Below are 1153433 nucleotides of genomic sequence, written 5' to 3'. Positions count from 1 at the left end.
GAAAAATCAAATAATTTATATACAATAAGCAATTCGTCAACTGCGGATAATATCAGTTCTGATGAAGAAAATCCTCAAAATTCAACAACAGACGGTATTAATAAAATATTATTTAATTCAATTAATTTAATAAAAAATAATTCAAATGCAACAAATATGAATGATTTAACTGAAATTGTGAATGAGTTGCTTCCAGAATCGGAAAATGTGCGGGAAACGACGCCTGAAGTGAGTCAACGATTCTTTGGCATCGATCTAGCAAAAAATATTCCAGGTATGAAAATTATAAACAATTTACACGAGAATGTGAATGAACACCTTAACCAGTGGTCACAAAGTACCCAAAAACAATCAGATAGAAACGATGGCGTAAGTCGGAGATTTCTTGATGAAACTGTGATTCAAAACTTTTTAAATCCACAAATCGTGAACGATTTACCTGTAATGAGTCAGATTTTGTCAAATGCGAAACATTTCGTAGAATCGATGATTAAGGTTCTACCAGCACCGGAAAATGCGAAGAATGAAAATAATTTAATGAATCATAATATTTCACAATCTCGGAACGTTACTAATGCGCTTTTGAAACCTATCGAGAAAAATCAGAAATATCCTGCAAATTTTGAACATAATTCGAAAGCAGAGAATAGCGATGGCCCAAAGCTCGAAACATTTGAAAAGATAGATGAGACAAATGAGCAATTAAATCCGACTTTGAAGAATATATCTTCAAGAATCGAAACAAATGAATTTTTGAAAGTTCTTGAAACTGAGAAGCCACTCAATCAATCGGAATCCGATGCATCACAAATATCATCGATCGCGGAATATCAAGACAGTAATTCAAATAGCACACTGGATTTACAAGATTCTGAAAATGTGAACAAATCTAACGTGGAAAAACCAAAGGAATTTCAAGATAATCTATTCACTAAAATCAGAATGAGTCGATCGATTGAAAATCGAAATACTCTCATTGATAATGATATATTAAAATCCAATAATTATTTTCGTTTTGTCGATAACATGAAAGATGCAAACTTGCATAGGCAGTTATCTGAAACAAAACCGGAAAACAGCGATCGATTAATCAACGCGTTATTGCCAATTATAAAGGAAAAAATACCCAATAGCGAAAGCCATGACTGATTATTATAACATGACTAGTGGGCAGCCGAACCAAAATTTTCCATGAAACGTAGCTGATTCTAATCACAGAGTAAGTATCTATCTATATATATGAGAAATGTATATAAAATATAATAGCTGTATTAAAATTAAAATAATTATACAATTATCTAATATGCATATAACAGTAATTACAACAAATTTATATACATATGTAAAACTTTTAATTTCAATAAATGCTGCATATGTTAAGAAAATATTTTTCATAAAGTTTTGCTATCTTTATCACTTTTGTGCATGAAAATCAATTAACTGTGAATGATAATCCGGAACATATTGACCTTTACACTTTGACCAGTTTTATATAAGCAACCGCGAATGCACAAAACATTTGTCATATTTTAACCATATTTTCTCAAAAAACAGAATTTTCAATTTTTTTAATCAAAGCATTTATTGTGACTTAAAAATCTAAAACTTTATTTTATTTATTTTATATATTAAACAAAATTAATTTACATTTATTTTACAGATTCACATAGTCCTCAGAAGCTTCCCACAAAATTAGCTTAATATATAATAATAATATAATATAGCTTAAAATATATAATAATATAATATAGCTTAAAATATAGCTTATAATATAATCACAAGGTTGCACATATCAAAGAAATTATATTGTATCTGTCCTTACAAAATTCAGTCTAGAATTCTAGGATAGACATAACAATTTTATAAAACAAATTCTTTAATATGTAATTAATAATATTATAATGCTGGTGAAAAAATAAAACATTGGGAATTTAAAAAAATTGCGTCATTTTTTTAATAAATTCGAACAAATAAAAAAATTTATTGAAATAAAAAATAAATGAAATTATTATGTAAAAAGATATTGATGATGATTTATGATAAGTCGTTATTAAAGATATTAAACTTATTTTATTAAAGAGAAAAAGAAAAAAAATTAGAAATATAAAAAAATAATTATTAAAAATTATTTGTTTTGTTATTAAAGATATTAATGAAATTCAGAAGTAGTCAGAAGTAAATATCAAAGAGCCGTTTGCATAACTGATTTTAATTATTCACGCGTTACTTTATAGAAATACAATGACGAAGTTGACAAATATATCGGAATATAAAGATAACGAGCGATCAAGGCAAATTAAATAGTGTAGATGTAAATTCGACATTCGTCGCAAACAAATAACTGTGACAATGTGAAAACATGTAAAAAATAATAATCATTCTCACGTACGAACTCAATTCGCATTCGTGCGATTCGCAAAAGTCACGACACATAAGCTGAATCGATCTGTAACGCGCGCACCCGCCGACTGATTGCCTATATACGAGCTGTTTGAACTTATCACATTACAAACTATCATAAATTAACCATTGCCTATATGAATATGCACGGCGAATATGCGAGCGCAGTCTTTTAATTTCCGCATACCTCGATATCGCGCAATCTCCGTGGGTGTTATCGGATATAAAAAAGTCGGTTTAATGTATATGCGGTATGTATCTTGCTATATGCATTCGTTGTATTAGCACTGAACGAACAATTACGCCTAAAACAAATACATTATGACGTATTTGCCGATTCTGTGCGCCCTAGCGCTAACCAGCGTCCAAGTAAGGATAATAAAGCCAATAGAAAAGCTAGATTGATAATGAAATTGGCAGAACACAACACGTAAAAATTTTTACGCGTCTTTAGCATAAAAAAAAGAACTTTCTATAAATTATATATAATTATATTTTTTATTTATAATAATTATTATATTAATTTATAGTCATTGTGTATTTAAAATAAATGTGAAGGAATATTAATTATAAGCGCAATTGATAGTTTTAATTTCGAAACTTATATTAATTTCAATTCTTTGTAATTAATATTAATATTAATAATATTGTATATATTTTTCTAAATCTTAATGTTTTGGAAATAACGCAAATATATATTTGTATGTAAATTTTATAATTTATTTAATAATTTAATTATAATTTAATTGTATGTGCATGTTTCTAGGTACATTCGAAGATTTCACGAGAAGAGGTAAGAGATATTAAGTAAAAAATAAAAATAAAATACTTTTTTTAACAATTTAAGAATATATGTATAATGATTTAAGAATACAATTTAAGAATACAATTTAAGAATATGTATATATTAATTTTTTAAATTAAATAAATTAATTTAAAAAAAAAACATGTGTGGCCATAACAGCATAAATAAAGAAAAACTTAAAAATATTTTTAAAATATTCTAAAATACGTCATAACACACTGATATACTTCATAGGTGTCCATACAAAACAAGAATGTAAATATCATCGTGAATATGGACAGCAGGTAGCTGAGGAGTTATGGAAGGTGATAGAAGCTCGTCTGAGCAATTGTACCAGTCATCTTACTAGCTCGAAGAGTACTATCCAAGAGCTCACAAAAGTTGTGATACCCCTTACGAGACCCACCAGAAGAACATCACAGTCCACTGTTCAAGTGGCGAGCCAATTCGATCAGATTGCACGAAGAGCCCTCACCAGAGATGCGCCGAACAGAGACGTGCTGGATGAAGAAATAATGGCGAGGGACATCGTGGCGGACATGATGACTTCCCTAAAGATGATAATCTCAAAAACAATCCAGTCGAAAATCGACGAGTCGGAAGAATCCAACAGAAGGACAATTCACAAAGACGATTATGTGAATATTAGACTCAAGATACGCAGACAGGATATCTTCAATGCGATTCATTAATTTAACGTCATATCTTGTTTCTATTAAAAAGAAAGGATTATTTGGCTAAAAAATATTTGTAAAATTAATTATATTGAACTAATGTAATTATTTGTTAATATAAAATGTTGCTAGGAAGAGAGATATGTCTAATATGCCTAATAATTGGTCTTTTCTTTTTTTGTAAATAAATGTAATATAATTTAACAAAAACAATTTGTTTTTAAATCCGACAGTATATCCTATAATCTTATATAAAGATTCCTATATTCTTATATAAATTTTATGCGTTTAATGTCGTTTTAAATCATATATTACTACATCTCAAATCCTATACTACATAGCAAATATAATTTACATTGTATCTCCTGTTTGTTAAGATTTTTTATCAAGTGAGATAACGTCGAGTTTTAATATATAAAGTTGGATAATTTTAAAGTTAATTTTAGAATTAGAATTAGCATAGCATTTTGTTTTTATAATCTCACAAAGCTATTCGATTGTTCTTATATTTTTACCATGTAATCAAAAATAACATTTTCTAAATATAACTAATTTTATTTTTTTGCAACAATTTTTATCTAAATAAATCTTATGTATTTATGGCATTGTACTAAGCAAATGTGCAAATAATAAAATGTAAATAATATTAAAAAAAAAAAGTATTTAGTATTTTTTATTACACTAATTAACTATCATTATTATTTGAGTAACATCCTAATTTTTATTATATCAACTAAACTTTATGGGTATAATTTAACTTTTGTTAATTTTCATTTGTTGATATAGAATATTTCTTATATATCTAATATTTCATTTTATTCTGCAAAAAATAAAAATTAGATCCATTTGGATCCATTGCAAAATATTTGTTAATTAAAATTGTGAATTCTTGAGAAAAATCTTAATTAAACGCATTACATTTACATACAATCTAAAAAAAATTGTTATTTAAATTTAAACAAATTTAAGTTTAAGAATTACAACATGGTAATTAATTGCGTTTAAATAATTTTGTTTTTAAAACCTTAATCTTATATTTATTCTCTTTTTACTTAAAATAAAAAATCTTAATAATTATTTAAAAAATAAAAGTTTATAATCTGATGTTATTTACTTAATTAAAAAAAATATATATATATATATATATATATATAGAATGTCTGATAATAATCGCCCCATTCATAATGTACGAGTAGAGCAGATAAAACCAAAGAGAAAAATCTTTTTCTATTTTGCGATTTTTATAATAATTATTGAGAAATTAATTTAAAAAGGCCGACCAATTTATGCGAGTATAAGAGATAATTCAAAAATTTTGCGGTCTCTAAACACATGACATTTTGAGAAAAGCACTTATAAATGACAACATATGAGCGGTACATGACGCTGAATTTTCATGTCCTAACAACCACTGTCAATGGGGCCGTCCTTTTTTGTCACGCATTAATACTCGCGCAAATTGGTCGATTTTTTAAAATTAATTTCTTATTAATTATTGCAAAGATCGCAAAACTAAAGATAAAAAAGATAAGGTAAAAAACTTTCCTATTCGCTTTATCTGTACATTACGGGTGGAGTGTTTATTGTCATACATCCTATATTTCATAGATGTAATATATCTAGCAATGACAGATCAAAGACATTTTACAATTTTACAATTTGGCATGCCAATTAATAATATCGCGAAGAATAAATTGAATTTTATATGTTCACTCAGGCGTGCAATAACACTGACTGATACATTTGATAAAATCGGCAATTTTAGATTACATCCAATGCAAATTCATAAATGACTTTTAAATCTATAACCGTGAAAGGTCACAGATAATATTTTTTCTACACCTCTAGTCATATCTATATAACATGTGCTGTGCGATCGATCCACAAGTCAAAAGAAATCTTGATCAATCATCATATCTTCCAAGATGATTTCGCAACGAATACTCGGTTGTTTAGTAAGTGAATTATTTTTTATTAAAGTATTTGTCAAATAAATAAAATTGTCCAATTCAATTTGTATATTAAATATTATATTATCCTTATTTTTTTTTTTTTTTTTTTTTGTACATTTTATTTATTCTCCGTTTTTTAACTTGTTCTGGAATTGCTTACTATAAAAGATAGGATATATATACAATTTAATTTAATTTTAATCTTGTTCTTCTTTCATGAGGTCCTGATTTTATTGTCGCAATATAATGACGCATCGAAGTCTCGTTATGTGACTATTAAGAATTCGTTGCAACGCATTGAAAATCTCTTACTTAAACAAGCCGATCAACCCACGTTGAATTGCCATATTCCTGAGAAAATATTTAATTTAATTTGGGAAATTTCAAAGATTTCTAATAATGACAGCAATGAAGTACATGTATATTAAAAGTCGCATAAAAAATGGTACTAAAAACAGGCACATAACATTAATACTAAATTCCAATTTTGACAAATGGAATATACGTCTTCTTTCATTAACGCATGTACATAATTTTAAAAATCTGATTTTTAATTGTTATGTGTACATAAAGAAAATTATTTTTTCTTTCTTCCTTTCTCTAGAAATATTTTAATAGATAAAGCATAAAGTATTAATTTTATTAGTTTTTCTTCATATTATTTAATCATTCAAGATTTAGATGAACTTTAAAAAGTAAATTTTATTACAGACGCAAGTTAGCCGAAGAAGTTTGCCTGCAACCGTAGACGTCGATAATGTTCTTTTCCTTCGAAACATACTAGGCTTAGATGGCGAGAAAAATGCCGAATCATCTTCGTCGGGAAAGCACAGAAATAGAAACAGCAACCGCAACGAAAACATTAACACAAATGTCAACAGCAACTATTTCAAAGCCAGACGTACTCTTAATGATTTATTACCTTTGAATGTAGGACGCAATCGAAATTCTAATTCTAATTCGAACGTAAACACTAATACAAACAAGTTAGATTTGACTGTAGATCCATTCGACTTGAGCGATGAAGATGAGGCTTAAATGCAGAAGAGAGAAAGAGAAAGAAAATTACGAAATATGCCCGAATATTAGCTGCACCTGTAACCTTCTGTAAAATTATTAATTGCATTAATAGAATAATGTAATCAAAATGTTTAAGCAACCGTATTATAAACTAAATTATATCAAATTAAACAAGATTAAATATTATTAAAATTAATTAATTTATGTCAATATAATTTTGTGTTTTATTTTTAAATAAATGGATTAAGAACTATATACTTTCTTTTCAGCATAATTTTATTTTACACTAAAAGTACCTGCTAATTTATGCGACATAGTCAGTTCTTCAAATTTCGAGAACTCATTTTATTTCAATATTTATTACATAATTCAATAATATTAATAAAAATCACTATAGATTGTAATTATAACTTTAATCAATATTTATCTTTTTAATATTTTATTTTTATTATATCTAATAAACATTGAACTTAGAAACAAAAGCCATTAAACAAATATTATATATAGTTATATTAGAAATAATTCTGCTAAAAATTGGTATAATTTTATAATTACAATATTTTTCTTTTTTTTACATAGAGTAAAGAGAAGACATAATTATATAATTATATAATAATATATTAATTCAATGGCACTTCCAGGGAAAAATATTGTAACTGTAAAACTATGTCATTTTTGGAAAAATTATTTGTATAATAAAAATATATCTCTTTTATCCAGTAATAGACTGGATATTTAGAATGGGTTGGATATATATTTAAAAATAATTGCGCTTCAGCCAATATAATCATGGCACCTGCCGTTTATTAAAAACAAATTCGATAGTAATTGTATAACTACAAACAATAGTAATGACAGTATAATTATAAAATATGGTCGGTCTAATATTTTTATAACGCGCTTGTAGAATCAGTCTTAACCCTCGGATTACCAAACATCGCTCATATAGTGTATACATTATCTTTCTCCATCGCTTCCTTTCCATATTTCTCTTCTCCCTTTCCCCTCGATTTTCTAGTCAGAAAAATAAATATATTTGAAGGTACGATTTTTCTCCTTGTGTATCTGAGAAAATTTAAGCGACCGATAATCCGAGGGCTAATTAAACTATGAGATGTGTTATGGAGGTATGTTACAGTGTGATGTAGGGGTTTCGTTTACGTAAATCGAAAAATTGACTCTTGCATCCCCTCAGAAACAAAAGTATCGGCTGATCGACCGTTTCTATTTTCGAGGATTTCTCTCGCTTTCGTTGCTCCACGCGTCTCTCAAGGTTCCCCACACTTAGATATATTATATATATGTGTGTATGTACACGCACGCACATTTGTAGATATATATATATATATATATATATATATATATATATATATATTTATTTATCCATTCGTTTATATTCTCTCTCACATTCACATTTATTTATTTATTTTATGACATATAATTATCTCTTTTTTATTTGTGTGTATTAGGCGCACTCCACAGAAACGAGCTGGCCCTTCTGCGAGTTTTGTGTTTGAATAAAAAATAAATGATCCTTCGTTCGTTTCGTCGGAGTGCTGAGATCTGCTGAGATTGCCAAGCGACATTCTCTCATCCTTTGCGACTTAAAACTAGCAAAGTTGAATAAAGTGCTGCTACAATTCTTAGTGTGTATTCTAAGCTCCAGTTTTATAAAGATAGAGAGAAACGTACTGATAGAGACGCTGGTAATTAGACTTCGTCATTATTTATTGCATCTTTTCTTGGTCTTGTAACGTTTGGCGCATCATATTTTTTTATTCAACCCTCTGATGAATCATGAAATTCATATTGGGATTTTGATTATTTGTGGCGCACAATGTAGTAAATGTAGGATAAAGAAGAAAACGACTTGTCACAGTAAATCGTTATCTTTACAAGAGTAACAAGAAATTAATATATCGTGCCAAGTTATTTTGACTATTAAAAAAATATGTATCAGAGAATTAATAGGCTGTACATTTTTCTATGCGCTGTATATACATTTCCATTTAGCAACTTATAATTTACACAATTTAAAGAGATGACAAATACAAGAAAGAAACATGAAAAAATACATTTAAAAAGTTGTTAAAGTTGTGCAGTCTTGTTTTTAAAATTTTTAACACTATTGCGATATATTTTCATACACGCAGGTACGTTGTAGATATTGCAAAAGACTGCAATGTAGACAATCACTCTTGTTTATATATTCCACTCTATTGGAAAATCAAAAAATGACAATTTATTGATCATCCTATTTTCGTGAGATGTCCTATCGCATCGCGATGGCAAATCATATTTACGTAAAAACGAAATTTATTACACACAGCGGACAAGCGCTAGTTTTTATCGTTGTCACGTCAAAAAACAATGCCTTATCCAACCGTAGAAACTAGACAACGAAGAGAATAAATGTGTCTCTGGGTCTTTAGGCACTTAAATGTCGGAAGTTACTGGGAACCTTAAGAACGTGGCTCATCGAACGCCTGATACTTCCTATTTACAGCCTTAATCGGGGATGTAACCGCAACGTCCTAAAGAAAGATCGGGTTTTTGTGTATTAAATGGTATTCAAACTGAATTATATTCGCATGTCAGTTCCAGCATCAGATAAACTATGAAATTCTTCGTCAAAGAAAAGTACGATTACAATTCGAAAGCTCTCGTTACTGGCCTCTTGAGAATATTCATCAGCTTAAGAAACAATATATTGTTGATGCGTCGAAGTTTCACGCGATAAGTTATTTATCGTAAACTATTTCGAGCAGAGCCACAGATCAAGTTTCTCGAAATTCTTCGATATCTGATGTACAATTAATATTTGCTCCGTCAAAAGTAATTCCCATAAAAAAATACAATTCACATTCTAATGTCTTCTTGTACAATGTTCGTTAGACGAAAAAATAAACGGGAGGAGACACAAACGACTCAACGCGACTATTTCGCATAAAGATAAAATTCGTTTTGCGATCTTTCGGTCTCGCGTAGACCGGATGCACAGAATTATTTCATGCCACATTTATTCGTACACACAATATATAGCATATATATATATGCTCTATATCAAAATACACTTACGTCTTCTGAAAAGTAGTCGATCGTTTTCCTCTTTGTTTTCTTAGAATATATATATATATATATATATATATATATATATATATATATATATATGTATGTATAAAATATTATGTATAAAAATCAAAGCCGCAATTATTACAATTGTAATTTGCTTACGTAATAATAGTAAACGTTAGAAATATAAAATTAATAATTAATATAATCATTATTATTATATAATTTCAAAAATCTAATAATTATTAGTTTACAATAGCAATAACGATATCAACATAATAATAAAATAATAGCAATTATTAGTATAATTGTAATTACAATATTTTGTGTACATAAAAAAAATGGCAATTTATACTTCATAGTCATTGTACACTACTCCGTCTCCCGAGTAACTCTGTCAACTTCGCATACTCGTTTTTCCGTCTCCGATATGCGCGCATATGATCGCGTGGACAAACGAGATTATATGCGCACACGTCACGGAATTAAAGACTAGTAATTATAGTTCCCACGAAGAATTCTACATTGATTAATTAGGTAAAATCGCGATAGAGCTCGTCGACACTACGCGGCCGGCGATTACGCACCTACAGATACACATTATATCGATAAATTCTTTTACTAAAATATAGTATTATGGTATCGTATGTGTATGCTCGCCAATGATCTTTTCTTTTTAGATTAGAGCGGCTCGAAAAAAAAGACATAAAATCACCGAGATAATAATCGTAGAACCACGACAAATGCAAAATTGTATAACGTGTGGATACGTTCGCAGAGAGTTTTAAATGCGGCAAAAATGCATTCTGTGGAAAGTGAAAAGAGTAATAAAAAATTATGTCTCTTATCGATGATAATTAAAACAATAATTTGAAAATCATATCGACAGAAATAAAGTTTCTTATACTTATATAAATTCTCGACCATTAAAATAGAGTTGAAAATTAATATACGCGAGAATATAAAGTATGTAAAAGATTGTAAAATAGTAATTTCTATTATATTGTTTTTTTTATGATAATAAGAATAATTATACTATAATTAAAAGTGGCAGAGATAATAAATTGTTGTAGTTGGTAAATGTGGAGTAGAACAATACGGTTATATGTGGCAGTGAAAAACAGCGAGTTTCGTCCGGCAGTATCAGTACAGGCAGTTTCAGAGTACATTTTCGAGAACAAGAATAATATATCCTATGATAATCCGTTGGCAGTTTTCGAGACAGTCTTTTAATCTTCGCATATCGTCGTGGTTTTACGTCGCATAATTAACGAACGTCGGCAAATAATTCGCGATAAAAGATATCAATTATTAAACTACTGATCGCTAATCACCTCGGATTAAGCGTAATAAAAATTTGATTGCAACCGACGTTGATTTTGAATACAGACAAAAACCAGATGAATAAGAAATCGTCGACAAATTATTTGCCGCCGATTATTTGAGTCAGCGTCGGCGCCGCTCGAGAAAGATAAAGATCAGAAAAGACTCGATTTCGAGATTCGAGTTATTTTGGCAATTATTGTACTTGTCTATATATTTACAAGTATATCATACATACCACGCGCGCAAAACACCGAGAAGCAAGGCACGCGAGTATGCTTGCTTACATTTTTTGCGCATCATTAAAAATTAAGAGTCAATAATTATTAATAAATTATATTATTAATGATAACAACACAGAAAAAATTATACAATTACATATATTATCAATGTAGATCAATAACTCTTAAAAGGTTGTAGGTAAAATTTTTTTCTTTGATAAGAAGCATCTACTTGCGCGCGTTTGCGTCTCGGTTTTCTGTGTTTTCCGCCAAAGAGAAAATCGTTACTGTGAGCAGGCCGTCATCGTTCTCCGATCGACGGCAACGGAATTCGTTTTCGTAATTGAAAGAATTCGATCGACGGAGAAAGGGGAGGGAAGGGAGAAGAGGGAAACTGCATTAACATTATAATTTGTACACGCGGCTATCGTCGTTAACTGCGCAAATCGTATGTCCTACAATCGATGTGATTTAAAAAATATCTCCGACCGATCAAACGGCGATGAATTACAATATTCTCTACACGATATATTAATTATACATATATGTATATATATAGAGAGAGAACGGTAATCAACTATGCATACTATAGGGGCTATTAATTAGCGTAATCTCTTGATGTTTCTCTCTCAAGAGCTTGATTTTGATCATCGAAGAGCTTCGATACGGGCATTAAAAAGCGCTCGATTCACAGTAATACTCGATTCGAAAGTGTACTGATTTGATAAGCACTCTTTGTGTATTTAAATTTACACACATATCCCTGATTATAATCAGATATAATCCCCATATCGCTGTGCCGCACAATGCTGTGGTGTTTTCGTTTAAAATATATATTTATATATAGATTATGTGATTTTTTTTCGCGGACATACAAAAATACACGATTCTCGGTTGCGGTCAGTAGCACTGCACAAATGATTATTCAGTATGATAGTATCGACTTTATTGATCCGTGACACATATAATCAAAAATAATCAATATCGCTTAATGATGCGAATGTTGAAAAGATCATTTCAGATCGATTTTGTGTCAATTTTGAAAATCCATTTTAGTTTATAAAATGCATTTTGCATGTATTTTGGAGCTTTTCAAGATGAAGCTTGTGTCATTTTGGAACGCTTACGTATGTATATCTTTTTAATCGTATAACGATATTAATTATTCTGACTTCACGAATCGCTTATCTTAATTAATTTATGCATCGCTAATTATATATAAAAAAGCAGTCTCGCTGCTCGCTCGTATCGACTAATAAAATTACGTATCACTCTTCGCGCTTTTAAAAAAAGATTGCTTTATTTCATTGATAAATGCGCGAAGAGAGACAATCAATTATTCTTTAGAGTCAAACTTCTAATATAATTAAAATTATAATTTCGTTTTATTATAATCGAGATGTAATAATAACAATTATATATATACATACATATATATATATATATATATATATATTATATATATATATATATATATATATATATATATATATATATATATATACATGTGTATATGTTGATTTTCGGCTTTCTCGATTATTTTTATTTTTACGTAAAACAATATATTTAAAACATATCTTGATTCCTCGCGGAGTTCCGATTCCCGGGATCAATAGAAAAGTATACACATAACTGCCTAAACATAAAATTCTCCAAAAATATATTTCCCATTTATCGCGCTAAACTGCATGTTCAAAGTGAGTTAACCCTTAGACACAAACAACTCTTGCAAATAAAAATTAAACAATGAAATAAAAATTCATATGTCATAATTAAAAAAAAGAGAAAAAAAATTGTAAAAATTAAAATATGTAAGTATTAAATGTTTTACATACATATACACAGGTAAAAGACTAATAAACTTAAAAACTCGAGTAGTCTATATCAAAACAAATAGTCCACATTGATATAACTTTGATATAACTTTACATCTGTGTTTAAGGGTTAATAACCATCGATAAGATCGATCAAACCGGAAAGCCGGCCGTACGTGAGAAAGAGAGAATAGATTTGAATTGACAACTGCATCAAACAATTGTTCAAAATTTATATATATTTTTATATATCTTTTCTTTAATATATATATATCTTAATTAATATATATATTATTATATTCTTATATATATATAATTAATATATATATAATATATTTTTATTAATTATTATTTATTATTTATTATTTATTAATTATTATTTATTAATTAATATATATATTATTATATTCTTATATATATATAATTAATATATATATAATATATATATTATTATATATTATATATAAATAATATATATATTATTATATATAATATATATATAATTATATCTTAATTAATATATATATTAATTAATATATATATAATGTATATAATAATCTTTAATATATATATATATATATTAAAAAATTATTTACCTTTCAATAATTTATATTAAAAAGAAATTATACGATATTCAGATAATTCTTTCTATTGGATTTTATAGAATATTGTTAAAGCAATTTTAGTAATTGATCATTTCGTTTGGATTGCAGATACTTTGAATACATGTTCTCCCTTTTTTTACACAAAGAAAGTTTCCAATGTGAATTAAATTATAATCATTGCGTAATTCCTATCCAAATGCGTGTTCGTATCTGCTTTTATCGCTCTCTTTTTCGCATACACGCTGGCTTATAGGCAATCCTTTACATAGACACGAACGCACTTTGCTAATGTGAAATGTCTTCCGCAGAAAACGTGCGAAGCACTAAAAAGCATTCAGACAGACAATCCACGAGCGTGTTCCATAACGATGTGTAAAGTGTATCATATTAAAATACAGCTTTTCTTAATAACTTTTAATTTGCTTCTTTGTATGTGTGTATATGTATGTGCATTCGCATTCTCTGGCTACGCTGTTTCAACCATTAGTGTAATAATAATAATAATAATAATAATAATAATAATAATAATAATAATAATAATAATATTAATAATAGTAATAATAATAATAATAATAATAATAATAATAATAATAATAATAATAATAATTGGTTATTAATAATTATTTTTTGTTTTATCTTTCTTTTGTTTTTTTTTTTTTCAAATTATTAAGATAATTCCAACGATTTAGATGAGATCGAAAGTAGCTTATATTCGCTTTCGATCTTGTCAATTCTCTTTTTATTTTCCTCTTTTTCTTTTTCATATTCTTTCGTTCCGCATCACGTGGAGTTCACCAGTCATTGTGTGAAAATTATTTTTCAGATCACAAATGTACATATAATTATTATAGGTATTTATGGCTATGTTTACTATTGTAATACTTTATGCGATAATAAAACACACGGACGGGGTAGTGTGTGACCTAAAGAGTCACCCGAGATCCGAGAGGAGTTTCGAATATAACGACGGTGTTTGTGTGCGTGTGTACTTGAATATCAACACTTAAAATCGGAGCAAAATAAACATATAGATATATATGTACATACATCTCGATTTGCGTTATTAAATCCATTCTCAAAAATAATTCGACAAATTTAAAATCGCATGTAATTAAAAAGAATAGATACAATTAAAATCTATAAAATGTGTAAATGATCTTTGTGATCATTAAAATCTTATTCTAATTGAATTTGTATTATTTTTAATTTACTTTATATAACACTATAATATTTTTCATTTAAAAAAATATGTACACATAAATTTACACATAAAATTAAGAGCCAATAGTCACAATTTTTAACGTAATTAATATTTATCTTAATTATTATATAAAAAAAAAAATAAAAAGAGTAAGTTTAAATTGTGTAAGACTGGAAATAAATTGTTAAATGATAAAATTATTTTTAACCGTAAAATTTCGTTGATGACGCGTTGAGGAATACGTTTATGGCGCAAATCGAGAACCAACCACAAGAAAATGTCTCAAGCCGCTCAACACGAACGTCTACGCGTTAAACTTTGTGTTAAGAATGCGAGCTCTTTCGTACATAAAAATATATCGCTAATTTTTCATAGAGCATATTAAAATCTTGTTCGTACATCGCGCATCATTGTTAAAACAATAATCGAGCTTAACAATTACTCTTTCATTATCTTGCAAAGGTCTCAAACCAAAGTAACAATAATACACTTGTTTTAACAATAACGAGATGGGAGGTAGTCTTTGCTGCATTAATCCTTGACATATTGTATTAACGCGTATTACTTTACGTATTATTCTTACATTTCTGATTTTTTAATAGTTGATACATACACTTATGTACGCACATACACGCACATATATACATACACGCACTCTTTAATTTATAATTTATAGCTTTTTTAATCCCCATTGATCATCATTAGATAAGTATAATGTTTATATTCAAAGCGCGGCTAGTAATATAGATCTAAAAGACGCCTTTAAAAAAGGCAAAATTACATAATTTATAAATACACAAATTTATAAATACATGATACAAATGTATATTGTATTTATAAATGCAATATACACGATATCGTGTAGCAGAAAAAGCTATCTATCTATCTATCTATCTATCTCTCTCTCTCATTTGAGATATTTCCACAATAATTATTAGTTACTATCACGATTATTCAACTTATCGTAACAGTAAAGTAAAATAGTACAAACTATATTTTCTTCAAATCTCTGGTTCTCGAATGAAGAACAAATTTATAATGTACAATTATATTTCTTTTTTAGACTCTTTCTTTTCGTTTTTAGTTTTACTTGCTCGTTGCAGTTTAGATCTATATCGTTCGCGGCGCTTCTTTTGTGTAATGCTCTTCGCGGATAATTTCCATCTGTGTGAAAACCTGACACACATCGGTCATCGCGATGATCTTTCCGAACATCGACACAGCGAGAAGACACGCAAGGATTAAAACAGAAATGCACACGGGCATATTATAGCCGAAGCGCAGATGTTCGTTCGTGAACGGTCAAGGACTGATATTTATCAGAATCGACGAATTTAAACAGTACATTATACGCACCTATATACGCAAGCATCTTTCTTTTATACGCACATAATTACATACGTACTTTTTTTTTACGCCTGCTTCTTATGCGCGCATTATCCGCGAGAAGAAAGGCGTTTCCTATCATATAACAACTGAAAAGAATGATGGGCATTTTTTCTTTGCCTTTCTTTCTCCTTACATGTTTTTGGAAACGATTGCAACTAATGTAATGCGCACCGTGTGAACAAATGATCGAACAATGTGCTACCTTTGAAAGGAAAACACGGAACAGCTCGTCTGTAGTTACATCTGTTGGATTCCAGGGCAGTGAAATCCAACAATTGGTGCAACAATGCTTTACAATTGCTAGCAACCCTTTTTTGTATTTATAAATGTACATATATGTATTATGTGTATATATAGATATATTAATATTTGAAAATTTATATGTCCCAATATTTAAAATTTTATATTTTTTGTAGAAAATTTTAATTAATATTTTATAATAATCAAAATTATTAAAAAAATTTATAATAGAAGTGTGTGATGTATATACACATATACACACAATAAAACCTTTTTTATTATTGCTGTTGCAATTTTGAAATAGCAAAAGGTTCTTCTGCTTTCTTATTCGAGCCTTCTGTAATAAAATTCTATTTATCAAATTAAAAAAAAAATTTCTTTTATATTAGGACACGGAATGTCCCGCGTTTCCTTTCGCATCGCGGTAAATGTTAGATAACGTGCAGCAATGAAAATGCATCGTATACTAATCAACACCGGTGCGCAACGTACGATGCAATCCCTCACTGTCGCGAATCGTGTTCATCCGCGAGGCCGCCCGTGTGGTTTGATTCGATTCGATTCTCCGGATCCTCCGTTGAGGCGGATCCTGCGTGCTCGCCGCAAGCACCGTCGTTTCGTAGGCACGGAAGTATTACTTTTTTTATATTGCGTGTGTACTTACTGACAGCCTCCCTGAGAGAGAAACCTTACTACATAACTCCTTTTTCCGAGACCTATATCACACATCGCTCTTGTTCGCGCACGATTACTTTTATCGTTTCTTCTTTCTTACTGATTTTCCTCAGCGTGTCCGAGTCTGATGATAGTCTGCCGAGTTAATTCGAGAGATGTTTTTCTATGCACGTAGAAGAATATCTCGCGATAGATCTCTGCGAAAGAACCATGCGATCTTCCTGCTTGTCGTCATATCGAGTCATAATCTTCCGAATCTATTCTTGCAACTTCACAATCAAATCCGTTTCTTCCTCATTCAACGATCACGATTCTCTCGCGAATAACCGAATCGTTCAAGTCATTCATCTACTTCAGCCAGTCTTCTCATGATTTTCGCGCGCGCGGACACTCGAAAATAATTCGCGTCACGATCAGTTGTTGATTGTCCTGAGAGGGACGTCTCCTCTACCGTCGAGGAGAGAAAAGAGACTAGACTTCCGTCGATACGAACTCATTCGAGAGAAGATCCGTCTTGACTTGTAAATGTCAAGTCGATCCTTCGCCGCATTCCCGGAAACACACCGGGCGATCTATACCGGTACACCTTTCGCGAAGAACGAGGACGGCCCCCATGTATCCTACGACACTGCACTGAGTCCTTAGATGACGATGACGACGACGCATCGGCCACGACCCGTTCACCGCAAAGAGTAATGCGAAACCTTCACAAATAGTCATTCTCGACCGTCTGAGCGTCCTGCGATTTTAACGTCGCCATTTCCTCCGCGGTGCCTTCCTCGCCCTCCTGTTCCTCCACGAAGCTGATGCTCCCGGCCTTGTACCAGACGACTATATCCACCACGAAGGCACACACGAGGATACCGCCCGTTGTACCTGCCGAGAGATATTCGCGTTATTACGCAAACTCCATGCTTGTACGCAATCTTATATAGCGCGTTTATGTCTTATAAATGTACATACTTCCTCTCCTAAATCTCTGTTTAATTTGTTTATTTTTATCTTTTCAAGTCATGTAAGAGATTGAAAAATATATTATTGCGTATATTAATTGAAATTTGACTTTCTGAAGAATTGCATTTCATTGAATCGATGTAATTATCGAGAAATCTCTTATTTTGAAATCTCTATATTTTAGCAAATGGAGAATTCTTTTAGAGACTTCTCTCTTTTTTAAGATATGCTTACCATGATAGAACATTCTAAATACATTCGAATCGTAAAGCCAGCAGGCGCCTCGCTCACCGCAAGCGTATTCCCATACGAGACAAGCGGAATCCACCACAGCACCATAAACGATAGGACATGGGACATTACCTGAAGTAAAGGAATGAATATATTAAGCATACTGTGTTGTTAAAAAAGGCGATTCTAGAACATTTTTTCAACATAAACAAACCAAAGGTTTTTCTTTTTAATTTTTTTTATTATATCTATCTCTCTTTCACATTAAATTATTATTTTTTTTTAATCCTAATCAATTTACAACTACTTTATTTTACATTAAAAAAAAAAAGTTCAGATATATAAATTTCTAAGACTCTTTTCAATACCGAGAAGTTTTTGTCAAACTTTAAGCGTTCACTTTCTCGTTTTATTTGGATTAAACAAGTTCCTGTGTAAAGATACGCCGCATTATCTATCTCAACCTTGAAAATAATATATCAAGTAATTACCGAACAAACCGATGGCGAATTGTATCAGCCCGAGAGCCATGGCCTTGTCCCTGGGATCCACGCATCGTAGAATGAGCAGCATAGAGCCTACCTCGCTAGTCGAATGGATAAAAACGAAGACCGAAAATAGGATCATGTAAACCCAAAAGTTGCTACACTCGAGTTCGCAGTAACCCATCGTCGCCGTGCTGATCACTGCTTCGGGTATCGTGACGTTCTGACCGATGCATTGACAGTTATAAAACTGTGAAATATCAAATGTAATATTGTCAGTGAAGGAACAAAAGATATAATTTTTTTTTTTTTGATATTTCGCGATATTTGTTCGTTTGCTCATTTATTGACCATTTCTTATTCCAAGTTTTCAAAAATTATTTTACATGCAAGTCAGTGTCTTTTTTCTTTACTGAAATATTGTTATAATTGCTAAATTATGTTTTGCCTTAAAAGTAAGTTGCTCGTATCTGTACTCAGAAATTCAACCACAATATTTTGACATTTAAAAATAAAAAAAAAGAGTGTCAAGTGAGATGCGTAACCAAAAATTAATCACTTAACACAATAATAATACATAATACTAATATTAAATTTAATAGACACAATATATAATAATATATTACTATCTAAATATTTTGTTTTATTCAACAGCAAAAAAAAAAACTCCAGAATTCTGTATTCTTTTCTGAAATGACTCGGCAGCAATTTCAGTTTTTACGGTGTTTCCAAGCTGATGACCGTTTCAATTATCATCGCGTATCCCACGTAATTTCGTTCGAACGAACGTGTCATCACAGAGCATGTCCTGAGTGTTGGTTCTACTGAGCTTAGCACTTACCGATGCCACTTTGCCGTCGGCGACCGTATAATTCGAGCAGCCTGCGTGACACGCGGAGAAATACGTTCTGCCATCCGCGCCACAGATTGGACTGAACTTATTTCGGTCGCAGCCGCAGGTAGCCTCGCAGGTGGGCTCGAAGCTGGAAAGTCTGCGAAAACGTCAATTTCGCTTTTTAAATTAACGTAAGCTTTAAACTCACTAAACTTAACCGCTTACTTAACACAAGTCATTCTACGAAGATGTACGAAAAAGAATAATTATCGCGGTTTATAAATCGAGCATATTATTAAATTCTTTTTCCCAAAGCAATTTTCTAATTTTTATATAATATAATATATAAATATATAAGAAATTGTGTGTATGATGAATACGTATATCTTTATAGTATTGAATAATTGGTACATAAAAATGAAACTATTAGAATCATTTAAATCTAGCCCTTAAGGAACAATATATTAAATTTTTTGTTCATGTTTAATAAATGATAGCGTGACATAACGGTTTATGTAATATTATATACTGAATAAAATTGTAATGGAGGATTTCTTTGCGGAAAGCGACTAAAGAAGATGCCGATTCAGGAGAGCTGAAAATGTATGTATCTGGAAGAACCGGAAAATATTGTTGACTTGTAAATAAGACAGGGGAGAGCGAAAAATTCTCACGCGTTTCCGATACATATATGTTTACAATGCGCATTTTAATAGGACGCGCATTCAAACGCGTTGTTTTTCGTTAAACACGACCGACACTCGCCAGCTCTGTCGTTTTGCATACAGACAAAAGCAACAAGCAACCGCGAAAGTTTTATAACAATGTTACAAACAATTAAATTGGACTCTTTCGAAAATATTGTTAACAATAAATAATTAATATAATTTTATTTTTATGATTGTTAACGATATTACGTCGAAATGTAATAAAGGTTTATGTCATTTAACTTCAAAACGTGGATGATCTTGCGAACGCTAATATTATTTCAGACATCCTACCTTAATAATACGAATGAACACTATAATTTACACAAAAATAAAAAATTTTGTTATATAATAATTGCTATTTGTCCCGGTAAAACTTTTTCAACTTATTCATAATTTAGGATGAATATTTTCTTCTCGAAAAGATTCGCATCAAGCATAATTGCGGGAGCAAATTCATCAACACTTAAATTTTGTTAGTTACGATAAGATTTTTTTTACCCATTAGGATGTGATACGAGCCCTGCGAAATCATCCATCGGACAACCAATGAACATCAATACGCCCATGCCGATCGCGTAAACGACCGCAGTGAAGGCGATCCAGGCTGCGACGAACCTCGCGTTGGGCTTCGCTCTCAAGATAAATACGCCACTAATTATAATACCCAATCCCATAACTAGGATGCCGCCAACACCTGTGCAAAAAATCACAAAATCATTATACGATCGTCGAAAGCCATTCACCTGGTAATTCAAGCTTTGCGTCACAGTCTAGTCATGGGAATCCAAGGATGACCATGACAATTTGTTTATTAAATATTAAAAGTGTAAAGTAAAGAATATTTATTAAAAATAAAAAATAAGAAAAAATTCTGAAATTCTAGTTATAATAATAATTATTATTATTATTAAAATTTCAAAAATTATACTGTCCAATTTTATTTAATTTTGTCTAATATTTTAAATGTACACAATAAAAATATATAGTTTTTATCTTTAATATTCACAAATTATTAAATACAATAAAAGAAATATAAAAATAAAAATGTGAATATAAAAATAACAAAAATAAAACTGAATATAATGCTAAGAGTTGATCGTAAAATGTTCGAAAAGATCAAGACGATCTACTTATACTTTCATTGGCTTTACATAACTTCATCGGACTGCTATAAAATAATTCGAAATCAATAGTCTCGCGCAACAATACGGCGGCTTCTACCAAATTATTCCTCGAATAATACGGCCATAGATTAATACTTGGGTGCAGAATGACAAGGAGTAGAATAGAGAAGCGGAGCGCAGCCTTGTTTCTACGACCGGCGCCAATTCTCGATGAACAATCATCATAAATTAGCGCGTGCGCGCACACACACACTCACACACGTAGAATAAGACATCATACAATTAATACTGGGATACGCGAGTTCATTCTACAGATTATATCGAATTACTCGCAATATTATAACTTCCGCATGTCATGAATTACTTATTAATTATAAATAAGGAACATTAAAAATTATTATATATATTTATGTCTTGAGTTGTATAAAATGTTAATATAATTTAAATTAAAAATAAAGAAAGTAGCTCAGTATAATTGTCCTGCAAATTTTGCGTCGCAAGTCTCTGCGCACAACAGACAAAGTAAGAGAATAATTCTTTTCGATGAATGAAATAACACGCCCGTTCTGTCATTTACGTCAAATTATCCACTTTACATCGTAATCGCGACGGACATCCGGCGACAAAATCTTGCGACGTTGCCTAGACGAGCTTCCACAAATTTTTTTGTGTTGTTATTCCGATTCATGTCCTTCACAATACATATCATTAGTAATAACCCAATTCAACAAAAAATAATTCTTTTCTTAAATTAAAAAAAAAGAAAATTATTTAAAATACATTCTGACTTTCGAAAACGCTCCGTCACATTTTTGAGAAATTTTATTTAAAATTGTGTAAAGAAATTATTTTAACGTATAATCAAAATTAAATATATTGAAAATTAAAATATTCACTTCTTAAATGGAACTTGTTACAAATATTAAAATTAATAAAATGTTCATAACTAAATATTGCACTAACTAAAAATTTGGAAAATTTGTAAATTAAGCTAATAAGAATCATGCGGACTATCTAATGTATAAATATTTTTTAACTGTTTAATCAAATTTATTTTATTTTTCAAATAAATCATTTCTAAGATTAAATTTGTATTGAGCATGAAAAAAACTGTAAGAAAAAATTATTTTTTTCTCAAATTCCTTCTTGTTGAACTATATAATTGAGTATACGTTCGAGATCCACGGGCCCCCGCTTGCATGCTCATTCACGATAATTACCTGAGATCATGTTCGCATGATGAGCTGGCAAACGAAATTGGCTCTCGAGGTACTTCGGTAGAAAGGTGTAAAGACCGGCGATCGGCAAGATGTGCAGCACGCTACTCGCTGTTCTATACATCAGTATGTCGTTCTTCAGAAGTCGTTTCACTGCGCTCGGAAAATCTGCAACAGCGACAGCCAAAGTGTTACAGCACCAAGCACGCGCGTAAACGTAAGAATTAATATAATTATCCGGTCAATTTACATCATTTGTCGCGTACTCAATATATTTGTCATGATGACAAGTGGCAATTATCGTTGAGCAACGAAGGAATATTTATCATCAATTACAAAATAAATTCTTTTATTTTCTTTATTGGAAAATTGCTGAAAGATAAATATAAAGCACAGCCTAAGAATAACAAATTATTCGGCATTTTTATTTGGTAAACAAAAATATTTCTTTTTTTGAAGTTTTGATGTCAAGTATCTTGCTAACCATATATGCCTCCTATTTAATTGTAATCATCTTATCTAAGCAAATGAGTCTCGTATCATCATACGTGCGACAGGTATACGGGTCATCGACTCAAGATATTACATGTTTCATGGGCGAAGGTTACGCGCAGCTTACATTAGCGATATCCTAGTCGCAATCCGGCTCTGCGAATGCATCACGACGAGCGAGATACACACACGTGGCCATGGTTATCTCTTATTAGTCTCGGTCCCGCCTGATCTCTCTGTCTCTACTCAAGTCATATACTTATTCCTTACGAATCTGACAGAGTCTTCACCGCAATTCTCTGTATATTTACGAGCTCGATTACGAGGGACCAGCTAATTAGCCTCGGCGATCTTTTCTCTCTCCTCTCGTATTATCTTTCCTCGAGTACCCGAGAGAACTCGACGGTGGGCAAGGTGAAAGCGAGACTAAAAGAGAAAAAAGTCGCGCCGAGAGAAGGTAAGAGGGAGGAAACTTGTACCGCACGTGATTCTGCGTTATAAAGCGTCTTTGGCAAATGATTCCGCGCCGATAAATGATTATTAATACGATTTCGATGAGGACAATGAGAACGTTTTACTGGCAGTTTCGCCTGACGTACGTATCGGTGGAGATCGATGCGTCGCAGACGCATAGACTTTTATATGCGCCCCTGCCAGACGAAGATATACGGCTCGGCCGACCGAACGTATTGACCCATTGAAACGTATATGTAGACCTGCTCGGAAACCCGCTACAGTTCGCCGATAGTCTAGGCTCGACTAAGAAGGCTAGATTAAGAAAACGTTCGAAATTATTATCAGGACTCATCAACGATTGCCCTCTTCCTCATGTCGATTTGCGAACCAATAGAACGAGAGAACATTCACGTCTGTCTCTCTTCGCTTTCAATGAACCGGATAAATAGTAAGTAAATAGTAGAGCTTAAAATAAGAAACTCGTATCCTTTTAAATATCTGTTATTATGTAAATGTATAGATAGAAATGGCGCTTTGAAATTAACTTGAGATTTATTTAATTTTAATAGTCAATATTATCGAAATTATAAAAAAAATTATTTTGATGCTTCAAATAAAAAAAAAAAAATGATTCATCAAAAATTCCATACAATCATGCATTTTTATTCGTCAAATCCAAACCAGATTTATTGAAATCGAAAATCAAATCAATGAAGATTAATTTACTCCAATTAATTAAAACTGAAATCATTTTTATAATTTTCTCATTCATAAAAAAAAAAATTAAATAAATATTTTCCCTTTCACGGTTGTTTTTCTGTTCGGATTATTTTAATGTATCTACTCGGCTAACTGCGTCTTTTTAATCTAAAATCTTGAAAAATTTTCAAATGAAATTTATTCAAATTGGAAAAAAAGATCAAGAAGTTCATCTACTTTATAATTTATTTAGTTGAAAGAGAAACTAAATAAATATATCTTCGATTTTTCTTTCTTTTGAACGCGCTATGTTAATTTATCTACTCAGACCAGTCGAGCATCTTTTTCGCATGATACTATAGCGAGTGTACAGTATATGCGTAACCTTGTGCGTGCAAACGAAGCTACATGCCTAGGACTGCCTAGGAGTCTTCTAGGCATCCAAGAGAACCCAGCTAGAAATCGTGGCAACCCCGCATAGGGACGTCCCACAGACCATGAGTAGACAAACGTGACTAACATTGAGCTCCGAGTATTATCGTACAGAATGCCCTTTAAAGCTCTGAATGCGTATGTTGTGTCGATCATTGTAATATACATTCGTTTATTTCGGACATACGGTACGGTCTATCAATTTTGCAAATTTTCTTGTAACATTAATAATTAATTAACGTGCCAAAAATATACAAGTAAATTGACATGATTAATATGCAGACACTTATATGTAGACATATATGTGTTATTTATGTTGTCATTGTGTTCAGCAAACTTAATGATTGTATAATAGTTGGACAGCAATTAAATTCGCCTACTCTCGTACACGTCCAATCAGCGAAATTAGGATACCACAAGACAGAATGTGCCAAACTTAAAAATCGTTGTAAATTCGAGATATATTTTATATTTATCGCATATGCAACTGTGACAACTATAATTTACCATTGCGTGATTTATTTAAAAATTATATATATATATATATATATATATATATATATATATATATATGTGTGTGTAAAACTGTGTATCCGGATTTGCGAAAATAAACTATGTCTAAAACGTGACATTCAAATATTTGTCATAATTTAAAAACTCGCTTAAAACAAGGTATAATAATGCGCCCGATAATAAATAAAACACTAGATGCGGATTAAAAAGTTAGACGCATTAAAAAAGACTTTTGCGTAGGCGAATCGCTAAATTAAGTGCGACGATATGTAAATAATACGGCTCGTAGAAAACACATATATAAACGACGTCGAGAAAGAGGAAGAGAGAGAGAGAGAGATGGGGTGGGAAAGAGGGTGAGAGAGACAGAACTTAAAAAAAAATACAAAAAAGAAGCAGAGTGAGAGACACACGCACGTTAGTGCGCGCGTACACGCGCAAAATGTACGCACGTACGTGTCCACCGCTGCCTCTATGCACGACGCGTGACCGTGAACTTGCCCCACCTCGGTGCACGAGTCGGTCAGTCATTATTATTAACGCACACACGTAGAGAAAGCGACGCATACGCGCGTGTAACGCACACGGGTGAACGCGCCAACCCCGCGCCGAGGGTCCGTTAAAGGAGCATCCGATGATTTCAGGACTTTCGGAAGAAGTTACAAGTTGTTGCCGAAATGATTGCACAGTAATTTGTGTAATTAATGAGGAATTTCAAAAATCTCGATGGAGAAAGTGAATTTTGTTTTTGGCATATATTATATTTCTTTCAATATATATTACGCGTTTGTTCCTTTATTATATAATAAGTTAGTAGATAGAAAACAATGTATATTTAATGGATACAGTAATAAATTATTACATAATAAATTAAATATAATCATTTCATTTTATGTGCCTGCTCCTTTTCTCTTTCCTTTCCATTTTTTACATATATGTGTTATATGTAAAAAGTTGCATGGAATTTTTAAAATATTTGATCAATTCTACAAATAAAAAAAAAGTATCTTTAAGAGATTCCTTTCAAAAATTATTCGATTTTGAATATTACATTTTTTAAATTATATTAAGCTTAAATTACGTATTTAAGTAAAGATAAATAGCTTTAAATTACACTCAAGAATAAAACTCCTGTTAACATACCTTGAGCGGTTTAGGAGAAATCAGAGGCTAAACAGGTCAAGGTGATTGGATCGAGCAAACGAAGCATGAATCGTCTTCAAAGAGCCATTTCTGGCAGCGCATGTTTAGCGCTAAAAACTGCGATAGCAAAATAAATAAAAGAAAAGGAACACGCGTGCAAAAATCTAATCAGGGACGCGGTCGATTATTCACGGTCGCCGAATTTGCAAGATTTTCGCTCGAGGAGATGATTCTCCATCATAGAGAGGAGAGGTTAATCGCGCGTCTAACATTTTTTTTCTACAGGTGTGTCGAAAGCTGTAAATCTCGGCTGTACTTTCCCGGTTGAACGCGCTGGTATTGTATGTATAGGCGAAGGCGACGTCGGACATCCTCCGCTCGCCACCTAAATTCACTATTGACCTTGGACCCCGCCGGACGACTCACGCTTGAGAGATCATCTCTGTTCGGTTTATTTCTTCTTTTTTATGCGCATACCGATATAGCCGACCGAAATCGCATTATGCGACAGTGATGAATAAAGTCTTGCGCGAAATATCGATGCAGCTGCGAATATGGCACAATGATTCATCCTGTTGCGCGAATTAACGAACAAGACGATTTAAACATGTGATTTCTTATAGATCGAACGTATGTATTTGTGCTCTATCTCTTGAATAATTTAATCAAAGATTTTACGCAGTCATTTGACTGATATCATTTTCTATTCACAACATAAGCATTGTGCGATAAAGACAAAGATATCTCTCGTGATTAAAATAAAAAAGTCATGTTATAAAGTTTACAGACTATAGTAATGATTAAAACAAAAAAAGTTTGTTTGTTGAAAAAATTTAATTTCTGCAAAAAAATAATCTTTATATATTTTTATTTCCATCCTCTAAGTAAAAAATAAAAAAAAATAAAATAAAATAAAAAAGTGAAAAATAAAATTTAAAAATAGTTAAATTTACATAATTAAATCAATGGATTAAAAGAAAGTGAATCAACGAGTACATAAAAAAAGAGACATGTATCGTTGTCTTGATGCGCACAAGAGGACAGATTATAGGCAAAATTGTCGTGAGTTCCTGATTAACTTACGAAGAGCACATTATCTCCGACTTTATTTACATTCTCGTTAACCTTCGATGCTATGGCAAGTGGCAAATGTGCAGAATTTCACCTTTCGGTGCAAACATTTCAGCAAAAATACTTGCTCAAAGATGATGTTAACGGCAATCGTGCTCCGCGTTTTCTCCCAAATAATTATTTCAATACGTAATTTACACGCATATACATAATCATTTCCTTCTATAAAAATGTATGTACATCTATCTATCAGGCCATCATTAAAAAAACTTCGAGCTTTTTTCAACACGAACGTAATTATCTGTCTTAATAAAATTAAATATTTAAAAATGATATTTATATGAATTAAAAAAAAATAGAATTTTTCGTTTTCAAAGTATTTTTAAAACTTTAATCGCAACGATATGGATATTATTATTACTTCTTTTTATTATTTTTCTTACTTAATAATCTTCTACTCTACTTCTATGTAATTTATTCTATTTTTCACGTGATGATGCAATATTATTATAAATAACGATATGCCATAAATGTTCGCGGATACAAATTACCATCAAATATCGAGATATCACAATCACGAATCACAAATTGCCGCAAAAGGAGAAAAAACAATGACGATATATTTACTGCCAAAAATAATCACATATAACAGCCGAACTGCGACACGATTGCGCCGATTATCCTCTTTTACGTTTCGTGCAATCACGCAATAGAGAGAAAGATAGAAAGACAATGAAGGAGAGAGGGATAAAACCTGCCACAAAGCAGCTTACGGCGAGTCATAAAAACAGATTAAGCTAATCCACGCGGCCGAAACGGTCCGACTAGTCGGACCGAGAGCGATCGGAGCAATCCCCGAAAGATAAATCAGGACTTACCTCGAAGACTGGGCTTCTTGGCATCCGCTCGTCGAGGGGGTGTTCTGCTCTTCGGCAAGCGTGTCGGGAAGGCAAACATCCCTATGCTGACGAACATTAGCATTGCTGAGATCAGGACCAGTCCTGAAACAAAACGCGTTTGAAAAAACGGTATTCTCAAAAAGTAAGTAACATCGTCTCGCGAACGCAATTCGCAAATTATAGTGAAACAGCGATTATTCGAATAAACTGGACAACAATATATATATATATATATATATATATATATATATATATATATATATATATTGTTTGTATATTGTTTTAATACACCTTACGTAACTTACATTTTATAAAGCTCTCGCAATTCCTTCATCTCGTCTGCATCATTCATAAACTTCCATATGCTTTCAATTTGCACTTCATTCAATTTTGCTATTTCTTCTGTCATTCTTCTCTCCATTTGTGATATTACAATCATGTTTATCGCTTGCGTATTCTGCAATAGCATTTTTTCAATAATTATTCGTAACTCATTTTTACTAAGTGAGCGTGTAGGCACTGCGTTTTGTCGTATTCTTGTTAGCAGTCTTTCAAATTTAGAAATAACAATTTTAATTTCTACTATTGGTGCTTTTGTTGCACGAGAAATTTCGTACATTGACTTATCAGAGCAATACATATTAATAATGTCAAATCTTGTCAAAGACATTTTACATAGAATCTTAGGTTTCGAATAATACCTTTCGCTCATTTTTTTACTCTTTTATTACTTTAGTAGTTTTACTTTTCAATAGTAATATCTTTGATTTTTTTATACCTTGTATCGCATGCGTTTCGACATCTACTTAATTAATAGCTCTTTCTTTCGAGAACTGCAATTTTATTCGCATTTATCTTGTAATCATTATTTCGCTTCACTTTTCAAGTAATTGAAATCGTAGGATCTTTATTAATTTTTCGTGTATAGGAATCAATTTTCTCTTTTTCACATATTTATCAATTATATCTCTAATGATTGTTCTTGATTTTTTTATAATACGAGAAATTTTGTACACTAATTTACACTTATTATGTCATATAATAATTTTGTTTCTTTTTCGTCACTCTTTAAAATCGTTGAACAGTCATATCCCTAAATTTACTTGTAATACTTGTTACTATAAGACTTCTACTGACTTTGAAATGACTTCTTATTATCTATTCTAACATACGAGAGTTTCTTGTTTATATTTTGTACTTTCTCATATGACATACAAACAAATTATATAAATATTTATTACGCGTCCATTTCTGTGTATCAGAGAATTTGTTTGTTTTTACTAATATTTTCAAAAGACTAACAAGTATTTTAATTTCACATAACCAAATCTAAAGCGTTTAGCGATAAGTATTATCGACCGATACATCGATAATAAACAAAAATTTATAAATAAAATCAAAATTTATAAATAAGATAATATAAAATATTTAAATAGAAGTTACTTATTGTAGAAATAGAGGAAATCATTATATTCGGATAATCGCTGTTTGAATAATTGGCTTTTTTATTCTTTTTTTTTATCGCATTTGTTGCGGTTGTATAATATCGCATTTAAGATAGACTAACTTATTCGCATTTGCTATCACATTCAAAAAATTATTTTTTATGTCGAACGTTTTTCAATGTAACAACAAGTACGAGAGACGAAGCATGGCTACGTAACAAGCACAGATAGATTTATGCAATGTTAACTATGTAATTTGAACGATGAAGGCCGAGCAATTTTGCACTACGAGTTTTTTTTTTAACTTTCTACTTGGAGTCGAAGGTTAAATGCTTTAAAAAATCATGAAAAGTCAATTATATATTTGATTCTATAAGTTAAAACAAAACTTTTTGCAAAGTATTTTTCTTTTCAATATAATCAACTTAGAAAAGGAACATTATTGTTCCTTGAAATAATAATATCGAATAAGTTAATCACTTTCGATAAATATTACGATTCATAAACTTACCAAGCCACCAAGCACCGACCCATCTTGGATCCGTCGGCGTGATTTGTGGAGTCCTTGTCAAGTCCGCATAGACCATCGTGCATAAGGAGCCCAGAATAAAGCCTAATGCAGGACCGAGAATCCGCACCCCGATGGTGATTGCTATTGCACATAAACAAATAGAGTTTTCAAATCTATGTTCCACATCATAAACAGTAGTCTCTTTGAAAAAGAGAGAAATAAATTTTCATATAATGTAAAAATAATAATTTATATATTAAAAAATTATTAAATGTTTTTTCAACAAAATTTAATAGATGTAAATATTCGAACAGCTTAAGTAGGTAGAAAATTGATTCTTATTAAAAAAAAAATTAATATCTATAATACGATCTATTATAATGGAAAATATACAAGAAAATAGACGGATAAGAGTTATTTTTGCGAATTGATGAAAAAATTTACCGAAATACAAAGGGCTCTCTCTGCTGGCCACGTTGTCGTCGATATATGGTATACCGAGAGTGTACACCGCCGTTTGGCCCATTCCTACGCCGAGCAATGAAACGAAAAATATCCCAAGCACCATCGTGGTTATTTTGGTCTGTATTCTCTGCTCCGTGAGAAAATCACCCTTGCAATATTCCGCCGAATCGCTCTGCGATGCGGGCGTCGATATATTCCACCTTCAAAAAAAAAACGATCAGACAAAAATATAATAAAATCGATTATAAATTACATGTAATTACATTTTTTATTTCGATGAGAATGTCATGATATAGACATTATCGCAAATATTATTTAATTCCAAACAATTTCTCGTAATATATATTTATTGTATGTTCTGCTATAAAGAAATAAAAAAGTAAATGCATTAGAGTGATATTGTAGATACTATGGTCAAAGTTTAAAAAACTAAAACTACTTACAGGAAAAAGAGTAAAAAGAGAGAGAGATGAAAAATCTATTACAAATTAATAACTAAAAAAAAAGAATTTCTGACTTAGAAAATAAAATTTTATATAATTATTATATCTATAAAACCAATAATTTTAGGATAATATAAGAGTTTTCGAGATCTTAGTATTCTCAAAAATTCTGCCTTCTTTCTTCCGCAAGTCTCTATATTTATATACATACAAGTCTATTAGATAAATTAATATCATATATTATATTATGTATCATTACCCAAATTTATCACCGATAACTATATCCTATTCCATGTTAAATATGTAATCAACTGTTTCCGGAACTATATCAGAAAACTGACGCCCACATGGAGCGACCCAAATGCGCGGATACGATCACTTTTCTCTGCGTGATGATAAGTGCAGCTGTGCACTGCGTAATGCACAACGATCACGTGATATCAGGAAAATGTAATCGATCCCCTTTATCAATACAAATTTGTTTTTTTTTTTTTAGATTAGGATTATCTCGTATATATTAGCAAATGGATAAATAAAATGTTCTAATTTTATACTCTCGATCTTATTCTTCCAACAGCGGCATTTGAAAGATCTAAAAGATCCTTGTGGTAATATAAAATGCGCGATTCGTTTCGTTAGTTGCCTTCGAGTCATAAACCGTTGGTGCACATCTCTTACCGCGCAGAGACGCAAACCGGTTTTTGTATAATACGATTTTAAGGCAAAACTACGTATCTATTACTTTGGCGTATTCCACCTTATATCGCGTGTTTATGGTTATACCTCTGCTTAAAATGATAATACAACTGACCGTTCGCACATCGCCTTATTCTTCCACGGGACACATTGTAATCGACGGCGATCGTAAATTTTCTTCAATCGTGTCATAAACGTTTCTCTATTAACTAATAAACGAATATAAATAAAACCACAAGCTCTTTCACGGCTTATTAAGCAAAGAATATAGTTATAATGATTACGTAAATGAAAGAAAAACGTTTCAGTTATTGAATATAATTGGAAAGACGTTTATTTTTATTTATAATTTTTTTAGAAAAAAATTCATCCAATTCTTCAAATTACTATATAATAATAAACTGGTTGAAAATAACCAGTACTACTGATAATATTAATCAAGCTAATGATACGATTGTTGAATTAAACGTCGCTAATTAATAAAAAATTTGCTAAAAATGGTACAAAATTTAATTTTTAAATAATTACAACTAATAAATTCTAATTCTCTACTGTCTGTTCTCTACTATTAAGCTAGCTACTATTTAATCACAAGGTTAAAGCTAATGAAGACATTTTTCTTCATTATTATAATAAATCACTATCCTTTGTCAAATTTAGCCGGGAGGCGTCAGTCATTAAGAATAGCGGAAGATAACCCAAAGAAGAATTATGACAGCGTAGTATTCACCCATCTAATGTGCCGTTTCTTTCCGGGAACTTGCAGAGATTCGCCGGTATGGGATCACTATTGTTAGACCCGCGGCCGCTGAGCAGCATCTCGTTTTGAAGGATCAGCTGTTCGCCATAGATAAAGTGAGGCAACGAACAGGTGAACGAGCTCACGGCGAAGAGGATCATGCCCCAGGCTATCCACTTGGGCCGGTGACCTTGGCCGCCATAATACGTAAGTAAAAGGGACGATCCGATCTGACCGATCTCCGTGGCAGACATGATGATGCCCGTCGTTTTCGATTGGATCTGGAAGAGCTTTTCTATTGTCGTGATGACGGAGACGAAGTACGTATAGTACATGCCCTGAAGCACCTGCATATCGACAAAAAGAACGAAGATATTTTTTACGTCAATTCATTCCAACAAGATAGATACGTCGTAATCAAGAGTATCGTCAAAAAAGTTTAAAAAATATTTAATTTCTGTCTTTCAAAAAAAAAAAAACATTTGTAATTAACTTTCTAAAAAATATAATCTTTTAAAATTCACATATATTACTTACCTATTTTTTATTTAATTTATTTATTAAAATTAATTATTATATAATTAATTTAATAATATAATTAATTATTATATAATATAATTAATTATTAATAATTTATTTATTAAAATTATACTCACTTCTGTTCATTACAATTTATAAAACTTATTGATTTATGAATCTCTTTATGTGATAAAGAATGATAAAACCGCTTATTAGACTGACCCAAGTAAGGCAGAAGGTCACCAGGAAAGCTTGCTTCGTAGCGAAGTATTGCAGCCAGTGGGGTCTGCAGGGACCCCATCCGCAGGAAACGTCGGCATCGTCGAACTCCGTATGAAGGCTATTCGATCTCTCGTCCGGCACGATCAGCTTGCCGTTCTCCGCGGCGCCGATCCCGCCGTGCAGCTTCCCGTTCGATATCAAGCCGTTGTTGTTGTGCTGCTTGCCGCCGCATATCAGCCCGTTTCCGTTTGCCATTTTCGGCGGAATGATCGTCAAGGCCTCCACGTTACCGTTCGACAATATCTGCGTGTCCTCGCCCGCCATTATTCTTCTCTTTGCGTGATACGGTGGTCACCTTCTGCGTTTTTTGCAGCTTCACTAATCTCTAGCCGAGATACTTCGTCGGAATCTTTTGGCCGCTCAGAAGGCTGGCATTCAAATGATCAATCTGTAATCAGAAGTAAAAAAGACATATTTATATATATAATAAATTAAGACAATTGTGAAATTGTGAAAGGAGCATTTATTCGTAAAATTTAATGTGTGACCTTCTCTTTTAATAATCTTAATATTTTCAAAATCACATATATCGACATTTAATAAATTGTTGAAATCGTTAATGATTTTCGGCGTTTGTAATCATCTTAAATATTATTAACTTTCTCTTCACGATATTTAATCCGTTTATTAATCTATGATATAGAATATATTTATATTGATTTGCGATCTGTTTTGCAAGAATCCATATATTTAATAGAATTTACATAAATTATTTTCAATCTGGATGTTGCCAAAATTATTTTTTTTTTTTAAATTATTTATCATTGTTTGAGCTTTACTTATTGTTAGAGTAAATCAAGTCTATTGTCTTTTTTGTTTTTCAATTTCCCTAACTCGATTAGTCACTTCATTAAGTCTGATCCAGATCAAACAAACGAGCAGAAATAAATATCAACGAACAATCGTGAAAAAACGTTAAGGTTTAAATAATTTTGTATAAAAATTTATGTAAAATATTTTTTTTCAAAAATAATTAATTACAAATAAGGCTTTATTGCTGATTTAACCCGGTTTTAGAGATAGACTCCTTTCTCTCGCGATCGGCTGCGGAATAATCTGCGAGACACCCTGTAGTCGGCATCCTCTCACTTTCATCGGTGCCCGACTTTCCTCATTTCCCTCGCGTTCCATTCTACGAGCTATCGGTGCGGTTTTCACTAACAGCAGCATGAGTAGGAGTTTGTGCGCTAGAACGTTGCGCTACAGCTGGATATGTATGACAGCGAAGACGGTGAAGACGCGTTCTCACTTTCGCTTCGGGATTTCTTCGTAGTTATACGCCAATTTACGCGCTCGAAAATATGTAACACTCCTCAATTTGTGAGATAAGTGTAAATGTAATTAATACGCTACAAGCTCGACGCTAGAAAATTTGATTGTATCTTTTTGATCCCATCTTTTTAAAAATATGAAAAAGCTTGTCTATAAAAACATGTTTCCTATAAAAATAATTTCAAATATCTTTGTAAATTGAATTTGTTTAAAATAAAATTTTCATCGAATAGTAGTTTGATTTTTATTACCCAATTTCTGAATTTTGATATAATCTTAAACTTTTACCTTACACAATCTTGAATTTTCAAATATCATTCCTATCTATGTCAAAAAACTAAAATATATACTTTGAGGTATGATATTTTCTAATTCGGTATTAAATAAAAATATTATAAATAGACACAAGATAACTTTTCCTATATTATTAAAATAACATGATTTTGATTACTCTTTCCAACATAAAAACATGTTTTGGTAAACATTATGCTTATCGATCATTTTTTATCGCATCACAAATATAATTTCAAAATATAATTATATTTATAATTTTAAAATAATAATACTATACATATATATTATCTTAAATTCAAAATAACATATTAATTAAGTTATCAATAATGAAAAAAACAACAAGTCTAATGGTTGAGTGCTCATTATTATTAAAATCGGAATTAATAGCTATTTTCCATCGTAGAATCTTCCAAAGCGGATAATAAACTCGCAGTTTGATCAACCAGCAATGCTGAATAAACAGTGCGGAAATTGCGGAACATCATCGCGTGCGTTAGCGAGCGGATTTTATATCATCGTTAATGGCTTAACGACGTATGGTGGCTGACCCCTAAAATCCTGTCTAAGAATACGAATCTGTTTACGGTGCTACGGCGCCGTTTCTACGCGCCATTGACCCTATAACATTCGCCATTCACTAGCATGCACTGTGCGAGCATGAAAATTAGGATGAAGTTCGCGGCCGTCTTGAAAAACAGATATAGATCTAGCGTCCGCATGTTGATCAACGAGCATATCTTATCATCTTATGTAATAACATCAAAATGGAAAATCTTTTTTTTCCACATTTTTTTTTAAACTTCAATTACATTTAATTTAATTATTCTCCCCCATATATTCGAATGCAATTATAAATAATTATCAATCTTGGAAGAAGCTTTATGTTATCGAAAAAATTTATAACAATTGACACATCATTAGCATAATCATATCTTGACATTTTGATAAGAATTATAATTATTGCCGTTGAATTGATTTCTCTCTTGGAACGCCAAGACTTAGGCAGACTTTCTTTTTTCGACGACCAAGGAGGTCATCGAAAATTGTTATTTTTATCTTCGTATACCACTTTTCCCACAGCACGAGTCGAGGGGGCATCGAGAAAGAAGTTGCAATCTCGCAACGAGAACGAAATCGAAAGGACCGACTCTCTCGTCGCTTCGAACGGTCGGTTGGCCGCGATGGCGAAATTCTGCGAGAGCGCGTTTTTGTCGATCGTAAATCCTTTTCGGACAAGTCGCCGCCCTTACCCCACCGCGTCTCCGCAGAGTGAAAATCTTCTGCACAGAACCAGCTCCGACTCACAAATATATCACGAATGAATCAGTCGCAGAAATCAAGCTGAGAATCGTGCGTGTTAGCAATCCTAGTCGCTTAAAACAGCCCTAAATTTTTTAACGTAGTTTAAATAATTAAAAAAATTAATAAATTTGCAAAGTAACAAACAAATATTTATATATTGCTTAAAAAAAGCATTTTTATAACTCTGGAAGTCGCGCTGATTATTATTCAATCTTCTTTTTATTCTCCTAAGAATTAACAAATATTTCGTCTATTTTTTCAGATAAAGATTCAAATACGCGTGTCCACACGATAATAAGACCAATTATAATAAATTATAATATAAATATATTATAATAAATTATAATATAAATAGTTAGCATATAAATAAAAATATATACAACTTTTGTACTTTGAACTTACATGGGCGCATTAAAATTTATTGTGCATAATACTTTGTATTGCGGCGCAAAAAAAAAATAGAATCAAATAAAATTGAGCGCAAACATAATGATACACATACCTAATGCTCTTTTACTTTCAAATAACTACTTAATATCAAATACACGCTAGCAAATGTGCCCTCCAGAAAGCGTCCGTCATTATTAATACATAGTATATACATAACCGCAGGGTCTTTCATATGAAAACGTGACTTCGTCTATCCATTCCTGCGTGCGGCGTAGAACCAGGTGCGATGACGCAACTGCAGGGAAGAAATTTCCGGTAATAAATTATCTCTGGTATGTCGCCCGTAGGCTTCAATGGAGACTCTAATATTTTGTAACCGTTTCCCAGGAAAGCCCACACGCGGCCGGTAAAGATAAAAAAAAAAAAACTCGCAGGCGACATTACAGCTGGTCAGCACGCAACGCATTTGAGAAACGACGCATTTTTTTCGCGAAAATTTCGAGATAATATAATAAATGGCGAGAGCGGTGACAACGCCCGCCGAGCTATTTAACGCTGGACATAAGAGATCTCCGACTCGGTCGTGAAAGGCCCGCGGTTAAAATAATTTAACGTTAAAACATTAACGGCGCTTTAAACTCTACTTCCGACAGCGAGACCGATTTAAAATATCCCTGCGAGAGCGAACGGCGACCTCCCCCCTTGCAACTCTATTTTTCCCTCGCGGTATGCACATCGGCGAGCGCATCGGCAGCGTGTGGATGCTGACACGCGCCGCACACGCGCTGCTAAACACACGCTCGCAGGACACGTGCGTCTCTTTGGCTCTCTCTCTCTCTCTCTCTCTCTCTCTCTCTCTCTCTCTCTCTCTCTCTCTCTCTCTCTCTCACTCACTCTTTTTCTCCCTTTGCATCTCCCTATATCTTTCTCTCTGTTAAGTTCCAACGTTGCGCTGAGCGCGGCTGGAGAGAGACTTGGTCTAGGTCGCCTTTCACTGTCCTACTGACGTGGTCTCGTGGTTAGTTGGTTAGCCTATTCTGCTTAGGTTACACCTCAATGCCAGCGTGTAGCACGTTGTCATACAGAGCGATTCAAAAAAGATCTTCTCGCCATCGGCCACGTGATCCGAGTATCTGATGATCGTTCACTGATCATCGCAAATATTTCCGACCGATATTAAAGTGAACCGACTCCAAATTTACAAAGCTCGCTCGAAATATAAGATATTGTGTCTAGAAAATAAGTTTTCATTTTAATTTACATAGATATTAATATTGCATGAATATAAAATTATTTAAAAAAGCATTTATTACTTTTTTTTTTATACTAACAGATTAAATGTATTTTAATCGATGCTTATCAATTTTACTATTAATTAATTTTTATTGTTAAAGCAGTGGCGTTGTATAATTAGAAACATAATTATCAGATCATGTGATAAAAAATTATCATTAGAGGGTCAATATATTTAAATCAATATCGAAGTTTATAAATTCCATCTTTATATTTAATAATATATAATAATCTCACTTATAATCTCAACTACTATAGCTCAGTTGAAAAGAGAAGTATAATCGCTATTAATGACTATAATGATAAACTCACGACATTCTCTCTATCGAAGACAAAAATTGCCGTTTAAATCGTTAACACGCACTTACGTGGCACCGTTCTCCCAGCTGCAGCCATAATCGTTTATTGAAAGAAAAACCATTAAAACGTTCTCACATTCGTACGTTATCCATTTCGTAATTTGTTAATTGCGCTTTCAATTCGCGTACATGTACCGGTTAAATGAGCCGTGTATGGTAATGCCAGTATATCGAGTGATCGAATTTATCAAACAATTTAATTCGAGAAGGGAACCGAGATCGATCCGTCGAATCCAATTGATAATTTATCACTTACAACGCGCCAATGATAATCAATTTCTCATTGAGCCATGTTGCAAAGCTTTTCAGATTATGCATTACTTCAATTAAACTTTCATTTCATTTCTTACTCTCTTTGTGTTTATTGGAAAGCTCTCATTATTCCTGTGAATCTCTGATCGTTTGTCTTCGATAAATGATTTGACTAGTAAATTTAATTGCTAATCTACAAATTTCTGTTGAATATCCTCTTTTCATTTGTAATTTTATTTTACACTCTGTGTAAATTTCTCTAAATAAAATTTTTATGACAATTTTAATGGCGCTTTTCTTTTGTTAATAGCTGTAACTTGTTGTTTATGTTGCACAACGTATCTTCAGAATTTTGCTATTAGATAAAAGTAAAGGAAAAGGAATCACATGCGGGCAGCGATGTCTCTCTCTCTCTGTCTCTCTCTCTCTCTCTCTCTCTCTCTTTTTCTCTCAAATAGGTTATGCATAAACATGGTACGATGATGCGTTACATTGATAAACTTGTATATAAACAGACCCCTACATCATGTTAAATGCGCCTTCGCGATATGAAGCGAAGAACCATCTGTCAAGTTCACTCGACACAATCGTCATTCTGCGTTGCTGCCTGCATAAATTTTAAAAAAAAATTATTCAATTTCCTAAGCTATGTATCTCAACAATATATTGTTACATATTGTCACAAACGCAGAAGAAAGAAATGATTAATTTCTTCCATCTATTAATCCATCTTTTTAATCATAAAATCTTGATAGTATCGAATGTATGGCCATACAGAAAAGCCGGTTTTCCGATTATAAATTATTTTACAATCAATGTAATAAAAAACAGCAAATATAAAATATTAAATATAAAAATTTTTTAAATCTGTCCGCGCCACTCGAAAGCTCAGAAGCTAGAATTCAAAACTTATGGTTTTTCACTCATATTTCATAAAAGCACACACGCATTAACTCGCGTGATTTTTCCTCACTGATAGACGCAAAGTTTTATGCAAGCAATCGCGGAAAATGCATTGTTATGACGTAGTCTGAAAAATATTTTGACTCTTTTTTTTTCTTTTTTTCTAAAGCAGTTGAGATGAGATGTGTGTGTGTGTGTGTGTGTGAACGGTTTAAATTACTCATTTCAGCACAAAGAACGGACAGGAATAGCGCCTAAATATCTCGATAGTGCGTTTTTAGTCGCCATCATTATCGCGTAAATGTACGACTCGTTGAAATTTTGACAGACAGACTGAGAGATGCGCTGCGTCGAACTGCGTCGAAAATAACAGCGCGCGAAGATCATCTCGCACATGTATTCGATCGGTTCATACGCGAAAATTCCGTGGCAAAACATCACGATCAACGTGAAATTTTCACATATGATTTTTGGAGAAAAATACTCAATATTTATTTTTTTTAATTCACGCACGAAAAATTACTAACGTTGGATAAATGATTTCCAGAGACCGAAAGAATTGGACTGACGATTTCTTTACGAGCACAATTGACTCACAGAAAATGTAATAATATTATTAAACATTCGTTATCTTTGTCGGAGAGGCGCATTATTATATACAGAAACGAACGATGACGATGAGAAAAGTCGTAATCGAGCGAGGAAAGATGAAAGTAGCGCGCGAGCGTACCCACAATCTCTATTAAATCATGGCATTGTTGGGAGAGCTGAAAGTAGCGAAAGTAATTCCCGCGAAGCGCGAACAGCGGAGAATCTCCAGCTCCGGTCTATTGTAGAAAGCGACGCGAAAGAAAGGGAACGTATTTTCCCCTCGCTTCGTGAATATCGTTCGCTCGCTTCCCGGGAGCTATAGAATGCGAATGAATATTAATAATTCCATATCTGTCGCACAACGATGCAATGAAGATTTTTCAAATTCTCTCGAACTTAGATGACATCGGTTTTGAAAAAAATAATATTCCTGTGAAAAGATATCGATTATATATTAATAATATTACGATATTTCTATTCATTATTTGAGAAATCATATACGCGAGAGCTACTTAGATTATAAAGTATATTTTTTAAATTAGGAAGAGCATTTCGTTAAAAAAAAGTAATTAAAATTTTTTTATACCTTTTTAATATTTTCTTTTTAGATTTGTTTTATTATTTATTATTTTTCACTTTACTTATAATTATATACATATATATCGTTACTCTATTATTTTGATTTTCAAAATATGTATCGCACGTTATATACATTATTCTTCAAGTATAATATAATATTAAAATTATTACAACGAACATCCTCACATTGCTTTTCCTATAATAAATGAGATATATATTTATGCAAAGAAATATTACTTTGGAAATGATATATACGAGGGAAAAATATTCTCAATGTCCCCTGTTAACGTCTTAAATAAGCACACACACACACACACACACACACACAGGTGTTTCGAATCTGCGGACAGATGCCGAGGCAAAACGTACCCCGTTCTCGTTTATTGCATAAAGTACGAACGTGCGAACGTATCACAATGGCCGGCACTCCGCGTTCGTTGCTCTCCCACGAGCGATAAAGCTACGAGAAATTGACGACGTTAGTTACACGTGCATTACGCAAGACATTGCCGAGGTACATCGCGGCCGCATAATACGCGTTGTTGGATATTTCACGAGTTTTATAGCGAAGAGAGTTTTCAGAGTTCTCTCCCTCGTTTCGTCCATGTCAAAAGATGCGAGAACTTTGCTGTTTCCGTGATATATTTGTCTGGTGAAGTCACCGTGCACTCTCTCGTGTATCTCACGGTTGCATCAGGAGAGAACGGTCTCCACATAATTCATATGTCGTTAAACAGCGTATTATATGTGTGTCTGTATTGTTATTTTATACAACTAATAACTCTCATATGTGTGTCTTTTGTATGCGCATTTATAACAAAATAATCAGTGCGTTATAAAATATGTAAATATAATTTATATATTACAAAGAAATAGCATATAAATATTAATGAAAATTTTATTTTCAATTATATTAATTTGCTCTAACAGTTTTCTCAAACACGACAATAATAATCAGATAAATTATATTTAGAGTACATACTAACACAGTCAAGTGCGATATTTTCATATGCAATAAATTATACGCTTCAAAATATGGAATATTTAGGTCGCTCTTTCATTCAGCTAACGATGGAAGATGGATAGAACAATGTAGAAATGTATGAATGAAACATGGGGAACCGGAAAAGTTCTATGAGGCCTGTAAGGATCATTGAGGGTTGAAACAAACGGGCGCGGAAGAAGCGCAGGGGGTTGGCGTAAAAGCTGGCTGGCAGTGACACGGAACATAATGCGCAAGCTCGCAATAACGATCTCGCGTGCGCAAGGAAAGAAGGTACAAAAGGAATTGAAGAAAGGGGAATATGAAATATTATTCACCTCTCAAAAAAAAAAAAAAAGGGAGCATTGCCGGTGGAAAATATATCGCGAAAGCGGGACGACGTGCTCGACCTATTTCAAGAAAATGCAATCTTACTCTCGCACTCGGAATTCTTCGCCAATCGAATCCTCTTCATCTCGTGTAAATGCGTAAAATTACATTCCTATTCGAAGCTCGAAAGACAATAAAAATTTTTTAATTAGTTATTTAAATTTCATGCAAGTTTCAGTAAAGTTTCTCTGCGTATAAAATTATGATCGTAAATTAAAAATTTAATTTTACTTTTTAAAAATCCTTACTTTTGAAATACAAATATTATTTAATATTAATGTGTAAAAATTATGTGTCGTCATCAAATTTGAAATCTAAAAAATGAGATTTAATTATAAAGACGTACATTTTTCCGAATTTTTTGACCAATATTCAAACGATTTGCCAGACTTCGCGTAAAAAATATTGCAGATTACAATAATCTCTCTCTCTTTCTCTCACTTTCTTTTTCTTTCTTCTTAATGCATCAAGTCCCCCAATAATTTTGCACTTACCTCGCAATTGTGGCACAAAGACATCTCGCGCTCGCCCGCCGGCCATCTGCTCAATTCGAGCGCGTACGTAAGCTTAATAAGGGTTTGTAAATCAATTGCAACGGGAGGAGGGCAGGGCAGGGGTGAGGGAGAGCGAACAAGGATAGAAGATTGCGTGTGGTCAGGTCGTAGGTGTCCGTGCTTCCATGAGCTGAAGACTGTATCGCGTAATAAAGAATAGAATCCCTTCCTCGATACGCTAGTCACGGCGAAGGACTTTTACAGGGTGATCAAATTGGAATGGAAAATATATAATGAAAAATATATGTGTAAAATTATGTAATAATAGAATATGAAATTCGAATCCGATGTTAAAATGAATGTAATATGACATAGAATATTATAATTAATTACATTCTTTCTACGGTATAATAAATTTATTAGTTTTAATCTTCAAGACATATTGTTTTTAAAGGGTGAATATTTTAATACTCAACTTTTAATATTTTAATACTCAAACGGAATAAGTAAAGTTATCTTATTTTAAAATTATCTTATTCTATGATTTTAAATTTAACAAAATTTTATTATGCAATAAAACAATTCACACCTTTTCTGGAGTATTTTATTGAATGGTAATTAATAAACATATTTATTATTATTCTCATTTTAAATTGTCATAATATATAATCTAAAAACAAAAAAAAAAGTTATTCTTTCTCTTTCTTTCTTTCTTTTTAAATAAACTTAATATAATTTTTTAAATATCCAATTTTGAAATAAATATTTAAAATCTTTTTAATCGCAAGAGGATAATTTTACAACTTTATTCAACTTTGTTAAAGTGAATTTTCAAATGTTAATGTTATACTTGAGATTCTATATCTCTACATCGTTCGTCTACGAACGCCCTGTAGATGTGCGCAGCGTGTTATTTGCCGAAAAAAGGATGATACGGATAGCAAGCGCGGCGGGGATGATTGTCCGTAATTTGCGATGGGGGCCGCGTGCACCGCAGCATATACCGGGGGGATGAAAGGGAAAGGGAATCGTGAATACAATCTATTATTATATCGCCTATGCGCCCGCGCTCTCCGTAACATGTATTAGTTTGCGGCAGTAATGCCCTAGTGTAGATATCGTGAGTTTTTTTTTCTGAATGTGCGTGCGTGTGTGTGTGTGTGTTGGGTTCATTGTGATGGGCGCAACAATGTGAGCTTTTTGCAACAAAAGTCTGGCTGGAATTAGATGTGGCCGAGCACGATAGCCAGTTATCTATTCTCAATTTGAAGCGAACTTGACGTGAACGTGGACGAGCACGCGAGATGACTAGCACACACAATCTCGCTTAGACAGACCTCTTTTACGGCTGAACCTATATTGTATAGTCGTCGCCTTTTCTCTCGAGATCTGCACTATAGCCGTCTTCACGAGAGCTATTCCCTCTTCTTATTTCTTTTCCATCAATGAAGGTCGCGCCTCTTCGATTCGTCGTGCTTCGTTGTAACCAGCACGCAAATCTACGTCCCGATCAATGAACAATGGCAGTTCTTTATCACTGATCAAATCACGATTTATATCGCTTAAGCTTTATTCTTAAAAAAAAAAAACAAAGAAATAAAATTTGAAATAAAGCTTTTAGAAAAAAATATATAAAGTGATTTACATATTTTTATTGTAATTATATATTTTAAATTAATTTTAAATATTTTAAAGGTAGATCTTTTCGCATTTCTGGCTTTTTATTTAAAATTCTGGCATAGCATTCCACGAGATATTAATTTATAGCGGCAGATATCACGGACTCATTACAAACTAATTTTAAGAGAAATCTCGTACGGTATAATGTACTAGCTTATGGCTACTATACTGCTGCCGTTGTCGCTGCTCATATGCATATACTACATCCCACGTTCTAGAGTTACATCGCAACGAGGGGATCCTCGAGAATAATTTGCGAAGATGCATCAACATCAAGGTCTCGGTTGATTCAAGATAGTTTCCTACAGTTTCATCGCTTGCACAGCAATAATAATCCGCGTATCATTGCTGTCTGATCACATATAAACGCATACAGAACAAATTGGTTTTTAGATCAAAACCCGATCGCCGATTCATTCAATAAAAACTCAATCTATCAAGATTCTAATTGTCTAGGAATCGATTTAAAAAATGTTATCAAATGTTGTTATGTTTTTTAACTTGCTTTTTCGATTTATCTTTTTATTGTATTCATTTATTGTTGATGCACGCGCGTGTATAAAAATAAAATTTTTTAGATGACATATCAAACAGAAAAAGAAATAACATTTTTTAATTTCGATTAATTTTTTATAGAAATCGTTTTCATGTTTCAAGTGATTATCAAATGTAGATTATCTAATCGAACTGCACACAAATCAAAAAATTATTAAAAATGAAGAAAAAAAGAGAAGATATTAAATATTGACTCAAGTTTCATTCTGATTGCATCAGCCTATTTGAATGGACAGAATGTATTATTCTTTACATAGTTTGTGCTCATTGCTTCATACTTATAACATTCTTTCTTGATATGATGAGTTTGAAGACTCATTTCTCATTTAAATTAACTCTAATGTAGTATTAATCCGCAATTAAGAAAAACTCAAATTATACATGTATGTAAATAGTTGCAAAATTAAAATATATGTTATCGCACAAAATTTTAACACAGTAGAAAGCTTATTCTTCGAAAATTTTCAGTAACTGTAATTAAATTTTAATATTTCGCGTACACTTTACTCGTATACTAAATACTTATATAAAAGAGTTATCATTACATTGCATAATTTTTATATCTAAAGGATATTAACCCCTTCGTCTCTTTTCCATATACATATTAAGTAAAATTATATACATCAATAAATCAATAAACTAATAGATATAAAATATAATTAATAATAGATAGAAGATTTTTCTGCTGTCGTTCTATATGTCGTTAATATATATCTTTAAAGGAATGACGGCTAGAGCAATTGTCTCTGCCCGATTTATAATCCGAAACCCGTTTGTTGTCATGTCATTTCGACGATCGCATGCGTGCAGCACTCACGTGCGTATACGTGTATAAATCGTCCGACTCAGGCTCATGCACCATGCATTTATTTCAAGTGTTCAGCAGCTATGTGGCTGCATAGTGACCCCATAGGAGTTTACACCGTATGGAAGTCTTAATGAATTCGCGGAAATGACATTCGCGCGGATTCTTCGTTACGTTGTTAAGGGGGCACTCGAAATGTATCGTTCGAGAAGTCGTAATGGATCGAGGAGAATGTTCCTGGAAGAGATGGAAACTCTTGGATGGAGGCTGCAAACTGAAGTCCTTTCCTCGTCTCACTACCGTAATCCTTTTTTTTTTATCGTCACTTTTGCACGTTGTTTTGTACTTATTATTATTACACAACTCTAGTCGCATCTAGAGACTCTTACAATGTATTTAAAATATTTTACTACAAATTTAAAAAGAGATTTGTATATATATTAGCACAAAAAATATTTGACAAAAAGATACGGAAATAAATTATTCCGAATAAATACTAAACGACTGTACGAAACGTCTAATTATTACATATATGCATATATTTTTTTTTTTAATATAGTTTTAGTTTCGATTTATCAAGGATCAACTAAGCTATTTCGAAAATCGCGGAGATAAAGATAAAAAGATCAAGAGAGCTGAAAGAAAGTGAAAAAGCCGACACGGTTATGCGGAACGACTAGACGGTTCAAGCGAGAAACAAGGATGATAAGAAGGCAGAGGCGTTCGAATGGATGAAAGACTGCGGTCACGGTGCGACAGGTATAAGTACGTAGGGGGGCCGCAACCGGTCCACCCGACTGGCTCCGTGCGACCGTAGCGTTGTAGGTGCGCGAGAGCGGTTTCGCCGACCGAGTGATTTGCGCACGATATGTATGCACATGTCTTCGTTTTCATTTGATGAAAAAATTTACGCTTGCGGTTTGTGCGCAGCCTCGCAGGCGAAAATGCGGAGGTGAGAAAGCGCGAGAACGCGTCGAAAATACAAGCGGCCATTGATATCCTGCGTTTGTGTGAAGAGTGTCTTTGTTTAAATACTTTAAATCAGTCCTGAAAGTATGTCCTTTATTTATTATTTATTTTATACGGAGTATCTTTAATCTTAAATTTTATTATTTAACTAAAATAGCGCATTCTCAAGTTAAAAAACATTAAATTTTTTAATGAATTTTTATGTAGTAAATACAAAGATATTATTATATATATTATATATAATCATATAATCATATAATCATATATAATCATGTATTATATATGATTAAAAGTTATATATAAAGTTTTAAATATTATGTTTAATACTTGTTTTCAATATACTATCTCTAATATTAATAAATTAAAACTAATAATAAATCAAACGAGTCTAAGACATTAATAAAAATATAATAAATGAAAATAAAGCAATAAATTTCGAGAAATCACTTTATATATGTTTATATGTTTACATTTATCTTGGCATTCATGAGCTATGTTTCGTGTCAGTTGAAAATGTATTATATAGTTGCGGACCCGCATTAAATTGAGCAAAACTAGCGTCATATGTAATAAGTGCTCGTCGTGCCGCACAGTCGTCAGTCTCGTAAAGGATGGTAAATTAAATAATAATCCGTCGGCGCATTATACAAGTGTGGAGCACTTGTGGCGCAGCAGGTACACAGCTGCGACCTGCTCCACATGCTTCATCATAAGTCTCGCGTAGGTGTAAGTGCGAGAGAGGTTGGCTGTATCACCTCATAATCAAATGACACGTACGTGTGATGCATCGCACTCGCTCCGCTTGATGAAACAAATTGATTTGACCCGGACTAGTGCCTATCGCGACAATAATTTCACGAAATAAGTCCACTCACCAGAATTGTGGCACATGCAATGCTTCGAGGATGCTCCAAGATGTATCTGTCGTAAATAACATGATGATTCGAAATGGCATTTACATGGCATAAAATTTTTCCACAATCTTTTATTTTTTATTTTTTTTTTTTTTTTTATAAGATAAAGACTGTGTTTTCGTTCCATTAAACTGTTATCAAACATTTCAATAATGAGGATTTTGTTGAATAAATAAAATAAAATAATGAGCAATTCTAAACGTTTTATACTTTACACGATAAAGTATATGTAAACATGATAAAAAATTGAATAAACGATAAGTGTGCATGATATATAATGTATACATTGCTTTAAATGCTGAATATTTAGTTTCAAATCAATATTCCAAAACGAAATAATAAAGAAAGAAAAGATTCCTTTCATCGAGAAGAAACGTGATGATTACCATCAATGATCTATAATTGTAACTTGTGTATTGCATTTTTCTTTCACGAAGTGAGTGTCGACAACGTCGGAGCAGTAGTCCGGGTCAGTCCAATTGTTTCATTAAAGCAAAGTGTACGTAATGCGTAACACGTACGCACGCATACAGAAGCTGCAGGTCGGTTCACTCGCCTCTCGTATCTACGTCACGTCTCGATATCTCGGTTATCGAGCGTCCGATGAGCTCTCTGATGAGAATATGGGACAGGCCGCAGTTGCGTACCTGCAGCCCCGAAGCTCTGCAACTCTGAGGTCATCCGGGCATGGGGCTCTCTCGTTCCCTTTCAAACGCGTTCCACCAATTAAAAGCCGACTCTTACATCTTAAGCATCGAAATTATACGACTGAAAGAATTTCTATATTCCGTTATGCTATAATAAAAATGTATATTTTTTATAATTTACATCTCTCTGGAAAAAAATTAATTAAATTTATCTCAAGTAATATCAAGATTTTTTTTTTTTTATATAACGAACAATAATGATTCTATCGGTTTATATATAAAAATTGAATGTAATTAAGCGCGATTAAATTAAGCTGAAAGGCGAGATGGAAAGATTTTCTGGTAATAATATTATATTTATATTATAATATTATGTAAATGGCAGATTTTTTTTTAATCGTATAATTCTATTATGCAAGGCTGAATTTCAAACTTCTCTTCATTGAAATTCTAGTTTCACTCTTACAAGATATTATCGATGCGCTACAAAATAGAATTTCCAACGTATCTCCGTCCTTCCGCTTAATTCTCTCTATGTTCACGATATCGATGACCTAGTTTGATACAATGGAAAATCAGGACCCCTTTCAACATGAATGTCGGGTCCATTCTATAATCATTCCACTACTTGTAAGACACATTATGCGGATCCTGATCGATTCGATCACAATTAATACACAATATCAGAGACAACTATGGAATAAAATCAGGAGAATCTATTTATAATTAAATACAATGAAATAATTATCGTTCGATCGAGAGAGTTTTATTGACCTCCAATCGCTCAATGAGTCCCGAAGAAACCTAAATCCGCCGTGGATGAGCTCGACAACGCATCGCCACCGCTTTGTGCATCGCGACGAAGACGGTCATATCGAGGTCGAGGAAGACGAGGAAAATGTCGGGGGGGAAAAAAAAAACGAGACGAGAGAAGAAACGGAGCTTTTCGCGCAAGTTTCTCAGCGCGAACGTAGCATGTTTCAAAGCAGAAGCGTGTGCGCGCGCTTGTCTCGCCATTGAGATCTGACCTACTTTGCCAAGCACACGGTTCGCCGACACCGACGTCGGTGCTTTTACCCGAGCAAAAGCACCGACCGAGATGCACCGATCGACATACGGGGTGCATCGCCGGGCGCAAGCGCGCTCGGCTCCGCTCCGGGGATGGCCGGCTCTGCGCGGGGCACGATGCACCAGTTTTCGATGCACCCGTGATATATCGGGCGGGGATTTGGAGCGCATCGGCCTAAATATCCGTTAAGGGGTTGACGTCGGTTTTGACGTAGACAAGGCCGAATATTGCGCGGCGGTCATGATTAATCCTGCTGCTACTAAGTTTCTTCTTGTATGTCTCTTCAATAAGCGAGAGAAACGAAAGATAATCATTGAGAAAAATTGAAGTTTAATTATATTTTTTAAAGCACATAAATATTATAATTTCTTCAAAGAATATAACTTTTACAAATTTATATTATTCTGAGAGCAAAATATATCTTATTGTTAATAATAAATAAGTCGTTGTCTTTTGATACTGAGATCTTAGGAAAATCGAAATGTAAATAGAGTTGAAAACAATCCAAAATTAAAACGCGTATTTTTATGTCAGTTGCATATAGTGTACTAATACAAATTTCAAACGCGTTCTACATTTCGAACGAAATATTTATTTCCAGCTTTATTTCAAGCGTCGCGCAGAAGAGAAATAGGTAGAAAGATATATGATTCAAAAGTAAGTCTTCCAAGAAATGCATTATGAAGAAAAATCTGTATTCTAAAACAAATAAAAAATTCTGAAATATATATTGACTGTGATAAAAAGAATTTTGCTTGTATAATATTCTCATTATTTTTAAAAAATGGCTGTATTTTTGACATTTCTTTTTAAATCCAATCTAGATACGCTGCTTCACCGTTCCCATAATCTTTTCAGCAATCAAATATTTAAATTTTGTCGCTTTATAGTCCAAAAATAAAAAGAGAAATCAAGAGAGAGAAAGTCACGAGAATATCACGACTCGCGATTTGTATATCGTCAAGCGCATTCGGATTATACGTTCTCTGTCAATTTTGTCGTCGAGTCTCACAAAATTTCGGCAACAACTTTGCTCGAAGAATTCGAGATGCATTACAAAGGGGGGTCACCGTTCACTGTTAATGCACTTGACGCAATTTTCAGCCCAAGACAGCACACTCGATGTATCCTTGCGCTAAATATAGAAATCTTAATGTACATTGTGGACATAAATTTCTACCCTGCAATGTTTTCTGAAATTCTAATTTCATCGCACAGAAGCGAAATGCAATTGTGCTATAATAAATATTCAAAAATTATTGCAATTGATTGTAAAATATTCTAAAATTATAAATTTATTATTATTCATTATTAATTATTAATTAGAATATCTTTAACTATATAAAGTATTATCTTTTAATTAAGATTATATTATAAAACATTTACATTTGATATTAGTTAAGCAAATGTTATAAAGTAAGTTATTCACATATTCACGAGAGGAGAGAGATTAATAAAATAATTGTTGTTTAATATTATTATTCACATCGATAATCTTATATTACTTTCCTGAATTTCCACAGTTAATTAAATTTTCATCGAGTAATTTTGAAACGCGACGACGCTCACACACGCGAGTACACGCTTATTTTTATCGTACGCCAACTTTCCATCCTTGGAAGTCGTTAGATACGACGAAGTCGCACCCGATCTGGTCGAGAATACTTGAACAAGTTGGTCTGGAATTGAGTGCCGTCTGGTCATCCAACTTACTCGAGACTCGAGGGTTTACATTGCGCGAGGTGTTCGCGAGGCGTTATTGGCCGTAATATCGTCGTAAACGCAATACGCATGCCACGCAGCAAGGTGACGTGACACAATGCGTCTATTCGAGCAACGACTATCGAGATATATCGGGAACAGGCGCAAGTGTCTCTTATCTGCAAATGTGCGTTCGAGGGAACAAAAGCGACTCGCCAATAAAACTCCGTAATGCAAAATTCTTGAACGAACAGTGACGTTATTAATCACGTACACGAAGCGTCCCATTTCTTTACACCTATCTTTTTACAGTCTAATGAAATGTTCTTATAAATGTATCTATATGTGAATCAAAAATGATGATTAAAAATAATGATAGTGACATACAAAATTACTTTAATTTTACAAAATTAAAAGTTTTTATCTCGATATTAATAAAACTGAAGTATTTATAATCAGATTAATCTATTGCAGCTGAGGTAACAAACCAAATCTGCCTCTAAACGTAAATATCTTACGAATAAAAAAAAGTCTCTAAATCATAAGACAAAGTGTGTGTTATAATTGAACGATAATACAGCAAACAAACAATTTCTTAAATATTCAAGTTACTTTAGCGTTATCATAATATTCTTGAATAATTATCGCAAGAGAACGCAAACAAAGTCCTTCTCGAAAACCCAAAGAGCATTTCCCGACGCACACGCTGCACTCGCGTCTGAAACTCAAACAGAAATTTATACGCGACCTCCATCAGCGAATCCGCAAATAATCCGCGGCCGTACTTCTATAAATTCACCTTGAAGCAAACGGCCGGCCTTCTGCGAGCCTTCGCCTCCTCATCGGCTGAATTGCGCGCGAAGAAGTGCACTGGAAGTGCATCGGGTCATTTGCGTATTCTTAGCGGCGCTTATTGATTTTCAAATAATTCGGGCACGAACGCGAACGCAAGCGCGAAAATGTAATGCATTCCCGGCTCCCTGTAATTCAGGTATATCGCGTTATATCATTAAGATATCTTATATTTCTTCGTGCCACTTATACATTCTTTTTTCAATATAATCATTTGTTTTGCGATATAAGACCAGATGATTGACGAAAGATAATGCGAAATTTCATCTTTAATAAAGAATGAAATCATCTAAAAATACGATTAAAGCATGAATTTGCATAAAAACAATTCTTTTATATGCGCTTATATTATTCGATATGGACACTCAATTTATTATAATATAATAATCAGATTGTAATATATAATTAAAGATTTAGTTAGCAAAATATTGCTATTTAAATATGCAAAATATATATATATATATATTTTTTTTTTAATGTAATAAAAAAGATAATGTCCAATCGAGCGTTTTCCCTCAAATTAAGAAAAATTCCATGCTTGAAATTAAAAATAGAAGAATTGTATCCTTGAAATAATCATAATAATCGCTTACAGAAATATTTGAGTTATCAGAGCGAGTTCCTAGCACGACAACACGATGAGTCTCGAGCGGTTCCGGACACGATAGAGGCATTCTCTTGACGCACGTGCACTCGCACATCATGCAAGCACGAGGACGGACGGCGGGCGTTGCTCGCAGCTTGCAGTGGAATCGTCAAACTGGGTCAACGAGACATCGTCGTTCCTGACGCACATTCTCGAATACATATACACATACACACACTGCTTGCTGTTGCATCGTTGGGCGCGTATGCGCAGATGTCCTATATGCGCGACGCGAGTATCGCCTGAATCCCTCTATTCTCTCCGGCAAGTGCCGGACGTATTGACATTTTGCTAAGGCGAACCACAAGTTTCCCCCAACGCGGTTGATTTTGCTATTCGGTTATTTTTGCAGCCGATTTAATTCGATTACTTACATACATTCACCTGCGAATTGCGAATTGCAATAGAGATGCTGAGATATATATATATATATATATATATATATATATATATATATGCTTATCGATCCTATCTGTCATCTGCGGTGCTTTTATCGGGAACGCGTAATATTATTGAATGTGAAACAATGTTTCCACATATTTCTTATTCATTCATTAGCGATCGGATTAGTAGCTTGCATATACTAATTAAGCGATTATAGTTACCCATCAAAAGTTTTACGCATAGTCATTTAAACATTTTATACAGATTTTGTAATCTTATAAATATCTTCATCTATAAATGATTTAATTAATTATTAAAAATATATGCTATTAGCATCTCATTATGGCTGTATAGGATGATGCTTTTTGTTTGGACGTAGCGAGAGGATTAAATTAGTCATGTATACGTATATTTCAAACTGTCACATAAATATATGCTTTTATAAGATATTAATAAATTTCATCATAATACATATTAATGAAAACAATTTCTTATTAATATTATATTTTTTAAATCATTGTCAGATCACAGAAATATTGTAATCAACGTATACGCTCAAAATGTCGACAGGATTTTGTCGATCCTCGGAGGAAAGCGAACAAAGTGAAAGTGTGTCCCGTCTCGAATTCGCGATTAGAGGTGCCTCGCGGAAACTTCCAGGCCCCGAAAGGCGCCGAAAAAGGCGAATCACCTCGACGAAAGCCGCTCCTCACGAACGAGAATCCGTGCAGGAGAAACAGAGAAAGGAAACAGAGAAAGAGAGAGAGAGAGAGAGAGAGAGAGAGAGGATGTACGAAATAAGAGGTGGTTGTTCGAGCAATACGAATGTTTGCCAAATGACGTCAAGCATCCATGGAGGCCAGGCTCTTTTCGAATTGATACTGGTTTGCACGTTAATACTCGCGTACGACGTTAATTAATTTTAAGTCAAAAATCTTTAGGAAAAAATCTAACGCGACGAGAGATAAAAAGAATATGGAATATGCGATTATTTAAATATAAAAGATGACAAAAGAACTGAATAGAGATTAACACGTTTATAGAAATTTTTCTTCTCATTTATCGTGTATAAAGAATTCTCTTAACCCATGTAAAAATTCTCCAACAACATTCAACTCTTACCAGTTATCGCTTTACATAATTTCAAACTTGACATATATCCGCATAAGAGAGCCGCGCAAAAAAGAGACAGATTAACAATATCAGTGCGCCGGTTACGGAAAGCCTAACGAGAATGATGCTCGCTTATACTCCAACACATTATAGTAATTTTAATCCCGAGGCAATGATGCCATCAACGAGAATCAGCAGCATTCTTCAGAACGTAAACGCTCAACAACGGATGTATATATGTACGCATTTCTGTTTACATCCTAGCTTCCTATGATGCGGCACGCAACGTTCGCATACCGAGGAAATGAAAACAAAAAAAAAATGGGAAGAACAAGGATTCAAGCATGCAAGGCAGAAAAGGAAGAAGAAAAAAAGAGGAGATGGATCTCTCTCTCTCTCTCTCTCTCTCTCTCTCTCAAGTGCATAATAGCCGCGCTGAAGGCTTCGTACTCGCGCGAGAGACCTTCTATGCGTGCAGTCTTAAACACGAGCGCGTCTCATTATGTAATAAACGTGCGCGAGCTGCACGAACGATATGTGTCATGTATGCGCACAATGTAATAATAACGAGCGACGAGAGGGGAAAAAAGAGAGGAAAGAAGGAGAGGAGAAAGGAACGGGCGCATTCAATGCGTAAGGATGTCCGATGCGTGCGTTCAATACAATTGCAGATACACGCTGTTGTTGTTTGCAACGTTTACGAATATTAAATATAATAGAAGCTTCTATGAAAAAACGTTATGTCCCGAAAGTTTTTTTTCAATAATGTAGTGAGTTAGAATTATTTAAAATAAAAATATTTCAGCATTTGAAAATTGTCTTCATCTATTATTTTATTACTTGTGTTGTTTATAAACTTCTCTCTACGAGTAAGTTAAATGCAGTTTCGCGAGTATAAAAAATAATGTGTGATTAAATATAAAATGGCAAATGAATAATTTATAAATATATAAAGCTATAGCGTATATAAAGCTTGTATCAATCTCATTGTTCAATGTATTTTGATATTACATCCAAAATATTCACGCTATATAATTGTATTGATAAAATAAAATGCGCACATGTTAATTTAGTGTAGAAAGCACAAAAGCTTCATGCCACACGTGTTAAAATTGAGTTGTTTCCACATATTTTGCAAACACCAAGTATAAACCTCATGTTTTGTATAGTATGAGTGACTTATACAAACTAAAAAATATTTTTATTCATAGAGTAGACGCATATTTCGTAACAAAGATATTCAAATTGCATCTGGAATCATAATATCTCACGAGGATATATACGGACTACGGTATAAAAAGCAAATAGGAAGCTGCGGTGGGCGGAAAAGCTCGACAATAGGGACGCGATATAACACGCGCGGCATGTATGCAGATGCGAGACGTCCGCCGTCGCTCACATATAGGCACACATATACGTACGCGGATGCATTTTCTATCCCCCGTATTCATCCGCGTACGGCGACTCCGTGACCCACTTTCATCTCTGGGAATAACAGGCACAAGCGCACACCTCTCGTCCACCCACGTGCGGAATCCCTCCTGTTGGTCGTCCCATTGCCATCGTCCGTTTACGTTATGCACCTGCACGTGTACGCCACACACGTTGCAATCTGCGTGGCAGCTCGGTATTACCAATGAGTCCGATAAGTTTGTCGTTCGTACCTTTTCACGTGTAATTACACGCGTCGAGATATTTATGCTGCTTACTGTGAATTTCGCGAACTAACGCAAGAGAAATTGAGTACGATATTACGAATATATATTGAATATTCATTCGTCAATACAGTGCGCACATTGAGTGCGGCATCTCTGTTCAACAAAATTAAAATGATTTTTAAGTAAAACTATATTGTTTCGTTAAGTTTGCATGAAGCGGACATTTTTTATTTTACATTTTAATATTTTGTTATATTCTAACTTTTCTCGATATAAGATATGAGCGCTATTGTTATCATTGTTATTATATTTTTTATCCCGTGCGCGAATGTATGAAAAATATGTGAGAAAAAAAAAAATAAAGCTTTTATACAAATAACAAATTCTCCAAAATTATCTGATATATTACTGTAATACTATATTGCATATATTTATTATACGCATGAAAATTAAAAAAATTAGTATTATAAGATAATATTAAATTTTTTTTATGCAGAAAAATATTTAAAATAATACAGTAATGTAATAAATTCGGAATTTATTGGCTACTGAATAAAGATCACGACTTTACCCAAAATACTACTACTGGATTAACTGTCCAACCTTAATTCCATCGAAATGGAAAACAGTTTCTCGGAAGGGATCCCTCGCCAGGACAAAGATTTCTGCGTTCGCGGGACCAGAACTGGTCTTACGTTAGTCTAATCGAGAGTTCGGCGGATGCCAGGCTCGTCTCCCGCATCGACATGCACGCGGCGACGATGCTTCATCAGCCACGCGTGGAAGTCGTTTACCTCTCGGAGTTATTTGGCCTCTTCGTAGCTATTTGGCTCACCGACACGCACGATTCATACACCATGCACAGAGAATGACGTGCAGGCAAGAAAAGAAGAAAGGGAGATTGCCGCAGATAAAGAGATACAGAGAGAGAGAGAGAGAGAGAGAGAGAGAGAATAAAATATACGGAGGAAGACGAAATTGAGCGAAAAAAAACAAACACGATATCAAAAAATAATAAATAAAATTGATCAAAATACATAGAATTATTATTCCTCCACCGATATTTAACGTGTATACAAAAAGAAAGTTAAAGTGGATAGAAGCGGAAAAGAGAAGGAGAGTGAAACGTAAATGGCCAGACACACGTGCCAAGAAACGCTCACACACATGAACGCTTGCATGCTGCGTTTGAAGTAAGCATCGACAGCTGATTCCTGGCAAATCTTGGCTACTCTTGCTCTATATGAGACTGGACTATAACGGTTCAATGCACTTGCATAAAATATATTAGTTGCTTTCTTGCATTTGTTTTATAAGTGTAAAATTCTGCGTTATAATGCTATCTATAAATTATATTGGGATCATTTCATATAGATATTATTTAATGATTCAAAAAATAGATTGATAAAATATAAAGATATATTCAGAAATAAACAAACAACTTTTGATAATATTGTTATGTTATATAATAAAATATTATTGTAACAAAATGATCGACAATGCTCGATACATGATGAGATCGACGAGGACTCTTTTTTCTTTAATTGTGCCCTTAATAAAATTTTTTAACCAATCAAAACGTGTCATATATATATATATATATTACATACAAAATTCTTTTGTCAGTGAAAAATGACCGACTTTGGTGATGCGATACTCTATGACATCTATCTCTACAGGCGCATCGTCTATTGGATTTTTACGATCTTTTAACATACTATTCTCGGATATTGCCACCGCAAGAAGCTCACGATATCTACGCCAACGACCGCGTTCAATTACTACGAAGTAATAAAACGAAGTAACATTGTCACGCAAAACGTGCCTTTACGATGCAAAGGGTCAATAAACGGTGTCTATTGTGCCAACACTTAAATCCATGTCATATGGTATTTCTAATAAAACCGTGATGTCGATGCAGAACGCAGCTATTGGTGCAATGAAGATTATTGCAAATTTTTCTGAAGTCTGAGAACCGCGTAACAGAATCAAGTACGCAAGATTTTACGATAGTGTTTAAAAACGCGCGTTTAAGACAAATGTCATAATTCCTTGTCATTTTATTTACTTTGTCATTACTTCACTTTCTGAAAATTCATTCACAGTTATCCAAAAATTTTATTATTCGATAAGTTTATTCCATAAAAACTTTCGTAAAACAACTCTTGTTAAGAACATTGTTATTTTGTTTATTTTCTAATCTTATATCTCTAATCAATCTTCTTTTTTACATAATAAATACTATTATATATAATAAAAACTATTTAATAATTAATACATAATATTCAAACTTTTTCCTCAAATACATGAAAAATTAACTCAAGATCAACGACGAGAAACGCACGCATTTTATTTATCTTGAAGCCGCTGCACCCAAGAATGTCTCTCTCTCTCTTTCTCTCCTTGTTATCCTGTGTCTCTCTCGCATACGCGTTAGCAAGAGCATATTTTACGAGTGCGCACAAGTGTACGCTTTTAGGCGTCATGTTCTCTCTTTTCCCCGCATCCCTTTCGTACACTGAAACGAACATCGCGGAGAGACCTCCGTATGGCAATTCGCCCGCCCGGCAGAAACGCATCTCGCATACGAAAACGCACGCGTCTCTCTTGCCTCGCGTCTGCAAATTCCGTCGCGTGTCTCGAAATTTCGGGAAATCATTGATCCCTCAGACACATGATACGTGCCCTGAAAGGATTTCGACGTTCCGTCGAAAACGAAAAAAATCGTATATTTTTTTCGATTCTTTGAAAGCATAAATAAATTAATTAAATTATTGTTTAAGTAATATTAATTAAAGTGCGTATAATATCCATTCGTATGTCTAACGGCAAATTTAAAAATGTTAGAAAACTTGAATATCAAGCTCCAATATTTTTGCTATGCTACATATCTCTTTCTAATACGTGAATCTTAAAAGTCTGAAAATTATAATATATATAACTATTCTAAGAGAATAAACTATGCTATAAAATATAATTAAAAAAAAAAAAACGAGCTCTCAAATAAAAAGAACGCGGAGTCCATTGTTTGATGATCGGCAAACAGTGGTTTCGCGTTGCAAACAGGCAGGAACTTTGTAATCGAAGGCTCACACACGCGGTGCGATAAGCGCCTAGATCAGAGCCAAGTATTTAACTTGTTCACATCCACGCCAGCAGGCAACTCTGATGACCATGGCCTTAATCACAACGAGTGTACACCGATATGAACGACGCGCATCGCCTTTTACTGCACTCGCCCTGCACGCTCGTCCGCAACGGCAAACCTCCAGCTAGTCAGGAAAACTCGTTACTAGCTACATCAAGAATTAAAGCCTAACTATAAAGTCTAATCGCGCTAATTCAAAGGAAATTTTATTTTATATATCTCTAGTAATAAAAACATTAATAATAAAATAAAATATATAATAAAATTTATTAAAAGTATAATTAAAAAAATACATAAAAATGTTCAATGATATTATAATTCAAGAAGTTAAGCATATTGTTGTATGAAAAAAAATTATTTTCTTTACCCGCTTATATCGCTTCCAATCTTTTATTTTTTTATATAGGATAATATTGAATTTTCTATTTACTCTTTATGCTAAAATGATGTTATTGAAAGCGACTCATGACTTGACTCGTGACTTACATTAAATATATGTAAATTAATCATTTGTAACTAAAAGAGAAGTTTTACTGCGAAGAAGAAACTTGTCCTTATTAATGATTCAGCTTTACCACATCTCTGTTATTTCTATCTCATTTTGGAAGTAATATGTTTATGTATATTTATTGCATTCTTTGTGAGATATATTTATTTTTAGGTTGACCCTATCGCGGCTTGCTGTATCTTCGAGACACAGATAATTAGTGATAAAGTATCCTGTGCGCAAGATGAACGAAGGAGCGCACAAATATGCGCTTGACCTTAGGTAATCATCCCTCCGCGGGGTCGACGGATAAAGTCATCGACAAAAAAAAAACAAGAACCATGCTGCACCACGTTTCGTTCTGAATTGCGTCTGAATAAATCATGACATTATCTCGCATTGAAAAATATAAAACTTTTCTTTAGAATTGATATTAAATGATTTGAACCGATAAATTGACGGTATAAATAATTATCGTTAATCATATCATGGACCGTGCAATTTTTACATAACGTCAAATTTCTTATATAAAAAAATAAAATGGAAAAATACGAGACATCTTGTACTTGCAATTAATCATATTTTTGTCGTAAAATATAATAATATAATATAATTTAAATCTCTACACATTTCTATTTTTATTTATTTATCCTACAATTTACCGTATTTGTGGCTGCAAAAAGGCTATCGTCTAAAGTTTGTCACGTCTTTTTTTATCCCGGCTCGTTCCGCCGAAATATCGATTTAGGCTGTTCCCGATATAAAGGCTCCCTAAAATAAAACGCTTTTGCATTGCACAAACAACAAAGTCCATGGTTAAGGAAAAAAAATTGTAAGCGCGTTCAACAGTGCACTCTAGGCTCAATAAATTTATCACGAAGGAGCGCTATCTTATCGAGCCGGCATATGGCGACACCTGATTGGAAAATACGCGACAGGTGCACTTTTATGCACGAATCCGTGAATCCGCAATATTAGCGCTAAAGTATTGACCTCAATCAAATCACCTGACGGCCGCGATATCGTTATCTCGCATCCGCGCGCATTGCACTTGCACAGTATCGCCGGCCTGGAAGATAATCAACGCGATAATATTAACACGATAACGCCACGCGAAAATGCATTCCGTACGACTCAACTTCCAAATCAGCTTTCTCGATAAGATAAAAAGAATGTATATATTTTCTCAGTTCTCTCCAATAATATATCGACTTACATTGCGTACTGTTAATCCGAATAATATTATCGAAATTATTAAAGTCTCGTAACAATATTGAAATAAGAATGTTTCGCAATCAAATAAAAACTATCAGGAAATGCGATAAAAAATAATTCTTCGTATGAAATAAAAGCAAGAAAAATTAACGGGAAAAAATTTTTCTGTACTAAATATCCTTAATATGCTTATCATTCATGTCATTAATAGCAAATTTTGATGTGCATTAAAAAAGTGCCAATATAAATGATTATTATATATTATTTTATAATATATAACTGTGCTATAAAAACAAATATAATACCATTTGTAAAATAAATATAATAATATTTATTTATTTATTTCAAATCGCGTGAGAGACTTTAATATTGTCGAATGATCATTGCAAAGTAGATCATTGCGCTTATTTCGGTCGTCGGATGGCATGGAATCTTACAGAGAACCGTATTTGCTCCAGTATTTGGAGTACCGTGTGCCGGCACGCGTTATGTATTCGTTTAGATACGGACTGGGAGATCGCGGGAGAGACTGGCTATGAGATGACGAACGGCTATAATGATTTACGATTAAAGGATACGACGGACGGCATCGTCATATAAGTGTGGATGTAACGTTGCCTGTCGGAGTACTTTCATTGGTGTTATACAACCGCGAGTCGACCGATCGCTGAAAAGAGAAATGGGAACACACAGCGATTCTCATGCAAACCTCACCAAACGCTGCAGATTCGTGATTTATTGACATTAAGAGTAGATAATAAAAATAACAAAGATAATGAGAACCAATAAATGGGAAAAATAAATAAGATTAATTATATTAATTGTAATATTAGATCATTTTGCAATAGTAAATAATTTCATAATAATAAGATTTGTTTTTTGAACATATAAAATATTTTTTAATTTTATAATCAATTAATTAATTATTTAATATTTAAAGTTTATATATATATTTTTTTATTATAATTATATTATAAATTATATTATATAAAGATCTTTTTACATAAAAGCACAAGGAGTTCAAAGTATAAAAAAAAAAATTATATACAAAAAAATAATGTGCATTCTGCAGTTACATATGGCACTTAATGCTTCGAGTTTAACAATAGCGAATAATAATGAGATTATATTTGTATTCCAGTCTCTTGACTTTGATCGTTCAGAGTTTTAAAACGAGCTTTTCGCAATTTTATTCAATTTTTTGGGCTGAATAACGCGATGAAATATATGTTGCGTCATGAAATAATGGAAGATGACATAAACATGAAGAAGTACCTATCAGATCCACAACTTCGATTATTACGATATGTTGACAGATCTGCGACGCAACTTGCGTTGGTGCATAATATCATGTTGATGCGGACGGCCAGCCACAATTAATCGCGTTATCACGATTTTTGTTATCAAATGTGAAATTATTGACAGTGACTTAATTTTAGCAACAAAGAATGATTGATCGAAAAACTGAATTATCGTCATCATATCAATATTATAGCACACTTTGAATATTTTTAAGCAATACGTAAAATTATGTTATTAGTTTATCTGCAATAGATCATTATAATTAAATATAAAATCAAAATCAAAAAAAAAGATAAACATACATTAGTAACTTCTTGAGATTTGTTCATATGTCAAGAGCACCATGTATATAAGCAGGATGAAGGAGAGTTAAGTGTACAAGGTTCGTGCAATCTCGGTCGCGGAGAAAGTGGAAAAGTGTATCATTCACTTTATGTATCATTCACTTTACATACCGGGTGATGCCAGATATAACGATTTAATAATATCATCTACGGAGGTGAATTTTTGGACTTGTTGTAATGTAAGAAACACTAATTTTAATCAGCTAATTAATTAATCATTGCTAATAAACTATTAAAAGTTCAATGCCATTAATAATCTATTTATTTACAATAATTTTATCTCAACTTTTTTCTTCAAAATAATATTTATAAAATTTAATATTCATAAAATAGGATAATTCTCACTACTATCTAAAAAAAGAAAGTAAGAAAGAGAAAGAATCGAATATCAATAAAAATCGAGCTTTGGCTCATTTTTATTGATATTTGATTCTTTCTCTTTCTTACTTTCTTTTTTTAGATAGTAGTGAGAATTATCCTATTTTATGAATATTAAATTTTATAAATATTATTTTCAAGAAAATATAATATATATATATATATATATATATATATATATATATATATCATATGTTTAAATGTTTAATGTTTCAAATAAAAAACATTTATCAATATACGTTTTTTAATATTTCTAAAGTAAATCTTATTATAACTGAATCTTTATCTTAATATATAAATAAAAAATTTAGATTGACGTTTCAGGTAGATTAAAACGATTTACGACTCTCGTTGTTTCTATTTTCTATGATTTATTTAAAGAAAGTTTTCCCAGTGTTCCTGCATTAAAAGGAGGAAGTGTAAAATAAATCTTCGATATACATAATATGTACATGGTGAAACATCTTTCAAAAGTAAAAAAAACTTCAAATTTTCGAAAACTTTGAGATGTTCACACACACGAAGATACATTGGAAAAATATTTATGTGTCACATGCAGTTTCAAATTTTCGTTAAACGAGTCTTGGACAAAAGAACATCTTAAATCAACGCGCTCAATTTGAGCCGGGTCCGAAGATTGGCGACCGAAACCTCGAGTTTCAAAAAACCGGAACATCGAATCGCAGGCGACTCCGATTTCGCCAACACGTGTGACATACAGATATACACGATATACAGAAGTAGAAACGATGCGGGTAGCGTTCGTTAAGGGAATCAGCCCATCATCGTTAAACGTTGCTATTTCGGCAATGATACGCGGAATAATGTACGATGCTCTGATCGTAAACACATGTTCATTCGTTAATAAATCCATTCATCTGCGTTAATTTTGAAATAACGACGCAGCTACATGACCATAACTAATCATTTGCGATTAACGTGGAATCATGATAATAACGCTGATTACACACGTTAATCGCTATGGATTGCTGCATATTAATGAAGACGTCACAAAAAATATCATTTCATTAGCTTATTAATATTCTCTACAGATTTAATAATGTTAACTAGTTTAAATATGCCTAATTTTATTTAAATATATTATTCTTATACAGCTAGAGAGCAATCTTTTTTTTAGAATTTTGATATAATATATAAAATTTTGATCTCTTTTCTTAAAAAAAAAAAAAATATTTTAGAGCTTTTAATATATTTCAAAAAGAATTTGAACAATTTGAGTGTAAAATATAGAAGACCGAAGATATATATTGTATATGAATGCTGGCTTCACATTTTATAGAAGAATTAATAATAATTTTGACAATTAACTTACATATGTGTAAAAATCCAAAGGTAATGTAAAAATTATTACCAATACCGGTGAATCTCTCGTCACAAGTCTGGATGCAACTTTCTCTGAGAGCGCTTGATCGTCGAAAACGAAACGAAGTACTCAAAGGACGGGAACAAAGTGGATCAGTGCTAGCAGGATCACGATCGATCCTACGTCCTGGCGGATGGCCATCTCTGCCTCTCTAAGTGGGGGAAAATACAAGGAGGGATACGTTAGCGAACGTTAGTGAACGTTAGCCAATTGGGCTACGCGCGTGTTTTCATTGCCTAATGTCATAGTTCCGAAAAGTTCTGCTAGCCTCAGTCATCGCAATAGATTTCTTCCTCTATTTTTCTTAAATGGAACAGAAAACAAGTTAATTGTTATAAAAATGGCAAATCTTTAAGCATAATATTATTGTTTTCGTCAAAAAATTAAAGAATAACAATTCGCGCTTATTGCTACCTAAAAAAAAAAAAAAAAAGATTAAACAAACATACGATTATGGTTTCATGTTGTCAGTTTTATCACATAACGATACATTTACATAACGTAATATGTAGAACTTGTAATATGTCTTCTTATTAAAAATTATATAGAATCGTCCAACGCGACAATTCGAGAAATTTAAAAAAAAAGAGGCAGATAAGGATTAAAAAAAATGGTGATAAGAGAGTAACAATGTCGGCATCAAGTATTTGTCATTCTAGTCTTGACGTTCGCCTTGTTAATCCAGCATATCGTTTCACACACGGGCGCGAGGCATTTAATTCTCATTCATGGGTATCACGCGCCGTACCATGTGACGCATCGGCATCGCGTATACTGCAATATCATTCGGCTAGATTGCACTCGCGAACCGTGGCGATGCAACTGCACGATGCGAAGGAAACGCGTGCTGGAAAATAAATTACGCACGTTAACTCCCGAAGGTGAGGTTGATTTCGTATAAAATGACGCCGTAAATATTTTCCGCCGCAATGCGTTATTTCGCAATGTGTGACAGCGAGAAAATTTATTCGATTTATTCAACTCGATTCATTACGCATTATTGTACGCGGAGAATATGCTATATTAAATCAGAGAAATAAGAAAATTTTATTTATGAGTAAATATTTTAGTGTGCGTGTGTATGCGTGTAATGTGGAATTATTTATTAATTATATATTTAAAAGAGGTAAAAAAATAATCATGTTTAATGTGTTTCTCAATAAAAAAAAATATATTTGTTCAAAATTAGAAGATAATTAATAATTAATCATAGTAAATGTTTAACATTACTTTTCAATATTTGTATTATTATTTAACAAAATATATGAAATGCTATAATGTTTTTCGTTTGGCTTCCATTTATTTTTTCCTATCTTAGATATCTCTCTATTAGATAAAATTATTTTTTTTTATCGTAAAAAATATCGGGCATATGTTTTCTTTTCCTTCAGTCGAGATATTTTTGCATGTCCCTTGTGTGTTTTCTCCTTGAGATCCTTAAATCGTAACGCCATGTGTAAACTGAAGAGGTGATAACAAAAACTTTTATCTTGTACGCAAACTTATCGCGAAGTTAACGAACCGCCGGATGTAGATTAATTGTTTAAGCGCCGCACTATAAGAGTGCGTTTATGGCGAAGATAACGAATCGAGTTTTATAATGTTTGCCGAAAAAAAACGTCACAATGTTAACGAACGAGCCTACAACATCAGTCTTCAAGATCATTCAAAGAAACAGCGTTATTTATTTAATTTATTTAACAAGGACATATTTTTCAGATTCACACGCACATCACATATATTAATTTTTAATATTAAATTTTAATTAAAAATCCTTAATAAATATATTTTTTTATAATATATATTAATATATATTTTTATTATATATTTATTTTAAAAGAGATTTATGCGTTTATTTCTAATAGATCATGCTATATGATTTCCATATGGCGAAACAGCTGCACTATTATCTTATATTTTCCTCAAATTTCTTGAATTTCCTGGAATAACATCCCAGGGTGTCAATTTTCATGTGACAGACAGATTATTATATCTCCCCTATATGTAAACATCTATATTTTTTTAGGCAGACTTGAAGTTTCTCAATCGTTAAAATTTCCAGGATCACTTTTTCAAATGTCAACTTTTCAAGATAGTTTACGCTTGAGAAAAATAGATTATTAATATCAACGTAGTCCTTTATTATCACACCAAATATCTCATTTATCATGCCATGCAAATAAGGGTACGATGTCGCGATATTGTTCCAAAAATAGACAACAAAATCGCACCAACATATGTTTAAAAAAGAAAAAATCACATTGTCTATGCCTATTCATATGCAAGAGAAATATTCTATGTGTGTGTTCTATTTTTGAATTTTAAATCCTTTTTTTTAATATTCTACGAAGATATATATATATATATATATATATATATATATATATATATCTCATTTTGAAAACATCGCAATGTAATTTAATTAATTTGTAATTTAATTTGTATTTATTAAGAAATCGGTTTAATGTATTTTGCATGATTATTTCTAGCTTATGTTAATTAAATTAATTTTTTATATATTATTATTAAATGAGATAATTTAATTAACACTAAACACATTGTTTATTCGTAGAAAGTTTTCTTATCATCCCTTTCTCACTCCTTCAATTAGCCATAATAGCGTCGGCGATTACCTGTGCAAGTAAAATGTTGTCCTTTAGAGGCGCGACGTTTGTCGTCCGAGAAGAGTTATTCGACTTTGGAAGCGGGGAGAAGAGCGAGAAGCAGGAAAGGTCTGTTAACGGGCGCGAAGGGTGCCGTAAATGCTCTTCTCCGTCGAGTACGCCCTCGAAGAGTGTAGCCCTTTTAAACCTGTTTTCATTGCGATCCTTGTAACACCAGCCTACACCTTCCTACCTGTTCCTACAACAATGGACGAGACGCGAGCGAGAGCGTCCCTTTTCCACGACGCATTCTTAGTTTCCTTCTTATCGTAATGGACCGGCTCTTTCGGCCTCTATTCTATCTTCCTTCTCGATTTTCTACAAACCCCATCGGAAGCATACTTATTTGCCTATTCTCTTGCAGGATTAAAATTGATCGGAACAAGCGCACGACCAATTCAAAAAAGCAAAGTAAATATTTAACGAAGAAGCTATAGATCTGATGCAAATATAAAAATTATAGACAGAGATAGAGAAATTAATTAAATAGAAAAAATAAAAATATATATGTATGAAATTACTAGGCTTCTTTAAGAAAATAGAGTTTTGTATTATAATCTATTGTATTATAATCTATTATAAAAAAGGAAATTTTTAACCTGTTGAAAGTTATTTTAAGTCAATTAATTGAAAAATCCACAACCTACGTCAATTCTTTTAGGTTGGTATATTATGCAGTATGTATATCAATTCAAGTACTGATAAGGAAAATAGAAACGACTAAATATGATACTGATCAGATATAATTTATGAACTAGATAAGCGATCAAGACGGAACAACAGAATGTTTGATAATCAGACGAAATACGTTTCAATGATGTTTCAAACGATTGACTTGTTCGATGAATTGATTCTGATCTGTTCTTCGATGTCGATCGATCGATTTTCGCGCTGATGTTCGATTCTCGTCTGCCTGATTCTCGCTCGTCTTCTCTTACCTTCTTATTCTTTCTTTCATTTCTCGGCGTGCAATATCATCACTGCTCCACCATCACATACCATCTCAAAGACGTTATAAATAACCGCGTTCAACCCCGCGTGCATCCGTGATTACGATCGCGGAAGATAGCAGAATGCACGGCGGTCATGTTGTTGCACTTCACGTCCGGACCCTTCGGGACCACGCACGAGAACTTTTCCTTAGCCACGTCATTATGAGACTCGTTCCGTTCTGCTACGACATCGCCGTGTAGATCTGTTAATTTGCCTTTTTTTGATCATAAATATAAAACTTTTTTACATATATTTCCACGTTACTTATCAAAAAATTAAATAATTACAAATCGCAAAGAAAATTCTGTAGAGGGTCAAAAATTATTTTTCATTTCACGCATCTAATCGACAAAAAATAATTTTATGTCATTTTATATCTGTAAGTATCTGTAACACGTAATTAATCGTTTTTTAATTCGCCTTGATATTCATATCGAGAAATTAATATTTGATATGCCTAGGTAAAAAAATGAAGGACACACACAGATAGATATTGCGGCAAATAAAGTTTAAAATCGTGGAAAATTTTGGAAAGTGAAGTCAGATCTCATGCAAGTGAGATTAATGGAATCCTTTTATAAGTCATATCGATTCTCATGATTGTTCTACCGTCTAATTTTAAACATGAGACTATGATTGTCCCCCTCATAGAAGCACTTAGTGTATCACACGCAAATCAATCACAGAATCGTGCTTGATGACAATCTCGGGTCAAAGTTCGTTCTCAAGTCATCAATGTTCATCATTCATCATAGACTGCATGACGTGCCCTAGCGTACCAATATAATAAGCACATGCGGAAATGGAGATTAAGATAATAGGTTTTAATCCACATCCATCATAACACGTGTTAATTAAGCTACTAGATAAATTATGAAATATTTTCATAAAATAAACACAGCAATTAGACATGAGAAGCCCATATATAATAATTTTATTTTATCGTTATTCCGTCATTATAATGATTTTCCGAGCAAATGTATTCTTAACTCGATTGATCGACGTCGAATCATTTATTTTTATTAAAAAATTTTTTTTCCTGTTATTATTATTATGCAATTAATATTAAAAAAATGTACAAATATAAAAAATGTTAAAATATAAGATTAAAATTCAATATACAATTTTATTTTAGGATATACATAAAAGAAATTTTTTTTAAACGCTTTTTAATTGACTCAGGGTTTGTTTTATCCGAGGCTTGATTTAAAATCTAAATTTTACCACGCAATAATGATTTGTATAAAACAAAACAATATTACGCAATTTAAAGAACATGTTATGATGAAAGAGATACTATCTGTATCAATAAAGTATTATTATTGTCCTAACAATATGACGAATGAACATTTGCGTCATTCTTTTCTTGTCTTGGCAAGGAGTCAATTTAGTTTTAAATAGCTACGTATAGTTAAAGTTGGTCTCGTAACGGTTGTTGGCAGGTTTAGAACTAGATTATTTCAACACCAAATATCGAGCAATTTACACAAAAGATGCTCTGTCTAACAGATAAAAACGCAAAAATATTTGTCGATTCAAAATTATTACGCAGATAATCAACAGTACATATAAAAGCGCAAATTGCGGATATTGTGAAATTTTATTAATATAAAAGCAGAAACAAGGAAAATAAAGAATTGCATGACTCATTCGAATTCATTTGATCATAATTTTGATAATAAAGAACAGGTTGCACGGCTCGAATCCGTCAATCGATAAGCGAACGGGCATCAAAGCGAAATCACCGCCCATCAGCTGTTCTTATACGAAGAGTAGACGGCGAATTCGGCTTCGATATTGGCAACTCGTTATTTTATCACGATCGATGGATCATATAATGGGCGCGAGGCGTGTCGCTCGGGCTCTCCTCTGCGACTGCAGATCGTGACCGTATGTCTTCCTGTGTGTGGCGGGCCGTATAGAGGATATTAAACCTTGCTCTGTAAATTCGCTTGTGTATTATCACTTCCTCTTGCGTAACCATTTCAACCAATCCTTTCATTATTTATTTGATAATCATCTGATTATTCTTGTACAGTTAAGTCATTTACCTCATATATACATATCTTATAAGTATACTTATAAGAAGTAACTCTCTCTTTCTCTCTTGCACATATTTTCATCCTTCTTATGTTAACTTTTTTATTTTAAAATACAAAATTAAATTTAAAAAAAATCAAATCGCATCAGTGTCATTTTAATAACACCATCTCCAAATATTTAATAGATACGCTTTGTATCCGCTTTTAGCGATAGTAAAAGTATCAACTTGACTCCCTGATGTTTCTCCGACAGAATCGGAGCACGATAGATAACCTTCGTATTCAGATTAAAGCGCTTCGCGCTTGCGTAGGGAGAAAATATGTATGTTATATGTACGAAAATGCACTCGGCAATTGAGTATGGACCGTAATCGCGCGCGTGTTCTCGGAATTAGAGTTATTCAAAGGTTGCTCGGACCGGGACGCGAATGATAATAAGCGCGGCGCGCGGGCGATATCGATAACCGGTTTAATGTGAGAGTATTTATAAAATTAAGACGTTAATTTAATGAAAGCAAAAGTGTGCAGTCACGTAATTTTTTTTCGCGGGATTCACGCCATCGAAACGACGATGGATTTTCATGGCAGAAATAGGATTCAAGGAATCTTATTACAATTGCAGAAATTACTGCAATATCAATTCGATAAAGAATAAAATTATATTTAAATCGAAATCAAGTTACGTCACTCAGATTATATGACAATATTTTAATTTAATTAAGCGTTTATTTAACATGCTGATTTTACTATCAAAAATTGTCGCAACTGTAATCAAAAATGCAGTCATAATAAAATGTAACGCACACTTCTTTAGCTTTTAAAATATAAGAGAATAATAAAAAAGAAGATAAGAAATATAATATAGCATTTTTATCATTATTGTAAAAAATATGAACCCAATGAAAACATTATGAGGTAAAATATCGTTTTTGGCAATTTTGACGAAATTACTTGCCATTGAGAACCCGTTTTAGAACTGTATTTTATCCACAAAACGTGGGGACATAATTAGCGACGCATTTTCGCGAGCACATTGATCCGTTAGCATAATGTAGTTAATATCTGTTTGTTTCTACAACTAATATTTGCTCAGCTAACGCCCGGGCTCTAACGCGCCACTCAAGCCACGATATTACGAGTAAGATAAGTAAAGAGATACATACATAGAGCATGGAGTTTCGTGGACTTCTCGAGTACGATAAAAATTATGAGGGAGGTCAAGGTTATTACTTCAATGCGGATAATGACTACTTATAGCACAATAGAGGTACACACTATGTTTTATACGCAAGGGCATATAAAACAAATAAGCGTATGTGTGATATTAAAATAAATTTCTGGAAAGTAGAATAAAACTATTAATAAAACTCTATATATAAATTTATATATCTATATGACATTCTCATCTATAGTTTATACATATTTTTAATATCATCTCTAATATATATATATTGTTATATCAAAAATGCAGGCAAATATTATGACCATAACTTCACGCGTGAAAAGAGATTTAAAACTTAAATAATCGTATAAATTTTTATGAGATTTATATATAAGACACTTGTTGTTTTCCAATAAATATTATTCGCATAATATATTAAAAAAATATTTTTGAAACGGAATCAAATTTATTATGCGAGGAGCAAATATATTAATTAAATACTTAAATTTATAATCAAAGAACACCGAACTATTTAAGCGTTAATCACTAATATTGGCGAGCATAGTTTAAAAGTAATTGTGAATTTTGCATCAAACATTGAAATACTAGACGCATTTATATAGACAGGTTTCGCGTCGCGTGACTATGCAAATCGTATATCTACGGCAAGTGACAGTGTAATGATCCGAGTTATTACCTTACCGCATGACTATGATTATGTATATCCATCAATCATATTTGATACTTGGACAAAAATTCGTCAATCCGCGATATAGCCACGTTCACCAATCAGTAACTCTCTCACGCGTTCCGCAAATGCCGAAATATATCGATATTTCGATTATTTTTAAAAGGTATTTAAATTTTTTTTTTTTTTTGTTAATATCCATTTTATATTTATATTTAAACTGAATTTTATGTGTTAGAGAGTTTATACATAATTTAAATTAATATCGTTTAAAATAATATATATAGAGTAATATATTACTCTATATAATATATATAGAGTAATATAAATAGAGAATGTTTATAAAGTCTAATAGATATGTACTTAAGTTATCTTGGACAGATTAAAACATTAAACAACATAAAATTAATCCGAAAATAGTTTATAAATTATTTTGACGTATTCTCTCGTGGATAAATTTCTTTCATCAAAACCATCGAATAGAGAAAACAAGGAAACTGAAAAGTGAATGTTTCTCTTTCGCAATCAAAGTGCCAATTATACAAAGTCGAAGCCAAGTTTTTATTGCTTCTCACCGCGAGAATGTCGTAGAATGTCATTAGTCGCTCTTCCTCATTTAAAGTGATTACAGTCAAGATCTAAATAATAAACCTTTGATATAAAAAAATCTTTCTATTCCGCTCTTCTAATCCAATTACAAAATTCGCCAAAGCGATTGCCAAATCTCTGCAAATAATAAGATATGTCGCGTAAATAAACCGAGAGAAGGGCTTTTCTTTCTCGTCTTTCGCATTTATTCAATCGATCAGGTACACATATAATTCTATTCGCTAATCGGCGCTCATCAGTACGACAGGTCACGTTCTTGAGACTTTTCGAAGGTCCCCCGAGCGAGTGTGTCGCGTCGCGTCGCACAGTCTCGAATTTTATCCCCCTCGTGTATAATTCAGCCTAAGTGGGAGATATGGCAAGTGACGTCCGGTCCATGCGCCATGGCCATGCGCGAGAGAAAACACGAATTTCTACGAACCAAGCTTGACTAGCCGAAATAAATCGCGTTAGAAATATATTGTATTGTATCAATAGCGATATATATATATATATATAACATTTTCTATCAATCGCAATAAGTCTAATTAATTAACGCGCGCGAGTTAACAAACTAAATAATCTAGTAAATTTTTGCGATATTTTATCAATGATATTTTTCACGATATGTATTGTATACTCTTATAGTTAATTTAATTAGAGATGTATATTTTTTAACTATTACTAGTTCCCTAAAATATTACAAAAATAAAGAACATAAGCGCAGTTGGAATGTATTAATTCTTGTACGTATTTTACGAAATAAATTAGTCATATTGACCCACTGATGTTATTATTAAAGGTGGGCAGTATTATTAAAAAATATTACGCATCGATGCATCAATGCGATAAAATATAACGCGGATATCGATGAGAAATTTTTAAGAGATAACAGCTGTTTCGAATTGTTGTTCAAAGTCGCTTTCTGAACGTAATAATGCAGAATTTTTCATTATCTAATTGTCACAAATAATAATTCCTGACGTAAATGTGCTTCTTTTACTGCAAAAAATATGTAATATGTATGAGAGAAAATTTGCGATGTTATGCTGGAAAGCACCAATGACGCAGTATGCGAAACACGTGTAAAAATAATCTCGATATACACATTGAAATTAGCGTGCATACTCGAAGGTCTAAAACGTACGTGATATCGGACGTGTTACATTAAGCTATTAAAATTAAAAAGAAAAAGTTAGTTTTATCGAATTAAATCCGAATTTACGTCATATATTATATCTGCATTAAAGTAATGAATTATGAAAAAATATGAAATAAATATATATAGAGAACCATATTTTTTATACATAACTTTTTTACATAACTTTTATAAAGTTTTATAAAAACAAAATACATAATAAACCTGACTTTTAAATACAATGATTATTAATTAAAAATATTGTTACAATCGAATACATTGTATCTCTCTTCACCCCATGCTACGGTAGAATAAAGGGTAACGATTCGCCCCGGATGTAAGTCAACCGCGGAATGCATTAGTTTCTCACGGTCAAGTCTCAATCAACCCCTCGACCGACGCATCCCCGAACCCATCGCAACCCCCGTTGTCGAGCCTCACGAGTCATTGCCCTTACGGTCACCACGCGACCAAGGTCGCGAGAGAATGGGATAGAAAAAAAAAGAAATGTAACTCCTACCTGTCACAGGTCGCAGTGCTTTTGGTTGGTGTCGTGCGTCATCGGCGCAGAATCGGCTGCTCGTTCATGAGGGAGAATCAGCCGGGGAGAAAGAAAGGAGAGAGAGAGAGAGAGAGAGAGAGGAAAACACTCGTGGGAAGCACGAAAGAGAAGCAGGATGGGAGAAAGAGGAAGACATATAGTCAACGCAGCACCCTGGCAAGATATTTGGCGGGCTCTAAAATAGGAATAGCTCCGCGTCCTCCGTCGACGTTTTGCTGCTTCCTCGATGTAGTGACGATGCACACACACACATATATACGCACACGTACACGCTGCCGTGCTGCGTCCTGTTCGTTTCTTCCTTCTCGTCGTCGCCTTTTCGTCGTCGGTCTGCCTCACTTTTATATCCAAATACAATGTAGAGATACCAACTCTGTCACGCTATCGTCCCTTCCGCTTTTTTCATCCTCGGTCATAAATCGTATGTTATATCTTAAGATGCATTGCTTCGCGCTTTACAACATTAATGTTGTCGTTGTTAATATCGTCGAGAGAAAGAGACGTTTTTCCCTCAAAGAGATAATGTCGAAAAATACTCATTCGTCTCTATCCCACTCTGGCTCGATCTTCGCCGATCTCTCTTTCGCCTCTCTCGCCGTTTGCGACCCGATCTGCAGTATCTGGGTATCCGTGTCGTCGTGCACGTCGATCGCTTGCATCACTTTGCATGCGTTACAGATCCATTGATCCTTTGTCTCCTCGCCACCGTCTTCCCACACCCAACACCCGCTGCAGCTGCCGTTGCCGTCGTCGCCGCCACGCCAATGCCAGCCTCTCCGTTTAGCGCGGATTGTCTTATCTCGGAATGTACGGCACTTGACGCATCATGCTGGGATTATCGTGGCTCTCCGGCTCTTCGGAATCGCTCCTTCCAATCAGAAAATCAATGTTGAACAAAGCTAGACCGAGCGAGGTGTTTATTATCAGGATGCTTTACGAATCTTGAAACCATTTCCTCAAATGTCACGAGAACCGAATGTCAAACTGACAATCAGAAAGTTGAGTCTGACACGATTGGAAGAACAATCTTGATAATTAATCAGTACTGATATAATCAAAACTTAATAACAATAAAAAATTAATGTTTTTTTTTGGATGACTTTTAAAAATCCAAATGTCATTAATAAACAAATTTCACAACTTATGACTTGCATAAATGTTGAGATGTTGATCTACAAGGTAAATGCTACTGCTCGCAATTGCTTGATAATTTCTGATACTGGTGCGAAAGTTATGATTCCCAGAGAATATCACGCGCTATTTTCCACATTGAAAGAAAAAAACGACAAGTCATCATTTTTCATAAAGCCGATCAATAAACTCCGAAAATTTTCGCTCCGAATCGTGCCCCGTTCACGATATATATTATCTCTCTCTATTCTTAACAATTCTCTCGAACAATCTTGCAGCGAACAATCATCCCACTGCAACCTGCTCCCCTCGCATTGACTGATAGCTTCTAAGCAAGCTTCTCCCACGTGCCAATTCGTCGATCCTCGCGATGATCAGCTGAACGACCGATCGCGCTTTTCTCTAACAATCTTTCGATACGAATATTGTTTTTCCAGGACGACTTTACGGACTGTCGCTATTTTCGACGCGCTTTCTTCGGCGCTTTTATTTGGGCAATATAAGAATTTCGTAAATTCCACTTCTCGCTTTACGTCATGCAAATCTTCCCAAGCGAAATCCTCGATCATATCAAGGTATCACCTCTTTGGATTAAATTCCTTTGACGTAATTCCTGCACTTTTTTCCTTTTCTTCTCTCGTCGCACGTGCCAGTTTAGCCCAGACACGCGAAGCGACAAACACTAAAGTCTCCCTTGGCAAAGCAAGAGACGAAGAGATGCTCGCGGCTCCGCGGTTCGCGCGCGACTGACCGAGGGCGAGAGTCGTTATTGGGAGCAGAGCGCCCTCTATTCTATCTCCTCCTCTCTCATTTCTCTTCTCTACTGCATCTCCTCGACGCCTTCTCTATCTTATCTCCGTCTCTCACTGTCTCTCGCTCTCTATTCTCATCTTCTGCTTCTGATCTCTCTCTCTCTCTCTCTCTCTCTCTCTCTCTCTCTCTCTCTCTCTTTCTCGTTCTCACCGCTGACGCACTCGCGGTTGGGCCGTACCGTCGATCTTTGTCATTCCTACTTTTATTCCATCTCTTTCCGCCTGCCGTCTCATCTCTCGTCGCTGAACAGGTTCACTCTTCGGCTCCCGTTCAGCGCGGAGCAGGCGCGAAACGAACGAAACCGAAACTCAAACTCGACGACCGCCTCCACTAGCTCTTCTTCATCGTTTTCTTCTTATTCCTCATCTTGATGCTGTTCATCTTCTTTGGCATGACGCTGTTCTTTTTCCTCAACGATGTCAAGGTGGTTCCTTTTTGGTGTCTCCTTCATTTCTCCATCTTTATCTTGGTCACCACAGATTTTCTCGGTCAGTTACATTTTCTTAGATTGACTTCTATTTCGTTCTACATCGTTCTTCACCTTGTACAATTCACGAATAAAAGATAAGTGACATCACATGTTTCTATATTTTATTCTTTGATTTTATTATATCCGTGTGCATATTTGTCTCTTTCTTTAGAAATATATATTTTTTCATCAATTTCTTTTTGCTCATTTTTCTTTTTTACATTAAAAAAAATTTCTCTAACAATATCTCAGTATTCTTCTATAATATTCTTCTCTGTCTCTCTTTTTCTATATTTTTATTTGATCGTTTCTTTGCCTTTTCGCGCTTTATTCATTGTTTTTTTTCCATTTCTAGAATATATTTCTCGTCATTTCCATTATTCTTCGCTTACATTTATTTACGCTCTCTTACAGATACGCTTTCGTTTTCCATATCTTATCATGTTTCTCTCTTTTCGCTTTTCGTCTTTCTTGGTTCTTCTGGTCGAATACCTTTCCTCCGACAATTCTCCTCCTCAAACGTGGCTGTTTTTCTCAACTCTCGCTTTCTCAGTTTCGTACAGACAGCATACTTCCCTCATGATCCTGTCAAAACTCTCCATCCTTGTCTTTATAGTTACGAGCGAAGACACTGTCCAAAACTGGTTGGAAGACGCTCCGGCGCTCGTTTCGGCACTATAATCGACTGGCCAGACTGCCGTGCCACACAGTCACCCGTCCCACTACCCTCTCCTTATCCCTTGATGATTATTTTCTTTCATTCCCCTTGGACATTTTTGCCCTTCTTCCGACTTCGTAAAAATAAAATTCCATGAAAAAAAAAGCTAATATCTAGAAAAGATTGTACAATCAAATCGTTGTCAAAATATAATCCTTTATAAATCTCTAATTTGATGGAAATCGATTTGTAAATTGAACAATTGGCCCTGCCCACCTCTTTCCTCTAACTTTCTTTCTTTCTCTCCCAGTAGAAACATCCTTCCTCCATCAACTCTTTAATCGCGCGTAATGTAATATTAAAAAATATTTGTTACTTGTTATGTATAGCGTATTTAATTAATAAAAAGCTTATATTAATTACATATTTTTAAATAAACAATTAGTATAAATCAGATTGTTAAAATTCATTTAATACAAATTTTTCATTCATCAAGATCGTTAATTTTCTCAATAATAAGGAAACATTATTTCTTGGATTTTATATTTTACTATCACTTTTTTTTAGAGTTAAAGTTTTAAAATTTATTATCTAATTCTATGTCTATTTTTCTCAAATTTTTTTTATGATAAATAAATTTCTATCAAACATTGTATAAGAAATCTAAAACCGTTAAAAACCCAAACAAACCAAGATAACATAAATATCATGAGATGCCAAAAGCACCAACTCCGATTTGACGATTAGGCACTAACGAGATACAATCCTTCGTATCCTGTTTGGACTTTGGTGTGTGGTTCGTTATAGGTTTACCAGTTGACAAAAATTTGTGCGTAGGAATGGAATTAGTAAATCAGAAAATGTGATGTGTCACTGAAAATGTTATCCTGTTTTTTAATAATATGCATTTAATAATTGCATGTAATAATTGTTTTAATGTACAAGTAGCAAATTTGTGTTAAAAGCACCAATTATCATTTATTATTTATTATTATTTATTTATTTATTATTATTTATTATCAAATTAATTATCAAATTGTAATCTCAAATTATCCAAAAGCCTCATTTATATATATATATATATATATATATATATATATATATATATATATATATATTGTACACATACATAAAGTACATAATAAATATTATAAATTTAAATATTTCAATACAAATAGTGTATTATTGAATAATATATTTTGTTGCAAATGCAATTTATGTTAACTAGTTTTATAAGTAATTATAAAAACTGCACCACGCGAAGAGCGAGCAGTAATTAACTTTGCGAATAAAAGTAGATGGTTCTACATCTTCAGTCGGCCCTTTATATCCGGCGGCCCCTAAAAAACTAGAGATTTAAAAAAAAGTCACCGACGATTGGACATTTAAGAGGGATGGAAGTCAGGTCTGAACTGTTCGCAATTTTGAGAGAATGGACACGCCCAAATTCAAGGATGCATCGAATTATAAAGGCTCAGCTTCATATCATTCTTAATGAAATCAAAAAGTTCTGCAAACTTCACCGTAAAAAAATTATTACGCGATTATATAATCAAAAATATAATCAACAGATCATTATTTTCAAGTAAAGATTTTTTTTAATAATAGATTTTTTTTAAATAAAATAAATATATATTTTTTTTCTTTGATATAAAAAATATATATTTAAAAATATTTTGCAAGAGATAATTTTTTATCGTATATATTTCTCAATTCAATCTACCTACTTCTTTTTTTTTCTCTGGTACAATCTTAAGTTCAATTCTTTTTTTTATTTTTTCCAAGTATATATTCAAAACATTGAGATAAACTTTCGCAGAGACATGCTCGTAATCTCTTCAGGCATCATCAGGAAACGAAGACGGCCATCCGGGCATCTGTGTTGGATCTCAACGTCCGATGCTCGACGTAGCGGGAAGAAATTCGCGCACATAATCCGCGCGTATCGAACCGTTTCGCGCCACGATTGACATTCAGCGCGCATCGCCGCGCGTCGAGATAGGTACATACAGGAACACACGATGCATGTAATGCCGGCTACATCAATACGCCGACGTAACACACAACCTACGTATCATCGTCACGTACGACCGTCGATTGAATACGCGGAGGTACTCGCGCCCGAGTACCGGGCGAGCCACAGCGGGCGGGCGTCGCGACGCGATTGCGACAAGTCGGCCCGGCCATCACGACCGCCGTTATATACCGTTATGCGAACATTACAGACAGGATTTTCTATTTACTGAACAACGGCACACATGACAGATTAGAACAGACCAACTTTCGGGTGCGGCTGATGCCTAGATCAATTGCGTCGAATTCAACAACGTTGTTTGCAGAGAGCCGCTGTGAATTTTGTATGTATGTCGCCAAAAAGAATAATTGTTGTTTCTGCTAATGATAATATCGAATCGCAATTATAAGAAAATTAATAAATTTATGTTAATACGCACATAAAGTGCGTACCAGCGAGATTAACATAAAAGAATTTTACTAGAGGAAAGAATTTTATTAAATTCTAACGCGAATGTAGATTAATTTTCGTCGAGACATCGCGATTCTGGAAAATCGCGTAGGAAATGCAAAATGATAATAAGGGTAATTAAATTCTCTCATAAAAGAAAGGATAACGAAGTTCTCCGCATCGACGGCGTGATCCTTGCAACAGAGTTTCGATAGCTGAGATTGATCGCCGTGGATGATGTCATGTTCGAGCAATAGAAAGACTACTTGTCGACACACGTCTGATCGATAATCGAGATTTAACATCGAGAAATCCTTGACACCGAAAAGAATATTTTGCTCAATGAAATCTTTCAGTGAGATAATCAAAGATGCATCGTAATTTTATAATACATAAATAATGTAGATATTTACTTTAAAGTTTTGTAATTAATGTTATATTTATAACTAATATTTTCATGTAAAAATTATTGATTCTATTAAGATATTTTATTTTTCTAAAAGATTTTCTGAAAAAATCATTTTTTTTTAGATATAATCTGAATATTAATCAAAATATTTAAATAATGCGTAACCAGAAAAGATTAATCGTCCCAAAGCTGAAATATTTGCAATTACAGATACCATTACTTTGTTCTAATGAGATGAATAAGTTCAATTAAAGCGCAAGCTTCCGGGGATATTCTCATATAAAAGCACACGCGATAAATGCGAGCACACGGAGTCCTCTCTAAAGATAGCACAATGACAATGTCTGAATTAGCGCGGCGGCTTCTCTCTATCAATTAGATGGGATATAATATATACCAGGAAATGCTGAACAATTATTGTTGTCTGGCCCACATACTGCACCGCGCTAACTGCTGCGTCGCTTTCCTCATCCCGTCTTCCATTTGCTTTCATTGCGTTCACTGACGGGACAATTTCTTTTTTTTTTTCCTCCCTTTCTTTCTCCGTCTGTCGCTCATCGTTCCGCAAACAAAATGCACGCTACAATCACGCGATATAAAGTTTCGAGAAATTTATGCGATCGGAAAATGCAAATTGTGCTAACAAAAGGTCAATCGATTGAGCAACGTTTGGCAAAAAACTCAACTGCATTGATTGATTCATCAACGGCATGGGCATCAATACTGCGACAACAATCATTTTTCTTCGGTTTTATAAAACACAAATTATTCTATGCAGAAAAATTAATTTTACACAATTATATATCTCCAGAAATACTGTTTAAAAAATTGTCGGATAATATTTTAAAAATAAATTCATTATGTGTATATGTATGATAAAAATTTTATATTTAAAATAAAGGTATTACAATATAATATAATATATTTCGATGTTAATATATATCATATCATATACAAATGTTTTAAACTGGTATGCGCATCTAAGCTAGTTAAGTATGGTATTACGAGTAATTAATTTGTTTATCGGTAGAACGACACATGGTAGAGCTAGTTAAATAGCATCGTACATTGACGTTTGTTGGCAACGTTGATCAAACGAGTGCGCAACAACAGTGTTGCATTATAGATGTTAACATAATAAAATAATTTGTGCACACACAACCGACTCTCTGTCTGGTATGTATTATTAATACGATTGCAAAGTACTTGGTACGAAATGAACGTATCGAGCAATAACTGCAAATAAATATTGTAAAAAATATATATTTTGTAATATATCAGAAATTCTATAAAATTTCCTCATAAAATATTATAAGCTATAAAATTATAATACTTCTATCACACAGTTTATATATTTGATTGAATTTTTTTTTTTTTTTTCAATTATACTATTCAATTTAAAATTCTATTTATAAATATATTATAAAATGCTGCGAATATGTATATACATTCGTGAAGCGGCAGCTTGATAAACAACGTCTTCTACTTTGCTCGATTATTATTATTTGTCGCGCTAAATGAACAGCCAGTCGCGATAATATGTCTCAGATTCTTATCTACGATAGCCACAGCAGCAGAACGCAATGCGCATTCAATTCGGCGCGCTTACGTCATCGAATAGAAGAAAGGAATTCAAACGAATTCAAACATTTGTCGTTCCCGGCACGTAATTCTTCTTTATAAATACGATTTATGCAACACTCGAATGCGAAATCGCAAAAAAATGCAAGATTACGCAATATTTCGTGTAATTTCTTTCTGTCAAACATTTTATGGAACAATAAGCCAAAAATTTCAAAAAGCAAATAAAATACTTTAAAAGATAAAGAAAGAGATACATTTCTAAAAAGAAATATTTAAACTCGAGATTTCCACATATAAATTAATCAAAAATAATATTAATAATAATTAATGTCTACTAATTCTGATGCTATAAAACAAGAAAAATTAATTTATCTAATATTTACATTTTTAGGTTCAAGGAATTATTATATTGCTTAATAATATTTTCTGATAAATGATAATTTAATTAGTGCACATTGTATCATCATTGTGCGATAAATGGTGTTGTGATTAAAGATACAATTTTAATCGGCCCGCAGTTTTGCCTCTCGTCACGATAAACTTTGCCCAAATATCTTTTAATAATTGTTACAACATATTTTCTCGTTACTAAATATCGAAAAGTCTGGACCGATGACGTGCGCGACAAACACGCCGTCATTTGCATTATTTGCGCAGCCGAGAATACGGAGTGCAAGTGCATTGAACCAAACAGTCAGTGACGATCGTCATTAGGCGGATCGGCTGGACTTCATTGAGAAATGAGACGCTGTAGCCCAGATATCGATGCAAATGCGTTTCACGCCTCTATTGGAACGTCGAGCCACCGCCAATTCGATACCAATTCGACGGATATAGAAAACCACATTAGCATCGACATCAGCAAGAACGAGTTTTTAAAATCAAACAAAATAATTATATAATTTTTAAATTATAATATATACATATATATAATTTTAAAATTATATAATTTAAAAAAAAAAACAAGTATAAATAATATAATAAATCTAGAACTTTGTAGATCTCTTTCTGGCCTAGCCACATCTCACAAAATAAATGAGAAAACATAAAAAATTAAATTAAATAAAAAAAAATAAACATAATAAAGCAGAAAAAATTGTAAGTGCACTCTAGAAAGATAAACATAAATCGATAGAATTTTTATCTTATAACATATACGATATATTCTTATCTATTTTATAAGTACCTCTTATCTATTTTACAAGTAATCCTCCACATTACTCGAGAAGCAAAATGGTCCAAGCCTACGCATAGAATGAGAAGATTAAGAATTTGGCGAATAAACCGAGGGAACTCTAAGTGTCGACGGTTTGTGAAAAAAAAAAATTTAAACGAGCGTGTTAGCCTCCATTGGAAAATTAGATTCAATCTAACGCGAGGCGGCAGTCTCTCACGCTTGCACGCGGCTAGACAGAAATTACGAAACCGACGACAACCGCGGATAATGTCGTAATGTTACAATGAGCGCGCACGCACATTCCACGCAGCGTGCGGCCACCAAGGAAGAACATTGACCACTGCACACACGCGGAAGTGATTAAGCCATTTTAGCGTTTAATAAAGCACATATGGATTAACCTGATTAACTTATTCATCAAAGAGAACAACGATATTGATTGCCTGTCTAAACAACCGTTGCCGACAAACGTCGCCGACACGATTTTTTCATAAGAGATCATACTTGTATGAATCAATAATAATAATAATCTGCTCGTTTTTCTTGCTTTAATTTTATCATTATATATCAGTATAGAAACGAAGAATCAAAACAATATTTAATTATAACTAGAAAAATAAATTCATTTATCATAAATTTTTTTTTTTAATTTGAGAATTTAGTATAAGTTATATTTTTATAGAACATAAATAATAATAATCTATAATACTTAACATGGCAAATTTAATTGTAGCAAATCGTGTCATAAATTTTTAACTATAGAAAAAGTTATTTATTTCTATAAAATATAATTATATTTTTTTATTTCGATAATACAAAAATTGCTAATGTAAAAATGAAAAAATATCGCGTTATACAACATATTTATTCTTCGTATGTTTTGCATAATATGACCGCACGCTATCGCGCATTATTACGATGAAATCTTTCGCGAGATAATTTGTTGATGCACTTCAGGGATCTCCCCAAATTGTCCTTAATTGTTACAATCTTTACATCTCTCTAATACAGTACCGTTGACCCTGACTCGATATATATTTCGTCTGTCCATTCCAAGAAGGCAATTATGTTTCAATTAGTAAATTAGCTGGTCTGCACTCCGCATTGTCAAAACTCAAATTGGAATCTCTACCTTCTACTCGTCTCGTTCTACAGCTATCATGTCAGCTGTCTGCCTATCCATACACTACCATCATTATATACAGTAGCAATACGTGCCATTTTGATTTTGCACACAAGCTCCAGTCTACCTTTATTTTTATATGTAATGATTTATTTTTTATTTAAGGTCTAATTCACTCGCAACCGCTTGAAATTTATTTTTCTCGATCGACGTATCAAAATTTGTATCAAAATTTTTTGACATTTATGTCAAATAAATTTCATTTTTAGATTTTCTAATACTACTCTTACGAAAGTTTCGATTTTCCTTGTTATTTTGTGTTTCGACTGTGCCACGAGCGTCTGTCTTATCTCTCGAAAAATCGGAATCTTCAATCTTATGCTGATATCTCTTACATTGGTAACGCGTCTGCGACGACGTATGACGCGACTGTTTCTTTTGTCGAATATACTAAGAGCATTGCCTCTTTTTTTCACCTTATTTTCGAGTTTCTCGCTCGTGGACAACTCACTGAATTATTGATGAGTATGCGATCGGCTAGAACGGCATAAATTCAGATATTATTCGTCTCGCGGACAGTCAAAAGCATCGCGATAGTGATCTCAATGTGATCGATGATCGGTCGTCTTGACTGGCAGTATTCATCGAGGTTGCCGATCTGTCAGCAAAATAAAAAAAATACAATGTCCTAAAAACTGGAATTGCGCAGAAACTGACGATATATGTCACGTATTCAATCGTGTCTATATACAGAAACGTATGAATGTATACATATATGTCACTAAAGAGACGCAAAGTATCCTAATCGCGACAAGCGAATGAATTAAAAGACAATTGACATAACTGAGTTGATATATTTAAAATAATATATAAATATTTTTTTCATAATTCTTCTTCAAACTATTTGCAATTGACTCATATATTAACGCGCAATTACTTTAGACGTATGAATATTATCAATAGCGCGATTAATATTTGCAAAATTGCTGAACTATAGTTGCAGATTTCGTCAGAAAGCATCCGTAAATGAAAAAAATCAGCGAGATACTGTTTTATTACTGTTCGATTACGTAATCTCCCTTTCTTAAATCTTTTTACATCCCTCTAACATCCGCTATGGGTCCATTATAGTTCACGATTATTTTCGCCTTCTTTTGTTGAAGCCTATAGGATATGCGGGACAGAAAGACAAGACGACTTATCGGGGATGGTTTGGCAGTTTCATCCCCTCTCATGAAGGACATGAGTTCTTATGGAATATTTTGCGAGCCAAGAAGAGACTAACGGACGACAGGGGAATGAAGGAGATTCCAAACTACAGAGAAAAGAAGAGAGAAAAGTAAAGAGAGAGAGAGAGAGAGAGAGAGAAGGAAAGAAAGACGAAGCTGCGAGGGCGCATGTGTGTGCCACCACGAGCCAGACGCAGACAACGGCCGACCTTGTCTCGTGACGTCACCGGCCCGTCTAGACGGAATCTACCTCTTTGTACGTTCCCCGTCTGCCCCATTCGTGGATTAAATTTGAAAACGAGAAAGATAAAAAGAAAACAGCTCGGTGAACGAGCCATTGGCAACTCGATCTAAACTGTCCACTGGATTCCCGGTATTAATTTTAGCTATCTAGCTAACTTGTCGCGACTATCACGAACGCAAAGAACACCTTCTCTATCAGCGTTGCAATGATTCAGTTTGACGCTGAATGAAATCAATAATCTGATATCATGTTCTGCAAAAAACATCTCGCGTGAATAGCTTAGTGAGAACGAATGCTCGAAGCTTTGGCTCAAAAAAAGAAATTAATTTTTCAGCCGGCTGTTTAATAATAGAAATTAAGACAGAATAAAGTAAGGAAAAAGGCAGGCATTATTGAGGGTAAAGTTTATAATATAACTGATTTAATAAAACCTTTTTTTTTCATAATATATTTTTTCAAAAAATGAATAAAATAAATAATTAGTAATAATAAATAATATAGTAAAAAAAATATAGAAAGGAGCGTTCGTCCTTATCTATGATATCAATTAAAACATGAAATAAATATTTTATTTGGAATAACTGCAACTTTGTTAATATTATATTTGATTGTCATAAAAGATATTTATTGTAAATGATAGTTTTATATATCATTACATCTTTAAATATTTATATTAAATTTATTTGAAATTTTCCCCAACATTGTCTACTGCACGGAAGGGTGTGCTATCGTCGAGGCTAAAGTGCCGATCGATGTACATACTCCTCGACCACACCCGTCGATGTTCCCTCTTTTAGGTACTGTGCCGAACTTCGAGGAATCGATATTCACCGATGTCGGATGTTCTAAGCTCTATGGGTATCTGACAAAACATCCCCCATATAATATAATCTAATATGTATTACATAAATATAAATAAAGATATAATAATAAATAATAAATAAACATTTAAAGATATTTAATACAATATAAAAATATAAAAATTAATTTCTTTTTTTTCATTCTTATAAATAATTGATTTATTATTTGCTGTCACTATTAATGCATTATATTTCTCTAGTATTTTATAAATTTTTCCACATATTATTATTTCCTTCAATTATTATCGTTATTTATTAACAACTCTATACACTTTGGTACTTTTACTCTATGTACTTCAAATGCTCGTAAGTCTTAATGGCAGTTGCTCGTTGAAAATATTCCTGCTCCAACGTCAGGCAGTTAAAGTCTCATTATCTGTCTTTCTTTCTTTTTTTTTCTCGGTCATGATAGTTAAGACGTTTACTTTCAAATTCCGAGATTTTGAATTTTTTTTTCCATTAAATATACATTGATATGTAGCTCATATAAAGTTCATATTCCGTGTTCTGTATTTAGTAATTACCTTTGATTCTTATAGCGTGTCCATATCTGCTATCATAATTTTTTATTTATTACGTAATTATTTTTTTTTATTCGTTTAATTTTCTTCTTACGATTACTTTTTATATTTATTATGTATAATATTTTTTATATTTCTTAAAAGTTTTAATTTCAAAAGAAAATAAATTCTCTCTCATTTTCTCTTTCTCTCCTTTATGGGAACGCGTCTGGCTCGAGCCTCCGGTGCATCAACCGCACCAGATTGGAGCGACGTGCAATCGATTCAACGAAGCGGAATCACGAGTCCCGGTCCCAGGGCCAAGGGCAAATCTCTTAAGAGACTGATTCACCTGCTTTGGCCAGACCATGAGCCGAACATTGACGGCGTTGTTGTTGTAGGTCAAAAGCGGAGACATATCGAGCGCAGTGGGAAAGAGTTAGAAGTCGAAAGTCAATTATGTCGATTGATTGATATAAACGATTTAACAATTTGGCCTCGACAAAGTCGCCACCCGACGAGTGTACAATCAAGAGGTGTCGGCAAGCAAATCAGTGATTTATTTTCTTTTTTAGCGAGAAATTAGTATTACGTCATTTTTAAATGCATTTGTTTGAAATATAAAATAATTAAATTTCTTAGATTAATGGCAATACATATGTCAACTATTGTGAGAATAATTCAAAATTAAATTATAATTTAAACACATGCTTTTCATTGTATATAAAATATGCGAACCTCGGCGCATATAAATAAAGAATGTTAAAGTTCGCGAGAAAAAGACCGCAGTGATTTAAGTCCGGAGCGGATGAAGCGGCCAAAATGTCAATCGATGTGAACATGATGCCATTATTGTTTTTTCACGCTTACTTGCGGTTGGTGTATTTATATCAGAATCTCAATTTTTTGCCGTACAAAATATGTCCAACAGGAAAAAGACAGAGAAACAAGTGTGCGATAAAGAGGCACTTGTCCGCAGTCGAGATTTATCTATCCAACGAGATCGTTTTTCGTCAATATGAAGAATTTTTAGCGTTTCGATAAACAACGCCTACGTAAGAGACTCGAGTTTCTCTCACATAAATTCCTCTTTTGCGTCAATTATCTATACAAAAATATTATTTGCGCCACAAGTGCAAAAATTTATATCTTTATGAAATTAACGAGGTTTTACTCTACATTATTTATTATGCACATATTTATGTATAAAAATGTGAAAAACAAATCATAAAAATAAATTTGAAAAACTTTGGCAAAAAATGTCTGGGAAAAATGTCTCGGTTTGTGAAAAGGTACTGAAACTATTCAATAAATCTTCACTATATAAATGCAAGATAATACGAAGAAGTGTCATATTATTAATTGTTTGAAAAATTATTGACTTTATTAATTTCCAAAAATTCTGAATAATGCATCCAGAAGCAGATGCCTTTTCTTCATTCACTCATGCAAACAGCTCACGACGGCAGGAAAGCGCAAAGGCGTTCAGGACGGAAATACAATCCCTGGAAGCTCTATCTCGTGTTCGCACTATGAGCCTGGAATACGCGAAGTAACCAACAATCAACTAGTAACCCAGACTTTAGTATTCCTGCGATGTCGTCTCGTACGAGACTTCCTCATTCCAGAGTTGAGCTATTATAAAGCTCTCCCGTCTCTCTACGTTCCTTCGCCTCTTTCTCCTCGTCGTCGTCGTCGTCGCTGTCGTTGGCATCGTCTACAAGCCTAATTGTATTACTTCCCTACAGTGATTATGTATACTGCTCGTTTATTATATGTATTCTCTTTCTATCATATTTAATTTGCAAATTTCATATTATATCCTCTCTCTCTCTCTCTCTCTCTCTCTTTCTCTCTCACACACATACACACACACATGCACATACTCATTCATTCATTCTTTTCTCCCTATTCCTTTCACTATCTCCTTAATTTTCCTTATGATTTCACCTCCAATAATTTTTCATTTTATATCTCAATAATATTATAAATTTATAAAAATCGCTCAAAAAGATCGCAATAGAATAAAAAACTCGTTATTGTACGTCTCATATGTTCGAAAGCTTTATAAATCGTATACCACCAATTGCATGCCAAAGTACATCCAGGAAAAACCTACGAGAAACAATGGTAATGATAGGAGTGCCACCAGGAGTTCTGTGAAAATGCGTGATAACGCGCTGAGCACAACTAATCGATTTTATCCAGAACGCCTTTGCGTCGACGAGCATCGCGGAAGAGTTTAAAAAAGGGAAAAGTTCGCCGTATTTAGAGCGTTTCCAAAAAATTTAAAGAAATATAGTTTTTTATAAAAATTTCATAACATTGTTATTATATCACGTTTATTATTCAATTTATTCGCAATTATTGAAAAAATTTTTATATACAAATTTTTATTAGCATTAATTTCTTTATTATGATTATTTTAGGCATTTATATTCAATTCTATCTTTACTTTTCGTGGAATTCGTAAAATCTATTATGAATAATCCACAACAATACTGACATTACAAGGTATTAAGAAGCAGATTTCCGCCACGCGGCGCAAAAACAATGCCACTTAATCTGCTTAATGCACCATTTAAATCATTATTCATGTGACTGTGTATTTATCACACGAGTAACGTATAGCTGGCAAGAGCCACGGTTATAAATGAGAAACTACTCTCCAATTAATTTTGCACGTTATATTAATGTATATTTAATTAATCATAACTTATTATTTCACTTTCTTTAAAAAAAAAAGCAACTTGTCTGACATGGGCAATTTCCTCCTTTAGGACATTAAATCTGTACAAAGCTCATTATTTTTTAGATATATGTTCGTATAATCTCCTACAAAATAAAAAATTAAACACTAAAAGAAATATATCTGATTAAACTATGCAAGAATACATCAAATGTTTTACAAGCACAAAATAAATTTAATGACATTAAGTTTTATTAGCAATTTTTTATCAAAATTATATTTAACATTAATATAAGTATTTATTATCAAAAAGATCAGAATAATTATTTGCACATTCGGCAAAAGTTTTGTATTGAAAATTGGCTAGATTCCATTTTTCATAAAGAAACATAAATTATTCTCGCACAGTTCAAAAAATTAATTTCTTTCTCTTTCTCATACCAATATTTCACGTTACATTATTCATGCATAATTGCTTCCTCTTAGCGTCGCGAAACAGATTTCTCCGATCGAAACGTAACTTCAACGTCGGATATCGCGCCAAGTTCAGCTTCCGTTTCAGTTTGACGTAACGTGACGAGGAAAAGGAAGCAACATGCTCGAAATGGAAATTATTCTATGGAATGTTACTGTCAAAGAAAACACTTGAGAACTTTATCCATTTGCGTTTGGTGAAATAATCCAAGCAAAGATGTAATTTTTTTATGATACTCCATTTTTCCTCACATATAATTTCTTTCTAAATTGTTTATAACATTATTTAATATATTATTGAAAAAATATAAAAAATTGAATTAAATTAAGCGCGCGATTTACAATGCCCTCCCCCCTCCCTGCTATTTAATCTTCTATTAAACTTTATTTAAGCGTATGCATTATGTATTTTCCTCGGAATAGTTTTACGAGATTCTTTATAATGTGTACAAGAGTACAAAGCTGCCGACGCTTAAAGCTACGTATAAGCACATAATTAAGATTAAATTCAAGATCCTCTTTATCAATCATGTGCGCATCGGCCCGTCTGAGCACATTGCACTTATCAAGGTTACATGCGCGCACGCCTGAGGCTTTGGATGATAATAGAGATACATTATCATAGCTGGTTTATATCTTACGGTGTATATAATATGTATTTAAATATCTGTGAATACTGAAAATAACAAATTCTTGGTGAGAATTAGCTGAAATTATAAAAGTATTATAAAAGTATTAGCACAGTTGGGCGTATTAAACTCCTTTACATCTAGATAAATTGTAAATGTGATTATTCATATAAATAAACTCGTAAAGAGACGTAACACATATAACAGATCTATTATATGTTTATAAGAAATAGTGACGCATGTTTACATGCTCGGCGGTATGTCAACGCAACATGGTAGACGTTCCACAACAACAAGGATACACCGGCACGAAGAACAGTTTTATTATTATTCGACAAGCATTTATATGCTGAACAGGTCATGTGATATACTTGTTCATAACGTTCCTTATTTATACAATCTTCGAGTATTATTTCAATTGACATGTGTGATTTCCGTCCTATCAAAATTTTCTCGCGTACTTTTTTATATGTCCACTATTGCATTGTTTATATCCGTTATATTATATCGATACGCAAAGCAATTCGCGAAATCATTATTATTAATCCCGGGTATATAAACTTCTGCTATAGTTATAATTAATATTGATAATTATAATTTTATATATATATAAAATTATTTTTATATAATTTATATATATATATATATATATATATATATATATATTTAATTTTATAACTACTACACAATAATATAGTGTTCAATTTCTTACCTAATAATTATATTAATATTGTATTTAAAAAATGACTCAATGAATTTTACTTAATATTTTCTAATGTATTTTTTTATTTTAATATATTTTTTATTTTTTTTTCCTTCTGATTTGTTCTTAAAAGTGGAGAAATATTTAAAAAATTCCTGGTATTCCTGATAAAGATATTTACGTTTTTCTTATTTTTCTTATGAGTAGTTACTACTTTCAAAATGTCCTACGATGACCGATGACAAAGATGGAGTGGCGCCAAAAGCTACGAATACGACCCGAAGAGAGCCAAGTGAATGACAAGTAAATTAAGTATATAATTGAAATTCAATTCGCACAATGGCACAGATACACAGTATTAGGATTCCGCTAGCAAGCCTCGCATTATACATATGCGCGTAACGAGCGAATGCATGTGCGTGCAAAGTTATCGAAATCGCAGAAAAGCATTCGTCACTTTTCCATTTTTTTCTTTAATTAATGTCCAATATTTACAAAAAATTAACATCAAAATTGAAAAAAAAAAACATAAATTATCCTTATTAATCAGTGATAAGAAAAAAAACATTTTAATAGAAGTTTAATCGATGATTTGATTGATAATTGTTTAAGTAATGATTTAATTAATGATAAAAAAAAGAATAACATTCCAATATTAATTTTTTTTTTTTCAAATATCATTATATGCATATTTTTTCATTTAAAGTTAAATATATTATACATAAAATGTAAAAATAAAATTTTTGTTACAAATATTAAGTTAATTAATAAATCCACAAATAAAAAATAGCACAAAAAAATTGAAATAATATATACTAACTTTGTCTCGTTATGGATAATTTATTATAGATTATTTATAGTTAAACAAATATTACAATGCATTGTAACATAAATAACGAGACAATAAATTGACCTAATTTCAAAAACAAAAAGTATAAATATACATTAACGATTATAGTGAATGAGTTCACGAGTGGGTGTAAGAATGCGAGTGTCTCGATCGTAAATTACAATAAAAACCCAGTATTACGAAACGCTTACAAAATACATTCGCTTAATGTGACGTGAGTATAGAACTGAAAGCAAAAGGGCCCAAAACAATTCCAATTTAATTAGTTGCATTTAAGCTCGTTAAATTTTATATATTCGCTTTGTTATATCCGATGCCACTACCGTTTTCGATTGATATCACTGACTCACTTTTCTAGAAACAGCGTATTAATTTTTTGTCCCGACAAAATTGAGATCGCGAAAAAGTATTTAATTTAAATGTAAAAATATGAATATAATATTGTTATTAAATAATAGTTATTAAATAATAGTTTGCTTAATATAATTTTTTTATTTCTGCAAAATATTATATCGCAAGTATTGATACTTTAAAAAAATAAAGTAATATAAATTAATTTTGATCAAAAATATTATAAAAAATATTTCTTTATATTTATAAAAATTTAACATTGAATATAGTGCTATATTATAATATTATGTTTTATAAATTAAACTTTTAATCACAAAATGTTAATTTACTAGATTAGCTTTAATAAATCACATTATTCATCCTCATCATTTGAATATTTTTAATACTCTATTTTAAATAAACCAAACATCTATAATTATTAAAAATGTTTGCGATTGTACATACATATATAGTACATACATACTTATCTGTGTATATACTTCAAAAACTATCAAAAAATTTTTAATAGATTCAATCGACAACATATTTATATCTCAGTATTTTCCTTGCCTATCAGAAAAATATATCGAAATTTCACCTCAAGGATCATTCGTAAGATAGAAAAACGCGATAAATCGCCCCGATACGAAATGCTGCGTAAGCCATGTGAAGATGTCGTCGCTTTCATCAGAGACGAAGAGGTTGAAGTAAAACGGAAGGGGTAGAGCCGCTAGAATCTAGAAGGTTAACAAAATCAATACCGAGATGGGTGGCACAGCAGCGAGAAGAGAGAAAGAGAAAGAGAGAGAGAGAGAGAGAGAGAGAGAGAGAGAGAGAGAGAAAGAGGGAGAAACTGGTGGTGATCAACCCGCTCGCGCCGGGGGGGGGCTAGATCGGCTACCGACCTTTATTCAGGCCAACTGCATCATCCCCATTCCCACACGCACATGCATTGCGCGGCTTTAGAGGGAGAAATGAGTATGGAAGGAGAGGAATGAGAGGAGGTCGTCTATTTTCATGAAGGGCTGTTTTCGTCGGATGAAAACAATCCTGGCATACATAATCCCGGACACTCGGCAAAAGCGAGGTATTTATTTATTGTTGTCATTCCGATCAAACGTAATAAGTATAACTGTAAATTATAAATAAATATAATTATGATCACGGAAATTATCCGTACTCTAAAAAAGCTATTTTATAAAAAATTGTGTGTAAAATAGTATTCGCGCATAAAAAAAATGTAAATCATTTTATTTTGAATCAAAGATTTGTTGATAATCTTCTACGTAGTTCTTCAAACATATTTGAAAAAGTTTGTTAATGTAATTAAATAATTTTTCTCATATCTTTATAACATTTTTTCTTATTTTCATAAATTTCAAAAATAACAACAAAATTAATTGTGTTATATAATCGCGTAATAATCGGATATTACTTCATTATAATGTGTGTGTATATGTATGTGTGGCCAACATGGACAATGATGAAAAAGTAGATAGTAAAATTTAAATAAAAAGTTTGGAGATTATCACGTGCAAATATACTGAGTTCTAATAGAACATATCGAGAATCTCGATATAGATTAAATTGTTTTTTGATTTTACAATTTGCTCGTATATAATATATATATATATATATATATATATATATATATATATATATAATCTAGTATATAATATATATCTAATCCAGTATATTTCTAATTTTATTAAAAAAAAAAAAAAAAATTAAAAGGAGATTAAATTTTAGTTAATTGTGGCTAAAAAAAAATTGTAAAAAAAAGTAGTAAAAAATGTATTTCTAAATTTAAGATTAATTATTTTGAAGCACATTTCGTGATTTTTACATGAAAATATGAGAATAAAGTTTCTACGTTGCGAGAGTATACATCTCACTAAAAAGTCTCTCTCCGCGGTCGTCGTTTCCTCCTGTGTCTATTTTCGTTGTATGCTTGTATAGGAATAGAGAAGTCGCATGAGGACACGTGGTATTCCATCGCCGCGGTTTCCGTCTTTCTGCTTTCCCTTCGACATGCATTCGCCACCGATCTATTTGGCACGTTTATTTCTGTGTTTATTTCGAAGTCGACTTACGTCTGTTACTACGGAGCTCAGACGCGCTGTCCATGATAAGGATGCTTTTACTTATAATAGACTTTCGACTCGTGAAAAAAAACTCGACTACTGTTTAATATAATCGCGATTATATATTAAACCAATTATATACTCATCGTCCCTTTGTTCGAATTAAACTGTCAAAGCTGCAGCTTAAAGCTAGCTAAATTTGTCAATGCGCATAATTATCATTTTAACTTTAATGTTAGGTAGATAAATTTTTAATTACATGATTAATAAATAGTTATGTATTTATAAATTATATTTGCCGAATTTTCCTTCCTGCAATTGTTATTTCGCTAAATTATTATATATTATTTATTTCAATGACAAAAGTTTCAGAAATCTTATCTATTGTGAATAATTTCAATAGAGATATATAAATATATAAAAATGTACTAACATTAGAATTATTTATACAAATTGATACAACAGATAAAAAAAATATTTATTGAAAAAAATAATTTTGTAATTATGTCATTTTCTCATGTCACTCTTGCACGAAAAACAGCAAAATAACAATAGCTATGAGTAAAAGAGCGCATTTTTATCTCAATATGAATCGGCAGGCAATTGCAGCGCAGCCACGATCGTCGTATTAAAATGCAATATATAGAAACTAACGGGGGATATAAAAACAGGAAAATATTTGTTGAAAAAATCAAATATTCCGTTGTAACAGTAGCTGCGCAAGTGAAAGCTTATCTCGATGAGAATCGGCACTTACCTCGGTGTGAATCGACAGTAGTAATCGCAATGGCAATCGTTCTGCATCGGGCTGAGACTCGTTACCCTGATGTGTCTACGATGTCGTTGATGGGAACGGGGACGACGATGAAAAAAATCACGACATCTCTCGCACTCAATGTTTCGGCGCCAAACCACAGCCACACGCGTTCGGACTGAATTGCCGTGGTCACGTGACTGAATTGGCGCGGTTACTGCTGCGCATGCGGCAACAGTAGGACCCGCCGGCGCCGTCCGCCGCGCAGGCCTACTTACCCGCCATCTTGCGCTCCTGGAACGAGTCGAAGGCGTTTTGAATCGTTGTTGTTCGGATATTTAGTTAAAAAGAGATGCCATGCTTGTGTTTCTAAGCAACGCGCCAAGTCTGCGCAGGATATGCTTGCGCGAATGAAATAAATCATTACAATCATACGTATATATTCTCTATGACAATTACAAAATATTTTAAAAGGAACCTTAAACAGAAATTATTATTCTCAGAATAATCAAATAATTTTTGAGAAACGTATATTAGGATATATTGAGCTCGTATTATGCCATTTCCCCATCTTAAACTTCTGCACACAAAAAAAAAAAAAATAGTGCGATAACAATGGTTCCATAGGCATAAAAAAAGTGACTTTCGAGAAACGTAAAATATCAAAAAATATATTTTCTATTATGCTATTCTGTTTTCCCGGCTCAAATTCTTGCACGAAGAACAATGCGATAGTAGGAGCCTTGATAGTAAAAGCGTACTTACCTCGATACGAATCGGCAGATCGTCGTCGCCAATCCTCGTGTTTTTCAGCATCGGCCTGTTTCTCATTATCCTGAACGTATTCTAACGTATATTGGATGTGTCTGCGATGTTGACGGTAACAGAGACGACGATGATATAAATATATCACTACCTTTCGTACTCGATGCTTCGGCGCCAAACTACAGTCGCGCGCGTTTGAGCTGAATTGCCTGGCGCGGTCACGTGACTGAATTGGCGCGGTTACTTTTGCGCATGCGGCAACAGTAGTACCAGCCGCGCGGCTACTCACCCGCCATCTTGCGCTCGTGCGGGATGGATTGACCGCGACGTTTGAATCGCTGTCGTTGTTTGGATATTTAGTCAAAAGAAGATGCCATGCTTGCACGCGCGTTTCTAAGCAACGCGCTAAGCCTGCGCAGGACACTTGCACGAGTGAAATAAATCGTTACGCTCGTATATATATATATATATATACTCTGCGACGATTAAAAAATATTTCGATAAATGTTAAATAGAAATTTTTATTTTTAGGATTAAAAAATGACAAACATAAAAGTCATGAAAAAATTCTAGGAACTCGCTTGGAAATAATTTAGGCCATAATAAGCGCGTATATTTGATTTCGTTTCGTTTTGAGGTACACGTCGTCCCCTGACGATATTTAAACGAATATAGCAGAGTGATAAGAGTATTCGTAAATTATACATGAGAGAGTTTCGTATGTGGTTATGTTTAGATCAGCGCGAACGATAAATATTACGTAGATCGGTATAAAATATACATTTGCACGACTTTCATAGGCGTTTATTTATGAGAAAAGAATAATTATTCGTGCCACTATAAAAACGACGGCTATCGCGTATCGTCGAACACGCTTTGTCGCGATACGCTCTAATGATTTTATAGAACGAAACGTGAATCCGTTTGCGATTAATGCGCCGATAAAGTCCTTGAATACGCCGCATATTCGATTTTTGCAAAGATCCGAGTCTCGTTCACTTTTATATCGTCCGGATAAGTCCGGATAAGGCCTTGACAGAAGGTTACAATTCACAAATCTTGCGTCTCTCTAACAGCTGGCTGGCAATTTTTGTCTGTAACGCATGTCGTACGATAAACATATCGTCATCGCCTGATGATACTTGAGTCCGCTTCTATAATCTAGTGACTTTCGACACAATATAGTAGCGTTCTACGGACGGATAACCCAACGGGCCAGCAGCAGGCTAATAACAGCGATGACAGAGAGGAGCATCCATGAGCCGTGTCTCGAATCGATAAAGAGATTGAGCAGGTCCTCGTGTACAAAACGCAATGCGTTACGCAAACCGGCATCGAACGAGTCGCCAACCGTGCGACCGTCGCCGCAACAATCGTATGACATGTGACGCCGCGTCACTATCTGTCATTAAAAATATAACGTCAAACGCGATCGCCAAACTGCAAAATTCGTAAAAATCCGAATATCGTCGAGGCGGACGATGCATGCGAGAATCGTCGCGACGCGTCGTTGAAAGACAGAGAGAGTTTTCCCCACAAATTTTCCTGCAAACGAGCGTGCCTGCGAGCAGGCGACGGCGCAATGCAGTGAACGTCAAGCGAGTTTTCACTTTCGACTGATATCGAATGGTAGATCGTATATGTACATTCGCTCGTGCGGGAGTGCGTGTGGGTCGTCGCGCCTCGCGCACGCGTGAGTAAATACATTCGATCTCGTATACGTAGTACCGCGGTTACGCTATTAATGTCATCGTCGATACGAATCGTGAATTTTCCTTTTGCTACTCATAATATCGGTATGTTCGTGAAGCTTTACATTCATTTGTGTAGATTATATAACTGAAATAATGCAACATTTTGAAATAATAAATATTTTGTCTATTCTTTTATTTTATCGCAATATGATGTTAATAACAAATCATTGACATTCTTTCAATCTTATGAAAAACAGTCTAAAATAATTACATTAAATTTTTTATTTCTCTTTCTTTTGATTCGATTGAATTAAACTTTATTCTTTTATGATAATTAGTAGCGCAAAAACAGCTGTTTTTCTCAGATAGCTGCTCAATGATACTCAATGATAACATTCAAATGTAAAGTGTGGCCGCCATGTAGACGAATCAGGTTCAGCTTACAAAATACGAATGTGAAGACGAGACGACCGATTAAGTTACACAGATATCATGTATCAATGACAGATGTTAGTGAGCACGCATCAAAAATCTTCATCTCAAGATTTGTCAGTCAGGTAATAAACTAACCATATGCAAAAAAATAAATAAATAAACAAAAATTAATAAGTTTTTATGTAATAAAAATCTAAAAATTCAGAAAAAAGAAATTTTTTTAAACTATAAAATATAAATTTGTTTCATATAACTTAAAGTTTATTTTCTTTATTATATTATTCTTAATTACTATTTTTATATTATACATTCATTCATTCATATATTCAATTGACATATTACATATAAAACATAATGTAACTTATTTTAATAAAAGTGTATTATATGTATAAATCACATACACACATATGCGCAACTGTCTTTCATATAAAAAAAATTTTTATCTTGTACAAATATTTGATCAATTACTTTTTCTCATCATTTAGATTATACTTTGTTTTTAATTTATCTAAATCTTCCATCTTTTTATCAACATCAATTCGCTTAAATGCTTTGTTACTCTGATAATACAGTACCACTAAATAACGATTACAGACGTTGAAACCACTTAAGTGATCACATGCGTTCTTTGCATCAAATATATCTTCGTATACAACAAATGCTGTGCCTCTCGTCTCTGCTGTGTTACCTCTGAAAGAAAAACGTATTTTTAATAAATGTCATAGAAAGACATTTTTACTTTACTCGAATACATTCTCCATGACATATTACTTACACCCTAATTTGTCTGATAGCTCCATATTTTCCAAATATATCGTACATTTCTTCAGCTGTAATCTTATATGGTAGGTTTCTGATATACAACACTCTGTTTACTTCGGGTGGCAACCGTACCTTGAGCAAAGATTTCACATTTTTAAATATATAGTACACATATGAGAGGTTAAGTTAGGGTTAGCACTGGTCAAGACGATTTGTCATATCGCATGCAAATGTTCTATACTTACATTAGCACGACGTTGCAACATTGCCATAGTCATTTTTGCGAGTTAATTTTTTTCAATTAAAGTTCTTGCAAAATAATAAAATTTGAGATCTCTATCTATAGAATAACCTAATGATGTATCCAGATGAACTTTAAATTGATTTTAGAGATTTTGAACGGTGAAAATGTGAAGCTTTATTTAAGAGCTGCCAACGTCGAAAAATAAATTCTCTGTTCCTAAATGTAAACCATAGACATAAAATTCATGATTATAAAACTTATGCAGAAGATGTCTCTCTTCCATCATATTTATATAATCTATGATCTATGTTGATTTTTTTCTATATCTAATCAGCTGGGTGGCCTGGGTCCTGGGATTCCTGGGTGTTGTCTGTTGCCGGGTGCCTGTTGATAATCGAAGTAGAAGAATTATATAATACGCAGTACGCGATCATATACAAGTGCGATCATTCGGTGATTTAAACGATTATATTGCAGGTTCAAAATAATAAGTAAAATATCTTAATATGGCAAATCAAATTAAGGTAAAAATATTTTTTTTTAACTAACATTATAAAAATTTATCAATGACCAAGTCATCTATAAGATCTAACTCTGGAGGATGGGAATAATAGAATAAACACACACAACATATCAATAATCATATATTATACATATCATATATTTTACATTTTTACAATACAAGAATTAGCCGTTTTAAAATAATCAGAAAAATATTTATATTATGTTATGTGTATGTTATGGGTTTCTATATATTCCAAACATTCTTTTTATATAAAATAATGTAAAATTGTTATATTAATGTTATTGATATATTTTTAAATTTTAGGTAGGAATAATAAGTGGCTCAGGTTTGGGTGATCATCTGCATAAAACGTTTAATTGTAGCAATACTGTAAGTCGCGAGAATGCAAAAAATGATTTTGGCTATCCCTCTAGTGATCTTAAATATGGATGCATTGATGGAATAAATATAGTGTTGTTATCCAGGTAAAAATCTTAACAAGTTTTTGAATTCATTGGATTTATATATCTATTTTTTTATATTGTATATTAGAAAAATACTATTGTTGCCTAGATATACATTGTCTATTAGAAAAATGCTATTATTGCTGAGATATAAATTGATATCTGTATTTTGGTTTTTATTGGCCTTTTGGTTATTATGATTTTATTATTCATTTATTATTTATTAAAGAATTTTTTTTTTTTCCTATTTATCATATTTGATATTATGTTACATTATTTGATTTATGTTACTTTAAAGATATTCTTCTTTTTTTTTTTGGTTTTATATAGGCATGGTGAAGGACATAAAATAAATCCTACTGGAGTTAATTACCGTGCTAATATAGAAGCATTGCGACTTGCTGGATGTACTCATGTATTAGCATCTACTGCATGTGGATCATTGACAGAATCTATCAGTAGAGGACAATTAGTTGTACCTGATAGCTTTATAGACAGAACTTTTGCTAGAAAAAATACATTCTATGATGGAACATCTGTCAAATACGACGGTAAGTATATTTTATATTTTTGTATATATAAATAAAATATAATACTTATAAAATTATAGGAGTATGCCATATACCAATGGAGCCTGCATTTGATCCACGAACATCTGAAATCTTAATACAAGCTGCAAAAAAATTAGGATATAATATAAGGAAAGGTGGAACGGTAGTAACTATTGAAGGACCACGCTTTTCCTCTAAAGCAGAAAGTAATGCTCTACGTCTTTGGGGTGGACATTTAGTTAACATGACTTCATGTCCAGAGGTCTATATATTATAATAAACTTTTATAAAGAAACTTGTATAAATTAATAACTATATATATTTTGAATGCAATTATTGTAACATTTATATTTTATCACAAATCAGGTGTTCTTGGCGAAAGAAGCAGGTCTCTTGTATGCAGCTGTAGCAATGGCAACTGATTATGATTGTTGGAGAGATTGCGAAGATAATGTTAATGCAGCTGATGTCCTAGTTGTATTCAAACAAAATGTTGATAAAATAACAAATGTACTACTAGAAACAGTAAAAATTATTGGTTCTGGAGAATGGAAACAGGATATTCTTAAATTGAAGGTAATGTTTATTTTATTGGTTATTATTTATAAATTATAAATTATAGAAATATTTTTAAATAATATACATAGAACATAATGATAAAAAAGAAATAATTTCTAGGATGTAATTGAAACCAGTAATATGACTATAAAAAATTAAAGCTCCTATTTGCAAACTGGAATATGAACTTAGCTTATATTATATATAATCATAAATGATAATCATTAGAGCCTAAAAAATGTACAAAATTTTATTATATACACATTCCATAAGCTGAAATTTTTATATTGTTTGTAAGGAACTTTTATATAAAGAAAGTCACATTTATATATTACAACAATTTTGATATAACTGCAAATATACACATACACATACATATATAGTCTTATGTATTGATGAAAATAAAATATGATTCAAAAACATTGATTCATTTGATCACAACATTCTAATGATCAAGCTCTGTTTTAATACTATCTTATCAGTATTATAAAATAAACAAACAAATAATCATAAGATAAAACAAATGTTTTATCTTTATTTGAAATAAATGATATATAAGAAAAAAATTTATAAAATTAATTAAGTTGATAACGAAAATTTTGATCTTAGCTTATATAGATATTATAAATATAATTGTAAATTAAGTATTACTACAATTTCATGCATATATATTTAAAGAATATTAATTATTAATTACAAATAGAAGAATCATAACTATATCAGCAATCAAATATGAAAGAATATTCAATATTTAATGTAAAAATGTCAAATGGAAGATATAAAAGATGGAGTTGTTTTTAAATCTGTTTAATTTCGCCACTGCAATGCGGACAACATGTCATATTATTAGTATCAGATCGTGGAAGAAACATTTGCCCGCCAACTGCGACCGCCGCACCCATTACTGCAGAACAGGCAATATCTTCTCTCCCGGTCATGGGTAATTTTTGATTCATTAACAACTGCAATATTTAAATATTAATTCATTCAAAATGGAATATCTTCTTATAAAGGAACAGTCGAACAGTCGAACAACCTTACCTTTTCCGCGTTATTTTCAGCAAGTGTTTTCATATCTAAACCAATTATATTAATTTCCTTTCGTAATTCTGAATCTGGGATACCACTGAGAAGACTGCCTTTCAGGATTTCTGTCAGTTGACAACATCCTTGTGCCAAATCTATGATATTGGTACTCACTAATTCATGTTTCTTGCTTGATGTCCCTATTGGATCGAATTTTTCTCGTAGAATCGTGAGCATTCTAAAGAAATAAAACTTATTTGTTAATTTAATCAAATTATATAGATACAATGTAGCAAGTATGCATAAAATGTCTGTAAAACTTATATGTACCTATATATTTTAAGGGATGTATCACGAATAACATTATGTTCTTCTAATAATCGTTTTATAGCTTCCTGCAGTTCTGTTGTTCTCTGACAAAGTGCAGCCTTCCATCTTGCCAAATCTTCTACCATTAAGCTGTAATAAGCTTTGCTTTAGTGATATATTACTATTTCATTAAAATTGGAACTATTTGTTATAGAAATTTTACGAGAAATTAAAATAGAAACTATAAAAATTCCATATAATCTTGGAAATAATTGTTAATTACCTACTAGCTAGAAATTTACTTCTCCAAACTTCACATTGCCCTGCCAGCCATTCTGTTTGTTCTTGATGCGTAGATAAATGTTGTGCCGAATTCAGCAGAGCTCTGGCAAGTTGCAACTTATCCTCAGTTAAGAGATGAACTCTTGTTTCCAGATCCTCTCCTACTGCAGCAACCAACAAGTTCTTCAATTCACCATTGACCTGTATATGTGAGAATATACATTTTTACATGAATTATAAATATTAAATATTAAATATGAAATTTCTTATTAGAAGTGGATAATCATTTTGTACCTGTGCTTGAAATTTCAACTGAGTTTCAAGTTGACTGTTTTCTTCTTTTAACTTGCGGATTTCAGTCTCATACATTCGTTTCTCACTGTCCCATTCATTTTCCAATACTTTCTCTGTATTTTTCTTCACACAATCTTTTAATCTCACATCATTATCTTGGATTTTCATTGCAGCAACCTGTGCAATGTTAGCGTTCATTCGCGACTCATTTCTTAATAATTTCTTATTCTTTTTTTCAAGTGGTACTATAGGATTAACAGCTGCCTTGTAAGGCTCATATGGTACAAACTTTGGTTCTTTTGACTTTAAGGAATGCAAAATATGTTTCTCTTGTTTTGTATTATCAATATTCTTTGGCACTAGATTTACTATTGTACCAGTGGGAGTGACTGGAGGCGTCGATCTTAATTGTTTCAGATTTGTAGGATGATAAATAAGAGTATCCCCTAGACGACTTCGGCTTTGCTTACTCTCAACCTTGTCCGCTATCACATTTTCCATGCCATCTCCTTGCGTTCGTTCGACGCAATTCATTACGTGAACATCTTGAAAGAAAGAGAAATACAATTGTAATAATTATTAATTAAAATATTACAATTCTTCTGTTCTTTCTCCATATGGCATTATATACATAATCCAAACAATTTATCAACGCTAACAATACCTTTTTATCCTTATTAACTTCAATTATCAATTTGTCATTTTGTGTTATTCTTATATTATTTACATTTATTATAAAAGTAATAAAACCAACCTGGTTGACAGTGAGTACTGTGTTTCTTCAAATTTGCAGGGATACTCATGTTTGGCAGTGTACGCACTTATTGCAAATATACAATATGTTATAATATCATGTATTTAATATTTATTTATACACTTTACGCAAGTATAACGCAAATGGGCTAATAGTAATTCTATATCCTAATTCCATAATTCCATATATATGTGTATGTGTGTATAGTAATGAAAGGGAAGGAAGGGAGAGCAGGGGAGAAGAAATACAAGGGACGCGTTCCACTTAATGTTTGCGACGCTCACGGTTTCATTTTATCCTTGTCGTTCATAGAAAATTAAAGATAGATGATGCTCGCGAGCATTGCGATCGTTAAGTGAAACGCGCCCAAGGTGAAATGAAATACGAGATTGTTCCACAAGCCACAATGCTGGACAATGCCCCCATTCGGAGAATGTCTGTACCAAGCATTTACGCCATGTTTGTAGTTTCTAGGCTACATTCTGATTCTGATGCAAGAAGTACATATGCATAATTACAATGAGAAAGGTAATGAATCTTTTTACAAAGAAAAAATTTATTCAATATTTATATCTTAAAAAAATATCTATTTCAAGAATATTATCTACGCGCATTTTGAGATCCATTCTATTATACAAGAATATATTAGAAAATATATGTATAATTTTTGTTGGCGAAAAAGGCGCGAAACACGTAAAAATTATGCCATATCAAACTAACGCGAAGATAACTTCAAGGATCTAAGATTGAGTATCAAGACGTAAAATATCTCCGAGGCATATGCGATCCTGGTTCCCTAAAGCATATTTTGAAGAAAATGTATCCCCATCTTCTCTATTATCTTTGTGAGTATATATCAGGTGTCACATGAATGAGATAGATATAGAGATCTATGTATCAAAATTATCTATTTATAAGCATAGCACAATATAGTACTTTACTCAATCTACCTTGAATACGATCTTCGTGGATCGATTAAAAGAGAAAGATATCAATTTTATCGTAATTATCTATCAGCAAATCGATAACCTAATTATACGTTATCAAATTCAAATTCTATAAATATGATCATAATAAATAATAAGTATTAGATAATTCGCAACAGCGAATGAAATTAAGAGAGAGAGAGAGAGCTATAGTGTCTTTATTATAGAAGTTCACACATTTTCAGAGTTCAGAGCACTTGAAGAATTTTGTTTAAGTACTCTTCCGTTAAACAAACGTCAATCGCAGCAAAAGTTTCGCGACGACCAATCGACACGCGTTCGTTTCTCGCAAATATTCTCAGCATCAGGATAGCATGTGAGGAAAGATTTTTTTTCACCCCTAGCTCCCACCCCCGCGGCGTATGCGCTTTCGAACGGCAAGCATCCCTCGTAACAGGGCCGCATGCAGGGAATCGAATTTTCGTCGCGACACCGAGCCGATCAACTGCGTCAGACCGACGACGAGCATCAGCGAGCCTTGATCCTTCCGACACGCTCGTCAACGTCCTGTCACTCGTCAAGAGAGTGGCGCCAGAAGCATTCGCGCCACCAGGAAGCTATAACTCAGGAACGCTCTCGCTCTCTCCGCCGCGCACCCGGCATCCGGGAACCGCGGTACGATTCTCTGGAGTAGGAGGGTGTTCCAGGAGCGCCAGGATAGCAGGACGTCGGGGTGCGATTTGCGCGCGGGTATTATCTACATAAATTATACTTTATACGTTGCGAAAGCGGCGGTTTTGTCGACCTACAAGAATAGGCGGAAAGTGATTAAGATGTTTAGACAGACGATCCTTTTTTTCCGATAAAGTTAACTGCTTTTGATTGGGATGCCTTTGAGAACAGAGGATAGAGAATTATGCGTAAAGATTATATGAGATGGTTCAGAAAAGTGAGTCAAGACGAAAGATAAGATGAATAGATGCCATTTTATTGTACTGTATTTTTTTTATCGACCGCAATTCGTCTTCCGTGCGTCTTAATTTCAGGCGCCGATCACAGGCGATCATGAAACGATACGCAGCCAAGCCCGAAAAAATATCCAAATATTCGAGCATATTTCCAATAACGCTACAACATACAACTGTATCGGTGACGCGGTGACCAACACATTCGAATGCATTGCAACAAACATACTGTTTACTCCACGTTGATAACGATTCGCACGATTGTATGTGCGCGAGTGACTTCTCTCGCCAATAGTTATCTACAATTTAATATTTAATATTAATATTTAACATTAATATATTGATATATTATAATATTCTGAAATACATTATTAAAACTCTAGAAAATCTATTCCAATAATGTATAGAAAATAGAATATAATAGAAAATATATTATTAAGGAGAAAGTTTATATAATAAAAAAAAATTTGCGGTCTCTTTTACATTTAAGATAATGTAGCCACATATTTTGAAAAGAAAAGAACAGATTTAAATTACAAACATTTACTAGGAAACTATTTGCGAACGTTCGCTTTACTTTAAATAATGATGAGAGGTATTTGAATACTAATTGCAACACAGTAACAGGATTTATCCCAATTTGTGCTTCAAAGCACGGTCTTGTTTTTCCACTAGGGCATCATACGTGCAACGGAGTTTCTCCTAGACGTTTCTTGTTGTTCCATCCCTGGATCCGTCTGGACGAGGGCAATGACCACAAGCCGATACTTCGGATATCCTGATAACTCACCTCGTGCACAGGTATGATGAGTAATAGATAGGCGATGGAATACAATGTTGATCAATAATTCGTCTCCGATTCAGGATCATCAACGAAGTATCTTTTCGTCGATTATTCCATTGGAACGTTGGAAATTACTGCAATGGCCGAAAGATAACAGTGGTTCTGAGATAGGGACGGCGACGCGACAGGATAACAGAAGAAGAAAATTACTACGTCGGCGGAGAGTGACGCCTGCGCAGGAACATATGATACTTCCTTTATATTATACAACGTAATAGATTAAAATCCACCTAATAAGGAACATCTTTTCAATCAGGTATGAATACCTATACCAAGCTAAATAAACTATCAGTATATTTTATAAACATATATTATTATAATATAAAAGGTTAGAATATATAATTATATATTGATGTATACGTTACGTTAAATTACGTTAAATACTAGATATCCGAAAAATTTACTTGTGTATGATTAAGTGTCGTGAGTGCTCAATTCTACAGTTCTACACTTACGTTTTTTTTCGTTCAAATATATTATTAAGAATTACAAATGGTTGAATACTTATGTTGGCGCTTAAGTTACACGTATAAATTGTATTTTGTACTCGAATGAATTCATATTCTCGATAAAACTGCCACGCGCGTGTAATCAATAACCGCGTTAGCGCTGGCGCGATTAAGAGAATCTGCTTGCGGTAACAATGTTTTGAGATGCGGTGTCAGTGTCGCATTCTTGCCTCTTAAACCGTAGCAGCCTCTAGGCGTTTAAGCCCTCAAACCGTTCTAATTGAGCTTCTTCCTTGTTACCGCGAAAGAGTTACCGGAAACAATGTCTGGAACAAAGAGAGAACAATTGAACGCTAACAAAGGCGCGTCCTCGCTTTGCATCAGCGCACGATCTAACTTTTTCTGGCTCTCTATTGTTCCGTTAGCACTACAACCGTGGCTGTGTCACGATAACGAATAACAAAGTGTCCAAAGAGGTTTCGAGATATTGACACGACTACTGGGTGGAAACGATGCGCGACTAACAGAAAATGCTGGAGTTGGCAAACGAAAGAGAGATATATACAATGAATTATCTGTTCTAATTTATCTAAGAAAAAACTATTTTAATGCAAATATTATATAAAATTTAATTTTTCTATGAATAAAAAAATCAAATTTTAATTTTAATATTATTACGAGTAAGAGAATATGAATCAGATAATTCATTTCTATATCAAATTATATACTGAATGCTTTTAAGAAAAAAACATGAGCCTTAAGATAAAATACATTTAATTATGCTTTTGTTTCTCATATTCTTTATAAATCGAGAAATTAACCGAGTTTCGAAAATCTATTAGCATGCTTATCGCTATTAATACGATTATTCCATATTTCTACGAACATATTTTATAGAGTTAATTTAACGAATCTCTTCTTAAAATCATAGATCAATTAAACTCTTCTGCGAATTAATTGACCGAGAATTTGTTCGCGAAGAGTTTCCTACCTAATTTCTCGCGCATAGAATCGACTAGAATGCGAAAGGAAAGAAATTTCTGCTGCGTAAAGCAAGGTATTCCTTCTTGTTGGAGGAAAAAGCAGCAGCCTTCGCCGCATCTCATTTTAGTCGAGCACACTCGTGTATACGGCAAAACATTTCAATTAATTATTCCGTAATTAAGATATGAGAAAGTAGTCATTATCCGCGTATTTCCACGTCGGTTATCCGGAAATTTTCTTCCCTTCGTCGCCCTCTCATTTTCACCGACTTATTCAAAAGTATCATCTCTTTTGCTTCCGACGAATTTTCAGAGGTTTCTTTTTATATCGACATATATAAATACGCACATGAATACATAAAGAAAATATACGTTTTTTTAAATTATTATAAGATAGATCAATTTTTTTATAGATTTCACTTTTTTAATTATCATTCATTACAACTTCTTAAATTTTTTATTGAATTTTATTTTGTGATAATTAAAACTCGCGAATTGAAATCTTGAAGTATTGAAAAAAATCCATTTTAAATTAATTGTTATGAAATAGTGCATTTATACCTGATTTTTTTAATCGTGCAGTTTTCGATATCAAACGTTTGGAGTTTTTTCGCATTTACTTATTTCTGCATGGCATTGCACTTTTGCATCCAGCCTCACGAATATTCACGCCGACCCTGGTCGCGGGCATTAATTATTCACGTGTCAGAGAATCTCAGAGTGCTTACCAGTCAGTAAACAGCGCAGACATCGCGGCGTTACACAGAAGTAAATATCTTCAGTTATATACGCTTGACCCGGCTCGTTTGCAAGTTTTAGCTGCGATTCTATCCCAGTTAAGGAGACCACAAAGATATTCAGTGCTGAAAATTAAGAACCCGCAAAAATGATGATGTTTGCTAAAGGAAAGTTGTCGTAATAAAAAGTTCATCATTAAAATTTAATCAAATAGAAGTGAGATATATTTTGTATAATCTCCGTATAATGATAAGTAAATGCAAAACAATTGACGCAAAGTAGCTAATTTTTTAAAGCTTAATTATTTAATGTAGAATATAGAATTTTAATCTATACAATCTACTTTTACAGAAATATTTTACAAAAACGCATTTTTTCATATAGGCACACATAACCGGGAAGTCGGCGAGATATATAGAAAGACGGCGGGATGGTCCATGGATAAGCCGCGAACTAGCCAACGCTAACTTTTCAATCTCGGTCGAATAATCCGGTGGAAAGCATCCCCGTCAGATTTACTCTGCGACGACGCGATCCGGCCTCTTATTGGCTCGCGGGCTTTCGCGCAAACCGCTTCTCTACCTCCGTTTCCTCCTCACTTCTCTCCCTACCGTACCACAGGCGCACCCACCGACTCTTCAGCCCTCGCCGCCTCCGTCGTCATCCCCGCGCGCACTTAGCCCCGTGGTTAACTTCAATGAGCGGATAACAAGCCGCCCCTCGACTGCGCTCCTGTAATATTCGCTCGTATAAATGGACCCGCGGCTTTGTCAAATCAACTGTCGCTAGTAAACAAGTCACCCTCCTAACTTCGGCGCGCTGATACACCACCGACTCCACGGGATACATTCTCCTCGCGCGCCACTGCCCCGGGCTTTCAGCCGCAAGATCTCTCTCCCCGATAGCGCGTTAATCTTAATCCATATAAGGCCGATCATTAGGCATTGATGATATCAGGGAAGGGTGTAAAATCATGATAATATCGTTCTAGAAATATTATGGCGATCGAGTTACTATGATACCTGATTTTTTAAATTTTAGTTGGCATGTGCTATTCGCATCAACAAAATATCTTTAGTTTGATAAGATCAGTATAATATATTTTAACGCAAACATATAAATTTCAATTATTGTTAATATATAATAATTAATTTAAATTATGTTATTTATAATTGCTTTACGATTTTATAATTTCATAATGAAATTTGATAAGTCACCTATGTTTAATGCACGGGCGATTTCATGGAAACTCGTTAGAGAGGGGAGGGAGAGGAGATAAACTTATACCTTCACAGAATTCTATGTCATCCGGTAGCCCGGGTATTACCGTAGCATAAACGAGCCAATCAAGCACCTTTGTGACGACAGTCGTTCCTTTGATTACTCGGCACTTTGCGTGAAAGCAGGAACGCGGTTACGTCGGGTAATCGGTACATTTCAGCACCGCCCTGCTTTCTGACATCGTGGAAGTGCATTATGGAAATGTAATGCGCTGAATCTAACGATCCACGAGAACCATTTGATTTTCTTATTTCTGTCAGTAAACATTCTCAAGAGTACATGAATATATATTATTATATGATATAAAAGGATATAAAATAATATCATGATAACTATCATTTGCATGAAAATTTTTGTACTTCCCACATTGAATAATTGTGTGCAAAGAGATTATTATTAAAATTAAAATATATCTAACACTAAAAAACTTTTTTTACAGGATGGAAATTTGTAATCAGATCTTAATTGCTTGGGTAATTTAAATCGTATCTAATCAGAGTTCGCAACATTTATTCAACTTTCTTTTGGCGAGGATTCCGTGTTAATTGTATTCAAATGCCGGAATATAATCTCTCTCGCGAAAGAAGCTGCATCACAAAATCGCATATTTGCTATGGAAACGCGTTCATCGAGCTCGAAAGTGGCCACAGGACTAGAGTACGGTTCTACAAGGTTCTGAAGAGTCTGCAGTTATAGGAGGCGAACAAACACACAAGGAGCGCCTTTCGATCGTAATTGGAACCGCAGGGGCCTGACCAACGTCCGTGTTCAAGCACTCCTTTTCCCATAACCATCATTCTTCGAGAGTGTCTCCGCTTCTCTATAAGAGAAACACAATAGCCCATATATGCAGTGACAAAATAACGTCGAGTTACGGTATGTATAAAGCGATTTTTTGGAAACGCCTTCCAAGATGATTGAATCATTGTTTGCTAAAACATAATCGATTATTTTGTAATTTTAAACTTACGAAGCTTAAAATCTTGACAATTTTATTATATTTATTAACGCCATTAAATTCCAATCTTTGTAAGTTAGCATAGAATATAAAAGAAAAAAGATCATACTTTAATATCTATATTTACTATATGTTATTTTAAAATATTTACATGTTTTTAAATTACCTCTGTAAATTCTGATCAATGTTAATTATAAAAAATTAAGGAACATTATGTCGAAAAGAGCGTGAATCTCGTTCTTTCGCGCGACTCGTTACGCGGCAGTGTTGAAAAAAAGAAATATTTTTCAGTTAAAACCGCAAGGCTTTGTGTCGCTTCGTAAAAGCGGAACAAGCTGGACGATGCCGCTTTATACGGAAACTTTACTTCGGCAGTTATATTCGCACGCGCGGTCGCACATCAATAGATCCTGCTTGCGTTTGCAGCGATTGTTAACGATTTCGAGATTCTCCGCATTACGGCTCGATGGGACCGTCCTCGTTGCCGCTTCTGTTTTAAATCGCTCCGGCATGATCCCCTTCGCAGTCTTTTATCTTTCATCTGTATTTAGCTATTCCATGACGATCCATGACCGCACCGTTATTATTATCAATACGTTAGATATTACCAGAATTTTTGGTTCCATTGAGTCTCGCGGCCGATTTGATTCAACATTTCATTAAAAAAAAAAAAAAATTGAAAGAACCAAAAATATTTTATAACCAAAATTATTTTGATGTAATTATAATATATATCGATCAGTGAAATTTTATTATAATAAAAGTTAAAATTTTATTATAATGTATATTAGAACAACATCTTAATATGCTGTATTAAAATTTATTTGTTAGATCGATTCTCGTTGCGAAGCGATTTTGGACCAACGAAATCCCATTTGTACAACATGGTACAACACAAGAAAAGCGAAATAGGCAGGAGAGAAGCGCCCTAAGATGAGATCTCGGATCACCCACGAGGGAGGAGCAAATGTCGCAAATTGCCGATAACGATCAGTCAGCGGGAGTGATGGTTTGTAGCTAATTCTACACGAAACGCCCTTCGCTCTTATTATCATTAATTTGTTTTCATCCAGGACACGATAAATGCGATAAACTGTTTCCCTGTAGTATTTTTCTTGTGCACATGGCTACGTAAAGTTTTTTTATAAAGAAGCCTTCTAAATTACCATAATTGTGATATTTGAAAATTACGCGATTGTTTAGGACATCATTTCGAAGACGCAGTTATTTTATTTTCGACTTAATTTCACTGATAATAATTAAGTCTGCAATTTATATATATATATATATATATATATATATATATATATATATATATAAATTGCAGACTTAATATATATAAATTGATAAAAGTTATGATTATTTAAAATGAACGAAAGAATATTTATTCTTCTCTGCATATTTTTTTCTTAAATAAATAGATATTACTTAGAAAAAATATAGCTTGCGTCCTCGAATTTTTGCTTTTAACGCTTAGCCTTTTTTTCTGTCTCCGTACGGTGATTAACGTGATCTTTTGGGCTGGCGAGAACTTCGGTAGACTCTTGTTTCTCGTGTTCCTCGACGATTCTCAATTTAGTTCGTATCCCGGCATGCATTTATTCCAGCAATCCTTCTCGCCCTTTTTCCGCGCGCATAAAGGAGACGCCTGGCCGCTTTGCTGCCCCTTGAATTAATCTGCCGCATACATTAAACTTAATGAATTCCGCAACGCGCGCGACAATCTTGGCTCATGACGAAGGGTCTCTCGTTTGGCGCACAACGATACACCGCCGTCGTTGTCGCCATTAAAATACCGTCAACAATCACACTGTCAATTTTTACATCGGTGATACAGCTTACGTTTAAGATCGATGATTTTATGCAGCGCCACGCGGCGTTATACCGATCGAAAATTCGGATGGGACGAGCATCCACTCTGTCGTCGCTGACTTTGCTTATATCAAGGTAAGCTCGCGTGAACGATCAAAATTAATTGGAACCTTAATTAATGCAATGCGTCAGGGTTTTTGCGGAATTCGAAAATTGTCGAATGTGTTATGATAAAATTATCAAAATGATCGCAACACTTTGGTCGATAAATAAACTATATCTTCTTTTTTTTGTTTTGCAATAACGATGTACAAACTATGAAGAATATGTATATGTATGTGTGTGTATTTATATTATATATATATATATATAAGTTGTATGTGTACATGCATGTACGTATATATGTATAATAATAATTATAGATAATTATTATTTGTATGTATTACTTTGCATTATTATATGTATATATTTGTATATACGTAGAATGTAAAAAAATTAAATCATAAAACATAAAAAAAAATTACAAAATATTTGAAAAAAATGTCTGGGAAAACTCGGTTTGTCCAAAAATGTTTGGGAGAACATTTTCCCAAATTGCTAGTGTTATTCACTAGCTTTTTTTTGTCGCCATGCTCTGTATATGTACTTGCTAGCTAGCAATACAACGTTACTATTATTTATGCTTATATATATATATAGCTTGAGATAGCCATCCGGACATTATCGAAAAAAAATATTCAACTAACTAAGCATCTAGTAGTCAACAGATAAACAACAATATTTTCTGCTCCGTCACTACCTGTCCTCTTTTGTTTCAAAAGTTGAAAAATAATGATTCTAATGAAGAAATTTTATTTACTTGTTAATTGTTTTATAACTTTTTATATTATAAGACAAACATATATATCGCAATTAGATACTAATAATACCTATATTTTTCTTTTTCAGCTTTCTTCGGCTTATATCGCAAATATCTTGATTGAATTTGCTGAAATTATTGTTGATTTCAATAATTTTGTCTTGTTTACATATTCTATCGAGATATCTAATAAAGAGACTCGTAGTCGTTCGCAACTTTTCTGACAAGCTCTATATTCGACGACGCGCATTTTGCTTCAACCTCGGATGATTTCTCGCGAAGCAGCGTCCATGCTTATGCGGCTGCATGTCGGCAGGTGCTTTAAAAGGGGTAAGTGGTAGTGCGTTGAATAGACTAACAGTACACGTCCGGGAGGGATATAAGGAGAAAGGAGGAACATGTATGCAAGTAACGTAAAGGGAGAGAGAGACAGAAAATACAGAACTCTCAGAATGGTTGCATATGCGCATCATGCATATTTACACTCGCAAACTATTTCTGGCAAACGGGAGTTTGCAATGGGGGGTGGGATCTGCGAAGGATGTATTTATGCAAATACTGATGTGCATTCGCGTTCCACCTTGCGTTATTCTGGATTATTCGAATTGATCTCGTCGGAGAGAGACAACTATGATTTCTCGCGGCTAAACATTTACAAAATTCGCAAATAAAAATGTTTTGCAATTTTATATAACAAAAAAAAAATTTATATACATTTTTCTCAACTCGGTTATATCTTTATAATTCTAAAATCTGTCATTATTAATAACAAAATGCTCGAAATTACATATTAAAGTAGAAATATCTTTTTAATATTCATGTCTCTGTTGCAGATTACACGATTTCGTCATAATATGTACGCGCATTGGATAGTTTGGAATAATGTATTAAAATAAATACCACCCTTCCTCGGAGATTTATTATGCCTGATTGTTACAGCGTCAGGCTCCTCTTAGAGTTCTATAACGAAGCCAACAAGCACGAACCGACGAGACGACCGAGACTGATAACAGCGGTAACTCGGCAAGAGTGAGTATCCGTCTTTCAAGCACCTAAATCATAGAAACCAGCTATATCGTGCGCCTGCAAGAAAAGTTTCACATTCAATTTGTTCCTCCCGCGTTTCGCAGTAATCGCTCGCCAATGACTTCTCCCTCTCTCCCTGCATCCATCCTCTTTCCTTTCTTTTATAACTCCCATCCTCACTTTCTAGTGCACCATCACCATCCCTCGCACCCTTATCCGGATCTACTTAAATCGAAACGGGCACCGAGATACCGACTCACAGGAAGGGGACTGGCTCCATGGAGTCTTCCAACCAATGACGACTTCGTGCTTCCGTCTCTTCGCCTCTACATTCTAGTCTCGCGAACCAATAAGAGAGACGCGCTGGTTCTCGCAGTGGGGCGAGCATGGCGCTTCCACCCCCAAAATGGCTGCGAAATCGCGCGGGCATTAGACAGCCCGTTCAAAATAAACGGGCGGATTAATTCGAGGGGGGTCGCGGGAACAAGTGCGGAGGGTACACGAGCGTGTACACCTTCCCCTCCCTCTCGTCGACCGTACGCTAACTTTCCGAGCTTTCCTACGTGTGCGTTTTCATCCCCGCGTGTTTACCTCGCGTATTCTCACCGACGATAAGGACACAACGGTGGAATCGGAGTTCGCGGACGCTTCCGGTCAACGGCGGACGTCGGTGACGCAGAACAACCCCGAGTGTCCGTACAGTAGCATGAAAATCAGACCTCCCTACCGCGGTGTGAGCGTGTCAATGCATTTCCTGCAAACTCGTCGCGATTAATTGTTATTGTTTCGTCTGTGCAATCTCGATTGAGAATTGTGAATGTGAGTGCATTGCTTCGCCGATGGCGATGATGCAGGAACATAAGTCCTTTCTAATCAGGGATCTTCTGGGAGATGTATTGGCCGATCGTGTTCAAGGTATCTAAAACGTAGTTCAATAGATAGTAATAGCATAAATTACCGTGCAAATATAAACAATTGTTATAACTCACTTAAAACTTACATTTTTTACTCTTGTAAACTTTTTATAATAAGATATTACATATTATTATGTAAAAAGAAATTTAATTGCGCTGATTCCAATGTTATCTTTATATATGGAAAGAATAAGTAAATTAATCTTCAATAATATAAATAACTTGCTCAAAATGCTTTCTATATTTAGTCTTAAATGAAGTGTGTTTTTAAAAGCCAGAATAATTTTAAAATTAAATTTTTTAAATGCAAGAAATTATTATCGTACGTTAATTTCTGCAGATATTCATAGATTTTATTCAGTGTATTTTACGAGAACAAATTTCATTTGCAATATATTGAATAACAATAGAAATTTCGATTTTAAAGTATGTATTTAATATGAACCTCATAATTAAAAAAAAAAATAGGTAGGAAATAGATAGAAATTGTCATTAACAAAATAGTATTGTTACGCAAATTTTATTTTAATCGATTTCAGAGCCCGTTTATTAATTTTATGAGACAAGAAATATGTTTTTTTCACGCAAACATTTCTATAGACACGTGGCGGATCGTCAGATTCTCGTTAGGAAATGGACCCCGTGGTGTGTTCCCATTATTTAAATCGCCAACGCAGAGCCACCAGGGGTGACTAACCCCCTCGGAGGTGGTACCCCATTAAGAACGATTCTACAGATGGTTCGAGGTGCCGAAAGATTCGTTAGAGCTCGTTAGTTTATGGACTTTCATCGAAGATTATTACCCCCCGGCGCGTCATCGCAAGTCTATTGGCTGATTTTGAGGGGATGCAAGCAGGTCCTGCTAATTCAGATGGTTTGCTCTAACCGAAATCGATCACAATCGGTCGGGGTTCGCTGGATTATTGTTTCGATAATAGATTTTGCACGACCGATCGGATTCCGTGATTGGATCAGTCAGAAAATAACTATTAGTACAAAGTAATAGAGATATGCGCGTTGTCTGATATGTGTGTCTCCCACATATTATATATTTCTAGAAAAACGACTAGATATTAATAATAATATACACATATATACATATCGAAATTATATTACGTAGACTTTTTTTGAGAATTTGAAATCATGTTTTACATCACATAAAATTATATTTTATATTATGTGAATTGAAACGGAATAAAAATATGCTATATTATATGATTTTATTACACAGAACTAGTCAAATATACTTTGTCAAATCATTCAATATCTAATAGTTATTATTGAGAGTACTTCGAGGAAGATGACTTTAAAGAAAAGTATTGGGAATGTAAGTTGCCCAAAAATATGTTGCAGAAGATTCAGAGGATGATTCGGCCGTTCATTCGGATTCTGAGGATACCATCGATCCTGGGAGTAGTCCTTGCATGCGTCTAGAAAGTCCCCCATCAGTACATTCACCGTCGCCAGGTCCGGCGACTACGTCTGCAAAGTCTTGTGGAGTGACCACCAATGCACCACCGACCAGTAGAAAACCACGAAGACGACGAACCGCTTTTACTCACGCTCAGCTGGCTTATCTCGAGAGAAAATTTCGTTGTCAGAAATATCTCAGCGTAGCGGACCGCAGCGATGTCGCTGACGCTTTGTCGCTCTCGGAGACGCAAGTGAAGACCTGGTATCAAAACAGAAGGTACGGATAGAAATTTATCATAAAACGTAATATAACTTCACTATAATAATATTTACTAAAATTTTAAATATTTTAAAATCTGTGCGAATAATACACGTACATTTTCCACAAATCGTAATATAACATAAAAAATCTGCTGATTATTTTCTTGCTGTAGAAATACTAAATTTTGCGTTTATATATTAGCACATTAAACATACCATAGAATATTATAACATATTGTATACCAAAAATAATATTCGAAATCTAATTAAAAATCTAGTTAACAAAATTTAATTATACGAATCTCATATTTTGAAGTCATTTTTTCTTTAATGAAAATGTTGCTTAAGATATCATCATTTGTCACAAATCATTAATTTTTACATTTAATATCTTGATAATCCTAAAAATTATAAATTTGTTAAGTTTAAATTTACTCAAGAAATTATATAAAAAGGTTGAAACTAAATCTCTTGACTTAAATGCTCGAAAAGATTCTCATTTTTAATTGCTTCAACAGTTTCAAATCTGTCAATCGATGTTAAAAAGAAGAATCTCACGCGTATAGTGCTATTTAGAAGAACTAGGTAAATGTTCCATTGCAGAACGAAATGGAAGCGGCAGAATCAGCTACGATTAGAACAGTTGCGTCATCAAGCTACTGTCGAGAAGGATCTTCTGGTACGTAGCGTCGGTCTCCATCACGGTACCATAGACGCTTATTGCTCGCCATATAATACACAAACGCAAACTAGCCATCCGCCGCCGCCGCCGCCACCGCCGCCGCCGGCACCGTCCACCGCTTCCACGGCTGCGTTTCTCTCGACGGCAGCCGCGCTTTTCCGAAATGTCACCTACGTCCATGGCTGTCCGCTCTAACCCGCATGATCTCCAGGATCCCAAGATAATTTCTGAACCTGAAGAGAATTAGATCTCCCCACGTCCGAAGAAACATTTCGATAAACTACTTGTGAGTGCTATATATATATATATATATATATATATATATATATATATATATATATATAAGGTATAACTTAAAAAACAAGTGTTTTAAAATATCTTTAATCACTTTAAATCTTTCTTTACTAGTGCGTTAAATGGATTTATTTTAACAAATTGCTTTATGTAGTAACGGATAACAAAAAGTGTTCACGTGTACATATTACAGTTTCTTTTCTTTGCTCAGGTGATTATATGTTTTTTTTTATTACACATTATGTTTAGTATTTGTATATTGTTCTTGTGCAAAAATTGTCTCGAATGAGAAATGAGGAATAACAAAAAATGAATTATATCCATTCTTTGTTAATTACGTGTCTGCACGCAATTGAATTGTAGTGTGTCTCGTTATATATATTTCTTGGAAAGTTTTGTCGCGGTCTTTTTTCTCATATTTCCGCTTGCATATTAAGCATTAAATGAAGATTAAACAAAGATGTAAATATGTAATTATGAAGTTAATCGATAATCGTAGTCGTTTATCCCCTTCCATAAAACGTTTAATATTTATATTAACATTTTACGACAATTCACATCTTTTCTTCAATGAATAAGATCAGAATTTCTATATAATCGAGATTATATATTACAATGTTACAGTATTGTTATAACATAATTTGATTTCTCATCGTAGATGCAATATTAATATTGCATTTAGAAGATAGACAAAAAGAATAGCTATTTGATTATGAAGAAATCTTCATGAAAAAGAGAAAGAAAGCATACTTTGCACGATTTTGTCCATATAAATTGGAATCAGAAGTATATGCGTTTAATTGATAATTAACAATTTACGCAGCTTAATAAGATATTTTATTCGCATAGCTACTTAGTGTTCTAGTCAAATAAACTCGATGTGTACGTAGGTGAAAGTAATATTATCGAATGTGTGTAATTGGAGCGTGTATGTAACGCAAATGCTATTATCTCTGATAATTAAGTTGTTACTCGCTGTCAATAATCTATGAACCATTTTTCGCAAAATAGTTATTGTAGATAAATAAATTATTATCGATGCAAGAGCCAATCGATATTTTTCATTTAATACGTTTAAGCCTTAAGCAAACGTTTATTTTCTGCTTTCACATTTATAAAGTTCCAGGCAATCTCGCAGGCGAATGCAAAACGCTCGGATACATATTTCGTTATTATTTTTATCCATCTATTGTAAGCGGAAAGCAAATATACACGTGGCGATAGACACGTGACCAAGTAACGAGTAATTGGTTGAAACCGATACATGTGTCGAGTGGCTCGGGTGCTTGTGCGGCCTGGAATTGGCATGTATGGCAGATCTAATTGCACGGAAACGATGAAAGAATGCGCAGCAATTGTTGCGATTATCGCGACAACTTTGCGTCAAAGCTATGTTAATTAGACCGAGAGAAAGTTTTGCAACAAGGCATAATCGATATTCCCTGTATGAATGATTTATTAGACGAGTGTGTATTATTAACTTTATGTAGCCGAGAAAAACAACAGGAAAGGAGTGCAATCGAGATGATTACAAGATAATTATTATTATTTTCCATCAGTCTTTGCGCGAAAGAAAACGATGAAAGCTGTAAATATGTAAATGAAAAGGAAGAACTATGTTTTTAACAAAGAATGTGATCTATAAATAATTAGAAGAAAGATCATTCTTCTCCTGTAACAAAGGACTGTAAAAATCAAGTGAATTTCTTATTATTTTTTGTTTTTTTCTTTTTTTTTTGCAAAAACAATAAAAGAAGAAAAAAAAAATTAGGATAATATTTCCGTATGAGTATGTTCAGAATAAAATAAACTTTGGATCGAGCCCGATGTTTGACGTGCAAGAAATGCAGATTTACAATCCCGAACATGAAATCGCCTGGACGGAAGAAAATATTTTGCGGTCCTCGTTTTCTCCCTCGATCTCCGCTATTCACGTTCAATGCACCATGTTTTTTCAGAGAATAAAAAGAAGCAGATATTTCCCTTATGCATAGTTACTTCGCCATAATGAATCACACCGACATTATATAGCACCGACGTTTCGTCAGATAGCAGGCGAATCTCGCATTTAATAAATCGTACCTTTATGTATATATATTTACATAATTATATTTATATATTTGTACAATTATAAATATAATTAAAAATATATTACAAATATATATCTATAAAAATATGAAAAAAGGTTCACAATCTTGTGCGCGCGTGTCAATTTTTATCTATCTCTTTACAGTTCAATATATATACACCATCATCTTTATCAAGAGAAGAGAGGGTTTTCAAGATACGTGAGACAAGTGGCGTCGCACGCGTTCAGCCACGTGCGTATTGTATTGTGACGAATAGCCGCGCACATACGCGTGTTCATACGTGCGTAAGTCATGTTGGCACTTGGGCACGCGCTTCTTATTCCTCCTCGGCTCGCTTCGTGTCTCCATAGTGCGGCATCGTTAAATACTTCACGGGGGGGAATAGACTCTTTCTTGTATATGCGCGCGGAAAAGAAATTCGACCTTTTTCACACGACTTTCCTCCTCCCCATATCGAACATTGACAGCCTATATTTTTTTATAGAGCATGTATAAATCGCATGTGATTATTGAATTGATACATTATGTTTCTTGTATTTTTTCCGTAGGAGAGAAACGACGAATAAATTCTTTCGTTTAGATTTTAATTCATACACGCGCGTAGATGAGCTGATACAGAGGCCGCAAGAAAAAAGAAGAAATGATATGCGAGCATTTCTAATGTTTTAGAAAAGAAATGATGAAGTAATTGCTGGAGAAAAATCCAGGTTTCTCCTTCCCGTCTCTTGACGAAAGGCAAAAACCAGAAGTAAAAGGGATCGGTGGCTTCGAAGAAGACAACAAGAAGAGAGATAGCGAAAGAGTAGCGCAGGAGCAACTGGAAAAACAGGAAGGGGGAGATAGAACCGAGTGTAACGAAGCTCTGACTTTTTAATTGGAACACATTCAAAAAGCTGTACGTCTTTTCATCGCGAGATGTGATGCGATGCGCCATGAATGCGATTTGAATCAACCGAGCTCCGCGCATCAATCCGAGTTTCCACGGGTTTCCAAGGATCGTATGAAATCGCATCTCTCTTCGCATCGTTTTTCCTTTTTTCATAACATTCACAGACGACTCAATGATACGTCTCAATAACGTTGAAAATACGTTAAATGGGAGCGCGGAGTTTTTGCCTGTTTGCGTAAATCAAGACTGCTGCCTCGCAATCTGTCTGCGCTTGTGAGCATAGCGAGACTAATGAGTCGTTGCCGCGACAATTAACGCACCTATTTTAAGAGTACAAAAAAAATAATTCAATTATATAAAAAAATTCAAATACAAATAACGAACTAGTTTGTTATTTTTATTATTAAGAAAACATTTGCGTGATGCTTTTCTTTCTTCGATAAAAATACAATTTTATGAAATATCAGAATTATATGATTGTAAGAAACGCTATACGAATAATGATTATTTTCTCCTTCGAGAACAGAGAGCCTACGGCGAATTCAATTTAATGGGCTGTTTACTTGCAAATTGTGCTACTGCTAAAGGGCAGCAAACAATTCACAACTCGTTTTAACTTCTACCATTTCAATCCCAAGAGTCGACGGGCCCTTCTCACGAGCGTGTATTTGCATAATTGTCTCTTATGTTCTCTGTTTCTCTCCTCCAAGCAAACCGCTTTTCTTTCACTGTTCATCGGCCCAATTCTTTTTGTAAACTTGCCATTTGTTAGCCAATCATGAATTTTAAACATCCAAGGAATAGTTGAATTATTAACATACATTTGCGATAATAATCATAAATCTATTGTATAATCGTTATTTTTTTTTTACGAAAGTAATTAATGATTTTGTGTTTAATATAGTAGTACACATTTAGTAGTACAAAAGTTTGTTCGATTTTTTAAATATTTAGAGTAAATACTTTTCAAAATAAACATTCTTAAAATTCATCTGGTTTAACATAACGAAAAAATTTATCTCAATTAACATCTCCAAAAAAAAACTGCCCCGGGTGAGGATCGAACTCACGACCTTAAGATTATGAGACTTACGCGCTGCCTACTGCGCTACCGAGGCAAGTTGAAAGCATTTTATTTGAGATAGTCTAAATGGAACTGTGTAATAAAAAAATATAAATATATTATTAGTATTTTTATAATATCGTAGAAATAATTTTTACAATTAAATAATAACATCCTATATAAAATAATATTCATGTATGCTAAAAATGTATTATTGTCTAATAAGATTTTCTAGGTATGTTTAGGAATATTTTTATAATGGGGAAATATAGGATGAATAGAGAAATAGATTGGCAAAGCTGTTTGAATTTACAATGGATGGAGGAATGGATTGCTCCATGTAAATTTTGTGACCTGTCAATAATTGTAAAAAAGCATTTTATTTACGTTATTTCTTACATCCTTATTGACAACAATATGACAGACGCGAAGAGTTTAAAAGAAGCCATCGAGCAATATCAGACTCAGGTATAGTAACAGAGTTAATAAAAAAAATATTACAGCATATAAGTTAAATCTATTGTAATATTTTTTTATATATTTATTATTTTTTATTTTTATTATAATCTTTATCTATTTACGTTTATATAATTATACATATTTGCAGCTGTCACAAGTAGACACAACACTGTCTGCAACGCCAATAGGATCTGACAGAGATAACTTGCTCAGCCTAAAATCTGATATTGAGGAACTCATTTTGTTGACAAAAGAGAGTTTGCAAAATCTTGAAGGAGATGATACAATAAACAAAAATAGAAATGACAATTCTGATAATAAGACAGAAAATTCATTGGATAAAGAATATGCTTTGTTTAAGGTCTGTTTTCGTTATGATTACTAATTATTGACAGGATCCATATTTTATTTTATTTTATTGTTTTCATTTTTTTCTCATAAGTGCAATTGTAAATCAGCTAAGAAAAAATAATACTATTAAACATGACTTATCATATAAGAGTTTGTTGCAGCACTTTTATAATTTTCAAATATTATTATTATTTTATATTTGATATGTAAAGTTATAAAGCAAAGATAGAAAAAAAGAAGAAAGAGGAGAGAAGAGAGAGGAGAGAAAAAAACTGATGCATAACTGTATTATAAACATGTATTGCTTAAATCCATTAGGCAGAACTTGAAAACTTTTCGGATGACAGTGAAAGTACAAAATTGGATAATACAACTACCGCAGCTTCCGGTAGCATTGAAGTCAGTATACAACTATTCTCTATGGCATAACAATGATACAATTATACGGTGCAAGTTGATCTTGTAGGATGAATTGAAGGAGCTAGAGGGTATGAAATGCAAGGCCCCTTATGGTAGTACTTGGGGTGGTACTGGTTATCATAATGCTATGGTATGTTCTGCTTATAGAAACAATGATGAGGCAATTAAAGATATCCATGATATTAAGGTATATTTGTGTTAATATTATCAATAATAATTTAGATTCTATGATATATTTTTCCTTTTTTTAAATTTTTAAATTTTTAAATTTGATTTATTATTAATCAGGTTAGGGTATTCTTTCTCAATCCAACACATAAGGAAATGATTCCTTGCCCATATTTTCTTGATGGTAGTTGCAAGTTTTCTGATGAAAATTGCCATTACTCCCATGGCGAAATTGTGCCATTTTCAAGTCTACAGGAATACAAGTATATTTTCTCTTAATCTATAAAATTTATTTATCATTTATACTTAATATTTATTTTGATATAATTTTTATGATTCATAGGGAACCTGATTTTCATAGCATTAAAGTGGGAAGCAGGGTATTAACTAAAGAAAAAAACAATATATGGCATAGATCTGTGATTTTAAAATTACCTGAAAAAGATGGAGATGAGTATAGAATAAAATTTGAAGCAAGTGGCAAAATCATGGAATCTAGTTTACAAGATCTTTTACCTCTTGGTAAAAATGTTTTAAAGATTAATTATATAATATAATTTTCCATTTTCTTCATAATCTTGTAATAAAAAATGTTTATTATATATTTACAGATGACACAGATTTAGAAAACTCAGATACTTCTGATGATAGTGCTGATGATGATGATTCTGTCTGTAATTCATCATACTCGAATGACCAATTGATTCATAAATCTCTTTTAACATTACAATCTACTGAATCTTTAGGAAATTGGGAGAAGCATACACGTGGTATGGGTAGCAAATTAATGATGCAAATGGGTTATATAATTGGTACCGGTCTTGGAAAACGGGGTGACGGTAGAATAGAACCTGTTGAAGCCACAGTCTTGCCACAAGGAAAATCTTTAGGTTGGTTTAAATCTTTCAAAACTATCATACAATGCATTATTGATTTATTTCATTTTTCAGACCACTGTATGGAATTGCGTGAACTTGCTGGTGGTGACAAAGATTTGTTCTCTGCAGAACGTAAAATGCGCAAACAGCAACGAAAATTAGAGCAGCAAAGAAAAAGACAATATCAAAGAGAAAAACAAAAAGACGATAAAAACGTGTTTAACTTTATCAATAAAACATTAGGCGATAAGCGTAAGTTGAAAAATAAGAATATGACGATACATTTAAAGAATATAATCTATCATGTATCTCCATTGAATATAATTTATATATATATATATTATTCAAGTATCATTAATATCTCTTTTAGCAAAAGATGACAACGCGGCTAGTAGTTCACAAAATAAAGATAAACTAAAGGCAGAATCGAATAGGAATCTAAATGTAGCCAGCTTTCAAATTGCAGAAACTATAAGTCATTTAGAGAAGGAATCATTAAAGCTCAAAGAATCAATGGCTAGGCATGCTAAGGGTAGCATACTTTACAATAATATTATGGTAAAATATGATGAGATACAGAAGGAGCTTACTAATTTAAAAGCTTCTGAGAAAAGTATTGTCGCTGAACAAAATCAAAGGAAGAATAAAGCTAAATTAACTATATTTTGATATCAAGATAGCATGAATAAAATAACACATTAAATGTCTGTATATAAAGCAAATCTAAATACAATGATTTATTAACATTTTTCTACCGTTGTTCTCATTACAATTGGCATAGCCAAAAATAAATAAGCAGAATAATTTAGTTTGGAAGATCTTAAAGTTGAGATTAAAGAGGTTCAATTGTACAAAAACCACAAAATTGTCAAATTTATTAGGAGACTAAATTTCAGCAAGAGGTAATGCAAGTAACGATTCAAATTTCGCGCTATTTTAAGAGACAAAGAAAGAATAAAACAAACTGTGGGATTCGTTCAAAAATTCTAGTCATAAGATAAAGTAGTATTCAATTAACCAATCAGGACAAAGCATCCTTACTGCTTTTGTCGTGCTAATTTAAATTTCGAGAGATTAAACTTTCGAGATCTGATAAACTGGTGCAATATGAGAAAATCTTGATAAGGAATAAAACGCAGAAAGAGAATTACAATAAGCCTTTAATTTAAATTTTAAAAGTTAAGTTTTTAAAAGTTATTTCTTACTCTATGCTGTAGGATAGGTAACGTTCATTATTTTAACCTTAACCTCAATGAATAATAGTGCGGTGATTTAACGACGTACAAAACAATCACGGATATCATACACAAGAAAAAAGATAATACAACGATAATAATGTCAGAAGAAATTTTGTCGAGAGATTTAAGAACTGGGTTGAATCTTGATAAAGATGAAAGGGACCCCTCAACGTTATCACAATTATTTGACAATGCTTTCGAGCTATTCAACAGTATTAATAATTCGCAAGAACCGACGAATAGTCCAAAAATACAGGTATTTATGATGATTTTGAAAGTTTTTACAATAATGAAACAAATTGCTCTAAACAATGTTCTTATATACATATATATGTACATATATATATATATATATGTATATATATATATATATATATATATATATATATATATAATATATTATACTCTATATTTTTAAATTAAGTAAAAAATTATGTAAAACTTTTTATCGCGATAAAAACTACTTATATTTTTGTTTCTTTTCTTTGCTGTTTGTCATAGTCAGACATAAGGCAGACAATGCGTATGTTCGAAGATGCAACAAAACTGGTATCTATAGTGAATATGTTCAGTGACAATGAAACTTTCGAAGAGGTAGCTACAGAGAATATCAAGTATTTCTTACTACCAGCTCTGTTGGGCAAACTTACTACCAAAATATGTGGCAATGATGACAGACTGCACCTTGTTAAAGTAACAGAAATCTATTTTGTGGACTTTTTGAAACGGCTGAAAAGATATGGTCTGACAGATGTCAAAATACCAAAGATTGATGACAACAACGAAGCAGGAGATAATCAAAACAAATTGAAGACTGAATCTAGTATGTTGGAGGATATGGTTAGTTTTCTATTATTTTGCAATTGTTGCAAATCATATATTGTAGATAGTATATAATTATTCTAATAATATAATTTATTTTAGGTAACTCGTAGAAATACAAAGTTACAAAGATATAAAGAAGAGAAAGATTTGGAATCTCATTTAAATACTTTAAAGAAAAATTTAGACAATCCAAATGTGGATGACGAGATAAAAAGAGAATACTTTGTTACTCTTCTAAAGTTATATGCAGTTCAGATAGTAGAAGAATTGAATTTCTTGGAAACAGAAAAAACAATTTTGGAAAAGATGAAGGAAATGGGATCAACGCCTACTATGGCTTCCAAATCACATATGACTCAAAAGCGAAAATTATCAACTCCAAAATTACAACCTATTATCATTACGCGTGATGAAGCACAGAAAAAAGTCTTTGGAGTAGGTTATCCAAGTTTACCAGTCTTAACGGTTGAAGAGTTTTACGAACAAAGGGTCAAAGATGGAGAGTAAGCAAATATTATGTTTAATAAACATTTTTTTTTATTCTGTGCGAATTTGGAAAAAAGATAAATAATAATATGCGGTGTCGTTTTAGTTGGCCTGATCCGTCACAGCGTAATGGAGCAAATTCTCGATGTTTGCAAGAAATGATGAATGAAGGAACAAGCGCTAACAATGAGGAGAACGAAGCCATCTTGAAAGAGGATATGGAAGAGAAAGATGATTCCGAGCACCTCGCACAAGCGCGCGCAATGGATGAATATAAAGATATGTATCGTCGCGGATGGGGTAATCGTGCTAACAGAAGTTAAATTGAAAATTTAATTGTTGCACGTTACAATATTCTGTGTCTCGGTATGTTTTTTGTTTTTCTGTTTTTATAGCATTTGAATACTGTGACCTTATATCAAATCATTTTTTATTTGATTTATTTAAAATTGCAAGTCTAATAAGATTTTTCGACTAGTGATATATATTCTGTTCTATAAGCAGGAGGATGTTAATTTTTTAAAAGAATAGTGTAATCATACATGTATATATCTATACTTTATTAGTAAATCTAAACAAAACTACATTTTTGTAGTAAAGTGAACAAGAATTTAATAATCGCGATTAAAAATTTTCGGCAAAATAAAAAATATAGTTTTGCACAAAACTATATATATATATATATTCCGCTTCGTGTATATAAAATAATATTAAAATAATATACAAGAGCGTGTTGATTGTGAACAAAGAAACAAGTTCTTTATCACAGTTCGATGTTATAATATGTATTGTGCTGCAAACTCATCGAAACATGGGAATAAAACCATTAAATAATTTATTATGTGAATACAATATAAATCCAAAGGAAAAGTTCTCCATGCAGCCACATCCTAGATTCCTCGAGTATTCAGAAAACTACGTCGCGGCTTGCTCATCTCGAGAATCTCGCATCTCGATTTCGACGTTAATGATTCATGAAGTTACTGTAATATATGCACGCGCACGTGCACTGTCGCAGTTAAGCATCTGTGAATGGCCATCCCGATATAAACATGTATCTTACCACACAAGGCTATTGCCTTTCCATGTATTTGCTTTGTAAGCACGCAGAAATCCCTGTCTGTGTTCACGTTTACGATATGTGCGTGTAAATCGGTGAGATCGACAGTACCGTAAGTTGATATTATAACGATATTGGTGCTCGATCAAGAATTCTCGATAAAGGTAAAGTTAATAAAGGCAAATGTAGGCAATTTTTTATACAATCATGAGAGCGTTTTTTTTTGCGTATTTATAGTTGTGGTTTGTTTTTGCATTAACTGATTGAATTGCATTCCTCGCGCATATTTTTTTCCTTTTTCATATTCAGATTATGTCTCGCATTTTTTTCGGAATTCTTTTTATCATATTCATTGCAGCTTCCTCTATTTGATTCTCGGAATAAAAAAAAATCGCGAATATGTATAAGACGAAATAATAGACGCAATACATAAAGTTGTTAAAATAAGTAAGAAATGATATTTTAATACATATTTTATTAGTGGAAATTTAACAATAGTGTTATTTCAGAAAATATTTTATTGTTAATAATCTGTAATGTAAATTCTCATTGCATTGGTGTTATTATTAGTTATTAGGCAAAAAATAAGTTTCGACAATGGCATCAAAAAATTCGACCACTTCTCTGCTCTAGCAATACGGAAGATGGCGTCAACCCTGAAATTGCCGCGGCGCAGGTGTCACTCGGGACTGAGCAAAAATGGCGTACACACAACTCATGTGTATATATGTATATATGATGCGTATATGTGTGAGTGCGTAGCAGGTTGCGGATAAACGCGTTCGTACAACTTTTTTGTTGCCATGTGTTTGTGCGCGCTAGGAGAAACATGCAGCAACCGATTAGAGGCGCGTGAGCGTGTCTCGTGAACAAGAGTGCACGATCGCGTCGCGTATTCCCGCCCCCGCCGCGTGATGCGTGGTCGCGCGTGGAATACATTAAGGACTTCTGGGAAGCGGCTAGCCTCGAAAAATTGCATTCGAGTCTCGCGTCTCGCGTGAACGGGCGAGCGGATCTCTTCGCTGTGGATTAAAAGAGCGTGTGTCATTCGCGCAGCAGCGGTTCGTCCTCTCTCTCTCTCTCTCTCCGTCCTCTATCTCTTTCTCTCGTACCGTTTAAATCACACTCTGCTATATCTCGGAATACAAGATGAGCCTGCACACGTCATTGAGTGCTCCCTGCAAAGAAATTCCGCTCGCGACGCGCGTATCCCATTCATGAAAAAGGCGTTACAGTGTCAGCAGTGTGATGTAAGTTGCAACGACGAATTGGGTTATGTTTCGCGATATATGCGCTCGTAAACGGCTATATATATTTCGTGTTGTTTTGCGTTTTGCCGCGTAAGATACATTTTGTTATATATACATACATATATATATATATATATATATATATATATATATATACATATATGTGTGCGTCGTATAATTGTGAAGCTGCGTGTTTACATGCACGCGCGTACACAAGACGCGCCGCTAAAGTATGCCTCTTATTATTCGAAAGAGAGAGAGACGGTGCGTTACGAATAAATTACAGACGACTTCGCACTTATCACATTTTTACGCATATATTCGATTATACGTATGAGGAGAAACGTTGGCTGTTTACGAGCGCGTTGGAAATCACACCTGTGTGAAAGAGTTATGTATACATACGTACGTGCGTGCGACTTTATTCAAGTTTGCTTAGTTTCTCTGTTTTGTGGAATGTGATGAAACGACATTCGACATTTCATTCGAGAAAAATTTTCTATCGTGAATTATTGCTTCGTATTCTTCAGCTACTTTGAAAATGAATGCTCGGTAAAAATTTCTTCGGTATAAATTTTGTATTTGATTTGTCTTGTTTTTAAAACTTTAAATTTTGATATTGAAAATGATATCAATATTTGTCTCTAATACCTCTTAAAAAGTAAAATTACGTATATAATATGTTAAAACTATTTGTTAAATCAATAACAAACAAAAAATTGAAGATATAAAAAATTAGGAACATTTATCTTAAACATTTTTTTTTATCTGCAAGTTATTATACTTAAAGTATTTTGAAAGATTTATCAAAATTATCTTATAGCGTCTTATAGAATATTTATTGTATGATTAGTAATAACTGTAAACAAATTACACATATATTAAACAATACAATTTTTTGTTTATGCAATTCCTAGACTCTGTTACTCATGATAGAGATAATTTCATATTTGAAATATCATTTACCTATATTGATCTTAATGTTATCTCTCTGAATCATTCAAGATTAGGGTAAGAAAGAATAAGATATAAATGGAACAAAGCTTATGATATGATTAATACAATCTTTTTAGGTATCAAAATAGGAACACATTGTCAGAAATTGTTATATGTTCCTAAAGATTCTTTAGAGTTGGTGAATAATATAAAAAGAGAAAGAACAACGGAAACATGGATAGAGGACATGGTGCCACCTACGCAGGAGGTGATAATCACCTACTCGAATACTGGGAGGAATATCAGAAAATGATAGAGGAGACAAAAATGTTGGATGATTATTTAGAGGAAGAATGCAGTCCTCGTAGTTATGATGGTTTGTATTATTATAATAATATATTTAGTCATATATTCAAAGACATCAAAAGGGTTTTTATATAAGAGATATTTTAAGAGAAGTTATATTCTGTAATATATCATATTATATTTAGAATATATAGAGTGAATAATTTTGTATATTTTCTTTACAGAAGGGGAAGAAGAAGCTGAATGGTTACGCGCAGCAGGTTTAGGACAGTTGACAGAGGCGTGGAAAGCAGGCAGAGAAGTACAACCAGAGGAATTAGGCGCAGTTTTACGACCTCTATCACGAGCTCAGGCAGAAGCTGTAAAACGTCGCGTGAGATCGCTTAATCATACGGTTAAGCAACGATTCAATCAGCGCCAGCGTGTTCGTAAACCGGACATTAGAGATGTCTTTAAAGATGTAGAGGTATGTTAAATACAAAATATTAAATTACACATCTTTAATTTTTAAAATAATTTTTTTTAATTAATATCAAAAATATTTTATGCTTATAATTTATTTAAAAAGATATTGTTATATTATTAAAAATATTGTAAATATTATCTGTTAAATACATTTATATTTAAAGGTATCCAGTACCGGTACACGATCACGTAGCGCTACTCCTGATTCGTTGGATTCTATTCCAGGCGCTACACCAGAAAATGCATCACCTCCTTCACCTCCGACAGTTAATGTCATTGAAAATGCACATCAAAAGTAAGTATTACAATGTTTAATATAATTAACATCTTTTTTATTTTCTTTGCAGTATATTATTTATTTTTAATTGTTTAAAGCGCTAGTGTTCCGAGTTTTGTATCCATATTCCATCGAACGTCAAATGAGGGAAAAGCAATGGTTCGTAGAACACCAAGTGCTCCACAAACAGTTCTCAACTCTGTACAAGTGTCTACTCCAACTCCTGCTGCACCTGTACAAGAGATATTCCGGCGGACCGGCAATTGGTCGCGAGGGGATGTCGCAAATGATTCTGGTATATATTACTTTTACTGTATTTAATAATTTAAAAATAATCAATAGTATATTCTGGTATTTAAAATATTGTGTATTATATTGCACAGAAGGGATTCAGCTGACTGGCTATCATAGATTAGGAACAATACACATTACCAGACCAGTTCACAGACATAATAATGATGATCTCAGCGATGTAGAACATGCAAATGCAATACACATAGATACTGAATCGGTTAGAAAATTGGCCGCACCAAAGGAATCGACTCTTCGGTAATTTTAAAACAATTACTTATTTAATCTTATCAAAACATTCTTCCAATTGTTATCAATAATATATTATCTTAGACGAAGTGCGGGAAGTCATGCAACAGTAACTCGAAGTCACAGCAGTTTATATGGCTTGACTAGACCGGCGAATGAAAACCTAATAGCTCGTCCATTAAGTCGCACATCGTCGCACGGTCATCTTAGTTTCGAAGAAATGTGCAGAACCAATGAAGCCAAATCTCAATGGTCTTCCGACAATCTTGTAACTGATGACGATTATGCTCGGCAAGATGTAGAATTATTATCGCAACGAGATCTTACAAGGTTGCAACCCCTTTTGTGGCTTGAGCTCACGGCAATTTTCGATAAATATAATATACCACTCACGAGACGAAAACCCAATAAACGGCGGAGAAAAAGTACGTAATATCTAGTAAGCATATTTTCATCCTTTTTGTACACAAACTGTCTTGTTATATGTCTATTTATATTTGTAGCTGGAAATTTGTTTGGCGTTTCGTTATCGACACTATTGCTCAGGGATAGTCAATTAACAAGTGAAGAAAATAACATACCATTAGTGTTTCAAAAGATTCTTAATGAATTGACAAAACGTGGAGTAAAAGAAGAAGGTATTCTTCGTGTCGGAGGCCACAAGCAGAAAGTAAGAGAGAAAGTATTTCTTATGGAAAAATAATTATTAATTAAAATATTTAATAATAAGTATTTACATATCATTAATTTTTCAGGTGGAGATTATTTGTACAGAGCTAGAAACAGATTTTTATTGTAAGCCAAAAGATATGGACAAATTGTTTAAATGTACTCCATGTCATGATTTATCAGCTGTTTTGAAAAAATTATTACGCGACTTGCCGCAACCTCTTCTCACTGTGGAATTGATTGATGCTTTCTATCAAAGTCATGGTTAGCACAGATTATTTATTTTATGTGTACATTAAAGAAAAATCTAAAAAAATAATTTATTATATTTTTTATACAATTTTATACATAGGTGTGAAAAATCCCAATGACTTGGTATACTCTCTTAATCTGCTGGTGCTATTGCTACCTGTCGAACATCGAAGTACTTTAGAGGCATTATTGAATTTTTTGAAACTGATCATTGAAAATCAGGCGTCAAATAAAATGTCAATACACAATGTGGCGATGATAGTGGCACCATCGCTATTTCCACCCCGTTATATTCATCCTCGGGACCACACCGATCTGACTGCTCAAGTAAACATGGCTGCCATATGCTGTCAGGTAACGGAAGCTCTACTTAATAATGTCGACAAGTTATGGTATGTACCAACGGATCTTATAAATCAGTTACGGAGGCAGTCCGAGGTGGAGAGATATCGTAAGTACAAAAAGAAATACTACTGATTAAGATCAGTTAATTTAAAGTTATTAAGGCATACAAGCAACCTCAAACTTCGTTATACTTCCATATTAAGTTATATAATATATTAACAAATCAATTTTTGTAAGAATTACTTAAAATGATTCTTGAAGGCATTGATATAGCATATAATATTCTATCTATATAATGATGGTGCCTGTCTGCATATTGCAAAATCTTGCAGCATTTTGTCTTTACTTTGTTAAGTATAAGATATTTAGGTTCATTAATGTTTTTAATGATTTTTTTATAATGCTCGTTAGTTAATTATGATATATTTCATCTCATCTTTGATGATAATAATTGCTATCATGTATTACATTGTTTATTAGAATTTGTACATTTGTATGTGCAAATAATTTATGTTTCGAGGTGCAATAATATATTTAATAAGAGATTTCTTCATTCCTTTGTTTGTAAATTAAAAAAAAGTCACGAAACAAATTTCTATATAATGCAAGCTGAGAAATTTTATTTCTGGCAAGATTTTATATTACGACAAATTATTAAACTTGCATATTATAATTGCTATTTAAAATATCAACTCATATCTAGCAACTCGGATATATTTATATTCTTGTGTGCTATAATTATCTAAATTTTTCTATTAATATTTATTTACGATTGATTAATAGTATACAGCAAGGTAAGATATGCGATAGTTCATATATTATGTATATTTTTGTGTAATATAATACAGGAAATTGCATTTCTCAGATATTATATCATCGTTTTTTAATTTATTATATTGTTAATTATGATCTATGGAACCTCATTAGAATGATTATAATTTTGTTGATTGTTAGTTTTTCATTCAAACGATATTTCTTTTATTCAATGCAGAAGTTTAAAATCTATGCAAAAGTATAACAGAATCAACTATCTGGTAATGTCTCAATTTATCATTATTAAATTTATTTATTATATTCTCGTTGAAGATGTCGAATGGTATTTATTATTCTGATTTCATACCACTGTGTCTTACTCAATGATGTCGATAATGTGTGCCTATAAATCTTATGCCCGTTTGGGAAAGACGAAAATCCATTATATATAAGGCGACGTTCATGTGAGATTTCTAATGGTGTGTTTATTATTGTGACATATCGTTTTCACAAGAATAATTATATTTACCATTCAATATGCCATATTATCATAAGACTCTGTATATATTATTTCGTAAATTGTTATATATTTGCATTAATAAAGTGCCAAAGAAAACAAAAGTTGGATAGATATTTTTTAAAATGTGCATTACACAATCTATAAGTCTGCGTGCATGTAGACGAAATAGTATGGTGCATATATATTTGTATATTACTAGGAAATGTATCTTTTTTTTAGAACTGTTATATAAGACAAGTTGTTCAACGTCTTAAGGATTTTAAATATCTTCATCCATTGCAATGATGGTATCATCGGTCGAATCTGTAAAATAAAAATGTTGAAATATATGTATAAATTATTTCAGAGCTATAATCTATGATGGTGTAAACGAAAAAGAATCTACATTTACCATTATCCTTCGATGGTGATTTTGTTTCTGATTTTAAATCTTGATCCTTTGAATTCTCCTTTTCAGATGTTACCTGCATATAATTTAAAAAAATCAGCGGTTAATTATAGTCAATATAATTATTATTAATAAAATGCGTATGAAAATCTTTCTTAAATATATGTATATTAGCACCTGTTCTTGTGACTTATCCTGATTTTGATCGAATTCGCTCGAAGTAGTACGATGTATTGCAGTGCTATTTTTCTTTTCAGAATGTATATTGATAAGATCAGTTTCTCTATTTGGACCTAAAATCGTGAGATATCAAAGCTAGGAAATCGTAAATTATTTTGAAATTATTCAATTAATATTTGATGTAATTTTTCTTACATTGTAGTGTCCTCTTCTTGAAACCTGTGAAAAAGATGAATAATTATTTCTATTCGACTAAGAGATTATCGATTATTTCGCGTATATAACATTGTGAATTGTAAAATATAATATGTTAAATTAATCTAAAAGCGAAAGTATATTTTAAAGTTGAGTAAATCTCACATAATTTTACTCACTATGCAATTCTTTAATAATTGTGTCAAATTTTCGTCGTTGAATAGGTAAAGATTTTTATGACGATCGAAGCCGATAGAAGCCAGAGGAAGTAAGAACTCCCAGTTATCTTCTAAACCGATCGCAACAATACGATTGCCAACAGTCTTCATGTGAGCGAGAATTTCTACATATTGGTACATTTTGATCGCGTCGATGATAATGACTATGAGGTAAATATAATAAATTATATTAAATTAATGTATATAAAAGATGTATCGTTTTCCCATTTGATTTATTTACGTACGTATATTTATTTACATACATATCACGATTTTTCTTCCTTTATGCATCGCCAATTGTTGATTCCAGATTTTAGAATGCAATTGGCGAGAGTTGCCCACTGCGTTCGATTGTTTTCTGACGGAATTAATCGTTTGTAATGCCGCACAAGTGTCAGTTTGATTGAATGACAATTGAATCGGTGGAGTCATGCTATGCATTCCCATTTTGAGATTATAATTCATTCTAAAACATGATAAATATGTTCAGATTATACATAGATGATTTATAAGAAAAATATCTTTTCTGTTTATACGATATAACACAGCATATATCAAATGAATATAATTAATACATCGATACTTACGGAAAGATGTTTAGAATTTGTTCTATAAAGCGCAATGCTAACGATTGCATTTTTTCATTTGCATGATTCACAATGAAAAAGTAACCGGCGCTTCTTTGTAGATCGTGATCCAACGATCTTACCATTCGTTTCGCATAATCTTTCGATACTACAAGATATATTTTCAATCTTACACGAAATATTTTGCAATGAACGTGAAATTTATCTTTAAGACATGTGCGCAAGATATAATCGAATAATTTATACGAATTGTTAATAGTTAATTTTTTTTTTTTTTAATTTTTAGAGTTCGCCAATCTCTGAAAATTGTTCGTTACCGATACAGAACGGGACTTCGAGCCAGTTTTCCACGGTGCTCCATCCGTGTCGATGCGTGCAGAATATCTTTTTCATTCCCATCATCATAAATCCTTCGTCGCAGCGTAATTCGCAGCGTTTGCCTTTCAGCGTGTCTTCGCATATCCAGCTGCCGTTATTTACAGGTGGTACTATATTGCACGCTGAAATGTGACGCGTGTCTCGTTACGTCGCGTTCGTTCGCGTGAAAAAAAAACTACGATCCTTTTCGCAACACGGTTTTTTTTTCGTACTTATTTTGCAGACGAACGGTTGTTTGTTATTGCAATCGAGACCGTAAAAATGCGGTTTTACGTGATCGCTACGGTCCAGATTTAGGCAGGCCGCCGGGCGACCGATATAACGATCGAGCTGTTCGTCGTTCATGTTCGTCCAGGGTGGAAATCCGAAGGAGTCCTTCTTATTCGCGATCCTACGACCGCTTTGTGTCCATTGCCACTTGTTCTTTTTGATCAAATTTCCTCCGATCCAAACATGAGATATATCTGTATAAGTAATGAAGGGAGGGAATGCAATTATATACGCGAAATAAATCACTGTCAGTTCTAATATTTTAATCTTTCGATTTTCTATCTAACACAGTTTTAAAATCAAGTAAACTATGCTTCATATTAATATATAATATGAACAATTGACAGACGATTTTCAACTTAATTAGGAAATAAAGTGAAAATAAAAAATAGGATATTATTTTAATTCGTATTGTGTAGTTATATCGATAGTATACCTTTAGGATGATCGCTCATCGCTTCAACGATCAGATTAGTGATGTTCATGTCATTCATCTGAGCTAGCACGCTACCCCGTTTATTACAAAATGCATTGCTCTCTTGCCAAGTCTTTTCCATCGGATAAATGATGTAGATGCTATTATTGTACGTGAACTTTGTAGGCTCATTTAGCCAATCATTGAACTCGTCTTTCGGATCTAAAATAAATGTCAAGGATGTGAATGATCTTTAGGACGCGATTATGCTATGTAATATTTTCTCACGAATGAAACTGAGGTTTGCATTCAACGGCGTTATTAAACGCGTTCGATCTTATCATCGCGATTATCAATAAACAGAGTAAGCCGTTAATATATCTATAGTACATAACGTACATTCCTCACATATGAAGTCGCGCTTGCGGTCGCATCGCGCCTCGATGAAACTCGGTATGTTATCTATGTGACGATCGAAGAGCAGACATCCGTCGTTTCTCTCGGACCTACCGGATCGCCACGGCGGGTATCCGTTTTCGTCCGTTGAAGACTATGCTCATACCCGTGGACAACCATATCCATTGACCATGGGTATAATGCGCCCCGATCCAGACATTCTCGAAATCTTAATACGTAAAATGAGATTTTAGTTGACGATTAATTTCTTTTAGGCTTGAAAATTTTTTCTATAGTAAAATCATTATTCGACGCAATTCTTTTACCTGGCCGTGCCTTTGTCATAACATTGGCGAGAATCTCAATGACATCAGAATTGCTCAGAATAGCTAATCTGGCGCCTAATAAACGGCAATATACCGCGGCCTCTTCCCAGGTAAATCTGGCATGATAAAAGATATACGTGCGTCGTTGTATCTGCACCCACTTGGAAGGTATAGGTTTTCCGACTCCCTCTTCGCGTTCTATCGACAGATAATTGAAACATTTTAACGTTCAATCAATACTTTTCGGAATAAGGATATATTTGAAATAAAAACACATAGGAAATAGAACTCATTTTACTCTTTTCGCAGATAAATGACCGTTGCCGACGACAATCTAGGTCGATAAAATTGGGATGAGAATGAGAGCGACGATCTATCGCCAGACAACTTTTCATCGGTCGTGATGGTTCCCTGGCCCATGGCGGATAATCCTCTATATTTGGTTGCACAGGTATCTCCTTGTTTTTCTGCGATTCAACGTGATCGTACATCCATGACCACGTATTTCCCAGACGTCGTCCGCCGAGCCACGAATCTTTCTTGATTTCTGATTCCGAATAATCGCGTATAATTTGTTTTAATAGAGACGATATATTTTACGGAATATTTGTATGGTAGGATGTTATGTGTAGCATCGAATCGCACCAATGTTAGAATCCGCCATCAACTCTGCAATTTTTGCGGCTTTTTCCAAGGTATCTAGGATGGCGAGCTTTCCATTGTAATAACTACACAGCACTCGCGCTTCGTCCCAAGTCACTTGTTGAGAGAAGAAAAGATATTGCGTTTCGTTCAAATCGTAATATTCAACCATCGATTGAGGCTCGCTTTTACCTTTTTAAAATAATTATTTACTTAAAAAGGCAGTTTATATATGATAACGGGATTATATTATGTTGAAAAATAGCTATAAGAATGTTAAATAATTAGTTTCTAGAATATGTACAATGTTTCTCAAATATTGCAGTGTTCCAATCGGCTCCTGTAGATATGATATTATATGAGATATTACCTTATGTGAAAAGGAAGAAAGATCGAAAAAAATTTAATTTCTTACTTGTTCCATGTACCTGATATTGCACTTCCATCGAGGATGTGACTAGAATTTATTATTCATTTATTTTATATATTTATTAAAAGGAATTGCAGGGAATTTATTTATATATTTATATATTTTATTTATATATTTTATATTATTTTAATGTTAAATTTATTGTTTGAATATTTTTTTTATATATCTTGAGTTTTGCAGCAATACTTACTTGCACCTATTGCTACGACGGCGGCGATGAAAAGTAAAGTAAACATTATTGGAATTCTCGATGAATTTTCATTACTTATTCGAAAAACAATTTATTCATCACACCGACCTCGACAGTCGATCTTAATCTACTCAGAAACTTTAATTTTTTTAATCCGCACAATATGAACTTCTGACTGCCTTCGCAGAGACCTCTGTGCGGAATGTAAAATTTTGCATCGGGAGAATGCGTGTATATGGCGTTAGTTTACCAAATAGCGATGATTTATAGCGATTTAAGATCGCGAAGGAATTCAATATCGCGTCGAAATTAAATCATTGTTACGCAAAGAATCATTCAAAGAATTGAATCATTGTTACAGAAAAGAAGCATTTTTTTCTCTTTGCTATAATATTTTTATATGTGATATATTTTATTAGTCGATACATTTATGCATACATATTCTTAATGAATTATATCGTATAAATTAATATCTACTTAATTTCTTGCATCTCTTTCTGATGAGGAATGCGATTACAATACATATTTTAAGTATTTCATTGTTACAGTGAACTTATCGCACAGACGCGATGACTCTTTCTAGATCTGCATCGCCGATAATCGGCGCGAATAATTCCCCGGCCAATTCCCGAGGGCAGCATCCGGTAAGAATAGGTAGGACAAATAGAATCTTGGCCAATTTGTTATCGCGATCATCACGATGTCGAAGATGTAGTATTAATGCCTCTACGGCGTTATCTCGCGCTTGTGACATTACGCGGAAACTATTGGTGGTATTGGTAATCTCTGCAATTTTAAAATGATATACACACTGTAACGTATTTTTATTGTCAACATATTGAAACTTGAGTCAAAATTTTGCTCCCATTTTCTTTAATTTTATAGGATTTTATAGGAATATTAATTCTAAACAAAAAGTTATATATGAGTCGAAAAATAGTTCCTTAAAAATCTCTAAAGAAACTTTTTGTTTCTCAAAGTCTGGCCGGAACGTTTGGGCTTATCCTGTATAAAAATTGAGCCTACTTTATATATCAAATAGAATAATAAACAAATAGTTTTCTATTTAAGAAATCAAAAGAAGAATTTTTAGCAAAATTGTAGATCAAATTAGTTTCAAAATAGAGCGATGATGACTGTTTAAATAAAGTATCAAGATAGCTGTCAAATTAAAGAGGTAGGAGAAAAATCTCGACCCGAGATGTGCATGATGGGCATGTGATTTTTCTTACCAGGACGACACAGCGCGAATGTATCCAAAATGCATAATTCGACATCATCGAGTTGCAGTTTTGCAATCGCGGTGCGCGCCGCGGTCAAGCATGCTGTCGCACCGTCGTTATTCGTCGTATCTTGTCCTCGTATGTTCATCAGATCGATCGGCCACGTGGCCGCGCGTAGAACGAAGAGAGCGGACCATCCATGACGGAGAATTTTATTTTGTTCCTCCACGTTCAGCATTAAGAAGTCTCGGTGTCGACGTGCACTTCGAACAGCCGCCAGAAATATTTGCGCAGATATTTCGTACTGTATAGCTGTGCCTAATAAAATCCATTCGATTTATTGTCCAACAATAAAATATAAATCGTGCAACGATTGCAATGCATTCAAAAATCAAGTTTTCTCTGAAACTACTAAACTCAATTCAATTTTGGGAAGGGAAAAATTAATTAAGCTTTATCTTTTATATTTTATTAATAATTTTTTCAATAAGCGGTTAAAAGGTTTCATAAAGTATCTGCTGCGAATTAAATATATTACATATTTAACGAAAAAAAAATATTACCAGGCGATATAATTCTTGTCGGTTGTATATGACGTGACATAACAGGTAAGAATATATTCTCTCCAGTTTCAGACTCGTGTAATGTCTTCATCATTAAAGTGTTGTTCAGTGCAGGATTTTTAAAGGGCAAGTATATCTCGGAATTGTTAAAGCGTGCACAAAGAGTCGTCGATGAATCGACTGTAGGCTTCCAGGTGAGACTAGAATTATGCGGATTTGAGAGTACGTTACTTCGAACGCGAGGTCCTCGTTCCTCCTGTACCGCTGTAAAAATATATGCTTTAAGAGTTTAACATTATCTCTCGTAAATAATTGTTGTGTTAAAAAAAAACTGATTTTTTGCCGCAACAATTATTATAATTGCTTTCGAAAGAGAGAAATAAAATAAACAAATATCTTGTAAAGATACAACTTTTCGGATGGATGTTAAATATTTCTGAATGTTTTATGAAAATACTAAAATTTTGTTTTTTAAATTGCATAATTATTTACGACTGACTTTTGTTACGTTGCTCGTGCACTTATAAGACTTATATTATCAAAACAACATGTTATTTTCATTTATAGAGAAAAAGATATTTACCAATTTTTTTTTTATATACTTTATGGCAACAGATTCGAGATTAAAATATGAATGTTTAAATTATTCAAATATTATGTACTATTCTTTTATAAAATAATGAGGATTCATCCGTGAAATATATTTATTGATTCTTTTATTTCGTTACGTTTTACTTGCACGCCTTCGTTATAATCGATACGAAGGCGCACGTAACAATGATGTAGTCGAACAATTTTAGCGGGATTGCTTTAATTCTCCGATCACAGCGTACAGGCTTTGTGTACTTAAGAGCTGACCACCGGAGTTGACACTCGATGTCGTTTCACATGACACGTTATCGCAATGGCTACCACTATATTATTTATAAGACTAAATCCGGAAAAAGTTGACTAGAAAGACAACTATCGCATCCTGTGTTGATTTACTTATATAACTGATTTAATATTTTTCTTAAAATTCTTGAATGTTTTATTTCTGAACGTTAAAGTTTAAATTGTATTGAAATACACAACATATAACACAAGACTATACAAAAAAAAAACATTAGATTGACATGGATTGTCTTGTTGCAAGCCCGCTGTCAATTAATTTTTTCAGATAGCGGTTAAGGGTGAAGAGGCACGTGTCTAGCATACGCCATTGTTTGCATCTCGTTGAGTTCGTTAGCACCTGCTCGACCTTACTGTGCCTACTTGTCGGCGGTGATTTTATGTTTTGTCTGAGATTTTGTATGCACAACACATCATCGATTTAATGTTATTCGGCACGGAAAAATAATAAATAATAAAGATCGATTCTCGGTTGAAAATAAATGCATATAAATTATTATTTATAAAATTTTTTTGGAAAAAAAGATTTTAATTAAAATTTTTATTTTGCAGACAAATGATGACATGTATTAATTTTTAAACGAATATAATATATATATATATATATATATATATATATATATATATATATATATAATGTATGAAATTATTATTGTTGCATGTCAATCTTAAAACGGAAACTTGATTTCTCTAGCCAAGTGCATACCAGAGTGTATAAAAAATATTGGTTTTTTTTTTCTACTTACCTGCTGTATTCATGCCAACGGAGAAGCATTTTTTTAGACGGCAATGCGGACACCAATTTCGTCTAGCTTTGTCAACGGTGCAAGAGCCATCGCTATCTGAATAATTACAGATTCGATTATGATATATGCATGTATATATATTTTATATTTCGATCAAATTCTATGATATGCATACTAGGTGATATTGACACGCGGCATATTTTACTTTTGTTAAAAATACGTATACAGACTTGTGCAGGTAAACAAGGCGCCGCGACGCACAGATCTCTTGAAGAAACACGAGCAACCATCGCAGCAATAAACACCGTAATGTTTACCGTATGATCGATCACCGCACACTTTGCAAGACACCGGCGTGGGCAGAGTTCTTCCTGTCGCAAAAAATATTATCGTTCATCAGATAGGAATTCCAGGAATACCGAGATTTTAATTTGCGAATTTTTCACAACTATTTACAATTGACTTTCATTATAAAAACGTTATTTATATTGGACTTGTGCATTTGTGCTATCAAAATATAATATGTTATCTTTGTCTGTGATTGAATATTTACCCATTTTTTTTTATATTACACTGCAACAGATTCGAGAAACTGCAGAATAGCAATCTGGCCTGATTTCGACGGAATGTGAGAGTCGCGTGATGATCGCAACGAGCGATCGTGCGCGATCAGGCTCGCGAGCGAAGAGAAACTCTTTCGGAACGACGTGTGGAAGACGCTCCCCTGTCCGAGGGAGGTTTAACTCGCAATGGTGGTGGAAACAAACTTGGGGATGAGTTGGATTTGTTCGATGTGTCACTTCGAACGTCAGAACGCGGAAGGATAATATTTGCAGTGGACTGGTCGAGCGTAACCGATTATTGTTCGATCGTAAAATTATTATTTCAAGATAGACGCGAGGAAACGACTTTATTCAATCCATCGACGTCATATACGATGGAAAAGAAGCCGACGCTTTATTATAATTGTCCGAAATTTATTTGGAAGAAAAAGAAACGCCCTGATATATTTAGTAGTCTACTCTTCAAAGGTAAGAGATACACACAATCTTTTTATTGAAAAAAAAAAATATTCTTTTTTTTCTCGATTTACAATATTCTCGTTTGATGTGGGTATATAAAAATATGCTAAATAAAAATCCACAACCCAATCTCCTATTTCTCCAGTATTATTATAATTTGTCTCGAAATTTAATCAACAAGGTGGTATAATTTTATTTTCTTTTATTTATCAGCAATACAATTAAAAAGATATGTCAGAAACGCATTGGATTTTACAAATAATATTACGTGCGTTATTGTACAAAGTCGTTTAAAGTTATGCTTCTAACTTTCGGATACATATAAATAATTGAGTGTCCTCGTTTGCCTTCGAAGAAATATCACCATTAATTGCGTATTATGTAATTATAGCACTGCCATATTGCTTCAATAATTTATTTGTCCATATATAAAAAGCTCACATGTGTGGACAATTTGCAGAAATTTTAATCACAACTGTAGAAGTACATCGTAATTGTGATTTATACTTTTCATTAACTTTTCGCGAGTTTATTTCAAATAGATTTTCTCTTTCCCCAGTTCGGAAAGAAACGCAGCTTTCCTCGTCTTAAGTGGATAAAATTATTTATTGCGCGTCGCAAAAGTAAGTTATAGAGGAACTATACACAAAGATTCACATTCTCTTGATTAACTAAACGTATGCTTAAGGAAACCGTGGCAGCCCTTCGGGCTACGCGAGTCAATAAATTATAAGAATGGCTCATCAGGCTTCTTCTTTTTATCTTTCAAAGTGAAATCGTTATTGTATTTGTGCAAGGATTATTATTACGAGTCTCATAACATTATTGTATCTCGAAAAATCGATTTCGCCTCTGTTTCACTTTTTCCTTATGACTTTATAATTCAATGTTTATCATTGTCGATAGATAGGATAAACTTTTGAATATTCAAAGAAAATAATTTAAACAGGATGATATATTTTTGTCAAAAATGGAAAGATATAAGCAACTATCCTGATTCAGTTTCACTTTAGTATTAAATAAAACGATAAAGAGTTACTGAGATTGAAAAAGATCTATTTCTAACATTGCGATAAAGTTTATTATTGGGGATTATTTACAATTAAGTACTCTGTGGATAGTGCATGCAGCGCGCATTTATTGTGTAACGAAGGAGGAACTATGTTGAATAATCGGCGTAAGTAAGTTGAAGAAACTATTTCGACATTTAAATAATGGAGGCATCTTTTTCATCTAATCGTCAATATATAAATCGAGATATACTACTGTTCGATTAGAAAACTGAAAAATAGTCGTATATCTTTGCGCTTTTGTCAAATCAGGAAGCACTCTCTCGCATTAATTATATTATTTTATTATAACTCAGCTATTTACACGTGTGTCGGGTATTGCGAATGAACGCAAGAAGCGCGTAATAAAATATGTAAATGTGCTGCGTCTCATTTTATAGTTAAATTAGCGCGGAGTGATTTTTAATATCGTCGTCCTTCAAATAATTTTTTTATAATCCCTGTCATTGACTAGAGATCCAATTCTCCTCCTGATTAGAACATATATGTCTGTTAATGACACGCTTAAAATCGAAATCTTTAAGACACATCCATGATATTTAATCTCTCCTCGAATCGTTTCATCGGACATCAAAGCATCCGCATAGCTTTTTGTACATGATGTAACCATTCTTTTGGAAAGTTTTATATATATACTTTTTCGAGGAATAATACATTCTCCTCCTGAGTTCACAATGTTCGAAAAAAGGTTTTCTAATTTTAAAACAATTTGCGCGTCCGTCATTGACTAGTCCTGCGTATTATTATAGAAAAATCCTTCCATTTGTCTTAATCGTTAACTTTTTTATTCTCTCTTTTAATAGATTAGTTCAAGTCAGATCATTCCATTCAATCTTCAATCTTAGGTTCACCACCACAAACTTCGTGACGTAAGCTTGTCAGCGAATACTTGGCTAGTCCGCGTTGCGGAAAAGTCTTCTCTTCGTCGCTCAATGCGTTCGAATTCATTTGCCGAGACGATTCCAGGAAGCGAACTTTGATCGCTAAACAATTACGAGGATGCGAGTAATTTCGCCGTAGTGGTGACATGATGCTGATGATGATAGGACGTTTCCTGGGTGGCGTAATAGCTCTGCTGCTGATGCTCGCTCGTGGTGGCGAGTTGATGCGGATGCTGATAGTAAGATGAATACGGCTGGCCAACGACGCCATCGCAGCTTCGCGGTTCCGTTTTCACAGCAGGTATACCGGTACTTCCGGTGGCGAGAAGAGATGTATGTCCAAGGTAAACGGGTCTATCGATCGATGTAGACGAGCCCGATGACTTTGACTCGCTCTGATGTTGTTGCTGCTGATTGTTCTTTAAATCTAAGACATAATCGCAAAATAATTGTGTTAAATGAGATATCGAATGATGGCCATTCATATTATACACATATTATTTATCTAATAAATATAAGAAATATGAATAACTAATTTTATTAGCATGTAATAATTTTAATTTAATATTAGAAGGCAAATGAGGGATGAATTATACCTAAAATTTTTATTTATATTAAAAGTTAGATGAATATAAAATTTATTATCTATATTTTAGAATTTTATATTTTTATATTTGATATGACGTATATAAGAGACATATATTTATATTTTATATGATATATATATATTTTTGTGTTATACGCAGAGAAAAAAATGTAACATCTCTACGGACCTGTGGAAGGAGAGGATGTAGTCGAGGCGCTGGTTTCGTGGTCCCCCGTAGACGATCTGGTATTCGGTTCTGGAGTCTTCTTCGGCTTCCTCTTCCTCGTCTGTATGCCGTCCTTTCGCATCGCCAGTGGCCTATTCACCCCGTGCAATTTGAAATACAATCCGCAGGCGTTGCACACCGGCTCGCCCTCGTTGTTGCGCCTCCACAACGTCGTAGTGCGAGTGCCGCAGTTCGTGCAGCACAGCCCCAGTCGCCTCGTCGCGGTCTGAAATTCCGACATCTGTCCCATTTGTAACGCACTTGCTGATGCTTCTCGAGGTACATTCGTTGTTAAACAAAGTATAGAAGAATTGAAAAGATTTTTTTTTTTTTAGTGTATCCTATTAAAAATGAGCGAACTAATTTTTCTAATATATTTCTAATATATTTATAAAAAGATATTTGTAGATATATTTTGATAGGCCTATATGATTGTTCATTTCTTTCTCAAAGTCAAAAGTTTGGTGCCAGATGTTTTGTGGACACTCTATATATAACTTTATCACATTACTTTTTTTTTTAGCGTAAAAGAATAGCTCTCTTGACAAAAGTGAATACACGCGTGGGATATTGATGAAATTTCGTATGATCATTTATGGATGAACTTACCAGGCGTTTCGAGGGCTTGATGAGCGGCCTGTTCATGCCGTTCATCTTATGATAAAGTCCGCATGCGTTGCAGAGATAATGGCCAGTGCCGTCCCTTCGCCAGAGCGGCGTCGATATCGCGCCGCAATTCACGCACTCGCGACCCTCACCGAATTGAAAATCCATCGCGGTGTCTGCAATCATTTTCAATTGATTAACGTTAGTATCATTAATTAATTTCATATATTTACCGTAAAACAGTCTTAACCGCGATTGACTTTTCTTTTTTCTTTTTTTTATCAAGCTCTGACTCTGAAATTTTTATTTGAAATTGAAAGAAATTTAAGAGAGCGTCAAAATTGCAAAAAAGAATTTAAATATTATTCTATATTCGACGTAAACTCTATCATTGACTCTGCTTTTCATTCTAATTCTACTCGCCCTTCTCGTAAATCGGGGATAGTCTTAGTGGCGCGTCGGACTGATAGGATAAGACCGGCGCTCTCTTGCGTCTTTTATCTAGTCTCGAGGATATGCTCGCGGCGGATTTAAAGTTAGACAGAGCCGACAGTGCGACGGACGCGATTCTCGCACTTCCTTTCGGAGAAAGCAGCATCCGCGCGCTCTGGACCGATTTCCCTCGCCGCCACTACCGTAAAACACTTGACCGCGGCATCGACCCGACCAACTTCAAAGGCGCCGCTATCACTTATTCATCGCACATGGCCCGCCGCGTGCGTGGCGGCGAGCACAGCAGCATCCGCGAGGAAAGTAGTTTCTTTCTCTCGGCCGTTCTTCAGTATGCCTTCCTTCCACCACTCAACTTCCCCCTCCCCCATTTTCTGTTCCATAACGGCGCTATCAAGGAAGTCGGTGTTAATCATACGGCATCAAACGCTTCTTTTCACGCGCGCGTTAATTCGATTTATTTCAGGTATCGTTTGAAAATTTGTACGCGAGTATGTATATTTAGCTATTAGAGAATTTTTTTCGTAAATAAGAGAATAGTTTGGGACCAAAGAGATTTTAAATCGCGTCATGTATAGAAATGGTCCCCTTGAAAATTCCACGGGTACCATCTCGCGCGTGTTATCGTCGCGCTCGCTCGCGATATCGTCTGCGGTTTCGATAAACTAATCGTCGCGCCATAGGAAATTGCATGCCTACGTATCTTATCGCCCTGGCATATACGGGCAGTTCACATAACTTTTGTTTATCATCGGGACTTTACGCGTGATGCACGCCAACGAAAAGCGATATACGTTTTCATGCGATGGACTTGAAGGTTCATGTAATTCAGCCGCATTATAGCGGTATTCTTTTACGTATAACATATAAATAATTTTTTCAGTTGGTATTATTATTAAAAATTTTCTATTCCAAAAATATCTATACCGGTATCATATAAGCCGAGAGGCGGCCATGTGACATTTCTCTTTGTCAACGATTTTACAGAATTCGCGGTGTAGAATATTTACAATACAATATATCGAAGAGCCCTTGCACGGTATACGCACCATAAGGCGAGGCGCGTTGGAAGCCGGCACCGTCGTAGGCGCGCCACGAGGACATCATCGCGACGTTCTGCGCGTAAAACGGTGCGGCCGCGGCGAGGGACGAGTGCGGATGCGCCGCGTGCGGATGTCCCGCGTGCGGATGACCCGGACCGGCGTGCGGACCCATCGTCGACGCGGTTCCACTCGCGTGACCGGCGAGCGCGTGATGCGTCGCGTATGTCTCCACTCCGTGCTGCCAGGACGCCGTCTTCTCCCTTCGAAAAAAATCGAGAAGAACGTTAATCTGCTATAGATATACATTGTAAAAAAATTTCAAAGTGTCTGAATTTTCAGATAGAATATTGTCTGAATTTATAGATACACAAGCTCTTATGAATTTTTAGAAAAATGATTTTAATGAAGACCCTGATTAAGACAGATTGTCTGAAATTTCTTTCGGATCTGAAAATTCAGAAAAAAAATGTGACTGAATTCTTAGATAATTATTTACAGTATACGTTTGAGATTTTTAAAAATAAAAAATGTTGATGTATACGTTACATACCATGCAGGCGAGGGCGAGGTGGGGAAGGAATGATACTGCGCCGCCGTGGACGGGATCGCCGGCCTCGACGAGGGAACGTAGACGGGCGCCTGGAGCTGCTGGCCGTGCTGTTGCTGCTGCTGCTGCTGCTGCTGGGACTGCTGGTAATCGGAACTTGCGCCGTACCCACCACTTCCGCCCCCGTGGAACATCCTCTCCCACCGAGAGCTACCACCACGGCATCTGTCAAAAATCGAAGAATGTTTTTTCCAAGATTAATGAAACCTCCTTGTCTCTTTTTACCACTGGAAGCTTCTCCGATTCGCGCGACAAATTTGTACAAGTTACGTACTATTGAAATGCAAGCAATGTCTTTTGATTTTAAGTAATCTTTTCAATCGCGATGTTGATGACAACACTAGATAATACGGTGCGATAATACTTTGCGCGCTATAAAAGGGTTACCGCCTGCAATCTCGTTTTGCTACCGTGGGAAGATATATTGTTACACAAAAACGAGTAATGATATGGAAGTGGTAATAATACATACTGCGCGGCAGATAATGTTAATGATCCCTTTGACCGATAAACACATTGAGATCCCGTCGGATGTACGACGATGAGCAATCGCGGCGTGGGATCATGAGACCAAGGATAGTCGTGAAAAAATCTCGTCATGGTCGCCGACGGGGATCTCTCTCTCTCTCTCTCTCTCTCTCTCTCTCTCTCTCTCTCTCTCTCTTTTATCTTGCCTGAATGATTTCGTGGTCGCAAATCGGAAAAAGAACTAGAAGTCCTTCGACTTATTCACGAGTAAGTGCCTTTCAAACTTCAAAGCGTGAAGCTTATGCTGTGATGTCAATGAGAACGTTGACCGCGAGGTTATTAACTTTGTCTGTACGTGACATGTGAAATATCTTGTTTTGCTATATAAATTATTTATAAATCTGACGAATATTTTTTTTCTTTGCTCTCATTGATTTTAACTAGGATCTCTAAAATTGCAATATTTTTAAAATTTTATTAAGTACGATTATATTCCTTATCGCTACAATATTTAATTTAACAACTTTTAATTTAAACTTTTCTCTCATTTCTCACATTATTGCAAATAGCATTGATATAAGATGATTAAGCAAGTATATACTATACGATAAGTGCATTACTTGCGATAATTGACAATTATAGCTGAAAGATAATTTCCATTTACGCGCACGTGTTAAGCTCATACGATTTTATGATGCAATATGGATTTAACGATGATATTTTACTATTAGCGTTATTCAAGCGCGGCGAGTCAAGAATTTATCTCGCGATATTGTTAGAAATGAAAATGGCGACATTTCCTTATCTCTCTTCGCACACCGAGTCCATTTCGGTACGCGAGTCTTATACCGCCCACGAGTCTCATTGTCAGGACACGCATCTCTTTAAGAATACGCGCATATCCGCACCGTATCTACGCGTTCCATTTGAGCTCGATGTGCATGAAACGTATTTATGTCGAGAAATTTAAATAAAGCGGATGCACTGCTAAACATAAGATATGAGACGAAAACGCATTTAATTTCACTTTTTTTCTTTTATTTCAGAATGTTTTAGCATCTTAATGTGTTTTTATTATATAGCGTTTTTTATCATTATTCGAATTGTTCATGTGACACAATTCGCTCTATGTCTTTCTTTGAAATGTAACATTTTTTTTTACGCACAATTATCAATTTGTATGATTGACTTCAAAATTCATAATAATATATTTTATAATTTATTTTAATTGAGACCGTATTTTGCAGTGAAGTATATTGGTGGCGATTGGTGCTTGTTTTTTTGGAGCTTTTATTTATTTTGCATCAGATTTTTGCACGATAAAATCCTCCCATTGGGTACACCTTGATGTTGGTGGAAGGTCTCAGTATCCGGAAGATTTATCTCGAAGGGGAAGCCAAGTACCCAAACAGTTTCCGTTCGATATCCGTGTTTTCGTATTTTAATTAATTCGAGCAAAATATCGCGTATCCAAGGGAGTGTTGGGAGTTCGGGAGTACCATAAAAGGATCGCGCGTCTATTCTATTCGTCTTAATTTTTAATTTCATAAATGCCGTGAAAAGGCATTATATATCAGAATGTATTAATTCGTGATCAGAATCTAGAATCCGCGAATGGATCTCGCGCGTCTATTTTTAGATTACCGCGTTACGAACGATTCGCGCATAATCGTGATTAATGATCGCTTTCTTTCATGAGTGCAATGCAACCTGAGGAGAGGAACAACCTGACGATCTGAGAGGAGGAAGAGATATTTAGTCAATTCTATTACATCAATCTGTATTACGAGTAAGAAATTTTTATCTTCTGATAAAAAAGGCCAAAATCATTGATACTTCTCTCGAGGATAAAGATATGATCTTTTTCTCTTAATGTAACAGCAATTCTTATTTGCAATAATATTTAATATAAATTATATTGATACATAATATTGATACTGTAACATTTTGATATCGAGTGAATGCGAATATCGATACCTGATGAAATATAAGCGTCCCTAGATATAAGATATCTCTGACGACAGGATGGTAGATATTAAATTTTCATACACTTTGCCACCCACGGTCATCCCATTGTCTGAGACACCCGTTCTCTAAGGGAACAACTAAAGTAACCGCCGTAGTCGGTACTTTTACAAGTCGGCCCTTCGCCATAGGTTCCAGAAACTAGCCTCCGAAGGGAATGGATAAGTAATTTATAGTCGCGATGTACAACTGCGATAAAAGTTATACCGAGATGCATTTGCGTAAAAGAAGAGTGCGCAGGAAAACATTATTCGCATACTTTCTAATCGATTCCAATTTATTGTCACGCAATTTTCCTATTCCGCAAATTTTATTTTATAAATTATGAGAGATGTTATGTCGAGAATATCAAAAATTTTAAATTCCAAAATATTTATCAAAAATCTCTCGAATTTCTTAAATATTTTTATTAGGACATAATACAAAATCAATTTCTTTTTTAATTTACTAAATCAGGATGCAAAAATAAACACACCATAAGTCGAGAGTATCAAAAATTTCAATTCCAAAATATTTATCAAAAATCTCTCGAATTTCTTAAATATTTTTATTAGGACATAATACAAAATCAATTTCTTTTTTAATTTACTAAATCAGGATGCAAAAATAAACACACCATAAGTCGAGAGTATCAAAAATTTCAATTCCAAAATATTTATCAAAAATCTCTCGAATTTCTTAAATATTTTTATTAGGACATAATACAAAATCAATTTCTTTTTTAATTTACTAAATCAGGATGCAAAAATAAACACACCATAAGTCGAGAGTGGGGTGACAAGGAGGGAGAGGGAGAAGATCAACGAGAGTTTGCGAGAGAGAGAGAGAGAGAGGCAGAAACAAAGAAGCGCGCAGGTCCGAAAAAGGGGGAGATCGGAAGGCGTTGTAGTGGGGATCAAATGATAGTCAACGCATCGGAGAAAGAGAGTCGCACTAAGCCCGGCGAATAAAGGTACCGCGGTAGGAAGAGAGAGGCACCGGAGACGCGCAGACGCGTCTCCACCTTCGGTGCTTGGCTCCGACCGTTGAATCAAAGATACCGATAGCGGCCATCGCGGTCACGAATGAACCCCCGTGTAGGCGGGTCTAAAGCTTTCGTATATGCGTGGATCGTGCGTGAATACGCGCACACGAGTCGACGTGACGTGCGTGTGATCGCGTTAATCTGCTGCATGGTTAATGATAAGTGGATAGTGATCGATCGGATCGAATTCAAGGTTGATCGAAGAAAAAGTGAGACAGGAACTGTATTTTATTTGAATCAATAATTTGATTAATTATGCTAAACTTATATTATTATTATTACACTTATATTAAACTTCTCTCTCGTTTGTTAATTTCCATTCTTTTTCATTGAAAGAAGATGGATTTTTCATTCATTGATAAGAGGCTTTGATATTTTTTAAGATCAAAATAACATGTTTGAAAATCCAAATAAATTAAAATAAATAAATAGAAATATAATATTCAACTTAGAATTTAGTTCTTTAAATTTGTGATAAAATATCTTTACAAAGAAAGAAAAATAGATATCATTGCGTATCATGTCAGATTTGATCAATAAATGGAAGAATTAATAAAAAAATTCGCGCGAGCTATTAAATATTATGTTACTGGCGATAAAACTTGGAATTATCACAGTATTTTGACGGCATAGTAATTTAAGTATTGATATAAATTAAATATCTGATTTTCCAACTACATACATACTGTAGATAGCATATTAATTTATCAAGGATAAGGGAAACATGAAAATTTCAGTACAGGTATAACTAACTGTCAATATACATATATAATTGTATTTGTTTTGATAATGAGACGCGTGGATTGTCTCGTGACTTGTGACTTTGTTTACAAATACTTATAACGTTGTAAAAGTTTCATACATATATTTGTAGCCTAGTATACAAGTCAGAATTTCTAAAATTTATGCAGAACCCATTTTTCAATATTGATTCTTTTTTCATGGCTCAATTTATTGGGGGAATATGTTAGGGATCTTAAATTTACAATTTTTAATTGTTTATCAAATGGAGAAGAAATCTAATTAATTTTTTTTTAATAACTATCATTTTTAATAGATATGATTACAGATCTTTCGATGGATATAAATATATTAGCATGCACTTTCATGACTGTTAAAAACGTAGATGTATTTTAAAGCAATGCGCTTAACAGATTATTCATAATCTTTTAACCGATCGCCTGCAATTCCCTGCTCGCTAGCAACTATGCAATTTTTTTCGCGGCTACACGATAAATATTGATTTTTTAATTGGCGTTAATTACGCTAGACGAAGCGTAACAAGTGGCAACGCAGCTTATCTCAATTTGCGACAGAAAAACGTATATCACACGCGTATTTTATAACGACAGTAATAAAATTAGCATATAACTTATCGATATCCGAGTCATTTTGATATCGCCTGACAACGTTGTGAGAAAACGTGCAACCTTGTAAACATGAATCAAAATCAATTTATTCTCGTACCAGATGACAAGTAAAGCGGCAATCCGTTATAAACGATGCGTTGATATCAAGTATCAGACTATGTGCTCGTGTTAATCGTTGAAGTAATTTTCTAATGTGCATACTAGTTGCACATTTGAAAAAATTTATATTTTTCTCTGTAAATTATAGAAACAGTTTCATTTCGGATAGAAATTAATTTAAAACATCGTGATTTTTTTATGCGATAGAAAAATTAGAACTTTCGAGAGATATCGCGCTTCCTGCACGTCGGGCATTTCATTATTCATTAAACTTTGCGGCGTAATCGGCGTGAAAGACGGCAATCATGTGTCACGCGATCCTCGATGGGAGCTAATTCATTATCCACGCATTGCGTGATCCTTCGTCTCCGTTTTTGCTTGCGTTCCGAGTAACGCTATCGTTAAAGAATATATCAAGTTCGATCGGGATAAGAATGCGATAATTGTAGCATAAACGCGTGACATCAATTCTCAATTATCATCAACAGCTGTTAATTCAGTTTCCACAAGACTGACTTTTTTGGGAAAGAAAGATCAATAAGGACGTATAAAAAAATTTCCAAATATATTAATTCTTTAAAAGCTTTTTTTTAGGATTAAATCGAAGAATATTTATGTGAGTTATGTATTCGATGTACAATTTATATATAATTATTATATATTAATAATCTTATAAGTCTTGCTCGCTATGGTGATGAGGACAAAAAACGGATACCTCTAATTCTAGTTGTTTAATTGATACATATTTAAAGGATAAACTTAAATTTCTCGCAAATGCCGATGCGGTGATCGTTATATTACATTATACGCGACGATTATTACGCGGTGGATGATGACGTTTGTAATTATATCGGTCGCGAAAGATAATCTTTCTTTGTCACTATCGCTATTATTAAAATATTATTATTGTTTATGTCGCGAGGCTCGGCATTAGCTCAATGAGAGTAATAATCCTGTCCGACGAGTTACAAGTTACACACACATACACGAGCGTTTGCCGCCGTTTAATTTTCAACGCGATTACCAAACGCTCATTATGTTGATAAAATACTGACCTTGCGCACTCTCTTCATTAACGTTAATTATACATATATTTATACAACGATACGGGGCGATCCGTTGCGCGATGTTTACGCGCCGGTCATTGCATCTCAGCTCGTATGTCGTTCCCCGACGCAAAACCTATTCGAAATCTTGATGTCGTCGGATATTTCGATCGCGAATATGTTGCATGAGAAATCGCGAGTGCGAAGAAAATAATTTATACGCGAATCGTAAATCAGTATCAACCGCATACATCTAATAATAAATCACCGAATATCTTGGATAATATCAAGGCGTTACAAATAAAGAGACGTAATGGATTTAAATACATAAAATGTGTTTTATAAAGAAATAAAAAAAAATATAAACAGAGTTGCTAAATGCAGCTATATTTATAATATACATATATGTTGTCCGAGAGTAATTGAGGAGGCGCCGAATAAGATAGATGCATTTAACGCTGAAATATTAATATGTATATTTTTCGGTCCGATGTGTCAATCAGATATGTCACTGTCATCTTTTCAAGATACGGAAGAATTATCGTTTAACGAAATTATTTATTATCCGTGCAATTAAACGCAATTATAAATTGTCCGGAGCGCGCATTCTACGGGAGCTCTCTCTCTCTCTCTCTCTCTCTCTCTCTCTCTCTCTCTCTTTCTCTCTCTTTCAAGCGGGGCGGAAAATATCGAATCTTCTAATGGAGACCGGTTGAGAAAATAATCGCGTTTCGATGTTAGGCGGCGACGGCGCCACATCAACGCGGCGCCGTACTTTTCATAGCCCTCGACGGATCACACGGAATTTAGATGAGAGCTTGGCGGAGAGTTGCGACGAGAGTTAGAAGGGTCCGACGCCACCGTGCCGATGGCACCAGGTATATATCGGTAATGGACGCTGATTAAAGGAGCCAAGTAGAACGGGAGAGACACGAGAGTGCCTCCCAGTGTTTCTTTACGATGCGTAGAGGACAGCTACTCTTATACATGTGATTTAAATTGCATACTGTTTAACATTTTCAAACATGTGTATTTATCAAAATTATAGAAACTAACGGAAGAAATTTATTTTCTAAATTTTGACAAAATATACATACGTGAATATATTAATTTTATTTTAAAAATGTTAATTCAATTCTTTTTGGTCGTGTCCGAAAAATTCCGATAAATTCTTATGCTAATTAATTTATTCTTGAAATTAAATACAGCTCATATATTCTTAGCTAGACAGAGAGAGAGAGAGAGAGAGAGAGAGAGAGAGAGAGAGAGAGAGAGTCCTTTTGATACAAATATATTATTATAATAACAAATGAGCAGTATTCGGCGTCGCGAGCGGTCGCGCGATCACGAGAAGCTTTAATCCGACGGCATTCGTGGAAAGGACGAGCCTCTGACGATTACGACGAAGTACTTTGGTACATCGGGAGGGAATGTTCTCTCATCTCGAGGAGGACCGGCTGGTGCCGAGGCGCCACGGCGCCGACCCGCGTAGAAGGGTTTCCTTGTAGGCCCTACGCACACAATCTCGCAAGCGTTCACACAGTCACGTGTATCACGCACGTTGCTCTAACGCTTTCTATCGTTCTTTTTTTCCTCCCTCACAATTCAGTGAGGTGACACAGAGAAGGCCGAAGCTCTTTCGTCCGGCTATCTCGCCTTCGTGATATCGTCGAATTATTTGTTACGTTGTGTTACATACGTAAAGGAATATCGCGTTAACAATGGCACGCACGCAACTCAATTTATTCTATTTTTTTAAATATATTTTTAGAGTCTAGACTTTTTTTCTCTCTCTCTCTCCCAACAAAATAATTACTTGAAGATTTTATCTGTACCTTCGCAGCAGTTATACACGAAATATAAATATAAATATAAAATTTCTTTTCACGTCATTATATCGTCGATAATTCTCTTGATCTTATTAGCGAATTGCGATTAAAATACAAGTATTTCGAGCAGCGCAATTGTTTGTCAATAATATCTGATATCTACAATAATATTCGCGCGAATCTTATTCTTGTATGCGGGTATGCGTGACGTATAAAGATGCGAGAATCGCGTGACGCCGTCCCGTATATTTGACACGCAATAAATAAATGGGGTCTCTCTCCATCTGAAAAGAGACTCCAGTCACGATCTATTGATCGACGAACCGGCAAATCGTGCCTTAGATGTCATGAGAAAACGGGCGCCGGAACTTCTTAAGAGCTCTTTTAATTTTCGCGCAAGTAGAGAAAAAAAATATATGAGATACAAAAGAACTAATTTCTCTATACGATGTACATATACGATGCAAATCCGTATTATGTGGGGACAGTATATTTATGGAAATGCGGTTGTGGGAAGAAGGTTATTCACCGCGGCGCGGTCGATCCGGCGAATTTTTCTGACGATTTGACAAACCACCGAAGAGCGATCGTTTTCGATTACACGCGCGGGTCTCTTCGATTCTCAATTCGAAAACCGCAGTCAAGGTGATCTTGTCGCGTGTTTTCCGTGCCGCTTCTCTTTGCCTCTTTCTCTTAGCCTTTCGAGAGAAAGAAGGAAGAGAAGGTCGAACGACCAGATTAAGCCAATAAACTAATTTGACAGGCGATCCATTATGTGACCAAAAAACAACTATTTGGCACAAATACTCGGTGTTACTCGGAAAATAAATCAGGCACGAGTATTACAACTGATTGAAATTAACGCATTAATCTTCTGGAATTATTGGAAAAAGAAATTTATATTTATATTTGAAATAAAATTAACTTAAAACGGAGTTCCTTTTTCGTTAAAAAAGATATATTTTTTAGAAAGAATATTAGAGAATTGTAGAAAATTACATTCGAAGTAGTAAAATCGCAAATAAATAAAAAAAAAGAATTCTAGTCTTAAAATAAAATTTTTTTTAAGATGAGAAAAAGTGTATAGAAAAATATCGACAATGCGGAAATTGTGAAGAAAAAGATATCGATCTATCCTCTCTCTCTTTCTCTATCTCTCAAGTCAATTAACACAGTTCTTGAGAAATTATGTGCGAGACGGTGAGAGGTATCATCCGAAATTGCCCCGGGGTGCCTCGGATCTGCCTTTCGGTAACCCGAGACCGTAGATGCAAACACCAGATAAGATCTCTCGAGGGTTTGTGGTCCAGTTCCGGCACGCGCCTTCTTCCTTTCGAGATCGTGTGGGAAACCCGCGATGACGCAGGTGCTTATACGAGGATGCTTAGTAGATATTTTGCCCATTGTTATTAAAGCCTCGATCCTTGCGTACGTAATCTTATTTTTTTCGAGTATTAAATTCATTCGCGAATAATCAACGCTTGTGATTTGTCTCAAAATGATTTAAAAAAAAAAAAATTCCCCACGCTTAAAAAATCTTCCCGCATTTCATCGAGACACAATCGAATATTCTATGAGCGCTTCTATGTCGATGACTTTAAATTGACTGATATAATGCATGACGTATAAAATTAATTATTAAATACACCGTATATATCGGGTGCATAACAAAAATACACGCTTGCTTGGATCCTTAAGGTAGATCAACGTGCAATTATAGTTTAATGTCAATGTACATTCGACTTAAATGCCTCGACGAGCTCTGTTCTCTCGTCGTTAGTATAAATCCCGTGAAATAAATTTATTCGCGTTTACGCCGCGAACGAACACGAACACGTAGTCATATAAGTGAAGGAAGAGGTGGGAGAAAGAGAGAAGAGAGAGAGAGAGAAGAAAAGGAATGGCGGGAAAGGAGCGGACTCCTCGCGCAACGTGATTTTTTACTACTACTTCGATCCTCTCTGTAGAAATACTGTGATATTTCTTCGTACAAATGGGTGCGCGAATTAATCGCGGATTAAATGTTTCAAGTATAAGTGTACCTCTTTAAGTACTGAAAAGACGATCAGGACTCGATGTGGAAACTCCAGTTTGCTGGATCTCAGAACGCGGATGAGTCTACGAAAAAAAAAGTTATCGCAGAGTGTAATCTGTATTAAAAAAAAAAAGATAGACATTTAAAAAATTTTATATAAAATTCACTGCAATATATAAAATTCCAAAGTAGGTCTTTCAAACACAGGTCTTCCATCACTCCGAATCTTTCCTCCGAGATGACGTTTCGCCGTGTTGTTTTTCATCGTCGTCATTTTAACGGTTTCGTGACTTATCTGCGTGCTCCCTTCAAACAATTAAAGTGTCGCTCGAACCAGTCGTGGACGCTTCGAATCTTTCCTCTCTGATTTATCGTCGCGTATATTTCGCTGAAAATACTCCCCGGTAATAACGATCTCTTTTTATCGCTATTTTTATTGTCAACCGCGCGGAGACACCGACTCCGAATCTAGCAGTAAATCTGAAATGTACGCGCGTGGAAGGCGCACTGTGTACACATGCGCTATATATGGGTGCTCTCCGGGAAAACCTATAGATATACCTATATAGCCGCACATTCGGTACGACTATAAGCGCTCAAGCCATTAACCAAAGTATTGCAAAAAAAACTCGTGTCGCTCTTATCGCGCGCGTTTTATCCTCTTCGCGAACTTATCTGGGACATCGATTTTTTCCGAGCTCGTTATTGGTCGGTTTCGCATCGCACAAATGCGTAAAAGAAACAATAGACCATGTTACGTAATATATTTGTATTAGAAATATTATAGGTGAAAAAATATTGATTTATTCGGATTAATATTTAATAATATAACGATCACGTATTTTAATTTATTTAATCTAATGCAATATATTATTATATTAATTACTTGAAAACTTGTTTTAAGCATTTAATGTAGCGAATAATAGATAAAAACGTTAATAAGGATTTATCAAATTCTACGTATACGAAGTCGTACAATGATCTCAGCTGATTCCGCCGCCGTCGCGAAAAGATTAACCTGCCTTAAAAAAAAATCTACCCTTTCTAAAGAAAAATGTCTTACCTCTTTCTGTCTCTCCCACGCGTTAACGATGTCAGGGAGCAATAAAATTGAAATCGCTTTCGGCGTTTCGACGACGACAAGTCGGAGGGTAGGCCGTAGATACCGAGATTGGCGCCAGGATCGTGAGGGGTCGGGCTTCGTTAAGTAATTTGTCGGTCTCGACATTACACGGAAAAAAACGGAGAGACCATCTCTACCTAAAGAGTTTCGTTCCCCTCCGAAAAGAGCAATATAAAAAAAAAAGAAAAGGAGCACGCTACACTTGACTCATCCGAACGTATAAGTTTCACGTTTCATGTACGGAACGCCGTGACAATATTGTTTTATTAAAATATATTTTTTTTTTCGTGAATCAGTCGACGAGAATCTCAGAAACAGAGCGTCAACATTTCAAGGAAGTGCCAAACATTTCCGCTCTTACGATTTTTGCATTTATCGAATAAATATACATATAAAGACGACGAATTGTGGTCATCGAAGAAAAAAAAAAATAATGAATAAATTATTTAAGGAATTACATAATATTTTTTCCCGGAATTCTACGATCTTTTTTGAATAATTTTCGTAACTTTATAATTTATATGTACGCGTATCATAGGTAACATCAAACGATTTCTCGGAAAGCAAAGAATACTCGCGCGATATACCGGGTCGAACAACTAAACCGACGATAATTCGCGTTGAAAAATAGCGTACACAGTGGAAGCAACGTATCAATTTATACATCCGCAAGGAGGCTGCAGGTTCAGTGTATTCGCGATGTCTATTCGATTGCCGGGCGCAGGTTATTGCCCAATTATTATTCGATGATACGACGATCCGTTGCTGCCGAGGATAGTGCATTTTACCATTTTGTTTCTTTTTTAAAAGACGACCCAACCGATCGGCGGGTAAAATTTCGCGCGGTAACCGCAAAGCAAGAAGGAAGCATGGACAAGCGAGTGAGTATAAAAACTAGCAAGCTAGTGTATATAGTAAATAAACTCTCTCTCTCTCTCTCTCTCTCTCTCTCTCTCTCTCTCTCGGTGCCCTTCTCCGTTTACTTGCTTAGGTACTCGTTGTTAGTTACGCACGCCGACTTTTCGCGCGTTCGGACTAAACGAGATCTCAATCGCGTATACGGAATAACGACGCGGACTCATAAGCACGGCAACCGGACGAGCAACATGTGCGTAAGTACGTACATATGTGCGTTTCTCTCGCACGATGGAAATCAAGTATGTCTCTCTCTCTCTCTCTCTCTCTCTCTCTCTCTCTCCCCCCTTGTTTATACTCGAGATCGAGGTATCGTCCAGTTATCGTCTTTCTCTCTCTCTCTCTCTTTCCTTCTTTCTCACACTTTTCTCAGGGTAGTGCGTTTTCGCGATTCCAAATGGCCTTGGGATTGCTTAGGTAGTGATCGTATTTGATATTCCGCAGATACGTTTCTGTAAAAGTATACGCGAGGAGGATTGTTTATGTTAGCGCTTTACATGAAGGTTTGTCTTGAGCAAATCGGAAATGGATGGATTAATTTTATTTTTTTCTTTGAAATTTTTTAAATAATATTTTAGATATTTAAGACATCAGACTTTTGTATTATAAAGAATATTTCGTTTTATTAAGAATTTATCGAGCAAGTTTTTGCAGTCAAGTCAAAGATATAGACCGGAAAAAGAGAAAATCGTAAAAAACAGATGTCGAGCGATAGATTTTGCGCGATAGACAAACCGGAGCGTCGAATTTTTGACGAGTTCCTGTGATTCGCGTGACTTTTTTTACCGAGATAAAAGAAAGCATTCGGACACCCGGTTTGCCTACTTACGCCTACTTTACACGAAACGTACGGTTGATTCAAGTCGTGAACATTCTCCGAGCGGGTGGCGAGATCCGATCGCAAAAGAAGAAAGGAAAAAAAAGAAAAAAAAAAAGAGAAATATATGTATATACGCGCGCGAAGAGAGGAGATCGAGAAAACGAGAACTTCGAGGAGACTCGTTCGAATCGTGTTGGATGCAGGAATCCTCGCAATCACGATCGTTTGTTCATCGCGAATCGAGCTTTAATAGAATCGTCGAGACGAAAGTTCCGATACTTTTCAGTCTGAAAGATACGCGCGTTGCATCTTCGATGAATAGAACGCGATTAGATAGCTGTCAAGTAACACGCGATATTTTTTCCTCTCTCTCTCTCTCTCTCTCTCTCTTCGAGAATTTATCGAGGTTTATGCTAATTTAGCGATTAATTATTCTGAATTGCGAGTAATTATTCGCAGCGAGAAGTGTGGAAGATGTCGCGTATTTAAAAAAGACTGTGCATTATGAAAGATTTATGAGAAGAATTATAGATCTTAATAGATATTAATAGAAATAATAGTTTAAAGAATCAGCTGCGAAAAAGGAAAGACAAAAGTCGACAATAAATTGTTCGGAATGATCGCATATCGTCTTTTATATGTGTGTGTGCATATATATATATATATATATGCGTACGAAATGTTAATGACTTTTGATAAATTAGAATCACCGGTGATTATTCAGTATATCTATTAATACGTTTAACTAGATCGTGAATTATATCGTCCAGTCCCTTTTGCATATCGGACGCGCGATTACGAACACGTTCGGCGACTTCGTTATCGTAATTTCGAGAGTTTTCCCACGTGTGATTATCGATATATTTATATCATCGCGTTTATCACGTCCCGCTCTCTCTATTAATCCTTGAAACCCAGTAGAATGCTAAATTGATTCCGCGTATACGAGGACAGAGTTGCAAATATGACGGGGATATCGATGTAATCTAAACAAATGTATGAGATTCAAGAATTCACAACGTATTACATTACGTATACAATATTGCATCAAATTATAAGAAATTAATAAATTATATAAAAATATAATAAATATATATATATATATATATATATATATATATATAATTATATATTAAAAGTATATAAAATTAACGAGTAATATAGTAATAGAAAAAAATAATATTACTTAATAAATACGATGCATGTTTAATCCGCAGAGATTTTCGTACGAAATTCGCCGATGTTTTCAGAAACTCACATCCTATTCGCGTATGCGCATATTTATGCTCTCTCTCTCTCTCTCTCTCTCTCTCTCTCTCTCTCTCTTTCTTGCTCGTAGAGAGAGAGATACATTACGTCAAATATATTACAAAATGCAAGGGAGTAAAATGCGCGCACAGCGTACACGCGCATATGTATGTATACTTTGATATAACATGCAAGAGAGCGCGCAGTTTTCTCTCTCTTTATAATACACACCGCGCTTAAATTATTTATGAATTACATCGTGAATCGCCCTATAGATTTCTCATTTTTGCACGATCAGGAGCCCCCGAACCAGGAAGCGCGACCTCTCTTCTCTGTATGCTACTCTCTCCTCCTCCCTCCCCCTCTTACCTCCTCTCTCTATTCATTCGCAAATGCTTGCGAGGGAGATTTATGCATCCAGCCGACATTCACACACGCAGGTGCGGTTATGCCGCCGAGGCAGCTCGTTAATAGAAATCTAATAACTATTCGAAACCGTTTGTGCCCCCGTTGGATTTTCCGTGTAACGGGTAAATGTTTAAAGTGGCAAGCTCGGAATTAAAACAGCTGATATCGATAGGCACATAGGCACATTGAAAGAAAAAAGGTGTTGATTTGACTAAATGTGTTCAATTGATTAGTATTTTTTTAAGGATGTATGTGACACATATCGAAACAAAAGCATTAAAATTTCATAGATTTTTCTACTGCATATTTGTGCAAAAAACTAAACACAATTCTCTTAATGGTTTGGAAGTTATTTAAATTTGAAGTTACTATTGATTAAAATCGCCTATTGTAGCACTCATTGACAAATTTGACAAAGAAAAAATATTACCAATGAAATAAAAGTTTTCACATATATTAAGGAAATTCTAATAAATATTTGTGCAAAACTTGATTTAGATTCACTAATTCGTTTAAAAGTTATTTACTACAAATTGTAGAAAAATATTATCTGTCTCTTTTTCTCTTTCTGCAAATTGTTCGTTTTTTGCAGTTGATTTCAGAGGATATTCACAATCAAAAGTTTTTGTCATAAATTAAGAAAAAAATATTAAATCCAACTATTTTCTTTTACAAAGACGTCAAAATTCATATTATTTTGTGATACTTAATTTTTTTCATAATCCAAATTTATTTTTTTAATTTTTTAAACAGTACAAACGTAAGAAACATATTTTCTTTTTAATTTTGACAATTTTTTGCTACTATTGTACATCCAGAACATCCTTAATTGAAATATTTAAGTATTTAAGTCAAATACGTCATGTTAAATTTAATATGTCGTATTTAACTTAAATACTTGAATATTTCAATTAAAGAAATAATAATCAGTTGAACACATTTAATCAAATCAACAACTTTTTTTTCTCAGTGCAGTACGCATTTAATCTCCGCACTTTGCTCGTATAGTTTTTTTATATTTGCGAGTAAGAATATCATAATGATTTCGGATTCACGTCATCGTCGTGGTCGTCCTTCCCATCTCTCGATTAGTAGGCGTCGGATTCTTCGGCAATTGAGATGATGTGCCTGCACGCGTCATTGTCGTCGAGAGATACGCGTGACAGTTGTTCCTCTTATATTCGGATTATCGTACGCTCTCGCGATCGTGGGCGGAAAACTTGAACGCGCGTTACGGCCGATATATCGGGGAGATGCTGCGCCCTCAAAGAAATAAAACTAAAATTGTTATAACATAAACAAAGATAAATATAAACTTTAAGATTTATGGAAAATGTGTCTAATTGTAAGAAATATATAAATTTATACTTTTATCTTTATTCGTTTCAAAGATTAAAGATTTCTCCAATTAAGATTCTCAAACAAAGATAAACGCAATTTAAATCCTCTAGTATAAATTGAGAATTATGAATATATAATTATGTTAGTCTAAAAAAAAAAAAAAAAAATTTATTCTGTACAATCCCGTCGAGTGACGTCACATCGAAGCGATCGATCAAATCAATGCGTCCGATATAGAGCGAGCCTATCGCGATGGGAAAACGGCTTTTTCGAAACTTCCGGTTTTAGCGTCGAACATGACTTTCCAATAAGGTCGATGGTGCAGCAGACGGCTGTCGCTGGCATCTGCAGCGATGTACATGTACCTTCGAGACGCCGACTCTTGAAGCGAAACACACAGCCCCTGCCAGGTACGAGCGAAGTCAGACCTCGTGACGCATCGCGCTTATCTACACGCAATATCTCGAACGTCCATCCATGCGGCACCGATGAACGACGGGAGGATGGGGCGAGGGGGAGGGGCGAGGGGGGATCATCGTAGGGCTGATCTCGAGTCCGATTAGAAGCCGAGAACGCGCGACCGGAAGTACACTAAAGCGAACTCGCTGTCGATTGATTGGACTCGTAATGTTGAAGATTTGAAGTATAAAAAATAATAATAATGTGAATAATTGACCATATTTTTTGTAGGAAAGTAGATTAATTTATCTATTCTAGAATATAATCTAAGAGAAAATTTGAGATTTTTTTTATATTCTTCTATTTTTTTATATTAATACTAATGATGAATATATAAAATGAATGATAGAATTGTGATCGCTTTAACGATGTAGGCGTTCCATTTGATCTCTCGGAAGGCAGGGTTCTATTATGTCAGATGTGTAACTGGCTATTACAGGGGGCCGACCTGTCATTAGTTCTTCCATTGACGTTGTGTATCTTTGATATAGCAGGGGATATAGTCAGTTATGGCGTTTCAGATGCCATAAGCAACAGCCATTTATAATTTCATAGAATACAGATTTATTATCGAAATTTTATTTTATTCATATACATATAAACATCACACAGATTTTTTATGTCTCTCCCTCGAAAGTATAATTATATTTTTATATCAAACTAAAAAAATATAAGAAGAGGATATAAGCTTAGATTCTTCAGATCATAATTGTTTTATGATAAACTATTCAAGAATGCAAAACACAAAATTTAAAAAGTAAAATTATTCTAACACTTGTATAAATCTGTTTACATTTTGCTGACTTATCTTGATAAATAAGAGTTCGAAAGCCTGCTAGAAGCTTCTTTTGCGTGATCAATTGCACTAATGAACAACTGCACTAATGAACATTAGTACTGAGGTTGCGTTATACCTTATTATTCATCATGTTACACTGATTCGAATACACTTTTTACAAGAAACTTTGTAATTCAGACCTCTATTAAGTTAAGATCTGATTTAATTTCTTAATTTGAATTTAAAATTTAATTGCCAAGATATTTAATGATGAAATGAAAAGTTTGTGCGATCCAGAATATTTATGGAAAAGGAAGAATAATTTCTCTCTCATTTACATAATTAATTTTGTACAATTTATTTTTGAAAAAAAAAGTGATTCTTTATAAAAGTCATTGTAGAATACATATATATTGTTAATGACATTTTAGATTTAGAGATGCTGCGGCGATTATACTTTCTTAAAAATGTCACATTCAATGTACGCAAAAGGAAAAGCGGAAGTCACATAATTTGCCTTCGGAATTTACACAAAACGAGCACAATATATTGGAATAATAGAAAAACATCAGGTGCGCATCATATCGTACCTTAATTCACTTGCATTAATGACTTAGAAGCGTGTCGCGTATATTATGCGGATTTTAATAAATGCGGCTAATCTGAGCGGCCGTCTTCGACATCACCGCGCGAAACGCACCTGTGCGTCTCATGGACGCGTACAGAGTACAGAGCCGTGCGGGTTATGCGTGCCGCTACCGCACATACTTTATCGCGATAGCCGCGATTTATTATATGTGGGTTAATACACCGTCGACTCTTGATACGAATGCATCGCGCGAGCGAATTCTTTCTCGATTAAACTCACGCGTTCGCGAACGATTTTAGTTTATTATCGCTAAATCTACATCCGACAGTAAATATATATATATATATAAACAATAAATTTCACGTGCTTAATGTTTAAACAAAAATTGAAAAAAATTTTAATTGGCAATAATCATGATGCACTATTGTTCTCGTTAAATTGCTGGAATATCACGAATTAAAAATGCGAGTAAAGAATACGATTAATGAGGAGGACCGAAAGCATTACTGTCACATAAGGGGATAGGTAATTATAATATAAAACTCGCCGCACGTCGTGTCGCCTTCTGTGTCTCATCGCGATTCCCTGTCCACTTCCTTCGGGAACATCGTCGGCAGCCGCCGTGCAGATGTTCTCAATTCTATCTGACTTCTTTCTTCCGTAGAATCTGTTAATGATATGATAATTGATATTCGATGTTATTCGCCAATTCGCGAATAAGTTGAAGAATTAAGAGGATTAGTAGGATGATTGACAGGCGAGTGATAGGCAAAGTCTACGTTTCTGGATCATCTTAAGTCGATATCTTTGAAAAAGAAGCTTGCTAAAGCTTTCTATAGCATTACTTTTAATCTGACTTGTGAAAACGGCTTTGAAATAATTTCTTCCAATTTAATCGTATCTCTTTAATAATCTCGCAGGCTGTTTGAGAACCGCTGTCAACTCATTGGCAGGTCGTGTCTCTATACCTTTCGACCGACCCGATGCAGCAGAGTGTTAGACGGTTTTACATTAGCTAAAAGCCCCGAAAAAAGTTGACTGCCATTTCTTTCCCCCGCGCGCTGTTGCCGCGAAATCCTGTTCGCCGGCTTGATGAAATATTATTGCGCCTCGTGTTATATTGGTCGCCACATGCTTGTTGTGGCCGTTCGAAAAACAGGGCGACGCGAGTGGCTTTTGACGGTGTGACACAGGCAGGCACGCATACGCGTGTGCGTCCGTCCGCGGGCTGGCGACACATGGGAACGGAGGGCGGCAACCGAGGGTCCTGATCCTCGTAAAAATTCACTTAGCTCCAACGAATTATCTGGCCGACATCGCATTCATTAAGTTCCATTTGCACCGAGGGACGATGGTGTCCGACTCGATCGCTCGTGCACCGTATTTTTAATGCACGGATGCGTTATATGGAATACGGATATGACCGATGTGTTTGTCAAGTGTTACAAAGAATATCTCATGCATCAATAAAAATATTTATTCATTCATATTATTATGTTATATTACATTATTATATATCATGTTATTATGTTTTGAAAAATTCCTTGTCAGGAGATATATTTTATGGATTTTACAATTATATTCAAATACACATGTGTACAATGAATACTATTTCGAAATAGAGATAAAGTGCAAACGAATAATTCACTTTCGCGCTTTTGAGAGATGACACACGTGATAACGCGAAGATTAAAAATCGAGGCACATCGATTCGCTTATATTATTGTCTTAATTCGCTGTATAAAGAGTACCTTAATTATTGAATTTATTAAAGTGCGATGTAATCCTTGTGCGAGGGCCGGTATATTATAATCCTGAGAATCCTTGCCGCGGTAATACGGTCATGTCCGAGCTAGGCGAGCGTGGCGACGCGTCCGCTCGCCGAGAAGTTAATTAGAAAACAAACAGAAAATTAACACGGCAGCGCGAATCCCCACGGGCGGCCGTTACTCGCGATTTATCGTAATCCGTCTGGATATCTGGTCTTCTCACGACGGCGACCGGTTTGCGTATACATCGGGAGATTGGTCGTCTACTTGATCGACGATCGAAAATCGCCGATGAATCCGTTTCTCGTATGCGACCGATCCGTAGTCAGAAAATTCCCAGGAATGTACGTTGTGCTGTGTACGTTGACTCTTTGGAGTCTAAAATTATTTGAGGATTTTTTTTTTTAACAGAGATATTTCTATCTTTCTTGCATTCGTTGTATTTTCATTCTGATAAGTACAGAGATTATTTTTTCCCGTTATTATTGGAGGATTGTATTAAATGAAACTAATTCAATTAATTAAAAAATAGTTGAGGAGACTCCTTTTTTTTTATTTCATGAACTTTAATGCAGTCTGAAATATTTATGATATTTTTGAACAAAAGTATTTTATTTAGAGAATCATTGACAATATCAAATTTCAAGAAAATCTTCATTTTCCCATGTAAAGATCCGCTCCTGGAAGGCTCGCTTCTCTTCCGCGACGAGAGACAAACCAGTTTCGTTGTTGACAGAAGATGGTAAGGAAAGAGGGAACGATCGCGGAAAAGCACGAAGAAATCATGAAATATCTCTCGATTGCGAAGACGTTTAACCCGTTAACGCGTGTAAAGAGAAGGAGGAGGGAGAGGGGAGGGGGGAAGAGATATTAATCGATCATGCCTTCCTAGGATTTCTTTTCTCTCATCTGGAGCGATTCGCGTTAACAGCGTATATACTGGGCAGTTATATGTTACACGAGTTTTTCAAAAAAACGCGGTCGCGAGACCGGACTGCGAAAATCTTCGCACAGCCGACCGTTAATCTTGATTTATGATAAGCGCGCGATTACGATATCTGGTCCCGGCGACCGATCGCGCGCTGGCTATAATTGGATTGTACACAGGATGCGAGCCGACAGATCTCTCACAGCCCTTTTTGGCTGGACGTGGAAATGCCGGCGGAATAGCAATTACGCGATTTGAAAGAGCAGAAACAGATTTATGATATTTCTCTATGCGAGTAATATATCTTAATATACGTTTCATTTTTGCGCCCTTTTCGGTTTCATCAGCGGAAAGCGCGATTCCGAACGATCGATGACGAATTCCTTTTCATTGCTGCATGTTTCGAATAAATTTTTTGTTTCGAAGACAAATTACTCGCGGAAAGCATCCGTTGTATTCGTAGCATTCAGTAGTAAAGTGTTATCTAGACAAATTTGCGATTTAACTTAATTCGATAAGCGTTATCCGAGCGCTATCATTTTGCTTATCAATCACTGATATACCGTTAATTATGTGTTTGTCGCTATATAGAGAATTTATGAAGATAAAAACGATGTGATAAATGTGAGTAGTACCGTTTTATTTCAATCGAATTAATAGCACATAGAACTTGATATAGTAATTAACACATATTATATTTGTATATGTCATATTAATGTGTTTATTTCAACCATTATTCATATATCAACTGAGATAAATTTCGAATTTATAAGACCATGCGGAGAGAAATCATTCAAAAATTCTTCATCTGCATATCATAAACGCTATTAATGTCGCTAATGTTATCGTACACCATCCCAAATAAATATTAAACAACAACGCGTTACCGCCGTTTCACTGGCAAAAGAAAACCACGCGAAAAAAATTGTCAGCGATTTTCCCTTTTTTTCCCGCATTATCGCTATAAATACACACATAAAATCAAGTCCACCCACGCCTTCCTTCCTCTTTCTCACTCTCCCTCTCCCCCCTCCTCCTCTCCTTCCATATATTTAATTCCATGGTTCGTTATCGTCATTAATAGATTGCACGGCCTGTTGGCGCGAAGAGCGAGTAAATCTTAATTAGGTGTCAGGCGCGCGCTGCTGTGTGACAAAGAGAGAAAATGAAGCGCGCGGATCCGTTAGCCGGTCGCATAATATATGCGTATGATGCGTATAATTTGAGAGAAGGAGAGATGGAGAGACCGGTCGCGGGAAGAACGAACGGATCGCCTACGAATCTCGATCCGTTTGCGAGCGATTCGAGAGTGAGACGACGAGGCGAGCATTTTGGCAAGGCTCATCTTGACAAGCCACCGTCCGTATTAAGGTCCAACGATGCACGTTACACTTTCCAGCACCGAGCGTTACACCTACCGGATATTTACCGAATAATCAGATCGCGAAACGCGCTCACGCGCGTATCTCGTGGAACCGGTCCCGAGATATGTGTGTATGTGTGTGTGTGTGTGTGTGTGTGCGTGTGCGCGCGTGTGTGTATGTATATGTGAGCCGGGAAAATAATCGTTCCGCTTAATTAGAACGATCGATTTGTATGTATACGTCCGGGTGATTTCCGCGATTAAGAGAGAATTTCTCCGAGGAATAAGGGCGAAAAATATCGGCGATCTCTAGATCGAAAAGCAAAAGTTGTAGACTTGAAATAAATCCATAATATATTGAATTAGATATTGAAAAAAAAAATTAAATATTTTATGCGCACGAAATTTCTATAACGGTATATATCGTCTGATTTTAAATGCTTTTTATATCGTAGACTTGCAAAAAAGCTACAACTTACCAGCACCGATATGCTAGGAGTTAGCAAGATCAGCGAGTCGGCGAAAATGTTTAACGATGTTAAGCGGGTGCAAAAATAATCACGCGTCTTCTATTCTAAATAACGGCGGGGGTTTCGCCGTTTTTTTTTTTTTTTATTTCTTTCATTATTTTTCGCCGCGACGACTCGTTACTCGCGGTATTTACACTTTACCGGGACGTATTTATAATGCGCGACTGCGATAAGCGTTTCTCTCTCTCTCTCCCTCCCTCCCTCCCTCTGTCTCCTTGTTTCTTTCTTTTCTCCGACCCTCTTTCTCGAGCGGGGACCTGAACCGGTCAAGCGCCAGATCGGCAGCGGCCACAGCATAAATCGCGGATATGGCGAGTAAGAAGATCCGCGGACGGCGCGCGCGACGATACTTTTACCTTTATCATCCAATTAACGATAAGGCTCCATTACGTTTATTCGCCCCGGCGGCGGATGATTATTATTGCGTCCCGACTGGGACGTTACGATTATTGTGCCCGGTAGATACGACCGCGATTTTATCGGCCAGTTCGTATGATATCCGTGCAGCTAATCTGCAAAGTAGTTAAACCGTCCGATGCGCGACTTTGATAAGTCCGCCTCGTTCGCCCTCTCTCTCTCTCTCTCTCTCTCTCTCCCTTCGTTTCCTTTTCTTTTTTTTTATTATCGCGCGATAACTTCATCCTGGACACGTGTTGCTCTCATAAGAATGTAACAGTACGCAGCAAATAAACTACTTGTTTAAATAAGAGATATGAAGCTATATACTTCAGTGGGGGAGGGCGGAGGGGGAGAGTAGGATAAAAGCGGTCGATTGGAAGAAGCGAGATTTAGTTTTGCTTTCAGGATTTAGTTTTGTTTTTAGCGTGAGAGAGAGATATATGATAATGAGTAGAGTCAAGTTCATGCGTCGGAGGAGATTAGACCCGATGCAGCTGCATTTGCGGTTAACATCCGACTCGAGATGACATTCCTCTCGGCTAGCGCACGATTGACAAAGTATGTATACTTGTCACACATGGCAGACATAATTACGGTCACTCGCGGAGCGATCGTAATATATACACATAAGCGGTTGGCCGATTTACATCTCGATGGAGATTTATTACGTCGCAGAGAAAATGGCTGATATATTGAAACAAATTGACATAATCGTGACCGCGTGATAATTTTCATAATTCGCCGTGATTACGATTTACAAAATGCGCCGATCCGATTTAATGACACACGCATTACTTCCAGTCAATTCCGAAAGTCTCCTCGCTCTTACGTCAAGTAAAAAATCCTTTACCGATGATGATCTATCTTTCGACCGTCACTGTAAATAGGATTTTTTTGCCTCGCATTTTTTTTCCTTTTACTTTATTCTATTCGTATACTAATGAGTTCAATAAATGTTCTTGCTACAATGTTCAAGAAAAAAAAGTTAATCTCCTCATAACAACTTGCAACTTGGCGCAAATGGCAATAGTGCTGTAGTGTTTCCGGGATATATTTAGCTACCGCAGGAGAAGCTCTATCGGATCGGAGTCTGCGTTTCGCTTGAATGCATTCGATCGCCGATCGTTGTTGCAGCGGCGGTGGCGGTGTAACGTTGCATCGCGCGCGCGTTGGATCGCGTGTCGATTTTTTTCTTTTTCTTTTTTTAGCGAATCGTAAACGATTTTACCGTTAATCGGCTTACGCAATCGCGCGATATATCGAAGCCGAGCACGCGAACACGCGTGCCGCGCCTCGCGATGCTCGAGACGGTTTTTGAAGCGATAGAGTGAGAGAGATGGATAATCATAGGACGCGTATTAACATATCATTTGTGACAACAAATTAGAAATATTACTAATTATGAAATTTTTGCAAGAATAATAAATAATAAATATATAAACACACGTGCGTGCGGGAAGATTATATCGGCGACAAGAGAGATATAAGCGCGATGTAATTATCTCTAGATGCATAACTTTAGATGGAGCGTCTGAAGCGAGAGAGGGAGACTGTAAATCTCCCTCTCGCATTTTTATCAAACGAAAGTCTCGGCCGCATAGCGAGCGATCCAAGGAAAACACTCGCTCTTACTCCGGCATTTGAATTACACGCGCTCGCGGAATCGGATAAATCGCGTGAGAAAAAAAAAATGCAGAAATCGAGAAAAATCTTGAATTTCGATGCGATCGTCGCGACGACATTCCCGCCGGCGAAGACGCATTAAGGCAAGATGGGAATCCAACGTGGAGTTTTATTAAGATTTAATGGAGTTATCGGGTTCTCTGCCGTGTCTCTCTCTCTCTTCCTCTCTGCCGAGACAAGGCTGTTCATCCGTGCGAATTTATGGTCCACACTGATGACTTACCCTCGGCCGCTGTGAGAATCCGCCTAAGGGTGAGCCAGACACGGTCGTGTAACTATCGGCCGATCGCACAGCTAATACCTCGTGTGGCGATACAATTTAACTTCTCGATATACACGGGCGCCGCGAAAGAAGGATACGTGCAAGGAAAAAGCCACGAGTTTCACTTTAATCAAAGAGACAAGATATTAAAGCTAAAAGACTATAAAAAATATCGTCCGATCTATTTCACTTGAGTCAGTTGAACACAAATCAGCTGTTTTTCTTTTGTTTTTTCAAATCTATAATCGAAAGCCTTCCTCGAGAAATTTTTTAATGAATTTTAGTTTTAAATATAATCCATTGAAATAAGTATACGATATTTTTGCTTCGCGTTAAAAGTAGGAAGTTTCAAATTTTTATACGATTTTTGGGAAAAAGTTTTGCGACGCTGTTGCATCTTCTTTAAAGAAAATTCTTATCCGATTTACATGTGCGATCCATAGCCTCGGGCTCGAGACCGCGCCGGTCTCCGTCGACGCGAAAACACGCGTATATAATTAATTAACGTCGCGCGTGATGGATCGCGAATTAATGCGAGCCGATGAAGCACCGAATAACGCGATAAGAGGTTTTTCCAAGTATAATACGATACCCTCGATTTTGTTAGAGAATCATAACCGAGAACATTGTTGCATCTCCTTTGGCGATTGATAATCTTGCTCGCCTTTCATTATCGAAGAAAGATTTTTTTTGCGCTGGATTGATGATCTCAATGATGAAAAATGAATATGACAATATTTTGAAGGAAAAGAAAAGATTTTGAATATACATGAAAATTAAAATCAATGTTCAAGGTATTAAGATTATATATTGAATGTAAAATATATATGCATTAATTCATGAATTAAGACGCTCGAATAAATCGCGGATGACGCGAATTCGACTTCAAGGAACTTGGGGCCCCCTCGACAATCGCTGAAGGACTGCTGAATCAAACGTTGACGTATCGCCGATATAACGAATGTCGGCATTACGGGGCGAGTGCGTATCGCGCTCATCTGCGTGCTCGCGATATCGCTGGAATGCGCGGCTTGATAACGTACACTCTATCGTATCGCAATCCCTATCGGCCGACTCTCTACGAGAGCGCTGCTCTGGAACTTGGTACACGCGGTCGGCAGGTTCTTTTACCTATACTCTGCTAGAGATACTTTTGTATGGTTCTACGACCCCGCTTCGAAAGGTGTCGACGAGGTTCCTCGCCGATTATGCGAACGATCCATACGCTTTAATCTTTCCGATATCTTAATCCCGTGATCGCTCGATGGCTGATCAATTTTCTCGCAAAAATATCACACAAATCAAAAATCTTGTATGTTATATTTTTTTTTTTTTTTGGCAAAAGTCATCGACTTCTTTTCGATCGTATATCATGAAACACGTTTAACTCTTATTTGATGCGCAAATAGGAATATTATTTATTCTAATAAAAGATTTATTCCAATAGTCATATCGTAGCTCCTGCAAACTATCGAGAGAAACGCCACGCAATTAGCGGTTCGCAATAATTTAAGCGGATTCAATTAATGCACGCTACTGCTAGAAAGAGACAGATAGATAGGCAAGAGAGGAGAACGATGCTCCTCTAAGGCTCTCTCCCCCGGGCGTTAATTAACGCCGCGATATAATCGTATCGTTTACCAGTTTGTTAAAGCGATGGAATTTTCTTGAAAATCTGGCTTTCCCCACGTGGAATTTTTCGGCTGGTCAAATAATTTTGGGAACCAGGGCATCGCGAGAATTTCTAAGCGTAGAGAAGAGGCCTCTGCTTTTGCAAACGAGATTACAGTAAATGCGATGCTCATGTTTAATCTCATCGAAATAACGATAATGGCCAGCCCGCACGTTACATATCTTATCCCCGCGATGTGGAAAACAGTTATATCCTCTCGCAGGACGAATGACGGCTTCTGCGGATTTATAGAAGGTAGAGGACGCGAGTTAAAATACAAACGCGCGGCTACACACATGAGTATACGTATATATATGATGTATATAGTATATACATGTAAACATGTATATAGTATATATATATATATATTTATATGCATCGTCGTGCGGCCGGCTCGCCTTCTCGGCGAGGAGGTGTTTGCATTGGCCTAGTGCGAAGGCGCGTTTGCAAAGCGAAATTAATTACCTCGTCCTCCGAACGTAACGGGTGTTCGGCCGATACCGGAGAGAGAAAGAAAAAGAGAGTGAGTGCGGAGAAAGAAAGAAGGAGAAAGAGAATCCGGCGCCCGATATGATTTTATAGAATTTTATTGCGGATTTACAGTTGCCGCCAGGGAAGCCAGGCACGCAAGCGCCGCGCTTTCGAGAGACACTGTCGGGATTAGCCGCGACAATCGGCCGTAAATCTGACGTATGACGCCTCGATACCGGTCCCCCTCCTCCCGTATGCGGAGGCGCGTGTGCGAATCGAATCAAGATCGCGAGGAGAGAACGTCGTAAATTCCTGATACTCGCTTCTCCATCCCGAGGGCTTACGCTTTGACGTGGTGTCCTGTAACGTCCTGGTAAAGTCGGTTGTGATATGGTCGGTTAGATTCCAATTCGCGATCACTCTACATTATTTTCTCTGTTTATATTTTTTTATTCACGTAATAGGTATAATGATCCTTTTGAATGTTTGACAGGAAACAGCTTGAAGGCGAAATAAATTCTCTGTCTCTCTCTCTCTCTCTCTCTCTCTCTCTCTTACATTAGAATCTCGTATTCGACAAGCGTGCTCACGCATACACTGGCGCACCGTGGGCGCATCCTCGGCTTCCAGCGCGCGAAGGTGTTGTTATAATTTTACGATTATGTCGGTTATATACACGCGACGCGTGAAGAAATAGCGCGTGTGCTAACCGGATAATCCGCGTCGGAAAAATCGACCTGCGGACATCGAAGAAATGCCGAACGTTTATGCCGCTAACGACGTCGACACTGAGGTCGATGGAAGAGGCGTGTTAAAAGGTCCGAGCCGGATCTTTAAAGTGATAATTAATCTCGCGGGTTAATGGCGATGCGTATGTCGTCCGAAATGTTTAGCTTTTTAATGGACTTTATTTTGGGGATCTCTGGAGAAATCGGCAGGACGAATCGTTGTCCTGTCTGTCTCGAGGGCGTTAAATTTTAATGGATCTCTCTCCGGAGATCAAAACCGATATATTGATGTGTGAGCAGCGTCGAAATCGACGTTATAGTTTGATATGTTTATTTTGGATATTATTCAAATCGTAAAGCGCTGAGATTTACTGACATGCATTTTATTGAAAACTCTTCAATTTATAAATTGATATTAAAACGATTGGGTTAAGAAATAAAAATTAATTCCTCCATTTCATGAAGATTTTTCATGTTATCATTGATATTAATGTAAACTTTATTAAAATTATCAAAATTAACAATTTTAAACTTATAAATACAATTTCAAGACATGAAGATTACAATATTAAATTAGACGTTAGAGTTTTCAGAAATCATATCGAAGAATATATATATATATATATATATATATATAATAATTGAAGAATAAGAATATATATATATATATATATATATATATATATATATAATTGATACTTTAAAAATAAAAACTTAAAATATGCCTGTCATATTTAAAGAAAAAAAGAGAAGTAAAAGATTAAAATATTTTCTTACGCCACTAGTCGACAGTTATAATGCGATAAGCCATTTGCATCCTTTAAAAGGGCTTCCTTAAGTAACGATCGCAAGTAACACACACTAACGTAGATGCGAGAGAGCAAAGAGAGAGCAAAGAGACACGAGAAATAAATAAAATTTATTTCGAAGACTTATCTTTTTTCTCTTTCTCGCTTCAGATAGACGCTCGTAATCATGGAAAAACTACAACTATATTATTGTATGTTTATACGTACTTGAAATGTGCGCTTAATGCACATTATAGGATATTTGTATGCCAGATAAATGTTAAATGTTACGCTCTAGAACGAATGACAGGAAACTCACACAAAAGCAGCGATAGTATTATCAATGTATGAGAGAAGGTGACGAGAGGCTCGACTAGATAATAGATATTTTAAGTGCAGAGTTGTAAATGAAAAGGAAAAAGAAAGACAAATTCTTTATCGCGTATTTTTAATTACACGAAAAATTATTTATTTACTTTACACTCAATTACATTTTATTAACATTTAATTTACGAACGCTTGATAATTGTTAGCATGAACGTCTCGCGCGTGTGAGAGAAAATTGATCTCGCAGCTTTCTCTCTCGAGTGTTCATTGACTGACCCGCTCAGTCGATTCGATCGCCTCACGAATTTTATGTCGCTAATACGGTACGTACAGGACGAAACCAGTTTGTCGGCGCTTTCGAAGGCGATGATGTCGGATGTCGAGGACGCCGGACAAGATCCCGGAAAGCGTCCCTCGGACCGGATCAAAGGGAACGTAAGGACGGGAGGGGTGAGGAGGACGCGCGGCGGCGAGCGAGCGAGAGGGACGGTCGCGTGAAAGAAGGAGAAAGAGAGGATTAACGGACAGCTCCCTGAAAATTACATCGCCGGCTAATGAGGAGACGCCGATGGGGCCCCGATCGGGCAACGGCAGTCGAAGAAGCGAGACGGAGCAATGAAACGGAGAGAGATCGACGACGCGACTTCGCTTCGGATAGCATGAGCGAAGGATCGTTCACTCCGTTCGCTCGAGTGCAGGTGTGCGTTTAATCCTCTCATCGACGAGATCCTTTCGTCGCTTTTGCTCCGTCCGTTAAGTAGCGAACGCGAGCCGAATTGCTGAGATACCGGTTTTAACACGCCTGTCGCGGTATTTACTCCGATTATTGTTTCCTTCGAGATCGCATTATTTTATTAAAAAACGAAGATACTTCGTCATTTTTCATATACTATTATAGTTATATCGTTACGTCATAGGATTACGCTATTTTGTTTAAGGATTACAACAAACAATATATAAAATAATATTTTAAAATACTCGCAATCTGATTCAATTATCTTGGATTGAAGAATGCATTTATTGTAAATTTAATAAAGAGTGAATTTTTTATCGCCCTAACAAATTATGCTGATTATCGCGAGACGATTTTATTGAACACTATTTGACAGACAGCGCGGCAACATTATTATTACAGAAAATTATCATGATCTTTATCGATATCATAAAACGCAATTAACGATCATTTTACGATCTTATGGTAAATATGAACGCGAATTAAACGGCACGATGTCGAAAGTCAATGTGGATTAATGTTTCATTTTCATAATCCGCTCGTAATTCCATTTTTATGATTCCGTTGTGTTAACATTATTTTCTCGAATTAACTTTTGCATCTAATACTATAATTAGTTTACTATTTATTGTTGTACCGAAATTTCTATGGGAACGAAGGCTTGATGCAAAATATAACAGATATAATTATGATAAAATGCTAAAATTAAAATTAAATAAAATGCAGATATATATATATATATTTTTTCAGATATAGTCATATTGAAATAAAAAGAAATCATATGCGATATTAAAAGAGATAAAGAAAAATGGAAGAATAATAAAATTTAATATGAGCTATACAGTATGTATCTGCAGTATATTAAATATGCCGGAATGATAAAGTCGATATGCAGCTCAACGCGAACGTGTAAAAATCGGCTAGAGATTCGCAAACATACTCACCATCTCTCGTTTCCTCAAGGACTAACGATCCAGTTATTCTCAATTTACTCAAATACCTCCAAGCATCTCTATCGCGCTACGCGGACGGAATCGCCGTTTAAATTCCCTCACCTTCCTCCGCGGAATTTTATACGCGCGTGTAACACGATCCGTTATCTCGCGACTTTATTCGCGGCTCTCGAGTTTCGGGAGCGAACGATCGCGGATCGGATCGTCGATACTCGCGAGCTCCGAGGAGATCTCGGTCCGATACATAACTTCTTCCGCTACCGGATTGCGTCTGTCCCTTCCTCGTGAGGACTCCGAGTGAGAAAATCGGGTAATATAATCCAGATCGTACCTGGATGGAACGACGTGGGCGAAGTAACGTGTGTGCGTGTGCGGGGGCCAAGTGCGTGGGCGTGTTGCACGATCTCAGTGAAATTAACATCCCTTTTGAAAATTTTATTAATATAATTGATAGGGAGTATTGCCCGACTCTTCCTCGAAGAATTACAAAATTTCCTATAACTACATAGGAAACATTACATTTTATATTAATAAAAATTTTATATCAATTTTTTTATATTAATAAATATAGAATATTATATATATATTTTATAAAGATGTATTTTAAAAAAGCAAATTCCAACAATTTATTGTGAAAAGCTACCTTTTCAACTTGTCTTGAATAAAATAATTGACGTGAAATATTAAAGTAGCACGTATTAATAAAAAAAATCATAACGTATATTAGAGAAAAAATTGCTGCAACAATTAAGTAATATATATATACAATATATTTTATATCTTACGGAAAAATCTATGTTTCGATACTTGTTATTTTACTTATATAAAAAAGAAGTCACAAACAAGAGAAAAGATACTTTTGAAAGTGGAAAACGTCACTAGTCCCATCACATCTGCTCTTAATAGCTTATACGGGAGCGAGCTTATTCGGCGAATACTTTCACCGAAAAATCTTCGAAATCCGCACCTCGATCTTATTATAAGCGATATCGAAGCGACACAGCACGCCTACTTAAATTCGCAGGATCGCGTCCTCATAACGGTTTCGTGTACATTCTTCTCGTCTCTCGGAAAACGCGCTCGAGATTCGCGCGCCAAGATTAAGGACGAGCAGAGCGCGCTTTGAAATCCTTTATTCGATTTCCCCAACGGAAACGTCATCTAAATTTTTTATTTTTTTTTTTTTAAACAGCCGATCGCGTGTGCGCGTTGGCAGCGAATTTCGATCGTTTATGTCCCGAGTAGCGTGCATCCCGAATCCTTTGGAATGCAATTCGATATGTGATAGAAAGTGCGCGCAATCTTACTACGTGCGGAGATTAACTCAACGTAGGACCCATGGGCGGTCTTTTTTAGAAATAGCGACGCACATCCGTCGCATATTTTTTTATATAGTGTTTTGAAGACGCGAAAAAATATTTTAATGTAGAAATAGATTAATAGACTCAATTATCTTGATAATAATTACACAATTATCAATTATCATAATTTGACATAGACGAAATATAAAAGTAACTTGATCATCGTTCTTTATGCAAATATTTTAAATAAATTAATATCTAATTTAAATGCAAGTTATTATTTCCATAAATTAATTTTTACAAATAATATCGGCATTAGTTTGAGGGAGATAAAAAACTAGTAGGAGCAGTTTCCACTATATTTCGACGCCCGTGTGCGAGACATAAAGTCAGTATTCATGTATCCGTGGGTTAATATAAAGTTGCACGACGCGGCCGTAATGTAACATGTCGGTTTTACGGACACGCACTTCTGCCGTGAAAAGGCGGCCCGATGTGGCAATGGCGCTTATTTAAGGCTCGCAGCACGTGGGTAAGGGAGCATCGAAAGTACTTGCTGTCGAGTATCTAAGTGGTTTATGGATTTGCGGCGACGTCGTCGACGATAAATGCAAGTGTGTAGACGCGTATGATTATCCTTAAAGATTACGCGATTGTGCGGCCGTTATGGTTCTTCCTCTTCCACGGAATCGCGAGTTTTCGAAGTTTTACATTGCTGAAAAAAAAAAAATCCATTTCGCATTTTATGTATATCGCGAAGAGAACTGTTCTTCTTTTCTTTACAATTTACAAATTAATATCTTGCAACACACAATGCAATAATAAAATATTTTTTCGAGTCCGTTAAAAGTTGATAAAATAAAAATCGATAAAAGAAGAAACAAAGAATGCAATTAAAAATGCATTTAAGCAAAAAGATCGTATATGATGATGAAGAAGGAAGAAGAGAAAAATTCTCGACGACGTCGTCTTCGATCGAGGTTTTCGGTTAGAAACGAGACGAGACGCCGGGCGATAACTAATTAGGCTTAAAAAGCCAACGATCGCTTTCACAGTGCACCGCCTTGCTCGTATCCACCTACGCGTTTCTCTGTATGCGTGTACATATGCAGACGGATGGACGCGATATATGCATCCCCGAAGACGTGTAAAGGAGTCTGGTGCCACTTCAAATCCGTGGATCAAGTGGTTTCCTTCTCCTTCTGAAAAGACCGGCACTCGTGTCGGAGCATTTTTTACTCCGAAGCGATTTATGGAAAGTTTAGAGATGTTTAGTAACATCTCGACGCAATCCTTCCTAAGGATTGCTCGTAGCAGTGAATTATTGTATAATTTATAGACTAAAATCTATGACTGTCGTCTTTTTCTCTAGCATTTTATAGAATTAACAATCTAAAAGATTAGACAAACTTTGTTAAAAGCAATATACAATTCACAGTATATATATTGCTTTTTTAAATAAATAATATCAAATAAATTATAATTATGTACAAAGGTAATTCTACAAGAGAACAGATAATTTATCAAATTCGAAAGCAAAATAGAATTATCTCTGATTATGCGAGTTTTTAACATTACCTGCGAAGGTAATGTTAAAAACTTTTAAAAAAAAATTTGTAAAAGAATTTTTAAAAGATTTAAAAAAAAGAAAAAGAGTAAAGTGCAGGCGGAAGGTGGGTAACCGACCAGAAAGACACTGATTACAGACGATTGTTTGAAGCGGATGTGAAATAATCGCCGAAGAACACCCGGTAATGCGATAACCTATCGTAAAGTAGTCGATAATAGTATGTTCTGATGGTCTTCCGTAACTCGGACGAATAATTTTCAAGAGAGCGATACCATTTGCAAACTAAATCATGATGAATAATTCTCTAGACTAGACATGTTGTACGCGTGTTTCGTTGTTTGCCGATGTTTAAGTTATTCTGTAAATTTGTTCAACATTAATAGAGATAAAAAAAATCGTCCTTATATTTGCTATCGTATTATTGAGCAATGTTTTTCGAAAAAGAAATTTTCTCGATAAACGTAAACATGAACTCATTACCGTCTGACGTTGTTGACAAACACAGGCTTAGCAATGACAGCGTCATTCTTATTTTATCAGCACCAGACATTGTAATTTTTACTTTCGTTACGATGAAATATATTTTCATTCGAATTCGTACATATTTTAAAGAGAGATAAGAGAAATGGCATATAATATTATACAAGGTGGGTTATATTATTTTGGTCAGACTATGAGATTTATAGGAAATTTAATTCTGAGCAAAAAATTGTCTATAAACATGAATCGAAAAATGCTTTCGCACCTGTCAAATGTTAACAAGTTTGATTATACTTATCATCGTTTCAACTCGGGTTTAACACTCCGCAAAAGGGTAAAAAGTAGAGTTTCACCCGCATATCGCGACACTTGTCTGAGCGTTGGTGAGACGATGAACGTAGGAGCGTGGCTTCGCGTCCTGATAAAAGGCGAGTCTGATACCGAAAGCGAGTGGTGTGTACGAAGTACACCGCGATACCAACGACAGCCATTGTTCCACCATGGTGAGAGCTTTATGAGCGACCGATAGTCGTACGTATGTCTACGCGAAGTATTTCTCTTATACAGGAGAGAAACGTATGGGGAAAAAATTTATTAGATGTAATATCCGACTTCTAATGTTTCATTTAGGCAAAGGAAATGTTGGTTTGACAAGTAAATAGTGTTATTGATTATATTTGAATATTAAAAGTTTTTACAATTGTTTTTCTACGCTATTTTCGTATCAATTATTTTATCTTAGTCGCTATCCACATATTTTTATCTACGTGACAACTTGTTTCACGAGATCAAAACATTTCTGCTTAAAAAAAAAAAATTTGACCAAATTTATTTGAAAGAGATAAAAGCAAAATTCTTAAAAGAATAGTGTTGGAAAAGTGACCTATTTGTGATCAAGGAAATTTCGACTTATATTCCGAAGCGAGTGACGTAGACATCGTTATCCTAGGGGAGATAGTGCTTCGAGCATAGACAGGACGACGATAAAGGAGTCGACGATAACTCCATGAATACTTATCGTGGTGCATCGAAATATGCCGGCACCGCCATTCCTTCCACATGAATTTTTATCTAAACAGCTATTTCCCGCACCGCGATACGGTCTGCCCGTGTGTTAACCGACAACAATAGCTTCGCCGACTAATTATCTATCTCGGCGCGTAATTTTTACGAGGCTCGTCGCGACTGTGAGCGGAATCGATTTTATGCCTGCTCGTTAAACGAAATTACCTTACCGTGTTAACATTTACCTCTTCATGAATATCATCAGATTTCACACGTTATTAATTAATTGCACAATTATCTTTAAAGAGTAATTAATCTCGCTCTCTGATCTTATATGGACGATAAAATTAATTTTAAAATTTTTTTGAAATTATATAATTTTTGGGGGCCTGTTTTGAAAAGAAGCTAAAATTCTATTAATTATATCGAAATTCTAAAATTGAGATGATAAGCTCGAAGAGCTGGGCAACTGACGACATGAAAAAGTGATTTTAATTGCCGCGCGTAAAATAAAAAGCGCTCTTGGGATGATGCTCGAGGGTAAGTAGTGGATAAAAAAAAAAGAGGCAAAAAATATTCAGGTAACGGGATGGTTCAGACATCGCGATGGCGGCGCTGGAGAGTATCTCGTGCAACAGATGCTGGATTATTGATGTCTGGCGCAGCATCTCGGTTGATAAATCGATATTTATAGGTGCTATGATTCCGCCAGCTGGATCTGTTTGCTTAATTTGATGATATCGATGAAAAATATGTTTATTTATGTCTATATAACGTATGATTGTTGTTATGTACATATATTTATTTACTGCCATACCGATTAAAAGTTAATCACGCTCGGTCGAAAAACAGATTATAAATTACGAGGCAAATTTTCGCTAAATTGAGTAATATATCTGTTCGCGCAAAATTGTTAAAATTTTACGCGACGAATATTTGTAATATCAATTTTTAAAAATTTGATAATATTTGCAATTGATAAATCTCTTTGTCGTGAAATCAAGAGATATTTTAATACTTTTGAGATAAACATATATATATTTTACGGAATTATCTTATATTTTTCGTTAACTTTAATTTGTATGGGTATTTTAATTTTAAATATTTATATATAGTTTTTTTATTTCTAATGCCATGTTTCGTATGTAATGTGGCAATCGTCGTGGAATGGAAAAGTCGTGCTCAGACGGAGGCATTGTTTCCAATTTCGCGTTTCAGATAACGGCGGACTAAATAACGAATTGTGATGGCTGCAGCTCGTGACAATCGCTTGCACACCAGATGCGGCGGTAATGTCATGCCATGCAGTAAAATGTTTCATATTCTCGATCGTAATAACCGTTAACCGATATTGCGGCACAGAACGCGTCGAGCAATTCGTGATTTATCGGCGACCGTCGTGTTCCTCCGAAGAATCGAATTATTTCCTCATCTCGAACACACACATAACGAAACTTGCAACCGTGAGCGAAGTAATAAACTTTATACTCGCCATTTTATTCGCAATGGCAATTCGTGATTTAGTCTTAAAATTCAACGCGCGCATGAAATTCGAGAAAATTATTATTTTTTTTTTTTTTTACTAAATTATTTGAAATTACATGTATTAATTTTTTTAGAAGTTGAAAAGCTTTTATTTTTTATGTAAATCAGAATTCAAAGACCCCAATGTATCGTGCATTTTATATACTATCTCTTATATCACAATACTTTCGGCGGCATCTAATTTTCATTGCTATTATAATAAAGTAAAATAAACGCTATTGCATTTGAGAAAATTTATGCGAAGATTATTAGTTTGATTTTTGAAAGTTATATTCTTCGCACTAATTGGCACAGACGAATAAGATCTATTAGATCTATTAGTTATTAAGTGCAATGTATATTAAATTAAAAGACATCTATCTTTTTGGAATTTTACTTAGAATAATTAATAGTATGAAATTAATTGATAACGATCTGCAACATGGAATCGTTATTACTTTTACAAGAAACTTGATGTCTGTCAATAGGCTGCTAATCATCTTTTTCTGGATCAGCAGTTTTATCAAGCGAATTCTTATCACTTGTCATACAAATAGCATTTTTTATGCCGCCTAATACGAACGGCGACACCGAGTATAATATTTTCTTCAATATATGCTTCAAAAGTCTACGCAAAGTAATATTGATAATTACCGAGGATATCAGTGTTTCGCACTCGCACATCGAATGCTTATCAACGTCGCAAAAATTATCAGCGCTGCATAATAATAACACAAGCAGAAATAGACGTAAATTAGCCTTTTTAATCGAGGACATTTAAAAGAGGCGGGCAAGAAAGTCCTCTGTTATAATCGATAACGGAAAGATGCGTGAAGAAAATCCAAACGTATAGAAAATCTATGATATTGATTGATATTAGATCTTGTAATTAAAATCAATTCACAATTCAATATCGATATGAATGTGATATGAGTGGAAATTTACAAGTATGGACGTGCAATGATGAAGGTTGCTAATACAGTTTCTGTATGTGAGCTATCGTCATCGTTATTATCGCTAATTACCATCAACGCGATAGAAATAACAAGAGAGAGAGAGAGAGAGAGAGACAGAGATTGAACTTATATATCCATAAATTAAATACATTATAATCGCGATACATAGCATGCATCCTGATAAGCGCGACGGTCATCCTTATCGGTCTTACAATTAGTCGCGCGAAATACAAAAATCATCAAAATTTCGCCAAAATCACCGCGACGTTTCCCCGATTACGTTACTTTTTCTTAGCTACGGGGCAATTAATATTAATTAAATTTACGGTCAAGATTGCTGACTCAAAGATATATATTTAAAATTTTATCGCGCTTGAATGGCGAAGATTGATTAATTAGATGAAGAGAAATATCTGTATTATCTTTCATTTTTTTCATAAAAATAATTTATGATATGCCGTTTTAAATATATAGTAGATATTTTTTTTTTTTTAAATAAAAAACTTTGTGTTTTAAAAATATTTCGTTATCGTCGGAAATACAGTAATACTCACGTATTATCAGTCAGCGCTTGGCATCCTCGCCTTATGGATATTTATTTGGCCCGGAAATGTTCGTAGCAAGACATATAATTCTATACAGCCTTTTCTTCGGCACTATAATATAATTTAATAGTAAGTATAATTTAATAGAGTACGACACCGTATCACTTTTCACTCTTTTCTTCTTTGTGGACTACGTTAATTAATTTCTTCTTTCGTTGAAAAAGACATATATATTACATATATATTATACATATATATATATATATATATAGCCAGCTACATTAATTATTGAACTCGGAAATCCTCGGCGATTTATGATCGGGTTGTTCCATATTTTTCGAAACTTCGATCGCGATCTTTGTGGGAAGAAACATGTGTGAAATATTTTATCAATTATGATAATTAATCAATAATTACTCACACAGTTTATTTTTTGTCAACCAAGAAACCAAAGACGTCAGAATTCGAAAAAATTCATTGACACACTCGCACTAATAATAAGTCATCATGAATTACGCTCTATCTGTTAAATTTCGAGATCATTATCAGTTCTAGATAGATTTCTCTTATTTCCAGAAGAGGACACTTGTTCTGTTGTATAAGGAGTTTTTATTTTTATCACATTATCAGCGAAAAATTTTCGATATTTGATTTTATCGTCGATATTTGTTAGAAATTTTACACAAGTAATAATTTTCGATGAGCACAATATACGACCGGAAGTAATCTGAATCTTTTTTTCTGATTCTCTTTCTTTCTCTCTTTTTTTCCCAAGACAGTGCATTAAGATCTATAATTGATTCAGATTTAAATTCTCTGAAAAATTAAATAAAATTTATGAGATTACCTTCTATATTTTAGATAATAATTTAAATTTCTATCGCAATATCGTAACTATTTTTTAATATTTTAAGTCCATTCACTTAGTCTTTCTTACTCATACTCTTAGTATCCCAGAAAATGTTTATATGTCATTTAATTCGAATGCACTATCGAATCTAAAAGATATTCTTCATCGCATTGCTCGTCACAAAACTTCGAAATTACACTTTCGTAATATCAGAATATATTATCACTTCCATTCACCCTCAATTTTCAACAATAGTCGAAAGCTTCCGGATGAAATTCAATAATTCCAAAGTCAATCCAGCTCAATTCAGTTACAAATTAATTTAGTCCATCATTGTCCGTTGATTCCTTTAATCTTCCAAGATCATGAACGACCCGGAGAATCCGAACGCGTTCGCGTCAGTATTCGTGTACATGAGGTAACACACAGAACTGCGTCTCGAAGACGTGGTGCAGCCGATGACTGCGTCTCTGAAACTGTCCTGGACAGTCACCTCTCCGCGTCGGCGCCGCGGGACGAGGGGTGATTGCGGCACGGAAAGGCAGCGGCGGTTGCCGCTCGAGTAGGATCAGCTTCTCCGGGAAGGGATGGGATCGCCGTGGACAAGGAGGGGTGAGAACGGGCATAGAATCCGTGGAGGGATCGTCGGATCCGTTGGCGACCGGACTAGGCGGGTACTCCGGATCAGATCGCGGTGACTCTCAAAGGCGGAGCGAATGACGCCCACGTGCGGAAACCGAGGTCCCCGCATTCAAGGAGGCGGCGACCACGCTCGAGATCGATTTTTATATAAAATCCTTTTTTTTTTCCCCTTTTCATTCGGGCCCTTTCCCTCTTTCTCTCCGCGTCTGTGTTTCGCTCTTCGTCTTTGGCGCTCCATCTTTCTCTCCTCGTCGACGGTCGCGCGTTAGCCTCCGTCTCCTTTCCACCTTGTCGCGCCTATAATGTCCGACCAGATCGGACGTGGATAAGAAGGCGCGCCTGGTCGTTCCTCACGGATATCTTCGGGTATCCACGCCGCCTTGAGTCTGACTTATGGTCTACCTCGGTATAGGGTCCGGAGGCTTTTTGGCTCGCTCGCCTCGCGAGATTCGTATGGGTATGCATACCTCGATCAGCCATGCTTGGATATAATTCTTGTTATTAATGAAATATTTTTTACTCTAGTCAGTATATTTTACGTCTATATATTAGAGCAGATTTGCTTTGCACTCAAATAGGTCGCTTGAAAAAATGCACATGCATTTCATAGATATTTTATAGAATTTTTCTTTTTTTTATAATGTAATCTATTTTTTTTAAACACTCAATTCTAATATAACTAAATTTTAAGTTTTAGTTGATTATTTTTTTCCAAACATTTTTAAGTGTTTCAATTTTTTCTTGTTTTATCTCTTTAAAATCTTAACTTGAATTTATAACAAGCTTAAAATAAAAATAAAAAAAATTGATGTCAAATTTAAAGTCACTATGAAGTCATTAGCTCACATGAAAACAATAGGAAAAAAATTACGAGAGAAAAACCACGTGACTCGTACCGTCGGGAACTGTCAAACCGCGCTATCAAAATTTTTCGCTTAAATCCTATAAAACCTAGACAGTAAGACTAACTTTAGTTTATTTTTCCGTCAACTGTCATCGCTACTAGATGATATTGATAATGTGGAGTGCATATCGGAGAGTAGTTACTAATCAGCCTCGTCGTTATTCGCGGAGATCGCAACGAAAAATACGATCGTGGCTTATTTCGTTAATTGGAAACGCGAAGTTAATTACAGGTGGATTAAAGCGCGATTACTCTCTCGTCGTTACTTATAATAAATCAGCTGCCTGCGCTCCCAGATAAACGCGCCGCGGTTTTTAGTAGTCATTGCTTAACCGCATCGACTATATACGCTTTTCCTTTCGTATCTTTGTCTTAGTTACGATTGCAATTAACGGGTGGGATTTTTTTTTTAATTAACACGCACTCGTGAAAAAGAAATCTGTCAAACACAGAAGACAACCGTGAGAAGATATTGCGATAGCAAAACGATTAGAAGAGACAATACAAAGATAGTTAAGTGTTTAAAAGCACATTACTTTCTTCGAGAAAAAGATTCATTAATTATGCTTACGGTTTTGTACTCACTTCCGAATTTACATGTATACACTTGAAAAGTATATTCACTGAAAAACACTCGGCAAGTACTAAACTCCGATCCCTGATAAAAAGATAACACGAAACAAAAGTCTTACGATATATGTAATGAGAGAAAAATCTGTTTATCTGTAATTGTCAAAACGCTTGGCATATATGCTTGGCATATATGAAATATAAAATATATCATACATATCTCATCGTGATATACCGCTCAAGAAAATACACACAAGAATTACAAAATCTTAAATTATTAAAATCTTATAATATCTAATATACAATTCGCAAACTGTAAGCAAACTGATAGTCGTTGTGTTGTACAAATTGAATCAGTTAAGATGTTTAAGTAATTAAGCAAAATATTATTTATTATACTTTATGTTAGTATAGTTTTTAATTATTTTTACGGAAGACTTATTATTTCAAGATTTTATATATAAATATAAAAACATAATTGCTATCGGACAGTAATGCAATTAATATATTTTTGCTGGCACTTTTTTAATTAATTCAATACCGATACGTCAAATAAAACTCATCATTACTCGCTTATTCCGGTGACAGAAAAAAAAAAACATCATCAAAGTATTGATAATAGCCAAGAAAAACATGTACACATTCATGTGCAACATAATAAACACGGAAACGTAACCACAGAAACAAATGGAAAGCGAAAATCGCAGAACAAATTAATCTACTCAGAGATATCTTGTCGTGCATTAAATGCGCGATTGAAAATTCAAAAGGCACGATTGCGCAGTGTCATTATCGTAGGCGAGTCTCATCAAGATGCGCGGGCAAAACGAGACCGCACTCGAGAGACGCGACGACGAAAGGTTGACTAGATACTCGCGCTATCACCGCTCGCATTAATCAGCCGCATGTGGCGGTGGGCTCTTTATACAATTATAGTAACCGTCGCAGCGCGCGTAACATCGTGAGAGAGAAAGAGCTATAAATTTCAATAATTATTTTTTGCAATCAATTAAGAGACCGCGCACTGTGTACCGATCCCTTCTATCGATTCTGTTCGCCTTACGAAAGGATTCTGCTCTTATTACAGAAGAAATGCCGCAATAAAGCACGCGATTAATCTTTGCTTTTATAAATATCAAATAATTTTGATAATTTTTGTAACACAGTGTATTTTTTTTTTTATTATTATACATTTATTTATAGCTTCAATTCTTTCAACGCGAGATTGACGACGGGCACCGATTGTAGATTTGCTATATTTAGTTGCGATATTTATATAAATCATCTTATTGCACGCGAGATACTAGATCGCATAATTCGTATATGACGTGGCTTAATAAAAATACCCGGCGGATAAAACACTCGCGAGGGCTCGCTGCCTTAATGGAGCTGCCGAGTAATGTCACTGATCGCTTTCTACGTGCGCACGTCATCTGGAAAAAGCGAGGCAGAAACACGAGATTACTGCAGCAGAAAATCAAGAAATGGCTTGCCAAGAGTCTTGCGACAGCTGATACGTATCGTAATACTGAAAGTACATATATACGAAGAAATATCGATTCTTTGTTTCTCTTTCTTTTCTTCTTTTTTTTTTCGCAATCCTTTCTTCGAGGAATTAAAATTTTCCGTTTTTGATTGGAGTGCAAAATATCTACCTGAAAAAGAAATGCCACAGGCATCGACAGGAGTAAACGCCTTCTGCGTGTGGATATATTATTTTGAAACCGGTCTCTTAAGGGGATATAATTTGAGATGATAATTTTAGTATGCAGTGTATCTGCGGTTTTTCTCATTCTTGACGAATTGATGTTTCGTGGGGATTGTTTTTATTATTGACACGTTAATAGTTTCAATTTTAAACATAATACACAGGAGAAAAGAGTAATCTACACAGCAGTCTCTTCATAATTCCAAAGTAGTTTATTCCTATTGTCGACTTCTCGAAAGTATAGTTAATGAAGGATATTTCACTCAAGAGAACGCTGATAGTGATTTAGTCAAAAGAGGTTTCCTCGCGTCTCGAGTTTCCCAATACGCATCTAGGTATATAGTTTCTTAAGAAATTGTAAATCCTCTTAAGACACTTATCCTCTCCTGGATGATTAATGTGCCCTGCGAAAAATAAGCTGCATGAAACAATATCTTTTGTTTCAGGCGTAACCCCCTGCTGCTGCTGTCTGCATAACAATTGCCTGTAATGGAGCTATTTTCCAGCGGTCATCCGAGATTTGTGGTTTATCGTGACACGATCTTGGCTACCGAAACGTCCAGATATTATCGTTTTTCCATGGGTCTCTCATAAGTTTCTGTCACGTCGCTCCAGGGATTAAAATACTAATGACAATCGATGATATTAGCAGTGAGAAGGGTGGAGAAGGCGATTCGTCTGGGATCGAGATGAAAGCGCATTTCTAAAAATGCACTTTCGACCGAGGAATGCGAACGATGAAGTTAAGGTAAGAACGTATTTTTGAGAAAGAAAGAAGGAGAGAAAAAAATACACGCGGCAAGTTTATCGAAGTTTAGCCTGAATCGTGGAATGAATATACGAAACGGGGACTTTAATCCTTTTAGCCAAGAATCTTTTTGGCTCTGTGAAAATTATTCGACGTTTATGTGTATGTGTGGAGGTAAAAAAGACAATTTAATTTTTATTTAAGAGTGAAAAACTAAAATATTTTCATTATATATCATAAAGATTTTCAAAGCATGCTCAAATATCACTGATTAAATTGTTAAATTGATTTTATTGTTTGAATTAATTTGATTATTTAATTAACGATTAGGCATTATTATTCCAAAATTAAGTATGGTGTTTGATTAATTTTCGACTAAATGATATATCATTCAAAAATTTTGCTCTTTAAATCTAATTCTAAATTAAAATCTTTGGCAGTAAGACATAATTTATTTGTTTCTCTTTCTTTTTATGACATATTTTTAATTTTCTATATCTTTCGATTCTCGCTGAAATTCGATCACAGTTGTTAATCCGATGACTTTGATCGAATATACGACGATGGTATTTTCATGACGACAAAGTAACATATAATGGAGCTGTTTTCTCTCTATCGTCTTCCAGTTTTCTTTTTTATCTAAACACGATCTTGGCTACCAATTGTCGCGATACGATCTATACGAAATCCCTCCGAGCAGATACGCGTGGTTTCGTGATCTCCGTTGAAAAGAAACACCTACGAAAGCATGTCGTCGATTCCTTTTATTCGTCACAGTTCGAGTTTTGCGACTTGAATTTGTATTTTTTCGTCTCTCTCTCTCTCTCTCTCTCTCTCTCTCTCTATCTCTCAGCTAATTCAGCATCTGTATTCTAGAACACATATTCAATACATATTCAAATTAGTAATACTCTGTATTAAACTTTATAGGATATATCAAAATTTAAAACATGAAAATTGGAAGAGCTTAAGATAAAACAATATGATACGCAATTCATATATATTTCTTTTTTGAAATAATTAGTATTTAATATAATATTTAACATATAAATAATATAATAATGTTTTTTATAAAATAGAAAATGTAGCGTACATAATTGATGATGAGATATTACTTTTCTCGATATATCAATAAATACTGAAATCCTTTACTACAATCTTTCTTGGGCGATCAAAATGATTAAAGCACAAGTCAAGCGATCTTCTCTTACACTCTGTACTCTCTCGATATTATCGCTTTAACGTAATCACCGTGATTTACGAATATGTGTCCGCTTCGCGCGAGCAGGATTCACTCGTAAAGCTTTATCGGATCGTAAATTCCACGTTCGACTACCGAAATATTTCTATTCGGGTTTCTCGACAATACAGTATTATAATTATCGCTACCGTTTCTTGCAAATGACGCGGAATAAGCGAAAGTATTACACGTACACTTTGAATACGTTATTCTGTAAAAAATATCTACAGATATTTTTACAAAGTGTATTATGGTTATCGATAGCGGTACACATCCACTCACCGACTTGTTTCTGATAATATACATATATAAAGCTTCTATAATTTTTTATAGGTTTTGCCGGAACAATGATGATAATTAATATTGCATTCAAAATATTCACGCGCACGTGGCTCACTTTAGAGTTACGCAATAAAAGTCGCGCTTTTTTCGAAAGATTTCTCCTTTAGATGCATGCGCCTCTCCGAAAGAATAATGTAGTGTGCTTGCTTGTCTAAAATAAATGAACAAGATACTGCGATACTGAATTAAACATCGCAACATAGTTGTTGGGAGATAAAACATTTGTTGTTGAGATAAAAAGAGAAAATTGCATTCTCTCGACGGAGTTACAGTGTTCTTTCTCACAATAACCCGGCGACATAAAACCTTCCCGTCCCTTCGCGCAGTTATAGTGTGCGCAAAAAAAAAAAAATAAAATTCATAAAATATCACTAATTTACATCCCGAGCCGGAATGCGCAGGAGCGTCCGGACGATGGTTCCATCATGGCGGCATCGTAAACGGGGCGACTAAGGTATACACCGAGACCAGCGGCCAGGGTGTTCTCCCGGGGAGAGAACGCTCGCGTCGATTTCTTTCTCCCCGAGGAGGGGGGAGAGTGGCCAGACCGGGGGAGGGGGGGGGACACGGGAAGGGCAAGAGTGCACTTTCCGTGCACTCACACACCCCTTCGACCATTCGTCGTCCATTAGCGGTCTCGACGTGGAATGCAATTCCCCGACAGAAGGCGGGAGGGACGAGGCAAATGGGCGGAAGGGGGAAGTGAGGGGGAAGGAGAGGATAAGATCCCGGGAATTGAAGCTGGGGAAGCATGAGGAGAGAGAAGGAGAGACAGCAAAGAGGGAGGTTGATAGGAAAAATTTAGGGGAAAGAGACCGTACTGACCGTATGAAGAACGATAAAAAGGGAGGGAGAGAGAGACAGAGAGAGAGAGAGAGAGAGGGAGACAATTTATTTCACGACCTAGGATGAGGAGATAAATGTTCAAAGTTGACAAAAAAATTCTCTAGAAAATGCATAGATGAATTCACGTTTTTAAAGATCTAAATTTATGAATAATAATATAAAAAAATATATATATATATTTTAACGCCTTTATTCAAGGGGTCAGTTTATTATGCGGCTATTATACCACACATTATCTTTCTTTATTTGTATATATTTAAAGGAAACAGAAATATGAAGAGCGAAACTCGCGCGAAAGAGCGTCGCGTAACTAAAAGATTTCTGCAAGGACCACGGACGCATGAGGGGAATGGAAAGAAGGAATCAACGGTGGAAGGTGGATCGACACGGGAGGAGGACCGTTTCGGAGGTGGACGAGATGGGAGGCTGTCTCCTCCTGCGGTTAGAGTCCCGGCGACGGTGGGACAAAAATTATCTTCCCCGACAAGAGCGGGCAACCGCGCTTCCAGGAAAAGGCGATCCTTGTGTTGGTCATCCCGCAGCACGCATTAGCGTCGTCGTTCGGCCGGTTTTGTTTTTCCAAGTTTTATATTTCTCTTCGTCTCCGAGATTCTCTCTTCCTTTTTCTCCCCCTTCCTCTCGCGCGTCTTCTCTTTTTCCTCGTCTCCTCACATTTCACGTCGTCGCCACGGGCCACCGGATTGTCGGCGCCAATTAAGCCCGGTTCCTTGACTCCTTCGAGACGAGTCGTCTCATAACCGACAGCATTGTTGTTTCACGGTAGCCGAAGAATTTTGCCAGCGGGATTTTTTGATCGGATGCGAAACACCGAACACACTATCGATATAAAAAAAATATCGAAGATATTTCTCATAGTATCTATATATTTGTAAATATTTTAATTTGCGTTTCATCTCAATAGCTGAATCTCTTTATAAATCGTCAAAACAGATAATCAAGTTTTAATACATAAAATCGATTATTAGACATTTCCATTAACAGTTGATTCCTTGTTATATGATGCAATCGTCAACGTTAATTAGAGCCAATCGATTAGTCGAAAGCGTTGTAATGCCCGCATTATCTCGTAGGGACGTTAGGATAAAATACGACCGATGCAGCTCATCGTTAAGTAACGACGGAGATAGGCGTGGCGCCGATCAGAAAATTGAAGGGTGCAGCTTGAGATGACCGGGGGTGGCCGCCCTTCTCTGCACTTTGCGTCGCTGTCACTCCGAGTCATTAAGGATTCCGTCAATGTCATAGCATTACCAATTATTTTTTATAAATAATTCACTTGTCAATAATTCATTGCGCATGTATAAAAGCAATCTAGAATAAAATAATGTATTATTAAATGAAATATATTTTGAGAGAAAATTAGAAAAGTACTCTTAAATATGTTAAAAATTTGTTTTCTCTTTATATATTTTTTAGGATACGGGAGATTGTGTTGAGATATTAGAAATCGGTCAAATTATGTGATTTAAATATCGCTATTCAAAAACAATAATTATAAAAAAAGCATAATAATTGTTTGATAAATTCGATATCTTTAATGACTTGACTGAAAACCTAAGGAACTATAAATAAGAGATAATATACGAGAGAGAGAGAGAGAGAGAGAGATTTAATTTAAATATAAATTTGATAAATTAAATTTATCGGATATACAAGATAAATGTATATATAAAGCTATATATTGAGATATTTATATATATATATATATATATATATATATATATATATATATCATACGGACATGTTATAATGGACACAATGAATGTCCATGAGACGCATCTGTCAAGTGAAAAAGAGTAATCAGCTGGCACTGCGTTTTTCAGACAATAAATACTCCTCTATTGCACGCTGTTTTCAACAAGATTCGACTTGAGCATGATTTATGTTTCTCAAATCTATAGATTGCGGGCCTCTGATACCTTTCACTTGTGTGGACTGGCTGCATAACAACACAAATCAACCCACATACATTAAACATTACTGCAATTTACATATCGATAACGTGCGCCATGCATAATGGCGAATAAAAAATGTTACGTGCCTTGCGTAGCGCTCTATAATATGCGCGAATGATGCAGCGTAAATATCTCAATGCATAGCTCATATATACATTTATGTACCTTGCATATCCTTGTAGATTTAATTTATATTTTAATCAAATTTTTTTCTCTTATTATTTCTTACTTATAGTTTCTTGAATTTTTGAGCCACTAAAAAAACTATCAAATTTTCTAATTTTCACAATCTTCTAATTTTGATTAAAAATTTTTAGAATTTTAAATTTTTTGAAATCCGAGATTCTTTCTAAATATTGAAATTATTATTACAAAACATGATTGTATCATCTCTTTCTATAATTATTGTTTTTCGAAAAAGCTCTTAACTTTCATACTTGATATCGTCTTTACTCCAAGGAGCGCGTTCCTTCACTGCCATAGCTCCTGTCAATCGAGATACAGCAATTTAGAAGCCGCTTTCGCGGCAGCTGCACTCTCGAAGCAGTCTCTTCTCCCTCTTCCGATGTCATCTCAAGTCTTCGCGAATCCATTCCGGAATTAGCGGAGCCCGCAATCTAATCGTCAACGGGCGTCGTCGGCGTTCCTCTTCCTGGAAATCAGGCGCGCGAACGCGCGCGGCCGCACGTGTGTTGGCGGCCGTAGAGAGACGTGGGTGCATCAGGATCGACCGTAGGTCCTGGTAATAGCCCTGTGGGCGAACGAGTCGCCACGAGTTGAAAAAAAGAAAGAACTCGGCGATCCCCCGGAGTCCGAGTGACGGAAGGGGACGAAGGAAATAAAGCGCGGAATAAAGTGGAGACGATTCTCGGCGCATCAAGATGGGAGTTCTGCAAGAGAATGGCAGAAAAACATTAGGGCGAGAGTAGAAGGGAAGCGTGATGATGAGAAAAGATTCAAGGAAGCATTTCTCTTAGAAAAGAATTGGATTCTGAAGAATTAGATATTAATATCGAGAATTTGTGCAGAAATTAGGACTTTAAAAAACATGTTTTTTGTTTTTAATTTTATGAGCAAAGCAGAATAAGACGATTAGAATAACAATGCTTCATAAAATGCAGCGGAACTTATTTGACATTTGAAGCATCGCGAAATAAATTTATTATCCGATGATGTCTCTCTCTCTCTCTCTTTCTCTCATTTATTATTCTTTATTATCTATTATCGACGTTAATAAAGGGATATTTCTCGACAGGCGGTTTCCGTTTTTTTTTTTTCACAAACATGTGCCCGCGTCTTTGTCATCGCTCTGTTATCGTGGATGCGCGTACTACTATCGTACTACGTTCGGACAAGAGCGTGGCCTTATCATCGCGCCAGAGCGCCGCTCGTTGAAAGTTAATGAATGCATCATCAGGTTTATCGAGAAGTGCGCGTACAGCGCGATAGTAGCGGTTTAATTTACAAAAAGCGCGGTACGAGCGACTCTTACAAACGATAAACATGTGCGGCCCGATCGCATTTTGGCGGGAGCGGCGCGATTAAATGTCTTCCAACGATCGAACGGCGTAAGCTCGATTATAAGAAGCTATTTTTCGCAAAGAAATTGCATCTCTTCTTCGCAACGCGTGATAAACATTAATAATTAATAATAATTGATGATAATATAATTAATAATAATTGATGATAAAATGGCTTCTCGCTACGTTTACTTCGATTCTTTGCGGATCAATCATAGCGCGATTGAAGAGTTTTCATTCGTCTCTATATATAAAATACATTTTTAAAATCTTATAAAAATTAATTATTGTTAAATATATAAACCAAATTTATCAGATTCAAAAGATTTGTCGTATTTGTCAAATAAAGTCGAAGAACGAAATTAAACGCTTTAAAAAAATAATAATCTTGTTCATCGAGATAATTATTGTGTTGGCTGTAAAATACATTTTTTTCTAAAAGAAATTTTTTTAACCTTTTTAACTTTACTTAAAACAAAAGTCGATGAACTTTTTATCTATCTAATAAATTAATGATCTAAAATATTTCTAAAAAATTATTAGATTACTGTAAGATACACTACTAATATTACGATTAAGAAGATCGAAATGAGAATAATGAAAGTTATTTTGCCATCATGCTGAGTTTTTCTCGTGAAATTAAAAAAAAAAAATTATTTCGACAGAATTGGAAGATAGCAAATGAAGTTTACAATTTATAATTATATGCAATTTGATTTTTAACGATATTAAGTTTGCCATAAAATTGCATGGCGTGGAATCGCAAACAGTCAAGTGTTATCATTTTCATAAATATAGCGCGCAATGTGTGATATTATTCAGACTAATATATTATGTTATTACATATCGTTACAATCTAAAAGCGTAAGAGTTTCAAGGAGTTACAACTATTATCACGCATATAATATTGCTTTTTTATCTTTGTAACATTATGGACTCGATATCCACGTTTCGCCAAATAATTACATTCATGATAATCACTTTATATCGGCATAAATATTTAATGTAATTTACATTACTTTAAACATTTATTACCTATTAGTACAGAATGAAAGTCTAAAAAAATATTCACTAAAGAATCGGAAACTAAAACAATGCTGGGGGGAATCCTTGATTCTATCGTTAGTGCCAATCTGCACCGACAAGCAGATGCAATATGTCATCGCGACCATGTTCTACATTGCGTATGCTGTACGTACTCCGTCCTTGGTGATCTCTAAGGTAAACTTGAGGCGATGATTAGAGGCAGCCATTCGCGACAGCGCCGCGGAGCTCGCCGACGGAATGGCGGCTTGTGCAGCCAACTTGACGTTTGTGTAGACCCATGATTCGCTTCCAGAATTATTTTAATTATAAGTACACGTCATATAGATTTTTATTGAAGACAGAAAGGCAATATATTGTGTCTTATTATAAAATTGTGTAACAAAAATTAAATTTGCATCTTTAGTCGCAATTAACGACGAGAAAATAAATATTCTATCTTAGAAAAGAAAAAGAATGGCTTGATGTTTTTTGAAATTAAGTTTATTGGAAAAAATTTAAAATATTTCTAATTGCTTATCACTCGAAAGGTATCTATCGATGCTTTGAAATTTTATCAGTCGCCATTTCGTCTTTAATTAATCCTTATATTTAATATTATAATAAATTTTAATTTATAATTAAAATCTGTAGATAAATTAAAAATATAATTTAATGCGTTTTGTATAAATCTTATTATCTGTTGCAATTATTTTATTTAAAGTAGACAATGAAATTTTTTTCGTAGATATATCTTAATTGTTAATTTAATTAAACGTTGATTATCACACTTTTCACGGAAAAAAAAATATTAATTTTTTCGCAATTATATCGATTTAATAAATAGCTTATTATATCCAGATCAATTTTCAAACAAATTTGAAATGTTAGATAGAATTAATGAAGTTTATACTGTATATCAGTCAGAGCATCGACCGAAAACGAGCTCTCGAGGAAGCTTCATTGATATTAGCTTTTTACTTAAACAATCGATCGGAATTAAAGTTGCCATTGCACTGACGGACGATCCGTCAGTTTAACGGCCCGAACGAAACTTCTACGGCGATGCAGCACGAACGGCAACACGGAAATGGCTAAGCGACACGAATATCAAAGATGAAGATATCCCTTCGCCCTTGAAGACGCAAAATGGTCGACGTTTGCCAATCATCATACGCGCCGCGACAGTGTTGATCGTATATATTTCAAGAAGAATGAGAGGAAAAAAACAAATTGCCATTTTTTTTTCAACAATGGATTGCGTGTCTGAATGCGCCGCTCAACAATCATTGATAATAAAACGTGATAATTATAATAAAGTTCGTGCTGAATAAATTAAAACAATAATAGCGCGATAAACGGGATGAAACAACGGCCCTCGTATAATAAACTTATCGTTATTTATTGTTAAACCGTAGTTGCTCGAAATAGAGATTACACAAAATAATTTATGTAGCTGAAAATGTGTGTGTTTTTTTTTTATTTGTAATATGTTTATAATGTGATGATAATAATATATTTTTTGTTTAGATATTTTCATTATTAATATTAAGAAGATTTAACATTTATATCTAAAATTCTAAGAGATTACGAATAGATTATATTTTCACATCTTTTATTTTTCTTATCTTTCCAGTTTTACTTTTAATATTCGCATTCTAGCAACCATCTTGTCGGAGAAAAAAATTACAAAAAAACCTGTAGAATTTAATGGAGCATATAATGCGAGCATAAAATAATTTGTTAATCATGTTTTGCGTATAATATGAATGTTAATGGACAATGATAAGTTTTTATTACGAAGAATTCTTGGGCAGAATTTCTCGAAACAATATAAAAAAACTATTAAAAGAATAGTAATAATGTTTCTATTATTTTATGATAAAAATACTGCGTAGTTTTAAAAACCTTTCTCTAAATTCATCAAATAGAATAATAAACTTACGGAGGTCTTATTATAATATTGTAATAACAAATGATAAAATATCTGTATAAAATTAAATAGTTTTTACGATTAAATTTTAATAATATATATAAGTTTTTAAAATAATGCTCCTTAATAATGCTAGAAGAACATTTTGCAAGAGTGGCTGAAGCTCAATCATGGCGACATGTCATTTTCTGATTCATGTAAATGTGATAAACGAACAAATCATTTTTTCAAACAAAAGTTTATCCGTATTTAACTAGCAATTTATCTTACCGTTTGCTTTTTGCAGGGCAAATAAAGAAACATATCTGCGCGCCGCGCCCAGAGAAATTAAGCACTGCGTCTACTGCATTCCTGCAGTTCTCGTTTTGGTGGATCGAGATTTGTATGCATCTCGTCCTGTATACGCAGATACGCGTATACGCAGATACGCGCGTATATATGCAGATACGAGACCGACAGCGAATCCTGGACCAAACTACGATCGTACAATACTAGTCGACTACAAGATGCTCTCTCGATGTCGAAATGTTGGCGCCATCCTTGTACACGCGAGTCCACGCACATAAGTATATTATACATACATATTACATATATGTATACATTACACATATTTATTTATTTTTATTAATATTTAAAAGATTTTAATATTTTAATATCTTTAAAATATTTACGTAGATAAAAAAGGATGATATTTTATTTATTTATTGCAATTTTTTCTGCCTATATATTCTATATAAATTCTCAATGATAGATACAAGTTCCAACGATGAGTTGGAAAAAGTCTAAAAGAAATTTTTATTAAAAATCACAAGATTACGAAAGTACTATTTCGCATCTTTCACTTCTTTCTCTCGCTGATAACGGGTCGTGTGTGTATTTATCATCAATCATAATATAATTTCCATGTCTGTACAAAAGAGCAATATGCGCATTATAACATCCATTACGCAGCGTGTTTTTGCAGCTGCCTCTTCCCCCACAAACGCATCCGCGATGCATCGTGATTCATATCTCTTGCATAATGCATACATTGTTCCATCAATCGGACGATAATGCGTCTTGTAACGTCTTGTACCATTCGTACGTATGTGTAAATGAAAAAATATAAATATGATCGCGTAATCTCCGCATAACTGCCATCCGATTGCGCGACCAATGAGGTGACTCGTTGATGTCGCGATAATTCATGGAGAAATTTGCGGTTTTTTATTCTTTCATTGATTTTACAAGATCGACAATTTTTCCAAGATTTTTTTACATACAATATTTAATATTAGGAGGGCATTTCTTGTTGATATTATTTTTTCATTTCCTATCTCTATTTACTTCATACGTTTATCTTACATTTATATCGCGTCAATATAAATTTTCGATTTTCAGAAATAAAATCTTTGGAAATTTATTTGAATAACAATTTGAAGAACAAATGATAAAAGGAACACGGTTAAATTGAACATTATTTTGTTGTTTCAAACCGGAGTTATCAATTCTTGGCGACATTTTTGCTTTATTATACGCTTTCGCCGGCATTTATTTCTAATAAATATATCATCGCTTATGCACACACACACACATACATACAACAGAGAAAGCGAACGATATGTGCATCTAATCTCGTCTTTACTACTATTAAGAAGAAAAGAATTACATCGACGATGTGATTTTCTTCTTGGCCCTTACACAAAAAGAGAGACATAAGAATTTCCAATTTCAATTGTGGATCCATGGACCTCACCTTCTGTTTCTCTCCCGCAATCCCGCAACTTTGCATAAATCACGAACGATTAAAACGAGAGCTCGCTCGCCACATTATCATGCCCATCCTAGACTTTCCGCGAGCAAGATTTTTTTTACGCTCGCGAATCGCTGCCGACGATAAATCGTCATCTCTCCTCCTCAGCCTCCGCACGCCGAACTTCGTGGAAATCCGAGACGCGCATCAAAAACGATAAATTATACGGTCCTTCGAAAAAAAATATACGAAAGGGAGTCGATGGCGGGAAAGAGGGGAGGAGACGATTGGGAGAGAAACTCTCGGTGGAGGAAGAAGGACCGGACGAGAGTGTCCAAGATCGGGAACGATGGGCACACAAGTGTCTCTCGGATCGACGACGGGGAAGGGGATTGTCGAGAGGGCGGCGCCAGGTTTGCGCCACGGTATAAAAAGTCCCGGAGGGGAATAAAGAAGAGATGGAAAAAAAAAGAGCCCGACGAGAACGGCTAACATGGAATAGCCCTTAAGCCGGCACGATAGCCGCTCTTTAGGCTGATGGACTCTCTTTCCTCTCCCCATTTCCCTCGTGCACTCTCTGCCTCTCTCTTTGCCTGTCTCACCTTCCCGCTTGCGGTCCAGCTTTCTACCTTTGTCGTACTCCCATCGCATTCGCGTATCGTCGCCGTGTCTTTATGCGTGTATCAATGTGTATGTGTGTATGAAGTATTGTATTTTATTTAGCATGTGTTACGAAAACAAAATTTATTCACATATATATGCACATAAGCACCATTAAATATATTTTTAATAATTCTCCATTATAAATACACGCGAATTTTACATTTATTTATTCTTATATTCTGTTTTTATTACAATGTACAAGATATAAAAATTTGGTAAAGAGTTTATTGATAAAATATGTTTTATCCAAAGTAATAAAAGTATTTTCATAGACGTGACGTTCCTCTATGATGGAAGAACAAATGATACACGGTTTGAATAGCGATGGTGAATTTTGCGCGCTTTGTATTCGGCTTTATTGCTCGGCTTCATTATTTATGATGTATAAATTATTAATATAAAATAAAATGTACGGTAATTTTGAAATTAATTCGCGCATTTCTATTGCGACGATATAAACACTTGCGTCCTTATAAATATTTAGACTTTCGTGTAATGCGCATGTGCAATGTTAAATAATTTAGCCCATTCGCATGATAAATGCTCTAATTAGTAAGTTACGCATCACCGGGTGAATTACAGACGCTAACTTTTTGGGAACTTTTTGAGACACAAAACGAGCTACTGCCGGCTACTTTGCTTTGGCGAAAGAACTTCAATTTGTAATTTTTCAATCAGGAATGTCAAAGTGTAAACAGTATTAAAAAAAAGAAGAAAAGCTAAGAATTTTTACTATTACGTTTACCTGTTTATAATCTATGATTAAAGTAATTTGATGATTTATCGCAATCTATGATTTTACTTTAATGATACTTTCGACAAGACATACTTGCGTAATCAGCATACGATTGCATTACATGCAATATAAATATTTTTGATCCGAGAAATAGATTTGTCATTTTGAAAGGTATTATATTTAAAAAGGACTCATTTATGTGTATGTGTGCAGAAAATGTCTAAATAATATAGTTAGTTATATATATATATATATATATATATATATATATATATATTACTCTTTGGAAAAAATCAAAATATACATCTCTATATCTTATATATATTATATATATCTTTGGATCACGCGATGTAAATATATATTTACAAAATCGAGCTGAACCAGGCTACATGCACGTATCACGTATTAAGTACGAATCGCACGATAAATACAGATGAATCATTCGAAATGCCTGTACGTCGCATTATCGTAAACGTGGGGAAAAAAAATTAAGTCACCTTTACGAGAAAAAAATGCATCTGTTGTACAAATAGATTAACAGATAATGAATGGCATAATAAAATGTAGTTGGAACTAGAGTGTCTGTTTTTATATAAAACAAGAAATTCAAGTTAACTTTAATTGAAATTTAACATAATCCGTAGAGTTGATTATTATTTTGTTTTTTTTTTTTTTGTTTCTCGGCACGATAATTGTATCTTTCGCTTCTTCTAACAGGGAGCGTATCGGTTCAGGCATTTTCCGAGACGAAGCAGTCTACAATATCGGTAATCGGGAGATATGGTACACGTGTTTTCATTATTTTAAGTCGACATCATTAATATAAAGCGCAAAGAGATAATAATAGAATAAATGCATTATACAATGCCACGCTTCTTCATTCTTAACAAGCGCTGAAATAGACTGTTAAGTAAAACTAATACTTAACTAAATAAATATAAATATATGTATAAGCGATAGGAACACATATAATATAATTTTAATAATTGTTTCCTAGTCCCAAATTGGCGATAAGTAGACATTTAGGATACTAAACTTCTTCACTTCCCGTTGACACTGTATAACACGTTTAACACTGAGTTTCATTTTTCATATCGGATTATGATAAAGCTCGGATGATTTTCTTCAGCATTGAATGGTCTAGCGAATACGGACATTTATAAGTACATGCTATTTTTTTATATTTATATAGGCTGTTTATATTTTCGTCTATATTTTATGAGTGCTTTTGTCGATAAGCGACGATGCCGATAAGCAATGATAAATGATCGATATGCCTTTGTCAAAATTTTTTTCCACATTTGTTGCAGCTGCAGTCGGCAAGTGCTTTCAAGTCGGTAAGAACGAAACGGCTTTCTACGATCTCTCGGAATGTGCCGCCGTAGTGGACGTTATAACCGAGGTGAGGTCACTGCTGGACTGACTAGTGATTGGTTCTAGTGGTGGCACGCTGGAATGAAAATTAAATAAATATTAACAAATAATTTATTTAGATGGAAAAGAATTATTAAATTTTTGCGACGAAATATAATCTAACAATCAAATAGAATTATTCCTATTTGAATTTTTCATTATTTTTATTATTAAATTTTCATTAACAAATTTTATTCTTTTTTATTCTAAATTTATTCGATTTTCTTTTACATTTTATCAGTCAGTTTATTAATATCAATATTAATAAATTTAACGACAGCCCATCACACGCATGTACACATAAAGGCGTGTCGAAATAGCTCTCATGTGTTACAATTGAGATTCGTGACTTACGTAAGGGTGGTTTGGCGATTCAACACGGCGGCGGTAGGTAATGCGAGGGGCGAGTGTGCATGCCCTAATTGCGTCCCAGTTGGTGTACCTACGGGAAGACAGTGCTCTTCGACCCCTCCACCACCCCCGCCCCCGCTTGTGTACATTGCGTTCAACTGCAACGAGTCCACTGTAACGTCAATAAGAAAAAAGAGACGACATCGGTCACGATTACTATGTTCCTCACACTTCGCACTCTCATTAATCTCAATTTTTATCGCGTAATTGGTGTATATAAATTCTATATTGCAAGAAACGTAGACACTAATTTTCTGATAATATTCTACGGTACATTGTTTTCATCGTTCGAGTGTTTATGTTATTAATTTACGAGACTTCAAGTTTTCCTATTCTTTAATTATTTATTCGACATGTTTAGGTCATAAAAATTCAGCGATCGACTCTTATCAAGATGAATGTTGCGTCCATTGATCGACTTTTGATCCTTGTTTTGTCGCTCGTAAGAAATGCCCCAAGGTCGTGTGATTCTCGAAAGAGATAAACGCATGTATATGGCTCGAGTGGAAAATTCACGATCCGTCATTTTTGCGAGCCCGCGAACTCGAGAGATTATATCGTACAATAATACTCGTCAAATATGTTTAATGTAAATATAATCGGATATATAAAGTTGCGAATTTTTTTTCTCGATTGTTACTTTAATTAGAATTTTCTAGACGCGATAAAACGCCAAAATTGGCGTTAATTGCGCGATTTTTCGATTTTATTACGCTCTAATGTACGTGAGAAATATATATATTGAAGTGTCGAGGGTAATATTCCACGCTCTCTCCCCGCGTATTCCTCGATTTAATCCCCCATCGAGAAGTACGTTTCGTTATCGGAGAGCGCATCTCGAGCTTTGACCAATCCGAGGCACTATCGCGATTATTGTGTGCTCTCGTCGGACTGTCCCGATCCCCCTTCGCGCTATCACATGTACACACGATCGTATATTTAGTCGGCCATCGAGACTACTGATGGTTTTCCTGAAAAACGATACTCGCCCGCGAACAAGAAAATTAATTGATCGTTGTTATTTAACCATAGTCACGGTGAAAAAAAAAATAATTTTTTTTTAAATAATTTTTAGCCTCACATTCTAATAATTGCATGATGGTTTTATAATGTACATGATATTCATATAAATCTAACGATTGCTCTTATATAATTGTTTAATAATGTATTAAAGTATTTTATATGCGAATTTATATTCCTCAAAGTATATCGATCACTTTCACCTAATCAAACCGACTAAATGCCCAATTAACGTTTGCAAAAAAAAAAAAAGCGAAAATATATTAGGATATCAATATATCATAGAAAGAATTTAATGTCAATAATTTTTTAATGATAAAAATTGAGAAAGCTCACGAAGAATCGTGGCTTATTTAAGGGCAGAAGGAGTGAGAGAGAGAGAGAAGGAGTGTTAGTGAAAATAAACTGTATAATAGACTTGCTCACCGAAGACTCACCAAGTAGATTGGACTTGATCTCGGTCTTGTGGATACCACTGGGTCCGGGTAGATTTCCAGTGATAGATCCCGAGTGATTCTTTGGTTTCCGCTTTCGCGTCTGTATGCCCTCCTTCTTCATGCTCAACGGCCTGTTCACCTATAATCAAATTAACTATGTGCGCGAGTTGTATCTTTTCAGTCCTTCAGATTTGGCGTAAGAAAGTGAGGAAATGACAATTTAATGAACCTAAGTTTTGTAGCTTTAAGGTAGATCGAGACTCTCATATGATCGCTCATAAGTAATTTTATATTTCTTTAATTACTTTAATTTATTTTTGGCAGGGCTGGGCAAAATGCTTTTCGAATTGCATTTAAAATGCCAAATATAAAATACTTTAAAAAATATATTTAAAATGCAAAATGTAAAATGAGTTTTTCGAGTTTATTTTGAATGTAAAATGGGTAAGTAGGTATTTTAAATGGTTTATTTCAAATGCAAAATGACTTTTCCTTTTATGTGTAATTTATTGAAGTATTCATACATTTTATAGTTTTATTTGATAATTTGATAATTTTGTTGCTCGAAAGTTAAAGAACAAGTGATCACTCACGAACGTTAAGTTCAATGTGACTATAAAAGAAATTGTGTTTTGGCCAATCACGGGACTTGGTTCCTTTTATACGCTTAGAAAATTACATTTATCAATTTTAAATAGTTAAATGTATAGATATTTTTATTTTAAATGTAAAATGGAAATGATTTTCCAAAAAGCATTTAAAATACAAAATGCAAAATGACATTTTCATTTTAAATACATATTTAAAATGCAACCATTTCAAATATTACCCAGCCCTGAATTTATGTACAAAAAGTTTTGCAAATATAATAGAATTATTACTTATTATTAATATATATATTATTCGTAGTTTTCGGAATTTTATATTAAGATTGATGAAAGGAGTAGAAATGAAAAAAGGTTAAATATGTAAGATAACATATATTTTTTTTCGGCCGATTCATAGTACATCCGCACATCAATCTCTGTTTTAATTAAATTTACCGTCACGATCGTTTGCACAGATCCGCGCAATAATCTGCGCTCCTCTACGTCGTGACAGGGACGTCTCGTGCGTGTAAAAACAATCAAGTCACCGTTATCGTGATCTAGCGATCGCAAAAAGACTGATAACGATGCGCTGACCAGTCGTAATGAGATTGGTATATTAATTAAAAGTAATTCACTCCACTTCTCTCTTGGTATTTTTATATTGCGAGAGTGGAAGAGAACATTGTGTTATAGCAATTCTCAGAATATTACTCAGATACAGATTGAGAGAAAAGAAAATTCTGTTCTTTGTAAATTACGTTCTTCAACCTTAGCGATACAATTTGTCTTTAGAACTGCGTTCTTATTTATTTATTGCGTCGTTATTGCCATTTATTATTATTATTTATTTTTATAGAATGTTTTTATGGTAATACTTGAACATGTTTAACAAAATTAACAAAATTTTTGTTTAAATCCGGCTATAAGAAAACGTATATAATTTTATCACTCACATTATGCAGTTTGAAATAAAGTCCGCACGCGTTGCAAACTGGCTCGCCATTGTTGTTTCGTCTCCAAAGGGTTGTATTGTTTGTTCTGCAATTCGCACATTGCACCCCTGTCCTCCGTACGCCGCTCTGTAGTATAAAAAGTACTATTTTCATATAAACAAACGCATTAAATTATTGTGTTTGTAAAAATATCTATAAAAGATTTTATTAGAAGCGAATAGCACACAAATCTCATATTTGAAATATTTTAACTCTCTCTCTCTCTTTCTCTCTCTCTCTCTCTCTCTCTCTCTCTCTTTCTTCTCTCTCTTTCTTTCTTGCAGGAAACGGAGGGAACGTGAAAAAATACGTGAATAAAATATTTAAAAGGATATTTAATGATCATCTTCGTTATCTAATGGAGCATTAAGCAGAAATAAGTTACATATTTCTCGAGCGATGCACTCTCTTGATTCAAACAATTTATGTTATCATATTATATAATTTTAATTAAAGCATATGTTTTTTGTAAATTTTAAGTTCGCTCGAGAAAATTCCTCGCTCTCGGCGGAAGATGACGACATGAAACGCTGCGTCGTCGACGACGGGGTGTTTCAGGTATCAAGACTATATGAAAATGGGAGTGCTCGGCGCAAGAAAACTAGAGCAAACAACAGCCGCCAGTGAGTCCTCGTAGTGATTATTTGCTCGGCAAGAGATAACATCCCTCTTTTCTCTGTCTTTGGTAACGGTAGAGGGAAACGAGATGGAGAGAGAGAAAGAGAGAGAGAGAGAACGCAAGAACGTTACTTAATATCGAAGTCATGTACGTCGCTTCACGAGCGAGAAATTTATCAGGGTAAATATCGGTGGCCCCGTTTTGGCGATGGTCAAACGTATTTCGGCTGTCGAGCATTTGAACGCGAGAATCGCAGATTGTGTTTCAATCTCTCTTGTTTTTTACTCTTTTTTAAAAAATACATTTTAACGATATATTATAATAATGTATTAATTAATTTATTATATATTATATACTATTTATATATTATATTAGAAAATACTAGTAGAAACATGAAAATTAAAATAAATCTCAGCTTGAGAGAGCGTTGAAATGCCAAGTTAAACAAGTGCAAATTGCACATTGCATTATTCAAGTTGCACTAATTGATATACGCGTTGCAAAAACTATTACAGTAATATAAAGAAACTGAATTAATGATTGTCAAAAGAGATAAAATTTAAAATCGAGAGCCGAATTTTATTCTCGAAGAGTGCGCGATTCTCAGATTATTTAAAAAAACAAATATATAATAATTAAATTATATTGTAATAATAAAGATTCGCACAATGTTTACCGGCGGGACGGACTGCTTCGGCTTGGGGCATCTCATGGGTGGTCTGTTGACCCCGTTGATCTTGCTGTAGAGGCCGCAGGCATTGCAAAGATAATGACCGCCATCCCGTCTCCACAACGGCGTCACATTGGCCGCGCAGTTGGCGCATTCCTTAGGTTCCGTCGTCATGACGGTATTGTCAAAGGCGTCGTCGGTACTGGAAAGCGGAAGGGTCCACGCCGAGGGTGGTCCGCTCGTGGAAACGCTGTATCCACCGCCCGAGTACAGCTGCATGTTGGTGGCGTCGGCGACGGAGATGGCGGTGATGCTCGGATAACTCGGGACGTATTCCAAAGTCGGGGGCGAGGGTGTGCTACCGCCTGGCCAGTAAGGATCGCCCGAGGGCTGCTTCACGTACTGATACGACGTTGGTCCCGTGCTGTATAATGTCACCTGAGAGCCCGGCGAACCGGGTTGCTCGTAATGCAATGGAATCGCTCGAGTAGAGGTCAAGGATGATGTCAACGTCGGATCACCTTTCATGAACGCGCTACCGGGTGATTCCACCTGTTGGAACGTGGATCTTGTATCTTTCTTCGGTTAGAAGCAAAGATAAGAAGTTTTTATTTTTTTATATAATCGTCATTTTGAATGTTTAAATTTTTATATAATTAAGATTACATAAGATAACGAGATACGTAATTAAAATAACAATAATATCTTTTTAGATATTAATTTTTTAAATAATTTTTTAGATATTATTTTATAATAATATATAATTCTTTCTCTTCTTACCTCAGTCACTCTCGATCCGAGCTGCGTTGACGATGGATACGCCAGGATGACGGGATCTCCGGGTTTGGCATAGCTGTAAGTCGATGCCTGCTGAAACGTTTCATTGGCCGACAAATACTGCGTGTATTGAACGTTTTGCGTGGGTGGAATGGCGACCGTCTCCAGAGTAGTATACGTGTTCGGGCCTTTGATGGTTTCCGCAGGCGCGGACTCGGAGGGGTCGTATTTGACGACGCCACCGGCGTCGGAATAATTCGTCGGCACGAGATGTTGCTGCGATTGCTGCTGGCCGGAACGAATGCCGTCCATGGGCGGCGAATACGGCGGCGCGGGTGATCCCAGGTGGACCGTGGATCCCGGTTGCGTGACGATCGTCGTGGCGATCGTCGTGGCGATCGTCGTGGCGTCGTAGTCCTCTGTCGTGGCAGTGAGAACTGGCGATGTCTGATACCTCGTCTGATGATTGTCGTGCGGACTGAATCTCTGATGTCCCGCATGATGCTGGGCTCGCCGATGATCGGGTATTTGTACGGCGATGACCTGGTTCTCCCTTCGTATCTCGTGATTGTCCGAGTAAGACATCGCGTACCGGTCTATCTCGGTACCGTCCGGCGCGGGAGTCTCGTATCTTCTCATTTGAAGAGGTCGCATGTTTAAACATATTTTTTTTTTTCTTAACTGTAGAAGAAATCTCACGACTATTCTTACCTGGGCGGTTCCTTCACCGTAAGCGTGATGGTAGCCTCGGAATTTTCCGAGACTTCCACCCGTACCTCCTGACCATTACTAGTGGCGTAAACGACGCGTTGCTGATCCGCCGCTCGTTGTTGAACCTCGGCCGCGCCCGGATGAGAGATCTGCACGTAATGCGTTTGATGAGCTTGCTCGTCCTGATAATTACGCTGCTGCGCCTGCTCGTGTTGTCGCTCGTTTCTCTGCTGATGGAGATTTCCCGTGACCGAGTGGGAGTCCGGCGATTCCGGATCGACTTCGGCGATTCCTTCGGTTATATGACCGGCGGTAGTGATTGTTCTAACGTGTCTTCTAGTCGTTATCACGCTTTGGGGACTGGACGCCGCTTGATCTTCCGTTCCGGGAACTTGCGGCGAACTGTCCTCCGCATGATGACCTTCCCATTCCATCTTGATCTCCTGCTTCACTAGCGTCTCTTTCATCGCGTCCTAAATAAACCGAAGAGCTGTCATAGTTTAGGAATAAAACAACTACATCTATCGCGCTATATATATCAAAGTGTGTCAACTCTCTTCTATCGATTACTAGAGTGTCTTTAAATTATTATTTATATATGACAATCAGGTTACGTGGTCAAAAATAATTGAAAATTGTTTTATTTCTTTAAAATATATATATAATGTTATTATTTATTACGAATAATATGTAAATGAATATTAATGACAAAGCGATGCGGCCACGTGTGACAAATCGCGCGCGAAGACATCGGAATAGCGTTATCGTCGCGATAACGGAACGTTGCAGCAAAATCATCAGTCGGATTTTCAAGCGGATAAGACAGAAGAGATTGGTGTCTAGTTTGGTGATCTTTACCGAAACTTTTGCTTTCTCTCTGAAAACTTTTGTTCCGTTGGAACAATTACAGCGAGGATAATTCTCTCAAGAAATTATTGACATTTACGCTCTTTTGCGGAAACAATTTTTTTAAGAAAATATTGTTTCATCTTGATATTCAAGATTTGAAATAAAATGCAAGAAATAATTCAATAAACATCGGTATTCAACGTTATACGCATAATGATAAACAATACATCTCTCTAAAGAGGTAAAAAATTATGTCAAATGGTGGATTAATAAGGTAAAGACTAAAGGACTGTCGAACTATTGATTAGTCATTCTTTCAGGGGAATCCTCGAGGCACGCGACACGAGATCGTTTCGGGCAGAAACACACACACACACGGCGGGCTTAGTGAGGAGGGTGGAGGAGAGGGAAAGGACCATGGACACACCTCGTCCGTCTCGAGAAAAATGCGAGAGGCACTGTTTGTCCTGCGTCACATTTCCGCCCGGCAATGTCAAGTTTCGACTTCCGGCGCGAGAGCACGCGACGGCTCTCTTTCTTTGGCAAAGACCTCGCGCGACTTCCGCTATATGTCTCCGTCGGCGATGATCTCGCAATTTGTATCCCGGTGTCGCGGACGTCAAATCGGAATAACGCGACATGGTGAGTCATATTAAACTACGTTGATGGGAATGAATGGGAAGTCGATTATGGTAAAGTAAAGCGTGAAGCTTTTCGAAATGTAGTAACAGAGAAAATTAATTAGCGACTGTTTATATTTTGATTGAGTGAATTTAATTTTAATTGCAATATTTCCTGCGCAAATATTTTAATTAAAACAACAAACAAATGCTTTTTTTAAAAATCGAATTAACCGTCACATGTTAAAGAGAATAAAAAATTATTATTATTATTATTATTATTTTTATTTGAAATAATTAAAGACTTCATTTTAGACTCTCATCTTTCTGTAAATAAGAAACTTTACAGTTTATCAGTGACGTTTTATAGCGAAAGATGCTTTTATTATTATCGACTTTTATTATTATCCTTTACTTTAACAAGATCTATTTTAAATTCTAATTCAAATATCGTAATTTTATTAAATCCTCGAAATGGAATTTTTTTATTAACATAATTATTCGCTAATTCTATACTTCTTCGCATTTTAGGATTCATGAAGAATGAAAATCCATTGATACCTCGTTCGACGCGTGTCGCATTTGGAACTCGTTTACCGCGTCCTCGTTGTTTCCTAACGCACTTTGCAAATCACCGAACGCACTAATCTCGGATTAAACTGACGATAGCATGTATACAATGCGTATGCACTCGCAAGTAGCCGCGACGAGGATCGTTGAGAAGAATCGTTCGGGAGAGACGCTTCCTCCGCCGGCGAGAAGCCAACTGACGATGGCGAGAAGAGACGGCTCGTCCGCTTGTCGTGGTGTTCCACAAAGAAATGTGCGAAGGAAGGTGGTGGAACCGCAGCGAACCGCCGGTGAGTTTCGATAGCGAATGTAGCGATGTGCGTTTTCCTCGTCGTCGATGAGTAGCGAGGAGAACGAAAGGGTGAGAGAGAGAGAGAGAGAGAGAGAAGTTGCACATGTGGAGAACTTGCAATAGACAGTTTAGATGGACAGTAGCGGGAGCGACTGATTGGGCGGACCTTTGCATTTCATTGGTCAGCTGATTGCGAGATTCTTTCCGCGGTTATTCTTTCATGTTGTTGTTGCCATCAGAATCGACCGCGCTTCTCGTCCTTCAAAAGTACGTAAAAATGTGACGCGTGAAGGCTGCATACTTTATGTTTTGTCTCTCTCTCTCTCTCTCTCTCTCTCTCTCTCTCTCTCTCTTTCTCTCCCCAAAAGCCGAACGTTTATCTCATTTTAAATAAAAAAAGAGAATATATGGAAATGTGCATTCTAAAAGAAGAATAATTCTTCCAATGATGAAATTGTTTTCTACAAAAGTGTCTTGATAAAATCGTATCATTACCTCATGATATCTTTTCAAAACATTTCCTAAAAATTACAAAAGTTTACGAAATCGCCCTCGTGTCGACTAGTAAATGAAAGTATTTATATTATAGATGTAAGATACTGTAGATAAAAATAGACGATCAGATGACGATCAAAATCCAATGAAATCAAATTTCATGTAATTCTGTCCAGACGGATTGGGCAAATTACACACGCAGTACAAGGGGGAAAGGTCGCGGAGGGGTCCGTTTGTTTGCTCGTTGATAAGGCGCGATGTTACTGCGACGGAGATAACGAGGGACGTGCGAGGGGACGGGATGTGTCCACGAGATCTCGTCATCATCGTCGGCCATCGTTGTTAACGCCATTTTGTAGCGGTGACAGCTTGACCACGTAGATGTAGAGAGAGGGATGAATCATTCTCATATGCGTTCATCAGTCAGGGGAAAAAGCAATAATAAAGCATATAATAAAATCTCGTTTCAATAAACCAGAAAACAGATGAAATCTCTATCATAAAATCTATAAAATTTAATTATACGTGTTATATTCGTAATATTAGCTTGAATTTTTTATAAATATACATTTTCTAATACGATATATAGTGGATATCATAGTCCAAAAGCTAGTAAACCATCTTTTGTACGTAGATTTTAAGATCAATTAATTAGCGAAAAAATAGAACTTGTCACAAGTTTCCAACACATTTGATTATTGATTCTTTTTCAATTATAATTGTCACATAAACATTTAAAAAATATCTATTAAAATATATTAAATGGTATGTTTATAATGTTGCAAAATATAATTAAAATTACATCTATTTTTTATAGTACAAAAATCATAGTAATTATTATGCCAATAATGATAATATTAAAAAATCTTACAACGGAATAAAACGATTGAATCATAGATAATCGATGATGTGATACACCGCGCCGATCAATCATTGCTTAGTCTCGAAATTTAGTACAAAAATAGTATGCGTTGCTGAGAGAAAAAAAAATAGCAATTTTTTAATTATATCGTACGAAGCCTTAGCGTACACACCGCAAAATCATCTCAAGATAATGAATATTGCTTGCACCACATTGTACGCCCTGATTCATTTCTGCAAACGAAACGTCATCGAAACCATCACAATTTCGGTAATCAAAAAGATATGACACACGTAAAGTGACATACCTTTAAACATGCTTTACCTCTTTCGCGTCCAAATTAATCTTTTTCTTCCTACATCACCTTTGGCGATGTTCTAAATCAAGATACAAGATTAAAGACGAAAAGTTTATCAAAAAGGATATTAGAATAAAAATGAGCAGGAATTAATTTAGACTTTGCCACAAAAATACGCGATATATTTAATTTTCTAAAAATCAATTTCCGATTTTCGCTACTAATAATGAATTCATTAAAATTCGTCCTTCTTGAATTCCAAAATATATAAATAAATTAATAACGCGATCTCAACGAGAGACGATCGGGTGAATCGAGAATAGATCGCGGTGTTCGAGAGGCAAAAAAAAAAAATATCGAGCCGCGAAAAACCTTTGGACGCACATGAAATTGTCCGGAATGGCGTACGTGACGATGACAAATATTTCTACATGCGATCGCAACGATACCGTGTAAGCTCGTCCGCTCGATAGTAATCAAGAGCACACACATACATGCACGCAAACATACGTACACAGGTTTCCTCTCGAAGCAATATTCTACTGATAAGAGCGAGCTGTTACGAGCCATGACAAAAGGAAGAGAGGCGATTGTACACAATTGCAACACACCGAAAGTTCGGTGGAACGGATTAGTTGTTCTGTTGACTTTGTAACGCTTTTCCGTTGTTAAACTATGCGCTGAGGAAAATACCGGAGGATGAAAAGAGTGACATTTATAACACGTTTATACCGAGAACGAGAAACATTGAAACTCGCGCTCTATTCATAGTTATTATATAAGACGAGAATATATGAACAAAAATAAATTTGAAATCGTATTGGATATTGTGTTTATAATGCAAATATGAAAGATAAAAAATGGTGAAATTGAAAATTTAATTTCACATCAATTGATTAGAAATGAAATTCAACAAAATAATAAGATTGTTAAGAATTGAGAAAGTTTTACGATAAAATTTCAATAAGTAATATTTTTTTGTACACCTGTATTTCATTCTCTGTAATTAAAAAAATTATATCCGCAATATCTCTATTTTCTCATTATGTATCTTTCAATCCTCGCACAGTCTGTCCTCCGCGACAAATTTGTTAACCGCCGTCAATAAAAGTCATTATCGTAAAGCGTCGATTGCAGAAATGATGCGTTTTCGGCTGAATCATAAAAACTGATCCCGTCTTTTCTCTCGTCGCGCCTCGATAAAGCATCAACAATCCGATATTGACTCGGAAATTGAGTCGCATTCGCGCGGATTAACTCCCCGCAAGTCGCGTTAAACTAAACCTACATACGGGGCTTTTTCATAGGCGAAGTTTGGCGATCATTCGAGTTTACAATCGTGTTATGTCGCGGAATAAGCAAACACCACACAGTTCTCGGCAAACAAGAGGTAACTGCGACGCGTATAACGTACAATTGCACGAAAGATTTCTCAATGTCGTCACGATGATTAAATTTTCGACGGACGCTAATCACCGGTCTTTGAAGAATAAAATGTAAATTACAACTAAATGAAAAAAACTTGCATTTTTGTTAAAGTTGGTGGAAATCGATAATTTTGATATGCAATTTTCAATTTATGAATTTGAAGGATATAAATTTTGCATGTTTAATTTTATATGTTTTGTTTTATCCCAAATTTATTTTCGATAAATTAGATTTTAATTGATCAATAATGCCGCACTCGAATAAAAATCACACACTTAATTTAATAATATTGCCATGATTGAGAAAAAAATCTCTTTTTGACACTTGGAAACACGTGTTTCGCGCATTTGTCTGCGTTTATTTTCTGTCATAGTCTTATTGTTTAATTTGTGCGATAAATTTCGGGAATGCATGATTATGTAGATAAAGGCAAAGAGTAGAAGAGATGAGAGGAAAAACCACCCGAGCGATGATACATAAAAGGCGCAGCGTCAAGCTGAACATCGCCGATGGGGAGGCGCGCGAGGTGCCGCCACGCTGTCAAAATAAACGGCACTATCGCGATTTATCTCGTTTCCCATGATAATAAGAGATAAAACTGCATCCTTACATTAGCTAGTATATCAGCTAAAATGATAATTTCAGTCGACGGATTCGCCAGGAGCGCGTAGGGCCGTTCTTACTTACCTCCGATCGAACCGATTCTCGGCTTCGCGACGAGAACGCGGGTTGCGAAACGTAAATTTAACCCAAAGTGCATTGCGCGAGATCTGTAATAACTCGAGTGTACGGTATCTTTTTTGGACTGGTCTTATAGCTTTCTAAGGAAAATTGTTGAAACGTGTGTGTGTGTGAATAATCTCTAGAAATAAATCTTTCAGATTCTTGTAAAAAATCTACTATTTTATGTATTTGAGGATAAAATATGTAAAGTTTACACATTTATGATTAAAGTGAGAAGTAGATCGAAGAACCCGAGTATCTCTCGAAAAGATGATGCTCTATAATTGAAGTAGATGATGACATAATGTGCATCGAGAATAATACATATTATCAACTTTTGCCTGAAGATTGATTCGCGATGAACTTTTGTGTATTTCTGACGCAAAACACGACGGAAGCAAAAATTCGCGAGCGAACGCGAGGACGTCATTAAACGAGGCGCGAACGCGTCGAGGTCATTTTCTTTATCAGCCACGTAGAAACCCCTTATCATCGTATATGAGAAAAAAATCAAGTATTATGTGCGTGCGTGCGTGCGTGCGTGCGTGTGTAGAGATATTAGGTAGCATGATTTGCGCGAGCGCGCGCCAATGTACGTGAGAATCCGTATCATCGAGAATCTACGTGAAAATAACATCTTATTTTTGCACCTTGACATCATACAGACTTGAAAGAATTCTCATATACACGGTGTCCAAAAATCATCGAATATTCATTTAATTTACAGTTTTTATTCAACCAATATAACGCTTTTATGTTAATAAAAATATCAACATTCTCATCATTATTATTATACGTCCCTTCAACTTTGATTATATCTTCTTGTAATTAAGCTGCGCGAATTAAGATTTTCTCTTTCTTTTTCTCTCAAAGAATTGTACAACATAATAGTCTGGTACAGGAATTAACAACTAGTAGGGAAAATTCCCAAAGTATCATAATTTGATAAAGACTGATTTAACGATTGTTAAGAAAAATTTCCAAAGTACAGCACTAAGACTGACTTCTTGTATCTCATTGAATACAAAGAGGCCAATAAAACTTTATTACAATTTGTCATCGTTTTAATCAAGCACAGTGCACGCCCGTGCATCAAAATGGCGAGCGTTCGCAAGTCCTTTATGACCCAATCGGCGTGTGTTTAACAACGCGCTCGCGTCTCGCAACGCGTGCAAAGATGAGGAAGGTTTTACGGCGCAATTATTAAAATTTATAACGAGAGACGGAGCTGTCTCGATTTTAACGTCGACGGGATTAACGTCGCGCTACAACCGCGCCGTGCAAACAAATTTCACGCTCATTATTTTCGTCGCAAATATAGTGCGCTCGTTCGTCGATTAAATACCGAAAAATGAGCTCGGAAATATACGACGATAACTATAAGGTACAAAGTTATCCGTACTGATTTTTTTTTAATAGGTAATTAAATTGCCAGGCGCAAGAAAAAATTACAGAGGTTTAGGAGTTGCCTCCATCATTTCTTGAAGAGAAAAGACGAGCGCGTATACCGCCATGGCGCGATGTTTGCGTTTCTGCAGCGACGGGATCGAAACTTTTTATTCCAATATTTGTATTTCGATCGCCTGGCTACGAATGGAACGTTGCGAGACCTTGAAAAAAAATATGATTTACACTGGGCTCTCGCAACTTCGGAACTAAAGTCTGCGCCACTTTTTCCATCACCACCTTTAAAGGCGACAGATCTTTTCAAGTGATGTCATTGCTAAATCCCTATTAATCCGTAGAATGTCCCCATTAATATATATTATCTTGTATGTTGCTCAGTGTTTCAAGTCATAATTTCAAATTATAATTTTCAAGTAATTTAAGTTTACAAGATTTTAAAATACAATTGATTTGATCGATAAGAGTACGTTATTTTTTCATCAAATTTTACACGTGGATTTTTTCACGGAATTTAAATTTTTAATCGTGTGTTCTTTTATCGAAATATTCAACGATGCAAATAAAGAAGTTATTAAAAAAATTATGCATTCTAAATTCTCTTAAGAAAATATTTCACGCGTAAATATTTCGAATTTGTCAAAATATGCCTTTTAAAGAGAATTTCTTTCGGTTGTCATATCGAATCTTGAAACTTTTGAATTATTTGAAATAAACAAAAAAATCGCTAATTGCCATAATTTCCTGATTTCTGTGACATATTCATGAAGTTTATTTCTTTTTTGCAAAATAAACTTTCCCAATATTCCGAATAAATCGATCGATAATGGAGCAAAGAGCCGACGGCGCGGTGCGAGAGGGCCAATAATTAACGTGCACGACAAACAGTATTATCGTCATTGCCTGATATTATTCCCATTATCTTATATGTACGACGGCTATGTGCTTAATGATTAATAAAATATTATCTGCGCTCTCGGGGGATATCGCTCTTCCTGGCGATGGATAGTTTCGTGCCAGACATCGCAAGGAGCACCGATGTCGAACGCGTCGCGCCAATCTGCATTCGCAACAGGTGACAATGAGACTTTAATCTGGATCGATGAATCGTGTTTGTGTGAAGATCGAACGCGATCGAGAAGAAAAATACGTGCGCGATGAAAAATTATTTTGTTCTTATAAAGGATATGTATGTGCCGGCGTAGACGCGATTGATAGTGATTTCCAAATCAGCTGTGACATGTAATTGATGATAAATTGAAGAAAGCTCTTGTAAATTTTTGTAAAAATAAAAAATTGGAGGTAGTGTTAAGATAGAGATACATTCCGAGCGTGTAATAATTGGAGTATGAATAATTGAGAGAAATTTGAACGAAGGAGTACAAGATTCGGTCAAGAAACGCAATATATGCAATATGCGCCTAAATAAAGGACAAGTGTGAGTTAAATTGTGAGTGAGATTCTTAAAGTTTTATAAAGTTTATATAAAAAAAAAAAAAAAAATGTTACGATACGCCGCACGTCTTGTCGAAGAATATTTATTCATTGAAATCTTCCGTCGCGAGCACATCATTGGATTGACTTGAGTTATCGATTTAATATTTGCGCTGTCGACATTGTAATCGAACAATCTGGACATCGTCGTTTGGGATACGTCTCGTTCTTAAGTAACAGATGCAGGTAAATTAATTAAACATTAAAATAATTAATTTGCTCTTGAGATGAAACGAAAGAGAGAGAGAGAGAGAGAGAGAGTTCAAAAGTCTGCAAATATTTTTCATCGTTTGTATGAACTGGAAATTACGTATACTTTAATGACCTCATGTTTTATATAGCTTCAAACTTTTGAATACTTTTCGGAAGAATTTTTGATTGATTTTTTTATCTAATTAATCCTCTAAAAAATAAGGAACGATAAATTTTTGAACGATAGTAAAATTAATTTTCATTATAATATTCACCAACTTTACGCTATTTAATTCATCACGAGTCTAACTTTACGGTGCAATCATCGTTACACTGTATAATTATTCGCGTCCCCATAAGTATCTCATAGCGATAATATTGCTCGTACGACACGTTTTGGTAAAAACCGACGAATTAATGTGACGGTGAATCAAGACCTTGAAAAAGAGACGTTCAAGGAAAATGAAGAGGAAGAGAGACGCTAAGAAAGAGGGAAAGCGAGACGGACGAATCGACGAGGCTCGTGTCTAGATTTCGGGATCGCATTGACGAAGAGGAGGAAGCGGGCCTGGTACAAAACACAAGTGTCGTAGAGGCTCGAATATAAAACACAAGTGTTTCTTTCGTTGCTCGCTTTACCACGTTCACTTTTGGCTCCTCACGTGCGTTACTCGCTCTCTTTCCCTCTCTACTCCTCTTAAACGTTTTCAGATGAAATCGCGTTAGCCGATTTGCTACTTTTCGATCGACGAATAAAATCTCGCGAGTGTAACTTTAGGCTTTATTCTACCTTAATGTCTTTTTTATGTTTTAGTAATAAACGTCAGCCTTATATTTGAAGGATCTACCTTTGAAAGATTACAATGACGGCAATTCTATGATATTACGCGTTAATATTATAAAATTAATAAGGCTCATCGCTTTGATCTAGATACACGTAAGAGAAAAATTTATTTATTACATTTTAAAATACGTAGCAATTTTAATCGTCTAAAGCGGTAATCGTAATGTTTCAAAGTGTACTATTAAACATCATTCAATCTCTCCGATCAATTTCTAAATCATGCATATAGTTCACTAATTATATACAAGCAGAAGAAAAATTAATTCAGCGACAATTAATGCTTGAAATGCGGTCATACATAAATGTACAGATGCGGTGCTGCGACACCGGTCTCTGTCAGAGCGCGTGGAATCGCGCGGGTTCGAGCAAGAATGATAAGACTTTTGACTTACGAGTCGACGAAGATGAGAAGAAAAGCACAATCCTGATTGCGGCTCCTGATCGTCACAAGCTCCACGAGATACCCTTGATGTTATCGGAGCTCGCTTCTCGTTCGCGAGATACGGCGCAAGCCCTTCCGTTCGATTCTCGCGAGTGAGCCTGTGAGCGAGACACGCACGCGGCGCGCGCTTGACACAGGTGCGTTTCTACGTGGAGTGCGAGAGGAATGCCTGCCGCTCTTGTCGTCGTCGTCGTCGCCGATAATCGTCGTTGAAGCTGCCGTCTGGTAGCGCGAGATCGAAGCTTCGATTTGATCCGCGAGCCCGTCAAATATTGACTGACGACGATTAGGAGATGACTGGGGGGCCATGCTGGGCCCCCTTCTGCCATATTGGTATCGGCCTCCCCCGATCGTCCCCGCTTCAGTCACCTCTTCATCGCGCTCTCGTCGTTACGAAAGCTGCAGTGGTGAGTCGATGTCATAGTATTGTCTATAAGAAATAAATCGAGACAAACAATTATTTGAAGTACCGAGAGATAGCAATTGTTAATATTTATTTATCGATTGAATAAAGCATGAATCTCAATCTTATAAGAAAAAGAATGTTGGAATGTCAAAAAACGTTGATAAGATATATAATAAAAATAATACCTACGTAAAAATAATATCTGGAGCGCATGGAAAATCATGTATAGTTTCACAATCATTTTATATGAACAGTCTATGAAAAAATAATATTTCCTTAACAATATCATTAGTAGAATAACAGATAAAGTTTTAGAGGAATATTAAGTAATGATGAGATTTGTTAATGAGAAGATCTATAATTATATCAATGATTTTTTTCCAGCATTCAGCTCATGTGAAAAATTCTGCATGAGATTTTCTAGATAGCATGCTTTATATTTCATAATTATAGACTGTGTTAGACAATTATTATATAATAACTAATAATAAAAATAAAAGTCTAATAAAAATAAGATATTTTTATTTAGATTATAATCATTATTAAATTTGTTTATATCTATATCATTTATCTAAATTAAATATTTTAGTACTAACTGATTTCATTAAAATCTGCTATTTCTTCTTATTATTTTCTTCGAAAATTTTCGGTAATATTGCAATAAATACAGAAAACAAAAAATATAATGTAAAAAAATATTCAATAATTATATATCTAATTTATTTTTTAGAATTTTTAAATTCCGATTCTAATAATCTTTTTTCTTATTTTCTAGATATGTATTCTGTGAATATCCCTGAGAAACACAATCTTATCTCTCATGATACAATTAAGTGTCATTTACTAAAAATTGATTAATTGTATATTGATTAATTATAATGATGATAGCGAATTATTTTCCGATAGTTGTCGCAATCGCGTGTCGAAGAGAAATTTGACAATATACGAAACGTCTCGCATTTTTTTATTTGGGATTTTTTCGAATTATAATTTATTAAATAGTATATATGACGTACAGAAATAAATAATGCGTGTAGCGCGCACTTTGATATATATATGCTAATATACTTACAAAAATTTTTGGAATTTTTGGAATGGTGATTTTTGGAATTTTAATTCATGCCACTTTATTCTATTTTCCTGATACTTTTTCAATTTTCAAAAATTTATATTTTAGCGAATTGATAAATAATGATATCGGTGCAAATTTTAATTATCAATGGTTGATAATTATCAGAGATTTGATAATTTTAAACTGAAATATTAGCAGTTCCCCTATATAAGTATAAAGGAAAATGTATTTATATCTTGCGATTTTACAAGATGAAAGTTTTACCCTCGACGTTTTATCTCTGTCGCTTATTTTCGTTTATATATATTCATGCGATTCATTATTCTTTTATCCCAAGTTATTTTCGTATAGTGATGAGGGGATCGGTTTACCTTGCCGTGTACAAGCGCGCGTCCGCGCGATATCTACAGGTATACTCGACGGATTATCTCTTATCTCACCTGCCTGCCAGGAGGGAGGGATATGAAGCTTTTGGGGTGGAGGACTGTTGTCATGGTTACAAAGCATACACTGAGCTATCCACTAGATAAGCGAATCAGGTGAGACATCATTCTAATAAGGCGACAATTCAGCGTATGTTATTGCTCCAGAAGCAGCAATAGCGTAATCGTGCTATTTAGGGCATACATTGTGTTATTTATTCTTTATATGATATGTAACAAACAATTGTATATCTTCTTATTAAATAGTGAAATGTTTTTATTATACAAAAATAAAAAATAAATGCACAAGTTATGCTTTCAAATATTTTATTCGTTAATTTTTATTAATTTTATAATGTATTAAAAACAGAATTATCCTATTATATGGATTGGATTTAACACGTTCTACAAATTTAAGGAAATTTTCAGGAAGAATTTATCAGGAGATTTCGTAGAAATCATATGTAATTACAAAACAAATATGTTAAAGAATGATAATTTTTTTAATTAGATCTTGATATATAACTCTCTCTACAATGATTATTATAAAGTTTTCATAGTCGCGCTGTTAACTACGCCATTGCTATGAGAGGAAGCATATGTGACTCGCTCAGAGATTAGCCAAGATATTTTATTATCGCCAAAAATACACAAGAATGAACTTTCCTCTGGTCTTTCACTGACTCCTTAGTTCATCAGCTAGGTAATGTTTTTGTGTATATAACACAAATCCCGTGTTAATCATATGATTCGGAAAATCCAATTTGATAGTTCTACAAGTATATTATCTGGTTTTTAAAGAACGCGACGGATGCAAGTTTAAGGAAACAACATCAGCACGCTTCATATTACGCGATTGTACGTGATGATAATGTACTTCGTACCGGTCCTTTTTTTAGTCATATGTCGTTTTCCTTCTCATTATTATCTTTACAATTAACATTGTAATTATATAATTAAAATTACAACAATATATGTATATAAATCTTTAACTTTACAGTGATAATTTCAGTTATTTCTAAATTTTTAAATGTCTATTTTTCAAATGCAATATGATTACGTATAAATTGAAGGCATCGGTAAAGCTTCTTGGCTTGAAGGCTTCGTTTTTTAAATATCCCTTTTTATTTAAAAATAACTGATGCTTCGATACACAACATTCTAAAAATATATTACAGGAAATATATTGATACATTTGCACCATTTGCGATGCATTACTACAGAAGAAAAGAAATCATAATATATAGTCGCATATATTAGTCTTATGATGTCATCGAAAAAAGGAGAGGGATATGTTCATTCGTCTAATATATGCTATTATCGTTATATGCTTATTGTCTAGTTGTGTATTACATTATTGTTATTTTTTTTAACGCTTTCACGCGATACCGCTTATATCAAAGGCACTATATATCGTAAGATTCTTATATTTTTATCTATTTAGTCTTACGCTTAAACGATATGTAAGAATGCTTACGTCTAATCTTATGTATAAATTCCCATTTATATATATATATATATATATATATATATATATATATATATATATATATATATATCTATATCTATGTGTGTGTGTGTGTGTGTGTGTGTGTGTGTGTGTGTGTGTGTGTGTGTGTGTGTGTGTGTGTGTGCATGTATGTATATCTATATACAGATACAACAATATTTTCTGCAATTTGGTATTGTCTTAGATGTTGACTTGCAAGACTCGTTAGTCCTCTTTGGTAAAAAAAAAGATTGAATAAAAAAGTAACAGAGAACAAACAATTAATTTTCCTTATCAAAGGAAAGTCCATATTTTCCCAAAAAATTCAACTACTAAAACTCATCTGCTAAAACTTTTTAAAACATATATTTACAATAATTGTTTCTTTCTCGTTTTCTTATACACACGATTTCTAAAGATATATAACTTTCAATTTCGCGTATCACAATGCGCGTAGATAAGTAAGAAAAGCCTAATGAGATGCTCGTTTCGCTGGTTAAAAAGAAAAAGGATATTGTGCAAAAGACTATTGCATAAATTAAAACAAATTCTTTTAATATTAAGTTATGTGTGGATTGCAAAATTTAATAATATATAAATACATAATGCATATGATATAAATATATAATATATAGATATATATATATATATAAATGTATATACTATATAAATATATATTATATAAATATATATCATCAAATTTCTTAAGAAATGTAATGGTTATGGCAATCCACGGCTTCTCTCTCAACAGCTTCTAAGATGATATTGACACAACCGTAGACCTCTCAAGGTGTCCATTGTCCAGCATAATCTTAGGACCAGCTGGGCTACTCGATGGACTGCCCAGGGTGACAATATGCGGCGAGGTGAGCTGATGATGATCAGGTGATTGACCAGCTGAGACCATTCCGGGCGAACGCGTAGCACAAGGTGAAGACGGACACTCGATCTTGGGCGAATGAGTCTCCAGTAATTGCTGTTGCTGTTGTTGCGAATTAATCATGTCATAATACAGGTTTGTGGTCGTGGGCTGATAAGACACTATCCTGCTCGGAGCCTGAGCACTGCCGTAGATATTGCTCGTGTATGACACTTGCGGCACGCCGTGAGCCATTCTCAGGTCGTTGTAAGTATCTGTCAATAATAAAATAATTATCAAAAAATTGACTCGAATTACAATAGGCAGACTAAATACGATGAAGTAGATGGGAACGTTATGTTTTACTCAAAGGGTTTAGAAAAATTGTGAGAAAAAGAAAATTTAAAAAGAAAAAAAGAGAGAATATTTAATAAAAATTAGAAACTCTAATTATTTGAGATTTTTTAACAATACGAGAGCGGTAAATCGATAGAGATATACGCTTATGTTTGAGATCGTCTCAAACACAATAATATATTTTATAATTTTTATTAATATTTGATTTAATTACGCATTGCGACATGGGCTTTGCAAAATTATTAATATCTGAGAATAACAAAGTTCAAAGTCGAAAAACAATTACAATGCGACAAATAGTATTATTTTTCTGAGTTTTTCTATCGATAACAAATCCCATGTCGCAAATAATATTATTATAAACGCGAAAACAACTGACGGTTGGCCGTGCGATAAACGACTGCCGGTACGCGCTTATCTCGCGCCGAAATTTCGAGTGGCGGCCAATAAAATTTGGCATCGCTTCGAGAATTCGAACTGAACACGGTGGTTCGAATTAATTGGCCGCGAGCAAAGAAAGATATAAAACTATAACAGGACTATAACAGGACTATAAAAGGACCCGCTCTCGAGGAGCGAGCGCACTCGCTACTTACACGCAGTTACATCGCTTAGATACACCGCTTAGACAAACCGCATTTCGACGCTCGCTATTCTTTCTCGGACTTAGATTAACAATGACCGATTTTCTTTTATTGTGAACCGCATATTATTACGACCGTTTCTTTCTTGTAATTCGGAACTTTGTGTAAAAAGCTGTGTATTTGACTTTGTTAATTATTTATTTATAATTAAAGACATTTGTGACATTATTCGCGTGAATTATTTTGTGCTCCGTTTTTCTCATGCATTACATTATCCGTACGCCTCGTCTCGCGCTTTACATCGCGTTGCTCTCGAACAGCTTACCTGGCTCAAGTTTGACATTGTTGTTATTATTATTGTTGTTTGCGCATTGCGCGACAGTGCCGGTGAGAGGCGTGTCGCTGGTTTTCATTCCGCCCTTAGGTTTCCGCTTGCGCGTTTGAATGCTATCTTTTTTCATAGTCGACGGCCTGTTGATACCGTGCAGCTTGAAGTAAAGACCGCAGGCGTTACACACCGGTTCGCCGTGTGTGTTGCGACGCCACAACGATGTCATCGTCGTTTCGCAGTTGCTGCAAGAGAGACCAACGCGCCTCGTAGCAGACTGAAGAAATAAGAAATCATTATTATAATCATTCATTGCCTTCAACCGAGAGAAAAATATATCTTTGAAAATGATTCCGAGGGTCTGATGAAAGCGTAATGATAACGGATCGCGTTTTGCTCTTAGAATGGTGTATGATTTTATCTCGACAGAATCTCGCTCTGGTCAATACGAAACATTAAAATTTATTTATGTGATATCAGAAATATGAAAATACAGACGAAAGATACGAGAGAGTAACTTAACAGAACTGTAAATTTTAGAGAAAGCATGCTATATTATGCAAAGAAAAGAAAGTCGGAAAATATTTCAAATATTAAAATTTTTAATGGAAAAATGGTAATGATCAATCGCTTTCATCAGTCGAGCCACTAATGAACTCTGATGCGAACTCAGAAGGGGATTACCGTGACTAGAAAGCTTTCTGTGTGCAAGGTACCGCAGAGAGACCGCGGAGCAGAAAAGCGAGCCACCCTCCGAAGATCACGCGCGAGCCTGGAAAAACTCAACAAACATCACAAAGAATCATTCCGTGTGATTGAAAAATTGAACGAGCGACAACACGTATGTTAAAAGAGACGTGACGTACTCTATGTTTAATCAGGCTGCACGTGATTTTGGGGGGGAGGAGGAGAGTGCTCGTACCATGGGTATAGTGGCACCTCGGGGCTTACGATTCGAAAGTTGTGTCACCTGTTAGAAACGTGTAATCGACAACGAAAGCAATCGAGAAGACTGCTTTCGTCGACGATAATCGATTGGCGTTTAGCGTAATGATGATTGATGAAAGCGCGACGTTACACGAGATTGAAGGAAAACCAGGATGGGAAGAACATTCGACGATTCTTAACTGTTTATAAAAAAAGACAGTCCTCTGACATGTAATTTTAGTACTAGTATTTCATTCATATTAATTATAATTCAATTATAATTAATGATTCTTAGTAATTTTAATTGTTGATTCTTAAATACTAATCTTATCATTGATCTCTCGATTCTATTCTTACACGCATTTGATTGAATAAATAGCATTCTTTAAAAGCGTCAATCTAATATACATCGTTTAGAGATATTGATAAAGTGTTACTATTGTTAATCAATCGTTAATCAATCAGCAATTATTATACCCCGTACTTTGTCGCAGTAAAGAATCAACAAAAATTTATTAGCTGAAGAAAACAATATGAGAAGCGCGACGAATTGCGGGACAGGGAATGCTGATGATGAATGCTTAGGAATAGATGAAAAGATAGAAAGAGAAAGAGAAAGAGAAAGAGAGAGAGAGAGAGAGAGAGAGAGAGAAACACGAGAAAAATATCATTACTGATATACAGTACCGTTAGACAGAAAGAAAGGAAAAGATAGAGAAAGAGAGAGAATGCTGACTTGGGAGGATGACACCTACCAAACGACGGCTCGTTTTCTCCTCCGCGAGGACGCGACGGGCGCCACTATACCCACAGAAGAGAGAGTCTTTGTAGAAATTGCCCTGGTCCGCCACTGAAACAGACATGAGGCCATACGTTAGGGGTGTTTTTCGTGCGCGTATTAAATATACACGGCGATGCGACAAGTCTCGAGGGCCAAGTTTCTTTCTTTTTTTTTTTTTTTTTCATTGCATCGCCGATCCCTTCGTAGAATCACAGTCGGAGACGAAAGAATGCGATCGCTCGGATTTACGGAAGGACAGAACATCACGGGCGAATTTCCACATAGGCCTCCTGGACAGTAAACAAGAACACAAGTGAAAAAGGATCCCTTGTGTTTCTGTCTCTCTCTCTCTCTTTCTCTTTCTCTCCGTTCGTCTCTTTCCCAAAGTACCTTGCAGATTAATCCGATTTTCACGGGAACGGTATCAGAAATCAGAATTGTCCAGATTTCATCCAGGATTTCTTATTATAAAAGACTTTAAGGAAGATCACTGTGAAAATTAATAACGAAAATGACTTCGTCAAACCGTTCCGTTCCCGGAAATGAATTTTGGATCGCGATGACGAAGGGGCAAAGGGGAGAGGGACGTACGTCGCGCGAAGCCTTTCTTACCAAGCGGCGTGGCTGTTTAACTAGAGGACGATTCATTCCATTCATCTTGTGGTAGAGACCGCATGCGTTGCAGAGATAATGCCCGGTGCCGTCTCTACGCCATAAGGGTGTGGAAATCGCGCCGCAGTTCACGCACTCGCGGCCCTCCGTAAAGTACTCCGCCTCGATGTTGTGCACTGCGTTTCACATTCTGTGTTTCTCAGAACAACCAGGCAATCGAGTCGCACGCAAAACACACACACACACACGTATGCGATAGCATTTCTTTATATGTATATATTAATTTTTTAATAAAGCAGCTTTAATCGCTTTGAGAGTAATTAAACTCAGTTTGCCATAAACATATATATATATATATTCAATCGAAAATGAGTTTTAAATCTAATTAATATAAATAATATGAATTTATTTCGTTTGATGCTATTTTGGCTTTAAAGCACAAGACTTTTTGTCTTAATTAATCAAATGCTTTCTCGAAGTATTATATTGATTAATCTAATAATTTAAGTATCTCCTAATAATCCAAGACGGAGTTTATGACGTCAATTAATTTTTCTCAAAGTGATCAAATTTACTTCACTCGAAAACGCTATATATGTATATGTATATCGCTATTTCCTTGTATTTTTAATTATATGAAGATTTTAATATTAATCTTGAACCAGTTGCAAAAATCGAAAAATAATTGATTGTCAATGTGCTGTTGATTTTAAGATAGCATAAGGTCTCATCGACTAGTTCATTCGAAAAGATAAGACGATCGATAAAATTGTGTAATATAATATCTATGATTCTTAATGACGTAATATTTGATAACGTAGTTAGTGTTTAAGTGCAGTTAAATGATATCACATTATTAAGTGTCTAAAATATAATATAATTATGACACGATACTTATACACGCATACACTCCTCGTATTCTGTACATATTTTCTGAGAATCAATTTGGAATTAATTATTAAGTTTATATATATTTACATAGATAATTAATAGTCAGAAATTTAATTGGACATAATGTGTTGCATTAATTCGATTGTAAATAAATTAAGTGTAAAAAAATACTATAAAGACGTGCGAGAAAAAGTATCATAATAATCGACATATTCTTCCTTATCAGAGATATATAATCATATTCTTTGTCTCTATTTGTGAATACTTTTACTTTTATTTCTCTCGCAAAAGCAAGTATTCTTCTTCGCGTTAAAAGCAGACGTGCAAGCGCGGTGCGGAATAAATTTAGCAAGATACAGTGACCATTCGCTTTTCCCACGAATCTTTTCCTCTTCCATCGCAGAAGCGGGGAAAAAAAAAAAAAAAATGCAGCGCGTACGCACACGTGCTTCCGGCTCACAACGCGACGCAATTTTCGCGGCCAGGTAAAAAGAGCACACTTTTACACACGTGTCTCCGACGAGAGTAGTAACAATATCTGCGCGGTGGCCTCTTTTTACGTGACCACTCGGAAACAATTGTTTCGTCGGCTCTCGCGACGCATACCACCCCTCTTCCCCTCATTTCTACATTACGTGACTATGAATATGCATAGTCTGTCGGACCGCGAGCGAAACGTGGAACGCAAACTCCATTCCGGAAAAAAAAAATTGTAAAAAAGGATTTAGTTCTACTTATTTTGCTAGCGCGACAAAAGAACGAGAAATTAATAAAATCGTCGTAGAAAAACATTGTGAAAAAAAGATTAATACGTTACATAGGAATTTAAATTATTTTCTGTAATTTTCCAGTGTTGCCATGAAAAGAAATTTTGACCTTAAAGTCAACAACTTTACAACGCGGCCATTCTTAATGACAGCTTAATATATAAAGTGAAGTCATTAACGTTTTAATAATTTCTTAAAATCATCTATTATAAAAAAGTTATAAGAAGACAAATATCCCGTTTCCGAATTTATGCTCCGAAATAAATACACTTATCGTGAACGTTAGCTGTAAATATTATAAATCTTAAAGTATTAATAATTATCTAATTTTTTACGAGTTGCGATGCGGAATATGAAAGTATATATATATATATATATATATATATATATATATATATATATATATATATAAAATGAAAATAACCAGAAATGTGAAGAGTGGATCAAGGAACATGGACGAGCAAGAGGAGGAAGGATGCAGGAAGTATACAGACGACGAGGGAAGTATGGAAACGGACACGGCGTTATCAGAATTTCCGGCGTTTGCCGATAATAACGCGAGGCAACCCGGTATAGTGTCGCGCCATGTGCCGCGTTAAGAAAAAAAAAAAATGCCTACAAAATTATTTCTATAATGACAAAAAATTATTAATTATTTCGGAATGCAAAAGTTATCTCGCCATAAATGTGTACCATTTAAATGGTACCAAACGAACTTCGAAACTCGAAGAAATATGGGGAGGACGATATCCCTTTCGTTGTCTAAATCAAAATTTGCGAGATCTTCTGCAGAGATTTTCTGAGATTGATATAACCATCTACTAAACAATGTTTGTTTGAATCCGCGAGAATCCCCGCGTCTCATTCTAATAGAGTTCGAGCGAGCGCGTCACTCGATGACGGAGAAAAATAAGAGAATTAATCTCGGGTTACTCGATGGAAAAAAAAAAGGAAAAGAAGAAAAGCAAAACGGAGAAGGAGAAAGAAACGAGGAGAGGTCGGCGTACGCGAGCAGCACATCCGGCAGAAACGCCACTGGGAAGCAATCGGATATTGTATGTAGGTAAGCAAGAAGCTGCTGATGTTCGTCCGCGAGTCCTACGAACTCTCTCGTAGAGAGCCGTGTGTATCATGCACACGCGGGTCGAGTTGCATTCTCGCGCCTGCATGACGCCACCTTGACCCACAAATACTAGGTTATTAATTGTCGGATTTCATCGCCACTCTCGCGAGAATTTGCGAGTGCAAATCAGAAGGTTGCGACAATGATATCTTTCTTTTTTTATCGCAGAGACGTCTGCGGGAAGTCTTCGAAAAAAAACATACATATATGTAAAGTGTATGTGCGTATAGTGGAATTATAACAATGATCTAAAATATATAATATTATTCTAAATATTGTATACACATAAAAAAATATAAATAAAAATATATGTTACTAAATTAATATTTAATCGTGTCTCTTTAAGTGTAATTTACGACGATCGTGAAGTTATATGTTTACATGGAAAATTAGAACTCGCTTTCTTTCCATTAGTGCTATATCCTCTGAATCATTAAATTAGAAAATTAAATTCGAAATGCTCCGATTGCTCCGCGTCATTTCATGGTGTCTATAACTTGGCACGCTGTTCTCGAAATATAGAAGAGCGTCCGTAACTAGATATGGAAGGATGCGAGGAAAGCGGGAGAGAGAGAGAGAGGAATTAAAATGCGGGCATTGAGTTACCAAACCGACACGAGGACGAAGAGGTCAGAGGACACGAGAATCTTCTCGAGATAGGGAAGGAGGAGGGGGGGGGGAGGGAGGAGGCAGCGGAATCAGACTTGGCGAGCAATCGGATATTATGTAGCGAGACGTGGCTGACGTAGCCGAGTATCCTCTATATGGAATATCCTCGCTAAACGTACAAGGGTTCACGTTGCGCATTTTCACGCCCGGACGACGCCGACTCCGACCTTCGTGCGACCCCGTCGTGAAACGACGAGAGAATTCGCGCCGTTAATAAAAAATATCGGAGAGAAGTGATGAAGGAACATTAAAGGAGAGAAAAATAAATAATGGAGAAGTGACGCATATTATGCTTGTACAATATATCGCTTAAGATCAAGCGCGATAAATCGTATTGTGCCGTATTATTCCTCGTAGGCGAATTTAATTTCACAGTTAGACGATTATATACTGGCGCGATAATAACCACCGCGTTATCATCGCATTAACATTCTTGTTCACCTGCGCTTTTGTTTCCTTCGACCGCTCGCCAATCTGCCCTCGGCTTCACGATACTTGTTATTTCATACTGAGAAAGCTCAATCAATTTCCCGACGCAGTCTATGTACCTGCACGCCCCGTTTGCCACAGGTGTTCAGGCACTCCAATTGCCATTGTTTATTTATGACTCTTCGACCTTTCTATCATTGAATATCCAATCGTCATTATGAGGATTGAGAATTATTTTTTCGTCACGAAACTTTTGACCATTTCAACAGTTTTATTATACTTATATAAAAATTTAATTGAATTGAAGAAACGGAGACTGATAAGATTGCTACGTTAATTTTATATTCTGAAACGTGCCGATCGTAAATGCAGATGTAAGTGAAAAAAAGAGGTGAGCTGTATGGTTTTAAAAAAGAAAATTTTCAGATCAATCCTTCAGATTAATTTACGGACGGCCACGTGCACGGTCCTTTAGGATGATGCAGGCTCTCGCGCGGTACTCGCGGCACCGACGTTATAACGACGTATACGAAAACATGCCAAGAGAGATGCTCCCTCCTTTAGGTAGGCGGGGAAATACGCGTGTCTGGCGCGGTTAAACTTAAATACATGATGAACTCGCGGACTCGAGATACTCGAGGTCGCGGTATGTTAAAAGGAGAATTTCTATCTCTCTCTCTCTCTTTCTCCCAGTCTGCCGGAATAGAGTCCGCATGATGCGGCATGTACAATCGCAGACTCTAGTCCCTGAAGAACCACTTAAGGTCTTTTCAAATTCTCCCTCTTCGATACATCTTGGAGATGCGCATCTCGCCATCTCTCTTTCTCTGAATATTTGAATTTAAATATTATTTTCATCTCTATTGCATACAATTTTTGTTAATCATATTATAAATAAAAATGACATCATATAGAGGATCGTCATGGGCGATACAAAAATTAAAACAGAAACACTTGTCTCGAGCATGGGAAGAAACATTCGTAGACGCGGCATCTAATTCGTTTCCATGCGCCTTGAGTGTTAAAAAGAAAGCAAGATATATTTTTTGCGATAAAAAGAAAAGAAAACGTCAAAGATACTCTCGTCAAAGACACTATGAGTATTTCGATGAAGACAATTTAAGATTCGGCAAGATATATTTTAAACTTATACATTTACTCCTCTTGTAGCGAAACGAATTTTTACGTCACGCGGATAAAAAAGTCGCGACCTCCGTGAACCTCGGAGGAGCCAATATTTTATCTTGACGTCATTATTAGTATCTGAAATGAATTCAACGTCGCGAAGAGACGCGTTCAATTAATGTTACTATGTATTCGCTGTTATCAGGACAGCGAGTCTTAATTATTACCCGAAAACAGGGAAAAGAAGAGTAATGAGCCGCGCGTGATATCGTCCACTTGGTCGTGAACTTGAGCTTGCATAAGAGTCAGAATTAATTGCGAATGATAACGGAGGAGGTATTTAAAAAGAAAGCAAGAGATTTTGCATTTTAATCGAACTACTTATCCTCTACGTGACACGCCCGGCGAACGTGATATTTCATCGCCACGAATCCTCGATCGAAACAAGAAGACACACACATCGCAATTTTAATTTACATTAGCTTGAAAGAATGATATGCCTTTGCCGCGCTTATTTCACTGGATATTTTATAATCCGTAGTATTTCTCAAAGACAACAGTGAATCCAATAAATCTCTTCTATTTGTTTTTCTACAGATGAAGTCTTACAAGCAAGAGAACATTTTGGCAAAAAAAAAAAAAAATTCAATGGTAAAATCGCGATCGGATTATCTCGGAGAACAACGCGACGATATGCCTCTTCCATTTCCGATACTGTCAGTTTCGTGTCACTGACCGGTTTTAGATTAGATACCTAAGAGAGAGATGTTACGTCTGAGGAATATACACATTTATGGTGGAATTATCGCAAACCGATGCGCCCCCGCTAGATACAGCCCTATCATTATTACCACTTTCCTTTCGCGCGTTAACGCAACTAGATTAGGCCCGTTCGTACAACCTAGATCATGGTCGTATCAATGTTCGCTGCCTCCTTCGATAGCGCGCGTGACGGGAACAGGTGCCGCGGACGACGACGAGACTCGGGGAGGGAATCTGTATATCTTAGGACTCCTTCGCCGGCTACTGCGAAGCCCGAAATTGTAGACGATAAAGAACAGATTCGCAACTCGAGAATCGCGCGAGAAAAATCGCCGCCAGACGCTTCTATCAAGTGAAAGGACGAGAAATGCGCTCCGGGAAATTAATAAATATACATATATTACTGATTTCGAGAAAAAAAAAAAAAAATAGATATATTCCCCTATTCTACGAAAAAAAAATCCGTCAATTTACAATTGAATTTTTATATGAGATAAATTTTTATATGAGATAAAAATAAAATTTAATATTTTTTAATTAAGATGATAATAATACAAATTATTTTAATATTACAAATGATCGATTATATGAGTTAAAAAAAGAATTCATTGTGTTTACTAGTTAATCCATTTTTGACGAGCCAACAAGATACAAAAAACCGCGGATATCGCCGACTCTCGTATGTTATAAAATCGACAGGTCAGCACAGCCAGCATGACCGACCCGAGTGCGAACGATAAATCTTCGGTCTCTCAATAACGAATATAAATTTGTAAAAGATATGTACCACCTATCTCATCGATCATCCGATATTGATTTAACGTTATTCATAAATAATTACTACGGTGCAAACTAAAAAATAGACGCGCTCGAGAAATATTGCCAGTAGGGCTGACGTAGGACCAAGTAAGGAAAAACTGAAACGCGATATTCGAGAGTCTGGTCTGCTGGGACCGCCCTAATTTATTAGTGAACGAATTAGTCACAACTATGTGTGACTATCCGTGCCACCGGGATCGGGTGAGCCGATCGCTCTTCGATTTTTCACGAGTAACGAAACATCGAATCCTTTTACCTTATTATTTATGACGACAGCAACACGACACGCCGTCGATCATTATTGGAGCTTAGCTTAACGTCAATTTATCATGTGACAAAGAAGGAGGAATAGTTCTCATTGCCCGAAATTATATAAATCGTTAGAAAATTATGAGAACAGAGTTCGACGAACAAGATTATCATCTAGTAACAATCTAGATGATTCGTAGTAATACAATTAACAGGAAAGTTTTATCTGAAAAAAATTAATGATATAAAAATAAAATAATAATTGGTTGAACAAAGTTCTCAAATTAAAAAAAAAAAAAAATGGATAAGAAAATAACGTGTGTCGCAAGTGCGGAATTCGAGAGTTCGACGAAGCGTGTGCGTGTACACGCCCACCGATCTCACGCTTGACGATATCCACGCGCACGAAACCGAGAGCTCGCGTGTGTCGCTTTAGCGCCGGCGTTTCATTTATTTCCGTACGGACGCAGATGCGCGCGACGAAGGATCAGTCGCATCAAAGGATACCGTCCACTTTAGGGTCGCATGCGGCGCAACACGGCGACAGGGGCAGTCTCTGGCTTCTCAAGGACCACCATGGATGAGGGGTTGCTTACTGATACTGATCGGTCACTTGCAGCTCGCTTACGTTACCCTGCACTTTGCGGTTTCGTGTTACGAAATACTCGGAAGAAATTAATTCGAGAATGTGTCGGAATTTAGGAGAAAAAACGAGGAGAAATATATTTTAGTTTATGAATCTCGCGGATCTCGTCGGATTTGTCCTTTTATTGTTTACACTTTTATTATTTATCCTTTTGTTATCGTATTATTTACGATTTATTTAATATAATATATTTAATCAATTTATATTCTGAAATATTTAATAATGAACTAAAAATATTGCGAGTTTAATCATATAAATGCAAAAATATGTGGATTAAGAATTATTATAAAAAATTATTTTGTATTTTTAATAAGATTTTCAATACTTCATAAATGTAAATAAGAAACTGTCATGCGTGCGAGAAATATTTAATAAAAAAAAAATTATTCCTGGAGGATGGCTTAATGACAGTCATATTGATGTGCTATGAAATAGAAGATAAAGATTCGAACGTATATCACAAAGCGCTGGGATTACGCGTGAAAAAATGATATACATCCAGCAAACAAGTCGATGATTAATAAACTATGAAGAATGTTTCTCGTCAATTTCAACGAATCGAATAAAATCCAGCACACGTTCGCGTTATCGCGAAACTGGCCGATTCCCGCGGTTTTATTGCCGGAGACACGAACATCGCGATTTGATTAATCTAAGTCGTGAGAATACGCGGCGATCACTGCATACATCGATGAGATGAATTTTGAGAAGCGATACAAGTAAATCCGTTATCTTTGCGCGGATTTAATAAGGATTCTTCATGATCTCTTTCGTGACGAAACGAGATTATTAATTCACTTATAATGTTATGATGAAATTATACGATCCGCCTGCTTTAATCAATTTTTCTTATTAATCCTTTTAATGCCACGAGAAGAAAAAAAAAATCAACCTTCTATTCTCATAAAATTGTGTGATAAATAAAAAAAAAATTATTTTTCTATGAAAAAATAATCTCGCATTTTATTCCACAAGAATAGCACATTAAGAGGATTAATAAAAAAATTCTTCTACTAATCCTAATTTTAAATCTAATCTCATTACCTAACCACATCATAACTTCGCTCGATCGTAAATAAAAAAAGTATTAAATTGCGCCTTAATATTTAATTAAAGTATTAAAGAAAAAAAGAGGATAGACTCACTTGCAGTTAGGCTTGCCGCGGCACTGAGTTGCGTCGGCGCCGTCCCGGAATTAACTGTCTGCCGTTTTGGAAATGAACCATATTGCGTCGTCAGTGGATCGCTCGTGGGCGATGCGTACGTCCAGGAAGTGGCATCCACGACGGCGCCGGCGGTGCCGGTGGTATTTTGTTGAGATGTCGCGTAAGGTGGACTGTAACGGTACGATCGCGCGCCAAAGGGCTGCGAGAACGCCGGCAGGGATTGATGAGACACCGTACCCGAGGATTTGCTGCTGCCGTAATCCTCGGCGATGGAAAGACCGCTGCTCAAACCTGTCGAGAGAAGGAGACAAAAAAAAAAAGGTGTATGACGAACCGAAGATCGTCTCAAAGCGCTACGGGGTGTCCTTTTAATCGCAGCTTTTCTTCATCCATTTTTTCTTTTTTTTTTTTGGGGGGGAAACGCAAACTTTTCTTCTTTAAAATGTCACTATGGAAGTCTTATTTACTGCGCATCAATTTTCAAATGAGTTGTATATACCTTTGTAGATCAGATTAGGAAATTCTGTGTCAAAATCCACTTGAAATTGTCAGTGTTTGTGTATGATTGAACGATAAACAATTAATCATAACTAATCCTAATTAAATAAAATTAATAAAGTTATGATAATATATAACAATTTTGCATATATATATATATATTTCTGAATTCTGCAAAATATAATTTTTACCGAAATATGACATGTATATGCGATTATACGCGGAAAGATTTACAAGGAGAGAATGAAAATATTCTTTTGTATTCTAGCAATGAATCACTTTACAAAAATTGCAATCTCTTAAAAAAACTTCTAAGCGTCTCGATGACTCGTATGGAGGATTATCGTAAGGAATGCTGGTAGTCCGTCTAATATGGGCAAGGACGTAAACTTATCGCGTCAATTATCTCCGCAGCAGATACATACCTTGAGTGTTCCAAAGCTGAGGCGATGACGCCAGTTCCGTAGGACTGCTTGTCATGTAAGGGAGGGCGTAGGTACCCCCCGTGGCAGTCCCTATGCCCATCGTGCTCACGCCGCTCATCGGCCGATACGATTGGCTGTAACGAGAAAAAAACATATTATATATAAGACAAAAACATTCAGGCTGATCCTGACAAATCCGATGCAGAGTAAAAAGCAAAGTAATTAGTAACGATTATAACAGTAGCGAAATTTAATTACTAATGACCAACATTCTCTCGTCTGCTTAATAATGACAGTGCTAGGGATTTGAAGAGTTGTTGTTTCAAATTATTTACGAAAAACTGAATAAATAATTATGTAAATAATCGAAGCAACGATCTCGCTCGCGGCTCGTGCGCCTCGTGTTTCGCGCGTGGATCACGTCCCGCGCGAATAAATACGCCCCTACCCATGGGATTTAAAGCGGCGTGATCGAGACACCCCGGAGACTTACTCTTGCTTTTTATTGCGGGTCACGTGTAAATGTATTGCGTAATATAAATTACACGCGCTTACGTCGAACGCGAGTTTGAAATTAGAATGTCGTAAACACAAATTGAATATTGGTCTCGTTTCCTGAAGCGAACACGTGGCCGCGTACCGATGACAGTTGCCGGGCCGTTCCGCGTCAGAGACACCGGAAGGTGACTCTCGCGGGGGAGAGCGGAAGTCGCGGTTCGACTCTGCGAATGCGGGCGCGTGCCCGAAAGGGGCACTCTTCACCCTCTCGACTAGTTCTCGTTGCGTGTCTCTCTCTCCCCCTCCCTCCTCCTCCCCCCCCCGCTGCGGATGACCCCGCATATAAGTGGCCGGAACAACACGGCTACTCCATTACCTTTTTACCATTATGCGACGAGTTGTTTATACCTGGTCTCGGCTCGCCGGCCACTCGAACGCGGCCAGGGGTCTACCTGAAACGAAACGGTATAACGAGGCCCCCTTCTGGGGGCGCGACGAAGTGAGTTATGGATACCACTTAAGCATGCTTCTCTCTCTTTCTCTCTAAAGCGTATTATCTTGTCGGCGAAGAATGCGGGCGAGTCACCCAGACGAAGAACTACCCCCCAAAAAGTTCCGGCAAAATGACGTTTGCCCGGAAGCCAAAGTGATGACGTGTCAATTAGACTCGGTCTCATATCAACTGAAACGCGTTGTATTTAAACACGCTGACATCCTTATTTGTTTATCCACAGTGCTTCTGGCAACTATATAAATATATAATATAAAATATATAATTTTATTCTCGTTGCTCTAGCAATTATATTTTGATATACATTTTCTTATCGCGGTATCATTTGAACGAAACAATGAACATCGCTAGCCTCTTTGTTCGTAATGAGTAGAAATGTTTCTCTTTTTTTATTATTATTATTGCGTATATAATTATGCGCGTGCATCGCGCACGTGTACTTTATCTCCGGACGCGCATTAACGTGTTCCAAACAAGGTAAAGAAGCGCGGCCCGGCTTAAAACAAACGAAAGCACCGTCGTACGTTCGCCGTGTGATGTCAATACGGATGCGACCTTGAGCAGCTGCGCGGTACTCTGGGCACGTTTCTGCATACCGGTACGTGTCTAGAGGCACACCTTCGCGATGTCCACGATTCCCGTGATGCTCTCTTTCACGGTATCCTCCAAATCTGGCCGTCACTTAACAGAAGAGAAATATCGATAAGCGCGTACGCGCGTCGCAAGAATTTCGAGGCACGAAAAAAAAGGAGAGATGAAAGCGAGTGTGCACTATATGCACTATATGAGTATTATATATATACGTATACAGCTTAACAGAAATTTTAATAATCTAATGAAGATAAGAAATAGTAATAAAAATAATAATAGTAAAAATAATAATTTTTAGCTTAAAAGTGAAAAATATAAATTTTGACAATTTAGAGAATATAAATTCGATTAATATTGTAGCTTGAATTTTTAATTTGAAATTTCATGTTTTTTCTTTAGCATATGCGATTGGCACGTGAGTAACTATAGGAAAAACTGCGACTCGCGTGCAAAAGTGCATGGCCAGCAATCAGCAATATTATATACCGATTCGCCGGCAAAGTTGTACCGAATATAAAATTTGCAGCGCAACAACGAGGGACATTCGACACCAAATGTGATCTGACCCTCGCGAATTCTGCTTAGGCGATTTACATTTACGTAACATTGAGGCAGGTTATGACGTAAAGGTCGAGTATTGACGACGATTGAATTATAATATTTTCAGCGACACACGAATATAAAATATAAAGTAGAAGAATAAACGGAAAAAAAAACATTCATCAACGCGAGTAAAATAATTAAATTCTTCCAATCATTATATGACGAATACTTTCGTTTTGCATTCCGTAAAAATTCCAGCAATACACCGAGAAATCTCGCATAAGCGTAACTTATTTCTATACGCATTATCGTTAGTAAAAATAAGCGGTCGCGCGAGTACATTTTTTTTTTCAACGGCGATGCGCAAATACATGCCTCTAACGGTTTCGATTGTCTTAGGATGTGTCGTACATCTGACACGAGCTCGACGGGCACGAGGATGCGTCTTAAGTGCATCGTACTTAACGTGACAGAACGTCCATCCGATGCAATACGAGACCGTTCCTCGTGAAAAACTGGTTGCGCGTATCCCGGATGGTTCGCGTATATCAAGTGCAACCGGGTACTTTGTAAACCACTAAATACGAAAAAGAGAGAGAGAGAGAGAGAAAGAGAGAAAGAAAACGGTATTAGACGGGCACGCGCTGCGTGCAATTACACGCTCGGTGCAGCGATCCGTGCGATCCGCGTCCCGCTTAATGCGTTTCGCAATGTAAACGACCGACCGATGGCGATTGGTACGTGTTATATAGACGCAAGGAACCTTCCTCCGATAAAACTATAAAAGGTCACGTGCGTGAACAGATCAGAATAAAAAATATATACCGCATTTCACAAATATTATGGTATAAGCTGAGGTGTAATCAAAATTAATCGTGAATCTAGAAAACATACTAAAAAAAAATATTCGTGCGAAAAAAGGCAATATTCCTTGATGTGACGCGATTTAATAATGATCTCTCAATTAAGCGAGATGTAACGTCATCATTTTTAATTCCGATTAATGAAACCTCGATTGTTCTATGTCAAGTTAAGCAAGAGTGCGCAAACGAATGATTGTTTTTTTCACTGCGACAGGGAGAGAATTTTCTGCGACTTCTATGTATATTTTATAGGGCGGTTGGCAGGCAAGCATGATGATGGCCTAACGTTGAAGAAAGTAATGCTCAATGACGTAACGTCATACTAACAGGAATCGAGAGCGACTTTATGGCCGGCGCACGGACGTGTGCGTGCACGCATATTCTATGCGTAACGGCTGCACGGGGAGCTCAATAGTGGATCTCGGATTTCTTCTAAGAACCTCCGCCGCACTTTTATTTAATTATCGTTGCCGACCGTAATCTCCATCTCGAACTCTTCCTCTCACGCGAGATGTAACAATCGCCATGATTATTTAGACAATTGGTAAGAGATCAATGTGTGAGATCGACTTGGAGAATTTCTCTTGACAAATGATATACTAGGATTGGAAAAAAAAAAGTACAAGTCAATAATAAACTTATCGCTGTAGAGAGGAGTTAATTTGTTTCTTATTTTAATGAGATTTTTATATCTCAACTTTTCGATCGTTCCCGAAAGGAATTCCAGATCAATCCATCGCAATTAGCGCATAGCGCGGCAAGTTTATTTAATAAATAAGAGATAAATGCGTGGCAGATATTACGCCATTTGTATTTGCCACCGGAGAAAGATGTAGGGTTCCTCACGGTCGAGGAATGCGAATTTCGCGAAATCCAATATAGCGAGTTTAATGTCGACGGGGTTATAGCCCTGCTGCCGTAGGACTATCTGAATCCACCGAGCTGATAAGACGCTTCTCACGATGGCCTGCGAAAGAGCGGGGGAGAGGGGAGGGGGAGAATGTTGCAGGCAAAGATGAGCACGATAAATCTACGAGATGAGTAAACGCATCGGATAAAGAGGGTGAGTGCGCGTTTGTTCGACAGATATCGATTCGAAAATCAATACGATTTGGAATTCCTTGACACAAATCGATAAAATGTGATGAAGCTGAATTTTAAAGTGTCAGAAATTGAATTGAATGCAAAAGATTCTCCCATATTTTTATTTTTTTTTTTTAATTTTAGAAATAATGAATAAAATTAGATCTTAAGATAAAATGTCATTAAGATACTCAAGTGATCAAGTGAGAAATAAAATTACGTTAATTATTTGAATTGCTAAAAAATTTTAATCAGATATTCTGTATCAAAATAATTCTCTCATTTTCTCTTGTGATAAGTTCCGCTTTAACAATCAAGGCAGAATTCTATTTATATTTTTATGTTCTAGCATATATATTTTAATGTATGTATTCTAATCTATATTTTATATACAGTGTATATTTTCCTTCTTTAAATTGTTTTCTGTATTATACGACATGTAAGATTATAAATAGAATTCTATGCTGAATTCTGTCACGAATTGTACATTTTTTTAAAGCGAGCTTAACTCTCTGTTATAGAAAATACAGTGAATAAAAAATATTATATATAGGAAATATTTTAAGTTATATATATATGTAAAGATGCGTGTCGTTTCGAAAATCTTGTAACACGGTAGATATCTCGTATGACAAGAGATAAGAAGGGCAACATTTCTTATTTGCTTAGCCACATGAAGACTGGTTAAGATATCATAGCTGATCTTTTTATACGGTCAGGGTTGTATTACGGAGCATGAGAATAAATCACGCTAGTGTGTGAATTTAATATTTGCATATGTAAGATGCATATTTGCATATATATAAGAAAGTAGTGAACGAAAAACTTTCAAAAAATAAACGAGAGTAAAAATTCGAAAACATATGTGAAATGTATCTTTCGATATATAGAGACATTTTCAATTTTAGTTATTTGTAAATATAAAATTATCACATATGGAATTATCGACTAACGATTATGTGAATGCAAAAAGCTAAATATAAAGAGCGATAAAATATATATGTATAATCTCGCAGAAGAATCTTGTGGCATCTGTGATTTTACAGAAATGTTCAGCAAAATTTCAGCATACTAAATATCAATATCGAAGTTGTAAAATAACGCGATATTTTTTTCTTCACGTCGCATTTATTCGGCTGCAAGTTGCGCCAATTATCGGTTCGTGCTTTATTTTTATTTTAACCAGATGCGATAAAATGAAAGTTTCTCTCTCTTTGAAGAAAGTATATATGTAATCGATGGAGTCAAAAAAAGGAGTGTAAAATGGCAAACTGATTAGCCTATATCAAGTGCATGTATGTAATACATGTGCGATTATTAACAGACAAACAGAAAATAAATAACAAATTGTAATACGATTGACGTAAAAAAGCGCGCCGCGAGAAAATAAAATAAATAAAAATAATAATTTGCCATATAAATTCACGTTTTTATAAATTGATAGCTATTTGTGTAAGATATTTATTTCATCGTATTATTAGATACAATATTAAAAAAAATATATATATATATATATATATATATATATATATATATATACACTAAAAATTTGAAAAATAAATTATAATAAAAAAAGATAAAGTTATCACGTATAATTATCTTCGTAATATATAGCGGTTGCATAATATATCCCTTCAAATTTTATTCAAAATTTGCGTAAAGTATATGATCTTATTTTATCAGGATTCAGCTAATTCCATATCACGTTATAAATAAACAGCCCATACGAAGTGTCACTCGAGAAGATATAAAAATGCCGAGTATATGAGACACAAAGCGCATGCGTTATAAACCGTTTAAAGATTTGTCGAATTTCTTATTATAAAAAGACTCACTGCATCTTAGCGGGTGTGACCGGTCGAGATTGATATGCTCCGATATGTATCTCCTTTCCTCGTCTCTCTTCCACCGTTCGTCCTCCGTTCTTTCCGTTTCGCAAGAAATGAAGATGTCAAAGAAGAGAAAAAAAAATGATGATGACGTGAAGGATAAAAGAAAGTACCCGGGAAGCCCCGTATCTGTCACCGGGCAGACAAGAACTGAGCGCAATATAATCTAACGGCATGCACGAAACGTCGAGCCGAGTCGGAGCAGTCCGGAGGACCTCGCTCCGAAGGTGGTCAGGATTTTCCCCTTCCTTCCCTCCCCCTCCTACGAATCCCTACAGGTCCACCCGGTGGGGACCCTCTCCTGTCGGCGACGGACAATTATCCCCACTTCTATCATTCTTTTAACGCGCCTCTTCCCCTCCATCCTACTTATCGGAGATACATCGCGTCGGCGATCGCATTTCTCTCGCACTACGTCCCAACATCGTCTTCCCCGACCGCGCCTGTCACGAGGGCATCCCCACCACAATGTGATCGACCACTCGAGACGTCCCCCACTATCTGAAGGTTCTCTCCGTGGATTACGCCTCGTTTAGCGAACGAACGCTCGCTTTTGTCCTGCCCGGAGGGACCGCCGCCGCCGCGACGCCATGCACGTGCAGACGATGGACTTTCTCTTGTCTATTGAAAAAAATTCTTCGATATGAGTCATGAAACTTTTTCTGTTTTTCTGACCATATCGAATTGTTCTTTTTGTATATCATCCATCTCGTCTGTTTTGTTCAATGTAATTTCAATAATAAACATATTGACATAACATATTTTGTAATTCATTTTTTTTCCTATATTTTTTTCCTATGGACGATGTCTGAATTAATAAATTTATAAAATAAGATTAATTCTCAAATATAATTCTATAATTCGATAATTTCGATATGATAATCAAATATTAGTTATATTGAATATTATATATATATATATATATAGTTGGATATATATAAAATAAAATCGAATATGAATTATCCCGAATGACAAGCAATGCTTGTTTCAATCGCTTCGTTTCAAATGGAATCTACCACGTGCCACTTCCGCCGGCATGCTCACATCGAAAGACGACCGCACGTGGACATAGGCGAAGAAAAACAAATGCTGGAATCACCTTCAGATGTAGAGACAACTGTGTATATTGCACGCGTGTCTCGTGATACTTGTAATTGTTTTAAACGAAAAATTGCAGTTACGTATAGAATATTTATGTCTCTTTCATTAATCGATATTAATTTCAAAACTCTTTTGAGAGGAGAGACAAGAAACTATCCATATATCACAATTAAAATTATCTGGATATGAAAGAGTAATATGTCAATAAATGTACGCTGTGAAAAAAATTCAAAATAGAAAATAAATAGATTATATAATATGAGCTTGTTCTAGTACAAAGGATTTCATCCTAAGCGATTCGTAGAACTCGGTGGATGTATTTATGAAATGTAAACTCTCAAATAATCTACGCACACAAACTTCCCGCCACTATTAATGATTCGTTAGTTCTCGAATTTCTTTCTTCGTATTATAATTGTATAAATTATGATTTAACTGAGATTTTAAAAATTGATATTTCTTATGATTATAATTTAATAAAATTGAAAGATAATTATAAAATCTATAAGGCTACTTATAAGATTTTAAGACTTATTCCAGAATCTCTCTGTAACTGATGAGAGAGAAAGAGAGAGAGAGAGTTCAAACTTTTGCTTTTATTTTTACTATAAATATTTATTATCTATAATTGATTGATTCTATTAATATAAATTATTGCATTGTATAGGGGATAGTTTAAGTAATCCTGTATCTCATACTAGATTGTACGGCGTATTGTTACATTTTGTTAAATGATAAACTATTACAATAATTAAAAGATTGATGTCCAATAATAACGAATAACTTTTATTCGATGAATATAAATTTGAAATAAATTTACATAATTATACGATTGCGTAATAGGAACGATCAATTTCTCTACACTGGCGTAATCTTCTCACATCGGTCACAAAAACAACGTCAAAAAGAAGCGGATCGCGCGCGATCTGCACTGAACTTTCGATACCAAATTTGAAAGGTCACGGCCCCGTAACACGTGTACAGTGCGTGAGTAAATCGACAAGTACGAAATTCTTAAACGCAGTTCTCTCTCTCTCTCTCTCTCTCTCTCTGTCTTTCTCTCCTCTTTCTTTCTTCTCTCTCTTCCACTCCTCCTTTTTTCTCTCTCTTTCATTTTATCTTTCTCCGTCTCGATTACATTCGGAGCGATGAAAGTGAGCGCGGTCAGCCGAGCGATCTCTTTTCGTAGAATTGCGGAATGGCAATCGATGGGAATCTATCAGTCAATCGCATTGATCGGTCAATAAATCCTTATCGGATGCAGATTCAGCACATCAGATAAGACTGGCTATACTGTGATCGCGGGGAAATAAATCGCGGAATTGCGATAATACAACCGCTATGCATCGGGAGTTATCGGGAGTCACCGTATATTAATTAATATCGATAAATTCCTTGCGCGGAATTAATTTTTTTTTCTTTTCCGCGAATCGATAGTGAAGCGCTGCAAATTTTTTTTATTTACCAAAGGTGCGTTTCTTCCCTTGAAAATGCCCATTTAAACTCTGTCACTGCAGTAAAGATAAATCCAGCGGTCATTGTGTGCGCAAATGCGCGTCGATCAAGTGAATCAACACGAAACCTTGGATTCATGACGCACGATGTCTTCGATATTTTTGCGATGCGAGCAATCTGTCTCGTTCCCTTCCCGGAATCGGAGGATGGCAAACAATGCGATCCGTGGATCATTTCAATCGGTGAACGAACCTTCGTCATCGGCAAATATCGGATACCAAGAGAAAAACGCGAAATTCGGACACAAAATCATATCTCATAGTTTGTTATATATTTACCGCCATCAATCTTTCTTGGCACATTTTTCTCATTATTTAAATTTTTAAAAAACATTAAAAATATTTAATATTAATTATAATAATATAATTAATCGTATCAATTATTGTTATTAAAAATATTTTTATATATAATAGCATTAATATAGTCAAACCAAAAAAATATAATTCCAATGTGTGTATCGAATTTTTTAAGAAATAGCTTAATATAAAAAAAAAAAAAAAAAATTTTATCAGTGAGAATATAAGTAAAAGAAGGAAAAAAATAATAAATATTACAACAAACTAATCGACCAACGATCGAAATACTGCATCGCTCATCGGCTCGCGTTGGAATAGTGTCGAAGACGACCGTACACACATACACACACCTTAGGTCGTCGAGTATACCTAAATTCTCGAAGGCTCGTGCCCGAGATGAATCAACAAACACGGCGACGAGAGTGGGGACAACCTTCGCTTTCACATAGTTGTTAGCATAGGGCTGAGCGATCGTCATAGTCTTCCACCGACGGTCTCGCTTTGTTTCGGCCTTGTATCGCCTACGCACACAGCCCTTCGCGAAGCGAAACAGCCCTTAAGCCCGCGAGTAAATATTTTTGCGCGCGCGCGATAAAGGTCGCGTACATTTGTACGCAACGGCTTTAGCACGTTTCATCGTACCGCCACTTGAAAGAAAATTATTTTTCGAGGTTGAAATTTAAATCGCACGTGTGGATAAATCAGCCAGTCATCTCCGGTGATTAATTATTGTATAAACTAATTATATTCATTAATGCATTTTTTTTATAAATATTATATGAAAGTGCCGAGTTCATTTCCATTTATCTGACCGCAGGAGCAGACGATCGAAAGACGTATTGTGACTTTGCAGTTTCTAATTGAGATCTTATTTTATACACGAGATACGACGTGACACATACATCAGATTATATCGTCTCGTAGACGGCGGCTCAATCAATTCCCGGTAAATCTCGAGGTGAATTTCGAACGAAACTATTTTCTCGCGAAATAACTGTAAATCTCGTAGAAAAACGTCGCGACGATGTCAACGAACGAGATGCTGTGCACAATAATAATTTGACGATCTGCTCTCGCTTAGAATAGCAATATCGCGTCTCTGCGCTGCCTCGAAGAACTTCGTATTTAACACTGTCTTATTCACTGACTCATACCAATTATTTTATTTATCACACTTTAAAAAAATTTGTCTAGAGATTAAATTTTTCTACGACAAGAATCGTAGCGTCGTCATTGACGGGAGCTAGACGATTTTAGAATCAATTCGCTCACACCTGACATATTGTCATTATCCGTGACACCCGTTAACGATAACGATAAGGACTAACCTGGAAAGCGGACTGGGCGAGTGCGGTGCGGAGGAGCCTTGATCGTGCTGATCCTGATGATGATGCGGGGTGCCGGCGGTCGCGTGATGCGTGTAGATCGAGTCCATGTACAGCTGATCGGAGACACGCTCGGCCTCTTGCAGTCCGTGATTAGTCTGCACCGACGGCGGTGGCTGCATGGACGTGAGATGGGTGAAGGATTGCAATCTGCCCTGATCACTGGGGCTATAACCAGCTTCCTGGGCCTGTCGATGTGGTGAGGATAGACCCTGATCATCGTGCGGACTGTGACTGGAGGTCGGGGAGCCACCGACGGTTCTCACCGACGGCGAGCCTCCGCCGCCACCGTTGCCGTTACCGCTACTGGTCGCCGGGGTATTTCCACGAATCTGATGTTGCAGGTATGATTCGTCGGACAGCACGTCATCCAGATGATGCGCTGTGTGATGATGATGGTTACTGCCACTGTTGCTCGATGTGGCATTTGACGCGGCGAGATTCGTGAAGAGTACTCCCAGATAATCACCCCGCGCGCCCCTCATGGCCGCGGTGATGCCGCTCACACCTCGATCCACGTCCTCGTCGGTCTCTTGATGATGCTGGTGCTGCTGTGGATCCTGCAAATGACGGTGCGCGGATGATAGAGCGATGACAGCGTGCTGATGCATCTCGGACAAATGATGATGTGACTGTTGTTGTTGTTGATGCTGCTGATGGTGATGATGATCCGTCGTCGTCGGCGAGAGCGTTTCGGTACCGTAACGATGCATCGTGGAATGAGGCATGTGACTGCCGGAGCGGCGTCCTTCCGATGCGACGGAAACCTCCGTCGAGTGCCGGTTATCCCCTCCCTCGGGAACTGGGGCCTCTCTCGCCCCGAGCTGAACGTACTGCTGCTGCTGCTGCTGCTGCTGCTGCTGTTGTTGACGGTGGTGGTGCACGTCATGTTGCTGTTGGTGGTGCGTTTGGTGGGACGGCTGCGAAACCTGTTGTTCCTCTCTCATGTCGCCGCCCCCGAAACTTTGAGGATTAAAGAGAAATAGAAAGGACATTTCAATTAATGCTTAATTGAGAAAATTTCGCGACTTAATAAATTGGTTTGTCGATAAATTAAGACTCATCAAAATGATAATATTTCTTGTCGAGGTTTGATTTAAAAATACGGTTTGTACGGAAAGCAAGATTATTTGGCCTATAATATCTAAATATTTATATTTTTTATCATAAAACACGTGACACACTTTTGTTCACATAAATCTTCGAATATTCGATATCATTTTCTTGAAATCATAATACGAACGTTCCAGGAAAAAAGGGAAGAAATTTAAATACCAAACCGTTCTTCTGCAAGATGCCAATATAACGGGGTGCAAAAATGATGAAGACATCCATTCGTCCTAATATTTAATCAGGACATTTGCCCCGGCTCACTCACCTCTGGTGGATTATGTGCGCTGGATGATAGCCCAGCTCGTGGAGGGTGTAAGTGGCGTTGGGATCCTCGTCGGCATGACCGTCGTTGGCGACAGCGGCGACGGCGGCGACCGCAATAGCGACTGCTTCGGCACCGGTTGGCTGTATCATGACGCCATTTTCCATTTCCGGCTGTCCCGCCTCCAGCACGCCCACACCGCTCTCCTCTCCGGTCTCCTCGTTCGCCACGTACGTCGCCAGCTGTTGTTGCTGTTGTTGCTGCTGCTCCTGCTCCTGCTCCTGCTGCCGCTCGACTTCGTTCTCGATGACGTCTTCGCTCTTTATCGCCGTCACCGCCTGTCCCTCCTCCTGCTTGACGACTGCCTCCCTGGTGGACTCTGGTTCCGTGGCCCCGACATACTCGATCAGCACTACGCGCAAACGAACTTGTTGACTAACTTGGTCGATATATTATATGTTAATGTATTTGTCCTTAAAAAGGAAAACCCTAACTTAGACTACGTGTCTAAAATCCATATTTGCGCTAGAAAGAAAACAAGCGATATGAGTTTGCAATGACGTGTTTGTCTTAAATGTAAACAATGATATCAATAGAAAGTTTATCTTTATTGTTATTTAAAATCTTTCAAAAATATGAATTGTCAATATGTGTAAGAAAAAAAGAATTTCCTTTCTTTTCACTTTATGACAAAGGAAAATTTATGACTTACGTGAAATAGAAAGTTCAAGATAAAATAAAAAAAATAAAAAAATAAAATTCAAAATTATACTCATAAAGATAGAATTGACATTTTGCTGACGCAAAGTCTCTTCTCTTATGTTATTTCAATTAAAAAATGTTTAATGATAAAGATGAGAACGTATCATATTATCATTTCGTATTATATGTTTGGTCATAAATTGTCTATTTTGTAAACAAGTATATATGATCGACAATACGTGATCATATTACAAGATCCCGAAATCTAGATCCATATACACGATTTCGCGTACTATATATACTAAATATATATAATTATATATAATTATATATAATTATATATAAATATATATATATATATATACACTAAAATAATATAATTAAATGCACATCTCTATATACGATATCGTGAAGCATACAATTATAAACGAAATGTTTTAGAAAAACTCATTCAAACGCTTCGTCCACCGCGAGGCGCATCTTATCGAAGATCCGCGTCGCACTATCAAATATTTCGGAATCCGCTTGAAAACACTAATCGGTTTTTTTTTCATTCTTATCGCCTTTTTATTCTCAGCGTGTGATAATTACGATTTTACATCTGAATTTATCGTGACTTTTTTCTAAAAAAAATTCTAAGCATGAAGCCAAACATTGGAAAGATTTGAAAAGTTTTTAGAAATGATATATTTTCTAAGAAAAAGTGTGTTCAAACTGATTAGATAATTTGTCCTTAAAATTACCGTTTCAAATTTTACATAAACGCAATATTAAATTAAATATGAATATTTATTAAATATTAAATATCAATTAAATATTATATTAACATAAATCGATGTAACGTAAGACAAACAGAACATCTTGCGATTCAACCTGTCGCTAAAAATGGATGAATTGTTTCGACTGCAGGGTCCGTCTTCTTTTGAATGACCACGATCGCATAATCGCGCAATAAAAATCGAGAGCGATCGAGATTCGACAGAGGCGTAGGACACACGATACGATGACACCGAGAAACTGTTGCTAGCCGGTGCGTTACAAAAATAACTACATATGCTCTTATCTACGCGACGTTAATGGTGGCGCACGCACTCACGCATTCACGCACGGACACTGCTGCGTGTACGAAGAAGAGCAAGAGAGAGAGAGAGAGAGAGAGAGAGAGAGAGAGAGAGAGACAGAGATAGAGAGAAGGAAAAAAGAGGCTTAATAAGGGCAAAAAGAATGATTTCGCGAGCTGTTATTTCTTTTTCTCTCTCATTCTCACGAAGATAAAAATATTTTTAATCATCGAAACCATAGAGATCATAGCAGGATCAAAGAGCGTGATCCTAGTCTTCAATTTTATCAATAACACTGGTTTATATTCGATATGTACAATTTCCGAAAATCTCTTCTCTCTTCTCGTGCCTCTAAAGTTTAAAACTTTGAGGTATACATCGGTCGTACGTTTCAATTAATTAGAGCAGAAATGCGACACACTGCACGTACGCACTCGCGCTCTCAATAGACCATTGTCTGACCTCGAGCGATGCAATATGGGCCGATCGTGACGATCTGATGCGTAACTCGATTGTCCATGCGGCCGCTGAGTAATCGGTGTGTCGCGTGAACGTGCGGCACACGAAACCTCAGCAATATCACGTGCGCTGCGCAAAACCGATCTGATCTTAACTCGTGACTATATGCTCATCCGACAAAGTCCAGATATCATATAACAATAATGACTAATATATATGTATTTCTGTACTTAGAAACTTGCGCGAGGTTTAAAGAAAAAAAAAAATGATCCGAACTATGTTGTATGAATCAACGAGCATTCGGCCCACTCCGAGATTTTATATCTGAGACTCTGTTATTTTCTTTTCTTTGAAAAATAATTGAAGAGAATTATTGAATCTCTCTGCTACGTCGCCAAAGATTATCGGCTCCATTTAATTCATTCATTTCTTTTATTCGAAATCTTTCAGCGTAATTATTATACATATATATAATTTTTAATATATATTTAAAAAAAAAATTATATATGTGTGACTTTAATCGAGATAATAAAATATCCTGAGGAATTAATGAATCGATTTAGCGCGCCAAGTTCTCATTCAAATCGCAATATCATCCTTGAAGACGGTATATCGACCGTTTAACATTGAATCGACCTTATTGACATTACCTAATCAAATTGGAAAGGTCAGGCTCGTTTATCTGGCCGTTGCCGCTCGACGAATTTGATTAAAAAACATATTTTTGCGTAAAAGGTCCAAGTACAATTCGTTTCGACTCAATTAGATCGGAGTAATATAAATAAAATGTATGTACTAATACATAGGGTGATCTGGCAAATATTATCGCTAATATTACTCCGTCAGATTATTTTTTTAATATTTAAAAAAAAATAACAAACAAATTGTAATGAAAATTTTATTTGATTAATGAGGCTTTATTTGTAATAATAATAATATATTCACTTTCAATTTATTTGTATTAATATATTCACTTTTAATTTTCTTTAAATAATCAAAAATTTTATATTACATGCAAATAGTCTTATTTCATTGTGCAGTAATGATTAAATGTATTTTCCATATTTTAATTAATTATAAAAATTTTATTTAACAAAAATGCCAAATATTAAATGAAAAGCTGAATGTGGCTACGATGTATGTAAAATAGTGTGTAAGTATTATTCAAATGCAAAACTTCGAATAAAAGACTTTTAAAGAGATCGACGGAAAAAAATTAGCCGCCCCATATTATCTGCGGCGAGGAGATGCAGAGAGCCGCGACCCCGATTAATCATTCGATAAAGAAAATATACTCGTCGGGCCGACGACAGCGAGAGAAGGACCTTTCCCCATTATTGCAAGAGTAAAACGAGCAAACGATCAGCATCGACAAAGAAAGGCGACCGCGATCGGCTTCGATTCCGCAACGGTTTTATTACTTATTCGCGCATTTCATCTTATATACATACTTATTCATATATTCTGTATGAGATCAATATATGTCTCGTGTTTTATATACCTATATATAAAAAAATTTTATAATTAAAATGTATATCTCCTTTCTCACATGCTTTTCCGTAAGCTCTACGATCCCGTAAAAATATCTTGTAAAAAGAGACCGGGTGCCGGGTCATTCTTTATATTAATATTTCACAAGAGGTCTCTCTGTTATCTTATCTTTATATAACTATTTCAAATACTATATACTCTTTAAATACTTGCTGCATTATATATATATATATATATATATATATATATATATATATATATATATCTTCTTCATTTTCATCGTCTTTATTTTCAACATGCCGGAATTCATCGGAAATTCTGTCGATCGTTACAAGGTGCGTGCAATACGATGCGTTTGCAAATTATCGATGCACGGGAGACGGCGTTGCGCGTTTATTATCCGAGATGTATACACGCGATACGAGAATCGGCGATGTCGCTCCTGAACGGTAGCCAAGAGAGCGAGTTTCACAGAGTGGTATAGACGAGCGGAAGAGGTTTTGTACATCGAGGCCAGAGGTTGTCCTTATCTTTCAGACCCCCACAAAAACAGTCTCTGTTATCCGCAATACGAACGCAATGTGTGGTGTGTGTGTGTGTGTGTGTGTGTGTGTGTGTGTGTGTGTGTGTGTGTGTGTGTGTGTGTGTGTGTGTGTGTGTGTGTGTGTGTGCATATACATATATATATATATATATATATATATATATATATATATATATATATATATTATATGTATTATATATGTCGATGCGGTTTACGACGAGATTTTCAAAGATTGAATGGCCTCTTTATCTCTACCTCCCAAATCCTCATCTTCCTCCTTCTTCCTCCCGTATCTTTCTTCTTTCCCTGCTCGATGAAACTCGTAGTAGCTCACGATCGACTCTCTTAGATAGAGATAAGATAAAAATCGACGATAACACGTGGGAATCTTCGGAATTGCACATACTCATACATTTTGTCTTGGAATCGAAGAAAAAAAAAAAAAAATAAAAGAAAATGAAAGCAATTTTCAAAGATACATATTTCGCAATCTCGTTAATATATTTCCTTTCTATCCGCATATTGGAATTTGACAGGAAAGGTAAAGTAAGGACACTTTTACGTATCGTTTTAGGCGTATCACACGAAGGAACAGGGAGTGCATTGTGGGTAGGAGAGGAGATGAGACGCGGCCGTTGGACTAAGTATGACGCTCGGCTGGATGCGTTCTGCCTATTTCCGATAAGAGGAAGGCCAGGTGTTCTCGCGCACAACGTCTACAGGAGCGACGCGTTTTCCGCTCCGCAATCCGCATCGTTGCTCGCAAAAGCGATAATTTATAATTGATGACCGACTTTTGCAAAGCACAAGGAATGATTCACGACGATCGATTCGTCATTCCAAAAAGGCACGTATGAAAACGATGGAGAAAAACCAATGTGCCAGCACATGGTACAACCGCGGTCAATTAAAAAAATCATTTAAAATGATATTGAATTGGGAAGGGGGACCATCTACAGGATGGGCCCAAAATGTTTCGGCCAAACTTTGAGATAAGAAATTCAATTCTGAACAAAAAATGTTCTATAAACATGGGTGGAAAAAAATGCTTCCTTAAAATGTTAGCGCCCAAAAATCTCTGAAATTAGGATTATTTTATATATTTTTACAAATATCAGGGAAAGTATGCGCTTTTCAATAAAAGTATGAAAAAACACTTTTTTGTATATTTGAAGCTGATTATCTTAAAACCTATGGAGTGTACCATAATCATTTTGAAAATATTTTAATTTTCTACAAATTTTGATATTTCTTGATAAAAAAATTTTTTCACACTTTTCCTAATATTTGCAAAAATGTATAAAATAACCGTGATTTCAGAGGTTTTTGGGCGCTAACTTTTTAAGAAAGTATTTTTCCACGTTTACAAAAACCTTTTTTTTGTCCAAAATTAAATTTCCTACATAAAATCTCATAGTCTAACCGAAACGTTTGTATAATCAGAATGCCTTTACCCAAATCTTGTAAAAAAATTCCTTGATGTTCCAAATATCTTTGTTCAAAATTCCAAACAAAAAACTATTTTAAAAACTTTTTGGTGCAATTTCCTAAAATAAATTTTTATATTGTACGCGTATCCTAATGTAATAAAATTTTAACTCATACAAAGGAAAAGCAGTTATTTAAGTTTTAAATGCTAGGCTTACAAATGTACTGAAAAAAGGAACTAAACTAGATTTCGTTAAAATAAAAATTTTTAACTTTTATATTTTTGTTTTTTTATTACTAAAAACAAAAATAAAAAATATATACTGCATATTCAATATTTTATGTCAAAAAACAGAGAGATAGATATATATTTAAAATATATTTTAAACACACATAATTCACAACTTGGCTTATCAACGGATTATAAACATAATAAAGAAATGATTAAAAAAAAGATTTTTTTTTAAATTCGCCCACTCCTAATAAAATTTCATGAGTATTTCAAGTTTTTCATATTTATCCAGGGAATAGACACCTTAATAATATATAATTTATCCGTATCTCCTTCGTATATTTTATTAAACGTTATTTTCTTTTATCTCATAAAATTTACGAAAGAATATTTAAAAAAAAAAATTTTTTTCGTTAAGTATTTTCCTCCATTCGCCTTGTTGATCAAGAACCGTCGAAACCGCTTACGCTGCTATAACTCGCCCATCGGAGTCAGTGTCGTCGCGGTGTCTGCCGCTGAAATCTGCACCGACGGCCTGTGTGGCCGCAGTTGCAGATTAGGCTACTATGGGACTCTTAAAAGACGATAGAAAGCCCGCAATCGCGTACTCCGCTCGCGCGTACTACGCACGCTTATGATAACTCTGCACGCTACCACAGTAGAAATAGAAGATAATACAATCGCGCTGTATAATCGTACGTAGGCTCATTCATCCCGCGGCTCAAGATAGAGCTAATCTGCATAACGTCACGTTGCCTCATATCCTTAACGATTCCGTGTTTAATTTTTGGGGCGCTCGTAAAGTACCTATTTTATGTACACAATTAAAGGATTTGATAGAGAAATTGATTCGCTAATTTTTTTCATGGCAATTAACGAATTGTAATTTGATTATAAAATTTATTGTATCAAACATCGCAGAAAGTCAAGTTAAATTATTTTTATAGCCTTTAAAGATTTATTTATTTATACTTGTATTAAAAAATGTTAAGGAGATTATAATCGTTCCGTTTCTTTATCTATATCTAATTTTTATAATAAAGATTTTCATAGATTTGCGAACGTTTCCGAAAAGAAACCGAAAAAAATATGAAAGATGAAAAGAGTCCTTTATTCCTTTCACGAGGGATTCTTGAATATGAATTTGTGGGCTCGGCTTGTGAGACAGTCTGCATGCCCGTCATAAAATGTGCAAACATCCCCGTGTGTTCCTCAAAATGCGTGTTTAAATGTCTGACTCTCGAAGAAACCGACACGATATATATACCAGTATGTATGTAAAATATCGCTCTTATATAAGAAAAATGAAAATTGTGAAAATAACGTAAAAGAGCAAAGAATTTAACAAAATTCCTCAAAGTTCGATCCATCGAATATTTTTTCGAAAAAAATATCGCAATTCGATTGTTATGTAAAATAAAATATATTCTCTCTCTCGTTTATTATTATTATTCTGTAGATTTAATAAAAAAAGAAATCGATATCCGCTCATATGGCATTAAAACGACAAAATCGCGAACAGATCGTGATAAATCATTCACGTTTCGTGATCACTACGACACCTCGGTATCTTAACGCGGAGTCGTACAAAACTACTACCTCGACCCGATAAGACGTGATAAAGCTGATAAGGTGATACGAGACGGCACGCGACCACGATACATGTTTCTCGCACTTGCACGTGCGGACGGTACGAGAAAAAAGAAGGAATGACCTAAGACATTTTAGCACACCACGCCGATTATCATTGTCAATACATTTACATTCCTATCGAATGTAAAGCGCGATGATGATATTCTATCATGACGAATATGGATGAAGCGAAATTGTTGTCGGAACAAATGAAATACGCGAGCTTATAAGATATTATTGAGATACAAAAATAAGATTTTGATATATCTAATATTAATAAGAATAAGGAATTAAGGTGGCAAAATAAAACGCTTTAAATAATAACAAAAAATAATTCAATCCAAACATTTTTCCTATAATTCAGCAAAATTGAAAGTTTTTTATTTTTCTACCTTTTTTTTCCACATAGACATTTTAGCAAAAAAAAAAACGAAAAACGTCCCAAAAGCTTAATTTTGATATTGTATTTTTACACACACATTTACTAAGAGAATAAATTTCCGTGGATTGATGGGGATTTTTGATATATTATTCATAATTATTAACTACTGAATGAAAATATATATCAAAATTCAATTAGCGTGGATTTTTTTCTAAGAGAAATTCTAAAGTGACTGGACTAACAACAAACAATTGAAAAGATGCGTCCAACATGATTATTCTATGTTTTATATGATAACTCTTTTTTAAAGATTATTTATGACTTTTTGATGTTCTTCGATTCTCGCAATACTTTCATGACGCGCGGTGACATACGAGAATGCATAAAAAAATGAGACTAACCCAATTAACATCCGTCAGACGAACAATGAGCCGTGGCTTTATCGTGTCTGCGCGCAAACAAAGAGAACGATCGTTGATGCGAGAAATAAGAAGAAAGACGACGTCACGGAAATTTCGCTACAGTTTCGAAGACTGCATTATATGGCAAGAAGAGCACGATGACACGAAACGCGAGTATATTCTATTCTCGAGCATGCTGACCCAGAGCTGACTCTTGAACCACAACCGTTTTCCTCTCCCACATTTCGTTTGAAATGAATAGAGAAGCTCAAGAATCACGATCATATGTTATCAGATATTATTCGATGAATTGCGATCTAATTTGTTTATTAATTAATCAATAATTTTATTTTAATATTATCCAAATGCTTGAAAAAATAGAAAAAAGGAAAAATATTATTCGAGGAAAAGTAAACTCGAGAATTGGAAATGTCACTGTGTGTATACATATAACGTTAATATAAATTGCCTGTAATTAATAATTCGGAATAAATCGTTAAAAGATGAGATATTAATTCTGCTAATAAACTTGCTTGGTCACAACACGCATGTCAGCTATTAACTACCTGACGTAGAAAGCGTCAGGTTCGCGCTAATGAGTGTGAGTTATCTGAAATACGGTATGCGACTATATATGGAGTCAAAGATTGCCTAATTAAATCTTTTGTGAAACACTTGCAGTGGATTAGATTGATTGACCGATCAAAGATAACTCTGGCAAACGATCGATATAATTAGATCGCGACGCATGTCAGCGAAAAGCAAAACTTGCGAAAATGTTCTTATACAAAGAAAATAGCCACAGTACGCGAAATAAGAGTTGCTAATTTTTTACTGATAAGGCCTTTAGGTTCGATTAATACACGAATCCCGAGAGCGGCGTAATAAAAACATTAAAGTGATCTACATCAATTTAAGATATTTATCGCATTTACAATTTATTATAAAATTGAGGTAGGTGAATTTTATATTTTTAATTGGAATTATGCCGTGAATAATTAAGGAATTTATGTCGACACGAATTAGTGTCGCTCAATTAGAGGCAAAGACGATCGAAATTCTGACTTTCTTTAGAGTACTAAATTATGCTTCGCCTCAAAGTTAATGGGTAATAAAACGAAACGCCCATAACAGCCGTTACAAAACGGCTGCGGAGTATCAGCGGACTGCGACAGAGTCGACATGTTCGTCTCGTCTTCTTTTCCCCGAAATCCATTTGTATTTTTTCTCGGCGTCAAAAGGATTAACCGTTCTCACAAGAGAAATTTGGTCGGTTGTCATAGTTTAATCCTATATACGTTTTCTGATAAATAAAATTTCAAAAATTCTATCGAAAATATAATCGGTGATATACATATATACAGGGTGGACCCAAACGTTCCTGCCAGATTTTGAGATAGGAAATTTAATTCTAAGCAAAAAGTTCTCTATAAACGTGGGTTGACAAAATGCAATTATTTTTTAATTGAAAGAAAATGTGCTATCAATATAAACGTGAAGTGAAAACACAAAACAAGTTATGTGTTAGAGAAGCAAACAGTTTGTGATTGGTTCAAGGGAGATTTTGTTTCGAAGATTAATAGGTGTCACCGATGATTAAGAGTCGATTCTTCATTCGTGCATGGTTAAATGATAATGAACCGCCGAAAGAAGGGACTTAATATATCGATCAGCAGATACTCGCTCGCGGTCAAAATTAACACAGTTTACTACTGATAAATCGTTTCGTTTGAGATTGAGGAAAGCTCCTCGCGAGCGAGATGAAGAAATCGGGATACATGTATGTGTGGCAGGGGGAGGGAGGGAGTCACTAACCCCTATTTATCTCGAAGAGTATATACTTTCTTTTATCTCTCTTTCTCTCTCTTTGGATTTATTATAAACAAACCGAGGCCGCTGATTTATAGGCTGTTCCTCGCTCTATTTAGTTCAAGTACCTACCAATAACGAGTAGTTGAGATTCATTCGCAAGATTCTAAGTAAATATCAATTGACTTTTTGGAGCAAAAAATTTGCAATTAATTTAATTAATTTAAAAATCGCGATTATATTGTATATTAAAAAAAAAAAAAAAAAAGAAAAATTTTATCACTCCAGAGTCATCTTGTTTTTCCTAGTGAATATTAATTGTACGACTATTACGTAATGTTTTCTTCTAATAATATATAATGTCTCCGTGGAAATTCCCCATGGAATGAATTGACTGTTTTGTGCGTTTTAATATAATACTGCTTCAGGAACACGAAACAGGCACGGTCCCAAAAAAATCCCGCGAGTCCTCTTTGTATATACGATTCGGCGCAGGACATTCCGACGAAGGAAGGTAAGGCAAATATTGAGTGCGGCGCGCGGAAAAGAAGAAAGACGCACGGTTGGGTCATTAGCGACGCCTTACAGAAATAAACAAAGTCGACCAGGTGAGAGAGAAGGTGCCATAAATCGAGCCGGAAGCGAGATGTCGGCCGAGACGAGCCAGGATATTTGTCATTTCCTCGTGGACATTTTTTTCTTAATTGTCCTCGAGCGCCGCCACGTTTCGTTTGCTTTCCTCCGCTTTGTGAATGGAGGCAAGAATTCTGCGAATGAAAATCGCTTAGCGAAAGGAAACGCTACGAATACACTGTATGAAATATCCAGAAAAAATATCGAGAAAATATCGATTGCAATAAAATTAAATCGGGACCTTTATGGCGTATATTTGCTGCTTTGAAATTTTCTTTACAATAACAAAAATTACGATTCTCGTTCTATCTCCTTATGCTTTTAAATAATGTAAGCGCATGTCTGTCTATGTTATATACAGATGTCTAATATTCGTGCCTTTCACGTGGATCACCCGTTGCGTCAACTCGGGTCGGGGGATTTGTCAAAGAGACAGGTTTCTTTCTGTCTCTTGCCTCGTGATGACTTTCAGCCGTCACGAGCCGCGAAACAACGAAACACAGACAGCGTGGCGTAACGCGAGAAGGGCACAAATCGCGCACAGCGGGGTGTTTAAGTGTCCATCGTCGCTCTACGCCGGCACCTCTCGGCCTCTTTTTTTTTTCCCCCCTCTCAGATATCGCCGTCCGCAATTTAAGCGCCACTTCGAACGATTTTTTTCGAGAAAAATTATCGAAAACAAGCCGCCGCTGCAACGCGCACAAGCACATGATGTGTCAGGAAAATTTTTTCGACCATGTATAAAATTTTATTGGTAAATATTTTACTCTATTTTTGCAAAGGTAATAATGGAGCGTTTTAATTGTAATTGTTATTGAAAGTGCATTCTAATTGCTGTGAAATTAAACGTGTTAGGAGCAGACGGTTATCGATGGTTGTCGATCGCCATTATCGTTATTCTAGAGGCTCTTATTCGACTTAAGCGGAACACTTCTGAGAAATTAATGATTTCTCGATCGTCGAGACGCGCGACGTATCCTTTTCGCAGGACAGCGGGCAATATTTTCCGAGCATTTGTAAGAATCCGACGCGTCTTGAAGTACTTGAACTCTTAGTCGCCCATGCCTCTTTATCTGCCGTGTTCGATGAGGGCGACGAAAACTTAATAGCTTGCTTATGAGTCTGTTACGTTCTTAATGGCGCGCAGCGGCTTGATTAGTCGCGTTATCAGCGATTTTCAGGGACACGCGATGGATATCTCGAGTACTTGCCGCTCCTGGATTTTTATAGACCGCGAAACACGCAACGTCGAATAAATACTTTCGTCGTGCTCTTTATCACATTGCTGCTCCCATTCAATTATAATCGTCACTCTTTCATGCCTTCTTGCATCCAATATGCATTCTAACGAGTCTTGTTTTTAAATTGTCGAGGAACACGAATATATCGAAATCGAGATGGAAGAAGGAAGGCGCACGTGCTCGTATCGAGTCGGAATTAAACTAGGCCTGCGACTAATTTAATCTCGGAAAATTTATTCGGTCGATTGGATCCCGATCGATCCCGATCGTTGCCTTGAAACATGACACGCCGCGTTGCAGCCACTAATTTCGGGCCCTCGACAAAGGAGAGAGACACGACGACGAGTCGTCGAACCCGATCTCACGAATTCCCTCTGGAATTATCGAGCTCGAAAGAGCTCAATTTATATCGATATTCTGTAAGTCGTGCGTAACTCCATTTACAAAAATGCCCCCGCTACTCGAATGGAAAAGAGGGAGAGGAAAGAAGCGAAGAGGACGAGGGAAGGATCGGTTTCGGAGCGAAAAGAGAGCGGTAAATCAGTCATCGGGAGGTCATAGGTCGCGAGCGGTGCCCTACTATATGTATTCACATCTACCGCGTAATAGGGTATTAGACCTAGAAGGGACATTCGGTGCCCCGAAAGTCCAAGATCGCAGCTGAGAATGAGAGACCCTTATTAGCTTGGCCAGATATTATTTTACGTCACTTTACGGCTCCACGAGCGTCCCCGGGATATATCAATGGGGGTATAGCAAAGGGGGAGGACACTTGACAGTTTTCAAAATATATGTTGTCCCAAAAATATCACACCTGTATGCGATAATAATTAATAATGATAAAGATATTTATATAATATCTTAATAAGAATATATAATTCCCTATCACATATATCTTTTAATGCTGGACATTTATTGAGAAAAATTATTATCTGATTATAAAATTACGTTATTAAATAATTATTATAAAGTCTGATATAGAATAAGAAAAAAATTTTTTCAAATTTACCGCGTGTCGTAGAGAGTATTGGTTTTGATATTTATTGCAATGAAATATGCATCTTGGAAAAAGTCTTTTGGATAACGCAAACACTAAATATTTGCCTTTGGGGTTCTGTTGTTTTGGTTGCTTGCGCGACATGCAAAGTTCATTGCCTTTCGCCTCGGTAGAGAAAGCGGAAACTTTACTTTTTGACTGAAATGAAAGACTTCCTATTTTGACACTTTGTTGTTATTCCTACGGCCATTTCACACCATTTCACACATTCACTGATGAATCGTGAATGGACCTTGTCCATGCAAACAAATATACGCTGGCTCAGAAAACTGGGGCACTCAGACTCCGAGGCCGTCCTCGAGAAAGCTCTTCTATTTCTCCGTAAACACGATTTCGTATTTGTATTCGTAGCAAAAGGATTAACACACCTTTTAAAAGTAACTTTTGATATTTGGACACATCGAGTGTTCCTTTCTTCGAATATTTTTTCGAGCACTTTATATGTGATATAAGTTCGCGAAGTAAGATTTATATTAAATCTTGTGTAATTATTTATAATTAAATATTGCACTTTCAAAAGAAAGGCGTCATTTTATTTATTTCTGTAAAATGTTTATTGGTTCTATTTAATTTAGAACGTATCGAATTTTAAAATATCGAATTGCATATGAAACGTAGGGCGAAAGAACGAATGTGGCGTATGGATAGAAGGGTATAAGAAATTGGTGCAGAGAGGCAGAAGAGAGCAAGAGAAAGAAACGTATATAGAGAGGAACATGTTTGCGTCGCAAACAGTCGGGCAGGTTTACGGTACTTGCTGGCCTGCCAGCAGCTCTGACGTCACATCCTGCGCGGGCGGACATCCGGTTTCGCTGCCGGACTCCTGCCCCATAGCGATAACAAAATCTATGCTTGTTAAAAAAAAGGATAGAGAGAAAAAAAAGAGACAAAGAAAAAGAGGGGAAGGAGTGACAAGGGAAGCACGAGAAAGAGAGCACCTCCGCTGCGGCGATCCATCCCACTAATAAACCTTCCATGATACCATAAGATTCAGTAATAATTATCGTTTATATAAAAATTATTTCATAAATAACAATGTGTCTTCTATTTGTAGCTATATTATTAGTTAAAAATCTTTTTTAATAATATGAATAATACGTATTAATTAATTTACTTGTTTCTAAAGTTCTAGGAAAATTTAATAATATTTTTATTTAAATTTTTTAATATAAATATTAGCTAATTATATTCAATGTTTTCTTTTTCATTTTTGGCATTGTTCTTTCCAATCATTTCTTTAGATATTAGATATTATTTGTTCTTCGCCTGCCAAATCGCAAGTAAATTAATTAATTCTTAGTGAGCTTTCCCTCATCGGAGTTTCTTTTTCTAAGTGTGATATGGTTAATCCTTTTCGTGGGAAATTCGCGAAGGTACTCCCATCACCGGGACAGGAAATCATGACGCATTTATTTATCAAACATGTTCGTACGGAACGTGTTACGCATTTTTTCTGGTCAAACGGGTCTGACGGGGCCTCGTCGGGTTTTGCCGGGCATTAACCACGCTCGTTGCTTTTCGCGCGCGGAACACGACGAAAACATAACAATTAGGGCCCGCGTTATCATAGGATAACGCCGTTCCCGTTGCTCCGTGAACGTGTCTTCCGCATCACGAACATTCGATAAACCCCACGGCGGATGGATCGACCTACAGATAATTCAGTGTTTTATGACCGTGCACTGGTTTCTTTTCTTTTTTTAAGAACGCTGAGAATGCTGAGAAGCAAATTTGATAATCTAAGAGGACATTTTCGACGAAGAAAAATATGTCCTCAAGCTTAACGTCGTATTCACTCCCTATACGAGCTTGTACAAATTCTTTCATTAAGATTTCGTAGAACAATATGAACATCGATCTACGTACTGCGTCTTAGTAACTCGCTTAACCATAACACGCAGAGTGGAAAGATCCGCCGGGGAGGATTACATGAGGATTAGGACAGAGCGTCCTGACGAAGGCCGATTGGGCTTTACGGGGAACCTTGGTCTCTCAGTCGTTTCGTTTATAAACGCATAAGTTTACAGTACCCAAGCCGGGATGATTCGAATCCCCCCCTTCTTTCTCTCTCAAAGAAAAGCGACGAGATATTTATCCCAAATATTTGTCCCATTATTGTTTTACGGCGGTCCTTTCTTGTGCAGGATTAAAAATATATGAATCCATCATAAAACACGCCATGCGCACAATCCATCGGTCGCAAGGAATAAAAGAAAACCTACGCCACGATTTACGCAATCAATATTAAAACTACGCATTATTACAGCCGCAAAGACATAATTTCCAGCAGCGAAGATGATAAAGGCATCCTTTCAAAAATGCAATTTTAAATTGAAAAGGTCTTATATTGCGCCTAATAGGAAATTCGTCACTTTGCTCATTTCATTTTAATTATTTTTTATTTCAGGGAAGAAATTTGAAATATGAGAGTTATCTCGCTTATATTAAAGCGTATCGAGATAATCACAGACGTAATATTTAAATCAATAATATTTGAATCATGCTCTACTTTCAGTCTCACGAATGTAAAGTATAGAAGCGCGCGCTCTCTAATGACGCTTTGCCTACTTTATATATCTATAAACAATCATTAAATGTGTACGTTGTTATTGTATTTTACGTGCCGATGCAATTTCCATCAAAATAATCTTTGCTAATAAAAAAAACATATGTACATCGAGACTGAAAAAAATTTGCATATATCACGCGTTGTTCACGGCACGAATCACAGATGGCATTAGTTCGCAGAATACGCGTGCATCACGCGTACACGAACGCGTTCATGTGACGTCGCGGTGCGCGCGATGCATAGCGCGAATGCGGTCTCATGCAGCGGCGAATGCGAAGTGCACGTATGACCAACGGTTGTTAATCCCCTTCGACTTTGCAATCTTGTTGCGAAGAATTTTCTTATAAATATATATTCTGCGTATATTGTTTAAATATTTTTTAATTTTCTCCTCACACTGCACTTTACGCTCACCGACGATGTCTTTAATTCGCGGAAATAAAACGGGAATTACAATATTTTACACGAGTACAGTTTGTTATTAGTAAGCTGTAAGATTAATTATATTACATCGCGTTAATTATATTATAGGATAATTTTTTTTAAATCGTCTTGTGCGTAAAAAATGTTTCATTCATTGAAATAATCGTAAAACAAATATTATCTTCTATCAAAAAAAAAAAAAAAAAATATATATATATGTGTGTATATAAATCTTGAAATATATTATATATTTCTCAGAAAAATAAAACTATCATTTTTTATTGTATCAGGGATTTTTCCTTGCATTCCGTCGCAACGAATGAAAAATCGTAAACGCTAATGTAGAAGCACAACGAGAGAGAGAAAGAAAGAGAGGAAGAGAAAGCAGGCGCTTATTTTCCCGTCGGAACGATCCGTATTTCTTGCATTAATTACTGCTGCAAGTCGATCGCCTTTACACTGGTATTACACGCGGAACAATTGCGAGAGTCACGACGTTTCCTTATGGAACCCATAAAATATTGCACGGCAGTTTGTTATAATACCTCGTACGCTTTCCTACGTCCTTCTCCCTCGATTTACCGTCACCTTCGTGTTCTCCCGCATCAGCGATTCTCATTTCATAGCTTCGACGATGATTTTAATATCGCGTTCGGTTAAATTTTTTAAATATTTTCATAATGTTATTATCGCGAGATAAAAATTTTTAAAATGATATCATCTATTACTCCGAAGGCGCACGCAATATTATTTCGCAAAACTAAACACAAGTTTCGCATATTCATGCAAGCATCTATTTAAATGAGTTGATCAATTTCCCTGAAAGATGCACAAAGTTTGGAAGTAGGCTTTCAGAGGCTCATCTTGTTTATCGTGAAACGCATCAACGGCACAGACGTTTCTTAATGACTGGTTAACATCCCTGCGTGCAAGAGAAACGGTCGACTCGCAATGCGGTACGATATTGCTGATGTGTTTTGACAGACCGTACACGTCTGGCACACGCTGATAACCATGCGACTATTGGGGGCGTTTTCGGGGCGGCTTTAATTCCTGAGGGACCTCCTCATACGAAGAATTTCATCTCGAAACATGAGAGAAAAAGATAAAGAATGACATATAAATAAAAATAATTCTACATATGTTCTGAAAATATAAGGAAAAAAGTTTTACTTAGAATTATATTATTTTAGCTTTTCCAACTTTTTACTTTTTTTTTTTTTTTAAATATAGTAATTTAATATATCGATTAAAATATATATCTATAATAAATCTTTATTTATTTATGCGTGTGTGTATATATACATAAAGGCATGATCAAAGTTTTCGAAATTTTAGTTTAGCAGAAAAAAAAAAGAGATTTTTAATCTTTTGACATAGTTTATACATGTATAGCTGATGGAAATAAATCTGTTTCGTGTTCGTATTCCTAATGACCCATTGTTGCAAACTGTCTGTTTCATGGGATCGGCATGTTTTTAGCCGAAAAAAGGAAAGGATTTGTTTTGCCAATCGATTATATGACATGCCCCCAGAGCAAAAGTTTTCACAAGGGACCTGTTTAGAACCTTGAAGAACCTTGGTTCATAAACATCCATTATGAATGTTATCCCAACATAATATACGGAACTATACAATGGGTAAAACAAATGTATCTGCGCACACATTATCTTTCTTGGAATAATTTTCCGAGAAAAAATATTAGCCACTATTTGTCTTTATTGAAAAATATCGTTCAAAAAATTCTTTCCTAATTGTTCTTTGAATTATCAATATATCGAAGAAAAAAAGCATATTTTGAGAAATATTTGTAAAACTTTCAAGTATAAAAAAATGACGCAAAGCTCTAGAATCTCTTAAACCGTGCTAATCACGGTACAAATATTCAGGGTTCTGTAAAAAAAAAAAAGGCAACGATCTACAAAATCCTTGGCTTTTATCGGATGCAGTCCACGTTTTCATTAGCATGAGCCGCGGATGTAACGTTCGCAAAGTGGGCCGAATCGTCGGCGAAGTACGTTTTGTGCGCGATAAAACCCGCATATGGGGGGCATTCGCGGTGCGACGTGACGTTTCCGTTCCGCTTCGACTCGTAGTAGTACATGGGAAAAGAACCGCCTTTTCACCTTTTGCCCTTATCACTGGCCGCACCCCCACGCGGCCCGACGCGGGTTGCTCAGCTGTCTGTTCCTCGAGAAAAAATAAAAAACCACGTTTGGAGAAGATTTACGCGCACCCCTCCCCCCCCCCAGTAAAACGCAACCAGGTGCGAGGCTAAACCGACAAGCCGCCAAAGTGCAGCCATCCTTCAACGGTGGATAAAATGAATATATTCTTAAAAATCTTCCAAATACAATTTCTCATTCTCTTGAAAATTTTTCCATAAAGAATATCTCTTAAAATTATAAGTGGAAAATATAATAAAATAATAGAAAGAAAATTTTTCTGAAAAATATCTTGCATATTTATATTTTTTTTTTTTCATAATATAACATAGAATTACTATATATTCATATATACTGTGTCAATAATTTTATAGTGCTAAAATTTTATGGTAAGCTAATAATTAGCATGATCGAGAATCATTGAGAATTCGATTAACGCAACGCGGATTGACTTTAATGATGAAAGACTGAGATTGCGAATTCTCAGAGATGCAATCTGAATCCTCCTGATGAGCTCTTACGTAGCACGATAGGCGTTATCGTCGTATTGATTAGAGTATTTCGTGACGTCATTATCGCCAGGAGCGAGGCAAGAGAGAGCGCGAGACTGAGAGCCTGCATCTCGCTAAGGTGCAGAGAAGGGGTGTTAACAATGCAGAGGTTTATCTCCGCGTCCTTGGCTAATCTCTCTGCCGCAAGAGAGATTACCCTATCAACGAAGCGCGAGTTATACCACGCTATTCGACACGCGCGATTATCACTCTAACATAAGGACCACCTTCTCACTTCTTAAGTGAGTGAGTGAGAAAGCTCGGCGTCCTTACGCGGTGTCTACGATCTCTTATCTCTCAGCGTCCACGGATTTACATTTTTATAATCTAAATATCTAAACTTTCAATCAAAAATAATATATAAAGTCTATTCTCAAATTTTAATGACAAGTCTTTTAATTAAAAATAGATTCTTCTGTCAAGAATTTTTTCAAGTTATAAAAATATTCGAAAGAACGCGCAAATATCTTATTCTCCATAATTAATTTCCCTCAGGATTCGTCTAATTGATTCCAAAAGCGATTAGCCCTGGAATCAAGGAATTGTAACATGACGATAATATGAACCAACCCGATAAAAAAACGATAATTTGATCATTCTCGAGAGAAATGCACAAGCTCGTCCAATTCTTCGCGCGTCACAGCATCATTCTCTTTCTTCCGCTCCTTCCTTCCTGCTTTGCATACGCGCGCATTTATGCCTGCATAGGAGACGCATAAACGTTTACGCGTGCGTTTGTAGGAACCGTAAATGCGTGACGATGCGTTACATCGGGGCCGCGTTGCGAAGCGCTATCGCGCGCAACGACCGCCGGCCCGATACCTTATCTGAACTAGTTGCAAGTCGACAGGGGCTCTCAACGAGTTGACTGCTAGCTCTTTTCTTCCGCGAGTCATACAAGATCTAAACAATGAGTATTAACATAGAATAAAATATCCTTGCTCCGCAAATAAAACTTGAAAATTTTAATCAATAAAATTCTATTTTTTTAGAATTAATTTATTAATTAAGATTTATTATTTTTAAGATTAGTTGCGGAAATATTTAAATATTTTCTTTCGATACTCTAATTTGTCAGAAAAATTTTGAGCGAAAAGAAAAATCCCAAGATACTTTTGGCGACCCCGTATATATATCATTGTTTTTATTCGCGGGAATTTATGGTATCTATTCGCAAGAAAGAACGCAATTATGATCCTCCGATGACGAGGTCAGAAATGATGAACGTTAAAGCTTCCGGAAGAGGGCGGATAGGGATTGGTTGCGAGAATTGATGTTACTCATGGGCGTATACGCGATCCGTAAACAGAGCGTAGGGATCGGTATGAGGAATCGTGTCGGATGTCGGGGAACCCGAAGAGATTCTTATCTAAGTGATAATATATCCCCGACATCCCCACGCGCGTTTCATTAGGCTGTCGTCACACTCGATCGTCCCGTGCATTCTGAAGTCTATAATAACGACTGCGTTAAAACTTCTCTCTCTTTGGATCAACGAAAAAATTTATTACTTCGACGGCAAAAAATTATAGAGAAAATGTCCCGGGAAATATTATCCTTCTTTTCGATTAGAGATTTTTTTCAGTAAAGTTGCAATCGATCCTTTGTTCAAGAAAATTTGTCCATCATAATTCTCAATTATATTTCAATTAATTATTTTCATAATTAAAAAGTTAAATGCCATCAGAAACATGTACGCGAATAAACTTCCGGTGTATGAACAAATCGATCGATAAATTTCTTACGATATACGTCTCGTTGGACATCGACAAAAAATCAGCTTGTTAAGAGAATTTAAAGCCTCAACCTATTTACATCCATAAACGTATCGCGATATATTCGCCAGCAGCCAGTATACGGTTATAGAAAACGCATCGACTTCATAAAAGCGACCACTACGGTCATCTAACTACGTGTAGGAGCCCGACTTGCTTTATTCTACAACACGCCAGTAAATCACAAGGCAATAATACACGGCGTGCGGACATGAATACGTAACGGTGAATACATAGTTCGCCGTGGTAAGAAGGAATAAATGGAATCAGCCGTGGTATATTTTTCCTAGCGAAAAAAATCGACACTGGATTTGACAAAGAATTTTAACGTCGTCTGTCTTAGACGATTCTTGGAAGATTAACGATCACAGCGGAAACGAGGAGATACGCGAAGGGGTTTTCCTTGACAGTTGTCAAAATGACTTCCGCGTCGCGGAGAAAGAGAGAGACAGACAGACAGACGCGCGCGTTCCGCCGCACGCGGCACGAAGATGCGCACTGCAGACCGCGGCTCAAGTCAGGTTTCATCAGGCACCGGTATATCGTGAGATAAGTCCTATCGCTCGCGCCCGCGGCTGGTACACCGGGGCCCGATAGAGAGCCACCCACCATTTCGCGCGGCACGCCACCAAGATAGAACGGAACCCAGTGCACGAGCCAGATATCGTCGTCGTTTAGTCGTTCTCTGTATATGCATTATCACGCACTCGGCATTTCGTGAAATCAGTTGTCGCTGGAGCCGCGTCGACGACGCGGCACGCGATTGGACCGGGTCTCGGATGAAAAAAAAAAAAGCAGCAGTGCCTTTTCTCCTTCATCTTCTTCCGAATCCGTTGCGTATCGAAGATCGTCCGCGACGAAACGGTCTCATCTTCGCAGGCGAGGAGGGAAGGGAGGAGAGGGGTGAGGGGGGGGGCAGGAGTAGGCTGACCTCCAATTGGGGTGGCCTGACTTCCGGTCGGAAACCGAGACGCGATCTTCGAGGTGGGGGAGAGTGTATACTAAGGGAAACGCGCGACGGCACGTATAAGAGAGATGCGAGATGCTCGAACAAGCGATTGCAAGAGCAGAGAGACGTGCCCCGGAATTGTCACTGAAATTTTCCACCCGGTGAAAATGCAGCGTCTAGTGAAATCGCGTTACGCGTGTGGAACGTTGTTCGAGAAACGGCGCGGAATTCTTTTCCTAGACGAATCGGCAAATGTGATATGTAATTCTAATCGTAGGAAAAAAAATTGGAGATGCAGTTCCTCTCGACACTCGATAAGGATATCGCTGCGTCTTCCTGTATTGATATCATTAATATTATTGTTGTTAGATGTTAAGAAAGAAAGAAATGCAGCGCACAATGCAAATGCCGTAGCGGAAATGAATCGACAGTGAAACAAGAAGGAACTCTCTTGAACAGAATTAGTAAAAATGTCATTTGTTAAGCAGTGACACAAGATTTCATCGATCTTCAATAAAAATATTCACACTTTGCTCCTGCGCCTCACATTCCACTGATTATGGCACTAAGATTTCACTGAGATTTGAAAAATCAGTAACAATCATTTTTTTTTTTTTTTATTTGCAAGATGTACCTTTTAATATTTCTCATTTATTATTACTATTTCTTAAGAGAAGTCTCTATATACATATTTGAAATAAAATATGAAAAAATAATATTCAAAATGACACTTTTTTCTTCTTAAAAGATGATAAATCTACAAAAAATAAACGAGACTCTTGAGAAAGAATTCAGATATTTCTTTAATAAAATATATTACTATATAATAAATTTATCTCGTAATATTATTTTATAACATATAAGATTGATTTTAAAATATCACTAATCGAAATAACCACCATTGATTTTGAATTTTCAGTGAGATTTCACTGATTTACTAATAAACTATTCATTATTTTTCTATGATATTAATTCCATTTATGAAAAAAATTGTTCGCTAAGTAGAAGTATCGTATCTGCGGAACGAAATATTTTCAAGATGAAGCAGATGTGGTTATATTTATTTCGTGCACTACGTTATCATCATCTTGACCTGTGTTACGAAATAGTCAGCTTATCGTCGATCATATATATTCAGTTAAAATTTCCATTGCGCGAGGGAACAAATAACGCGGTACATTCAGTGGAATATATTTTCTACTTATTTATTATAAAATATAATTAATCAAATATTAATTTAAAAACTATAAATATAATTAATCAAAAATTAATTTAAAAAATATAAAAATATAATTGATTAAAAATAATTTTCTCTAAATTTAAAGTTAAGACAAAAAAGAAATATATAACCACATGCTGTGTACGTTGCTAATACAGTGACATTTTGTCTCAAATGCGAACAATGTTATTCGCCATTATCACTGTATGTATATATATATATATATATATATATATATATATATATATATAAAATGTGTGTGTGTGTGTGATTCGTCTTGAATTCAGAGATTTGCAGATTAGATTTTTTTTTACAATGTATTCGCGCGGGAAATTCGCGGTACTAAATGCATGCGAAATGTTTCGCCGTTTCTCGATTACGCGCACGAGCGTACAGGTCGTTAAATACGATCGTATGATAACCTTGAACGAAAAACATTGCGTATTCATAAGCAGCCATTTTTACCACGAATTATTGCTTATACGCGACAAAAATGGCTAGTTCTGAAAATGAAAATTACGAAAAAAAAAAAAAAAAGATAAGCAGCGCCATGCGGAAAGAATTCCATTCTTAATGAATTTAGAATACAGCTTATTTGTCTCGAAATAATCACGCAATGAAAAACGGCGACCGATCCGTGTGATCGACTTTCCAGCGTCACCCGGTATACCTTATGGTATATGGACTTGTATCCGCGACTTGTCGCGCGAAGTGTTTTGTACTTGCACGAACTCCGGGCGCAAGAACCGTTTCAGGAAACTCGAAAACAATGCCTACGTCGGTTCCAAATGACGTAACGGCGACCTGCCGTGTGGAGCAACCTCATCGCTCTTGCGACACCAAGACTCACTCTCTCTCTCTCTCTCTCTCTCTCTCTCTCTCTCTGGTGCTAATGTCTTACAGGAAATACTTTTAATTTAACTGCTGAGATCATTGAGCCGTCACATTAATTCGTACTCCGATTATCCGCTTTTATACCTAATGAGAATTAAAGAGCTTTTATTTCGAAAGAGAGCTGTTTTACATCTACGCTTTTAATAAATGGGATTTATGAGCGTGACTATAGAAGTTTTTTTCCATAACCTTGAATAAAGAACTGTCCGTTTTAAATAAAGATTTTAAACGGTTTTATTTTTTCCAATTTTTTTCATTTTTTTATATTTTTATTTTTTATTTTTAATTAATTATTAATTAATTAGCAGACTTATATATCGTATACAATCGTTTATAATTTTTTCTTGCGTCAGTCATATAACACGCGGTGTCATTAAAATATAAATGGCAAAATAAGTTTGCATGGGTTATTTCCAATTAGCTATTTATCGGCAACTATATTGTTCAACTATATTATATTGCTGTTCTTATGTAACGAGAAGTATGTCGTCAAATTTCCATATGTTAAATCGATTCCTTGAACTAAATGACGCGGCTAGCGATTCCCGCGGCGGAGAACTGTCAAAATAATAATTAACTTCTCATAAAACGTCAATCTTATTCTTATATTCTACGAAGGCGTTATGTTAACCTAATGACAATTATATTTTCTCAAGCTTTGAGAGAGAGACGTGAAAAAAAAGTTAAAAAATTAAAATACGGATCATTTTGAAGTAAAACATGTGTTGATAATTCGGAGATTTTTATTACAAATTTGTTCTACCACTGGCTCGCGAGCGCGATGCACTTTTAAGAGCTTTATAACAACAGGGAAAATTTTCCACTCCGTAATCTCCCAAACCTAACGCAAAAGGGATTATAATGCGATACTTTCCCCGAAGAGTTTTCCGAGAAACCGATTTCCTTTACGAATTTTCGTTTTCGAAAATATGCGTTTAAAAGTCTTGTGTAAAATATAGTATTATCTTTTAGTCTCCATTACGGGGCGCCTGGCTACCTATTATGTGTGTGTGTGTAGATTCCCCGATGTAAGTGCAAGAGAGAGAGAGAGAGAAAGAGCGTCTCATAGGGTAGACGGCAAACAAGCATAAAATATGGTCACACGATAAGAGAGGGGCTGAAAAATATAGCCAGAAAAGAGACATCTCGCCCTACCGTGGGACGAAAACATTTTGATGCTCAAATTCCGGAGATATGCGTGGTATGGTCATTTGTTTTTGTTTTTATGGCTATTATGTGATCCTCTTTCGAAACTATACACGCCAACAAAATAATACTAGCACGATTCCAAATACAACTACATTGAAAAAATCGCGTTATGTATTTTTTGACAGAAATAAATTACGAATTATAATAATATTTAAGAGAAAAAATTGGCATAGATAATTAATTTATTAAATTACTAATATGAATGCAGTGTATATATGTAGAAGATAATTTGCATAATTTTATCAAACGTTATAATTATACTATGCTTTAATTGTCGGAGATAATTTTATGCAATAATTATATTAAAAAAAAATAGAATTAATTAAATAATAATGCAATTCTAGATCGTCATGGCGTCAATGCGTTTCATGTAATGAATCATCGTCATTTATACGAGATCGACATACAAACAAAGCTCGTAAAATGCTTGTCAATTAATCAACTGAAATGGGAACGATCGAGGTGAGAGTCGGTTAGCGAGCAAATTTAAATGAAGGCGGAGCGAACTAGTAGGAAGAGCTTGATTCCTCATAACGGACCATTCGCCTTCCACTGTAGCGGCCATTTTGGAGCATCCATAACATACCATCCTATAAACCCATCTTTCCTATCACCTTTCCATGATCTGACGTCTCGATACAATCGCGATAATGTCAGTTCCGATAACGCGATTAAACGATCTTATCCATTACCGCGTAAGGCTCTTCTTTACAAATGAAAAATATAGGTAATAAACTAATTTAATTTGTAAGATTAAGAAAGATTGTGATATTGCTCCATAATCGCGATAATTAATAAAACTCTCTATATTCTGCATTTTATCACCCGTGAATAAGATATATAAAATTTAAATTTAAAATATATAAAATTTAATTAAAATAGAAACACAATAATATGTGATTGATTAGATTAAATATTATACACTATAGAAAATAATATCAGCAATTACAATGTAAGGATTTATTAATATGCGAAGAGAGAAAAAAATATGAAATTTGGAGGAGTGACGGTAGTTCTCGGCATTGTTACATACTGTGACCATTGAACTATGAAGAAATTATGTTTGTGGGTAGAAAACGTCCGATAATGGATGGACTTGGATCCTCATATATATATATATATATATATATATATATATATATATATATATACATATATTTGTAGAGCGTAAAATACATATTATAAATCTACAGTAAAATTACGTTAAATATAATCTATTCGTATAAATAAAAACATCTTGCGACATTTTTTTTTTTTTTCCTTAGTATACTTTGTTATTTGCGAGTATGTGAAAACAACGCGCATATATTTCACAAAGTCTTATCATTGTTAATGCAAATTAATTTCTAAACGTGTACGTATGCAATGTTACATATGCCTGTGAGAGTGTCTACGAGAGGAAGTAGCAAAACGCGGCAGATACGATTATCGACAATGAAACGTGAATCACATTGCAACTAGACACAATCGGATATATTATTATTAGATTAATTTTTATTTACGTCCCGATATTCTAATTACATGACATGACGATAACTCTCTCGCTCGTTCATAATTAAGATAGAGACGCGTATCGATTATTCGGTAATAGACGAGAGATATGTTGTATTATCTGTTCTGTGACATACGATACTTGCAAAATTGCAAGTGTCACAGCTCGGCGGGGAGAAGACGATAAAATGCGATGATAAGGACCAATAACATAGCAGCGCGCATTTACTTCATCCGGGTTAATGATGTTATGTAGAGAGAGAGAGAGAGAGAGAGAGAGAGAGAGAGAGAGAGAGAGGAATTTTATTGTTGATAAAAAATTGTTATCGCAAGAAAAAATGCTGTTTATGCTGCTATGCTGTCAAAAGTAACTGAATCAGTTGTTAAGTAACTCTGAAGATTAATAATGTTTATTTTGCCTTTTTTTATTTATGTTGTGACTACTTTCTCTTTTTCGTAAAATTACGTAAGCATTACGTATGCAAAAAAATATGCATGTATTTTATTTAGAACATATTTATACAAAATATTTTAATTATCTGTGCCAGATTTCAAGATACGTTATGCGAAATTTTATCAACGATATTCCGCGTGCGGTCGCCGGTTGTTTAATTTACCATACACGCGGATGTGGTCTGCACTGCATCCGCGTTTCTCTATTCTTCTTTTTTTTATATTAAACCGTGACCTTAAAGCCCCTCTCCGCTATTGCGATAACACAATCAGAATAAAGATCTCTCTATTTAGAAGGATTTTAAGATCCCTAGTCGCATTTTATTAAACATACAAATCGATCAGCATCGCGCGAACTAAGAATGAGAGAACGAATGATCCCAAGGGTAATCATAAACTCACTCGAACAGTGGCTGTGACGAAGAATGTACTGCGCTCTGTTATCGAGCAATGTTAATTATTGCTCGTGCAATCGGCACAAAGTTATAACTCGATCGATTATTTCCTTTGCTATTGAGTGAAATAATTTTTCGTCACCTTATATAAAATAATTTTTGGTTCAAAAAGATTCTCTACAGATTACAGTGTATCTATTACGAGTCATACTTTTTTAAGTTATACGGTCCATTCTGTATAAGCGCATCCAACGATCGAGGGCGATGTGGCGGATGATGATGACGGCAACGACTACTATCGATATAACGATCACGATGATTTAATGTACATTGGTTTACATGAACCATGACTTTTGTGCGCCATCGTGACCTGGTCGTTTAACCCGGCTCAGGCACAAGTATAACGAATCCAGGCCTTCGACGAAGGCAACTCGATAGACAAAGATAACGATTACGATCGTCCCTAAATTTTCCGGCACCGAGAAAGCTTTACACAATTCCTCGAAAATTCCTATTCAAACTCGGATTATTTAAACATTAAATATTGAGATCAATCGCATAATTAGTGACCGTCCCAAAATTATTGATTATTTGAGTTTGAGTTTAGTTTAATAAAAAGAAATGAGCAAACACAAAGATTAAGAAATAATCTTAGTTTCTCGCGATTATATATATTTTCTATTTTTTACTCGATAAAAAATTAATATGAAATTTTTGTGCTTTTTAATGTAAAGGCTATCAGATAATTTTATCAAATTTTCGATCACAAAAATTTACTTCACAAGAACAAGCTTTTATTAATTTCGACATAAATAAATTATTGAATTAAAAAAAAATAAACTAGAGATATTGTAAAATGCAAAAAATTGAAAAGTTTATTGGATATACGTGTGTTAAATATTAAAAAGAATTTTATGTACAATCGAAATCGCGGAATTACATCATAGCTTATCATGATTGAATCATGACCTTCAATGATTTTATTAAGATAATTAATTCATGTTGATTATACAAGATTAATCTGCAAATTCTAATACTGGAAACTGATAAACATGTTGATGTGATGTTAAGATCATTCATCATTTATTAACGATTTAGTGATATACGATTTCTGTAAAATTAGCACTATTCACAAATTGTATATGAAAATATAATTTATGGAAATATATTTTATTAATTAAAAGAGAGAGAGAGAGAGAATTGTTAAATGTATTATTAATCTTCTATTTTATAATATTTTATGTATGTAATATATTTATATATATTTATTTATTTATATATATTTTATATATATCCTGATTTTTCAAAATGCAAAAATATGTTTGTTGATAGCTGCTGATTTTATGCCGATAATTTTCTAAAATGTCACGTTAGGACAGCATCGTCATGCACATTTACATTTTTAAACATTTCAGCGATTATTACGACGGTCTAACAATAAGCCCGAACAGAATCCATTATTTCGAAAATATTCAGCTTCTCAAATTATATTTTGAAATATTACGTTTCTCTCTCTCTCTCTCTCTCTCTCTCTCTCTCTCTCTCTCTTATATCGTGCGAAAAATTGAGAGATATTTTTTTCATTTTTTACGCGACGATTATTCGAAAGAATTCTACTAATAAAAATTGCACCAGATTCTCGTGCGAGAAATAAAATATTTTTTCGCGTATTTTTATCATCTGACCAAAACTGTAAAAACATCTCGCATGGACGAACTTGACATTTTGCACTCTCTCGACATATTTACGTAAAGATAGTTACGAAATGGAGCGTACAAAATCGCCTGACTCAACGCGATAAGATCTTTTTCAAAAGCTCCTCTTTTTCTCTATGTCTCCCTCTCTCTCTCTCTCTCTCTCTTCTTCGCATAAAATATTTTATATTTATTAAACTCGGCATAAATATTGCAAAGTTCAATAGCGATCAATAAAAATTAATACGTGTATAGAAACATTATTTCTTAATAAGCATCATTTAAGTTTTCGGCAAGTATAAAGTGTCTGACAAAGATAAGCGTAAAGATCGATATTATAAATTGACGAAACAACAAATATTGACGAGCAACGAAAGTATATATCTTCGATATTACGATAGTTTTATTAACTCGGGAACAAACGGGGGCCAAAGTTTGTCTTATTATATTATGGTATTAAAGACAAACGGTCGATTTGTATAGACGCACACATGATTCATAAGATCCCGAACGACAACTGATGTGACCGACGCATAACAATCTTTTGTTCGTTAATATCCGAATTGTTTTAAGCAGAAATCCACAAAAAATTTAACTTAATTAATTCGTATACTATAAATATCGTGAAAAGTAAAAAAGCTTGACTCATGAATATATTTGCAAAAAAAGTTGTAGAAATATTTTTTGCGTAAATATTATTTTTATACCTTAAAAAACAATCGTAAAAAACTTTTTTTAGTTAGTTTCTTTATTTTTTTTTTTACGTATATATATATATCTTTTCCTTCTTCGGGTCGGTGAATCGGATCAGTATAACGGGCGAAACGAAAGAGATGTATTATCGCGGACGAGAAACAAGTCCTGCGAATCAAAAAGCGATCGAAGGTGGCGGCTCATCTTTGAATGTCACAAAACGACACGCACTCGAATGACTCAGAAGACATGTGACGCAGCGAGCAAGTGTTTAAATAGAAATAATGGCGCGACCCTGACGAGATCGAGCCGATAAAATTCAACTACTCGAAGGAATGGCCAAAGTGACCGTTATAGGTGCTAGCGATGCACTTGTACTTGCACGCGGCAGAATATGTAATAGAATCGCTGTTACCGTTGTTCTAACAAAATATCAGAAAAAAAAATGTCGACAGTCTATCTATCTGAGAGTGAAAATAAATGAAGGAAAGTTTGTGCGAAGAGAAAGAGTACTACGCTTAAATAAAATATAGATAAATATCAACTGCATTTTCTCCTATACGCAAATATTTTGCTCGAATTATGTAACATATGTGTGATAGCCTGTTGCGTTAAGTAAATAAGTGAATATTTTGTAATTTACATATCAAATATTTTTGGAGGATAATTAAATTATTATATCTTATAATCTTATATCTTATAATCAGCAACATCAAACACATGCTATCTTATTATCTCTAGAAATGCGGTTTATTATCTTTATTAATAATTATCATGTGGTTTTGATATGATCGATAGTCGGAAGATATTCGGTAATTATTCCCTACAAACCGCAACTAAACGCAGTTGATTGTCATAAATTGCCATCATTACGCTACGCGTCACAAAAAATATTCAACAAATCACGTTAAAATTATCTGAAGATACGATCTATCTCGTGCCAATAATATCGGATTATAATAATCATAATAATCGTAAATTATATAGAAATTTGCTTTAAATAAACAGAAAATATAATAAAATATTAAAAAAAAATTAAGTTTTATATCATCTTTAAAATTAATCTTAAATTAAATTTAAATGAGAGAAAAAACGCGTATTTTATATTCAAAGATTTAAAAAGTTTATTGCAATTTACTTTTTTTTAAAATAATAATATATATATATATAATAATAATATATACATATACTTTATACTATAATTATATAAATAAAACATATATATATATTAAGATTAATTAAAATAGCAAACAAATAAATTATTAAAAAAATAATTATCAAGATTTCCTAAACCGTCTTTAGATTAGACCGATATTATGTACGTTAAAATAGCCGAAAAAAAGGGTACACATATGACATGCAACAAACTGATCGTTATCATCTTTTGTGAATATAGAGTTGAAAACACTCTTCTCTTAATCCAAAATTATGATCCGCAGTATCAACGTGAATCTCAAGTAATGTTTATAATACTGAGCTGTGGCGGAATGTCAACAACAGTTTTATTATTGACATTCCGCTACAGCTCAGTATTATAAACATTAGTCGAGATTCATGTAAATACTTCGGATCATAATTTTGAATATATATAATATTCAAGCGTATCGAGCACGTTAAAATTAAATGTTGCATTATATATATATATATATATATATATATATATATATATATATATATGTATATTCTTTTTGCATTTAATCTTTTTTTCTGAATTGTAAGATGGCAAACGCGAAATTGTTCTTTTTCTCTCTGTACATTTCTAAACATTTCTAGAGATAACAATAAAAATATGATTGACGTTCCGTAATGATGCCGGAAGGACACTCGCGATGGATGCAACGAGGCTGAATGCAACCGGTGGCTGTACCAGCGGTGTGTGCGTGTTATATTTACCGGCGAGCGTTATCGCGAAAAACTAGGGGCGGCGTTATCACTCTGATATCCAACATATATACATTCCCCACGATCGGCCCCTGGCCTCCAGTGACTCGCGGACCACCGGCCTAGTTGAGCGTTTCAGTGACACACCGTGTACATGCGATTCTCCTTAACATTGCATCCTGAAGCAGGCGATCGCGAAGGATCGATCGCGAGCGAACGTGAGATCGTAAATTTGATCGATCTGTCGAATCGATCGCGAGAGCTTTAATCTTCAATCTCGTTCGCCATATCCCCTCCTCCTCGCGAGGAGCGCGAAATCGTGAAAATGGAAGTGGTACTCACGGTATTCCCGATGCCGATATTTGGCTGCCGGTTTCCCGTCCTCGTCGCTCCTCCTCCTCTTCATCCCGCGATTACTCTTCTTTGGGTGTACGTTTGGTATACTTTTATCTTAATCCCGCGTCGTTTTTCTCTTGTCTCGCAGCCGCTCGTCGATCTGGAATTCGCACTACCCGTAAGAAGAGATTCGGCCACTTTGCACGACGAGGGTGACGACGCGGCGACTACGACAGCCTCCTCACCTCTGAAGTAATCACCGCGTGTTGTCCTATCGTTTCCGCGTTTACGCGTCCGGAATGTTAAAGGAGCGATCAAATAGTATGTGTACACCGATCGGCGACTAGACGAAAATTAAAGTCCGGGACTTTTGTGCTGGCTATACCGAGAGCCCGCGCCACTGCTCTATGATCGGGAGCGAGGCTCGTGTATATTATGTACATAGAGCAAACGGAGAAAGAGAGAGAGAAAGGACGGTAAAGCGCGAAAGAGGGAAAGAGAAAGACGGGGAGCGTGTGAGAAAGACGGGAAACGAGCGAGCAATTGCAACTCCGCGGATGGTCGGTCGGCGGCGATGCGAGTTCGTTGGCGAGTCGTTCGAATGGACGCGAGCGAGACGAAGACGCCGCGAAAACGAACGAGAGAGCGGTTAGAGACGACGAGAGGGGTTAGGGATAGGAGCGAGGTTGGATACGGACGCGGAGAGTAAGAGAGAGAGAGAGAGAGAAAGAGCGAGGAGAAAAAGAGAACGACCGATACTAACCGCGGCCGCGAGCCAAGTGACGGCTCGGGAGGGGAGGGTTGTTGCCTTAGTCGGAGCGCGGGCCGGTAGTGGGGGTAACGCGAATCATACTAGGGAAAAGTACAGGGAGTACTAAAATCGGCGCGCGCGCGCGGCGCGCTGGATTATTATCGCGCAATTTTTATACTCATCTATCACCCCACCCCCTCCCCTCGCCGTCATGCGCGGTTTCCTTATCAGCGACAAAAGAGGGAGAGGGGCCGGCTCTAGTGACCACCTTCTTACCCTTTCCTCGTATAACCGGGCGAGGCCGACTCCTGTGCGCATTTCACACTGCAACGTTTGTGACTCGCTGGAATTTATGTATCGAGTGCAATTTTATTGCACTTTTAACAACCGTATCGCGCGCGCTTCGGAGCTTGAGAAAAGAATTGATGATGACACTCTTAGATCGATTATGATTATATCCCCATTTATGTTTAGTTTATTCCCAATTCGAATTGTATCTTTTAATAGGGCACGTTTGAATCTTACGCGTAAACTTTAAATTCTATTAGAGTTTATATTTTGTTATGTTTGGAACTCTCTCTAATCTTACCTTCCTCTCTCTTCGATGATCCCGGGCCATCGCTCCGAAAATATACCTGTGATTAAGAGAGTGATAGATTACTTTGTATTATACCAAAAATTGTCTACGCCTAGATATAATAAAAGTTATGAGCGGGGTTTCGGGGGTTATTATTTATGTGAAGTTAGAATTACAACACACATTCGAAGTGTGTTGTATGTAAACATTTTTTCACAGCGCGATGATGTTTAATGGCGTTCAATAAATATATACAAACAATATATACAACAATATTTTTATTATATCATGTACAACTAATCTTCTACATAACAATATTCCTTTTAGCAAAAAAAGATATTCTCCTTTTTAAGTATTCTTTCTAAAATAAATACAGTTCGATTGTGTAAATATTCGCGAAAATATTTTCCGATATTACAATAAAATTAAAACGTACAAAAGATTTATTCGGCAAATGTAACGGCAAGAAGCTGAGCTTAAAGTTCAAAGTTTTATCACGTAAAGTGTGTTTATAATTAAAAATTAAAAATACCTTTTTCTCTTCGAAATTCAGATCGTCACTGCGTAAGGACATGACCCTTGTGATCGAGATAGTAATAGATTTTGCACTATACAAAAAATTCTCTATCCATAGATGTAATAGGAGTCATGAGTGGGACTAAAAAAGGAGTGAAATCAAGTACATATATTTGGAGTGTAAATACATAATGGAACATACTATGTCTAGGTACATTATGACGTAGAACTTCGTTTGCCAATTTCACAGCATTATGCATTCGGCGTTATGAATGCCGTGAAATTGCACCAATTTAGATATATGTGTATTCACATCTATAGATATTTGTGGATCATGACTATTGATTATATATAAAAAAAAAACTTAAATTTAATTTTTTAAATAAATTCCAAAATTTAATCTTTCTCGATTGATTTGACATTGTACGAATTGATTCATCTTTTAATCTTGCTTTTAATTTTTCTCACATATCAAATTATCAGAAAAAGAAATCTGAGTTATAATGCATAAATATATCTCGACATATCAAATATATCAAAATTGACATGTGTCATTTATTTAAATTTTCATGATGCTGAGTTTTTGTCATGTTATATGCAAATTTCTTAACGTATGTGCAGAAATAATTAATTTAAGAATATATTAAGAGTTTGCACAAAATGTGAATGTACAATGCGACTTAATATTAATTTACGATGTCTGAAAATATTCACATTGTCATGTAATTTGTATGATCATTATATGATTTAATTTGTATAACTTTTATCCGCTTTATACAAACATAAATAAATGATTTTAAGAGAAAGAGAAGAATTACGTAATTCTTCTTTCGGTTCTTTATAGATTTTGCCTTTAAGCCTATTTGAATGATAAATTAAAATCGGAGAAACACTCTAGATATAATGAGGACCTGTAAGTACATAATGGGAGAGGGAAGATTATTTACAGGGTCGACAAAGCTGAAACATATATGTATGTATATATATATATATATATATATATATATATATATATATATATATATATATATAAGCAAGCGGCTGAGCGACTGTTTCGAGAGTGCCAGGTTACAGATACTCGGCTGTCAAGGACAAGCTTGTCCATTCATTCGTCCGTTCCTACGATCGATCGATCATTCATTCATTCATTCATCCAATTGATTATTACTAGCACACGTGTTGTGTATATACGGTTTAACCGAGATATTTTTTTACCCAGATATTTTACATACTTTACTTTCAAGAGAACTGTCACTTCTGTAGATAGATATTTTTTTATACATATCGCGAAAAATTTAATTTTCGGAAATTATGCATCTCTACGTGCACGTATATTTGTTTTATAAACCAGATCGCACAATGCCTGCGCATAGTAAAGCATTCAAATCACTTCCAGCGATCGTAATCCTTCGGTACATAAACGCTATTCAATTCCAAACTAATTTCTCGTATGCCTAGTCATTAGAGAGAAGAAAATTCGCTTACCACACTTGATATTATTTGATTTAAACAATTAATTAAAATTGATACCACAAAGAAAGTATGAATATTTATTAAAAGGTAATGCCTTGAAAAATGTATTAAAGCATATGTAAACATATACTTATTTAATAATATTGTCATTTAGCTATTACATGCTAAGATGTGTAAAAATTAATTACAAAATTAATTATAAAAATTATTTTAGCTTATCTTTTCATAAATTTATCATTAGAGAAATTTTTTTTCCCTAATTATATCAGAAGTAATATTTCAAAATCTCCACTTCAAAGAAAAAATATCGACTAATATGTATGTATATTTTTAACGTTTGATAAGAATTAAAAGAATAAAAATTGCGACATTTGCAAGCCAACTTCGATACATTTGTGAGTTTGACTGTTTGACCGCTTTACAATCACATTCGCACACAACTCACCTCGGACTTTTAATGATCCCCGCGCTAATTGCTTATTGTTTTCTCCGAGAAGTAAACTCGCAATTGCGCGCTCTGACCTCAGGAACGCGATCTATCCGTCCAGAAGTATAAAACATACGATATATGTTTGTGTATTCCAGAAATATATATCCATACATTTTTCATAATATAAAAAATAACGTATATAAATCCTTTTTTTCCTGCACTCATGCTAGTTTTGTTCAACAATATATAACTTTAGTCTGTTATACTTACAATAAAATTGTGTACAAGCAGATTAAAGAGTACAAAACGACGTAGGTCTCTCCGCGCATGCTGTTGTAACTTTAAGATGGATCGTCGCCTTCTTTTTTTATTGCTTCTATTCATGAGATTTTACATTTTACAGAGGTAATAAACGCGTGAATATTGTCCATTTATTGCAACAAATAATTGACTCAATCCATGAGTACGTATATTGCAGGAGGATTTGTATAGCGTAATTATACGTGAACCGAATTTTCAAGACAAGTAGATATTGCTTCATAATGTCAACAGTCATTACTGTAATCGCGTGAAATATAACAGTTTATCATATTTCTCGTGATACAATTATTTACAATAATTTTTCGATAACAATCTCAACAGATTAAAATTTTAAATATATAAAAGCAAATATTCATGAATTCATCTTGAGTTAGCTTATAAGTTGCGGATATGTCAAAACAAAAAATTTGTATAAAATTAATGAACACATACATTCATCAATTTATACAGTCACAAAATATAAAGAATTGCCTTCATAATATATGCATTGCAGCTTCATGATACAAAGAAAATTACTATTTGAATAAATGCCAAAGTTATATAGTGGGAATCATGAATATAAGTACATATATACTTTATCTATTTGTTATATCAGTAAGAAAAATCTAGAAAGTTATGATCAGTATGTGAAATAACATTACATAAAGAATTTAAGGGAGTGACTCCCTTGCTTTGAAACATGTTTCTACATTTTCCATTATGGAGTGTTTATAACATTAATATTGGTTTAACATAATGAATATAACAAAAAAATATTTAATCAATTGTTATTCAATATCTTTGTTTCAATATTTCTGTACAAATACACACTTACTCATGTAGCTTTCGTAATTTGGTTGCTAGTCTGACAGAGATTGATATATTAATAAATTTAATAATTAATTTAGAATGTAGTCATTATATAAATAATATAATCTAAAAAATGAATTAGATTCTTGTAATAAGATATATATTCACAAAAATATATCGGAATTTTAATATGGATCTCAATTCTTTGAAAAAGATAATGTAGCATATTTACTATGTATTATCTTTTATCTCAATGACAAATTGTTGTAGATAAAAATAAAAAAAAAGAACATGGAGAGTATATTAAAACGAGAAATTCAGTCCAAAAATCCGTATAGATCTTTTAATCAAATTAACACGATCGCTTAACATGAGTTATAGTTTTAACGAAACACGACATGTCAGATGTTCTTTGAAATCGGAAAGGAATCGATACAGCATCGTGGATCTTAAGATTGCACGATTGTCCGACTGCACAAAAAGCGGAGTTCCCGATTTACTTCGGATCTGCATCTTGCAAATCGTATAATAGAGCGTCGTTCTTAACCGATGATTAGGCCGCAACCCAGTCTAAACTGCTGCTTGCTGTGATTGATCATACCGCTAAGTGCGAACGAAAATGGTAACGGTTGTAGCCTCTTTTCTAGAACTGCTCCTACTGTCCAAGTCGTATCTACACTACCTATAACACATTATAAATCAAACAAAAATTAAAGAATCAGGTAAGATTATGATAAATTTTATGCAGACTGATTTCGAGCACAAACATACCTTTAAACACTAAATCCGCTTTAGGTAAATCGACTTGATAAGCGATTGTTGCCGTCGATTCCTGCATGCGCGCATTGATTTCCAATTCCACGCCTACTTGTAATTGTTGACTAGCACGTTGGTGGAAACAGAGATGGCAAGCGGATGGACCTGAGGAGATAATTATTTATAAAATGTAGAGAAATTACATTGGAAATATATTATTGAGAAAATCAGAACATCACTTACTAATGCTGCCACTAAATGTGGAGTCACCGAGCGTATATCTTCCTGCAGCGGACAATAATGCGATTTGTCCACCTGGCAAACCAGGTCCACGTTGATATGCAAGCTCACCACCCAATGCGAGTGACGGAGTTAAGCTTTGTAAGTAATGTAAAACAAGTACACCTGAAAATAAATTGATAATATTTAATATAGAGATATAGAGTTGTATATATTCAACAATATTTTTTAAGTTATAAACTTACCAGAACAATTAAGGATGTCTGGATTGCCTAATGTTAACGAGCAGGTATATGCATCACCTCGATAATCAGCTGTCATTTGTATAGCGGTGAATTTATTTCTCTGCACTTGTGCTGCCAATTTTCCTTTGAGTTTTGAACTAAGCTGATGAAGGATATTGGCATTAAGATTTCCACTTGGATCAATGTCGCCCAACAATACAGGATATGCCTCTGTAGGTGAAATTTGTTTTGTACCAACATAAGTTGCACCAAATCTAAAAAATTAATTAAATGACATGATAAATTTATATGTTGTAAAATAAATAAAAATTATCAAAACAAAATATATATATCCATGTTGATTTACCTGTAACCAGACTGTATCACAGAACTCATATTAATGGTATGTGAAATATGGAAATGGTTGCTCAATCCTTTATTGACAACCAATTTTGCACCCTCAAAATTTATAGGAAATATATCTATAAAATAAATATATAAATGTAGTCAATTGTTAATTATACATACACATAAATCATAGTATAACAAAATAGCAAAGTAAGTTGATCAGATAATACAATAACAATATAACAAACTAATTTTAAAAAAATTTCATTTTCTAACATATATCAGAATAATAGACTTGTATCATATTATATAATCGATCATATATATCGAGCTTCTATGTTCTTAGTTATTTTTTTATTCTGTTTGTCATTTCTTTTAAATTATTTCAATTTTTTATTTTACTTGTTATATGATCACACAAATATGTACTGAAACATCAGTACAAAAGAAGAGTTAAACAATAAGAAATCAAAGAGAACATAACTAATATGAAAATATCCAATTATATTTTTCTTTTGTATTCTAATACAGAGGTGGACAATGTAGAAAGCTATCCAATTAAGAATTTTATGTTAGTCATTCGTAAAGAAATAATTTAGACAGTTTCGGAATAAATTCCGAAAAGTTTTCTGTGATAAAATCAGAAAACACGGGAGTCTACCCGAAGAGAAAATGAGAAGCGCTCGAGGACCATGACTCGTGCTTTGATGAAGTACCTTTACACTTTTTGTGTAGGTCCTCGATGGTACCAGGATTCTCGATCTGAGTAGGCGTCTCGGCAGGCGCGTACACGTCCGTGGACGGGTCCTGTTTCCCTAAATTCGGTGTCAGTCCGGGACCCGGTGGCGGATTGTAAGGCGGCGGAGGTGGAAGACGTGCGGATGCGGCCATCACGTTACCCATTATTTATACGTATTTATTAGTACGATTTATCGCTCGATTTGTCGCGCGCTCGACGTGATCGCGTTCCTTTCGATCCAATCAGTTTAACCGGTTATCAGCCGAGCCAGAAGTCTCAACTTTTTATTTCCACGACGAGGAAAACGGGCCGGATGATCCTTACAGGGTTATATGGTACAGCGTGTTTCACCGTAAGTCGCCATTTGTACAAAGGGCAAAGTTCCTTTCGCGAACATGATCGGCGCTAGTCGCGCGACGCAGGAATGCCAACGTATTAAAAAGATCTAGTGGAATTACTGTCGATGCTTCGTTCAAAAAAAAAAAATAGTAACAACATGGGATAGCCAATCAGATTCGTTGCTTCGTTCTAAAATCTCTACTTTGAAATGACGCCTGTCATCAATTTCCCACTTTATACTCGCTTTGATTAATTTTTTTTCTTCAAGATTGGCGACGTTGTTCGAGGCGAAATATACCATAAAATTTCAGACACATCGCCATCTGATCGTATCGTTTCGTGATGTACACGAAAATACGGTTATCGTGAGACTCTCGCAGACATTCGAAAAATAAATGAATTTGTCCCACAGCTAGTGTGCGATATTGTTTGTGCTATAAAAAAGCAAGAAGTCTATAAAAGAGAGGGAAAAAACGTGATTCCTTGATAAGACTGTCGTAAATACCTGAGGGTAAGTGTTGCGCGCACTCGGTTCTTACATATGTTATATATGCGCTCACGCTCTGCGAGATGTTTAAATTCTCGCGACTGGAGATAAACGTGTTTTTTATAATTATTTTAATACCTTCATTAACGAAACATTATCTGTAAAGTGATATAATTGAATTACAATAAACAGTATAGTAATAAATAATAATATAGTACATGTGTTGTCAATAAAGTGCAAGCGCGATTCACGAACATTTTTTTCTTTTCTAATCTCTGATATTATAAATTGTATATTATTAAATATTGTATATTATATATTGTACATTATTAAATTTATCACAATCTTCAATAATGATTTTCTGGGTTTTCAGAGAGCTCTATGGATTGTTGTGTTGCCAATCAATATGATTGTTTACAAATCATCACAGAGACATTGCCAAATATCTCGAGTCCAGAGATGTTTGATAGTGATACTGAAAGAAAAGTGGATAATGAAAATGTTAATACATTACTCAATGATAGTACATTGGTAGCGATTAGCCCTCAAAAGCCTTCTCAAATAGAGTTAGTTACAAAGTCAGATAATAACTTGCTAGCCAGAATTCACAAATTTTTGAGAGGTGTGCCACCTCCACCAAGGCATACAATATGTCAGAAAGATTGTTCTGACTTTTTACAAAATATTTATGAAAACCATCAATTTTTCTGGATTGAAAATCCATTATCAAATGAAAGTTTGGAGGTTGCAGAAAGCCCAAAATCTCAAAAGCAGATAACTGCAGAGAAAGAAATTAGGAATATTTCTTATCAATGTACAAAAGGTACTCCAAGAAATTTGTCAAATGCTTTTGATATTTGCAATGTACCAGTTAATTATGCAGAAAGTATAGAATTAGGTACAAACAATACTAATGGTGATAATAGTAATTTAAATATGCAGTATAGTATTCCTATGGGAATAAAAAATCCAGTTAATGCGATTAAAGAAACAGTGAGAGTTCCACCAATCATAGATAACTCAAATGTATCTCACGAACAATCTCTCCTTTATAATACAATTAGTGAAAAGGAGATTATGACTTTAATGTGGCCTCAGGCATATTCTCACAAGTTCCATGGCATACAGTAAGTTGATGTGCATTTAATTTATGATAAAGTATATACAAATCTATTCTTAATATCATTTTTTAAATTTTAGTTATAATAGAAATAGAAGTGTAGAAGAATTCGAAAATTTAACGGTTAAATTATGCGAGAGGTATATAGGAGCTGAAACACAGTCAACTTGTAATATATGGTTTTCGAAAAAAGCACCAGGAAGTGCAAGAAAGCGAGCTTTATTAGCAAAACGCGCAAACGGTCAAAGTCCAGAGAAGAAGTTGTCACATTTAGCCAGAAGACGTAGGACTTTTTGTAAAACTAACTTGCAAGGATTAGGACTCACTGACAAAAAGCAGTTAATGGTACAAATAAAGTATGTGTTATATGTTATATAATATAATATTTAAAAGAAAATAATAATTTTTGAAAAAATTAATTTATTTTTTTGAAATATAGGAAACCTACACATAAGAAAGGGAAAAGTCCAAGAGGTAAGAGTCCTCGAGGCAAAAGTCCGAGAAGTTCGACAAAGAAGAAAGCAGTTCGGAGATTAATGTTGGATGGACCAAGTCCATATAAAACCAAATTAGAGACCTCGAAACGTGCACTGTTTCAAAGCCCTCCATCAGATCATGCCGGACCTAGTAAATTAACTATAAATAATTCAGATTCTCAAAAAATCAAACGTGTTTTATTTGCGACACCAAGAAAGGATGAAACTGAGAATTTGAAACAAGCATCATTGAAAGAAGAAAGCAGGAAAAGAAAATGTGAGGAGGAATTGCAAGGACCACGATTAAAATGGGCTAAAAGCTTATCTTTCGACTGCATGCATGAAATAAAAAATACCTCGAAAGTTACATGGGACAGACACTCGTCGAGCAATGTTCTTTCAAAAAATAATACATCTTTTAATCAAGAGAGGAATGAACTTAGTGACTCACACAGAAAGGTATACATCATTTTTTCTATCTCAATAATTTTTGTGTGTGTGTGTGTGTGTGTGTGTGCGCGGGCATTTTAATGTAATAATTCTTTCTGGCTATATATACACATATATGTACACACGCATATACATATATCCTTATTTGTTTTCAGAAATTACTTTGGGCAGTTGCAGAGGCCTTACGATGCAAAGGTATTGGCATGAATCATCCAAAATTTAAACAATATGCCGCGAGTTTAGCACGCATAATAAAAAAATTCATGCCAGATCTCGAAAATAGGAATATTCCGCGAAAACCTGGTAGTACAACTGATCGCATGTTGAAATTGGCCAAGCATCATGTACTATTTCTTATCGATACTAGACCAATGGATTGACAGTACTCGTTGGTACAATTAGTCAAATTGGAAAAAGTTATACAAACATTTTTTAATGAACAGGACATTATTAAAATGACCAATATGAGTGCTTATATCTTTATCCGCGATGTATGTTTATACACACTGACTTTTATAAAATTTAAATAACATGAAAAAACAAGACGTGTTATAATAATAATAATGTAACATTTAAAAGTGGGATTGTATGTTGTTACACCCCTATTTGCAGGGTATTAAAATATTTTTTAATCTTATACATATATATAAATTTTTCTTTTTTTTTTAAATAAGCATAGTGTTTTATTAGCTTTAAAATAGTTATCTTTCACAACTTATATAAATAATTAATAAAAGGCGCTTTCCTGTGAAGTAAAACGCAATCTACACTTTATCGAATTAACGCATGTATACATATGTCCGTCATATATCTAAAATATGTTTGCATTTAAGACAGTGTGAAAGAGGACGATAAAAAAATAAAGACTAACCGCATCACAAACGCGATGTGGCGCGATTAGTCCTTATTCTTATTTTCATTCCGAGTTTCCGTGCCCAACCCTAGCGATAACCTCGTCCAGGATTTTCGCCAGTTCTTTGTTCTCTTTAGTTTTCTGCTCTACAAGCTCAGCGAGCGAATTACTCTTAAGTTCTGCTTTCCTTATCATTGCATGCAGTTTCACTGTTTCCGCCTCGTTTTGCTTTCGTATTCCGTCCAACTCCAAATTAGCTCTAAAAAAAAGTTATATGTATCAGAATGTGTCTATCTGTCTCATAAGAGATAATGTACATGTATATTACTTTTCCAATTGATTCATTGCATGCTCCTTTAATTGATCATATCGCGTTTCCAATGTCTTTATAGTATCTACATTTTCCTGAATACTTTCTTTTAATACAGTTTCATTATTTTTGTACACTGACACAACTCCTTTGAGTCTTTCATATTTTTGATGTACATCGTTAAATGCTGCTTCCGTATTAGTTAGGTGGTGATTTGCAGCTTGCAACTCTTCTAGCAATTTTGCCTTTTCTTGTTCGAAGTTTGTACGATCCCTTTCCCGTTCTGTGAGTAATCTACTAATCGATTTCTCATATTCTTCCACAACAACCCTAAAAATTGATTATTTCCATATTTTATTCACGATTTACAAGACTATATAAGTTTTATTTATTTATTTATATAATAAACATATATTTTAATAAATATATATTTTAATAATAATATATTTGAATAAATGACTTACGTCATTTGAGTTTTGGTTTTTATTTCTTGTGCCATTTGTGCCTGCATTTTATTAATTTTTTCCTGAAAAGCTGTTTTCTGTCTTTCCAATTCTGCTTCATGCTCCTTTTTCTGTTTTTCTAGTTCTTCTTCTAATTGTAATACCGTCGTTCTTACAACTTCAAGTTCTTTACTCATGTCTATATGATCTGCAATGAGCGGTGCATCGGATTTAGGCTCTTCTATAGGTTGCTCCTGAAAAAATTACGATATTGAAATTTTGATATGAATATTGAATTTATAACATAATGATTATATAAATATACACAGATATTTATTTACATTTTTTTCTTGAGCTTCCTCTAACTTTTGCACCGTTCCGCTAGGAAGAGGACTAAAAAAAAGCAGCCTATCTATAGCTGCTATGGCAGGATTACGTTTTGGTGTACCAATATCAGGCAGAGGCGATTCGCTCTTGCCATTTTGCTCTTCATTTATTGGTGGGGCATTACCTTGAGGCAACATGCTGGTATTCGATATCAATGGGTCAAATTTAACATACAAAGATTCTGTTCTAAGACGATCTGTATGCTTAGAATTACTTTGTGCTAACAAGAAGTCAAATGTCGAAGGATCTTGAAAAACTGCAAATAATATCATTCAATTAATAAATCTCACAAATTTGCGAACGAAAGTCTTAAAAATGTCTAATATACTATACTTACTTTCATCTGTTGCACTGATAAACTGATCTGTCTCTTCTACGAGTTCCTGTGAAGGATTGAGCAACTCATTAGTAACTTTTTCTACCGTGGATCTGAATTCTTCGAAATCTGGTTGGTTATTGCTTAAGAACAACGTAGTACTTTGTCGTTGAGGCTGAAATTCTTGATATTGTTCTTCATCTGATGGAAAGTTTATATTATCTACTTCTTGTAATGTAAGCGTACGATCAAGATCTTCTTCGATAGTCTCCTTTTCTTTAGCAGCATTCGTCGAAACTGTACTATTCACGATATTTTCTTCTTTTTCTATAATTATAGTTTCTAATAGATTACACTGTTTTTCTATAACATGAGTCTGATTATTTATTTCTTTTTCAGGTGAAAAACTCTGAGTTTTATTCAATACCACATTATTTATTATTTCTAAATCTTCTCTATCGACATTCGTTTGCAAGTTTTCTTTAACTTCCAATATTTTTGGCTCTATAATACTGGTCTTGTTTAATTGTTGTGTATTGTCTTCTTGGTTATCTGACACAACACAATTATCCAATCGTAATAAGTCTTGTTCCTTGGTAACTTTATTTTCTGGTTGAACGACAGGACTATTTATACTTATTTGGGATAACACACATGATTTTTTATGGGTATCATTAGAAGGTGATAACACTGTTAATGAAGTTTCTTCTTTAAATTCTGATAAATCATGTACATTATTTCCATTTGATTTATTATCGATATCTTCTAACGATAACGATATATTGGGTATACTGGATGACGAAGGGCCCTCCGTATATTGTGCTAACGAGGACGGAACAGAAACTTTGACAAGACACAATTTTGGATTTTCTAATGTTTCGAAATTGCTATTGTTTTCTACGATTTGTTCTTCATCGAATTTACTAACGTTGGGAATTAAATCGTCATATGAAATGTAGGTAGTTGTTACGTTCAGATTATCATCCGCATTATTCGTTGGGGATGAATCCTTTACAATATTACTTGCGATGCCACATGTCGCAGAATTATTAACGATATTATCGCTGTCTTGTGATAGAATATGTTTATCGATCAATTCTTCTATTTGCGATGCATGTTTATTCACCGGGTACGAAGCCACAAATTGCGAATCTTGAATAGGAAGCGTGCTCTTAGACAGCTCAAAAGTATTCGGTTGATTCAACGATACATACGTTGTCTCATGTAATACAGTATCCGTCTCGATTACTTGCGTCTCATCACCAGCGTTATTCGGCAGATCCTCGTTAAGGGAACAATCGCTTGCATGAAACGGCGTCTCATCTGTGGCCGATGCAAAAGTCTGATCCTGACTGAGATCTTGGGTCGCGTCACGCTCACTTTCCAGATGAATGTCGGCGTACGCAGCTATCAAATCCTCCAAGCCAGGTATATTGGGATTGGCGTAAGACGTGTCCGCGATGTCGTCTGAACTTTCGAGCGTCGAATCGGGACATATACCACTGCTGCTTTTCGTGCTTAGAGTGCTGCTAAGGCTGTGGAAACTGCTGGCTGACGAGAGACTCTCCGGAGCCGAGCAGATGTTTTCCGCGACCGATATTACATCGGCAAATTCACGGGCGAAACGGACCTTGACCTCATGCTCCGCTGTCTTTGAGACGTCGTTGCCGCTCTGAAAATAAAAATGTAAACATGTTAAAATGTTTCACGGAAACACTCTTTTCTTATCTCCTTTCTCATGACATTTTAAATGAGGTGTTTGCTTCGAATATTCAGCCGACGGGAATCCTTGTGAGAATTTTATAACAATACACAGCGCAAATTTTTCATCGGGTATACAGAAGTAACTTTCTTCGATGCCTTTTGATGCAAAGATAATGACAAATAATCACATCAATTGTGAGATTTTGATAGAAAATGCCTTCGAAAGTGTGCGCGACAAAATACCGTCTGCGTAGGCGAAGCTGTTCTCGTGCTAACGCGATGAAAAAGTTTATTGATATATTCCATGCCGCATCGATCGCAGCCGAGCGGTGTAATCTGTGAAATACTAACGTTCACTGGGAACATTGCGACTACGTCGCTATGATCAGCTGACAGTCTGACGATTTTTCGTGAAAGAAATTGCGCAACTATCTCGCGCCTCGCTCGAGCTAATTATAAAACATATCGAGAGAGAAAGGCTTTGGCCACTATTCGTGCCACAGTTCCGCTCGCCTTTGCAAGATAGCAACATGGTTACGGAAGAACAGCTGGTGCTGCACATCGAGGAAGGAGACGCTGGAAATCATAACACATTCGTCAGTTTGTGGCTTAGAATGCTCGGATATAACGGTATGCAGCGATTAAATACAGGGGAACGTGAAGTCACGCGATTGGAAGATCACGGGAATATGTATATGTATCTCTATATAAAAAACACCGCAACGTATCATGAAGAGACGTAAAACTTAATTAAATTTATTTCATGACTCGATCAAATTAACACTCATTTAGTTCTACTCTATTTAATATTAACTATATATTTATAAATTATATATATATATCACTACATAATTATAAATAATAATATTATTATATGAACTAATATCAACTATTGTGAAAATGAGCAGAGGAAGGACAATATCCTTTTTTGATAGACAATGCAAGATAACAATGGGCATTCTAATGGCAGAAATCATATTTGCGAGTGATTTTATCTCACGTGGTAATTAACTGAGTATCCGCGCTGCCGAGCAACATAATTCTTGCGTGATGCAACAACGAGATACATAAAAAGAAATAATAATGAAACACTTTGTTATACATGATACATGCAAACTTGTACCTTTGAGAGAGGATTCCCCATAATAATTTCTCGCAAGTGGACTTCCACTTTCGGCTGTCACTAACGCGCAGCGTGGTCCCATATTTACTCGCGAGTTCGAAGAACTCCACGGCGAGACGTTTTCACTTCCCCTTCTGTGCTTTTACCCTTGACACAATTGTTCTCCATCGAAAAAAACATTACCGCGCGTAAATTATTTTGAAAGATTGACATAAATATTATTATTTTAGACGTTAATATTTTCAATACTCGGCCCACATTTCTATTTCACGATTGCATGGATATTAGTACCTTCTCTTTCTCTATCGTAATAAATACCGAATATAATTCACTATCATTAACAAAACTTATCTGACCATGATAATACACGAACGTTTTACTCGCGAGGAAATTTTTTAGTATTATTTTATCAGAAACGAAAAACTGAAGATTGGGAACGTGAGGCGCACAAGCCTACCTTTTGAAAATGAGGTCAATAAATGACAAACGTAAGACGTAGATGACAAAGATGAGTTTAATTCGTTACGAAAAACATGAATTCTCTCGCGCTCCTTATTCGGCGCGCTCTTGACATGATCGAGACTGCAACGCAACCGTCATGCAATGACTCATTCTCATTTGATCACGCTTATGGAGGCTCCAGAACTATCTCGGGGTGTGTCTCTCTCTCTCTTTCTCTCTCATCCCTTAAGATGAATTACCCTCTCTAGCTCAGAGCATGTATTTAAGCGTGCCTCTCTTAACACTTCGATATAAACGATAGTGCTTTTAAGCCACATTAAGTGATTCAACCCAAATGTGAAAATACATAATTCTTTATCACAATTACAGCGTGTTATTAAATTGGGTCGGATATTGACCTTTGTAGACACAAAAACATATCGATTAATAGAGAGAATTACTGAATAATTATATCGCGCAAGATAATACAAAATTATCTAATATATTAGCAAGAAATAATTAGAGAACAGTCCAAAAACATATATAAATTGTGAATTTATGTTCTGTATACAAAATCTGTCCGATTAACAAAAGAATATATTTATTAAGACTCTATTATATCAACGAGAATGAGAGGAGGCGGCAATGACGATAAAAACAGAAATAATAAAATAAACAGATAAAAAAATATATATAGTAGAAGTAGTAGATAAAAGAAAGTGGCTGATAAGATTGTATGATGCGGTAAGTGTCAAGTCAAGTCCTTCCTGACTAATTCCAAACACGACGCTCGTCGCTCTAACGCATCCTTAATGTTCGGAATCTACGACGTGATTGAGCTTCGTAATACGTAACGAAATGGAGAGGAATGTTCCGCGGAAACGGGCCCAAAATTAGGGCCCGTGGCGGGAGGTCAACGACAGATATCTATCTCGCGTCGAAATTCTAATATTAGCCCGACGCGTTCCTTAGTCGATACTCCATAAGTCCACTACCTCACTATCACCACCACTACCACCACTGTCGTCATCGGTCGAAAAGAATCGGCGGTACGGCGCACATACGTGCATGTGCACGCGCAAGGAATCGTCGTCGTCGAAAAAGAAGAGAAAGGGAAAAGGACAATAGGAATGGTCGTCTCACCTTTTTATGAAACGAGAAATCAAGATTAATCCTCAGCGCTGCGGAAAGCTTCACACGACGATGTCGTCGCGCGTCGACCGGACTTTCGGCAAAAGCTGTGCCGCGAGTATCATCGCCTCCGCCGTGATGCCACGGTGATGCATACTAAACTCTCGCACTGCCAAGCCGTACAGTACAGTAGCCGCGCACACGCCGTACGGGCATTATGCCGCAAAGATCACCAACTATGGAGAAAAGTGGTGGGAACAGGACTTCTCTGGTCATATCGAGCCGCGTGAAAGTCTCACGACCAGGGTGGCGCTATCTGGAGCGATACGACTATACTCGGTAACGGAATATGACGAGATAAGAGATAAGTACATCGTCGAGTGTGTAGTGACTGTTGAAGGAGCTGAATTCCAGACGAAGAGAGATCCACATCAAAAGAGATCCTCAATCTGATGAATAGGGATGAGACAGTTCGATGAAAGTGCGTGAGCGTATCTTTATCGCCGATTCATTAGAACACCTGTAATGTGTATTGAGTATTAAGCATTTAGCGCTGCATCGATATGTGTGTTTATATATTCTTATCAATGTGTGAACACATACGCATAGATGTAAATTTTCAAATTAAAATGTTCAGAAATACATTTACTTTTCAGTCTGTTATAAAGAACACATATTTTATGTAAAATTAAATCTAATCACAACATATATACAAACTATTATTACTGCTTTTGACAATATTCGATATCGCGTTCAATTATGATACTTATTCACATTCGTAGAGGTTTTACAGGTATATCACTGCTAATTAATTTGTCATCGAGTTTAGAATAAATTCAAATATAATAGCGTTAAAGACGAGAGGAGCATTTAGTTCGAATTCGCAAAATTCCTAATAATTATCAAAAGTTGATCGCGAGAAACAGAATGAGATTTGATTATATTTCAGAATATATGTGCTATATTCCAGATATCCCGAAGAAAGTGTATATCATGGCATAAGTTTTTCTGAATCGTAGAAAGTATTCGAGGATTTAGTGCCAAAACTCGAATGAATCCGCGTTCCTTTCTTCCGCGGATTCAAAGAAATGCTCCCCTATGGCGGGAAGCAAAACTTATTTTTGTTTCAGGGTACTTCTCTCTCCTGGAGATACGGAGTTTATTTATAGCAATACATTCTCCCCGGTCTGGCTATCAGCCGCGAAAGCGAAAAGAGAAGAGTGCGAAGAAGGTTGAAAGGAAGAAGCTGCATCGGCTCTATATCCGTATTATTTAATTCCATGCAAATAAATGTGGGATAAAAAGTAAGTGTCGCGAAAAGGCATGCTTTCGCCCATGCTTTCATGGAGAAATAAATTTCTTAAATAACATACAATAGAAAAGAGATAACCGTGCTAATGACAAGAAATTTTCATTAATAGTTTATTAACAGTACCTTTCGTCGAATAGGATAAACCGATGATGAATTATGAAGCGTTGCTGTTATTTCTTTCAATATGACCCTTGTGCCATCGCGAACAGGTCCTCCGATGCCCCTTGGGCTCGGCATTGTCGTGCTCTCTTCCATGTATCTTGAAAATTTATCTTGTTCAATCTCCTAGTACGAAATGTCATTTTGTATATATTTGAGCGAAAAAGAAATGTGTAAAAAATTATTAAAAGAATGACAGATAAAATATATTGTTTTCTTGTATATTTCTATATTATTTCATAATACATTAAAATAAATGGAAAATGTGACGCTTATATTCTTCTTTTTTTTGACTGAAAAAGATCGACGTTCTTCGTTATTATCCTTTAGAGAAAAATCGTTGCTTCGTGAATAATCGCGCCGGTGAAGCGTTATTAAGAGTTTCCTGTTATTCCCTCTTAAATTTATGCAAGAAAAAAAGAGGAAGGTCAAGAAAAACAAGATGAGTCTACTTACTGATGAGGGACTGATGAGATATACACGCACTTGAAAACGACGATGCACTCACACACACACACACTTCACTCGACTGTTTCTCGAGAACAAAGGGAACTCGTGCAGAGACGTGTTTACATTTATATACACTCGTTACTTCGATCACTCGGAATGTCGCAATTCGGCGAACACCTTCGGTCGGATTAAGTTTGTCGGACGTACTGCGTACTCGCGTGCGAATTCGTGCGGAGAAAGATCGCGATCGCTGGCTTTGACTAACGGCCGCGAGCCGTTTGACAAACTTGAATGCGAACGTAGCGACGAATCAGGACGCGCCGTTGCGTTTTGCGGCGCGATACCGCGGCGCCACACGAATCTTCCTGTCAATCGGTAATGCAGTATCCTCGAAACGCGCCGCGATATTCGATAATCGAGCTTCGTTCAATTTAAAATCGGGAGCCAGCCGCGGATCTTTCCCGCCTTGTCGCAGCTGTTGCGCCAACGTGCGATCGATGCTAAATCATGATTAAATTCCTTTCTTGATTATCTTTTGACAATATATTGTTTAAAGTATAGATTTGAACACGCAGTTTTATAATTCTCTCTGTCTCTCTATAAATAATACAAATAAATTAGTCTTTGAAAATACTAGAATAATCGTTTACATTGCCATAAATTTGCAAATTTATTTATTGTCAAACTCTACAAATATGTATAAACTGCCGCGTTATTATTACATGCCGGGCAGTGCAAAATTCACCACAAAATTTTAATGCTTACTCATTAAGGATTATTAGTCTTTTTTTTTCGTTTTATCATTACGCTCGATCCTTTCGCTCATCTCTCGCTCATCTCTCTTCACTCCAATTTAAGAGAGAAGAATAAAGATTTTTTATAATAGATTCTCCATAATATACATATACATAAAAATACATGCATCCGACACAATAAAGCGCTGCCGTAATACATTGCATTACAATAAAGCATGTCGTATAAAAGAATACTATTCACAATGCACTCTCTCTTTCTCTCTTAAAATCAGGTAGAAATATTTATTTAAGGGCACTTCTTCCAGGCACAAACATTTCTCTCTCTTCTTAAACTTATATTTGTAAAATAATAAACATAAGTTAATCCTACTGTTAATATAAAATGTGAAATTTCAGTGCATGGATATAATCACAGAAAATAGCCATGTATATGGCTCCTATTTTAAGTCCATAAATGTTTTTTGAAGAACTTTTATAAATACAAAGCCACTTTTTTAATTTGATATATTAAGTGATGTTAAACTGAGTGTGCTGTGTGGTGCACATTTAAAAAATGTTTGATGTCTTTTACTGAATCTTATTACTAAAATCCAATCATTCAATTGTAACGATGAATGCGATTAGAAAACATGTTATATACAAAAATATATCACAACGCCCAATCAGCATTTTCTCATATTTGCATGTGGCATTGCTTTTTCCAAAATACACTATTAAAAAATATAAATATAATCCTATATAAATCATTGTAACTGCTGAGTAATTGACGACCGAATATAGTAAACAACAATTTACCATATGTAGTAGAAAAAATGCTTGCAATTACTTGGTTATGTGTAAGGATGTAACTGTGGTGTAGGACACGATGACAATGGAGAATTTTTTTGATTACTAGATGGTGGAGTTAAAAGGCCACTCTCGTTCGGGCTTTGTCTACCAGATTCAATATTCGTGTCTGAATCGTTCGCATAACCATTCAGAACTCCTCCAACCAATCGTTGCTGGGCTCTTTCTAACATATTCAAATCAACTACATGAGTCTGTATACGATGCGATTCGTCCATAACAATATTAGGTACAGTGGCCTTCAATCCAGATCCAGAGTGTGATTCTATAGATGTGATTGTAGACCTTAAAAGAGACTGGGATTCCTCTTCTGCGACAGTAGTGGCAAATGCTGTGAGCCATTTGACACAGGGAGCAAGCTGTTCCCATGAAAGCCGGGATACTCTTATTGCGCACTCTCTTCCTTGAGTATGATAAATTGCTGCTGCGGCTATGTGACTGTATGGAAACTTTAAACAACCTTCATCCAAAGTTGCCAAATCTAATAATTGAGCCGCTTGAGAATATTGCAGTCCACCGTATTGTGGGTATATAAAAGTGTTTGGTTTGGACGAGTCGCCTGACTCAATTTGCATGTAAATATTGAGCCAACCTGGAGCAGTTATCGGAGACAAATTCCACCCAAGTCCTTTTAAGATGACTAACTCTTTTCCTAAAATTTCTTCCTCTGTACAGGCTCCATCCGTAACGTATGCAAATTCCGCGATTTTGGGTGGATATATTTCTTCAACCTGTAAATATATTATAAATTAAGCACTTTATTTCAAAATTGTTAAACATAAACATATTTTTAGATTGCAAAAATAAAATTTTATTTATATCATTTTCAAACAATTAAATAAGTTATGATAAATGTATGAAGGAACGAAGACATTTACAAACCTTAGATGCAATAAAAAGACAAGTTATTCCTATGAGTTGCAATTGATTCTTGGGTAAATCGCGATGAATAGACAGATATCTATCTATATAGTCCATGGCAAGGTAATAAGTTTCCCTATGTAGTTTATACACTTCGCAAACTTCAATTAACCAATCCAATAGAATTGCTCTCATCTGTGGCTGCAATGTTGGATGTCTTTGGAACATTTCTGGATCTCTCTGAATTAAAGTTTTCTCATCCCCAAGGCACATAAGAGACCATACTAGGGTGCCATCGGCCCATGGAAGAGATGGTAATGGACTAGGTCTAATAGATGTGCTATTAGAGGCTGATGGTGTTAAAAAACAAGTTGAAGTTCTTAATTCCGACCATGTAGCTGGTTCTTGCTGTTCTTTCAATGGGGATGTCTGATGTTGAGGAGTGCATGCAGTATCTACTGAATGTGTACTATGACAAGATTCCGTATACGAGACATGAGACAATGCTGCTACTTTAGCAGGTGGATATATGTTTTCCGAATCCTCTGAAAGTTCTGTTGTACGTCTCTTACGTTTTAAAGACTGTGCCTTGCCTCCTTGCAAGTAAGTTTGCAACGACTTTTTCTCCTGCAAACTAAATGTACAACAAAATTTATCACCCATTCTAAAATTTCTCCTAATAGTCTCTGTTCAGTTTGTACAAAGCAAACAAGATAAATCAAAATAAAGATATTTCCTACTAATGTACAAAAATACAATCGTCAAAAATTTTTTTAGAGCTAATATGCTGTTAGTTTGTAGATTTATATTGTAAGCAGGGTTATTGGAAAATATAAAAAGATACTAAATTATCGCCTTATTTAAGGAAAGTGGTTAAAGTTTCGGAAAAGAAGGTATGTAAAAAACAAAGGTTATAGGAGTAAAGTTCGAGCGGGAAGAAAAAAAAAAATATTTTTAATCAGATAATTGATACGCGCCGAATCGATTTCATCGTACGCTAAATGATCCTGTGCCCACGAAAGAGAGATATATCTTAATTTTTACACCAAATGGAACATCGATCACTCACCTAGTCTGTGGCATCTTGTCGCGTGATTATCGACCTGTAGGAAAAATATTTGCCGTCAGAATTTCCTTCCAAGTGTCCGTGATAGCGGAGATTCTCTGATGAAGCTTTCGTCCAATTTCCTCGATCTAGGTGCGACAATTTCGCTGGGAAAATGATGAAAAACGGAGGAGCGCGCGAAGCCTACACGCACCCGATCGCCATAATGCACATCCTCTTGTGCCGCCTTTGATTCGATATATCGTCTCACAATTTTCATTCGGCGACGATTTCGACGATCGGAAAATTTATTCGTCTCTTTTACAAGCTATTCTGCGGTACGAGCGAGCCGCGAATTAACGATATTCCGGTAAAAATTGAGGACGTGGATCTCGAAGCGCGGGAGTACAGCGCGCGAAATGATGACCAACCCCTGCATGTCCCGTAACGCCCTCTATATGCGCTACATAACCTCAAAGAGGGGGCAGATTTTCCAGATTTTTCTAACACAATTTCACGCGTAACAATGTCGTAATACCTGGATTCCTAAATACCTCCCTTTCCACGTGTAGGCTGCGATTTCTCTGACCGTCCGAATGCGATTCCACGATCGGCGTCCCTTCGACGAGATGCCACGCTCGATCAGCTCATACGGCCAAAATTACCCCTCGGAATACAGTAATCGACGTCGATTGGGTTAATAGATACGTGTCCTGATGTTAGGACGAGGCGCATCGGGCTCAAAGGGTCGTGCGCGGCAAACGGAAGGTGCAAAAGCCCGCCGAAGCCACGCAGCTGCGCGTCACGCACATGTGTTTCTCCTCTCGATCCACGTTGCCTTCGATTGCGATTTTCACATCGGACTTCCGTATCAAAGAATGCATTCACGGTCTTACGCACGTAGACGATTATAGAAAACTTGACAGAAGACGGAAACAAGGGCACGATTCTCTCTTCTTTCGCGCGAGACAAACTACTGGCGCTTGTGAATTGGCGTTTCGCGGGAACGCCGAAACGGTGAGCGCCTGGATGCGCTGCTATACTCGTCGCCTATTGGCTGGTCGGGTACGCGGCACAGCTGGCGCTCAGCTGATCCGTCGTACACATACAAACACGAGCCTATGCACACGATATTGCACTCAGCGACCACGCGGGAAACGTACGCGCGTAAATCGTTGCCGTTCGCGGGCTTTTCCTGCTTTCGGCTAGCTGTTTCGGGGGCAAGGAACGCGGCTCTTGCCACGTATCGTTCATTATATATATTATACCTGCATGCTACGCGATTATGCGGCGATAAGAAGCGAATTTTGAGGGGATTAATATTCATCAAAGCATTGCTTTTTTACTACAAATTATTCGATGTATTAAATTTTTATCCGACTATCTATTATGCGTGCATAATATGATATAATGACACCTATGATGCGATCGAATATTATGTGACTAATGATGTAAAGAGATAAACTTTTTAGATATGTGCACGTGTTTGCGACGATAATTGAATATCGATATATTGATATATGAAAAGAATAATTTTAAATAAAAGTAAGAAAATACAAAAAGTTTTGTAAATGTCAAAATATTTGTTACAAAAACAAAGTTTTTTTTAATCATTTGTTATTATTTGTCAAATCGAAATGTGTTAGCATATATTATTCAATAGTATTAAAAGATATATATATATATATATATATATATATATATATATATAATAAAAATATTGTGCCATGATAACAGTACTGTTTTACCCACAAGTGCATTTCACACAAAGGAGTTCCAAAAGTAACCACGATATGGTGCATCTGTCGCAGAATCGTCTCCTAAAAATCACCAATCATCTAGATCGCAAATTATTCAAGTTGCTCCGATAATGTCTGACATATATATAATATGTATATACAAAAGTTTTACATTAGTGTGCGTGCAATCCACGCATACGAAAAATAAACTTGTGACGATCACAGAGAAAGATAAACTCACATGACTTTTTGTTCCAATTTTCATTTTCCCTATAATTCCTGGCCTCTAATTTTTTTTAGCGAGTAATATAGACTTTGTCATTTACTTCATACGGTCGGTAAATGATAGTGAACCCGTATTGAACAGTATCAAATGTTTTTACACTTTCCACTTTCTCAAAATAGCTGTTAATATGACTTTTTCTTCGAGTAAAGCAAATCTTTGGCCGATACAATTTCTTGGTCCAGCGCTGAATGGAACATAATTATGTTCCATTATTAAGCATATGGATTCCTATATTTCGAATTATCCGCAAGAAAGCGATCTGGATCAAACTTTTTTGGATCTGACCAAACTTCCGGATTTCTATTCCCAATAGGACTGTAGTATCTTTCGAAAGCATATGATCACCTAAAATAAAATAAATTATTATAAACTTCTGCCATTCATAAAATTTTATATTGATAAACTTTTTAAATATAAATGTTCTTAGAGTTAGGAAAATTCAGGTTTATAGAGCATAATTATTGGTTTTATGCCAATCCATAAAACGAAAATTCCTATGTTGCTCAAACCATTGTACACGTTCTGTGGTAATTACATAATACGTGGTAAGTACATAATCAAATATTCAATATTTATTATACTGATTTTCAATAAATAACAAATTTCATGTTTTAAGTTTTTTGTCAAAAATATATAGATAATTTTTGTAAAAGTATATAATAGCAATATTTTATTCATAAAGTTTTTCACCATAATCTGCCAGTTTCAATATTCCAAATGCCACGCCAAAAGGAAATCTACCGACTTGAGGAATGTTTTTTAGGTTTCGTTGAAGAACATATTGATGATATATTGTCGATATAATTGCAAAGATTATTAAAAGAACGAACAATTCGCTTAGTATTAAAAAGATTAAATCCATTCTCGTAGCCTGTAAACAAATTAAACAATTTAAATTATATTTAAATATGTAAATGCAAATTACTACAGATTATTTTTAAAGTAGAATCACATTGAATTTTACACATATTGACAAATAATACATTGACACGATGTTAATATCATTATTATCTCTACTAACTGGAAAAATTTCATAAAAATACTTTATAATCAATGTTGGTGAGAGTATTTCGTCAGCGCAATATTTCTCGATTATTTTTTATGTAACTCATTCAAAAGTGGAATCTTTGCTCATTAATCAAGGAATTTACAAAAACCGTAATACATTTGTTACATTCCATTTTTCTAATATATTTATTGAAATCTTTAAAAAAATTTACTGCTTATAATTATTCTTATTTTAACAAAAATTTGAAGATATAATATATATATATATATATATATATATATATATATATATATATAAGTGTTTACAAATTTGAATCAATATTAAATTCCGAATTTTTGATCAAATTTACGCAATAATATAAGTACTCCGTCATCACTGTTTAAGTGAAATATATTTATATAGGTGAGCTTTGTGAAGAATAGATCGCAAGATTTTTAAAGCTTGTTAATTCGGCTTTTAAATAATTACTTGCTATTATTTTATGTAATGCGATTTAAAGAATCGAGTCAGTAAAAAGAAATATTGGTGTTTTATTATAAAATATCTGCCCATATTACTTTGTTTACTAAGTTTTTAATTAAATCACATTTTAACTTTGCTAATTACCTTGTGTCTTGAAAAAAGTAAAAAATGTATATAATATAACAATTTTCGTGTTTTTTATCTGCATGTGATTTAATGATAAAACGGCTCCTGAAATGTTCTACCTGTTACGACGAATGATTGACGAGGTGATGCGATTCAGATAGGCGTCTTATAGTGCGCTAAAGATTCTATTGCAAATGTAAATCTTTTCCTTTGGTATCTGTTGATGCAGCTTCCGTCAGTCTGCTTTCCAAAGTCCATCTCTTTTTTTCTAAAATTATATTCTTTTCACATGCACCATGTTTGTGATAAATCATACAGGATGTTTAAATAATCATTTCAAGTAAGTCATAGGTCAAAACGTTTTTTAGTTTTTTCGTAAGAAAAATATGCATACATAGCAAAATTTGTATTTGCAATAAAAATAGAATTAAAATATTAAACGCTGCATAAAATTAAGTCGCGAAGTCAACAAAGTTGTTTATTACGACGCAAAATCCCGAGCCATTTTAAGGAAAATCTTGAATCATGTTTGTATTCTTTAAGCCAAATGAAAACATTGTGATTCACTTCACTTTACATGAGCTTCAGATTTTAGATATCTTGATAATTTTTTGACATCAGCTTGTTGAATTATAATCGATTAATGAACGTCTATAATTTAAAGTCAAATAGTTTGCTGGTTTGACTGAATTTGTGACTTGTTGACAACTCGTTTTCATATACTCTTCTGTACGTTCTATAGTAAATATTTCTCATGAAAGTCTAATTTGAGATCCTGATATACGCTTCATAATTGCATAATGTTTATCAAATGTGTGCTTTCATGAATGATCAATGCAATACATTTTTATATATGTTTGTCTTTCATTCATCATGAAATTTTTAATTTGTTGTAATAAAACAATTTTTATAACAATAAAAAAATTACATAATAAAATAACTTAAGAAATAATCTATATAAAAACGGTTGAAAAGAAGAATATAATTTTATTTACAATTTTTGCACTGATTTTTAAACGATTTTATCGCTAAATATTATCGCTAAAAAGAAATAACTATTTGATAAAAAAAAAGATATTTGTTTCCAAAACTAGAATTTATAATACCGAAACAAAAAATGTTATTGATCTAAGTGAAACGTAATAAAACTTTAGAATAATTAAATCTTGACTAATTTTAGAATTGATTTGAGAACTCATTTGAATTTATTCACCAATTTTGTTCAAAATTCAATGCAAAATCTAAATCATTTATGTTTTTGAATATATTTTATGTTTATTTAAATTAATTTGTAACTGTCGACCATAAGATCATATAAGTTCTATATAATTTCTTTAATATTTTTTCATTTATTCAAGCATTTTGTAGTATTTTAATATTATATATATATATATATATATATATATATATATAAATATTTAGAAAAATTAAAATTTAATAATGACATATTCTTATTTAACAGAAGATTTTTGCAACTTTGTCAAAATGTTTATATTGTAATTTTGCATTTACATGCTTTATATATAGCAATCTTTAATATCCACTTTAATATCAATTTAGTGTTGAGAGTATAGATGAATCAGATAATATAAATTCAATACTGAGATTTAATTAATTACTACAAAAAAATAAAGATTTTTTGATTGATCAATTCTTATTGAACAATCTCAATTTTTAAGGCATTATGGTATGTTGTCTTAAAACGGGTTTCAATTTATTGAGATATTTAACTCTTTGATTTTATATTCTGCCATTAATGTCGAAATGCTCCGCGATGGATTGCAAAAATTCAAATGGTTCTATAATTTTCGTGTTTGTCATTATTTCAAGATAAATATCTCGCAAAAAATAACAACAAATATCACATAAAATGCTTGTCTTTAATGCAAGTATAGATAAAATTTTATTATTATATACCAAATCCCAATTTCAGTATTTATAATCCGTTATGTCGTTCTTTGTGACGGCATCCAACAAAATGTTACCATATATATATTTACCATATACATATTAGTTACCATATACATATTTCAAGGTATACATAAAAGTATATAGAGTACACAGTACGATAAATTGATCATTTTTTCGGCGTGAAATGGATGAATATCTCTTCGCATGGTTGGTAAATAATATTTAGCCCATATTGAACTGTTTCTGTTGTTTTTACACTTTTCACTCTCCATTTTCTCAAAATAGCTGTTAATATCGTTTTCTCTTCGAGCAAAGCAAATCTCTGGCCGATACAGTTTCTTGGTCCAGCGCTGAATGGAATGTAGGCATATGGATTCCTATGTTTTGAATTTTCCGGAAGAAAGCGATCTGGATCGAACTTTTTTGGATCTGTCCAAACTTGCGGATTTTTATGCGTTAATGCGATTTCCAATAGGACTGTAGTATCTTTCGGGAGTGTATAATCATCTAAAAACAGACATGTTATAGATTGTATTCTGTCATTCACACACACAAACATAAAATTTTATATTCATAAAATTTTTTCATATAAATGTTCTATTTTAAAATTTATGAATGTTTCTCTCTTGTAGTCTAAGAATCTTGCAAACTTACAATATAATTTTAAATATACATTAGACAATTTTTATATGATAAATCATAACAAAAAATTTTTTTTGTAATAAAAACATTTGAAAACTTTACACTCACATGAAATATAATAAAATAATAGATAAAATAATAAATAAAATAATAAATAAAATTTTATCTTAGATTTTGCCATAAATTAGAGATTGTCTAAAAAGGATTTTAAAGTATTGATCTTTTGTTAAATTGTTTTTATTTAGTCTTTAATAAATAAAAAAGATATCTTTTTGAACACATTCTTTTCATCATTTAAGTAAAAAGATTATCGTTTCATTGCGTATTTTTCAAATTTACATGATAAACATGTAATTTACACGTAATTTACACGTAATACATATGAATATCTTAAGATTTTTTAAATTTTAATAATAAAGTTCTGTCATACCTATTTTTACATCTTCTGCTAATTTTCTTGTGATTATGGGTACACTTGGGAATATTCTGAGCGTTTCTTTTATGACCCTATCGAGATATTTTAATTGCGACAATTCTTTTACGCTGGCTGGTGTCTTCGAATCTTTGAAAACTTCCTCGAGTTCTTCATGAAGTTTTTCTTGATGCTCGAGATTATTGCCCAAAAGAAAGAGTGTCCAGGTTATCGCAACTGCAGTTGTGTCGTGACCCTATATCATTAGATTCTTACTATTTTATAACACTTAGTTATAATAACATTACCGAGTCTAATAAGAAGAAGCATTATGTTAAGTTTTAGAGACTTTTCTCTTACTTCGAACATAAATGTGTCGACTTGTGCTCTCAATTCATCATCAGTTAACGGCATGTCGGTCTTCTCATTCTGATCTAGTAACAGATCCAAAAAAGCTTTGCCCTTTCGCTTACCTAACAAATTAAAGGTCACAAAAAAATTTTTTAAATATTTACAAGCCATCAAAGCATATGTATAACAATAATTTAATAATTTATTAATCATACCTATATCAAGTTCGTCATCCTCGTTTTCCGATTTGGGAGAATCATTTCCTGATTGTCGTGCGATCTTTTTCTTACGTATCACCTGAAAATTATCATTTATTCTTTGCAAATTTATTGAATTTATCCCAACAAAAAGTAACGTAAATAATTAATTTAATAATCTATATCTAAATACATAATGTATCATATATTAAGGTTTTTTTCCGTATACCTCTTTCGTAAACGTATGTATTGTATTAAGCAGTGAATTATGTTCCTTTCCTGAAGGTACCATGTTGTACAACCAATCCATCCAATACCACGGTTGAATAAATCGATCAAGCATTAATTTAGATGTTCTAAAAATACGAAACGATAAATTGATATATGATATATTCATAAGAGTTTTTATTGGTTTATTTCGATCATATAAAATTTGCTATATTAATTCTAAAAAAATCTTTTAATTATAAATTATTAATCCTATTTAATATTTTATTAGCAATAAAACAATTCATGATTTTTTGTACCTATGTATTGATGTGGTGTATTTGGTTTCACTTTCTTGAGCATGTACATCCACACCCATTGCCGTTTCTGTGCAAAATAATGAATTAGTATCGTCATAACTCTCTCATAAAAGTATGTTATATTGCTTATAAATTACATTAAAAAAATAAAATTAATACTTATGATTCTCAAATAATTAATTTTGTTACATACAAAAATTAATATCAATATAAAATTTTGTTTATATTAAAAATTTATGAGAATAAGACATTATTTATTTGCAATTAAATTAAATATGAAATGAAATTCAATTTTTTTTTGCATCAATTTACATATGCAACATCGGAAATCAAACTTATTAAAATTATACTAGTATTGTAATTCGTGATTACACAAAAAGAAAAAATTTATTTATTTAGTACCACATATAATGTCGAGAGCAACATTGGCAGCAAACGGAAAAATATTAATAGCTTTTTCTGGGTTTTTTGCTATTTCCCTCTCGAGACATTTTGTCAAGATCTCTGCTTTTTCGGACATAATTACAGCAAATTGATTCAATATACCGAAATGGAACGTTGGCCCAATTAATTTTCTATCATGGTTCCACTGTTTTCCTGAAGCAATATCAATCAGCGATACATTTACATATTAAAAATATCATAAAAGAGATAAAGAATATAAGAGTGCATAAATAATTAATGTAAATAAAAATTAAAAAAAACATATTATACAGTTTCTTATCACATTTTAGTTCTTCTTACACGTTGTCATTGAATATTTACAATGTACGAGGGCTATTTGGAAATCAACCTCTGGCAGGTTTGCAAAATAAAATAAGGAACAGAAAATATATTTTATTAATTTTATACACGAAAGAAAAAGAGTTATTGGCATATATATATATATATATATATATATATATATATATATATATATATATAAATATGCATATTTGTATTAGAATGAAACTTTACTCTTTAGTTTTCTCGTTTTCTCTTTGTTCAAAATTGTTTTGCCAATAACTATATAACAAAGACATATAATTTAAGTGAGCTGCAATTTATTTTTCATCTTTAATGAGATATTAAAAATAGAATAGTAAAAGAATTTATGCGTTTACCTGTAGAAGTTAGAAGTCCTTTGCCTAACCAAGGCTCCAACAATTCATAGGGAAATCCTTTTTCGATATTTACAGTGCTGGGAAAAATAATCTGTAAAAATGTGTTTAAAAAGAATATAATATACTGGGCTTGTAATAATTTATTTTTATTCCATTTATTTATTTTTATAATTTATTTTTAAATCAATTTTTTTATTACGCTATAATTTTATTTTATAATTACGACTTACTTTTTCATGTATGATTAATTATATTTTTCCTAGAGCATCATTAAGAAAAAAAACATTCTATTTAATATTCTAAACATGAACATAATGACTGATAGATCGCTAAATTAATTTGAAAAGTATTTGATTGTCTCGAAAGGAGGATTAATTTCTTACCTCCAAAATTTCAGGTTTAAAAATACTAATAAGCGGTTTCATGCCAATCCAATATATGAAAATTCCATCTTTAAAATCAATCATACGTTGCGCATACCAGAATACGCGTTCTGTGGATAAACACATAATCAGATATTCAGTATTTACTAATTATTATACTAATTTAAAATAAACAAAATTGTTTTGACTTGTTTTAAGTTCTTTGCTAAAAATAATATTTGCAAAAATCAGAGTTGGGAATGTTACTTTTTAAAAATAACTCGTTACCATTACTATTCTTTTTCTAAAAAGTAACTCGTTATCGTTACTCGTTACTAATTTTAAAAAATAACTTGTTACCATTACTCAAATAGTAACGAATAGTTAAGTAATTTTCTATATTCTTTTTATATATAATACAAATTTTACATATAATTTTTTTTAATACAAGATCAAATTAAATACTAAAAAATTTTAAATATTATTTTATACATGTTACTGATCGTACACAATAGAAAAAAAATAAAATACTAAAAAAAATTTACAGTAGTTTTCATATAATGCTACATTCCAACACTTTTATCAATTTTTTCAGTTTCTTTGTATGAAAATTATGCCTAGTAAATTCTAAAATGTAACAATAAAAGTAACAGTTAAATTTATTATTCGTTACCAAAAAATGCATTTTTTTCCTTTGCAATTACCAAAAAAAATATAACTATACAGTAACGATGTTACGAGTAACACGTTTTACTTTCCAATCCTGGTAAAAGCATATAATAACAATGTCTTATTCATAAAGTTCTTTACCATGGTCCGTCAGCTTTAATATTTCAAATATTACGCCAAAAGGAAATCTTCCGATTTGAGGAATATTTTTCAAATTTTGTCGAAGGATGTATTGATGATATATTGTCGATATAATTGCGGGGATTATTAAAACAACAAACAAGGCGCACAATATCAAAGAAATTAAGTCCATTCTTATAGCCTGTAAATATATTAAACAGTTCAAATTATCATATATGTAAATGCATATTAATTAATATAAATATTTTTTAATGTAAAATTACATTGGAATTTTACACATTGCTAAATATTTCATTGACACAGAGTTTATAATATTGTTATCTCTACTAACTGAAAAAATTTTATAAAGATACTTTATTGAAGAAGATTGGATATAATGTGTATATATATTTATATACATATTATGTGTATATATATATATATATATATATATATATATATATATATATATATATTTACATATATCATCGATAAAAACCGAATATAAAATCAATGTTGGTGAAAATATTTCTCGATTATTTCTATGTAAATCGTTCAAAGTAGAATCTGTGCTCATTAATCAAAAAATTAACAAAAATCTCAATAAATTATTTATATTTTATTTTCTACCGTAATTCATTGACATCTTTAAAAAATTTTGCAGTTTAAAACGTATATTCTTTTTTTGACAATAATTTAAAGATATGACATGGGCGTTTACAAATTACATATTAAATCAATATTGCAATTCAAATTTTTGATCAAACATACATTTGCGCAACAATATAAGCGCTTCATCATCATTAATTGACATATGTATATAACCAAATTGCAAAAAATTGATTCGTGAAATTTTCAATATATATAGTGTTAATTCTGTTTTCAAATAATTATTTATCTTAATTTTAAATAATACGATTTAAAGAATCGAGACAGTAAAAAGAAATATTGGTGTTTTATCATAAAGTATTCGCCAGTACTTTGTTTCATGAATATTTTATTAAATCACATATTAAATTTGCGTGAATTAATTTGCGTCTTGAAAAAAATAAAAAGCGAAACCATGAGTTTTAATTAAATGATACTGAAACAAATGCAAGATTTTGATACTTACTGCTTGTTATGTCGGAGCAAACGATAATGCTTCGCCAATATTTGACACTTTTAGCAGATATTGCTGCGTTTCACTAATTATATAATATCATGCTTTATATATAAATGTAGTATAACTAAATGCAGTAAAATAATAGAAAAAAAGAGATAAGAAGAAAATAGATACTTTGAAAAAAATATTTTAAAGACACTTTTTTTAAAAAAGAGCAGAATATTAAATAATCACATCCTCTCGATTTGTGAATCGATCACAAAGTGAGACTATTAACTTAATTATTATCTTTATTATTCTCAAACCAGTAATATATAAATAGATAATGCATGCATAATATAATTACATAATATAATGTGCAACCAAAGCGGATTATTTATCTTATATGATTTTTCCTCAATCGTTTAAAATATTTAATTGCACGATTAAAAAGAATGCTATATTGAGTAAACTGTTCTTTGACAACAAGATATGAGACAAAAATCGATACAAACCATAATTAATTGCATAACAATTAAATAGAAACCGATACGTACCATAATCAATTGCATATATGTAGTATTTTAATATTTATTATAAAGATGTTATTATAAAAGAATGATGACGACGGTCATCGTTCTTTTATATATTATCTCGTGATTTTGTTTAATTTTGTTTAACTCGTTTAATGTTAAATATCTGATACAAAAAATGATTAACACAAAAGAACGACGGATGAAGAGATCTCTGACACATCTACACGCTTTCGTTTCTAACTCGCGACTCCCTCGGCCCACTCGCTCGTCATGCTCGTATCTCTCGAAATCGCGGCGCTATACATATAATAAATACGCACCAAGTACAATATCCTACATATATATAGTATATTTAAATAATAATTTTTAACCCACATATTTAAGAAATGCTACAATATGCAGATAAGCTTGATTTCAGTCAATATGTAATCTCTATTTTTATCGTAATGATAATATAACTTCACTGCAATTTTCTTGCTTATCATAATCATGATTTTCTTAATCAGTTATGATAATAATTTATAAGTATTTGCTCTTTATTTTTATTAGAATATTTTTAATAACCGATAATTATTGTTCCAGTAGTGAAACATAATTAATATACAAGACGTATATTATACTTTTACATAGAGAAAAAAAAATCTGGCCTATTTAATTGGTTATTATTTTTTTGGTTGAAATATTTAAGTATTTAATTAATACTATATATCTTCCTCTTTTGATAACTGAAGCGGCCTCTTTTATAATGTGCGATACGCAAATTTTTCCTCCTAATTCGTGTAGACAAATCTAGCAAAGTGCAAATGCTTTTCTGAAAGAAAATACTAATTACGGTTAACAAGAAAAAGCCTCTCTCTCTCTCTTTGAGCCGAATAATACATTTATTATGATTGCTTGATATAACGCATGCTTCAAATTTTAAGTATGCTTTTAGAGAATCTTGACTTAGGTTTACAGAATTATGACCAATTAAAAACGCCTATATCGAAATTATCAGAATATCATCTGATGAAAGAAATCTGATTAAAGTTGAATAGATCATTTTTCGTTTTGTGTGCTCTTTTGTGTGTTCTATAGTAAACATTTGGGAGTCCAATTTAAGATCCGGACATATGTTTTATAAATCCCCATCCTTTATTAAATGTATGATTACCTAAATAATTAATAGCGATGCAATATTGTTTTTATATTATGTTTTACATTGAGATTTTTAATTTATTGTAATAAAATAAATTTTTACAACAATGAGAAAGAAAAACAAATAATAAAATTACTTAAGAAATACTCTGTAAAAACAATTGGATAAATAAAGATATAGTTTATGCATTGAGATTTTCAATCTATTTTAATATTATTTATAATTGTATTTAAAATTATAATTAAAGAGCAATAATTATTTGGCTGAAAAAATAAATAAGAATAAAATTTATTTGTTTTTAAAAAACATATGCATTACATCCGATCTTTAGAATTTTCTCTAGCCTCTATAATATCGAGACAAACAATGTTGACAATTTAAGCGAAATTTAGTAAAACATTAGAATAATTAAATTTTGAGTGTTTTTAGAATTGATTTTAATTTTATTTATCAATCTTGTGTAAAATTTAATGCAAAATTTAAATTACTTATGTTTCTAAATATATTTTTATGTTTATTTAAATTAATTTGTATATAAGATTATTACATCTGTTTTTTATATATAGAAGAAAGTAAGATAAAATCATACTTTTGAATTTGACTTTCTACAAAAATTTAGAGTAAAAAAAATTTCTGATTGATAATAATTTTTTTAGTAAACCTTTTTTAGTAAACCTATATATAATAATCGCTAATTCTTTCGTTTTTTCGTAGTTTAGTTAAAACTTTTGCTAATAACCATATATGAAAAAGGCTTCTGGTGTAAGCTACAATTTACTGTTCATCTTTAATAAAGTATTAGAAATAGATATAAAAAAATTTATTTATTAAATTATTTATTAAAAATATTTACCAGTAGAAGTTAGAAGTCCTTTGCTCAACCAAGACTCCGCCAGATCATAAGGAAATCCTTTCTCGATATTTACGGTATTGCGCAAAATAATCTAAAAATATATTAAAAAAGAATATAACCGTGCGCGTAATAATTTATATTAATAATTTATGTTAACATTTATGAAACAGAATTTGTTTTACAAAACAAAATACCTTTTTTCACATTTTCAATTTTTTCAAAAATAGAGCTTTATATAAAAATTCTATTCCATATTTACAATTTATTTTTACATATATTGTTACATTTTTTCCGATATACCATTAAGAAAAAAATGTTCTGTTTTATCATTTTTATTTATATTTTAGATGTAATATCAACAATTAATTACATTGCTAAATTAATTTGGAATGTAGTTAGACCGAAAATGATCTCACTCAGGAAGCGATTAGTTTTGTTTACACAAAGATGTATGTATTACACAAGAATGTATTTTTATTAGACGCAGATTTGCTGATAATGTCGATCTTCTAATGTCGAAAACATTTTAGCACTATTTATTTGAAAAGACATGCTTACGATCTTTTACGTCTTGCATAGAAAGAAAAATTGTATTACTAACAAGTAACAAAATTCTTTTTCTTTATTACATCAAAGAGAAACTTTTCAATAATTTTTAATAATACGCTTATAAAAGTTTGCTCTATTTTACTATTAAAAAAAGTTTTGTTTTCTTATGATATTAAATTACTATTTACATATACATACATTTATTATCACATAGGATATAATAAGCGATGTTTTATTATAAGACTTCGTGCCATTAACAAGATTTTTTCATTCTTACCTCTAAAAATTTAGGTTTATAGAGATTAATAAACGGTTTCATGCCAATCCAAAATATAAAAATTCCCTTTTTAAATTGAAGTATACGTTGCTCAAATCATTGTACACGTTCTAAGCAGATAAGCACATAATCAGATATAATTCAGTATTTAATCAGATATAAATCAGAAATCTATCGAGGAATATTTTTTAACTTTCGTCGAAAAACATACTGATGATATACTGTTGATAATTGCGGGAATTAGTAAAACAACAAACACGGTCCACAGTATCAAAAGGATTAAATCCATTCTCGTAACTTATTTATACGACAATGAAATAATTTTCGCAAACATTTTCAATATAAGATCTTCATAAAGTATTAATTTAAGTAAAAAGATCTCATACAGAGTGCATTCATAAAAAAATTAAGTGTCTCAGTGCAATATTTGTAATTAAATTTCATATTACGATATTCGATATCTATTACATGTATGTGTTAAAATAAAAGCATCTATAAAAAAACGAAATAATTAGAATCTATCTCTTGCAGTAATATTCTTTACGCACACACACATGTACACATTATGCTATCAATTGACCTATTATTATTTTCATTCATCTTATTAATTTTATCAATTTTGTTATACATTATCTTATCCATTTTATTAAATTATCTTATTTATTATATTAATTGTCGATATTTTATATCATTTTTTTTTTCTCTTTTCTCTAATAAAGGAATCGTTGACACGAGTCGCGGGCGTCGCACCGAATGTTGCGACCCTGATCCCCGTTAGTGAAAAGGAAGAAAAAAACACGGGTATTCAGGTGGACAAGGCGAAACTCTTAGGTGGACGAAGAGCGAGCGGTGGTCGCGGGGCGCCCGCACATGCCGCCCGGCCCTGGTTTTCTGGAAATCGTCAGCGGTCCGGGGCCATTAAACGCGTTATATGTGTCTTGCAATTTGATCCCGCGGCGCTCGGCGCGGTGCCCCGATCGGAGAGTAATTTACGCGAATTCCTGGGCATCCGGGTCCGTGCGCGCGGTCGGGCCACCTGGGTTCCTTCAAACGCCCGATGCAACCGCCGTCCCTTCGCCCCCGTTGTCGCGGCATCATTCGACCCTTTTGTCGCGCCGTACGTCGACGATCATCATCAGGAAGACGGTGTGCGCAGCATTGTCTCGCCGATTCCTCGGTGAGTATTCGCGATGCGTCGCGCCGCGATTGACACGGCATGATATTTAATTCTGATTGCGGATTCAAGTGTCAACAGTGACAATGTGATTCGTGCTTGTCACACATAAAGGACTCGTGATGTTTCTAGAATCTTTTCGCAATTTTGCCCAGATGAATTCCCATGTCCATCTCACTTAACATTTTAATTCCTGAAAAATAAATTCCACACTTTTTACAAATATATATTTTATATTTATATACTTTATACATTTCATTTGATATATCTTGTTTAAAAAAAAAAATTATTTTGGTATGAAAAAAAACATGGCATGTGAAAACATAATTTAGAAATTATTGAGATAATATTGAAGGGGAACATTATGCTTTCAGAGTAAATGAATGCAAGTTTTTGAGTGATGCAGGGCATGATGCCAGTTAAGACAAAATCTCGCGTTCCTGAAAATATGGGGGTCACGGGTGGACTGGTAGATGCCCGTGCTAAGCAAGTTTTAAGAGAAGCTGTAGATACAGTTGTTAACAGCTTTGCAAAGCACAGTCAAGGTTATGGAAGAGGTATAATAAAATATCTTATTTTAATTTTAATATAATTGTACGAGAACATTTGTATGTATATATGTATATACACCTTTCTATATTACTTTTTTTTATACAGTAAATGTTGTGGAAGCATTACAAGAATTTTGGCAGATGAAACAAGCCAGAGGTGCAGAATTGAGAAACGGCGCATTAGTCATTTATGAATCTGTCCCTGGTGCTAATCCACCTTACATTTGTTATGTTACACTTCCTGGAGGATCTTGTTTCGGAAGTTTTCAAAATTGTCCCACAAAAGCGGAAGCGCGCAGATCGGCTGCAAAAATTGCACTAATGAACTCTGTATTTAATGAACATCCATCGAGAAAAATTACCGATGATTTTATTGAGAAAGCTGTCGCAGAAGCAAGGGCCAGTTTTGGAAAACCTTCAGCAACACCAAACGGAATCAATAGTCAAGCACAAGTAAATAAAATATCCAAATTAATTATTATAATAAATTATAATAAAAATGATTGTTTATGCATACATGTTTTCAGGGAAATGGAGATGAGAAAGAAGATCCAAATACAGGTATAGGTGCATTTCGCTTTATGTTGGAATGTAATCGTGGAAGAACAATGTTGGAATTTCAAGAATTAATGACAGTCTTTCAATTGCTTCATTGGAATGGATCTTTAAAAGCTATGAGAGAGAGGCAATGCAGTAGACAAGAAGTAGTCGCGCATTACAGTCATCGGGCATTAGACGACGATATGCGTAGCCAAATGGCATTAGATTGGGTAGCTAGAGAACATGAGAGTGGTGGCGGAGTTGTGGCAATGGAATTGGCTTTAGCCGAGCGTGAACTTGAAACTGCGCGATTAGCCGGACGCGAACTTAGATTTCCGAAAGAAAAGAAAGACATACTAATGCTCGCACACGCACAAGTTTGTCCGCAATAGGTTTTCCAAAACGGATGTCATCAAAATAAATAATGCACAAGACTGGTCTTTCGCGAGGGATGATAATAGTTTTGACGAAAATAGTTTCTTGAGGTTTCTTTTTTTACAATGATCGATTTTTATGGGCAATTTTACTTAATCCTTTTTAAGATACTAGCTTCGTACAGCTCAAACTCCGTCCTTTTTATGAAATATATTTCTTTGTAGAGCTTTTTTTTTATATAAAGCATTTCTGGTGATAATAGATCTTAAATGGGATATTTTGATATATAGGATTAATGAGTATACATTCAAATACTATATACATCATTAAAAGTTATAAAGATATACTGCGCAATAAAGCACTCGCATTTACATATCGAATATCTATATGTATATATTTCGGGATGCAAGGTTTTGTCTTCCATTGTCTGTTCATTATTTTGTACGAGTTTTGTTTTCTTAATTGTTGTCAGAGTATGATCAAATAAGATCATGTATGTATTCGGAATTTTAAAAAAGATAATAAATATATAAATTAAAATATTAATAAATATATAAAAATGTGTGCGCTTGCGCATGTGATATTTACAATAACAAAACTACAAACAAAATTTTAAGATAATGATTACACAAACACAGGGTATATATATGAAAAAACGATATATTTACTGATTTATAAGAATACTAAAATAAATTTGTAAATTTTAAACAACTTGCATGATTATATTGAACTATAAAACTTTTATAGAAGCAAACTTTTAACACATCATATATTTTAAGGTGAATAGGTTGTTCATATATTGCAAGTTATAGACACTTACTTTTAGCAACGTACCATGCTTATCTCTAATTATGAAGATATAACACGAAGAAAGAATATAGGTGGTTATATTATCCCCATATTCATATCCTGTTGTTATAAATTAGTATATTTTATATATATATATATATATATATATATATATATATATATATACCAAAATTTGAAAAAGGGTAAATATACTCCTACAAACACAGTTGAATAGAATATAGTTTATATAATTGTTTTACAAATAGTTTATATTATATTAAATATTGATAAATACACTTTTTTTAATGCATTTGTTAAATAACAATAAAACCGAACGTTTATACCTGTATCCTATCCAACAATATTAAGGTTTTGTCGTTGCACTTGCTGTATTCTCTATTGTCGCTTTTTTTGTAGATTCTTCTTGCATGGGATGAGCTAACACTTTGTCTATTATTCCAAATTCCTTAGCTTGTGTTGGATTCATAAAGTTATCTCTCTCCATACTGTTTTCTGTGCAAGAATATAAAATTTTATTAAAAACAAAAATTTTTTATAAATCCGTAAAAAAATATTTAGCAATATATATACCTATTTTTTCTAAATCCTGGCCGGTATGTTTGACATATAATTCATTGATTTGTTTCTTCAACTTAAGAATTTCTAAAGCTTGAATCTGAATATCTGTAGCTTGTCCTTGTACTCCTCCCGATGGTTGATGTGTCATGATTCTAGCATTTGGTAAAGAGTGACGCATGCCTTTAGTTCCTGCAGCCAAAAGTAGACTAGCCATAGAACATGCTTGACCTACACACCATGTAGAGACAGGTGGAAGGACATATTGCATAGTATCATATATTCCAAGTCCTGCCGTTACGCTCCCACCAGGTGAGTTAATATACAAATGAATCGGATTTTTACTGCTTTCTGATTGCAAGAAAAGAAGTTGAGCAACTACCGCGGAAGATACATCATCTGTAATCTGTAAAAAGACATTGAATACATTGTTTCAAAATCATAAATTAATGTCTGATATACAAAAAATTATATATCCTACCGGACCCATGAGACAAATAATTCTCTCCTTTAAAAGACGCGAGTAAATGTCATACGCGCGTTCACCACGTCCACTTTGTTCCACTACGATTGGTACAAAGTTTAAATTCCTGCTGCTCATTTTCTGTCCATAAGTCTATTAAAAAAAGATTATATTGTGCTGGATTCTTCATAAAATTATTACCAATTTTTGTTGAAAATTTCTTTATCTGAACAAGATATACTCACGGCAATTTGTAATAAGCTGTTCATTCTTCGCAACATTTTCATAGATGTAATAACTTTTCACGAAAAAAATATTTTTAAGAAGAAAACAAATTCATAGAATAAGATGGTAATTACAGTATCTTTAAAGCCAAGCACTTTTTCTCTTGTAACGCTGTAGAAAAATATAAAAAGAGCGCGGTGTCAAATATAACCTACATTCCCCAATAATCATCAAAGTAATAAATTTTTTGTACGTAGATTCACGGGAAGATAGTATACGAGTGTCAGAAAAAAAGAAAAAAAAAATATTCTCCCTTATCTACACTAATTTGCTTCTTAGCGTCAGATATTTATTGTTATTATTTATTCCGTATAGGTTATATTTTACACTTTGAAAGTAGTACATTTTTCAACGCAGATTTTTTTCAATAATTTTCTAATTTCAGCAATTTTCCGGGGAACAGCGCGTTAAGTTTCGCGCATTTTTTGCATTTTGTGATTAGATGAAAAAAATTATGAGATCTTTACAGCTGCGCCCTTTCTACCCTCCACGTACCATCACAAATGATTCGTAGCATTTGATTACTGATTGGCGTAGCTTTTAGATTTTTGATAGGTATAAAAGTATACACTAATCAGGAACAGCTGTTCAATGAGCAATTGTACTAAGTACATCCAATCAGGAGCAGAGATTGCTCTGATCCTGATCAATCAAATGATCCGAAGCATTTTGAACGTCAAGTGGAATAGAAATAGATGTATCAATCTAGAGAAATCCTAGAAAATTTTTAAATGCGAGCACCTATGAGCTCGAATTCATTTGTAGCGTCAAGTGCATCATTCATCATATTATATAGCTAATGCTTCTTTTTACTCTTCAAAATCAAGATGCCGCTCAATCAGCTCAATGTTCGTTTTTTTATGTCGTATTTTTCCCTCCTTTTTTCTATCCTTCAATTTATTCTGCATATTATTTTGAACTAGTTTTTACTTGTAATGTGAAGTGTATAGTATATAACGTTAATAGTTAATAAATGAAGATTATAAGAATAAAAATGAGTTTTCAAAGGTTTTTATTATATTTATATGAAATATATTTATTATATAAATAAATCTCATTTTATTTGGAAGAAATATAAATATATTAATTAGGATATGAATGTTATTTATTATTTTGATTATTTTTTTTTTCAAATTAATTGTTTTTTGTAGAAAACGATATTATTCACATTATGTTAGAAAAACATCATTTATAAACAGACAATGTTCAAAGTCGAAACTAAGAACAAAAGTTACAAATCCGATTCCAATTGAAACATATAAATCTACAGTGAATTTGTTTGCATCTAGATGTCGAATAAGGAAAACAGGCCGTACTACGGCAAAAATCTCAAAATATCATATATTAGAGAGTGGAAATGTGGGACAAACAATATGTCATGACATACTGAATACAGATATTGGACTTAATAAATGTTATAGAAACATTAATTTCAATGTTGTTACGCCTATCTTGTCACCGATTTTAGAATCATTCAGAAATCGGCATAATAGATTTAATTATTCAGAGAAACTGAAATGTATAATCGCAAGAGATAGCAATAAGTATGAGAAGCAAAAAAAATATAAGAATCAAATTGATCGACGTTCACTGAAATCTTTCTTTAATTTGCTATTAGATAAAAATATTCCTTTGCAATTATTTGGAACAAGAAAAAATTTTAAAGTTATAAAAAGAAGAATAGGCTGCCTTTTAAGAACTGTCCCAAAAAATAATATCATTATAACAAAAGCTTTTAAAAGAACTGTGAAAAGAAAAAAAGCTACTGGAGCATCATTAAACATGCAACCATTATTCAATAAATTTGATGTATGTTTATTTTAAAACAATAATTAAAACAATAATTTTCATTTTTATCAAAAATCATTTCTTTTTTCTAACAATTTAAAATATTTAATGTTTTCTGAAACATTAACTTCTACAGATTTCTAATATTGAGTGGTTGCATTTAATTAACAATGATACAATACGATGGATAATTGTTTTAAAACTGTTACATTGGTTCTTTGCACGATATATAATAAAAATTTTACATCAATATGTGGTATTGCTATCACTTAGAAGTCAATGGGTTTATATTGCAAAAGATGATTGGTGCAATATGCAGGAAGAATTTATAAAGAAAAAAATAAATACATGTGGTCTTATACCATGTACACCTAGGAAAATAGACAAGTTGAAATTTAATATACCTGTTGGAACATATAGATATATCCCAACTTCCTCTGGCTTGAGAGCTTTATTAATAACAAAGTATACAATTCTTTTATTTATGCTACAAGTAAATATAAATATCATTAACAAAATTTTATATATTACGTATCTTACTTATTTCAGATATAATATTAAAAAAGAATTTGATGATGTTGATGTTGTTTTGAGATTTTTGCAGCAATTATATGTCACATACTTTAATGAAAATGGAACTCCAACTACAGCAAGTTGCAAACAGACAATTTTTAAATTTCAAGCTTCAACCAAAAATCCATTATATTGTGTGCGTTGTGATATACAAGATGCATTTGGCTCAATCATACAAGGTATAATTTATTATTTATCACATTTAAAATAGAAGGTATTTATCAATAAGCATAGTTTATTTCCTATCTTGCAGAAAAATTATATGATATTATTACTACATGCTGTAAGGATTTAAAATTAAATTATGGAAATTATATTGTGTTAAGGAGATATACTACATCAAAAAATAGAAAAAGGATAGAAACAGTGCAATTTTTATCTCATTATTTGAAGAAAGCAATAAATAAAAAGGCAATTATGAACAAAAAAAAACCCAAGTTAGTTGAAGTGGGAAAACTGCTGGCTAAGATAAACAAATTAATATTTGAGCAGAAGGTAGAACAAAGATATTAAATTAAAGTTGTGATTAATATTAACTAATACCTTTATACTATAGGTTAAAATAGATTGTCAAGTATATTCAATAAAACATGGTGTGCCACAAGGTATGCGGATATCACCAATTTTATCTGATATATATTATGAAAATATGTTGAAAGAAATATTCTTTGTATATAAAAATAATGGACTTTTGTGCAGATATGTTGATGATATTTTATATATCACTGAGAATGAACATTATGCAACAGAGTAAGTTCAATATAATTTTATGGAATAATTATATATTGTAGACATTATAAATACAAACTATTTTTATAGGTTTCTAAAAACTATCAAAAATGGCGTACCTGAATATAATGTGAAATTTAATCTTTTAAAAATTCAGTCGAATCTAGGATTGCAACATAAAACAAAAATTAATTTTTTAGGATGGAATATAATAATATAATGGGATAATATATTGTATGTTTGTAATATAATACATGTACAATATAATAATATTGTAAAACCAGTTTCTTCTCCTTTCCCATTTCTATAGGATGTTAAAATCATGATTATTATTTATTTTCAACTTTTCCTCAGGTAAAAAATTGCAAAATGAATTATATATATAAGTATATCTGAAATATTTTTAATTTACTGTAGATATCTTGTTTTTTTATATGTATGACAGCTAATAATTTTTTTTATAACTATAATTGTATTTGTTTGATATTTGCACATGTGTATGCATATCGATTGTAGCATTTAAAAAAAGATGTTTCTTAACTAACAATTTAATTTATTTTTAGACTTTTTATTTTCTACAAATCTATTGACAAATAAACAATACTGCATATTTATAATCAAAAATATTTAGTACGGCGGCACCAAAGAGTTAGTTTTAGCGAAGTAAATTATTGCAACGATCGCAACATCGTAAAATACGATACTGATGTACGCACGATCTTAAAAAAAAATAAATAATATTAAAATTATGATATGCAAATATTGGCATATGATATTATTTTCAATTTTGATAAGATTAGTTTCTAATTATATAATTTGATTTTTCTATTTTTTTATAAATTAAGTATCAATTGATAATGAATGCTATTGTCTATAATAAATAATTTTTATTAAACACAAGTATGCAAATCTTACTGTAGAAAAAGTATCCATGGATATCACGAACATTTTTCCTGCTGTTAGTACACAAGGTTCTCGCGTTTTCATTATCATAAAGATTAAGATTTTCCTTGTTCGAGATGAGGTTTGATACCATGCTATATTCATTCTGTAAAAGAAAAGATGTTACTTATATCTGAGGATATTTTTATACACATACATGCACAAAGTTAAAATTAATTTTAAACAATTAAAATTTTATATTGTTTTTATATTTAGTTTTTAAATTAATAGAGAAACTTAATTTATTTTATTAAATATAATATTATTATATAATATTATTATAAAATTTACGCACATATAATGTCCTAAAAAAAAATACTCTTTTTTGGGATATTTTACAGATATATGCGTCATGTTATTATATTTAAAAATTTCTTAATAACAAAAAAATTTATACGTACAAACTAATTTGAATATATGCGCTGTGATCGATTAGACTCTGTGCTTGAAAACTCTCAAAAAATAGATGCACTAATAATGCGCACGCAAATGTTATCTGCCTTAAAAATTCTTCCGGCTTGTCCATATTTGTTACAGCCTAAGTAAGATTAAATGTAAAATAATTATGATGTTATAATAATATTATGATGTTATAATAATATATTAATATTAATATTATAATATTAATATTATAATATTTACGTTTATACATTTTTTCTAATTTTATTAAATTTTATATTGAAATATTGTAATACATTTTTATTTTTGCAATAAATATTCACAGATTGGTAATTTATTATTTACCAGCACAATATGATTAATAGCATCATTATTACAAATATGAATAAAATTGACATATCGTAACTCCGGTCATACTCATGATAAGCATATTAAAACCTGCTAGTATAAGAAACATCTGACTGAATGTAGCTTCGACGAGACTGGCGAACCTTTGTACACAAATATATACGCAAATTTTAGGTAAAAATATTTAAATTAAAATGTTTTAAAAAGAGCATATATATATATATATATTATTTATATCTTTAGTTTATTTATATTTAATAATTATACTATATCATTTAAGTACATGTGATATAGTTAATTTTAGTAAAAGATATATATGAAAAAATATAAAATAATAAACTTACTGACATATAACACAAACCTTAAAGCATTTTTATGCGCATGAATGCTTTTTACAATATTTTTATATGGTTCATCGTCTTTTACAGATGGTTTGAAATTTATTTCTAAATTATCTTTTTTTATTATATTTTCTAATTGTTGCCTAAAGCAATTGATATTATGGTTTTAAAATTATGATTCTATTTATATTTATTTATATGTACATCATAAATATTCTACATCAATTCAATATGTTTTAATACAAATAAATTTTGTGAGATTCTTACTCGATGATCTTAAATAATCCGCAAACATGCTGTATCATGATTACATACATAGTATCCGCTGCAATGGCTATGCTTACACAAATAATAGCTGTGGCATATCCATGGATTAAGATGGGAAAGTAATATTTGTTTATATCAACGTAGTATTCGACTCAGTGTAGTAATGGCCGAGCTGTATTATTTGAAGAAGAATGCAGCAACAGTGGTTGTAACAATGGTACTAGCATAAATAACGTCAATGCAGAATAAAAAGCACCTAAATAGATCAAATATTTTTATTCATTTTTTTTTTAATTTATATTGTGATATTAAAATAAATTCGCTGGTTTATATTTTAAAAGAGCGACGAAGAAGATTTTTTTTATTATAAAAATCGGTTCGTCGCGTACGATCGAAGTTATATGACGGTTATTTATCGAGACAAATATTTTGATTATAATTCTCACTTATACGTGATGATTTTCTTTTTTCTTCCAATACATTTATTTTACTTACTTGCGTATATAATTGTAAATGTTCGTCCATTTTGCGCATAATTATTAAGAACTTTAATGTGAGTTGATTTCTTTAGCCATTGCCAATCGCTCTGTATTTGATCAAAAATTGCTCTGATCTGACAATTTAATTTTATTTTTAGAGAAAGAGGAAAAGCTATTCTAAATTGCAAAATATTTTATGATTGAAATTTTATTGAAATATTTTCGCGATTTAATTGTTTAAATAAATGACACACAATTATATATATACAATTTTTTAATAAATTATATATATATAATTTTTTTAATTTTGTTAAATCTTTACGAGATAATAATATATTTAATTTATTAATATATTTTAATTAATTATAGAAAATATTTTAGTATACAAAACATCGTGATATCACAAACCTCCTTTGCCTTTAATATGCAAGTAATTAATTTTACTCCACATCCTATATCGACTACTAATGGTGAAAGAGAATCGATAAATATATCGATATTTTCAATTGAGAGTAAACCACATACCTAATACCATTTAAAATATTTAATATTTAAACTGTTTTTTATAACAACTAGCTGCCATATATATTAGACAAGTCATTTCTTGGTATAAAAAACATTGATAAACTTTTCAATTAATGAGTAATTCCACGTTTGCGACATTTAAATGTGTATATGTCGTTATACCTTGGCGATAAATTGCGTACCAGCTAAAGACACTATAATAATAATAATAGCGCTGCTACTCCTTTTCGTTTGATATGGCCATTGGCCTATGCACGATAGGAGAATTTTATTGATTCTGTAGTTGCGTCCATCAAAGAATTGCATTTTGCGCGTCAAAATAGAAGAATTGAACGTAGTGGAGCAATATATTCAGAAAGGACTGCACGGAACTGCCATTATCTCGCTCCTACGTACATCATAAGATAATTGCCTTTAATAATTGTTTAGATATGTCGGCACCATTATGAAATTATTTTAATTGCTCGCTTATAGCTGCAGTCATTAGATCAAACAGAAACATTATCTCATTGAACTGCTTTGTTCTTTGAATTGCAGTTCTTTAGTTTTTCATTGTTCTACGAGATCTCGGCATCTCCGCATCTCTTCGCGTATGACAATAATAAAAAAATTATCATCTTTGGAGTTATATACTTTAAATGTTAAAAGATATTTGATTTCTTTCTATGATGTTTTTCTTTTTCTTTTCAAAGCTTGACACTTTTTTATATTTGTAAAACTACTTTTCCAATTTCTTTAAATATTTTAATTCATATTTGAAATTTTAAGTTAAAGCTTTCATGTCCTGTGTTTATATATAAGAAAGAAGTGTATATATTTTTTTATATAAGAAATATTTAGAGGTGTTATAACTAAACAAAATTTTTATTACATATACGAACATCGCATTCAAAGTGTAAATTTTTAATAATTTTGAAAACGAAGCGAAACGTTCTCTTGTCAATCGCGCTCATCTGTCGGTTGTTACGTATCTAAGGCTTTTTTGGACACGCGCATTTTTACAAATGTCCCGTTGGTTTTAAACGTCACAGCATCTATTTGTATGATATATATTTTTACCGCTTTTTATTTCACGTGACAGAAGCGCGAAAAAGAAGTGTACCGTCGTTATTATGCTAATCCTGCGAGTTATTCTTTGAATGTGACACGTATCATGCGAAGAGGCCTCGCACGTTATGACGTAAGTATAGTGCAAAAAAATTTACTTGATAAATCAATAATTCTTGAGTTTTGTTTGCAAAAAAAGATCTTATATATATATATATATATATATATATATATATATATAACTATTTTTATCTCTTATTTGAAACTTTTGCAGAGGCAGTTCGATACTTCTGCGACCGCTGAAGACGAATCGTGTTTCTCCTCCGAACTTGATCTACTAAATCCAAAGTAACATTTGATAATTCCTTTATATTTTGAAAAAGCTAGAAATTATATAATCTTATATGTTACAAGAGTGACACAGTCTTGTCATAGTTCGCGATTTGCGTGTCGAGCATCAAAGAACGAAGAGAACGATCGATTAAATCTTCTCGAATTATCGTCGAGATCATCGTATTGCTATCAACAACCGGTCGTTAATAGACAAATCATTGAAGCAAAATTACGTAAGTGATGTAAGTGTAAATGAAATTCAAATACGCGAGTCCGAAACATGTTGTGGTTAGAAAGTTTATGTATTTCGTACGATGGAAGTGTATGACGGATTTGTTATGGAATGATTTTGAAAAAAGTTTAAAATTTTTTTCTTTGCCATGATCCATTTTTTTACACACGTGTCATTTCGTGGAGACACGTTTTAGTTACTAGAGAGGCCGACCAAGTTCCTACGTCGGAGCGTACCTCAAATATTGGACCTTCTTTATCGCACCTTCGTTTGAAAAAACATGAGGTAAAATAAAATAAAAAATATATTTATTAATTTAACTGTCAATATTTAGAATTCAAACTACTTTAAGTCAAAAGTGTTTTAACATTATAAAAATTGTCACATTTACACATACGATTATTATTTAATTTCAATCATAATTATAATCATTTTGTATACAAACATTTTTTTTCGTGGTAAGAATATAACATCTAAATTTTTTATTAAAAAGATTCCAATATTTTTTATTTTATAAAAAGAAATTCTACATAAACATAAGTTCGGTCTCTAATTGATTAAGATATAGTGAGTTAAATATATATATATATATTATTATTTTGGTGGACAAATATTTTTTAGCCGCAAGTAACTTTTGAAGAGAAGCATTCGAGTGAGGGTGAAAAGTTTGATTGTAAATTCAACGAGAAACTTTGGTAATTAATTAAAAAAACTTGAATCATTTAAAAATCATACGTTCTCATTCATAGTCGCCTTAAAATTGTGGCGCAAATCTCGTCTCATTATCTCATTTAAGGCACCTAATGTATTGTGCTGACAACAGGAAGGAAAATAGCACGCCAAGAATTGTAAGGGTCATTCGACAGAATAGCAGGAAAAGTAAGTTATTATGATAAAGGTAGAATTTTTAGAAATCTACTCAAATGGAAGATTTTTCCAGTCGATCCTAAAGCAGATCGATCGGCAACGTCCGATCAGCCGCGAGCTGACAATAGTAAAAACAGCGTCGTTGTGCTTTATCACGGAAGATCCAGCCCTTCTCCGTCTTCTTCGTCGAAGACTTTTGTGCGACTTTCGAAATCTGATAAAACAGTGGCAGAAACACCGCGCGTATTGCGATCGGAAGTAGCAAGTCCCGCATCACCTGACAAGTGAGTGAGTGAGTAGATCTTGGAATGCAGTAGAAATTAAAAAAAAAAATTATTACGTAAAATTATTAAGACAGAAAAATATCTTTATGCGGGGAATATTTTTATAAAAGGACAAAGGTCATAGAAACTCCAGAAAGTCTGTCCCCGAGATATCCGTTACGTCGACGAAGGACTGCTTCCAGAAAATATCATCGTGTGTCGAGACAACAGCATTCTTTAAATGTAAACATTTATCACGCGAATCGAGTCGAACGAATTGTGTCACCGCCGCGCCATCATCACTGGTCTGCATCTAAAAGGCAGATAGAAATAGATCCCAATTACAACAAATCGAAGTGTATAGCCGAGCCAAGTGCAGATCCTATCAAGTTGCAAGACCGGAAAATTATTTATTATACCAACGAGAACGGGACTAATCAAAGGTCACAAAAGTATATCGAAGAAGAGAGACTTTGGAAGAAACAATACCCGTTGGTTGAAGCAGCAGCATCGAAACTTATGGATCAACGTTCAAAGTAAATAATATTCGAGATAGATATTCGGATAAATAATAGTGCAATTGACTGAACTTTATAGACTAAAAGATTATACATAGTTAATATTAATTCAGGTTAACATTGCACGACTTTGGACCTGCTTCGCTTGTAATTTCGCAATACCTTGGTTGGTACTTTCGCAATGTCTTAGTTAGCTTGTATTTTCACAATATCTTCGCTTTCGCGCGTGGCTCGCTGTGTCAGCGCTTCGTCAGCACTTCGTCAGCACTTTGCTTTTTCATTACCAATTTAATACAATGTTAATCTGAATTAATTTTAATTATATAGCCTTTCGAGCTATAATACAATATAATAACTTTGTGCAGACAAGTGGAAGACATCAAAAACCAGAAGCAATCGTTGCCTTGCTCGAATGTAGATATTCCGCTGCAACAAACACAGACGTTGTTTCCTGAGAAAACAAACGTTAATTCTACATTTATCAGCTTGAACGAGAGTAACGAAGCGAATCGCGTGTTTCCCTTTCAAGCAACCCCCAGCGGTAATCTCAAGATCATCCCGAATCAGGTAAGAAAGATCCAGCAGATGTTACAACAGGAGATTTTTTTTTCAAAAATGTTGACCTCGAAGCAAACATAACATAGTTGTTTTAGGTTGTTTTCGAGTCGAAGAAATTTAGCGTTCTAGTTGCCGATCCACGACGAACGAAGGTTAATGTTAAGACTGAGCTTAATCGATCCGGTAACGACGTCGGCACATTTGCTTCCAGTTCCTCGAATCGGACGAAATATATCGACCTTCCGCCTGGCGTCTCGCCATCGACGATCGATCAGTTGCAAGTAAATTTTCTTTTTAATTCATAATTATTTAAAGCAATATAATTTCTTAATTTTATATAATATTGGGATAAAAAAAACTGGTTTAATAATGTATGAGGGCGTTTTTACAGTCACATTCTTGTCATATTTAAATATTATTCGATTGTGCAACAGGCTCAGAAAAAGTTACCTTATATCGAAGCAAGGTACAGATCACGAACGCAACCAAGTGCGAAATTTAATTTATCAAAAATGGAATCGGTACAGCCAACATCTTATCAATTACCTCCACTGAACGAAGTACCACTCTCTTCGTTAGTTTCCTTAAATTTGCTAGTTGTATTTATAGTCATTTTGTTAGTCATAATGTTTATTTTTTTATTAAATATCTCGTTTCTTTCCGTTTTGAATAGACTAGGGTTTACGAATGAGCAACCGATCATTTGGCACAATATAGTTCTTCCAGAAAAAACCGATTTGTATCAGGAATTAGCTAAACGTATCACGAACTACAAGTAAGAAAAGAATTTTAAATAATGAAACTTTTTAAATACAAGATTTTTTGTATTTATCGCGTTGTAGATGTAAATATTAAAAAAAAATAACTTTGATTTTATTTAGCAAAGAAAATATTTAGCTTATATAGTTACATTTATATTTAGGTCGTAATCTTAAAGTTTTCAATAGAATGTTATTTCATTAAAAATTAAAATAAATATTTTTTTCTCTTGTTTTGCCAAGAAATGCCGACTGCATTGTCCGAATTGATCAGGATGAGTTTTACTGTCATCTTCTTGTTCTGCAAAGTTACAGCACGTTTTTCGATGAGAAAAATTACAAGGATATTAATTTATCTGGCGTAAGATTTTATCTCAATTTTGTTTGATTATATTAAATAAAAGAAGCACTTTCAAAATTTATCTTTGGAATTTAAAGAAAGAACTTGACGTTTCAAATTTAGAGAAAATTTATAATATAAGCATGATTTTATTTAAGAAAAAATAGAAGATAATTCTATCAATTCAAATTAAAATTGTTAATTTATATATATATATATATATATATATATATATATATATATATATATACATAAAATATGTAGAGCAACGTGACTTCCAAGGCTTTCTCTGTTATTTATGATTGGATGATAAGTCCAATCAACGATAGTTGTCAATTGTTACGAAGAGATAATATTTTGGAAATTTTTATGGCCGCGCAGTATCTTGGCATTAAAGGTGTGATATTAACTTACATCTCTTTCATTTGTAAGATGATAAATCTTTTTTTTTTTTTAAATAGAGACAATGAGAATTCGATTAAATATATATAAACAAAAAATAAAAAAAAATACAATATACAACATATGGACGCGGTATTTATGCTAAAAATATAAGCATTGTATTTTATGAAGAATTAGAAGAACAATGCTGGGCATTCATTGATAATGACGAGCTTTTCTCCGAGGATACTGCATTCTTATTATATTTGGAAGCAAAAAAGATCGGGAACACCGCGGTAATGGAGCTGATGGTGCCGAGGATCATGAAATTTTTCTTGATGCTTGTTAGCACAAAGGATTTCTTGGAATTGTCAGTGGATGAATTGTGCTTATTATTGAAATCCAATTATATTTGCGTTAATAGGTATGAAAAAATTGCAAGAATATCAGTTTTAAATATATAAAAAATATAATTTATAATTTAATCATTAAAAAAAATGTTGATATTAAAATCTCATTTATTAAAGAAAAATATTAATATATAAATTTAAAAAAGATTTATTCTCAATATATTGTAGTAATAAATTGTATAATTTTAATTAAATCATCTTTTTCATTAGCGAAATAGAGGTTTTAATGTCTGCCGTGAGATGGTTGATGCACGATTGGAATGAAAGGAAGCAATATATGTTGGAAGTACTTAAGTGTGTTAGATTTGGGCTTATAGCTCCGTGGCAATTGGTAGATGTTAAAAGAAATCCTGAAAATCCAGAATTTATGGAATTGATGGCCTATCCTGAAGTGCAAAAAATGGTGGACGATGGACTCGCGTATGAATTCTATTTATAATTACAAACCCTACAAAACAATTTATATATAAAACGCGTATAGATTAAAGTGTGAACAAATTGGAATTAATGCCAAATTCTGCAGGTTTGTTATTATAAAATATTGGTACGGTAATCAAACGGAAGATTACTATCATTGGATCGATTTACTTGGGCTCAGCGAACCGATTAATCGTAATTGGGCAGGACAAGATAAAGTAATTTATGCTTTATTAATTTTATAAATAATATTTTATACTTCTCCAATGAGCAGGCAATATTTTTAAAAATATTTTAAAATCTTTGAGAATCATTTTTAAAAACATTAAAATAATGGTTTAAGCCTCCTTTTAATAATTAAAAAGATTTTTATGTTATATTAAAAATATTTTTAAAAACATTTTCAAAAATATTATCTTGCTCATTAGGGCAATGTGTTGTTTCGAAAATTATAAACCATGTTTAAAGTATAATTTCTTGCTACAGAATTATGTTACGTATCGCGAGTTTCTCTTGTATCTCGAAGAATATCAAAAAACAAACATATCGGAATTAAAAACGCGGAAGATAAGTACGATACCCACTCCTCCCAATTCTCCTCCTAAAGATTGTTCATTGTTATCGCCGGAAAGAACAGGCGTAGATTGCAATCAAAACCGTTATGTAGAATCGCATCCTTTAGGTATAAATTGATACAAATATGTGATCTGAAAATTAATGAAAAAATTATATCGTGATATGCACACATATGAAATTGATATCATATTAATTTATGTTTTTCTATCTCTTAATATTTGTATTAAAATCGTCGACTCTTACATTTCGTTTTAGAGCAACATAGTACGACACAGATTAGGACACCGAAAAAGTGCGTATCAAAAGTCGCAACCTCGTCAGGCATAATGATCCCACCCGAAATCTTGACGGAATGTTTTAGCAATATGGGTAGAAGTAATAATATAAGAGCGGTAAATTTCAATACGACAATTTAATTGAAAAATTCCAATTTTGTTTTACACCTTGTATTTGAAATCTTTAATAATTAATCATTTAGTACATATATATATTGTATATATATCAATTTACGGATTTTGTACATCATATATAAATTGATTATTATAACTATAATGCTATTTATATATATGTCTATATTTTTATAAAAGAATTGTCAAAGATAAATATTAAGTATGGCAATTTATTTACAATTAGGTACTTTTATTCTTCTACAAATAATGTTCTTTCTTTGTAGAACAAAACGCAATGCGATGGAAATAGAAATAGCACACCTGTTATTCAAGATTCGAGATATCGCGGAGCAGGTGAATCACCAAGAAAATCTTTAGACTTCTTAAAAAATGAAAAACATATGTACAAACATCATCAGCGCGAGATTTCGATGGTATGAGTTCTTCTGTTTGGCATATATACAAATATATCAACAACATTTTTTTTCATCGTGTTTAATGTTTTACGTTTTTCGTGCTAAAATACTGTTACGTGTAAGAAAATAGAGATCATACAACATATTTTGATATACTTGAATATACCTTATAGCTTTTCCAAATATGTAATATGTATAGGAATACGCTAGAAGGTGAAAAATAAAATTTTATATAATTGATTATTATATGAAAACAAGTAATAATAATTATATTTATAATAAAAATCGCTTTATAGCTGTTTACACTTTGTGATTGTTTATATTTTGCGATTATTATTTACTTAGATTACATGTGAAAAGATTTAATTTTTCTATTCATTGATTAAGCCAAAGTATGAAGATCGACAGGAGAAGAATGTTTCGGATGTTTATAGTCGCAAGCAGTGGGAACAAAATGCAATGTTATTATCAAAAAAATCACAAAAATTTACAAAAAAATTAAAATATACTAATCATGCAGACTCGGCCAAATCCGAAGAAGAAGCGGCTACAATGATACAGGCTACGTATAGAGGATACAAAGTTAGAAGAAAATTTGACGAAGTTAGTAAATGATTAATTGTCTTGATTTGCATGCGCTTTAAAAATACATAAAATAAAAGAAAATCATTAGATATTTATTTTTTATTTTTATGCCATACAAATAACATTCTGATTGTTTAAGATTTAAAATTAACGATATATAAAAAAGTTAAGATTTGATTATACTAATGACTAAAAAGAATAAGTTTTACTTTTATTATCGTCAATTATTATGATATAAGCTTATATATTTTACAATTTTGTAGATTAAGAAATCATCTTCGGAGGAAAAGCAAAATGCTCAAAAAGTGGCCGAGCTGTTATCTATGTCGACGAGCCAATGCGGCTGGTCACTCCATAAATCAATAAATCCAGTCAAAATGTGCAACAGTGTAACGAATCAAAGCAAAAATGTATTACATCATATTTAAAAAAATATATAAATATTGATTATGCAATGTAACAAATGTTTAGTAATAAATACGTATATTACCTTTTATAGAAAAATGAGGATATTTTTTTTACACAGATGAGTAAAAAAAATATTTTTTTAAATAATTTCTGAATATGTAATTTCTGAATATGTAATTATATTATGTCGCATTAATTACATCGACTGATTGAACTATTGTTAATGTACAAAATGTGATAAAATTCAAGTTATTAATTAAACTAATTGAATTTAGACGCACAGTACTGGGTATACATACATGACATATAAAATGATATCGCGGCTAAGATACGAAATATAAATAAATTTTTTATCTCTAGAAAATAATATATATTTCTGAAATATTATATTTGAGATGTAAATATATATTATATCAACAGAGAAATGTAAACTTTATGGTTTCGACTTTAAATTTATATACTCAGCGTTCCGTTGTATAGGTTATCAAATAATAATATATAAAATAAATTATGTCACGGTATAATATGTGCTTATCATTATTTCAATAATTTTTGCATTGAAGGTATATAACGAGAGGTATATAACGATAGAGTTATCTTGTATTCCGATATTATTGTCAATAGTTAAACAAGTTACATAACGTGAACTATCCGAAATAAAATCGGCAGTAATATACGACCTTGATAACGCGATTAAAGATAACGGATCTATATTACTCAGCATTATGCGTGCTGCTTTTGGATGACAGACAGTACCCAATATTCTGCCATGGAAAGACCAGTGATAACTGTGCAGCAAGGAAAACTGCAAGGAATCTTCGAAGATAATGTCCTCGGCTCTCGTTATCTCGCTTTTAAAGGCATACCTTTTGCTGCTCCGCCAGTGGGCGAGTTGAGATTTAAGGTATAACTTAACAAATTGCAAAATTATATAATCTTTTATTCAATAATAGCAGAAATTCAGAATGCAATATTAGGTGAGGAAATTGGCAAATAAGAGTCAAGGCGCGATAATTAGAGCGTAATTCTTTTCATTATATAATTCTATTAACAAATATATAACCGTGTCTCTATTTTCAAAATTATTTATTTCAATTATTTCATTATTCTAAGATTATTCGCTTATCAAGAAAGCAATAATAAATTACACGATTTGAATTATCTCAATCTATCGCAGTTATTGTGATACGTATAAAATGTCGTCTCACTCTCAATATAGAATCATATTTTACTGTTGTTTGAAATTAGGATCCCAAACCTCCGGCTTCCTGGGAAGGTATCCGAGATGCTTCCAAAAATGCTGATGTTTCTATACAATTGCAAACATTGCCCTTTTCTTCTATAATCGGCAGCGAAGATTGTCTTTATCTTAATGTTTATATTCCACACAACATCTACCGGACGACGCGAAATCCAGTTATGGTTTTTATTCATGGTGGAGCTTTTCTTGTTGGCAATGGCAATGATATTAACAAACGACCTGATTATCTTATGGCAAAAGACGTCATTCTAGTGTCCATAAATTACAGACTTGGTGCTTTAGGTAAGATTTTGTACTACAAGACATGTCTCTTTTTGAGATCAAAAATGTCTTATCGCGAGTTTGCATTTCAAGATATTTTGTAAAAAGATACATACAGGTATCGTTCGTTATCTCATGTACATTAGAAATTCTTTCAATTTTTCAAGGTTTCTTAAATATTGGTCATGAAGAAGTAAGCGGAAATCAAGGCTTGAAAGATCAAGTTGCTGCATTGAAATGGATTAAGGAAAATATCGAGATTTTTGGCGGAGATCCGAACAACATCACTATTTTTGGCGTTAGTGCAGGCGGTTTATCCTCACATTTGTTGATGATGTCGCCGTTATCTAAAGGTGTAACACACCTCTAATACCAATATTAATGACAAAATAATGAGAATTATTTTATCATTAATAATCAATATTTATTTAATTTATTGATTACGTTACTCGTATCTCTAGGTCTGTTTCACAAGGCTATTCTTCAGAGTGGTATGGCTAAATGTTTTTGGGCGATAGCAGAGAATGCAGAAGATAAAGCTTTTAAGCTCGCGTCAATACTTGGTAATGATTCTAAGAACCCCAGCGAAGTGATTAAGTTTCTTCAAACGATACCTGCAAATAACATTATCAAAGCTCAGTACGAAGTTTTCACTCCGCAGGTAAATTATTCGTTTTATATGTTTTTATTTTTATTTTATCTCTAATTATAAGCACTGAGCTAACTTGATGGTTTTACGATGATTATTTAATGTGTAAATATTTATTTATATCTTAAATTTTATAATAAATTGATGATATTATTGCGTTAAACACTCTAAAATATTTTGTAGGAAGCACGCATTGCTAATATACCTTTTGGACCTTCAATCGATGAGAAATCAACGAAACCTTTTCTGCCATACCCTCTTTCTCAGTTATTCGATAATGAAATTGATATACCAGTCATCGTTGGTTGTACTTCTCATGAATACATAATGTTTGTTAAAGGTAAAGATTTTAAAGATTGAATTTATTGACTTTTTACACTGAAACACATAATCGCATATTATATATGAAATTTTCATTACAGGTGTGATGGTTTTTTTTTCTCTTAAATTAACAGATTATTTTTTCCTTCTGCAGATACCACCCAAGAGACTTTAGATACGACATATGCGGATTTAGAAGTTTACGTAAAAAAATTTACAAACTTGGAAGACTCGAAAAAGATAGCGCGATTAACGGAGAAAGTCAAAGAGCATTATTTTCATAATAAGCCACCTACTAAAGAGAATATTCCATCTTTTATTCGATGCTTAAGTGATATTGCTTTTTCTATTCCTGTTAAGAGTTATGTGAATGATCAAAGGAAAAAGAAACGGGCACCAATTTACTATTATAATTTTTCCTACGTCGGTAATGAAATGAATAACACGAAATATATCTTGAACGAAATGCCTATGATTGGTAAATGTATAATTTGTAAAATTTTTAGATTGATCAAGATCGAATTTTTACTATATATCTGTTTAGTAATACATAATTTTTACGTAATTGATATTTTAGGAGCTTCTCATACTGACGATATGGCATATCTTTTTTATCAGCCAATTTATAAAGCCAATGATCTTGAGCCGCCGGCGATTGGTACAAAAGATCGGGATGTATTAGAAATTCTTACGACAATGTGGACCAATTTTGCAAAGACAGGGTACGTAAATCTTTATTTGTTGAAGAAATTGTATTTTAAAACAAAATAAAAATATTTCCTCATCTTCTAGAAATCCTACACCTGCTGTTGATGAGTATGTAACTACTATTTGGCCACCGGCAACAGCTGATAGCTTTAATTTATTGGACATCGGAGATACTCTTCAACTTTTAACAATTACTGATCATAGCATATTCGAAGATTCAGAAGATTTATAAAAGTTGTATAAACACTAGTAAGGTGAATGAGATTTTAATAGTTATAGATTTTTCACAATGTTATAATTAATTTAATATATTTCATATATAATAATAAATATCTTTGTGCATGTGTGTATAGGTGTATTTATTAATTTAATTCGAATACATAGATATATCCTTTATTTTTCTATGTAAATAACTTATAATAATACAATAACAGACATCGTCCGTCTCATCTTTGCAATACAACTGCAGGGATATGTTTGCAAAAGTAATTATTTTTGATTTAACAAGGTGCATTTATACTTCCACAGCATGAAAATAATATATATATTATACTTTACTGGGAGACATTGTTGTAATTCAATTATGTACATATGTATTTCTTAAAAATGTTTTATATATATACTATAAGGTATGCAATATTTAACAAAAGTATCGATTGTGTGCACATAAATATATATCTATACATGGCACTGATAATTCAAACTGAAATGTATTTTTAAAGCAGCATAAAAATATCTTTCCAATTTGCGAATACAATTACAATATTAGCTTTTAAATAGAAAAAAAATTAAGGAGCGAATTGCAGATTTTGAGAGCTGGATTTTTTTTTCAAACTCTGCGATATGATAAAAAATACAAATTGTTTTCTCATATAAGTTTTTTTTTTTTATAGAAATGATTATTCATTCTATAAAGTACTTGTCTCTTTGGCACATCGGTACGATTTATATATATATATATATATATATATATATATATATATATATATATATATATTGATACGATTAATTTATATTTATATTTATTTTTCAAACAATTTATATTTATTTTTCAATGTTAGGAGCAAGTAAGGATTATGACTTCAACAGATATATATTCAACAGATTATACATCACTACTGTACATACAAGTGCGTAAAGAACAATATTTCTATAATTCGTGATTTCTCATAAACAATGCATTTCTATATCGTTTGAAAATGGTACGAAGTTCTATCTACTTCGATTTATATTTGATTTCGGTGTCGGTATATTTTCAACAGATATCTTTATTTATTCCAAAACGCAAAAGCTTTCTGTATTCTTTCGTTGTGCGGCTTTGCTGTGACCAAAGCAGGACACGCGCGTTGCGGAATCTGTGAATTATCCGATTTCGATGTTCCACTCTCTCTTTCGAATATCTTGGCCGTGCGACTTACGTTTCCGGTTGGAAGGAATTTATCGCGATTGCGTCCGCTTAATATCCTTGCGTTCGTATTCTCATCGGCAACTGCAAAATTGTAAAATTTTAATAACATTGTTTCACTATGCGTGATAAATGGTTATCGATATTATAAGTAAACAAAATTTAATCGCGCTTACACACACCTTTCCGCACAGGATTAGTTTCACACGAAGCTTTAGTCACGTCACTCTTTGTAGCTACCTTGTCGTTGCTCGTAATAATTCCGGTATTGTAAGAAAGAGGATTCTTTTTATCCTGTGTTAATTTTGCTAACATGCCCTCCGTAGAATTTTGTTGATTTTCTTCCTTTCTCAATGTTCGTTTATTTTCTCGGTTGTGAGTCTCATGATCTACTTCTTCTAAGATAGTGGACTCTATTTCTAGTTCATCTATTTGTAACGAGGATGTCATCTGGCTCGAACCGCAATCACCTATTCCGGAATCGCGCGAATCGCCACGAAATACCCTGTGCAATGTTTGCGATTTCGGAATCGTGTCCCGTTGGTAAGATTTTTCGATAAACTCTTTGTCACTTTTCCCGTTCTCTTTTGACGTTAAAATTTCCAGACGCGTCGTGATGTCTTGTATTTTTGGAATTAATTCGATATGTAATTTAGATGTTTTCTTTTCGATCTGATTTGAAAGATCACTCATGCTACTTTCTTCCTTCGTCGGTGTCTTTTGTATCTCGGTATTTTTTTCCGTCACACACGTGGGATGCGTCCATGGTTCTGCCTCGGCAGAATTTTCTTTCACGCTTGTCACGACACATACCGTATCTTCATCGATAGCAGTGCGGATTGATTTAAGCCTATCATCGGAATATTGCATCTCGAATCGTTGTTCGAGTGTAGGTGAGGACTCCGCCGTTGCTGTGGGACTGCGTCTATTATGTGCGGAAAGAATTGCCATTCTTCCCAGTGCGCGAATGGCATTGCCTGTTTTCTGCCGAAATAAATAGCGCAACGCGTGCACACTCGAGATTTACACGTACATGCTGAGATTATTTAAAAAACAATATTTCAAACTACAGAAAAGCTAATATTATTAAATACTAATTGATGTTATGCTTAATTACTTAAATTAAGTTAATCGATTCTGATAAAGAAAAATCAACGTGAAAACATGTTGCAATTAAATATCAATTAAATTTTTATTGCTTCTTAATTCCCAATGGAACATGCTGTCCTGGTTATTTCTTGTTTTGGCAAAGAAATATTAATTAATCTCTTCATGTATATATTTGTTATGTTTTACTTTTCACTTTATAACGTTACACAAAACATTATATAATTTTAATTTTCAAAAAAATCTATTAATCCATACCTGCCATTTTCTTCGTATAATAAACTTCTTTAGTTTTTCAGTCGGCAAAACTATTCTGCTCATTGTCGTAATGTGTTGCGCTATCCAAGGATGTTCTAAACACTGTGTGGCTGACATGCGTAATCTTTGTCGAAGAAAACATAGATAAAGAGGAGATTTAAATTTATTTGAATCAGAGGGCTAAATATTTATTAAAATACAAAGATATTAAACACGTACTCTTTTCGTTTGATAAGTAATCCGCTAATGAAATCCTTGGCGTTATTCGATATGGCATCGAAAGCTTCGTCTTCTAAATCATAATCTGCCCGTGTGATGTTAGCGAAGGTCTCGGCATCGTTATCTCCCATGAACGGCGACAAACCGGTGAGTCTATAATAATGATCAATTAGTGTGATATATTATCGTTTAGATAATTTAATTTTTTTTTGATTATTTTTACAAGCATAATTGCTTAAAAATAATCAGCACTTACAGGACATAACAAATTACACCGACGCTCCACATGTCGGACTCGGTGCCGATTGGCTCGTAACTTATGATTTCCGGTGGAATAAATTCCGGTGTGCCAAAAAGCACTCTGATCGGTGTATCGGATTTTAAAGTCTGTGCCAATCCAAAATCGATCAGTTTAATCTGATGAGAAGTACGCGTACGGCACATTATATTTTCGGGCTGTAAGATAAAAGCAAGTTACTTTGTTTGTTAACTCATGTACATCGCAAATTAATAATTTACCATCATTCGCGAGAAACATACTTTTAAATCGAGATGTACAATTTTGTTCTTGTGCATATATTCGACTCCCTGACAAATTTGACGCATAAAAAGAATACTGTCCCTCTCGGTTAAAGTAAAATCGTCGGCGACCACCCTCTCGAATAGTTCTCCACCTGAAATACTGAAATAAAAAGAATTAATATTATAATTGTTGAAATTTAATACAAATAATTTAGATCTAATGATTGATATCTTACTATTCCGTGATCAGTATAGTTTCGCGAGGACTTTCATAAGCAGCAGCCAGTAGTAGAAGTTTAGGATGTCTTAATGCGTTCATAATTTTGATTTCTTCGCGCACCTGTTCGCGATCTTTCGCTTTGATTGTTTTGACAAATTTGGCAGCGAAACTCATGCCCGTCGCTTGTTCGATGACCTTTTTAACTATACCGTATCGCCCTTTTCCTAGCTCTTCAAGAACATTGTATCTTTCGCCGAAAAGTTTTCCCTCTTCCGGTTCTACTGTACGAGCTGCAAAGCTCGGTTCGAATTCGTCTAAAAAAAATAAAACAATTATTTTTTAGCAATTATTAATTACTTAATAATATTTTTACTACAAATCTCTTGAAATATTTTTTTAGATTTTTTTAAATATAAGTATGTATAATTTAATATTGTAAATTGTATCTTTCAAAATAGATTATTACCTTCGTCTTCCTCTTGCAACATTGTTTCTCCTTGTTTCGGGATTCTGACCGGATCAGACTCCATGCTAGGATTGCTAAGACCGTGAATATTTTCAGCTCGGACGCGAAAACGGTAACTCTCACCCGGTGTCACAGAATTCGTTTCAGCTGACAATACCGTATAACTCAGCGAATGACAAGACTCGGCAATTACCGTCCACGGGCTTTCACCGGTGTGTTTCGCTTCCACCGTATATCCGATCACCGTGCGACCTCCGTCGTAAGGTGGCGATCTCCAAACGATCGTAGCTTGGCCAGTGCTAAGGTTCACACTCGGTTTATCCGCGACTGGCTCGGGTGGACCTGAATGGAAACGAAAATCTCTCTTTTAGCAGATCTTCATCCTCGTAGAAAATAAATAATAAATAATATAGTTTTGGCACACGCTACTATATTTTATTAATTATTTATAACGCGCGTTTAATTCAAATTTTATAGTAACATTGCGAATCGTCAAACACTGACTCGGAGCGCGATCGCGTGCGTTTTGAAACAATTCTGCATGTCATTACGTTACGTCGCAGTCGTTAAGATGCGCATCGCGTACATTACTACTCTCTCGCGATGCACGCGTCTTTTCACCGACAGACTTATGTTAGACATAACGCGGTCTTGAGGAAAGAGGAAGTGGAGGTGGAATGTTGATGGAGGAGGAAGTGCGGGAAGGAGGAATTATTGCGTGGTGTGTCACGTGAGACTGTTGTCTGCCTTGTGCGCGAGGAAAGGAACTGGACCGTGCAACAGGCATTTACGCACGTGGAACAATAGGACGATGTGTCGTTCTAAATTACGTGTGCACATACGTGATTGTTTCAGAAAACGCTTCTGACTGAACATCGTTACCGATCGGCGACACCGACGCTCTCCGCGTAATTAAGCTTAATTAAGCCAAGGTCGAATCGAGCAGCGCCGAGTCGCGAAGCACGTCAGTCTAATGGCATGTTATAATTTTTCGAATATGAGTGCGCGAGAAAGCGAATGAATATTTATATACATACACAAATGACACATACCTTCCACAGCTAAACTGAAAAATCTTCGTTCCTTGCCCAATAAATTTTCCACTGAGACTTCGTATTTTCCAGCGTGGTCATATGTCACATTGTCTATTGTCAGGCAAGACGTACCGTTCCCGCTGATTATTTTAATCTTCTCATCTGGCTGCAGTTCGCGATTCTTAAATTAAAATTAAAATATTTTATCATATATAAAATGTATCAAAGGCATCAAAAAGAAATACCTAGGAATTAATGTAAACAGATAAAGTTGATTGACGGCAGCTGCGTACGTGGCTGTATTGAAGCGTGCAATGATACGCGACGCCCGAAATGTATGTATATATATATATATATCTGGATTGCTTTTAGAAGTTTACACATGTGTCCCACATTTTGGTGGGGATTTTATACATATTATAGTAAGAAATTGTCTCAGCAATATTTCTCGGGGCTAAAGATAAGCAAATGATCATCTTAAATAACTGACAGTATATTAATGTGTGTATAGGAGAGTTATGCTCGCGTGTTTATTCGCATCGTGGAGAGACTTGGAGATCGATAGAATCTCGCTTAGATTAATTTAGTACGATCGCGCTGATTTATATTGATAAGTAGTTTATATTATAATCACGAAACAGAGCGCTTATTGTGAGGAATAGTCGACTCTTTCATATACAAAATTTGCTCGCACGGGAATCAGAGAATTATGTGTCGTTATATTATTAGAATATTTCTAACGATACTAATCGATAAAATCGATAAATTACAGATGACGAACTTACCACTCGAAGCCATTTAATTGTCGGTTCGGGACGTCCTTGATAAGTTATTCTGACTACTGCGCTGTTTCCTTTAAATACTGTAACGTCAGCTGGATCTTTTACTATCGTAGCTTTCATCAACTCTTCTAGGAGTGTTTCCGCACGCTCTTCATTCGATACGATATTAGTATCTAAATTAACTTCCGTTTTCTTTGGTGATAATAAATTCATCGAGATATCCGTCTCATTTGTCTCGTTTAATGACGATGACAATTTTCGATCGTTCGAAATTTCTACGTTATTATCTAAATTCTTTTTTGTAATTCTTTGTCGCGATAGATCGCTTCCAAATCGTGATTTCTCAATATCAGCTGACGCTTTGTTAAGAACGCATTTTCTCGCTGGCAAAGGAGAAACATTCTTAGCGTAAGATACGATCCGCCGTGGAAACGAAGACGATCTGATTCGCGTCGGTGATTCCTCACGTCGTCGTCGATGTTTTAATGACGATAGCTCCGTGATTTTTTCTGGCATGCCTGTGTTATTAATGTTCGTTAACGATAGCTTAGCCTGTGCATGAGATTGAATATCTTCGGGCTTTGTCATTGCAACAACTGGCGGGGAGCTTCTGTCGTCCAGCGAACGTTGTAATCGCAGATTGGCAACGCAACTGATGGATGGACCCTTTCCGTTTACGGAAGCTGTGCATCTAATCTCTCCTGTATCGCGCGAACATATGTCGCGTATTCTCAAAATGCTGACATTGCCATCTCTTTCGATCTTTAAACATATAAATGATAATTAACAGCAAGCACTTATTTAATAATATATCTACATATTTTATTTTACATACCTTACACTTTGTATTTTCTCTAGCGTCTTTCCCGTTAATCGTCCAAGTAAGTTCCACGGTTTTTTCACACTGCGTTCGAACACAGAAACAAGCGGTAGCGCCTTTAACGCCGATTACTGATAGTGGAGTTTTTGTAAATTGTAATGCCAATTTGGGAACGTCTTTGTAGTCTGTTTCAAAACATTGACAGATAAAGCGTTTTAGATAAAAAATTTAATATTAATAATATGAAAATATGAGATGAAAACAGATCAGACCTTGAACAGCAAAGAGGCTACTGCAGGACGCAACACCGAAATCATTTCGCACAACGCAGGTGTATTCACCGGCGTCTTGCGGGCGAACCTCGGATAATCTAAGAGCAATGCCACCGTCTCCATATATAACGTATTTATAATAATCATTGTCAGGTAACTCGCGACCGTCCTTGGACCACGTGATCGCGAAAGGAGGTGTGCCTGTGAGACAAAAATAAATAACATATCTTATATTGTAGATTTTATTATTTTTCTCGAAAGCTTAGTTAAGTATAAAAATTAAAAAAATAAAATAAATTCTACCTGTGATTCCTGTCTGAAATTCATGACAATGATTTTCCATGACAATCGACTCTTCCGGCAATAATCGGAGAAATCGCGGTGCGTCCTTGTCCGCAATAGACGAATCGCGCGGATCTAATATGGTTACCTGAGAATAAATTGATGAAATAATGTAACGGAGAATCTCGAGGAAACTCTAACGACAAATTATTAGATCATAACGAGCATTCATTCACCTCACAAGTACTTCTCGTTGATCCAAGGACATTGGTCGCTACACAGGTATATTCACCCGCGTCACTGGCCTTTACTTTCGATATTTCGATTCTAGCCGTCGTGCTGTCAAAATATCTCTTTATTCTAGCAGATCGTTCCAAAGGTCGTCCATTTCTAGATAAAAATTTAAAGATAATATTTTGTTGCAAATTTATGTATCGCCTGATGAAATCTCCGCGTTTTTACCTGTACCACGTCGGCGTTACACTCGGTGTTCCTCTTATGCGGCATTCCAGCTGCAAACGTTCGCTTATTCTACTAGTAGTTGACAGTAGGCTCCGATCGAAGGAAGGATAAGTCCTAGGTGAAGCGCTTCTAGTCCTGATAGTCCGACTTGTCGATTCATATCGACCTTTTGCCGATTCGCAAATTTAATATAAAATTTATTAAAAAAAGAAAAAAATTTGTATAACACATATGGAAAGAGATGTACTTTTTCTCTGTTGTAAGATATTTTTACGTACTTATTACTTCAAGACGAGCGCTGGCCTCGATCCGACCAAAATCGTTCTCCGCCGTTACTCTATAGAGAGCGGCATCCTCCCGCATTACATCAACAATCTCAAGTATCTTAACATCGTCTCGTTCCTTGATGGAGATCCTCGCACTCGGTGTCACGATGCTACCGTTCTTGTCCCATCTTACCCAAGGCGTGGGATGACCGATCACCGCGCACTGGAAACGTACAGTCTCGCCTTCCTGGACCAGACGATTGTGCGGCACCGCGTAAAATTTCGGTGGGCAAACCTTCGGTCGTTTCGACGACGTGCCGCCTCGCGGCAAAACTTGCGGTGATCTGAATTCGCGTCCGTCTGAAAGCAATTCTCTCGTTTGATTATCTCTTCCACGTTGTATCATCTCGCTTAAGTTTTTTAGTTTTTTTTTCTTTTAAATTTTTATCTTACGTGAAACCGCCGGTGATAAACTCCTGATTGGCGTGGATCGCGGTGTCGATCTCGGCGTTGATCCTGACGATAGTAGACCTACTGGCCTCGTCAATCTTTGACTCAGTATATTTTCCTTTCCCTCGGGTACTGCGACACAGATTTATCGGATGTTTACGAATATTTGAGATTATAAATTCTGACTTGTACGTGTATCTACTGTGTGACACATAAGGATAACACGTATACGTTGCAGGGAGATAAAAAATTATGATTAACTTGCGTTTCTTAGTCATGCTTATGTTACGTAATCTTTGAATGTGAGCGCATATTAACATAACAAAGTCAATTCAGAGAAAGATGGTCACGATTGCGTCTTTATTTGGAAACGCTTTTGTAAAGCAGTCTCGAGGATTATTACCATCCACAACTAGGCACGCCGATGTATACGCTTTCCCAAGGTCGTTGTAAGCCACACACGTGTACTCTCCTTCATCCTCTGGATAGACGTGCTGAATACTTAATCGCGCCGTTTCGCCATCGAACTCGGTGGCGAAATCGCCCGTCATAGCTATAATCTAGCAAGAGATATTTTTTACATTACACAGTTTATCAACCGCCAGTGACATTAATAAGGCATTTTCTTATTACTTTGCCTCCTCGTTCCCAACGAATAAACGGCGGTTCCGGCGTGGCGTAAACTTTACACTCCAGAGAGACAGCGTCACCGTCGCAGCACCTGAGATCTCGCAGTTCCCTTTTTATAATCGGAAGGGTCATCACTTTTCTACGAAATTTAATGTTTTATTAAAAGATAGATAATATATCTACGTATAATTATATGTAAGTATCTTACCCGTGAGATTTTTGTGTTTGTTCCTCTTTGCCTTGACCTGAAAAAATCGTTGTTGATTGAATCTGCATAAAATAATATTTCATGTTCGGGTCTCACCTTTGGCATAAATTTGCAGGGAAATTACAGCTTTAGCTTCCCCATGACAGTTGCGAGCGATCACGGAATACGTTCCAGTGAAGTTGAGTTTGGCGTAAGGTATTTCCAACCGATATTGTGGTCCTGCGCCCACCAGCCGGAAATGAGGCGCGTCCTTGTAATAATCGGGCTGCAAACAGAACGTGCATAAGGTAATATGAATATTCAAGGTTCTAAGATTGCTAGAGCAAATACTTGTAGATTTAACCGGACTGGAGTGCCGTGAATCGCGAATGTTTATACTACTTCTTATCGATGCGCTCACCGCTCGGTTACCTCACGCGTAAGTTTTATCGCTGACGACAATAACATGCATAAGTCAACTGTTAGGGTGACATTATATCGTCGAGAATGAATATAAAGGAATGATTTAAAATAGCTTTAGGCGACGGTTTTAATATTGACGTCAAATGGACGTTTTTGCGACGTCATTGATGTCACCGACAGCATTAAACGAAAATCATAATAAACAACGAAGATGCATTGACTCGCGGGATGACGTTTACGGTTTCCTCGTGCGTGACGCATTGCGTGTAAGGCGTGTTATTGGATGTCCCCATGGTTCTCTTAATTCGTCGTATTGACAGACTTTGGATGTTAGTTCTTACGCAAGATTACGAGACGGGGTTAAAACTCAGCGTGCGGTACGATGCTGGATGCGGATAAGAGCGAGAGAAAAGAGAGCTGAGAGATGTCTTCGTCATGGTTCTAGCCCATATAGGGAGCGAAAGTCGAACAGATCGTTGCAGTCCGATCTCGTGGTTGTGCGTATTACGCGAGTACCAATGAGTATATTACCGTTTCTCGTAATACACTCCCGTTCCTCTCATGAATTTAAAGATCTCGATTTCCATTAATAGAGTCTAGACAAGCGGAAAGCCACACAAATTTTCACCCTTGGATTGGAAATCGTGACATAATGAACCCTCCGAGACACATCTATCTTGCATCTGTCGTATTATGGCTCGCCTACGTTTCAATTTATGCGGAGGATATACTTCCGATTGCGAAAGACAGGCGCCTTAAATTGTAGACAGTGGCAAGGTCTTTCGGCAATGCCATTATAAATATGTATATGAAAATAATTGAATATATAAAAAAAAAAATTATTTATATTTGTAAAATTTAAATTTAATTTACTTGTTTATAGGAAGAATCAATTTTTGATAATCCTTACAAACTTTCATGATTACTTTGCCCACATATTTGATCTATATTATTTAGTCAAATGCGAACTATATTTGCAATAATATACATATTTATTTGCATATGCAAGTTTCTAGTATAAGCAAATTTTTGTACATATTTAATAATTTATTTTAATTTAATTTATTTAATAATTTATTTTTAGTCTACGCCTCGCAAATTTGACCTGGGTCTTATGAAATTATTTGATTTCACTTCTCTCGGCTAAATAAACAATTATTTAAACGTTTCACTTACACTGTCGTATTCCACATGGAGTTGAATTTAATTCGTCGGAGTGAATATTGTTTAGATTAATTAAATGGTTACTTCTTCGTTGCTTGCCAGAAATTTTGAAATCTTATAGAATCTTATAGAATAATCAAATATATAATAGAAATAATAATTTACGTGTCATATAAAGTCACGTGTCACATAATATATATTGCGCGACATCGTATCGTATACAGCTGATTAAAAGTTAGAGCGGCTGTTCGTTCGTTAAAGTTGCACGACACGACTGTTTTGACGCTCGTACATTACAATGCTGATCCACCGACGAAGGAAGCCGACGATGAAAGTGGGGGGATACTGTATACATTTTACAATTATGCAGATATTGCGGAATAATGTGCGAATAAATGGATATTTCTTCAATAAAAAAAAAAAAAATGTATCACTTCCTATCTTGAATTCGTGTACGATTCATTGTACAGATTCTTTTCCCGAGCGTCTTATTCATTCGTTCGTATTAAAAAAAATAATATAACGTGCAACGCACGTTGTTACCATTTATGGAACCATTCAATGTCAATGCCATTTTCTCGGCGCATACGATACATTGTCCGCTTCTATGGGTATAATACGTTTTCTTATGTGATCATTTTTTTTTTAAATACTTTGATCCATGTAACACGCAGTATTAGATACACGTCACTTCATCATTTGCATAATATTAATTTTAATTACACTTGCTTATAATTTAATCGTGAATAATTAAGAGATATATTAAAATTCTCTTTATAGTCTGCTTTTATCGCCAATTATTATCGATCTTGTATTTAGAAAGTCGCAGAATGTCACAAATGCATTCAAAAAATTTCGTTTACCTTTAGAAAATCGCGCAGCCATATTACTTCGGGCTTAGGATCTCCGACGACTTCGCAGAATATGACGACCGTATCTCCCTCAACTGCTTCGGTTGATAATGGTTTCGTGACAAAAAGTGGCTCCTTGGAATATCTAAGGAAAAGAGGAGCGATTATATATTTTATAGCTTTGCGCTCTGTCTTCGAGACTCACGGTATATCCGGAGATGCACTCATAACGTTGAATGATCCATCAATGGACGATTGATCCGGAATTGCATCCGCGATGACAGCCACCCTGGTCGATGTCTCCGCATGACCGACTGCATTCGTCGCGGTGCAGCTGTAAACTCCGGCATCTCGCGCAGTGATGTTAGGCAGAGAGAATTGGACAGTACCGTCGTGGCTCAATGTCATTACGGCTCTTCTATTAGGTCGTAGTCGAATACCATCGCGATGCCTAATACAAAATAAAGAAATTAAGATAGTATTTTTTGTATTATAATAATTATTTGTATCATTGATTATAATTTAATCGTATTGATAAAATTAATCGAAGTTAAAGTAACTTTAGTATGTCCGAATCATCCGATTTAGTTGCGTCTCTCAGTGTCCGAGTTGCGCTGATTTATGCGATTTAACAGTCCCACGCAAATTTATTTTCGATATTAAATTTTTATGAAGATTTCAACACGCTTGTGCTAACGTGATTTACGATATGTTACGTGTAACTTGGCTTTTAATCATAATTGCTTACCAGACGACACCAACACTCGGATAAGCTTCGAGTTGCGCGGACATTCGCAGCTCCCCGCCAGATTGAATTGTGTAAGCTGCGTCGAGACCGCGAAAAAACTCTGGGGCAACGTAAGCTCGAATTCCCTTATCCACCACAAGATTACATCGACAAGATACCGAGCCGTTTACATTCCTCGCTGTCACCATGTAACATCCGGAATCGTCGAGGGTAGAATGAATTATTTCCAGGGTGTGGAAGTTTGAGTCGTCGTCCCAGAAGATATGACGATCTGAAAGAGGAAGTTTGGATTTTTAGAAAATATTTTCATATTTTGAATATTTTGAATATTCTTTGTATCGAGATAATCACCGTCTTGGGAGATCTTTGCTTCATTCTTATACCATGTAATCTCTGGAACGGGATGCCCAATAACTTGACAGGTAAGCCTTACCGGATAAGTTGTCTGCACTCGCCTGTCCCGTATTCTCATGGTGAATTGCGGCGGTTTATCTTCCGGTTCGATGCTCAAACTTTTAACGAAATTATATAATGTTATCACTAGCCTTGTCGTTCTCGCGATAATATATCTACTTACTTTGTTCTGAGTTTTATATCAGCCTCGATAATTCTTGGATCGTTAACGACGAGAACCCTAGAGAACGACGATACTTTACCGATCTTGTTGTTTGCCTCGCAAACATACCTCCCGGAATCATCCTCTCTGATATTCGCAATTGTTAAGAAACATTTGGAACCATTGCGATGTATCGCGAATCTTGGGTCACTGTGCTGATCTATTTCCGTTGTTTCACGGTACCATCGTACATCTATCTTGGAATCACCGCGAATCTGAAATTGACGTTATTCAAACGGGTATGTGTGAAGCAAGTTAAACATTGTCGTTACGATCTTACCTCACATTCCAATTTTATCGACGTTCTCTCGAGAGCTTTCAATTGACCCGGTAAGATTTTCGTGAATTCCGGAAGATCTGTACTTTCGCTCACTAAAACTGAATTCGTCATGGTAACCGGTTCGCCCCATCCGTAACGATTTCGCGGGGTTACGCGGAACTTGTACTCTCCACCCGGTCGCAAATTGAACGCGTCGAACGCGTTGATCGGCGTGATTCCCAGCTGCATTATATCAAAGATTTAAGTAATAAAATAATAAATTAGAATAATATGATGTGTACAATCGAAGTATTATTTGTCTCACCTCTACCCATCGTGCACCTCCGTCACTTCCAAGAAGCCAAGCGTCGACTTTATAAGCGATTACCGGAGCTGGTCCTCTTCTCTCTGCTTTACCCCAAGTCAGCGACAACCAATTCTTTCCGCCATCAACGGCGACGGGCTCGCTACTAATCGGACCAGGTACGTCTGATAAAAATCATAATAAGATCATGTATAATGTAAAATATTATTTAAATATTTAATTAAGCATCTTTTTCAAATATAAAATGTATTTTTAAAATATTGATAATTTGTTACAATAGTTATCTGTTTAAGCTGACCTCGATGTCCATACAGATATTCTAAAAAATCAATGATCAAACAGTTCTTATTGGTCCATGAACTTCTCAAACGTGAGATAGTGATATCGTTTCCATCGCTGACAACGATCCCATGATCGTGTGGCTTCATGATAGATTTTACTTTATTATATAAAAAATATTATAAAAATTTTGATAAATGTTTGATAGCATTTATGAAGAAAAATATTGACAAAATAAAAAAATGATTTTTCACATCCCGCGAGATATTTTCTTTTAGCACAAAATATCGTGAGAAAACTGAAAGTTTTGAATAGTAGGATATACGAAATGATTCACGTTCCGACGACGACTGAATTTTCAATTTATGATATTCGCGCAGTGTTGGTGGGAGATGAAAAAGGAAGACAAACTAAAATAACCTGGCTTTCGAAAGATGCTCCTCGAAAGAAACTTGGATGTTCTCCTATTGCATTTATTTTACACGTTACGCGAGTGCTATGCTTACATTTTGCGAATATATCAATTATAAATTCAATTGAGATCTTACATTTTAGAATATCGCCTCTCACTCGCTTCAAAGATCAATTTATGTTCGTTTAAGGAGATCTTCAAGCCAGTACATCAACTCGATGAATAATCAAACTAAATGTTGACGTCAATTCGCGCGACCGCTTATGTTAGTCCAGGCGTCAGAACTGGCGTCCGGCCATTAAAAGCTAACTATACCTTGCAGTTGGTGCATACTTGTTTGCCATTCTAATTTTGATTAGTTATACAATATTTATTTGATATTTGTATCAGTTTTAGAATCTATTGTTGTGACATTAAATGAGTTTGTTTTAAATTTAAATTTTAGCAAATTTAGGAAATAATATTGCAAAATCTCATTATTTATTTTATTCCTCTTTTTAATTAATAAATAATGGCAAGAGGGTCACTTACTTCTCACATATGACATGTCATCATCGTGCTCTTCGCCTGCGTCACGCTCGGTAACGGAATTCCAATCTGGCGATGGGGTCAATGACCTAGCGCGTTGCTTCACCTGTTCGCGAACATATTACTGATTATATTTTTCCTGTTCCAGATTTACCGAATATTCTCACCTTGATCGAGAAGAAGCTTCTGTCGCAGCCATATCTATTCTTAACAAGAATGCAATAGGTACCTTCATCAGAAGGTACGGCTCTTTTTAACGTTAATCTGACATAATCATCAATACTCTCCTTGTACGATCTCGGTCCGTCCGTGATGTCCGTTAATCCTTTCATCCAGTTTACTAGAACAATAAAAAATAAAATGGAGAATGAAAAAGAGACAGAAAGAAAAAAAAATGCAAATTGATCTCCTGTCCAAGAATACAATAAATTATTAAAATACAATAGAGTCGTATTGTTAAATTTTACCTCGTGGCTTAGGGGTACCGCTGACTCGGAAGGATATACTGACGTCTTCACCGACTGTCACGTCAATCGATTTTTTGGACGGTCTCGAGACGAACACCGCCGGTTTTCCGCCATCGATAGTGCTCGATGATATTACGTCTACTGTCGCCGACGTGTCCACTTGTCCGTAAGCATTGATCGCTCTACACACGTATGTGCCTCTTTCCGATTCTGTCGCCTCGGGTACAATTAATGTGTGAAGTCCACGCTCGGCGAAGGTTCTCGCCTTCGATATGGCTATCGGCTCCTTCCGATCACCGCGTAACCATCTTACTTCCGGAGCTGGTGTACCTGTACAATAAATCAATGGAAGATTCGAAAATTAATAAGTAAATCAAACGGCTTATTACCTTTAACTTCTACTTGAAGAGCAATGGTGCCCCCAGCGGGCACGTTGTAATCCTTTAATAGATTGGAGAATCGTGGTAGTCGCGTTAATTCTGATCCAGTTTCATCGCTCGATTTTAGATCGTATCGGCTCGTGGATCGCCAATCTAAAATCATATTTTAATCCCTTATATTATATTTGAATACTTCTTTCTTTTATTCATGGCATATAATTTCTCAATCACCTTCGATGTGAACCATATGAGATATTTCCTCGCTGTGCAGCTCGTTTACCGCACGACACGTGTATCGTCCATTATCTGCGGCATTAGGATTCGCTATCTCTAATCGATACACATCATCGTCGAGATAGATCTGCTCGTAACGCTCGCCCTCAAGAATCCGCCCCCCGTCTTTCAACCAAGAAATCGAAGGAGTCGGATGTGCTCGTACACGACATTCCAAGATGAGCTTCTGATCGGAATATCGGTAAGTGTCTAAGCGAAAAAAATTATGTTAATAAAATGCATGCGAAAATTAAAACGCATATAACAAATTTGCGTACGTGCATACCTTTAATCGATTTTACAAATGTTGGAGGCGAATGCGTAGGTTTATAATCGGAGTAAACGCTCAAGGTGGATTCGGTGCTCGAAATGCCGTGTGTATTCTCAGCTACGCACGCATATATTCCGGCGTCTGTGGGAAGTGCGTCGTATAATTCCAGATAAGCCATACCGTTCTCGTATCGCGTTTTGCACCGACTATCTGATACATCTAACTTTTGGCCATCTCTAGTCCAGTAGACGCGCGGTTCCGGATTACCAAGAACGGTGCAGGTCAATCTTGTTCTCATGCCAATTCCTACGATTCTGTTCGTCAGTCTCGTGCAAAACGATGGCTTTTTTGGTTTGTCCCACGGAAGATCCTGCAATATATATGAAAAATTATTTTAAAAAATTTTGCTTTGTTTGTAAAGCATTAAGAAATAATTTAATATTGGACAAGTACTTCAGTTTGACCGAAGCCAGCGTAGCTAGAAGGAAATTCGTAAATGTCGAGATTGATACGTGGGATAGCTTCCGTTTTTGTGCGTCGGAAGGGTCGAATACGTCGAGTGCTAGGTACAATGGTAGCATCACTATCTCCGGTTGAATAGTCTTCGTATTTCAGCAAACTCGTCGATCTCGCGCGAATCATACGGTTTTCTCTTTTCTTGCGCCTTCTGTACGACGATCCTGTGTCGAAATAATATTTATCCATAAAAGAGTCGTGTAATTTATGATCCCAGTAGTCGTCGATTCTTGTTCTAGTTAATGACGTTAAAGAATCTCTCCAGCTGTACGATCTGGAAGTGCTAGAAAGCGTCGAAATACCAGAATCAAATCGTGAAGTATACTCTCGCGAATAATCGACGTCGAAAAACATTGCGGTCGATTTGTCGGGCTTGTATTTGGTTTCCAACATGTTTTTAAGGAAGCGATCGGATTCGTTTTCACGTCTTCTGGACCATTCGCTTTCTCTTATTTGCTCCTTTCTTCTTTCTTTATTCCTGAATATTTCTTCCTCTTGTCTTTTTCGTAATTTTTGTCCTTCTTCCCATAATAATCTAGCAGTTTCGTCTTCTCTGATTCTCTTTTCCTCTCTTCTTTTCTGAAACCTTTCCTCGTTTGTTCTAAATATATAATCAGTTTCATCTCTTTCGGATCGTCCCACGGCTTTTTTATTTTCTAAGCTTTCCATTTCCATTCGATGGAGTCTTTTATTATCATCTTTTCTCTGATGATCGTATTCGTCTTTACTTTCTGTGTCTAATTTATGTTTATCATTTATGTTAATTCGCTCCTCTTTTCTCGTGCGTAACCAATTTTCATCTTCCCGTGGCTTCCAGTGTCTCTGTTCTTCTTCTCTTATTGTTCTTTCTATTTTTTCAGATTGCGATTTTTTCTGTTCTTGTCGTTTTTTGAATATTGAGTCATCTTTTTGTTTTTCCTGATATTCATTCACTTTTAAACATAAATCTTTATCCTCTCTTGACTGTAACTTTTGAATTTCTTTGTTCAATTTTTCTTCTTGTTTTTGTTTTATACATGCCTTTTCTTCTAATTCTTGATCTTTTTTTGCGTCTTTATATCTTTGTTTGCTCTGATCTTCGATCTTATCTGATCGATGTTCGATGATCACTGATCTGACGCCGATGACTTCTGAGCGACGGATCTTGATATCCTGTATGATTTGATGCCTGATCGACGATCGCCGAAATCCTTTATCCCTGACTGGACGATCGCTGCGATTTGATTGACTGCCGAGATCGCGATGATTTGCCGAGATCTGAGTCGGAATCGAGTGATCTTGACCTGATCGAGATTCTTGATCGATCTGATTTGATGCGCCGATTTCGGATGATGAAGAAGCTTTGTCGTGATGAGCGCGGATGACGGATCTTTCTGATTGATGATCGATGGATCGACGCGACTGCGACGCTGATCGATATTCGATGCGACCGGATCTGAAACCGACGGATCCTGATTTCGATCGATGATCTATGATCGATCCGACGCGACGGATTTAGCGTGAGTGATGGTGAGCGATGGATCGCGGACGGAGTCGACGGAGTGAGTTCTGATCGCCGACGCGGATGGATCTGACGCGCGATCGAGCGGATGACGCCGAGAGATTTCGGATGACGATGATGCCGACTCTGATGGATCCGAGCGGATGATGAGCTGACCGAGATCTGGAGCGGATCGGATGACGGACGCGATGTCGACTTTGATGGACGCGAGCGGATGGATCGACGTGACGGATCTTTGAGTGCCGGACATTTGATGATCTTGACGATTTCGATGGACGCGATGCCGACTTAGCGATCGCCGATGGATGGATCGACGTTGCTCGAGATCTTTGATCTGCCGGAGACCGAGATTGACGGAGCGAGCGGATGGCCTTTGATCGGATCTCGAGCGGATGGATCTGATCGACGACCTTGAGACGGAAATCCTTCGATGACGACGGATTTGTCGACTTGATGCCGACGGATGGATCGACTGTGATCGGACGACTTTGATCCTGAGATCTTTGACGGACGGAGATTGATGGATGCGACGGATGCCTGAGCGGATCTCGATGCGGATGGATCTGATGTCGATGACTTTGAGTGCCGACATTTCTGACGGATTCTGATGACGAGTTCGACGCCGACGGACGCGAGCGGATGGATCTGACGCGAAGACGAGCGGAAATCTTTGATGACTGACGGATGCCGATGGATGCCGAGCCGACTTTAGTGATCCGGAGCGGATGGATCTGACGCGCCGGAGATCTTGATTTGAGATTTCGGACGATGTGACGGATGAGTTCGACGCCCGACGACTGACGCGAGCGATGATGATCTGACGCCGGAGACCTTTGCGGAAATCTTATGACGGACGGATGCCGATGTGTATCGACTTTATGATCCGAGCGATGCGATCTGACGATCTTTGAAATCGGACGGACGATTTTGACGTCGATTTATGACTTTGATGAGCCGGATGGACGACTTTATGATCCTTTGATAAGCGATGGATCTGATGAAACGATGATGTCGATTGATGGACTTTGATTTTCGATGGATCATCGACTGATGCTTCTGACCTCGAGCATTCAGCGGAACTTTGCTGAAAGACGGAGAAACGGACGCGGATCGACGACGACGGATGATCTCGAGTCGAGCGATGAACGACTTTTGAGCGGATGGATGCCGAGCTTGATGACGGATGGATTGTCTTCGATGAGTCTTCGACGTCGACTTCGATATTCGACGAGCCGGATCTGATGCACGAGTTCCGAGTGATTTTAATACTTTCTGATCGACCTTGCCTTTATTTGTATCACTGATTACTGTAGAGTCTGCACTGTCTGTCAGCTTAGTTTCTTCTATTTCTACTTTTATTGTTTCCTTTACTTCATCGTCTTTTTCAAAAGTTATTTCAATTTCAGATTTTTCTATTTCTTGTTTTGCAGATTTCTTTTGAGGTACTTTCTTCTGTTTTTCTATCATCTGAATCATTTCTTCTGCCAAAAACTGATCACACATAATATTTATGATAGATTGCAATTTGCAGATCGGTGTTTCGAGAATTCTTAATCCTTCTAATATTGTTTGTTTATGCCATAAAGTTTTCGCCTCTTCCATCGATTCTTGCAATTCATGCAGGCACGGTATTAAATTTTTTGAGAGAATACCGAAATTTGTATACTGCGGATCCGCTAACGGTTTATCGGCTGACTGCTGTCGTATTACAGTCACTGATTTCTCAAGACTCTGCAAGGTATTGATCATCAATTCTGTATTCGGTTTCTCTTGTATTTGTGCGATACACTGTTTAATATTCTGTAAAGGTTTCGTCAACATTCCGAGTGCTTCGCATTCGATACAAATCTCAATGACAGACATCTGTTGTTCCTCTAACTTGTGTCCGATAGATTCAATAGATGTGTTAATATTCGAAATAGTATCCGTTATTTTTGTCGATAATTCCAAGAGCTTTTTATTTTGTTGTATAGATATAACTGTTTCGAGCGCATCTTGCAGAAGTTCCAATGGTCTTTTTAAATCTTTTAGATAAATATTTGGTGATTCCTTTACGGTCACAATGGAATATTTTAGCTCGTTTAATGGTACATTAAGAGTAGTGGATATAGTAGTATCTATTTTCATGGTATTCGATGATTTGGACATTGGTTTATCGACAATTTCTCTCTTAACGAATGAAATGCATTTCTCAAGATTGAAAAGAGAATCAATAATAGCGTCAATACTGGTTTCCTCTTCAACAGCACTTAAATTATGTTTGTTTGTCAATAACATCAAACTCTCTTGTACATTAGTAAGTGATTTTGCCATTGTTTTGAGAACTTCAGTTTCGGTATAGTCATCTTCCATACGCAATATAGCTGTCTTAATATTTTCCATCGGTTTCGATAATTCTTCGACAATAGACCAGTTTGGCGTTGATGTTCTTATTTGTTCTTCCACGATTACAGTTTCAGGTTCCATTACTGTGCATTGCCGAATATCGGCTATTGATCTCTATTTCGTGCAGAGGAGCCGCTAAACATTCCGTGATCCAGTTGTTGCTCGTGTCTTCAGGCATCGACTCGATATCCGGCGATATAACTCGTGCTTCTAGAACCGATATAGCGCGCTGGAGGTCGAATAAAGGTTCGGCCAGTGCATCTAGTACAATATCATTCTTCGCTCGATCCATTGATGTTTCAACCAACATCTGATCCTGTATTACAGCGATAGAATGACACAATTCCTCAAGCGGTTCCATCAATGGATGAAGGGCGAATTCATTCTTACCTTCAATTGTGAATGAATGTTCATTTACTCGTTCCATAGCTGTCTGTTCTTGAATAATTACCGCTGTGGCTGCATCCTTTAACTCTAACAAAGGCTGTATCATCGTTTTCAACAGAGAGATATTTTCCTTCTCCGATAAAGAAGACGTTGTATCGCTCGGCGTGACTATTTTGCGCTCTTCGACGACCAGTGCAAGGCATTCTCGTAATTCAGTTAAAGGCTTTGCTAATGTTTTCAACGCGGAGACTTCGTCTTCTGATATCGATATCGCGATTTCGGCCGGAGATTCGATTGCGCCCTGATCAATCACCATCGGACGCGTGACTTTTGAAAGAGATTGTTCGTCGATTACATCTGCCCACGTATTCAAAGACGAAGCGTCTTCGGAAAAGGTATCCGCCACAGGCTCCATGATTATTTGTTGATGATTGCACATTGCTATACATTCCGATAAATTGTGGAGAGTTTCGGCGAACGTTTCCAATGCCGAGACATTGTGTTGCTGTGCCAATTCGTTTAAAGGATCAGGCGCAACTGCGGTTACTTGCTGAATAGAAGCGATAGAGGCTCTTAAATCCACTAGAGGCTGCGCGATCGATTTTAGCAAAGCGTCAGTTTCCGCTTCCGAGATAATTTGGCTATCTGCCTCTAATATCACGTGCTCTTGAACAGTGGCGATGGACTTTTGCATTTCCTCGAGGATCGGCTGTAAGACAAGTTTTTCTAAGCTCGTGGAAGATGATTCGGTTTTTAGATCCTGCCCATCATGTTCAATCACATGCTCTTTGCGCACCGTTGCAATGAAAGATTTTTCAAGCTGTTGCAAAGGACCAACTAAACTGCTCAACACGGTAACTGGTCTTTTTACCTCCGTAATATCCAAGATTTCAGATTCTTGCATTTTAGTTTCTTCAATGGTTAAAATTTGCTCTTGTAAAATTCGCAGAGGCTCGATGATACTTTCGAGGAGTTGCGTATCCGTTTTAGTCGATTGTTTTAATTCTGCACTTGTCGCGAAGGCTTCGATGACTCTCGGCCGCTCGACGACGAGGGAGCAACATTTTCTAAATTCCTCGATAGATTTTGCGAATGCTTGCAACGCGGACGCATTTTCAATCTCTACGATTTGTTGACCAGCGTTTTCTATCGCGTTTAATTGTTGCAAGACCACTGTCGACGTTCTCAAATTACCGAGTGATTTTGTAAAATCCTTTAATATTGCCAAATCATCTGTATTTGTTTCCGCGAATAAATCTTGAACAATCGTAGCTTGATCTTGAATCACCGCAAGAGATTTACTCAAATTATCTAATATCGGCTTGATTGGCATTCGTTGCAAAGATTGGGCGATCTCTTGATGAGATGCAATTAAGAAAGATTGCTGTAACTCTTGCAACGGTTGTACTATAGATTCTAAAGCAACAAGTTTTATTGACTCCTTTGTTTCCAATGTTTGAGACACCCGATCTTCGAGTTTCAATATTGCACTTTGTAGCCCTTCGATTGGAATAGTTATCGCTTTTAACAGAGAAGTTTCTCGCATTTCTTGTTGTATTATGTTTTGCTTAGCTATAGTTAATTGATTCGCTGTTTCTTCCATCGATTTTGCAAACCTTAATAAAGTCGATAATTTTTCAGTTTCAGCAACTTCATCGAAGCGATCGGCGATTTCTTCGATGCTTGTTAATGGTGATTTTAGGTTTTCAAAAGCTTCGTTTAAAGTTTTTATTGTTAGACTATCTTCATTGGAGACTGCTTGCTGCTGGATTACAACAATTGAGTTTTTCAGCTCTTCTAGCACGGGCTTTAAATCCGCACTCGCCAATAAAACTTGATTTCCGCTAAGATCTTTCGTAACTTCCTCTTGCGATACTGTAATCTGTTGCACGTCTGTGATTAATAATTGTTCTAATTTTTCCAAAAGATTTATCACCGTATTTAATTGAACAATCTCTTTCTTTTGTTCTGGTATTTCTAATAACTCGGTTTTTTGACTCTTTAATTCTTCAATTTGAGAAAGGGTTTCACGTAAAATACGAATCGGATCAACAATCTTATGTAAAATTTCTGGATCGAGCTCTTGTTCTTTTTGTTTAACGATTTGCAATGGTGACTCAGATTCTACTTCTATTTTTATCTCATTAGTAATAGTCATAAATTTTTCTCCAAATTGTTCCACTGATTTGGCAAGAGTTTGTAAAATTGTGATCTGTTCTGCGCTCGATAATTCCGCTTTTTGCTGAATCAATTGACAAGTTTTTGGATCGGATTGAATACACGCGATGGATATTTTTAAATCTTCTAATGGTTTTTCGATGGCTTGCATTAACTGCATTTTAGGTGTTTTGCTTGAACTGGCTTCGGCTACAATATTAAGTTGTACTTGCTCTTGAATTGTAGCGATTGATTTTTGTAATTCTTGCAAAACGTATGTAACAGATAATTTTTCTAATGGCACTGTGTCTTGCTTTATTTCCTCAGTAACTTCGGACGGTAATGCAATTTCAAGATTTAGCAACGGTTCTATCAGAGTCAAAAATGCAATCGTTTCCTTGTCGGATGATTCTAAAATTCCTATTTCTCCAATTTCGTCGAATGATTTACGTAATACTTGAAGAGGAGAAATGATCGCTTGCAAAGTTTCAGCTTTAATTTGTTTTTCCTGCATTTCATGTTTTTCAGATGCCTGAGTTAATTCTATTTTTTGCTGATTAATCGTTTCTAAATTTTGCTTTTCAACTTTTTCCAATGATTCTGTCATAGATTTTATCACTTCTTTTTTCTCAGTAAGTATTTCCCCGATTTGATTAGATGCTGGTACTGATGCCAGTTCTTGTTGCGATATTTTTACTGTATCTTGTGCCATTGAATCTACCTCTTTAACGAGTGTTTCATTTAATTGTGTTTCTACTTCCATTGATTGTAAGTTGTCAATACTTTTTGATTCGAGTGAATCGGCGGAAGGCGAACTAGATTCGTAAAGCGAAGTCTTGTCGCATTTCACCTGATCCTGAGAATCCATAATAGCTTCTATCAGTTCTTCGAGAGGTCGCGCAGTCGTTTCTTCGATATCATTTGTTTCCTCTTTTATTTTCGATATTTCTGTTTCTCTCTCAGCAATTCTAACAGATTTTAACATCTGAATTTCATTTACAGATTTAACGCTGTCTTTAATGCACGGCATTAATTCTTTTACAATTATAGATAACGATTTTCCATTTTGATCGACGTACTTGTCTCCATCAAACGTCTGACATATAGATGACAAAATATTTCCAAGAGCATCTAAGGGCTCGGCAATAGATTGTAAAGACGTCATAATGTTCTCCTTTAATTCTGGTCTCACTCCTGCGTCAGTCATAGAAATAACCATACCGATAGCACGCTCAAAATCAGCCAGGATATTTTCCATCTGAGAAAATTTATTATCTCCTAGTATAATGGACAAGGAAGACAATGCCGTTTTAATAGAGATATTTGTAGCTTGTAAATCATTAAGAATTTGTACCAATGCTGTTAGCTCTTGTATTTTCCGCTTGTTCTCCTCGGATTTTGAAACCAGCGAGGTCTCTTGCGTAGCAGATTTCACAAAATTGATCAATTCTTTTAACGGCTGTGTCAGACTATTTATCGCAGAATTGAACTTTGATATCTGTTGTCTTGTCAAGTCTTCTCGTTTCTCATTTTTTTCTTGATTCTCCTCATATTTTTTTGTATCTATTAAATTATCCTCCGTTTGTTCAATATGAATCATCGCTTCTAGATTTTCTATAACCGGTGTTTGTGTTATTTTAGGTGCATCTTCAATCGTCGATTGAGCAACCTCTTCAACTGCCGACGACGGTATTTCGGTGATCATTATTACGCTCTCAATTTCCTCTTGCGATATTTCTATAATTTCGGTGACGCTTTCTACTTTTGTGATGACCTCATTCTCTTTCTGTTCGACTATCTTCTCTATTGTTATTATGGAATCTTTCACGTGATTTAAAACATCCGTAACGGCAGAAAAGGTTTCTACGATAGGCGCTCCTATAGATGCGCCTCCTTGTACAAGTTCCGCTTTATGCGTCGACAAAGAAGAATTTAATTCTGAGATCGAATCGGCTAGTTCTTGAAACTGAATTATTAAATTATGTGAAATCGCTGATGGTACTTTCTGCGTATTTTCTTTAAGGATATTTAACGCCGATAAAAGTTGATTAGTCGGATAAAGAAAGCCTTCTATAATTGCCTCTTCGTCAATTGATTCATTATCAATCTGATTAAATTGCATTTGCGTGAAGGAAATTTGTTTCTGCAATGCCTCCAAGCATTTGAATAATATTCCATACGTATCTCTGTCAGCGTGTTCTTCCACAGCTATTATAGCTTTCGCTAAGCGATTCAACGTATCGGTAAGTCGATGCTGAAGAGGAATTTTGACGCTACTAGATCGACGCGAATAATCAGTCTTACCGATTTGCTTCTGTACTTGCAGAATCGCGGAATTAAGCGACGTCAAAGACTCATGGAATAAAGAGGCTTCTTCCATATTCGCAATCGTTTCGATAGTATGACAAACTTGTTTCCGCAAATCATCTACCGCTCGTAGGATAACGTTTCTTCTTTCGTCTAATAAACAGGCTTCGGGAACTAAACTTCGTCGACTGCTCTGTACCATTGAAAGGCAGGTATGGAATTCTAGCAAAGGTTCAAGAAGATTTCGTAATTCGTTAATTATTGGCCTTCGTCGATCTAGCATATCTACTTCTTGGATAGCGGTCTTGATATCTTTTAAAACAATGGCGATCGGCTTTCCCAAAATGTTCGCGACATCCGTCTCGAGGGTTTCTTCCGCAGCTTTTTCCAGATCATTCATACGCTCCACAATGCTATCTAGAGGCTTCGAAATATCTCGGAGACATTCCAGAATTTTTTGTCTCGATGATATTTCTTGAATTCGAGTGGGAATTTCCGCTTTAATATCTTTCAAAATGGATAAAAGAAATTCAAACTCTTTCTCCGTCTCTTCATTTTTATTGACAAAATCGATTGTTTGTTTTATCACGTTGTTTTCTATTACATTCAACAATGGCGTTAACCGATTCAATATCATAAGTTCCGAGACGTCTTGTTCGCACGGTCTGGAAAGCAATTCTTGTATATTTGTCAGCGGTTGTGTTAAATTAGTTAATATTAGAATTGTCTGATTAATTTTTTCTTCAGATGATCCAATTTCTTTATCATAAACGGTGGTTATCATGCGTATTGTAGAGATAGTCCTTCTTAATTCTTCGACAAAATTGGCTAATTTCGATTGGGGAATCATAGCAATTCGCGTTGCCGATTCTTCAAAATCTTCTAGAATACCAGTTATCTCCAATTGAAGCTTCTCCAAGGTCTCCGACAAGGCTGTAATTAATTTGCCCGCATTCTCCTCTCTTTTTTGCTTGTCAGCCTTTACAGCTTGCAAAGCAACATCGTCAACACTTATATTGAAAGTATCTTCTATTACAAGTTGTTCAGTAGGCAATGCAGTGGATCCGGTTTCAAATGGCGTAGACGCGATTTCTGTAAGAGTGCCTGGAATCGTTTCTGGGGAAGAGACTGTAATAGCTTCTTCTTCCTCTTCTACATTGAATGTTTTGACAGATTGTCCAAGTTCTTGCTGCTGAAGAGCACTTTCTATTGAAAGCGATATTTGATTTTCGATTTGTTCGACAATATCTATTACCGATTTCAGACACTCTTCTTCCGCATGTTCATGAAGAATGTCCGTGATAATTTGCAAAAGATGTTTCATAGGCTGACCTAAGTTCTTTAAAGTCAAAAGATCTTCCGGCCTGTGATATATAGAAATAGCGTTTTTAAGTTTTATTAATGGTTCTCGAAGATCAACCAATGCTTCTATCAAACTTTCATCATTTGGTGGTTCAGAATATGACGTTTGAATGGCAATTTGACTTACGTTGCTCTTTAATTCCTCGATTGTTAAACTTAGAGTAGATTCTATTTCGTCCTTTGTACTGTCTTCGGACGTGGATAACCATTGTTTAATAGGTTCTAAAGAACGGCTGATTTGAGTAGCGAGAATGGATTTTGAATTGCTTTTCTTTTCCTTATTTTCTCTTTGAGATTTGATAGCACTTTCCTCTTGAGATTTTTTCTTTGATATTTCTTTCGCTACAATAATTGCATCTTTCTCTATTTCTTCCAATAACTTTAGCATAGGCTCTATTAATTCGACCGAAGAACCGCTTTCCATTATGCTGTGAATTATCTCTTTCAATTTATTGATGGGATTTATCAAATCAATTAGAATTTCTTCCTCTTCTGGTTCATGTTTTTCCGTTAATAGATTTTTTTGCAGATTTAACAACGAATCAGTTAATTTATTAATCTCTTGAATTATATCATTATTGATTGGATTTTTTAAATTGGCTATTGTGATCGCCGAAGAACCAATTGTCTGACGTAACGCTTCAATACATGTAATTAAACGATATGAGCTTGCAGACTTTTCTTGCTTTTCTAAAACTGATGATAAAGCAAAATGCACGCTGCTTAAACTTTGATCAATGTTTAAGTTTTTCAGTACGTGTTTCTGTGCAACTTCCATTTCTAACAATTGCTCCATCAATTTTGATATTTGTTTATCAGTATCTTCCAATATCTGAAGAATTGTTTTTACTCGCCCAATTGTTTCGGGATTTTCGGAACCTTTTAGTATTGTTCCAATGACATTTTTCAATTTTTCAATGGTAAAGTTAATTTTTTTCAGTATCGTAATTTCCCGAAAAGATTCTGACGCTAAAACCACTTGAAGATCTAACAAGGGTTCTCTAAATTCCATTAAACTGTTTAATGTCTCATTTTCTTTCAATGTCATTGCAGTATGCGCTGTGTGGGATACGCACTCTCGTAACTCTACTAAACACGCTGCAAGTCTCGATCCTGTTAAAGCCTGCTGCGGAACGGCAGTTCCATTCATCGCGAGTTTCGAACATTCCATGTAATCTAAAATCGCATTAAACGCCGACTGGTTATCGATTAGCTGATCTAGAATTTCCTCGGGTATATTTCGAGTTTTGTCAGCAATTGATTTTATCGAGGACAATCCTTCCGTTTCGATAGGAATGTTACAAATGCGCTTGTTGATTTTTTTTAGAATCGCCAGCGTAGATTGTAAAGATGACAGTTCGAGATTTTCGACAATGTGTGACAACTGAAGGATCGATGGTTCAATAAAATTGCGTATAATTTCTATGTCTTCCGCTGATGTAATTTTATCAATAGCTTTCAGCAATGCATGCAAAGGTTCTTCGAGATTCATTAAGGTTTCAATTTCCGTGTCTTTTTCTTTTGAAATTTCCAATGTTCGATATACATCGTCGACTCGCTCGCGAATACTGGAAAATCGCGGTACTAAAGTATCGGGAACGTTTTCGTACGTTTCCAAAGCATTGCGCAGGATCTTTCTTGATTCTGAAAGAATATCTTTTTTCAATTTTCGAGTCTCTTCCGAAGTATGTACGTTAATAGCTTCCGTTACGCTTGCTAAATTATCTAACAGTCTTTCTTCAGAAAATGATTCCTTTATCTCCTCTTTTGTATCGATTCCATTTTCGTTCTTGATATCCATTCTTGTTTCATCAACCGATTCTATAGATTGATACGGTTCCATTTTCATGTCGGCTATATCTTCTGATTTACTTCTTCTACCCTCGTAATCACTAGGGCCGGAATACTCCTCGGAATTACTCTTGTCTTTTTTCTTTTTCTTACGTTGTTTCTTTTTTGGAATACCAGTCATGGAATCAAAGGAAGAATCACCACCGATTCCATCGTCCAAACTGGAGCCGGTTGATCTTTCAGTGCTCAAACTACGTTTTCTAGTATCTGTTATATCATGTTCCACTGTGATATGTTTTTGAACAAGACTCTCTGTGATGGAAAGATGCGCAGAAGACAAAGCGTCCGCGAAAGTATCGCTATCGTCTTGCTTCAAGGATGAGAGCGGAGACAACGGCGGTTCCTCCTTTTGTGCGCTGTGGAAGCTCTCGGATTCGATTCGTTGACTCTTCTCGCTTTTCGATGACGATATACTCGCTGATTTTTTCCGAGGTGGCTTACTAGGAGCTTTCTCATCCTCATCCCCGTTGTATTGAGCTGATCTCTTCAAAGAACCTCGGGAGTCGCGTTCAGGCGACGAGAGAACGTGTGTCACATCATCCATGATAGAAACATCCTCAAAATCGGCTTCTGTCCGCAAATCATCGCCTTCTTCGGCGCTAACAAAGTAATCGGGCGATACGTCGATTACTACGGCTTCCATCAGCAAATTACCGGAAGTAGACGTTTCTTTGACAAATCTCATTGGCGGTAGTTCGATCACATTGTGTTCTATATAAAAACGGATTATTTTTTTAACATATAATTATTATTTTTTTCATCATATAACAATATTATTACATAATTATATAATCATATATTATTATGTAAAGTTAAATAAATTTTTACCTGTTACATGTTCAGACAACTGATCAGCATACATTTCAACAATCTGTAGTGCCTCTTCCTCGGTGAGATCTGGCGTTTCATACAGACTGACTGACACTTCTTTGCCATCAAAACTAAAGGATACTTCGCCACGCTCATCTAAAGTGACAGAATGATCGGTCTGCGGTGTATCATACAACTGAGAAGTTCGTTCCTCATGTATTGTTGATAATGATAGATTCCTCGCCAGTTCGTGGCCGTTTGGCGTTTGAATTTCCTTTGTTTCTTTCTTATCTGCGAGATTACGAATTAAATTTTATTTTTGCTTAAAATGTTCGCAGCTTTACAGCACAACGTGTAAAAATTACACGGTCGCAAAAGGCATCTTCTTTTTTTTAAATTTTCGTAGAAATTACATTAAAATTTTATAGTTGAAAATTATTAAATGCAAAAATTTACCTTCAAATCCTAATAGAGATGCAGAACTACTGACTGTTCCCATGCAATTGGTAGCTTCGCAAGTATAAGTTCCTAAGCAGCAGGTGCCGTCTTGCCCGGAGATAATTCGATGTATGTCGCCGGGTTTGAGTTCGACGTTGTCTTTGTACCATTTTAAAACCGGCTGCGGGACGCCGATAACTTTGCACTCTAAATTTACAGCGCCTTCTTCTGACAGAATCGCGCGTAGACTCTCGAGAAATTTCGGTTTTTTGTAATGTTTGGGAATGATTAGCTTCAAGAAACAGGAGGTGACGCTATGACCAAAATCGTTTGCCGCTACGCACTTCCATTCGGCCTAAAAGAAAAATCATTTATAAGCACGACAAACAATAATTATGTATTTCGCGAATACTCACTTGATCGATAAATTCGAGTTTTCGCACTTCAAGATGGCATGTGCCAAGATTCTCTTTCGCCGCGTGATATTTGTCGGATTCCTCCACTAATGTATCGTCTCTGTACCAAGAAAGACTCGGTTCCGGTGCAATACTTACTAAGAAAAAAAAAAAAAAAATGACGCAATTAATGCGATTTAAATCTGCGCGTAATAGAAAAGCAATTGTATATTTATTTAATTTGTTTATTAAAAAAAAAGGCAAATGTAAAAATACCTTGTACTGTAAAGCGGAAATCTTCGTTTATCCTCGCCTCGCAACTTCTGAGACCTTTTATAAACTTTGGCGGCTGATTAGTGCTCAAAAGCTGAAAACGTTCTTCTTCGTTTAATTGATTCTGAATGTCTTCGATAGTTAATTCAGCTGTACTCTTGGCCTCGCCCATGCAATTTCTCGCGATACAGCAATACGAACCTGAATATTTTCGAAAGAATGCGTAGATACGTATAAAAGACAGAAAGGGAAATATGCAGCTAATTCAGCGACTACCTACCTAATGAATTAGTCCCGGTTAATTGATAGACGTCTCCTGGCTTAAGTTCCTGGCCGTCTTTGAACCATCTTAGCAGCGGCGTCGGAAAACCTACGACTTTACATTCGAACGAGACAAGACCTTCTTCCGTCAAGACTGCTTTCAGATTCTCCATGAAACGCGGTTTTCTATAGTTTCTTGGAACTTGTAACAAATGAAGCAGACGTTGATACGATTATGTTTCAACTAGCTGTTTATTTTTACAATACGTACTAGACATTGCTACGTAGCAGCTCGTGAATTGCTTCATATTTTCCTCGCTGGTAGCAACGCACTTCCATTCACCTTCGTCCATGGCCTCTACTTGCTTCACCTCGATTGAATATCCACCAATGCCATCTTCCATTATATGATATCTTTCATCGGGTTCGACACGACCTCCTTTATTGTACCAGGCGATTGCCTTTGGCCAGGGTGGTACTTGAACTGTATTAACAATGTGTTTTACATACAAATATAAAATAAATAATTAATAAAAAATTAAAAAGATTATATTAATTATCATCTACCTCGGCAGGACAACACGAGAGTATCTCCAATCCGGCAACATTCATCTTGGAGCATCTGTTTAAATACCGGAAGTGGCCCAGATGGTGCCAAGGCATCCGCTGGTTTCAGCGAACCTTCTCGGCTTCCTCTTCCGACTACATGAACCTGGAATGGAATAACAATATGTTTGAGGGTAAAAGCTGTTACAATTAAATTATTTAAATAATTTAATGGCGAGAGCATATACCTTTGAAGAAGAATAGGTTGTTCCCATGCAATTATTTGCTTCGCAGGTGTAAACGCCAAGGGAAGTCGGATCATCAGGATTGGCAGTCAAAGCGAAAACGTCACCAGCTTTAATTTCCTTGCTGTCTTTAAACCACCTTAGTACTGGCGTAGGCACACCGATTACTTTGCATTCCAATGATACGGTACCCGTCTCAGTGAGCAACGCGCGAAGTTCTTCGACAAATTCTGGTTTTTTGTAAGCTTTGGGAACTAAAATTTAATTAAATCTACGATTAATCAAGGCATATTGAGTGTTAAGATATCAATTGAACCCCGAGTGCAAGATTACCGATAACAGTTAGAGTGGATGTGCACGAGGATCTCCCGCTACGATTTTCCGCCATGCAGGTCCAGCATCCTTGATCCTCGACCGTAACAGGAGCAACATCGACGCAATGAAAATTTCCCTCGTGAACGAGGGAAAATCTAGCTCCCTCATGAATAGGTAAATCATTTTTATACCAAGATATCTGAAATTAATAAGTTTAATTTAATTGTTGTAAGAATGTCGTTGGATCAAAGTCTTGATATTAATTTATTTTAATACGCATACGTTAATTATTTGCTGTAACAAAACGCTATTAAGCTATTTCGCGTATGGCGGAAGAGACATGCGAAGGAATATCGGAATATATAGTCCCTGGCACATAGTATGCGGGCATGCGTAATAATAGTATTAATACGACGCACAAGAAAACGCGTAACCAGTTTCCTTTACTCTTCACCGTCTTTCGCCGTAAGTTCAGGTCATGGACCTCCCAGTGCCCGTCTTAGTTCGCCTTTCCCATTTCGTCTGGTACTGGGATAGAAGAAGGAAGAGAAATGCCTGACAATAAGTCACCGCTGGGGCCATCAGTTTCATCTTCCGGGTTGATCGCGGTATATAGTTGGCACAACATATTATCTGCCTATCTTAGGTCAGGACGTCTCTTACGTCATGTTACGAACATGGCCGTGTTGCCAAATGGTAAATGATTTTCTTAGCTCGTTAAAATGTACACACATACTCTTTATCTAATTAAACTAATATTCACAAAGAAAAATATAATCGCAGTGCAATATGTGTGCGATTAATTTGTTCTTTTTTTAGTACTTATCGCTGTGTATTTATCGTTATATTTGAAATCGTACCTTCGGAGTGGTTGAACTTCGAATCTCTACCAGAAATCTGGTTCGAGTGCCAACCTTAACTGCAAGATCGCTCAATCTTCTCAAGAAGATTGGGGGATCGCCCTCTTCGTAACTTGCTTCGCTGACGCTTAGATGAATTTTCTTTACAGCCCCTTTATTGTTTTCTTGTCCGAGTCTTGTTGCTACAAGAGAATAGTAACCCGCATCGTTTTTACGCGTTTGCTTCAAGGCCAATTGAACGACATTGCCTCGCATCGACAATCGATAACGATCCGATGAAATTGGCAATCCGTCTCGTATTCTGTAAATTTGATAAATCAAAGAATATTTAATTTAAACAAAAATAAGAAAAATGGAAGCATAATATAAGCATATGCGATAATTTTATAATTTATCAGATCGGCGAGGAAAAGTAAATTGTAGCAAAATTATTTAAATATAACAAATTTATTATTCATTTAATTCATTTATGAAGCACATTACGTTGTCTTTTGAGACATATGATGTCGTGATTTTTTGGGTGCTTTTTAAGGAAGCATTTTTCGATTATCGGAAACTTTTTGTTTAGAATTAAATTTTCTATAAAATGTCAAAGTCTGGTTGGAACGTTTTACGCTCACTCTGTATATATACATATATAATAACTTTTTAATTAATCTCTCGCGTAATATGTATCATATATATCAAAATTAAATGTGGTAAACTAAATGTTAGAATGAATGAAACAAAGGAAAGACTATTATAGTTTTACTATGTCGCTGCGATGACAATCTGTTATTTTGTTGTGTTCTTTATATGCGTATTTCTTACGTCTACGTAAAAATATGTTATATCGGCACGGCATATTTCGAGCACACAGAATGATCTAGTCTTGGCATTGCTCTACTACCCTATTTTTGTCATCTTTTTCGTTGGTTGACGGGAGCTTGTTTAGAAAAGAGAAAATCTAATAAGACCGATCTATTGATTCTTCTATTGTATATATATATATTTTTTTTTTTACAAAATTATCGTTTGCGGGAAAACATAAAACATATCCTAGAAATATCGCGTATGAATCAAGCACGCAACTTTATGCAACTCGGTGTGTCTGACGTAAGACCGGCGAGAATCCATTGACGCGACGCGACGTCGCATCGCGATATAATAAATTTTTTTTTTATTTATTTTATCTTTTAAGCACATAATATTAAACACGCATTTAATAAATAATCGATATATGTAAAGTGTTCAAGAACACGAGCGAGTATTATTCAGCATCAATGTCATAAAGATATAATTGTTTGTAATCTAATATTAGATCGGAGCGCTTTTTTTATCATCCTACCGGTATTCCGATCCATCGGAGGAGGATCCAGTAATGGCGCAATTTTTTTTACCATTAGCGCATTTGCAGCAATCACTTCCCATGATGAATCGACAAGGAGGGCTACACCTTCTTGTCAGAACATATCGGCGATGATGTAATTGCCATAAATTGCCCACATTCTTTTACAAACAAACATTTCGGCTCGGTCTATCTTTAAACATTTTTTTAATACCGTTTTATCCCTTTTCACATCTAAAAATGTTTCAGGAATATCAACAATCACGTGGAAAGACAGCACGTTTCTGCCATATGCTTCAGTTCTTGCGAGATATTCATCTCTGCCGCGCATAATCTCCGATCATGACACACTACAACGACCGTGTGAGCGATAAAATTAGCGAGGTATAGACGCACACATATATCGGTCGTACGACAATTTTGACAGCGCGATGGCGCTCTGCAAATTCATTTCATTAAGCTCGATCAGTATATATCTCATATTTATCGAGATTACATTAAAATGTATGGGAGTTTACTTTTAAATTGTACATAATTAAGTTATGATAATATAATGACAACTTGGCTCTTTGACGATGTCTAGTCTTTGTTTTTCTTTCGTTCTTTCATGTCATTATCTTCACATGGACTTTTATATTTTTCAGATGGTCTCTCATCATCAAAGGCAGAATCTGCGATAAAGAAGCGATTCCTTGTTTATATTTTTCATTGATGATTTAGCGCAATTATTTAGTTTTTTGAGAGAAAGGTGCACAACCGACATGATTGAGCTCGAATTTTGACAATCTAATCTCGATAGAACACACAAGCACTTTTTCTATATCGACGGATAGGGGATCGATGCACTAAATAATCAAATGATTTAACACCCCTTCTTAGGGGTTCGTCGGTCGTCGCGACGCTCTTTCAGCATCAGACTGATAGCGAGACGCTAACGTCAGACTGTCCCCTCCAATTTTCCACCTCCATGAACGATTTCGTGTATATAGTTTGAAGGAACCGCGTAAGCAACGGACTATTTCATATAGAAGCTAGCGAGAGCCAACCGTGGAATATAGTTGGACCGGGCAGAGGCATCGGCGTCTTTTTCGTCTTTTAGCGAAAATTTCGAGCGCGGTCGGAATTAGCTTACATAAAGTTACGTCTTTCCTCGAGGAGGGACTAAGAATTCAAGATTTTCCTAATTTATGCATATCATATGGTGACGTTGATGACAAACCATCTTTCGTGACGATTAAAATATCTTGAAGAAAAAATTTAACGATTGTGTGTCTATAGATACATGATTTTTTATGTTATGTGCAAAGTGCAATATAATTCGATAAATATAATATTTTGAGATGCATTTATTTCCACGATTTATTAATCTATCGATCGTAAAGTTTATCAGATCAAACTAAAAAATATCAAGTTTTCAATGAGTCTGAAATTTTTTCGAAATTTTTATGGAATTTTGTTTTTTAAATTAATGGTAGTTACGCGTTATTAATATTTACCAAATATAGTTGATTTTATTCAAGATTCACAGGTAGATGAAATCATATTCCTAGGTTTCTATATGACTCAGACTGAAGCGTACTGCGTCTTTTAAATCAAGCATTATTTATTATCGGTCTGATGATTAATATTTTAAGGAAACTATTATATTATGTTATAATCATATATCGCTCTTTACTGGCAAACAATTTTTTACAAAACTGAATATCGAATGTTTTATTTACGTTATCCGGATTGCTGGAATGACGATCCATGCATGAATATTGAGGGAAATTATACGCGGTAAGTGTAATTCGGTTCTCCGAAATTAAGTGCGCGACAGCTTAAAATAACTCGCGTTTGATCCTTGGCACGTCCCAAGGTCCTATATAAAATTAAGGCCGGTGTATGAGAATGAACGATAAGACGGAAATTTATGTTAAAATGTCGCAATACGAGAGCAACAGGTATATATGCGAAGCTGTTTACGTTTCATTCGATAGAGTATAACGTTTGTGCTGCACTTACAAGTCGAATTGTAAGTCATCATAACTTTCGGATGAAACCAATTTCAGTTCGACGATGATGTCCTCGCCTATGCATCCTTGAGCTGACACAATCTGATCTTCTTCGATCCATTCTGGCGGTCCTTTATTCCTCGACGTAAGATCTGTATAAGCATTTTATATTGTTTGTTGCAAATTAATTATACTCTTACACGTTTATAAAGAAAATTAATTATAACTTTAATATCAATGATTTTGCTCATACTTGAAAAAAATGCTTTATTCCCGATAATGAAAAAAAATTTATTGTTGAAAAGCTATCTGCTATTTCGAGATTCACGTGCTTTGCAAAATGGCTACAGGAATGGCGGTATAGTAGAGATATGCAAAATAGTAGCATAAATATAGATGACTATATTTCAGTAAAGTGTGATAAAGCGGAACCACTTAAGAAAATAAAACGTAACCGATCTATAAATCTTTACGATCGTGTCTACCTTCCGAAAGAAGCTGCTACTTCTAAATTTTACAATGTAAAGTGCGCTCGAAATTTCGATCTGATGCACCTACGCATGTCCAGATTGCACCATTAACGTAAATAAATATTTTTACATTTGCTTAACAAAAATTTTTTAGCAAACAACACCGTCGATATTTATGTTGAATCAAAACACTATGATTCCGCGAAGAGATCAATTATGATCTCGTTAAATGTATTTTAAACCGCGTAACCGCGATTGTGCGTTTTACATCAGTCGTAAAATACCGCGAGATACATGTAAGCTAAATATAAGACAAATTGACTAGCTATCAGAGATAAAATTTGGGAGAAAAGTAATAATTATAAGAATTTATATATATATATATATAGAGAGAAAAAAATTTTATTTTTAATAAGTATTATATATTGTACAATTTTGCAATTTTTCTACATTAATTTTTCTTATTAATGAATTCTTTCAAGTCGTTGATTATCGTTTGTAGTTTAGCTTGAGACAATACATTGATAGTGATAATGATTTCGACAAAGTTATTTCCATCGCAATATTTATTTATATACTGTGTAATTGCAATTGTGACAAGCTATCTCTTTTTCACTGGCAGGCGCGACTAAATATATAAAAATAAGCACACACAAAACATAAAAATTTCGCACTTTTCTTCCAAATTTCTCCGTCAAGTGTATCGTCTTCGATGAACCGGCGATAAATATTCACCACGGTTCGCCGATGCCGGCTGATACCGGCAAACGCGCTACGACAATTAAACTGTGAATCTTACCTGTTAAGGTCATCTCGTCTCAAACGTTACGTAGAACGGTCTTTCCGCGCATTGACATTACTCGCGAAGGGCCAACGTACGTAATGTACCACTCGGGAAGACCTGCACCGTTCACCACCACCACCGGCCAGCTTGTTCCTGTCTTGACCCTATATTGATACAGCACACCCTACGCCACGAGACGTCTGACGGCAGGAGGCCCTGCTCCGTTCTAAAATCGTCCCGACGCCGCGCTCTCGGCTTCGTCGTTTTAACGAAAGAAGCACATGCGCTGTTCGGGATCTACGTACCCTCGTTTTTCCACTCTTTGTCTCTCTTTCGCTGATGTAACTGCGGCGTTCCTATTTTCCATTTTTTCTTTTGCTTCCGACGCGCGAAACTGAAATTTAATTTGCAGGTATTTCGCAGAGATGCAAATTTTCGAATCGCGGAATTAAATGAATTAAGTAAGTGCACAATATTTCCAGAAAATATATAAAAAAAAAATTATTTATAATAAATTTTAAGATTCGCATTTCATATAAAAATAAATGCAGTAAATAAAATTTTTTCAAAAGATAAATTTCTCTAAAATAATGTAATTATTTACGTAATAACGCATGACGTGTTACGATAATGTGCCAAGTAACGGAATATTAATAAAAATACACATAATATTACAGTTTGATGAAAACATGTATTATTTATTAGAGATAAGGAATTTTGTAATATTATAAATACAACGGATAACAATAACGAGTATCAATTACATATAAAGGGTGTCATAAATAGTTTGCAACTCTCGATATATTATATCGTTTCAGCGTATGATATATTATTTCTTTGGCAATCATTTAGCATAGTTTGATTGGTAAACATGATGTACATAAAATATATATGACCATTTAGTTGCGCACACACACGTCGATCGATCAAGATTTTTTGGTGGATCGCCACCAGCGACGTGGCATCCATTCGTGTATTTCCTCCTGTATTCTTCTATATAGAAGCAGTACGATAAATGGAACCGCCAGGGTTTCCTTTTTGAAGAAATAAACGTACATTGCGGCAATCAGCAACGTTAGGTCGGTTATGTAGTCCACTGTCGATCTGACTGTGTTTTTAGCTTCCAGAGCTAATTGCTTGCCATCTGTTTGTTCGGGAGTGCTTTTCCCAGCAATTTCTTTGGTAACCTCAGATTCTTTTCTCATTGCTCGATACTTGTTACTCTCGAGTGCCTTCTGCAGCTTCTCAACCTTTGATTCCACTGACGCCGTCGTTCCAAATCTCTCTCTAGAGTTCGATCTCGACGAGGAACGTGAGGAAGAGCCGGAAGGTATTTTAGATCTACGAGAGCCTTGTTCTTTTAAATCGTTTTTCGCTAATGATCGATTGTTTCTTTCCAGAGAAGGCGTGCGATTCCGAGTTTTCGAAGATGATCTCGACGAAGTCGCGCCTGTCGTTCGTTCCTTTCTCCTCGCAGCTGGAGATTGGTCTCGGGAAGTCGGTCTACTTACTCGCTTCGCAGTCGTATCTCTTGCAGGAGTCGTGCTTCTGGAATTAACGCTTTCTTTTTTAATAACCGCTGGCGCTTGATTATTTTTTGTCTGTTGGTCGACTTTATTCTTATTTTTAATTTTTGATTTTAACGTTTCGTTTTGCTCTTGCTTATCTGTTAGCTTCGCCGCAAGTTTTTCGTTCACTCGGTGCCTTTGATCCGCTTGATCCTCGGAAATGGAAGATCTTCGTGAACTGGCTGCGCTACCATGTCGCGAATGACCCGCGTATTCCCGAACTATCTCGGTGTACTGATTCACGACCGCCATCCTGGCCTCTATTTCGGCTGCTTCCTCTTCCGGCGTCATGGACCGCAATTTCGATTGCATTCGACGATTTTTCGCCGCTTCCGCCGCCGATAAAATACTATCTGTATCGGATTCCGACATTGGAGGTGTTTTCAAAACCTCGGACATGCTTGAAAAATCTGTGATTCGCTTCTCAATATCGATATTCATTTTTTCGTCATTTTCTCGTTCATATGACTGCGGTGGTATCGCTCTGATTGGTTTTTCGGGAGCAATCGATCTGCCGAAATTGTCCGGAGGGATCAGTTCTTCCTTGGGTTTCTTTAAAATAGATTTTGGTACTACGTTGTTCAGCGAGACGGGAGTAACTGCTCTGACAGGTGGAATCTCCAAACTTGTCATTCTATCGTGCGAAATCTGTGGCAATTGCGGCTCGACGTGTGGAACTGATCTTCCCCTAGGATGATAAGTATCCTCTTCATCGATAACTCGTCTTGCCAGGATCCTTGATTTTAATAATTTCAAGTCCTCGCTATCCGCGCTACTAATCTCTTCCGACGATTCTTCGGAGACCTCGATGCTATCAATTTCCTCTTCTTCCACTTCCTTGGCTCTGTTTACAGTTATGGAGCCTACCATCCCCTCTTTATCATCCGCTTGTATCGATTTTTCTTCTTGTACCTCCTCCAACAGCGGTACATTCGCTTCGTGCCACCTACGCAGACGTTCTAAAGATTCATTTTCGTCGTTCCTCCTCCAGGAATCCGCCGTCATCGTTTCAGAGGGGAGATTCGGATCTGATATGGCCTCGACATCCGATAGCAAAACTGGCGAGAGAAGTTTCATTGCCTTCGGAGTCACTTCGGTTTGCCCCTCGCTCGATCGTCGACGATTCTTTTTGGCCTGCCACGAAACGATCAAGTTCTGCGTCGTGACGCTAGAATTGGATAGACGTCTTCGAAGTGACGATTGCCGAACGGATTCGTCATTTAATAGCGCCAATTCGCCGGTTTGTCTCTCAAGCTGCGTTTTTCGTTTTGCAATTTCGGATGCCTCTTCGGCAGCGACCGCGCGATAGAAACGTTCCATAGCACGTTCGTGAAGAAGCTCGGTAGAGCTGACCGCCGGTCGCATTACTTCTACTACTTGATGCCGCGCGCTGAATAATTCCGGAAGGGACAGTGACATCGGCGGCGGTATGAGATCGCTCTCTTCTTCCGTCAATTCGATCATGTCTTGTTTGTTACCTAAAAAAATAAATTTGTTTAATATAATTTAAAATGCAATTCTGTATTTTTTAAAAATCTTTTGTAGATTTTTTCTCGCGCACTTACTTGTGCCGCTTTTAATGCGAGTTTCATGCAACGTGCCATTCACGGTTTCCTCTTGCATCGTCTCATCCTCTGGATACAGGACCAGCATAAACTCCGAGCTACCATGTAATGCGTCTTCGTCATCATCTCGTGACATCTTTTGCAATTGCGGGCTACTTTGCGGTGAAGGTAACATGGATTCATTTGTAACGGCGGTCTGTCTTTTTAGATTTGAATTTATAGATGAAAAATAATGGCTAGTTGTGGTGCGATTCTTCTCTCTTTGAGATTCTTGAATTCTTGGCATCGAGAGCGGAGAGAGGCTTCTTCTTTCTTTTGTCGATATTGGACGCGGCTTGAAATCTTCTTCGACGACCGGAGAAGAGACTGTCACTGTTGGTTTCGGCGACATTGTTCTTTCTCTCTTTACAACAATATCTTGCTACATTGCAGAAAAAAATATATCTTTTATCTTCTAATCCATAGAATAAAATTAGTTTTTTTTTTATTTACCTTGTCTTTCGTATCTGCCGCAGTATTCGATTGATCTGCTTGATTTCCAAGAGAAACTTGTTGCTTCGTGGAAGTGTAGTCTCTAGATCTGGCTGGAGGAATTGGCGGTTGTTCCTTTTCTAAAGTGTCCGGTGCAAATGTCACTCTACTATCTGCTCTGGATGGCCTATCCAGCGTAGAAATCGGCATTGCTAGCCGTTGTGTTGAAGCTGATCGCTCATCGTATCCGAAGCGATCGCCGCTTTCGTCATCTCGTGTTCTAGCTTCTTCCCTTGTTAAACTCCTAGTTCTTTGTGCCGGCATAGAAGTGAAACTCACTTCTCGTTTGTCGCCGCGAGATCTAGTGATCTCCCGATGACTCTGCGATTTCTCGCTCAAAGACGGCGTTACAATTCTGCAAATATAAAGTTATGAATTTATTTCTGAGCAGATAAAAAAATAGGTCGAAATCGAGAAAGCCTATCGACGATAAAGTATACTTTCGCTTGAGGTCTGGAATGAAGATAACGTCGCTCTCTTCGCTAGGATCGCTGACTCCGTAAGGATTTTCAGCCTTCACGCGAAACTTGTATTCGGAGCCTTCGATTAATTCTGTTAACGTTGCGCTGGTGCATCTGCTAGTCGTTGCTTTAAGCCACACTTCCCAGCCAATCTGAAACAATTGTTGTCAAGTTTCCAAAAATTTACGAGAATGATAATAATATCATCGATCGCGTACTCTATAGTATTCGACGATGTAAGTCCCGATCTTGCATCCGCCGTCATCTTCTGGTTCTTTCCACGATAACGTCACTGATCTACCTAGAGTCATCGCTACGGTCACTTTTCCGGGAGCAGCGGGCCGATCTGTTGACAAAAATTAATGGCGCAAGGAACTGATAAATTATATTATACAAAATATTATAAAAAATCTAAAAAAAACTAATAACTAAATTAATGCAACGTTATTACGCACCTGTTACAGTGACTAGAAAAGACGCAACATCTTCACCCAATTTGTTCGTGGCTTTGACGGTATATTCGCCTCGATCATTTCGTTTGGCATCTGGTATTTTCAAAACTGATTCACCGTCCATCACCTCGAATACGTGTCTAGCATCCTTGGATATCAGCTCGCCGTCGTGATACCAGGTGACAGTAGGCGGTGGCTTACCTGCCAAGGATACCTTCAACCTGATGGTTTCATCTTGCTCAAAAAGCAGACCGTCTTCGTATTGACGCGGTAGTCGTATTCGCGGTGCCGCTAAATAAATATAAATAACGTTCAAAAATTTATCAAAATTGCAAAGAATTTATATTTATATATATTTTTGTTAGCATTGTCAGTTTACCTTCGAGAATTAATTTAGCTCTGGTAGCAACGTGACCCGCTCGATTGGTGGCGGTACATTTGATTTCACCCTCGTCGTTAAGCGCGGTTTGATGAATCAGAAGAACGCTCTTTCCATTATCCGTATTGATCCTGGTGCGTCTACTGCTAAAAATCTCAAAACCGTCCTTGAACCATGAGATTTTTGGCAATGGTGTACCGGAGAATTGTACGACAAATTCGACCTATACATGAGAAAAGTTATCATCACATTTTAATTTTAGCATATAGATACATACCTGTTCGTTTTCGAGCGCAGTCGTATCCTTGAGCTCCAGATCGAAATAAGGAGCGCAAGCTGCGGCGGCCCTTTGTAAGGTAACTGTTAGCGGTTCGGAGATTTCGCTCGGTCGCGAAAGTCCGACTGCATTTTGCGCCCTGACTCGAAATTGATAGCGCCATCCTGGTTCGAGACCGCTTAGAGTTAGCTCCGGAAAGGCGCACAGGCCGGAACTGCTTCGTACCCAATGAGTAGAGCCTAGTCGTCGATGCTCGACCAAGTATCCGACGATTGCCGATCCACCGTTACTCGGCGACCTCTCCCATCGTATCGCCACAACATCCGGCTGTGTTTCGTCTGTACCCGATATTAAGATAGGTTTGCCTGGCGGAGCTGGAAGGCCTGAGATCGTATGTCGAATGATTATAGATATTGCAACAAAATGTAAATTAAAGTGATAAAAATATCACTTGAGCTAAAATTATTATATTAATATTTATTTAATTTTCTAAATGTATATAAGTATATAAATTTATAAAATTAATATTTATTAATAAAGTTTTTTTTTATTTTTTATTTATTTTTATTATATATATATTTATTTTTATTTTTTGCAGAGTAAGAGATACTAATGTCTGCAAGTTCTTACTAGAACGATGATTAGGTATGTATATAGAGCAAATTTTCAACATCGGTACGTAAGTGGCGCTCCCAAAATAAAATGCGTCGCGTTTGGCAGTACATTAGAGTACAGAACCGGCGCACTGTCTACAAATTGAGCATTTAACACCATTATTTTTTGCTTGTTCTTGTATAACGTGTAATAATCGCGCACTTTTTTAAAAATGAGCACCGTATAACAATAGAGTATAATTATTAATCCAAAGAAATAATAAAATCAATGCGTGATCTGAACGTTCTTTCACTACACAGATCGAGTTAATAGCAATCTAATTTTAGATGTCATTTCGGTGTCAGAATTGTCTAATCAAATTTGATTTAACAGTGATTTGACATTGATAACGATCCCTCTTTATCGCTTAAATATACGCTATTAACTTGTCACAAGCTGTGTGCGTTAACTGCATTTATCAATAAGTATTCGATGCTTTTAAAATCAAGTAAATAATAATTTTGTTCTAAATAAGTAGAAAAAAAATGCTATACAAATGCGCTTTGAAATAGAGCAACAATTATCGAATCATTAAATTGATAAGGGCATCGGCTTTTTTTTTTGATATAAATTTAAGCGAAACACGAAAGTATCTCTCCAATTTTTAAAGATCACCGAGATCATAAAATTAAATAAGCGAAACGATAGATTGATCTACCTGGGCCATCCCAACGTGTCTTTCTCGAGTTGGTGCCGACGGAGATGTTCTTCGGATAGTCTTTCGTCGTGGCGTTGCCCATTATCGTGCCTCCTCTTTTTCCTTCTCGTCGAGCCTGGCTCGACGATCACTCCGTCCCTGGCCAGTTTTTCGATCGTTCCCGCACTTCGAGATGTCAAAAGTATCACATTGACAACATTATCTTTGCTATTCGAAGAATGATTGAATAGCAAAATGATGCTGATCTTCGATGATGACCAACTTAGAAAGAGGAGAAGAGAGAGAGAGAGAGAGAGAGAGAGAGAGAGAGAGAGAGAGAGAGAGAGAAAGAGAGAGAAAAAGAGAGAGAAAGAGAGAGGAAGAGGAGATGAGAGAAAGGGAGATGGCAGGAGGAAAGGAGAGAGATGGAATAAAAAAAAGAGAAAGACAGCGAATGTGCTTGATATAGCGCGAGGCTCGATGCAGCACTGGCGAACTTCCCCGTGGTCGTCGACTGTAGCGACGCCAAATCTCTTCAGCTTTCCTCGACGTCTATCTTTGTCCCATTGACATGTTCTTTAACTGTGATCTTCTTTAACTCTATATTTTTTTAATTTATTTTTTTTTTTATAATTGCAAAAAAATATTGTTTGATAACCTTTTACATCGGACTAACAATAAGATGAATTTATATATTATATTTGTATATAGTTTCCTGATTTGCATTTGAATTTGAAGATTTACATGATTACTGTACATAATGTGTATTAAAAATCTCATCTTATATGATCTCGCGTTCGCATCTTATATAATGAATCCACGTGGCTATACAGTACTGCTATGTAAATAAACTTGGAAGGCAGTATCGATATCTTGCCATTTCTTGCCGTATTTGAAATTGAACATCTTAAATGGTAAATGTATTTCTAATTCGATGAATTATTTAATTTAAATATATGTATAATGTATTTAAATAATTAGTAATTTAATAATTAAAAATTTAAAAGAAAATTGTATAAATTGCGCTAGTCTTTTACTATATTTTTATCCACATCAATTGTTTCGAAAAACTATCGAGAGAAAATGCATTGTAATGTCACAGAATTATATATGACCACGACTTTTCCTTGGATGTACGTTTTTTAAATGTATTAATTAGTAATAGATTATTTGATTAATCTCTTTAAAACGTATTTGCGCGCTCATACATTGAATATAACTGATTTAAATTTACAGTTAATTTATAATATACATCAATATCATTATTTGGATATATTATTTTGTTGATATATATCTACGAAAAATTACAGATATATCATAATTTGTTTAAATTTATACTGATTAACTGATTTAAAATATCTGTCGATGTTGAAATGCGTGATGTCATCAGCGTAACCGACATCTACGAAGATTCTTCTTATTTTCTCTTTGCAATCTCCGTTATTTCTCGCCTAAAATATTTCTGCATATTTCTAAAGAGAGATAAGGAGTAAAAAATGTGATACCGGTAAGACAGAGATGAGAGGAAGGGAAGGGCCGGTGTGCGTAAAGGAGGGGGAATACACGGTTAATCGGTGCCAAAGTACCGTTGTATCTGAATGGACCAGGGATGGCTTTCGGTTTACCTGCAGCCTCCGTTGCGGCTGCAGCTCCGCGCTGCACCTATCGCGCTCTCTGCACATTCTCTATAAATGCACGTGCGCACATCTATATGCATGTGAGAATTTTTTTCTTTCGTCGTTAACGCGAGACACGTGCCACGGCGACTCGTGTCAATTCGAGGCTCGATAAGTTCCCTCGTTGGTCACGTGGATACGCAGATGCAAAGCACCTGGAGCCGAAACAGCTGTTGGCTAGTTATTCCTACATTTCCGCTATAGATTCGAAGTGCATACTATGACGTGTGTTGCGCCTACGCAATGTTTTATCGTGACACTTTGCAAGTGATTCGGATCAGCATCACTAACTTGATCGATGATCGGTGAATATTGTTAATTACAGTTATAATTCAGATATTTGTGACTAAAATAATTCAAAAAATGAAAAATATATGCTTGACAATTGGACGGATTGTTCTTTTTTTCTGTGGAATAAATGTAGAATTTAAATGTATAAATGTTGGACCAAAATTATTTTTGACTACTTGAATTATTTACAAAAGTGCCAAGTGAATGATGATATATGTGTGTAATCAATTAATAATAAAGTATTTAATGAAATAATTGTGAAATTTATATATAATCGGCAAATGTGATCTTTTTTTCAGATTGATCAAGGAAATCTGTAAAAGATTATTTGAAATGACTTTCTTTTACAAGCAATTATAGAGATGTCTATGAAAAGTTTAAAAGCAGCAGATATCCTGGAGGCTTTAGAATCGAAGCTCGCATATATTCCAGGTGGTCGTGATCGTGACGGACGGCCTTTAATAGTAATTAGTGTTCCTCCAGAACTTGATCCAACAACAAAACCGAAACTAGAATCTCTTATTTTATATTTTTTATCAATTTTCAGGTATAGAATATCTCGATATCTCATTGTACATATTTACAAATATATATTATTAGTTTGTATACACATATAGGTAATATTTTTTAAATTTTATTAGTGAAGAAACGAAAGAAAAGGGCTTGGCTTTAATTGTGGACGCGCGTCGTGGTGCCTGGCGTGTAGCTAGATCCTGTATTAGGCTATCCACGAATCTCGCAGGATCAACAGTCGTTTCCGTGATTGTAGTCCGACCTGATGGTTTCTGGGACAAACGTGTCGATAGTTGTACCAAGTCGCACAAGGAGGGCGAAGTTAGTGAATTCAATCTGATAAATATATATTTATTGCAATTTTATTATGTAAAAAAACCTAATTAAAAATCTATTTTTATTTTCTCACTAATTTACATTTTAGCCAATATACGTTACTTTAACGAGGCTGCATGTTTATATTGACTTTTCTCAATTACCGTACGAGTTGGCAGGTAATAAGGCATACAATCACGTCGAATGGATTAAGAAACGTATGGTAAATTAAAGATTTTTATCACGAGTAAATATAAATTATAATTACTGGTGAGATATGTTAATCTCTTGATATATTGTGATTTGATTTTATAGAAAATAGAAGATTACTCGAGAGATGCGTTAGAATTAATATCAAAAATGACAAATTTACATCAAAGATTGAATACTCTTGATGGTATTCGTATGACGCAATCAGATGATGATATAGAATCTTATTGGGAGATTGGTACGAAATTATTATCAACCGCGCGTCATATACTCCAATCAGGTTTATATATTATTTTTTATCTTAAATTTTGTAAAAGTAGAATTATATTTGAATATAAAATTATATATATATATATATATATATATATATATATATATATATAATATCAGTAACAGATTAATAATTTTTTTAAACAAAACAATATTTTTTTTATGTAAAAATTATGGAAAAAGTTAGATAAATTTTGTGTTTGTTTGTTATAGGTAGAAATCTAGTCAGTTCTATGAGCAGAGAGTGCTCCAAAGATACTTTGGATATGATTAAAGAAATCCATAAGCTGCTCGATTCTATCGAATTAAAACAGGTATTTAAGTGTATTTAAAATTTATTTAAATTTGTTTTTTAATTAATTTAACATTTATATTTTTAGATGGATATTGAAAATTCGTGGATAGAAATGGAACGAAATCTGGATACTGCCAGAGTAATCGAAGATCTCGAGCAGGGTGTATCGAGCGTTACCGATTGGATCTTGGGTCCAGCGGATATGATGCTGAATTCTTGCTGTCAGGTTGGTTTCGATGTTTCTTCCTCTGAGGAACTGCGAAGACAGCACGAAAAGCTAGAGCTTCAATGCCGGGTAAACAAAATTTTATTATTTTTTTATTTTATTTAGAGAATCATGACAATCGAAGATGATCATAATGTATGTTTATAGGAAACTTATGGGCGATATGCGGAATTGCTTCATAAAATTGATAGTCTCCCGAAAAGCAGGCTACCAGAAGACTTAAAATCTCAGAGAGATTTCATGGATTTTGTTTGTCGTAGTTTTGCTTCACGACTCGAAAGACGTAGAAATGTATTGATCACTTCGCAAAGATTTTTTAGGCTTGTTTCTGAAGTAAGAAATAATTGATCGAGCAATAATATCAATAAAAAAAAACATTTTTTTTTGTAACGTATTGTCACTTACAGTACTTTGATAAGACGAGTGAAGTATTTGAACAATTAGTCATGGGTACCAGGAATTATAATTTGTCTCAGGCGAGCGTTAAGCTCTTAACATTGGAGAAAAGTCAAACAGTTTTAGGTAAGAGCAAAAGATTCATCACGATTCATCACATATTAATATTTTTATACGATTTTTTTCAACACTCTGGAATAATTTTCCAGACAGTTTAGAGCGCGAACTCGTAAAGGAGGGCGAAAAATTGTCGGATATTCTCTCTATGCCCGTGAAGGATGCGCTTGGACGAGAAGTTTACGTTAATTATAATGAAGACATCGTAAACGTAAAAGATATATTAGACGCAACAAACGCTAGGAAAAATATCTTTAACGATAGCGTGGAATTACAAAAGCTGTCGTTGAAACAAGTAGCCTTGATACATATGTACGAAAGCGATGCCGAACAAGTAAGCGCATAAGATGTAACGTAAAAAAAAAGTAATTAAAAAAAATGCAAAAGCATACGATATAAAAATTATATATTTCTCAGGCTGTTGAATGGTTGAAGGATCTTTTTGACGTATTACTTCGAAATCATATGGAAGTTGGATGTAACACAAAGGAGATACAATCGCAGAAAGAAGAGCACCAATCCTTTCAGGAAACTGCGAAGGTAAAGCACATGATTAGTGCAATAAAATTTATTTATGCTGAATTATTAAGCGCAACGTGTCAAAATAAATATTTACAGGGGACTTATGAGTACGGTGGTCAGTTGGTGAACGGTGCCCGCGTACTGAGACTATCTTGCAGAATATCTTTAGAGAGCAACGCTGGTATCTTTTCGAGATTGCGGCAAGCTTGGCGGCAGTTTCGATCTGTTAGTCAAGAGCAGCTAACTAGACTGCGAGTATGCGCTGTCTTTCACAGGAATGTTGAAGATGTACGCAAACATGAACTAATATTAAATGAATATGCGAATCCGAAAAAGTAGCTCAGGCTGGTTTACTTTAAAAAAATTATTATGTAGTAAGTCATGTCTTTATTTCTATAAATTTTCTCTTTAATCTGTTTAAAAAGCACTGTACCAGATTGCAACACTTGGTGGAAACGGTCACGATCCTGTATCGTGCTGCAAAAGACGAGGATGCAGAAGCAAAATCGCGTATCAGAGCAGACATAAGAGTCATTCTTGATAATCGAGAAAAACTTTTATTGGAGGTTGGTCGGATGATGAGGCTAGGTCGCCTTCTCAAGACGAGATTAAAAGAACCTCTTTATCAACAACCGTAAGTATGAAGAAGAATCGCAGAGCTGATTCGCATTAGCATAATTATAGTGTTAAGGAATTCCTATATTTAACTTAAACATCTAAAAATATAAGATTAGTTTGAATGAATTGCGTGAAAAACAAGCTAGTGAGGTGACAGAAAGTAAATCTACAAGAAATGTCATAAGACAAAGCACGAGATATAGTAATAAAACATAAATAGAAATTCAGAAACTTTATACTTTAAACTTTTTTGCATTTATTTTTTAAATATAATTGAAAAAAAGAACTTAGAATTAGCGAGACCGGTAATACGTTTGCTCGAACGCCTACGTGTTTAATAGAGACGGTGTGTCAGTCCATGGTCGGCTCTCGTCGAGATAGCTCCTGTAATCTAGGAACGGTACATGTAAGTTCGCAGTAAAATAATTAAAATCTCATAATGTCTTTGTTTGATTTGCTTATTTAAAGATTAATTGTCATTGCTTTTATTTTGTTTTTTTACCTTTATTTTAATTAATCTTTCTGTTTGGTTTAATCCTTAGTTGTGGCACATAATTATGCGACTTGTCAACTGACAGGCAGATATGAAGAATCCTCTGTTTCATAAAAAATATTATTTTATTTTAAGCCTGTATTTTGTAATAAGATTTATTTTATTATCACTAACACTTTTGTGTGAATATACACGCTATCGAAAATATTACAATATGTTCACGGATAACGAAGAATTGCGTTCCACAATTTGTTGGCTTCGTTCCATGGTCACATTGTAATCTAAAACTCGATTGGTAATGCGAATCCCGCCTTGATAATATTTTGGTGTGAAGGATTGTTTATCGTATTGCTCCAGAGAATTATTTCTATTAAATTCACATAATAATAATAATAATAAAAATATGCTAGATTGTATAATAAACAAATTTTTGGTATAAAAATTATTTTAAAAATTGCTGCATTAATACAGCAAATATGCAATAATATGAAAACATATAGCAAGCGGATTCTGCGTAGAACGGTGCGTGTTCTACGAAATTAGAACTTTGCTCCAAATCACGGAGGCCATATGTGTCGACGTACTGTCGATGCACTGTCAACTATCAATTACGTAATTCACTGAAATGTTTTCTTAACGTGGTGCTGTTTCTAATTCAATCATGGCCCCGATTTTAGATTGCATCTAATCGTATGGAGGAAATAAAATAAATATTGCGAAGCTGACACATGTGCTACACATGTGTGAATAAGTTCTGAGGCTTATAATTCGCATAATATTTTTTAATTGCTATTTTACGTGATTGCAAGGAAATCTTAATATTTGGAAGAAAATAACGTTATCGTAAATGTAACTCTGTAATAAAACTGAAATTGAAATTGTGGGTGCTAAGCAACCTTCAAAGATTTTTTTTTTAGAAGTCCGGAAAAACATCTCTATTTATAGAATATCGAATCGACTATAATAAATATCCGTCTGTCTTAGGATGTCCGAAGCCGAGGATACTTCGATTCTCGGCAGTAATCTGACAGCTGTGGAAGCTATCTCGGCGAAATTGGCGGAAGTTACGCGTCTCGCGGAAAAACTGGATGCGAGACTATGCGAAGCCGGAGCTAGAACTCGACCGATATCTATTCCTACCGCTGTGACGTCTTCCGCTTCGTCCTTGCTCTCGATATCTACTATATCGCCGTCAGGCACGCCCATCCGTACGACTTCTATCGCCACCGCACCGGCATCGGGCGAGACAGCTTCGACCGCGTCTGCGATCGCTCAAATACGTCCAGCATCTTCGGAAGCTACGACTGTGGTAGGCAAGTCTGTAACTCCTATGGCGGAAAAATCCGACGAGAGTGTACTTCACATCCCCCGCTCACATTCCACAGAAGATGTCGAGACATCGATTAAAGATTCCGGTACCAAGGTATGTCGTCAAATTTTATTATCGATTATAGCAAGTATCTATCTTTCTCAGTTAAAAATATTTCAAAATATTATAAACATATTTTTATTTTTGTAGGAGCTTATTGAAAATCCTCGTAGCGAAAATACGACAGAAGAATGCAATGTAGAGGGTTATACAACAGCGACTGAATGCTCAACAACTCCACCTTCGCGTTCCAGGAGCGAATCTTTTATAACATCGCCGGAATGCGAAGATCTTTCTACGACGGCTCCTGTGACGAGTTTCGATTCTACTTGGTACTTATGCAATCGTTCAATCATTTTACATCCGTAATCAAAATCAGATTTAAACATTTGAAAAATTTTTAAAATATCTTTCATTAGCTTTAAATATATATTCGAATATTTAAAGGTGGGCCACCGAAACGTCTAAAGTAACTACCACCGCGGAACCTCTTGTTGCTGCTTCGAGCAATGAAAACCAGACGCTGAAATTTACCGAAGCAACGTCGAATATTTGCGCTACAAATGGAATTAAACCAGCAACGCAGATTGAAACGATGGACAAAATCACTGACGTATGTAATATAATTTGATTGACAAAAGAAAATTATTTTTTTTTTGTACATCAGATTACGATAATTCAAATAACTATTTCAACTATTTCAAAAATTGATATAAATTGTGAAACTTGCCACATATTCTTTACATATTACAAATAATATGTTTTTTTTTATATAGGAGAGAGCAGGCAGAATTGTAAAAGAAGTAACCGAGACGACCGTTTTACGCGTGTCGCACGATATTCGATTAGGAGTAGCCTCTTACAAATTGACATCTAATGTAATTCAAGATCATCGACAACATATCGATGCAAAGAATCTTCAAAATGTAGAACGTGTGCTACCAGCGGAATGTCACGAAAGAATGGACGATACTCAACGTGATCTTGATTTATCTCACTATAGTCAGTATTTTAGTTTAATCGTCTGCATAGCACAATAATGTAAATTTATTATTGTATCTATTAGTTTATCCTTTAATTTTTCAATAGAAGAATCTGAGAATTATGGCGATAAATGCCCGAAGAAAATCCAATCGGATCAATACATTACAACAAAACTCATGAAGATCCGAGAGCATATGTTGAATGACAGCTCGCGCTCTGATTTGAGAGAGTACGAAGATATATCTTGGCAGGATCTTTTGCGGCATCACGAAGATAGTGGAATCGACATGTCGCCGATGAAGAAGGATGATAATTTGGAAGGCGAAGATTTTTTGGAAAGAGCGAGGAAAGTGAGTCTTGGATCAAGATCTTTTTTCATGATCGAGAGAAAAAGTTTGTTAATTATTTGCATAAGTGCAGTTTTTTTTTTTTGCAATCATTGATGCTTAATCGGATTCTTTTATTATAAATTTTAGATAAGAAGAATAACAATCATGTCATTGGTCAACTAAAAATTTCTCATTTGTCATTTCTTAAACACAATTTAGTTATTTGATGTGTGCTTAGTGTGATTTACATTTATTTAAATATTTTTAAGCTTGATATGACACGCATTCAATAGAGAGCTATGACTATTAATTTAATCCTTATAACCCGAAATTATTTGCAGCTTTGACGAAGACATTTGATATCGAAAATCTCATGAATAAATGTTGACCGATGCAGAATTAACGACTTCGTATAAAAAAAGATATTCGTATGCATGGACCATAATTTGTCTCGAGAATATTATATGCCACATTGCATCTGCATGATCAAAGGAATGAAGAAAAAACGGCATCATTAACCGCACACTTGTTACGTGTTTTGCTGTCATAAATTAAAATTTATGTATTATATATTGTAACACATTTTTACAGGAATTTCTTCTGCTATGTATATTGCATGAATTGTTTGTTATCTTTTTTTTTTTTAATAAATGATATTAAATAAAATTTTTCTGGCGGGACACCTATTCGAAAATATACCGGATGGTCTCTTACATTTAGACGACCTTCTTTTCTTTACAATCGTTACACTTTCGTTCGACGCTGGTCGGCGCTGCAGAGATCCGCTCAGTAGATCATGCTCGAGCAGCGAGACGAAGGTGAGCGGGAGGCGACCAGCCGGGAGGAGGCTTAACCGGAGGCCGCATCGCGGCATGCCGGTTCAGTCTTGGTTCGGCTGGTTACTGCAACCGATCGGCTGGTGACGTGATACACTCGTGACATGTGTCACGCGAGTGTTTCTGCCGTTGTTGTCGTCATTATTGCTATTAACGTTGCCTGAACGCCTGAATCGATTTTAGGTGATTGCCAATTAAAGATTATGCCAAAAAAAGAGACTCCGCATATCTAGAAAATTGTTCTTATAATTTCGAGTGCGCCACACAAAAATATCTTGTTGAATTGTCACTGTCAAGAAAACTGAGTTTGCAATCTACTAAGAAAGATGAGAAAAATGAGAAAGTCTCTTTCTTCAGATTTTTTAACTTAAATTATGTAATTAAAGAAATAAAAAAGCTGTCAAATATCTTCATTAATTTAAGCAGTAAAAGGATAATTCATATAATTACGTGCGAATGCCACAAATATCGAATATTAATAATGATTAGAGGTTTTCTTGAATAAAAGCCAATCAAATTATCTGCCAATATAATTGAATATAATGCTCTAATATATATAATATAAAAAAATTTATTTAATAAATTAAAACATTATTTTAAAATATATAAAAAAAATTTTGTAGCATAGTGTCTTCTTACTATTTCTAAATCATCTTCAGCCGTGGTTCTCATCATGATGTACTTGCCGTTGAAAGAACGCTACCAGTCAGTCCGGTTTTATTCTACCATTTGTCCATTCGTGTAGATGACGTCATCGTATATAAAGATATTTTTGAAGAATAAACATATCGATGTTGAATCAAAAAATACTAATGCAAATATTTCAGTATGCAAGATTACATTTTTTTTAAATTAATTATAACTATAAATTAATAAATTGCTTAAAATTTATTATTCTAATTTTTCGTGCAGTCAAAATATCTTAATAAGATTATCAGAAATATAAATTAATTTTGGCATTTTTTGTTTTAATAAATTGCTGCATATTAAGCAAGCTGAGTATCGAAGGATAAAAAAAAATTCTTGCGTAATATTCTTGCATTTGTCATACGTGCGATAAACACAATCGTCCCTCACATCGTATATTCACAGAATTTTCGCACCAGCGTTTTTGGTCAAGCGCCAAAAATATCAATCAAGGAAGATAACTGAGCCAACTGAAAAATATATAATTTTTCATCGGTGAAATCTCTCTATATCACTTTGAGAATATCGATGAGCAAGATGTTTATTGTGTCGCGTTTTAGATTGGTATACGTCACTGCGATATATTTAGCACCAGGCATTGAAATCACTGTCCGGTCAAAACCGTATGATATCACCGTATGGCGTAACATTGTCTTAATTTTTTGGCAATTTGTCCGTCGATCTAACTGCCCGATTTATAGCATATATTATTACTCGGTGTTAGTAAATATAATAATTTCACATCCGCAAACATAATTGGCAACCGCCTAATCGATTGACATTCAGATTCGAAACGTCTTGGTATCGCACGGGAGATAAGACTATTAATGATGATGGTGGACGGTCCTGACTCGATGGAGGTACACGCGCATCCCGAAGAATTCAACGAGATGAATTCAGGAATGATGATGCGAAGAAACGAGGAAACGCCGCAACGAACTATCCCTCCAACTACCACTATAAGCACCATAGCTGTGCAAAGCGGAGAAACGCGTATAGTAATTGCTCTGCTTCAAGTAAGGAAACGTCATTTCAAATCGACAATAATTTATACTTTCTATTTCTGACATGTGATCCTCTTCTTTCGTCATATATTTAAATTTAAATTTAAAAAAAAGTATATGCAAGAAATTTATATTTAACGATTTTTCCTCGAAGAATTCAACACAGGATCTGAACTGTCTTTTTTATCTAAGTTTTGATGATAAAGGATAAAATCTTTTGCCGTGATATCTCGTACATAACGCTATGGTGTAGATATTTCGGGATTTGGTTGCTTCGGTCTATAGCTATTTCCGAGTCCTCTCGAAACCGTAAGCGTTTTAGGTATCCGCTGAGCAAAACAAGTCTCCCGAAACTCCACGAAGGATAAATTTAACCGCTAGGTACAGTAACTCCCATTACACGCCACCATGATCAGATACACCCATCTCGATCTTAAAATCACGATCGCACAATCCGAATAAGCAAGTTACATTACTTACAAGCGTAAAGTCACGGTGTTAATTTCTTTATCGTTTCAAATACTTTTCCAGCAAAGATGATTACAATATCTAAGGTGATAAAACCAAGTATATTTTTCATAAGATATTCAATTTTTATATCGGCTTGGCAAAAGATTATTTACAAGAATGTCTCTTCCAATATGTATACGAATTAAATTGTAAACTAAATTGTGTAAAGGGAATTCTGCAAAACGATAAATAGATAAATCAATAAATAGAGTGATCTGTGAGACCATATCGAGCCAAAGAGATCTCTTATATGGCAGAGATCCGCGTATATACTCTCGTATAATCTAACAAACCGGTATTATGCAGGAGAGACGGCTCGGGGCGGCCCGGGTTCAATCCGGCCCGGCTTGACTCGCGGCGTGATTCTTCCTTTTACCGCACCTTTCCCAATATATCGTACCTACGATCTAACGATACTCCGACTTCTACATCCGAAAAAGGAGAAAAAGATACGCGAGAACCCTGGACGCTTGAGATTTTTCTACGACGCCGTTTAATCCAAGTTTCATCTATTAAGATTTTATCGTTGACTGTCTAAATTTTCTAAACGTTCGAGTCTTCTTCGCTTCGAGTCTTATATTAAGTCGAATCGCGCAGTTTATTCTCTCAAATATCCGAATATGGTCATGTTTGGACATACCACTTATGCACGCATGACTTTGCGGGATCATGTTCATTTTGAGCCGCTGGCTATAAGATTCGCTTTCACTTCGATTGCGCGAATCACGAGTCGCATTTTTCTTATTTATCGATTAGACAACGTAATATTTTGCACGTTTTTAGCGAATGTATGTTCAAACATGCTTTCACACTAATTGTATTTCTTATCGTCATAACTCTATTCTAGTATCTTTGAGAAAAATGGTCTAAAAAGACTATTTTCATACAAATAAAAAAAAAAAAAAAACGATTTTGTGTTACTGATATATGACGATACCAGAAGAGAGAGAACTGGTCAATCCAAACGTGGATATTCGGCAGTGTGCCAAAGATGAAAATGGAAACATATCTTGCCCCTTTTTGTGACCCACACGAGGTCAATGAACTGAGGGCCGATCTCTGTCTACACTGTCTGTCTTCTCGTTTCATTTTTTTCCCATTTTTCCTCTTTTATAATATTGACGGGCACGCCATTTTAAATTTTATTTACAAAATTATATATTTATTGCTATTATAAATAATCCCAAAATTTTTTTAAAAATCTTTTCTATATGACACCGTGGACGTGCAGTTTTGTCAAACAGTTCTGTCTTTCTTGAGATTTTCCTTTGTCGTTTAACATGTTGTATCATGTTGTAAATTAATCATAGCATTGTATATAATATTCTGCAATAATTAATTAAAGGATATAATATATTCTGATCATGCAAATGACAATTTAATAAAGAGCGATATATCTAACGACATCCACAATTTAATTATGTTATCATTTATATTATGCGGAAAATTTACAATTTTGTTATTACCGTTTGTCCAGAGTGGCGAATGGTTGAAGCTGAAAATACTCGAGCTACAACCAGAACTAACGAGACTCGGTGCTTCCGCAAAAGAAGCCACGGAACTCTCTAACGCGCACGACCAAGTATTACATCGATTACAGGTAAAATTTTAAACTTATCTAAGCTGCATTTTGTAATTATTTTGTAATTATTTGTAAAATATAATTAAGCAGATTGTTTAAAGCCCCTTTTTCCGTTGATTAAAAAATTTTGCCATAATTAGAACAAGCAGAGTCCGGTGGAAGAATTGTTACGACAGGCTGATCAATTGATTGCGACCCAGAAATCGAAAGCGGAAGTATATGCAGCCATGGCAGAGACATTGGGTCAAGCGTGGCGCGATGTAAATCAACTTTTAGAACGTCGTAAAGAAATACTTGACAGAAACGTTTTATTTCAATGGTACAGCAATATATAATTGATTAATTATGCGTGAGATTCGCACTTATTATATTAATTATTCGGTAAAAAAATAATTTTTTTTTTTTTCTAGTCGAGCGACAGAATGTAGAGAGAGTATGGAGGCGTTGGAAATGGCATGCAATGACACGTTGCTTCCGATCGAGATCGAGGCGGTGAAAAATTTTCTATCCAGGATCCAGGATCTTCGCAAAGATATGCTGGAAGCGTTGATGGGTGCATTACGGGAAGGCAAGGCGTTGCTGGACAAACTCAAGGAATTGGCAAACGAAGGCACCTTAGACTCCAGGCCGGATACGATTAAAGACGAAGCTAATCACGGTGCGTTTATTTAATATTCGCAAATAATGATTTTGTACTTATCGAATCAAATCTCGCCTATAAGTTGAGGATTTACAAATATCGTATTTTCCGTTAGCCGTGCTACGAGTTGAAAGGTGGCTGGAGGAGCTTCACGACAGACGGCGGCTGATCGAAACGTCTTTTCGTAACAGAAAAACTCAATTGGAACAATGCCTCGCTCTCGCGTTGCTCGCGACCGATCTTCGCGATCTCGAAGAAATCCTCAACGACAGAATCGCCGCCTTAGCGAATAGCTGCGATCAGTTAGGAGATTCTGCATCTAGCGCCGAATTGCTTCTTTACGAACTAAAAAAATTGCAAGCCGAAGCAAAGGTATCAATAAAAAGGAATAATTTAACTAATATCGCTAAAGATATAATTGGATACGCTCAATTTATTGCATAAATAATTGCGATACGTATATAATTATATTATTATACTATTACTTCAATTTTTTTTAGGAATTTCAAGACAGAGCTATTAAAATAACTAAATCGACCGAACGATTAGTGTCATCGGGACACTTTGCTGGCGAACAAGCGACCGAACAGGCATACGCGATTCTTAGCGTCGCCACTGATTATGTCAACGACTTGGATCAGCATAATATATTGTTGAACAGAGCGATGATCTTTTTCGAACTTGCACGATCGGTGAGTGCTTCCTTTCTACTTTTAGAGTCTAGTCAATTAAGCGGTATAGCATTATATAATTTTATTAAGTTGCGTTTGTCAATTCGAGCTTAATCGCGAATATCACGCTATATGTATAGGCTATCACGAAACTGGATCAATTGGAAATTCAATTGATGACAACGGAGCATCCTCCTTATTCCGCGCGACTCGCACGTTTTCACGCACAAGCTGTGACTACGATAGAAGATGTGACTTCAAAGCCCTTGTCAGAAGGATACGCGCTACTGGATGTTACGGGAAGAGGAGCGCCCGGTGCCGAGGTTAGATCAATCGATTAATTAAATCTGATAATTAACCGTTACGTATTTATTATCGCGCGCATTAAGTCAAGCTGCCAGTGAGAGGTTTCTCTTCGTTTTTGTAAGGTAGCTGTTACTAAGAAGATATAATTGTGTAAATCATTCGTAGAATAATTTTTTATTATATGCAGATTTCATTATTTACCGTTTACATTTTATCCAAAAAGATATATGTAATGTAAAAGTGTTGAATATATATGTCATATTTAGGGTATAAAAAATACGGTAGAAGAATTGGAAAATCGCAAGATTCGTTTGATGGAACGGTGTACAGCTCATAAAGAGGAGAGCCTGGAGATTTCGAGGATGCTTGCCACATTCTTGGATAAGCACGATGCGTTACGAACATGGTTGACTAGCATCGTTGAAGCCTTTCTGCAGGGGCATCAAGATATGGGCAGCGATTTGACAATGGCACGTGATTTTCGTGGAGTTCATTGTCAATTGCTCTCCGATTTTGATAATAAAAGCGAGGAAGTGGATCATTTAGAATTGGAGATTCTTCCAATCATAGAACGCCTGGACGAGACACAGAAATATGAATTGCGATCGAAAATAAAAAATCTTGAAGACGAATGGACGAAGACGAAGATTGCGGTGCTGAAAAGAATTGACTTGGGTACAATTTACATACAGTTTCACGAGATTATCGAAGAATTGACTAATGAAATGGATTCTATTGATAACGAATTGAAAAAATGTGAAGTATTAGATGAGACCAGAATCCATAAAGTGGAAAGAAGATGGAAGTCTCTTCAACCTCTTTATAAGAAACTCGATGATCGTGCAAAAGCATTTCTCGATGAAACCGGCAATGTAAGTAACTTATAAAATACTCTCGGATTAAAATAGGCTCAAAGTTAATAAGATTTTTGAAGAAATATAAAAATTGTATTCTTTTTTCATAGATTGATGACCCTTATCTTGATATATCGCGAGCTCGCCTGTGTGTTCAGACTCTTTTGGAGAAATTTGCCAATCGACAATTGGTTGTGACAGAATCATGGGAAAAATGGCAGACTACTATTGAAATTACGAGACAAAGGCGAATTGAGTGTGAACGAAAAGTCGAAGAAAGTGCAAAGGTAATTTTTAATTTATGTTATTAAATTTTATATCGTTCTTTTTTAAGATTTCTATCTTTTAAATTTGTATTAAATTTATTTGCATTATATTAATTTTTAATTTATTTTACATTTGACAATTACAAAATAAAACACACATGTTGCGAAAAAAGTAAAATTATATTAAAAATATTTTTATTATTTAGGTAATCTTTTTTCTAATTTTAATTATTATTGATTTGTTTGGTTCATATAGACATTAGAGTGGATAACAAAACTTGAGACAATATTGTATCCGGTAATTACAACACGATCCTCTAGAATAGCTGATATTCTGGATAATTTAAAAGATGTTAGACTACGGAATTTATCTGAATTAAACACAGCTCTTCAGGAATTGGATAGCAGAATCAAAAGTATTCGAGTATTCATTGAAAAAGGTAATTAAAATATATTTACACATTACGTTGCATTTAACAAGATTTATTTAATTAAAAAATTAATTATATTATAGATGAAGTTAAAACAACTGAACAGATCTCAGAAAGACTTGTGCAAATGTACGAAAAGATAAATATCGTCGCCAAGAATTACGAGGCACTACTGGAATCTTTAATATCCATCTTTAAGAATCTCGAGGAGGTAAGAGATAGATTTTTGAATATGTTAAATATCTCATACAATTCATGTGATTCATATACATATATCGTATATAAATTATTTCATCGCTTTTTAAGATTGAGCGTAAAATTGATCAAGCAAAGCAAGAACTTAAACATATATTAAGTCTTACAAAGCCCATTGTGGATAGCGCATTAAATGAGTTCGACATATTGAAAACGTCTATTGCGAAATCTTTGCTACGGGTGCGTACAAAATCTGAAGAAATAATCGACAATATTAGACAACAGGAATCGCTAGAATCTGCGACACAAGATGTCGGAAAACTCAAAGGCGCAATAGACTCAGTGGTCGTCGAGTTCGAATCGTTTCAAAGTGAAACGTCAAGTCGTATCGATAAACATCGACGACATTGCATTTTTAGAGAGGATATCGAAAAGATTAACTCAGATTTGCGCGACTTAAACGAGCAGTTGAAAAACATGGACGAAAAAATCGGCGACAATTTGCCGGCGTCGAGAGCGGCACTAGCCGCTTTTGAACAATTTGAACAAACTATAATAGTAAGTTAATATAATAACCTCGCCGACATTTTGAGTGGTTTAATTGTTAATTTACATTTTTGTTATTAGACACTGGAGGAAAGAATTGAAACGTTTGTGAAAAAAACGGAAGAAATGATCGTTCCGTTAACGCCACAAATGACGGATGAGATTTCATCCCTGCGAAACAGATGGTATCATCTGAGAGAGTGTGTTAAAAATACCAAGAAACGGATAAACTTAAGCATTGAATATTTCGTACTTTTGGAGGAAGCGAAACAATGGTTTAGGGAAGGTAGCAAACTCTTGGTGATCGTTGCACGTAAGGCAACAACCGTAAAAGTGCCTGAAGAAGCCATAAATTTAATGCAAGAGATCGACGCTTATATAAAACCGGGCGAAGAACAGCAAGACAAAAGGATCGAACAGCTCAAACAATTATCGACTATAGTTTTCGGTAATCAACATACACTTGTAAACAAAAGCAAATATAAATTATAAAATATAAAAGCAAAATTTTCTTTGCAACATAATGTTTTAGGTACCGACAGACTCCCTCAATTCAACGAAGTGGTTGTAGAGAATCGACAAATGTTAGATTCTTTTGCAGTCGTTTCTTCCGAATTGCGTACTTTGAGTCAAAATTTGCAAAATGCCGAGGATCTGCGAGAGAGGCTGCGAATCGAAAAATTGGAAGCTGACAAGAAATTGCAGGCTGCTAAAATAGAGATGGCCGCGGCGGAAGCTGCTAGAGTGGAAGCTGAAAATGCGAGGAAACTTGCGGAACAGCTTGCCGCTGAGACCTTGGACAAAGTCGCGATAGAGACGAAGAAGTTGAAAGAAGAGGAAGCACGAAGAATTGCTTCTCCTGCTCTTTCTCATTCTGTTTCTGCTCAAACCGAGGAAACAGTAATTGAGGAAACAATTACTTCCGCCGTGACAACCAAAGAGATTCATATTCTTCAAAAGGTATTGTAAACAATTTAAGTATTTTGATTATTATAATTTTACAATCGTAATTTGTATTCATCATATTTTTAGATGGAAGTCGAGAAAAGTGTTCCGATAATTCAAAAAGAAGCTAGTCCACCGAGAAAACTTGTTTCCGAGGAAACACATCGCGCTAAAATGCACGATCACGCTGAAGAGGCCCAAGCAGACGAAGTAGTGTCACTGGCTCCAGAATTCATAGTTCCCTTAAGCGATGCGACGATTCAGGAAGGCAAGGAATTCAGTTTCGAATGCCGTTTGATTGGTCAACCGACGCCAGAAATAATCTGGTACAAAGATGGAATATCGATTTTGAATAATCCGGACTACTTAACGACTTATGCAAATAGCATTTGTACTTTGAAAATAGAAGAGACATTCGCTGAGGATTCGGCAAAGTACACTTGCCGCGCATTTAATATTCACGGTTCTGTAGAAACATCGGCCACTCTCACTGTCACAGGTTTGATTTGCTATTATTTTATATATATTATTTATTTTATTTTATATTTTATATGTAATAATAATTAAAAATTTTTAATTTTAGAAACTGTTACTGACGAGCAACCGAGCGCTCCTGTTTTCGTGAAAGAATTGTTACCTTCTTCCGCAAGAGAAGGAAGTTCACATAGATTAGAATGCACTGTTCAGGGAAATCCTCTTCCGACGGTGCAATGGTACAAGAACGACACTAACATTGATAATTCCCCGGATTATGTCATCACATTTAATAATGGGGAAGCTGTTTTAAAGTTTGAGGAACTTTTCTTGGAGGATAAAGCCTTATATACCTGTAAAGCAACGAATCGATGGGGACAATCATCTACTACTGCTTCCTTAGATGTAGAACGTAAGATTATCACTTTGTTATCTATTAAAAGAAAGAGAGAGTGAGAAAAGGAAACAAGAGAGAGAAGAAGAAAATCGTGCACTTTTTTTCTTATTTATAAAAACATTTTAGCCGCGCAAATTTCTACCAAGAAACCGTACTTTGTGACACCGTTGTCAAACGCTATGGTCAGAACAGGGCAAAGAGTGAAATTAGAATGCGAAGCTAAAGGAGAACCAATTCCCGAATTAAGCTGGACTCACGATGGAAAACCGATTGAGGAATCTAGATATCATAGGGTAAATTGTGAGGTATAATATTGATTTAGTGGAAAGCGTAATTATTTAACATTTCTTCAAGATTCAAACGGACGGTGCACGAACAAGCCTGGTCATCACGGAAGCATTTCTGAAGGATGCCGGATGTTACATGGTGATTGCTAAGAACGAGATCGGAGAAGCTACTGCATCTTGTACCGTTTCCGTGAAAGGACGTTTGCTTCACGAAACCAGCGAGTCCGATATTATTTGTAGCGATACAGAAACAATAATTCCGAAATTTCAATTACCTCTGCAGGATCTCAAGATACAAGAGGGACGATCGGCTAGACTAGACTGTGTAATTATAGGTCAGCCTGAACCAGAGGTAAACTTATTTATTCTTCAAATTATTCGTCTAGCGAATTCTTTTTCAATCGATTCGATGATTTTTCAGGTGATTTGGTATCACGATGAACAACCCGTAAAAGAGTCGTCGGACTTTCAATTACTTTTTCAAGGTGACAGATGCTCGTTAGTTATTCATGAAGCTTTTTTGGATGACGCGGGTGTATATAAAGTAGTCGCCATTAATTCTGGCGGTGAAGCTTCTAGTCAGTGTACATTAACAGTTACACGTATGTATGACTGTAGTCTTTTAAGATATAAACAATTAGTAGTTTAATATTGTACATAAATATTTTTTATTTTTATTTGTGAGCAGCTACATCTCGCATCTCGGATGTAATCGATCTAGTACAGGAAACAGGAGAAGCCCTCATTGAAGGATCCGCGCCAAAGTTCATCAGACTTCCGACAGATTTGCTTGTGGCTGAGGGCGAAGATGCGATTTTCGAATGTGCCGTGACTGGAGAACCTAAACCTGATCTGAGGTGGTACTCGGACGACGGTGAAGTCATTCATAGCAGAAGAATTCTGGCGAGTATTACATTTGGCACAGACCGCACACAATATCTTATATTTAATGCTTGATCAATAATTATAATATTTATATAACTGCCGCACGCAGATTGAGAAAAAGGAAGATGGAACAGGGCTTTTGAAAATTTTGTCAACGATACCGGAAGACAAAGGCAATTATGTGGCAAAAGCTATAAATATACATGGCGAGGCAAAAGCTTTTGCCAGGCTGGTTGTAAAAACTCTCGGTGATTTTAAGAGAAATGAAGAATTCATTCAAATGGAAGAAAAATTGATTCGGCCAGTGTTTAAAGAAGTATTTGAAGATAGAAAAATACCCGAAGGCATTTCGACAAAATTTGAATGCATCGTCATCGGTAAACCTTCTCCCAAGGTATATCTAAATATCATATAATAAAATATTCTTTTTTCAAAAATCGCATTTTTCGTTTAAGTTTTTATCGAAAAATTTTGCATACAAATATACAAACATTATTGTATTATTATGCTTCCAATTTTTTGACAAGATAAAATTTATAAATACTCTTGTATGCAAAGAAAAGAGCTAAAGAGTAAGATATTGAAGTAAGTTTTATGATGAAATTAATTTTTTTTATAATTATAATCAAGACAGATCGCTAATAAGTAAGCGATGTCAAACATCAATCATAAAAACAAATCTAACAAAAAAATATTGTATCGTATGTATTTGTATTCGCGTGCAAGCTTACTCCAAGCCTTGCACAATAAACGTAAATGAGAGAAATCATTTGACTCATGATTCCTGAAAATATAGTTATTTGAAAATTTGCGTGGACTGTGTAAACAACGTCTCGATATAAGAGGTTGGTCGGCCTGTCAGAACGGAGCGAGAATAATTTCGCTACCCCCGACGGGTTATATTTAAACGCGAACAATATATATCTCAAAGCCGCGATTGCAGTCGCGCCGCGAAGCGTAAGGTGGAACTTTCGACGCGGTGCAAAGCGCCGTGATTTTGTCAGGTACCACGAACTTTACTAGCACTTGTCTCTCTATTAAAAAATTGTAAATTATCGAATATAGCAAGAACATAGAAGATTTGTCCTTATATGCACGCGCAGTGCTCATTATGTCCTTTATGGCACTTGATTAATTGACAGCAACGCATTTTATTAGTGAGATTTCTCTTTACAGATTCAGTGGTTGTTTAACGATCGGCCGGTTCATGGAAAAGATTTCCTAGTTTCCGTTAGCGGAGATCGGCAAGTTTTAACAATTCCTGAGGTCGGTGATGCACACGTTGGTACGATTTCCTGTCTAGCGGAAAACGCGGCTGGTAGAGCGATTTGTAGTGCTAAAGTGGAAATTGGTAAGTTGTGTTTACACTTGCTTTTTTTTTCCTTTATATTCTATGTATTAATTTTTTTATTACTTATTTTTTTATTAATTATTTTTATATGTATAATAAAATTGTGTGCATTGGTTATTTCATTATTTTTCTATGATGATGTTGAAAATAATGTCGCAAAGAATGCACAACGGTGTCACAAGTTATTAATACTCTTTACCCAGTCAAATGTATCTTATTCGAGATTCTCAGCGGACGACAGATAAAATAGCCGTTCAATGAGAAAACAGATAATTGAGAGAAGGCACATTAATGCCAATTGCATGCCTTGAAATTTAATAGCATTGTTTGTATTTTTAAAATGCTATATGCTTTTGCTTTGACACTATTAAGCATGCATATACTTGACGACTTTCATATATCTATATTGCATTTATAGCAGTGACCTGAATATATAAATTTACGCTCCCTCTAGCTCTTGCGCGCAGAATGTAAAAGCATCGAGTATAGGTATAAGAATCTTAAGAGAGAAAACTGGAATAATATTTTAAGAAACAAATTTAAACAATGTTTTGAAAAACACAGTTACACTCGCACATTCTCTTTATCTATCTCTCTTTCTCTCGTTGTGTATACGCAGAAACCATGTTATTTTTGTCGATGCGAATACTTGACGCATAGTCTGGTCCTGAGTCGCTAACTTTAAAGAATACAAGTGCATTTTCGTAGCAGGGAGCATCGTTCTCTGCTTCATTGAATATATATCCTTTTCATCGAATAATTTTGCACAATGTACATGAGTATATTTATAACTTACAAAAATATTGAAAAAGATATATTTAGTTATCGGATTCTTTAAAATAATATTGATTTATTAACACAAAATTAGAACATTTCATTCAGCTATATAATTCTGTACGCAAAAATATATACAAATTAAAAGAAAAACGATATAGTCCCGTAGTGTTTTTCAGATTTATTAATTTTTCCAATTAATAATAAAAAAAACAAAAAAACAAAAAAAGTAGTTTACCGGATTCAAGTAATTTATTGGATATCATACATAATACGCGTGCATCAATAAAGAACGCAGAGTGACAACGATAAATTGGGACGATGGTCCGGGGTTATATATCGCAACTGAGTGCTCGATTCACCTATTACTAGGTGAACGATACTATTTCTGTCGTGGATCGTAGGCAAAGTATTTCGTTACTTCTCTGGGGGCACTTGGGCTGTGCATTTGGTACGCTCCAGCACTCTTTATCTCTCCAATATCTTGAATTTACACATCATACACAAAGTGCACATATTACGTGTCAATTGAAATAAAATATAATTAATATAGCGAAAGTGATTCGATTGTACTCGTATTTTTATTTATTTAATAATTTTATTAGTTGTTGTTTGAAATTCGATAGAATAAAAAGATGAAATATATTGAAATAAAAGTAATAATCACAAAAATTTTTTACAATAATATCAGTTTGATTGTCTTTAATAACGAATCGAATGTAGTTTCTTTTTTTTTTTAATTGTCGGTCTTAATGAGTATCTAAAGTGTATTTTTTTATCATTAACCACACATCAGAAGAATGTAATTATTTTATTGACATAACTGGATTAAATTCTAGATAGTGGATCGGCGAGGCAGACTGCAGGTGAAATCGAAAAAGTGCTCGAATTAGTTCCACATTTTCCTGCAGACATTATGCATCCTGCAAGTAGTAGCGACAAGCATTTCTCAAGCGAGAAGAGACATTATGAAGGCGGTAGCGAGAGTCAAGTGCTAACGAAAATGTCGTCTACTGTCACGCATTCCTCGACGACGTCCACGAAGAAGGAATTCGTATCGTCAACTATGACTTCCTCTTTATCGCAATCTGGACAGGAACCTAGCAGTGTTTGTACAAAAACAACTGTGCAAAGTTCGGAGCAATCTACTTCGGAAAACGGAGCACCACCTGTCGTACAGGTAAATACATTTAATATATTTGTATTATATCTGTACTATGCAGTATTATTTTGTGAAAGTTATTGTTTCCCCTTTCGTCTTATCATATCAAATATTCGTGATATAAACATTCGTTAATTAAGACCTGTTATCTTCAACAGTCTCACAAGATCGAAGAGTATGAAAAAATTATACAGGATCGGCCCGGCGAAGTGCGACAAGAGAAAACCGTTCTCGTATCTGAAGAAACGGATGGCTTGAAACGCGACCTCAAAACGAATCAGGTTCAGAAGCCATCTCGGAAACCAGTAGCGCCTAGATTCGTCTCACCGATTACAGGAATGATTGTCGACCAAGGAGAGAATATTGTTTTCGAGGGTATCATCGATAGTGAGTGCACAAGTAAAACATTACATTTTAATTATGTAAAATTTATATTTAAAAATTGCGTTATTTCTTTTTTATCAATATATTTATGATTATTTCTTTTATCATTGCTGCTACTATCGGTTTATCTCAGGTTTTCCACAACCGATGGTTCGATGGTCAAAGAATGGTCAAGAGTTGACACTGAAGGATAATATAAAAATCAGTTACGCTCATAATCACGTGAAATTGGAACTGAAAAATGTCAATGTAAAGGATGCTGGACGTTATACTTGCACAGTGAGCAACGACGTTGGAAATGCTAGTAGCACGGCCGACCTTGTTGTCAAAAGTAAGTGATATGTGATGAATTGATTAAAAGAAAGAAAGATTATATATATATATATATATATATATATATATATATATATTATACAATGTAAACTTATTCTTTATTTTAGAAACAATATTTCCTCCGGTTTTCGGCAAACGTCTCAAGGCTCAAGTAGCGAAAAAAGGCGACCGTGTTGTTATGGAAGTAGAAATCACCGGTATACCCGAACCGACGGTCAGTTGGTATAAAAATGATGTCCCGATCATTGAACGACCACCAGAACTGAGAATTATTCAGCAAGGAAATTGTTATACATTACACATAAATAAAGGTATGTCGAATTGTGGAGTAGTTAAATTTTTATCTGCTATTTTTTTTCTATTTTATATCTTTATATAATGGGGATCTATTATTGATTTCGCGTTATATCAGTCAAAGAGGAAGACGCCGGCAAATACATGGTACGTGCGACAAACGCTGGTGGCGAGGCGCAGAGCATCGCTGATGTTGCAGTTTTTGAACCGAAGCCCGATACTATGGTCGAGGTACATAAAACTGTCATCTACGAAAACATCCAGGATAAAAGTGCCGTCCAGGTAATTAATTTTGTTTCTCGTAAAACAAATTTATAATATTTTTTATAATATGAACAAAATTGGAATAAGTTTAATGTTCTCCACGTTAAAAAGATGGTATTTAATCGTTAAGAATTATTCGTAAAACTATAATTTATTTGCGGTTAGTCCGAGGAGAAGAAAGAAGAAATATCATCGGGTATTTTGATGAGCGAACAGACACCAACGATCCAACCAAGTACACTGTTCAAGCCAATTAAGACATTGGCATCGACCACAATCGACACCGTGCAAAAGATCGATGGGCCGGAGATAAAGGCTAGTAAATCGGAAACGATCTCGTCTATAATCGAATCTCACGAAACCGAAACGAAAACAGAACAGAAGTTTCATATGAAACTGGAACACAAAACTCCATCAATCATGGAGTCCAAGTCTCGAACCGAGCAAACATTTGCGATAAAGGAAGCTGACGAAAGGAAAGACCTGTCAAAGCCATTGATAAAAATGGAAGAGAAATCAACAATCGAGAATGAAAACATAGAGACTTCTACGATTGCGAAGAAAGATGCATTGAGCTTTTTCGAGTCTATTACGAAAGAAAGCGAGGCTATGCCTAAAGGACCGAAGGAAATGATTAAGCTAACAGATGAGGGGCAAGTTCAAGAAGCTAAAGTTGGAAAATTAACAAAAAATTACGAGCAAGCAACATTTCAAGAGGTAAAGAAATCGACGGAAGTAAGACCGTCAGAGTTTCAAACAACAAAAAAGGCCGTCCAGGATATTTTCACTAAATTGGAACAAGGACCATCACCTCGCGGAGTAGAAAACAAGCTATTCGAGTTTCCGTATGAGAGTCCTAAATCAACGGAAATAAAAAAAACGGCTGTAGAGGAAAAAATAATTTCCGATTCGTCTATTTTACAACTGCAAACGGAAAGCTCCGAAACAATGATAAAAAGTTTCAATTTAGTGCCGGAACCACCTCCCGAAATATGTTACATGCCAAAGCCAGAGGAGGCGAAAAAAAAACGCCCTGATGTGTTTGTTAAGGCAAAGCAGCTGCAGGAGTCCTTTGATAAGACGCTTTCTCCGATAGATGCTCCCATTGGAGGCGTAAAGATCTTTCCTACATCCACTCCGAAATTATCGGAACCTGTCAAACCTGCAGAACCCACATTTAAGATACCACCACCGTTTGAACTTGAAAAAAAAGAAGCCTTTGAAGAGACATGTATAAAGAGAGACGCATATGAAAAGAAGGAGAGTAAGTATTTCAAGGAGGAAAAAATGGAACCACCGAAATACACATCTGTATCTTCAACGTCTGTTTTGAGAAGTACTTCTCCTAGCAGACCATGGTCATCATCATCGGACGTGGAAACTAAGTCGCATGTATCTACGGATTTATCAGAATACAGATGTCATTCGGCCGCATCTAGTCATCAAGAAGTCTTGAGAGCAACTTCGCCTAAACCATCCGCGGATGCACTGGCGATGGAAAAATCTTGGGCGAAGAAATACGCGGATTCGAATAGAAAGTCGTGGCCACCTCAGCCCGATTCCGCTCAGAAACGCGAATGGAATATTCCCGTTGATGAATATAAAAGCTCCACGAGAGAGTTTACGCGGAAGGTCGAGGAGGTACCGCAAGGTGGAATAAAAAAAATTAGCACAGAATCATTTGCCGATGTGGAGAAACGTTCGTGGTGCAGCAAAGAGGAATTCACAGAGAAGATAGTGGAAGGGTCTTTGCCCACGCCAAAACTTGGTCCAATAATCTATAATGCCGAGACGATTAAAGTCGATCATACCGTAAATACTGCACAGGAGAAGGCTCTGTTCGAGAAATACATTAGTGAGTGCAATGTGGAAAAAGCGGAGACGATACAAAAATTTGAAGAATGCAGCTCGAAACGCTTGACAGAAGACAAAGAATTAAAAGCACCGGGTTTAGTAAAAAAGATCGAGCCAGTAAAATCGCTCGTAACGTCGCGTCATCTTACGGAAACGGGAATCGATTCGATCGTCCTCGAACCGGGATCTCCTCCGGAAATTGGATATATTCCGCCACCCGCTGTAAAGAAAGAAATAACATTGGAGCATAAGATAGAAAAGAGGGAAGAACCACCGATACTTCCACCGAAAGATGCGCGTATCACGCCGCCGCCTCTTCCAGCCAAGAAGCCTGTCAAACCTTCGACGCCGGTTCCGTCAAAATTCATTAAGGGTTCATATAGCCACGAGAGCGATTACGAGTCCGATTTCGAAGGTCGTCTGAAAGCAAAGTGGAGACCGTACGAGAGCGATAATGAAGAGCCGCATTATCGAAGAGTCAAGGCACCTGTTTTGAAACAACCGACGAGACCGAGGTCTACCGAGCCCGAGCCACTTCCGCCCTCAAAATTCGAGACACCCCCGCTATTCACGGGGCCGTTGAGACCGCTCGTTGCTGCGGAATCTTCCGAAAAATCAGTGAGAAAGACAACGTTTAAACGACACGAGAGAGAATCCAAGCAGCAGCAGCAAAGTTCGATTCCTTTGAAACCCGGCTCTCCACCGATTTACGTGCAGCCAACTACAAAGATTGCAGCGCCGAAATCTCCTTCCGCCAAGAAACCGGAATCTCCGAAGTTCAAGACAAAAGTTTTTCAGCAAGAAAGCGGTTACATGGCGGACACGGACGAGCCATTTCAACAAAAGGCTTCATCTACGATAACTACGACGCAGAAATCTTTTGGTAAACGCGATGGATCTTCGACGATGATTCACACAGAGAGTCATACTATGAGCACGGAGAGCAGGATGAAATCCTTCGAAAGCCACAGTTACGAAACTGATCACTTACGAAAAGAAGAGTCTTCTTTCGTTTCATCACCTGTTTGTAGTACGCAAACACCTCCTAAAGTTGTTCAACAGCAACGCAGCTCTCTCGAGAAGAGTTATTCCTCGACGACTAGCAGCGGTTTACGCAGATTCGAATCCTTGAAGGTTCGAGATTTTCGAGATCTGTGTGTCATTTTGAATGCTGTTCTTTTTTATGCTTGCCTAGAAAATTAAAAAATAACAAATAGAGCGATAAATTGTTATGGAATATAGCCGTAGATTTTAATATGTGTGCACATTAATAAATCGAAATGTGTCTTTAAAAATTGTGTATGACGTTTAATGTTTTTCGCAGCGTTACATGCAGAAATTAAATCTCTCAATGAAATAATGTTTAACAGGAAACTGGGCATTCCATGGATCAATTGCATAGAAAATTGGAACCAGTAGAAAAGATTTTGCCAATCTCTCCGAGTCCTTCGAAGTTCGTAAAAGGCGATTTCCGCGAGAGTGACTATGAAAGCGATTACGATCGCAAAACACCGCCATATCGTGCAAGCAGCTCTACGAAATTTAGTGTCATTGATTCAGGTATTGTGCTACTACTTTTTACTAAACTTAACGTTCAAATTGAAATATCTAGTATTGCAAGATTTTAATATTTATGTAAGTTTTAATATTTACATTATTTTAATATTTATTAATTTGAAGAAATATAAATATTTAATATAATTGTTGTTATAGAGTATGCGTATATTTATATTAATAACTGCATTATAAATTTTGTGCATGTTTAAATAAAAAGTAACTGGCAATTTAACTTTTGCTTCATTTTCCAGACATTAATCTTATAGTTCTTTTGATAAGCATTACTTTCAAGACAAATTCTTTATTATTTGCATGTTTTTCTTTTTTCTTCAGTGTTCCTTTGTGACACAATTATTAAATTTTCTTCTTCAATCATCGCATTTATTTCTGCATAACATCGATCTGCTTTCCCTTGCTTTTTAACCGGTTTCATCATCATGAGGTCGAGAAAATTCCGAGATGTCGTCGATATTTAATTGATAAACGTAATGTTCAGTACATATCATACTCGAAATTCGCCGAATTTTGACTGCTCGGTCTTAACGAGATTTGTGAAACCGGAAGCTGCTCCACTCTAGTAGTATAGAAATGTATGTGCTCCTCTGAGATGCGCTATCTCTTATCGTTGTGCTCTTTTCTCGAATATTTGTACTTGTTTCGAACTTTTTGGACAAACTTTTCCACATAGGAAAACCAGCAAAGCTGAACAAGTATCATACGGTAGCGGCAGCATCGACAAAGTCGAAGACGGTTCTCTTACCCGGCTCTCCGCCGGAAATCGCTTACGCGCCACCGCAGCAACCGCAACAACAATTTTACGAGGCGCGTGCAAGCGCACCGTTTACAAACGCGGTGGGTACGGAAACCAAGAAAACGGTGAGGATGGACGAGTCGACGGAGAATGCCAGAAGAGTCGTCACCGTTGAACAAACGAGCCGCGTCATCAAGTTCGGCGACACCGCGCCGATCCAGAAGCAGCAAACGCATTATCGCGTGCCTGTACCGAAGAAATTTGTTCAAGGACAATTTCGTGAGTCCGATTACGAGAGCGATGTAGATGCCGGTAGAATTCGGCCGAAGTGGGCGCCGGCTGACAGCGATACAGAGGAACCGTATTACCGAAGGGTTCAACCGCCCGCGGCGAAGAGCCCGAGATTATCGAGCACTCCGGTTAAGCAGACGCACATCGTGTCACCGATAGAGTTTGACACCGGTCCTCCAACGATGTCGTTGACCTCGCAGATCCGCAGAGAGGACGTAGACGGAACGATCAGCCATCAGAGATACCAGCAACAACGAACAGCTTCCGAAAAAAGCGACAGCATCTTGCAGCCTGGCTCGCCACCCGAATACGGATTTATTTCGAAGAGCGACGTAAAAAAAGCTGCGGATCGTAAGAGAAATATTAATATGCCACGTAATGCTTTCACGTAGACGATTATAGAAGCGCTGATGGTAGAAGTATATTTTTGATTTTCGACAATAGTGTGGATATAATTATACATAGATTTTCACAATTATCATTTTACATCTTAATTTGGCTTTAATTACTCTTTATTTGGTCGATTTTCTCCTTCCTTTTATATATATTTTTGTTCTTATATGTTATTTTTTATTTTATTAAGCATACAATTTTTCTTTCGTCTATATGCAAAAGGTGAATAAATCTTTTTTTTCGTAACACAAAACTCTGAAACATTCGCAGACATCGCGTCACGTCACATGAGTGATATGACAAGCAGCTTCAAATCAAAAACTAAGAAATTCGTGAGTGATATCCAGTCAGACTTGAGGCAGAGCAAACCGATTCTGAAGCATCCTGTCGATTCAAGGACGACGGATAGTGACGAGCCGAGAACTTATAGGGAAGAATCGCGAGTCTCCGAACACGGTAATATAATAATATTACCTTATTTTAATCTAAAAGACTAGATATATATAATTTTCTTCTTAACTGCTCACGTTATATGCAGTTGATGTAAAAATATCATATACACACACATTTACACCTAATACATAATTTTAAAACATGGCAATAAAACATTCCGTCTGCAATCTAAATGCGCTCATATTGCATGAATAGATTTATAAATATATTATATTTGAGATAATAAACATCGTAATACTCATTGGCGTAAACAGGAACAAAACAAATCGATCCGGACACTGGACTCATATATTTCAAATATGACTTTGGTTATGAATTTGGTATCATTTTGCCCGGCGAGGGTAAGAAGACGGTTGAAAGCAGTCAGAAGAGCATTCAAGGACAGAGACGCGCCAGCGACATAGATGTTCCTATAGTTCACGAATTTACCGAAAAGAAAGCAAATGGCTTTGCGAAGAAGAGTACGTTTTTGAATCGCCAGGGCAAGCCGGGAAACAAATTCGGCAATTCGAAGACTGTCAAGTGGGAGCCGACGTCGGAAAGTGAGTTTTCTGAAGCCGAAGACACGAGACATCTCAATAAAAAACAATCGAGCTTGGAAAGCTCGATGATGGCGCCTCCGAGTCTTATCATACCCAGCTCTGTATCACCGTCAAGATGGGATCGCATTACGCCTAGCCCGCTTTCTCTTAGTCCAAGTTTGCCGAGCCTATCTCCCAGACATAGTAGCGCTACTGGACCACCTAGCAATGTGGACTCTGCAGGTATAAGCCTGCCATCGCGACATATGTTGTTGCCTTTATTAATTGTTTCCAGCACTTTTCATCTCGCTTGGATCGTTCGCTGTATTATTTCTTTCTCTATCATTTCTCTCAGTGGATTCTGGATTGCAATAATTTCTGCCGTAATTTTCGGAACTCTTATGCTCTTGCTTTTCTGACTGCACTTGGATTTTTCTCGAGATTCTCTTACATCATAAAATGCAATTTAGGAAGTGTGACAATTGCAAAGAAGAAATGGTCTTTTTTAACATTGATTGCCAACGCTTATTTCCCTGCATGTTAATCGATCATATTTTTAGTCTCTAACAATTGACTCTAACAAATTCACGATATTATATTGGATTCTATATGAATCATGTTACTCTAAATCGCCTGATTGTCATATATTGTTCATTATTATATTTTTTTGTTAAATTTTATTAAACATCGTAGGTTCACCATGGCCGACTAGCAATGGCGTATCATCGACCAAAGAAGTGATTCAGCCTTATCTCGACATATTACCGAAAAAGGCTCCCATGTTCATCACGGTAATGTTAATAATATTTTTGATAATCTTCAAAAATAATTTTTTTGATTAACATCAAAAAAGAATTTCTTATAATTATATTTTAGCCACTGAAGGATATTGCAGTAGTGAGCGGACAACCGGCTAGATTTGAATGTATCGTTCAGGCTGAACCGCAGCCTAATATTCTATGGTCAAAGGATCGTAAGATCGTCGAAAATTCTACGAGCCATGAAATCCAATACAGAAACGGCGTTTGCCGTCTTACCGTATTAAAAGCTTTTCCCGGTATGATATAAGAGTGATTATACTATGTATTTATTTTTCCTCCATAATTTTTTAATAATTATAACTCCAATTTATTTATTTTTACATTTTAGTTAAAATTCTTATACATATAATTTTCTTAAGTAATGGAAATTATATATTTTTTATAAGATAATTATATATATATTTTTTTTATACAGAGGATGCTGGAACTTATGCATGCACGGCAACGAACAGTCTAGGTTCCACCGTAACTTCCGCCCATTTGGAGGTGCCAGGTAACAGACGACCTATATACACCCCTATTTCGTAAAGATCTGATTAGGAAAGGATTGAACGGAGGAGATCGAACGGGATAAAATATAAAGGTGGTGGAAAAGTCAGTTCTTAACTTCGGTCTGTGTTGGTTTTGGATTTGCGCATCGTATCATATTTGATTATTAATCTATCCAGTTCGCAGGCTAATGTGGTGGAGGAAATAACGACATACAATGCTCGGTATATTTCCTTTATGCGAGAAAAAAATCCTCTAAACGCTCGAAGATAAACGAATATTATAATTCGATATCAAAGTGCTTTTTCTAGCTTGCTTCTTTTTAGAGATGAACAATGATTTATTGCGATACAAGAAAATACGAATAAGCCGGTGTTAAAGAGTGACAGAGCAAGAGCAAACTAGCTTTGTCTCAATGCGCATAATTAATTTGTTTTTATATAGTTGTATATACGTACGATTTAATTTTAAAACGCAGAAACTAGTCAATTAAAAATCAGAGCTCAATAATAATAAAAAAAAAAACAAAACAAAATGAGAACAAGAATGAAAATACAAGAATTAAAAATATTATGCCATTGGATAAGTTAAGTAAAGCTTTTGATCACTCATATATCTACATATTTTATTTCTTGTTTATGCCTTATCTCTATTTCAATTATTCTTTCCTTTAATTAAAACATTATATTTTCGACTTTTCTTTCTATGCGTACGTTGATTGTTTCTTGCCAGCGTTGTTATATGCTAGAATCACGATACTCCTTTTTCAAAGCTAACTTTATCGAAGCTAGTAATGAAAAATAAAACATTGAATAGACTAGAGGATAAAAAACAGGTTCATATTTTAATTCAAATATTAATATTATTTTAAATCACTCTCTACTTGTGCATTGTGATATACTCTATTGGAACTAGTCAAATTATTTAAAAAACAAATTAATAAGAATATATTGTTTATTTATAAGCACTGAATATATAAATGTAGTAGGAGTATCCAATCGTTCTAAACGGCTTCTTCCTTTGTAGTTTTACATACGTTTCCATATTAATTGTCTGTATTTAAAACGCGAGAAATTAACGTTTTACAGCTATATGAAATATGGGAATCTACTGTGGAATATGTACGACTATGCTCTAAATCACCATGCTGTTAACTCCTTGCGTCGATATTATTTATTTATAAGTACTGGCACGGTAAAAATAAAATTCATGCATTTATAGATGTACATCAAAAATGATTCAGTCACAAAAAACAATAATTTTTTCTTCAGAGGAATTTTGTAAAAGAATAACATTTTGTAAATTAATTAAGCAATTAGTTGTCAATATTCAATCGATGATAGAAGACACTTTCAAAATAAAATATTTTAACATCAGCAAGGAGCTAACTATTTATTAATATTGCTGTTCACACACATAGTCACACGGATACTTATATACTATGTAAATAAAAAAAATGTGTGCTTTCTCTACAATATAAACTGGCTATGGTTTATGGGTAATTATTTCATATTCTTGCCTATGTTCCATCTTCCTTTTCTATTCTGCCTTTGTAATCGTTTAATATACTTTAAAATATTGTGATGTAGCAACATTATAACGGCGACAGAAAATCTAAAAGCTTCTAATCATGTATAAGATAACTAATGAAATATAAAAAAATATTATGTGCTCTTTTTTACATAAATAAATAACAAAAATCAGTATGAAGAAAGTTCCTCATAAATTTTTAATATTAATCGTAAAAATTATCAGAAACAATTTTTTATTATTTTTTTATTGAAAAAAAATCTTCTTTTGTATATAGTATTAATAATATGGCTATTATTATTGGTGAACCATATCTCTCAATATTTCATTATATACACTCCAATAATACTAGTCCACATTCTTTGATTTTGTTTTTATATACTTTTTATTGTTTTTTTTTTTTTTAATTTTATTTACGTATTACGTGTTTGCATTATGCAATGTTGTCGAGCGATCAATTGCCTATCTCATAGGCGATCACGGGTTTATTGACAAAAATTGATTATCTTGGCGATATCTGCTGAATCTCTGAAATTTATTTCATAGGATTTTAAATACTCTGCATATATGCATGTATGCAACTTTTTCATAATTTAAATGTTTAAAAAAACTTTTATGATTTTCTAATTTTGTATTTTACATTTAAATTATATGTATATTGTATATATTGTTCCGCCATTTTTTAGATAGTATTTTTATAACTTAAAACATTTATATCGTTCAAAGTTAGAAATTATTTTTTTATTAAAACCAAAAAACAATTAAAACATTATATCATGTTGAGCACATAAACGATTGAGTTTCACACTGTGAGAATTTCTTTTCGACAGTTTCTGAAAATTATAAAAAGTGATTCATCTCTTGCATGAAAAACGGATGATCTGGTATGAAAATAGATGGTAAAATAATCTCGCGGAATGTGGAGGAAAATGTGAGTCGATGATCCAAAAATATACGAAAGAAAAACAAGCGATCTTATATAGACAGAGAAAGAAAGAGAGTGTATAGGTGTTAATTCATTTTCTTTATAATACGGTTACATAACTGTATTACAACAATCATTATATTTTTCAAAAGTAGCATTACTATCTTTCCAGGCACATTGTCATCAATATATGGTATTTATTGTGATCCGAGCAAGGAATGCGAACGATTTCCGCGGGATGCACCAAAATATGTAGCTTTAAAAGATTTATTCCTATTGCAAGATAAAGACGTTACGTCCACAAATTGTAAACAACCATGCGAATCTTTTTATGATTTCGGATTCCCTACAGATTACAGGTAGTTGCATCCATCACTTAATATAATCCATCAAATACCATTCATTATCAAACTATCATTAAATTAATTAACAGTTTCATAGAAGGAAACAATCGCAAAAATGCGACTAGAGATTTCGATAGAATAAAGGAGGCAAATTACATTGGACATGAATTAGATACCATCTACACAAAGAACAAAATTGACATCGATGATTTACATTTGGACATCAAGTTCCCTTTATATAATCATGATGGAGTATACAATATGGAAAACGGTGAGTACTTGAAGTCGGAAAGTAATTACTTTGATCTTGAATGTCTAAATTTATATTTACGTAAAAAAAAATGTTATCACGGAAAAGAATATTTGATCGAGGCTATTCGTCTATTTGAGAAACTTCTCAAAGAGAGCGAGTATATATACAACTTTCAGATGAATCGCGATGGTTCTTAATGACATTTTGTGCTCCCTCAAAATAGATTATAACAAGTTTATGAAATAAAAAGATCGCATTGCTTTTGACGGTCTCGAAACACTCATTCGTGTTCAATATTTGAATCATAGAAATACGTAAAGACTTCTCACATCATCTCGACCGAGATTATTTCACAAAATCTCAAAATAGATGCGTCGCTATGCGGCATCATGGACGAAACGTGGTGATTCACGCGTGACCCACCTTCTTGATGTGATGATCGTACCGATGTTTCTGGCGCGTAAAGGTACTTCCTTCTATACATTGCGACCATTAACATTCGCTTTTTATTGATATTGACGATAATAAAAAGTTGATATAGATTTATAGATTAATTGCGATGCAAAAAAGTACATATTGCATGAAAAGATTATCGTTAATGAGTATGAATTGGTCAAATGTACCCGTCAACAAATTTAGTTATCGGTATGCGTTTTGCTCCGATTTGTCAAAATCTCGTTAGGCAGGGTCACTTTTATTGTTTATTCGAGAGACTACAATTATTTGGGTAAAGAAAGAATCTTTTTTTATCTAAGTTAAAAATTCTATACTAAATTTGTAGTAACAGCGAAAAAAATTGATGATTTTGATTACATTTTACATTAGTAATAAAAGATGCTCTTTACATATAGTATCTCGAGCGATATTAATAGAGTCTCAAAACATGCGAGTTGTTATTTACGTATTACGAGACAATCCCCCGCGTTGGTAGGCTCACTGATAGGCATTTGCATTTAGGCATATGCATTTAGGATGTGATTTGTATTAGTTAAACGATGTATTCTTAGAGTCGCGATCAAGGGTTGTTCACGTGACTAAATTTGATCAAATATGCAAATAAAAATATATATTTTTTATTATCAAATTTTACACCGAGAAAAAGAGAACAAACAGATTGAGGCCGAAAATAAAATGAAAACAGAGAGAAAAAATGAAAGAGAAAGAAGGAAAATTGCAAGCCAACGCGTACATAGTAAATTAAAAAAAAGGTCTGAATGTCTGTAGATAAAGATTCGATAAAGAGAAGAAACAACGAAGATCCACGCGAAGAAGAAGAAAGAAGAGCAAAGAAAGAAATGTACCTACGAGTGCACATTCAAGCTTAAGAAGTGCTCGGCTTCACGGAGAGGAACGACGAAAGAGAGATATAAGCACGGAGGGGGCAATAATGTGAAGATGCGTGGGCGGCTGTCAGTGAGCGCGAGAACGCTGCGTGAGACTTTTACCGCTCCTCCGATCAGCAATGTACAAACGGATTCTTCATAAAATGTATCTACAGCAAGCAACGTTTTGATCTTACATTTTATATTTTTTTAGTGCGAACTAATCTTAAAGCCAGTCGTTATCAGAAAAATATTAAAATCGTAATTTCTGCAATAAAAATATCTGTTATGTGCCTTGTCACGCAAATATTTTTATGATGCATTGCATGTTAGTATTTTTTTACTCATTCGTATTCTTAAACCGTGATGTATAAAAATTGTTGCAATCTTTTGCAATAAGCTAACTCTAGCGCACACGCGCATATTTCTCTTGTTCCTCAGCAGTAGTATCCTCGGACGTCCCCACCCCAAACCATGTAACACCCTCTCCATCTGCTCGCGTTTTAGCCAAGCGTCAAGTCGTAACCCGTTCAATTCGCATTCGACCGACGTCTTGGTTTAAAGAATCACGGGGACAAGACTTTTGACGATGACTTGATTTCTGCCGACTGATTGAACTGAACTGCGGTTACCAGCAGAATACTGCGCGTATTGCGGGGCGAAAGAGATAAGTGCGAGTGATTTGCTCCAGCCCGTCGTTTGTGCGTCGCGAGTTTGTTCGTTAAATCTCGGCGAGTGACAAAACGCGATATTTTGAAAAAAAAAGAGAGAAATACATTATAAACGAAGATCTCTGTAGATTCATCTAGATCTAGATTATAGTTAGTAGTTTATTAAGCCACGATTCTGCCGTTCGAACGATTCGTGACTTTGTCAGATTTCTCGATTCAAGATGAAGCGACAACAGTCTCAAGAACAGCAAAAGCTACAACAGCAACAACAAATCATGCAGGAACAACAACAACAACAATACATCCAGCAACGGACGGAAAGACAAATCACGCGGCAACAGATCACCAGTCAGCAGAGAGGTCAGTCGCGATAATGCATAATGATCATACTCTCGAACAAGACGATCTATCGAATAGAAGGAACTCGAGGAAGAAACACGTTATGAAATATGAAATATTTTATAACCGCATGAATTAAAAAAAAAATTACATTTTATATATTGCAATTTTTTACAAAAAGGTTCGCAAAAATTCTGATTTACAGATTGCGGCATATATTTTTACGATTACTTTTTTTAAATTTTTTATTGGAAAAGGAGCGATTAAATTTTTATATACTTTTGGCGAGCATCTCATCAACGTATACGTATTCTATTTCCGAGCAAGGAGCACCGTCCGTGCGAGAGCTCTAAAAATAGTTCTTCGCGCACTTCGACGTGACCGTCTCATAAAATTCTTTCACGCGCCCCCAAAGAAGGGTGACGTTACGTTACCGCCATCAAACAGAAACATGCATAATATGTTTTGGAGCGCAATTCATACAATTTTCTTCTGTTAACAATTTGTTTCGGAGTAATCCTCTAATTTCAATAGGTGGAAAATATTTTATTATTATTGCAAAGAAGGGAAATTAAAGGGAGCAAAGTTTCTATATTTAGCTTGATATATTGCCAAAATTAATCTTGTTATATTTCAAATATTATAATATGCTTAATTATTAAAAAGAAATAATATAAAATTTAATATAATTTTGTTTATATATTGAAATTTGCAAAAATTTTATTATTTCATCTTTTCTTAGGCATAAATTAATTTTTGATTATCCGATTAAAGTAATCAAAAATTATTATTTTGCAATTAAAAATCAAAGGTAGCATTAGACTAATCATGCTGATAAAAGTAATGTATTAGAAAATCTATAAAATTAATTGTAAAATTTTCTTTCGAAAGATATTTATTATGATCTTGTTGCGATACGGGCATAGTGCCAAATTTTCTAAGGCGATCAAGATAAAAAGGTGTGCTTGTTATGTAGTGAAAAAGAAACGGAACCATGAATTATATTCATCTAATAATATTCTCTTTGTGCTTATTTTTCTCGATTCTAATCTATACTTATTTATTAAAGTTTTTTATAATAAATGATTTCACACAGAAAATTTCAATTTCAAAGATTTTTACAGAAATATGAAGAACGATGTTTTTGCGCATTTTCTGTCTTACAAATAAATTTTTTTATATATATATTTTATATATATATATATATATAAGATTACAGATTTAGATTTCCGTTTTATCGGAGATAGTTTCGCTAGAGCACATTTGCCAACTGCGTTATACATTAAAGAATGGAGAAAATGAAATGTTGTGTTGTTGTTGGCTGCCAAATGACATAAACACTTACAAATTTATGAATCTTGCTTGCATCGATGTGCATCGAAATGTATAAGATTATATTTCAACGTGCGTAAAACTTAAAGACAATGAAGTACAGTAAGCGACTCCGTTACGCTAGTAGCGTTAAACTACCTGTCTTCATATATACAAAGAAAAATTAAATAATTCACGTGTGAGAAAACTTCATTAAAAATGTTTGCACAATTAATACTATTATGTGATACAAATATATTGTTTCACTTTAATTAATGAAAAAATATATATGTTTATCCATAAATTATATGGAATAAATATCGTAAAATAATCTCTTTCCGCACTTACGTATTTATCGTTATGTAAAATTCAAAAATTAGTTAATTTCTATATAATATTCGCCAATTTTGCGAAATTTCGACATTTTATTCGAAACAGCTGATCGTCTCAGTGAACGCCTCTCAATGTCATCAGTTCGAATTGTGACAAATAACAAAACCCATCCATCAAAAAGAAAATGACAGTAGGAAACGAGGAGAGAAGTAAAGAGAAAATAATAGAAGAGAGGAGACAGTTGTTTCAAATTTGAAATTTTGATATGCACTATATATTATATATATAGAACATATTAACGATTGTGCAAAGTGTATGCAGATGAAGAGGAGAGAGAGAGAGAGCATTAGACTCGGATTTTATTTTGGTCAGTGACTGTCTTTGCGTAACGAGAAACGAGATTGGTCCGGGCACGGTGTACAAGCATCGCGACGCTGCGCGTCGCGGCGCTCAGCGTCGAGCAAAGATAGTTGCGCCTAAAATGGCTCACGGTAACGTGATCCCCATCCGAATGCAAAAATACAATCCTGTATTCGTAGCGTTAGAGTGTACGTTACCTTACGTCTTCGCCCCCTTCGCGGCTTCCGCGGATCGCGAAGCGAACGATGCGTAGCTGTACATAAAAAAAAGATAAATTTTAATTATAAAGCAATTCATTAACTTATAAATTAATTAAATTTAAACGTAAGTTAAAAATGCTATATATAATTAAATATATATATATATATATATATATATATATATATATATATATATATAATCAAATTAAATTTTGCTTCAGAGATAATCTCTGCAAATGGTTCGTAAAGATGTAAACCATTTAGAAAGAAATATCTATTAAAATTATTTAAAATTATATTTTTTGTTATACATTTTTGTTATACCACAAATTTAATTTCACTCTTATATTTTTTTTATCATTCAGGAAAAAAGATATCTAATTGTTAGTTATCTTTCAAGATTCTCTTATTTATTGAACAAAATTATATACACTGTCGAATTTAAATCGTTCTACATAATAAGTTTTTATGCGTATACACACATCTCTTCCTTCTTCGTATATAATTCTTCTGTCGTACTTTCCAATTAGGGTAGAACGAATCGAGGAAACGAACCGTTGACGCCGTTTTTTTCCTGTCGCCGTTACGCGCGATGACGCCGCACTTTTTCATTAAGTTATGTCTACATCACCATAAATTTAAACCAATTTACTCATTAGCTCAAAAACGGACCATTGCGAAAATACGTGAGAGAGAATATAGTTCTGCGACTTGAAAAAAAATCAGATCGAATACACACGCAATTTTACATAGATTTGTTTTAATTATTATTTTGATATTTAATATTGGTCGCATTATTTGCTGGATTAACTTTTATTATTTTTTTCCGCAGTTCAAGGGGAGATTGTAATGCAAACGACGCCAACGATACCAGTGTAAGTATCATGTTATACTTAGTGATTATAATAATCTTAAAAAAAATATAATTGTTATTTTAATGCGGTCTCCTTGATGTAGATTTACCGGTAAACCTGGCGATCCATCACCGCCGATTTTCGAGCGAATCTTTAAAAATGCGAGATTCGCGCAGGGCGGCAACGCGATCTTCGAAGGCTGCGTCCGAGGCAATCCGAAACCAACAGTTTCTTGGACGCACAAAGGAATACCGTTGCTAGAATCGCGAAAGATTCGTATGTCTTATGATGAATATACCGGAATTGTCACACTCCAAATTAATCAGATTGGTCCAGGGGATGAGGGCGAGTACACGTGTAGTGCGAAGAATCAATTTGGTAAGGATTTCTTCTACCTGAAAATTCAATTTTAAATATTTTTTTTTTCCTAAGGTTAAAATAAAACGATGCAAAAATTATTGTTCTCTTCATTTTTTAGGAGAGGCGATTTGCTCAGTTTACATACAACCAGAGGGATTCGGTCCTCCAGCGCAACAGCTGACAGATAGCTATAAGAAGGAATTTACGCAAAGCGTTCAGTCGAGCGAACAGAAAATGCAGACTGGCAATCAGGTCTTCCAACAACGCAGTTATCAACAAACGGTAGATAAACGAAGTTACGTTAATGGCACGACTACGAGCATCGAAGATTTTAAGGTATTATAATTAGATGTTCTCGTTATTTTGATAAGGTTCTTAAGATAGGATAATGGTGCTTAAGATAACACTTTGAATATGCAGGTTGATACTTTTGAATACCGATTATTGCGCGAATCGGAGTTTCGGGAATCGATCACTCGCCGTTTCGTGGGTGAATCCGATTTGCAAATTTCTACGACAGTTGATCGTACCTTAGGACCGATTGCCCCTCCGCAAATCTCTCAGAAACCGAGAAATTCGAAACTCGTCGAAGGATCGGATGCCGTCTTCACCGCGAAAATAACGGGCAATCCTAAACCAAGGGTGAGTTTATGCCGTATTTCGAAAAAGCACATTACATTTAATTTCACACATTTTATTCTATAATTTAATTCTATATTTCTATACGATTTAATTCTATAATTCTTTTTATCTCCAATATTTTATATAAACGAAATATTAACTATTGTATAGTAAAATACTTAATATATGTATTATTAATTAATAAAACATGCTGGTGCAGTTAACATGGTTCAAGAACGGCCAAAGAATCCGAGATACCCAACGCGTGGAGACGAGTTATTCGAATCAGCAGGCTACCTTACGAATCCGAGTCGCCCTGCCGGAAGACAGCGGTCATTATACATTATTGTGCGAAAATCCCCAAGGCTGCACCGTTAGCTCCGCTTATCTGGCAATTGAGTCCAGCGATCAAGTAGATCAAGTTCCGTATCAAGTGCAAAGAGAATTCATTAAGACTCAACAAATGGAATCGACCGCTGAGTCTACTGACTCTGGCAAGGTTCTGCCACCGAATTTTGTTCGCACCATCACAGACAGAGAAGCTACCGAAGGCAAGATGACGCGGTATGTTTCAATTTTCTATCATTTTAATATTTTTTTAAAACTAAATATCATTTTATTCGAGATATTAAGTTATTATACATTATTTTCAGATTTGACTGTCGCGTAACTGGTCGTCCGTATCCCGAAGTCACTTGGTACATAAATGGTCAACAAGTCGCAAATGACATGACTCATAAAATCCTCGTAAATGAATCCGGTAACAATTCATTGATGATTACGAATGTGAGTCGTGCCGACGCCGGCATAGTAACATGCGTCGCTCGAAATAAAGCTGGTGAAACCTCCTGTCAGTGTAATTTAAACGTTATCGAGAAGGAACAAGTGGTCGCGCCGAAATTTGTAGAGCGTTTTGTCACAACGAGCGTGAAGGAAGGAGAACCCGTTGTCTTTATGGCACGCGCAGTCGGCACGCCGATTCCACGCGTCACATGGCAAAAGGTAAAATTTTTGAATTCTATCAATATGTTTCAACTGCAAATATCTCTGATTCCGATGACATTTGACAGGACGGCGTGCCAATAACGCCTGGCCCCGAAATACGTATATCGAGCGACGGTAGCGGAGCTTCTACTTTGGATATTCCATGCGCCAAGTTCTCAGATGCAGCTTGGTACCAATGTACCGCTCAAAATGTAGCCGGTTCCACCGCGACACGAGCGCGGCTCTTCGTCGAGACGCCAAAAGGAACGGCCCCGGAACCAAGACGCCTGAACTTACCCCGACCAACGAAAGTCATCGAACCAGAGTGAGAAACTTTTCGAGTGTTCACCAAAAATTAACAGATTATAATTAATGTTTTTTATTTTTTTTTCCGTCAAATTTTCTCATTCTGTTTAGCGATCTACGGTAAGGAAATGAAATAATGTGAATAAATATTTGTAGACCAGCGCCTGGCCCCGAAGTGATTTATTTGAGACACGTGGAACGTGCCAAGCCTTACTTGCCGCCTCCTGAAGAAGATAAGATTTATCCGCCGCCACGTTTCATTATACCCTTAAGGGACGTTCATCAAATCGAAGGTGGACGAATTCACTTCGAGGCCAGAATCGAACCGGTGGGCGATCCTACAATGAGGGTGGAGTGGTATGTCAATGGCAAAGCACTCGATGCGAGTGAGTATATAACATTTGTATCATCGATTACTTGACTCTCAAATCGATCTAATTAATATTGGCGCATATTTGTAGGTTCTCGAGCGACTTCCATCTTCCGTTTCGGTTTTATTTCACTCGATCTCATTAGCATCGTTCTTCAAGATAGCGGCGAATACTTGTGCCGTGTTGTAAGCTCTACCGGAGTCGCCGAATCTCGAGCCACCCTCAGCGTAACCCGTAAGTATAAGAAAAGTATTTTATAAATTTTTTTCGTAATTGTTATTTGCGTTATAATCCAAATTTACTTCTCGTTTGTTAGCACGCGCCACTATTGAACAAGCGAGCCAATACCCCGACAGTCTCCAGTATATCCAGCAGCTCGAGGATTACAACAAGTACCAAAGGCAGGAGAGCATGGAGGAGACCTCTTCACAGCGGCCGGTTTTCATCCGCCCGCTCCAGGATCTTGGTGAGCTACAGGAAGGTCGTAACGCCCATTTCGAGGCGCAATTGACGCCTGTTAGCGATCCCACCATGAAAGTGGAGTGGTACAAGGATGGAAAACCAATCACAGCCAGTGAGTATTGACATCCAGAGAGAAGCCCGATTATAATGGAATTATTAAAAATAAAATTGAATAAAAAACATTATAATATTTAATTAAATTTATTTTATTAAATTTATATTATAAAATTTTTAATATTACTTTATTTCGTTCTCTTAGGCTCGAGAATCACTAGCATCTTCAACTTCGGTTACGTCTCACTCAATATAATGCACCTACGGGCTGAAGATGCGGGTTCTTATACTGTTAGAGCTGTGAACCGCTTGGGAGAGGCCATCAGCACCGCGACTCTCCGTGTCTTCGGTAAGTTTTAATTTTGTGAAACAAAACGATCATTTTTAAACAGTGCTTTTTCCATTATTCTCAAATATTAAAATTAATCTCAAAATTATTGCATAGCGCGAACAAGCGTAACGACAGACTTGGGTATCCCCGAGCAATTGAGATACATCGAGGCTGCCGAGGAATTGGAAGCGTATCAACAGGCGATGCACCAGAAGTACGTGCAGGAGCAGCCTGAACCGACTAGCCCACCGGAATTTAAATCACCTATTAAAGATCAAAGCGGCATACGAGAAGGCGGATTTGCTCATTTTGAAGCGCGCCTCGAACCAGTCGGTGATGCCGATCTTCGTGTCGAGTGGCTTAAGGATGGACGACCTGTAGAAGCCAGTGAGTAACGTATAATTCAATTCGCATAACGCATGCCATTAAATCTCTATATTTATAAAACATTCTCGAAATTAGGTTCCCGAATTACAACCTTTTTCAATTTCGGTTACGTGGCGTTGACCATCAAATATGTAACAATACATGATGTCGGTGTATACACTTGCCGAGCTTACAACAGGGCTGGCGAAGCTCATACTACTGCTCAATTAAGCGTAATTAGTAAGAACGACGTTATTTACGACAGTCAGCATCCCACCGGTCTTCAAAAAATTCAATCTCTCGAAGATTCGAGCAGATATTCGCGACAGATTCAGGAAGAAACACAGGTTACGCAGGCGCCACGATTCTTAGGCAATCTTAAAGGCACGAATAAGATTGTAGAGGGTCAACGGGCGCATTTTGAGGCGCGCGTTGAACCTCAAAGCGATTTGACCATGAAGATCGAGTGGTACCACAACGGCAAAGCTATCACTGCCGCTAATAGAATTCAGACGTATCACGATTTCGGATACGTCGCCATTGACATCCTTCAGGTTCGTCCCGAAGATGCTGGCACGTATACTGTTGTGGCTAGAAACTCTCGCGGGGAAGCTCGTTTGTCCGCTACCATGACTGTAGAGAGTAAGATATACACCTTATAGTAATATTTATGCAGCTAAAATTTCTAAAAAATCAAAAAACTAATGAATTTTATTAACTTTTCCAGCGCGTTCTAGCATAGATACTAGCAGCATGCACCGCGGCACTTACGAGAAGACTCAACGCTTAGAAGAATCCAAGTTCATCGAGCCACATTATCATATTGAAGAAATCTCCAAATCAAAACCGATCTTTATCCAGCCGTTAAGTGATCCTAAGCCGGTTAGCGAGGGCAAGAATATTCACTTGGAATGTCGCTTGGAACCAATGGGCGATCCAACGATGAGAGTTGAATGGTTCCAAAACGGACGTCCGGTCACGGTTGGCTCCAGATTCAGGACTTATTACGATTTCGGATTTGTCGCGCTCGACATAGTACATACTACCGTTTATGATTCCGGCGAATATACCGTCAGAGCCACCAATCATCTGGGCACCGCGCATACTTCCGCTTGCGTGAGAGTCATCGGAAGATCCGACGTCGTTACCGAAACGCAGAACGAACAATCGCTCGAGCAGATACAAATGTTGGAGGACTCATTGAGGTTCGTTTTTATTTATTGCCTTGTAATTTATGCAATTTACTTGTATATTATTATTCTTATTTATTGTTCTATTTTTTATATAGGTATCGTAAAACTCAACAAGAGGAAGTCACAGTGATGCAAGCACCTCAGTTCACTCGACCTTTGCACAACATCGAAACAGTGGAACTGACCAACGTTCATCTCGAATGTCGTCTACAGCCTGTTGGTGACGCAACCATGAAAGTTGATTGGTTCGTCAACGGCCGACCAGTAAAAACTGGTCACCGATTTAGACCATCTTACGAATTTGATTACGTGGCTTTAGATATCCTCGGCGTATATCCTGAAGATTCTGGCGTGTATACCTGTCAAGCTAGAAATCAGCTTGGCGAGGCAGTTACTTCGTGTTCTGTAAGAGTTCACGCAAAAAAAGATTTAATTCTGGAATCTCAACATCCTGAAGGATTAGAAAGGATACAATACTTGGAGGATGCTTCTAGATACAAGAGACATGAACTCATTGACGAGGTTGTGAATGTAAAGCCGAAATTTATTACAAAACCGAAAAACCAGGAAAATCTTCGCGAAGGACAACACGCTCATTTTGAATGTAAATTGGAACCGGTAACGGATTCGAATTTGAAGGTCGAGTGGTTCAAAAATGGTCGTCCAGTAACGATAGGTAATTTCTTTTATCGTTAATAATTTACAATATCAATATCAATATATATATATATATATATATATATATATATATATATCCAATTATTTTTCTTTATATTAACAGAACTTTATTAACAGAATGCTCAGTTCTTTCTCATATATTTGTTAAATTATATTTAATCTTATGCATATAAATTTGCAGGACACCGTTTCCGTCCGATTCATGATTTCGGTTATGTCGCATTGGACGTAATTGATCTGATCGCTGAGGACTCTGGAACTTACACGTGTCGTGCCGTTAATCTGGTAGGAAGCGACGAAGTAAGCTGCATCTTAACATGTCGCTCGGGCGCGCAAATCTTAACAGATACGCAAAATGAGCTTGGACTTGAACAGATTCAGTATCTCGAAGATAGATCCAAATATCATAGACAAGAGATTATTGAAGAAACCACCACTCAGGCGCCTATTTTCACGACTTCGTTAAATAACGTCGAGATAAAAGAAGGCCAGCGAGCTCATTTCGAGTGCAGACTAATTCCAGTGTCCGATGCAACAATGAAAATTGAATGGTTTCACAATAATAATCCGGTGAAAGCAGGCTCAAGATTTGTCGAAACAAATAGCTTCGGTTTCGTCGCTCTCGATATTATGTATGCATATCCCGAAGATTCTGGAACATATACTTGCAGAGCTAAAAATATTATCGGAGAAGCTATAACTTCTGCAACCGCTATCGTTCACTGTAAGCTCTTGGTTATTTTTAAATTTGCTGGATTAGTTTTAATATCAGTAATCAAAATCATTAATTCATTATTTTTTATCTATAGCCAAAAAATCAATCTACACAGAGACTCAAAATGAGGAAACACTTCAACGTCTTCGCACCTTGGAAGACACGTCTCGTTATCAACGTAAAACAACAACCGAGGAAATTATTACGCAAGCTCCTGTCTTCACGTTACCGATAAAAGATCTCCGTGTTGCTGAGAATCAAGCAGCGCATTTCGAAGCACGTGTCATCCCAGTTGGAGATGCTAAGCTCAAGGTGGAATGGCTTCGTAATGGAGTTCCAATTTCAGCCTGTAAGTCTTGTAAATTTACATATTAAAGGATGTCATATTCTACAAATAATGAAATTCTTTATAAAAATATATTTTTATTACTCTTTATTATCTTCTAAAAGCAAATCGTGTAACAACCATGCACGACTTTGGATACGTCGCTTTAAACATGAAGTACGTTAATCCTGAAGATTCAGGTACTTATACGTGTCGTGCGACAAACGAGCTCGGAGAAGCGGTTACTTCTGCAACATTATTCGTTCAATGTAAGTCTAAACTCAATGCGCAATTCAGATATACAATGATATATATTTTGCATAATATGCAAATTAATTTATGGAATATAATCGACAATATTTACACAAATTATGCAAATTTTCTCAATATTAATGATTAATTATACTCTATAATTACGCTATTAAACTAAAATAGTGTTTGAAACATTTAACAAATCGCTATATAACACTGCTAATTTTATATTTTTATATTTTATTATTGCTTTATAAAATTGATGTGTTATTTTGCTAAACTTATTTGTTGGTATCTACAAATAAGTATTTACTCGTATGCAATATATCGTAATTTCACTAACAATGTGAACTTTTCTGGTTTTGCAAAAAATGAATTATTGAATTATATGCAATTTCCCTTTATACACAACTCGTACACAACTACACAAATTCTTTTAAAATGCAGCCAAGGCAGCCTTGCAGTTTGAATCACAACACGAAACTGCTTTGTCGAAACTCCAAGCTTTGGAAGATACCTCGAAATATCAACGTCGTGAAGAAGAAGAGATCGTGGTAAAAGAAAAACCATCCTTTACGGTTCAGTTGAATGGACCTACCAATCTAATTGAAGGTCAAAGCGCACACTATGAGTGTCGCATAGAACCCTATCCTGATCCCAACATGAAGGTGGAGTGGTTCCACAATGGCAAACCATTATCCACCGGTCACAGGTATAGAACTACCTGCGACTTTGGGTTTGCATCGTTGGACGTGTTGACTGTATATGCCGAAGATTCGGGCACATATACTTGCCAGGCTACCAATAAATTGGGATCCGCGAGAAGTTCGATTAATCTCGACGTGAAATGTGAGTAACAAAAGAATGCGTTTTTGCAAGTATCTTGTACTAGTCCATTTTGTTGTATTTCCCTGCTTTATATATGTATATACAACAAAAAATCAATTTTTTTATATTAATAATTTTACCTACACAATTTATATTTATAAACACCTTAGATATTTATAATTTCGTCTACACAATTTTATAAATTGTAATTTTTATATTAGAGAGCCATATATATTACGTTCTTTACTTTATTTATATTTTGCATTTTGAAATCTTTCTTCTTTATTTTGTTAAATCGATTAAAAATCGCTTTTTAGCTCGAGCATCGATTATTCACGATACACAGCATGAGAGCGCATTGAAAAAGATACAATATCTTGAGGACGATTCGAGATATAAGCGCATAGTCGAAGAAGATACAATTATCGCCGAGAAGCCTGCTTTTGGGCGACCGCTGAAAAATATTGAACATTTACCGGAAGGCAAAAATGCCCATCTCGAAGCTACATTGACTCCCGTAAACGATCCGACGATGGTCGTCGAGTGGTTTAGAGACGGGCGTCCCATTCCTCAGGGACATAAATTCAAAACGACCTATGACTTTGGATATGTCGCTCTCGATATTCTTTACGCTTATCCCGAAGATTCGGGTACCTACATGTGTAAAGCGAGGAATGCCGTCGGCGAGGCTGTTACTACTTGCATGATCAGCGTGGATTGTAAGTAATTTTATAGACTGAATCTATATTGTTTTAGCAAGCGCACCCGTTGCATAATACATCTCTTTGAAATATATTTTTTTTAAACAAATGAGAGAAAAAAATGCGAAACAATTATTCATACATTTCCATTTCTCAAAATTGATAAGTGTATAAACGAATTTGTTAATAAACTATAAATTTTTCTGATAAAAACACGAGCGCATAATTATCGATTATTTTGATTTATGCAAATAGCAAAACAAGGCTTATACCTTGACACATTGGATGCTCAACGTTTGCAAAAGATTCGAGAATTGGAAACTGTCGAAATCAAAGAAGAAGTCGAAAAGGAGGTTATTCATCAGAAACCTGTCTTCTTGACACCGCTAAACAATCTGGATCATCTCAAGGAAGGCGAGCATGCTCACCTGGAATGTCGCGTGGAGCCAATTAACGATCCAAACTTGAAAATTGAATGGTATGTTTATAGATAAAAAAAGCGTCATTTAAAATATATTAAAAGACAAAAACCAAAAATCATTGATAATTTTTATATAATCCCGAATAATTCAATTAATTAATTGATTAAATTTTCTCATTTAATAGGTTTGTCAATGGAGTTGCAATTAAAACTGGTCATCGCTTCCGCACTACACACGATTTTGGCTACGTGGCTCTCGATATTCTGTATACCTATCCCGAAGATTCCGGTACTTATATGTGTAAAGCAACCAATTTGGCCGGCGAAGCCGTTAATACCTGTACTATTAAAGTCAGTTGTAAGTATAAAGTATAATGTTAATTCAAGATATTAATTTTATGTTAATTCTGCATAATTGTCAGCAAGGAATACCCAATATCCAAAGTCTAAATTCCTATCCATGAAAAATTTGAAAACATTCATCGGCGTTAAACAAATTAATCAACGAGAAAGAGACCGTTTGTCAAATAGATGGCATCGCTTTTATAAAGAAGACTGTCGTTAAAATTTTAATTAATTCTTGCAAGCTAGGATGAGTTCTTTCATGGAAAATATTATATTATGCTTCGAAAAATCGCACGATGTCTCAAGTAATGACAAGTCTCACAGTATCAACTCTCCAAATCAAAATTTATTGTAGAATTGAATTTATTTCATTCAAGAAAGCGCATATACATAAAATTACTAATAATAAAAATATCATTAAAGAGAGAAACAAACCAGTTACGATTCCTTTTTTATTTTAGCACGACGAAGTATTCTTTTGGATACCCAACATCCGGATGGTTTAGAAAAGATTCGAGAATTAGAAGCTCAGGGTCATCCCGCACGGTTAGAAGTTGAGGAACCGCCAGTGACACCACCAAGATTTGTCACCGAGCTTAGAGTAAGTAATAATAATTATATTAATATAATGTAATTATATACATACAGTATATATAAATGATTATTAAATATAATAATAGTTAATGTATGAATAGTTATTAAGAACTAATATAACAAACATAAAAAAGTACAACAAATATGAGAGATAAATGTAATAAATATGAGAAATTTTTTTATAGGGCACAACTGAAGTATATGAAGGACAAACCGCTCATTTCGAATGCCAAGTGGAGCCTTTGCACGACGCTAATCTGAGAATTGAATTCTTCCACAACGGTAAACCTTTACCATCGGCGGCGCGGTTCCATGTGACCTTCGATTTCGGATACGTGGCATTAGATATCGGTCACGCCGTACCTGAGGACGCAGGACAATATTCTGTACGTGCGATAAACGCGCTAGGACAATGTGTGTCGTCCATCGAGCTCAAAGTAATCCCACGAGATAGTATTATTTTGGATTCGCAACGACCCGAGGGAATGGACAAGATCCGGGAACTCGAAGCTCAACAGCCATGGAAACGACCAGATGTACCGGAACCTCAAACTCGGCAGCGTCCTGTCTTTACTCAACCATTACAAAATATTGACAATATCGCTGAAGGTCATACCGCACATTTCGAATGCAGACTTATACCCGTAGGTGATCCCATGCTCAAAGTGGAATGGTTTAGAAACGAAGTACCCTTAGAGACAAGTAAGAATTGTTAAAGATATAAACTATCAATGCAAAACTTTGTTGATTCCACGAATACATTTATTTTGCTCTTAATATATTTGTAATTATCACGCTAAATTAATATTTATTATAATGTTTCTTTTGCAGGTTCGCGAATTACAAAAGTACATGACTTTGGCTACGTATCTCTGGACATCGCTCACGTACGTGATGAAGACGAAGGTGTTTACATGTGTCGCGCTTCTAATCCATTGGGTGAAGCGGTTACAACGGCTTCGATGAAGATTAAAAGTGGATATCTGATTTTATCTCGTTTATTTAATACACCAAAATAAATTTAATACGGTGTTAATTTAATTTGTTTATTCATATATACAGCCAAGGCCAGCATACAATTGGATACTCAGCATCCGGAGGCGCAACGTAGAATCGCTCAATTGGAAGCCAAGGAAGTTGGGCGACCCGAGGAGCCGGAAAAGGTCTTTGATAAACCGATTTTCACGCAATTATTAACCGGGCCAACGGAACTCTGGGAAGGACAAATGGCTAGATATGAATGCAGAGTCGTTCCTGTCGGCGATGCAAATTTAAAATTCGAGTGGTATATGAACGGAGTCGAATTAAAAATGGGTAAGAAAATATGATTTTATAATAAATTATCATTACAAGCATTTGATTTAATAAAATTGTTGGACATTGTTATTTATAGGTTCACGTTTTCACGTAAATCATGACTTTGGATATGTAACGTTAGATATTTTGAAAGTTATCCCCGAAGATTCCGGTGTCTATACTTGCAAAGCAATCAACAATGCAGGTGAGGCGGTTTCATCGATTTCCCTGAAAGTGAAAGCGCGTTCGGCTATCGCTTCTGAAAGCATACAAGCGGACGCGTGGCAAAAGATTCAATTGAAGGAAGCAGAGATGAATAAGGTACCAGAAATGTTTATCGACACGACACCACAACAGGCACCAGTTTTCACCAAGCATCTTGAGAGCTTCGATAAATTGGTAGAAGGTCAACGTGTTTACTTAGAGGCTCAGGTAGAGCCGCGAGCGGATCCCAACTTAAGAGTAGAATGGTTTAAAAATGGTATATCTCTACAGACTGGAACTAGACTTCGTAGTACGTTCGATTTTGGTCTAGTAACATTGTCAATCAACGGCTTGAGACCTGATGACTCCGCAATTTATACTTGCAAAGCAACTAATCTTTTGGGAGAGGCTGTGTCAACTTGTAGCTTAAAAATTGCCGATCGTCACTGGTTACTGGGAGATACTTTGCATCCGGACGCTTTGCCGAAAATCGATGCCTTGGAGCAGCCTCAGATAATTTCTACCGAACAACCGGAACCTACTTACGAGGAGCCCGTCTTCATCACTCACCTGAACAACGTGGAGTGCATCGAAGGTGATAACGCTCACTTTGAATGCAATGTAGAGCCATCAAAAGATCCAACTATGAAGATTGAATGGTTCTTGAACAGTAAACCTTTACCGACCGGTGCGAGATTTAAGAGCACTTACGACTTCGGCTATGTCGCATTGGATTTGACTCATGCTTACGAAGAAGATTCTGGCATAATTACAGTAAAAGCTACAAATTTGAAGGGAAGCGCGCAGACATCAGGTACTTTAAAATGCACCAGCAAACAAAACATTTATCTACAAACGCAACATCCTCAAGGAGAAGCTGGACTTGAAAAAGTGAAAGAAGCAGAAGATGCTTATCTATCAAAATACAAGAGACCAGAAGAAGGTCCTGAACACGAATATCCTAAACCGATCTGGACGGTGCCACTTAAACCTGAATTTAAACTGGGAGAATCCGAACCGTTACATTTGGAAGGACAAGTCGAACCAAAAGATGATCCCAATTTAAAAATTGATTGGTATTTTAATGGAAAACCTTTGGAACATGGTTCGCGCTTCAAAATGACTAGTGATTTTGGATTTGTTACTTTAGATTTAACGGATGTTTATGAGCGCGATTCCGGTATTTACACCTGCAAAGCTTATAATAAAGCGGGCGAAGCCTTTACATCGACAACAATTTATTGCTCCACAAAAGAAAATATCATTGAAAAATCGCAGCATCCTAAAGGTAAAGAGGGTCTCGAAGCGATCCAAGACTTGGAAGAATCCTTGAAACGACAAGAAGGAATTCCACCAGGAGAAGAAGAGGGTCAACCACCGATGTTTACGTCGCAATTTGAAAATCTAACTAATCTGTCGGAGGGAGAGATCGCTCACTTTGAAGCGTCTCTCATCCCTACTGGTGATCAAACCATGGTAGTTGAGTGGTTTTACAATGGCAAAGCTTTAGAAGCCAGTCATCGCACGAGAACTGTTTATGCTTTCGGTATGGTTGTTCTCGAGGTTCTCGGCACTAAAATAGAAGATTCGGGTACTTATACCTGTAGAGCCACCAACAAATGGGGTAAAGCAGAGATTAGCGTACAGCTTGAATGCATTGACAAGTCTAAAGGACAAAAACCTAAATTTACAACGCATATACAGTCTTTGGAGGGTTTGAAAGATGGGCAATCGGCTCACTTTGAATGTACTCTCATCCCAGTAGGAGATCCTCACATGAAAGTTGAATGGTTCCACAATGGAAAACCATTACGGCATTCCTCGCGTTTCAAGATGGTTTCCGATTTCGGCTTTGTAGTTATGGATATCGCCGGAGTGATGTCTCACGACACTGGTGAATACGTTTGCAAAGCTAGCAACAAGTACGGCGAGGATTATACAAAAGCTACAATCAAGTGCTTTGGCAAGAGCGGAGTTTACTTGGATTCTTTACAACCAGATTCGCTCGCTAGAATACGAGAACTCGAAAGTTACACTGCAGAACAAGCGATTACTCCCACTACACCCGTTGCCGAACCGCCGAAATTCATCACGCAAATCGTTGATATTACGAAACTGGTAGAAGGACAGTCTGCACATTTCGAAGCCAGACTGACACCGATAAACGATCCCGATTTAAAAGTCGAGTGGTATTATAATGGCAAGAAACTTCCTCACGGCCATCGATATCGTACCTTTCACGACTTTGGTATTGTTATCCTGGACATACTTTATTGTTACGAAGAAAATTCTGGAGTTTATGAATGCAGAGCCGTCAACAAGTACGGCGAAGATTCTACGAAAGCATCGCTCAAATGCTTCTCCAAGGCTAATCTTATTTTAGAGTCGCAACTTCCAAAAGGCATGGAAGGTGGTCTAGAAAAAATTCAAAATCTCGAAGATTCAATGATACGTACGAGAGATGAAAAGATTGTAGAAGAACGTGGTAAAGCTCCAATGTTTACTGTACCTTTAAGTAATATCGATGGTCTACGCGAAGGAGAAAGCGCGCATTTCGAGGCACGATTAATACCTACAGACGATCCAAAATTAAAGGCAAGTTTTATAATTATTTTAATTCTAGTCTATATATTATAGCTGTGTATATATTTATTTTATATTATATTATATGTTATATTACATTATATTATATTATTATATTATATTATATTATATATAACATTTATTATATTATTATTATTATATTATTATATTGTTTTTGTACGCACAGGTCGAATGGTTCTGGAACGGTAAACCATTGCGAACGGGATCTCGTTTCCGCACTTTTTGCGATTTTGGTTTCGTCATTTTGGAAATTTCTCCCATTTATCCTGAGGACTCGGGTGAATATAGTTGTAGAGCGACGAATGACTACGGTGAAGCGGTGACGACGTGCACTATGAAATGTACGGGCAAACGTAGTATTATTTTGGAGTCTCAGCTACCCAAAGGAATGGAAAGTACAATTGATAAGATCGCCGAATTAGAAGGCCTTGGAACCGCTCCGGGACAAGCCAGTCCTGAGGATGACACCGGAAGACCGCCTGAATTTATCACAACTCCTTCTGATTTGACTTTGGCTGAAAATTCTCTTGCTCATTTTGAATGTCGACTTCAGCCAATTAATGATTCTAGCATGAGAGTCGAATGGTTTCACAATGGCAAGCCTCTTCTCGCTGGCAGTCGAATCAAGACAATTCACGACTTTGGTTTTGTTATTCTTGAAGTTGCAAACTGCTATCAACGTGATTCTGGTCTATATACTTGCAAAGCAACCAATCGCCATGGCGAAGCCACAGTATCGTGCAAACTTCAAGTTCGCGGACGTCAAGGTATTATCTTGGAGCCACAATTACCGACCAATTTCAAAACCGGTACAGAAAGCATTCAGAAATTAGAAGAATCTTTGTATAAGAGGGATGAGATCCTAGCAGAAGAAGAAACACCGAATCCACCGAAGTTCACCGTCGAGCTTAAAGACATCGAAGTTGAAGAAGGTGGACCGAGTCATTTTGATTGCAGAGTTGAACCTGTAGGTGATTCTACTATGCGCATCGATTGGTTCCACAACGGTCGGCCCTTCGCGACCGGCTCTCGAGTTCATCAGATTAATGATTTCGGATTTATATCGCTGGATATGTCATATACATACGCGCGAGACAGCGGCGAGTACGTCTGCAGAGCCACTAATAAATGGGGCTCTGCTACTACCAAGGCCACTATCACTTGCAAATGTAAGTTACGCAATTAAATCAGATCTCTAAAATATTTCTAAATTAATATACTTTTATATTAAATACTTTTATATTAAAAAAAATTTGTTTTATATTATGATAGTACATAATAAAAACAATCTTTTTCCTTCGCAGCCAAGAAAACGATAGATTTCGATTCTCAATTACCAACGGGAATGAGCGGAGAGAAACTGAAGGAATTGGAACGAGGACCAGTATCTCAAGCTCCCGCAGAAGAAGCGCCACGACAACCGCCGCATTTCATCACGCAGATTCAATCAGCAACCGTCGATGAAGGTGAACCGGTCAGATTTGAATGCCGTGTGGAGCCCAAGGACGATCCTAACTTACGCATCGAATGGTATAGAAATAGTAAATTGATACCTGCTGGGCACAGATATAGAACGGTATATGATATGGGATTCGTATCAATGGATATCTTGTACGTCTACCCCGAGGATTCCGGTGAATATGTTTGCAAAGCCATCAATGATCTCGGAGAAGACACTACTCGAGCTGCCATATCTTGCAAAAGTATGTTTTCTATTTTTATATTTTCTATTTTAACCAGATTAATTATATTATAGTGTACTCATATTAAATTTCTGTTTTACAGAATTACCAAACATTATTCTGCAAAATCAAGTGCCCAAGGGTATGAAGAAATCTGAGGCCTTGATGCAAATGGAAGCGACAATTAAAAAGTATACTTCGGAAATTCACTTAACCGAAGACGATCTATATGACGCGGACAAAAAACAGCCGCCTCGCTTTGTCACGCAAATTCAAGATCAGACCGATCTAGTTGAAATGAATAGCACTAAGTTCGAATGTCAATTAGCACCAGTGGGAGATCCAAATATGAAGGTTGAATGGTTCTTCAATGGAAAACCATTACCTCATAAGAATCGATTTACGCCTATCTACGACTTTGGCTATGTAGCGATGAACTTTGGTTGGGTCTATCCAGAAGACAGTGGCGAGTATTTATGCAGAGCTACAAATCTTTATGGAATGGATGAGACCAGAGCTATAATTAGAACTGCAGGAAAACCTGGAATTATCTACGAGTCTCAGCTTCCAAAAGGCATGAAAAGTATCGAGAAGATCAGAGAAATGGAAGCAGCATGGCAAATGTAAGATTTTATTTTGTGCATTGTATATATAAAATTTCTTTTAATAACAATTTCTAACAATTTTAAAATTTATTTTAATTTATTTTAATAATAATTAAATTTATTTTAATAACAATTTCTTTTAATAATAACAAGGAAAGAATGCACACACAATAAGATGTGTAGCATTTATTTTTATGCCTAATATATGCATAATTTTAAATTATTATACGTATTCAAGAAAGATAAGATAAATCGTTTCCCGACAAAAAGATTTATTTGCCCATATTTGATTTGAAAATTGTCACGACAATGTGAAACAAATATTATTGAAAAAGTGATTTGTACTTTTTGCAGTGCACCTGAAGAAGAAGGTGAAGAAGAAAAAGTACGCTCGGCGCCTGTTTTCGTGAGCAAACCAGAAGCGGTGACCGTTGAAGAAGGCGATTGGTCTAGATTCTGCTGTCGGGTCACTGGATATCCAAGGCCTCGAGTTATGTGGATCATCAATGGCCATACAGTAGTTAATGTGAGTTGAGGAATATCATTTCTGAAATTAAACTAAATGATAATGTCGACATTTTCCCAAGAAATACGCTTATAATGTTACTATATTGACTTTATCCCTTTTATCTTCCTCAGGGATCTCGCTATAAACTAACATACGACGGTATGTATCATCTTGATATCCCGAAGACCAGACAATACGATCACGGCAAGGTGGAAGTGATTGCAAGAAGCTCCGTTGGCGAAGCACGTACAGAAACGACTCTAACGGTCAAACAGCGAAGTGACGACTATCGTGGTGTATTGAAAAATTCTCCAAGACGTAAGTTTACATTCCGAGTATTATACACACATTCGGCCATGAATTCTTCGTGTCACAATGGAATAAAATCTTACAAAATATTAGTATACGTAATAAGTACGTAATATAGCTGCATTCAACAGAGCACTTAGTATATGAAATATAAATTTATGGCAGATGTCAAATTTAATTAATTAATAATTAATTAATAATTTCTTTATTATGAAAAAAGCTTCATCGCGAAGAATTCATGCGCAGAATAACAACAATATTGAACGGATTACAATGGTACAAAAAAAGATCACACGTAAAAATGAATGAAGCGGTTGTAAAACTCCAATGACGATTCGCAAGGTGCGAGCGTGAATTGGAAAGCATTGAACAACCGAAACACAGTACATATAATATATATCGATACGACACATGCATTCCATTTGAATACAAAAAAAAACACTCTAAACCATTAAAACATAATCCCTCCACTCCCCGTTTTCCACTTGGCCCTCCAAAGCTATTGAAAATCATCGCGAGTTCATCAGCTTCTTCTGCTTCTCCTTCTTCTTCATCGTGATTGGGAATATCGACGAGAATATTAGAGCAAAATGGTCTTAAGTCAAAGGTATCGTATACTTGATTTTTCACATCGACATTCAGGATTCAGGTATGGAAAATAATCGGAAAAACATTCGTATTGTTTTATATTTTATTAATGTATTTTTTTGTTTCATAAATGTGATATTGTTGCGCTAGAGAAAACGGGTCTATTGCTCTCATAATATTGTAAGATTATTAAACCATTTTATCTATTTCTTTTATGTATTATATATGAACTTACATATTACATATTACATTTGTCATTTATTTAATATTTGCTTATTCATGCTGCATGGATCGTATCGCTTTCTTGTTGTTAAAATAATTAAAGTAATTTGTATAAGATATTATCTGTAGAAAGTAAACATTGAGCAAATTTCCCTATTTCTCAATATTGCGCAATCAATATAGTATTTTAATCCTATAATCATCTTTATTTAATCTCTATTTAATTTGTTTTTTTTTCATTTTCTGTTTTGAGATATGCATTTCCTCACCGCGTTCGTTTACTATCCTTTAACGTCTCGCACGAAAAATAAAGATATATTAAAACTAATTCATTAAAGCAAAATTCGAGTTATGCGATTTCAGCGATTAGACAAAATAACTTTGCAGCAATCTTTTTGTCCCTCTTAAATCTGAAACAAAACCTTCTCATAGCACGAAGGAAAGCACGTTCGTAAAAAGAGAGAAAAAAAATTTAATCAAACAATGTTTTTGATGATATGATCGCAGCAAAATAATTTCAAATATATGTTAACCACTTGAATTGTCCAATCCAGCTCGATCCCTATTATTTAGGTGTCGTCGATATGTGTTGCATCGTCATTTACGTACTGTGTCTTAAATATCGTGGAATTTCCGGTTAGACTTTTTGTTCTTTGGTTAAGAAAAGTGCAAAGTTTTACTTTACAATAGAGTATTTTAATTTTTCAATAAATTATAATAATTGATCCGCTATATCTTTCAGCAAATGTATATATACAAATACTAATATACTTGCACATATAACTTACCGAAGGACATTGTATTATATTTGTCAAGATCAATCAATCGATGTATCCGCTCGAAGCACGCGCATCTCGTTTATATTGAGTACGAGACACACTTATACACACAAGGACACAGATATAACATATTATTTCTTTAGCCTGGTACGATTATGGGCTAACACAGTACCAAACCGAGCGACAGAACACAGAATTGGAGCGCGTATTCGATGAACGCCATCAAAGCGTTTCTCAAGGCATCGAAATTGTCACGGAACATCTTGGTCCTAAAGTCATTAAAGAACCCGAGACTGAATGGCAAAAATCTGTCAAGAGCAAGAGGAAGGAAGAGGATTATTATAATAAGCTAACGAGCCTTGAAGAAGAACAAGTACTTAAAGAAACCAGATTAAGGGAAGCTTCGCATCAGTTTGCAATTCCTGGCGAAAAAGTTGTTGCACATTCTCTAGCAAAGGGAATGGCTCAGAAGTACGAAGAGAATTTGTAAGTATTGCAATAATTCAATAAGAAAAATGTGTTATCAACACATGTTTTTTTTTGGCTGTAATAATGCTGATTATTGATTTCTTATAACCAGGGAGGAACAACCTCAGCAACCAGCAGAACCAACTCCAAAATATGTAAAGAAACCATTTGTTACCGAAGTAGATATAGACACGGAACGCGTTAAAGCCGCTGGAAAATATCCTCCGGGCCCATCCGAATCCACAATTCATGGTCGCGAGGTTCATGTAGCTAAACAAAAACAGACGCAAAAGGAAGTCAAAGGTGACTTAGAAATAACGAGAAAGATCACAGCAACGGAAACTACAGAAGTAGAACACAAAGCGAAGACGCAGGAACGTGTGGTTCAAGGGCAAGTGAAACCTGCTAAACCACCTGTTTTCACGAAAAAGATTCAACCGTGCAGAGCATTTGAGCAAGAACAGGCGAAATTTGAAGTAGAATTCGATGGCGATCCACTACCGACCATCAAATGGTATCGCGAAGATTTTCCCATACAAAACTCAGCCGATCTCCAAATTTATACCTTCAGCACCAAATCGGTATTAATTATCAGACAAGTTTTTATGGAAGACTCCGGCGTCTTTTCCGTCATTGCTGAGAATAGAGGAGGAAAAGCCAAGTGCAGCGCTAATTTGGTCGTGGAGGAACGTAGAAGGCAACCTGGAAGAGGTGGTGCAGTGCCACCTAGTTTCTTATCCACGATACAATCTACTTCTGTAGCAACTGGACAGCTTGCCAGGTTTGATGCTAAAATTACTGGCACCAAACCTCTGGATGTTTATTGGCTCAAGGTAAAAGATATATATTTACTGCAATCATAATATATCTCACAGAAAGCAAGAAATTTAAACTTGAATTTAAATTGGACCTTCTTTATTATAGAATGGCAAGAAGATAACGGCAGATATCCGTTACAAAACTTTAGAAGAGGACAATACGTATACACTTCTGATATTAGAAACAATACCGGAGGACACTGGCAAGTATGAATGCGTTGCAATTAACAACGCCGGAGAAGCGCGATGCGAAGCAGAATGTATCGTTCGCGGACCTCAATCGCCGACAAAAGTTGCAAAACCCACAACGCCAACGGTGGAAAAAGCACCAACTGTTTTGGAACCATTAAGAGATCAAACTATCAAAGAGGGAACATCCGTTGCCTTCGCTTGCAGAATTACAGGAAAGCCTGTTCCGACTGTGCAGTGGAAGAAAGCCGATAAGGTATCCAGAGCGCTATAATAATAATTACAAATTTCAAATTTCTTTAATACGAAATTTAACTCAAACGCTTATCGCGTTTGCATAGGTGATTAAACCGTCAAAGTATTTCCAAATGCAAAAGGAAGGCGATTTATGTACTCTGAGAATTTCCGAAGCGTTCCCCGAAGACGAAGGTGTTTATAAATGCATTGCTAAAAATCCCGCTGGTGATGTAACAACATCCGCCAATCTCAGAGTTCTTGGTAAGAGAAAAAAAAATCAAGTTTATTTTTATAAAATTTCTTTTTATTTTATCTACTAAATGATAAAGAAATAATTGTTATATTATTTTCGACTAGCGCCCGATACAGCTGACGTTCTGCCAAAATTGACGCCTCTTAAGGATCAGATAGTCGTTGAGGGACAGCCGGCTCAATTCAAGACTCAAGTGACTCCAACAAAGCCTAAGCCGACGATTCAGTGGTATCGAGAAGGTGCTTTAATTCCACAATCGCCAGATTTTCAGGTAAGATAAGTCCCGCACTGTTATTTTTTTATCAAGTATCAAGAGAAATTTCGTTGGAACTTTTATAATACTCAGGAAAACATGGCGTATCACATTTTCAGATGATTCACGAAGGCAACAATGCGGTACTACTCATAGCAACCACATACGAGGAGGATACTGGCACTTTCACCTGCCGTGCTACAACTTCAGTCGGTACCGTAGAAACGTCCGCCAAACTCATCGTCAAAAGTAAGAACTGAATCAAAAATACCGATTCGATTGCTAACATGATACGCGATTGGACTTATAAATACATCTCCAACAACTGCCGGAGACGAACACTCGAGACTGTAGCATGACAAATTAATAACATTAGTAACTTAATTTGAATACTAACATCGTTTTAAATCTTGAAAGAAATGAAAATTTATTAACTCAATTATTCTATTGTACGCACCAATCAAATTTTAATTATTATATAGTTCTTTATCTTTCGATATTCACATATGTATGTATACGCAATGTACGATTTCGGAATGGTTGACTAGCTTTCAATAATGAAACAAATGTTAAAAGGTGTTGATGTATAAAGTTGATCATATCGGAAGAATTTAAAAATTTTTCTAATATACATTTGATCATTATTAACGTAAATCAATTGCCCCCTAATGTTCTCTTTCATTGCGAGTCTTAACATCTTTAGATCGTCTCAAGTACGGCCGTCTCCGCGCAGCGCGATTTGCCGCGTAAATATCCTCATATTCTATTTTTGTGCTTTGTTGTTGCCTCTTTTAAAAAACGTAACCTGTCGACATATCGCCATAAATTTCCTCACTTCGATAATCCTCTAATCAACAGTGTCACGCGCGTCCGGGGAGTTTGTACTAACTCGTCATGTTTTTGAGAATAGTTGAGCGAGTGAAACGAGGAGTAATTAATTAACAAACTTGAGGGGTTATATTGCAAAATATAATGATTCTCGTTGAAAAATATCGTGATATGTATCATCCAAGTGTATACGAAAGTCGCAAAGGTGGTGCTAAAATTGAAGTGCTGTAAAAGCAGTATATCATATAACAAAAATCGAAACTGTAAATGTAATGGGTCGGGACAAGCGCAGATTACTTGAGGTCAGCTTGAGGCAAATGCCAAGAGAGCAAAATGTCTTGTACAAGTGTTCCGTGTCCTCAATATTTAGGCTTTAAACTCAGGACAAAAATGTGAATTCACAATCTTATAACGAGTATTATCAATTCTCTGTAAATAGGTAATGTAGTAATATGAAATTCTGCGCGACATTAGTTAATATCATGAGATAAAAATGAGAAAGGATCAGTAGCGGTGCGACTGCGTTGAATACGTAACTCGTTTACTCGTTCGCTGTAATCTCGATATTTATTATAAAAAATAAATCGTGAAATAGAAAAAAAAATATATATATATATATACATTTATACATACATACATAATCTTGCTCTATATATATTTATATGTATGCCCACTACAATTATAAATATTCATTTACTAAAGAAATCACACAATATATACACACACGGATAGAGATACCCGATATCTAACAATTTACTAATCGAATATTTATTATTGTACAATGAAAGTCGCAATAAAACCGAATGTTGTAAGTACGTCCAAGTCTCGTTTGTTGCTATTTCGACGACCGTCGCCTAATGATAAAAGTGTCGTCGTAAATGACGATTTTATCGCGATTATCCTATATAAGAAAACCTTTGTGGCAATAGAAGATGATCAGAATCAATATGTTGTAAAATGTACATAATTATTAATGTTAAATGTTTATAAAGTTCGCGCTATGCAATAAATTATTCGAGATCGAATTACACTCGATACTCTTTTCATAGTGAAATAAAACCATATCTGCATATCATTGGATCTTTGTAACGAAGAACGTGCTTCCGTTGAAATCTCTGAGGTGTATCAAGAGGGGAAAAAACATAGCACAAAGTTTATAAAGGAAGAGAGCTGATATAATATAGAAATGAAAATTTGTTTACTCATTTCTCTTTGATCGAAAAACTATCGTGGAAGCATATAACCGGTTTGACTTGCGTTTGCATAAGATGTTTTTATAAATAACAAGTTCGCAGATATATACACGTATATTTATATTAACCGTTTCTGTGAGGCGGCACACGTTCCGAGCGGAAAAGCAGATGCAGTGTCGTGTGCACACTCGGCTAGGCCCTTTTCTTAAGCTATTTTTGAACACGTGATGTGTATTACATTACCTAGCTATATTTGGCCGCCGGCTTGGAACTCCGCGAAGATTCATCGACCACAACGAATCGTGGATTGTTCTTGCTTATAAACGCTTTAAAAATTGTTTAAAACTGATTTATAATCCGCATTAGTCTACCATCTTTATATTTTAAACTTTAAACCTTTACTTTTTAATATTACTCTATTAATAATTTGTAAGTTTATTATACGATTTTTTATATTTTAAAATGCATTGCATGGTATACACGAATCTTTAAATGGAGAGTACTTAGGCGTGTTACATATATTGCTAAAAATATCTATTATTCATCAGAAATTTATGTGAATTATAAATTCTACATGAGCATCAAAGATTTTGAATATTGGTTCCCAATCGTCGGAAATTTCACACATCAAATTGAACGAGTATATTTTCAAAAAAATAGACGCTTCAATCTTCTTCAGTTATTTCTAAATATTTAACTGGTGAAAAGAAGAATTCTCAAGAATTAAATTCAGTTCTTCGTGTTTTAAACGCGAGCCATGAATATTATGAGTAAAAAAAGTATGAACAGCTTTGAGCGACCTTGAAGATGGGACGATAGTATACTTTTCAAGAGAACAAATGGGCACGATGATTCATCAAGGAGATATTCTTTTCCGTGGTCCAGCTCTCTGTCTTTGATCCCAGACTTCTAGACTACCACCTTCGCTCAACGCTTCGTCAGCATGGTAATTTCAAAGGAAGAAGCTGGTCGAGGTAGTTAACTATTTTGGCTCCGTCCTCAGCCAGCTGCCAATGATTCAGTCATGCCAGAAATAATACGGAGAAGAGCGTGTCAGCGCACTCTGCAAAATAAGAGAAAATTATTTTTGGTAAACCAGCAACTCAGGAGTTCACAAGATATACGACTACGTTTTAATCATCCATTGCATTGAAAACTTTGCGATATTTAATTATGGTGTGATCATATTCAATAACCGTTAAGAATATGTTCATGAAAAGAATGTGAATCAATAATTTGTTAAATTCTTCAAGAGCTCTTGTCTAATTTGATTTGATTTATATTATTCAAGATGATTGTCACATGAATCAAGCGTTAAATTTGAACTAAAATTATTCATTATTTGCTTGAAGAATAAATTTTTACCATTGCTTTGCATTCTTTCTCGGTTTTTTTAATTAGAACTAAAAAATAAAATTTGTATTTACTTTTAAAAATATAACTTCACTGATTGACAATGTACTATTGTATGACATTTTAATATGATGCTGTATTACATTTACAATACTACAAATTAAAAATTATCTTTTTCATATAAATTTATTTGACGGGATAAGGAATAAAAAACGAACATATGTTTATATGCGTTTATCTCTCGCTATTTTTAATTCTGTACATAATCATACTAAAAAATCCATTTTTAGTAAATCATCGAATAAACTGTATGTCATCGTGTAGAAAGTAGTATATCACTGTCCCTACATTTTAACGCATGAACACAATCTTTTGAGCTTCAAATATTTATTTGTAGACACTAAATCTCCTAGCTTTCTCGTGACTAAGATAATTTTTCGCACCATTACATCAATAATTAGATAATATACATGAATAATTATATAGTAATGGATAATATACAGTCGCACTTTATACACAAACCTAAAATAGAGAAAAATTATAAAAAATTTTTATATTAATAAGGAAGCGCTTTATCTCTTGGCAATGAAAATAAAATCTGATTAAAACAATATAAAAATATTAAAAAAAGAATAAAAAAATAAAAAATACTTATAGACAAGTATATATATATATATATATATATATATATATATATATATATATATATATGTGTGTATATATATACACATAAATTATTAAATAATTAACCACTCAAAATGATGATATAGACAAGGACATTTCAAATGCACCACCTTTACGATTTTGCGGTAAAATGAATTCGAATGTGTCCAGTTCGAATGCGGCTGCACTTCGGTCGAGAACGTGGAAGAAATAATTAGTGCAAGGAATGTATTTTCTTGACCGAAGGCAGCAAAATCTGTCAAGATCTGTCACATATTTTCCTTTTAAATGTTCTTTTAAATTTCCTTTCAAATGTCACTGTTTCACTGAATGATACAATCACTACGATATCACCTAGAAGAAGCACGGTTTCTCTTCGTTCCTTCGTCTTCGACTTCCAACTGATTACTATTATGGCTAGATGTAGGGCGCGAAGTAGGGGCGTGCGTCTCATACGTCAAGACTCCCCACCGAGTTACTCTCGCGGGAGACTATTACTTGAGGGAAATTCACTTCGTGAATATTACAAATGAACGTTTCATAACTTAGGCAATTATACTTAATATAATTCATTTTCGCGATCTCGTGCCTTTATGTCTTGTTAAAATTAATAATGTCACAGTTATAATGTCACATTGCACATTATTGTCATCATGTGGTATTTTATTATCTTTCCGAGGGGAAACTCCTATGCAATCACAAAAGCCATAGCTACCAAATTTTTAGTTCATTTAAAAATGACGCAAAAAATCAATGGATCCATGGCGTCTTGCATTTTTACTATATATTTTTTAATATCTATATGTATAGTTGCAATTAATGTGTGTGTGATTAACCCGCCACTTTATGTTGTCAACATTTATGTGTATATTCTGTTAAATATATATAAATATTTTAATTTTTTTTATCTATTAATGAATGTTAAATATAAGCATTTATGCATTTCAATAATTTATTATTGTATTAATTACTATAATAAACTCATATAAAAAATACATTTTTATTGCTGCAAAATACGTTTTTATTGTTATAATATATTTAAGTAAAGGCTGATGTTAAGTTAAATGAAATATTTTACAAATTATTATTAATAACTCGAACAATTCATTCTTTCATGGTCGACAGATATCTGGCAAATTGCCTGATTTCTATCCAGGAAAGTTAATTCAGTCAGAATCTATTCTCCTTTACTTTGCAATTATGAAATAGATTTTCAAATAATGTTACAAATTTACGATTAAGCACTAAGTATAATTAATTTTACGGCATTAATATTAATAATTTGTTGCAAATTTATAAAAATGTTTTTTAGCGTAACATGCATGTATTACATATTCAATATAATATCAACAAAGTTTCTGCTTAGCTCAACACGCGTGATGTGATGTGAAACAAACAATCAAAAATATTCAAAGTTATTTAAAATAACTTTTCATAACTTACAGAAAGAAAAGAAGCCTATTATGAGGTTTCCGCAGAAACGGATGCCAATATAGAAATAGATGCAAAATTTCAGCAAGATTTAAAAGAAGATATTATTTTAAAATCTTTTGCTCTCGATGAGAATGGCTTACCGCTTAAAGTACCGCTTCAACCAGGTGATGAATCGCTACCCTGGAGAAAAGAGCGCGTTCAGCATCGACCTCGAATTAGTGACTCACTTCCATGGAGAAAAACAAGATCAAGAGATTCCTCTTTAGACAAACTTCGAGCTTTTGAAAGTCAAATAAAACCATGGACTGAGGAAGAAGTGACTTTGAGAAAAACTCCCAAAATTATCAAAGATGTAACTAAAGAAAAACTGGAAGAGGTTGAATTAAAACCGACGAAGATCGAGAAGAAAGAAATTCATAGACCCGATCTTGAAACGATCCAACTAAAACCTGTGCCTAAAGATGTAACAAATATTTTAACAACTGAAAAAAAAGATATAAGTAGCGATGATAGCACGATTGAACTTTACAGAGAAGAAGCAGATGCTACTCTGCTGAAAACTTTGCATCATTTAGATGAAATTGTGTCGAGAAAAGAGAAAAGCGAAAGAACAAAACCATGGACAGAGGAACAAATTACTTTAAAGAAAACAAAACCAAAGACAAAAGAAATTCCAGAAATAGATATTGTAGAAAAGATGGATTATATCGAACAGGAAGACACTTCTTTACTTAAAATTTCAAAGGATGAGGAAACGCAGAAAATTAAAAAGGAAAAGTTCATTGAAGAAAAACCAGAACAGCTTCAACCTTGGACAAAGGAAAAAATTGTTCTGAAGAAAGCAAAATTAGAAAGAAAAGAGATACCTAAGGAAACGCTCGAAACCATTACACTAAAACCTTCACAAACAACAAAAAAAGACATTGTGAAGCCAATCTTAGAAAAAGCGGACTTTAAGCCGATTTCAAAGAAAGAACCTGAAATAATTTCAGTAGAAGAAATTACACCCCTTGATGTTTCTACTGCCAAAGAAACGAGAAGGGCGAGTAAAGATGTGATAAATATAGATAAGTTAGATAAAATAAAACCATGGACAGAAGAGAAAATTACTTTAAAGAAATCTAAAGTTCTCCAAAAAGAAATAGAAAAAGAAGTAATAGAAACGGTGGAATTAAAACCATCTAAACCGACTAAGGTGACATATAGAAAGCCGAGTTTAGAAAAAATAGATTTAAAACCTGTCACAAAAGAAAAGCCAAGTATTACAGAAGTCGCTAAAAAAACTGACTACATTGAACAGAAAGATATTACATTACTTCAGGTTTCAACTGAGCACGACATTATCAAACTAAAACCATCAAAATCGCATACAAGCAAAAAGTCAAAACAAGAAGAAAAAGATGACCTTAAAACTATAGGAATATATGCTGAAGAAGAAGATACAACATTACTTACGTCGGAACGTACAATGTCGGAAACTACAATAAGTAGTGACAAAAAAATAAAGAAACAAGATGAAACATTACAAAAAAAGCCGCAATCAAAACCTTGGACAGAAGAAAATATAATTTTGAAGAAAACAAAACCAGAGCAAAAAGAAATACGCAAAGAAAGTTTTGAGGAAATATCATTAAAACCAGTATTAAGAATCGACAAAGAAAAAATAACAAAAGAAGATATAACAGAGAAAGTAGATTTAAAACGTGTTAAAACAAAAACTACGGATTCGACGGATATTAAAAAGGAACAAGAAAAAATAACATATCACGAAGAAGAAGATAAAATTATTATTGAAACAGATAAAGATATTGAGTCAATTAAGAAAGTGAAAAGTAAGAAAAAAGTTGCGGAAAGTGTACCATACTCAGAAGAGGAAGATATCACAATGCTTGCCATCGAAAGAACCGATGAAACAATCGAGAAATCTATGAAGAAAGAAATACCGGTGCCATGGATTAGAGGGAAAAAAGCAAAAGAAAGAAAAGAAGCTGAAGAAATAAAATCAGTTCAAATAACTAAACCTGAAACTGATTCGGAAGAAAATAAATCTATAGAGATTTCAGAAGCTCCTTGGCATCGTAAATCAAAACCTTCGGCGATTCAAAAGAAAATTTCGGAAGAATCAATAAAAGATGACACTAAAGAAGTATCTGAAATAATTTGGCGAAAACCTAAGAAAGATAAAACAATAAAAGTCGTTGAAGAAGAACCACAGGTTGAAGACTTTACATCCGTTGTATTAAAACCAGCACAACGGTATGAAAAACCTGAAGAAGTGAAATCAAAAGAAGAAGTTGTACTAAAACCAGTAAAACGAGTATCCAAACAGGAAGAAGTATCAGACAAAATCACTCTTAAACCAGTTATAAAAGAAAAACCAGAAACAAAAGTTTTATTTGAAAAAGTCGAAGAAATCATTAACGGAAATGTATCTACTGAAAAGGAAGATTTACCGTGGAAACGTGGAAAGAAACCAACGCAAACTGAAAGGAAATCTGAAGATGTACAGCTGGTGGAAAAACCCAAAGAATCGGAATCTAAAGAAATCATATTGAAACCTGTTAAAGAGCTTTCTAAGAAAACAGAAACAACGGAATCAATTATATTGAAACCAGTGAAAAAAGAAAAAATAGAGGCGAAACCGGAAGAGATTCGGTTAAAACCAGTGAGAAGAATCGAGAAACCGGAAGAACCAAAACCGGAGGAAGTTGTATTGAAACCTGTTAAAAAGCTTCCTAAAGAGGAAGAAACAAAAGAATCAGTTATATTGAAACCAGTAAGAAAGGAAAAAACAGAGGAGAAACCTGGAGAAATTCAGTTAAAACCAGTGAGGAAAATCGAGAAACCCGAAGAACCGAAATCGGAGGAAGTTATATTGAAGTCTGTTAAAAAGCTTCCTAAAGAACAAGAAACAAAGAAATCAATTGTTTTAAAACCATTGGAAAAAGAAAATGTTGAAGAAAAACCGGAAGAAGTTCGATTGAAACCAGTGAAAAAGATAGAGAAACCCGAAGAACCGAAACCTGAGGAAGTCATATTGAAGCCTGTTAAAAAGCTTCCTAAAGAGCAAGAAATTAAAGAATCAATTGTTTTAAAACCAGTGGAAAAAGAAAAAGTTGAAGAAAAACCTGAAGAGATTCGATTAAAACCGGTAAGAAGGATTGAGAAACCCGAAGAACCAAAACCGGAGGAAGTCATATTGAAACCTGTTAAAAAACTTCCTAAAGAGCAAGAGACTAAAGAATCAATTGTTTTAAAACCAGTGGAAAAAGAAAAAGTTGAAGAAAAACCTGAAGAGATTCGATTAAAACCGGTAAGAAGGATTGAGAAACCCGAAGAACCAAAACCGGAGGAAGTCGTATTGAAACCTGTTAAAAAGCTTCCTAAAGAGCAAGAAACTAAAGAATCAATTGTTTTAAAACCAGTGGAAAAAGAAAAAGTTGAAGAAAAACCTGAAGAGATTCGATTAAAACCGGTAAGAAGGATTGAGAAACCCGAAGAACCAAAACCGGAGGAAGTCGTCTTGAAACCTGTTAAAAAGCTTCCTAAAGAGCAAGAAACTAAAGAACCAATTGTTTTAAAACCAGTGGAAAAAGAAAAAGTTGAAGAAAAACCTGAAGAGATTCGATTAAAACCGGTAAGAAGGATTGAGAAACCCGAAGAACCAAAATCGGAGGAAGTCGTATTGAAGCCTGTTAAAAAGTTTTCTAAAGAGGAAGAAACAAAAGAATCAGTTATATTGAAACCAGTAACAAAAGAAAAAACAGAGGAGAAACCTGAAGAAATTCAGTTAAAACCAGTGAAAAAGATAGCGAAACCCGAAGAACCGAAACCTGAGGAAGTTATATTGAAGCCTGTTAAAAAGCTTCCTAAAGAGCAAGAAACTAAAGGATCAATTGTTTTAAAACCAGTGGAAAAAGAAAAAGTTGAAGAAAAACCGGAAGAGATTCGATTAAAACCAGTGAAAAAGATAGAGAAACCCGAAGAACCGAAACCTGAGGAAGTCATATTGAAGCCTGTTAAAAAGCTTCCTAAAGAGCAAGAAACTAAAGAATCAATTGTTTTAAAACCAGTGGAAAAAGAAAAAGTTGAAGAAAAACCGGAAGAAGTTCGATTGAAACCAGTGAAAAAGATAGAGAAACCCGAAGAACCGAAACCTGAGGAAGTCATATTGAAGCCTGTTAAAAAGCTTCCTAAAGAGCAAGAAACTAAAGAATCAATTGTTTTAAAACCAGTGGAAAAAGAAAAAGTTGAAGAAAAACCTGAAGAGATTCGATTAAAACCGGTAAGAAGGATTGAGAAACCCGAAGAACCAAAACCGGAGGAAGTCGTATTGAAACCTGTTAAAAAGCTTCCTAAAGAGCAAGAAACTAAAGACTCAATTGTTTTAAAACCAGTGGAAAAAGAAAAAGTTGAAGAAAAACCTGAAGAGATTCGATTAAAACCGGTAAGAAGGATTGAGAAACCCGAAGAACCAAAACCGGAGGAAGTCGTATTGAAGCCTGTTAAAAAGCTTCCTAAAGAGGAAGAAACAAAAGAATCAGTTATATTGAAACCAGTTACAAAGGAAAAACAGAGGAAAAACCTGAAGAGATTCGATTAAAACCGGTAAGAAGGATTGAGAAACCCGAAGAACCGAAACCTGAGGAAGTCACATTGAAGCCTGTTAAAAAGCTTCCTAAAGAGCAAGAAACTAAAGAATCAATTGTTTTAAAACCAGTGGAAAAAGAAAAAGTCGAAGAAAAATCTGAAGAAATTTGGTTAAAACCAGTGAGAAAAATCGAGGAACCCGAAGAACCGAGACCTGAGAAAGTCATATTGAAACCTGTTAAAAAGCTTCCTAAAGAGGAAGAAACACAGGAATCAGTTATATTAAAACCAGTGAAAAAAGAAAAAATAGAAGAGATACCTGAAGAAATTCGGTTAAAACCAGTGAGAAGAATCGAAAAACCGGAAGAACCAAAACCGGAGGAAGTTGTATTGAAGCCTGTTAAAAAGCTTCTTAAAGAGGAAGAAACAAAAGAATCAATTGTTTTAAAACCAGTTGAGAAAAAGGAATCCGAAGAAGTAAAGTTAAAATCCGCACCTGAAATAGTTTCAGATAAGGTGATTGATCAATTTCTTGAAGACAAACCATCAGAGATAACTGTGGCTCCTTGGCGGCGTAGTAAGCGAACGAAAAAAGTTGTTGATTTCAAAGAAGAAGTTACAATAGTGCCAATCGATCAAGAAGAATCGGTTACAGAGATTTCTGAAGAAAGGGAAACAGTAATAATTACAGAAGATACTAAAAATCAAATTGAAAAGAAAGTGGAATCTGTGCCATCTCGTGAAGAAGATAGAATAATTGAAGAGGCAATTGCAACAAGCGAAATTTCATGGAGAAAAACGAAACAAGAACAAAAAGTGAAAGACTTAAAACCAGAAATTAAACAATTGGAAGAACATACATTAGTTCTAATTAAAGACGAAAAATTACCTGAGGAAATTGAAGAGAATGCGATTCAATTAAAGCCGGTTCCAAAGAGGAAAGTAAAGAAAGAAGAAACAGTAGAAGAAATTAAATTGAAACCAGTGAATAAAGAAAAACTGACAGAAGACAAGCCTAAGGAAGAGACAATTGTTGAATTAAAACCTATAACGTTTGAGGAACAAATAACAAAAGTGAAGGAAAAGGATGAAACCAATATTAAAAGAAAATCTGAGAAAAGGGAAAAAGTGTCCGAAGAAATTGTTTCTATTATTGATGAAAAGAAAGAAGAAATTAGTATTACAACTGATGAAATCAAAGAAACTGTTGAAGATGTGAAGTTACAAATTAAGACAGATATCACAAAAATAGAAGATCGTAAGAGAAAACGTAAACCACGTACTCAAGTCGACATATCTATTATGGATAAGGACAAAACTATTGCTCCACGATTTATTCAAAAGTTACAGCCTGTTATTGCTGAGCTAGAAAAACCGGCCAAATTTACATGTACCGTCATAGGAAATCCTTCCCCCGAAATTTCATGGTATAAAAATCAGCAAGAACTTCATGCAAATGAAAAGTATACAATGACTATATTCGAAACAACAGCAACTTTAGAAATTACAAAAGTTAAAGAAGAAGATGCTGGAATGTACTCTTGCAGAGCGTCTAATCCGGCTGGGATTGCAACATCCACTGTCAATCTTGTGATATTCGGTAGTAGTATTATCAAACATAAAATGTGTTTTTTTTTTTATCTTAATGTATTGACATGGATTTAAATTTAATTATTTTTTGATATCTTTAATCTATTCCTACTACATTTCTATTAATAAAAACATTATAAAATAATACTTATAATTTTTTTGTATAATTTGCAACTGACACAAGTAAAATACTTTTTTATAAATAATAGTACATCTTTATCACATTCGCAAACATATTAAATTCTTCAAGTTAATACAATGTGTGTGCTTCATAAATATAAATAAATTAACAATAATTTGCAAGATGGAAACGAGTTTGTGTCTAATACTGCCTAATGAATTGATTATATCATTTTTCATTTCCTAGAAATTACATGATCTCATAGAAGTAATAAGAAGAATAAACTGTGTGCTCTCTATTTTTTTCTTTTTATTGAAATATTTCTTTTCTTTTTTAAATAACTTTAGTTTGATTGGATATTTATACTTTTTATACATTTACGTATAACATAATATTTATCTTTTCAGAAAAAGAAGAGGAAGGCGTAGCGCCGCATTTCTCGACACCGATCAAACCACTAATGATCGAAGAGCATACACCTGCTTTATTAGAATGTGTTGTCACTGGCACACCAATACCGGAAGTGAAATGGTATCGCGGTGAGAAAGAAGTAAAACCAAACGAAAAAACCGAGATTACTTTTAACCCAACAACTGGGGAAGCTAAGCTAAAAATTTTAGAACCAACACCTCAAGATGAAACAATATATCGCGTTCGTGCTGTGAATAAATATGGTCGCGCTGAATGTAGAGCTAATTTGGTGATCAGTAACATTGTTAAAGTAAGCAAACCGATTGTTCTCAAAGCACCACGAATTACACGACCTTTACCAGCTCTTGTAGCAGAGCGTGGCAAGCTTTTGAAGCTTTTAGCTGATTTTGAGGGTACGCCGAAACCGGAAGTCAAATGGTTCCGCAATGGTATTGAAATTACACCAACTGATAGGCGCAAGATAAATATTTACGAAAGTACAGCCGAATTAATAATATCTGATGTGACAAAAAAAGATAGCGGCAAATATGAGATAAGAGTTCAGAATGAAGCCGGCGAAGCGAGAAGTTCGAGTTCTATTAACGTCAAGGATCGCGAAGATACTACAAGCGAGGTGAAAGCACCGATGTTTGTAAAGCCGATTCAACCTCAACTCGTTGCAGAAGGAGAAGTTGTTATTATGGAAACGCAAGTGGAATCATATCCGACAGCATCCTTCCAATGGTTCCATGAAAGCAAACCTCTTGAGGTATTTTTTCTAAATTGCTTTCTTATTCTGTTTACTTAAAATAAATCTTTTATATATAAATATATATATATATATATATATATATATATATATATATATAGAGAGAGAGAGAGAGAGAGAGAGAGAGAGAAAGAGAGAGAGGAAGACATTATCCGGATTCTTATAAAATTAATAAAAAATGTAATTTTTTCGTTGCAGTCGACGCCGCAGGTGAGAATCGTGACTCAAGAGAATCGATCGATTTTAATGGTGAAACAAGTCACACCAGAACTTGCCGGTAGCTACACCTGTCGTGCTGAAAATGTTGGTGGCTCAGTCACTTGTACAGCCAGTGTTAACATTACAGAAACAATATGGGAAGAAGCAATTGAATTAATTTCGCCGACATTTGTTAAGAGACTTTCACCTGTAAGAGTTATGGATGGCGAGAGTGTTAATTTAACTTGCGTCGTTGAAGGAAAACCGATACCCAGAGTAGAATGGTACCATAATGATCAACCAATTAAAGAAGGCAAAGAAATTACTATTGTCCAGGATATGGAGGGTATTTGTAGTCTAGCCATTACCGAAGTATTTCCAGAGGATGCTGGAGAATATACGTGTCGTGCTGTAAATCCTGTTGGCGAGGCTGTCTGCACGTCATCGCTTGTTGTTGAAGGTATATTATTTGTTGAGAATAACCATAATTTATCAGCGGCCATCTGTCTTATTATCTGTGTTACGATTGGATTTAATTGCAGCTTATGAGTACGTTCCTGATTCGGAAATTGCATCTTCAATAGTCGCAACATCTCTAACTACAGGATCGGAAGAAGATCTTTTATCTCCGAAAGTAAGTAAAGCAACAGACGATATGTATCTAATATTAGTCTCTAATCTGCTTGTTAGACATTAAAATTCTGTCATTCTCTCTCCAGGAAACTCCAATCTTTGATAGTGACATAGAAGAATCCGCACCGGAGATAATTAAGCAGCTTCCTCAGTTAATTCCTACCAAAGACGGGGAATTAACTAGGTATGTTTAAAATATGTTTGACAAAAAATAATTGATATGACACGATGATTAATATGTATATGTATGTACGTACATGCGTGTATTTAAGCATAATTTTCATTTCTTCTTGTATAGACTGGAAGTAAAAGTGAAAGGTAAACCAAAACCGGAAGGCAAATGGTATAAGCAAGGCGTAGAAATCGTCTCGTCACAAGAATTTCAAATTGAAGAATTTGAAGATGGTACGTCGGTGCTGACGATCGCTGAGACATACCCCGATGATACCGGTGAAATTGTATTCGAAGCTCACAATCCGCTTGGTGTGTCAACCACTATGACGTATTTATCAGTAGAAGGTAACATTCTCTTCTCTATAAATTTCAAACACTTCATTAATCTGCTTAAATCAAGTTCTTTTCAGTTGCACTCTTCGAGTAGAGAAGTGTCATCGAAGTCTTGTAGTATCCTGATAAAAGTCTGTGATTATCCTACAGTTTATCCTACATTGTCCACACCAAAAACACTCGCAACATCCTCGACTTACACTGTCTTCTGTTTTATCTATTACATATTCTATGCAAATTCACGAATGTCTTTGGTCTCGCTCAAATTCTATTTAATGCTGACCAAAGGGATTCGCTATATATTCGTTATATGTCATTTATCTATCTTTATCGACTAGGTATTCTGGGCACAAAGGAGTACCGAAAACCAGAATGGGTTACACAGATGGAAAAAATGCAAGAAGCTTTAAAAGGTAAGAATTGCGTTCATCATATGAACGTGATCGATTGCATGCCGAGTGATACAGAGTGCAGTTTTTCAAGCGAGAGTCTGGATGATCATGCATTAAAAGATGAAAGTTCTCAAAGAGATAGCTCAACTGTGATCAGCGAATTTTCGTCAACAAAAACATTAATGAACATTGGTGACGACATCAAATTGTCTTTTGATGAGGATGAAGTTGCTTCAAAAGAATTTTTATTGAGAAGATATTCGGATTCTCTCGGAACTAAAGAAAATATTGTTTCAACACAGTATTCTTGGGAAATTGGTGTTTCTTACAAGGAGCAAACTCCGATGGCATGTCATTTATTACGGAAGAAAGACAAAGATATTTCTTCGTTTTTTGATAAACAAAACGAGGTAGCTTTGGAAGTAAAGCATCAAGAAAATAAGCAAAGTACATCGAAAATATCAATCGCATCAAATCAATTTCCAATCGAAACAAAATATACAAAATATATTGCCCAGAAAAAAATTAACGAACTGCTCGCAACTCTCGACTCTTCTAGTTATGAAGATATATTTAAGAAACAGAATAAAGTTATATCGACAGAATCCAAGAAAAAGAAAATTGTTCTCGACTTTAATGAGTTTCCGCCTTCAAAATATGACAGAAAAATTCAAAAACATTCAAATGCTGGAATGATCACTTCTCCAGACAATTCAAAATCGCCATCATCGATCGAAGAAAAAAGCAAAACATCGATCATTAGAAATCAAGACAATTTGAATACTGAGAAAAATAAAACCATTTTTGAAGAACTCATCATTAACCCAACTTATAATTATAAAAAAAAATATCATACATATCCTAAGTCTAGAATTCCAATCTTAAAATGCGCCAGAAAGCGACGACTCCAGAATTATACTATGGATCCGCAGATGTTTCCATTGGAACCGAGAGAAATCGATCTAGAATTTTTCCAGCAATTACATACAGCGGATAGCCAAGAAGAATTGCAGGAATTCTTGCTGCTTGAAAGCCAATGCAGCGGAAATCTTGGATTGGCAAACAATGCATTTACATCCGAAGTATTTTATAACGAATATTGCACCGACGACGAAAGAGACACGATGTCAGGTAGAACTTTACTTAAAACTAATATTAGAAATGTGTATTTAAAAAATAACCGTGCATGATTTTTGTGTGTTTTTATCTAATTAGACTACTGACATCAGGCTACGAGTAATCTTGATACCAAACATAAAATTAGGTAATACATTTATTTAAAATCATATTAAGCCCATTTTTTTTAAAGTTTTTAATTTAACATTAGCCTTTCATAATATTTTAGCCACGCAAGCTGTTCCACGATTTATACAAGAAATAACGGATGTTTACACAAAAGAAGGAAATATTGCTTTGTTTGAATGTATCTATTCTGGTAATCCCAAACCAGGTAATTGTTATACAAGTGCGCAAATGTTGCAAAGCTTGATCATGAAACTTTTAATTTACTTCTTTAATTTCCAGATGTTGTTTGGTATAAGAACGATAAACTTATAATGAATACGGAAAATATAAAAGTACGTATATTCGATGAAGAAAATAAAACTACTCTAACAATTAAGCGAGTCACCAAAGACGACGATGCTACATATGTTTGTAAAGCTACCAGTGAAATTGGCATGATAACAACTAAAGCTAAACTGCATGTCGATACTATAAGTGATTCGGGATCAATGCCGGATGACGTAATCAAAGAAGAAGAAAAATTGGATACAAAACTGAAAAAACAAGAAGAGAAACCGCATAAAAAGAAGAAGACCGAGCTAAAGAAAGCAAAAGAAATTAAAGAAAAAGTAAAGGCTGAACGTGTCAAGATTGAGAAGGAAGAAATTCATGAAGAGAAACTTGTACCCAAAGAACAAACGGAAGAGAAGTCAGTATTCTATATTTCGCGTTATACATTTCGTATATATGTGATTTTTCGATTTAATTTTTTTACCTATATTTTTTACTTATATTTTTTAGTTATATTTACTTTGTATTATAATATTTGTTTTCTGTATTTTCAGGAGAATTGTTGATGTCGAAGAAACTCAAATATTGGAAACTACAGAAATCATAAAGGAAAAACCCGAGGAGGTATTATAATACACAACTTTTATAATTTCTTCTAATTAGAACTATATTTTTTGTAGAATTTTACACAACTACTATTTTATATTCTATTTTAGATTTCTAGAGCACGAAGAATAGTACCGATCCAAGAACCAATTGTGACTGAAGCAACAGCTTCTTTGAAGAAAATTGATGATCAAAAACCGCGAGAGGATATACCTAAAATCGAGGAACATGCCAAAAGAATTGTTGAGGAGCGGGAAAGTGTTGTTATATCAGAAATCAAGAGCGAGGATACTGCTCCAGATTTTACCGTCGAAACAAACCTCGATCGTGCTCAAATTACTTCTGAAACTTTACAGAAAGTATCGATCTCCGAAATGCACGTAGAAACAAGTGCGCAAGAAACGAAACGTATAGAAACAAAGCAGAAAAAAGCGAAGAAGATGAAAGCGGAAAAAATTAAAGAAGATATTACCGTACAAGAAATTGTAGAACGACAGAAGGAAAGCATAGCTCGCGAAGTTGATGAAATAATGGAAGTACTTGATGCAAAAGAGTTTGGCCCTGGAGAGTCTCCTCTTCGAGAACTTGCGACAATTGGTTATCTGGTTCGACAAGGTGTTTCTGTGAATGAAATCAACGAATGTCTTTACAGGACTGAAATCTTTCCCGCTTTAAAAACACCCGATGCTCAAAATGCTTTGGTTCAACTGGTAGAAAGAAAAGGTCATGGCCCATTGATCACTCAAGTGCTTACCGAAGAAACAACGACTGACGAGAGCTTCGTCGCGGCAACAGTTGGTTTTCGTGCTTTCATGAAAATGGTCGAGCTTCAGCATGCTACTGTAGAAGAGGTCATCACACACTTTGCTCCGGAAGATTTTAGGCCACGTGCTTGGGAAGTTACGGAAGTTACTGAGGTAAGAATATGCAAATGTTATTTAAATTTATAATTTTAAAAATTTTGCTTTTTTTCTATTTCTCTCTCTCTCTCTCTCTCTCTCTTTCTTTTAATAACATACAAATAATATTTTTATGATTATTTTTCTTCATTTAGGTCGAGACTGAACAACATGCTACAGAAAGAGTGGATGTCGTTCGTAAAACGGAGGTTCATTTTATGGGTAAGTCGAAATTGCAAGTTATGCAGTTTTTTATAAAATCTTACAAATTCTTTATCCTCACAAAATTTACATTTACTTGAAACTTCTTCTTTTGACAGATTAGCAATTATTTTCTAAATGTGCTTGTAAGCATAGTTTCATTATGCAATAACATAATTCAATATTTATGTTACAAATTTTATTCATATGGCATTTTATATGTACGTTGTATATTATTTTTTGTGTTAATTGTTTTAAATTTTTCAAAAGAATAAGAATCTTTTAATTGCAGAGAGGAGAGACGAAAGGAAAGCCATTCACACGCAGGATATTCGAGAAATTAAAGGTTCGGAACAATAAATTTCTTGTTGAATTAGTGTTCGTTGTAATGAGCAGTGCTTCTACCATAATATAACTTCTTATAATTTCTATTATTTTGTTCTTAGCACATAGTTAAAACCACATTACAGATTCGCAATTTTAATTAATTTGACTTTAGATAAACACTCAAAGTGGCAAATTCCCAAGTCCCATTAATAGCATTTTGTATAACAAGTGATGCGCTTAAATTTATCTTTCAAATCAGAATTATTAATTTCATAGAGATTAAATTAAATTTTGGATTATAATTCAAGCACAATATTTTATATTTTTAAAATACTCTTTTATCTATAAAAATGTAAGAATGTTAGTATATATAAAAAAAGAAGCAAAGAATATATATATCATGATCATGAAAATCACATGAAAATATGTAGTATATAGCTATTGTAACGATCATTATTTTTACTATGCTTTCAGATGCATGAAGCTTTACTTGATCAAATAATAGCTATGCGATTTTTTCGCTTATGCCGCTATGCTTTCCACACGCTACAATCCTATTTCTTTACCTTTTATAATATTTTCCTTCATTACATTTTAATCAACTATTTTTCATATCAGCTTCGAAATCAACGCTTCGCAATGTTCACTCGCTACGTCGATTGTGATTTCAAATGTAAGTTGTATATTTTTATCATTACATCATTTGACACAAAACGATATGAAACATAAAAGTATAATATATAATTAAGATATATTAATAATGTTATGTATTCTATTAAATCATTTCCACATTTATTTTACACATATATGAAAACTCAAACAATTGTCACTTATTTGTTTATTAAATTTGTTCATATCGTAATCAAACACACGTTCTTTAATCGTGGCATGAAGTATGTGAGTTCCAAAGAGGAAGAAAGAGAGAGAAAGAAAGATATAGAATGAGGAAGTGTGTGTATATCTTTTTGATTGAGTGTGACAGGGAGAGAGAGAAAGAGAGAGAGAGAGAGAGAGAGAGAGAGAACAACCAAGAATTTAAAAAACATCACTCAACACTCACGTCTGACACAAAATTCTCACATACTTTCCACAGAATACGAGGACACACGGCAGGCACACACAACACTGCGCAAACGCAAAGATAGAAAACCAAGGGATCAGATCGAAGAAACAACACAAGATAGGGAAGAGGGGGTTCAAATTGTAAAATTTGAGGAGATCGAGGAGATTGAAAAGGAAAGAAAAAAGGATGCGGAAGAAATCGAGGAAGAAATTATTGAACTTGAACGGGATACAAAGGGCAGACTGATTCGTAAGCAAAAGCAAGACGTAGAAAAGCAGATAAATGTAGAAGAAGAGGAAGAAATGATTAAAAAGGTTAGAAAAACATTAATACCAAAAAGACCAGACATTGATAAAGACGAAATACAACTGGAAGAGATAGAAGAATTTGAAGTAACAAAGGATAAATCAGTGCCATCTATTCCTTTAAATGTGTCTAGTCAACGTAATCAAATAATACCTTTAGATCGTACGACTGAGCAAGCACCTGGTAAACCCGAATCAGAAAAAGCAAAATGTATTTTAGACACTGTTATTGCATTAACAGAACAGACAACGTCGGTACACGAGAAAGAAATTGATGAAGTGATGAGCGTCAAACCCACCAAACGTAAAGCGTCGATATCAATCTCGTCGATTGAACCATATTCTATTACAGAAACTACTGCACAGACATCTACTAAGGAATTTTCGGGCACTTTTAAAGCCGTTTCTTATGAAGCTACACCTTCTATAATAACAAAAGAAAGTCTTCTTATCAGCGAAACATTAACGCACGATGACGATGTATCGAATTTAACTCTGGCCAAATCAGAAATGAGTAGACAGGCAGATGTACAATTTACCATGCAGGAAGCTACAACTATTAGCGAGACTATAATCAACCAAAATGAAATACCCACTGATGATTTCGTGACACCCTTAAGCGTTAAGGCAGAGGATACTGTTTTACCACAGATAGAACTCTCGGTTTATGAAATACAGGAAGGTTTGAGTGAAGAGAAGTTGGAACCTGAGAAAACAATGCTTACAAAACCACGAATTAATATTAACGCGATGGAACCAATATTGGTAGAGGAAGTTCGTTCTGAAGATAAGCCAGGAAAATATTATCCAGAATTGATAGTGCCCACTGAAATCGCCACCAAAACGGTGATCCCGCAAAAGCAACGCGTTACTGAAGAGATGAACGCGCCCGAAAAGGAAGGAACGTACATTCCGGGTAGATTACCGCCGAGTCAAACTGCTCAGATCGGAATCTCATATGGGAACGAAACTGCTATTATTTATCACGATCTCGTACAAGAGCGAGAAGGCGAATACGTTCCCGATCGTAAAGTAGATTTTTTCGAAGCTATGCCAAACGTCACTCTTTTGGAAGGTGTTACGATTTCAACAATCAATGCGCAACAAAAAGAAGACGATTTAACGTTCGAAGAAAGTAAACAAGTTACGGCGGATTTCAATATTGTTGAAATTATATCGGCTGTGACAGCAGAGATATTGACTTCTGAAAAGGAACGAGACTATCGTCCCGAAGACAAGCCTGCTACTAAATTAGCTATTACATCAATATCGCCATTGGAGATTGGTTCTATAACAGATACGATTGTTCAAGAATCTGAAGGATTCTACAGTGCCGACCAAAAACCATTTGAAGCATTGGCGGAAGCATCGGTTAGACCAGAGGAACACGTTTTAATATCTCAAGTTCAAACCGCAGATTATCCCGAAGATCTAAAAGATACGCTCAAATACATTTCTGAGAGCGGTGTTATATCTATTCAATTGACGGAAGCAAAAACTGTACTCGAAACGCTCGCTCACGATCGAGAGGCTACTATGGAGAAGGATGCTAAACCGGAAACTCATACGGTTGAGATGGTATACGACGCAATTAGGGGTATCGAAATATCGCAAACTACTTCTATAGAGAAAGAGACCGAGTTGAAAATCTTTGAGATGCCTGAATCACATCGCGGCAAAACAGTACCTACTCATCCAATGATTTCACTCGAAATTCAGGAAACTCAACCAGAGAGTAATTTAGGTGAAGTAACAAAAGAAGCTTTATCGATTGCAACAGCTAAAATCGAAGCGGTTAGTCTGCTGGAGACAATTGTTGGCGAGACCATTACGGCAGAAAATGTAGCTCCGGCGAAAGAAGAGAAAAATCCCGATATTAAAACCGCCGTAGTTTCGATAGATCAAATTGAAGGCTTACATACCACGATGATCGTTGCGAGCGAGAAGGAAATCGAATATGTTGAAACGGCCAGTATTAAAGGTGCGTTTGCGAGTACTGAATATATAACGCAAGTGGCTCCGGTATGTGAACAAGTGAGAACAGAATCGCCAACCGAAGATCTAGCAAAAGACAAACCTGTGAGCGGAAAAGCATACACATCTCACGTTCCTATAGAAACTATCAGCGTTGCTGTACAAGAAACTGCGGAGAAAGAAGAAATTTATAAAGCAGACACAAAGCCCGAAGGAAAAATAGCGAATATTGAACTCACAGAGACAAGACCTGGCGTTAGCATTCTCGAAATAATTCCGCATGATCTCGAGAATATCTACATGCCAGATGTTGGACCAGAGGCTCACACAATCGAATCGTCCATAATTGGTCATACTGTTGCATCAAAATCAGAAATCTTAGTAGAACAGAGCGCTGGAAAAATAAAAAGCGATCTACCGAAATCAAGCAAAGCGATATTACAGCAAGAGGCTCTGGAAGAATTGATAGTGACCGAAACAAATGTTGGTGAAGCGGAACGAATCAGGGAAGAAGATATGCGTCCTATTAAACAGAACGCTGCGGTCGAAATATGTACCCAATCCGAAAAACCGTTGACCGTTACTGAGGTAATGACTATATTAAAGGAGGAGGAATTGTCAGTAGGGAAGTTACCAGATAAACGGAAAGTTGTATTAGACATAACCGGAGGTCATGAAATAGCCCAAACACAAGAGATGATACTTGCGAGCAATACAAGCGCTTTGAAGGAGGAAAAGCCGAATCAAGAAAGTGCCAATCAGTTGCAGAGTGGACTGGATGTTGTACAACAAATGGAAATATTGGTATCTGAGAAAGAATCTCCTTTAACAGCGGACATGAAACCCAATGCCAAAAAGATCGACATTACTTTCCAAGAAGGAGAAAGTTTGACGATTGCGATTACACATCCTGAAGACAAAGAAGATGTACTTGGTGAGAAACCGGCGCTAAAGACCGCTGAAGCTACAATCGATGTGATAACGCAAAAAATAGCCTCAAAATACGAAATTATTAGCAACGTTGCTCCAATTGAGTTATCTATTGCGTCTGCTCAGGAAGTGCATCCTAAAACGACATTATTATCATTCGAGACAGCTATCGCTGAAGAAATACAAACGAGAGAAACTGAGAAACCTCTTCCTTATATGCCAGTGCCAGAAAAAATAGCTAATCTTGAATTTATAATGGGCGAAGGTCTCGTTGTTTCATATATTACAGCGGAGGATAAGGAGAGCGTGCTCACAGAAATGGAAAAACCGGAATCTAAATCTGCTATATTCGATATTCCCGCTCATACAGTAGCGCAAGCTACAGAGGTAACCGCGACTGATAATATCAGCGAATTGAAGCACCAAGAGACAATCTCCGCAATGGCTACAACCGAACACATCACTCATCGCAGTATTGTTGCATCTGAAACATCAATTGGAGATTCAGAACAGCCAATGCTTGATTTTGTAAAGCCAGATAAAAAGAAAGTCGACGTGTCATTTGAGGAAGAAACGAGCGTAATGGTGATTGAAACAATTGCATCCGATAAGGAGCGAGAATACATGAAAAAACTAGATGTTCCCGGTGAAAAAGTCACTACAAGCTTCGATGCTCATAAAATCGCCGAACTCACAGAAGTTACACCAGCTACTTATCCAGGGAACCTCGATGTGAAAGCACCAACGAGCGCAGCTGCAAAAGTAAAACGTTTACCATTCGAAAGTATTGTTCAAAGCGAAACTATTGCAACAGAAACCGAGATAGAGTTCAAGGATAAACCTTTCAAAACGGACACGGCCCGGATATCTGTCGATGAAATTATTAGTGCCACTATGTCTACTGAAACTCTAGCCGAAAAGGAAGATGTTCTTCGAATTCCCAAAAAGCCTGCAGAGAAAAAAGCTGATGTTCAATTTATTGGACGCATAATCGCCGAGAAAAGCGAAATCACGCCAGATTCTAGCATGGGAGAATTGACAGATACAAAACCAAATTCTGTTTTAGCCGTATTCTCGAGTATCCCTTTGGAGGCAGTGGTACAAACAGAAACGCATTTAACAGAAACGGAGGCTGTACTTGGTAAAGATAAAGTACCATCAATGGCTCAAGCTGACTTTTCCATGGTATTAAAACAAAGTGTACAAGTATCTTCAGTAATTTTGGAAGATAAAGAAATGGAATATAAACCAAAGGAAACACCGAAATCGAAAACAGCAGAGAAAACACTAATCGAAACTTATGGCGTCGCCGAAACGACAATGCAAGTTCCTGATTTTAGTACTGGCGAATTTGCTGTCAGTGAAACACCATTACCCGCTGTCGCAATTCCAGATCACGTAGTTTTTAATCCACTAGTGGAATCACAACTTGTTGTTCAGGAGGGAGAGGAACAATTTGTGCCGGCGTTAATACCAGAAAATAAAACTGTAAATATTGACATGGAAGAAGGTAAGGCAATTGTGAGTATAGCGCATATAACAACTGTGGACAAAGAATCGCCATATGTTGTTGAGGAACAACCGCGAAAACACGCAGCTTTGTTCGGAATTGATGCCACCCACGGTATAGCTGAAACAATTGCAATAGATATCGAACATTCTATAGGAGAAGTTAAGATAAAAAAACCAGATGTTAAAATGGTCTCGTCTTCACAAGAAGAATGCCAAAGTCTTTTAGTGACCGAAAGCATGATTCAAGATCAAGAAAAACCTTTCGAAAGAAAATTTATACCGGAATCATATAAAGTAGAATGGTCTGTCGAAGAAGGTAAGCGCGTTACTTCCATCACAGAAATTAAAATGGCTGATAAAGAAGCTCCCCTCGAAACAATAAAAGAAGATAAATCTCGTTCAGCGTTGTCGGTTATTATTCCTGGCCATGAGGTCGCCGAGAAATCTGAAATAATTCTTAATTCGAGTACAGGCGAAATATGCAAGATTACAGCACCAACAAGAGCAACCGCACAAATCGGACAGAAACCTTTTGAGACAGTACAGTTGACCGAACAAGTTCCTGTGGAGAGAGAAGTGGACAAGATTCAGGAAACACCATTAACAAAAACAAGCGCGCATGTCGTTTTAGATGAAAATAGATTTGTCGCTATTACGGAATCTACTGTTACTCAGGATGTCGAAGCAGAATTTACCACAAAAAAATTACATCAAGAGGCAGCTAATCTTTTGATGGAAGGCAAAGAAGTAGCCGAACAAATAGAAATTAATTTACGCGAAGGACTCGGAGAACTGCCTGCACCATTAAAACCAATTACATATGATGCACATCAAACGCAATCTACCTTAGAAAGTATTGATATTAGCGAAACGATTTCTCAGGAGCAAGGTACAATATTTATCGACAAATTCAAGCCTGATAAACGTAGTGCCGATGTTAGTTTTGTAGAAGGAAAAAGTATTACCGTGGCTCATGTCGTAACGCAAGACAAAGAAGGCACAATGAAAACTCCAAAATATGAAGAGAATACAGCTAAAATAAAATTAACAAAGCTTGGTATGGATATTGCTCTAAAATCTCAAGTTTTTATCGAGCAAAATACTGGTTTTGTTAAACCTTTCAAGAAGATTGTAGCGGAAGCTCATCCACAGCAAGATGCATTGCAGCCTATCATCATTGAAGAAGTTCCAAGCGCGGAAAGAGAAGGTATTTTTGATAAATATCCAAAGACGATATCGAGTACAGCAGTGCCAACGTTTGAAGAGGATCATGGCGTATTTATCACAGAAGTAACATCTGGCGAAGTCGAAACGTTATTAGAGGAAAAGAGACACGAAATGTCACAAACAGCTGTCCGCACTATCGTCACTGAATGTGATACCATAGAAACTATAATGGTAGAATCACGAGTTGATGTACCTGAACAAATTTCCGATCGTATTTTAGCACCTCAAGTTGCTGCACCGATTCAAGACACGTTTGAAAGCATCATTGTCGATGAAAATCTTGTCGAAGAAAGTGAGAAGACTTTCGAAAGTCTTGTCAAACCTGCGACGCAAAAAGCGAGCATTGATATATCGGAGGTAAAATCATTACAAGTTTCAGAAACAATTACTGAGGACAAGGAAGAAACTTTAGATGTCATTTCAAAACGAAATGAAGTCAAAGCTACGCCTGACATCCATTTATTCCAAACTATCGAAGGTTCTTTCGTGGAGAGTATACAAAATACTCGAGATCTCTGCGAGAAGAAACCACTTTCTTCTCAAGCAACCATGATTCAAACCACGATGGAAACAGTAATGAGTTCTGAAACAATGCCAATCGAAAAAGAAGATATATTTGAAAGTAAACTTAAACCCGAGGAACAAAAAGGGAAACCGCAATTTGAAGGCCTTTCTACAGTTGTAATTACCGAGATAGCTTCTAATGAAATCGAGGATGTTTTACCTGAAACTGTTACACCAAAACCACGACAAGCGCAACCGAATTTAACTGGTAGAGAAACTGCGGAAACTTTTCAAATAATTACAGCGAGCACGATCGAAAAACTTGCAAAAGCTGCTAAATTAAATGAAGAAAAAGGTAAACCAGAACTTGAAGAATTATTGTCCGTCACTGTTTCTGAAATTATTTCCAATGAAGCTGAAGACGTTTTAATTAACAAGGCTACTCCAAAAGATCGCAAAGCTGATTTTAGCGTTTCTGGTAGAGAAATCGCCGAAACAACTCAAGTAACAGCGTTGTCTGAAATTGACGAGCTCGATATAAAAATACCAAAAAAGCAGAAAGGCAAACAACAAGTGGATGAATTAACTTCGCTGACTATTTCACAAGTAATTTCTAATGAAGTTGAAGAAACGCTAGTTAGCGCTGAGCTTCCTATAGAGAAAACAGCTCGACCAAATTTGATTGGTAGAGATATCGCAGAAACTACATTTGTCACGACAATGGCCAGCACCGAAGAATTTGTTTCTAAAAAAGAAATTGAAAAACAGCGAAGTAAGCCTAGTATTGAAGAACTTACGTCCTTAACAGTTTCACAAATAGAGTCACAGGAAACTGAAAATGTCCTCGCTAGTCCCGTAATACCAATCGAGAAAACGGCACAAACAAGTCTGTATGGTCGAAATATAGCCGAGACTACGGAAATAACAACTGTGTCAAATGTAGATGAATTTGTTGAAACTAAGAAGCCTGAGATACAAAGGGGAAAACCGAATCTTGAGGAGTTATTATCTTTGAATATAATGCAAACTGTTTCTAATGAAGCGGAAGCTTTGCTGCCTAGCCCAGAAGTGCCTACAGAAAAGATTGCACAAGCCAATTTATTTGGTAGAGATGCAGCTGAAACAAGTCAAATTTTAACGATGATGAGCGCAGAAGAACTTTTGAAACAAGTAACACCCGATGAGCGTAAAGGAGAGTTTAAAGTGGAAGAATTATCTTCATTGACTGTATCCCAGGTACTATCTCATGAAACTGAAAAAATTTTTCAGAGTTCTGAGGCACCCACTGTATTCACGGCACTGCCTATGATGTCCGGCAGAGAAATTGCCGAAACTTCTCAAGTGCTCACTGTTACGAATGTTGAAGAATTTTCAAGACCCAAAAGACCTGAAGAACAAAAAGGTAAACCACACTTGGACGAATTTCCATCCCTAATGGTTTCCCAAGTAATATCTACCGAAACAGAGGCGCAATTGCCGAACCCGGAAAAGTTAGATGAAAAAAAAGCCGCACCGTGTCTTTCAGGACGAGAGATAGCTCAGAAAATCGAAATTGTAACTGCCGCGAGCGTTGAACAAATACCCGAAGTAAAGAAAAAAGATAGCCAAAAAGGAAAACCAAATATCGAAGAAATGAGTTTTATTACTGTGTCTGAAGTAATTTCTACAGAAACAGAACAAGAATTGCAAAGCCAAGAGACTCCAAAAGAACGTATAGCTTTACCAAAAGTATCTAGTATAGAAGTCGTAGAAACTTCAGAAATTTTAACAGTGAGCAATGTCGAAGAACTCGCAAAATTAGAAATCCCTGAGGAACATAAAGGTAGACCAAATTTAGAAGAATTGATGTCATTATCAATTTCTGAAGTGGCTTACAGTGAAACGGAGAAAGGGCTATTAACTCCAGAAGAACCTATCAAACAAATAGCTGAACAAAGCATGCTAAGTATGAGCGTTGCCGAAAAATCTCAAATAGTTGCATCGTCAACAACGGAGGAGATAATAGAATCAGCTAAACTAGAAACAAAGAAAATAACACCGGAACATATACCGTTTGAAAGCATACAACAAATGGAGTCAATTCTTCATGAAAGTGAACGATCGCTTATTCTTGACAAAGAAGCACCAACTACAACGGCTGGAGTTTCATTTCGTGTTTCCGAAGGTGTTGAAGTTACTCAAGTAACCGCAACGGAAAAGGAAACAAAAGAGATAAAAAATCTTGATTTAACTAAACAGATAGCTGAACCGAGCATGCTGGGAATGCAAGTTGCCGAAAAATCTCAAGTAATTATATCGTCAATAACGGAAGAAATGACAGAATCTGCTAAACCTGAGATGAAGAAAGTAACACCGGAACAAATACCGTTTGAGAGTATACAACAAATAGAATCGATTCCTCATGAAAGCGAATACTTGCTTGTTGTCGACAAAAAAGCACCAAGTACAATGGCTGAAGTTTCATTCCGCGTTTCCGAAAGTATCGAAGTTATTCAAGTAACCGCAACGGAAAAGGAAGCGAAGGATGTCGTAAAAGGTACAGCAGAAATAACTGAACAGATAGCTGAATCGAGTATGCTAGGTATGCATGTTGCCGAGAAATCTCAAGTGCTTACGTCATCAATAACAGAAGAGATAAAAGAATCTGCCAAACCGGAAGCAAAGAAAATAACGCCGCAACAAATACCGTTTGAGAGTATACAACAAATAGAGTCAATTCCTCATGAAAGTGAACGATCGCTTATTCTTGACAAAGAAGCACCAACTACAACGGCTGGAGTTTCATTTCGTGTTTCCGAAGGTGTTGAAGTTACTCAAGTAACCGCAACGGAAAAGGAAACAAAAGAGATAAAAAATCTTGATTTAACTAAACAGATAGCTGAACCGAGCATGCTGGGAATGCAAGTTGCCGAAAAATCTCAAGTAATTATATCGTCAATAACGGAAGAAATGACAGAATCTGCTAAACCTGAGATGAAGAAAGTAACACCGGAACAAATACCGTTTGAGAGTATACAACAAATAGAATCGATTCCTCATGAAAGCGAACACTTGCTTGTTGTCGACAAAAAAGCACCAAGTACAATGGCTGAAGTTTCATTCCGCGTTTCCGAAAGTGTCGAAGTTATTCAAGTAACCGCAACGGAAAAGGAAGCGAAGGATGTCGTAAAAGGTACAGCAGAAATAACTGAACAGATAGCTGAATCGAGTATGCTAGGTATGCATGTTGCCGAGAAATCTCAAGTGCTTACGTCATCAATAACAGAAGAGATAAAAGAATCTGCCAAACCGGAAGCAAAGAAAATAACGCCGCAACAAATACCGTTTGAGAGTATACAACAAATAGAGTCAATTCCTCATGAAAGTGAACGATCGCTTATTCTTGACAATGAAGCACCAACTACAACGGCTGGAGTTTCATTTCGTGTTTCCGAAGGTGTTGAAGTTACTCAAGTAACCGCAACGGAAAAGGAAACAAAAGAGATAAAAAATCTTGATTTAACTAAACAGATAGCTGAACCGAGCATGCTGGGAATGCAAGTTGCCGAAAAATCTCAAGTAATTATATCGTCAATAACGGAAGAAATGACAGAATCTGCTAAACCTGAGATGAAGAAAGTAACGCCGGAACAAATACCGTTTGAGAGTATACAACAAATAGAGTCAATTCCTCATGAAAGTGAACGATTGCTTGTCCTCGATAAAGATGCTCCAAGTACAATGGCTGAAGTTTCATTCCGTGTTTCTGAAAGTGTCGAAATTATTCAAGTAACCGCAACGGAAAAGGAAGCAAAGGATGTCGTAAAAGATATAGCAGAATTAACTGAACAGATAGCCGAACCAAGTATGCTGAGTATGCGTGTTGCCGAAAAATCTCAAGTAATTACATCATCAACAACAAAAGAGATAATGGAGTCTGCTAAACCTGAGATGAAGAAAATAATACCAGAACAAATACCGTTTGAAAGTATACAACAAATGGAGCCTATTCCTCATGAAAGCGAACGCTTGTTTGTTCTCGATAAAGAAACACCAAGTATAATAGCTGGAGTTTCGTTCCGCGTTTCCGAAGCTGTTGAAGTTACTCAAATAACCGCAACAGAAAAGGAAACAAAGGAAGTCATAAAGGATTTGGAGGAACCAGCTAAACAAATAGCCGAGCAAAGCATGCTAGGTATGCGCGTTGCTGAAAAATCTCAAATAATTGCAACATCAACAACACAAGATATAAAACAATTCGTTAAGCCGGAAGTAAAGAAAATAATACCAGGACAAATACCGTTTGAAAGTATACAACAGATGGAATCAATTCCTCATGAAAGTGAACAATCGCTTATCCTCGACAAAGAGGCATCAAGCGCAATGGCCGACATTTCATTCCGTGTTTCTGAAGGTATTGAAGTTATTCAAGTAACGGCTACAGAGAAAGAATCAAAGGAAGTTGTAAAAGGTATGGCCAAAGAAGCAAGCGCACAAGCTGATATAATTGAGCGAAAGGTTGCTTTAAAAACCGAAATTCTTCCGGAAAACATAGTATCTGATTTCATTATCACGAAACCAGAAAGTAAACTGGCTCATGGAATAAAAGACGAAAAACAGAGTGTAATTGTTACTGAATTACAGCACGCTGCTGAAATTGAATCAAATCTGCCCGAACCCGTAATACCACTAGCAAAGTTAGCGCGCACATCTATCGAAGCTGACTACTTGGAAAAAATTGAGGGTGAGTATTGTTCTTCTAAAGATAACATGATTATTTTTGACACAAATAAGACGCAACGTTTAAAGAAACTCGACTCGATGCGACATGATGACCGTAATCGGTAATACCTAACAAACCAAACAAATGTGACAGATTAGATTAGATTTTTTAATATTCTAAAAACAATTTTAATAGAATTATAGATCTTTGATAATTACTTAGAATTAATAAATTACAATCAACAACGTAACATAATAAAAACTGTCTCAGGTAAGTGCAGTACACAATTAAACACAAAGTTAAACATAATCGATATTTACAAAATTGAACTACAAACAAAATTCTTATTTAAATAAAAAAATATATATTTCTGTATCATGTTTAATTCTACTATGCTTAAAGCGAAGTAAGCTATCCTCGACATTCGAATGGTGAATAATATTAAATAGTTACAAATGTTTGATTTCAAATTACTAATACGCAGAGTAAAAGTCAAACTTTGCGATGCAAATAACGCAAACGGATTCACTAAATACACAACAGCTTAATCATGCCACAATTGTTCTGTATACATTTCAGAAATCACTGCAGCAACAGCCCAACAACATCATATCACAAATACACAACACATTACAAAACACGAATTAACACAACAACCATCGATTGATTCCGACACTGAAATAACTGAGGAATACACAACTAAATTTAGACGTGGTAGTAAAGACAATGAAACCGCAGCAGTAAAAACAAAGAAAACGACAATTAGAAAAAAGAAACCAAAAACAAAGGCTGATGAAAAAGTTGTTGTAATCGAAGAGGAACTTGAAAACATAAAATCGCAAATACCATCAATACCAAAAAAGCAATTTATGCACATCGAAGAAGTAACGGAAATGAATGGAATAGAAGAAATAAAACCAACAAAAATTGAAGAATTAGAAGAAATATCACAAAAGCAGATAGAATCAACACAGGCAATAAAGAAGCATGACACAAAAATACAAGACCAAGAGAAAGAAACAGAACAAATTCTTGTAATGAAAATTACAGAAAATCTTCCACAGGAAATTGTCGAGAAAAAGGTATTGCCTTTTCCACAACATAAATTTGACAAATTTACTGAAGAAAACATAAGAGAACAAATTACAGTAACCGAGGAAGTAGTAGAGGGTAAGGAACCAAAGAAAGTTACAAAGAAAAAAATTATAAAACGTAAAGGACAGAAACAGCAAGTAACGGAAGAAGTTACTGTGGAAGAAAAAGGACAATCTCCAGTGACAACGATAATGGAGGGTCCTCTGGAGGAAATTGTTGAAGAAACAGTGTTGCCACTTCCACAGCATGAATTTGCTAAACCTATTGAGGAGGAACACATAAGAGAACAAGTTACAGTAACCGAAGAAATAGTAAAGGGAGAGAAACCAAAAAGAATTACAAAGAAAAAAATTATAAAACGTAAAGGACAGAAACAGCAAATAACGGAAGAAGTTACAGAGGAAGAAAAAGGACAATCTCCTGTGATAACCATAACGGAGGGTCCTATGGAGGAAATTGTTGAAGATACATTGTTGCCTCTTCCACAGCAAGAATTTGCTAAACCTATTGAGGAGGAACACATAAGAGAACAAGTTACAGTAACCGAGGAAATAGTAAAGGGAGAGAAACCAAAAAGAATTACAAAGAAAGAAATTATAAAACGTAAAGGACAGAAACAGCAAGTAACGGAAGAAGTTACAGAGAAAGAAAAAGGACAATCTCCTGTAACAACGATAACGGTGGGTCCTATGGAGGAAATCGTTGAAGAAACAGTGTTACCTCTTCCACAGCATGAATTTGCTAAACCTATTGAGGAGGAACACATAAGAGAACAAGTTACAGTAACCGAGGAAATAGTAAAGGGAGAGAAACCAAAAAGAATTACAAAGAAAGAAATTATAAAACGTAAAGGACAGAAACAGCAAGTAACGGAAGAAGTTACAGAGAAAGAAAAAGGACAATCTCCTGTAACAACGATAACGGAGGGTCCTATGGAGGAAATCGTTGAAGAAACAGTGTTACCTCTTCCACAGCATGAATTTGCTAAACCTATTGAGGAGGAACACATAAGAGAACAAGTTATAGTAACCGAGGAAGTAGTAGAGGGTAAAAAACCAAAGAAAGTTACAAAGAAAAAAATTATTAAACGTAAAGGACAGAAACAGCAAGTAACGGAAGAAGTTACAGTGGAAGAAAAAGGACAATCTCCTGTGACAACCATAACGGAGGGTCCTCTGGAGGAAATTGTTGAAGAAACTGTTTTACCACAGCCTGAAATTATCAAGCCTAGTGAGGAAGAAGAGATAAGAGAACAAGTTATAGTAACCGAGGAAGTAGTAGAGGGTAAAAAACCAAAGAAAATTACAAAGAAAAAAATTATAAAACGTAAAGGACAGAAACAGCAAGTAACGGAAGAAGTTACAGTGGAAGAAAAAGGACAATCTCCTGTGACAACGATAACGGAGGGTCCTCTGGAGGAAATTGTTGAAGAAACATTATTGCCCTTTCCACAGCAAGAATTTGCTAAACCTATTGAGGAGGAACACATAAGAGAACAAGTTACAGTAACCGAGGAAATAGTAAAGGGAGAGAAACCAAAAAGAATTACAAAGAAAGAAATTATAAAACGTAAAGGACAGAAACAGCAAGTAACGGAAGAAGTTACAGAGAAAGAAAAAGGACAATCTCCTGTAACAACGATAACGGAGGGTCCTATGGAGGAAATCGTTGAAGAAACAGTGTTACCTCTTCCACAGCATGAATTTGCTAAACCTATTGAGGAGGAACACATAAGAGAACAAGTTATAGTAACCGAGGAAGTAGTAGAGGGTAAAAAACCAAAGAAAGTTACAAAGAAAAAAATTATTAAACGTAAAGGACAGAAACAGCAAGTAACGGAAGAAGTTACAGTGGAAGAAAAAGGACAATCTCCTGTGACAACCATAACGGAGGGTCCTCTGGAGGAAATTGTTGAAGAAACTGTTTTACCACAGCCTGAAATTATCAAGCCTAGTGAGGAAGAAGAGATAAGAGAACAAGTTATAGTAACCGAGGAAGTAGTAGAAGGTAAAAAACCAAAGAAAATTACAAAGAAAAAAATTATTAAACGTAAAGGACAGAAACAGCAAGTAACGGAAGATGTTACTGTGGAAGAAAAAGGACAATCTCCTGTGACAACGATAACGGAGGGTCCTCTGGAGGAAATTGTTGAAGAAACATTGTTGCCCTTTCCACAGCAAGAATTTGCTAAACCTATTGAGGAGGAACACATAAGAGAACAAGTTACAGTAACCGAAGAAATAGTAAAGGGAGAGAAACCAAAAAGAATTACAAAGAAAAAAATTATAAAACGTAAAGGACAGAAACAGCAAGTAACGGAAGAAGTTACAGTGGAAGAAAAAGGACAACCTCTTGTAACAACGATAACGGAGGGTCCTATGGAGGAAATTGTTGAAGAAACAGTGTTACCTCTTCCACAGCATGAATTTGCTAAACCTATTGAGGAGGAACACATAAGAGAACAAGTTATAGTAACCGAGGAAGTAATAGAGGGTAAAAAACCAAAGAAAGTTACAAAGAAAAAAATTATTAAACGTAAAGGACAGAAACAGCAAGTAACGGAAGAAGTTACTGTGGAAGAAAAAGGACAATCTCCTGTGACAACCATAACGGTGGGTCCTCTGGAGGAAATTGTTGAAGAAACTGTTTTACCACAGCCTGAAATTATCAAGCCTAGTGAGGAAGAAGAGATAAGAGAACAAGTTATAGTAACCGAGGAAGTAGTAGAGGGTAAAAAACCAAAGAAAGTTACAAAGAAAAAAATTATTAAACGTAAAGGACAGAAACAGCAAGTAACGGAAGAAGTTACTGTGGAAGAAAAAGGACAATCTCCTGTGACAACCATAACGGAGGGTCCTCTGGAGGAAATTGTTGAAGAAACTGTTTTACCACAGCCTGAAATTATCAAGCCTAGTGAGGAAGAAGAGATAAGAGAACAAGTTATAGTAACCGAGGAAGTAGTAGAAGGTAAAAAACCAAAGAAAATTACAAAGAAAAAAATTATAAAACGTAAAGGACAGAAACAGCAAGTAACGGAAGAAGTTACAGTGGAAGAAAAAGGACAATCTCCTGTGACAACGATAACGGAGGGTCCTCTGGAGGAAATTGTTGAAGAAACATTATTGCCCTTTCCACAGCAAGAATTTGCTAAACCTATTGAGGAGGAACACATAAGAGAACAAGTTACAGTAACCGAAGAAATAGTAAAGGGAGAGAAACCAAAAAGAATTACAAAGAAAAAAATTATAAAACGTAAAGGACAGAAACAGCAAATAACGGAAGAAGTTACAGAGGAAGAAAAAGGACAATCTCCTGTGATAACCATAACGGAGGGTCCTATGGAGGAAATTGTTGAAGATACATTGTTGCCTCTTCCACAGCAAGAATTTGCTAAACCTATTGAGGAGGAACACATAAGAGAACAAGTTACAGTAACCGAGGAAATAGTAAAGGGAGAGAAACCAAAAAGAATTACAAAGAAAGAAATTATAAAACGTAAAGGACAGAAACAGCAAGTAACGGAAGAAGTTACAGAGAAAGAAAAAGGACAATCTCCTGTAACAACGATAACGGAGGGTCCTATGGAGGAAATCGTTGAAGAAACAGTGTTACCTCTTCCACAGCATGAATTTGCTAAACCTATTGAGGAGGAACACATAAGAGAACAAGTTATAGTAACCGAGGAAGTAGTAGAGGGTAAAAAACCAAAGAAAGTTACAAAGAAAAAAATTATTAAACGTAAAGGACAGAAACAGCAAGTAACGGAAGAAGTTACTGTGGAAGAAAAAGGACAATCTCCTGTGACAACGATAACGGAGGGTCCTCTGGAGGAAATTGTTGAAGAAACATTGTTGCCTCTTCCACAGCAAGAATTTGCTAAACCTATTGAGGAGGAACACATAAGAGAACAAGTTACAGTAACCGAGGAAATAGTAAAGGAGAGAAACCAAAAGAATTACAAAGAAAGAAATTATAAAACGTAAAGGACAGAAACAGCAAGTAACGGAAGAAGTTACAGAGAAAGAAAAAGGACAATCTCCTGTAACAACGATAACGGAGGGTCCTATGGAGGAAATCGTTGAAGAAACAGTGTTACCTCTTCCACAGCATGAATTTGCTAAACCTATTGAGGAGGAACACATAAGAGAACAAGTTATAGTAACCGAGGAAGTAGTAGAGGGTAAAAAACCAAAGAAAGTTACAAAGAAAAAAATTATTAAACGTAAAGGACAGAAACAGCAAGTAACGGAAGATGTTACTGTGGAAGAAAAAGGACAATCTCCTGTGACAACGATAACGGAGGGTCCTCTGGAGGAAATTGTTGAAGAAACATTGTTGCCCTTTCCACAGCAAGAATTTGCTAAACCTATTGAGGAGGAACACATAAGAGAACAAGTTACAGTAACCGAAGAAATAGTAAAGGGAGAGAAACCAAAAAGAATTACAAAGAAAAAAATTATAAAACGTAAAGGACAGAAACAGCAAGTAACGGAAGAAGTTACAGTGGAAGAAAAAGGACAACCTCTTGTAACAACGATAACGGAGGGTCCTATGGAGGAAATTGTTGAAGAAACAGTGTTACCTCTTCCACAGCATGAAATTTGCTAAACCTATTGAGGAGGAACACATAAGAGAACAAGTTATAGTAACCGAGGAAGTAATAGAGGGTAAAAAACCAAAGAAAGTTACAAAGAAAAAAATTATTAAACGTAAAGGACAGAAACAGCAAGTAACGGAAGAAGTTACTGTGGAAGAAAAAGGACAATCTCCTGTGACAACCATAACGGAGGGTCCTCTGGAGGAAATTGTTGAAGAAACATTGTTGCCTTACCACAGCCTGAAATTATCAAGCCTAGTGAGGAAGAAGAGATAAGAGAACAAGTTATAGTAACCGAGGAAGTAGTAGAGGGTAAAAAACCAAAGAAAATTACAAAGAAAAAAATTATAAAACGTAAAGGACAGAAACAGCAAGTAACGGAAGAAGTTACTGTGGAAGAAAAAGGACAATCTCCTGTGACAACGATAACGGAGGGTCCTCTGGAGGAAATTGTTGAAGAAACATTGTTGCCCTTTCCACAGCAAGAATTTGCTAAACCTATTGAGGAGGAACACATAAGAGAACAAGTTACAGTAACCGAAGAAATAGTAAAGGGAGAGAAACCAAAAAGAGTTACAAAGAAAAAAATTATAAAACGTAAAGGACAGAAACAGCAAGTAACGGAAGAAGTTACAGTGGAAGAAAAAGGACAATCTCCTGTAACAACGATAACGGAGGGTCCTATGGAGGAAATTGTTGAAGAAACAGTTTTACCACAGCCTGAAATTATCAAACCTATTGAGGAGGAACACATAAGAGAACAAGTTATAATAACCGAGGAAGTAGTAGAGGGTAAGGAACCAAAGAAGGTTACAAAGAAAAAAATTATAAAACGTAAAGGACAGAAACAGCAGGTAACGGAACAAGTTACTGTGGAAGAAAAAGGACAATCTCCTGTAACAATGATAACGGAGGGTCCTTTGGAGGAAATTGTTGAAGAAACAGTGTTGCCTTTTCCACAGCTTGAATTTGCTGAACCTATTGAAGAGGAACAGGCAAGAAATCATGTTACAGTAATCGAGGAAGTATTAGAAGGGAAGAAATCAAAAAAAATTTTTAAAAGTATAGTTCAAAAACAGCAAGTGACAGAAGAAGATACTGTAAAAATAGAACAGTCTCCTGTGTGTTTGACAAGGATTGCAGAGGATTCTGTAGAGAAACATCAGGCGGTAGAAACCACAATTGATCTTCATGCAGACACTACACCGGAAATACACGACAAACTCAAACATAAAAGTTTGATTAAACATTTAGATAATAAAATAATGTTGAAAGGTAAGCTTTTAATGGTTATTATTATTTTTAATCTTTACGTCTAGTTTGATATTATTTTATATTTGTCATATAGAATTTTTGAACAAATTTATGCTGCATAAAATACAGGATAATAAAACTATTATTTATTAATAATCTATTATGTTAATATACATTAACACATTGTAATATATGCTGTAACATTATTTTTTGTCATAATATAATTATGTGTTTTCGAACAAGTTTAGTCAAATTTTATATTTTTTTTATTTTGCAGATACTCCGGGAAAACCTTATCAGGTACGCTAAAAAGTGTATTTATTTTAATATAGTTAATATTATATGTTATAATATTACTATACTTTTATAGCAACAAGAAGCAAAGTGGGAAATTCTAGAAGAAATAGTGACAGAAACAGCAGATAAACAAAAAGCTCGACTTTTGCTAGAAGACGAAGAATTGTTGAAAATAATGAGCGTAGACATCAAAGAAGTGCCAGAAAAAGAAGAGCATGTAACCGACATCGATAAAAAACCAATTAAAAAGATAGTTAAAAAGAAGAAGCATGCGATTGGAACTGAAGATGTTCTTGAAGAAGCTGTAGAGGATATCGTCATGGACAAACCAAAGAAACAAAAAGCTAAGCCTATTTTAGAAGATGAACAGAAAACTGTTTTCACAGAGCCAAAAGTACATAAAGCTGCTGTTAAGATGCCAGAGCAAGAAGTAAGTATTGGTGAAGAAATCATAGAAACTAAAACACCTACAACAAAGATTATCAAAAAGAAAAAATTGACAACAGACAAAGATTACAAACAAAATATTAAGAAAATTATGCAGGAACCAGATGAGGAAACTGAAATAATAGAAAAAGAAAAAATTGAAATAGTTGAGATGCCAACAACAAAAATTGTTAAAAGAAAAAAGGCGGAAACTTATGATGATAATGTGCCGGAAGAAATTGTTGAAGAAATTCTTATAGAAAAACCAAAAAAAGAACAAGCTCAAACTATATTATCTCCAAGAGAGAGTATTGAAGTAACTCAAATTCTAACTGAATCATCCATTTCCAAACTCGCAGAAGATAAAGCTAAACTAAAAGAAGCTGTAATATGCAAAAATGAAGAAGAAAAAGATGTTTTAAAGAAAATTTTAATAAAAGAAACTAACACGATTCCTATTCAGGAAGAAATAACAGCTGAAAATACTAAAGAAATAATAAGTGAGAAACCAAAAGAAGAACAAATACAATCGATTATCGTAACGAAAGAAGAACTCAAAGTAACTGAAACAATTTCAAGCACAACCACTGAGGAATTTTTCGAGAAGATAAAACCGACAGAAGAAACAGCAGTGCCAATTAAGGATTTGGAATCACAAATTGAGATAAAAGAAGTTACAGTACAGAAAACTCCTAAAAAGATTAAACCAATATATGTAAATGAGCAACAATTCAAAGAAGAAATTGTTGAAGAATTTATTTCAGAAAAACCCATAAAGGAAGAAGCAAAAAAGATAATAATTGCAAATAAAGAAATAGAGACTACCGAAATTATTTCTGAAATTGCAACTAGTAAACTTGATGAAAATAAAAAACCGCAAGAAGAGCAAGCTATATCCATAAAAGAGACAAAAGAAGATATAAAATTAACAGAAGTACCCGTAAAAAGGGCACCCCTTGTTAAGAAAAAAGCCAGGGAAATGAAAGAAGAACACCCGGATGAAATAACAGAAGAAATCAAATTAAAGGAACCTAAGCAAGAAAAAGCTAAAGAAAATGTAGCTTTACAGGAGAGTATCGACATTTCGGAAGTGATGATAGAAACGATCCCTGAAGAATTTGCCACAGAAGAAACATTCCCTGAGAAGAAAGCAACACCAAGTATTGCACCGGTAGAAAGTATCGAAATTACTGAGGTTACTGTAGCTATACCAAATGGTGAAACAATTGAAAAGGAAAAAGCAAAATCTATTACAGTTGAAGTCAAGAAAGAAAAGGAAAAAGTAATGGAAAAAATACTAATGAAACCTAAGAAAGAAGAAACAAGAATAGATAAAGTAGATTCTACAGTGGCAGAGATAACTATGGAATCTAAAGATATTCCAAAAGAGAAACAACCCGAAGAAAAATTAGTAAAAGTAAAAATGCAGCCCGTAGAAATAAAAGAAGTCAAGAAATCAGAAGAAGAAATTGTCCCCATTGCAAAAGAAAAATCTGTTGAATCTGAAATCACCGAGGAATTAAAAGAAAAGAAAGTTATCAAGAAAAAGAAAAAGAAGCCTGCCAAAAAAGATGATATAAGCGATTGGATAGAACCCGAATATGAAAGGCCCGTATTAGAACCAATGCCTGAAAAAATTCAGTGGGAACCAGCAAAAAAGAAAAAAGAAAAGAAAACATTACCTGAGACTATGCAAAAATTGATTCCGCAAAAAATTGAAAGAAAAGAAATTAAACCTACAAAACTAAAATATATTGAACCACTACAAGAAACAGTTCAGTTTGGTACAATTAAATTGAAAAAAGTAACAGTTGTTAAGAAAAAAGAAATTAACGAACCAACATTTCCTAAAATTATGTTACGTAGCAGAATTACATTTGTTGGTGACTATCCGCCAGAAATACAAATACCAAAAATTACATATATGGAAAAGAATATGGTGCAAAATGGCATTTTGTCTAGAAATGCAGAAGAAGCGTTACAGGTTTTAAAGAAAAAATATAAGAAACTGAAAATGCCAGAGAAAGAATTAACTGAATTAGAAAAATTAGATAAAGAATTTGAAGAATTGAAGAAAGTGCCATTAGAAAAAATAGATGATAAATCTATTTACGAACGATCACTTAAAAAGCCGGAAAAAACGCCTGAAGAACCGCAAAAACTTATTGTTGGAAAAGGTGAAATAAAACAAGAACCTAAAATTATACCGGAAGAAGTTAAGCTAAAGAAAACACCAGAAAAGAAATCGGAAGAATTAATAGAAACTAAAGAGAAACCAAAAAAGAAAAAATCTGTAGAAGATATGCACCAGAAAAAAGAAGAAAAACCTAAAGAAACGCTCTCTTATGATGAATTCAAACCACTAGAATTTGATAAACCAGAAATTGAAAAATATATACCTGAAGATATCGAAATAACAAAAAAAACAGAACCTGAACCTATTTCAAAACCATATGAACGACCTAAGAAAAAAGAACCTGAGCAAGATATTGAACAAATTCCGTTAGTAAAGGGAATGCCAAAGCCCCAAGAACACGAAGAAGAACCCAAAGTTAAATTCCGAATACCAACTTCAGAGAAACCGGAAGATGAACCTGAAACAATAACTCTGAAAGGTTGGAAAAAAGATAAACCTAAAAAAGAGGATACAGAAGAATATCCAACCAAGGAAAAAGATACTATACCAACAACACCCAAAAACGATACTGAAGAAGTTACATTGAAAAAGAAACCAAAGCAAAAAACAATTAAAGAAGAAACTGCTGAAAAAATTACTGTGAAGAAACCTATTCCAAAAGAAGAAGAGCAAATACCAGAAGAAGTTTCTGAGAAAATGGCAATAAAGCAAAAAGTTAAAAAGATGCCTACCAAAGAAGAAACTGAGGATGAAGTAACGATTAAAAAACCAGTCGTTGAGGAGAAAAAAGAAGAAATAGAAGAAATCATAGAGGATGTCACATTAAAAAGGAAACAAAAGGAAAAACCAATCACCGAGGAAACTGCTGCTGAAATAAGTATAAAAAAACCCGTTGCAAAGGAAGAAGAACAAATACCGAAAGAAATTTCTGAAAATGTGGCGATAAAGAAATTGGAAAAAGAACCTGTAAAAGAAGAAATTACAGATGAAGTAACGATTAAAAAACCAGTTGTTGAAGAGAGAAAAGAAGAAATTATAGAGGAAGTCACATTAAAAAAGAAATCGAAGAAAAAACCAGTCACAGAGGAAACTATTGCTGAAAGAACTGTAAAGAAACCCGTTCCGAAAAAAGAAGAACAAGTACCGGAAGAAGTTTCTGAAAAAGTGGCAATAAAGAAACCTAAAAAAGAACCTACCAAAGAAGAAACTGCGGCTGAAGTGACAATTAAAAAACCAGTTCTTGAAGATAAAAAAGAAGAAGTAGAAGAAATCACAGAAGAAGTCACATTAAAAAAGAAACCAAAGGAAAAACCAGTCACGGAGGAAACTGCTGCCGAAATAACAGTAAAGAAACCCGTTCCGAAGGAAGAAGAACACGTACCGGAAGAAATTTCAGAAAAAGTGGCAATAAAGAAACCTAAAAAGAAACCTATCAAAGAGGAAGCTGCGGCTGAAGTGACGATTAAAAAATCAGTCGTTGAGGAGGGAAAAGAAGAGATAGAAGAAATTACAGAAGAAGTCACATTAAAAGAGAAACCAAAGGAAAAACCAGTCACGGAGGAAACTGCTGCCGAAATAACGGTAAAGAAACCCGTTCCGAAGGAAGAAGAACACGTACCGGAAGAAATTTCAGAAAAAGTGGCAATAAAGAAACCTAAAAAGAAACCTATCAAAGAGGAAGCTGCGGCTGAAGTGACGATTAAAAAACCAGTCGTTGAGGAGGGAAAAGAAGAGATAGAAGAAATTACAGAAGAAGTCACATTAAAAGAGAAACCAAAGGAAAAACCAGTCACGGAGGAAACTGCTGCCGAAATAACGGTAAAGAAACCCGTTCCGAAGGAAGAAGAACACGTACCGGAAGAAATTTCAGAAAAAGTGGCAATAAAGAAACCTAAAAAGAAACCTATCAAAGAGGAAGCTGCGGCTGAAGTGACGATTAAAAAACCAGTCGTTGAGGAGGGAAAAGAAGAGATAGAAGAAATTACAGAAGAAGTCACATTAAAAAAGAAACCAAAGGAAAAACCAGTCACGGAGGAAACTGCTGCCGAAATAACGGTAAAGAAACCCGTTCCGAAGGAAGAAGAACATGTACCGGAAGAAATTTCAGAAAAAGTGGCAATAAAGAAACCTAAAAAAGAACCTACCAAAGAAGAAACTGCGGCTGAAGTGACAATTAAAAAACCAGTTCTTGAAGATAAAAAAGAAGAAGTAGAAGAAATCACAGAAGAAGTCACATTAAAAAAGAAACCAAAGGAAAAACCAGTCACGGAGGAAACTGCTGCCGAAATAACGGTAAAGAAACCCGTTCCGAAGAAAGAAGAACACGTACCGGAAGAAATTTCAGAAAAAGTGGCAATAAAGAAACCTAAAAAGAAACCTATCAAAGAGGAAGCTGCGGCTGAAGTGACGATTAAAAAACCAGTCGTGGAGGAGGGAAAAGAAGAGATAGAAGAAATTACAGAAGAAGTCACATTAAAAAAGAAACCAAAGGAAAAACCAGTCACGGAGGAAACTGCTGCCGAAATAACGGTAAAGAAACCCGTTCCGAAGAAAGAAGAACACGTACCGGAAGAAATTTCAGAAAAAGTGGCAATAAAGAAACCTAAAAAGAAACCTATCAAAGAGGAAGCTGCGGCTGAAGTGACGATTAAAAAACCAGTCGTGGAGGAGGGACAAGAAAAGATAGAAGAAATTACAGAAGAAGTCATATTAAAAAAGAAACCAAAGGAAAAACCAGTCACGGAGGAAACTGCTGCCGAAATAACGGTAAAGAAACCCGTTCCGAAGGAAGAAGAACACGTACCGGAAGAAATTTCAGAAAAAGTGGCAATAAAGAAACCTAAAAAGAAACCTATCAAAGAGGAAGCTGCGGCTGAAGTGACAATTAAAAAACCAATTGTTGAAGAGAAAAAAGAAGAAATAGAAGAAACTACAGAAGAAGTTACATTAAAAAAGAAACCAAAGAAAAAACCTGTTACAGAAGAAACCGCTGCCGAAATAACTATAAAGAAACCTGTTCCGCAGGAAGAAGAACCGGAAGAAATTTCTGAGAAAGTAACAATAAAGAAACCGAAAAAGGAATTTATCAAAGAAGAAGTCGCGGACGAAGTTACAATTAAAAAATCTGTTATAGAAAAGAAAAAGGAGGACATCGTCGAAGAAGTTACTTTTAAATCAAAGCCAAGAAAAACAATTACCGAACCGGAAGAAATATCAGAAGTGACTATTGCCAAGCCCATAGAGGAAAAGCAAAAACAAAAAGAAATTACAGACACATTTACGGATATATTATTAAAGAAAAAGAAACCAATACCAACAAGTGAAGAAGTTGTTGTGAAGGAATTAACTGTACAAAAATTCGAGGACATAGAAGAACCTAAAGAAGTAATTGAAGAATTTACATTAAAACGCAAACCACCAAAAAAAGCACCAAAACCAATTGAAGAAATTTATGAAGATGTTACTTTACGTAAATTACGACCAAAGAAAAAACCTAGACCGGATATCAAGGAAGTTACCGAAGTTGAAAATGTGACGTTTAGACCACGTTCTACAAAAACAAAAGAAGATGTGGAACAGGAGTTTAAAATATCATTAAATACATACGAAGAAGAAGATATTTCTATGTCCGGTAAAGTTCGTCTAAAGCCAAAGAGACGTCCGCTTACATATTCCGAAGAAACTGGAGAAGAAACAATAAAAATTATTCAAGAAGTTGAAGATGATTCTGGACCAGTTATTGAAGAGATCATTGAATCAGAAGAAGAAGGTAAAGAAAGATATAGCGTTGAAGAGCTTGACATTGACGAAATGAGTATACCCTTGAAACGAAAGAAAAAGAAACAAAAAACTCCGTATACTGTAGAAGAAATTGAAGAAAATGATGTCAAAGTAGAGTTAAAACGTGATAGGAAATATTCATATGAGGAAACAGATGTTGAATCTTTGGCGCTGAAATTGAAGAGCAAGAGACGTGTTTCTACGTACGAAGAAGGTTCGATGATGCATTTGTGTATTTTGCAAGCATTTATGCATTAGCGAATAAAATTAAATTAACATGCAATATACTTTCAGCTAAAATAACGATGAAATGCTTTTCTAATTATTTTAATCTTTTTGACAATGAATATATATATAATAATATACAAGGCGTCCAGAGTCGGTCGCATCACCCGTCGTTTGCAGGTATAGCAGACAAAACTAAGAAGAAAAGTCCTGTATCATTTTTTTCTATAACTCTTAATAAAAGAGTTATTATTGAGAGGAATCTGGCCAATTAGCACCGATCTTTAACCGGACACACGTCAGTGAGCCGCGCGTCTGGAGTGGTGTGCCCTGTAACAACTGAGCGCTCTCGCACACTACCAGGCGCGCGACTCACCGATGTGCACCCGGCTAAAAATCGGCAATGATAGACCAGACTTTACTCAACTCTTTTATTAAGCGTTATAGGAAAAAATGATAGGACTTTTCTTCTCAGTTTTATCTTCTCTACCTATATACGACGGGTGCAATCGGACACTGTGTATATATATATACATATATATATATATATATATATATATATATATATATATATATATATTCATGAATATATATAGTCTATTCCCGTGCTTGGTTCCCATGACTGTCTTCTCCTTAGCCCAATTCTGTAATTCACTTCGTTTTAGAAAAAAATTTTCTTTTGTCCTTAAGTCTCTCACTAATCCGCCGCGTATGAAAAGCATATCGGCAGCTATATTTTATTTTGTAATATAATCTACGAAATTTATAACTATTTAAATAATTAGTATAGAAGATATAGATGTAAAATAAAATAGCACAGACTGGGTAAATGAATTTTGCTTATTCGCTTAAAAAGTCTTTCTTGTTATGCTTTGATTGTAGTAAGCAATCGCATTATATATCGATATTTATTTAATATCTATAATATAATATTACAGAAGAAGCTTCTCTCAGTATTACTAAAGAAGAAGAAATCGAAGAAGGTTCGTTACATATATATGCTTCTTTTTATATTTGATAAAATATTTTAAAAAGTTTGTAACTTTATTGTTTTACTTTTAATAATGGTTTTTAGCTGACGAAGTCGAATATGTTGTCCGTGACGGTGATACAATGTTCTCAATTTGTTCTTATGTGGCTGAAACGGAGGAAGCTATAAATTTAGTCGAAGGAGAAAAAGTTTATATTATCGGTAATTTTAATTCTAATTTTTTTTAATATTTAATATTGCGATCATTATAATTGTAATTATTATATATATATATATATATATATATATATATATATATATATATATATATATATACAGAGAGTCTGATAATAATCGCTCCACCCGTAATGAATTATTATTAAGTAAAGTCTGGTCAATCATCGCTGATCTTTAACCAGACACACATCGATGAACCGCGTACTTGGTAGTGTGCGTGAGCGTTCACTGTCACAGCGCGGCTCACCGACATGCGTCCAGCTAAAGATCGGCGATATTTGACCAACTTTACTCAATAATAATTCTTTTATTAAGTGTTATACAAAAAAAATGGTAAAAGACTTTCCTGCTTGGTTTAATCCGCTCTACTTGCACATTATGGGTGGAGCGATTATTATCAGACACCTTGTATATATATATGTTTATTTCTTAAAATTTTATTTGATATTTGCTTTTTATAGATCATACCAATCAAGATTGGTGGTTTGTAAAGAAACATTTAACTGAAGAGAAGGGTTGGGTACCGGCGCAATATTTATTGGACGAGGTGCATTATACTGTTTACTTGCAACGAAAATTGCACGAAAAGATTGATAGATTGCCAATCTTTGAAAGTAAGTATTTATTTGCAAAACTGATTGAAAAACAGCGATGAAGTTTATCGATCAAACTATTTTTATTATATGCACCTATGAGATTTATGAAAAATGCAAGGCTTTAAAATATTAACATCAAACATTATATTTTTTCAGAACCAGCTCCAGGAGAAAAAGCTTCAGCACCAAAGTTTATCGAAAAATTGCAACCAATCCATACGCTAGATGGTTACACTGTTCAATTTGAATGCCAAGTAGAAGGCATACCAAGACCACAAATAACTTGGTTTCGTCAGACAGCTATTATCAAACCATCTATTGATTTTCAAATGTATTATGATGAAGATAATGTTGCTACCTTGATAATCAGAGAAGTATTTCCTGAAGATGCCGGTACTTTTACATGCGTTGCAAAAAACGCTGCAGGATTTGCATCCAGCACTACTGAACTTATTGTCGAGGCTCCTCTGTCAGATCACGGATCTGATATTACTGGTTTGTCAAGGAAAAGTCTTTCAAGGTATGCACTTCTTAAACTTCTCTCGAAAAAATTACTCTGATAAATATTATTGATTACCTTTTTAGTATACAATTAATGGGAAAACTTATTTTGATATTATATTGCAAATTATAAAATAAACAAAAAGCTAATTAAATTGTATAAAAATTTATTATAAATTTTCATTCAATTTTCACATATAATAGTTTATACATATATTATTGTTCTTAATAATTATTAATGTAACAATGTTCTTTTAGAGAATCGTCTCTTGCGGATATATTGGAAGGTATACCACCTACATTTTCTCGAAAACCAAAAGCAAAGTATGTGAACGAAGGTGATGATGTGATACTGGAATGCCGATTAGTCGCCGTACCGGAGCCAGAAATAATGTGGTACTATAAAGATGCTCAGATGGTTAACCAGCAAAACATCGTGGTCGCAACTGAAAGCGATATGCACATGTATTGCAGTATCGTAAAAATTACCAAAATTCAAAAGAGGCAAGAAGGAAGATATAAGATTGTCGCTAAGAATAGAGAAGGCGAAGCCACTATCGATATTCCCGTAAAAGTTGGTTGACAATATACAAAGCTATATTTATAAATATTGTTCTATATATATATATATATATATATATATATATATATATATATATACAAATTCTATATACATAATATGTAATATTAACGCATTTTTTTGCGAAATAGGTAAAAACTGGAAAGAACGAGCCTCCCGAAATTTTAGAGCCGTTGCAATCCTACATTGTCAAAGAAGGCGAGACTGTTATTTTATCAACTCAAATAGTTGGTAATCCATCACCAAAAATAACATGGTATAAAGACGGGAAACCGATAAAGGACATGCAACCAAAACAGGATGGACACGTCAATACGTTGAATTTGATTCAGCCTCAAATAGTAGATAGTGGAGAATATTCGGTGATAGCTATCAATGATGTGGGCAAAGCCGAGACTAGAGCAATATTGACTGTTGAGAGTAAGAACAACAACACTAAACATCTCTTTAATTGCATTAAATATAATTGCTTTTCTTAATTTGCTTTCTTGCATTAATTGATAACTAATATCTTTTCCATCACATTAGCTAATTGAATAATATATAAATTAAAAAAAAAAAACGGCTTGAGCGCATTACTGTTTCAATTAATAAAACATATCGATTGTCAAATATAATATTACAAAATGCTTTTTTACTAATATGCTTTCAGTTAACTCCAAGTCGCAAGTCACTATTAGCTTTCAGCAATGTACGAACGATAAACGTGTTTTGTTTATTAATGGTATGATATGTATTTGTTGTTGCTATGATATCAACTGTCGAATAATTTACATCTATTCTATTTACATAATATATTTTATAGAACAATAAAGTAATATAAATAATATTACATTTTTTTACAAAATATAGAAGTACCGAGTGGCGCTCCAGAACCTCCTTTATTCACTGAACGTTTCCAAGAGATAGTTGTTCCTGAAAAAGGTACCTTTAAGTTAATCGCCAAAGTAACTGGAAATCCTATCCCGGAAGTTATTTGGCTCAGAAACAACAAACCGCTCGACAAATCGCCCAATATCATAGAAAATTACGACGGTGAAAACATCTTACTGGAAATTAGAAACGCGGACTCCGAAATTGATACTGGAGATTATAAATGTGTTGCCAGTAATCCTGTAGGAAAAGCTTCACATGGTGCAAAAGTTACGGTAGACGTTGCTAAAGTCTTTTTCACGAGAAAATTGCAAAACGAAATTACAGTTGACGAATACAAAACTCTGGAATTGAGTTGCGAGACGTCGCACACCGTTTCCACGGTGTGGTGGCACAATGATAAAGAGATCAGCGGAATGGATCATCGCGAGGTGATTCAAGAAGGACGCGTACATAGGCTACTTATTAAAAAGAGTGGTCTTTCCGACGCAGGCACGTACAAATGTACGGTTAAGAATCAGGTGACGTCTAGCAATGTTATCGTTCGAGCCACCAAACCAGAATTTATCAAAAAACTGCAAGACTTTGAAGTAAAAGAACGCGACGTGGCAATTTTGGAAGTTGAGATCACGTCTCAAACGGCCGATGTTACATGGCGAAAAGACGGCGAATTATTAACACCGAGCAAGGGAAAATTAGAATTTGTGAAAGACGGTACCGTGAGAAAGCTTCTCATTAGGAGCACATCAGTTCATGACGAAGGGGAATATACATGTGCTCTTCCGGATCAAGAATGTACGGCAGAAGTTACGGTTGTTGAATTGCCACCGGAGATTATTACCAAAATGCAGGATATTACTATAGCCAGAGGAGAGAAAGCGACCTTTGACATAGAATTGACAAAAGGTGACGCTTTAGTACGCTGGTTCAAAGACGACCAAGAGTTGCAATTCTCCGAGCACGTGCGATTGTCGATCGATGGCAAAAGACAAAAACTGAAAATTTACGACACAGAAATGGAAGATGCGGGAATCTATTCTTGTCAAGTTGGCGATCAAACTTCGTCAGCTAGATTGACGGTTGAAGAGCCCGAAATAGATTTTATTAAAAAATTACCGGATGTTACTCTAGTGCCTCTCAACACTGATGCAACTTTCCTCATTGAATTGTCGCGTGCCGATGTATCAGTAACATGGTTAAAGTAAGTCGATTTTTCAAATATAAAAATATAAAAATATAATAAAGATTCTTACACACATATATACAAATTTTATTGATAATTTGGTGATTGAAACAAATATATAGCTGCTATATGTGTTATATGAAATTTATAGGAAAGGAGAAATAATCGATTGCGCACAATCTCCAAAATATCACATTATTGATGAAGGAAATATTAAGAAACTTATCATTAAAAAATGTACGACTGAAGATATCGCTGAATATACTGCCATAGTTGCAAATGTGAAAACATCATCCAGATTAAAAATTGAAAGTAAGTTTTCATTGCATCTTCTTTCTTGTGTCGTATAAACAGCTTATCTATCATTTACATTGAAATCGTATTAGCTATATTAATATTTCTATGTTTTCTTTTATACAATAAATTAAAAAAAAGAGGTTCGACGTAATGTATATCTGTTAATTGTGTTTCAGTTATTGAAACATCGCCAAAAATTAATCCTGATACGCCTAGAAGATACAAAACGATGAAAGGTGATAATATTGATGTTGTCGTGAAATTCACGGCTACGCCAACTCCGACTGACGAGTGGACCGTCAATGGCCGCGTTCTTAAAAAATCCAAACGGATTGTCACATCTATCGATGAATGTTCAGCCGTCTTGACAATTAGAGATGTACAAGAGAAAGATTTCGGTGATTATAATCTAAAATTAACTAATCCTCATGGGGAAGATGGTATAGAAATCAACATCATTGTCGTGCGTAAGTATTTATGTTCTTATCCATCATATTAAATACCCAAATAATTTCCAGAAAAAGACGCGAAATAAGAAATAATAAGAAAAAAAGTGAGCATTTAAATAATATGTCTATTACAGAGGTACCTGGAGCACCAGGAATTCCAGAACCTCTTGAAATAACCGACAACAGTGTTACTCTTCACTGGAAGAAACCAGATTCAGACGGATATTCTCCAATTTTGGAATACGTTTTAGAATATCGCGAAAGGACGGAATCTAAGTAATTTATGAATTTAATAAATTATTAATATAAATGTTTATTTAATTTTTTACAATTTGAATATGTAAAAAATTATATGATTTCTCAGATGGAGCAGAATCAACGAGATAATAAGTGAAACTACGTACAAGTTGACAAACTTGACCACAGATAAGGAATATACCTTCCGTGTGACAGCAGTCAACGAAGCCGGATCGGGTGAGCCATCGCCAAATATGCCATATCTAAAAATTTCCAAGTTATCGGCATCTGAACCGCCAACCATCCTGGAAGCGCTTAAAAGCATCGTAATCGGATTAGGAGAGACTGTTACGCTTTCTTGCGTAATCGGTGGTATACCAACACCACATATTACATGGTATATCCTTTCTTCTTACTTAAGCTAGATTTACCAAATAATATATTCTCAAACACATCGTTTTGGAAATCATCTTTTAGGTTGAAAGACGGTAAACCTTTTGAAGACAGTGACATCACATATGAAAACCGCATGGCCAAGTATACGATTCAAAGAACTACAGAGACATCGTCGGCCACATTTACGGTTAAAGCACAAAATGATGCAGGAATAGCGGAAACATCGTGTCAATTAAAGATTCAAGAATCTCCGAGAATTATTTGTGATGAAAACTTGATGAATCAGAGACTAACGGTGGGTGACAAATGGAAAGTCGAAATACACTTCAACGGTTTCCCAAAACCGAAAGTGGCGTGGACAATAAACAATAAAAAAATAACTGATAAACGCATTTCCATTGAGACTGATGAAGAAAAATCCATTATCATGATTCCTTCGCTGGTCAGAGATGATACGGCTGTTTACACAGCGGAAGCGACAAACGAAGCCGGTAGCTCAACCACCGAATTTCATCTCCGTGTTATAGGTTGATTTTTCTTTTAATAACTTTGCATATTAATTGATAATAAATGTTTTAGAAAATAAAAATAATGTATTTGATAATATACATTGTAGACAAACCGAGCAAACCTCAGGGACCAGTTGTCGCAAAGGAAATTAGACAAGATCGTATTACCATAGAATGGCGACCACCGATCGATGATGGTGGCGTAGAACTAGAAAGCTACACCATTGAGAAATGCGAAGCGAGTAAAAAAGTTTGGACAAAAGTAGGTGATGTCGACAAAGAAGTCGAAAATTTCTGCGCGCAGAAGTTGCAGCAAGACGTCGACTATCTATTTAGAATAGTCGCTAGAAATGCAGTTGGAGCTTCAGAGCCTTTAGAATCCGAACCAATTAGGACAAGGACTTCATTCGGTAAAAAAAGATTATAATGATTATGTTAGATAGAAAAGAACGCTATAAAAATTTAATTAAAAAAAAATAATTGAATCTTTATTTTTGATAGAACCACCGGGCCCGCCAAGAGGACCGTTCGAAGTTTCTGGAATGACGAAAACGTCGTTCACAATAAAATGGGAACCTCCAGAGAACGACGGCGGTACGCCTATTACAGATTACATAGTTGAAATAAAAGAGACATCAAAGAAAGCTTGGCGAAGGGTTAGTATTGTATTCATTTTCACCACATCACAGATACCAAAACCAAGATTATATATATATCTCTATATACTTTTTCAGATTGCAAGCACAAAAGGGGATGTCACAAATGTTATTATATCTGATTTGAAAACGGATACATCGTACAATTTCCGAATAACAGCTAAAAACAGCGTCGGTGTCGGTCCTCCGTACATAGTAGAAGAAGCGATTACGGCTGGCAAACAACCGAGTAAGTTGATTAGCTATTCTTTAAATATCTTTTTTGCTTATTTCCTCTCTTAATCGATTAACTTTCGAGATGTCGCTTAATTAGTAACGCTTTCGCCTTTGCTCAGAAATAGTAAAGCTCACAGAAAACAGCATATATGCTCTATTAGGCATATTCCCGTCTACGAAAATGGTCGTCGTTAAGAGTAAGTTGTTTATATCCCGCTCTTTTTGCGCTTCTTTTTGCTATAATTGTAAATAAAATATGTTTTATATAGATAAAACATATATTACGCAATAAACATATTTTATTTTTTTCTATTTAATTCTTTTTAGCACCACCTTCATGCCCTCTAAATGTCCGAGCGACCAATGTTACGAGCAAAAGCGTAACTCTCAGTTGGTCATCACCGGCTACCACAGGAGGATCAGAATTGACAGGTGAATTGACATGTGAAATAACACAAACCTTATAAGATATTTTTTGTTTCAATATTATTTTAATATTGCTAAATATTTTATATTGTTGCAGGTTACATAATTGAGAAAAGACCATTAATCGGAAAAGGTGCCCGATGGACAAAGGTTGTCACTTTGGACGCTACAACGAATCAATACTGCATAGAAAATTTGAAAGAGAGCGAATTTCTCTTTAGAATCTTTGCTGAAAATAGCGTAGGACTTAGCACACCGACCAATTCCGAGCCGATCACATTGAAAACTCATGCCAGTGAGCATCAGTTTATGCTATCATCAAATTATTACTATGTAGTAAATAATTGAACGATCTATTTATTAATTTGTTTTAAATTATTTTGTAGACGTTCCTTCACCGCCTACCGCTCCGTTAGAGATGAGGCAAATCGCGGCGAACACAATGGTAATCGAATGGGGTAGGCCCGAGTCAGACGGCGGTGCACCTTTGGAAAGTTATAAAATCGCTATTAGAGACGCGAAGAAGACTATGTGGATGGAAGTAGGCAGAGTGAGCGCAGACATTCAGAAATTGAACATTCGCGACCTACAAGAGAATCACGAATACCTCGTGAGAATTTTCGCACGAAACGAGATCGGATTCAGTGATCATCTGGAATCGGAAGAACCATTTAAGATCGTGCCGACCTCAGGTATAATCTCTCTACTATATCTTTTATTTCTTATTATTTTTCGCTTTTGTTATTTTGTCGCATAACCGATCTTTATTTTAAAAATATCTGTTCTTTTATTATTGCATTGTACAAATTCAATTAATTGTAAATCTATTCTTTCGACAGAACTATCATTCGTAGAACCGATCGCTGAAGCTATGGACAAGGGCGAGACTGCATCGATCAGCTTCAGCACAGAAAACACGAGTTCGTGGTTACGGGAACATAATATGGACGCTGATATACATTCATACGCGAGAGCGAGATTACTTAGGAAAGACGAGTACTTCTTTCGCATCTGGCATTATGCTAAACAGCTGTTCGAATAAGCATTTGTATATATATAATTCTGAACATTTATATCTCATAGCCGTACTGTTGTAACAGATATAATTGATCTTTTCCGCATATTCAATTTTTTTCTTTTCTTTGCTAGAAAGTTATAATAATGAATCCATCTATGCATGTATGTCTGTCAGCGCACGACAATGCCATTGATTAATTCCTCTATAAAATCAATTGTGTATACCAATTAGAAATTAAGATTCATACAGAGACTGGACGAATGCTTATAGAGTGCTAATCTAGTCAGGATGAAATAATCTTTTGTTTAATATCTATCAGAACACTCAGGAAATGTATTAAATATTAAATGTATACACGAGCCATTTGCTTTTTATTTTAATGCATTTCATTGCTTTAATAAAGTTTCAACATTTTATGCTCGTGTATTAGTTTCAGAAAATTTATATTTTATAGATTAGCAAAGATCCATTGATTTAGCATTATTAAAGTTTTATCCACGACTAGCGAGACAAACAACAAAGCATTATATCTCCATATTTAGAATTCTCAAAAACTTGGCATTCTACACTTAATGATGTACTTATAATAATTATGTGACTTACGTAATGTTCGTTTCTACTTGTATAAGACAAAGTCACAATTTGCGATGGTAACCTTAGTATTTATCCTTCAAGCATATATTTACTGTTTCCTGTTACTATTATCATTATGTACTTAATTCTGATAATATTGTAAAAATATGATCGATACATCAAGATTAATGAAATGAAGAAATACCACGCGTACTTGGTAATATGAGACGTAAAATATAGGTGCCAATAATATCTTTGCAAATAACCAACTACGTGTCGTATACTTCACGTTATTTTATGTTGTAAAATATTTTATTTATCGATTAAATTATCATGAATTATGGCTCAAAATTTCTTAAAATTTTTCTACACTTTCTAGTATAAGCATAAAAATTAATTACAAATTTACATACGAAAACACTGATTGATGAATATTATTAAAGAATTTTAATGATTAATTAATTTTTTTATGTTTATATAATCGTTCGATGATAGATATACTACTGTCAGGTTTTTACAAATGTCATACGCATAATGAATGTAAAAGAATTAATTAACACTGTTAACAATTAAAATTCCTTAAAAATAAACGATAGAGCACGCGTTAAACTATAGGAAAATATAATAATATTAATTATGCTTCTATATAAATTTATCTATAACAGCTTTTAAATATGCGTCGGTACACATTATACATTAAATTAAATTTATAAATTAAAAAATTAAATAAATAATATAATTAATAAAAAATTAATAATAAAAAGCTATATAAAAATTAAAAGCATAATTTAATATTGCTTAAAGTGCTTGATACTTTTGTTCCAACAATAAGAAAAAAGTGAAAGCATTTATTGTATGAATATATCTTTTACACATATTTAAAAATTAGGAAAAAAATTAAGAAAATTTATTTCATTTTACATGCGCATATATACATAAAAATACTTCAGTAACAACTTCAATGATAAACTTTTATTATCAGTTTGTAGTATATATCAGAATGACAAAATATCAAGCGCAGTTGATAAAACATTAATAAATCCATAATATTTCTCCGCATTTTTGATCCACAATTATGGATTTAGCATGGACATGCACCAGCCATTTTACCCGTGTATAGTACAGAAAGATGAATCTGGCCTTGTAGTTCCACTGACTAATATGAATCTAGTTGGCGTTACTGTATAGATAAGAAAAGCATCTTACGAAAAACAGCGACCCCTCTTAGGTTTCTTTCTGGCCACATGTACCGATTGGCTATGGAATAGAGGATTTTTAAGATTTCGAAACTTTCTTGCAGTAACAATCAATTAATTCGTTCAACAAAGCTTACCGTATGGCAAATATACCTTGAAAAATTTTAGATTTGATGTTTCAAAGATTTTTAGCTAGAATTTTGTTTCTTCTCCCGCATATAGTCGAAAAAGAAGAATCGAATAAATGATTCGATTTGCGTAAATCGATAATTGTCGAGCGTCTGGAAACGACTTGTTATAAGAAGCGATAGAACTTGCAAGATGGCGTCTTACTAAAAAAATTCGTGCATTCGTGTTCCAGATAGTAATAATCGTTGTAATTATTAGAAATTATTTGGATCGCTGGAATTATAGTGTGATTAGAAGTGATTTTGTTTGTTGTGCATCTATTAATTATTTACTAAACTTCATTATGGGGTAAGTGTATTGTGTGAGACCTCGAAATTTAGTATTACAGTATCAACACAGAAGAATCAGCATACCTCTCTATTTTGATATTTGTTGAAAGAATAGAAACTTATTAAGTCTTTTCATCCATAGAAAATTGTTCTAATAGAATATTTATTTTGGTATGTATTACAGTACGTCAGATTTGGAAGGCCCCGAATGTAAAAGAGAATCCTTAGGATTAGATTCTGATACAGATGGAATGACTGATCAAAGAAAGAAAAAGAAGAGGAAACATAAGCATCATAAGCATAAGAAAGAAAAGTTAATTGAAAGAGAAGATGAACGATTAGATAGGCAAGAAAGATTCAGTTTTAATATTACAATAAAGATTTTATAAATATATTAAATGAAATTAAAATAATATCTTTTTGTTTATAGGCGGAAGCATAAAAAACATAAGAGGCAGAAAAAAGATAAGGAAATAGAAAATGGTATAGATGAGAAATTAATTTCCAATATAATACATAAAGAAGTTGGTATGAATGGAAAAACAAAAACATCTGTATTAGAAGTTGTTTCTACAGAAGAAAGCGAAGATGAAAAATTAGTTGATTTAGATTCAGATGAAGTAGATTGTACAATCATAGAAGATGATATTGATCTTGAAGAGTTAATGAAACAAAAGGTACATGTGAGTTTAATTAATTGAAATAATATAATAATATTATGTAGATATAAGTTTTATATCATAAATGATATATGTTATATTTATCAAAATTACGTTGTGCAGGAACGATTGCAAGCATGTTTAGTACAATATCTCTCGGATGAATCTGAGAAAGGAGATAAAGAATTACAAGAAGAAGAAGAAACAAAAACAATGACAGAAACACCTGATGTAATACTGGTGGAAGATGATAGCGACACTAATGATGTACCATTGAAAAAACGAACCAGAAGCAAATCGGGCAGTAGAGAACGTAAGAAAGTGATAAAGGTCGAAAGACGCGTTATAGTTGATATGACCAGAGATAGAAAAACTCGCGAACAACATAAAGAAAAGAGAAGAGATTCTGATAGGAAAAGAGAAGAGAAAGTCCGTCCTAGAGAGGAAGGGAAAAGAGAAGAAATTCGAAAAGATGATAGAGCTCTACGAAAGACTAGCGAAAGGCAAAAGGAAGATACGAGAAAGGAGGAGTCCAATAGAAAAGCAGATGAAGATCAACAAAGACGTAAAGATATCTCAAAAAGAGATGAGACACGGAAAAGGGAATTGGATAGACGGTAAGTGAATATTATATAATTGCTTATCTTGCTTTACATTAATTACTATTATATCTATTGAAAATGGAATTATTAATTTATATTCATAACTCAATCTCAGTTAATAAATGAATGATTAATTTATGTATACAGCGAAGAGAATCGAAGACGAGAACCTACTCGTCACATTTCAAAAACTCGTAACAACGAGGCAAAAAATTCGGATAGCAAAAGTCGCGATAGAGTGGGAAGTCGCGAACGTCAAGACAGCCGAGATCGACACGTTAATCACGATCGACACAGTCGTGACAGACCATCGAGTAAAGAGCCTCGTCGTCACGCTAGCCGTGATAAGAGGGATAGTCGAAGTAAAGATCGGCATGGAAATAGAGATCGACATGACGAAAATCGTGATCGACGCGACAATCGGTATCATGACCATCGAATTGAGGATCGGTCTCGCAATAGTGCAAGAAGATCGCGTAGTCCCATTCGAAGCAGAATGGAAAGAGAACGAAATGATCGATATAAGAGATCTAGATCGCCCTCCCGAAGTCGTAGAGATCGGGATAAACAGCAGCAAAGCAGGGACCATGTCAGAGATCGTGAAAAGGATAGAGACAGACACAGCAAAAGAGAGCGTAATGATAAATATAAGGATTCTTTATCGGAAGGTCTTAAAGTAGAACATTCGGATAGCTCGAGTGAAGAAGACATCAAAGATATCAATATCGAAGAAGACGAGGACGAAGAAGCGATTATTGAACGTCGACGAAAACAAAGAGAAGAATTACTCAAAGTAAATTGCATAAATTACATAAACATTTCATGCATATATATTACTTCATTATATTCACCCACTATGATCATATTGGATATATATATATATATATATTAATTTTTTTTTTCTACAGAGGCTAAGTGGACCAAATGAGGATTCTAATATGTCTGCCGACGTAAATATCGCTGCTTCTCCAGAAAGCCAATCTAATATATCTCAAAAATCTATAGAAATTCCATCCAATAATAATGAATCTATATTGGAGAGCCATACTCCACCACTGCCTACAGAAAAACTAGAATGTTCGCCACCAACTAAGAAAAGAAAATCTAGATTTGAGGACGCATCACCCAGTGAATCTGACAAAACTGGGAACATCAAAACATCTGAGAAATTTAAACAAGAGGAAAAGCAAACTTCAAAAAAATCGAACGAATGGGACATGTTTGCAGAAGCAGATAATATCGGAGATTTTAATGTATATTTTCTATTTTATTTCTTTAAAGGTTAACTTAATTATTTCTTTTTATTTATTATATTTTCTTTTATCTTAATTTGTTATCCAGAGTCCGACAGTTGAAGGAAAACGTCAAGGAGGACCAGATAATCCTAGCTTAACGGATAACTGGGACGATGCGGAAGGATATTATCGGTTAGTGATATTATCCCTTTTTGTTTCATATTCTTTTTTTTTAATTTAAAAGAATAATGATTAATTTGGAAGCTAATAATTTATTCCTCAGTGTACGCGTTGGAGAAACACTAGATGCGCGATACGTAGTCTACGGGTATACAGGACAAGGTGTATTTAGCAATGTTGTAAGAGCGAGAGACAGTGCTAGAGGAAATTTGGATGTAGCAGTGAAAATTATAAGGAACAATGAGATAATGTAAGTACAATATTTTCGGTTTCTGATCGCGATGTATAATGCTACTATCTTTTGTTCTTATAGGCATAGAACCGGTTTGAAGGAACTAGAAATCCTTAGAAAGTTGAATGATGCTGATCCAGAAGATAGATTTCATTGTTTGCGTTTATTTAGGCATTTCTTTCACAAAAACCATTTATGCATGGTTTTCGAACCTTTAGCTATGAATTTAAGAGAGGTATGTACATTTATCATAAACAAAATACAATTAGAGAACGTTATTGCAATAATTATATTTCTTTCAAAATTGCAGGTTTTAAAAAAATATGGCAAAGACGTTGGTTTACATGTTAAAGCGGTAAGGTCGTATACGCAGCAACTTTTTCTAGCACTAAAGTTATTAAAACGTGCAAATATTCTGCATGCTGACATCAAACCGGATAATATTCTAGTCAGTGAAAGCAAGTTAGTACTGAAACTCTGTGATTTTGGTTCCGCATCGCACGCACATGAAAATGAAATAACACCATATTTGGTCTCAAGATTTTATCGTGCACCCGAAATTAGTAAGTACTTTGATTTATTGAATCAATCTAGAGTTATTACATATCGTTCCTTCTCTTTTATTTATATAACTTTATTAAAATCTATTTATTTATGAATAATCTCTTGTTTTGCATAGTTCGTGGAAACCATTATTGCTTACTGCATTTAACTTTTTCAATAGATCTATATATAAACATATTTTTTTTTTAACTGATTGACATGTTACTTATATTTCAATAACATTATATATCCACTGCATATGTTCTACTGATGATATTTATCTCGTAATATGTGACAAACAGTTCTAGGCATACAGCGACTTTACAAGCATTAGTTTAGTCTTCTTCGTTTCGCGCCATACTTAGAAATAGGTAGTTACGATGATAACAATACGTATTATATGCGCGCTCATCCAAGTATTTAATCTCAACAAGAATCTCGATTAAACTAAAATTGTTATATGTTTATATATTGTCATTTTGTAAAAAAAAAAATTACAGTGATATGTGACTGTTATATAAATCAGTTCAAACTTGCACAACATTAAAAAGATGGTAGAAATTGAATTTGAAATGTCTCGAACCGAAAGTAATGTCATTATTTTCTAGTTCTTGGTATACCATATGATTTTGGCATTGACATGTGGTCTGTGGGGTGCACCATATACGAGCTTTACACGGGAAAGATAATGTTTTCGGGGAAAACAAACAACCAAATGTTGAAGTACTTTATGGATCTAAAGGGTAAAATGCCGAACAAACTAATTCGAAAGGGGACATTTAAGGATCAACATTTTGATAGTAACTGCAGTTTCCTGTATCACGAAGTTGATAAAGTTACGGAACGGGTAAGTCAATACTTTGCAATTTTTTAATTCCATAACCCGCGCCAAAATAGCGCGGTAAGTAACGCTGTTTTTTTAGACGCGTCAAGAAATCTAATACATTGATTAATATATCTTATCGTATAATTATAAATTTTTCGCGTTATTGAAGAAATATCGCAGAATTCACTGAATAATATAATTTCTAGGAAAAGGTTGTCGTAATGTCGACACTGCCAGCGACTCGCGATCTCAGCGCGGAACTCGGTGGGAATTCTTTACCACCAGAACAAAATCGTAAAGTTGGACAACTGAAGGATTTACTGGAACGAACGCTGATGCTGGACGCGGGGAAGAGGATCACAGTAAATCACGCCCTGGCACATCCCTTTATACAAGAAAAAATATAGGTAACCCTATCTGGGGTCCTTTAGCATCGAAGAATTTATTGACATAACTTTGTAAAATGAGGTCGTTAATAATCCCCTTCCTATTAATGTTAAATATTATTTGATAGGGGAGAGCGCGCGGTACGTCTCTCTATTCTCTCCATCTCTGTTTCTCTTATTCTCGTTCCTCCCCTGCCTCCATTCCAAATACTTGTTTTTACACATAGAATATCCGTATTTGTGTTTTAGCAGGAAGAGGCGGTTCAATATTTTATAAATTATTTCGTATAATATATGAGAATTGCAATAAAAAAAAGTTATAATTCTGAAATATAGTCACGCTCGTACAGAATGCTATACACTATGAATCCAAAAATATAATTTAATTGTATGTGATGCTATTATCAGGTTAATAAAGTATAATATTTTTATACTCGACATAATCAATTGTGAATATAAAAATTACTGACTTGTTATACATATAGGTGTTCTCTAAATATATATTAGTCTGTAATATTTAATCTGGAAGTATGGTCATATTAATAATTCTCTTGATATGGAAAATATCAGTTTTTAAAATATATTGATTATATATTGTATATTTGTATGAGAAAATATGGATAAAAAACGACCGCCTCTTTCAGCACAAACTATATAATATCAGATATTGAAAACTTGATATACAATTGTAGTATCGTTCCCCTTTCCAATTCTCATGATTTGGAGAGAGCACGACATAAATCCTTATAAATAGCACTTCATAAATTGATTATAGATCGTGCGCTCATATTATAGATGCTTCATGAAATTGTACGTTCATATTTCCACGAAGCGAGAAGGATTTGTACATATAAAAAACTGTAAGCCCCTTATTGGACACACTCTTCGATCCGTTTAGAATACCTCATCAGCGAGCATACGTGCAGACACATACACACACACACCACACACACACACACAGCATTAGAAGCCTTAGTGACAAAGAAACCTGCTCCAATTGGAAGATAAAGTGTATAGCAAATATACAATAGCTATATTGAAAATAAAACGACACATGCTTAACAAAATGAGAAGAACGTCCTGTATTTTGTCTTTTCAGTCTTAAATCACAAGTGTGAATATAGTTAAAATATTTCTCACAGACGTATTTTTCTCTCTTTCATTATCTCTGTCTTTGTTTTTTTGCATTCTATCTCTAAAATTTAAAGATGGATATGTTTATCGAATTCCATTCTATAACAGTGATAGTATGGTAGATGTACATTATGCATATATATCTATACATATATATACATACATGTATATGTATATAGCGTACATTCAGTTTCTAATTGATAACATGTTTAATAGTATATCAATTTTAATATTTAATAGCATATCTCGATATATGACTATAATCATGTCCGACGGATCGAATGAGATGCTTATCTAATATTTCTATAATCATATATGTAATTATATATATTTGCGATAATGCTAAATAGAAGTGAAAGTGTATATATTTGCATTGCGACGCAAAATTTAAAGATATATAAAGCGGTATTGAGGTATTATAAGCGAAATAATGACAATTATCAAAAAATTATGTAGCAATTTGCATTAAGTAAGAGTCATATATTACTGCAGACGTGGCATTCTAATTTTATTTATAGCGTCCTTTTTATACTTTTTATGATCTTAGGATTAAACTCTAAAAGCTCGAAAATTTTCATATTCATTTAAGATTAGGAACGAATATCGATGCTGTTGTGAATGGTTCACGGCATGATTTTGAACGTGACAAGATTGTACGAGACTGCTTATGTTTCAGATGTGTCTTCGATTCAAATCATCGTTAAGTGCGGCCGGACTTTTCAAGGGCCTTTAGCGCCGATCCCGTTACAAGGTATTCATGGGGGATTGCCTGGGATACTTAATACACATCAACTTTTCAGTATATATGTTTAGTATAGTTTGTATTAATAATGAGGTCATGCATATAAACCATACAAAAGTATAATCCGAATTTTGTTCAAATAAACTGATAGGAATTATATTCGAGGCAAGAGATAGCATAGAATTTTAAATTGAAATTTCAATAGTTTTATATATAATTATATCTGAGTATTTACTTTTGTAACTGCAAATATTAGAAAGTAAAAAACATATATAATATAAATCGATACTAATACGCGATAAATGCACGCGTTTTAGTATTCTTGTTCAACCAAAAAGGGACAATTACACAAAATAAAGTATCAATAACATAAAAATGACGCGGAAATAAAAAGATATATGTTTCTCAATACTGAAATAAAAGTATACTATGAAACTATGATTAGTATGTGCTGTTCTAATTGGCAATTTGGTGATGTTTCACTTGTAGCCCTCCCTGTGAGGAGGGGAGGCAATGGAAGAAGTGATGATGAATACAATTGATGAGGAGGAGAGGAAAAAATGTGTGATATACTTGCGCCTACATCATGTCTACTGCGTAAAAATACACGTACACTGTCGCTAAACAGTTCAACAAGGTTTATACAACGGTTTAACTAGATTTATATCTGCGCGCTAAGGTTTCTCTTAAAGTTACTCGAGATCACAATTGAGGACTCGTAAGTATGTATGCAGGTAAAGTACATAGATATGAAAATTTCAAACACAAGCGACATTGTAGCCAAACATTTTAATTTACACTTGTACCTCTATTTTTCTCAAAATTATTTTAATCTCAAAAACTACATTTTTAAGCAACAAGAAAATGATAAATATTTGTATAATACTAATATTTGTGATTTTGAGTTTTCAGATATTTAAAGCCTATGCTCTCTCTGTGAAAGCGAAAAGCAGATGTGATGAATCTACTATTCTCGAAAAATTATCTCGCTCTATTTTTGTTTTTTTCTCTTTTCTCTTTCTTCTTTCTCTTTTTTTTCCTTTTCGTACATATTATCGGAAAATATGTAGAAATATTTTAATGTAAATAAACTTATCGAAATCATAAAAAGATCTATATCTATTTCCTTACAATAATGCTTATTTAACTTTACAAGATCTTGACTCGAACATGCGAAATAAAATGTAAGCTATGAATATAAAATATCAAGCTAAGGTATAGAAAGTAAAAGAGATTTATATGTAAAACATTAATATAATTTTTGCATTTTTTATAAAAATCGTAATTTATTACATTAATATATACAATATCATAAAATAAGCATATGAAGATAAAAATAATATTTCTCAGTCTCTTCGATATCAATGTATGTAATTATTTTTATATTAGTATTTAAGTGTAATAATTTCATATTGGTAAATAATTTAGTTTTATCCTTTTTTTATATAGATTTTTATCTCTCAATAAATCAATAAATATATCATTATTATACATATATTATACATATATTATACATACATACATACACATATATATATATATATATATATATATATATATATATATATATTGATTTTGTATATAAGTACATAAATAATTTATTACACATAATTGTTACACATGTTTGTAACACATAATATTTTAAATCATTTTACACAAAATTAAAAAATTGAAGAAAAATTCATAATTACATCGATATTTTTTTAATCTAAAGTAAACTTACATACCTTACAATTTTCTACATATATATATAATACGTCTTCAATTTATTTTTCTCGTTTTTAGGAAATAATATTTGCGTATATTCAATCTGACATGCAAACATAAATTCTTCCTCATCTTCAAAGTTTTTTGAAGCTTTTTAATCTCGTTCTGGATAATACTGAATTAATATTTTGGAAAGTTCTTGAGCTAATTCAATCGATGATGCGCATAATACCCTTCTGCTCATCACATCAAACGGATCTCCTAAGAACGTAAGAATAAAATAAATGATAGTTCACTGCATTAACTCAGCATCTTTTATACTGATTTATGCACATAATATTTTGCAATTGTGCTTACCAGCTGGATCTATCGTCACACCACCAGCTTCTCGAACAATAAGATCTCCGGCTGCAATATCCCATGCGTGTATACCAAATTCGAAAAAAACATCAGCACCACCGAGAGCTACCATGCACATATTCAAAGCTGCCGAACCAAGCGATCGTAGTCTACATGATAGTAGGGGATAAATGTCTTTAATGAAAAAAATATCTCTTTGTGCAAAAATGTAGCTCGTAAATATGTTTTACCCATGGATACGTGTTGTAAGGATCTTAATATTTTGCAATACTATTTCCAATTTTTCCGGATCTCTGCTCGTTCCCATTTCTATCATTACCAACGAATTACGTAATTCTGAAATAACAACGTCAGATAGAATAATAAAAATAGATTGTCAATTAAAATCGGATAAAATCATCGAGCATTTATAAGATTGCGAGGATTAATACTGTGATAATATTTTGTGTTTCTAGAAATAGAGATAGCAAATTTTACCCTTTTTATCTGATACGTGAATCGGAGCACCATTAAGAAAAGCGCCCTGACCCTTACGGGCGGTGAAAAGCTGTTCCAAAATCGGATTATATACTATTCCTATTTCCGCCGTTTTATTAATAAGTAACGCAATCGATATGCACGTGTGCGGTAAACCATGAACGAAATTCATTGTGCCGTCGATCGGATCGATTATCCATGTTGGCGCATTTGTTAGTTCTACCTTCTGGCCCATAGCAGTACTCTCTTCGCCAATAAATCTGTATTTTTTTTTTTTTTATAAATATATGTGAGAACATATGAAGTTTTTCTTCTTCTATTAATGCACCAATTCAAAAATCTAATTTTTACCTTTCTTTTTCTAGTTTCTAAGACATTTTTAAGATTTTCACTATTATGAAATATGTTTTTTTATACAATAATTATATTGTCAAATTTTTTATAGTCATATTTGCAAAGCTTATAATTAAAATCGTATATATGCGGGAGCGATTAATAAATATTATTCATTGTAATGAGACTCGATATAATTTTCAATGAAAAAATTATATATAGTGAATTGTATATGTGCAGCCCATATATAATGCGCATTAAAATTTAATTACTTACTTATGATCAGGATATTTGGAGGATATTCCGTTGATTAAAAGTTTTTCTACCTTTTGATCCCATTCTGTAACTAAATCAACGTCACATGATTTTGTAAGTACGTCTTTGTGTTGATGAATCTTTTCATTGACAATCTACAAACGAATATACGAATACAATGATATAATTTAAATTTTTTCTTATATAAGGTGCATTAAAAAATTCAATGGTCCGATAATAAAGCTTTTAGAGCCGTGATAGAGAATTATAAACAAAAATATACTATCGCTATATATATAATATTGAACATTTATATCAGGCAGTAAAAGATTATTTAAAAGGCATAGCTTTTAAAGCGTTTCTTCTTCAATTACTTGTACTTATTTCTCTCTCACACTGTATACAAATTATTTTGCATCTACAGTTGTAATCTATCTAACATGCCTTAAAAAATTGAATGATTTCGCAAAATCTTATAGGAATATTAAAATTGACAAAATTATTATATATATATATATATATATATATATATATATATATATATAAATTACTACTTTTTAATATCAAAATATAATCTGCTTCTGCGATTGCCATCAATCAATATGATAAGTCAAGTTAATATCATGACACACAATTAAAAAAAAATAAAGCATTCGATAAAATCGATAAAATCTATCTGCGTATTTTATTATCACATTCAAGAAAATAAGATTACTTGCATTTTAGTCCCTCGACTTACCGAACCAGCTTGTTTCACAAGCCGCAAAATCTCAATATAACACTCATCGACATCCGTAAACATGATTTATTAGAGTTGTGTGAGAAGCGACCCTTTATATTTATATGTAATGGATGGAATGCCACACCGCCACAGCGACACGCGCTTTACACACGAAATGGTTCCGCTGTAATTCTTGCCTGTATCGACGCTCAGTTGGCACTGACATCAAGTTCCGTTGAGCTCCGTAGCTTTCAGACTTTGACGTAATGCGTAATCGCTCGATATACACACTATACTATACCTTCCACCACCACGCCAGTCGCGTGAATCGATTCTCATACAAACACCGGAAGAGCTAAAATAAATAACAATACATTCACTAAAATAAAGTATCTGTTATTTCTATATCTGATATAAGGAGAAGAAAAAGGAGAGAAGAGGCAAAAAAAGAAATAATACATTCTTCATCATGTAACAGAACAATCGTAATTTTTTATAATGTATTCTTAACATATATACATATATGTCTATATATAAGTTACATAGTCATATCTGTACTTATGTTGTTTGTTTTATATATTTCTCTACGCGTACAATACATATACATTTATTATCACACCTAAGGTTGTCTTGTTCCGCAAGGAATGATATGTATGTGACGTAACTCCCAAAAAAGGAGCACGAGGCAACTTTCATTCAAAAGTACGTTCGTACATTCGTATCTTCTTTCAATCACGCTATACCTTGAATAGCGAAGAGAGAAGATTTATCTCCCAATTTCAAAAGCTTATCAAAGAATATGTAATTGAAACGAAATACAGTACATTAAATGTTACAGACACCCTGTGTGTATACATAAATAGAATTGTAACATATTATATATACACTAAATTGCAGGAAGCAGAATACCGTCTTTTTTGCAATATCCGTCCGTTACATATATATTTATACGCGTCACGTATAGTCATGTGCTATGCTCACATCTGTTAAGTAATACAGTTATTAGTATTTGTGCAATCAACTTTTTATCTATCGTCTACTATCGTGCTGTGTACTATGGGTTTCTTGTATTGAGCGTTTTCCTTGCAACTAATTTCAAATTTAAATAGCTTAATAAACGGACATTTATAGGCAACTTAGCAAGATGCTTACGTAAAATATGTATCGCAGTCGCAGTAACTCCTTGAGGAGAGCGACCAATAATTTAATCAATTAATTCTATTTATTCGGTAATTCTATTAACAATTTATCCCTTGGACACATCTCTCTTGTCTCTTTTGAAAAAATGGAAGAAAATAAAAAAGAGACGTGTCAAAAGAATAATAATAATATTCATATTTCTAATCACTCTAAAAACTGGAGTGACAATAGATAGAATTCGATTAACGAAAAAAAAGATAACAGTATCTTTTATACATTTTGTACGTTTATAATTATTAAATTAATAATTGCAATAAGATCATAAAATGCGTCTCCAATATTGTGCGAATACGTAGACCGACTTGTTTTTTTTAATGTGCAATCTAAATATATTATTTTTATTTTGAAATTATCCGAAAATCGTGCGTCATGTTGTCAATATTCATCGAAATTATGCGAAAAGTTTTCTCAAGATATTTTCATTTTCTTATAATAAGCAAGAAATACATATTTTAAACATTTGGCCTTAATTCCAAGAGAAGCTTGATGACAGTCTCGTCGGCCAGTGTAGAAGTATCTCCGACATTATCGTCGCCCGCTGCGATTTTTCTCAGCATACGTCTCATAATTTTACCGGATCTTGTTTTCGGTAAAGCTGGAGCATGCTGAATAACATCCGGTGAAGCAAATGCGCCAATTTTTTCGCGTACTATTCAAAAATTATTTCATTGCAATTTATAATTCATAATATAATTAAATCGATTAATTCTACAATAACTCACCTCTCTTTCTAAGCTCAAGTATCAATTTTTCATCAAACGACTTCCCGTCACTCGGCGTAATGAAACAATACAAGCATTCACCTTTAATAGCATGTTTTTTACTGACTACTGCGGCCTCAGCTACCGAAGAATGTTCTGCCAATACATTTTCAACTTCAGCCGTTGACATTAGGTGACCGGAAACGTTCAACATATCATCGATACGACCGGTTACCCATAAATATCCGTCAGCGTCGCGTCTCGCTCCTAAAATCACAAAAGAGATTGATAGTGTTAAATAAATGTTCAAAGTATTTTAATTTTAAAATTTTTCTATTATAAAATCGGAATAGAGTTGATGAATAGAGATTATATAATAAAATCTGGATTTTCTAGAAAATATAATATATATTTATCCTGATATATCATTTCGCTTGAATATATCTGAATGAGGCTACGAACATTGCATGTCTCGTTGTCAGGCAGTCTCATGAATTTGAACGTGCAGCATGTAATTTGAATCACAAAATTGTTAGATCATGTAATCACAATTGATCAAAACCACAAGATTTATCGTCCGCAAAATTCATGCAGAAACGAATAACGTCTAATTTAAATCGTCATGACATAACTTGAAAATTTCAACATAAAATGGCATTTCAGAAGATCAAAGCCCGTCAGATATTTGATTGCAGAGGCGAACCGACTTTAGAAGTCGATATAATTACCGATATCGGTTTGCTCCGATCATCGGTACCCTCAACTGTGCTGGTCAATCCGAATCAGGCGCGGGAGATTAGAGACGAAAACGCGGCGGCTTATCACGGTCGTTCGGTATTCAAAGCCGTCGATATTATTAATAATGTGATCGCTCCGCAAATAATAAAGTCCAAATTGGAGGTTTGTCAACAAGCCGCAATAGATGAATTGCTGATCAGATTGGATGGCACGAAGAATAAATCGAAACTCGGTGTGAACGCCATTCTCGGAGTCTCCGTAGCTTGTTGCAAAGCCGGAGCAGCCAAGAAGGGTCTCCCAGTTTACAGGTTACTATTAATTTACTATAGTTCCTTTCCGGAATTAATTTAATTAATCGATTACGCAAAAAAATTTTCCAATGTTTTTATATGGAATCTTATAATCTTTTGCTCATTTTTAAGATACATTGCCGAATTGGCTGAAAATAATCAATTATTTATACCTGTACCGAGTTTCAACATGATCAGCGGGGGACGATACGCTGGCAATATCTTACCATGTCAAGAATTTGCGATATTACCTATAGGTAACATGTGCAAAAATATACAAACCAAATATACAATCTTAACTTTCCGAATATTCGACCACTTTTCTTGCAAATATGCAGGTGCTGAGAGCTTTGCCGATGCTGTAAAAATGGTTACTGAAATATATCGAGTACTAGAGAAAAAGATCATTGATGATCAAGAAATACAAGGCCCGCTTCCAGTGAGCGACGAAGGAGCCTTTGTTCCTGATTTGAAGGATGATAAGGCCGCCCTGACTCTTTTGAACGCGTCTATTAAAGACGCTGGTTACGAAGGCAAGATTAAGATAGCATTGAATATGGCAGCAAACGCTTTTTATAAAGAAGGTCCCACTATATTTATATTTTTCTGTTTGTATAGATAATAGAGTACCCTAACATTTTCCGCGTTTATATTTATGTATAGGGGGATACGATCTAGCATTTAAGACAAAGGATTCCGATCCCGCCAATTATTTGGGAACTGAGGCTTTGCGAAACCGATATCTAGAATATCTATCTGAATTTCCAGCGATAGTGTCGATCGAAGACCCTTTTCATCAAGAGGATTGGGAAAGTTGGTTAACGATAGCTAATCAAAAGATTCAAGTGGTCAGTGATGATCTTACCGCAATGAATATCGAAAGAATCGAAGAAGCAATGGAGAGGAATATAGCGAATTGCCTCATATTAAGACTGTCGCAAATTGGAACTGTAACAGAAGTCATTAATTGTGCAAAGATGGCAAGAATCAACGATTGGGGCTATATCGTGAGCGCAAGCCAGGGCGAAACGGAAGATAATTTCGTTGCTGATATGGCGGTTGGACTTGCCGCTGGCCAGTTCAAAGCTGGAGCACCCTGCAGGTAATGCGATGTGATGAAATAATACTTAAAATTTAGAATTAATTTCAAATCCATTTATCTATCGCTGATCTATTTTTTCAATTAAATTTATCTTTATCTAGCGTTCTCAATTGTGGCATATAAAAATCATATCTTTTAAATGATTGCAGGAGTGAAAGAATGGCCAAATATAATCAAATTTTGAGAATCGAAGAAGAACTCGGCAAAGAAGCCAAATATGTTGGACTTAAATATCGAAATCCTTTAGCAAAATAACGTGAATAACTATGCGTTTTCAAAATAAAGTGTATGCAAAATGATCGTAAAAAAGTATAAATATACTTACCATCTCCCGTACAGTAATATCCTTTGAATCGCTCGAAGTATGCACTCTGAAAACGTGCATGATTGCCATAGAGAGTCCGCATCATACCAGGCCATGGTTGACGGAAAACAAGATACCCCTCTCCTTCGCCTTCTATTATATGACCATCTTCGTCGAGAAGTTCCGCCAAAACTCCAAAGAACGGAAATGTCTATATACATTTATTGTACGTTAGAAATAAGCTATTCATATATAGTATGTACAAGACAAAATTACATTAATTAGAAATTATTTACCGCGGAGCCTGGTTTCATAGGTGTGCAACCTGGTAGCGGTGTGATTACGTGGCCACCAGTTTCCGTTTGAAAGAAAGTGTCCGATATGCTGCATTTACCATGGCCGACGACATTGTAATACCATAACCAGGCCTCGGAATTGATTGGTTCACCCACTGAACCAAGGACCTGAAATAAATATATATGTAAATATAAATATAATAAACATAAATTTTCGTACTTTAAGATAATTGAGAAAGATAAACTCTTTGAGATTTACCTTAAGCGAGGCTAAACTGTTCCTCGTCACGTAATCATCGCTAAATTTCATTAATGATCTGATAGCAGTTGGGGCCGTATAAAATTGCGTAACTTTGTATTTATCGACAACCTTCCAGTATCGATCCTTGTCCGGATAGAAGGGTACACCCTCGAACTATTAACAAATGCAGATTTATCAGAAACAGAGAAAACAAATGCAGAAAACAAATGCATTTATTATTAAAAATAAAGAAAAAGCGATGTATGATCTATGTAAAAAAAATAATGTGGAAAATGCATATGTACCAAAACAGACGTTGCACAGCACGCCAACGGACCGTAAACCACATAAGTATGCCCTGTAATCCAACCGATATCGGCAGTACAAAAGTAAATATCACCCGGATGATAATCGAAAGAATATTTAAAAGTTGTCGCTGCAAAGATCATATATCCTGCGGTAGTATGAAGAAGACCCTTTGGTTTTCCAGTAGAGCCGCTATATACGATAGAGAAATGAAAAATAAATAAGGACAGAATTAAAAAAGCTATATAGAAGAGTTATTTATTTTATCGATTCTATTTTCTCTATTATTATTTGTTCTCTATTATTATTTGTTCCATGAGCAATCGTCATAATTCATGAACATATAATTCGTACCTCGTGTAAAGAATAAAAAGTGGATCTTCGGCAGCCATCCAAACTGGATAACAGCTCGGTTCTGCGTCCTCCATCTCGTCATGCCACCAAACATCTCGATCGTTGTCCCAAGAAACATTAGTCAACTCTGTATCACCATTGCTAGTGCCATTCACACCGTTCATTTTACCCTGAGGATGGCTGAGTCTTCTCAAATGCGAAACGACGATGCAGCAGTCAATTTGATAATTCTGTTTCTTGATCTTCTCCAAGGCTTCATCGCAGATATTTTTTAACAGAAGTAATTTCTCCCCTCTCCATACACCATCTGTAGTGATCAGGATTTTGGCTTTGGAGTCCAGTATGCGTTCCGCCAAAGAATCGGATGAATATCCTGCGAACTGCGAACATACATTGTCTTTTTTGCCGTACTAATTCATTATTTGCTGATTGTTTATTTCGCTATCTAGGGTTTCACTTACCACCACGCTATGAACCGCCCCTATTCTCGTGCAAGCTAACATGGCGATCGGTTGCTCCAAGATATTTGGCATATAAATCACTACTCTGTCTCCCTTAGTAATACCTTTTGACTTGAGAACGTTTGCGAATCTGCATGTTTCTTCAAGCAGTTTTTTATACGTCAGGCGTGAATAATCTTCTGGATCGTTTCCTTCCCTAATAATAATATATCTTAATATCGATGAATATTCATTGAGAAGAAAGAAAAATATAAACACTATTATTCGCATTATACGTAAGAAATCACGGTAAGGATCATCTACATAAATTTGAAACTTTTCGAGCAAATCTCATTTATCTTAACAATTTTAATTATCAAATAATACCTCATATTTTTTTAATAGTATGTTACTAATATGAATAGATTTCTTTTTGTCCTTTAAAAAAAGATTAAATTTGAAATAATATTATATAGTTAAAAATTTACTCTAGGTAAACCTTTACAAATTGAATCACAATCGCCTATTAATTTAATGTTCAAAGTGGATCAGATTGCTTAGAGTCTCGTGCAGTCTTTTTCTTAATATTATATTCTATTTTAAAAATATCTTGTGTACAATATCTTGATATAAAAAATCAAGTTTCTAAAAAAATATCCATGTCGTCGCGTTACATATAATTATATTTAGAAAAATCTGTGAGAGAAAAAAAAAAGAGATAATGATTATATAAATACAATGTGAATACGATTATGTAAATTTGCATTAAAAGCATTATCGTGAAATAAACTATTACATAAGACACTCAGAAATTTTGCAAATATGCGCTTATCTAATATTGTAGGTCGCAAATAATTAAAAGAAGATTAAACGAATTGACCTATAAAATAAAACTTTTGATAATATTATCTGTTACTTCATGTTATTTAAATAATAAATAATTATATGTAATAAAATTGCACGTGATTTTCTTTGTGTAAAATAATTGTTGCTAAATAAGAAATGTAATGATTAGCAAATATTTAAAAATACAAATTAACATTATATTAAAGAATCAATTAATCAATAATGTTTAATTTATTAAGCCAATATAAATCATGTAATGACAAAATCAATAGCGTTCATGTTTTTTATTTTTTGTAATATATATATTATATATATACTACCACAAGACTAAGCTTTTATGATTGATCTTATTCTTACAGATGTAGCTATTATTTCCCGCGTTTGTATTCTCTGTAATCCATATATGATATATATGTACAACCACACAAGACTTAAGTTCTTGCGGTTAATTTTATATAGTCCCATACATATAGATATTATTTTTCGCGTTCACATTCTTTCTACTCCATATACAACCGCAAAACTAAGCTTTTGTAATTTATTAGTCTCATTATCTTAGTCTCATATAGATATTATCGTTTAACATTATTACAATGCTTGAAAATGACCTTCATCTTTGTTGCCTCTCTAAATTCAGGGCTAAACGCAATCATTTATGGACATATGTCATTAACATATTGTTTTCTATTATACATTTTGTTATTCAGTAATTCAATTTAAATAATATTACATTTATACTATTTTCTTTGATTCTATTACATCACGTTTTCGTTTTTTGTTCTTTTTTTTATTGAAATTGCATTTTTAATGATTCTTTGGTGTCAATAAAATTATATTAATGTAAACAAATGTTATTAATTTTCACTCGCGTGACTGAATTATGTTCTTGCGCGTGAGAGTGATATGTAATAAATAACGTGATCGCGCGCGATGCCTCGCTGGCCAATGAAGATGCAGGTGACTATATATCAAATTTTTTTCGAAAAATAAGGACAGTGTCTGATTGTTTTTCATAAATACTTTCAATACTACATCGCGTTTAATAAATAAAATTGTATTGTGCATTTACAATTAAAATTTATTTAGAAAATAAGAAATACATAGAAAATTTATTTTTAAAAGTTGAGATTTTAAAAACGCCATATACGGAGTACTGATGTTCTCGATATTGTCGATGATAAATGATGATCCGTAATCCGGTGTAAATAGCTTAGGCCGGGTATTAAATATGTATGAAGCGTGATATCGCGAAACTGACGTTTCTTCGCTTATTATATGACGTTTTTCGTGGGTACAGATCAAATTTCTAAAGATTTTGGGCAAACCTGTTTTACTTGCCGCATTAAAAATTCATCGGTGCCATTGATAAATAATTATGGCGTAATAAAAATACGACGTACGATTTTACATAAACATAAACTTGGAGTATATATGAATGACTTGCGCCTTCGAAGATATCCTTTGCATGGAAATGAACTGTTGGGCGATTGGTTATTATCTACTTTAATAGATCATTATCAAATCCAAATCGTGTAAAAAAATCCATTTTTGAATTGTTATAATATATTCTTACCAGTAAAATGCAATTTTATCTCCATGTCCGCTCTTTACAGCCTTATCGAGCAAATTGAAGCTAATATTCGTTGTTGCTCCTTCCATCCATTTTATGAAAACATCACCTTTATCTACATTGAAATTGTATGAGAAAAACTTGTCTTCTATCGCTGGTGTTTCCCAGTAAAATTCCTTGGCAATTTCACCCCAGAACTTCACTGGATCCTCTACAGATCTATAAAAAAAAAAAAAAAACAAAAACAAACAAACAAACAAATTTGTCTCAATTTGAATTATCTCATTATTCTTCGATTGATTCCATGATACGTGAAAATTCAATAATTTCTTTATTGCTTATTAATATATGATCATTTTATTAAAAGTTGAACGTCGCTATTAGTAAAAACAGATAGATTCGAGTTTAACGAATCATCGATTTTCTTCTTTCTTATATAACAACTTTTCATTCTGTTCTATTTACAAATTTATACATGTTCGGTAACCCGCAAATTATGCACATTATTATTACACATTATTTTTGCATTAATTAAATGAGTTCACAGTCCAATGGAATAAATTATAGATTGAATAAACAGGTCGTAATAAGCCTATACCAAAATTGTAATCAGTATTTTAAACGAATTTTCTCATTCAAAAAGATGCGCATATTGCTCGCAAGAATTCTCATTATAAAATTAATCGAATCGATGTGAAACATTTGATTAACGCGATTGATCGAAAGAGCAACATTTTTCATATTTTTAATACTATTCGGGAAAGCGCTTGTCCCTTAAACTGAGAAATTTGTCCCACCCGTACACGGGATCGATACTGCGCTTTCTCTATTCGTGCCCTTTATAAAGCGTTTAGGTAAAGACTCGAGAGCAATTTCAATATCTAAAACACCGTCCAGTTTATCTAGCATGCAATTCTCATCGCTGTACGTACAAAAAAATGCAATATTTTCTTCCCCATAATTAACAATCTTGAACGTTCATCTTTGAGGAGCTTCGAGCTTACGGAGATTCGTCTCTTTACTGTTTATCGTTGATTCTAGTCTGAACAACAAATAAATTAACGATTAAACACATTATTCGCGATTGTCATTGCTTGTATACTTTTTTACATTTCGCGTCGCATTTTTGCATCACAACATTTGGCTTCGACTCGGCTTCAATTTCCGAATTCGATACTCAAGAGAAAGAGAGACAGAACGCTAAACAATTTTTAGCGTTAAAATTTCATTATTATTATACTCACTTCTTATGCATTTCCCTGTACTGTTCCATGCTACTGCAGTGCGATCTTTTCATGATCTCCGGATTGGGGTAGTAGATTTTATCCGCCATGTTTTTCACCCTTTCGTTTCCTTTCCGCTTGTGTCAAAATTCAATGAGCCGATCAAGGATGATCAAAGATAAGGGGAATATTATTGTCGGCGTTTTGCGTCGACTGTAAGAAATTTAGAATTTTTGTAACGAGATGACGAGGGCTATACAAGACTGTCCAAATTGTCGTAGACAACTTGTGCGCTTCCCACGACTTTACCCGCTCGGCTGATAAACTGCGACTGATTCCACTGTATCGCACACAACTATATATATATATATATACATGTATACTGGAATGAGGTCGACGCGATCCGAGGGAGAAAACTACATCGGTCTCGAGCTCTACTAATGAGCAGACAATATTTTTTTTAATCTATTTTTATATTTATTATTCATTTTATTAAATTTTAATATTTATGATTCATTAATTGTATTTTGTACAAGTGATTATAAAAATAATATTTATTTAATATTATGTTTAATTTTAAAAATGTTGCCAGTAAATAAATTAATAAACTAGTGTTTATACGACCAAACTGGCAATTTATTGTTTGATTATTATATCACGACGTTTCGACCATATGGTTTTGGTCCTTATCAAGTGAAAGTTATAATTAAAAAGTAGAAAGAGAAAAATCGAAATGTCAAACTGACATTGTGTCAACCACTATGTTTGGAATACTGAGATCATCAGGTTGAACTTTCACTTGATAAGGACCAAAACCATATGGTCGAAACGTCGTGATATAATAATCAAACAATAAATTGCCAGTTTGGTCGTATAAACACTTGTTTATTAATTTATTTAATATTTATTAATTATTTATTTTACATAAAATATTTGTTTGAAATAGCAAATGTTAATATAAACTCTTTTTTAATGATTAAAAGAGGAGTTAACCCATTATTTTAATGTTTTTAAAAATGTTTTTTAAAAATCTTTAAGAACATTTTCAAAAATATTATCTACTCATTGAGTCGTCTTTCTTTCGCGATTTCCGCGATATAAAAAGTTTAAAAAGTTTACTTTACGTTTTATAGAGATAAATATGCTTTATTTATATTACGACGATACTTGCTATAAAATTTGAACGGGATCTGTACAAAATTTTCAATATATGCGTTTAGAAAAAAAGACACTCTCTCTCTCTTTCTTTCACTCTTTCAGATCACTCTTTTTTTACAAGGTTAAATGAAAAGTTTCAATTATGCTCCAACATGTCTAAAGTTCAAAAATATATATTGTATAAATATGACACGATCAATAAAATTATATGATATATAGTCATTAAATATCATCATGCTTTTTTTCTAGCTTAATAATTTAAAATAATTCTTATCAATTCATCGACAGCATGCTTTAATGCATTAAATTTAACAATTGAATAATCGAAAATTTCTCACTATCTTGATCGGTGATATAGTAAATTTGTCATTATTATATGCGTGTGTAAGTCCTAAAAGAGACGTAATTGACATGAATTTATATAATCGCATTTTTCTCAATGAATAAAGATTTATTATTTACATATACCTGCATAAAAAAAAATTAAAACAACCATAAACAATATTTATGTTAATTCTGTGGCTTACCATATCGAAACCCGCGCACACACCCGCGCAGAAAATATAAAAAATGATATACATTTTATATATTTTACTCTACATTTTACTAGTGAATTTTCAATAGCTACAAACATGATTTTGAACGATACAGAAATTCCCAATTCAACCGCTTACTCCATAGAACAAAGAAAGACAAAAATGAACACTGCCCATCAATAGCAGCCCCTCATTGGTTGTTCAATATTCATAGTTTGTTTTCTGATTGGTCGCTGCTATTTACCTGTGAATAGTAACACCTTGTCATTTTTTAAATCATGTCTGATTCATGTGTGAGATCACTTATACCTTTCCATCGGTTTTGAAATATTTTGAATGTCAGACACCAGTTTTCGCTGCTACATTTACAAAATTGAACGAAGACGAATTATATCATTGAATGTTATTGCTTGGAATTTTTAATATCAGAGACAAATTCGTACAGAGCTGAATTATGTTTAAAATATCGTAGAAAAAATATAATTGTTTTCAAAAACATTTTGATATATAATAACGTAATTCTTAAAGTAAACTCAAACATGCATTATCAATCTTATGATGGTGAAGAGGAATTTGAGCCAAGAATTATACCAAAACCAACATCAAAAGTCGACGTAAGTTTCGCCTAATACTATTCGCCTTTAATAGTTCGTTATTCTTATGTATATTTATTTACTTTCATGTAAAATTTAAAGATATCAAAAAAGTATAATAAGAAAATTTTTATAGTGCTTTGCAATGCCTACTGTGCCAGAAATATCTTTAGTCTTTGAGAAACCAATGGTTCAAAATCTGAATGATAGATGCAACAATTCATCACCAGTGAGATTGCTGAAACCAATACAAGTCCTTGATAATATTGACAATACTGTGGAACGCATTAATTCTACATCATCTATTTCACACAATCCTAACTCTTATGCAGCATGGAGAGAACAGAATTACACTCGAGAGGCTAATTCTAAAAATGCAATGCATGTTTCACCATTATGTAAAAACACTTACAGCTGTAATCATGCATTGCAATCAGATGTTTCTATACAAAAGCAACAAGAGCAAAATAAAATATGTGATGTGCAAAAACAAGTGGTAAGAACCAATGATGGAACATATGAGAAATGTGTAAAATTCACATGTCCTGATGTGGACAATTCTTATAATCTTCATGAAGATACTCATTCATTGCCTACAAGTAAGAGTCATCTCTCTTGTAATACTGTACAAAAAGCAAATGTTAATGTACCTGATCATAGCATGAGAATGCCTAACAAAAGTATTCCAGACACTTTGAAGGGAACTGAGCACTTACAAATGTCATATACTGGATATCAGCAATTTCATGCATCTAGCCAATCAAATTATAATGTGGACAATAATGAAACAGTAAAATCTTTATTACAACTTGTAAATAATCAGAGTGAACAGATAAAAAATTTACAACTGCAGATAGATAGACTAATAAGAATGCAGGAAGAAAGTTTTAGGAACAAATCGACTTGTTCTTGTTCATCGACTCTTGCAAATCAAGTACTGAAGTATCCACCGATAAATTGTTACGATACTGCCCTTAGTTCTTCCCTTGCACAATCTCAAAACAAAGATGTAAAAAGAAATGAGACTATACAGAATATGTCTGCTATTGAAAAAAAAGATTTAAATATTTTTGGTGAAAATAATAAAGTAGAAACAGCATTGTTAGAACAACAATCAAAGAAAACTTTTGTCGAACAAAAAGTTTCGATTGGTGTTATGACGAGTTTTGAATTTACTGTGCAAAATAGTCCATTTCTATTAGATTCTGAAATATATGAAAAACAGGATGTATGTAGAGAAAGTAATAATATTAATAGCAAAAATGCCATAAATGTACAAGATACAACAGAACCTGTTAAAAGATATAAGAATACATTTACACGCAAAACTGGAACAGCACAATTGGAAAACATAGTCGAAGATTCGGAAAGTTACTTATCCTCTAATCAACAGCAAAGTAGTAATTTTAATGTAAATTCTTCCACGAGAGATTCAGAGAGACATACTTTGAAGGAATCAGATATATATAACACGGCTAACGCTTCAGAATCTTCAAAAAAATTTCATTATCCTCCTACAGATTTCAATCAGAAAGAAATGCACAAAGGAGGATATCTGGAGGAAGTTGATAATACAAATGAGCAAGTTAGTGATACAAGAAAAATGTTTAACGCCTCCATGAATGTGGAATGTAGTCCTAGTGGGAGCATGAATTATAATAAAATGCTTGTTGTCGACAATGAAAATGATTATACTACTATAAATAGGGAAAAGAACGTTCCTAACATGAACACTAATAAACATTTATACAACACTCATTTGCCCGCAACAGATTACTATCAGAACTATAGGAATAAGAAACATGATACTAATACTAAACAAAATGTAGGTGAGAGCATGATACTCAGTGGAGGTGATCTTAAAATATTTGAAAGACCACCACCAACTCCAGAACCAAGTATTCATGTTGAGATGCAGGAATATACGAGCGATGATGAGAGTGATAAATTAAAACATACTCCGAAAATAGGCTGGACATTCTATGACAATGTTTTAGGGCAAGTTAATGAAATTTTACAAAATTCTACTGTTATGAATGATAAAAATCAGACTAATGCTAAAATAGTTCGCAAAAATGAACAAGAAAATGATATGGAAACTAGAACAGCATTGAATAATGTTAAAACAGCTACTTTGGAACAACTTCGTAAACTTGGGATTAGTTTAACTGAGAATAAGGAATATAAGGAGTCAAATTGTGACAATAAAATGTATGCCATTTTAATATATACATATATATTAATTATAATTATATTCATATATTTTTGTATATATTAATTTTATAATTTTATCTATAAAATTAAATTTGCATATATATAAATAATTTTAAAAATAAATAATTTTACACTAAATTTTTGCTAAGATAGTACATAATTCAGTGAACTCTATTGATGTTTAACATAAATTTGAATAATTTAGTAGTGGCACTAAATTAACTTATTATTTTTAATGCATGGAAAAAACATATAACATGATAATTTTTTTATTCTTTCTGAATGTAATTATGTAATTTCCTTCCAAGGTTAGATTTTGATTCATCTTTTTATCCTCGCTTGGATCATCAAGCAAATATGATACATACAACTAGCGTTGTAAATGAAACAAATACAAGTATGCATATGAAAGCTTTAGCATTAAAATATTTGAGCGATGAACAACTGGCTGATATAGCATTGCATAAAGAAGAATCATCTTCATTAAAGCATCTCATGGTCAGCAATATGCAAGGCACCAATATGTCGCTTGCTACAATGCGTTATTTAGAAAGATATAAAATTTTGCCAGGAAAAAACAACATTCAAGAAGAAAGTGAGTACTAACGAATTAAATTAAGGCAAATGTTATAATTTAAATACATATAATTAAATACATAACATATTGTATAAAATTATATTATGAATTTTATAGTGGGTGCTTTCCATTTAGTGACTCAAGTTGACACAAGTATCATTCTATCTTCTTTCAATAGTGAACAATAAAGCTAGAATGATACTTGTGTCGACTTAAATCACTAAATGGAAAGTACCCATTAATGCCAATTTATGCTTGTTTTCTATAATTATCATCAGCATTGTTTAATATGTAAAATATTAATTTTTGTTTGTGTATGCATGTTGCAAATATATTTATTTATTTATTTTGTAGATACTGACCAGACATATGGCGAAATGATATCTAAACACGATTTTAAACCGACGACCGGGAAAAATAATCCTACGCTACGTCAATTTCCTTTTGTACAAACACCTGGTACCTCTTGTCCTAGCAGAATATTAGATCTTTCTACTTTAAAAAGACAACCGAAATTATTATAAATTTAAAATTAACATATATCATGTAAGCAATATATTTATTATAAACGATGTACTTTTATAAAAATTTTATAGTTGTGTAAGAGGAAGAAAAAAAAAATAAAAGCCGGGTAACATTTTATATTTTATTACTAAAATCGTTTTGTTTTTTTAGCCCAGACTCAAACCTTGTTTAACGGAGATTCAAACCCCATCTGGTGGAGAGCCAAATCTTTTTTTCTCTTCGGAGTGTTCAGACTGTTCAGAGCATGCCATTGCGCCTATATTGCCATAAACGTTATCTGTTACTGTATAATCTTTTGGAAATAATAAAGCGATAATCTCACACAATCTCAAGGTAATTATATCTGACATATAAAAATCACATATTTTATAAAATTGTATTATTTGATGAAAAATGTTGAACTATATTAAATCTTTGGTTGGAACGTCATCGGACTATGTATTTTTCCAGATGATCACGGACGTACAATTAGCCGTATTCTGCAACATTCTGGGAGTTGCGCTATTTTTCTTAGTATTTCTTTTCCACTACATAAATGCCAATTATTCGAAATAAGGGGAAAGAAGCAGAAAATTATCATTCAAGGATTACTTAATGTAACATAACCTATGTTATTGGATTGACAACATGTATGTTTCTCCCACATTAATCATAATGTTCAATAAATGTGTTATTTTGCTACTTAAAATATTAGGACATTACATATACATATGTACGATAGATACAAAATTGTGCAATTTTTTTTTATATTTGAACTTCTAGAAAATAAATTCTATGTTTTCCTTTATTTTATCATATTTTCCCTTTCACGTGAATTTTATTTTTAAAATAGGCAAAAATAGATAAAAAATGTTCATCAAAAACAATGTTATATGAATATCAATTTTCTTCAGAGGTTTTTTTCAACAAATATACGTTAAATCTTGTAAACAACAATGTAGAACTCATCAATCAGTTTTAATTATTACTTCACAATATACTTTGAATACATTTTTCATGTCATTAAATTATCATATTTCAGGTTGAATGCTTAAAGAGAACTGAAATAGAGTTGCAGGCTTTTGCTTAACATATAACATGTGTGTGATCCAAACTTTAAATAATTTACCATACGTGGAAAAACAAATTTTGTATATCTTTTCTTATGTGTGAAAATGTAGATTTTCTAATTTAATTAATTAAAAATGCAATGAATTATACAAGCTAAGTTTGTACATTTTTTTCCTAAAAAAGGCGAGCAATTGAATATGTAGAATACAATATATGTAGAAGAAAAGAGGAAAAGTAGGAGTAAATCCCACCTTTTATTAACATACAAGGTGTTGTCGTAAGCCGTGGTAGGGGACCGTCGTAATACGCGTTAAAACAATACTCGAGCTTCTTCAAATGTGGATTCATTTGCGTCACGTTTGTAAGCTTCGCGGGCACTTTAGTTTTACGACATTAATCACGGAATGTCATTTAGCTTGAATATGTGCCGTTTATACATTGCAACGCGACTTTATTATTAAATGTGAATTTTTTTAAAATTAAGCATATTTTTTTGGACAATCCTGTGAAATAATAATCTTTTATAAAAGTATTTCACATATTTATGTTTATCTTTGAATGTGAACTTATTCGATTTAATAAATTATGCAGCTTGTCTGTAATCAACTGAAAATGAGAAAAGGGATAAGCGAAATGAAAATGAAGAAATAGAGAGTATAAGTTACTATCTTCATCCCATAAATTCAAGTTTTCATTACTTTTCATTCAGTGAATCTTGAATGGATAATGCGTACATCTTCTATCAGAGTTGACGGAATGTTGTTGATACTATTGTTATCTTTTTGTGCAATTACTATTCATGGGTTTATTTTACAACAAGCTCTAAATATTGCTGGATGCCTAGCGGCATGTAGAAATGTAAGTCCAATTACTTTTTTTTAATTTAAACTCTTGATACAATATCGATGTATATATTCGATTTATTTTATTTCAATGTAATATTTTTACTATGCAAATATATTAGATCAGAGATATTGCATAAATTTATCAAAATATTTAATTTATTTATTTAAAATATGTATTTATCTTATTTATCTAAAAATATTTATACTAGACTAAAAAATAAGATAAAACATATAGAGGTGATATTCTATTTGGTATATTTTACATATTTCAATAGTTTACTATGCAATTTGTCTATGAGTGATTTGTAATTCATTCATACTAATTTGCAATACAAAATTAGTTTGGAAAATGGTATCGGTGCAAATCCGACATCATATGTAACTTTATATCGGAAAAATGATAGCGTGTTACGAGAGTAAAAATTTATTCTGATAACAAACATAAAATTCAATGTATGTCGCAACGATATCAAGATGCGTATATATATGAAATGGCGAAGTATTCAATAAATGAGCTTTGCCGAGAGAAATATCGCTAGTCTAACTATTATTTCTTAAACTCATTGTAAAAATAATATACTTGATACAATCAAATATACATCTTTTTTAAAGAATACTTAAACTTTCGAGAAATTCCTTTGCTAGAAATTTCTAGACCTATGTCGAGCCTTTGTAACTAATATGTATATTCTTACAGATACGAAAACATATAAACATATGTTCAACAATACTGTACACATTTTAGATCTTCGTTTTGACACTTGTGTCAACATAACTGAAAAACTGAGAAATAACTACACGAGCGTACTCGATTCGATAAAAAGCGATATTGCATTACTCGGTTGTTTTTAATATTTAGATTAAAAAAAAATAATAATTCTCACATTTAATGTCATTGTGATAATATATTCGTGATTTTATATTCGCCTACAGTATTTCGCGATCGTATATAATAACATATATACACAAATAGTAATATTATATAAAAATTTGCCGTCTTTTAAGAAATATACTAAACAATGTAATAGTTTCAAGTTAAACACACTGCATCGTAAATATATATTGAACTATATTGAAAGAGAAAAGTACCAAAGCAACAGACAGTAGACTGCATAATGTATGAAGTTACTTTAAACATGTTTATCTCCTTTTTCGCGTTTCCTTTGCACTTGTGGAAAGTCATGCTTGTGCGAGCTAAATTAAAACTGAAGACAATCTAAAAAACAAAAAAGTATTTTTTTCTTCGTACAATTTTTTATAATAAAAATTAGTGATGTAAATTATAAGTCAATATTTCAACGAAAAATAATTTAAACTTAAAAAAAAAAATATATATATATATATATATATATATATATATATATATATACAAGATATTTTTTCACAATTATAAAAAAATGTTTAAAATAACTAAATAATTTTTTTCGAACTTCGAAAAAATACAAATTATTTTAAAAAACACATAATACATCGATTTTTCAAGTGTTTAAATATACTTGACTAGATGATAATGAACGCGATGATGTGCGTCAGATTTCTCTTTCGCGCGTACGCTAAACATGTGTACGAGGTAAAGTTTTGCAAAAGTTTCGATTTGCGTACGGACGTTTGTCGTGTTGACGACAATCGCGTATTGATATGTACTGTCGCTCGTATGTGTGTATATATATATGTAAAAGAAAAACAGACGCAACTTAAATCATACTAATGTTTACAAGCAGGATTCTGTGATTTGATCGCGACGTCCTGTGTTTTCACATCTTATTTATTTTCTCTTGCGTTTAAATTTAACTTAAAATATATTATAATGCAGTCTTCTGCGCGCACTACGTTAATTGTAAATCTCAATTTTAAACGCGACATGTAAATGAGACCTCAAACGGTTATCATTTTCTCGGAGAGGGGATTGCGATATATTTTAAGTGTCATTTAAAACTTTAGAATGTCTGCAAAATGCCGAGAACAATCGTATGTGGTGCATCCGATTGGTGTTCAAAAATATATCTCATTGAATATTTGCCAAAATCTTGTTGCTTATTATCGTGGTACATATATATATATCTTGAAATAGGTCGTTCAATAAGTAGAGAAAAAAATGCAATATTCAAAATTAAAAAATAATATCTTTGTATATTATTGCGTAACAGGTATAATTTTGTCTACTTGTTATAATTCGCGTAAATTATTTGTCGTCTTTCAGGAATCATGCCGAAATAGTTGTCCACAACCCACGGATGGATTAGAGCGTAAGTTAAATGAAATATAATATTATATAATATAATATTAGAATATAATATTATAGAATTACAAAACGATTAATAATTGACAAACAGTCTGAAATATCTCTTGCTCTTGTGAATATTATATTAAAACTATTTTACGATAGCTTATCCAGGAATAAACGAGAAAACTGGCGCAAACGTCAGTTTGCACTGCAGAGGAACGAACACGCTAATAATTAAATACACTCCTGGGATCTATGTTATTGAACAAAGTATTTCCATTGATACCTGGGGTGTACCTATAGTGGTAATCCTTTTTTAAAACTCTTAAATATATATAATTAATTAATTAATTATTTGATATATCACAAGTTTTATTTTTAACAAAAGAAATAGTTGTGATAACGTGTAGAAATAAATGTGTTAAATAGGTTTAGATATTTCTAATAATAATAATCTCTACTCGAGAGTTCTAAAACGTATACACTTGTATGAAGTATCAAGATAAGAGAGTTAAATTTATAATATACACACATAATAGATATGTTGTATAGTATTTGAAGGACGTATCTATTTATAGAGCAAAGTTTTACAGAAATAAATATTTTCTGAATTACAAAGCATTTTTTTAAGCATCTTGCCTCTCTTACAATCTTTTTTGTAGAGCAACGGTGGATTATCGATATTTTCGAATTTGACAACGGGTACGCTTTATCGTTATCGTTTACGCAGGCTAACACAGTATGGTGTTTCATTAGCCGAAACGTCGGATTGGTTTTCAACTTATGCAGGTATTAATTTTCTGAATTATGTCTTCATTTGCGCAATGCATTATTGCTACCCAATTCTAGATATTAAAAAAATATATTTATTTTACAATATTATTTATTTATTTATTCATCAGAATTAATTAATATTTGTAGTTGATTATCAACCACGCGAAGTTGATTATATTTCACTTTTGAAAATCGAAGAAGAAAGAAAAAATGTATATAAATTGCAAGCGGAAATTATTTTTGAGCCTGCTGAAGGTATACAATATTGATAACGTCTAATAATTTATTATGTATTTTCATATATACGCATACATAAGACATTGCGAATTATATCTTTTAGATCGAAGCTGCAATTATAATATATTATTTTGGTCCGGAGAACATAACTTGATCAATTTCGATTTAAAAAAGGTAAAAATTTATATTGATTTATATTGATATAAATATAAATCAATATAAATTTTATATTAATATAAAAATTTTATTTTAATTTTTTAACCAAATATTTGGATCAATATCAAATTGGATGAAATATATTATTCATGTATCTTTTTAGTCTTTAGATTTCCGCTTTTTTCTCAGACGCTTACAATACGAGGAAAACAATACTGTATCAATTCGATCGGGTAATGATAATTTCTCGAAAATCAGTAATGCAACGATATTTACTTTTATCACGCCATCGTGCTTGGAAATTCATCGCAATTTAAGCACCTGCGGTAAGCAAATTTAATCTCGTGGAAAAATAAAAACTCATTTCGAAAAAAAAACTAATTTAAATGTACAATTAATGGTTTTTCTTCGACTCTAGCACCTGAAAAGGTGAAAGGTTTACGAGCAAAATATGTTCGAAAACATCAAGGATTATACGACATCGCAGTCAGCTGGAACAAACCCATTTTACAACCAGACAATTACACATTACAGTTTGAATCGTTTCGATACGAACCCTATCTGTTGACTGTATCTGGAGTTAGTACTATCGTAGTAATGATTTTCTTATAATTATACCAAAATCATATAAATTAAAAATTTTTAATGATTTTTCTCCATAGGACGCACTCGAAGCTTTCTTCTTGAATGTCCAAGTAGGACCGCAATATGAAATCAGTATCGTGGCAGAATCAACGGGTGGTGTAAGTTTATTGTCAACTATAACAGGGAACATCGATGAAGTAGTAGGTAAATACATGGTAATCATTTTAATTGATTACATTAAATAAACTTCGGATTTATTATGCGACATAATAATTATAGAGTTACCTTATCGCGAGATTATCATAGCATTACCGACATTAATTATCATTACGGTAGTGTTTGGGGTAATTTGTATGCAGCATTGTAACAAGAAGAATAAACAGATTAATATGGAATATATGCATTTTGAGGTAAGTTCAATAATCGACAAATTATGTACAATCTCTTTCAAAGTTTCATATCTAACAATAAAATAAATTTCGAGATATATATTCAACCATTTCTCTTTTGAAAAAGTGTCGAATACATAATTATAGATTTTGTATCTGATTGTATCATGTCTTAATTAATAAATTAACATTAGAATTTTGAAATAGGTTTTTTGCTATTTTAATTAATCTCTCTTATTGAACATTGATGTATTTATTAAGATAATCTTCTAATTATCCTTAGAAATTTTTCGCGTTTAATAGGATTCTATAGATTCTCTAAAAAAACCTTTAAAGCGAGATTATGCGGTCGAAAATGGAGACACTCTTTTGCCATACGATAAATTTGAACTTAATCCACAAAAGCTGAAACTTAAAGGTGTATTGGGCACTGGTGCGTACGGTATTGTCAGGCTTGCCTCGTTGCACGATGAATTCGATGCTGTCACAGATGTTGCTGTCAAAATGATGAAAGGTATCATAATATAAAGATATAATATATACTATGAAATGTTTATATAAAACATATTTAAGAAATCTTAATTATAATGACAAAAGTATAGAATATATAGATAAATGCAATCTTATTCTCTTCATTACGCAGATGATCCAACGATAGAGGATATAAAAAGCTTTCATCAAGAAATTTCAATGATGAGGTCCGCTGGTCAGCATCCGAACATAGTATCTTTAATCGGATACTGCACTTTGTATAATAAACCTTTACTAGTAGTGGAATACTGCAGTAAGGGAGATCTACAAACGTATTTAAGAACGGTGAGCTGTCCAAAATCACATTATAAAATAGGAAGACGCATTAGCTTTGTCCAAAGTAATAAATAGTAGCTCCTGCTTTTTATTATTTACATGTAGAAAAAAAAGCGTGCCGTTGAATTTCGTTTTCAGGTTTGGCAGAATTTAGTAAATGCAGTATTCGAACATAGGACTCATTTGAAATTTGAACCGCTGTCCCTTGCCAATAAAGGCACACATCAAGGTTTTAGTACATATACATATATCTTAAATTATATATGAAAATAATAATAATCCAAAATATTTATCCTACAAAAAATTTTTTATCATGTATAGGAAAGAACGGATTTTTCTGTGAGAACACACGCACAATCACTAATCATTTATATGATATCCAGCAAGGTAAATCACATAGATAACTATGTTTAATTGAATATTCAGATAGCATACATGTGTATATATATATATATATATATATATATATATAATACAATTCTAATAATGTTTCTAATAATGTTTCGACAGATGTAATAAAATATACAGAAAATATTACTTCCGCTGATTTACTGAATTTCGCTAGACAAGTAGCTACAGGAATGGTAAGTTATGTCGATATGACCTAACAATTTAATAATGATTATAATAATCTATTAATAATAATTATATATGTTTCATAATTATATATACACGCTATACTTTTAAAATTAGTCTCACAAATTACTATATCTTACGAAAAAGATAATAATTTCATATACTGAAATCGATGATATTTACTTTCTTAACTTTATTATTTTGCAAAAATGAAAATGTTTAGGAATTTTTATCTTCCAATCGGATAGTACATCGTGATTTGGCTGCTCGTAATGTATTAGTGCGACCGGATAGAGTAGTGAAAATTTCAGATTTTGGTCTCAGTCGTGATATCTATCAAGAAAATGTTTATCGAAAGAAAGGTAATGGCAAATTACCTTTGAAATGGATGGCAATTGAGGCTTTGACGCATCAAATATATACTACTTATAGCGATGTGTATGTATTTTATTTCGTCAAACTATGATATATATTATATGTGTGCTATTTGTTTTAGTATTTATAATAAAAATTGAATTATATATAGATGGGCTTTTGGCATTCTATTGTGGGAAATAGTCACTTTAGGTGCCATGCCATATCCTGGAACTCCCACAAATAGAATTTTGCAACTTCTTAAATCTGGATACCGGATGGAAAGACCACCAAATTGCGGTAGAGAATTGTACGTATATATATAGTAACACAGTCTTCTTATCTAATAAAATTCTATGATTTTTAAATATATATATATATAAAATTTTTTTTTATATACAGATATAATATAATGTATTCGTGTTGGAATCTGAGGCCGCAAAGTAGACCGACTTTTACTGAATTGAAACAAAGTTTAGACAAATTGCTCAGTAATTATTCGGAAAATAAATACTTAAATCTGTATGAGATTCTACAAGAATCAACTGATGAAATTAACGGGCCAAAATCGCTCAATACTACATGTTAAATAAAATTAAAATAATAATATAATAATAATAAAAAAGAGCACAACTATATTAAATAATTCATCAAATCGAATGATTCAAGGAATTCGTATCATGTGCAAAATCATTTATTTTCTAATCATATGTATGATGATCTGTGATAAATTCTTTCCTATACATATATGTACGTATTTACAATATATTGCTCACAATTTTAAGAACTTTGTGAGATAAAATACATTAACTTAACTAAGGATCTTTCATTCGCAACTAAATTAATAAATTATTTATACACGATACAGTGCATTAATTATTATAAAGAAAGAGGTATTGCTCAGACGAGGTCTAAATGTAAAGATATCTAAAAGATGCTTTTATGTTTCCTTTTTCTTCTTTTTCTTCTAAGATTTTTGTTTAGATAATGTCTATTATATAAATATTTTTTTGGAAATTTTATATCTATAAATATCCATAAATGGATATTAATAAAGAGTCCTTTTTATAACATTATCAGATGTTATCGCTTTAATTTTCGAGGAGATCTTAGTAATTAAAACTTAAAATACTTCCTCGAAAAATCTGAGAATAAATAAATCGGCAAATAATTTGTTCAATAAAAAATATTCTGAAATTTTTGACGATTTGAATAGAACTTTATCTTGTATGATTGGAAAATATTAGAAAGGTCGTAGAAAAATTGACATATATTATATAATTATAATGATATAAATAGTATATATATTTTTAATATTAAAGTATACATAGTAATGTATATTTCAAGATAATAAATAGCAAGTATGACATCCAAAATTCAAGATACGTTTAAATCGCGATACCAAGCATACAATCGAGAATATCTTCTGATTTAAAAATATGTAATATCGTTTCAAGAAAATAATATGTACATTGTAAAAACGTTTTGCACAAATAAGTATAATTATACTTTTCAATCAAACTTTTTATTCTATAATATAACTTCAAGAAAAAAATTTTAACTTTTTTCATTATGAATGAATAGATAGAGATATTTTCCAATTTTTTAATATATGTTAATTTTTTCATAATTTTTAATTTTTTTCTTTCACAAGGACGTGCTCAATTTTGTATAAGTACATTTTATATTTTTGACTGCTTGGAATGTGACCAATGAAAATGTGTTTTTGCAATGGCGAGACTTAGAATGTATCACCATCTTTCATTATATGTATATGTCACAATTAACATGCTATCACAGAGAAAGTTGTTGCATTACTACATATGAATTCTTGTTGGTTTTCTTTTTTTTCTTTTTTTGATTTTACTGCAAATTATTACATAAATCTTACTCATAGTTCTCTTGAAAATTTTTACATGTAAACTCATGGTTAATTTAGTTAAAAAATAAACATCTCATAATATTCTGTATCATACATATATAGATATCTCTAAAGATATGAGAAATGGTTAAGATAGACATATTTCTTCATATAGTATATTAATTTTTCCTTAATAAAAATTCAAGTAAAGATGTAATTAACGCGTAATTAAGCTTAAAAGTTAGACTACAAAACTTAGTTGATTACATATAGGTGTGAAAACATGATTGTGTCAAAATCAGAAAACAAACTAACTTATAATAATTATTCTAAGCTAAATTAACTGATAATTATTCCTTCACTTAGATTTTTTAAATACAAAAAAAGTCGGTTAATGTCTTTGAATGCACCTCAGGCAATGCTATCGAATTATATTTTTGTTTCTTTAAATACCCTGCGCGGACAAATTTACAAATATAAATCCGTTTACCAGAAACGTAACAAAATGTCATATTATATGACGCTGCTAAGTATAAAATAAAAATTTGTCCGAAAACTTGTTTGATATAAGAAAGTGTATTATAATTTATCTATATATCTATACTTGTGGTATCTTAAAAACTGACAATTTAAGTTTTATTTATAGTTACATTACACACTACGACTCATATATAAATGTAATTAAAAAGAACGAAATATATTATATGATCCTATAATATAAAGATTATACAGCAAAAACAAAATTTGATTAATAAATTTCTTTCTTTAAGAAGCCAAAAATCACAGACAATGTAGTCTCTATATCGGTATTTTATTTACCGATAGGAATCTCTCTCACATACAGTACTGACATACAGTACTCCCCTCACTGTTTTTTGCACCACTTACGATGCTACCTATATCAGATGCTATCATTTCTATTAATTAGATTATCTTCTTTGTCTACCGGTGGTGGACTCGCGGTCAAAGTTGCACTTGGTCCTGCTGTTAAATAGCCAGCAGATACAGGCGTTGCAGCTAATAACAATCAAGCATTAGAAAATTTTAATTAGCAAAAAATATTCATTTTTATACACGTTAAAAGCTATTGGTATATTTTACCTGTAAGATAACCAGAACTAGTATTGTTAGAAATAAATAGATCATGTCGTTGATCCTTATATTCGGCCCATACGCTTGACTTTTCCAAAATAGCATTAACTTTTTCACCAAGAAGTAAACTTTTTGTCATAGCTTTTAAAGCTTTTACTATTTGTGCTTTAGTCGTGGCAGGATTCTCAACAATATCTAATCGTCCTTCTAATATATTTAAGAGATATGGTACCATTTCGGCATCCAATGCCTATATGTAGTAACAATTATTGTATCTAACATTTCTGAACATGGTAATGTGTAATTACACAAACGCTTTTCACACGTGCCTACCTGCTTAATAAGTCTATCTTCATTCGTTGAAAATAGCCTGTTCAATGTTTCACATGCCACTGCAATCATGTCTCTTCTCGATTGCATCGCATGCTTTAACGGGCTTATGCAATCTGTCTGACATATGGACGAGATACAAATCTATGCAAATATAAATCGAAAACGAGAATTAAAATCGTAACTATAATTATTATACATGTGTGCACACATATAAAATCAAAAACACTTACTTCGCTTGTAGCTAACTGATGCAGAATTAATATAGCTGTTTTATATACCAATGGCTGACTATTTTGAACAGCCATTTGTCGACAAAGTCGCGGTATATGTCCCAAGGATGGTACTTGGTCTGCCAAAGTAGGTTGTGCTTGCAATAGACACACGAGAGCCTGGGTCGTTAATTCCAACATATCCGTCTAGTTGTAAAAATATAAATACAAATACAAAACAAATACATATTGACACAAAATTTGTAATATGTTTTAGTATTGATCCATTTTATAACATTTACATCAGTCTTTTCCTTGGACATCAGTGTTAATGTAGTATCCATCAGTTCACTTAAAAATTCTTTTGGTTTCCTAAGCGCCCAAGCAGGACTGGCTATGAATAATCTAAGATATACACCACCTACGACAGGTTCGTTGGTCGCGATGTCGATATTATTCTGCGTATCAGGTAATTTTAATATAGCATTAGGATTCCGTCTCTGTAATGCATGATATCTAAAAAATAAAAAAACAGAATTAATTTCACATTGCCAAAAAAGGAAAGAAACGAGAATAAGATACATCGCAATTTTTGTTAAAAACTTACTCGTCTTTTAACTCGGCAATAATTCTTGCTACTCTAGCTTTCGCATCATCGTCCCATATCAATTCAGGATTTTCGTGCTTTGTTTCAAACATGTGTACACATTGCTTAGGTGCATCACGAATAGCTTCGCTGAATAATCTAGGCAAAAATTTCGATAAATCAAGTTTAACTTTTGGCCCAGCTAATTTATCAGATGACATTTTCGCAAGCAACTCAGCTGCTGCTTCTCTTATTTGAACGTTACTTGAATTACAAAACAGATCGAGAATATACACAACAGCTCCTGGAAAATATTACAAATACATTAGATCTGAATTATATTGAAAAGCCTCATCAATTTATAGAAATATACTTTCTAATGTTTACTTTCTTTTCATATATTCAACTATATTCTTTACAAACCTTTTGCTAATGCATCTTTTACAATTTTAGTCGAACTCATTAGTGCATATAAAGTTTCTAATGCAAGAAGCTGACATTCCTTCAGGCTGTGCAAACATAATAATAAATGCACTACAACTTCATTCGCGGCTATATCATCAACACATTCCTGATTTTTGGTAACATTACTGATTATTTCTAGAGCGCTCTTTTGAATTAATTTAAAGTTATTACAATTCAAAAGTCCGAATAGCAACTTAAAGTGCCCCATACATTGTAATTCAATTCCAGGATTATTTTTAATAACATTATTCAATGCTTTAAGCGCCATAACAATGTGTTCCAATTTTTCTTGATCCTTTTTATTTAGAGGAACACTTCCCAAAGATGTCAAATATTCCGAAGAGAATAATAGAAATTCGAGCAAATTTATTGTAAAACTCTTTGGATTCTGAAAATCAAATAGCTCGTTTAGATTACTTTTATCATCAATTATTTTAAACTAAATAAGTTCTCTATAGTTTATTCTATAATCTTATTTAAAAAAAAAAAGACATTAATTTACCTCAATTGGATATACTGGTTGTTCATTATATATTTTCACAAATATTTCACCAATTACTAATTCATTAGCATGAGCGGTATACTTAAAATCACTAAAATCATGTTCAAAGTTATCGCTATTATTTAATCTCTCTTGCTGTTTCGCTTCTAAATATTCATTTAATTCCGCTCTAGTTCCATTGTCCCAAATTAAATATGGATTTAAACAATTAGAATTTAATATCTTTAAAATCTCCTCAGGTTTATCTTTAACAAGCTGACGTGCTAGATAGGGCGTTAATAAGCTTTCTAGTGCGGCAACGGTAACGGGATTAATGGGCGTCTCGTTTTCTCCCTTCATGTAACCGCCTAATCTAGCACAAGCGCGAACTGCCAATTTAGCTAAATTATTGGCCACTTCCTGACGATTTTCATCCTGATTTCTTTCCACGCCGCCTTCCTCTAATGTGTAATCATAGTTAAACATAAAGAGCAACAGATCCCACAAAGCACCAGATTGTAATAACTGCATTTGTAATATACTATCTGTAGCAAGAGATGAAATACATTCCGTGGCAACCGCACATAATTTCGTTAAATGCTGTAAAGAAAAATAGGAAATCAAGATTGAAATACATTCTTGCAAACAAATGAATTAAATAAAAAGATATTTTGTAATTGTAAAAATACTTTTGCAGATACCTTAAAATGTAATATTCTGCAAAGATCTTTTACGAGTTGCGGTAATTCGATAATCTTATCTCTGCATCCTCGGAACGATCCAGCAACAGCGAAACATCTAGTGATATGCATACAAACTTGCACCGCTATGTCGGTGGGTTTACTCGAATTACTCAAAACAGACACGCATCGCGTATATGCTTCCAATAACACATCTAAACCACCCTCTCTTCGCAATTCTTCAGCATTTAATGCCGAGCAATGCACCGTGTGATACGCGAGTTCGCTCGCAGCTGCCAGCAATGGGGCAGATTTGGAAAATAATCGTTCATCGTCTGTCTCTAGCTTAATCGTCTTGATTAACTGGGGATAACCGGCATACTTATAAGGTCTAAGTTCATCTGTATATCTATGAAAAAGTATGCTCTGTGTTCTCAGAATCAAAACAATATTATCGGGATTAGGACCAGTAGTCGACCAACAACTGCGACTGCATAAAAATTCGTACGCTTGACTAACAGCTTCGAATTTATCCTAAAATTATCAAATAAATATGCTTTAACAATATGTATATATATATAAACAAAATATAAATCACAAAATAAAATATAAATACAGACTTACTCTCCCCTCAGGGTTTTTATCAGGATGATACATTTGAGCTAATTTATAAAATGATTTCCTAACAATCGCTCCATCATGTTGTTTTCCAACAGATAAGCCAAGTTGCTTGTAAGCCTCGTCCACAGTCATCAAAGGTGGTTTCTTTTCAACTTCTTTCTTCCATGCGTCTAATACGTCTTTTAATAATTGCACCTAATTAAATATTACACTCATATAATAATTATGACTGTATAAAGTATCGCTTATAGTATAAGACAAAGTCAATTGTCTAAACTTACGGGTTCTGGAATAGGCCACTGTGGGAATTTAACGGTATCACAAAGATGTCTGAGATAGAATATCTGGCAGAACAATTCATTCTCCAATTGTGGATATCTTACAGCAGGTATAGCAATATACTGATACCTAGCCATGGTATGACTTCGTAACTTGGGACTAAAATCTGCGATATGCGCAGCAATTTTCTCGATAAGCATTCGTCGCATCTCCGCGTTCCAAATTGCTTCCGGCGTATCGTAATCTCCGAGAAATATCTGTGCAAATTTCTCCGCCCCATGATTTTCCAAATAATTAACCATTGCATCGGGTAATAGTTGACCGAGAATACTTCGTTGCATAATATCTGAAGAAGTGGTCTAAAGAATATAATAACAATGTTATATGTATAATCTCTAGAATTTATATATTAAAGTATTATAAAAAAAAAATAAACTTACATCATCGTTCCTAAAGGCTTGTTTTGTGTGCGTAAGCTGTAAAAACCTTGCAATCGGTAAGACGTTAGAACCAGTATACATTAAGATGAAGTAAAACACGCCGGTAAGATAAATTTTCGACACATCCGCGTTATCTCGCATTATTTCACATAACAATGTGGCAACTCTTTCAACTAGAATCGGGTCAAACGTTAGTAAAAGCTGTACAATATGTGGCAGGTACTGAAGGTCGGATAATAATCGCTTTACGCGTGGCAACGGTCTGATCACCGCATCATCAGCGTCTCTACTTGGAAAATATTCGCACATCTTAATTAAGATATTCAAGATTAAATTGGCCAATTCACTTTCATTTATTACGGGAGTTCCTTTCGCAACGAGACTCCACTTTAATTGCGGCACTTGCGAAATTGTTTTCCATCCATCTAATCCCTGTGCCCAAACTTTTGTTTTATAAGTCACTTGATTCGAACTGTACAATTCTTTTAGATCTCTTAAACTTATCGGGCCTTCACGTTGCTCTCCGTTATTATAATACCATTCCTTTTCCATTCGTTCCTGTTGCGGGCCTGCCTCTATCACATTAGTTTGCGCTGGCACAACTGCTCGGGAAGTATGTAAATGCGCTAATGTCAATAAATCGACCAAAGTTCGTACTCCATTTTGATCCATTATATCTTTGACGTTTCGTCTATGTAATATGAGCTTATTTATGAACATAACTAGCCTATCGCGTTCTGTTCTATCTAAGCAACGCTCCAACATTCCCAGTATATATTTTGTATCTGAGAATGGACCAATGTCCTCGTAATATCGACCGTACACTATCGTCATTGCTTGCAAGCAAAGGCACTTCATTTCGATTTTCGCAGTCAATAAGAATCTATGATATAAATCATTAAAAAACTCGTATCTGTAATTAAAAACAAAAAAATCTACTGTTACAAATTATGTCAAAAGACAGTACTAAAAATTAATATCAAGCATAATCATAATATCAATAAACAATATCCTTTTTTTGTATTAATTATATATCTTATAAATGTTTCCTGTAAATGTATGAAAAATAATTACAGACATGTACTTACGATTTTCTTATCGGGTTGTCCGGAGTATCTTTTTCTAACAAAAGCCTCAAGTAGTAATCTCCAATTTTAACTTCATCTGAGAGACATTGATATTGTACCTCAAATTCTCTATGATTCCACGCGATCAAAGTTCCACCAGCCAAATCTTTATCTGAAGTAAATGCACGTATTTCATTTTCCAGCGCTATTCTTAACTCCTCTCTTGTTTTATGATTCCAAATCAAATTTGGCAGTGCGTGATCTTGATTAAATTTATAATAGAATAATTTCCAATTTGCTTCAGATTTAATTCGTTCCCTACGTTTTCTCAATACTATCGGACGCTCTTTAATTTTTTCTCTTCGCTCTATTCCAATACGAGCACCCCAATGTTGCAGAGCATTTTCTACATGCTTCTCAACTACTCGCATCTGACGTTCGATAGCAATCCATTGCGGGCTTTTTTTATTTCTAGATGCGTGATCTATTGCTATCTTTAAATTATCACGGTTGTTCAATCTTTCTTCTTCAACGAACGACTCTGGTACTTTTTCATCAGAGTCCAAATAATTCAACAAACCGACTGGCTACAAATAAAGCAATAGTTTCACATTATATCATAAATGTCTCTTATAGGGAATAGACACACATATAATGCACACCCATATATAAATTAAAGATAATATAATCAACTCACCATAATTCGTTTCAATAATCCCATAGCTGTGGGATGTCCCGTGACCCATAAACCTACTAGATGTCGGCACAATTGTCGATGCGTTAACAGTCTGCTATCACTTCCAACAGTAAATAAACTATTTAATAGATGTCTTGGTAGAGCCCCTTCCGCGAGTGCCAGCTCTTGCATCTTTGCTGCAACTTCTGGTGCACCTTCTTCAATGATTGCACGCATTATCAATCCAGCACCTTTGACCACAGCCAGCGAAGGATGTTGAAATAATTTAAACAAAGATCTGCCTCTTGTAGCAACCATTTCTAAAAGATTGTCAAAATGTTTACCATCAGTCGTTTCACTGTATGGCACACACAGGGCGAATGTTAAAAGATCGAGCATAGCAGAGACTACCAATGCACCTGTACCATGATTCTGTAATATTAACAAAAAAATAGCTTTATTGCAGCAATTGATTAAACATTTCAACATTTTATAGTATAAATGTATATCTTTTTATATTGCATTATATTTCTTATAAGAATTTCTGAATATATCACCCCAAAAAACTTTTTTGTTTTTAGGTATTTCATTAAATGAAATATATAAAATTCGCGTCAAAATGCAATCAAAATATAAATATCTCGATGATAAAAAGATATACATCATAAAATTATTTGAGACATAAAATAAGCTGGAGCATCTACATAAGTAATATAAAGCACATATGAGTTTCAAATAGCCTTCAGACACAAGCTGTGATTTTTCAAGTATAATAAGACTAAATATATGTGTAACATTAGATGTGTAATTTTAAATACTTACAATGTGATTAATCCACATTTCAAGCAAACTTTCTAAAAACTTATTACTGCTGAGCAAGCTACTTTTGTTCAATTGTTCTTGTCTTAAATCACAATCGTCATGCATTGGTTGCATCAGAGCACAAATACAATCTATGGCAGCTTGCGTTACACCAGAATTTTGTTTCTTTAAAGCCTTTACGACTTTTGTACCAACAGCTTCTCTAAAACCAGAAAGCGTTGTAAATGCAGCAAAGCCAATTTTATTAGCCACCAATCTTCGTAGTGCATGAAATTGTGCCTCAATCTCGCAGTTTGTCTCTAAATCTTTGCTGATTAAAGTATTCAAAGCTCCAAGGATAATCTTGTCTTTGTTTTCAGTAAAGATTCCCTGTAAGTAATCATTTGTGATACGATGTACTTGAAGTTGTAACGTTGTTACAGTCCATTCAAGCGGTACAAATTCCTAAACAGAAAATGTGTCTTATGTGTCTCTTGATATGCATTATCTATATATCTATGAAATATTTTTATTTTTGAAACTTTATAATTTTTATATGTATACATATGTTCTTTATAAGATATAAAAATAAATATTTATAATTCTTCATTATAAAGTTTATAAAGTTTCAAAAATATTTCAAACTCACTCGATTAATGTACTTTAACCGCTTCAATGTACTGTACAAACTTTTATGCATAAGTACTCAACTATATTTTCTTATTTATAATTTCATATACATGTTATCAAATAAAGAAATGCTTTATCTTACATCTTGAGTAGTGGAGTAATTAAGACCACTGTACGGTATGTTTGCATTAAATCTCTCCAGAATTTCAGCAAACGTACGTCCTCCAGGTGGTTGTTGAAGAAATTTAATGTGCGTCGTTTCGACCTCTTCATCAACAGATAGATTGAAAGGTCCGAGTCTTTTACCTCTGGCTATAGGATACATCTTTACATGGACATCTCTATTGCCGGATGCTCTTACACCGTCTAGTAAAGATGCTAATAAGGAATCTCTATTCGTCGCAGTATAACTGCGCGTTTGACCATTAAGATATTGTATAGTAAATAATTGAGGATTATCGTTATCACGAATCAAAGTAAAAATGTCCGCTAATGGCCTAAGAGTACAAATGTTGTATGTTTGAGGATCTCTTTCCAATAGGCAGGTGTCAGAAAGACAAAGCGTTCTTCTTTGTGGGTCCAAATGCCTAGAAGAGATTTTTTGTACAGTAAATTCCGAAACACTCGTTATATACTCATCGCCGCTAAACTTTCCTAATCTTTGAGCAATAAAGTCGTCGAGTTTTATAGGCTCCTTCAACATTTTTATATTAATGCCTAAATTATTTAGTGCAGCTTCCTGTAATTTTTTCTTTATTTCTTCCATATGAATAGAAGCAAAAAGATGCAGGCGACCAAAGCCACCACACACAATCACAAATCCATTTGGATAATCTTTCATTGTCAGAAGCCCTTCAAAATCTTTATAACAGTAGCTAGCTAATACCATGTTTGTTGCAGGATCTAATTGATCGAGACTGTATGGTGTTATTTCTAATACAATGGGTAATCTTGTGTCAGACCAATGATGTTTGTAAGCTTGGTATCTCTATAAATATAAAAATTCTTTATTAACGTTACATATATACAAAATTGTGTATGTTATACAGTGTGTAATTTTTTTTCTCTTTTTTGTTTTGTATAATTTTCTTCATATACAATAATATTCCATAATGCTAAATATATTTTATAATAATTTTCTAGATAGTCAATTAATCTGAGTAATATAATAAATATGTTTAATTATAAGAAAACTATTAAAATAGAAAAAAGGGAGGAAAAAAGAAAGAATAGAAACATATAACTCACCAAGGTTTCTTTAGATTTTTCAAATTGGTTTCTGTATTTAAGTGCTTCTGTCAGCAAGTGCGATCTATGTTCGGAACTAAACTTCATGGTATCATTTTTCCGCTCCTTACGTACAGTTATGGTAAATTCATGGGAGCCTAATTGACTTCTATTTATTGGCTGCACATTTATAAAATCGGAATACTCCCATCTATTTGTGACCTCTAATGTACCAGGATTATATGTTGTTATCCCCATGGAGCCAATGGAGAAGATACGTTTGTATCTAAAATATATTATTTAAATATAAATAGTATAAGTATAAATATAATATTGATATCTTAAAGAAAAAATATATTATTGTTAAAGATTTTATTATATGAATAACAAGAAAATATTTTTCTATTAATAGCCATATATAATATTTTTTGTTTAATATAAAAGAGTAATATATAATCAATTATTACTGAATTTATTTATATTATATATAACATAGTTATGTTTCAAAATCTTTTTCAAACAAGTTTAAAATTAGATTACAGTCACATAAGGAAGCTATTTATTAATAAGAAAAATGCACTTACTTCCCCTTCCATGTAGAATGCTTGGTAACTAAAAAGCATGCCACATCTTGATTGTCTTTTATCGGCATCATTGTTTCATTTCTTGTGGATGCAATCGTATCAGTTTGAACAAAATTTTAATAAACCGATGAGTACCACTTGCACAAGACAAGAGGCGTAGGATAACATTCGCGTATTATAAAATTACACAATCGGCATTTCGAAGAACAGATAGGGAAGAAATACGAACTTGAACCGCGTTGTCCTTGCTGCTGATATTTGAACGAGTGATATAGGCACACTTTAATCTCTTTCATCTAACAAATGTCACTTTCGACAGCTACATCAACCTGGGAGCGACCATGATGGTCGTAGACAACTGGGGGCGTAAGGGGTGTTAACGAACAGCTGTTTCCAGATGTCAGCACTGCTTACAATCTTACAATAGGATATCAGCAGAGATTTCCAAATCCCATCTAACCAATATAAAATATGGTTATAAAGATAATTCGATTGGCATTATCTATATAGTGTTAAATGTTCTTGCATGAATGTAATGAAATAATTTAAACTTAAGGGTGTGTAAATGAATATTTTAATTCTTTCCCTTTTCCTACAATCGAGAGTAAAATAGTGAAATTTTATTTTATTGATGTGCTCGTATACATTGTATTTTTTGTAAACAAAATATGGATATATGTGAGATGCATAGTGAAAGCGAAGAAGGAACAATTGTATCAGACTTTGAAGAAGATTTTACAGAAGAATTATGTAATTTACCTCACGTTTTAAAATTTATATGTAAGCTGCGTAACCATATTAAAAGGCAGCGGAAGAAAATTAATAAATTACGAAATAAACTCAATGAACAGGTACATATTAAATTTTTAATGATAAAATATTGTTGATATTTGATTATATAAACTTTACATTTATCATATGTATAAATACACATTAATATAGATTTTATAATATATTCTCAATATAAATTATAATATGATTTATTATAGAAGCATCAAAACTTGCTTTTGGAAAAAACATTTGTACACTATGGGACTCAGACTGATCTGCTTAATCTTGATAAATCATTATTGCAAAATTGGAATATTAATAATGATGTTAAATCATCTAGTATAGTAGATCAAGTAAAGCATGTAGCAGAATCAGCTTTATTACAAAATGGTTTTGTTTACGAAGAAACATCGGGAATGTATTATGATTATAATACTGGATATTATTATGATACGGTATGTATATTATATTATATTTAATATAAAAATATTGAAACTTATATATTATTTTTTATGTGGCATAAAAAGCATAATAAGTACAGAAAAAATATTATTTTCTAGAGGCAAGGTCTGTATTATGATGGAAATACTGGGATATATTACTACTATGATGAGGCTAGTAATACCTATCAATTCCACAGTCAAGTCAAAGGTTGTGTAAATGAAGATACTACTGTGCAATTTCCCATTTGCCGAAAGAAGAAAGAAAAAAAAAATGGGAAAACACATAAGGTTGCAATTTCATTTTACAAAATTAATTCCTGTTTATTTTTGTAAAAAAGGTATTTGTTATATTGTTTTCGTTTACAGGTTTCAGATGAAATAGATGAATTAATAAAGAATCTATCAGATATAAAAATTCAAAGATACAGACGACAGGCTTTAGGTAACTATATTATGCTTTTAATACGTATATATGTCTCTCTTGTAGGATAACATAAAAAAACGAAAAATTGTAAATGAAGAAGAAAATTCAGAAGATACAGAGCCGGAAGAGGGTGAATGCTCAGAAAGCGAAAAAGATGACGTTTCTGATCAAATTACTCCTGATATATCTACTAATAGCGAAAGCGACTATGAAGAAGAACCAGGTTTTTTTTTTAGTTTTATTTGTTATTTTGTAACAATTATTTGTTATAAAATATACGTTGAAGGTTGATAGCATAAATTTTAACAACTTTTATTTTACATTTGGTTATATATTATATATATATATACATATATATGTTTTTTATTTTATTCGAGATCATTAATTTTAAGATATTCACATAATTTTTCATACAATATGATTTATGCAAAAGACTGATGAAATAAAATTTTATACAGTTTTCAATTTTTTTTTTTTTTTTTTTTGTAAGAGCGCAGTTTGCCACGGAAATTTCGTTAGATTTTTCACTGCTGATTTCATCAGATAAAAATTTATTATATAATTCAAAACATAAAATGTCTTCTATCCAGCTTAATATACTTTTGGATTTCAGATTTAGCGAAAAGTTATCCACCATGTATGAGGATTATTGTAAAGGAAACAGATTTACCAAAATTAAAAGTGGGCTCCCTTTTTCTCGTGATCTGTACAGGAGGTTCGTTAGGTCGAGAAGGAGATCATTCGGTACTAATACCAGATATAAATGTTAGCAAGGTATATTATACATATATCAATATATATTTTATATTTATATATATATATATATATATATATATATATATATATATATATACATACATATATACATAATACATATATAATGTGATATAATAATACATATTATGCATATATTTACAGTATCACGCACGTTTTACATATGATGAAATTAAGAAACAGTATCATGTAATAGATTCTGGATCGAGAAATGGCACATTTTTAAACGGCAAGAGATTATCAGTAGCTAAGCAAGAATCCGAAGCTCATGAGATAACGCATGGTTCAATTATAAAAATTGGCGAAACAAAACTATTATGCCATATTCATAATGGAAATGAAACGTGTGGTCATTGCGAGCCAGGTCTTGTGCAACAAAATATCAGTTTCGATGAAAATAAAGTTTCCAAAAAGGAACTTCATAAAGAAGAGTTACGACGTCTGAAACACAAATTCGGATTTGTAAAGGATAATGTTATGTTTAATAGTCAATTAGGTTCAGGTTATCAAGATAGAGCGCTAGCTAGGAGACAACAAGTAGGCTCCTCACATCATCTTGTTAAGACTGAACAAAGTTCAATTCACACGTAAGTATATTATAATATTTAGATAAAAAAAGATATACACGTCTTACATAAATATTCCAAAGTTCTAACGAGAAGATATTTATTCGATCAGATCGATTGCAAAGGATAACAAAGGATTCAAAATACTTTCAAAAATGGGCTGGTTCGAAGGACATTCCTTAGGCAAGGACGGAGACGGAATAACAGAACCTGTGAGTGTTTTCCTTAATTTAAGTTTGATTATCAATATAATCAAATTTATCGTAATAATTTTTATTACGAGAAAAATCATTAATATTTATTTCAAAAGTTCATCATTAGCATTGATTATCAATATAAAAAAAGATAACGGAAAATGGATAGCTTGTGCGTATTATATAACAATTATTTAAAAAGCATACGGCGATAGATACGAGCCGATCGTTATTCTGTGATTCGAACTTGAAAGTAATGTTCAAGTATTTCTAATTTAACACGATCCGAACTAGACTCGCAACGTATATGTGTGTTCAAAGAGGAAAAAAATCAAGAGAAAAAGAGCGGACGCACAAACGCTCGTCTCATTAGCCGGGCGGTGGTCGCGGGAAATTCGTGATCTCTCCCCTTTCTTGCCTCCTACCTTTGATCGTACCGTATGATCGTACCGATCTGGATCCTGGGTCGCTCGTCCATTCGTGTCGCATTTCGACGTCGAACGAAACGAGCACCGTCCGTACGGAGCAGAGCATTCGTATGATAACGAGCGTAACTCTGCGAAATGTGGAATGGCGAAAGAAGAGACCGCGTAGATCGCGGATTGGGCGAGAGAGGGTGCCCCGGGGGGGTAATGAATGCAAATGTATTGAAATCCAAATCATTATTTTGTCTAGACGCATCGTATGCCCCATTGCATACAGTCGGCGGTGGTGCTTGTGCGCGTAAAAGGATTAAAGGGTGGGATAAGGGGACTGTTATTTTCTCTCGTCTGTACCTCTGTCCACTGTCGCCTCACCACCCATTTGCTCGTCCTGTTGTCCCAGCGGTCTCTTCCCCCGTCCGTCTTTTTTGTCAAATTTGTCCCCGCCGCTTTAACCGTTGCTTCCGCTAGATATAGAGAGAGACCACGCTCGCGCTTTTTGCTCGTAAAGCATCGTCGCTGTTAGATGCAGGTTGTATTTTCTATGTAACATGGTTCTCATGAATCTCGCTGATTTTCTTTTAAAAAACAAATATGTAGCAAGATTGGAAGGAAGGTGCCGAATAATAGCATATACATTTATATTCGAAAATTTAATTATCAAAGTATGTAAGAGACTAATTTAATTTATATAATTTTATTTATATATAACGTCGACACTGTATCGTGTTTAACAGATTACTACGCTCGCATCTGTCTTCATCGTCATATCATCTGGTATTTTACTGTTTTGCTGCCTCTACAAAACCTCTCGTTTTTTTTCTTTGGTAAGAACTCTTTTAACACACGTTCAGCCTTGCGTTCATCAAACGTAATGTTTCCCGCTAGGTTTTGCTCGTAAAACACTGCCACTTTCGGACGGGATATACATTGTGGGATAAACTTGTACATTATATAGCTTGTAGACTTTCGTTGGGGTCAACAATCTTTTTTTTAATACTATTAAATACAATGATAGTAAGCACAAAACGCAAGACACGAATATTGGTCTTAAAATAAATTCTGGACATTTATGTCGCGCGCGTGATAGAAATGTCATACATTTAAAAACTAGGGGTATTAATAAAGCCAAATCTCTCTTTGTTCAACAAGTAAACAGTAAATTCTAAATAAAATTTAAATTATATGTCGACGATATTATTAGTTTATTACTTTTATTCTTTTTCTCCTTCTTTTCTTTTCTTTTCTCTCTCGTTGCATAAAATTAGTTTGCGTTTGAAATTTCGGCTTGTCTACGAAATATCTGATGCAGTGATATTTTTTTTCTATTCTCTACAATTGCAAAAAGAGTAAGAACTAAAATCAATTTACGGTTTATTTTCGAGTTTTTTAATTTTGCTAGCATGGCGTCTCAAAGGGAAAGGGAAGGAATCTCGCACAAAAAAAAACTGATCGGAATAAGAATTTCGAGATCACTCTCGTTCGATCTTATCTAGTGCATTCGCGTTCGCCGTTACATTGCCATCGTAGACAGCCGTTTCGCTTCTACATTGAATTCGTTTTTTACATCACCGTCGTCTTTACGCGCACCGCTCACGCAGCGAGTTGGAGCCCCGAGTGCGTTTCACGGAGATGTGACCTATATCGTAAAGGACAGAGATGGAGAAAGAGAAGAGCGTACGAAGAGCGCAAGAAACGGGAAGAAGACACTCGTTGAGACGCTTGAGAGCCCGTAAACCAGACACATTGTAAAGCCCGCGAATGGCGATTGCCAGTAAACCGCGAGCTATAAAAGCGTCGCGGAAGAGGGCTACGTTACGTGGCCTCTACGTACGCAAGGCCATGCTATACTTTAACGGGGCTAAAATCTCAGCGGATTCATTTAACTGAGTGCTTCACCAAGCATCGAGTGCGTTCGATTACGGATTACAATGCTTCACCATCTCGCATAATACATTTATTCATGCAACATGCATGAATTGCCTAACATTGTTGCAATCATCTCTTATCATCTGCAGATGATAAACCAGTACGCATTTAAATTAAAAAAAAAAAAAGAAAATAGGCGACTAGTAATCTGAAAATGTTCAAGTGGATAACGAGATTACAAAGTTATATTTTTCTTGTGATTTTTCGTAGAGTAACAGTTCGTGTAATATTACGATCTTGAAAGTACATTATATACATAAACCACAATCAATGTTTGTAGCGAACACTCGAACCGTAAAGTAGTCGCGAGCTGCATCCGGAAACTCTGCAACGATTTCATTTTATAGACTTCCCTGAATATCGACTGCCGTGTGAGCCATTTCGCGGATACAATGCGAGCGCGTACATCTCCTTTCACGATTTACATCCATTTCCATACTGCATCTGTTTGCGGTTTACAATTCTCACAATCTGGCAGGAAAAAAACTTGTCTGATTAATGACGCGATAAATAATCTCAAGTTGCTGACTACGGTAATAAGGATTCTTCGTTGCTTCCGTAAATCTTCTATAAAAAAGGTATCTCTTTCTCTCATTTTTTACCGCGGAAACGTAAATCGTCGATGCATCGATACGATGAAAACAATATCTACGTAAGATGGAATTGACTAAATAAGGTAATGCGAGAGTGTAAGCTGTTTGTTGAGAGAGAAAAATTGTGCAAAACAATTTAGTCTACGATGAATCAGCGTCATACGAGAGATGGAATCAGTTAATTAACCCGCCTTAAGGTTTAACTTGAATTATAAGTTTTCTCCTTTAATTATACTTCTTCGTAGACGATATATCTGGCATTGATCTCGAATGGAAAGGACATGTTTTGCAAGCGTGCACTGCGAGTGCAAAAACAACGGAGACACACGGATTTGTGTCTCGCGAAAACTTGTTGCCACTCACCTCTTATTTCTCCGCTTATTTTCTTTCTTGCCGCGCCGGCTATTTATTCATTGCATCTTTTATTTTCCGACGAAAACAAAGATAGTGGTGAAAGAAAGGAAAAAGAGAAGAAAAATAAGAGAAAGAGAGAGAGAGAAGGATTTGCGCGACGGAAGTTGACCACGAGATGTACGCGGTTTTCTGCCGCGGGCGTTACGATGGAACGCAAGGTCGTTTCAAGTATTACGTAATGCAGAGAGGTAGAGACTGCAAGAATGCACTGAGGATTCAATCTGTCCTTCCCTGGATAGCTTCGACAAGTCCGCGATGGAACCCGAGATAAACGATAGACGGTCGAAAGAAATTAATTTATTTATAAATACTGAGAATATATTTTTTTTTTTTTTGCGATTTTTGGCGATTTTATTTTCGTTCATATTTAATATATTTTACGCGAACATAAAATATTTAACAGGTAATATCTTGACAAGTTTTAATTTCAGAGTGCAAAATTTGGTTGTTAGAAATTTACCTTCGTAGTTTGAATATGCTACATTTCATCTTCAAAAGTTATTATCATACATACATTTATGCATATACACTTGTTTTCATAAATGATATTAAACTTTAATCCAAATGGAAGTAGAATGTTTTGAATGCATTACTCGCGAAAACAAGGTGGGCAAACGAATAAGAGCAAATCGCAGATGTTGATTCCCATGCCTTCGATTACTTTACGATAACTTGTTGTTGCCATCCATCTCTCTTTCGTACCTTCCTTTTATTCTCTCCTCTGCCGTTTATTTGTTCGCCCTTTTATTTTGGCGACAACGAAAACAACGTTAAGAAAAAGGAGAAAGTAGAACTCGTGCGCGCCTATCTTGCGGGAATATTTGCTGTGTCAGAGTCTGCGCGTGGGTCCAAATAAAGACAACAGTAAACAAGTTGATTCCGTACATCTTCTCTCCATAATACACAGCTCTCGATATAATCTATCGAAACAAGGTTTATTTATTTTTTTTCGATTAAATATCGATAACATTCATCATTCGCAAAAAAGTATAAGATTTATTTTAGCTATCGAAAAAAATTATTATATACATACGTTCATGAAACATTATCAATATTCGCTTTTCACAAAATTCAATACACAACTTGTTTATCTAGATAGCTTTCTAATCATTTTTATTTGCAATAATTCAATTTCAAATATTTTCATTTAAATAGAAAATTGTAGAAAATGCAAGTATATTGTATAAACTTTATGATATGTAAACAGATTAAAATAAAAATATGAAGCTGATTAAAAAGAGAACGAAAGAAAAGTTTAGAGACTAAAAGATGGAAAAGAGGGAAAAGTGAACTTGGTAGTGGCACGTTCGGAAGAGACGCAGAAGGCAACAGGTGGGAATCTCTCTCTATAGTCTCACAAATAAATCCAACACAAATATCTCTACTGTCTAAAGACTATTTGTTCGTTGACTAAACGTAGATATTTGATCGATTAAATAACAGCCTTTTCCTTATTCTCTATTAATCTCCCTTAGTTTTTCACAATTATTTCTTCTCTCTGCATTCTCTTAAAAATTTCTTTCTATTCTTATTATATTATTCATTTTTTCTCTTATACAAGAGATTTCTTTTTCTTTCTTTTACCTCCTTTTTTCCTTTCATTTACCTTGGTTTTGATACGTAAGATAATCGGAGATGATCAGATATAAGAGAGAAATCCCATCTAAAATAGTCCGAAAGCGTTTATATTGATAACATCCGTGCAAGTATCGTCACACAATTTAGAAAATTCGAAGTATAATCAATTTTTTTCTTTAAGATTTTTTTCAACATTCCAATATTATTCTTGGATATGTTCAACAAGAAAGATTTGGCTTTTCAAAAAATACAGAATTCTTTTTCTCACTGTATTCTCTTATAAGAATATTACTGTAAATTTTCTTATGTCACTGTATCTAATTTTTAGAAATATCATATTTATACGGGATAATTTTAATTGCAATAAATTAAAAAGATTGGATACTTTAAGGACGTATATACAGAATTATAACATCGATGAGAGTAAGGATTCTGCATTTTCCGCACGCAATGCGAGATCTATCGGTACGATTCCCTCTGGGGAGAGAAACGCGTGTAGACGTAAACGAAATTAACCAGAGCTCAGCCAGGAGGAAGCGGATGCGAGTGCATAATTCTGTGCATACATAGGAGGTTCGTATACGCGCGGCGTGTGCACGTATCGGCTTAACAGTCGGCATCGCCGTCGTACACGAACGCATACACACGTACACCGTTTGTTTGTATATTGGTTTGTGCTCCGTATAACGTTAGTTAGCTAGGAATATACAATCCAGTCAGGAGCGGTCGATTGGTCTAGACGAGGTGTGTGTATATGCCCGTACAGTACACCCTGGCCGAATAATCGGTCCCGGTATCGACATACAAATATGTACAATGAGAGATTTATTAATTACAGCAGCGCCGGGGCGATGCTCGATGCATACACCTCTCGATCAAGGCGAAGCGTACGATCGAGCTTTGATCGGATCGGATCGGAGAAACGATGATTTATATTTCCGAATCCAATACGTCTATTTTTGTACAAGATTTCTTCTCATCCCCTCGCATTCTCGATTGATCGTGAATTGTACACGTGATATCTGTATTCCAAAGGCATCATCTCGAAAATACGATATGTAAAATAATTGTTATATATCCGATCGCTGAGCGACGATTCATTTGATTTTACGATCAAGTGTCGTTGATTTGCCATTTCACGCGTTACTTTAATGGTTTAAGTATGGAGAGCCGACATATATGGACCCATACATACCACACGGGAGACGTCGGTTGCCCTATCGCCGCCAGACGGCTTCCGTCTGGGTAAACACACCGATATACCGAGCACAGTCTGGCCGGTAGGGCTTACCGACTACCTAGAGACATCCATCACAGGATTATCGCGGGAGGTACGCTCGCGCGCGGTTAGGACGTGTGACGCCTGTGTGTGCGTACGATCGGTATGCATAAACCTCTGTTCGTGTACCTCGTCTGCATCGTCCACATCTACATGTACAAGCGTACAGCCGCTCTCTGGATGTGTGCGCCGTCCTGTACTATACTTTATTCGATTCTTACTTCCGATTCTCCAGTTAGTACTTCGGAAATTATGTTCTAATGCTTTCGTTCATACCGTGTATGATCATGCACCGAGTATATAAAGACATCACGTAATATATTTCGTATATGAAAAATCAACCCTCAGGAAAGCGATAATTGACTAATTGTGTGTTTGTCAATGCTGACAAACTTTGAACTTTATTATAGTGACTGATTCGATGACAGTTTTCGAAATTAAACATACGATAAGGATTTTAATCGCCTCGAGAGATACCACTGATAGACATATTTGAAACTTGCAAGACTTTCTGACAATTTAAAATAAATTTTTTTCTTGATAGAATTATATTTCTCCGGACATACGTTTCACATTTCGATTACAATGGATATGAGAAAGAGAGAGGAGAATGTGAGAGAAAGAGAAGCTCGACGTTTATTTGAGAGTTATTCTGCTCGGCGTGGTGCAGTCGACGATGTGTATTCGGAGGTGGAGGAAAAGGAAGGAGGTGGTGGCGACGGCGGCGGCGGTGGCAGACACACTGGCAGCGTTGTAAACGAGCAAAGTTTCGAACCCAATATGCTGTCTCCGCGCCGCCGGAGCCCATATTCAAGCTGTCAAGGTGCGGCGCACGTGCGTCCACGTCGCTTCCCGGTATGCCAGACGGGTAAACCGGGACAAACTTTCGAACTGGCACAGACCGTCTGGTACCCTACCACCATCGTCGTCGCGTCAGAGAAACCCGCGAATTCCTAATATGTTATTGTACGTGTCGGCATCGTTTTGTTCGCACGATCGACCACACGGTGTCTGGGTTCTCGACCCAGGAATTTCCTTCCTCCTCTTATTGAGCGTATATCGCTGAGCATTTTCCCTCCACCGTCAGCTGGTTAATCGCACGTAGCACGATTATTGCGCGCGAATCCTTCGTTAAATACGTCCCGCCAGATTCGAGATTCTCTGCTCTGTCATTTATATTTTTTCGCGGCCGCCAATTGACGCGTTGCCCCTTGCCCGAGCCGGGCAATGGAGTTTTGCGCGCCGCACGCACGTCCACGCACGCACGCACGCACAATCGATGCATCTTGACGAATCGGGGTACGCATATGCATTAAACGTGTCTGGGGTTGAACGATGAATTGAGCGAGAGGAGAGAGAGAGAGAGAGAGGGGGGGGGAAGGAGGGGAAGAAGGCAGACGTCGCGACATGTCTGCGTCGTCTAATCTGTAATCACGGTGCATTGCCTCCTCTCGGCTGCTCGTCGCTCAACATCCAACCGGTGTGGCCTATTTGCCTATTTTCTACCCTTCTAGCTCTCGCCCTCGCTTCAGACGAGACTGCCAATATACTTTGTGATGTATCGACATACATTATTAGATTTGGCAATTCACGATTTTTTTTTTTCGCTCGCAACTTTATACAAAGACTAAACAGAGCTTTAATCAGATTTTTCGTTATACAGTCAGCTTCTCAATTCTTATTTCGATCTCTTGATTTGCATAAATAATGAAACTGTAAATATATGCAAAGTATGACTAACATTATTACTAGGCTGAAAGCTATTTTAGTCTCCCCCTTATGATAAACTCACGAAATCTAGGTCATGTGATGCTGAGACTGGACAAAATAATTTAGTAATCCGACGGTGATATCCGACGGGAGACGTCGGATCGATTGTTTAATGAATATCTTATACCGGTCGTCTTTTCGCCATAGTTTCCTCCGCCATCCAGACCTTTCTCTCTCTCTCTCTCTCTCTCTCTCTCTCTCTCTCTCTTTCCCTCTCTCACATCATCGATCGATCTACGTTAACCGCAAGGCTAATAATTATCTCGATTGATAATTTCAAATTAACTTTAATTCAGACGCTATAATAAATAATCTAATAGACAATATTAAACTTCGATGACTTGTTGCCCCTTAGAAGATTGAATTAAACCAATAAATGCTTATAAGAATTTGTCGATTAATGATTGTTAACAATGAAAGCAATTAAAATTAAAATTAATCGATATCAAGTAAAATCAACGTTAATGAACACAATTCTCCTTAAAAAATGGACTTCTTTCTTTCGGACGATATTGACGGCGAACGAGAAGAGAAAATGAATTGGCGAGCGAGTTATAATATATATGCAAGTGGTCTAGACAGTCCAGACAGATGCATCATCGCTAGCATCATCAAGAGAGAAAGCGAAACTCACGAGTTGGGTCTTTTCGCTTCTCGATTCTCGCAAACTTGTCACTCGAATAACGATCGCGATCGTTTTACTGTAGTCGTCGCACAATTATCATCGGCATGAATTCTTAGTTTTCTTACAAGTCATCCTTGTTTATAAGGACACATTAAGAACAACAAGTAATTGATTCTGCCGCGCGCCAAATTAGACTAAATTTTCGATCAAGAAATACAAAAGTAATTAGTAAATATAAGTATGGACGAAAATTTGTCGGCTAATGAGACAGCGTGATAAAGTACTTTGAAAAAAAAGTGACTCTTTCCTTTCATTCTTCCTCCGTACTTCAATGTTTTTGTCTCTTCTTTTCTTCGCGCTAAGTAAGTCAAGTAACGACGTAGTAGATACGGGTCGTGTGTTCGCAGCTTAGATGGGGATGCCACTTGGCCTAAATAGAGTCAAAGAACGACGGGTTCACTGAGTTTTGGCAAAGAAAGAACTTGGCGCAAAATTAAAAATGTGATTTTCTCGTTGGCAACTATGTCATCTTCCCCCAAAAATTATGATAAAAGATTGCGATATTTTTTACAGGTACCTATCAAAGGCAATTACAACAAAGCGGGTATTGGATCGAGTGAAGCGGACTTTCCTAGTATCGAACTAGATTCTAACACGGAGAAGAAACAGATAATGTGGCGAAAAACTCAGGAACGTTATAAAGAAATAAAGGATTAATTGTTAATAGACATATTAATTCAAAGTGAACTCATGTATATATACAATCACGTGTATTGTAAAAAACTTAAAATATTTGTACATAAATTATATTTATAACTTTGCAACAAAATGCAAACTTATATATATCATTGGAAAATGTGAATTTTGTTAATGAATTGTGTTTGACAAATATAAATATAAATTGCTGAAAAAGGCTTTGGTTCATTAGGATATTCATTTTTTCATGTACGTATCTATGAAATAATAAAAAATATTATTGATTGTACATAAAACATTAAAACTTGAAATATTGAAATTTTTATTGAAGTCTATTCTTTGTGAAATTTATATTCTTAAAAGTAATAATGTTTTTAATGTATTTATTTTATTGTTTCTTCTACATAGATAAATGTGATTCCTCCTGTTCAAATGATATTAATTTTACGATTATGGCTATCACAATTAATGAAGGCGATTTTCTCGAGCCTTATAAATCAATCTATATAATTTGTAATAAAATATTCGCGGCATTCGAAGACAAAATATACGAAAGAGAATGAAATGTTACGTTTTGCTGCGCTCCGCAGCAAAGAACCTCCGAAAGAACATCGCTGTCTAAATTCCAGTCGTTCTTTCGTCTCTCGCGATAAAAAGTCAATTTTATACCATTGGATACCTGGACCAAACAGCGTCCATTCGCGAGACTCATTCAGGCCCGGCACTAAACTATTTTCTCCACTTTGGTCGTACGCAGATTTTATGGAGCTTATAAAAATGGCAGACCGCGGGCACGGTAGGACGAAAAGACAGGACGATAATCAGAAATCTCAAAGAAGTGAATTTCAAACTCTGAGTCACGAGTTCAGCTGTTACGGCACGAAGAAAACAGCGCGATTTTTGTTACCGAGGTAGAAATCGCAGATTTCGCAGAATTTCAGTTTAATTTACGTTCACACAAGCAACCTCAACGCGACAAAATCTCGGTGAAAGTCGTCTCGCGAGGTAAATATTTTTGGCTGCTTTTTTAATAACGAACAAATTATTTTTTTACATACTAAATCTCTTTGGATAATTTATATTAATATTTCCCATTATATAATCGAGATAATATAATAATTTAAAAATATATTAGTTACAATAAAGCGAATAAAAATTTTTCACTTTTTTTTCAAATTAATTTTACTTTAATAAAGTTTTAGTTAAAAATGTATAATAATATTTTTAATTGCATCAATAGTGCTGTAATTGTTACATTTTCATACATTAATTTTCATACAATAAAGCGTGTGATAAAAATATTTGTAATAGGACTCCAAAATTTCTGCAACTATATATACAGAAGTGGATGAGCAAGAAAAGGCAATCGCGCGGTGAAGAAAGAAAAAAAAAGCGAAAGAGCAAAAGGAGAGAAGGCGCACGGACAAACAAGAAGGCAGGAAATTGGCGAGGCTAGAAATAATTAGCGCGGTTATTTATGAGGCTCTCCTCGCCTTTCAATTATGCATTTCCGGGCGCGGGAACGAACTCACGGCGAACACAGATCGTGCGATACAACGTATTTTATGTTTCGAATGCAAATCTACTGATTCCAGTAACTTTAAATCGAGGAAGTAATTTTTCGCTCGGGAAACACTTTTGTGGATGTTTGAAAAGGATGTTTTAATCTTCAAGCGACTTTTCTTTACTTTTCTCCGAGATTTGTATCGAATGTTTTGACTGGTTTGCACTTAAAACGAATTCTTTTCCCTCCGATGAAATTGATAATACGCGTAAACCCGAGTATCTGTCGCAAAACGCGATTCTTCGTAAATATCGCAGCGAGGAGTTTACGGAAATGTACCGTACGAGTAGTAGAAGAGAATCCGGGCGGACCTGAATGTCTAGACACGGCGGTAAACGCCGGGGCAAATCGGTGCTAACAAATGGCTCTCGTTTGTTACCTGTCAGCCATTTTTCGGCCCTCTTTTACTAGTGGACAGGCCTCATCTGGCCTTGATGCATCTCTCCACTGGCTGAAGGAGGAAAAGATAGAGAACCAACTTGGTCTGGCCGCGCTCGTTTTTCCCTATTTTTCCGAAACGATCCATATTTATTCGCCAATTGTCGACCGCATCCATTATTCCCATACATTACGCCGTATATGTGTGTTATTTCGCTTGCTTAGTTGTATTATGAATTAAAATTAAAGAGACACCAGTCAAAAATAAAAATTATTCTAACGATATATTTGTAATGCAAGCGAAAGCGTCATGTTAGTGTCGCCCAGTTAGATATTATTAAATTTGTTTCGATCAATTTCGATGTATGGTTTAATACAAAAAAATGTTAATACACCTGGTTTGTTAATAATTTTTGTACATCACGAGACATGTATATGAGAACAAGAGAAAGAAAATGATTATATTACCCATTACGTGGCCGCATTGATGAGAAAACGGTAGTATTTTGACGCAAGAGTTAATCAGAATATTACATTCCGATGCGTGTGACGAGATAATACGAAGTGACAAATTGCGGCCGCTGGCTCGTCGTGTAATTCGAGATGATGTCTAGCCTACATCGTGAGACGGCGGATCAAATTCGCGCGCGAACTATTGATTACCATTAAGCGTATCTGGTGAACACACTTTCGTGCCACCTGCGTTTCAAAGCCACAAAACGCGGCCACAATCCAGGTTGCAATTCTATATAATTTCTATATGCCGATACTATCATCTGATATGATAAATCGATATATGTGTTGAATACACACATTATAATTAACAGTCGTAATTATTATCATATTATTACGTTGATGAAAATTTCTGCTATATAGACGTAACTTGTAATGCGCGTATATTTTCATGAATAAAACCATAATTATATTTAATGGGTGAGGCTTGATAAAATATTCTAATGACGAAATGACTCGACTTAACACGCATACAGACGAAAGAGGAAACTAGCGATACATAATTTCATATAGATAATGACCGATAATAAGGCGCGTTTCTACGATCCGCAAGTGTAATAATGCGGCTATCATATGTTGCCCGCGAGTAGGAATATTATGCTTTCAACTGCACGTTGCAAAATCTCAACGTTCGTTGAGGACTTTTTAATATTCGCCAGCTCTTAATTATATGTTAATCGAGAACAGGTTCCCCCGTAAAAATACTCAAATTATTCCTATATAAATTGCAGCAACATTGCACTGTCAATTGCTAAGCTAATTATTCCAAGTTTTGATTTACATTTCGCGGAACCGATATACAACCCCATCGTAAATTTTCTAAATATAAGAATATAAAATAAGGGAAAGTGTTATATATATATATATATATATATATATATATATATATATTATGTGATCGTACAAAAATATTATTAATCGTTAAAAAAAAAAAGAAAAAAAAAAATCGTTAAATACGATCGATGATCATTGACGTCATTTGAGTTGTGATTTAATGAAATCGAATTCCGTGCGCAACGGAATTGTCGCGCTCCAAGTGCGCACCGGGTACAAGCGTTTCCCATTCGAGATCAATATTGATAAAAGGTTCGAAAAGAGAGTGTTTCACGTGTACACGCGCGCACACGGTGAAAATGATACGACGTTGTTCGACTAGGCAAGCCGGATGTCGACTGTAGCACCGACAGAAACAACAAAGGGTCCAGTTCTGGCTGGGTAATAATGCGTGGTCGTTGTTAGCGTTTGTCCACCGAGAGCGTTCTAATAGACAAGCTCGCGTACCTATACACGCGCTCCGCATATATATATATATACCTTTACGCGGTTTGTAATTGAAGGGGCTAGGAATGCGGACGCACGCATGAAGTAGCAGCCGGTAGACAGTGCAGGATACGCTTTGCAGTCTACGCGTGCATTTATGCGTATATGTATATATGCCCCTGTTACACATCGAGGGGGAGGGGAGGTAACGTGCGCCCGCGTAGGCGGCCCGCGTTAATTAACGATAGAAAAACATGTGTTCGTCAATCTCTCGGTAGTTACGCCCGGCGTAACTTCTCGATTCTAGTACGCGCAACAAGATATATACATACGTACACGCATGCACGATATCACGCCGTATCCTGTATTTAGCGTCGAAAGCGTGTGTGCGTATATACACGAGTCCTATCTATTCCCGAGTTCAACCACCTCGCCGAGAAGGACGCGTGCACGTGTCCGTTATTACTTACCGAGGACACGTCACAACAATGATATTAGTAAATAGATTCTACGACTCGGTCAGTACCTTCGCACGGGGAACTTACTCCCATAGGAGTCTACATGCGCCTGCGAAAGGGCCGCCTAATCTATGACAAGTGGATCTTCCTGTTTTGTAGACTGGTCTATGCCTCGCGTCCCATTATATTGACCTCTCTTAAACTATCATATTGGCCCGAATCTTGCTCGGGCCCCGAAAAGCAGTGTTTCTCATCAAGCTCTCCTTATATATACTTTGATATATATTCCGATAAGCGGCGACATGATGTATGAGTTGTCAATATAATATACCTGCGTATATTATTAGACTATCTTTTTTCACTCGCAAATAATTTACAGCTATGACATCAGACATGCGAGAGCTCGATCGATATCGTATTAATATCCCGCAGCAATCCAAATCAAATATCAGTTAGTTGTGTCTTGGTCGTTTGTCGAGAGACAAAACATGTATGCGTATCATAAGATATCGATATTATAGACGTCAAGTCACGTGACTCGAGAATCGTATGCAATTATAATATATGGACATACATATATTTTTATCTTTTATGTTTCATTTTATAAATTTCATCTTTTTCTTTATATAAGTACATTTTAGCGTCACTGCAGTTATTAATATTATACTAAACTATGATAACTAATTGATTCCAATTTCTTTCATCAGCTTTACTTGTTAATTCATAAAGTAGCATCCGCAAATTTTTATATAAATCCTAGATATCGCGTTTGTAACTAATTGATAAAATGTTGATACAAAAACGCGATCATTGCCTGTAGAAATGTTCGTAACGCGCATAGATAATCCGTTCATTCAGTACATTACCAGAACAAGTCCTATAAATAGTTTCGCGCCGCTGAATGAGACGAGTTCGAGGAAGGCGCGTCCTCCAGGCGCTTGCGACTCGTCGGAGACAAGAATATCGCGTAGGTGGCCCAGAGTGACACGAAGAAGAGGACGTAGGGCAAGACGAGTAATGGCTAAGAAAATAGTAGAGTCAAAAAAAAAAAAAAACTAGTGTTGTAAAAAATTGCAGCGTAGACTCTCGATCGATTTCGACTGCTTGATATAAATTAAACCGAACAAGATCGCGCAATAAACTTGTCATCTTTAAATGATACTTGTTACATTAAATACGATCAAGTATGACGTGTTTAAGTATAAAGATTTACTCATCTAAATATTATATTATTTTAATTATCAATATATTTATTCTTTTATTGTTTTATTTCTCTTTTTATTATTTATATTTTTTATTTTATAATATAATATAATAAATATATATATTTTTCCTATATTATTCTTAAATTACTTTTGACACATTGATCCCCGTTCTTTTGTTCATAATTGTTTTTTTTTTTCTCTTTTTTTTCCTAAAATGATAGATACCGTCATTTTATGATTTATCCCGTGAAAGGGGATATAGAGATGCTTCGTTGATTGCTTCTGCCATCGGGATAAGCCAGCTTTATCGTTCACATTTGTATCCTTCGAGATGCGCAAAGCAATTCGATTTATGAACGGTAGTCCGAAAGGGAATTTCCTAGAGCATTCACGCGTATATCACGTATTTTTCGCAAAGATCATATACGCGGTAGAGTCCGCGCAGAGCGATAATTTCCGCTAGGTCATTACTGTTGCATTAGCCAGCGGCTGAGCATCGATCTGAATTATATATAAGTTTGTAAATTGAAGGAGCGGATATAATTACAGATTGCATATACATGCCCGCGCGAATATCATCGTCCATTTTAATTATAGCTAAATCGACTTATCAATAACTATATACGCGACGAGCAAAATAAAAAAAACCAAAGAAAGATTAAGGAAAAAAATTGAAAAGACAACGCATTCTTCTCTGGAATCCCGCTCTCGTTTCGATAATTCGTGGCCTTAATTCGTGCTGTCGACGCAGAAAAATGTCAAAGAATCAAAGACTTGGCAATTCGCCGAGAGCGTGCACGTGGATACAAACGCGTGTACTTTATGGACTTACGTGTGCAACGAGCGACCGAAAGCGACGCAACGAACCGATCTATGGAGTCGACCGCGTAATTAGCGGCGGTTACGTCAGCTGTGGAGCCAACCTCGGCGCGCGATTCGGCGTGCGAGTGTGTGTGTGTTTGTTCGTATGCGCGCCCGTAGTCGGCGCGCCAGCTTACGCACGTAGGTACCTATACAAGTGTGCGGGCAGGCGCGCATAACATATAGGTAATGCGATAGCTATGTAGCGCAGAGTTACGCGAACTCAATAATACGTCTGACGGCTGTCTAGACGGGGCTACGTGAATGCGGCACATCGCTGCTGGTGCGCGTATGCGTGTGGTAATCCCGCCGCACGCACGATCATACGCCGACGTATGTACGTACTTATACACGTGACCGACGCTCGTCGTCATCGTCGGTCGGGATGTAACGCCATGCACACACGCTGCGCTGCGAAAGCGAGTTACGTGGCACGGCTGCTGCGGCTCTCGCTCGCACCAGTCGGATATCCTGCGATATCACGGGGCATCGCGTCCATGTCCCCCGACTTGGATAGGTCGGATTAACTTTGCTCCAGTATTAGACACGGTGTGCACAATTCGCTTCCTCCATCGTTGCTTTTTCAAAAATTAATTGACTAATAAAGTTGATATTAATATCCAACACATATCCCCCTGCTGTTTTTTTGAATATTTCTTTTATTTTTCAAACAAAATATTGTATATTTTGAAGTTTCTATATTTCGATGCGCGTAAAATAATATTTTACATTTTCTCGCGTATCAAAAAAAGATTATCCGATATATCACGTTATCGCATTTCTCGTTATTGATTTCGCGATGTTCTAATGATATAAAATAAAGCAATTTCAACATTCGCGTGCAAGGTTGACAATGAATGCGGACGGTTAGATAAATAGATAAATAAATAGCCACATATCCGAATAGATATATGTATGGATTAGCGAGGAGAAGATAACTCTCGCGGATACATTTCGAGTTGGAGATGGAGAAGATGAGAGGCAAAGATATATTAGTTTTGCGCTCAGCGCAAAAGTATAAAAATAAAAAAAAAGAAAACGAGAGAGAGAGAGAAGGAAAGAGAGAATATATACGCCTACTTCCTCTCGCAGGTATCTGCAATGTCTACGCGATCGGCTACGTGCACTTGTAAACGGAACCAGGAGGCGTGAAACCAGTTCGCATGGAGAACTTCAACAGTTGTTCTTCTCACGCTACTTGGACAGTCTCACTGGCTACTCATAGATAGTAATCGTAATTACCCAGCGGACGTGGTTGGCTCTCGGTACAATCATTTTTTTTTTTCCTCGCCCCGTCAAACGTCATTCTTTATACCGCTACTCTTTTCCTCTCTTTATCGCCCTCTTCCCGTCGCTCTTGTCTCGTTTTTGGTTTGAAGAATATATTTTTTAGCTGTCGCCACGCGATCCTCACGCGATCGAAGGGACATCCTGCCAACCTGCATTCATCACGTCAAACGTGTGCGCTTATTATACGTTATGTATCCCTATCGAAAGAGTCAGGTGTAAATATGAATCGGTTATAAAAATTGACGATTGCCAAAATTCAAAATAAATAATTTTTAAAAGAATCTGTTTATTTTCAATAATTTATTTGAGATGATCGATTTATATCACTCAATTTTATTTTAATGATGGAACCTTCAGAATTTCTAAAAAATATACGTCACTGCGTATATAATATCTGAGTTTTTTTAAAAAAAGCTAGAAAAGGAAATATATATTTATTTCAAATTTTATATATATTAAAATCTATTCGCAGAAGGAATTTTCTTTATCAATCTCTTCCTCTTTTCAAGCCCTTAATACTACCATGAATATTAATAATCAATCCTTATGCAACGACTGAAAATGATGTCTGAGACGTAACGTGGCGAGCGCGTTCCCCGTTTGTTGATCGCGAGTTTGGTTTTAGTACGCTTGGTTTCGCTCATCGAGTGTACTTCTCCCGTCAGGGAGTGCGAGAGCACCCTGAGCCATAGCTGTAGACTAATGATTCCGTCTGAGTGGGAAATTGACCACTAGGGTGCTGAAAACCTTCGACCGCTGGTCGAGAGAAGGAGAAAGAGAGAGAAGAGGTCCATTGTGTCCCGCGGGCCTTAGCGAGTGCTTTTCAGTTTTTTAACGGCGCTACGCGAGGAGCTTGGAGAACGCATCCTCCATACCAAGGTTCTCGCACCAACGGACGATCGTAATTCCGTAAAGGCGATTTTATTTTACGTCACTCATATGCGTATGGTTAATCGGTTGAGTTTCACGAATAATCGCCAATTTACACTTTGCACTATTCGCAAACTAATAGAGTAAAGATCCTATTAATTAAATCGTTTATATTCGAAATATTCTTATCTATGAAGCAAGGGATTTGATACGTGTCACTGAACTTTAAGAAATTGCGAGTAGCTAGCAGTCTGCAAAGTGTCTGCCATGTAGAAATGCAAGTTTACATTATAACGAGTACTGGCTGTAACAGAGAAAGAGAGAGAGAGAGAAAGAGAGATCTGATCTCAGCGCAATAACCACAGGGCGTCGGTATTTACGCAAAGCTGCGCAGAATAACGAGATCTCTGGAAATGACTGGAGGCGCTCGCGATACTAACATAAGTGCAAGTTGCAAGAGAATGTGTTTAAAAAATACACACTGTTATAAGAAATATACAAAGAGAAACTAATATATTTATTATAATATTATTATATAAAATTATTTATATATAATATTACAATATAATAATTATATTTAAAAAAAAAAAAAAACAGTAATGGGGAAAGGAAAGTGAAAAAATTCAGTTGTCAATATTTTTGTTGACAAAAGATTACATTGGGTTGAGAAAGAATGCGGTACTCTGCAATGTTGAAAACATCATTTAAAAAACTTCGCGTCTCTCTCGTTGATACAAAACCTCAGGATGGCAAGAGATTGCATGACATTCGATATATATTTTTCAGTGTGCAGAATTGTATTTTCCTTCGTTATAGACTAACGTCGTCGCGCCTTATATCGTTGAACGAACACACATCTCGAGTGGACATGTTTGTCTCTTGCAGAAGAATACCGTGGAAGAGTATACGCGCATCGTTAGAGCTAGGCTGTCAGATTGCGCAGGTGGTCACAGTGGACGTGGATAGATGGTCCATGGCGTGGGCAGCAACGACCGTGGTCCCTGCAGGCGAGTTCTCCCCTGCGTGCGCTCCTCTCTCTTATTCTCTCTGTCTCTCTCTTTCTCTCTTTACCTGCCTTCTCCGATGAAAGACAACGCGTCGCAGTCTCTTATCCCCGCGTCACCGCATCCTTTTATCCTTGAGTCGTCGCATTGGCACGTTGTCCTCCTAGTTTCGCGTGCTTCTGTAGCACTGCCGTTCACTCTCTTCCTCTATTCGTGCACTCGCTAACTTCATTTGCCGCGCCTTTTCTCGTCGTTCTTCCTTCCGCCCTTCCATCTTCAGCATCGACGCGAGGAGGCCGTCCCGCTCTCTTGGTATATGTCAGTCATTCGGACTGGCCGCGCACACAACTGCCCTGTACCTTGAAAATACATTCTGCCAACTTGCGCATCTCGTCCTGGAATGACCTGTATGCATGCACGTATGCACGTACGCATTGTGAGCGGGCACGTGCACGAGCGTGCGGATAAGTGTAACGTTACCGATTCCTTGACGGCTCTCTCCGCCGACGGCATCTCGACGTTTAATATTTCAACGTCCGTTAAAACACGACCGTGCCTCTCTCCGTATCGAACCTGCCTCTCTCTCTCTCTCTCTCTCTCTCTTGCTCTTTGCTATTTTTTTTTCGAGACAGCAAAGATTGTAAATATCTAGAGTTTCTCGACTATTGCACGCGAGTTTGAATGCTGGCTGGGAGCTAATCAACTATGAGATAGAAATTTCCGTGTGCGCGAAAAGAAAAAAGATGGAAAAATATTTTATAAATTGTATCTTAATATAAAAGGCAGAAAATGGAATATTATAGAAGAATAATCCGTAAAACTTATGCCGGATTGCATTATTAGAAGAAAAATGTGCACGTCGATAAGACATATCGAGAACATCCACGGAGAACGAACTTCCAGGGGTCCATCCGTACTGAATGGAGCAGGGTAGAAACAATCAAGTTTTGAAGGGTTGACTCGGGCGGGGGGATCAAAGGTTGAACGAAGGGGCGCGCGGTTTCAACAGCCCCACTGAGTGGCTATTAGGCACCCCCAAGCCAAGCAGGAGCAATTTGCTATAATCATTACCATTCAGGATCTCCGAGCCGAGAGGGCCCGTTCGTCTCTCGCCCTCTTCGGCCAAGAACTCATAGCTTATGCCAGTGCCATTGTCAACGGCGAGTAATATCTGACCAAAGCGCTACGCCAAAGTGAAACAATATCCAACCGTAGTGTACAATTTGCAGAGAATAAACGATCGAGATATTATAAAGATAAATAATGTATGGAAAGCCTCTTTCGAGAGAGGAAAAGAATTTAGAAAAAAAAATAATTCTTTTATACATAGAGTACAAAATATTTTGCGCGATATTTCAAGATCGATTACTAAATTGTTTTGTTAAAAGAAAATGAAGGAGAGAAGGAAGAGATGGAGATAAAGCGGTAAGAGTCAGAGAGGAAGAAGGGACTAGAGGACGCATGAATGTGTCAGCAAGAACAATTGATGAAAAACGACGCGTGGTTGCGTTTCTTGGAAAGTCTGTCCAAGGCGTAGCGTAGAATGAAGGAGAGGCAGGTGTGTCGCGGATGCAGCTGGAAGGCACTGCATGTGCGCCGTCGTTGCGAGATACCTTAACGTCTTTCCTTAATATGCGTTCTCTCTTCTCTCATACTTCTCACTCTTTTATCCGCTCCTCGCGTCAGAAGCGAATTATCGACGATAAAGTTGCTCGAAGGAAGGTAGCGTGAGAAGCAGTCGAGCGCGCCAAGTACATAAGAATCTCTTAACATAAAATAATACTGCCTAGCTAAATAAGGTAGATTATAACGCGAATAACCTCGGGACGAAAATGGAAACTTTTGCGAGTGCAAGTATCTCGCATAGAGAGTGTTAACTGCAACCGACCTGTCGGTCAGAATCGGAGCGCGATCTGCTCGAGAGGATCCGTCTACCTGCTTGCCAGCTACAAAACACGACGTTTCGCGGATGTTCCGCACCGCCCTAAAAGTCCGTTCATTCGGTGACGTCGGACGGTGGGACTCGAGGACTCCGACAAGTCTAGACTGTCGGCAGACGTGGCAAAACGACGATATATTCAGCCTCGTCCCGCTCGCTGACCACAGTCAGCGGATGGCTGCCTTTGCACGGATACTACTTCCGAGCGAAAAGGCTGAACCGCGAGAAAAGAAAAGGATGAACGGAATAAATTATATTTGCTAGAAATTTACAGGCTCTCTCTCTCTCTCTCTCTCTCTCTCTCCCTCTCTTTCGTTTCTGAAATACATAGTCAAAGGTGAAGACAAACTATTGATACGCTCTTTCGCCGACATGCTTCTAGAAAATTACGATAGGTTGTTTGCGGTTTCGTCTCAGCGGTACGTTTCTGTGGTTTTGATTGTCTCGTATGCGATCTCGATCTATCTCGGTCTAGATTTATGTATAAGCTTTTCGGGAACGTGGACTTCAAACACAGGGATATACGCGTATATTCAAAATTTCTTTCTATAGATGTGCGATAAAAAATGTACGGCTATTACGACTTTTACTACAACATTGCCCGGTTGTGTTCTTTCTTCCACAGCTCTGATCCTTGTGGCCGAACTCAAGATCTCAGATTCTTTCTTCGTGAGCTTGCACGCGACTTAGTGCGAAGATGCATAATAAACGGTTATCATCGAGAGAGAGAGAGAGAGAGAGAGAGAGAGAGAGAGAGAGAGAAAGGGAGAATCTGTACCTATATCTGTTCAAGAGAACCTCCTCAAGTGATTCGTGTGTTGTAATAAGTAGCGACGCGGGACGAAGGGCATGGAGGAGGGATAAAAATAACAAAAGAACATTCGTTGGAAGCTGTTATTCCCATTACTTTGCCTGTCCGCTTCTCTGCAATGTTACGGTATGCATTATGCATGTAAACCTTCCAAGTTTTGCGTATTGGATTCGACGTTAGTTCAAGACTAACGTATCCTCCCATTTCTACCGATAACACGGACTCGTGTTCGTGATTGCAATTTGATTCTCTGACGTCAATCTAATAGACAGACTATGATACACATAAATGTTATCCCTATATTTCATACAAACTTATCTTGTCTTTCAGCTTATATTTATTATAGATTATTTATAGATAAAGATATATTTTTAATGTAAATAGATGGGGGTAAGCAGGGATACGAGAAAGGCATATTTTGTCGGACGGAAAAGATACCGAGCCGTTGAGAGATCTCTCGAAGCAGCAGCGCGATCTAAATAGGCAAGTCTCTCGTTATCTGTCAACGTGCCATCAAAATGAAATGGCTGTTTTCTCTTCTTTCCCGGTGTGCCGACAATCTGCATTACACATCTGCAAAGCGAGCAATTTATTTCTACAAGCATGCGCTTTGCGATTCGTATCTTACACATGCCTACTACGTCTATCGTGCCTACGTGTCCGCTCTCCGAGCGAAATATTCCGCTAGAATGTCCAAGTCCCGTCACGATAGTTGAATGCGACATCGTATAACGTATAAGCAATACTATATTTCTAATATATCAGTCACCGCATTGTTGCGGACGGCATAATGATGTTAAAGGGAAACGTGCGCTCGTGTTGTTTTCGTAGTCTTGCAAAAAGTCTTGCATATTCTTGTTGTCTTGTTACGCGCGTGCAGACGAGAAGCATCGGGGCGCGCACGTGTGCAGCGTAAATCTTTAGACATTACCGATGCGAAGACGCGGAGCGGCGAGAGAGGAGGCTGACGCGGATGTACCATCGAGAATGGGAACAGAAGCTGCGAGACATTGTTTCTTCGAGAAATCTCCGCATCCTATCAGCACGAGAGAATAGGAGAAATTAAATTCTCCAACTATGTTCGTTGACCGGTCGTTTGTTAGCATCGACTGTACAGCATCCGCAAGAAGAGATGCGCGAAGAAACATCGCCGTTGATATTTTAATTATTTCATTTAAATTTTATACAGTTGGAGATTTTTTGAAAAAAAACATTTTGCTTTTTCATAAAAAACTCGCCGAATTTTTGCAAGGAATTTTCGCGTTTTATCCAAAATATCGAAGCTTTCCATAAATAAATAAAATAAATTTTAATTTTAATTTTAATAAATAAAGTAAATGTAAAGAAAAAGTTTGCGCAAAACGTCCATCATGCTATAAAAATCTCATAGAAAAAATCTCATTCGAAAAATTCAATTCTCGATCGAGCAGCTCGAGGTTATTCTCTAACGCGCATAGTATTTTAGATGTGCATCCTGTCTACACTCTTAAGTGACAGAACGTTCCGTAGCACCGTCACGATTCCACGCAACCGCCGCAAATCCTCCAGGGAGCACGTAATTACGCAACACTATTGGCAGTACGGTAGCATAATGTTCGCCTCGGGTTACTGACGGGCCCTGATGGCAGTTTCGCCGATTATGCGCCGCCAATTCAACATGCGGAGAGTACTAACGCGTACATATGTATACGCACGAAACATCCATAGTTGCTTATCTATCAGCGACGAGCCGAATGCGCCTAGACGACGACGATTGATCACGTTCGTAGAAACCAATGACGTTTTCGATGAAGGATCGGATCAATTTGTTCACGCGGCGTTTCGTGCTATCGATATTTAGAATTGATGATATCTAGTCTCGATATAAAAAGAGAAATAAAGAGAGAAAGAACGACAGTGTAGTTTTTCTAATAGTAACAATCGTTGTATGCCCTTATCTACTAGTTTTTCAATTATTTTATCAGATTTTTCTGTTTGCTCGATTTTGAAGCTTCATCAGCTGATTCTCTCAGTTGTTAATCATTCGTAAACTTTCTATCATTGGCTCGATGAGTAATTCGTATATTTGTCAAAGAAACTAGGTTGAATCATATCTCAGAATATCTCCGGAATTATATCCGCCGTATTTCCGGACATTCGTTCAAATCGAAGAAATAAAATACTAGTGTACCGAATATTTTATGCAAAAATTATGTCGCATATAAATGTGATAAATATAATAATTTATGCGATTTATGACATTTAAATATATAGTGTTTTTTTACTTCTCAATGACAAATAATTATTGTAATTGCTTCGAGATTATCGCAGCTCTCGAGATTCAATTGTGAAAGAATCTCTTCGGTTTGCGCGCTCTCTTCTCTCTCTCAACCATGTGTTAAATCGATCAAATCGGTGACATCCGCGATTTATTTTGTTCCATTCCTGTTCCGGCGAGTTTTTGCGCTTATAGATTGGTAGATCGACTCCGAGACTATATCGAGTCGGCCCATCGTCGATGAGTCGTGACTTCCCGCCGAGTATGAATGGAGTAGTAAGTCGCGTAACGTCATTTCGTCTTCAAGATCCCCGTCTGTCACCGGGAAATCGCAAGAAACGCGATCGCCAGAACGCGTTACGGAAATCTAATAAACGGATATGGCGTTACGTAAGACGTTTTGCAGTATTGAAAATCATGAGAGGAGGAGAGAGATATATTCATTTTATTAAACGCCGTCATCCAAAAGAATCAAACAATTCATTGTGTGTGTGTGTGTGTGTGTGTGTGTGTGTATATATCATCGTTTCTTATAATAAAGAGAAAAAATATAAAATGAAAAAGATAAAAGATAATAAAAAAATATAAGAAAAAATAATATAATAATATATATTATTAAATCTCTCTATCATTATTAATTATACATTACCATTAATTATATAAATAATTCATTATTATTAATACTTTCTTTAATTAATAAAATAATGAAATTCTTATCAGCAGTGATTTTTTTCTTACATTTAATTCAGGAAAAAAAAACAAATTTATAATATATAAATTATATTGATAATGAAAAAATCTGGCTCTCTCTTTTTCGTACAACGAAATGTATCGAAAGATTACGATCGCGGCGCGTCTGAGGCGAATAGAGATGAAGCGCAGCTTCACGCAAATCGAATTTTCGTCGTTCTTACGACGACCGGCGCAAAGACAGCCGTTGATAAACGAAGGGCGATTCAGTCCGGTGGATCGTTTATTGAAGAAAGTCTAGACTGCATAGTAGTCGGACAACCCGGGTAAGTTCTCCATGCGACGCTTCCCGAGATCGATCGATCGATGACTTTTTGCCAGTTCCGCGGAAGAGGCGATCAAAGAGTGAGATCGTGCGAGTACGGAGGAAAGAAAATCTCGCCGCCTTTATCTCGGGCGGTATCTCTCTTTCTTCGCCCTTCCCATGATCGCGCCTCGCCTTTCCTTCTGCCTCACACCTTGCTACCCCTTCGTCCTTTTCGCTATTTCCTGACCTTTTTCAGCTATCCTCGATGATGACCGATAGATTCGCGCCACTGTTGTCAAAAGCATCTCCCTCTTCTTTCTCATTCTTTTCCTCTTACCTCGTACATTAATTATTCTGCTGTACGATTGTATTCATCTATCTCAGACTTTGTCAAAGACTATAGACGATAGACTTGGGTTCGGATCATATACAGACTAAACTCACTCACGTTTCGACTGAATCTCTCTATGAATTAAATAACGTTTAACCAGGAAGCCGCAACGTTATGTACGCTGTTCAAAAAGTTCAAAATATTTTTCAACATATTTTATTTATTAAGTATAAAAAACGCTATATATTTAAATATATATAAAATGGCGTGAACAGTTATATTTATCACATTCGTATGAATTTCTGCATAAAATATACGAACTATATTTTATCTCTCCGATTTGAAGGAGCGTCCGGGAATGGCGGATATAATTATAGATATTCCAAGATATGCTTCATGCCTAATCTCTTCGACAAATATACGAGCTCACTCATCGAGCTACTACTGATAGAAAGTTTACGAATGATTAACGACTAAAAATCGTTTGATCAAGTTTCAAAATCGAGTATGCGAAGAAATCTGATGAAATAGTCGAAAAACTTGTAGCTAAGGGGCAATTGTTATCATTCTATCAGGATAAGATACACCATCATTCATATCATTGCGCGAGCGATAGACGCAAAGTCTATACACGTACTTGGACGTGGCGTAATGATATCAATTAGTGCATCGCCGCGAGAGGAAGGATGGGAGGGTGCGGGCTTCCGTAGTGGGGTAGTCTAGCGGGTAGTTGCGACGGGGTGCGCTGCAAGGAGCGCATAGTATCCCTGGTGGCAGATCCAGCATCGTCACGTGTCCAGGGGGCGGTACCGCTTTGTCGGGGGTCGCGCCGCGCCGAGTCGCGAGGTATAAAAGAGACGTGGACCAGCGGTGCATCCACCAATCACCATTGCACCTTGTCGCCGGTACGGTGTGTATATTGCATTATCTTCACGTGCCGAAATTTTCTTGTCTCTCACGCGCGTCACTCGAGATGACTTTTACCACCGTCCGCGACTGACAGGCATTTCGACGGCCATCATCATCTCACTCATTCCCGCTCGCGCCGAACGTTTCAAAACAACCGGAAGTCGCTGCTTTAACGTCAACCCCCTTCGTGTCTTCGGACAGTGGCGAGATATGTAAGGCTTGAATGGTATCTGTCTTTCTCACAAGTACCTTTTTTATTCGGTTCCTACGAGATGCTTTGTCGATTGTTGCCGAAATTAAAAAGCTTCTTAATCGAGTATTGCGTTTTTAATACTTCCGTTCTTGCCTATATAATCCTCTAATAGATCTTATTTAATATTTCGATTAAAAAATTATTTGACAGTTGTCATTCACATATACATATATATTTATTGTATAGTATAATTTAATTGTTTTATATTTTTACTGTAGCTTTGAAATAATAAAATCTAATTTAGTCGCGTGTTGTTTACGCGGATGTGCTATTGTAAATAAATGTCATTATGTAAATATAATGTACAACAAAGTGCACTTTAAAATAAAATTAATACATAAAATCTATTGAAATATACAATTATTTTTACAATGAAAAAATTTGTAAATTACTATTTTATCCGTAGATAAATAATACTAATCGTAATATCGATGCAATCGAAAAAATATATACTTCTATTTGAAATAAATGTTGCGAGATAAATCGTGGGGAGATTTGGTGAAAATCGTATATTGTTGAATTATCCCGTGAAAATAAAACATTTAGAAAATAAATCGTTTAGAGAAATACTTTGCACCAATATGAATGAGGGGGAAAAAGTCGGATCCATCTTGAATTCAATAATATTTTATCACGTATCGTCTCGTATATACGCAGACGCGTAAAATATGCGTAAAAGCTCCGCGGTCTCGGCTCGATCGAGCAAGTCCTTTTGAACTCTCGCAGCCGGCGAAACCGGAAAATTCTCCGCTATAAACTTCCGCGCGAGGGACACGTAAAAAACAAAAGGAAGGAAGGTAGCCGAAGGGAGGGCGCGTAGGTGGATCCTGCAAACCATAGGCAAGACGGAAGAACACCCGAGGAACGCACGGATGCGAGAGGAAGAATGCAAAGAGTATGGTGGACGAGACAGAAGGATGAGGATGAGGACAAGAAGAAGAAGAAGAAGAAGACGAAAGAGAAGGAGGCAAAAAGAAAAAAAAAAAGAAGATAAGGATAAGGAGCAAGAGAAAAAGGAGAGTTGCAGTGGTAGGAGATATACAGACATGCAGGAAGGCAGGCGTATAGACATACAGACAGATAGTCGCCGTCGTCGTCGTGACCGTCGCCGCCACCGCCACCGCCACCACCATCGTCACCGCCACCGCCACCGCCACCGCCACCATCACCACCATCGCCACCACCATCGCCACCATCACCACCATCGCCACCACCATCGCCACCACCATCGCCACCACCATCGCCACCGTCACCGCCGCCGCCGCCGCCGCCGCAATCGCGCGCTCGAAGAAGGAAAGTGGGGACGACACGATACAACGCAACGCGGCCGCGTGTACAGGCCTGCTTTTGCAGAGCTTCGCTCGGCATACGGCGAAACGTTTCGCCTTGTGCTGCTGCTACTGTTGGCTCGCTTCTGGCTCTTGACTACCAACTGGCCGTCGACTGCTTGCTCCTCTCAGTCTGCCGGGCGGCCTCGCGCGCGCTTGGTTTCCACCGACGAGAATCCGCGTGTCGCGCGTCGCGAAGCGAACTCGCGGACTTCTCTCGCGTGGAGGATCGACGATCGCGTCGTGAATCTACCGAATACGCTGCGACAAAAATCGAGGAGTTTTTTTTTTTAAAGATATATCCGTCGCCGTTGAGAGGCGACTCTGAAGTAAATCGCGAGATACCACCGTTCGTGGTGGAGCCCCTCGGGGATTCCACGAGATTGGCCGCGCGAAGGAGGTGCAGCCGAGCGTGGAAGGCACGCGGAGGGTTTTAAGATCGTGCATCGTATCGAGGACACAATCGAGAGAAAATCCTTGTATCGCGACTCATTTGTGCAACGTGCGTTTCATAATACACTCCTGTATACGTACCACGTGTCGCGATGATTCGCGACTGGTGGCTTCAAGTGTCGTGCATCGATCGATGAATCAAGCGAGGAAGGGAGGCGTTCGCGAGGAAGGCGACGGGACAAAATAGCATATACGCAAACGATACCGCTCTTACGTTCGACACGAAACTTTCAACCATCCACAGGTGTTTGAATCGATCCATTTTCCCGTGTCCTCGTGCACGTCGCGATACGCAGTGCTCATAATCCAGGATCCGAAACATTTTTCTGCAAGATTCAATGAGAAAGGTTCGGCAAAATAAAAGAAAAAAGATCTTTTTTTAATCGCTTGTAAGAAAAACTCGTTGTCGTTTGCATGTGTCTAAATAAACAAGCAAGCTCGAAATGATAAGAAGAATTCGCGAGATGACAATTAGAAAGATCATTGAGTCTCGTAGTATTTAAAACAGAGAAAAAAATTCAGATACCAATTAGTACAAGCAAAAAACATTTAACATATAATAAGCGTGATATAAGTGCATATAAAGTAAAGTAATTAGTATAGTAGTAAAATAATTAATATAAGCGACTAATACAAATTTTTTCTCGTTAATAAAATCGTGAAAAAGATATTGCCAAAGGAGAAATAGTAGCGCATAATTTTTCAATTTAAATTTGTAACGTATCGGCCGAGAAAGCAATATTACAATTAACTTTGAAAATATGTATGTAAGCACATATAAGGAGTATATAGAAAAAAATATATACATACATAGAGAAAGAGAGAGAGGGAGGGAGGGAGTCAGAGAAGATTGCATTTCTTCAATATAAATTACATTATACGACGATACGCGTATCGTGATTTATTTTTTAATTCTCGTGGATTAATTATCGCGTCTGTTTGACAGAAAAAAAAAAATAATTTCCTGATGATAATTTTGATATTTTATGACACAGACGAGCATATGAGTTTGAAATTATGGTGACAGCGTGAGAGACAAGATTCAATTTTTATCGAAATCATCCCAAACTTGACACGAAAGGACAATTTGCATTTTCAGACGTTCAAATGAGTCCGTTTTCCAAAAAGAGGAATGTAAAACGCGTGACATACGGAAAACGAAATCTATGACATGAAGTCCCGTGAGCGTTAAAGGAAGAACAGTGAGATCGGCCACGCGATATCCTCTCCGCGTCCAATTTCCGCGCGGTGAAAACGAAGATACGTAGATCGGCCAAGAAATCGGCAGAATCAGGCAGATGAAATGTGAAGCACGAGGACAGCGCGTCGTAGACCTGGCGGGAACGAAGGCGGAAGTTGAGAAAACCGAGGTGAGATTCACCGCAGGGATAGCGGCACGTCGGGGGAGCACCTGGCGCGGGCCGCCTGAGATGACGGCCTTGCGACAGGATATCACGGCATCCCCGTATAGAACCTTTCTCCTGCTGTCACTGATCGGACTACTGCTGCAAATCCATTCGGCGACAGGTAAGTGTTACCTTTGGAAAATCCTTTCTTATTCGATAGAGCATCGCCTCGTAACGCGAATTAACAAAAGTTTTTATATTTATAATAAATTTATTATAAATCTCTTACGGAAATTGTGATCGATATAATGTGTGGGATTACTTGGTGGCTCGCGGACTTTTTTTTTTTTTTTACTTGTTTTCCTTCCAAATTAAATGACCGTTGCTCGTTGTGTTTTTGCACAATCAAATTGTGCACAGCAATTTGCAAACGTAAATATCGCGAAACGATGTCGTGGTTATATTAAAAACTTTAATCCATCATTTAAGTTATACTGAAATTTTTACATACGGGGAGCATTGTTATCAATTGGAAGCACGATTTCACGGAAAGTTGATTAAAAGGACGTTTTTCGCACAATACATCTCTCGGATCATGGAATGCGTCATTCTCTCTTGCGGTTTGAGAGATACCTTTATCGTCCAGCAATTCGCAACATTGTGATACCTTAGTATACAATTTGTAATTTGTGATTTCACAGGGCTATAATTTCCAACATTGCAATTTGCCGTTGCGGGCATTGCGGCTTAGTTTGCTACGTGTTCAATTTAGCGCTTCACAATGTATGTAATGAATGATTTCGTGAGTCGAGCGAAACGAAACGTGACTCTGTTTGAGCATTTGATCCTTTCATATTACTTTAGTATCGCATTTTGGGGTAGTTTTCTCATTGTCTATAAAAAGTTATCGAAAAGGGGAAAGAGAGAGAGAGAGAGAGAGAGAGAGAGGGGGATAATAGGGCTAAATAAAAAATAGACACCTCGATGATGTTCAATTTAAATCAATAATTTACAAGCCACTTTTCTCCTACATTTGCACTTCGACGCGAATCAAATATCACTGTATCGCGCATTATTTACGCACACCGTGCATCTTGACGAACCTAATACGCTGTTCGCTGTTTTACGTCCAATTAAATTATACGAGATTCGCATTCCCCTGCAACGATATCGCTGCAGTTGCAGCGAACAACGATCGTCAATTATCCCTACAATGCCAATTAAATTAGTCCCGTCGACATAGCTGATTACTCGTAGAAATACATAAAACGATCGTCGGCCATCTACGGACAGGTGATAAAGTGCGAATTAATTCAGCGTTAATTCAACGTTTTGCACGACGACCATCGTCGCAACAAACACGAGCTTAGCGCGGCTTTAAAACTTCATTAACGTCCGAATCGAGTCGACGATTTCGCGAAAAGATTATAGGGGATGAAAATTGTTTAAGCAGTGATTTTTTTTTCCGAAATTCAAAAGAGAGAGAGGAAAAGTGTATTTCGATAATTAATCTAATTGTGTGTGTGTGTGTGTGTGTGTGTGTGTGTGTGTGTGTGTGTGTGTGTGTGTGTGTGTGTGTGTGTGTGTGTGTGTGTGTGTGTGTGTGTGTGTATGACGATAAGCCTGATTTGATTTAGCGATCTATTTTTCTCATTTTTCACTAACATAAATCGTGTGAAATAATTTTACAAGACATTCGAGAAGACGCTGTCAATAAAAATAACCAAGTTTAGATTGATCAAAGATCAACACTCGATTATAAAAATTACACAGAATACAAAACTTTTTAGCGCTCTCGCCGAATCTCTGACTCTTTTAGAGACCGATCATTCTATACGAGGGAGAGGGAGGAGGGGAAAGAAAGGGGTGCGAGTCTGATATGGATGCGGAGAAGCTAAGTAAAAGGGACACGCTGAAACGTAAAGAGAGAGGAAGAGATGCACGTATGCAGGGGCGCGCGAGCGCGCACGAAAGGGAAGAGAAAGAAGAAATAAAGGGGTAAACGCGCGGGGAAGACATATACGAAGCAGGAGACAGAGAGAAAGAAGAAAAGATGGAGTGAGAGAAAAGGGGGAGGGGGAAGAAAGCCTGGTGTAATGGAGGAACCAGTTTGCGGGTCAGTGCTCCGCATCAGCGAGAGGCGCTTCAGCCTCTAGACGCGCGGACGATGCCACCGGGTGAAAGAAGGACGGGGACGGGAGACCCTGTGGATCCCGTGAAGGACGTGAAGGAGGAAGGAAGAGTCCAATCGGGATAGATAAAGGGAATCGTTCGAGAAACGCTGTGATTTCGAGATTTCAATCTCTGTGTTGCGTGAAAAAAATCAATTATCTTCAAACGAGAGAGCTGTGTCATATTTTCAATAGTCAGTCTCTTACCGTGTCGATTCAAATATTCAGATATTGTGCCCTACACAATTAAAAATAGTTTAAGCTTCTTACATGATGGGAGAATCCCTTCCCATCATAGCTCTCGTATAATATTGTAGTCTTGGAGAAAAGAATGATATGATAAGAAGAAAATGCGAAGATGGAGAGCGCAGCGTTTTTCGAAAATATACTCCAGTTTTCAGTACGCATAAAACTGGTTCTATTAGCTGGGCGTGTGTAGATGCATCGGATTAGCACCTCGAGTCCGTATCCCTTAGCATGGGTAACGTGGTAAAAACAGTTCGACGAGCATGACCGAAGGCGCAGCAGTCCGCAGGAGATGGTGAGCCCGCGATAAAACACTTGAGTTATGCGTGCGCGTGCGGTTGCCTTCATATTCCACGCGAGGAAAGATAGTATTTGAAAAACCGTGAGATATATTACTCGCAATTGTCACGCGCAATGTCATCAATGACGCACGAGTTCACCTCGTTTCGATGCAAATTAGACACATCATTCCCGCGGACGACATCTCAATCTAATTAATAATCGATAATGAAATCACACAAATACGTTTGCGATCGGAAGACTTATCATACTAGACTTCCAATTAATATTCAAAATTAGTTTGTTCATCAACAATTTTCATATCATTTATCTTAAAAAAAAAAAATCAGAGAAAAAATGAGTAACGTATCGCTATTACCTCATTGCAATCTATAAGAGCGTTACACGTCATCGATGTCAGCCGTTCATTCGGAGAAAAATCGATATCATGAGATGGAAAGAATCATGACATACACTATAAGGAATTAGCGATCAGTCTAGAGTTTTGAGAGTCAAAATTATCCGAGACGCGTATTCGAGAAACAATGTCGCGGATGACATTCGCAGTGTCTTTTTTTTCGGCGGATTTTTTGACATTTCTAGAGAAAGACGACGGGGAGGGGGAAAGGGGAGGGCAGAAGGGGGGGGGAAGCTTATGGTTTTGATCAACCGGTCGAGAATCGCCGCGCGCGCGAGCGCGGGGACAATCTCCGAGGCTTGATGACTAACCGCGTGCCCGTCTTGCCTGGACAAGAACTCGTCTCCCCTACGGCACGTCGCGAATACCTGCCCAGCGCTTGCCGAGGCAAGCGCCGATCTTTTTACCACCTGCTGCCGCGATCCCGCGACATCCCGTGTTATTTCGTCAGCGTGTCCCGGAACGTCCCGAGACGATTAGGGTATATCGCGAAGACGAGACGAGACGAGACGAGAGACGACGAAAGACGATATTATAAATATACAAGTGACGTTATTTTGAATAATATATGTATACGATATCTAATTATATATTTACAATAATTCTTCTCTCTTTCTCCCTCACCATTTTACTATATGACAAACATTCTCGAATTAACGCGATAAATTTCGAAATTTTTGGCGAACAGAATGTCTCGTTTCAATGATCATTAAAATCGATATCGACATCGCAATCGTCGTGTGAAAATTCAAATTCTTCGAGTACGACGAGAGTGCCTGTACGTGTGCGCAAAGGTTGCTGTGAGGTAGAGTGAGCTGCACACTGGGAAACGAATAGGCACTTTAATCGGCAGCTTATATCTCGCATGCCAACATGCCTGCAGAGAGTCTAGGCTGCTAGAACCGAGAGTCTAAAGCTATGCATCTTGAAGGATTCCGGTATGTTGAGAATGCATCCCGCGCAATATTCCTGTATTTTATGCCATAAGACGGACTATCAATGGTAGTCGCATCTATTTTCGGTGCCTGACGGCTATAAAGATGTTTTTAACTTATTGTCCTTATTGTATGTGCCCGTGTGTGTGTGTGTGTTTCTCTGTGATTTAAAGCATCACTATTGTCTTCTATTTCCTGTTTCGGAGCCCAGTAATGAAGAACAGCCTTTTCCTGTTCCGTTCTCGTCATTATTTATTCGAGGAAACTTTATTATATCACAACGTGATGTAATTATGTTTTAGTGAAATTTAAATAAAATAAAACGGGACAGAATTATAACGTCCTTAATGAATTTTTTTAATTTAACGCAAGATAATGCGTGAAAAAAAATTTGTCTTAAAATCAACGACGTAAGCGTAAGCGAAAAAATATATTGCATTGTCTTGATTATTGTTATCTTAAATCGAAAAATATATTTGAAATGAAATGCTGAAAAGCTTCTTTTCGGTCAATGCCATCTGCTTTAAACGACCCTAAAGCAGCCCGTTTCACAGTTAGATAGATACGTATATGAACCGCGATAACGAATGCCGTGACCTTGACAATGCTTTTGTCCAAATGCTTGTAAAATCAGGTAAAAAAAAAATCATTATTTTCGAGTTTGACATGATCATTTGCAGTTTGAAAAAAAAAAAAACATTTAATACGTCAAAGAAAATTTGACGTTTGATTTGATAAAATGGTCTTATTAAAGAAAAATAAAACTATCATTCATTTATAATTCTATTTTAAATTAATATCTATGGTATATTATATGGCTCTGAACGTAATTGCATTTAGAAACTGTAAGACAGGGACTTGAGTTTATAATGTGCATCATACAAAACGAGAAGGCGCGTCGCGAGGAAAGATTCTATAGATACTGCCGTGACGTAATCGCGGCGGGCGCAAGGATTAAAGAGGCGGTCTTGGAAGCTGAAACTTTCGTTCATCCGCGCGGACCATGCACGCGCGCGAGCCTGCTCTTTCCAAATAACAAACTCTGTGTAGACGGTATATACGAGCCGGAGTACACACACCTCGTGGCTCGTGGCTCTCTGTGAACTACGAGGGACTAGCGACGGTGATGGATCACGGTGGTGTGCGGATGGTCATACGTGGTATAGTGGTGGCGATGATGATGGTGGTGGTGGTGGCAGTAGATATAAGGAGACGGTGAACGCGAGGAGAGAACTTGGTGGATGCTGGGAGTGGGGTTTCAAGAACGAGAGGAGGAGAGGAAGAAGGGCGTAACTGGGCCAAACGGTGGCTACGTCGCGGTCTAGACACGCCAAGCCGCTCTTCTCGCTCTGCTCCGCGTCGCCTCTCGCCATCACTCGTCTCTCTCGCCTCTCCTCTCCTTTCCGCTCTTCTGTATACTGATCTCTCCTCTCCTCTCCTCTTCCTTCCTTCATCTCATCTCATCTCTTCTCTCTCCTCTCCACCCTTTCTCATGCCGCGCCTCATCTCGTCTCGCTCTCGCCTCGTCTCGCCTCGCCTCGTCTCGCCACGCCTCGCTTCGCCTCACCTCGCCTCGCCTCGCCTCGCCTCGCCTCGCCTCGCCTTACCGCGCCGAGACTGGGAATTAATGCTTCGAGTTTGTGCCAGACTTTCCTTTTCGCTCCGTAACAAGGTGGTGTAGTTCCGCCGTCTCCTTCGAGCGACGGCGCCGCGTGACACGCTTCGTCGGATTAATAATTGCGAGGCGGCGAGTAGAGCGATTCTGGATCGATGGATTTCCAGAACAGCAGGCTGGGAGGAAACAGCCCGCGAAAGAGACATTTTCGCGCGGCGTGTAAAACGCCGAGAATATTTACAAAATGATTATACTATGCAATATTAAAAAAGGTTAAACTCTAATTTCATCAATAAATATTCTATTAGAAAGAAAGAGAGGGAGGAAAAGAGGGAGGGAGGGAGGGAGGGATGGGGGGGGGGAGATGGCCATTTAATATAAATAAAAAAAAATATTGCTCGAGAAAATACTTTGCAAACACATGGTAATTGTACGGATAGTGAACCCGAACGCGTTGCGTTGACCTTACGCAACGAACTAACTGTTAAACTTTAAACACGTCGTGATCACGCGTGTGAATCATCATTCGTAATTCACGTTTGACCAGTTCGGTAGCGCGGGCATGGAAATGAACCAAGTCTGGCATCTTGCTATGCGTTATTACGGGATACTCAACTTTATGAATTTAACAGATTAACGCGCGTTTAATCGTGGCTGATACACTGCAAATTGTACCTCATCTCGCGGATGCAATTATTATAATAATTTATTGAATTTTATTTTTATAACATTCATAATGATATGATTGATAAAGGGAAAAGCATTCGTGTCTCTATATTATATAAAATAGCAATGAGTTTCACTTGAAGCTTCTGAATAGCTTCTCACAAATTAACTTTTTATCATGGATGATATATGTAAATTGTATTTAATCTCGCGGATACAATTATTATATAACAATTTATTGCACTTTATTTTTATACGCGTGTATAATATTTACAATGATTGACAAAGGGGGAAGCGTTCGTGCCTTTATATTATACGAAATACCGATGAATTTCTCATACTCGAAGCTTCTGAATAGCTTCGTTCTCACGAAGCACGAGCTGCTATATCAACCGATAGCGAAACTATTTTTGTTCCCGCTCGTAACGGGATAGCGAAAGAAGAACGTCGGAAGAATTTCGCGGCTATTTTGGCGATTTGGCGAACGTCGTGCACACCACTGTCGCTCTGCATTGCCGCATCCTCGTTACAAGATGTTACAATTGACGCGATTCACCTAAACTTGGCTTTCCCGAGAACTAGAGAACGTAAACACAAACGTGGTGCGATCATTTATCGTGAAAAGCGAAATATGGCTATTAATATCGCGAGGATGAATCGTTTTTTGTCAGTCGTCCGACCGTTCCGAATCGTGAGCAAATTTGTGAGCCAATTTTCCTGCGCTTAAGTTACCTCGGTGATTCCTATTTTAACAATCTCCTTTTCGCGAACTCTAAATTCGCTCGCGTACGAATCTTTACCGGGAATATTGCGCACGAGACAAATGAACGGTTTAACCTTCGCTAATCAAATGTCCACGATTCTCTAGATGTCTTTGATGTAAAACTTATTTTTGATATAACACATACATTTTATGGAACACATAGTTTATCACGCAAATATTGAGAGAAATAAAGATTTTTTGAGTATTAAATTTTTGTATTATAAATTGATGTCAAAATTTTTTTACACGAGTTTTCTCGCGTTTCTTTAGAGAATAGTTTCGAGAAAAATGACTTATATTAAAACCGACAATGTTAGATAAAAAAAATATATATATATATATATATATATATATATATATATATATATGTATATTTATATATCGATATTAAAAGACAAATCATAGCTATTTTAATGAACGCGATAAAAAATATTATCGCGATGCACATAACGAATGTGGACTATCAAGTGTATTTTCCTTCCGCGATAATATATTACGTTCTTATCTCACACGCGCTTGTGTTCTGTAACGAAAAAGAGATTTACTATGCGGCGCAAAGAGATAATCGTCGAATCCATCATCAGCTCTAATGCATGCGAGACGTTATTGTAAGTATGAGCTAGTCTTCGAAGAATTTCTGCCTAATGCTAATGCCGAAGAATTTAGTAAACAGTGTCGTTTATTCTCCAGGCCTGTAATCCGCGATTGTACAAGGTTTATGTGTGCTAATCATACATCGTAAAGTACTTCCGCGAGCTAAATTCGCGAAAAAACATGATTATGAATGAAAAATGCGTAGTTTATCTAGTAAATACATTGTCGAATATTTTAAAAATGATGAATATACCACTGAGTCAAGATACACTAGACATGCCATTTCTCTGACGAAACTAACGAATTATTCGTCGCATTACTTGTCAAATCTTCGCAATTTGTTTTGTTCGTGTTCAATCAGATATACATATACCTCACAATGAAAAGAGAGATTTAATTACTACTACTTTCATAATTACTACTTTCAAATAGGAGATACAAATAATACACATGCGTTTACAAGTGTGAAAGCCACATATTTTTTTTTTTCGCGGGAAAAGCAACGCGTCTCGTACAACGCATATCTATTTTCCACCGTATGTGTAGTGATTTCACATAGCAGAAGGCCTTGTTCCACTTTTTCGTAGCGCTAATCACGTGTCCGATGTTTGCTTTTTCATACGCAACTTTAATTAGAGAGCCCTACAAGGCGTTCCTTTTTGCCATACCCCATTAACGTGGCTAGCTGCCACTAGACAGATACAACTACATCGATAATCTGCTCGCTCATTTCAAGACATATCCACACGCATGCGACGCGCGTCTCGGTTAACCAGATGTGTCACGATAACTGAAAATTCAGAAAAAAAGGCTAATTTGTCTCAGTCTTGAGTATTCCAAGTTGTTGTGCCTTTTTTGGTAAATTAAATAAATTATTAACGAAATAAGGGAACAGAGAAAGAGAGAGAAAGATAATAAATTAATTAAATAATTAATTGAATCAAACAGAAGTGTATAGAGATAGAGAGGTTTACACTATATAACTATTATAAAAAATAGATCAATTTAAATCTTATAATCTACATAAATTATTTAAAAAATTATTAAATTATTAAAATTATTAAAATTTACATATGAATCTATTTATATAATAATAATATTCTTTTCTTTTGGTGTCTTTTAAATATCAAAATAGTATCAATTTAACAATGAATATATATTTTATTTGGTTCTATCTGTAGGTGGAATATGCTGGTCGTCTATCAGTAACGGCCGCTGCAAGGAACTTTTATCGCAAGGCGTCACGAGAGAAGATTGTTGCGCGTCTAACGCAGCAGCAGCGACTGCCTATTCCGAGGAGGATCTGGATAGCGGAAGTCTCTTCTTCTGGAGGGTTCTTGGTGGAGGTGTACAGTGTCGTCCTTGTCGAGGTAACATAATCAGACTACTCGCTATTCGATAATGGATTATTAAAATTTGTTTTGTTTCGAGAGGAATACAATCGAAGAGAGTAAAGAATTTTTGATCGCGTTATCTCGTATAAATGTGTACGAATTGCTTGTATTCGGCAGAGAGTTGCGCGGAAGTGAGGTGCGAAGAGGGAAAAAAGTGCGTGGTGCGTAGAGGAAGGCCGAGGTGCGTGTGCAGTCCAGAGTGCAAGGCACCGCGAGGCGGTGGACCGGTCTGCGGGACGGACGGCAAGAGTTATAAGAGCCTCTGCAGACTCAAAAAGCGAGCTTGCAAGAAGGGCAGCCACGAACTCGCGGTTGCCTACAACGGCCACTGCCAAAGTGAGTATGTATGAATAAGTTGATCGTCTCTCCCTTTCTCTCTATCTCTTTCCCTTCCTCTTTCTCTGTTTTTTTTGCTCTAATCTCTGATAAAACCATCGAACGTTATCTCTCTGTTGACGTTTCTTGTTTATCGTTTATTCGAAGGCCTATCGCGATTACTGCTAACTGGAACGCTAATGATCGGATAAAGAAACGCAACAAAATGACCTGAAAGAAACATCCGGTTGTGGGATTGGTCTCCCAATACGTCATTCGTCGGTATGGTAATTGCTTCGGTAATCGATCCTCTCGTAACGCGGTTTAATGAGACTGCGCGTACGGGGAAAAAATATTTTCATCTTGTAACATATCGAAATGTTTAATGAACCGTAACAAAACGCGTTTTACTTCCCACGAGTTTTACTTACCGAGTCGCGATTCTGCGGTCGATATTGAAATCGAGTTGCGTTTTTAATGTATTAAATGTATTTCATTAAAAATATTATATTTATGTAAATTTTTTCATTTTATGACGTCTTAAATTGCTCTTACATTTATAAATTTAATATATTTTCTACTGTTCTAATAGGACATTTTTAATGTATCGATTAAATTTATGCCAACGTATTTTAAAAATGTAGATAGCAACGCAGCACAAATCGCAGTATTTTAAATCTGATCGCTTTTCCTCTATCTTTCTGTCTCTCTCCATCACATGAGATCTCGCGATTACTTTAAAGACAGTCGAGCTGTGCATATCTAAACTAAGCAAAAATACACGTTCGGAATCGCACAAATCAAATTGCCGAACAAAAATACGAAAAATTAAAAATTAAAAAAAAAACTAAAGAAAGCGTCTGTCACGGGGGCGGTTTACGACTGTGCGTAATAACGTGTAAAGTGTCGAACAGGTTCGTGCGCACGGGTCCGGTGCGGCCAAGGTCGGAGCTGTCTGCTGGACCAGAACCTGAGCCCTCACTGTGTGAGGTGCGCCCGCAGGTGCCCCCAGGCGCCCCCGCACCAGGTCGCCGGCGCGCGCCCCGTCTGCGGGGCCGACGGAAACACCTACAAGAGTGCCTGCCACCTGCGACTCGCCGCCTGCCGCGCAGGTCGCGCCATTCCCGTCGCATATAAGGGCCATTGCAAACGTGAGTCTTTCTTTTTTTTTCTTTTTTTTTCCATTTTTTTTTTGTCAAATTTACCGCAAACAAAGTTCTCCTCCTTTGAGATTTATAATTTATATTAAATTGACAGGGATAAGTATTTAAGTAACTTGCGACATTTTTACTATTCGAAAATATAAAAAGAGAAAAAGAAGAGAAGGTTGTTAATTGCGTATATATAATTTGACAAACAAGATACCATATAAATGCGAGCATATAAAATCGTAGAAAGTAAATTCGAGTAAATAAAAACAATGGTAAATAATTAAAAAAAAAAGAAAAAAAAACGAGAAGAAGAAAAGTTAGTTTCATTGGCGAGCAGTTAACCGGTCGCTGCTTTGCATCAGAATGGGTCTTATTGTTGTCTGTCTTGCACGATCCCAAAACCTCTCGACAGGTACCATAAAATAGCCAAGACACACATTGTATCCTTAAACGGGAAGTTCATGGGAATAACAAAATTCACGAGTAGATTTTCAATCTGCCTGATTCAACATACATACACACAATAGAGTTCATCTTTTTTCGCTTCCTTTCTTTTTTTTTTCCGTTCACCACTTTATTCCCGTTTATCACCCATTATTTCAGTTTAGCTATTAAACCCTTCTCACTTTAATCCTTCCGCAAAAAGAAAATAGAAGATGAAATTCACGAGTCTAAGATTTTCTCGCAAAAAGAAAGAGCCGCGTCGACAAGATGCGTGAAAAAGAAAAGAATACGATGTCTGTGGCCGCGCCAAAGGCGAACGTAAACAGACGTGAACGGATAACAGAATGGAAAGGTACTAAAAATAATGGCGATTCCAAGAATTTCGAAAAGAAAGTCACTTTTACACATTGGATAAAATCCGATACACGTAAATATCATTTGCGTGAAATCTAATGTTGCTATTTTTCACACTGTCACATTGCATTTTTCCCTCTGTCTACGTGTTTCATAAAAAATTACACTGTTTGAGAATGATTAATATATGGGATAATTTATTCCACTTAAAATTTTCCATCTAAATATTTTATGATTTTTAATATTGTATCGCGCGCTATCAAACTAGAATTTTAAAATATCACATTTATCTTAAATTGATTTTTATTAAGTTTTTTTTTGCGTTTCTCGATGGACTGCTGTGAATTTACCGTGAATCGTATATTTTTTGTCGCGTTTTTAACTTGTATCTCGTGACTATAAGAAGACTATTCTAAAGCTATTCTAGCGCTATTCCGCAAAATCCATAATTGCGGTAAGAAACGGATAACTACGAGGTATGACTTTTGTCTTCGTGCTTCTCACGAGTGTCTTATATTGCAAGGAGAAGAGAAAAGGAAGAGGCGTAAAAGTAAAAAACATCAGAAGGCAATCGCAAGATCGTTCCAGGAAGTTCATCGACCGAGACGCGATCTGCTGGGCCGCGAAAGAGAACAAAAAATTATAAAAAAAGGGAAGAAGATAAAAAGATGGAGTGAGAGACAAAGAGGAGCATCGTTTTCTGTCCATTCCTCTCGAGAAGCTGCCATAAACCCTCAACTTCGAACACGACACGATCGCCGATTACCAGTCAGATTGACAGATTTTTTTCCAAGAACCCATCGGGGATCCTTCGTGGAGTATCACGCGATCCTCGCAACCACCTGGCATCCTGATTATTTCGGACAGCTCTTTCTCTCTTCCCCCTCTCTCTCTCTCTCTCTCTTTTAGTTAACGCACTTGAAAAAAATTTTACCAATTTTTTCTACAAAATCAATCATCTTGGCACAAACGCATAAAGAGGATCGAGTATAAGAAATAAAAAAAATATATTATAAAGAGAATCATTTTTTAACGGCTAACTATAAGTTTCTGATAACACGAAATGCCTGGATCCTTTATATTTAAAAACAAAAAAGTCAAATCTGTAATTTTATCGATAATCTTCGTGATATATACAATGTAACGCGTACGCATTTCTCGGTCGTGTGCATTTTGGTTGTGTCGTGGAATGTCGATGACGCGTAAGTCGCCGTCGTATACAGTTCGTGCAGGGCGTGGGCGCATTACGCTTTGGGATCGTCGTCATTGTATTTAAATGGCGAAGCTGCAGGAGGCAGCTCTTAACCTGTCCGCTCGGCGCAGCCAGAGACCAGCCGTACTTTCGGATAGGTAGGTGGGCAAGTTTCGCGCATATACGTGCGGGTTATTTTAAGCAATGCAAGCATACGTATTTTGCGAGGTGGTTGCACTTGGACCAGGCTCGCGCGAATGTTGTCGAGAGAGCGCGACGATAAGATCGTACAAGATGACGCGATTCGCCACCACGACTTCCCGGATGTATTCCGCGAAAAAAGCGCGGATATCAACAACAATTTTATTTCGTCTCATCACTATAAAAATGAAGCATTTGGCGCGCGTCGACATTTCCCTCTGTATATACTTCATTCGCCCTTTCTTGCCTTCGACTTTTGAATTTGCATTACGATCGAAGGACGAAATAAACAATATAGGTCAAGGTGTGTTTTGGTAAAAAAAAAAAATTAGTATCGCCGTACACGGGCGCAGATATAACCAACGCTCGCGTTGATGTGCTCGCAGACGTGCATACATATGTAAGGATGTGTCCTTGTAGCGTCCTTGCCCTCCGGTCATTCACCGTATGCACGCACGCATTCACGCACACTTTGCACACACGCATTCGACGCATGTAACGTAGCGCGCCCACGCAATCCCATGCATGTTGGAACGCGGTCCTTTACGACACTTACGATCCTTGTGATGTCCCCTCCCCCCCCCCTCGCTCCTCTTTCCCCTCTTCCATTCCATGTCCCCGATTGAACTAAAAATAACTCTCAGCTAAAAGAATTTCGGTGTGCATCGATCAGCATTCTCATCAGAGGACGAAAGTTCAATCGGTTTGATCACTATCGCGGTGTGGAATACGACCATGAGACGGGACCGGTTTGATACTAAAGCCACGAAAGGCGGAGATTTGGCAGTAATGAAGAAAAAGTGCTAAATAAACACACAGTGCTACGTAAAACGCAAAGAAAAAAAAAAACGAAAAAACTCGAAAAATATATACGTCACGCGAAATGAGGGTAAATTAAGAAAAGAGATGGCAGTTCTTTTTTTTTTTTTTTTCATCATCAAAATATCAATAGTTGCAATGTTTTAATTTTTCTTGGCCGTCTGGTCGAGAATATCGCCATGAACCCTTGAGGATAGGCCACTTTGAACGCTCGCAAGTTGTCATTTGAATATAGATAAACGTTCTTCTCTTTCAAGACAAGTTATCGACAATCATCATTATTTGACGATTATCTTTGAACTTGTAGTATTACATTCAAGACTTCTAGTCCTATCGATGCTTTACGTCGTGAAATTTGATTCAAAACTTCATATTACTTTATGATATGCATGGAAATATTCTGTGTTCTATATTGCAATCAATGGCAACATTACTTGCGATCGATAAATTAAATAATTAATTGCGCGAGCACGGATATATATTGATAATGTGTGAATGGAATTTTTCGACAAAATGTCATTCACAACATATCGCGAATATAATTGGAGAACCCTACATAAACGATTTCGTCAAAAATTTATTTTTCAAGTACTTTTATTCTTCGTTTCACTATCTATTTCTCGCGCGATCACTTCCGCGATTCAGCGTCGACGAAATCAGAGACGGGTCTATAACGGGAATATATTATACAAACGCGATTGAACGCCTCGTTTGAAAATTCCTCGCGGCAAAATCGTCCGGCTATCTCCCGTCTCTCTCTCCTTTCGTCTCTTCGTCTTCACCTCCACCTCACTTCGAGAGAACAGGTGGGTCGCACGACGCTAAGGTCGCCGAGGTCAGCCGCGTTTATCGGTTTGAGAACGGGGTAAAGGGGAGTCGGTTGGATGCAAACAAGGTTGAGCACCTTACATGAGAAGGTCTTGCGGCACGACTACACGAAGTATACCTACGTATGTATCGTCTTTCTGGTGCCCGAGAATGAGAGAGAGAGAAAAGGAGAACGTCGACGACCGAGGAACCAGAAGGGAATCGCATGCATCCGTTGCTCCAACGATGGAGAAGAAACGAAGACAAGAAGCGGCGAATGCGAATCGAAGAGAAGAGAAGAAGAAGAAGAAGCAGAAAGAGGAGAAGAAGGAGAAAGTGAGATGGAAAAATATCAAAAGAGAAAGAGAGAGAAAGGCATAGGGCGGACCGGGACGAGGCAAGGGTTTGTACAAGAGCCCGCATATACAAGGAACTCTGGCAGCAGCCCTCTACACGGGTCCGGACCCCGGTAACAGTATTCAGTAACACCATGCACTGTGGAACAGGCGCAGCCTGGCGTGGCCACGGCGTCTGGGCACACACACATACACACACACACATACACAGTGCCAAGCTCGTCCTTTTTTTTATTAGACTCTGGCGCAAGATCTTACCGTCTCTTCATCTCTTTCACTTTCCTTCTCTCTCTCTCTCTCTCTGTCTCTCTCTCTTATTCTTCTCATCGGCCAATGCACCGACATCGCTTGCTCCACCGTTTTCTTCCCCTCTCCCGTTCTCCTCGCAACCATATCAACGTCCGCGCGTCTCGACATCGACATTTACCGCCGCATGCCTCCAGTTGAATACCTCCTCGCCGCGAACGAGAGCCTCCTCGTCGTGGTGCCAGACGGCACCCCACCAGAGAGGATGCTCATCCCTCGCGACATATCCCGATTCTCTCTTCTTCGATACCTTCTTTGCGCGACATTTGGGGGCTTCCATCTATCTATCCCCGTCGCGGTCGGGTGCTCACGATATATTGTAAACAATCCGCGAAGCGAAGGAAACCCTTCCCCGTATGCAGACCGGATGCACGGCCGTGACTGCACTTTATATATCGTCGCGGATGCAACAAAACGATTTCGCGGACGATGCTCGCCGTGCGCCGACGACGATTAACATATATCGCGTTTACGTTTTCCAAAGTACCACGTTGTTTGTGCAGGCACGTGTATTTTGCTGGAGAACGGAACGTACGCCATGCCCGCATTCGGATTGCATGCCGCGTATTTCTTTTTCATAAACAATGGGTAATATTGAAAGGGACTGCATTGTGGGACCATGTAAGAAAAACGAAACGCAACCGCGAGTATTGCCATCTTTTCTCTTTTGTAAAGCCGTATCGATATCGCTTCGCAGTGAATAAACGCATACATATGTCGTGTAGAATAATTTCGAGTTAAAAAAAAATATATATATATATATATATATATATATAAAGAATGAACATGGTACACAGAATTATGTCGATAGTATAACAATATAAAGATAAAAAAAATATATATAAAAAAAGAACATGATATAAATTATGTCGATAGCACTACAATGCCTAAGATGTAAAAAAAAAAAAAATAACGGTTTGATGTCCATTTATAACTTCCAGCTTCTTGCTCCACGAGTTAATGATACAACTGTCGCTTCTTGCGCGCTAGTCATACGGTTGTTAAACAACTCGGTAAATATCGTTAATCATATCAATCGGACGAAAATTTACTCGTAATTATTCTCTTCCGTGTTACATGTCCTGTCTTGACGAGAACGAAGAAAACGCGATACCTGTCCTCGCGCTAATCATTAGGTTTCTTACGCGCACTTCTTTTCCAAGTACTCGTTATAAATGCTCGTTAAATGTGATTGTGAATTTCAGTGAAAAGGAACTATTACGGTTTTGTTCCTTTTTTTTTTTACTGCTATATTTTGTCGCCGTCCATATCTTTAGTCTCGATCTCTATCGCATTTGAGATTTAAACTCTCTATTATTGACAGTTTTTCTTAACGCTCGTGCGAAAACGTTCTCGCACGAATAAGAAAGAAAGGAAAAAAGAAAAAAAAAAGAATAGAAGAAGAGGAGAGTTAAAGACACATCGATGGAGGAGTACGGCACACACAGCACGACGGAGAGGTAAATAAGTAAATAAACGAGCCGGTTTAGCGACGAGGTGTCGCGATGCAAATAATCGTCTTTCTCCGATTCGAGGATCGCGAGGCGCGAAAGTGCACGCGTCTGTAAATATGCACATCGGCAGTATGTGCATGGAACGTATATGAGCTTTTCTCGTCTCGTCCTCTCATCGTCTTTTCTCGCCACCTTCTTTTCCTCCCCGCGACCGGCCAGTCCGGAATATCTTATACTCTCTCTCCTTCTCTCTAAAGATCTCTCTGCTCGATGCGCGACCGTTTATCCTCGCCACCGAAGGCGTTAAGTAATTTGCTTATTTTTTTCACCTCGCCAATGGCTCGCACATATATTGACACCGTTTCTCATCCGTCAATACTTGACAAGCGCGCGCGCGGTTTTTACGCGCCGCGTTGACTGCGGCGTTGATGCAGCGCGATGAGAATTATCCGGTTGTCGCATGGCAAATTATGCCTGGCCGGCGAAGACGGAAGTGGATAATGGCATAGAAGGACAACATTTTTATCGGGAAGGGTAAATATCGTTCGTGAGAGAGATATTGCCGTTATACCGTAGCTTCGTGTCGTCCGTGTATTTTTGCCAAGATCCTATGCAAGACGTATAGGATATATAACTGTCAACGCTACCGGCGCGGTTGTAGAGAACTGCAGAGAGAAATGTTGTGTGTTTGTTTCATAAATCGCGATAACGTTACAATCGACAGTTTATGACTTCATTATACGTCTTTGAGAACGCGACGATTGAACGTAATATTACAGCGAAATAGATAAAACGAAGCTGTCGATCTGAAATGCTCTTCGCTCCGTGTTATATCATCTAATATATATCTTGCAACGTTTTTTTTTTTAATTCAATTTAACTAATGGGAGGAGAGAGGGGGTGAGATGGGGTTGCACGATTTCCAATGTAACATTACCGCTTCGTATATTGCGCGCATGATGCGTAACCTAATGACGGATCATTTAAATTGTCGTGCTTCAATAAGTGTTGACGACGTTATGTCAATGCCACGTTAGGTTGAATGACCAATGACCCTTTCGTACATACAGCATTGCGTAACTCTGTTGCTTTCTTCCTCTTATTCAAACTTTACGACTGATAGTAAGATAGAAGCAATGTTAATTTTTCTAGGTTCATCAATATAAAATTATAAAATATCGATTTAAATCATTCGCGATCGTTGTAATTAATTAAATCCTTTTTATTAACGGAACTTTATGACTTTTTTTATTTTCGACATTAAACTTCTCGAGTATATTATCGCGTATTTAAATTATAATTGCATTAATAATATATCGTGCCTTTATCGTGCCTTGTTATCTTTTAAAGCTCTAATTATAAATCGACCCTGCTATCAAATAACATCTTATGCTTAGCATCGCGATATGCAACCTCATCTTTCTCCTAGCTTATGTCATAATCAAGTGGGTAAGACATCGCACAGAATTCTATACGATGTTTAAGCATTATGTCTAACAATAAGGATCGTGTTACGTAGTTGTGAAACACTTAGTGTTCTCCCAATAGAAACATCATTACACAAGTTAACGCCGCGTTACGATCGAAAGAATGCTGACATTGTATAAACGAGGACAAAAACATCACAAAGGATAATCGATTTCATGTAATGTTGCGTCTTCATTTAAACAAAATATATAACGATATAATTAATTTGAGATTTGCGCGAAAATAAATAGAGATTTAACATTCATCGTATGATTAGTTGCAATGTCTTTTACAATGAAATAAATCAATAATTATAAAACACCGATATTTTAACAATTTTAGAGATATTATAAACACATATTCATTAATGATTTCGAAATCTCTATTTTCGTTGTACAATTTTTACAGAGAGCGCAGACTGTACTAAGATACGCTGTCGAGAAGGCCAAACTTGTTTGTCCGAAATGAAATCTGGACGACCGCGTTGCGTGACCTGCACCTATCGTTGTCCCCGGAAGCGGGAGCGCGTGCGAAATCGGACGCACCGTGACAGGGATCGGGACCGAGATCCATCGACGACAATGTTGTGCGCGACCAACAACATCACCTATCCCAGCTGGTGTCACATCATCAAGGACGCCTGCGTTACCGGCTTCGTTCTCGAAACGCGGCATGCGGGCCCCTGTAACGCTTACGACACAGCCCCTCTTTATATCGGTGAGTTAATAGTTGTAAAAAAAAAACCTAATATACGTAATGTGTGTCACACACGCGTCACAACCAAATTGCGATGAGTTGGCGAACCGCCACGAGATGCTCGGATTTGCAAACGGTCAAAGAACATGGAGTATTGCCAGGAATTCGACCTCGATTTTTCGGACGGTAACGATCCGATAAAGAGAGATGGACAAATTGATTTTAACTTTGATGTCAGTAAATTCATAGTATGTCAGCCGAATATATCTCAGACACAACGCGACGCGACGCGAAACGATCTAGAGATGATTTAGGAATCAATCATTTTATATATATGTGTGTATGCACTGATACCTGCTTGTTAAAGAGCTGCTTGTTACATCAAGAGCAAATAAATAATCCCAGTAAAGATTGGATATTAGTTGTTTTTTTCGTTGAAATATTTCGCCATTGCATAATAAAAATGATAAAGTTTCTAAATAAAAAATTTTACCTCACACTTATACTGACAATAATAAATTTTCCATTCCGCGGCCTCTGTTAGATTGCGTACACGCAGAAACCTGTTGCACATTGTATGAAGACAGGAAGAGAGATAGTTCCGTTTCCATTCATGGTGCTTTCAGTGTGTGATGCTTTCAGTTTTATACGAATAATTCACGCTTTATGATATATATTGTAATTACAATTTGTTTATTGCAAGTAATATATGCATTTTTCCGCATTCAGTATATTAGTTAATTTCACGACTAATTTATGGTACATTAAAGTCAATAATTTATTATTATATTAATAGTAAAATCGGGAACATAAATGTCAAGTGACTGATTTAATACGTACTTAAAAAAAGTGTGATAAAAATGCAATATTCTTGTAGAGTGGTAATGTTTCGAGTTAGAAGCATTTTTTGCGATTGAAAAAAAAAATCATAAATTATTAATGACATTTAATCTAATTTTTCTATTGCAATATTTTGATTTATTTTTTCCTCTGCACGATAAATAATAATTTTAGTCAAAATATAAAAGATTCCGATTAGATGCTTAATGTGTTTGTGCCGGAATGCGTATTGATCTTAGAAAAATATTAGAAAAATAGCAAACAAGAAATTTTTAAAGCCAACAATTAAACATTCGCCAAATATCAAATGTACATTCGTTACAGAAGAAGATAATACCTCGAGCAACTATGGGGTTGACTTGGCGGACGAAGATACAAAAGCGGGTGATGATCGCGCTAAATCCCCATATGGCCTACACTCTTTACCGTTGTCGTAGCTTTAGCGTTTTCGTACTTCGAGAGACGACGTTCATTAACGATAGATGACAGCAATGATCCTACAGTCTAGAAATCTAGGTGCTCATCCCTCACGAAAGCCACGAGAAGTGGCGAGACCGTGAGTTTGAAGATCGACATCGATGTCGCGATGCATTCGTTTCTGACAGACAGATTAAAAGAGAGTCTACGCGAGACTCAACTCGGAATGGAGGAAAATCTAATGAAACGCGAAACGTCGCGTACTTTAGTCGCTTTATTTAAAAGCAGAAAAAAGAGAGAGAAATCATATCAAAATACACTTCGATAAAAACATATCTTATTCAGGATTCTCGAAAAAATGCACGAACAAAAGCTCGTTAAAGAAACTTGTAAGAATCGCTTTACATAAAAGGCGCATTTATTCTAACTCTCTAAAATCTCTTAAGGTGAGAGATAAATATAAGAAATATGGTCTAAATAAAAAAATCTCGCGTCGTTCAGTCCGAGAGAACTACTGGCGATGTCGTTCTTCCATTCATTAACAGATCTGATTCTCTCAAGCTAACGGATATATGACGCATTTCTAGATATATATCTATCATGTAATCTCATAACATAGAAAAGTTATATAGAATGAAAAATATAATACGCGAACGACCATGTAAAACGCGTGTGATAATATTCATAAGACACCCGTTATTACGAGAGACATTTTAAAAAATTCGGAAAACGAACAGCAATCTTTTGCATTATACATTAATAGGAGTGCAATATTAAAATTTTGTCAAAAGAAAAATTTTCGCACACGTTTCATGTGGATGTATGAAAAAGATATCGTTAAATCAATATTAGATACGTATTTACATATTGATGATTTTGGCATTGAATATTTTTTGAATAAAAATTCAAATAATATGTTTTTACACATATATATTTTTTTATATGCATTAAAATTTATGATTTAAAAAAAAATATCTTTAACAATATGAACAGAATTTCGTTACGTATTACTTTTTGGTTATTCAATTAATTTCGGTTATTCGAATAATAAAATATAGATGTTTTAAAGACGATAGATATTATTAAAGACTTTATTATTAAACTTTATCGTGTGTCAAAATATTTAGATAAATTATTAAGTATTGCGATGATGGTAACAATTAAATTTTCATTATAAAAAGAAAGATTTTAAAATCATCAATAAATTCTTATTAATGATTATTCAACACATTTTACGAAATATATTCCTCTATATGTCAATGATAAATATCACACGATCCAATAAATAAAAGCAACACTTTTTATCGATGGATATTTCGAATTAAATATAATAAGCTATCGGAAAAATATAATTTTGATCTTACTATCATAAATTGAGAGAGAAGCAGATATATATAATCGAAAAAATATAAGATCTCACATCTCACTATAATTTTATGGTATTTTATGATTGGTGCAGAATGAACAACGACTTGAATCTTTTATATTGTACACATAACTTTCACATTATATAATTCTTTATTTTTTCGAGATAAACGAGAAATGCGTCCTTATTCTAAAAGACGCACATTTATAATATCCTTTGACATCCGATTAATCGTTACATAGGGTGTCTGATAAACATCCTGTATATACATATATGTAGGTAAAACTTTCGATCTCGAGAGTGCGACAACCATTTATGTTCGGGGTGGCATCCGATTGCATCGTGTTATGGCGTCGTAGCATTCGGAGAAAAATATAATTCATAATGAGATTGTGTAAGATTATGTGGCGCACAGCGCGGCGATGTCTCCCAAAAGTAGCACATTAGATAGACGAGCAATTTGACGTAAGTCAGTATTTATTATTAATCGATTTCGCACGACGAAAGGTCGTTGACATGGCGAGTGGACGATCGAAGATGATTACGTCATGCTTTTATTAATTTCCCCAAAAAATCTTGCGATTGGGCATCGCATTAATAATTTAAATAATTACGTCCATTTATAATTATGTTAACTATTCTTTTTTATTTGAAATAGTCATCAGATGACAGCGTAGTGTTAGCGTTGAAAATTTAATGAATTTTATATTTAAATAGTAGATGTAAAAATATATAAATTTTGAGAAAAAACATTTTGATTTCTTATTTTTATAATAAGATTTCATATCTCTAACTTGATAAATTTGATGCTTACTTTTCCCACCTCAATTGTATCGGTGCACAGTATATATGTTGTTATATGCTGTGGATTTTACATTTTGTAAACTTGATTTTTATTGACTTGAGCATTATCGATCATCCAAATGCTTCCGTCCTAGCGTCAGTAGTATTCATGTAATATTTGTACTTAATTTATTTTAGTTTTATGAACAAATTCGTTTCGTGCTCTATTTAATTGCGCACGATCAAGCAATTTTAATCGAATGTATGATGTAAATTTATTGGGAATGAAAATCAAAGTGATCGATCTCCAGTATTGTTAAAGCTCTCAATAATAAATGGAAAATGAAAATGGAAATGAAAAAATATACTAATTGAAGATATAAGAAACCGAATGATTAATGTGGAAAAAATGAAAAAAAAATTATTAGTTGCATAGCGTAATCACTCCATTATCAATCAATCAAGACAGTCAATTTCAACGTTGTGTGTGGTTAGTCTATTTTCATTCCCAATATTGATAGAGTCGCCTATTACTTGGAGAGCGGTATGAGTGTTGCACGAAGCAATCGTGAGATAGTTGAAATCAGGCTGCGTTATGAGTATTATCGGCCACGTGACCACCGTATAATATAGATAAATAATAAAAAGTCAACGTGCTCCCTAGCCTAAAATAGTTGCATGCGATTGCAGCTATATTTATGGCTAGAAGTACGCACTGCGAATCGCGTGTCGCGAGAGAGAAATTATAACATGATCTATATGCGTTGGAAGGCATAAAGCAATTATAAAGCGTATAAACTCAAGACTCTGTATTTACGAGAGATTTCTCACAAGCAGAATAACCTAATATTTTTAATGTCTAAGTTTCAAAATGCTTTATCTAGGCAATAACAAATTAATTAACTTATAAATAGATGAATAAATATATAAAAATATAAATATAAATATAAATATAAATATATATATATATATATATATATATATATATATATATATATATACATATATATACATACAGGCTGTCACTGAAAAGTCCAGTCACTTTCGGGGAAAAAGTATATTTCTTATATAAAAAAGATGAAAATATTTTATTTTATGATTCTATAGAGGCTCGAGAAACGCTCTCTCTTTTCCGAATTATTCCCGGAAATTTTTCAGATATCATTAAAATTATAACAAACATATACATATATTGTGAGGCCGTTTCTTTTTACAAGATATTTTCATCATTTTGACATGAGAAATGTACTTCCAAAGTTTATTCTTATTCTTAGTCGGGCGTTCTGATGACTCCTTTGTACGCATATACTTATACAGGATATCTTGTCATTTTTTTATCTATATATTCATTGATTAATCTGGAATCTTTAAAAAAAAAGTTGAATTTTAAAGTTCTTTAATATAAAATAAATTTGGCATTTTATAAATATTAGATATTTTTTTATCTACTATTATTTTTAAAATAATTTATTTAATCGTCAACGATCTAATAATATAAATCTAATATATAATGATTTTTATAATCCCAAATTATCATTATTAATATATTGACATTTATTAGAAAAAAATCGATCCTAGATTAGTCAGAGAATCCTTAGAAAAATATAGTGGTAATTGTCGGGCAACCTGTATGAAAATATATATGTATTTACAGAATTGTACAGGATGTTGGGTAATAGGCGCATTTGTGTGGCAAACAACGATATTCCTTTTTAGAAGCTGAATTAATTTCTTTTTTTCATCAAAATTTAATTAAAAAATAATTATAAATTTTTGAAATTTAAACATTAATATTAATATTAATACAGTTATTTGTATTACATATTCTTAAAGTCCAAAACATATAATTAAAGCTAAGTATATATAAAATTTACTAAAAATTAATATTTTATTTATTTATTTATTTGTATTAAAAAAGCATACTTTGAAAAAATATTTTTTTATCGATTGCATTTCAAAAATTTGCAGAAAGCTTTTATTATAAATAATGCGTTCCAATTTTCTTAATGAGAAATATCGCTATGTCAACCAAATATTTCGTCTATTTCCAAACGCCCTATGTATACATATAAAATCTTGTATATTTACATAGCTTTACATATTTATTAATTATGCATATATACATGATTTATATGTATATATAAACTCGCAATTGCTTTCAAGACTGTGGACACACACATTATAAATGTATAAATGTTTAAATAAATTATTATAATGTGGTACTCAATTATAATATGTCATTATTTATAATTAATTATTTGAATCTTCGATGCAGATATTCAAATTTTACTTTTATATATTACATCAAAATTCATTATTTTGACTTGTTATTCAAGAATAATGTGCAATATCCATGTAGCAATTGATCAGAAAAATTAGAAATCCACTTACCTTATTCGACGATTATTTCGCTGTGGTTCCTACGTTTTCTCCTTTGTTAATAACCTTTCCTCTTCCTTTGTTTTCCTATCCATGATCTCGTAGACCGCCAATTTGTCCTGAAAGAATTTAAAAAAAAAAAAAACAACGATTCAATATCAGAACGTAAATAACGATTCAATATCACAACATAAACAACGATTCAATATCATAACATCCAACGTTTAACGCGTTAGATAAATATAATAAAAAATAATGTAATGTATTTATTCTCGATGATTTCATTAATACTTACTTTAACGATGCCGGCAGCTACAGAGTACCAGAGTCGCGCAGAGTCGGCTTGACGAGAAACGTGACGTCACACTTTTGAAATATCGACGCAATATACCGTATTTCACATAATACGACGGTCGCCCGAGACTTTTTTCAGCACTCCCGATATTATACGTTTATTTATAGGCATATTTATTCTCTTTAATTTAAAATTGGAAATCTAAAACCCCGATATAAGTCGAGCGACTCTTTATGACCATAATATCGTAATACCGTTACGATATCGTAATATAATTATGAATGTGGCAATCGCATTAGTTCACGCAATCAATTAATTACGTTCCTTCAATTTTTACGATACTCAACTGCAATTATATCAGAAATATCCCGAGCCACGATAATCACGCGAAACAAATCGAAAACGAACGCGAAATCGACAAGAACGCGAGATCGACTATCGAGTCCGTTGGACATTGTGGTCCGATTCCGATATTCCGAGTTCACTACACAATTCAAATATGGCTGTACGAATTATTTGAGCGCTAATTTCGGCGAAACTTTAATATATAAATATATATATATATATATATATCGAATGTAGAACACGAATATCTTTTATCACTAATTATTAATAAATGCATTGCAATTTTTATCAGTTATTTAATTACTTGTCATTGTCAATAGTATTACAGATCGCGTGATTTAAAATTCGTTCGTACGTGACACTGTACGAGCGAGAATCGCTTTGAACCAACCTTCACGACGGTCACGATATTAACGATATTAAGCGAGAGCTATTCGGCGAATTTTTTATCAATATCATCAACAAAGAATTTTTTATCAATACCATCAACAAAGCGATCAAATTCCCGTTACCGAGATGCCTCCCTCCCATCATTCTTCAAAATAATATTTGCCGTTTAATATTATCTCGATTGTCGCGAGGGTTAATCGGAATTTCTCGCGATTGCCGCTATCGTACACGCGTTACTCGCTCGATCTATTAATATTATCGAGAGCGACAAATCGACTATCAGATGAATGTTGCAATGCATCTGTCAATATAATTAGCGATGCAAATTATTATGTGATATTCGCGTATATATTCGATACATACCTTGCGACAGCCATATTTGATTTACATACTACAATTACTACAAACTCGGAATCTCAAAATCGGACTACATCGTGTTCCTTAATGGACGCTCAGTCAGTTTACAACGATCCAATAGGAGAGCGTTATTTTATAGGGATAAAAATGTCGTTGGTTAAAATCCACATTTTCTATTGGACATCAAATGTCAGATGTCAGATGTAATGTGAATCTTCCGTAATGGATGAAAAATTGAAATGTTTAGGTTATGACTAGTTTAGGTTAATGACTAGTTTGTTAGTAATCTTTGCGCTTGTCTAGTATTTGTAACATCGGGATGTTTGTAAAATAGGTTATGTGTTCTTGATTAATTTCTGTTAGTTTAGGTTAGATTTCTCCGCGTTTGATTACGTTTGGTTTCTCCGGTTTGATAGAACATTCGTCAAGTGTGTATATTCAAAATATGTGTGTGAAAGAATAAAATGTTTTTTAGATGACGCGATATATTTAATCTATGATAGTCGCTATAGTTTATACGATCGAAAAATAATCTCACATTGTATACAGATTTCATAAATCATCGAAATGTATTTAATATCTTATACGACGATACTGATTTCCTTTCTAATATCGTGCCGCACGTGGGAGGTATGTATCTCTTTTATTAAATGAACAGAATTTGATTTATCTCTTGTTAATATTATTTATTAAATTTAAAGATACCGGAAAACTTTGCGAAAACTGAACATTCCAATAATTGGGCAGTTTTGGTCGACACATCGCGTTTCTGGTTTAACTATCGACACGTTGCGAATGTTTTATCTATTTATCGAAGTGTTAAACGTTTGGGAATACCAGATTCGCAAATCATTCTTATGATAGCCGATGACATGGCATGCAATCCTAGGAATCCTAGACCAGCGACTGTTTTCAACAATATTAAACAACATATTAATGTTTATGGCGATGATGTAGAGGTTGATTATAGAGGTTACGAAGTAACAGTAGAAAATTTTGTTAGATTATTGACCGGTCGCTTAGCGGAGGAAACTCCAAGATCCAAGAAACTATTAACGGATGAGGGTTCAAATATCTTAATTTATTTAACTGGTCATGGTGGTAATGGATTCTTAAAGTTTCAAGATTCTGAAGAAATTACTAGTCAAGAGTTAGGAGATGCATTAGAACAAATGTGGCAAAAACGAAGATATCACGAAATTCTATTTGTGGTTGACACGTGTCAAGCGAGTTCAATGTATGAAAAGTTTTATTCTCCAAATATATTAGCAGTTGCTTCTAGTTTAGTAGGAGAAGATTCACTTTCTGTAAGTAACAAGTTAAATTGTAATTATTAGTACATGACTGTGTTAGAATAGTATATATTCTAATTCATATATAACAATATTTGTAGCATCATGTGGATCCTGCTATTGGTGTTTACATTATAGATCGATATACTTATTACGCATTAAACTTTTTGGAAAAAGTGGAACCATCTAGTTCTAAAACTTTGGGTGAATTTGTAAGCATATTGTTTTAACACAAATATAAAATTGTGTATCATATTGCTTTAAGGTTTAAAATTTTTAACTTTTTTTTTAGTTGAAAGTATGTCCAAGAGATTATTGTTTATCTACAGTAGGTGTAAGAAGAGATTTATTCAGGAGAGATCCAGATAAAGTGCCAGTAACAGATTTCTTTGGATCTCTTAGACCTGTGGAACTTACAACAAATATAATAAATGTTTTACCTGTTAAATCAAATCGTACAAAAATTGAAGAGCCAAAAGGAAAATATAGTTATGTTGCACAATTCCCTGATGTATCCCAATTCATATGAATAATAAGAATAGACAGAAGCTTTCTGCCATTTGATTTTAATTTATTACTTGGAAATTATAAAAAATAGGTATGTTTTTAATCCATACTATCAATTTGCATGATTGTTACAATAGAAAATTGCTATTCTTAACTATCTTCTGTACTTGTTCTCTTTTTTCTTTTCATCTTTAATCCAAGCATATATAACACTTATCTAAGAATTAATACTTATTTTTATAGACTTTAGATGAGAATGCATGTAAGAAGTAACAGTGAGTTTCCATTATCTTCTTTTACTAAATAAATTGCCATTTCTTTTCTTTATTAATATGACTATTAATATGACTGTATTCTCATCATTTTCTCTTTTTAATTTTTTTTGCTTTATATAAATAGATCATAGTCAAACAACGATTTTTTAATGTATATATATATATATATATATATATATATAATCATATTAATATTAAAAAATATAGATTTTATTTTTTAACTATAAGAGTAATGTAGTATGAGACATCTTCAACACTGTATGTTCTAGTTTTGAAAAATCTTTTATCGGCTAAGTTTTTAAATACTTTTCATTTAATTAAAATTTATATAAGCTTGTATAATATATCTCGATATTATCATTTTTCAAATAGATCATAGATATCTTTGTCTTGGCCTAGGTCAGTGAAATGACCTTAATACAAATCATTATCAGTCATGTTGTCATTAAATTAATATCTACTTCGTAAATAAAAAGCACAATTTGTTTATTCAGCATAATACAAGAATAAACAGTTCCGTGTATTGCGCAGCGAATGACGTAATGCGTTGCGCATCAGAATTTAATAGAAAATTGGATTTTCCGTTTTATTGAGATAATTATGTTTGCATATAAATATGAGCTTTCCGAGATCAAAGTATCAGTTTATCGTGAACGTTAGTCTTGTATGGTATACTTATATTTCTTACAATTTCTTGCAATTCTTCTAAAAAGTATATTTGTGTACATGTGCATGAAAAATACGCATATACATATTTACATTAGATAAATACTCTCCATACATTCATATAAAGTGAGTACATTTTTATAAAGAGATTTTTCTCTTGAATATTCTGTAACATAAACTATCAAATCAGATAGTGATAGTAAACTTTTGTTATTGCGATTTTAATATTATTATTGATATATTGATATATGTTACAGATGTGGCGCATATTTTTTTGTATCTTTTGTCTTCTGATATGTTCTGCACAAACATATGTAGCAAATCAAAACTTCATAGAAGTACACGAATTAAATTCTAAGGAGTCACCTCTAGATCAACTGGCTCCTATAGATCCTGCTTTACATACTTTTCCAACGATTCCAACGGTTCCTCTTTTGCCAAATTGCATGAAGCAAGGTTACTTGAGAGATCCATTTAATTGCGGCAAGTTTTATCGTTGTGAATACAATCAAGATGTACCAATGGCATACTATTGTGAATCAGGATTAATATTCAACACACTTACAGAATCATGTGATGATCCACAATATGTACAATGCTAATATTTAATAATAGAAGTGTTGTTATTTTTTTTATATTCTGCAATATATATATTCATACTCTATTGTAAATATCAAGAATCTAATTTTAAAATTTATATTCTCTATTTATCACGTTATATTTTATTAAATGCAAGATGTTTGCAATATTAGAATAAATTTGTGCATGATTATATTCTTTTTATTTTATGCAATAATGATTAGTATAGTATTGCCATGATTATTCTAATATACAATATATTATGAAAGTATAATGTCTTCTCTTTTATATTGTTTTTATAAACAACGCGAGAAAAAATAAGGGTGAAAAAATGTGTTTAATGATTATATTTATATAGGTAATACAAATTGTACATATATACGTATTTATTTATTATATGGCATTGTTACATGTGACAGCAGTTGTTATCATTAATTGCATCCGGCAACATTATTTTTAAAGTTGCAACCATTTATGCTGGGATCAAAGGCTAGTCCATTTGGACAAGTAAATCTTACTATTTCATAACTGCCATTAACATTTATGCATTGGTAGAATACGCTGCAGTCTTTTTCATCACGGACGTAACCAGGTTTCTTGCAAATACCTGTGGGAGGAGGAGTCGCTGGTGGTTGTGTCGGTTGTTCAGTTGGCGGATTTGTCTTATTAGGCCCTTCTGTCGGTTTAGGCGGCTCTGTCGGAACTCCTCCTCTCAATTTAATATTCAATGCTTTCAGCAGAGGATACTTTTCACCACAATTGCCGTTGAAGTCATCGGTTTCGATACTCCATAACATCGCACCACCGAGATTCAAGGAATTGATGTAATCCATCTTTTCGTTAAGGGAACTGTGTGAAATAATTATATACATACGTAATATCATTGCTATTGAACATTATTCTGTTCAATAAAACACATGGGAGAATATGGTAAATCGGAGAAAAATTCCGTTACTTGAATTATAGGGAAATACATTGTGAAAGAATTATCTAAAATAATGAAAAAATCACTTACGTTACATCGTCATAGCCAACCCATTGATCGCCCTTGACAGCGTATGGAACGCGTTGCTCTTCGTCGCGGATAACAGTCCATCCACCTTGTTTCACGAACTCGCAAATTTCATTGTAGCCGAGCATTCCAGGCTCACGAGTATACGGACCAGCAGCACCAGCTCCTCTGGCAGGAGCTCCAACACCATTCTGGTTCTTGTCGGCGAGAGTGAATGCCCTACCATAGAATCCCACACCGAGAATCAGCTTCTCGGGCGCGCAACCACTTTCCAACCAATAACGTACGCATGCATCCTATGAGAAAAATATTTTTTTTTTTTTTGAGAATATTTATTTCACACCTATCGATTTTAATATTTGATAATTTATACTGTTGCCAATGAGCTGCACAAAGAAAACAGATACTTACGACATTGAGTTTAAGTTCATTTCCAGACTCGCCTTTGCGCGGATAAAGCGGGGCATTAAGACCAGTTGTTTTCTCCCAGGCACCATGAAGATCGTATGCCATAATGTTGATGAAATCTAAATTCTTGGACAATTTGGGAATATCGTAGGATAGAGAAGCTGAAGGCTCGGCAGCGGCAACGGCAGCGCTGAGAATAAGCCCGCGTTTATCAAATTCAGGTCTCAGTTCCTCGAGTAGACGTACGAAGTTCTGCACATCTTCTGGCTTGCCACCTCGCTGATTAGGATATTCCCAATCGAGATCGAAACCATTGAAATCGTATTTCTCTACGAATTCAACGATATTTTTGACAAATCTTGAGCGAAGAAGCGGATTGCCGACGACCTCAGAATATCTAGAAGATCCTTCGTTCCATCCACCGATGGCGATGAGGGTCTTAGTTCCCGGACTCAGTTCCCGAAGCTTGTTGAATCTTTGGAAACCACCCTTGCCCCAATTATCGGTCAGATCTTGCCATGCATCCAAAACTTTGACACCACCGTCCGAAGTGATACCGACAAAAGTATAGATCATATGTGTGCAAAGCCACGGTGGAATGTAAGAAATGTCAAATTTGCCACCCGGAGGTCGGTAAACGGACCAGCTACCGAAGTAGCATACGATCTTCTCTGCGGGATTAGAAAAATATTATTAATAAATGTCGTAGAAGAGAATCAAATCTTCTTTTAATAGATCTTACTTTCTGAATTGGCAGCCGAAGCCAAAGCGGCCAAAGCCGCGAAAAAGAATATCCAACGATTCATCTGCAAATTAAATGTTGAAAAATGTAAATTTTGGTAGAATAATTATACATTTTTAGGAAAAAATTATACATTTTTAAGAGAAATTTTAAGAATATTACATAAATATTCTCGTGTAAATAAATGTATATTTAATAGAATATCCATTATAATTATCTCTGATAATCGTCAAGTTTTGCTCTTCGAAAAAATTGCCGATTTTTACAGGAGATAAATAGATCATTAGGAAATATTTATTGTTTTTACCTCGTTTTAAGCAGAATCGATTCCTTCGATAGTACCTAACAATGTACCAAAATTTCATTCTCGCACACGATATATATATGCTCTGTCGAAAGTAATAATGCGCGATTTTCGTCTGTTTAATCACGATTAATGTCAATATAATTCATTCAAGCGTGCAAGAAAAGATATATACATTATTATCGTGAAAAACTTTCGAAAACATACAGGTGCAACGTCATTATATATTTAATTTTGTTAAACACCTGATTCTACAAATCAATCCATAGATCTGACCTGAACACCTGTGTCGTTCGTCAAGTACTTTGCATAAGGGTGATTATTATTTATATATATGTATTTTTCTTTATATATCTTACATCTTTATTTCTCTATCTTTTTGTCTCTATATATCTTCTAATTCTATATACAAAGGGATCAACACGTTAATTTTTCAATCAGCATTTATATATATATATATATATATATATATATATATATATATATATCATTTTGTATTATATGTACAATATATCAATTATTTAAATATATTTTTAAAATTTCGTAAAATGATATATAAATGATATTATAATAATTGATCAATGCGTGTTATTTTTTGTGGATCGGGATTATACATATAATATTCGATAAGTAAATAATGGAGAACGTCTTTGATTTATTCCAATCAGCAGAGAATTTTGACAACTCTACTTACATAACATATATATTTAATTTTAAATCAAAAGCAAATGCATTATTTAAATAAATGCATTATTTATTTTTATTGTTTTTTCACAACATTTTACTTTTAAGACCTCTGCATCGTTAAATTATTATTACATCGTACAAATTCTCTGTTATCCAAATATTCCACAAGTGCGAGATATTGATTATCAATTAAATATCATTATACTCAAGTTTACTCGATCTCACATCATCGAGCAATAATTCAATAAATTACAAATCATATTTACAAGATACATTTACAAATGAAGCTATAGATCATAACGTTTGCAACAAAATGAAAAACAATGATAAAAGATATATAAAACAATTATAAACAGATGTGTATGATATTATAATTATGTATGTGGATGACTGAAGACGCAAATAACAGTGAATAATACAATTAACGCGCTTTATTTTAATTGAAATAAAATAACAATTTTAACATAAGATTAAGAAAAATTTTGAAAAAACATTTAAACATCCACACATAAATATATAAATTAAATATATAGTTTTTAATATAAATTTTAATGAAATTTAGATTTATAAAATCTTGATAAATTTTGAATCTTTGATTGAATCTCAAATCAATGATGATTCTTTGAATAAATAGTATGAATAATAAAAATTATGTAGAAATTAATTACCTTTGATTACCAATCGCCAGAATGTCGAAACGCGGTTCTTCTTTCATCGGATGTATCTTGATATCACTTTTAAATGATAATATATCGATTTTGACAGATAATGTTAACGCGAGCACAATATATAATCTGTGCTCTGCACACGTTTATATATAGAAAAATTCATATTTGCGCAATCTTGATACTTATAGTTATATCTTGGAGATCTTTAATTGAGGAAACAAATAAGCTCACAATTGGAATTATGATATTTATCATATACTTCCTTTTATGAGTGGTATACGGGATACCGCCCAATTTATCATTAATGACGAATTTATTTCTTGGGGCGTGACACTGATTAGAGCGAATAAGCTTATACGTATTTAAGGTGCTTATTCTTGTAAAACCCTTATCATACTTACTCACCTTTCAAATGAATCACTCATAGCAAAATAACAATCTTTTGCCTCCTATTCACTCGTGATAATAGTAATATATAATCTGTTGCAATTTTTATCAAGAGAATATTTTTTTTTGCAGAGGCCTTAACAAATGACAATATAATCTTATTTTTATTTATCATTTATTGCGTCTTTCATGTTAATTTACAATTTAAAAGTAATAATATTCAACACTGATAAAATTGTAATTATATATGTGTATAATACATATTTACATGATACATTAAAATTTTTTAGTTGCTTTTTCTCTATTATTCCTTTTTAATCCGAGTAATCGCAGCCTTCTCCAATACTGTTTTGTATTTGGATCTAATTCTTCCAAAGAAGGTGGAGGACCAGTTCTGATAGTCCATAACCAACTAGGATACTCAGAATCTGGCTTTATCTTGACATCTTCTCCCCCTTCTTTAAAAATATTTGTACCACATACATAAGTCAGGAGTCTATTAACATCTGTTTCTACAGGTAATACTTTCTTCTCTACAGCAACCATTGATTTTCTTGGTTTTTTCATTCCTGCCTGGATTACTAGAAAAAAAGAAAGAGTATTATTATAAATTGTATATTTGTAATTTAAATTTAGTGTATAATATTTAATGCAGTTATAATAGATAGTTACAAATAAATAATAAATTTTGTCAGTCTTTTTAAAATATTGTTGCAATGACAATTGGTTTACCTGGTTTAGCATAATTTTTAGTTTGTATTGTATATTGAATCGGTATTATAGAATTTCTTGAAAAATGAAAAAGCCGGTAAACTGTGGAAAAATTCATTCTGAATAATATTGTTTTCACTCTCTACATATAGGTTAAATAGATCACCAAATTTTAGAGAGCTACTGTGCAGATATTTTTCCCCAGTCACAGAAAAAGATGACAACTTGAAATCGCAATTTTAAAATTTCTCTAAGGAGCCATCGTCTAGTTCTTTTTTCTTAACCACAACAGCATGAAAAAGATTACAACTGTAAAAATTTTCTAGAAAATTTATCGACTTGCTAGTCCTAATCTGTTATTAGTCGTTATACGATCACAACCTATGTATAAATACGACTGCGCAATGACAAACAAGAAATATTATTTCTATCGACATTTTGGATCGAGGAGATTTAACTATGACTTGTAATTAATAATCTTACAATTAGACTAAAGACACAATGTGAAATATTTTTAAATGTTAGATATATACCATAAAATATACCATTCCATTGATGGGTTAATTACACTTTTATACTCGGTTATGTAATGCCATTGGACAATAATACTACAACGCGGGTGAGAATCGTTCTTTCAAAATATATAATTCGAAACAACTAATACTTTGAATGAACATAGTTCTATTAAATACAGACAACATTATTTTTTGGAAATATTTCTGTGATTATCATATAAAATATATGATGCATCACCTATTATCTGTTCGTTTTTGTTATGATATTCTGTAGCTATCTATAAGTTTTATTTCCTACAGACGAGAAAAGTATCATTTAATGTGAAAGGAAAATCAACTATTCAAGGTAGCATTCCAGAGGAAAATCAATTTTTGACAATAGCAGCTGCTTTGCCAATTTTACCAGGTGCACCAATACCTCCCAAGTTATCAAAACGTTCTTATAATTCACTTAGGTAATTAAGGACAGCAAAAGCAGTCAATTTCATTTAATGGAAATTAATTCTAAAGCATTGTAAATTTAATTTAAAACATTCCTATTTTTATATGGTTAAAATTATTGGTTTGACAGTTCTACTGGAACTCAATTTGAGATTGAACATGGAGAAACTGAAGGGTGCGATGTGGTTACATTACAATGGACAAGAGAAGCAAGAACAATTGTGGCATCAAGAACTCCTGCCGAAAGAGAAAAGAACCCTGACAGAATATGTCTCGATAGGCGAGGTTTGACAACATTTCCTAATGTGATTGGGGAGCCAAAATTGCGATTAATGTCCCTTCAGCATAATCTTTTGACTAAGATTGAAAGTTCTAATTTCTCTCAATTGACAAAGCTTGTATTTCTTGATTTATATGATAATCAAATTGAAAAAGTATGCAATCTGGGGCTTTTAGAAAATCTACGAGTGCTTTTAATAGGGAAAAATAGAATCAGAAAAATTGAAGGTTTAAAACAACTTTTCAAACTAGAAGTCTTAGATTTGCATGGCAATCAAATCCAACAAATAACTGGCCTAGAGGATTTATTATTGTTAAAAGTACTCAATTTAGCAGGGAATAATATTAAAATCATAGGTTGCAATGACTTTCAAGGCTTAACTGCATTAAAAGAGCTGAATCTACGACGGAATAAATTAAAAAAATTATTAGGATTTGGTCAAACACCACAATTACAAAAATTATATTTAAGCAACAATGATATTCATAAGTAAGTAACATTAAAGATAATTATGTATTTAATTAGTAACAAAAGTTTTATTTAATTTAGTTTTACATATATTTATGCTTATAAATTTTATTTTTGTATATTAGTTTTAAACACATATAAATTTAATATATATTATACGAGAAAGGCTTTGTTTCCATATTATTCTTTCAACATGTTCCATTTTTTGCACAACTAAATTAAAAAATAAAGAAAAAACATTAAAAATATTATAAAATAAATTCCCGAAAAAATTATCCAAACTATATTCTATATGTTCCATGCAATTTTTTTAAATCCAAGGGATATATTTAGATGTTTTATTTCTACAATAGTATATGTATAATACTACTAGTATATGTATAATACTACTAGATTGTTTTAATGTTTTAGAATTGAAGATATGTGTAGTCTTGCAAAAGCTTTGCAAATTAAAGAAATAACCATTGATGGCAATCCAGTAACTTTAAATACTGATTATATCTCTTTCCTTGTATCATATTTGCCAAATCTACAACTTTTATCAACAATGCAAATTAGTGAACAAATTCGGAGAACAGCAATGGCTTGGAGATTCTCTAAAGAGCAATCTAATTCAGCGTTTCTTGATCTTAGTGCACAGGTTTGCATGAATGTACGTAGAGAAGAAGTGATATCAAATGCTAAAACGAATTGGGAATTTCTTAGATCTAGAACCAAAGTTTCTCTTAATAATTCCAATAAAACAGCAAATACAAGCAACAATGTTAACGTATTACATATGCAAAACTCTAATAAATTTCATACTGTAAATCCAAAGAATTTAGATAAAGCTAAAATGAAAGGCTTTGGTAGTCTAACATCAATAAATGAAAATGTGGAAGCAAAAAAGATTCATATAAAAAAGAGAAGCAATTCCAGCGATAACTTGTTTAAATTAGAGGATACATCTAAATCATATCCTTTAGAATTTAAACTTCCACCCATATTAGGTTCGATAGTAGATAGTTTAACTAGTAATAAATTCGAGGATAGATTGTCTAAGAATGATAAAGAAAATATACGTAAAACAAAAATGCTTGGTGACATTGAGAACACATCGGATAGCGAATCAGACAGTTTAGAAAGTCATGAAAGTTTAAAAAGTGGTTTAAGAAGTCACTTGTTTACTCCAAACAATTATGGTTCGTCTATAGATTATGACAAATCTACTGTTTGTAAAAAGCTCACTTTAGCAAAAGATATCTCTTTGGTTACTGCAGAAAATTTCAATGATAAAGATAATGAAAATCATGCACATGATAAGACAAATAAAAAATCTTTCAAATGCAATGTAATGAATGAAAATAAAAGTGTAAATAACAGATTGGTTCAAAATATAAAAGTATTTAATAATCAAGATGGGCAAAGCGATTGCCAATCGAAATCAACCATAAGTTCTTCTGGATATTGCTCCTTAAGTTCAAAGACTAGTAGTTTAGATAGTTGTAAGTCATTGCTAAGTGATTCTAGCACTTCATCGATTCCTAAGAATACAGTTCACAAATCTCACGAATTCGATAAAGATAAAAGTAGTAGAATTAAAAGTGCTCAAGCAAAAAAAGTAGTATATTACAAAAGCAATAGAGCTGCGACAGCTAGAGCAAAATTTAGAGCCCTTGCTCCTCCGAGTCCACCTCCTCAACAAGTACCACCTAAAGAGAGGGAACAGGGTAGGTTAAGGCGATTTTTTCAATTTTTCTCAAAAATATATATTTCTTTAAAATGTAATATTACATAGAATATTTTTTAGGCGGAGATTACTTAATAGAAATTGTCGGTCGATGCTTGAACATTTATGGTCAAGGTGCTTTACGCTTTATAGATAAGACTTGGGACGTGTCAAAGGCTCAGGATGTCAATGTTGTAAAATTTAATTATGTACAATTTAACGACGTGGCAAAAATTTTAAGCAAATTAAAAAACAGATTTCCTCATGCAGAACATTTCACCTTTAAAGAAACTAATATTAGTCTTCTTGGTCAATTCAATGCTTTAGCTGAGGTACAGGGATTGACCAGTATACAGATAGATACAGGCAATCCTGTTATATCTAAGGATTGGAAAATGTATGCTATATTCCGATTAGCTCATTGGGGACTTGCAATAATCAACGGCAAAGAGGTATAATATATATATATATATATATATATATATATATATATATATATATATATATATGCATATTATTTTTATCTGAAATTAAAATTTAATATTTTTATAGATTACAACTGAAGAGATTGAACGTGCAAATCAAGAATATGCCGGTCTTATAGATATAGTAATGTGTTCACTGCCAGATTCTTTATTACAACCTTTATTACAAAGACTTCATCTAGAAAAAGTGCAAAGGCAAAATGGACAACAGATTACTGCCAAACAATTTCTGTTCAACTGTGACCCAGCATTTAGAAGTGTTGTTGCCAAGGAAGCATTACAATGGAGAAAAGGAAGTGTAACACAGGTAAGAAAAATATGTTACTTTATACTTTACATATTATAAGATTTTTTTATATTTAACTTCTTTATATTAAACTTTACAAGTTAAAATATAATATTTGTACATAATAATAATATTAACGCTTTAAGATTAGAGTATTTTTACAATATATTTATAGGAAGATCTTATCTGGAGACACAAAGGGAAAATGCATTTCCTAAATTTAATTAATCTTACTATAAATGCTATACAAAAATTACAGTTTCTAGAAAAGCAGTGGCCATGTGTTTTATATGAAATTATTTATAATACTTTATCTGACTTTTCTGAAATGGATGTATACATGAAACGTTGCAGCAAAACACTTGAAAGTAATAAGTAATATCATGTTTGTGCCTTAATATCTATTACGATATTGCGTAATTTATAATTTTTAATGGACGATACGCAGAATCATTAATGCTCAGTTTGGCCATATTAAAAAGATATGGAACGTACATATACAGCAGACAAATTTGTGTTGTTATTGCTATGAATATATTCAATATGTTTGCTAGAATGGGTATTTATGTATAAAACAATAAATTCTATTTAAGTATTGTTAAAATTTTTTTCTATATATATGTAGCCAATAAAAAAAATATTATTATAATATGCTAAAGAATTGATTATGCAGCATACATACGATTGTACATACGATTTGCACAATGTGCAAATTATTTAATAGCACAATTGTTTGACCTGTATATATGTATTTTTATCATCATGATTAACTGTTTGAGTACCAACAAATATTACTTCTTGAATTTTATTTAAATTTAATTATTATTCAGTATTATACAGTTTGTTGTCTTAAATGCATATATTTTATTAACAGCTATTTTCAATGTCCGATAGTCGCATTTTGTTGTCGTGTACAGAATGCTATTCTCAGATTAAATTAAATTATTCGAAAACCTATTAGCTCCTTCATATTACTCAAACAGTTAAAATGTACGGATATCGGAATATCATTTTGTACCGATAATAGATTCGACACTGAACGAAATTGGTGCTTTCTTTTCTAAACAAGATTCATTATTTGTAGTAGGACAGTTCTGCAAATCTCTCGTAGAAATAAAATTATTCAAGTCCCCATTCGCTATATACGATTGCGTTACCTCATTGAACCAGGGAATTGTTGGATATGCAGAATGGAAAGATTGTACTTTCAATGTGGGTTCAGCTTCTTGTTTTTGATCGCATCCGAGAGAGGATAAAGTCAACAAACGCGGATGTGTTGATACTGAAATGTGCAAACAATCTTTTGTAAGTAATTATAAAGATATTTTAAAATGTGTCTATCGATAATGCAAATATCAAAGTGAAAATATTAAATCTCTGTATATATAATCGAGCTTTTTATTAAATTTTTCAATATAAAATTTGATCGAGTTTGTCAGATAATTTTTAATCTTGAGAGCAGTTTTATATATTTGAAATGTCGATGTGTATATATATCGATGCATATCGATATGTATATCGATTTAAATATTTGAAAAACTTATTTTCGGCGAAATAAAACGTACAGAATTTATTAAAATATCGATGGGAATGAGATGTCTATGGAAATATAAATACTCACACGCGCTAGGTAAATTATGTACGGCATTTAATCCGTAGAATCCCTGTGTCACACTGATACTCGTCTGCGTGAAATGTAAATGATGCCTTTGAAAATTCTTAGCTTTTCTACCAAGACAGGCAGCGTCTGGCTCGTCGTATTTTGCTTTAATATAATAAGGAGGATTTGCGGTGTCTGTTGATACCTTATTCACCGAAGATAGATGAAGATCACCTTGCGCTTGTTGTTGTCTACGTAAAGCAACTTGCGCTGCCATCACTCTTTGCCTTTCGACGACTAACAAACAACAGGGACATCGGCAATCCTTCCACGCGCAGGATCTCTTGTGACCCTTCAAACCGGATATTACACCATGGTTTCGACATCTCGCGCACTTTGGACTTCTTAAACGTTGCTCCATGTTCGAATTCGAGCGATGATTTGAAGTGCCTCCGCCAGTTTTCATTATGATTTTTATATTATCTCTCGAATGACATATATTTAATCGTTAGAATATATCAGTTCTGATTAAGAATTATTTAGCCAACAATTAATGAAGAATATTAAGTACAGATTTTGCGCTCGATTAATGCAATCAATGTTTTAAACATAATGTTCCACACTGTGCGCAATTGTGAAAAGATAATCCAGGATATCGTGCGCTTAGTTTAAAAAATTGATCCCTCTTCTGAGTAAGTTGTATTTGAAATATTCTACATGTTATCGATTTTATTCCTCTTATATACGATGATTTTTTAATCGATCGATTTTTTATCATTCCATAATTATTTTTTTTTATCGATCATGCCGGTTTTCAAATAGCACAATGAATTTGCACATATCGATTTTTGCGCGAATATTTGTATCTTTTCGAGATATTTTTGTATATTTATTTTATTAACGATCCTCGATTAGATCGCGACGAGACACATGATTTCTTGATTCAAGTTAATTGTAGTTTATTGTATCCGTTTAACTCTTCTCGGGTGAGTCGACTGAGTTACCGCGACGTCCTACTCTGGATGAGATATATACTTGTAAGAATATTTCTTGTATCTCTCCGTGAAGGAGGTGTGTTGTTTCATCTCCTCCTACTGATTCAAAATGTATTTTTAGCAAATCGACGTGTTTCCATTGGCTCGAAAGCTCAAGAAACCCCGCCGCTTTCGCTGACTGCGAACCAATGAACCACCATGTTTCTCTTCGTTTTCTTGTTATGAGTAACTCTACAAAAGAAAAATCCTTCGTACTAGCTTCTTTGATTAGAATCTGCGTGATGGAAACGTATCAATGATATACTAGATTTGAAGTCTGGCACGTGTACGTACATAAATTATATATACGTGAAGCAAAGTTGAAGAATTAATTATTTTTAAATTAAGAAATCATTAATTTTTCAAGTTTGTCATCTTTTACAATTGCTTGGAAGAAGCTACAATCACATCGATATTTTTTTTTATAATAACAATTTTTATATTTAATCCAAATTGCTAATTAATCTTATTCATATTTATATATTTATTATGTTATTAATTTATTCTTATTGATGACAAATATTTTTGTTTAATCTTGTTTAGAGAGAAAAATGACACGATTAAGATATAGCAACCCGATGCATATCCTTTTAGAAATAACGTAGAGTACACAGGATGTTAACCAGGTGGTTATCGAGGAAGACCCTGGTGGAAGTCGGCGGTGTCATTCATACATTAAGAAAACATACTCGAAACTAATATTAACTGTGTGTTGGCAACATCCGAGAGGATCGTATTAACGAGCTCTTAGAGTAAGATCACAGAAAGAATGCCATATGGTTGCAGCTGCTGGCGCACAACGTTGTTGGTAGAACGAGATTGTCTGTCTTCTATTTTTGCAGTGAACAACACGATGTGTGAATAAAAGAGAACGAAAGAGATTGCACTATTATTTTGATCGTGTATATGACAGCTAATTTTGCTGAGTGATGTAAACATCTTTTAGTGTAACTAAATTGTATTCTTTCTTTACAGAAATTTATTTGACTTTATCACTGAAAGAAAATGCAAATTGTTTTCCATAAAATTTCTAACTTTAGTTTGCTCAAAAATTTTAAAAGTTAAAATGTTATGTTATTTTTTTAAAATTAGTTGTCTTAGTTTTCAATTAATAATATTAATGCTTGATCATGTTGTTCTCAAATCTACTGTAAATTGAACGATATATAAGAAAACCTTCTAACATATTTTTTTATGTTATTTTTTTTTTTTTTTGTTCTAAAATCGTACAGTTAGACAGACATATTTAAATTTACATATGCCAGTAAGCACGCGTGACACGTGACCGAGGAATTCATCCTAATGAGCGTGGAACGAAGGGGTGTCATCTCGTGGACACTTTTTCCTTTTTCCTTCGCTCCTGGACAGTTCAGCCCGAGGGTGTTGTCAAGACGGCAAATATGTTGACAGGTCATTCAACATCTTTCTCGCTTTAGTCTCGCCTTAGAGATCACGAAGAAGCTCTGAGAGGCGATGTTACACCTCCAAATATTCAAATCGACACTTTTGTCTTACATGATTCCTTTGAAAAGACATTGAGTACGAAACAATTGATCGGAGTAAATGAGACAATTCGCTTTTAATATAAAAAATTTAATAGTTTTGTTGTCTTTCCTTTTTACAGTTAAAAAGCTGAGGATTATAAGGATACGACATGCTATGGCTTTGTACCAAATTTTCGTTAAGGAAACGTCGCTTACAAAATGTTTCGAAATGACACAGAAATGACACTAAATGTTACACAGAACTTATACATCCATATTGCAAAATACAGATCGAATAAATCGTGTCTACAGTCTACAAAAATAAATTTGTTATGAATAAATTAGATAGCGCGTGAAAATTTTACAAGATTTTTGACACACGCGTTTAGAGGCAAATTTATCATTTGTTTCCATATAGGCTTCCATTAACCGCTTTATATAACATGGTTGAAGCATGAAAAAGTAAAATATAGATAGCCTTGTCTAAATATTGAAAAATATGTCAAGTGAATCGAGCTATTGACTCAATGATTCGAAATATTCGCGATGCCACACTGCACGACCAATTTTGCTTGGTATCTTGGAAAATTCATTATCGGTTTTACAGCGATACTATTTCTTTACGTCGGCCTCTTGAAAGAAAAGTAAGCTTCTTTAACATATGGGGCCGGACAAAACCAAAACGACGAATAATGATGTCAGAAATAATCCTGTTTTTGTCCGACAGTGAGAAAAGTTGTGTGTGCGGTGCCAGAATGAGAGAATTACTGAGGCAGGAAAGCGAAAAGTGAGTCACGCTAGTCATACACGCGCGTCTTCCTAAAGAGCTTTTATTTCAGTAAAACACTTCTTATGGAGTATGTATGTTTAGCGTATATCATGCAATTTAAAAAGCATGTAATAAGTATAAGCTTGCCGAAAAGTATCGAAAATCACATACTCGGCAATGATATCACGAGACGATGAACGCTTCGTATGACTATTGATACCATAATTAGGATATTATCAAAATTAATAATATACAATTAATAATTTCTATGTATTAGACGACCGGACAGATGTAGATGTGCAAAAGGGTAAGTCAATAAAATTCCTCAGCACTTAAATTTAAAAATATTATTCTTTCGTCTCTATAAAATATTAACATTAAAGACATAAAGATAAAAGCACAAAAGTATGTCAAAGTCAAATACTTGTAATCAATTGCATAAATTTTTTAATATACATATTTAATTTTTAAGAATTCCTCTATTATTATATCATTTTTTTTTACTTTTAAAAATGTTCCATATTTTGCAAATTAAACTAGAAAATAAAGTCGTAATTATTAAAACAACACTGTCATTTATGCTTTTGTGTACAGAATGCGAAATATACGTTATGCATGTGGATGCAACAAACCAATACAATTGTAAGTTTTTGTTACTCTTTATGTTAATTTGCATTAAACATAGGGATTAATATGTTTATAAATGTTTTAATGTGTAGAACATTCTTAATCATATTATATTATATATTATTTGGCGTGAATAATTACATTGATTATATAAATTTTATAATTTTTTAATAGGGCGCAGGAGGATGATTGTAGAGCACGGGTGATTACAAATGAATATAAGGATTATTGTGCGAGATGCTGCATCAGAAGAAATTCGAACTAAGAAACGGATAAAGGTAACGACCGCCTTTTGCAATGTGTGTTATTGTACGATCTCTCGTCTAAAACAGGTAATAATTTGTCCTTTTATTTTCTAGCGGAACACTTTTACTTAATCACCTCATTTAACTATCGTTAAAGCGTCAAAGAATAAACGTAGGAAATTATACGAAAACAAAATACAAAATTATTTACAATTGAAAATTTTATTTATGTATTTTCTATTTTGTTAATTATAAGGAAATGTTGCACACTGGTCATATATAGATCTGATTTTGAAAAATGTAAAAAAAGATACAATTGTATCCTAAACAAATATTTTAAAGTTATATATGCGAATTTGCTTTTAAAAGTAAGAGTCGCATTATTATCATAGCCAAAGAAAGAGATAAAGAGATATATATATATATATATAGATAGAAAAAGAGCTTCAGCCATGTACATTTCAATTAGAGCAATCTGCTTATATGTATCGATGATTTGTGGATTGTGTTGCCATTACGTATATTGCCATCATGCGTATCATGCCATTAAGCGCGATAGACAACAGTTACTCTCCATGTATAATTGGCAACAGGCGAGTTAGAGATTCTATGAATAAATTCGACATACTGCAAGAGTGACACGCCCGGTCGCACGCTCCGAAAATCTGAAACTCGATTAATACGCGTCCCATCTGTAGGTGAAGAGTCTATAAGTAGATCTTGCGCGGGCAGAACGTCAGTCATATTCATATATTATTTATACTGACCTGACTAGAGACACCTCTCGTTGCTAACGAGATGGATGCTTGGCCTAACCGATGCGTGTGTAATATATATTTTCAATCCCAATCAATCAGAAGATTCTTTTGACAGGTCTTATATTTATATATTCATTGAATAAAAGAAAATATAAAGTAAAATTTAAAAAAATACGCGTTCGCATTAATTAATTTGTTTCTTAATAGGAATATTCATTTTATATTATCGTAAATATTTCACATAGAGGGTACCTTCCTTTTTATTTGTTTTTTTGCAATCAAAAGTTATTTTTTTAAAGTAATCTAATGACTCTTGGAATAAAAAAAATCTATGAAAGAATAATAAGGAGATAAAATTAAAGATAAAATCAAATATCGATGATGAAAGTATATCTCTCGCTCGTAACTTTACGTATTTCCGATGTATGCATATCTCGAATCTTTCCGCGATCTTTCCGCGCTAATCTACGTGAGATCTCTCTGAATGGCAGGCTTTGTGAGAGGAACGTCGCAGCTGCGTCTCTTTCGCTTCGTATTTTGCGCGCATTCCGATGAAATAAAACAAGATGGGTAAGGGTGGCAGTCCGAGTCAAGAAGAAATATTTCGAAACGGGAAGATGTTAAATGAGCGAACTGTCCGACTGTCACTCCGCCTAGTACCTAGTTTCTCAGTGCTTCACGAAAATGTGAGTTGAAACGATTCCATGAATACATCGTAGATTTCTGTCGAAAATACACATGTAACATTTCTTCGTATTATGAAACTTTTCTTCGATATATTTATTTTTACGTATATTTTAGGTACATTTAATACATTTAATTAATTAGATAATTTGTAATATCACATATTTGACCATTTCGGAAGCATTCCTCGATCCATTTACATTTAACGATTTTTGCAGACCCTAGGTCATGTTTCAAATTTCCCATAGTATTATCTGTTTCGTTATCTTCTACAAAGACATGCGTAACAGAATTATCGATACCATCTTTAATTGTACCTGACATGAAACGGAATTTAAATTTAGCGCAACACGATTGGTTTTCGAAAAATCCAATTATATCTCTAAACAGTGAATAAGGCGACACATTCCCATTGAATAATTTCTTGTCCATTTCTTTTTCCTGCTCAACGCTAAATTGATTCGTAAGCTGAAAATGATTTATGCAAAATTAGATTGGGGCGATATAAAATTATTTTTAATGACAAATACTTTAGAAAATTACCGGTTTCCCAATCTTGTCGAAAGAACGCCTCAGAGTCTCTTCGTCCGCATCCACAATAAAATTATCATAATATTCATCATAGTTCTCCGCAAGTCGACGCTTTGTTATATCTCGACTGCATAATAATTCCCACGGTAAAAAATCACCTAATGAGATCACGCAATCGGATTGATTGGTAACGCGTTTAAACCAGTCTAAAGTAACAACGTCGTATTTTCCACTATTTACCATTTCTTTCCCTCGTATCTGAAAAGAATAGTTTGTGCGTAACTTGTCTTAATTTACCATGAGATATTATTCAAATCTAAGATGCGCGATAATAACAACTTACCGTTCTGTCATTGCCTACTATCACGCAAAAAGTTGTATTCATCGGATTCTGAACAATTCTAGCGCTGTGTTGCTGCAGTATTTTCTCAATTTCCTCCTTTGCCAATTCATCAGTACCATTTATTACACAAATTTCCTTTTCATCTAATAGTCGCGTAAGCGGTGTTATTCGCTCTTTATATACATTAGACTCAATTGGTTTATTTCGACTTATTGTCTTTGGTAATTTAGGTACTGGTGCCTCGTCTACATCATGCAAAGTAGCTTCTCGCTTGGTTAATTTTTGGATCATTTCCTTATTCTATAATAATCGAATTAAATTGTTATAAATTGTAAATAATAACAGTCGCTTTTGCGTATAATTATCCGGTAATGTATACGTACTTTGACTAACGACAAAAGTTCGGAACTAGTGCATGGATTGTACCATGGTTTATCCATTCTGATATTTACAACTCTAGGAAATCGTAAACTGTATCCAATGGGAGATTCACTACTGCGTATCATTTCGGTTGCTCGTATTGTCAGAATTATAGAATATTCCGGACGGATCCATACATCCGGCTGTTTTCCCTATAGGGAATATAATTTAAATAAAATGTGTATGTGTTATAGAAGTAAACACTGTAAAGTGTAACGATCGAGAAATATAGAATAATTCAAAGTGAATGTATTGAATAATATAAAATTATATATATACATATATATATATATATATATATATATATATATATATATATAATTAATTTACCTTAAAGCTCTTGATATTTACAGGACATTCTTTAATCCAATGTGGTTCAAATTTTGTTTGAAGAGTACGCAACATTTGATCCCCTATTCCACTGCTTACGGATGCTATAGCGAAAAAACGCGATGGGTATTCTTCTCTATTATTTGTTGGAGCAGCAACGCCTATCACAAAGCTTTTAATTATTCCGGTATATTTGCCCTCTCCGTAGTAACCGCCAAGTATAATCAGGTCTATATCTTGTACCAAATTATCAGAATACTGTAAAAAGAAGTAATGTTTTACTTTTAAATTTTATCTCTTTATGTATATTATACATCGATTATAAAATTGCACTTGATTCTTTCTTCATGAGAAGAATTAGATAAAAAGACGTTACATGTACCACAAAAATTTTCAATGTTTTAATTTCTAAACATACAACTCTTTAAAAATATTAAATTTCTTCTAAAATATTTGTGTAATGATTAAAACTGATATGTTTTACCTCTGCTTTAATCTTATAACAACCGCCTCCATCTCGAACATTCGGTTTATATTTCATATCGTGTTTCTTTATAACAAGTCCTTCTTCGTTATTACGGAGGCATTCGTTGAATGCTTTTATCAATTCCTCCCTTGCACAGGAAAATATATAATAATTATTTAATTTTTATCTCTTTTTCTTTGTTGAAAAAAGTAAAATAAAAAACTAAAAGCTATTTATTATATTAACTTAGTTCATATAAAGATACGTTTTCTTGGAAAAAAATAACTTTATAGCTACGGAAAGATTTTAATTAAGAAATAAAACTACTTAATTTATAAATATAATTTTCAAACATTACACTTACGTGTGATGTAAAATGATATCCTACCTATTCGAAATTAAAGAAGATCGACATATATATAAAGAACCTTCTTCTTCGGTGAATATATCATTGAGCAGTTTTAGTCGATCTTTATAAGGTATATCAACAAGTAAAGTGTCATTATGCAAAATAATATCGAATGCAATGAAACACGGTTGATGGCGACTGTTCACCGACAAATTCTTGACATCGAAATTCATACCTTTCGTGCCAAATATTCCTTTCTTTATGCCAACCCATTAATTCTCCGTCCAATATAAAAGAATGACAATTCGGATTTAAACGTCGCTTAAACACACTGGTCAAGAAACCTATACGCGAATATCAAAAATTATTATTTTTAGAGAAATAAATTTTACATATGTATATTATACATATAAAATATTTTTATTGTTCGTACGTTCTGTCTGATAAAGCGATTCAAGGAAATTACATGAAAAGCTCATGTTCAACTTATTTTTAACATTTGATTTGTCATACCCGAAGATTCGGTTTCTCCGTATCCAGATTTTTTTGTAATATCGTATCCTCTACGCGTAAAATATTTGAATTTTCCATCTTTCATATGAAGTTGCGACCTCTCACCATCGTATTTAGTTTGTACATAGTACAAGTCATTATCCCGAAATAGCTTTTCGATATTCTCGATGTCACATCTCTCTAGGAGCATCGGTTTGAAATGCGAAAATATTTGTATGCCGCATTTTATTTTCGTCTTAGGATCATGCAACTGGTTACAAATCTCACGCAAATCATTCGTCACGAGAAACTTTTCATTCGCATCCTCATGATAAACTTGAAAAGAACAAATCGATTAATCTTTATTGCGACATATTTTGTGTTACTGACAAAAGAAATTACGAACTGTCCAATATCTTTTTTCTTCCTATGCCAAGTCGTAGATCCTTAACTATAATTCGTGTTACCCATTTCATTTCGAAACCCGTGATTTGTCGAAAAAGTACTCTAAACGTTTCAATTTTGTCTTGCATTGTTGCTTCTTTCTTCGATATATCATCGAGAAATAAATTCATTCGTGCAATTGTGAAGCCAGTACTTGTTTTGAGAAATCTTTTATTTAAAACCCAATAAGCTCGGTCAGCAAAATCATTTCCTACGAATTTGCTTGTAGGTTCTCTAAAATATAACATCTTTATATTGTTAACAAAATTAAAAAAAAGATTAAAATTTTTTTACATATATATATATATATATATATATATATATATATATATATGCGTGTATATGTTACTAATACTTGTTCACGTAATATATTTTACTCTAAATTCGAGCGTTACTTCCGACATATTTAGCAACGCGCAATTTATTTAATTGATCATCTGACACAGAGTCATACTGACCGGTAATTTGCTAATTTTTTATAATTGTCACTGTTTTTTATAAAACCATGTATGTCAGCGTAAAGTTTTGCCAATGAAGCAGCTTTCAGATTATGTGGTCCACGCTCTCGATCAAGATCAGGTAATATCAATCTTAATATTGGATACAGTGAAACATCCTACAGAGAAACAAAATTAAAATAAATCATTATAATTCTATCAAATTATTTTGAAAATATTTACAGTATAATCTTGAAAAGAAATATTCTCATGTACATCTATATAGTTATATTGAATCGTCAAAAATTATCAATACAAGTTTTAACAGTATTTCTCGACGCAATTAAAATATTTTCATTAGAATTTATTTATAATAATTTAAATTTCTTATAAATTCATATAAATAAATTCCTATATCACACTTATATTGTCTTCTCTTTATAACATATTATATAACGGCTTAATTACATACCGATTCGGGATATTCAGTTTTCAGTTTGTTGCTAATATTTCGACAACTGTCGATAAATATTTGCAAAATTTGCGCTTTCTTTTTTATTTCTTTCGCCTTGATAACATTTTCCAAAATATCACACAATTCCTTAAATTCAATTTTAGCATCTAAATTAGCAGCCATTATCCTAAAGAAAAATCTTTAAATCAGCTGGACTTTGATAGACCATATATATTTCAAGATTGCATGATAAAAAATTATTTTGTTACGTTATGATCACATGTAGCAATAACAAAAATATATATTGAAAAATATTGTAAATTAAAAAAAGATGGAAGATTTTAAGTGTGTTCTTTTCATATCATACAGTATATTATTAAATTTTAATCATAAATGTGTCAGATTTTTTATAATGTTAATTGTATTAGTAATAGGTAGAATTATAACAAGAGCATATATTTTAATTATAATAAGAGCATATACATACTATATAAATAGGTACATATTATATTAAGAAAGTACAAATTCTATTACATTTGGACGACAAATTTTTACATTTTTTATTCAAATTGTGATATAATTTTCAAGATACATTCTAGCAAGAAGATGGTTTTCAGATTGCAGATAGATAAGATGTAAATTGAAAGCTGCTTCTTTTTTTAAGTCCAAAAGATTTGCGTTCTGTTTGACTAAATCTCCCGGATCTTCTTCCAGGACCAACTTATAAAAGTGAATCGCAGATGGAAATAAACCAATTTGATGAAATGCTCGCGCCATGTTGTAATAGGTTTCCTGTTTACCATCTTTACCACGTAGTTGCATATATTTTTTGAAAAAGGCTAATGCTAAATAAAAAAGAAAATTTCTTTCAAAAAATATATATAATATAATATATATCATATTATATTATATTATAATATTATATTATATGTAATATTAATGTATATTCTAAACATTATTTTTAAAATCAATGTTTCTATCACATTAATTGGAATATTTTGATAGATTCTGTGTATATAATTTTAAATAATTTTGGTAATCTATTTTTCTATATTTGATATACATGCGTGCACATGTGTAATTTTTTACCTTGAATTACAAGTTGACTTTTCTTAGCTGACATTTTTTGACATGCCATTTGTAATTGTGTAACACCTATTAACAATGCTAACAATGCACTAGGTGTTACTTTAAAGAGAGAAATATAACCATTTAATGCATATTTGTATGTTCCTGAGACAAGACAATTATTCGCATGCATGATATGCAAATACGAAAATACATCTTCTCTTCCAAGTAATCGCATTATGAATCTGTTATGCCTCAAATCTTGGGCTCTCTGAATAATTATATTTAATAAATTCCACGAATTGGTTCTTTGACAGACACGTACGATGTCTCGCACGATATTATATCCATAAAACGAATCTTCATTATGTATACAAGAAATTAAACATAAGAAAATTAGATGGGAGTTCCTCTTTTTAAATCTCTTTGTTGTCAAAGCAGTAAAACATATTCTTTGAAGAAAACCAAACTTTTTTAATTTATATGCTAGCTTACACATTTGTAGGAAAAGTAGAAATTCATTTTTTTCATTCGGTTTTGTATTATCAGCAAATATTGGCGCGTTTTCATCTTCTAATGTTTCCCCAGATGCTAAGCGACGAAGTTTTAAGCTCTCAAGACGTTGCCGAACACCCGTTGGGCGTGCAAGTGCATTTAATTCAATTCTTCTTCTTATATTAATACAATGCCTTGAAAGAAGTAACATCCCTGATGTAAAATATTCTTCATATCTCCCAACTTTATAAAGCAGTAATGTTCTTTGATAAATAACATCTGGATCTAATGTATCAGATTCAGGATCTTGATAGAGAACTTCTATTGCTTTATCATACTGTTCTGCTTCCTTGTAAAGTTTAGCTAGAGCTACTCTTGCGCCTAAATGCTGCGGTGACAATTTTCGCACAATTTCATAAGATTTTATGGCTTTATCTATGTCATTGCAACCAACCCAACATTCTGCATGTCTTAGCCAAACTGCAGCCAAACTAAAATTCGAACTTTCAACTAGTGGATCCAATAAAATTAATGCACGCTGAAATTCTTTCTTGTCCATTAATGCTTCTGCCAAATCCAAAAAGAGATCCCCAGAAATTTCTGGATTTTCATGTGTGTAAAAATTGGGTAAAAGTTCGTCAGCTAACTGAATATAACCCAATTCAATAAGAGTTATAAGAACTTTTGCTTTTAAGTCAACAACCACATTATCTGGTATATCACAAGATTCTATTTCGTCAATATTTTGATTTTTGGCTGGAGATGTAGCTTTTCTTTTCAAATTATTCAATTTTTCTTCCTCTTCAGTCTTTACACTATTAATTATTTTTTCTTGTTCTGTTTCTTTATTTTCCTTATATCGTATCTTAATATCTGTATATTTGACTAATATATCTAAACATTTATTGAATTGTTTCAGTACTATTAACAATTCAGTCATGATATTAACTTCTTCTAATGTAATGAGATTAGGACATTTAACAAAAATGGTCTCCATTGCTTCTAATGCTTGTTCATTGTTATTTTCTTGCATATGATGTTTGGCTAATATTTTTGCATATTTCAATATATATTCACCGTCGTCAGATTCCAATTGATGAATCAATCTTGTGTATCCTCGCAAATATGCTTTTTTATCTCCATTCTGTTCTTGGAGTTGTGCTCGTATCTCATATAAATTTATGTCCTTTGGACTTGCTTGAATCGCTTTAGAATAACATGTTATTGCTTGTTTTATATCATTACTATCTAGTGACATGTTAGCTAATCTTATCCATTGGTCAGCATCTTTAGGACTGAGATGTGCGGCAATTAGAGAAAATTGTAATGACTTTTCTGGTTGATCATTTTCATATATCATAGCTAATGTCTGAAACGGTTCTGGGGCACTTGGTACTTGTCTGAAGAGATAATCAGATCAAATATTTAATATTTTTAAATATTCTCATTTAATATTCTTAAATAATCTTTTGTAAACTTAGAAATGTATTATCAATATAATACAAATTATTGTCAATATAATATAGTAGAAACACTTGCCTAATAATTTCCATACATATTTTGGTTGCTAAGTCTACTTCTCCTTTAGCAAATCTTAAATTTGCTTCACCCATAAGTCCTTGTAAAACTGGTGGCAGAATACGTCTTTTCTTTCTCTGACGCACATTTGCTTTGCTTGTTTTTTGTTCTGTCTTTTGTACAATACGATCCATTTCAATATTCTTTCTGAAAATAGAATGGAATATAATTTTGGAATTCTATTGCAATATTTCTTTCAAGTCATACCTAGAGTTATCATTTTCTACTGTTTCCACATCTATATCCTGATCCATTCTCGATGAATATTCACTAAATGTTAACTCTCCATTTAAAAACTGTTTTGTCAATCGATCTTCCTCATCTGCAGTTAGTAACATATCCTGATCTTCTGTATCCATAATATCCTTGTTAGAACTACACGAAGGTGTATAATTTGGAATAACATCTTTAACTTCTTCTATTTGTAATGCTTTAGCTTCAACAAATTCATTGATATCCATATCCATTAAATTAATAGCGCTTTCATCCAATTCTTCGATTATCACTGGTGCTACAGTACTATCATCATTAATAACTATATTGTCATTGACAGTTGATTTTTCAAGTTCCACATCCATTGCTGCTTCTTCAACTATATCCATGTTGATAGTTGTTTTACTTGCATCACATTCCATTCTTATTCACTATCCCTGTGTTCTGATATTGTGTTCTGATTACTGCCAGTACTGAAAATCTATAATTTATGTAATGTACATTATAAATTTTCAGTACTGGCAATAATATCGAAACGCGAGGTATACGTTATTCACTGTATGTTTCATCAAACTTATGTGTTAAATTTAATATTGCATAAGTGTGTGTAAACTGTCAACTATATTTAACTGTAATGTTATTATTCATTTTGTTATTGCTACATGTGATGTATAATAGGATCAACGTAACAAATATGTGATGTAAAGGAATATATATTTTGCTACAATTTTTTTATACTTACCTTTTATACAATTGTTGTAAATTAATGAAATAAAGTATAAATAAAATTAATTAGTCAACAAATGTAAAAATGTAAAAACTCAAAATCGTTCAAATGTAACTTTTATATAAAACTTTTCCTTTTTTTTCCCTATTCACTGAATATTTGTGCTCGTGTCTCGTGTAGGAATATTTATCAACACAACTACTCTGATGAACATAGATTACAATAATAAATATTGCAAACTATTCGTAATTATTCGTCCCATTTGATTATGTTTAGAAGGCCAATCGTATCTTTCGGGCCTAGGGTAATCAGTACGATCAACCAATCAGAGAGTTTTATTTTGAAAAATGACATGTTCACTTCATTTGATGACAGATATAGAATTGATTGTCTAGAATTTATGTAATGTATGATTCTGATAAAGAGGTTAGATTAGTTTCACGTTCGATGACAGTTTGACATTTGGAGCGTCGACACATTTGCATCATCTCGCGCGATAAAATCTTTATTCTATTCCTAAAGATTTATAGCGTGACAACTAGCGCAATGGAATCAGACGAGATTGAAGCAGCCTCGAAATCGGGAATAAACATTCGAAATGACAAGAACACCGTTATTGACTACGACGAAGACAGAGTAAGGTTAGAATTTTAAGTTGTGTGAAATGTTGAACATTTATGAATATTTATGTATCTGTGTAATATTATATAAATTATTATATATATATATATATATATATATATATATATATATATATATCTTAAGCAGTAAGAATTTTGTTCTTTTGAAATACATAAAATAGTAAATCAGATTTTCTACATTCTTCATAACTTACTGATATATACTCAGAAATGTTCAATACTACTTGCGTTTTATTTATTTTACTTAATATGATTAATATATATGACGTTTATTGCTACACATGTATATGCAATACAATAATAATAATAATAATAATAATAAGAATACAAATAACTAATAATATGTAATAATAAGTATTTATACTATATGATTTTAATGTTTTAGTTGCATGAGATGACAGCGTCCTATTCCGAGATATCATTTGATTCACAATCATCGCCACCTATTTCGGAATTAAGATCGCTCATTGATTCTCCAGATATCGAGAGTGGAAAGTTTTTGGATGACAATCTGGAAAAAATAAGTGGAACTGGCCACAGACCGGATCAATTAAATTTGAAAAGTAGAGGCGGCAGTCCAACGGAAGATGACGATCTGGATCCGCCGAGTTATCACAAAGCCATGGGTTATTTACAATTGGAAGGAAGAGTGATGCAGGATGGCGATATGGTATTGTTTGTTACAGAGGATCTAGAGAATAAGATCAAATTATCCAGTCCTGTAACCAAGAAGGGAGAAACTCCATCTTTTCCGGGATCACGAAGCTCGACTCCATGCTTGTATAGACAAGCCTTGACTCCGCAATTGCCACCTCTCGATCACAATGTATTAAATGAATTAGAAATGGAAGCTAGGAAAGTTGCAACCTCTGTAGACGCGTTGACTGAAAATCTGGCCGCAATTTTACAAAATGTAAGTCATCAATTGAGATTTATTATTGCCATGACATATTATATGATTATCATATATATAAATAATTTATTATCGTTTCTAGGCATCAGCTCTTACAGTTGGTTGTTTGGAAACCTACAGAGATGCTGTATGTAAAACGTGCGATGCTGTAGATCACAATATAAAGTCAATGTATCAATTAATGGCTAAGTGTGAGGAACTATCTAAGTCGATGGGACCAATTTACAAGTTAGCAGAGCAAATGTAAGTATCGTGATATCTTCTTTTTAATTAAATTAAGATTTGCAAAAATTATCCTGGGAAAATTTTAATCATTATATACTATGATTAGCATTTTTATTAAATTTCTTGCAAAGGCGACACGATCCTTATTTGTAAAGTCAATCAACAATGTCTGATTAAATCTTATCCTATGAAAAAAGATTTTGCTTTAATCGAAAGCTAATAGCATGATGGGAAAGGAGAGGAAAACTTCCTGCAAAAAAGACGCTTATGTTTGTTAAAAGTTTAGTTTGTATATTTTGAGTCAACTATTAGTAGTAGCGAGAAAATACAGATAAATATTAGCAAAGTTTAAAATTAAAACTCGTTTTGTACATAATAAAAAGAAAAAACAGAAAGAGAAAGAGAGAGAGAGGGAAAGTAAAAAACTTTCTTTTGGCGCTTCTTTTCCTCTCTCTCCTTTTCTCTCTTTCTCTCGTACGTCTTTAATTTTCGTTTGAGAATGAATGATGAACTCAACAGGGAAATTCTATTCTTTGGATATTTTATAAAGTCTGTCATAATTTGCATTAAGCATAAATAAAAATTGCGTGATTTTTAGCAAAGAGATGAAGAGAATGCTGGAGCTATTCGAGAGCGCAATGAATTTGTAAAGCAACATAAAAGAGAAAATCGTCGCATTTTCTTAAAACTTGTAATTACGGAGTATGCATAGGAAATGGAGATTACATTCTGATAAATTATGATAAATTATGATTATTATGATTAACATCTTGTAATTTAAATATTTAATTTAAAATCATATCTTATTTTTAAGATTACATATTTAAGATATATATATATATATATATATATATATATATATATATATATATAATAGTTGATTTGAAAAAATCTATTATATTATAATGTTTGAAGAATAGTTTCACAATGTGATTAGTGTTACATGACATTTTATGTATTCTGCACATGTATACTATTGTTAATTTCTTATGCCATATTTTGTACATACGGTAAAAGCAATATATTAAATATAAAAAGCAATTTTTCTTAATATGATTTTATTATTCTGATTATCGTGGAAGAAATAAAAACATATTCAATATAATTTGCATTCATGTGTTTCAAAAATTGAAAATTTATAATGTAATAAAACCAAAGGTTAAAAGTCTATTTAAAAAAAAAGATAAAGATTGACAATTTTTGAATACAACTTAAAAGATGTATTGATGACAGAGAGAAAGAAAAAAAGTGAGAGCGAGAAAGGAAATTTGACAAGAAGTGAAAGGATGGAGTGGAAATGAGGGTGGAAAATGGCTCGGAAGGGTAGCAACGACGTCTACTTTGTAACCGTAGACCAATACAAGTCTACAGTGGAAGCGGCTCCGGATATCATATTCCAGGATGTGCATTAGAGGCACTGAGTCGCTCGCCATCGTGGCCGTCCCGTTTCATCCTGTACCTTATCGTCGACGGGCAACTAAATACAATAACGGGATGGATGACTCGGAGGTTGGCGCCGGGGGTTGGGGGTTAACGGCTTTCGCGACGACAGCGGACCACTTTTCAGTCGCCTTTTCCACAAAGTGGCGGGGAGACGGAATAGATCTGCCCCTACCTTCCTGCTTGTCCCTTTTTGCACGCGAGCATCTCTCTCTTCCGACGCATAAAAGATGGTATCAACGATCTCGCGGTCGAGGTGTTCCGAGTGCCGTGCATGATAAATGGAAATTGCGAATAGAGCCCATTAATCGTGACTGCGAGTTAAAAAATTGAGTGACTTAATGAAAGAATGATCTTTCCTAAAGAAAAAAACAGAAAGCTATTTTCCAGAAAAACAGATTTTTATTAGAAAATATTTATATTAATGTACTTTTATCATTTTCTGATTGTGATATTTAAATAATAAATATGAAATCATGGCTTCTATGATTCTATCGCTAAACCGATGAGAAAAATTCTATCCGATTTATATATAATATATTGCTACATAACATTATTAATCTCCAATTTTTATATTATTATCATAATATTTAAGTTCAGCGTTTCCTCGTCTTAAATGTTAGCATATTTTTTTCAATCTTACTTTATTTATCTCAGTTTTGTTATTAAGATATTTAACATTAAAAAATAATATCATTTATATATACATATATATACCATTATAATTTTATTAATAATATTTCAGGTGATTTATTGCTATTGTATTCGAGTCTAAAGTTGTTTTTTTTTTTCACGTGTTATATTAATTGTCTAAAGGGGTAATCCGATTTCAATTATGCTCTTTCCCTATATATCTTGCTCGTGCTTATCGCGAGCCCGTTCATTGTGGTTTCGCCGCGCGAGCTTTTCTCTTAATTTCCTCATTACGGTTTTGTACAATTGCCGGCACGACTTTTTTTCCTGACGCAACGTCACAGAGAATGAGAGAACGGCAGCATTTCTCCGCGTGTTCCGTTTGAAAATTTCGCGCATTTATTTATTCTCGACGGCACACAATGTCGCGCAAGCAATGGGTAAACTGCATGGGTATTCGCCACACCATGGCCCCCCAACCATGCCCATTGTGAATCCGGGCTGTAAATAATACCGGGTAAAAAGCCCCGACCCGGCGCGCGTCGCGACGCGCGCCTCATTTAACGCATTCGTCCGGCGGTAATTATTAAAGCCCCATCATGATTTTAATCCCGTGGTCGTCGGAGACAGAGAGAGGGAGAGGGGAAAAAAAGGAGCAGCGCGAGCGCACGATCGCGGTCACAAACACCTCGTTAATTTATCTCTCCGACTCGACGGCCATTAAGAGAACACGTGCATACACTGCCGTGGTGTAATCTCTACCACTGAAATGCTGAGGATGGCGCAATTTGCATTGAAGCCTTATGTAAAAGCGTAAAAGGGATTATTTGTGCATGCGGCATTTTAATTCGTTAGAATGTTCACCCCCTTAGAATTTCATCTTTATTCAATTATTCGTATTAGTCTCATACGGCTTTATTGAATTAATTAATATTTTTTAATTGGAAGCAGCACATTCTAAAGGACTTATTAACAAATATGTTGATTATTGACAGTAAAAATAAAAAAATTGTAATTGATGTTTTGACATATTTAACGAAACATAAACGGACCACGAGATGTAGTAGATTCCAATTCGCATGTGTTTCTGTAAAAAAAAAACATAATTTTCTAATTTATAATCATGCGTAGCAAAAGGGTAGATGAATTATGTGCATCGGCTAGGCTTTGGCTGTCTTTATAAATGCGCGGTATAAATGCGGGTCTATGAGAGAAGAAATTGGGTAGAGCTTTTGCTGAAGTAGCCGCTGGCGAGTGGCCGCTCTCTCTATGCCCATACATAGCAAGTCTTCTCTCTCTTCTTCTTTTTCTCTCTCTCTTTTTTTTTCTCTTTTTTACGCAAAAGTGGTGGTGCTGCTGCTGCTGCTTGTTTGGACGAGTCAGTGCATCTCCCAAAGGAAGAAGAGAAGAGAAGAAGATGAGCGTAATGACTAAATAAAAGATGGAACGGCAGATAGCCGCCCTGGCGACATTACGGTGCGTGTATGTATGTCGACCTGCTTGATCTCGTGGCAAAAAGCCCCATTTCACGCTCCGACGTCGCGTGGCCAGCGGGATAAAATCGCGACGAGAAAGACCGTACTGTGTTTCTTCTGTGTACGGAGAGAGCCTTATCGCGGTGTCGATGGCGAGTATCTTCGCACGTCGATGATGATATTCGATTAACGCTCTAATGTACGACTAAAAATGATATTTTTTGATCGAAAAGTTTAGACTTGTATTATATAAATATGTACTTAAATATTTTTATAAATTCTATTATATTAACAATCCTGTTACTTCTTTACAAGTGAAATAGCATTTGTGATTTCGATGGCATGTTATCTTTACACGAAAAGATGATATCTAGTCAACATTACAGCAAAGATAACATATCTTGATCAAAATTTAAATTTGAATTAATAGTGTAATTTTTACTGAAAAGTTTATCGCAACAATCCAATTTCTTTTTTAAATAAAAAAGAACTCATCTCAGGTTTTTTTTTTGTAGAAAATGTCATTGCGAGTCAATAATGAAGTTTGTTCAGAATTAAATTTTTTATAAAATCTCAAAGTCTAGCCGGAACGTTCACCTTGTTTATAGATCGAGAAATTGTCGATCAAGAAAAAGTTTGTTGTCTTAACGTGATAGAAAACCATAGCTCTCGCAACTGCATACTAAATCAGATAGAAGCAAAGCGGAGCTATGAACTGTCTCTCGATCACAAAGTTACTCATTTCCCCGCTTTGATCATTCACCGTTACAGTCGGGACTTTCTTAGCAAATTACTCAGAGACGATGCAAGTGTCCTCCCTCGGGAGAGATCGCCTCTCCGCCTGAATCATGTTAGGAAAAAACAAGGGTAGGGGATGAAATCGGGGGGCCGGATCTCTGAAGTCGAGGCTCGGAGGAGAGAGTTGTCGGAAGAAATGAAACGAATAAAGGAAACACATTATAGAGCGAGTCATACACGCGCGACTCTGTTCGCGCGAAGGGGTCGGGGAATCAGCTGTGTGGCAAGTGTCAGCGAGCGCGCCGCGACGAGAGAAACGAATGGAAAAGAAGGAAGGAGAGAGGGAAAAAAATATCGCTCGACAGATCACAGACTACTAATTAAAAAACTCGGCATCGCCGAGTCACCCTTGCTCGTTCCCGCGCGAAACGTCGCCCTTCCTTTTTCGCGAGACGACCGCGTAAGAAACCTTTCGCCTTCTCCCTTTCATCACCCTGTGTGTCATCGTCGCCCACCCTCCTCTCGCTACCCTCTCGAGAGCGCCGCGTATCTCCCTCATCTAATAGCCAATGAGAGATATATACGTCTCTTTCTTTCAACTGAATTTTCAGCGCGGTCCTTTTCTTTCCCTCCGCGCGTTCACGCAGAGGGAGCGAGGGTGCGAATATATAGGGATCCAGCGAATGGTACGTTATCCTTTTCACAGCTTCCACAGCTTGGAGGAGAGAAGAGAAGAAAAGGATTTTTCACTGGTGGATCCTCTTTGAAGGGAAATCTCTTAAACCGATTACTAATAAAAGTAACGCATCATTTTGCGTAAGATCTTAATGTCTATTTCAACTATCGTATATATATATATATATATATATATATATATATATATATATATATATATAGATCTTTAGTAATAAGATATTCGTACTCTAATCAGAAAAACATGTTGTCTGCAAAATTTGGAAGAAACAAGAAATAAAAAAAAATTATTTTTAACGTAAAGATATTTAGAGATCTAAATATCTGATAGCTTTTGTAATAAGATGCTTTCTCATGAAATTTTTTATCATCAAAATTTATTATCATAAATAAAATAAAAAGTTATTTAATTTTTGCAATACTAAGTAATATAAAATTGAAAAAAAAATATTTTTTGTCATTTATTTATTTATTTAAATATATGTATTCACAATGTGTTTTTAATTATGAGAACACATAGTGAGAAATTTTAATTTTCCGATATTCGGGATTCCGATAAAGTAACAATCGTATGTGTAATTAAAATAATTAAAACAACTTGCATCCCAAATGCTACGCATCGCGACATTCGCGCATTTTTTTAAACTAACAGTCATAGTGCATAAAATATCTAGATACGATACGCGTGTCCCGAAATATATCCCAAATATGTGCCTAATTTCGCATGAGACAAAAAAATTTTTTTTAAATGTTTTTAATATAGGTAATATACATTTCTTTGTAATGGCAGTTGGCACTACTGTTGTAAATCTAGAGACGTTGACGTATGTATGTATGCGAAGTACGCGGCGTGTGGTAGACGAACTTTAAGGAACCTTCAAGAACCAATTCAATCGTTATTCGTAAATTAAGTTCGATAATTTTGAGCGGATTCTTCGGGAAGTGGGCGCGACATGGAAGGGTTGATCCGGCAGTTAGGGATTGCAATCCGACGTAGCTCGAGAACTTTTCAGTCGCTTTTCGTACAACTTTTCTCGTTAACATGCGTCGCGCGATTACAATTTTTTTATCCAAAGCCAAGTGTGTACTTTCAACGGATATAAAGAATATAGCTGCATCTACGTAAAGAAGTTCTCAAGAGAGAAACTATTATCGTTATATATCGATTTGAAAATTGTTTGAAAGGAATTGAGGAAAGAACTTTTTCATTCAAGAGTAATTATTTTTAATAAATGCTTCTCTTATTAGTATCTTTATTATAAACGCTTAAACGTATAATAAGCGCAAAAAAAAACTTTATTCCTGACAATAACATCGTACTACGTATCACATTGCAGAGCTCGGACACTCGCGGGATACGCAACGCGGTATGTATACATTCAAAGAACATCCGCGCCGCAAACGAGAAACGGAGAAAAAGATGGACGGGGGAGAGAGAGAGAGAGAGAGAGAGAGAGAGAGAAAGAAAGAAAAAAAGAGACGAGGAAACACAGTGGTCACGCCGGGTGCATTGTAAAAGAGAGTCCCGCGCGCGATCTCCCCAACGCATTTTCCTCCTTTCTCCTGCTTCTCGTGTCCTTCGCGTCCTCCTCGTCTCTCGCCTCCCAGAGGAAGGTCCTTCGGTCTTTCTTTCAAGCGTCGACTTTGCCGCCTCGCAACCATCACGTTTCCACCGCGCCTTTTTCAACTCGGCCCCCCTCCTGCCCCTCCCCCTCACCTCACCCTGTTTTCCCGCGTCGCGACACGGCACATTTCCCGCGGCTTTTCCTCGCTGAAATTGCGGAAGCGCCGTCAGATAGGAAACCACATGTTGCGGTTTTTCTCATCCCGTAAACGCGCGAGATCTCCGCCCGGAGTAAAATCTAATGGAATTTTTTATTTCCCCGAGTTACGAGTCGGGGGCGGGTTTCTAATGAGAATCCGACAAGGGCTTTCGACACGACGAGTCCATCTTTCGAAGTCGCGCTCTTTTATCGGCGACATTGTCGTCGATCGTCATTGCTCTTCAATAAACGAGTATATCCGCGTTTTATTCGCGAGCTATTGTGTATATGCCGCTTTTTCCTCTCCATCGACTCTCTATCACGAACGAGAAACTAGATTACGATTTATTTGATTTAAGCGCACGCGTTTGTCGATATTCGTATATATGTAAAAAAAAAAAAAAACCGTTTATTCCTCCAAAAATAAAAGGGTTATATATTTTACGGAAAGAGAATATCAATTCTTTTTATATTTAAGCTATGAATACATATCGGTATTTCTTTCCTTTTCTAATTATCATGAACTAAACGCTATATATATAAAACTCGGTAAAATTTCTTAAAAGCGCGCTATTGTAGCAGAGATTGTAAGATGTATGCTCCCTTTTTCCCTAACTTTCCGTTCATTTTACTTCCATCAATGTAAAATATAATTTCAAATGTTTTGTCTTTCGCTTGAATTTATGCCGATTTCGAAATAATTCTCTCTCTCTCTCTCTCTCTCTCTCTCTCTCTCTCTCTGCGCACCACATTTGAACGGTTCGTGCTCTAGTTCTCTTTCTCACTCTCAAACTTCGCATCCATCTTTGTCGGGCGCGCGCGCTTCGGCCGGCTTGTGTTTCTCTCCCCTCTCTTTCTCTCTCTCCTACCATCATTTGTCCTTGTCAGCTGTGTTCGTGCGCTCTCGCTCTCTCCCGCTGGCGCGGCGCTCAGGCGCGCCTCTGTCTCACCCCCCCCATCACTACTCCGACCGGCGTTCACTTCAGTCAGTCTTCAGTCTATGCCGAGTCGTCGCGCGCACTAGTCCAAAGTTTTCGCCGGTTTCGAATCGTCGCGCCACGTCGCGTCGCGTCGCGTCGCTCGTTCGTTCGTGCATTCGCGCTCGCTCTTATCTCTACACGCGATACGAAATTCTTGAAAAATTCGTGTGAAAAACGATCGCGGCGACGACGATGATAGATCCTCGAGGGTGATGATCCGGCATCGCGTTCCGCGTGAGTGCGTTGCTCTCGATCCGGCGAAGAAGCGAGACGCGATAGTGACGTGTGTCGCGCGTTTGACCGTTATTGTACATCATTGTTGGAGATTGTGACTGTTTTGTTCCTGCGTCGCCTGCCCCGTCAATCTACTGCGCATCATTCATCCCGCCACGTACGGATACCCGGCATCCTCAGATCATCGTCGTCGGATAGGACGGAGGAGCCGCCGGATCTGGCCGCGACATGGACTTCGTAATATTAAAGGTAGGATTTTCTTCTTTTCGGAGGCACGCGCGACAACTTGGTACAGAGCATACAAACGATTCGCCGCTCGCTTTTACTCGAAGGATATTATCGCGGGTGTTTTTTTTTTCTCTCGGCGCGAATTCTCGGAAGCACGCGTACGTGCCTCGAAGCATTATACACACACACACACACACACACACACACACACACACACACACAGTAGAAAAAGTTTACTTCTACTCAGAGAATATTATCGTCATTGTCCTACTGTTTGGCTCGAGTTCTCGGAAGCGCTTCAACTTTTCGATTCGCGTCGAGTTCTCGGAAATGCGCGCACACACACACACACACACACACACACACACACACACATACATATATGCGCCAGCTTCGAAGCTGCTACACGTGAGCGTAAAAAAAGTTCACTTGTCCTACTACTCGGAGGATATTATCGTCATTGTCCTGCCGTTTGGTTCGTGACGCGAGACGCGAGTTCTCGGAAGCGTGCCAACTTTTCGTAGCGCGCTGTCATACGCACATGTATATATGCATGTATACCTACATAAGAAAAACTCGCTTGTTTATTCGGGGAATATTCTGCTATAGTGTGACAAGCTAATCTAGAGATATCGCAGCGTATAAAGAAATCATTTGTCTCGTTCGAAATATTTCCATTACCACATCGCTTGTCCTATTCGAGAGATTATTATATTATATATCGTATGATATATTATTTAATATACTAGATATTAATAAAATAAAAAATAAATATTAATAAAATGAAACATTAATAATATGTTATTAATATATTTGTGTGTTAATTATTTAATTTATAATCAATTATTATACATATATTACTATTTTTACTACACATAATGTGTCGAAGTAAAAGTTTTCCAAGTTTGTGATATTTGCGAGAAAATGCGAATCGTCGTTTGTGATCTTTCAACGAGCAGACGCGACACGAATGGACTTTCGTGGAGGGTAAAAAACACCACGTTGTATTCTCGAGTATTCATCGCGCCAAACGTGCCTTATCCGCATCCATATCATGGTTCTTGAGACGAGTCGTGCACTCGGCCTGTGTGTAGGAAGTTACGAACATGTTGCGCGAACAAAAACGAGCAATACACTCGTTAACTCGTTTGTATCGTGCCTGGCAACGCGATATCGAGCTTCAACTCGATTACTATCGCAATAATCATCAGTAAACTTTATTCGTTCATTCGATCATTTTCTTATGAATTTGTGTATGTGCGCCTTTTAATGATTTTATTCATCGAAATTTTTTGCATAACACTGCAGGAATATTAATACATTCTCATCTCATTCTTTCATTTTTAAAAAATGTCTTTAAAAATAATGTCTTTAAAAGTAGATTTTTATGATTAATAAATTTATTTAATTAATAATTACCTAATAATTAATTATTTTATTTATTAAAATTTTGTATAATATTGCAAAAATATTAATACATTCTCATCTTATTATATTATTATTATTTTTAAAGAACGACTTTAGAAATAATTTAAAAATGAATTTTTTTATATAGAAACACGATATGCGCGCAATCAAGGTACGATATTTCGTAAAATTAACGCGATTGAAAGGGAAATATATACGATATTATATTAAAAAAGTTGCGTTGGAGTTAATTGTGTAGGAAAGGACATTAGTTTTCCTATGATCTGATTTTGATAAAAATGACTCGCGATAAAAATGCGATTTACACAAATGGGAATTGATATAAATTGAGATGTACAAAGCGTTGCATTGAAATCGCATTAAACTACATAGTGAGTTAATAATGCTGTTTCCCGATCCCGTGTGTGTTAAAGGCCGGGCATACCGTAGACAAGAACGAAATCGATTAAGCGCTGATCACATCCATTTCCGTGTCCTCCGCCGTGTCGCGATTTGAATAACGGTCGTTGGATGACAATGTCTATTCGCCGAGATTACATTTTAACGCGTTATAAATGCTCGCTCGCGCGCAACGTTTACATTCGAAAGCGTCCCACCGGTCGACACATTACGATGCATTTACATGGCGAGTAATAATACACATGACGTTTATAGACTCGTGGTCCAGACGTAAATACCGCGCCATTAAGCGACTCGCTGCCATTGGGCGCGTCGAATAAGCTCCGAAAACGCGCCGATATAAAATGAATATTTGTACAACGTATTGCACAAATATCTCGTGTCGGGACAGCATCACGCTACGTGCCACGTCGGATCCAATATATCCGCGAAATTCTCGCCCGAGAAAAGCCCGAATACTTATTTACCTTTCGCGTGTTGAAAATTGACACACAGTCTGGTCGAAAACTATCTCTACATATATATATATATATATATATATATATATATATATATATATATATATAGCTATAGTTACGACACGCAGGTGCAGTTACACGTGCATGACAGAAAAATATCGGAAATTACTGATGTGATCGATGCATTCGGTGAAAATTGCAGAAATTCAAGGAAAAGCTCGCGACTCGCCGTTGAAAATGTCACATATGTCATACATTTTTCTACGAAGGGCAGCCTCTGTATAAATATTCTGTATAAATATCTTACATTGTGTGAATTCGAATAAATTTTTACGAGGCGCAATACTGTAAATTTTAAATCGCTAATTCCTCGATGTCGATGCATCAAAACATTCGTGCATCGACATTGATTGTGCGAGTATCGATTAACAAGTTTGCAAAAGTTCTATCCGAAAGAGGTATATTAGAGATTAGTGAAGATACAATTTTTTTTATTAAATATTAAGATGCTCGATATATGATACGAGATGGTAATAAATAAATAGAACTTTTTGTGTATTCATACAGTTATTGATTCTTTTTTTTCTGTAGACTAAATGTAATTTTCTACAATTATAATCGATTACAATAATTATAAATTAATAACTGTAATTATTTTTTGATAAAGAGTTAATTAAGAGTTAATATATTAACGTATTTAATGTATTATTAAAGGCTCCAATATCTCATATCGTTCATTTTATTTCACTACGATCTTTAGGAAGTTGTTGAAGTTTTCAATCCTTGTTTCTTTTCTACCTCATTTCCGTTTTCTTTCGGACTGAAGATGCGGATTAGGTATTTGCTTCCTTCGCAAAAAACTAAGATGATTCAATTGCGGTGAATGGGTGCGGAGCATATTACTCGGAAAGGTTAAAGATCTAAAACAAACGATATATACAACACAACGAAAAAACAAGCTAATGAGATCCTAGCTCAGAAAACGCAGCGCGAATAAAAAACTCCTGCTCCAGATTAGCCTGTTTTTTTTTTTATTTATTTTTATTGTTTTTTCTTTTTTTTAAAAACGATTATTCGTATCGATGTGCATTGAAAGGTAAAAGTTTAAGGATTGAGAAGTGATTTTATATCGCGTTACAGGATTAAACATTTTCCGCTGAGAAGTTCAGATCGCTTACATTTTGCCCTCTATCTTATCTATTTATCCTTTTTTCTTTCATTCTTTCGGACACATCTATGTAATTACTACCGACCGAATGATGCAAATTTCCTTTCAAAGTTATCGCGTCGGAATTTTGCCATGGTGAACATCTGCATTTTTGCATGGCGTGTTTCGTCCTTCTATTCTCGCACTGCCACTGATGCGTATTTCATGGAGATAAAGCTGGTTCGGTCAGTTTCAGTGACGTTTTATAATTTTTTTCTTGTGCAATCTGCGAATAAAATATTTCTGGCATGTGAGTTTGAAACGGTGAAAAATTGTGCTGATTCTGTTTAAAAATATCGGGAGGGTGGAACATGCAGAGTATGACATTTTGAGTATGACATTTTGAGCCGAAATTTACCATTTACCATTTCATATTTAAATATTTGACAAAAATGAGATATTTTATTCTTAGGAAATAAAATAGTAATTGAAATTATATTTTAATATTCATATTATAGTTAAACCGTGAAATAAAAATTTATAATAGATTTTATTAATTAGCTTTTATAACGCTGTTTATGTTTAATACTTTCGTTCGTTACATATAAAATGTTAGATTTCGAGAATTTTAATTTTACCAAGTGTTCTTATAACGTACATAAATATTTTTTAATGATCAAGTATCATTAAAATGAATTCTTTTATACAAGTATATATACAAAAAAATCAACTATCAGATACTTTCAATTTTATGAATATTTTGGGCGCACGGAAAATCGCTTTGCGATACCTTCGTTTTCAAAAGTGCCGGATATAATCGTGGAAGTTGGTCGTGTCGTCAGCGACGATACCGCTTCGGTGAGAGCTCGCGAATCCTCCTGCTTGCAAACTTCTTCCCGTGGTTTATGCTTATGCTTGAGGACACGAAGGGAGGGAGGAATGCGCGCTAAACTTTTTAATAGCGTCGCGACGCGATATTTTTATGACATATTACCGCCCGATAAAATTAGGATGATATATGCGAATCGATTTATATGGGGATTTAAAGTTAATTTTAATATGATATAATAAAACAATATGCATCTCTTTCGAGTTCATTCTTTAAGTAAGATTTATTAATTAGATTTATTGTGATGTATTTTTTGAATATTATTTTTTATTGTATTATATTTTGATACTCGTTGTCACAAAGTAGATGGTAAAATATTCAGTTTGAGAGATTAAAGCCTGTAACTTGGCGCATGAAAGAGATGTGTACGATTTCGGATTAAGGATTCTGCAATGAGATACATAATTGATGCTGAGGGCCAATGCGAAGTGGCGAGTGGAAATTTGCAATTTCCGTTTGATTCAAGGAAGAAAGTTACGATCGTCTGATAGAGTTTCGTCGTTTTCTTCCTGTCCCCAAGATCCCCAAGATTTGCAGTCGCGATACTAGAATTTCAAAGCGTGTGCTCACTTGTGTGTGTGTGTGTATATATATATATATATATATATATATATATATATATATATATATACACGTACCTATACGTACCTATACGTAGTATCGTGTGGCACAACAATTGCAAATAATGTTGTGTGACGTAGTCGCGGCATCCACTAGCCGAGTGCATTTGCCTCGGTAAGTACGTTGGCATCATTATGGTTCAACCTACGCTTATCATTCCGAGAAACCAGGTGTACGATAAACAATGATAAACGGGTTTTCATGGAGCTGCTGGTAGTTTAATGCATATCAAGCCATTCGTCACGAAGCGAGATATAGGGGGACCTCTTTTTATGGGAATATCTTACCGCGTGTTTATTTTCGTCCTGATTATTTTCCCGGATCTCCACAAAGTGTTATTTAAATAAAATATTTTTTTAAATTATATTTTTTCTTACAATTTATATACGCGTTACTTTAGTAATTTTGTGTAATTATTCTAAATTTACATACGTACGAAATATTTTTAACTAAAAAATATACAGTATCTCAAGTATATATAAAGTAAATTTTTAATTGTTTTTAATATTTAAATTTTAATATTGAAATTGTTAAATATTGTGATACGATAATATTAAATATTTCGATTTATATTTTAGTATCTATATTTTATATATTCAATTTTAATTATATTTAAAATATCGGTAATCATAATTTAATATTAAATATCCGAAATTTATAAAATTTACATTACAAAGTATTGATTTTTTGAAAATATACCAAACAATTTTTTTTTATATTTAATATTTGAACAAAATACGTTGATCAAAGTAACTAAATAATAAGATATTTGTGACATAGGCACATATAAAAAGATAAGTTTTGCAATTTATACAAGAATATATCAATGGAAAAGAGAGTGATAAAAAATTCGCGATATGGAGGCCCGATTATTAATTATCTATAAAGTCTCAATTTTCCTAAATGTAATATAGTCGTTTACATAGTGCAGAAAGTAAAGCCTTTTCCGCGATGTGTATTCAAAGTCGGGATCAAAAAAATACATATATATAAGCGTAATTTATAAGCGAATATAGAGAGATATATAAATGTAGAATGAAAGAGAAAGAGAGAGTGTGTGTGTGTGTAAATGCGTAGTGGAGCGAGCCCGTACGCAGACACCCACATGTCACGTGCACACGCGCCTATCTCATTTATCTCCGACTCGATCACGAGCACATTTATCATGCGGCTTCGTGGCTGGTCCTTTTGAAGCATTTGTGCGCTAAAGTTTTGCGCAAACACGGAGACTTTTTAATCCGTACGCGGTCGCGGCCGCGCAAAATTTTTCAACGGTCGGATTTATACTTAAGAAAATTAACTAGTCCTTGTACTTAATTCTGAAATAGTTTATCGTTTAATTAATGATTTTAAAACATTATTGATTACAATATTATAGAAATTTATAATTATATAATTTCGAAAAATTTTTTTGTTAATAATTTAAATTGAATAACTCAACGCGATTATAACGTTAAATTTTTACATGACATATTTCGGGAGTTAATAAGTTAGGAATTAAGGGAGAAGTATATTACTTAGTTATTTAATTTCCATTTATGTGTTTTTATCAGTTTTTCTATTTTACAATCTATCAATTGGATTTGTTTGAACTCTTGATTTTACGAAAGTTTCGGAGATTCGCAGACGCGAATCGTGTGGAGGGCGAAGGGTAGGGGGATAGAAACGAATGACATAAATAAAATTCCCCGACGTTTCATAAACGGGTCAAGAGCGAAGTGCCCCGTGGAGCACCACCGTTGGCGATAAACCGTTTAAAATAAGTGCCTGGCAATAAATGCTTACCCTCATGTACAACCTTATTGTGTATACAGTCGAGTGTGTTCTCCTTTCCTTTCGTTTGCCGATGTGAACGCGTGAGAATAGCGTGCTTGAGATTAAATGAGTTTCATCTATGACACAATCACGATGATTGCGTTCGTCGCGATAACAACTGTTGTCGACGTGATTAGATATGTCTAATTCGCACAGATATTATATTATTTAAATATTTTTAGGCTTAAAATTATTTTCGCGCGCGTCAAAACTTAAAATGGAAAAAATGATATTTTTCACAACGATAATATATATGTAAATTAATTAAGCGATAAAATAAAAATTGTATTGTATTTGTTTGCGAATATCTAATGCTATCTACGCACTTGTATATATATTTTTTTTTTTTTTTACAAAATTTAATTGTTTAGATTTAATTTAAAACTTGACAAACTTTATCTTATTATATTGATTTTTTATATTGTAAAAATGGTGCCTTAGAGGCAATATTATTTATTTCGTAAAATGTGAAATCTTAGAATCTCTTGAATTAATTCAGACGCGTGTTTAAAGTCAACTGCACCGGGTTCTATTAAATTAATGAGGTTTTACTCGAACGCCTAATGAATGAAGCGAACTTATGCACAGTGTTTCGTAGCCGGGAGAAAAAATACCGCGTATCGTAACAACGGGATTACGTCTGTATAACGAGAGGGAGAGAAGCAATCTTTCGACCCGCGTATATAAAGTGGCCGTTAAAAATCCGCGCACGTTGTTCCCGAAGTGGTGCATAACAAGGCGAGAGAGGGGGCGCGACGGGGGACCAAGATGTAATGAAATGAAAATTGCCACACGCAAATCGTCGTCACTGCGTGCTGCGTGTACAAGAGTACACGTGTGTATGCCCCGCGTTTCGCGTTTCTTCGCCGATTCCGACAATTACCATCGTCATTTCCATAATAGCCGTCGTACCGATGATGATTTTATGACACGCCGTTCTTTTCGCCATCGTGTGTCGTGTCGGTCTTGTTCCACCGTCATCCGAAACCGCTCGGCAATGTTCGAAAGAGGCCGACATTCGTGTCAGAAACTTTTTAATGACATGGTGTGTTTTGCATAGCTTGATGCTCGCCAGTGCTCATCTTTAATACTTGAGCCTTCCATTGAGCACATATATCATCAAAAATTCTATTAGCGAATTATTTAAATCTTATTGTTAGAGCGAATTCAGAATGATGGCAATAAAGTTGTTTAAAATAGAAGGAAAATAAATAGATATATAGATTCATGGGATGTCTCTCTCTTATCTGAACTAACAATAAATCTGTTTGCGTTAAATAATATTTATAGTAATGATAATTATTTTTGGAATCATTCAATTAAAAAAAGTGTAGTAATAATATATTTTATATAAATTTGGAATTTTTTTTACATATAGTATATATAGTAAAAGTCTAAGTCAAATTTTAATTATTTAATAAGGAAGATTTTGTGAAGATATATATGCTGAGATAATTTGTACTAAAATACAACAAAGCCAAAGAATGTCGCGTATTCTACTTATTCTTAAAAATTTCACATTTACAAATTACTGCATCGCGTTCGCCCATTTAATAAAGCGACAGCGAATTGTGCCACGTTTTCACAAATATGACAATTTTTTCGCATTTGTGTCGGAGATGAAGCGGTACCGCACACGATCGAGAATGTGAACAAACATCTTTTTTTTTTCTCGGAGAATCTGGCGCACCATTGAAACGAATGCAAAAATAGAGAGAGTCGTCCATATGAGAGATGTTGTTGCCGTGGCTGTTAACGATTGAGTCTTGGCAATGAATAGGGCGTTTTTGCAAGAAAATGTGGCTTGTACGTGGCATTTTGTTTATCCATTTCCTCTGTCTTGTTTCATCAGCAGCCCGCCGGTTTTGCGAAGCCTTTTTCGTATTGGTTTACTAGCTTAATTAGCGCCATTTTTTTCTAATTATGTAATAATATTGTTTGCGTGAAATGGTACTTATAGTAATGATAATTCGAAATTATTGACAATTATTCATGGAAAGTCATTCAATTAAAAAAGGTATAATATTTTATATAAATTTTTGAAATTTTTTTACATATACAATAAAAATCTTTAAGTTTTTTTTTAATCTTAATTGTTTAATGGACAATTTTAACAGAGATTTGACAATATAAAAAAAAAACTATAAATACAAAGTCTTTTAAATTTAAAATCAAGATTTTCTTTTATCTTTTTTATATCTTTTATTTGACACAATTGATAAAAAATGATTATGTATTCATTCATTATTAAAAAAAAAATAAGATAATTATTTGATTAATAAGCCTTTGAAATTGCTGCTTTTCTATCAATCGTGATCATAATTTCGTGGCGCACCTCGATTTTGACGGGTATTGCAATAGGAGTTGATCGTGAATTTTAATTTTAATCAAAAAAGTTGTTTACACGAAGCGTCCACACTTTTCGTCTCTTGTTTCGCTCTGCGAGCGTTAATATAGCCCAAAAACGTGGCTATGAGGGGAGAATGAACTAGTAAACAAAAGATTACGATTCTGTTTTTCCACGTCGCTAAAAATTATTAGTCCCATTCACACCTCCGTCCCCTTTTCGTTGCTTACGAGAAGCTATAACATTTACCGCTACTTGTGCATACAAATGCGTTTTATGGATGCATTTTCGCCGATTCTTAGAAAGCAGGAAAAGGAAAAGGGGCTGGAGAGGTGGCGGGGAAGTGCATTAGCCAGAAATGTTGCTCTCTCTCCTACGGTAAGGAGTCGCACGTGACATCGTTGCATAAGAACAAAGAGATGTAATAAGCGCAACAGCGCGCGCGAAAAATCTCGTCTTTGTTATCGCAGAGATAAGCGGAAACGCATGAGATTTGCGAGGTCCTCGAGAGCCGCGTTTAATTTCTGCCAGACGTGTCTTTGAATGTAACGCAACCAAGCGCACTCATTGTCAACGCGACACTTACATTTTTAAATACCGCGCATATAAATTCTAGAAAATTAATTTCTTTTTTAATCTTTAACGTGCGTGTGAAAATGCGCGAAATGATAACGTAAATATTGAATTGGGCGAAATACATATTTATATACAGAAAACGAGCACATGGGGAGAAAAGTTATTTTTCCATTTATTATTAATTATATTTAATTTTGAATTTTTGCAAATTAATATAAATGCAATATATCAATAATAATATATAATATAATAAATATGATAATAATATAAAAATGATATAAATATGATTATATTTGCTGGAGATTTTTTTCTTTTTCAATGAAATAGCCTCGAGATTTTTACGACTTGTCGATTAAAAACTTTTGAACTACTCTTTTGCTCGCGCTTCAATTTGATCTCGCGTGGAAAATTGAAATTTACATGGATTTAATTTTCGCGAGCACAGACGGTGCTGCGCGTCGGGCAGGAATCTCACCGTTAATGAGATTTAATATCTCACTCGATAAAGAGAATTCTCCGGGGAGGGCTTGAAAATCATTAACATTATTTCCCGGCTTTCTCCACCGTTCACGGATTATTGCAACAAGTCAAATTTGAGACGCGCAAACTCTGTCGTTTCTGCGCTCGCGCGGATACACGTTGCACGTATTAAAACACCCAGTGTCTCCCAACTCTGACTTGTTGTTATTCCGCCGGTGTCTTCTGGGTGGTCCCGAAGTAGTCTCACAAATAGAAAGAATGTAACTTTATTACGACGCCACATGGCCGGAATACAAGAGCCGAAACGTGTCGTAGCCACTGTTCTTTTGTACATAACCCGCTGAATGCTCTCAAAATGGTCAAAAGAGCCGCGTTTAAGGATAAGAAAATTCATACATGCTTTGATGCACATGTGTATTGCAGCAGATAAGCCAGATAGAAATAGATGGAACCGGTAGAAATATATCGAAAGGAATTTGCAGTTTTCTCACGGTAAAATAATCGGATTAAAATACGATTAAATTTGTTGCGAATTGAAAATATTAATAAATCTTGAATTCTTAAATTAAATTCCTATTAATATTTATATAATAAAATTCAGATTTTTTTATCCAGTTACATCCAGTTGAATAAATCTAGATAATAAATCTTGGTCAAAATTATTTCCTTTGCTCACAGAATTGTCGTACTAAGATCATATATTATGCTAAATTAAAAATTATCTTGCGGAGTTTTTTTTACGTGAACTTTAATAAAATAGTATCTATTTATTTAAGGCCTACTCAATTGTTGCGTCGATCATAGAGAATAGTTGGCGCGATGAGAGACTCTGTTACGTGCGAGTCGAATATACACGTACACCAGTATATCCGTAAATTTAGGGCGCGTGTTGCGTACGCGAAATTCATTAGACGATGAGAGATCCGCGCGTTCGCTTTAATATCGAGACGCAATTTAAATGCATATCACGTGCCGCCGCGCCGCGTCTCGACGGCGGCCGCCGGGATTATCATAACCGAGCAATTATCGTGCGGGGAGTTTAGAGGACCGTTCGCTCCGCTGGCAGACGCGCCGGCGCCGGTTTACCTATCTCTCAGATATCCGTCCATGCCTGACCATAAATTCGCGTTGGCGAATTTCCCAAGTTACACTCAAGTTTCACGAATGACTAAGCACCGATAAATCCCCGTCGTGCGGCATTAATCCCATCGCAGACGAAAGGGCCACCGTCGTTCCCGCGATCGACGTAAACGGCTATACTATTAGAATTATCGCTGACAATTTATCGCCCTTTGTGTATCTTCGCGCCCGCGCCCCGCACCCTTCATATTATTATGATTTCGTTATTCTGGGATATTAAAAGGGGAGAGACAAAGAGGATATAGCGATAGCACGTATAAGATGAAGAGAAAAATTCATTCAATTTTTTAATTATATTTTTTACTATGTTTTCCTGTGAAAATTTAGATAATTATAAGTTGGGAGAATAGTTAATCTTTTTTTAATATAACATCATGATATAGTGAAAAAATATATTTTAATTAATTATTATTATTTTGATTAATATTTTTAGTAAAGTTTTTAAATATTTTAAATATTTTTTTATTCTAAAATTTTGACCACAAATGCATTTGACATGCACGCTTGTACAGCACAATGTATAGATATAGATTAGTGTTCGTGTTAGATATAACGGGGCAGCAAAGTGCCGCACGCCGGGTCATTGACGATCATGTGCAGCTGGCGTTTATTGTTGTTCTAATTATCGAGGGCGGCAATGTTAACGATGATTGCTCTCGTGTCATCTTGCACCGTTTGATGCGGACAAATATCGATGATGGTTTCGCACGCAAACGCCGAATATGTAATTTCAATTCGCGACGCGAGAGACGAAGTGACGAGCGTGCGCGACTATATATATATATATATATATATATATATATATATATATATATATATATATATATACATATACGATGGCGTAAACCATTGTTACCGTCGAAATTTACTCGACGCGACGTTGAGGAGCAGACGCAAATTTCGTGCATTTAACGTTAAACGTAAGCAAACGAACATAATCGAACGCCGTGAATCGTACACTCGAAATTCAAGTTCTCTTAATCCGGATATCTCTCGTTCAGGGAAATATGTTGATATATCTTCGACGCCCAATAATATTTTTTCAATTTTTTTTTAAATATAATTATTTGATTAGTTTTTAACTCGTTACATGTAATTGTATTGGATATTTAAAATATTTATTATGTTACGATGTATTTTGAGAGAGATTTTGTTGGCTTCATACAATTTTGATGTTTCAATTCATTAATTCTTTTTTACTCAATTAATTTTTTTTATTTTTATTTCATCTCTTCGATTAATCTGTTAATTCTTGAAATCTATTAATCGTTGTTATAATATTAACGATTAATCGGATTATAATAAGCGTTTTTTGTATTTATACTTAATACTTTTGTATGATCTTTTAAGATCACGCATGAAAGCATATATGCGTTGATTGGCAATCATCTCGTGTTTCTAGTATTTCTCACACACACGTTATATCCATGATTCCATTACTTTTCGTCGTTGCTATATATTCAGAAACACAGTCGAATGCGGACGTTGATGCGCAACGAGCGCACAGCTCGATCTGCAATTAATTTGCTGCTTGTCGTCTTGGGGATGTTACATGGTGCCGTAACAGACAGGATGGCAAGGAGACGCGTAAGGTTCGTTAGATCTAAAGGAGATGATGAAATGATGTGTTTTAATTATTTTTTCGCCAGACGCTCTTGGGACTCTCGAGCTAATTGCCATTTGCGCCAATAAAAGGGGGATCTTAGGGATCTTGCTTCTCATTTTTCTCCTCCCTGAGTTGCCTCGCTCTTGTCAGACTATTCGTTCATTTGTATCGACTAATGATCGCCTAATGATCTTCATATCTTTTCATTTTTTAATATTTTTTTAAGTATTGCTGATTAAAATAATGATATTGATAAATTTTTAATATTTTGATATGAAAAAATGTTTTTCTTGTGATATGGCCTTTTAGGAAAAATTTATTAAATGTATATTTATATTTTTTCACGTGATTAAAAGTATAATTAAAGAGGGTAAAATTAACTGTAAATTATTCTGCCTCTTACATTACTCAGACATAAATAGACTTTTAATAGAATTCCTCATAATTTTATGTACAAAATTATTGACTTTGAAATTATGCCTGCGGTGAGGCGAGATATTTCGTAATATATTTTTAATAGATGCCGATTATAAATGCCGACGCGAAGAAATCTAATGCCTTCTCTCGCCGAAATTTGCATGCTACATGGCATAAATTCCACGTAATTTCACTGGAAATCGTTAAATTGTGCGTGAAGCTTACCGTTCGCGCAACCGATATCATGGAACGTTCGTTTCTTTTACGATCGCGAATGTTAAAGCTTAACGTCGCTCTTTATCGCGGCCCATCGTATGCATAACTTTATTTTACAGTCTACCCGGAAGCGAAACTGACGAAAGTTCGACGTCGAGAGTGTAATTGCATTCGGTAAGATTCCAGTGAGGGAAGATCTAAATCAGCCGTTATCTCTAACTGGTTTTCTCGCCGCATTTATTTGAAAATTCGATGTAAGCGAGAATAAAAAAAATGTCGCACATATTCAGGAATTTTTTTTTCTTTTTTGAGGAGCAAAATTATTTTATGAGCAAATTTATGAAACACAATATTTTTTTTCTGTTCTTACGCAGAAAAAATAAAATCATTAAAAAAATTACTTTCTTTCCGGAATTTATATTTATGATATCAAATTTTACGTATAATTGTTTTTCTAAATTATTAGAATGGCAAGCGTAAAAGAAATAAAAAATTTTTCTTCGGATTAAAAACAAATAAATACAGTAGTCGTCATCATCCGTCGAGCATCTCAAATTGTCGCCACAGCGATTAAAGATTTCCCAGCATTTTCACGGATCTTCTTTTTCTTTCTCGTTCCCTCTTCGTGCTCCCTTTTTACTTTCCTCTGCTTCCGTCTGCTTCATTTCGACCAGGGACGGATGTGTGACAACATAATATCGTTCCTTTACTATTTGATTAATTCTTAATCATTTTCTCGATGAATTTTTAATGAAATTTGTTTCTAAAAGACAAAATATCTTCTCCTATAATTAAACTATAAAGTGTGAAAAGTTTAAATAAAAATTGGTTGTTATTTGTTAACTTTGTGTCAACGTAGTTTTTTTTATTCGGACGAATAAATTCATTTTTTTGTCCTTTCTATTTTCGATTTAGTGTGTAATTTAATTTTCGATTTCGCAATAGTGTCTCTAAAATATTCTATATCCGTTCCTGACTTTTGAACCCACGTTTCCTCCCTCGTGTCTAAACCGCCTACGGCTAAGTGCGCTTCCATCGGAGCGAAAAATTCAACCCGAGCTACGAAGGTTGAATCCTCCTCCTCCCGTAACTCTCGGAAGAGGATTCAAGACGCAGGGCGAGGCGGGTAATACATGTAATGACAATCGTTTTCGTCGTCCTTCTCGTTCCAAGATCGCGTGCGCGTACGCGTTTTCCACCCCTTTTTCGATGCGTCCATTATGTTATCGCGCGATGTTCTTCGAGATTTTGAATTTCGTTAAGATAGATCTTTCTCGGTGAATACTCGGGCTGCAATTTTGTAGAGTGCAATCTTCATGCCACGCACTTAACTTGCGACCTTCCCATATATTATGTATTCAAGCGGAAGCTTAATCAGTTGCTACTGTTAAATGAACTTTCGGTTTCTAAACCAAGTCCACCTAAAGATTAATAATGCCGAGCTTTAAATTAGGATATCTATCGAATTGATCGTGCATAATAAAACGGGGTATAATTACGATTAACTCGAATGTTAGCATATTTGTCTTAAATTATAGATTCCCTCTGACATGAGTTACAAAAAACGAACGAAAGTAATATCACACACAGCTACATTTATTCTAATATGGAGCTGTGCAAATTTAATAATAATAATAACAATTATATATAATTTAACAATAATTTAGAATATAACTTGAATATTAAATATGTAATAAATAATAATAAATGCATATTAAATATAATAATATTAAATATTTAAATATAATTCAACAATAATTTAAAATCTTCAGAACCGATTATATAATAATCATTAAAATCATTAATAACGACATTAAGACTGTAAGATATTTATAAGTATCTCTAATTATATTTTTAATAAATCGAAAATCTTTACAAATCCTTATCATCAAGAGCACGAGTGAAAATCATGATGCAAAGGGCAAGGGAGGGTTTGATCTTTGGAATGCGACAAGGTCGAAGCAATTTTGTGCGATTAATTTCGCAGCTGGATAGTACGTCATCATCCTCGTCATCATCGCGGACCGCCCGCGTTTGCTGATTAGACCTCGAAGCGTCGACCGAGATAAAGGAGCGCGAGGAGGTGCAGTTGGCGAGCGTCTCAAACGCGGGGGTATTAGACTACTTCCCTACTAGTTAGACATTGCCACCGTGTGCACGTACGGGATAATTACTAATTAACGTAACTGCTGCGGGGAGCTGTTGCTTCATTTCCCATCAGCCACACCGCAATGGCGGCGGCGGCGGCATCATCGTCGGATCAGCGAAGATCGGATGCAACCGCATCCAAAATGGAAGAGAGAGAGAGAGAGAGAGAGAGAGAGAGAGAGAGATGCAGAAAGCTAATTAGATATATTTTCGTATGATGTTCCCAATTACGTAGATTATCTGCCATTTACTGACCAAAATGCCAAGAGAGATTACATATAATGTCCGATCTAAGCTTCACTGATCTGAATTGCCTCGGTTTCTCTCCTTTATAATACCTGGAGGATAGAATTTCTATGCATGTTCTAGTAATATATTAATTTATATTGGTAGTATATTGTGAAATTAATGCAAATATTTTAAGCATACATATATAAATAGTTATTGTATATTTTAATCTATATGTTTGAGATATATATTTGTGTATGGAAATAAATTATTCTAAATGATAATTTTTCAAGATTAAGAAATATAAAATATTTTGTCTATACATCAAAAGATTAAGGAATATTAAAAATTAATAATTGACGTTTCTTATTAAACGACGCATATACATATGTAAACGATAAAGAATCTTTCGATAATCTTAATTCGAAATCTTTAAGTTTCTTAATTACTTTGCCGAATTGATATGAGTCAATTTTATTAAATCGGCCAAGCAACGCGACTCGGTATTTGAGAAACCGAGAGGAACACTTTTACGTCACTCTTATTACTCCCACATCTTTCTAAAATTGCATCGCACTAAGAAAAAATCGCATCAAGTTACACGAAACAGCAGCAGCAGCAGCAGCTTGTGCGCTGGTTGTGATTCCCTCTGTGTATCTCTCTTATTAGACCGCCGTTGTCGTCACATTGCCATCTGTACCCGCCCGCCACTTCCCATGAGATCAAACAACGAGAAAAATAAAAAAAAGCCAGCGAGTAAACACCACACAGTTTTGCTCTGTATTGTTCGTATCGCGTGTCCTATGAGTTTGCGCAAATCGTTTTCTTTCCCGATCTCTCTGTCACTGGACCGATATCGTATCTAGAAAATTTGTTAGACAAAAATAAAATGTTAACTTTAGTACAGGATTAGCAAAAATGCGATATTCTAATATCGTCAAAATATTTAATATCCCAATTATCCCAAAAAAAAAATTTTTCAAAAACGATGGAAAAATATTTTATCAAGGCATTAAAAAATTTGCGGAATTTTCATTACTGTGGTCACATAATATGATTTCCTTTTTTTTTTTTTTTCCGTTATTACATCCTGTTCACGTGATATGAATTCTTCCATCATTGGCTTCCCCCTGCTGGAAAGCGCGAGAGAAAAACATTTACAGCGTGTCACGAACGACAGAACGTGCCTTTCGCGCGCGCGAGTATATGTATTTGTACACATGCACCGCATGCAATTCGATATTTTCGGTGCTGGTTCGAGTATCGAGAGAAGAAGAGTGAGAGAGAGAAAAAGAAAAAGGACCAGGACGGCAAATTGTGGCGTGACGTTTCCAACAACCCCCTCGATGGAACGTCCGTGGGGGGGTCCGCGTTCCTGTAACCCCGTTTCGCGTATTGCCCTCTTAATCGTGTCGATGCTTTTTTTTTGGTGGGGAGGGAAGGGGGGGGGAGACATCCGGCTCTTTATCGACTGGCGACAAAGATTGGACAGAAATTGCGCGCGAGGCCCGCTTTTCACATTTAATGACATGTTACGACACTTTATTGCTGACGGCACGCTAAGAGCGCGCCCGCTTCATCCGGATACGTTGTAATTAAGGGACGGCGAGGGGATAACAAGAGGTCTGGGCGATCTCCTCGAAGGCGCTTGAATTAATCGCCGATCATGCCGGTTATTAGTCGTGGAAGCAATGCATGAGATATATGTGTACATGTGCATATATCGTGTTCCCTCCGGAGAAAATGTATTTCTTGGGAAATTTATGTTTAGTAATGTAATAATAATTTCTCTTTACATATTTACGGGAAATTTATTTATATATATTCATATTTATATATTGAAAAATTAGTTATATTCAATTACAAAGGGTTGCTTTTTAAATTAATTTTTCATCAAATAAAAATTATTAAAAAAATTTAATTCATTAATGAAGCTTTATTATATTTTTTATATTTTATATTTATTATATCTTAATTACACATCGATCATTAATTAATATATTTTCTATATTAAATAATATTCATTTTAAATTATTTTAAATATTAGAAAAAATATTTTTTTTTTTAACTCGTCTACAACTAAATAAAGTAAACACTTATTAAGTATAACATTAATAACAAACGCGATATCCTATGCTACGTTTCGAATAGAGCAAATATCCGCGCGATTTTTATTTTTCATATTTTAAAACATTTTTTTATTTGACATTCGTATTTTTATGAGGATAGTAGCATTTATCTTTTTTTCGCGAGCCGCATCTTAATTTTTCGGCGTCTGTCGGCGTAAGCGTAGCTGGGTACGGGAAAGCGCTTTCTGGACGAGAAAGAGAGAGAGAGAGAGAGAGAGAGAGAGAGAGAGAGCGATAAAATTCCTCGGAACTCGGGTTCTACACGAACAACGCTATCGTAACCTTACCTTAAGCGAGGTAAGCCGCGCTATCTCTCGACCGGCTATGTACCGGAAGCTAGACGCATCTCTGTCTCCGTCTGCCTGTCTCCCTCTCTCTCACGAGTGGAGCTCACCTTCTCGATGAAATCGACCTTCTCCACCTTCGTCCCTTTACTCTTCTCCGGGATGCTCTCTGCGCTAGTGTGTTCTGGTCTTTTTGCTATCTATGCTACCGTGTCCTTCCCTACGGCTACCTCCTTTAACCTCGTGGCACGCGCGCGAGAACCGCTCGAGGGCTCTTACACCCATCCCGATGCATCCATGACGCATTCCGGTGACGAAGGTTTTTATAGCGATGTGGCAGACACGATTGGTCCTACAACGATGTTTCTCTATTGTCCTCGGAATTGTTCACGATTAAACTTCACAAAGGAGCACAAAGGTCCGCTCTTGTGGAAATAGGATGAAAATAAAACTTGTATTTTTTCAGTACGATAAAAACGTGAGATTTTTTTTTAAATTTTATTTCTAATTTTACATTTTACTTGCAAGTGAATATTCGCGTTATTAATGTTATGCTTAATAATTGTTTATTTTATTCAGTTGTAGATGAGCAAAAAAAATATTTTTTATATTATTTAAAATGATTTAAAATATTTGATATAACATAAATTAGTAATCGATAGCTTTAAATAAAATAAAAAAACTTTATAAATAAATTAATTTTTTTTTAATTTTTATTCGTGATGAAAAATATGTAAAGTAATCTTAATAGAAAAAAAGTCGCATTAACTACAAAATATTCGTTTCTATAGAAATTTTATCAGCTTAAGAGAACAATCTAAGATTTTTTTTGCGTGAATTTTACGGATTTTTTGGAAATATATTTTTCAATGTTTGTTAGAAAAGTTTTATTGCTTTTCTCTTTCTTTCTCGCTCATTTGTGAATGTGCCATGTCTTGATGGCGGCATTTGAGAATTCTTGCTTTTGTCCTTTCAATGTGGAAATAGAACAACGGCTTAAAGTTCATAAGAAGCGTTTAAGTTCGTCGCAAAACGAGATTAAAAAGTCAAGCTGGTCTACGATAAGGACTTTAAGGTGCGTTATCTAGGCACTGTCGTGGTTCTTCTCTGTTAAAGAGAGTAATTAACAGAAAATTGACGAAAAGTGAAAAAAAACTTTTCTCTTGTTTACGCGTTAGCTGTGCACAAAGTGTAATATTTCTTCAGACAGAATTAATCTGTTCTCTTTGAAATATTATGCACAAAGAAAATTTAATATAATTAATTACTGTATTTAATGAGAAAATCTTGGAATTATATAAAGATAAGCGTGATTTTCTCACTGTCTTTCACCGTGCCGTTTTAAAGGAGTTTGCATTTATATCTCTTCATCGTTTATTTTCATTCTCTTCATGAACTCGCATGCTTTTTCATTCCGCCCGTGGCGTTTACGAGTCACGCTAAATGTCACTCAACGCTTCTTCATCCTTTCGTTTATCCTTTAATTTATGCTTTCCGCGATACGATAGCGTGCATAGCCGTTGATATTGACACATCATTAGCGTGAAATATTTCAAATTATTTCGCAAAAGTATTAACTCAATAAATTACGATATTATTTCATTACATATAAATAGTAAATTATTATTAGAAATTATATTGTCTTTTTAACGATGGCGCAGTAACGCGTTAAAACGAATTGCAATCGAACACGCGACGGGCTTGTGCTGTTAGTTATATATTAACTGCATAGCGTTTGCACAGTCGAAGACGTCGTTAACGGATATCGATTTTTCTGTCGTGCACGTCTCGCACCTATCGAGACGCGTTTCGTCGCCGGGGTTGATGCTCGTTAGGACATAAAAACTGGTTTAGTAGCGATAATAATGTGTACTGCGTCGATTGACGTTTGTTTGTTTTTTTTTTTTTTCTTTTTTTGCGGCGGAACGACGAGACAGTCTGCATGCAAACCGCAAACAATTGAAATTTTATTGTTCATGGATATCGATGTTTCGCATCTGTTCTTCCATATCAATTTCAAAGATTACAAAATTTTGAAAAAAATTGCATTTATTTGTTTTAAACGCGATAATTTTATGAGATGATGAGACAAAAAACATTTGTACAAGCATTTATACGTTAATTAATTTTAAGATTATTGAAAATTCTTTTACAGATTTTTTTTACAATATTCGATTTTCGTTTTGCTTTGCAAAATCATAATTTTTGAAATATTTTTATAATAATTTAAGAATTATAAGAATTTTATATTTTTTATGTTCTGTATATTTTTTCGTAAAATATTATAATAGCAATGGAATATTTTTACAAAAATAATATTAATATAGGATACTTTAAAATGAGTTTGTTTTCATTATTAGAAAAGCATGACACACATTGATAATTTTGCACCATTTGACAATATCGTTTTTGGAAATCTCTACGCAATCATCGAGTAAAGCCGACAATGAATGCACGTGATTATATGATCGCTATTCTCCCCGTGCATCTCGTGCCGCCATTTAAACATATCTACTCATTTGCACGCCTCTGCGTCGTCGCATCGAGTCGTCAAATTAATTTCTACGAGTCGTTCGTGTATGCTATTATTGAATATGCTTTCTCCTCGCCTCGCTGCGTCCGTCCCCCCGTACGATAACGACTCCTCGGGCAAGAAAAATAGAATATCAGCCGCGCGACGATTGTCATTTACAGCCGACGATTATTTTCGCGCCGTTGAATCGCGAATTCGTGAAAAAAAATTCAAGTTTGAAGCGTACGACGAGTCTTAGGAATTTCATAAATATCCAATACATCGATCGACTTTATATACGAGCTGTTTCAGTTTTATACATAATTTTCTTTTACTCCGAAACAATTTTTTTTGTTTTAGTTATAAAACTATTAAAAATTAAAGTTTTTTTTGGAGAATTAGATTTCGAGAATAAGAATAGCGATATAAGATTGTATTTTTTATTTAATTTTAAATGGACTTGGAGAAAAGCTTTACTTGAATCATTATTTAGATATTTCATTAAAAAATTTTTTTATTTTATTTATATCCTAATAAGAAATCTCACCTTTTGCACAATAGCTGCGAATCATTTTATTCGCGTTTTTCATATGGCAACTTATGTTGTTTCTAAAAATAAAGATTACTGACAGTTATCGTCGTCGACGCGTTTATCATGTCGTTGTCAATTCAGTTTGCTATGAATGAATGCATTATCTTCTTTACATTTTCCTTGTCAGAAGCACTGTGGTGAGTTGTCGCTGTGCAACATAATTGTTTCGATACTCTATTAGCATAGTGGATATTTACGAATAGAGGACCGTTGCAAGATGAGAGAGATACGCAGGCTTTTTTTCTTTCTGTCACAACACTAGTCACGGACGGTATTATATATCTAGAGTGAAAAGCGCGGAGAAGTAAAGGAAGGAAGGAAGGAAGGAAGGAAGGAAGGAAAAGGCTGGGGTGACTCTTCGCTCTGTCGTATGAATATTCAGTTCGCATCGATGCACCATCGCCCCTGCGTGTGCCTTCCGATATATATATATATATATATATATATGTGTGTGTGTGTGTGTGTGTGTGTGTGCGTGCGTGCGTGCGTGCGTGCGTGCGTGCGTGCGTGCGTGCGTGCGTGCGTGCGTGCGTGCGTGCGTGCGTGCGTGCGTGCATGCGTGCGTGAGCGTATGCGTACGTGCGTGCGTGCGATGCGTGCGTGCGTGCGTGCGTGCATGCGTGCGTGCGTGCGTGCATGCGTGCGATGCGATGCGTGCGTGCGTGCGTGCGTGCGTGCGTGCGTGCGTGCGTGTGTGCGTGTGCGTGTGTGTGTGTGTGTGTGTGTGTGTGTGTTTACACATGGGATGGCCCGCGATTCGTTGTACCGAACGCTCGCTTATATCGTAGACTAGTAGTTTTTTTTTTTCTACTTTTTTCCCTGTTCTTTTTTTTACGGATGTTACCGAATGAATAATTTGAGTATTAATTTTTTAATGATCGAATCTTTTCTATGAAAAATGTTTACAAGAATCCAGGTAATGAATTTTCGGGTATTTTTTTTCAAAATTATCATCGAAAAAATTGGAGTAATATTATTTTTACATTATCAATTTGCGATCAATTGTTTAATTCGTTAAACTTCGAACTCGAAATCTCTCTAAGAAAACTCTCGCTTATTTTTTCGATATTGCTTACACGATGCGTCTTCTTCATTGTTTGGTAAAGAGGCAGTCATGTGAGAGATGCTGCTGGCAGAACTAACGTAATTCGAAAAGGAGGTTTTTCTCGCGAGAGACTTCTTGTTCAGCGACGAGATAATGGATTCGCCTGCAGAAAGACTTCGGCAAAACTTGGTCCGGAAGAACTACGAGTCGAAGTTCCCTGTCGTTGTTTGCGCGGTTATTTCGCATTCGAAATTCGTGACGCGGAGAGATGAATAAATCGACATCGCCTCTGAAGAGCTCCGCGTGATAAGTATCGTGAGCGTTGGATTTTCTTTTGATCGGTTTTTTAGTAGATTCCACAGTGGACGTATTTTCTCAGACAGTATCTTTAGATTCGTATCGATTTCCTTTCGTTAAAAGAAAAGTAGCAAATTGAAATCAGTTTGTTATATTTACGCGATTATTTGATGTAAGATACACGAGAATGCGCGTAACGTATTTTTTGCATATTTTTAAACAATTTATTCTGAAACTTTCATGTATCACGATTTCAAATGAAAAAAAAATTGATCTGCGCTGATAATCGGCAGCTTTTACGCTGCAATGGATTGATTGACGCAATTTTTCTTTGTCTGCTTCACAAGCTTTACTTTGTATCGTCGAGATTTTCAGTCTACGTGTTTTTTTTATTACGAGATAGTTACATGTAAATCGTGTATATGTATACGTGTATATAATTAACAATGGTTTCATGGTAGACTGTTTAACAAACATAGATGCCTGTGGCTCTCGACGCTCGCAGGAATGTTGCACTAATTACAACTATTTCCCTCTGACGAGTTAATCAGCTACGGAAAATACGAGCGTGCTATTTTAATTATAATGTCTCGCACGTTTCGAATTTTATACAATTTTAATATTATCGATATTATTATGTGCAACTAAACGTAGGAAAATTGAGTATAGTATCTTGACCGAAAAATCATTTCAGATACATTTTATAATTTTTTCTGGATGACAGATTAGTTTTACAATGACAATTCAAATTTAATAATTTTAAAGGATAAAAGATATAATTGAAAAAATCAAAAGCACGTTCTCATGTCGAACGATCCCATCGCACAAGAGCGCATTAATATACTCGCGAGATATTTTTTTTTTTTTTCATTTCATGCAATTTACGTATAAATAATTTAGCCGCGTGACGCCGGCGTTATTTCCTGCCTGCGCGGATTAACTTCTCCCGCGATAGTCTCGAAATTCGCGGATCCTCTCCTCGTCCTGGAGGAGGAAACAGCGGCGCAGGAGGATCTCCCGGTGCACTTGGTTTGGCGAAGTGCTGTTGGAGATGGAGATAGAGAGCGAGAGCTAGAGCGAGAGATAACACGGGAGGGCTCCGTGAAATTCCGGCTGAGAGGATGGATAGGGACGTTCGCTAATCGGATTACTCGGTATATATGTGTGCGCTTCGAGTGCGACTGTTCCTGCACGGAACTCTGAAAGTGCCTTCGATCCTTGCCCCGCCAGACTTAACGGCATAGTTTATGAATTACGTTGTAATCGCGTTAACATTCCCGTGCCGTGCATTTCTGCGTGCATCTCGACGCAGCGTATGTGTATACACATATATCGCCGCATCGTCGCGTTCTCGACCCGAGTGTTTGGTATAATCAGATCAGGAGGATCGAGACTCGCGAACACATGCTCCGTCATAGGATACATCTCGAGGATACTTCGTTGCGTGATTTCCGTGTAACAACATTATCCTGATCCCTATGCATAAACGATCGAAAGTAATCGCTGTGTAAAACGCGTAACGCTGCGGCGAGGGATTTAAGTCTGTTGAAATGCATCGATGCGAGAACTTTGAAATAAGTCTGAAAAAGATTTTGTTTTTATCTACGAATATAATTTTTACACATTCGGGATGTCAGGATAATTTAGGACAAATTTAAATTAAAACTGATCGCAATTTATAAAGATGTATATGTAAAAGGGAAAAAAAATACGTGAAAAATTTTGGAAGAATATGCTGCTAATCTATAATTATTGTAGTATCTATTTCACATATAGACTTAGCTGAAATAAACTTTGCAGATTAAGAATTTAATCTACTATTATTTTGAATTGATAATGTAGTAACATTTAAAAAAATTATCTATTTAAAAAGAGAACGCGAATAGAAATTAAGATCTGATTACTTAATACTGAAATTTTTATAGAAATGTATGCTGTGTCTTTCAACATTAGATAAAACAGATAAAACTTGAAAGATGAACAGATAAAAATTCATAGAGACTTAACAACATTTTATCTTTTATATAATAAATTTTATTTTCAATTTTTAAATATTAAAAATGATGATCAATGATGAGCTTTAATTAAATTTATACTGAAAATCGATTAAATCGAAAAAGTTATGTATGCTCTGTATATCGCCATCGGTTTGGATTTATTGCTTGTTAAAACTAGCTTTTATCCTCGCGCACCTCGAAGAGTAACGGCGCGACTTAACGGTAAGCTTATCGTAGCGACCTCAAAGGTTGACCTCTACCTTTCCGACATGAAGCCTCGACTGAAAACTCGCTTTCGACTTGGCTGCCGCTTCCAAACCGCAGCCATCTCGAACCTCGACCCACTCATAGCAGAACTTGCGCCACAATTGAACCAAGAGTTAACCCAACTTATCCTGATCGAAGATCTTTCGAATCCTGAAACGATCCTTTAGATGTTTCGGAAATTTCTATCTTTCTCTCTTCCTTTTTCTCTTTTTCTTTTCTCTTTTATTAGTTTTTCACACTCAGGAATGATTATTGTATAAAAAAAATTTTCATTTAAGTATTATCACAATATTTGGTATCAATGTTACACAATTAATAAATGTCATTAACTGTCAGGGAAAAATATTAGTTGAAAATAAAAATAGTTGTTCATTCTTGAGATTTTTAAAAAAATATTTATTTCACAAAATTAAATAAATGAAAAAATATAGAGATATATTGAGATACATTGAAATATCGATACTTTTTATCACACAATATTAAAAGTCGTCTCATCTCCTTCAGTTTCTCCCTCTCGGCGGTCGAATGATGAAGGTCGTTTCGCCGCATGCGAACAACCGCGGTAATTTGTTTCGAAGGGCGACAAGTAAATATCGCCCCGACAGGACGGTCGGCCGAAAGTCCGCCATTTTTCGGACGGCAAAAAAATATGGGTAGGCGCGAACCCGGGTTTCTCTCTTTCTCACCCCCCCGTCATCGTCCAGCAAATCTCCTTCTCATTCGCGATTTTTCTCCTCCCGCGTTTGGGAAATTCGTGCGCGCCACCGGTTGCTATGGGACTGATAAATCACTGGTCGGTTTTGAACGATCACGAGCCGTGTAAAACACGATTTTTTCCACGTGACACACACGCGCACCGGTAATTCCGGTTTATCACGCGTGACGCCGCCGCGGTTCCCCGGAACGAAATATAACACGTGTCATATTTACCATTATTTCAAGACTTGACGTAAACAAGACTGCAAGTATCAGAAAGAAAAATTTAAAAAGAAGAGTTACTTTTTTAAACAATAAAAAGTTTACAAAATAAGAAATAAAATTTTATTTTTTTTTTTTTATGTAAGTAAAGATTTATCTTTGTATATGTTTGCTATTTTCTTTTTGACGCACTTTTTATCAAATTTTTTAATTAAGGAACTATAAGTGTCAGATCAATAATTTTTAATATTCTATATAATATAATGTATTTTTAATATTCTTTAATATAATAATAATTTCTATAATATAATAATAAAACACATATATGATAGAGAGAGACAGAGAGAATAATTTAAAGTTATATACTTTTATCAAGATTTTCTTGTTTAAATAAAATAATAGAAATTGTGGAACTTATGAGCAAGTCACTCGAGGTAAAAGAATTTTTGCCGCATGCCAAAGGCCTAGCTTCTCGGATACAATAAGTTGTTTCGGGGCAATGACCCGCGACAATTCAGACAACAAGCAGTGTATGGTAGCGGTCTTGATTGACAGTCGGAACATAGGAAAAACTGTGATAGACAGAGGGACACTTTTCACTTGTCAGTTTCCGAGGTGGATTCCGGAGATTCCGCGCGCATTGAATTCATGTCGTTCTTCCGTGCCAATTTATCTCTTGGGAACTCTTTTTCTATACATTTCCCTCTCTGTTTCTCTCGATTTTGTCCTACTTATGTTTATTCTTTTTTTTTTTTACGAGCACATATTTTGGACCAATCCAATTGCATCGAATATGTCTGCATTTTGCAGAAGCGACGGGGTGTCTTGCTCGTGGCCGAATACAATAGGCTATCTATGCATGTGAAACTTTAGATTCCTCTCGGGCACACAGCGGGTTCTCGAAAGTTTCGAAAAACGCTGAGAAGAACGCGAATGAACCGCTTGTAACAAGCCTGCCTCAAAATTTCTACTCGTGTGCGGTCTGAAAACGCGATGCTGTCCGAACTCGAGCTGTTTATTCGAATGCGTGCGTATATGCAACGCAGACGCATAACTTTTAAGCGCAACTTAAAGTTCCTCTGCCTTTTATTCCAACCAACGTCGAGTTACCTTCATTTTATACTTTTTAGTTTTGTAATAATTTTTATTAATTTTTATTTTAATAATAATGTGTGACATATATATGTTTGTCAAAATAATATAATGCTATAGTAATATAAAACGATATATGTATAAATATAGTAGTTATATGAAAATTATAAAAAAAAAGTGAAACCGAGATGCTTTTGCTGTCATATCAGAACCCAAGGAGTCATTTTGTGAATCTGATTAGAGGGTTCTTAAACGTAAAATTCTTGACACGGCAGCTGAATGGTGGTGGGAAATGGGGGAATGCACAATTACTGGGAGGGAAAGTATACGAGCCGGATATAACGTAGGATTTGGCTTCCGCCTGCCCATCGTCTTGAAGGGAGAAAGGGCGAGCGAGGTGAAGACTGACGCGCCGAACGAGATATTTTTATCGGATCTTATGCCGGGGTTGGTGCCGGGGAGCCGCTTCGTAATCTCGGTGTTCCCGAAGGCGCGAAAGGGAGAGCGCTGAAGGGATCGTAAAAGGTAATAAGGATGGCCCTTTAGGACCGCGCCGGCGCATTGCATCGTCTCGTCTTTGTAGGATCGGGGATACTCGGGACACCGAAGCCCTTGCAATATTAATTAACAGTAAAACACTGCAGACATAAATTTGTGAAGAGATTATGTAAAGATTTTTTTTTTTTTTTAATATTTTAAAATTATAATATTCTTTTTTTTAGAGAACTTATTGAAAAACTTAATTTTCTTATTTTAGAAATGAAAATAATTTGATTTTTCTCACAATAAAAGTTCCTTATTATTAGATTTATTTACGGTATTTCTAATTAAATGGCAATTTTGCAAAAAAAAATATAGAAAAAAAATGTCAAACAAATATATTCGATTTATCTATAATAGAGAGAGAGAGAGAGAGAGAGAGAGAGAGAGAGAGAAATTATTCAAGGAATATAATATAATAATAATATAATGTCATGATAGAGATAAGTACAACGAAACCTTTTTCTTCATAAATCACAAAAAGATTTTCTCTGATATTGTTTTTTACTTCGTCTTTTCCTGTACTAAAAGATGATAGTACTTTCACGGATATGCATATAGGGATGATATAGGAAACTAGAAAAGTTAGATCATCCGAGAATAATACGATGCTCCGTTAAGGTCTATACTCGCGACGACAATGAAGGTGTCGAACCGGAAGTTGGAAGGTCTCCTCGAGCGTATAAGTTGCTAGATTTCATGGATTACCGTAATTCCTGAAATATCGCGTCACACATACGGGATCTTGCGGAGAAAGGTCTCGCCGGAATACTCGTAATCTCGGGATCTTCACGGGAAAAAGCGGTAGATAAAGTTAGAACAGCTATTAATATTAATCAAATCGCGATTTGATTTTAATCGTAATACATCGTACATTTTTTAGATATCTTATGACAATCCCGAATAACAAATATTTTTAAAGATAATGATTTCTTTTCATTAATAATTGCTACTTTTTTATTGTTTTTGTTAAATTGATTATTTGTTATTCGGAATTGTTATAAGATATTTAAAACGTATGATTTTTATATTATTATTTAATAATAATATAAAAGTAATAAAAATAAATTTTTTATTTATTTCGTCAATAAAATAGACACACTTAATATAGGTACGGATACACTTTCAAAAGTGGATAAGCGTATTAATATTCATATTACAGATTATCATTGTCTTTTATTTTATAATCTTTAATAATAAGACTTTTATGTGCGATGGAGTATCGAACAACGTCTTTTTTTTATTCCGCCGAAAGCTCTTTCTTTTTCTCAGCTTGAAATATCGTGCGGATGATATGTAGGCGAGATACATAACTTCTCGGTGGAATTTCTGTTATTTTCCTGGCAGCGCGTTCCTTTTGTAAAAAGGGGGGGCGAGGTGTAAAACTCGCGAGAATGTCGGAATGTGCAATAAGCGCGCGCGATCTTTCGGCTTGCATCAGATTGCCAGGAGACGAGAAGAAGTATAGAAGAAGACTGAGAATAACCAACAAGAAAAGTTGTGTGAATCGATTCAGAATATTGCTCGCGATTTACAGTTTCCGGGCCGCGCTTTCATTTCTCCGTGTAACGGTTCGTGTAATGTTTTAAGTGTTGCGAGGATTAAAGAGATTGAATTGTCTAGCTTGGATTCTTCTTTGGACGCTACGAAATCTCCCCATTATTGGCTGAATGTTTTTATGCATTCTTAAATTCGTTTCTAGATTTCGTTTAATATCCGTCAAGTATTTTTGATTCGCATGAAATGCGAAACCCTGTTTACAATTAATTGGGAAACTAGTTATAAATCTTTTTCTTTTTTACAGTTTAAAGTGAGACAAAACAAGGTGCAATTGAGGATTGATAAGGTTTCCGCGAATCAATTTTAGGTTTAAAGGTACGGCGACCATGATGTTGACTAATTATTAGTTAATTCACACTCATGCTTTGGCGAAAAAGCAGATTTGTCGGAACAATGGCGTGCAAATTGTCGGCGAGCGGCGATAATGAAAGCTCGGTCAGTAGAATGGCCGGTTGATTGGTCGGTTCGTTGCGTTTCACCGTAAACGCGTGATTACGTGCTGTTTACATCGTGTCGTCGCTTGCATCCCGGTATATACGTCGCGTATATTCGTACGCGTAATTTTAGCCGACCGATAACCCTTCGATAATTACGTCAGAACGATACCGGTCATCTTGCTCGACGTCAGAGGCTAAAACGAGGCTCAACAATCGGATCGTGTTTGCAGAGTCGAAAATTTTTATATTTTATATTATATTTTATTCACGAAAGATTACATCTTATCGATACGGCGTATCTTTGATGATTATATCCGTGCTTGTGATATCAATTTTTCAATTGTTATCAGCCGCAAACTGGTTATCGCGTGGTATCGATTCTTTCCGCGCTTAGTCATTCGACTATTCGTTCGACCTTAATTGGCTATAGACGGCTTTTCACGGTATAGCCGCGCGTTATCCTTCCTCTGTCCATCTCTCAGAGAAGCGACCTCGGCTTTAATCGGGAATTCCCCGACAATGAGTACGGCAACGCACGTTCCTTCCTCGGGGAGATAGAAAAGCGGTAAGAAGGAGCTGTCGATGGAAGAGTTAATTGGCGGGGCTCGCGTCGGTCTTAGTGTGCATCTCCTTCTTCTATTTGCGCGTCTGCTCGCTTCTCTTTGCGCAGCGTTTTCTGTAATTTCCTGCTACCGTAAGGAACAAACGATTTCAGCCGCAGATAATAGAGCCCGAATCAAAAAGAATAGCGATCTCCGTCTGAATCTGTCAGTAGTTTTTGAGATATGGATGTTCCGAGTTTTCAATAATCTTTGACGCGATAAAAAATTGAAACTTTGAACATGTAATAAATTTTAACGCAGTGTAATTTATCTCCCTTATCTCATAATTAAGGCATTGAAAAATTATACGAAAATTTTTATAAGTTACTCAGATTTCTCTTCTAATGAATTTTTGCCATTATTTTAAGCGAAGTAGCCTTCTTTGTACATCGCGTCGAAAATAAATTGTATTTTCAGTCGGCAACAAATTATGCTAATATAATAAACCCAATGATTAATTTGCATTTCATTACGAATCATCGAGGACGTAAACGGATCGATAGCGGTGAAAAATTATTCAAAAATTACTGAAATTTCCATAATTTTAACAAATTAAAAAAAATAATATTCAGATTTCTTTTTTATATATAAGGCATTCTGTCCCTTATTTTAGACAAACTATTCTTCTTTTTGTTTGCCGCGGCCCATCGAAAATAAATTATGTTTCCAATCGGAGACTGAAAATTATGCAAATACAATAAAGCCAACGATTAATTTGCATTCCATTACAAATCATCGAGAGCGTGATCGGATCGATAGCGGTGTGATATCTTAAAGCGGCACGCGCTGCCAAAAACCGGCCAAACGAGATCGCTCTCTTGCGGTTTCCGTATTGACGTGGCGCGGTTACGGTCACTTAAGAAGGAGCCACACACTCGGTGGTAGTTGGTGCGTGCCCATCCGAGGAGCTACGAAGGGAGAAAAGCAACCCGGGACGAGACGAGTGAAACGCCATGCCTTTGAACGGCGTGCATTCAAGCGGCCAAACTCGTTTGAGAAAAAGGCGGAAGATTAGGATCGGCGTTCAGAATGGATTATGAATGTCTGAGAAATTTCCTTTTTCCCCTCGTCGAGAGGAGCGAGAGAGAGAACTCGTTCCTCTTCCTCGATTTGTACGGGGTCCAATTACACGTTCCGTAAAGCCCTAATGATCCACGACGAGCGTTTTTCAATCGCAGTTATTTGTGCGAAGAAAGATTCTCTCTTTCGTCGGCAGCTTTATAGAATTCGACAATCTATTAAGGAATTTTTTAATTACCCGATCAATGAGAGAGAGAGACGGTATAATAATGTTCCTTACTTTGGCCATTTTACAAAATTCCATCCTCGATAAAGAATTTTTTAATTACAGCGATACATCGAAATATTGGAAATGAAAACTTTTTATCGTTTTATACTATCATTTCGATAATGAAACATTGGTTTAGTAAATGTATACGTAAATATTATATTGTATACATATATGTTTTATTTTAAACAAATATATATATATATATATGTATGTATTTATAATCGATATATATTATAAATTTTGTCACACATAACTTTAAATAATTTAATTGTGTGCGTTGTATGCTACACTCTACAGAAATTATGTAATGCTAATACAAATAGCAATTTAAAATATCTAAAGATCTCTGCAACATAAATCTTAAATAATACCATTAAAAAGAATTATACAAATTGAAGCTCTTTTAGTATATCGATAATATTCTGTAATTTTTATCGCGCATGAAGGAATTATGCATATCGCGTTTATCACCAAGCTTTCGATATTTTAGTTTTTCGTTATAACGTAACGTTAGTATATAATTCACGTTCGTAAAATATGCGCGTATCAAATGTCAGTTCGTTCTGTCAATAATCAAGAATTTATTCTCTTCATGAAATCGTATAATTAAAATCTGTCAAATGCGTCGAAACAAACGGCAAATATTTGAGTCAATGTTATTTGCGAATTCTTCATTTGTATCCCCGTCGCATTTGAAATTTCCTTGGCAAGCGAAAGAGCGCGCGAAAGCGACGATAATTAAAACCGGAACTGTGATATATATATATATATATATATATATATATATATATATATATATATATATTTGTGGACGGCCATTATTTGCCACGCGTGTGTTTATTATCCGTCACGATTCGATTCATTTGCGAAAATTAGCTTCATTGCCGTGTCGCTCGACTGGCACCGACGAGTATAATTGAAAAAGTGAAACATTTTTATTCATAGATTATTTCTGATCCATTCTTTTATTAAAGGTTTTATGCGCTCTAATCGATACAATATTTTTCTGATGAAATAAAATACTTAAGAACATTACTTCTGGGTTAATATTTGTTCAAGCTCGAGATAAACTCCGAGTTTTTGATCCAAGATGATTTAATGTAAATACAAATTATAAATTCGTATAACTTGCTTTTTACAAGAGAGAGAAAGAATAAAATATTTTTTAATACATTTGCTTCACATTAAAGAAAAAGTTACAGGATAAAGTTACAGGATATTAGATATAGTTTAGTTTTTTTAGAAAATTTCTTTTCCTGATTATATTTTTTTGTCGTTGATTTTAGGAAATATATAATTCATTCGAATTGTGTGACACACTCTATATATTATTGAAGTTAACTTTTTCATAGTGAAAATAAAATTCTCGTGCAAAAGTCAGTAGTTTTTAACTTTTTTCAAAATTTTACACGTTATATTTTAATAATTCACGAATTTAAATGTGCTAAAGCCTTTTGAATTGAAATCAAACAATTAATAGTCCATTGTTTATGGGGAGATTTATTTCGAGAATTTCTTTGTCGTATATCTACATTCTTCGCTGTAGAATCAACTCGCAAAAATTTTTGACATCTTAGTGCGCGCGCACAGGGCAGTTGACATTACATTACGATTTACATATATTTGCAAATCGACAGCAGTGGACCAAATAGCCGTCCGTCGTTTCGTTGCATGCAATACTTGCGTAAGGGACGGGACGACGAGGACGTGCGTTTCGAATTGCAGAATGGGATGAGAGCACCGGGTATTAGTGAGCTAACGAGCGCGCTCAGTTATTTGAAAGGCAATTCGCGCGCAACCGATTAAACAATGCGACACGGCACCGCTTGACAATGTAATTGCAGAGTATCCGACCAATGGTTAACCCCTAGTTCGATCGAACTACAGTCATCTCCGGTTTCAATCGAAATCGTGCTGTACCGGATGATTATATCGCTGGCTCGATCCATTTGGCTTTTTATCGTCTTCGTAAAATCATCCTTTTAATTAATTAATTTTTTAGATACGACGTTCTTTCTTTATATGTGTGCAATATTATAGAAATTTGTGCGAATCTAAATGTGTGTGTAGAGCCGAGAAACCCGTACCCTCTTTCGAGAGACGTGTGAGGATTAATTGAACATGCCACCGCGAATACAACGAGACACCGTTGGTTTAATCCCGGAATTGTCTACGTTGCACACGTAAGTGCATTCGACACATGTCGATTGAATAGTCCGCCGCAGAACGTTAAGCGTGTGTGCGTGCACGTATGCTTACAGGCGAACTCTGACAGGCGAGTGCGTGATTTCAAGTGGCCCTGCCATAACATAGCCACGCATGAATAGTCCAGCCGCGATTAATTACGCGATTAAATCGCCTCGTTAACGAGATAAAAAGGTCTGACGTAAAGTACGTGATTTTAGCCTGCTTAACTATCGCGCGCTTATCACATAAGAACGTGGATCGATAAACGCACATTGTATACGTGACATTGAGTGGCATTATTCTCTTTGCCAGCGAAAGCTATTTTAAATAGGCGCATAAAAAATAAATTAAAAAATTGTAAAATTATAAATTAAAATTCTGTTGTGGTGAAATTTATTTTGAATTGAAATCAAATTAATAGTCTCGATTTATTTCAAAAATATTGGAGATGAGTTAATTGAATTTCTTTTTGCTTTTTAATGATTCTTGTTTTTTTTTTTATGTAGAGATCTCGTTGAAATATTTATTTCGTGATAATTTTCTGTCAGAATGTCGGGAATGCTGGAATAATGCTTCATTCAAGAGTTGATAACTTATTTATTCATCGGTCTTCAAATTAAGGATAGGTGGTCAAAGTGCGACTGCATTGTTGCAAAACGTTCTCGGTATCCCGCATCTTCTCGTGTTTATGACAAACGTCACCGACACGGCGCGGTAGATTGCATCGTTCATCTCATTGTTCCGTAGGCGCGCCTTCACTTCGGTCGCTCTTTGTTTAGGGAGTTTTGAGGGACCTGACAGTTTGCGGTTTAAGGCGAGGTCAAATATGCAGCGCGGTAACGTTGGATCTCGTTCAGTTCTCTTCTCGTCTTTTTAAAGATTCATGTCGGTGGACAGGACAACTGCTGCAGGGTGAGACAAAGAGAGATAAGAAAAAAAGAAGAATAGTAGGAGGAGAAAAAGAAGGAACCATATGATATTCTTTGCGGCATATTGTCTGTCGCATATATATTAGGCGTATAATATATGCAGATTATTCCATAATGTTATATAATTTTCATTAATGTAGTTATAATAAAGTTTAATAATATTTTAATTGTTATTTTTAAATAATTATTTTTATTAGCTTGAATATTTTCTGTTTTGGAAATCTCAATTATAATATGCAAAACTTTATAGTCGGTTATTAAAAGAACAAATATATATGAAATACGATATAACGTTAGAAAAAAGTGATTGTACGGTTATAAATTTTTTTTCTGCAATTCTCAATTACATTAAATCAATATTTTATTAAAAATATCTTGATCACTTTCATTTAAAATACAATTTCATAGATTTCAGAATGATAATTTTTAATCGTGTTAAAAATATTACGATATCTATTAAAATTTTTTTTTCTCTGTATTTTCTTTCTTCAATTTTCTTTCTTCAATTTTCTTTATCATTATTCCTATACTCCCAATGTATTTCACTCTTTTTTATCTTCGTTGCTCGACTAATGCAAGAATAAATAAACAAGATTATGCACGGTTATCAGAAATACAAATCGCTGATCATCCTCGTGGTACAAGTTTTCCTCATTCCTTTAAGAGCCCTTTTTACAATTTGCGATCCTGTTTCTGAAATTTCTGGACCAAGTATCCCGGCATTTCTCTTTACGAATCCTCGTCCGACGACATCTCGAGAAAACCGTAATCCCTCGTGCCAGTAATAAAATTCGAATTGTCGGCGGACAAAGCGCCGGATTTCCACCGGATAAGTTTTCCTCTAGTGTTTTTTTTTTTCTTTCATCATCACCACTGCTACCTCCTCTTCCTCTTCCCTCCGAGCGTTCTCTTTTCCTCCCTCCTCTCTTCGAAACTTTTCGCTTTTCCACGGATCCATCGGCCATTGTTATTCGCGGTACAAGTTATAACAGTACCTTCTCCTGCTGCGCCGCCAATTCTCAGTAGTTTCGCCGACGACTATCGGGGCCAATGCAGAGATGCTTAATTGCTTAGTCGTGTCGAGTTCGCGTGATTTAATTGATTGGATTTCTTAGGGAAACTTTCCTCCTTCGATCGGTCACGCTCAAATGCGATAATAATTCCTATCCGAGGTCGGCGGCCGTGATGATGACAAGGACGGCGGAATGAATAAATTGCTCGGAACGGAGGTGCGAGAAATTTTCTAAGATACCGACGATTGTTTTTCATTAATCGCGACTGCGATCTCGATGAAATATTGATCGAGAGGCACGCGAATATCTCGGCAAATTATCTGCGGATCTCGATGTGTAGCTGCGCGTATTCTTATTCTTCGAGTCATTAGACAATCTTGGAGAAATTTTTTTAAACATTGATTAGATAAAATAACATAAAAGTAAAAACAAAGTAAGCTCTAATATATTTAATACAAAAATTCTCTTTAATATATAAGTGCATTTATTTACTGAGTTTGGCTCTTATTAGCTCTATTCTTTTCGAATTTTTATATTAAATATTAAAGATTTGTTGATAAATTAAAGTATTTATTTTTTTTTTTTTCTAAATAACCATGGAGTTTCATAATTTTTATTTTAAGGCATTGTGCTAAAATTCTCAGTGAATATTTAAAAACATAGCGAGAGAAGTAATATAATATACTTATTGACAATTTTTATTGTGTTTATATTATCCTCTAGATGTTTTCCACACGTTGTTTACATATTACACATACACTCGTCACTCTCTATTAGAAGGATTAATCTCGCTGTTGCAAAATGCACGTTGATACATCGCGAACGGCGTAAGAAATATGGGACATGCCGCCGTATGGGATGCATTACGGGGGATGTTCCGGGGGAAAGGACAGGGATCCGGGAAAAGAAATGAAGACATCGTGCAGCTTGCGCGCAGGGAGGATCGACGTCGTGAAAGCAAGAAAACTTGTATATTATATGGGGGATTAACGGCGGCAGTTTGTACCGAAATTCGAGCCTCGGTTGAAAAGGAAGTAACGTGAAAGGGAATTAACGTTTTCGTAATGAGACAGATAGCAAGGGTGAAGGACTTTAGTCACAATCGAAAAGAGGCACTCGTGGTACAATAATTAAACAATCACTGGAAAAATAATTGAAGCGAGTCTTCTTAACGAGTTAACTTTTCCGCCGTCATTGTGATTATACTCGTTGATTGCTCTGAGAAATTTTCTAATTAAGTTTGCAAGAGGTTTTTATAATTAATGGCATTACCACGGTTGTTTTACACGGTGCTTGCGATTAGATTCAATTAAGGTACTTGAAAGAAATATTCAAATGATCGATTCTTTATCATATATTTACATATTGATAATAATGTGAATATACGATAAAATCGATGATCGAGTATTTTTTTTTTTCGCCGCAAAATGAGATGAAAATGAATTCAGAGCATGTCACAAATCATCGTACGCAAAAAAAAACTCACTGTTTTCTTTAATATTATGAGTTATAAATTTTTTAAATATTTCTTTTTATATCTTTTATATTTTATGTACACTTTTTATATTACATATTTTATCTCTCTTCTCTAAGTCGGAGAAATTTGATATATCACTTTACCGTATTTTAAAACAGAATTTTAAAGGCCTGCGAGAGATCGTAAGTTTCCACCACGCGCAAAGTTAATGTTTCTCTTGCGAGACACGCGGTGGACTGTCACGAATCGCGAACGGGCAGCAAAAAGCGAAAAACATTTGGCGACAGTGCACAAGGAGTGCACAGGAGCTAGGGGCTCGACGTCGTCGGCTTTCTCCGCCCCGGTAACTCCGCTGGAAGGAAGAAAAGTCGTGTGTCAGGGGGATTAACTGCCGCACAAATCATCGGAGGCGGTTCGTAACCAGCAGCAGGCCTCTCTCCGTGGCAGGGTGTAAAACGGGAATTGTAGAGCAGTGGTACTCACAGCGATTGCTCCGCCATTCAGCGCGAGGCGCATCTCGGTTAAGGGACTTCCGGTATAGGTGAGGGCCCATCGGACTTGGGGGAGATGTACGATCGCGGTGGATGGTGATCGGTGCCCCGTACTTAGGTACGTGACCGCACGACACGTGGCCGGAATCGTCGAAATTTATCGTGACCGAGCGCTTCCTTCCTTTTGGAAAGATGGATATAATAATGTCGCGACGAAAGGTGCATTATCGGATATCGGAATCATTATTGCATCGCACGCGAAAATATCTTTTTTATTCTATATAATAAACGGTAAAAGTAGATGGACGGAAATTAAAAAGTCATATCGTGGAATTAAGTATCTTTTACATTCCTAATCATTAATTAAAGATTGTGTTTCTTTTTTCTTACTTTGAACTTTTATAGAAGAATCTGCGCGTTCAAGTTATAAAAATCGACATATTATTTTTTCTGCTATTTTTCATAAATTTTGATGTAAAGTCTAGCTTGCGCGCGCCGTGTCTCTAATGGTATTTTGTTTTCATTGGCTGTCACGTGTCGATTTTCCGTCGCATACTGCCCAGTTACAGGCAGAGGACTCGCTATTATTAGCCGAATGTTTATTCGCCCTCGTCACCCTCGCGTGTATGTATGATGCACCGCGACGCATTCTCTCGGAATCGTCATACTGCGTGCCACTGCTGTCATTGAACGTGGACAAGCAATGAGTGCAAATGTTTCCTTTGACAACAAAATTTAATCAATTTTAATGGTGTAATATTGTCATTGTTACTAACCGTACCAATTATTCTTATCTCTTAATTAATTCATATTCTTTTAATTTATTTTGAATTTGTAATTTTTTATATTAATTAACTGCAATTAAATTAGTAATTTTTATGAAAAAAAAATGAAAAAGAAAAAGAAAAATTTGATAACAGCATTTGATAGAATATTGTCTATGTGAAATGTATATTAGGTTGATAGCAGTTTTTTTTTTTACGCGAAAAACGAAATAATTTTTCCATCAATCCAAAACATATAAACATATATGTTATTATTGTATAAAGATTTTCGATCTTCCGCATAGATTTCTGCGTAAGTGTATACGGCGATTTTTCGCGCATTTTATTTCCGCGCGACGGAAATTAGCCGACGAAGAGCGGATTGTCGTGCGAGCGTTAAGTTTTACCGGAAAATATCGCGAGATTACGGCAAAGATTCCGATCTTGGGGGTACGAGAAGTCAAATTTGATTAACGCCCGGCAATATCTCCTCGCTCTTTCCCGTCTGGCGCGAGAACGGAAGCGTTAGGCTTAATCCACAAAGTTATTTCGTTCTAGATGCTTGGAACTTCTTGTTGATCCGATTAGGATCGACTTAATAGAGTCGCGATGAAGAACGCAGACACAACATCGTTCCCCGTATAACATCGCATTTATTATACAAACGATATTGTACGTTCTCCTCGAGAGAATCAATTTCAATTTAAAATATTATTATTACATAACATACAAAAAAAAAAACGATATGTAATATAATTTAATATAATTTAATCTTTGAAAATATTATTTTATTTATAATATTTTAATATTTTATATCTTTGTTAGATTTTGTGTCTTTATAAGCGATTACATAATTAATAAATGACTAGGGATAGAGATAGGATTTTTTAAAAATGATTTGCGCTTATACAATGAAAATGTATATATTACATTCTATATATTAATCCTCCGCCTCTTCCTATTTTGCAATTCAATCTGTGCGCGCGAGGTTTATCAAGCCGTGGCTTTGATTGGTAGGGACCAAAATACGTTAATTGGATAAAAATTAGCAGACATTAACACAATTATGCCGGGGATGCGCGTCGATACGATTGATCGGATTGAATGTTTGTTGTGCGAATGTAATTCGAGCGAAATGGAAAATACGCGTGTCCGGGCGTGTTTCATCACGCGATTATCACGATCGGGCGAATGTTACGAGATGCGAAAAATGCTGCAGCGTAATAGCGTGTGTCGTCATTGTGCGTTATCCATATGTGATGCTGGCGACGCGTTGATTGTTGAAATTGGAACTGAAAATGTCACGGTAATAAACACGTGGTAATAAACGGAGACTGATAATGCGCGCCGTCAAAATATTATCGCATCATAATTATCATTTTAATTTATAGTCAGTCGCGTTTTTATTTTATTATCTCGTGACGTTTAATCTAATTTTTGAATCGGTAATTCGTATTTGCAAAAATTAGCGAAATTTAAATTCTTCTCGAACATAATGACGTTTGTATTAATTTGAGCGTTATTGTCGCTATTTGCTAATATCGTGTGCGGGATAGAACATGAGTTTAGTGCTCGCAATCAGTCCCTTAGCATCATCATTCTCTCCTGTACGTATAACTGCGTATAGATTCCTAGGTGGACGCAATTCTCTCGGGACAATCTGCATACATGCAAAGATGCATATATGCAAATGCAGTCGGTTATTGTAGACACAGATGCTGGTTGTAATCAAGTGAATTAACGTATGCAACATACACACACATACATGCGATGATGTTTCACATGTAACATGTCATCCTTGCCTTTACATAAAAAAAAAACAATTTTCAAATAAAGAAATTGTTGGGATGGTATATACGTACTAAAAAAATATTTTGCTTTTTAAATCTTTATCTTGGAGGAAATTAAATTTTAAAATTAAATTCTCTCAAAGTCTCTAACATATCCGAGATTTATTTTTTATTTTTTTATTTTGTGTGTTTTGAGTATCAAAACTTTATCGTAAGATCTTATATTTTTAAATTAGTTCTTTATCAAAGTTACCGTTAGCTACGCGTCTTTTACACTATTTTCTAGACTAATAAAGGATATTTGCAGTCCAAAAATAATATCGTACGTTCGTCTCGGATTCCACCTGGCAGGTGCCTCGAATGAAAAAGGACCACTTGTTTCTCGATGTTCATCGGCAAATGCTGTTTTATGTTTACCATCTGATTGCGCGTGTATTTGCGTATCGCATCGGTCGCGATAGAGAGACCCGGAGGCGAAACGGGATTGCTCAGTTTTAGTCGCGACGTGGGTGGACTCTCCGAAGAGGGAGGGGGTCGGGGGCCGGGAGACTGCACACTTAACTCTGATTGCGAGTGCGTATTATGGACTCGTAGTCTCGCAGGGGGTGAGTACGAAACGCGCACGTTATGCATCTCGCACCATCCTCTCGCTTAACCGACACAAGAGGGTGAGCCTTCGCCCATGTCGACGACATGCGCGCGTGCAGTCACGGGAATATGCACGTGCCCGTCGGCCTGTGTACATATTTGGCACGCTCTCATCTGCGAGTCTCCCTTCCAGCCAACCTCGTGTAAGAACTCGTGTCCCCGTCCTCGTTTGCGGTATGGGCAAGGACGATGGTCCATATGGTCGCGGGGAGTATATTACGAGTCGCTTCATCGCGCGCGAGAGAAGGATAATGGCTCATCGAGATTGCCGATGGAACCATGAATTCGACAGCTCAGCCTTAATGTAACAAGTATCCCGTTACATTGAAAAATGATTCCGCTAAGGAATATCTTGATCGTCTCGATCTCCCGTTTATTTTAATCCTTTTTCAACTAAAAGTTTTAAAATGTTGGAATACAAGTATACATATATCTTAAACGAATTTGGCTCAAAATATATAATTATTATTGCATTATTTATTAAATGCATATTTCATATCTTTTGCCTATAGTTCTCGATTTGCTTCGCTTTGGCCCGAAAAGCCCATCGCTTAGCATAAACTTGTTTTTAATGAATTAAATCGTACTCGGTTTAAGGCTGAGCTTAACTTAATCCGAGAGCGTGTCCTTAACAAAGTTTTCTCAAAGTTTCGCTGTATAACTTTGTTGATACATTTGCGCATCCCAAATTATTCAGGTTTTACTTCGATCGTAATGGCATACATTAGACGAAAGTAAGTTGTGATAAAACGATTCTCGAAATGACACTTTCCGCGAGAGAGTACTACGGTTTTTATCAAGGAGCAGCGCATTCATAAATATTCAGTGTTGTCAGTGAATTTGGAAATCAGCTGTTTGCCGAAATACTTTTAATATGTCAATTTTAATACATTTCTTGTTTACGGAAAATAATATCAAATTTAAACAATTGTTACATTTTATATATACACATATTATTGCGCATAAAAAAATTCTATTTATGTTTGAAAATAAAATAATATTTTGTATATCTTTCTATTTTATGATGAATGATTTTACAATCACTCGATTAATTAGAGACTGCTTATTCGCTCGTTGAACTGTTTCCTTTTTATCTCGTCTCCTCTCTCTCTCTCTCTCTCTCTCTCTCTCTCTCTCGTTTTGTTTCATTATTCGATTGTCATACATCAGATTCGCGTACACACGCTCGCCTGGGAAAATTGTCCGCGCGTCCCGGGCGCAAATCACGCAGTCCGTTTTCACGAGATTAAATTCATTTTACGCAAATTACCGGTCGCATTCACTCGTCCGTTCGTTTTCATCGCGCCATGCCGTGCCGCGCCGCGTCGTATATCACCGGCATGCACCGCCACCCTTGGCAAGGGATGCACATTCAGTGCCGTACCGTCGCTTATCGTCGGGCAACAATAGCATAGAGTCCTGTAATGTAGACTACCAGATAAATTTTTACAATCCCGGCACAAGAGGAAATTAATGCCACTTTTAAAGAAACAAGAATATGCAAATTGTTGCATATTTTTTTAAATTAAAATGTACCGTGTCCGTTAGCTTACCTTTATATTTTTTTTTTATGTTGTCATTAATTTAGTTTCTCTCTCTTTTACACTGTCATTAATTTAGTTTCATTCTAAATTTCACGCTACAATATATACTATAATATTAAAATTTTAAAATATACTATAGTAATATTAATATAACATTCCAATATTTTAATATCATGTATTTTGTAATATAAATATAATAAGATTTTATCAAAATGTATGATTGCACTTAACATTATATGAGATATATATTACATACACACACACACACATATATTTATATATGATATTCTTTCCACAAAATATTTAATGTACAAGCTTTACTGCGATTCAGACACGATCCTGGGGCTATTCATTTACGTTTGTCATGTTTTTGCTGACCCCCGCTGTTATCACTTCGCGATTTTCGGGGGATGAGTTTTGTCGCGGTTTTCCCACCGATGGGATGACACTTTGAGAGTGCTTCTAACGTGGGAATCGCCGATGGGGGTAGCAGCGCGCGTCCTTATAATAGGCGCTTGTTTGCTTAATTTGGTGATTTACGCGTCGCGAGTTTGCACAACGGCCGTATTCTCACTGCTCACGGATCCTCCCGCTGACTTATTGAAAAGCTAGCCCAAGGCGTTCACATAGGATAGATTAACGGCTATTCTCTCCGCAGGGTTTCATAATTTATCTTGTCTGCATTTAGAAGATAGGTACTCGCGTTACATAATAAACCTCAGATTACAACCTGCTGATTTCCGTTCAAATACTTCGATGATTTATTATTTATTTTATAGATTTATTTTATTATTTATTTTATAGAAAAGAAGAACTCAAGTAGCGCACACTTTTTAATTTTTGATTGCTTATAATTTTAAAGATTACGAGATTGTTTTTTTCCAACATTCGAATAACTATTATTTTTCTTCTTCTGATTTCAGGTATGTACTATCCAGTATAAAGGCAACTACGATTTTCAATCAGAGAACTGCAATCTTCTGGTTCGTAGTACAATTAATTTATGCTTTCCTAATTTCGAGATTTTTTTACATTTTCTTATATTTTATCTCCACACTATTCGAGATTTCTAAACCAAAAGCGAAATTTCTCGCTTTTCAAAGTCCTTTCTAAATAAGAGCGCGGATCGAGAATGGCATCGATTGCACTTCAACGCACGCGATATGCACTTTGCTTTTAGAGCCGCGATACAAAGCGATACGCCGCAGACATCATCCGCCTAAATGGAAGGGTGGGGAAAGAAAGGGCGCGAAAGGTGCTCGTTTTATTTCTCGTTGACGACAGTTATATCACGTTTTCGCATTGTACGATAATCGTGATACGTATTTGCGTGTCGCGCGATCGAAATAGAAACGAGATTATTTTTTTTTTATCGAAGATGAAGATCTCTCGTATTGCGATATGAAAAGATACAAATATGTAATATGAGAGAAGGAAAGCGTAGTCTCTCTTTTTGCATAAAAGAGCAGTAAAAGCCATCGTATATTTGAGTTTATTGATGTCCTGTCGAAAGATCAAACGCGATCAAACGTAATTCAAGTTCCATAAACTTTATGTAAATAACAAGAAAAGTCATATAAATTTAAGTGATTTTCGAAGAGTTTTATGAGTATTTAAATAGCATATTTAAATTTTACTTTAGTTAAATTGATTTTTTATTTCATTAAAAAATTACTGAATTCATTTTATATTACTTAAATATGAACATGTGAAACTTCTATATAGGCCAATAATGGCGCTTCTATCTCAAGGTGATTGTTACAATAAACAGATAATTTGACACAGGTAAATGTTTTTGTACAAAAAATTGAAAATCATTTTGTAATACTTGTTATTTTTTTTCCATGAAACAAATAACGAATGTTGAAAAGTATCGACACGAATCGTTAAGTTTTATCATACCAAAAGAAAGTTTCCCTACGGATTAAAAAGACATTGGTTGCACTAGGCAACAGCGCCTTCTTCCATTTCTCATCGAAATAATCGGTGAACTCGACAAAGGGGGTGGGCGCCGGGTCGAAAGACGAGTCTTCACCGGGTCATGCGAGGATCTTTCGTCGTGGGGTAAGTTTCGTCGAGGTCGAGTAAGCCGTAGAAAGGGGTAGGAAGATGGTACACGTCGAACGAATGGCGGCCGTGATATGGTGATAGAAAACGCATTTCTCGACAGCGTCGTCGGAAGGGGTGGGAAGCGCACAGAAAGAAACTAGAGCATATTCCGTCGACAGATGAGACACTCATTGTCCCGAAGAATCAGAGGAATCATCCTCTCTCCCCTCCCTCTTTCCTTCCTTCTTTCCCGTTTTTCTTTGCACTATCTCGCTTCCTGCATCTACTTTGGTAGTTGCTTCTCTCTCACCTTTCAAGTATCCAGAGGACCAAGTCGCGTGTATCCGATATAGTTTCTTCACATATCCCCTTTCTCAATATTTCTTCTCTCGCAGTCTCTTTGTTTCTCTCTCACGAGATAGGAGACTACAAGAGTCGTAATTCCCAGAAGCAACCCCTGCTGGATATATGCGCGACTTTCTATCACTGCAAATAATTGAGAGAGAGGAGGGTGAGAGGTGAGAGAGAGTCGCGTTGATGACAAGTCCGGCTGGACAAAAGATATGGGTTACTGCGAGCAAGTGCTGCCGAAAGATTCCTCCAGAGTAATTCTTAATGCTCCCCGATTCATACCCCTCCTCTCTCTCTCTCTCTCTCTCTCTCTCTTCCCTCCATTCACTCCGACATGCCTGCGTGGAGAATGCGAACTTTGTTTGCTTTGCGAGACGAACGACGCGTTCACTCCTGAGAGCTCGCAGCAGTAATTAATAGTAATTTTGCGTTGCGCGTAGAGTTTGCGAAGATTTTGCGAAGTACTTCAAGCAGGAGCGAGAACAATTAGGCGACAATTATAATCTCTGAATTTCTGGCAATTTCGGAGACGAAAGCGGAGTAAATCGAGGTGCACTATGCGTATGCCATCAGTTCGCCAAATTCCTTTCTCTCGGAAATTCTTTAGTCAATCTGAAAGAAATTTTTCCTTAAGGAAAATGCAATTTTGATGTCAGCTTTTTTCACATTTAGCTTTAGACCCTTTTACAATTAATTTTTAAATTAAATATCTGAGATAAAAATTGCAATTAATTTTCTAAAAATTGAAATTTAATTTTTGAAAATTGAAATAATTTTTAAAAAATTCTGAAGTTTTAATTAACTCCCACATGGTTTTATTACTCGACGAGATTTTGAAAAGAATTTTTATAAATAATTTAAGAGAAAAATAATAGAATATAAAGACTCCTGATTTTTTCTATTATTATATTATTAGTTCAAAGCAACGTGCAGAAAAATATTATGTTATAGTTCTTTCTATATAATAGTTCGTTTCGTGTATACAATCGCGAGAGACAAACATCGTAGTGAACTCTTTCCTCTTGCGTGTTCTTTTATCGTGTATTACAATGAGAGATTTGCGATGATGATGAAGCAAGCTCGGGGTCGCCAGACAAAAGATGTGGGTTACCACGAACAGTACCTTCTGTAAACGCTTCTCGACGTTGCTCTATTCGTATACTTTTTTTAAAGTTAGACATTGTATGCGGAAATGTTGCCTAGCTATAACTTAGGCTTATTTTCCGTGGATTCGCCTTTATTCTTATATCGATTTTGACGATAAGAAGAAAAAAATAGAGTAGAGCAGAATGGAAAATATTTTTAGTATCATTTACTTTCTTTGGTTACTGATACATTTCTTTATTACTGCTTGGCATTTTTTTTTTTATTTTTATTTGTTTTATTTTTTAATATATTTTTGTTTATTATATTAAAATCAATTTGTAATAATCAATGAACATGTTGATGTCAAAATATGATGACAGTTTTTTTTTTACATGAGATGCACTTGGTGGAAATGCATTTAATCAAGAATTGTCGATAAAGAGAAAGAGTAAAAATGCGTTCAGCGAAAGAATAGTGAATCATGTTACCGAAGATTTATACTTCCGGACATTCGCGTCTCCGGGAAGAAAAATATTGCGATCGAAAAAAGCCTTGCTAACCTCCGACTCTTTATCCAGACACGCCCTAGTGGCTTTCCGTGATGGACAACGTACCCGTGTAGGGTTTGCCCAAAAGTTTTAAATTCGAGTTTAAATCTCCCCCAGTGTTCACTGAAGGATCAAAGGACGAGAAAGTGATATGTAGAGTCCAAAGTTAAAAAAGGTCTTACATTACTCGTGAAAGAGTAGTATAAAAAATGAGATACAGTTTAAGTTTAAAGAACTTTCGCCCATTTAACGCTATTTACATCAAATTATTTATTTCCCAAACAATTGATAGTTTTATATAATTTTTGATTGTTACATCTGATAAAGTATACGATACTTAATTGAAAACTGAAATGTTTCTTTTGCGTTATAAATATTAATTAATGCATACAAAAATTTGGTGAATTCATTTTTACGTTTCACGTTTATGCATTTGCTTTGATTAATTTGATTAAAAGCCGAATATTATTTTATATAAGTTCTGATTGACGTTCCACAAATCGACACGTGTAATCTTGTAATCTTTTTCAAAAAAAAAAAAAAATCAAGTTTTTTTTTCGTGATTGATAGTGTGGGATTGTATAAGTCACGTGAAAATCTAAAGTCAACTTTAAAGCCGCCATCTGTTTCAACAGATCAGACAAGACCGATGCGTTCGAGATTACGCAAATCCGATATTAGTCTTGGCCAGGCTCAAGAAAAGGGATTAATGTATAAAAGAGAAAAGAAAAGTAGAACAGAAAGATTTTGATTATCTACAGAATTATTAAAAATAATATATATAAAATATATTATTATACACACACACACACGGAATTCAAATAAGTATTCTCAAAAATAATATTTATGATAAAGAAAAAAAAATATTTTTTATTAAGATATTAATTTTTTAAATCTTGTCTATAATACTTTCTGAATTATGTACTAAATTGCTATATTAGTAATTAATCAAGTTTTATTAAATGTTTGCGTTAATAGTATAACCAATTTATACATGTCATTATTAACGAGCGATGCATATTTAAATATTTCATCGAGAAATGGAAAAGAAAATATTAACGTAAACAATAGTTTTCTACTAAAAGATTTTAAAAGTGTAGATTCTCGACGATTTTAAATCGAGCCATTCATATTTCTTTCAACGTCCACGAAAACCGAGTATTAGCAGTTTCAATAGAGCTTCATTAGGAATTCAAAGGGCGTCGGGTCAGAATCGGACCTCAATCAAGCCATAGTATAGAGGAACTTCATCCAAGAGACACAAGAGTACTAATAAAGATAATATTTGCCGGAAGTCAACGCACTAATAAAGTTCGATCAAACTCAAGATTCGCTTTATAAGAGATATGCGAAGAGATTCAGTTATCAGCGAAAGTTTGTATCAAAGTTTCTACCGCCTACATAGATTCGCTACTATAAAGTCATTCCTCCATTTTCTTTTTTTTTCTGTCATGAATAATTTTATAATATTCTTTCTTCAAGAAATTCTGTCGTCAACTCTGGTTCAATTCGAGAAAACTGTTCATACTCATTTCTGGTTTCAAAAACATTTTATTCTTAATTCAAAAATTTGTTTGTGATTCAAAAATTGTAAAAGTTGAGAATGAAGTTTTATTTAGAATTTTATATATAAAGGCATCTTAATTTACACTTTAATGACATTTATTATTCATGACAAATAAAATTCTGTCGTCTAAATTATACATCTAGTTGAATATTGAAACGTTTTTAGTTATTTTATTTTTCATAGTTTGTCTTTTTTTGCGTGCAAAAAAACATCATTTTTAGATATACTCGATAAACTGGAGATAACATGCAATCCACTATAAATAATGTCAATGTGTTTTCCGAGACATGTGCTTTCGCTATCCCTTCGTCAAAAATTCACAGCATGCTTTTGTCGAAAGTGGTGTGTGCGGCTTAGAAAGAAGAGCTCAAGTAAATCCGTATACAATTGAAAATGTAAAGTCCAACAAATACAATATCCTCGAAAAGTTTCCGGGCACTAACATAAGCAAATATTATACTTATCCTTGTATATGTATCCGTGCGCAATAGAGGAATCAATTCTAATTTTATTTATTCCACGACATGCAACTTTGGTGCAGACGTGTGAGAAAAAAATTTATCATAAAATAATCTCCTAGAAATAATCAATTAGACATTTTTTTCTCTACTCGTGTATGGTTCTGAAATTTCTCAGTGATAGTTTATACTGTTTATTCTGACGTAAGAGTCGATTCGAGATCTTTTGTCCGTCTAGTTCGCTCGTACATGCGTGCTCATAAATAGAATATCGTCGATCAATTTGCCTCCATATCATTCCGAGATCTTCGCAAAGTGTTGGAATGCCATCGCGAATCCCACGCCGAATTCTTCTGCGCGACGTTTCGAAACTTTGGCCCGTAGAGAGACATATCCGAAAGTTTCGGAGTAACGACTCGCATCGCGGAACTCCGCCGATTTTTCTGCTGCGCCAAGTTCTCGTACTATCGGCTGTCTGGAATAATAAATTCGGCAACGTTAGCAGATTTTTCTCCACGTTGGCTGGAGTTTCCAGTTTAAATCCAGCGGCCGTCCAGAATGATCTAAACCGGCTCCGGAAGGATGCACTTTTATTTGCCAAAGACGCGATGAATATAAAAGCGCCGCTTTTTGTATATCACGAATATCTCTTTTTACATATTAGGCGTAAGTGAAAAGATTTTGCTAGTTTTTTTTTTTTTTACGAATATAATTTATATTTTGCTTTTTTATATTTTTTTCTTATAAATCTTTTTTTATATTTTGCTTTTTTGTATTTTTTCTATTTGTATTTATAATTTTTTTATCTTTGTTGTCAAGATATTTTGTCAAATATCTTTTAAATATTTTTTAATTTTTGTCGTCAAGATATTTTGTCAAATATCTTGATAAGCAAATAACATGCGAGGAAAAATTAATTTGAAATTAGATAACAATTTTGCTACAGTTAAATATATCGGGAATTGCTATAAATTTTGAATGTATCTGTAATTTTCCTTCCTACGAGACGAGTTTTGTAAAGTGTTCACGGGCGTAGCATTTATATGAAGAGAGATATCGCATAATGTAAGAAAAATACATGAATTATGTAGCGGTGGACGCATTTTAGACGATGATTTTGAGAGAGGGATTAAACCGAAAGCCCTCAAATATTAATAGAAAAGCTGAGTCGACTGGATGAAAGACGTGACTTTTAGATTGTGATGCCTCCAGCATATGATATTTGCGATAAAACGGCACTCTGATATATATATATATATATTTTTTTTTGGTTACTTTTTCTTTATTCTCAGAATAATGCGAATTAATAAACAAAGATTATTAACAGAATATGATTAATAGAATATGAAAGAAAATTTATTAGATATATCTTGTGTATTAATTATTGATTTTTATATTGCTCATATATGTCATGATAAGATTGTTTAAGATGTATCTTTTTAGCTCTCTTGTTAAATAATTATTCCATTTCGTAGTAAAGAAATTTGAAAGCGCGCATATAAAACGGTCGGATAACGGGATTTTCGCAGACAAGAATTTGATAAATTTAATTGCAGTTTCGCAACGCTATTGCGTTGCCTCGACGGCATGCGATTTTCGCGATTTATCCATTTATCGTGTATGAACAAATGAAATTTAATAGACGAGCGTGCGCTGAGGCCCGCGTATCGATTATCAATCGGGATGCGCTTTGCAGCCATCACGGAACGCTTAGAGCATCATAACCGGCCTTTATTCTCTTGTAATTTTTATCCATATAATACGAACGGACGTACACCGCGAGTTAACACTTTGCTAGCGCGACTAATTCGATTCTAGCTCGCAAAATCGTTACGCGCGTTTCTCGCGTTCGCTTTTACATTCGATTATCGCGATTTTCTTTCGCGTCTCGCTCATTTATTCGCGTGGAAAATAAATGACCGACGAAGAATTTTTATCATTATATTTTCGTTGAAAAAAATGTAGCGTTGATCGCATTCGAAAATATATGATCGAAAGCAGGAAGCATCTTTGCTAAAGAATACGATAAGTCGAAGAAAATCAGCGCGTTTACAATAATTCGAGATATTTAATCTAAGCGAATAATCGCGCGAGTAATATATATATATATATATATATATATATATATATATATATATATATATATATATATATATATATATATATTTAGAGAATTTATTGTCGAGTTGATCGAGAGAACGAAAAAGGGAAACTTTGAAGTTCGAGGCAGGGCGGATCGTGTCGTATATAAAAAGAAGAAAAAAAATGAGGGACCGGCGAAAAATCTGGTGAAGAAAGTGAAGAAAAAAGAAAGGTTTAGAGGTGCGTGTTGTGACTGACAGCTGTCGGCACAGAACGCCAACAATCCGCGTCTCTCCTCCTTTTTCTGATCGTCGTGCAAAGGAAAGACGAGGAAGAAGGAGTCGGCTGAAAAGGATGATTAGGATACGCTAAATCTTTCTTTTATTGACTCACGTTTATTTTGCCGCAGCCAAACAGAACGATTCACATATTCGAGGTTTCTCTCTTGCGAAGCCAGCAAAATATGAATTAAATCGCACATTGCTTCTTTTATCTTGTTTTATCCACATTGTTTTCGCATTAATTTTCTAATTTTTAGATCTGTCTTAATAAATATTTAAAATACGGGATTTAAAGGATTAAGATAGATGTATTACGCGCATCTTTGAAAGAACCAAATTTGTCGACGATTAATTCGCGATCATCTTCCGTGTATTCGCGCGATGCGCCAATTTATCGTATTGTCGTCGCAATTTGCATGTGCATTCAAGCGCCTCGTTTGAAAGCCATAAGACACCGTTTGAAATTAACCGGCATTCGCGTCTAAATAACTCCGGACCGCGGTTATGGTGTTATGTATCCCGAGACACACCGGGTTTTGATAAACGCGCGGACTCTATTTTAGCGGCCCCGGACGCTGTACGCGCCAACAGATGTAAAACATACAAGTTTCTACGTGCAGCACGTGGCGCCCGTAATAAAGCAACGCAACGCATCGCTCGAATATGCGTGCGCGCACAGGGTGTCCCAGTTCTTTTTATCTTTGATCATGGGGATTCTTTGAAGCCGGCTTTTCTTCAATCAAAATGTCGAGGAGCTAATAGTTTTCAAATCACAAGCAATTTCGAATATCGCACAGGATTTTTTTCACTGGCATAAAAAGCTATTTCAATTACTTATTTGTGGATTAACCGTATACATGGGGCAGACATATATATTCAATATCAAAAATTCAAAATGACTTGCAAATAATTTTTCTCGCTGAGGAGAAAAATCTTGAGAAAAATCGAGATGCAAAAATAATGGTTGCGCTAATTCCATGACACTGTGTATGCTCGCTCGCTCGCGCGACCATTCCGCCATGTGCGGCGTCGATATATAAACGGATTTATAAATTTCTCGCTTCACGATTTTCCCAGCTTCTCGGCTGCACTCGAGCTGTCGTAAAGCTGTCGTTTCGGCACTGGATAACGGCGGTGCCGCGCGAGGCGAAGTGCGTTTGACACGCATCGCATTTAACGACCGATCGAAATGCGCGAGATGCGTCGTTGCGCTGAGAAGATAATAGATTTTAGGGAAATAATAATAGACACCCACACACACACACGACGCTGAGGATCGGAAGTTCGCACGAGAAACTTGTTGGGTCTCGAAAGTAAACGCGACGCGAAAATAAATAGAAACATTATCACATCATTTCGATTATTTTATGATAAATATTTTATGATTAATAAATATTTTAATAGATATTTAAAAAAAATAATAAATAATAAATGATAATATTATAGGATAATTTTAATTGTATCGACTTCAATTTAATATAATGGAGGAAATAAGCAGTTTTCTTTTTAAATAATAATTTAAAATCATTTGGAGCTTATTATAATTTTGTAACGTATGCTGAGTTATATGATTGTAATACTTTATGATTTTCTTTCAAATAATTATATTCAACCGCAACTTATAGTATTGAAAGATTAAAGAAATGAATCGTTAAATTTGAAATTCTTTTGCGTGCTTTTCACGGACGAGTCATGAAATGATTCGTGGAGAAAAAAAAAGGAAGGACCAATTATTCCCGATCGTTTTCGTATCAGGATATCGACTCTCTCGCAGAATCTCCCAGAATCGAGGGAACCGTCGAAGTAAATGGAACGAATGACACAAAACGACAGGCGGAAGTCGAAAATCTCGAGGAGAGAGAAAGAGAGAAAAAGAGCCTGTGCGAATAGTAGCAAGAGAAAAAAGGATGAAAAAGACAAAGAAGAGAGGAAGGATACGGAAAAGAGGGAAGAAGGGAAAGGAGCCCCGGGGAAACCCGAAGAGGGAATTGGCGGGCGCGTATATAAAAGGGAGCTACAGAGATAAAGGGATTAACACGTCGACGAAATGCGGTGAGCTCGACGGTCGATCGTCGTCGAAATCGTATTTGTTCGAAGTTCTCCCTCTCCCTCTCCCCCTTTCTCCTCCCTTCTTCCTCATTTGATGCTGCGGTCCCTCTTTCTCTCGTTTACTCCCGTTCCAAGCTGTCCGTCGCCATCGACGTCGACGTTGGGATCCTCGGCGCTATTCGATTCCCGTTGCTCGACAGCGGTTTGGGGGCACGATTCCGCCACGCCAGACGAGATTAGGCTCGATATTGCCTAACGAGCGCCGAGAGCCAGAGTTCTATCCTCTCTTTGGCGCTGTGAAAATTAGAACGGGGAATCGCGCGCACGTGTATCGTCGGCTTAGTTTCTTACACTTGTCAATCTCTTCTATTTTCTATCCGTAAAACGTATCTTTCAAGCTTAGTATAATTTGATTTTTTTTATCGCAATTCTTTTATAATTACAATAAAAACGACCTTATATATATCTTTTTTTTTTTTTTTTAAACGCAAATGGTCAATGCTGTCTTTTTCAGACAAATTATGTGATATGAAGAAGATTAAACAGAATGCTATGTAGTGAGATATATATGTATTGCATATGCAAAGTTTTTACAACAATGTACATGATGTACACATCGATGTAACATCACGGAGTCAGTTGGTTTTCTTTTTTCTTCCGATTTCACGAACAAAAATTCGAGATGTGAAATTGGAGAGAATGCAATCGCAATAGGGAGTTTCATTGCGAATTGAAGCGTAATTTTTCTTTTCCGCGCGATGGTGCATTGATAGCGGAAATGAAGGGAATGGTTTCGGGGATTATTTCTCCTGGTTTTTTCGCGAGCCCTTGCCGGTATATTCGTACTCTTGTGCCCAGCAACGGTATACGCATTGTCCGAGCGATACGAATTTGTGTCCATTCACGTTACTGTTTTCTCTCTTTTCGCTTCTCCTTCTCTGTCATCGCCTTCCCTTTCCCCCTGATCTCTCTCTCTCTCTCTCTCTCTCGCTCCTCTCGTTTTTCCTCCTCTTTTTTTTCGTTTTTCTTTTTCGTATTTCACTCGGCGGTGTGTACAACGGCGTGCGACTTTATTAGAATTTTATTGGATTGCCGCGACCGCTTTCATTAAACTGGATGTTGCTAATTGAGCCGAGGCTTTAGCCGCGTCGATTCTCTTTCTCTTCCCCCGGCCCTTTTCGCTTCCTATCCCTTCGATACAAATATGATGCATAGCCCGTGCCCTCGTCGACGACGAGATGCATCGAATCGTTTTTCGTTTCTAACTCTTTGCCAGCATTATTTTCTTTTTCTCTCTTTATTTACTCGCACCTATGAGAATTCGCGTTCTTTATCACACATTTTTATCTTTCATTCATTTTCTTCGATTTTTCTTTTCCCGCTTTTCTCTGTTGTCTTTCTCTCTTCGTCACTTTCTTATCTCGAACTTTCTTTTCATTCTTGCCTTTCCTATTCTCCGTGATAACATTTAATCTTTGGGAGGGATGAAAGTATCGGATATATCGAATGGTCGAGGCAGGTTTGTTTTATGCGGTCGCGATATTTTTCGTGACTGCCTGTCTGTATTAACTTATTGGAATTGACAGTTTTCATGTTCTGTACCATTTTTCTCTTTCCTCTTTTTTTTGGATATAGCCCCTTTTCTATTTTTCTCTTTATTGTACAAGTTTTTTCGGAGAATGTTTGCTTCAAATTCTGAAACATTCTCAGAATTTATGATTTTCGGTTTTTGATTTACACTAAATATATATATATTACATTAATATCTTAGAAGCCTATTAATTAAAAACTATTAATTTTTTGTATTAAGAATTTTGAAAATTAACGCTTGCAAATTAAGTTTATTTAAATATTAAATATTTCCATCATTTTTCTTAATTATGCCATTTTAATATTTATGATCAAATGAATATTTAATATTTTTGATACAGCCTGTATCGAGAGCGATGAAAATTTCACATCTGAACGATAATGATTTCACATTATATTCTCATTCGCAGAATGGAAGATTGCACGGGGGATAATAATGATGAGGCGCGAAAACTGCATTATGTTAAACACGTTGTTAAATATTTATCCGCGTACGTGTTTTGGGACGCAATTAATAAATCTGCACCCGCGCTGCCTGCAGCCGGCATTATTAGCGTTATTACCCACTTCGTAATATTACTGGTAGTACTATTCAGCGTCATTACTCGTGTGCTCGATGTACGTAATGGGACTCGAATTCGATTAATCGAGTTGGAGGACGGCGGTTTTAAACACGCCGGTCACGTAACGATGAAGTGCTAACGAAGATAGCACAAACACGCGCTCAGTTTCTCGATCGTTAAATATTCCAATGCGCTATCTCGGTTCGTCGCAAGGGATACGTTATATCTATGTACCTAACCGGCGTCTCTCTCTCTCTCTCTCTCTCTCTCTCTCGAAATAGGGTTGTCCCCGGTATGATAGGGGAAATCAGCGCCCTCGGCTAACCCTTAATTAAATGCCTCTCGTTACCCATTGGCCCTATCATCAATAATTTTAGTAAACCGTAGACCGAATACTAATCTCATTAATTGTTAGTTGCCGTTCGAGAATTCCACTACACGTTTGCTTCGCATGTACGATATGTCAGAAGCTTCTTCGATCTACTGGAAGTCGCTATACGAGATTTAATTTTCAAGTGAATTTTGAGGGAATGCAAATTATTTTTATGAATTAATCGGAATTAAAGTAAAAATATATACACAGTTTTCTTCATGAGCGATGAAAGCGAAACGTATTGCCGGCTGAAAATATAGTTATAAGAGAAACGTGCAGAAGCAGCGCCTGCGTTGAAAGAGAATGCAGCTGCGCGGGAATTTTTCTGTTGGCGTGTGAAAAGTTAATGAAGTCGCGCATTCGACGGTGTTCCCGCATGCATTTCAAATCCGAGGTACACGTTGCTCCAAAAGAGTTTGTCGCTTTAAAAAAAACCTCGACATTGAACCCCGCTTCGCGAGGGGAGGCAAGTGCTTGTCGACCGCGTGTATCTTCTCGCGGCGGCCGCGGAGTTCTCCTCCGCAATAGCAGCTCTAGTAATTCCCGGGGGATTTTTCGTAATTGAAAAACTTTTCAACAGCCTCGCTAATCCTTTGAACCGGACGTTAGAGTCCGCGAGCCAGCCACAGGCCTCTCTCTCTCTCTCTCTCTCTCTCCCCCCTCTTTCCTTCTATCTATTCTCTTTAGGAAAACTTTACGCGAGTTTACTCAATCGTTTGACGCTCGTGCGAGAAAACGCGCGTCGTTCAACACGCTTTTAATGTCTGTCATATATATTTTGATAGTTGTGTCGAGAAAACATTCGCGCACCATTCACTGGAATGTGCATGTATAATGTTTAAAATATAACTAACATTAGCAAAAAAACTAGCCATTGTTGTGTATACGATAACTTAAAAATGATGTAATAATGTAAACATTTTTAATTAATAATATTAATTAGATAAGATATTAACAAGATTCTTAAAATAATAAATACGATAATAATTAAGATAATTTAAAGATAAGCTAATTAATAATAAAGATGATATAATAATCTGAATATTGTTAATTAATAATAAATTATAATTATTATTATCGTGATTTTAATTTCGAACATGAATAAAATGGATTATTTCACGGATAGTAAATAAATAATGCATGTGTCAGCTTTGCGGTTATAAATTATACGAGTATTATATTTTAATAAGTTACTAAAGACAGTAATAAAAGAGCCATTATAAAAATCCTCATAAAAGACGTAAACGGCCTTTTCGACACAGCCTTTCGCTACAATAAATTTCTAAAAGCACGCTGTTAACGACACGCGATACGTCGGTAGCGACTCCAGCTTTTTACAGCCCATTAAATCATTTAAGTGGACGATAACTGACATTATAAAAACTTTAATGATTATATGATAGTATTCATTTGTTTTTATAGTTTTTATAAAAAGATATTTGGTATAATTTGTTTGTAAATCTAATAGTTTAACTCTCGAAAAATTTTTATCTTCACATATATTTAATATGATTAAATCCATAAAATCTAGATGACTATCTTCCTTTATTTTTTATAAAAAAAAGCAATTTTCTATGTAGACTCAGGATGGTTTCAAAAATATATATATATATATATAATCAAATATTGGAAGAAATTTTCATCGCAGTGAGAAAAAATATTGCGATCTGCACAAATATAGATAATCTGAAACGTGATACTGTAATGATGAATCAGAGTTATTAAATCCTCCTGTGTCACGTAAACACTAAATGAGTTATGATTAAGATGAATAAGCAATCCCGGACGTGACGTGACGCTTCGCGGATAGAAAGGGTGCTCCAATCAACGATACCAATCAGAGTAAGGCGAGAGATTAATAATCCCAGTTTTCGAGGGGAGACGAAAGTCTTATAGGTCAATGATTCAGGCCTGCATTTTAGCACAATCTGACAATATTTTAAGGAGAATAATTTGCGAGATAGATATGGCCGTTATACAAATGTCGAATTAACGTACAACGTTCGATAATTCAAGGGATGAAATAGCTGCTTATCGATTAGAAATAGAGAATCGAGGAATAAAAAAATAAAAGAAGAGATCATAAAATTATTATTTAGTCTGATATTTACTAAGTTGATAGAATAATATTTTTTCGATTGATAGAAACTGTTCGGTGAAATATTGGAGCCGCAAATATTTTGTTTACTTGCAAAATATTGACTTCACAAATGGCAAAAAAATTTCTCTTTGCGAGCAGAAAGAATATGCGTTCGTTTTGATTAGTAAGTCATTCTAAATTTATTCGGGAGCAAAATGATTTTTTTTTTTAGAACAATTGCGAGTTGGTTCCACGTTTCCCTAATTAATTAATACTGCAGTGCTGATTATCTTGGAACTTAAACTCCATTTAATCATCATTAACTCGCCGATAACCGAGTATCACGATCGCTGGGAAGAGAACAAAAACAAATGTGATAATGGCAGTGCGGCAGGAATTATCCCTCTTCGCGATGCAATCGACATGGATAACAATGATAATCTCGCCAAGAAATTAGTAAATTACTACGAGAAATGGAGCGGAATCTCGCGGGAATGTTGCCTCTCGAGAATTATAAAAGCTAAGTGTGTGTCGATTTTTCTGGCTAGACATAAATAACAAAATTTGACTATTATGTTACGAAAAGAGAGAAAAAATTAGTAAGTGCATTTTAAATAGTAAATTCAATTAATATAAATAAGCTGCGTTTTTTAAAAGAAAGATTTTAATCACACAATACAATACTTTTTCTTGACGTGAAATTATTTAAAAAAAATATTTTTTTATTTATTATATGTTGCGATATTCTTGGATGTCTGAGATATCCAAGATTTATGTTAACGCATAACTTAGACACTAATTAACTACTTGATGATTCGTAATTATGTATGAAATTTGGGTTGAGAATGTAATGAAGTATGTTACCTCTATTATAGGGTCATATCCTGTTAGGTGTGCATATTAACTGGTAACACGAAATCGCATTAATTGTGGCGTTCGAAATGCCTGAGAATTCCTTCTCCAACTATATGGGACTAAATTTGCGTGTCCCTTCTCTCGCTCATCCCTATGCGATTATCATCCTCGTCCGTCACTTACTTTCGTTATATCGTCGCGAGCACAGCACGGAGATAAATTTCACGCCGTTATTAAGGGACGCCCTCGAGACCGAAGTGTCTCATGGCTTCGCATCTGGCAAGGATAATGTTTCCCGTCGACCCTTTCTACACAGCAAGAACTTCCTAGCATTTCTGTGTAAAAAGGCACGTGCGATGTTACAAATTACACGCTGATGTAATTTGTATTAGATGCCGTTGAAATTTGCATGAAATTTTGAAAGTACAACTATATCAGAGTTCATTAACGAAAAATAAAAATTTAAAAAAGAATTACTTACAAAAAACAAAAGTTTTATTAAAAAAAGAAAAAAAAAATATTTTGATAAAAAATATATCGCGTGAAAACTCGCTTTACTTCACGACGCGATGTTTATCTAATTTTATTTACACGATTATATTACATACGTGTGCTATGGTTATTTTATTTCTATCACGTATCCTGCTAAAACTGTATAGTATGCCGTTGTACGTAGGATAATCGCGTTTCGCTTCGAGATTGTCTCGCTGTGTGAGTATTAAACGCATTTATTAGCGCAGCGTTTGCGTGGAAAGCACGGCTGGAGCGACGTATATTCCCTTGTACCACGTGGCCACGTGGAAATTCCATTAACCGCCGGGGCAAACTCGGCAAATTCGTCGCGACGATCCCCTAACTTTGCCATCATCACCAATCGACATGCAGCTAATCTAATGGAGGCCGCCGCTTTAAGTTTCTGCCGACCGAGGCGAGGGGTCCAACGAAGCGTCCGAAGCTAATTAAGGAATTGATAAAGCGATCTACCGGACAAAACGCGATGCGAAATTTCCCATTCGGCAAACTAACGCCATTAACTTTACAGCGGAGCTTTCTCCACTAAATCGATAATGTCGAAATAACGAGCGAACGGAAATTATGGCATGCGACTCGCAAGAATCTCTCGTGGTCGCAGAGGAGACGAGACTGACGATGAAGAGACATCGAGACTCGCGTGCCCGCGTTCAAAATCGCATTAACCGGTACGAGAACTGTGTAAATTCGGGTGTCGGGTCGGTGGGTCCCGGAATCGGTCTTGCAACTTCCGGTCGAGCAAGCCCCGATTCTCAACTCTCAAACTTGGCATCGTGTCTGCGCACCGCATAGTCGGCTTTTGCTGGAACTTCGATGCTTTTAGCAAGAATACGGCACCGACGACGTCGATACGCGCCACTGATACGGCGTTAATTATGCGCGCGCCTTCTCAATCGTCTTGCACGTCGCAATTTATCATTCAATTAATCAGCGTCGGCAAAATTTAGCGTATATGATGTTGGTATTAGCGTCAGGTAATTAATGTAATTATATTGGCAACTTTTGATGATATTTAAAAATCAGTATACGATATGTCAATGAGAAGCAAGGAAGTTATGTAACTTGTAAAAAAGAAATATAACTCTCTCTATTCCTTTGGAATTTTTTATGGGAATTAATATTCTTATGCGAGAGTTATAAATTTGAAGGATATTATATATATATATATATATATATATATATATATATATATATATATATATATATGATAGGTTTGCTGTCAGACTAACACATTTTAAAATTGTTTAAGAATATAAACTTTTCAAATTTGTTTTTTCTAAAATCTTTGCATTTTTAAATCATATGGTTAGAAATTTCAGTTTAAATTTTTATTGAAGAAAAGTCGCTTCTCTAAAATCGTAAAAGACACTGTTCCAAGTTAACTTTTCTTCGACATTTCTTGAGATATATCCGCGGCAAAACACAGAGAAGAAAAAAAAAATACAACAAGAGACAGTTCTGGTTTCCAAGTTTTACGAGCTGAAAACAATTCTCGCGATCGTACTTTTGCTCGCAAAGTTTTTATGTATTATCTCGAAGGAAATGGCACTTTCTCGACATTTTTGTGAGAAATGGCCGCCATGAGTGCACGATGTCGGTGAATTTTCTAGTTATGCCTGATTGAACATTGGTGCGACAACAAAATGTTTAACGAATCATCCTCGAGAATGAGGAGAAAAATCTTGTTTCTCGAGATTAAAGAGAAATTGTAGAAAGAAGGATGATACGGGAAAATTACGATTTTCTTCGTTAGCGGCATCCATAATTGTTGCTATTGTTTTTTGTTACATTTCGTGCGATCGAGTAAAATGAAGAAGTAATGAATTAATAAAAAATGACACGTTAAAAATTAAAATCAGTATCATTATATTTTGTATATAATAAATTTTAATATAACTAAATTTTAATAAAACTTTGGGGATAGGGGTCATATTCTCTATATAGTTAATATTTATAACTTTTTAAAAAATATTTATTAATTTAATTGCTAACTGATAGTATGTAGATTAAAAGAGCGAGAATCGAAACTAGGCTCTGTGTTCTAAAAAATATCTGGTCTGTTCTTTTACGTTGGATTTCGACTAAGATGCAAGGCACACAACTTGAGTCATTGTACTAAACCGATCATTTATTAAAGATACTCTTGTAATTAACGCAATTATCTTGATGATCCTCTTCCTCTCTTGGCGTTCCATTCGACCGAACCAGACGACGAGAGACTGAATACTCGAGGCATCGAACTCGCAATCGCCTCTCTCCTTTCTCTTCCTTTTCGCGAATTCTCCTCTATTGTTGAACGTGTATTTTATTTCCCAACAATTTCCGGAGCGGCCCATTAATTTCCGTCTAAATTAAGTTTGTGCGATATCCAACTATTTACTGCTAACCATTAATTTACGTAGCCTGAGTGTAATATATCGTAACATAGGAGACGAGCAAATAATTTTTGATACTTGATAGTTTTGCACAATATTATCGAGTTAAATTGCAATGAAAAATTACTATTTTCGAATAAAAATTGTACATCAACATGGTGGAGAATACAGGTAACTTTTAGTCGATACAGTTTTTACTTGAAATTTACCTGAAAAAAGTTCTTTTTCTTCTTCTCACTTAAGTATAAAAAATAATGAAGAATATTTCTACTTCTGTATCGGCTGTAAAACTTTTACGATAGTTTTGAGACTATATGATTTTATTCGACAACATAAAAAATGTGCTTATATAGTTGTATATATATTTGTCAATCGTTTCGATCTTTTTAAGATTTCCGGAATCCAAGTCGGGACGGTCACTTTCGTACTTTTTGCGCAAGCCGAATAAAACACCTCCGGTGTCGTAAACTTTCGAGAAAGTCTACGACTCGAGGGAGTCGTTGTTTATCCACTTTTCGCAGTTCTATCTTTGATTTAGTGTCGCGTATCGAGTATTCCGAATGAATTGATCGATAGCATTGGGAAATTGGAGTGCATGCGAAAGAATAGAAAATCGAAATGAGTAAGAAAGAATGAAGTAGTTGTTTACATTCTTACGGCGATCATTAAATAATAATCAACTTTATTTTGGTAGAAGATATTTATACGATAATAATAGCATTTGCCGAGAAATAAATAATGAGAATATAACAATAAATAATCGTTTAATTCTTTATTTAATAAAACTTTTATTGTCTATATTATATTGTGTTGTCACTTAAAATATTATCATTTTTCATAAATTTTACAACTCTTAAATCCCGAAGAAAATTTCGCAGCGTGTCGATAAAGCTTCTCTGTATCTGCCACGTCAATTTCTATCTATAGAATGTCCATTCGAGGTAGATCGTAGCGCCGATACGTCTCGCAATGAAGTATCTCCCAGGCGAAATCGGGTCGATACATCTTGGCAGTGCATTCGATTTAAACGCTAGCGAGACATTAAATGCGTATCGCGCTTGTTTTGGTGACATGACATCAAGGGTACGAGAAGGGTGGGCCTCGATGGAGGGTGTACCGGCAATCGTTCTCCGCCATCACCAATGATTTTATGGCCGCCAGGAAATTTCTCTGTTACCAGTCGCGTGACACTTTATCGTTCCAAAGCGCGCTTCGTCGCCCACTTGTCTTGTACAATTCGGAAATGTTTTAAAGGCAAAACGCGGATTTTTTAATCAGAATACAAAAAAAAAATTAATAATAAAATTATTTAATTATTTAATAGATTATTTTTGTAACGATATATGTTTGTTGAGATATTATATATTTTATAGATTGTAATAAGAATATTTTAATATATTGATACCCGTCTATTGTGACTGTACCTCCTGCATAATTGTATTAGCAAGGAACATTTTTATTATAATATAATCCCCGGATAAATGAACATTTATGATGTCAGTCATCCCGCAAGTCTGTCCTGGTCTTCGCTTCTCAAAATCCCATTAAATCAAGGCTCGTTCTTAATTTGGTTTCTGTCGTGATCCGCTGCACAAAGGAGTTCGACGTAAATTCGATGGAGGCGTAACTTTGGAAGAGACTGGCTCAAAAGGGAGTCGGGAGAGAGAGATGCAACGTATCGTTTGTTGCCGTTTCTCGCAGCTTCCACCGTATATATCTGTATCTCTCCGGAGCTTACGCGGTAAAGGCCTCCTGTCCCCGTGAATGAATATCGAATTATTATAAAATCCTCGCTACAGCTCACTCACTGCTACAAAGCATTTTCTTTCAGGCGCAACGTATCGATATATACATATATTTGATGAGAGCTCTGGACTGTCTACATTTAACTTTGCAGCTTAACGTATTTATGTAGAAATTAATTTCCAGCATTATCAATGCCTTTGAAGAAATATTATAAAATGGCACTTTTTAAAAATTAAAAGAAATTTTTTTATGGATTAATGTGACATGACTTTCTACAACTAAAGTTAAAGCACTAATCTTATTTATGAATAAAAAAAAAATGAATATTTTTTTGACATGGTTGAATAATGATATCTACCGTGTCGTTATTTACGTATATTATTTATCGATAAATATTTACAATTGATTACTACATTAATAATGCTGTTAATGATATTACTAATAATGACAGAATATTTAGATAGATATTATCGCTAATGATCAAAAAGTACTATATCACATTTATGTCGCTAAAATTATAATATATCACGTTCGGATTAAATATCTAATTTGACAAAATACATAAATTATTTAATTTTGTTCAAAAACAAAAGATTAATGAGTATATCTGAATATTAATGTCAAAAATTAATCATTAATTATTTAATGAATGAGAATTTTCTTTTAATTGCCACTATAATTTAATATACAATATGCCAATAAAAAATTCTCTATTAACAAGATGATTTGCGATATCCGTAACCATTATAACTCATACAAAGTAGCATTTTTATTTCTTAGAAAGAATAAGACAGCGTGAAAGGACTAGCTTTTCACGCAGATAGATCGAAGCGAGTAGATCGATCACCCGCCTCTTTCACATCGCACTCTGGTTTTATATATTGAACCGACGAGAGACTTTTCTCTCCCTTTCTTTCTCCGGTAGCATTTCGCGGTGGGTGGTTCGCCAACAAAATCGTGGATAACAGGGGTGGTTTCCGCGGTGGATGGCGAAAGAAGGGGAGAGCGAGATAAGGAGGAAAAAAAAAAGGAAGACAGTCCGGGCTGAAAGAAACCTTCGAAGAAGACTGTCGTGGATGGGACCGATCGTAAATTATTCCGCACGTTTAGAGGGTTAAGCGAATCGCGCACTCTTTTCAGTTGTCTTCATCCCTTCCTCCACCCCCTTGCCGTACGCGCGATCTTGCATCCCTCGACGACGAAACGCGAACGGAAAGGGGTAAACGGAAGGGTAGAAATCTATGATGCCATTAGCATGGCTCTCTCTCTCTCTCTCTCTTTTTTCTCTCCTTCCCCTCTCTCTTTCTTTTTCTCTCTTCCGTGATTTTTCAACGTTTCACATCTGTAATAATTCCGAGACGTCGCTACTTCTTCATTTTATTAAAATAGGTCGCGAATAACGCTTAATATTGTACTTCTTGTTTCAAATTTTCTTTGTAAAATAAAATCCTTTGTGTCGCAAGTACAGGCATGCTCGGGCCGTTTAAAATATCTTTTACGATTGCTGTAAACGTACAATGATCAGGGTAGAGTTCAGTTAACGCACTATCATGTAATTAAAAAAATATATATATATGTAACTGATGATATATCTTAAAAATTAATTGACTGAGAATATCTGAATATTTTAAAATATTTCGGTGCAGAGATGAAACAAGAATTAAATGTTAATCAGCTTCTTATATATATATATATATATATATATGAGGTGATTTTCGTATTATTGCACCACTTCATTGTGGATGCGCAAACATGCGCCGATCTTATCAGCAGTCAGACGAAGCCGCGATATATCTATCCTATCGTCGCGCGTACGCATGATTACGAAATTTTATTTGTCGCACGTTTATTGCGATGCGCGGCTCGTCCCCGATGCGTCTAAATGCATGCCGCGACGACGACATCGCATCGCGCATACTTTATGATGGATTTGCCGTAAGTGATCCGCATAGTACATCCAGATAAAAAAAAAAAAAAAGATCGAATTTCTGCAAAGTACTCTTCGCTCATCGTTCCTCTGTAAACTTTCGTGAGTGGCGATAAAGATCAAGATAAAATTTTATTTTCTCTTTTATTTTTTTGATTCCATTATATGATAAATTTGTTGAAAAATAATATAATGATATAATTAATTAGAGCATAATCGGATCGCGACATTTCTCAATTTTTTGATTTTATATTTTTTAATAGCAAATTTCTCTCCATCAAGATTTCGTTAAAAACGAATACTTGAATACTTGAATTTTTTAAAATATTTTTTCCAAAACAGGCATTAGAGAAACAGAATTGAGACTGATGAAGAAATTCTCTTTTGTTCTTATGTGATAAGAATACTTTACAAGAGCAATTTCGATGGCATTGAGATACGCATTTTTGATGGAATTTATAAACTTGTGCGATTTGCAAGAGGAGAAAATATTTTTCTCGATCAATCGGCTCATATCGAGCGAAAATCGCGAGGAAAAATGGGGATATCAGGAGACGCCGTAATGTTTTCCTTTCAGAACCCAACATATCCGACACAGAATATCGACAGATTGACGCGCGCGAATCCGCGAGACGGGCGAGCTGCTGAATACACGTAATGCAAAGGAGCAGCTTGTAGAAGGATAAGGGGAGAGAATAGGAGGAAGAGATACGTCGGGCGATTTCGGATCGAGATTAAGATTGGATTTTGCGAGAGAATTCGACATTTCACGCTCGCACATCTTTCGCGGGCTGTGTTGCTCCTAGTCAGAGAGAGATCGTGAATTAAGATTGAGAGAAAATACAACGAACGAAGATCGATTGTCTGTTTTATTTTAAATATCGATTTAAATATTGATCTAATCTCGATTTTGTGTGAAGTTGTTTATAAAATATAATTAATATAAAATAATTAAGCGTGATGATTGAAAATAAGTTGTATGATTAATTAAATAATGTTAAAGAAAAATTTTTTGATGAAACTACCTCATTAAAAATTATAACTTGTAAGAATCTTGTGACGCAAATAAAATTTATCAACTTGAATAGATTTTAATATAATTAGGCGTCATAAATTTATTTAGATATCATGATTTTAGTAATTATATATTTACATGAAATTCTATAGATCTTCTTTTTCTTACTCGATTTATTTTATTTAATATTCTTTTGATGCTTCTGTCTAGAAAATATAAAGAGAAAGAGGAGATTCTCTTTGCCAGAAAAGAATCTCATTTTTCTTCGTGCTGTGGAAGATACAGCCAGCACATCATGTTACGAACAATGAAATAAAGTACTCGGCCAGTAAATCGAAAAAGACTGCGAAAGTCTATATCGTCGATTTGCTGAAGAAACTCGCTAAGTCAATATAATTATAACTCGGTGAATTTCTCTTCGGCAAGCTGACGATAAATAAATATTTAAAATAAAACCCGTAACGGCTTTTTTCTTTGCTCGCAAAAGCTTTATCAGTTTGCTTTACTTCTCTTCGCTGACATAAAAATATTTTGTTTATAACATAAAATTTACTTTAAAATGTAAATAATCCGAAATGTAAATTTTATTAAGAACCGGGATCGCGTGAAAATATATTAAATATATATAACAATTGGATCAATTGTGCACAAAATGTAAGGCTTGTAGTTTTTTTTTTAAGACAAACAACTTTTTGAAGAATTTCTATACAGAATTTCTATTGTCTAAAATTGACAGACATAAAATTATTATATAATCTTTATAAATTATCAAATTTTTATAAATTGTAATTTTTTATATCTTTCTTTACATTTCTTGAAAGTCAGAAATATTGGATTATTTCTACGACAGAGGGAATAGGAAAATAGCATACCAATGTCTTTCACAAAGAAAAGGTAAAAAATATTTCAAAGGAGAAAGAAAAATAACGTGTAAGAGAAGATGAATTTGCAAAGTTTCGAAATTCATCGCGCGCTTATCTCATTTCTCAAATATTCAATATCGCCAGAATCTGGGATAGCTTCCAAATTTTATCTCGTTACCACCATTGTATACATTGCTACATATTCAGTATATCTACCCTTCGGCGCGCCCAGATTATGGTTGATCCTAATTCAAAGATCTGTCAGACGACGAGGCGAGGCGTCGAATAGAATCGCACATCTCGACGAAGATTCGAATTGATCGAATGTAAAGAAGCACGAGGCGCGAATAATGGGGAGGCTGGGTGTTGGAAAAAGCTGAGGGGGTAAAGAGGGAAAAGGGAGGATGGGGCGCGGAGGCGGGTGTTGGATACCCGACCGATTTCAGAACGAGCCTAGCCAGACGCATATAAATTGGCTGCGCGGCATGAATCCCTTTACATTTTAATCGCGGCTGACGACACAACGCGCCGACAGGCGCGTGTTGCCATGCTCTTTCTCGTTTTCTCCTCTCGCTCTCTCTCTCTCTCCCCCCGTCAACCGCGTCTCCCCTTTAGATCTCTTTTCGCCTTTCCATCTTTTCCCTACAAACATACGCGCCGCAAACGCGTTCATCCGATGTTCGCGCTCAAAATATGCTTTCAAGTTCGAAGATAGAAAAAAGTTGCGCACAGTTTTGTAACGTGATATCAGCTGACTCGTATCCGGAAAAGTCAAAAAAATAGATTCGATCTTCTTTTTTTTATCTTTTTCTCTTCATTTTTATTAATTTTCTTTCATCCTTTTCATATCTTTCTTTGATGCTGTTTTTTCAAACATTTTTTTTTTCTTTTTTTTTTTTTTTCTTTTACCGTGAGGCTTCTTCCTCGGTGTAAGTCTTTCGCTTTCTGTTCGATTCTACTACATTTTTTTTTTATCTCTCTTAGCGACTGCGAAACTCTTTCCTCGGACTAGAGTGCATTTTTGTATTTCAATTCGTAACTATTTGAACTCCCGCTTCACACACGTACACATACGCACATGCTCTACGTGGAACTTTCACCTTCTTTCAAATCCTATTACATCTTTTTCTATTTTCTTTTATGAATGTGAAACTTTTTCTCCCTATATTGCTATACATTTTTTTTTTTATTTCACTTTATGACTGCGAAGCTTTTTATCTTGACATAGTACTTTCATTCTCTTTTCGCGATTGCAAAGTGTTTCCTTTTTTTTTTTTCCTCGCTCGATGTGGTGCTTTCGCTTTCTTTCCTATTTCGGAGACTCGTCATTCGCCGTCTCTTTCGATGGCATTTCGCGGTTCGCAAACAACGACGGAAATACCCTACCGCATCGTGGGAAGTGACACGATGACTAGGGCTGGCGGGAAGAGAGGAAAGAGTAAAAGAAGTCGGAAGGAGAATGCATGAAAAACATGAATACCTTCACAGGATATGCGGTACTCAAAGGCTTTTCCATTTGCGTATCTGAGCTGCGAAAGGCAAGGGCACGTTGAAATGTACTGTATCGTAATCGGCAAGGGCGTCTTACGGTTGGAGATTTTAGCAAAATATATATCACGTGAATTCAAGAACGAACAAATAAGAAATACTCGCGGTATATTTTTTCCGAGTTAGATGATATTGTCTACAATTTTAAAATAATTTAATTAGGTAGCATCAAGAATATTGAGGACGCTGAGATTTTCAAGAAATAAACAGAATTAAATTATTTTTGTATATACATAATACTTTCCCATTAGTTTAAAAAAAGAATTAATAATACTAATAATAATAATAAAATAATAAAGATTAAATATATGTATATTTTCTATATTACGATGTGAATTATCTTCTTATTACATATTTGTTAAATTATATAATGCATATAAAAGCAGTTATGATTATTATTTATTAACAGTATAGTCGATTAAATAAAAAATATTTTTTAATATAACTTTTTTTAAATAAATTTTTAGATGTCAAGTATAGAAAGCTTGATATAATATATTACAATAATAATTTACAATAGCTTGTATATTACCGCCGACAATTTTATAGCTGATACAATGATATGTAAAACGGAACGGCACCTTGCACAAACGTATCTTAAAAATGCGCTTTTCGCAAACATAGAACACCGACGTTGAGAGAAAAAATGCGACTGCGCTTGCGCGGATTTTGATCAACAAGTTACTTCATGAATATTTTTCCGCGTGAGAAATAAACACTTGCGTTGTATATTTTTCTCTCGGTGTCACATCAATCGATCGCGTAATCGTCTATTTCCTTTCAAGTAAAAACATCAAATTGCGAGTGTTGCGAGATTACGATAGCGTTTTTTTCATTACATTACCGTGCCAGTACCATACAGTGCCGTTACAGTACCATTGCATTACCGTGTTTATGTTGAATTATACAATTTACGCTATAATTTACGCTAAAAGTCGGAATTTCAATATATTCCGTTCTTCGAAAAGAGAGGATACGCTCCCCTTTGTCAACTTTTTCACAGTCAGACGCACCTCGACTCTCGCAAAGTGATGTTCTGTGTAATATCTCGATATTTTACCTTTCAACGGATTTTTTTCCTTGTGGTTGGTTTATGGCCTTATCAACGATCAAGGCTTGTTCAATTTCAGTTAAACTTGTGTTCCGGTCTTCAAATTAGCTTTATTATATTTCAGGTACATCCACATATTTAATCATATTCGTATTTATAACAATATTTAGAAAAATATGCTGCAAATATATTTATTATTATAATAAAACATTAATGAACAATAAATAAATTATATATACGATAAATTATAATACATATATAAGCGATTATTATATTATATATTAGCATTAAATAAAAAAAATATTTGCTTAATGTTAATTTTTTTTAATGAATTTTAATTGATTGTAGCTTTCAGTATTTATAACTGCAGAATGCACTCCTGATTTTGTTATCAAAGTTTTATCCTTCGTCTTACTGCTTATTACATACGCAATTGAATATAACTCGTTCAGAATTAACGCTCAAGTTGTAAGTTGAGTTTTATTATCCCTTTAATAAACGCTATGAGAAGCGTGAATCCTCATACATAACAGTCCCTTTTAAAATTTGTAATGAGACAAATGCCGAAGTGTTGTTGGTGTAACAGGTGAAGTATTCATTGGAACAACTTCAGCTTATATATAATGAGCTAACAGATGAAAATGAAATCGCTATTATAAAAAAATATGGGAACATTGCGAAACGTTTTACAATTACAATTATAAGTAAGATAGTGTATGTTGATTTTTTTATAGCAAATTGCAAAAAATGTAAAATAGATTACAGTTAATGTAATAAAAATTGAACTATTAAATGTAATCCGAGCAAGCACTTCACTATATAATATCTTTGATATTTAATTATATATGTATATGTATGTATACATATGTTTATGTATATGTATCAGAATGTGAAAAAATATAATTAAAAGTTATATTGAATAAAAATTGATAATTAAAAATAATAATTATGGAAAATAATGAATAGAATTTGAAAATGGAAGAAATTAAAAACGAATAGAGTTTGAATATGTTTTAATTATATATCTTGTCTTAATTATTTATTTTAATTTCTGAAATAAAGAAATTTAAATAGTAGAGAAGACTGGATATCTTACAATCATTAATTTTGCAAACATATCAGACATAGGGAAGTGATTGTTGGATAATGAAAATATACGCAATACATTTTATTTAAGGAAACTAAAAAAACGATAATTTATACGTCTATATTTTTAAAATATACTTAGTCTTATACATTTGCGGATCAATTATTGTTGGTTCAATTACGATTCTTCCGTACATACTTAATCTTGTCCTGCATATAAACGTGACACAACCACGTGTGATGAAACAGCTCATGCCTGAATACTTTACTGAACAAGAAAGTCATTTTTACTTAATCTTGCTGTATATGGACATAGTTCTTTTTATAGGAGCGACGACATTTTTAGCATCAGAAACGATGTTTGAATCATACTTTATACATATTTGCGGAATATTCTCAATTGCCAGGTGAGAAACAAATATAGGAATTAATTAAAAAATTCAACATTATTTATATTAAAAATTTATTAATTTTAAACGAGATTTTATATTGTTTGTCATCGAAAAAATATTATATCAGCAAAAAGAATTTTATTATATGAAGCAAGATCATCGCTGCTATTGCAAATAGAACGTGAAGGCGATTATAGTTTGCTTTTACAGTAAATTATTTAATATTGTATAGAAAAGAAAATTATTTTTTATGTTTTAATAAAATAGAAAAGATTTTTATAGAAAAACTTTACAAAAAGACTTTATTTGTCTGTAAAACACAATTTTCATGCTAAGAGAAAATTATTTATTTTCTATAAATGCATTTTGTTGTTACAATGAAACTGTTTTTATTTTGTTGATAGAATCAATTCGCTATTCGCAATTTGCTGGCGGAATAATTTGCAAATTATATAATATTATTTTTAGCAAATTAATATATTAAAGCTTCGTTTATTTTTATATTATATTTTTATTATATTGATGCTGCAACAATATCAAACCTATAAAATCATTTTATTCTGTGTAAGCACACATACACATACACACTCTGAGATTAATATAACATTTAAAAATATATATTTAAAATAATTATGTATGTAGTTACCGCATTGAAAAGGCCATAACGATAAATGTTGATCTAGAAAAGAGAATTGATCATGAGAACGAGATTATAATTTATAAAAAAATAATTTACGCTGTAGATATTCATCGCCAAGCTATCAAGTTAGTGTTCCAAAATGTGGATTTTATGTGGATTTTTATGTAATATATAATAATGGTTAATGTAATATATAATAATGATGATTTTTTTTTTTTTAAAGGTTATCCTTATTTTTAATGCGCAGCTTTCAAAAATCACGCTTTTTTTTGGTAATAATTAATGTGGTTTGCTTAAGCCTTAATCTCTATGCAGTGAGTTTTTCTCGCATCGTTAATTTTATTTTTTGGACGAGCAATATCGTGCACGATATCAGGATTGCGAGACATTTTTTTATAACCTTACCGCTGTAAAGGAATCAACTAAATAAAATTTATATAAATATTGCGCATTATCGTGTTGTAGGTTGCTGTAAACACATCAACTGAAGGAGTTATAGAGCAATTATTAATACATTTTTTAATTATACTTGTCATATTATTATACTTGTTTTTTATCAATTTTGTCGGACAAGAAATTATGAATCATAATGATCACGTATTTTCCACCGTGTAAGAAATATTATATGATGTACTTGTATTTATCATCACGTATCAGTTTGTTGAGAACTTTAATAATTAAAATGAGTATATTTCGCACTTGTATATATATATATGTTGAAAGTTATTATTGCACTTTATTTAATTATCGATTTATTGCTCTTTCTAGATACAATACTCAATGGTATATAGCACCCTTACATGTACAGAAATTGATATTATTTCTTTTGCAAAGGGGCATCAAAACTGTCAGTCTAAATTTTGGCGGAGTGATTTTATTATCTCTAGAGTTTTTTGCCACGGTAAAGGTTATTAATTATGCATGTTACATATATAATAATAATGCTTGACACGACTCGAAGGAAAAACTATAAGACGTATTTGATTACAGCTAATACAGGTATCGTTATCTTATTTTACTGTAATGTATTCTATGCAAAAATAATATATAATAATCTACTATATGAATGTAGTAAGAGTTTGCAATGGAAGAAGTATATATGAGTTATATATAATTTCTCTCAATAAAATAATATGTTACAATCAATAAAATTTAATTTATAAAATATTTTGTACACATATACACTCCTTTAAATGAATATGTTATAGAATTCAAACATAAAAAATTACGTAAACAAAGCTTTGCACGAATTAAAAAATCCAAAAGAGTATCTCAAAAAGACTGTCAGTTTTATTTTCTATCGATTGTGCTCTGTTTAATAGCTGTTAAATAGCTGAGGTAACCATGCAGTTATTTAATATCTGATAATAAATATCAACTCTTTGCCACGTTGCGCGATATTATAGATAAATAGATAATGTGTATACAACGATGTGTGATTCTTACAAGATGTGTGCTTTAATACGAAATCAAGTGTTGGGAAGTTTTTGCATTAATTACATGCTATTAATATGTACGAAGATTCTATGTTGTAGTCCGCAACATGTTTTACACTTTATTCGCGAGAAAACTATGTAACTATTATCTCGGCACGTGTAAGATAAGACGTTTTTCTAAAGAACGAATTGTATATTCAGGCTGAGAAAGGTCTGCGCAGACATCGAGCGACAAATTGTCTCAAGAATGTTTTTCTGTGGGGAATATAATTGCGGTAAATTTTTTCCTCGGCGTCGTACCTATCGATCGCGTAATCGCCCCGTCGCTTTTCGAGCCGAAGATGAAATTACGGGTGTTTCGATTATACGATATATTTTATTTACCACTTGATATTGTCACTTATACTGAATTAGACAATTTACGCTATAATTTACGCTAAAAGAAAATTACGTCGGAAATTCTACAATATATTCCGTTCTTCGAAAGGAGGGGATACGCGACCCTTTGTCAACCCTCTGGCAGTCACATGCGTTTTGACTTTCGCAAAGTGATGTTTTGTATAATAAGTCGGTATTTTACCTTCCAACGGATTCTTTTGCTTGTAGTTGGTTTATGGCCTTATCAACAATCAAAGCTTGTTCAACTTCAATTTAACTTCTGTTCCGGTTTTCAAATTAGCTATATTATATTCCAGGTATATCCATATTTTTAATCATATTCATATTTATAACAATATTTAGAAAAATATGCTTCAAATATATTTATTATTATAATAAAACATTAATGAACAATAAATAAATTATATATACAATAAATTATAATGCATATATAAGCGATTATTATATTATATATTAGCATTAAATAAAAAAAATATTTGCTTAATGTTAATTTTTTTTAATGAATTTTAATTGATTGTAGCTTTCAGTATTTATAACTGCAGAATGCACTCCTGATTTTGTTATCAAAGTTCTTTCTCTTGTATCACTGCTTATTACATACGCAATTGAATATAACTCGTTCAGAATTAACGCTCAAGTTGTAAGTTGAGTTTTATTATCCCTTTAATAAACGCTATGAGAAGCGTGAATCCTCATACATAACAGTCCCTTTTAAAATTTGTAATGAGACAAATGCCGAAGTGTTGTTGGTGTAACAGGTGAAGTATTCATTGGAACAACTTCAGCTTATATATAATGAGCTAACAGATGAAAATGAAATCGCTATTATAAAAAAATATGGGAACATTGCGAAACGTCTTACAACTACAATTATTAGTAAGATAGTATATGTTGATTTTTTATAGCAAATTGCAAAGTAAAACAAATCAATTATAATAAAAATTGAAGCATTAAATGACAAAAATTGAACTATTAAATGTAGTCCGAGCAGCCACTTCACTATGTAATATCTTTGATATTTAATTATATGTATATGTATGTATATGTATATGTATATGTATATATATATATATATATATATATATATATATATATATATGTATATATGTATCATACAGAATGTGAAAAATATAATTAAAAGTTATATTTAATAAAAATTAATGATTAAAAATTATAAAATAATTATAAAAATAATATTAAAAATGAATAGAATTTGAATAATTTTTAAAATTATATATTTTCTTAATTATTTTAATTTTAATTTATTTTAATTTCTGAAATAAAAAATTTAAAAGATAGAGAGGATATCTCATAATCATTGACTTTGTAAACGTATCAGACACAGAAAAATGATTATAGGATAATAAAATTTAAAATGTATACAATACATGATATTTAAAAACGATAATTCATATATATATATATATATATACATACATTTTAAAAATATACAATTAGTGTCATACATTTGTGGATCAACTATTGTTGGTATAATTACAATTCTTCCGTGCATTCTTGGATTTGTGCTGCATATAAATATGACACAACCACGTGTGATGAAACAGCTCATGCCTGAATACCTTACTGACCAAGAAAGTTATTATTTCTTAATCTTGCTGTATATGGATACAGCTCTTTTTATGGGAGGGACGGCATTAGTAGGGTCAGGAACGATATTTGTATCATACTTCATACAAATTTGTGGAGTATTTAAAATTGCCAGGTGAGAAGAAATAAGTATAGGAATTAATTAAAAAATATTGATATCAAAGAAGATTTTGCATTGTTTATTATCTAAAAAATACATATATGTGAAAAAAAATTTTATTATATGAAGCAAAATCATCGTTGCTATTGCAAATGAAATATGAAAATTATTATAATTTGCTTTTACTCTAAATTATTTAATATAGAGCAGAAAATTATCTTTTTTGTTTTAATAAAATACATAGATTTTATTTATTTGTAAAAATACAATTTTAACACAAAAATTTCTTTTAACAAATGCATCTTGTTATTGTAATTAAATCGTCTTTGTTGATAGAATAAGAATCATTTGTTATTTATTTTTATATTTTTATATATGTACATATATTGACGAAATTTGCAACAGTATGAAACTTATATCATTAAGAAATTTTTTTATTCTGTATAGCCACACACATACACACACACACACACCACACACATACGCACGTACACATAGACCAATATAATATTATTAAAAAATATTACGCATGCAGTTACCGCATTGAGAAGGCAATAACGATAAAGATGCCGATAAATATTGACCCAGAGAAGAGACTTGACCACGAGAACGAGATAATAATTTATAAAAAAATAATTCATGCTGTAGATATTCATCGCAAAGCTATCAAGTTAGTGTTTAAATATTGTTTATGTGCATTTCAATGTGATATGTAATAATAATTATCTTTTTTTTTTTTGAAGGTTATCCCTTTATTTAATGCACAGCATTCAAGGATCGCGTATTCTTACGATAATAATTAATGTAGTTTGTTTAAGCCTTAATCTTTATGCAGTGAGTTTATCTTGCATCGTTAATTTTATTTTTGGACGAACAATATCGCGCACATTGCATGAGATCAGGATTGCAAGACATTTTTTTATAATCTTATCTGTAGCTTTAAAAAAATCATCTATAAAATATATGTAATAAAATTTATAAATATTGAGCGCAATATTGTGTTGTAGATTGCTGTAAACATATCAAATGAAAACGATGTGCAGCAATTATTAATGCATTTTTTAATTATGCTCGTAGTATTATTATACTTGTTTTTTATTAATTATATTGGACAAGAAATTATGAATCATAACGATGATGTATTTTTCACCGTGTAAGATATATTATGTGGTGTGCTTATATTTATTATCATATATCAGTTTAAGAAGTTTAATAATTAAAATGAGTATATTTCGCACTTGTACATATGTTGAAAGTTATTATTGCACTTTATTTAATTATCGATTTATTGCTCTTTCTAGGTACAATACTCAATGGTATATAGCACCCTTACATGTACAGAAATTGATATTATTTCTTTTGCTAAAGGGTAGCAAAACTGTCAGCCTGAATTATGGCGGAGTAGTTTTATTATCTCTAAAGTTTTTCGCTACGGTAAAGGTTATTAATTATGCATGTTACATTAACATATATAATAATAATGCTTGACACGACTCGAAGGAAAAACTATAAGACGTATTTGATTACAGCTAATGCAGGCATCGTTATCTTATTTTACCGTCATGTATTCTATGCAAGAATAATATATGGTAATATACGAATGCAAGAGTTTGCAATAGAAGAAGTATATATGAATTATATATAATTTCTCTCAGTGAAATAATAAAATCATAAAATTTAAATATGTTTTTACACATACACATTCTTCTAAACGAATATGTTGCAGGATAACATAGTGAATAAAGCTTTGCAGGAATTAAATAATCTATATCAAAAAGAGTGTCAGCTTTTTCTATCTATTGTGCAGTTTTTGAATAGCTGAAATAATTAATTATCATGCAATTATTTAATACTTGATAAATATCTATCAATTTTTTCCCACAGTATACCAGTGTATGAAGTTTCTTTGTTGCCGTTGCAACAAAGCACGTTTGCACTTTATTCGCGAGAGAATAATAACTGCTATCTCGACATGTGTAAGATGACATTTTTCTAAAGAAAGAATTATCTCACACGAATGTATACAGTCGAATGAAATACATGAAATTATTCAGGCTGAAAAAGGACAGGTAGGCCTGCGCAGACATCGAGCGACAAATTGTCTCAAGAATGTTTTTCTGTGGGAAATATAATTGCGGTAAATTTTTCTCTCGACGCCAATTATATCGATCGCGTAATCGCCCCATCTCTTCCCGCGCCGAAGACATGAAATTACGAGTATTTCGACTATACGATATTTTGTCTATCACCCTGTATTATCATTTATACAAAAATCAGACAATTTACGCTGTAATTTACGTTAAGAGTCGGAAATTATTATAATATACTCGGTTCTATCGAGAACCTTTTGAAAGGTAGGGATAGACCCTTCGTGAACCTTCTCACAGTCAGACGTGCCTCGACTCTCGCAAAGTGATGATCTGTGTAAAGACTCGGCATTTTAGCTTACATCGAATTCTTTTGCTGGCAATCGGCTTATGGCCTTGTCAGCGATCAAGGCTCGCTCAATTTCAGCTAATTTTGTGTTTTGGTATCTTGATTAGTTTTATTATATGTCAGGTATGTTTTTAATCGTATTCTTATTTGTGTGCATATATATGTGTGTGTGTGTATATAATTGTTGAAATTTTTAGATCATATATTTATTGTGTTAATTGTTAATAATACATGATACAAATTATATGTAATGTAATAATTATTAAAATTTTTTTTTTCCGTTATTCTTTACATATAATTGACTGCCTTAGAATGCGGTTGATTATATTATATATTTGCAGTTATTAATGAAATAAAAATGTAGCCCTTTTATTTTCTTAATAAATTTATTGAGAGAAAAAAAATTGCAGCTTACAATAATTGTCACTGCAGAATTCACTCTTGAGCTTGCCATCAATGTTCTGTCTATAGGATTGTTTTTTACTATGCTTGCGATTATGTACAATTCTTTTGGATTTAATTTTGCTGAAATGGTAAGTTAAAAAAAAAAAAAATTAGTTTTTTTTTGTACGAAATAAACATACTTGATATAAGTGAGTTTTTACCCTTCAAAAATCCTTTCAAAAATTTATAACGAATTATGCGCTGATAAAAATTATTGATATAATAGGTAAAACGTCCTTTGGAGGAACTTCAGCAGATCTGTAACGGATTAAAAGATGAAAAAGAAATTGCTATTATGAAGAAATACGGGGACAATTTGAAACGTCATACTTTTACTATTACGCGTAAGTCAACATATACAAGCACACAAATCGTTAAATTAGCTTGATTAACCATTTCATTACTTAATATAATTACATTTGGCTGTCTGAATGATGATTTTATTTTAATTATTATATTACAAAAAAAGATTTAAAAAATTTGCATAATAAAAGCTAGTATTAATCAATATTTTGCAAAAATATGCAGTGAATTTAAGCAGTGAAATGGTTAAGAAATAGTTTAAAAGTAATTGAAATCTATTTCTTACTTATTAAATATTTCTAGTATTTTATATATGCAGTCAAATTATTATTTTGTCAATTATTTCATTGCCATTCATATCGCGGATATTTGCTCTGCATATAAATGAGTCTCAATCACATATATTATATAAATGTATGCCTAAGTATTTAGTCGACCAAGAAAACTATTTGTATTTAATTGTACTGTACGTGGATACGTCAATATTTATTGGTGGGACTGCAATGGTTGCAACAGGATTGATGCTCATTGCGTATCTTAAACATGCCTGTGGAATGTTTAGAATTGCAAGGTAAGAAGTAAAAATATAGATAGAAAGTTGTAGATGTTGAAATAATACCAAAATTATACAAAATATTGTTTACTATTATCTTTCCTTAAAAATAAATTTGATAATAGATTTAGATGTGGAAAAAGAAATTTTGCTGTCAGAAACATCGTTGCATATTTCATGTTGAAGTGATTGAACTTTATTTTTTGTGAATTATACGATACTAAAGCAAAACTGTGATTTGTTGATACAATAAAAAGATTTTGTAGAAACATACAAATTTACTGTTAAAGAAAATAATCTATTTTTAATAAATATTTTTTGCTTTGCAATAAAACTTGTTTCAATGACAGAATAAGAATTAATTTGTTCTGAAGTTCATGTAATTTAACAAAATAACATGCTTATTTAGTAAAATTGTTTTTTGCAAATTAATATTTTAACTGACGAAATTTTTATTACGGGAACATAAAATACGTTGTATCAGCAAATCTTTTTTTCTACGTGAGAAATCAATATAATTGCAGTAAAAAAAAAAAACTTTTTTATAGTTATCGTATAAAGAAAGCAATAAATATGCAGAACAATGTTCCCCCAAAAAACGAAATTGCAATGTATAAAGGAATAATTTATGCCGTAGACATTCATCGTACAGCTATGAAGTTAGTATTTATCTAATAATAATTAAATAGAATATATATATATATATATATAATATCTTTTTTTCTTGTTAAAGGTTCTGCACATTTTTATTTTCCTATCTTCACTTATCACATTTCTTTTTAATAGTAGTTGGTGTGGTTTGCTTGAGTCTGAATCTTTACGCAGTGAGTTTTCCTTGCGTTGTGAAATTGATTTCTCAACCAACAACATATTTTGTAACAACTTAGCGGGGGTGGGGGTAAACAAAAACTTTTTACGAAATTTCATCCTGAATAAACCGAAGGAAAGGGAATTTCGTATTAATGTAAATAATTCTAATTTCTTATCTAGTTTTTATTCTTTTTAATACATGTTTGCGACATTTTAGATATCTGAGATTGTATTGCATGGAGGCGACATCGATCAATTTTTGCTTCATTTTCTAATTGTAATTATCATTTTTATATACCTATTTTTTGCCAACTATGCTGGTCAGGAACTTACGGATCACAATAACGACATATTTTTCGCCGTGTAAGAAATATATGATGCTCACAAAAAAAAAAGAAAAAACTTCATGCCAGTAAATTTGTTTGCGGACCCGCGGATCATTATTCGATCATTTATTTATACAAATTATCTCTCGTATACGTTTCATAAAAGGCATTTACGCATATGTTGAAAATTACTACACATTTTCTCTAATAATGGATTTATTATCTAGCTACTGTTTCGCAGATACAGTGTTCAATGGTACGCAGCACCTTTGCATATACAAAGATTGATACTGTTTCTCTTGCAAAGAGGTAGCAAAGCTGTAAATCTGAATCTTGGCGGCGTGTCTATATTATCCTTACAGTTTTTCGCGACGGTGAGAATTTCATCATACGCGTTATATGATAATAATTATATTATTATAGGATTATAATATATAATTATAATAATTATAAATACGCGTTATATTAAATATTACGAATATATAAATTTGTAAAAAATCTTTACATAATACACTTGACGGACAAACATAAAACATATTTGATTCCAGTTAACGAAGGCATCGATATCCTATTTTACTGTCATGTATTCTACGCAACAATAATGCAGATATAAGTCATCCGATAAAATATAGTCGTAATGTAAGTAAATGCAAATGTCTGATTTCTTTGCTGTCATAATAGCGTTGACATTGTTATCTATGCATTGCGTAGCTTGAATGATCGAAAAACAATCTCATATTGTTATTTAATTTCAGTTAATAGTAAATATAGTAAATATATAAATAAAATGATAAGAAATAAATATGTTGCAAGAGCGTATATACAGTTAGACGAACAAACAATGAGTCGACAAACGAGTCGCAAATGTGTTTCCATTAAGCGTACTAAAGCTCAACCATCGAGATCCGCTGATGTAAACAGGCGGAACCATGTATCCTCCCTCTGGCGTATCGCATTCGCCATTTTTCACGGGAAACGGTAAACGCGTTTACGATGACGATGAAAGAATGATCAGACGCGCAAAAGCGACCGATAGGAAAAAGGCGTCGCGTTGTGTGTAAAATAAACTACGGGTAAAAAAAAGGGGGGGGGGAGGGGGGGAGAAAAAATACGCATCAACGAACTCGTATTCGTTGTACAAACTCGGCGACACGACCGGACTCGCGTTGCTTAACGAGTTTCGAACCGGTTTACATTAGTCATCCCCTTTTAACTTTTGCACGGAGAGCGCCGAAAGCGCGTTTTGTGCGCTTTCGGTCCATCTTTCATTCTCAATCTACTTTGGGAGAAAAACAAAGAGCTTCCTTCCCTCCTTATCGCGTTTTTACTGTTTTTCCATCATCTTTTTCATTTTTTTACGCTTAATGCCAAAACAGTTTTTGACCACCGACGTCTCTGTCGCTATTTTTACTTTGACTTTGGTATTTAATCAATATATATTTTCTTTTTCTTTTTTTATTACCGCAGCGATTCAACTATAGGGATTAATGGGAATTTTTGTGGATTAGCCTTTCGACGACACAATTTGAAAAATTGTATGATAAAAAAATGGGAAAAAAAGAATATAAATTTTTTGGAGGACCGAAAAATATTTTTTATTAAAATCTTTATTATATTCGTTTTTCAATTCTTTAAGTTGTTTACCATGATTTTTCGATAAAAAGAGATTTTGATAAATATATTGATGAAAAAAATGTTTTATCGATTTTGTACAATATTCAATTATGCTTCAAAAAATGCGCGTCGTATAATCATTAATCTTATATAAATATATCATTATTGCACGTATGAATGTACACACACATAAGGTGTTAATAAGTCGCTATTAATGAATAAAAAACCTTTGCGAAGAGTAGCGCGAAGATTTTAAGATTCTCTCGTTTCTAACATTAAATATATAACAACGTGGCCGACTTTACGTAGGCGTCTTACTATATTCTTTCGAGGCACGTTTTAGTGACTAGGTTCTATTCAAGCGTGAATGTGTATTTATCGCGGGTGGCATCTCTTACAGAATCGTTCTCTCAATGGTTAGACATAAACGACAAAAAAAAAAGCGCGATAGCATGCGACTCGCGAAAATATGTGATGGCCCGGGAAAAAAAACGAAATGGAACGATATAACGCGCGCGATATTAATAACCGTGACTCGATGTAAACAAATGGATTTCCTGTCACGACTCGTATGGAAAGTGCACCGTTATGCATTCGTAAAAATTGTCATGCCGATGTCGCGCTGAAGTGGTCCATGTTTTGCTTTATTAATATTTTTTTCGAACAGTTTTTATACAAAGAGTGTAGTTACTACATAGCCACATTGTCAGCTGTCGTGAAAAGGCAAATTTTGTTGAAATATCAAATATTTGATGCTAAAGTATAAAAAATTAATTAAAATTTGAAAAATTTTTTTATGTATTAAATGAAGGTGTGTATGCTAGTTATTAAAAGTCGATGACGTCATGTTTAATTAAATAAGTTGGTCAAGATAAATTATTTGTGGAACACGTTTATAATTATAATTATTACGTTTACAAATATATCAGTAATTTTAACAGCGGATGCGATTATTGAATGGAAATCTGATTCGATTAAGATATCTTTGCTTAGCGTTATTACATCGAAACTGACAAATTTACAATTTGATTATTTTCAAATTACTTTGAAATATAAAAAAAAATGGTTAACACAAATTACATCCTACTAATTATTAATCAAACTACATAATATAAAGTAATTCAAACTTTTTAAACATATCTCTACAAGAAGTTACAATTTATTTATACATCTGTTTAAAGGGGACGTAATTCAGCGTCTGTCTCCATTCTGCTTCTATCTTTTAAAAAATAAAGTGCAAAAAGATTAAAGGATATTTCTCCAATATTTGTCAATTTTTGACTTCTTTATTAAAAACGCCGAAACATTTTCGTCCTTTCTCCACGAAAATACGGGAAGAGTGTTATGTTTCATTTCTAATATTACAGAAAACTATCGTAGTGTCGATTCGTAAGAAGAAATTTTTTTCGCTCTTTTATCTATCTGAAACACGTTATCGCTAATCAGTATAAATCAATGGATCCATGAGAGTTGTCAATTTTTCAAGTGATTTTTTAGGCTCATTTAGCCAAATATGTTCTTTGAAGGGGATGGTAAAAAATTTACTGTATATTTAACAATATATTTATTATCAATGCGTTCTTTATCGTTTACATTTTTTTTGAGATTGGTTCAACAAGAAGCATGCGCATCACACGACGCACAATTCGGGCGCGAATTCTTTTCTGCAAGGGATGTCCACCACTCGTTCCTCCCGCGCTGTTCTACTCGGACCTAAAACCTTTCGCCGACGCACTGTCAGAGAAGTCAACCGCGCTTTATGCTCTTTAATACAGTAGTGTAGAAGTATGCGACATCGCTCGCGGTTTGCAAAATTCTTGTCACGTCGATTTATATGTACGCTCTTAACATAACGTCACTTTAAATATATGACAAAGAAAATGCGGGTGGATTTTTTTTATGTATAATTTTTTTAAATAATATTCCCACTGTTTCCATGGCATTAATTTATCAAGCTCTATAGAGCCACAATTATGTATAGAGCGATACATAAATTCCAATTTTAATTTTTATAATGAATTTTAATAATGAAGTCGATCAATTTGGATTAGCGAGCATATTGAAGGTTTTTAAGAAGAAAATTAAGAATTGAAATGTCACATTTTTTTATTATAACTTAACCATTTTGAATTCTCTCTTATAAATTCCAATTTTAATTTTAATAATGAATTTTAATGATGAAGTCGATCAATTTGGATTAGCGAGCATATTGAAGGTTTTTAAGAAGAAAATTAAGAATTGAAATGTCACATTTTTTTTATTATAACTTAAACATTTTGAATTCTAAAAATTTCGATCTCTTAAAAATTATTTTTTAATTCTACCAAGAAATCATCACTCTCTCTCTCTCTCTCTTTCTTTCTCTCTCATCGCGTTTGTGATTCTCCCGATCTTTCCGCGAGCTAAGAATTGATCGAATAAATTTCAGAGGCTCATCCGGTCATCCATAGTCGACTCAATACCCTATTCGGTACGATACATGTGTGTATATCCTATCCAACTCTATTTTGTCGCTATCCAATCACGATCCCATTCGATGTGTTTCTATCTCGGTCTCGATCGTCTCTTCTGAGGTACGTTTCCCTTTTCCTGATCCTCGGGGCTCCTTTTTCGTGGTCCATCTCTGCTCAAAACCAACCCTCTAGCTTTAGCCCAATATCTCCCTTTATCGTTCTATACCTGTCGTCAAATCAGGAAGGATATAGACATGGCGCGATGATGTAATATAGATTTTATTTCGAAGAGTCTGAAAAATTTGTAAAATTTTAAAAACCTTTCTCTTTCTCAATTTTTATCGTATTATTATTTTCACTTTATTGAAATATAATTCTTTTTCCGATATATTATAAAAAGATTTTTTTCTCCAACTTATTATTATAAATTTCAATGAACGGAATGTTAAAATCACTTCGAATTACAGAGATTAAATGACAAGAATTTTTATCTTTTTAATACCTCTTGTTCCCAAAATTTCTTGTCGATTTTATTATTAGCAAACGAAATTTCACGTGCAAAATAAACGTAATTTATGCCCTCATTATTTCCGCGCTTCATTATGCTTACCGTTTCGTTTCCGACGAATTTAATTCATCTCATCGCGCTCGTGTCTCGACGAGATTTTTGCCGCGCGAATGTTGAGTAATTGCGCATTGCACGATTGTACCTCCTCCGCTTAATCCGACGTGCGCCGCGACGCTTTTCGCGGATTTTTGCGAAGCATTGCGGGGAATTGTATCCGCGCTTAAATTTTCTCGTCAGCCTGAAAGCTCCCTTGGTTTAATTCGATCGAGCGTCGTTCGTAACTGAGTTTACAGAGGTCCAAGGGAGAACAAGCCGTCATGTGTGGAAAACACGATTTACCGAAGCGAATCATAGTTACCTAGCCCACCCGCCGTCGGATATCCGTCATCGAAGATATATTACACGCATGTTTATTCAGCGAGAGAGACACTGCGTTTGTAACGAGATTGAGAGTTACAAAGTTTCGGAACAATACAGGAAAAAAAAATATTTATTTCTCTCCTCTAATTTTGATTACGGAGATGACAATTAAAGGGTGCCGAAAAAGGAATACTGTACATTTTCATTTCTCTTGAAAGGATTTATTTCATCCGCGATAAGCCTCATTTTCGGAAGATTACAGAATGTTGATCTCGACATTCTCATTGCTAAATTGCTAAATAACAGGAGAGAGAGAGAGAGAGAGAGAGATAGATAGATAGATAGTAACGAAGCACTTTAGTAGCTACAGCTGTTAAATTTTCCTCAGTCCGTCACGTTCCTTTGAAATGCAGCCGAAAGCGATTTTGCTACGCGTGTTCGGGCACGTATAGTGATCGATGCCCGGCCAATCGTATATTGGCCGTGGACGGTGGTTCGCGCGGGGGAAAAGGGAAATGAACGCAGAAAGAGGCAGAGAATATGAGCGAGAGGGGTGACCGTGCCCCGATAGATTTCGATGGCATTATACATATATTGGGAAGCGGAAAGGCCCGGAGGGCTCTTTGTCGCGCGCGCGGTTAGAACGAGGAACAAAGGATATCGAAAATTAGTTTATTCCCTGATGGCCGCCGATAGAATTATCAGGTATATCCGTCCGGGGTGGTTCCGCCTCGCGAACGTATCATTTAATTTCATTCTGCCACGCTGCAACGAGGGTCGACAAAATTCTCATCCAAGGTACACTTCGTGTGATCGCGCGACTTATGCACCGGGATTACCACGTGGCTGGCCCACTTTTCATATGGAATGACAGAACGATATATGAAATAATAGAAGGCGTTTTTTCGTAATTCTAGTATGCATACAGTAATGCACATGTTGTGCTTTAATTAATATTTCTTTCATATTATTTTGTCAAATAAATCATAATTTTAAAAAATATTGTCATTCTATGTGAATTTAATAAAATTTTTTTAATGTATATTTTGACACATATTTAAACCGACTAAAGTATTTTCAATTATAATGACGTCATTAAATGTGACAACTGTATTATAGTAATACATATGTATATCGGCAATGATTTTGATACTTTTATCTCGGCAAGATTTTATAAATCGCTTCGACACAGAGTAGTGCGCTAGTGACAAATTCACGTGGAAATTGTGATAAATGCATATATGTATTAAATTACAAAAACGATCGTATTTTTTTATATATTCGCTCTATACGTGCGTCGACGCGCTTTGGGAGCTTTATCGCGCGATACGCGCGTATTCATTTGATATGATGAAAGTGCCCGCTTTGCGACAGCTGGTATCCCGACCGTTTCGATATTTTATCATAGCACGTAAAGCGTCCCAACGAAGCAATATTCGATGATCGATGCCGGAGTTCCAGATGGGAACTATCGAAACTTTTATGGAAAACGTGTCGCAACAGACTGAACGAGACTGCGAAGTGAATTCGCGCTATCTCTGCTGGAAAAAACAAATATTTTAATGTCGGCAAGAAGAAGATGAGACACAAACGGACGGAAGCTGTACGACTGTATCGTGCATACACGATATATCTCAGGCAGTCTTAAAATATTTTGAAGAAATTGTTATTTTTTAACTTGACAAAAAATTCATATCCGTTAATCTAGGAAAGAGAAGCGGAACATTATCATATCCGTCGTCGTCGTTAAACGAAGCAATCGTCAAGTTTCCTTCACTCTTGAATCGCGAAACGTCTGGCGAGTTAGAAACGGGTTTTTGAATCCAATGGCCCGAGGATCAGGCCGGGCTTGGTCGCGTTTCGAGAATCATTTCGTCGCCGCGAATGAAGTCGGAACGACCTGAATTGGTCGACGACACCGCCAGTGATAGTTTAGATCCCTTCAGCGTGATAATATTGTGTGCCGAGAGACGCGCGAGCGGCAGTATTTGCCGAGAAACGGTCGGCTTTAGAAATACAGAAACTTATTTCGCGCGTCTGCCTCTCGCCTTCTTCCCTTTTCATCGCGGTCGCCAGCCCCACGCGGTCTCTTTTTCCCTCCGTCTTTTCCTCTTCGCCTTCTTCCGAATGTGTATGTGTGTGTGTGTGTGTGTGTGTGTGTGTGTGTGTGTGTGGTAGCTAAACTCCCCCGTCCAGTTTACGTTGATCGTCGACCAGCACCTTTCCAAACGGCTAACTACCTCGAGCCACGGTGACGCTCTTTGTGATGTGTGGCGGAAAAATTTTGCGGCCCCTTCGCGCTGAAAGAAAAATCGAGAAAAGTCGGCGAAGAAGTTTTTTTCGCGACTTCGTCGCGATATCGATTCGCCGAACTTTCCTCTCTCGAAACCTCACCGAGGTCATACCAATGAAATGTTCCGCGAACTTATAGTTAAAAGTGTAAAAACTCTCCGTAAGTTACTCTGTGTCTTACCATGCAATGAAGGACTTCATTGAAAAAAAAAAAAAAAGAGAGAAGAGAAGACTATAAATATTGCAAATATATGTATACCGAGCTTAAAACATGGTACAAGGAAATTATTTATGATTTATACATAATTAATAAAAGGATATTTTTTTTCTGTGTAAACAAATATATTTAGAATTTTTTTCTCTTAAATTTATATCCACAACATTTTTGTCTCTTCTACTGACTTTGATGTGAGATTAATTGATTGTCTCCCATTTAATCTTCGCGCGAGCGAAACGGCAATCCCCAAACTATTCAACGCGGGAGTGTTTACTCCGCAACTAGGAATACCGATAGCGAAGTAACTTCGGTTGATCGGCTCCGCCGATTCGGGGTAGTTTATACGACGCGTAAAGGTCAACTAATCTGTGGGAATGGCCACTAACGATTGCGAGTGAATGAGCCATCAAACCGTAAAACAAAGTGCAGTTGTACAAGCAGCTTTAACGATTATTAGATTGCGCTTCCGTAATGTCTGTATTCAGTTGGCCATATGTGTACACGTGTATATACATATATTTGTGTGCGACATTATATAGCGGCTATCAAATTTTATTGCGCTCACGGGTATTGTCCGTATTTCATGCTTTTTATCAGATCTCATAATTTATCCGGACGGATTTAACGCGCGTCATAGAAGCGCGAAAATTTCGGAAACAATTTGCTTAATGATTGATAATACAGCGTGTCCCGCTACTGTTATCTGTTTTATTAATGAAATATTGTTTCATAAATTTCAAATTGGTTTTTTGTTAGCAATCAATTTGACGGCAATCTATCGTTTATCGAAATTTTTTTCACATTCATATGTTTGCTATTTTGGCAATTAATTCCCGTAGTATAATGATCTGAAATTACATGAGATTAGACAAATTTCTTAATTTTGATTAATTAAATAATTGATTAAACTAAATTGTTTAATTGAAAAATTAAACTGAATTAAATTAAATTAACTAATTTTTTTTTTAATTAAGAATTTTATTATAATGTTAAAGTTATTTATCATACTCTTTAGTATTACTTAATTATATTATATATTATGGTTAGGACTTTAAGAACAAAGAGACTAATTTTTACGAGGCGTATGCTTTGCGGTGCATTTATAGCGTATTCCATTTAAGATGAAGAGCGTAAGAAGAAGCTTTCTTTTTTATAAGATTGCTGCCCGTTACCGTATTAATCTCCCGGAATGATCCACATCTCGTTGCTGAAAGCACGACTTCATGGATTTTTCTCTCCTAATCCACTCGACAAGACGAACGGTCTGAATACTCGCGCACAGATCGCTGACTCAGGTCGGATAATCCGTAATCAAATAGAGGCAGATCAGCGCAGATTCCGTCTCTCTTTTTCGTCGCTCTCTCTCTCTCTCTCTCTCTCTCTCTCTTGATCCATCCGTGGGTACGCATTGCGGATAAAACGCAATTGTGTAACAGCATTCATCGAAATTATCGTTCTGAAATTCGTCGTTAATTATAAATTCGATTATTGTCACAGGAAGGTCTACAGTGAAAACGTAAAACTCCACGATATTATAATTATCTACCCATTACGTAGATTGAAAATAGGCGATGGAAATTATTTAATTATTAATTAATTACATATTTGATTGTGATTGATTTTATAGTAATGAAAATTAGAGTTTAATCTGATTTCTACTTATTAACAACGCTGTAACAATTATAACGCCATTTATCATTGGAAATCCAAAGCCGACAAAGCGTGTTGAAAGCAGTATCTTATTTTTGCACGATTTCTTTGGCTGCGCCAAGTTTCTCTCACGAAGAGAAATAGAGGAGAAATGATAAGATCCTGGGTGAGATACATTATCGGTTGAAAACTAAATTAAAAGAAAGAAACGTACGTGAGAGAGCCCTCGATCTATACTGCGTTTCCGATAAGCTCGTTTTTCGTCGAACGGTCGTCCCGACAAAATAGATGATCGATGTGCAAACACGTCCGAGTGATTCTTCTTGCTAGCCCCCCCGTTAACGCCGTACTTATCGCTTCTTATCGTGGTAACAACGATGTACGGCGAACTCGGCACCCACTCCCTTCTGTGATTCGGAAATTTTTTTTCTTTTATGAAAACCGAGTTCCGAATGAGTTGTTGATTAATGCTTGTCTCTCTGTTTGATTCAATTCGATGATAACCGGTCTAAAGCCTTTGTCTAGACTGGATATAATAAAGAACAATAATTTTGCTATAATTATTAAATAATATAATTTTTTTACTGCAAGAGAAAATAATAATCACATAGTATACTTTAGGAAAGAGAAACCGGAACAATAATAATATTAAAATTTCTTGTAAAACTTAAATCTTTATTTAAACTTGTAGCTTTATAAGACCTATGTATATTATTTGTTACGTTATTATTCAGGTCGTTACGCAATATAATATTTTTCTTGTCTGGCGCAAATAATTTTAATACATTCCAATTAATTTCGCCGCTTTTGCGCAAATGAAATATTTTTTCAGACGCGTAATACTTTACATTCTCAGCACTTTCGAACGATAAAAATCTCATTTTTCACGAGAGAGTCCATTTCGATGTTTAGGTGCCGCGTCCACTTTTCGCCGGATCGAGGACAATGTCGTCCTCGGGCGTAGCATTTGATCTTTCGCGGGCTATTGTGGCTTTAGGGGCTTTACGAGTCTCCCGTGCGCCATGCTGCGGATTCATCTCGGTTTATGAGGTTTCCAAATGAGGCGAGAGATTATAATAAGGAGGCGAATGGAGGGGAAAACGTCAACGGCGACGCAATCCCGGGGGGGATTGTGCGCACCGTTAAAAGAACCGCGCATAGCCCCGGAGTAAAAAGCGCCATACAGCCGCATGTTTCATAGAATAACACCCTCAAAAAATTTTATTCACGGACTTTTTTGCTCATGACATTTTGTGCATTCAATTTTTCCTCAAAAAATAATAATAATAATTGGACGCTTTTTTTCTGAATAAAAAAAAAAAAATTTACGACTCGTAGATGAAAATTTAGTTGGCAAAAGTTTATTCGAGTGTAAATAAATGATAACATTCAATGTTAAATATATATTTTCGACGATGCCGTATCGTACGCAATTAATTTCCTTCCGCTGACATATATGAAGAGCTCTCTTGGCGGCGTTTGTGTACACACGAGAAAGTTTCTACGTCCAAATCGTCGGATGTTGAAAAAGCGGGCTTTCCACGATGTGGTCGAATCTTCTGCGCGCACAACTTTTTGCGCGTTATCTCGAATATGCACGACGCGGTGGCGTTACGATTATGGGGCGAAGCCGGGTGGCCCCCACGCGTCACCTAACGAGACCCTTCAGGGCTGCCTGCCCTACCGGAACGCTTGATCGATGTCACCAAGATTTGCATAAATGTGTGCGCGCCGAGAGGCTCTCGAGATGCGAGAAGAACGTCCGGGAGTCGGGGATTTGGAGGACATCGGGAGAGACACGGAGTTCGCGGGATTGTCGGATATCACTGTGTAAGAAGCGGGAAACTCTCTCAGGATAGATCCTAATTTGATGAAAGAGAGAGAGAGAGAGAGAGAATGGCGGGAAGATGGACCGCTTGTCTACCTGCCGGCGACAGGACTGGCTCATCGTAAAGATGGAGAATCTACAAGATCTTGGGAGAGATCCCCGGTATTTTACACGCGAATCTATGTTTATGCGATCGAGCAAAGATATGCATCTCATGGACGTGAGATTGGAATTAAATGCATATAAGACGAAGTGTCTAGCGAAATTAATTATCGAGAAAATTTATCGCGTCTTGATGTAGAAACTAATCTCTTACGTTTAAATTATACTCGCGTTATTGCCGATCTATTGTATTTTTTTTTATTATTATTATAATTATGATATTAAAAAATATAAAGAAAAATGAATCGAACTTTGCAAGGTTGATGTTGAGATATATGTATTTTCATTCGCGCTATTTTTTTAGCGAGATAAAATTTGAAAACTGAGATGCGAAATTGAACGGTGAAAAAAGAAGAAATGTAAAAGTATCAAGAATGGAGGGATATTGGAACGTACTGGAAGCAGAAATATCAGATATCGAAAAGAGCGGTAGATAGATTTCACGAGATATTCGCGGAGAACAATCTCGCCGTTATCACGCGCAAGGGCTCATCATCTATCGATTATGGATTACCGTAGATCGAGTTTTACGATAATCTGGAACTCGGCTGGTGGTGAATTGATGTTTCTCTTGCAATGTTTCTTTTTTCCGGTGGAGGGGAAACTCTCTAATTGAGAATGAGATAAGGGAGAAAAGGAATTTTGAGAACGAACGAGATGAATCTTTGATATCGAAATAAAAGCAGAGAGAGCTTTCTAGCAGCAAATGTATAATATTTATGTATACGTACATAATATATACATATTTTTTTCCTTAGATATCTGAAAAAGCTACGCTTTCATATGTATGCATTTTTCCTAAGTAAACATCTGTACTTTTATCTATATCTGTTAAGTATTCGCATATAAAATATTAATTTTAAATTTAAAATTGATTTTCGAATAATTTTTGAGAGAACAAAATATTATATAATTATAAAAAGTACCGGTAATGTTCGCTCTACTTGTCATTTTTTTTTTCTTTACAGAATAAAAAATCATTTATATGTAACTCTATTTTTAGATGCGATAAGATAAGATTAGGAAACAGATATTTTTGTAAAAGTATACATAATATTTCACATGTAGCATCCTAGTAATAAATACGTGCTCGAGTATCTCTATCTGAAGATATATCTTCTACACCCGGTCTCGAAAGGATCTAGCGAGGAAAAGCGCATTGTGTGTACACTGTCACGTGGCGAAATTTCCAAAGTCGAGGACCGTACACGCGGGTGCAGATAGGGCAGAACCAAAATAGACGACCAGCCGAGCGCGAAGAGCCAGTTAAACGAGATCCAGGTGGTTTCGATCTCTCCGCAGGATATGCTATTTGACTGCGCGCTTCGTCGGCTTATTGTGAATTCGAGACACGTTCCGCGACTGCTTCCCAGGACCCCCCGCATAATGCCTTTTCCGTCAGATTCCCGTGTCTGGTGGTTGCGCGGAGAATAGTTTCGCCGCATTTCGTGTTATCACGCTGTTGTCGATTTCGAATTTCCTCTTCCGGACGCGCGCCGACGATCGCTTAATTGAAGTTGTTGCGATGCTGGATCTCGTAGCGCGATCTTTTCAAAGAATTCCAATCTAGGGTGTGAATTGTGAAATATCGCACTATAAAAGAATTTTCTAAAAATTTTAATACATTTTTGTCTCAATTTTCAGATGCGAGTGTCTGAAAGAAATTTCATTTTGAAATGCCGTTTTTCTGAAAGTGACAAAGAGTGTGTCTGAAGTCAATTTTTTTTTTTTACAGTATACAGTATTATTTATACTAATATGTTAAAGAGGTATCATTCAGGATAATTAGAACTGTAATAATTCGAACACTAATAAATAAAACAATTTTTATTTGTCTTTCGTATATTATATAATATATGTTTTCGCGCTCTTAAATTTTTACTTTTGTACGCTTCTTTTAATTATCTTTTATATTTTCAAAACATTCGAGAATGTGTGTGTGTGTGTTTATTTACAACGGAAGGCTTTTACTTGAAACGTAAACATCTCCGAAGAAAACCAAGCTTCTCTTACATGAGGCTATATTTGTGACAGATATCGTTATCATAGAGAAGAACGGTCGTAAACTACGAGAAAAAGATTTTAATCGCCAGCTATGCGGACACATACAAAAGCATTTATCCTTTTTCCGCAGACTTCTTGCGCATCCAACGACGATGCGATGCTTCTGACACGAGTGCTTTTTTTTATTCCTTCAGAACGATCCGATCGGGCGTTATCGAGATTTGCATAGGCGCGCATAAAATGAGAGCTTGCTTTGAAATACGGATGGAACAAAGCTGTAGCCTAAGGGAGAGAGCGCGGAGGGAGACACTCGAAAAGAGAGAACGCGTATCTCTGCGGGAAGTTTCGAGGGCACCCTTGAATTTGCTTTCTCTATCCAGAGAAACCGTTCAAAGCGTCCGATTGTTGATACAATGTTGCAACGCGTACTTTGATGAAAGCTGACGTCATGTCGATAGTCGTCATCGAGTTTTTGTCGGAAGAGAGCAATCTGCAATTAAGATTGTTCCTGCTTTCGAATTATCGTGTATATACTGACGTGTAAAATGTGTAAAATGCTGAAAAAAATTGAATTATCAAAAATTATTTTGCTTAAAATATTATTTAACGTGATTTTTTTATTCATTCAAATTAAAAAACATATAACGTATTATATAAGTAAGAAATAAAAATATTTAAGATATATCATATATTTACGAGATAACGATACTTATTGTTAGTTGATGTTAATCATCATATTTTACATGAGGAAGAGGATTAAAAAATTCGTAAATAATATCCGTGAAATAATAAATGTAAATACGATGTAATGATGGAATGAACAAAATTATTTAAATAAACGAATATATATATATATAAATTTTTGTTAGAGGGGAATGTTTTTGAATGTATTTGCGAGAATCTGCATGATCCTCATCTTTGATCGATGCGATGATACTTAAATACACGATATATCCTAGGATTCAATGTGGACGCGAATAGCTATCAATCAAAGGATCAAGTTGATCCTTCGTCACTCAAGTGCAGTTTGCAATATCGCCTGATTTCCGTCACCCTTCCACACAGGATTGTGGGATCGCAGCGTAAATTCGCTATCGCGCGTTGACACGATCCTGCGTAATCGAGCGATACATTCTCATAATCGAAGGGGTTGGATGCGAATTTCGGGATAGGGTAAGAGGGTTTTCCTGCCACCACGACACAAAATTGGAAATCCTTCGCTCATGTACGCGACACAATTCGGAGCAGACCATCTATATAAATTGATGCAGCATCAATAAAATTTAATGCATCGAAATCCTTTCATTTTTAGTGTCACGAGATCATAATTTATAACGAGATTTTAATTTAAATGTAAAAAATGTAAAAAATATAAAAAATTAAACTGTATACATCTTTCTACATGTTTAATGCATGTAATTAAAAAAATTTTGTTGGGAGGAAAAATTATTTTATAGTTTGTTGCAAAAATATTATATTTCATTAAATGTGTTTATTATCATTATTGTGCATAAAAATTTCATATAATTATATATAGGAACATACTACCGAGGTCATTTATAACATTAATAACAATATATTGCATCGCATCTATTAAAGCCATTATCGTTAAATTTTGATAGAAAAAAAATCATTATTAACGCATCGTGTTACGACACATTTGCTCGCGCGTCCATCAAAGCAATTTTCGTTAAACGTCGTTAAGAGAAAGATCATATTTCGATATCCTACAGAAATTATCACCCTGCCCAACAAATACGTTTATCGTCAAACAAAATACTTCGTATAAATCTCGCGAAATTACATTTCGAACGTGATACCCGGGCCATTAATAACGTAGTAGCATTACAACATACTGGAACGCGTCCATCAAAGTTACGGGGGCGCGTTAGCGTAAGTGCGTGAGACGTCCTCGTAAGCAAGAGACGACTGGCGGTCGAAGATATAATATCCTCTACGTCCGAGGGGGATGCGTGAATGGTCAGAGCGACGGCAAAATTGAAACCGCACGTCTGTGGTGGTGCTGGTGCGGGTGCGGGTGCGGATGCGGTGTTACACGCCGTGGAGAGGCGAGAGAAGCGCAACCCTCGGACGATCGATGGCCCCGGTTAGATCGTTCCATTATACAAGGATTTGCTCTCGACGACGTTGATGGGCTTGCCAGGGTGTGCTCCTCCTTCGTCCTCCTGAAAGCGTCCCGGCGCTTTAATGCGTCAACTATGGAAGTAATCATTCCGGAAGCGAGCATTTTTGATCCCACGACGGATCGCCTGCGATCGTTTTGCACTTAAGAGACTCGAAAACTTTTCGATCGTCGGAATAATTGGATATTCTTGATGGATAAATTGATTCGCGTAATAAGGAGAAAATATATGTATCGTAATATTTAGATGCGTTATAAAATTATAAAATTCAAAACAGATATGTTAAATCGATATTTGAATATATTAAACTCCTTTCGAAAGCCAATGGCTTTTTCGTTGTGGGCAACTGTCATCGCATAATTTTATTTCTTTCGAAAAATGAAAATTTATTTTGATAAATATCCGTCACTTCGATTACGGATCGTTAATAGTGAGAATTAATTCGTTGAGTTAATTAATTTTTTAAATTTCTCTTAAAAATAAATTTTTAAGAAGATTAAAACTAAAAATTAATTTAAAATTTTTTGATTTGTAGATTTTATATGAATTTATTATTATGAAGATATTATATCCTTGCATATATCGATATGTTCTGCTTTATGTAACTCCACTTTTTAATGACTCGGTCTCTATAAAAATTGACGCTTTGAAGGAAAAACGTAACTATATGCTTCTATGTGAAGAAATATACTTCTATATAAACGCGCTCGCAATTGTATATAGTAGTTAGATAAATGGCGAATAAAAACGTCGTAGAGTCAGCAAGTCAAAGCTTGTAAAAACTCGTTTGTTTCCTTCGAATTAAAAATATGTATGTCAAGTAGATACTTTCATCTCTTTATATCGAAGCGACCGGGACCGGGATGGAAATAGAACGTTCGTTCCCAGGTTTCGTTTGCAGGACGATTATACTTAATTAACATTTACGCGGAATCAATATTCCTTTCTACCTTTGTAGGCGGAATGATAAAAGGAATTTCGAAATATAAAATTGTCAAAGAATAATTTAATGTATCTCGGAATCACGAATTACACATTTGATAAAAAAACGTAAATAAATTCAACATTAAACAGTTAACTTAAAAAGTAAATATTTGGTAAAAGTTAAAACATTTTTGCAACGAAATCACAATACTCGATCGTCGAAAATGGTTATTTCATTATAGTGTCCCATACAATTTCCAAATTTCATAAATTTTGCAAAGATCTAAAATATTTCTAATATTATCTAAACATCCCTGGCTATCAGTTTTTGCGAAGAAAATATGCAAAATATATTATATAAATAAAATGAAAATGAAAATATGTATAAATGTACGAAATGCGTATCGAGAATTTTGTCCGGATAAAAAGGAATGCGCAATTATCGCATCACCCGTTACACCGCCTGCTTCGCCAGCGGATGTAATTATCGAAATGCAGGTGCACGAGGGTGCGACATTGTCAATTTTGGTTCGTTGTTAGTCGAATCGTACCAATAACAACGACGGCGGGGTCGGTTACAAAGCGATTCGTTCTATCAATCAGCTTGATTAAGCAATCCCTTTCTACCGCCGGTGATTCCCAACTGGCAATATAACTGCGCTTTCCAAATGGCGAAATCTTATCCGATCCCCGGGATAAATCCGTGATCTCTATTGTTAATTCCCTGTTGGCGGTTCGATGATTCGCGAGCAGAATCAAATCACGCGGCCTGATAAGTCTCGCGAAACACGAAGCGTATGCGATTTCTATTTCGATTGATATATGGATTCTGCATTTTAGGCGCGATAAAATAATATGAAGAAGAGCAGAGATTAATTAATTTTTTTATCCATTAAATTATATTAAGTTTAATTACGTTTCAAATATTGCCTGCATTTTAATAATTGAAATGTAAAGTGTCTTGATAAATCTGATATATCTAAAAATTTTTTATGCGTAAAATAAATTTATAAAATATTATATTTTGATTGTTTTTATGCTATTTCATATTATTATTTCTTACTTATTTTTCTATATACAAGAATATATTTATAAGGTAGGGGTAAAAAATGATTTACATGAAATTAGGATTACGATGAAAGGACTGTTGCGTTTGACAGTGAAAGAGTTAAGGATTCTATCGCGAAAATTGCGTGTTTAAATGTTCGTCGGCATGGCACGCCAAGTCGTGCTTTTCCCGCCGTCATTTCGTTGTCAAACATCGTGCCAGATTTGACTGAGAATTCATTTTTTTTCAGACGTTAATAAGAGCCTTCTTTCGAAGCCGAACACGAAAGGAATACGCGATTCGCTTGATGGGTTCTTCGTTGCCAGACCTCTTTAGAATTTTTCTTCAAAGAACGAACGAAACGCAACGTCCAAGGAATAAGCAAACTTTGTAAACTGTTTCGCTATATTTTGCTTTAAGCGATTTTGCACGTTGCTAGATATATGGTTCAATAAAGTTTTTATTAAATCGGAAACAAAATTCTCACGTTTATTTAATAATATGTTTCAGAAATAAATCACTCAATTAAATATTAATATAAAGTCGTAAATGCGTCTATAAGAGATGTTCTCGTAATAGTAGAGCTTCTAATCAATTTGGAATTTTTTTTCTTTTGTGAAAATGTCAGAGTTTATCTTTTTTGCAAATTTCCAATTTTTTCTTTGATACATCCTTGTAATTAATAAGTTTCAAATTACATTTTTTTTTACTTTTTTGTAAAATTAGCTAGAAAATATAATTTTGTTATTTTTTTATATTAAGTGCAGTTTGTAAAATGCAATTTTTGGATACTCTCTACTGTTTTAATGAAATGGTATATTGTATATTGTCTCATATATATATATATATATATATATATATATATATATATATATATATATGTACATATATTTCCATTTTGTTTGAATTGTATTTAAAAAATACGCTCTCAAGTTGAACATACTATTATTCGAGAAATCTGAACAACTGTCTCCCTTTTCAAATTGATATCAGTCATGTAGAGTTGTAGAGATTTTCTGTGATTACGCGAGGGATGAGTTTTGGCTTGAATGCGGATGCATTCATAGAGGTTAAACATTAATGTGCAGTCAATCATCGCGATAACGCGCGATGAGCAACGGGTTATAAAGAATAACCAACAACGCGAGTGATGCGTGAACCATTAGTGCCAGTATTGATAAAAACTGTCTGGCACTAATGGTAATGAATTGGTATGTTTTGTCGAAAATGGGAATTTAAAACTACATGAAAGCATTCGGTGAGATTGCAACAAAAATCGATGAAATAAGTGAAGAGTGTTTAAATTTTAATCACAATACGACGGGAGGTAAAAATACTTTTTTCTTATTTACGCGTTATCTTTTTTTATCTTAATTTTATCTGAACGGTTTTACTTTTCGAATGCTAGTTTAAAATATATTCTTAAATTATTTTTTACGGGTATGATCGATTTAAAATTGCCATCCTCGTTCTCAGCAAATAGAAAAGAGAAGAGTTGAAAAAAATATAAGAATTAGATGCATATGTGATTAACGTAATTATTAATTACTTGAATGACGATTTAATGTTTAATTATATTAAGCGATTGATAGACTTTTATTCGCGGGCACGTGCGTTAAGCGAGAAGAAGCGATGATTCTTTGAGATGTCGAATAAAGAAAAAAGGGGAAAACTTAAGAAGTTGCGCTTCTTGATGGAAAGCGAGTAATAGTGGGAAGAGGAACGACTTGACACGGGGGTGAGCATCGTCGAGAGTTTAAGATAGCCGGTATGGGGCTGGATGAATGTCGGTGAACGAGGGTTGGGACACTTTGCCGAGGAAATATGAGAAAAAGAGTCCGGCGGATGCTCTTTTATGCGGTGAAAGGAGGAAAAAAGAGGAATATGCTTGGTGAAGGAAACTATCCGACTCGGGATGGGAATGTATAGAACAGAATTAAGATTTCAACCTCTTGTGATTTTATTAGCACGCTAATGGATTCTTTTATATTCGAAAACATTTTGATATAATGGAAAGAAAATTATTTTAAATTGACGAAAATTGGAGAAAGAGAGATTTATATTAATATTTTTCTTAATTATTATTATAAACTACTCCGAAAATTTTGATTGACTGTGATTTCTGCAAAATTTTAAATAAAGATTTAACAATAAGAGAGTATAATTTTGCTTTTCTTCTATTTTAAAGTAAATTGACTATTTAAGCAGAATTTTTTTTTTATTATTTAATTGATAAATGTTATGCATTATATATGATAACATATTCCTTGCGTAAAAAATGAAATATTTATTCGCAAACGTTGAAAAAGTTCCAAATTATACGAATTTGGAAATTTTTGAAGGCATTTTTTTATGCTGATGTCACAAAAAGGTATAAGGGAACCGAGCGAAAAAAAACAAATAATCGGGACAAAAATTGGGCTCGCGCGCGCTTCTGTTAAAGCTTGAGATTGATGTTGATCGTAAAGTTCGTAATGACTGAGAGGGGGAGCTCTGTAAGCAGTAACATCGCGCTCCCCGCTGGGCCCCGCGAGCGACTGCCGCTTATCTTTGTGTTAGATAAGTTGCGCGAGGAGATGCCGGGAGCACGCGGAAGTGGGCGTGATCTTGGAAATTCATTATGACGCCCGTGAAGTAATAACGAAGTTGCGAGACGCTGCGGCGACCGAAACAAATTGCGGCGATTAATTATGGTCGGTATAAATTACTCGATCCTGGAATTATCTCGTGTACAAGAGACACGAGGCTTAACTCTGTTTCTGGGATGTTTTTAAGGACATCGGAAGAATTTATGCGAACGCCAATTGTCGACGCATTTTTTTTTTTCTCTCTTTTAGAATTATACGAATTTTGTGAGATTCGGCTTTTTTGCGATAATATTTGCGCAATTTGGCACACATGCCTCTTGGCTTTCGACATTTGGCGAAGCGTATACAACCGCGCGCGTTTACCGTAAGCTGTCATCCGTATTTATTTGGCGTGATTTGACGTGATTCATTCGCGCGACAACTCGTCGAGGACGAAATGTAAAATTTAATAATCATTCCCATAAAGTTATTTGATTTACAAAAATTGCGTTTGATGGAGATATCACTCGCCATTAAAAGTTATATTTCTGTTATATTTGCGTGTGTGCTGTGGATTTATACATAAAATATAAATTTATGCAATAGTATTGAGTCTACAATTTAAATTTACTTTTTCCATTTATGGGCGTTGACAGAAAAAAATTCAACCTGCTTTTTTATATTTATATTTAAAAATATTGAATAATAATATAAATTAGATAAATGAGACTGCACTTATATAATATTTAATTAATTTATATAATACTTTATTAATGTATATATAATATATATTTAAATAATTTTTCTACTTTGACATAGAAATACAAGCAGAAAATGTGTCTTGTTATACATAAATGTCTTTGCGCCCTCGTGTATCGCGTGCTTCACGCATCGAGGAAATAGTTGTCGCTAGATAAACGAGAATCGTGACGGCAATAGGTCAGGAGAGAAAACGGGTGTAGAAAAATGGAGGAAGCGCGGACGTGGTGAACAGGCGCTCGTTAATTTTACAAACTCGGTTAAGCACCCAGTCTAGCGTTTTCCTTTCTTCCCCTCGGAACATCTTAACTCTGACACGATCTCTCGGCTTTTCTGATTCCCTCTGAAAATGCACGTGGCAATAAGGAAAATGGGGGAAGGAGGCACTTATTATTGCGAGTATAAATTCTTAGTTATCAATTGCTAATTGTAAATGTATTCTATATAAGAAATTATTATATTAATTATAATATTTTTTAAATATAATAATATTTAATAATATTATACTAATTTGATATATTTAATAATATTTTTTTAAATCTCTCTCTTGAAAAATGTGTAAGAAATTTTAAAGATAAAAAAAAATAAAATTCTTCGGATTTTACGTTAGAATAAAAAAAAAAAATAAATAAATAAAATATCAGAATAAAATATTGAATTTTTTTTTTATATCAAATATATATCAATTAGTTTGTAAATATTATTAAATATTAAATATCGTTTAGTGAAATATAAATCAATTGAAACACTAATTGCAAAATATCAATATTTCGAGAATAAATGGATTTTATAAAAATGCAGATTGAAAGGATGAATCGGCCGATTAAGTGACCGATTAAAAATTGCTCCGAGAATTTGTCATCGAACTAACGTGTCGAATTGGAAGAACTCACGAGGCACTGCCGATTCATAGAAAGTGACTCTCCCATTGATTCCTCGGAACAGCAGCCGGTCTTTCAATTCTCCCTCACCGGGGAAAAGTTTCTCAGACGAAGAAACGTGCCTCCGAGGGGACCCCCCTTCGCGCGCGCTCACGAACATTCAAAGTCGTCGAGATTTCGCGTTTGTAAGGAGTTCCAGGCTAATTCGCGATATCCTGCCGACTAGGCTTACGTCTTCCCTTCGTTCCTTCGTCTCTTTCTCTTTTCTTTTTTCATCGTGTCTTGCCGTACCAGTCGTCCTCAGCCTATGAAACTTTCCTCCCGCGGGAAAATTATTAGGAAGTTGGCTCGGCTGAAAATCCTTGAAGGACTCGCGCGGGCTGTCTCGGGGGAAAAGTTTCCGGTCTCGTCCGAATCTAAGGGTTAATTGTCGAAAGGATTCGCTCTTCTCTCTTCACTCCGAACGATTGTCGTGACGGTTATACTTTGAGCATTGTAAGTCCGATTTCGTCGACGTCGGTTAATGCTAATATTGTGCCTAATTATTGCATTTAATTATAACTCTGACTTGAGACATAGAAATGATAATAAATAACGTGTATATATAATCGACTGTTGCTAAGTGCATCATTATTATTATTTAATGGGAAAATTATAATACATTTATTTTATTTTTTCGCTGATAAAATTTTATTAATCATGATAAAATATGTTTTAACGAGATGATTATTTATTAGGCTACTTATATTAGCTGTATCTTGATATTACGATTACGTTCGCGAAGGGAGATATATGTGGAAATAATATTTCAATAACCCGCAGTAATGCCGTGCACAAATTGCCTACTAGGGACCATTTGGTCTCCGCGGAGCCATGGGGTTAACACGCCACGAGACACAACAATAACTGATTGCCAGATTGATTGATATATCGCGCTAATGAAGAACTTGTACAGCTTCGAGGTCAATTCCCCATAATTCTATTAAATAAACATTCATTTTTAAATCATATATAAAGATTTATTTTTTGATTCGACATTTTTTTTTTATTCATTAGATCCGCGACGCAGGCGTTTACTTTGCTTTACTATCTCACTTTCCTCGCTCACGAGACATTGATTAATAATACGCGAAATGGGCTTACACGCCGGCGACACATCGGACGCGATTTATAACCGAGCGCGCGGAATTTTGCTCGCACGCAGACAGGGACCCCACACAGGGCCCCACAAAGCGCGAGTTGAGAACCCCCCGTGCGATGCATCACTCCGAGTTAATTATCGCGTCCAAGCGACAGACAGCCGGACGAGAGCGTAACGAGACATCGGGATGATGACGACGACGTCTCTCCGTCTCCGAAAACGAATTCCGGAGCGAATTCCGTAGGCAGTCACCGTTCTAATCGTCGCTCCCCCTCCGTTCTCTCCATCCTTTCCCCCTTCGTCCACATCAAAAAATTTCCCGACGACATTCTTCGGCCCTTCTCCTTTCACGGATACTTTTTTTTTAGTCAGGGATCCTGGCGAGCTTTTTATCCTTTTTAGAATTTTTCTTCCTCTTCTTTGTTCTTTTTTCATTTTCCTAGATATTGATGGCTTCTAATTAATTCTTATCCAAGCGATCTATTTTTCAAATGCAAAAGTTTAATATCTTTATCTTTTTTTTTTTTAAACGCACATTGTATTCAAATATTATACTTGTATGCATAAATCTAAACTTATTTTCTTTTACAAAATATATTTTATTCTAAGCTATAAGATTTTTTTTTCTTTTCTTTCTGTTTTGTTCTATGGGGAAAAAAAATTTACTCTTGGAATTTAATGTTATACACAAAAGTTTAGACAATTCAATACACACACACACACACACACACACACACACACACACACACACACATATATATATATCTAATACACAGACGCCCGCATAAGGTTTAATCGGCATAACTATTTTGGGAACTTTTGCGACGACCGATGTTTGCATTGCCGACGTTCTCCTTGAAGCTCTGTTCCGGCAGAGTGTGTACTTCCTCGACAAGTTTCTACTGCGCGACGAATATTGCAGCACGCATGTCTCGATTCTCATCTTCTTTTCTCTCTTTCCTTTTATCTCGTGTTTTCTTTTATACACGGCAGAAAAGGCGTTGGTAGAATGAGCGATTTTAATTTTATGGAAATTGATTGATTTGATGAACTCACGAAAGAATGGAGAAAAATGGGGAAAAATTCCGAGGACAATTTTAATATTTTGCGTGGGATTTGATTTAACATTTTCGTCAATGAATTTTCATTCAATGCAGTGTCCTTAAATAACAATGTTTTTTTTTTCTTAATATATTTGTGATAAGAGAGCTATAGAATTATTGCTATTAGATACGTTCAATTAAAATAAAGGTGAACTAAGATCGTTGTTGCATAAAAGTATCAGTCTATGTTTCATTTGATATTTAATATCCTATACTTCCATATTTTATCTATGTAAGACAAAATATAATGCTAATATCATTGTCTAATATTTAAATTAATTAATTGATGAATATTTGATTCGTTATTTATATAGACAGATATTATTTCTACAATTGCCGCTATTTCTTATCGGGAATTTATCAACTTTTATCCAACAAGGTTTTTTCTTGATAAAGCACTCACACTAATCACTATCGGAAGAGTCATTAATGCACATGCGACGTCAATCAGCTGATCCAATAGCACTAGCGTTGTGGATTTAGTCGAGCGGTATTACTTCGCGGAGAGAGTATATATATATATATATATATATATATATGTCGCATGTATCTCTCGTGTTACACGTTGACGATGTTGAAGTTGAAACTCGTCTCTCGCTACGCCACTGATGGTAGTTCGAGAGACGAGCTCTTTCAATCTCCTCAAGCTGCGGATTACCGGCCGGTGACTTTGAAGGGAACAAAAAGCCATTGTTGCTGATTGCGTCTGTTTGTTTTCTCGACCCGCCAAATGAACTGCCTCGCCACGGGCAGGGCGCGGGAGAAGGAGACCTGGGGATGGAGGAGACACAATTTCAGAGCGCGAAGACGACGAAGACTTTCGCGTCGGTCTCTCTCTCTCCAAGGAGGATCGTTCCGTAAAATGTAATTCCCCCCCCATTCTTTCTCTCTTTCTCTCTTGCCTGATTGTAGTTCGACAAAAAAGAATCTCGCGACTTTAACAAACTTGACAAATCGGATTGCGGCCGGGATGGGAAGTAATTAAAAAAAATGAAAGAAACGAGAAGACACTTTCGCGGATATTTGTCGCGGACTTATTTTGCGAGTCATGTTATGCTTATCTGTTACTCGATATAATTCCGATCTATCGTCCTTTTGCGTAACATTAATAAATATACATGTTAACAATTTCATCTTAACGGAAGCTATTTCGTTTTTTTTTTTTCTCGTGTGAATGATGATAATAATGAAAACACATTCGATAAGAAAATTCATTTTAAGAAATTGCACCAAAAAATCTTTAAAATATTTTCTTTACCTGGAATTTTGAACAAAAATACCTGAAAGAGACCAGAGAATTTTTTTTTTTTTTTACAAAATTTGAGTAGACACCTTGAAAAAATATTGCAATTTATTTGAAAAATATAACTCTTTGCTGTAGTTGCTCTTTCGTAGAATTATTAATAAATTCGCTCGTCTCTTTCTCGAAGGGACGAAAGAAAATGATCATTGCACCGCCAACGTTTTCTTCAAAAGCTCGAATTAAAGGAAAGATCGCGGAAAATTAATGGCCTGTAGGTGCGTCGTCTTGATGGAGACGCTTAAAGGCATTTTGCCGCGAACTCTTCGTCGGGGAAGTATAGTTTAATTTTGCTCTAATTTGGTGGGCGTTTAATAGGGGTCTTTCTCTCTGTACTTCGCCATCTTCTCCATTTACCTTTCCCCGGTTGCTTTTAGCTGCGTACTTTAGCTCCGTGTACATTTCTCCGTCTTTTCCATCGCTGCATTCCCTTACTGGAATGCACTGCGCCATTCTTTCTTATATACTGTTATACATTCATGCCTTTTGTTACATTTATACCTCCATCGAGTTACAGTACGCAAGAAAATTGTAATTTTCAATTATGATGCAATACTTATGCGAAGGAATTTTTCATAAGAAACCTATTCTCTTCATTTTGAGAAATTTATTCATTTCATAAAATTAGAGTTTACTTCAATATTGCGAAAGAATTATGAAATTAAAATTATTTATTAGACTCACAGAGTTTTGTCTTTATCGAAATATAATGGAAAGATTTATTATTAAGGAATTTTTATGTATGAAAAAATAAGTAAGAACGCTTTATTATGTATTAGAGCGACGATGTAGAGAGAAATATTTTCCACTATTTTTCCCCTCCTTCTTCCCTTTCACGATACACTACTTAAGTGACTTGTGTATGTCGAAACATAAATATAGTTACAGAAGCATATGAATTTAATGAGCAAAATCGGCTTTCTTGTTATTGCTAATGGAGAGGCGAGATTCCGTAATGTCAGGGAAACTTAATTGAATAGGAGTTTTTCAAGGCATTAAGCTACATCTATAACTTTGCCAATAACGTTGGCATAAAATAAGTTGTGCATTCTTCCAAGAAACTATTGATACGATATACTTGCACGTAAAGCCGTCTTTTTCAAGAAATTATAACTCTTTTATAATGCCACTTTTTTTTTTATTAAATAATATTATCGATGAAATTTTTTAACAAATATCGGTATAGCATAAAGTTCTTTTTGTAATTTTTAAAAAATGTGTGAGAGTTAGGAAAATAAGGAAAATATTAGAAGTAGCAAGTTTTAAAAAGAACTTTTCAATGTGTATTTTAGAGAACAGAGACAGTGAGAAAAAGAGAAAATGTACACTTTCTTGAAAGTATAAACTTTTATAAAGAAGGAAAATATCATAAAAGTTAATAATTTTTATTTAAATTTTTTTTATGAATCGACGAAACCGTAAAGTGTTTTTCCAATATAAGAAAAATATTTGTCAAGAAGATAAAATTAATATTGACGGAAGGGAAAATATGATTTACCTCGGGGCGATTAATATCGACATAGAATTTTGAATGCTTGATCGTGCGCGTTGATGGACCTTTCTTTTTTTTGCACGTTGCAACAATCGACGCACGATCGTATTTATAGCAATTATTCAAATTAATACATTGTTGAGAAAGTGCAAGCGCGCGTATGTGTGGTGTCTGATTTGCCGCGAAAACGAATGAAGAGAATGACACGGAACGTACGTACTACGATTGGATACTCGCTTTCTCTCACTCTCTTCCTCTTTCTCTCATTTGTTTTGGGATTCCAATTACTCTTCCAGCGACTTCCGATAGCATTCTCGTGGCGTCAAAGCGGTGCATTTCGCTTTGAGACTGGTTTTGCAGCCGATGGCGGAACAACAATGTTGGCTTTACGAGACTGCTACAAGATAAATCGCTTTCACATAGCAAATTTAAGATAAGTACTCGATAACCGAATAATATATATTATTAAAAAACATATATATTATTCATTTTAATAATATATTATTCATTTATTTCTATATCATTATTTATTCTTATATCTATCTTATTGTCATATCATATCGATTTATCTATAGATTCTTCGATAAATTGAATTAAATTTTTCTTAGCGAAAATTTGATAGAGAATTATTTTCTGCCAAAAACAGCGCTCTTCTCTTTATTTATATTTACAGAATAGGTGGTTATTTGTAAACATGGTTCTCGAGTTGCTCCAATATTAATGATTGCAAATATCTTATCACCAATTTTGACACGATTCGAGATATTCGAATATTTTTGAGCGTTCGAACACTCTATTTTTCCCTCTCACAATTAGATCGAATCATTCTTGTCACACGAGTCGATGATATAACGGTATTCCTCAATTTTGCCTCGATAATAGACTGGAATAATAACGTCCTGCGTTTTATATACGCCAACAAATAACGATGCAATTAAATCCTCCTCCTTCCGTCCGCGCTTCTCTTGTCTCCCCCATGGTTACGTTCTCTTGTTCTCGGTAATTAAGATTTGTCCTGGTTTTAAATACGGCCGCGGGTGGTGTCGTTTTACAAGCTTTATACAGTCGACAATCGATTTTGCAAGCGCGTTATTTACAGCAATTATCCCAATTCATTCACTCTAATTGTATACCAATTTAGTCCCGAGAACGGATTCATTCTACTAAAGTTTTTATTTTATATTATATTATTTTTATAACAACTATCTCCGATTATTTATCATCCAATAATTTATTATTATTATTCATCATATTAATGACACAATAATATAATTATTTATTGTTTAAAGAGAATCAATCATCGGAAATAAGATTCTAAGTCAAATACTTGTACAACATAATTGTAAGACGCGACAAAAAGTTAAATATAAGAAAAAAATTATTTGACTAGATAAAAATTATGTTATCATGACGAGACAATTATCGGCAGTTATCCGAACAGAATGAATGCCGAATTAACATCTCTCGTCTTATCATCGTGGGACAATATTTGAGATATCGCTTCCGCGATCTCAAAGAGCTACGGATTTTGATTGGGTGGGGTGATCTCTTTGAAGAGACCAACCGAGCCACTTCCGGCTATGTATCCTTGATCCGGGTTAGGTCGAGTGTGGCGCATCCAACGGCGTCTCGCCGCGAAATTAGGGACCGTCGCGCTTCGTTAATTGCGCCATTTCCATCCCAAGCTTCTCCTCCGTTTTCCTCCCTCACCCCTCTCCCTCTCTTCCTCTCGCGAATTTTCGCGACTGTCGACGGCTGTCGTTAATTACTGCCGCGGTCGCTTCCGCCGCGAGTTCCACCGCGATACACTTCCGGATTTACGCCCATACGAGGCTTATCGCGGATTATCGCGTCTACGAGAGCGCGTGTTTCGCGAAATTGAGATGTTAGCGGCAGGATTTTGCGAGAACGTCAAATTACGTATGCATGGATTTGCAATTCTTTACATTTTATCCGCGTAACGTGTTCCTCCTTCGCAAATATTTATGTACGGTTATAGTTTCTTTTTTATTTCTTGTGACAAGCAGCTTACGTTTTCTAAAGTAAATTGTGTATTTCTTTTTAACGCGAGGAAAAAATTTCACTCCTCCCGTAAAGCAGTTACCATATTATCTTCAACATATCATCATAATCACAATATATACATATACTTTGATTATAAGGAGAAAAATTTTTAAATTCAAAGATTGAATTTTCTTATTTATTAGACTCTGATGCTTTTTCTTTCATTAAAGATTCTAGAAATTTTTTTAAGTATGTAAAATGTAGAAATAATTGCTTATTTTAATTATTATAATAACAAATTTAGAAATTAATAATTTTATATTTGTAACTGTGTGTTTGACTTTTCTCCAGAAATATTTCACTAAATATATAATAGTGTATTGGCATAATTGACTTCTTGTCAAGTTGCTTTGGTCCGAGTTTGCAGGGAAATATTCTTTAATAATTAACGAAAAGATTTTCTCATACGAGTAGCGTAATAAATTTTTCTTATCTAATTTTAGTCTCAAATAAAGAGACCTTTGCGACTTTGTTCAAAACTTGCTTTGAAGTTGAAAACTGCCTCCACACTTTTTACAACTTGATGCTCTTCAAGAGAAAGCAATTTCTTTCTTAACTACTGAATTATACGCAAGTATAGTCGTCAAGATCTTAATTACGTAGAAAAACGCGCGACGAACGAACTGCGTTTTTTTCATACGAACGCTTTGAAAAGTCGTCTCTGATTCATTTTTTTCTACAGAAATATTATATTCTCTTTTCCTTTATTTCCATATTTATAATGTAATATAACTAATACGTCGAGTTAATATAATTTTCTGTTAACGAAATAATTTTAATAATGCAAACTTTTTGTGCATGCGTGTTTCTTAATCCTTTTATTTTCTCTCGAGACTCGAGTTTCCATTATTTGCGTCTCTAAGGGATTAAAGTTTTTGTTGTATTGGCTATTTCGCGGTTAATCGTGTACTTGCGACGCCAGCATATGGCGATCGATGAGAAAATGAAAAAAAATAAAGGTGGAAAGAGCGGTCGAGCATGCAATCTGTGTCGACTATGTTAAGTCGGGCATTAGCGATTATGCATAACAAATTGCTGTTTATAGACTGATCGATTGTAATTAATTACGCTGCAAGGAAGACACGTGGCTTGTCTCCGTGCGCTTACCGGCAGAATATTGGACCTTGAAAATACGTTGTCACGGCAGGTATCATATTATTAAACCTCACATATCAGTCCGTAGGTACGACATATTATAATATTTTTATCGCAGTTTTTATTTGACAATTAATCACAATAATATATGTGCTACTCTTTCTTTCATATTTATTTATTTTTTTTTTTTTTATGTATAATTTTCTTAATTTTATCGTAAATGTATTAAAACTTTTAAATTATCTTTAATTTGGTGAAGTTAATAGAGTGTACGAATAAAGAAAATAAAATTATAAACACAATCTTCTATCGGTACTTTCATAAAGGAGGATTATAGAGTATTAAGTTCGATGATCTTGATTAATGTTTACTTGGTCCGAAAAGTCCTTATCTGACTCGATCAATTTGCCATTCATCTTGAAAAATATGAAATTTAACAAAATATAACGAGATACATCCTTGAAAATATTTATTTCCATCTAATAGTGACAACACTATTTACACGGTGTCATTTATGGTTAAACGTTATCGTCACGCTGCCTGTTCGACAAGATTGCCGCAACTAATCGTACATTTCTAACGGCGATGAATGGCGATCGTCGATCAGAAAAGGGTCCGACGAGCAAAGGAAACTCTCTCTCTCTCTCTCTCTCTCTTTCGTTCTCCGTGTACATATAATGTCTATCCATTTCCAGTGTCCGTTTCTCGGACCGTGCACAGTCGCCGACCTGCTATTATGTCCCGCGTGAATGGCAGTTTGAAAGAAGCCACTCCCGAGCGATCATTTTCCGCGAACAAAGGCAGTACCTATACGCCGATTCCCTTTTTTTTTTTTTTTTCTTTTTTCATATCAATTTCATCGCCGACTTTAATTCGGTCTCATTGCAGCCGCTTTGTCCGCGCTCTTTTTCCTCCGCGAGCCTCCGGGTCGTCTTAATCGGCCGTGGACCGGGAACGATAGATAATACAAAAAGAGATTCTGCTATATTGCCGAGATATTACATTTTTGTCCTATCTGTTTCAGGTACGTTTCATGACTACAGTCCTCGTAGACGTTTCTCGAATGCCGGTGAGTCGTATCAAGGCTTCAGGTAATCTTTTTACGATTAAACAAATTGACCGATTCTGTTATCTTCAGTTTTTTCTATTTTACTTGTACATTGAATTCATTGAGTGCATGAAAAAGTCTTGGAGAAATTAATACATTTAATTTTCTCAAATTTTTGAAAAAGATATATTACACATCAATTTCTATTAGCTAAATATTATATCCCTTTCTGAATTCTTCTTTTTCGCTTCCCTCCGAAAGTTAATCCTTACAGTTTACATCTCTATATTATTCTCCGCTTTACTTTATTCCACCCTCGTTCGTTTTCCGAAATCTCCACGAAAGCGGGGGCGTTCTCGCCTCTTCCCGGTCTCTCTCCCCCTTCGTCACGAAGATCGAGAAAACGAATTCGAGATTCTCTTCGGGACGCTTAGATTTAACGCTCAGCATCGCGCGCTGATACACGATCGGCGGAACAATGACGACGGGCGCGGAAGCCGCGAAGTAACGGGGCGCCGAAAAATAACGATAAATCCATCGACGGGAGGGAGGAGGGGAGCAGGGAGCAGGCGTGCGGGCGAAGCTCGTGTTTACCAGTCTCCGCGAGTATTCCGCGTGCACCCGGTAGAATAAATCACTCCTTGGAGGAAAAGGAGGAGGAGGAGAGGGGGAGGGGGGAAACAAGAGAGAAGGAGGAGGCCATGTGATCCCACCTACGTCGTAGATCATCGGTAACGATCGGCGTGAAAAACTGATGGGGAAATCCAGTCTGGGAGTGGCGTCCTTTCCGGATGAAGGAAGGCACGAAATTCATCGGCGATTCCAGCGGCGACGCTTCCGCCGATATTTCCTCATTACACAATAGCCAGGGCAACTCGGGAGAGGGGGGGAGGGGGGGGGTAAGGATCGGAAAGAAGGAGGGATGCGAATGAGTAGCGCGGGACGAGAAGGAGTTTGCGAGATAGACTGATGATTGTCCTACGACGAGAAAGATTTTTTCGAGAAATCTCTAAGTCAATCTAGAGAGATTATGGACTTTTTTTTCTCTCCCTCTCCCTCTCTCTCTCTCTCTCTCTCTCTCTCTCTTTCTCAAGGAGAGTAAAGGGCGGGTGGATCGAGGATAGTTGTATGTATAAAATACGAAGAGAGTTATGACCATAAATTGAGATAAAAATAAATCACCGAGAGACGATTAGATTTTATGGATAATTTAATTTTTCTCTTTTTAAGTGTTATTTAATAAAAACTTTTCTACTGGAACGCAGTAATATAAATCATACTATTATTATATTATAAATGACATGTTAAAAATTATCGTTACTTCTTCTACTTATGAAGCCTTTGATTATTTTCAAATTGACTTTCGAAGATGATAAAAATTTGAATAGAAAATGTTATAAATTTGCCGCTGTCATCCCAACCCGTTAGATAATTTCTTTTCGCATATATGTGTGTGTGTCTGTACGTAGATATAAATATATGGGTGTGCACGCACTATATATATCTCTAGAGGACACGATGCACGAGCCATAAAGCAATTGCTTCTATTATTTCCGGACATTGTACGATTCTCGTTTCGTTTTCGCTCGGTTAGCTTTCTTCGAACTAGCGCGAAAAATTCAACCGTACACTTTATACGCAAAAAAGCGACATGTTAAAATTTTTTACGAATAAATTCACATTTACAATTTTTAAAAAAATTGAAAATCTTACACGTCCAAATATTGCATTTTCGACAAAAATTTATCATAATAAAATATTACAATAATAAAGTTTGAGTTTTACCTCTTGTGTCAAAGTCTTTTTCAATTAATCAAATGTGAATGAACGAATATTTATTTAATAATTACTCGCGCAGCAATGCAATCAGTTTCACCAGGAAAATGACTTCTTCAACATTAATATCTTCAACACAAACGCGACTTTAATTGCGGCAGCGGGATGTTAGATATGAATGTGGAATGAATGTAGAACACGCCGTCGACGAGTCGGGCATGTCCGCACGCTGAACATCTGCTGACGGATCTAAAATGAGCCCCCGTGTCTCGGGCACAGGAAGCCCGGAGCTAATGATTCGGCCTAACTCGAAACAAATGTCGCTCATCCCGACAGTAGTCGACTAAAGCGCGTTCCGTCCTGGCGATAAATTTGGCAGTAAATTGTCGCGTTAACCGTAACGTAACGTTGCCTTAAACGTTCGGGCGTTGTGCAGGTGTGGTTGACACTTCGTTGCGCTCGCTACGAAGGTCGTTTCACGCTGCCTGACATCTTTGCTTTTTATTAAATTCGGCGGTATGATGGGAGGGAAACTTGAAGAAGATAGATATATGTAAAAAATACGTACCTTCCGAAAAGGCTGTTTCTAATTATCCGAGTTTTATATACTTTTATTATTATGAAAAAAATTCTATAATAATTTATTGTAATAAAAAAATATAGAGCTAGGCAAAAAAATATTATAATAATTATATGCTATAAATATTATATGCTATAATACGTAGCTTCATAAATTTTCTTATAACAATATGCACACGAATTACGAATATAAGAGAAAGTTCATTGAAACATAATAATAAAAATATTTAATAGCTGAAAAATTGTGTGTGATGATTACATGTGTTTGAAATTTTAATTAACGGAATTGTCAAACTTTTATTTTGTTTTATTTCTTCGTGTCTTCTTATTAGTCGAAATTTTCCAGATATTTCGAAACATAAATATCTCGCGTTCTCCGGATACTCAGTGAAAACGCCAATTACATAGAATGTTAAATTAGCGCGCAATTTTGATATCAAATTTCAATGATAACCGAGCACGTACCCACGTGGGACAGAGAAGAATACCGTCGAATGAATATTTATGTATGGATAGTGAGTAGCGCGCAGAGAGAAAGAGAGCTATATAGTTCACACCCGTTGTACAGTCTAGTCTGATGTATTCGAAAAAGGGATATCGATTCATCAATATTTATGAATGTACAAAAACGTGAATGTGATAAAGAATCTTTTGAGCGGAGTAACGTAGGTTACGCTTTAACCGAAACCAGTGTAAAATCATATAATCGTGTAGTAGCTTAACGTGATAAAATCTTAATCGATTATATTGACAATTTGATGTATGAATTACATGTAAATTGACGCGATATTATTGCGATAATTTGAATATTTGTGAAAATCATATAATCTCATTGACTTTCTTTAGAATAATCGTCGGAAAAAAAAAAAGAAATTAACTTGGCACAGAAAATCCAATCTGATTAAAACTGGATTGAATTGAAACGTGACTTTAGCTTCTGAATTGGACGTGACGGGAACGTGAAATGATCGAAATTTTATAACTCTTACAAACCAACCGGTCCATGATGAGCCGACGAGAGAAATTCTCGAGGGAGAATTTTCATCGCGATAGAATTCGTCCTGGTTATGTGACTGGAATTGTCTGTCATTTCTACGCATCGCGTGTTCATAAATTTTTCTGTTATACCTCGCCAATCTCTCCTAATGGATAAAAAAAAAAAAATTATTAGACGCTCGACAGTATACGATCGTTAAAATAGAAGCAGAAGGTTCCAATCATGCTTTTCCGCATTAACAAAGTGTATAAAATTCGTGTACAAAAATACTTATAATATTTATATACATGCGCCGTAAATTTGTTAAGTTTTAAAATTATCATTATATTTGAATAAATTTAATATTTATCAAATATATATTTATTAACTCTCTTATGCGTGTGTGAATTATTTTGTTTTCTTAGAAAAATAATCAAGAAAGCGAGAGATAATATACGAAATTTAAATAAATTTAAGACGACTTAAAGAGAGAAACACTTCTAATATTATTATTCGTCCCAAAGTATTTAATCTCCGTTTCTTTGAAAACGATATTTTCAGGTTGACCTCATTTATTTAGGCTGACATGCGTGTCGCCTTCGTATCCACCCTTTCCTGCTCAAATTAGACATAAAAAATTGTGTTCACGCGAGAAATAGAGACATAAAGAGAAAGAAACAGAAGTGTCATTAATTTAACCTGAAGTTTTTTTGCGCAGGAATATAACGCATTTTCTTATTCTGTTCTGAATTGTGATGATTGCTATGCATTTTGGCTGTTGTTTCTATTGTTTAATTGTTATTTAATATCGATATATTTCCTGCGAAAGTAACATGTATTTTTTAGGAAACGATACAAGAATCAATCAATGATAAAAACTGTTAACTACAAATAACTGTTTTTGCAAAAGTAATCTCCCCTGTAATATTAAAATTATGTAATTAATTTTGATTCCAAATTTTGTTAATTTATTTGCGTATTAATTTATATTGAATAATATTTTACAACAATATTTTTTATCAGTCAAAAACTTAAATTAAAAAAAAAAGAAAGATAAAAAAATGTAGTTTTTACTTTTTAAAAATTTGTATAAATGATTAATTAATAACAACGACATTCTAAACCATACTTGCGTGTGACGTAGAATTTAATTATATTATAATATTTCACTAAACTTTTCGCGCAAGGTTATGGCGCGGATTCCGCAGCACTCGTTAACGGGCGGTTTTGCACATGTGCCTTTCGCAGAGTTTCAGTTCAACGCACTGAACTCTGCGAAATTTATAACCGGCGTCACGGCCGCAGGAGGACAAGATCGGTGAGACCGCAGGGGATGACGGGGGAGAGGGGAGGGAGAAAAGAGTACGCCAGAGACGTAGAAGAAAAGTGATGTCGCTTTCGCATGTACGAGCGGTTAATTTACGTCGCGTAAAATATACGTTTCGATTTGTCGCGGGGTGCGAAAGCGACCGGTCACGTCGTCGGCCACGTGTCGACGTTCTGTCACTGAGTGACACTCGCCGCACGAGCGCAGTGCACGATGCACTGGTTAAATCTTATGCCTGTAAGCACGTGGTAGAGATATAAAATGGTGAATATTTATTTTTTTAAATCATGTGTTATTCTTCATTTTTTAAATATCGACTGTGTGATTGAATATTGGCTTCAGCCATGGTACTTTGATTATAGCTGAGGATTAGGGCGATAGCCTCGATTTATATTGAAAATGAAAATGGGAGAGCGGCGGACGTCGAAGGGACGCGTTTTCTCGAGAAACTCGATATCGGCACAAACGTTCTCTCTTTCGGGATTAAAAAGTTACTGAATAACCTGCTCGATCACGAGCTTCCGTCACGCTGTCGACGTCTGGCGGGCTCGAAAAGCGGGAGAGAGGAACGATGGATGGTGGCCGGCTGGTTCGTTCAATATACTTTTCTTTTTTTTTCCCTTTTTTTTTTTTATTTCTGTTGCCCGGCTAACGGGACAATGCTTTAAAGGCGTGTCGGCCACCAGCCCCTTCTCCTCCTCTCCTACCTTTTCGCTATCTCCGTCGAAATTGGAATCTCTCGCATCGTCGACAAAAGTCTACACGTCGCCGAGTTGCAAAGCAATGGACAGATAGTGCAGGGCTTTAGTGAAAAATAAAAACGATCCAATCATATCGGCACGCACGACCGCGGCGGAATCATTTATTTTTCTTCCTCGATTATTATTCCCGATAATTTGTCGTTTCTTTCCGCTATTCCGTGTCTTTTTGCGATTATGCAGCCACCTTATTTTCAATATTAAACAAAATATCACGTGGAATAGCTCCAAGTAAGCGTCGCAGTTATTTATACATTTATAACAATTAGTATCTCATTAGTAATCTAATTTTCGTAAATAAAATATATATATATATATATATATATATATATATATATTAAGAGGTCTATAAAAAAATTCTATTCTGTATAAACTAAAAAATGATAAAAAATTTTTAATTTTTGCACGCAAATGTTATACACATTAATATGTATATATATTTGTTTCTGATGGATATGTCTGTGAAAGTGATAAAATTGGAAGCAATAATTAAGAGATATCATCGTTATCTTACGCATCTGTAAAATTGATAAAACGCATCATCAATTATCGCTATATATCTCTCCGACCCTCCCCCTTTTATCTGTCTTATCTGTCTTACTTTGCGCAAGTAAATGAGAAGATAAATCGCAAATGAGTTAATTCCCGCCAGTGCATTTGTTGCGCTCGACTTTATGATGCATTAACGCGCGGACGTCACCGTACCGTGCTTTGTCTGCTGCCATGAGCTGCAATTTATTATCTCCCATTTGGTCAATTAATATTAGTCAAATTTTAATTAAATTGTGTCGCTTAAAAATTTCATCGGCGGCAGAAGTAAGGGCAGTGAGTAATAATTATACGCCGACTGTACGCGAAAAAGAACAAAAGTGACATATATATATATATATATATAATTGCCGTAAATTCAGTTAATAAATATTTATAAGATAATATAATATTTATATTAAAAGAGAGAAAGAGTGCGCGTGCGCGTAAAAAGTGAAATAAATTTTTATGGAGAAAATATCTATATTTTATAAAAACAGAATAAATTTCTCTGCAATGTTATTATCGGAGAAAATACAGAGATTTCTTTTTTTAGTTTTGAAAATTCTGAATTTTTTTTTTTTTCTTTTTTGTCTATTATAATCTTTTAATTTTAACTCTCGTGTATATATATCGTGAATGAAAACACTCGCGCGTACTAATTTCGATGACAGTTAGCGATGTGCATCGCTTCAACATATGCATAACTACTCGCACGGCTGCGCTTTGATGTGCTCTCTTCTCATTGACTTCGAATGAAAGGTCGTCGAAAGGTTCTCTTCCCTTCAACGAAATAATCATCCGCATCAAGGATTTTCCGCGTAATTATCTTGACGATTAACCGCGCGCTAGCGCGGCCACCATATGGAATTAATTCTATTCCCTCCTCCTCCTCCTCCTTCCCCCCCCCTCTCCCGCCCCCGTCCTGGTTACTTACTGTCGGATGAAAACAACGCGTTGGCGCGCGCGGAAAGGCGAGAGAATGCCATAATTGCGACTGATAAAGTCATTTCTGGATTAACTTTGTCGGGGAGAATTCCAAACCGAGCTACTATACTCGATTATTTATCGTTTAATTCGCGATTATTAGTCTTTGTAGAGTGTCATTATGCACGCGTCCAGTACGATTGTTGTATAAGTCATTAGAGAAAGTTCGCGATATTTTTTTTTTTTTGAAGAATTGGCGCGCGTATCATTTCTTCAATTTTTAATTACGTTTCGTAAAAATTTTTTCTGCGGTAGTTTGGCAATCACTCGCTTGTTTCGAACAGTTAAGGGCATTTCTCTCTGCGGTGTCGCTACGCCGAATTGTCAATTTGGCGACATTCCCGATTTCCGCCATTGGAAAATTCGAGTTACGTCGTTTTCCCACGCCATTTGCGGCGATAATATGCAGCGCGAATTATCAGGCCTGTCGCATATGCATTGAATTGCCGTTGTCGCATTGCATCGGCATTGCGAAAATTTTATCGTTGGTCGGTCGAGCATGTCCAATGCGCCTAATTACCGTTCACTAATGAATCGTACCAAATCGATCGTATTACCAACATACGTCAAAGATTGCACTGAGGCAGGAGAGAGAAGAGGAAAGGAGATTCACAGGAAAAGGGCGCGCCATATAGCATAATTGTTTATATAGAACGATAGCGTCTAATATTCTATTTTACAAAATAAAAATCATTATTAATCGCGAAAATAATACAGACTCTTACGATCTTTTTTTTCTCTCTCTCTCTCTGCACGACACGTGATTGTAATAAAAATATAATATAAAAGTCTCACTTTTATTACTAATTGTAGATGATTTGTATTGCGTTTGTACAAAGAAAAATAATTATATCGCGAGGAAGATATAAGGTATATTTGTTTGAAACAAAAATTTTAAATGTGACCATACATCTGGGAACAAGGGGACGGGGACGGGAACGTCAAGAGATGAAAGAAGAAAGATCGTCGTCTGTACAATCAAAGCGAAGGCGCGAGCTCGATTGCTTGCTAAACCGGAATATTCGCACGAAGCATATCCTGCTAACGATCCTATTAATAAAAAATCCCGCGCGCCTCGCCAGTCAAGGTATTTTTCCCTTTGCTCCGTTTTCTTCCTTTGTTACGTTTGTAAAGATGACGCATCGGGGATCTCGGCGAGAGAGACGAAAACAGAACGAAGATGATGACTCGGAGAGATGGTAAATTATTGATTTAATAAACTTACGGGCGTTAAGTAAAAGGGGAGATCTTTCACCAAGGGCTATGCAATAACGTGTAATGACGTTATACGCAAAGAAAATCGCGCTCGTTTCACGATCAACGTTGGAAAGTGCGCTCCTCTTCTTTTTTTTTTCTTTTTTCCTTTAACCACTTCTGTCGTTACTTCTTCCTTTTTTTTTATCTGTCTATGTATTTCTTCCTTTCCTTTTCTCTATGCTTCTCCATCTGCGCCTCTGTCGCGAGAAGATTCCTACTTATAAAGTCTCTTTTACTCGACGCTTTTAAACGGTTAAACGGGAGGAAAAGTTGGCGAGGGACGGTCCAAAGAGATGATAATTGGAGAGGTTAACATCCAGCTACGATTATCGAAGGATCTAAAAAAATGCGATGTACATGACACTGCAGTCGAGTCGATACAAATTTCACTGCAGACTAGAATGACACCTTCCAAAGGATATAACGAATTCGCGGATCGGTAAATCTCTGATTATCCAATTTATTGACTATTTTATTAATCTTCCATAAGCCATATATATTTTTGAAATATTGTTTAATGATAAAAAAATTTATGCATCATCCGGGATGATGTTTGAAAAAAGACTATATCAATCTTTTTTCATATCAATTTTATTATATTTATTATATTTTTATTATATTTTTACTAAAAAATTATTATATTATTTATTATAAATATAGTTCTATATATTTTACGTTATATTGCATTATTAAATATCGAAGACTCTCTGGCAACAAATGGAAAAGAGGATTCTTCGAATTAACAATAAAAACAAAAAAATCTCTTTACATGTTTTGCATGGGAGTTAATAAAGTGCTTTGTTGATTTTTGCAGGCGATATGTTGTTTTCCAAAAAAAAAATAAACTTTGTCCGAGAGTAATATTTTCGCCGTGCGAAAATATGGTCGTGAGAAATTTCGTTCGGCAGCTCGCCCGTAATACAAGCAATTTTTCGTTTTACGGCATATTGTACGATACCAACTACGGCTTTACGTTTAGCATTTTCGTTCCGTTTAGAGGTGAATATTTTTCGCGCCTGTTGAAGTTGGCACCCGAGAATTTTCCGCACTTTTCGACGACCACTCGTACGACGTTTCGCCCTATTAAGTAATTTTGATCCCTTTTTACTTTTTCCGCCGAAACCCGCCGCAGAAAATTAACTCAATAATTACGTTAATAACTTCTCTTCCTTGGATCGAATTAGAATCGGAACCGGGTAGAAATTAAACCGGTTGAGATCGTTAGTAATTAAAGCGAAAAGTTATTCGACGTTTTAATTCGTTTGAGCTGGTGCGCTGGACGTTACTAATCTTAGTTAATTGCGTGTGAAATGATTAATACGTAATCATCAATCATAATAAAATGTACGTCTCACTTTGATAAAACTAGACTCAATTAAAATTATTGTAGCAATAGAAAACGAATCTTTTTTTTTACTTTATTTATAATGCATCGATTTATTTGCAAGTGTGACAGTGAAGTGTGCTGGAATTATATGTTATTTTATTATTCACTCAATAATTTTATTCTGCATTTGTATGTTTGCCGTTTGCTTCAAAGGAGTCGGAAACGCTTTAACGAATACATATATTTCTCGATTATTCCATACATTTAGAAGTGGCTTTCCCAGGTTGGCGGAGATCTGGAAAAAATCCCGCCAGTTCCGTCTTCCAGCAATCGTGCAAAGAAATATGGTTCGCGTATGCGATCACGCGTGCGAGAAACATATCGAAGCTGAAAACGTTTTCTTCCCTTCCGGCATCTCGCAGTCCGGGCACGCCCGCACGTCTCGCGGAAGCAAGATGAAGGAGAAAAGGAAGAAGACGTAAGAATAAAGAAATCGGGACTGAGAAAGTACTCCCGACGTCAAATCGGTCAAGATATAGAAAAACCTATTGAATAAAAAAATATCGGGAAGCTTAACCAACTTGTAGCAACGAAACCGAGCTGCGGCATTTTGACATTTCTAACAGTAGGCTGGAGGAGCAACAATATGAATTTTTCTGTTATACGAAAAAACGTTTTTTTATAAAAAGTAACAGATAGAAATAATACGTACATATGATTCATTTATTTTAAAAAGCAAGTCAAAAATTTTAGAGATGTTTTATTTAAAAAAAAAAGAATTAGAAATACTTTTCTCTCTTTTATAATGATAAATTTATTATATTATTATATTATCTTTAATTAATTTCTATTAGAAAGACCATTTAATTATAATTTTATATATAATAAAAAGTAATAAAATTAATTCGAGCGAGATGGAATCACCATATTTGTAGGTGATGAAAAAGCACATCTGCACGTCTCACTTTTTATTATCTTTTTATTTAAATATTCTTATCATTTTTAAAAAATTTTTGCCTTCCCTTTATATCATCAACTTCGCGTTTTCACGGCGCGAAACAAATCCCAAACGCCCTTAGACGATGCGTTTCTGATAGCCGACGATTGGTTCGTCTCGCGAACGAACACGCGAAGGGTGCAATGGTAATCCTCGCAAAAGTAACGGAGGGGTGCGAGAAAATAAAGATACTCGAGAGATTCGAGCGCCCGCGCGAGAGGAAACCAAGAAGGGGGAGGGGGGGGGAGGTGGCCGTTCTTGCCGTTAATGCGAATTTAATGCGACGCCGTTTTCTTTCTCCACGCTATCTGTCTCTCCCTTCCTTCCAGTCTCAGCTTCTCCGTTCCCACGTCTTTTATAATCGGCACATTTCTGCCTTATTTTTTTTTTCCCCCGCGTCGATGCAACAAATCGCCAGAGACTGCAGATCCGTGCTCGCTCATCATCTACCGCGAAACCTTTTCGTTTCCGTTTATCGATAACGTATAATCAGAGATGTATCCAAGTAGTATTGATTCTTTCATAGAGGAATATCAATAGAGGAATATTTTAAACGATAATTTTTTTGCAAGAAACTTGGAGCTCAATTCTTTAGTACGCAGCAACCTGTCATTTATTACAGCTATGGAATTTGGCACATTAATAATATTATTATTTTATCTAATAAAATTAATAAAAGAGATACTTATTAATCATATTTTACTTTATCAAATTATCTTAGTATAAATGTTGTAGTGATATTTGGACTGAGAGAAATTCGGGAGTAATGGACGAGAGACATTCTTGACGTTCTGCGACTGTATTCCATGAAATCTCTTCTTTAGGAAGGCACGATTGACCTTCGCAGGAATAACGTGCGGCTGCAGGAGTAACGTAGATCGAAAGTCGGTGGTTTCGCAAGGCGGTATTCGGCGTTTCGATTCCGATAGGCAGGCGAACCGTGGCGGGAATCCCAAGGGGAGCCGGCAACCACCGCCTGTACTTTGTTCGTGCGGGACGTGAATGTATTTCGAATTCATCCCGAGGGACAAGGCTTTCTCTCTCTCTCTCTCCCTGTCTCTTTTTCTTTCTCTCTCGGCCCGTTCGTCCCTATCCGACCGCTTTGTCTCTTTTTATTTGTCCCGGATATATAGTGACTGCTTTATGTAACTGTCGCTAAGAGATTCCTCGACACGACGAATTGACGTAACGCATCAAGGAAGAAATATAATCGTTTTATTGGCAAAATTAATTTGTATTATAGATATAAATCGATCGAACAATTTTGCTCCAAGATATCTTATTCAATTAATTTCATGTAATTATAAATTAATTTGGAATTAATTTTTTAAAGTGAATTTAATAATTTTTTTTTAACTCTATATACAATGTAATGAATTCTGAAAGGGAATATAATTTTTTCTTGTCAAATTTTAAAATACATGGAGAAGTCGCAGAATTATATAAAGATACATGTGTAAACGGACAGAGAAAGTTTTTGAGAGCATCGGCGAACAATGGCATGATCCTAATGGCATTTCCTCTAGTGTCTTTCAGGAAAGAGATTGGCGGAATCGAGCGGTCGATGGTATTTACGGTTCGTGTACCGTCGATACGGATAACGATGTTTGCTTTCCGGAGAAAATCGCGTTGGACACACGCTATCGCGTATCTTTATATGATCGGTGCAATTGGATTGCAGGATCTTTAAAAGAAGCGGCGATACCGAAATCAATTCATTTCCCTCCCGTTTTCCAGATGCTGTTAAAGAACTGAATTTGACATCTCGTCTACGATTATTCGATATCTCGTCTATTATTATTCTGCAGAATTATCTTATTACAGTGGTATTCCCAGGTACAAGTGTGATATTTATTCCTTTTATTTAAAAAAAAAAAAAAATTATTTAAAAATTATTTTTAAAAATTATTTAAGAATTATTCCTAAAAATTATTTTTGAAAATTATTTAAAAATTATTTACTTAATTTATTTTAAAAAAATTTATTAGAAATGACACAATGTAGTTGTAAAGAATGTAAATGCAAAACGGAGGTTTTTTTTAAACATCCTGCATATAATATGTCAATATCTACATCTGAGAGAGTAGAAATTCTTCGATTTTCTTCGTTTAAGTTGCGAGATGTAATATGATGGTGCATTATTCATTCCTTGTATGGGTTATCGGTTATCACGATTTCATTCGGTTACGGCGAGCAGTTTCTGCTGCCGCGGCACCGGAAAGGGATCTTATAAAATCGACGTTTATGGATCAATGCGTTCCAATGTTCTAACCGCGATTCAATAACTCGTCGTGATTTAGTTCGCCGCAGCTCGCCGTGGAAGCTCGTTACCGCAGTAACATGATGTATTAAGCGCAATATAACTCCGCGGTTTCTTTCACGGTCGAGGAGTGACCGCAAAATTGCATTAACGAAACGAAAGTATATACAGAGCGTCCTAGAACAATCATCATTTTCTTATATCTTCGCCGAGTATAAAATCGAAAAATCGAAAACTTTATAAAAATCTGAAGAAACCCCAGTTTTATAGACAGTTTAAGAAAATTAATCGTAATTTTTACGTAATTTCTCAGATTTTTAAAAATATGGACTATATTTGTTAATTTTTTTTTTCACGTTTTACATAACTTGTAGAAATTAAAGTGCCATAACAAGGATTTGATAAATACGAGTAAAGCTTATCACGACAATTTCTTTTCATGCCTTCTTTTTCTGTTAGGTTTCCTGTCCTAGAAAAACAATGCGTGCCACGTTTTCTTCCGCCAACTCGGGAACGATTACAATGAGATCATGTCGACAGAGAAAGCTCGTTACTGTCTGTATTATAGTATTCGGGAAGAAATGCGGCGGGAGGGGGAGATGACAGTGACGAACGCCCGTGCAAACTGCAGAGCTTTCGCAAAATCAGCTGATCGGAAAAACTGCTCGTAGAAGCATATTGTACGCGAATTTCCGGGAATGTCCGACACAATCTAATTATGCGTTTCGTATTTCCCGTGAATATATATATATTCGACACGACGGCTCTTTTATCCACCTATCGCTCGCTGATTTTAACGGGCGGAAAAGAAAGAAACGCGGGTCTCGCGTTTCTCGCGGGTTTGGTGACGCGAACGATAGAAGAGAACACACACACGCACACACACACACACATAACACAGGGAAGGCGACGATTCACGGCCATTCAATAACTCGGGCATTATTTAGTCTCCGGGAAGCTCGTTACTGGCTCGGTAACGTCGTCTTTCGTTCCTCGTCTTCGCTCTCCGTGTGCTTGTCGTCGGTTAATCAGCCAGCTCTCGCTAGGCCCGATTCACTTCTGCCTTAACTCTCTCTCTCTCTCTGTCTGTCTCTCTCTCTCTCTCTCTCGTCGGGGAACTCCGCTATTAATACTGCCGTGGTTTCTTTGTTCGCCCTTCCCGCCAACGGTACAGAGCTTACCAGAGCTGCTCCGCAGCCCCCAACTTTCTCTTCTGATGTTGTTCCCGCTCTCTCAGATTCTACCCCTTGTGATCACCGTCACCTTCTATCGTACTTCTTACGCATACGATTTAAGCGCCGGCGAAACCAGCAATGAAAATTATTTTCGTATCGAACGCGCGCGCGAGAAAGAGAGAGAGAGAGAGAGAGAGAAATTGTTAAGATATAATAGATAAAAATAATAAAGTTCAATGTGCCGGATATTTCTAAAGCCGTTTTAGCTCGACTACATTCGCTGGTTTGTTTGAGTGACTTAATAATGTTGGGTCGGTTGATGACACCCACGCATCTTTACATTGACATTCTAGTCATGAAACGATAGAGAGGACAGGGGGAATTGTGGGGAAGACGACGATTGCGAGATGCAAGGGAGAAAGAGGAAGAGTGACAGCGGGGGCGGGATTAAAATTCCGCGTGCGATGAGCGGGACAGGCGACTTCCCCCAAGTTAAATTAAATCGTAGCGGATTTCTTCTCGCGCGTATCGCGAACTAAGGGGGTGGGAGAAAAAGCGAAGATATAGTGAATGGATGAGACGGAGTTGCTGCATGCACCGGAAGTTATTATCCCCGCGGCGGAGCAAATGATATTGTGTGCATCAGCGCGGGTGATGATCGCATAGCTCGATGTGAGAAAGAGAGATAGAAAGAGAGAGAGAGAGAGAGAGAGAAACGAAGATGGAGATAAAGATTTATAATAATGGCTTTGAGGCGAGTGTCGTCTCGGAAATCGAATGCAGGAAATTGAAAGTATATTTATCATTTAGATTAGAGCCGCGAATGCGCCTTCTCTCTCTCTCTCTTTCTTTCTCTCGATACGCGGTTTAATACGCGATTTAATACGAAATGATAAGAAGAAGAACGTCGAGTTATATATACAGAAAACCGATAAAAGGAGAGAGAAAGACATAAAAATATTTGTACGCGACTAACGCTCTTCTCGCAAGATAATTTGTAGAGAGAAATTTAAAACAGAAATATTATAAGTCAAATATTTTTTAGGATAATTTGAATAAAATTAACTTTTGCAGGTCACATATTTTTTTACTCTGCCACACGTGTCTCGTCGCGGTTTCAGCTGTCAAAGTGGCTGAAAAAATCTGTATACAAAAATTTACATATATTCCTTGAGATCTCTGTTGAATATAATCATGTGCAACAATAGTTAAAAATTAAATTTTAAACATTTCTTTTTATTTGATTTAAGAGGCCTTCGGGATATTCTAGCGTTAAAGTATCGATAGGATTAAAATGATCCATATGTGACATTTAACAGTTAATTAATATTACCGAAGATGATATATAATGACGTTTAATATCCAAAACAAATTTTAATTTTATTCGGAACGAAACTGACCCGTAGCAGAACGAAGAGGGTTAAAGGCCACGGTTGAAAGTCACTCGAGTTTAATTATCGCACTTGTCCCTCGGAGAGGGACAAGTGCTTTGTGCTCTCTTTCTCTTTTTCTTTCTCTCCCTCCTCTCTCTCTCTCTCTCTCTCTCTCTCTCTCTCTCTTCCTGAGTGCAGTATTTTTCTAGATATAGACGCCGCCTAGCGGGCGGCACGAATGAAAGGCCGTCCTTCTTTGCGGTGCTTTGCCGGAGTTTCATAGTTATCAACGCACGACATATTTTAAGCACTTGACGCACCGCGTCCCCTGTCCGCTTCCTTTAGCGCATTGTCGCGAAGCTCACTGACCGGAAATACGGACACCCTTGAGAGAGCCTACGTTCGTACCTCCGGGTTATGCTTTGTTCGCACACTCCTCTCGCATACGCGAACCGGAAATATCGTTCCTCATCTCTTTCTCTCTCTCGTACACATTCACTCTTCCTCTCTCTATTCATTTATCTATACGCGAAAAAAAATGTAGAACAAGTTTTCAAAATGATAGAAGTAGCATCACTTATCGCCGCTGAATTAAAAATGCACAATTTTTTTTTTTAGAGGAAAAAAATTATTACTTTAGGCTGCTGGAACCTACATTTTTCCGCAGCTTATTAAGTAATAAGATTTATATTTACTGAAGCAACTTTAAAAGAAAATATATTATAATAATAATATAAAAATAATATAAATAATTTTATAATTAAATTCGTTATTTCGCCATACGAATTGAATTAAAAATTATTTCAAACTTCGAGATTTACATTTAGTCACCAAGTCAATTATAATCGCTCGAATCGAAATATTTTTACTCGTTAAGGATTACCATCGCTAATACTCTCTCTCTCTCTCTCGCTCTAATCATAACAATTCAATGATACGAAGTTCTCCGCGCCGTGAATTATTTTTTTTTTCTTTCTCTCAGACTGTCGCCGAAACGAGGCTTGAAGTGCGAAATTAAATAAAATATGCAAAAGACTTTTTCTTTTCTCTCTTTTTTTTTTAAGGGAGGGAGGGGAAGGGAGGAGGAATGGAGAGAAGCTGCCCGCGGGCCACAAGTCTCCGGTGTGGCCGGAAGAGAAGCTCTGCGTAACCGGAACGGAGAGGATAGGGCGTCGCCGTTGGTGGTTAAAGACCGACGACGGCGAAAAAGGGCCGAAAAAGGGAGACAACCGCGATGGATAAATACAATAGTTTGCTGAGACAAAAGAAGCGTATTTTATGGGGGGGGGGGAGAAGGGGAGCCGCGCTCACGGTTGTTACGATTGTGCAAACTGTCGTCTGGTTCCCGGCTCGTAGTTACTGCTCGTAACGGAAACATATAGTAATATAGTATAGGTATAGCACGCTGCACAATTCCTTCCCTTACATTTCTCGTCCTGGGGGTCGCTGTAACTTATGCGAGGTGCCATCAGAAATTTTACTCGCACCCTTAAAAATTTTATGATATCGCGTCAGAGTCCGCGAGTTGTGTTTTTCTATTAATGTCAAGGCCATCTGTTCTTTGTCGGAACTTGTACGAGATATACGAAGTTTATACGAAATCTCAGGGAATTTTCCTTCTGTCGGATAAGTCGGATAAACTTTAATAAATTGGAATTTTCTCTGACTTTTTTAGTAAAAATAAAAATCCACTTTTTAAATATAAATTTCAATATTTTATTTTATTCTATTGACAAAATTTTGATTATATATAAAATATTATTAATGAAGAGACGCACATTATAAAATATTATTAACAGATAGGCATAATTAGAATTTGATTTTTCTTATTAAAAAAAAAAAAAGCCTGCATTTCTCTTTGTTTTATTCAGAACAGGACAGCTTTGTCAATTCACCCACGCTATCGTGCGACTAATGAATCACAAACCCGGCGAATTTGCAATCATTCTAGCACCGCCTTCGTCGAATGCACTACTTGCATCATCGTATGCTCTCGGTATTATTAATCCGCTACCTACAATCGCTTATCGTTGTCGACATCTGCATCCTGCACGGCCTCCACTTTGAGTAATAAATCTTACTGGCTACGCGAACCAGAGATCTTATCGACCTCCAGTCAACTGGACACTCGTGGCAACGGTTCCCTTTCTCTCTCTTTGTCTTTATCGTTCATCAGTCGCGTTTAGCAATTAATGAGAGCCAACGAGCATAAAACGATCATTATTCGGCGAAATGGTGTACTGGCGCGCGTGGCCATTCGTAGTCGTTTCCTCTGATTAAGTTCGCGTCTTACAAACGAGCGTTTTGTTGCACTTGAATGATTTTAAACTCTCTCTCTCTCTCTCTCTCTCTCTCGTTGCCTTTTAATTTCGCAATTAATAATATGGGCCGCCCGCTGTGTATGAGTTATAAATTGCTCATTTATGTTATTACGCTCTGCAAAAGAAAGTATATCTTTAGCAAATTATACACGTTTGTATTTAGTATTTTTATATTTTAATTTTTTAATTTTATATTTTCATATTTTCTATATTTGTAAAATATTGAGATACAATTTTAATAATTACGAGAAAGAAATCGAGTAGTTCAATAATTATGAAAAAAAAAAATTGCATTTGTTAAGAAATGTTGAATTCGTTAAATTTTGAATGAAAATAGAAAAATAGCTAATTACTTTTCAATGGAGATGAATAAATTAATACTCGTGATGCACTATTTTTTTTTTTTTTTGTCAAATGCAACTGAATGCTCTCCGAGTCCTTTCGTAAAAAGTGCAAGCTCCCGCGCATCGCGGTCCATGCGTCAGAAAATCGGTTCGTCCTTAAACCAACGATAATGGAGGGAAATCGACTGGGATGGGTTACGCTTCACGGAATGCCTCCATTTCGGTCTCTCGTGTGGAACGAGGCGCGGTAATTCTTTGGTCACTCACGCATGGAGAATGCGAGGCTACCGACAAGCAACCCGATAAAACCCCATTGGGAAGGGACCGTCGTTGGATAAACGCGGCGAGTAAAATGTGTGAACGCACAGATTATATGCGGCTATCATGACCCAATTTCTATAGGTAAAATGCGTTTAGAGGGCGACGCATTGGAAATTTTACAAAATTTAAATATTAATTTGATAAAATAAACGAACAGCATAATTTATAATATATATATATATATATATATATATATATATATATATATGCATAATAACATTATTTATAATGATGTGAAATATAAGATATTTTAAATATTTTATTATGCATTATATATATATATATATATATATATATATATATATATATATATATGCATAATAAAATATTTAAAATATCTTATATTTCACATCATTATAAATAATATTACATTATTATCAAAATATAATCAATAATATATATAATCAAAATAATTAGCAAATATCAATTAAAGATAGCTGCGATGAAACTCGAAGAATATAATTAATCTTGGTTAAAAAATATAGGTTCAAAAAATAATTGTGACATATAAAATACTTTAAATACTTTATTCTCTATTTGTGAAAAAAATCTCCATCGTGTGTTTAAAATTTTGTCGAATAATATTGCGTTTTACACGGTGAGGCTTTTACGTTCTGTTAATTATTTTGCCGGTGGACAACGCACAGATGGCGGATTATCTCTGTTTATACGCGGGATCTCGCTTGGTACAAGTGGTATGGAGAAATATCCGGCTTACAGAACATGCAATGCACTCGGTATCTGCCGTACATTTATCCGCATTATCCCCGAATTAGGCGTACCACGCGTGGACACGCAGCGCAACTGTTTACGAACATGCACTGAATTACAAAGCATTGGAATACGAAACACGATTGCCCCTCATTCTATACAGGGTGTCCTAAGTTGCTAGGATAAAATTTTAATTTAATATTTTAGCCTTTGCGGAGTATTTGTTGATTTATTGATGAAGTTTCGAAGTAATTACAGTAGTTCGCGAAATTAATCGAGATAAAACGCTTCGTACATTTTAAGAAATCATTTGGAAGCCTATTATTCTAGAAGTGTGTTATATTTTTTGATAATCTATACAAACTAAGATTTATTTCATCTCTACTTTTTTTTTTTTTATTATATTTAAACATCTTATGGAATTTTCGAAACATTTGATTTCAACACACAACTATGTATTATTCGAGTACATCCATTTTTAATAAATACATAATCTTGAAATCGAACAATAAAGCCTGAATGGGTTAAACAAGATGTGCGCAGCTCGCTTTAAAGGAATCATCGCGAATGAATGCGCCAATGGACCAATTATCTGTTCAACATTTATGTATGAAACATTGTCTCCAAGCTCGTGCCTAACGAGCCGAAAGAATAAGGGAGCTCGGCGATGGACCACTTGTCCGGCATAATAATAATCTACGTCGCCTTTTCTCCTCGTTCTATCCGACAACAACGGTCGAGGACGACCCTCGCCAACTTCGTCGTCCCTCTTTCCATCATCCCCTATGCGGAATCCTCGGGGGTAGCGTATCTCATCCACCCTCTATGCGGAACTCTTTGCCACCGTATGTAGAGCACACACCGCGCGGTAATAATATGCCAGGCATCGGCAGGCCTCACAGCCTCGAATGCGCGTAGAAGCGAGAGCATCGGGAATTTAAATTTTCACCTAAACTGGAATTCTCTCTTCCGTAGTCATGACGGTCGGCGAGTAACGGTCGTAGTAAAAGCGAACGCGAATCGTTGTCATCATCGTCGGAGGGTCAGAGATAGTAGCTTTGAGGTGACGAGACTCAAACGACGCGGGTGCACCCTGAATTTTGTGCCACGCATCCGCAAGTAAACATACGAACACAGACATACACGAGCGAGTGCCACGTACAAGGGGGAGGGGGAGGAAGTTGGCGATTTAATCTTCTTTTTTGCAGCAGCAGCAGTACTAGCAGCGAAGCATGCCTTTGATGTAAAAGCGAGCGAGACTCGATAATCCCGGTCGACTTTTTTTCGTTTTGCGAGTACAGAGCGCGAGCTCTCGCGTAAAACAGGTGGAAAGTCACGTTTCGAATTTATATCAAATTTATTTGTTTATTACGACGCGCGTATCGTGCAAAAATTATATTATCACTCGTCCATTGATTACACTGCTTGTCATTATCATCTTGGTGCGAATTCTTCTCTTATAATTATTAAAATTAAAACAATTAAAATAAATCTCACCTCATAGGATAATATTTGAGAAACTGACTGTATCCAACCTATTATTGAATAAATTTAATTAGCCGATCATCATATAAAAATAATTCTATTTGCGGACCGGAAATTGCGCGGCAAAATTTATTAGCGCGTTGCTAACAAAAGAAATTGAAGACACAAAGAGCGCGCAAGTCTAACACCTATTTGCACGATCTTTTGCATAAAAAAAAAAAAAGGAAAAAGAAACGAAAAAGAAATCAGATAAAGAGAAAGAGAGAGAGAGAGAGAGAGAGAGAGAGAGAGAGAGAAGGCGCATTTATTACTCGATGCGCTTCGTTCCCCGTCTTCCCACTCTCGCAATCTCGACCCGCGTTTTCGTTTAAACGCAGTTTAGGATGCAATAACGTCGTCTGGCGCGCTGCCACTGGACGAGATACTTGTTACCGATTCCAGTCGCGTCTCCGCATATTTGCCGGGCTAGTTCTTGTAAATTAAAAGTCCTCTCCGCCCGCGACCCCCCCCCCTCTCTCTCTCCCAGTCGCGTCTCCTACGCTTTCGCGGAGATGCAACCGGAAACACAACATATTTTCCCGCATCGCTGATAAAGTTGCTGCTGTCAGAGACACACTCCAAGCGGTCCAAACAATTTCAAATATACGGCCTTTTAGCTCTTGTAACGTGTACACTCGTAGCGAAAAGCGTGTCGTTTATTTCTTTCATCCTGCTCTATTACATCGGACGGCGGTAATTTACATTTTTATGGAACTCGTGCTTTTTCATTAGTAATGAGATATTCAGGATGGAACCTATTTCATACGCGATTTGCTCGCGCAAATATTACGGGCACTCTTGATTCGCTTTTAAGTGCCAGCGTTGCTTACGTGTGTAATGGAAAATTGCGAAGAAGTTCGGAGAAAGAGAATTTTACGCAACGATATTCGTGGCACCGACTGGGGGAGACAAAAGGGGCACAAAAGAATAGTGATAAGAGAAAGAGAGCGCAAAATCAGTAATTATTCTATCTGAAGAATCAAACGGAAAGATGAGAAATAACAGAAGGAAGAGAGACATGAAGGATCTGCGAAGGACTAGCGAGAGTATCATGGCAAAGGTACTTTTCCCGTGTGTTTCGGATTCATATACTCTTCAACTCTTTCTGGTTTAAGGATACTCCGCAAAATGCGTGCGATGCGAAGAGATGCCTATTAGCTTTGTTATATCGTGTCAGCCATTGAAGTTATTTAATCATCGATTTTTTATAGAATTCCGCGAAAATTTATATTTTCCTTTTTATTTTTTTAAGATTTATTCGGTGAAAGTTTAATTTTTTTATATTATTATGTCATGATATTAACGATATATAAATTATAATTGAGATGAGAAATTTAAATAATTTACAATTTGTCTTATTAATAGAATCATTATTGCTTTGTAATTAAACAAAATTTTTTAGCAAACTGATAACACTTAGCTAACGAAATATTTCTACAATTTTAGCACCGAAGAAGTTTCAGGGCAGCCAAGCTGTTGAAGAGTGAAATGAAATGTTTGCGTACCGTCCATTGCGAATTTTCATAACGCAACCTTTTGTGTTTCACACGCGTAAAAAAATATTCATTTTCCTTTGAATTATTTATAAAGCGCGCGCGTAGCATGTTTTAATTATTCACCTACCTCGATTCTATATTCCGCTTGTCGCAAATTTATCGCGACATAGATTTTTTTATGGGATTAAAATTATCTCATCGATAGATTGTTTAAACATTTATTGTCGAAATACGATTAAAGGAGTATTTTTTTTTTTTTATTTATTTCATGCAACAACGATAAATTCAATTCTTCTCGCTCTCTTTAAATCTTCGTCGTTTCTTCTCAATATTCGCGAGATTTATTTTCGAACGGATCACTAATTACGACCCCATGCTTTTAACAAGGTTTTCGCGAAATTCAAAGCCGTTTGCGTGTCGCGAAACATCTGTTAGGGAGACACACGTAACGTGGTAAGTAAAGGTAGAAAGCGTGAACATTCTCGTGACAATATTTTGAAATAACACGATTCGATTTTCGATTTTTAATGATAGGATTACAATAAAAAAGATTTGAATACGCTTTAAAAAAACTGACAAAGTTTAGATGAAGTTTTTTGCGAATACAATGTCTGAATTTTTCAACATCCTTCAATTTTCAGACACACTCTTTTGAACTTTTAGAAAAACGACTCTAATGATTAAGACGGGGTGTCTGAAATTTCTTTCAGACACCCAGATTTGAAAATTTAGAAAAAATGAGTCTGAATTTGTAGAAAATTTTTTTACAGTGTAGATTTTGCTCGAGAAAAAAAATTAAAGGCATGGTGGAATCGCATTGTTTTGCGAATATTTAAAGATGAGTATCTCATCGAGCAACTATCGACAGTAATGTTACGTAAAATCCTCGCAATTAGCGCAAGTCCACTTTCGGCAATATACTCTGCAATCTATCGGAAATGCTTCACAAAGAGAGCCATTCGCTTAAATAAAGAGCAGCGTGCGAAGCGGTGATAGGCGCGCATGTGAGGCTATTCAAAAATATCGTTGAAAACGCAGGTCGTTGCGATAACGCGATTAAAAAGCACGACGGAAACGCGTTAAAAATTGACGATCACATCGCGTAGAAAACGAAAGAAAAAGGATAAATGAATAAACTGAAAGAGAGGAAACGTGGAGAAATTTGTCCAACACGTCGCCAGGCAGGGGTAGGATCAGCGGCAGAGGGATTAATAAAGTTTCAACGGTGCCGTCGTTGTCGTTTTTTTACCACTTCGCTTCCACTCGAATCCTTTCATTCGACGTTTTCCACGCTTATTAGCGCGGGTCAGTGCATAGTTCAGCGGGATTCGACGTTTGATATGACCAATTTTTTTTTTTGCTATGGCAGTTTCCCATACCCACGTATTTCCCCGCTCGTGTATCGAGAGACGAAAAACAGGAACGGCTGATGATGAGCATGGATCAGTGAAAATCGCGAAAATGATATCGACAGTGAGGGTTTGGCATTCAGTCTAAAATTTATCGGTAGCTTTTCCTCGCAACGATATTTAAAGGTCCTGACTGATGTATTGTCTCCTATCAGGCTGAGAAATTATATAATTATTTGTTTCATCATAATATAAAGATATTTATTTTTAATTATTTATTAGATCTAGCTATTTAAAATTTTTTAAATTTATCTCATGAAAATAAAAGGCAAACTAAATTTGTCATATATTTAAAGGAAAAAAAAAATTGCATTTTAAGTATTAAATATTATCCATATTTTTTTCTCATATTAAGAATACATTGTGTTATTTTCGCATGTAGCATATTTACTTCATTTAATGGCAACATCATTTTAGACTGCATTAAAGGAATGTAATTGCACGACTTGTAGGATATTAATATATAGTTATCTCGTGATTTTCCAGAGTGACGAAATATCGATGCTATCTGAAAACACAATGGAAGAGAGCGCGCTCATATTGCGCGAGGCATTTTTCCTCCTCGACGTCTTTTTCCATGCGATCGAACGCACTTATCGAGTATTATATCTGCAAGCCCGACATCTCGTCTCTGCGAAATAAATCGAATCTCCGTCGGTGATGCTGCGCAACGAAGCAACGTGTCCCGTTTATTTTCGTGTCGCGACATGCGTACCTGTATGTTTTTTCTTCCATCAGCTGTGCATCACCAAGTGTCAAAACATATGCATTTAGAAAAAATAGGCGACGAACGCGCGCGCGTAAAACAAATAATATATATATATATATATATATATATATATATATATATATATATATATAAAGTATATACCGCGGAAAAGAAACAAAGTTTACAAGTTTACAGAGCGATGAAAAATTGGCAAAATATAAATAAATAACCGGTTCTAACTTATTCGCTACAATATATTGAATTTTCAATAAAAACATTCGTTAAAAATCCAGAGAAGTATATAACGCGGGTAAATATTTGTAACTTTTCGACAAGATAATATTTTTGTGAATGGTATTTTTTATTATATGCTTCTCTATACATACATGATCCACACACGGAGGAACGGAAAGTTCCGGAAAGTACATTTCATTTTTACGTCCCGATATTAGATTCGGGGGTGAAATCTCATTTCTGACTGAAATCGCATCTTCGTCGTGGCTGCACAGCAATGTATAGGTATCATAATTTCGACTTGAGAGAGAAGTCCTCTGTCCTCCTCTTTTTATTGCACTCTTCCGATGCCGAATGTCAAACAAGTTTACAAAGAGGTGAATTTCACGTGGTTTGGCTAGACGGTTGACTCGACGGAAAATATATAAAACTGTCGAGATTTTCTTGGAGATTCCACCACCCTTGAGGTTCCCGTGTGAACCGTTTTAGAAAAATTCATAAAAGTACAGTTACATTGCAATCACTTTAGGAAATATACACATAACATAGTTTAGTGAAATTTAAAAAAATACTATAGTCTATAAAAAAAGTACTATTGTATATATAAAATCAGCTGTTGGACTAAAATTGATTTCTGAATCGATTGACTTTACACATGAAAGATATTGCTTTAATGATTCTATATATACATATTGTTTTATTTTATAAATTTATATGTATTACACAACATCATTTTTTATGTCATTTTAAACGTTATTCTAATTATTACGTTATCATAATTATTTGTATATTCTATAACTTCAGGGTGACATAATAATTATATTAGATATGATTATATATGATATGTGCATGGTGAATGAAATGAATGATTAACGTCAATTTATGAGCGATTATGCACGAAGAGTGAATTGACGCATTACTAGACTGAATTATTAAACTGTTTATATTGAAAATTATGTTCGTTTCATATTGATATTAACCTAATATTAATATTGATATTATTATTATTATTATATAATAGCATGTATTCTCACTTGTACAAACCACTAGTTTGTTAAATATTTATGACATTACGGTTAAATGTTTAAATAAACTGTATCATGCGATTATTATACCGTAACAATCGCGCAGAAAAATATAGCTTCATGTGATATTCTTCGAAATTTAATATCAAACGTCATATGGTTCTTGGATCAAATACCAGTTTTCCAATTCTTATCCCGACTTACGAACTTATTGACAGCACATGTTTCACTTATATTGAATTTATTGTTCTACACAGCAACTTTCTTCACATCCGAAGTAGAGCAGCGTATCTCGACGGCCAAATTCCGTCACGTGGTCGGATCGATTAAAATCCGATTGTGATCTCGCGAGAGAGAAAGAGAGAGATGGGAGTGGGAGGGAAAAGAGAGACGTGCATTTTCGAATTTTCCGAGGGAATGTATATTGTACTCGATATATAACCGACTCTGATAATCTGACCGCCGCTAGCTGGGTGACTCTGTCAAAATGTCTGTCGGAATAATCTCGGCCGCACGTGTCATTGCAGGGCGTGACGTCACCGCTTTGGTTTCGGCTCAACGTGGGACCGAATCCGTTTCCATCGGACAGCTGTCGTCGCGTATTCGTATCGTCAAATTTCCGATTTGTTCCGGCCCTCTTTTGCCTCCCTTCTCTCCATCTCCCTTTTGGAGCGCACCGCATTTTATCATCGATTTTTCTTGCACAATAAATAATTAACTCAATTTTGCCTATCAATGGATATCTGAAAAGAGCGAATTTGAAGAAAATATTTTATAAATTTTTTTAATATTTGATCCGACCTGGAAAATCAAAAGAAAAATATTTCAACACGAGTCACATAAATTCTTAATTCAAACTTATATTGATTGAGATAGAGAATTTCAGGAATTATAAAAGATATATATATTATATTATTTTTTTTTAATTACAAGAAATGAATGGCGTGATACTATTAATCGTTAATTTTTACCTAATCTATCCCTAAACCTATACCTAATATATACATTATCTATCCCGACAATCTCAAGGAGTCGGCGCAACCCGTACTTATATACCCGGGATTTTCCGTCGATTCATGAAAATTCTTTACGCGTACAGGGCGTGCACGGTTGCCGCCTTCGTCGTCGTTGTCGTCCTCGTCACCATTCGACATCAAGTTTGCACAGGACGACGACGGTCGTTAGGATGGGTAAACTTCGAGTACCGCGACGCGCGAGATTCTTTTTATATATCCTCTTCCATCATCGGGGACGAATTCCCGGGTTCGCCCTGCCACGAATCCGGGACTTCTTGCGCGCACATGCCCTTTCACGACGTGAGGGAGGGAGAGGAGGAGGGGGGGGGGAGTGTATGTGTCTGTGCACGATGTGTACGTGTGTATGTGCATGGATGATGTATATCGGATGCCTTTCCCTTTCTAAGTAAGCCTTCCGGCGTGATTCGAGTGCGATTCCGAACGTGTTCGCGACGGGTGCGGCTGGTAAATAAGGGAGGAACCCGGTAAATTCTCGCTAAACCGTGAGCTCTCCCCGACTCTTCTTCTTCTTCTTTTTTTTTTTTCTTCTTACCCTTCTTACAAGACGGCGATGGAAGGTCCCCTGAAAGAATTCTCTCTGCAGCGTAGTACGAGACACCGAGGGTAGAATTTATTTTGACTGCAATCGTTTAATCTACCTGCGTTTGTTTATCCTTGTCGTATGCAAATATCAGATGGGACATAACGCGGGGACGCTTGCTTCATCAAAAAAGTTTGACGCAAAGTCCCCTTTCACGCCAAGTTTTCCGCACACACACATATCTACTTTTATAATAATTATATAGTATATATAATAATATTGCATCTTTTTAATCACACAATTTAAAATTTATTATATATTGATTTAAAATTTGTTTATATCTTTTTTTTAAACATCATTCAACATAAAATTGAAAATTTGAGAAATCTTTCGACGAATCCGTCGATCCTGAATTTTGAAATCGGCAAGCGCGATTTGCTCTTCAAACATGACTTTTCATGACAATCTTGTGGATTCTTGATGTCGCGCGATGCGCGCACTTTTCACAATTTGAGAATTGCACGAGAGCGCAGACTTTTCACGTATTGACGGCAACGCATCGTACGAGAGAGAAAGAGAGATGTTGCCTCACCTAGACTTTTGACGACGAACGGTTGCGAGTGAAATTTTGTCGTGTTTCGAAACTCGGGACTAACGAGTAGAGCGCCGCCGTGTTAATCCCGCTGTGACGGCGATGGAGCATTCGGTCGTTTACATATGCCATTCGTCTGTTTATCGGAAATTTCACGATTAAAACTGAACAAATGAAAGGCAAAACGAGAGAGAGAGAGAGAGAGAGAGAATTGTTGGTAATAAACTGACGGGGCATTCGCTTGTTGTCGTTTTGAAATATTGAATTGGGAAGAGAATATTCGACTCTGTGTGAAGGGAACTACTATGTCATAATTTTGCAGACGTTGTATTTTTGCCAAACTGTTTGTTTTCAGCAAACCCCAGCGGTGCGTTTGATAAAATTAATTTACGGATAAATAACTTTTTTCTTTAATTTTAAAATATTTTTCTTTATTTTCTTCAATTTATATATATTATACTCTGAACTATATATTATACTCTATACTATACTTTTCTCAGTTTCTTTTTCTCTCTTTAAATCCTTATCCTGCGACTTACTCGTGGAATTATTTTAATATTTTCACAGAAAATTCTATTTAATAATTAATTAATTAGAAATAATAATAATTAGAAATAATAATAATTTAGATTTAAATTAATATATAAAAATTTCTTATAAATCGAATTTTAAGCAGATTAAAATAAAACTGCACCAAAGCATCAATGGATTCTATAAGAATCTCCGCTCCGAGGATTAATCACCATTTATATCGAAAGGGTCATAAGTGTGCGATTAGCGATTAGAGCGACGTGTCTATCGCATGAGCTCTTCGGCGTCGTTTATATATCCGACCGCAGTGTATTTCGGCGTCGGGGAGGCGCCTGTTCGAGCAATGCGCTCAAATAGCCGCATTAGCTTGAGGGTGCATAACCGCGAGCGACCCAAACTCATCCCTCACCCCCTCGATCCACGATCCTCGCGCCGCAACAATGTCGATGACAGTCCGGTCGGGGCGGCTATGCACGGCATCCGACCGCGATCGTTTCGTCTGTGCGCGGAAACGTCGCGGATAGACACGTCGATAACGCACCGTGTCCACTATGGTGCTGTCTCGTCGAATGCATCTCCGAACGATCGAAATGCCTCATCGATCGCGGGTCTTGTTCTTGGTCGAAGACGCGATTACGACAAGATTATTACGTCAGCGATAGTGTGTAGGATCAATCAGAATCATTGTGATGATATTGACTATAGATTATAGAATATCTCCTAGACACATATATTGTTAAGACTGTATTAAGTCTAATTGAGATTGATAAATCTTTGTTGCCCGTTAGTAACTCAATTAGTTTTCAAAAAGTATCATTTTTGATTACTTGTAATTTAAAATTTGATGCGAAAAAATTGACATAAAATTATATCCTATACTATAAACAGTCGGTCAAGTGAATTATATATTTAAAATATATTATAAATATATATCTACCTCTCTATTTATATATATTCAATGTTTTAAAATATTGAATATAATATATATTATATTTTATTGTAGTACATATTATATTATTTAATGTAATTTTTAAATATATCTTTTTACCTGAAATTTTGAACCAAAATACCTAGAAGATGAGGGAATTTTTTTACATGATTTGAATAGAGACATCTTGTTCGTAGCTCACGAAAAGATCCATTCAAGATACCTTTTATAAGATGGCATTAAAGAAAATATACATATCTAAATATTCTTATTATTTTTGAAAATACGAAAATGAAAAATTGTGTTTCGCGAGAGAACAATAATAGAGCTAAAATAAATAAGCAGTTTACATTATTACATTCAATCACACGTCATTGTTACGTTGATCAAGCTTATAATAATTTCGCCATTATGGACGATAATTAATATAATTAATATAATTATATTAATATAATTAATATAACATCATAATAATTACATCAGTGTCGCGTTAATTGAATTTAACGCTAAGACACGCGAACCAAAGCACGCACATTATGCATGTTGAGTTACCACACCACGCTTATGCGGGGCGCGTTTTAGGTCTGGTGTTATGTGAATAATTGAGGCGCGAAATAAACGTGGCGCGAACGAAGCTCTACGGTCAGACATCATTTGCGCGAAATGCGCGAAATGCAATATGCGATACAAATAGACGCCGCAGCGCGCGATAACGCGGGAAATGATGCGGTTAATCTGTTTCTAATTGAACCACCTGTAATATATCGCGCGCGATTGTCGCTTGCAAATGTCAGCCGATAGGATATGGGAGAGCAGATGACATATCGCGTGTGTACGTATAGACGCCTCTCCCGTCAACCAATAGATAGACCGCTGTTTGCTATCGCTACATAGACAGATCGATTGAGGATTCCTCTTGTCAAACGCAAGGACTACATGTTATTGCTTTTATCTAACCGCACAACTGGCAGTCGTCTTGACGTCGTTCTCGAATGCACAATAGCAGAGAGGAATTTACAAGATGTGCATTAGGAAAAAGCACGCACGACATTACTTCTTTAAACACCGAGACACTTTGTATATTTATATCTTTCGCGATTGATTGAAAGCCTTGCGTAGCAAAAATACCCACGACTTTGATGAAATTCGTGTTAATGTAGGGAAACAAAATTATGAATTATTCGTGAACGGCATCGATGAAAGAGCATAAATGCATGTCCACGAAAGGTACATATTTTTATATGCGATTACGAATATTACGAATGAAATTGTTTGCTCGATATCGTGATATGACGGTTCGTAGGCAAAGTTAGTGGGAGATTTAATTGCCTCCGCGAGCAACTATTTGCACAACTTTGCATGACTGCGTTTTTACCGCACACCAATGTTGGCGATCGCTTTAATTATGAGGCAAAGAGCTTTGCCGCAAGTATTCTTCAATTAAAAAGTGACCCGTTATAGCTTTCCTATACGAATATCTTATAAAGATTGGATACATATATATTTAATTTATTGAAAAACGAAATTATATTTGAAACGCATTTGCTGAAGATACGAAAGTAGTTTAGTAAATTTTTTTTCTACATGAATATAAATTTTATATAAACATGCTTGAATATAAGTTTTATATAAACATATTTATTTTCCCTCACGTAAACACACATAATTTATATGTAATCAAGTTTCTATTTCCATCACGCGAAAAGTTAATTAAAAAATTTTTTTTCAATTTTCCTTATGGCTTCTTAAATAAGATTAAACGCTACGCAATAATTTGGAAGAAAAATCAACCAATTCCAACCAAATGAAATTTCCTGAAAATAATCGTTATCATGGCTACGTTTCGCGAAAAGCCGCACGAGCGAAAATTTCTCGACGCACGATCTCAGAGGGGTTAAAAATATTTTATCGTTCTCCTCCCTCACGGATGCGAGAGTCGAGAGTCGTGCCGTCGTTCCGTTGCACTTCTTATGGCACCGTCGTAATTCTATTTGCAGGTCGAAAAGTCGGGCGCGTTCCGCGCAATAAAGCCGCCGAGCGTCAGCTTCGCGGAGATGACACGTGCTTCAATTAGCCGAATAACGCCAAGCCGTGGACGGGATATATCGTTGCGTTACTGTGGGGGCTTTTGACAGCGTGCGCGGGACCCCTATATCACCGGAAATAATTTAGCGCGAGCGAGCAAGCGCGGTGCCGATGACATATCTTGCATTCGGAATGGCATGACGTATCGTTTGAATAACGCCGGGCGCGCATTAATTCTCTCCTTTTCGCTCTTATGTAAACGGACCGACCAGCTGTTTACAGAGTCGTGAAGAAACGCGAATTTTACATATGATTTTTACTGCCAAAATTATCAGGTCGCGCTCGAATATTATTTTCTTCGTATAACTCACATTTCCAAAAGGGAAATGTTTAATAGAGCAGTTTTCGGAAAATGAATTATAGCGTAATATTTTATACGCGATACACTACGTGCCGCAGAATTTAAAACAAATGGTGAAGGTGTAACTTCCAAAATCAGCCGTAAAACGATACACTGTGCAATAATGTGGAGTATAAAACTGATTTATGTGTCGTTTTATTGCGCCACATATAAAGTTATCAAAATAAATTGCCTCCTTCTGTAAAACAAGTCCTTTACCAGTTTTCTAGTATTCGATTCAACAAAAATAGAAATTTTTTTTTTTATGCAAATCGGAGAATCTCTCTTATACAAAAATTTATAGTAACTTTAATGAAATTATTTTAATGTGATATATGAGAGACAAACCGTATGATATTACATATACAAATTCACACGTGTCAAAGGAGAAATATGTTTTATTTGACTTTATAGTATCTCTAAAAATTTAATGAACGGTGTACGTTTCTTATGAACGTTATTAAGGGACAAAGAGATATGAACATCATTCCAGAGTTAACGATTTCCGAGGGATAAATAGCAACTGAGGGAAGAGACGAGAAATGCCGCGGGTAGCAGCCGGTCCACGATAAGGCAATTTAAATTACCTGCCATCCGATCCCTCCCCCCTCCCCTTAACCCATCAGTTCTGACAGCTGTCGGAGGTGTCGTATCGTGATTATCGTGTCATGGGAGAGAGCGGCGCGTTTAATTTCATACACCTGAAATCTCGAGCGCGTATCCTTTCGCACAATATCCCTGTGTACGTGCGCATTATCGGGCCAATCTCCCCCTCCCCCCTTTCCCTCCACTCATGCTCGTTTTACTAACTGACGTGCCAATGAACGAATATGCCTGTATACACGCACGGATTCGAGAGCGCAGCCGTTCAAATGACCACCGCCGTGTGTCGGAAACTGATCCTCTATATACATATATACATGCGTATCATATTCCGCATAACAAAACACGATATTGATAACGGCTAATCGATTAACAGCCCAGCTGTTATAGCCGTGGTTTGTGACACCTTGATGCTGTTCATCGATATTCATCGATGATGGAATTTGTTGTTTGAAAAATTTTCACGTGTTTCTTTATACAGATAAATGGTGGCGAAATATGAATAGAATTTTGCTAAAATCTCAAGAAAATATAAATATGTAGATTTAAAATATATCGAGAAATGATTTGTTAATAATAGAGCGTTTCTTGGCTAAAATATTGACATATAATTTTATATGTATATTATATAATTGCGTAAAAATATAATTTTAATCAATATTTTTTTTTTTTTTTTAATTTAGTAATCACTCTTGTGTGTGTTGCCCACACATACATATATTAAATTTAATTATGATATATTTTTCTCAAAACTTTGTGTGGGAAAATATATCGGTAATAAAGAAACTTACACGTTCATTATTAAAGTTTTTATAATCTACATAATAGTTAATATTTCCTTGAGAATTATTAGGACATACAAATTGCATTGCTTTATTTGAATAGAACTGCCTATTGAAACACTTTGATAGATCAGATAGATCAATACGCGGCAAATTTTCGAAATATTTTCGACACTATCGATTATCGGACAGACTGATACAGAATTTTCATCAGAAGGCGCGCGCGACATTATTCAGTAAAAAAAGACAGGGGCACTCTGTCAAGATTATTAAATAATAACAAACGGGTCATCAATACCGTATCTCTGTCGAGAACAAATAGTTTTCTTCGCCATTTTCATTCGTTATGCCATAAAACATTACTGATTGTTAAGCGTTTCTCTCCATTGAGTTAATTCCCTTTTCTTCGTAGAATAGCGCATTGAATTTTAATTCAAACATTGTTCTCTGTAGCTCGCGATGAGAATAGAGCAAGTCTGGTCGGTTATACGGACAAGTTGGCGCGCACTAATAATTCGCGATGCTTTTGTAAGGGCTAACAACATATAACTGAATATAAGCAAAACGTTCCAACTGAGGTGCTCAACGAAACACTGAGCGCAACTTTGTTGTATATTCTAGAATGTTGTTTGTATTTTAAGTCCTGTCAAATGCAAAAAAGCTTTATCGCGTACAAGAGAATTTATTTTATAAAAAAAAACCATACTCATAAACGCGTAAAAAAATATATGTTCAAGTAATTATTTACATATATATCATGAAATTTAGATATTTAGAATTCTTTGTAAACGTTGTTTCCCGAAGAAAATTAATTTTTAGTTTGCAATATTGATAAGATAATTAATCAACGGGATTGGTTACAGTATTTGAAAATATTTTACTGATTATTCTGTATCTGTTAAATATTTTAATCAATATTATTTTTGAAAAAAAGATATCTTCTTTTTATTTTTCCATACGATGTTGCGTTATTTAGTAAAGCAAAAATTGTATATATGTGTGTGTGTATATATACAAAAAAATTAAAATGCAATGAAAAAAACGGAATATATATTGAATTTATTAATTTAAACTCTACAATCAATCTTGCAATTTTCTCTCAATTAATCAATATTGCAATTATAAAATCGACAAAGATCTGATAAAGATAAAATTGTAGAAATAAATATTAAGGAATCTATAAAATAAAAGATAAAAAATTACACCCGGAATATTGCTTGCGTAAATGTATATATATATATATATATATATATATATATATATATATATATATATATATATATATATACTGAAATTTAATAAAGTAGGGACGACAAGCAATCTTCTCCGACGAGAATCGACCTAGACAGCTTTATCGAGATGTTGGTTTTTGACGATGTTCGTTCTTCCAACATTCAGTACTTTCAGTCTTAAACGAGGCACCGTAAATACAGCAATGCGGTCGGTATTGTTTCGAAAGTCCTGGCGGCGTGCAACAATCGCGCGCGTTTTCCTCCTCGTAACAAGGTAAAATTGTAAAACGGGTGTCCCATCCGTTCGGCGATGTTTGCGACTCACCCACAGTCAGCAGCGGCGAGAACTGGTTTTTGTTTGCGCTTAATGAGATTCGCGAGAACTTACACTCCCGCGAGAACCCGGTTACTTTCCAGTTGCCGAGCGAACAGGCCGCGAAACAAAAAGATACGATGGTTTCACTTGGCAACGTTAACAAAATGGAGCGCTTTGAATATTCGTTTTTCGAATTGGAGAAGGAAGAAATTGGCAGTTGCGATAAAAAAATTAATTTTCCTGCGACAACAACGGAGAGAGTTTTTCGTCAATTTTGCGTGACAGATCGCGTGATTACGATACTAACAATATTAATCCTTCATCCTTTATTTATGTTTCATTGCATTTTAACTTCCCAATTGCCCAATTTACTTTTCGAGAATTTAAAAAACTTGCACTACTTAGAAATAAATTTAATCAATCTATTCGTACAATCTATATGTCTTGAAGACACAAAGTGTCGAATAAATTTTTTGAATAAAAAATAAATTTATATCATTTATATGATTTAGTAATAAATTAATAAACATTGAAAAAAAAAAAATGCTCTGTCTAGTTGCGCCTTGATATATTCTGAACATTTCCATATAGTTTGCACATCCGGATATGAATGACGCAAATCGCCGGATGTATTCGATGTAAGCGACAGTTATTAGCGTAATGCCACGATACGCTACAGATACGGTATCGTACGTGTTATTACCATGGTTGACGACGCGCGTCCGATCCGTCAGTACATCGGATTAATAATTCTCAAACGGACATTGGGAAAGAGGGAGAGAGAGAGAGAGAGAGAGGATCGGCGGCCGAGAGTAATTGTTCCGGATACAATCGCCCGACCACGTGCAAATGCGATCACACGTTATATAGCCATTATATAGCTAATATGCTCGGCTTAAATACTCGAAACAGCCGGTACGCCAGACGAGATACGTGATCCAGAATTACCCACTGGACGATAAGGATGCATAAATTAACATATGTTAATTAAAAACTAGAAATTGGTAAAATTTTTTAAATAAATAATTTTCCTAAATAAAAATATTTAATTTTATTTTTTAATAATAATAATATATGAAGACCAAACATATTTGTAGAACAATTAATTTGTTACTGTTCTCTCTCTCTCTCTCTCTCTCTTGCTTATTTTCTTTTATTTAAGGATTCTTGGAGAAAATTAATATTGATATTTGAGTCATAAAAATTTTATAACATTTTAATTACACAAAAAGAAAGAGAGTTTACTTTAAAAAGTCTTATAAATAAAACATTATAAAATATCTGTCAATTCAAGTTTTCTTTAAGTTCTCTTATATTTTTTATTTTGACACTAGTGTAAAATGTAGATATATTTGGCTTTCCAAACCGTGCTGCGGTTAAATTTCTCAAGATATCTCTAACTATAGATTGAAATATATATATATATATATATATATATATATATATATATATATATATTGTGACACACAATTGTGCGGTAGAAATATAGACCGTGATTCAAAATACTAAAAGGATCGTAAAAGACGCGGGATTTTCATGGGAAAAATACGATCCGATGCCGCGAATATTTCCTGGTTGGTAATAAAATCGAGAGGTCGAGCGGGCGCGGCCTTCGGGTGCCTCGGGAAAATGGTTATTGCGCTTGTTTCTGCCAGCCTTGTAAAGCCACTACGCACGGGAAATGGAAATCCATAATACCCGAGTTCTCGCGAAATTATTACTTACTCGTGTAAGCGTTTGAAAATTTGTGCGACGCGATCCCGCGCTCCGCGCATCGTTTGACGAATGTCATTATCCTGTTAAACCGCGGTTGCAAAACCATCTCTTTATGCAATTTTAACTTTGACCTTGTGAATTGCCAATTGTAACGTGACATCGAATTTCACATCAAATGAGTCGCGTATAAATTGTTATAATTTTGTAATAAACGTATAATATTATTCGATTACAAATGACATGGAAAATCCTTTACTGATGTATATAATTACATTTCGCATGTATTATTCATTAGGAAAATATGCGCACTCGTTATTTATATTCTAATTAAAATTATTTTTAATTTTATATTTTATTTTAAAAACTCTGATGTCAAGAGACACAATAGTGTCTCGCGCCAAGTGTCACGTGCAGCAATAACAAAGGACCTCAGGTATCTTATACACGAGTCGGATAACTGAGAATATGTTACAATATTTGTATAATTTTTTATTTTTATTTTATGACAATATTTAAATTATCAGACTCTGCGCCTTCTCCGCATCAAATCCGCGAAAGCGGCTTACAAAGTTTTTACGCTCCTTCGAATTATACAAATTTTTTACGCGACAGAGATTTTTTAAATAATCAACCTGCATTTCATTAAATCTAGAAATTTAACCGGCACTTTCCATTGCAAATTATTTCACCGAAAAATACCGACTTCCGGTTGTAGTAGGAGATGTTCTGGGCGGCCAAACTTGGCATGGAAGTTGCACGAAGGGCTGCAGGTTGCAGGCATACGACGGCTTCGTCCTCAGGCCACTCTCGGACACTCTCGCAAGTAACGAACGAATTTGCGAATAAATTTGCATGCCGAGCATGCCGTCGTGCCGTCGCGCGGAATTTATAGCTTAATCCCGATTTTCAGCGGATCTCGGCAAATGTTTCGGCCTTAGGAAAGGTCGTGTCGAGAGGAATAGCGAGATGGAGGAGAGAGAAAGAAAGAGAGAAGGAGAGAGTGTGAGAGGGAATGGTAAAAGAGAGAGATGGTCGGTGGAGCACCATCGCGGAGAGAGCACATTAAAATTTATGACGGTTATTAATATTTCCCCGAGACCTTCCCTTGGCGCGTGCGACCACCGAAATGAGACTCCGGTTAAGTCCCCAAACGAATTATTAGAGCGCCGGTTAATCGACGTTATCGGGAAAAATGACTCTGATTTTTTACTGTTCGAGTAATAGATCGTTGATGGTTTTACGTCCACGCCGGTCTTTTATCGATTCCTCTGATATGTAAAGTAACCAATAATTAACGGAAAAATAAAAAAAAAGTTATTAAAATAATTCTCTGGAGCGCACTATATTAATAATGCATATTTTTTGATGTTATTTGTAAATTCTTTTCTGACACATCTCTTCCCACATATTATATTTAATAACTTATTTAATTATAAAATAAATTACAAGACATACATTTCAAAATTATGTAATAAAAATGAATATTCGAAATATTCAATGCATCAAAAATTAATTATTAGTCGATCGATCGATATTTATTCCCGAGATTATATTCTAGTACAAGGTATGTATATGTACGAATTAAAGAAATAATTATCGCTTATATAAATATACTGCAACGGAATGGTAATTTACAATTCCAATTTCTATCGGTTTTCTTTCGACTGTAAATGAATAAAGGGAGAAAAATATTTATTTCAATAGATAGCTATTTTGATATGTTTATAACTTTTTAATTATGGAATTAATTAAACGCATATATGTTGAAAATTGTTAGTTATATGTAGAAAATAAACTCGCGTTTTAAGGAACGACATAGGAGTTATGCCAATATTACAGTACGCACAACACATAATGTAAACAAACTCGAAGGCCATACCACCAGTTGATTTGTTGTCATTATCGAATGTTGTCATTTTCAGCGTGCTAAATATTTAACGCTTTATGAAATGTTATGAATATTTTGTTTCTCGTATCTCTGATTATTAACGGATCTGTACATAACGGCTTTCAATTGCCTAATATATTCATTATATGTATATGCATATTATATCATTGTAATTATATAAAAAATAAAATTAAAATTACCTTTTATTTTCATATATTCATATATTTTAATATTTAAAATTCAATGAAAAGTTTTACATACGTATCAAAGATATTTCGAATTGGATGTCATAGGAATCTTGATGAAAAACTTTTTGCAAACGATTCAAAGGGAAGTCTGCCACAAGGGAATTGTATTATATTTGACATTTGAATGCAATAACGTGATTCCATATCGCAGCATATATTTTTTTCATGTATCTATCTTCGTGATATAATATAGATATACATATATCCTGCTGCATAATCTGTACTTTATATACAAGATAAGATAAATAGCTCTCCCAACTCTATATTCTAAATTGAGAATAGAGATCAATACAATATTCGATTTTTCGTCAGAATAATATTCTTTTTCAAATAATTTTTTAAAAATTTATAATATTTTGAAAGAGAAACAAACGAAATTTTGTTTTGTTAATTATTATAGTTATGGCTATGAGTATTAATATTAATCGTTAACTGAATTGATGAAGATGATTCTATAAAACGAGTGAGTAAAGGGCATTGGCGCATCTTTGGAGTTTAAGCGATGAATTACATTATATGAATATATATCAGCTGTGCTAACACACTCCACGGTGTAATAAACGACGGCGTCTAAAGCAATGACGGTAATTTGTTTAATCAGCAAACTTCTTCTCGCATTACGGATTAAATGCGAATCTTAATAAATGGAAATTTCATGAAGTAAATTCAAAATTGGAAATGTTAATATAATCGCATACTAAATTAAGAATTAATTTACATACGGGGATAATAACAATTTTTTATAAGCGAAAGATTAATTACATTATATTTTAAACTTAACTACTCTCTCATCATCATTCACCGCGTGCATAGTGTGTCTGCGATATCTCTATTTAAATATTTCAACGAAATATTAAGCCACCCATTATCGTTATTATAGTACTTAATCATCTCTTGCCTCTCTGCGCTAATACGTTCATCCTGCCTCGTGACAGCGCATATTGCATAATGATCATCCATAATGAATGTTCTCAAGTCATAAATATAAAATCGCCAGTGTGTACAGTGGCGGAGTATATATCTACGGAGAGAGGCTATAAAATATCATTTTTCATCTCCGAATGATCCGCCGGATTTGCTCGTTAAGCCGTGAACGGGGAACCCTTCACGGCCATGACAAAAAGATAGCAGTACGTCATCCTTGCTACTCGGTTTTTGTTTCTCGATGAAGTATGCACGTGGCACCAGGTGCGATCCAAATAGGTACAATGTACGGGACGCGTCGCGCAAGAAAACGCGAAAGCTAAGATGAGGAATACGCGACGCGGATCGCAGATAATCTCCGGGTTTTTATCACGGGCCGCTTATGCGGGAAGATGCGCGCGACTGGCGAATCCTCTATGTAAGATATAGCGACAAATCCTTGCGACGGGAGAGAAGAAAACGCGTAAAGAAGCATTAACAGCGCGCTGTTGCATTTTAGCGCGTTCGTTCATTTTTTTTTTCCCTCCATTCTCCATTTCGCTTTGTCAAATAAATATTCTATTGCGGAAAGAATTAAAGAGAGAATATATACGTTTATAAAGAAATTATATACCATTACGTGCGTACGACTAATGGAATCTTTTTAATACGATACATATATGTATGTGTGTCCCATATTCTCGCATGTACACTTTTTTCTCTTTTCTCGAATTCCATATATATTTTATTCTTTTCCGAAGGATTTTTAAACGAGAGATTTGTATTAAATAAATATAGATGAATTAAATAAATATAGATGGATCCTCAAATCTTTCTGCATTTTATAGATAAATGCTTTGATTAATTCAAAATCCACGACAATGTATGCCAATAAAATCAAAATTAAATATGCCGAGTCACCAAAATGCAAATCGCCGATTAAAATGTCGGGTATCACGTGTGATTTTACACGCAATTTGTCATGGTATACATTATGACACCAGCAAGAGAAGTCGTAGATAGTATTCGATTTTATCAGATAATACCATCGGGCCGGATATATTTAAATGTATAAGGTATGTTTTCCTACGAAGATAATTAGGATTGTCATCAAACGTGTATCGTCGTTTTGTTCAAAGTCAAAACCTCGCATGTTACTTCAGGCTTTCGTATTTGTGGAACGACTTTGTCGATTTCCTGTATGGTACTCTCGTCTCTTGCCGCGTGTTCCTTGGTTTCTTTGTCGACAAAAATGTTCTTTACCGCTGCGTGCACGACCCTCGTGTTTTCTCTCGGCTGCCGATTTTTCTGCTTTTCTTCCTTTCTCTGCGGCAACCACGTGGCGAGAGGATCGATCTGTCTGTCATCGTCCGCAGAAATGCCGGATGGATCGATCGCGAAGAACATAAAATTGTCGGCAACGATATAACACACTAAAAACTGCTCGATTGCATAAAATCTATATGTCAAAGTGTAATTGACATAAAAAAGAAAATTAATTAATTTAAAAATTTTAAAAACTAAAATTTGCGAAGAATTCTCTCTAGAATTTATAATTTATTTTATTAGAAATCAAAAGCACATAATGAGCGATTGTACATGTACAAAAAACAAACATGTTGAATAAATCAAAGAAGCACGATTCGATTTCTAAAAAAAAATACAATTAATTTAATTAATTTACAATTAATTTTTTTTTTGCAACACTTAAGTAATATTATTTGCAGCGATATTAATCACAAAATAATTTGATATTTATTTGAGGATCGCATCGTGAGGATCTCGAACGGAGCGAACGTAAAATAAGATGAAGCCGCTTGGTTAATTGAAAATGTTCGAACGCGCGCGAACGGAACGTCGATAGCTATGCGAACGCATTCTCGCGAAAGTAATACACGAAATTGATATCGAGCCGAGAGCAAGACTTTTTTAATTAAGCGGCAGGAAATAGTTTTGCGCTTTGAAAGACCCCGGCGCTGCCCATTCCGATATTATTATCGGCGAATTCGCGGCGGTGGAAATAAAGAAATCGAGGGAAGCAGCAGACGGTGCACGCGGAGAAGAGCCGATAGCCCGTGAAAGAGTTTCTTGTACGAGAAAAGCGTCCCACCCCTCCCCGAGCCGGGATGAAATACGAAGTCCTAGAGATTGTAAATCACGTGGGGTGCAGCACGCTGAAACACGGGGCGCCGTTGTCGGAAGAATTATCGTGACGCGACGCCGTATCCGCGGATATCCTTTATGCCTTTCCTTGCGTTTTGTCGTTTCGTTCGATAAGAGATATCTTAGAATTGTCTTTTACTAAAATAAAGTACATCCGAGTATATTGATTAAGTAATCTTGACCTTGAGTTTTTTTGAGAAAGAATTTCAGAAATCCGAAACTTCAAACTGATCCACGTCATTTTTTCACAAAAGATCATATAATTATATGTGTAATGAATAAAAATAGTAGTACTGAATATATGATTTTCACAAGTGTATATAAATTTAAAATTAAAAATAAAATAATTTTCACGCGGTTCTTCTTCGTAATCTACTTCTTCGTCGTAAGTAGTCATCAACACCTCGAAATTGTCAGACGAAGCGGGCGTCTCTAACGAAGGGTCACCGGCCTGTAAGAAGGGCGCGCCTAAAATTGAGGAGGGGTCTTTTTAATACTACTTAATCGGGTTTACGCCGTACGTCTTTCGTCAAAGGCTCGAATATTCACGGCAAAGTGCTTCAGAGTCCCCTTGAGGGTCTAATGTAATAAACGGATAGACAAGCGGTCGATCAGCAGCCTCCCTTGATTGGATATTGATCAGCTGTTCGAGAGAATGTCGTCCAATCGGGCGGAAAAGAAGCGAGGGGAAAAATACTGCAATGTATTTTTACGTGGAACTCACTTCGGAGCAAGTTATCGCCACTTTTTTTACACAGCTTTCTCTTTTACTTTCTCTCTCTCTCTTTCTCTCTTTCTTTCTCTTTAAAAGTTCACGGGTCACGGATAAAGGCGTCACCTTGCATAGGAAAGACGATATGTCAACCGCATTTTTCACGCCTTACATCTTCGGCAAAAGATATCCTTGTGTTGTATCACTTACATAACTTAGAATTTCAGTCTTTAAAAGAACCTCAAAAGATCGTCAGAATTTACATAAATTTTTTTTACCCGATAAACGTTTATATCTTTTTCAATTCTATAAAAATGCAAACAGCATTGAGAAATAAAAATTAAAATATACATTTCAAGATATAAAAAAAAAATATACATATATATATATATACAAATATTATAAAAAATATAAATTGTCAATCATTATATATATAATTTTAATGACCAATATTAAAAATATTAATGTCACTTTTTTCACACACAATCATTAAAAAAACGGTCTGTTTAAAGAAAAGAAATTTTTGGCCGACAGATATTATTTATCTGCACGATAAATTTTTTGTTAGTAGCGTTGGTTTCTCTCATTTGCGAGAATTCCGCGTTTTATTAATTAAAATGCGACGATACCCACACGGAAGACATGAAAGGAAAACGGCGTGCAGAAAACGCGGAAAGATAATTATTTGCAAATTTATATTTCGCTGATGACTGACATTATCTGCAACCGTGATCAAAGATTGAATAACCTAACCGCTGGAGAATTCAAAGCAATGATCACAAAATTTCCGGTTGGGAATAGTTAAACTCACAGAAAATCTTTTAACCGAACCAGCGCGCGAATATATCATTAATTTTAATGGATATATCATATACCGGTGACACACAAGCGTTATACTTTCCTGTTTAATAACCGAAGGAATACCCCGCGCAAGTTAAAGGAAGCACAAGTAATCTTAGATTCATCAAGCCGCGTGAAAAAGTAATGAACGACAAATCACTGGAGGATTAATAATTTCACGAGAAGACGTTTCACGCCAGACCTCGTTAATTTTAATAGATTGCGTAGAGTGGCGAAACCATTCATTGTTCATAACTTTCTTGTGAGGCCGACAACGCGGAGAAGACAAAGCATTAGAATGTCTAGACAAAAGTTGAAAGACAATGCCGCGGAGCTTGCTTTCCACATGAGTAGATTATTTCGAGAGCGGTATAACTGCAATGTGAAAATATTGTTAGCTTAAGCACATTCTAAAAATAATTATTCTCTTATTTAAATTTTTTGCGCTTCAAAATGTCAAAGTACAACATTGATATTTATCTCTTTCTAATGAAACTTATATAAGCGATGTTTGATAAAAAAAAAATATTTTTATCTTCACGGGTATAATTATTTTTAAAATAGCTGTGATATATATATATATATATATATATATATATATATATATATATAAAATTTCAATCGGAAAAATATATATTTAATCGAGAAGAATTGATAAATAAATCGATAGAAAATTGCGAAAAAGATTGGACTTTTCTCTTCCATTTTTTTTTCTTTTATTCCAACACACTAAATGAATCTAAATGGTTTTCCATCTTTTGATTGGCAAGGAGTTCATCAGCACTTGGCAATATCGCGATTGGTAAAGTGTAAATGTTTGCGAATCTCTCAACCCTACGTTGGAAATTAACAGTCAAGCGAGCAGTTAGAAATTCCATTTTGTGATCAACCGTGGACACAATCAAAACTACGTGTTTCGAGTGAACAAATGTTGGCGATATTTCAGTACTGGTTTAATAAATGCATATTGGCGATATTTGTTACGACTATCGTTATAACAACTATTCGATATATAAATCCATTTGCGCTCCATCAAGGGTTGAACGATTTGTAACTGCTCCACTATGTTTTAAATGACAACTTTAAAATTTTTTAATTACAAATTTAAATGGGAACACGAAAGATTACAATAAAAATATAATATAATATATAATATTGATTAAAATAATATATAAGTTTTAATAAAAATATCACAATAATAATAATAATTTTCGATTTGTGTGAAGTAGATTGAGAGATTATAATATTATTTTTTTAGCAACGTAAAAATTCCGTCATTAGTTTTTCGTCCGCATTATTACCTTCTCTAAATGCTATCACGTTACAATGATTTATATAGACTAGGGGTTTTATAGAGTTCTCGCGATGGAGAACGCCCCTTCGAAAAGATTTTTCACGATTACAGAAAACCGCCAGGCTATCATTATCCGGCGTAGGGAATACACTCCGGCGGTTTGTAAGCTCCAAATTGAAACGTCGAGGGTCCTCGGCTCGTTACGCCGCCCTGTCCCGTTCCAAATCCTTAAATCCTGGCATTTAGTGCGAAATTAAGTGCCACCTGGTACCGGGTATAAGCGTGGCGTCACGAAGGTCTTCCCTGGTGGAAGGCAAATGTTTGATCGGACGTTATGATCGTGCCCGTGGGAGGAATTAGAGTTAATAGTGGGTTATATCGTTCGGGTTTTTCACCGGAGAACAAAAGCGCCTCAACTTCCTTGACCAATGCATTCAATCGATGGTCGAACCAGTATTTTTCCCGTAGACCTTAATTAGAGTCCTTTAATTAAAGACGCCGCTCCTCCCGAAAATAATTTAGAATGAGAACCCATCGCGCGAGTATTAAACCGATATGTATCAATTAACAATTAATGGCTCTCCGCAGGATATTAAATATCTAATATTGCACAATGAAAAAAAATATCTATTTGATTTGATTAAATTGACAGTTGTTTTGAATTAAACAAATATTGAGTGACATCGAAATTTTTTTTTTTTCGGTTTTTACGATTAATTATTTAAAATACAATTAGCTAAAAATTACAATTAAAATTTATGCTGACAACTATTAGGCAATATTAATGTTTAATTTATTAGAATTTTACCGGATCTACTCTCTCCAGTTTTTCCTCATCTAATTTATCGGAAGATTAAAATGATCTTGCCACGCCGTTCGAGAAGCAGAGAAACCAATTTGCCGAATTGTAAGGAAAGACTTGTCGCACGAGTTACTCTTGAAAATTAATTATCGGCCTACGTGCATTAATTTAGACCATCAGGCGTGTCATTTAATTAATCCGCCTATGTTTCTGATCGACGACGTCTTCGCGCCCCCAGCACCGCCATCCTCATCTACCCCTGTCCACCCTCTCGTCGTCAGCATTTTCCACGCTGTACCGTTGACGATGTCTCGTACCGAGTTATTTATTTAATTGGACATTAAAGCGCGAGAAAGCAATTATGAGGAACGATGAGGTGTCTCTATGTTTCCTTCGGGGAACAGTATGTTTTAATTAAAAGGAAGAGAGAGAGGGGAGGAAAGACGAGACATTCTCGCACGCCTGTCGTTACATCTTCTCGATCGTTGGTAGAAAAACCCGGTCGTTCGATATTCGATGATTTATTATTGTCATATTTCTAATGTATATTACATGAAATGCATGAAAATAATCTCAATTTTGCTTTCCTCTTTTTTTTAGGTAAACGGACAGGACGTTTCAAACTCTAGTCACGAGGATGCTGTGCGTTGCTTTCAATCGGCTCAGGAGCCAATTATCGTCGAAGTTCTTCGACGACAACCAGGCGGGCATCAACAGGTTCCTCAAACGCCCTCGAAGGAGCAGGAAAGGATCGCATGTCAGGATAAGAACGAGGGAACGACGAACGGGAGGGGCCCGATAGACGAGCGTATGTGTAACGACGATGTCAAGAAGGACACGGCATGTCCTTTGGTGTCGACTGCGGTCCAAACGGACTGGGCCGGTCTTATAGAAGAGGAGGAGTTGTTGCCGGTTCCTCTCGTGGTCGAGGAACAAGCGAATGACAGCTTCGAGGACTTTCTCGCTCATGATATCGACTTTGAGGTATTCCATGATTATAATTATATTGAATTTTATTTCTAATTATAACAATATAAAAATATTGAAGACAGTTTAATTTGAAGCTTCATCACATTGAAGGGGGAGTGACAGATGGGATTTTTTTTTTTTAATGTTATTTTCTTGAGAATATTTGATATAATAAAAAATAAAGAGAATTAGAAGAAAGGATTGTACCTCAGTAAAATTTGAAAGAAAATAATATATGATGAAAATTAGAATGTGTACCTATAGATTATGTGTAATAACGTATCTTGTTTTGCTAATGTGTTTGTTAAATGATAATATCAGTTAATGAGGAAGGCTTTATGCAAATATAGAGTGTATTTAGTTTTGCCCACCAACATTGTCTACGGCGAACATTAATATCGTTACGAAATGCTGTTGAAGGAGGTGACGTTGCGGAAAAGCGGAAGTGCCGAGAAGCTCGGGCTGACCGTGTGTTATAGCTCCGGTTCCGGCAGCGAGGACGCCGACACAGAGGTTTATATCTCGGAAATAGTTCCTGAAAGTCTCGCAGCCCGGGACGGTCGGTTGCGAGAAGGAGATCAAATCTTGCGGGTAAATTCAGAGAGAAATTCCATTCTCTAGAAACGTTATCACATTAAGTACACAATTCACCAAAAATTCGAGCGAAATTGAGAAAATATAGATTACATAACGTACGATGTGCGTCAGAGTTTGCACTGTTAATAATGGATAAGAGAGATAAATTTTTTACTTATCAAATTTGATAATTTTTCTATTTTACATTATCTGAATATAAAAATAATTCCGTGATATTTCGTCAAATTAATCATAAAATTTCAATTCTAAAAAGCGGGTAAAACGATGATAGAGATTGCAAATACAGGAAGAAGATTCAATTTTATCGTTAAAATTGACGAAAATTAAATATTCCCCATTAGTTTGGATGTGATATTTTATCTCGAACTGAGTCAGCGGAAAGTGTGTGATATAATGAAGGGAGAAATTCAGTGAGGGAAGTTACGGATAATATAGAATGTAATATATCGTATAAATTTAATAGGCTAAGAGAGGTAAGCGCGGAAGTACTTGTGCAAAATCCTCCGAGGAACAATAATACAAACATACCGCATATGAAGCACCTATCTGCTAATAATAGTGTATTTACACCGAGTTCGTATGCGTACCCTCTCTTCGAAGATCACGTCGTTGGCCGAAATTGCAAAATTTTGCATCACGGATTCTCAGCGGATCCATGACGTTCGCGAATTTCCTGTTGACGCCTCATTATCTCCGCCGAGGATTCTCCTAAGCTGCATAAGCCTCTAAATCTCATTAAACTGATTATAATTACGAACCGTGCTTGCTTTCTCTCGCGCACTCGAGTCGAAGGGAAATGTACGGAGTACAGTAGATGAATATATATGATGGATTTGTCGTCGTTTGTCTCTCTAGATTCCTTTGTCAACGAGCTCTCGCGAAGCATGTTCCTGTCTCTGGTTTAGTGTGACATTATTCGACATCTTATCGAATATTATTCTTACTTAATTACGTGATTTCTCTCAAGGAAATGCCGGAGAAAAAGAAGAAAATCGAGTGTGTCTTTGATTAATTAAAAAGACGGGATTATATTAAATCGCGTTTTTTTTTCATCACGTAAATCGTATTAAATTAAAATTTTAAACTAAAGAATTTATACTTGATTGAAATAATTATTTTTTTTTTATTTTTACTGAGCTATTATTGCAAGTGCAAATTCTGGAATGAGAAATTTGCGTTGAGAGTCGACTCACGAGTCGGGAGGGTTTCGGAGGGATTCTCTAAGCCGGATTTACATTCAGAATATGGCGTTTCATTATGCATGTACATTTCGCGCGAGAACAGTGACTCATTTCGGAAATCAAGAAGCGGCCTGTCATTCATTGAAAGGAATCTCTTCGCTCTCGTTCTAGGTCAACGGCAGGGATGTCGCGAACAAGGAGCAGACCGAGAACTTGTTCGCGGAGACAAAAACTGCGGTAACAATTCTCGTCAGCCGATGTGTATATCAAGTTCGTTTTAATCTTATATTCTTTTTATTTTATTGCAGTTATTTATCATATGTATAGAAATTAAACGAAACTATATAACGAAAAAATAAATTTTGAAAAATATATAATAAAAAAATATAATACAGAAATATTTGATGGAGATTAGAACAATTTTCACGTACATATACGTGTATATATTATAAAATATATCTTTATAAAATAAAAAATAATACGTGATAGCTCTTAAAACAATGATAAATTGATTGCATAACTTAAAAATATATGAAAGGTATGTTTTTTATGCTTTACAAACTACAACTTATCTATTTTATTTTAGGACGATGAATACGATGACAGGCGCATCTATCATCAAGTAAGTCGAATCATTTAAAATGGCAAAAAATTATTTAATATTGGCGCGTATCTCACTATCTATCATGAATCATTCCGCTTCAGGGATCGCCGCCGCTTTCACCTGAAAACCTGCCAGCGTATCAGAACAGCATGATCGAGCAGCTGATCCGTCAACAACAGCAGCAAACGGAGGAACGTACCAAAGAAATTGAGATAAACAATTGCACCTTGAAAGCGCCTCCACCCATACCTTCTCACACTCAGCAACAACAGTCCATCAACATCTTCTCCACAAACTCCTCGTCCACATGTTCGTCACAAAACTCGCAAAAGTCAAGCGGTAAGAATGCAACTTCGCCGGCACATCATACGGAGGAGCGTAGCAAGCAGTGGATGCAAGACTCGTTGAAGGACTGCTCAAAGAGGCTCGAGAGTGTTTCGCTACGTAGTCAACAATCTGGACCGCCGCCACCGCCAACGGCACCGCCGACAGTGAAGCTCGTCGAGGCTTATTCAAGTCACGTATGGAGCGACACGGAACACATCTATGAGACGATACCAGAGTCGGACAGCGAGCCAATTTATTCGTCGCCGTATGAACATCACCAGCATTGGACGCAACAATTAAATCATGTGACTACGCAAGTGCAGCACAGTAGTGGCGCAACACAGAATCATCTGTCTGCCAGCGGACAACAAAATCAAAAGTGGTCCTCCTCAAAAAGCAACAGTTCCGGCGAGGAGAAGGACAGCTCGAGCGCGTATAACACTGGCGAGTCCTGTCATAGCAATCCTCTGACCTTGGAGCTGCAACAGGGCGAGAGAGATCATCACAAGAGCACGTTGGTATTGTGTCCTCCACCGAAGACACCGCAGCAGCAACAGAAACTGGGTTGCAATTGTCCTATGCCGGTGACACCGACCGCGACGTCCGCGACGATCAGGCAATCATCGAAAAATCAGAGTGTGAAAAAGAGCTCGTCATCGTCCTCGCATCATCACAGGGATCGTAACGAGCTGTCGATGAACGCCAATACACTGCCAGCCGATACCATGTATACGAACGTGGCAAATCTGCAACAGACGATGATGTTGCAGCAACAGCTGTTCAAGCAGGCGCTCAATCGGAAGAATTTTCCGTCTAAGGAAACATCAGCGGGCGGCGCGAGAAAGTCCAAGTCGCACGGTAACTTCCAGGCGCCGAATCTAACACAATATCAATTTATCGGCAGTCAACAGGTGTGCACGTCCACTACATGGACACCGCCAGAGGACAAGGGCGAGGTGCAGATGGAGTGGAAGGTAAAGAGAAGAGCGGATGGGACAAGGTACATCGCCAGGAGGCCCGTGAGAAATCGGATACTGCGAAATCGGGCGATGAAGATATGCGAGGAGAGAGCCGGTCATACTACGGAGGACGATGCCATGTCGGAAATGAAGGTGAGCATCGCCGCGATTACGATATTGATCAAATAATATACACATATACAATTTGCTATTTGGGTTTTGAAATTTTTACATTAAAATCGATTCACTGCAATTTTTATTTGCATATTATTTTTAATAGGTTGGACGCTATTGGAGCAAAGAGGAACGCAAACGACAATTGGAACGCGCGCGCGAACGCAAGCAGCGACAGCAGGAATTGATGCTCCAACAACAACAGCAGCAGATGCAACAAACCAACGATCTGCTGATATGCGAACATACAGAAGACAAAGGGTCGAAGAAGCCGTTAAGCATTGTAGAGCTTAGTCACAAGAAAATGGCACGTAAAAAGACTACCCTCGACGATTTCACCACCGTGCAAGAAATGTTGGTTCATGGAAACAGGGTGGGAGCAGGGGGACCTGGCACGGGGGGGAAATTAATGGGTCTACTGTCGGTTACCACGGTATAAGCAAATTCGTTGCGTTCTGTCTTTAGTTCGTTCCAAGTCAATCGTTTGTCGCGCAGAATTATACGGAATAGCGCGTAAAGATATATTTTTACGAATGACTTTTATATAGTACGAGAAAGGTATTAAAGTATTTTACCGCATGTAACATTCATCCCGAATTATCTACGTGATACTACTTATGCGTCTGTTTTATACAATTCGTATGAACAATTGCTTGTGCATTACGCGGACAATTTTGAAAATATAGCATTTGTTTGAATAATCTATATGAGATTATTTATGCTCGATACATATGTATATGTATATACATACAAGCGCATAACCTTCGTTGAACAATCACACTGCAGTTCTTGTAATATATGTATACAGCAAGTATGTGCATGTGATGGATTTTATTCTTAACGCAAACAAAAAATAATTTAACGTTAAGTGTATAAAAATGAAATTATTTATTTATAATTTTCTGCTAGATGTGCAGTATATAAAATGTTTAATAATTTTTGTGATTTTATAATAAAAGTAAAATGCGAAAAGAGAAAGGAACACGTTAAAAAACACTGTAATAAAGCGAAGAAACTTAAATTATCGCTAAATTGTATGTAGGCATGTGTGTTTATACAGCATGTTTGCTCTAATTAATCTTGTAAATACTTATGACGCCATATATGTAGATTATTTTATACACGTGACAAAAATATTCAATGCGCAGAGACATCGGTAATAATAGATTTGTAGATATGTATGATAAGCGATATATTAACGCAATATGCATTAATATCATCTTTTTGCTTTATGCGTTATATGATAGAAATTACGGCAGGGCAATGTATATCCGGAAGACCATCGCCTTAATGTCGATTCCATCGTTGTTGATTTATTTTCATGGACATCGAATGGTGCATTTAAAGAGAATTTGACGGCGACTTTTTCGTCTGTTTACAAATTATAGCATATACACGCTGTTTTGCGTAATTTTTACATGATTTTTGTAAAGCATCTATATAATGAACGAAATATATGAAACACGTGAAAGATAAAGATCGAAATCTGGGATATAAGTCTCTACCTAGAATATAAGTGTAAAGCTGTGTTTTATTCTCCTGTATTTAACTCGTATATGCATCGAACTGCGCGATTATTATTTTTGTATTTCCCCCCTCCTCCCCTTTCTTCTGCAAAAAACAATCAATACTAGGATCCTATACTGCCAATAATGTCTATACTGCCCTTGTAAGTTTATATATGTACTTCAAGTATATGTGTACATGCATATATGGAGAAGAGAATAATCTAACGAGTGTGTGAATCAAATGCGATGCTTCGATAAAAAAACGTTTATCATGTACTTTCTGACGAGAATTCACTGCATAATATTTGTGATGCGCGCAGAAATGATATTAAATACGATGATATAATATTGTAGAAAATATGTTGTATGATTTAGATTACATATAACGATTGCGCGTATGTATGCTGTCTTTTGTATGTAGATGCGATTTAATGAATTTAAGAATATGTGTAATGTAAATAAAACCCAAATATAAAATATAGCATTAATATATGCAATGGTGGCGACAAATTGCAATGATTTGTAATTGTACATGTTGCACATACAATCCTTTTTACGTTTTATATCTTATCTAAATAATGTACAAAAAAAGTTAACAAACTTCATAATAACGAAAATTGTGAACGTCATCGAGGAGTATCGAAAAGATCGTTTATTATGAAATTCAAAAATTGTTCCGACCATTTTCCTATTACATAATTGCATTGATATTTATAATATTCAAGACTTTTAGTTCTGGCACATTCAGGTGTTGGATATACATGCGGAAACAATGATGAGTGGAGAAATTCAATAGGAAATCGCGCAGATATTGACCGAGATTCAAATGGTAAATAGAATCCCGCAATAACTCTGGATCTTCTTCATCGTCATTATCTTCATCCGCACCTCCAAATTCTATAAAGGAATTACATTCATTGATGTTCTTTATAATTAATTATATAAATTATAGATTATTTGTATTCATGCAGCTTACGTAAAATATTTTCAGTCTCATTTCCAGGATCTACCAATTCATCATCGTCTTCGTCCTCATCTTCGTCGTCAGAGTTCTAGGCATCGAAATTATGTCTTCATTTTGATAAAGTAAAATTGAAAATAAAAAATAAAATAAAGAAGAGTATGGGTACACAGAAAGAAAACAGGTGTTACTTACTTCTGTATCTTTAGAGGCATTAAGGATTTCAATATCATTTGCCAATTCGTTGATTATTACTTTAAAAATTTTTACAAGTATTGGCATCGAAGTCCATTCGTAAGGCTGTGATTCAGCTTTGCTTCTGGTCCTCACACCGTCTTCGATTTCTATATATATAACGAACTAACTTATTACCTAGCGCAAAAGACGTAATACGTATAACTTTCCCATACAACAAGATATGTAGCAACTTTGCTATGTAGCAACAATAGTATGCAGCAAATCATCAAAATATAAAATATGAGTAAATATATACTTTCCTTTTTTTCAATAAAATCAATTTATCGCATTTCAGAATAATTAAAAATAAATTCAGTTATTTTATTTTGTGTGCGGCGAGTAAGAAAATTTATTTCGTCGCAGTCATGACCAATTAGTTATCCATAATTAAAATAGATAACAAACCTGAAATAACTATATCCCCCTTAACCGTGATCTCGTCCAACCTGCTATCTCCGTGAGTGACTCCGTATTCCAGGATCTTGCACAGTGCAACCGTCGCGACTTTGCGATCGTACCTACCGAGAAACAGACGCTGCCTACTAACCCATTCGGACAACACGAATGCAAGTGCGCTTTGCCCGGTTGGACCTGGCACAGTCGACAAGAAGTTCAACACAGCGTCGAACTGCGTATTTATGAGATGCGCGTAAATCATCAACAGGCTTTGCGTAACGACCAACGATTCGGCGCTTTGCATCTTGCTCAGCACCGCTTTCAATAATAAATCAAGATTTTCGCCCAGATTGTTCCCAACGTTTCTAATCAGCGTCGTGACCAAACGTCCGACAAAAGTGGCAGTAAATTCACTCGACTGAAATACCGCCATGTATACACATATAAAATTTGCTAGCAAAAATATACTCAATTTCCGATAAAATAAGTGCGATTTCCAACACTATATTACCTGTGGATTTAAAAGTTGAGCGATTATTTCCAGTATATACTGCAATCCAGTTTGTCCTTCGCTGTCTCGATGCACGATGACTTGCTCCGCCGCCACGGATAAATAGCTGCGAATAAGTTCTCCGCCGTTTTGCAGTGTCGCGTGGTCCTCCGAGTTGAGAACGCAATGACAAGCAGCCGGGAAAGCGGTCTCGATCAAAGCGTTACTCAGAGGCGTCGGTGAATATTGTACAAGAACTTTTAACACATCCAACGCAACGGATCGAGATCCCTCTGACAAGAAGAACAAAGAATTAGCGATAATAGCCTGATCAAATCGATCCGGCTTCATAAAAGGACGTATCAATAAAAACGTACCATCCTTTGATTTATTTATAGGAGTTATCGCCATCATACTCGTAAGCGTAGGTATTAAACGAGTTTGCAGCGGTTCGATACAGCTTGGATTCTGTGTCAAGTCCTTGAATATGTTTTGGCATATATCTAGGATAGTCGGGTCACTATGAAACTTTACAAACACTGCAATTGTCAAAGGACAAATCTTGTTTTCCACTGATGCTGTAAATTCTTTATGTTGCTATAAACACATATAAGATTCAAATTAATAACAAGAAAAAAGAAATTGTGATAGAGGAAAATGTCTTATAGCATTACCCAGACTAATATTTGAAATGTCTCCATGACCAAGATCAGAATATCTGTGTTTGGTTGACTAACTAGACTGAATAATCCTTGAAATATATTGGGCATATGACAGCGTATTATGTTGACGATGGAGTCTTTCTCAGTTGACGCTTCACTAAACCAATAGATAGCTTTAACAGCACTGATGCGAATACAAGGTGGTTGATTTTCCTGTAAGCCATTGACTGTCGCTTCCAGAAATCGGGAACTCACTTCTGGTGGCATTATCTTCGCGTATCGTCCGCCGAGACATAAACAGCGGCCGAGAAGTAATGGTGGCGATTCTAAAAAAGATAAGAATATACATAACTGTTACAATGTTTCTGCATATCTATTACGAAAGGATATAAATAGGATATAAGTTATCCATTGTTTAATTAATCACCTGAGTCATTTAACATTCCCAAAACAACTGTGTCTAGAAATCTAATAATATCAAACTGCAGCATTCCAGCCTGCTGTTTTTCAACAACAGTATCTTTAGATAAACTTAATGCCAGAAGAGAGGATTCTCGTAATTTCCACCAACTTTCGTTGCTATTCCTACCATCGCTATTATCAGCTTGTAGTGCCTTTGTTGCTTCAATATGTCGTGTAATTACATCGCAAAGCGCATGTACTGCTTTCTCTTCAAAGTTATTGATAAGAGTCTGTAGTAAGAACGATAAAGTATTAATTTTGCTTCCTCATAGAGGAAGCTTTGTTTTTATATTTGTGAAAACGTGTGACGCATTTTTTAATTTATTTCATCCATCATGCTTCTACTCACTGTTAAAAATTCTTGTGCGGAAATACGGACATTATAATCAAACATACATTCGTCTTCCTCTACAAATTGATTTGGATTACTTGTCCATTGTTGAATCTGGTCAAATGTTATTTGCATAAATATTATTAGATAATATATTATTTCTGGTAACATATTGTCTAGCATATTTATAAACCTCTTGCGCTCCACGATAGTCTGGACAAATTCAAATATGGCAATAATCAAACTACTGAAATTGATTACTTCACCTAGAAAATAAATGTATTTATAAAAAAAAAAAAACATTGACAATATATAATCATATTTGTCAAAATAACATACCATCAGAATCAACTTCTTTATCATTGATATCTTCATCAGCATTGACCGTCGTTTCTTGATAAGTCTTTGCACTTTGACATAAAGTTTCCCATACGGGTGGCAGCATTTGAGGTAAAAGATGTGATACATATTTGGGCAACTTTGTAACAAGACAATTTATGGCTTTAATAATATCTGTTTTGAATCCACTGTCATTAGTTGGGCTGTTAGGCACTCTGAGGCACTCAACGAACTTCTCACAAAACATAGGAATGATTGGCTGCAGATATTGCTCTGTAAATCCTTTTTCATACATTCCCATATTAGCAGCTAGAGTCGTAATTGTTATGAAAATCTCAACTGCACGACCACGTGTTCTAATCGAATACTGCTGAAAGAAACAAAAATGACAATGCAAAGAAAAAAATTGTGTAAAAAAACAAAAACATTTCAATTTTCCATCAAATTTACATTTTCACTTTGAAATATCCTATACATCTCTTGAAGAATAATAGGTCCCACATTGGGCAGCTGAGTGTCTGTGACATCTCGACTAAATTCTGTCAAGACTCTCATTGCTCCATGAACAGCGTATTCACTCTCGTCTCTTAAACAGCTGACAAGGACATCAAATAAAGCAGGCCAATTTTCAGGCCAATCCCAATGTGCTATACCAGATATTGCATAAGCCACTGCAGTTCGTACCTAAAGTTAAAAATCTTGTTTATATCTTGTATTCATATATAATATTATATCAATATACAATGGTGTAATATTAAATTAAATTCTTAGTTAAATAAATCATTTGAATAAAAAATTACCTTACTAATAGATTCTCGAAGCCCTAAGGGTAGTAACTCTTTAATCCTCTTTTTAGCAATATTGTTAAGCTCTGGTGGACGGAACTTATCAGCCAATGAACACCAATGTGTTTCAACATATTGCTTTAATAAAACAGAAGCTAACTGTCTAATAGGTAAATGCCCATTGGGATCAACGACAAATTCAGTCAAATGTATTCCATATTCCTCAGTTACTTCTAAAGCTTGAATTTTCTGTTCCGCTGCTTTACGGGTTTCATAATGTGGTGACAAAATTTCTGTTAATGTCTCGTACAAAGCTTCCTTCAAAGAGCCTTGTATGTCGCTGGCAATCATTGTGCAAAATAAAAATTAGCTTACTAGCCAGCATCTGTAAAGTATTTTCAAAATTAATTATTCATTCCTGTGTAATCTAATTATTTATCAACTATATTTTACCTAAATTTACAATGTTCTATTTTAATCGTCGTATCTGTTTTTACATACTATTTATGATACCTCTGACATCTTGTAATATATCTGTGCAGAATATTATACCACATCTAAATAAAGCAATGATATGAAAAGAATAAATAAAAATATAAAATTAATATTTATTTCGCGTGACACGCATTATAATATCATATTCGTCACATTCGAGAACATGCAGATAAGAAGAGCTATTTCGATTCGCTTTGAACTTTGTCGTCGATTTAATATGCAGATAGGATTCTGTACAATACAGCCCGTTACTCTTATTCGGATCAATATAATACAAATATATAATGTCAATTTTTACAAATACGAGATGAAAAAAAATATTATGACATATATAGAAACATGTGAATGTATGTACAAACGATATATAACCATCGCACTTACAAACCGGTCGTGCGCGGATGAATGTTCAAAATTTTCTACATTTTCTAAAAGCCGGTTCGCGACAAATTAGTTATAACCATTAGTCATACATTTCATGAGAGATGCGTTATCTCCTACGACATTATGGAAACGAACTAGAAAACTATAGAGTCCTTAGAAAATAGGGACTCTAGAGATTTTAGGAACTTGATGAATAAGCATTCTCATCTATTAATTAATTAATTTTTCTATCAATTTTCAACAGTAATTTTGACACTTTTACAGATAAATATATGAAATTCAAATGCTATTCAAGAAACTCATGTTACAGTCACATGATCAGTTACTTATTAGTTGTATTTTCTACCAGCAGATGGATATAAGGTTTCCTCAGGTTTCCCATTCCTTCTTGTGTTTCTTTTAGTTCATGATACACGTTTGGTACGTTTCGCAGTGACAAAATCTCCTAATTAACAATAAAAATTCACTCACGTAATTAATTTTTTTCGCAAATAAAAGTGATACTTTGTAAAGCATTATGTCAGATTACTATATAATTACTTGATTACTTAAATTGTTACTTAATTTTCAATGATTCCGGCGGATTACCGTGACATGTTTCATATGGCATTTAGCGTTCGTAGTGTGACGATAGAAATGTAAATAGTTTAATAAATCACATAAACTCAATATTATTATATGTACATCTGAAGAAATGTCAAGTTTTAACGCAAATTTTGTCATATTTTCCTATAATTTCTGACAAAATGTTTTCTTGCTGTCCACTGTGGTTGTACATAACCACAAAGTATTCTGTTAATTCATAAACACGTTTTAATAAACATGTGAATCGTAGAATTCCATTTTTTTTTATTCGAGGAATATTTGTGTGATTCTTATTGTATTATTGTCTTTTATTTATTTATTTATTTTTTTTTTAGAAAATGACAAGCAAAGTGAAAACGCCTAAGACGAAGGAAAGCGCTGCGGAAGATGCGCCGGTGGCTCTGAGGAAGAGGCCCTTCAAGAGACACGGACGTCTGTACGCGAAGGCTATTTTCACCGGTTATAAACGTGGATTGCGCAATCAACATGAACATACCGCACTGCTCAAAATTGAAGGAGCTGGTACTAAAGCAGACTCTGATTTCTACGTAGGAAAACGATGTGTCTATGTATATAAGGTAGATATAAACTGTATCCCAGCATAAATTTATCTACATTTAAGAAAAATTGAATTGAACGCAAGAATATATGAAAAATTCTTACAGAAAACTTCTTGCAGTCAAAATCTTTATTTACTTATTTTTTTTTTTTTCTTATTTATTTTAATATCTTTTTTTTTCTTTTAATTTTGTGAAATTTAATATAACACATTAATTTATCACTAGTTCAAATTATGGAATTTCTATTCAATTAAATTATTATAGTAAATAGCATATGTATAAATATTGCTGTAGGCTAAAAACAAGACTCCAGTACCTGGAAAGACCACAAAAAAAACAAAGGTTAGAGCTATCTGGGGCAAAGTCACTCGTCCCCATGGAGCAAGTGGATCGGTACGTGCAAAATTTAAGAGAAATCTACCAGCCAAGGCTATGGGTCATCGTATCAGAATTGTAAGTTAAAATTTATATTTTATAATTCTATATATACACATAAATACATATACATATATATAATTTTACACAATTTCTATGTATATCTTATTTTAATAAATTGTTACAATCAACTGTATTGCATGTAATATTATATCTGTTCTTTATAGTTGAACTGGCTGTTAATTCAGAATTTATTTTTTTCTCTCCATATTTGAAGGAAAAAGATAAACTTTGAACTAGTGCAGCTAAAAAAAAAAACTCATTACTCAATATCAGATAAAAATAATTTTTATTACTAAAAATAATTCAAATTGTTTTTTTGTTGCAGATGCTGTATCCCAGTCGGATATAAATTCATATTCTTGTATAATATAAGGAAATAAATACCATTTTGGTACTAAAATAAATTTGTGTTTATCTCAAAATATGCAAGCTGAAAATACATGCATATGCATCATTTTATTCATCCGAAACCTAACCTGATCTAACCTCAAACTTTAATTTACGTCATTCGCAAAGAGCTCGCATTTTGAAAAAATTTAAACGATAATACCTATCGTTAAAATATGAGGAAGAATCATAAAGTATGACATGCTACGTGATAAAAGCTCGTCGAGATAATTTATATTGATCAAAACTTCGGAGGGGAAGCCATTTTTGCGATTTGCTTATTCGTAGGTTTGAAATAGTGTCTAGTAAGTAGTACGTCAAGCTTACGCCAGTCTGTGATCGCATTATTACGAATGGATTTTGGCGAAAATTAAGCGAAATATCGGGAGACATCCCAAACGAGGGTAAAAAAAAAAAGAACGGACTTTCCTCGATACAATGTCGTGTTTGCTGCACTTGTGAACGAATAATAAATCCGAGCGATATCAAGAACGATGTTTTGTTGTCTGAGAAACTGTTTTGACGGCCTCGGCTTCGCCGCGACTCAAGTTCCGAAGCGAGAACGAAATCCCATCGCCTTAGACACGACTCATATGGGTAACTGTCAACACTTATCACGCGAGTGTCAGATCGGCCGAATTAATATTGACGTGACGTAATGCTAGGAAAACATCAAAATGCATGTCATATGTAATTTACGCGCTACTTTTTGCATGTTTATTCTTTATAGAATATCAATACACAATCGATTGTTGAAGATTTTATTGTTTTTGCGCGAAACGATCGCCAGAAACATTCTTGATATATTCTAATATGTAATAATCTATCGCAATTTTTTTAGTGCGTTTACTGATTTATATCCTCTATGTAAATATAAAAAACTGTGTCTCTGAAACGTATATCTGATATAAGCTAGTGCATCTTTTAAACAATTGTACTATCTATAAATCTAGTTTAAGTATATCTTTTACACATTTGATGTATACATTAAGATTGTACAAAGATAGTTTGATTGAAATTTTGAAATATATGGTTCCAATACTTTTTTATATAGGAAATGAAGTAGTAATAGTGAAAAATGGTCTAAGAATATGCGGAAATGGTGGTGCCTTAACAAATGCCCCTCTTGTTCAGAGTAAAAGTTATTTTGAAGTAAAAATACAGCAAGGTGGTATATGGGCTATTGGGCTAGCCAGAAGTGATACGGATCTCAATGTTGCCGAAGGAGGAAAGGACTCGGAAAGTTGGGCACTCAATTGGGATGGTATTGTAAGGCATAATCAGCAAGAACTCCACAAGATTCAAAATCCTGCACAGGAAGGGGATGTTATTGTATGTATCATTGCTTTTTTTTTAATTTTAACAAGCTTTTCAGCAAATTAATATATTGAGGATTTAAAAAATCAAAAGAATAATATATATATGTACTTAGAGTTTTTAAGATTTATATTGCAACTGGAATCTTTTTAAAATTACGAACAATTTTTTTTTAGGGAGTATCCTATGACCATATAGAATTAAATTTTTATTTAAATGGAGAATCCATGAATGCTCCAGTTACAAATATAAAGGGACGAGTTTATCCAGTGTTATATGGTAAGTATATTTATCATTTTAACATATAAATTATAATGATTGACTTTTAGTCAGTAATATTTTAATTTTTAGTTGATGATGGAGCCATCCTAGATTTAATTCTAGAGAATTTTATCTATGCTCCACCAATGGGCTTCGAAAAAATAATGCTGGAGCAATCATTGCTTTAGCAGAATGACAAAAAGTGAAATAAAAATGAAATAATAATCATGGTCAAAATTGATAATTGTTCGTCCATTTCGCGATTTTGATTAATCATTGGAACTAAGCTAAGAATAATTTAATAAGAACAAATCTCAAATAGAGGAGAAGGCATAGTATTAAGAAACAATGTCACAAAGTATAAATGTTTGTCATAATAACTGCATGATATGTGTGGATGTATTTAAAAAAACGAGATGCGTGGAATAAATAATTTGCCTAATACTATATGAGAATCCATTTTTCGATCCATTACAGGATGAAGAGATTTATAATAAATATAAAGTTTACATAACTGAAAGATTCTTCAGATTTATTAAAATTAAAGAACTTACTTATTAATCATCCAAATGAGTTAGATTCAGCTCTATTTCGATCTGCGCGACGTCTATTTTACAATATCTGTATACCTTTATTTGTATAATTGTATATAATAATAGATGTAATCACACACAAATATGTGTGACTTGTATACATGATTTATTGATTCTTAAATAACTAATGGTATGGTATATACAGTGGCTTAAATAAGGTACCGACGGCTTAGGCCTATTATTCGCTTCATTAGGCTAGTGTCATAGCATTTCTTTATCTTTCTCTTTTTATATCCTTTTTCTTGCTACAATTATTGTATAATAAACATTAAAGCTAATGTTTCCTTTCTAATATTGAAAACTTGCATCTCTTTTTTTACATCATTGATCATGTGAATATTTCAATGATTCAATTATTGTGTATATGTAGAACGAATACATTTTTAATGAGATCATCAAACTTACAAAATTCTAATGCATCCAAGATAAATCGTAGACTATCATTTAATATAATTGAATAGATACGCCTTTTTCTGATATAAGAATCGATCACAGTCAGATAAGCGCCATTAATAATATGAAAATGATAGCTAAACGAAAAAAACTTAAAATAATCATTTGCGCTTATCGTCGACATAATGAGCTTTTTTTCTAACAATGTGTATAAAAAGTTTCTTATAGTTGTTTGTGCTGCAAGCTTTCTGAATACTTGCTGAAACATCTTAAATCTTTGGTCCTTAATAGTAAAGTAGCTTTAAACAATTATTGATAATTTTACACACTTAATGTTACATGTATATATTTGTAATATAAATAGGTCATTCGATTGAAACAATGTAATATTTATAATGTAATATATTACCTCTAAACTCATTATCTGCCATAATTAAATTCCTATATACTAAAAATAACATAATTGCGCATTTTTGTAATGATAAATTTTTTTTACATGATTTTTATGGCACTCGATTTCCTATATTATTAGATATACATGTATTGTATTCATTCGAAAGACCATTATTAATATCAAGAGAATCTTTGCCTATGCTATAATTATTAGCTAATGTATGTAACTAAAATCGCTATATTTTATATTTATGACTGGATGATATGAGATATTTATAATGGTAACCCATCGCAAATCTTATTGCACTTACAACTTTTGTTGTATATTGAATTAATATTAATTGTGTTAAAATAGTACGATTAATTTTAATCTAAGAATAACGACAATCATTTAATGCATTATTGTTATTTGTGATAAAATTATGTAGGCCTGTGAAAATAATTTATTTAAATAATTTTTTGAAACATTTGGAGGACCTTCGATATGATTTAATTATATCTATGCGTTGAGAGAATATTTCTTTCAGCACGAAATAATATAATTAATGAACAGCATAGCATTTTATATCAATCGAGTCTAGGACCGTTAATCATCTCTTGAATAGTGTGCAAATCCAACGATTGAAAATGGATATTTTTTTCCATTTTACATATCTTAATTTACATATGGCTTATCATAGTCAGTATTTTATTATTTAAACTATACAAAATACTAATGTTAGCTTCATAAAGCTAACGGACTCGTTTCAATCATGTGCTGAAAGTAATTTGATTAAAAAATATATATATATATACTTTTAGAGATATATATTTACAAAAGTAATTCAAAACCTATGAGTGTGCATCTTTTTTAATTACAATATATGCTACTGATGTAAAAAATTGTATAATGCATAAAATTTTACCAAATGTTGAAACTATTATTCTCACTCTATTTCTTAACTTCCTGTTATAAATAATAGTGTGTAAAATAATTGAGAATCTCATATATGCTCTTTTTATATCTTTAAATAAAACAAAATTCTCTTTTAATATGGCTAGAATATTTGTGCAATAATTAGTAGCATTTGTTGCATGTATATATGGATAACAAATATTATAAATTCAATATAATGTATCCAATGTAAATATAATTAATCAATATCATTATTATATTCAGCATTTTTGCATCTCAAGTTGCAGTTTTGTTCATTTGTATTTTTTTTTTATGAACGTACATGCTTATTTCAATAATCTTCACATTTTACATAACATTTTACATTACACATAAGTGTAAGCTTTTTATTTATTATTTCAATAATATAGATTAATTCATGTATATATGGGTGTGATGAACAAATTTAGTTTTTCTTGAAAAGAAGACTATATAAACTTTATATATGAAAATGTTCTCAAAAACTCAGAAATAAATTTTTTTTTAAATTATATGCATTATTAGAAAATAATAGTATTCTCATTTTGCTTCTAAATATTATTTTTTATACCTTATTATTTTTTATACCTATTGAACTGAAATTATGACTTTTGATACATATTTTATTACATTCAATTAAAATATATGTAAGTTTATTTGCACATCAACATTTATAGTTATAAAACTATTTATATAAATTCATAAATTGAAAATAGAAACAAATTTCATACATAATATATGTATATGTATATATATATATATATATATATATATATATATATATATATATATATATGAATCCAAAAGATATAAATTAATTAAAAACGGCATAAATATATGTACAAATTGATTTGAGAAAAATCATTTGGCGCATATGGCAATAATTCTGTTTGTAGATAAATCTTATAAAAAAAATTAGCATTTTTATCTGTGTAGAATTATAAGCAAAGATATGTGTTACTTATATGTGGAAGAATCTTCATAAAGTCTACAAGTATTTTATGAATCATAGAAAATTTTTGTGAACGTTACACATTGCAACTTTTACTTTTAGTTGCTGATAGAATAGCCAGGTTCATCACAAGGTTCTCGGATTTCTCTTTGGTCTCGTCCAAGTACATTTCCGTGCTTTTGGTAAATTTTATGCAAATAGCTAGGTGATTTATACATAAACCATTTTGTTTCAAAAGCATTTCCCTAAGATACTCAGATCCAGCGTAATGTTTGGCGTTGATAGAGATAACATACTTACATATCACTCTGTAGTATCTTCAATGGCGGAATCCCAATTAAATTCTGTGACACTTTGCCTTGATGGTAATTCACCAAGATGTTGAAATCGTTGTACGAAATGTGGATCACGATCTCTAAGCCGTTTAAATCTTTGAAAGGCGAGATTCTTTGCAAATTCGTAGAGTTCCAAGTCCAGACTGTTGAGCCTACGTACAGTGTCCAATTGGTCCGCGCTAAGGGTTGCCATAGTAGCTGCGCTAAGTGTAGCATTATGCTGTTCAAAGGCAACTGCAAATCGCATCTTAAACGTTTCCTCAAAGGTATACTGTCCCACCTGATGTGATACAATTTTGTCATTAGTATAAAATATTGAATATTAATATATTTACACATATTTAATCATTAATATATTAATTACTATTATATTAGGAACACTTTATTATTTTCTCTAATTTAAATATTATATATATATAATTAAAATAATATATCAATAAAATATCTTTTAATAATGATTTGAATAATATTCTAACATGAATACTACTGTATTATGTATGTAATTGAATGCTTTTTGATGTCAAATCTGTGAATAAAGATCAAGGCTAACAACTTTAATTTATCGATTAAGAGTCACAATAAAAAAAGATTATTATTTATAAGAACTAGATGATAATCTGTGATGTTATAAAAAAATTACACATGACGCACATTATTGAAAAAAATACTATATTACAATAAAAAAAACACATTCTAGAATTATTTATAATTATGTAACATTGTCTTAGAAAAAAAATGTTACTTTTTAAACAGTATAATAATATATAAAATATATAATAAAAATTATATATACATATAAAGAAATAACAAGTTTTTAAATATTTTCCAAGTGCCTACCAAAGATGAAATAACTATAGTAGAAAATAAGAATCTAAGGACAGAGTAATGGATAATTTAGACAGAGTAAACCTATTGCTCGCAGTTGGAAGAAAGGAACTTCTATAAATATTTACATTAAGACGTCTATTTTTAAGCATTCAAGCCGCGAACGTGATGTATAAGAATACACTTTATGTATAAGAAACAACTTTATATAGTTATAATACATATTCATAGAAGAACTGTTGCAATTGTTTTCTGCATTATTTTGCATATTTAACATATTTTATTGATTACATTATATCGCGCGTGAGTTCAACAAAAAGATATTTTTATATAAAGACTATTATACGAATGTTATAAAGATTATTATGACAGGAATAACATAAATTTATAACAATAATAGTAATAATAATAATAATAATAATAATAATAAAGTGACAATATAATTAAATTGTATGATATATATAATCATAAACATATTGCATACCTTCTGATACTCAGTCAACATGAAGAAAGGCATGTACTGCAAATTGTGCTTTGCACTGGCCAACATTAAACGATCTCTGTCAGCACTGCTAAGAGTAGAATTATAACAGCCAACTATTGACAAATCTGCTAGCATTCTAGTTTGACGATTACTCGCCAAATTATAGGGACACGCCATAAACTGCAAAGATATAATCTTTGTTAACAAATTAAGCTTTCTAATCTCTATTAACATTTCTATTCCTGATCTCTTTATTCAAATAAAATTCCGTTTTCATTGTTTATGTGTAGCAACTAGTAACAACAAGTCACAAGCATAATGCACTTATTATGAAAGAGGGCATAAAGTTATCTGACAGGAAATAACTGTGTACAACATAAAAAAGGGAGGTTTTATTCAGATAAGAAACTCTTATCTTAATGTATTTCTAGACATAGAACACAACATGTAGATGAGCTATATTAATTTGTGAAAGAAGTCTCTATTACAAATGCAAAATGAGCAAAGATGTTGACTAAGTGTAAAAAATTCTTTTATGCCATGCAATTCTGAAAAAAAAAAAACTGAGATTACCTGTTCTAAAGTGACATTTTTCCAACTGGAGCCATTGTAACATTGGGGTATATTTGCTTGAGTACCTCCGCACCAATGACGAGCACCTCTCCACGTAGCACCCCTTTGCACATGCTTGAATTCGGAGAGATATCTCGCAACGGGATCTCTTATGATAGTTAGGTAAAAGTAACGACGTTTGATGCCTTCCCCTTCGATTTTATTGAGCTCTGTATCTACACAATTCGTTAATTCGGTCCAATCCGCGTGTAGACCGCATTTCCAACCGGTTGAATATCGCGAAAATAACCAATTTTCGTTACGATTTGGACGGAAACAGAAGCAACGCTTTCGTCGTCGTTGACACGAACACGGTCTTTGTAACTCTAGGTCTCGTACCAGATGTTTTCCAAATAATGTCCCACCTTTTAACAAAATAACAATATTAGATATCTTGTATATAACAGATATTTATATTATTAATCTAAATTAATAACAAAATTTTTTATGTATAAATTTATTTATTATGAATAAATTTTAGCAATTTTTATTGTCTAATGAGTCTATTAATTCTAATGAGATGCACTTTTTGTAAAGAAAAATTTATGAATACAAAGAAAAAGAAAAGAGAGAGAGGATATAAGCATATAGCATACTAAATAACTTCACATCCCTGAATTATTCTTTCTAAGATAGGGTCCAAAGAGTATGCCTGATGAATAATTCAATAATTCAAGTGTACAACGACCAAAAGAAAAGTAACATTGTTTTATTGTTTTCCTTTTGTCTAAACATACACTAAAGATCTTGGTATAGAAAAAAAGAAATATATTGTGAACAAATGATTTATTTTTTATAGATTTTATTATTAAGTATATTTATTAATTTATTTACATTAATTCATTTTGAAACTTGGATAAAAAATAAATAACATAAATAATTTCTTTAACAGAATATATTTCTATTAATATTTATAAATAAATAAAGTAAAAATTATGTATTAAAACTTTAACGCAATCATTTTACATGTTTAGCACTTCAACAAATTTTTTAAGACTCCAAGAAACAGATGTAGTAATCAAAAAAAGATCCTGCGTATAGACAATAATACCTGGTCAATAAATGTAGTTTTCGCGTAAACTTACCAGTTTTTTGTATGTGCAAAAAAACCATGACATCGTGAGCATTAATATCAAACTGGAACGTGTCATTGGCGAAAACATCATCGTAGCCCAAACTGCCCTGGATGCTCTGCAGCTTGAAGGCGGGATGCACCGAGAGCAAGCCGTTTTTATCAAACTCGATGGACACGGAAGACAATGCGGCGGAGCCAACGGGGGCGGACAGGCTCTCGGATACCCTGATAGATTCTTTGATCTCGCGATTGGTCAGGGCGCACACATGATCCGGACAAAAGTAGCCCAGGTAGACGATCCCGGTCAACGCTAGAAACAGGCATATCCCGACGAAGCGGCGCAAGCGGGCCCTACGCGGATGCCGCGACTCCATCATCATCGTCATCGCGGACCTCCCGTCGCATAAGCTCGCCTCTCGCAGCACCTCCTCCTCCTCCTCTTCCTCCTCCTCCTCCTCCTCCTCCTCCACCTCCTCTTTCGACACGACGACGAGCACCTCGAGCTCGCTAGTGGTAGCGTCTATCCTCGCATCGGTACCCGCTCGTCTGCCCATTATCATCCATTATTGTGTCTCGCGTCGCTCCTGGTCTCACCACCCCTCAGTCACTCTCCTTGGAGCACTGTCGTAGTGCCGTATACCACCGCACGCTGATACGATCCGACCGTAACTACGCTCGCCAACCGAGCGTCGGCCATGACAGATGCTCTCTCCGCTCTCCGCTCACTCAGCTCACTAACTCGCCGCTTCGAATGGCTTCGATCATCCGTAATCTCTCGCAATTCCCGCTCCTTGTCGCGCGCGAAAAAGCTATATAAAAAAAATAGATATAAATAATAATGACCAATAAATTTACTTTGTAAAAATTATAATTAAATAGACTTAGATTTTTTGTATGTATTTTGTTTTATGACACGAATGCTTTGCAAATATTTTTTCATAGATTATTTCTTTTATCCCGATTATGTATAATTAATTTCCTCCCCCTGTCACGAAGATTTTCTTTCTATTCGATTTACAATCTTGTTTCATAAATAGAAGAAACCTCCTTTGTCTCTCGAAAAGTAAATGAATTGAAATAATTATCTAGTTTGTGAAAAGTTCCTAATCAATAAATCTTCGAAAAAGTACAAACTAGACGTATTAAAAAATCGGCATATATTTATTTATTATTCGATTTGTTCATTTTGTTTGCAATTATTAAAAGTTGCTGCAGTTTAGAAATGAGATGGATGTATATACAGGCATTAGAGATAAAGAAATCGAAGAATGAATGTAGAAAGCGAAAAAAAAGAACGAAATAAACAGACCTGACAATTTGTAGATACACTCAAGATGAAAAAATTTGTGGCGCGGCGCGTGGCGCGTCTGGTGTCAACGCGTCGAGTGTCTGGGTTCGAGGCTCGATGGAGGGAGCCACGCAAGTGAAATCAAGTTCGTGCGTTTCTCGTTAAAAGAGTGTATTTTTTAAATTGTATTACGCGTGAAAACACAAAGTATAAAATAAGAATATGCAAAAGGACATAAGAGTGCGAAGACACTTGAAATAGATTGAAGAGAAGGCGATCGAGATGAAATCTCGTCGACAAAAGTTCGATAAGTAAGTTCCAACAGCGCGAGGCCGGGAAGGAAATGGAATATTTGCGCGCCGGAAAAAGAAGGTAAATAATAAAATTCATTTGCATGTGTCGTGATGAAATCATGATTAGATTGTACTTAGAATTTGATTTGCTACACAGACGAAATATGCTGTAGATTTAAAATTCAGAAATTTATAAGAACATTTTGATCTGTTTGTATAATAGAATAGCCGCATTTTCATTCGAATGCAATTTTCAAAGGCCGAAACAATCGCGAATAATTTAGTCGACCATTCCTATGTGCATTTTGTAATTTGTGTATAAATTAATTATATAATATTTATGCTCAAAATAGAGCACATTTCTCAATCTATGCGCGCGATTGCGAAATATGAAGTATATGATCTGAGAATGAGAATGATTTTTTATATTATGTGAGAAATTAATAAAGAAGGAAATTGATTATACCTACATTTTATAAAATTTGTTATCATATATCGAAATTTTTGAATAAAAAGTTGCTTTTTTTCGAATTATATATAACCGAATTAAAAATATTTGTATGTAATCACGTGATCATATGGGCATTGCGCGCGCATGTCAAGTGAGGATAGTGATGGTGAGTAACAAGAAACCTAACCTCTAAGCATTTCTGTCAAACTTACCAATCTCATCGAACTTGAATTTTTAACAACGAAGTAAGTAAATTGTAAATTATATCTATTATTGTGGAATTTATGTAACTGTCTATAAGAATATGCAATATCTCGAATAAAAATATAAAATGTTTAATTTGCACGAAATGTTTAATTTTGTGCGAATTAAACATTTTACATCTTCTGTTGTTTGATGAATGTTCATTAAAAATATCTATAATAATATACATAATCGCATAAAATATACACATTCTGTAATTTTAAACTAATTCATACTAATTGAATTAATTAATAAGACACAATTTGTGTAAATAGTAAGTACATTTTAAGAGAAGTACAAAATCAATAATTGATGTGTATATTTCATGATTTATCTAGTTATTGTATTTTAATAATGTGTAAAATATTTTATATATATATATATATATATATATATATATATATATATACTTTTGTATTTTAGCTTTTAAGATGTCATCTATCAAGTTGCTAGAAGACAGAATTGCTAATTTAGAGAAGCAAGTATATGGACATGGTAAAACAATTAGTATCGATGATCCTGCACCACCAAACACTATCATTGAACGTCTCTTTGATGTCAACTCGCTAATCTCTTCAGCATTGTCGGGCAGAGAAAAGCCAAATGCACTTATCAAACGGCTACCAGAATTAAATGGCTATCTGGAACCTGCTTCTGAAGATTTTGATATACCTGTAAGTGCTAAAGCACAATTGCTACTGGCGATGGAGCCAGAAATTATAGAGAATGATAATCTATTAACCAAAGTGCAGGAGCTCATGCCTATATTAGAATCAGAACGTATAAAAAATGTGCCTGAATTAAATAGCACATTTAATAAAATATCATTGTCATACCTGAAAACTTACGAAGATTCCAAAGAACTGAGTGCTCATATACATGATCTTTTATCTAAATATAATGCAGTCATAAGTAGTATATCAGAATCATTAATTACTTTAGATGCTGCAGTTACGGCTGCTGAAATAGCAGCTAAACCAAAGAAACAAACAGATGATTGAGGAAATAATTGTCCCAATTAATTACTTTATTGTTAATTTATATCGTATTTTAGCTTTTATAATTAATTTATATTTGATCTGTTTTTTATAGTTGAACTTGCTACACTAGTTCAAAGTTTATTTTTCTCTTTTCAATGTGGAGAGAAAGAGATAAATTCTGAACTAGTGCAGCCAGTTCAGCTATAAAGAACAAATTAATTGTATGTTTAGTTTTTATGTTATAGTGCAAATTCAGTTTTATCAATTTTTAAATTATTTATAGTAATATTTTATAGAAGCATACTAAAATAGAAAAAGAAAATATTGGATACATAATCTGTTTAAAATATGTTTTATTTATTATTTTTATTTGAAATATAAAAATACGCATTTTGCAATGACTATGCATATATGAACATACTGTTTAATTTCTATAACAATGTATTTTATTAAAATAGTTATATATTATATATACAGTTAGCCTATCTACTGCTTAATTCTATCTATGTTCATTTCAGAAATCCTTATTTAGGATCTCTGAGACAAACTATTGATTCATGTATAATCGGCCATGTATCGTATATGTATCGATGTCTCTTGTGTTAAATAATTATTTTAAATTGATATATAAAAGTACATTTTGGAAATATTCGGGATATCACAAAAGATTTTAAATTTTTAGCTTCATTAGATAATAATGAATTTCATGTACATATAATAACAGATAGGAATTTTACTTACAAAAAATGTAAATTTAAGAGACCCATTTCACTAATAAACTCTTATACCACATTATCCATAATAAACAATTACTTTATACAATATTTACATAATATTTCCTTAATTATAAATCAATTTATAATTTTGTTATCTTCATTTTCTTTACATATGTTTTGTTATCATGTACAGAATTTAAGTGCTTATTTTTTGTTCTATTGTTAAATTTTTATAGGGGAGAAATTTGAGAATTATCAAAAAAAAGTAGGAACAAAAATTATAAAAAAGAGGGATGTGAATTTAATTAAATGTGTGTAAAAATTGAATATGTATGATTTTTCAATATAAAAAGAGAGTTTAACGCAAATTTTTCTTCTATAGTACAATCTTTTTATAATGACGATTTTTTCTTGCCTATTAAACTTGCCATTCTCATTTAGTATACAATATCGTGAATACCAGCTTCTCATATATCTCGAAAAATCGATATAATAATTATTTAGCTTTGCGTTTGCAAAGCTGGCACGGATTCGCGTATCCACGAGAGCGCTGGCTCTAAGCTCGAGAAAATTGCTGGATGATCCCTTGAACATCTGCTATGATAACTTAGTAAGCCTTGTATTTCCCATCTTTCTGGTATACCCTGTGATTCACTGGCACACATTAGTGGCGCTCCTTCGTCATTCTGGAAGCACATATTGAATTGCATTAATGCCAACTAATTGGCAATTTCATTACAATTTATTATAATGCAATGATAAATACACACGTTAATTAATGTATACATATGTACACATATTAATATGTGTCAATAATTAATTAATTGCAGTTTTTCAACAAATTTTTATGTTTGAAATGTAACTGTTGCATAATGAATATTTGCGTATTTGCGATTTATGTAAAATTGCATATTTTATAAATTTCAAGTTATATTATTTATTTGGATACAGTTGTTTAATTGAGAAGAATATATTCGTGATTTTTGTACAGATTTGATATTTTGTTTTAGTATCTTTTTCATTATCTTTCTCTCTCAAATATTTTCTAAATGATAATTATAAAATCGTGTTGTTTTTTAATGTTAAACTTACATAACAAGGGCCTTTATCCGTATCAGTCAATCTTGCACATATATTGTGTTCCGTAATAAATCCTGAATGACTCGTGGCATTACATTTATCGGAATCATATGTTGGAAGAGACAAGAATTTGAGATATTGTTGTAAATCTATTTCCCCGTTCATAGAAAATCCCCATCCTGCTATTACGCAAATCTGTCTCTGCTCAATTATGAAAAATTATCGAACATTATAAATATGCTTAATTAAATTAGAGAATTATACATATCAGAGAATTTAATCGCGCGAATGCGTACCTGGATAGGCTGTCTGGGAAGACATACGGCGCTAATGTTTCTGGAAAACACTAACGGTTCCTCTAATTCGATCAGGGCGATATCATTATTGTACAGGAACTGATTATATTTTACTTGAGGATAGGGCACGATATTTTTCACGGATTGCCCTTTCAGCATATCCTCACCGGCGAAAAGTTGCCATTTATTGCCATCCTTGTATCTATGTGAATTCAAAAAAATTATTGTATTATGTGATAATATTAAAACAATATATCGCGCGTACATTTTATACTAAAAAAATGATATTCAATATTATATGTATATAAATTATAAATATATATAAATTGAAGCAAAAATTTAAATTATATAAGATTATACATAAATATTAAGTATTTTTTTATCAATTCTTAATTACGGTGCGATTTATCTCGTCGTCCAATGACGTCGCGCGTATCGCGTATATATTTATACATTTAATTACCTGTAAATACAAGAGTAACTGGCCAGAGCGTGCATGGGACCGATTATGCTGGCTGTACAAGCGGTCCCGTGTTTTAGCTCCTTCAACAGAGCCACGCTGGACCATTGTCCATCGTTAGCTGGCGTGGCACCAGATAATCTCGCGGTCGATCCTTCAGCATCGTGCAGACCGCATGAAAATTCTTGGCACGACACTTGCACGACTTTATCCGACACGCAAAATTCTACTTGCTCTAGATTCGTGACTAGTGGCAGACGGTGATTTGGATTCGTTTTCAGTCTTAGAATTTTTTCGCTTCGATCTTTTTCCGCAGATAGTCGAACATTCTTAGTCGTCTCGGCTCCAGCGAAGCCCAAAGTCCGACAATAGGAATCGCTAAATTCTTCGCTCCATCCATCCGAACAGACTAGTCGATATTCGTTGTCATATTGTCTACATAAATGTATGATAACGTTAATATAGTTTACTATAAAGCGGTTTATAAAATCCAAGACTAGTGAATCTATTCTGCAGTTTGTGGAATCTTCGATTATTCAAAAATTCAATATGAATATTTATTAATTAATTTCGATATAAATCAAGCCTTTGTTTTTATTTGAAAAAATTATAGTCATATATATTTGAGCACAATTTATAATTTTTTATAATTAAGTATCCTGTTAATTTGCGGCAAAATTGAATGAGAACATAGAAATTAGAAAAAAGCAAACAAATATTATATTCATTATATCTATTTGATGCAATTATATAATATACCTTATCTTCAACAGTGACACGTTATCACTTGGTTCGCTCGCCATATTATTCTCGGTATTGATATCCGTTTCCGCAGTGATATTGGTAATTAGACAATTCCATTCGTCTGAATAATCAGGACAATTTTTAACGCCGTCGCATTTTTGGATCGAGGAAATGCATCCACCGGTTTGACATTTGAATTGATCTAGACCGCAATCGCACTGCTTTTCGTCTTCTTCGTTTACACATTCAGCAATTCCGTTGCAACGCCACGTTTGTGGAATGCACCACTTCTCCGTTAGACATAAATACTGATTATCTTTACAACTTTCGCTGCAATTGTATTCATCCCGATAATCTTCACAATCGGGTCGTCCGTTGCATTGCCATGATGCCGGAATGCATCTCCCTATAAAATTGAATTTTATAATTATATTCAGATTTTTTTTTAATAACAATTAGTTTATCATATTTAATATTTTTATCACTCTTATGTCACACAGCTTAAGATCATTAATTTATTATTTATTGCATATTATTTTATATAGAATACTTCGAAATAAATGGATGCTTCTTTTAATAGCAAATTTTCTGCTGGAAAAATTTGCAGTTGCCTTTTTCTTAGCGAAAATGACGACAAGTCGGCAAGTTTTTAATTTTTTTTATTACATATCTTTTTTAATTAAAACTCAAACTAAATTATTAAAGTAAATTCTATTTGAGAAATTAACTAAAAAATGTAGTTTTATTAATCTTTCGACAAAATTTAGTTTATGAAAAGTTCTTTTTGTCATTTATTTATAACTTAAATTATTGACGCCTCGAAATTATTTTTTTGAAAAATCAGGAAATTGATTGAAGAATCTGCTAATAAAATAACATTCACTGATTTTGGAATATTCTGTATAATTCGATCTCCACGCATCACTCACCGCTTGGACATGTGAATTCGTCAGATTGACACTTCCAATTCTCACAATCGCGCTCGTCGCTGCCATCGTCGCAATCCAGGATCTTGTTGCATGCAAAGTGCCTCTTCAGGCACTGTCCGCTGGCGCAGCGGAAGTTACCTGAGCAATCTTCGCAATTTAATTCGTCCGAGCCATCGGAACAGTCATTCTTGGAGTCGCATTTGGCGGATAATGGAACGCAGTATGCGCTGTCTCTGGACGTGCCGTTGGCACATTGAAATTGACCGGTGATACATTTCGAGAGGATTGCATTAGGTGCAAATCCCGAGAAGCTGACAACGGTAGTTGCGCTTTCGACATCCATGTCCATTGGTGTGGTCGGACCAACGGTCAATCGGATCGTGGACAGTTGTTTCGTAACGCGATCTATTTCCTCGGCATCGCCGAATGATTGATCGGAGAGATAAGTGACAGGTTGTTCAGTCGTTTCGTTCGCTCTCACGTGGATGTGAGAGAGATCCATTTCTGGGTCATTCGTATGACCTTCGATTGCCGTCTCGTTCACAACCGTACTCTCTTCTGTTTCGAAAGTGCTCGATACGATCGTAGGAGTATAATTTCGCGTTTTGACTATGTACGGTTCTGTGACTGGTACCGGCTCTATTATCTCTTCCGACACGGGTATGAAGCTGGGATAATTCTTAGGTTTTATTTCCATGATTATTCCTTTATTTTCGATGCTGCCGCTTTCGTCGATGTTTTCCATATTCTTCGATAATATCGGCAAAACGTTACCTTCTCTATCAAATAAATTAAATCGGGATATGCTTGGATCCAAGTCAGAGCTCACTACACTATCGTTCGATTCCTCATAATTTTTGATAATTATCCTCGATGGTTCCGTTTGAGAAAAAATCGTTGAACTCGATTTTTCCGTCAATGCATTATTCTCATTGTGTTCTTCTAAGCTCAGGTCTTTCTCTTTTTTATATTTGTACTTATCGAATCCCTTTTTGTCAGCTGTTTTTTTCTTGCTTTCTTGACTTTTCTCCAACGGTATCACTCGGAGTGCCTCTTCAGAGAGTTCCGGCTCGATCAATATCGGTCTCGGTGTTGTGATGAATATTCTGAACGATTCTGTTTCAGGCTGCGTGTCATCCAACATTTCCGTGACCGGTCTGATGTCTTCTGTAGTGGTAACATCGTTGGACGAAGTTCTTTCTACGCCATTTAAGACATTCTTTTCCATCGCAGACATCATAAGAGTAGTCTCAATCTTCGCGCTTTCCGTCGAGGTCTCGATAATTCTATCCGAATCATTAATATTTTTATCAGATCCAATTTCCCGACCAGATTCTGCATTCATATTATTCTCGTACATCATCGCTGTCATGCTTCTTTCCGATGATGTACTGTTCACTTCGACGCTGGCAACGTTTTCTTTCTCGTCAGTTATATTTTTTGTCGTATAATCCATGATATTCTCTGTGGAAATTTGCGGCTTCGTTTTGTCAATAGCTTTTTGATTCATCATTTCCTTCTCTTGACTCGGCATTGACGTTGTCGTTAATATGTCATTCTCTGTCGTTTGCAGTTCCTCGGGCTGGATCGGCACTTGAGCTGTGGTCTTCGTCTCTAGCGTGGATTGAATCGTTGTAATCTGCGCTATTTTATCAGCTTCTCTTTCATCGGATTGACGATCAATTTTCAGTTGTTCCCTATTATTTTCTTCTCGTTTATCGCTATCGATCACAGTGGTAATCTCAATTTTATCGGTCGCTATTGTTGTCGACATTTCCTGTTGGATTTCCATAGGTAACACAGGTTCTTGAGTGGTCAATCTGGCATCTTCCATCTGTTTTTCCAAAACACCTTTAACTGTTGCATTTAAACTTTGTGTTACATCCATGTTCGTTTCATTTCTTTCCTTCATGATATCGGATGGGGTTGTTGACGAAGGCACGCGATTGTAAGAAATTATAGAATCAATATCATTCAAAATCGTTTTTTTGGATCCCTCCACAACTTTAATTGGAATGTCTTTGTGACCGGCATTACCGTGTCGATAACCCTTTGACAAACTTTCATCCGTAATGTCGTTATATTGATCTTCTACAGCATTTTCTTCTGGTTTTTCTAAACTGGTCGTACCACTTTCTATCACGGAATCTCCAAGATCTTCTACTTTCTTTTCGATAATAATAGTAGTATCTTTAACAGAATCTGACGTTTTATTATCTGTGGGTTGCATTGTAGTTTGGAAAAATGAATCTACTGTTTTATCCTCTATCGTCGATGCTATCGTTTTCAATGCTTTATCATCATCCTCTTCCTTCTTTATAACGGAAGAATTGCTATTTTCCTGATTTATAGCATCATTCGTTAAGTTATCTAATTTTGCAAAATTATTATCTTGATGCAATGTGTCATAAATTTTAGATTCTGTATCGTTTACAATCTCGCTTATATTTAAATCATTCCTTATAATGTTTTTAACGTCATCTGCTGCGTTTGTTTCAATGATTTTTGTAGTTTCCTCTGTGATATCTGTTTTTCTTTCATTATTTACTGAATATAAATTAATGTCGTTTAATAAATCTTTAGATTCAGTTTCATTTAATATATGTTTGACGTCATCTGCATTAATATGTATTAATGGCCGATGTGTTATGACGTCATCGATATGAGTTTCGAAAGGATTAGGAACGTCTTGTTCATCTTTATCCAATCGCGGTGCTTTTTTTGCGTTTTCTTTTTCCTTGTGGATATCCGGCAAGAAGGGTGACATATCCTCTACCTGTCGATCATCATTTGCATCAGATTTTCCCGCGAAATGATTTACCGAATTTTCTGGTAGTATCGCCGGGTGAAGAGGATGGTTCGTTGAATGTTGAACGTCGTCAGAATAAATTGTATATCCATTATTATCCGTATGAACGATATTTTTGTCATTACGCATTGTAGATGAATCGATCGAGAATATATCTTCTATAGATTTTTTCGTATTCAAGTCATCTTCGTTAATTACGACTCTGTTATTTATTTCTGTCGAATTTTCTGTTTTCAAAGATTCATTTTGTGTGGACTGACTTTGTTCCGGAATAAGTTGTGGAATTATTGCATGTATCTCTACAGGCTCTTCGGTTTTCGATATAAGCATAATGTGCTCGTCTTCTGGCGGTTTCATGGTCATAGGTTCTTTCAGTGGCTCGACGTTATGAGCAAAATTTTTTGGTACTTTAGGAAAAACTGTTGTCGGCATATGTTCGATGACATTTTTCTCATTCGAATCTTGCGTATTAGATTGTAATGCGTATTCGGATACGCTGTGTTCTTTTTGATAAACAGATATCGGTTGAGTGGACGTGTCAGTATAAGTAGTTTCTGGTATCATGGTCGTCTCATATACTTTAGAATTATTATATATTTCTTCATTTTTATTATTTATGCCATTTATTTCTATTGTATGAGAATGTTTGTCATTAATCGTGGTTTTAATTATTAATTCTGTTCTGTTTTCCACTGATATAGTTGATACAGTAGTTGAATCGAGTTCTTTACTAATCGTAAAGTCATTGCTCAAATTTACATCACGATTTATTTCTGTAGTAGAGTCATTTTCTTTTTCTTCCCGAAAGTCGAAAGGATTTTGTGTAAATTGTTCTGTATTTGAATTCTCATGATTTTGAGATTTATTTGATATAATATTTTCATCATTATTCTGTTTTAAATCTTCATAATTTAAAGTAGTAAAACTAGTTTCGATAGTTGTGCTTTCATTTATTTTATCGTCTTCATTAGTGTAAGATTGCATTGTTGTTGACTCCATTTTAATTTCCACATCTTTATCTATATCTATAGATTTATTTGTGGATGTTAAAGGTATTACTTGCAAGGATATATTATCATCTATCGAATATTCATTAGTCTTCATAGTTGTAATCAAAGATTTATCAATTTCGGAATTGTTATTTTCATTTAACGAATCTGCAAGAGATTTAGGTACATTAGTTGTATTCGCATCCTCTAAAAGTGACATTTGTGTAGATTCGGCATCATTATGAGACATTGATTTAACAGTAGATTTCGGCTGATTAAATATTTCAGTATTTGACTCTAAATGTGATTCTGTTGACATCGCATAATGTGATTCTGTTTTCGATATTACGTCATCTGTTTCGTCGATAGTTGTTGCTGATTCTGTGACAGATACTGATTCCGTAGCAGTTTTTCTTTCAGTGATAGATTCTGCTTCAGTAACAGATTCGATTTTAGAAACAATTTCTGATTTTGTAGAAAATTCTAATACAGATTCTGATGTAAGCTCTGATTCAACGTTCAATTCTGATTGAGTGGATTTTGGTGGAACAATTAATTTAACAGTAGGTTCTACTTCAGCAGCAGGCTCTGGCTCGGCGGAGGGTTCAGCTGTCGGCTCTGGTTTAGCTGTAGGCTCTGGTTCAACTGCAGGCTCTGGTTCAGCTGTAGGCTCTGGTTCAGCTGTAGGCTCTGGTTCAGCTACAGGCTCTGGTTCAGCTGTAGGCTCTGGTTCAGCTACAGGCTCTGGTTCAGCTGTAGGCTCTGGTTCAGCTGTGGATTCTGGTTCAACAGCAGGTTCTTCAAAAATGGTTTCCATTGAATGATGCAAATGTTCGTGATTCTCAAAATTGTGTTTTGTTGTCGGTGTAGATTCGAACGGATGTATTATTGTCGATTTTTCCTCAAGTTGTGGATGATCGACTTCCATTTTAGATTCCGATGTAGATGTTTCTGCTGGTCTTGTTTTTGGATCCGAATTTTCCCACATATTGGAATGCCTGATTTCGAACTGTGCCGTGTTTGGATCTCTGCTTCTACCTTGAACAAAATCATGAATTGATTCCGTGCTAGATTGTGGCATTACATCGTCCATTTCGACGTTACTCAAGTCGTTATCCACACAAGTTTTACCATCCTGATCCAGTATCTTTTCTGGACTGCAGGTACACATAAATATACTCATAGAATAATCGTATTTACAACTTTCGGCGCACTGGAGATTGCCGTGCTCACACTGATCAATAAGATTTTCTACTTGAAGTCTGTTCAAATGATACCGTCCAATCATATTATTGTTTTTTTGTAATGTCTTTTTGATATATTCCTGATTCTCCTTTGGATTATCCATAGGTGGATGACTTATTCTGAATTTTATTTCACCTTCATTATTAATATTATATACTTTGATTATAGGTTTCTTGTTTTCTCGTTGAAGAATATTTTCTAAATGCTCTTCTATCTCAGCAGTTACTTCACGATACACTCGTGACTTGGTATCACTAAAATCGTTGCTCCAATTGAAATCGTCCAGTTGCAGGATTCCATTTAAAGCATCCGGTATAATTTGAAACAGCGTTTCGTCAGTTGTAGGCCACGGTGGGAAAGTCGAGGTTAAAAATGGTGTACTTAACGGTGGATCTTTTACATTTTCCAATGGTTCCGTAGGTTCTTGTGCGAAGATCACACCAGCTAAAATTAAGAGCAAACAAATTTAATATATTTTATGTAAAAAAAATTATATATATATATATATATATATATATATATATATATATACATACATATTATCTTTCATTAATTTATTTAAACTAAAGATCTTATATAAACTAAAGATATTATAATATAAAGATATTATTAATTAAAAATCTTTAATAAATTTTTATAAAAACGAAATTTATACAAATAAAATAATGACAGGAGATCTTACTTGCGGCCAAAATAATGATAATCATAGCAATCACCACGACCAATATTGTGAATCCGCAGAGTAATTGTTTCCAGTACGAGTTTCTGGACCTTTTGTCCTTCGTGACGTAAAGTTTTTCGCCTCTGAAACACAATTTCGATGCCACGTAGAATTAATGTATTCATCGCGCGCATTTAAATATTTTCCTTGTTCTAAACCCAGAAAGCATATTTTGTACAGCGCGATGCTTAGCAACCTTCGTCAATGACCAGCCAAGATTAAAAGCTTCCTCGATACATCACACCTCAGTTTAGTTTCCTTCACGAATGCCTCTCAATTTCTCAATAATGTTCTGTATGTAATGTGTAATTTGTCGCGCATTTTCTCATTTCAATATCTGATTATGGAAAATGATGATAAGGCAATGCGAGATTTAGTCTATCGTGATACTACATTGAGATTAAGAGCCTCAATGGATAATCGACGCTGATTCTTACATTCAGCGATCGAGATCGTCTCACCTTTTTATTTCATTTGACTTTTTCATTTCCTATGAATTCTCAGACGTATAGTCTTTATGAGGAAACATACGTATTCAATTCGACAGAGAGGAGCGGTAGCGTAAGCGTGTTAATGCGCGACCGCGTGCCCATAAGAAACACCTAAATATGTTCCTCTAAGAGTTTTTTCCCATCTTTTTTTTTCATCATCCTCGAAAGTAACCGTCAAGTACCTGAGGGCTGTCAGCCAGTGGGAATAGTCGACCAGTCCGGCGGCAGGGTCTCTCAGGCTGAGTCCCTCGCGGCCGACACCCGGGCCCAAATCAAAACGCACTCCAGCCACAGTCGTTTCAACCTCGGCCTCGGGACCTCTGCCAAGTACCGTGACAACAGAAAAGTATCGTCTAACTCTCTAATATTGAGACTTTTCAATCCGTAGCGGCCAAACTATACTGTGCTATCTGCTAGAGCTAAAAACGATGCTAAGATATTTCTTTTGCCTGACGATTCTTTCATTGTCAGGTCTTGGAACAGATACCTGCGGTGATATGCTTCTCTAAGAAATATATCTACATCTCAAACGTTTGCTACATAATAAAGCCTCGCAGTTTGTGCTAAGATAGATAATTGAGGTATTTGCACATTGTTATTATTTTTTATAAGATGTGTTTTAATATCTTTATATAAGTGCGCAAAGTTCCGTCTTGCAGTTTATATATCATATTTTTACGTAAAATATTTTTTATTTAATTTTATTTAGTTTTTAATTAGAAATATTTTATAACAATAACGAAAAGATTTCATCGCATTTGTTTAGGAAGAGAAACAATCACGATAATAATTATTAACCTAATATATGTACTTGGAGGATGAAAATGTAAGCTGTATGTTCTCTTTTTCTTTCTCTCATTGTTATCATGTTTTTTTGTTTTTGATATTCGGGAGAATTTACGCACGCCGGGCTGGTAAACGATAGTCACGAAAAACGGTTAATAAGAGTTAAGAGACGGAGACAGAAGGAAAAACAAAAATGCGTAAGCGCAGAGACTCGTTTTCTTCGACAAACAACTCGTTACCTGATGTACTTTCGATGCTCGTTAACCGGCACAAAGTACTCCTCGTAAGGATCAGCTGGTACCTCGCATGCTTCCTGACCTTTCGTTTGGATATTGTTACCCGTGTATGGCCTCATCGAGACCAGTTCCAGGTTTACGGCCTCAATCTGTTCCTTCTTTCCAGATTCTGAAGAAAACGGGAAACCGTTTACTATCGAGATATATCCGTACATAGGATGCAACCGGTTTGCATTTTCCGATCGCGCAGCGAAAGAGCAGAGAAACTGCATTCCGTAAAATACTAATGAGGCTAAACAAGATCAAATATTTCCTGCTTCTCGAATGGTGTAACGAGAGGAAGACAAATTTGCATAAAATATAAAAAAAAATCACACGTTAAATAAAAAAATAATTAATATGAAAAAAGAAATGATTAATAATTCGATTAAATTTAAATAAGATCTGTAGTTATGAAAAATTGCTATTATTGCCGATATAAAAATACAGTATGAAAAATTGCTTGTCATGAGATCGAGGAAAAAATCGAGATGTGATATCAGAGTTACATTAATGACGCGATGTGCGTCAATGAATTCCCAGTGAAAAACATTCGTGTGCGATACTTCCTGAGGTTTTTCCCGCTTCAAAAAACTTATTCTCAACAAATCGGTATGTCAATGATGATAATCAAAACAAAAGTTTTATTTGCTAAAATCATATTCTAGAGGCTAAAATAATAATTTAAAGAGAATCGATAAGTTCTTCTTCCAAAGCTATCTCTTCTCTATTCATAGTGTATACATAATTATCTTTTTTAAAAATACGTAACCATTTGTAATCTTTTCTTATGCCCTTGCTCGTAATATTTCAAGCTCATAAATACTCGCTTGTATGGCTCGTTTACGCCTCAATGTTAATGTAGTGGAAGCTTATCAGGGTGACGTTTGAACTTACCGTTGATCTGCACGCTCGTAGTGCTGTTGTTGAGGAAACTAGCGTCGTTGTTATTCCCATTTCCGTGGATGCCATTGAGCTTTGGCTCCGGTACGCTCTTCTCCGTGTTCTCGTCCGGCAACTCGATCCTCGTCTCCGTTTTATAACACGGCTCCGAGATCGCTTTGACGGGCTCAACGTAGTGCTGAGAGATGAAGGATCGCTGGCCATTTTCTACCGGCGCGCAATCCGCCGAGGAGGATTTGCGATCCTGATCCAAGGTCACTTGCTGCTGCCCGCCGTTTTCCGTCTTGGGACCGCATTCGTCCTCGCTGGCGAACGCCGGATTGTCCGTGCCGGCGGCATCCGACATCTCTCGATCGTGTCGCCAAAAGCTACTGAGCTCTCACCTAATAACGCTTGCCTGATATCGTCTGTCATGCGTCTCGTTTCTGTAATCAAATCACATTATTATTAGTTATCGCGGCAGTCGATTATTTTGTCAATTTATATTTTCAAAAAAGATAAATTCTCTAAATTATATAGCAGAATATATATAGTAATATTATAAAATGCACAATTAATTTCTCTCTTTGTCCAATATATAAAATTAATTTGACTTTTGATTCAATAATTCGTACTTTGATCAATAATGGCGAAAAAAGATACAGAATATCTTGAAGAAATTTTGACAAGCGAGACCAGTCGCGTTAATGGATTCAGTGGATTCGCGTTACTGACGTCAGCGGTAGAAAAGCAGACTCGTATTTTTTTCGCACGAGATGAGGGAGGGAGATGTGAGAATTGTGTGCGCGTATGAGATAGAGAGAGAGATAGAGAGAGAGAGAGAGAGAGAGAGAGAGAGAGAGACTTGCCGGCTTGTCCTATCGATATCCTCGAAGAACGATTTATCGAACCTGTTCGCCGAATGCAAAAATCAATTACGTTTTAACGCTGACTCAATCGCGGCGCGAGACCGTTGAAAAAGAAGGAAGATGTTTGCGGTTTGATCGCATCGCTGAATTGTCTCGGCTGAGTTTCGAGATGTCATAAGTAAATGAATCAGCGATGAATCGCGATGAGAAATTTCGTGAGAAACATCCTCCGCCGTTGGCAAAGATGAATTCGCTATACGCCACGCTTGTCTCTCTCCCTCTCCTCCTTGTTCCTCGTGCGTTTTCTGCGAATCTCCCATCATCCTCAATCCCTCAATCTCTTGCTCGCGTATAGTCTATTTGGATTATTTTTTTGACTTTGAACAGCGTCGAGCCAATAAACTGAGGGGATCTGCCGTCAGGAGAAAAGAAACAATAAGGCTTAGTCCCTTTTAACCGCCATAGGCCCGACTATGGAAAGCAACGTCGTTCCTCTCGAAGCAACCACTTCAAATGAATCTCCTCGAACGTTTAAGAGACAAATAAATCGTGCTAGCTCTAATGAGCCTTTAAAGCAGCAATTCTCTTCTCGTTTCTTTTTACGCTGCTCAATGCGCACGCGAAATCTTTTTCTGTTATTGCATTATTATGTATAGAATCAGACGATTGGATGCATCATATCGTTATATAATACAACGCGTAAGTCTAATTTGTTTACAAAAAGTAGATGTGGATTAATGATGAGAAGAAGGCCTCGAAGAATAAGCAAGGACATCGAGTAATATGAGATCTCTTTTCAAACATAACAATATAAATTTTTTTTATCATTTCTTATCAATCTACTTCATGTTTTTTAATCAAATTCTTAATTGTTGTTGATTGGCCTGAGGAAAGATCTCAAGTCGCTTATTTGCTGCATTTTAATTTGAAGAAAAAAAAAATTGTTACTTAAGCGTATTCCCCTCGCGTAGCGAGGCAATGCGTATTCCCCTCGCGTAGCGAACGCAATTTCCAAGATTCTTCATAGATTCGTTTTATGCATCCACTCGTATGGCAGTAACATGAATTTCTGGCCGCACGAACATAATCTTATCTTTCTAGAAGATGCGACTCTCGAAGAAGTTACAGCGCAGCGCGGTGAGTCAGTCCGACATCCAGCTAGCTAGAGAAGTACTTGACTGTTAGCTGTGCGCGGCGGATTTTCAAGACACCCTATAGGCACACTTGGGACGAACGAGCGTGTGTTTGCGAGTGTACATATAAACCGTCCGAGGTATATACTGCACCGAAAGTGGTTGACCCTGAGAGAGCTCGGCATAAAGGACTGATTCACCCCGGAGCTAACGCGGAAAGTCCTCTCGAGGAAGGAGCTCGGCCTTTACCCGACTCGATTTTGTGCCTACAATCTTTCCTGCGTGACATAATCTATGCGGGGGGACAGTAGCATTAAGGTTTTCAACTTGAAAAATCGCAAGAATTGCTTTCGAATATTCCCTCTTTTTAATATATTATAGATAGATCGGGATTTTTTTTTGCGTCATTTTTTTATCGAATGAACAATAAATGTAGTACGATAAATGTAACAGAATTTTTATTTTCTTTATCTTATATTTTATTCTTTATTTTTATGTATTTATTAGGGAGAAAACTAAGCTAATAGCAATTAACAGACAATTTTTTATATTATGTTATTTGTATATATGAATGAGCTCTTGATACTGATTTGTAATGAATGTGCCAGATAATGCTAGCGCATTAATATTTAATGCAGTAATAATCTTCACGAAGTGAGGCTCTTCACAATTGTTTCCTTTTATCTCAAACGTGCAATTATCTTGAAAATGATCAATTAATGAATCATAAATCCTCTCTTTCTCTCTGTCAGTACATAATTTAACCTAATGTATATGTTTGTTACATTATCTTTTTCTCGCGTTGTTACTATGCGTACGTCTTGTTACAAAAGAATTCGATGAATCTTGCACATTTTAGTGAAAGCGTATTACGTTCGCGAAAAAAACTGCAGTCATAACAGTTCGCTAAAGTTCCGTATCTTTGGTTTTTCTCAAGGGAGAACTTATAATTAGATAAAGAGGCTATAACAAACTAATTTAACCTGTGATTTAACGTATTAAAAATTTATAAAAAATGTTATATAAAATATTATAGCAATTCGCAATTTGTGATATATCGAGAAGAACATGATTCCTCGCGTAAAAATGATTTAAAGATGTAAAAGGATAATTTTCAAATATTTTTGTCTCAAGAATAAAATATTATATAAAAAATGTTTTTATACAAATTTTTGATTTATTTTTACATAAAAATTATATTTTTGCTGAGGTTGTACCATAAATTTTATCTTGTAATATTAATTATAAATGCTTAATAATTTTACGATATTAAGAAGGTCTTAGAATACCTAGAAAGGATTTAAAATAAAAGATATCTCAAAATGAAGTTCGTTAGACAGTCACATTTATTTTATATAAAAGATAATATTCTTCATATGCGATATTCTCCGTCAGATCGCTAAGATAAGAATTTTAGCTCACGTGATTCCGCGTGATATGCTAGAATTAATCCGTTCGAAAGGCATGTAGTTGCTACTCGCTGGATATAAAAGCGAGATAATTATATTAAAAGTCTCGGGGATTCGCCTCATAAATATCGAGCTTGGCGAGCAAATCACTAGGAACGAGTATCGCTGCTGGACCTTTTCATGAAAAGGGACGAGAAACGTACCGCGAAGCACGCGATTATCCTCGAACCGAAGAAAGATTCCTCGTCGTCAAAGGACATTCTTCAACGCGACATTGCCTGTAATTTACGAGACTCTCTGATACGATTCGCTCTACCAAGCTCGAAGACTTTCACCTTGATCGCAATCGCGACCGAATCTTGCGTAACTTTCTCTCTTTTTAGCATTATCTATGCATACTTGCTATTCGGTTAAACTCAAATTACGCCACGAAACAATACCGTATAACTTGACATATAGATAATCTGTCCGAATATTACATATATGATGTCATATAATGATAAAAAGTATCAATTAAATATATCATGCTATATATATGTATATAAAATATGTCAAGAAAATTAATTTGTTAGGAAAATAAAATTCGAAATTGAAACTTTTCTTTTAACATATAATTTTCACTATGAGAATATGTAATAATAAAATTATTCAAGGTAATGTCTAAACTCCATTTGAACATATTGCATTACCCAAGACAACCTCTGCATTAGCATTTATGGACCAAAGGGATTACGGTGGAAAATGACCATAGGAATCACGACACAGAACAGCACGACAGGAAGGTATCCACCTTTTCCTGCGTCTATTTTTAAAATGCTTTAGCAATCCGTTATTACATTTCTTAGATCGTGATTTACGTGATCTATGTGACACACTCTCTTAATCATTTAATTAAATATTCATAAAAATTAATAAAAAACATTAATAAAAATAATCTATTCGCAAACTCTAATAACATTTGATCCTCAGAAATTTGCATTGATAGCCGATCAAGAACTATTTCTTACTTAATGAAAACAGTTGCAAAGGTTGGATCAGAATTATTATTGCGAGTTGCGATCAAGCTGATTGTATATTTTAATATCGCGCGCTCACTAAAGACCAGTTCTTGTTTTCCCTACATACTTCGTTGTCTGTAGGATCTTCAGAAACGGTTGAATGTTACCGATGTCCTTAGGCTGGCAAGAAGAGACCGTCTTAGATATTCGAAACAAATTTTTCTTGCATTTTATCTCGCAAAACTTGTATCAGCCAGCTGTAACGTCATTTGATACTTCTCTATATTAATTAAAAAACTGGTCTTTTAATAATTAAATATTATATTATGTTGTGAAATAACACAATTTTTTTTTATAAAAGTATATTTTTAATAAAATGTTTACAATTTTGAATTTACAAGAAAAATGTAGAGAAAATTGGACAATGTATAAAATATTCTTCTGAAACTTAAAAAGTCCGATATTATTTTTTTATATTTGATTGAAATGATATAAAACTGATTTTTATTTTGAGAAACAAAATACTGAGAAAAAAATACATATATATTGTTTTATCTTGAAAATTATTTAAAAAAATTGTTAATATTATTTATTCAAAATCAATATTATTTTTTCTATGCAATTTAATATTTGCCCACATTAACAGTGAAGACATTTAACTAGCAGGTTAACCAGCTATATAGCTTATATAAAATCCCCATTTGCGGTGTAGGGTGAAAGTGACGTGTCTTTTATCGAGATCGGGAGGGCACGAAGCATCTTTGTGCGCCAGCGTCGCATCACCGATTATTCGCGCATGTAATTCAGCAAATGTAAGATTCCCCGTGTGAACGTGTTTATTACGCATATCGATCGAACTGAGATAAATCAGCCGTCATTCGACGAACGGATAGTGTTATAAGCCATTGTATGCTTAATTATAAGTGTAACCGGTCACGGTGCTCGCAAACGAGACGGACGATGGTCCACTTCCATTGTAGCGAAGTCTTTAAGGAGACTGTTCTCCTTCTTGTTCCGAAAGCGAATATCCGAAGCGGGCCGAATCGAAGAAGTATGCCAACAGACGCATCGATTACGTTCTCTTTGAGGAGATAAAGCGACATTATATGTGTGTGTGCATGTATATGCGCGGATGCGCACGTTATGCAACTGCGGTGTCTGGAATCCTCAAAATGTCAAAGGTTTATTGTACGTTAGTAAACCTTTCATCGATCCTTCTTTCCTGTCGCATTCAAATGCTTTTCTTACACACTGAGGATCAGCTACAATTATTCAAATGATAATTAAAAGTGTAGATGATACTTTTTACGAAACACAGATTTCGAGTTTGGTTGTGTGTATATTTAATTTAATTAATAAAATAAAAAGATAATATAATTCATTAAATTTACCAAACACGTATTTTGTCAATTGGTATTAATAAACAAAAACCGTCGTAATAGTAATATGTAAAACTTCCAAAATTTTAATCCGACATTTGTCTTAATAATCTCGTGTTGTCGCGAAATCTGCAGTTTACTGCATAATAATTTCAGGCATCCGCAATGACCTTTCTGTAACACGAAAGCATCCGGCAGCAGAACGTTGATGACGATGACAATGATGATGATGATAGGGCTGAGACTCTCTGAGGCACATCCTCACTGGCAGGCAACCTATACTCTTGCTTCTATCGTGGGGCTGTGTATTAGCCAAGATACTTTACTTTCTACATTCCTCCCAAGACAATACGTACACCCACACGATCCGTTTGTTCGTGTACCTGTCTGTACAAGCGAGACGTAGTTATTCAGGCCAGTCTGGCAGACGACAATTGCCACAAACACGAAAATCTCCCCGTTTCTTATTTTAATTTAATTATAAAGTATTATTGAACAATATAATTTTTTAAATATTATATGTACACATATGACTGCAACTCTCTATTAATTTTATCATTTTATAAAAAATGAAATTTTTAATTATTTATAATATAATGGATCTCATTATATTCCGGATACCGGCAACCGATGAAAGTAAGAGTATCACGAAATCAGGAAGCGTCATTAAAGCGAATATGCTCGTCAGCTTTAATCAACGTCCTATTAAATTTTATTAAAATTTTGCACATAACAAAATCTGCCGATGGCCAGCCACGCGTCAAATTCCGGTTAAATGAGGTAAAAAAAAAAAATATAACAGCGCCAAGCCACAAAATAATCTAGTCTATTCAGCACGATACAACATTTCTCTCCTTATCTATTATATTTTGCAAAGTTTTCACGTATTCTTACTTTTGAGAAAAGCTTTTCGCTGACGATTACCTGCAACTTTGGCATTGCAAGATTTATCCTAGTGTGCTGGATATTTATAATTAAGATCCAACGAGACTTACCTTTTTTGTCCGCGATTGCTATCCGAGGTATTCGTCGCATCTCGTAAATGTAAACGCTCGGATCGTAATACCACTGTTACGGAAGGATACCGCTAATTGCCGCGGAAGATCACAGATTAATCCAGATACCGGACAAAGAGGTATCATATGCCAGATAGAGCAAAAATTGTTAACAAGAGAATAATTAGACTAGATGGAGGGCAACAAATTGTCATGTTCCGTTCTCCGATGCAGTGATTTTCAACTAATGTTGTCTAGTTCAAAAAATAAGTTCTTTGTTTTTGAAGAAAAAAAAATTTATTAATTTAAAAACATATACATATAGGTATATATATATATATATATATATATATATATATATATATATATATATACTATTTTTAATGAGAATATTTAATCGTTGAAACCGAGCATTTTGGTGAAATTAGATTTTAATTTCCTAGATAATATATAAGAAAATGCTTCATTAATAATGATTAAGAGAAATTGCAAATGATTGTAATGAGGTTGAATTCAATTTCAGCATTTTATTTCCTACAGTTATGTACAATTACAGTGTGCACATCTGAGATTATCACGTGTTAAAGTTGGCTAGTCATAATCTGTTAGATGATTACACACTGCATTTATAAAATAGTGAAATTATTTCTCTAATCTCTGGCAATAAAGGTAGAACATAAAATCTTGTAAGAAGTAAAAAAATACGATAAAAGTATGCGTATTTATGTGTTGTATAATAGGCGTACCTACTGCGTTATTTAAGGAATTGGTATACATATATACTTCTGGTCGTAAAATATAAATGAATCGTAAAAGATAATTTGTGAGATATAAAATAAACTGGATTCTTAATATTTAAAGCAAATTTTAGGCAACATATTTTAATACCAAATGAAAGAGTTTAAAATCGAATGTTTGAGTTTGTTTGACAGGCGCGGCGACGAAAGAAACTTAAATGCTTGGCAGACAGATAAGCGGTGACCTATGAATCCATCATTGAAGTCACCGCTTGCTTGTCCACCATCCATATTAAAGTCTTTTTCATTGCCGCGCTTCTAAAAAAATTTAATTAATTTTTGTAATCGATATTTATATTATTCAAATATTTCAAGATTCTATTATTAAATATTATTATATAATGACTGTCGTTTTTAATATGTATGTATATATGTATATGTAATGTATATTATAAAAAAAAAACTTTTTATATTCACGATTTTAATTGATAGCGCTAATTTTTTATTTCTTACTTCACTGCGGAATGCAAGCACGCGATTCTAAACTTTCGCGCGATGTTTGAATCAATTGCGATCTTCCTTTCACGTAAAACAGAAGTTTTGAGCCACGCGATATCAACATGGATTTTAATCTGCGATTTCAAACTGAAGTCTGATACCTAATTGTTGTTCTTCAATTTCGTGTAACTTGATTCACTGAATCCTTTTGAAAATTTTAAAATAATCACTTACGTTATGCGCAAACAATGCGTGATAATCTATGATAATATGATATCATTGAAGCGCATGAATAAGATATCCGCTTGTCACCTGGTTTTGCGCGATAAAAATGCGAATACCGCTTGGTTAGACACATGGGAAAAATAATATTCTCAAACGGAAAAATTGCGGTAGCGATCTGTAACGGCCTTGCGCTCAACGAGGCGCTCACCCTTTCTCGTCCGGTGATCACAGACGACATTGTGAAAAGGAACGCACATAATCCCGCATTCGAATATCCTAGTTATAAACATTTATTTACGCGGGTTTATTCATTTTCAATAAAATATATAGCAATATAATTTTTCGCGGCATTATTAATGCGTATTAATATAAAAAATTGAATGTAAATTGCATTAAAGTTTTTTTTTTTAATAAAGACGATATAATACAATAATATTAATAATAATTTATCATTACGTTTCCGCTATGTTTAGATAATTTTGTAGTGCAAAATAAGCTGAAAGACATATCTAAAAAAACAATCCAACCGCGTGATCGCTATACTATTTACAGTTAAAATCAAATCTTGCGTAACTTGACCTTGGATAAAATTCTTTCAACGAGACATTATCAGAAAAATTAGATTTAAGGTGTTAACGGATGAAAGATAAGAATGTTATATTTTTTAAATATATTAACACACTCGGAAAGTCATTTTATTTTGAAGACACATCCCTAACTAAAGGAAATATTCTCTCCAGCTTTTTCTTTAAAATTTAGTTGCGTAGAAAAATTTGTTGATGGCTGACGTAACGAGAAAGTATTATTTAGATTAAATTTACGTAATAAAAAAATTATTATAATTAGATAGGATAATTTGTTAAAAGAACCATGCGATGATATAATCTAGACATCTAGACATAGATTGGTAATTTCTCTCGATAATCACAGATGTCTAGAAGGGAATCGATACGCGAGGCGAAGTGACGGAAATAGACGTAGACGAAACGAATCGCGCTTGTAATCGCCGAGACTCACATACCGGGTACAAAGTAAATACTTGAAAAATTCTGTATGCCGAACACGATTCTCTCTCGCGGACGGGAAATTGCTAGGCTCTTTGTAAATTCAACTGCAATTCCAGGCAGATTTTTTTCCCTTTTTCCATCTTTAGATTTTTCTCGCGATTCACGTAAAAGACGTGATTAGTCTTTTAACATTTCTTTCGTTTTGTATTAAGTATATGTATAGCTTTGTTCAAAAACAAGAAGCTCAATCAGATTCTATATTAATGAAGAGACAGAGAGAGAGAGAGAAAAATATTTTTCCAAAAATATTTGATTGTAGAATAAAGCGTGTAATTATTGCGATGAGATACTTGATTCTGATCTTACTTGATTGCGTAGATTTTTATATAGATGAATAAATCTTATGTTCCTTCTTAACGTTCATTAACCAACCAATTATGAGATTCTAATTAAAAACAGCATAACTGTATTTGGAAAGTGCCTTTCGTGTAAATTCCTTTCGCTGACGCGAATCAAATGCGTAAGAGGAATACCAAATGCCAAAGTACAGCGAAAAACTACTGTTTTTACAATGATTAAAATACTTAAGCAAAGAGAGAAAAGCATGCAAATATGAACGGAAACTTGTTTCCAAGCAAAACGACTGTAACAAATTTTTCCTTGGAAATATAATGTTGCACATATATAATATTATCCTATTAATATTTACATTTATGTCCATTTCAAGCCTGATAAAAGAGACAGGGAGATATTTTATCAAGTCGTTGCACATAAAATGTTTTTTTTTTATTTTAACGATTTAATGATTGAAACATACTTTTGTAAGATAATCATATCAGTTTAATATATTATAATAATTAATATTATCATAATCCTAAGAGAGCGAGAAAAATGATACTCTATATTAGTTTCTTCTAAAATTAATGATAAAAAAATAAGATATTTGATATATAATTAAAAAAAATCAAATCTTTTCGCGATAATTATGTACGCTTTATTTTACAATTAAATATTTTTTCACATTTCAAATATTTATTTTACAATTAAATATTTTTGAAAAAGTATTCTCTTCCGGTACGAAAGTAAGAGATCGGAAAACAAGGATTGGTTCAAGCTGGATTGGTTTGATTAGAAAGTGGGACAGGCTTGCAGTAGCTCGATACGGTTCCCCGGGGGCCTTGTCGACCCACACTTGCATAAGGCCCGTGTCGCCTCCGTGCAACTTCGTGTTCGCGCACGCCACATATTCATGTTTCGATGTCACGTGTATATGTGTGTGTGTATATGGGCGGGGTACACGCGAGTATGCGCACGAGAAGTCACTCGATATAAACTGCATCACGAGTGAAGCTTACGATCGCCTTGAGGCGCAGCCAGCTTCCAGTGGTCCAGAGAATCGGTCGAGCAAGGCGTACTGCCACAACGACAAACTTATGTGATTTCGTTACAGGTCATTTCATACGTTATTCGAGGTTTTTCGGATTTTTCCAGGATTTTTCCGAAGGTGCATATCTCGTGTTACCAGGAAGAAGACCGGGATCGATATTTAGTCATCGTGATCTTATCGTTGATTCACTTCTATTCCCGACTCTTTATTATATTATATATATTATCTGGTTATAAAAAAAATTATTTATGAAAATTATTTATCATGCTATATGCAACCATAGACATAATATAATAAAATATATTTATAGTGTAAAAAAAATTCAAAGACTTATCTTTCACCTTAATTGCATTGTCGAGCGAAGCGAGCATTTTCAAACGAGCGATTTCAATAAAATATGAATAATAATCTGTCATATTCTGTGCTCTGATAATATGTATTTTGTTGTATGCAATTTGCTCGACGTGGAATTTAATTATATGACCATAAACGGTCGCGACACCGAGTCGTCGACGAAATGAAAGTAGCGAGCGATCGCGAGACAGATACATGCAGTGGGCGAGAAGGAGAGAGGAGGTGCACGATGACGAGGAAAGAAGAAACGACCTTGCTGTAGACAAGTCTAATGCATCTAGGCGTGGCCTGGCTACGTTTCGCTGATGATGATGATTTTGATTTAATTAAATCGGAAACATTAAAATGTTCGTGAAATCATCATCTTGTATTTTGCCGATAACGAGCGTGTATAAGATAAGCGCGTGCGATTATTTCGATCTGTCAAGTGTAGAAATGAATATGAAAGAATCTCTAGAATGATCGTTAGAAGAATGTTTCTCCGTTAACTCCGGTGATTACTTTTACATTTTATTTTTATACAATTTTAATTTCGAGGACAGGATGTAATTATACTGGCAGAATACTGGAGAGAATATCGAATGGTTGAGCAAGTATATTCGTTTTTAGGACGGAAATTGAAATTGTTGTTGCTGAAAGAAAGAATTTTTAAAGACATTAGGGATGCGCAAAGACAAGTATCCGTTTCCTGTAAATTCCATACTGAAATAAGACATCCGCAAATCGTTTCAATCCTTGGTTAATCATGTCATTTGTATACTTGATTGTACCATAATCATTGTACATTTTTAATGCAAAATTATTTTTAACTTTAGACTTTTAAAGCTTCAATTTTAAAATTTAAACTTTTGGATTTAAAAAATTTGCGAAATTTAAGTTTACACGTTGCTTTCCAAATCAAATAATGAAAATTATTAAAAGTTATAATGCGCTGTTTCGGAATATCATAATTTAATTGATTTTTCAAATCGGACGACAGTTTCGGAATATTATAATTGATAATTTAATCGATTTTCAAATTTTAATTAATTCATTTACTTGGACAAAAATAAAAAATTGTTATTGCACCGTATTGGATATCGTAAAAGTATTTACTTATAAGTCTTTTATTGTTCGCTATCACCGATTGACTAGATTGGCGCGTGCGATTTTTTAAGCCGTGCAACACTTGCTTTCACTTATGAATTATATAATTTGCAAGAATGTTCTGCGACGCGTGAGATTGACGACAAAGCTTTATCGCATCGTTTCTCACCACTTTCGTGCTCTGCGTGTAGAAAAAATTTATCGCATACGAACCGTGATCGTAAGAACAGATACGTGAGCTAGCCGGATGATCTATCGAGAAGCATCAAGCTTGACCTTGAATAGTCCCATGTTCGAGCCAACCCGTGGTCACTGTCAAACGAATTGCCGTTTCCTGAATGAGGAAATAGGCTTTTTTATATGCTACAATGAGACCTCGCTTCGCACTGGCGCCATACGCATTTTTATCACTTATGCGCGTTAAAATGTATTTTTTTTTTCTTGAAAAAATTTTATCTAATTTTTTTCAAGTAAATAGAATATTTAAATTAATGATAATAAAATGATAATAAAAATAAATTTTGTAGAAATGGGATTATTTTAAAATTTTTAAGAAAAATAAAAAAGTAAAGAGAATTAAAAGAAAGTTTACTTAAAATTGTTTTATATATTATGAAAAAAATAATTTTTTAATTCCTTTTAGAAGATAAATTCATTTTCTTCTTTTTTTTTTCATTGGTCAGAAAACATAAAAATCATATGGTGACCACTCTGACTATTCTGAAACTCCTTTCAAAAACCATATTGAGCCTAAACTAAAAGAAAAGGTTCGAAAAGGCATCATTGTGCTTCAAGATGCACAGTATCGTATTGCTGCACACATGTGTTAGAAACTTTGTAGCAAATTGTCATATATAATTCCATTTGCACCGTAATTGTCGCTTTTTCGGATCAAGTAAAAAAAAGTTTAAAGTAAAAGGATTTTCTTTTAAAAGTGGAAAAAAAATGTAAATGCTTGAAAATATATATATATATATTATATATATCATATATATATATAATCTGAATAATTCTTTTATAAGATATAAATTAATTCATCATAATAAATCAACGCAAATATATTTGTATGAGAGATGCCTATATTCAAAATCAATTTTCTTTCCACAAGAGTTTGTGCACTTTTATTTTAAATAATCTTTTTACAAAAAAAGAAAAAAATTTTTATATTTTCCTATATTCGAATTTGATAAAAATTGTTATAATATCTTTATTTTTGATATAATTTCATATTTTAGTTTTAATTTAAATATCCTAATTTTTATCTTTATTTCTTAGATAAATTATATTATATGCAATGTAATTTTATCATAGTAGTCTCTATAAAACAAATTTTTCTTTACTACATGGAGTAGATAAATTTTAATGAACAGATGCCCAAACAATAATTGCTGGACCATCCAAGAAGCCTTTTCAGAGAAGGATGCTGTTTCTCATCTCGTCTTAAAGTAGGTAGAAAAAATAAATGATTTCAGGAAACATCTTTTCTGTAACCTTGTGGGCCTTTGCTTCATTCTTTCAAACCATATGTTACGTAAATGAAACCGAATAACGCATATTGGATGTATACTAGGTTGCGTGGATGTTTCTCAACAAAATTTAAATGTGACCTATCTATTTGCAATCAATGCCTCGAGCTACGTGTTCTGAATAAACTTTCAACGATTTTATTTTTGGAAATTCCGCAAAATCCTTTGAGTCACATTTCTTGAGGCAGAGCTGCGTCGTGATTCCAAAATATTCTTCGCATCGATTTGCAAATATAGTTACGCATATTCTATAAATAATTAAATATTCTAAAAATTTTGCATTGATTTTTTGGTAATTTTTTAAGAAATTGTTGCATAATTAATGTGATTGGATAAAATAATAATCCGTTCAGTTGATAACTGAATCACTAATATTTTTATTTGATAGCTATAAGAACGCTCACACTTGTGGCTGAAGGACATGGGAAAAATTCCTACTGCTTTTTTTTTCTCAGACGGTTACGCATATGAAATGCGTTTCAAAGTATTATATTTCGAATCGGTCGCGGGTACAATTTGTGCCAATTTTATTTCGTTTCACGTATAACTTGTGTTGACCTTCGATGTCATCGCGATAATTTGATGCTGAGGTCAAAAAAAAAACGAGGAGAGAGCCATTGCTTGTCACTCAACAAGATCACATGTAGCGACGACCAAATGTTTGCCGTTTAGTTAACGTCACCGATTGAGTTGAAAGAATTTATTTGTGTTATAACATAGCCACAGTATAGATTACGAAATATCGCCAGTTTGCGAAACTCGGCCGTCTAAGGTGAAACTAACGCGGCTTTTTATAGCGAGTCATTGGATTTAGCATCATTAATCTCGCGCAAATTGATAATTTGCTCTCTCAACCGTAACGTCATTAACACGATTGCCCAAATTGTTGGTTTAGAAACATTTCCTCATTATTTAATTGCTTTTGTGTGTTTGCTGTTAATAAAATTAAAATTCCTAAAAATAAACGAAAAAATATAAGTAGATAAAAATAGTCTCAAGATTTTGCCAAACTATCTACAGTAATTTACCTTGCGTTATCAACGAGCATACAACATTATATTGAACATTCGTTGTTTCTTAAAATAAGAAATCATTTTTATAATCCCTTTTGATCAAATATAAAAAGTTAAAAAGAATTAAAAACTATTTTTTGAGAATATTTTTTATTCAGAATATCATCAGGATTTTTTTCAAATTCTGCCTGCTTTATCGCAGCGCTACGTTGAATTTCCCTAAATTCCTCCCGTATTTTACATTTTATGCTTTCTATAGACAAATTGCCTTTCTAGGCAAGATTTTTATCACTTATTGCGCACATTCCCTCGAATTCGATCGTATGGGAGATCGCCATTGTTCGCGCAACCGGATTTCGCGGATCAAGAGACTGGATTCTCTGGTCAGTGAAACGAAACTGTAACGCCAACTTTCTGAGTCGGCACAGCATTGCTGAAGCCGATCGGACATTGGCAGTAAGTGAAAGTGTCGCCAGGTCGTGCGTATTATTGTACGTACCTATATGCGATTGGTATCTTAGAAATCTCAAGCCTCACACTCTGGCCATACCGGATAATAGCGCGTGCCACATGTTGCTTTCCGTATTTCTATTTCTGTTTTTTGCGTCTCCGATTTCGAGTGAAACGTCCAATTATATTGATAGATTCTTTGATAAAAATTTGGCAGAGTAAATTAAATTAAAATGCAGCTTAAGGTCAAGAATTAAAGTTTTATAAAATATCAAAGATTATCCATTGTGTTAAAACCTGTAGATTTTCTTCACTTTCGAAAATGATTATAAAATATGATGCATGTACTATTTTTTCTTTTTTGTGCAATTTTTATCTTTATAACATATATAAGTATATATGTGTGTGTGTGTGTGTGTGTGTGTGTAGCTGTCAGAGAAATGTGTCTGCGAAGGACGACATGGAGGACGTTGCTCAATTACACGATTCGAATAAGTAGGGGTGTCGGAAATAGTGCGGTTTCCGTCAACGAACGGTACAAAATCTATTCGAACCGTACGTACATATGCGGGTAATTACCGTTATACGTCATATAAAGATAATGCAAGTAACATAGTACCGTTTTTCCACGGCATTCTTTTCTAAAGAGCCTTTTCTTTTCATTCTAGAAACGATTTAATTCTTTTTCGGTGGAATTAAAACCGATTTAGAATTTGTTTCAAATGAAGTAACACATGTACTTTGAACAAAATTTAATCATCCTCCGGTATTATGATACGTTAAAGAAATTAACGATATACTCCGTTATATACACTGTGGTTTCGTTATAACCGCAAGCGTTACCACATTACATGATCTTAAATTGAAACAAAACGTAAAATAAAATAAGTACAAGTTAATCCATAATTGACATATAAGTTTGAGGAAATGTTACATAAAAATCTTACACGATAAATGTCTAATGCTATCCGCTTGGTATAACGTTTTTTTCGAACATTATAATATAGATATTTTTTTAATAAAAAAGACAGATGCTTCCTGAAAGAGGTGATAAAATTCTTTCAGAGATTTAATTAACTATACAGTCTTGGTTGCGGAAGAAAATAATAATATATTATTTAAGCGTTCGAATAATAAAGAATATTTTTAAATAATTTACCAGTACATAATGTATAATTTTTTCGAATTTTAGAAATTTTAATTAAAAACATCTTGATTTCTTGATATTTAATACTCAGAAATAGTCGGTCTTTGCGATTGTCAAGAATACAGAATGACTTATAGTTAGAGAAAGCTTAACTCGGCCTTTAAGGAATCTCGGCGTGATAGCGTCAAGGACGACTTGATTCACATAACTATATGACGATGCCTCGAAAAGGTTAGCCTAATTAATGCGGTTGACCGATCGGTCGGATGATCCTCAATTTCATTTTATCAGACATAAGAAACAGGAATTTTAATGGTTACATAGAAATGTTTTTCTGGAAAGAGACACGTGGCCGAATTGTATATTTGCGCAGTCTTTTTAAATATCTTGAAAATAATATTTACGATTAAATATCATAATATATATATATATATATATATATATATATATATACATATGCATATATATGTGTCTAGTGTATGTCAATACGTAAAATGTTTCACCAACAAATTATCAATAACATGGTATTCGGCCTTGGCGACATAAACATTGACGCGCTACTGTTAACGTATTACTTATGGCTTATCATTCGCACGGCGACTCTCGAACAGTAAAGTAATAGAGCGCGAGCCACTCCTTTCTTATAATATTTATTATAGTTATTATCATTCACGCGACGACATTCGAACAGAAAAGTGATGCGGGACATGTTAAATTCCTTTTTCAAACGCGATCGCGTCAATTATCAGAGAATAATTTGATGATTAATATTATTATTAATAATTAATTATATACGTTATATCATACGTTAATCAAAACGCAAATTTTGCGTAATTTATTTTTTTTAATTTTAATTAAATTTTATTTTATTTATTTAAATAAGAGAAACGCAATGATAAAAATTCAAAATATTAAGTTATCGTTTTATTGCTACCTCTGTTTGTGAATAATAATTATTTCTTTAATAATATTTATTTAAATGTGTCATCGTACCGCGGACGGCTTATAACATCGTCGGTCCCGTCATCGTGCCGCGGACGGTTTTTGCGTCGCGTCGCGTATCAACATAGCATTGCCACGAGTCGCATAATGGCTCATATGCGGCACGCACGTTAGGACATTAATGCGTTGCTTCGTTGCCGTCATCGTGTCGTACGAGCAACAATGGGTCGCGTAATCGCGTTTTCGCGTCGTCGCGTCTTCGCGTTGGACTTCTATCCCGTTTTCACGATTCGAGGATCGTACTTCGTTGCCGGCTAAATGCGATGTCTCTCAGCGTTGCAATCGGTAATATATTAATATCTATTAATATAATTAATTTTATATGATATTAGATAACGTTAATACTATATTAATGTTATATATATATATATTATATAAATATTTATGTATTAATAAATTTAATATATTAAGGGAAAGGCAACGCCTTAGTATCGCGGCTGAGGTGAAAGCCGACCGCGTAGCAACGTATGATCGTGCATAGTATAGATGCGATGATCGCGCGATTAATCTTGAACTTCGATTCGAGAATTGATTGTTGGGGACACGCTCTACTTTGACGAACGGTTCGGCTCGAATCGGTTAGAGTTCGGTCGATTTTGGAATCGTCGTTCCCTTTTCTTGTATCGTCTACCAGTAACTGAGAACACATTGAGGATAGTTGGCTCTGCTTTATTAGATTCGATTTTCGCTCGCTAGAGAAGCTGATCTCTCATTTTCTAAGTGATCTAAATTGTGAGCACTTAGGGACATGGGTATCTTCATTCTCAACCCGTCTTCCAGCCTTATGATAAGCCAGTTTCAGTCTGTATGATAGAAATTGGTGGTTCGTATGTGATCGTTCCTAATGAAGTTCGAGTCGGCCCTCGATGAGGACAAGCGCGGACAAGAATTGAGCGTCGATTCCATTAATCGATTTCGTCCTTTGCTCGGAGTAATCGGTGAATTCCCGACTTGTCGACTCGCAATATGATTCTCGTGTGAAATAGGGTTCGATCGTGCCGAAATTCGAAAGTGCGGGAGTGCCGTTCAAAGTATCGCGCGTGTGAATCACTCTGAAAGGAGAAGGAGGAGGTCTAGGAGATGCAACGGGCACCGGTGCAGCAATTTCATGGTAAGAAAATTGTTATATGTATATTAATTACTTATTATATTACTTATGCATACGTGCAATTAATCGCGTAATTTGATTTTCTATTTATATGATTTAAACAAAAGAGAATTAGAGAAACAGATTTTTATATAAAAATATAATTTTGTAAAAGTTTCTACTTTTAGATTATAGCTTTTATATGGAATTATTAGAGTTATTAGTAGTTTTTTTTAATTTATAAAATTATTTTTTTATAATTAATTTGCATTATTATTATATGCATCAAATATAAAATTCAATGCGTATAATATGATAAATTTTTTAAAATATTATTTAAAATATTTTAAAATATTAATTATTTTGCTACAATTTGGATTTTCTATTTGTATGTTACAGATCAACCCAACGACTCTGATATTCTGAGAGGAGGAAGAGGCCTAGGAGAGGCGTCCTGCACCGGCGGAGCAACCCAAGGGTGAGTATTATTATTTGTATATTAATTATTAAAAATTCCGTACGCGCATTAATTTAGTCTCTTTATTTGAATGAATTAAAGAAAAGAAAATTAAAAAAAGGACTTTCACATAAATTCTATAAAAGATTTTATTTGAAAAAGATTTTATAATTTGTAAAATTGTTCCATATTTAAAGCTTCTTCGTATTGCACGCATCGGATATAAAATATTTTGCACGAAATATTAATTATATTTTACTGCTATAATTTGGAGTATATATTTTTATGTTACAGACAACGTAGCCTCAAGACCAAATCTCCGCTGTTGCGCATCAGTGCCGGTGAGTGAGAAATTTTTATTTAATTTTTATTTAATTTTAAAGTAACGGATTTGTAGAAATTGTAGATTATAAATTGTAGATAAATCCGTACTTTTAAATGGATAAGCTAAAATGGATTAAGTTGAATAACTTTTAATAAGTTCTTTTCATATACATTACATCCATTGCAAAAGTAAATTAATGTGAAAATTAATAAAGGAAAATTATAGAAAACATTTTTTTTCAATTTGTCAGATTTTTATTTAATTTATTGAATAAAAACACTAATAATTTTATCAATTATATACATGATAGTTTATATTATCGATTGTATTATAGATATAATTATAGATATAATACATTGTATTATAGATATAATTTATTCTTATAACGCGCCGCGATCTAATTTCTTATAGCTCATCCATATGGTAGAATTTTTTTGTAGATTCTTCTTAAACTTTGTTTTAATTATTATAAGACCAAATAATCAATTAAATTGCCTATGTAATATGATAATAAATGGCTTAAATTGTATAAATGAATTTTATTTTATTATAAATTATATACTATTATGTATTATTATATAAATTATATATTAATATATAAATTTTAATCCAATTTATATGTTTATCGTAATTTATCATAATTTTTTAAAATCAAAATTTTGATTGATAATTTGGTTTTGTCTTAATTAAAATAAATGTCCAACGAACGATCATAAACTTGCACGATCGTCAGCGTAAAATATTTGCGCTCATCTGATGGCGACAATAATTACCCGGTAAAAGAAGGAGATTAACTCCTTACGAGCGTAAAAAAAATCTTGTGATTATTCGCCGACGATAAAAGGAGTTGTGCATCTCCTTCTTCAATCTTAGAGATCGATCCAGAAAGGGGCCAGGAGCAACGAAAGGTAGGTCCAACTGGCCTGAAGAATGACTAGGCTACACAAAATAGGCGGCCAATATTGACCAAAATGTGTAGCGAGATGTATATAAAATATGATTAAGGTACGATTAGGGCACGAAAATAAGACACGCGAGTAGGGCATGTGGATAGGATGCGCGATTAGGTGATTAGAATGCGCGATTAGGGATATCTCCAAATGTCAAATTTTCGTTGGTTCAGCCAGCAAGTAGGATTGTTAGGGCTATAGGGCATTAGGAAACAGCTAAAAATAAAATTAAAATATATAAAATAATAAAATAATTAATAATAAAATAATAAAATAATCCAAGATATCCAAAATATTTCCGTATCCTTCTCGGAATTTTCAGATATATCTTGATACGTGATAAAACGAGTATCGATTTTACATGTCTTTTTTAAGAGTGGACATTTATTCACATTTAATTTTTCTTCTTCTTTTTTCTTTTTTTCGTAGCTTCTTTTTTTTTCTAATGAATATTATAAATATTATATAATTTTACATATTGTTGTGTATATAAAGCACGATATATTAAAGGCATATTAAATATAAGAGTATAATTTTTTTGTATATAATTTTCTTCGTATGACGTGTATATTGTCTTGTTTAAAATGCAGATATCAACATCTATAGCATTATTGAATTCATTTAACATATTTCCATTGTACTCCTCCTACGAGCTTACACGCAATCTCAACATGAGACTTATGTAAAGTGATTCTATTCTTAACGCAGTGATGAATGGAAGACAAATCTTTTTATATTTTCAAGGAGCAACTATTTTAGTCGATGTTATGTTAATTGTTAAATGATTATTATGTCCGATGACAAATGTCTTCATTCGCTGAATTGATGTTTACGGACAAGATACACGATTTATCATGCGAAGAAAAATAATATAATAGAATAAATAGTACGTATAATAGAAAATAAATTGTTAATGAACGATCGAGCGATTGATCGGTCAATCGGTTAGAAGTGCATTCGGAGAAAGCCGGAGAGACGTCCTTTAGGACGTTTGTGCAACATCATCAAGGCCGTTTCCCTCGATCGCCGGCGACGACGATTCCATCGCGAAACCGTTAACCTAATTACTTATTGAATGGCCGATCGAGCGAATCGCATTTCTCGGACGGTAGCGGAGGTGGAAAATAACAGGAAACGTAGCGGGCATCATCGCATCGGCATCGATCAAAATGATTGCGAACCGTGTAATCGGCCTATCGCCGACATAAGTTTAGTATTTTTCATTTCAAGCGACTGTTCATGCGCTCGCTTGATTTATGAAACGCGTTTTTCCCGTTCCCAACATCAATTGCCACGTCTGTCCATTTTAATTTAAGTAATTTCTTAAGCGAATTCTATGTATTAGAAATGTAAAGGCACATGCTTTCTAATCTCTTTAAAACAGATCTTTGATAAAATTATTTTTTTTTTAGTAGTCTAATTATCAAGATGATCGCGGATTCCTTCCCTTCGTTCATCTTCGTCGCTTGAAAATTTTTTTGCGTAAAGAGAAAAAAAAATAAAATGTTCATTTAATTGCCCAAATTTATCCGTCGTTCGAAACGGTACCTGTCTTCGTCCATCAAGGACGATGCGCGAATACCTCAATTCTTTTGTGTATCGTCTGTAACCCAGTTATAACCGACACGCAACGTATATGCAGATGCGTGTGCGTTGCATATCTCTGTTCGTTCGGATGGGAAATAGTGTCGCGAGAGAGGGAAGAGGAAGGGATTAGATCCTCGAATGCATTCCGTCGCTTGGCGGGACTGTAATCGACGACCTGACGTAACAGGTTTAACTGTCGCCGACGCCATTTCGAGAACGGTGAACGGAAAACGACCGGTTGTTGTAACACGATAAGAAAAAGTTTATTTCGAATCGCCGGCGTTGATGGCTCTGACAAGTCAGCCGAAGCAGCTGATCGAAAAAGTCGATGGCACTATCAACATATGTATGTATTAACTCTTCAGCCCCGAAATTTTCATTGATATATTTGAATTTACATCTAATAGCGAGAGAATTGAAAATTTGTAAAAATAAAAAAATTTTATTTTTTATATAATTAATGACTTGTTCCCGCTCTTCTACTTTTTTTATTTTTTATTTTTCTTCTATTTTTTTTTTTTGTAAGTCGATTAATTGATAAGGGAATTAATAATTTGGCATAAAGATGTAATAAAATAGTTATTTGAAAAAAACTCTAAACATGATAATTATTACTTCCAGTGAAGAAATCGTCTCGATATATGTAAGATACAAGACCGTTTTTTTTTCCACTCAATTTGCCACGCTTTTCAATTTAAATATCACGTTTCATATATTTAATGATGGCAACGATTTTTTTTATATGGACGGTCTTTTTCTTATCATTTGCAGTCGCATTGCCTTTATTATTTTGTCAAAACACTGGAACGGATAAAAGCGCAGTCAGTGAAGCGGCGCGTGGATAAAATCATCGACGCGATAAGAATATTATCCGTGCAAATGGCGCTCGTGACGAACTATCAATTACTATACTAACCAAGTACGACGTTTATTGAGAAGTCGTAGACCCTCGTCGAAAGTCTAACATGCACGGGTAGAAACTCAAATGAAAGCTGTCCGGCCAAGGGAGCGAGCGATCAAGGTGGGAGAAGTCTCTCTTATGCTCGTATATGTACAACGTGTATGTGTTTATTCGCGATTGATTTTTATAACTGTTTGCTACGTGCGGCGAGTTCTTTTTTCCCTCCCGCCACGTAGAAATTCTTAGTCACGAAGATCGATCGTCGATCCGATCGATCGCGAATAGAGTCTCGAGCGAGAGAGAGAGAGAGAGAGAGAGAGAGAGAGAGAGAGAGACACCTGTCATACCTGCATATGCACGCGAGACTCTTCGATTGAGAAGAATCATTATGGATTTTCACTGAGCGCCAAACGGCGAGAGAGAAGGAGGACAAGAGCGATGGTTTAATTTGGTTCGCTTTCAATGAAGCAGATTTGCAAATATCACTCTGTGGACCATTCAAATATTAGAAATCTACGGTATATAGACAGTCACTCAGTTGACTATTACCCGCGAAAGCGTAGACAAGCTACACTTCAGCGAGAAAAGAAAAAAGAGACTCATAGACGAACGTATGTTACGTCTACGACAGGCAATTAAATTAATTTCACTCGAACGCTCTGTTATCGGCGAACTTGCAATGTATCTCGAACTCGTTTTCTTCCAACGTAGGGATCGCCGTGAGGTGATGACCTATATATCCTCACGACGTTCCGCAGAGTTGCTGACAGAAAACCGCGGCAAGAAAAAGTCCAGTTATCTCGGTACCGATATGTTAATTCAAAAGTAATAAGATATTTAGCGAGGCCTCCTTCTCTCCCGATCCGGTCTTGAGAAGGGCCGGCCGAACGAACGATGAGTCTCGGTCAGGTGAGCCAGACGAATTTTAAATGGTGAAAGTCCAGGCAAGGGGAGCGATCATGCCCGGAAAAAAGGAATGCGTTGTCCTATCGCGATACTTTTTTTGCAAAGCAACGAGACCCGTGCGCGAGAATGAGATGAAAAACTTGCAAAGAGATTTTATACGGTTTATCATCGCGATAATTTATTGAAATTTACGACGTGATATTTCACGATATATTGTGGGCGACGCATTCCATGACAAATTTATGGACTTCCTTGCGACGATTAACTGTCATGTAGTATATATGAGTAAATACAAGTAAAACGCGAGTATTTATTTTAAAGTTAGATTTTTGGGAAGAAGGTAATGTCTTCTTTAATAGGTTTTTAAATAACATTAAAATATATTTTTATCTTCTAACAAGATGACAGCAGTCATATTATCAACCATGATAATTAATTAATTAATTAATTAATCGAATTAATCAATTTGTTTGAATTAATTAATTGAAATCATTTTACGATTTTAATTGATAATATTAAATTTTCTTCAGATTTCTCAATTATAGAACAAATATTAAATTATCATTTAAGTCTCATTCAAACAATATGCAAATAATTGTATATAATTGTACTGAAATAAAAATGTTGGAGCCCCCTGTTATATACGTTATATCAAACACTTGCGGTTTAAGAGGCACGAAACAATGTTTGCGAAACGTTTGCGATGCACAAAACGATGGTGCTCATCTTGATGCACATATACATATGCAGCTGCAGGTGCAGCCTCGTGATGTCAGCATCCATTGTTCGGCGACATTCGATGGTGTGGCAGAAACGCACGACCCGTGGATCTTAAATGTAGTGCAATGACTGTACGCCACTTTTACGCGAGTCTTTCTCTTTCCTTCTCGGTCGATTCTTACCTCTGTCGGTTGCCGAAATAGCACAACGTATGCACGCCAGAGCACGAATGCAATTAAAACATGAATGCATAGATAAAATACTAATTATGTCTTCTTGAGAGTTTCTTAGGAACGACAAAAGGAGAATGACAGAAAGAGAAAGAGAGCGCTATGTGAAAATTCGTTATTTTGCCGTTAAACGTGCATCTGCATCGCGATGCACGTGTTTGATTCACTGTCAGATACTGGTTCACGCATGACCCATATTAAGAATGTTTTATAAAACTCGTACAGTAATCGAAACAAATATTTTAAATATGTTCAATTATATAAAAATGTCACAACAATTTTTATCTTGGACATATTTGTTTTGTTCTTTTAGTTATCACACGTGGAAGTAGTAGTATTTTTGCGAGAAAAAAATTTAAGAATATAACATGTGTATAAAATTATAAAATTTATTACAAAATTCAATTCTGCAATATGTATAAATAAAATTATTTTACGGATCAAAATCGATTTGTTTTAAACAATTATATAGAATTTCTTCGTAAGATCCCAATACTTCTATTAATCTAAGAGACATCTAACTAAATTCTACCTCTTGCGATCTTGCCAGGATACATTTAATTACGTTTATCTCGCGTCCGCGCACATTCCATCTCGTTTCTTCGAAAGTCAAAAACTTAGCAATCTCATTTCGCTTAATCAAATATTAATACGTCTAGTCATGGCGGAAAAGAAAAACGCTCACTCCTTTCGACTGCTAAAGAAAGCCCGCAAAATCTCCATAACCGCGAGGTATAAAACTTTTACCGCCGCATACGCTTTACAACCGTAACGCGAACGCGTTACAGGAGGAAGAAAATCGTAAGGGCCCGGAGTTCCGGGGGCACAGCTCCGGGATATGCATCGTTTTGCAGCCGGTTCGACTACATTTCGTGACGACGCACATTCTCTCTCTTTCGCACGTATAAATATATGCGATACATGCACACAATCACGTATACAAGCACGCACGAATCCTGCACAAATAACAGAGAGGGCCCTCCTTCGAGACGGGGTTCCGAATCTCTCCGTGGTCTCTCGTGTGTCTCGTGAACGCCGTGTCGCCGATCGCGCCGTCCGTAACCAGACAGCGACCGCATATGCAAAATACACGAGGAAAGCGATCGAGACTTGCGGTTCACTTTGACAAGCCGCGGCTTGCCGCGTCTTTTCTCGACGCGGTGAACCTCGAATTCTACTTCGTTGCTTGCTATTATCGAGCGATTAATTCCGTCTCCTCGCTCTTTGCATTTTGATATGATGATGAGAGGAGGGATAATGGGACCGCGATGTAAGAAATTGCGCGAAATGGAAATTAATTGCGCGTCCATAGTTCGCACGATCGTCGATCTATTCAGCATGACGCTTATTTCTGCGTCCTGTTTACGTGAATTTTATAAGAGAGAGAGAGAGAGAGAGAGAGAGAGAGAGAGAGAGAGAGAGAGAGAGAAGGGAAAGAGAGGAAAAGGAGAAAAATCAAACTCTTCGCATCGATAAATTATTTATCAATGACGTTACATTTTGACGAAAATAATATATTGTTGCTAATATGTTTGAGATAAATTTTCATAAAAGAAAACATTGATACCATTAATTAATTGCGGCAAATAAATTGAAAAAGATATTAACTTTTCTTTACTTATTAGAAAGAATAAATCTTTCTTGTTATCACAAAAACACCAAATTTATATCTTACTCCACAGACAAGTTTTATATTCGTATTAAAGATCGTACTAAAGATTAAAAAACGTGATCATGCCTAAATTCCATTTTTTTTTTTTTTTTTCGTCTTTTGCATTTGGCAAAATGTTCAAGCTGTACAATTATTTAGCTTAGAACGCAGCTAAATCAATTACTAATGTAGATAATTATTTATTTCTTATTATTTTTTTTACTTTTGTATTTTCTTACCTATTCATGAAATGTTAAATTCCTGCGGAAAACCTTTCGTGGCGTAAAAAATCATGGGATATACTCAAGTCGAGATCCCAGCATGGATATAACCACCCACGTACGAGGATATTTGTTCCCAACATTAGATTAACATGATTTGATCTCTGACGACGTACACGTACTTACGTTCGTCCGTCCATTCATTCTGTTCACCCTAATCTTTCCTTCTCGGACATGCTTGGACTCACAATTTCAAATATCCTAACCATCTGCCAATTATAAATCTCGCACAGAATAGCTGAACAACTTTATTCGACTAATATTAAAGATGCTTCATTAAGTATTATATTATATAATGGTTGTCCATGAAGAAACCGAACTTTTAATAAAGCGATGCAAGGAGATGACGTGGAGCTTTGTGGCACTGTGTAGCGGGATTCTTTAGCAACTTTCTCACACCACGAGCATGACGCTATCATTTTTAGTTTACGTTTTATGGTGGTTTGAATGAGGTTGTGTTTGGCGTTCGTGGCGATTTTCTAGACGTGACGATTTTGTTTTTACAATATAAGAAGTAGAATTTTTGTATAATTTTTATAAATTTTTTCCCCACAAATAACAAGTAATAAATTAACAATATTACAAATCACTCACTTCGCAATTGCCTCTAATAGCGGTATCGTTAATTTTCTCTTCTTCTGTTTGTTCTTTGCTGCTGCTTCATCTCCTGGCACTCACACGATACTCATTCACAAAAATACGGATAATAACCATTATGCGCTCACTAATTATTAATTTATACCCAGCACTTTACTTAGCACAACAACATGCACTTTATTACGATGCAAAAATCACGTCAGCATTGAAAAATCTCGCGGTCGAATTCACACAATGTTATTCTCACAATGCTTGCTAATGAGTAGCATTTTATTTGATTCATTCGATAATTTTATATTTCGCAATTTTATTATCTCCCATTACATAACACAAATGAATAGGTATACACGTTAAAATCAAAGATGAATGCAAGAATGTGCCATCGCTTTACGAAGATTGCTTTCGAGCAAATAATAAATCATATAAAATACACAAGTTTCGATAAATAAATTACTACGTGATACTAATAAATTACTATGCGAGTTAAGGGGCAATAACTGAGTGAAAACTAATTAATCACGCAGGTTAATAATAATTATTATTTATAAAAAATAAATAATAAGTAAAAAGTTAATGCGTTTCAAGAGATATCATACGGCACATGCCATCTCACCCACGCGAATAATCATCATGGGATCATAGCTTCGTGTAACGGCGATTTTTCCGGTGCAATATGAAATAAAATCGTGTGCGATTAATGATTAGAGCATTAAACAAAATATTATACGTATTCTGATAATTAGTGCGTACGCAATATTAATTAATTACATTTTTGCGAGGATCATGTGAATACCATAAAGGAGCAGTAAAGAACTAAAAGAAAGAAAAAGGAAGAAAAGGGAAGCATCAGATGAGAAATGGCAGAACCACGATGAGATGGACTATTTATAATTCTATTTGTAATTCTTATCTTTGCAACAAATCATGATCTCATAATTATATTAACAAATTTCAGTAAATATATTGTTTATTTGATCTTGACATTATCATTTGGAGTTTTTTAAAAATGATATGAGATAATATTTATTTACTCTTTTCTTTAAGATTTTTAATTAATTTATTTTTTTTTTTTTTGCAATTAATCTGATTTTTAGCGTAATATAAATGCATTTTTGTCGGAAAAAAAATAACATAATCTTGTACATAGAAATCAGAATTAAAGTAGTTAATTCATTACGAGGATAGAACAATCATGGCAGATTATTTATTATTGATTGTAAATATGACGTATGTGTAAACATCGTAAAGCGAATATATCTAAGAATTGTGATGATGTTTATGATCGTATGTATGTATTGTATATCTACTACCGGGTAACAGATAAAGAGTGTTTATGAATCGTAAGCTCTCGCACTGTTCTGCGCATTCAAATCACCGGTCAGTGCTCCGCTTGGTTATCTACCTCTGCTGCAAGCCGGGAATTGCTGCGCTTTCGCGTGTCGGCGAAATATTAATATAAATGTTATTTTGTAGGATGGCAATTACGCGAAAATTATATTCTTGCGATTAACTTTAAATGTTAACTTAAATGAATAAATAAGCTCAACGTTGCCTTTAAAATGAAAATATTTTTGAGAAAAAGATGAGAAAAATGAGAAAAATTTTTCATTTTATATATAGATAAATTTGGTAAACAAATTTCTAGATTCTCTATTAATCATTACATAAATTAATAGCTAGCATTTTAGCATACTCGTCTTTCGACATCCTATTTCGCCAGCCCACTCTCCATAAAAAGTGAATGGCATCGATAGACGTGTGTCATAAAAATGCCATAGCTATAGGCAATTTACAAGTTTATAATTATTTTAGAATAGATTTGTTATGTAATTTAAATTTATTCTAACTTATTAAAGTCTGCATTTATCAATTCTCGTAACCTCAAGAGTGCATAAAATTTCTTGAAAGTCAAATCAAAGATTTTTAATATTTTTTAATATTTAATTTTATATTTATTTAATATTTAATATTATTATCACTTTTTTAAACTCAATATCGTTTTTTCAAATTCAAAGAGTATATTAAAAAAAAAAAATAATAATAATTTATTAAAAATTTATTTAAAATTTATAGGAGATTTATTTATTCATACTCATATTTTTTATAATTTATTGTTAGTTTGATTAAAGCGTATTCTTTTGAAAGAAATGAAGTTTCTTAAAAATTGTATAATAGCATCTATGCTCTTTAAGGTAAACAGAAAAGAATCTCTTTTCGGTAACTTACCCTGACCGTTCCTAGATCCCCATGGCACAGTGTACACCGGTACAAGTAATCTCTCTCGTCACTGATAATTTATACGATGTCTGTCGAAATTCCAAAATTTACGCACGTTTCACTCGCGATCAAGGTGTGATAAAGAGAAGAGAAAATGGAAAATCGAAACGGGAACTCACGAGAAAGGCTAACTTACAACAAAAATCACGTATAGCTCGTATATATCTTGGAGACGCTGATGAGACTAGCACGTCCTTCCCTTACGATAGAAACGGACTTTGGGTCTCTGTAACTCTGTAGTTCGGCCCCGACCGTTCGCTCTCGGTGCAAAGGACCCATGGGTCTTTGCGCTTGCGCATCGGGGCCCCTCTACCGGTTGACAAGAGGGAAAAGTGGGAGAGTAACGACCGACAACCCTCTTTCCATGGACTCGCTTCTTTTCGCGGGTTGCTGATGTGTGTGTGTGTGTTTGTGTGTGTGTGTGTGTTGTGTGTATTTGTGTATCTGTCTACCTTTATACCTGCGAGTGTACCTGCTCAGGTGGCAGCACCTTGCTCGATGGGTTCACCTGATGAAGTGAGGGAAGTCTGGAGCAAGGTGTATTGGTACCTGCTCTACCCGCATAAAAGAGCTGATATCAATGCTTATTACAATTAGTTTAATTCTTTTGCTAGTCTAAAGGAATAATACATATTTAGACGAGAAGCTTTCTAAAATATTCTAGGATATGTTAAATAAATATTGGAATAGATACTTATTATTTTATTGTTTACAAAAAATACGCACATATTAGTAAATTAAAAAGTCATTTAATATCCTAAATTCAGATTTTATTAAATTTAAATTAAATTTATTTGTAGCCATGGAACAATTAATAATTTAGAAATAGACGCTAGAGATCGGTTGCGAGATTCCCACACATAATTTTCTTATACAATAAGATTAATTATTAAATGTAAAAAAAAAAAAAATATTCGAATCGCATGTGAATTAAAATATCGCATGTGATATAAAATAATGATATTATAAATTATAGCAATGAGACGTTTTAATAGATTGTTTACTTAAAAATATATTTTGCTACAAAATTTTTATCCTATTATAAGATTTTTGCAGCCAAAGACTAACTAATAAATAACTAATAAAAAACTAATCATAAATTTAAGAATGGATAAATCTCGAACCTAGTTCTCTTTCGATTACGTCAAGGACCACTTATTATGTAAATGCGTTAATTGCTCGCATTGTCCTCGACCGTGCTGTTCCTTCCGGCAATGAGTTCTTGCATTCAGCCAGTCGGGACAACAAGATCCGTAGGAATTCACGACGTAACGCCTTATGTCTCGTCGTTAGGAATCGTCGAAGAAAGGGAGATGAGAGGGACATTGGGGAGGAAGGAAAGATAGTGCTTCGGCGGACACTTCGATGCACACCGGTGAACAACGCCGTATGCGTTAATAATTCTCTCGTCTTCCTTTCGTTCTTCCACTTCGCTTTCGTGCTCGGCTGTGTTTGAAGAAGGAAACACGAAGACTTTCAAATTCTTCGTATTACCCTCTCTTTCTTTCCCTTTACTCTCTTTCACTGCTTCCTTCCGCTCGTACTTAACAAAGCGTCGTTTCTTGGCTTGGTTCTTTGATGGGAAAAAAATGTAACATTATTTGTTTTATGCAAAATAAATGATACATATTTTAACAAGTTTGATGCACAATTGGTGATTTTATTAAAAATTTATTACATTTTTTATCTTTGATAAAAATTACCTCATTTTATATTATATTATATATTATACAAATTTAGCTATATTCTATGCATAAATATAATAATAATTTTTATTGAAATAATGAAATAATTTTAATATCTCTACTAATCATTAATCTTGTCTATTGCAACAATCAGATGGTAAGAAAGCAGCTGTTTGCAGGGCGAAAAATATTGAATAGATTTTTGTTAGCTTTGTAGAAATAGCAAAATCGTTTACTGACAGGTCGATGCACACGAATGAACAAGACGATCTATGGAATATGAAATACTTATGAAAACAGTAGCGCATTATCTGACTTATGTTGCAAATTCTTATGTAAATTTAACAAAAGATTAGAAAGATATTTTTGTGTTGTTGCAATAAATTTTGTTTTATAAAAAAAGAAACTAAAAATAATTTTTGCGTCCATTAGTTATACACATTTTAATTTATAGTTTTCTAAAAAAAGGATTAATTATTTATTTAAAAATATAATAATAATTTTATATAAAAGTAAATCTTTTATATTCTTTAATGAACATTTTTTTGTCGATAACTAATATTTCTTTTTTGTTAGAAAAGGAGAGAGACGATAAGAAAGAATATTTTTCAGATAAATGTGCATATCTTAATTGGTATATTATCATTGTAAAAATTTGTCAAATATAATATATTATATATAATAATATCTATGAATAGGAATAATATAACATTTTGTGAACACTTTTTTAAACATATTTTATCTGCAAAATATATATAAACAAAGCTTAGATTATAAAATCATTTATGATCTTTTAAATAATATTTTAAAATTAAAATGGTTAAATGCAGCAATATAGCTCTTTCTCTGTCTCGTAGAGAGATTATCTGCTTTTAATATTTGAGATATGAATCACCCCGTACATTCACACGTGCTGGGTTCACCGAGCCTTTTTTGCATTGTTATACATACATAGACAGGAGCGAGAAAAGATAGTCGCACATATATTGTTAAAGAATTCGTGCACGTGCGTAGGCGTGTCATGTATGCATGAATAGCTTGGAATTCAAATCGAACGCAAGAAGAAACGACGTTTGAAAACTCGATTTGGCTCGTTAAAGGCAATGAAAGTGAATTTTACTAAAGAAAAAGAAAGAGAAGAATATTGTTAAAATTAGTTTAATTATTTTTTTCAGATAAAAAAGCAGTGATAAAATTTTACATGTGAATTGAAAATTATTCCTTAAATAAAAATAACAATTAAAAAACGTGTACATGCAGTTTCAATATTTAATCTATTGATATGTTTTCTTCTTTCTAAACAATTGCAAAAATTATTAGCAATAATTAATTTGCGATAAATCATTTGTACTCATTCTGTATCATGATATCGCTTGATGACATGTCATTAACACCCACAACATTCCATTACCTTTTCCGTTGAAAAAGCTCGAATCTAGAATTATGTTCGTGCCATTGCAAATACAAGTTTTGCAATGGCATAGTCACTTAATTCTAAGATTTGTCCTCCATCAATTAAATTTCGATTCATGACGTTTCTGACTTTCTCGATGTTTTGTACTTTCAAAGTGCAACAATATATTTTATTTTAATGTCAATTTTTATGATTAACTTTACGAGCGAATTATCAATTTCTGCACTGTTACTAAATTAATACACAGTCTTTATTAATTGCATATTATATATATTTGCGTTCTAAGAGGGTATTTGACAATTATCAAATATATTGGTAGATTTATGTTACAAATGTATAAAAAAAAAATAAAAAAAGTCTAACAAGTATGTCGCCAAGTATAAACCTGATAGTGTATTATAGCCACTGTTTGCAACGTACAAGCCTCATATGTGATACGAGTCGATTTCCTCTCGAGTAAACGCTATTATCGTAGTGGCAGTAATCTTGCTAAGTAGCGGAAGGTTCGAAGTTTCGGATCGAACACTTGACAAAAGGAGAAATGGTATTGAATATGAGCCTATTAAAGTAAATCGAGCTAATAATGCACCCTGAATGAATACTGCTTGGAAGCGTTTGCAACAGCGTGTATCTCGCTCGCTCTTATCGATATTAACTATTTGACTTATTTAAATATAACTTTTATATATCGCAATCTTTGAATTTTTAATTAAATATAGACATACATGCATTAAATGTATCGAGATTTGCACGTATTAATCTAAAATTATCTCTCTCGAGGATATATAGATTCATCAATTTATTTAATTGCTATTACTAGAAAATATTTTTATAATTTTTTTTAAAACTTATTTTAAGATTAAAAATTTAAGACAGCTTAGAAAGCAATAAAAAGAATTGTACTTGTATGAAATAACATATAATTATCGCGAATTAATCACTACGCTTATGATAAAAATTCAGCATATCTCTTTGATTGTTTCTTTATATCATTTTCTCGTGATATTGCCATAATTTGAAGTAAATCTATTATAGCCATGGATCATGATATAAAGAATTACATTACTATTTATAGTATAGTATTATTTCATATATATGCCATCGCAATGGATATTATTATATAATTTCAAATATAAATTTGATTAATATAATATTTAATTAACATAAAATTAAATTTATATAAAAAGACTAAAATGAGACATTAATTTTCGGTCTATATACTTTTTCTGAAAACGAATAGTCCCTCACGTTTCCGATCGATATCGCGGAAACTGTGACATTTGGATGACAGTCAAAGAGTGAGAACGATGATGGACGCAAGAGCAACATTCTGCTCGCATATTGTTGTTCTTAGATATAAGGATAATCGGTTAAGATCACGTAGTGAGCTCCAAGTATCTTTTGGTCTCTATAGATCCGTAGCTATGCGAATAGCGACCGCTGTATGAAGCCCTGGACCATGCGCCGGCTCTATTCGAATAACTGTTGCACACGATCAGCGAATTCATGCCGCCAGATCTGTCGATTGGTACACTTTGACCCCGTCCGTTCTGTTGCAAACTGCCGCTGCTCGATCGGACGCTATCCATCAGAGGGACTCTGAGATTCTCGACGGTGCCGACGTCAGTATATGGCTTGGGTCCGCGAGAACAGCTGCTTAGAAACACCGTGGCTATCACGCCCTGGAAAAGTTACGATTAAAGCGAGATCATAATATTTGAAATATTCCAAATAAGAGAGAAATATTTTAAATTTTCAAGGTTTATGCAAAAATCGAATGGTCGAGGCAAAATAAATTATTATATAATGTCTAAGGACTGTTTTTTTTTACAGATCTATTATATTGGAAAATAACTTTTTTTTTTTTTTTAACTAAAAGAATTAATTTTATTAGAGTTACAACCGTTTTCATTGCTATTAATACGACAACTTGGATTAGAAACAATAAATTGCAAGATTGATGCATTTTTCTTTTCCTGGATGACAAATCTAAATTAATCTTAATTTAAAATTAAAATTATTTAACTAGAAAATAAATTTAAAAAATTACGATAGATATCTCGTGTATATCGTATAATATTAGATAAATCATACATACCACTAACATGTGAAGTAAGACGATAAACATAGAACCGTTTCTAAAACCGATGCTATCCAAAAGAATTCCAGCAACGCTAGGGCCAATGAATGCTCCAAGGGCGAAAGTACTTGTCCACAATCCACTTATGAGACCATAAGTCTCAAAATTATTTGGAAATCCGTACGATCTTGTGGTATTAATAAGTAATATTAATTATTAAAATATACTTAAATAAATAAATGTTAAATAAATATTAAAATATATTTTTTAACAATTGCAATTATTAAAATAATTATAATTGTTAAACAAATTTAATTTGTCCATCTAATAATATATAATAATATATAAAAAAAACTCTTGGATTATTTCTATAAATAGCAAGTGATCGCACATTTCGTAATATATAGGAATAATTGAAATAATCGAATATCTAGAGCTATTCTTATGCGGTGACTTACATAGATGTTCGCAAGGCATCCGTGAAGCTTGCAACCAGTTGAGCAGCCATGCCTAAGCCGTGGATCACGAGGCCGGTGATGGGCATCCAGATTAAGGTAGGCCATGGAATAAATGGTGCCGGACCAACCAAAGAGAAACCGATCATTACGAGAATACAACCGGCAATGGTTGCCATCTGAAAAGCATTACATCTTTTTTTTTTCTTTTTACGCGTTAAATATTTAATATAATTAAATTTAATATACAATGTTAAAGCGCCCGGTGACTTTTTGCATTCGAAAAATAATTTGTAATTTATAAGCAATCTAATTAAAGGCTAAAATTCTGTAAATGACGTAATTATTATGACGCAGGCTCTCTCTTTCATATTTCTTATAAAATTACCTTTGGATGCCAATATTTGTCGCAAAGCCAACCCCACACCGGCGCAGTTATTGCGTATGTGCCGCCATTAATGATGAACATTAATCCTAATATAACCGGGCTCAAGTTAAATTGCCTCAGATGCGGTTCCAAAGTTGCTTGCAAAAATCCGATACTCATGCTTGTCGCGATTATTGACATAGAGGCGATCATTACGCCAGGAATTTTCAGAACCTTTGTCATTCCTGTGTATGATTTATAACAAATAATATATATATTACCTTAGATATATTATATTAGAGAGAGAGAGAGAGAGAGAGAGAAAGAGATTTGGGATTTACAGTAATTTAAATATTTATTCGTGTAATACCTCCGGTATTGCTTTCAGCTCGGTCACTATCATTGTGCATGGGTAGAATAAATGCAGTGCTGACAGCTGCCAAGAATAAGGCTGAGCCAAGGACAACAAATGGAGTAGTGTATCCACCAACCTAATATATATTTACCCATTAGATATAAATAATATTTAATATAATTTAATGTTTCTAAAATGTGTCACTTTGTGAGAATTTAAACAAGATATAAATATTCGCATTTAAAATAGAGAATTCGCGGGCAATGTTATTCTGAGAATATCTGAGAGTTACCTGATAAAGTGCACCTCCCACGGTAGGACCAACGATAAGTCCTAAGCCGAAAAAAGTTTCTAAACTGGCGAATGTCGTGGCGACATTGTCGGGAAATTCTTTGGCGATAATGGCGAAGCTAGCTGTTAGAAATGCAGCATTCCCCAGTGCCTCCACTATTCTGATCAAAAATGATAGTATTATAAAAGGATAATGACCGTTAACTTTGTCCAATAAACCGAAGAATATGGCACAGGTTCCTGTAGTCAAGATACCACCATTGAATAAAAACTTGGGGCCGATTCGATTAAGCTGTAAATAAACAATAAATGTGATGACTCGTTAATTAAAAGTTATTATCGCGGAAGCATAAAAGTTGAACTACTAATTTATAAATCTTTGTATGTAATAATTAATCAGCTTAACAGATGGCAAGCTTCAATACTTCGCGTTTGAGTTCTGATCATTAACATAGGCTCACATTATGAGAGAGGAATTTAGTTTTCATGTACTTATAATATTGAATATTTCGTATTTGACAATATTATAAAAATATATTTGTAAAAATAGGTTCTCAGATTAGAATAAATTATAATAAATATATTTTTTTATCATTTTTATCATTATTTCATTATATTTGTCTAATATTTTATTTAATATTTTAACTGTAGCCATATTACATATTCAGTGGATATATTTGTTTGGATTAGATATTTAAAATTTAAATAGATAAGATAAATTGATGAGAATCATATTGAAAAAATATTAACAATAGAACATTTTTAAGATTATAGTTGGACAAATTTTATTATATTAATAACATAACGTTTCAAAAATGTCATTATTTAAAAATTGCATTATATATTTAGAATCATTAACTAGCATTAATTATGTCAGTACTCACGTGCTGTCCGTAAAACGGGCTAATAACAAAGACGACGAGTTCAAAAATTCCGAAGACTAAGCCATATTCCGAAGGTGATGCGCCTTTCTTTTCAGCCTGTAAAAAAGGAATATTCACGCTAATGAACATTTACATATATATTTACATATCTATTAATTTGCTGATGAAATATTGGCAATTCAGAGAACACATTGAACTACGCAGTAGCTCCGTTCATTATCTTTGTCGTATTGCAATTAATATTCGTAGAGATAATATCCCGATAAACTTTGTAGCTTTGCTCCACGTGGCAAGACTACAAACCGAATTATCGTACGTTTGTCCCCCAATAGATAAAAATGGTCTTGGACACATATTTTGTCCATGAATACATGTAAAGTAATAGAAAAATTACGTGATGCATATCTTTAACGAAAATCGAAAATTGATTTAGATAAATGAGAATACTTTGACCCTAAGAGACATAGAAAACAACATAGAAAACAAGAAAGAGAAACTATTATCATACAATATATATATATATATATATATATATATATATATATATATATATATATATATATATATATATATTATGGTGATATAAGAGTAAATAGATACACATAATTTTGTGCAAAAATATATTTTTATTTCTTTATGTATAATAGGGGAATATGTATGTGTGTATGATGCAAAATATTTTATTATCAATATTTGATAAAAATTTCTTCCTTTGATTGACAAAATTTCATTTTGAGTTACAGTCTTCTTTTATATATCTATTAATATCAAATGATTTAAATAATTTAAATAAAAGTTTGTATCAATATTTTAAAATAATTAATATGATAATAATTTTAACATAATAACATAACCGAAACATAACAATTGATAACATAAATGAAATTACAAAGTAATACCTGTATAGTTTATCATATACTTTAATGGCACACTACAATTTTACTTTTATAAAAAAATTAGAGAAATTCAATTTTTTTTATCAAATGTATTAAAGCATAGAGAAACGTACAAAGTTTATTTAATCTATTATGAATATAAATGTACTTATTGCACCAGAAATTCGATTAAACTAATTGCAATATTCTCTGATATCCTGTCACAAATTGTTTAAATTATGTGCGCTGCATTTTTATCATACTTAATTACTGTAGTATCTGCAGATTATTATTAGCAATATTATAATTTGGAATAAGACAAAAATTATGATAAGTACAATCATTTTCGTTTTGTTATAAGATAAATATGTAATACTTAATAACTTTTAACTATAGAGTAGCAAATAGATATTCTGACATGCAATATAGCGCACGTAATCCAATAAAAGAAAGTCTTGTAAAAATTTTTTTTATGCAGATAATATCGTTTATTTTTTTGTGATAATTTGATCTATTTTTGTTTGACCTTTTTTTTCGAGCGCAGAAACATTCTAGAAAGAAGAAAATGAATAAAATATATTAGACTCTTTTATTTATTGAAGAGATTTTTGCAATAAATGTTAACCTTTACACTCTTGGAAGAACAATTTAAATTCAGATAATTCGATTTCTTTCAAGACGTTTTAACGACTGTGAAAAATATATATATAATCTTATTAAATATAATATTTTAATCTATTTTTTTTTTAAGAAAAAGATTTTTAATAAATAGATAAATTCAATTTTATATAAATTTTTAATTTTATATTACAATAATCTTTTTTAAAATATAACATGATTTAAACATGTCTAAAAAATATAATGCAACAAAGAATGAAAAATGAATATAATAAATTGGGAAAATGGGGAAGAGAATGATGAAAGATGGAAAATGAAAATAATGAATGCGCTAAATATAAAAAAAAAATGATGAAAGCTTCAATTTCTTTTGCGGTTAAATGTGCTGTCGAAAAACCGAAGCATTATTATTCATATGTTATAAAATGATGTATCGCATTTCTGTTCCACTAACTCAGAACAACTGATTATATCGTTATATTATATTATCGGAAAGTTATTAATAACCGGGCACGCGTGAAAGGCTCCGCCTGTGTAATAAACAACATTAAAACTGGCAATAGCCAGATAGAATCCCATCAAAACACGTTGCCTTAAGTTAGAAACGCCAATATAATTTGACAAATGTTCACCAGACTGACATATTAATCTCAGGCGGCGTGTTGATGGCACTTAGAAAAAGGAACAAGTAGTGCGGATAACTATTCCTTATCTTATTAAACGCTACCATCTCGTTGCTATATGAGAGAAGAGAAAGACTATAAATGTTTACTTGATTTATAGCTAATAACATTAGACCGTTAAGATAACCTCTTACCATTTTACAAGAAATATTTTCTCATACAAACGATGTTTTATCTGGTCATCATTTATAATATTTTTATATAAAGCAAATATTAAAACATGTAATTAAACATTACTTATGCGATTAAACATTATTGCGAGAAAGAAAATTATTAATAACATGTAATATTTAAGTATATCAAAATATTTCTAAACATTTGTAATATTTTAACACACTTGTAGATATTTAAGATCAATTAGGTAAAGTAATTTTATATTTTAAAGATTTTTCTATCTTTTAATTTTTTAAATTTCTGTGTTTCAAATCATTTCGACTTCATATCAGTTTCAGTATGCAACAAAAATAAATATGCACAAAATTCATAGTTTATAAAAAAATATTAATAAATTTAATAACATTGAATGATTTTGAGAGAAAAAGAATTATAATAATATATTATAACTTCAAAGTTTCTCTAAAATTTGATGAATTTAAAAGATATTTCGCAATCCTTTATTTTTATTTCCAAGGGAATTATTAAATGTTTTGTTTCTGATGACTTATATATTACATGTGTCAAAACAATAATGGGACTAGAGTTTCGTAAATATTTTCTTCACCATGCGTTCAAATTCGTATTTATGGATAAGAGTTTAATCTCTGCTTTATTTCTAATAACTTATAGATAGATATTTTCTCGAATTATATCACCGGATTTACACATAATATATCGATGATACCATAAGAATCGAGCATTATCGTGTTATGTCTATAGAGATGGGAGCCCATCGTAAACATTACTATCATCTGAAATTCCACAAAGGCACCTTGAAGATAGGAAACGTTTGTTTAATATCGTGATTTTAGAAACGTAAAAAATTCAATAGCAAGATTTTATTCATCAGTTTCTTGTCTTTTTCATCTATAAATGCAGTTATTCGGGAAAATTTGTCTCGTATGAGGAATTTTATGACGATCATGATCCTTACCTCTTGAGGGTAGAACGGCGCTTGTAGTGAAACGCAGATGGCATTCGCAAAATCAGCAATGCTGATGACGATTAGGGTGAGCCATTGCCTCTTGGTGAACTGGGCCATTCTACTGATTCGCGTTGCGCACACCCCTAGATCTTCACAGACGCAGCACTCAGACGAACTCTTAGCAAAGAAAGTTGAAAGCAACGGGGAATCGCGTATTTACGACATGAGGGACGATCACGAACCGACTAACTGAACGCTCACCGTGAATAATACACATTTAGTTCGAGTATACACACAATATGTCCCGTTTTGTCTCGTTCATGACATGCGCGCGTGCGTAGCCGAGCGTCGTTGCCGCACTTTTAAGGACTTTGAAAGAGACCAAGAAGAGAGGGTCGAAGGTCGAATGTGATAGGGTCCTACCACGATTCTAATTCATTATCAGCCAACGCGCTGCCATGACTTGCGCGTGTCACAGAGTGAGAGTTTACGAGTAGCCGGCAAGTTGGAGCCGATTTAACCCCGCTCACGGCACCTCCGTGTCTATCTGTATTTTTTATTATTTCTTTCCATATGTCTTGCCCTGTCCCCCTTCCATGATATATTATTTTAGAATTATATTAGATTTCAAAATTATATTAGATTTCAGAATTATATTTTTTTTTTTAATGTAAATTACAATTTTTACAAAACAAAAATTTTTGTGATACGACATATTATATGTAATAATTCAATGATGAATGACAAACAAAAAACTACAAATTAAATATTTTAAACAAAAAAATATATAATTTCTCGAGTTATCACGTTTAAAAAGTTTTATATATTGTATATAGCGCACGACAACTCATGATCCTAATTATTGATACGATTAAATTATTTTAGATCTTAAGAGATTAAATTTAATAAAAATTGTCTTTGTATGCAAAATAAATGAATAATTAAAGTTATTAATTTAATTGATGCAATAAACTTTCTTTCATTTTTTGCATTTCAAGATATCTTAGTTATATACAATTAATAAATAAAAATAAAAAATAAAATTAAAAACTATATGGAAAATTTTAAAAAGTCTAGAAGAAAGTAAGAGAGGTTTCTGTGAAATTTCTTATTGCCAATTATGTTAATTTCTTCCATATTATTAGCTTAGGATTGATTTAATTATATATCTTCTGATTTAGAAATAATTTTCTCTTAGTGAAAATAAAAACGCTATAAGTGTCATAATTAAGATTCTTTATTTCGAGGTAGATATATTTATCTATCTTGTTGTGAAAAGTCATTTTTTAACGTGATAATTATTTTTATTAAACATGCACATTTAAATATAAATCGTAATGCTATAATCCACACACGTACAAATTAAATGTTTAACATAACTAATAAAATTGGTAAATTACATATTATATATATATATATATATATATATATATATATATAATTTTATTAATTAGTTATTAACTTAATTTTAATAATATCAAATGACATTTGGAAGTCGATTTTACACTCCCGATTTAAAAATTAAATTTTTTTGAATCACTTTAATTATAATAGATTTCATCATTATTACCTATTTTGTAGATTTGAAAGGCAAAGTCTATCACAAAAATACTGATACTGTTTAAAAAAAAAAATTGTTAATACTAAAATGGCAATTTGGTTTGTACTTTTAAACCTTGTTAATCGCAGGAGATTAGTATTGCAGGAAAAATTTTTATGTGTGTGAATTTAGAAAGCTATTAAGAATGAAAAATCATTACGTATCATGCATCCAGATTTTCATGGGCAGTTTGCCGAAAGCGGTGTTCAAAAATTCTTTAAAATATTTGGCAATACTAGCACTAGCCGCCGGTCTCATCTCTTCGATTATTTCTTTGGCATTTTGATTTAGAAATTGGTTCATCGCCTGTCCGATCACGTTATCACCGTTTAGATGATCCATTATGCGAAATCTGACTCGGCCGAGGCTGAAATCAATTAGCAATCGAACAATGTTCAGATAACGAATGCCATTTCTCACTTCCTCGACACCCTGTATGCGAGCGATTCCTTCTACATCACCTAAAATATAACAAAACAAGGAAAAGATTGAGGCTAACATTATATATTTATTATAATATAACAAAGTTCCTATTTACATATAAATTTCAAAGGATTATAAAATTAATGTGCCTTTTATTACATTATATTATATAATTATTATATTTATTATACAATTATATTATATTTTTGTATTATAATATATTAATTTTTTCTGAAAACACTTACCAAATAATGCCCAAAAATTTCCGTGACTTTGTATGGGAAAAAGCAGTACGTTCCCATTGATATCGTAGTTTCCTTGAACTTCAATCTTAGGCAACGATAGATGAAGATCGATCCTATACGATGATATATTTACTCTTACTTTGGTGATGCTATAATTTCCTGGCCCTATCGCTGTGATGTTAGTGAAGAACGCTCTAATACGCACCGGACCTTGACCATTTTCTATCTTTAATTCGGGAATCACTAGCGGTTCGATTGAAGGCAATTCCAGCTCTGGAATACCTGTTAAAGAGAACTTACGTTAGAAAGTATATTCGATCCTCTTTCTCTCTCTCTCTCTCTCTTTCTCTTTCTAAAAAAAAAAAATGAAGATTGCAAGAATACATACAAATTAATGAAAAAAATAATAATGATTAGAATGACTTTACTTATTACATAAAAACGTTATTATGAAGATCTAAATTAATTGTACAAATTTTCGTAAGATTTCACAGTTGATCTCGAACGAAAGTTTACGGTACATTCTTACAACACGAAAACATGCTTTACGTAACAATTAGTATTAACATTTCCCTACAAGCTTAATTGATCTGTCCACTGCATTAACCGAAGCGTTACATAAATTCGATAAAAAAAGAGAGGTCAAAAGTAAAGTTTGGTTGAGATAAATATATTATACATTGAACGATAATAAAATTTCTATGGATTGCACTTTAGCTTCTCGATGTATAAATCTATTTTTTTTATATCAGATTATGTGAATATTTTGCAAGAAGTAATAACAAAATATATCAAAATTGATTGTTTAACAAGATAATAAATCGTGCATGATTGACTTCAAGTAATATATGTTTAATTATCTGTTACTTCAAGTAATATATCTTTATAATGTATAGAATGTATTAGTATTACATTACTATTAATGTATTGAGAATCAGCTTGTCGATTTAATGAATTATCGTATATGTGTTTGCACGATGGGCACGTGCATTTTACTCACCTTTCACCAAGTATGGTTGGATATGATTGAGCGTGCGAAGAAAACACGCGTCAATCTTTGGATCTTTTCTGCTGCACGGTAATATGTATTCGGCTGCAAAAAAAATTTAATTATACGCGACCAGACATTGCGCAATGAATTACGTAATTAATAATAAGCACAGTATAATAATAATAATATACAATATGATGTTTTAGCGATGTACTTATTGTGACATTTTACGAACAATAAGTGTATCGAGTGTCTATATATATATATATATATATATATAGCATTGAGTTAAAAAAATATTAAAAGATTTATATATATATATATATATATATATATATATATATATATAGCATTGAGTTAAAAAAAATACTTAAAAAGATTAATATATATATATATATATATATATATATATATATATATTTATTTATTAAAAATTTGACAACACTATTAACTCTCAAAAAGACACAGAGAATTTAAACAACATATACGATAGAGTAATAAAGGTCGTTTAGTCGTTCTCAGTATCCCAAACATAGTGGTTGACACAATGTCAGTTTGACATTTCGATTTTTCTCTTTCTATTTTTTAACTATAACGCAGGTAGTATAATTCCGTTTATTTCATTTGTAATGTGACTATCATTATTTATAATGATAGTCACATTACATTACATTGATTGTTATTTTAGTTCACTTGATAAGGACCAAAATCATATGGTCGAAACGTCGTGATAAAACAATAAATATGCCAGTTTGGTGGTATAAATACTCGTCTATATATACATATATATATAAATCTTTTTTAAGTATATTTTTTTTTAACTCAATGCGTAATCCAGCTTTCGGATTTAGCTGTCAAATCGAGAAATTAAATCGATATCGCTTTCTTTTCGTTTGTTTTGCCGAGATTTCATTTTGAAAGACTAATTTGATTTAATGGAAATCACAATTAACATAAAATTATGCTTAACACAGAATAACATGCATACATCCATTTTTTAACGAATTATTCTGCAACGTCTTCCTGCTTCGTTTCATATCTTTTATGCAATCACTCTCACTTTCAATGACCTCACAAGGCTAACAGTCAATTGGTGCTATTTTACCGGCTCAAATTTAAGAAATGTCAATCGTAGAAAATAATTATACTCGTATATTATACTCGTATACTTCCGAGACTTTAAATGACTTGGAATTTTCTATTAAAAGAAAATTTTTTATTGAATGACTTCTATTTAACGATTTCGACAATTGCTTAGTTTTTTATTTTTTAGTGAAAAAATGAAAGCTTATGATGATATTGTATTTCCCATATGTGTGTATGTGAATTGATTATTTTATTGGAAAGATGTATCTGTCTTTTAATTGTATATAATTTTTTTTTAATATTAGCAAATTTTATCATATAAAATGAATCAGTAAATATTGCACGCATTGTTGTATTGTAGTAACGTAAATGTTGCAGTAATATAAATATATATCTTTTTGTATTTCTTAGTAAAGAATGCATAAATAATCCTACTTGCTTTTAAATCGCAAATTAATAAAGTTTTATTTTCACCGATAATATATTCAATATCTGAGAGATATAAGTAAAAAAAAAATTTAGGTGACTAAAATGTTTCTAAGCATGACGACATTTTGACCTTTGCTGACGTAATTAAAATCTGTGCCAAAGAGCTGAAATGCGTTGGTATCTTCATATCGATATTATGTCTCGTATAAAAATCTGGTCCACCTGGCTATTACGTCGTCACTTTCACTCATGATATGCGCTCGATCAAACATACCCGCAAAAACGAACGTACGTATAATGAAAGTCAAAGAAAAAGTACAATATCAAGCTTTGGTCGCAAACATAAATTCTACGAAAATAAAAAAAAAACACACTTTTTTAATTCTTAAATTTTTTTTGTTTTGCTTTTCTGGAAGTGCTGATTGTGATAATATGCTTTTTATTTTTAAATGTTTAATCAAAGGTACAAATTTTATTTTAGTTACACATTTTGACAACAGAATATTATCAAAATTATTTTTAATTATAAACGTTTGTATATTTTAATTAGTTTTTTTTTTATTAAATAAAGATTAATTAGCTTACAAATTAGACTTGATTTAACGAAAATTTAAATGAAAAATTTTGATAATTTATGTTGCAGAAAAATGTCTCGTAATTAATATAGAAATATTAAATAGAAATGATAATCTCCTTTAAACATAAATTGACTTCTTGACGATAAAAAAAATTTTGTGCCCAAAAAACTTATAATAAAAAAAGAAATGTAATTTAGTCTTTATGTTTAAAGTCCGATTGGCGGACAGCATTTATCTTTCTCGAGAAAAAATGTCGTCGCTTAGGTAATGTGCTTTGCGTATGTCGTTGTAACACTTGCCCGGTACTTTCTCCGGACGATTGCCGCCGATCCTTAACATCAAGAATTACGCAATCACTGACATAACCTTCGTCATGCCGTTGAGAAACGTTACGCCATATTCCGAGACATTATATCGATGAGAACCAACGTGCACATAGCTTTGCGTCATATTTGTATATGCCAATTATTTTGCTAGCCTCGGCTACTATTATTTTTAGGAATGTTGAACGAAAAGAGCACGTCATGATGTGGCAAGTGCAATTTCTGCATGCAAAACAGAATGATCATAACAGGGAAAATATTACAGTGTGATGTTATCCATTTTATTATTGGCACACATTTGTGAATGTGACATTCACTCGGTATGACACACTTTTAAATTAGTGATGAAAATGCTTTTATTGAGTCTCATTTGCAGCATCGCATGATTGATAGTAAATTTATCTGTGTTTTCAATTTTTCGAGTGCATCGATATTTTTAATTCACAAACAAATTTTAAGTTGCATATAATATGCATATTTCAATAATTATCATAAATAAATGGGAAAATTTATTATTATAATATTAAAATCATTCTTGTTATATAAATATTTAAAACTAAAGATTTATAATATATTGCCGCATAAACTTTTTCCTAATTGCTTACAATTATTAATTTAAAATTGTTATAGAAAAATATAACAAAATATAAATATTGAAACAAGATTAAAATGTGTTTGATTTATAATTTTAAAAGTAACGCAGCTCTGATTCATCTTATAAATGTGTATAATAAATTTTTTAATTAGGTTAATATTGGGTTAATATTATTTGTAAAAAGATATAATTTTATTTTTAATATTAGATTTGTATTATAAATACAAAATAATATATTATCATAGAATAGTAACAAATTTTTTAGCACACGAGTAAAAATTTAATTGAGAATGATTTGAGAAAATGTAGATTTCATTAGATATCGTTCTAATCAAACTGTGAAAATGTCGTGAAAGAGTATCGAGATAATTAACAGTCGCGGAAAATGCAGGTGCAATCAAGACAACGAGCTTCCGTAATCATACGCTGCATCCATTGTTTATACCTCTTTGAACTGTGAGGAAAGAGAAAGGCAGATACGCTCGAGATGTTTGGTAAAAAAATGCGAATGAAAACACGAAGCGAGATTACACTCGTATGTAATCATTTCCTATTATCTTTTGTACGCGTAATCAATGTGGTTATGCATTTATCAAAATAAAATAAATAACAATGAAAGAAACAAAAAAAGTAATTGTTTTTTAAATCAATTCGAATGCAGGCTAAATGTAATCTAATTTAGAAATAACTATATTATCAAATTATATTATTAGCAAAGATTATCATAAATAGAACAATAACATAAACTTTTGTTGGAAATGCATGAAAGAAGCTGTTAGCTTTCTTGTGATGTTTTATCGTTAGTATTTCTAATAACATTTATTAAATAATTATATAACATTTTAAAAACCACAACTATTTGAAAATGCAAAATTTAAAAATATAAATTAAATCATTAATATTATGTGTGTAAATAACAGTAAAAATGCAAATATTGAAAATATATTTTTTTTTCTACTCTAGTTAAGAAATTAAAATAGATAGAAAAGCTAGAAATAAGCTTTAATATATAATTGACGAATATTCGAAATATTTTAATGCGTGCTTTGATAATGTTAGCATTTTTAAAAATTGTTGCTAAAAATAGTCGTTGTTAGAAGATAAGAAAAAATAAGAAATTAAAATAAGAAATAAAATACGGACATTGCGGCATGATTAGAAATTAGATTAGAGACTAATGAATATTATTATTGCAATACCTATATATGACTAATAAACTCGCACGCCGCATAGTAATCAATGTCAATCCAATGTCTCAGTTTTTAACAAGTGACTTTGTGAAGGACAAGGCGGATGCCAGTTTATAGACGGAAATATCATTTTGACACAGATCTTACGAGTGGCGAAATCCGGTTCATTGAGCTCCATAACGTTGGCTTCCGTAACGTTGATTTCCGTAACATTCTGATCCTGACAGGACACTAGTAAGATGTTCGAGTAGAGTCCCAGAAGCAGGACGGAAGCCACCCTCGTGAATGTCATTCTGGCTTGTAATTTTCCCGAAAAGCACGACACTCTTCACTTCCTCCTTCTGATTATGTCTGTAAAAATGCGAACACATCTTTAGCGATCATGCCGTATGATTATCCCTCACAAGGGACACTTACTCGAAAAGGCACTCGTATCTATGCGTGTGAATCGTACTTTTAACTCAAAGAACGACAACTTTCTTGGCACGAAGATTGCAGAGTAATCATAATCACGATATATATCGCGGTATCAATACAATCGAGAGAAAAATTGCAAATGCGAAATGGAGAACAAGAGTCGAAGGGCTGCGCCGATGACTAAACGACTATACTTGGTGATAAACTAAGGACGGGACCCCTTCATATCCTGTCTTATATGGAGATTCCCCTACTCTGAGAAAGCTCCACTACTGCCTACCGACTTTAAGAAACCGTCATCGTCACCACCTCTTTTCACATTTACCAGGATAATGTGCTCAGCAATCGATCTTCTATGACCGACTGCATACGAAATTTGCAAACGATCTATTAATATAATATAATATAATAATACGATCTATAAATTGCGACGATCTATTTATATCTATAAGATTATGTATAGTCTATATTATCTTATAAAAATACATAATTCTTCATTTATAATTGAAAAAATTTTCTGCTGGAATATGACTTTTATTTTTATTTTTTTTTTGCCCCCATAATTGCGGTTTATTATTATAATTAAAGAGATATTAAAATTAATATTTTCATAAATTTTTTGCAATGTATATTTTTTTATATGTACTTTTTTGCTAATAATATATAATTTCAAAATAATGTAAATGCAATATTACATAATAGTATAGTAGTTAAAGCCAATATCAAATAACACGGTATATTTAAAAAATATAATACATTGCATTTTGCATCTCAATCAAAAGTTTTATGAGAAATAATGTATTATGCATAAAATGTAATTAAACGTAAAGGAAAAAAGAACACACACACACACACACACACACACACACACACACACACTTGCATTCCTATTTCAATATATTACGTTGATGAGTCGCATATTGTGTTGCATGTGTTGTGTTGTATTGTGTGTATGTGTGTCACAAATATATAAGTTACATAGATATTATCCACTGAACATCACTAAAAAAAAGGAAGGAAAAAAACGTTATTGATTTTCCATTTTTCAGATTGACAGTGATATGAAAATATTGGCAATTAAAATATTGTAATCATGAATGTAAATGTGTACATTGTATGTGTATAGAGAACACATTTTGCTCACATAAAGTTTAAATTATTAGTCACAATTGATGTCACAATCAACGTCATAATTAACGTTTAATATGTTTCTATCTTTCTATCTTCTATCTTTAATATGTTTTTATTTTTCATAAGAAAATTAAAAAAATGATTTTCTTGATTTATAAAAAGATTGAACCAATGATAATTTGATTAAAAACAAATTAAAATATTTTGTAGTTACACTTACTACATACGAACTAACAGATGTTATTATACAATTTAGTGATTGCATTATAACAAATGTCTTATAATATTATTGTCATTGCTAATTTAAATTAATGTCTGAACTGACGTATACAATTTAAGGATAACTATAAATCTCTTTTTTTTATAATTATATATAATACATAATTTTATTAATCATTCAATAACTGCTCGCATTAAACTGTGAATCAATAAAAAAATCAATTATATTGTTTTTATTCTACAATGTTCGATAGCTCATTCGAGCATAACTTTAATCTTTCTTTGTGTTTTTAAAAGTAAGAATTGTAGAGTTAGAATAATTTCTTTTTTACGTCGTTGAAACGTAAATAATAATTAAGCGTGAAGCAACTAGAATTTTAGAACTCTTTAAAGAAGGATTGCGATAATTACATAATAATATGATTATGTAGTTACATTGTAAGAGATGAGTTTGTCGCGACGAAGAGAAAGGGGAAAAATGTAGGGAAAAAGAGAGAGAGATAAGAGCATTGCAATGAAAAAGAATGAAAATGGAAAACAGGACTTTTGCGTAAAACAAAGTCGCTTTACACAAATGCAAATTGTTAAAAATAAGAATTGTCTCATATATATATATATATATATATATATATATATATATATATATATATATATAAAAGACATATATATGTAACACTATTTTCTCAAATAAATAAGTTATAATTAGATGTCGTTTCAAGGAAGTTCGTGAGAATCTGACATCCTAAGAAATGATTTTCGAATATACTTATCTGTAATAATGGTTAATAATTTGAAGGGGCAAGAAACTTTTATATCAAAGAAGATCATAAATATAATAATATATTTAAATTATATAATATTTAAAATATTTGAATATCTAAGATATTATTAGGAAATTATTTATATGTAGCAAATATTAAAATAGAATTATCGAAAGAATATTTCACGACATACAAAGTAATCTATTGTAATTGGTGAAAAACAGAATAAAACATGATTCCTTAGATTGCATAATTTAAGCAACAAAATTAATTAACAAAACGTCGAATGATAAATTATTGAATTAAATAATTTAAGTAATAAAAAAATATATACAAATTTATATATTAATTAAAAATTAGAAATGCGAGGAATAAAATATTTGGCGTAAAATTATTTTTTGTAAAGCGTTACATATTAATGTATATATAAATAAAAGATTATAATTACATATATAAATAAGAGAGTTTGATTTTAAGAGAAATAAATATGTATGTTTATTAAAAATATAATTTATATATATATATATATATATATATATATATATATATATATATTTGTACATATATTAAATTATACTATTAAATATTATATTAAATTAAATTATATAAGTTAACGCGTAAATTAAAAAAGGAAAGTATTTTAATTATATAATACATTTCACTTAGTTTATTTAATAAAAAGTACACAATGTATATATTTGTAGTGGTATGTAATTGTAATAGGTGATTTAAATACCGAACTTGTTCTTGTAACGCAATAACTTGGCTTTGACGTCAATAAAAGTAAAGTTATAAAAAATTAAAATAACATCTAACATCTATCGAGTACCTTGATGCTAATAATATTAATTGTACATAATTCTGTATTACGATATCTATTGTAAGTCTATGTACAAGAACTGTCCAGAAAAAAACCGAACGATGTCACCGCATTAGGGCGCTTTTTTGCTTTCTTTATAGACAGCCTTTGTATATAAATAGATTTATCTATATTTAAAACTTTATAAATATCGGTAAAAAAAATTAATACGAAACGACTATGTATATTTAGGGTGGTAATAATGTATCGAGCGGAAACTTGGAGTAAATCTTATTCGAGAACGTTTTAAATATGTCTGAAACGGTATTCTCGAGAGCTGGTTTAATTTCGGCCGCTACAACTTTCCAGTTGTCGTTTAAAAAGAGGTTCATAGCATTGGATAAAGTACCATCGCCGTTGAATAAATTATCCAGATAAATATTGGCGTTTCCAACATCGAAGTCTACGTAAAAGTCGACCACACGATAATGAATCTCGCCAGTTTTTTGAGATTGATAACGTTCACCTTGAACAGTAGCTATCACTTCGATATCCGTGAAATTACCACGCGCCAATCCGTTTCCCGTTATTGGTAGCAGCATGATCCTTCCGTTCATATTGTAGCGCGCGATCATTTCAAGACGTGGAAGGTACAGTTTCAATCTAACGCGATCCTTATCAATATCAATTCTGAAAAAAAAAAAATGTTATATAAATTCTGCGTGCAAATAGAATTTATGATATGAATAATTTTAACACATAATGATATGAGTCAAAATTAAAAGTTAAGTAAATAAGAAAAGTTTTACAAACTCGGATTTTTGCAGGATAAGTTTTGTATAACTCATTTTTTTTTTTATTTTAATTTGATTTGAATGCGGGACTTACTTGACACTCTTTAAGGTGAAATTTGTTCCACCTTGAACCTCGATATCAGTATATGTCGATGTGATGGAAATTGGACCAACTGCTTGGCTGATTTCAATTTGTGGTACGCGAAGTGGCTCACAAGGTGGTATTTGTAATGCTGGAATGCCCGTTTTCAGATAAGGTCTTAACGAGTTCACGCTTTGCTTTACGCATTCGTTTAGATTCGGATCATTGCGGTGACATATCTTCAGGAATGGCGCTAAGAAGAAAATAGATATATTTTATTTGTAATTTTTCTTGCAAATCTTTTGTTGTTAAAATATGCTAATAATGTAGTGATTAACATATTAATAGTATAATATTTAACATTTTAAACAAAATATACAAATTGTTAGAAAATAAATTAACGAGATTTGATATAGCATACTACTCTCTGTTATAATATTTTATTAAAAATTCTTATGTATGTAAAATTATATTGGATTTCGAAAAATTCAATATTTTATTAGACACTTATACAAGATAAATTATTATACAATAATATAATCAAATAAATGAAAAACTATCTTACAAAGCAATCTGAGTTTTACTTACGTATATTTCGAGCTCTCACTGTGATAAAGCCAACTATTATCAGCAAAAATGCAAATATGTTCGCGCTTGAGTGCATTGTGGCTACGATGAAGTCCGCAAGCAAAATAACTCATTGATGCGTTGAAATGCTGAAAAAAATTTTACAATCGATTATCGCAATGCGCTGATCGAGCGATTATAATCCCCCTCTCACATTGCTCTCCTTTATTTACGAGTTAATGTGCTTGTTCGACATGAAATAACTTGCGTTCCATTTTTGTGGTGCAATTTCTGATTTAAGTTTTTCAATGTCTGTATAATTCTCGATAAAAATATATTTATTTGAAATTTTTAATCTCCCGCCTAACAGAAGGCCGTCCGAGGACCTTGCTCTCCATTATGTCACCGCGTAATAGGAGAATTTAAGAAAATGTGCGTGCCGAAGAAAATATATCAACGTCTGACTAAGAGCCGCTTAATTAGCCAGCATCATATAAGATTGGTCCATGGCCCAGATCTTCCATGCCCTTCCACTATAAATCGACTATAAAAACTTTGCGCGAATGCATCATCGGCTTGCAGTCGACAGTTTTGCTCTAAGTTTGTTCTAGACATTTTCAATATTTTTTGATTTTGTAAAAAATTGTTATCTCCAAGATGATCGTCGAGTATTAAAAACGAGAACTCAATATATATTGAATCGAATGTTAACGTATATGATACTTGTATGCTTTCTGCTGATATTCATTATTATCAGCATTATCTTGGTGTTGATTTATAAACCAATCTACGTTTGGGAGATCGATGTGCCTTATTGAAAAATCAATTCTGTTCAATCTTAATAAGATACGACAAATTCGATATTTTTATCGACGAATGAAGTTGGCGGAAATTTGAAAATCACTGTCGCCACCAAATTATTATTTGTAAAGACAAAATGCAAAGATTAAAGTCACAGAATATCTTTCATATACTTTTATTATTCTCTACGATAACTTTGACGAGATGCGCCTTATTAGAAATGTCCCGGGTGCTCTGGAACAAGACGGTATCAGGTGATCTGGCGAAGATACGCAAGCTGGATCCGTTGAGAGTGCCGGTAATCAAAGTCGATCAATCCGAGGGTGAGACCAGTTACAGGGTAATCCTGAGGAATTTGGAAATTGTCGGTCTCAACGAATCGATTTTGGAGAGCATCCACGTCGCTCGCGGCCGAACTAAATCGGACTTGAGCGAATTCGAGGCAGGCTATATGAGCTACGGCAATATGAGAGACGTGGATTCTATCAGATACAGATTCCATACCATGATGAGAGAACCTGATATACCAAAAGGAAGTTTCGAAGACGTCGTTTCGCCCGTGAATCGAACCGTTGATATCAAACCGTCTTCGCATTATCAGGAAGCTCGTTTCGAAAAGCAAAATAGTTCCAGAATGTTTGAACAAAATGAACAGTATAACCGACGGACGCCTCTTCGTTCCGATGACTTTCATAGAAGCAGTTTAAAAGCGTCGAGCAATTTTGAGACAAAAGTCGGGAATTTCGAAGATTTCAAGCGCCCGACTTATGTTCAACCTATTTATGCACAGAGAGCGAGAGATGTTCAAGGTTATCAGGGAGGTTCACGAATCAGTGAAGACATAATTGATTGTGAGAATACAAAGGGTTCCCAGTTTAGAGGAAATCAGAAAGGCAGCCGGAAATATGAGCCACGACAAGACGCCAATGACAGATATGGAAAAGGAATTGAGGATGTTGAGGTTTGATTGGGGTTTATTTAATTGTTTTTTGTATAATTCGAATAATTATGCGTTATAAAATTATTATTGTTTGTATACATTACATAATAATTTTACGTAAGCCTCCCGCATATTTTAGACTGAAGTAATGTTAGTGGTAGTGTAATTGATATATGTAGAAACTTTCAAACAACAAAATTTATTAAAACAGGTTTCTGCTTCGGAAACAGTCGAGACTAGGTTGAAAAATCAGGGTGACGCAAGAGCGCCTACGTTGTTTAATAGAGAACAGTCTTTCCGATCAAACGTTACACCTTCGAGCAACATTAAATTATCGAGAAACGTAATGAGAGAGCGAACGGGTTACATCGATATTGTCTACGCGGATGACAAAGCTAACGGAAGTATGAGACGTTTCGGTAACTTTGGTAATAATCCCGTAGAAAATCGACAAGTATATGGGATTGAGGATGTCATGAAGGTATTTTTTATTTTCTTTTATTCGTGTATTTTTTTATTCTTTTCCCTCTCTCTCTCTCTTCCTCTTTCTTTTTTAAGTTATCAATTTTTGTGCAATCGCAAAATATTTTGAATTCTCCTATTCAGGACATTCGGGAAAATACAAGATTTATTATTCACAATTTTACGGAAGGCGAAGCCTTGAGGAAGAGGAATGACATGTTTAAAGCTGCAATGGAAGCTAAAAATTTAAAGAATCTAACTAGATATGCGAAGGCTTATCAAGAGCAGCAAGGATACTTTGAAGAAGCAATGCAGTTGATCTATCATTATGGTGGAATGGACGCGAGAAATAATAATCTAAATGATACGAAGAGAACGAAGCGAGCGCATCCCGAAGAAACTGATAAAGTAAAATCTAAATATTTTATTTAAATCCACACATTTTGAATTATTTAAGAAATTTTTTTCAATATTCTCTGATGTATTCATGAATTAATAAGAGAGGGAAAGAAAAAAATTTGTTCCTACATCTTATATATTCTGAAAAAAAATTTTAGGACGACGGGATGCTTGTCATTTTGAGAATTCGCGTCCCGCTGCTTCGCGTGAAGTCTCAATACACGCTTACGGGAAAAGTAGGAAAGGAGATGTTACGTGGCAATGGCCTGTTTACCGGAAACTTTAGTAAGAAATAATCGAACGCAATACTTTTCATGAGATTACGCGCGAAAATTAATGAGAATTTGTCACATTTCTGTTGCTTTAACAGCCGACGTAGTAGGCGATTTTACACTAGAACTAAAGAAAATGGACGAAGAATTGATGATTGTTCGTGCTGCTAGAGCCAAATTGTCCGCCAAGGACAAGAAGATCAGTCTTCAGGGTATGAATGAGGCAGGACCGGTGCAAGTTATTCTCAATTATAGTAAGTACATGACGATTATAAATAACATGCATCCACTCATACAAGGAAAACGATAAAATAGCTATTAACTGTCAAAATACATCAACCGGTTGCTTCGAAGCCGGTCTCGATGATTACGTGAAGTCACATTTGTGTTTGTTACGCGACTGTCGCACTGCTCTTCCGTAATTGATAGAATGAGAAGCCGAATTCTTTCTTGGAAAGTAACGTCGATTCGCTACATGACGATATCGGGCAGATGTCTTGTCAATTATATAAACGATGTATAAAATCTCAAACGAATAATCGAGCGGCGCATACAATCGTGCGAAATTCTAAAATCTCGCGGATATTCTGAGATATCATAGATTGAGCTGACCGATTGCATATATCGAGGGTTCACGTGAGAGTAAAAGTCCTCCTCACTTTCTTGCGAACGCGACCGATCGGATCCGCAACTAACCGATCCCGCGCGATGTTAATCTCTCATTTACGCTTATTCACTTTCCTCCGTCAGGTTTAATGGCTGCGGAGGCAGTCGCCGCAATGCTTGCAGATGACTTTGCCACTAAGGGGCTCAGCGAGAAAACGACCGACGCGCTGATCTACAAGATGTATAAGAATTTATCCGTCAATTAACCAGTTTCCACTTGGCCCATCAAGTGTTTGGGACAATCGAGAAATTTGCATCTTCAGTAATGCATTTTTATTCGTCAATCCTGAGCGTATACATTTAATCTATATTTAATATATATTAATATTTAATATTAATATTTAATATATATATATATATATATATATATATATATATTATTTATTTTATTTATTTTCTTTCTTTGTTTGGTGAGAATTTATCATGACGTGTTTTATTATTTATTATTATTTTGGGATGTTTGTTTGCTTACACGTATATTTATACTTTGCAATCCTTTGCTTATAAACAGTTAAAGAATGAAACATTTATACATATATTACTGATTGTGATTATGATAATCGTGAATGTAAATTAATTCTGCAATTTTGTGTTTTATTAAAAAATTTTAATTAATCCTCTTTCCCTCCATTTTTTAGTAATTTTAATTTCTTATATTACTTTTTCTATATGAGCATTATTCTTTGATCATTTATGTATCATATAAATGATTATTCTATTATAAGTTTTGCTACAAATGTTATTTTTTAAATCTTGCGCATTACGAAATGAAAAATGATTGTGTAAAGTATGCAATATAATGACGGTATGATAATGATAAAATTTAATTCTTCATAAACACTGGAGCGAGAATTATCATTGTAAGTCTGAAAATCAAGTTAATCATAAAAACTTGAAGAACAGAAAAAAATATAAATGATTAGTGAGAAATGATATCATACGCACAAAAATTATCAATTATAAATGGAAATCTTTTTATTTACATGCAAAAAATTATTTATTGAAGTCAAAATGAGTCAATCGGGAATCCTAAGCAATTGCTTATATAAAGAATTATTAGCAAGAGATTTTATGTTTATTAAATACGATCGAGCAAATCTCTTTAGAAAAAAGGACATCGCGGATCGCAACCTTGGCCTATGGCCTGAAAGTTCTTGTCGACATTTTCAGCTTCAATATCATAATTTTCAACGTAATTTTGCATGTTTTATTTTACGTTTAATTCTAATCTTTTGTATTACGCATTCGCATATTTGAATAGATATTTATTAGGTTTTCATGTGTTTAACAATTGGCGGATACAAGCAAGATATTTTATACGTAATTTTATTTCAAATTAAATATAAGTTAAGATATGTTTAATTATTTAATATTTTATAAACGGCAATGTCGAAAATTTATCAAATTTACCGATGAAAATGTTTCAAAAATTGATATAATGAAATATAATGCGCTTATTTCGATAATCTGACAATTAAATATGAAGATGACGATGACAACATATAAGAGTGCAAGAACTGTCACTTGAAATGTTGAGTCTTAAAAATATTTGACAAATAAGACATATGAAATGAAGCCAATTTATCAAGTCAATAAGTTCTTCAAGCATCGAGCGAAAATTGCCAGTCAAGTCAAGAGGGCAAAAACACGTTATGTCGGTAATAGAAAACAGCTGCATGTCCAGGAGAATCACTGTTCTCGAGTCTAAGAGCTAATGGCTTCGTTGTTAGACTAAAATTACTCGCGAAATAATATGTAGGTTTCTTTCAATCCAACTCCATCAGCCGCGTGTGTCCAGAAAGAAATAATACTTCATATAATAACAATGGCATTTCGAAAGTAAACGATCTCGTCTTGAAACCGAGATGCGTAATCTTCCACGTCTCGTCCTCATCCTTGGACGTCGCAAAAAGGTCCGCGTTCATCATTTACGAAGACGCCACGAGATTGTAATACTCCGAGGTACTTTACAATTTCCCGTAATTTCAACGTATGTAAGCGTGTAAAGTTCACCGTACTTATACGTGTGTCGAGATTAGCTACGGCCCTGACTGAGTTAAAAGGAGGCATTCTACCATGATAAATTCACCATCACCGTCGTCTAAGTGGGGTGACACCACACGCGGAGAAAGTGCACTTTACTTTATATATATTCACGCGACGGGGCCATCGTACGCATTTTCGATATCGCTGTCGCTAATTGCGATCGTACATATCTCTAGTGGAGAATAGAATCTTACAATCGTGAATCTTGCCATCTCACATACATACGCACCAGGATCACCGAAAGAATGATGCTAATCGGATTCGTACTGTTCGCCATGTGGATCAGGACTTCTGTATCAGAATTGCGTGAGTTTATTTGTCAAGAATAATATAATTAATATTCCTGAGTATATGTAGAATAAAAAATCAATAATTATTTTATTTGTTTCGTAACTTATACATGGATAATGTATTATATGTATATAATTATGATCAGACGTATAATTAATATAATAGCGACTTTAATCATATTATATGCTATCCTTTTTTATACTTTATACTTTTTTTTATGTTTTTTACATTAATAAATAATGTATTATAATTTGAAAATAAGTTACGTATTGAATATAACAAATATAATATCTTGAATTATTATGTAACTGGAAAAAAGATCATTCTATATACAAAAAAAAACTTGAAATCAAACAAGAAAAATGTTTTCACAAAGCTTTGTTTTCGCGAAAATTCATCGAATTATATATTAATCAATTGATCAAATTTCGATTTTATTTTGTATGTGAATAAATTTTTCTTTCGTGTTTGTGTGAATTACGTTAATAAAATCATAAGCTTTTTCTATTATTTGCTATATTTGTCTAGAGATATGCGCAAAATCGAAATTTGATGAAATACATCTCTTACGAATTTTTAATTTTCGAATATTTCATTTTCTTTGAAAATTATCATACATAATAAAAATTTTCTTGCATGTTCTCAATATATTATTGCAAAATTATCTTCTTCTTGATTGTTACCATTCATTGCGATATATATATATAATAAGTAAGAGCTGTGATGTGTTTAATTATCTTTTGCGGAAAATCAATCACATATCATTTGAATATCAATCACATAATTTAAGAACAAGAGTTTTTATAGAAAGACTTTTTACGTTACAGCCTTACATATTCTATAGAAATGTAAGGCTGCAACGATATGAAAACACATTACGAGAATGTTTACTCAGAAATGTATAAGTAAGGCCTTTGGTACAATTATATTTAATCGATACAATTTTAAAAAGTGATTTTAATAAATATATGCCTGATTGAGAAGGCTATTCCAGGAATGCTATTTTAGATTGTTATGTTTCAATAATACGTAGACTAGTTGCGATTATAAAATTGTTTAACCGAATTTCAAGTGTCTCTAATCTTTTTAAAATAATTTTCTTATAAGAGTGTTAATATTAATTTCTTCGCAGTAACAATGAATATGTAATAAATCTACAAATAGTTTACAGATATTTGGGTTAATAGAAAGTCAGATATGACACCATTAAGAAAAGCAATTGAAGTTGCAAAGTATCGATGCATCTTACATGCAATTTCCGATTAACATATAATTTATAAAAGTATGTCAACTGTCATTGAGAAATCAATAGAAAACCCGGAAGTATTGCGACATTACCGGATAGATAATGCTTCTTACGTGGAACGATAGTGATCGTTACTTTTACATGTTGCATATATGTGACAATGTCATCTGTAATTTAATTTAGCATTTTTACTTGTAGGTAATAGTTTTCTTGTCAACGCTCTAGCTTATGCGGTGTAAAAAACTATAATTTTAAATTTCTTGTTTTAACAAGAGAAATCTGAAAACATTATTTTGTATTTTTTTCTAGCATTATGTGTCATTATATCTTTTATAACGAGCATATAATGATAGTAATAAGTGCTAGAAAAAAATGCACATCATTGTTGTGCGCAATCAAAAAACTAATGCTTAGTATTTTTATAATATATTATTTCAGAAAAAAGGGAATAAAATTATTAAATATATTGATAATTGATTAAAAAACATCAAAATAGGAATGATAATTTATTAAAATAGAGATTTCATATTTTAACATACATACATGCCTACAATGCATAAATTAAATAATTAATGAAGAAATTTATTGAAATATTGTTTTTCTATTCAAGATGCAGTTGTCTTTGTGTTTTTTAAAAATTAGTTTAAAATTAAAATAGTTTTAATATTATTATTATTAAAACATTTTACTATTTATTATATCATCAATCATTTACTTCATCAATTTTATTTCAACGATTTTACAAGATCATCTCTTGATTTTTTTTTTTTTTTATTTACCTCGCCAAATATATTGCCACATATTTTTTATTGCTTAAACTAAATTGATTTATTTTCCATTTGCCGATCCTTTCTAGAATATTTATGTACGTTGTTTTTTTCCGATGTCTCAATACGACACACAAGAATTCACCGTGTACTAGATTTCGATAAAAAAAAAAAACTCATTCGCCAATCGCCTTCGTAATTTCACTTTCTACTACCGTCCACTTTCGATTTTAGGCCTAGCCGCATTGATTGACCAGAAAAAGTCGCTTTCTTAATCATCGTCGAGTTCTTATCATTATCGCGTTCGCTCAACCGGCGTCGCAACAGGGCGCAATACCTACAATCACTCATCGCCTTCAAAGATATTTGATGTCTATTTTTTAATACGACGACATCATTTATCTTAAAAATAATTACGATACAATCAACTTGCAAGCGTCTTTAATTCTATAAATTTTCTTTTGCTCTCTAAATTATTTGAATTGTTATATATTACATGCAGCTTTTTTGTATCAATTTAAGAGTAATTTTTGAACAAGATATATAATTAAAAATTTCAACAATGCGTCTTATATTTTTCTGAGAAGTCATTTATTTTCAAATTTATAAATGTTTGTATACGCTGCTATTTATCAGATAATAATTTTTTATTAATTGATTCAGAAAGTCTTATAATTATGTATGAACACTTGTTATATGTATATTTATTAAATCTTTTTTTCATGAATTTCAAGTTTATTTTTAGATCTTACACTGAGATGCATCTATGTTTTACTCGATCAATTTTACGATTTATTGTAGTAAATTTATTAACATTAATATAAATATTAGTACGCAATTGATGCTTTCAGCTCCTGGAGTAACATCATGTCCACGAACAGACAATTTGGCAGAGTACAACAAGTGTATTCTTAAACAGCTTCAAGCTCTCACGCCGCTTCTTGTCAAGGGAGTGCCCTCTTTAAAGTTGCCAGCATTAGATCCTTTGTTTCTGCCATCTTTGACAATAGATAGGAATTTAGATTCCTTAAAAATTAAAGCTAATATGAGTCAAATTCGCGTTTATGGCGGTACGAATTATGTTGTGCGCGATCTTAAAGCAAATCCCAACGATTTGACCGTGTCTATTAAGGTTCTAATGCCTCACATTCATGTGAACGGCGAGTATGACGTCCAAGGAAGATTGTTGCTGCTGCCTTTAAGCGGACTAGGCAATTTTAAAGGGAATTTTAGTAAGTTTTCTATGAAATTAATCTTATAAAGAGAAAGAGAAAGAAAGAGAATAGGAATGATTTACGATATATTAATACCTCAATGTATTAAAGTTTGATTTTATGATATGACAAATCTAAATGAAATTTGACAGATAAAAACAAATTATATGTATACAATCAATGCGGGATCTAAATATTTAGTCATTTATAGTTAATCTAGATTTTTTATATCATTGTGCCGTCTTTTTATTCTTTTTATAATTTTAGTAAGTTTTCTATAAAATTAAGCTTATAAAGAGAAAGAGAAAGAAAGAGAATAGGAATGATTTACGATATATTAATATCTCAATGTATTAAAGTTTGATTTTATGATATGACAAATCTAAATGAAATTTGACAGATAAAAACAAATTATATGTATATAATCAATGCGGGATCTAAATATTTAGTCATTTATAGTTAATTTAGATTTTTTATATCATTGTGCCGTTTTTTTATTCCAGCTGATACTGAAGCCCAAGTAAATGCACAAGGCAAGGAAATTACCGATAAAGATGGCGTGCAGAGAATCGAAATCGACAAATTTGTTACCAAAGTTCGCGTCGGTGATGGAAATATTAAACTAAAGGCACCTCCTGTTCACACATTAGCCGGTAAAGATTAAATTATCTCTAAAATTTTGCTCAATAACTACATAACAAATTTCAATATTAAGTATACTCGAGACAATATTTCGTTGAATTCTAATTTTTAATTCTTAAGTAGTATTGATAATCTAAGAGCACGCAACAGGAAATGTTGTAATATAAATATCAAAAGAGAGATGAGATGACGGCGCGTACTTTTTCAAGATCAATATTTGAACTTTTCGTCGCTAATATATAATCAACTATTTTTTTATGTTAAATAAATCTGCCTATCTATATTTTTAATTTCAGCCGAAGCCGCTGCAACGTTTTTTAATTCCAATCCCCGGCTAGTGTTGGACATAGCCAGTCCAATTATTGAGGATACTGCCGCGACTGTGAGCAAAGCTCTAGCCGCTAGAGCACTCAGTGTTCTTACTAAGCAAGAACTCGTTCCTTAATTTTTATATAGTTATCGAATCTTGCTCGGCTCGTCATAAAAAATGCGAATATTGCGATAAGTAGGTGATTTAATATAGATTTATTCGCTTTTTTGTCTTATATCATTTTTATATACATTTCGTTGGCTAATTGGTAAAACATTGTTGTCTCATTTCCAAAGAAAATCATTTATTTAATTACGCAATCGTGAGACATTATTTGTTTTCACTTTAGTATGTTGCGAAAAGTGAATTGTTACTTTATTTAAAAAAGATACGTTATATACAAATTGATTAGCTGACGCTCACTTTTTTGTTTATTTGACAATTTGTTATTTGCATTTTGTATATTTTATTGTTATATCTAATTTTATTAGTAAATGTCGTATATTATATTATTAGATGGCACTTTCTCTAATAAAAAATATTGTAATTGTACTTTTGCACATTTCATCTTTCCTTCAAAATCGAGATTAAATCGCATATACACGAAGTGTATTGATTCAGAAAAAGAATAAAATTTTATGTCTACCAAACTCATATATATGATAAGTGTTCTAAAAAATTTTGCAATTACGATATTTTTGGCTGAAATCATCGATATATTAGAATCCAAAATCTTAATTATTAACGTATATTACGATCCGTCTATATTATTAAATGATTGGAAAAACTAACAAAAATGAAGTGTTGAAAAATCATCTGCATTTATATGTGATAATCATAAATGTATTTAATTCAACGATGAAACGTAATATATGATTGGGCATAACAACTACAATAACAATTCACATCAGATTATTATAACTAGCATTTCTTCTCAGAGAAATGCATTGCATTTCTGCTCCCTTATTTTAACAAAGTTTAAGTTGTAGTTACTTGCGTAACTTTGGCACGTGTAACAGACTTAATAAAGTGCAATGTGTATCCTTTTGCGTAAAAATTTGATATTATATCACTCGATATTATATCATCATTTGATATTATATTTAATTTAATATAAATTTAGTGGAATTCTCTCTTTCGTATATTTTTACGTAATTTATTATAAAATCTTGTTTTTAAGTATTTCTTTTTTTCTAAGATATAAAATATTGTTCATTTTATGTGTATGTACATTGTATTATGCACATACACACAATACTTTTAATGATTTAATTTGACGATTTTACTAATTTTACAATTTTATGCTAAACTTTCTCTCTTCTTTAGACTTATTAGATTAGTAAATCAAAAGTAAGGTACCTGAGATACACTTTTAACTTATAAAATATAAATTATATGATACTCTTATGTCATATTACTCTTAATTAATACTGATTGCCAATATATTGGTAACTCATTTGGGATTAATAATTTAGTACTAATCTATTATCGTATAAAATACAATAATTAAATCACTTATACTGAAACATAAAATAAAATTAAAAAATTAATAGTCTACAAATTTTTAAGATAAAGATCACAATTTCTTTTACAAAAACAGGATTTCTATGACATAATTTGCATGGCAATCAAATATTAATAAATACAATTTGTGCATTATAACTTACTAACACTTAAATACTATTAGACATACCACATAAGAACAGAAATATTAATTAAAGTTTATCAAAAGTGTCGCAGTCCTTATAATTTAAAAATCAAAAAGTAATTTAAATAAAATATATAAATCAAATTAAGTTTCAAGTAAAAATAGAGATTCAACAGATAAAGGATTAATTATTTGGAAATAATTCATCATATGTGAATGCTTCAGTGATCTTGTTGGCGACGTCGGTAAATAGGTCTGCTAAGGCTTCTTCTAATACCGGCTTTATCTCGTCCACCAACAAATCGCTATTTGCATTTAAAACTTCATTGCTCGCTGGTCCTGAGTTAAAAGAAAGAAATCAATTGTTATGTATGAACTACTTGAGTTGCGTCATAAATTTCTTAAAATAAAATATATATATATATGTATATATACATATTATATAAAATAAAAATTTAAACATACCGAGAATTGGATCGCCATTAAATAAATTGTCAAGATTGATATGGGCTTTATTTATAGTGATGTCAAATTTCATTTTTTCAAAGACCACATACGACTTATTATTTCTAACGACTTTGTGAGACTTCAAGATGCAGTCACTATGATAACCCACTGCAAAATATACGACGGAGATTAAACAAAAAGATAAACATTTCTTTCATCGCACATCTTTTTCTGTGACAATGATTTTATTTTTATAATATTTAAATGAAAAATTGTAAAAAATTTATAAGCAAAAACTTACGGAAACTTCCAGTAAGACCTCCTTCTCCAACCAATTTGAGCAACAGAATTTGCGCATTTATCTGATACTTTCCCCGAAAATCGAGCTTATCGAAATCGATTTTAAAGGTAAGAGACACCGTCTTTGGGTCAATTTTTAAATCTCGGATTTTAAACGTGGAAGGTCCAAATACCTATTAGTATTTTTAATGAAAAAAATATTTTTCTTATATTATTTAACGAATAAAAAATTACATATCTGACAATATTGTACTTTTATAATTTCTTTTTTATCAAATGTTTAATTATTCTATGTATTATTCTATTATTAAAGCTATTATTTTTCAGCTTTATACCAACCTGAATGTTCGTAAGATTAATGTCTAGTCTCGCACCGTTGGGACCTCTCGCTAGACGTATATGCTTTAGGATAAGCGGTTCGATTGATGGAACATTTAATTCTGGAATTCCTGTGACCAGTTTGCTTCGCAGTTGCTCAATTGAATTAAGTATACATTTATTTATTTCTGGATCGTTTCGATTGCATACCTTTATGTATGATGCTATGAAAATGCAAAACACCAATTTGCAAATTTTTTTTACGAGATAATTTATATAAGCTATTCGAGATGTACAATTGTTAAAAAAAAAATTATTTTATTCTTAATCGCATATTAAATTTATGAAGGCTATTTAATATGTGTTATACATATTACAATAACAGCCTCTATTATCTGTCATATTAATCATATTAATCATATTATACGTGTATTTCCTTATAATTACAACATGTAATCTAGTTTCTAATTCAAGATATAATACAACACTTATTAATTATATATTATTATTTACAATTTATAAATAATTAAAAAATATTTTAGAATTTATAAAATGTGTACTCACGTATTGCAGCGAAGGCCACAGTAAATAACGTATAAAACAAACTGAAAGAACAAATTGACAAAATATATAAAATTTGAATTATTAATATAAATAGGCTAACAACATTTTTAAAGACTATTTATTAAAATAGAGAAGGATTGTTATTATTATTTCTTTTTTTTATTGACTCTTTAATATATGCACACTTAAGGAATATTTATATCGAGAAAAGGTAGTATGAAACGATAAAAGAATCGAATAAAGACAGAAAGCATATTTAAATAATTTAAAGGCGAAGGCCAGGGATTATGTAAATCTATGTGTATTTAATTTTGCAGCTCTTCTTCTAATGGAAAAAATATGTAAAAATTCCAAAGAAGAATTATATGTATATATAATTAGTTTTTTATATATTAAATCAATATTAAGGAAATTAACTCTTTTGCAAGTATATCTGTTTAAAAATATGTTGTGAGAGACTTTATCTTTCTTAACAGTGTGAATTTCTCAATTTATTTTCTTTCTCTATCTATTTAATTATACCAGTTTTTAACAGAAGAACGAAAAGGAGATAAAAAAGACAAAGAGAAAAGACTTTAAAAAGAAAGAGAGAAGAAAAAATACAAAATTCAAAAATAGATGGTAATATTGCTATCGAAAAGTTAAAAAAAAATAATTATAGTGTACTGAAAAATATAAAGATATAATGATTATTATCTAAATGAGGTAGATTAAATAAAAAAATTGTAAGTTATTTATATATATCTATATATGTGTGTATAAACTTTAAAAAGTGTTCAGTTTTATTTAAAAATATCAAATATTTTTAAAGTTAATTGGAAATATAAAAAAAAAATTTTCACAAATTTAAAAAGTTTCTATTCCTTCTACTTTTGCTTCACATACATATATTTGACGTAAGACTTCATCGTGATTTTTAATATTTAAGCTTGCATGATGGGTGAAAGCGAAATCAAGTGCAATTTTTCCTCATGTTTGATACGTATCAATTATTGTAAATATGTAGGAAATTATATGCTTAGCAATAATATGATTGTGAAGTAAATGATACGTTACGTTTAATTTATTACAACAAACATAATTAATTTGAAATATAGTACTTAAAAGTTTTGTGATGTCGAATTAATGAAAAGTTGCAAAAGGATGATTGTTTTCTTATTCAATTAATTAAAAATAATTTATGACAATTATCGCGATGCAATGTTACGCATACTAAAATTGAATTAATATTGCACGTATTGTGCGTGATAACTCAACTATGAAAGAGAATTATTATATCGCGATTATTTTATTGTAAATTTATTTGGCACGCGTGTCAAGATGAAGGACACTCAAACAAAGAGAAAGAGCTTGCTGCCACGCTATATTTTATGCTGCGCATTATGTCGACTATATGAGCGATTTCCATTTGCAGCGTCAAACAGCATGTTTATTTTGATTCTGCTTCTATAAATAAATTATTATAGTAAATTAAATTTGTCTTAATAGCAAAATCCGTATATCTATTAACATAAATTTAGGCACTTGTTTTTTTCATTTTATCAAGAAAACAATTTTAATATTGTATGATAATCGATAACGATAGCGATGGCTTGATCATTTTTACATTAAATATGCTTTTAAAAAAGTATATAAAATTACATAAACAATAAATAAATTATTACACTATGAATAATAAAATTATTTATAAATTGAAATTGCAAAACAAAAACCGATACTAGTCCTCCAATTTAAATAGAATTCTTTGTCTTTTAAATCTGATATTAGGAATTATATCCGAAATTATGCGGACATTACAACTATGATTATTTATAAAAGCTCTTAGAATCTCAACCTGATATCTCACATAATATCAACATCAAAAATTACAAAGCAGCCAGCTTGTTGATTAGAATAATGTTTATTTAAATATAAAAATAGCACATGCTTACAAAATTTAAACTTTCTTAATGTTTCGATCATCATATCAAATATAACGCACATGGTAATATTAATTTTAAATAAAACATAATATTATTTGTAAAACATATTTTTTACAAATTTCTTATGTGCTACTTTTTATTTCGCGATTTTGGCTTGTTTGGTTATCGTGAGATTTTATCAGCTATTTTGGAATTTTTACGATTGGTGAAACAATGAATTGAGTTAATTAGAAGATTGTGGTGGAGATAAGGACGGTGTATAATGAACTAAATAGGTCATAATTAATTTACCAAATACGAAGAACGAAAGCGTGCATGGTGGCTAGTTTGATCGAGGACGATCCGAGGCTGGCGACTCTGACAGAAGCTCACTTGACAATGGTCAGGGGATGATGTGATACTCGCTGTTCTACCTCAGCAAGTAAGACCCCTCCCAATCGTGCAACTCGGTTAGTTGCACTTTTACATTCAGTTGATTGCCTCGTGCCACTTGCCTACCATTGGTCCACTGCTTCGTGTATATCGGTGACGATTGGACAACACATTTCTCGAATCTCGTTTTGTAGGAAATCACGACACTGCCGTCGGTATCGTTCTTTTCACTCAAGCCGTGCTCGTTCTCCCTCCGTTCTTTCTTCCGTCCAAGATTTTCGCTCAAGTAGATTCACGAACCGCACCGCGCGTGCTTGCCCAAATACCGTTGATACCCTTTCATCTCGGGTAAGCTGAAAAGCGGAGTAAACCGGGCAAGGTAAACGCAATACGCATTTCGAAGCATGTTCCGATCATGTGTTAACGTTTCGTAATTTCTCTTGTTGGAATTGCAACTCAGAGTTTGTTGTCTAATAAAAAAATTAGACAAATTAATCACGCGACAATATAAAATCGACGTGTCACTATTTTTTTCTTTTCTGTCACGATTTCTATTTTCTTGTTGTTGAGTTATAATAATTATTATTAGTTATAAGTTCGTAGCACACTTGTCAAACTAACAAAATAGAATTTCCATAATAATAGCTACATGATATCATAATATTATGCATAGATGATATCATGATATCATGTAGCTATTATTATGGAAATTCTATTTTGTTAGTTTAACAAGTATGTTACGAACTTATAACTAATAATAATTAATATAACTCTCTCTGTAAATAACAATTTTATTCTTGAAGAATTATTCTTTTTTTATATTAATTAATTTGACACAATAAAATTGAACTTGAAATGTTAACTGATGTCCATGAAAATTTACGAAAAAAATTTACGAAAATTGATAAAAAGTATCATGTTTACTGTATAAGTATTGCGTGATTTAATAGTAAATTTTGTATTCGATTATTCTATTAGAAATGTGATGAAATAATACGCGATATATTTGTATTAATAAAATAATCTTTTTTTAGCTATTGCAAGAATAATTACTATACATGCGGATAGATAATATTAAAAATAAAATGCGCAACATCATTGAGTAATTAAAAATGAGATAGGTTGTGAATATCAGAGAGAGAGAGAGAGAGAGAGAGAGAGAGATCATCATAATATACTATGTTTTTCTGTTTAGGAGATTGACCGTGATCTTTAAAGCAAGGTAAAGATGATTTTATAATCAGATAACATTATACATTGCAATTGTTCATTGTGCTTCAACGATGAATATATCAAATTTACGTTTCACATCGCATATAGCTCATAGCTTTTGTTTAAAATTCTTGTCATGAAAGTACGTGTGATGTATCGCTTGACATAAATGGAATATATCCTTGGACTTTGGCGTATAAAGATTACTTCACGTAAAATTCTTATCAAAATTTCGTATCAATCGCATCAATATATTTTGTATAATCAAAATTTTTAGAAAATACCTTATGTTTAAAAATATATTGGTATATAATATCAAATATAATATCAAAATATAATATCAAAATATAATATCAAAATATTATATAATTAATAATAATTATAAAAATGGTTATCTAGTAATAATTTTAAACAGGTATGTGTATATATTTATATACATATACATATATATATATATATATATATATATATATATATATATATATATATAAATCTTTGTTTGTGACAGATACTCTTCCTAATTTAATGTGCTAATTATTAATCTGATATAATGATTGCATTGATATATAGTCGCGTTGTGATATATAGAAAAATTGGTATCCGCTCGTGTAATTTCGTCGTTCTCATTAAAATTAGCGAAAGTAGTAAAATGCGGCGACTAGCGACACTTGAAAAGCCGCGATCCGTAACACGACTCAAGTCCACGTTTCGTGCAAGTCACGTGTGCGCCGATCTGCATCTACCAACGGTGAGATCTGTGGCAATCTTGAACACCAACTTCCTTACATACATACATACATACATATATATATATATATATACACACTTTTTCTTCCTTTTTTTTCGCTAATTTTCTAGTACTATAACATAATGTTTTTGTCCGATACACGCAATTTCTTAAGAATATAACTCGCAAGCGCATAAGGAAATTTTCTCAATCGCTTCTTATTTTCTAATATTTTTATTTATCAGTTTAGAATAACGTGCACTCTCTTTGCGCACATAATAATCAAAAAAAATTTCTTATATTAAATATTTAATTTTGAACAGCTATTTTTACGTTACTGAAATATGCATACACCTGTTGATTTTTTTACTCTTCTCTGTTATGATATATGTCGAACACCTTTACTTTTTAACAAGAAGGAAAAAGAAACAGACAAACCGAGACAGTAAGAGAAACTAAAAATTTTCTAACTCTATTTTAGAGAGTTATAATTTATTTAACTATTTAAGTTAGATATTAAATTAACATATTTTTGCACAGTTTTTTCTCTTGTTTATTCACCGATTAAAGATTAAAAAAGACTAGCCTTAATGTTAATATTATAATGTTAATATTGTTCCTTTTTTATGTGGTCTGGCAGATATTTTGTTCGGAAAGTAATCGTCGCGCGTACATCTAACAAAGTCACACGGTTATATGCATGAAAGAAAGGCCACGTGATTAAAATCAACGCCGCACATTACGTAAGCTCATTCATCATATAAATAATAAACGTGATGATTTTGTCTCGAAAAAAAAACATACCTTTCATGAAGGTGTCGCATCCATTACAATGCCGTCATCTGCCACGATGTCACAATATACTGTGGAAAGTTCGGTATACACCAGCATGGTTCATTGCAGTATACACACACACACACACACAATCCTTACATACATGTTTGACATAGCAATTGCTGTTGCAGTGAGTTGAATGCCTGCTGCGTAAAAAAGAAAAATCACTCGGCACCATTCCTTCCTTCGTCCTTGCTATTTAATTTAGAAGAGGTGCATGCATCACACAAGTCGCCAACAGATTGAAGTAGTGAGTGTCGGGAGCTACATATACAGAGTGTCCGAAAATTCGCGCAACATCCTTTAAGGAAAGATAGAGAGTGTTATTCTGAACAGAAAAATCCTGTATCATTTTTTTCTATAACGCTTAATAAAAGAGTTATTATTGAGTGAAGTCTGGCCTATCATCGCTGATCTTCAGCCGGGCGCACGTTGGTCATAAACTGTCATAAACATCTGACATGAGTGCTCACGCACACTACCAGGACTTGGCAGCGCGGCTCACCGACCTTGCGTCCAGCTAAAGATCGGCGATGAATAGGCCAGACTTCACTCAATAATAACTGTTTTATTAAGCGTTATAGAAAAAAATGATACAGGACTTTTCTGTTCAGAATAACAGCCTCTACCTTTCCTTAAAAGGTGTTGCGCGAATTTTCGGACACCCTGTATATTATGCTATATTACGTCATTATGCTATAAATTGCAGGTATATCAAGAAACACGGTAACATCATCACGCCAAATTTATACGTAAACATATAAATTCAATGTCTTGATAATGCAAATATTAAATGTCGAGAGTTACCGTTATCTCTTTATCAGGAATTTCTACGTCAAATATACTTTCGATTAACATATCTTAAAAACTAATAATATCCATCGTAATAATAAAAATAATGATGTGCTTTTCTTATGTAATATTAAAGATTGCGACTTATTTCTCTAACTAAAATTGATGTAAACCAAATTTAGCGTGACAGACACGAGAATTTTCTTGTGTCTGCCACGCTAAATTTTTTCATCTATTTCTTGTACGCGCACATTGATCTTGTCTTTCAAGTCACGTCAGTAGTTGCAATATGACAGCAAACATGATAGCGCGTTAAATTATAATAACACGGGGTAAGTGATACGTCAAACGTTTTCGTATTAATTTTACAAATTAAAATTATAATATTTTTTATGTTGAATATTATCTAATTAATGTGATGAAGAGATGGGAATAAAATATATTAAATGAGAATAAAATATACTAAAATTTTAAAATAATATATGATTTAAAAAAAGTACCATGCTTTTTAAAGTAATTATTAATTCTCTAATATGCTAGCACATAAGAAACATTGTGTAAACTATACTTTATTTTGTGCATTCTTAATTATCGAGTCTTTTCTTATATCTCTTATCTGTAAAATTTCTGCATTTAAATTAAACATCATTATGAACTTAACGTAAGAGCTATCTTGCTGAACTACTTGCGCAACTTCTTTGCATTTAGTAGTTGAAAATATTAGCGGTAAAAGTTGCTCTTCTTTATTAGCAGAGGAAAGGTCGATTGCAACATTAACATATTACATGTTAAAAATGAAACAAAATAAAATCATAATATAATTGTGCATGATCCGCAGCTCAACTATCGAAAGAATAATCGTTGATGAGTTGCACTCTTTCTCAGCAATATATGTATATTGCATAATAATAAATTTTATTTGTAGATAATTTTTTAAGAAATAAAATACAAATCTGCGCCTTCTGATATTATTATATATTTCATTACATATATACGTAATGAAATATATAATAACGAAATATAATATCACAAATGCACAGTATATATTAGATTTAAACATTAAAGTATAACATCAAGTAACTATATATATATATATATATATACAGTGTCCTGAAAATTTTGACACACCCGAAGTGTGAAGGTAGATTGGGCCAAACTGAGTCGAAAAGTTCTATACCACCTATTTCGCAAAATTTGCAATAAAACATTTTTGCGTTATTAATTAAAATATGTGAGCTAATAAGCGCGTTGGAAAGCGATACGCCGTTATCGGCAGGCATTTACGACGGATTACTTGTGCACGTTTTTTAGCAACGAAGATATTATCTAAGCAAGAAGTGACAGCATGACTCCATCTCTCGCTTAGATGATGCTTTTGTTACTAAGAAACGTTACACAAATAATCCGTCGTGATGACCGCCGATACCGGCCTACTGCTTTCCAACGCGCTCATTAGCTCACATATTTTAATTAATAACTATTACAAATTTTGCAAAATGATATAGGACTTTTTGACTCAGTTTGGTTCAATCTACCTTTACACTTCGTGTGTGTCAAAATTTTCAGGACATCTTGTATATATATATATATATATATATATATATATATATATATATATATATATAATAAAAATATTATATAAAATATATATTAAATTAAAAATTATATTAAAAATATGGATCAAAGTAATATTTTCTGTTTAATTCTGTACATGTTCTTTCGATTTCTGTTAATGCAATTCTTACAGGAAAATCAGGTATATATTATAATGATTGAATAGGCAATTAAATGTTTTGCATGATAGTTGCAAACCTATCATGCATACATTGTAAATAACCAGTTATCAAAATCAAGAAAAACAGTTGTTTTTATACATTAATTATTTCGCATAAAGTGGAGAACTTCCTCTCGTATAATTATAGTTAAACCAGCTCTAAAAATCACATATATATATATATACATAAGAAATTCTGCGCATTTCAAAATCGGCAATGTTTGTTTCTGTGTTGCACATATAATGTTTGTAAAGATTTTTTAATGTATCTTTACATTTTTTGTTAACTATGAGATATCTTGTTTAGAAAAAATTATTCACATGTTTACAAAGAATTATTCACATTTGTTGTAAATATGAAAATTCTCTTGAAAAATGAATATCATTTTTTACAATGTAGTCATATGTTGCATACCATTTTTTGCTTCGTATATTGATATACATATTTTTTTGATACTCTTTAATTATTTGTTATTAATTGTAATTATGTTTTATTATCTGTTATTACTGAAATTGAGAGGAATTTGAATGGAAATAAAATTGCAGCGAAAATATGCAAACGCGTATTTTATGTTTTGATACGTTACATTTTAATCTAAATAAGATTCTGTAAAAAAATTATAAAAATGACAACTCTTTATTTCATAAATTTGATTTGCTGCAACAGTGTGATATATTCAGTTTGCGCAAAGTCTATACTAATATGTAGACCGAACACAATAGAAGTGTTGAGATCATTAACTTAAGTTATACTTTTACGTGCAGTGTACTTTCAAGATGCTTTAACTTTAAATTTTTTAAATGATTTGATATTAATATTCCGCTTATTACATGTAAACTAATATATGTGCTCTCTTTTGTAGATAAAATTGAATCTCTCAAATTTCATTGTTTCCCATTTTTCGCGATGCTAATTAATTCTAACGTTGTGCTTACTTTTTACTGTGAGCAGCTGTCATTGTGAAATTGTGTATTTTGACAGTTTGAAAAGTGCTCTCTAAAAATTTTGAAGACCATGAATGAATAATTTTATTCATTATGGATAATTCTGATATTGATTGATTCAATGGCACAATAATGTCCAACATTCTATTCTCGTCTTCTTTTTGTACAGATATTTCACTGTTGCATACTTCACCTTTCTCGTCTAGAATAATAATTGCAAATATAAAATCAGATTTCAAAAAATTTGAAACTTTTTATAAATAATATTCAAATGTATATATATGAGAAAGTACAATGAAAAGAATTTAAATCCCTTATTTTAATTTATAATAATTAATAAATATACATCCGACATACTTTTATATCATATATGCAAACAAGTTAAAAAAATGAAATTAATTGAGCAATAAAAATCGATATTAGCTGAGCTGTGAAGATTAATTGAGTGATTACAATATGCATATTGTAATCACTCAATTAATTTTTACAGCTCAGCTAATATTAACGCGCAGTTTAGTTAATGTTTATAACTTTGTGTCGCATATAATTCAAATGCTTGACTTTGATATTTTTTATTTTAATTATCTTTTTTTAAAATAAGTAATTAAAAAAATTACTTTAATATTTTACTTGCGAACTATTTTAATTGTGTGTAACTATTCAAAAATTCAAGTGGAAGTTAATATATAATATATCATAAGTTTTGCAAATACATATATTACACATATTATCTATTTTTATATATATCTAATATATATATATATATATATATATATATATATATGTATATAGTATACAGTTATAATTTTACGTTTGTCATTAAATTTTACATACATACATATTATATATATGATATATATATATATATATATATATATATATACATATATACATATATATAATATGTATGTATGTAAAATTTAATGACAAACGTAAAAATTCATAACCGTTTAATAATTATTCCATTAAAAATATACAATATAATATATCCGATCTCTCTCTCTCTCTCTCTCTCTCTCTCTCTCTCTCTCTCTTTCTCTTTAAAAGTATATTCCGATAAATGCCACTTCTTTAGAAAAAACATTTACTGCGGTATTGTAATGTAATATGAATCATAATGTAATGTGAATCGTATCAAGAATATTTACGGAGAAGCGAAAGATGATAAACGAAGTATGCATTGAAGTTTAATACAACATTTTTCACCAATTTTGACGTATCACATTTTAATATTAATATTATATATATATATATATATATATATATATATATATATATATTTAATCAATCAAATAATCAAATTATATCAATTTTTTCAGAGTACGCCGTGTAAAAATTTAAATATTAAATTTAAATATTTTGCATATTCTGAAGCTTCGGAATCGTGCACCTTTGATGAAATGTTAAGGTCATCCAGTTATAGAATTATTTTTAGTCTTATGTAATAATACCGATCATTTATCGATTGCTGATTCTCACACAGTTCAGCTGCTATTAATTGTTACTCGCGATTTTATCTTTTAACATATTATAGACGCTGCGCATGAACTATAGAGATGATAATATAAAAAATAATATTAAAAAAATATCCTTATTATCATAGTAACTTTTAATTATTAAAAGCAAATATTTATTATTTAATGCTGTGCAATAGTGCATAGTACTAAATGATAATGTTTGATTCCACTTGAAAACGTGGAAACAAAACAAAAATTTTTTCATTTTTTCTGTTGTAAAAATATAGATTTATATTTGTACAAACTAAAGTTTTATTTGATAGTGGTATACAATCATCATGAAACGCAAAAGAAACTGTTGTTTATGAATTACTTTTAGAATGATAATATTTGCACATATGATAATATCTGCAATCTCATTATTACTGTCATACATTATTTATAAAATCTTGCAAAACAATATTTGCAAAGAAATTTTTAATATATTCTTTATAAATTATATTACAGATTACATGTTTAAAAAATAAACTTTTTGTATCCATTTGTTGTTTGAAAAGATATTTTGTTTTAAATGACATTCCAAGTTACTTTGTTTAAGTATCACAAAAATTTATTTATAGTATTATAGAAAGGAAAAATACGCGCAGACATGATGGCAAAATATCAGCCACATTTTTCAAATCTTATGTACATTTCAATACTTCAACAGAAAAGTAGGTTATAAATATATATTTACGCATGAAAACTTAAGTTTTATCTACTACATCTCTTTTAATTATCATAACCAAGACTTAAAAAATATCTTGTAAGATAAAAAAAATTATAATAATTAGTAAAAATTAGTAAAATAATTATAAAAATTATAATAATTAGTCATATTTATTTTTGTAATTTTCAATACAAACACTTTTTGAATAGAATTTTTTTTTTAATCAACTCAAGCGCTAGAAAATTTAGATTTTCTTTATTCATCGTTTGCATCATTTACTCAACTCTGGAGCAAGAACAAGTATGACCATGAGCTTAGGAGGAGCGAATCATGGTCATAAGGAGAAAGAAAAAGGCTGGTTCTAATTCGATAAAAAGAGATACAAAAGAGTATATATACAAGCTTGATTGAATGAATAGGGTCAGTCTTAACTCTCACATTCACCGCGAATCTGTCAAAATTATTTTGATATTTTAGGAAGTTTATTTCGTGCCAAAAAAAATTCTTCTGTGAAAAATGTATGCTGCAATCTTTATTTCTCTTGCATTTATCGCAACACAAGTTGCAGCGAAAATACGTAAGTAAAAAAGATTTATTGATAGAAAATTATGTTTCTATTACACGACAATTTCTGTGTTATATTTGTAAACTTATTATATTATTCGAAACAAATTGTAATTAAGAAAAATATTTTAAATATTATTTCTTGAATTAAATTATTTTTATAGTCATTAAAGACCTTATCGAGCAAATTCTAATTTGTTTTTATGCATATTAAGATATAATATCAATTAGAAAATCTATTTTAGATGAATAACAGATAAAAAGAAAGATTTTAAGATGTGAAATTTTTAAGTATAAAAATTGTGAATATTTATAAATATAGTAAGTGTCAGAAATTATAAATCATCTAAAATATGATTAAAATATACAGCACAATAGCAAAAATGCAAACAGCATGCTTTCATACATTTATTTAAGATATGACATATCAAAGATCGATTTTGATAAATAACTTTTATCTCACGTCTTTTATAGTATGACATATGTACTATAAATAAAGTTTAGAAATAAAATATTTTATAAAGAATTTTTGAAACGCGATAATAATTATTTTATATACGTCATTTTTTCAGTGAACTGCATTATATATATAAAAATATATATATATATAAAATATATATATATTTATAAAAAATATATATATATAAAATTTATTTTTAACACTTTAAAAAGAAATATGTTATTAATTTAATATTATTTAATATTATATATATCTTTCTCATATACACACACAAATACTTAATATTATATTATAAATTAATATTAGCAATTGCATCAAAATTACATTTATATTTATTTATTTATATGATTGCTTTATTTAGAAAATAGAAATAAATATAATTCTAAATGAATATTATAATATAAATAAAATAAGACAGTAAGAGTCAAGCGAGGTAAGAAGCGCAAAAAATAATATGATTTTCTAATGATCCTGATTATCATTATCATTGATTGCGCTTATTATCTCGCGCTTAATTATTTCTAACTCGTTTTTTTTTTAAATCGCTTTATTCAAACTCGCTTTATATACTAACAGTGTTACATCTAAAATGATAAAATAACAAAGTTGATTTAAATTTTGCAGCCTCTTATATTAACATATGCGGCCGCAGAGATCCGAACCTCGATCAATGCATTATAAACAATGTAAACAATTTGAAAAGTAAGATTTGCGAAGGAATCCCGGAATTGGACATTCCATCTAATAATCCAATCGTCATTGACGAATTATCCATTTCCAATACAACCAATACCAAAATATTTTTGAGAGATACGAAAGTGGAGGGAGTTTGCGATTTCACCGTAAAATTCTTTCATTTTGATTTAAATACACTTCACTTTGATGTTAATATCTCATTCGGTCTGATTCGAATGAATTCCACATATGATTTTGACTTACATATACTGGTACCCTTTGCTGGTAAGGGACAGGTTTACATTACTACAGGTATGTAAAAGTTGATTTTCTGTTCAAGAGTTTCGAGAAAAATTTACTTCAACGTAAAAAATTCAAAACTCGTTTTTACACTTCACTACAATTAACAGACTATTTATTTTCTTGCAGATAACGTCGACGCGCAAGCGACCATAGATCTGAAAGTAGCTACTAAAGGCGGTAAAAGATACATGTATATGTCGAAGATAAAGCTGAACCTTGATATCAAAGGATACGATGCTAAATACAATGAATTGAACGAAAGGGAATTGAGTCAATTGAACGAAATTGTTAATAATTTTATAGGCAACAATCAAGAGGAAGTTATTAAAAGCTTTAAGCCGGTAATAGAGGAAGTAATTTCCAAACGGATCTTACTGGTTTCCAATGACATAGTTAAACATTTTACCTACGAAGAACTCTTTCCGGACAGAACTTAAATGAAATATTACTCCATTCCATCTTTATTGTTGCGGTAGCAATTAGTTATTAATGATTATATATATGATTATCTACCAAAAATAAAACTTTCTTCGTCGAGTTTAAAAATGTAATAGATTTTAATGTTGTAATTAAGAACAACCTTTTGATAATGTAATTTGAAGTTTAAAGCAATTAAAAATATTTTTTATTTTATCACTTTTCATATGATTTTATATGTAAATACCCAATACAAATATGTCAAAACTGCTATTAATAAACAATATTAAATTGTCAAGAGGAAATATTAAAATTTATATTTTTTTCAAAGGAGGAATGTGATGATGATAAGTGAATGACAATCAGTTGCTGCTAATGATTAAATTCTTTAAAAATAAAAGATTACAAAACTATGGGACTAAACCAGTGCTCGGAGTTAGTCGGCCCCTTTCGGGCCGATATTGAAACTTCTAATGAGACAAATCAATTGGTATAAAAAAAATAATTGTATACGTTAATTAATATTGACGTTTAGACTGGCGCTTAAACAAGAAGCTGCCGATGCTGCTTCGCGGTCCGTCAAAAAAGACTCGCGACAATCGCAATTCTTTGTTATAATGATAAATAATGTTATAATGATGAATCTTCTTTTATTTATAATAATGAGTAACTTCTTAGAATGAATGTGATCCGATTATAATGTACACTATTGCCATGTTTTTTTCTCCTGCATGTTTTTTTACACAAAATTGAAAATATTTGAAATGTACTCGCACATCTAGATATTTGTGACTGTTGATTAGGAATTTTAAATTGTAGATCAATTATTAAATTAACGATTATTATATCACGGAGTTTATCGTTAATTATTCGGATCTGAATTCGACTATTTTATTGAGCTTTCTCAATTTGAACCATGTTTAATCGAAAAGTCAAACGATAAAGCGTATATATATATATATATATATATATATATATATATATATATATATATATATATTAGTACTTTATATTGATATTTTGATATATGATAATATTCTAGTAAGTTTAAAAAGCAGAAGGAAATAAAAGAAACAAAAACTACAATACGGTTAACAATTTTATTTAACAATTCATAATCTGTTAAATTTATTAGTATCTCTCGATATGTACATATTCTCTCATTAACAATATAAAACAAAATTGCCATGTTATACATCACGCATTTATAATTATATTTTATAAAATCTCGTTTACTGATCTTAATAAGTCTTTTATCAATTAAATTTTTGTTTAAAAACATGTTGCTAACTATGCGTCGATAAGTTATATCGCCACACCTTTATTCGGACCTTTTACTTATCAATAACAAATAAATCAAAATAAATCGGAATCAAGAGTTTCGCTGTACAGTGTTCTATTGTTGTATTCGCAGAAAAGAACTTGATTTTTGATCAATCAAATATGCCCTGTCTAATTCTAAGTGTTTATTTTAGCAGCTCATATGCAAATAGTTGCTGTATTTCAGAACAATGATAACAAATTCAAATATTGCGCGCGCGTGATTAAATGACATAAAATTTTTTCTCTAATAAAATTGTATAAAAAGTTTCTCTCTCATAAAACTTTTAAAATTTGTAAAATTTAAACGTGTAAAATTCACAAATATTTTCAAAGACGCATCTTTTTAACTATCTCATCTTGATATTTTTTAAAAATTATCCTTATTCTTTTATGTTTTACAGATACTCAATCAATTCACTGCCGTTTTAATCTTAAAATAGTACTATATACGCAATTAAATAAACAAATCTCACGAATATTGGGAGACTCTAAATCAGATTCATCGGAACAATTTGCGCAATCATCAATCATTAATATTTCAATATTTCGTTCTGTGTATAATGATATTTACAATTCTCCCATTTCCCTCCCTACTGTTAGAATTGAGTTCTAGATTACATCGAAATTAAATATATTACAATATCTCAATGTTAATGCGAACCTTAATCAAGCATGTACACATGCAAAAAGAGGATTCAACGGGAAAAGGGAAAAGTAGCCTTAAATTTTCCCTAAATTTTCTTCCATCCCGCTCTTATAAATGTTGCGGTAAATCTTCAAACTTAATCTCTGTTTTCTAGTCCTCGATCACCGAGATAGATTTACAAATCGGGGAAGAGTTGTGTAAACGAAAACTGCTGAATAATATTGTTGCTGATTTTTTTAAACGCGTCAGAGAGAGCCATTTCCACCAATGGCAGAAATTCCACCATAAAGAGATCGAAATTTTTGTTGATAGACGAATTGATAAGATCTCCGAGTATTGGTTCGCCATTGAACAGATTGTCAAATTTCAATGTGCCTTTGTCCACTGAGATTTTCATCTTAAAGTCTACTACACGAATTTTCTCGATGCCGTTCTCATCAAAGAATCTTTCACTCTGGATCTTGGCTATGCCTACAAAAAAAGAGACGAGATTATTATTTTATACACAATAAGTAAGTATAATATTTTTTACAATGATTACTGTAATAACAATATTGCCATGTATCACTTTTTAAATTTCCAGATGGCAATCTGTACTGATGAGATTAGAATATTAGTACGATATAATAAATAATGTTATAATCTTGTATAAAATCGTAAATACCGAAGCAGTTGGAAAAGTTGCCGTTCGTCGGACCTGATCCGCGAATCGGAAGTAACAATATTTTCCCGTCGATGTCATATTTGCCTTGAACGGAGAGATTAGGCAATACTACATCCACCACTAAGAATAGTTTGTCAAAGTTCCATCTTAAAAAAAAACAAATAGCGATATTAAAACGAGTAATAACTTAAGAAAATAGCGAGAGAGGATGTTCGTTGAACATGCGTGACATCCTTTCGAATAACATTCACATCGGTACTCATAATTTTTAATCGTCCAAATTTTTAGTTAGTTAGTTTATTATATTTTATTATAATAGTTTATTATATTTTATTATATTTGGTTTATTAGTTTATTATATTTGTTTGTTTAAATCTTCCAAAGAGCGATGCATATAATCAGATTTTTAATTAATTTTTTAATTAATCTAGAGCTAATATAGATTTTCAATTAATTGTACAACGGCATAAAGTAAATACACAAATTATAGGATTCCATCAAACTTTGTTAAACCAACTATTATGATTGCATTTTTTGTTATATGACACATACATTTCATATTTTTTTATTCTGAAAATTTGAAGGCTCAGTTATTAAACAATTATATATAATTATAGAGAACTACAACCTTGCAAACTTCTGGCATTATTATCAAGACTATGAGCACAATATGTGATACATAATAATGTCATATTAAAAAGTTAACACATTGTGTCTTGTGCGTTTCATGATGATAAATCGATCAATTATCATAAAAATATTACGCTTCTCTTTTGCGATTTCCCCACACGGGAAGTCATCAATTGACGATTTCAATGGACCTCCTTTGTTCTCATTATTATTATGACATTTTAAACTTTATACATCTCTTTTTTTTCTCAATACCCGAGTGTCTTATTTTTACTCGATACTTTGATGAGAGTCCTTTTAAATTTCGCGTGCGAAATGAGAAACGCTATCGAACACTGTCGTTTCTGTTCGTCATTTTCCTTATCAATTATATTCTTTTTTGTAATCTTTACGAAACAGCACGATTGTCGCTTTGCACATACAAGTACATATACAAGTACATCCTTTGAGTGTTGAGTGAAGGCCGTTTGCGCGTAGAATATAAATAACAAAACGGTCGTTCCTCATCGTTGTGCGCGATTTAATGTCTTTTTTTTTCTATGGCAAGCAATTTTTGCGTCGTGATAATCATGCCAATAGAAACATGTTTCAAGAATATTTCAAGGATAATTTTAAATTGCCGAAATTTTGAGGTTCTAAGTATCTTAGGCATTATGAGAAAAATACACTCAACATTCTTTGAAACTTTGTAATGTAAATCACACTTTCAGAAAATTCATTTTTTTATGCCTATTTAAAATTTTCGTTTACTTTCCCACTCTTTTTTATCATTAAATTTTATTTTTTTGTTATCATATCAGAATATTTAACCGACAACGAGTTAAACTTTTTCTCTCAATAAAATTACTCAATAAATATAATAAAAGTTGAAAGAAGTATATAATAAATTAAATCAATCGATAAATTCTGTCTTAACAAATGTCAAAAAGTCAAAATGACGTTATGTGAGGAGCCCGTAGCGATACATAGCTACAGGAGGAAGGCGTATAAAAACGTCAATATGAAAAAGTCAACGATAGAACAATATATCCGCAATTATCTCTGTCATACCTATCTAATCTTATTGGATTAATGATCAAGAGAGCAGAATCATGTTTGTAATCAATTTTATATTAGCAGGAACTTCTCATCTTCAATCTCGTGCAAAATATTATTTGGATAATACGTGCTCAACATAATTATTCATCATGTAATCGAGACTATCTGATTAACATTCGTATAAAAATAGAAATGCTAGACACTGATCGAAAGTTTTTTTTTCGATTTCGAGCAATTTCAACAATCTAAAGCTTATTATATTAATTATTCAGCGTCATACCGTATTTATGGACTATTGATAAAAGAAATAAAAAAAATATATTTACATACACATACATATTCTCTCTCTCTCTCTCTCTCTCTCTCTCTCTCTCTCTCTCTCTCTCTCTTTCTGTATTTCTCCAACAGATTATTAAATCAAAGTTTAGACGTTAAGATGTTAAGATATTTAATGATGATGATGCAGAATTGTGTAAAAAATATATCTTGCAGTTAATCTTCATTGATGACAGTGACAATAAAAGAAACATAAAATTTCTAATCTTACGTATAAGAAATTTTTAAATTTCACAAATGTGACTATTATATTTGACATATAATAGTCTTGATATTCGTATTTGCATCTTTTCACAGACGATCCTGCTACACTTTATATGTATGTCATTTTTTTATACTTACTTTATTTTAACAACATCGAAGTTACTGGCACCGTATACGTTGACATCGGTCATCTGTATTCGCATACTGCTTGTTGGAGAAACTGATAATTTCTTCAATTTAAGAGGCTCCATAGTAGGGAGATTATATTCCGGTACGCCCTCCTTAAGATACGGTTTCAAAGTATTTATACTGTTGCCGACACATGTTTCATATTGCGGGTCGTGTATTTGGCAAATATGCAGGAACTCGGCTGCAAGCGTAATTAAAATTATCGTTAGACATAATTATTTAAGATAATTAATATATTTACAATTATTTACAACATTATTATTTAAAAACACATTTTTTTTTCAGGGGAAAAACAAAATAAATACTTGTTACTAAATATATACATAGGAATTTGTATCAATCCTCTCGATTCTTTTGATCTTTTCTTCTCATTTATAACTACATAAGTTCATTTTTATATATATATTTTTAATACTTTGATAAAAAAAGTGCATTGATTAATTAATTATAATTTGTACTATAATAACTCTGAATCAGCTGTTTGCTTTTGCTGTGCAAATATTTTTTTAATAGTCTCAGACATTTGTAGCAATAAATATTTAAATTTAAATATACATCAAATTGAATAACGTATAGAAAATACAGTAATTATGCAAGTTCAAAGTCTACAAGATCTACAAGAATCTTTTATGCAAAAAAGACTTCTTTTTATTAAAGTTGCAATATTATTAGAAAAGAAAAAACAATTTTTTAAAATAACCTTGTTGCTATGCTGCCAATTTCGTTGAAAAAGATGATATATCCGGATGCGTATACATGTTCATGTGCATTCATGTATAAAGTAACAAAAAATATATAAGAGGAAAAGAAGATATTCTTTTTTAGCCGAGATGTAAATTAAACGCGCAATTATTTAATAACAATATTTTATTATAATGATTCAATATATATTACGCACAAAAATTAAAGACTCACTTTTTTCCTTATACAGAAAAGACAATTTTCAAGTGACTGCAACTTTGTCTCATATAATCGGATTGAGATCAATAAAAAAGTGTTACAAAGCTTGAAATTTCTAGTTTCAAAATCTTTCAGTCAAATTCAATTTTTTTTTATTTGTTGCAAAATTACATGAAAAAGCGACGTGCGTTGTTTGATCAAATTTTTCAAAGTGTGTCAAAGAATGTCAAAGAAAAAGAAATTGTAGCACAATTTCGTTAACTGGATTTTAAACAGCAGATCTTTAATTTGCTTTTTCAATGTCCTACAATTTTATTTCGCCGAATTATTCACTACTGAAAATTGATCTATATTGACTTTCATAATTAGTGAAAAAGATGATCGCACGATGATCATTGTAGAAACATTTTAAAAAGAGAAGTCGGCATTTTAAAACTTGGCCCTTTAATATTTTGCGTAGTATATTTGATATATTATTTTTCGCGTCACAGCCATAACAAAAATTTATGAAGATTTTACACTTGTCAAGCATAAGAATTGAGATATTGGAACACAAAACTTTGCTAATCAATGTTTATAAATAGATTTAAATAATCAGTTTCAAAAATATAACTTGCTTGTCTCAAGTTTCTAACTCATTCGTTAAATTACGAGTATAATATAATAAATTACGTAATATAATAAATTAAATAATATAATAAATTATAATATAATATAATAAATTACGAGTATCAAAGTGTAAGATTAAATAGAAATCTTTATTAAAATGATGATCTAACAGTTGAGGATTGAGTCGATTAAGTGTTTTGAGTCGAAGACCTTGAACAATTTGCTTTATATGATATAATAATGATATATTAAAGCAATTTGGTACACAAAAAATAAACATTTTACAGCCACAATACAACATTCTTGCGCGTTGTACAGTATGTTTTTTTTCCTTAAAACAGTCTTACACAGATTTACTCACGTATATCCCGCACAGCTTCCACGCCAATCGTCGCCACGACAAACAGGATCGTAAAGATTGTTGCCTTCGCTAGTACCGTCATTTTTTTCACACAAAAAAGAATGGAAAAAAGAGACAGACAGGAAGCTCAACGAACAAATGCGTCTTCCGTGCTTGCGAAAGCCTGGACACGTATTTCGACGACGGGGTTGCCGTTGTCCACCCACAACAGCAGGTGGTTCGATTGATAGTCGGATTGGAAGTGGATGATCCGAACGGCGATCTGAACGCCTTATAGCAGTGACTATATATTCATCCCCTCTTCTTATCGTATGCCACTCATCACCTATCGCAATTCAAAAAGAAAAATCATTCTTATTCCCCAGATGATATCTGTCTTTAGATGATCGCAGGAAATATGTGCACGTGCCGGCCACGAAAAACTGAGAATTGACACGTGCAGGCGGACGACCATGTCGCGACGACATGTCGTTCTTCGTGTGGTTACTGAAGGTGAGCATGTCTAATCAAGATCTGTCATCGAGAAATACTTCAAAAATAATAATTCATAGATGAATTTTTATTATACTGCTCGATTTTCTAAAGAATCTGTTCTGAAGTAAAAATATATCTTGTTGACACACACACACACATATATATATATATATATATATATATATATATACATAATATGTACCAGCAGAATACATTTATATATATATATATATATATATATATATATATATATATGTGTGTGTATGTATATATTATTTACATAAAAAGATCTCTTGTCTTCAAAGTCAGCAGAATACGTCTAATATATATGTATAATAGTATATTTTATTAGAGAAAAATATATACATACATATATTTAACTATTAATATAGATTATTCTGCTTTTTGCACAATTAATAATAAATACTGCGCAAATTTAGAAAAGAAAAGATATGCAAAATCTCTTGACTGATATTTCTCAGTCATTTTATTTTTTTAATTTTCTATTTCTTCACACAATGAAAATGTTTCATTTTGATGCAACAACAAAGTCTTTTTTAACAAATATGTCGCGTTCGATAAAAATGATCATATAAGTTTAAGCCTTAATCGACATACTTTCTTTCAGAATAGATTTATTTTGAAATCAAGCTAGAAATCGATTGTGGACGTGGCTAGAATTTTATATTAGCCAAACCTTCCCATCATGTAGTAGTAATAGATTCCCCGTAGTAGTAGAAACACAAGTTTCTAATTTTATGATTGATAAATAAGCAAACTTAAGAAGCAAGCAGTTCTACGAAAAGCCACGATTTAATATTTAATAAACATTATGTAAAAATCCTCTTGTAATACACTCGGTAACATTTCAGAAAAAAAAATGTCTTTTCTTATTGCTGATATTTTAAAATTATATATTCTAAAATTTGAATTGACTTCTTCTAAGTTTTAATATGATATTTTATCATACAAATTGTTATAATAAAAAAATGGTTTTTTTTTAAATATTCATGATTGTAACTGGTTATAATCATGGAAATTTGTAAGATATTATTTATTTTTCAATAATTCTAAGAAATTGAACTAGTTATGATTTGGTGTTTTATAGTTGCTTTTTTTCTGTCAAAGTAGGAAGTAGGAAGAAGCAATTTTTTTAAATGACCATCTAACTCAACAGCTGTTGACATGTATTACGCAATGTAGCAATGAAAGACGTAGTTTCTTGACCATCAATGTCATTATGCGTGTGTACCAGAAATACGTGGTCAGGAATGTTTGATGAATTTCATGGAGATTGATGAAATAAATATGCAAAAGGCACAAGTTTCCGCAGATTTTTTTTAAATTAAAATTACACGAAAATGTGTTAACGCGCGAGAATCAAAGTCCACATGTCATAGTCACGGTGTCTAATAAAATTGAATTGTTACACATGTATCGGAATTTAAAACAAGTTTTATGGCACAGTTTAGAAAGCACAGACTCTCTACATAAAGAAATAAAAAAATTTTGAAATGATTAATTGTTATTTTAAGCATTGCAAAATTTTGGCACGGATAAGCCAAGTCTTTTAATGAATATTAAAATCATCGAAGTAACGATAACCATCATTTAATATTATAAAATAATGCGGCAGGTATTTTCACGAAATATCGATATCAATCACTAAATATGTCTGTAAATAATTAATAACAGTGATATACAGCAGCATAAATTATTTATTTGAAAAAGAAAAGAATATTAACGTCAAGAAAATGAAATAAATATTATATATTAAATTTTGCATCTTTAAGATACAAAATATATTTTTGGGCTTTTTGTGATATTTTCTTTCCTTCTTACACATATTTCTCTAACGTATGATTAAAATTATAAAAATGGCTTCTTTTTGAAAAATTTAAAAAATATTACTGAATATTTTTGTCATTGCTTATAAAACTATATACAATATTTTCCCATGTATAATAATTTCCCATATATAATAATTTCTAATTATTTTTTATAAAATCAGATTGCTACAATAATTTTCCTGATACATTCTAACACATTCCATGAATTACAATCGAGAAGAGTTTCAAACTAAATATAGCAAGAATTATCGAGACACAAAAAATAAAGAATAAAATCTTACAGGCAAGAGTGTAACTTCCGGACACGTGTCAATATTTATGAGTATCTGCATGAGCCACAGAGAACTCGTGAATTAACACAAACATTATAATTCATAATCAGTGATTAAATCAAAAAAGTCAGTAGAGTTGTCAGAGCTATGACAATGCTATAATAATCGTAAAATCGGTGTTGACAATATACCGGATGTCAATGTGTCGCTTTCAGTCTATCAATCAAATAAATTAGAGACGCAATACTCAAATTATAAATGTCTTATAAATTATAAAAAAAATGTTGAAATAATTGTAGAAATAATTTGTTTTTCTAACACTTAATCTCTTTCATAGTTATTAATAGCAAACACTACATATTTAATAAGCCGTAAAAATATTAGATTTGCATGTATTATCTATAATTTAAAAACATTACGTTTTTTTAATAAAAATTTTATACCATAGTTATTATTTTAAAAACATATAATATCTCATTTTAACTAATTAATCAAATACAATACTTTAAATTTTCATACATATTACACAAACAATATTACATGAACAATATTATATTATAAAATATTTAAAATTAATTATATATTTTTTCTTTCTTTTAAAAGGCGAGATTTTTATTTTTACGTGAATTTGATCTTTTTTTTATTTCTTATTTTTGCATGAAATACACGTATGTCAACGTGTGCTGCGATTAGAAAATTAGTGGAAGACACGTTAGCTTTACGCAAACTTCATCTTATAAACATGCTTGCATTATGTCACTCGATCTTACGTCTCTATTGTAATTTTTTCAGCAATTCCTCCACATAGGATATTAAGACATTTGCGAGATCACTTTAATCTGTATATTTTGAAAAATAATTACCGACAGCAGCAATCTCTCTTTCTCTCTCATATCGGAAAGCACGCTTAGCATCGTAATTCTTTGCTTTCATTGACTCAATAATTTCAACGCAGCATATACATGAATCTTACATCGCCTCGGTAAGCTAAATCCAGAACCCTTGTATCAGAGTGACAATCACTGGTATTGTGATTCCAATTTGATAAACGCGAAGACGTAATATAAGAATATCTTTACGAGTATCTTCTATTGTGTAAGAGCAAATATAGTAATTGTTTACATTGCGACCACATGTTTCATGTGAGATGTTAATGCTATTTACCGGATATTAGCCTGGGAATGAAATTTACACAATATTCTTTAGATATTGCCATTTAATAGAGTTTCAAATTGTTTCAAGAGCCTCAACGCCTCAAAGCACAATATAATTAAATACAATATTCTGAAAATGACGACAAAAATATTTTTAAGTTTTTTTCTTTATAAATCAATGCAATTAAATTTAATTAATATCTTTTATTAAATAAAAATATTATTCTAAACATATGCTATTTTTATTATTAAAAAATAAGCTAATTGTGTAATACTCAAAAAATCAATTATCTTTTTCTTTAATTTACTTAATATTGTATGTTTTTATTGTATTTACTGATATTATTGTATGTTACTTAATATTGTATGATACCTTCAATCTATTTTAATTATTTTGATTTTTAACATTTAATTTTACATTCAAAAAAAGTTCAATTTTACAGGATACATGATACTGTTATTTTTCATTAAAAAAAATGAAATAAATTAATAATAAAGACAAGGCTTATTGTTCTACGCATGAATAATATATTTATTTGAAATGTAATGAATCAGAGATCAAATAAAAAAAACATGATATTTGATGAGATATATAATTGCCTATAATCTATATATATATATATATATATATATATATATATATATATATATATATATATAATTGTACTTTTGACACTTCAGAATTATCATTACGTTGCAATTATTTTCTTATTTGAAACTTTGTCATACAACTCATTTCTGAATCTTTTGGTTTTATTCAGATTTAAAACAATTACTGTTGTATGCAATAAGTTCATGTAGAACATTATTTATTATCATTATCCTAAGTACAATAAAAAAATAATACTGATATTTGTTTTTGATATTAAATGTACTTGACGCCATAATGATTTGTGATAAGTAATAAATTATAAAATGCACGTGCTTACGTAAATATCCTAATTTATTATCATGAATATAAGCGTTTTTTCCTGTATTTTTTTCTTTTCTTGCTCATTAAAACTTTAATTTTGATTATTCTATATTTACTCAATGATAATTTGTGAGTTTTAATTTATCTTAATTTAAAGAAATATTTGCATATGCAATGTTGAAAAAAGTTTCATTTTTTTTTATTACCTAATAGTTTAGAATTCATCATAGATATTCATTTATCACATTGGTGTCACGCGTGTCGAGTGGCATAACACTCACGCATGTGGAATTTACATGACGCAACTTTGCTAAGTAAAGCGGAAAAATGCATCACCGAATTACGAATTATGTATTCAATTAGCTCTGTACAAATTACAGCAAACTTTTATAGAATAATAGCCATCATGCATTGTCGCAAATTCTGTGAACGATTAATTACACGTAATCTAATAATTAAAATTACTTCTAAATAATATTTAAATTCCAACAATTTATTTAGAACTATTTATAAAATAAGACTTAGAAATAAAAAAAAATAGAGACGAATAAAAACTAAAATGATGTAGTTTATTTTAAAATAAAAACTTGACTGAACACTCGACATTGTTTTAATAAATAACAAATATTATAATTTTCTTTTTTTGATATTGTTAAAATATTTAACATTATTAAAAGAAGAAGATTAATAAAATATATTTACGTAAAATATATATGTATACCTGTAATTATAATTTTTTTTCGGCAAATCTTATTTATTCTGATTAATTGCTTGTGTATATATTGTGTTTGAAATTATAATGAAAGGATATATATATATATATATATATATATATATATACACACATATATTTAAATAATTTAAACAGACTATTACTTATACGCTATGATGCAAAACATTTCAAGTGATTAATCCTTAATACATTTCAATATCGCTAATAAAGCAAAGATAAAATAAATAAGAAATCATTATAAATAACGCAGCAAGAAAGCATTGATTACAAATCATCGCGATTGATATTCTATCTAAAATTATTTGCGTATCTTTGAAGCTTACAATTAAACTTACTTTGATTTTCTATGCAAATATCATAATTATACTAGAATAAGGCTTTTACAAGGGAAACAGATTCAATATTTTCGAGGATATTTGCTTGAAAGAGAGACACGCGGATCTTATAAAATACCCTGTATCGTGTATATGCAAACGACCTTTGTAGAAGCAATTCATGTGAGATTAGAAAGAACGCTTATTGTCACGCGCCTTAATTTTTTTCGACCCACAGAGATATTACCTAAGAATAATCATTACCTCTCGCGCGACACATTCGTCATCCGGTATTTCCATTGTAATTTTTATTAAAGAGATCTCTTCGTTATGTCGCGAAAACACACGACTTCCACGAAGGGGAATTCTTTTTTCTCTTTGCCTGGAGCCTCGCTTCAAAAGTGCACCGATTACGCGGTGACGATCTTTGCTTTCAACAATTATCCGTCAATCGTTTAATCGGCAATCCAGGCGTCATACGGCACCTGAGCGAAAAGTTTCTCTACAAAAGTCGACATCACCTGCACCAGCTTTCTTCTTAGATCCGGCTTCATTTCTTTCAAAAGTTCCTGGCTGTTGGTATTGATGAAGAGATTCAACGCCGCCACTGTAAAACGAAAGTGATGTTTGTTATATTTAATAATTTTATATAATAATCAAATTTTTTCAAAGATTTTTTCTTTTTTATTTCTTATACTATTATTTTACTGTCGTACTATTATTGTATTATTAGAATTGTCAAAATTTTAATTTTATTCTCTGAAATACTATGAGAATTATACAAAAAAAATTGCAACTCACGCAATATGCTATTGGTATCGCGCACATTTTCGACTCCCATCTTGATATTTTGCACGCTAAAGTCCATTTTCAGTTGTTGCAACCTAAGATAACGACGACCTTCAACCAAAAATGGCTTGGCCCTGATGAAAACCTTGGCCTTAACACCCTCTGCAAACAACGAAAATTTTGTGGAATTGTGGAAGATAACAGAATGTATATCATATTCTTTGAGATCGCATAAATTACGAGTCTGCAAATTTTGTATTTTTTTTAAATAAAAATTGCAGTATTATTAGTATAACGAACTGTTTAAAATAATTAAATAAATTTAAATATTAATTTTTTCTTTTTGTATTAATTATTTGTATTAATTGGTTAAAACCCCATTAGTATCTTGTGAGCATATTTAAATAAATATTTTTTACATGATTCTTGCTCTCGGAATTATATAAGTATCGTAAAAGAGACAGGAGATATTCGTATATCGGATTGTCCACAGATAGGCGCAAATAGTAATGAAGGAACTATATCTCGTAAATACAATTCTTCTCATATACGTGAAGATTTCTTGTAGCATGCTAGTAAATCGTGTTGCTATTCACAAGGAGTTTAATACTAGAGGTCGATTATAAATCCCATTCACATGGCACAGATTTTATTATATATAGATAATTATTAATCAATTTGAAATCTGAATTACTCGTTATATTTATGCAACAAACGCTCAAAGTTGTTGGGACGTGCGTGTACACAATCTACTTTTACTTTCAATTACGAACGTTTGACACTACGAAATACAAGATGTTTATTGATAATAAATGTATGCTGTGTGTGAGCAGGTGGTGAAAGTTACTCGCACACGTGCATCACTGGCATTTCACTCGGTCAACAAAATTCATCGGGGAAATTTTGCAAATACTACACGCTTCTAACGATTGATAAATCTCGTATTTTCTTAGGCAGGAATAATACACATATATCGCGTGTCTCAAACGGTCTACATAAATTTTTGTATTAATGTAAGATAATATAAATGTAAAATTTATTAAATGATGACATTAATACTATGTTAATATTTTAACAAAATGAATGCAAACTTTATAACAATTAAACATGTCTAGTCTATAAAATTAAAAACATGTGCGCATTGTATTCTTTTATATTTTTTTTTTAGTTGTCTTAATAATTTAAGTTTAATTTAAGTTGAGTTTAATTAGCACAACAACAAATGTTAAATTAATACATAAATGTGTTGAATATTTAACACAAAAATTGTAACCGGCATATTTTTCAAAAGAAGACAAATTTTTCAACTGTATATATATATATATATATATATATATATATTTTAGGACTATAACAGGTACGGTCATATAACGGGTACAACGTTTGATATGCGCTGCTGTGCTAATTATTGCTAATTAATCAATTATATTGTTTCAGCTTACCATATTCGCCCCAGTAATCGCCTGCGCCAGAGGCTTGAACCAAAATCAAAGTTCCACTGGACCGATATCTGGCAGCAGCTCTTATTTTCGGTATGCTTAAAGCCAGTTGCAACTGCACCTCGTCGTCGCTCAGTCTTGTTCTGAGACCATTTATTCTCAGGGTAGAGACTCCTCTTGCGGTAATATTTTTGAATTGCCCTCGATAACCGTCCGGACCGCCACCAAGCGAAATGTGCAATTCATCTAGAATAATTGGTTCCACTTCTGGATAACCCAATTGCGGTAAACCTGCAATTGCAACATTAATTAGAACAGAGTAATACACGTTTTGCATATAAAAGAGAGAGACTGTAGTCTTCTGTTCGCGCGATAAAACTTGACAGAATTTTCATTCTTCAAAAGTTTCTTTCGATTATTATTATGAAATTTAATAAAAACTATTGCAATTGAAACAATCTCTGATTAAAGTAAATAAATAATGTTTTATTGTGCAATTGACAAATATTATAGATTGCAATAGAAATCTTACTTTTTATTATATCTTTGTAATTCACTTAAAAAGCTTACAATATATTATAAATAACTTTTTTCAAATTATTTTTTGTCCACTGACATGTTTGAAGAAAGCTATTACTCTCCAAGTTGGAACACCGTACAAAATGACTGGAATGTAGGACACTGGGTGAACATTCGAATACACCGTTATAACCTGCTTCGGTTAACGTGGCTAACAAAACCACGATTATAAAACCGGTCTGTTTCTCAGGCTTTCGACTTTCAGTTTATTTACAAATTATTTATGTTATTGTCATATTGTTACTCTAAAGAATAAATCGTTCTCTGTTGTGTATAAAAATTATTTTCTTAAACATTCATAACAAGAAAAATAGAAATGTATTACAATTGTTAAATATACTTTAAATTTATTATTTTTATATTAATCACATATTAATAAATAATATTATAGATTAACATTATATCTTAAAAATTTGTAAATCAATAAGAAATTGTAGAATACTTTAGAATATGTCAAAATATTCATTTAATCTTGCTTTCTCGATTTTAATATAATTTTTCTAATTAAAAAGTTTTGCATACTTGTTTTCTTTATTTACTAAAAAAATTTACTATTAATTAAAGCTATTAATTGAATTACTTCTACAGCGCAGAATTGTAGGTAATAGAAATGTTATTTTGTATATTACTATGTGCGTTTAATGGATTTAGCATTCTAAACTATATTTATTAAAGAAAAATATTGAACTTAATAATAATAGGATTATATCGCTCAAATTATCAACATTCTTGATAAAACGGAATCAAAAGATTAAAAATAATGAAACGCGCAAACAATAAAGCTCGGTAAACTACGGATCAGCTGATATATGTCAACTTTTTTCAATAGTCATAGCGTACGATTTATTAATTAAATAAATACGCGAATATCATAACAAAATAAGAAACCAAAAATTTTTTATTTTGTTATACAGTTTTAATATATATGTCCGAGATTGTATTCAAGTTACAGATTAAATCTCTCTCGATAGAGTACATCATTGATATTCTAAAAAAAAATAATACGAGTACTTATGACACGATGGAGTTGTACGGAAAATTAAATCAAAGAAACTTCCAAGGCATTGAAATAGAAATTGAATGAAATAGAGTCTTGAGATCTCACCTTGTCTGAAGCGCTCGACTAATACGTTGGCCGTCTTCGCCAGACAGGCCTCCAGTTTTGGATCATGCCTGGAGCATGGTTCTAGAAATTCGAGGCCTCGATATCTGCCGAGGGATTGAACGCTGATCAGCAGCGAGCACGCGTAACACAGTAGTATAGTTCCTCTCATTTCTTTGTCCAACGAGAAGGATGATAATGGTTTGTGCTTTCTCTCTCTCTCTCTCTCTCTCTCTCTCTCTCTCTCTCTCTCTCTCTTTCTCTTCCGTTATGATCAAATCTTGTCAGTCCGCCAGTGGACTGCACTACCCGACCGGATTTCTCGACGAAGAATGATCGGCTGGCAGGAATGCGCCAGGACTTATAGGCTACCTTGACATTGCCCCCGCTATGCCGACCCTGAGGACAACGAAGAAGAAGAAGAAGAAGAGGCTCGAGCCGCAACGATGTTTGAAGAGGGCACCGAGCCAATCGACGGACTCATTGATGTTTCTTTTGTCTATATAATGCATGTGGAAAATAAATTGAAAAATGCTAAAAAATATGGATATGAATCTGTGAGGACTGAGAAGGGAGAAGAGGTCCAAAATCTTGTAAATCTTTGAATGAAAATTATGAGAAAAAAATATTATTATATATGTGACATATTATATATAGTTTTTTTCATTTCTTTTTTTTTTGTTATTTTACTATTTTATTAACTATTGTATGCTTGAATCTTTGCAAAATTATAATTTGAAATTCATTATTTTATCTTTATCTAAATAAATATTAAATCAATTTTAAATTCGACATAGAATAGATCAAATCATTGACGCGGTAAGTTTTGCCGCACAACTTTCTTAAGTGCAAAAAGGAAACGAAAGACGCTAATTTCAAAGAAGATTCTTTGTAACTTTTATTAACGCACTAACTTTAAATTAACCGTGGCAAACAATTCGCTTTTGAAATGTTTTAACAAGCCCGCTCTATCTCATTGATGGCGAATTTATCGTCGAATATATATCGAAAAGGAGGACGAAGAAACACATAGATTAATTTCGGAATCGGCGCTTACTTTCCCGATGATTGCCGGTGTTTGTTTAACTTTCTTTTTCTTTTCTAACAATATTAAAGTGGTACGCGCTTAATGATTGGAAAAGATAGCAAAAAATTTTCTCTATTTCTAATAATTAGCGAATCGAACAATTAGACGATGCGAGTGCATCGCGTGCATTAAATCGAGTACGATCCGTTAACGCAATTGCGATTGATCAATTAAATTGCGCAATTTAAGTACGCAAACAATTCAAAGACTAAGTCTGTAAAAATCGGATAATAAAAGTAGAATGGATCATCATAAACCGCTTGATAGTCGACAATGAAAATGTGCGATGAATATGGACGATGGAAAGCATCTGGGTGGACGTCAGAGTGGACGTCATAGAACAGCCGAAAGAGGACTATGAGAGTGTTAAACACCGTTAATCGCCTCGGTCACGTACGTTTTGAGTCACGTTTCTGATTTGCTCGCGCACACATGCTCGCGGAAGATCGACGCCAGTCGGATTTCCTGCATTTAGACGTGAGGGTAAAACAAAATCGGGAAACGTAAATTGCAGATATAATTCTAAATAATGTAATTTTATTAATTTTGAAATGGCAATTTACGAAAATATAAAGTCCTTCGAATTCTATTTATTAAATGTCAGCCACACAAATAAATTGCAAGGAGCGTGTAATTAAAAAAAAAACCTTAAAATTTTTTTTTTTTTAATTTTAATTTTTCATTGTCTCTTGTCGTACACAATTTACATTTATTATGACACTTTTTTAATCTTACAATTAGTATGCCAGTATAGCTTTTCTGTGTATATGTGAATCTGTCAATGTATTTTAACTTATATAACTTTTTTGCTTCTTGTAAATTAAAATAGATTTGTGCACACTTTCCAAGAAAAGAGAAACTTGAAGCTTAATTAAAATAATTTTAAAATTATTTTTACTTTTACCAATAATATGGAGTTTTTCTTAAATTTATATTATGCAAATGTATAAAAAAAGGAAGATTTTGTATATAGAATTAAGATGTTACAGTTCACAATATAAGTTTCACAGTTGCACATTTATTAAAGCATTAGAATAACTATTGGAATGACATAAGACTGAGGGTCGAGGACATAGCTACTCGACATAAATATAATAACTCGCCTGTCGATTGAAATTAATGTTATCACCTTCTGGAAATACTGGAATCATCAATCGCGCATATCAATATTCTCTGACTCGGTATTGCATTATGATACGATCTTCCCATGTTCCATAGATACACGGTCAAAGACCGCAGTTTCTCAAGGCAAGCAGCTATTCAGACAAAAAATGAAAGCACTCTCTGATCAAAGCTTAGCATTCCGCTAATGCTCGACGGAAGACGTAATTATAGCATGTAAGCCGAATTAATGAATGGCCTTAATATCGATAATAAATAGTATCGAAAATTACTTAATGCTAGCCGATTATATAGTGTAAAGATCGAATATCAAAAAGATAAGAAATATTATCATATATTTGTCTCACATATGCTTACATTCTATCGTGCTGAATCATTCTTACATAGCGAAAACGCATGATTATATAAACGTAAGAAAAACAGCGTAAGATTTCACGAAAATACACGAAATACATATAAAAATTTTCGCAACAAAATGAAATTTATTATGATGAATTTCCTTTCTAACAGCGATTTAACATTGTTTACCGAACCGACAATTACACTTTATTCGCTTATTTAATAATTAATAATTTATTAATTAATTACTATTTAACTTATTTATTAAAAGATTTGCTCTTTTATTCGTCCAATTTTTAAGTTACTCAATTGAATGATGTGATTGATTCAACTTATGGATTGGTTCGATTTGAAAATCTGTTCGAACGGAAAATTGCGGAAAGATTTATCGAAGATGTCTGTAAAGGCGATCGAGACAAGTTCGTTGATCAGACGCCTCGTTATCATGAAACTTGGTTGCCACGTATTGTTGATTATCATATCGAGGATATTTTCGAGATATTTCTTGCCAAATAAAAGATTTGTGATGTGAAGTTCTAGATCTCCAATGCTCTCAACGTCCATTTCAGCTCGCAGTTTTTGTCCGGGTACTTTAGTCACCGTGGTCGTTTGCATTAGATCGTCTGCAGAGTAAGAAGGAATACCGTATCATAAAATAGAAAAGTTGCAAATAGATTATTTTAAGATTATATATCTCTCTCCTAATTCTATAATGCAGGCATAATCACACATGGCATTGAAAGCAAAAAATCGTATGATCATTTTTCTTGCATCGAAACAGAGTAGTTTTTTCGCATGTCTTTAATTGTGCTCAAAATAATACTAGATAAAACATGCCAAATATGGTTACAGTAAGAGATCAGAAGACAACTTTCTAATCACTTTTAAGTGAACATTCACACTTTCACATAGCTGGTTAATATTATTCAAAAAATTCGAAACTTATAATTAGTAATATTCACTATAAAGTTTTATAGGAAACTTTCACACGCATATAGAATAAATTTATTCACAACACTTACGCAAGTTGAGCGTAAATTTTCCTTTGTTTGTTATAGTGGAGCTGAATAATGCAGCTTTAAATTCGTAATTGCCAGTCAGCCCTTTTTTCGGGAAGCTTTGCGTGTATACAATCTAATTAATGCAATATTTAAAAATTAATTGTTTTTTTTATTTACATCGCGTTATTGTTTTTGTTTAAATTTTCTTCTCCGGTATAAATTAAACGTATACAAAGTAAAATGAGCAAAATAATTATGCTAATTATAGTCCTAAATTAATATATTCTTATCTTTAATATAAAATGTAAGATACATAGATATGTAATAAATTGAAATGTCTCTTAAAAAAGTTATTAATTATATCGATGCATATAGCGCATGTACCTTGTAATTTCTCAATTCGGAGATGAATTTTGTTACTTTACTCAAGGTCCATCCGATTTCAGTGACATTTCGAAGAGTTAAAGTAAAACCGAAATTCGGAACTCCCCTCGTGACAGTTATCTCTTTGATAAAAGATGGATCAAGCGGAAGCACATTGTATTTCGACAGACCAGTTTTGAAATAAGGCTGAATCGCATTTAATCCTTTTCGTACGCAGGCATCGAAACCCAATTTGTCAGGATGACAATTTTTAAAATTGTCCTCTAAAAGCACACATGATTAATAATGATTGTCTTAGGGCGTAAATATAAATGTACAGCATTAGAAAATATGATAGATAAAAATGTTGTATAAAAGATAATTTGTATAAATTAATTAATTAATTAATGATTAAAAATATATAATATTAAAATGTTGAGCACACTATATTTTTAATGACAAATTAAAAATTTTAAAATTATCTTTTCAAGAAAACATTTGTGAATATTAAATATTATAGATAGTATCAAATTTTATGTACAAAATATTATAATTTGATTAAGCAAGTTAATTTTAGAATATTAAACTGATATGACGATTTTGTTAAAACTAATAATAATATAAAATTTTTATTACGATGTTTCTAAAGATAATTTTTAACATGCTTTACTTTTTTGCTGCGTATCTTGAAAATTGTTTATCTTGGTAAGTAATCATATGCGAAGAAATAATATGTATTATTTAATCTGTTGTAATACAATACAATATTTCCAATTGATTTCATACATTAAATTTAAATATGTATTTTGTACGTTTTATTACAATTGAAACGAAAAAAGAGGTAATTTAAATTATGTGAAATATTTGTAATGACTAAAATCAAATTAGCAAGTATATGCGATGTTTACGAATTATTGCAAAAATACGTCCAATTATCATTGAATGCCCATGTGCAATAGCAAATAATGTTACTTTCTCTTCTAAGCACTTCCTATTTTGTATATCTTGCATTTGATAATATGTAGTACAATGCTGCATTTCTTAAAAAGATTTTATTCATATAAATAAAATTGAAAATTGATGTCAAATTTTCCGCGAGCAATAAAATTATAATGTTTATTAATTATTGATCCCTCTTGTATTATTCAAATTGCCGAAACACACAATATAAAAAAACGAAAGCCACTTTCGCGAAGAAGAAGCAACGATAAAAAGCGATTCAGTATTACTTTTTTTTGTTTAAAGTCGATTTATAAGATGATTATACATATATCGATGTCTTTAGTTTTTCAGGGAAAGTAATATTATGTATCGCACTTTTCGCTCACTGTATTTTTGAGAATACTTAATTATGATATAACATATGCAGTATATGTACATATTATATAAATGAAAGTTTCAGCCGAAAGAAATTTAAGAAGAATATATTGTGAAATATATATCGAATATTTCAAACTACTTACCTTACATCAATTATAAATTTTGAATTATGAATTTTATTATAAATTTCACATTTCTCTTCAACAATATCAAGGATAAAAAAATTTGAAATTCCTTAAAATTACCAAATGTACTCACCAAATTCAACTGCGGTAGTCGAAGCGTACATTACTAATGCAATCAAGAGGTTTCTTAACATCTTTTCGTTTGCCATTTTTCTTTCTATCTCCTTTTTTGTTAATTAAATCTGAAGCACGTAAAAAAAATCACCACTTAGTGTGCACTTATTGATATTTGCAATAGTTCACTTGAGATATTGTAGTGGACGAAGAGCGCGCGATCCTTGCACTTTCACCGTCCACGATACATCTGAGAAAAAGGTTTAGCGATCTGCCTCCTGTGTTACAAAATTTTGGTAATTATGTAATTTCTCTGAGTTAAGATCGGGGAGAAATAAACAGCTTTCAAGTGGGAATGGTAAATTAGCAAAATCTTTTTTTTCCTTTGAGTTTTGATGTTTGAACCAATCCCTTGCGCGCCAACATTGGAAGAGAGAAAACTAATCTTATGTGAGGGATTATCTAACATTACCTAACATTGCTATAAGAGATCGTTGTTAAAGCAATCGCGACTATGATAATATAGCGTTTTGATGCATTTATTATGTTCAAATATTTTATTTTATATTGCAATTAAGATTTAATTAAATCAAATCTTATTTACTTTCTAAATTAATTTCATGTAAATGTAAATCAAACTTCAAATAACGGCACAAAAAAAGAATTTAATATAATTGACAACTATTTATGAAAAAAAAAAATCAAAAAAAAATATATATATATATATAATTCACATTTTCTAATATTTAAATATCTGATTGATTCTCTGAATAATTCAATTTCTTTTCACATTTAGAATTAAAACAAAAATGTTTTTAATTATTTTTATATGTTTTATAACTACACAATAAAAATAAATACACATCAATATCAATACCTTTATTATGAGAAAAAGTAAAAATTTAATTTGAAAATATTTGTTGAATGTGAGAAAAAAAAGATTAACTAATATTTAGATGTTTAAATGACAGGCAACCTTTAGTTGACTATAATTTTCGTTGTAAAAAGAAAGGTCTTATTAAACTAAAATTTTGAACTAATGTTTATTTTTAATATAAATATGCATATAAAGAGCATACAAAATAACACAAAATTTTTATATAATTGCATTTTTATATACATGATATGTATATAATTTTAATAAATTTTGGACTATATATATATATATATATATATATATATATATATATATATAATGTGCAATATTAATTTTATAAAACTAATTTTATTTAATGACTAGCTTAGACCCGAATAAACAAATTTAATTCTGATAATCTCAACTCTTGATACATTAATATACGAAACTATCCAGATTATCCGAATATTTCGAATCGAATAATATATAATTTTAATTATGACGCATGATTTAGATATTAAATTATCTGAATATATACATCTTTACAGCTACGTGTCGCTGTTTTTTCTTACCTAAACTATGAACGCTAGGAACAAAGACGTTGAAGATGTCTGCTCGGCAACGCGAGACTCAATAATAAACTTGTCTGATGCTGTTCTGTACCTTCTGCCCAACCTGATATGAAGCAAATATCACTATCCTTGAAAAGTACAAAATGACGAACAAGAAAAAAACCTGTCTCAAGGGATCGTTGTACTTGTTCTTGAGTTGATGGCGAATTTCTCTGTATTAGACATAGCACTTGTTAATCATATATGTGCATACGAATATTTCACGAATTTTCACAAATTGCGTCATATTTCTTTCAGTATCAATATTTCAATGTTATAATACTAGAAAAATATTAAAAATATTAAAACTGATGTTAAAAATATTTTGGTGTTTAATATATAATTTTGATAATAAATAAAATTTAATAAATTAATATTAAAGTAAAAGTAAAAAAGCTGTAATAAATTTGTTTACAAAATTTATTACAGCTTTTTTACTTTTACTTTTTAATATTAATTTATTAAATTTTTTATTTATTATCAAAATTATATATTAAACACCAAAATATTTTTGACATCAGTTATAATATTTTTAATATTTTTCTAGTATTATAACATTGAAATATTAAGATAATATAAGAGAGACAATTTTATTGGTGTCTTAAATATTCATGATCACAAACTGTCATTAATCGAATATGTGTACATTCCATCAGATTCTATTGCACAATGTAAACAGCTCAAGTGTAGTTGAATGCAAATGACTTATTACATCATTATAAGAAAATGCTCCATTGTGTATATACGATTTCTCATCATACTTATTGTTTACATTGCATTGTTTACATTCATAAATTTTGCTTCGCGAAACTTTACATGTTTCGCAAATTCAAGTTGAAAATCTGATATCATCTATTTAGTCAAAATAAAAGAAATAAATAAAATTAACTTACACTTCTCGTAATTTTTTCTGACAAGTAATTATTATGAAAGAAATGTGTGTAATTTAAAAATTTTTCATTTGATCGCTTCGTAATTTAATCAATGATTAATTAAATCAATCGGAGTGGCTCTTATTCTCTTGTTATGTATTATCTTAATCTACGATTACATATTTTTATTACAGATAATTTTTACATAAGAAATTTGCTTGACACACAGTGTGTGTCAGACGTCATTACATGTTCTCTGGAGAGGACACTTTCATCTAATCGACTCCACAATCCGTGTAAGCCTCGGCTGCCGTTGCAGCCGTTGCAGTCGACGAAGAAGGTGCATATTGCAGTAGTGAAAGTATCCGTGAGTGCAGCTATACGAGAGATCTACCATCTGTCAATGCCCTCTCTTGCATAGTCAGTCTTGCTCTAACAGAAGTCGTTTATTCATGGGATTTGCGGGAGACCTTAGTCGAACTCATCGTCGTCGTCTTAGTGATTCTCCTTCGCGACAAAATCTCGTATCCAGTTTGCAAAAGATAGAACAGATTTGTGGGTGCAATCATCGGGATTTCTCGAACGATAATCGAAACTTTCGCGAAATCGTTGCTGCGACTGTTTGAAAAAATCATGACCAAGAGGCTGTGGGTCATTTTTCTTGTCGGCTGCGCGGTAACTCTCTCCTCTGATTCAAGCCGTGAGTAATCGAATATATTCCTTGCTAATTTAACACACTAATGTCTTTAAAATTAAATAAGTCGTTACATATTCATAAAATTTTAATTATGTATTTGAATTTGAATAATTATCGCAAAACGATTGGTTTCACCTTGAATGGTATAAATGGTATAATATAATTTATTCCAATTTTATTATTTGCTAAAAATATCTGATAAATTATTAGGCATGTGATATTATCATCATTACACGATGGTTAATTAGACTGGATGTAGTATCTACGAAAAGTTCAAAAAGACTACAACTTAGAATTGCAAGAAATTGTTATTGAGAAAATAATTTGGCTGTTTTATATCGTAAAATCCTTTTTTTTTAAAAGAAGAAACAATTTAAAGTTAAATTACATGTGCAATTTTCTGCATGCAATTGCAGTAGACAGTCGTAAAGGCCGGATCTTCATTTCCGCTGTGATGTTGTAGTCAAGTATATTCAAAGTTAGTGTAAAATTTGTATTTAATTCAAACATTATTGTAGTAAATTTATTATAAATCCAATATAATTGTCAAATATTGTTAAAAAATTACAATATAATTAATCTTATTTCTTTTATTTTCAAACTTATTAGATGAAATATAGAGTGCAACACTTCCGAAAAAAACGTAATTATAATGAGTATAGTTATAATATGCACATACATACGTATATAAGTATGTATTATATACATTCCATTTGTGTATAACTTATTCATCATGTATATTAAACATATATTGAGTAATCTAAATTGCAAAAGATCTTGAAACGAGATCTCGCTCAAAAGGGACAAAGCTCTTAGCTTAGATGACCTTTGCAATAATTTGTGACATGTTGCTCTTGTACTTCGTCACAAGATAATATTTTCACTTTTAACATGACTATCAACTAAAATGTTTTTTGTTCATCAACACTTTTACTTGTTCATTCTAGAGCTACTTAAATCTCTCCTGCTTTAGATAGAAAGCGCAAGAAAATTGCGATTTAAAAAATTCATATTTATTCCCTCTTGAATTCAATAATGAAATATACATATGATTAAATATATGTAAAAATATAGTAACCAATATACAACATTCTCTTTATTTACAGCGGAATATGTAAAGCAATGCTCCAGGACCGACCCAAAATTGGTACATTGTCTGATTGACGCTTTACATCATTTACGACCTTATTTGAGTGTCGGAATACCCGAAATCGAATTGCCTTCAGTAGAACCATTCCGTGTAAGTTTTATCTTAAATTATAATATAAACAATATAACATAGAATTTATATCATTATATTTAATATAGCATATATTTCCAAAAATTTCTTTCAAGAAATTTCTATTTATTTTTACAGTCCTTAACACAAGTGTTTTAAATATAGATATAATTAAATATTTATTTACATTATACAAGTAATAAAACTTATAATGTAATGCAATTATATATTACATTTGAAATACCCATTCAATGTTGCAAGCTATATATATATATATTGTAACAAGATAAATAAATTACACTATGCATTGTGCGAAAGTTTTGTATCAATTTGCATCGTTACGCATTGGCTACCATGTTCTGTAAATTTCAACAGATGGACGAGCTGACTCTCTCCCTGACAGGTGGTGTGAACGGTTACAAGATTCAGCTACGTGACCTTTACATAAAAGGGGCAAGTAACTATACAGTGGAGGATATTAAGCTTGGCTCGCCCTTCCAAACTATTGTACGAATGCCAGCCCTTATACTAGACGCGCATTATTCCAGGTAAATAAATTCGGCTATACACAACTCGACTAGCAGAGTAGTATTCCAACTACCTTTCATAGATAAAAACCTATTCATTTATACATTTATATATAAGTAAAAATTATTTCCATTCTCGCATATAAAATTTCTCTCATTTAATAATATGATAATATTCCTATAGGAACTCTAAAGATTTATTAATACTATAATAAAGTCTAAAAGTTTAAATTCCAATATATAATTGGAATAAGAATGTATTTTTTCTAATTTGAAAGGATAGATTTTCTGCTTAATCAGATTTAATTTTTGCAGTTCTGGTGTATTAATAATTTTACCCGCAAGTGGAAACGGTACATTTCACGCGCGCTTCGGCGATGCTACAGCTTTAGTCAAAGGGACTGTGTCGACGAAATCACGAGAGGGAAAGACATACTTGAATGTCGAAAATCTCGATGTAATACTCGGAGTGAAAGATGTTCAAATGCGAGTCAGCAAGATCTTTAAAAACAATCGAATACTCAGTAAGCTAGAATATTTTTTTGTTAGTTAATAAATTATAAAAATTTATATTAAATAATTATGTGTAACTGTAATAAATATCAGAATTTTATTTATTTTTTTCTTTTTTTTTGTGACTTTTTGCAATCATAAATATGAATGCTATATAACTTTTTATAATTAACTATTTTTTTTATCACATTACATTTCCTCTCATTTCTATTCAATTTTTACAGCCGAGGCAATCAATCTCTTCCTTCGAGAAAACGGACAAGAAGTATTAAAAGTGATGGAACCACAGCTGAAGAAAAAATTATCGGCGCTTTTTGCGGAAATTGTCAATCAGCTGCTACGACATTTACCAGTGGAATCGTTCCTTACACCTTAAGATGTACCTACATCACATCTTCATTAGCGATTGTTTTATCTTTCTCTCATTGAAATAAATAATCAATCTCAAATAGGGTGGAACCGAACGTTATAGCATATTATTCGTTTCCTTATTTGGAAATATTGAGTGTTCTTATTAAAGTACTAAATTAATATATTTTATTTAAATTATTATTCATTGGACAAATTGTGTGCATAAAGCAAACAATTGTACTGAGAGATTAAATCTTCATAGAGGTATATTTTTAGGCACAAAAATAACATATGTTGACAAAAAACACAATTGTTGTTTAGATTATAGTAAATAATTATGATATTAAGTATTGAATGTGGTATTATAGTTTCTTAGCCAATGATAATTAATGGTATATTGATAAAGTATAATAATTAATATGGAATATAAATACATAATTAATATATACATGAGGAGAGATTAATTATTTCAATCCGTTTATATAAATATTATACTTAAGTTCTCAATACAATATTTATTTTTACGTTCTGCAGCTGATATGAATAAGTCAATTAAATGTGTGTGTGTGTGTGTGTGTATGTTCCACAATTTTAGACAAATTATTGTAGAGAAGAAACTTTTAAAAAGGTTAAAAATCATTCGAAAGAATTGTCGAGTCGATTTGGCACTCTTTTTCTATTTTCCTCGACATTTTTAATACATCTGTGCTTTATATAAACAAGTTCGCTAGTGAATAGCAGTAACACAATAATAGTAACAATGATATATAATCTACTTTGTTTACACGTTATACATAATTATAACAAACTCGCTGCATTATTCACACGCATGTCGACGTTCGATGTACAAATTCATCATTCTAACACTATCACGTTACAAAGAGAAACAGAAATTATCACGTCGGAATGCCTGCAGACTTTAAAGAGAGAAAGTGAGGAACTCTGCATTCCTCCGCGCCGATTTTTCGAGCAATCGTCTAATGATGTATTCGTTGCTGCAAAAATTCGGCGCACCTTCGATTATATTTAAACTACATTACGTACGTGCCCTAGCACGAGGAATAATCTTCGAGGCCCTCAAGGGAACGTCTTCGAGAAGGAAACCTTCGAGAATATGCGGTTACCCACTTCGGTAAGATAATCATCCAAGTTCTTCGACAGGAACGGCAACATCTCTCGGTACAACGACGGCCAGTTCTCGTTCACAAAGTTCAGAGCCACGTTGTCTAAAAATAAAAATTTAGCTATGATAATACAACGTATCGATGCATGAAAGAAGCAAACTGATTAAATAAACAACATTATATAAGAAGAATTATGATGCATACATATGTGTCTGTATTTCCCATTAAATAATTATCAAGGAATTATTAAAGTGATATAACGAGATAATTAGATAATACACGAGATAATGATAGGTAATTTCAGGGCTTAAGATAAAAACATAAGGTAATATTGTTATATCAAATGTCTCTTTATAAGATAATCTGAGTAATTTATGAAGTTGATTCTTATATAAATGTATGTAAGAAAGATACTAATGAAGATTATCACACTCATAGTCAAGTAAAGATAAACACGTTCTCAGATTTAAAAAAAAAAGAAAAAAAAAATATTTCGTAGAATTATTTTAAATTTAAATTTATATGTTACATTTATACTTACTAAGTTGCTCGTTGCCATTGAACATATCACTAAACCAGACTGTCATCTTTCCAATTTCCGGAGTTAGACGGAAATGCTCGAGCGTCCATCTATCGTTTGCTACAGGTCCGTCCATGAACCATGTGTCTTTTATATCTTCCAGACTAATATTAAAAGCTCCTACCACGTAAATAATAAGACGGATTATATTCTTTTTACAAGAATAATTAAACCCTCATTAATCAGAAATATTAATATTTTAATAGATTGCTTCCAAATTCTTGATAAGATAAACACACTACATATAAACAAAGTAAAAAAAAAAAAACATACCTTACGCTAAAAATTTATTATAAATTATATGAAAAAAGATATTGAAAATTTATTTCTAGTTTGTTTTCTGATATTTTCTGATAATAAATAATAATAATATTATGCAACATTAGAAAAGTTAAACAATAATTAATATTTATCTAGAGAACAAGGATGTATAAGATATTTTTGTTTGTTGGGTAACTTTCTTTAAAAAATTTTTAATTATTTAATTATCGCACCTTCGCCGCCAATTTGTAACGCTCCGTAAGCTCCTTTCGCCTTAAAATTACCCTCGATAAGCATCTTTGGCAACTCGACATCGACTTCCAATCTAAAGGCATCGTCGGAATGATGCGGCCTCACAGCCAAAAAGTTTATCTTTGAAAGTCCATAGATGTTAACATTTGTGACAGTTACATCTACGAGTAAGTCACCGGTTTCGTACACGGTCTGTTGGTGATCAAGAAAATATGGATCCAGAGGTGGCAGGTCTAATTTCGGGATACCTTCCAAAAGAGATCAAAGCTTATGTGAGAGAGATATAGGGGCATGTGAAAATAAATTAAATAACAGAAAATATATTTTTCCTTATTTATATGTAAATTATAATATACGTAATATAATAAAAAGTGCTGCTTTCAAAGTCTAAAAACAAAGAATAATATCAGCGTTTTTTTTTTTTTATACCTGCGACGAAATTTGACCATGCTTCTTGCATTGCAAGTCTCAGGCAAGATGTATAGTCAGCCGCATCCCGCTTGCAAGTCTGCACCGCTGCGTAAAAAATATAAAAAGTACGTTAAATAAATATATATATGTAAAAATAAACAATTAATTATTTCAAATATTTCTACACTGTAAATTATATATAATAATATAAAATATATAATAATATAAAAAATAATATAAAAATATAATAATATAAAATATATAATAAATATAAAATAATTTTAGATTTTAATTTTTTATAGCAGACAAACAGTTTGTATTTTATTGGCTTTTAATTTCAGAATTTAACATTACTCTGTATAATAATCGAAAATATTACATGATTGCAGGTGAGAAGCGCGTTATCAAAGCATGATATTCACCTTGAGCAAACTATGAAGAAAGATTCTACATCACATAGAAATAATCGTACAATAGCATATTAAATTTAAGCACACATTCTTTTTCTACACTGGATAATATCAGCTGGGACTATCACTATAACTATTTTTTATATTTTTTTTTTTTTATTAAAAGTCTCTTTCTCGAGGCAAAACTAAGACGTTGATGATTAAATTTTGACTGATTTGAACTCAAAAGCTTACAAAAACGTTTCTTAAAGACACAAAAGATCGATGGTTGAATAAAGGACTTACGAAGCTCAAGATCCTGAGCCGCGACGAGCACAAACACGGTAGCGCAATACACGGCGAGAGCGTAGAACGACATCCTGCGTGGTTAAAAATCCTCGCGGCTAGCCCAACCAATTATAAACACTCGGTTTATATAGTCTCCCGTTCCAAGGACTTGGCAAAGATACGTTGCAAAATTGCATGTCATTAAAGCTAGCCTATAACGTGAGAGGCGAGAAGCAATAGTAGGCGGAAAATTAAAATACAGTTGCGGTAGCATCGGAGAATACGCTCCCCTTTTCTTCGAACATCTCCGAACAAGAAGAGGGTGGCAGTTAAACAAATTCAAGCGAATCTACCCTCAGATTGCTAAAAAATTATAATGAAATCAATTTTGATAAAAAAAGATGAAAGAAAAGAAGAAAAAGAGAGAAGAAGAGAGATGAATAAAAATGGTATCATAAAATATTTTTCTTAAAAACAAGCAAAACTATTTTTATAAAAAAATAAAAAAAACATTTTTGATAAAACTAATAAAATCACTACTTCTTGGTTCACTTAGTTTTTTTTTGTCTCTCTCTCTCTCTCTCTCTCTCTCTCTCTTTTTCTTCTTCTTTCTCTTCTGTCTTTATCTCTCTTTTTGTCATCGCATCGGTATCTTGGGCTCGGTTTAATTAACAATGACTCGTGCTCAATAAATTGTTATATTCTTGCGGTGATTCCGAGAATGGCCCAGTAAGAAGAAATCTATTTCTGCTAGCATCTTCTCTTTCTTCATATTTTTTTTAAATTTTAAATAAAATGTCAATGTGACTCATCTGTATATTGAATAAAGCATCAAAAATTCAAGAAGCATACTGGAAAGAGTGCACTTATAGTATCTTGTATACATATATATTTGAAGATTTATTACAAGAGAAAAGTAACACCACATAGATAAAATGTAAGAAAATAATGAAAGTTATTTCCTTTCCTTCGTAAAATATCTTAAATTCTTTAAAAATTTTATCTCATATATATATATATATATATATATATATATATATATTATTTTAAAAATATAAGTTCTGATATAAATTTTCAATATTATATTTTTTCCATAAATTTTCAAGCGTACAGAATCGAAATTTGATCTAATTTTATTTCTATTTAATAAAAATTAATAAAATAAAATTTTATACATATAGCATAATATAGCATTATATAGTATATTCTCAAATAAAAAATAATTAAAATCTTTAGAGAGGTAAATGAAATATCCAATAAATTTTCTTGGATTAATCATGACTTCTTCTAATTTTTTGTGATAATTAATTAAATAGATATAGATATAGTAATTATTTTTTAATAATTTTATATTAATATTAAATTAAAATTTTCTTTGGAAAAAACTTAGATTTTCCATTTTTAGCCAATGATTTCATTTACATTTATCCTTATTCTTTAAGATTCCATTTATGATGTAAGTGCCGTTTACAAACAATTGTCATCCAGGAAATTAAATATGGAAATTTTTTAATAAAATACTGCGGCAAGAACAGCGTTACGAGAGTGATGTAATAAATGAACATATTCATAATAGTTGTTATTAAATCTCTGTAACTGGTTTATTAAAGCGAACAAAGTAGCTCTTACGAAACCTATACGTCATATACATTGGCAAAGAAAGCTACAAAACATTGATATTGATACAAACAATAGAAAAAAAATTCTAACTTGCGCACACACACAAAGGAATGTAATTCAATAAATTCACGATAAGTTGATTGATTACACATCCTCATGAAGAAAACGAATCAAATTCTCAAAGAACATAGAAAGATCTTTTCGCGCTCTTCATATATATGTAAGTGCAATGATCGGGGGATCATCGTGGGGACTCGCGTAGACTTTCGTGACCTTGTGTGCACTTTTGCAATGTACGATCGACAAAGAGAGTGCGCGCTTTAGCCAATATTGCACACCATTTATCTAGCTGCGATGGAAATAAGATCAGATCATGAATGCGCAAAGTAGCTACCCTTGGAACACATCGCGTCGACAGCGAATCGAAAAACGAGTTTTTCTAAGCCTGTCAGGAAGAAAAAAAAAAAAGAAATTCCGATAGCAAAACGATACACGACGAGACTCGACTGTGACGTAAATGTAGACATATATCGATAAGTGCGTCCGATGTCATTATATTGACCGGCGATTGTGTTAGGGATACTATGAATGGTGCAGGCGCGTATACGAGAGCTACGAGTCCTTTCTCATTACGTATTCCACCTCACACAACTCTCGACAGTCCTGGAATTCTCACGAAATGACATTTGGATCTTTATCTTACTTTGAAGTATAAAGCAAATCACATTTGTATTTAGATGTATTAATACTATCAAAATATAGATTGTATAATCCATATATATTTTCCTGGAAAAAATATAGACAAATATTAGAAAAAATATTAATAGTTAATACTAATTATTATAGATTTTTTTATATATGCTCATTGACAAGTAACATATGAATCGTGTATATATGCAATATTGCTAATCATTTAAATATTAGAAGATTATATGAGCTTACTACAATAACCTTCTAATGAGCTATAATATGTTTATAATATTTATATAATTATGTATTTTGGCTTTATGAATAAAATGATTAATTATATTCTCTAAATAAATAAATTAAAAAATTTCGAGCAGTCCATTATCATACAGATCTCTATTTCATATCGAATAAACAATTACGACACAACAATGTTGTGAAGTCTTCTCGAACTAGCTGAACTAAGAATAGGTACTTACTCTTATTATTGTTAGCCACGTATTTCCAATTTTATTGTCATACAGAGATGGTCAACATTACTATTTAAGAGAACCACAGGCTACACTTACGTTAGTAGCCTCCTCTAAACAACAATGTAGCATCTGGCATGCAATAATATATTACATACGACATCTGACATAATAAAGTGCGTAGATAATAAAGTAGTATACCGCAAATTAACTAAATGCCAGAGTTTTGGATAATTGCTTAATATTTTCCTTATTGGCTACGTAAACAATGAATAACATATAATATCAGCTATTGTTTCGATTTTTATTCACACATTTAAGAAAAGCGATGATATACGTATATTTATCAAATAAAAACAAAAATGCATTTAATAACTATTAATAATTATATTTATAAATCATGAAATGTACATAAATTTAATATCTACATATATATTAGAGCAATATATAATATACATGTATATGTAATATATTTATTAAATATTATATTTGGGACATTTTTTCTTTCTCTCTCTTTGAAAAAAATTACGCAAATATATATATATATATATATATATATATATATATATATATATATATATAATTTCTATCAATGCTATTATTTTATGCTATTAGTATATATGACGTAAACAAAGCCGAAGCAACAATCACATTTGATATTAAACACATAGTAAACAGTTACTAACATTTTCATCCGATATCTCTCTCACGTATGGCATAAATTATGGCATATGATAATCTGCATAAATACACTCTCGCAGATCAATGAGCGCGAGCAGCGATAATGCAACGAGTCCTTGTGGAAGTAGAAAAAATAGATAGTCCTTGTTGAATTAAAAATGAACGAAAGATAGCGCATAGTGATCGGAGACAATAATATGACGCATCTTCTCCTCCGTTTGATGTGCAAAGAATAAATTCCTATATGTTCCTCGTAGCGTTGTAACTCATATTTGCTGGTTCGAAACCATTTATATTTTATGCTTTTATCGCGTATTTTAACTAAAATAAAATCCAAACAACAATTATCATCTCTTTCTTATTTTGGCGCTTTAATTTTTTGCAAAAAATCGACACAATTCAGGTAAATAAAAAAAAAAAAAGGAAAATTAACCGCAAAGAACTGAATACTTGTTTTTCCTATATTTTTTAAAAAATTTGTTTTGAATGGAAAATCGAATCTATTTGCTCTGTATATATCTTATTTTGGATTCTAATTTCATGGACCAGAAATAAAATAAATCATTGCTCCTCATTAGTTCATACGAAAGATATGTAGGTCTTTCAGAGCAGCACGCCAGGTTGTTTACGCCGATCACCATTCACTCAACGGTGACCGCTTCCAGGCGCGTGCGTTACCACTAATGGAGCACACAGAGAGAGAGACGCACCACTGCACACCGTTGCACAATGATTGGTATAATTACAATCTGCATTTGATTTGCGAGCAATGAAACAGGTGCAACTGTACAGCGCTGGAGAGGAACCGAATTTAACCGCTCGCAAGACAGTCTCAAAATACTGTATGACATTTCAACAGCGGTGCTATTATAGTAAAACTACTTTGCAGAATCAAATATCTAAATCAACATTTTATGCGTTTCTTTATATATGTTTTACATTGGCAAAATATTATAATTATTATAAATTAATATTAATATATATATATATATATATATATATATATATATATATATATATATATAATATTCATATCTATATTATGTGATACTGTATTTATATTTAAATATTTTGTAAGTGTTGTATTTTCAATAATATTAGTTTTTATTTAAAATATTTAAATATTAATCATGATGGTATAAACATATAATTATTTGTCAATAAATATAAATATAAATATATTATTAATTGATATATATATTATGATGTAATTGTATATTTATATCATGTTATTAAATAAATTTTTTCTCTTTAGAAGAAAATAAAACTATCGATCTTTTGGATGAATCCGGCGACTATTGTTTTTCTCTTGACCCAGTGATTCATATACTTCCGTATTTCGCAAGCGGTCGGTATTATCAGTATTATCCAATATCTTGTGATGCAATTTTCTTACTTCGGTCGATAAGTACGCAAAGCGATTCGCTTGTAAGTAGCGCCACCTGATTGGCGTGAACTCACCTACGCTAACTACGTCGCCGTTGATTGAACCCGTCAGTGAATCAGCTGATCGCTTTACTCACGTGGAGAATCAGCTGTGCGCGACGATGGAGGAACTGATAGATACCGATCAAGAGATACCGCCCATTAAATACGAATGTAAGTGTCAACTACATTTATTTTTTAATATATTCTTATCCGACACATCATATAGTTGAAAATTACGCCTTTGCATGATCGATTCGAAATCTAGCCTCGTCTAACGCGGCTTACACATTATTCATAAATTGACAAAAATATTTTTACGAGAGCTTTTTTGATTTCGAAAATACTCATCGGGAAATTGACATTTTCTGTTACAGATCTCGATCACACCGCCGACGTACAGTAAGTATTACATTTATTTATCATCAGCGGTGTCAATAGACTCCTTCTTTGAGGTTAAATTAGCGGCTAACCTAAAAGCGCGCCAATAGCCGCATGTGTCAAAAGGCACATCTTATAAATACTCTTACAATTAGAGAAATATTCTTGAAAGATTTTTGTAAAAAGTATTCGCGACAAAGATCGAACTAACATTACTGCATCGTAGATTGCATTCATGGGGCGATACGATGGAGGAAGCTTTCGAGCAATGCGCGATAGCTATGTTCGGTTACATGACAGATCTGGAGCGCGTACAGATAACACAGGTGCACCACGTGGAGGCCGAGGGTCACGATCTCGAGAGTCTGCTATTCCACTTTCTCGATGAACTGCTTTTTATGTTCAGCGCCGAGCCGTGCATTGTCGCCAAGGTATGACACTTTTAACATGAAAATTATCAAATAAATAAATAAATAAATATATTTAGCCTCTATGATATTCCAGTTTTATAGTATATATTAATAGTATATAACATTTAATTCGATGATAACATATAAGTGTTACTATAAAAATATAATTATATATTAGTCAATATAAAAAAGCAAAATTTACATTTCAAGATAATAAGTATCTTTTATTGCTTATTAAAAATTGTTAGACTTTTTTTATTCTCACACTTTCTCTCACACTATATTGTCATTTATTATTTAAATTAGCTCAAGTAAAATATCGCAATTGTCAGTAATAATTATAATTATTATTTAAACTTGAAAATTATCGAATAGCAAAAGTCGTCTGTTTGCATCCGATGAAAATCTGTGCGTGTCTGTTATCAGAAAGTCAAGATAACTGAATTCAACAAACAGGAATTAAGAATCAAAGCAACCGCGTACGGCGAGGAGTTCACGATCGGCAAGCACACGCAAGGCGCCGAGGTAAAGGCTATTACATATTCCGCGATGCAGATTTACGATCGTCCGCAGGTGGATCGACCCGAGCTCTTTGTTATTATCGACATATGATTGTAATCGAGTGAACGCGCTCGATCGTCTTATCATACATCTTTCGGCGTTCTCTAGCGCGGTATTGGACGACATTCTAAAAGAAAAAATGTTGGAATGGCTGGCCTACACGGAGGGTTGGAGGGAAAAATAGAGGGAGGTTACCGAAGGGTAAGAAGGGAGACCGTAGACGCCTCCCCTATGTAGAATACGATCCTTTTGTATCTGCTCCGTAGAGTTCAAATAAATACGTTACGAAGAAAGCACCGGGTCCCCTTCTTCTTGGCTTTACTTGATTCAGGTCTGTACCAATGTTATTTAAATACCCGAGAAAACACGATTCAAAAGTTGAACATCTGCGGATATGTCCGTTTTCGGTAAGAATACCGTGCAACGTATTTCTCTCATTGCGACAGTTTTTATAATTACGTGGTATCCTATTTATATTAGTATTATTACTAATTTACTATGCTTATTATTAATTTATTATGTAACAAACTAGAAGTATAATTAATACAATAGAATTCTTTTATTTTGGGTCCCTGTATTCTGGAGCACTTGTGTCTATAAATTGGAATCCTCCATTGTCTCTCATTGATTATTTATCACATATGATTGAAGTGATGCAAAAACACACGAGTAAAAAAAAGACAGAAAATATGACAAACTGAAACGAATAAAAAAATAGAAAGAAAGTATCAGAAGAGATAGATAATAAGATTTCGATAATTCTACAATATAAAGGAATTCTATTATATTCAATTTATAATATGTATATACTCAGTATGTACTTATATCATAGATTATTTTGATAATTGACAAAACTAATATTTTTATACATATTTATATGTTTAATCTTATTAAAATAATTGTATACATTTCTCTGATTATTTGCCTCGCACTTATATTTACAATTATATTTCTGTCAAAAGTAAAATACAATACAAATTTTTTTGAATAATCTCAGGCGTTAAATTGACATTATAAGAAGATGTAATAGCTTTATAATTTATGTTAGATTTATTATTATTCTCTACACGAAATCTACACGACTGTCTTTTTGTTTATATAAACATTTGATAGAGTATTTAATTGTGTATTTTCTTGTGTATATATTTAGATATTCCAACATACTTTTATATGCATATTGTGTAATTAATAGAAAAAAATAATCCAGACTCTTTTGGTATTCCAATCAGTGAAAATAAATGTCTTATTTGAAAAGAATAGCTCTCTCTCGGCAGGTTGTTATATACAACTTATCTCGTTATAGCATGGGATGTTGTTAAACATGAAAAATGAAATTGTCATCGATTTAATCAAGATAAAAGTACGATTTTTCTTTTGCCGGTGATAATTTTATTCTCGTTACTTCGTCGCATTTATTCATTATTTATAGGGCCCCGCTCAATTCCGCTCCTGCATCCGATTACCCCTCCATTCGTAAAGAAGGAAGGGACGATCGTACGCTTAGTTTCGGGCAACAGCAGGCAAGAAACGAGGGGGGACATCAGTGTCCGGCAGGATCGAAAGCGTGCGTGCGTGCGTATGGTACGTACGCTATCGTCGTCGGCGCATTAATACGTCACTAAATTGCATAATTCGTGAATGTGATCTACGTAACGCTGTCCTGTTATCCCTCCGACCCCGCCAAGATTGTGAGGCCCGGATTAAAGGGACCTGATATCGTCAAGGTAGAAAAACAAAAATAGAGAGAGAAAAGGGAGAGGGAGGAGGCGAGAGAGAGAGAGATTCAGACTTTGTTCGCCAACACCCCCGAGCATGGCTGACCGGTATGGTAATGGTGCGTTGCGGAAACGCGGGAGTACGGGCAGGAGTGTCGAAAGTGCGTAAAACCGGGTCGCGCGATATCCTCGACAACGTCATCGGAGAAAACGAGAGCATCCATAGGGATCGCGACGTCGTTATTCGAGTCTCCCGATAGAGGAGCGGGGCTCTCCTCGACTTTTGGCGGGTAAACTAAACGGGAGCGTGAAATCGGAGAGCGGCCACGCTGACGCTCTAGTTGCTGCTCGCTCGTGGAATCGACTATCGCGTCGACGATGGGAATAGTCGATGATACGCGATGACGCCGATAGTAATTGATAACAAGCCCAATGTTGTCGCGAGTGATTGTCAAAACAGTTTCGCTCAAACGATATCTAATCGGTATTCGCTTCATTGAGTGTACATGACATGAATAGATGTGATTGATAATTTTGATCTCGTCCAGGTACGAGATTGTCAAGGGTATCTAAGTGCGAAGCAGCGAGAGACTACCGTCCCCGAGGAAGAGGCGATAGTACGCGGCGACGGTTTTGGCGCGCGTATTTCAGCTGTCGCGCGCGACCGGCAGATGGCCGGTACCTACACCGGCTCATTGTTGCTCACTGACACAAGCCGGCACGCACACATACACAAGACAAGATCGACACGGAGGGTTCCGGCCGTCTATCCGACTGTGGCGTTCTTATGAAGGGCGGCGAAGGAATGACGACGCGTCCCTCGTCATGCCTAAACGTGATTCTGTGAAAGTGCCTTCAGACTCGTCTCGATTAACGCGAACGGCGTTATGAGAAACTAAAAGGGAACACACACTGTTACCGGTAAGTTTCGCCTCTCTCTACACGAAGTAAGCTCGAGGTATCATTCCTGTAAGCGCGAGAGGAGGTCTCGTGGATCATCCGTGTAATCGCGAAAAAAAAAGAAGAAAAAAAAAATTAATTTCCCTTCGACGTAATCGCGAGAAAGCTTAACACCAACACCACGATATTATCCTTCACCACCAATAATCGCTCGTTCGTACGTTCGTCAGCTCGGCGGCGCATGCGCAAAAGGCGAGCGAACAGCCGACACACTCTCGCGCGTCCACGCTTTTCCGCGGTTGCATATACACGCGCCGGCGGCGCATACGCGATCTTGTATAGACACAGACACAGCTGGTGGCGGCTCGTGTACACCTCGCGAGAGAGAGAAGCCCTCTCCTTCCCCTTCCCTCTCCCTCCCCTCCGGGCATTCGCGTATACGCACGGACACGCGGCTAGTCGTTCGTCTGCTGACTCTCCGCGCTCTCTCTCTCTCTCTCTCTCTCTCTCTTTCTTCTTTCTCTATCTCTCTTGGCATTGCCAGCACCGGCGCACGCGGCACACATTATCCGTTTCTCGTAGCCCGAAGACCGGCCAGTCGTGCCAGCGCGCCACAGAGCCCGGGCCTCGTTCCGTACACACGATTCGGTTCAGAAAGGAAGAATCTGCACGAGCCGGCCTCGTGTGTGTGCGCGCGCGACATATTCCGAGAAATACTCGGGCGACGAGATTCGTCTCTTTCTTGCTCTCTCGCCGGCGAGACTCTTGGTCGACGGCCCCCGTAGAGTCGGAGCCGCCGAACATGCCGAGGCGGGGCTCGCCGTAGAAGTAAAGGCCCTCGAGCGGGCGCGCCACGCCACATTCTCGGCATTCGAGGTGAAGAGAGCGATCGAGAGACCACGTCGTCGGCGCCTGGAGGTCGCCACCGCGTGAAAACGATTTCCCCGAATCCTGCGCATTTTCTTCGGGAAAGAAAAAAGACAAAAAAAAAACAAAAAACGACGACGTGTCCGACAGCGCTTTGTGAATAAGCCCAGGTAGCTTCTCCGTCTGGCTACCTGCGTCGTCGATCCCGGCCTCCGTACGTATAGAGCGTAATCGTGTGGCGGCGTCGAAACGCGCGCAGAAAATGGATACCGTGCTCTAGCAGCACGGTCGGAGAGAAACGGCCCAGGCTTCGGAGAGAGAAGGAGAGATATCCGGCGGAGAGAAAGGGAGGAAGAAGTACGTCGAATATGTAAAGCTATAACGCGACGACGACGACGACGACGACGACGACGTCGAGCTCGAGCGTGCGAAGGGAAACGGATCGGTCGGTCGCTCTATAAATCCGAGATACGTCTCTTGACGTAATCGGGGAAATCTCTCTCGACGTAATAAGAGCGGCTTTTCTCTCTTTCTACTCCGTCTACTCTATCGCGAGCGATTCTTTACCGCGTATCCGATAAAATTCTATCGTTCTCGAGAGTGCCAGGACCACGAGTCGTTCAAGCCGATCAAGAGATTCTCGGGATTGCTCGGGAGATGCTCGACCTCGCGGTCCTGTGTGATACGCGCCGTGCGCTGGCCTGCTGATTCTCCTCCCGGAAGAGAGCGCGGGTCTCCGTCTCAAAATACTACGTTTGCAAAGCAGCCAAGTAAGTAGAAAAGAGAAAAGAGGAAACGCGCGCGCGAGAAAGAGAGAGAGAGAGAGAGAGAGAGAGAAAGAATCGGGTATCTCTTTTCGCTCTGACTTCCGTCTCCCTTTTTTCGCTCGATCGAAACGTGCGTCGTCGTTTGCATTTGACTTTCTCGCTCGCAAACAGGTCAGCGCACAGTTGCCCTGGCTCCGACTGTCCTCCGCTCGTAAACAGGAAGCATCGTTTCGTCTCGAGTATCGGTTAGAAAGGCGTCTCTCTTCGACGAACATCCCTGGCCAGCGTGCGATCGCGTTAGTTTCTCTCTAACGTGCCTGTGTACCTTACTAAAGATTATCCCTCTCTTATGGTCGGTATCGTCTTGGCTCTTTAAACGAGTCCGGCCGCGATGTATGTATATATATATATATATATGTGTGTGTGTGTGTGTGTGTGTGTGTGTGTGTGTATGCGCTCGTGTTGGCGCGTACCTCCCGGCCGGAGCCGGCATTCGTGTTCGTATGCGTATATGTATACGTGCGTACCATCCTCTCTCTCGTATATATATGTATGACATACGCACTTTGCTCGCCCGAACGAAAGTGCGCGTGTCACGAAAGTTGCGATTTCGATTCTCGTTACGATATACGATACTATTATATAGATACAGATTCCGCGAACGCTCGTCTCGATTGACGCATGGCCGAGATAAAGATTGCATAAACATCGATTTACGGGGAAAGTAATCGTGCCAATTGGAAGACGTGCTGTATTTGACAATTTCGCCTGGTATTTCTCCGGTTTTCTTCGATCCAAGGCTCTCGAGAGATTAATTGAGAATTCTGACAATCGATGACGCGAGAGCGCCGTGTCAGAGCCCACGCACGTGTGTGGCCTTCAACAGCTGATTGGCCTAGGACGCCGTGATTGCCGACACCACCCGCGTTTTTCGCTAAAGGAGGTTATGATAGAAAAGGCAAGGAAAAAAAACAATCAGTCTCGTGAAATACTATATCAGTCTTACCATTCGAAACTTCGAATTAGCTAAAGAAGATACTGAAAGAAATTGTATAGCATTAAAGGGAGACGATATCGTGCTAAATGAGACTCTTGAGAGCGAGAGAACGGGCGAAAGAGAGAGAGAGAGAGAGAGAGAGAGAAAGAGATATGGCTTTCTGTCATCGCATCTAGTTGCCTGGCTGCCTCGTGCACACGAGACATGTCACGTTTGCATTTTCGCAAAGCGTACGTTCTATAGACATCATCGTCGTCGTCGTCGTCGCGATGGCGTTTCCCCTCCTCGACGCACTAAAAACTTGAAGTAGGAATTTCATGTCGTACTCGGTCGATCGCGGAATTAATCGCGCTACTAGTAACCTAAAGCATATATTCCTCCCTTTTTGGAGTAACTAGTTCGTGTTTGTCTACGTTTGCAACGTACATTCTCGAGGCCGATATTCTCGTCGATTCTACCAACCCTGATTTGATACGCAACCGACTGTGGACCATCTTTGGATGGCCAATCAACGGGCGGGAAGCTGTATTTCATTTTTCACAAGATAAAAAATATCTTATATATATATGGACACGAGAAGATGGTTTTGCGAGTCAGAAGAGGCAATCGCGTTCTTCAATAATTACTCCGATATATTTATTAAATTTTCGTAGCACGATTTAGCCTCGATATTGCTCGAGATAACGACCGACCAATCAATGAGCGTCGTGCATTGCTCCCAACCTTCGAGACGCAAATGGCAATGCCTTGGCACTTGCCTAGAGAGATTTCAACAACTCCCGCTAGGTTTTTGCGTATCCGGCTGAAGGATCAGGCCTTGCTTCAGCGCGCTATTCTTTATAATCCTGATCCTAGACCTTTTTTTCCTCGGTCTGGTCGTATTCGGGATGTGCCAACGAAATTGAATATGCATCCCTGTTAAATGTTTAAGTATATTTTAACGCGGTTAATTACATCTATAATTCCTTTTTTATTAGATGTGAATGCATTATTGTGTGTATAAAGTCATATAAATAATAAATATAAATTATTTTGTTATCTCTAGAAAAAGTTACAAAATTTCTTATATATTATCGGAGAGAATTTGATAAATTAAAATGACAACACGTGATATACATATATATATGACAGATATTTTCGAGCTTACACAATCCTGATGCGCTGTCTTTTTAAACCACACCCGGAACGATCTCATCTTAAAACATTTTGTTCTTTTTTTTTTCTTTCGAAGTTCCTCGGGCACAATCGTTAAGATCAAGTGTTGAGAAAGACGTTGATATAATCGTTGATTTTAAAACAGAGAAAGCCCGGAAATAATTTTATATTGAAACTATATATTTAAACGTATTAATCATCTCATATGTTATCTTTATATTCAACTTGAGAGAAAGAAGAGAGTATATGTGATAAATAATATTTTGCAAAATCTATCAGCGCGATATTATTGAAGCAGATATACGTGAGAAATGACTTTTTTTCAAGTATGTAATTTTTTTATTTATAGTATCTAATGAATATAAATAGTGTTATATGTAATTGACACACAAATTAATGTTCAAGTATAAAAAATTATTGTTTCACGCAAATATATTTCAATCCTCAAAACTATATACTAAACTTCTATCCTTATTACTGTAAACTTGAAAAAAAAAATAACAATTTTTGCCAACAATTAACAATTTTAAACTTGTTAACGAAATCGATGATGATGATGCTGATGATTATGATGAAACAATATGTTATTTTCATGCCTTTTAAAAAGATGACCGATCGATCAGCTGTTGGTATTTTGAACACATTTTGAAAGGTAATATCAAGGATTGACATTGTATAATTTATATAATTTTGATATAAATTTTTTGACGCTATAGATAATCGATCTATGGAATGTATGGAAATGTTGTGTAAGTTCTATTTTATTTATTTAATTATTGTACGTTGAAAGTTTAAGTTAATTTTCAAAAAAAGTCTTAAATATTAGTTACTCATTTACAGAATAATGTGAGAGAAATGAATCATTTATTTATTTAGGACAATAGAAACTTGATAGGATGTTTTTCGGATTGAAAATCGAAGTGTCATTACAAAAAAAAATTTTTTTTATTTTCTCAGCCGAATATTTTATTCTTTTTGTCCCTGCAAGATTTCACGAAATTACTATGCAAGTATAAATGTGTAATTTATTTTATTCTCAGATTCTCGTGTGCACAAGCGTAGAAATTAAATTCTCTTAAATTTCTTTCGCGGCCAAATTTTATTGCGCGTCCGACTTAAAGCACACACGCGGCGCAATCCTATCGCGCCTTCCCCGCCAGAGAGATGCTAATATCGCGCAACATATAGTTACTTAAACGCGGTGTGCTTGCGCTTATATTATTTCCGTTATTGCTCGTAGGGTATATAATGTGTGTACCATAGTCGATTTTTCGACACGCGGTTTCGGTGCGGATGAGGTCGCTCTCCTCGTGTCAACACGAGCGCGTCTTCTTCCTCTGTGAGAGCCTTGGGATTTAAAAATGACACTCGCCACCGTCGTCTCACCCGCGTGTAACCCATCGACGACAGGCATGCACGCGGCGAGCATCAGCGGTTAGCGGCTGAAAATGCGGAGTGTATTTAGAAATAGGTCTGTGCGCGCCTCCGCGATTCTTCCTCTCATACCTCTCGTGTCGATCGGTTCTTTACTGTGATCGCCTCCTCGAATATTGCTCGATGTTTCTTCCATGTAAAATTGCGCGAAAAAAGTTTACATTAGCATAAGCTATGTAATGCTGTTGAAATGTTTAATCATGTCAATTTGTTGTTGATTTGAGTAGTGTGTTGAAAGTTGTTTCATTTATTATATTAAATTTTATTTGTTATATTTTATTGTGATATATATATATATGTATATAATTTAATTAATATATAATTTATATTTTTACTCTCTCTCTTTCTCTTTGAAATATCCTTCAAAATATTTATAGTACAATCCTAGGCTATCATATTATTTACTCTTCGCTTTCCTATTGTTTATCACTTGTTGCATTCTAAAGAATCTATAATTAAAGAATACAAATGTAGCTTTTTTGTAATTTAATAATTTTCTAGTTTATATATATATATATATATATATATATATATATATATATATATTATTATTTTAGATACAATCATTGTACCAAGATGCCTCGAGTAAGGAGACAAGTGATCCTGGAGGATCCAGCTAGGCCTGTTACACCAGATATGGTGGAAACAAAGTTGTGTATGTCATTTGTAACGAATATGTATATTCAAATTTTTTATACTATTTTTTATCACTGTAATGTTTTTTAGATTAATTTATTTAGATAATATCTTTTTACAGTAAAGTCTGAATTTCTGGATGATGGATCCTTGGATGAAGTCCAGCCACAAAAGGTGGCAGAAGAAACACCGAGCCCTCATTTACAAGATCATCAATATGGACAAACACCTTGTTACCAAATAACAAGGAAACCTACGCAACCACCGCCAAGAGCTGAGGTAAATTGATCAATAAGTGGTGACAATAAACTGTGATGACAAGATAAAATTTCTACATTGTGTAAATATGTAATAAATAAATTTAAAGACATCACATTAGCATAAGAGTTGACTGATTAAAGTTGCAGTTTGTTTTCTTCTTGATAGATATCAGTTCAAGCAGTAAAAAGAAGACTGAATTTGGAGGTAGGGACAACTGGTCCTAGCCAGTCTGCCTTCAAAGCTCCCAGAGGTAAACGTAGAAGATCCGGTTCGAATTCTTTAACTGGCCACACACCCACCAAAAGTAAATTCTGTGTTTGTTTTGTGACCTTTTCTTCATGTTTCTTTTTTTCTGTATCACTTAAGGAAGGATTCAATTGTTGTATTGCAGCCAAAACTGTAGAAAGGACACGATATGATACCTCTTTGAGTTTACTTACAAAGAAGTTTATTCACTTAGTTGAGAGTAGTCAGGATGGTGTGGTCGACTTAAATGTAGCATCAGAGAAGTTGGAGGTACAAAAACGTCGTATATACGACATTACTAATGTTTTAGAGGGCATTGGTATCTTAGAGAAGAAAAGTAAAAACAATATCCAATGGAAGTATGTTATCTGCTAGTATATTATTATGTTTTGTCGTTGATGACATCGAGAAAACAAAAGATTATACACGTGGCATAAATTATTTGTTATAGAGGCGGTCAATTACCGAATAATCGGAATGATATCGCCAATCTGAGGAGAGAGGTCGCGGATCTAGAAGCTAAAGAGAATTCACTTGACCGATTGATCCACGGTGCTGATAAAAATTTACGCGAACTGTGCGCGGACAGACAATACGCTTATGTAACGTATCATGACTTACGTTCAGTTTCAATGTACAAAAACCAAGCTATTATGGCTGTGAAAGCCCCGCCGGAAGCTACCCTCCATGTTCCACAACCTATCAATAATTTTGGTCAACAAAAGGTAAAATATGAATAAAATATTTCATATTATCTAAATTACATCTTATATTATTTTTTGTCGAGGAACAATATTTATATATTATTTTATGCTCTTTAGTAACAATAGAATGTACATAAATTTATATATATATATATATATATATATATATATATATATTTTATTTCTCTTAAAAAAAATATACAATAATATACTTTCAGCTTCAAATGCACATGAGGTCAGAACACGGAGAGATAGAAGTGTTTTTGTGTCCTGACGATCCCGCAATTAAAACGTCACCTTATTCTGGATATACGACAACGCAAACTGTGCCTCAATCAAAAGAAATGTCTAACATACCTTGTTTATCTCCTGAGTTGTTGGTTAAAAGAGAAACTGATGTGCAAGTCGAATCAGTACCTACCGATGAGAGTTCTATGAATACTCGTTTGTGTACCCCTGTAACAGTTACCAATATAACAGGCATGAAGGATGCGTTCCTATACGAATCTGACGATTATGGACCAATGGGCGGTAGCAAATTCCAACTCCAAACAGAGGATCAAATCAGCACTTCAGGTAGGACTGCAAGAAATTAGTGCTTTTGTTCTTTAGCTTGCTTGAATAGCTTTCTTCGTATTCTAAATGACTGGTTTATAATAAGTGTAGTCACAATTAAATTAATTTTAAAAAGAGTTACATTAACAAAAAATAAGGAAAAAGTAATTCTTTTTATGAACTTTATTCTAGATATTGATATTATTCTATTTTTCTATGTTTATATAAATTTGTATTTAATATTTTTTTATTCGGGGAAATGATAATTTATCTTTTATCAATGTGTTATTTCCCCATCTGTGCATTTTTAAAAATTTCATTATTTTATTCTCTCATTCTTATATAATCGTATATAAAATATATTGTTAAACAAAAATAGCAAAAATTTAAATTAAACATTTAAATATACAAACAATTGATGTATTAAAAGTAAAAAATTATATATATATATATTTTTTTTTTTGTTAAAAAATTATAAATTGTTAATTTTTTTTGTTATATAATATTTTTTGTTATTAAACAATATTCTAAATCTATAATAATATTTTGTAAATATATTGTTTTATCTCTCTTTTTACACATTTTAAATATATGCTTTATTTCTAAAAATATTAAAAAAGATCAATGTTATATACAAATATTGTTTTATAATAGGCATTAAAGAATTAAGCAATACTCATTTAGAAATGCATATATTTTTCTATCAACATTTTAACAAATATGCTTTTAATTCTTATTGCATATTCTAAATATGTTATATTTTATATGTTATATTATATTTTCTTTTCTTTACCAATTCTCTTTCTTCTTTCTGCTTGCGCAAAATTTCGACTGCTTTATTATTTAGTTCGATGCTTTATTTAATAAGCTATAAATATATAATTGTATTTTTTATTTTTGTTTTTTTTTTAATAAAAGTATTTCTAAATTTTTTTGTCGTTATATTACTAAAAAATACTTCCGATATGTCATACGTTCTTTTTTCTTATAGAAAGTTTCGCGAAACAGATATCATATATAATCTAACATAATTATCTTTCAAACACGCACATTATTTATATAATTATTTACTCATTATGATTTTCATGATCAGTATTTGCTTGCTCGAAAGGAACGTATCGCATATTACAATTCTAATACTCACTCACGATTGAATCTTATTCAATGGAAAGGTAACGGGAAAAATTAAATATTTTCGTACACATAATTCAATTCAATTTGTATTACCTTTCTTTTGAATATTTCTATATTACCTTTTCACCAATGGATGATGACCGTACCCTGATGGAGCTCTGGCTGTGACTTGTGTGTTAAAATTATTCAAATCACATCACAGGCAGAGTTCTAGTTAGGTAACGGTTTCAAACAGCAAAGCTCGTGCCGTGCGAAGGTACGTTTATTTACATTAAATATTGGCTTTTTTTTATTCTGTGTACTTTATGTAATGTTATATATAATCATTGTGCCATGTGATCAATACACGAATGAAAGACAAAGATCTCCATGCACAAGAGTCTTTGTAATTATCTTCATCATACATCTCGTAAACAAATCTATATATAATTTGAACATATACGAATTTTACAATTTATTTTGATATCACAAATTTTTTAAATTAAAAATTTTATTTTGATATCAGCAATTTTCTTACGACATAACTAAATGTGTTACAAAAATATTTTGCTGCATTCATCATTACTTTTGAAACTATTTAATAAAAGCTTGTAGACATGTCTTTGGCAAATTGCTCTTAACATATAATTTTAGACTAACAATATACATTAATAGTATTTCTTAATCCTTTATATATATATATATATATATATATATATATATATATATATATATATATATATATATACACATATATATAGTGACAAACTGCAAAAAAAATAAAAGATGCTTGCTATGCATTTCACAATATAGAATTTTTTATGTCAAATCTTTTATGGGTATCAGACTTTCAGAATTATTCTCTCGAAAAATTATTTGCAAGCAATCTAATAAAAGTGATGCATCTCTCAATAATCTGCTTGCAAAAAAGGACTTTGAAATATTGGTGGATTTGATGTTACAAGTCCATCATCCTTCTTCTTTTGTTGCAGATCTGAATTCGATTCTTGATTTTGGAGAGCAACTGCTGAGTTTGGAACCGCCTCTCTCTGAAAACGACTACTCGTTCTCGTTAGGCACCGAGGAGGGTCTTTCGGATCTCTTCGATTTCAAATTCTAGAAATATCGTCGCTATTGTAAGAGCGTTCTTATCTATTTTGGGCTATCACTCTGAGTTTGGTACTCAAACGGATGAAAACTGCTTTGTCAGTTTTATAATGCTACTTCGTGTTAGACAATAGGTGATTGAGACTTCTGTTTCCGCGCATCGATCTTTGCAAGGAATCGCGAACATGCAAAGTCGTTTTTATTTATTTACTGCTTCCGAGCAAACGTTTATCGACGTGGAAAATTTGATTATCACGTTTTATGTATATGAATGGTTAACTTTGAAAGCACAGTAACGAAATGATTAAGCACGCCCGCATGACGCAATTTGTTAAATATTCCTCTTCTTAAGAAACCAATGATAGATTATAAATACAAAAATTATATAGAATGGTATATATGTTTTCGTAAACGATTTTATACTAGCTGATCCATTATTATCTGTTCCATGGAGAAATTATAAAAGGCAATGTTATTATCGATCCATCGGAATATTTTACTATTGTCGATATTTTTTTCTTCGCGTATACATTTCATTTCGGAATGTCTTGTTTTAATTGTTTTGTTTTTCGGATCGCAAATTCCGGATGCAGAGAAGCCGAACTGGATGAGGCACAGGAAAAACATATCACGACATTGTTAACACGTGCTTCCGGCTTGATCGATAATCTGCATTGATCGCGTTTGCGGAATGGATCGCGAAAATTTTTGAACAAAGAGAGGGAGGGGGGGGAGGAAGGGGTGTTTGAAGAGAGCGAAGGCGTTTTTTCGTGCAATCTGTAATAATATTATAAATTGAGATAAGAGATATAGAGAGAAAAGAGAGAAATGTATTCGGAAATTCTCAGAGAGAGGAGAGACTGTGTCGGACAACGATCTATAATTGCTTTACTTAGTTGTCCAATGCCCATGAATAAGACGATTAAGAAAGTCATCAAGTTTTTTTTTCTAGTGTAAGAGTCTCAAGTGAGGCGAAAAGAGAAAAAGAGCGAAACACACGAGATGACTATCCGGATCGCGGCCTCTTCTTACCATTCGCGTCATTGAACACGGACGAGTTTTTAAATTATATTTAAGATTAAAGGCTGTCATCTGGATGATGCATGTTTTGTAATGGATGCATATTACCTCGTTGACAAATTGTTCGGCAGTACAGTAGTCTTTATTCCGCGTACTTTGATATAATTGGTCGAATTCTTGGCAATCGTGACGAATATTGAAGTCGTTTCTCGTTTTAAGTACATTGCTTTATTGGATGGGAGCGGAATGGAACGCGATGACCAGTGATTGTTGTTACGGCGATTATGTTAAGTCGATTAGAGAGATCACATATTAATTAACTTCTTTCATCGATATATAAACAAAGATGAATGAAGATAAACTCGAAATGTAACACGAGGGTGTAAAGATCTTAGACTATATCGTTTACATTTAAATACGTATTTAATTCCGATTTTGTAACGATTATCGTCTAAGATCCACATTCAGGATACAGTATCATTCTGGAACTGATTATGGGGGTTTTCAAAAAAAAGAGAAAAAAAGAGAGTGAGAAAGTTTCTTACCGGTGAACACTTGAATCTTGTCGAGAAGAACGCGGTCCTGGAATTTAGTTCTATTGAGCGAGATTTGCGTAAAAATATATATCTTCTTGTTTCTCGAGAGCTCAAGAATACACTGGGAAAATTGTCTCGTCTGGAAGTCTCCCTTATAAGGATGTACTCTAACGTACAACTTAGTGTACGTCCAAAGCCATAGTGCCTACAAAATAACGATCATACCCTTCTGCAATTGTAAATACTTTACAAACATAATTATGTAAGCTCATAAAAATACATATGTGCGTATACATATATATTATATGTAAGAACGTAACGATTCTCTCTCACACACAAAAAAATGGACAGATGCTGCAAACATCTCATTACATGTAATTATCGTAAAAATACGGATCACACTTATTTTTAATATATTAATATTATTAATTATTATTAAAACATTAAACGAAACGAAATATTAGTTTATATATGAAATATATAATTTCATTTATATAGATATACGTACATGTAATACGTATTTAAATTTATGATGAACAAACATTGTGCAGGATAACAAACTTGCATTAAATGCATATTGAAAAGATTTAAAATATTTCGAATATATTTAAATCGATAAATAAATTAAATTAAAATCAGTAATTATAATAGTAATTATAACCACATATGTAGTATCAATCTTGTACATTCAAGATTAAAATTTTTTTTATATTTAAAGACTTATGAAATATTTCAATAAATTTAAAATATTACATTGTTACACACAGATATTTGCAAAATAAGCCTACACGAAAAAAAATCAAGGAAGGCTTCAGTTTAATTTAATATCACGATGACAGATTGTTACTTTGCACAATGTTCGCTGTGCTCCCATTCACGACAGCCGGGAAAAATTATATGTTACTCTTGTTTTCGTTTTCCAATTAACCGGCGTCAAGCGCTTTTTTTTCATACGCCACGAAAAGGCAATGAGAAGTTGAATAAAAGAGCAAGTGTATGAGTGCATTAAATATGAAAACGAGAGCGAGAAAGAAGAGAGAGAAAGAGAGGAGAGAGAGAATGTATTTGTGTGTATGTGTGTGTGTATGTATGTACGTGTGTGTGTGTACGTGTGTGTATGTATGATGTCGTCGAAATGAATATTAAACGAAGGATTTCGGTCTTTTGAATATACCACACACAAGTGAGAAGTTGCGATATTTTCTACCTGAATATTTACAGGACGTCGCGAGATTTGAATGCGGGGATAAACACACAATTGTGGCTGAGAAGAAAAAGAGAACATGAACGATATTTTAAAAGAAAAATCACAGTATATTTAGAACTCATTCCATCTTTGTGGCGAATATCTGGAGGCACCTGCAACTCTGTTAAATATTAATGGGCTTGCAATTGTCTTTGGGGATAATGCGTATTTGCAAGATCAAAAAAAAAATTTAAGTGTGTATTTAATCGAAAATAGTATCTTTACTTGTGTAAAATTACACGTTTATACACGTAACAATAATAAAAGGGACTAGAAGCCACGCCTTCGGATTTCGCAGCGATTCCTGTTTTAGAGTATCTCGTCGCGAAAAAGATGGCATATATCCATCGTTTGATTTTTGACTTGAGGCATTCGTGAATCTACATTTTCTAGCAGCCTGTCGGATAATGTTTCCTTTTTTTCTTCTGACGTTTAAGAAAGAGACTTGCCGTCGCGAAGAGCGCAGGACCTTTTCATAATCTATATTTAAAGGTGCCAATAAAAAGACACGCGCGAGAGAAAGAGATATTATTTTCTGTTGATTGATAGAACGTGGATGACCCGTATCATTTTTAATTAGCTCTTGTTTTTACTATTATCGACAGAGGAAAGAAAAGAGAAGAAAGAGAGAGAGAGAGAGAAAGGAAAGATCATCAAAGTTGGCCATCGAGAGTAGTTAAAATAAAATTTTGTGACAGCGCGTTTATGTATGCGCTCTCTTTCGATCGTTATATATTTGAGAGACTGTTTAGAACCGATGGCGAACGCTAATTAAACACTGATCGATCATCGTAAAGAAGAAAATTACAAAATAAAAAATGAAGGAAGAATCGAGTAATGTATTATTACGACAAACACATTTTGTCACATTTTAAAAAGTGGGTCCAGCCTGCTGAAAGAACACTGCAGAAAAGAAAGTGGCAAAATATAATCTTATGTAACATCGTATATAGAGAAAAATATGCGCATTCCTTATCCCTCATGACAAGAAATCCCACATTAGCTAATCTCTATACCAGTATGAATATAATTGCATCGTGTCGAGATTTATAATTTTATTATTTTGACATGGACATGCCAAGTTTTATTTAATTTGATCCGTTCAGTAAATTCATTAAATCAGATATTAATATATTTCAAATTGTTTGGAATTAAGATAATAGGTGCAAGAATTAAAATAAAATTTTCTAGTTTCAAGAATATTTTTCTTTGGAATATACAATTTATTTTGAAATTACAAGAGGATATTTATTATATGTATTAAACATCGTTATTGACTTTTCTTTTTAATTGCAAAATTTTTTGGCAATAAGTTTAAAAAAGGAAAAGGAATCTAAAAATTTATTTTCGTTAATTTATAGGAAAAAACATGTTTTTTTATTTACGCAACATTAAATGAATCGAAGCATTTTGTAACGTCAGGCGCTGAGAAAGCGCGGGAAAAGGCGAAAGAATAAATGTCAATTTGAAAATTCTCTAGAATATCTCGTCTAGCTCCTTTCCGCTGGTCTTGAAAAAGGCGGGAAATCAACGCAGGGATAGAAGTTCTCTAGGGAACTATCTAGAGAAACAGTCCAGTCTACGGTTCATCTGCTACGCGTAACGCATCTAGTCCGCTTGAAGTGTATTGTTATATGTTAAAATTTTTTTTATTATAGTATTGTAATACGCGAAAACGTGATTCTTAAGAACCGATTCGATCCAAGGATCAGAAAAATTATAAAGATATTTGACGATATTCACTAGGATACTCTACACAACTATATATATAGGTACGATATACTGATATTATATGTATATATATATATAACATATAAATTTTGTAATTTAAAATATAATTTCATAAAAAATGCTTATGTGTAGAAGATTAGAACAAATTTTCATTTTTAATTGATTATTTTTAATTGATTATACTGATTATTTTATTTTTATCTCTAAAATCTCGTCCTCTTTAAACTGAAACGTTGATTTTTATTACAATTACAACTCGACGTAGCTAAATAATTTTCAACTCCAACTTTTTTTGATTTTCAAATTCACAAGCTTCTATTATTGATTTATTATTGATTATTCATATATTGTACAAGTTTTTTTGAAACTTACAGTATATAAATGGAACTATATATATATATATCAATATTAGCTCCGATTCGCGCTGGTAAATCGACGCATTAGAAAATACAATTTTGTAAAAAAAGGAAGATAAGGGGAAGAGAGAAAGCCTATTTTTTATAGAAATAATATAAAATGTCGCATAATAAAAGTAATACTCGTGAAATATCGTAAAGTAATCATTAAAAAAATAACGTCGATCTTGAATACACATAAAAACGAGAAGCTTTTCTTTAATCATTATATCGTTCTCCCAAAAAACGAGTATTATTGTACAAAGTATATACTAATATATTAAATATATGCATAGTACGCAAGTTACACTACTAATTTGCATACTACGCACGCAATTTGGGGGAAGGTACAATGTTAAATGTGGGTCATTTATTCTGCGCACGATGACAAACTTACTCGCTATATGTCGTATGGTTTGTGCCGTGTTAATTATAACAATTTATATGGAAATTACATATATAATTATTAGAGCGCGCGTTATTAGCTTCGGGAAGATATAACGATGAGGAATTATATATCTACAAAATTTTTTCGTTTCGCCATAAAACGGCATTAATGGATGACTCGGTGCCTCGTTTTCGCAATATTTTGAGATATTTCTCGTTTAACTCGATCGTTCGCAGCAGATAGCGACTTTTTATTCATTTACATATCATCAATATAAATATTTCAGATAAAATTTATTTAGTACGAAGAGAATATGCAACATTTTTATCAGTTCGGATGCTAGAGATTTTTTTCGAATAGCTTTTTCGGGATTTTTTAAACTCTTATTAATTAATTATTATAATATGTCATTATATTCAGAAAATTATTATTATCATCCCTGCTTATCAATATTTTGAAGAACGAAACGAAATTAAATTGACTGAAGAATTAAGACAAGGACACATATCTTGTGAACTTGAAATACCTTGTCTCTTATAAGCTTTGGATTACATGTTTTTTATTACATACATTCTTATATACTCATTGTTGCATAAAATATTAAAATAATTACCAATGCATTTTTAGATTCTGTTTAAAGAAAAGTATTATGCTTTTGAAAAAATATCAATCATCAAAATTTTTCAGTACAAAAAAAGAGCATTCGATATTATGTATGCTTCGGAAACGAATAGCATATTTATCTGAAAAATTCTTTATAATTGATGATAAATAAATGTTACTTCATTAGATGAGAAGATAAATGTTACATACGTTATCTTCGCTTAACTTAGAGCACGATTTTAGCTATTTTATCTAAGATTAATTAGAATTACAATATTATGTACATAAAAAGAGATGTTGCATTGGCACAGCAAAGATGTGTGGCCCGGACTGCCATCCACAGTTTTCTCTCAGCAAAAATTGTTCTATCATTAATTAATACATGATTTTTGTGATTTTTATATGACGCGTACTTGGATTTGAGGTACTTGCTTTCGTTGTGCTTTCTCAAATAGTCGCGCGCCAATTAAGAAAAATACACATGTCATTTCATTTAAAAAGTATTTAGTTATTGCACATCGCGATTATTCTCATGCTAATTTTGTGCTGCGTCTAAATTTCTTCTACCATGTATACAAAAACAGCGTGAAGATAGAACATTGATGAAAAGTACTTTTTAATTTATGAAAATATAAAAGTTTGTGTATATTCGATAAATGAACCGGATTTAAATTATTTCAAATATTTCACAATTTAAAACTAAATTAAAAGTTTGCAAATTTCCCGCACGCGAAAACTATCATATATTTGTTCGAATAATACTGTAGAATTATATTAAATACTTTTCGATATTGCAAAATATCTACACGATTAATAAAATTAATTAATTAAACGATCAGCATTTTTCACGTATCGCTTCAAGATCGGGATAATATTTTCAATCTACATAAAGAAACGCGATAAAATAAAATAATGATTTAATCCTTTATCGTTTTTATTTTTATTCATAATATGAATAAAAAACATACTAATTATATTAATTATCTACATGTATTATATATCGACTTCCTTGCAGCGCCGTACACTGCCAGGTCAGTATTTATTAGATGGTTGGCAGTCTCGGCTTTAATGGAATGTTACGGTTACATTATCTAATTAATGCGAGCGATATGATCTACAGCTACCGCGTCACGTAATTATACTATCTTCGTTCGTGCCTGTGTTCGCCACATTGTTCTTTTCTTTGTCACAATATACTAATAAGTATAATAATCTAAAATTATTAAGCCGCCCAATTTCAAAATAAGTTTATTATTAATAATATCGCTTTCTGGCATTCGCAAGATGTGTGTTGTATTTATTTTTATTTTAATCTTTCGAAAACCCAGCTGTTTAAAATTATGTACATCAATTGGTGACTCGTAATCTTTGCCAAATACATTTTGCTTTCATTTCCAAGAATCGCATATTTCTTAATACCTATATCAAGTAATTGTTGTAATATATTTAATCATTTTATATATTTCTATGTGATCACTTTAACTAATAAAAAAATTTATCAAAGAGAGAATAACCTTGTTTAAAAAAATCAAATAAAGAGCTTATATATCTATATCCTTTTTCAAATTATCTGAAATGCACAAGCTTTTCTATATAAAAAATTTAACGATCTGTTTAATATCATTACAAATTACAATTTTTTGTTAATAGAAATCTATCTCTCTTTCTTTCTATTCAAAAATATTTTTATATATTTTTATAAATTATATCATTCACTATATAATTAACATGTAACAAAAATAGAATTATATGCAGTTTAAAGAATAAACTATTTTTATGGTATAATAATCTATATAAACAACTTGTATATGTCAGTATCATAAAAATAGGATAAAAAATGGAAAATTTATCAAATATGTCACACAAATGTGATATCTATAACTGATTTGATTATACTATTTTTTTGTTAGATTTTTTAAGTAGGATAGTTCTTCTTTGCTTAATAATAGCGATTTAAAATCCATCTTTTGATACTTTAATGAAGCAGTATTTTCTATAATTATAATAGTTGATTCTAATGTGTTTATAAAATCTGTAATATATGTATATAAAATAATACAACGATATAATAATGTTTAGAACATATAAAAATACTTTAACACACTCTCATTTATTTCAAATTTTTTTAAAAAATGTAGATTTTAAAATTATCGCAGAGTATTTTTCTAATAAGTCATAATAGAAAATTCATTATAAGACAAGGATATCGCATAGAAAAGTATAAAATCATTAAATATCGTGTCGGTTTTCAAAATATGTGACAGAAAAATCTAGATGTGTGGGGTTTCTCGCGCTTTATATTACAATATAAAAAAGCTACAAAGCTGCAAGTACGAGAAACCTTCAATCCTTCTAGTCTACTTTTAATTAGAAATTCACCTCTCGTTGCTCTTATGACACAGCTAACTTTGAAAGCATGATAAGTCAGTTTTGAATGGAGTATTGATTATGTACATTGTTTATATGCAAACAGTATTCTCTAATAGTACATTTGTATACATGTAATTTTATATGCATCCCCAGTTTTTTTTCAATTTAGAAATATTAATATATATATATATATGTATGTATATATAACAAATTTTTCTCTACCGTCATATCTCGTGTTTAGGTACCTAGTTCGGATGTTTCTCTATTACACATCATTATATTTTTTGTAAAAGGCTTGCCAGCCAAGATTAATCGAATACGATAAACGGGGCATGGCAAAAATTTATTTAAGGAAAGACTTTTACAAAGTCAGCGCATAAATCTAATTAGCTGCCTCTCTTATTTAATTCACATCTTGCTTCTCGAAGTAGTATTCTACGCGAATTTAAAACGAATATGTATAAATGCAAATGTATATGCACTTTTATAATATACATATGCATATATATATATTTTATATATACATATAATATGCATATGTATATCTGTAGCAATGAAAATGCGATATATGTATAATATTCATACCTATCACACACACTTATATTATTTATTCATTTATTCACTCGCTCACACATATGCACACATTGCTGCCCGCGTCACGAGTAGCATAACGAATGAATCCTCGACCTTGTTTAAATGATTTCAACGATTAAAAAAAACAGTTCTACGTATTTACACGATTTCTCTTTTTTCGGTTACACAGCACGCAGTTACCGTCATATATGTATATGTGTATAGCTATCTATACCGAGCCATATATCATCGAACACGAAAGCACTTGAATAACGTTTCGTTTTACCCTGATCTTTTAACATCCAACGTTCAATGACAATCAGTGAAAATTGTAAGGTGTTCTCTATTGTATTCGCTCAAGGCGTGTTAGAATTTGCGCGGCAGTGTTAGTTAATGAGCGATGAGAAAACAGTGCACAAAACAGCGGAAAATATTTTTCGAAAATACGCACGAGACGATCTTATTAAGACTGCAAACTTGGTGTTCATAATACTAAGCATCATAAAAACCTTAACATTAATTAAACATTTTGGTGTTGTAGGTCAATACTCTGCTAGTGTGATTAAAGCTGATTAAAAAAAAAATGAAAATTCGCATTTTATAGATTTTTTCACATAAATCGAAAATACATTTTCCGCCGTTTTTACTATTTTAAGAAAATCTCAAGATGCTCATCGCTAGAGGCACTCTGTCCGCGATGCGAAACTGTCAAGTAAATGCGCACGTGTAATCATATCGCGATCGTTATTACAACGCTAGCAGAACCAGTTTTTTGTGTATGTGCACCATTATAAAATTCCTTGCTCATTCCAGTTCCTTTTTCCTCGGAGTTTCTTCGAGGATGTTTTGCCATATCAATGGCAATTGAACAGAAATGAAAAACCTAAATTTACATAAAAAATTAAATGCGATATAATACATGCTTATTAACTAGATTAATTTTATGCACCATGGCAAAATCGCGTTGCGACTCTAAATTTTAGTTAGACATTTTTGAGAAATACGATATAATTACAACTATGATAAAACTGAGATCCAGATTCATTTTTTCTTGGCGGCTTGATTGTGCATGAATATAATAATAAATTCAAAACTTGCAAGTATCATCCGGTATATGACACTCTTGTTATTCAGTACTTTAGAATCAGTGAATTAATCGATATTTTTCTTTATCGATTTTCTTTTCGCAGCAACATTTCATTCGGGAATAAATTTTTTATTACAGTATCAAATTTTTAGCATGCATATATCCCTCGAAGAAACTATATACGCTTGCCATTATATTCTCTCTTCTCGAGAGCTGAGTTTATCGATAATCATGCTCTCGTCCGTATTCCTCGCTATTACCAATATTCACAGCACGACAAGAAGTGCACAACGATAATTAGTCTTACTTAGATCTCTCTCTATGCTTTGCTTCGCGTCCTACATCGGATATTTTAAACAAAACGCATAAATGAGGCACTTGCCCGCGAATCTGTATCGGCCATACTAAATATTCCATTCCTGTTATAGATCAAGATTTGCCAACAATTAACACACGGAAGGCACGCCTCGTCTCTCGCGCGAATGCTTAAATGTCTCTACACAATGTGTTTCGCTTTTTTTCTATCTTGCATCAATCTAAGCATCTAACAGGCCACTGCTACGAACACAGTCCTCATATGGAGATATCACATTACATTACTACAATTCAATTCTTCAACTTCAGTCATCGTTGTCGGCATACACTTTTCCTTACATTCTCTTGTCGTCATTTTCATAAAAAAAGAATACATAAAGAAACAATTTCAAATGATCTAACTCTATACAAAATTCCACGGTAGTCGTGAGCATGGAAATACGCGACGGATATATACTTGGCAAAGCTTGTTGAAAATACCATAGAAAAGTAGATCCTTGGCTCGATCATGAGACTATTTTCTTTACACCGATTTATGACACAACATGCGAGGTTATTTACCAGTGTATATATGATCACGATCGCATTTCCTGATTTTTTCCCCCATTTTTAGCCGTATTTCATTGTAAAATTTGAAAAAAGGAGAGGAGAAATGTTATTAGTAGGTATTCAAGATAGTTCCTGGCTCTTCTTCTTCGTAATCAAGTTATAAAAGAAATATACAGTTATCTTTTACTTCCAGCACTGCTATTTCCTTAGATGCACAAAGTTATATGTTTAAACGCATTTTACAATCAAACCATAAAGCGAGTCGTTTAATTTATTGATGATACTGATCACTTTTGCGGCGCTTTGCTTAAACCGCGTTTAGTTTGCGTCGAAAACACATCGAGTTCGTGCCGTCGTATGTTTACGGTAGTTTGTGTTCCTAAGCAGAAAATTATTATCCTCGCTATTATAATGGGCCATGGACTGAGATCGCGGTGGCGGACTAGCCACATACGTGATCATATTGTTGAAGTTGGGCAAAAACTGTGGATTAAAGAGCGACAGGATTCTCTCGTTGAGCTCGCGCGGATTTCGAGTGGGTACCATATAGTGATCTCGCCCGTTGTTCGTTAATTCCCCGTGCCGATCAAATCGATCATCGTTGACGGCGGGACGATGTGAGCCGCAGAGATCGTCGAGACTATTGGCACTGTCGCTGTTGCCGGAATCTTCAAGATCACACGTTATTGGTGCATTTATTAGTGTAGTCTCGATACACTCGACGGACTGATGGTATCGAACACATCTCGGACCTGTTGCAGATCGCTGCTGCGCAGATTCATATGAATCATGGTACTCGAGCGTGCAGGTCTCATCGTTTATGATGCTTTCGTAGTGATCCTCATCCAACTTATGTGTATTATTGGTGTGGTCCGTAGCGATGCCGGTGGTGAGGCTCGTAGGCGGCGTCGTCCCGTCATCATCCTCATCGTCTTCGCCATCTTCGTCATTGCGTTCGTCCGACTCTGCGATGTCGGAGGAAGAGGAGATGGAAGATGCGCCAGAACCCGTGGGGTCCTGTGACAAGCCTCAGACGGCTCTGTGTCGCCTTCTGTATCATATGTACGTTTTCTTCACTTTCTGCACCGGCTTATTTTCTGCAGATGAATTGGCATTCTTGCCGTTTGGATTCTTAGGCGGCACATTCAGCACCAGATTGATGGATTTGTTGTTGAATCCAGGTGATTCCGAGCTCTCGGTTAGTCGATTGAGCTGTTGCCGCTGCTCAGAAGGTTCCGGATACGATGAGCCGCGTAATCTCTGAGAGAACCAGAAACCGAAAGCGAAACCAGCCACCAAGGAGCAGAAACAAGTGCCTATCAGTGCACCTGTCAACGTTTGAGCCGAATATACCACCGGGGTGACAGTCACGCCTGTAATATATATCGAGAAATCGCTTTTATTTTTTTAATAATTTAAAAATTAACTTGAAACATTGCAATTTTCAAATTTTATTTTCTTGAAAAAGAAGTTTCGCATAAAAAAGAGAAGCATTACATTGAAATTCCTATATTGTTATCTATAATGTTATTCTTTCATATAAGATCGGTTAAGTATAATAACGGATCACCCTATATATTAGCGCGGATCGGTAAAACACAGATTAGTTGTGCTAACATAAAAGTGAATTTGAGGAATAAATGAAATATTATGAGAGGAGAATTGCCTTAAAGCGGGATCGCGCGAATTATGAGTATAGGACTTTCGACTTCGAACACTGAAAGTAAAATACTGTCTGCGTGAAGTGTGACGGAATGAGCAAGTTTTGTATAGCGCAAATGATTACCTTGAGGCTCGTTAGCCCTTGGCTGCGTACGTCCGTACTGATTTTCCCGATCCAGCTCGATGACGATTTCATTGTCCCGTTCATCGGGCTGCTCGTCACGCCCAATTTCGGGCGCCACCGCTGGTAGCACGGGCTTCGTCATTTCTGGAGTAACATTCACCCAATATGATGATAGACGATAGAGATGATTACACATACAAAATGATTTCGCATACGTATTACAATAGGTGTTACATTTGTCTTTGCATCTGCCTTAGATAGATGCTTTCGAATTATATTTAGATATCCATGTTTAGATATTCCTGACTATTGATTAAAATATATTTATATCCTACGTTGTCACTTTTTGACTTTAACGTTTATAAATTATCAAATTGTCAGACACAACTTTAAAAGTCATGATGTATGAATATCTAGATATGATCTGGAGATCCGACCTGGAAATGCTGTGAAGCATATATGACATCTAGTGTACGCATGAATATATTATGAGATGACTGATCGTGAGCTGTGTTAGCCATGCGAGCAAAACTCTTAGCGTAGTTGAATGCGTGAAGTATTATTTAATGTTCACTAGGAGCTGCAAAGGGTAGCTTCAACATTTATTGCATGCATTGTTTAGTGATATTTTCTTTTCAAAGAAAGAAAACGTGCCACGTATTAAAATTCACATATTTAGTTGTTATTTATATTAGTTATGCTATTTCTTATTTTTAAGATTAAATTAAAATAAAAAAAGCATTTAATATAAAATATAAAATATTTTATATTCATAGATTTGTGAGAAAGAAGAAAATGAGAGAAGAAATAAAAATAATTTATAGAAACGTAACTAAAATAAACACACTTGGTATGAGAATGGAAGATTTAAGAGAAAAAATTTTGTAAATTGCAAGAAAGCAATCTTTTCAAACGTCCTATTTAATTTTTTTATTTTATATTTTAATCTCCCCTGATTTTTTCTTTTCAAAATAAGAAATAATAACGAAGCGAGTAATGTATACAAGCAAATAAATTTGATTATGTTTGCACTAGGAAAATAGGTGTTTGAAAGAACTATGACGCGTCGAAAAATGCGCAGAAAACTTATCAAAAATTTCAAATTTCTTTTTAAATCTCTACGTATGTTAAATTCATAGTGAAGATTTATGAATGCAGGCTTCAGCGTAAACATGATTCTGCTGTTTATTCAAAATAGGAAAATCAGAAATAAGCTCGAATAAATTGCGTGCTCGTAATATTCAAACAGTTCGAAGTAGAAATGTTCTAATTTCAAAAGTTCAGATGATATTTGATATCATATTTGCAAATTATCTCATATAACTTTTCTCTCTGATACACGTCGTCATGTTGCAAAAAAAAAAGAGTAAAAAATGAAACAGACAATCAGGTCGTATAAAATTATCGGATAAAATTATTAAGCAAGCGACGAAGGCATGTGCCGTCGCATAATTGACCGATTCCTGAAAATAGAACACGGATGTTTTAATATCATACTAATGTAATCTATACACCGGACGTACCTTGCTCATATCCGCAGCTTCTGTGTCTCCCGGTCGGGATATCTTGAAATAGCGTTTTGCTAGTGTCGCTATCGTGAAGTTTCGTCGGCACCGCGACGCAGAGATTCCCAATTGCGTCCCAAGCGCAATGGGGATCCTGCAAAGCGACGCAAGATCTGCAGGTAGCCGCTGCAGGCGAGTCGCAATGATGCAAGGGAACCGCGCGAATCTCAGAATCCGCGAACACTACCAATTTACTCGCTTCGCCGGCTAAATGAACTACCACAAGGTCCTTGACTGCTTGGCCTGTAAAAAAGGGAATTGCACGTTTCACAATAAATGTGCGTATATATAAAAAATAATGACATTGTACATATTAAATAATTTCTTTTCTAGTCGTACATATGATAAACACACCACTATAACGATTATATGATAAATTTACTTACCGAATTTTAATACCTGGACATCGCTGACAATAACTTGGCCAACACTGTCACGTGTCTCGGGTGCGCGTGTGTTGAGTGCCTTCAGAACACGGCCGTCATCTGTATGCAACCAGTTTATTTTGTTAATTTTGTAGAAATATATATATATATATATATATATATATATATATATATATATATAATAATCATTATTATAATATATAATAACTTATTAATCGTTAATGTATATATATAATATTAATCGTTATTATAATATATAATAACTTAAGCGTTATTATATATATATATATATATATATATATATATATATATATATATATATAGATATAATAATGCATAATTATATATAAACATAATAAATAATCAATATATAATTACAAATAAAATAATAAATAAATAATCGTACCTGTTCCGATGTAAAGCATATCATAAGCTTTGCCATCCAATGCTTTTACTTGAGGATCTACAACGACTTTGGTAAATCTGTAACTGCAAACATGAAAATAGCCCATATTAAAAAATATATTGCGCTATAAAAATATATTATTAAAAAGAGATATAATATAATCGTCATAAAATTAATCTTTGATAAAAAAATCTTTGTTACAAAAAAATCTATACAGAAAAAATTTTCACATTTTTTCATATGGTACGCATATTCTAAAAAAATCAATATTAATTGGGATAAAATCACTCACTTAAAACTGGTTTTAGTTATCACAGGTAATGAAAAGTAGGATTGCACCGCATCGTCCATGAGAGGATGAGCTTTGACGAAGTTGACGGTGATGTCCGGAAGCGTCCTAGAGTCATTAACACAGGCACCAGGTCTCGGCTCAGGTACTTTTTCCGGAAGTACTCGCAGCCAATTGCTGTTTATAGTCTCCTGTTCCTTGAAAGCACTCTGGAAGACCTCGAGAATGTTGTCCATGGAGAAGGCGCATACAGCCGAGCCTCCGATAGAGTTCACCGGAGTCGTGAAAACCCCGTACACCAGACGCGCAGATTTGCCCGCATATCGACCGTCCGTAACATCGCTCGTTGATTCTGGAGACAAAAAAAATATTTGAGGTATGTATGTTCACCTGTGGAGCTGATGAATTGTAAGTATTATAAACGTTCATTAATCAAAAAAATGTTTCGTCTGGAAAATTAAATCGAATAATAAATGCTAAATTAACAAATTCAACGTTGTTCAATATGAGCTTCCGAAGAATAAAAAGAAGATTTCAAATTATATGAAAAATACTCATTGGATTTAGGTCTTAGGTAAGAGGGCTTAAGTAAGTCAAGATTTAATAACAATTTCACTGTTTTGATCGAAAAGCTATTTAATCATTATATTCGCGGAATATGAAACATTGAAAATTCTAGTAAATTATTTTTCGAAATATCGGCACGGAAAAAAAGAGAGAAAGATCTCTTTCGCACTATTATCTATTTTATGGTGCAAAATGCAAGATGAATGATTATTTTACAGCCGGATGTGCCTGAAGATAGAAACGTTGATCGAATATTGATGTGGCAACAGATCAAGGACCTTTGCATTCATTCCAAATTTCAAGAAATTCTATTATTTCTATTTATACACTATTAATACATTAATCAGTTTCAATCTTAAATTTTCATTAATTTTTTTCATACATTGAATACATCCAAATTTTAGAAGGTATCTCTACATGTTTTAATACGATTTTGACAAAAAGAAAAATGCTAGTTATAAAATTAAAGTGTTAGAAATTACAGCTAAACAATATTATAGAATTTTAAATGTAAAAATGTATTAAACATGAAATAAAATCGAACAAAATAATACTATATATTATTTTATATATTATATATTAGCTGATTGTATATATTAAATTTGATGATTCTTGACAAGTGATATTGATTATATAAAATGTGGCAATTATATAAATGTTGCAATTAAATTGTTAAGAAATACACACACACACACACACGCACGCACGCACGCACGCACGCACGCACGCACGCACACATATATTCATCATATTCTAGCTATTATTTAAATATTATTTTGACCGAGATGTTGAAATATTTTTTGAAAGATAATTATAGAGAGACAGACTGCACATGTACTCCGCGTTATTTAATTTTTAAATGTTTTTCACAAATGTTACTATAGAATTCCTAACATATATGGGAAAATGACAAAAACAAAATGCAAAACAAAATATCTTTTTTTTGGATATTCCAAATAAATCGCGCTTTGAATGCGGTCAGTTTGTCGAGATGGATATTATCTGTAATTTACTGAAATTAATTATACACAACTCAGAAAGATGCTGAGTCTGTCGGTCATTTTATGCTATTCCTTTTACTTATAAATCAACAATTTAAATTTTAATTTTACTCTTTAAATCAATTTAAATTAATTTAACTATTTAAATCAAATATTTAAATTTTAAAATTAAAATCGAATCATTTTGCGATTACCAGCAAATCGATTTGACAATAAGATACGTTCATCGAAAGATTCCAATAAACTTATCGGCATTGCATCTACTACTACGCATGATGCTCAAGCGAAGATGTATCAATGTATTTGCAAGTATGTCATTGAGAGTTATTCTCATCATTAGATGCAAAATTGAAGCAATAAGCGGAAGTTGATTTCGCGATGCTTCTCATCAAGTATTCTCGCCGTTTGGAGGCGCGCCAACTTTAGTAAGCATAGAAATTTCAATTCGATACACAGCGACAATATTCTATTCGAGAACAGTCCTCCGCACCATCTTGTTCATCCTCTCGACTCTTAGCCGCGATGGTGCCACTGCTATTGTGCCTCGCACTCGAGATTAGTCCATTTCGTTGGTAGTTGGAGCTAACTTATCTAATTGCGCTATATCTGTATATATAAAATCGGATAAACGCGAGAAATATCGTAGAGATATAAATATTAGAGATATATCGGTACCTTTTGTTATAGTGCAATGTTATGTCTCTGTTATTATAAGAGAATATAATGCCACGCCGTAACAATGCATCTTTAATATTTATATGTGTATTTGCAAACAGCAAGCTACAACTCTTTCTGTTGTACGTTAATATAAAATGCTACATGTAAATGTATATAAATATTAGAAATGCAAGAGTATTGTTACAGCGTAGTATTATTTTTATTGCATCGCCAGGCAGGCAATGTAACGCAATAAAAAATGTCATAATTCATTTTTTAATATTCGTGTTTGCGATTTGTTTAGTTTTGGATACAGAGATTTTCCAGGATTTTTTCCATTGTTTTTCGAGTTTTAATACAATAGTGAGTGCATTGGCAGAAATTAAAAATCGGTCAGCCATTAGTCGTTCCTTCTTGAAATTTTTTCAAACGCGCAACTAGTTAAGTTGCATTTCCCTCCTTCTTACGGCATTTCATCGAGCGCATTGCGAGGGTACGTATGGAGGAGAAATCGTAGAAAACTTGAAAGGCAGAAGAGCGCAATATATGTGTACTAAGTAGCGACTAACGGGGCGTAGAAGCGAAGAGGCCTCTTTTACGAGCCCTTTTAGAAGCGGCGCGAGAGAGCCCTCGTTTGAAACTACTCGAGCGTAGTCACGATCGAAGCCGCACGCGAAAAGATATGCTCGCATATGCATACTCACGTATTTCGTTGAAATAGAAGGGGTACTCGCCCGGTACCGAACAGTTGAGTCTCGCTTTCAGAAAACTCGTCCATCTGTCGCTAAATGCGTGTGGCCCGCCCTTATCGTGCTGACAGACTCTACCGACTCGCGAATAGACCGCCTGAAACGTGCAAATCGAGCGAAACCCGAATATTAAAAACTCCAAAGTACTTTCCTCTTATTCCCTATAACATGAATACATAACAGCAATCGCGATATTTTTACGCTGAGGAGATCAATTTTTTCCGCAATCTTGATAAAAATGTTTCATATATATCGTAAAATATAGAATGAAATTAATAATAATATAAATAATATTATTCTTTTATATAAATCTTGTAATTTTGATCAATTTTTTTTCTCAATTAGAATCGTAAATATTTCTGATGATATAATAAAAGTGGAGTAAAAAATTTACAGTGAAAGACTTGCTGAAAAATATCGAATGCGCGAAAAAAAAGAAACTATAACTCTTACCTTTCCGCAATTCATGTATTCCACGGCTGTCTCGCGATAGAAGAAGAATACGTAATCCTGATACGCAAACGAGCTGACAAAGTTGGGACCTGAAATAATGAGATTGTATTGATTCGATAATCAAACGGTACGTTGAAGTTTCTTCTATAGAATATTTCAGAATTAGCATGAAAGCGAACGCATAAAATGTTCTGTTATTCGTCAAAAATACATATTGAGCGAATTTGTATGTCTCCGCATAACCGGCGGATATCGATGAAATTTGAATGTCGTCTCGCAATTTGTTATGCGTACAACTTTCAAGCTATAAAATCGAACATTGTGAAAACATTATTCTAACATGACACTTTTTTAAATAGAATTTTTAGAAGATATATATAAGGTATCTATATCAAGACTTGTAAAAAATTCTCCAATCTTCCAGATATTTTTGATCAAAATTCCAAAGTAGAAAGAATATTTTAAAGATTTCTTTGTGATGCAGCTTTCTAAAATCAATTTTTTTAATGCATGCCTTTTCTAATGTTTTTCTAAAAATTTTTTTTTCTAATTCCCAATAAAATTTCAGGTTTCCCAAATTTTTCCAGGCAATGGACAGCCTGATATATAAAATCGCAAATACAATTTACATATAAATTTCGATTTCTTTGACAAAATTACCGTTCAACTGATTGAGATCCGAGCGTTCGGTGCGAATTTTCTCCCTGTGAATTAGCGGCTCGCCACCGGAGAAGTCGGCCACCGTCGCGGCGTATAACTGTCCCTCTGAAACATGCATAAACGTTTCCGTCAGTCAGTCTCACCTTCCACATTTGCAAGCTAAACGAGCACCATCAGGTCGACACGGGGGTTATACAGCGGGCTCTCGGGTGTTAATTCATCCTCCACCTTTTGGAAATTACCCGTTGAATTTACGTCGGCGGAGACTATCCGCATGATGATCCCGCGTTTGTGTGCACGCAAAAGGACGACATTCTGTACGGCATAAGCGAACTTTCGCCTCCAGCTATCAGAGTCGTCGAAGGATCGACTACTGGAAACTGGAGCGAGCAATTATACCGAGTTTAATACCGCCAATCATCTACCGCTCCCTCCCCCGAATTTACATGACTCTCCGCATTAATCTGAACGTAAAGTGCATCAATAACACTGTAAACAAATTTACTGAAATTTCAAACATCGTCCACAGCTTTTTTGCAGACACGCTCTTCCGACTTTGTAGAAAATTTCTTTACAGCGCATATAAATTCTTTATCAAACAAATAAAGAGAGAGTGTGCTAAAATTTGACGGACAAATTATACAGACAACAGCAAAAAGCAAAAAAAATTTTCGATTTGCGGGCATAGAAACTTCGTTTGAAAAATTTTAACAAAAAAAAAAAACTATATCTTCCGCCGGAGAAGGAGTCTCGTCAGAGATTCTGCGAGGTCCTGCGAGATCCTGTCTCGTTGCGTGTAGCGGACAATTTTTCTCTGTGTCGCGGCAATCGGTCGCAAAAGCCCGGAAAAAGCCCCCTGGATTTGATCGTGTGTACAGAGTACATCATATATACACAGTTGGCATCTACGGGAGGAGAAGCAGAAGCGACTACATTTCCTTCCGTGCTCTCCTCATACAGGAGAGGATCGTCGAAGGATTCGCGGCGGCTCTCCTGCTCGCGGGGGCCTCTCCATATTTCACGTTCAAAAAGCACGATGGGATTTGAGGCTGGCCAACGTATGCGCGCGATAAGTGTATATAGCGGCCGGGGCGGTCATATATAACGGGGGCGAGGCCAGACTTAGGGGATGAACGTGCCCGTTGCAGGCTACAAATCTACGCCCTGAGCCCTCCAACCAACGCCGATGCTATGCGCTCGCGAATATGGTGAAGCCGCGCGCGTAATACCTGCGGGAAGGAAGGAGGCTTGTGATACACGTATACGCGCTTCGCTCCTCCGCGAGACATCTCCGCGAGAGATCGGAAGCTGTGCACGCGCTGCTCTCCATACTTAGGAGTGATTTAATGCACCGTCGCCGACGCGTTACGTCGTCTCAACTCGCGTCTAAACTCTCGGCAAAACTTTCTACAACGAACGGGTTGAATCGCTAATAAAGTAATACATTAATAATAAGGGAATTTTAAACAACCAAGTGATTTTAGGCAACAATACTTGTCAATTTCGATTTAAAAAAATTACATTTTCTTTGCGAGCTAAAAGCTATTTTAGGTGTGAAACATATGTTATTATGCGCTTGATACAGCTTCTATCCGAAGAGAGACGGATTTTCATTCAAAAATAAATTGTCACTCACTTATGAGCCATTATATATATATATTTTTTTTTTATTTATGAACTATTTTAATAAAAATAATAGAACGAATTGCAATTTGGCAAGTAAAGGTCGATTGTGCCTGCCGGCAGATATTAAATTTTTACAAAAATGTAGAGATTTTTGCTACCTAATAATAGAGTGTCTCGGTGTATCCTCAATCCTAGAAGAGAGGATTTCGAAGATGGCGAAATTTCTCAACGTAAAAAGAAGGTATATCTTACAAAGTGGTAGCACTAGAAGCACATGCAGTGTCACAAAGCGTCTATCGGTAAAGCCAAGAGATGAAACTTTTGAAGAAGTCCTTGGAAGCAGCAGAGATTCCGTAAGATCCTCTCAAAATCAACGGATGATACGATGATGGAGCGCATTCTATTTCCCGCGGGAGAATACATATCCTAGGAGGCAACCCCTTGAACCATCGCTAACGGATCCTGAATTATTTCCCGGGATTCTGGCAACGAGCAAGCCGAATTCATTTCTTCACACATATAATGGTAAAGATTATCCATGTATTTAAAGTAACACAGCGTGTTCTAAATATTCCAACACGTTCAAGAGAGAGAGAAAAAAAATTAATTATTGAATAAAAATAATAAATATAAATATAATATATAAATATAAAAATATAAAAGTAGATACAATATATAAATATAAAAATAAATATAAAAATATCAATGTAAATACGATATATAAATATAAAAATATAAATATTAATATAATATATGAAAAGGCTTATTCTGGAAATTGCTTGATAGAAAAGAAAAATTCATTGCTCATGACAATCGCGTATCTAACGAATATCTACGAATCAATTTTCTCTGCAGATAAAAAATATATATATATTTCTTTACGGATGAAGTATTTAACAATTAATCCAAAATTTTTTCAGTTATATAATTATCTTTCATTACATTTAAAATAATGAATAATAAATTAACATGGAGTCGCATATATATATATATATATATATATATATATATATATATATATATATGTATGTATGTATGCATGTATGTATGTATGTATGTATGTATGTATGTATGTATGTATGTATGTATGTATGTATGTATGTATGTATGTATGTATGTATGTATGTATGTATGTATGTATGTATGTATGTATGCATGTATGTATGTATGTATGTATGTATGTATGTATGTATGTATGTATGTATGTATGTATGTATGTATGTATGTATGTATGTATGTATGTATGTATGTATGTATGTACGCCTTTTAATCATTTGCGTTATTATATATTACGTTATTTTCATTCCATCAATTTATATCATATTACAACTACATGCATATAACTGCGTAATTAGAGCAATATTGAAAATAACTAATACAAAACAAAAATTGATTGATAATTAATGTATTAATTGCAACTTTCATTTATTACATCAATTTAAATCACGCGATCACAGACAAAATTGCTACATACATCGTACGCGGATAAAATTGGATATAAAGAACGATAACAAGAATAAAAAAAAATGTCACTTTTGATAAATTGAGAATATGGAGATGTCTAGGGAACGCGATAACCGATTTTATTGCGACCAATTCAAATCGTGAGCTTATATTGATGTTGACATTGTAAAAATTCGTTAGACTTCTGATTGCGTTATTGTTTGACAGATTTTGGTCAAAAGATCAAATGAGAGAACGGGATTTTTCAAGGATTTCTTATACTTGAGAGATAATAATATCAATATAATCAATATATCCATAACCACTTATTTTTATACCTATTAATTCCAAACTGTAATTATTACTACCAATATTGCTATCATTAATATTGACGTTTGAATTTTATTAATTTTTCAACCACATTATAGAGACCACATAAAAATGAAATTTTAAATTCTTAAAAAATATTAAAAAATTTATATTTAATTAAATTTTTATTTAAAAAATTAATATGTCTCGAATACTTAATTAAATAATGTATACAAAAATAGATAGAAAAATTTGAGATATATATTAATTTTCTTTTTATCTCAATTACTGTCTGCTATTTAAATGGATAGCAGATGACATTTTTTATAGTTTAATCCTTTTTATTGATGTAGAAATATCTTATACGGGTTTGCGAAATTTCATTGAAAGCGATGCTTTGCTTTGCCAGAGTATTGATTTGTCGTGGCATTTTAGCGAATACAGGACGCACCCGCGTGTGTCTCGTAATTAGCAAATTATAACGCTCGACATATGAAACTGCGCATGTTAAACATCAACAAATAAAAAGTTTCTCTGACAAACACTATGCAAAGTATGTTTTCACATTAAATTATGTCGAACTTTCATATCATCCTATCGCGTTGTAGAGTCTATAACGAACTTTCTTGTTTGCACATTGAGCTGTTTATACATCGCATAAGTATTATTGCATGTTATCATGATGCTTCACATTGTACGTTAGTCTTATACTCATTATATAATATTTATATAATGATGTAATTGTGTATATAGGCATAGAAAAATTTTTATAGCGCTGACATAATTCTTTTGTTACAATAAATTCGATAAATTAATTCATATCAAGGAATATTAACGCGTCAAATTTGTTAGTTACTTGTCACAAGTAATTACATTGTTGTTATAATTTACATGCGAACTCGATATTCAGGAAATATTTCTGCCATATCACTCAAATTCATTATTCTCAAGTTTCGCACTTTAATTAATTAAACAGATTAAACTAGTATTGCATACATGCTTGCTGATAAAAACATTGTATATGTATTACTGACAAGACAAAAGCAAATTGTCATAAATATCATCCTGTATGCATATAGCGTGCGTAGCATAATATATAACAAACAATAACGCCGCGCATAAATGTGGAATGAAATATCTTTCACTACTGTTTATGTCATCTAAATCTGCATGCCTATTTCCAGGATAATAAAACTGAAATTATAACGGTTACAGTGATAATGGCAGAAGAGAAAGAGAGAGAGAGAGAGGTTTGGAATTATGTCACACGAGAAACATAAATTCGAGAAACACAACGTATAAGAATAATTGTGCCTGTCATTTCTTTAATGACTCTTTATCGCATATGGAGAGTAGATTCATCTTTAACCCTTAACTGGAGCAGTGAGAATGTATTGCGTAACTAGAGCACACAATTTCCATGGACCCATCTCCCTTTTTTATGCTAAAAATAGCGAAAATAGATATGTTAAAAGTGAGTTTATTGCAAGGTGTACAAGCTCTAGAAGAAAACAAGTATTTAGAATACAAAAAAGATTAAATTTATCTAAAATATAAACAAGGGATTCGTTTTTCTAATAATTATTCATCAATTAAAATACTTTTGTGTTTTCTGAAGTTTTCTAAATCCATCTCACCTCAGTTAAAAATTAACACATGAAATTATTGGAAAATAAAATAATTTCTGTTTCTATATTTCATAAAAAAAAAATTTAATTACGAAAAAAATGATTAATCTCTTCCACACGAAATATATATAATACTAAACTAATGATTAAAAAAAAATTAAACGTAGCATATAATTGGCTAAATAATAAACTACTAAATATTGTAAACCGATATTAGAAAAACATGTGCGAGAAATCGTATTGCGTCCGTTTATGTTCAAATGTTATTTTTTTTTCTAAAAAATGAATAATTTGAGAATTATTTGTTAAAACATGTTCCTCAATATTTGCCAGACAGGATATAAATCATGTCTGTATCTCTCAATCGCCTCTGTGCGGAATGTACGAGGACTCGTGATATTCGCTTCTCGTTCTCACAAGTCCCACTCATTGTGGAGCGGTCGAATCTCTCAAGTAGCACTTAGCGTCGTCAAAGCCACGCGTCACCTGTCAAATCTGCTGTAGTGTGCACAGCATATGTTTCAAAATGTAATAAAAATTTCCTCGAATAAATATTTTTCGCAGACAAACGCTTTTCGAATCAATGTAGAGAACAGCACTCTCTCTCTCTCTCTCTCTCTCTCTCTCTCTCTCTCTCTCTCTCTCTCTCTCTCTCTCTCTCTCTCTCTCTCTCTCTCTCACAGACTCTCCGCTCACGCAAAAATGTTTTGATAATAATACTATCTCTCTGATCGTCAAAATCGCTTTTGTTCGCAGAAGAATCTATTCATTGCAATATTAATCAAATTCTCTAGAAAATAAATTCTGTTTGAGCCAAGAGTATAAAAATTCACAAAGACACAAGTCTCTGAATTTTATTCTTCTGAGTGCACTCAATGTTTAATAAAATAAAATTTTGATTACAACTAAGATCTGAAAAAAAAAAAACTTGATTTACGATTCTGAAGTGACACGAATCGATTTCGTATAGTCTTGCGATCAAAGTTGAGCATCGTTACATTGAACAATTTATAAATCTAGATAAATGAAGAAACTCACCGGCAAAAACTGCCGTGCTATTGTGTCGTGGATCGTAAGGACAAAGTCCCAAACCGTCCATGTCGCTTTTCTTCACGTATGCTCCATCCTGGAATACAAATAATAAATTTTGCATTACAGCCTAACTTTTTTTATTTTTTATATTTTATCAATTTATATATATATATATATATATATATATATATATATATATATATATTACGTTCGATAATGTATTTCTATGCTAAAACATGTGCTATATTTATTTCATAGCATTATACAATTGAATACACAATGACATTTGAAAGACATAATAAAGTGGGTGCATATAATCGTTTTTGGATTAACAATTTGAAAGCTTTTGGAAATTGAATCTGACATCGATTTCAAAATATGATTATATTGCTTGAGCGTGTGAGATTCGTGTTCACGAAACAATAAAACAATATACTAGGTGCACCTCTACCGCGAGTGTCAGATATAGTTTTGGCATATGTCGCCTACGATGAATGAGCTTGCTCACACGAGGCTACACATTCTCTTCCTTCCTATATTCCTCTCCTTTCTCTTCTCTCTTTATCTCTTCTGATTCACATTTTATGTGAGAATATGACAGAATATATCTATATATAAGCTATGAAATATTTCGTGAGATATTCACTTTTCGATCATCTCTTTTATCTTCGTATGGGAACTGACTAAAAAAGAGTTTATTTACATAAAGAAATTCTATTTTTTTGAAATAGTAATAATATTTAAATTCCCTAAATTATTCTGCTTATAAAAAATAATAATTCAATATCAAGTTACAATAAATATTTTTAAAAATCTGAATATTTTTTTAGAAATCTGAAACAGGAAACAGTTCGTAAATTTGTTTATCGTTAATAATTAATTTATCTTGTATAGATATCCCATCATTGAGATATTCTCATTTACATATCTGCATATAATGGAAAATGTGTGTAACACTACGTTATAATATAGTTTCAAGATATTAGCAAGTTAATAACTAATTCCAATCGCAATTAGCGCACCCGCACCCTATCTTTTTAACTACGTTAATGGACAATTGAAATATTACAATATAATTTATCGGCTCGACCAGATGGACTTTTGACCATTTGTTGAAATAGCCGATATGATAATAAAATAATTATATCGAATTAATTACGCGAGCAGCTTTTGTGTGGGTGACATATTTTATCACACAAATAAATGACTATATATGTAATAATTGCGACAATTGATTGCTAATTTTAATATTTTTCATGATTTTCGTTAATTATTTGTTAATCATCTAATTGGATTTTATATTACGATTATATAAATTTACAAAATTCGATTTATAAATATATTTATAAACATATTTAAAAATATATTTTCGTATTGCAATATTTATTTGAAAAACCAAACGTTTAATAAAAAAATCATAAATATACGACAACTAATCCGATTTGTAATACAACACAGCGAATTGCGACATATTTTAATAACTCATAGGATGATCGATCTTCTCTTCATCTGTTATTGATTTGTTGTTACAGAAAAATTAAAAATCTCGTATCTCATCGTCCGTATTTGTCTCTAGTCGTGCTGTGAGCAGAAGTACACAAGAATTACGTATTTTGCGAACGGTGCGTATATAGAGCGAATTTGATAAGCTGACCGCAATAGAAAACTGCAAGGCGAGTACACGACAAGCGAAGCAACACTTCCTTTAAATCTGTCGATCTTGTTTAATTTTTCTCTTCATAAAAGTATAAAATAAGAAAAAGCGAATTAAATGTCGCAAACTTTTATTCCACTACTAAATTCGTATAATTAATTCCATTAAGTTTTTTACCTGATATGAACAGACCTCATTGTTAACAAGTAATATTTTATATCTCGTGTAGTGATATTGCAAAGAGTAATATAAAGAGAAAATAATTGAATCAATGTCATACAAACTTGGATTTTCTTATAAAGATTATTGAAAAAAATTGTATCGTATCTTTCAAATAGCTTTTTATTTCTCTTGAAAAGATAAAAACACTTATAATTTGTCTATATACATCATAAAATTTTTATTAAAATCGTTTAAAAAGTTATATTAGAACGAGGATTGCTAAGCAATTTAATGTAGTTAACAAATTTTGCAAGCGTGCATATGTTTTGCCATATGATTGCTTGTCATTGAACTGTAAAGTTAGTGTTTTGAATAACATTGTTTGGCGTCGTAAATCGCATTCGTTCATAAACAAATGCAATGGTCAAAAAAGAAAATGGAAAAAAATCCGCTGAGATAAGATAATTAAAAGAGTTTGACATAAACTGGTATGAGCGATCATCGTGGCCGGCCACAGTAATATCCCGAATGCGAACAATGTGTCGCAACTCGTGCATGCAACAATGCATGTAAAGAAATTGGAATTCAGCAAGGCTATTCGATGCAAACGACTATTCGATGCAGTGCAACGTGCAGTCGGATATTCCGACATGCTGGCTATAAAGGGATCTCATACAAGATCCTTTATATTTCTGTCGTTTGTTCTCTCTTTCTTAGATCCCTTCTTATCCCTATTTTCCTTGCTTGCTGCAACATATCTTCGTTTCATCCATTTTCATTTGCGGATATATCTAAGGAATACTATAATAAAATTGTAACGATTGAGACAAATGACAAGTGGTAAATATTTATAAAATTATAATCCACTTTCTTTCAATTTATTTAAAATTAATTTCTAAATCAATTCTTTCGGATCTACCAACATAAAATAATCAATTTAGAAATATTTTAGAAATGTCCTCCTTAATAAATTATCAGAAACTTTTTACACTGTTTATCAAGCATTTTGCACATAATGCGTAAACAACGTATTTATTTTCGGTGTTTTAATGCAATTTCAAAGTTCATGAATAATTCGTATCATAATTCGCGTCTTTATCATAAATTTTGCGAGAAAACAATTGCAAGGCACCGCGGGAGACAAGAAAGCGCAGGCTTGTTCGCACTTAAAATACGATAATAGTCTGTGATGTGTAGGAAATAAGAAAACTTTCTTATAAATTATGGATTAAGCACTATTCTTCTCATTGTCGCTCTTTCGTGATAAAAGATATTAATTAATATCAACGTAAAATATTCGAAATTTTTATCTTGCGGTTATAAAATAGTTGAATTAATAAGATTGAGTAATATAGCGTAATATTTTGTTAAATTTAAAAATATAAAAATATAAAAGAAGACATAAAACTCGTATTTAATTTAATGATAATAAATTGATTTATAATTATTATAACAATTAGTTTATAATTGATTAAAAATACACTGATCTCTCTCTCTCTCTCTCTCTCTCTCTATAACACTAATTAATTTGTAAAGTACTATTATTTTTTGTAGTATAAACAGTTATGGAAGATAGGAATATTTCAGAGAATTATTTCGCCGCATATAGTATGAGCATGCATATAACGAGCTTTAATCTCGCTCGATGGAATTATGATAGCACATAAGTAGATGTAATTGTAACGTTGAATGAAATTTAATTACAACTCAAGTTCTGCGTTCTTTAAAAATTACATAACACGTCACACAAATCATTATTTTGTTTGTTAGCACTTTTAATATCAATAGCGATATTTTCTATTAATATATCAATTTGATTTTTTGCAATTCTCTCAATAGTTTTTATTATAATTTTAACATTTTTATTATAAATATTTTTCATTCTTTAAATATCTTTAAAGTTTATCTCACAATTTTTTAATCTTCATAGAGAGTAACTTTTTAATTATATCTCAGGCCATTAAATAATGTTATCGAATTATTACTATAAATAACAAATCAGAAATGATTTTATATTATATAATATGCGAGAAAAGTACGTTTCCGCCATTTACTCATATTTATTCATTAGTTACAGGTTTACACAGCCAGATTTCCCGTTGTAAATTTTGTGAGAAATTGCTATAATTGCGAAACACCGCGGGGGAAGCAACCGCGCGAGTTTCATCTTCGCACGTTCGGCTTGTCGCGATATAATTTGCGCAAAGTTCGAAAACTTTCGAGTGTAAACTGCACTGTTCTCGTTTCCCTCCGACATTGTTTCGCAACGATCACGACACAATGCCATGCGGTCCTGCATGGCAATTTACCGTTCACTATTCCATATCATCCGGATTATCGCGCGTTTGCGGTAGAAGCTTCGCTACACGTCCGATATATTAATATAAATGCAAATAAATAATTGGATAAACAAACAAAAAGATAATTAAATTTGAATATTTATTTTTCTTTTACTTCATTATTTCTTTATTTATTCACATTTGTTTTCTTGCATATTTCATGATTTTTTAATGCATTCTGTAGATAGAAATATTAATTTTAATGAATAAAATATCCGAATTTGTTTTCGAAAATATCGTTTATGATTGTGGTTGTGTATACAGTTTATGAATGTCCATTACGTATAGTCGGATCAATAAAAATAAATTTTCCTTTTTATTAAAATACAAATTTTTTTTTTTTAAGTTTAAAAGCAAATGACTTTTAGTCTTCTTAAAGAAAGAGAAAAAAAGAACAAAGCTTGCCAAATATAATCATATTTTATATACATCTTTTAAATACATATCGCAATAATGACATATCGTTATACAAAATGTAAATTATTTTACCAAGCTGTAAAAATTATTTTACAATATTAATATTTTTTAAATAAGCGCGTACACTCGTTACATATATAACAATGTTTTTATATTCTCTCAAAAATCGCTTTATATTTGAGATTATAAATTTATTATGACATTAATGAAACATTGATCTTTTGTATAGTCATTTCTCTAAAAATTTAGAACAAGACTCTCTTTTGTTTATTTAAAATCTTTTACTCAAAACTGGCGTCTCAAAACAAACCAAGCAAGAAAAGAAATTGTTATAGTTTCTTATTTACATCCTGAAATACTGTTGAACACTGCATTATTAAAATATATGTATCTTTAAGACGTTTATAAGGATGCCTTCCAATTAAACAATTTGTAAATCAATCAGCAGAAGATGAGAGAGTCGATGTGCTGTTGAGACAACTAGCAAGCAACTGCATCTTGTGTTTGTTAGATAGGAGGTTTGCTTTTGTGCAAGTAGTAGATTCCAACGTGAAACCAGAATTGCGGAGTGCTGCCTGAGATAATTTCGCGTTTCAGCTCTGCGCGTGTATACATTTACGGTGTAACTCGCATCAAGGAGGAAAATTCGCGCACGTCGTGCATCGCTCCCACGACGATCAAAGTACGGGCTTCAGTTTACCTTGTCTATCCCGAATAATAATATTGTTAATAATATTGAATTATAATAAATTAATAATATCGAATTGCCTCGCGCGGGCGTTAAAGGGCGGTGTTTCCCATATTTTAAGCGCTGTGTTCGAATTTTAAACCCGCGTAGAATTGATAAGAAATAAGAGAAAATCGTACACGATGAAAAAAAAATTTTTCTTTGTCATTTTCTTTCTTTATCTTTCTAATATTTTTGCTAGGCAAGACTTCCGCTGTAATTTGTAATGACAAGAGAAAATTCGGTTCTACAAAACCATCTCTTGTAGTGTTTCGAGATCAAAGTGACAATGCTGCCGTGTCATAATCGTGCTGTCAAGTTGCAACTTGTTAATAATAAAACAAAGTATCATATTGAGAGAGACATCGCAGTCACGCGATTAAATTATTACGTCGAGAAAGAACTTTGACAATGCAGTTTAAACAGTACAATGGAAATGTGTTTATTATTTTGTTTCCGCTCTGATTTAGTGAAGATATTATTAATTTATATGTACCTACAATGATGCTTCACGCTGAAAAAAATATTTCAATTTTTTCCATTTTCTCTTTAAATTTCTCTAAATTTCAAAGAATAATTCTATCCAAATATGTAATCAGTATTAGGTCTAATGTGCTTTTCTTCACCTAAAAAAAAAAAAAAATTTAATCCTACATCTACATCCATTTATATAAACACTTTATAAAGAACTTCACATATCATAAATCATATAAGAATCATTTAATAAAAAAAAAAGATTATGCAGCACTCGATATTTCGTTAACTTTGTTTCTTGGGTTTCAAAAACTTGGACAAACATTACGTAGCGCGCATTATAACAATTCGCTGAATGCGACGGACGCGAATTTTCCCAGCATTGCAAGCAGTAAATCGAATTTCACAACTATCCGTTGTTTAACGATGAGACTTCCGCGAAATCGATATTTCACATGCTTTGTGTGACATTTACGCAAGATACTCGATAACAGATTCTCCTCGTCGCGATTATTTTTATCTGTGAATTCTTTGACAAACTAGAAGCAGATTTTTTTTTTTTTTTTTTATAGTAGACCAATAATTTTAAAACTTTGAGCTTTAACTAGATAATCAAATCTTTATTTAACTAAATTTTTTTACTTAACAAAACTTTCATTTCAAAGAGAGTTATTTATAAAAGTAATCAAAGGTGAAAAAATTTGATAGACATGAATAATAAATGTGTTAATAAGACAGATCAATTGTTTCTTCAATTCAAATAAACTTTTTCCAACTGTAATATATTCTCTCTAAGAAAAACAACTCGGTTTGGGAGACTTAGTGAACAAGAAAAATAAATTCGTGGAAGGAAGGAGAATCAATAGAAGTGCACTAGAAAATAGCAAAGAATAGTAGGCATCGTACATGACATGGGAGCGGAAAAGGAGAAAGACGATAAGAAAAGATAGATCTGTACTATACATCAATCAGGCAAGAATTCAGATTCTTTGACCAATTGCAAGATAATGTATTCTAAAAAGCGTATATATAAAATTTAATCATAAAATTTATTGCAAAAGTATTGTGAAATATATCGAATATAAAAATAATTAAAAAAAGTAGAATAAAATTTGAAATAAAAAAAATAATTCTTTCACACATATATACATATATATAGTCCCTTAGATATAAAAATAATTGAAATATTTTGAATACATTCGTTAGTATTATTATTACGAAAACAAACGTTAGTTTTCACGAGTTGGGGATAATTATGGGAGCGTCAAGGAAAAAAAGATCCGCCCCGCAGTATCGCATCTCTTAAGTACCCTTGATTCTGAAGAGAGGAGTAAGAAAAGGGAAAAGCTTGGACGGTAACGAGCGGAGAAGTGCAACCGTGGACCACCGATCGTAGAGACGCGGCTCCTCTCATCTGGTTCACGAGCGAACCACTGAAAAGGCACTGACTAAAAGCTAAAAGCCGGACAGGCGAAAGCAAGAAAGGCGAGCCAAGAAAATCGCGAATGGATTTCTCGTGGGAGGTAAAAGATAGATAGATAGATAGACCACGATAGAATGAGTTGAATGTTGCAGGAATTCAAAGAGAGAAAGAGAGAGAGAGAGAGAGAGAGAGAGAGAGAGAGAGAGAGAAGAGGAGATAGACGATAGTGAGGAAGTTTTTCCGGCATGAGATTTACGCCAAAGGTCCGCGTGCACCGCAAATACGTAACGTGTGTGTGTGTGTGTGTATATATATATATATGTGTGTGTGTGTGTGTGTGTGTGTGTGTGTGTGTGTGTGTGTGTGTGTGTGTGTGTGCCATGGCCGTTCTACATGTCGGAACTGTTTTCGTTTGAACGGGAACCAGATTTTCCTCTTCTTCTTCTTCTTCTTCTCTCCGTACAACACCGTCCGCGCCTCGCGCTCGCGTCTAGCAATCTCCTCTCATACGAGAGACGAAATGCAGGCGTGGTCGGAGCATAAATCGCTAAATCTCGTCTGGCGTTCCCCCTTGCTATACTATCGCCGCTCCTGTGCTTCTTCCTATTTCGCAGAACGAGAGCGTTAGACTTTACGTCGACCGTTCGTACTATCTTTCGTTATGGTATTCAAAATTTGAACGAATTTAAAAATAGGAGCTGCGGCAACGAGATATAGGGGATCATCTCGCGCACATCTTCTTTCAGGAATATCTCATCTTCCATAAGAATAAAATTTTCAACATTCAAGATTTCCAGATTGAGATTTATTCACTTTCAGCATACATGATACCATATTGATATAAAATTTATGTATAATTCTATATTTTTTTTTTTTCGAATAAATTAAGATTAAATCAAAGATGTAAAAGAATATAATGTGTGTATTATAAATTGCTTGTTTTTCAATCCCGAAAGAATGGAAAACTATTGTAGAAATAATTTTCTCTCGATAAATATAATTCGTTATGTTTTTCCTTTTTTTTCTTTGATGTCACCGATATTTTTGCTTTATATCAATTATCAGATTTGCAATGAAGCTTTAGTCTTATATTTTACTTATACTTATTAAAATTCTTATGTAATTAGGGCATCGCTTAAAGATTACTTAAAGATTACTTAAAGCTATGACGAGAAACACTTTTGTCGAGAATGCATTTTCCGAAACAAGCTTGGTTTAATGAGATTGGAACAAAAGTGGCTTAGCGCTTTAAGCAGCATTGTTCGAAAGATATATTTCAAACAATATCCATTTCCTTTTCTAGGTAAAAACCTAATTCTCTCTGATTGTGAAAATTTTTATTTCGTCAGGTTTTGAACAAATTTATGATATAAATAATTTCTATATTAAATATTTCGCGCAATATTCGCCCCCTGTCCCCCTTTATAGTTATTTAATTGTTTTGCAAGACAAAATGTATATCTTATTTTTTTTTGTTAAGTTTATCAGGCTTTGCAGATTTGTAACAATATTTTCAATATAAAATTTATTATTTTTCTTATTAGTTTAAAATTTTTTATAACTTCGTCTACATATATATATATATATATATATATATATATATATATATATATATATATATATAAATGTGTGTGTATTATTATTTTTTGTGGCAGCCTCTCTTTAGTAGTACTTTTTGCTCTATTTTATATACATATATCGATTTGTTTCTTACAATGCAGTGACGTTATTTCATGTTTGATTTTATTTATTACTAAGTAATTACTATCTGTAAAATAATTATGAGAGCATGAAACATTAGCATAAAACATTGTGACAGTTGCCAATAGTTCGAGAAATCTTGTAGGGAAGTTTCAGAGAATCATGGACAATTGTGGTTGAAAGTACGTGAATAAGAAAAATGACGATAGATTCGAGAATTACCTTAATGGTCGAACTTCTCTAATTTGTAATTTGTAATTACAAACATACAAACTTCTCTAATTTACCTTCGAGAGAAGATACACAGAATGTAAACTTAAGCGTTTCGGCCTTTCTTACAGATAAATGTTTAAGATTTAGTTGTTGTTGCAAGCTACAAAATCTGATCTATGCTAGATCGAGCATTTATCGCACATTTTCATGCGAGTACGCGGTATCTCTCAACTTATCGAGATTTTCCTTGCCTCATCCGAAGAGATGCAATTACGTTGATTTCTCCTGGTACGGAGCAACTCAATCGGGAGATATTTCGAGACCGTCGTTCCCAATGACAATTTCACTACTGTAATCAAGGATTTTGGTCGTCAACGAATAAATCTTACAAGTCGTCACAACGATTTCTGCTATTCTCCTTGGATGTATTCAACGTTTCCTAATGAAAACTGAGCGAAGAATAGCGCATGAAATAAATTATTAAAGCGGAAGAGCAAGAGAGAAAATTACATAAATATATGAAATTTTTTTATATTTTAGTATGCAGTGAATAAAAAAAGAATTTATGAGTTTCATCTTTTTCAATCTTCTAGAGTTACAGCAAAAAGACATTAAAAATGTATATCAGAAAATATATATATATATATATATGTGTGTGTGTGTCAATTCTGATAGAAAGAATTAAGATTTTTGTATGCCTCTTAAAACAGGTTATGCAATAATATTGTTTATAATAAATCGAAACCAATCTTTCTCAATTTAAACGCAAAGATCATTATTTTGTGAGTGTCCATTTCAAAATTTAATAAAATTACACATCGGTTTTATAACACTTAAAATATGAAAGATATGATGATCGATCATTGTATCAGGAACAGGCAATGTAATCATTCAATTATGTTCAATTCCGAGTGGGAATTAATAAAAAAGCTTACCGCATGGCGAAGCGAGAAATCGAATATCGGCGATCGCCGACCGGCGATCGGATATCGTCTTGAAATCGTGAGATATCCGGCACGTGAGAACGATCGACGGAGTAATCTCGACGCGAATTACACATGCATCCGCAACGGACGCGGTGCTGCAGCAAACCGTGAGGTGCAGCGAATGCGACAAGACATAAATGTCAATACATCTGTGGCGGACACTACATCACAATAGTGGTCAGAGAGCGTGCGTAGCGCTTCCGTCCTCCTTCCGGTATCGTTATTCCGCGATCAACGAGAATTGACAAATACGTGCGGCATGCCAATGAATTTTAATCGCGTACAATATGACGCTAACGCGAAAATCATCGATCGTGAAATTATCGAACATCCGTCCGAAAAAGAGAATATTTAATATTCATTAGATAAGTTCTTTATCGCACTCATAGGGTATCGTTCTTAATTTCTCAATCCATGTTTTTATATTTTTTTCCAGGGTTTAAGATTATAAACATACTTATTTAAAGTTTTTTTATAAAACAAGACAATTGTCATTATCTTCGCGGTTCTTGTTATTTGTTATCTTTCAAGTTTTTTTTTTTTTACAAGTTTTCGATATTATCAATCAAAAGTGATCGATCAGGGTGATTGAATGTGGTAAATTACATTCTATGCATTTGACGCATGTATTTCGTTACAATTTAGTAAACTAACAGTCCTCTTTTGGGGGTTGTTAGTTTATGGCATCTAAATTGTTATGAAATACTCCAACCGATGACGCAAGCGCGAGACATTCGAGAGAAATTTGTTTAGACATTGTTATTTTACGTTTAATTTGATCAGCAATTTTGACGAATTGCCCACTTTACACAGCAAATCGAAAACTAATACGGTTGAATATTTCTTTTCTTTTTTTTTTTTTTTTAATTTGAAGTGTACCATTTACCACTTTTGTAATAGAATCCCGGATCATGCGATATGGTTTGAAAGCGGATTATGGCAATCAATGATTTTAGCAAAGCCAAAGATATCATAAGCACCTTTTTTATTGTCGGATATTGCTTGTAAGCGAAAATTTATAAGACGAATAAAAGATTTCATGGAGCTTTTTCCATTTTATTTTCCATTTTTAAAATATTATCATAATTTCAATTTCTATGTATTTATTATAAACAATATTATAAAAATCTTGTCCAGTGATTGATACAAAATATTAATTCCTCGAATGTTTAATAAATAATACCTTATAAACTCTTTATAGAAAGAGTTATATTATAACTACAAGGAAATATAAAAACACAAAAATTAAATAATTAATTTTTTAAATAAATATCATATTGCAAATTATTTAACTTGATAAAAACATGTCGTAATATTAATAATTAATAATCTTTATACGTATATATTTCGCATTAATATTTTATAAAAAATTTTCGAATTATTATTATTATTAGACATTGTATTATTATTAGACATTATACGTTTTAGAAAAACATGAATTATATATATATAATTTTGCATGTACATGTATTCATCTTACAAAATACGTGTAACGAAAAATAGTATAGAAGCTTCAGTGATATCCGATTGCACTTGATAATTGACTTTTTGCTAATGAGAGAAGGGGGAGGGGAGGGGAGGAGGAGAGAGAGAGAGAGAAGAATACTTATAAAAAAAGTAAAGAAAAGAAAAATATAACTACGAGTTCCTGCGCGCGCGCGAGATCACGTAATGCTGGACGAGCCGATAATGGAAGGAGTCGAAAGATCAATCGGTACATTAACAAGGGGTACTTTCGTGATAAAGTATTTAGCATGGTTGCGGCCGAGAGGGCCTCTCTCTCAGACTAGGTGTGCAACATCTGAGCGTGACAAGGTATGCGTAGAGGTTTACGATAGACGTTGGCTATCAGTGAAGGAGGAGAAGAGAGAGAGAGAGAGAGAGAGAGAGAGAAACGGAAGGGCGCTTTTCCCCGGGGGAGTCCGTGACCCCGCGCGGCTCGGACGAACTGTAGATAGGTCAGACTAGGTACTAGGTAGGTACTACGATAGCCGACTAACCCTGGCTACGCTCCAAAATACCATGCTCTTCGCGCCCCTGTGTTTCTGGCATCTCCGAGCAGCAGCTTAGGGCGCGGCGGAGAACGTTATTACCTCCATGCGACGTTTACTCCCGGTGTAAACCTATCGTCTATGTAACTCCTATTACATCCGCCCTATCGTTCCTCCAGGAATTTACCTATCCGATGAATCGATCGTCATTGTCATGACGTCATTGTCATCGGCCGGACAAGCCGTGACGATAAGCAAGTACGAAAGTCATTGATTCACGTTAGGAATAGGGGAAAAGGAGAAAGGGGAGGTTTCAATATAGGAGTCGGTCAATAATTGTAATATTAAAATTTTGAATATTTAAATTCCTTATAATAATTTAAATATTCTCCTTATATAGCTAAGATAAAAATATATAATGGCATTGTTTTGTATGTTGATGAAATATTTAACTTCTCTATCTAATAATCTAAATATATTCATGTCTCTCGTTTATTTGGAATTCTGCAGGAGTTACCACCAGATATACATATATATATATATATATATATATATATATATATATATATATACGCCGTGTAATACACTGACGTTTATCTCCGGGCATGCAATCCTTATTACCCGAGATTACATGCGATCTATAGTTTACGATGACATGATGGTATATACGTGCAATCGTTATTAACCAATAAAACTTTTCATGCTCTCATTGGATCTCTCTACTATTTAGCTCAATATTTAGCTTTCACATTTTGCAATCCATATTTACGACACATGTATCATCGCGACTGAAGATGCTGCGGTAAATGGCAGCGAGAAAGCGCTTGAAAGACTCGAGGAACTTTTCCAATGTATACAGCGTGTCCCAGATGTACAACTTTTTAGTTACCGAGCCCAAGTTACAAAAGAAAACTTGCAAATAAGTATTGATAATAATTTCGAAGTAAAAATATAACTTTGAATTAAAAGAGAATATTTTCGCAAGTTTAAAATGAAGAAAAACGTTATTGTTAAAAAGCATTATTCAGCTAATCTCAAATAAATTTTAACAGGTCTTTTTTTTTTTTTCTTTTTTTTAATTTGCGAGAGATGACTCACAAATCAGAGTAAATATATTTATAACGTTAAGTTAGAAAGTTATAATAAAAACCTCCTCTCTTTCATAAAACTTTTATAAAAGAAAAATTTATTACGAAAGTTTTGAGAAAATTTATATCTGAACGGTAACGCAAGTTTTTAAATAGCCTACGTAATTTAAATATTTGTTCAAGATAAGCGCAATCGTAATTTCGACGCAAGAAAATTAAATCATTAAAATATAATAAAGTATTTTTGCATGTGTATCTTGCACGGCTCTTACCCATGAATCTATTTTAATATCTGTATACACGACTGTACACTTCGTGGCTTACGTAATTCTCACGAAATATAACTTAAAGAATTTTTCGAGAATCGAAATTATGTGATGTTGATGGGCGTTAAAAGCGTTTGCAAAACATCAATTCTACGTCATTAATAAGACCCGATGAATTAAAGTACATACTCGTATCAACCGACTCGTAAAATTTCGTTTCCATCGTTAGTTAATTGATCACGTATGCGTGGTTGAATCAAACGCATCGTAACTAGAACGCCGCATGCATCGGTCGAAACCGCACGAATAAATTGTTGTGATTATACGCAAGCCGCATTTGATAAGCGTCGATTTCGCCGCAATGAAAAACACTCAAATATTGATCGCGCGCGCTCGCATTCTGCTGCCGTTCGTTCCTTTTTTTATTTGTCTTTTTTTTTCTTTTTTTAGAAAATACAATCACGACGGTTACCAGCAAGAAAAACCAGACTTAATGAGTAATTTCTCATCGTTCTCATGAATTCTCTCTGAAGCGATATATATATTGGCCAGATGTATTCGACGATAGTTAATTAAGCGACGCACATCGTGTAAAACAAACACTGTGACTTATTCAAGCGAATAAATCAGAATTATCGGTACGCAGAGTTATTGAATGGCCGTTAAACGTGATGAGAAAATAACCAATTCTTCTTTTAGAATTAATGAGCGCGTTGAAATTTTAAAGGGAAGAGATGCGGCTACAAGAGATACTACAAATGCTTGATGAAAATGCACGAAGCACGTATTTTGTCAGCACACATGCTATTTTAAATATTTGCATTTTGGTATAAAGACAGGAAAAAGTAATTATTCGCAGACGATATATAAATGTTATGATATTTTATATTATTTTTATCTCATATCGCTGATGAAGGAAATCTAACAATACTTTTCAGAAACAATCACTATTCTTGTTTATGAGCAATAATTACATACATGCAAACCGGACGTCGCGTGTCTATCTGTATTACGATTGTAATCACGCACTTTAATTACACAATATATTGACTTACGACTCAATATATTCATGTAATTTAACGCATAAAATTAATACCAATACATTGATAATTTTGCAAAAGTGTTAAGTATTTTTAACACTAAATAATTTTTTTTTTTAAACAGAATTTTTGTAGTGTCTTCATCGAGCGCTTGATTTTATTTAACTCGCAATTTTATTTTTCGCTGCAAAATCAATTTGATATTATCTTGTTTCGATAGCGAGAAGTCATTTACATATGAATTACAAATAGATGCAAATTCATATTTCCGTAGCATTCGATGGGTCAATATTTGTAAATGCCTATCCGCCACCGTTCCATTCGATCGATGGCGCACATAAATAAACGAAACGCGGCGAATCGATCGCGGATTCGTATCGCGATCCCGATTACGTGCAATTAACGCGTGACAATGAGAAATGCTTATTATGCCCGTTTCCAAATTAATAAATATCGATCGTTTCTTCGTCGAATACTTCAATGAATAATGTATGCGCGATACAACACACATCACGCGTAAACGAATAGTTTATAAATATTTAATATTTAGATTGATACAACCAATATTCGACAGATCGATAGCATACATAATTAAACGCGCATGCAGTAGCGATTCGACAAAATTCTATAGATGAAATCGCACGAATAAATCACAGTTATCCGCTTACAACGCCTGCCTATATTGTTACCGCACGTTTCACAAAAATGGAATATTTTTATATTAAGCAGTTTAATTGTATTTATTTGCGCGTTTGATTTTCGAAAATAGAGCGTATGTAATTCTGACATCATTGATTTAGCATGAAATAACGGGAAATAACTGATGTGCAGTATTAAAAGGTTTTGCCAGTAATTAAAAATATATATTAAATTTATTTTTCAATATGAATAAAGTATTTGTTAATGCTGCATAAGATATATAAACAAACTATTTTTTTTTTTACTACAAGAGCGTAAATGATCGAATAAAACTCTGAAAAAGAAATCATTGCACGATTGCTTAAAACATTCTGAATGGATTTTTCGGTTAGATAAATATATTTTAGATTTTACAAAAGTACAATTTTTTTTTATTTAATAATTGAAAAAATACGCACAATATTTAAAAAATATTTTATTTAATTTTTTTTTCTTTTAATTAGAAATTAAGAGACGCGTTCGTTCCTTGCTATTAAAAATTTTGTGAACAAAAAATTTTTAAAAGTTTATGTAATGTTCCATTATGTTTCAACTTTTTAATGTTGTATAATTAATATTTTAGACCAACAGTTTTGCGACAATGCTCCGTGGAGTTGCGAGACACGAAATGTTTTCGTGGGCTTAAATTGTAATGAAAGAGCTCGCATCAATTTTTATAAAATAAGTAATTTTATAATTTAATATAAAATAAATATCGATAAAAGTGAAAAAGAAAGAAGAAAAAGGCAACCATTTAATCAGCATCAACTTTGTGATATTGATGAAGCAGACAAGTAGATATGATTAAAATATATTTGTATTTGTGATATTTTATATTTCAATTAATTAAAATATTCAAGCCAATATTAACACTGCAATTTCTCGCAGCGTAATTAATGACGAGTTACCTATGTCTCATTATTCTATTTAGAAAATCGACCGAAATTGAGCAACACCAGAGATCATATCACATATGCACGAACCAATGGCACAAAATTTCACATTACGCTTCGCACATCTGTATATTTTTGAATAAACAAAATTTGTGACGAGCAAAGAGCTCTTAAGTAGCTAATTGAGGATTTCACGATGATGTATGTTATAAAATAAATTGAAATACGCGCGCGAAAATAATATATAATAGTACTAAAAATAATAAATGTGAAAAATATGAAGATAACAAATTATACATACAAAAATGTATTAAAATGTAAAAGAGAGAAAAATTAATTGCCAATTGAAAGTAAAATTGCCTTTATCATCGCATCATTCTTCATTATCTAGGAATATTTGAGACTTAAAAGCTTTGTAATGTAATCAATGTGGATATAAGAAATTCCTTCGAAATCTCTTCTCATCGAGAGAAACGTCGAGATGTACGTGTCATTAAATATATTCGCCGACAATCTGATCGCAAATCAGATCGCGAGTATTTGAGACGTATCTCGAGAACGAAGGGACCTGTGCTTTAGAGCGGAAGCAGTGTCTGCAAGACGGTGAATTCAACCGGAATTCCATTGGGAAGCGCAACCGCCGGCCTTTTCTCGTATACAATCGCCAGACGAAACGTATTCTCGTGACACGAGAGAGGCGAGACAAAAGGAGGGAGAGAAGTACAATGAGCCGATTAATTATTCTAATTAACCACAACTGTCCCCGGCAAATCTTTATTTAACCGTTAGTTCATTCACCGGGTGCCTCCTAACACGTGTGCGCGTTACATGTAAGGCATACAATGCCGTAAGTGAGCGGTATCTGTTCCTGGGAACCTGCGGGCCAGTACGTACAATGATAGATGCTCCTAGGTAGGTAGGTAGGTGTAGATAAAAGCCGCGAAAATAATTGTCTGCAGGCAAATGAACCGGTCGGAAGGCGCCTGCTGGATTATTCATTAAATGCAAATTTTAACTTGTCTTACTCGAGATAATATTAGAAAATTATGGAAGCTCGCCCAGAAATTTGTTGGAAGGGATCTAATAAACTTTAAATTAATAGTATTCTACGTGAGAGAAGCCTAGAAAATCTTGTCAAAAATAATAATCAGATAAAATCTGATTCAAAATAGAATTCTCTTGTGGTAAATCACATTGTTTTAAATCGCTCACTTTACGAATATTGCGAATTATTACAGAAAATTCGTGAGAAGAGTTTTATGCTTAAATCGGAAGCTTGAAATCTACCAATGTCTTGTATTTTTTGACAATAAATGTATATTTTAAACTAACGAAAACTGATCCTTTCCTGCATGTGAGATTTATATATTTCTGAAATTTAATATTATAATATTTTTAATAAAGCCTTCTGTATTTATTATATTTATTATATTTTTAAAAAAATCTAAATCTCAAGATCTAATCATTGCATCCTTCAAGATTTTTTTTTTTTTTTCATAAATGCAATTAAATTATTAAGATTTATTAGACTGAGAAGTACAATAAATATAATAAAATATAATATATAATACAAATATAAATATAATAAAAATAAATATAATAAACTATATCTAACAAAACTTGTCTGTGATTTGCTTGAATTTAATTATTCCATAGTATTTCCAAGACAAAAATTAATAAATGGCGCGGTGGTTTGCGTGAATAGACTCCTTTGCTTATATCGATACAGATAGAACTTTGTACAATCTAATCGTATATCCGATGGAAAAGCTCCTCATGCAGAGCCTACGTGCGCCTGTCGAGGCGCTCGTGCGGTTCAATGGAGTTTACAGACACGCACATATACTATCGGCATAAACGACAGTGCAGTGTGCATATGAAACATGTACAAGATGTATATAGGACGGTGTACGCGCGTAATTTCACAAATGGATGCCTTTTGTGCGCATGACGGTAAATATGCGAAATTACACTGGCAATTGTCCGGCGAATTGCACCTTTCGAAACAATTTCGATAGTGGCTGTACAAAACCGCGGACTAGATCGTCTCGTAAATTTGTAACATCGATTTCCGTCGTACTCTAGATGACCATCATTGCCTCGGGCATCAAGAGAAACGAATCATTTTATCGTGAATATTCAATTAATAAATTGTAATAGTTTCATTTGCATTATTTTTGTATATATGTATTAACGATTGCATATAAAACGAAATAAAGATGAGAAAAAGATACTTGACATTTGAGAAAGATAGAGTTGATATTTTTTATAATAATAAAGCATATAATAATTTTGTGTTTTCTTCTTCTCATCCTTATTGCTTTCATCTTTTCATCGTGTTTAAAACTTTAATTAAATATCGAGATTCTCACGTTTAATATATTTCGAAGACATATAATCAAATCTCCAATATCGAATTTTTTTCATTTTCAACTTATTTTCGTTTTTAATCTCGTTTATAAGCGACATATTTGGGGATCGTAATATTATTTGTTAAGCTACCAGCGCATAGAGCGCTTTTTATGAATGTTTTGCTGTCATGTTACATTGCAGGCTATTTTTGTCTCTTTTACTATATATTTTTTGTGACAATCTTCGATTTACTTTCGGCGTGTGTGCAACTAATCGCAGCCACTTTGTGTGTGTGTGTGTATTTAAAAAAGAGATTTCTTTTAGATAATACGTCAAATTAATTTCACATCAACTGATTTGAATTTCATATGATATAAAATCCGCAGTTAATGATGAAAGTGAGATAGTATCAATCATATCGATATCTACGTTTAAAATGTATACTTTTGTATTTCTTTTGAATATATTTTATAATCTATTTATTCCCTCCTGTGAAAGTAATATTCTCATGTATCATAAATCATAACATTGTAAAATGCAGATAAAGATACAGTGCATGAAATACAGATTTTTTTATGTATGCGACATACAGTTAGCGACTGATATAAATAGCAGAATATACAAGTTGAACGAGCGATCCACGAATTTGTTATTCGCATATGTAACTCTCATTTATACAAAAAAAAAAAAAAGAGACGAACATATTGAATCGGCTAACTGTCACTCGTCGCGTGGCATGTACTTCATTCAACTAACTGACATATGTCGAGCTGTTGGTCGCTTGTACTGAAATTTCAGCAGACTCTGCCGAATAAACAACGCCTAATTATTAAAAAAAAAATCACGTTGAATTCAACGTTATGATATTAAGCGATTATCGATAGCACGATATTCCATGATTGATATCTGTCATATGCCTTACGTACCACTTATAATTTATAAAAATTATTCATTAATTAACGTGCTTTTTTAGCTAGAAATTCTACGGTAAATCTCGAGTCTCAAATTTTTTAAATAAAATATTACAAGTTTTATTTCAGTTTTCACATTTTCTTCAAGACATAAATATATTTTTATAAAATTATAAAATTAAAATTATTTATTCAATATTCTCGTATTAAATATTTATTAAAAGGAAGATTTATTTAAATTAAATATATATATATATATATATATAATAAATCATTTGAAACTTCGATGCGTTTGAAATTTAATAAAACAATAAAACGTCACTGTGTCCATTCCAAAGAAGTTTAATTTACCAAAAATATTCGTCATTTAGTCGCTTATAATCTAATGATTAATCGATTATTATTCTGTCGACGCTTTTATCAAGGATACATTAATTTAAAATTGATCAAAGATTCCGTGTGGATAAAAAATATGTCATGGTTGGGACACTCATATAGAGAATCGACCGTAATTTCCACCATGATAAGTTCCCACGAACGCGCTGCTTGGTCTCGCCGAACTATATAGCGCGTCGCAGAAAACCATTCGGCATGGCTCATTATATTCGCTGACTGTCAACAAATATGACACGTCACAATTCACGTCGAAACGCGATGAATTCGATACACGATGCTCGAGGCGCTAACATGACAATTCGAATCGATCAAGGACGCACGCACGCATTATGCAAAATTGGCTTTCTAGAAAGAATGAAAGAAGAATTATTTCTTGAGTAGTGACGTTTTTATGCCTCTTTTTTTTAAATAATAAAAAATTTCATTTAGAGATGTTCATATTCGTTTCAAGTGCCTTTGGTCCAACAAAAAAAAAAAAAAAAAAAAAAAAAATTTATTTCTTTCAATCTACAGAGTGATCTTTGATTTTTGCGTGTACATTTATATATATATATATAATTCTATGGCAAAAATATAATATTTAAAATATAAAATTTTACAGTATAAAATGTAAACTTATTGTCATTTCAATTAATGCACACAGACATCTCTTTTCTTTGAACAATATCATAATATTCGTGCGCAATCAACATAATAAATTGGTAGACAATGAACCCAGTATCAAAGGATACGAATGCAATTGAAATATATGAGCGTATCACTTATATATAAGCAGAGATTATTCTTTTAATGAATGAATAGTACGTACGTGTCGCAAGTCTGAAGATCCGTATTAAAGACTGAATAAATCAGCGGCAGGTTCTCGTCCCGATTACGCGAGATAACTCGTTTGTTCTTCGTTCGTTTCGCTTTTTAGCGGATTAGTAGTTATTAAAAGAGCACGGATCGTGTCGCACGAACCAACAGACTCTCGGCTTTTACTCGTTATACTAATTACTTCGTCGGGGCGAGTTACAGCAGTCGCTTTGAATTATCTCGTCGCACGATAAAGGGTAATAGTCCAGCAACGAAAAAGAGAACGTGCTGCTTGGCTAAAGCTGCTCGCCACGGTAATGGGATCGATATTTCTAACGACTGCACAAATGAACGTTGATTTATCGTTATCGAATATGGCTGGCGGTTAAAGTTTCGCGTCGAATAAAACATGAATGCGAAAAAATTTTCTACATCCGCTTACATGATAACATTCATGACAACGATAGCGTGAAACTTCGGGACACATCTGTGTACAAGTATTTTTTTTTTTAATTTGACTATGTTTTAACTAGATCTTTCTATCCGCTTCCGTTTCTCGTTTTCTCGAAAATAAGCACGTGAACACTCTAAATAAAAAGCATTATTGCTGCATCCGTTCAGGGATATATATATATATATATATATATATATATATATATATATATAGTAAATAAAATATAAATAAAGTATAAATAAAATATATATATAATAAAAAATATATATATATATATATATATATATATAAAAAATAAAAATACAAAAAAAAATACGGAACATTATTTACATATTATTTTGTAAGATATCCGTTTCTCAATTTGGCGATTAAATACTGGCTTGATCCTTGATCTTTCAATTGCGCTATTGACTTTAGTGACACAGAATTTTGCCAATCGTCGATAACAGTGAATCGAAGCGAGGGAATAAATCATTTGAACAAGTACCGGCGCGAGGACTATTTTAAACACATCATAAATTACGCATTCAATATAACGAATGGCGATATTCGACGATGAGAATGCGAAGCGTTATAGGCTGATAAAGTTAGGACGATGATTTGCGGTTTACACCCCGAATGTACAAACATCTGTTTATGATTACTGGTCGAAGCTTGAATCACCTGTCAGTTGCCATCTCCTATCAATTATGTTCGCTTATGTACAGAATAGTTGATGTTATGTCCAGAAATGAGGCATTTTCCATATTCGCTAATATATATTTGGCAATAAATCTATAAAGAAGCTTTATATTATTTGAAAAAGATTGAAAATGTTCATTAAACGTTATGCCTAATATCTCGCTCACCGTTTGCCGTATATTAATATACATAGATGAAATTATGTTTGTCTGACGGATAATCAGGCTATACGCATATATATCGCACATCAAAATCGACATATAAGCCGACTACAGATATAACAACTACAGGGCGTCACTAAAATAGAGTACATAGATAATTTCGTCAACAGATTACGGCGAAACACAGAAAATTTACTGAGAGCACATTACGCAGAGTACGCAGAGACAAAGTAAATGTTTGAAAAGAATAGTTTAGAAAATAATATGAGCAAGATCAGTTTGAAAAATCTTTGTCTTTCATTATAATTCTAAAATATTTTTTTAACAATTTGCAATCAAAAAATACGTCATAAACTCAATAATAAGAAATGTATAAGAAAACAAAATGAAATATTTGTAAAATTATTTATTTATGAAACATTTTTTTAAGTTTCTTCTTATATTAAAAGCCATTTTTTAAAAACTAAATGTTCTCATGTGGAAATATCAATAATGAATTTTTATAGATAAGTTATTAAATTTATGTATAAAAGCTTTTAATGGATTAAAAGTGAAAAAAAGGCTATTTGCTGATGGTAGCATGTACGAAATATTTTTAGATTTAAGCGTACCACTAGTTCTTATGTATTGGAAAAATTATTATATCAAATTGTATATTGGTTGAAATTCACCGCGATTCTTGAATAAGGTAAGAAAAGAGAGCATAAGAAGAAACAGTTTTAAAACTCTTCAACAGAAATGCTTGGGCATCGAGTTTCGAATGAGAAAAATGGAAAACGATTAAGTTCAAATGGGATTATTCGATAAGATTTATTGTTACGATCGATCGAAATTGCAGGACATCAAAATCTCATGATGATATTTATCGATAACGTCTATTTTTTTCTATCACATTAATCTTTGTATTATACGCGACGTTGAGTCATAACAATATATGTATAAATAGAAATTTCTTGAAACGTTTCTTTATTTCATATATAAATTTTAAATAATAATATGTACATAATTCTTAAATATATTAAATTGACTCAATTATTATTAAGACATTCGATTCTAAACAAATTGTGTTTATAATTTTTTTCTCTGTCATCATATCATATCTGCGATACATATTGAAGACAGGTACGAAAAAAAGAATATTCGATCTGTGAGAACTTGTAACATGGAAGTTTAATAATGCTTGTATTTTTTGAAAACTCAGTATTTGTAGAAAGAGAGAATCCGAAAGCTTCAGAAAACATAAAAAATTTGAAAGCGGTCGGTTGAAATTTGAATTGTGGGATGTGAAATTGGATACGTGATAGCGTGAATTTTCAACATGAATACATTTCGCAAAAAGGTCACTTTGTTTCCAATGTATATTTTCACGTATATTTCAAGCTTTTGACAGATCTATATATATAAACTATGTTTGTTTGTTTCAACAATATCAATCTATGCGATCTTCTTTTTACTACGTTGCGCTTGATTTGTTTAGAAAGTGATGGATCTTGTCGAGATTTCATTGATTAAAAACATTGTTATTACAAAAATTTACGTATATATATATATATATATATATATATATATATATATATATAAAATGCCAAAGAAAGTGTTACATCATATAATAATACCAGAAAAGTCGTATCACATAATGAGTTTTCTGAATAAATTTCCAAAAGTGATTCTGTCCTAGAAAATTTTTGGGTTTTACACGGCATATTTCATTTTAGTTATTAATATGTAATAATTTTTTCTTGCAATCTTAACTTCTTAAATAAAATTCCAGTTAAAAATTAAAATCCATTCAAAATCAATTATTAAACAAATCCGTCATTTAAAAATAACACTTGAAATCTGATTTGTACCAAGTGTTTAATTTTCTAACGAGAAATATGATTGGGAGAAAGAAAAATTTTATTTCTATTGACTTATGAATGATTTTATTTTTCTAGTGAAATAATTAACGGAATTAACTTAAATAAAATATCTGCTCAATTCAATCATGTCGCGGATGCGTCTATTAAATGAGCATCTAATTAAAATATTCGCAACGTCATGATATAAAATTCCGAAAGAGCGATTTTATTTCCGAGTATCGAAAAGCGAAAAATGTTTCGTTGGACACTTTCGTTAGCTGAGCTTATCCATGGAGCATCGCCGTGTCATAAAAATACACGCGACGTCGCGGTTCTTGATGACTAGGAAGCGAGCTTATCGCAGCGTACGTGCGCAATGGCGGGAACGAAACAGGGATAACATGTGATAGTAGAAGTACTTGCCCGATTTTTCGCACGAATATACATCGCTGCATGCTTGCACCAACGACACCATGGAGAACGCGGAAAATGAGGAGATACGGGAGAAGATGAAAAAGGAGCACGAGGATGCAAGGAAATGTAGGATGTAAGTGGCGCATCAACGTGCGGATAATTTAGCAAGTGCATGTTAAATTTCAGAGAATTGTTCCCGTATGAGCATTGAAGGAAACTGAAATGAAAATGGATCAGTCGAATAAGAAAATAGAATTTGCGGAAAAAAAGTCGTTAGATCTTATAGTTATTATCAAAATTCTGAAGCTATACAATCACAAATAATTGTTCGAGAATATTTTGTATATAATTTTTTTTTTAAATGTTGGATTCTAAATAAGAGTAGAATATTATTATAAAATCTTCAATAAATTTAAGCCGTCAAGTTTTTTTTTTTTTTTTGAAAAACCGAGAAATTATGAAATAATTACACATGAAAAATTAATAATATAATATGACACATCCAGTTTCATTTTTATATTCAAGCACGCGACAGCAAAGAAATTATTTTTATAATCATTTATTAAGAAAATTTGATACTGCATGTCATGTATATATTTCTGAGAGATATCGAAGGGAAAAGAATCTGGCCGGCACGTGATGTAAAAAAAAAGTATATTTAAAAATAAGAAAAAAGAGAAAAAAGGAAGACTAAATTGCTGTGTCTCGTCTGAGATGGCGTGGGACGAGTGAATTCCGGCGGAACACAAAGACAAGCGGTAGCGAGAACGTAGCGCGGGAAACGAAAGAAATTCTAAAGGACTGCACGGAAATGGATGCTTTGGGAATAGAGTATTAAAGGCGTACCGAAAGAGAGAGCTCTGCGATGAGAAGAGAGAGAGAGAGAGAGAGAGAAAGAAAGAGAGGAGGTGAGACCGTGAGGATCGAAAACGAGGCGGAAGGAGCGACTCGTTGGGAGAGGAAGATGGACCAAAAGGAGCGACTCTTACATTCCGAAGCCATATCAGACCGCGTGACTCGAATAAAAGTCATGGGTTGAATTTTCCGTGGCTGGACGTGAGAATTAGACGGGAAATGCGATGATTCGTTCTACCCACTACTTTATCACTAGTCTGAAAATTTTGCCGAAGGGTATCTGTTCGATTATTCCCAAAGTGGATTTTGACGTTTAAGAAGAAATTTCATACGACGAAATTTTGTTCAATTTGAGTGCTTATACATAATATACAAGTTTTACACATCTATGTATACTATCAACAAAATTAATTAGTAATTGTTCAGCAAGAAGTAAATGGTGTCTCCAATATTATTACGCACACATTATATATAATTTATAATAATATAAAATAACAAGTTGTATTAATTTTTCAAATAAAAAAAGAGCCATGAAATGTGATATTTATTAAAATTTTATTAAAACACTTTACTTTTATTGCACACTATTTACGAATTATTTTTTTGGAAAAGAAAGAAAGACTAGACGTTTGTGCATTTATATTTGAAGCACTTACTGAGTTTTTCTTAAAACGTTTCTCGAAGAGAAGACGCTAAGAAATTGAATTGGTTGACGGAAAGTATCAATAAATTCTTGATCCATCTCTCATTACATTACGACTTTACGATCTAATCTCACTGCTCTAAAATAGAATGCCACGAAATGAGGCAGCTAGAATTGGAAATGTATTTGATTATGGCAAGGGGATATTAGCTTTGTTCGAGTTTGCGTTGAAATCGCAGCGAGCAAGTAAAAATTGAGTTCTCCATCGTGTGTAGAATGCGTCAATTAAATTGCCTCATTGTATCAAAGATTCATGTTGTTGCGAATAGATACGAGCTTGCTGTATAAAAATGAAAAAATATAACACGCGCACACGCGAGAAAAAGCTTTGTTGCATCGATCAATCTTTCATTAAGGCAACAAATTTTTTTGATAACATATGATTATAATGTTAACTTTTATGTTACAAACTTCTACTATTTTAGAATAAAGTTTTCTTTTTAAAACAATATAAATTTTTGCCATTTGCAAGACACAAATAATACAATATAAAAATACTATAATAAAAATATAATTCACAATAACTGATACTAAAGTATATAAAATGTTGCTTTTACTTTTATTTTTTTTTATCATCCCATTGTTTATGTTTTTAAACGTTAAAATTATAATTGTCAGGCACATATACATTTAATCCAATCGATATTATTTACAATAGCCTTTTGTTTTGTGCTAAATTTCATTGTTTCGCTGTATAAAAAAACTAACTGCGTATGTGATTAATTAATTTTTCCAATTTTTATGGTTATTCGTATTTACAGATTTTATTAAATTTTTATATACGTTTATAAAAAATTGTTTTTAATATTCAATGTCTCATGTATTTTATTTAATCCATAATTAAATACAGACTAAGATAATTGATTACAAAACTAACCGTAAAAAAAATTATTTTATATCATTGTTATATTAATTTGATTGTCGATTGCAGCGATCGAGTTATATTTATTATAAAAAAATTAATTTTTGTTAACATAAAAAAAATTGATAACGATTGAACTTGTACGCGACACTTAATCTATTAACCAAAGCGCGTATAATTTGCAGCTCAATTTGTAATACGATGGTTATTTCTCACAGTATTAAAATATCTTTCAAAAGCATATTTAAAATTATTACAAATTACACGATATTACTTTTAAAATGTGTCATATATTTTAATGAAACTTACAAACGCTTATGTAGTACTTTTAAAAGTTTCAAAATATTTGATCGTTATGTGCGATAATTTAATTTCTCAATCTCTTTATAGTATCACTTACACACACACACACACACACACACACACACAATTCAAATCTTTAAAATCTTGATTATATGTGTCTATAAATTTAAAAGCGTATTATGATTCCATTCCATTACTATTTATTTCTGTTGCGTGCGAATTAAACGCTTTCAAAAATTTAAAAAAAAAAATGATAAAATAAAAAAGAGATTATTCATTTCGTCATAGCGATTCTCGCAATAGTAACGATAAATTTAGCAGAATAGCGAAATTCTCCCGCGCTATTTTATTTTCTGCGTTTATTTCGCGTCGTATTGATCGTTGCAATGGTAAACAGCGCGATCTTGTATCATCGAATTTGCGGTGAAATTTATTTCGGGGAAGTTTATTCGACTTCCTTTTTTTTCACCCAGAGATTCTCTCTCGTGACGCAAGTCTTGCGTGTTTACTGAAAACTTCCGGTGAAAAGCAGACCTACTTTGCGTATGATTTATTCGCCACCGCGTGCACGCGGTTGCAACGGATGAGTTTTTAATGGCGCATAATACGAAAGTAAAATTGCCTTGGCTTTCGTGGACGCGGGAATTAGATCTCGCGTGAGAGAGAGAGAGAGAGAGAGAGAGGGAGGGGGAGGGGGGGGGGGGGCAAGGGTTTTCTTCCCCATATCACTTTTCCATCATGGATCATGGAGAGAAATTACGAGAGACGGGGGTAAATAAATTCCTCCTCAATCCGGCTTCTGAATGATAAGATATCGCGATGTTCTAAGAAGGACGCGAGTTACTTCCGAGAGGACTCGTCGATACGTCTTCTCGAAAACTTAGTTCCACCGACTGATTACTCGCTAAAAGATCTCGACAACATTCAAATCTAATCTCATACTACTGCAATCATTCGTACATGTACGATAGCTCTGCGTTTTCAATTCTACAAATTTCCGTAATCGTGCTTTATATTTAACGTTAGACAATTTAATTCTGAATTTTTTTACTTCTCTCCTCCAAAGATCGCTCGTTATCTTCATCTAATAATCAGACAGACGAAAAACAGATATAAGAGATGGCAATTTTCAAAAAAAATTACATAATTACCATCTTGAGACCCTAGATAACTCTTTTGATTATTTTCTTCATCACAAATTATTAATAAAATAATTAATAATTTCTTTAATTTAAATTACATAAATTATTCATTATAAAATAATTAATTATTTATATGATTTAATTTATAATACCATAATTCGCGATTCAAGCAGAGATCAACGCAACCATGTATACAAATATGTCCTCATCTCTTGCTTCTGTCAGTTACTGGATCCACGTGTACCTGCTGCTGCACAGGCAGCCGAGCAATCCCGTCATCTGTTTAAGATCGGAAGAAAGAGAAAGAAAGAAAAAAAGATATAGCAGATAAATCACGCTCTCGTGCCTCTCTCTCTCTCTCTCTCTCTCTCTCTTTTTCCTTTTGCCCTCTGTCCACTACCTCGTCGTTGGCGACCATGACGACGCGTTTCCCCACGACACGGCGACGTGCCATTATTAAGACGCCAGGCGCCGCGACGTCTTGCCTTGCACCCTCTACATATACGATGTCGCCTTCAAAGTACTTGCACAAAGAACTTATTCGATCCGTGACTCTACTTACATTTGACCGAGAACAGTACATCGGTCTCTGTACAAAACTCGCTGTTAATCTTTTCTTTTCGATCTCATTTACGTAACTAATGACATTTAACGGCAACGGAAATTCTCTTGCCTCTTTTAAGTCAAAGATACGGAGATAATAAAAGAAAATAAACTTATCGTAAATTTTAATTGGTTATATAGTGAATATATCTTTAGAAAAAAAAATAAAAAAAAAAATCTCAGCCTCGATAGTACGATACAAAGAATTATAAAAACAATATTAAAAAAAAAAAGTTTTATTTTATTTAAAAAGTTAAATTTAAGAAATTTAGAAATTAAAAAAAATGTTCTACTTTAATTAAAAATTTCAAAAATGTTCTAATTTAATATGGCTAGCATTTAGAATTTTTACTCGCATATATTTAAATATTATTGTGAATTATTGGAAGAGACGTTGGCATAAAAACTGTGTACTTTGATAAAAAGCAAATTCAAACTATTAATGAATCAAAGATGTGCATGGAACGACGGGAATAAAGTTGAAACAAAAAGAAGCTTAGAGACTATAAATCACTGCCAGAGCAAATAATTGTAAGATACTTGAGAACAAGGGAGAAAATGATTAAAAAGTCGCGAGTTTTCCCGTTTTATGATATCTCTTTTTCCTCTTAATAATTTTCCAACTATGTTATTATTTTTCTTTTTTGTCCTTTCAAAATATAACTATATATATATATATATATATATATATATATATATATATATATATATTGTTTTTATAAATTGCGAGTATCTTTTTGTGCAAAAATGTACACAGCTTTAACAAAGTGATTAATAATAATCTGATAATAATTCTTTCCTCTAAAAATTTAAAAAGTTGAAAAAATTCAATCTAAATTAATTTTCCGAAATCCTTCAATTACAGTATAACTTTATGCTAAAAAGGAGTAAAAACAAAAGTGTGCTTTTGAGTTAGCAACTGCTAATTTTTAAAACATCTTTTTTTTTTTTTACATTCACACAGTAAGCACGCTATAATCTCTTGCAAACTATACACAAAGATTGATATTCTAGATTGTTACTTAATCATACGTCTCACAATGACCATCGAGCTCAACCGTGATTGTGAAATGAAGTATTTCACGAAATACATTCATTAGTTACAGCCACTTTACGGTGTTTTGTAACTCCGGGTATAAAGGTTTGGGCCCTGACACGTATGCACGATGAAAGCGTTATGTAATTTGAAAGCCGTGCGCGCCGGAATTGCATGAAACTTTCAGGAAATGTTAGCAATACCGTTACGGATATAACGATGCCATTGCGGTAACCCTGCGGCATCTCATTCTCCTACATATTATACAAACACGAAGGGTTAAATGTGGTTTAGCGATTGCGCGCGATTAAGTTCCGGTAGATACTTTCGAACGCCTGCCTCAGAAAATTGCCTGTCAAAAGAGTCAATCGTTCGTTCTTTTGCGCATTAACCAACTCGTTCGCACTTGATTTTATACGATATGTTATACACGGGCTTCGCGTTTCCTTCCTTCTTTTTCGATACGATGCGCCGACAGGTTGAAAAGTATCGGCAACGAAAAATATAGGGATTTTTAATTGGATGCCAATATTTCAGATGGCGAATCTAGAAGGGCGTAAAACGTCACATCCTTTTTATATCAACATAAATATTTTTTCAAACTTGATTCTTTTTTTTATTTCTGATGAATGGGAGAATATGTTTTTTGCTGTCAATAAAGCGAATATTTGTTGGGTTAATTAAGTATTTTTAACAAATTTTGTAATTCGGAAAATAAAGCCTCATACACATTTAATCAAAAATATCGTATAATATATAATATATGTGCAGAGAGAATATTTCCCAATAATGTAAATGTAACTTCAAATATAAATTCAACATGAAAAGATAACTGAGCAAGTTGGAATAAATATTCTAATGTATTCTATTTGCTCTATCCATGCATTACATTTATCTTTACGTATTACGGAAAGTGGTCAGAATTTATCTTATCAAAAGTATAATACAACTATAGCGCGAAAAATAAAAAATAATTTAATAATTAATATATAGTATATATATATATATATATATCTATTATCTAATTATCTAATAAATAATAAACCATATGCAATGTTTCCTTTTCCTTTTTGTTTTACGCTCTCAGATTCACCTTCCGAAATGTAGACACGCGATTAACGAACACCCTGTATGTGCTGTAGGACTTATCCGAAGCTTACCTTGATCGTGAACTGTCTGCAGAGCGGCTTGTAGGCATTCGTGCCGCAAACGAGGAAGCGATCGGGGCCCTGCCTGCCGAACACCCGCACATAGTTCTGGCACTCGTCGTCGCTGCGGCCCTTCAGGTAACAAAGCTGGCGATGCGCCTCGGTGCTGGACCACTGCAATTTCTGAAACAGACAAGATCGAGCAAACATTACCATCTCGGTCGACTTCGCGTTTGTGTGCATCGCGAATTTCTATAGGAAAATCCGATTAGAGGTCAGCGAGAGAGTAATACTCCTATATGAAAATAGTAGGCATTTAAAGGGACCTTAATCCCTCCCCCGTGCTTTCAATAAGGGAGAGGACCATCGAATCAATTCGAAATGGCTGTTGTTCTTCTCTCGCATTTTAACGCGAAAAAGAGGCTTTAATAATTCCCTCCGAAATCGCATTAATTTTGCGAGTTTCCGTTTCGTTCGAGAGCAAATTTAAAGCATGGTTCTCCGCGCGAAAAATGTAAAGCCGAAAGTTTAACGTTAAAGTCGACTTTAAGGTATAATTTATATCGCGTAAGCCGCACGCAATAGAATTAAATATAATATAACGTGACGTTAAATCTTGTTGAATTGTCGCACGAAATCTCGGCGCGAAAGATGAGAATAAATGAATACCCACCACCGCGCGCGCGCGCTTGAATTTTAATCCGATGATGACGCACTCGTGATAATAATAACGCAACCTGCTACTTCTTTTTTTCCTTTCGCATTGATGCGTGGAATTATTATCGCACACACAAACTGCGAAAGAGGAAGTAATATACCGTATTATTATTCTTTAGATTGAAATGCATTGATGAATAATGATTCGCTGCTGTAATAAGAGAGCTACATTTTCCGACTTCGATCTACATCGTTCAGATGCTTCGCTTTAGATATGCATCAAAGTCGCATATTCTCGCATTTCATATACGAGTACTTCTTTTCCTCTCTTTAGATACGAAGATAAATAATAAATGTGAATCTCCCCGAAACGCTTTGCTACAACGGTTTTATACAAAGTAAGATTATTAAGAGCTTGAGTTAATTGAATTTTTTGACGTTCACAGGATTTGAATTGGAATACAAACTCTGGATAACAAAATAAAATATTGCTCTTATATCTTCAGGCAGGAAACAGTTATTGTATTATTGACTGAGAAAAAATCATGTATGTTTCCAGTCAAATTAAAATTATAATTTGTCATCTCACGATAGAGAATTCTTTTTTTACGAATATATAAATAAAATAATTGCGCTTTTAAATGTTGAGCAATAAAAATTAAAAATAGACAACCTCAGTGTACTGAATAACTGGATGACGCGTGACAAATCGTGCAAAAGTTCACAAATTAATCAAGAGAAGAGGAGATTGATCGCCCTGTAAAGAGTTGAATGAAAAATAGGGTATTAAAATTTTTCAAAAAATCGGAAAAAAAGAGATTGGCCACAATCCTAATTATAGAACATTATTATCCGCTCGGTATAAAAAGTCAAATGTTGCTCGCCATGACTCGGTGTTCTCGGTGTCTCCTTATTTAAACCGACCATCTCGTAGCCGCGAGGCAATGTTGAGAGACACAGAGAGTTGAACGAAACGACAAGGAGAGGAGAAGGTGGGGAAGGCAGATAGGTAGATAGGTAGGTTATGACAGGAGCTGCAGCTGCATACTGCCAAGCAGAAATCCTTGAACAAGCTATTCAGCTTCTACCTTGGTGCTGTGTTATATCTTTACGACGTCTCATGGTCGACCGGAAAATTCCAGTTTTCTCGATAATTTCGGGCTGGTCACGCCTCGATAAAACGGGTGCGGTAAAGCTGCACATTCGCAGTAAAAACTTTTCATCATCGATGCTTTTTTTCAAAAAAACTCAAATACCTCGCTGAATTTTCGATCGATTGCGATTCACAAGTTCATCAACGGAATCAATATACTTTTTCAAATAACATAAATATCGAAAAGACAAAAGCATAAACAACAATTTTGTAAATAATGTTCAGAGAACAGTTTAGACAATGTTAATCTTTTAAATGCCTTATTTAAAATTTTGAATTAATTTCTTTTCACTGGCGGATGATGATAGATTTTATTAGTTACGAATTAGATAGTAATTCGAAACGATAGCTCGATAGGGAAATTGGATAACGAGGGTACATTTAGCACGATAGAGAAATCGAATTATGTCCCGGGAAGGCAAATTATCTTCGAACGTGTCGTCGTTATTCGAATGCATCAAATCCTAAAATCCAATTCAGCTTAACCAATTAAATTTTTAAAAATAACAAATCGTATGAATAAAAGGGTGCATAAGTAATTTTATTCTTATTTATATTATTATTTTTTACATATAGCACGATGTTTAAATAATCTTATATTTATTTTTACTTCGTATAATTATATTGATCTCATAAACGCAAATAGAGCTAAAAAAAATTATTTTATAATAAAAATTTATTAAAATAATTTGTAAATATACTTTTATCTCGTGATTTTACTTTTAAGACAAATTTAAAAAAAAAGAAAGAAAAAAAAAACAGCTTGTTAGCTAAAAACTGTTTAATGTGTTTGTAAAAGTTATTGAACACCAAGTATATAATTATATCTTACATAAGTAATGACCGAGCCCTTGTTACGAATATTGAAAATCCATTCGTCATCTCGATCTCACACTCTCGAGTCTCATCTCAAAGGATGAATTAAACGCTAAGCGTTCTTTTCTCGCAAAGAATGAAATCCACGCGAGTTCGGTCGTACAATTAATATAAGTTAATCGCCACCTCGCTATGTGATATTCTTAATTAATTTCCGGATCCTAAATGATTTCTTGCCCGGCTAGCGAGATGGCGAAGGAACCAATTAAGGAGCCGAACGGGATTTCGGGTACGGATGTGATTTAGGAACAGTGGCGTGATATATTCCGCTTTTTCTTCTAATTAGAATACGTCGTCTCTCTGCGAGAATCCCGGCCCGCTGGTTTTAGGAGCGACAACGGTAACGGACGACGAGCGGAAGCAGAAACAGCACGGCGAGTTACAACCCGGCTGAAAACTTTCGACCGCAAAATCGCACTGCATATTCATCGAGTAATACGATTTCGAGCCAGTTTCGAGCCTGCGGCGCTGGCCGATTTTACGTTTTAACCCGCGGATAAATTCGACTTGGGAACATCATACCGTAGTAGCATGGCATAATGCGCCGCCACGAGAGAACTTCTCGCGAATTTTTCGTTCCCTTTGTTCGTAGACTGATTCGAATATTCCGGCTGTGGATCCTGTCATCGTAACTTTCAGATGGGTAACGGAAGAGACATGGAAGGAGAAAGCATAGTTAACAGGAAAAGCGTGCTTATCCATGCAGGAGTAAACGAAAGAAGAGATATTCGTCCGACAGGACGAGTCTTCTTTATATTCGTTTTTCTACAGAATTAAGTAATCCGCTTTTTGCGATCGATCAAAGTTTCTTTTCAAGCCGGAAAGTTTTAATTAAAACGCATGAGGCGATATCGGACGAGTCTGATGAATTAAGATATCTGTCGTGTATATTATTTGAACGCTAGTTACCTCTCGTAGAACTTTATTGATGTTAGAAAAAATAAATCTATCTGTATCCAATTTATTTTATAAACATTTATTCAGATGTATCTCTCCTTAAATAATGTGAGAGAAAAAAATTGTGTGAAATGTACACTGTGATACAAAATAATTTCCAATCGACACAATCAAATATTAGCTTAGAATTTTTAAAAAAGATTTAGATAAAAGGTTTCAAGAAATCTAGTAATGTTTTCTTCAAAAATTGTCTTACAAAACTTGGTATACAAGTATATCTGTTGTTACTGAAAACAAATTTGACAAATGCATTTATTATTCGAATTTATTAAAATTTTTTTGTCAAGAAATTGAATTTCCTTTATTGAATTACAATTGAATAATTCTTTATTTAATTATATTTTTTAACACTCTGATGTCATTAAATCATTTGGATAAAAAACAAATTTTATATATAAAGACAAAAGTTTCTGTCAATATTTAAAACTAATTAATTAAAATCAATCGATAAACTTAATTATAATATTGATATATACATATAATAATTACATTTCTCTTATATTTTATATATAAAAAGATTTTATATACAAAGATATATACATGTATGTTGTAAATGCATTACGTTGAGCGAAAATCACTTGTTGAATGTTAGTTTTCACATTTACAACAGAATTTATTTATCTTCGCGGGGATATGAATGTTTACTTTGCTCTTTTTCCCACACTTCGACATAATGAAACTCTCAAGTTCACTCAAGTATTTCAGTAACGTTTCCTATATATTGCGCAGAAAACATTTGCAGTCAGGTAATTCGAAAGTTTTTAACGAAGTAACTTAAATATCCTCTTTAGTCGAAATAACAAGAAACGAGAGATAAAGGGGAATTCAAGAGTGTATTGTGCCAAGAAAGTGCGGCGAGGTACCGTGAAAAACATTTGTATCGTATTAAGTAGAATATATACGTATTTCTCTCCCACTGTGCCGTCTGTTTTATGCGACCAAGAGCGGCGAATAAATTCGGCTATAGGCACTTAGTCGCAGGCGCATTCCACGTGAAAAGTTTTTCGCGGCGGGACAACGAGTCGGATGTTGCCCTTAATTTAAAAAAACACCCGACAAACACCAGGGTCGTATCGTCGATTACACTCGGCGATCATTTTCTCGATCGATTTAATACCATGTATTATGATCCAAACGCAGATATTACCTTTCGCAAACGCGGCGAATAACAAGAAACAGGTAATAAATTATATAGCGCGTGATGTCCAATAATACATCATTCGTGTCGGAGTAACTTATATATATATATATATATATATATATATATATATATATATCGTTTGAATTACAAGTTTGGAATTTATAGTTACCGCTAATATTTGAGAGTCCTCAGCACTTGCCACATTTGCCGCCATATTGCCGCTTTATTTACAACTCTCTGTGCTAATCGTCATTATATAATACATAAATTTCAGGTGATAGATCGAAATTTGTATAATTCTTTTATATTCTCTTTATGTCACGCATATGTATTTATACATATAATGCAAAGAAAATACGTATAATGTAAACAAAAATGTTTTTTCGAGATGGTGACGAGTAATCCAACCGATTGTAGCATGTAGAATTTTTTGTTGCAACGCTAAAAATGTGACATATTTTCACTGCAAACACAAACGAAGATTATTAAACACACATACATACACGAAACTGTGTAGCTCTTCTACCTCTATATTAAACTTATTTGTAATTCAATCTCCGGCACATTAAATCTTGACGGTTGTCATGCGCAAATGGCTACTTCAATAACGATTTTGAAACATTGCTTATCAACTCGCATGCCATTACTGTCGTTGCTATTGTGCTCGGAATGAAGTCAGACAAGTGTAATTTCACGAACAGAATGTCGAGCTGTGTCAGCCGTCTCTCTTTTCAATTTTCCTGCGCCGGCGGCGGAGACGGTTTTGCTTTAACCCGCAGATTAACCGGCGAGCGGTTGTCATTGGTGTGTACAGTAGCGAGAGTATATATATATATATATATATATATATATATATATATATATATATATATATTGAACGAGTTAGTATTTAATCTAATAACGCGGTTGTAAACGAAACACCTGGTCTTTTCTTACTCTTGTACAGCGTCAAAATACTTTTATTGCATGAAAGAGTATTGGATTGTGCTTTTATTTCTGCAGCGACAAAACACACAGACACATACATTTATTTATTATATTTCAATTTACAATATCCGTATGATTATATTAAAATAATATTTAAATGTCACTTTGAAACATGGCAATTTACTAAATTATTGTGTGAAACTTCGGTACTTAATCTTTAAAAACAAATTTTTATAATTTTAAAATAATTCATCAAACAGATTCCTTCACATATTAAAAAAAAAAAAAAATTCTGTAAATGAGAAGAAGGCAATTTATTTACTTTTATTCCTACATTTTTAATATTTTACATTGAAAATGTTGTTATATTGCTTCTTTCACTTTTTTCTTTCAAAAAATGCAATATAGATCAATTTATCAAAGTTGTAGTGTCACACATGCCCTAATTCATGTGACGTGAGGATGCGGTGTTTCCTGAGAATTGATTTTCTTTTCAAGAAGCGCCAAAAAACTATTCAGTTTTTTCAATGTTCTCGACTAATGGAAGACGTCAGTTGGCGGGTGACACCTTCGGACCGTCGGTTAAATTTGTTATGGTCATCACGCGTCCTGTCGCAAAAGTTTTTCTCACGTTCGACAACTTCCATGTAATTTCGATTAAACTTTCTTAATTTTAACGTAGGATTAAAATCCAGAGATAAACTTAAGTACACGAAAATAATAAAATGTTTCAACTTGAAAATTAATTGTATCTCTTTATATTGTATGTCTCGATTACCTCCCATCGATTTAATTATTTTATAGTTGAAATATTTTCAATTCCTTGAAAATATTACGCGAGAAAGATTTAGAATATTCTTCTAAATTTTCATATGCATAAAACTCAATTTTTTTCATTTCTTATTTCGTAAATGTTTCAACTACGGCCCCAACTTTCTTCCGTTCTCTTGACTTTTTTAATTTTGATATCATACTTTCTCTTACTATTAATTCTGCATATAAAGTAGCCAAACACATTAAAAAATACATTTAGAAGAGAAAGGAAGAAAGAGCTGTACAGCGAGATCTGTTTAATTTAATCGTAACTGTACTTGACGAGAGAGAGAGAGAGAGAGAGAGAGAGAGAGAGAGAAAAATTTACTTCATTTTATCATGCTGAAAAAATACCCAATGTTCATCAAATAGAAAGAAAAAAAATTTCTGTAATAATTAATGTAACGAGAGACAGAAAATGCTACAATATGACGCAGAGTTTACTTCAATCGTAGACTTGCAGAGAGTTTAGGACAACAGCGTGATGCGAAGCGAAACACGAGACGCTGTACATAGTTTATTATAAAAATATAATTTAAATTTTACGCGCAAATAAAACAGAATAACAGAGCTTTGCACAACTTTAGTAAAAATAAAACGAGCTTTGTTATATATATTTATGTAATGCTAACACAGCTTCTACTAAACGTACATACACATAATTCCGCCAATTATTCTTCCGATCTTTTCGCAGAGTTTCCATCATTCTTAAAATTCTTGCGATTTATTTAATTGTAATTGTATTCTTATTATTCTTACATTTATGTAATTGTAATTTTCATAATATTGTAATACTCCTTTAATCTTCATTTAACCATTACGCGTTTATTAGAATTTTGCAATTAATATTTAATAATAACTGATCTCTCAGATTACTGTATAAGTAATTTAAATGGAAATACATGATTTAAGTTACTGTATATCCGTAAACATAGATTGTAAATTATTCTGAAACTTATATCAATAACTTGAGGGCATGTAGTTGCTCGATTATAATAAGTTATAATCGAGCTTGAAAACATAAACGCGATGGCTATTATATTAGAACATGTACAGTAGAACGTGTACATCATTTATGTGTCACCAAACAATATTATAATATTTATGCGCTGCAACTTGAGTAAAGGTCTTTGATATTAATGAAGCGCAGATTATCCCGCGCTTTAGTAATTATAAATGATTCTTGACCCTTTATTTACTTCTGAAGCATTAATAAACTGCAACATGTATATCCGCGTTCCACCGCGTCATACTCTATACTTATAAATGTAGCTATTATTATAAATAATAATAGCTACAGGACGAGAATTATATTATATAATGTAATAATATTTATAGTTATTTATGTAAGTAACGCAGTGCAAGTGTCGTGCAGCCGTGTGTGTTACAATGCCAAATCAACAGCCAGTTAATTATATTCATTTAATAATTACAGCATTAATTTGAAAAATCAAGATTCGCGAGCACGCAAATTAATATTATAATCATAATAATTTATACAGAATATTATAATACTAATATACAAATAAATTTTTTGAATAGGGATACGAGAAAGTCTAATCTCGCTGTTTATTATAGCATTAATCCGTATCATGCTTAAGATTTTCAAATAACCCGTGTCTGCTGTGATTTTACAGCATTCTCGTACTACGTGTGAATATATATATATATATAGGACAAAGGCGCATGGTGTGTGGTACCAGCATGATACGGCTAAACCGTATACGGTAGAAACAGCATGAGCCAGAGAATATGCACATATGCAATTGGGTGCGCGAGCAAAACAATAGAACGTGGATACGATCCACCGACGGGAGGAGGATACTCTCTTTTTCTAATTTAATCTCTACACGCCAGTGGCCGATAAAACAGGCCAATTTTTCAATTTCGCGAAAGAAATCGAATTCGTGCCTGTTATGCGAAGTAGAGAGCTGCATTACATTTTATCCGCAAATGAGAAAGGAAAAATGAAAGAGCGTTTTTCTTCTAAAAATTCATACAACTGGCTATTACTGGCTATTATTACAAGAAAAAAATACACATGCCGATGTTTTTGATAATAATTTTTTTTAAATTATGATTTTATTTACTCTGTATACATATATATATATATATATATATATATATATATATATATATATATATGTTTAATTAAAAATATTAATTAAAAAAAATTAATATTAAATTTTAATAATGTATTTTTTCTTAGATTAATTTGTCTTATTTTGTAATTTTTTTAATCAATGTATGCGCGTGATGCTCAACTTTTTATATTGATACTTTCAAATCCCTAATTTGTAAAAATAATAAGGGCAAAATTTTTCAAGATTTGTTTATGTTACATCACATTTCCTTATCGTTATTAAATTGGTAGCTTAGAACTCATTTTTTTTAACAAAAGATTAATCTCTTTAGTGTGCCACACCTGTGTGTACACAGAGACGCTGTCCTCTAATTGCCAAACTCCGCGGGAAGACTAACTAAAAGACATTTCCTTTAAGTTTCTTAAGATCTTGCAAGAAGGTACAGGATAAAAGAGTTTGTACTCACATTTCCAAAAAGAAGAAAGAGAAAAGAAGCAAGTACTGAGTGTGATGTTAATTTATATGAAATATGTTTTGCAACATTCACAAAATATTTTTAAAAAGTTCACTTCACTTTCTAGTAAATATTATAGTTATTATAGAGAGTTTCTTATATATTAAATTCATCTTTTTTATCTTTTTTTTCAGCAAAATTAAAATATTCATGATGCGTCTTTCTTCTTTTCTTCTATTTTCTATTTTTTTTTTTCTTCTTTTTCTTATATTCTATTTTAAAACGACTTAAACGACTACAAAATACGACAATTTATAATTTTATCCTAAATAATAATTTATAATAATAATAATAATTTAAAAATGATAATTTATAATTTTTTGCTAAAAAATCTGTAAAAAAGTTAAAATACACAAACGATTATAACGAGTTTAGTAAAAGACAAAAAATATTTTTAAAAAAAATTTGAAAACACTAGAGTAGAAATGACAAAAGGACATCACACGTCATGTCGGTCAAACGATTGACGCAATTCTTGCGGGGCTTGACGCTCGACAAGAGTTCAACGAAACTTAAAGCAAACGCGATGTCATAAACAGCGCGGAAAAAAAGTGTTCCAGGTGTTTTACGTCGTTCCCATTTCGCAGGGGCTTCAAGTGGCCGGCACTCGAGGCTCGTTATTTCGCATTGCGTTGCGATGCGCCCGCGAGTCAACGTTCGAGAGTGCACGAGAGGGTGCACTCCTACATCCGCTTCATGTCTCCCTAACGAACGTTTAAATCCCCGTACACGTATACGTACAATTCCGACATATTCATGCGGAAAATGAGCGTGGCTGTTCGCGCTCTGACTGACTGACTGACTTACTAATACACGCACAACCCAATGCATCGACTAGCAACTAACATGCCGGCGTGTCTCTAGCCCTCGGGCTAATCGATATACAAGATGTCTTAAAATCATCGAATATAATTTGTGGTTCCAGATTTTTGAACAAATTTTTTTTTTCCTATAGAAATATCAATATATTTCAAATATCTTTATCAACAAAGTTGACAATAAAAGCTCTTAATAAATTAAATTTCGGAAGAATAAATAGATGACAAAATTTAATTCAATGTTTAATTACAAAAAAATATAATTAAAAAAAAAAAAAAATTATCTTTCCATTAACTCCCCTCTTCAAGGGAGGCCAATTAAAAAGATATCCCCATAGTTTTTAAACACCTGGTATATCGCTGTATTGTATATAAGCGGGGAGAGAGCGAAGTTAATACTCTTACGACGTGTGCATAGCCGGAGTAATCCGGCCTTTATGAATGGTGCAGGTGTCGTCTTGTGCGACGCTGCACAATGTGCGATCATAAAGGGAGTACTCTTCTGCCTGATGGATCCTTCGAAATTTCAGTATCTCAGAAAACGAGTGCCTCGAGGGCTCTCGCCCGATTATATATAGCGTGTTTCTCTTTATTGCCGACGCTGATTTTCCAAGCTCCATTCAAAAGTCGAATTGAAATCACAAGATGGAAACCTCTTTGGAAGACGATACTTTAAACGCAAAAATTCATTCACATTTCTCTGCAACTTTTATAGAAAATGTATAAATATATTTTAGATATAAATTAACAATCTTCAAAAAAATTATAAATAAGTGGTATTTTATTTGATTATTGATAAATGACATTAATTATTATTTGTTTAATCTATATCTACAATATATTTATATCTACTCTTTATTTATATTTCGATCATTAATTATTGTAATATATAATTAGGAAAAAATAAGAATAAATAATAGATAATATATATATATACATATATAATAATAAGAAATAAAAATAAAACTAGTCATTTATTTCCCCGCTCAAATGGCTAGTGAAGAAAGAAAATTGTTTTAAAGATAAAATTCGAAGAAACATGATCGACTATATTTTCAGATAATATCGGCGCGATCTCGTACAAATTCTTTTTCCGAGGCATTTTCCGGCGTGAGAGATATATCGTGACCTCCCTGTCGTCTCGACTTGAAAAAGGTGCACGCGCGTATTATCCCCCCGTCCGTGGCTTTTCCTTAACAGTAGACATAGTGGCGCCTTTACTGGCCATTATTTCCTACGTAGCCAGGAAAAGGCAGGTGCCTCTTTACAGTGCTCGCAATCACAATAGAGTTAACGGGCGACGGGGAAAAGTCCCTCAAATACACACTTTCGAGAGGAACGAGCTTTGTATTGTATCTGGTGCTTTCAGAGAACAAAGGGCGTGTATTTGTGCATCATTGGGTAATATTTGTACACATTTGGACGTTGATTCTCTCACCGCAAACCAAAACTTTTCTCGCTTACATAGAGAACAGATTATTATTTGTTTGTCTTATTTTACGAAAATGTAGTTTCCAATATCCAATGCAAAATGAATTTTAAATTCTAGAAAATTATGACATTTATTCTGTATTTAATTTTTCTTTCGAAAAAATAACAAACGCGCGTACAACCGAGGAAGTAATACTACGCGTGGAAAAAAAAAAAATCAAAAATATAACATAAAATAAAATGTCATACAAGGTATTTTATTTTCAAGAAAAGCGATTTTAATTTAAATAAAGGTTCAACAAATCTATCGATGTATTGCAAAAATTTCAAACATAAAATATGATGCTATAATTTTCCAATTTATTTATACACATTCAATAAATAATGAAAAATCCTATATATATATATTTCTGTTTATATCGGTTTAATTTCTTCTTTCTATATTGATTATTTTATTTAAAAGCTATTCATATTTCATTACGGTCGTCGACCGTGGAACGTCAGGAATAATTGTACGCATCGACTTACCGATATAGATAATTATGAAATATATAAATAGATTATAGGCACTATAAATAAAAAATTATTGCGCGCGCTCATCTGCCTTTTACCTCTTAAAATTGCTACGATGAAATGAGATTATAGAAACTGGTGTTATATACAATATGTATCATTTAGAAAAATGCTAAACATAAATATAATATCAAATACATTTTGAAAACTTGCGCGCATTTTTATTAATTATATATTAAAGTATTTTCATTTCATTGTATTTTATTCTTTCATATTTCGGAAGGGAAAAATGTTTCGAGCTAACGATTTTCAAGGAAAATCAATTTGGCAATAAATTCTATTACAACTAGCATGAGCGTATGTTAACACATTATAATATCAGCGCGTGCTTTAATTTGACCCTAACAAGATCTCGCATATTGAGGCCAACATTCCGAAAATTCTCCGAACTCGGATTATAAAAAATTCGATGCTGCTACTTTGGCAAAATTAAATTTTAGAGGCACATCTTGACAACCCGATACTGACAATGAGATACCCTCCCCCCCTCCCACCCCGGGAACGAAGCGCGCGGGATTGATTCGCACGGCATATACGGGGTGGTCTCTGTATAACAAAAGACGATCCAGCGTCACGAAAGAAGACACTTTAGTGCAACTTTCGAGCGAGGTAGCCCTCCCCTCCCCTCCCTCTCTCTCTTTTCTTCTCGCTAATATTTGTTTGAGCACGCCAACGCCTCGTCTCGCACCCTCGAAGAAGAGAAGGGGTTGCGCTCCGCACGTACCTATTATCTACCCTTTCTCTTCCCTCGAATAGACACAGAGGCGCCTTTACCGAGACACAATTTTGTATGTAGAAGGAAAAGGCTGCTGCTGACTAATGGCGCGCACTAATTGTGCCGCCTGCAGCACACGAAGGCGGCAGGGAAGCCCATAGTTACAAGCCGCTATGAAGTAACACGAGGCAGACGAGAGATGCGCTTGTGCGTGCGTGCGTGTGTGTGTGTATGTAGGGAGGGGTAAAAGCGGGAGAATTGTTGAAGGCAACCTGTGACGGAGGGTGGGAGAATGTCAGAGGAAGTTCGTAGTTGCTCGGAAAGTCCCGAGTGCACCTATACACGTAAAAGAAAAGACCAAAGTGAGGGTGGAGGATTGTCGGCAGCCGCGATAAATAGATTAAATTCGTCCTCCTACCCTCCCGTGCCTTTCCCCCTTTGATAGTTGCGTTAAGCGGAAATATATGGATGGCACGCGACTTTTACCGCGACAATAAGTCGACACCGGCGTTGTAACGCTGGCCATGCGAAGCTTTTTTAAGTTAGTTGATTACGTGAAAAGTTACGATGTAATCCTATGGTTTCCTATAATGTATCCTCAGATGATACATCTGGGACATACTCGTCCCAAGTCGGAGGCTATGTGTATATAATAAGTTTATAATATTTGCTCCTTTTTTTAAATATAAAAATTCAAGATTTTTGGATTTTTTAAATATTTTCTAACTCCAAGATCTTCAGGTTTTTTTAAACATCAATTTTTTTTTTTTCAATGTCAAAGCATTTGTAGCTGTTACCAAATAGATAATTAAACATATTCCTCAGTTGATTTCAATTTGAAATTTTTTAACAGAATGTTATTCAAGACTTAATAATTAAAAATTATTTTATAAAAAAAAGAATCGATCTCAATTTTTAAACTTGTTATACATACAATTTTTTTAGCATAAATAAGAATATAAATTATATATAAAAAAAAAAAAGATAAATTTTTTCACAGAAAATATACGCGATGGTAAATAGAGAAAGAAATGCATGTGATAATTTAATTACTTTATAAGATGCAATTCTAATCGATCAAACATGCAACGATCGAGAAAAGTTTTCTTTTCAATCATACAAAACGGGGTGCATTCATCCTGCAACCATACATCATTTATAACATTATAACGTAATATCCTTTGGAGAACCATAAAATATCGTCGTAGAAGGAACTTTCTTCTTGCTCAATTGCACACATGATATATTTTTGGCATAGTGAGTTCGACACAAACTATACTTTACGCGTGTATGGGTAACATTGATATTATTTATACATCCAGTATATACTGAGAACTTCGCTAAGATAATCAAATATCCGACTCGATTAATAGCGACAAGTGACCGATGTTTGTTTCGCGCTATCGCCGTTGATAACGTACGGATGAGTTGTTTCGAATGACTTATTTCCGGGAATATATATCCGAATAGATAACCGCAATTATAACTGCGATAATGTAAATGACAGTCGAAATAGATATGTAAGTTAAACAGACGGTGAATTATGATAATCGTTAGTAATAGTTTTAATTACAAATTCTAATTAATTACTGAAAGATGACGCTTTACATTCGACTACCAAATATTTACATTCACATATTATGGATTTGTATTATCTGTGACGTATTATTAATTTCATCTACATATACACCTTCATTTCACAATTTAAAGACAACCAAAATTTTTTGGATCGTGTACGAATATCTATGTTAATATATAAGTAAAATATATAATATATTCTCTTATAAAAATTCTTCTTATTTTTGGTAAAAGTTGTCTATAGTTTTTCGCGAATAGTAACTTATTATTACTTGTATATCCTTACTTATAAAACTTTTCACGTGTAAATAAAAAGTGTAAGAAATAAAAATTAAAATACTCGATTCTATTCATCGTCATTAAAAAACCTGAATTAACATCGGTCTTTCAATGTACAGATATAAATGCACCTTTATTTACCGTCATCCAGCATAACGTAATATTTTTAGCATTCCACGTAAAAGAGTTCACGTTCTTGCCAGTTTGAGAATCCTCTCATCCCCAGATTATCCTGTATTGCTACCTCTGGCAATCCTTCACTAGTGATTTCGCCTTTCGCCGAGGGCAAAACTTCAGCCTTCTTCACGAATCGATCACGTTTCGAGCAGAATGGAAGTCCGAATGAGGCATAGAAATGAAAGGAAATATCGTGGAAAGAAAAAAGAGTCGAGAGTAGAATGAATAGTATGAAAGAGGAATAAAACTCTAATGCACAGCGTATCGAAAAGAGAAAAGAGAACGAAGCGGAAAGGACAAGATCGATATATTCGAGAAAAGTGATAAAAAAAAAAGAAAAGAAAAAAAAAAGAAAAGAAAAAGAGAGAGAAGTGCTAGGTAGTAGCGGATTAAGATAAAGGCACGAGAAAAAGAGAACCAAACGATTTCCATTGTGAGGAGAAAGGAGAGAAGATATACCCACACACAAAGAGGTAAGCATTTCTTCTTCACTTTCTCGCTTCGGAAGAGGAGACCGAGAGATCGTGAAATTATCGCGACGGTATTAAGTCGAATCGAGCTTCCGTTAGGTCGAACCGCAATCAGCTGCAACGAGCCGAGGATCAAGGGAGGAGAGAAAAGGTACCGGGGCTAAGACGCCAGTCGGGGCATCGCCCCGATCGGGTAAATCGAAGCGATCGCGTATGAGAGTTTCCAGATCGAGTTGGAGCAAATGACCGTATCTCCATAGCTGGCCGGAATATCCGGCGACATCCGCCTTGTTGGCTCTCGACGAATTTCATCCGCGGCGAGATCCGCTCGTATGCCGAATTGTACTCGAACAACGCGACGCTACATTTGCGAGAGCGAGCCAGCTAAGATATTACGCTTTTTCCAGAACGTTAAATTTTCCCGATTAGAGTTCTCTCTAGAAATTAAAGGTTTTCGAAACGATCGAAACAGATTCGAATTTTCTCGCACGATCTTCCTATCTGCGGCTAAGTGCTGTTTCGAATAACTGGGACAATAGCCGGATACATCGTCAATAATTATAGATAAGAAGTATTAAGACAATTTATAATTGACATGTCGATAATTTGATTGATAATGTGATAATATTTAATATGACATATTTAATCAAGCATTATTATTCGCCTTTATTCTTAATAAATCGAAATTCTAATGGTATAATTAAAACTTTCAGTTGAGATGCATTCTTGGCAAAAAGATTTCGTTGAGAAATTCAAGCTTAAAGAATAAAAGATTAATAACGCTTTTGCATTTTTTAAAATGCAATTTAGATAATCACATCAATAATCCTAAAGATATATAAATCAAATTTGTCTTCACTGAAGCTACTAAAATATGCATAAAAAAAAAAAACAAATAATTTCAATATCTTTTTATACATAACTTTTTCAATAAGTCAATAAATTATTTTAGGTCACTATATATTTAAAACATGGCATCTTTTTTAATTTGTGCTGTCTGTATATGCATCAATAACTTTTATGAAAACAAATTCAGTGATATACGATATAAAATAGCAAGAATTTTACTACTCTTCCAATTTTCAATAATATTTTTCTCGAAAATCTTACACAAAATAATTTTAGTCTACGTAAAGATCGATATTGTCAATCCTCCCGACCAGAAAAGGATGAAGATGGCAAAAGTTTGCAAGGATTTCAATATACGAGTTGCAGTTCTCAAAACTTTAAAATTAAAATCAAGATTTCCCTCGCTCTGGCATTTCAAGAAGATTTCGATTTCCACAGTTTGACATCAGTTAATTTTATATATATATATTTTTTTTTTCCAATTACTCACATCTTTAAAAAAATTAATGAGGAGAACGTGTCTCTTATATTTGCCAATTTTTTCACGTCGCTAATGTGTTACCCAGTAGCGATTTAATTCCGGTACAAGTTGTGCGAGCGAAAAGTTGCGAACGAAATTAACGGTCGATCATCTGGATTTTTCCGCGTAAATTATGTTGTACGAACGTGCACGCGAGAGAAACTCCCGCAAATCGCTCTTGGATTATGAAAATGGAAACTTCGCGAGCGATTTATCTCAGGTACGGAAGGCCGGCAGTTGTATATGTTACGACCCGATGTCGGCCGCAGTGTTTTTCCGAAGGTTCGATTTGTGAACGAAACGCGCCCAACTTTGGCCCGCTTCTTGCTGAAATTTTTTTTCGATCCGCGGCAACGGGAATCTCGCAATTTATAATCCGCGGAAACTTCGTGCGGAATCGTGATCCGCGAGAAATGTGGTTTGCATAAGAGTTTATATCTTAAGTGATATTTCATATATGATATTTCACTTGAAATTTAACGAAAAAAGAGAGCATTTTCTTTCTCAAGCACTGCGTATTTCAATAAATGTCAAAATTGACGAAATAAAATTCAAATTTTACCTCATAATCGTGTTGAAATTAATAGATATCAGAAATGAGAATTTTTTTCGAAATTAATATGTAATTTAATTATTAAAGGTATTAATATATAGAAGAGAAAAGGCAAATGATGTTTATTAGGATATTTTGTAAAAAGTACCATTTACGCGATGAAAAACATTCTTGGAAATCTTGTAGATATATGTCTTCGTATATTGAAAGAAACGTTAGAAAAGAGAGACTCTAGAGACATGGAATCTACACGTCATCTTGTGGCGAAATATTCTTTGAAAATCAGCTAGTATGAAAAATATCATTCCGCAGTCCCTCCGGTGAAAAGGAGAGAAGCACGTTACCTATTCCCATCGGGAGAAATTAAAACTAGCATAAAAGTGAGTTATACGCATTTCAAAGTGTCGCGCGACAAATTTCCTACATCTACGATTTCTCCAATAATGCATCAAGGGACAGCTTTTAATTTAAAGATAATCCGTATAATATTATTTCTTGATTATTTATGACACACACAAATTTATAATGCAAATAATACAATTGTTTGTCATGAAAATATTCGTTTTTAAAAATATTCGTCACAGTGCAAAATATGTTTTATGTAATTGACTATAATTGTATAATTGTTGAATATAAAAACAAAATTGTATTATATTAAGATATTCTCATGCTTGTATCAAATTATTTGTAATTTATAATTTATATTTTATGTATGCAATCATGTTCATTGAATGCTTTTATTTATGATGAGAATCACAAAAGTGACAATATTTATGAAAAGATAAATAATATATAACTGATCAATTTTTTTTAATTCTCTAAAATTTAGATTATTCTCAGACTCATATATTAGATTAAAATATATATAAATTTCCGACGATTTAAGTAAACGTAACTATGATAAAATATGTTATTTAAAAGTCCTCCTTCAATTTAAGGGAAAAAAAAAAAGATAAAATTGCACTATATATAGAAAAAGATTTTTACGCAATCGGAGTCTATCACTATTTCAAATGAATAAATAATTCATATTATTCCATCCAAGATCTGTGTATCTTCTGAAAGGAGTCGTACTCCCAGGTCAAGTGAAATTTCTCTCCCAAGGATTTTACGAACTCGCGGAGTTCAACTAACCCATTGCTGTCTGAGGTATTTACGGTTGTACGAAAAAAGGCGTGACTAAATTATGTCTTTTGCCAGATTATATATTTCGAAGCACGTGCTGGCATCAACATTTGATATCGTTCCTCGCTACATATATAATCAACTCAAAACAATAATTGTTGATACTGTCAAGAATTTTCCCTTCGTTGGCAGGATATCATTAGTTTATACTTTTAATAATATATGTGTGTGTGTGTGTGTGTGTGTGTGTGTGTGTGTGTGTGTGTGTGTTTGAACTAATAAGTATTTATTATAAACTATATAAATTTTTTTTTATTATACCATGTCCGACGAGAGATTTATTGCAAACCATCTTTAAATTCTCTTTATCTACGTATATTTTTTATTTTAAAACAAATCTATCTTTATTTTAAAATAAATCTTTTTTAAACACGCGTTAGAAACGATTAATGTTTAAATCATATGATGTGATTAAAAATAAAGAAACTTTATAAAATTAAAATTTTAAAAATTATTTATGCACAAGTAACACGATTTTTTTATCTTTTATTTTTATTCACGTAGAATAGATATCTTTCTTTTCCTGTCACCAGTATAAGAAGTCGTCCGTTCAAGTGACAAACTCGAACTTACTGTCTTACGGATTACAAAACTAATTTAGTCGTTGCGCTAATAAAAGTGTCTTGGAACTGCGAGGTGGACCTTACACTTTAAAAACTTAAACGGTTTTATGGAACGGGAAATGTTCCGACTAACAGTTTGTTACCGACGCGACGATAACTCGTCGCGCCTCGCCAAACTTGTAACTTTTAAATTTTATGAAACAGCTATTAGCTCGCGAATGCCACAGGTGGAGAACGAATCATTTCAATTTCGTTAAAATTCTCGCGGTACAGGGGCGTACAATATTCAATGCAAATTGTTATTCCGCCTATGCGTTTCTGCACTTTTCATCAGATTGATGTAAAAAAGATTTATCTATCAAATTTTTGTCAGATAAAATTACTGTGATTTGAATTTTTCATTAAAAAAATGGATTAAAAGATATTTTGCTAAATAGAATAAATATACTCTGAACTCCATGGTGTATGATTAATAGAAATTGTTTCAAATTTTTTTCATTTTCTGAATTATTTTTAATTATTTTTAAATCTTCTGATTCATAGAAATTGTTTCAAAATTTTTTAATTCTCCATCCTAATTCTAATTTTTTAATTATCTAATTAATAAATGCAGCAAACCTTCATCGGCACTAAATAAATATTTCCGCACGATAGATTTCAGAATTTCTCGACCTGCTCTTTTTTTTTTGGACAACTCTTTCGAGTTTCATTTACCTCTGTAACCCGCCCACCCATCGCTGTTGAACAAAAAGGAAGTTTGAATGGCCTGCCCAGAAATTTACCGTAGTTCCTTAATGTGTTCGATCTTTTATGTGGCGTTTCGTATGGTTCTTTAAAAATATAATGCGGCCTCCGGAAAAGTTATATGAGAAATACAAATGTGTCGTTGGAAAAGAAGACAAGCGATGCAACACTATGCAGCAATCGTTTCAATTTGGCACAGATATTATATAATTATTGCAATACTAAAAATATTTTTCCTTCGAGACAATTCGCGAAATAAAGTCAACTATGATTTTTGTAAAAATTGTAATAATTTGAATCTTTATTTAATTTAATTCGAGGAAATTAAACTCATGATATCACCCGCTTTTACAAGTTATATTAAATTCCATTGCCCGATTATTATTATAAATAATTTTTATATTTTGTAATATTTAAATACAACAGAAATGACTTAAACATCTGTTTTTTTTTGTTTCTAGTAACTCCTAGTTTGTATTTTAATAAAAAAAGAAGAAAGATATCCAATGTTAAAAAGCACAAAATATGACTTTCTCGATGATAAAAGTCACTAAAAATGTCTTCGCTATATTTCCCGAAAGTCAATATCTTATAGTGAGTTATTGTTCCGCCGACTGGGTATGGCGGTTATCTAGCTTTTTACCATGAAGCAACCACAGCGTCCGCAGAATTCGTAGACACGGGAGAGAATGAAAAAGACTAAAGAAGACTAAAGAATACTAAAAGACGAGAGAAGACATATTTCTTGCGCGCCAATTCCTAAGTAAATAGGTATGTACGCGCCCGGTGAATTTAATGAGCGACAATACGAATAACCCTGCCGCAAATTGCAGCCGTTACCTAATGAACAAAAAGCCGCCCAATTAATAGTCCGCGGCGCGCCGCTGCTCCACGTGATAGTTACTTTGATTAATTTGAATAACGTCGATATCGAGCTGATGGAACAATTAGCGCAGCTCGTGTACTACTAAATATTCCGCAGCGGACGGTAACTTCTTAATTATGCGTTACGTAAAAATTATCTCGCGTTAACGGCACTTGACGCTGCTATCCGTGATATACAAGTTCTTCCGAATCAATCATATTTCCCTTCAATATTTTCGATTAAACTTTACGGAGGCACGAACGATTTCTGAATTTTAAAAGATTCATATAAAAGATTTGTCGTAAAGTATAGTCCCCCTCTTTCCAAGCTATTTACATATATATTATAATAAAATAGTATTTTTATTTAATATTACTTAATTATTTATATTACTTAATATTACTTCATTATTAATTTTATTTAATATCAATTACATGCTTAAATAAAATTCAAAGCAAAAACTAGTGTATTATAAATAAAATAATTTTAGCAGGAAAAATAAATCTTTCTTTAAATCTATATAAAAACGAAACGCAATTTTTCAAGACAGAGGAATAGTTAAAAAAAAATCTATCTATTTAATGATTCCTTTTGATATGAAAATCTGAAGTCTTTGAGAAATGTAAAAAAATCTAGAATTTTCATTATATCGCAGTTGTGCTGCTTCTAATAATAGAATAACGGCGCATTCCGCGCGGATGCAGGCGCTTCTTACGGTATCCGGGCGTATTTTTTTATCAACGGTCATCAGGGCCCATCAGAGCCGGCATGGTGAACATTTACAGAGAGCACTCGAGAGCAACCAGATCCGCGACATTGCAGTTCGAGTAGGACGATTTGTCGCAGGCCGAAACGCGAGCGGAGCGGAGCGAAGCGAACGACCAACCATCGGGTCCGCTACGCATCTGTCTATCTCCGCTTTCTTCCTACTACCTCTGTGTCGTCTGTGTTCGTCCATCTCCTGCCATCGTAGTAGGACGTACACGTACGACATGTATACGTGTGCGAGAAACGTGTAGAAGGTAGAGCGGCAAGTTTTTACGCGACCATCCCGAGAGTGAATGACCGGTCAGAGCCGCCTCTCACTCTCGGCACTTCGGATCCATTCTCTCTCTCTCTCTCTCTCTCTCTCTCTCTCTCTCTCTCTCTCTCTCTTTCTCGTCGTCTCTCTTCCTCCTGTCGATTGCGAGAGAAGGAGAGTGAGATACGTAAAGAGACGGAAAGAGAGGAAGACAGAGAAGGTGAGAGAGAGAGAGAGAGAGAGAGAGAGAGAGAGAGACTGCAGTTGGTGGTCGACTTTGCAACGTGGCGCGAGTTGCATTAGACGTTATATACACTAAGTTGCGGATTATTATATATAAAAGCGCAAATGCTTAAATATTAAAATATATGACATCGTGATAATAAATTTGCTCAAATTAAATTAAGGGAAACGTTATTACGAGAAATCAAAAAAAGCACTCCGCAGAGAAAACTATAACTATTTCGAGTTTATTTTCTCGGAAAGAAGAAGATTTAATCGAATATAAAGGATATATGAAAAAAAGAAAATAAATCATGCAGATCTCTCAAAATCATAATTGCAAAAATTCGTCCCAATTTATTCCAATATTATTTATAAACAAAATTTAATATTTAATATTTATGTCTGTATATAATATGTGTATTTAATGTGTAGATATATTTCTTCCACAAATATCAATCTAGATTTTTTATTATTCACGTAAACTTATTGTAGTAAAAGTATAATATGTGAAATAACTTTTAAAATCACACAAATTTTGTGACAGTGTATCACGAAAAAAAAATCTAACCCCATTTGACTAAATCCAAGCGTCAATTTGGTAATTAAATAATAATTTTATTTAATTTAATAAAAGGAAAAAAATATCTTTCTCTAACTCACATTTTTCATATTTGAATGTTACAAACATCAAGACTATTTGATGGTTTCTATAAAAATAATAATTAATAAATTAATATTTCTTTAGAATTGCACATGTGATAATCAAGATTGATATTTTCTAAAATTTATGCAAGACATTAATGAACAAATTAGTGCTAATAATTAATTTATAAAATATAATGTATAAGTAGATAAATTTAAATCTGAAATAATAATATATAAATGGAATAATTTTATATAAATAATCCGCGAAATTATTACATTATCCGTTAATGCGCCATTGCAATGCTCCGTCAATATGCGAAACGGGTATTCTCTGTACCTAAATGCCGAGTATCCGTTATTCAAGTTTATACTCGGCTAACTAAAGTCACGAGTTGGATTTAATCGATTTTCGATATATATTTGGTATAGCCAAGGTCTGTGATTCCTAAATTATTGTACGTTAATACGTTATATTATTGTCATGATAAGTTCACGTAAATAATTAACGTATGCCTAAATTAATTTAGTGTGCGTATTATAATTAAATAATCGTGTCATGTTTATGTACTATTTCGAAATTAGAAATTAATATCGTCCTTCTCCATATATTAATTATTCATCCAAATTTAAATATTGATGCCAAAAATTCAATTAATCTCGTATAATATCGAAGCATCGTGATATTGTTCCGGGAAGAAAAAATTTCACCAAATATGTTTTCGACGTTTTGAATGTAACTGTATATGCGCGACTACAAGAACAAACTCAATGCTATTCATTTCAACGTTATGTCTAAAAAAAATAGAATGCAATAGAGAGAAATTTGCAAAACATTTATCGCGTTTTGTCGCAAGCTTTGTTAATGTAACGCGCGAAAAATTTTCCCATGCAAAAATCGCACGAAAAATCCGTTTCTGCAAAAAAATAAATTGTCGACGACGCCCCAATCAAATGTAATCGCAAAATTATAATTTTTCAAAAAAATTCATGCTTTGTGCGTACAATTTTTTTTTTTTTTAAATATTGTAATTATAAGAATCCGAAGCTATACCCACACAAACTTTTAGAGTTATCTATACATTATATACAGATCTGTATATTGTAGTGTGAAGGCTATTTATACTTCTTATAATAATAGAATTTCCTTTAGATAGGTTGTTCTTCACGTATTTAATGGCCAAGCAATTCAATAAATATACAGTTGTCTCGATTCTCGTGATCACAAACTGTTGCAATTTCGCTTTAAATAGCTTATAAAAATATGTATAAAAAAATAGATTTTCATCCCCAATAAATAGTAAAGAACGCGAAAAAAAAGGATTTTTTTAAATTTTCCATATTCATCTCAATTTTTTTCAATTTTCTTCATTTTTATTTCCGTATCAATTCCACACGCATTTCTACAGCTATTTTTATAAAAAAATGTTTCCTGTTTCTTTTTTTCTTACTATGAAATATACTCAATAAGGCACATGTACCGTATGGTCACATTCAGAACTTTAGCATAAATAAATGGAGATATTATCGCGAAATCTCGACGAAGGACGTTCAATTTCGCGAATGATATGATATTGATTCGAGGAGCGACGCTGGAGAACGTTAGCTACCGAACATAAATTATGGATTATCAGTGCGACGCCGATAAGTATTAATTTAGTTTGAAATTTGTTAGCGGGAGAGCCGGGCATTCTAGATACGCGGCTTTCACGAGCGGAAAAAAAGCGCGCCCGGCAAAGTTGGATGAATCATGAATAAATTTACGCGCCGAACCTTTATTCCCAGGGAATGATCCAAGTTTCTTTATAGTATATACTCTCTTGGCGCCAACGCTAATACCGGAACTTGTATCTCGTGGCCGAACATAAATTGCGCGTACGCGTAAATTAAGTGCGCTGCCGTTCGCCGAAATTTACGTTCGCCGTATTAAATATCGTTGTCGAAACGAATTGCTCCCCGCGTAATCTACCTGTTAGCAAAGTATCGTAATACCTATGCTGCAGTGTTTCGCAATATGAGACAATAACTCCTGCTTTCGTAAGAGTTCGCCGAAACACCCCAACATTCGTCATGAAAAGTCACATTTGTTCGCGACGATACGTCATTATTATTTCTGTCCTTAATTCATTTAAATAAATCGATCTCTTTGATTCAGAAATTATAAATAATATAATTGTTTTATATATATATATATATATATATATATATATATATATATATATATATATATATATATGTCCCGTTACAGGTATATTTGTCAAAATAAATGCACAAGTTTTTTTTAAATTGCAGATTTCTACTTTGAAAAGAGTTTCTTCTTTAAAAGTGATTGAATCTTCTATTATCTCGTCTTATCGTAGGTAGACGTAATGCTTGTTTCAAGTTGACAGCGGCACTCGAGCGGCTAAATTTGCAAATTTACACGCCCAGTTGGGAGCGACTACAGACTCAATTAGCCCTGCGGAAAACTTTAATGGAGGGATTACGATGTCAACAACCGTCTTTCTTGCGTAAAAGGCATTCCGCATGTCGAACAAAATTGTGTTTATCAAAATGGCAGGCTTCCAAGCGCGCGGCTTGCCATCAAGTTTTCAAAATCACGGCCAAAAGCTTGGCTATTTAATTCTAGTTTATTTACTTTACCGTGCATCTTTGGCTGAATCTCAATTTTCTGAATCTCAGTATTCAATCTCTAAAATACGAGCTAATTTTCATAAAATTTAAGAGATTTTATGATTTTAATTTTCATTACGTATTTTAATATAATTGAGAGTCAAAATAAATTAACTAAAAAACCGAGTTTATTATTTATTTGCTCTTTCAAAGTTTAGTTTTCAAAAAAATTTTCAATTATTTCTAGCACAAAAGTTATAGATGCCTTAATGATTTTCTTATATACATATAAAGGAGAAATAAAGAAAGTCCAAGAAAGTCTACTGATAACAAACAAAAGAACAATACAAATGTCGATAAAAAAGTTAATTAGATGAAAATAAGATCAAATGATTTATTATAATTGATGTGGTATGCACACACGTATTACGAGAAGTGTAACAAACGTACAACGAAAGGGCTGTCGTCCTCGTTTCAAAAAGAATAATGATTACAGCGTCTATAATCATGTTATATTACACAGTACGAAACAACTTATCGCGCGCTACGATCATTTATTATTAATATTCTGAATATTTGCTCCGTATTAGCAAGGACGTATATGCAAATCAGAGACAAGGATGTTAACACATATCACATAAAAAAGCATTTCAATTTATGATAAACATCAGAATTCTAGAACAATTATTATTCGAGTTATGATGACTTTTAAATCGCATAGAGATGTAATTGTCATTTAATTAACGATTACGATTTACTATAAAAAAGATCTCGCTCATCCATCTTTTATTTGATTTTACACGGTTATTGTAATTCAACGTTTTCTAATTAGTATTAATTTTTATCCACGATTGGATCAACATATATTGTATATGCGTAGGCAATATCGATATACACGTATATATCATGTATTTACAGTATATCTTGTTATAAAATGCAAATTTCTCTCATAACAATTTAATGTTAAATTTTATGTTCCCTTTTCAATTTACAGCAAATTGGTCTGTCGATGTAATGCTCGATATATCATTATTCTTTATTCAAATTTTTTACGATAACCGTAAGCGGGGCGCTGTCAGCGTTTCCATACTGAAAATATTCACAAACAAACGCGAATGGAAAAAATCGATTCAATAGCATCGTATATATTTTCGCAGAATGTGTATCTCACATAGATATTCGCAATATAATGCAATTCGTCCAATTTCATTTATCGATATTATGTTATCGTAAATTGACGATTAATCTACCCTCGCGTTTTCATAAACATACGATGTAGAGAAATTTATTTCAGAAAAAAAATCGTATCGCGCTCACTCTTTCATCAGCGAATAATTTATTGCGAAAGTAATAACATAATTATTCGCAAACTATATAGATTATGAAATAAATCGTTATAGAATTGACAGAAGAAAATTCTGCGCGAAAAGAAAGTAAGCGATATGAAATCTTCGATTGGTCACGTAATTATCAAAAAAAAATAATTTTAGTACATATATATATATACATGCATTTATTTTTTGGACTATCTATTATATTATTTAAAAAATGTCGAGTTAAAAATTCGAAATGTAAAAGAATTGAAAACTGCGATCCGATAAATCTCTCGTACATCTTCTATAAGAATCGAGCCGATCTTTATTTTCCCATAAAGGGATTATTCGCAGAAAATGCTGATGGTTTGACCGGAAACACTTCTTTCTTAAGAATAGCTAAACCGACTCGCGATATATGGAAAGTTTCAGGGGTCTTTCCCGCCGCCTTCCATTATAGCTAAATCCTTCAAATCGAAATCGATCGCGATACGATGCGAGCTATATGGGCGAGCACATAGTGACTTTTACGATTCTATTTTAGGTGGGAGAGTGTTATTGGGACTGAGAGAGGAGGGCTGTCTCCTCTCGATCGATCTCCTCTCGCAACGTTACGCCACACCAAGATTCACCGCCATTCGCGCTAACCCCCTTCTATTTTCTGCGGGTTCTCTCGAGTGCCAGTTCCTCGAGTAGAGTTTCGCGAGTTGCGTCGTTCGCGATCAATATCGCTTTTGTGACTTCTGCCTCCGTAGTCTTGAAGAGAGCACTCCACGGTATACACACATGCAATAGTATTCGTAGAATTCTAATTGAGGCAATGACTTGTGTGAAAAGAGCTCGTAAACAGAAATCTCCAAGTTCTAGTGGAAAATAAATATTAATCACGCATCAATTTCATTAGATTGAAAATCATTTTTCCCCCTCGTCAATACGAGTCTATTTTTATCAGCTACAAAATATAATCATTATCTTGTATCTCCATAGGGTGTATATTATATTTATAGGAACAGCACGCCTTCTCTCTCTCTCTCTCTCTCTCTCTCTCTCTCTGAGAGAGGATTGTATTTATTCAAAAGTATCTTGAGAAAAATCAGCCTAGAATATTAGCAGCTCTTTTAAAGATCTCTTTTATAGATGATTGCGACGATTTTTGAAATATGGTCAGCTGAAGAGGGTAAGATTAGAGAAGCGCGAGGTTATTTAAATCTTCCTGTCGGTCCTCCAATTTAAATCATTCTTTGTCGAGCTCTAGGTATTGGAAACGGTTATATAGCGTTATACTCACCTGGTCGACGATCTCCGTTAGGTCGTGCAGACTTATGTTGTAAATGGCGTTCCTGCAAAACGAAACGAGAGCGTTAAATCCTACCCATAAATCGTGTGCCCGTAATCTCTGCGCTTCGCGCGGCATCTCCGTGTCGACGATTCGGATTGAAACGCGAGTAAGCACATTAGTAATTACGGATAAGGCATAAAGAATTAGGTGCACAGAAAAAAAAACACACACACACACACACAAGACGGATTCATAATAGAAAACGCATTAAAAAATAATTTCCGAGTAACGTAAAAATAATTTGGACGATTTCCAAATATCTCGGATGGAGTTCGCACACGCGAAAGAAATGAAGGGTGCGAAAAGATAAATCAAGCGAAAAAATTGAAAGGACGAAATTGGAGTCGTAAAAGATCCGCGCTATATATCTCGAACGTAATTGATTTTACGACTCACGAACATTGTGCTGACCGTTGGCGGGAAGCATGATCGGATAAAAAAAATGAATTATTTTTTGATCCGTATCAAATTTCCATTAACCCACGCGTTTGTATCAGATTCCGCGAAAAGATACGCTTTTGATCTCCAAGCCCGCAGTTTTACTGCACCAAATTGATAAAATAATATCAGAAAATAGAGAAGTGTTATGCACACAATACAGAACGACAAAAGAAGGAAACGCCGCTCTACAAAATACGAGATAAATTTTTAAATAAGGACCCTCCTCTTTGTGTCTTCTATCAATTTAATCGCTAGCGGTTCAATAACAAGAGACACTCCTTTCCTTTGTAAGTTCTTTGATCAGTTTAGAGTCGACTTTTTCTTAATAAAAACATTAATAATAATGTTAAAATGTTAAGAATTAATAAAAACCAATAAAATATCTAAATTATAAACAGCTAAAAATAAAGATTTTCTTCGAAAATTAATTGTTAAAGATATAAATAATATATTTTGCAATTTAATTTCGAATAATCTTTCTTGTAAAATAAATTTTCAACAAGATGATTAAAATGTTAAAAATCGAAATTATACTCCGTGAAACTTTTATTAAAATGATTGATGGGAGAGAAGATTGACCGAAGAATCTTTAAGAGAATCTTTATATTCATCCGATATATCGCACTGTCTTTGAATACAAAAATAAATCGAGCGCGTAAACAGCTTCTCTGTTTGCTACTGGTACGCGTGATGCTGCGTCACTCGCGCTGCTGATGCGTAATCGAATGAATGACTCGGTCCGTCGGCCACTTGGGCCTCGTGGCATCAATAAGCAGAGTCTAGTCGATGACTATCCCATTTATGTAAGCCCCTATGAGTAACGCACGAGGGGACGACGCGGCGAAAGAATCGAATCATGTAACAATTACCTGGCACCAATCAGGATAGAGGTTGCCGCACGTTCGAGAAGTTTGAAGTGCTCCACGTGGCTTTCATTGCCCAGAAACCGCTGGCCAATTACTTCACCTGTAACGAAAAGAAAAAACGTTTCATTAAAGTTCCGTAAAAAAATTAGGTTCCGTAAACTAATAAGAATTTTTATATTAAAATTAAATATTAAATATTAAATATGTAAAATAAAAAATTAATATATTATAAAATGTGGAAAAAACAAAACTCTGGCTAGTTTTTCTAGAAAAATCTAAATGATGACATTAAGACGAGCCGTTAAGCACAATATTTTCATTCATAAAATACGTAAACTATATATCTTGTAATGTTATATAACTCTAGTAATAACCGTATTATATTTCTAGAGTTTCAATCCTTACTCAGGTCTTCTTCTGCCAAAGGTTAGCAATCGACTGAATGAAATTTTAATCTACGTAATATAATTCTCATTCTAATGTTCAACGATCTTGTAACTAGCAAAACATAAACAAGTGATGTTTATGTTATGATTGAAGGTATTCTTGTATGTTTTGAATGCTCCATTGTATGAATACTTGTGTTTAAGAGCTTATATCGATTTAAATACACACGTCAATTATGATATTAATTTTATAATAAATATTGTGTAATAAAAAATGTCTTATCTATACAATTTACTTATTAAATTAATAATTCTAAATAATATTAAAGAGAGAAATTTTGACTTGGGTAATGTAGAAAAAAAAGATTGTACGAGTAATATGTAAAATGTAAATAAAGAAAAAAAAATGCGAATAATAGCAAAAATAAGATATCCAAGATGAGTGTGTGTGTGTGTGTGTGTGTTGCGTATTCGCAAGCAGCGTGTTCTTCGTGAATTGATCGATCATGCATTTGAATCATGATCATGTGTCGGACTTTGCGCGCGATCGCTGCATCTCGTTATTCCTCACGTTTGCAAATGAACTATTTATAAACATATTATTCGCGCTGGCACACCTTTACGCGATTTTCACATGAGTCATATACAAACACACAACATACGCAAGCATAGAATTAATTAATATATATAAGAATTTGTATATATATATATATATATATATATATATATATATATATAAAAATCAATTTTAAATTAATTTTGAAATGAGTATTTTTTATGTATATATAAAAATCTTCTTTAAAAATTAATAATTTAAAATTGATTTTAAAATGAAGATTTTATATATATAAAAATCTCTTTTAAAAATTAACAATTTAAAATCGATTCTTTTTATAACGAAAATTGAGAAAAGCCATCGCTCATTGTCTCAACTTTCCATATCAAATATCTTTATAATTATATCGCAAGTGTCGAGACAAAATCTTATTGTATGAATTAAAATTCAGCAAGTCCTGTGGATATCCTGTAAAATCTACAACAGAAACGCGATATAAGAACCGCGCATCTCCTCTTGCCGACAGAGAAACTTGTTACGATAAGCGGTGGGAATAAAAAGAGGAAGAGGGGAGAGGGGGGGGGGAGAGAGATGCAGAGAAGATATCCAGGAAGCACGTGTAAAAGAGTGTAAGGGAGAGCATCTCTTAGCCTTTAGTCGACGATAAAGCGCCGCCGCGCCTACTTTGTGGCACAGCAGCAGCGGCTCTGCATCCGATTCTCCATCCCCGTGTTTTCCTCCCACCGTAAACTCTGTCTCTCTCTCTCTCTCTTTCTTTACCAGCGACACTCCATTTCACGACCCTTTCTTCTATATACACCTACGACTGCCTAGTCCCTTCACCTCCGCAGTCCAAAGAGTGCTTTTCCCTCTCTGATATTCTACGTTATGTTTTTTCACACTTACACATATGCAACCGCATTATAGGACATATATCAGGGAAAGAGAAAAGAAAGAGGAAGAGAGTAAAAAGAGCATTTTTATGATCTTTTATATGTCAAATGTGCGACGTTGAAAATTTTTATGAACTAAAATTCTTCGCAAAACTTTGTAGTTGGAGACAACACGCTTTATATATAATATATATTATATTTATGCACACCATTTACAGAGCGTATAAATGCAATTATATTATCTCAAGTATGAAATAAAAAAAAAAATGTTAGGAGAGAATACTTTCTCTTAATTATAAAAGAATTATCATTGTTTATAAATGTAAAAAAAAAAGATGACTAAATAAGGAGTTAAATATGTGCTCCTAAAATATGCTTCTTTTATTATCGCTATGATTAATGGCATTTTTAATTATATCTCTATTTTTATACGCATGTAAGACGAAATGTAATGATGCATATTCATAAATGTTGAAAAAGGTTTTACAAATAATAATACTCGAAATGGTTATAACAAAAGGCAAAACGTCTCTATCAAGTATGCGAGGATCGCGCGGATTTTCCAATACGTTAATCGGCTCGGACAACATCCTCTCTCGTGTCATTGATCTGTTCTCTCTCTCTATTCGTAAAAGCAGACTGTCGTCGAGAGATCTATAAGAGCTCAAGAATAATCTTACTCGTGCGACGCATATGATTGCCACCAGCAAAAGGAGCAGCTATTCTTTTTCGTGCAACTGTTCACAATGCGCGTCTCACTTTACAATAGTAATAAAAAGAAAATTACAGATCGTAAAGCAGAAAAATCCTCCCGATCGGCTTTCTTTCCACTTCCAATGGCTTAGCAGAATTTTAAGTTCCTTCAATAGAGCATATTCCGCATTTAATGCATTATTCTTTTTATTACGTCTGTTACTTTTTAGATGAAAGATTTATACGCGAGGAAAAACAAATAAATAAAGTGAATTAAATTTGATGAATTTAATGAAAAATCACTTTATTCATTTTATCTATAACGAGACTTCAATATATCTAACGTAATATATTTAAAATTATTTTATCCGCGATCAATTTTATTCATGTCCGGAGATTTTCTCCAAATAAGCTAAATAGCTAAATATCATAATCAGAAATTGTGCTGTTGAGTTGATAAAGTCGATCGCGAGTTCTTTAAACTCAAAATTATTCGTAAATAATATATAAATTGTTCGTAATAAATAAATGTACGTAAACGATATAATCCTCTAAGATAAAATAATTCTATCCATCGTATTCACGCGAATAGAATAGCAGGCGAAATATGTTCTAAACTCATTTACAAGGCGAGCACATATTTTCCTTCCACTTTAGTATTACGTCGCCTTAATTTCGGTAGCGTTGTTTTTTCTACGATCGCGATGCATATGGATGCAGTTTCTAGCTACAATTGCCTACGGTGTATATATATATATATATATATATACATCCATCCATATGCATAAATGTATGTACACGTATTGTAATGACGGGGAGGATAAAGTTTGGCACGCGCCAACTTTTACGACGTAATTTCTTATTCCCGAGCGTCGTCACCGCCTCTGATCGGCACGCGACTGATGCAGATAACGATCGATTTTTGTCTCAAGAATTTATAAATCATACGTGTCCAAATTATATCCATGTCTCTTTAAAAAAGACTATTAAGTGTACATCGAATATTTTCATGAAGGAAAAAAAGGATACTAAAATCCGTAGTTAAAATAACGTTGGGTGATTCTAAGACACCTTGTATATACGAATCGCGTACAGGGATAGCACGAGAAGACCGTGGTATGGATAAATGAAATTGACTTCTCGACGAGTCGAGTCATTTTCGAAACGTGTATTGATATCGGACTCGTGGCTTACGAATCCTGGCTCGCATTGACTCGAATCAATTTCCTTGGCCGGTCGATGCTTATCGACAACTCTGCTTCCTCTATCAATGTTCGGTTCGTGATCGATTGAGCTACGTTCGTTTAATTTTCATCGCGTAACGGTGGATCCCCGATTGGAAACAGAGCACGCGATCGCGAGATTCCGATTCATGATTCTTTATCGAGTATCAAAATCAGTAATTAAAATCAATGATCGACAATTAATGAATAAACAAAACTTACCTTAAAATAATACGCAATTATAAATCTATTTTTTATATATTCATTTAAAAAAAAAAATGGAATATAAATTATACACATACATCTACTTTAATAACAGGTACATATTATATTTTTAAATGGATAAATATATATGATAAAAATATTAAAAATATTTTATCCCTTCAAAATTGCCAATAGAGAATTGGCATAAGTAAACGATAACACAAAGAGCAAAATAGAAAACAAATCTAATTTAATGCCATTTATATGCAAGTCGAATATGCACACAAATTATGTGTATACACACACACATATATATATATATATATATATATATATATATATATATATATATATATATATATACGATTTGACCGAGTCCCTCACACAGTTTATTTATCCTATAATTTTATTTTAATAATATAACTCCACATAATTTGGCCGTGTTATTTCACTTAAGCCGCTAAATACAAAATATATATCTACTCCCACAGACATTTGCATTTATATTGGCTTATTATACGCGCGACCTGTATTACTCAGCGAACCACCACCTGCACCATCGCCATCTTTATCCTACGGTTACTCTACTTGGCACATTTTTACGCAATCGATACATTTTCAGTAAAGAGTTTAACGCTGATCGAATAGCGGATATAATTTTTTCAGCACAATTCAAAGCGTCCACAATGTGAACGAGCTATTGTTCTTCTTTAAAGTAGATAATTATAATTAGCGGCTATTAGCATAATAAGTTGTATCGATATATAACAGAAAGCTTTAATTGTCATTTTCATATGACGGCATATAGAAACGCTCAAATTCTCAAAATTATAAAATTTTTTATTTATACCCACAAATAAATATTTAGAAGAATTTAAATTACATTAATATTTTATATATATTTTTGTTAAAACAGTTTATAATAAAGAATAAAGAGATGATATTTTCAAGATAAAAAAAAAATTTATTCAGCATAAATTAATATATTAATATAAAAACTTTAAATTCCGACTTTCTTCCAAAGCTTTCCAAACTTTCTTCACATGAATAAAAATGTAAAAAGTCTTGTATGTGTGACACGATAAAATAATGAACCTCTCTTGATTATTCGTTGAGGAAAAATAAATGCCAAACTGATTCAAGAAATATAAATAATGATTATAATTAAAATATAATTCTTACCACTGAAAAAAGATGTGATTGTAGATAATTCGTGGTGAAAAGATGACAATTTCTTTTCTCGCATATAACACAAAATTAAAACATTTACATTAATTTAGAAACAAAAAAAAAACAATAAATTTTTATTTTTTATTATAAAAATAAGTGTTAAAAAATTTTTTATCACTCCACTATGCTAGATAATCCGTGTCAAGTCTGCTTGGTAGAATCTCAGTCGATCCAAGCCCGAGCCATCCTTGGAGCTCGTCGATTGTCGGCGACGCGCGACGGTCGGACGTGCGGTGCCTATCTACCGATCTATCACTGTGGTAATTAAGTCAAACAAAGGCAAGCGTGACGATCGATTCGAGCATGCAGCAGCGACAAAATGTCACGTCGCTGTTCTCTCTGTGCTTCGTTCACGTCGGATAAAACAGCCGCGCTCAATATTACTGAGGTTAAATATCGCGAGACAAGTCGCGCCATGGCAAGACGAGCATCAAACGTCTGTCTATCTATCCTCTTCCACTACTATTACTACTACCGCTAATACTCTTAACATAAATTTTATATCGACAACCCGAACAACGCGCACCCACGCGCGCTAAAAGTTCTAATTTTCCGCGAGTTTCTATCTTTACGCAAATATTATGCAAGTAGATAAGCACTATGCAAGAGGAACCATAAAAGAAATAAACTTTTCTTAAATAAAACAACGATAAAGAAAATAAAATTTTTAATGTTCCAAACTTGTAACTAAAAAATCAAGAGAAAGTTATTTTTCTATATATAAATAGCAAAAATTTATCAAAACAATATTTAAAATTTAATTTTCCGTATTTTATAAAACTCACAATATGTATTTATATGTACAGAGTTAAAGAAAATATTTGAGAAAACATTAAATTTTGTATGTTTAAATTAGATAATCTCCTAGCATCAAAATTTTAATATAGTACTGGCGATTAAAGTTTAATTTGTATAAAAACTAATTAGATTCAGTTCGTATCGTTAAACATTCAGAATTATATGTTATATAAAAGAATATAATTAAAAATCAATATCGATAACTATAAACTCGATCAAAAATTTATTCGAGATAGAAGAGCGAATGCATTGCATATTATATTTCTCTCATGTATATAAAACGGGATCATTCATATTAGACAGTATATTCAAAAAGCAATAAGATATTCTGGGAGATGTTATAAGCAATCGAAGATTGAGACGTATCGCGAAGTGAGCACATTTCACGTTCTTCATCAAAAAGATACCTCTTAAATTAAAAAGAGATATCTATTTTCGGTGTAAAAATTTCCTTTAGAAAGAGTAAGCATCATATTACTCATTATAAAAGAAATATCAGAATTTCGCAACGACTGAAACGTTTATAAAGGTCAGATTGTTAAAAATAAAATTTTCTTAAATTTTCAAAACTTTCTATAATAAAATATCTTCCTATTTTTCAGATAAAATTAATATATTGCCAATATATCGAATAAAATATAACCAACATAAAATAATGCATACGAATTAAATCCTTTTCTTTTTCAATTCGATGCAAGTTAGCTGCGTGAATATTTCGATGCCAAAAATTCATAAATAGGAAGAGCGCAAGAGTAACAAGGTACCGTCTACATAAAGTACTATTAGCTTAGGACTGTCTCCTGCTGCTTTCGGAAGCACGTAACTTGGCATCCGGCAGTAATAGAGCTGGAGATATAACAAAACGTATGTATATATATATATATATATATATATATATATATATATATATATATATGTATGTATAGGGTTTATTCTTTACGGGAACAAAAGAAGAAGAGAGAATTCTACTGGAACAAAGGACAGATTAATTAGCCGTTGTATAACCCCGTGTACACGAATACTGTATAGATATAAGAATAGTACCGTCCGAATAAGGAGAATAGTAGCACTCAATATAGATAAAAGCAAAATATGGAAGACCACTATACTTATTACAACCTCTCGTGCGATTAACTCGCGAGATGAATTTCGCACGTACCAGAGTTGTGTTAATATTATTTGTCTAATGGAGAGAGAGAGAGAGAGAGAGAGAGAGAGAGAGAGATATTATAATTTTCGCAGCTCGCGAACGTGAGAGATGAATCGCGGAAAAGCTTTAAGGAATTCCATATTAAATTTATCGTTGTCGTAAAATTCAGTCGCTCTCGGAATATACGGAAATTGAATTGAGATTACATAACGAGGTTCGTATCGGAACAGGCATTCGTGCAATGAAAGATGAATAACAGAGTAATTGGAAAATCTGTTATAAATTCGAACTTAATTTCTACGATGTACATGTATCCATCGAAAAAAGTTTACGCCGCAACGATATTGTTTCTCTCTGTTTAAGGAAAGTTTCATATTTCACCTAAAGCATCTTTTTACTAATTGTTGCGATTGTCTTCTCGAGCAATCTTTCATCAAGATTAATTTCCTATATGATTGATTTTATTATTCATTTAACACAACATTGATATTCTTCGTTGATTATTAATATTTTAATGCTGAGATCCTTGCGAGATTCTTGTAGAGTATAAAATTTTAGAAAATCTTAATATAAATATAAAAAATTATAAAATTTTAGAGTATAAAATCTTAATACATTTATAGAATTTAGAAATTTTATAAAATATAAAAATATTAAAAATATTAAAATATAAAAAAAATTCTATAAAATATCAAAATTTCGCATAAATCTCTCACCACTTTAGATATTAACTGTTACAGCTGTAAAGAAATATTTATATATTCAATAAAATTATAATAATTATGACAAAATATATAAAAAAAAAATTATAAACAATGATATTTTAATCTCCTTTTTTCTCTAATAATTACGAAATATGTTTCAGTAAAAAGTTTTTACTTTTATTTATTAGCCTAAAGGTTCTGAAGAGAAATACACTTTGGTATAATTAATTTTATACCAAGTAGTAACGTATAATATACCGCTCATTATAATATTGCACATAAAATATATAAGTAAAATTATAGAATTAAAATTTTATATATACAACACTTCCATTATATTTATTATTTCACTCTTCACAAAGAATTAAAATATCCTTTGTCTTTAATATAAAATAATTCTGACTCATGTAATCTACACAATTTTTGTATCGTATACTGTCCAAGGGTCAAAAAAAGAATTTAATATCAAACAGTAATAGCAAATTTTTAATCATTATTTTGATTAACGACATCTTATGATCAAAATGTTGAAAAAATTCAGTACATAAAGATGACATTATATGTATAAACGCTAATAAAAAGTATAAAAAAAAAAAAAAATAAAATTCTTTCCTTATATATAGGAGAAGGACCGATAGACCATTACTTATTTCTTCTCTCTCTTGTCCTCCTTCACTCGTTATTTCTCTTTCGCATAGTATCGTAACATTCAATAAAAGAAGGATATATATTTGCTTTGATCCGATACGATTGATGTTAAATATTGACAGAAACGCAGGTTGTCGACTCTTGGCGCCAATATCAATCACGTATAACATTTATCCGGTTACCTACATCAATGCCTGAAATAATCAAATCGCGGTTGAAAATTTAATAGACGCGTGAGAGGAGAAAAAGAGAGAAACGACGATCGGGGGAGGGGGGCGGGAAAGCGAGTACGGCACTGGCCGCGAGGAGAGATAGTCGAGGAATTCTTCGAGAAATCGCTTAGGCAATCAATGTCGTCGATTTCTCGCCTATCGGAGATAAATAAACTACGTGAGTACGCGGAACGCCTCGATTCGCTGTGAAATATCGAGACTTATCTTTCATCAGCAGCGAGCCACGAGAAATGAAAAAGTGCCGCTTTCGCCGGGAGAAACCGCTTAAAATCGCTCCAAGGAGCGAGGGAAGAAGAATGAAAGGGAGCAAAAAGGTACCTCTCTGCAAGGGACTGCGAGAAAGCGCGGTTAAAGGATTGCACACACCGACAACTTCGACAAAGTGGTGCGCTTTTCTTCCCCCTCGCTCTGCCATATTGCAAAAACACGAGAAAGATATCGCTCGTGCTCGAATGCTTCAGCTTGTCAAAATAATGTTAGGAATTTTTGTATCTAATATTCTATACAACTGAAAAACTGCAAAACGTAAAAAGAAATAATCTCTTGCATGCCTGAAAGAAGACTGTCGCAATTCAAAAGATAAATACAAGCGAAATGAGCTTTTGCAAGATTTAAGGCGATAAAAAAGGAATGATATCAATGCTGTTATTTAAAATTATTGTGAAATTAATGTAACAAATTTTTAATATTCTATATCATATAATTTATTACAAGTAAACTTTTTCCACACTAATTGTAAGTTCATATAATTTAATGTAAAAATAAAGATTCTGTGTAAGAGAAATTTTTTGTCGAGACGCTATAAAATCATTGTCCACCAAAACTTTTCCAAGACAGAGAATGAAAAGAATAAAAAGGTGTATATATATATATATATATATATATAAACTATCAAACTAAATGCCAAACTTTTCCCTTAGTTGTGACAATATTTTTCAAAAATGCGATAAGTCATAATGTGTGATGGCTACTTTTCGATGAAATAATTACGTGTAATAAAGAAAAAGCATATTTTTCATACACAACTGAAGTTTTTTTCAGTCTTAATAATCTGAGAGAAGCCATGTATATTCTACTCGGCGCGTACATTTTTACGTTCGTGACGTTTGTTAATTATATGCCTGCGACCTGCTAAACACTCATGTTAATGCAAAAAATAAATCCGACGTCATATATATCCGTATATACTCGCGAATCTAAATTCTGCCGTATTTACTTGTTTTAGAAGGAAATAAAATCTACTAACCCGAATAGAACATATTCGAGGCATATTTTCCTAATCTCTTTCAAGAGTTCTACGTGACTAAATAGTTTTATATCTAATTCTTTAGCAAGCTATTTTCGTTTGAAAAAGAATCCACGCTTATCTAGAGTACACTCAATATCAAGTACATAAAAAATAACGCGATAAATAATAATCTTTCACTTTCATTGAGGAAAAATTATCTTGAAATTGACCGAACAAACAGTGATTATGGAACATCCGTGATAATTATGAAACACGCTGTAAATGTAGAATCAAAATTATCAATTCTCCACTATCATACAACGAATGAACAGAGATGTTACAATTCCATTGTCGTGCATACAGATAATTTGCATGCCTGTAGCATCGAAATTCAAAGTCATCTAAATGGCAAGCTGCTTTCAGTTTCCGTTTTGCGCGGTGCAAATCTTTTTCTCGCTCAAAATTTCCGCTCCAAAAAGTACGGCCCGAAGAAAAGGGGGAGAAAAAAGAGAACAGTAGGTTGGCGATACGAAATGTGGAAGAAGCTTCTTGCGCTCGTAACGAAAACGACAACGGTCTCTGTTATCACGCTCAAATGGGTTACGTCGGTTGCAAACCGAAATCAGGAGTACCTGGGAATACCTAAAGCTCCCTCTTATCGACGTTCGCTTTCTTTGTCACGAGCTTTTGTCCGCATTTTGGAAGCATTGTGCAAGCAATACCACAGTATGCACGTACAGTATACGGTAGACGTGCCGTATTTAAGTACGTACTGCAAAAACCATCCCCAATTTTTTTTTTTCCATGCACGAGTCGCAGCCACGTTTGTTTTATTTCTCTTTCAATCTCGTCGATCTACAAATCAAACTTTGGCACAGAGTACAGATTGGCACAGAGGCAAAGAGGATATAAAAGGTATACCACGCATGTTTGTATATATTTGCAAGCGTGTATATGATATACTTCCCTCTCCTTATTACATAGCAGCATAAAATACGAGATGCAAAGATATGTGTAATAAAAATTAGAATATATTGATGATTTTTCTCGATATTTTCCCTAAAGTCAACTCGAATGTGTATTCAAGCTATTAAAATTGCGACATTCTATATTTATGAAATTAAGTATGCAATTCATTTCGACATGGCAAACAGTTTGAAAAGATTCCCGAAAATATATTTTACCCGAATCTCCTGAGACTCAAAAGATTATGACGAAATGTTCTGATTTAATTATTGTATAAATGTATTATAATAACTACAACAATTATGTGTTCAAGTATATATTAGAAATATATCATCATTAACTTCTGCAGATCTCGGAAAGTAATTTTATTGCGGAATCAATAAAAAAATTATTCAGACATATTTTACAATAATCTTTGACTTTTAAAAATTTTATATATAGATATATCCCCTTTCTATTTTTCATTTTATTATATTATTTTATTATACGTCGCATAAAAAAAAAAAAAAAAAATTAATTTTAATAATAATACACATTGATGATTCGCGTCAAAGAACAAAAATGTCTTAGCCTCATAGTTCTCTTAATATCACATGTGTATCCCGTTAAATTATTATTTATATTGTAAATAACACTAACCTGTGGTTATGCGGCATTCCATAAACGGGTCGTATGAATATTGTTCAACGTAAATGAATATCGCATTGAGTTAATGCAAGTATATGAGCGCGCGGTATCCATTTATGCATATTTTCAGTGTCAAATATACATGTACGTACAATACACAACTGTTATATACCACGGCAATAATCTCCTCCATTTCTAAATGCCCGATGTACGCCCGTTTTTCGGAAAATTAAAAATCAAATTGCTTCGCGATAAACTCGGCCGAAATAATGTATCACATTGGCCTCGTGTGTGATTAATTTTCTCTTCGGTACTTGATGCTGCGCATCAAAAGGCACGCGAATAACTGCAAAACGTAACGCAAGAAGCAACTCGATGGAATTCGTGCGACAAGTTGTTTAATTCAAAGCAAGATTAACGTTTCGATTCGCGGTCGTTTTTCTACACCATAACCATTTAATACTGACGTGCTGATTTTTTGATAAAATTGTAATTTATATTCTTCATCGATAAATAAAACTTTTTCGAAAGTTTACGAAAAATCGTAGCTAGATTAAATATAAAAAAGATTTCTTTTTCAAATATATGTATATATAATATAAAAGAAATCTTTTTTTTTTTTCAAACCTTCATGCTTCAAAAAAGGTGTAGAGATATTTTTCGAAAATATTTGACAATTCTTTCATCCGATAATCAATATAACGCAATTGCAATTGTGCTAATGTGATTTGTGTCTTGGAAATCGGAAAGAATAGCTATACAATCATATAACATAATTTCTACACAATCGCACGGAAATGCAATATAATCCCTGATGAATATCTTCGTATAAAACGAGAGTCTTTTTTCATTGGGTTATTCATATGTTCCGTTGAGCGTGAATGAGAACGCACACGACGCTATTGACGAATGGAATATTCATATTCCAATGACCTAGGGATTTCCATTTTCATTATTACGCCTCCCTAAGTTTACTTCGATCCGTATATTTGTCGGCTCTCTTTACAAAATGGCCTGGGAATAAGACGAAAAATTGCGGACAACAAGCTTTGCGAGTATTTACATCTCATTAGCGTGTGCGGGGAAATTTTTCGCGCCACTTGGCGATACAGAAAGCAAGAAAGAAAGAAAACTACGGCGATAAAACTACGTCGTCGAAAAATTACTCATGTCGACCGTCTAATGTCAGTGGCAGGTCTAGCGAAACTTTAAAGTCGTAAGGTCAGGTCTACATCTCTTGACCCGTTATACAGGGTGTCCTGCAAAGATTGTGCCAATACCATTTTTTGATCTGACCTTTCTTTTCGTTGTTATACGATGTTAAAGTCAGCTAATCAGCGCCTGTCTACAATGGAAAACAAAGGAGGGACGTCAGAATAACGAAACGGCTTTCCGTTGTATAGGCAGGAGCCTCTACAAAAAATCAAAAAATGATAAAGGACTTTTCTGTTCAGTTTACTGTCCTCTATCCGCTCACGAGCGTTGGCACAATCTTTGCAGGACACCCTGTATATAGGCAGCCGAACTACGGAAACGGATCGAATAGTTTTCCGTTTAAAAGGTCGCGACTATAATCGTAAAATATTTTCACGCTCGATGGAACAACATTTGCGTGATTCATCCCTGGATCTGGAGAGGCAATATATCGGCGAGTGGCCACCGGTATGCTGATAGAGCCCGCGGCATCGTCATCGATTGCGGTTATACTCAACGTGAACACGCTCACGACCCGCTGTCCTCGTATTCCATCAGCATTAAAGAGCTCGTGTCTTTGTCGGCCTAATTCCTACCGCACATTTACCACCGAACCAAGCTGTTCATCTACGCCTTTCATTTATTGTTTCATTATTTCGAGAATTGTATACAGATATTGTTATTAAATCCAGAGTGTCTCTAGTCAAATCTTGTAAAATAATTCTTTGAAAGTTCCATTTTTCTCCTGGATGCAACTTTGTAAAATAATATTTTTTTATTCCATGCGCGTTTTTTTAATGTTTTTCATTCATACAACGAAAGAACTCGGAGCCTTTTATTAAGTTTCAAATGTTAGATTTTGTAGACATACTAAAAAAAAACATACTAAAAAAAAAAAAAAAAATTAAATTTTCCATAACAATTTCTTACTCGCTTAAAAAATTCCATTGCTTTATCACTAAATATTAGAATAAATATACAAAAATAGAGAAATATATATTTATAATATATTTTAAACTTTTAATTCACTTGCAAGTTTGGCCGAATGTTTGCAACATAAATAAAATACAAAATTATCAAAAAGAATTTCTTTTTAAATTCCTTAGATCCCAATAAAATTTCCTTGAGATTTCCCTGATTTTTCCAGGTACAAAAACAGTACATGAGAATTCCATGTCTTTCCTGAAAGTGGACACCCCCTATAGTCCTAACCTAATTTTATTTTCGTAATATAGTAGCCGCAACTCATATCACATACAAATATATAACAGAAGAAGAGGTTATGTATACATAGTAGGATCACTAACTTGAAATAGAAGGCGTCGTTTTTCCCGCCGACATATCTCTCGGACGCGCGAGGAGTGCTTCCATAAAATCCTTCGGGGCCCATCGTCCGGCAGGACAGTTTCAACGAACGACGAACGGATCCTTGGAGCCGTCGCAAGTGAAGCGAGCAGAAAGAACGCTCGGGAAATCGATGCAAAGAGAGCGAAAAAAAAAAAAAAACGTGACGAGAAAGGAGACGAGACGACGAGACGGCAGGCAAAGCGATCGTGAACGGCCCGCGGGGATATCGTGAACGCGCGCGCGAGCAGTCGATGCCGAGCGGCGAACGGAAGCGGAAGGGTGATGGCGAGGAGCCGAAGAGGATGAGGGAGGGGGGAGGGTAGAGAGTTCGGTGAATCATCGGGTCACGCGACTGTAAGGCGAATATCCCTGCTGCTCTCCCCCCTCCCTCCCGATGTACCCGCGCGCGCCACCACCATCCGTACCAACCGGTGCCATTCTCTCCCTTAACCTATCCTAACCCGAGAAACGAAAGACGGAAACCCTCTCCTTTTCTTCTCTCTCTTTTTTTTCACGCGCCTGCCCTTCTCTCCCCGCCGCGCACTCCGTAAATTTTCCGTCTCCGTCTTTATGATCGCTTTCAGTTCATTCCCTTTCATGTCCCCGCACTTGTTCCGAATCCATTATCCTTCTCTCTCTCTTGTTAACCTTTTCTTCTGTCTCTCCCGGTCTCGTTTTATCGCCGTCAGTCTCTGTGTGTCGTTTCGCTCTCATATCCTCGCGATATAGCCGGCGACGACGAGACGGCAATCCGGTAGGCGGCATAATCGATCTCGCGTGGCGATATATATATATCTATATATCTATATATATATATATATATATATATATATATTTATATACGGTGGCTTCTTTGTGTGCTCCGCGATATGCTCATCCGTGCGCGGAACGAGCTCGCGAGAAACGTGACACGTGACCGTATATAATGGCCGGAAACCAGTGATGGGCACGACTAATTACTTTCACGTTCGGCTCACTCTCTCTGTCTCTTTCTCTCTCTCTCTCTCTCTCTCCCCCTCCCCCTTCCTTCCCAGATCTGTTAACTACGCAATCATGATGGCATGCTAATTTCTAATGTCTCTTGTAATGAAAAAACTTAAAAATATCTCCTTTAATTCGTAATCTCTTCCGTTAATTAAAGGACGGATTCTTTACTGAAATTTACAATTGAATTTAATTTTTTTCTAATAATAATGTGTGTCGGGACATTGATTTTCGATTTATATAAGCGATTGAAAAGTATACGACTTTCCGCGAATTGCGTTTAACAAGAGGACAAATTACTATCATATTTTTCAATTAATTTCAGGTGAACTTTGCTTTAAATTTCAATTTCAAGTTGAAGCGCAGTCGCGAGAGAAGATATGTAATATCTTCGAAAATTGGAAAGTTTCAATGAATAATTACTTCTCGCGACCTTACATCGCTAAGAAAGAAAATCGACTTTAAATTATTTAGAGAATTATATATAATTAACGAGAGTCTGCACGCGCTGCATATTTAAATTAAAGCGCACGCAAAAAATAACTAAAATATTCAAACAACTTTTTTTTAGATATTTTACGTCATTTTGACAATTTTTCTATTTATTATATTTTCAGGGCATATTTGGTGGATATTTCTAGCGCATTGCGCAAAAATAATTGCACGAAATTAATTTATAAAAAAATGTGAAATGAAAAAAAATATACAACAATGTGTATTACAATTTAATAAAACCAACATGACCAAGTGACATATAAACGAAATGTTTGTGCGATGTTCATCTTTTATCTCTCTTGTCTTATGTCATGCCAATAAACATCTGACACATTCTTCTTTCTATTCTCCTTTCCATTTCGTGCCGCCAAGATATGGATTATAAATAAATAAATAAATAAACAAAAATAAATATCGAATTTTCAGATCTTTGAATTTAACACAATATTAATATATTAATTTATGGAATAATAATAATAATAATAATCTAAATTATATATTATGAAGATTAATGTATAGATTTTACGAAAAGATTGATCTCATCTAACCATTTTCCTTAATATTTTTTTCATTTTTGCTAGTTTGTTTTTTAACGACTTTGTAACAATTTCGTTGAAATAGTTATCGTTGACGTAACGAAATATACAATCGCAAATATGTTCGTGTGACGTGAAATTTGAAACTTATGCAAATGTGAGGGTAAATAAGATGAAACAGCGAATGACAACATATCATCGAGATTTGCGCGTCTCTCCTTGATTTCCCGACTATCGCCTCATGTGACGCGCTAACTATGATTTATAACCTCGAGTTATATGTCCCGGGATTGTTTCGCGCCTAGACATCCAATTTGGGCCATATTAAGAACCTTATGCAATATACATCAGAGTACTTTGAAATAACGCTCTGATTAACGTTCAATCAAATAGAGTGCCTGGATCTATCAAATCCCATCGTAATATATAGAAGCTAAATTACAAGTATATTATTTAAAATTATCCTATCAAATCAGGTAATAATGCCAGATAAAAATACTGACATTACCTCTTGACATCATTAAAATCACGTATACATATATATATATATATATATATATATATATATATATATATATATATATATATATATATATATATATATATATATATATATTAAAATAAATTAAGTGTTTTATATTGTATTTCTTTTCTTTTAATTTATTTGATTTTATACTGCATCTAATTTTCAATCAAAGTTTGATTTTTTCCTATATATGTGTGTGTATGTATATATATATATATATATATATATATATGTATATATGTATATATATATGTATGTATGTATGTATACGTGATTTATATATATAGGAAAATGTAGGAAAATATAGGAAACATATGTGAAATAAATATTTTATATTACATCTAAATGCCAATGAAAATTAGATATAATATAAAAGCAAACAAATTGGAAAAGAAAATAAAAACTTCATCATCAGAAAACAAAGGAAAAGGATGAAAAACGAGTCATTACAAGTGTGACACGTGCATGTTATCCGCATAGATTAGACGTCACGAGAATAGTCGACATAATTTCCATACTAACGTAGCTGTCACAGAACTATTGTTGTTTATGCGCCTATAGTTTTGCCCGGCGTTATAATTTCCTACGTATCCATGTAAAAGATTTTATTGCATTTTCTATGACCGCTAATGTAACGGCCGTAGTCGTTTATATCAGTACGAGATACACATGACAGACGGAAAGACGAAACGGACATACGTATGCATACACGAAAACGTACACGTAGAGAAAAGAAACAAGATATGAGGAGGAAGCGCGGGTGTCAAGATAAAAAAAAAAAAAAAGATGAGGAAAAGAGAGAGAGAGAGAGAGAGAGAGAGATGCGTATCCTTCTGCAACGTCGCGCTATCACGAATTGCGTTGTTCTCATCCGTATATGTACGTAACACGGAACATTGTGCTCGATGCTGCGTGCACGTGTAAACACGTACACACGTCGTCGCGGCCGCAACGGTGGTGCATCGTGCGGAATGCAAAGTAAGACACAACAGAGATCGTGCGCGGCCTACCTCTCGCAAAACTCGCTTTTGTATCTACGTGATTTTTCGTAGCGTTTCGCGATGCTCTATAAAATTCAGGAAAAAAAAAAAAAAAAAAGACGAAGAGACAAAGAAAGAATGTCGTCGGTATGTCAAGCGCTTTCGACAATTCATTATTCTTACACACAAAAATTGATGGAATCTACATATAATAGAGCTTATCAGAGAGATAAGAAAAGATGTCGATATGTTAAGTATCACCGACGTTTTATTATTTTTATATATGAGATTTTTCCATCTAGAAATAAGAGAGAGAGAGAGAAAGAGGGAGTTTCTCAATATCTTCTTTTTAAAAAGAACTTTCTCTTCCATCAATAATTTTATTTAAAATAAGACTTGATAGAAAAATGACAGACCTTTTGTAGCAAACTAATAAAATTTACGGAAGTTCAGAAAAGAAAACGGCGGTATGTTGAGCGTTACCGACAGTTCATTATTCTTGCACACGCGAAGATTTCATTAATAATATACCACATTTTCGTAGAAGAAATTTTAAGCGGACACATCGCTTTGGAATATCAGAATAATTTTTTGATATAAAACATAAAATGTAAATCATAAATTGAAAAATTAATATATAATTTTATGCATTTTAAACCATTCAATTATCTAAACATATTGTAAAATCTTTTATTCTTTTTTTTTTTCTCTAGAATTTCAAAAGGATAATTTGCTTTATCTACAAAATTTTCCAAAATGACATTTCTCTACTATCTGATATTCCGAAAACTTTGAAATTTCTTATTAACAAATGTTTACACATATCAAAATCTGTTAGTATCAAATATCACGCGTAATGTATTAATATTCGCCTTTTCACGCTATTCCCAACGAGTAAATAAATTCTCGATTCTATGTAAAAGCCAAACAGACATTCATAAATATTAGCTTTACAAAAATTCCATCTGTTCGTCCAATATTTACAAAATAATATATATGTTTAAAAAGTTAGTGATATTGTGTAAATCTTTGTATAGAATGCTTAAATATATAAAATATATTGCCTGTAAATATAAAATATCAAAAATAAAATATAAAAATACAAAATAAATGTTATTTTCTTTCAAAGACGCAACATCCAAATAATATTTTGTGTATTATTTTTTTTTTTCAAATAAAAAAAAGATACAGCTCATTAAATATTGATAAAATATCTTTTCCAATATACTATATATTTTTATAAAAAGTTTTAACAAAATTCTAAAATAACAAATGTTATTTAATATTACAAAACATAACATGGCGTAGAAATCATAATAAAATAATAACAAAAAATTAAGATAATAAAAAACATTTATATTATAATAGTTGAAATATATTTTATTACTTTTATAGAAAATTTATCGTAGAAATAATATATTGTATTTTTAGTACAACAAATTATATATTTTTCTACCAAGAATTTTCAATTAAATGCTTTAATTACCATATACACACAAGAAAACAAATTAAGACTTTAAATAAATTTTAGAAGCAATCAAAATTAAATGTAGAATAAAAATAATCAGATGCGCGTGCATTTGCTATTTATAAAACCTGCAAAACAATTACTTTAGTCAATATCTATATTCCACATTTAGAATAAAAGATAATTATTAGATTTCCTTAGCCTCAGATATTATACACAAGATATTTTCGCACAAGAAAAGAGTATAATTCAGAATCGCACAGGCGGTACACCGAATATGAGCCATGAATACGAAAATCTCTGTGTATCATTTCTGTAAAGTAATATAGGATGAGCATCACGTACAAAGTTTTCAACCTAGTTGCGAAAACGTATATGATGAGATTTACTAAAGATAAAATGACTAAAGTGCGCTCATTTCGCAAATGACCCATATGTCACTTGTTACATGACACTTTCAAATGATCTACTTGTGTCGTTCCGAGATGATTGAAAGCTATTTAAGACAATTGAAAATGATCAGTAAATACCATGATAGATTTATGAATGAATCGAATAATATAAGAAAAATGTGATTTGAAAAAGATATTTCTTTTTCTTATTTTTTGAAAATTGATTTGATGGTTAAAAATCAAAATATCTTCTAAAAGGATAAAGAATGATAAAATATATATTTATCTCTATCCTATGTAGTAATATTAAATAAACTATAGAAATGCACAAGAAATTTATTATAATCTAAAATTTTTATAAAAACTATGTTCTAAAATGTAATTTTCAGTTAATTACTAAAAGTGTATATAATAAGCATTCGTACTAATAATGATCGTTATTAAAAATCGGAGTTTTAATCCGGCGGACGTAATCGGAATCGCGTATAAAACAAGCGTATCGCGCTGTTCCGATCATTGCCTCCTGCCCTTCCCCATCCCCCCTCCCCTCCCCCCTCCTCCTCAACGACGTAACGCTAATTACATTATTTTCCAATAAGAAGTTAAGGCGTCGATAAGTATCGAGCCGATTTCGTACAACGTGGAAAAACCGGATCGCATTGACGCGTCCAACCTCCTCCCTCCCCTCCTTTCCCCCACGGATAAATTACGAGCAATCGAGATTCTCTAATGCGATTTTTCGATGCGAAGCCATTTGCAAGTGCTCCATCCGTTCACGACGATCCCAGTAGAGTCCGGATAATTACGCTCAGCACATTGCGCTATTTTTCATTTTTTATCTCTCTTTCTCTCTCTCTCTCTCTCTCTCTCTCAATCTTGCTGATTGGCCCCGTGGCCTTCGCGCGTTTTCTCCGCTCACGTGCATTCGCGTCGGCGTCAATAAAAGAACGCGATAATCGGAGCTAACAAGAAGGAAACGTACGTTTCCGCGGGAGAAAAATAGAGATCTAGAAATTGCGACAGGTATTACGCAGCGTCGAGAAAGAGAATATACGAAGTGTGACGTATCGGTAAGAATTGTGCGCATTTTTCAAAAGTGACAAATGCACGTGATTATGCCCCGGTACGGTGAGCATCGATCGCTTGAGAGATCCACGCGAGATACGGAACGTTGCCCTCCCCTTCCCCCCTCCCCTCCCCGTCCCCTTCATAATCGAAGCGTTCTCCGGTGACGGATTGATCGTTATTCGACCTGCCGGTAATCGCGAGCATTCGAGCGAACATCGGAAGATTGCCCAACACCTGACGTTTCCCAAACATCTTACTACTCCTCTATGAGTGTAATACACAAATATGAACAAATAATACGGCACCGCAATCATGCTTATGTGTTCATTTCCCGTGAACAGCTAATAGAGACAACGTTGATAACATATCCATTTCAAAATATTTGTATTAATATATGTTCCACACCTAGCAAATTATTCTTATTGATTTATAATCAAATTTTATCATAATATTACGTAATATACAATCAGGCGGTTGGAAATATTCACAAAAAATGAAACTGTATGAAAATTAATTTATAAATTAAATAGAGATTAATTTCTAAAATATTTAAATATGACATACAAAATATTATATTGATATTTGTGTATGACATGGAAAATATATCGAAAATAAAACTAAATATAAAAGAAAAAAACCTTGTAAATAAAAATTCCAGACTTTTTCAAGAAGGAAATAAACAATTCCAAATTAATCTAATGTACACATTAATTACATTCAAGCGTATAATTATAAAATTATTATTCTAATGCTCACTAACCGGCAAGATAATTTTGAGTTGTTATTCACATACATACACACACACACACACACACACACACACACACACACACAAAACCTAGCCTTTTCACCCTAGCCTTTCTACTAAACCCCGCGTTAATAGCCGTCAGAATAAATCAACGGCACTGATAATAGCCAAAGAAGATCGCACCAAGTACAAAACAATATTTGCTTTTGTCCGAAAATAGCCGCAAAAAAATCATATTTTTACGAGACAAATGCAAATTTACCCGAAAAAATAAATATTTTGAAACAATACTGTTGAAACATGTCCAATAACGTACAATCAAAAAAGTAATTTTAAAAATGAGGAAGATAATTTTTAGACAATTTATAAAATGTTCGCAAAAAAATGGAACATCTTTAATTGCTTGTATTGTATAATAATGTTCATCAATTTTGATAAATTCATTTACTAAAGATGACAAATAGCGACGCTAATATATCACGATCAAATTAAGGATATATATGATCGCATTAGAATTTCGTACTCGCGGAAATGAGGTCCTCGTCGTGAAATCCACGAGATATACGATCCAAATATGATAATGGTCACGCTTGCAAAGTGTCGATCGTGGGTTCATTTATCACGCCGACCTATAGCTCCAGGAATAAAATGTCTTTACGTATCACGGTAACTTCTGTACGAAATGCACGTGATAACTTCAATTCTTTTCATAATGAAAAACTAGTTTTAACTTTCAACAGATAATCGCTACATATAATACGCATGTTAAAGTCTTTGCAACTTTATATACTTAAAAAAAAAAAAAAAAAAAAAAACTGTAGCTATTGACAGTGCAATTACAAATTATACAAAGTATAGAAGAAATTAAAATATATATTGTAAAAATGAAATTTGCATACATGATCAAATATACTATTTGTTAAAGAAAGAGAAAATTTTCTTTGTCAAAATATACTTTCTGTAACTCGTTATATGAAATTAATTATTTTTTTTTTTAATTTATAAATATTGCAGTATAAAATAAATCTTTCTCCTCTCTCTCTCTCTCTCTCTCTCTCCCTCTCTCTCTCTCTTTCTTGTCTTGACATTAACTCATTTTCAATAGTACTTATTATATCTCACATTCCTTCACATTTTAATCTTGTACGAGAAAAAAAGTCATTCGAAAAAGTGTCAATTTCCCGTGGCAACTGTATAATGTTCTTCGTTGCACATAATAATTTTATCGCGTAATATATCACATTTATGTAAAAGAAAAAAAGAAAGGAAATGCTAAAAAAAACTGCTGACATATTGTAATGCGGGGTGTGGAGAGCTGCACGATCGATCGTTATAAACTGTTAATTCGCGTGTTGCCTTACACGTCATAGGGCTTACCTGCGTGAGCTATTTTCCCCGTGTGTCATACACCCTTGGTAAAACTCTTACGTCGGTTAGAATGAATAATTTTCGATGACCTTGGAGCGTGAATCGTCCGCTCACGATTCGCACATCTGTCTTACTGACGTGCACCCACATTGATCGTCAATTAACGTTGCAAAAACTCATAGATTGCATGTTCGATACGTTTACGTTAGTGCAATCTTTAACAAATATTGCAGTCGCTTTGTTTAATTGATGATACATGTAATTCTCTGAATGCAGTTGGGAGAATTGTAAATGAACGAAACACAACCAAAGTTATGGCCACAGCGTTCCAGTGACTATGTAAACAATTAAAACATGAATTTCATATATCAACGTCGAATGCAACGTCAGTATTGTAGTAATGAGGAAAGTATAACATTTAACGACTTTTAATGACCAACAATACATTGTTAAATACAATGTCAAGATATACAAAAACGTTTCTGAAATGTTTCCACCAGAATATCGTGTAAAGCATCCATTAAAAATCCACTATCATTTTAAAATTGCGATCACTTACATTTTTTACAAACTACATAATAAATACTTGAATTAAAAATTTATCGAAAAATGAATAAAGTTCGATGCATTACTCTAGGATAATATTTTATTAAAACGCGATTTGAAAAAAAAAAAGATATAAACGATAATAAATGTATAAAATGCATTATAGGTATTAAATTTAAAAGAGAATAAAATTTCACATTTCTTGAAATTATTTGTGTACGAAATATCTGCGTATAAACATTCCACAAATGCAAATAGCATAAGATAGCTTAGATTAATTGCAGTTTAGTATTTATATTTCCATTTGTGAATTAGAGAATAAACTATTAACAAGTAATGAGATAAAAAATGAAAAAAGGAAATATTGCCACTACAACCTGGAATTGAGAGAAGCAAAACTTGCACAATCTATAAACCCCCTGTGGCAAAAGCCACTCATCTGGCGGCGCCAGGGTGGCCCGCTTCAAGTGGCTGAGGGAAGGAAAAAAAAAACCGTAGTGGACGCTTTTGCGGCGAGAAGGTTGGCTTGAATTATGAAAATAATATATACGGGGCCAAGTCAGGTGGAAATTAAAATGCCACAGTCGCCAGATTAAGAGTAACACATAGCGTGGGAGAGCTGAGAGAGAATGTATAAGAGAAAGAAATGGAGTAAGGATATAAGAGAGAGAGAGAGAAAGGAGGAAGTCGTTTCCCCTCTTTTGAACTTAACACACAGGCGAGCTCTACAAAGTAGCGTTGGAATCGAATACGTTCCCAGTGACATAAAAATTTTTCCACATAGTCAGCGCTGTCAGCAATTTAATTTCTTCTTTCTTTCATATAAGTCAATTCGCTTATTCTTTTGGTGTTGTGAAAGATTAACACAAAAACACGAGTATTTTCGAAATATAAGATTTAATGCAAGAAAAAATTAATTTATATAATTTATACATATATTTAAAACTTTCAGTTTTTTTTTTCAAATATACGGAATATAATACGGAATATAAATAAAATAATTCATGGAGAATTTATTTATACAATTGAACTTTTTTTCTCTCTTCCTCGAATTATATTTTTTAATTTAAGATGCATGTATTCTATTTCGTCATTAAATTTTACGAAAGAAACGCGTATCATAATTAAAAAATAGATTTTTTGAAATAATGTACATTCGCGCGAGATTACGTTTCATTTGCTTAAATACTATCCGCTTTAATACCATCCTTAAATTCATTTGTACTTGAAAGAAACATCCACTTTAAATCCCATATAATTTTTGGAATATTAAAAACATGGAACATTATTTGCAAGACACTCGTAATTATAGTCATCAGTTGCATTGCAATTCTACCTCTTTTATAGTATCATCATTTGTAATTAGCTCAGAAGCTGCAATTTTAAATGTATTTTAAAATGGCGAGAAATTTATGTATAATGTCAAGTTATCAACAAGTACCAATTACATATCACGTGCGTACGTAATATGCGATAAAAGAGTATGTAAAAATTTTTCCAACATATAAAAACCCCACATTCTCCATCTCCTCGAGACCTCCTCCACCCTTATATCCTGCGGCAAACTTGTTTGAACGTAAACCGATCCAGATTCGGAGTAGTCCCCTCACTAGTCCAGGTAGATAAGTGTATGTCGGAGTTTGCTGCCTAGGGCATCGTAAGGAAACGGCCACAAATAAGGGACGGCGGATAAGGACAGACAAGCGAGCGGCGCAGGTCGACAAAGAGGGGCGACGTGAGAAAGAGAGGGAAGGAGAAAGAGAGAGAATGGATCTTACGCACGCAAACTCGCGTGATCCACATTGACGCTTGCACTAGTGTGCAAAGTACTCACACACACATATATACACAAATATATGCGTTCTCTACCTTTCGGTTTTCGCACACGTAACCATATGCAGAGAGAGAGAAAGAGAGAGAGAGAGAGAGAGAGAGAGAGAGAGAGAAACTCCTCACGTGTAATATAGTAATAACGCGTGGCGAAGCTTTATCGCCACGCCGACTCCTCTATTTATCATTCACCGTGTGCTTACGCACACAAACACATACACGTATAGTCGCTCGCTCACACGCGCACAGTGGCATAATGCAGGCGAAGGGAATTCTCTCTCTCTGTCTTCCCCTCTTCGGGGATGGCAGATCGTCCCCCCCGTAGCGGAGCGTCCCGAGGTAACGGCCCTACGGAGCGATTTTCTGCCGACTATTGCGGCAGCTTTTCGTGATTGTTCGCGGGTCCGCGAAAAAGCTCTCTCTCTCTCTCTCAGCATCGTCGAAACGCCGAGCGAAATCCAAAAGTTGGATCGTTTTAAAGGGATTTGAAAGTTATACACGCTCGCTCTTTTATTTGTTGAGTCAAGTTTAATGTTTCGGATCGTGCGGGAAGAAGTGAAGTAGAAAGCTTCGCTAAAATGCGCTCTCGCACACTTGCAAATATTGCGTAGAACTTGGCCGTTGATTCCGAGGCTGGAGTTTGTATACTTTCCCCAGCAGTGTATTCTGCGTTACCACAGTGTTGTTTATGTAACCTACTATACATAGCACTGTACATCTCTCCCCTCCCTCCCTCCTCCCTCTGTCTTTCTCTCTCGATTTTATATACATTGAAATCTATAGGAATTAAATTATTAAAAATTATGCTCTACATGTACACGCAATTGTAATTGTACGCGTGCGAAATATCATTTTGTTAATTGGGATTTAAAAACATTTTATGAATAAATTAAGCACACGTAGCAATTAACGAGGCAAAATGTATTTTAGATCTTCCTACAGTGACTCGTGATATATAAAATTTGGTGACTTGATTGAAAAATCATTAAGAGATTTTGAAAATTTCAGCTATTCGAAAATTTCGAAAAACATTGTTAACGTTGATTGTAAATTAAGATATTTTGATTGGATAAGAAAAAGTTCTTAAATAAAAATAGGAAATAAAAATGTATAAAAATTATTTATATGATAATATAAAAAATATAATAAAAAATAAGAAATCTATTCTGCAGTTTTTCTTGCGACAAAATTACTACAAAGTATTGTTTAGTAGCTCGAGTAGATGTCTCTAAGACGGAACGTTTAAAATGATAAAATTTGTTAAGCTGACTCCGGAAATTGGTCAACGGTAAATTCCATTTTCCACCGCTTCTTGAATCATATTCACACAACAGTTGCGAATTTGACTATTCCACTTCGTGGAAGTTGATTCAGAATTATCTACCGCAACTTGTGAATGTTAACGGGAGGTGAAATCCGCCTGCTTGACTCGAGAAGTCGATCGGTTACGAGACACGTCCTTCGTCATCGTTGACGAATGGCAGAATCTATCTGCTCTCACTTCCGCTAGCTTGATCGCTGGCATGATCCATATTCCATCTCCTCGCTCAAGTCGACCAGGGAGCAAAATCTATGCTCCACCGGTCTCTGGGGACTAACCGATAACGGCCTCCGATGATTCTCCAAGATTCAGATCGATGTGGCTATTTTGTGATCTGGGTCTGACAATGCCAGCAATAGCAAATCCTCCGCGCTCGAGTTCGAGAAGAAGCGTCGATCGATCGATCGATCGCGAATAACGCTCTAATCCTTATAAACGTATTTATTTCACGATAATACGTTAAAATTAGTATTTCCATGATATAAAAAAGTTGTCAACCGTCAGACGTTTATGTTCCAATAAAATTTCACAAAATCACTACAGGATCATCTACAATATATTCGTTCTGTCTATTTATTGCATGTTTAATTTGTTGATAAAATTTCCTTTACCAAAATCGACAAAGTAATATTTTGCACTTGTATATAAATCTATATGACAGTTTATTAAACGTATTTAAGAAAAGAAAGATGAGATATTTTCGCTTCATTTTATCGGATATTAGTTTAATATTTTGTATATTAAAGTGATTATTTATTAATGCCGTCATGCTAAAAATGCTTCAGTTTGGTTGTAGAAATATACTGTATGTTACGATAAACGAATTAAATCAAACCGAATTGTTTAAATATCCAATCTCTAGTTTTTCTATTTTCGATATTTTTTCACGCAATTAATTTACAGTTATAATCTTAGTATTTCGAGCTTCTTCAGTACTTTTAGGTAGTCTTTATTCTATTTATTTCAATCTCTCTTTCCATCTATTTTTCGATAATCTCGCAAAGTAACAGCTGCAGATGTAATTAGGAACAAAAATTTTATAACGGTAATTTTCAGCTTTGTTCACCCTGAGAATAATCTTCTCTATTATTCTCGGCATTCTACGTCAACGTCACGTCAACAATTTATCCTTATTTGTTAAAGCAACACTTGAGAAATATAGATTATTCTCAGTTCTTCTGCTTTTCTTATTCCCATCATATTAATTTATTAAATTATATACAATAACTATAACATACTCAGACACGTAAAAAATTTAAATTAAACTACGATTTTTTTTTCTAAAGTCTTGGATTAATATCACGAGAAAAAAAAAAAAAAAAAAACAGAAAAAAGAGAATCACTCTTTGAAATTCATGTGTTTTTAAAATTTTACATGCAAGAAATTTCTCCAAGTAATATGTGCGTGCCGTACTGTGCTAATAGAATTTAATAATTAGTGTTGGCAATTCTATTCCAGGTTAAGGGCAACAGTTGGTTTCATTTAGAAACTATACAAAATATACAAAATTCGTGCAATACACTTAAAATATATACCAATAGATTAGAAATTTTAAAATAAAACTACGTACAGCACGACATCTTTAGAATATCTCTATAAAAGTTATTCAAAGTTCTGCAATATTTTATTTGATTTGAAAAAAAAAAAAAAAAAATTAAACACTTTGGAATTAAATATTGAAAACATCGATAAATTTTATTGACGCTTGATGATTAATCGTTAATATATTTTTCGTTAAATGGAAGCTAACAACAAGACACTACTTTCTTTATCTCTATCTCGACCCAAATATAAAAACATCTTGTAAAAATCTGTTAAAAATAATAGATTAATAATTTTGTTACAAAATAGTATTGAAATTTATGGCATTAAAATTTAACAATGGTTAATTATTAATTATCTGGGAAATAATGAAGTCTTACGAATCGGTGACTACCGTTAATAATGTGACATTATTATTTCTGGTCGTGAGAACGCTCCAATTCTATAAATGTTGTCAGAAATTACAGCAGTCGAGTTCCGCGTCTTGCATACACACAATGTTCACACGCGCGGTCATAGTTGTGCGGGCATAAATGAGGACTTTGGTCGCAGTTGTAACAGGAACTGTAATTTCACTTTCGCATCGGCGATTTGTCTTTGCCTTACATCAGGCTATAATAGCCGTCTTGGCCGTGTTAGGACTCGTGCCGTTTCGGGTGTGCTTTCAGGTGTGCAATCTAAATGAATTTCGGTATGCAATGTATGCGACTCATTCTATATTACCATTACGAATTAATTAAAAGCCGTTAAAAATTAAAACAATCCAAAAAGCATCATAATTTTGCAAATTTTTTCACTTAAACAAATTAATCTGTCTTATAGAAAGAGAGAGAGAGAGAGAGAGAGAGAGAGAGAGAGAGAGGGCAAGTTTCTTAATATAACATAAGATAAATTGCAACAATATGTCTAATATATACAACCCGCCCCCATATATTATTAAAATCTATTTGCAATTAAAAACGTAAACAATTATTCAATTATTTATCTAAATAAACTTCTGATAATAAACCTGTTCGTCTGCGTAAGTCTAGCTGTTCTAATATTCAATTAAATATTACTCACTTCAAAAAGACACTTATATAGAAAATAATCCTAAATCCGGACTTTCTCTGAATCTTATAAAAAAATATTCTGAGCTTTCGAATACTTTTTAAAAATAAATTTTCAAAATTATCAAAAAAAGAATTTTTGAAAAAATTCTCCGAGTCCCAATAAAATTTCCATGAGAATACCTTGATTTTTCCAGGTACAAAAAAAAAAAAATACCAGGAAGAGGAATTCCAGGTTTTGCCAGAGAGAGTAGACTCTCTACATATACATAGATGAATAAGAGAAAGCGGTAACTGTAGATTGAATGCAACACAGTATTGAACACGACCTTTGTACGAATTCGTAGGAAAATCGGTAAACATTGATCGCAAAATATAGCCTGGTGCTGGACATATACAGACAGGCGTACGATGGATACGTCGAATGAAACGTCTCCATGATGAAACGAAGGAGGACTTGGCAGACGGCCAGACGGCAAGAAAACCAGGCTCACGCTGGTCTTCGTGTCTCGACGAGCAACGGCGTAGCGTGCGGGGGATCGAGGGTATGCTAAAATTGAAAAAAGCCTCAGCTGATTCGCGTCACTCACTGATTGGAGTCTAGTCGTCTTGAGACGCGTCTCTGGCTTGCACTCGAAATTCGCATAATCGTCTTTTACGAAGGAATCGTGACATTTCTGTCATGGAAAAATAACCATGTCTCCGTTTCCATTGTTTTTCTCGAGTTTCTTTTCCGCCATTGGGGAAAGAACGTACGTTTTGAAAAGACCGCGCACATTCTAAATTTTATTAAAATAAAATCTCTCCATTCGTGTGCGCGAATTAATTAAAGAATATATATTTTCTGCTTCATTTTCTCTTATGAAGCTTAATTTATCAACAACTATATTAAATTATTCCAGTAAATGCATCAATATTTATATCGAAAAAAATCATTACACAAGTCGGTCAAGAAATCTATAATGAAAACCGTACATGCCGTGATCTATGAACATTTATTTTTGACTGGATTTCCCCTAACATACATTATTCGACACGCTACTACAACTAGAATATCGACAAGCTTTCTATTCCTTCGGAAATGTTAGATACTAATTTCCTATGGGATTAAGACTTCCCGTTGTTTATCGTAGAAACGATGTAAGAAGCTTACATAAAAATTTCACGTTACTTAATGAAGAGGTATCATGTAAACAACGCGCCCATTAAAAGCATAATTATATTTTAAAGAGAGATGATACATTTCAATGAAAAATTGATTGAAATTCTCAGACGTAAAATTCCTCACTCATAATAACTATAAATATTATATTGCATATCTTGAATATATTTGATAGATCTGTTTTGATAATTCTCTCGAGTATTTGCAAGAAAACAGCTAAAGGTAAATAAATAAAATTGAACGGGCAAAATGAAGAATAGTGGCCTAGTTTCTAATCGATCAAGCAATCTAATTTGCATACCGGAATTAGATCATGCTCAAGTTTACATCGAAAAGTTCCGTCGTCAATTACATTATCACTAAGCATTGGTTAATCTCGCTCTATAGGCACTTTCCCACAGTTAGTATTTAGCGTTTATATATCGTATCGTGCAAGTTATGCGAATCATAAATCGCCTAACAATTTCTAGAACAAACTCCACTTCTTCGGCTCGGGCACTTACCTCACTTACTCTATCGCGAGTTTAATAGAAACTGTAAATATATGAGCCGCGTTACTTTTTATCACAATGAATATCACTACGTAATGCACATGGTAAGCGTGTATTATATGATTAGAGAGATTTCAGTGGGCGAGCTAGCACTTACAAAGGTTGTTAACCAGAACCATTATTATCCAGGCATGCAAACGTGCTTGAGCAGTGAATTTGTTGATAAAATCCGAATATTCGAATAAAGCCGTGTAGTACTCGATTACAAATCTTTAAAATTCGACAATAAAAAAGGAAGAAGTGATTCTCAAATAGTGGTGGTTATTTAAGTAGCGAAATAATGAGATATCGAAAACCGATATTCAATTATCGCCCGCTTAAAATTGATAAGACCGGCTGTCATGATTTTCGGATAAAGGCGAAAGTGCACACATTTTATCCCACGTATTTTTTTACCGGAAAGAAGGCACCATCCTGTAATATAATTATCAGGATAAAATTAAATCTTATAACGAGGCAAATAATTCCGAGTTACGTATTTTTATTACGTATTTTTTTTTTAATTTTTAATTCATGTTACACAATCTCTCTCTCTCTCAAAATTTAGTCCTTTCAAACCAAGTGCTTTTTTATTATTATCGCATGTTTTTGATATTTAAATATCAAATAAGATGAAGATTGTATTAATACATATAATGTGAGAGAGAGAGAGAGAGATTGTGTAACATTTGTTTTTAGAAAATTTTATAAAGTTTGTTTTTAATAATAATCATTATTTCGACATAATATCAATAATTATCAAAATATAAACGAAAAAAAGAATATTACTCTTGTTGTTTAAATCTTTTTTTCCAATAAACTATACGATATCATATATAAACGCATTTTTTGTATCCACATATCCTCCCTTTTAGCAATATAAAACACACTTTTTCTTATAATATAATTATAATATAATTAAAAATTATCAATGCTATCTTTTTTCTCGTTTTTTAATATCTAGCTTCAAATGTCTTTGCAATAAAATGTCAAATGAAAAATCTGTTAAAATAAAATTTATTTAAGATTAAATAAAATATAAAGTTTTGTATTTTTTTTTTTTTATTCTAAAAGCAAGGAATCTATTTTTGCTAAATGTACAACTATCTATAATTTAAAAAGTATCGATATCCTGTCCCACTTTTTCTCAGAAAAAATTTTATGTCAATTTTATGCAATTTTATAAAACTGCAGATTGATTATATAGAATCTACATATTGTTCTACATATTGAATCTACATTTCATTCCAGTTTATTATTGTATGGATGTTATTCCGTTATCACATTTCATTTGCATGTTCGCAAAAGTACATCAAAGTAGAATTAAAATGTCGTATAAAAAATGATTATTTAACTTTACATAAGTAATAAACGCCAGTTGATAGCGAGACAGTCCTTAACGCTGCAGTCATGGAATATCGAGTTGTCCTGTTTCGTTTCAGTTTGCCAGTGATCAATGAAAGGTTTAACTAAAAGAGACAGCGACATCGCGGCCGCATATCCGTCAGAAGTATAATACATATTCCGAATAATACAAGTACTTTACTTAAAGAAAAACATAAAAAGAAAAGTCAGCAACTCAATCAAAGAAGAACGAATCGTATCAGAGTATCCTGCAATTTTGCATTTGAATCAGTTAAAAGCGCACTCAGTTTGTTCGTCGAATTCGTGATATCCACGGACACTCGGTGAATCTCGCAAAGATTCATTTTGCTGATGGAAGCAAGTCTAAGCGCGTTATCGTACACGACGAGACAATATTTGTTTTTATCGAATATTTATCGCGTGTCTCGAAAACAACGTAATCGGCTATTCATAAAAGTTAATATTAAAAAATGATTATTAATATATATTTCATATATATTATTTTATTTTAAATATATTATTATTATTATTATTTTTAATATATATTAAGATTAATATTTTAATATTCTAACATTTTATTTTACGAAATTTATAGAACTATATTACTTACATAATTTATTTACAGCATATTTATATTCATTATATATATTATGAATATAAATATGCTGTAAATAAATTATGTAATTAACATAGTTCTATAAATTTCGTAAAATAAAATGTTAGAATATTAAAATATTAATCTTAATATATATTAAAAATAATAATAATAATAATATATTTAAAATAAAATATATATTTAAAATAAAATATATATATATATACATAAACGCAGAACCAAGTAATAACCGTTTTCACATAGACTCTCTTGTAGCAAATCCTTTTATTATGATAAAAGGATATTACATTTCTGTAATACGACAAATGTAAAAAATCGTGACGAAATGGAAGCGCGCGTTGCAAAGTTAACAAATGAGAAAATGAGTAAACGAAGCTTGTTGTCCTGTTTCAAGTTCGATAGTTACAAGTGACAACAAATAGCGTCCCGGCTTTCTTTTCTCGTCGGTTCTTTTATTTCAGAGTCGGGCAGAGAAAGAGCAGGTACCGAGAAAAAGCACACTTTTTTGCGTAAGTTTGCTAAACCAAAACTGCACTACTAACTACTAACTTCTCTGCCGTCAAGCAGCTGCAAGGAATTAACATTGCCTCTCCCAAACCGCGTTCGATTACAAAGAGAAAGGGGAGCAAAGGGAGAGAAAAACAATGGAAACTGAAAAATCACGTGGCCAAGTTGAAAAATGTTCATTCAGTATACAGGAGGTCGACAAGAATCCTCCCCCACACCAACAGCCGCTCTATTTTCTTTCTCATTATTTCGGAGTCTTAAATTCCCGTCCACGCTTTTGCATTAATTTATTCTGGAGGAAAAAAAAAAAAAAAAACTCTTAAAAAGATTATCGCATTTTTCATGTTTAAAGGTGAAAAACAAATTCAAGAATAATGGGAATATGTCTTACTTTCCTCTTTCTCTTTAATACTTGTAAAAGAACTTTCTACTTTTTCGCGCAGTATGTTAGATTTTCAAATAAATTTACACACATTATTTACTCCGTATTGTTTTTGCAACAAAATATTAATATTTATCAGCAAAGCAATTTTGTTTTCTAACAGATATAATTGCTTTTAATATTTAACTTATCCATATTTTTATAATTTTATTTTGAAAATTAATAAAAATTTTATATATATATATATATATATATATATATATATATATATATATATATATATATATTAAAATTTTATTAATTTTCAAAATAAAATTATAAAATTATAAAATATACATATATATGTAGGAGAGAGAGACAGTCCATTAAAAATATCTACAAGCGATTGAAGAAGCAATGTGGTTACAAATTTTTCTGTGATTCAGGCCGATTAGTCCAAGGGAAGCAGCAACGACTCTTCTGGAGACCGCGCGGGAAAAGGGACGAAATGGATAGGAAACGGACTGTTCGCAACAGGGAATTTTATTCAGGCCGCGTTTAACATCAGCCTCTCCCGATATTTCGGTCGAAACCGTGACCGGGAATTTAATAGCCGCCGCCATTGTGTAATGCCTTAACCCCTTGCTGCTCATATACAGTTATATAACGAAAGCTAAAACGCGATAATGCCTATAAATTTAAACGGTTTTATGGTGCAAAAGGTGGAAATCCACGGGATCACCCGGTATATATTTGTGTCTAGTGACTGAATGCGCTTCGGTCGCTTTATTGCATCGGGGATGATACTAGTGTACAGTTTAACTTAACTAACGGCGTCATCAGCGTACTGAAGAATAAACTGAAAACATAAACATAGACTAGCAAAAAAAAAAAAATAGTTTTATGGAGATTAATAATGACACATTACTAAAACTTGAAAAATACCAACCGTATTCTGAAAGGATATTAAATGTATTCTCTTGCATAATAATCGATTAAAACGGAAAATATACAATTTCTGTTTAATGATATTAACTGTCAATGCTTTTTGTTAATTTTACCAGATATATGTTACCTACATTTAGATTCATTTATAAGAAAAAGAGAGAAAGATCACTGTTTGAGACATGATGTATATGTGTTTTTTTTTCAAATTAAAAAAAAAAAAAATTAAAAAATACAAAAAATTTTGTTTTTGATGCAATATTTTCTGCAAAAAATAATTTCTGACATAAGCTACAATATTTTTGGATAAGAAATTTTTCTTTTCCATAGGATATGTTCATAAATTTCCATCTCGAAATTTCCCTGTGAGATAGCGATGGAACATGTAATGCCGAATTCAATTTAACATCACGTCTATCGATCAATACACATCTAAAGAAAAGAGAGCTACAATAAATTTCTCAAAAAAAGGAAACAAATAATACAAAAATGTAAAAATTATGTAGAAAAGAATAAATAATATTCCTCCCTTCCTCTCTCTCTCTCTCTCTTGCTCTGTAAATTTATATTATAAAAATTAAATAACATATCATATCATAAATTTATCAAAAAAATAATAAATCAAAAAATATTATTCTTTTTAAATCTACGAATATTTAACATAATTAATAATATTATAATTGGTATTAATTTTTGATAAAAAACAAAAATAATATATAAATAGAAAAGTCATGATTAAAGAAATAATCAAAAGAAATATGATAATACATCTGCTGGATGACATCTTTCTACAAATGGCTACGCGCAATTGCCTTGCAAATTCCGATACTTTGTCCTTGCCACAAGCGTCGACTACGTAAGTAACAAGTTGTTTCAAGTATACCGACACTTTTGCACTTCGTTGAAACTTTGCTCACAGAAGAGTAAGCAAGAAGATGTCTAAAAATGATGCATAACTTCAGAGATAGTAGCAATAATAATTATTGATGACATAATGAAAGTTTCATGAATCGTAAACGAGGTGACCATTCGCGGGGCCTCAAAAGATATATAGTTTAACTCGATAAGTCACGCCCCAGATGAGACACGCGCGAAAATCTCGGCTCTTCTCTGACATTTTTTTTCTCGAAATCGTTCGCACGTATATAACGACAAGCCGTACAATCGAAACGATCACCACGGCGGCCCCGCATATTGTCTATTCAAAAGTTCCTTTACAGACTCAGCAGAGCGTTGACTGCTATTTGCTGACCGAGTTAACTGAAGCCGTGGAAACTCTTCGAGGTTTATTGCATCGCGACACGAGAAGCGCCGTCTCGGATAGTTTTGGTTCAGAAGTTCGACAATTTGCAAAATCACTTTTTGTTTCGAAATTGATGCTCTCGGCGCGCCAAACTCATGAATTCTCTACAAAGGTGACGTATAATTAAATTTCTCTCAAATGTATATAAAACGCCACAAGTTTCCTACATTTCTTTTTTCATCCGCAGTTTCTTTAATCGAAAAAGAGAGAGAGAGAGAGAGAGACTTTTATAGCAGACTTTTCTTCTTAAAAGAAATTACTCTCACAAATTAAATTCTTGCTGTAAATAAATCATTATGCGATACTTTTTACTTAATATAAAGTGGATTTTATCTCAATTAAATGTCAAAAAATTAAGTTTACGCGCACATTAAAAACGTTTATTTTACAAAATTAAGTTGAAAAAATAATCAGATAAAAAAACCTTCAAAATTTTATATTTTGTACAAAGAACATAAAATATATAATAAATTAACATAAAAATATAATGCTTATTTTTAGGGAGATATAACGTGAAGCTAATTTATTCAAGTCTATTATGACTAAATTTCACGACTTTCCGATTATTAAAGAAAAAACAATTTTATTATCCACACTATCGAGCTTTGCTTTATTATCCCATCTCAAATAGCATTTCGTTATGTCGGTACTCGTCAATCCGAAAACAAACAACAGAAGTCTACTATATATATTTATACAATATATAATCTTCCAATATTCCTCTGAGCTCTTAAGCTCGCTATCTATAACTTTACTATCCTAATTCTCGAGTGTTTACGATTGTTTTCCTCTTTTCCCTGCGCATTTTCTGCGCAAATTACGTGGTCACAAACGCTATGGCGAAAAGTTTATTGGCGCAATACCCTTCGGAGATATATATGTCGGAATAAAATAGAACTAATTTAATCTTTTATATACGAAAGATGAGCACATATTTCGCGCGCTTCATCTTGCTCGTAAAAAAAAAAATAGTAGCGCCAACTGACAAGGTTCGTTTGGCAGCTTGGAGCGAGACGAATGACCGCGTGGCGGAATGGCACTGCGAGAGACCTTTCCCGAACAAAGGGGAGAAGAAAGAGACGCAAAAGATGACAAACGTAGCCGGAAGGAAAAAAGACATGCGTGTCATTCCCGGAAGACAAGAGGAACAAATCCAGAATGGAATGATAAAACGTAAAGTCACCCGTGTCTTACAACCTCGGATATAATACTAGACGTAAAACGCGAATTCCTGTTTATTAACGAGTGATGCGATGCATTTGCCACCAGCATTCAGCGAAAAATTTTCCAGTAATCATACGAATGTGCACAACGGCAATTGCACCGCTAAACCATTTATTCTTTTAATCTCATGTAAGAAAGGCCCTCTATTATTTTATTGACACTTTGTACGCGATTCGAAGCTGTTACTGCTTTATCCTCAAAATAAAGGCTTTGGCTTAAAAATTGTTTATTTGTCGTAAGATAGCGCCTTCTGATGTAGGAACAGTCTGCGCATTCATCTCATGTAACACAACAGAAAATAAAAGTACAAAGGTTGAAAATGCAAATGCAGTGGATATTAGATGCATACATTACATATTTTCTTTAGAATTTCTTATGCTCTTTCCTAAGATTAGTATATAACTGTATAAATGTACAGCTGTAAAAGATAAATAATCGCAAGATTTTACTTCAAATAACTTTGTCTGTCCGAAAATATTGAGATTGGAATATCTATATTTGCTTTAACAAGAATTAATAAAAAATGTTTCCCCCACCATGCATACAAATATATAAAAATATGTACTCAAGTGATCCCATTTATACTGAATATATTAATAATATTCTCACAAATTTTAAAATCGATTTAATATTTTGATCCACTGGATAAAGACAAATCAATTATAATCTTCTTCAAAAATTTAATCATTTATCTAATAAAAGTGAAGTTTTGCAAATATATTCCTATGTAAATTGTTTAAATAATATTTGTCACGTCATAAAAGTTCATGAGAATCATCGACATGAGAAAAAAAAAGTTTTAAAATTTTGTAAATATAAATTTACGTTAATAATATTTCATATGTATATATATATATATATATTCATTCGCATATATACATATATTACATAGATCTTAGTGAAGATCACTGATCCAACAAAGTCCAAATAGAAAGCACTCATGAAGAAAGGATAACGTGGAAAAGGGGTGGATGGAAGTGGTTCCTGGTCGAAATTGGCGGTTCGACTCGGCCGATCTCTTGGCCAAAGCCCCATCATTTAATAATCCCAATAGAGAGCAACCCGAGGAAAGATCGTCGAGGGTATATATGGAAACAGGCTAAGTTCAGTCAGCTCACTTTATCCGTTACGAAAGGTACTGTAGATCAATAAAGCTTCGAGAGATTCGCTGACGACCGACTGCTGCCGCAACTTATGAAGACGCGAGGCGAGACGAGACGACGCGACGCGACGCCGCCGCCGCGAGAGCGAATCCAAATCGAATATCACGCCGGCACCAGACGTCGTCGATTCCGATAAGACGGACGGATGCTTAGGAGAGGATTTTTGTCAATATCACGTTTGTTTTCGAAACTGCGTGGAAAACGGATGGAAAGAGGAATTATACCGATCGCCGAAGCGACTGCTCGCAATCATCGTTTCAAATGACAAAGACACAATATAATTTTTAATAATTTTAATTTTGATTCCAATTCTTATGATGTGACAAGTATCGATTAAAAAAGTTTCACGTTTTAAAAGTATATTTATAAAAACCAAAACTTTCTATTGGATTTAATCGTTAACGATAGGATTTTTAAAGAATTTGTAATTGATTCCTTTTTATTCGATAGATCAAAATATAAATTTTTTTTTAAAATGAAATTCCACAAAGACAATGGAATTGTATTATAATATAATTTTTTAGGCAAATCGTGAAATTATCGGTTCTATTAAACGTGTATAAAAGAATTAATTTTATTCTATCACGTTAAAGTCTCCGTGCGTCTGCTCCATTAATTAATTCTCATGCGATTATCAAAGTCTATTTCGAAACTGCATACGACATACGAGAATAGGATTCGCATTTCCCTCCGGCGCGACCCAGCGCGCTATTTTAGGTTCAATGAACGGTAAATCAAATAGTAAAGTCTCGAGGTCGGAATCTCTCTCTCTCTCTCTCTCTCTCTCTCTCTCTCTCTCTCTCTCTCTCTTTCTCTCTGTTCATTACGCTTGCTCTGTCACGGTGGTGTTTCCCTTCTCCGATTATGAAGCGAGCCGCGAGGGCGGCATGTGTCGCAGAGGATGAGGCCGAATGATTACTCCACATTAGTGATTACATATCGGGTGGGAGGGAGGTAGGGAGAGGGGGGGGAGGGAAATCTCATGTGGGATGACGTTAAGTATGTAACACTCCGAGACTCGGCATATGTGCCACGATAGATGCCACGCATTCTTCTCTCCTCTCCCACCCCTGCGCTCTCGTCGCTGTACCAATACCACCCCCGGTGATTACTCTCGCTGGAGTAGCACGTATATGCAACGGGGCGCTGTCCGTGTAAGGGGGCAACGACGCGGAGAATACCGGAGAAAATGAGACGAACGGAGGACTATGAGGACAGAATGAAATAGTAGCTGAGCCGGGAATGAAATACGCCCGCGCGCGCGCGCGCGCCGCCATGGCCAGCAACGGAGGGGAAAACGGAGGTATGTGTGTAAGAAGGATATCGGACTCTCCGTTATGGGGTCGAGGTGGAGTCAGGTGTCGGTTACGAGGTCCTAAACTCTTGAATTTGCCCGGTATTCTCGAAAACTGATGAAGCATTCAGTAAGCACCAGAACGAACCGGGTCCATAATTTCTAAGGTTTTTGCCCCCTTTAAATATTTCATATTTAGCGTGTATTTTAGATATTTTATAAAGATACCTTTTAAGTAAATTTTTTTATTAAATTAAAGTACTTTTTATAAAGAGACGTTGCGGCATGATGACGGAAGTTATGTATTTACATAATCGTACACAAAATTGATATTCAAAGCATTTAACACAATAGAGAGTTAATAATTTAAATTAATATATAAATAAAAAGTGCACATATCTATATAGCTCTCTGACATTTAAAAGAAAAATCTCACGTATATATATTTTTGATAATTCAGAGATATAGATATGTACATTTTTCCCTTTACACGTCAGTTTAAAATATTACAACTCTTTCTATTGTGTTAAATGCTTCGAATATCAATTTTGCATGCGACATATGTCACACGCAATGAAGGAAGGAAATGGAGAAAGGGGAGAGGGAAACGTCGCAGCGAGAAGAAGCGTAGAACTTGAAAAGACGCGGAGCACTGCGAGGGGTGTCGTCGAATTGAAAGCGCGGGTGTCTCGTGTGTGTGTGCGAGGAGCTCGCTGACTCGCACTAATAGGCTAACAGGCTAATGTCGGCTCTCGCTTTGCCCTCTGATCTCCGCTCGGGCGCTCGCAATTATCGGAGTCAACTGGTACGAGTTGACCCCACCCCGGCGGCGCAGCTTTTTTACGAGCGACGGCCGCCCATTCATGAAATCGTGAACCGCCGGAATGTACACTGGAACGCGCATACGGGGCCAACATTACATTACATTACATTTCCGCGGATGTAGTACGGGCCTCCTCCTCCTCCTCCTCCCGCGGGAATTTTCCAAACGATACCTTAGCGGGAACCGCTAGTTTTGCGCATTCTCCACGAGCCTCCAACCGTGGTATTAAAGGTCGAGAGAGACAATGGAATTACGTACTTTCTACGGGGCACATTGTGGATTTTGCGCGCTTAGGCAGTCGCTGTTTCAGAAATCGAAACGACAAATTTTTACTGCAATTGCGATAAATATAATTCGCGTTTACGTTATATAAATATGTATATCTGACATATAATTAAAAATAAAAGAAAAATTCATGTCTAAATATCGATATATAGGTTCAAAGTTATAAAAGATTGAAAAAAACAATCATTTATAAACTAATCTTTAAAAGGAAAAATAAATGACAAAATCAAATTCTTCGATTAACTTCAAATGAAATCAATTTTAAAAATACATAATATATGCGTATAAAAGCTTTTATCTATCGTTGAAATTAAAATCGTAAGTTGAAGGAAATATCTTCTGCATATATTATAAAACTTGATCGAGTATAACAATTAATATAATATTTAATACAACAATATCAAGAAAATGGAATCGCGCTGTTTTTAATATTATCCTCACGTTATAAATAACAACCTCATGCGATAGTAAACAAGATATTATGTATATCGCAAATGTTAATTAACAATTATCGTAAAAAAATCAAACTTATCCGCGAGCGTCGTAAAAAGCCCATCGATTCCAATTATGAGAGAGATATTTTAATTGGAGGCATATCTCCAATTTAATGTTATGAAAAGCTTTAGCTTGGAACACGCTAGAAATAAATTATTTAGCTACGAAAAAAATGTTAATTTTTATCATTAATATTCATAATTCACTTCAATTAAAAATATCATTATCATTATACTATATAAAGAATGTATATTTCAATGCTCTCTCGCTCAATTACTTTAGATATTTATAAGCTACGTACTAGAAATCATCCAACTATGCAAATGCTGAAAGAATGCATAGCCGAAATTCCTAATTACATTCACAGCTGTAAAAGGCAAAGCATTTCCGTATTCAAGTAACAGTTTATCAATGGAGAAGTTATGACAAAGAAAAGTGCGGTTTGAAAAGAGTTTATCGAAAGTCGAAGCAATCTAAAAGGCCGATACACAGGTCACAACCGATACAGATAAATCTTACTCCTCTAGTCAGCCGCGCTTCCCACCCGAACTTTCTCTCGAGTGATTAATTTAGTCGTGTATCGGATTAAACTTTCGCTGCGCGCCGTTTTATTACCGTTTCACCACAAGAATAGACAAAATAGATAAAATCCAGATTACATTGTCGCGCATTACGTAAATATATAAACACGAATTTTTCATATAATAATTTTTATATAGGTTTTAGCACAAAAGAAATAACATTGATTGATTTTCCAATTTAAAAATACCAATTAGCTTTCGACAAACATTGGAAAATCGAATTTAGCATATTCTACAAAATTAGCATTCTAATACTTTAGGATTTTATCGATATCTCTTGTTTAATTTCAATGAATGAAACATCCTTTTCATCAATTCCAATCACGTATTGACCTTTGTTGGATATATTTCTCTGTCAGAAGGGGATGAAAATTTATCTATATAAAATTTCACGATTTCTAGGGTAAAAAAATTGTTCCTCTAATTTAAATATATTTGCATCCAGTTTGCATTCGCAAAAGTAATTAATATTTTTTAAATGAAAGAGTGAGCGAGAATTTTATCTCCTATTTTCCTTTTCTGTTATTATATATTTATAGCCAAGATTAGATAACATTTTCTCCTCTTATTGTTGCCCCTAAAACTTTTGACAAATTTTGCGCAATAAATTTCGAAGAACACACTCTGTGTATATAGTACAAGCAGATACATGATAATCTCCCCAAGGAAAAGTTTCCCTTCTTTCCAAACTGCTATCTATCCTGTTTACACGCGCTTTACGAACAAATTGCTGTGCTTGGATTAATCTTTATCGAAGCAGAGACTTTTTCCAGTGGATTTATCAACGATATCAATGCTTAAATGATACATTAAAATTTGAATATTCACGAGCATATCATAATATCGATCTGTTATGCAGTTTCATCGTCTCATTTATGTTGTTTACTAGACTGACTGACTGACTCTATCTCTCTCTCTCTCTCTCTCTCTCTCTCTCTCTCTTTCTTTCTCTTGCAAATTAAACTGTGAAATCACAATAGCATCGCTCTTCTTCCGAGATTCCTGCTTTAATCTCTGTTGCTGTTTAGAATCTCATTACTTTGTTCCCTGCTTACGTTGGCGTTCAACTGACCAACCAGTTCAAGCAACCGATTATCTTTCAGCACGATCCCTTTTATGTAAAGGAGCGCGATCTCATTCGCCGCACTGTTATGGTTGCGTAATAATGGCACCGATTTCCATCGACAACATTGCGGTCTTCACCGCTTACAATCTCGATGCTTCTAATCCCCCCTATGTACATTGTTATTTCAAGATACATTCTCCTTTATAGACGGTGACAAATGCAAAAAAGAGAGAGATAAACTGTATCATAAGCGACATTAAAACAATTGCATTTCATTTAAAAACGCGAGAGTATAATGACATATAATATCCTCGTTTTTGACAGATAATCTCTTCTAAAAATTCTTAGATAATTACGTAGATAATTACAATAATAAAAATTACTATTATTGACGAATCTTTAACATTTCACCAAAAATTATTATCCATTAAATAAAGATGTATATGAATATGACAGAAAGAAATAATTTTATTGTATTTGTGTGCACGAGTATAATTGGAAGTGTCTCGATGAATAGCATAAAACACTTGAGAGCTTTACAATGCTGTTATCGATCCATAAGTAAGCGAATGTACTTTTCGCTTTGTTCACTTTGTTGCTTTTCTCTTTCCACCTTTTTATCCAGCGCATTAAAAAGCACAGGAATAACAATACTCGCTCGATCGTGTGTAATATAATTTTTCTTTTTACACGGTATATTTCCGCTTTATATTGTCCGCTTCATGTTAATTAGAAAATCGTGAACTGCAAAGTACGCAGCAGCCTTGCTGCTGCTTCTGTCACTTAAATTATATTTTATATATAAAGTCCCTCTGCGCTTCGAGAGAGATAAATATGTAAAGAACTTACGTCCCTACCTCTCTCTTGCTTGTGTATCGACGACGTAGTATACACAAACCTGTCAAACTATGTAGAAATGTAAAGTTATGATTAACAACAAGTCAAGATGAAACATGATTCGTCGCACTATACAAATTTAAACACAAATATTCATACTAATTTTCATCAACCATACAAAACAAATCTCCTGTTCCTGCTGCTTTTACCTAGTCATAAGTTAGTTGAGAGTTTAAAAAAAATTTCTCTTCATAAACACGACTAATTAAATAATGGTTTTAACAAAAAAAAAAAATTGTCGTTTTACTTTCGCTTTTTTTATTTATCATTCGACGATCACAATTCCCAGAGATGCTCGGGGCGCATTTAATATTTATGTCGTTCTTTATTTAAACGAATCACCGCTCGTTGCGTTCTTATCATATGCTCGTAAATTTCGAAGAAAAGATCGCTCCCACCGGCAAATCGCAATTTTACCCGACGCGCTTCAATTTTGCAGAATGGTCACCAAAAATGAAAAGACCTCGTCAAGGGAAGAAGTCGAGTAGTTATCAACAAAGAGCAGCACAGCGTTCGAGTATTTTGTGAAGCTGATGGCCCGCAATCAAGGAGATACCTCACGTATCAACTAATCTTTTCAACTTTTTAAGTCCCGTCCATACTTGAAAGTCGCCATTATTTTTCTCAAAACACGAGATCTGTATATAACTATAATCTTAAACTTTAATAAGTTAGCGACATAGGAGAAAACGCAAAAAAAATATATATTCATTCCTTCCTGTCGTATTTATGAAACATTGTAAATTTGACAATGATATTTCGTTGACGCATTTGATAAAGCCGGCAAACTTTTAAATTAAATATCTTTGTAATTAAAGTTTTGTTTAAAAGAAAATAAAACACTTTAATTCAATTTAAATTTAACTAAAATTTTCCGTTTTGCTGTGTTATTACTATTGAACAATTTGCAAAAGCAAGATTACTCGCAATTTAAAGTTTAAGATTTGATCGAAGCAGTGTATTTGTTTCAAAGTTTATTCAAAATTCCTCTTCTCTCTAATTATATTTTATAATATTTTTAGAAAATCGATAACGTGTTAAATAATTTTACCGACCATTTTGCAATATATCGTATTGGAAAAATTTCCTACATGTTTACCTTCACCGAAACTACATTATCAATAAAAAAAAAAAAAAGAGCCAACATATATAAAGCAACATAATACACTCTAGTATCATCCATATGAATAAATCCACTACAGATAATTCTTATTTTGTCGTATACATGATGCAAAGAAAGATCTATACATATTCGTCAATGTGAACGACGCCTTACTAGAAGAATTATCTTTCTTTCTCTCTCTCTCTCTCTCTCTCTCTCTCTCTCTCTCTCTCTTTCTCTCGGCTCGTTTCCAAGTCCCGAAGCTCGGGGCGCGTTGAAGCGTAGATCGAACTGCGCAGAAACGACGACGTAGGGTCGTCGTAAGCGAGAAGAGGTCGCAAGGGGAGGGTCGGGAGCTATGTAAGAAGCACCGCCGCTATAAGGAACAGATAGGGGAAGGAGCGATAGGATGCGATAGGAGAGAACGGCGGATAGAAAGACGCGAAGGGTGAATGGAGGGGAAGTGAGGGGATTGAAGTAGGTTTGGCGTTGAATTATGCCGCGTATGCAAAGTGCAAGCTATCTCGGGGCGATAAGGGAGACACGCGAGTCGGGCATATCTCGGTGGAAATAAGCAACGACACTTTGCGGCGACGGTAAGAGTCTCTCCTGCGGACGGAACGGCAGGAACGTGTAACGGTCTCGCGCGTCCGCGCAACGTAACAGGGGGCTCCAGATATTTGCATAATATTTATGCAACCGCGTGGCGTCGCTACCGCCAGCTTGCCTCTGTTTCTCGCGAGTTCGCAAGCTATAAAAAAGGAAAAAGGAAAAAAAAGACAGAAGAATCTTTCGCGCGCGCAATCCACTCTCTCTCGAGAATGTACTTCGCACACTTTGTTGGGGCGAAACTTTTTCGCCCCGAGTGTAAAATATATCGAAATCGCGACTTTGTATCCGCGATCGATATTAAGAAAAAGGAAAAAGCAAGAGGAAAGGGAGGAGGGAGAGAGGGAGGGAGGGAGGAGGGAGGGAGAGAGAGAGAGAGAGAGAGTCGCGATGTGACAGATTGTTTGGTGGCTCGAGATTACGAGTTCAAGCTTTGGTATTGAATTCAATTTTGCTGTGCATAACCGCGAGCTACATTAATGGAGAATAATATTCTATAGATTAACGTGACCGCAAAACGGGAGTAATTACTTGAACAGTTGGCAATGAGTCCCTTCTCAGCTTTTCAGCGAAATTAAATCGAGCAACGTTCTGATAACGAAGATTATCATCTGCTACCAAGTTCTATTGTTAAATCCTCTTATCGTAACAATATATACATATATAGATATTCGCCAATTTAATATTGCACGCAATTCGCTGATACATAGAAAAAGTTCTTTTTATATTCTTTATACGTTATAATAGCAATAAATATATATGCGCAGTTTTTTTTTTGAGAATTCGATTTTATATCGTCTGTATGCAAATTAAGAAAAACTATATTAAATTAAAGATAGATTACAAGTTTATAATTAAATTGGCTCCTTTACCTTTATATCTTATTCATTATTAAAATTATCAGAGCGATGAAAAATAGACATTTCATTTACGGAAATACTGAAAAATCTGAAAAAATAATTTAAAATAAACATCTGTGTAAAATGTTATTGAAAAGAACAACATGCCCGTTATTATCATATTATCAACTATACGTAATACGTATTAGATTTTCCAAAGTCCCCTCATTAATGTGGAACATCGAAATCAAATTTTACAAGGCAAAAAAGAAGTACGATTGATGAAAACTAATTACGATCCGTTCCACAAAATATCATGTAATATCAAGCAATGTGTAACTGAAATAGTATATGTATTCAAACACTCATTGTTTCTCGCAAAATAATTAAAACCGCTTCGCACATACACACACACGTTCGTGATAGTGAATTATACCGAGGATAGATCGATCTTAATTATCGCGACAATTAGCTATTTTTGCTGCGAATCATCACCGCGTCCTCTTATAGCACAAGTTACAGAAATGAACTGCCCTTTGTCGGTAAATTAAAAAACACTCTTAAATCTTATCAATTGTGTTGAAGATTTTCTTTATAATTTTTAATATACACCGCGACATAAAAATTCCAAATTAATGGCGAATAGCAACAATTTTTTTAAATTTACATTATTTTATAGATTTTATTTTAATAAAAAAATAATTTCGAGGAATATGGACGGTAAAAATTCTTAAATTTCATAAGTAATCATCTCAAATACAAATCATAAAATAATTATAATGCGATTCGCGGAAAATGTTCAAGGCTATCAATGGCTAGATGTTTTTCCGCGTGCGTCATTCACGCGACACACATTGGAGAAAACTAAATGCTTGAAATGACGTCATCTACATACTCGTTTCGATATGCACTCCGATGAATGAATACCCGAATGCACGTCAGAAGGCAAAACCTCCTCTTAGCTCTGTCACTGGCATTAACAGCGCTACGTCAGGATCCTTGAATGGCTTAATTCCACGACGCAGCAAGAATTTTGTCATAAAGGCGAATATCATTTATGTGATAAGATGGAAAAAAATATGTGAAAAATGAAAATGCCTATAAATTTTGCCCGTAAAATGTGTTTCCAACATAAAAAAAAAAAAAAATTAACGTGACAAATGTAAAGTCGTATTTTTGTTAAGAGATTAACGAAAAAGTTAATTATAATACATAAATTTTTTCAAATAATAATTATTTGAAATTGACCTGATGATCATGATGTTAGTTGTTTTCATGCAAATGTGAAATTTCGTTTTCAGTAAATTATGTCAACATTTTAAAATAAAAATTCCTGTCAAAGTTACTATTTGCATACTATACTTGTAGCGTTAATACATCTGGAAAATAATGATTTCATTGTTATGAGGATCATCATTATATACAATATATGCGTAATATAATGTATAAAATATAATACTAATAAAAAAGTAATTATTATGTACGAGTTCCTACTTCAAAAATAATTTCGAAACTAGTTGTATACACGCGATGTCGATTTTGCATAATCGCAGACAACTTTATCAATAAAAAAACAATATAAATTATCTTTTTATTTTCATAGACTAATACATAATTTTTATGTATTATATCAAAATTATGCTCAAAATATACAATTTATAATTCAAATGCAAACAAAATAAAATAAAAAAAAAACGTCGGTGGAAAAAAATTCATGACATTTGTTCCGCGAATATATTTCAGCAAAAGCGGACGTGTAATACGTATTTATCGAGCCTGCCCGTAAAGGATTAGCTTGAGCGAGGCCTTTACACCTCGGATCGTCGCGCAGCGCTACCATAGCGATACATATGTACACGTGTATGTATATATACATTCATATATATATATATATATATATATATATATATATATATATATCTTTGGTGTCGCGGACAAGTTGCAGCAGCAAGTGCAACCTGCTGCGCTGGGTTAGATGATTTACAACGACGACCGACCGACCGACCGACCGACCGACCGGTGGCCACGACCGGAAGAGAAACACGGTCCGCGAGAGCGTTGCACCTCCTCCTTCCTCCTCCCCTGCCCGTCCCATGGCGTCCCATGGTGTCCCATCGCGTCGCGTCGCGTTGCATTGCATTGCATCGAGCATCACGTCGCGTATGCCCTCTGCTCACGCTCGCTCGCACATATGTACGTGCACTCGCGTAAGTGCGAGATACAATAGGAGGAAACGCGCCGAGGAACAAATTAGACGTACGTGAGGAAGCTCCCGCGCCCACGGTTAATTAATACGACGCTTCGAGCCGTTCCGCCTTCCCTTCACGTACCATATCTCTAACCCAAGAGAGCGAGAGAGAGAGAGAGAGAGAGAGAGAGAGAAAATGTATGCGTGCGTGTAAAACTCGCCTTTCGGCTCGCTAATTCACGTTTCTTCCCTACCATAAGTACATACAATTAGATTTTTGTCGGAAAGAATGTAGCCTTAATTAATTACAGCTTAACCCGTAATTTATAGCCACGATTCGCACACGGCGTCGCGATTCGAATTACTAATTCTCGTTCTTCTCTACGAAAGCAAAATTGTCTTTTTACATATGCATACGTACATGAAATTAAATAAATTAATTAAATATAATATATTCTTATTATATTTAATTTATAGATTTATAAAATAATTTTTTATAAATGTACATAAATCAATAAAAATGTATATGAATTAATAGGAATAATTTTAATAATCCTGTCTCTTTAATAATTTCTCTTGCGCGATTAGCGTACGAAAATCAAAGCCTGCGCGTATTCTACGCACGTGTATGTGTATGATGGATGCGTGTGATGGATTTATCTACTCTCAGAAAAAGGCTTTGCAAGAAAAATGAATTCTCTCTCTTATGCGAGAAATCATATCTTTAGGAAAGCAACATTCTCGACGGAAGCATTTACCAATATCTACATAAGATTAATGGCTTCCGGCATTGTGTATGAAATATTAAAACACGTAGAGCATTACAATATAGTTCTTGTGTCGCAGAGTTATCATCAATAAAATATATATCGTGTAATTTTACACAATGCTGCCTATCTTACTAGTTTTCTGTGTATTATTATTAATAACATTATAATAATTTATATAAGTTTATTGAATCTTCTTAATAAAATAATATTAAAATATTTGTCTTTGCGATAGAGAGCCAGTCGATATAATATATATGAGTAATTATAAAGTCATCAAGCCGCGTGGATAATCAGTCGATCTAAGGGGGTTTAACGGAAATTGCGTTCGGCACTTTTTCTACGAACCGATTTTATCTCATCGATTTATAACACGACGAGACCGGATAAACCGGATTGAGCTTTCGATGTCGACGCGATACAAACTTCCAGGCCGAGCCGAGACGAGGCGAGACGAGCCGAATCGAGTCGAGTCGCACCGCGGTCGAGATCGGTTTAACGTTGTAGACGGCAAAACAAGCGTCCTCGATTCGACGGATTCTTCTTCCGCGCCGCTATAGCAATTTCCGGCTTGCCTCTGGCTTGCCGTTGCACTCGCCTATCATCGGCAAAACGAGTACACGACCAGTGTGAGATATACGGGGTGTCCGCTGCAGCGTGGCACGAAAGACGAGCAAGCGATTTCTCGTAAAAAAAAAATAAATAAATAAATAAAAACAAGCCAAAAAAAATTTTTTCTTCCGAGAAAGTTTTCGAACATAAAAGTATTGTTTGTCGATTAGCAATAATTATTATTATTTTTTTTAAATTAACCGATTGAAAAGATTTGTTCCATTTTATTTATTTTCTCTCTCCTTATCATTTGTACCAAAAATTCGGACACTCTGTACATGCTTGTACAGCTACCGGTCACCGGTTGTACGTACTCTAACGCCTGTACCGAAATAAAAGACAGACAGCCCACATTCGTCGTGCTGCCGTTACTCTGCGCACCGCGACAAATGCAACGCAAATTGCGATGCATTAGTGTAAATGAATGCGGACGAGTTGGCGGTATGCAAAGCGAGCTGCCTGCCTGAACTATATATATGTACGTACGTGCCATATGTATATATAAGGATCTCTCTCTCTTGCGCGCGTGCACGGTAATATTAAATCCCATTCGGTGGATACGCGTCCCTAAAAGTCATGCGAAAGGTGGTACGGGGAGAGTGAAGACGTGAAAAAAAAAAAAAAAAAAAAAGAGGAAAGGCGTGAGCGGAAAAAATTTTTTTTCTTACAATGCCGTTTTCACGTGACGGTGCGAGGTGGTGATTTATCAAAAATTGTTTCTAGTCCGTACGTGTTTCATTTCCGGAATAGGTTGCGCGTAAAAAAGTTCACCAAGTTCCACGGGTGATCCGTTGATTCGCATTAAAAGTTAAGCCCGCTAACTCTTCGACTTTTGCCCCCTATATATATATATATATCTTTTTCCCTTTGTAAAATTTATTCCAGACAGTGAAGACTGTAGTTGCGCGATGCTGGTTTGTTAACAGAATATCTATTCGAATCTTGTAAAAAAAAATCCCTGATTTTTCTTTAAAAGAAAATATTTTAAAGAATTTCTGGTATTTTTGTTCAAAATTAAAGGTGAAAAAAATATTGTAAAAAAACTTTTGGTGCAACCTTTCAAGATAAATTTTTTTGCTATATGCATTTTAATGTTTTTTATTACAAAGAAAAAAACAGAGAAGCACTTAAGTTTCAAATATTAGATTTGCAAATGTACTTGGAAAAAAAAAAATTCTTTCGTAAAACGAACATTTTTCACTTGCATTATCATTTTTTTATCATTAAAAAATTACAGTAAAAAGAATATATGATGCACACGTAATATTTTATTAAAATATTCAATTATCAGACATTTTATATAAAGAAAAATAAATATATATATTTATAATATATTTTAAGCATATAATTCACGTAACTTGTCTTATTGACGATTCCTTGCGAAATAAAAACATTATCAAAGAGAAATTTTTAAAAGTTCCCCGAGTATCGAATAAAATTCCATGAGAATTCTCTGATTTCTCTAGGTACAAAAGAAATCTCTGAGATTTCCAGGTTTTCTATATTTTTCCAGAGAGTAGATATCCTGGTTAACTCGCGCGCGTTTGATTTTTCCCTACGTCATCACATCTGTCTCCTTTTTGTCGCGGCGACAAGACGCTGTCGTTAACATTTCCATAAACAATGGTCGTTCCATCCCGAGAGCAAATTCTTTGGATTACGTGCTATATGAAGTGATGCCTCTCATTAAATTCCACGCAATATCCCACACCGGTACTTTGTTTCGATTATTACACGCTATTATCGCCGAAAAGAGGCTCCCATTTCGCGCGCACGTGCGTATATATAGTGCGTCTCCTCTTATATTCCGTTTCCTCCGCGCTCTTACATTCGTGAGATTACATTCCCAAGCGTATTTAACTTTGTCCCCCGTCTCAGACCTCTTTCCATTTTGTCCACGGTGGCAAACACGGTAGAGAAAACATGTAGCAGCGAACTCTCGAGAGTTTCGTTCATTCGTTTATTACGTTGACGTGTCTGTGTATGTGTGTATGCGTATATGTGTGTATACATACATCGTTTCACGTTATCGATGTTATTTCGAAAAGATATATTTTTTATGAATGGGTATTATATCTCTTTTTATCTCAATCCACAAGAGAAAAATTCCTTTATATAAGAAAGTGAAAAAATTCAATGCAAGTACAACGATTCTCCATTATCATTCCTAATAATTATGCAAAATAGCATTTTCTTTTAGCGTAACAAGAAATGATAAAAGAATTGATAACAAACGTAGAAATGGCACACGTACATCATATATATTCACAATATATTCTCGTATCTATTCTAATAAAATAGAGATGAATATACGGAGAGATATACTATCTTTAAAGATTCTATCTTGAAAGTACTTCCAACATTTCTGGAATTACCTAGTTATTCGCATAATCTAAAATTTGCATAAAATAAATCATAGCAAATCTGAAAAAAAGAATTCAATTATTCAAGAAATAAATTTGCACTGCAGAAAATTTTATAAAAATTCAGGCCCATTTTTGTCAGAATTTTTAGATCTGGGTGTCTAAAAGAAATTCCAGACAATCTGTTTTAATCATCAGAGTAGTTTTTCTGAAAATTCAGAAAAGTTTGTCTGAAAATTCAGACAGTGCGCCTGAAGTTTCAGTCAATTTTTTTTACAGTGTACATCATCTCTTAGGATATCTAAATAGCTATAAAATTTTACCCGACTCCAAACAATCTATAAATCGACAATTGGCCTCGAAAGAACAATAAAGTGACCAAAATTGAACAAATTCTGCGGAGAAAGAAGTCTTTAAAATTCAAAAGACGATCGAAAAAAAGAGGAGAAACATCGGAACCGTAGGACAATCGATACTTCGACATCAGCAAGGTTCTCGGAGTCCTTTTCCCTACGACCTCCACCTTCCACCTTCTTTTTCGTTTCTTTCTCTCACCTTTCCTCTCTCTCCTCTCTTATTATTCCATTTCATTCCACTCTACGGCGCGGATGCGCTCTCGTAAGACTTCTTCTCACGCGCCATACATATGTACGTATGCTGCGTAAGTAAAAAGTTTCTCCGCGTATATAAACGAATGATCGTATAAATACGACGATCGTAAAGTCGATGCCGACGAAAGTGACGCGAAACGGCGCGAAACGTCTCTACCGACTCGTAAACTTTCCGCGCTCGCATTCGCACGCCAGCGAGATATGAGAATGCTGAAACGCTCCGCTATATATCTCTCTCCGATCTGCTCAATATATAATATACATATAGTGGAGAGCAAAGTTTGACAGATTTTGTATATACTATATACATATAATAAGATTCTTATTATAAAAACAAAGTGTATTAAAGTATAAAATATATAAGTATCTCTAAAACGTCAATTTCAGAGATAGTTTGACAGTAAATCAGCTGATTCGCAGCTGATTTACTAGACAACACGTGCAGTCGTAATAAAATCTTCGCGCGTTTATACATACATTGCGGCATCAGTCTGGTATTTAAAGACGCGAGTTTTATAAGGCGACGCTTCTCACGGTACGTTAGCCGACTGTAGCCTCGTAATTCGCCATCCCACGTTAAGCGAAAAACGGGAAGTAGATGCACGAGGTAATAGGAAGAACTGCTTTGCGGAGAAAGAGAAAGAGAGAGAGAGAGAGAGAGAGAGAGAGAGAGAGAGAGGACGGAAAGAGAGAGAAGGAGGGCACCTGCTTTAGGAAACACCAGAGCTAAGGTGTTGCTCCCTGGCTCGTCACGGTATGCGATTACACTTCGTTCCCTTCACGTAGCCAGAGACTACGCCCGGACACTTCTGATACACACACACACACACACACACACACATTCAAATGTAAGTAAGCTCGTTAGAAATACAGCCCGCATTTGCTATTCTCCGAGAGAACAATGTTATCCCGAAATATTTTGAGTATGTATGCATGCGCTCTTTCTCTCTCCCTCCCTCTTTGTCATACGCTATCTAAACTATCTGATATTTAATATTTTCGAATAAAACAAGTTTAATCGCTCTGAAACAAATTAATGACGTCATAAATTCCGATTACTCGGAATTATTAGATTAATCAATTGATTGATTAATCAAAGAATCTTGCGCTTTAAATCAATGAAATACATTGAAATCGAAATAGTGTCAAATGGAATATGCTTTATATAATTTATATATTATTTATATTAATCAGATTCAAAAGCCATTTTTGGTTAAACATATGTTTATCGCTCTCAGATCAAATTTGTTTCATTCGCTTTATAATAAATATCCCGAGAGATAAATACATTAATATAAATAATCGATAAATAATGATAGATAATAAAATAATCGTGTCAAAGTTATCTTATATGCAGATGCATTAGAAAAATATTATACGAAAGTAGCTTCTGCGATGGCAATAATAATAGCAATTTTGTATTAAATTAAAAGCCCGACATGCAAGCAAACTCGAGCCACTCTTATACGCGACTGTCCTTATCAAGAAAAATTCCGCTTTTTTTTTGCGCGGATATTATACAGGGACATGTATATCTAGCCGGGATATGAGCCGAATACAAGTGGCTGGTTGCTTTTCGCTTTGAATCCTCGCACCCACCATCTCTAACGTGAGAGTAATTTTAATGTTGCACATATACTCGACGTTAATTCTATCTCGAAAATGCAAATGAGTCGTCGTATGAAATACAGTGCTATAAACTGAAGATCTTGACGCAAGACCATACACATTAATATTTCAGAGAAAACAAAAAACTAAAAATAATGTAAAAAAGAAACTAAATATAATACATAATTTATTTGTTGTATTAATTACGCATTTTTCAACTATTTTTACGAGACAAATATAAAAACTTGAAGAAAAAAAACCTAAAAGTAATAAGAGAGAGAAATTGGGTTATATTTATTTTTGAATATTACTTGAATAAATTTTTACACACACGCACATGCAATGAATGTATATAAAATATTTCCATATGTACGGGAAAAAAGCAAATACGTGATATTTATAGAAAATTATTGCAAACCAATCAGCGTATTAATAAATATGCGTTAAATAATTGTACAAAAAGTAAGCTTAGTAATAATATTTGCATTGCAATTTGAGTTATGACATTCATATATATTTAATTGGAGCGTTATAAAAACGAGAAAGATGTTTTTATCTAAAATATCCATGATTTTACATTCTCTCTCTCTCTATCTCTCTTATCCTATTCACCTCGAATTCCGTTTAAAATTATTAAAAAAATCATTGTGCGCCACGAACTATCGTCCTTTTGTTTATAAAAAAAAGTATCGAGAATATCGCAAACAGTAACGTAACCTGAATTCCAAGTGTACACATACTAACGCGGAAATAGTTATTGAAATGCAGATACTCGCAAAAATACATTTCCCGACGTAGTTTTGTACTTTGTGCTATGTACCTCGTATACATTAAACACTAGACAGATAAAAGCAAAATTTCTCAAGCTATGAAACGAATGAAAAGATTAAAGAAAGAAAAATTTTATTGTAATGGATTTTTTATCTAAATTCTTTCCTATTAATTACTGCAAACTACACAGCCGTTGTTTTCAAATCTAATTCGCAATAGACACACGACTGTATCTCTCGATATGGCGGGATGTGAAAATCATAAATTGCAATGAAAAACGTTTTGTTCTAGAAAGCCTAATATTAACTTGTCATCACTCACTTGTCATGCTCGTTGTCACATCCGACGATGATGATGATGATCGAAACAAACGCGTCGCTCTGTGAGAGCATAAATATGCGTCGAATGCCCTCATTTAGGGAAATCATGTGTCATAAAAACACATATATACATGTATATTCTATCTATCAAGCCAATAAAAATACTACGATATTTATAGCATACACATAAGCATTTTAGAATATATTTTTAACCTTTGATGTTTCAATTATCGATCGCTGTTATCTATCGTTTACCGTTAATATTTATGTATCTTTTTATCTCATCAACTTTTTAATTAAATTTAAAACCGTCCATGGTAATATTTATGATTTTACAGACGTCGATAAACATGGAAATTAATCGCGATCGCGCGATGACAAGCTTTTGATATCGATAAAATTTGTGCATAATCGTTTAACACACCGTTCTATTCATCGTGTCAGAAATGGAAAAAAAAAAAAATAATCGTGTCGCAATTTTAATCTCATATGTGTCAGTATAGCATACGCATATGTTCACCTATACACTTTCGAAATCTATTAATATTTTGTATATTGTTGCGTTAAAATAAACTCGTATCTTGATTAAAATAAATTTCAGTTTTTACCTCACGCTACAAAAATCCATGCTATTATTTAAAGTTGCATTATTATTATTATTATTATGACATGTAACAAAAATGGAATATTTTCTAATTAATTTGTGTTTATCGCATGCTCTGTTTTATCCATACGTTTCATTATTAATATGGCGAAAAATAATATATATACAAAGCCCGAGATTTTGTATACGTGTATTATTCCGCGTGTGCTGCGGCGAGAATTAAATAATACGAATATAATATACCTACGTATATATACGCGTATCTGCCTCGTAACGCGAGTTCAGCAGCATCAGCGAGCCATAACTCATGAAACGACTATCGGTCGGTTTCCAGGGAACTGTAGATCACCCCGTATCGAGTTAAAATTCAACGGCGCGACGGGATGCGAAATTTTCGCGCGCGACAATTTCGCGCTTACGATAAATGAACGGAACGTATTCGTCCTATCTACCCTACGTTCGACAATTCTGACCCTATATACTTGGAAAATTTGTGTTTTGTTAAAAAATATGCCGGTAGAAATTTGTGTGTTAAATGTTTAACACATTCATGTGTTAATTCAACATATTGCTATTGTATTAATTGAACTTAAATGTGAACTTATGTAAACAACTGAGAAAAGTGTAAAAATAACACACAACGTGCATATATTTATAATTTTACATAATAAATATCCGTTCCCCGTTTTATTAGTGACAGGATTTATCTGTTAAAATTTGCAGAAAGAAAATGTTGATTTTATTCTACAATATGGAATGAGAGACTGCAGACCGTCAATAACATTTTTCCAAGTTAATTTTATCATTAAAAATGTTAATTTTACACAAAATTTATTTCAAATTACTATAAAGTTTACATTCATTTTGTGTTGAAATATTAGTATTAACGCACCCTTTAACATATCTATATTATGTTAAATTGACACAAAAATTTATGTGCACCGAGACATGGAATATATATTAAATTTAGGCCAAATTTTCCAACAATGTAAAGAACATTCCAGGAGAAATCAGTCTTTCTCTCCACACCTCGTATCGCGTGCGTATATTTTTTCTCCATCGAGAAATCAACCTAATATCGCACGAAGCGTTTATACAATTTGGAGGGAAAATTCGTACGCGGACGCTTGTTATCGACGTGCATTTCGAAAGTGTCCTCCTCTCTCTATCGTAAAGCTTTATATTTGATACACGTGTGTTTGCGCGTGTACACGTGCCATCTACCACGTTTGTCCCGTTTATCTCTTTTATTTCATATTGGTGTGTATCTCCGGAAAGCGATGTCCCGCGGCTAAATCGTCGTTCGCAAGTACCGTGCGTGCAACATCTGCAATTTTCTACACAACGCGTATGTTTTCTATATACCCATATATACATTTTTCTCCGCTTAAACGCGTTTTATTATTTACGCTCATTTTCCTCTTCTTTCGATATCAAATGTTTGTGTATATGTGGGGAATTAAATGTTCAAGCGTCGCTGCTTTCTCGCGCATTATTTACGTCTTTATCAAATAGCAAAAAATATTTATTAAATTAAAAGAGAGCAAAGAAAAGTCCAACAGATTCTCTCTTCTTTATGTTTCCGTATAAATTTTGTTGATATTTATATTGTATATCCTCGTAAGAAATCTGTGGAGGAAATGCTGGGTGTTTTAAATGTCATTCATTTCTTGTACAAATTTTTTAAATGTTTTTATAAATATCCTATAAAAATATATAATAAATAATTCTTATTTATTAAATTAAAATTGTTTTTTATTTATTTTTACATTTACTCCAAGTGGAGTAAAGATTACGATTTTATTATCAATTCGCATCTTTAAAGTTTGATTTTCCCGAAAAGCCCTTTTCTCGCTGTAAATTATCTATGATTTACGTGCAATTGACCGGGGCGCTTAAATTAATGAAGAGCCTATTTCAAAAAAATCAGAGATAAAAAGCTGTCTCGAAAATCCTGAGTCCTGAGGGGAATACAGTTGTGTGTAATTGTCAGTTATTTCCTCATTTGTAAATTCTATCACGAACGGGAGATTGTGTGTATGTACACGGTGAAGAGAGGAGAACAAAACAGAGTAATTACCGATGTTACCTTCGCTTCTCGCTTCACGACACGCGGAATTAGTCGCGGATATACCATACACGCACATATACATACACAAATATTCCGAGCATTCACGCGACTATCTACACCGCCCCCTCGTTCCAATGAAATATTCGGTGCGATATCGATCGCGTTGCGGATTTATCGCCGTTTAAATGCTTATCGAGAGTTAGCTTTTGTTTTATACGCTGAAAACTTGCTATTGCGCGGTGTCCGAGTGCGATTGCAACAAATTAACGAGTCGAATGCATCAATGTGCATACATTTATTTTGTGTGCATGTATGCGTATGCACACAATGTTACAATGTCTCGTTTCTTCTTTTTTTTTTTCTTTTTTTTTTATATTCGGCTTATTCCAGATATAATATCTGCGTACAAATTTTCGCGTCTTGGCTTATAACTGTAGAGACAAACGGCAACGATCCGGACATTACGTCGCAAAACACATTCGCTTACTTTGCTCTTACGACAGATTCCGCACCTGCAGCCACCGTTTATCTATACCGAACAACTTGTACTATCACTACTCGAAATCGTCCGATATACATCGTTCGATAAACATAGTATACATAGCGGCAGCCGGCCGTGCAATTGCTAGAACATTTCGCATTTTATAGCGCATTTACGGCTCATTTTTACCGTCCCGTATTACGATTGCTGCACAAACAATAATATTACTGTACGATAGCTGTGATAAAATTATTAAAAGCAGCACGAGCATCGTAAATAACAATGCAATAATTATTAATTTTCAAATAATTAATTATATCGATAAAATTTCCTTTAATAAATTGTTGATTGAAAAAGACATTTATATGTTCGATAATTCGATTTTAAATTTTTTTTCGACTCGTAAACATCCTCACATTATCGATATTTTAATATTCTTATACAGGACTTCGATAAAAAATTGACAAACATAAAAATATACAACCTCTATTGAATACCGATCGACGGCGCATTTTCCTCAAGAACAGAAATGACGGAAATGTCTACAAAAAAAAAAACGGAAACAACGCGAAATAAAAATTATGAAATCGTTAATTTCACTTTCGCATGAATGCGTGTGTTTCCTCCTATATGTATGTATGTATAGATACTTTCTCTATTCAATTTATATTCCCAATGTACAATATTCCTCGCCTTATATATCACTATGCGAGCAATCTCCTAGTGCTACCGGCCGAACTGCGAATGTCAGACGAGGTACTAAATATATGCAGCTGTTATAAATTACGGTCTTCATAGGATCCGTAACCAGGCGACCTAGTTTATCGTGTTACAGAATCATCTCCGAGATCGCGACGATGCTAAACACAGCATTAAATAAATTAGCGAACAACAAGCTCATTCGTTACAAGTAACCAACGAATAATCATTCGTCATATATTTCTACAAGATTATAAGATCTATTTTAGACGACCCATAATCTGAGAGAGAAAGAGAGAGAATTCGCGATAAAAATATGTATAATTTCATTTGACACGAAAGATTTCGATAATAAAGAACTTGAAATTCTTTTTAAATACATATTTACAATTGACGTTGTAGTTAAAATTAAATTTAAATACCGTATGTTTTAACTTTGTTAAATTCTCTTGCATTTCACACAAAATGCCGAATTTCCATAGACCAAAAATTCTAATATCGAGCACAACAACAATACGCCTACTAACAGATCGTTGAATCGTTAAGGAAAATTCTCCAATAAATGCGGAAACAAATGCTAGAAATTTCAATTATTAAAAAAAGAGAAAAAAAGAAAGCCTAAGGGACGATTTGTTGTATTGGACCACTTAAATTTCTTTTCCGATACGCCCGATCGATCAGACATTATATAGGCGTTCCATGCGGCATGTGCAAATCACAAATTGATCGTGCGGGGTGCGGTGCGGGGTGCGGTGCAGTGCGGAACGATGCGGTGCGATGCGGCGCGATGAGATGAGGCGAGGTGAGGTACACCCGATCGGTCGGATGAACGTTGATCGCGAGGACGAAAGGGGCGTCGTCCTCGCGAGACGATCAATCACCTCACGAAAGCATTCTTCTCTTTCTTCTTTTACTACACACCTCTCGTTCCGCTGAAATCGCTCGTCAGCCGCAGGACTGTTGGTTGAACGAACGAGAATACACTCGACTATTCTCACGGCGCTAACACAGCGATAGTTATCTGCTACGGAAGTATATCCTAAACTATATTGACTATCAGATTACTTGCGATTAAATTTACGTAAGTCTCTCTAATTAGAAGATTTTATATATATATATATTTTAATTATATTTCCTCTTCTCGAATATGTTAGATTACTTTTTCCACGATTTTTCCGAGTTCATACAAATAGCTAATTATTCATCTGTCAATTTATGAAATTATTTTGTTGAAATTACTCGCATTAATAATTTCGGGTGCATATCAAATAACGTTCAACTTGCAATCAAAATATCTCACTGAATATCACATTCATTATACTTTAATCGTAGAGATTCTTTGACAAACTTCGCAAAGAAACTTCTTCTTAGAAATCCTTAACACAATGTCGTTATATAATATATAGCTGCACATTTCTTATGTTTAAGGTTACCATTATAATATTTAAATCTCTAATTAAGTTCATGTTAAAGTTAAGTCTATTTTAGATAAACTCAAAAACAACATTTCCTTAGCTGTACTTTATGAAATAAATATTTCCAAAATAGTTTAATTCGCAATGCTTATTAATTAAATCTAACTTTGAATTAATTAGTATCAAAATTTTACTGTGTTTGTTCGATTTTACAATTGAAAATGAACACAATCATATATTCAAAATTCATATCTACTTCATAAAGAAAACATAATATTTTATAATTATTTTCTTTCTCACATATTATATTGTACATAGAAAATGATATTTGCAATAAAATAATAAATTTTACTGAATTTATAAATTTAATTGAAAAAAATATACGCTATTTAATTTCAACTACAATGCCCATTATAAATATGTATTTAAAAATAATTTCAACTTCTTTATTATTATTGCTATTTCTCAAATGGCAAATAAAAAATTCTAATTTCAAAAATATGCCAATTAATAAAATTCAAAATATTTAGTTTAATTTACTCGCTTGTAACAAGACATTTTCGCACAGACAAAAATTTGCTCCCAATTATTCGAATGATGCGATTGCAAAAAAAGTTTGCCGACTTATTTTAGAATCTGCTCTTTATGCAATAGCTGCATAGACAGAAATAGAAGAGAGAGAGAGAGAGAGAGAGAGAGAGAGAGAAAGATCTAATTCTCATTTCTTATTATTCTGGTTATTATTCGCCATTCAGCGGAAAATTTGTACACAGAGTTTCTCGAGGCAAAGAGAAATATTTTCTTTGAGACGGTCAGCGTATGTGCTATTACTGTAGATATTTGTCGAATACATATAAGGCAGGTTCGCATACGTATCAAAACGCGAGAATAGAATAATTTGCGTTTGATCTCGTAGAGAGTTCTCGTTTACTTCCGGCGTATATAAGGGGTATTTACGTGAATGTAAATCTCTTACGCGCTCAGATATGTCTTTAGCATACGCTAAATGGGAAACTAATGCAGAATTAAGTTACTCGTGCTAGTTACATAGACGCAATTTCTCATCGCTTCCGGACATAAATCAACTTTATAATTACATATGATATAATTAGGCACAAATAGCAAGAGTAGTTTTCGATCTCATCAAAGTTTAAGGCTGTCAGAATCAAAAAGTATACAAAAATATTGGGAATAATTTTTCTTTAATTAAAAAGAGAGAGAAGGAAAAAGAGTTATTTACATTTTTTTCATTTTTTAATATTGTATATCTTTGCATCCAATCAAAATTCTGCCAAAGTCAAATTTAGTTGAAGTTAATTGAAAAATGTGGCATTTTCATTTATTTTCTCTTTTAAAATTTAAAATTCCAAAAGTTTATTAAAAATCACATTTTCAATATTAATTAATCTAATAAATACTAACTAATAAATGTCTTGATATTTTTATCAAGAACAAAATCGACTTAAAATTGAAGAACTTAAAAAAGGCACATGATTTGAAATAACTTTTATAGTATGAAAAGAATCCGACGCGGTAATAGAAAAGAAGGAAGAAAAAAAAATCGAGACGGGAGTGAAAATAAAAATTTCCATTTTCGCTGCTAATTTGCCGAAAGCATTTGGTTCAATTCAGCAGAAATAAATTCGGGGGGCTACTCTCTAGAATGGAATTACATTAGCGATCGGTGGCGAATCGCCGACAGCATATCCGATGAGGATACGTTATATCAGGAGCTATCGTTTACGGTACATTTACGTTACTTAGCAAACTTCCAGGCCAAAGCCCAAATATATATGCTATGTGCGATATTTAAGAAACAAATCGAAAGAATAATTCAAGCTACAACGATCGAAATTGTTGCAAACGTCATAAAGTGAGGTGCCAAAAATACGCTCGCTATTGTTACAAAAATGACAATCAGCTGTTTGTTACAAAGGTAACAAACAGGCGCAAATTGGCCTTTTTAGTGCACGTGAATTTGGCACGCACGGTATACAGCAGAAAACACAGATTCTCAATACAGACGTAGCTTTTGTTGTTGTCGCGATCTCTCAGAGCTTAACAAAGTTCTTTCAAGCCCTAACGAGCTTACTCTCGGCGAGAGCCGGTCAAGTGTACGGCTTCCGTCGTAGCAAATGATTAATCTACGTAACCCGTCTCGAGATATACTATTCACATTCCGATCGTATGTACGTAGTTGGATAGTAGAGCGGTTTCTTTCCTCGAAAATAATGAAGAAAAATGTACATTATATCGCGCGCGGATTTATCTATACAAGATTTTAACCGACTTGTGGACAATTTAATATTCACTACATGAATATTTTTCATGGCGACGCAAGTCTGGATGTTGATTTATAAGGCGATTCTCTGCGCGCCATGTACATCGCGATTTACTCGAGAAAATAGGAAGCCAAGATAAGATGGTTAAACAGATCATATGTCTCTCCCTAGACTCAATATTTTCAAGCCAAACGCACTCGCGCGCATACGCTATTAAAAGAAATCACCCTGTATATTATAACTAAATAATAAAATGACGTAATAAAAATTATACAGTTAATATTCAGTCAAATTCTTATAAGAAGAATATTTTTTGACAACATTATATGTCATTTATTTTATGTATAAATTATATATGTACAAATATATATATATTTTTCAAATTTTTATGTAGATCATAAAAAGAAAGCAGTAATGTTTTTATATATAAAATACAGCTTAAATAATTGCAATTATTCGATAATTTGAGGTGACACAGCTGATACAATTCCCTTTAAAAATTTCTCGAGACATTCTGACATTTGTTACGCCTAGTATACGTCACGTGGGAGAGCGTTCAATTTCGTTTAGATCGGCCAACTATATATATATATACATGTGTGTGTGTGTGTGTGTGTGTGTGTGTATGTATATATGTATGTAACCCCCTCCCTCCCCCCCATTCCTCCCGCTCTCCTCTGCCGTAATTGAATACTCAATAGGATTTACCAAAGTGGACCGCGGCGTCGCGTCGCGACGTGGCGTAGTAGCGTGGGCGCGCCGATCGACAGGACACACGCCAATATTTGATCCGCGTCAAAAGCTCCGAGGCGAATCCACCATCAACACGGCGGCGGATTTCCAACCGGTCGTTAACCCCCTTCCTCCCCCCCCCCCTTTTGCCGTATGTGCCGTGTGTGTGTGTGTGTGTGTCTCGCCGCCGCAGCGCGCGCGCGATCCTCTCTCTATACCTTCCGGTCGAGTAAACTTCCGAAAAGCCGTCATCCCCGATTTGCCGGAAATTATCGATTGTATCTTTGTTTACGACGCGTGCGATCCAGCCGAGGACAGCAACAACGATCTATGTGATATCTTTTTTTTTTTTTTCGACAGATTTGGAATAAATTTTCAAGTGACACGGTCAAGCCTGGCTCTATCTCTTTCCCTCTGCCTCTCTCTTTGAATTAACGTTTTGGGATAAGGCGATAAAGTAACGCACGTCGTAACATATTTACGTATATACATACACGCGCAATAAATATAAATTTTTTGTTTTTACTTCAAAACATGATTATCGTCGAAAGCGTGAAACTCTGTCAACAAACATTAAAATCTACACATTGTCACAAGTTCCGCAGCGTATAATGAGATATTGAAAATATTCCTCGCAAAAAACGAGACATGAAAAGTTTTACAACTGTAATTAATTAAAAAAAGTGATCAAGTGTACGCTTTAAAAATGCAAAAAGAAAAAAAAATTTAATTATATTTAAAATTGTATTTTTTCCAGTAATTGCAGTTGAAGTTCAACACAAGATAGTTGTAAAAAAAATTTAATGATAAAACTTCCAAAGTCTAGCCGAAGTCATGTGTTAAAACTTGCATTTATATAAACGTCCCTTTAAATGCTCCATGCTCGTATAACACCGCGTCTATGTTTAGCTTTATCGGTCTATTCGTTTTAGGGGTATGATGTTCGCACCATGAGACAACCAGATCCACAGGTGTGGTCGAAAGGGTGCTCATATCGCGCGGAAGTGCCTTTGAATTGTTAGGGGTCAGCCCGTTGTGACAACGCGTTGAATACGACGTCAGAGACAGGTAAGTCGCCGACTACATATATCCGGCGTACAATGCGACCCTTCGAAAGGACAGAATAGCCTGGGTAGTCGCCGCGATCCAGAAGACGACAACCATTTTCCGTCGTCATTTTACTACCGCGCGTTTCACACAATTCTTCCATCTATCCTTTTCTACACGAAAATTAAGTCGCGGGTTAACCGGCACCAGTCGGAGATCGCTCGTGATAAACGGCCACCGAGTAGATAGTTTTCTTATCTACACTATTCCCCCCCCCCTCCCCTCTTCCTGAGTTCACTTTAACCAATTTTTTTCAGGCTCCAGAGACTCGCGCGAGGAAGAAGGAGAGATGCATTCTTTGAATAAATTCAGGGACTTTCACGTGGATGTCGCGAAATGGGGATCAAGATCATTTCATATATTTTGTAACTTTGTGAATATAAAGTATAACTGAATAGAAAAAATGTTCGTGTTCGTTTTATAATCCATATTTTTAGGAAATAAAGATTACGTATCAAAAAGGAATTGGATCTACAATTAGTTTACGAATCGATTTGCAGACATATTTTTTTTACAGCAAAAATTTAATTGAACGTTATCACTTTTTTGACACACATTAATATTTAATGTTTAATATAAAATTTATTGATGACTGATCTTTACAAATGAAAATTCTCTGTAAAGAGTAAAAGTCCACTTGAAAAACAAGAAACAAAAAAAATTCGCTCGCAAAATTTTGCCTATAATGTCAGTGTAAAATCGTTATAGTGCGTTTTTAACAGAATAGCGGAAGTGATCGTCTGCCATAAATAATAGTGTGCGATAAATTCGCGATTGGTTGGCCTGTGAGATGTGACTCTATAGCTCCCATTGATTAGATTAATTTTAATTGAACGCCTATGTATATATCCTAAAAGGCTGGGTACTGTCAATTTACTAACTCGATAAATCTATAAAATAGCGAGGTGAAAGTGTGGCTACATTTTATTAAATTCCGTCTCACAAAAGGCTATTGTGTGGCATCGCGTCGCGCCAAATTTAGTAATGGATCATTATTGAATCTTGCAACGAAGGCGGCAATATTGAAATTTACCTAATTACTTTTACCAACGGCGCGATAGATCTACCATACTTATTTTATTCCAATATGATATTAATGATAATGATAAATCTGCATAAAAATGAAAACAATACTATACAAAAACTAATATTACAAATAGGGAGAGACAATACATTCTGATAAAATCATTTTGCTAAAATATTTTTGTGTAAAATTATTTCAAAAAATATGAAATGTCAAATATTTAAATAGAGCGTTCAATTTTCTCGTTATTTTAAATTTATATAATTTTTATTATAGAAAATATTAGATAGAGCTCCCTTAAAGCGGGTTTTTTTCATTTTTCATCGCATCTTTCAAATTGAATAATTCGTTTAATAAAATTGAGGATAGAGCAATAAATTAGTAACTAAATAGCATCTAATTCCACGATAGTTTCCAATTCAATTTGCCGCGGTTATAAAGTGCTAGTTTAATGGAGATTATCTTGTGGTAGATATTGAGACTAATGGCATCTAACTATCAAAACATATTGCATAATTATAATTTCTCAGATCAATATATTATCGTGTAAAAAGATATGAAAAAAATTTAAATTCCCATTATTCAATTGTGATTTTAAGTCATTATAAGATGTTAATGCATTAAAAATTTATATTTTTCTCTATAAAAATTGCTTTTTAAATTTTATGTTGTTATTAAAAAATAAAAAAAACTATTTTTATAGCTTTCTAAAACTTAATTAATTTTTTTAAATTAATAAATAATTAATATATATAACATATAAATAATTAATATATAAATTAATATATTAAAAAATCTTCATATCGTTGAAGGTTATTTTTGAATAAAAAGTTAAGCAAAAAAATCTTGAACATGTAGCAATGGATGCAGTTTTAAATGATATGTAAATATAAATTAACGGTTTTTGTTTAATTAAAATATTATAACGACGAATATAGTACGAATGTTTCTGTTTAAATATTACTCACGATGTTTGATGTGCAGTCTAGGAATGGGGTCTTGCGGCCAGGCTACATTTTGCCCGGCTAAGGTGATTAGAGCCAAAATTTGCAGCGACGCACTCATTTTGGAAACAAATGGTCCTGCAGGCTGTCCGACAAATCAACGGTAACTTTCACGCTTCATCATCGCCACCACCGATTGTCATTCCTGTAATTATATAATATAACCAATCTTTCATTTTATCATATCACGAAAATAAAGTCTCAATTATAATAACACACAATAAACGATATATATATATATATATATATATATATATATATATATATATATATATATTTGTATAATATATTAATTAGTGAGCAAAGAATTATGTGTTATTAGAATAATAAAATAAAAAAAAAATTTATAGTAAAATTGTTGTTCGGTCGTTAATAATATTTTCTCAATATTCCTTTATATCTTTGTTCTTTTGAGAAAACGCTCTTGTTTTATAATTATTGTTTACTAACATTATTATCATATTATCGTATACGAGTGTATTATAGAATACAATGGTAATATATTACTTGGAGAAAATTGAGTTCGCTAGGGTACATACAGGATGTACCGTATCCTACTGATGCTCCAAATTGAACGCATGTATTCTTTACAGAAATAGCGAAGGAAGAAGAACAGAAAGGAACAGCAGGTCTTTTGTCCCCTTTTTCTGGGATCGCGCGCGTGCAAAACTTGTATATGCATATCTTGTTGTGGAAGAAAACTACTACTTGGAATAAGTAAGGGAAAGCATGGGGAAGGATAAAAGGCTAACGAAGCAACGGTAGGCAACCACCGACTGCAACAACGACGACGATGAAGAAGAAGACGACAATGTTATGCATTATGCAGAGAGGTCGCCATCTCGAGTTTCTATTTGTCCTGGCGCCGTATATTGCCATCTTACTACCTCGAATACGTTCGAGATTAAACGTAAAGTATCGAGTACATATATAAATTCACGTATATATAAGTTGTTTATAAAACATGCAACCGAACTTCTGTGGTATTGTATCGAAATATTTGCGTAGTTAAAAAAAAATATGTTTTTATGTCTCAAGATATGTCTGAAATTAATTTATTTAAGAATAAAAGAGATGAAAAGCCCTTTAGCAATAAAGAGATTTTTAATTTTTTCAGTCGCTAACTGTCAGTTATCACCGTCCGAGAAAGATCGGTCTTAACATTGGTCTTATGTTATTCGTTGAATAGGATTAATGCGTAAAATAAATATAAAAGATATATGATTTACAAAGCTAAAAGATACTACATTATTTTATAAATATAAAATATAAAATATGAAAAGTAGATATCTGAATTTCATGTAATGAATTTATATTAAAAATTATATCTCATGTATAATATACTATTTCCAAAATTAAAGAATTATATAATTTAATAATAAAAATTGATTTTCTCACACACAACAATTTTTGCAATACATTACAAATATTTAAGAGAATGTCTAGCACAATTATTAGTTTGATAAATAAAAATTTACGTTTTCATACAAATAAAATTCGGCTACATATTTTCTAAACAGCCAATTTCCGAAAGCACTTTTACATAAATGTTTGAAATAAAATTATCATTCTCTGCATGTTTTTGTTCACTAAAAAAAAAAAAACGAAGAGAGATTTTAATGTCAGATTTTAATAATCCGCGTCAGTTATAAATGTCAATTTATTTACGCGGATTAGTAAGCAGCACAATGATCGACCACGAGGACGTTGATCAGACAATAGTTGCATATAGTCCTATTAATATATTGATTAATCTCGATCAATTGATCCGCGATACAATCGCGAATCGTATCGCATTCCAATACATTATTATTTGACATCTGACACATGACAGATTCACGATCACTTTGCAGCGCAACAAAACTGCGCGCTCGCTCGCGGTCTAATAAAATCAGATCGTGAATCACGTTAGAGCGGAAATGAAAAAAGAATGTTTCTCCGTGGATTTGTCGTCGTGTTTGCCGTGATGTTTGCGAGAGCAAGAGGGCACACGCCTTTGCGCTAGGCGTGGCTTGCCCTACTTTCGCAAGAGATACGAGTTACAGATCGAGTCACTTCTCTGCAGCATCTCGTCGCGGCAGCAGCTTTTCGATTCCACGAGTGGTTCACGCACACCGAAAATGAGACTTTCTCATACATTAGATTGGAGCTCCAACTCCGTTGCGCGTTTACAAACAACGGAAAAGCTTTCCGCCGCTCGATCACCGGATGCTCTCTCCATGTGTGCGGAGAAAGAGATCTAATTTTCTACGTCACACAAGCACAGCGTACGGTAGCGGATTGTAGACATAAAATCCGCAGAGGAACGACTACGTGATTATAACTCTAATTCCGGAACTCGAGATTATTAAATCCACCGCGAAGTAAAAGTGGTGAGAACATAAAATTACACGAATTTGTGTGATTTATACAAATCTCAGGGTTGATAAATAGATGTAACGAAGAAATTATTTTTTATTATGGAAATGCAGAATATAACGCTGTTTAATACTTATTATTAGAATACTTATTCAAATAAAGCTTCTTTTGCCATATTTTGTTTTATTCGTTAAAAAACTTTCAAATTGTTAATTTCTATCTACTTTTATATAAATTGTGTATAATTAATTTAATTATTTATAATATTTAAATATGTTTTATGTTGTATTTTTTATGCTGCCGTATATAATTGTACGTCACTAATGAAAACAATATTTAAACTGAATACGACGAGATACCGACGAGATAATGTCCGCAAAGATTTCATTTTTTATCAACTTTACCGTTATTCCACAATTGCCCCCTTCGCAATTAATTATTTTAATTTGTTTAATTATTATCGTTGTTATTTTGTTATTACATTCTTGACAATAACATAATTTACGAAATAGTTGGATATTTAGTAAACATATCGAACTTTAGCAGATGGATAATTATTGTAAACATAGAGAACATATTGAACAATATAATGAAACTAATTCAAATAATTATTTGCAAAATAATAATCTTGTAATATGTTCCTATTATTGAATCTTCAAATTTAAAATTTTCACGAGATTTGATATATACTCCGTATTTTTTCCGCTCATTATCAGAAATGACAAACGAAAGTAGAAGCTTTTTACAGAGCTTTTAACACTGCCGCAAATAAAATATAAAATTTGAGTGAGCCACGTCTCAATAATACACACATTCGCATGTACATTATTTTTTACTATATATGTATATGCATATAGGGTGTAACATCAAGAAAAATTTACAATTCGGAGAGCAGAAAACAAAGTGAATCCGAGACACATGAAACGGAGAGAAATGGCGAAAAAGTCGCGAGAGCGTACTCTCTTCCTCTCTTTACGAGAGGCGTAGCCCCTCTCGTAGGTAAAACTTTGGCCAACATCCTACTGGAGAACGTGAGCGTTCTGCCACCGCTGTAGCCGGGGCCCCCAGTTTAATTATCCATGCGCTTTGTGCGTGTATAGTTGCTCCGACAAGAGCAACGGCAATGGCACAAATGGCGGTACCGAGCGTGATTGCTCTCGGACCGTAGAGATAGTTCCAGCGCGATTACTCGCCGTTCAACAAGCCGGCGATCAAAGTAAAAACAGCATACGCGGCAGGCCAAGGATTTTCAACGAAAATCCTAACTGCAAAATTCGGGCTGAAATCCTAAAGGATTTCTCGACGCGTTTACCCATTTATTTATCTGTCTGTTTATTTGTTTGTTGCAGCAACAAAGACAGACGCGCGTATGCTCCTCGTCGTTTATTCCCTCCGGCAGAAACAAACGCACCCTGAAATTACATGCGGCGACATTTTCCTCATCGAAAAGATAACTTTTTTTTCTTCTTTTTGCAATTTAAAAATAATATTTCCACGACATTAGACAGTAATTGTAATAAAAGGAATTTTAATTACAGATTTTTCTTTAACACAATTACTTTGCTTTATATTTTCTAAAAATATATTTAAAAAAAAAAAAAAATTATAGAGAGCTATAATAGTAACTCTGTTTATATTTTTCTAATTCTTTGAAAGGAGATACAAAATTTTATTAATAATGCGATAAATTTTATTATGTATTATTATTGTATTTAAAAATTTTTTTTATATGATTAAAATCATTAATATCATAATAAAATTTTCGTGAAAATAAAATATTAATTAATAACACGAAATAAATAGTTTTGATAGAGAACAGATTATTTCAACGATTATTTCAAAGTTCCTTGAGAGAGAAAAAGAGAGCAAAGAAAATTTTCTTCTATTTACTAAAATAATTATTTACTCAGTAAATTTTCTCTTCTCTCTCATTTTAACGTAACCCTCATCTTCTTATCTGTTTTCGTCTCATAACTCGGGTCAATCTCGTCGCCAAGTCTAGTTCTCTCGATTTTTCCGCTTCCGGCGAATTTTCACATTCGCAAAAATTGCTACTTCTGATTTGGACGAGTCGTTGGAAAAGTGGAAAAGTTTCTTTTCATTCTCATGCTCTACGCTAAAAGGACGCGGAAAAGACATTGAAGCTGCCAACAGGGGAAAATGGTACGATCGAACGTACGGTCCGATGTCGAATGCAGATAATAATCTACATAAAGTTAATTCTCACGTGACTAGAATTTCAAGATGCAGTTAGATATAACTAAATTCACATTGGTATTTGATATTCCAAATTGCTGTTAAACTGTAATTTCTAATTTTATTCAAGTTTGATTTTCCAAAATATCTAACGGATAAGTTCTGATGGCGACAAATTTGGCTTTTATTAAACAGTATTTAAAACTCGAATATTTCTATTACAAGAAACACAAGCTTTTTGCAAAACCTATTTCAATGGCTTCATCGACCTTAGTCACCACACCTAGACTCTAAATCACGTGAATCACTAGTTATATATAATTTATACTATCTCTATTTATTGGATTTTTCTACTTTCATTTATATATAAATATCTTATAAAATACAAAGACTGTTATGTACGTACATTTAATTTAGATTATTGTAGTATGTATTCAATTATGTGAATGAAAGAGAGAGAGAGAGAGAGAGAGAGAGAGGAAATAGCCTAAGATTTATCAAAGAATATAATCTCTGTTTAATGAATAGAACGTCCTCTTAATTTATATTCTGATTAAACTTTCAAAATTAAATTTTAGCGAAAATAAAGCCGATTCAAAGTTAATTAAAAGATCTTATTTTGTAATCTATTCACAATAATAAATCTTAAGAACAATATAAAAAAAAACATTATACTATTTAATAATAATAGATATATTAAAATATGTACTTAGTATTTGAATAACTTTTTATTAAAATATAAATTTCTTAAAATATAATTTATATTGTGAAAAATAGTCGACTTTGTTATGTCCGACGAAATACATTTTTATTATTTAATGCCTATTTTTTTCAGAAGTATCTTCCGTATTTTTAAATCTCTATTCCAATCTCTCTATTCTGTATACGCTGCTGCCTTTTCGATATAATCGTCAAAATATTACCCGATATCGTCAGCTATTGTGCGTCTTGGATGTGCACGAGTTCGGATCAAGCCGGCCTATTTGCATCGTGAATAGTAAGAAAAGCAAACGATTAACTTATCACATATACCGTTTCAAATCATATTCTCGTTCCACTTTTCCTTTTCTATCATAACATTCAATTATGCAAAGAGAAATCATAGAAAGCAAGCACATTAAAGAATAATGTTTCCATTTTCATTTTTATTAAGAAATGAAGATTGAAAGGGATATGAAAGTTATGTTTTTGCGAGTAAGAAGTTGTAGATATAATGCTATACAAAAATTATAATAAAAAATACAAATTATGTCTAATTATATTGTATAGAAAAAAAAAATAAAACTATATTTCTTTGTTTACTGTAAAATATACTTGTAAAATACTTTTTGTAACAGCATTTGCTTCATTCTTAATCACACGCAATCAATTTTTCTATTGTTTATAGCTAAATGACAGTTGCAACATTTGTAACGCTTCATCGTCTAACTTTATCTTAGAAACATCATTTCCGTTCCAAATCCCGCCGTTCAAACGTGCACATTGTGAAGGGAAAAGTGGAAAAAAGAAAGACAGCGAGAAAGAAGTATAGCGAAGGAAAAGATAAGTCTAGTAGTTGAAAGACGGCCAAAGGGAGCAAAAGATATCAGCGACAGAGCGGTTGAATGAGACTATCAGTGGTCTTTCAGCCAGCAGGTAGGCAATGATTAATAAGTAACGTCGATTTCGTTCAAAGTGAGCGGCGCGCCGGAACTTCAGGGCATCTCCCACCCTGTTTCTCGCAGTAATAATCGCACGCAGATAGAATTTCGAGAAATAAATGATAATGGTTTAGTGATTATATCTCGAAAAAATAGCAAATCTAATACAGCGCACGTAATACACCAGTAAATAATATTCTCTCTCCGCATCTCAAGTTAATCTCCGATCAAAAAATACGTGTATATCAGTAAAATTCAATGAAGTTAATTGCTTATTTTTAATTTAATAAAACTATATTTTAAAAAATATATATTATAATAAATTAACAAAATATATATTATAATTCATTATTTATATATATATATATATATATATATATATATATATATATATATATATATATAATATATATAATATAATATAATAATATAATATAATATAATATAATATTATATAATATATATAATATAATATAATATAATATAATATATATAATATAATATAATATAATATAATATAATATAATATAATATAATATATTCTATTATATATAATATATATAATAGAATTATAATAGAATATTTAGAATTAATGGATTCTTTCTCTAAATTCAATAAATTCGGTTTCACATGACTTGTCGAAGCTTTCACCGTGATATTGTTTACGCTCTAGTAATATTTGATTTTTCCGTTTCAAATACTCTGAAATCCAAATTCGTGGCAATCTTTTTTGACTAACATAAAATTCATCATTAAATAAAAACATTTCTTAAAGATGACATTTGGAAAAGGTTTCTTTCGTTTTCCTTTTGCCTTTCTAACGAGCCATAAAATATTCATACCTAGATTATTAACGTTCTTTCTGCGTTACTATTTATGATAACGATAATGGATAAATTTTCACCAACTTTCCTTCATAGGTAAGTAATTATCAATTAATTTCGGTACAAAGGCTTTTCCCAGCGGAAGTTATGCTCAGAAGTGAAGTTAATAATATGTTAGCCGATACATCTGTGATATCTCATACTCCGGAACTGCACGTTAATATTGCATTACTTCAATTTTCACAATTACATTTTATAGACTTTTATGTCGCTATATTTCTCTCTTGTAATAAAAAAAAATAACAATAAGCAGCAAAATGAAATCGATGAATATAAAATTGTCACGGAAATGGCAAAAATCATATTATGCACTTATCAAAATAAATCACATTATGTCGAATGTAATAACGCAATATAGATAATTTTTCTGTTTTCTCTGATAATATGATAAAACTTTTAGAATTGATTCGCTTTATTTCACAGAATAGCCGCTTTAATAAAAGCATATGATCGAGAAATTAATAATTAAAATGCAAATGTGTCGTTGATAAAATTTATGTAAACAATTTCAAAAATAATTAAAGTATAATTAATTGCTTCACAAATTGATAAACTTCTTACATTTCATAAAATCAAATTCTCGCAACGCGTAGAAACGCCCCGATCATTAATTTTCCAAATTTATTTTTTCTTCCACTAGAAATAGATACCAAACACGAAACAGTATCGAACGACAACATTTATTAACTCGAGTAATTATGTATTCAAGGAGACAAGTAAACTTATAGGAAATTCAAGTCGTAATCATAATAAAATTTCGCTTCTTACAGCGCATGTATCTCGTCATAAGAGTCATCAGTTGGATATTCTATCGCAAAATGTGAAGCTTGATCAATTTAAGAAAGTTATTTTATCTAATTATATACAAGTATACATATATATATAAAATTTGTCCTTTATTTCAAAATTATATTTTATTTAAACTAATTAATCTGAGATTTTAACTTGAATAATTTCAAGAAAATACATGCGCGTGCATAGAAAATTAAAAATATAAAGGACAAAATAAACTTGTTTTGTGAGAAAATTATAAATAAAATTTAACATTAATTATACAATCGCTTTCGCAAAAGATTTAGAACCTCTATAAACTTTTTAATGATAATGTCGCAAATATTAGAATTTTATTCTCAAATCGATACTTGAAATATTCAGAAAACAAATCGGGTCAAAAGCAATTTCGGGAATAAATGATTATATTGCGCTTTAACTTTAAGGGATTTCGCTGTGTGTTTTGAAATCAGAGGGTTACAAAGTCCAGAGAGCATCGTAACACCGTGTTAGCGGGACCAAGTGCAGCACTTGACAAAGTCAGGAATGCGAATTGGTGGGAGGAGGAGCGAATGGTGAACATGGGCGATTTAAAGCGACCAAACCGTGCGAAGAGCCGCGACTCGAAATCGTGAATGAATATTCAGAAGCGCGCGAGAACTGCGGAGAGAGAACGTGGTCGGTCCCCTTCGTGCCCCGGGTGACCTCTCGTTGAAACGGCCAAGTGAAATGGTCCAAATCACGGAGAATATTCAGATTTTGCCCTAGGCGAATTACTTCTATTACACATAGCTCGTGTGATCACGAGCGTCATCACACGAGTAATTATGTCAGTGGGTAAATCGAAATTCTCGTTCTATAAGTTTTTGCAAGAATATTCTCCCCAGGAGAACAATCGTCGCGCTTCTTATCTTTATAGACACATGATAAACTACACTACATTGATAATTTCACTTTACGTATATAAAAATTAATAAATTTTACAAAAGGGCTGTTTTTATAATATCAATATCAATCACTGGTTTAATAATATTGATTTACTTATCATATGCAAAATAAATGCACTATACAGATAAAAAGTAAACGGAGAAGCAGTATCGTTTCCAGATCCTCCTTTGTAATATCATATAAAAACTCTGTAATAATATTTTGTTAAACTTCTAAATATATATACGCACACGCTAAATCAGCTGATATCCCCTCAATATTTTGCAAGCGACATTTTCGATAATCCCACCGTTCAAATAATTCTCGTATACGTTCGTGGGCGTCTTAGAGTCTGCGTCGTTTTCCCTTGTCGTTAGGGCTCGTGGTAGAAACGCCGGGTGCAGCTGCAGGTAGCTCGCACGTTGCAACTCGAGACGTAAGGGCTGCATCTCGAATTGCAAAGCTACGGTTGGTTAGAACGCGCGCGGGACAAAATACGATGAACCCCGCTTACGTGCGAAGTGCTTTCCTCTATCTTAGATTGCCTCATCCTACCCGACATATGCGGGGAGAATGTTTAAATTTACACGAACGATGCATGAACTTTGTGAGAATTTGCGTACGTAATAATACTCGGGGGAATTTTAGGTTGACAAGCTGGCACGTTGCAACAGCAACAGGAAAGAAAATGTACTAACACACGTGCAAGTTATTTCAAATATTATAACAAATTTTCTCTCGGTTATATTGAGAATAATATACAAAATAAGATAGACATGCAAAAGCCAACATGAATGACATAGAAATAAATCAAATGTCCGTATAATCATGCACCGTATCGTAGGAGCTTGTTAAACCTCTCAACAATTTTTTTTTATTAATTTTTTTTTCCTAGAAAAATGCAAAGAAAAATTCAAAAGTGACATTCCTGCAAACAATGAATAATCAGTGAACGACATAAAAAAATTAAATTTTTCTGCATGTTGGTGAGACCAACTCCAACATGAGTGTAATATTATTCTCCGTCAAAAAAAAAAAAAAAGAGGAAAAAGAGACAAATAAGAAAGAAAGAGAATGAAAACGTTCAGACAATATTAGGCATGGGATAAAAGAGAGCGAGAGATGCCTGGAGTGTGAAAAAAACAGAGATATCAAAATTTCGCGTGCAGGGCTTACTGCACACTAGGGAAATTGCCACTGGTATAATGGACAAATGATAATTTAGTGTCGTACGATAAATGAGAACGCGACGGATGGCATAAAAATTTTTCTCATTTCTAAAATTCAGAAGGTGGAAAATTAATCGTCGCCGTCCCAAGCGTCATCGAACGCATCATAGTTGCACAAGACAAGATAATATTCGTAAAAATATTGGTATTGAAAATTTCCGAAAATTTACTATTTATATCATTTGTTTATCTTTTAGTTCTTTTAAAACCCAATAATTTTGACAAGACCGATAATCTTGATAATCTTACGTTAGTCTTGATATCTCATGCAACTCTAGATCGTACAAGTCCGCCTTTGACGTAATAAAAAATAGCAAATATAAATGTTTTTTTTTTTATATTTCGCGAATAATTCGCGAAAGTAAATGCTTTGTAAAAGAGATGTTAATGCGCTTGATTTTTCGTCCTACGGGATTTTACTTTAACTCGATTCACCGACATGGAAGGCATCAAGTACTACGTTGATGTTCTGTATGAGAGAACCGTGGAGAGGAGGAACCTCCGTATGGCGGAGGTCCATTTGCGGGCCGCCGGTAATTTCCTCGGGGAAGAATCCCGACTGTATTATAACGAACACGAACACGCCGTTTGTGCTCGTGCGATTACACTGTATTTCGGAGCTACGCCATGCCGATTCACGCGTATAATCGGCGCGATTAATAAAGACCGCCCCCAACCTTATAACTGTATAAAATAGCGCGAGTTGTGTGCGCCAAGAGAGAGAACGAATCGCCGTCATGAACGAAGACAAAGCGGAAGAGAGATAGCGCGTAGCGATACCGTTTATCAGATTTACAAGGTATACGCGTGTTCCGTCCGATGAACGCGATGTGGTGCACATCGCATCTGCAAATTTCCTCAACTAACAATAAACAAGGTAAGTATATAGATGTACATGAACTCGAATTTGAAAGATTTTTGAAAACACCGTATAAAGGATCTTTTTCATGAGATCTGTATGCAGTAAAAAATTTTTTTTAAATTCAGACACATTTTTGTCCGAATTTTCAGATCTGGATATCCGAAAGAAATTTCGGACAATCTGTCTTAATCATCAGAATCGTTTTTCTCAAAGTTCAGAAAAGTTTGTCTAAAAATAGTGTGTCTGAAAATTCAGACAGTGTCTGCTAAAAAAAAAAAAACTGCAGATACTTTGTCTGAAGTTTCGGTCAATTTTTTTACAGCGTAATATAGATTCACGGATATCAGATTCGAGTTCACCATTACTATTATTATTCGCATACGTGACGTCCTTACTTTTTTGTCTGTTATACGTGATATCACGATTAACATTAGCATAGAAATTGGCGCTATATTCCATCAGCAAAATGTTTACGTCGTAAACTTTGCAAACTCGCCGACAATTTTCAAAATGTAAAGCTAGAACTATTTTCTAAAGTATAACGACGAATGTAAACGAGATACTTTAAATATTGTGTTTTCAATCGACAAGTATTTTCCAGTATAAATATATTCATAATGACAATTTATATGAGTGTCAGATTTGAATTAAAAGTTTTAACATTATTTTGTTAAATAATTTACAATCTTTATCGTTAATTTTTATGTTAAATGGTAATTGCAATATTTAAAAAAGTATACATGTGCGTTTTTAAGAGAAAGTTAATTTTTTTTATTCTTTTTAAACTGTAATTTATAAAATATTTAAAGGTTTCTTTTTATCTAAAATACAAACAAACGGACACAAATATAAAAGCTTCTTATCAGTCAATTCGCGTAACAAACGAACTTTCGAGCCATATGACAATCGATCCAACTGTAATACGATTGAAGTACATTGGCAAAGCGATCGAATTTCTGCATTTCCGCGAAAGAGCAATGCAATTCTATCCTACGTTAGTATAACCATGAAAAAAAACTATCTCTCAAGATCTCGCGTCTTTGTTATCATCATCTTGTGTCCTTAGTATGTCATTTGCGCTCTCTTTCTTCCTGCCATTATCACGGTTTCACGTTCCTGCTTTAAAATTCATATTATTGCGATAAAATTATAAATAGATATATCTTATCGTCGGCAATTAAATATCTATAAGATTGTATTTTAATCAAAAATTACAAACTCTCTAACTAAATAAAAATTTTTTTAATTAAAAATATACTAAAATTTAAAATTAAATTTTTTGAAAGTTGAGAATTACATTTTTTACACATCGATTATTTTTAGAGTTTAATTTAAATTATAATTATATCTTTTAATATTCTTCATTTTTTATATATTTATTATATTGCATATAAAATCATAACGATGATCTCTAGAAAGAGTGCCATGTTATCTTAAAACTTGTTCTTAAAACAATAAAAACAGAAAACAGGAAAAATTTCTTTTCACAAAAAAATGAAGACTATAAAAAATTGCTCTATTTATTCGCTAATATTATTATTAAATTTTTTAAAATAGTACCATCAAATTAACTTTCTGGCCGGACTTGATGAATTCATTACATGTTTTCATAAGGTTGTAGGTACATGTCGCGCAAAATATACGACTACTTGCTGTGTAAATATAAACACATGGTTATGCGTGTAACTATAATATATTATATCATACGTGTGATACATATAAATTACACACCTAAATGGTTATAATACGGCTTCTTTATGATGTTTTATTTGAATCGCAAAGATTGCATTGCCATCAACAATTTGTTTAAAAATTTATTCGGAAAAACCTTGAAACATTTGTTCTTTTTCTATTTCGCACAAATTAAACGATTGTAAAATAATGAAAATAATGGAAAAAAAAAATCTAAATACCTCGCGTTTCTCTTTTCCCTCTATTTCGTGTCTAATCATATGTATTATAAAAATGTATGTCATGATTTATCACTTTATCATGAAACATGGTCCCCGGAGAAAGCCCCGTTATCTACGTCGCATTAAACACATATATAACTACAAATCTACCGCATTATCTAATATGTACATCAGAGAAAACACCGTCATTGCATCGATGTCTATACGTGCAGGCATTTGCTATATAATACGCGGCTACCATTCCTTATTATCATCGACCTACCGGATGATGCACGATATTTAGCGCAGAGCGAAAACACGATTACGTGAAAACGACGGTGTTGCGGAGAATGATGCACGCTCGTCCCGTCGTCATCGCCCCTCCTCCCCTTTCCCCCCGCCTCTCCCTCTCTCCTCGCCTTATACGTCAGGATCAGCCCGTAGCTACCGGGGCAATCGAATTTTCATCGCCGCGAAGGCGAGCTCTGAATATTCATACGGTCGGACGAAACCGTGTACCCTCGGTGTCTCGATCCTCTCCCCCACGCACCCTTCCAGAGTTATATGCGTTAGATCACACGCGGGACTTGAGAGAGAGAGAGAGAGAGAGAGAGAGAGAGAGAGAGAGCTACTCGCTCCTTCCCGTCAGCTGAATTTAAACTGAGGGTGCATGATCGCTTAAGGCTGCATCGGAGTAAATCGAATATTCGGAGGAGAAAAAAAGTTGCTCGTATCCATGACATATTGTCTGCAGTAAAGTAACTTTCGACGTGAACGCGAAAACAGTAATCAAATAAGACAAACCAGCAAAAATTTTAACCAATTTAAATCAATTTTAATTAATCTTTTCGTTATCGTAAAAGAAACTGTCATTATATTTATTTTTAAATTTACCAAATAACTAGAATTTTCCTTTAAACTTTTTCAATTTAATGACATTTTGCATATCGATTTAACTATTTGTTATTAATAAATATGTGAAATATGAAAAAAGAAAACTCTCACAAGATCGATTAAAACCGAATATTTGAAATTTAAAGATATTTGTTAAGAGAGAGAAAAAGAAAGAATTTATAATTATAAATAAGTTTATCAAACGAAACAAATCTATCTTTGCCTCAGTCCATCCTATTGTGATTAGTGTGTTGAATATCAAAGCACAATCGAATCCTATATTGAAATTTGTTAATCGCGCACGCTTAGCGAATATACTGTTAAATAATGGCAATGCTAATTCTCCGATAATTTCCTATTAAGTAATATAGGCATAAACTTATATTAGTATTTTGATAATAAGCATAGCGTGTTACAACGCAAAATCGATAATTGCATATATGACATGCGAGAAACTACTGACAATGAGTTGATCAAATTATTTGTTTGATCAATTTACTTTCTTTCTCTCTCTCTCTCACACATACATACATATACACAAGACTCACTATTAATAAAAAAAAATAAATAAATTTAATTATTATTTATCATTATTACTGCAATGTTGTTTCAGATTTATCGGTTTTAAATTTATCGATATATCAATATTAAAATGTATCAATAAGTCTCAATTGTTTGTATAATTATTTTATAATTAATGTATAATAATATATACTCGTAAATATTTGTTTTTATAAAAATAGAAATTTGAAAAAATTAAAAATTATTGGTCTTAAGATGTACATTATTTATACGACTATAAAACGTAAGAGACGATGTAAGACTATCATGCGTCTGACCTCGGAGTTTCGTTGAAAATAAAAGTGAAATGAGAGAGGAAGGGAGAAAGGTGAGAGAGAAAAAAGGAAAGAAAAAAGGACACACGTATACGCATTCACAAGTATTGTATGAGTGAACACACGTAAGCATCAGCCATTTTTTACCGCACGATATTTTTACATATGCAGTCGTACTTGCAGCACGATACGTATGTAGCTGTTGAAGCGGGGAATGAGAAAAAAGAATTAACAATAAAGGTAAAAGCAGAAGAAGGAAAAAAGAGAGAGAGAGAGAGAGAGAGAGAGAGAGAGAGAATGAACGCGAACGGAGGGCATCACTATTCGACACGCTGGATAGAGGGCTCATTTTAGGGAGAGTCGAACGAGCGTGCACGGAATTAAGGGTAGCACTGCCAGCTGGCATTCTATGTGTACAGGGTATATATGTACACAGAGTATACCTTATAAAAAGCGGAACGTCGATAGAAGGCCTGCAACGAATTTGACGATTATTTTCGCTTTAATAGCGATTTCTCGGTGACACATTCATTTAAATCTTGGTATAATTAGATTTTAAATTAAATTAATCTGTTCATTAAAAATGTCCATGCAAAATTAATTGCAAAGAAGATGTAGATTTAGTTACTAAAAAACTTAATCTACTTTCAAAATCTTTCAATAATTATTAATCATAATCGAGAGAAAAGAATAAAATGTTGTCTACATTTATTGAATTTTTATCTCTTATTTTTCAAACTTGATTTTTCAAAGGTTTCCAATTTACAAAATTGAAGTGAGATTGAATCGTCACTTCATCTCATTTTATCTTGTTCAGCATTTTACCGATGTATCTGCGTGTTATCGCCAATATTCCCATCATCGGATTTCGGAGTTATTATCAATATCAATTAACAATAAATCAATCAAATCAATATCAATTACCAATAATTTAACCCGGCTGTTGTTAGTCGCATAAGCACATGCTTATCACTATGTCGGATCATTTACACGATCGCGGGTACACATTTATAGTCTCGTGAGAGCGCGAAGAGCGTATCTCTTGAAGCAGCGACCCGCGGTTAAAAGACCGGAAACGACCGTATAGCGACCGCAAGTACGTCTAACGGTTCTCCCCCTCTTCCTTCTCATCTTCTTTTATCCACGAGTTCACGCTTGCAATTTTCTCTCTTTCTATCTCTCTCGCGCGCCAACAGTCGCTTAATCTCCACCGCACTTTGTCTAATCCGCCTGTCGTTCCGTAGTATTTTTTTACTCACAGCAATCGCAGCCACGGAGCAAAATCGCGAAACTGCTTCGATGTATATTGTCTAAGTCGTCTTATTCAAATTGTATTTTTAAGTAACATCAGCGCGAAAGAAACGATTGTGTCTGAAAATGATCTTTCAAACTCACAGAGTTAATCGAGCGAAATATATAGCAGGATTTATAGGAGAATCTTCTAATCGATTGGAAAGATGTGATAAATTTTCAATAAAAATAGACTATAAAATTGAAAAACTTATAACTCAATAATATTTGTAAATTTGTATAATAATGATATTGAACAGATAAAAAATTTCCTAAATTAATTTTTTTTTTTTTTCCTAAGCAAATTTAAAACGTTAAGTCCCGAAAATATTCCCTTGTCAAAAATACAAAAATCAAATCCAAATAAGTATATTGCAAACTCGGAGAAATCTCTCTAGTGTAAACACGGTAAAGTGGTGATCGAAGTAATAATCGGCGTATATCTAACTTTATCGCGGCGTTTGGGAAAACTTTCCCCGAGTTCATATAACTTACTCGTATACATTGATATAGACAATCTCGTTAAACCAATAAACGCGAACTATTAGTTGCAAACTATACCTAAAAATAAGACTTTCAAGCTTTATTTGTAAAAATAAAGTACAGTGGAAAGTAAGTAAATAAATTTAAAGATCAATTTTTTTTTTTTTATATTAAAATATTAACATATTCTTATCTTGAGGTAATACATTAGAGCATATAAATAACATTTGAAACTCTAATTTATATGCAGAAATTAAAAGAAAATTCGAAAAAAAAATACTCAGTATTTAGTTTTTAAAAATTGTCTCTCTCTCTCTCTCTGTCACATGTCAGTAGAATTCGATAAAATAATAAACATATGGGGTGAAAGAGCATAGTGGCTGCTCCATGTTACACAATGCGAACTCGATTGGAGGGACAGTGGAAAGCAGTCCTGAATGTAGTCGGCTTCAAGGCTAACCATTCGCTCATGTACAGTCCGTAGCATAAATAACACAGCAGGTTCTTACATTGATGGGCCATTCACGTCATTACATTCGGCGAATACAATATTCTTGCTCGAGCATCGTATAATCAAAAGACTCTGCTCGTCAACGTACAAAATATTTAAAGAAAACACGGACAAACGTATCCCATTCGAGTTATTCTCGTCTGATATATCTATCTATCTATCTATCTATCTATATGTCTCGTCTATATCTTGATATGTCTGATATAAAAAATAAACAGAAATTTTTACTCATTTTTCTATTATGCAGTCACAGATGATGCATATTTCTCTAATTGCTATTTTTAGCTGTATGCAGTTTAAGAAATACCTGCTCCCAAACATTGATACAAGTATAAAATTACAACAATAATTCTGCACATATGCTGCTTTCAAATGAAAATGAGCACTTGCAAATTAAATGTTTTAAACATGAATGTTAGCACGTTTGAAACTAGTTGCGTAAATAGTCTTTGAAAAGCCAACGAGTAATAATTCGTTGGCAATAAAGTGAAAAATATTCTGTATATATATATATATATATATATATATATATATATATATGTATATAATAACGTAAATATTTCTGAGAATAAAGCTAATGAAAGTTAATATTAATAAACTAAATATTAATGAATTCAAAATTATTATATGACTACTATACAACCTCATATATATGCGCGTAAAAGAACAAACAAGTTAAATTTAATCGAAAATATACGATACATTTATATATAAAAGTATAATATATCAAATTTCATTATGCATAAAAAATTCTCCTTTTCATTTATGAATATCCTTAATTTCTCTATCTTTTTATGAAATATTTTATTTCTTTTTTTAACGATTCAAAAAATTATTCCATTCTATATGTTTTCTATTATCAAAACAAGACATTTAATTTAACAAGTATTTATTATACACAAATTCAATTTTATAGCCGCGCTTTTTCCTTTCGTTTCGATTAGATTTATAATGTTTGATTTTAGATCAGTGTATCGATCTCTCTTCAACGTTAAACTATCCCTGCATAAAATGCGTAACGTGCTCATGAAAAATGCATATCGCGCGCGTTTATTTCCCGTTCTTTCTCAGCACGCACAAGATGTTGAAACGAGTTCGTTTACGAGCAACGGCTTGGGGGATTAGCGACTCTCAACCACGAATTTTCCGTGCCGGCGGATACAAAGGAAGGGATTTGCGGCAGCACCCTACGATCTCGCCCCCGCAGACAATTTTCCTCGTCTCTTCCCTCGTCCTCCGTACACAGATACACATACGTACACGCACACACATTCGTACATAAATATTCTCTCATCGTGCGATCTATGCGCGCCTGCATTCTACGCGATAAAAGCGCGTCTTCCCTCTGCCAAAGTGCAGTGACGCGTTTCGCACCTGTTGGAATGCGAGAGAGTTGCCGGCTATGCAAGGTGGTTGGAGGAAAAGTTTTAACGTTCGACGTAGCATAGCTCGCGCCGCATAGCTAGTAGCGCCTCTGGTTAGACCTAGTTTTGTTATACTTGGTGTGTTATACTTGGATATTCTATTCTCGCACTGATTCGCTATGGCTATAAGCGCGGACAGATTATTGCAGTCGCTGAAATATCAAGTGCAGCGATATCGCTACTTATGCGTATTTTCCGGATTACAGCTATGTCAATATCGCCGCCTGTTACAAATTACAAATGTTCCCACCCTCTCTTCTCTCCTTTAGATATAATAACTCTCCTATCTAGTAACTTGAAAAAAGTCCATTTGAATTAATACGATATGTATGTGATTAATTTCTTGGTTTAATAAATTTTTCTTTTTATAATATTAATTTCCTTTATATATTAATTATCTGAGTTATCAAAAAATATAAAATTTTGAAAAAACCGTTGCCTTTTAAAAATTAATATTTTTTTTTAACATCAATTATTTATTTCTCGTACAAATACTAGCTAAAAGGCTCAATTCAAGCTCTGTAATTTAACAGATCTCGTGAAATTTTTCAAAGATGAAACATGAATCATAAAAATTTCAAGTTGGCAATCATGTAGATTCTAATCTTGTAGACGTCTTTTTATACATACACGTAATTTACGAATCTTGTTCGTGAAAAAAAATGTATCTTCACGCTAAAAAAGCGGGAGTGAGATAAAATTCAAGGGAGGATTTAAAGTTTGCGTAAGAGATTTACGCAAGTCCCCATTCACGTGCACGGTGTCGTGAAACTTCGTGGAACGAATGTAGTAGCCAATTATACGTAATAAAGCAATGTGAAAGTCGACGATGATTTTTCTGCGCGTATTTAAAGCCTTCTTGGTATCCGTAGCGTATTCTAATAGCATTTATGCGGCATTAAACCGTGACAAGTTGTGCGAAATGTCAATTTTTTCCGAAGACTTATTACGCAATATTTTAATTCGTGTATTTATGCCATTTTTAATTACACGCATCAAATAAATTAAAAAATCCGTATATGTACATGTATGTCTCATTATTTAAAATTTATTTTATACTAAACATATCTAAAAAGAGATATTTTACATTACTTTTTAATAGAAATTTCTTCAGCAATTTAATTTTATTGTTAACGGAAAAAAGACATTATATTTACCGCGACTATGTAATCTTTATAATTAAGCCATAATGATTGCCGAGAATAAAGCTAATAAGCTTGAGAGTCTATTAAAGTATAGTTCACGTGAAATTTATTATTGAAAGGTATACTTTCATCAATTATTTCATCTAAAGTTTATTTGGCAAAAACATTTTAGCTTCAGCCACAACTAAAGAATTATATCTATTTCGATATCATCATTGAATAAATTAAATCGATTCAAAGAAAAAATCAATTATTAAAAATAAAAAATGTCATGCTCCCTATATACGATCTATATTTCACTAAATGCACTTCATTCCATAAATAGCTGGTTCATGATTACCTATATAGGAATGCGTTTAAACAATGCGTGGAATTTCAGTAATTTATTTTAATAGATGACAATTAAAATTAATCACTGCTAACGTACTAATTTCGACCCATTGTGGACACAAATATCCTGCATAATATCCTGTGGTTAATATGTACATATTATACGTTGCATACTTCGCATAATCATCAGAGAGAGAGAGAGAGAGAGAGAGAGAGAGAGAGAGAGAAAGAGAGAGAGAGAGAGAAACATTACATGTTTTTTCAAACACAAAATATTATATTTTGCCTCTCTTTCTCTCTCATTGCCAGTGCTCGACAATAGACAACTTTGTAATTAATATTTAAATTAACAAATCTGTTCATACACGGGTAAAGTCCAGTTTAAAATTTATCTATCCGTTATTTATCTTTGTCATTTATATTTCTAAAATTTAATGGAAAAATGTGTTTGAATAAAATTTATTTGAAATTTGTGTGTGTGTGTGTGTGTCTGTTCATATGTTTGATTTTCGAAAAGCTTCAATGAATTATAACTAGGATATTAATCGAACCTCTCAATGTTTTTATAAAATGAAAGACAAATCAATGCAAGAAATTTCTTTGACAAAAGGAAAATCTGTAGATGAAAGAAATTTCTCACTTGAGGACAGGCTGCTATATATTTAATATATTTTCATCATTAGACGTGAATTGCATTCCTCACGCGCATAAGTCGCAAAACGAGCGCCGGATGTCTATACCTGTGCGAATGTAAGCGCGCCACGTACCTCGTTATAGCTTTCATGCACGCGGTATGCGGTTCACCGCGTACGTCATAATTTCATATACTCGCCTATATACATCTATATATCACGCAATTACGTACGAGCAACCTGTACGTTGCTTATAATCGTTCAGTCACGGGCGCGTAATAAATTCATGTTTAAATTATTATTTCATACTTTTGTACACGTTACATAATCGCCTCTTCACGTAAGAAAGAAAAAAAAAACATTAAAATAAAAAAATATATATCAGTGTCATGAATTAATCTAAATGCACAGATATAGAGTACTAAAATATCTATAAGCGAATAAATAGGATAAAAAGAATAAATTCCTAAGCAAAATAGTTTATACGTTTCATATTTCAATCTGCGTACTAAAAATAAACACATGCGTTCAATTAGCGCACAATGATTTTAATCAATTCTTTAATTAGGCATTGAGATATAAATTAATTTATAAAGTTTTTCTTTTAGATGTAATAGTTATATCGAAACTCCTTGCATAAGTGTTTAATTTAATTTTTTCTTCAAATACAAACAATAAATTCTCTCTCCCCCTCTTTTTTCCGTCCTTGCTCTCTCTCTCTTTAAATACTTAGAAAAATAAACGTAAAAAAATAAATACCAAAGAAAAAAATTATATATTAAATTTAACTATTTTTTAACTAGCAAATACATAAAATTAAAAAAAAAAATATTTCACACTGTTGTTCATTTATAAAGATAAGTGATAAATACACGAAATATGAGGAAAAAAAATATATTCCAAAAATATATTTTTCTCTCTCAATTTTTGTGTATTTTCAGATTAATTACTCGATAAGTAAATACTTCGATATCTTAAGAAATAAATCCGGATTAATCGAAGAATTGATAAAAAAAACTGAGATGTTTGAATTACTCTAGATATTATATCGTGAGATTTCTCAAGCGGATTGTACATAGTCCATGCCGATTTCTTATTCTTTGAGAGAGAGAGAGAGAGAGAAAGAGAGATAATAACTTCTCTTGGCTTCTCATATTTCTCTGCCTTCTCATACATCTCTACCTTCGTTTGTTGTAACAACAAACCAATAGTACTCGCTTCAAGATCGAAGATGAATCGTTAAAAAAAAAAAAAAAAGAAAATTACGTCGTAATGAAAAAAAATATAAGCACGAGATGGATTCAAACGATAACATTGTTGTATTATCTTTTGAACCGATTTCGCTTCTATTATCTTTGATTCTAAGATAGTATAAAAAAATTTTTAAACAGGCATTCTCTGTAAAATATATATTAGTGCGTGTAAAACACATGTGATAAGACATTTTTAAATTTTGCAATTTCATGGTAAATATATTTTGTAAAAATTTTCAAAATAACAATATTTCGAAGTATAAAATGTACTCTTATATTTTTTGTCGCTTCTCTATTTTTAAAATGTAAAATTTTGCAAATGTTACATCTAGAGATCACACACAAGAGAAACATAAATAAGAAGAAAGGTAGAAAATCAAATAAAAATTCAGAGAGAATAAAGAGAAAATCAAACTTAACAAGCATTGTAATGAGAATAATCATCAAATGCAAAAGAAATAGCTTTAAAGAAATTCTAGCATTTGTTTTCGAATATCCGATACACAAACAAATCTTACAATTAGAATAAATAATACAAACAGAATTTCTAAAGAAAAAACGACACAATCTGTTAATGAGATGTGATGTAATGTATCTTGATGCAAGAAGTAAAACGAGCATTTGCAAAAATATCGATATCAAGTTTCCGTCAGATAAGCGTAAGTAATTCATCCTGATATCGTTTGTGCTATTGATATCAGATTCGAAAGAAGCAAAATAGAGATCGTGACGGAAATAGTTATCAGATATATCAGTGAAGATAGCGTCGCGCAAAGTATCAAGTGAAAGAAAAAAAAAAAAAAATCGATGTCTTGGTCGGGTGCTGATATTGGAATTTCGAGCATGTAAGATCCCAGAGATTTCAAAGTGGAAATATGAGCAATAATTTCGTCGATGAGAATGAAAATCGATGAAACGATAAAGCGGATGATATTCCGTATCAAGGACGCGCAATAAGAGCAGTAACTCTAAATCACTAATTGATACCAGTTATGAGCCGCATTCATTTTGCATGCGATTGCTTCAAATCAAATGAGACTATCTTTGAAGAGTATCGTCTTTTTTAAAAAAAGATTTCTCTTATACATCGAGAGATTCAATTTTATGTATTTGTCCCTTTTATGTGCAATTTATGAGATTAAAAAATCATCGTAAGAAATATTCCCATTTTTCCCTTTTCTATATACAAATTTTGAAGCAGAAAATAATTAGTATCTTTTAATTAAATTAATAAAACGAATCTTCATTTTTGAAAAAGTCTCTATAGTTAGCCTCTAAATATTTACCAAATATCGTGTAACAATATTTATATTGAACTTAATCGGTAATTCTATTAATACTCACTTTTTAAGGATGCTTTCGATTACGTAGGTAACTTGTGACGAAAGTATTTTCACTACACGATCGATATATGCACTGTGTACGTATGTAATATAATCGTCCGATACTTTTTTCGGCACTCCCGATACTCCACACGCACATGCTTACTCGCTTACGATATTCAGTCTCACTTCAAAATCTGACGTAGCTCGAATTCAATGAGTTTCTTAAGATCGTAATATAATGATGACTAGCGTTGACGAATGCGCGATTTTCAACCGATTTTTTTCCGCACACTCGTTTCGACCGCGCACTCGATTATGTCCGCAGCGTAAACACTCTGACGTCACAAGGTGACCGCGCGGGATGCATATACGTACTGTGACGAGGCAAACAAGCGCGGTGCCAACTTCACGGAGGTCTCAACTGAAATTTCGCGACTTCTATAATTTCGTCAAAATATACTATTATAGTATGATGCTGACTTTATTCCGCGTTATTTTACGTGGAAATGACTCTCGCGACACGAATTATTCGAGCGTTAAATTCTCATTAAAGAAGAACGAAACATTATCGCGTTTTACGTGTATATATCGAATGTAAAATGCAAATATTATATGTATCATAATTTTTATCATTGGTCGTTACAAACAAATCCAAGTTACAATATTCACGAGATAATTGATTCAGTCACTCTTGATAAAATTACAGTTTACGCGAGTGTAAGAATCGTAAAAAGTCCTCGAACTTTTCTCCAACCAACCCTCGCGACAGTCGAGACGATACTAACATAGCGATAAACGTGTGCCGAGAAACGCGCGGAGGCCGGGAGGACGGGCGGGTGGGGTGGAGAGGGGGCGGGGCGGGAGGGTGATTCTCGGAAAAGCGAGCCCGGCCGCTTTCTTCACGATACACAGTAGCGCGTGAGATTACGGCTGTTAATCCGCAATGACGATGAAATATTGATCGTAATATAATTAACGTGTAACTGTAGTAATCGCGGAATTAATGATAGCGCGATGAACCGATTTCGTTTCGCGTTACACAATTACAACTGCACCCACACAAACGTGCCCCGATACTGGACAAAAAACAGTGGATTGCGCTTTCATTAATTTAGTCATCATTTATATGTCTTAAGAGTCTTATTAAATAATCGCGCACGATACAAGATGAGATTGAGGCAACCCTCCGAAGATTCCGATTCTTACGTAATTCCAATTTCGAGATTTTCAATTTATAATTTTAAAAATGTACTGTCATTTATACTACATGAATTAAAAATAATTGCCACGACGTGACAACATTATATTTGAGGATTAATATTTATTCTTCACACGCGACATTAACGTATATCAAATATAAAAAAAAAAATCCGAATATTATATAATAATTTGTATCTCTAATTATTGGCAAACGCGTTTATTAAATAATTGATTTATCTCTGAATAATATTACAGATAATCTTGATAATATTTCGAGTAACGCGAGTTACTATAGTAATATGAAAAGAGTAATGTGAAAAAATTATCAAAAGATTTCAAATCCTCGCGATCGTCGAGACGATACTAACTAACATAAGCGAGAAGTTTGTATGTATGTTGAAAAATACGAAGACGACGTGCACGTGCACAGAGCGGGAGAGGAGGGAGAGGATGGGATGGAGAATTCTCGGAAAAGCGAGCCTGGCCGTTTTGTTTACATTATCGCGGAGTACGATAACGGCCGCTAATCCATTTCGAAATGCGACGATGTAAAATATTCGCTTCCAACGTGGTAATTTTTGCAAAGCTATATAAGCGCGGTTCTAAGAAAAATAAATAGGAATTTAATAATAGTCTCACGATGATATGTATATATTGCATGTACATTATATGTTAATAATTAGCTATAAAAATTATTAAATGTAATATTTTTTTTTTTTTTTTGCTTTTTCTATTCAACGTATTAATGTCTCACGTTTAATGGAAAATCAAATAAGGTGTAGTCACATTTGATTTAATATAAACTCGGGATCAAACCGCGATTTTTCGTAGAAATCTGTTTTAAAAAATGGTCATTTAAAAAATTTTTTTTATTAAAAAAAGGAAGATAAGAGCGACAATTCTTCCGAGCAGATTCATTTTTGTCGTTTCAAAAAATACATATATAAAATATACTTTTCAAAAATTTGGTGAAAAAAACTCAAATCTATTAAACATTTACCCTCCTCCTTCTATGATCCCTTCAATGTTTGAATAATTAAATTTTCTTCCACGACAAATGTATTACACAGTAAAATAAATTTTCCATCCAAAACCCTCGCGAATCATTCAAGAATCGCGAACCAAGAGAGAGAAGACGGCGTTTGCTTCATATGTGTGATGTTCCTCTTATATATTTACCATCCTATAAATACCTGTAGCTCCCTTCCGAGCCGTCTGCTTTTTCTCGCTTTTCCGTTTGCAATGTGTTCATCTGAGAGACAGAGAGAGCGAGAGAAAAAAAGAGAAACAAAAATTCATTGTTTTGTCTAGGTAACGTCGTGCGATTCAGAAAAGTTCCGACGAGATGATGCGAGGTTTATATTTTTTATTCGTGAGTCGCGCTTTCTCTTCCGCGAGCGCAACCCGCTAGAATTGCACGAATTGCACACGAGAAGCAGAAGAATGTATCAATGATTTCAATGGCATTATTATTATTCGCAAGGATACACTCTACTTGTATAGGTAATAGAAATTTTGTTCAAAAGAGACAATTTTACGTGTAAATCACGCTCTTGTTAAAAAAAAAAAACCATCTCGCATTGATCAAGAAATTTATTAAAATGAAACATTCTCCCTGCACATTATTCCTTGTGTACGTATTTTAAATATAAATTTAATTATATTAAAAGTATTTTTTAAAAATCGGATAGAAAATTGAATTATTAAAAATCAATTATAAAGAGAAGCAGATATCTACACATTATAGTCGATTTAAATTTCGAGTAATACTGATGACATATCGCATACATAATACGATCGCACGATTAAAAACTTATAACGCAATTTACCGAATAGTAAGCAAGTAATCGTATTCATTATATTCGCATTAATAAAAAATTAATGAGTCCGGAAAAGTGGCGACAACGTTACGCTTTGAATAATATATTTAGTCTGAAATTGCTGCCCAATAATCGCGCTTAAATATTAATATTGCGAGTTTGATGCATGTTCTTGCAAAAAAACACATATGTGAGAAAGCTAGAAAGACAGATAAGCAGAAAAAGAGAGAGAGAAAAATTTAAATATATCGAGAGATGATAAATCTAATTTTTTTGGACAACTATCAGTAAACATTTTCATCTCCTTCTCTGACAATGAAATTGTAATTTTGCTAAATATTCTGTCAAAGAATGCAAAATTTCCGTGAAAGTTTTAAATATATTATTTTTTCGTCTTTCTTCTGCTTTTATAAAAATAAATAGCAATTTAATAAAAATCTCACGCGATGTATTGCGTATAAAAATTTTCTCGAATATAAAACTCTTGATAAAATATATTGTAAGATTAAAGAATTGTCTTTTTTCCATTGATAATTTAATTTTACACTTTTAAAACATCATCTTCTATTCACGTAATGAATGAAACAAATTTTTCAAGATAGATTAATTATTCCTTCCCGAAAATATTAAATTTGAACGAGAGCAATGTTATCTAGACTTTTATATTATTTAGAATAATTTTAATTATGTGAATAAAAAATTTCATTATGTGATTAAGTAGTTGTAATAGTTATAACTTTCTCTTGAAAACTTTTTCTTTTATAACGTACTCTTTCTTGAAATGACGAATATTTTAATCCGGATTTCAACAAAATTATTCGCAGTAACGTATCATGTAATCGAGAGATCGAAACGAGCGATAAGAATGCGGCGGTTAATCGAATCTATGCGCACGACGGAAATGTAGAAAGTCATACGGCCGATCGGCTGGCTACTCAATACGATCCTGTACGTTGCTGTACGTACGTTCCAAACCGGTTTCGAGCTTTTCGCCGGAGGGGCCCCGTGACTCGTGAACGTAACGACGCGTGTTCGAGAACGATAAGTTGGTTGTGGCCACGACGGGCCGGCGAACGGGCTGTGCGACGCAAGAAAATTTTATGAACCATAGGCACATGCGAGCAATATTCGCCCCACCAAACAATAATTCGTTAACCGATTGTTTTTTTTTTTTTTTTTGTTCATTTTCACAGCTTTGCATATATTGACATCTTATCGTGTAAATTAGATCTTATCATTTTGTAATTGTTATAAATTGCTAAATTATTACAGCATAATTAGTATTTTGAAATATTAAGGGAGCTATCCTATACAAATATAAAAGCACAATTACCATTCGTTATTTTCAATAATTGAATAATTGTTTTGCACTTCTCTCTCTCTCTCTTTTTCTCGTTATATTTTTTTTAAATTTTATTTTTCTATTGTTTAATTTTTTTTTCAATTTATTCCTTGTGAAATAATAATCACTATTGATGACAAAATCATGTAACATTTTTGTCTTCCCGCATTTTCTGAATGTAAAAAAATAAACGTACGTTGAAATTACCATCATTCTGCATTGATGCAGTACAACAACTCTACTAAACGCTCAGCTTCTTTTGACCTGACTTTCACACTACACTTTACATACTCGCTCGCAAAAGCCTACATCCGTCACCCGAGTTGAACTTTTGTTTGACAAAATTGCTTTTGTCGGGACAACGATTACAATCGATGGATAAAAACAAAGAGAGAAAAAGGGGGAAAAAAAGAAAAGAACGGGCACGAAAAACGGAACTCAAAATGGGGAAAAAAAAACGAGGGATGTACGCGCGCACAATATCGAGCATCATTGTTGCAACACGCGTGCATTTGTTTATGACAAAGGGTACACCAAGGTACAACGCGACAGCGAAAATAAACGAGACTGTCCGTTGGCGTGCGAGCTGTTTCGTGCCAGACGATGCAACGTTTCTTTCAATGCTCTCAACATTCCAAAATTGCAGGAGACGAAATAGTCCCAATGGCCATGCCTGTCTCTGGTTGGGATCTTAATGATACGCACCGACAAACTATTGGCTCTATTTCTCTTTCTTTCAATTCCGTTACATGCTCACATATCTTTCGTATTTAAAAAATATATATTTTATTTATTTATTTATTCATTAATAAATTATATTTATTTTATTTATTATAGATCTATATATATATATTATATTTGTTATTTATTGGAATCTTTGTAAAAGAAAAAAGAAATATCGCAAGATGATGCTAAAAAGAACGAATTTATTATCCAAAGTATAAGTTATAAAGAGTTAAGAGCCAAAGATCATTAAGCGAATAAATTTAAATATTTAATTAAGAATAATATCCATATAATTCGTTATAAAACAAATTTTTTAATTAAAATTAAGATTGCAGATTGAAAGACATTTTGTTATATATCATTTAATAAAATATGATAATCCGATTAATATAAAAATAATCAGATATTAATATTCGCTAAAATATAAATCCAATGCGAAATATCAAATTGACTAATCACGTTAAAAGGTTTCATATTACGGTAACTAGTAACTCACTCTATATAAAAATAAACTTGTAACTTGACACGTGCACCGGATGCATGATTCAAAACGCGATGCAAGATGAAGTTAAGTTTAAAATTCGAAATGCAAAAAGATATATATATATATATATATATATATATATATATATAGTGCGAGAGAGTAAAATTTGCGACAGGTCTTGCTCAAACTAGACAATATTAGATCTATTCGCGTCGCGTGTATTCTATATACACTCGTTACGCTATTTCCCGCATTTCGCTTAACGATAAGTCGCACGCAATGTCCATTTAATTGATACTCTTTCAGTGACTGAACAAATTAAAAAAAAAAACCGGATTGGTTGAGATACACACACGTGCATGTATTATTTTAAACAAAGCAATATATATACTTCTCGATTTTTGCGTTTAATATTATAATATAATAAAAGAATCAATAAATATACAAATAGGAATGCTAATAGCATTAGATTACACGATACGCAACATCGGAAAGAAGCATTCATCAAATACAAGTGAATGTAGTGGGAATGGATAATCATCGTTTGTCTTCCCGCACATTTGTGTATAATACTTTTAGCAAGATGACTCGCAATATCGCGGGAAAATCGACGAGTATCCTAAATATCGAATAATGGAGAAAGACTTACCAGAAAGACAGAAGCGATCGGTCGCAAGCGCGCGCACCAAGTTACACGATGTGTAATCAGTGTAATCCTCGCTATCAAATGATCGTCCGTCACCAGTATCCCCGAAGAGACGCTCTTTCCGAGCAAAGATCTCGGACAGCGTGGCTAGTACCTTCGTGTAACCAAGAGGTCCGCCGGAAGAGAAAAGAAACGGAACAGAGAGGGAGAGAAGAAACCGATGGTTGGCACAATAAAATATAACACTAGAAAAGAAACACCACTTCACCGCGTCATTCGATAACGCCCGATAATGTCACTTGATTGTTACTCACAATCCCCGCGCTACAATATCAATGATTTGCGCGCGAAATAAAATGGTAAAAAAAAAAAGAAAAGAGAAATCGAGCCACGCGGCGTCACGCGCAGAGAGCGAGAGAGAGAGAGAGAGTCTCCTCCGACGCGGCACGAAAAACACGTACAGGACGGAACGTAACGACACACACCACTCGCCGCTCGAATCGCAACTGCCGCCAACCGTCGCGATGTGACTCCCTACTCTCTACTTCTCTCCCCACTACTGCCACCCCACTGCCTACCATGACGCCAATGCGCTCGCGCCATCGCGCGGTCGACAGAGCGTACTTCTCCTTCCCGTCACACCAGCCGTATCTCCATCTCTCTCTCTCCCTTCACTCATCCCCCGATCATTCTTCTGACTCCGTCTTATTCGGCCTTCAACGGTTATTCTTCTCACTCAGTACTCACGCACACGGGATCATGTGTTCGTTCCCGATCAAAGACCCTACGAGAATCTCGTGAATTAGTTCTTGCGGAGTAGAAAATGTAGATTAAAGAGAGGAGGTCGATTTAAAATGCAATCGATATTATTTGTTCTCAACGTTTGTATGCATTTGAGACATGTCACTTGAAAAAATATATGCTAACATCCTTTTTAATTAATCTGTATTAATTTAATATTGCCACATGGCAATATTATTTAAAAGCGCAACAAGTGTTTACGAAAAAATATTATATTTTAATATATTTGTTACCATCTTGATAATCATCTATTCTTTGTTCGCATTATATTTGCGTGTACATTTTATTATGTGGAATAAATGTAGAAAAAAATTTTAATTGTGATTATATTAGAATAGCGAGAAGTTAAAATTTTATAGGTTTCATATGTGCACCATTTAAAATATATATGTATATTCTATAAAATCTTCTTTCCTTCTATATTATTCGTCAGAATTGATCCACTTTAATGTATCACATTTTTGACATAGCTGTAATAATTATAGCACCAATTAAAAAGAATTCGGAATTATTAAAAATTGATAAAATGTCAAGAAACAACAGCATTTTTACAATAAATTTTGATGAACACGGGAAATAAACTTTTAGCAATATTGATTATCTGGACGAGCAAAAATCACATGTAAAAAACTAATTACAATTAAAAACATTTGTTTAATTTCATACATTAAATTTATATAATTTGTTAACAATCATTTAGTGAACGCATTGATTTTTGACATTATCGCTATCCTGTAATAACATATTAGCAATGCAAATGTGCAATAATGTAGTATAATTTGAAGTAATAAAACAATAATATGAACAATATCAATAATGTGTGTATAATATGTGCTACGGGTATGCGCATATGTATAAACAATATAATTAGATTTTGCAAACAAGATATGCAGAGTATAAAATTTATACAAATTGCAAAAAATGTAAAAATTATAAAATAGAAAAATTAGGAAAACTGTAATTGCTCTCTCTTAGCTTATTTATATTATGTTTATAGTCATTATATATAGCATACCCAACATAATACACAGTAACCAAATACAATTATTTTTTTTTAGCAAAAAATAAAATTATTGAAGAGCATTGTTTCTGAGTCGTAAAAAAAGCAAAAACCCTAAAATTACAAAAATTTATTAAAATGCATTATTATAATAATATGCCTAGCACGTCAACGAAAATTCCAGATCATTTACCAATATTATACTGTTCAGCCTGAGTGAAATTTTCGCTTAAAATTTTCGATATCCATATTATCAGACATTAAAGAGCGATGTAATAGAATTATAATCGAAGAACGAAATGATAATGTAGCTTTAATTAAAATTGACCGATCATATATATCGCCGAAGAGTAATTGACCACATGTAATGTATCATGTAATTAGGCTAAATAAAAAATATTTAATATCGCTGTATATAATCATTGATATCATATTAAAAAAAAAAAAAACGCTATGGTATCACACGACAGTGTATACCTAAATATTTGCCGCCGCGCGAAGCGTGTTAAAAAATGCATGATTTGACGATGTGACATGTTGCCCCTCGTATAATGGTGTGAAATGAAAAAAATTGTCTAATTTTATTCCGGGATTTTATTATAGAATGTTTTTGAGACATTGAATCTAATTTTACTAAAAAATAATTGACAAATAATAAAATAGCGTAATTTTCATCAAAAATTAAATATTTCAATTTCTGGAGTTTTTTAATTTCTTCGAAAATAGAAAAATATTAAATATTAATTTTTTACTATTTTTTACTAATCTATTCAGGTTCAATACCTCAAAAATATCCTACGGAATAAAACTAGACCAAGTTTTTTTCATTTCAGACAATTACACGAGGAGCGGATATGTCACGCTGTCATTTCTGAACACGTTACGCGCAGAAACTCGTTGAACAAAAAAAAAAAAGCTGGATATCCAAGATTTAAAAATACTGATATATTGTTTAAGTATCGGTAAAAACATCAAAAAAAATGTAAAACGTCAAAAAATCAATGTCTAATATTCTTCAATAAAAAATTCCTAAAAATTATCAATAAAAACTGAGCCTTAAGGTAATCGGCGTTTACAGTTGCTAAAATCGATTATAAAGAGAAACATATTGATGATAAATATACAGAATCATTAGCTTACATGTTGATTTCGCTTCCGTAGTAAGCGTTCATCGAGCGAATCGGTCGCACGTGTAACGCGCGCACACAACGTGAACGACATAACGCAGTTATGCGCGTACGCTCTCTTTCGCCGCGCGAGTTATTTCAGGCTATAATAGATGCCTCTTATAGTATATGCGCGTGTAGTGTGTGTATGCGTTGTGTATAGTCAGAAGTACATGCTGGAGGGAGGAGGGGGGAAGGGAAGCGAGACCGGACAATGAGCGGCAGCGTGTAGTAAAGAGCAAGCAAGAGCAATGCGATGCTTGCGTGTGTGCGTGTGTATCTCATGTTGCAGACTGCACGACGCTGTATTTATGTGACTACGGGCGTGGCAAAAAAAAAAGAGACAATAAGGAAACTCCGAATTCTGAACAAAATATACATATCTAATAAATATATTTATTATATGACAATAGAAGCTTTTCAACGAGAAAACACAAATAGACACAATATGTCACGCAATCGATTATTAAAATAGAGAATTTTGAAAGATCCCAAAATTTCTATTTGACAGCTAATCATATGATATGGTGTTTATGTGTGTTTCTTGTTCCCGTAGTATAATAATATTTTAGCAACAGTACTGGAATCGATGCAAAATTCCTATTCCCACCCCCTTTAATCTGTCTGTTCATCGTGCCACGATAAATCACAATTTTCCGCGATCATCGTGCTATTATGCGCATTGATTGAAGGTAGGTTAACGATATCAAGGAAATCACGTATATACATAATCAAATCCCTAGTTTACCGGCGGCAAGTTTTGATTTATTACAACGGGGAAAGTGAGAGAGACGAGAGAAACTATTGTGTTGTAGCATGCAATTAATGGTACAAGGTCTCACATCAATATTTGCGGATTCTTTAATTAATTTTGAGTCAATATTTCTTCATCGAGAGTTCTTATGTGATAAAGGTCTATATGTGATAAAAGTCAGTATCTTATAATCTTTTAATTCTTTAAATCTTTTTTTTGGGGGGGTTTTTTTTTTAAATAAAAATATTGTCGAAGGTTACTTGAAATCGTTTAGAAAATAAAATTTTATCACATTTACAGCTCGAAAGTATAACTTATGAAAGGTTTTCCGCTTTCAATTATTTATAATATTGATTTGAGATTAATGGCTTCAAGATAAATATAGATAGATGGAGGAAGAAAGAAAGACATTTTCGTGAAATCGACTTGAAAATTGAGAATCCCAAATTAAAAGTATATAGGGGGGGATACCTTGCATATGATGGCGAAAAAGCTGAAGCCTCTTCTTCGAAGCAACTTGATCTATCCCTTCAAGGTGTAGCGTGGCTGTTCGTGCGCGCCAGAAAGCTGCCGCGTAACCTGTTTTCATTTTTATCGTAGATATCAGGTTTCAGTGCAGGTGAGCTACGAAGGTGCTAGCCAGAGAGTATACGGCAAACCCCAACCTATATTCATGGATACAACATTTCCCTCTTCTTCTTCGTCGCGTCTACAAAATACTTTGGCCTTCGAGATCAAGTATATTCGCATTTGGCGACAATTCGCGAGCAAACGTATGCTGTATTATATTTCTATCTCGAAGCGATATGTGCAATAAAAGAAGCATATATATTATAATTGAATAATTTAAAATCCGCAATGAAACCAACAACCTAATGTATAATATATAAATATTTGTTTATTCATTGGATTTGGTAAACCAGTTTTTCTAAAAATTTTTTAAGCAATTAAAGACTTTATTTTTATGTAATTTTAAATATTTGTATTTTTTTTAAATTCTTTTATTGTTATTTATATTTGTGAAATCTTCGTAATAAATCGTCCCTAATTTCTAAGAGATATGGATACAAGATGGTTTAAAAATAAACTTTTTGATGTAAAATCGTTTTGTTAATGGAAACATCCTGGAAGACAACCGAGCAAGTTTTCAGTTTTCAACATTAAATATTCTTACATAACTAATTCTCTCTCTCTATCTTACATTATAAATTTGCTTGAATTTATTTCAAATTTATACTGTAAAATATCTTTTATTTTTTTTCATTTTTTTGTTTATAACTCAAGAATTTTGTTAGAGGGCTCCGATTAATTTGTTTCTAAAGAGAAATCAACGTTATGTGAAATTAAAAAGAATATAAATAAATAATATATACAATATATTGTATCACAATATGTTCTTATTTACAATTTTTAAAAAATACGTAAAAATTAACATTATAGAAAAATACACAAACATTTAAAAAATATTAAAATAACTAAGATCACGCACAATTAAATTTAAAAACAATATTTCTTGTTCGTAAAATAATATCTGAATATTATCTTAGGTAAGAAAAATTTGTAATCCGAAAAACTAAAACTCCTATACGAAATAACAAATTGAAAAATATACTTCTATTGTTCCTCCTACCGTTTTTCTCAATGGTTAAATAAAACACGTCGTATTGATAATATGTGCTTAAACATGTAATTTACATCATAATTATACATTGTGTTAACGTTTTTCACAGAATTAGTAAAGTATTGCGCGATAATAAGATGTCCAAGTCAAGAGTGCGATGGAAGTATAAAACTCTAAAATGATCTTTTTTTTTTATTCTAGGGTATATATCTAGCAGTGTTTCTACGCTTTCTACGCGTCCTTATAAAGAAACGAACGTTATTATTTCTCTAATTATGTTCTTACGCGCTAGATAAGATGATTTTCGACATTTGTTCGAGGACAAGTTCTTCTTTCCTCTTTCTTACATATTTCTATTTTTTCTATTCATTTACTTTAAAATTCCTCGCCTTCATCTATATAGCTTCAGCTTTTTTCCATACCTTTGATAATTAAATCACAGCTATAATCTTTATTATCAACGCGTTTCCCTATCTCCTTTAACACACAGATCCTATCCTCTCTGTAAGTACATTAGACACGACCGAAGAGAACATCGAGTACGTAATGTTATATTTTTTTTTCTTTTTCTTATTTTACTTTGCTTACTTTGTTATTATGTACAATTACAAATACGAACGCATATCGTGAGTCCGCGATTCTCACTCGGAGCATCGAGAGCACCAGTTTTTGCTTTCCGCGAATGCG

The 1153433-nt window shown here is 34.1% G+C and overlaps 73 protein-coding genes, 5 long non-coding RNA genes, 1 other non-coding gene and 2 pseudogenes across 163 annotated transcripts; 38 read left to right on the top strand and 43 right to left on the bottom strand.

Annotated features, from left to right (window-relative positions):
• Nucleotides 1-2721: 2721 nt before the first annotated feature.
• LOC126854080 (uncharacterized) lies at nucleotides 2722-3897 on the top strand (annotated as a pseudogene).
• A 1864-nt stretch (nucleotides 3898-5761) lies between these two features.
• Nucleotides 5762-6981, top strand: LOC126853881 (WD repeat-containing protein 91 homolog). The gene is made up of 3 exons (XM_050599996.1): nucleotides 5762-5834; nucleotides 6053-6244; nucleotides 6543-6981. The coding sequence occupies exons 1-3, from the start codon at nucleotides 5805-5807 to the stop codon at nucleotides 6867-6869; spliced, it is 549 nt and encodes a 182-aa protein (XP_050455953.1). The 5' UTR covers nucleotides 5762-5804; the 3' UTR covers nucleotides 6870-6981.
• A 10046-nt stretch (nucleotides 6982-17027) lies between these two features.
• Nucleotides 17028-96020, bottom strand: LOC126853860 (solute carrier organic anion transporter family member 74D). 3 transcript variants are annotated; one of them, XM_050599952.1, is made up of 13 exons: nucleotides 95880-96020; nucleotides 95118-95408; nucleotides 33693-34140; nucleotides 32943-33298; nucleotides 31053-31273; nucleotides 30609-30749; nucleotides 28632-28754; nucleotides 22951-23115; nucleotides 21105-21300; nucleotides 19903-20053; nucleotides 19068-19311; nucleotides 18580-18708; nucleotides 17028-18267 (listed from the first exon to the last, which is right to left on the bottom strand). In XM_050599952.1, exons 3-13 carry the CDS (start codon nucleotides 34014-34016, stop codon nucleotides 18098-18100), a joined length of 2220 nt encoding a protein of 739 aa, XP_050455909.1. In that variant the 5' UTR covers nucleotides 34017-34140; nucleotides 95118-95408; nucleotides 95880-96020; the 3' UTR covers nucleotides 17028-18097. The 3 variants fall into 3 exon arrangements, with proteins under 3 accessions (XP_050455909.1, XP_050455908.1, XP_050455907.1); XM_050599951.1 differs by lacking the exons at nucleotides 95118-95408; nucleotides 95880-96020 and adding exons at nucleotides 73899-74808; nucleotides 75654-75850; XM_050599950.1 differs by lacking the exons at nucleotides 95118-95408; nucleotides 95880-96020 and adding an exon at nucleotides 73899-75850.
• A 1771-nt stretch (nucleotides 96021-97791) lies between these two features.
• LOC126853878 (S-methyl-5'-thioadenosine phosphorylase-like) lies at nucleotides 97792-101512 on the top strand. Its single transcript, XM_050599993.1, has 7 exons — nucleotides 97792-98130; nucleotides 99349-99538; nucleotides 99844-100004; nucleotides 100314-100534; nucleotides 100594-100796; nucleotides 100901-101110; nucleotides 101213-101512. Exons 2-7 carry the CDS (start codon nucleotides 99521-99523, stop codon nucleotides 101249-101251), a joined length of 852 nt encoding a protein of 283 aa, XP_050455950.1. The 5' UTR covers nucleotides 97792-98130; nucleotides 99349-99520; the 3' UTR covers nucleotides 101252-101512.
• LOC126853885 (splicing factor 3B subunit 6) lies at nucleotides 98244-99179 on the bottom strand. The gene is made up of 3 exons (XM_050600000.1): nucleotides 99016-99179; nucleotides 98784-98902; nucleotides 98244-98698 (listed from the first exon to the last, which is right to left on the bottom strand). The coding sequence occupies exons 1-3, from the start codon at nucleotides 99046-99048 to the stop codon at nucleotides 98473-98475; spliced, it is 378 nt and encodes a 125-aa protein (XP_050455957.1). The 5' UTR covers nucleotides 99049-99179; the 3' UTR covers nucleotides 98244-98472.
• A 94-nt stretch (nucleotides 101513-101606) lies between the features above and the next one.
• On the bottom strand, nucleotides 101607-104167 carry LOC126853869 (golgin-45). The gene is made up of 6 exons (XM_050599972.1): nucleotides 103758-104167; nucleotides 103004-103548; nucleotides 102711-102910; nucleotides 102449-102577; nucleotides 102134-102356; nucleotides 101607-102054 (listed from the first exon to the last, which is right to left on the bottom strand). Exons 1-6 carry the CDS (start codon nucleotides 103804-103806, stop codon nucleotides 101890-101892), a joined length of 1311 nt encoding a protein of 436 aa, XP_050455929.1. The 5' UTR covers nucleotides 103807-104167; the 3' UTR covers nucleotides 101607-101889.
• A 1963-nt stretch (nucleotides 104168-106130) lies between these two features.
• LOC126853880 (barH-like 2 homeobox protein) lies at nucleotides 106131-118151 on the top strand. Of its 3 annotated transcripts, XR_007688034.1 has the most exons (8): nucleotides 106131-106449; nucleotides 106513-106748; nucleotides 110383-110819; nucleotides 111733-111910; nucleotides 113662-113902; nucleotides 114406-114428; nucleotides 114512-114601; nucleotides 116866-116902. XR_007688034.1 is itself a non-coding variant. In XM_050599995.1 (3 exons), the coding sequence occupies exons 1-3, from the start codon at nucleotides 115438-115440 to the stop codon at nucleotides 118061-118063; spliced, it is 687 nt and encodes a 228-aa protein (XP_050455952.1). In that variant the 5' UTR covers nucleotides 115039-115437; the 3' UTR covers nucleotides 118064-118151. The 3 variants fall into 3 exon arrangements, 1 of the variants encoding a protein (XP_050455952.1); XR_007688033.1 differs by having other exon boundaries at nucleotides 114406-114601; nucleotides 116866-116922; XM_050599995.1 differs by lacking the exons at nucleotides 106131-106449; nucleotides 106513-106748; nucleotides 110383-110819; ... (2 more) ...; nucleotides 114406-114428; nucleotides 114512-114601 and adding exons at nucleotides 115039-115513; nucleotides 117790-118151 and having other exon boundaries at nucleotides 116866-117202.
• Nucleotides 118152-122186: 4035 nt separating this feature from the next.
• Trnam-cau (transfer RNA methionine (anticodon CAU)) lies at nucleotides 122187-122259 on the bottom strand. The gene has a single exon. It is a non-coding gene; the product is annotated as a tRNA-Met (tRNA).
• A 262-nt stretch (nucleotides 122260-122521) lies between these two features.
• LOC126853865 (zinc finger CCCH-type with G patch domain-containing protein) lies at nucleotides 122522-125226 on the top strand. The gene is made up of 9 exons (XM_050599966.1): nucleotides 122522-122672; nucleotides 122812-123024; nucleotides 123333-123413; nucleotides 123481-123621; nucleotides 123723-123865; nucleotides 123946-124124; nucleotides 124214-124492; nucleotides 124553-124732; nucleotides 124851-125226. Exons 1-9 carry the CDS (start codon nucleotides 122523-122525, stop codon nucleotides 125147-125149), a joined length of 1665 nt encoding a protein of 554 aa, XP_050455923.1. The 5' UTR covers nucleotide 122522; the 3' UTR covers nucleotides 125150-125226.
• A 284-nt stretch (nucleotides 125227-125510) lies between these two features.
• Nucleotides 125511-127868, top strand: LOC126853871 (immunoglobulin-binding protein 1b). 2 transcript variants are annotated; one of them, XM_050599976.1, is made up of 4 exons: nucleotides 125511-125974; nucleotides 126220-126558; nucleotides 126643-127046; nucleotides 127136-127868. In XM_050599976.1, the coding sequence occupies exons 1-4, from the start codon at nucleotides 125816-125818 to the stop codon at nucleotides 127350-127352; spliced, it is 1119 nt and encodes a 372-aa protein (XP_050455933.1). In that variant the 5' UTR covers nucleotides 125511-125815; the 3' UTR covers nucleotides 127353-127868. The 2 variants fall into 2 exon arrangements, with proteins under 2 accessions (XP_050455933.1, XP_050455934.1); XM_050599977.1 differs by having other exon boundaries at nucleotides 125834-125974; nucleotides 126224-126558.
• An 865-nt stretch (nucleotides 127869-128733) lies between these two features.
• On the top strand, nucleotides 128734-134503 carry LOC126853861 (rho GTPase-activating protein conundrum). Of its 4 annotated transcripts, none has more exons than XM_050599955.1 (10): nucleotides 128734-129339; nucleotides 130461-130651; nucleotides 130806-131047; nucleotides 131211-131341; nucleotides 131422-131618; nucleotides 131707-131872; nucleotides 131948-132288; nucleotides 132367-132533; nucleotides 132619-132796; nucleotides 132885-134503. In XM_050599955.1, exons 2-10 carry the CDS (start codon nucleotides 130510-130512, stop codon nucleotides 133259-133261), a joined length of 1941 nt encoding a protein of 646 aa, XP_050455912.1. In that variant the 5' UTR covers nucleotides 128734-129339; nucleotides 130461-130509; the 3' UTR covers nucleotides 133262-134503. The 4 variants fall into 4 exon arrangements, with proteins under 4 accessions (XP_050455912.1, XP_050455910.1, XP_050455913.1 ...); XM_050599953.1 differs by having other exon boundaries at nucleotides 130413-130651; XM_050599956.1 differs by lacking the exon at nucleotides 128734-129339 and adding an exon at nucleotides 129626-129744 and having other exon boundaries at nucleotides 130413-130651.
• Nucleotides 134504-135251: 748 nt separating this feature from the next.
• On the bottom strand, nucleotides 135252-139063 carry LOC126854079 (macrophage mannose receptor 1-like). Its single transcript, XM_050600480.1, is given in 12 exon segments — nucleotides 135252-135547; nucleotides 135647-135849; nucleotides 135971-136118; nucleotides 136288-136470; nucleotides 136561-136812; nucleotides 137055-137255; nucleotides 137433-137584; nucleotides 137586-137658; nucleotides 137756-137953; nucleotides 138054-138302; nucleotides 138401-138589; nucleotides 139018-139063. Coding segments are annotated over 12 exon segments (2115 nt in total). The 3' UTR covers nucleotides 135252-135326.
• A 465-nt stretch (nucleotides 139064-139528) lies between these two features.
• LOC126854078 (nuclear receptor subfamily 2 group E member 1) lies at nucleotides 139529-142997 on the bottom strand. Its single transcript, XM_050600479.1, has 6 exons — nucleotides 142994-142997; nucleotides 142671-142811; nucleotides 142441-142536; nucleotides 140804-141067; nucleotides 140250-140558; nucleotides 139529-139803 (listed from the first exon to the last, which is right to left on the bottom strand). The coding sequence occupies exons 1-6, from the start codon at nucleotides 142995-142997 to the stop codon at nucleotides 139571-139573; spliced, it is 1047 nt and encodes a 348-aa protein (XP_050456436.1). The 3' UTR covers nucleotides 139529-139570.
• A 633-nt stretch (nucleotides 142998-143630) lies between these two features.
• Nucleotides 143631-186927, bottom strand: LOC126853870 (GATA-binding factor A-like). Of its 3 annotated transcripts, none has more exons than XM_050599974.1 (6): nucleotides 186919-186927; nucleotides 148875-149096; nucleotides 148331-148584; nucleotides 146835-147007; nucleotides 146187-146466; nucleotides 143631-145840 (listed from the first exon to the last, which is right to left on the bottom strand). In XM_050599974.1, the coding sequence occupies exons 2-6, from the start codon at nucleotides 149063-149065 to the stop codon at nucleotides 145524-145526; spliced, it is 1215 nt and encodes a 404-aa protein (XP_050455931.1). In that variant the 5' UTR covers nucleotides 149066-149096; nucleotides 186919-186927; the 3' UTR covers nucleotides 143631-145523. The 3 variants fall into 3 exon arrangements, with proteins under 3 accessions (XP_050455931.1, XP_050455930.1, XP_050455932.1); XM_050599973.1 differs by lacking the exon at nucleotides 186919-186927 and adding an exon at nucleotides 186505-186690; XM_050599975.1 differs by lacking the exon at nucleotides 186919-186927 and adding an exon at nucleotides 186505-186690 and having other exon boundaries at nucleotides 146187-146451.
• On the top strand, nucleotides 160990-195584 carry LOC126853891 (uncharacterized). Its single transcript, XR_007688038.1, has 3 exons — nucleotides 160990-161107; nucleotides 191616-191917; nucleotides 194608-195584. It is a non-coding gene; the product is annotated as an uncharacterized LOC126853891 (long non-coding RNA).
• Nucleotides 195585-203336: 7752 nt separating this feature from the next.
• On the bottom strand, nucleotides 203337-222162 carry LOC126853859 (uncharacterized). Of its 8 annotated transcripts, none has more exons than XM_050599944.1 (8): nucleotides 222032-222162; nucleotides 211569-212041; nucleotides 210861-211488; nucleotides 210078-210659; nucleotides 208753-208878; nucleotides 207210-207348; nucleotides 205696-205864; nucleotides 203337-205378 (listed from the first exon to the last, which is right to left on the bottom strand). In XM_050599944.1, exons 2-8 carry the CDS (start codon nucleotides 212033-212035, stop codon nucleotides 205285-205287), a joined length of 2205 nt encoding a protein of 734 aa, XP_050455901.1. In that variant the 5' UTR covers nucleotides 212036-212041; nucleotides 222032-222162; the 3' UTR covers nucleotides 203337-205284. The 8 variants fall into 8 exon arrangements, with proteins under 8 accessions (XP_050455901.1, XP_050455898.1, XP_050455899.1 ...); XM_050599941.1 differs by lacking the exon at nucleotides 222032-222162 and adding an exon at nucleotides 213599-213763; XM_050599942.1 differs by lacking the exon at nucleotides 222032-222162 and adding an exon at nucleotides 213599-213763 and having other exon boundaries at nucleotides 210087-210659.
• Nucleotides 219168-226622, top strand: LOC126853889 (uncharacterized). 2 transcript variants are annotated; one of them, XR_007688036.1, is made up of 6 exons: nucleotides 219168-220789; nucleotides 221610-221732; nucleotides 221950-222488; nucleotides 223897-224098; nucleotides 226222-226400; nucleotides 226486-226622. It is a non-coding gene; the product is annotated as an uncharacterized LOC126853889 (long non-coding RNA). The 2 variants fall into 2 exon arrangements; XR_007688035.1 differs by having other exon boundaries at nucleotides 223263-224098.
• Nucleotides 225536-284237, bottom strand: LOC126853858 (box A-binding factor-like). Of its 3 annotated transcripts, XM_050599938.1 has the most exons (9): nucleotides 283152-284237; nucleotides 282913-283066; nucleotides 251141-251549; nucleotides 249706-250725; nucleotides 239488-239621; nucleotides 238544-238855; nucleotides 229919-230094; nucleotides 227596-227875; nucleotides 225536-226604 (listed from the first exon to the last, which is right to left on the bottom strand). In XM_050599938.1, the coding sequence occupies exons 2-9, from the start codon at nucleotides 282974-282976 to the stop codon at nucleotides 226225-226227; spliced, it is 2775 nt and encodes a 924-aa protein (XP_050455895.1). In that variant the 5' UTR covers nucleotides 282977-283066; nucleotides 283152-284237; the 3' UTR covers nucleotides 225536-226224. The 3 variants fall into 3 exon arrangements, with proteins under 3 accessions (XP_050455895.1, XP_050455894.1, XP_050455897.1); XM_050599937.1 differs by having other exon boundaries at nucleotides 282913-284236; XM_050599940.1 differs by lacking the exon at nucleotides 229919-230094 and adding an exon at nucleotides 229281-229375 and having other exon boundaries at nucleotides 225537-226604; nucleotides 282913-284235.
• LOC126853888 (uncharacterized) lies at nucleotides 232006-232934 on the top strand. Its single transcript, XM_050600006.1, has 2 exons — nucleotides 232006-232146; nucleotides 232426-232934. The coding sequence occupies exons 1-2, from the start codon at nucleotides 232029-232031 to the stop codon at nucleotides 232641-232643; spliced, it is 336 nt and encodes a 111-aa protein (XP_050455963.1). The 5' UTR covers nucleotides 232006-232028; the 3' UTR covers nucleotides 232644-232934.
• A 3488-nt stretch (nucleotides 284238-287725) lies between the features above and the next one.
• On the bottom strand, nucleotides 287726-290455 carry LOC126853873 (mitochondrial import receptor subunit TOM40 homolog 1). The gene is made up of 6 exons (XM_050599978.1): nucleotides 290048-290455; nucleotides 289351-289465; nucleotides 289005-289258; nucleotides 288763-288924; nucleotides 288535-288684; nucleotides 287726-288445 (listed from the first exon to the last, which is right to left on the bottom strand). The coding sequence occupies exons 1-6, from the start codon at nucleotides 290232-290234 to the stop codon at nucleotides 288306-288308; spliced, it is 1008 nt and encodes a 335-aa protein (XP_050455935.1). The 5' UTR covers nucleotides 290235-290455; the 3' UTR covers nucleotides 287726-288305.
• A 273-nt stretch (nucleotides 290456-290728) lies between these two features.
• LOC126853864 (uncharacterized) lies at nucleotides 290729-293520 on the top strand. The gene is made up of 5 exons (XM_050599965.1): nucleotides 290729-290920; nucleotides 291270-292023; nucleotides 292097-292372; nucleotides 292456-292951; nucleotides 293098-293520. Exons 2-5 carry the CDS (start codon nucleotides 291278-291280, stop codon nucleotides 293320-293322), a joined length of 1743 nt encoding a protein of 580 aa, XP_050455922.1. The 5' UTR covers nucleotides 290729-290920; nucleotides 291270-291277; the 3' UTR covers nucleotides 293323-293520.
• On the bottom strand, nucleotides 293356-301848 carry LOC126853856 (transforming acidic coiled-coil-containing protein 3). 5 transcript variants are annotated; one of them, XM_050599932.1, is made up of 7 exons: nucleotides 301578-301848; nucleotides 301086-301247; nucleotides 295273-296923; nucleotides 294890-295191; nucleotides 294570-294802; nucleotides 294124-294435; nucleotides 293356-294054 (listed from the first exon to the last, which is right to left on the bottom strand). In XM_050599932.1, the coding sequence occupies exons 2-7, from the start codon at nucleotides 301215-301217 to the stop codon at nucleotides 293859-293861; spliced, it is 2826 nt and encodes a 941-aa protein (XP_050455889.1). In that variant the 5' UTR covers nucleotides 301218-301247; nucleotides 301578-301848; the 3' UTR covers nucleotides 293356-293858. The 5 variants fall into 5 exon arrangements, with proteins under 5 accessions (XP_050455889.1, XP_050455890.1, XP_050455892.1 ...); XM_050599933.1 differs by having other exon boundaries at nucleotides 301086-301221; XM_050599935.1 differs by lacking the exons at nucleotides 301086-301247; nucleotides 301578-301848 and adding an exon at nucleotides 299515-299606.
• Nucleotides 301849-302216: 368 nt separating this feature from the next.
• On the bottom strand, nucleotides 302217-306110 carry LOC126853867 (G1/S-specific cyclin-E1). Its single transcript, XM_050599969.1, has 3 exons — nucleotides 305103-306110; nucleotides 304055-304667; nucleotides 302217-303903 (listed from the first exon to the last, which is right to left on the bottom strand). The coding sequence occupies exons 1-3, from the start codon at nucleotides 305114-305116 to the stop codon at nucleotides 303157-303159; spliced, it is 1374 nt and encodes a 457-aa protein (XP_050455926.1). The 5' UTR covers nucleotides 305117-306110; the 3' UTR covers nucleotides 302217-303156.
• Nucleotides 306111-307600: 1490 nt separating this feature from the next.
• On the bottom strand, nucleotides 307601-308865 carry LOC126853890 (uncharacterized). The gene is made up of 3 exons (XR_007688037.1): nucleotides 308719-308865; nucleotides 307794-307974; nucleotides 307601-307625 (listed from the first exon to the last, which is right to left on the bottom strand). It is a non-coding gene; the product is annotated as an uncharacterized LOC126853890 (long non-coding RNA).
• A 1696-nt stretch (nucleotides 308866-310561) lies between these two features.
• On the bottom strand, nucleotides 310562-316883 carry LOC126854120 (cytochrome P450 4C1-like). 2 transcript variants are annotated; one of them, XM_050600514.1, is made up of 12 exons: nucleotides 316636-316883; nucleotides 316109-316181; nucleotides 315016-315196; nucleotides 314227-314336; nucleotides 313844-313934; nucleotides 313143-313337; nucleotides 312741-312807; nucleotides 312443-312569; nucleotides 312232-312313; nucleotides 312026-312138; nucleotides 311684-311921; nucleotides 310562-311118 (listed from the first exon to the last, which is right to left on the bottom strand). In XM_050600514.1, exons 3-12 carry the CDS (start codon nucleotides 315185-315187, stop codon nucleotides 310778-310780), a joined length of 1536 nt encoding a protein of 511 aa, XP_050456471.1. In that variant the 5' UTR covers nucleotides 315188-315196; nucleotides 316109-316181; nucleotides 316636-316883; the 3' UTR covers nucleotides 310562-310777. The 2 variants fall into 2 exon arrangements, with proteins under 2 accessions (XP_050456471.1, XP_050456470.1); XM_050600513.1 differs by lacking the exon at nucleotides 316109-316181.
• A 3381-nt stretch (nucleotides 316884-320264) lies between these two features.
• LOC126854122 (protein limb expression 1 homolog) lies at nucleotides 320265-323033 on the top strand. The gene is made up of 4 exons (XM_050600515.1): nucleotides 320265-320608; nucleotides 320980-321162; nucleotides 321263-321609; nucleotides 321684-323033. Exons 2-4 carry the CDS (start codon nucleotides 321006-321008, stop codon nucleotides 322086-322088), a joined length of 909 nt encoding a protein of 302 aa, XP_050456472.1. The 5' UTR covers nucleotides 320265-320608; nucleotides 320980-321005; the 3' UTR covers nucleotides 322089-323033.
• Nucleotides 323034-323087: 54 nt separating this feature from the next.
• LOC126854123 (ATP-dependent Clp protease proteolytic subunit) lies at nucleotides 323088-324673 on the bottom strand. 2 transcript variants are annotated; one of them, XM_050600518.1, is made up of 5 exons: nucleotides 324528-324672; nucleotides 324145-324295; nucleotides 323918-324052; nucleotides 323452-323842; nucleotides 323088-323373 (listed from the first exon to the last, which is right to left on the bottom strand). In XM_050600518.1, the coding sequence occupies exons 2-5, from the start codon at nucleotides 324184-324186 to the stop codon at nucleotides 323225-323227; spliced, it is 717 nt and encodes a 238-aa protein (XP_050456475.1). In that variant the 5' UTR covers nucleotides 324187-324295; nucleotides 324528-324672; the 3' UTR covers nucleotides 323088-323224. The 2 variants fall into 2 exon arrangements, with proteins under 2 accessions (XP_050456475.1, XP_050456473.1); XM_050600516.1 differs by having other exon boundaries at nucleotides 324145-324673.
• Nucleotides 324674-325046: 373 nt separating this feature from the next.
• Nucleotides 325047-327554, top strand: LOC126854062 (telomerase reverse transcriptase-like). Of its 9 annotated transcripts, none has more exons than XR_007688060.1 (8): nucleotides 325047-325192; nucleotides 325336-325993; nucleotides 326109-326437; nucleotides 326522-326724; nucleotides 326799-326982; nucleotides 327102-327150; nucleotides 327245-327295; nucleotides 327365-327457. XR_007688060.1 is itself a non-coding variant. In XM_050600454.1 (8 exons), exons 1-8 carry the CDS (start codon nucleotides 325158-325160, stop codon nucleotides 327370-327372), a joined length of 1575 nt encoding a protein of 524 aa, XP_050456411.1. In that variant the 5' UTR covers nucleotides 325047-325157; the 3' UTR covers nucleotides 327373-327457. The 9 variants fall into 9 exon arrangements, 8 of the variants coding, with proteins under 8 accessions (XP_050456411.1, XP_050456409.1, XP_050456412.1 ...); XM_050600454.1 differs by having other exon boundaries at nucleotides 326799-327040; XM_050600452.1 differs by having other exon boundaries at nucleotides 326799-327040; nucleotides 327102-327295; nucleotides 327365-327554.
• Nucleotides 327555-327680: 126 nt separating this feature from the next.
• Nucleotides 327681-330881, bottom strand: LOC126854064 (odorant receptor 9a-like). Its single transcript, XM_050600460.1, is given in 9 exon segments — nucleotides 327681-327993; nucleotides 328190-328322; nucleotides 328618-328754; nucleotides 329022-329106; nucleotides 329325-329447; nucleotides 329572-329827; nucleotides 330067-330184; nucleotides 330459-330575; nucleotides 330738-330881. Coding segments are annotated over 9 exon segments (1164 nt in total). The 3' UTR covers nucleotides 327681-327942.
• A 622-nt stretch (nucleotides 330882-331503) lies between these two features.
• Nucleotides 331504-339128, top strand: LOC126854072 (uncharacterized). 2 transcript variants are annotated; one of them, XM_050600473.1, is made up of 22 exons: nucleotides 331504-331755; nucleotides 331897-331970; nucleotides 332037-332188; nucleotides 332384-332472; nucleotides 332809-332882; nucleotides 332984-333066; nucleotides 333128-333338; nucleotides 333449-333853; nucleotides 334201-334402; nucleotides 334489-334674; nucleotides 334828-334967; nucleotides 335067-335168; nucleotides 335395-335512; nucleotides 335756-335888; nucleotides 336065-336296; nucleotides 336493-336702; nucleotides 336806-336917; nucleotides 337186-337381; nucleotides 337531-337667; nucleotides 337949-338098; nucleotides 338468-338683; nucleotides 338929-339128. In XM_050600473.1, the coding sequence occupies exons 1-22, from the start codon at nucleotides 331729-331731 to the stop codon at nucleotides 339091-339093; spliced, it is 3414 nt and encodes a 1137-aa protein (XP_050456430.1). In that variant the 5' UTR covers nucleotides 331504-331728; the 3' UTR covers nucleotides 339094-339128. The 2 variants fall into 2 exon arrangements, with proteins under 2 accessions (XP_050456430.1, XP_050456429.1); XM_050600472.1 differs by lacking the exons at nucleotides 331504-331755; nucleotides 331897-331970; nucleotides 332037-332188; nucleotides 332809-332882 and having other exon boundaries at nucleotides 332254-332472; nucleotides 333011-333066.
• Nucleotides 339129-339699: 571 nt separating this feature from the next.
• Nucleotides 339700-342970, top strand: LOC126854303 (esterase E4-like). The gene is made up of 8 exons (XM_050600891.1): nucleotides 339700-339977; nucleotides 340322-340616; nucleotides 340763-340948; nucleotides 341057-341256; nucleotides 341428-341584; nucleotides 341720-342043; nucleotides 342143-342287; nucleotides 342358-342970. The coding sequence occupies exons 1-8, from the start codon at nucleotides 339816-339818 to the stop codon at nucleotides 342503-342505; spliced, it is 1617 nt and encodes a 538-aa protein (XP_050456848.1). The 5' UTR covers nucleotides 339700-339815; the 3' UTR covers nucleotides 342506-342970.
• Nucleotides 342971-343347: 377 nt separating this feature from the next.
• On the bottom strand, nucleotides 343348-360251 carry LOC126854301 (titin homolog). 2 transcript variants are annotated; one of them, XM_050600887.1, is made up of 35 exons: nucleotides 359105-360251; nucleotides 358667-359021; nucleotides 358339-358590; nucleotides 358117-358260; nucleotides 357728-358057; nucleotides 357428-357600; nucleotides 357264-357366; nucleotides 356042-356205; nucleotides 355738-355959; nucleotides 355419-355672; nucleotides 355193-355353; nucleotides 354842-355112; nucleotides 354299-354544; nucleotides 354106-354238; nucleotides 351773-351941; nucleotides 351677-351713; nucleotides 351472-351607; nucleotides 351242-351398; nucleotides 350842-350970; nucleotides 350401-350748; nucleotides 350123-350288; nucleotides 349897-350050; nucleotides 349682-349808; nucleotides 349379-349579; nucleotides 349122-349291; nucleotides 348290-349048; nucleotides 347523-347685; nucleotides 346471-346812; nucleotides 346021-346318; nucleotides 345803-345944; nucleotides 345519-345718; nucleotides 345263-345415; nucleotides 345044-345167; nucleotides 343861-344662; nucleotides 343348-343762 (listed from the first exon to the last, which is right to left on the bottom strand). In XM_050600887.1, the coding sequence occupies exons 1-35, from the start codon at nucleotides 359840-359842 to the stop codon at nucleotides 343542-343544; spliced, it is 8544 nt and encodes a 2847-aa protein (XP_050456844.1). In that variant the 5' UTR covers nucleotides 359843-360251; the 3' UTR covers nucleotides 343348-343541. The 2 variants fall into 2 exon arrangements, with proteins under 2 accessions (XP_050456844.1, XP_050456845.1); XM_050600888.1 differs by lacking the exon at nucleotides 343861-344662 and having other exon boundaries at nucleotides 343524-343762.
• A 2861-nt stretch (nucleotides 360252-363112) lies between these two features.
• Nucleotides 363113-380071, bottom strand: LOC126854299 (titin-like). Its single transcript, XM_050600886.1, has 13 exons — nucleotides 379851-380071; nucleotides 378592-378733; nucleotides 375261-375561; nucleotides 374419-374599; nucleotides 374089-374339; nucleotides 373862-374006; nucleotides 373566-373778; nucleotides 373314-373496; nucleotides 373037-373234; nucleotides 372782-372918; nucleotides 372384-372720; nucleotides 371946-372218; nucleotides 363113-371828 (listed from the first exon to the last, which is right to left on the bottom strand). The coding sequence occupies exons 1-13, from the start codon at nucleotides 379861-379863 to the stop codon at nucleotides 363124-363126; spliced, it is 11079 nt and encodes a 3692-aa protein (XP_050456843.1). The 5' UTR covers nucleotides 379864-380071; the 3' UTR covers nucleotides 363113-363123.
• A 435-nt stretch (nucleotides 380072-380506) lies between these two features.
• Nucleotides 380507-386858, bottom strand: LOC126854302 (titin homolog). The gene is made up of 9 exons (XM_050600889.1): nucleotides 386381-386858; nucleotides 385069-385451; nucleotides 384792-385014; nucleotides 384416-384703; nucleotides 384179-384306; nucleotides 383940-384112; nucleotides 383461-383854; nucleotides 382969-383389; nucleotides 380507-382881 (listed from the first exon to the last, which is right to left on the bottom strand). The coding sequence occupies exons 1-9, from the start codon at nucleotides 386460-386462 to the stop codon at nucleotides 380762-380764; spliced, it is 4212 nt and encodes a 1403-aa protein (XP_050456846.1). The 5' UTR covers nucleotides 386463-386858; the 3' UTR covers nucleotides 380507-380761.
• Nucleotides 386859-387979: 1121 nt separating this feature from the next.
• Nucleotides 387980-419693, top strand: LOC126854298 (titin). 4 transcript variants are annotated; one of them, XM_050600883.1, is made up of 52 exons: nucleotides 387982-388340; nucleotides 388626-388873; nucleotides 388968-389160; nucleotides 389264-389377; nucleotides 389470-389644; nucleotides 389848-389948; nucleotides 390015-390224; nucleotides 390303-390488; nucleotides 390563-390677; nucleotides 390761-391002; nucleotides 391086-391208; nucleotides 391287-391478; nucleotides 391616-391824; nucleotides 393286-393724; nucleotides 393821-394002; nucleotides 394118-394283; nucleotides 394447-394672; nucleotides 394763-395004; nucleotides 399498-399620; nucleotides 399743-399921; nucleotides 400013-400260; nucleotides 400358-400614; nucleotides 400743-400934; nucleotides 401054-401236; nucleotides 401486-402091; nucleotides 402184-402360; nucleotides 402596-402779; nucleotides 402854-402981; nucleotides 403077-403523; nucleotides 403593-403959; nucleotides 404044-404471; nucleotides 404544-404955; nucleotides 405040-405342; nucleotides 405454-405620; nucleotides 405682-405966; nucleotides 406036-406216; nucleotides 406303-406517; nucleotides 406609-406893; nucleotides 407676-407850; nucleotides 409464-409804; nucleotides 409945-410173; nucleotides 410304-410501; nucleotides 410611-410814; nucleotides 410916-411079; nucleotides 411227-414049; nucleotides 414286-414475; nucleotides 415161-415865; nucleotides 416178-416363; nucleotides 416615-417124; nucleotides 417575-417672; nucleotides 417758-417938; nucleotides 418118-419693. In XM_050600883.1, exons 2-52 carry the CDS (start codon nucleotides 388689-388691, stop codon nucleotides 418228-418230), a joined length of 14784 nt encoding a protein of 4927 aa, XP_050456840.1. In that variant the 5' UTR covers nucleotides 387982-388340; nucleotides 388626-388688; the 3' UTR covers nucleotides 418231-419693. The 4 variants fall into 4 exon arrangements, with proteins under 4 accessions (XP_050456841.1, XP_050456840.1, XP_050456839.1 ...); XM_050600882.1 differs by having other exon boundaries at nucleotides 387983-388340; nucleotides 394760-395004; XM_050600884.1 differs by lacking the exons at nucleotides 415161-415865; nucleotides 416178-416363; nucleotides 416615-417124 and having other exon boundaries at nucleotides 387980-388340; nucleotides 394760-395004.
• Nucleotides 419694-423131: 3438 nt separating this feature from the next.
• LOC126854297 (titin-like) lies at nucleotides 423132-501881 on the top strand. The gene is given in 79 exon segments (XM_050600881.1): nucleotides 423132-423596; nucleotides 426612-426654; nucleotides 426737-427011; nucleotides 427112-427329; nucleotides 427414-427635; nucleotides 427835-428178; nucleotides 428268-428616; nucleotides 428685-428923; nucleotides 429061-429290; nucleotides 429366-429509; nucleotides 429592-429849; nucleotides 429997-430140; nucleotides 430237-430509; nucleotides 430585-431130; nucleotides 431216-431693; nucleotides 431777-432357; nucleotides 432541-433083; nucleotides 433169-433423; nucleotides 433525-433668; nucleotides 434099-434500; nucleotides 434797-435198; nucleotides 435436-435658; nucleotides 435787-435959; nucleotides 436408-436547; nucleotides 436726-437242; nucleotides 437372-437515; nucleotides 437603-437854; nucleotides 437934-440635; nucleotides 440811-441813; nucleotides 441949-442347; nucleotides 442430-442949; nucleotides 443286-443457; nucleotides 443571-443757; nucleotides 445481-445823; nucleotides 445918-446638; nucleotides 446730-447068; nucleotides 447154-447310; nucleotides 447407-447573; nucleotides 447675-447804; nucleotides 453038-457597; nucleotides 457600-459216; nucleotides 459735-460507; nucleotides 460706-461165; nucleotides 461248-461339; nucleotides 461425-461522; nucleotides 461637-461857; nucleotides 462184-462258; nucleotides 463583-463687; nucleotides 463762-464170; nucleotides 464307-464376; nucleotides 464469-465275; nucleotides 465413-465479; nucleotides 465751-465804; nucleotides 466879-478023; nucleotides 478582-480381; nucleotides 481105-481426; nucleotides 483357-483582; nucleotides 484549-484969; nucleotides 485226-485248; nucleotides 485319-491802; nucleotides 492752-492796; nucleotides 492889-493005; nucleotides 493482-493634; nucleotides 493773-494136; nucleotides 494376-494691; nucleotides 494829-495117; nucleotides 495550-496771; nucleotides 496905-497065; nucleotides 497227-497517; nucleotides 497634-497775; nucleotides 497864-498133; nucleotides 498214-498659; nucleotides 498749-499051; nucleotides 499143-499297; nucleotides 499376-499526; nucleotides 499841-499945; nucleotides 500037-500234; nucleotides 500326-500631; nucleotides 500779-501881. Coding segments are annotated over 79 exon segments (49584 nt in total). The 5' UTR covers nucleotides 423132-423457; the 3' UTR covers nucleotides 500982-501881.
• On the bottom strand, nucleotides 448145-452535 carry LOC126854305 (uncharacterized). 2 transcript variants are annotated; one of them, XR_007688095.1, is made up of 2 exons: nucleotides 451947-452535; nucleotides 448145-450639 (listed from the first exon to the last, which is right to left on the bottom strand). It is a non-coding gene; the product is annotated as an uncharacterized LOC126854305 (long non-coding RNA). The 2 variants fall into 2 exon arrangements; XR_007688096.1 differs by lacking the exon at nucleotides 451947-452535 and adding an exon at nucleotides 451724-451940.
• On the bottom strand, nucleotides 479210-484164 carry LOC126854304 (uncharacterized). 5 transcript variants are annotated; one of them, XR_007688090.1, is made up of 9 exons: nucleotides 483929-484164; nucleotides 483464-483679; nucleotides 482737-482979; nucleotides 482251-482493; nucleotides 481987-482007; nucleotides 481291-481506; nucleotides 480568-480810; nucleotides 479845-480087; nucleotides 479210-479358 (listed from the first exon to the last, which is right to left on the bottom strand). It is a non-coding gene; the product is annotated as an uncharacterized LOC126854304 (long non-coding RNA). The 5 variants fall into 5 exon arrangements; XR_007688091.1 differs by lacking the exon at nucleotides 482251-482493; XR_007688094.1 differs by lacking the exons at nucleotides 481987-482007; nucleotides 482251-482493; nucleotides 482737-482979 and having other exon boundaries at nucleotides 481291-481533.
• Nucleotides 501882-502886: 1005 nt separating the features above from the next.
• Nucleotides 502887-510833, top strand: LOC126854065 (serine/threonine-protein kinase PRP4 homolog). Of its 3 annotated transcripts, XR_007688061.1 has the most exons (14): nucleotides 502887-503203; nucleotides 503369-503530; nucleotides 503615-503861; nucleotides 503967-504460; nucleotides 504593-505238; nucleotides 505354-505698; nucleotides 505787-505872; nucleotides 505964-506110; nucleotides 506174-506327; nucleotides 506403-506655; nucleotides 507244-507482; nucleotides 507668-507868; nucleotides 509658-509732; nucleotides 510213-510833. XR_007688061.1 is itself a non-coding variant. In XM_050600461.1 (13 exons), the coding sequence occupies exons 1-12, from the start codon at nucleotides 503199-503201 to the stop codon at nucleotides 507866-507868; spliced, it is 2979 nt and encodes a 992-aa protein (XP_050456418.1). In that variant the 5' UTR covers nucleotides 502887-503198; the 3' UTR covers nucleotides 509658-510833. The 3 variants fall into 3 exon arrangements, 2 of the variants coding, with proteins under 2 accessions (XP_050456418.1, XP_050456420.1); XM_050600461.1 differs by having other exon boundaries at nucleotides 509658-510833; XM_050600463.1 differs by lacking the exons at nucleotides 509658-509732; nucleotides 510213-510833 and having other exon boundaries at nucleotides 507668-508914.
• A 370-nt stretch (nucleotides 510834-511203) lies between these two features.
• On the bottom strand, nucleotides 511204-513927 carry LOC126854067 (inositol monophosphatase 1-like). The gene is made up of 6 exons (XM_050600466.1): nucleotides 513595-513927; nucleotides 512877-513010; nucleotides 512268-512527; nucleotides 512021-512126; nucleotides 511788-511939; nucleotides 511204-511691 (listed from the first exon to the last, which is right to left on the bottom strand). The coding sequence occupies exons 1-6, from the start codon at nucleotides 513655-513657 to the stop codon at nucleotides 511585-511587; spliced, it is 822 nt and encodes a 273-aa protein (XP_050456423.1). The 5' UTR covers nucleotides 513658-513927; the 3' UTR covers nucleotides 511204-511584.
• Nucleotides 513928-514048: 121 nt separating this feature from the next.
• Nucleotides 514049-523527, bottom strand: LOC126854066 (acetyl-coenzyme A synthetase). 2 transcript variants are annotated; one of them, XM_050600465.1, is made up of 11 exons: nucleotides 523474-523524; nucleotides 523209-523400; nucleotides 521968-522183; nucleotides 519570-519765; nucleotides 519109-519488; nucleotides 518754-518946; nucleotides 518467-518622; nucleotides 518208-518375; nucleotides 517933-518122; nucleotides 515499-515744; nucleotides 514049-515425 (listed from the first exon to the last, which is right to left on the bottom strand). In XM_050600465.1, exons 2-11 carry the CDS (start codon nucleotides 523295-523297, stop codon nucleotides 515229-515231), a joined length of 2031 nt encoding a protein of 676 aa, XP_050456422.1. In that variant the 5' UTR covers nucleotides 523298-523400; nucleotides 523474-523524; the 3' UTR covers nucleotides 514049-515228. The 2 variants fall into 2 exon arrangements, with proteins under 2 accessions (XP_050456422.1, XP_050456421.1); XM_050600464.1 differs by having other exon boundaries at nucleotides 523209-523527.
• On the top strand, nucleotides 515753-517922 carry LOC126854068 (enolase-like). Its single transcript, XM_050600467.1, has 5 exons — nucleotides 515753-516523; nucleotides 516638-516762; nucleotides 516844-517089; nucleotides 517169-517607; nucleotides 517757-517922. Exons 1-5 carry the CDS (start codon nucleotides 516129-516131, stop codon nucleotides 517860-517862), a joined length of 1311 nt encoding a protein of 436 aa, XP_050456424.1. The 5' UTR covers nucleotides 515753-516128; the 3' UTR covers nucleotides 517863-517922.
• A 1654-nt stretch (nucleotides 523528-525181) lies between the features above and the next one.
• LOC126854056 (putative uncharacterized protein DDB_G0282133) lies at nucleotides 525182-529577 on the top strand. Of its 2 annotated transcripts, XM_050600435.1 has the most exons (6): nucleotides 525182-525495; nucleotides 525611-527685; nucleotides 527997-528283; nucleotides 528620-528811; nucleotides 528941-529123; nucleotides 529241-529577. In XM_050600435.1, the coding sequence occupies exons 1-4, from the start codon at nucleotides 525421-525423 to the stop codon at nucleotides 528787-528789; spliced, it is 2607 nt and encodes an 868-aa protein (XP_050456392.1). In that variant the 5' UTR covers nucleotides 525182-525420; the 3' UTR covers nucleotides 528790-528811; nucleotides 528941-529123; nucleotides 529241-529577. The 2 variants fall into 2 exon arrangements, with proteins under 2 accessions (XP_050456392.1, XP_050456393.1); XM_050600436.1 differs by lacking the exons at nucleotides 528620-528811; nucleotides 528941-529123; nucleotides 529241-529577 and having other exon boundaries at nucleotides 528002-528144.
• On the top strand, nucleotides 529241-529997 carry LOC126854061 (dolichyl-diphosphooligosaccharide--protein glycosyltransferase subunit 4). The gene is made up of 2 exons (XM_050600451.1): nucleotides 529241-529419; nucleotides 529812-529997. Exon 1 carries the CDS (start codon nucleotides 529241-529243, stop codon nucleotides 529343-529345), a length of 105 nt encoding a protein of 34 aa, XP_050456408.1. The 3' UTR covers nucleotides 529346-529419; nucleotides 529812-529997.
• An 86-nt stretch (nucleotides 529998-530083) lies between these two features.
• On the top strand, nucleotides 530084-537381 carry LOC126854057 (tyrosine-protein kinase receptor torso-like). Of its 2 annotated transcripts, none has more exons than XM_050600437.1 (18): nucleotides 530084-530698; nucleotides 532886-532931; nucleotides 533072-533214; nucleotides 533572-533698; nucleotides 533831-533938; nucleotides 534024-534094; nucleotides 534240-534402; nucleotides 534495-534655; nucleotides 534739-534865; nucleotides 534941-535071; nucleotides 535354-535564; nucleotides 535694-535866; nucleotides 535996-536086; nucleotides 536179-536244; nucleotides 536368-536441; nucleotides 536657-536871; nucleotides 536960-537097; nucleotides 537190-537381. In XM_050600437.1, exons 1-18 carry the CDS (start codon nucleotides 530567-530569, stop codon nucleotides 537374-537376), a joined length of 2364 nt encoding a protein of 787 aa, XP_050456394.1. In that variant the 5' UTR covers nucleotides 530084-530566; the 3' UTR covers nucleotides 537377-537381. The 2 variants fall into 2 exon arrangements, with proteins under 2 accessions (XP_050456394.1, XP_050456395.1); XM_050600438.1 differs by lacking the exon at nucleotides 530084-530698 and adding an exon at nucleotides 532624-532653.
• An 84-nt stretch (nucleotides 537382-537465) lies between these two features.
• LOC126854055 (dnaJ homolog subfamily C member 13) lies at nucleotides 537466-606490 on the bottom strand. Of its 2 annotated transcripts, none has more exons than XM_050600432.1 (20): nucleotides 606048-606490; nucleotides 605765-605871; nucleotides 548820-549274; nucleotides 548257-548521; nucleotides 547151-547996; nucleotides 546400-546843; nucleotides 545599-546009; nucleotides 544923-545488; nucleotides 543835-544747; nucleotides 543397-543753; nucleotides 543119-543310; nucleotides 542516-543028; nucleotides 541836-542414; nucleotides 541292-541721; nucleotides 540890-541172; nucleotides 540585-540798; nucleotides 540304-540489; nucleotides 540074-540214; nucleotides 539750-539990; nucleotides 537466-539665 (listed from the first exon to the last, which is right to left on the bottom strand). In XM_050600432.1, exons 3-20 carry the CDS (start codon nucleotides 548888-548890, stop codon nucleotides 539550-539552), a joined length of 6768 nt encoding a protein of 2255 aa, XP_050456389.1. In that variant the 5' UTR covers nucleotides 548891-549274; nucleotides 605765-605871; nucleotides 606048-606490; the 3' UTR covers nucleotides 537466-539549. The 2 variants fall into 2 exon arrangements, with proteins under 2 accessions (XP_050456389.1, XP_050456390.1); XM_050600433.1 differs by having other exon boundaries at nucleotides 546400-546768; nucleotides 606048-606489.
• LOC126854058 (angiogenic factor with G patch and FHA domains 1) lies at nucleotides 549268-561525 on the top strand. 2 transcript variants are annotated; one of them, XM_050600439.1, is made up of 8 exons: nucleotides 549268-549670; nucleotides 549809-550045; nucleotides 550151-550321; nucleotides 550521-550680; nucleotides 551071-551231; nucleotides 551376-551818; nucleotides 551910-552009; nucleotides 561175-561525. In XM_050600439.1, exons 1-8 carry the CDS (start codon nucleotides 549488-549490, stop codon nucleotides 561316-561318), a joined length of 1599 nt encoding a protein of 532 aa, XP_050456396.1. In that variant the 5' UTR covers nucleotides 549268-549487; the 3' UTR covers nucleotides 561319-561525. The 2 variants fall into 2 exon arrangements, with proteins under 2 accessions (XP_050456396.1, XP_050456397.1); XM_050600440.1 differs by lacking the exon at nucleotides 550521-550680 and adding an exon at nucleotides 550400-550475.
• On the bottom strand, nucleotides 571674-579565 carry LOC126854077 (PE-PGRS family protein PE_PGRS16). The gene is made up of 2 exons (XM_050600478.1): nucleotides 579272-579565; nucleotides 571674-571883 (listed from the first exon to the last, which is right to left on the bottom strand). The coding sequence occupies exons 1-2, from the start codon at nucleotides 579563-579565 to the stop codon at nucleotides 571674-571676; spliced, it is 504 nt and encodes a 167-aa protein (XP_050456435.1).
• LOC126854059 (follistatin-A) lies at nucleotides 577846-605758 on the top strand. Of its 9 annotated transcripts, none has more exons than XM_050600447.1 (7): nucleotides 577846-577940; nucleotides 581078-581505; nucleotides 590193-590381; nucleotides 590523-590741; nucleotides 591635-591871; nucleotides 599680-599988; nucleotides 601132-605758. In XM_050600447.1, exons 2-7 carry the CDS (start codon nucleotides 581277-581279, stop codon nucleotides 601242-601244), a joined length of 1296 nt encoding a protein of 431 aa, XP_050456404.1. In that variant the 5' UTR covers nucleotides 577846-577940; nucleotides 581078-581276; the 3' UTR covers nucleotides 601245-605758. The 9 variants fall into 9 exon arrangements, with proteins under 9 accessions (XP_050456404.1, XP_050456403.1, XP_050456405.1 ...); XM_050600446.1 differs by having other exon boundaries at nucleotides 577846-577945; XM_050600448.1 differs by lacking the exon at nucleotides 577846-577940 and adding an exon at nucleotides 579697-580325 and having other exon boundaries at nucleotides 580974-581505; nucleotides 601135-605758.
• An 891-nt stretch (nucleotides 606491-607381) lies between the features above and the next one.
• On the top strand, nucleotides 607382-609001 carry LOC126854162 (putative GPI-anchor transamidase). The gene is made up of 4 exons (XM_050600604.1): nucleotides 607382-607769; nucleotides 607841-608446; nucleotides 608533-608643; nucleotides 608724-609001. Exons 1-4 carry the CDS (start codon nucleotides 607707-607709, stop codon nucleotides 608958-608960), a joined length of 1017 nt encoding a protein of 338 aa, XP_050456561.1. The 5' UTR covers nucleotides 607382-607706; the 3' UTR covers nucleotides 608961-609001.
• Nucleotides 609002-610790: 1789 nt separating this feature from the next.
• LOC126854150 (chitinase-3-like protein 1) lies at nucleotides 610791-614426 on the bottom strand. Of its 2 annotated transcripts, none has more exons than XM_050600569.1 (5): nucleotides 614280-614426; nucleotides 612621-612684; nucleotides 611882-612549; nucleotides 611474-611766; nucleotides 610791-611307 (listed from the first exon to the last, which is right to left on the bottom strand). In XM_050600569.1, exons 2-5 carry the CDS (start codon nucleotides 612682-612684, stop codon nucleotides 610890-610892), a joined length of 1443 nt encoding a protein of 480 aa, XP_050456526.1. In that variant the 5' UTR covers nucleotides 614280-614426; the 3' UTR covers nucleotides 610791-610889. The 2 variants fall into 2 exon arrangements, with proteins under 2 accessions (XP_050456526.1, XP_050456525.1); XM_050600568.1 differs by lacking the exon at nucleotides 614280-614426 and adding an exon at nucleotides 612928-613001.
• A 398-nt stretch (nucleotides 614427-614824) lies between these two features.
• LOC126854187 (39S ribosomal protein L54, mitochondrial) lies at nucleotides 614825-615638 on the bottom strand. Its single transcript, XM_050600638.1, has 2 exons — nucleotides 615399-615638; nucleotides 614825-615247 (listed from the first exon to the last, which is right to left on the bottom strand). Exons 1-2 carry the CDS (start codon nucleotides 615493-615495, stop codon nucleotides 614943-614945), a joined length of 402 nt encoding a protein of 133 aa, XP_050456595.1. The 5' UTR covers nucleotides 615496-615638; the 3' UTR covers nucleotides 614825-614942.
• Nucleotides 615639-615726: 88 nt separating this feature from the next.
• Nucleotides 615727-624183, top strand: LOC126854135 (leucine-rich repeat-containing protein 49). 6 transcript variants are annotated; one of them, XR_007688066.1, is made up of 10 exons: nucleotides 615727-615996; nucleotides 616193-616347; nucleotides 616464-617102; nucleotides 617493-618790; nucleotides 618871-619241; nucleotides 619342-619581; nucleotides 622277-622480; nucleotides 622738-623002; nucleotides 623460-623733; nucleotides 623819-624183. XR_007688066.1 is itself a non-coding variant. In XM_050600541.1 (7 exons), exons 1-7 carry the CDS (start codon nucleotides 615967-615969, stop codon nucleotides 620645-620647), a joined length of 2736 nt encoding a protein of 911 aa, XP_050456498.1. In that variant the 5' UTR covers nucleotides 615727-615966; the 3' UTR covers nucleotides 620648-620778. The 6 variants fall into 6 exon arrangements, 2 of the variants coding, with proteins under 2 accessions (XP_050456498.1, XP_050456497.1); XR_007688067.1 differs by having other exon boundaries at nucleotides 623460-623604; nucleotides 623819-624182; XR_007688068.1 differs by lacking the exons at nucleotides 623460-623733; nucleotides 623819-624183 and adding an exon at nucleotides 623037-623358 and having other exon boundaries at nucleotides 622738-622946.
• On the bottom strand, nucleotides 620353-622231 carry LOC126854178 (uncharacterized). Its single transcript, XM_050600623.1, has 2 exons — nucleotides 621182-622231; nucleotides 620353-620842 (listed from the first exon to the last, which is right to left on the bottom strand). The coding sequence occupies exons 1-2, from the start codon at nucleotides 621624-621626 to the stop codon at nucleotides 620568-620570; spliced, it is 720 nt and encodes a 239-aa protein (XP_050456580.1). The 5' UTR covers nucleotides 621627-622231; the 3' UTR covers nucleotides 620353-620567.
• A 2640-nt stretch (nucleotides 624184-626823) lies between the features above and the next one.
• Nucleotides 626824-635331, bottom strand: LOC126854136 (DNA ligase 4). The gene is given in 13 exon segments (XM_050600543.1): nucleotides 626824-627229; nucleotides 627305-627550; nucleotides 627636-627935; nucleotides 628019-628207; nucleotides 628386-628643; nucleotides 628870-628999; nucleotides 629240-629458; nucleotides 629460-629544; nucleotides 629714-630028; nucleotides 630099-630370; nucleotides 630595-630752; nucleotides 631046-631214; nucleotides 635124-635331. Coding segments are annotated over 12 exon segments (2673 nt in total). The 5' UTR covers nucleotides 631211-631214; nucleotides 635124-635331; the 3' UTR covers nucleotides 626824-626893.
• On the bottom strand, nucleotides 631247-736878 carry LOC126854141 (general transcription factor 3C polypeptide 3). Its single transcript, XM_050600556.1, has 4 exons — nucleotides 736874-736878; nucleotides 634130-634311; nucleotides 632117-633990; nucleotides 631247-631872 (listed from the first exon to the last, which is right to left on the bottom strand). Exons 2-4 carry the CDS (start codon nucleotides 634300-634302, stop codon nucleotides 631592-631594), a joined length of 2328 nt encoding a protein of 775 aa, XP_050456513.1. The 5' UTR covers nucleotides 634303-634311; nucleotides 736874-736878; the 3' UTR covers nucleotides 631247-631591.
• Nucleotides 635534-637670, top strand: LOC126854165 (BLOC-1-related complex subunit 6). Of its 2 annotated transcripts, none has more exons than XM_050600608.1 (4): nucleotides 635534-635744; nucleotides 636135-636662; nucleotides 636745-636905; nucleotides 637486-637668. In XM_050600608.1, the coding sequence occupies exons 1-4, from the start codon at nucleotides 635655-635657 to the stop codon at nucleotides 637535-637537; spliced, it is 831 nt and encodes a 276-aa protein (XP_050456565.1). In that variant the 5' UTR covers nucleotides 635534-635654; the 3' UTR covers nucleotides 637538-637668. The 2 variants fall into 2 exon arrangements, with proteins under 2 accessions (XP_050456565.1, XP_050456566.1); XM_050600609.1 differs by having other exon boundaries at nucleotides 635612-635749; nucleotides 637486-637670.
• On the top strand, nucleotides 644597-807389 carry LOC126854140 (PDZ domain-containing protein 4). Of its 3 annotated transcripts, none has more exons than XM_050600553.1 (7): nucleotides 644597-645092; nucleotides 801174-801557; nucleotides 801963-802133; nucleotides 803492-803590; nucleotides 803907-803942; nucleotides 804026-805363; nucleotides 805491-807389. In XM_050600553.1, exons 1-7 carry the CDS (start codon nucleotides 645072-645074, stop codon nucleotides 805821-805823), a joined length of 2382 nt encoding a protein of 793 aa, XP_050456510.1. In that variant the 5' UTR covers nucleotides 644597-645071; the 3' UTR covers nucleotides 805824-807389. The 3 variants fall into 3 exon arrangements, with proteins under 3 accessions (XP_050456510.1, XP_050456509.1, XP_050456511.1); XM_050600552.1 differs by lacking the exon at nucleotides 644597-645092 and adding an exon at nucleotides 755459-755648; XM_050600554.1 differs by lacking the exon at nucleotides 644597-645092 and adding an exon at nucleotides 755589-755670.
• Nucleotides 695923-814418, top strand: LOC126854186 (60S ribosomal protein L35a). Of its 3 annotated transcripts, none has more exons than XM_050600636.1 (4): nucleotides 695923-695926; nucleotides 813352-813594; nucleotides 813871-814029; nucleotides 814340-814418. In XM_050600636.1, the coding sequence occupies exons 2-4, from the start codon at nucleotides 813355-813357 to the stop codon at nucleotides 814361-814363; spliced, it is 423 nt and encodes a 140-aa protein (XP_050456593.1). In that variant the 5' UTR covers nucleotides 695923-695926; nucleotides 813352-813354; the 3' UTR covers nucleotides 814364-814418. The 3 variants fall into 3 exon arrangements, with proteins under 3 accessions (XP_050456593.1, XP_050456594.1, XP_050456592.1); XM_050600637.1 differs by lacking the exon at nucleotides 695923-695926 and adding an exon at nucleotides 812792-812851; XM_050600635.1 differs by lacking the exon at nucleotides 695923-695926 and adding an exon at nucleotides 812837-812902.
• Nucleotides 722457-725515, top strand: LOC126854161 (odorant receptor 4-like). The gene is made up of 9 exons (XM_050600603.1): nucleotides 722457-722600; nucleotides 722888-723010; nucleotides 723148-723265; nucleotides 723528-723795; nucleotides 724326-724436; nucleotides 724511-724601; nucleotides 724805-724950; nucleotides 725155-725287; nucleotides 725462-725515. Exons 1-9 carry the CDS (start codon nucleotides 722457-722459, stop codon nucleotides 725513-725515), a joined length of 1188 nt encoding a protein of 395 aa, XP_050456560.1.
• On the bottom strand, nucleotides 807437-812507 carry LOC126854133 (importin-9). 6 transcript variants are annotated; one of them, XM_050600535.1, is made up of 14 exons: nucleotides 812432-812506; nucleotides 812009-812089; nucleotides 811571-811940; nucleotides 811221-811454; nucleotides 810771-811140; nucleotides 810450-810697; nucleotides 810066-810330; nucleotides 809651-809964; nucleotides 809354-809573; nucleotides 808998-809269; nucleotides 808496-808904; nucleotides 808049-808197; nucleotides 807869-807944; nucleotides 807437-807789 (listed from the first exon to the last, which is right to left on the bottom strand). In XM_050600535.1, exons 3-14 carry the CDS (start codon nucleotides 811904-811906, stop codon nucleotides 807584-807586), a joined length of 3099 nt encoding a protein of 1032 aa, XP_050456492.1. In that variant the 5' UTR covers nucleotides 811907-811940; nucleotides 812009-812089; nucleotides 812432-812506; the 3' UTR covers nucleotides 807437-807583. The 6 variants fall into 6 exon arrangements, 5 of the variants coding, with proteins under 5 accessions (XP_050456492.1, XP_050456496.1, XP_050456493.1 ...); XM_050600539.1 differs by having other exon boundaries at nucleotides 810771-811137; nucleotides 812432-812495; XM_050600536.1 differs by having other exon boundaries at nucleotides 812009-812112; nucleotides 812432-812494.
• A 61-nt stretch (nucleotides 814419-814479) lies between the features above and the next one.
• On the top strand, nucleotides 814480-816426 carry LOC126854179 (SPRY domain-containing protein 7). Its single transcript, XM_050600625.1, has 4 exons — nucleotides 814480-814998; nucleotides 815456-815733; nucleotides 815895-815997; nucleotides 816070-816426. Exons 1-4 carry the CDS (start codon nucleotides 814896-814898, stop codon nucleotides 816165-816167), a joined length of 582 nt encoding a protein of 193 aa, XP_050456582.1. The 5' UTR covers nucleotides 814480-814895; the 3' UTR covers nucleotides 816168-816426.
• Nucleotides 816427-819208: 2782 nt separating this feature from the next.
• Nucleotides 819209-823301, bottom strand: LOC126854149 (heparan-sulfate 6-O-sulfotransferase 3-B). The gene is made up of 4 exons (XM_050600566.1): nucleotides 822565-823301; nucleotides 821441-821844; nucleotides 820868-821047; nucleotides 819209-819838 (listed from the first exon to the last, which is right to left on the bottom strand). The coding sequence occupies exons 1-4, from the start codon at nucleotides 823112-823114 to the stop codon at nucleotides 819527-819529; spliced, it is 1446 nt and encodes a 481-aa protein (XP_050456523.1). The 5' UTR covers nucleotides 823115-823301; the 3' UTR covers nucleotides 819209-819526.
• A 1404-nt stretch (nucleotides 823302-824705) lies between these two features.
• Nucleotides 824706-826289, top strand: LOC126854180 (dynactin subunit 3-like). Its single transcript, XM_050600626.1, has 2 exons — nucleotides 824706-824831; nucleotides 825253-826289. The coding sequence occupies exon 2, from the start codon at nucleotides 825261-825263 to the stop codon at nucleotides 825828-825830; it is 570 nt and encodes a 189-aa protein (XP_050456583.1). The 5' UTR covers nucleotides 824706-824831; nucleotides 825253-825260; the 3' UTR covers nucleotides 825831-826289.
• LOC126854125 (uncharacterized) lies at nucleotides 826148-867694 on the bottom strand. Of its 2 annotated transcripts, XM_050600520.1 has the most exons (11): nucleotides 867366-867694; nucleotides 838248-838678; nucleotides 837315-837480; nucleotides 836472-836609; nucleotides 835760-835881; nucleotides 830035-835521; nucleotides 829121-829511; nucleotides 828365-828796; nucleotides 827902-828103; nucleotides 827618-827806; nucleotides 826148-827211 (listed from the first exon to the last, which is right to left on the bottom strand). In XM_050600520.1, the coding sequence occupies exons 2-11, from the start codon at nucleotides 838597-838599 to the stop codon at nucleotides 827026-827028; spliced, it is 7665 nt and encodes a 2554-aa protein (XP_050456477.1). In that variant the 5' UTR covers nucleotides 838600-838678; nucleotides 867366-867694; the 3' UTR covers nucleotides 826148-827025. The 2 variants fall into 2 exon arrangements, with proteins under 2 accessions (XP_050456477.1, XP_050456478.1); XM_050600521.1 differs by lacking the exon at nucleotides 836472-836609 and having other exon boundaries at nucleotides 867366-867693.
• A 3194-nt stretch (nucleotides 867695-870888) lies between these two features.
• Nucleotides 870889-878672, bottom strand: LOC126854148 (MFS-type transporter SLC18B1-like). The gene is made up of 8 exons (XM_050600565.1): nucleotides 878214-878672; nucleotides 874948-875043; nucleotides 874065-874355; nucleotides 873788-873908; nucleotides 873439-873662; nucleotides 873054-873229; nucleotides 872614-872782; nucleotides 870889-872197 (listed from the first exon to the last, which is right to left on the bottom strand). The coding sequence occupies exons 1-8, from the start codon at nucleotides 878319-878321 to the stop codon at nucleotides 871892-871894; spliced, it is 1491 nt and encodes a 496-aa protein (XP_050456522.1). The 5' UTR covers nucleotides 878322-878672; the 3' UTR covers nucleotides 870889-871891.
• An 812-nt stretch (nucleotides 878673-879484) lies between these two features.
• LOC126854167 (uncharacterized) lies at nucleotides 879485-886293 on the bottom strand. Its single transcript, XM_050600610.1, has 5 exons — nucleotides 886082-886293; nucleotides 885812-886015; nucleotides 881473-881565; nucleotides 880473-880754; nucleotides 879485-880265 (listed from the first exon to the last, which is right to left on the bottom strand). The coding sequence occupies exons 2-5, from the start codon at nucleotides 885954-885956 to the stop codon at nucleotides 879961-879963; spliced, it is 825 nt and encodes a 274-aa protein (XP_050456567.1). The 5' UTR covers nucleotides 885957-886015; nucleotides 886082-886293; the 3' UTR covers nucleotides 879485-879960.
• Nucleotides 886294-888764: 2471 nt separating this feature from the next.
• LOC126854190 (protein takeout-like) lies at nucleotides 888765-890541 on the bottom strand. The gene is made up of 3 exons (XM_050600640.1): nucleotides 890456-890541; nucleotides 889880-890120; nucleotides 888765-889681 (listed from the first exon to the last, which is right to left on the bottom strand). Exons 1-3 carry the CDS (start codon nucleotides 890529-890531, stop codon nucleotides 889240-889242), a joined length of 759 nt encoding a protein of 252 aa, XP_050456597.1. The 5' UTR covers nucleotides 890532-890541; the 3' UTR covers nucleotides 888765-889239.
• An 830-nt stretch (nucleotides 890542-891371) lies between these two features.
• Nucleotides 891372-894215, top strand: LOC126854145 (uncharacterized). Its single transcript, XM_050600563.1, has 6 exons — nucleotides 891372-892196; nucleotides 892387-892656; nucleotides 892782-893045; nucleotides 893195-893321; nucleotides 893407-893562; nucleotides 894059-894215. The coding sequence occupies exons 1-6, from the start codon at nucleotides 891372-891374 to the stop codon at nucleotides 894178-894180; spliced, it is 1764 nt and encodes a 587-aa protein (XP_050456520.1). The 3' UTR covers nucleotides 894181-894215.
• A 1943-nt stretch (nucleotides 894216-896158) lies between these two features.
• Nucleotides 896159-901042, top strand: LOC126854173 (circadian clock-controlled protein daywake-like). Its single transcript, XM_050600619.1, has 4 exons — nucleotides 896159-896326; nucleotides 899176-899556; nucleotides 900042-900191; nucleotides 900477-901042. The coding sequence occupies exons 1-4, from the start codon at nucleotides 896266-896268 to the stop codon at nucleotides 900623-900625; spliced, it is 741 nt and encodes a 246-aa protein (XP_050456576.1). The 5' UTR covers nucleotides 896159-896265; the 3' UTR covers nucleotides 900626-901042.
• Nucleotides 901043-901311: 269 nt separating this feature from the next.
• LOC126854171 (protein takeout-like) lies at nucleotides 901312-906141 on the bottom strand. Its single transcript, XM_050600617.1, has 6 exons — nucleotides 905981-906141; nucleotides 903768-903808; nucleotides 903225-903427; nucleotides 902887-903058; nucleotides 902604-902753; nucleotides 901312-902477 (listed from the first exon to the last, which is right to left on the bottom strand). Exons 1-6 carry the CDS (start codon nucleotides 906004-906006, stop codon nucleotides 902323-902325), a joined length of 747 nt encoding a protein of 248 aa, XP_050456574.1. The 5' UTR covers nucleotides 906007-906141; the 3' UTR covers nucleotides 901312-902322.
• An 8784-nt stretch (nucleotides 906142-914925) lies between these two features.
• Nucleotides 914926-917146, top strand: LOC126854177 (uncharacterized). The gene is made up of 3 exons (XM_050600622.1): nucleotides 914926-915088; nucleotides 916160-916522; nucleotides 916640-917146. Exons 1-3 carry the CDS (start codon nucleotides 915028-915030, stop codon nucleotides 916948-916950), a joined length of 735 nt encoding a protein of 244 aa, XP_050456579.1. The 5' UTR covers nucleotides 914926-915027; the 3' UTR covers nucleotides 916951-917146.
• Nucleotides 917147-918016: 870 nt separating this feature from the next.
• On the bottom strand, nucleotides 918017-924095 carry LOC126854169 (protein takeout). Its single transcript, XM_050600615.1, has 4 exons — nucleotides 923831-924095; nucleotides 921910-922141; nucleotides 919564-919709; nucleotides 918017-919370 (listed from the first exon to the last, which is right to left on the bottom strand). Exons 1-4 carry the CDS (start codon nucleotides 923910-923912, stop codon nucleotides 919075-919077), a joined length of 756 nt encoding a protein of 251 aa, XP_050456572.1. The 5' UTR covers nucleotides 923913-924095; the 3' UTR covers nucleotides 918017-919074.
• Nucleotides 924096-928458: 4363 nt separating this feature from the next.
• Nucleotides 928459-933769, bottom strand: LOC126854168 (protein takeout). Of its 2 annotated transcripts, XM_050600614.1 has the most exons (5): nucleotides 933708-933758; nucleotides 933453-933677; nucleotides 931772-932059; nucleotides 930342-930491; nucleotides 928459-930147 (listed from the first exon to the last, which is right to left on the bottom strand). In XM_050600614.1, the coding sequence occupies exons 2-5, from the start codon at nucleotides 933619-933621 to the stop codon at nucleotides 929996-929998; spliced, it is 759 nt and encodes a 252-aa protein (XP_050456571.1). In that variant the 5' UTR covers nucleotides 933622-933677; nucleotides 933708-933758; the 3' UTR covers nucleotides 928459-929995. The 2 variants fall into 2 exon arrangements, with proteins under 2 accessions (XP_050456571.1, XP_050456568.1); XM_050600611.1 differs by having other exon boundaries at nucleotides 928460-930147; nucleotides 933453-933769.
• A 1410-nt stretch (nucleotides 933770-935179) lies between these two features.
• LOC126854172 (circadian clock-controlled protein daywake) lies at nucleotides 935180-939260 on the bottom strand. The gene is made up of 4 exons (XM_050600618.1): nucleotides 938940-939260; nucleotides 937383-937645; nucleotides 937020-937131; nucleotides 935180-936620 (listed from the first exon to the last, which is right to left on the bottom strand). Exons 1-4 carry the CDS (start codon nucleotides 939013-939015, stop codon nucleotides 936325-936327), a joined length of 747 nt encoding a protein of 248 aa, XP_050456575.1. The 5' UTR covers nucleotides 939016-939260; the 3' UTR covers nucleotides 935180-936324.
• Nucleotides 939261-941653: 2393 nt separating this feature from the next.
• On the top strand, nucleotides 941654-945019 carry LOC126854176 (protein takeout). Its single transcript, XM_050600621.1, has 5 exons — nucleotides 941654-941959; nucleotides 943063-943196; nucleotides 943551-943723; nucleotides 944018-944226; nucleotides 944440-945019. The coding sequence occupies exons 1-5, from the start codon at nucleotides 941893-941895 to the stop codon at nucleotides 944589-944591; spliced, it is 735 nt and encodes a 244-aa protein (XP_050456578.1). The 5' UTR covers nucleotides 941654-941892; the 3' UTR covers nucleotides 944592-945019.
• A 204-nt stretch (nucleotides 945020-945223) lies between these two features.
• On the bottom strand, nucleotides 945224-948028 carry LOC126854174 (protein takeout-like). The gene is made up of 5 exons (XM_050600620.1): nucleotides 947890-948028; nucleotides 947213-947299; nucleotides 946765-947031; nucleotides 946232-946390; nucleotides 945224-945792 (listed from the first exon to the last, which is right to left on the bottom strand). The coding sequence occupies exons 1-5, from the start codon at nucleotides 947960-947962 to the stop codon at nucleotides 945644-945646; spliced, it is 735 nt and encodes a 244-aa protein (XP_050456577.1). The 5' UTR covers nucleotides 947963-948028; the 3' UTR covers nucleotides 945224-945643.
• Nucleotides 948029-952814: 4786 nt separating this feature from the next.
• LOC126854185 (protein archease-like) lies at nucleotides 952815-955481 on the top strand. Its single transcript, XM_050600634.1, has 4 exons — nucleotides 952815-952928; nucleotides 953132-953156; nucleotides 953362-953566; nucleotides 953972-955481. The coding sequence occupies exons 1-4, from the start codon at nucleotides 952877-952879 to the stop codon at nucleotides 954155-954157; spliced, it is 468 nt and encodes a 155-aa protein (XP_050456591.1). The 5' UTR covers nucleotides 952815-952876; the 3' UTR covers nucleotides 954158-955481.
• Nucleotides 955482-955621: 140 nt separating this feature from the next.
• LOC126854152 (transcription factor E2F6-like) lies at nucleotides 955622-970536 on the top strand. Of its 6 annotated transcripts, XM_050600573.1 has the most exons (9): nucleotides 955622-955830; nucleotides 956370-956742; nucleotides 962499-962596; nucleotides 962699-962856; nucleotides 963004-963142; nucleotides 963230-963443; nucleotides 963536-963809; nucleotides 964007-964364; nucleotides 966449-970536. In XM_050600573.1, exons 3-9 carry the CDS (start codon nucleotides 962518-962520, stop codon nucleotides 966574-966576), a joined length of 1350 nt encoding a protein of 449 aa, XP_050456530.1. In that variant the 5' UTR covers nucleotides 955622-955830; nucleotides 956370-956742; nucleotides 962499-962517; the 3' UTR covers nucleotides 966577-970536. The 6 variants fall into 6 exon arrangements, with proteins under 6 accessions (XP_050456530.1, XP_050456531.1, XP_050456529.1 ...); XM_050600574.1 differs by lacking the exons at nucleotides 955622-955830; nucleotides 956370-956742 and adding an exon at nucleotides 957321-957945; XM_050600572.1 differs by lacking the exons at nucleotides 955622-955830; nucleotides 956370-956742 and adding an exon at nucleotides 957321-958358.
• Nucleotides 970537-971409: 873 nt separating this feature from the next.
• Nucleotides 971410-978405, bottom strand: LOC126854076 (uncharacterized; annotated as a pseudogene).
• LOC126854142 (semaphorin-1A-like) lies at nucleotides 978403-1147903 on the bottom strand. Of its 3 annotated transcripts, none has more exons than XM_050600557.1 (15): nucleotides 1147408-1147903; nucleotides 1118269-1118449; nucleotides 1051548-1051644; nucleotides 1050187-1050238; nucleotides 1022655-1022825; nucleotides 991940-992027; nucleotides 985896-986000; nucleotides 985236-985324; nucleotides 984738-984879; nucleotides 981812-982160; nucleotides 981520-981602; nucleotides 981114-981212; nucleotides 980686-980970; nucleotides 979163-979306; nucleotides 978403-978749 (listed from the first exon to the last, which is right to left on the bottom strand). In XM_050600557.1, exons 2-15 carry the CDS (start codon nucleotides 1118363-1118365, stop codon nucleotides 978433-978435), a joined length of 2118 nt encoding a protein of 705 aa, XP_050456514.1. In that variant the 5' UTR covers nucleotides 1118366-1118449; nucleotides 1147408-1147903; the 3' UTR covers nucleotides 978403-978432. The 3 variants fall into 3 exon arrangements, with proteins under 3 accessions (XP_050456514.1, XP_050456515.1, XP_050456516.1); XM_050600558.1 differs by lacking the exon at nucleotides 1147408-1147903 and adding an exon at nucleotides 1141206-1141944; XM_050600559.1 differs by lacking the exon at nucleotides 979163-979306.
• Nucleotides 1147904-1153433: the final 5530 nt, after the last annotated feature.

This window comes from Cataglyphis hispanica, chromosome 13, assembly GCF_021464435.1.
Source record: "Cataglyphis hispanica isolate Lineage 1 chromosome 13, ULB_Chis1_1.0, whole genome shotgun sequence".
NCBI lineage: Eukaryota > Metazoa > Arthropoda > Insecta > Hymenoptera > Formicidae > Cataglyphis > Cataglyphis hispanica.
This window is presented reverse-complemented; position numbering and strand designations above follow the sequence as displayed.

What these genes read in the sequence shown, in the direction of transcription:
- LOC126854186 (XM_050600636.1), top strand. Translation starts at nt 813,355, where the DNA reads ATGACAAGCAAAGTGAAAACGCCTAAGACGAAGGAAAGCGCTGCGGAA. An exon ending in GATGTGTCTATGTATATAAG is followed by an intron (nt 813,595 to 813,870) that starts GTAGATATAAAC and finishes ATATTGCTGTAG; the next exon opens with GCTAAAAACAAGACTCCAGT. An exon ending in TGGGTCATCGTATCAGAATT is followed by an intron (nt 814,030 to 814,339) that starts GTAAGTTAAAAT and finishes TTTTTGTTGCAG; the next exon opens with ATGCTGTATCCCAGTCGGAT.
- LOC126854177 (XM_050600622.1), top strand. Translation starts at nt 915,028, where the DNA reads ATGTATGCTGCAATCTTTATTTCTCTTGCATTTATCGCAACACAAGTT. An exon ending in ACAAGTTGCAGCGAAAATAC is followed by an intron (nt 915,089 to 916,159) that starts GTAAGTAAAAAA and finishes TAAATTTTGCAG; the next exon opens with CCTCTTATATTAACATATGC. An exon ending in ACAGGTTTACATTACTACAG is followed by an intron (nt 916,523 to 916,639) that starts GTATGTAAAAGT and finishes ATTTTCTTGCAG; the next exon opens with ATAACGTCGACGCGCAAGCG.
- LOC126853865 (XM_050599966.1), top strand. Translation starts at nt 122,523, where the DNA reads ATGGAGGAATGGATTGCTCCATGTAAATTTTGTGACCTGTCAATAATT. An exon ending in AAGAATATGCTTTGTTTAAG is followed by an intron (nt 123,025 to 123,332) that starts GTCTGTTTTCGT and finishes TAAATCCATTAG; the next exon opens with GCAGAACTTGAAAACTTTTC. An exon ending in TCAAGTCTACAGGAATACAA is followed by an intron (nt 123,866 to 123,945) that starts GTATATTTTCTC and finishes TATGATTCATAG; the next exon opens with GGAACCTGATTTTCATAGCA.
- LOC126854167 (XM_050600610.1), bottom strand. Translation starts at nt 885,956, where the DNA reads ATGACATTCACGAGGGTGGCTTCCGTCCTGCTTCTGGGACTCTACTCG. An exon ending in TGAACCGGATTTCGCCACTC is followed by an intron (nt 881,566 to 885,811) that starts GTAAGATCTGTG and finishes TTTTTTTTGCAG; the next exon opens with CCGAATACATATTACCGTGC. An exon ending in AAATTTTTGGGCATTATTTG is followed by an intron (nt 880,266 to 880,472) that starts GTAAGTGTTTTC and finishes GTTATATTTTAG; the next exon opens with GTGATGTAGAAGGAATCGCT.
- LOC126853870 (XM_050599974.1), bottom strand. Translation starts at nt 149,065, where the DNA reads ATGTTCCACGGGGGCGGAAGTGGTGGGTACGGCGCAAGTTCCGATTAC. An exon ending in CCAACGCGCCTCGCCTTATG is followed by an intron (nt 147,008 to 148,330) that starts GTGCGTATACCG and finishes AAATGATTGCAG; the next exon opens with ACACCGCGATGGATTTTCAA. An exon ending in TACATCCTCTCCTTCCACAG is followed by an intron (nt 145,841 to 146,186) that starts GTCCGTAGAGAT and finishes ATTATGTCTTAG; the next exon opens with ATTTAAAGAACAATCAGCAG.
- LOC126854303 (XM_050600891.1), top strand. Translation starts at nt 339,816, where the DNA reads ATGACAGACAGTACCCAATATTCTGCCATGGAAAGACCAGTGATAACT. An exon ending in ACGAAGTTTTCACTCCGCAG is followed by an intron (nt 341,257 to 341,427) that starts GTAAATTATTCG and finishes AATATTTTGTAG; the next exon opens with GAAGCACGCATTGCTAATAT. An exon ending in ACCAATTTTGCAAAGACAGG is followed by an intron (nt 342,288 to 342,357) that starts GTACGTAAATCT and finishes CTCATCTTCTAG; the next exon opens with AAATCCTACACCTGCTGTTG.
- LOC126854187 (XM_050600638.1), bottom strand. Translation starts at nt 615,495, where the DNA reads ATGAATTTTTCCACAGTTTACCGGCTTTTTCATTTTTCAAGAAATTCT. An exon ending in TAAAAATTATGCTAAACCAG is followed by an intron (nt 615,248 to 615,398) that starts GTAAACCAATTG and finishes CTTTTTTTCTAG; the next exon opens with TAATCCAGGCAGGAATGAAA.
- LOC126854056 (XM_050600435.1), top strand. Translation starts at nt 525,421, where the DNA reads ATGCATTATCAATCTTATGATGGTGAAGAGGAATTTGAGCCAAGAATT. An exon ending in AACCAACATCAAAAGTCGAC is followed by an intron (nt 525,496 to 525,610) that starts GTAAGTTTCGCC and finishes AAATTTTTATAG; the next exon opens with TGCTTTGCAATGCCTACTGT. An exon ending in TCAAATTGTGACAATAAAAT is followed by an intron (nt 527,686 to 527,996) that starts GTATGCCATTTT and finishes TTTCCTTCCAAG; the next exon opens with GTTAGATTTTGATTCATCTT.
- LOC126854140 (XM_050600552.1), top strand. Translation starts at nt 755,613, where the DNA reads ATGACTACAGTCCTCGTAGACGTTTCTCGAATGCCG. An exon ending in CTCATGATATCGACTTTGAG is followed by an intron (nt 801,558 to 801,962) that starts GTATTCCATGAT and finishes ATGCTGTTGAAG; the next exon opens with GAGGTGACGTTGCGGAAAAG. An exon ending in AAGGAGATCAAATCTTGCGG is followed by an intron (nt 802,134 to 803,491) that starts GTAAATTCAGAG and finishes CTCTCGTTCTAG; the next exon opens with GTCAACGGCAGGGATGTCGC.
- LOC126853864 (XM_050599965.1), top strand. Translation starts at nt 291,278, where the DNA reads ATGGATTGTTGTGTTGCCAATCAATATGATTGTTTACAAATCATCACA. An exon ending in CAGTTAATGGTACAAATAAA is followed by an intron (nt 292,373 to 292,455) that starts GTATGTGTTATA and finishes TTTGAAATATAG; the next exon opens with GAAACCTACACATAAGAAAG. An exon ending in TTAGTGACTCACACAGAAAG is followed by an intron (nt 292,952 to 293,097) that starts GTATACATCATT and finishes ATTTGTTTTCAG; the next exon opens with AAATTACTTTGGGCAGTTGC.
- LOC126854149 (XM_050600566.1), bottom strand. Translation starts at nt 823,114, where the DNA reads ATGATAATGGGCAGACGAGCGGGTACCGATGCGAGGATAGACGCTACC. An exon ending in AAAATGTCACTTTAGAACAG is followed by an intron (nt 821,048 to 821,440) that starts GTAATCTCAGTT and finishes ATATCTTTGCAG; the next exon opens with TTTATGGCGTGTCCCTATAA. An exon ending in TGTTGACTGAGTATCAGAAG is followed by an intron (nt 819,839 to 820,867) that starts GTATGCAATATG and finishes GTATCACATCAG; the next exon opens with GTGGGACAGTATACCTTTGA.
- LOC126854059 (XM_050600447.1), top strand. Translation starts at nt 581,277, where the DNA reads ATGAAATGTGAAGCACGAGGACAGCGCGTCGTAGACCTGGCGGGAACG. An exon ending in CTACAACGGCCACTGCCAAA is followed by an intron (nt 590,742 to 591,634) that starts GTGAGTATGTAT and finishes AGTGTCGAACAG; the next exon opens with GTTCGTGCGCACGGGTCCGG. An exon ending in CACAGCCCCTCTTTATATCG is followed by an intron (nt 599,989 to 601,131) that starts GTGAGTTAATAG and finishes CATTCGTTACAG; the next exon opens with AAGAAGATAATACCTCGAGC.
- LOC126854165 (XM_050600608.1), top strand. Translation starts at nt 635,655, where the DNA reads ATGGAATCAGACGAGATTGAAGCAGCCTCGAAATCGGGAATAAACATT. An exon ending in TTGACTACGACGAAGACAGA is followed by an intron (nt 635,745 to 636,134) that starts GTAAGGTTAGAA and finishes TTAATGTTTTAG; the next exon opens with TTGCATGAGATGACAGCGTC. An exon ending in TACAAGTTAGCAGAGCAAAT is followed by an intron (nt 636,906 to 637,485) that starts GTAAGTATCGTG and finishes CGTGATTTTTAG; the next exon opens with CAAAGAGATGAAGAGAATGC.
- LOC126854123 (XM_050600516.1), bottom strand. Translation starts at nt 324,186, where the DNA reads ATGAAAATGTTGCGAAGAATGAACAGCTTATTACAAATTGCC. An exon ending in TTATTTGTCTCATGGGTCCG is followed by an intron (nt 323,843 to 323,917) that starts GTAGGATATATA and finishes GTCTTTTTACAG; the next exon opens with ATTACAGATGATGTATCTTC. An exon ending in CCAGGATTTAGAAAAAATAG is followed by an intron (nt 323,374 to 323,451) that starts GTATATATATTG and finishes ATTCTTGCACAG; the next exon opens with AAAACAGTATGGAGAGAGAT.
- LOC126853881 (XM_050599996.1), top strand. Translation starts at nt 5,805, where the DNA reads ATGATTTCGCAACGAATACTCGGTTGTTTA. An exon ending in AACGAATACTCGGTTGTTTA is followed by an intron (nt 5,835 to 6,052) that starts GTAAGTGAATTA and finishes TTCTTTCATGAG; the next exon opens with GTCCTGATTTTATTGTCGCA. An exon ending in CTAATAATGACAGCAATGAA is followed by an intron (nt 6,245 to 6,542) that starts GTACATGTATAT and finishes ATTTTATTACAG; the next exon opens with ACGCAAGTTAGCCGAAGAAG.
- LOC126854172 (XM_050600618.1), bottom strand. Translation starts at nt 939,015, where the DNA reads ATGGCAAACGAAAAGATGTTAAGAAACCTCTTGATTGCATTAGTAATG. An exon ending in GACTACCGCAGTTGAATTTG is followed by an intron (nt 937,646 to 938,939) that starts GTGAGTACATTT and finishes GTGTGCTTTTAG; the next exon opens with AGGACAATTTTAAAAATTGT. An exon ending in CCGAATTGAGAAATTACAAG is followed by an intron (nt 937,132 to 937,382) that starts GTACATGCGCTA and finishes TGCATTAATTAG; the next exon opens with ATTGTATACACGCAAAGCTT.
- LOC126853888 (XM_050600006.1), top strand. Translation starts at nt 232,029, where the DNA reads ATGGACGAGCAAGAGGAGGAAGGATGCAGGAAGTATACAGACGACGAG. An exon ending in TAATAACGCGAGGCAACCCG is followed by an intron (nt 232,147 to 232,425) that starts GTATAGTGTCGC and finishes TGAATCCGCGAG; the next exon opens with AATCCCCGCGTCTCATTCTA.
- LOC126853861 (XM_050599955.1), top strand. Translation starts at nt 130,510, where the DNA reads ATGGATAGAGGACATGGTGCCACCTACGCAGGAGGTGATAATCACCTA. An exon ending in ATTGAAAATGCACATCAAAA is followed by an intron (nt 131,342 to 131,421) that starts GTAAGTATTACA and finishes AATTGTTTAAAG; the next exon opens with CGCTAGTGTTCCGAGTTTTG. An exon ending in TCGGAGGCCACAAGCAGAAA is followed by an intron (nt 132,534 to 132,618) that starts GTAAGAGAGAAA and finishes TTAATTTTTCAG; the next exon opens with GTGGAGATTATTTGTACAGA.
- LOC126853856 (XM_050599932.1), bottom strand. Translation starts at nt 301,217, where the DNA reads ATGGAAGAGAGCACGACAATGCCGAGCCCAAGGGGCATCGGAGGACCT. An exon ending in TTTATCCTATTCGACGAAAG is followed by an intron (nt 296,924 to 301,085) that starts GTACTGTTAATA and finishes TTTTATTTTCAG; the next exon opens with AGCGGCAACGACGTCTCAAA. An exon ending in AGGAAGCTCAAGAAAAAAAT is followed by an intron (nt 294,803 to 294,889) that starts GTAAATAAATAT and finishes TAATTTTTTCAG; the next exon opens with GAGCAACCTATAGAAGAGCC.
- LOC126854077 (XM_050600478.1), bottom strand. Translation starts at nt 579,565, where the DNA reads ATGCCGAGCGAAGCTCTGCAAAAGCAGGCCTGTACACGCGGCCGCGTT. An exon ending in ACGACGGCGACTATCTGTCT is followed by an intron (nt 571,884 to 579,271) that starts GTATGTCTATAC and finishes ACTTTGGCGTAG; the next exon opens with CGCTTTGGTCAGATATTACT.
- LOC126854125 (XM_050600520.1), bottom strand. Translation starts at nt 838,599, where the DNA reads ATGTCGGATGCCGCCGGCACGGACAATCCGGCGTTCGCCAGCGAGGAC. An exon ending in GTGTCACTGTTGAAGATAAG is followed by an intron (nt 828,797 to 829,120) that starts GTATATTATATA and finishes ACATTTATGTAG; the next exon opens with ACAATATGACAACGAATATC. An exon ending in AGTTACTCTTGTATTTACAG is followed by an intron (nt 828,104 to 828,364) that starts GTAATTAAATGT and finishes GAATTCACATAG; the next exon opens with ATACAAGGATGGCAATAAAT.
- LOC126854179 (XM_050600625.1), top strand. Translation starts at nt 814,896, where the DNA reads ATGTTTTGTTGTCTGAGAAACTGTTTTGACGGCCTCGGCTTCGCCGCG. An exon ending in CTTAGACACGACTCATATGG is followed by an intron (nt 814,999 to 815,455) that starts GTAACTGTCAAC and finishes TTTTTTATATAG; the next exon opens with GAAATGAAGTAGTAATAGTG. An exon ending in CACAGGAAGGGGATGTTATT is followed by an intron (nt 815,734 to 815,894) that starts GTATGTATCATT and finishes ATTTTTTTTTAG; the next exon opens with GGAGTATCCTATGACCATAT.
- LOC126854145 (XM_050600563.1), top strand. Translation starts at nt 891,372, where the DNA reads ATGCAAAGATTAAAGTCACAGAATATCTTTCATATACTTTTATTATTC. An exon ending in GGATTGAGGATGTCATGAAG is followed by an intron (nt 892,657 to 892,781) that starts GTATTTTTTATT and finishes TCTCCTATTCAG; the next exon opens with GACATTCGGGAAAATACAAG. An exon ending in ATCCCGAAGAAACTGATAAA is followed by an intron (nt 893,046 to 893,194) that starts GTAAAATCTAAA and finishes AAAAAATTTTAG; the next exon opens with GACGACGGGATGCTTGTCAT.
- LOC126853867 (XM_050599969.1), bottom strand. An exon ending in GTCTTTTTATTGCATCTAAG is followed by an intron (nt 303,904 to 304,054) that starts GTTTGTAAATGT and finishes ATATATTTACAG; the next exon opens with GTTGAAGAAATATATCCACC.
- LOC126854078 (XM_050600479.1), bottom strand. An exon ending in CGCCTTGTTTACCTGCACAA is followed by an intron (nt 142,537 to 142,670) that starts GTCTGTATACGT and finishes GTAATTATTCAG; the next exon opens with ATAGCGATGGCTCTTGCACC. An exon ending in CGTTGGCATGAATACAGCAG is followed by an intron (nt 141,068 to 142,440) that starts GTAAGTAGAAAA and finishes ATATTTTTACAG; the next exon opens with CGGTACAGGAGGAACGAGGA.
- LOC126854057 (XM_050600437.1), top strand. Translation starts at nt 530,567, where the DNA reads ATGCGTACATCTTCTATCAGAGTTGACGGAATGTTGTTGATACTATTG. An exon ending in TACAAACGTATTTAAGAACG is followed by an intron (nt 535,867 to 535,995) that starts GTGAGCTGTCCA and finishes TTTCGTTTTCAG; the next exon opens with GTTTGGCAGAATTTAGTAAA. An exon ending in TATACTACTTATAGCGATGT is followed by an intron (nt 536,872 to 536,959) that starts GTATGTATTTTA and finishes AATTATATATAG; the next exon opens with ATGGGCTTTTGGCATTCTAT.
- LOC126853871 (XM_050599976.1), top strand. Translation starts at nt 125,816, where the DNA reads ATGTCAGAAGAAATTTTGTCGAGAGATTTAAGAACTGGGTTGAATCTT. An exon ending in CGAATAGTCCAAAAATACAG is followed by an intron (nt 125,975 to 126,219) that starts GTATTTATGATG and finishes TGTTTGTCATAG; the next exon opens with TCAGACATAAGGCAGACAAT. An exon ending in CTAGTATGTTGGAGGATATG is followed by an intron (nt 126,559 to 126,642) that starts GTTAGTTTTCTA and finishes AATTTATTTTAG; the next exon opens with GTAACTCGTAGAAATACAAA.
- LOC126854067 (XM_050600466.1), bottom strand. Translation starts at nt 513,657, where the DNA reads ATGTTTACGGATGTCGATGAGTGTTATATTGAGATTTTGCGGCTTGTG. An exon ending in TTGTGAAACAAGCTGGTTCG is followed by an intron (nt 513,011 to 513,594) that starts GTAAGTCGAGGG and finishes ATTCGTTTGTAG; the next exon opens with ATTGTCAATGAAAAGATTCA. An exon ending in TCACGTATCAGATAAAAAGG is followed by an intron (nt 512,127 to 512,267) that starts GTAAAATTTGCT and finishes TTGTTATTTCAG; the next exon opens with AATTACGTAATTCGTTGGTA.
- LOC126854173 (XM_050600619.1), top strand. Translation starts at nt 896,266, where the DNA reads ATGATGCTAATCGGATTCGTACTGTTCGCCATGTGGATCAGGACTTCT. An exon ending in GACTTCTGTATCAGAATTGC is followed by an intron (nt 896,327 to 899,175) that starts GTGAGTTTATTT and finishes TGATGCTTTCAG; the next exon opens with CTCCTGGAGTAACATCATGT. An exon ending in TCCTGTTCACACATTAGCCG is followed by an intron (nt 900,192 to 900,476) that starts GTAAAGATTAAA and finishes TTTTAATTTCAG; the next exon opens with CCGAAGCCGCTGCAACGTTT.
- LOC126854299 (XM_050600886.1), bottom strand. An exon ending in AACTCGAATTTATCGATCAA is followed by an intron (nt 372,721 to 372,781) that starts GTGAGTATTCGC and finishes TTTTTCTTTTAG; the next exon opens with GCCGAATGGAAGTGCGTAGC. An exon ending in GTTGTCTGAACATGTAACAG is followed by an intron (nt 371,829 to 371,945) that starts GTAAAAATTTAT and finishes GTTTTTATATAG; the next exon opens with AACACAATGTGATCGAACTA.
- LOC126854298 (XM_050600882.1), top strand. Translation starts at nt 388,689, where the DNA reads ATGTCTATGAAAAGTTTAAAAGCAGCAGATATCCTGGAGGCTTTAGAA. An exon ending in TTTTGGAAAGAGCGAGGAAA is followed by an intron (nt 395,005 to 399,497) that starts GTGAGTCTTGGA and finishes CCGTTTGTCCAG; the next exon opens with AGTGGCGAATGGTTGAAGCT. An exon ending in TAAAGACGAAGCTAATCACG is followed by an intron (nt 400,261 to 400,357) that starts GTGCGTTTATTT and finishes ATTTTCCGTTAG; the next exon opens with CCGTGCTACGAGTTGAAAGG.
- LOC126854072 (XM_050600473.1), top strand. Translation starts at nt 331,729, where the DNA reads ATGCGAAGAGGCCTCGCACGTTATGAC. An exon ending in ATTGGGCAGGACAAGATAAA is followed by an intron (nt 336,918 to 337,185) that starts GTAATTTATGCT and finishes TTCTTGCTACAG; the next exon opens with AATTATGTTACGTATCGCGA. An exon ending in TGTAGAATCGCATCCTTTAG is followed by an intron (nt 337,382 to 337,530) that starts GTATAAATTGAT and finishes ATTTCGTTTTAG; the next exon opens with AGCAACATAGTACGACACAG.
- LOC126854301 (XM_050600887.1), bottom strand. Translation starts at nt 359,842, where the DNA reads ATGGAAATGGAAAGCTTAGAAAATAAAAAAGCCGTGGGACGATCCGAA. An exon ending in TCTTCAAGTAGAAGTTAAAG is followed by an intron (nt 358,058 to 358,116) that starts GTAATAAGCCGT and finishes TTTATTGTACAG; the next exon opens with GTACACCAGCTCCGGAAGTA. An exon ending in GAGAAAATACAAAGTGTAAG is followed by an intron (nt 349,049 to 349,121) that starts GTATGTAAAATA and finishes ATATGTTTAAAG; the next exon opens with ATCGAAAGAGATGGCAATGT.
- LOC126854068 (XM_050600467.1), top strand. Translation starts at nt 516,129, where the DNA reads ATGGCATTTCAGAAGATCAAAGCCCGTCAGATATTTGATTGCAGAGGC. An exon ending in AAGGGTCTCCCAGTTTACAG is followed by an intron (nt 516,524 to 516,637) that starts GTTACTATTAAT and finishes CTCATTTTTAAG; the next exon opens with ATACATTGCCGAATTGGCTG. An exon ending in ATTTGCGATATTACCTATAG is followed by an intron (nt 516,763 to 516,843) that starts GTAACATGTGCA and finishes GCAAATATGCAG; the next exon opens with GTGCTGAGAGCTTTGCCGAT.
- LOC126854302 (XM_050600889.1), bottom strand. Translation starts at nt 386,462, where the DNA reads ATGGGCAACGCCACGACGAAAGACTATCCGAAGAACATCTCCGTCGGC. An exon ending in CTGCGCTCGAAAACGAACAG is followed by an intron (nt 385,015 to 385,068) that starts GTATGTATCTAT and finishes TCTCATGTATAG; the next exon opens with GTCGAATTTGTCGTACAATT. An exon ending in TCGCATTAAAAGCGGCACAA is followed by an intron (nt 382,882 to 382,968) that starts GTAAGTGCGCGA and finishes TTATTTTTTTAG; the next exon opens with GTAACAAACAAGACATGATC.
- LOC126854061 (XM_050600451.1), top strand. Translation starts at nt 529,241, where the DNA reads ATGATCACGGACGTACAATTAGCCGTATTCTGCAACATTCTGGGAGTT.
- LOC126854176 (XM_050600621.1), top strand. Translation starts at nt 941,893, where the DNA reads ATGACCAAGAGGCTGTGGGTCATTTTTCTTGTCGGCTGCGCGGTAACT. An exon ending in TCTCTCCTCTGATTCAAGCC is followed by an intron (nt 941,960 to 943,062) that starts GTGAGTAATCGA and finishes CTTTATTTACAG; the next exon opens with CGGAATATGTAAAGCAATGC. An exon ending in CTAGACGCGCATTATTCCAG is followed by an intron (nt 943,724 to 944,017) that starts GTAAATAAATTC and finishes TAATTTTTGCAG; the next exon opens with TTCTGGTGTATTAATAATTT.
- LOC126854178 (XM_050600623.1), bottom strand. Translation starts at nt 621,626, where the DNA reads ATGAAAACTGGCGGAGGCACTTCAAATCATCGCTCGAATTCGAACATG. An exon ending in ACATAATTTACCTAGCGCGT is followed by an intron (nt 620,843 to 621,181) that starts GTGAGTATTTAT and finishes TGCACATTTCAG; the next exon opens with TATCAACACATCCGCGTTTG.
- LOC126854148 (XM_050600565.1), bottom strand. Translation starts at nt 878,321, where the DNA reads ATGGCCCAGTTCACCAAGAGGCAATGGCTCACCCTAATCGTCATCAGC. An exon ending in AGCTGAAAGCAATACCGGAG is followed by an intron (nt 873,663 to 873,787) that starts GTATTACACGAA and finishes AATCATACACAG; the next exon opens with GAATGACAAAGGTTCTGAAA. An exon ending in ACAAATATTGGCATCCAAAG is followed by an intron (nt 873,230 to 873,438) that starts GTAATTTTATAA and finishes AATGCTTTTCAG; the next exon opens with ATGGCAACCATTGCCGGTTG.
- LOC126853880 (XM_050599995.1), top strand. Translation starts at nt 115,438, where the DNA reads ATGGCGATGATGCAGGAACATAAGTCCTTTCTAATCAGGGATCTTCTG. An exon ending in ATTGGCCGATCGTGTTCAAG is followed by an intron (nt 115,514 to 116,865) that starts GTATCTAAAACG and finishes AATATGTTGCAG; the next exon opens with AAGATTCAGAGGATGATTCG. An exon ending in ACCTGGTATCAAAACAGAAG is followed by an intron (nt 117,203 to 117,789) that starts GTACGGATAGAA and finishes GTTCCATTGCAG; the next exon opens with AACGAAATGGAAGCGGCAGA.
- LOC126853859 (XM_050599941.1), bottom strand. Translation starts at nt 213,619, where the DNA reads ATGCGACACGCGTCGAACGAG. An exon ending in CCGTCCCGCCGGTAAACATT is followed by an intron (nt 208,879 to 210,077) that starts GTGCGAATCTTT and finishes TTTATACTACAG; the next exon opens with AGCGGCGTACGGAGGACAGG. An exon ending in GATCAAGTCCAATCTACTTG is followed by an intron (nt 205,865 to 207,209) that starts GTGAGTCTTCGG and finishes TTGACGTTACAG; the next exon opens with TGGACTCGTTGCAGTTGAAC.
- LOC126854185 (XM_050600634.1), top strand. Translation starts at nt 952,877, where the DNA reads ATGGAGGAACTGATAGATACCGATCAAGAGATACCGCCCATTAAATAC. An exon ending in ACCGCCCATTAAATACGAAT is followed by an intron (nt 952,929 to 953,131) that starts GTAAGTGTCAAC and finishes TTTCTGTTACAG; the next exon opens with ATCTCGATCACACCGCCGAC. An exon ending in AGCCGTGCATTGTCGCCAAG is followed by an intron (nt 953,567 to 953,971) that starts GTATGACACTTT and finishes GTCTGTTATCAG; the next exon opens with AAAGTCAAGATAACTGAATT.
- LOC126853858 (XM_050599938.1), bottom strand. Translation starts at nt 282,976, where the DNA reads ATGAAGAGGAGGAGGAGCGACGAGGACGGGAAACCGGCAGCCAAATAT. An exon ending in ATATCGGCATCGGGAATACC is followed by an intron (nt 251,550 to 282,912) that starts GTGAGTACCACT and finishes GTTTGCGCGTAG; the next exon opens with TGCTGATCGAGTATGTCGGG. An exon ending in CGCGGCAAGCCTAACTGCAA is followed by an intron (nt 230,095 to 238,543) that starts GTGAGTCTATCC and finishes TGTGAAACGCAG; the next exon opens with TGCACAACATCGAGGCGGAG.
- LOC126854122 (XM_050600515.1), top strand. Translation starts at nt 321,006, where the DNA reads ATGCAGGGCATGATGCCAGTTAAGACAAAATCTCGCGTTCCTGAAAAT. An exon ending in CAGTCAAGGTTATGGAAGAG is followed by an intron (nt 321,163 to 321,262) that starts GTATAATAAAAT and finishes TTTTTTATACAG; the next exon opens with TAAATGTTGTGGAAGCATTA. An exon ending in GAATCAATAGTCAAGCACAA is followed by an intron (nt 321,610 to 321,683) that starts GTAAATAAAATA and finishes ACATGTTTTCAG; the next exon opens with GGAAATGGAGATGAGAAAGA.
- LOC126854161 (XM_050600603.1), top strand. Translation starts at nt 722,457, where the DNA reads ATGATCTGTGTAAAGACTCGGCATTTTAGCTTACATCGAATTCTTTTG. An exon ending in ATTCATCGTACAGCTATGAA is followed by an intron (nt 724,437 to 724,510) that starts GTTAGTATTTAT and finishes TTCTTGTTAAAG; the next exon opens with GTTCTGCACATTTTTATTTT. An exon ending in AACGACATATTTTTCGCCGT is followed by an intron (nt 724,951 to 725,154) that starts GTAAGAAATATA and finishes ACTGTTTCGCAG; the next exon opens with ATACAGTGTTCAATGGTACG.
- LOC126854150 (XM_050600569.1), bottom strand. Translation starts at nt 612,684, where the DNA reads ATGAATCGTTGGATATTCTTTTTCGCGGCTTTGGCCGCTTTGGCTTCG. An exon ending in ATGAACTTAAACTCAATGTC is followed by an intron (nt 611,767 to 611,881) that starts GTAAGTATCTGT and finishes TTTTTCTCATAG; the next exon opens with GATGCATGCGTACGTTATTG. An exon ending in GTTGGCTATGACGATGTAAC is followed by an intron (nt 611,308 to 611,473) that starts GTAAGTGATTTT and finishes TATTTCACACAG; the next exon opens with TTCCCTTAACGAAAAGATGG.
- LOC126854062 (XM_050600452.1), top strand. Translation starts at nt 325,158, where the DNA reads ATGAAGATTATAAGAATAAAAATGAGTTTTCAAAG. An exon ending in AATTAATATTTGAGCAGAAG is followed by an intron (nt 327,041 to 327,101) that starts GTAGAACAAAGA and finishes TTTATACTATAG; the next exon opens with GTTAAAATAGATTGTCAAGT. An exon ending in AATGAACATTATGCAACAGA is followed by an intron (nt 327,296 to 327,364) that starts GTAAGTTCAATA and finishes CTATTTTTATAG; the next exon opens with GTTTCTAAAAACTATCAAAA.
- LOC126854141 (XM_050600556.1), bottom strand. Translation starts at nt 634,302, where the DNA reads ATGGATCGTATTGTACAAAAGACAGAACAAAAAACAAGCAAAGCAAAT. An exon ending in ATATGTATGGAAATTATTAG is followed by an intron (nt 633,991 to 634,129) that starts GCAAGTGTTTCT and finishes TTATCTCTTCAG; the next exon opens with ACAAGTACCAAGTGCCCCAG. An exon ending in AAGTCAACTTGTAATTCAAG is followed by an intron (nt 631,873 to 632,116) that starts GTAAAAAATTAC and finishes TTTTTTATTTAG; the next exon opens with CATTAGCCTTTTTCAAAAAA.
- LOC126853885 (XM_050600000.1), bottom strand. Translation starts at nt 99,048, where the DNA reads ATGACTATGGCAATGTTGCAACGTCGTGCTAAT. An exon ending in TGTTGCAACGTCGTGCTAAT is followed by an intron (nt 98,903 to 99,015) that starts GTAAGTATAGAA and finishes TCTTTGCTCAAG; the next exon opens with GTACGGTTGCCACCCGAAGT. An exon ending in GCTATCAGACAAATTAGGGT is followed by an intron (nt 98,699 to 98,783) that starts GTAAGTAATATG and finishes TTTTTCTTTCAG; the next exon opens with AGGTAACACAGCAGAGACGA.
- LOC126854180 (XM_050600626.1), top strand. Translation starts at nt 825,261, where the DNA reads ATGTCATCTATCAAGTTGCTAGAAGACAGAATTGCTAATTTAGAGAAG.
- LOC126854169 (XM_050600615.1), bottom strand. Translation starts at nt 923,912, where the DNA reads ATGACGGTACTAGCGAAGGCAACAATCTTTACGATCCTGTTTGTCGTG. An exon ending in TTCGATGTTGTTAAAATAAA is followed by an intron (nt 919,710 to 921,909) that starts GTAAGTATAAAA and finishes TTTTTTTTTAAG; the next exon opens with ATGGAACTTTGACAAACTAT. An exon ending in CAACTTTTCCAACTGCTTCG is followed by an intron (nt 919,371 to 919,563) that starts GTATTTACGATT and finishes CTTTTTTTGTAG; the next exon opens with GCATAGCCAAGATCCAGAGT.
- LOC126854133 (XM_050600538.1), bottom strand. Translation starts at nt 811,906, where the DNA reads ATGATTGCCAGCGACATACAAGGCTCTTTGAAGGAAGCTTTGTACGAG. An exon ending in TAAAGAAGTTGATTCTGATG is followed by an intron (nt 810,698 to 810,770) that starts GTATGTTATTTT and finishes TTTATTTTCTAG; the next exon opens with GTGAAGTAATCAATTTCAGT. An exon ending in ATGCCTCTAAAGATACAGAA is followed by an intron (nt 807,945 to 808,048) that starts GTAAGTAACACC and finishes TTCGATGCCTAG; the next exon opens with AACTCTGACGACGAAGATGA.
- LOC126854142 (XM_050600557.1), bottom strand. Translation starts at nt 1,118,365, where the DNA reads ATGAGTGCGTCGCTGCAAATTTTGGCTCTAATCACCTTAGCCGGGCAA. An exon ending in TCTATCCTGATTGGTGCCAG is followed by an intron (nt 1,050,239 to 1,051,547) that starts GTAATTGTTACA and finishes TTCGTTTTGCAG; the next exon opens with GAACGCCATTTACAACATAA. An exon ending in TAACGGAGATCGTCGACCAG is followed by an intron (nt 1,022,826 to 1,050,186) that starts GTGAGTATAACG and finishes TGTCTGTTTCAG; the next exon opens with AAATTGCAGTGGTCCAGCAC.
- LOC126853860 (XM_050599952.1), bottom strand. Translation starts at nt 34,016, where the DNA reads ATGGCGGGCGAGGACACGCAGATATTGTCGAACGGTAACGTGGAGGCC. An exon ending in GGTCGGTGCTTGGTGGCTTG is followed by an intron (nt 28,755 to 30,608) that starts GTAAGTTTATGA and finishes GTTTTGTTTCAG; the next exon opens with GACTGGTCCTGATCTCAGCA. An exon ending in CCGACGGCAAAGTGGCATCG is followed by an intron (nt 19,312 to 19,902) that starts GTAAGTGCTAAG and finishes GATATTTCACAG; the next exon opens with TTTTATAACTGTCAATGCAT.
- LOC126854171 (XM_050600617.1), bottom strand. Translation starts at nt 906,006, where the DNA reads ATGCACGCTTTCGTTCTTCGTATTTG. An exon ending in GCTTTCGTTCTTCGTATTTG is followed by an intron (nt 903,809 to 905,980) that starts GTAAATTAATTA and finishes TTGTTCTTTCAG; the next exon opens with TTTGTTTTATACGTTATTTA. An exon ending in TAATGGCGATCCAATTCTCG is followed by an intron (nt 902,478 to 902,603) that starts GTATGTTTAAAT and finishes CTTTTAACTCAG; the next exon opens with GACCAGCGAGCAATGAAGTT.
- LOC126854066 (XM_050600464.1), bottom strand. Translation starts at nt 523,297, where the DNA reads ATGGCGGATAAAATCTACTACCCCAATCCGGAGATCATGAAAAGATCG. An exon ending in TACAGGGAAATGCATAAGAA is followed by an intron (nt 522,184 to 523,208) that starts GTGAGTATAATA and finishes TTTTTTTTATAG; the next exon opens with ATCTGTAGAGGATCCAGTGA. An exon ending in CTATGAAACCAGGCTCCGCG is followed by an intron (nt 518,123 to 518,207) that starts GTAAATAATTTC and finishes AAATGTATATAG; the next exon opens with ACATTTCCGTTCTTTGGAGT.
- LOC126854135 (XM_050600540.1), top strand. Translation starts at nt 615,967, where the DNA reads ATGCCATTGGACAATAATACTACAACGCGG. An exon ending in ACCTAAAGAGAGGGAACAGG is followed by an intron (nt 618,791 to 618,870) that starts GTAGGTTAAGGC and finishes AATATTTTTTAG; the next exon opens with GCGGAGATTACTTAATAGAA. An exon ending in CAATAATCAACGGCAAAGAG is followed by an intron (nt 619,242 to 619,341) that starts GTATAATATATA and finishes ATATTTTTATAG; the next exon opens with ATTACAACTGAAGAGATTGA.
- LOC126854120 (XM_050600513.1), bottom strand. An exon ending in TACACCACATCAATACATAG is followed by an intron (nt 312,570 to 312,740) that starts GTACAAAAAATC and finishes TCGTATTTTTAG; the next exon opens with AACATCTAAATTAATGCTTG. An exon ending in TACATACGTTTACGAAAGAG is followed by an intron (nt 312,314 to 312,442) that starts GTATACGGAAAA and finishes GATAATTTTCAG; the next exon opens with GTGATACGTAAGAAAAAGAT.
- LOC126854168 (XM_050600611.1), bottom strand. Translation starts at nt 933,621, where the DNA reads ATGAGAGGAACTATACTACTGTGTTACGCGTGCTCGCTGCTGATCAGC. An exon ending in AGTCGAGCGCTTCAGACAAG is followed by an intron (nt 932,060 to 933,452) that starts GTGAGATCTCAA and finishes TTGCAATTGCAG; the next exon opens with GTTTACCGCAATTGGGTTAT. An exon ending in CGATACCAATAGCATATTGC is followed by an intron (nt 930,148 to 930,341) that starts GTGAGTTGCAAT and finishes TTCGTTTTACAG; the next exon opens with TGGCGGCGTTGAATCTCTTC.
- LOC126854055 (XM_050600432.1), bottom strand. Translation starts at nt 548,890, where the DNA reads ATGATGCCGATAAAAGACAATCAAGATGTGGCATGCTTTTTAGTTACC. An exon ending in AACCAGTATATCCAATTGAG is followed by an intron (nt 541,722 to 541,835) that starts GTAAATTAATGT and finishes TTTGATTTTCAG; the next exon opens with AATCCAAAGAGTTTTACAAT. An exon ending in ATCAGTTAGCTACAAGCGAA is followed by an intron (nt 540,215 to 540,303) that starts GTAAGTGTTTTT and finishes ATATTTGCATAG; the next exon opens with ATTTGTATCTCGTCCATATG.
- LOC126854058 (XM_050600439.1), top strand. Translation starts at nt 549,488, where the DNA reads ATGGATATATGTGAGATGCATAGTGAAAGCGAAGAAGGAACAATTGTA. An exon ending in GAAATAAACTCAATGAACAG is followed by an intron (nt 549,671 to 549,808) that starts GTACATATTAAA and finishes GATTTATTATAG; the next exon opens with AAGCATCAAAACTTGCTTTT. An exon ending in GAACAAAGTTCAATTCACAC is followed by an intron (nt 551,819 to 551,909) that starts GTAAGTATATTA and finishes TTATTCGATCAG; the next exon opens with ATCGATTGCAAAGGATAACA.
- LOC126854190 (XM_050600640.1), bottom strand. Translation starts at nt 890,531, where the DNA reads ATGCACTCAAGCGCGAACATATTTGCATTTTTGCTGATAATAGTTGGC. An exon ending in AGTGAGAGCTCGAAATATAC is followed by an intron (nt 890,121 to 890,455) that starts GTAAGTAAAACT and finishes TTTTCTTCTTAG; the next exon opens with CGCCATTCCTGAAGATATGT. An exon ending in TTCACCTTAAAGAGTGTCAA is followed by an intron (nt 889,682 to 889,879) that starts GTAAGTCCCGCA and finishes TTTTTTTTTCAG; the next exon opens with AATTGATATTGATAAGGATC.
- LOC126854162 (XM_050600604.1), top strand. Translation starts at nt 607,707, where the DNA reads ATGTATTTAATATCTTATACGACGATACTGATTTCCTTTCTAATATCG. An exon ending in TATCGTGCCGCACGTGGGAG is followed by an intron (nt 607,770 to 607,840) that starts GTATGTATCTCT and finishes TTAAATTTAAAG; the next exon opens with ATACCGGAAAACTTTGCGAA. An exon ending in TAGGAGAAGATTCACTTTCT is followed by an intron (nt 608,447 to 608,532) that starts GTAAGTAACAAG and finishes CAATATTTGTAG; the next exon opens with CATCATGTGGATCCTGCTAT.
- LOC126853873 (XM_050599978.1), bottom strand. Translation starts at nt 290,234, where the DNA reads ATGGGTAACGTGATGGCCGCATCCGCACGTCTTCCACCTCCGCCGCCT. An exon ending in CCTACACAAAAAGTGTAAAG is followed by an intron (nt 289,466 to 290,047) that starts GTACTTCATCAA and finishes TTTATTTTATAG; the next exon opens with ATATATTTCCTATAAATTTT. An exon ending in AGCGGATTTAGTGTTTAAAG is followed by an intron (nt 288,446 to 288,534) that starts GTATGTTTGTGC and finishes AATGTGTTATAG; the next exon opens with GTAGTGTAGATACGACTTGG.
- LOC126853869 (XM_050599972.1), bottom strand. Translation starts at nt 103,806, where the DNA reads ATGAGTATCCCTGCAAATTTGAAGAAACACAGTACTCACTGTCAACCA. An exon ending in AGTAAATTTCTAGCTAGTAG is followed by an intron (nt 102,578 to 102,710) that starts GTAATTAACAAT and finishes AGCTTATTACAG; the next exon opens with CTTAATGGTAGAAGATTTGG. An exon ending in ACATCCCTTAAAATATATAG is followed by an intron (nt 102,357 to 102,448) that starts GTACATATAAGT and finishes TTATTTCTTTAG; the next exon opens with AATGCTCACGATTCTACGAG.
- LOC126854174 (XM_050600620.1), bottom strand. Translation starts at nt 947,962, where the DNA reads ATGTCGTTCTACGCTCTCGCCGTGTATTGCGCTACCGTGTTTGTGCTC. An exon ending in GGCTCAGGATCTTGAGCTTC is followed by an intron (nt 947,300 to 947,889) that starts GTAAGTCCTTTA and finishes TTTTTTACGCAG; the next exon opens with CGGTGCAGACTTGCAAGCGG. An exon ending in CAATGGCAACGAGCAACTTA is followed by an intron (nt 945,793 to 946,231) that starts GTAAGTATAAAT and finishes TTTTATTTTTAG; the next exon opens with ACAACGTGGCTCTGAACTTT.
- LOC126853878 (XM_050599993.1), top strand. An exon ending in AACATCTGTCAAATACGACG is followed by an intron (nt 100,535 to 100,593) that starts GTAAGTATATTT and finishes ATAAAATTATAG; the next exon opens with GAGTATGCCATATACCAATG. An exon ending in AGGATATTCTTAAATTGAAG is followed by an intron (nt 101,111 to 101,212) that starts GTAATGTTTATT and finishes AATAATTTCTAG; the next exon opens with GATGTAATTGAAACCAGTAA.
- LOC126854065 (XM_050600461.1), top strand. An exon ending in ATAATATCGGAGATTTTAAT is followed by an intron (nt 505,699 to 505,786) that starts GTATATTTTCTA and finishes TTTGTTATCCAG; the next exon opens with AGTCCGACAGTTGAAGGAAA. An exon ending in TTGATAAAGTTACGGAACGG is followed by an intron (nt 507,483 to 507,667) that starts GTAAGTCAATAC and finishes TATAATTTCTAG; the next exon opens with GAAAAGGTTGTCGTAATGTC.
- LOC126854152 (XM_050600571.1), top strand. Translation starts at nt 961,956, where the DNA reads ATGCGGAGTGTATTTAGAAATAG. An exon ending in AAAAACAATATCCAATGGAA is followed by an intron (nt 963,444 to 963,535) that starts GTATGTTATCTG and finishes TATTTGTTATAG; the next exon opens with AGGCGGTCAATTACCGAATA. An exon ending in GGATCAAATCAGCACTTCAG is followed by an intron (nt 964,365 to 966,448) that starts GTAGGACTGCAA and finishes CTTTTGTTGCAG; the next exon opens with ATCTGAATTCGATTCTTGAT.